This window comes from Podarcis cretensis, assembly GCF_951804945.1.
Source record: "Podarcis cretensis genome assembly, chromosome: 8".
NCBI classification, from domain to species: Eukaryota; Metazoa; Chordata; class Lepidosauria; order Squamata; family Lacertidae; genus Podarcis; species Podarcis cretensis.
This window is the reverse complement of record NC_137177.1, coordinates 40210167-41208520: the sequence shown is the minus strand read 5'-3', so window position 1 is coordinate 41208520 and position 998354 is coordinate 40210167. Positions and strand designations below refer to the sequence as shown.

The following is a 998354-nucleotide window of genomic DNA, read 5'->3' as shown; positions in this document are numbered from 1 at the left end:
TAGTTTAAAAGCCGAACAAGAAGTGAGACAGTAGGAGTTTATGATGCATGGGCTGGAGAAAGAAGACAGATAAAAGTCTTTCTCCTAACAGTAGAGATCCAATGAGGAGGAAGCATAGGAAATTCAAGACAAAGTACTTTTTCACACAGCACATAGTTAATACAGTGGTACCTCGGGTTACATACGCTTCAGGTTACATACGCTTCAGGTTACAGACTCCGCTAACCCAGAAATAGTGCTTCAGGTTAAGAACTTTGCTTCAGGATAAGAACAGAAATCGTGCTCCGGTGGCGCGGCAGCAGCAGGAGGCCCCATTAGCTAAAGTGGTGCTTCAGGTTAAGAACAGTTTCAGGTTAAGAACGGACCTCTGGAATGAATTAAGTACTTAACCCGAGGTACCACTGTACTATGGAACTCTGCCACAGGCGGAAGGCTACCAACTTAAAGGGCTTTGGAAGAGGATTATAGTTTACCCCTCGCAGAATGGCCTTTCTCAGCACCCTGGAAAACTACAGTTCCCAAAATTATTGTGGCATGGTGGTGGCAATGTGCAGGGCCGGATTTAGGTTTGATGAGGCCCTAAGCTACTGAAGGTAATGGGGCCCTTTATATGTCCAGCTGTCCTTTGTCAACAACAAATTGTTGCTGTTTTTTTGTTGAATATATGGAATATGGTAATTTATGGGCATCCTATATTTAGAAATGAGCAAACCGGTGATATTTTAGGGAGCAGGCTAGCAGGCAGGGCCCATTATCTTACATCATAGGAGCCTGCATAACACAAAACACTGTTGCTGTATGTAGGTTTTATTTTATTTGTTTTTTATGTTATATTTTGGAAATGTAAATCCAGTTTGTTTGTTTTTTGTTCCTTCAAAAAAAATTGGGGGGGGGGGGCAAGAGAGTGGGGCCCTAAGCTATTGCTTGTTTAGCTTATACGTAAATCTGCCACTGGTAATGTGCATTAAATATATGGTGCAATAGATTCTAGTTCAAAGAAGCTGTGCACATAAAAAGGTGAACAGTAATGTGTGTGTGTGTGTGTGTGTGTATCTATAGCTAAAAGGTAAGTGACCCCTGGACAGTTAGATCCAGTCAAAGGCGACTATGGTCATCTTGCTTCAGGCTGCAGGAGCTGGCTTTTGTCCGCAGACAGTCTCCTCACAACTGGCCTATACTGACCGGCAGCGACTCTCCAGATTTCAGGCAGGGTCTCTCTCAGTCCTGCCTGGAGATGCCCTTCTGCATGCAAACCATGTGTTTTACAAAGGAGCTACAGCCATTCTCATGTGAGTTCAATGGGGTTTCCTCCAAAATAAGTGTGCACAGGATCACAGACTTACATTGTAGTCCCATACATATTTGTTCAGAAGCAAGTTCAAACACATTCAATAATGCTTACTCCGTAGTATGTTTATAATTGAAACCATACATTGCATTTCTAAATATCTTTACTCAGAAGTAAGTACTGATTTTAGTGGGGTTTATATTCTCAGACTTAGGAATGGAGCCTTAGCCACTGTGCTACCTCAACTGCTGCATCACACAAAAGTGAATTACATTCTGGTTACAGCAAACAAATCAAAATCAGTTTCATTCACCAGTTATGTTAATCTAGTTTAAAACATAAATAATAATCATAGATCATAAGCTACAAGTAATGCGTCATTTGCTATTCACATTCAACCTTTTCAACAGGCAATCTTCCTCATACTGTCTGCATTTGCTTAACTCAGTACATGCATAAGGCATTTATCTTGATTTTTAATAGCGATTTCTTAGGAGACAAACAGGTAGCAACCTGAGTTTCCTCAGACTGGCAATAGCAGGTCTTCCTGTTCCTCTTGTCTGCAACAACTATTGCACTACTAATAACATCAGTTGTAGCTTCAAGGATTTATTCCACCTGCTCATTCTCCTCCCAGCGTGGTATGCTACCACCTGCCAACAGTGTCTGTCTGCTGTCTACCTAGGAGAAGACACTTCAGATTAAATGGGCATAAATCTGATATGAAAAATGGCACCATCCAAACACCCGTGGGAGAACATTTCAGTCTCCCAGGATACTTCAGCAGTTGAAAGTCAAAGTAACAATACTTCAACAAAAGGACTTTGAAAGGAAACTTATTCCAACAGAACTCACATTAATCAGCAAATTTTCTTCCATTCAGTTTGGACTTAATCAGAACTCTGGGTTTCTTTTCCACCGCGTGTATTAAATTAATATAGCATAGCTAGAAATATAACTCCTGTTGAGAATGGGTCAGTTTGCTCTTATATACATTTGAAGTCTGCATAGAAATGGCATTGACCTACTATTGCCCCCTACATATCATATCTCTGGGATTCCTGCCCCCAAGATGACCATGGGCACCACTGCACCCTCAGACACCCCCTTGACATTCACCAAAACTCCCTGCCCTCCTCAATTGTTTTTAATCAAGGTTTTTTCTTAACCTTGGGTAGGGGTTGTTTAATGAGAGTGATGCCTGAGGTTTGTTTCTTTATTGGCTTTTGTGGGTTGTTGCCAACTTTTTTGTCTCTGTTTTATTTGTTTTGGGGTGGGTACAGTTGTTTTGCCCTTTTACAGTGGGGTGCCTCTGTGCACCACCAGTTTTTCTTTTGTGAAATGGGTATTTTGTGGTGTTCACAACAGTTTTTTTAGAGTTCCAAATATATCCTCAAGCCCAGAAAGGCTGGTGGGGCTGTCATAACCTTTTCTTTCTACTTTTTATAAACACACAACTTTCTGTATCATGTCCATGTGTCATGTTGAGGATCACACTCGATGGATGAGAAACAGCACCTTCAGGGACAGACAGAAGCCAGAAGTGGGACAGGCAATTTTGGGCAGGAAATTGCCATAAGACATGCTTTGGATTGGCGCCCCATTGCCAAGTAAATAAATAAACTAAAAGTAGCCAATTTAATCAGGCTTCATAAAAGCATGAACAGACCTACCCATAGCTCCATAATGTCCATAACCTGTCATTCCACAGGTCTCATGAAGTACACACTTCCCCAGGCCAATTACAATGCAGCAAAGCCCTTGTAAGCTCTATAAAGTTTCAAAAGTGAGGCTACCTACATCTGTGTGAGCATGACAAGTAAACTGGCACTGAGCCCAATCCAGGCAATCACTATTTTGTGGGTGAGATTCAATAACATACTGGCAAATTCATGTTGCACAGTCAAAATGGATTTCACACTCTTGGGCAACAAACCCACTTTCAAATATCAAGCTTTTTGTGGCAAAGAAAGGGACATATGATTGCACTTGAAAAGGTGGTGTAACTTGACCCACCCACATACGAACAAATGCTTAATACACATTAGATGCCGTATAAACTTCCTGCAAATTCTTGTCCAAAACGAATTTTGACTAGTGGGGTGCCACAGGGTTCTGTCTTGGGCCCGGTTTTATTCAATATCTTTATCAACGACTTGGATGATGGACTCAAGGGCATCCTGATCAAATTTGCAGATGACACCAAACTAGGAGGGGTGGCTAACACCCCAGAGGACAGGATCACACTTCAAAACGACCTTGACAGATTAGAGAACTGGGCCAAAACAAACAAGATGAATTTTAACAGGGAGAAATGTAAAGTATTGCACTTGGGCAAAAAAAATGAGAGGCACAAATACAAGATGGGTGACACCTGGCTTGAGAGCAGTACATGTGAAAAGGATCTAGGAGTCTTGGTTGACCACAAACTTGACATGAGCCAACAGTGTGACGCGGCAGCTAAAAAGGCCAATGCAATTCTGGGCTGCATCAATAGGAGTATAGCATCTAGATCAAGGGAAGTAATCGTGCCACTGTATTCTGCTCTGGTCAGACTTCACCTGGAGTACTGTGTCCAGTTCTGGGCATCACAGTTCAAGAAGGACACTGACAAACTGGAACGTGTCCAGAGGAGGGCAACCAAAATGGTCAAAGGCCTGGAAACGATACCTTATGAGGAACGGCTAAGGGAGCTGGGCATGTTTAGCCTGGAGAAGAGGAGGTTAAGGGATGATATGATAGCCATGTTCAAACATATAAAAGGATGTCACATAGAGGAGGGAGAAAGGTTGTTTTCTGCTGCTCCAGAGAAGCGGACACGGAGCAATGGATCCAAACTACAAGAAAGAAGATTCCACCTAAACATTAGGAAGAACTTCCTGACAGTAAGAGCTGTTCGACAGTGGAATTTGCTGCCAAGGAGTGTGGTGGAGTCTCCTTCTTTTGGAGGTCTTTAAGCAGAGGCTTGACAACCATATGTCAGGAGTACTCTGATGGTGTTTCCTGCTTGGCAGGGGGTTGGACTCGATGGCCCTTGTGGTCTCTTCCAACTCTATGATTCTATGATTCTATGATTCTATGAATTATCAAAAAACAGGTTGTCTGGAAGATGATGGTCACACAGGGCATTAGGTTAATGGGGCCTACCCAACCCATTAATCTTCATAGGACCAACCCACTTGGAAGGTTTCATAAAAACAGTTTCTTGGCCAGAAATCACTAGAAAGAAGAAATATATGTAGTGCAAAGTAATGGGAAATTGACGCAAAGAGTTACCTTGTGTCAAGCAGCAAAGGAGTGTGAGCCCCTCCTCCCATGAGATTTAGGATTTCAGTGTTTGGTGATGTAAACTGGGAGGGGGAGGTTGCCAGGGTAAAAGAAGGTGTGATGTCACCACAGGCAAAACCGTGTCCTTTTAAAACAGAGGTTTGGAGGAAGTGAGGAGAACTCCATGTGGAGCTCACTGTGAGAGGTTGCACACAGAGGCCAAGGAACATGGCTGGCATTCACTGTGGACCCAAGCTTGCTGAAGCTATGAGGGGAGCAACAAGAGAACCCTTGGGTGTAATGCTCTGTACGCCATTAAAACCTCAGTCGAAACAAAATAAAAAAAATCCTTCTAGTAGCACCTTAGAGACCAACTAAGTTTGTTATTAGTATGAGCTTTCGTGCTCATGCACACTTCTTCAGATATATAAAAACCTCAGGTGTAAATATGTATAAATAAACCTTTTTTAAAAAAGAAACTACAGTCTCTGTCATGTAGCATTCCAAAGGAACAAAAACCCTGGTTAAGTGCCTGGAATCTTGTGCACTTCTCAGCAGAAATTAGGGTGGCCAGTAACAATATAATCAATTATTTTACTTGTAAAACAATAATTAGTCATGTCGGAAAATTCCCTCTTCATCCTTCACCACCACCCCTCTTTTGTGCCATTTTGGCTTTTAGATTGTAAACTTGCAGGCAAATCTTGTTTAAGCCACTCTGGGGACCTTTAAATTGTGTTAGAAAAATCAGGGGGTTGCTAAGCTATGGCACTCCAAATCCCATCAGGCTGTAGACCAGGGGTTGTCAACCTGGCCCCTATCACCCACTAGTGGGCATTTTAGGATTCTAGGTAGGGGGTTCTACGGTACAAGCTGAATCCTTCTTCCATCAAGCACTAGTGGGCGGTAAGGAAATTTTACCATCAGGAAAGATGCATTAGTGGGCAGTAGGTATAAAAAGGTTGACTACCCCTACTGTAGACTCTGTAGCAGTATGTGATCAGCAAAGTTGCCCTCCTGACACCACTGTTGGTGCTACTTGCCTAGATGGGGCTGCGATGGGGCACTGGCAAGGTCAAAGGCCACCCAGTTACACCAAGGAGACCCCCCCCCTCTGCCAATCTAGTGCTGGTGCCAGTGCAACCATGTGACTCCCAACCCCAGCAGCCTGCCCCACCCATATAAACAGCAATCCTGGTGATGTCAGGAGTTCAGCTCTGCCCCACCAGGTACACCAATAGTGGTTGCAATCCACAAACATTAACACAGATTAGCAACCTGTGAAATAAATGAAGGGTAGTGCAATTTTATACAGTTAACTCAGGCAAAGGACTGATAGCCCTCCATACACTTCAGGGCACCCCAGCAGGATTAGGACACAATATCTTAAACAAGTCATCATATCTTACCTACTTCCGTAGAATGAGATTTACTGATGTTATTCGCATTTTTACTAGCATTCTGTTTCCCTTACTAAATAGATTTTCAAACGAAGCTAAAAAACCTATAAAAACAAATAACATATTTTAAAACCACTCAGTAGTCTGGGGGGAAAGCAACTTCAAAGCTGTTTTTGCGTACCTGCAGCTTTTTGTGATGAACCTATTTAGTCAGTTTTTACAGAACTATTCTTTCCCCCAGATGTCAAGGGACATGCTGCAAATCCAGAACTCGTATGCAGAGAGCATGCATATCCTATGATGTAACACTGGTGAATGCTCCTACTGTGCATACTTGATTGGACCTGCCATCCGTCTACTGCAGCATTCATGTTCCACTCTTGCCAATGCCAGATGGTGCAGGAGACAGTTCTGTAAGAAAGCACTGCTGTATCTTTGGGCACCTCTAGAATGATTGTATTCTGCAGTATGCCATTTACACAAAAGCAGCACATTAGAGTGGATCTATATTGCACCGCCCACCCGTCATTCCATCTTATTAGTTGTTCTGAGATGCTTCTGCAATGTTAGTGCATTGTTGCTATCAGAACCAGCGCTCCTGTAGCCATAGTGCAACAGAAGCAGGAACATTTGTGCTGTGAAAAGTTATAGGGTTTCAGCAGGCAGGCAGTTACATGCTTATTGCAAATGAAACAGTATGACCACCTTGAAATGTTTGCAGGCAGAAATAGTATTGAAAGCATGATCATGCATAACTGCCCCAATAACATCATGGGTAGTCATTGGACAGGAGGAGGAGGGTATAATCATAATAAGTAAGTCTCTAGTCTTCCTAGGAAAGAAGTTACAAAGCAAAATGTGCAGGTACCCTTCTAAGCAATTTCTGTGACATTAGATAGCCCAGCTGCTCCCACCTATCAATGTTTTCAGAAAATGTCAACCTATAGACTTATTTTTCATTTTCCTATATAGTTAACAAATGCTACATTATTATTTTCCAAAGTTTTATTATCTGCTAACAGAGATCTGCTGCATCCTAAGTTGCTCATCCTGGTGGACTTTATCACAGGTGTGCCCCCAAAGCCAATTATTGGTACCATGCCATCAACCATAGCATCACAGAACTGTAGAGATGGAAGGGACTCTGAGGATCATCTAGTCCAATCTTCTGCAATGCAGGAATATGCAGCTGTCTCAAATGGGGATCAAACCTGCAACCTTGGTGTTATCAAAACAATGCTCTAACTAACTAAGCTATCCAGGCCTCTATGTAGGGCATATTACAGAGTTTCACAGAAAGAGACAGGTGTCTGCCCTCAAGAAGCTTACAGTCTGAAAGACAAATCAAACAAGGGGAATGGACATATATTATTGCTTTCAGAAGAAAGATTATATAATTATGTGTTCATATATTTAGTAATTAGATATGTTCCTTAGTTTAATTATCAGTAACTTCAACTCTGGTACAGTTTGGAAAAGTGTGTGAGAACAGTACAACCTTGTAAAAGGTTGAAGGCCGTTTTGAACAGAAAGTTTAAATGAATTCTAACCTAATTTAAAGGAAAGACTATAAACACAGGGAATAATGTCCCTATGGGAAATGTGATTATCCTGATAGAAAGTGCAGAAGCAGCCACTGAAGTTCAATTGTAAGTTGGCAACTTCATTATTGTTGAGCTTGAGACTGGGAAACATAAAATAAAATTTGTTGGCCAGGTGATGCAATATTTTATTCATTAGTATGAAATCTTTTTTTTTTTTTTTTAAAGCAGGACTTCTGTGACATTCGTCTTCCCTGCAAATGATAAATCATTAGGGTGTTGCCACAGTTAAGTAAAAATTCCCATGGGCATTACAACCTTCTGTATGGACTTAATGCCAACCTGCAACTTATGAATGCATAGTAAAGTGTAGTATGCTCAGGACCTTGCTTTGGAGGCATATATTTGTGCATGTCTGTCAACGAATTGACACATATTACAACGATCATGTTAGATTGGTCACAGCTCATTTGCCAGAAACTTTTCTCCCAGTTTATTACCATAAATTTGACAATTGCTCATGATACACAAGCTGCTTATGGCCACAGATGAGGGAAATGATTTATACTTTTAGAGAAAACATTTATTCAGGTTACAAATTCTTGAGGTTGCAAAACTGTTACATTAGACATGTATTTTGAAACACACTGCGGGGAGGAAGTATTCCATCTTACTGTGGTATATTTCTTGATTATTTTTGTAGGGAAGATCAATCCAGTTAACAAACAAATTGTTCAGTGTTAAATGGAGTTCAAATAATACCAGCTAAAAGACAAAATATGTAAAGAAACTTACAAATGCTGCATTGGTCACTATGGAATTATCCTGAAGTCAGAGCTGTAACTGGTAAGTGAGTTGTTTGGGCAATAGGCAGTAGGAATCCCATTCTCTCAAATCCAAGAATGCTTTTCGGTCTGAGACATGGTGGGTGGGTGGGGTGGAATCAAAGATTGATTGAACACAACCCTGCAAAGTGTTATGCCTGTTAGATAATGCACCATGTGTCGTTCCATTAACTTCAGCAGATGTTCTCCACAAGCAGAAAAACTTGTAGCTAGAGCTTTGTTGGGCCTTTCTGCAAACTCTACACCTACAAACTCATTCAGATCAACTGCTGAGTAAACATGCATAGAATTCAACTGTTTGTTATTTGGAGAACTGGAAAGACATAACAGTTACAAGCCTAATAAGATGAAGTGGCTTTCAGAAAAGAAAAAACCTCATTCAGAAAGAGTTATGAGGGGAGAGCTGTGTTTTGCTTAACACATGACAAGAATAATAAAATCTGTGCAGCATTGTACTGCAAGATTTGAATCAACAGAACCTTCACTGTTCAGAATTTCAATTGTATGGTCTCAAAGGAAGCATTCAGAGAGAAGTTGGGGAGATGGGGTGAGCGGAAGCAGAGTAATAGGTTCGGCTTCAGTCCCCTGGCCTAATTAAGAATATCAGGATGCCAATGTTGACATAAAGGTGGATGGGAATTAAAAAAAATTAAAATAAGCACAAAGTACCTTGATTTTGACACCTCTTATATCTTTTAATAATGCTGTTTGGTGGTGGCATTTTGTTGTGGGTAGATGCAAGTTTGGTCTGACAAGCCGTAACTGGGACTTCTCTTCATGTGATTGAGGGAAGTCTTATGTAACAGAGTGCCTGGGCACAATGCCAGTCCACACATAAAAACATTGGCAAGTTTCTAGAGTCGAGAAACTACTACAGGCTTCTCAGACATCAGCATAGCAAAAAGATGAGCCCAAGACGTAGCAACTGGGAATTCTGTTTTTCAGATCTGAAGCACATAGTGTGAGATAAATGAAATCTATGGAAGGAAATGTGACACTCATAAAATTGTAAAACAGTGCCAAAGCTCACAGAAACCAAAAAACAAGTATCTTCCTGATACTCTGCTACCAATGTACCTCACTCACGTCTCACACTTGTATGAGGTGGCCTCTTCTCAGATCACAACATTGCTCTTTCATCTCGTTTGCATCCAGCACAAGCTCTCTTGTCTTTGCCTTTGAATTATTGCCTGTGCATAAATGCATAAATGACTTCTTGAAAATCTCCATTCTAGGGATAGCTAACCTCCAGTTTGGGGGCCTGATCTGGCTCACCCCAAAAATATTTTTTCTGCCCATCTCCTGGCAATTTGCATGGTGCTGTGGTTGTCCAAATAAGTGAGCCATGCTGTTCTTCCCAGTTTGTGGGCAGGGAAACGGTGTGGTGGGTGGGGACCATTTCACTGAACTTCTCTTGAGAGTAGGATAATCTCCAACAGTTTCTCAAGGATGGGACTCACCACTAGCAGTGACAACAGTTTACTAGTTTGGGGGTTGCTGTTTTTTTACTACAACGGCAATTCTTTTTGCAGCAGGGCTACCATTTTGCATCCTTTGCAATTCCCCAGATCTAGCACTGTGGGGGAGAGGCAAGGAATAGTGGCCACTGCAGGGATGGATGGATGGTGGCAGAGAATATTATGTGCACACAGAAAATAGCAAGCATTCAATGGCATGACAAAAAGAGAACCAATCTCAAGAAGCTTAAGAAATATTATTGCATTAAAAAAATAATCATGCTCATTATTAGAAGAAAACGATGGTGGCATGCCCCTGAACGCCAGCTGCCGAGATACACAGGTAAACAAAAGGTTGTTGCAGCAGGCATCAAGAAGCTTGAGGGTTTCCTTCCAGGTGGAGAAATCGAAATTAGAAACAGAACTGTTAGAACCCAATACTAAGAATTTATCAAGAATGTATAACTTGCTGTTGAAGTGGAATACAATAGATGAGACAGTGAAGCCAGCTATGATTAGATGGGCACAGGACATAGGTCATGACATTATGTTTGCTGACTGGGAGCAGTTATGGACCACAGGTATTAAATTCACGGCATGTAATGCCCTACGAGAAAACATTATGAAAATGATTTACAGGTGGTACATGACACCAGTCAAGCTTGCGAAGATTTATCATTTGCCCAATAACAAATGTTGGAAATGTAAAGAGACTGAAGGTACCTTCTTCCACCTTTGGTGGACCTGCCCAAAGATTAAGGCCTTCTGGGAAATGATTTATAATGAGATTAAGAAAGTACTTAAATGCACCTTTCATAAGAAACCAGAGGCATTTCTCTTGGGTATGGTCGGCCAGCTGGTGCCGAAGAAGGATAAGAATTTCTTTTTGTACGCTACTACGGCAGCAAGGATTCTTCTAGCAAAGTATTGGAAGACACAAGAGTTACCCACGCTGGAGGAATGGCAGGCGAAAGTGATCGACTTTATGGGACTGGCAGAAATGACCGGCAGAATCCGCGACCAAGAAAAAGAGACTGTGGAAGAAGATTGGAAGAAGTTTAAAATATATCTTAAGAGCTACTATAAAATTGAGGAGTGCTAAAATGCTGAGGGAGAGGAAGACGTAGAATTACAGCGGTAAATTGTGTTTAGTTTAGGGTGAAATTGAAAAGGAGAATGAATTTATATTTAATTGGCTAAAAGGGTTGTTGAACAATTGTTAAAATAAAGGATGCAAAAAGGGGAAGGTATGGGGAAGTCCGAGAAAAGAGGTTTATGGAAATAAGGTAAAGAAATTATGATTTTTTGTGTTTGTTTTTATGTTGTTTTTGTGTTTGTTAAAAATTGGAAATTAATAAAAAATTTATTTAAAAAAAAAAAAACAAGAAGCTTGAGGGTTTCCAACAGGCATCTGCTTGGCCACTGTGAGGAGGGTGGACTAGATGAGCCATTGACCCGATGCAGCAGAGCTCTTCTTATGTTCTTAAAATTGTTCAAGGTGGCCTTATTTTTCTAGGTAAAGGTAAAGGGACCCCTGACTATTAGGTCCAGTCGTGGCCGACTCTGGGGTTGCGGCACTCATCTCGCTTTACTGGCCAAGGGAGCCAGCGTACAGCTTCCGGGTCATGTGGCCAGCATGACTAAGCCGCTTCTGGCGAACCAGAACAGCACACAGAAACGCCGTTTACCTTCCCGCCGGAGCGGTACCTATTTATCTACTTGCACTTTGACGTGCTTTCGAACTGCTAGGTTGGCAGGAGCAGGGACCAAGCAACGGGAGCTCACCCCGTCGTGGGGATTCAAACCACCGACCTTCTGATCAGCAAGTCCTAGGCTCAGTGGTTTAACCCACAGCGCAACCCGTGTCCTTTTTTCTAGGATGTGTGAAAAAGAAGACTTCTCAGAAAATATCTGTGAAATTCCAACCATAACACTGCTCCTCCCCACCCCAACCAAAAAGAAAACCATGAATGTCTTACAGTCAGGAATGTGATAGGAACTGTGCATAGCTAAACTATGGAACTTGTGCCTACAGGAGGCAGTGATGGCCATCAACTTGGCCAAGAGGATTGGACAAATGGAGGATATGGCTATGCTCTGCTTCCACAGAGGTCGAAACAGTTCTGGATACTAGTTGTGGGAAGCCACAGGAGGGGAGAATGCACCTGCTTTCTAATTTCCCACAGGCATCTGGTTGGACACTGTGAGTAACACTATGCTGGACTATACAAACCATTGGTCTGACCCAGCAGATTCTTATGTTCTTAGGAAAATGCAGTGGAAAGTGTTGGACAACAATTGCTTGGCACAGCAATGTCTCCCCATAAATAAATGGGGATTGTTGCTCAATAAATAGGTTGTCTAGACGTTACCTAGGTCAAACTGATCTCTCCAAGTTTAACTTTTCTCAGAGGGTTGTCGCGCTGATAAAATGAGATAACTTGACACACCCAGAGCCATTTAAAGGGAAAAGTGAGGCAAAAACAGATACATTAAACAGCTATCCCTAGGTAAATGTTTTGTGACAATTCCATTCTTTTTTAAAATCTTTACCTAGCTTTTCTCATGATCAGTGCATTAAGAGATTACTGCAGATCTTGTAAATTGGGTGCCAATATATATGAAACACCAAAGTGGTTGGATGTTACAAGCCCAGACAAGCATCTCCTTAGCATCACGAAGATTCATTTCACTGGCTTTCTTGAAAGCTTCCCTTTAATTCTGAAAATTAGTAAGCAACAAAAACTTAAATACCTTTCTCCAAGGCTTGACGATGCTTAGGGCCAATGTAAGCCAAGAGGAAGGTTTAATGGGTTTCTTTTTACTCACGCTACTAGTAATGACAGCAAGGTCTCTAAGGAAATGGTTTGAAAAATCACGAGACTGCTGCAGCTAGCAGGAGTGGTCAGCAGGCTAGCTTAAGGAGTGTAGGAGAGGGCAAGTGACACACATAGCCCTGTCCTCCATGTCACCGCCACACCTCAGCATCTCGTGCCTGAGGGAGTGGCTTCACTTTGCCCAGTGGTAGTGCCAGGCTACCAAAGAATAGCAATACTGTTGCATGCCACCCCAGTCTCCAAGCCATGCAAGATTCAGGGCTTCCAGGTGCCCAGGGTTCAGTTTCCTTGGAATGAGGGACAGCGGAGACTGTGGCATCTTTAGGATACAGTATATGGTTTATTTACACCTGAGCCTACAATGGAGAAGCTCATAGCAGTAACACCCCAAGAGGGTCTGGCTTCTCTCATAGCCACAGCCTTGGATTCCAACAGAAATCAGGGATGGCTCTGTCTCCTAGCCTACAGCCCACCCATTTGGTATCTAGCACAGAGCCACTTCCTTTGCTGCCTTAATGGCCTGTACTTGGAAGACCATTACCTAACCAGAAAGCTAGCCTGAATATTCCAGGAATTGAATCCGTGCTGTATACGTGAATTAGAAGGGGGGGTCAGGCATACAGCCTACCCCTCCAACTCGTATCAACACATTTTTTACTCAAAAGCACTTGCTAGTATTCATTTTGCATTTCCCAGCCTGAACTGGGAAGTCGGGGGAAGGGCACTTTCCCCATGTTGTTGGATATTAACCTGTTAGATCTTATCTGGAGGCTGATGGCCGTCCTGTCAGAATCCCTGCCTGCCAAGAACAGAAGTGCCAGAGGACTAGTGGGAACATGGTGGTCACAAGATGAAGCAAGGTAAATTCTGGGTATACTTTGTCAACTCAAGCCCTTCCTAGCTCTGAGGTTCCTCCTTCCCAGATTACTCAGAGAAGCTGGAAGGGAGACAACGGTTGGTCTCCCCCCCCCCCCCGCCATGTCTTATGATCATGTTGTACCTTCTATTAACATTTATAGAAGTTACCGATGTACATCAAAGGGAAACAAACTCCTTTCATCTTTCAGACAGGCCCAAACACACATCGGCACATTCAAAGACATACCAATTCCTACTAGAATTATAGCCAGAGGGCATCGCCCCACCAAATCCATCTTCGTGTGAGCTCCATAAAGGGAAAGCTAACCCAGTTTGTTGGCCTTATGAGACGATAGGAGACCTATAGGCACCTGAAGTTTTGGGGTGGGACAAGTTGTTGTTTTTTAAGTGAAACTGCATGTTCGAGTGCCAAATATCCAATTTCATAGTTCTTCAAAATGCCTAATTTCAAGGGTGGAGGCACTTAGGCTCTTACATATGTCAGTCTCTGACGTGATGTACCTGCACCACTCACTCCTGTCTCCATTGAGCAATACTGGGTGCTTGCAGGTCCCTCCATGCTGGCGTTTTTTTGGCAACAGGTTCCTGACACAATAACCATCCATTGATGGAAGATTCATTCTGCTTCCCCATTGCAAACATATTATTGCTGTCCAGGCATGCTCCAGCACTAAAAAGCAGGACAAAAAAAAGAAAGAAAAACTACTGAAATTATGGAATAATTAAGAAGTTATGGCATGTCAGCAGGAAGCTACAGGGCATTATGCACTGACTGTAAGTGCAATAGTATGACTGCCCCAAAACTGTCGCAGGCACAAAAAATAATGAAAGGAGGATCGCATACAGCTGCCCCAAGAGCATCATGACCAAGAATCACCATGAATGTGGGACTCCTCCCACCCCAGTGTGTTTTTGACATTGATATAATCAACAGTTGTGATCTGTTCATGCTGGCTATTGTGTCGAAGGCACACACAGACATGCATACACACCACCTTGGGGCGTAATGACACCTCTGGAGCAAGCTCAAATCTTGCTTTTACAGATGTAAACAGCACTAAGCAGGTAGCAATAATCTGGCCGGGGGCTACTTGCTGGTGTTGGTTTGGATCTTATTTGAAGAAGGTGGGTTATAAATGTAATAAATAAAACAGTTCTCCTTTTTTCTTTTCCCTTTGACTGTTTGGGACTAATGAGCAAGCTCAGTCCTCATGGGCTTTTGGTTAAGGGAATTGCCCCTTTCAGAGTTGTGGTTTTAAATTACTTATATACGCTTCAGATTTCCCTCAAGGATACTAATACTGTCCTCTTCTTTTGTAGGGATCCTGCTTTAGCACTCAGCACCTAAGGTGACGCAGGTTTGCAGTCAATACTCAAATGAAGAGCTAAGAAATCCTTCGTTTGGGACTGACTCTGAGCACATGTCTGGATCCACTAGGAGCCAGGCTTCAAGGGAGCATGTCTCTGGGTCCCAGGAAGGGCTGTCTGTCCAGTCCAGTGGGGCTAGAAGCGAGCTGCCATGAAATCCCAGTTAGCTCCCCAAAGTGACAATCAAGCATCAGGAGGCCTAGAATAAAAAGAGAATACTTGATGTTTGTGATTTCAAATGTTCAAAGCAATGCACACATACATAATCTGGTCATAAATTGGGGTGGGAAATGCAGTCTTCAGTCTAATTTCATGCAGCGGGGAGCCTGGAGGGAGAGAAGGAGGGCATGGGAAAATGGAGAAAAGCCAAGACAGATTGGCTGAAGCAGAAAGAAAAGGGAAGCACCCTGCAAGCAATCAGGCTGGCAAGAGGGATCTGTCCCTCTTCTGGCAGCTCATGGAGTGGAAAAGATGAGGGAGATGTGTTAGAAAGAGAGTGAGAAGAGGTATCAGAAAGAAAGGATGGGAGAGTAGGAGAAAGGGAAATGGGGGAGAAAGGGAAGCCAGTTTGCATCCCCCCAAAAATGTATATAAAAGTGTATACATCAGGGAAAAGTGTGCATATAAATGCATATAGTAGGGGAAATAACACAAAAATGTATTAGAAAAAGAATTCCTCACATAAATTTGTGCAATAGTCAAAATTGCATACAAAAATGTTCATATTAAGATGCTGGTTTCTTTTCTGAAGAGTTTTAACAAATGCAAACTGATGCAGAAATGTGGAGAACGGAACTTATGGCTGGGAAAGTGAGAAACTTAAGAGAAGTCCAAATTTACAGATTCATCCATCCCTGTTAAAAAAACTGAATTATCACAAGCTAATTGCCCTACATAACAGTGTTGCCTTTTCTGGCAGTACCCAGGGTAGATGAGTCAGCAACTGGGATTGGTTATATAAATCTGAACATCAATCAGAAAATAATTTATTGGTGATATTGGAGTGAGGATGTGCCAATGATGCCTGCTTGTTTATTAGTTTGTAGAGATAATATATATAGGTAGGCATGAGATCAGATGAATTCATGGCTATTCATAATATGAGAAATATCTCACAGAAAATTTCCCTTAACAGTGTATGCAGTGTTCTGCAGAAATAGTAAATCTGGATTAAATCATGGTGGGGTGATACAGGATGTCATTTGAGGATAATGTCTTGTGTGAATGTGGCACCAAACTTTCACACATGCACAGCACTAAGCCCACAATAGCCTGCTGTGCAGAAGCAACCAGCATCTAAGCATGACTTGTCTCACATTCATCTTCTACATGGTAATGCAGCATTGGCCAAGCTAGCACCCTTCAGATGTTACTAGACTGAAATTCCCATTAGCCCCAGCCAGCGCTCTATGATGGCTGGGGCTGATGGGAACTGTAGTCCTGCAACTTCTGGAGGGCATCAGCTGATGAAGGGTACAGGAATGGAACACAGCCCCACCCATAGACTATTGTTTTCAATATCTAATCTGCTAGTTTCCAGAGCACACTGATGAAGTCAACAATATCTAATCTTCTGGGGCACCCAACCTAGGGATCAGGAGTATGTATTCCCATTATTCATAGGGTGGAGGTGTTGTATGTGTTTTGTGAGGCACCCTTCCTAGCAGATAAAAAACTGGAAACTCAGCTACTGTAAAGCCTTGCCTCAGCCTTGTCCAGCATTGAGTCCACTAGATGCTTTTGATTACAACACCCATTAGCCTCAGCAGGGGGAACCTGCGGCCTGCAACTCCCATCATCCCCAGCCATTTGTCATGTTGGCTAGGCCTGATGGGAGTTGTAGTGCAAAACATCTGGAAGGTGCCAGGTAGGGGATGATCAAGCAACAGAGCTGGGAAGCATTTCCCACCTCTTGCCTGAGACTCCTGCTAAGCCATTTTGAGTCTTGACTATGGCATATGGCAGCCTTGAACCTGTAGTTTCTGTGAAGGAGTTTCTCCCATCTTCATTTTCCTTTTCATTTGGTGGCCTGCATGGGTAAGGAAAACAAAAGCACTTTCATCATTCTTCCAGCTTGCAAAAGAGTTTCACATCTCCTTGCCCACTAGGTGCTAAATTATAAGGCGTGCAAGTGCTAATGTGCAATTTTCAGGGATTGGCAATAAATGCAGATGTCTTACCCACAGCCTGCCAGCTGAGCCACCACAAAGTGAAAGGTGTGCACTCCGCCTAATTTAGGTTTTACAAGGTACAGTGGCCTGGAGGCAACAGCTAGGGAAATAGAAAATACACATCACAGGTGCCGGTTTGACCACTCATTTGCTCTGTGGCTTGGGAAGACAAGTTGTTTAAAGCACTATGTCCAAATTAGAGCAAGTGGTAAAGGCTTCTACTTCTATACTTAGCTCTCTCTCTCTCTCTCTGACCTAGTTTTAAAGTATGTTGAGCACAAAGGCTTTACTTTAAATTGAAAAATTGCAAGCACTAACAGGCCTAGGCATGAAATCACTATGTTGCCTCTCCTTGCCTTGAGGTCTGCATCTGTAAAATGGGCATAGGGACAACTCCATTTGTTCTGTACAATTCATTAAAAATAAGCTGTTGGGTAAATTTCAATTATTAAATTAGATTACGATTTATTTAACAGATTTTTATCCTGACTTTCTTCCAAAAAACTCAGGTGCAGATACAAGGTTCCTCCCACTCCTAGTGTTATCCTTACAACAACCCTGTGAGGTGGGTTAGGATGAGATAGTAAGTGGCCTGAGATTGCCCGGTGAACTTCATGGCTGAGCAAAGAATCTATTTTATATTTCATCTTTCATATGCAAGAATCCTCCAGGAGTTCATTCGACAGTTTAACCCCAATTTGTGGGCTTGTGAACATTTGTTAGAGAGGGGTGATTCAGGAAACCATTCCACCAGCACCCCCCACCCAAAGGGTTGTAGTCACCACACTGTGGGAATGAAGTAGAACTAAGTTGGCTGAAGGATGTTCAATATGCAAAGTTCTTGGCAGCCACACAAGGCTCTGGACAAGCTGGCAAGCACTTTGACACTGTGGTGGTCCAACATGGTACAATTTGTACCACAAATTGATAAGTGGCTCAGGAAAGAGGAAAAAATGCTTCTCTGCATCTGGGCTTTCAGACAGAGCTATTTCCAGGTGGGATTCAATAAAGTACAGTCAAATTCAGGGTGTGCAATTAAAGACGACCTGGCACTGTTGCACAACCTACCTGCTCCCCCTTACATGTCAAAAGAACAATTTGAGGATGAAAAGGAGAGTGCAAAATAACAATTGCTTGGCACAACATCAGGGACTTCCTTGCCTGTTTATTGAGCGTTAACTATGATTTGTTTGCAGAGTATTTAGACGACGTTGCATCAAGCAAAGGTTGTTCCCCCTTTCCTGCGCACTTTGCCATCACTTTCTTTATGCTAACAGTCGGCGGGGCTGGGAAATGGGGGTACTTCTGTTGCGCAAGATTGTCCAATTGCGCACTTTGCATTTGCTGACAATCTGGAAGCACTGGATGTCCTCCAAACTTTGGGTAAACAAATCACGATGGATGCTCAGTTGAAAGGTCTTCTGGAATGGACCACGGTGACAACAGCTTTTTAACATCCCCCCCCCCAAGAAAATCCAAATTATATTGGGGGGGGGGGCATTTTGATGCCGGGAAACTTTTGCACGCATCACCAAGACAACCCGCCCGACCCCCCAAAGCCGCTCTCTGCAAGCACCCACCGCTTTGGAGGATGGCCGCACCCCTCCCACCTGGGCTGCACACGGCCGTGAGAACCCTCCGGTGCGCAAAGCGAGGCGTGTCCGCGCCCGCCAGCCCACTGATCATCCCGCATCGCTCCGCCACGGAGGCGAGCGCCCGACCAGCCGGTTTGTCGGCGGGGGGCGGAGCCGCAGGGAGAGCGCCGTGCGCACGGGACGCGGGCAGAGGCGGAGCCCGGCCGCTTTGCACGCGGTGCCGGCGGGAAATAAAAAGCGGGGCGGACGGCACTGCGGAGCTCAGCTGCTAACCGATCACCCGAACGTCGTCTTAGCTGCTGGAGAGATCGAGCCCAGGAGAAATGGATTCTCAGGACTGTCCCTGTTCTAGTGGTGAGGAAACTTTCCTTCCTTCCTCTTTCTATTCATTCCGCTTGTTCATCCTTCTCTCCTTACATCTGGATCCCACCCGCTTTCTCTTCCGATCTGCCTCTCTCCATCCGTGACTTTTCCCTTCTTCTGCTGCTTGGCAAGGCGCTGCTTCGGGCCACGTGGAGCGCTCTGTTTTTGACTTGGATTCTCTGCGTCCCTATCAACGAGGGACGCTCTTTCCTCTTTCTGACTCGAGGGCGAATCAGGCCGGTTGTGTTACAGGCGAGGGGAGGAGACTGACCTAAGATGATGTCCGCGGTTGCCAGGATGAGTTTGGGTCAGCCTTGTCCACCACTCTCACACACACGTGGCTTGGACTACAGCTCCCATCAGGCGCCGATGGGGGTTGTAAGTCCAAAGCATCTGGGAGGGCATGAGAGAGAGAGGGGTACCAACGTGGCGGCGAGGAGTATGTCTTTTCCCTTCCTCCTCCTCCTCCTCCTTTTATTATTTCTTATACAGTATATTGAATTTATATACCGGAGGTCTTTTCTTTCTTCCTTTCTGCTATATCTCCACTCTGCTACAATAAAATCGTTGTCAAGTGTTCAGGTTTCTGGAGGAATATTTAAGTTCTATAGAACGCTATATTGCCCTTTTTCGAGGTGTTTATTGGGGGAAAGAGAAAGTTAATTGCTTCCTAAATTATTCTAGGCTTCTGAAGGCTTCTTTACTGAGTGTCAATGTAAATGTGTGCAGGAGATGCTAAGTTTGTAATTGTAATGGGATTCCACCCTTCCTCTTTTAGGTGGTTCATGCACCTGTGGCAACAACTGTCAGTGCAAAAACTGCAAGTGCAAGTCATGCAGAAAGAGTCAGTATGAACAGTTCCTTCCTTTCCTATGTATTTTGTTCCTGGGAGCAGCCCTTTTTTTCTTTTTTAGTACTGGAATGGCAAAAACCACAATCGGATGCAGCACATGAAAAGATTACTGTATTTACTTGAATCTAATGGTCACCTTTTTTGGCCAAATTACATTGCGAAAAATAAGGTGTGCATTAGATTCGATGGCACATTTACATTTGCCAGCAAATCCATTTTTTTGGTTTCAAGGTTCTGAAAATTGAGGTGTGCATTAGATTTGATGGTGCATTAGACTCGAGTAGATACAGTACTTGGGACAAGAGTAGGTAGGATGGGACTGGCCCTAACTTGCATGCTGTATTAGAGAGCGAATTTTGTGGGCATAACCCTGCATGTCTGACATTCAGCAAGTTGTTACCAAGTGTGCATAAAGCACTGGTTGGCTAGTGTAACTGCGACTTCATGTATGGTAGCCATGGGTCAGTTTGCAGGTTTTATTTTTATTTATTCTGCAATAATTATTATATAGTGCTTAATAAGAACTCAAGTGGTTTACATAAAATAGCATGAATCTATTTAAAAGCAGCAATTAAAAACAGAAGATTTAAGGTAAAGTTATCTAACTATAAATATAGATAACATGAGTACATTTTAAAAAATGTACATTTAAAAATGTACATTTAAAAAAATGATATTATTTGTACTTGAAGTCCACCTGGACTGAAGGGTTCCAGGGCAGGGTAGAAAAATATCACAGCTGAAAATGGGTACAAAAGTATCATTAAAACCATACAATAAAACCCCAGAGTTGATTTTTAGTGACTTGGAGTAGAATTTCCACCAGAAAAAAGAGCCAGATGTAGCAGCTGAGACTATGCAATAGCCCTGGGAGCAAATGTGAAGGATGCTCGCTTCAAAAAGGGCACCTTAGCTCTTTGGACCCTCCTGTGTTCTATTTTCACCACCATTTCCAGGGCTCCTTAGAATGACCTTGTTTTTCAGTAACAGACTCGCATTACAGCCACAAATTCAAAAATTCTAGCATCCTTTCCCTGCTTGTATTGCTCCATGCAAGAGCATATCTTTTTCATGGAACATAAAGCAGAGAACATCATTCAGTTGATCCCTGTTGAAATGGCATTGCAAACTGTTTGGAGTGAAATGGTTTGCTGCTGAAGCTAGTGTGGTTAAAGCATGTGCACATAGCTCATAATTGTTGTCCTCATCCATCTCTCATATTCTGATCCCAGCAACATTGTAGTCTGCTGGGTCCACTCCCCAGCTCTGCTAAGAGATCCTCATTGGCTGAAACCGCAAAGGTAAATTTTCATTTCCGTTTCTAGGTTGCTGTACCTGTTGTCCGGTGGGCTGCAGCAAGTGTGCCCAGGGATGTATCTGCAAAGGTCCCCCTTCCACCAAATGCAGCTGCTGCAAGTGAATCTTCTCTGGCTTTCCAAGCACTGATCTGTATATTTGATTGCCAGCAGGAATGTAACCTTATTGTCCATTTATATATTTGCCTGTGCATTTTTGTAGCCTTTAGATGTGAAAATAAGCTATGTGGGAAGTAACACAAGCTATGTGGAAAATAATAAAAGCTGTATGTATATAAGAAACATTTGGAGAATGTTTTGTTGGTAGTGGTTCTTTCCTTCTTAGAAGTCAGAGGCTTTGAGCCCCGAAACTCAGACTGTGTACACATAATACCTTTAAAGCACATTTCCCTCCAAAGAACCTTGGGAACTGTAGTTTTTTATGGGTGCCGGCAATCGTTCTGTGAAAGTAAATTACTGTTCCCAGGTTTCTTTTGATGTTGGGGAGAGGGTTGCTTTAAACATTGGCAGTGTGCACGGCCTCTGAGCTCTACTTTGTGGAGCATTAATCATGAATCTGTTCCTGGTGAATTCCAAGTTGCTGGTGGTGTGGGGATAGCTACACTGCCCGGAGGAGGCTGGTCTGGGGAAGAATGTTTAGAAGATGCTTCTCTGAACAGCTTTTCATGTTTTCCTGGCAAAGCACAAAGTAGGCTTGTTATGCGCAACACAAATCATGCACAACACACATTTCTTCTGTCTCCCAACTAGAGTCCATTACTGTGCAACACATCCATCTCATGAGAGGGAAGGAGTTTACGTTAGCATCAGTAAAAAAGGACAGAAGACAGATTTACATAATGTTTGTATATGCTAATATGGGTGGAAATGTTACAAGTAATTGCTGTGGTTTAAATGGAAATGCAGCACATATATCTACAATCTACATAACTGAGAAGAGGTTGCCCAGCTCACCTGTGTGCCTGCTTGGTCTGCTGCCCAGGCTCTAACTCAGGGGTCAGCAAACTTTTTCAGCAGGGGGCTGGTCCACTGTCCCTCAGACCTTGTGGGGGACCGGACTCTATTGGGGGGGGTGAACAAATTCCTATGCCCCACAAATAACCCAGAGGTGCATTTTAAATAAAAGGACACATTCTACTCATGTAAAAAAACGCTGATTCCCGGACCATCTACAGGCCGTATTTAGAAGGCAATTGGGCCGGATCTGGCCCCCGGGCCTTAGTTTACCTACCCATGCTCTAACTGTTGATGCACATCTTGAAAATATGAACATCTTCTCAGTTCTTTCTCCTTAACCCAAGCTTAGGTCACATACACATATCAAACATTTAAAGCACTAGCTGAGGCCATTGGGCATTGTAGCCCTGTGAGGGTAAAGACTGTTCCTAGGGTTCTGTGCGGGGAAGCCATGTGCTTTAAATGCAGAGTGTGAGCTGGCTGCCCTCTTCAAATATGGCAACTTCCATCAGCCCCAAGTGCCATAGCTAATGTTAAGAGCTGATGGGATTTGTACTTCAACAAACATCTGGATGGGCACATTCTCCCACTACTGAAGTTTTGCACTGTTGCAGGCTACAATCCATAATGATTCCATATCAGGGAGGGGATTAAACAAGATGCTATGATAAACCCATGACCTCCTTCACAGCTATATATCTGTAGTGCTAGTGCTTGCTAGATCTTCTACAACCCCAAGATCCACCAACCACAGCCAGATGCAAACAGCATTCACTTAGAATTAAAGGTTCCAGAGCCCAGGAATTTGTTCTGAATACTAAAACTGAACTGAACTCTTAGTCCTTCCACACAAAAATCCACTCATCTATGCTCCACCTGCAGCAGCTTTCTTCATTTAAGCTATATAATTTAGAGGAGGAATCATTTTGCTATTAAACAACTGGGCATTAGAAGTCCTTGCCAATGTACATCTAATCACAAGGTGAATTGATTAGGTCTTGAAAGACGTTTTTGGGCCAGTGGGTGCAGTTGGAATTTTGAGAAACTGCTGTGGGTACCAGTCTCAAAATGGCTGCCACGAGGGCATGGCATAGCACAAAATGGCTGCCACATCCAAAAGGGAAGAAAAAGAGACAAGACCACAAAATGGTGTGGGTGCATAACCCATCAGCCACCCACTCAGTGGGGAAAAGGTATCTATCACCTGCTGCCATACTGAATCATTGTTTTTTTTGTTTTTTTAAAAAGGTGCTCTCTGCACCTCTCCCAAGTTCAGAACAGACAAGAGGGTGGGTCTCCAATCCTGTCATACAATGTAATGTAGACATTTGGGTGGCAGGGGGTGAATAATGTAGGAGAGACTAAGCCACTGCAAACAGGACCTGAGCAGAGAGATCATTGTGCATTATTATTTTTTAAAAAACTTTTTATTAAAGATTTTATTTTGAGGGGATATTTACTATAAGCCTTTGTGAGCACCATATTAGGTTCTGGCAGGCACACTGGGAATCCTTGTATTAAGCAGATTCCAACTGAACCACCTAATTCAGCTCTCCTGGCACAGAAGCCAACCCACACAGTTCCACTGTGTGTATGAACCCTGAAGCCACACAAGGAACACCAGTTACACAGGTCTTTCTAATCTAGTCATTGCTGGAGGGATGTATAAATGGAGCAATTGTTAGCACTGAATCTGGGAGGTTATCTATCTCATGGTCACATTCTAATGTCATAGTTCAACATGAACAAAATAATGCACTGAGGGATTACATCAGTAAAAAGGTCGGAAGGAAGGAATTTAGTTATCAGTTGTTGTCATTGGATTCTGTGGAGCAGAAGAAATGATGGTTAACAGGCCAGTGGCTCCCCTTTCACCCCAAGGAATTGGTGTCAACAGGGCGAAGTATCCAACTAAGTTTTACTCAAGAGTAGAGCCACTGGAATAAGTGTACATGACTAAGTTAGGTTCATTCATTTCAATGGATGTATTGTAAGTAGAACTTATTTATTGAAATTTTATATTCCATTTTTCACCACATAGGTCTCAACATTAACATATACAATATACAAATTTTAAAACACAACCCCCCCCCCAATTAAAACCTCAAGAAAACAAAAACACAAAACATGAGAAGAATTCAGGGTGCAAAGGCCTCCTGAAATGAAATTAAGCAGCTACCTGAAACTCAGTAGGCACGGTGCCTGTCTTACCTCCTTATCAGAGGGAGTTCCATAGTTTGGCCCCAGACTCTGAAGGAACAACTTCTTTGTTGACATGAGTCAGAGAGGGAGCCACTAAAAGGATCCCATGCTCCCTGATGATCTCAGTGATCAACTTGGGGTGTACGGGAAAATGTGATCCTTAAGCTACCCTGGGCCCAAGTTATTCAGATCTTTGTGCACTAGAACCTTCAACTTGACCAGGTAGCAGATGGGAAGCCAGTGCAAGCCTCAGGTTCAATTCCCAGTATCCCAGGGTAAGGCTGGGGAAAATTCCTGTCTGAAGTCCTGGAGAGTCTGCCACGGAAAATGCTGCCTCTCAGGCCGCCACCATGCCAAGCCTCTGCTGATCTAAACACCTCTGAGAGGGTTTGTATGGAAGGAGGTAAGCTTTATGATTTTGGGTCCTAAGTCACACTAATGTGACCACCTTGAATTGGGCCCTGAAGTGAACTGGCAACCATGCCAGCTGTTTTAAACCAGAGCCTATGTGAGATCTACATGGAACCCCAGACATAAATCTTGTTGCATTTTGGATCAAATAAAGCTTTTTCAAGTTGTCTTCAGTGGCAGCCCCATGTAGTATGCACTGCAACAATCCAATATGGAAGTTACCAGAGCATGGAGTAGAGTGGCCAGATACTCTTTCCAAAAGGGGTTTCTGCTGGCAAATCAGCCGGAGCTGAGAAAAGGCACTCCTAGCCATCAAGGCCACCTGAGTCTCCAAGAGCATCCCCAAAATAAAGCCCCCAGGGCAGGATGCTTCCCCACCTGAGAACACTTTTTTTCTCCAGGATTCAGTGTGATTCAATGAATGCCCCATGTTTGCATGTCCTGTGGCATTGATTCTGAATGTCCCTCTAATATATACCCTCCTTGCAGTTCAGTTCCTCTCCTCACTCCATGTCTCTCTTTCCTCTGCTTACCAAAAGATAACCTGTACAGAATCTAAACTGGGTGGCTGGTTTCTTGTCATTGGTGAGTCAACAACATCACTTTGAGAGGAAGGGGTTTGGTTCCCTATTCACAGCCATCACCAAAAACATTTGGAAATCAATGAACTACTTCCAGGAACACCGTGTCTTTTCTAGAGCAGTGGAGACATAAATTCCAGCTACCAGTTGTGCAATCAAATACACACACAGTACAAATCTTGCCAGCATCCGAGCAAAATAAAGTCAGCATTTGTGAGTAAACATTCACAAAATGAATGAATGGTACTGGCAGGGTTCTCATTTGTTGGGGCCTGAGAGCAAACACCTTGGAAACAAAACAAGTGCTAACATTTGCTGGAATGTTTGTGTCAACATATAAGGCCACCACATTTCTCTGCCAGGAAGTGTTGCTACAACTGGGGCAAAAAGGCAGACCACCCAAAACGTGCTTAATTTAGCAAGGGAAAGTAAGGTACATGATAAAGGTAAATAAGATTATGGAGAAAGCAGACCCCCATGTTGCAAAAATGCATTTAAAAAGAAGAAGCAACAAATAAAAGGCAAGTTGAAAACCTAAAACTAAAGACTAAAAACAGTTCTGACTACAAATTGTATCTAAAATGCCTGGGAGAAGTATGCAACAACGGCAGCAAGGATACTTATCGCTAAGAATTGGAAAACTCAAGATCTACCCACACTGGAAGAGTGGCAGATGCAGCTGATGGACTATATGCAACTGGCCGAGATGACTGGTAGAATCCGTGACCTGGGAGAAGAGAGGGTCGAGGAGGACTGGAGGAAATTCAAGATTTATTTACAAAAATATTGTAATTTGGTTGAATGCTAAGAAGGATGCTAGATCATAAATAATTGCCTACCATTGAATTAGATCTGATTTTGACGATAAGTGAGATTAAGGAAAATATAAACTTTTTGGAGAATTGCTAGATTTTATTTAAATGAGTGGAGATAAGATTGTAAACAAGTGGGTAATTTGCCTGAAAAATTTCTTTTTTATAATGATGTAAGTGGGAGCGGGAGATGCGAGGGAGTCTAAAGAAGCGACAAAATTATGTTATGATATAAGTAATGTTGTTTAATATTTACGCATTTGTATTTAAAAAATTTTTAAATAAATTTGCATTAAAAAAAAAAATGCCTGGGAGAAATGGGGAAGTGTTAACCAGACTCAGAAAATCTTCAGCGGATGCCAGATGTGTCTCCTTAAGGACAACATTCCAAAATCAGGGATCACCACAGAAAAGAAATGAAATAGGGTGGGTGAGTATTTGTAGGAAAGATTCACCCTTGCAAATGTTACACAAATATGCCCACTTATAGCCACATGTAGTGGAGACTGGTGCTCATTGTGGGTGGTAGGGCAGAAGGCAGGGAAGCCAATGGCAGTTGGAGATACTGTGTACACACCAGACGTGTAATGTACTTTGCTTTCCCCAGTGGATCATGGGAACTGTAGCTTACTCCTCAGAGTAAGAAGGGGGGGGGGTAATATGTGTTCATATAATGTGTACACAACCATTGACAAACAGAGCTAACCAGTTCTAGCCTTGTCCTTATCTTCCTCCTTGCTAAGTTTCACTCAGACACAACTGAGACTAAGAAGGCGGAAGCAGAGAGCCAAGAAGACCACCCCTTGGCCTGGTTGTAAGGTGGCAGGCAGGTGGGCTTGAGGCTGCAGGGGCAGAGCCCTGTTTGCCCTAATAGATCAGTTTCACTTCAGCCTTCTTCAGATGTTTTGCCCTCCAGATGTTTTGGATTGCAACCCCCACCAGCCATTGCTGGTGGAACATGTAGTCTGGAGGGCACCAGGTAGAGGAAGACTCTTCTAAAGGTTCCACAGCGGCAAGATGGGGAAGAACTCCCCTCCCCTCCCCACCTACACAAACAAACAAACAAACAAACAGATAATTTCATCCCTCAGGCTGGAGCAACTCATTTCAAGCAGCTTGACTGTATCGTCTTGGTTCTATCATGACAATGGTGCCCTCTCTCCCAAGACCTGGCACAAATTGACAACACCAGTGTTGAAGTGTGAACTGCAGTAGTGTATCATCATCATGACATAATGCTAATTCTCTCTCTCTCTTTTTCAAATCACTCAACAGAAACCCCTTGTGATGCAACGTGAAGCCTTCAGGGCAGGCAGGGCAGTTTAACTTCATTGTCTGCTCCCTCCTCCCACGTTCCACCTTAAGATAATGACTAAATGCAGACTCCAGGCATCACTATCAGTGAGTGTGCTTTTTTTCAGCCCTGCTGCATTTAACATCTAGCCTCATGATGTGTTCCAGGGAATACAGAAGCTTGCTCACTGTTACTGTTTTGTGGTACTTTGGTTGGTGTCATAAACCCTACAATCCCTGTTCGGCCGCGAAGCTCACTGGGCAACCCTAAGCCAGTTACCATCTCTAAGGCTAACCTTACCTACCCTCCTAGCTTCCACGGTTGTTGTGAGAATAACATTGGGAGATGGCAGTAAACAATAACATCATTAAAGTATAAAATAATAAAATACAGAACAAATGACACACACTGAATCAAATTGTCTAAGAATGGCAAAAAAAGAAATATTTTCATCAGGAGTTGGAATGTCAAAACTGTCTGATTTAAATGCAGTTCGTTAATAATGAAAAAGGAACGAAAAGTTTTTTTTAATAAAAATGTGGATTTTGGAATTCACCTTTGCTATGTAAGTTTTTGCTTAATCCCATCAGCACGAACCTTTGCAACACAATCATATTTCTCAGGAACTGCCCACCTCACTTTTACTTCTCTTTCCCTTTGGTCACACAATGGCTGACTCACCCGTGAGTCAGCATTAAACACGTTCCCAGATAAAACTGCTGCACTGCACCCGGAAGGAGTTTGCACATGGCACAAGCTATGTTTGTATTGCCATGTGTTGTTTGCACACAGCACAGGAGACTGAGCAAGAGGAGCAGCGCCTGCTTTGAATGGGGTGCAGAGGAAAATGCAAATGAAAGGCATACCGTGTGTACAGGACTCAGTGTGCTTTGTTCAAAAAGTTCAGTGACAGAAGTCTGTTTCTTCTCCAAAATAGAAACCTCAGTCATTTCCAGCTCTTGTTCTCTGTGTGGGTGGATGTGCGTACACAGTGCTCTAACCTTATTACTAGATTCACCCCACACAACAGCAAGCAACCCAAAAGATATCAGATTTATTACTGTGACCTGTAGCGCTGTCAAGGCAGGACTTTGGGGCAGTAGTCCAGGGCCCCCCATTCAGAAGAATGAGCCCCCAAATGCAGCAGGGCTGAATTAGGAAGCAAATGAAATAATGCACAGTACCATTTAGAAAGTTGTGCCTGAAGGCCATTATGCCTTCCAAAGTCAGAAACTGCTGTTGCAGGGCAAGAGAAAGCCTAATGTTGAATACTCCTGTAAAAAACAACAACAACAAAAAAACATCCTTGCATTTTACAACATAGATGTATAGGAACATAAGATCAGCCCAGTGGCATATCTAATTCAGCATCCTGATCTCACAGTGGCCAATTATATGCCTCTGGGAAGCCAGCAAACAGGACCTCCAACAGTGGAGGGAGAACACAGCCGCTGTGTCACTAGCAGCCACACACAGCCTTACCCTCCATGAATTTGACCAATCCTTCTTCAAAGCTAAGTGGGTGGGTGTCACTACATCTTGCGGGAGGCAAACTGCCCGTTTTTGAAACTTTTCTAGCTCTACAATGTCCTTCTAGAATCATAGACCTGTAGAGTTGGAAGGTACACCAAAGGTCATCTAGTCCAACCCTGTATAATGCAGGAATCTCAACCTTTTGAGGTCAGGTGTTAGTCTTAAAGATGGCAGAGGACTCTGGTTTTGGCATAACTGAGAAACGGAGCCACCAGCCTGGAACTGTAATCTCCTGGTGTCATTACCTCCGTTTTACAAATGGACAACTGAGGCTAAAGATTCCTTCCTTGACAAGGTTCATGGCTGAACAGCTTAAGAAAATGAAAAGTGGGATTCAAACGCCCTTTTCTTTTTGATCCCCAGATGTGTAGCTAAATAATGAGGTGGAAACTACTCTTTAAGGTGTTCAGAAGCCATTACTTGTTATTCCTTCAGCTGTCACAGCACTGAGTCCCACAAATGTAAACAGGTCTCAGGATCCAGCCCTCCTGAGTTGAGATTAATCGCCTGCTGGGAAGGGATGCCCTAAATACGGTAAAATGAAGCAGCTCAGCTATACTTTAAATGCACAGGGTAACGAAGAAACAGAGCTTACTTTTCCCCCTTCCAATCACTTTTCTCACTTGACTTATCTGGGCTCCTTTTTGCGTTGATGACAATGTTCTTGGATACCCCATAAGAGAAAAAGGGCAGATTTTGTTTACAACAACCACAATCTCTTTTTAATGCTTTAAATAACGAAATCCATTTCAGATCCACACAAGTAAACATGGACACGCTCTTCCAACGGGAAGAGAAAATGACCCGTCACTGAATTTCCTTCTCACTGCAAGTTTCCCTCTCCTTGCAAAATCTTCCATGCGCCGCCCCCGCCTGGAAGCGGTCGATATTTGCACGCGGAGCCGACGGCTCGATCGTGCAATGCTTCAGGGAAAGAGAGACTAATTTTTGCACGCAGCTCCATAAGCGGGGGGGAGGAGAGGCTGGACCTTTGGCAAGGGCGCCGATTACGAAAGGTGCGCACGGGGCCGCCTTCCTTTGCACGCGGCGCTGCGTGGGTTTCGCTTTTGCACCCCTCGCCGCCTCTGCCCGCTGCCCGGGGCCGGTCCGTGCGCAGGAAAGGGGCGGGCGCTTTGCACTCGCCGCGCCTGCCTTCCGGCTGCTTATAAATATGCCGGCAGAGGCTGCCCTCAGGCCACACATCTCCTCTTGCCTCGTTTAATCCTCCGATCTGTGATCACTCCTGCAACTGCGATGGATCCTCAGGACTGCGCCTGCGCCACTGGTGAGTCTTCATTCCACTTGCTCGACTGCTTTAGAAAGAGCCAGGGATCGGTGGCGCAAAGAGCGCGCTCTGCACCCAGACGGTCCCAGGTTCCATCCCTGGTCTCAGACTTTTGTCTGTACCTCTGCAGAGCTGCTGCTAGGCCTGGTAGGTGAGTTAGAGCAGGTTCCCCCCAGCCTTCTGTCTTCCAGATGTGTTGGACAACAACACCCATAATCCCCGACGGATGGGCTGTGTTGGCCGGGATTGATGGGAGTCAGTCCGAACAGCATCTGGAGGGTACGGGGTGGCAGAAGGCTGAAGCAGAGGGACAAGCTGCCCGGCTAGGGAAAATGGGCATTTGTGGGGGCAGTTCTGCAGAATGAGCACAAAGGATCCCGAATGCTGCAGTGCCCTGGGCTTAGCACACATTGCCGTCTAAAGAGAGCAGGGGGTGGGTGGAGGCGGAGTCTCCAATAAGGGTTGCTTCCTATACTCTTACAGTATATAGCTTGCATGGGGGGGGGGGGACCACAGGGGATGTTTTTAAAGGGTGTGATTCTCAAGCACTTTACTACACAAATATTTATTTCTAAGTAAATTGGCTTAGGATTGTGGTGCAGCATCCATTTTCATTGGGAGTCCTGCTTTCAACAGCCCTTTTAAGATATAGGATGCGGGTGGCGCTGTAGGTTAAACCACAGAGCCTAGGACTTGCTGATCAGAAGGTCGGAGGTTCAAATCCCCGCAACAGGGTGAGCTCGGTCCCTGCTCCTGCCCACCTAGCAGTTCGAAAGCACCTCAAAGTGCAAGTAGATAAATAGGTACTGCTCCGGCAGGAAGGTAAACGGCATTTCCATGTGTTGCTCTGGTTCGCCAGAAGCGGCTTAGAACCTGGAAGCTGTACGCAGGCTCCCTCAGCCAATAAAGCGAGATGAGCGCCGCAACCCCAGAGTCGGCCACAACTGCACCTAATGGTCAGGGGTCCCTTTACCTTTATCTTTAATCAGTTTTAGCCACCGGCATCTACAGGCCTACAATTGCCATGCTTACTGATGCCAGGTGTGATGATGTATTTGAGCAGACCCGTCCTTCCTCTGTTCAGCCTCCTTACAGCATCCACAAAATCATATTGAGCAAAAATGTGATTTCCTTGCTCTTCAGATGCCTGCTTTGGCAGTGCTGATCACCTTGAAAGTACTCTGATGCACTAAAGCTAGTCACTTCTGCACTTGAATGTTACTACTATGGAAAAAAAGTATTGCAGCACTCTCTGGGAATCTGTGACCCTGGAGATTCTTGCTTACAGTTGTCCCAATGCATTCATTAATTGGGTAAATAGTGGGATGCTTAGTAACTAACTTGTTTAAGAACTTGTGATCTCTGTTCAGATTCTCAGAACATCAGTCTTTCTACACTTTAGAACTGGCTCTAGTGCTTGATCCAAGCTAGTGGTACTATTCCCTGTCACAAAGCAGTCCCACTTAAGAAAGAAGCCCACAGTATAAACTCTGGGAACTTACCCTTTTTGGCTTCTGAGTCCTGGAACCCTCCCAAAGCATTCTCATTAAACTTAGGAGCTTTGCCTCCAATTTACTTCTGAATTTTATTCTTCCATCCTATAGGCATAGATGGCAATTTGGCAAACTTGTATTGCTTCTATTTTTATTAACGAGAAGAGGTTGTCTGTATGCAACCCTATAGCCATTGGTTTCAGTGGCTTCAGTGCAAGCATATATTTCTGTTGAAAGGGACAAAGGGTGGAGTTTTATTTTAATTTAACTCAGTGGCATGTATATTTCTCCCCCTTCCAGGTGGCTCTTGTTCCTGTGCCGGCTCCTGCAAATGTAAAAATTGCAAATGCACTTCATGCAAAAAAAGTGAGTATCTCTTTGTGAACCCAATAAAAGTTCCATGCATCAGAAGGAGCTGGTTAAAACCTAGAAGCCAAGAGTTTTGCAGGTAAATTCACACTATGTTTAAAGCATATGGCTTCTCCTCCCTCCCCAAGAATCCTGGGAATGGTAGTTTGTTAAGGGTGCTGGGAACCACAGCACTGAAGGGTAATCTACAATTTCCAGGATACTGGGGAGCAGCCATGTGCTCTAAATGAATGGTGTTGGCTGCTGATCTCACACAGGAACTTGCAATGCAGTCCTAGCATGTGTACTTGAGAGTGATTCTCACTGAACTATTTGGGACTTGATTCTGACAAAATATACATAGGATTGGACATAATGTTCTCCCTTATAAGCCTCCTTTCCAAGGCTTGTCCTTTCACAAGGTTAAGATCTTTCTATTCTTGAACAAATTCATTAAAAGTTAACATCTCTTGGTATTAATTTTGAATTTAGGGAAACTTCCTAAACTTGAACTTCTGTATTTCTCTCACCCATACCCAGTGCAAATCATGCCAGGCTTATTAAATGCCCAGCATCAGGGGAAAAGAAATAGAGAAAATTCCCCTTGTTGGCTGACAACTGCTTGACGCAAGGAGGCATGAAAGCTTTTGTAAACTGGAAGAATTGGTTTTCCTCTCATATTTTTTTTGAAGCTGTTGATCTGCCAAAAGTGACTTCAGATTTTGGGCTAGTTACGTTTGTATCTGTATTTGCTGTGCAGTCATTGTACACCTTATACAACTGATGGCACCTTAACCACTTTTCCTTCTTCCTTATTGTGCTTGAGACATTTCACTATCCCTCTTAATTTGTTTTAATGCCAGCCAATTAAATTACTAAAGGTCATTAATCTCTTTGGCACGCTAAACATCCAATGTCATTTTTTGCCCATCTCTTTCAGGCTGCTGCTCCTGTTGCCCAGCTGGATGCGCCAAATGTGCCAAGAGTTGTGTCTGCAAAGAGCCACTGTCAGATAAATGCAGCTGCTGCACCTAAAAATGCTGTTTGAAAAACGGAGACAATTTTCCTATTTTGTAATTGCTCTCATACAGATAAAAGGAAGAAAAATGTTTTCAGAAAAATAAAAGTATTTTAAACTTGACAACTTTGAACTGTGTTGGCTGGCTGTGGTCTGTATAGTCTTTTTAAAGGCTAATGGGAGCCTGTAACGCAAGTCTGCAGACTTTCCATTCGTTTGAAACCAGATGACAAACATGAAAATGACTGAAATGAACCTTTTGTAGTTAAACCACCACAAACATGCCCCAAATTGGGTGCATTTTATCCATGGTGCTAAGTAGGCTTTTGACAACCCCAAATCGCTATATATGATTAAGGTAGTATTATGGAGCTTTCCACAACTGCCAGCAAAGCAGGACCAGAAGACTCCAGGAGGTCCATAGAAGTTTAAAAAAGCGTAGTAGATGTGCCTTTCTCCCATTTACAGTACTCTGAATAGTTTTTCCTGGTGAAATACTCCTTTCTTTTGAAACTCCCTAGGTCTGCAGGACCACTGTCTGCTTTTTCAGCCTTTGGGCTACTTCAAGTCTGTGTACAGTTGCAATATGCCCATCGAGCAGGTGAAATTCCCAACACTAGGAATAAATATAGCTTGGAGGACCCCATCATAAGAAAATCACCTGCAGGGCAGAACATGCATGTATTTACCCACCCTCTCTCACTGGAACAGCAAAGGTGCTCCTCCTTCCTTGTCATTGTGCTTGAGACATTTCATTATCCAAGTAGGAGAAACATGGTCAGGTTTGCCCTTTGGGAAAGAAGTTCCTTGCTGGATACAGCATTTGTATAAAGGTCTCTGCTTGCTTGCTTCTGGCATCTTAGCAGACTCCTATCAACACAATGTTGCTTAGTTCGGTGCTAGTTTCCAGAACACAAAAATTAACATTAAAGTTGAGTAAGAAGCTGAACAGAGAGAAACAGGCTGCCTTATACCACAGCTGCTGGTACAGGATTTGGCCTTAGATGTCTTCTAGTCTACCAACACTGACTGGTAGCTCTGAAGGGAATAGGTGCCTCCTAGCTACTCTCAGCATCCTTAGCAATGACAGTTTTCAGGAGTCTATGGGGGAAGGCAAGACTTTAAAGTGTGTGTTGGAAGTTAGAGTGCAACTCAGCTTGCCGAGAAAGGTTTGCCTGGAGCTTAGATGGTAAGGGACCTACAGATTCCCAGGCTAGCCTTGTATCTTTTTATCTCTGCTGGCTTTCCTGTATCCTTTCAGGTTTAGACTGATGCATCTTAGCTTGTATATCCTATTTGCCACTTCCTTCTCACACTTTCTCTGGACCTTGAGGCCTGCGGTCATCTTGAATCTTACCTTCTGAGAACAAAGGTGTGAGCAAGTGTGTTGCAGCCAAAGATTCATTGAACTGCAGTTGACTTTTGCTGCTGTATATGCTAACAAAATAGATGGGGCAGATGTGACCTTATATAGAGATACACCTGAGAATCCTTTCTGCACCAAATGAGTTTCATCTCACCCTGAGAAGGGGAAGTCGGCACCTGTTCTCAGGAGAACAGGTGGCAACTGGACCAGATGAATGTGGGATGGGTCTGTGTTTGTGCCAAAGGCTCCACAGGCTAGGAAACCTGTTTCAGAAAGAGGATTGAAAATTGAGCTAGAGGCCCACAGGAGAAGCCTGAGGGGACTGGGAAGCGAGCTAGTAGACAGTTTGGCTGGAGAAAAAGGAGACAGTCAGACAGAGAGACAACTTCCCTTAGGAAAAGGTGAGTCCTCAGCAAACCATCCTTGTGTAGATTAAAAGATTAGATCATCAGCTTGCAGGTCAGAGCCTGTTCATTTCACTCCCTTGTAGTGTGTAGTATATTTTAGTGCTTTATAGAATAATGAATAACAGTGATAGAAGCACCTGCTGCAGGTGTGTGACCCAGGAGGCCCGAAACTGAGCTCACAAACAGGGCATGGGGCAAACGCTGAAACAGAGATCTCCATATTGTGAGGGAGTGGGAGAATAGCCTTTTCCCTGTTGTTCCCCATCTGTGCCCCCCCCCCTTCCTCCAAGGTAGCCAGGGAGGTGGCTTATAACCCAATCTGGTATGTAAGTGAGAGAAACTCATTGCTGGGTCAGGTTTGTTTGGAAGACTTGCTGCTTGTTTCAATGGGGCTTACTCCTAAGTGTGTGCATCACTATGCTGTTTTCAGTGCTTATGAAATCCCTTTTTTGACAAGCCTTTTCTGTGGAGATTTTTTTTTATCCCAGTTTGAATCTGTATCGGACTTTTGAAATGGTTTTACTTTGGATGTTTTTATTGTTAAATCACTTTAGGATGTTTCACAGGAAGCGGTAAATGAATGAAAAGAATAAAACATGGGCAGAATATCAGAACTGATATACAGCCATTGATCAATCAAACAACGAATCACATTTCAGCAGTGCAGGCAACCCATCCAAAAGAGGCAAAAAGCAGATGGGTCACATAGTCACAAGACAGATGACTTTGCAGACACGATTTGCTCTCTGCAACAACAACAACAATGACTGCTTTCTGGAGAAATGAAGCTTTGGGTGGTCCACTGATAATAGGATTCAGTATCACTGACAGTATGGTGCAGTTGGGAGTATGGAGTGTTGGACTAGGACCCCGAGGACTGGAGTTGAAATCCATGCTGTCATGAAACTCACTTGGCTGACTTCTGGCAAGGCACTGTCTCCTAAACTAATCTACCTCACAAGGTGGTTGTTGTCAAAGTTTGGCAAATATGTTACAGCAGAGTGCACACAGAAATAGTCTGATAAGGACAAAGAAAGGACAAAGAAAACTTAAGGTTGATTAGTCACGGCATACAAAGCTATTCTGAGCACAAGCTTCACACTTGGCTAATACAGAGGCACTAGCACAAAGTAACTCATACTAACTGGCTTGAACAAAAAAAATTGGAGTGCCATGGAGGAAGGGAAAAGCAAAAGTAGTTGCTAAAAGAGAAAGAATCCATGAGGAGGAAGAACAGGTTGCCCTTCTATCGCCACCCACTGGCTCAAGTAGCTTATTGCAGGACAGGAGCTGTTGTTTTCCTCCCTATGGTTATGAGAATAAAATGGAGAGGGAGAGAACTGTTGTGTGTCTCCTTGAGCTCCTTGGAGGAAAGGTGGGGTAGAAATGTAATAGCAGCAACAACTACTTAAGGTGCATCATCAGAGCATTGTGGGGAGGAGGCTTCCTTCCAATGGAAGTGGACGTGAATAGCATCATCTTGCCACTGGGAATGCTGTGACAAAAAGTCCCAGCCCCTGTCCATGACAACAAAGGATAATCCACCAAGGAGATGAAATGCTCACAGGCCTGGAGCCTACCAATGGGCAGAGTGAGGCAGCAGATGCTGAGAGGGGGCAGGATGATGGGGAACAGAGTTGTGTATGTTGGGATACTGCCAGGGAGACAAAGGCCATCATGACCCCACGTCAATTCCGGACGATCCATCGATCTCCCATAGACACGCAGTATCATTCAATTAGCGACACAAGCTCCAGAAATAGCTTGCCACATTCCAGAGCTGATGCACGCTCTATCGGCAGAATTCGCACAGTGAAAGATGCACGCAGGAGAGCATTATTTACAACTTTATTCAGCTCTGGTCAGAACAAAGAAAACATGACTGCCTGCTTCAGTGTCTCAGGTACAGAGAGAAAACGAAAGCATAGACACAACAGAAACATCCTGTGAACAGGAAATACGTAGGCTGTGACTCACAACAGCCTGTCCCCTTTTTAAGGTGGAACGGAAATATCCTAACAGTGTATGCCACACAACCTGCCCTGTGGCTCCCATCCTTGCCCACTGCCCTTGGGTGCGATGATGGATGCACTGCTTCATTGGCTTCTGTACATGAAATGCTGTTGGGGTGCCTTTTTACCCTTTGCCATAGGTGTCCATCATGCCCAGAGGAGGAGGGAGGGGGAGAAAGCAGAGGTGGCAGCTGACCCCAGCATTTGCAGAATCACAGAATCACAGAATAATAGAGTTGGAAGAGACCACAAGGGCCATCGAGTCCAACCCCCTGCCAAGCAGGAAACACCATCAGAGCACTCCTGACATATGGTTGTCAAGCCTCTGCTTAAAGACCTCCAAAGAAGAAGACTCCACCACACTCCTTGGCAGCAAATTCCACTGTCGAACAGCTCTTACTGTCAGGAAGTTCTTCCTAATGTTTAGGTGGAATCTTTTTTCTTGTAGTTTGGAACCATTGCTCCGTGTCCGCTTCTCTGGAGCAGCAGAAAACAACCTTTCTCCCTCCTCTATGTGACATCCTTTTATATATTTGAACATGGCTATCATATCACCCCTTAACCTCCTCTTCTCCAGGCTAAACATGCCCAGCTCCCTTAGCCGTTCTTCATAAGGCATCGTTTCCAGGCCTTTGACCATTTTGGTTGCCCTCATCTGGACACGTTCCAGTTTGTCAGTGTCCTTCTTGAACTGTGGTGCCCAGAACTGGACACAGTACTCCAGGTGAGGTCTGACCAGAGCAGAATACAGTGGCACGATTACTTCCCTTGATCTAGATGCAATACTCCTATTGATGCAGCCCAGAATTGCATTGGCTTTTTTAGCTGCTGCGTCACACTGTTGGCTCATGTCAAGTTTGTGGTCAACCAAGACTCCTAGATCCTTTTCACATGTACTGCTCTCAAGCCAGGTGTCACCCATCTTGTATTTGTGCCTCTCATTTTTTTTGCCCAAGTGCAATACTTTACATTTCTCCCTATTAAAATTCATCTTGTTTGTTTTGGCCCAGTTCTCTAATCTGTCAAGGTCGTTTTGAAGTGTGGTCCTGTCCTCTGGGGTGTTAGCCACCCCTTCCAGTTTGGTGTCATCTGCAAATTTGATCAGGATGCCCTTGAGTCCATCATCCAAGTCGTTGATAAAGATGTTGAATAAGACGGGGCCCAAGACAGAACCCTGTGGCACCCCACTAGTCACTCTTCTCCAGGATGAAGAGGAACCATTGATGAGCACCCTTTGGGTTCGGTCAGACAGCCAGTTACAAATCCACTGAGTGGTAGCATAGTCAAGTCCGCATTTTACCAGCTTCTTTACAAGAATATCATGGGGCATCTTGTCAAATGCCTTGCTGAAATCAAGGTAGGCTATATCCACTGCGTTCCCTTCATCTACCAGGCTTGTAATTCTGTCAAAAAACGAGATCAGGTTAGTCTGACATGACTTATTTTTCAGAAATCCACGCTGACTATTGGTGATCACAGTATTCCTTTCTAGGTGCTCACAGACTGTTTGCTTAATGATCTGCTCCAGAATCTTCCCTGGTATTGATGTCAGACTGACTGGGCGGTAATTATTTGGGTCCTCTCTTTTCCCCTTTTTGAAAATAGGGACAACATTTGCCCTCCTCCAGTCTGCCGGGACTTCGCCTGTTCTCCAGGAATTCTCAAAGATGACTGCCAGTGGTTCTGAGATCACATCTGCCAGTTCTTTTAATACTCTTCGATGCAGTTCATCTGGCCCTGGAGACTTGAATACATCTAAACTAGCCAAGTATTCTTGTACTATCTCCTTAGTTATTCTGGGCTGTGTTTCCTCTGCTGAATCATTTGCTCCAAATTCTTCAGGTCGGGCATTGTTTTCTTTATTGGAGAAGACTGAGGCAAAGAAGGCATTGAGGAGTTCAGCCCTTTCTGTGTCCCCTGTTTGCATTTCACCATCTTCTCCTCTGAGTGACCCCACTGTTTCTTTCTTCTTCCTTTTGCTACGAACATACCCATAAAAGCCTTTTTTGTTGCTTTTAACCTCTCTAGCAAGCCTGAGTTCATTCTGTGCTTTAGCTTTTCTGACTTTGTGTCTACACGTGCTGGCGATTTGTTTGAATTCCTCTTTGGTGGTTTCCCCCCTTTTCCATTTTTTGTACACATCCTTTTTTAATGTTAACTCAGTTAAAAGTTCTTTAGATAGCCACCCTGGCTTCTTTAGGCACCTTCCATGTTTCCGTCTCATTGGTATTGCCTGAAGTTGTGCTTTTACTATCTCCCTCTTAACAAACTCCCAGCCATCATGAACTCCCTTTCCTTTTAGTATTACTGTCCATGGGATCTCACCCAGCACTTCCCTAAGTTTTATGAAGTCGGCTTTCTTAAAGTCAAGAAATTGAGTCCTAGTATGCTTGGCTGCTCCTTTCCACTGTATAGTAAACTTCAGAAGAGCATGATCACTTCTGCCTAATGATCCTTCCACTTCTACCCCACTAACCAGGTCATCAACACTGGTTAGGACCAGATCTAAAATGGCTGTTCCTCTTGTTGCTTCTCCCACTTTCTGGACAACGAAGTTGTCTGCAAGGCCAGTGAGGAATCTGTTTGACCTTATGCTCTTGGCTGAGTTTGACATCCAGCAAATATCCGGGTAATTAAAGTCCCCCATTACTACTATCTCCCTTCCTTTTGCATGCTTGGCCATCTATGTCCTCCGTTTGGCTTGGGGATCTATAGTAAACTCCCACAATGAGGTCCCTGTTATTCTTCTCTCCCTTAATTTTGACCCAAATGCTCTCACTTTGGCTTTGAGGTTCTAAATCTTGGATCTCTTCACAGGTATACACATCCCTGACATATAACGCCACTCTTCCTCCTTTCTTGTCTGGTCTGTTTTTCTGAAATAGATTGTATCCCTCCATTATTACATTCCAGTCGTTGGACTTATCCCACCAGGTTTCAGTGATGCCTATTATGTCATATTTAGTTTGCTGTACCAAGAGCTCAAGCTCATCTTGTTTATTACCCATGCTTTGCGCATTAGTGTACAGACATTGAAGTCCATTAATCATTCCCCCGTGTCTCTTATTTAAGGATTTTTTCCTCCCACCACTAGGTCTGTGTGCTGTTTGCTCCATTTGGTCTATGACATTTGGATGATCATCTTCATCAATTGATAGACTCCTACCTTCAGGAGCACTGTCTCCCTCGCCCACGTTAGTCAGTTTAAAGCCCTCCTGATGAGGTTTCTGAGATTTTTAGCAAAAACATTCCTCCCAACCATTGTGATGTGCAGCCCATCGCTTGCCAGAAGTCCATCTTCAAGAAACTGCAGTCCGTGATCTAAGAATCCAAACCGTTCCTGTTTACACCATTTGCGAAGCCAGCTGTTCACTTCCACTATTTTTCCCTCTCTCCCTGGGCCATGTCGTTCAACTGGGAGGACAGATGAGATGACAATTTGTGCATTTAATTGCTTCAATTTCCTGCCCAGAGCCTCATAGTCTGTTTTGATCTTCTGGAGGCCATTGCTTGCAGTGTCATTGGTTCCCACATGAACCAAGAGGAAGGGGTATTTGTCTGTGGGTTTTATGATTCCTTGCAGTCGTTCAGTTACATCTTGGATCTTAGCCCCGGGGAGACAGCACACTTCCCGAAACATCTTGTCAGGCCCACAGATCACTGCTTCTGTTCCCCTCAGTAGGGAATCCCCTATCACCACTACACGCCTCCTCTTAGGTTTGGTCGGGGTTCTTCCGCGAGCTGTCCGTTCCAAGGTCGCCTGCACATTCCCTGAGGACTGACTTTGCTGCTCGTCTTCATATACCTGATCGACTGTAACGAGGGAGAGATCCTCAAATGGAGTATGCTCTTCGTCTTCCATGCTAGGGGAGAGGGCCTCAAAGCGATTGTGTATTTCTAAACAATCAGAGCGAACCCTGGGCCTCCTACTTCTTTGCGTCACGTTTCTCCATATATCTGGCTCCTGTGTTGGTGAACAAGCCTCCTTCTCAGGGGAGTCCCCTGTCTCCTCCTTGGTGGAGACGGTGTGCTCTGTTGCTTCCAAGAAGAGCTCCAGCTCTCTAATTCTTTGGAGCGTAGCCACACGTTCCTCCAGTTGCTGGACTTTGTCTTTTAAGAGGGCAATCAACATGCAATTGCTGCAGGTAAAGCTGCCTGCAACCTTTGGCAAGATGGCAAACATTGTGCAGGAACCGCAGGCGACTGCAGCTGTTCCCTCACTCTCCATCTTGAGAATGTGTCGTTAGGGCTGGCTACAGCGGTCCTCCATCATAAGAAGCGTGCAGACAGGACAAATAACTCCCCCCCAAAAAACCCTAGGTCTCCCCCAACAAACGTTTGAGACTAGCTCCCCTAAATCTAAAGATGGATTAAACTGTGCGCGCCGCTAGGCGCGCACCACTGCCCTGCAAGCTCTGATAAGCTCCTCCCACAGCTAATCACCTGCCTCAACAGAAACCCTGCCCCCTCTGACCTTTGCACAGGGAGAGCAGCTAATCAGCCACAAGAAGCACACACACAAGAAACACCTTTTTCCTCCTTCTTCAGCTGCTGCCCTGCAAGCTCTGATAAGCTCCTTCCACAGCTAATCACCTGCCTCAACAGAAACCCTGCAAGATAAGCAGGGCTCTGCTTTTACAGAAGAACAGCCTGCTGGATCAAGCCAATGGCCCACCCAGTACAGCATCATGTTCTCATGCCTGTGGGAAACCCTCAAGCAGGACTTGAGCACATGTGCACTCTCCCCTCCTGTGGTTTCCAGTAAATGGTATGAGAGGAGTTACTGGCTCCAGTCATGGAGGCAGAGCATAGCCACTGTGGGTAATAGTAACCATTGATAGCCTTTTCCTCCATGAATGGGTCTGATCCTCTTTTTAAGGCATCTAAGTTGGTGGCCACCACTGCCTCCTGTGACAGTGAGTTCCACAGTTTAACTATGCCCTGCATGAAAAAGTACTTTATTCGTCCTGAATCTTCCAACCTTCAGTTTCATTGAATGTCCACAAGTTCCAGCATTATGAGGGAGAAAAACTTTTATCCAGACACTTTTACTCTGTCATACATAATGTTATAAACATCTATCACAGTGGTGTCCAAACTTTTTTCAAAGAGGGCCAGATTTGATGAAGTGAAGAGCCGTGAGGGCCGACCAAAGTTGTTGAGGTTTTTTTCAGGATTTTACCCAAGGAAATAAACTGCCACAGGGGCCGGATTCATTAGGCCCCCAAAACGGACTTTGGACATGCCTGATCTATCATGTTGCCTTTCCTTGCAAAATGTGCAGAGGTTGAAACATGTGATCTCACCTGTTGGAGAAACAGCCATTTCTCAGCATCCCTGGAGCACAAATGAACGAAGGGCCTTGGTTTATGAAGAACACCCAGTTTATTTGGACTACGAAACCTGCTGATCTCAGCATGCTAAAAGGTAATCAGAATATTGCCTCAGGCCTGAGTTGTTAGAATCGCTCTGCTGCTGCTGTCAGCAACTTATGGAATGTGGAAGGGCAAAAACCCATCTAGGCTTCAAGAAAGACAAGACCCAAAAGCAAAAGGGTGAGAGCTGATTATTCACATGGGTGCTTGTGTCCAAACTCGTTCAGAAGTTCTTGGAAACCACAATAAAAGTTTTTCTGTTTTTTCTTTATGCACATAGAAAACTTTCAAGAAGCCATCTTCAGCTTCACAACTCACTTCTTCACTAACTATTGGCCTTGGTGGATGTTGGGGCTACTGGGAGTTGGCTAGCTGGGTGGCAGAGGAGGTGCCCACCCCACACCCCATGTCAAGTGAAGGGCGCCTGCCTGAGGCGCTGCCGCTGCCATGCTTACTCAAGGGTCATAGCCTCTCCTTGCAGGTCACGCTTTCTCAGGCAGGACGCCCACCTTCCTCCCACTGCCACATGTGCAACAACAATGTCTTTGTCCCTCAGTGCCCTTTCTCCAACTGGGAGCTCACAAGGCTGGCCATGGGATTGCAACTGAGCAGGAGCCTCCATGCAACCCCCCCCCCATGGCCACCTCCCTGTTGAATCCTCACAACAGCCCTGCAAGGTAGTGCAGGCTACGCATCTCTTGTTACTCAGACTAGCCACTGACAAAAAGGGATATAACCATAATTTAAGTGGGTATGCTTTGCGTTGTATGCAATGCAGTGCAAGGGCTGGATCAAGGAGCTGCAGCATGACTGAAGGGGGGGGGATCTTGGTCTGCCAGGTCCTAGTCCAAAGACTTTTTTTTTTACATCAGACTAAGTAATCAAGACCAATTAACATTACAAAAACTTTTATTTTCCATATACAGTGTCTATGTAAATGCCTATACAGCAATACCTCGGGTTAAGTACTTAATTCGTTCCAGAGGTCCGTTCTTAACCTGAAACTGTTCTTAACCTGAAGCACCACTTTAGCTAATGGGGCCTCCTGTTGCAGCTGCGCCGCTGGAGCACAATTTCTGTTCTCATCCTGAAGCAAAGTTCTTAACCTGAAGCACTATTTCTGGGTTAGCGGAGTCTGTACACTGAAGTGTATGTAACCCGAAGCGTATGTAACCCGAGGTACCGCTGTATGTCTTGTTCTGATTTCATGTAAGTCACTGTGGGAGCCTTTTTGGCTGAAGAGGGGGGTAAAAATACACTAAATAAATAAAGGCAAAATGTAATAAATTACTGAGGTTAACTAGTATTAATATTTAATGCTGTATTGTTTTTAACACTCGATTGGGAGCTGCCCAGAGTGGCTGAGAAAACTCAGCCAGATGGGTGGGGTATAATTAATAATAATAATAATAATAATAATAATAATACCCCTACCACCCCACTGCACCCCCAGTTGCAACAGGAGCTAATGTGTGTCCGTTGCACCCTCTAGTGGCTGCCTGGTATTTAAATTCACCCAGTTTCACTGGAAGCCATTCCTCCGCAAGGGTGTGCTTGTTTCATCATTAAAAGCCGCAACAGCCCCCTACAACTTCCAGTATCGGAGGCAGTGAGGAGTGCCCCAATACCAGTTGCTGGGACTCCCAAGTGGGGGAAGCCCTGCTGCTGTTGCTGCGCTCTGGTCCTGCTTGTGGGCTACCTAGAAGAGGCATCTGGGTTGCTACCATGAGGACATGTGGCTGGACTAGATGGGCTTTGAAATACAGGGGGGAAATGGAGCTGACAAAACAGGGCAGTTAAAATGATAATATACCAGGGTGTCCAGACCTGACTAGGACCCGAGTGTCCAGGGTTCAAATCCCCTCTTGGCTATAAAGCTCACTGGGTGACCTTGGACCAGGTTTCAGACTCTCAGCCTAGCCTACCTCACAGGGTTCTTGTGAGGATAATTTGAAGAGGAATTGTACTTTGTTCCTCAGACAAAAGATGGAGTTTTCATGTAAAAAAAACAGTAAAACACCAAGAAAGGCCTCTAGGAGCACAATCATGTTTTTTAAAAGATGCCTAGAGGTGGAGAATGTGGGTGAGAATCCAGGCAGAGAGAGAAGGTAGTTCTGTTACCGGAATTTTTATTAAGGTTGGGGGGGTTGTTTCCAGTTAAACGGGACACTGCATCCCCAGACCATCCCCCAAACCACCACAATTCAATTTTGTAAATACTTCCTGCTTCTTCCATGTGTTGGGTAGAAGTCCTGTTGCAACAGTCTTTTGAATAAAGATCAGACCTACCGGCTGCTATTTTGCTCCTATATTCCTGACTTGTGTCTTTGTTTGGCAATCCAAGTGAGCCCAAGGATTTTACTATAACAGTTCCATAATCCAATGAAGCCCACAAACACTAACATTTAAAATAACATCCAAACCACTGGAACCGATAAAATACAATGACCAAATGATGGACACCACTGGCCATTCAATACCTGGGCAAACAGGTGAGTTTTAGGAGGTGCCAGAAACTGGATCAGAGTCATGTCCAGCCTTATTTCCTTCAATTCTCCAAAGGGGTGCAAAGTTGGGAGGATTTGGGGGAACTCTAAGGGGAGCCTAGATGCAGCTGCCTAAGCCTCCTGCTTGAGGGTAAATGCAGGGGTGGGTCAGGGGCTTGGCAGCCGCCTGAGGTTGCCAAGTGGTGACATGGGCCTGGCAAAGAGAGCATGCCTGGAGCCCAGACCCCACTGGGTCCAGTCCTTGGCCAGGCTCTGACCTCACAACCGGCTGTGGAATGTTTTGTTTCCAGGGAGGCCATTTGAATTGTTTGAAATGATCCTTGTGTCAGTTGGAAGCCCTGTCAGTTGGATCAGTTGAAAAGCCTTCAGATTAGTTGACTTTGTGGGCATCTTCAGAGAAACCTCTTTCTCCTTTGAATAACTGTCTTTATCTGATCCAATGACTTTGGAAACCTCTTCTTTGAATAACTGTCTTCATTTGATCCTTTGACACGGGAACTATCTTGCTCCTTTGGAGAAATTTATTTGGCTTAGTTGTTGGTCCAGTGTGGTATTGGTTGCACAGAAGGTAAAGTCATGGGCTAGAGCAGAGGCATGCCCAGGTTTTAAAGATGCTCCTGGATTATTTGAGCTTTCTAAATCCCATGCTGGGTGTTACATGAGCCAACAATTTTACCAGGGAGTTTTCCAAAGAATTTCCTGTGTTTCCTTTTTTGTCACCATCCAAATTGCAGCAGAATTACCATCTCCCCCATCCCAAATATTCAGGAGAATGCTCCCCACCTCCATTTTCACCAACCACAAATAGGATGGGGAATTATGGGAGATCATTTTTCACTCAGCCCTAAAATACACACCTTACTTCTTCAGTGGCACTCACACCTGCACCCTTGGGTGGTCTCTTCCTTGGGTGCATTTCCAGCAGCAGGATCAGGCCCAAAAGGCCCAGCCAGAGCTTCAGCCTGTTCTCAGGGAGGGCCACAAGCAGCAAGGCATGAGCGCAAGAGCAATGCTCCTCAGGAATGGGATAACTTAACTGCCTTTGGCAGTGGAGGGGGGGCAGTTGCTGCCTTTCAGCCTACCCGACCTCACAGTGTTGTTGTGAGGATTAAATGAGGAGGAAATCCACGTACACCCCCTTAAACTCCTTGGAGGAAAAGGTGGGATGTAGCGCCTGACCAGCTACCCTCTGCTGCTGGATAACATCCTCAAGCACACTGATGGTCTCTTTCTCTCCACATGTGTGTGTGTTGGGTGCGGTGGGGATAGGGTTGCCATGTGTCCGGGAAAACCCAGACATGTTCTCTTTTGGGGGGCCAACATGCCCATCTGGGCAGATTTTTACACTTTAAGGAAATGTCTGGATTTTTTGGGCTTGGGCTGCTTTGTATGCCACGGCAGCTGCCAGCCCGAGCTGGGGAAAGAGGTATGAGGTGCAGCAGCCCTGTGTGCCTCTTTTGCTGGCTTAGGTTGGCAGCAGCTCAAGCTGTCCTCCATTTTGCTCTCCAAGATATGGCAACTCTAGGTGGGGAGGGTGTCCCAGGATACCTGCATCTCTCAATGATTAAATGTTGGCGTGCTTCCTAAATTTTGGAGGTTGTAAGATGCATTGAGAATGCCTTACTAGGGAAAGATGGCACACAAAGGGATGATGGTGGGGAAGATTGGGGGAGTGTTTATACAACCCCCCTCTGCTTGCATTAGTGGGGCTGAGTCTGTAGGGTGTGAGTGTTGTTCGGCTGCCCACTTTCCTATCAGCAAACCAGGATGCTTTTGCCTTCTGCATCTGGGCTGCTGCTGCTCATCTGCCTTTCAGACTTGTTTGCTTTGTTCCTAGTTTGTTCTGTGATCATCTTGTGAGTCTCAAACTAATAAAACAAAGCCAACTTTGCCAGCAGCCTGTCAGCCCCGCTGTCTCTCTCACCCTGTCTCTCTGTGCTTCCTTCGCTCAGGGTTGACCTGGGAGCACCAGCGCAACCAGAGCAAGGGAATCCTCCAGAGTGTGAAGAACAGGCTGAGGCAGGCGGAGAACCAACATCAACTAGGCACCTACCAGAATTGGCTGGATGCCAGGTCTCTGCAGAACAGCAGCCACCCGCTGGCCGTGGAATTCCAGGTAAGGCCTCCCCTCCGCCCTTTGCCCTTCTCCCAAGTGACTGACCTTAGCCTGCTCTTCCCTCTTTGAAATTATGCCTTTTCCTGTCCCTGCTGTGCAGAACCTTGACGTGAAGGACCATCAACTGATCCATGAGGGGCCTTTGAAGTTGTGCATCAGCAAGTTGAAGACTATGGGTACGTGGTTGGAAGAAACAACCTCTCCTCCAAAACACAAACACAAACACACACACACACACACACACACACAGAGAGAGAGAGAGAGAGAGAGAGAGAGAGAGAGAGAGAACAGACCTCTTATAGTGGAGGGTTGTGTGTGCTTCCTCTCTGGCTGGCTTTTTATATCTCCCTTTTCTACTGACATGAATCAATGTGGGCTGTGGGTCTCTTGAGTCTAAAAGACCTGGAGAGCCACTGCTGCCAACCAGAGGAGACAAGGCTGAGCTAGACAGACCAAGCAAAGAGACCTCAGGTATATTTAAAAAAGATTAAAAGAACCAAGCAGTTTTAGAACATGATCCCTAAAACAAGTAGAGCCTCAGCAGTTGAAACGCACATGGACTACATGGGTGCAAGGGCCTGATTTGGTCCGGCATCCTTTGTCCCTCTGACCTGTGGGGCCTTTGGTCTGATTCTGCAGCCTGACACCCTGATATTCTCCTTGGGGTAAGTGGAGCAGGTGAGCAACAACCCCCCTCTGTGTGTGTGTGTCTCTTAGGACCTTCACATCCTGCTTCTCAAAGACCTGGTCATGTTCCTGAAGCGAAAGGGGCAGTGGCTCCGGCTTAAATTGCTCGGGAAGGAGAGCTCCCCCTTAAGTCCCGTTGTTCCTCTCAAGACCCTCCTTGTCCACCCCGTGGCCAACAGTAAGAAGGGGGGCCATAACACCACGGTTCCTTGCTGCCCCCTTGCCTGGGAAAGGGTGCCTGGTTGATGGGAGGGGTGGTTGGGTGATGATTGACCTCCCTGCGGTTCCCTGACTGCAGTAGAGTTTAAGCAGCTCTGCAATGGGTATTTAGACTCGGAAAACAGGGCCAAGGTGGGCATCTGCTCCTCACTCATTGGGGTTGTTTGGCTCACAGTGAAGAGAGTTGGCTTGGGCCATCTCTACCACCCATGGAGCTCATGGGCACTGAAAGAGGCAAGACTAGGAAACGTCCTGGACAGCAGCTCCCTGTCTGCAAAAAGCCTGGTGGCACCTCAAAGGCTGACTCTTTTTATACAGAGGGTTCCCTGTCTCAACAGAGGTGGAGTAGCCAAGCATGCAGACCATCATGGACCTCATGGGGCAGATCTCAAGGAATATCAAGAGGCTGAAGGTGAGAGGAGTCTTTTGGGGGGGAGGGTGTGAGAGGGTGTCCTGGCAGGCCAAATAAATAAGGGTGGGTATTCCAGTCCCACTTGCTCCTCTGAAAGCTCTCAGCCCCAAGAAGTTTCCCATGTGGGCATGTGGCCCTTGGGGTGGAATAGAACCCCTTGCCACTCAAAAGCATCTGGTTTAGAACCAGGGAGCCTTCTTAGCTGGGTGAAGGGGATGGACACCCTCCTGTGGCAGCTGCCCTCCTTCTTAGAGTCCCTAACGCCCCCTCCCCCTGGCTACCCCTTTTGCAGGAGATAGACAAGGAGCGGTGGCAGCGTTACACGGGTGAGTCCGTCACAACCTCTCCCCAATCATTTGAGATCAGCAACGCCCTGTGAATTGCTGCAGAAGAGGAATATTCAGCAGTGGTGGAGCATTCCCCACCTGTGCCTGGGGTGGGTGCACCATGGGGGCAAGGCTGTGGGGACGGGGTGTGCTGCCAGAGCGACCCCTGCCCATTGCTGCAAAGCTGGGCACACTCACGGTGCCCCACAAGCCCAGCATCACTTTGTGAGCAGGCCCGCAAGTGCAAGTGCTGCTTTTGCAAGCTACTTAGGACAACTTTGTATATGTCTCTAGAATACTTGTTTTAGCTTTACAGTCATACCTTGGGATGAATAAGCTTCGGGTTAGACATTTTCCGGTTGCACTCCACGGCGACCCAGAAGTAACAGAGCGCATTACTTCTGGGTTTCACCGCATGTGCATGCACAGAAGCACCGAAACGTGACCCGCAGACGCGGGTTATGTTCGCTTCGGGATGCGAAGGGGGCTCCGGAATGGATCTCGTTCGCATCCCGAGGTACCACTGTATTTTGAAATCAAAAGGTTTTATTCAAAATTTGCAGTGTTTTGCATTCAAAAAAGAGAGTTTATAGGCCTTAATTAGTAACATTAATTATGTTAGTTATGCGTTATTGGTTTGTTACTTTTTTTGTTCTTTTCATGTATTTTGTGCTTTTTTTAAAAAAAATGTATTCGTACATTTCCCAGATTTTTTGTATATACATCGTACATTTTCCATTATAGGTCACTTCTCTTAGGACTTCCTGTGGGCCTAAAATAAGCCCTTCAGTTATGAAGCTTGCAAATGTAATCAGAACCCCATCTATATTTTGTTAGTGATCAACAAATTGGTGGGCAATGGACAATAACTGACCAAACATCAAACTGTGGATAACAATTCTCTGTGAAATCATTTCCAGTGAAACAAAAAAGTATCTCCTGTGTTGTAGCAACCTGAGCCTGGTTAAGGGTTTATAATTCAGTTCGCCTTTGGCTTTCAGCTATTTTTTCAGGTAAGGTCTTGGTCCAAAAGTTAACTGCTTGCTCCTTCAGCTTCTTTGCTGGCTTCTGCTTTAAGCCTATTTCCAAGTATTGTTCAGCCGCATCGTACCGGGGCCAGTTCACCAGGCCAGCACCGTTCGGGTTCCTAGAAAACATAAAAAGAGGCCATCAGCTTCCCACAGGACCTGTTTTCCCAAATATGCTCACTCTTGTGGGTGATGGTGGGACAATTTGGGGTCATTTCACTGGAAGTAGGACCCTGACCACCTCGCAAGGCACACAAGCCAACTAAACAGGCTCCTGCTCTTCCCACTACACCCTCCTGCCTATATTGCTGTGCAAATCTATGTTTTATGGCGCTGATTGTTGGTCAGGGGATTTGCTTCACTGACAAATCCTTAAGCCTATAGAACATATATCTCACCACCCTGGTCACTCACCCCCCCCAAACCTCCAGCCGGCCAATGTCCTTAAAATGTAGCGCCCAGAGCTGGACACTAGACTACATGTGCTGCCTGGCTAATGCAGGATAGACTGACTCTATATGGTTTTCAACAATCTGAACATGATTCTGTCAATGAAGCCTAAGATTGCATTAGCTTTCAAAGCAGTTGCATCTCACTATTGGCTTATGTTCATCCTGTGATCTTCTAAGGCCAGCCCTCATGTGCAAACACTCTTGTTGGAGTCCCTGGACTCTAAGCTTCCAATCTTTTTTCTTTTCTTTAGTTGGTCTCTGACCTTCCTAGAAAGAAAGTTATCAACCAAAATGTGCAGACACCCTTTTAAGTAATTTTTATCTGAAATGAGCTAGCATGACATCTTCAATCTGCCAAGTGAAGTCAGACCTCTGATTGATAAATGAGATGTCTGACCACCATGCACTAAGGATCCCCAGGGTCCTAAACAGCTGCTAATGTCCACTTGCCTTTAGTGTGCTTTCTTCACTTATGTATTTTTAGTGGTCCTTGAAATCTCCGTAGTTTATATTTCCTTTTCCTCCAGCAACTGGGATGCATTTTTTCTGTGGTCAGCCCTTCCTAGAAGTTATTTTATTGCAAATACTACACGGTAAGTGTGTGTGAATGTTAAATAATTCCTCACCCAGAATGGCAAATTCAAATGGTGAAAATTTTTCAAAGAGGCTGAGGTACGTCTCCTGTTTTGCAGGAGCTGAAAGCCAGGCCCTCATTAAGAATTTGCTGTATTTTCACTTACAGTACAAGGGTTTATACATCTCCTTCAAAGTAAGTGTTTAATGGAGCTTACTCCAAGGTAAATGGGCATCTGATGGCAGCCTAGACTTTAGTGTAGGATTGACACTGGAGAAAAAAACAGGGTTATTCTGCCTTTAACAGCTGTATCTCCACAATGAGGGCTAGCAGGATATAGCTGGCTTCACATGCTAAGCAATAGATTTTCCTGGAGGAGTGTATGTGAGTGAGAGAGTAAAGGAGCCATGACTGTGGTCTAATTTTGTGTTATGCCATTTGTGTTATGCCACACCTTCATGGCAGCCATTTTGTGACTTGTGCCCATAGCATTCTCTCAAAATTCCAAATGCACCCACTGGTTCAAAAAGGCCTATATTACAGTAACACAACATCAGCATTCTATTCTATTCTATTACTCACCCACTGCGAGCAAAATTAGCCCAATATTTCATAACCGTTTTGCTCAGTCTTTTCTCTTCCTCTGTTGCATCACCTGCAGACAAGAGACAAAAATACAGATGTAAGCCATTTTTAAAGATTATGGGATAGTTTCCAACTTTTACTCAGCGTAAATTAATAATTGCAGTGGGTCTACTCTTAGTAAAGCTTCGCTGAATTTCACCCATTGGATACAACCATGGTGTTCCGCTGCCCCAGAAGCGGTATAGTCATGCTGGCCACATGACCCAGAAAGCTGTGGACCAATGCCGGCTCCCTTGGCCTGAAAGTGAGATGAGCGCCACACCCCATAATCGCCTTTGACTGGACTTAACCATCCAGGGGTCCTTTACCTTTTTTACCTTTTCTATGTATACCAAATACAAAAATGCAATACAATAATAATATCACAATAATAAGAATCACAACAAAGGAGCGATATAAAATATTGTTATCGGACTGGGTGGCTGGTGGTCTGGAGGATTACTTGCTCTCTGTGAAACCAAATATGAGGCTTTGGAGATCTTCTTGGAAACCTAATGGGGAAGCAGAGTGTTAATGCTATGAGCCCTTCCTCCTTATGCTCTGCCTGTATACAGAAATAATTCAGTTTCTCTTGCGTAACAATAATAGCTTCATAACACACAGAGTGGCTCTTTATGGGGGGGGGGGGACAACAGAAAAAATGAGTTATATAAAATTCCTATACATTGCTACAGGTCACCTAGCCCTTAATACACTAGTGGCCAAAATTGTGGAAACCTTTTGGGAAAAGTGTATTTCCAAAGTTTGATTGCTCATAACACCTGATTGGCTCTCTAAATACTCATGCTCATTGGCTACATTCAAATTAAGGAAAGCTACTGCATATCAACCTAAGCAAGTTGTGCTTCCTTTTTCTGGTTATTTGGCTATAACCTTTGATAGAGTACAGATAACTGAACAAACTTTGCTGCATTCTTCATTATCTTTCCATTGATATATAATTTTATGGTATTACTCAAAAAAAGTGGTGTTATGAGCTATCAAACCTCAGAAATACACTTTTTCCAAAAAGTTTCCATAATTCTGGCCAGTAGTGTAGGTCACTTTCGTTCTGCTTGATTGCAGCTGGAGTCACAAGATACTCACTAAGGAGCCTATAGATTAGGGAGACATGCTTCGAAAGAGCTTCACTGCCTGGTGAAAATGGAGCTCCTGCAGCTTTCGTCCATAACTTCACTCCTCTTGCCATTTAGGCTCAGTGAGAGTCACTCATGCAATCAATGCTGGGATGCCGGGCCAGAAGCGAGAGGGGTGGGAAGTGTTGGATTGGCAACAGTGGCTCATACCTTCACAACCTTAAAATCTGACTGCTGTTAACAAATTGCATGTGGATCTGCCTTGGACAACAATTTAAGAGTCTTCAAAATGCAGCCACCCACAGCCCCTCTGTGACCACCAGCAATCCTGAGGTTTAAACATCCTGTTTAGATGTGATTACATGGCCATCGTTTGCAGACGAAACCAAAATATCATTAATTGCTAAAAATAAAATGTAAAAAGTTTTAGAGAGCAGAAGCACCTCACCTGCTAAGAAAGGCTTCCCCAAGACAAAGCCAATTTCATCACCATGGTCCGCTTTAACATAGTCCGGTTTAAAGCCCAAGGATGAACTTGGACGGTGCTGAAATTCATACACATAGGCTGGGTAGCCAGCATCTGAAAAAAACCAAAGATGTTGTTAGAAGGGGGCATTCTCTGGCACATTACCCAAAATAAACATAAAGCAACATGTTGAGTGAGTAGCTGGTGGAAGAAAACAGGAGGAAACCTTAAATTTATTTATTTATTTATTTATTTATTTATTTATTTATTTATTTACAAAAAACCTTTTTATTTAGGTCCAAAATGGTCTGCTGTGGGGGAGAAGTTCTGGATTCAGTCTGTGAGCCAGTTCTAATTGCCCACTCTTGATTTTGGAACTGGAACCGGAAGTCATTTTCAGAGAGTTGATGACAGTTTGAAGGGGGATCACCGCTTGTGGGGCAGGTGTTCACTTTATCTCTCGGGAGAAAGAGGCTTTGAAGAGTTTTTAATTGTTTCCAAAACCAGAGGGACTCACCCATACTCTTGACTTCTTTCCATGTGGAGGTTCCAGGGGATATTCTCTCAACTAGCATAGCCACTATTTCCCAGACTTCAAACTGAAAACCAGAGTTCCTGGTAGAAAGTAATCTCCATCCCCCTACCCCAACCAAATGCTTGCATGGCCATTCTGAGAGAGCCACAGGCAGTTAATGCTGAAGGGCAACAGCTCAGCGGTGGAAGCAAATAAATGCTTCACACACCAACAAACCTGGGCTCAGCATCTGCAGCTGTCATGAGTGGAGACATCTTGGGTGGAGGGGGGAATCAATTCAGGAGGAAGGTGCTTCACATTTTTGCAATTTTTGTGTGAAGTCCTCATGAAAGCCCACAAGCATTTTAGTGCAAGTTTCTCCTAACAACAAATTTTTGCAAGCAATTTCCCCTAACACAATGCATTTTTATGTGTAGTTTTCACTAATATATGGATTTTTTTTCTTCAAACTTTCCCCAGATGCACACACTATTTGGTGGGGAAATTGCATCACAAAACTGGGAGAAATGCTAATTTTGAAGGCTAGCTATGTTTCACTTTTGTTTCAGAAAGTGTGAATTGGTGAGGTTCATGTTAAAATCCCAATGAAACCCAATATATGCCTCATTCCTAGTGAGCAGCTAGCTCACTTCTACTGGCCCAGTCAAGGCCACCTGTGATGCAGCAACTCTGACAGCAAACTGACCTCTGTGGAGTTTCGCTGTTAGGATGGCTGGAGCAACAAATACCACATCTCCTAGCAGCTCGAGGAGTTTGTCCCTGAGCTGTACAGGGTCGCTAACATCCTTCAGATATTCATTGGCAACTATAGGAACATGCTCCGGAGCGACACCCTGCAATGGGCAGATAAAGGCAGGAAGAGTTATTGAACAGTAGCTTCCCCCATGATCAAGGACAAGGGCAACATTGAACCACATTATTCCCTTCTGCTGGGAACCCTGTAATTTCCCTTCCCTGCCATCCCCTTGATGAAGATGCTGAAAAGAGTTCTTTAGACGGCCAGAAAGCTGCCAATGGATATCAAGCATCTCCAAAAAGCCCCTCCTTGCCACCCCAAGCAACAATTCACTTGGGGAAGTACAGCTAATAACATTAGAAAGTCAATCAGTCTGAGAAAACCCTTACCAAGATTTGCTCTGAGCTGCGCAGCACAAGAGTGACCGTCTCTCTGTCAAGCCCTTTGGTGGCATCCGGCAACTGCAGCATCTAGAGGAGAAGAAGCAGAGCTCCTAGTTCTAGATGTGAGCACTAGGGGGCTCCAGAAAGGTGCATGAAAATACACACACAATGTCTTACACTAGGAATAATCCATCCTGCTTCATGGTTATTGACGCCTATGATGAATGGAACATTATTAATCCTTTTCTCTTCAAGGAGGTCCTTGGGGTGTTTTGGAAGAAATACACCATCAACACTTGCAATGTAGAACACAGTGTGCTGGAGGGAGGGGAGAATAAAAAAATAATCAGTTATTTGCTTTTGCTTCAGTCTTCAGGGCTGGAACTTTCATTTATGCCTAACATAAATATGTCCGATGTTCTGCTCTTGCTCTTGCTCTGAAAGGCAGGAGGCATTCTTGTGGTGAAGCCTGTTTGTGGCCCACACCCTTGCTGGTCAAAGGGTCAATGCCATGAAGAGTACATGAGAAAAGGGCCAGCCCTGGTTGACCAGGCTGGCTCTGTTTAGCCCGGTGGGTGGGGCTCCATGGGCTGTTCTGTGAGACTGGAGCTCGACTAGGAGCTACTGTCCTAGGCTTTGTCTTCCGCAGAAGACTACCTCTCCATCAGTGGCAAGAAGTGAAGGTTTTGCAGCATCAAATGGCACAAGATGACTATCTCAGGCTGCATACATACACCCATATCTTAGAAGCACATTTCCCCGTTCCCAAAGATCCCTGGGAACTGTAGCTTATCTATCCCAGAGTCGCAATTCCCACTGGTGCCCTTTGGCGTCAATGACACAGGGAGAGGTAGCCATGTGTGGGAGCAAAGTTTAGCTTGCTAAGTAGGAAGTTCAAACCCAAGGCTGCTTCCTCAGAAACGCTCCCTGTTCTATGCACAGGGCCAGCTAGGCAGGTGGAGCTGAGGTATCATTAATGCACAGAGGAGAGCCAGATATGTCAGGAGGGGTGGTTTCCATTTTGGGGGCACCAGGGAACATTTTAAATTAGGCCACGCCTGTAAAGTGGCTGGGGAAACTCAGCCAGATGGGCGGCGTATAAATAATAAATTATTATTAAATTATAATTATTATTACAAAAAGGTCTGGTTCCATTAAAAAGAAAAAAGAACTAGGATGCTGGTACTTAACATCAACAAGATTACAGGACATCTTATAAAATGGGGCTGGGGAGTCTTTTTCAGCTTGAGAGCCAATGCCAATAGTAGGTGGGGGCAGATGCAGAAGGGACATGACTCTTATCTTTACACAGATGGGGGTGGGTGGCATCCAGCCACATAAAAGTGTGCATCCAGATTCCATTTATGGATCCTGAGGTGCAGAGAACTCTTGCCTGCAGTTTGGAAAAGAAGCAGGCTTAGAGCTGCCCCCAGTCGGCTTCTGTTGGTGCCTGTTCTCATGGTAAGTATTCTTCACTTGCTTCCCTCCCCTCAGGCCATCCTCATCCCATTGATTTACTCACTTCTTCTTCTGAGCCAAGATGCATTGTGGTGAAATCCTGCAATTACAGGAAGGGGAGAAGACAGGTGTCACATGGTCTTTTTCCTATTTAAAGGTCTGCAGACATAAATCATTGAGAAATTGTCCTACACACAGGAAAACTATGAGAGCTGTGCACAGGGCAGAAGAGGGCAAAGCCCCAGAAGAACACTGCCTTGGAAGGAAGCGGATTAAACAACCAGTGGGACATCTTCAGGATCAGCTTCTCTTCTGGGCTTGTGCTGCCAGCCTGCTGGACAGGCTCCAAGGTGTGAGGAGCTCCACTCACGCAGGGCATGCTACTCTCTCCCTGCTCCCTTACCTGTAGTGCTTCCCACCTCCCAACTGGTAACATTTCATGGCCACTAAGCATAGTCAATTCTCATGCAGTGATGGAACAGGGATAGGAGGAGTAAAAATGATTGTGCCATTATTATTATTATTATTATTATTATTATTATTATTATTAACAACATCTCTACATTTAGTTCCACTCTGAGATTCCTTAACCTCTATCAATACTTTTATCTCCCTATCTAGGCAGAGGGCAGCATCAGATTGCAGCACATTTACCATCTTGAGAGTCATCTGTAGGATCTCGTTCTCCGTCTTTCCCTTGAGGCAACGAATCATCTCAACTGAGCTGGATGTCGGACAATCAGCAGTCGCAGCAATTTTCTGCAACCATGAGAAAGAAACCAGTCCTGGCTGAGCGTCAGAAAGAACAGGCTGTTCTGCTCCATCAGGAGAAGCACAAATATTTTTAATACTTGTGTGGACACAGCGAGGTGTAAACAAAAGGAGCAGAGGAGGGCAGAGGAGAATGCTTCAATGCCATGGAACTAAGTGTGCAACACATGGGGGGGGGGGCCAACATCCTGAGACAGGTGTAAGAACCCTGAGACAGTTGCATGTCACTCTAAGAAACAGGCCACTTCATATTTTGGTTTTTAAAAAGTGCAACACAGCTCCTTGGACCAGCACACATGCTCAGCTCTAGCTGCCCTCCCTTGCCAATTCCATCCATATTATCAGGGCTATTTTCACACACTGACCTTTGCAAACTTTTGTGGATTAACCTTTGTGAGAGCTTCCATGACAGAAACGCCACTTTCAGAGATGGCTTTGTGGAACAAACCTTTTGACAGAGGAGATACGACCTGAGAAGGGAAGCAGGGAAAACAGACATCCCAGTCAGGGCCTTGCCATATCACTCCTATTTCCAAAAGGGTGGCAATGTCCAAGCATTCCTCTTGAGGGCTGCTGGACTTCCTCAGGTCTCCTCAGCGAGAAGATCTGTAATGCCGCCTTCACCCTGGGCCTCATCCCTCCAAAGTGCAGGCACAGGTGAGAGTGGCAGAACTATGGCACATCCTCAGTTAAGGGGTGCAACAGTGGGCCCCAACACACTGAGCCAGAGCCCTGCATTAACAAAGTGAGTGGTCTGCAGTCCACTCCGATATTCTGAAGGTCTGCCAAAAGGAAGTTTGAAAACCAGCGCATTAGCTACTTTGACCCTTAATGTGGATGATTAGCAATTCTGACACACTTCAAACCTGCCTAGGTTCAATTGTTACCCACCAAAGCAGGGAGGGATGGTCTCCCCCAGAGAGACAGCCTCCTTGGCATTTGTTGCCCTTTGAATGTTACCCCAAACAGCAGACCCTCCAAGTGTCCCTATTTTCCAGGGATGTCCCTGATTTAGAGAAGCCATCCCAGTTTCTGATTTGATCCCAGAATGTCCCTCTTTTCCTTAGGCTGTCCCTATTTTCATTGGAGAAATGTTGGAGGCTATGGAGTTATTTGACTCCTGAGCCGTCTGAAATCAAGCCTGCATAGGGAAGGGTTTTTATTTTTAATTTGTAATGTTATATTATGTTTGTATACATGTTGGAAGCTGCCCAGAGTGGTTGGGGCAACCCAGGAAGATGTGTGGAGTATAAATAGTAAGATTATCTTTATGGAATGGGACATCCCTATTTTCACTGGAAAAATGTTGGAGGCTATGAAACAGCTGTCACCAGATTGCCTCATAAGCAGGGCCAGGCCTTGAACCCCACCCCACATTTCACTATTGGTTATTATTATTATTATTATTATTATTATTTATACCCTGACCATCTGGCTGGGTTTCCCCAGCCACTCTGGGCGGCTTCCAACAGAATATTAAAATACAATAGTCTATTACGCATTAAAAGCTTCCCTAAACAGGGCTGCCTGTTTAGAGCCTGGGGGCGGGGCTGGTTAGAGAACCACTGACTGTTAGAAAGTTAAATATGCTTTTTCCAATTTCTATCTGAGTAATAGAAATCAGCTATAAGTTTATTCTCAAATTAAACTGCTTCAGAGTGACATTAATTTGCAAAAAAAAAAAAAATGCCTTCAATATCAGTTGCCCATTTTGTTTTATAAGCTTTCCTATTCCAGTCTTTTTAATGCAACATTTCAATTAAAACACTCTCTTGAGTTGTTTTCAGGGTAGTTTCTTCACATTATTAATCTTAGGTTTATAGAGCAATATAACAAATGTAATATTTGCTAAGTTTTATAGCTAATCACTTGCAATAGAAGGCCTGGAAATTCTATGAACAATAAATAAACAAATGAATCATAAATAATCATAAATTAAATAGCACATGTTATGATCCCCATGAACCTACATGGGCAGAAACACTGAATCCACCTGCAGACTCTCCAAATATAGTAACTGATCCAGGATCTCCTCCAAAGGCTGCAATGTTCTCTTGGACCCACTGGAGAGCTGCCACTTGATCCAGGAGGCCCCAGTTTCCACGTGCAAACTCATCACCAGTACTAGAATGAAAAAGAAGCACAGAAATGATAGGCTCAGGTGGTATTTGGGGGTTCAGAAAAAAAGACATCTACAAAAGGAAATAGTAAACATTCCTTATTTTCACTTTGCTGAAAAGCAAATGGAAAGGAGAGATTCTCCTAGCTGAATTACAAACTTTCATTCCTTCAAATGTCCTAAGGCTGTCCTAATATCTGTTGCCAATACTAAACCAGTTCAGGTAATGATCCACAGCATGCCTGTCATCCTGGACATGTGTAGTCAGCTGTAACATTTGCATGCAAGGACTGTATTGTGTATGTCAAATGCAACACACATGGGCAGAGCAACACAAACCACATCCCATATATCATCCAGAAATTCATAGTGCAATTTGTGTTTATATGCATTGAATCTTTACTTGCAGAGACCCTGTTTCAAATGTTATGCCCGCTTGCAGATGTTAAGAGGTCTTGGGAGGTAGGACAGGCACGACAAGGAACAATGCAATCCAATCTTAGCCTGGGGTGTGTGTGGTGCAGATGCAGTACAGCACCCTCCCCCATGGTGCAAAGACAGAAGATATGCCAAACCTGATTAACTTTTTGAAAAACAGCCACAATACAAAACCTACCCATGGGCATGCAACGAGAAAATGCCCTGCAATAATTCCTTTTAATCTGATTACCCTGAAATGAAGCAGCCTCTCCAGAAGCAATGGTGTCTCACTGGACCTGTCTAGATTTGACCACATGCACATTGGAGGGGAGGAAGGGGCGTTGCGGAAGATGTGATTATCTGAATGGAAGTTCCACTTGCCCAGTCACTGACAGCCAGTCTTAGAGACCTGGGCTTGAAATCCAGGTTCAAATCCCCACTTAGCCTCAGGCCAGGCACTCTATTGCCTCTTCTACTTCACAGCTTGTTGTGACGGCAGAACAGGGACACGAAAGCTGTAATCCTAAAAAAGCACAGTCCAAGCTCCTTTGTGCCCCTCCACCCAACCCTGGAAGCCTCCAGCAGCCTCCTACTGGCCACCACCTGCAAAGGGCCACCACCCATGGTCACTGAATGGTATGATACACAATGTGGTCTCAGTGGTGTGGCACTCTGCCTGCTCACCCTACCTCCTGCCCTGTCCCCAGGGAGAGGGCTCCCAGTTTGAGGCTCCAGTGTGTTGTCAGCAGTGGGAAAGGCAGGCTCCGTTTTCCCTGTGGCACTCCAGCACTGGCCGTGTAAAGCTTTTGGTTGCCACCAAGCAATCCATTCTGTCCCCCCACAAGGGAGGAAAGCAGCATGGGTGGCCTGTGGATGGGTGATCCATCCAATCCCCGAGAGGAACACCCGGGTGGGGACCTTTCCTTCTGCTCCACGTTTCAGGCACAGTCTTGAAGGAGCTTGGGACAAAAGTCTTACCTATAAAAACCAAGAATGCCTAGCCGGTATTGAATTGCCACCACCACCACGTTTTCAAAAGCCGCTAACGCAGACCCATCGTATGTGGATGCAGCACCCACCAGTAATCCTCCTCCATGGATCCAGACCATCACCTGAAAGCAAAAGATAGAATTTGGGACTCGTGCTGGGTTACCTGCCCCATGAGAGGGAAATAAAATGTTCAGAGTGGGTTTGATGTCATGCTTCACTTGTATGTTTAGCCTGGAAAAGAGGAGACTGAGAGGAGATATGATAGCCATTTTCAAATATCTGAAGGGCTGCCACATGGAGGAGGGAGCAAACTTCCTTTTTCCTACTCCGGAGGGTAGGACTCGAACCCATGTTGCAGGAAAGGCGATTCCAACTAGACATATGGAAAAGCTTTCTGACAGTAAGAGCTGTTCAACAGTGGAACAGTGTCCCTTGGGAGGTTTTCGACTCTCCTTCCTTGGAGGATTTTAAGCAGAGGTTGGATGGCCATCCAACCATGGATGCTTTAGCTGAGATTTTTTGCCTTGCAGGGGGTTGGACCAGAGGACCCTTGGGTCCCTTCCAACTCTAAGATTCTCTGATTCCTTCAGTGGTTGGATCCTGAGCTGTTTAAGGCTTTGTACGTTTATATAGATGTGGACTACATTTGGCAGGCTGCTTGACCAAGACACATAATAGGGAGTGAAAATCCCTGAAGAAGAAGAAGATGACTTACTGGTAACTTGCTGTTCTCGTCAGAACGAGCCGGGGTGAAGATGTTTAAGTACAGACAATCCTCAGAAATACTCAAAGAGACCTTTTCCTTTTTGTTAGTAAACATATCTGACAGCATTTGTCCCACTTCCGGATCCTGCAGACACCTTGACAAAGCAAATAAAAGAAATAAACTAATTCAGTACACACAGTGCGAAAAAAGCTTTTCATGTTTGACTGTCAGCAAACACCAGCTGAGTAGAGAGGAAGCAAAGTGTTGCATGACTTAATGCATGGAGGGAAGCAATTCTGGTGAACTGCTTTGTTGGAGAATGCCAACAAAGGACTAAAACCCAGGGTGGCAGCCTGTCCCCGCCAGATCTGATATAGTCTTTTCCTTAAGTGGTGCTGCCGAACAAAGGCCACCAAGCCTCTAAGACAAGCCTTCTGAGTAGCTGACTGTTGCCCTCCCTTTGCTATGGCACAGGTTTCAGCTTTCAGGTCAGTTTAAAACCATTTCAAAGCTAGTTTGCTTTAAAAGCTAGTTTGTTTCATGGAGGATTGGGGGGGGGGGCGTCCTGGGGAAGCAAAGCATCACTCAGGGAAAAAGAGGGAAATGCTGTCTTAAAAGGGAACAATTTCTTGGGGGGAAGGCCAGGGGGATCCTTGTAGGGGGTGATTCAATCATTAGAGACATACCGTATTTTTTGCTCTATAAGACTCACTTTTTCCCTCTTAAAAAGTAAGGGGAAACATGTGTGCGTCTTATGGAGTGAATGCAGGCTGCGCAGCTATCCCAGAAGCCAGAACAGCAAGAGGGATCACTGCTTTCGCTGTGCAGCGATCCCTCTTGCTGTTCTGGCTTCTGGGATTCAGAATATTTTTTTCTTGTTTTCCTCCTCCAAAAACTAGGTGTGTCTTGTCGTCTGGTGCGTCTTATAGAGCGAAAAATACGGTAAATACTTAGGTTTCTCACTGGCATGCAGAGTGCATGGTAACCTGCTTGCTTGGTGTGAAGGTTGCAGATGCCACACACGGTCTAGAATACTATAGATCGGGGTAGTCAACCTGGTCCCTACCGCCCTCTAATGGGCGTTTCAGGATTCCAGGTGGGCGGTAGGGGGTTCTACGCCACATGTTACTGCAGCACTAGTGGGCGGTAAAGAAATTTTACCATCAAGAAAAGATGCATTAGTGGTTGGTAGGTATAAAAAGGTTGACTACCCCTGGTCTAGATATACTACTACTAATAATAAAAAGATAAGAAATTGTGGGGTCTGGATAGCATCCACCCAAGAGACCTCAAATGCTGATCTTCTAACAAAAATATGTAATTTAGCCCTCAGATGAACCTCCATTATCTGAGGACTGGAAAGTGGCGAAAGTAACACTAATTTTGACCAAGGGGATTTTCATATCCAGAGGGCATTCAGAAAATTACAGCCTGGTTAGCAAGTTCTGTTAAGTCAACTTTTCTAACAATCCCTTGACAGCAGGTAATACTTTTTCGGGGTGACCCAACTTCCCCTGCACTTGACTTACATTGGTGGGTAGGAAGTTGCATCTCTCAGATTGCTCCAAGGTTCTGCCGGCTGCGGTTGGGAAAACCGTAATGGCCCAAGTGGTGGCTTTGCATAGGGGATTCCAAGGAAAACATCCACCTTTCTCTCAGCACCACTGACTTGGACCTGCTGGCCCTGGAGCTTCCCATTCTTGGTAAGCACTTGTGGAGGAGAAGGATTTTGGCCTGTGTGTGCATAGAACAGAAATGTCTGAGTCAGAGAACCATTGCTATTCCTGCACAGAAGCTGCAGAATTTCAAGCTTCTAAATGCTAACTATTCAGCTCTCCGGTGTCAGAAGCAGGGTTAGATTTCACATCTGAAAAAGCCTGGGAGTCCTGAAGCAATGCTGCTCTGGCCATATGCGGCCAAAGGCAGCAGAAGCTCCACTTTCTGCAAGCCGGGCAGAACTTCTCCTTTGGGGATATCCTTGACTGACTGAATGCACCTTTTTACACTTAATCAAAGCATAAATTAGAGGAAGACTCACTCACCACCTAGGTTGCGTACTCATGAGACATTTACACACACATTCAAATCCTGGAGACTACGGTATATTTTATTAAGTGTTTATTAACTGAGTTGTTGGGAGACCCCTCATGGAGCTACAATTCCCAGCACCAGAACAACTCCTGTGATTCCTTGGGGAGAAAAAACATGATTTAAATGTGCTTTAAAAGTATGGCATGTATGCCACCCTAGTCCCCACCCCACCTCTGTCCACATTCAACTTGATCCAAGAATCACTGCCTTTGGAATAAATCCTCTCTTACTAATATCTCTGCCTTGGTCAATGGGGACACCACTGTTTGTGTTTCCTCTGCCTCATCACACTGTTGGCTGCTGAAAGCTTAGTATGTGTACCCACACAGGACTTCCCAATCTCTCTCTCTCTCACTCACTCCCCCTGGTTGAGAACTGAATGCAGATGGTGTAATTATCTGGGATTCATTCTGGGGAACTATTTACTCTACTGGAATCTTCCCGCCCAACCAGCACACTGGTTTTGTATTCTCCATGGGTGTTTTCTTAACAGCAGTCCCACAGCTCCCCTTCCTCTTCCACCTTCTCAGCAGGAGGATTGTACACCCTCCTTCTCTTTTACCCCCTCCCCTTTTCTTCTGCACAATTTGCTTAGTAACTTCCCCTCCCTCCCTCTGTGTTCCTTTGGGTCATATTTTAATCCTTGGCATCAACAGCAGCGGGAAGAGACTGTGTGATTTGGCAGCATGAACGTGATTGTAAATGCAACCTATTAGGGCTTCAGCATGCAAAACAACAAGAATTGTCTCAGTTTAGCAAGTTTTGTCTTGGTAGCAGAGTTATATCCCAGGTGGAATCTACACACATATTAAAAAACGCCATGAAAATGCTTTTTTTAAAAAAAAGGTTTTGAAAAATAGATAGAATTTTGCATAGCTCACTCTCACATTTGTATATTTTACTTCACAGCACATTTAAAACGTTGTTTTGTTATTGTTGTTTGCAACTGTGTAGCTGAGTCCCCAGTTTGAGTTCCCCCAAGTGAGCTTGGCCCGCGTGAAGCTCCCCTTCTGCACCTCAGTGTCCTCCTCTGCTACCATCTCTAATCCTGGGTTTGGGGGCTTAATGTGCCTCACAGGTCAGAACTGGAAGTGGGCCAACCTTGCAGCTGAGGCAGGAGCCCAAAATGCCCACTTCCAAAGCTTTCCAAGTTGTCAGGTGGAACCATGATGCCATATTAGACCTCAGGCTCCAGCTGAACGGGAAAGCTATAGGATCACAGAGGCATGTTGGGGGATGAAATCTTGTTTGGCTCAACAAGCCAGAGGTCTAGAAGGATGGGCATTAGAGGGAAATAGCCACCGGAGCCATCACTTGCCCCCAAGTCAAGACCCCAGTGAAGGGCAGAGTTACACACAGCCCAGGGACCTTCAAACCCTTCCCCCACCGCAGCATTTCCACTTCTGAAGAAGCTGCCTGGGATGATGGAGTTAGGAAACTGCCTGACCCACACCTTCAGCTGCCAGGACTTCTCCACATGCACCTTTCCTCCACTCTTTCTAGGCATGAACCATACCTGCTCTGGAGAGTAGGACTCGAACCAATGGCTTCGAGTTGCAAGAAAGGAGATTCTGACGAAACACACTGGAAGAACTTTCTGACAGTAAGAGCTGTTCAGCAGTGGAACAGACTCCCACGAGAGGGAGTCTCATTCCTTGGAGGTTTTAAATGACCTAGATGACCCTTGGGGTCCCTTCCAACTCTAAGATTCTATGATTTAAAGCTTCGTATACAAGTGCCCTTTCCCCCCCATCCTGCCACTTTTTCCACAAAAACCTGCTCTTTAAAGCTGAATTGGAGCAAACATCAATTTGTGGAAACCACGAATTTGCTCCAATTCAGCTGTAAAGAACGGGTTCCCGTGGAGAAAGCTCGGGGGAAAGAAAACAAACTCTCAGACACAGAGCAGTAAAGATCCAGGCAAAAGCTAAGCGTGGATAATTGTTTTGTTTGTTTGCTTGATGGTTGTTTGCAAATTTGAATAAATTTTTATATATAAAAAATCTAAAATCCTACCTTCAGCTGTCAAAACGGTGGCCCAGGAGGCCAGGATCAGAGGGAGCAACCAAGCCATTGGGCCAGCCATCGAAATCTTCAGCCCACTCAGATGCCTGAAACACAAGTAGCTTCTTTCAGTGCAAAGGTTGGCATTGGCAAAGATAAGCAGTAAGGATTGTGTAACATCTGATGCCAGGAGAGTTCAGTTGCCGAGGAAAGGCCTGCAATTAACCTTAAACAGGGCTTGGAGATGGTCCAGCAGCAGCAGCAGCAGCTCCATCTCCTTTGGCAATGCCATTAATAATTAAATAGGGGGTGCACTTGAACCCACACTGATTCAGAAGGACGAAAAAGGCAGAGTTTTAATAATACAAATTAAAATCCAGGGAGAGAAAGTGATACTGGTTGGTATTTAAGCACCTAATGATAAAAAAATCATTTTTTTTCAAAAAACTATAAACTACTTGAATTTGCAGATCAAAAGATTGTTTTAATGGGAGACTGAAATGGAGTTCCAACTTTAGACAAAGACAGATCAGTCAGGAAAAAAGAGACCAAAGAAGGTAAACTGCCAAAAACATTTTTTGACATGACTCAAAATCTAAAGCTGATAGATATCTGGAGAATGAGACATATGTTTGATAGAGAGTATACTTTTTACGGCCATGTACATGATAGCAGCTTGAGAATAGATTCTGTATGGATTTCCAAAGAATTGGAAACAAGAGTCAAAAAAATTGAAATCAATCCCAGAACCTTTTCAGACCATAATTCCCTGACTATGGAACTACAAAAAGAAAGCCAAATCTCTTTTAGATTGAGATTAAATGATGATTTATTAGATGATCAAAAATTTGTTGAAAAAGCAAAAAAGACCCTGAGGGATTATTTTGAAATAAACAGTCAAGGGCAAACAAAGTTACAGATGGTCTGGGACGAAAGCAAGGCTGTAATGAGAGGACTCTTTATATAACAAAACTCATTTAAAAGGAAATTGAGAGAGAAAAAGAAAAAAGAAATATTAGAGAAAATTATGAAAAAGGAGAAACAGCTGCCAAACAAGGCAAATAAAGAGGCAGTAAAATAGACAATTAAAACATTACAAACCCAATATTCAATTATTATAAGCGAGGAAATTAGTTGGAAAATAAAAAAGTAAAACAAAAATATTTTGAGCATGCAAATAAACCGGGGAAGTTGTTAGCCTGGCAGTTGAAAAAAAAAGGGAACAAAGGAACTTCATAAATAAAATTAACATAAATGGCAGAATCACAGACAAGCTGAAGGAAATAAGAGAAGGGTTTGTTAAATATTTTTCTGAGCTGTATAGACAAGGGAAAGAAAAAAAAATTTAAGATAGAAGAGTACATCAGAAGTAGTAATATGCCATATTTAAAAGAAGAACAAAGGAACATTCTTAACTCCCAGATAACAATGCAAGAATTACTTGAGGCAATAAAAAGCTCTAAAAATGGCAAGTCTCCAGGCCCAGATGGCTTTATGGCAAAATATTACAAGAAATTAAATGAACAATTAGTGAACCCATTGAAAGATGTTATGAATGAAATATTGAACACAGGCAAAATCCCAGAAACATGGAAACAGGCCTATATAACAGTAATTCCAAAACAAGACGCAGATTTGCTGCAAATTATAAACTGTAGGACTATCTCCTTGTTAAATAACAATTACAAATTGTTTGCAAATATTCTAGCTAATAGATTAAAAAAAATATTAAATGAATATATAAATCAAGATCAAGCCGGGTTTTTACCAGAAAGACAAATGAAGGAGAATGTAAGGAATATTTTGAATATAATAGAATATTTGGAGGCTAAAAATGAAAAGAAAGCAGCAATGATGTTTATAGATGCTGAAAAAGCTTTTGATAATGTTTCTTGGAAGTTCATGATAAAGCTGTTAGAACAAATCAGAAGCGGTTCTAAGTTTTTAAAAGGAATAGCAGCAATCTATTCAGAACAAAAAGCCAAATTAATTATAAATCAGATGATAACGGATGATTGTAAGATACAAAAAGGAACGAGACAAAGATGCCCATTATCACCATTATTATCCTGGTCTTGGAAATACTTGCCAAAGACATGAAGATGATGTACAGATGGTACACGACACCAGTGCAGTTAGGGAAAATGTACAAAACTAGTTCAAATATATGTTGGAAGTGTAAGGAAAAGGAGGGAACATTTTATCATATGTGGTGGGATTGTAATGTAATTTTGGGAAATGATATACAACGAATAGAAGAAAATGTTCCATTTAACATTTGTTAAAAAAACCTGAAGCATTTTTGTTAGGGATTGTAGGGATAGATCTGCCAAAAAAACTGAAAAACATCTTCATGTATGCGACAATGGCCATGAGAGTTCTAATAGAACAAGGATGGAAGACTGAAGAAACCCCAAGTAAAGAATCGTGGCAAGAAAAACCGATGGACTATGCAGAACTGGCAAAACTGACATATAAGCTACGGGACAAGGATAACTGTGACTTTAAAGATGAATGAGAACCCTTTACAAAGTATTTGAAGACGCAACAAAGCGAACTGGACTCCTTGGCTGGCTTTGAATAAACATTCACAAACTTTTTATTGATAATAATCAGCTAAATAGTTTGAGGATCACTTCCGGAGGCAGCGCGAACGACAATGGCGGTCCTTCTCGCGCTGTGAGAAGGAAGCTCTTCAGAATCGGGTCGTCCGCGACGGCAAAGCAGAGACCCATGCTGGAAAACCCCAGGCAGCAAGAGCCTGGGGACGTGGGACTCGGCGGGTGCCGAAAGCGACCCTGGAAACGTTGAAGAGACCCCGTAAGGAGCCTCGGATCGTGGAGGGGGTCGCGGCGCTGTGAGTCGATCGCTACTCTGAAGAGTGAAGCCGCGCAGCTGCTGTCGGTGAGCGCTGACCTTTTTTCCTTGAATTATTGGGAACTGAAAAACAACAACCCGTGAGTAAGAAGGGACTTTTTACGTTTGGAGCTTAAATTAATGGAAATTCGGCTGAAAGCGGAGAGATGTTAAAAGGAAGTCCGTCTTCCGCTGCTACTTAAACTTCAAAGCAAAAAGAGCTGGAGACGTGGAGCCATTGAAGAGGCTTTTAAACTATTTGATTTGAGCATTTTTTTTTTGAAGCTGTTTTTGGGTAAAGTAAGGATCTAACTTATTTATTGGACTTATCTTTTTAAGTGGACTGTGTCAATCTTCTGTTTTGGGAATTACAAATTTTAATTGAGAAGCCCAGGCAATAGGGCTGCCTGAACAGCAGAACTGTCAGCTTGCAGATTTGGCTATTGTGTATTTGGATTTGCAACAATCTGAGCTTATTTGGATTTGCTACTCTGGACTTGCTACTTTGAAATACCAGTTGGCACTTGTCAGAAACAATGTTATGTTACTAACACCAACTCTGCTAAACATTAGTTACTGAAGGTCTGTGGACATTAAATTGGACTTTATTGACTTTATTGATTTTATTGGATTGGACTTCTTCCCTCAAAACATTCAAAGCTCCCTCTAGAGGATTTTGGATTTACAGCAGTGACACTACTTTACTTTCTCTTTCCTTTCCTCCTATTTGACTGTTTGCTCTTGGGCTGCTACATTCTCATGGGAACAACTCAGCTTGACCTTGACTTCTAGATAAAATTGGAATGAGTGGCACAAGAAAAAGAGGAGCAAGAACTAGACAAACAACTTTAACCTCAGCTTTACAGACACGTAGATCATCTGTACCTACTCTGCCGTCAGCGGGGGAAGAAGAAATTGTGTCTACTCTGCCGTTGGCAGGGGAAGAAGAAACTGAGCAGCTACAGTTGGAAGATATGGCCTCAGGAGCAACTGCTTCAATTCTAGAGAAAATTTATGAAAAATTGGAGTCTCTGGACAAAAAAGTAGAATCTTTGGATAAGAAAGCGGATGAACAAACAGCTAAAATTGACCAAAATACAGCTAGTCTAAATAAAATAACTGGACAGGTGGCACAGAACGTACAAGCAATTGGGCAGCTAACTAAGGCCACTGTAGAGAATCGTAAATTGGCTGAGGCTACTAGCCAAAAGGTTGAAAATTTAGAACAAGAGGTAAAACCATTCTATAAACAAGTTGGAGAGCAACAGATGTATTTGTCTATGATAGAACTGCGGAATCGGGAAAATAATTTAAGGTTAAGGTCAATACCAGAAGCTGAAGAAGGAAACTTAGCTGAGTTCCTGACCAAAGAATTTTCCAAGTTCTGGCCTATCCAGGAAGAAAAGGACTTTAAAATTGTGTCGGCCTTCAGACTAGGAAAATTTGCAAAGAAAGATAAGCCCAGAGACTGTTTGATAACTTTGAGATTGAAGGAGGAAAGGGACAAGATATTGGGCCAACACTACGAAAAGTCACTGGACATTTTGGGTAGAAGAGCTGAAATTTACAAGGACATCCCAAAACAACTGCTGGACCTTAGATCTGCCTATTTTGAATTGGTCAGATTGTTAAGGAGCAACTCAATCATTTTTAGGTGGGAATTTCCTCAGGGATTATCCTTCACCTTCAGAGGGAAGAAAGTCAAAATCAAAACAATTGAAGATAGAGATAAATTTTTGACTGCCTACAGAGAGGACCTTCAGAAAGGAATTGAAACACCTTTGGGGCCTGGAGCATCCCCTGTACCTCTACCCTTGGAACCTGAAGACTCAGAGAAAAAGATACCACCCCTAGAGAAATAACAGAATTGTTCAGGATGTCTCTGCAGCTGTTGAGTTGGAATATTAATGGGTGCAATTCCCCGGAAAAAAGGAGAAAGTTATTTCATATATTGAAAAAAGAGCAATTGGACATTATTTGTTTGCAAGAAACACATGTGACTAGGCTACGCAGAAAAGTGTTAATAAATAAAAGATTAGGCCAAGAATTTATTTCTTCGGATCGAGTTAAGAAAAGAGGAGTGGTGATCTATGCAAAAGAGAGCCTGTCACCTAAATTTTTGTTTAAAGACGAGCAAGGAAGAATTCTGGCAATTGAGATACAGCACCAAGGAGAGAAGTATTTGATATTAGGAATCTATGCACCAAATGAGGGGAAATCGGAATTTTACAAGAAGTTGCATGAGAGCATCCTGGATTATCTGGACTATGACAACATCATTATGATGGGAGATATGAACGGCGTGGTATCAACCAACATGGATAAGTCACAAAACCAAAATGTTACAAAAGATGGCAGACTACCTAAGACCTTTTTTGAACTGACCGACAATATGGACTTGATTGACATCTGGAGGACAAAGAACCCTTTGGGAAGAGAAGGAACATTCTTTTCTGAAGCCCAACTGACATGGACGAGAATCGACCAAATATGGATATCTAGAGGTCTGGCACCTAAGACTAGGAAGGTGGAAATCTGCCCAAAGACCTGCTCCGACCATAATGCTGTAAAGATGGATATGACACTACTACCAACCGGCTCCTTTAGATGGAAGATGAATGACAATTTGTTCAGAGATCAGGAGATTACCAAGAAGGCCCAAAAAGCCCTGAAGGACTATTTTGAGATAAATTTGAACACTACAGTGGAAAAAAGAACTATCTGGGACGCAAGTAAGGCTGTGATGAGGGGTTTTTTGATACAACAGAATGCTGTAAAGAAAAGGACACAAAATGAGAAAAAAGATAAGATTTTGAAGAAAATTAAAGAATTCGAGAAGAAGTTAAGATTAAATCCGAAGTCACAGCCGATTCTGAGAGAAATTAAACTTTATCAAGCACAATATTCTAAATTGATAAACCAGGAAATAGAGTGGAAAGTTAAATTAATGAAACAAAGAACATTTGAATCGGCGAACAAATGTGGAAAACTGCTAGCATGGCAGTTGAAGAAGAGACATAAACTAAATACTGTTACAAATTTAGAGATTGAAGGAAGAAATATTCAGAACCCTGTGGATATCAGAAAATGCTTCCAGAGATATTTTAAAAAATTATATTCTCAAGGGCTGCAAGATGAAGCTGAGATAAAACAATTTTTGAAAAAGAATGGACTATCAAAATTATCACAAGAAAATAGAGTAATCCTGAACTCTAAAATAACACGACAAGAGATTGAACAAGCCATTCAGAACACGCAATTGGGCAAATCCCTAGGGCCAGATGGGCTCACCTCCAAGTACTATAAGACATTGAAAGACTATTTAATACAACCACTGCTGGAGGTTTGCAATGAAATTCTGGAGGGGAAGAAGGCGCCGGAATCGTGGAAAGAAGCGTTTATCACATTGATACCAAAAGTGGAAACTGAAAAGACCCAACTTAAGAACTACCGCCCCATCTCTCTTCTAAATGTGGATTACAAAATATTTGCAGACATTTTGGCAAGTAGATTTAAAAAAGTTTTGAACCAGGTAATTCACAAGGACCAGGCAGGCTTTCTCCCAGGTAGACATTTGTTTGCTAATACAAGGAACATTATTGATATCTTGGAACTCTTGCAAACAAATATCAATACAAAAGCAGTGTTAATTTTCATCGATGCGGAGAAGGCCTTTGATAATATTTCTTGGAAATTTATGAAGGAAAATTTGGAAGGGATGGGAGTGGGACGGGGTTTTGGAAATGGGATAGATGCAATTTATTCTGAACAAAAGGCTAAACTGATAGTAAACAATGTGATTACAGAAGAGTTCAAAATTGAAAAAGGAACACGACAGGGCTGTCCTATTTCCCCATTGTTATTTATTTCGGTCCTGGAGGTGCTCTTGAACATGATTAGAGGGGACCGGTTGGTTAAAGGGATTGAGGTCGGAGAGAAACAATATAAACTTAAAGCGTTTGCAGATGACCTAGTTTTGACCCTACAGGAGCCAGAATCTAGTACGAAAAAAGTATTACAACTAATTCAAGAGTTTGGTCGGGTAGCGGGATTTAAATTAAACAAGCAGAACACTAAGGTGCTGGGAAAAAATTTGACAGTTATAGAGTCAGAACGGTTTCAGAAAGAGACAGAGTTAAATGTGGTTAAAAAAGTAAAATACCTAGGGGTGAACATAACAGCAAAAAATCTGAGTCTATTTAAAGATAATTATGAGAAATGTTGGGTTGAAATTAAGAGAGACTTAGAAACTTGGACAAGATTGAAACTTTCCTTGTTAGGCCGAATTGCTGCTATAAAGATGAATGTATTGCCAAAAATGCTGTTTTTATTTCAAACATTACAGATTGTGGACAAAACAGAGTGTTTCCGGAAGTGGCAGAGGGATATTTCCAAATTTGTCTGGCAGGGCAAAAAGCCCAGAATTAAGTTTAAGATATTAACTGATGCGAAAGAAAGAGGGGGCTTTGCCCTGCCAGACTTAAGGTTGTATTATGAATCAGCAGCTTTCTGCTGGTTGAAAGATTGGCTGCTTCTTGAGAATACTGATGTATTAGATTTGGAAGGTTTTGACAATGCGTTTGGTTGGCATGCATATTTATGGTATGACAAGGTTAAGATTAATAGGAATTTCAAGAACCATATTGTCAGAAAAGCATTGTTTAATGTCTGGACAAAATATAAAGACTTATTGGAAATTAAAACTCCATTAAAACTCCATTGGAAGCTAAGGCCCGAAAAAGACTCAATATGGAGGCCAAATGGCCGAAGTATTGGGAAATATTAGAAAAAGATGGAGACAACTGGAAATTGCAGAGTCAGGAGAAAATGAAAGACAAAGTGCGAGATTGGTTACATTATGCGCAGATTAAAGAAGTTTTTAAACTTGATAAAAAGTTAGGATTCCAGGTGGAAAAATCGAAGTTAGAAACGGAACTGTTAGAGCCTAAGACTAAGGTACTTTCAAGAATGTATAACTTGCTGTTAAAATGGAACACACAAGATGAAACGGTTAAATCGGCTATGATAAAGTGGGCACAGGACATTGGGTATAATATTATGTTTGAAGACTGGGAAAAATTGTGGGTCACTGGGCTGAATTTAACTGCATGTAACGCTTTGAAAGAAAATGTAATGAAAATGATATATAGATGGTACATGACCCCAGTCAAACTTGCAAAAATATACCACTTGTCTGATAATAAGTGTTGGAAATGTAAGGAAAATGAAGGAACGTTCTTTCACCTTTGGTGGACTTGCCCTAAAGTGAAGGCTTTCTGGGAAATGATATATAATGAGCTGAAAAAGGTATTTAAGTATACCTTTCTTAAGAAACCAGAGGCCTTCCTTTTGGGTATTGTCGGCCAAGGGGTATTAAAGAAGGATCGAACATTTTTTATGTATGCAACAACAGCAGCAAGGATACTCGTTGCCAAGCATTGGAAAACTCAAGATCTACCCACACTGGAGGAATGGCAGATGCAACTGATGGACTATATGGAATTGGCCGAGATGACGGGCAGAATCCGAGACCTGGGAGAGGAGATGGTGGAAGAAGATTGGAGAAAATTTAAGATATATTTGCAAAAGTATTGTAAATTGTATGAATGCTAAGCAGGATGTTTGATCATAAACAATTGGGCACCATGGAAACAGATGAAGTGAACTATGAAGATAAGTTAAATTTATGAAAAAACCAAATTTTTAGATAACTATTGGGTTAATTTTAATGCGCCAAAGAGGAAATAAATATATCTAAAATTTAAGACATAATATTGTAAAAATTGACTTTAAGGCGGGGATAAGGTGATAAATTGCTGGTTTAATTTTTATAAACTTGGAACGCAGGAGCGGGAGATGTGAGGAAGTCCAAAGAGGATTAGAAAACATGCTATGACACATGATATTTTTGTATGTTTTATTTGGTTTGTTGTATTTAAAAAATCTTTAATAAAAATTTAATTAAAAAAAAAATAGTTTGAGGATCTATACAACTTTGTAACATGCAGAAAACAGCATTCTCAGAGAAATCAAAGACTGGAACTGAGGGAAGCCAGAGGGGGTGAGGGTGGGTGGGTTTTGTGTGGGAGGGTGGGGGGAGGGAGGAAAAATGGGGGGGGATAAGGATGATATGTTTCTGGATAATATGTTTTGTTTTAATTTTGAATTAAAAAATTAAGCGGGGGGTGGGGGGGAGGCTGTCAAGGGAGGCCGGACTCTGGAACACTGTCTGGTTTTAACCCCTGGAATTTGCACGATGCAGGACTGTGTTCATTCACCAGCAGAACTCTTGGAACACAGATTGAGTTGCCCTCAGTTGACTTCTGGCTTTTATGCAATGCCACCCCTGAACTAATCTGCAATAAGGGAAAGTATTTACTGACCTTACACAGTTGTTTGTAAGAACTGCAACATGATGATATGCATGCAAAGCATTTCTAAAGTGCTCTGTTGCTAAGGCTCTAAACTTTGTTAGACCACTGAATTTAGATCAAGAGTCTGCGCAGAACTCCTCTTTCGGATAGAATGGCAACAGTACACTTAGCTTGGCCAGAGTAATGTGGCTCCTTCACACTGAACTGAATACAAAGCTGAATTATGGGACAGCAAGGCAACAGTCCTAAACACATTCTGCAGCAATAAGCAGAACTTCATTCTAAGCACATATATTTAGCATTGATGTATTTTATTGCCAGAGTTGAAACGTTACATGCACCCAATTGTGAAGCTATGAGATATTTCAGGGGTGCCAGCACATTTCTCAGGTTTGTTTTCCTTAGAATAAAGGTCACTAGAGACAGTGGCGTCTTTTTTTGTGATATATGATTTTATGTAGCCGCACATGCAGCCTGACTATAAGACGGAAGGGCTCACAACACAAATACTCCCAAGAGATCTTGCTCCCCTGTGAGGTTCCTAGCTCCCCTCTTCGCTGCCCCAGTCTCTGTGGTTGCTGACAATCTGTTTGTTGAGCATTCACTTTGATTTGCTTGCAGGGAGGCTGTACAATATTGTATCAAGAAAGTGTGCCTTTCTTGGTCCCTCATCACAAATAAGTGTGACGGTTTTTGTTTTTGCTTTGTTTTTGGAGTGGGGAGCAAGTGTATTAAGCAAGAACACCAAATCAACTCCAACCACACAACCTGAACCTGCTGGTATGGGACCGAAGACCACCTCAAAATATCAACAGACTGGAAGTACCCCATGTCTCTTCCTAGCCCAGTTCAAGATTCAACTGTCACCTGGGACTATTCGCTGATGCTCACCAATGTGATAACCTCCAGCCAGGTGAGGAGGACATACCTGCCCCCTTTCTGGAAGCATCTCCAGTTAGTAAATTCAGTAGCAACCAGCCCCCTGCAAATAAATACTTAACAGACTTGACCAGAGCCATTAACCTTAATGAAGACACTTACCGGTAGTTTAGCAGGTCTCTTTTTCTATAGAAAACAGCCTCTAAAACAGTGATTCTGTGTGCGTGCTGCCGTCCTGTCTTGGAGTGTCATGTGCTGGGGCCACACAGCGCAGAAAGCAGCACACAATAAAGATGGCTTGTATCATTACTGTATCACTTGTTGCCACACACACCTTTGGCTTTAAGTTCAGCACCTGCTGAAGTGGTGTATCTGTCAACCACAGCACGCTGTCCCTCTTTGATTTCTTCTGTGTCTCTGCATGTGCGGCTGTTTCACACTCACACATCGTAAGAGTAGTGTGTGTGTGTGTGTGTGTGTGCGCGCGCAGCGCACAAGCAATCACTGTTGTAAGCAGCAAAGCAGTGTTTCCTTTATAATTTTATAATGGTAGTAACAGCGATCATTACACAAATACACAGGCTTGCTGTTAACAACCCATGTGGCTTGCATGCGCTGCCATGTGGTGCCCACGAGGGGAGAGGTGCTGTCAGTCACAAGGCCCACACAAGCCCTCTCCACACCAAACAAACACAGTGATATGCAAAAGCATCAGATTTGCTCGTCCGCAGGCAGTAGTGGAAGCAAACCCACCCCAGCCGCTCCTCTTGGACTTAGGATGACTCTTAGGGAGCAGGCAGCACTTTGCCACTGGCAGCTCCTCTGAATGAAGCTGTAGGGGAGGGCTAGGGAATAGGATCTGGCTGCCAGGCTGAGCTCCCATCCCAGCCCTTGTGAGCCCCTTGGCAGGCAGGTGCAGCTGCCGACCTCCCACTCACCTGACCACAATGCTGGCTGACCCAACTTCAAGGGGAAGAAGCAGGAGCAGGAGCTGTAAACACACACCTGACTCTTCCCTTTCTTCCCCTGCAGCTACACTTGAACTCAAAGGAAGAAACCCCGCCCAAGGGGGCTTGCAGGTGCCTTTGGCAAGGATCTGCTGAGTGGAGCTGATCCTGCAGAGATTTTTGCAGGCACCACTGATCAATTGCTGGCTCCTGCTAATCCCACTTTTGGCCATTGACACTGATTGACTCCAATTATTATTATGACTGAAATACAGCCTCCTTATACAGTATACCAGATTTGCCTGGCTCCAAGCCAGGCCAGGATTCGAAGCCTCCCATCATGTAAGGCTGCCAGGGTAAATAAAGCTGAAATGTTAATGCAGTTGCTATGTGCAAGAGCAGTTCTGCACAAAAGAGCTGCTTTAAGAAGAAAAACACAACAAATATGTTTCCATCAACAACTGAGATAAAAGGGCAGCCTGTATTCTTTGGGCTGGTGGAAACAAAATAGAAGTGGGTGGGGGTGGCAGTGATAGATGTCACCCAGCAAAATGTCACCACGCATGTAACAAAAACCCAACAACCCACAGCCACCTACCCACACGCACAGTGCTCTATGGTGGATCCAATGTTGGGTAATATGTGGATTTATATTGGATTTTCTTCCTTTCTCATAATACCTGTGGATTGGGAAAATCCAGATTTAGTGGGTGTAAAAAAAGGGCTGCCACTTGGATGTGGAGGTTGTGAAGAAATGATAATAATAAACTGAGAGATATCTCAGTTGGTAGAGCATGAGACTCTTAATCTCAGGGTTGTGAGTTTGAGCCCCATGTTGGGTGAAAGATTCCTGCATTGCGGGGGGGGGGGGGGGTTGCACTTAGATCATCCTTATGGTCTATGTTTCTATATTTAAATGTAAATGCATCCATTAATTGGACACGGAAATATTTAAACCTCAAATCCACATTACACTCCAATGTGGATGAGCTCACAGTTCCATGAGAAGGAAGTTTCCAATCCTAACCTAGAAGCGCGGACAAAGTTCAGAGTGAAATAGGTAGAGAGATAAAATCCCATCTCAGCCTCACAGCCTTTTGAGTTTGTAGGGATAAAGCTGCAATCCCTCTATCTATCCTCACAGAAGAAACGCCGCCCGCTCCCCGGACTCGAAAGGACCCACCTGAGCCTTACAGAACTGCCACTTCTCGTAGGTCAGACCCAATGTCCGTCCTGCATTTCCCCTGGTTAACGTTACCACAACCAGAACACAAAGCCAAATGTACGCAAGGCAGCAGTTCCTCGTCTTGGTTGTGTACAAGACGACTCCACCACCGCCCGCATCTTAAGTCCACCCAGAGCCCTGGCAACCTTCCACACGCCCTGCGCGCCCACTCATGGAGCCCGTTTCCGCTTCAATGAAGCAGCAGCCTCCTCGCCTGCTTTCGGTTCGTGTATTTTTGCACAGGGTTGCTACGTTACAGCTTATTCCGGGCGTTCCAAGGTGTTTATTTCAAAAGCACCAACAAACGCACAGGCACGGCAAGGAGCCATTTCTCTCCCTCCAATTGCCCCCTTCTGCCAGAATGCGCAAAAATAAAAATTATTATTCAGTTAAATCCAGGGACTCACACCATCCTCCAAGGTGCTCTCTCATCTCCTGCAAACACGAAGCTAGCAAACGGACCTACTTACTAGCAGTTCAGGCTCAGAAGAACAGCGGCAACGTGCATGCTTGTGATTGGCTGGGCGGCGGGTTGCCCTTAAAAGGTAAAGGTAAAGGTACCCCTGCCCGAACGGGCCAGTCTTGACAGACTCTGGGGTTGTGCGCCCATCTCACTCTAGAGGCCAGGGGCCAGCGCTGTCCGGAGACACTTCCGGGTCACGTGGCCAGCGTGACATCGCTGCTCTGGCCAGAGCCAGAGCCAGAGCCGCACACGGAAACGCCGTTTACCTTCCCGCTGGTAAGCGGTCCCTATTTATCTACTTGCACCCGGAGGTGCTTTCGAACTGCTAGGTTGGCAGGCGCTGGGACCGAGCAGCGGGAGCGCACCCCGCCGCAGCGATTCGAACCGCCGACCTTTCGATCGGCAAGCCCTAGGCGCTGAGGCTTTAACCCACAGCGCCACCTGCGTCCCTAAAGATCAAAAGTTCATCGAAGACTGGGGAAAATTTGTGGATTATCTGAAAAATATATGTGGTGTGAATACAACGCTAGCGGGATTTAAAGAGGCACTGTAAAAAAAGAAAATAAGTATTGTTTATGAGAAATAATAGGAGTAAGGAGGAAAAATGGCAATACGAAGGAAGGGAATGTGTATTAAAGGTGTAACTACGGATGATTGTCAGAGACGTTGAAGGAAGTAAAAAAATAACTATGATTTGTTGTATGCGGGATTGAACGAAGAATTGGAGGGAAATTTATAAAATGTATAATAATAAAAATTATTATAAAAACAGTGATCATAGCAGATCTTATTTTAAGCCTCTGTTAATGTGTGGCTGTTCTAACTAAGCCTGTGTGGTTTTAAAATATATTGGAAAATTACTTTTACTGTGGTATTTCAGTTTTTTCCCTATTTTACTAAAGCTATTAGTGAACCATATGTGCCAGCAAAACAAGTTATTTGGCAAAGCAGTGGCAAAAACCGCTTGAATAAAACTGAACAAGGGATCAAATCTCCACTGCTAAACTTGAAATGCTATTAATTTTTCATTATCATAGTAGTCGCCTTCTAAAATAAAGCCCCTAGAGTCATTTCCAGATGTCCGTTTTGATTTGGTGCAATTTGAATGGCTTGATGCATATTTTATAATTCCTTATAGTAATCCCACCTGACCCCACACCCTGGATATTTGCACTCCTACAAAAGAGAACCCATCCTTTGACATGGACAGTTTACCCAAAATCTAACATTTTGCATTGTTGAGTAACTGTGTCGTAAACTCCATAAAATACTATGGTATGGTATATGTGCACTTCTTCCTTTTTTGTATCAAGTACACTGTTTTGATTTTGTGACTATGTGATTATGCTTTAAATTTAATTGGGCAAATTTAGTGATCACAGTACGGCCATTGTAATTGTTTCACTTATTTATGTAATAATTTACAGTTTCTTTTGTATTATGGTTTTACTCTTTCAAAGCGAGTATTTACAATTTTCACTATTTGTCAGGGGTTTTTGTTTGTTTCTTTTGCTATGGTTCTGTCTTTGAGCACTAGCCATATGCTTACTGGAACAAATTAATATTGTTATAGATTTGATGGGGCTCTAAACCCCAGAAATTAATAAATGGTAGGATTTTGATTATGTGGGAGAACTACAAGCTGCAGAGGAATTCCTGGGCTAGCCTATGCAAAACGACCTGGCCAAGCTAGGGCCATTAAGAAACAACTCCATTGAGGGCCATTGGCAATGCAAGAGAACTGTCCTCCCACATTGCCCTGAGGCGTGATCAGAGACTGGGGGTTTGGAAGGTTGCAAGGGTAACTGAATATAAGGTGACCGGGAAAAGAGGGTCTTTCTTGAGCAAGGGTTGCTGGGAAGAAGGAAGAAGAGTGGGATCCATCTTGGGCAGGCTGGCTGCAAGCTGGCTGGCTGGGAGAGATGCCTTGGACTCCAGGGCTGCACTGCTATGAGGTACAAGCCCCTCTTGAAATGACCATGCAGTAAAATCTGGACTCCTTCCATGCAGACTGAAGGTGTAAATAGATGACTAAACCATATTTCTTAAAGCGACAACAGTCTCCACCGTGTCTCAATTCTCCAAAGGACCACAGACCCTGGGCAAGTGCCTGGAACTCCATAGGCTTTTGCCACCACTCGGCTGAGAGAGGGGGACACAACTTTTGTAGCAATATAAACTGAATTTAGAACTCACTTTGCAGTGTTGGAGCCTAGTTAATTTGCAAGAACAATAAAGGCAGCAACTCTCCTCCACATGAAATGTGGCTCATTTTGCCAAGGAACTCCAAGGAGATCTCTAAGTCAGTGTTTCCCAACCTTGTGCCTCCAGCTGTTTTTGGACTACAATTCCCATCATCCCTTGCCACTGGTCTTGCTAGTCAGGGATGATGGGAGTTGTAGTTCAAAAACAGCTGGAGGCACAAGGTTGGGAAACACTGCTCTAAGTCACCCACGCCCCTCTCTATCTCTCCCCCTTACAAATCCCATGCAACCCATGGATCCTTTTCTTCCATCCAGGCAAATGTGGAAGGTTCTTTGCTTCCCATCCCAAGTGGTATCTTCAGGTAAGGTTGGGAAAGAAGACTCAAGCAAGACTCCCTGGAAAGCTGCTGTTGACATCACTGAATTAGATGGGCCAATGGTCTGGCCAACAGCGTAAGGCAGCTTTCTTTGTCCCATAATCTCTAAAGCCAGCCAGCTTCTGAGTTGTTCACTTGCCAAAACACATTGAACCGTCTGGCCAGAGGGAGAGAGAGACTCTTGCAGATATTCCCTGACCAGGTGCAAAGCCCAGTTTGCATTGCTGACTGAGCAAACCACCCTTGGAATTCTCTCTGATCAGAGGCTGATCCCTTTGCCTATCCAACCTTGCCCATATTTATAAGGAGAAGTTTGATACAGACTTTCTGTTTCACTTTCCATGTGCTTTTAACTGAAGCTGGTCAGGATCAGGCCCTCAAGATCCTCCCTGATCAATGGAGGCTGTCAGCCTATTATAAGATTTAGCTAGGAAAAGCACTGGTTTGTATTTTTTTTGTACTGTGTAACTGTGCTCTCTGTTTGCTTTATATGCTGCTGCCTTTATACAGGCTCCAAGGTTAAGAACTGCAGATTACAGATTGAACTTGAGCTGCCTGTCCACAGGTCAGAGTTTGCAAAGAGCCCCCACTCCATTTAGATTCCTATCTAACCTGCCAAGCTTTGTATTTCTTCACTTGGTGTTTGAAAAGGGGGGAGGTGGCGGCAGGTCCTCCCAAGGAGGAGTAAATTGTGAAGGACACTTGTCCCACCCTCATGGGCTAGGCATGAACATCTCCCCTCTGTGACTTCCTGCCCCACTTATATTTTTCATCTAAAACCCAACAGCGAGGAAGTCAACTTGTCAAAAGTGGGCACAATCTTAGAAAAGGTGAAATGCCTCTCCTAAAATAATGCCAACTGCCTGTGCTTGTTTGCCAAGTATTTCTGTGAGAAGAATTTTAGGATTAGTGACCTAACTGACTAATCAACAAGGCGTTGCAGCCATGCCCAGGATTCTTAAACTGCACTGGGGCCATAAACTCATTACTCTTCAAATCATTGGCAGGATTTCCTAATTGTTGATGTGAATCACCTGGCATTTCTGCTGTATAAATAATATCTCATAATAACTAAGACTTTCGGTGTTAGAACATGCGTTGAACAAATGCATTTTTCAGACTGAAATAATTCTTGTTGGAAAGTGTTTGTTCTCAAAACAAACAAAAATAAGATGGGGCAATTTGGCCACTGGTTACAGCTCCCCATGTTTTTCCTTTCCTTCAGCCATTTTCTTCATTTTTTCAGGCAGCGTCTTTAACCAGAAGTCCACCTTGTTCTTCCTCAGCTTCTCTGCTTTCCTTTGCTCCAGGTTTAATTCCAGATATTCTTCATTCAGACCATACTGAGGCCATTCCACCAAACCTTTGCCATTTGGATTCCTGAAAAAGACAGAGCCAAGAATTCAGTTCATATTCAGCATATTGGTTTTGTACTTTTTGGCATGTATGCAAAGCCACTGAGTGGAGCCACACAGCATCTCGGAGCGTATCACCATCTGTATGCTGACGGCATGCAGCTCTCTTTCTGCCGCTGAGATGGTTGGTGTGCTGAACTGGTGCCTGGTCATGGTGACGGACTGGATGAGTCTCAATCCAAAACAATGAGACGCTGTTAGTGGGTGGTTCCTTGGTAATCTATCCTGTAGCAACCTCTGTTTTCGATTACAACAATGCACTATACGTGAGGCTGCCTTTCAAGACAGCTCAAAAACTGCAGCTGGTGTAGGGTGTGGCAGCAGGACTGATGAGGGAAATGAAGTGGTCTGAGCCCATCATTGGTTCTGGTTGTTTCTGGGACCAATTCTAAGTCCTAGTTTTAACCTGGAAAGCCTGATGTGGCTCAAGGCCCTAAAGCAGGGGTCAGCAACCCAAGGCCCATGGGCCACAAGCGGCCCACGGGGGTCGTTTTACTGGCCACCCCCGAACCAAGCCGCCTGCGGGGCGCTTTCGCAGAGCTGGAAATCGTGTCTGCGCATGCACAGGTGCTGGAAATTGCACCTGCACAGACACCGGAAATCACGCACCTGTGATCTGGCCCACAGAGGGGGCTCTGTGGCAATGAACTGGCCTAGGCAAGGTAAGCCTTGCTAACCCCTGCCCTAAAGCCTCTCCTCTTTAACCTTGTGCTCATTGTTTGAGGCCCCTTTGCTGGGTCTCCCCTTCAAGATAGGTTTAGAAGGTGGTGACAAGGTCATTTTGGCTGCAGCCTCCCCAGCGAGGCCTTCCTGGTGCAGTCATTTATTTACATCCTTTCAGCATCAGGTCAGAATGCACATCTTCTCCTAGGCATTTCAGACAATAGGACTATCAAGATTATTGCTGCTTCTGTATTACAATTTTGCTGTTATTGCAGTTTATTGTTAAACTTGATTGTTGATATCCTTGCCTTGCATTTCTAAGACACCTACAGATATCAAATAATAGCAATTATTAATAACAATCCAAATATTGCAACCACTGAGACATAGTGTTTGGAAATAGCCAAGAATCTCACCCAGTTCGGGCAAAGTTGCTCCAGTATTTCATCATTTTTCTGCTGAGCTCTTTCTCGGCCTCTGTCGCTTTATGAGAGACGTACGGGGGGGAAGAACGTATTAGTCATGTAGCATGTAGTAATTCATGTAGAATTTATGGTATTGACTATCAGTAGAGCTTTAAAGAGGTATTTCATTGTTATCATTTGCTTAAAATTTGTTTTGCTTCCTCATCTGTTTATGGTTTTTGTTTCCTATCAGACATAAACTTCTAGTACCCTTCAGATAAATTCCCAGAGTGGCTTAGTAAAGATATCAACTATCAAGCACTGGGAACTGTAGTTTGCATGCCACAGAGTTGCAATTCCCAGCACCCTTAAACTACAGTTCCCATATATTTTTTTGTTTGGGGGGGATGGGCAGTCTGACAAATATTAAAATCAAATGCCTTGGGTATATTTAAACAGCAGCCTGTGAACTGCTAAAGCTGGTTAATGATTAAATTAATCCTTGATAATGTTGTTATTCAGCCCGAAAGAAGGGTGCATGGTTGTTGCTCCCTTCTCACGCCGCCCTTCTCAAGCGGCTTTGCAAGGCTGGGATATATCAGATCCCAGTCTCACAAAGCGGTGCCAGCCTGGCTCAGGGAGGGCGGCAGGAGCAGTGCTCGCCCCACCCCGAAAAATGAACCCAGGGCGATCACAGCCCCCCCCCCACGCTATGCCTCCTACGCCTTCAGAAGACTTAAGGAAGATCCAGCTATTGAGGCAATAATCTCCATTACAAAAGAAGCCAGTCTTGCCCAGCCTTAAGAAATCCTTCTGACCTTGTTGACTTTCTCCTGTGCAACTGCACCCTTCCCTGCCTTATAAAAGCAAAGCAAAAGAAAACATCGATAAAATTCTTACCCATCATAGCGGCTGACTCACTGCCTAAGAATGGTACCCCAAATACAAAGCCAAGTTCATCACCATGATCTGCCTTCACAAAATCTGGCTTTGCGTGTTTTAATGCACTGGGCCGGTGCTGGAATTCATAAAGGTAGACAGGAGCTCCAGAATCTGAAACAAAAAGTGGGTGGGGGAGGGGGGCAGAGAGAGATCAGTGTTTGCAGTGATTACTGGGACACCATACATTATCATGGTTGTGATCCACAGAGGACATATGATCACAGTCATGAGCATGCACAATGCATTTGTTCATATCATGTGTTCACCACATACCTCATCACAGGGACACATGTCTTAGTGGCAGCTATAATATGGACTCCTATAGCAACTGGCTCAGAATGCCTGGGCAGCTAGTCACTGCCAGCTACTGGGAGCAAGACACACTGTCTAGAAGTCATCTCTGGGCACAAGTCAAAATGTTCATTATGACAGTACATGACTTGGGACCAGGATATCCAAAAGATTGCCCTCATACAAGTCTGCTTGAGTATTGAGATATGGGACAGAGGAGGAGAGAAAGAGAGCTTCTGTCTGTGCCACAAACCTGAAGAAGTGTATTTGGCAGAGATTTCAAGAAAGGGGCTTTTCAGTGACCACTCCTGGACTTTCGATATCTCGGCCAAAGGAAGCCCACACAGCCCATTCTCTGATGACCTTCTATCAGCAAGCAAAGCTAGTGTGGCACAGAGGGTGGAATGTTGGACCTAGAAGCTGCGAGACCCGGGTTCAAATCCCCACTTGCCCATGCAGCTAACTGTGTAACCTTTGCTAGTCACTGCCTCTCAGCCTAAACTACAGCAAAAAGGTTGTTGTATGGGGATCAAATGAGGGTGCTACCTTGAGCTCCTTGCAGAAAAAAAGAGAGTAGAATATAAATGCAGTAAATAATTTTTTTGGGGGGGGAGGGGGAATCAGACATGGTTTTGGTCTCCAAAGTTAACTTATAATATCAACTATAAATATGGTGGCATTAGTTTCATGCAGTGCTTTTTTCTGAGTGTACACAGGTGGACGCATACCCCAAAACATTTTGTGAATCTTTGTACTTTAACCCATTTACTGTATTTATTTTTCCCGATTTGAACTATAAAATGGTTCTTTTCTTGAGTCAAAATGAGAGTACCGTATTTTTCACCCCATAGGACGCACCGGCCCATAGGACGCACCTAGTTTTTTGGGGGGGAAATAAAGAAAAAATAATTATTTCCCCCCCAGGTGCGGGGCTGGGGCAGGGGAAGCCCGCGCTTCCCCCACCCCCAGCCCCCAGAAGAGGCTGCTATCCGCAAGCCGTGGGAGAGCTGTGCGAAGCCGTGGGAGAGCTGCGCACCGACCCCTCTCGCTCTCCAGGCTTCAGCAAAAGCCTGCATCCGCCCCATAGGATGCACACACATTTCCCCTTCATTTTTGGAGGGGGAAAAGTGTGTTATATAGGGCAAAAAATACAGTACCCATAAAAATATGTTTGAAAGCACTGGTTTCATGGAAGACATTTTATCTGTGTGGGTCTAATGGTTTTTAATGTTATTTTGTATTTCACTTCGTACTTTGATGTGGTTCCACTGGGTGGAAAAGTGGGGTTAGAAATTGATCTATCATAAATAAAATGCATACTCCACCTGGCATAGGATCAGAGGACAGGTTGTGGGGAGAGCAAAAGGGTGAGGCAGGCTGAACCCACCCCCCTGGACCAGAAGCATCTTCCCTCCCCCTCCCAGCAAGTATTTTTTTCTCATCCGGGTTGGGTTGCAAGACTAGAACCCAGCACCTCTTGACAATCATGGAGCCTCTAGAAATTTCCCCAATGCAAGAGCTTCTAATGAGATCTTATGATGAAGGTTGGTATATAAATCTAATAAATAAAATAGATAGATAACGCTTTGCTGTGGTCATTCCGTTATTTCAAAAGTGAATTCACCTCTATGATATCTAGCTATCTCAACAGCAGGAGCAACAAAGACCATATCTCCCATCATGTCCAGAAAGCGATCTCGTAACTTGACACGGTCCTTGGTGTCTCCCAAGTATTCATCCAGTGCCATCTGCAGAGGCTCAGGTGATAAATTCTGCAAGGAAAGGAGGGAGCAGGCACATTAGAGAAGGCCATGGGAACCACTTCCCCTCCTGCGACATCCATTGCCCAGCAAATGCCGCCAGGGAAATGGGTGCAGCAGCTGGGCTCTTCCAGGAAACAACAGCGACAACACATGACAAGGAGAGGAAACCTCTGGCTTGTGGGCTACTCATAGCCCTCAAAGCTTTGGGATCCGGCACCCACACATCTGCTTCCTGCCCCCAAACATGGCAATTAGGCTTAGGAGGAAACAGGTTTCTCCCCCTCCCCAAGGCTAATTTATCATGCAAGGAGAGAGGAATTGGAATGGGCTGGGGAGGAGCTGGGAAGAAAACAACCCTCTCCTCAATTGCACCTTTGCACAACAGGGTTAGTGAAAGCATCCCACTCATGTGAATGGGAACAATTTCAGGGATGTGGGAGGAGGAAAGGGGAGAGGCAAAAGAAAGACAGCTTTATGGTGGAGGAAGATTGGAAGAAATTCAAGGATTATCTACAAAAATATTGTAAATTGTATGATTGTTAAGAAAGATGTAAGATTAGCAAAAACATGGCTTCAACAAACTAGTTATAAAGAATACAAATTTAAATTTAATTGGAAGATGAAAAGATAAATTTTGGATAAGTAACATTTTATAATTAAGTGTCAATAAGAGTATGTTAAATTTTAAAATTTGAGATATTAATATGGAAAAATTATATTATATGAATTAAGCCAAGTTAATAATTTGCTGGTAAAATTTACGAGCTTAGAAAGCAGGAACAAGGGTTGTGAGGAAGTCCAAAGATGAATATGAAATGTGGATTTTGGAAAAGATTGTGTTATTACCTATGTATTTTATTGTTAAACTAAAATTTAATAAATATTATAAAAAAGAAAAGAAAAAGAAAGGCAGCTTTAAATGTCTGTGTCAAGGGTGTGTGTAGGTGTGAATGGATGGATTTGTGGAGGGGTGTAAATGATGCACTCCTGACAGGGAGGGAAGGGGTGGGGAACCAGTGATGAAGACTTAATCCCACCTCCCTGGTTTCCATAAAAGCAGGGGAGGGGCCAAAGACCTCTACCAAAACTTGGAAGTAGATCTGGATCGACCTGCTGGACACCCCTGCTTTAAGACATGCAAAGCAGCAGCAGAGATGCCTGTTCGCAAAAGAAAGCAAAGGGGCCGCTGGTTTTCCTCCACTGCCACCAGCTGCTTGTGGGTGGGTCTCACACTCTGCAAAGGTGTGGAGGCTCCCACCACCACCACACCCAGAGTTTTTGTTCTTGTTTCTGTAACTGGCACCTGATGTTGTGGATCATTTGATCCTAGATGCATGTTTAATCCCTGCTTTAAAGGCTGCAGAAATGAAACCACAAAGGCTGGAAGGGAAAGGCCTTTGGAAGGGGCCGGCCCTGTTCTGCAGGTGTTTCTTCTGCCCTTCTTTATGTTACCTCCCCTTTCCCATACACACTGGAGCTTGTAGAAAGCTCAGTAAGTAGGGCTCGTTGGCTTCTCTCTTACCATGGAGGCGGCTATCCCCTGAAACAACGCAATGATGGTCTCCTTATCCATGCCTTCAGTTATGCCGGAGATGTTCATTGCCTGTGGAATTAAATAGAGACTTCACATTCAATATCATCCAATGAATATGGAACCCTGCGTTTACATTTCACTCATTTTACCTGAGTTTGTAAAGCCACAAAAGACGTGGTAAATCCATAAAGAGGATGAGGAAGAAGGGAAGGAGGGGCAGGGAGTTGCAGCAAACATCTTTCGCTTTCAAAATATTATTCAAAAGCACCAGACTCTATTGCAGCCACACATCAGGGTACAAAAATAAATTGTGAGCAACTTACCGCAGGAACAACCCATCCGTATTCGTGATTATTCACACCTAATAGATATGGGACAGTGTTGAATTCCTTTGAGGCCAGTAGTTCCTTGGGTGCCTTTCGAAGGAACTCTCCATCAACTACTGCGGGGATAATCCCAAATCCCTGTTTGTTTTTAAAGGAAAGTTCTCTTTAATGTGTGCTGGATCCCTAGAAACAACTGCAAAAGTTATGTATAACAAGAATGAAGCAAAACTGGAGAATTTCAAAAGTAGGGACATAGGAAGCTGCCTTATTACAAGCCAGACCACATCTAGCTGAATATTATCTCCACTGACTGGTAGCCATGCTCCAAGGTTTTGGGCATGGGCCTTTGCCACTCCGACCTGGAGATGCTAGGATTAAATCTGGAACCTTCCACACGCAAGCAAGATTCTCTCCCACTAAACTGTAGCCTTTCCCCAAAGTGTTAATATACTTGAAACCCGACCAAGAAGGATTTCGAATGAGAAAAATACATGTGTGTTTGTATGACGCAAAATGACGAATCGCCAAATAAAAAGACCCTGGAGAGGCATGGGCTTAGTCCAAACAAACCTTTTGGCATGTGTGCATAGTTGTCCCCTTGGATAACAATGCAAACTCCCTCATGTTTAAATATTTTTCATCTCGGAAGATTCCAACAGTTTGTGGCCCACATACCTCCCAACCCAAATAAACAAAGGAGAGCAAAAACAGAGCGGAAGAGCATCACATTATGTGGATGTCGTTGAAGTTTTCAGACTCACCAGGGTCAAGTTGGTATTCACGGTTCTGAGTTCTTCTTCTGTTTTGCTCCTCAAGCATTTAACCAGCGCAGAACTGCTGGCCTCACAGCCAGAGGCTTTTGCAATTTTATGTGAGAACTTTTGATGGAGGAGGGGGGAATAAAATAATAATACAGATTAGAAGGGGAGAAGGAGGAGGAGTTTGGATTTGATATCCCGCTTTATCACTACCCTAAGGAGTCTCAAAGCGGCTAACAATCTCCTTTCCCTTCCTCCCCCACAACAAACACTCTGTGAGGTGAGTGGGGCTGAGAGACTTCAAAGAAGTGTGACTGGCCCAAGGTCACCCAGCAGCTGCATGTGGAGGAGCGGGGAATCAAACCCGGATCATCAGATTACGAGACTACCGCTCTTAACCACTACACCACAAAGCAATTGGCACTGCATTGACGGTGAACAGTCACAAAAGCCTGACATTTCCATGGGCTTGTTTGAAGCAGAGCTTGAGGCTGTCACTCGTCTCAGGGTGGTTGTCATCCTGAAACAAGGACCTCTGTCTCCAGAATGGATCCCGTTCGCATCCAGAGGTACCACTGTACTGTAAATCACAGTTCCATGTTCCCTCCCAGCAAATTATTGCTGGCTTTCCTTAGGCATCTGATTGGCCATTGTGAAAACAGGATGCTGGACTAGATGGGGCCCCCTTGGCTACAGAGCTCTGCTCATGCTCAGAGGCTATCTCTCTTCCATCTTTTTGAATGCTTTGATTCACCCCTGTAATGGGATGTGGGGTTGCTTGTGCATAAGCCGCAAACTGCTCCAAGCTGAGTAGTTTGGTCAAACTCTTCCCCGGCTGGACAGCCCTTCCTCCGTGGCTGTCTCAATCACTGGCAGAATCCGTCAGTGGGCGTTTCCTGAACTTTTTCCAACATAAAAGCTCTTTGACACCAAGTCGACGCCTTGCCTCCCTGCGCGGAAGCTTTCTGCGCAGAGTAGGCGTCCCAAGCGGAGGCTCTGTGCTCTCCCCGCTGGTCTCGCTGGAACAGTCTCAGAGCCCTCCCTCCGAAGCTCCCTCAACCTCCCCTTTCTTCCTAGCGTAACGCCTATTTCCTTCCCCAGCGGAAGTGAGCTCTTTCTCCCTACTGGGTCCTTCTCCTGCATCGCTGCTGCACCTTACCTCCTCTCCTGTCTCCGATGGCAGTTCCCTGACAACCCCTTATATCAGTCTGTTTAGATTAATATCTGAGAGATGCTTAAGGTGCAATCCTCAAACTTTCATTCCCTGGAATTGTCCAAAGCAGTTTGGGAACCAGACTATTGCTCTTAAGGGTACTGTCTCCCTGCACAACAACAACAGACTCACTTGAGCAAGGACTTCTGGGCAGCTAGTGATGAGGCCTGGAAGCTGAGTGACTCCGCTCTCAGAGATGGCCCTGTGGAACAAGCCCTTGGACAAGGGGGACAGGAGCTGCAGCAGAGGAAGGAGGAGGGCAGGCGAGAGACACAAAACAAGGCATTCAAGATCAAATATGTCTTTTAGTATGGCATTTACTGTATTTATTTTCAGTATTTACATACTGTCCCCAAACTAAAGTTTTCTGTGCAGTTCAAAAGTAATAATTAAATACATAAATACATTTTTTAAAAAAATTGGGAGCAAAATCCAAGGCAATGCATTCACCATCTCAAGTGGAGTGGTTTGGAGTCACATTTTTCAAAACCTACTGGATTATCCCTGGATCAGGGCAATCTAAATTCACAGGTTATCAGCAGGAGAGCAGCTGTTTGAGGGGGATATCTTGTGTAGGGCATTACAGTCGTACTTTGGAAGTAGAACGGAATCTGTTCCAGAAGTCCATTCGACCTCCAAAATGTACAAAAACCAAAGCGTGGAAGCTCCTGCAGCCAATTGGAAGCTGCGCTGGACGTTTGGCTTCCAAAAATAGTTCACAAACTGGAACAGTCACTTCTGGGTTTGCAGTGTTCAGGAGCCAAAACGTTCGAGAACTAAGCTGTTCAAAAACCAAGGTACGGCTGTACTTAAATGGGAATGCAAACAGCTTCAAACGCACATTAAGCTCAGGTGTGAACAATCCTTGCATTATCTCAGTGGAAAGCTGGCTGTGCTGGGTGTAATGGGTGTGCATTTTACCTTTACTCACTGCTTTGGATGCAAGCTACAACCTTGTTTTGGTTTTCCAAAGCTTCAGGTGTCACCACCCTCCTCTCTCCATGCAAGTCAATGGAGACAGTACTGTCTCCATTGGCTGACAAGTGGAAAAAAAAGCCTTGCAAGCCCTAAATAGAGTCTATTCTTCCAAAGGTGGATGTGGGCTCCCCCCACCAGCACTGTCTCCATGGCACAGGTGGCTCTGAAGGCAGCTCTCAAATGCCCAGTGAAGCTCCTGAGCTGAGCAGGTCCAGAGTTTCAGAGGCAACCTGCTTTGCTTCAGACTATTTTGTGGAAGACGTAACATTTCTTGCAAAGGCAGCTGTTGTGTCTGAGAACTAGAGCTGAACGGCCCTTACAGTCCTTCCACACAAATACCCTTCTCTCCCCCAAACTATCTTAGTTTTGCCAGTAGTGTCCTTTAATACGGAGGAAGCACTTTGTTGTTGGTCTTGTTAAACCAGAAATGCTTGGAGATCTACAGCATAAAAGTGATTTACAACTGGATCCAGATCTTTCTTCTGCCCACCTCCCAGCCCCAGTTTAGAGATCTCTGGCAGAGTCCTCAGAGCCTTTGCAATCTCCATATTTAGTGGATCCCTACCTGAGCACCAACACTAAATGCTCCTGCAGACTCTCCAAATATGGTCACAGAATTGGGATCTCCTCCAAAATGTGCAATGTTCTCCTGAACCCACTGGAGAGCAGCTACTTGATCCAGCAATCCCCAGTTTCCACGGGCATCACTGCTACCAGTGCTAAAAGAAAGGCAATAGTCAAGCGATGGAGAAACTACTAGATGGTTAACATGCATCCCCCACCCCCAAAATGATCTATCTCTGCTCTGCAAGGAGATAAGCTGAAGGTTTGACCTCAGAAGTGAGCAATCTTCTGCCTCAGAACCACCACTCTGGAATGGGCAACAGCAGCCAGGTAGCGCAAAGTGAGAATTTCCTCCAGGATCCTTCTCATTTCATCCATTCACGTGTCTCCTCTGTCCCCCCATTTTTCCTTTCATTCAGCCCTTCTTTCGGGACCCTATTGCTTGGGACTTCCAGCTTCTCAGCTTCGCAGGCTGTTTTCACTAATATATGCCTTTTCTTCCACATTCCCCCTAATATGTGTTTCCACATGCATTTTCTGGCTGGATAACTGTATCACAAAATTTGGAGAAATACTAATTTCAAAGGGTAGCAGGTCTTTTGGTTGTGTCTTATTCTGCGTGGTGCAAATCAGGAAGATGCAGCGATGAAGCAAATTGGATTCCCTTCCTCTTCCCTTTTCTTTCCACCTCCCTTTCTCTCCTTGCAAAGCTTTTTATTTATTACTCCTAGCAAGAGAAGCAAAGGCATATCTAATCTTCACCAAAGAGATTGCATGTGCCCTGTGTACCTTTAAGTTAGTGCAGCTTTTTCAAGTGTTAGAAACTATCTCACCTGAAGAATCCTGGAAGACCCAGCCTGTACTGAATCGCAACAACTACCACCTTTTCATAAGCAGCCAAGGCTGATCCATCATTCATAAAAGCTCCACCTAATATCAGAGCCCCTCCGTGGATCCAGACCATGACCTGGGAAAATACACAAAATAAAAGGAACTCGTTATAACAGCAACTTTCCTGGCACAGATGAACTTGGTGTTAATGGAGCAACAGGGCCAGCACTAAATGAGCTTTCAAGAGAAGTTGGGTGCTCTGCACCAGGAGCCAGTGGAGCAGCTGAAAGGCAGAATCCATGCCATTGCAGCAATAAAACTGCTACCACATTTGCAAAGCTACTAAGCAGGTTCCAGTATGGTTTCAGATTGGATGGGGAATCGGACTCTACGAGGGGTTGGGGTGAACCCAGAAGCCCAGCTGCAGAGCATCCAGAGTGGCTGAGGAGATCCAGGGAGTAGATAGGCAGCTGAAGGGCTTGGATTGTGAAGAGACGCCAGTCAAAAGTTGAGGAAAAGGAGGGGAATGTCTCAGAGAAGAGTGAACTACAGGCTGAAGGTAAAGAGTTGCTGCTGATTGTTTTCTTCACTCCATGTCTGCCAGCTGTGGAAAGAAAGGTGCAAGAAGCATGTGTGCATGTGCGAGTGGAGCATGGGCAATTAAAGGGGGGGGAGCAACAGCCCCATAACATTGTGGGTTGCTGTTTCTGTCCTCTGCCCTGCTGGCCTCAAGAGCAACTGCCTCCGATCCTGCGCTGCTTCTGGTTGCACATTTGCAGGCAGCATGAGGCGATAATTTCAAGGAAGGCTTTGTTTGCTTACAGGCAATTTGGCCTTGGTGTCTGGGGTAAAAACATTCAGGTAAAGACAATCTTCAGCCACTGCTAAGTCGGGAAGCGTCATATTCAGAATCTTGCTAAATTCAGCCAGCCATCCCAAGTCTTGCAGGCACCTTTGAAACAGATGAGAAGAAAGAAAAGGATGTGAAAGGACGGTCAGGCTAAGGAGAGCGGAGCTCTTATCTGTCACGCTCATGGTTGGGGTGTGTGTGAGAGATTTAAACAGCTTTCACCACCACCTGCCTTCTCAGGAACCCGGAAAGATGTAGCCAATGTGTGCCTGGCAGGGGCTCCAACTGAGAATTCAAGCTACAATTCACAGGATTACTCAGGAGAAACCAAATTGCTGTAGACCAGAATACATTTGCATGCAGGACAGAAGTTCATGGATCTGCTTGTCTCCAGTAGCCACTGCTCCTGTGAGCGGTTCCCACTGACTCATCGCTTGACAAGAGCCTTGCGTGCTCTGCTCCTCATTAACCAGAAAAGAGGCCCTGGGGCATTCAATGTGGTCAGACTGGAAAAGCTGGAACTGCAGTTCTTTTGCACAGAAGCTCCTCTGTTGCCTGCTGCCTTAAAGATGGACATGTTTGCTCAGCAGCCCAGCCCCTGCTCTCAGTTCCATGGGTGGTGGTGATAGGGGAAACACCCCCTAAGCAGCACTGCTGATGCCTAGAAGCAAACTGTGTGGACTGCCCAATCTGCGCTGCTTCCACAATCGCCCCCACCACCTGAAAGGAGGGCAGGTGAACAACATGGAGTAAAACCTCCTTATCCCTCAGCTCCAGAGGCTGGCGGTTCCTTGGGGAAATTGAGTGCCCTCTGAATGCTGGATTAAACAGGTGCAAAGTCCCTTTGGCTTGGAAGACAGATACTGCCCCAGCCCTTGGAATGGAGCCATGAGGAGGCTGTTGTTGCCTCCAATAGACTCATGACGGGTTTGAGGGCCAGGGAGCATCTTCCCATTTGTTTACTTAAAGAGCTATAACCCTGTTTCTTCCCAAAGAACTGTGCTCCCAAATAGCTTTCCTATCTTAAAGCAAGCTAGAGTTATCCAGACAATGTTTCAGGTTTTGCCACTTTCTGACCTGAGAGAATTGTTTTTACCAATGGACACAGATTAACATAGCTGTTCTTTCTGTACCAAATGGCACTCTTCTTGCTTACAGCAGAGGATCTGAGTTGGGTCTGAAAACCATTTTGCTACCAACTAAAAGCAAGACAGGAAAAGGACCTTCATATTAATCTAGCCCAAGGAGGATGTCCAGCAAAGTCACATTTGGCTCATTCTTACAGGGGAGGGATAGACGTTGACTCCCTCACATGGCTCCACGGTTCTGCTGGTTGCGGTGGGGAGAATCTCAGGGCTCCGACCGGCGGTTTGGCAAAAGGGATCCCAAGGAAGACATTCACAGGCTGGTCGATGCCCTGCACGCTGGCCAGCATGCCCTGCAAGGGCCCATACTTGGTAACCACTTCGGGACGGTCATTTCTTTGGCCTACAAAAGATGAACATGAAGACCAGGGGCAGGCGGCCTTGCAAACAAGGAGGCGCTTCTCACAGCATCATCCATCATTAATTTTACTTGCCATAAAGACTTATAAGGGGGTTGCAAATAGAAAACAAGTTTTAAGAATATGGCCAAACACAAATGCAATGAAAACAAACATCCTTAATAAACAAACCCATGAAACAGCAAAACGTAATGGTTAAGAATGAATGGGAAGTCAGGAGATCAGGGGAAAAGTTGCACCTAAAAAGGGGTGTCTTGATGAGCAGACGGAATGCTACTACAAATTGGGAGAGCATTCCACAACACGGGGGCTGCATGTGAAAAAGCCATCCAAGTTGGTGACTTTCAGCTGCCTCCTGTGGGAGCTAATTACATTGATCCTGTGTTTGCATCTTGCTTTTCTTCCCAGGAGGCCAGGGTTGTGTACGTTTTCTTTCCCTCCCTCTTTTTACATTCGCAACAGCCTTGCGATGTAGGTTAGACTAAATTAATATATGTACAACAGCTCTTGCCGACAGATTGCAGAAGCCAGAAGGATGCGATGCAGGGGCCTCAATCCCCATACAATGCAGCAGTCCTGTAAAATCCTGTTGACACCCCTGTTTGGAGGATATTGAGTAATAAGCAGCTTTGTGGTATTCCCATGTGCTAACCCACCAGAGCACCCTGTATTAGCACATTTGAACGGAAACGATGGATGTGAGGAAGTCCTGATGCAATGTACCCAGCCCCACTTGCCCTGTTGTGAGGAGTTGAGCTGCATAATTCTACAGAGCCTCCATGTTCAGAGGCAGTCGTATGCCTTGGAGTCACAGGAGCTGGGTGCAAAGAACAAGGCGAGGCCTATTGTGAGCTTTTCCGGCCTTGCACCTTGTCCTGGCTGGCTGGCTGCTCTTTGGACATCCTTAACACGCACTTCAACTTTTTTTTTCAATGAAGGTGTTTTATTAGTACTTTATCGTTACCATCAACTTCCCCAGGAACACTTTTGCAACTGCCCAAGGAGCAGAGGCTGAATTAAAATGCAGGACCACTCAGGGCTTAGCCACACTTCCCCTCACCCTGGAGAAAACTGCTCTTTAGTGAACGGCAATTCGGGTTTTCTCCGGATTGATGTTTGTTCCAATTTAGCACTAAAGAGCAGGGTTTCCTTGGGAAAGAAGGAGGGCAAGGGGGAAACTGCTTGGACCTATGCTGTCTAGGCACAGGACAAGCAGACGTGTGAATGGGACCTCAGGAGTCACAGATCAGCCTCTGTCCCCTGTGGACTAAATGGCCCCTCACGGCCCACCCCCCGTTGGAAACCTGCTTTGTTCAATTGTACTCGAGTCTGCTTTTCAATTCCAGTCCAAAATATTTTGATTTGTCCAGGCTTCTTAAATTCACTGTATTGTCTTAGTTTGCTGAATAGTGTTTGGCCTATTATTTTCTCAGCTTCCACAATGCTGTTTTTATTTCTTGTAATTGTTTTGATATTGTGTTGTTGTTTTTTGTACACCCTGGTGTTCACGTTTTGGATGAAGGCAGAATTGAGATATATCAAGAATAAACAAATACATACATAATTCTAAAATAAATTCTAACTCTTAACAATAATACATAAATAAACAACTTCAAACAAAACAGCGGAGTCTATATTGGGAATTCTGCCCCAAATGTTTTCTTCTTCTTTTGTTATTCAACTGTGTGTTTTTTTGACACACGCATTTATAAAGGATAGATTAAGGGGCAAACTATACAATTACCCTGGCTAATAATGCACATGTCTCATTTGTAATAGTGCAGGTTTCCTATGAAATATTTAATTTCAACAGCTCTTGACTCACCCACTTCAATATCATTTTCCCTCTGTCAAAGCATTGTGTAAAGCTATAGCATGCATTTGGTGGTATCCCATTTCCCCTACAATAATCAAGACTGTTAATCCATCTTAACCTAAAGTTGTCCTGCCTGCTTTTCTCCTCCAAATCTAATAAAAAGAGTTAGTTGGCTATTGAAGCATAATCCCTATTGAAGCATGAACTATGTGTCCAATGAGGTTTACTCTTGGGGACCTATGCCAAGGTTTTCTGCCTATGGGTCCCATCAGCGTAGCCTTTGCCTGAAAGGAGTCTTCTTAAACTTCCCCACAATAAGCAAAAGAAGCTGTATTTACCCCCTGCTGCAGTTCCAGCGATGGACAGGCCACAGAGCAGAACTCCAAACAGCCAACTCTTGCCAGAAGCTGACATGTTCTTCCCTGCCTGGGAGAGTTTGTTGCTTTGCTTTGAAAAGCACAAAGGTCTCCAAGGGGGAGGAGGAAGTGCCAGCTAAGGGTGTGTGGTGAAAGGAGCACCAAACGTGAAGGGGAAAGGGCCCAAATAAGGGCTGAAAATTGAACTGCCTTTCCATTACGCCCTAGGGCAAAATAAATCAAACAAACAAAAAGCTCGCCTGTTCGGAAGCTGTCCAACTGGGTCTTATCAATGCAACCTAAACAGAGCGCTTCCAATATCTGACACAGGGAAACAGAATTCCTCACTGCAAGAGGGAGCAGTCCTGGCAACTCTCAAAGAGGCCGTGTTGAAACTCACCTCTCTGCAGAAATGGCCTGGACCCAGGAGCAACCCTGGGCTGCTTCGTTGCAAACACTGCCTTCACAGGCAAGGCTCCCAGCGAGCTCCCGGCTCTCCAGGACTGCACTGATTTTCTAGATCCATTTCAGCTGAGCTTTAGGTTTGGTTTTAAAACAGAAATTATTTGGGCCACATTGTCCAGCTGGTTGGGTTTTATTTGAATTCTTCCCATGCAACCCAGCATCTGTTCATGCCTTTAGCTAGCAAGGACTCCCAGCTTTATGCAGTGGTACCTCGGGTTACAGACCCTTCAGATTACAGACTCCGTTAACCCAAAAATAGTACCTCGGGTTAAGAACTTTGCTTCAGGATGAGAACAGAAATCGCGTGGCAGCGGGAGGCCCCATTAGCTACCTCAGGTACCTCAGGTTAAGAACAGTTTCAGGTTAAGAACCGACCTCCAGAACGAAATAAGTTCTTAACCCGAGGTACCTCTGTATGCAGGTTTTTAGCACTATCCTTCCAGGCAGCTGCAATCATAGGCTTAGGAAGTCCCCAGGGTCTGAAATGGATCTGTGACTATAGATGCTATTGTGTCTTCATAATTGTAATAGAAGTAGTAGTAATTGCTTTCATTGTAGTGGAACAATGTCACCCAACAAATTTGTTAACTTCACCTGGACCTGCAATGTACAGCTGTTCTATTGCTATTTCCCTTACAGGTGGCCCTGTGCCCAACTGAGGCTGGCAGTCAGGCTGCTGTGCTGGTTTGTAGTCCATAGGAGGAAGGACTCCAGAGGGTTGCGAATGCCTTTTCTGCTCTGCTCTGCTCTGCACTCAACCAACAAAAGCACATGCCCCTCCTTGGCCATTCATTAGCCCCAGTGTGGGGTAGGAGGCCCGCCTTATCAGCGACCTCTGTCCTTATAAGTAAAGGAATCTACAGTTGTTTGCAATTCTTCAGCTCCGGATTCTCCACTTGTATTTTCACCTGGAGCTCTCTTGGCCCCTTACTAGTTTTGCACCAGGGTCCAGTGCAGCCTGACCTTAGCCTCCCTCTTCAATTTTTGCACCCAGCCCTCACGTCTATTCCCTAACCTCAGCCCATTTACCGGTATATGCTAGATCCAGCCTCTCTGGCCAGCTTTTGCTTCCCTCCTCCAGCCCAAGTGTTGACCTGGCTCACCTTTCTTCAGCAACCCTCCCACTTCAGGAAGCAAATTATTTAAGTCACTGTCCCTTTAAGTCTTCCAGCCACTGCTATGGGATGCTCCAGAACAGACTTCTCTGGGGCCATCTTGTTTCCCTCCCTGACTTCTCTCCACCACACTTCCCTTCTCCATGTATTGGTTGCCTTTCTTCTGCAAAGCTCTAGATTCCCTCTTAGACACCTGCTTTCTCTTCTGGTTAATTATCTGTGTGGGGGAGTTTTTTGGTTTTGTTTTGTTTTTTTTTTTTTTTTTTTTGCTTCTTTGGGAGGATTTGAGGAGAGCAAAGGTTCTGAGCACCACACCATGCAGGTCTCAGGGCAACCTGCGAAGCGGTGTCTGCATTTGGCCACCCATCACCACGGCTTTTGGGGACAATCCACATTTGCAGGCTGCGGCTGGTTTGAAAAGGTTTATGTCTAGCACCTCCAATAACTCCAACACATAGCCACAAGTCTCTAACTGGGGAAAGTGCTTCCTCTCAGCACTTGCAGCCTTCCATTGCTTTCTACCTGCTTCATTTCCCAGGTCTCACAGTCCTTTCTGCCCCTGCACAACCCAAACATGGGTCATGCGCATTCCTGTTGTCTGTCCTGTCTGTCCATCTTCTACATCCTTAGTGCCCCTCCCTGCTCCTTAAATGGGAACCTAGTGGCATAGCATGGGTGGGGCCGCAGCAGCGGTTGCCCTGGGTGCAAAATTCTTAGGGACACAAAATTTCAAAAAGAAAAAAAAAGTAGTAATAAAAAAATAGTGCACCTTTCCCCTTGCACAGAAAATCTCCCAATGTTTGCATGGGTGAACGGAGGAGCGGATTTGGGTGATAGCTGGTTGCCAGGGCACGTTCCGCACAGGCTTTTTAAAGATACCTGCTCCTGACCAATCCCCCGTCCTGCTCTCCGCCATGCTTGACACTCACGGGGCACCATGACTGCCACTCGGGTAGGTTGCTGTGCCATTTCCCCTTCGTTCCAACCTGTCGGCGGGCGGTGCAGGGATATTTGCCTTGCCCCGGGTGCTGGCAACCCAAACTATGCCAGTGGGGGGATCTAAGCTGTTAGTCTGGACAGAGTGGTGTGTTTATGGAGTCCATGCTCCACTTTTCAACTGACTAGCCAATTAATTATCTGTAGCTGTTTGCAAAAAAACAGGTGCAACTATTTTGGCACTATGTGATAATAAGCAGTCTTTTGTTTACATCCAAATTGGGGCAACAGGATCTTTTACTAATGTTCTCTGGTACACCATCACTGTAGGCCCAATATTTTGAAATATCACATTTCTGTTGTTACATGTTTGCATGTGTGTTGGTGCATAACAGGGACACATGGAGGTATGGGTCACGCACACAGTCTTGATCCAAAACTGGGGGGGCCATCTCTTGCATTTGCCCTGTTAAGTTGTGGGTTGACATAGCAGACGACACAGCGATTTCTCCAAGTAGCTCTTTATTTTGTAAGCTGGAATAGAACTGACTGCAAACAGCTCAGCCGGCCTGCTTTTATAGGCAGCCGGCCGTCAACATTGTAGCAACAACAGCCCAGAGTTCCCGCCTAAAATAACTGACGTGGACCTGAGTGAAAACTATCTACAGACCTGAGTGAAAACTATATACAGTATCCCCCTGCTGGCCCAGGGTGAAACTTCACTACATAACATGCCCCTTTAAAAAACGAGAGGCTGCCCCATCAGCCTATTTGAGCCTTTTGTGAGTGTGAAACTTTTGAAGGAAGACCAAGGAACAGACACTTTTCTCACCAAAAAATGGCATCCCTTTATTCTGAAAGTCTAAATGTAACACTATACTCATTTTTATAATTATTTTTCAAGTTTTGTAAATCAGAACTATGTTACTGTATACTTTTGACAATGCAAAGATCTGAAACTAAACATTGCATTAAACAAAAGGTAACTTTTATCTAGGCTTAGTAACAATGTGCATACCTCCTGCAGGAAAGGAATAAACATAATTTACAAGATAGAGATGTTTATTTAACTAATTTTTCTATATTACCTACTCTCCATCATTTTGCAGCTCAGAATAAAGAAATATGCTGTATTTGTTTTGTGGAAAAATATATTTTAACAAGTAACTATCATTTGTCATTTTGGTGCTCTATTTATTGTCCATAGCTGCTTGTGAATTACAATTCTGTGTGTTTTCTTCTCACCTCATCCACCTTCTCAGGGACAGTCTTTAGCCAAAATTCCACTTTTTTCTCTTTCAGCTTCATTGAAACTTTCTGCTTCAGATTTATCTCTAGATACTGCTCCTGGGTGTTATAGGCCGGCCACTCTACCAACCCTTCTCCATTTGGGTTTCTAGGAGCAAAACCAACAACAGACAATGTCTGTTCTGTCATGTCTGCCAAGGCATCCTACATGCCTTCCAGCCAGCCACACCACACCCCCATAACTATCACGGTGGCCCATGACTCACCCGCTGCGAGCAAAGTTAGCCCAATATTTCATCATGGTTCTGCTAAGAACTTTCTCTTCTTCCGTGGCATCACCTGAAGAACAGAGGGAGGGAAGTTCATTACACAGCTGGGATCGCTGGAAATACAAATCCACTCCCAACGGTTACCCAACCCAGTTCAGTAATTCACTCTCTTAAGCAGAATGTGGGGGGCAGGGGGAGTTTGGGGGGGGCACACATGCTGCAGCATCCATCAGAATATCTGCAGGAAAGCTTGTGTGTGAAAAGGTGCCTGTCATTTGTAGTGATCTGCAAGCACTCCAATTGGAGAACAGCCTTTACCAAATATGTCGTGGACTTTGAAGAAGCATGAACTCAGGGCTAAAAGGAGAAACAAACTAAAGGAAGGCATGCTTGTAAACCCTGTCCATGATCAACTCCTGCCTGGGAACCTTGGCCTTCACAGCCACTTACGGACTCACTGTTAAGCCTATGTTCATGAAAGACAATCTTACTCAGCTACGAGTGATCTCCAAAGAAGTAGGTCTGTTTCAATGTGTAGTCTTGCCTGACAGCCCTGAGCCACATGGCTGGTGATGCTCTGTTCTGAAATGGGCAGGGAAACCTCACATGAATATATAGATTTGCCCATGTCAAGGCAGAGGCTGCAGAAGTGTTTGGATGTGATGGGCCAGGTGTCCTGGGGTTGTGCCGGAGCCATGCCCCAGGCCAAATGCCCAAAGGGGACTGTAGGAGGAGAAAAGGCCACTCTAAACACTTGGCAAAGAGGGGAAAGTGAGGGGGTAAGCTGCCTCCCAGAGAGGCAGAGATGGGGAAGGCCTGGAGGTGGGAGCCTCCCTTGAAGCACAGCCCAGGGCTCATCCAGAGCTGTACTTGTCCTGTGCCTTGAATGTGTGGGTCTGAGCAGGTTCCCGCTTGTCCAGGAAAACCTGCTCTTCAGCGATAAATTGGAGCAGGCATCAATCCGGAGATGTTTTCTCCAATTCGGCAGTAAAGATTGGGTTTCCGGTGGTGTGGGGGGAGCGGCTAGTTTGGATGAGTGCCAGTATCCTACTAGCTTCTCTTGCCTTACAGTGAAGAAGGAGGTGCCACCCATCCTCCCCCCACCCCCAGTTAAAGGTGAACTGGTTTGGGGGTTTTCTGGTCCTTGTGCGCCCTCTACTGACCACAGGTGGGAGTGGCTTCTTCCTGCTTCTACTTTCCCCCATTCCCACTGTTGGTTAGATGTCCAGCAGAGCCCCAGAAAGTGGGCCACCACTATAAGAACTGCTCAGGCCCTTCCCATGTTCTGCACCCAAAGGGAGCCTTGCTACATCACCCTTTGGTTTCAATTCACTTTGAATGTATTATATCCCTAGAAAACAACACGCAAAGTGTTAATTAGAAAAGCAAACAGGGCAGGTGATCAGTCTGTCCACCTCTGCTGCTAATTCTTAGCGTAATCTGTAGGCACCAAATCCCTGTCACGCCAAAAGGGTTTCAGCACCGCAGATGATGGCAAACCCAACAGGCTTTGGAGGGGGCGCCATGCCTGCCTCCTGTGCCTGGAAGCTGCCCTGCCCTACAGCAACCTCCCCCAAAAGTGAGTCCTGAGTCACAGAATAGCTGCTTTACCATGCAGGCGGATGTCACCAGTGAGAAACGGCCCTCCAAAGACGAACCCAACTTCGTCTGCGTGATCCGCTTTCACATAGTCTGGTTTGGTATCGTGGTACAAACTGGGACGGTGCTGGTACTCAAAGAAGTAAGTGGGAGCCCCGGTCTCTAAAGAGGGAACAAAAGGAGACGGAGGCTGAGAGAGAAGGCAGCAGTGCATTCCCTAAGGATGGTGGCTCCCTGTCCTTTGCCTTTCAGCTGCTAGAGAGGGGGCAGCCTTTGATTCAGGTCTGAAGGGTCTCCTGTACAATCAGAGGGGCTTTCTGGTAAGATCCAGGGAGGCTTCATTTTAGCTCACCAGGCACTCTCTGCTTCAAAAAGCCCCAGGGGAAATTATAAGGCTTTCACATCTAAAAGAAAACAATGTTGGCACCCTCTGTCCAGCTTCCCTGTGGAGGACAGCTGGAATGCCCCCCTCCTTCCTTTTTCACCCACTTCACCTCTGCCAATGAGGAGCCAGAAAAGTGCCTAGAATAGACCTTTACAGAACTCAACGGTTTGTGGTCTGGGAGAAGACAGAACCTCCTCCAGGTGCCAAGAGGCCTTCCAAAAACTGTGTGTAATTATGACAAGGCACTGTGATGTTGGGAACTTATAGATTATGGGGGAAACAGAAAGATCAGCTTCTTCGTGTGTCATCCCTGGCAGCTAGTACTGTACATATCAGAGAGGATTTTCCTGGCCTTGTGGAGTCAGTAGGGTCAACCCTTCCTACAGGCACGTGATCCAAAGCAGCTCCTTTAAGTCCACTCACACAGCCTCCTCCTCACACTGCAGCCTCATGACTTTGCCTCTTGAAGGGACAGCATGTTACTGCCCCCTGGGCCAGTCAAAATCCTGCCTGCTGACGTCTGTACCGACTGAAGCTTCCAAAGGTCTTTGGCTCAGAGAGGCAGCCATTCTTCCCTTCCCACTATCCCAGAACACCCCAGGGAACAGTGCTACTAGTTACATTCTTTTTCTGGGTACTCCTGTGGGACATGCTGTTAGAAAAAGGGGAAAGAAAAAAAATATCCTCAGCCTGTTTGTTTTTAAAGGTATAGTCACCCACCACTAGGGTTCTAATATTTCAACTCTGGTCTTCATCTGACCTTGGGGGAATTTCCACACCATCCCCATGGAAATGACCCCCAAAAGCAAAATACGGCACTTCTGATCACCTTTCAGCTGGCAAAATGGTCTGCAGCCACAAAGGCCGCTTGAGTCTCCTGCAACAAGTTGGATCCAGGAGAATCCCTCAGCTTTTTCGAGGCAGGGCAACCCTGTCCAGAACAGACTGTGCACAATTCCTCTGAATCTGGAGACCATCGGCCCACAGCCTTGTCAGGATGAGTTTCAACCCCACTTGGATGATAGCAGCCCTCAAAGGCTAGAGGTTGACAAACGGGAGGGAGGAGCATGTGTTTGGCTTGGTGGTTCAGAAAGATGCCACCAATGACCCCTCCACAGAAGCTGGACTGTCCGTACCTCAACACCAGGGGGCCTATCTTGCATGCAGAAGAGCTGAAGGTCCCACCTCCAGCGAAAAGGATCAGGTCAGGAGGAGAGGAGAGGAGAGGAGAGGAGAGGAGAGGGGAAACCCTCTCAGCGTCAGACACCAGAGAGCCACTGCTGGCATAGATGGACTAAATAGGCACAGTTGATCCAAGGACTTGATCCTGTGCCCCTATTCTCAGGAGCTTTGTCTAGCAGCTTGTAACACACTTTCCACTTGCACAAAAACATTATCTAGATCCGTAGAAACATACAAAGCCTATGAATCAAAGGCTTTGAAAAACTACCTTGCAGATTTAGTGCATTTGAAAAGAGAAACCCTGAAAAGATGCAGCCCTTGCACCAGAATCTCATGTTACTCCCAGTGGGACTTCTTCATGACCTGCTCCCAGTGGCTCAGTCAGCCTTCATCTTTGACCAGGCCTGTATCTGCTAATGGGTGAGGAAGTTCATACCTTGGCCTTTTCACCCACAGGCTTTAGTCCAGTTCAGGAATGATTTACTCATCTTGTTGGTGCAGGGATCAAATAAGCTGGCATTGAACTCAGCCAAGTGTACTCTCCTTTGGTAAGCACAGAAGCCCACGTGACCCCCAACGATGGGGGGTGGGGATGTGCCTTGTGAGGAAGGTTCTGGGTGTGATTGCTCTCTCGGTCGCTGCTCAAGGGCTCACATAAATCACGTGCCGCAGAAAGCAAAGCTCTCCACTATAACCAGGCCAAGAAGCTAAGGTTAGAACTGACTAGGACTTATGTGCAGCTGAGAAATAGTTGCAAAAAGCTTCTAACTAGGAAAGAAACGCCACACAGGAGCTGGGGAAACTTAGCTAGGAACTCTAACTGCAGCTACACAGAATAATGATTGCAATTTTGGGGTATCATCACAGGTGCCCTCGACAATACAGATGAAGGAAATAATTGCTGCATCCCTACAGTTACTTAGGAAAAAAATGTCTTCTGAACTTTCAGTGATGCGATTCATGAGCTGCAGAATGCCTACGTGATGCTTCCATCAGTGGTTTGCAAGAAGCAAATCTGGTATCAGAAGCAGATATTGTGCCTTATAGAACAATTTAAACCAGAACAATTTAATTCTCCCTCCTATCCGAACTACTCAAATAAAATGCTGACTGACAGTGTGTGACCCCTCTTGCCTATTTACTCATATGGATAAATCTGGTCTTCTCCCTCAAAGCAGTCATGGTGCCAGCTTATGTAAATCTTAGACACAAGGAATTACAGACCTACTGGATGTCATGAGTTTACAGTGTAAATTACTGAAGTGGCAGAGGGGGAGACAATGCTTGCTTGCCATGCCAACACTTGGAAACTGCAAACACACACAAGAGCCCTGACTCCAGGCTCCCCATGCTAAATTCCTGAAAGTATTTGATATCTGGAAATAATTTTGTTCCTTCCTCCAAGTAGAGCTGAACTTGAGAAATTACACAGAGAGTCTCTTGGAGTCAAACTCCAGACACCTCTCAGTCTGACTCTGGGGATCCTCCGAGGGAAATGGTGTGCCTCAAATGGCATGCGTCACAAGTGTTTTAATGTCAAGAGGAGACTGTATTATAAGTAACACCTGGCAGGAGCAGGGGACACTCTTTTTACCTCTGTGATACCGTAATGTTTTTATGGATGGGATAACAATGAACACATCTCCAATCAAGTCCAGGAACCCATCTCTGAGCTCATCCAAGTCGTTGGTGTCCCCAAGGTACTCATCAAGTACCATTGGCAGGAGTTCAAGTGGGATCCCCTGCGAGAGAAGAAAAGAGATGGTGGGAAATGGCCATTGCTGGGGCGGGGGTCCCCTCCTTTCTCAAACATGCTCTTTGTTACTTGATTTGTGCTACAAGTGTGTAAGAAGCAGGTTGACCAAGAAAAGCCAGCCGCTGGGGAGGGACAAATGAACTGGATGCTATTTCTGTTTCTGATAAATTTGCCTTGGGATTCTCGAAAGCACTCCCCTCCATGTTAGTTAGAGGGGGCTAAGAAGGGTGTGCTGGTGGAAGCCTAACTGGCCTTGGGCATCATGTCTAGCCTACCTTGGGAAAGGGAATCAAAAGGTTATTCTCCCCCCTCATACTCTGCCACTGCTACACCCATGTTCTTCTGAATGGAACCGAAGCAGAAGTCCTAAGGCCCCCTCCCAGGATTGGGTCAGGAATGATCTGGGGCGCTTTGGGGAAGGCCACTGGCTGGGAACATGTGAGGGCTGTGAAGCTTCCCCCCCTCCCCGTAAGCAGCTGCTTCCAATGGCCTCAGGAGAAGGAGAGGGACAGGGGTTAGTTCCGTCTCTTGTCCCCTTCTCCTCCTCCTCTGCCAACCCTGCAAGCAACCACCAGAGCTAATGCCAGAGCTCCCATTCCATCCCTATGAAGTCAGGAGAGGACTCCTCTGGATCCTAACTCCCCCCATCACCAATCACCTCTCAGCCTAGGCATGGGTTGCCCCATCCAGGCAAACATCTACAGGGTGGTGCTCATAATCAATCCTATCTGCAGAAAATTTATTCTCAAAGTTTCTCAGAGAAAGGATGCAAATCAACAAAATAAATGGTTACCAAAATGGGGAGGGTTGCTTCTGAAGTAGTACGGATTCTGTCCCTGTCTCCCACGTCCTTAAACCCTTCCAGGGTCCCAGTCTGCATCAAAAGAGAAAAGAAGGGTTATCTGTGCCTTTGAGAAAAACTCCAGAGTAATTCTTGGTTGGGAATGTTCATTTGTCCGTGTTATTTAATTATTAAAACATCTTTGTTGAGATCCATTATTGCCCACATTGAACCAATTCGTCTCCAAGAACTTCTGCTTGAGAACATCTAATGAGTCTTTGGGGTCTAAAGGAGTAGGTTTATGCTTAGAAACCACCACCAACCATTAAATTCATAGCCTAGTTGTGAGGCCCCTCTTGTCACAGGGATTTCATGCAGACATTTGGGGGGCAGAATGAAAAGCCCTTGCTAGCGGGATCTTACCACACGCGAATTCCAGCCAAATTCATGGTTGGTGACTCCGACCATGAGGGGCACAGCACTGACCTCCCTCCCAGCCAGAATCTCCTCTGGGGTCTTCGGCATAAACACACCATCCAAAGCTGGCCCTAAGCCCTGAGCAAAGGGAAGGAAAAAAGGTGTTTAACTGAAGGGCCCAGGACCACTCCCCACCCTGACCAAGCCAAAATAGTCCGGGAGGAATGAGGAGCTCAGCCTGTCTTAGCACCTCAGTTGCCTCTCCTGATTCAGATGGAGCAGAGAGGTAGAGCTGGGTGTCACCTGCCTATTGGCAGCACCTTCAAAAATCCTGATGACAGCTCCCAGCAGCTTCATAGATGTTCAATAGCATGGGGGACAAGATGGAACCATGAGTAGCTTCCCATGAGCAGAACCAAGGAAGTACAATGCCCCCAAACCCTACTTCCTTGAGTGACTCCTGAAGGCTGTTGTGGTTAATGGCATTGAAAGCCGCCAAGAGATTGAGAAGAACAAGCAAAGTTGTATTCTCCCCATCTCTCTGCCAACTGTTTAGTGGGCACGATGCTGCAGCCTCACCCTCTTCAGTCAGGTTTGGACCAAGTCTTACGCTGCCTGAGCTCTAGCTACCAACCCTCCTGTTTCAAGGCACGCAGGACACCAGAGCACCAAGCAAACTGATGTGCTCCACAGTTTTTGTCTGTTTTTAGTTGTTTGTATTGTATATCACCTTGAGATTAATAAATCAATAATAATATTCTGATCAAATAAAATATCTATTTAAACATGTACACAAACATGTATTTAAATCCAATTTCTGCACTTTTTATATTCTGTATTTATATTACAGTGGTAGCTTGGGTTACAAACAGACTCCACTAACCTGGAAGTAGTACCTCGGGTTTAGAACTTTACCTCAAGATGAGAACAGAAATCGTGCGGTGGCCACGCAGCGGCAGTGGGAGGCCCCATTAGCTAAAGTGGTACCTCAGGTTAAGAATGGTTTCAGGTTAAGAACAGACCTCCGGAATGAAATAAGTTCGTAACCAGAGGTACCACTGTACGATAGGACAAAAAGGAAGCTATAAGACGGGCTGGTCCATTCCTCCTTGCCCTCATAAACAGCAATACACATTTGGAGCAGAAGGTCTTAATGAGCACTCTAGGTGGTTCCCCTCGCTGGGAGGGGAGAAACAACTGAGCAGGGCATCAAGGCCCCAGCATGGGGTGGGGGGTTCTTTCCCGACCACTCATGTCACTTACCTGCCTGCTAAGGTCAGCACTGATCAGCTCCTGCTCACTCTTCTGCCGGAGACAGTGGACTAAGGCGGCTGAAGTGGTCATCTCACAGCCAAAGATACGGGCAATTTTCTGTATACATACACAATGACAGGAACTCTTATCTGCTGCAACCTCTGGCACACTAAGCATTCAAAGGGTGGAGAACAGAGAGTCCACCATTTGTCAAACTAAAAAGTGGCAAGTGCCCCATCCCATTTTCACTGTAATTCCCACCTCCTTTTGAGGATCACTTTAGAATTCCACCAAAAAGCACTATTGCGGTGTGCTGGCCTTAAACATGGCTTTTGGGGTGAGTTGTGACCCCAGTATGCATTCATCTTGTTGCCAAGGAAACCCGATGGAAAGGGTTTCAAGGCTGCCCAATCTTCTGTGTTGCCCTGGAACTTTCGGGGCCCCAATGACAAAAACTGTCATTTTGGGGTATTATTAACCTCTCTAGGTGACTACCCCAGTGCCCCTGATCTGAAGGAACAGCTTTCAGCAGGTTTCAGTGCCCTCCATATGTCCCTAAGAATACTGGAGCCCTGGTGACAGAAAGCAATTGTTTTGCCTGTCCTTTTATCCCTGCCCCCAAAGAACAGGTGTTTTGAGTCTTTACAGTGCATCTTGTCCTCAGCTTGTAGGCCCCAAGACCAATATGCTCGCATTAAAAATTCCCCAGTGTGTTATTTCCAGGCCCCTAGGAGCAGCCTGCCCATTGCCCAACCATCTGGGTTCATAGTGGGCATGAACAGCCCACCATCTTCACCCTATAGGAGTAAGGGCCCTGTCGGGGTGCTGAGGGACCCATTTTAATCACATCTCCATGGCAGGCCTCCTCCCGTCTATATACCAACAGGACCATACCTATGTGAGTGGTCCCTCTCCCTCAGCCGAAAGCAGCACAACATACCTCACACCTCCATTTCTAAAGGGCAAGAGTGCATATTGCTACTACCTGGTGCCCTTTTGTTTTACTCCAGATTGGACCTGTGCCACACCTGTTACCTGTTACTAATTCCAGTCATGGCACTGAGAGAGGCTGTGGTGGTGGGTTGTGGTGAGATCTCGTGAGATTTCAGTAAGATCTTGGCAAGAGCTCACCGAAAGTTGCCACTGCTTTGTTTCTGCCAGAGGTGGAGGCAGCAAGAGGGACAGGGTGCCTGCAGGGCACTACCTTTTGGGGTTCCACCACCTGGGGCGGTTGCCTCAGGATGAGAACAGAGCCGGCCCTGCCCTTCATGACACTGGGGGACTCCACCCAACTTTTGCTACCTGGGCCGTGTTTAAAAAAGAAAAGAAAAAACCAGCATCCTTGGGACAGAAAACATTTTGGTCTCATCTGGTCAAACAAACAAACCTACTTCAACAGACTTAGACCTGTTCTGGAAGACTATTGGAAGCTGTGAGACACCGCTCTCCAGGATGGCTCTGTGGAATAAACCCTTTGACAAGGGAGACATAACCTGGCAGAGGAGAAAGGACACCATTGGCAACAGACATTATGCCCTGCCACTGACCTAACAAAAGCGCTGAACATCAAATTAGGCCTCTGAGTCCCCATAGAACTTACACCTATTGCACCCAATTCCTTCTTCCTAATCTTTCCTGTAGCCAGAGCAAAAAGGGCCACTTTATGCACCATGATTACATGGGTTCTGCAAGTTAGCAGTGACTGCTACCCCCACCCATCCTTTCCACAGCTTTGAGAGTATGTCAGAGATCATTATTTTATGTTTTGTAAAATGTCCACCTGAGAATTAAGCAGTCTATTACTATAATAGAAACCCCCACCATATAACATTTTGGAACTCACATGGGCTGAAGCACTCATGGATCCTGCAGAGACACCAAAGAGAGTCACCAATTCCGGATCGCCCCCGAAAGCTCCGATGTTTTCCTGGATCCACTGGAGAGCTGCCACCTGGTCCAAAAGGGCCCAGTTCCCTCGAGCACTCTCGTCCCCTGTGCTGAAAGGAAAGTGTTGGCAAGGAGCAGCAAGCTTAGCGCTTGGGTGGATTTTGGAGAAAAGGTTGGCACTTTGAGTCAATGCCAGGTCCTTCCGAGGGGTTTCGGATGCACAAGTGGAGAGAAGAGCTGACCCGACAGGTCAACCCAACGCCCCTCTAGTGAAAAGGGCCCTGGAATACCTTTAGCCAAAGCCTCTTACCTGAAGAACCCCAAAATGCCCAGCCTGTACTGAAGGATGACCACCACCACATCTTCGTAGGCAGCTAGCGCGGAACCATCAAACCTGGAAGCTGCCCCAAATATCATGTTCCCTCCGTGAATCCACACCATCACCTTCAAAAGAACAGGGGTGGCAGGGAATGACCGGAAGGTCGCTAGAGAGCATTTTTCATAAAATGTTTTTGAAATAAATAGCACATAATAATTGGACATGTAGACAATTTCATAATGGATGGCGAAGATGCATCATCACAGTCAGGCAATTTTGCAACAACAGACCTCGCGACCATTTAGCTTTGCGTGCAGATCAAGATGCAGTTATCCAGTTTTTATTTTATTTTATTCAGAACAATTAAAGAAAGGATGTGGCGTAACCAATCAAAATTGCCCTTTGTAAGAACACGAGAGGCAGAAGAGTCTTCAGAGTAAAATGACATTGCTTTGCAACGCTGCTTTCAGTCCATTTAAAATATGTGCTTACTGGCAACTTGGATGCCTTGGAGGAATCTGCAGGAGTATAAATGTTTAAATACAAACAGTCCTCAGAACTTCGGAAGGGCGGGTGCTTTTCTTTCCATCTCTTCTGAATTCCTTTGAGTATATCCAGATCCTGGGGGCACCTGCGGAAAGGACACCCCCACACTCAGCAGTACTTTGGAAATAACAGAGTGAACATACTAGCTCAAATATAAAGATAATAATTTGCAAGAGGTCACAAGAGGTGGAGTCAGGGAGAAACTGACATTGGCCAGTTTAAAGGTTTACTGGCAAAGCTGTGGACTTAATCATCTGTTCTTAGTTTTTTGTTTTTTTAAAAAGGGCAACAAGAAAGGGGTCTTCTTGACACTCTAATCTTAGAAAATGGATGACAATGTTTCAGTCAATCAGAGCAGGAGCACTCAGCCTTTCTGTTCAGAGAATTCAGTATAAATTGTTTTAGTCTGAAAACAGGATATCCTCTGTTAATAGATCTAAATGCTGGGAATATAGATGTCTTAGGAAAGATGTGCTATAAATGTGATGGGACTATTAGCCTTCACAAGCTTATTGGAACATAATATTCCATGCCTTCTCTCAAATAATTAACCACCCTGAGTTTGGAGCCCATTAGCATTGAATTAATATCATTGCAAATTATTTGTCTAACATGGTCAAATAATTAATTATGAATTTATTGAATGCAGCTAAAATGTTGTGGGATTAACAGCCTCCAAAGGCTAAGGGCTGGTTGCTGAAACATCTGGACTGCTCCGACCCATTAAGGTTGCAGATAGTGGAATTTCTGTGGTGTCCATGTTAAGTTAAAACAGAATTTTTTTTCAGCAATTAGACCTGTTTTGTTTCCAGTGATTTCTTTCTCAAAAAATATAAAATGAATGAATTCTTTAAAAAAAGATGATGATGAAAACATGCTGGTGGTTCCCAGCACCTCCCCTCAAACATTCCTCTGCTGGTTTTTATTTCCCCAGTGCAGCCAAGAGGATCCAACTGCATCTCTCTTACACCGCTGGGTACGTGGTAGCATCTCTCACGCCATCCCATGGCTCAGGCGGTTGAGGTGAGGAGAATCTCAAGGAGCCAGTGGGAGGCTTTGCAAAGGGGATGCCCAGGAAGACATCGACCAGCCGCTCTGTGCCCTTTACACTTGCTTGCGTTCCTCGAAGCCGTCCATATTTTGTGGCCACTTCTGGGTGGGCGCCTTCTGGGCCTACATAATGCGTGCATACAAATAAAGTTTTTTAAATGTGTGAAATCACAAACATAGAGGCAAAAGTATAGAATTATATAAAACCAGGGGGCCAGAGAGCATTGGGCCTGACCACGCCCCTCCCCTAGAAAGGATCTGTGCAAGGCCAAAAGCAGCCTCCCTTCTCCCACCACACAAAGGACATGAGAGCAGCCATCCTCTGCAGTCAGCACTTTGAGTTAAAGTGGGTTTCCTCTGGTTGTAGCTTTTTAAAAATATACTATTTCATTTTAAATGTCGGCAGCTTTTTCTGTTTAACGCCGTTTTATGAAAGAATCTTGCAGACAACAGCCCTGAGGATCATCCCAAAGAGAGTCCTGCAGTCACCTGGTAAAAACCATGAAATTGGGGAGCTGGAGAGGAACCCGAAGGTCACCTAGCCCAACCCACTGCAAAGGAGGAATCTCAACTAAATTAACTATATGGCCATCCAACCTCTGCTTTAAAACCTCCAAAGAATGAGAGTGCACCACATCTCATGGGAGTCTGTTCCACTGTCGAACAGCACTTACTGTGAGAAATATCTTCCTGAGGTTGAGTCAGAATCTCATTTCTTTTAACTTGGAGCCATTGGTTTGGTTCCTAGCCTCCAGAGCAGGAGAAAACAAATTTGCTCTATCCTCCATGTGACAGCCCTTTAGATATTTGAAGATGCCTATCATGTCTCCTCTCTGTTTCCTCCTTACCAGGCTAAACATAGCCAATACCCAATTCCCTCAACTGTTCCTCATAAGGCTGTGTTTCCAGACCCTTGATTGCCTTCCTCGGCACATATTCCAGCTTGTCAATACTCTTCTTAAATTGTGGTGCCAAAAACTGGACACAGTATTCCAGGTGTGGTCTGACCAAGGCAGAACAGAACAGGACTATTACTTCCCTTGACTGGCACACTATACTCCTCTTGATGCACCCTAGAATAGCTTTAGGTTATTTTGCAGCTACATCACACTGTTGATTGATGTTAAGCTTGTGGTCCACTAAAACTCTAGATCCTTTTCACATGTACTACTGGCAATCTTATAAGAACATGCGGTGCAGAGGATAGTGTAAATAAAATGCTATAGAGCCTCCCCCAATGGCTTTGGTCCTGAAGCCAGCACATGCAGTTAAGTGGTGGGATACCGAGGAAGGCTGCTGGACCTGATGGCATCACTGGAAAGGTGTTGAAGGGCTGTGCGGATCAGCTGGCGAGGGTCTTTACTAAGATCTTCAACAAGTCCTTACACCAGTCTATTGTCCCACCCTGCCTGAAGTCGTCAACTATTGTTCCTCTGCCTAAAAAACCCACAATCAGTAGTTTGAATGACTACAGACCAGTTGCACTGACTCCAATCATCATGAAGTGCTTTGAGAAACTGGTGCGCCGTCACATTATTTCCTGTTTTCCACCAATTTTTGACAACTACCAGTTTGCATACAGGGCAAATAGATCCACAGAAGACGCTATCACCACCACTCTCCATGCTGCTCTGTCCCATCTGGAGCAGCCGGGGAGTTATGTGAGGCTGCTGTTTGTGGATTTTAGCTCTGCTTTTAACACTATCCTCCCCCATAGACTGGTGTCCAAGCTAGAGGCGATTGGACTCTCCAACTCCACCTGTCTCTGGGTTTTGGATTTTTTGTCAGAACGTTCTCAGAGGGTTAGAGTAGGGTCACATATGTCCAAAGCCCTTAGCCTTAACACCGGCTCACCACAGGGTTGTGTGTTGAGTCCCCTGCTCTTTACTCTCTATACGTATGACTGTACAGCCATCTATTCCAGCAACAAAATCATCAAGTTTGCTGATGACACTACGGTGGTGGGGCTCATTTCAGGAGGGGATGAGTCCGCCTATCGGGACGAGGTGGAGCGGCTCTGTGTTTGGTGTGGAGAGAACAATCTGGCTCTTAATACAGCTAAGACCAAGGAATTGGTGATGGATTACAGGACAAAAAAGGCGGTCATTCAGCCCTTGTATATCAACGGGGAACGGGTGGAGAGGGTGGCGGAATTCAGGTTTTTGGGAGTGACTATCGATCAGGGCATGACTTGGAGCGCAAATACCACTGCTCTGGTGAAGAAGGCTCAGCAGAGAATTTATTTCCTCAGACTTTTAAAGAAGAACAATCTGAGTGAGAAACTGCTGGTGTCCTTCTACCGAGGCTCCATAGAGAGCATTCTCACATACTGTATTTGTGCTTGGTTCTCCAGTTGTACAGCTAGGGAGAAGAAGGTGCTCCAGAAGGTCATAACCACAGCCCAAAGGATTATTGGTCATGCTCTCCCATCTTTGGAAGAACTGTACGGTTCCCGTTGTCTTAGGAAAGCAAACAACATCCTGCAGGATGCATCTCACCCGGGATACAGTCTGTTTGCACTACTGCCTTCTGGCAGGAGATATAGAAACATCAAGTCAAGGACAAATAGACTGAAAAATAGTTTCTATCCAAGAGCTGTGGCCTTTTTGAATGCTGTAACTCGATAGTGTGACCTGGGAGTTTGATGGGTGTGGGTGTGGGTGTGGCTGGAATGTGGTTTGTTTGGTTGTTGTTGCTGTTTTGCTTTTGTTGTTTTTTTTTAAGGGATGACATCCAATTTCGTTGCACTGTGCAATGTTGCACTTGTGTAATGACAATAAAGAATCTATCTATCTATCTATCTATCTATCTATCACTTGTTTCGATGCCTTTAGCTATCAGGAGGTGGGGAAGTCTTCAACCAATGCAAATTGCCTTTCCCTGCCTCTCCACCACCCTCACCTCCTATTGGTAAATCTTCATCCTACCACTGTCATCTCCAACCCATCCCTATGCATTTTCCAGATACAGTACAATGGGCTTTACTCCCAAGTAAGAGAGGAAACGTAAGAGAGCACATCACAGAATCAATTTCTAGTCCCTCTCCTCTCTCTCTCTCAGACACACACACAACTCCCTCACCCAAATCCTTTTTAAATCCAACAACCATTCCCCCCCCCCCCCAGATGAGTGGCAGTTGGAGCAACTGAAGTGCTCTTATGCAGAGTGTCAGACACAGGAATGAGATGGGCTGCTGTTTGCAAGAGAGGGGTGAAGGGTGGGAGGGAGCTGCTGGTGAATTCTGAGTTGTATTTCTGAATAACACATGAAGATGCTCTTAGATCAAGTCAGACCATTGATCTATCTTGCTCAGAACTGTCTGTGATTGCCAGTGGCTTGCTGGAGTTTCTGACAGGGGCTTTCCTAACCCTACCTAGAGATGCCACTGGGTATTGAAGCTGGGGCCTTCTGCATGCAAGACAGGTGTTCAACTACTGAGAAATGTCACTGTATCTTCTACAGACTAGAATAATAATACAAAAATGGTGTAACTGGAAAAATGTAAAGAGGTGACTGACACAGACAGAGGTGCTCCTCTTCACTCTCCTCAAGAGTGGATTGCAAGGGGCTATTTCACTCTTTATCAGTCAAAATAAAACACTCCCCTTACCTTTGCCTTCAAGGATTCTGAAGCCAACAGTGCTAATTGCAGCAACCCAGAACAGGGCACACCATGGGGCTGATGCCATCATGCTTTACTGCCCCTGGGCCGCTGCACCTTTATATGCTTTCAGGGCAGGGTACAAAGATCGGTATCCCTTACAAAGAAAAACCGGGAAAACGTCCAGATACACCTAGCATCAAGCTATAATAACACCAGACCAGTGATTCAGCTTTCAACAAAAGGGAAACATTAACTGCAATGTGAGGAAAGGTTACACAAAAGCTGCCAAATCAGCTGGCGCCAATGGAAAGGGCAAAGTCTAAAGCAGGAAAGGGTGACCGTGCCTCGCTCGGGCCCCCTTTGGTGGGCATTCCTGCCAGAGGAGCGGGAAGGAACATGTGGTGGTCCTTTGGGTGCTGTGAAGGGTGAGAGGAAGGCTCCTAGGAGGATAAGTCAACACCTCTTCCCTCACTCCCTCTCCTCCCCTCCAAGTAAAATGTTAACTGATGAGGGCAGATCCATGTCATGCATTTAAAGGGCATCCAAACCATGGGTCAGCAACCTTTTTCAGCCGTGGGCCGGTCAACCACTCCTCAGAGCATGTGGTGGGCCGGACTTTATTTTGAAAGAAAAAAAAAGAACAAATTCCTATGCCCCCCAAAATAACCCAGAGATGCATTTTAAATAAAAGGACACATTCTCCTCATGTAAAAACATGCGGATTCCCTGACCGTCCGTGGGCCAGACTGGGAAGGCAATTGGGCCGTATCCGGCCCACGGGCCTTAGGTTGCCTACCTCTGATCCAAAGCATACAGTTTCCCTATCAGCCTTTCTCAACCTGTGGGTCCCCAGATGTTGTTGAACTACAACTCCACTCACCCCTAGCTAGCAAGGCCAGAGCTCAGGGATGATGGGAGTTGTAGTCCAACAACATCTGGGGACCCACAGGTTGAGAACCGCTCTCCTGGGAACTGTAGTTCGATAAGGGCGATGGACATTGTAGCCCCGTGAGGGGGAAGCGACAGGTTTTTTCCCCTTCTTGCTGCAGGTAGCCTTCTCCACGGGGTGGGAAATGCGGCTTATGGGCTGAAAAGTGTACCTCGGCCTCCACCCATTTCCCTTTCACAGCAGAGCCCCCCCCTTCCTGGTGACTTTTGGGGCTCCGAGAGGACTTTTTTATTAGTAACCCTCAGCCTGCGACTCTCACAGTGGACCCTCGGCTGCTGGGTGGCCTTCCTGGCAGGGAGGCTGAAGCCGCAAAATCCTGCACTGAACAGGCAGGTGCGACTGGATGGCCTCCTAGGGACCCTTCAAACCGCGCAAGGAAGGCAGAGGCGGCAGTTGCCCAAGGTAAGGGGAGAGAAGTCTGTATATGCTCAGAGGCTACTATCTGTCTGTGCACGAACACTCAGGCGTTTCCTCCCAGCAACTCGCACTTCTGCAGCGGGGAGAAGGAAAATTAGAAACAAAGCGAACCCGGCAGCTCCAGCTATAGGCAGCGAGATGGGCTCTTCTACATTCTTAGCTCCACTGCAGTAAGGCTGAGCGCGTTACCCAAATACCGGAAGCGCGTCACGCCGAAGCCATCTCCGCTCAGCGTCCTTCCGGTGCGGGGAAGCGCTTGGCAACGGCGCTGGGTCTAGTGGGCTGAGTGCCGCCGCCGTCGCCATGGTGGGCCAAGATCCGTCTGCCTCGGCGGCGGGCGGCGCCCTGGAAAACGCGAACCCGCTCATCTACCGGCGCCAGGGCGAGCGGCCCGTCACGGCGCGCGAGGAGGACGACGAGCTGCCCGACGCCATCGACGACCGGGAGATCTTCGATATCCTCATCGGAGCCCAGCCGGGGTTCGCCTGCCAAGGGGGAAAGTCTCCCTGGGGCGGAGGGGGCGGGCCCGGCGCTTCTCGTGGTTCTTAGAGCTTCTCCAGTGGCTCATGGAAGTGGCGCCTCCCGCTTGCAGCGGCGCCTGGGTTGGGGTCGGGAAGGCGGGTGCGGAGCCGGGCAAGAGGGGCTGAGCCCTGGGAGCCCGGGCTGGGGCTCTGGGTGGAGCAGGCGCGGTGGGTTTGTGTCCGGGGTGCGCAGATCGTGTCACTTTCACACGCTTGCACTCAATAAGCAGGTCGGTTGAATAGTCACATCGATATACAGTAGTCGTTTCTTAACGCACTTCGATGCGTTTTTCGAGCCGAGTAAGTTACAATCTGTCAGGGGGAGGCAAGTTCTACCTCATGAACCTATTTAGATTTCTTTGAGGGTGTCAACAAGCATGTAGATAGAGGTGATCTGGCTGACATGGAGCACTTGGATTTTCAAAAAAGCTTTTGATGAAGCTCACCAATGACTCCTGCGTAAGCTTAGCAGTCGAGGAATGGTAGGAGAGGTCCTCTTGTTTAAGCTGCAGGAATGAAAGAGTAGGAATAAACGGACAGCTTTCCAAATGGGGAGATGTTGAAAATTGAGCCCTCCAAGGATCAATGTCGGGATTGTGCTCTTTTAAGTTGTTTATAAATAATTTAGAATTAGGGATTAGCAGCAGGGAGGCAAGGTTTGCCGGTAACATTAATTTTTTCAGATTGTTAAAATGAAAAGAGTGTGTGATCGTTTGGAAAGGAATTGAAAACAAAATTGCCAGTATCGTACCATGCAACTGCTCTTTGAACACTCTGTGACATTCTGGTTGCCTCACCTCCAAAAGGATATTGTACAGGAAATGGTCTGTAAAAAGGTAACCAAAATGATTGAGAATGGACTAAATTGGTCATTAGCCCAATTCAGCCGGCCTTTATTTTTATTTTTATTTATTATTTATTGAATTAATATACAGTGGAACCTCATTTTACGTACCGCCCTCCTTACGAATGCTTCGGATTATGAGCTCCGCTAACCCGGAAGTAGATGCTCACGGTTGCGAACTTTGCCCGGGATGCAAGTGACAGTTGCGTGCCGGCAGCACAGCAGCAGCGGGAGGCACCATTAGTGAAAGCGTACCTCGTGTTAAGATTGGTTTCAGGTTACAAACAGACCTCTGGAATGGATTAAGTTCATAACTGGAGGTACCACTGTACCGCCCTATACCCGGGGTCTCAGGGCAGTTCACAGAATAAACTTTTTAGGCACAGAGCAGGTCTATATCAGGTTTGTATTAGAAATAGCACAGATTGATTTCCTCAAGCATCTCAAGTTTTTAAAGTTGTATTTGAAAGCTGGTGGTCCCTTGCTGGCATTCAGCAGGTAACTCAGGGCTCTCATGCAAAAATTCCTACCAGGGTGTTATCATCTCAGAAGAAAGAGAAAGTGGCATTTAGTAGAGAGGGGAGGATTGCATAAAGCAGAGATGGAGAATCTGTGGTCCTCCAGATATTGGACTATAGTGCCTATCACACAGGCTGATGGGAGTGGGGAAACCAAGAGCATAAGGAGGGCCATAGAGTCCCCACCGCTGGACTAAAAAGATGTTTTCTGGTAGTGTGCAGTTGGCCTCTCTAAAGAGGTATTGGCCAACCTGTTTTCTGCATTGGTTGCTGTTGGGAAGGCTTGAGCAGTTTGTCTTCATTGGGCAACATTTGGGAAGCTCCCATCTTAAATGAAGAATTGCATCCCCACAGGGCCTGTTGCTTTGTGCCTGGCCATGCTTTGCTAGTGGAGTGTTTTTCCTTGACTTTCTACATCTCATTCGTTCCATCAACGACCCAGAGCATCCCTTAACATTAGAAGAACTAAACGTCGTAGAACAAGTTCGAGTCAAGGTGAGTGTTGTTGGCCTTTCTCTGCCTTTTCCAAGCTATAGAGAAAAAATGGCCACTTTTTGAGCCAGAGGCTCAACAGAGGCTGAACAGGCTGTAGCCCATGTCACTAAATTCATGAAAACCAGGTACAAACAGATCCTTTAGGAGAGATGCAGCTTCAAGGAAGAACAGGTGTCTTTCCAGTTTTGCCTGGCCTGATTCTTAAATTCCCCATTTCACTTCCCCACTGCCCAGGAGGCTTTTTATATAACTGCACCTGTGTGACTTATCCAAGCTGCTACCATCATGCCCTACGGTGATGCCCCCTCCCATCTCACCACCACCTGGTTAGCTCAGTGGCCCTTGGCTCAGGCTCAGACACTATATTCTTTTATATAGTCAAAACAAAAATTTTTTTTCCTTCCAGTAGCACCTTAAAGACTAACTAAGTTAGTTCTTGGTATGAGCTTTCGTGTGCATGCACACATCTGAAGAAGTGTGCATGCACACGAAAGCTCATACCAAGAACTAACTTAGTTGGTCTTTAAGGTGCTACTGGAAGGGGAAAAAATTTTTGTTTTGACTATGGCAGACCAACACGGCTACCTATCTGTAACTTTTATATAGTGTAAGTGTGGGGTTTTGTGTCAGCATCAACTGGGTAAGTTCTCTTTCTATTCACTTATTTCCTTGGTGGTGAGAGGGATGGGGGTGGGGCCAGGGTGTTGGCTGTCTGTAGTTGGCTGCAGTGAGGTTTGTTTGCATTTGTGAGGGGGTGGGATTGTTGGGTCAAGTTAGCCATATTGATTCATATGCTGTGGATGGGTTCTTGTTGGGCTATGTATGTGATAAAGGGGAGCAATTTGGGGGTGAAGGTGTTCTCTTCTATTTGTCCCCAGGTTGCTTGGTTTTCTTTGTGAATTCCTGGGCTGAGAGTCTAATTCTCAAAGTACAAATGCAGAGTTAGTAAGATGCAATGAGACAAGCCAATTAGCTCTTTTTCCAATTAGAACAGCATTTTATGTGGTTTAAATTATGATTCTCTGAAAAAAAAAAGTGATTGTGTCGGGATGGGTCTTTCACAGGTAAATGATGCTGAGAGCACCGTTTCAGTGGAATTCACCCCCACCATTCCTCACTGCAGCATGGCAACATTAATTGGCCTTTCAGTCAAAGTGAAGCTGATCAGATCCCTCCCAGAAAGGTTTAAGGTGAGTGGATGTAAATGGCCAAAAGGGCGATGGAGAAATTCTGTTCTCGTTGCATTGGGTGGACATGAGGGGCCCTTGGGGCTGTTGAGGCATTGCTCTTGAGTGATCATCTGGAAGCAGAATTGTACTGGTAGTTCTGCTTTTACAGTGTCTGCATTCCCCGTTGCAAACCTGCAGTGCTCACCAGCCATGAGCAGAAATTAGAATTCTGCAGGGGATAGAAAGTGCGGTGGCAGCTGCAAGTTCCTGTAGCTCCTCAAAGCATTGAAAACCAAGACAAATGTGGGAGACAAAACAATGACCTGGGTCAGCAACCTTCAAGGGGAACTCCAAAGTGCTGCTTTGACTTGACATTCTAGGTGTTGCAGGGGATGGGGTGGGGATATAAATTCAAACAGCCAGTGATGCCAGAAAACTTGATCTGCCCTAGGAAAGGGCCCCAGACAAACAGCTGGCTTGGCCCTTGGGGAGTAGCTCCTGTTTGTGAGACCACTGCTTGGCTCCCAAGAGGCAGCAACTACAGCACCCTGGAAAGCAGCATGAATTTCCTCCTTACTTGCTTCCTGTGACACCTAGTTTCAGAAGCTCTTGCTCATCTTGGCACTTGACAGGCTAGGCATCAAAGGGATATGTGGGCTTTCCTTCTCCCCTTTGTTTCTATTAAAGCACCTGAGGCTACCAATTGCAGGATCCCATGCAGCTTTTTGGAATTTGACATGCTGTAAACCAAGTGCCGTTTTTTCAAATCAATAAGGAAAGGGGTCCCTGGCTGCCCTGCAGCCCCACCATTGATCAGATGCCTTCTTTCAGTTGTTTCAGCCCTTCCACTCCTGCTCCCTAGTGGCTTCTTCATATCCAATGGTGGTGGGGCATTCCAAAGCTTTTGATCAAGGCATTCTGCCCAGCCAGAGTATTTATCCCACTAGAAGAATTCTTGGGTTGGAATTAGAAATAAAGAAACTGCCAAAGTGACAGCGCATCCTCACCAATGAGACACAGAATGGAAGGGAGGGAACTGGTGATGGTGTGTATCTGAGCAACCAAATTAAATTAAGGTAAAATTGGATTAGCGAGGTATAATTTTATTATTCCTCCAGCTGGTTCAACCTGGGGGAACGTTATTTGGTGACACAAATGATGCTTCTTCTTTTCTTCCTCCCAGGTGGATGTCCACATAACCCCTGGAACACATGCCTCAGAGCATGCAGGTACGTTTGAAATTCACCACAAAATACCCCTCAGAATAAGTCACTTACATTCCCTTCTATATTTGTTTAGAAGCAAAGCTGGAAGGGAAGAGTACAAATACCACTTGGAATTTTTTTGGTGGGGTCCTAGCCCTTGAGCTATACAGCAGAGGAGAATGGATGGATTAATGTCTTCACTAACTCCTCTTGTGGGGTTCTTTTTCACAGTAAACAAGCAACTGGCTGACAAAGAGAGAGTGGCGGCTGCCTTGGAAAACAACCACCTGTTGGAAGTGGTGAATCAGTGTTTGTCTGGGCGCCCCTGATAATGCATGCTGGGTGGGGTTGGGGTGGGAACAAGCAGGAGATGCTCTTGTACTTGTATGTGAATAAAATAATTGTGATTGTTTTGTTTTTAAATAAAGACAATACCCTTTTCCCTACTTAAGCTTGTCTAAAAGTATTGGATTAGAAACACACGTGAATCTGAAAAGTAAATCATGAAAACTGAGGAACATGTTTATATAGTATAAACTGAGGACTGGACATCAAAATACCACTCTTACAAAGCTGAATATTTTATAAAGGTCTGAATGTTTCTGGTTTAGAAACATTCCCACGGACAAAACTTACTGTTCTTGGGTGGCTTAGAAAACAAGGTGGAAGAAAATCCTGCAACCAAGTAAAATCCTATTTTATAAATGTGCTTCCATCTTTTAGGAAATGGGAGGGCACTTGGAAGGAGATTTTGTCAGTTATGAAAGAGGACAGATAGATAGACAGGTGTGTTTTCCAGAGCCTTGGCAAACAGGGCACATGATAGACAGTATCTGACATTCTGCAACTGCATTGACACATCCTACCACATTTTATGGAGATGGCTATGGCTGCTGTTTAGCCTTCAGATTGAGGCAGTTGCAGAGGCAGCCTAGTGGGTGAAATCTACATGGGTAGGAAGGATTTGATACCAGGGGTCAGGATTGCCCAAGACCCTTTACATTGAAAGGGGTGGGTTGTACCATCCATAGGTTCATGACTGTTGGTTGCTTACTGGAGGGCTAGTAGAAGCTGGTGAAGGAAATGGCATGGGGTGTGGTGGGAGATGCCCCTTCTCATTAGTCAAGGTGGGGGGCGGGCACATGTGACTTTTTTCTAAAGTATTCAGAGAGCAAAAAGGTTATCCTCCCACTTCAGTCTGAGCAAGGATTTCAGCTTGGCAGTGCATGAAGATTTCTGCCAACCTCTCCAGCTAAGCACAACAAAAGCAGAGGAGAGTCTTTATTGAATGGAGCAAAATCCGTTTTACACCAAGGAGCCCAGCAGTGGAAATGGCTTTGACAAACAGTGTAGAAGCACAGGTAACATCACCCCCCAGTTGAGGTAGCATCGCAGGATGGGAAAGGGTTGTTTTAATATGAATTTATATGTCACTTAATGCCAGAAGAGACTGTTAAAGCAACAGCTTCAGACTTGACACCCAAGGTGGCCCCCGTGCACCTTTGCTCCCTCAGATTCTCCCAATTTATTTGCTTGAGAAACACTACCAAGGTCCTTGGCTCCATTTACGAAGGACCTGCCCTTGCTTATCAAACACATCCTTTTCTAAGCTAAAGCTACCTGCCCTCCCACACCTCCTTTCCTTGCCTCCCTCCTGCCTCAGGGTGGCCACCAGTCTCTCTCTGCACCTCCCCCAAAATCCTTGGGCACAAACATGTTTGGCTGTCAAAAACACAGCTGAAGCAACCCCCGAGCACCCATCACACTGCACATGCCAACTACAGACAACTGCTTACACTGGACAAAAACTTTTGTCAAAGGACTAGACGGAGCTACTTGCATTTACTCATGGACCAGCAGGTCTTTCAGAGAAAGCAGCTTCCTGCATTCAAGGCTGTGGAGTCCTGCTGCATTCAAAGTAATTCAGGAGATGTTGAGTGCAGCTCATTGCCTGGCTTGTGAGCTCCCAAGGCACCTGCCTGGTTGGAAGCAAAAGATGCTGGCCAAGAGAGAAAGATCTCTGTCTGATGCAACAAAGCAAGTTTTTCTGAAAAGCTGCAAGCTGACTGAGATGGATATGAAACACACCTGAAGACATTTTCTAACTTTGCGTAAATGGGTTCTGTATCTAATTCTTGGCAGCCAAACCCTGGAAGACATGTCCTTGCAGCGGCTGGTGACCTCTGCGCCTGCTCTCTCTCAGTCAAATGGTTGAATTGGTGAACCAAACACACTGGCTTGTGCAAACGCAGAACAGTTAACCTCCCTTAGAATTGCCTTTTTTGTTTTAGCAGGATCAAAAGTGATGACTGCCAGCCTGCTCCGCAGAAGGGGAACATGCCACATTCCATGTATCTTGAGACATTTTGAAATTACTTTAAATGGCTCCAGATTGGAACACTCAGCAGACCACCTGCAAAGGTTTCTCCTTGAATAGCTGGAAGACTGCCTCATCCCAGTCTTCATTCACCTAATATTCAACCAGAGACCCCAATAAATAAAGAATAAATAGTAGGCTGTAAGCCAGTAAACTGTTTTCAGCAGGACCACAATCTGACACAACAACTTCTTTGAAGACCCCCAAAGGGCCTATTCATGATTACAGCACAGCCTGTCTTGGGTGACAGCAGCAAAGGCTGGAGGAGCCATAGCCCTCTCCCTCCCTCCCTCTTCCCCCTCAAAGGCCGGCTCATTCTGGCAGCAGCTGTTCCAGTTCCTCGTCACTGAGACAGTTGGTTGCGACAATGTGGTTGAGCTGCTGCATGTACCTCTCTAGATCCTGCATGAAGTGAGGGATTCGAGCCTTCTCCAGCACCCCGTATTTCTGAAGATTACTCACATCTTCGTAGGAGACCTGAATTTATTTGTGTATAAGAAAAAGAGCAACTGAAAATTAGCAATTCATTCAAAGATGAGGTTTCAGTCTTCTTGCTGGAAGCCACCCACCCAGAGTGGCTGGGGCAACCCAGTCAGATAGGTGAGGTACAAAAAACATCATCATCATCATCATCATCATCACTGCAATACCAGAGAGTTTTGTGTAACAGACCAAATTTACCTCACCTGAGAGCCAGTCTGGTGGACACTCCTACTGAGGGCCAAACCAAATGCATTGTGGGAGATTCACAATCAGAACTCCCTAGTGCCTCTTGGGTTAAAAACAGCCATTTTGAGACAGGACTGTTACAATGATAAAGGGGGAGTGGGGAGAGAATAGACATTCTATGCCCTTTGGAGGAGGATCAAGATGAATTGGAGGGCCTCACTTAGATGGAAAAATTAGGTTTTCTTAGCTGAGGACTATGCTGTCCTCCCTTCTTGGTCTCTTCCTGCTCTATCCACCTGCCTCCAACTGGAGCAAACACCAGAAGCCAAGCCAAAGAAAGCCCTCTTGGCTATGAGATGGAGGAGGTGAGGGTACCTGCCCCCCACAATACACACACATTGGGGGTGGGGGAAGACCACAGAGCAGGCAGAGCTGTTACCTTCCCCAGGGCAGCCAGCAGCTGGAAGTTGATGGTTTGTCGATGTCTCAGGATCCGGAGAATTCCATCCAGGTACACTTGATCTTTACTGAAACACCCTGAAAGAGAAAAACCACTGACACATCCAGCATAAGCAGGACACCTTCCAAAGTGACGTCCAAATACTGGCAAGAAATTCAAACACTGCCAAAATCAGGGAACTTCCTGAGGGCTGGAAGGGTGGAGGTTTGCAGGAAGTCATCTTGTGCTTTTAGAGTTTTCTTTTTTTTAGTGTTCTGCAGGGTATCAGAATCTAATTCTGAAGGGCACCATCAATCAGGAGAGCCCCCAGCACCAGCCCTGCTGCACATCAGTGCCCAAGAGCGGAGTTGTCCTTTGCAGGTCACCTACACACCATCCCCCAGCCAGCCATCTTCTTGTGATGGTGGGAGGGTGGGGGCTGAGCAAGGGGGTCCTAAATTGGAGAGGAATTTTAGCAAATGCTGCTCAAGTGGCCAACCTCCAGAACCCTGAGGGCTGGAAACATTTGCATCTCTCCAATACTGAGCATCCTCATGCCATGTGAAGGCCCTTACCTGGCTCGGAAGTGTCTGTCTGGCCTCTCTTGGCCCGCACACAGTATTCCCAGCGCACCCCAGGGTCCTGGACGTAGCGCTCCAGGTCATGGAAGAGCTCGCAGAAGGACATGTGGCTGGCCCGGTAGACAGTGTAGTAGAGAAGGGCTGCCCTCCACAGGAAGGGCTGCTTGCGGAAGAGGACGCTGTGCAGGCTGGCCAGGCCTTCCTCAGTAGGATTCGCCGGCTTCAGGCCGTAGTGCTGGCGGCCTTCTGAGCTGTGCCACGGCTGGTGGGCATTGTTGACCCCGCGGATGTAGTGGGTGCCTAAGGCAGAGGAGAGGCATTTCCCCATCATTACTCCTCCTTCACAACTGGCTTGCCTCAGCTTCCCCCCCACCCCACTTCCCAGTCCTTCACTGGGTCAATGAATCGCAGGGCAAAAGAGGACTCACGTCCTGGGTTTTAGGCTGCATGTCCAGGGGTAGGGAACTGTATCAGGTGGTGGGAACACTCCCTGCCCATCACCTGATGCCTTTATGGCATCGGATGACAACTCGAAAAATTAGAAAGCCTTAAAAATTGGAAAAGTTGAAAACCATGAAATGAATCACTTAAAAATGTGTTATGTCAGGCTTCAGGGAATCTGCTTCCTCCCCCGTAGCCATAAATGAGGAGATCAAACAAAATGAATTCTTACCAGTTAGTTTCTTTAATAAACACAGCGAAGGACAAAAGAAAGTGTCAACCCAGAATGGCGGTGCTCCTAATTAAGGCTTACACCCTCTCCGTCCCTATTAATCTATGTCACTCCTACGTCTTGTAATCTGAGCATGTGCCCTCTGAGCATTCTGTTCTGAGACTTTCTGAGCTCTTTTTGACCTTGGGCTGGGCAGAGGAATGCTGTCCAGAGACTGTGAATCTGTTAACCCTCTGTCTTCCAGTGTTTCTTCTCCTAGCTGTTCTCCATACAGTATTTCCCAGCTTCTGCCTTCTGAACTATGCCCCTCTGCAAACCACCGTTCCAAATCTATCTGTCCTCCTGCTCCTGGGAAGATTCCGGAGCAGGAGCAGGTAGAGGTGGTGGCTTCCACCATTCCTCCTCAGCACGGTCCGTGATAGTTTATTAAACTAGATAAAGCCTGACTTCTTATTAAGCAGCTTCTTTCAGTCTGATGAGGCTGAAATCTGTTCTGATGTAGCAGTGGTAGTTAATGGAACTTGTATTAGACATGAGCCTTCCCTTGATTTTCACAGCCAGACAGCATTTGACAACTAGGCCCCTGTCAGTGAGCACCCAGACCCTCCTGCTCTTCAGAGTTCTAGGTCTCTGTGGCACTGAACAGAATTATTAACCCAGCCAGAGTTCAGGGCTGGGTAGTCAGCTGGTACATCCTTCCCTTGAAAGAAAAATTGATGTCCCAACTCCTGGCAGACAATTCTCCACTCTCCTCCCACCTCGTGCTCCTTTAATACCCTTCCAGGGCACAGAGGGTTGGGGAATGTCACAGAACTTTGCTCCTTCTTCACGGATCCTGACCTATTTCATGGCGCAACATGCCCTCCAGCCAGTTCTGACGAGCCCCAGAAAGGTTGATGGCTAAAGTTGGGCGGCTGTTTTCCACCATCATCACTGCCTGAGACAGCAGGTCCTCGGTCAGCTGAACCACCACCTAGAAGAAGATTGGGGAGCAGGGCCTGTATTTACACTCTGCATTGAGCTGCGAGGGAGTTCCCATCACAGGGCCCAGGATGGAGAACAAGCTTTGAAACCGAAGAGGGAAACCACAGGCCATCCATCCATCCATGCATGTGACAACCAAGACCATCCCAGCATTTATCCCCCAGGATTCTGAGCCTGCTTAGGAAACCCAGCACAGCTCTTGGGAGGTAGGTCAGGCAAGGAGCAGCACAGAGCTCCCATGCAGCTTCCCGTCCTGGCAGGACTCCAGTCAGTCCATGCAGTCTCTAGGGGAGAGTCCAGGGCTAGTCCCAGATGTGGCTTCCCACCCTCACCATCCTGGCTGGATGCAACCCCAAGCAATTACTGCCTGGGGCAGGAAGGATTTTGGGGTTTCCAAGGGCACTGCACAAAAGGCTGTCAGGGTGCCTCACTGGAATCACGCAGAAGGTCTTTTGCCAGCATTGGACTCACCTCTCCAGAGCAGCCTTCCTTCTGCATGTACTTCCTGACAATGGACCAGATCTGGCATTTGCTGAGCAACTTCCCTCCATTGGATGCCTCAAAGTTCTCGTAGGTGCTATATTTCTCCAGCACAGCATCAATGATTCCAATAGCCTGAAACACACACAGCAACTGTCTGCTTTTTCTATTTAAAATAACAACAACGTTTTAAAAATGTTTTTTGGCTACCAGATACAAAGAATGAACTCCCCACTCACACCTGAAGAGAGTACACCTGATATATTCAAGATTAATGCATAATGTTAAAGGAGGTCCAACACAAGCTAGTTGAAGTTGTCCTTCAGGTGCTGGCAACCTGGATTCATTCTACTTTTTAACTTCGTAGGAATTAAAACTAAAGCAAGTTGAATAGGTGTCTGTCCATTAGTTATTCCATTGTTCCTGCGGCTTATTTTAAAAGGCACAATCTGTATGCATGTGTTTTGCCTTTTCCTCCATTATGTATTTCCCTGGATAACCAGAGACAATCTTGGATATTTATGACCTGTAGACCAAACAGACAGACTGAAGAGCATGAAGGACAGGTGATTGCCATCATGAGATCACCCCTTCCTCTGCCTCAGCTAGGAAGCCCTAAGCAGCCCAGCCATCAACACTGAGGCCATGTTGCTCCACAGCAGGCAGACCTGGCTAACCAGAGGCAGCAAGCCTCGGTGATTCCTCAAAGTCTGGCAACTGAAGGAGCTGGTCAAATTTTATTCTAGCCTGGCAAATGTCTTTCAGCTCCCCTCCGCAAAAGACGACTGTGGACAACTTCCCTCAGAGGACTGTTGTGAGAATTAACAAGAGGAGTCAAAAGTTCTAACACCACCAACAGAATGAAGAAGTAGAAAGATTGCTCAGCCCAAAACAGGGTAGCACCAGCTGTGAGCAGAAGGCCCAATTCAAACTGCCACCATTCCCTTAGTCTCAGCCCTCCAGTCTACAATATGGAGGCAATGATCCTGACCCAGTGTGCAAAGGTACGAGAGTCCAGTCACCCCTGCTGCTTGCCACTGGTCCTAGCACCTGGGCTGCTGAAAGAAGCATCTGATTTCCAAGTTTCAAACTTCACCCTCTTAGATCCCTGAGTCCTGGCATCCCACAGTAAAACACTGCCTGGATGTTGGGGGAGTGGGGCATGTGCTCATGTGTGCCAGGATCAGAGCAGGCTCTCTCCCTCCAGTAGCATGACTCCGTTTCTTTGGACCCCCTTGCCAAACTAGAATCTAGAAAAGTAGCTGAGCCTCTAGATTCTTCAAAACATTTTGCCCCCCTGCTCCTTACAGGGTTATTGTGAGGATTACTGATGCACACAATATAATGCCAGCTGCGTTCCTGCTACTGAGACCCAAAGCATCTATCCTCCCTCTGGGAGGCAGAGACTTGCTGGCTTAGTCTCCTCGCAGCAGAGCAGAGGGTAAGGGTTGTGGAGGGAGGAGCAGCCATTTGGAAGAAAATGGCAAAGGCAGAGGGAGCAGGGGGAACTTTCCTTACCTGTGAAATAAACTGCCCAGAGGCCTCTTTGTATTTCTCCAACACAGCTTCAGGGACAGGCTCTGCGTATTCAAACTGGGGGTTGTAGGCGTAGCAGGCCCCAAAGAACTTCTCCCTCTCTTTGTCAACGTTCACCGGCCGCAGGGCCACCAGCAGGCAGGGACTTTTCCTCTTGGCCCCAATGCACCTGTCCGCCTTGGCTTTGGGGAGGTGAGGCAGGGAGGCGGCACTGCGGATCTGCCCCCGCGCGCGGTCCCTCCGGTTCACTGCACAGATGCTCTCACTCCGGCGCATCCAGCTGCAGGGATTCTGGAAGGCAGGGCAGAGGCCCACGGGGGGCGGCACTTGGGACTCTGGGTTCTGGAGGCACTTGGTCTTGGGGGGCGCCCGCTGGCCCGGGCTGGAGGAGTCTGAATCCAGAGAAAGGGAAGGAGAGAAGAAGGGAGGCACCCGCAGCCCCTCATAGGGACGAGAGGCCTCCTTCTTCCCGCTTCTCCGCTGCTGCAGGCCAGCACCAAAGACATCAGGCTGCTGTTCCCGCCGCCGAAAGGACTGCCGACCCGAGTCCAGCACCATCTTGTTTGGAGGCAGCCCTCTGAGGGGATGTCATCAGGCCAGCTCAGAGGATTCTTTGCTTGGAGGAAGCCCTGGGCAGCCAAGAAAAGGAGGCACAGGCTTCAGGCTAAGCTTCCCTTCTCCACAAAAAAATGGGTAGCTACATTTGATCAGGGTCGTTAAAACAAAAAGAGAATTGAAGAGCTCCACAAGGACCTCTGCAAACTGAATGAATGGGCTGTAGAACAGCAAATGCAATTGCAAGTGAAAGCAAGTGCAAAATGATGAAAGTTGGGGCAAAAAGACTGTTAATTTCACAAGTACACTCATGGGGTCTGAACTGGTGGTGTCTTACCAGAAATGAGAACTTGGGGTCAAAACAGATAGCTCAGTGAACATGTTGACCCAGTGTGCAGCAGCTGTGAAAAACACAAATTTCATGCTAGGGATCATTAGGAAAGGAATTGAAAATAAAGCTGCTAATATTGTAGTGCCATTATACAAATCTATGCTGCAACTTCATATGGAAGAATGTTCTCAGTTCGGGCTACCTCATTTCAAAAAGAATATTGTAGAATTTGAAAAGGGCATCCAAAATTATAATGGAATGGAGCGACACTGCTATGAGGAAATTTTGCCACATCTGGGGCTTTTTAGTTTAGAGAGAAGATGGAAAAGAAGTGACATGGTCAAAGTTTCTAGAATGAGGCAAGGCATGGAGAGTGGACAGAGAAAAGCTTTCCTCCTTGTCTCCTAAGACTAGACCCCATGGGCTTCCAATGAAGCTGAATGTTGGAAGGACTTCTTCAGGCAGAACACGGCTAAATGATGGAACTCACTCCCACAGCAACGGCCACCAACTTCAATGGTTTTAAAAAAAGGATTGGACAGATTCATTCAGGAGAAGGCTGCCAACAGCTGCCAGCCACAATGGCTCTGCCCTGCCTCCATGGACAGACTCAGTAATGCCTCTCAATACTGCAGAAGGGGAGAGTGCAGATATTGTGCTTAGGTCCTGCTTGTGGGTTTCTTCCCTTTGGGGCAGCTGGATGGCCACTGTAAAGACAGGATGCCAGACTAGAATGTCTACCGTCAACCTGAGCCAGCAAGTCTGCTCTCACGTACTTCACGAGCTGTGGGGCGGAAGGGTGCGGGTGCTGCTGCTGACAACAGCAACATCTCTCCTTTTGCCTGTTCTCCTCGCAAGAGGCAGCTCTGGATGGTGACCCAGTAAGCACCCCCAGAGGCTTTGCATTATCTGAAAACATGAAGAGGGACAACAGGTCCTTTCTAAAGTCTGATGTGCTAAGCTTGGCTGCCATTACTCAGTGAGGAGGAGCAGGAGGAGACTCTCAGTGTGTGTTCAGTCACCCTTGTAGTGACTACTTTGCATGTTCTATGGCCAGGTTATTGGCACTAAAAATGGGCTCTAAGTTTCTGCCTTGGCTTTGGGCTTCCTCCCCCTAAGCTCTACTCAGAGTAGAACTAGCACTGGCTACAACCCTTAGCTGTCAGGATCCACCAATACTTCCCATCTAAAGATGCTTTTAGGGTCCTTCTGAAAGGCAACTGTGTGCTCTGCCCCTGAGCCTGCCGCCACCCACCCTGAGCATCTGCCAAACTGAGTCAACCACTCAGCATGTTTGGCCACGGGAGAGAGAAAGAGGAAGAAGGATTTCTGCATACAACAGGGAACTGATTTAAGGGATCCCCATCACAAAAAGCAAAAATGGATCTCTGAGCCCTGGTTCCCAGGAGTACCTGGCTAGCCAGAGGGACCTTTAAAGGGCTGGCTGACAAGGGGTGAGGTCAAAGGGCAGAATGGGCAGGTCTAGTAGCCACTATTCAACAGGACAGCTAAGGATGGAGCCTCCATGTTCATGAGCAATATACCGTATTTTTCGCCCTATAGGACGCACTTTTTCCCCTCCAAAAATGAAGGGGAAATCTGTGTGCGTCCTATGGGGCAAATACAGGCTTTTGCTGAAGCTTGGAGAGCGAGGGGGGTCGGTGCGCACCGACCCCTCTCGCTCTCCAGGCTTCAGGAAGCTATCAGCAAGCCTAGGGAGCCCACGGGAGTTCCCGCAGGGTTCCCTAAGCTGCGGATAGCAGCCTGCTGCCCGGCGCACAGGGCGCCCTGAAGCAGAGCGCGCCGGGCAGACATCCACAGTCTGGGGAGCCCTGCGGGAGTTCCCGCGGGGCTCCCCATGCTGCGGATAGCAGCCTGCCGCCCGGCGCGCAGAATGCCCTGAAGCAGAGCGCTCCGCGCGCCGGGCAGACATCGGCCAGCCCCACAAGCTCGGGAGACAGCGGGGAGGGGCAGCGCCGCCATCCCGCTGTTCCCCGACCTGGTTTTGGGGGGGAAATAAAGGGGGGGGAATTTCCTTTATCCCCCCCAAAAAAATTAGGTGCGTCCTATGGGACGAAAAATACGGTACCTCAGATCTTAGGGGCTAGCTGCTCCTGAGCTTCCCAAAGGCAGGCTTGGCGGCTGGCTGCTCTGGGAGACAGAATACTGGCTGGGGCAGGCCTTGGCCTGATCCAGAGAGGAGATTCTGATGTCATCATAATGGACAGGAGGCAAGCAGGGAAGTGGGGAGGGGGCAGGAGGACTAGTGGAAACCCCAGCACAGCACTTGCACCATCTGTGCAATTCCACAAGTGAAGGCAGAGTCTACCTTCAAGCATTACTGAAGGGAGCAGGGACCAGGGAGGAGATGCCGATTCAGTTCCTTGCCAACGGCACAAGGAGCCTAGGAATGCATCTGTATGTAGGAAGCATCCCTGGAGCAAGGCAAGGAAAGCTGCCCCATCCAGATTGAGCCCCATCAGCTCTGCGAATGGCCTGGGGACCACAGGAATTGCAGGGGCTCAACAGGCGCAGGTTTGCCCAGCATGACCCAAAGGTGGATCTTGCCAAATCTGCTCCCCTTGTTTATGGCAAAGCAAATAAGCAAGGTGATGTTTGCTTGTCCTTGCATCTCAGCAGGAATCTCCAAGTAGGGGAAGCAGGTGATTGGAGGGTGCTCCAAAAGGAGCACTTTGGGCTGGGACAGCTGCTGGGGCATCTCCAAGGAGACAGGCAGGTGGTCAGGACTTAGTCTCTGATTTGGGGGAGGCCAAACCTTATTCTCTGAGCCCGGTGGGAAAGAGCATGTAAACTAAGGGTCCTTGAGGCTACTGTTAGTGAGGTTTCTATGCCTGAGGGATCCCTGAAACCACCGTCAGCCTCCCGTTCAGCCAGACAGGACCACGAGATTTCACGCTCTCCCCCATCACACAATAGATCCTGGAGGTTGGGTTTCCCACACATTCTCCGCAGCTGGGTAGCGGCACCTGCAGGAAGACCCCACGCAGAAACAAAAGCCCTGCGACACGCCGGAGCTGAAGCTGCCTTTGGGGAGATCCTGAAGATCAGGATTTCAGCAAGGCCCCGAGAGTCAGACGGGGGTCCGGGGGGAGAGAAACCGGGTTCAGACGCCTTGCTCAGCAAGAGGCACGTGGGTCGCTAGGTGGACTTGGGCCAGCTGCTCTTTCTGCGCCAGACCCTCCTCGCAGGACTGTTGTTAGGACCACTGGAGGGTTAGTCCCTCGGAGGCTCCCCGGGACTTCTTTGCAGGGGATCTCTTTGTGGGCCCGCAGCTATCCAAGAAAAGCGAGCCCCCGAACCGCCTTTTGTCCTTGGGAACCCCGCCCCGCTGCCAGAGATCCCGCCCGCCGGGGCTTCCCTCCCTCCACCCCACCGTAGCCGCCCCGGTACCTACCCGGCTGCGCTCCCTCCTCCTCCTCCTCCTCCTCCTCGGCCCGCTTGGTCGGTGCGGCGGAGGAAGCGCGGGAGGGTCTGCGGGGCGGGCAGCGACGGGGGTGGGGAGAGACAGACCGACAGACAAGGGCTTCGAGCATGCTCAGTGGCGCTGCGGAGGGAGGCGCGCCCGCGCAGCCAGACCCCTCCCCGGGCAGGCGGGCTCCAGCGACCCCCGAAGAAGCGGCGGCGCCAGGGCGGCTCCCGCTCCGGACCAGGAGGAGTCCGCCGCTCTTCGGAAGCCGAACCGGGCTGGGGCTGCGGGCGCTGCCCTCTCCCTTCCCCTCGAGGCTGCGGGAAGTCCTTGGAGGGCAGCCCAGGGCAGCGCTTGGGGGAAAGCCTTGGGCGTGTCGCAAGGGGCGGGTAAGCGCGCTCTGCCCCCTCCCCAGGGACCCGAAAGGAGGGCCGCCTCTCCAATCCCCCCATTGCGCGCATCACCTGATGGCATCGGTGCGCCTTTGTCTCCCAGCAGCTGCCGGCCCGTGGGTGGGGTGGGGGTGGGGGTGGGGGTGGGGGGTCCCCGTCCCTCTTCCTCCCACTCCAACGCCTCGTTTCGCTTCTCCTTTTCTTTTTGGGAGCGTTTCATGGCTGGGTATTTTTTAAAAAAATAGTGTTCAGGGGTGAGGCGCCAACTTTAAACATTTTAAATGAATAGATAAACAGGCCGTTTAATCCATTGACCCACTGAAACCCAGGCGCTTAAATCAACTCGGCTTCTTTCTTCAAGCGGGCGCGGAGGGCACAAAGGCTTTCCTTTTCTGTCTGCCTGGGACAGGGCAGGTAATGGTCCAGATCTCTTCTGCATTGCCTCAGTGCGCCTGCGCTCTCTGGTGCCTTCCTTGCCAAGGCTGGAAGGGTCGGCTGGCGAGGATTAGACCCAAGGCACTGCTCAGCGACTCTCAGCTGCGGGAGGGGGCAGCGGCATTAAGCTGCAGCAATAAATAGCAACAACAAGCTGCTTTCACTTCTGCCATTGCAGGTCATTCCAGCGTTTAATTTTAAACTGTCATGGTTTTTTATCAGGTTTTGCCCTAAAGCACAGCCATAAGCGGGTTTTTCTGTCTGCCTTGAAGTGCAATTTCAACAGCAAATCTAAACACAGAAAGAACCAATTCCCTCACACCCTTTCAGAATTAGTCCCTGCAAAGGCCTGACCCCAGGTGCAAAACAGGGGCTGCCCCAGCTGACTGGGAATTTAACATATCACAAATGTTTGGCAGTGTGTTCTCTTAAAAATTAGCTTTTATAGCTAATTTTAACAAATGTTTGCCATTTTATTATGTATGTTATGTTTTTTGTGTTTTTATATTGTACACTGTCCTGAGATCCTCAGAGGAAGAATGGCATAGAAATTCAATAAATAAATATTATGGGTAAAACAGCAGACTTGCCTGTAGAGTCAGCCCCCAAAGCATTTGCTGTCAGAGGCCAGTCGTCCCCCCCAAGTTCCATGTATAGGAGCTGAGTGGACTGGGGCTGACTGGAAAGGCCCCCTCCTCCACGCCACCTGAGGAGGGGTAGAGAAGGCTGTGTTGCCTGCAGGCAGCAGCTCAGACCTCTGGCAGAGATGCACAGTTGGGAGACTCAGGAGTGAGGCTGGTATGCTGCTAGTGTTCCATCAGCCTCCTTCTCACAGGCAGTAGGTGAAGTGGCCAAGTTGGGCTTAGGCAGGTGGCAGCTAATGTGAAGGAATGCTCCTCAATATGCAAGGCCCTGCCAGGGAGGAACTAAGAGAGACTGAAATCAAGATACACTACATTCACAGCATTCCCCTGATCCACCAAGCTTGTACCTCGGCCGAAAAGAGAAACAAGATTTGTCTGGCATGACTTGTCTTTGAGAAACCCATGCTGGGTCTTAGTAATCACAGCATCCTTTTCTAAGCGCTCACAGACAGACTGGGGTGGGGTGGCCCCTTCTCCTGCAGAAAGGGTGGGGGGTGCCTCCTATCTTGGGTTGGAGGGAGTGGGAGCAGGCTGCTCCCTTCTCTTGGTTTGAGGAAGGTTTGGGGCTGCCCTTTCTATTGGGGTGATATGAGAGCTGCTCCTTCTCTTGGGGATGACTTTGGTGTTAGCTGCCACCTTCCCTTGTGGGGGGACCTGGGAAGGAGAGCGTTTGGGAGGAGCTGCTTGCCCTCAGGGTCTTCCAGGCACCCTGTGGGCTGAAAGGGAGAGAAAAAGAGAGGGACACTTCATTCATAAAATTATTTTTATACTGTGTTGTCTCATACACATGCGCATGCACACACACATTCATTGAAACTGTTTACAGCAATCCAAGCCATAGAATGATTAAGGCAGGCATTCATTAACCCTGTGTCATGAATATAACACATGTGGATAAGTGCATGTTTACAAGGATACAGAAGCACAAACAGTCCCATACAACGAAAAAAAGCGCTACTGATAAAATGCCAGTTGTCCTTTAAATTTTAAATCCCCGTAGGAAACAGCAGCCTCTATAGGAAAAACTGTGTAAGTAGCAGGCTTGGCTCTGCAGAACAGCTTGCTGACATCTCATCCATCAAACAGCAAGGGGAAAAGCAGAGACATGCACCTTGTGGAAGTTAGTATTATTAAATATATTTCTTAAAGGTGTATACTGCCCTTAATCCACAGATCTCAGGGCACTGACTACATAAAAAATCACAAAATACATGACAAGAACAGGAACAAAATATAAACCAATAACCCATCCCAATAACCCCCCACATAATTAATAATCTTATTAATAGAGGCCTATAAACTCTCTTTTAGGAATGAGAAACACTGTAAATGTTTGAATAAAATGGTTTGATTGTAAATGAAAGCCAAAACAAGGATCCCAGGGACATATACAAAGTAGTCCTGAGTGGCTGTGGTGGTCAGATCAGGGGCAGCCACAATCCCCTGAGTGTGACAGCACATGCTTGACCTTTCCAGCAAACTGCCAATGGGCAATACTAGACCTAACAATACTAGACCTAAAGAGGGCTATCTACTCATAAATAAAGGAATATGTGAACAGACACTAATTGTAATAGCAAAGAAATATGCTAAAGTTGGCCCCAGAGGTGAAAGAGACACTTTGACAGGTTGGAGGCTCAAATTTCCTCTTTTTGTGATATAATATGACCTTTGTATTACACCTTTGGGGAGTGGATTTCTTTGGGAAATAGAACTCTTTTTTCCCCAAATATTTTTTTATTAATTTTCCAAATTTTTAACAAATCAGTACCTAATTACATCAAATTTAAAACATTTTTTCCATTAAGTTAACCTCCCACTCTCCATTGTCAATGTGCTCCTTCTCTCCCCTATTTACTGCTTTAATATTACATTATTTATTTTCAATTCACATTCCATTTCTGATGGAATCTAATCTTAAATCCAAAATTATTTTTAATTTACATTTTTGTCCTCCCTCACCCCATATCTTCCTTAGCTGTCTATTTGTCAATTCCCTTAAAAAACCCAAAACAGAATAAAACAAAACAAATGAGGTTACTCTGCCCCTTGCCACTCTACCTTAAATCATTACTTTTGGTCTCTGTATTATTTCTTTCTTTTCATCTTGCTTGTATGTAAATCTGGATGCATCCTTTCCATCATTGTTCTCCTTTCACCAAGTCCATTTCTTCTCCAGAACCGTGTTGTCGAAATCCATATTTTTACCACAGCATTTGCACTTCACCATCCATTATTTCCAAGGACAACCATCTGGCAGACTGAACAGAAAGCATTCTCCTCCTGCAAACTGTGTCAATGAAACCAGCCCGCATGGGGGAGTTGGGGGGGGGGTTTAAACCAAACTTCCTTCAAAACACTGAGTTAGTCCCCCCCCCATCTACATTGCTCTGCTGATTTTCAGTTTTTCCTTTCGAACCAAGTCCAAGACTTTCTTATTTTCAAGAATGCTATCACCTCTACCTGCTCAAACCTGTGGCCTTTATTTCGAATTCTTTATTTCTCCTTGTTCTGGGAGGGGGTGAGTAAATCCCTTGTTGAAACAGAAAAGCATAAACACAGCCCCTTCCCCTCCTCCTCCTTCACCCAGACAGTTTCTTTCCAATGCAGTTCCAGAATTATTCCTTCTGACATAATGCCATCAGTTCTAACACCCTGTGCTTAAATTTATTTCCTCTCTCTAGTGGCAGGTAAGTTGTGGTCCCTTAGTAAAGTATAAGAGAAAAAAGAAACAAAGTCTCTTCCTCTCTGCCATTTTTTCACCAGCTGCACACCTGTAATTTCTTTAGCAGCAATGTTCATCAAGGCAAGGGTAATTTAACCTCCAGGGTCCTCCTCTGTCATCTTTTATTCCTTTCCTATTGGAACTTTTAAAAGGAGTTGGAGCCCTCTGTTCAGCTTTTATTTAATTTTTCGAGTTTCACCTGTAGAAAAGATTTCATGTTGGCTCCTCTTTTTCTCTGCCAATATTCACTTTCTATCTACGCAACTGGATATTCCTCTTTTGCAAGAATTCACAGCAGGAGGGCAGCCACCACAAAAGGTGGGGGGGGGGGTCCGGCCCAGTCACCCTCCTGAAGAGCCTCCCGGGAGGAGCTCTATTCCAGCTTTCATGACCTCAGCCAGTAGTGGATATTGTAGATGTGGGAAGAGAAAGAGAAACAAAGAAATAAGAGGAAGCTCTCCAAATGCAAGCGAGGGCCTCTTCCTTCTCCATCCTCCTTGCAGATTAGATGTCCATCAGCCACACATTTCGGGAAGATTTCGCCACTCCTCAAGCAAAAACTATTCTAACTCTGTGCCAAGTCACTACAACTTTTTAAACAGACAAAAGGTACTGCCAGTTGCTTCTCATTTTACAAATAGTACAGAGCTTATCTCCAGGGCAGCTCTCCTACGGATGACATTGGACAGCGAGTGTCTCATTCTAGCTACTCCTGATCAGGGTCAGGATAAACTCCTGGCCAGTCACCCAGTGTTATGATGTTTAATTACCCTGATGTTTTCTACACCAAACCTCCCCAAACCCGGTGCCCTCCAGATGTTGCTACGGGACTCCAACCTCCCTCTTTCCCCTCCCCCTTATGGGAGTTGGGAAACTAATTCAAGACCCTGGAAATGTACCTGAGGAAGAGAGCACCTAAGGGTACAGGTGTGAGCCCTGCAGAGATATGGTGTGTTTTTTAGGGTTGGGTGAAAAAGGATCTCCCAGAATTCCCCATCCTATTTGTGGTTGGTGAAGATGGGGGTGGGGAGAATTCACCTGAATATTTGGGATGAGGAGGATGGTAATTCTGCTGCAATTTGGATGGTGACAAAAGAGGAAACTAAGAAAATTCATCAGAAAACTCCCTGGGAAAATTGCTGGCTCACGTAACACCCAGCATAGGATTTAGAAAGGTCGAATAACCCAGGAGCATCTTTAAAATCTGGGCATGTGAAAGGGGCACAAGACATTAAGTAAGATGTCTCCCCTTTTCCCTTTGACTTTACCTTCTATGCAGCCAGCGCCACATTGTGCAATGGGGGTAGAAAACCGTCTGGACCTTCAACTAAACCAAAGAAATTTCTCCAAGGGAGAAAGATTTTTACTGTGTCAAAGGATCAGATGAAGGCAGTTATTCAAAGGAGAAAAGTTTCTCCAAAGATGTCCACAAAGTCAGCTAATCCGAAGGTCTTTCAACTGACCCATGGATCCTATCAAACAACTCAGGTGGACTCCTAGGAAACAAAACATTCTGCAGGATTCTGAAGCTGGTTGTGAGGTCAGAGCCTGGCCAAGGACTGGACCCAGTGGGCTCTGGGCTCCAGGCATGCTCTCTGCCAGGCCCATGTCACCACTTGGCAACTTCAGGCGGCTGCCAAGTCCCTGACCCACCCCTGCATTTACCCTCAAGCAGGAGGCTTAGGCAGCTGCATCTAGGCTCCCCTTAGAGTTCCCCCAAACCCTCCCAACTTTGCACCCCTTTGGAGAATTGAAGGAAATAAGGTAGGGCATGACTCTGATCCAGTTTCTGGCACCTCCTAAAAATCACCTGTTTGCCCAGGTGTTGAATGGCCAGTGGTCCATCATTTGGTCATTGTATTTTATTGGTTCCAGTGGTTTGGATGTTATTTTAAATGTTAGAGTTTGTGGGCTTCATTGTATTATGGAACTACCTCCTTTCGCTGCCTGGGTGCTCACCCACATTCACCACCTCAAGGCATCTTTTTAAAAACATGCTTGTGCACCTAGAGGCATTTCTTGGTGTTTTACTGTATTATTACATGAAACCTCAACCTTTTCTCTGAGGAACTCAAAGTGGTGTACAAGGCACAATTCCCCTTTCTACATTATCCTCACAAGAACCCTGTGAGGTAGGCTAGGCTGAGAGCTCGAAACCTGGTCCAAGGTCACTCATTGAGCTTTATAGCCAAGAGGGGGTTTGAACCCTGGACACCTGTGCCCTAGTCTGGTCTGGACACCACAGTATATTAACTATTTGTATGGCTTTAAAAGATTATCAGACAATGAAGGAGAAGGCTATTAATGGCTACTAGCAATGGTTGCTATACTTTAACTTCACAATTGGAAGCAGTAATGCTTTGGAACAGTGCTGGCCCAAGACATTTTGGCACCTGAGGTGAACCTTGAATTGGCATCCCATCCCTACCCCCACAGAGGTGATGGTGTGGAAGAAATTTGGTTTTATCTGAAAAAAGTACAAAACCAGACTTTCATACCCTCCAACATTTCTCCAATGAAAATAGGGACTCCCCATTCCATAATGATAATTTTACTATTTATACCTCACACATCTTACTGGGTTGCCCCAGCCACTCTGGGCAGCTTTAAACATATATCAAAACATAATAAAATATGAAACACTTTAAATGAATACTTCCCTATACAGGATTGTCTTCCGACGGCTTGGGGGTTGCATAACTCCATACCCTCCAACATTTATCCAATGAAAATAGGGACATCCTAAGGAAAAGGGGGACATTTCGGGATCAAATCAGAAACTGGAACAGCTTCTCTAAATCAGGGACATCCCTGGAAAATAGGGACACTTGGAGGCTCTGGACTTTTAAACACATATCTGTAGTCCACACACAATGAAGCCCACAAAAATCAAGTTGTAGTGTTTTGTTCCCTCTGGAACTTGAGTTTACCTGCTTTTAGCATTCCAGTTCAAACATCAAGGAAAATTGTGCAAACGCAGCATTCCCTGCCCCCCTGCCTACCCATTGCACACAGCAACACACTCAGGTATCAGGTTCAAATTCCAGCTTCTTTTTAAAGTTCACAAGGTCACATTGAGCCACTTGCAACCTCTCAACCTAACCCACGTCACCAGATTGTTGTGAGGAAAAAATGTGCAAGGGAAGGGATAATGTCCAACCGATAAATGAAATGAAATGAAATTTGTAATAGCTATAGTCGGGAAAAACTTTTGTCTTACAATATACAGTTCAAAACCAGCCATTGTAGCTTAGCATGCAAAATGACCACCTTTGCATTGCTGATGCCTTGCAGTGTACACACATTAACATATGTACAGACAGAGATAAAGTACATCCAGTACTCAATCCTGAGATTACCAAGACCCTGGGAATGCAGGTAAGTCTGCAATCCTATGCACACTTACCTGTGAGTAAGCCCAACTGAACATAGTGAGACGGACTTCTGAGTAAGCATGCATAGGTTTCTGCTGTGAATCCTAAAGACTGACTGACATGAAGCAACCAAGCAGAGGAAGCACAGAAAGGAAAAGATAAAAATCAGCACCAAGCAACTCAAAACAATAAAAAAAAAATGCCTGTGCCGTGATCATTCCAAAATCATTTCTCTTTAAATTAAAAACAAATAGTTGTGCCATCCCCAAAGCCCCAGTGTCAGGCATGAGACAGAAAAAACAAAATACATTCATAGAACTTTCACATACATTATCTCAGAAATCCTTTCAACAGCCCTGTATAGGTCAGTACAGCATTTATTATTCCCATACAGAATTGGTGGAACAGAGGACTAAAATTATTCAGGGGTGTTACCAAAGAGAGAACCAAGAGTGTGGGAAAATATTTCAAGTGAGAGGGCTTTATATTAGGGAGCACTTTGGGGGGACTTTTCTTTCTCTGTATGAAAGTTGTCTTAAAACTTTTAGCGTCCATGGGGGTTTCCTTCCTTCCCCAACAGCACCTTCCTGGAAGCAGTGTTGGCTTGGGAGATGGAGAGTGGAAGGACCCAGCCCCTAGGCCCTGCATTCACCACACATCAGATAAATCCAACTGGACAAGTTCAACTTTAGCTTGTCTCCTTTCCCATTTCAATGAGTCCTAGGCTAGAACCTGTTTACTGCAGCAGAACTTAGCTGTGCAACTTGCCAAGTAATAAATGAGAGATATTTTCCACTTGTGGGCAGTGTGCTGTTCTACCCTATCTAGCTAATGTGATTGGGCTCTCCTCTTGGAAATGATCAGGATTACAGAGTTAGTTAAAATGAATCCCGCCTTCCCTTTATAACAGTTACCCCCTCCTTCATATAACCTCCCACACCCCTTTTCCTCACCAGGATCTACCTTACCTGGACAGGTGAGCCTAGGGTCACTCCAGGATTAACCCTGCATAACTACAGGCCATAGGTTGGGAGGCCAGCTGGGCAGCTTGGCTGGGGGCTTGGGATACCTAAACACAGCCTTCCCTTCCTTTAGGAGGGGCAGGCCAGTGAGAAAACTGCAGGCAGAAGTGGCTGTGGCCATGGGTGTGCTAAGCATGTTGCTGATGCCATGCAGCTTGTCTATGGGATCAGGGTGCTGAGGCTGCCCAGGGCAGGGGCCTTGTAGCCAGCCAAGTTCTGCAGAGCATAGGGAAGTCCTCTAAGAAGAGGGATGTCCTCATCACCACCATGTTGGGAAGTGCAGCCAGAGGTGAGAGCAACTGGGCGGTTGCCCTCCAGATGCCCCACAGCCAACACTGGGGAGCCAAGGCCAGAAAGGGGTAGCAACCAGAGAATGAGAGAAGCCCAAAATCAACGTGATATAAAGACTGTGTAAAACTGCGGCTTCCGGCTTTGTCTTTAGTCTTCTGGAGGGGGGGCAGTTGGAGGAGATGGGGAGGATTTTTCTCCTCTCCTCCTGCTGCCACCCCTTTCTGGAAGATGCAGTCAAAGCCAGAAGCCACTGTTGGGCACAGCCTTTACATGTTGGCATCAGCTCATCATCCTCCTCTTCTGGCTGCCACCCTTCTCGGGTGCCCTGTTAAGCTTTAAGACAATTAATACAGCCTATACTTCTTGTGTTTAATATGTGTCTGACGATGTGTATGTCTAGATATACCCACAACTCCATGCATACGATGAAGGGGCTGCAGCCCAGGAAGGCATATGCCATAATAAAATGTGTTGGTCTACAAGGTGTCCCAGGACTCCTTGTTCTTTTTGCATTGAGTAAATAAAGCTCTGGGCTAGTTCACCTGCCTACCTAACTGAAAGCATGCTGGGGGAACATGAACTCTCAGGGGCCCCAACAATCACACCAGCAATGGAAATTTGCCAGGCAGCTGTTGGCAGGAGCAATTTGGAGGAGTCTTTCCCTCTCAGAGCAAGCGGGGAGGCAGGATCCTGCAAGGCACCTCTGCATCCAGCTGTGTTGCACATAACACTGTAGACTTTGGGGGGTGGGGGGCTCGGATGAGTCATCCTGCTTCCTGTCTATGCAGGAGGCATAAAGTGGCCCCAATCTCCTCAGCGCAGGGCCTTCATTTCTCCTGTTTGTGTTGGGTCTCTGAGAAGCCTCTTCCTCCTTTCCCTGCTTCATCTTCTGCTGCTGTGGCTTTCTCAAAGTTTCCCAGCAGGATTTCGTTGATGTAGTTGAGGGTGCGGTTGTCAAAGATCATGTTGAGATGCTCCACACCAGGCATCTCCACCACGTGCACCTTCTGTTCCTGCTGGCCATGCCATCGCTTGCAGAGCTCTAGGCTGCGGCGGCTAACGCTGTTATCCCCATCCCCATACACAAAGTCAATGGGGTCCTCGTAGGGGAAGCGGTCGTTGTAAATGTAGGTTTCCGCAGTGGGGAAACCCGTGCCATAGATGCAATACACCTCAACCCCTGGGGCAGGCAGCCCCTTCAGCAGGTCCTTGGTGTCGTTCCACATGTACCAGCCATCCTCAAAGTTAATGTCAGTGAAGAGGCGTTGGTAGTCCCGGTAGGTGTAGTTGTAGGAGGGGGTAGAGATGAAGGCATGGGTCTCGGGCCAAGCTATTGTGTCTGGGAACATCCAGGGGCTGGCTGTGGTCATGCGCTTCTCCTCACGCAATTTGATGCTGGACATAATGGGGATGCCCTGCTCATCACCTGAAATGCAGACCAGCTTGCTATCAACTGCAGTACTGGCATAGACCTCCAACCAATCTCCCAGAAAGCTCAGGAAATGGACTTGAATGCACATTCAAATCATGTTTCCCACTTCAAAGAATTCTGGGCATTGTAGTTTGTTAAAGTTGCTGAGGATTGTAACTCTGTGAGGGGCAAACTACAGAGCCCAGGATTCTCTGAGGGAAAGAAGGAGCTTAAAATGTGCTTTAAATGTATAGTGCGTACATAGCTTTAGTCTTTTTATGTTTCATACCACACAATAAACAAAGTATATTGGAGTTGAACAGCACACATCTGGAAAACAGCAGGGGAAAAAGACTACGGCTGTGAACATTCTGCATCTTTAAAGCTCAGCTGAGTTTTATGGAAAGCACCGAGAAATCCCAACACAATCCAAAGAGAACCATCTCCATTTTTTTAGCAGCAATAATAAAAAGGGTGGGAGATGCACCCCGCCCCCCGAGATACTCATGTCTAGATTAGTTTAGCAGGAGGCAATAAAAGACAGTAAATCTGTGCTAGAGGCCTGAGAGGATTTTTGTTTTTTAAAAGTGCATTTAAGCTCCACCCCCATTTTGATAGCTCCACCCCCCCATCCCTGAGCCTCAAGGGGCCTGGCAGCAACCCCAGACAGTGGAAGAGGAGGGGAGGTCACCCAAGTAAGAGGTGCACGCAGCCTTTTTTTTAGTCTGGAGGGACCAGATATTCCGGCCCACCTCACCTGTTAGCAAGCAACTCACCTGAGGCCAGGACCCTTATGGGCTTCACTGCTCCCCCCCAAGGAGCTCCCAGAGAGATGAAGCCCCGGATGTTCTGGCTTTTCCAGGCCTGGGACTGCTGGAGGAGGAAATAGAGGATGTTGAGGTTTCCCAGGCTGTGTCCAATGAGGAAGACAGGCTTCTGGTAGGCCTTACGCATTTCCTCCACAAGGCTGCGCAGGTCGCAGAAGTATTCCTCTTGCTGATCTGTGGAGACATAGTTGGGGTTGCTGGATTCAGCCAGCCACATGGCCTTGCTGGCCCCCCCCCCCCCAGTGGCCATCCAGGCTGCCCCACGGTGTTGCAGCAGATGGGGCTGGGATGCATCTTTTCCCAGCCCTATTTGGAAACACTGCCATGGGGGACTGAACCCGAGTTATTCTGCATGCACAGAAGGTCAGAGGTGGAGATTTGCGCAAGGCCTCCTCGCGAGTCCTTGCCAGTTGTGTGACTTGAACAGTGTGTTTTTAAAATGAGGTGCTGCAGAGGCTCAGGTCCTCCAGAAGCCACGCTCTCCTGTCTGCAAACTCTGACCACTAGTCAGGGAAGCCTGGTGCTTCAGAAGCACCAGATATTGTTTTCTTGTATGTTCCAAGCAGATTGTGGAGACTCCGACACTCAAACCTGAGGCAGCTTCCACTCTGCTGAGCGGCCAGAAGAGGTGGAATGTACGACCAGACCTCATTACAAACTTCCAGTCGGTAGAGCATGGGACTCTTCATTTCAGGGTTGTGGGTTCGAGCCCCACGTTGGGCAAAAAGATTCCTACATTGGACTGGATGACCTTTGTGGTCCCTTCCAACTCTACAATTTTAAGATTCTGTTTTTTTAAAAAAATCAGTCATGGGAGGCGGGATTTGCACCAGGGCTGTTATGATGGCGAAGGAAGGTAATTGTTGCCCTTTCCTTCTGTGCTGTTTCCCCAAAATCTGCCTTAGCCACACAGCGACAGGTATGAGTGTTGGGGGGCATTTAAACTCCCCCCACTCAAGAGGGCTGCTTTCACCCCTCTCTCCTTGCCTTGACCTCACCGTCATTCCATGGTTGCTAACAACAACAACAACAACAACAACAATGATAATAATAATTTATTATTTATACTCCGCCCATCTGGCTGGGTTTCCCCAGCCACTCTGGGCGGCTTCCAACAAAATATTAAAATACAATAGTCTGTCAAACATTATGCTTCAGGGGAAAGCATTCCTGCTTCCCACCCCTTGGCACACTCGCTGAGTCCTCCTCACAGCCCCCTCCCTAGTTATCCATTTGTACTTACCGGGCCCAATCCTCCAGTCATAGGGGGCGGCGCGCACGGTTTGGTCTCGCACATAACCATTATTGACCAGGTGCTGCACCAGTGTGTGCATGTACCCTGGAGGTAGGAGGAGAGAGGAAGAGGTTAACAGGAGGGGGGGCAAGGGGGGGAAGGCTGGGTAGGTGACCTGTTGGAGGGGACCACTTCCTGCTCTGAGGGCTCCCTGGGTTGCTCCAACCCTCATTGGGTCCAGCACATTAGAAGGCAGGAGTAAGGATGCCCAACTCCTCAATATATAACTCCCCCCCCCCCACTGCAAAAACCCTCTGGTACCTCAGGTATCGGAACAATATCCACTTCCCAAGGTGTGGAGTGAGCAGCTTTTTATTGTTGTTGAAGCAGGAAAGGCAGAAATTGCGCCCTTTTAAAAAAATGTCTTTAAGAAAGAAACCATATTGAAACACTAAACATACATGTTTTTTCCTAGCTAAAGATTCTTGTATTCTGGTAAACGCCTACAAAAAGGAAATTCTGAACAGTGGGAAATGGTTGGGCAGAGTGGGTGGTGCATCAAAAATTTCTGGAAGGTCCTCTTTCTTGCATGCCTATATTCAGTGCTTTTCTTGTAGAAACACAGGTCCCGGTATTCACCGTGAAGTTGTTACAGTAAGTGGCATACTTTTTAACAAAAGAAGAAGAGGTGCTGGTACTGTGTACGCTTGAATACCCCCTGGGGGGAAAACACTGCCTACATTACAAACTGAAAGTGGCGCACACAGGCTACCTTTTTCCAAAGAAGAGGAATGAGGGAAAGCCACAAAAGATCATGAGCAAGGAGGAAGAGAAGCCTTTCCCAGCTATCAGATGCCCCCTAAAAACCCACAACAAACCTAAGTCAGCCCCTGCACTCTAGCTCAGAAACAACTTCCAAAGTAGCTTTGAGTCAGAAGTGGGCACGTTTCATTCACTCAGTAATAAGTCTGTTCCCAGTCATTGCTGGGGGTGGTAATTACTGATTTTCACTAATTGTTTTCTACACATTTTACATTTAAAAAAGAAAGTGAAAAGAAAGTGAGGAAGTGGCGTGAGGTGCCCGCCACTCCAAGGAGGAAGAGGAATCAACCAGGGGAGGATATTGCAAGGAAGATGACCCTAACCAAAGTTGGGGGGGAGAGAGGAAAAACCACCTTTGCTTCCCAAGGCTCCCTGTTGACTACTGAGCACTGCAGAAGCATCTTGGAAATGGGCCTTGCTGCTAGATAAGGCAGCTCTCTATGACATGCCATGTAGGGCCCTCATTTTAATACCACTGTGGAAAAGTCTCTCTTTAGCAATGCTCAAGGCATGGGTGTAGCCAGGATTTTTGTTGGGGGGGGCAGGCCTTTTGTTAGGGGTGCAGAACCTGTTTGCTATGTATTTGTATTGATGGGGGCAGCTGCCCCTCCCTGCCACCCCTTGGCTATGCCCATGGCTCAAGACAACTCCAAGCAGACTGAAGCAGCAAACTTCCTCCACCAGAGAGATGACTGATTTGCAGGTAGTGAGGCATCTAATCATAAGCCTGCATTTTTCTCAAGCTTATATTTTGATCAGGGCCTGTATCTTAAAATGAGCTTAAAGATTTTCAAATGTTCATGCCAGGCAGAAGAGCAGCTGCCTAAGAACCTTGGCAAAATGTTTTTCCTCCTAGACAAGGGGGCCCCCTGATTTATAGCAGAAAACAATTCTCAAAGTCGTAAAAAGGGAATTACAGGCTGACAGCCAAGGTTACACTGACCCTACATATTACAGAAGATAAAAAAGCAGAGAAAAACATAATTAAGAGTGGGTAAATAGTAAAATAAAACCATGTGCCTCCCATTAAACTTGAGCCATATTTTCCTAAGGTTCAAAGGTCAAGAGCAATGGAAAAGCATCTAGCTGGCAGAAAGGAAGAGAATATTTTGGGAAGTCTTTTTCTAAAGTTGTTTCTTTCTTAAACTGAGATCCTTTTAAGATTTCTTTTCCTTTTAAAAGGTTATTTATGTTATGTATTAAATATATTGGCTTAAATGTAATTATGCAAAGGAATTAGAAGCTAAGAAATGTTAAATCCTTATGCTAGATTCTTATTTCATATAGTTGGAAGAGATCACAGGGGCCATCAGCCACCAGCCTAGCCCCCCTTGCCAAGCAGGAAACATCATTAGAGCACATATGGTTGTCAGGCCTTTGTTTTAAAGACCTTCAAGGAAGGAGATCTTTCAATGATGATCCTTGACATCTGTTTAAGATAAAAATTTAAGATTAACCATCTGTTTTGGAGGGCAATAGGGCAAGGTGAGCTGGTAATTAAGGTTCCTTGTTGAGACACATGTAAGATATATTACTACTTATTTGTCATTTATAGATAGAAGAATATATAGCCTTTTGTTTCCCATAAAAGGACAGAAGGAAATGGGTGTATCTTTTGTGATTGGTTCTAGCAAACAGCCAATAGGAATTTCAACCAGGCTGATTGGACAGAGGCAGCCACAGGAGGAGCAAGGGGGCTGGATTAAGGAAATATAAGTGCTGGCCAGAATGGCAAGAGGCCAGGCCAGAGCTTGGTAACCATATACCACTGTGCCTCATATTTATTTGTCTGACAAATAAATTATTATTTTAATTTCTCTATTGCTGCGTTGAATATTTCATTCCAGCTAAGCGTTAACCACAAGCAGGGTGCTACAGTAGCAATGCCTCCTACCAGCCAGTTTGCTCCTGTCCAGGTATTCCACTGTGTGGGTTTTGCCAAACCCAGGGACTCTGATTTGGACTCCAGGGGCATTGGACACCCTCCGAGTTGTCCTGTTGTAGATCACTCTGTGGGCAGAAGGTAGATTCAGGTGCAAAGCAAAACACAACCACCATGCTGGGATTTTCATTCCTGCCTATTAAAATGTCATAGAAAATACTTTTTAAAAAAAATTGTAATGATTACTATGTCCTGCCAACCTAGCTCACCTTGGAAGGGACGAGGCGATCGAACCTTTGTTCCTTTCAGTCTACCTGAGAAGTTCAACGTGTGAGGAGGTCTGAGCTGGTTGCTCCGAGCTCAGACCGCATGGCTCTCACAAGCAACTCTTGAGTTCCTATACAAATAACTTTTACCACTTTGTAACAGCCAAGTTTTACTGCCTGTGCAACTTTTCTGACTGATGTATAGAAAAGCACATGATCCTGACCTTTGAAGAGTTTGAAAGTAAACCAGTTTTTAACTTACCAAACATGTGGACTTTCCTATGCTAGGATAAGAGGGAACTCACAAGGGCCCATATTTTAAAGGCCTAACAGTGTATATTTTTACATTTTACTTGGTTTTGAGATTTTAAATCTTGACTGTGGTTTTCTCATTGATGAATATTTGCCCCAGGTTGGGATCTTGGCATCGAGGAATACTCTTTTTATACCTTTTTTTTTTCTTGCAACCAACAGACTACAGTCTCCATCATTGGCCATGCTGGCTGCTGGGATGGAAGAGAGTTGGAGCCCAATGACAGCTGGAGGGGGGGCACACCAGGTCCCCGTCCCCTTCCTGTGTTACTTTGTACTTCTACATACTTCTGGCTTCCACCATGGATGAAGCGTCCCTCACCCTGTTTTGGCTCAGTTTTCACAGACCCTCCTCACGTGAGGGAGTCACAGAATAACAAGCTATAAAGTGGCTTCAGCCAGCGACGTACTTGGTATTGTCAATCCAACAGTCAACCCCAAGAGGCAGGAACATGTTGAGGTTCAGCCAGATGGTGAAGAAGTCATCTGTCTGGCGGTAGCACATCCAGTTCACTACATCCGGCTTGTCCAGCTTGGCCTCTAGTTGGTTTCCCAGGCAACCAGGCACTGAAAGGGACCGGAGAAAGAGGAGTGGTAGCCTGCCTTAGTGGTGCATCTAAAGCCACCTGTGAAATGGATTAAAAGTCCTGGAGAGATTGCAGTTCTTTTGTAGCAACGAAAGAATGTGAGTGGGATGGGGGGTTGCTATATTTTCTAGAGGCCCTGCTCTTGGTGCATGGGAATTTAGAACTGATGAAGCTTTTCCCATCATGGGTATAAATGGTGGGCAAAGCTTCACCTGTCTATACCTTGGGAACAGGAGCTAGGCCACCAAAACAAGGTGGCAACCATTTTCCTAGCAAAAATGTACAGCCATTTGCCTGTGTGGTGAGCAGAGTTTCTTGCTAGGCGCTCCTGTCCTTGTTAGGCAGGGGCAGCCAATGACGCGCCTTCTAGATACTGTGGACTACAACACTCTTCAACCCCAGCTAGCACGGCCAAGGCTCAGGGGCTATGGAAATTTCAGCTCACAGCATCTGGGGGTACAATGTTTTGGACACCTTCTTCTGTAAAGCACCCAACAAAAGCAAGACACCGTTGAGAGTCTTTTTGTTAGGATCTTGCGGTAGGTGCGATGCCTATAGGATACTCATGTCACTCAGGTACCTTGGAAATGCCACAAGGAAAGAGGGTGGTGGTGGTTCCAAGCCCCTCCCAACCTTTGCTTTATTCCTTTTGAATCTCAGCCTCTGTGCTGTGCCTTTGACTGGGACAGGGGGATTCTCGAGTTTGCCTCCATGCTGGGTCCTGGAAGCACAAGCAGGCCTGAAGCCAGTTGCTTTGAGGTCTGAGGAAGTTTCTGTCACCTCCTGTGGCCAGCCTGCACCTTGAGATCAGCTTGTTGACTGATTTTAATTGTTTTTATTTATTTTCAAAGCTTTTTTTTTTTTTTTTGCTATGGCAAAAAATATGTTTTTAAGTAAGTCAAACAAAGCAATACAATAAAAACAATAGTGCAACTACAAAAAAGCTCAGCATATCTAGAAGAGACTTAAATCGTTGAGTACTTAAGACTATTAGGGAAGCCAAATTTTGTGCTGTACCTTGTCCTGTGTGTATGTATTTGTTGTATATATGATAAAATCCCACCAAATTTCTTTTCAAAACTTAACACATAAGGATATTCCCAGCAGCTGCAGCCCTGCCAAGTGGTCTTGAAGGACCGCACAACCTGGAGTAAGTAGCAAATACAGGTGAAGAAGAAGGACGCAGGTGGCGCTGTGGGTAAAAGCCTCAGTGCCTAGGGCTTGCCGATCAAAAGGTCGGCGGTTCGAATCCCTGCGGCGGGGTGCGCTCCCATCGTTCGGTCCCAGCGCCTGCCAACCTAGCAGTTCGAAAGCACCTCCGGGTGCAAGTAGATAAATAGGGACCGCTTACCAGCGGGAAGGTAAACGGCGTTTCCGTGTGCGGCTCTGGCTCGCCAGAGCAGCGATGTCACGCTGGCCACGTGACCCGGAAGTGTCTCCGGACAGCGCTGGCCCCCGGCCTCTTGAGTGAGATGGGCGCACAACCCCAGAGTCTGGCAAGACTGGCCCGTACGGGCAGGGGTACCTTTACCTTTACCCTTACAGGTGAAGAAGAGCCTGCCTGAGCATCAGTTGAATGCTTTAAGTCTGGTAAGTCTTTCCACAGGTTACCCTGGGAGACGACGTGCTTATTGCGAAAAGCAAGGCATGAGGAATCACTCCTGTTTGTGTGCTTGGGGGTCCTGTGTCCCCTTAATGTAAAAAAGATACCTGTTGATCCCACATGGCCAGAATGCCTGTCTTCCTTCAAGAGTGGCTTCCACAGAGTCTCCTAGTGGATTCTGCCAAAGGGCAGAGTGAGATTTCAGTCCAAGGGAGCTGCTTTGTGTTTTAGACTCCTGGCAAGGTCTTCCCACAGATGCTCTGAAACAGGTGCTCTGGTGGGATCTGGAGTCCCTTACCTCTGGGGGTTGCAATAATGTGATTTTGCCCATGCTTGTCCTTAATGAGCCTGCCATCCAGTTGGAGTCTCAGAACCTGCTGTCCACACGTCAGACGGAACAAGATGGTCATATTCCATACTGTACCACTTTAAGGGCATATGGGGGTGATGTCATATTTTTGAAAGCTTCCACACATATATGTGAAAAGCCTGCAAACAATGAAACTCTCAAGCCAAAAAGGATAGGGCAGCATTGTCATGGCTAAATCCATTGACCACACTGTAGGACGGATGTTGCTGCCTTTGGCCTAGCAAACATTCCTACCTGAAGCTAGAAGTAGTGCAGTCCAGGCTTCTGCCACTTTGAGTAATGTTCTCCACCAGCACGTGCAGCAGAGAAGATTGTACCACTTTGAGCTGTAGGTGTGGAGTGCTATTTTTACTGCCCCCAAATGTAACGAAGCTCTCTGTAAGTTAAGAGCATCAGATCTGGGAGAAAGATTCTGTCAGGGCCCTGGGGTTAGGTTCAGAATGGAGGAGGGAATTGCCCTCAGAGGGGAAAAGTAGAAAGTAATGCAACAAAATACAGAATACAAGTTAAAATGATAAAAGTTCCCACTGAATGGCCTTGACCGGACTTTGTTTTGTTTGCCTGGCGCTCTGAAAAAATGGTCTCTTTGGCCAGAGAGCAAAAGTGATCTAATTTGGTTCCTGTGTTCCTAGGAAAGGATGAGAAAAAAGGACAAGCACCAGGAGGTGTCTTTAAAGCATTCCCCACCCCCAGTCTAATCACCAGCGTCCTGCCATAAAGAGGTTTTGACAGGGCCAGGGCTATGGGATTCAACCCAGCCTTTCCTATATAGCCTTATAAAATACTTTAAAGACACCTCCTGGTGCTTGTCCTTTTTTCTCATCCTTTCCTAGGAACACGGGAACCAACTTAGATCACTTTTGCTCTCTGGTCAAAGAGACCATTTTTTCAGAGCGCCAGGCAAACAAAACAAAGTCCGGTCAAGGCCATTCAGTGGGACAAAACACTGTGCAAGATTATTCCAGGCAGGATCAAAAGGGACGGAGACAGGAGGAGATTCCCAGGGTGTGGGTGGGTGGGTGGGTGTGCACATACATGGGATGGAGAGGCCACTTTTGGGCCAGGAGTCAAAGGTTGCTCACCAGATTCAACACAGGACAGAGGAGGTCCTCTGCCTTTAACTCTTGCATTATGGAAGTGCTGATTTTTCTGCAGCGGGAGGGAGGGAGAGGTAAAGGTAAAGGTAAAGGTACCCCTGCCCGTACGGGCCAGTCTTGACAGACTCTGGGGTTGTGCGCCCATCTCACTTAAGAGGCCAGGGGCCAGCGCTGTCCGGAGACACTTCCGGGTCACGTGGCCAGCGTGACATCGCTGCTCTGGCGAGTCAGAGCCGCACACGGAAACGCCGTTTACCTTCCCACCAGTAAGTGGTCCCTATTTATCTACTTGCACCCGGAGGTGCTTTCGAACTGCTAGGTTGGCAGGCGCTGGGACCGAGCAGCGGGAGCGCACCCCGCCGCAGGGATTCGAACCGCCGACCTTTCGATCGGCAAGCCCTAGGCGCTGAGGCTTTAACCCACAGCGCCACCTGCATCCCCGAAGGCTTTAACCCACAGAGCCACCAGCAAAAATAAAATAAGAATTCCCTTCCTAGGTCCCACCCTCTACCCAAGATGAAGCACTGCAATTCGCTCTACAGTCTCCCACCCCAACCTATGGACAGAAAGGAACTTGCCACCCCAGGATGTCCTTCTGCTCAGCTCTCCCTGGTCTATCTAAGCATGACAATGCTGCATCTCTCAGAAAGGGGAATCAGACGCATTTAGGAGTTTGTGCTTGATTAACTTGGAGGCCAAGAAGGAGGAGATGCCAGGCAAGACACACTGCCTCCCTCTAAGCAAGACCCAGCAGCCACACTTCAGCTCAATTAGGGGGCTCAGTTAGGCAGCTGGGTGAACCAACAGAGTTTATTCCCAGTTTGACCATCACCCTGCTAAGCATGCATGTCAATGGGTTGCTACAAGGTGACCTTGTAGCTTCCATGTTAGATGCAAACGGGATAGATCTGCCTCCAGGTACAATCAGATGAGATGGACCATCTCATCCAGCCCCACACACTCTTGCCAAGGCCTCCTTCATGTGGGGCAATGAGGGAGAAGCAGCGCAATGCAGGACTCATGGAGAGGTTACCGGCCTGTGTGGTGTAGTGATTAAGAGCAGTAGACTCATAATCTGGTGAACCGGGTTCGCGTCTCCGCTCCTCCACATGCAGCTGCTGGGTGACCTTGGGCTAGTCACTCTTCTTTGAAGTCTCTCAGCCCCACTCACCTCACAGAGTGTTTGTTGTGGGGGAGGAAGGGAAAGGAGAATGTTAGCCGCTTTGAGACTCCTTCGGGTAGTGATAAAGTGGGATATCAAATCCAAACTACTACTACTACTACTACTACTCTTCTTCTTCTTCTTCTTCTTCTTCTTCTTCTTCTTCTTCTTCTTCTTCTTCTTCCTAAAGCGTCTTACAGGAGTGTCAGGCAAGGTGCAGTCAAATGCTGGGAGGACAAAGGAGAGCTTGCAGCCTTTTCTCTGGGAAAGTGTCCCCCACATGCTCTTTCCTCCAAGGGAAAGAATAGCATGGCTCTCCTCTAATCCTGGGAATCCCACCAGTGGTTCTGTGACCTCACTTTGATCACCGTTCCACCAATCTTCACCTTTATCTCAGACCTATTTGCATACCAATGCGTACCACAGAAAAGCCCAGCAGCCCAGCACTGCACACATCCGCTTCTAGGTATCCCAGCTGAGCATGTCAGGCCCTGAACTATCCTAGCTGTGAGCTTAATCAGACCCTACAGATCCATCTGCTTTGACTAGCATCTTCTCAGCCATCCACGTCTCAGGGGAAGGGGCACTACCACAGCCAAAGCAACCCAACACAGACTCTTCTCAAACCTCACACCTGCCTGCCCAACATTGATCAGCCAGCTGTTCACAAATGATCGCCCTCAACTATCCCACCGACCCCTCCCACCATGCCAACACTTTGCCTGCAGTGGGGAGCTGGCCTCCCCAGCCCCAGGACTGCCACTGCCCCCCTTGTCATGTGCCCCATGCCAACTTACCAAGCACCACAGGGGGAGTGTTGTTGGAGAGAGCTGCTTCTGGGGTGGTACTGGGTGGGAAGAGCACGTTGAAAAGCCAGAAGGCATCTGCTGGTTGCCAGAGGACAAGAAAGAGGACAACTGCAGCCCCAGCTGAGCTCCCCATTCTGGACTCTGCTCTGTCCCTCCAGCCACTGCCTCTGGTCTAGAAAGCAGCAGCCTTTCTGCTAGAGCACACTATTTGTAGGAGGGAGGGTGAGAGGGCGGGATGTGGGGAAATCATTAGCAGATTCTGTGCATAGAGCAGCGCCATTGGGCTGCCTGGGCCTCTTGGCCCCAACCGTTCCAGGAATGGGTGGGAGAGGAGACGTGACTTGTCCTCCCAGTATTGAAGGCCTTGTTCTCAATCAAAGGGCACCCAAAGGGGTTTGGTTGGCGCTGGAATTTGAAAAAGCTACCCTCAAGTAAGGAGGAAATCTTACTGACTGATTGACATTTCCGGAGTTATCAAAACCATCTGATGCCAGAGATTCCTGTCCATATGACTACAGCTTGGAGCCACAAATGCAGCTTTCAGCAAGACCCTTTCTAAAAGCTTTGCATTCCTCCGTGTTTGTCTGCAGGCTGAAAGCCAACCAAAAATGGGACATCTGTTTGCAGGAAGCTTATGCATATTGTGGCAGTTCAGGGCAATCAGCTGCAAGTATCTGCTCCACACCAATGTATAACCACTTTCTGGCTCAGAAAACAAAGAAAGATATAATGTAAAGGTAAAGGGACCCCTGACCATTAGATCCAGCTGTCAACTCTGGGGTTGCGGCACTCATCTTGTTTTATTGGCCAAGGGAGCCGGCATACAGCTTCCGGGTCATGTGGCCAGCATGACTAAGCCGCTTCTGGCGAACCAGAGCAGCGCACGGAAATGCCGTTTACCTTCCTGCTGGAGCGGTACCTATTTATCTACTTGCACTTTGACATGCTTTCGAACTGCTAGGTTGGCAGGAGCAGGGACCGAGCAACAGGAGCTCACCCCGTCGCGGGGATTCGAACAGCCGACCTTCTGATCGGCAAGTCCTAGGCTCTGTGGTTTAACCCACAGCACCACCCGTGTCCCAAAATAAAGATATACTACATCAAAAAATCAGTGGCACTTTTTTTATCAGTGGAAATTCAGTGGAACATAATAGCGGAGCCCAGTGCATGCTAGGTAGCACCAGCCGGTGTGAGCATGAAGCAGGAACTGTTGGTATTATCAGCAAATGGCTTCAAAGCTTCATAAAAATTGAGTGAATTGTATGTGCCCTTGAGTGAAGCATATGTGCCCTTGATGGGGCCACTTCTCAAAGCAAGCACACATCTCTCTCCCCCACCCCCCACTTGCCCCCCTACACAGTCTGTCAGTCAACTTGCTAACTGCCCTGACCATGGCTGTTTAACATGGTGTGAAATACAGAGAGACTGACCTCTGAGCAAAGTACACAACTGGATGCAAAGCAGCCAGAGTTGTGCCCCACTCTGGGCTCTCTCTGTATAGGGAATGTAGTGACCTTACCATTTTATTCTGCAGGTTACAGAATTTCAGATAACTGTATTACCTTTGGCTATATGTCAGCTTGTGCAGATGCCTCATACGGAGTCGGAGCACTGAACCCAGCATGGTACTCTCTGACAAGGAGGCCTTAGGCAAAGTACCTTCCACAGCCTGACTGCATAGGAGACCCCTTGCAGCCTGGCTGCGAAGGATTGCTCAGCTTGCAAACCTTGTACATGCCCCAAACGTATTTGGCAACTTTGTGATGGCTCTCGGTACACCTCTCTTAGACTGCATGTGCCTCACTGCCTCCCCTCCAGCAACTGTGTGGGTCAGGTGCACTGGTGAGACCTGGCCAGCCCTTGTGAAACTTAGGCTGGCCAAGACTGGCAATTGTTTATATAACAGGCAAATGTGGTGCCTCCTGACATTTGTTCTTTCCCATTGTTGCCTTTGGCCAGCCATTTGCAGATTCTTCTGTACTGATATGGAGTAGAGAGTGGCTGTTTTCATTATTTTTAGATTGTTATTGCAAGCTGCTTTGATTCCTTTTAACAGAAAAACAGGACCTGAATAGAAACTAAACTAGCATCATTACTTCATGCCCAGAAGCAGCAAAGCTCTAAATATCAGATACTGGAGGGCATTTGCCACCTTTGTTGTTTCTTGGAAGGTTATGAAGGTGAACCAGGATGGGGAACTTCTGTGCCCTTCCTAGGTCCCTACTCAGAGCATCCACCACTCATGAACCCCTGCAGGTCTTTCTGCTCTGATCCATCTGTTTCCAAGAGCAGATTAGTTGGAGGGGCACCATTTCAGCAAAATGGGTTAAGTCCCAGCAGGGTTGTGACTTCCAGGATGTGCTGTCTTGGAGCAGGTGAAGATGCCTGGATGTTGCAGGACTTTCGCCTTACATAAAACAGGTGTTGGGATGAGAAGGCTCAGCCTGGCCTGACTAAAAGCAGCCCCTGCAGACCAACAGCTGCCAGTGTGGTCTCTGTGCCAGAGGAGAGGGGCCGCTTGGCCTCAAGGGCTGGAAGGAGTTAGCCAGGCAGGCACTGAGAACCAGCGGGGAAGCCAAAGTCAACTCCTGAGCCTGAAAATGCTCAGCACCTGGAGACCTCCCAGCCAGCATAAGCTGGAAAAATGTGGCAGTCAAGAGAAGGGCTCTGAATCTCACAAGAGAAAAACTTGGCCTGGGTCTCTGCCAAGGCTACCGCCCTCACCCCCCACCCTGGGGCTCTAGCATGGAGAGGGGGGAGCTGTCAAGTGACTCTGATAAGCTGACACCAGCCTTTACCTTCAGTTTTGTAACCCCAGGTTAACCCAGCTTTCCAATTTATCTGTCCTGCAGTAAAAAATAAAAGAGTTCTGTCTCGTGGCGTCTCAGACTTAAGAGAGTAAATATGGCTGAGGCTTTTGGGAGGCAGATTCAGATATCTTCAGTTGACACGTAGAATTGGCAGGGGAGGATGAGAGAGAGAATGGTAAAGTGTGACGCCAAATGGCTATGAATTCACAAGCCTCTCGCCTTTCATGGCCTCCTGCCCCCACTATTTCCATGCTTTCCCTTTCTAGAACAATGTGCATATTTGTACAGCCAGTAACTGAGAACAGCACTTTGTGGGTCTGATGAAGGGGACTCTTGTCCACAAAAGCTCAGGCCGTGAGGAACCACTTCTCAGGCTTCAGAGGCGCCACTAGGCCTCTTTGCTTCCAAGCGGCTCTGCCACGGCTGCTTTATTCTGTCCCACCTTTAGAAAGGGTCGCCATTTAGTCCAAACTTCCCAATGCCAGCTGCCCTCCAGATGTTTGGGCAGCTGTGCTGGCTGGGAATTGTAACCCAAAACATATGGAAGGCACCATGTTGGAGAAGGGCAGTTTCAGGTGTTCGTAGGAGGCAAGGTGTGGAATTGCCACCTCCATCACTGTCCTTTGTCCTATTCAGAGGCACAAACTCCCCTATGGCAGCAGCAAGGTTGAAGGTGGAAAACAGCCACAGGGGCCCCTCTAAAAGGCAGGATTGAAGTGGGATCCTCCTCCTGCTGCTCACACCCATCCCCACCCAACATTCCCCTGAGGGAGGAAACACGCAGGCGGCTCCAGAGTCCAGCACAGCCATTTTATTGGACTCCACTTGCTGCCTTAGATCCAGTCAGTGCACTTGATACAGAACCCAGCGGGAGCTCAGCAATCAAATCCCCAATTCATTTCTTGCCAGCAAGAAAGAAGGATGATAATAATAATAATAATAACAATAATAACATAATAATAATAATAATACACAGAAAGCTTATTTTCCTGGAAGAGTTTCAGAGAGAAGATGGAGGTTTTGGTGTAGGGCATAAATGGGGAGGTGGATGAGGATTGGCAGCACTTCAAGGGGGGAAGGAGGGAGGAACGCAATGGGGAGGGGGGTGTATGTGATGCACACACGCACACACACACACACAGACACACACAGAGAAGTCCCTCCCAGCATGGCCAGGAGCCATCCTCTGTGGTGGCATCCTCCTCCTTTGGCCCTCCTTCATCCAGCCCACCCGAACTGGCAAAGTCCTTCAGGAGGACAGAAGAAAAAGAAGGGAAGGGAAGTAGGGGCAACATTGCTGGCAAATGGGGAGGGGGGGGGGAGGAACAGGCAGGGAGAAGAGCATGGCTAGTTGACTCCTAAAAAGTGCATTTGCTGCCCAGGGAAATCCCTGGGCTTGCGGGGGAAAGGGATACAGAGCCTTCTCTATGTTACATTAAAATAGACTATTCTTAAAAAATATTTCAATTGCTATAAAAACCTCACCTCTTCAGGCTTGGCAGAGCTGGGATGCTTTGGAAGAGAAATACATGCGGCTCCTCGGGAAGCGGTCCAGGGGGACTGGCCAGAAAGAGGCAGGCAGCTCACAACCAGATGCAGGGGCTCCTCCCAATGCACAGGCCAGCAGGGACTCAAACCAAGCAGCTAGTCCATAAGGGGCAGGGCGAAAACAACATGGATAGTGCTAAAGGAGAGGGATGCCTTCATAAAGGCAAAGCAAGAGCCCCATCAGCACCCCTTCTGGACCCACACCCAGCAGATAGGAAAGACCAAGAGGGAGGCGCTCTCAGCCCTGCCATAGGTGCAGTGCCACAACCTCAGTCACCTGGCCCATAGGAGAGGTGGTGACATCAGTAGCCGCTTTTGGCATTGGTGCTCAGGAGTTGTCCTACCCCACAGGGGGTGGGGGTGTCTAATTTTGACCCCAGATTGGTGCTTGATCTGCACCTCCCTGCAGCCTGGCTCTGATTCCAGCTGGACTGGGAGGTGATGGGGTAGGAAGAGGCGGCCTCGGCCAGCCAACACTGTTGGACTCCTAGCCCAGGGAGGAGAAGAGGCAGCCAGGGGCCTTCCCAGGGCACCTGAAGAGGAGCTTGAGTCCAGGCCTGGGTCTGCTGCCCCTTTGCAACTACAAAGCTTGCCACGTCAGCTTAAAGCAAAGGCAGCCACTAGCAAATGCAGGCCAGAGTTGGCTTTTTGGTCCCTCCCTGGCAGGAAAGGGGAAACAGTATCCAGGAGCTCAGCTCAAACAGTCACAATCTGGGATGCCTCAACAGACACAGCCAAGCAGCAGTTATTGACTGGGGCTTGGAAGCAGAGCGAAGGTGGCCGGGAGCAACGTGGCTTTCATCTGAGTTGGCCTTAGGGGCAAGAAGCTGACCTGTTTAGGACAAGTAAACCTGCAGGGACCCACATGGCAAGACCCACGTGGGGAGCCTTGCTGGGGTGGTGGGAGAGAAAGGTTGCCCTTCGGCCACTGTAAAGGAGGTTGAAAGAATCTCCACCCACAACGCCTCTGTCAGCTTTAGGACCAGGGACATCCGTTTTGCCTCTACGGCAGGCACCCTTGGCCTCTAGCAGCGGGACATAGGAGGAAACAGGCCTCCATAGACCCACTGGCCTCTCTCCAGCTGAGCTGCCCCAGAGCTCCCAGCAGAATCGGAACTGCCGATTTGCTGTTGAGAAGCTCTGGTCACACAAACACCCACACCCTGGTCTTGGGTGGAGATTTAGGTTCAGCATGCAGTGAACTAAGGGGTTGGGTGGGGGCTGTGGCCTTTGGACAGCATCAGCTGGGACAAGGGGGGAGAGGGAGAGGAGCAGCCATTTGGTTCACCCGATTCAAGCAGATATACACAGCGAGAGTCTAAATGCAATTCTCAGGCAGGCAGGCAGGTGGGTGGGCAGGATGGTGGCAGCCATTCACTGGGAGCAGAGGATGATGGGAATGGAGCGACCCGAGGCCCTCTGGCTGGGGGCCTTGCCCTTTCCACCAATGCCGCCATCCCCCTCCTCGGCCCACATCCCTCTCTTTCAGATGCAGACGCACGGCTCAGATGACGTGGCAACAGTTGAACTGTCCCAGAGAGAGGAGGCTCTCCTTGGAGGCGGGCCGCATCCGGAACGCGAGGGCCTTCTCGCACAGCGGGAACTGCAAGATCCGGTCCTTCAGGTTGGCGTTCTTGCCCTTGGCAGGGTCCAGCTTGATCACGTCTGCCAGGCCCTCACTGCCACTGCCGTTCCGGTGGCCGTCCTGCTTCAGCCTCTGGGCTGGTCCCATCTCAGGGCTTTTTCGGAACTGGCCTTCCGGGTCTGAGGCTGGGCTCATCTCAGCAGCTCTCTGGCCACAGCTGCCCCGAGCCAGAGTCTCATCGTCATTCCGTGGCCCGTGCTCTTTCTTCAAGAGTCTTTCTTCCTCCCCCTCCCCAGCGCCTCCTTTCCCGGGGGGGGTGTTGTTGTTGGCCTCTTCCTCCTTCCCTGGGGGCTGCTCCCTTCTGCCCACTGCCTCCAAGATGGCACTGCCCTTCCTCTTCTCCTCACCGCCCATCCAAGAACTGCCTCTTGGGCCTCCTTCTGCTGGCATTTCTGGGCCCACCTCCTGTGGCAGGCAGAGGCTGCTGCCCACCTGAGCGCCCGTGCCTTCCTCCCGTTCGCCTTGCGGGCATGGAGGCCTCTGTGGCGCTGCCAGGGAGAGGCCACCCTCAGGCCCTTGAGGCTCCGGGCCGCCACGGGCCTTGGGGAATCCTGGGCCGAGAGCCTTCCCTGTTTTGTTGTGGGACGCAAGACTCCGGCAGAAGAGCAAGGAAGCCTTGGCACTCTGGAAGTCGCTCATCTGCTCCTGGTTCAGGGAAGACGTCCTCCTGCGGAACAGGCCAGGCTTCCCCTCTTCTTCTTCCTCCTCCTCCTCTTCCTCCTCCGAAATCTGCTGCAGGGCGGGGGTGCTCTTGGCAATGGGGGTCTCGATGAGTGAGGGCCGGATCAGGGCTCTGATGGGCTGCCCGCACCCATGGAAGCTGGAAGGTGACTCGTCCTCCCCCAGCGCAGAGAAGGACAGAAGGGACTTCCCAGAATGCTCTGCAAAGGCCTCCAGGGCGCTCTTGGTTGTGGGCAGTGGCTGAGGGCTTTTGCCTGCGGTGGGCAGCGGTTGGCCGGGGTCCCCCACGGCGCTGAAGGAGCTCCTGAGAGAAAGAGGTGGAAGGGAAGATACTCAGAAAGCTGCAGTAATGGTCAAAGCAAACCCCGGGCCCAAGGAGCCCAAGACTTGCCTGCTCTGGACGTGCTGCGCCAGGTTGTAGGCCAGGCTGGCTCCAGGACTCTGCTTCTCCTGCTTCTCCCGCAGGATCCTCTCAGCCAGCAGGAAGTAGGTGGCCGTCACGTGGTTGTAGCGGTTGGCCTCCAGGGCTCTGTGCACAAGGGACGCAAGGGACAGAAGTCAAGAGGACCCTCGGAGGACCCTGCAAGGGGCATGTAGTGGTGATACAAAGGCAAAGGAGGTGGGGGGGGGGAAGCAGTCTCAACTCCAGGAAGGACGAAAGAGGCAAGATGCCCAAAGCCTCTCCTGGCAGAAAACCCCCAATGCTCAGAGGGCCCTCACTGCCAACAGGCTTGTCTCAACCAATGAGATGCTTCTGGTCAAAGAGGACCAGCCTATCCCAGCCTGAGGGCCTCCAAGGTTTTGGACTACAACTCCCATCAGCCCCAGCCAGCACAGCGGTGCTGGAAGTGACAAGCACTGGCTGGGTCTGATGGGAACTATAGTCCAAATAATCTGAAAGGCCTCAGGCTAGCCAAAGCTGACCCAACCCAGGAGCGAAGGCAGGTGGCTCCAGGACAGAAGTCCTCCACATGAGGAGGACCACTGCGTCATGGCCGCTGCAACCTTCCTTATGACTCTTGAGGACAGCAGCCCACAGCATCTGGTGAGGGGTTAGGAAGGAGGGCAGGGCTAGCCTGAGGGGGTAGCCCCCAAAGCACTTACTTCCGAGTAAGTCCTCTCTCCCTGCTCCACACCACCACCACTTTCCTCCCAGCCAACCAGAGCCCCGTCAGATGGAAATTCAGATTCCTCCTCACACCCTTGGGAGACTCACTCCTGGATGGTCTCTCGGTCCGCAATGTTGCCGCACATCATGGCTTGGATGATGATGCCGTGCTCTTCCTCTGAGACCCGCCTGTGCGACGTCAGAGGCAGGAGGGAGCGGCTGGCAGGGGAGGGGTCTACACCTTGCAGCCACGGGTGGCTCTCAATCTGCTCCAAGGAGGCCCTCTTCTGGGGGTCCCGCTGCAGCATCTGGGCGATCAGGCTGTCCAACAGAAGGGGTGGATGGGGGAGGGCAGAGTCACGCGGAGGCCCTCAGATATCACATCTTTTCCGCTCCCCTGCTGGAAAGCCCCACCCCACACAGATAGGCAGCAGGAGGCTGAACTCCCCACCCCAACCCATGGCAAGATCTCTTCCCACCCTATGTGTTCATGTGACTGTTGTCATTGCTGGTCTCTAAGTGGGGGCAGCCGGGTCCTACAGGGCCTGCTGCTGCCTGGAGCTCAGTCAGCCTTAACACCCCCTCCTTCCCCACGGACAGAGGGAGCCTGGGACAAAGGGGGAAGAATGTGAAAGAGCATTGTGTCCCACCTCAGGCATGCCTGGCTGACCTCCCACGCCATTCCCCACAGGGAGCAGGCCCAGTCCTGGGGGAGGGGGTGAGGACGGAAGGATCCAGAACCCTCATTCTTCCCCAACCTTATGCCCACTAGGGTCTACTCTACAACAACCATGCTGCTTTGGGCAGAGCATGGAGGGCACAGGGTCAGCAAAGGGTCAGGGCTACAATCTGGGGCAGGTAACCCAGGTGCCTTCTCTCTGTCTGGAGGGGAGGAAGGAGGTGCAAGACCCGGTTGCCACACCTGGTGAGGGCAAGTGGGGTGGTGGAGGAACACCCTGCCTGCATGACAGGTGTGGGGGGAGTGAGTTGGGAGGGGGGGTCTGGTCGTACTCTGCACACTCGGAGGAGACATGAGGGGGGGTCTCGTAGCGACAGTCCAGGATCATGGTCAGCGTCTCGCTGTCGTTGGCTTCCTGGAAAGGCGGGTGCCCACAGACCAGCATGTACAGGATGACTCCCAGGCTCCAGACATCTGGAGAAAGATAGAAAGCAGGAGAGGAACAGTGATCATTTGCCTGAAATAGAGAAACCCCCACACAAGCACTCCGACAAGTTATTGGCTTTCCACCACAGCAGCACTTTGTAAAACTAAGGCTGCTATGGAAAAGGCAGGTAGCCTCAATGCCACAGAACCATGAGAGGGATCAGAACCTCTCCCCAACCTCTACTGGATGTCTACACAGTGTCCTATGGAGAACCTGTGAGTGTCAAATTAGGACCTGGGAGTTCCAGGCTCAAACCCCCACTCAGCCACGAAGCTCCCTTGGTGACCTTGGGCCAGTCCCTCACTCTCAGCCTAAACTCCCTCAGAGGGTTGTTGTGATGACAGAATTCGGAAAAGGAAAAGCAAGTACACTGCCATGAGCTCCTGGAGGGAAGAAGGTGGGGGATAAATGCCGTAAATGCAGGTGAACACTCCCAAAGTTCACCAGCCCACCTCAGTTCCACAGCCCTGAACCAAAACCTTCCAACTTTTCTTTGATTTTCTCACTGAGATCATGCTCAAGCAACAAGCATTAATTGCAAGCATTTGATGAGCTGCATGGGGCCTTATAGGGCGGGACCAGCACTTTGAACTTGGCCTTGCAGCAGCTTGGCAGGCAGTGCAAATCCCACAAGCAAGGCGTTTTATGCTAGGGGGTCATTTGCCCCCACAAGCCCCCTGGCTGCCAATGTCTGCACCAGCTGCAGCCTCCAGATCAGTCCCAAGGGTAGTCCTACTTACACCTCATCCTGTATAATGTATACCTTCCAGCTCAGGACTAAGATGAAAAGGGACTGGCACACCATAAGCAAAAAAGCCTGTTATTTGCAAATCCCCCCAAAATGGGGGAAAGGGGTGCCCAAGGACCTGGGCTGGCCTGGATATGGGAGGGAGGGAGGTGCAGGGCCAAGGAAGATGAGAGGAGAAGGAAGCAGCAGTGAAATGTGTGGAGGAGGACAGGAAAAGGCTCCTTCCATCGCCCTCTTGGCCTAAGAGCCAGAGCCCACCTTCCGGGCTGGATTCCAACTCCTCACCATCCGGCTGAATGGCTGGGATGCTGGCTGGAGGGAGGAAGAGCCCAACAATGTCTGGAAGGCCACAGATGATGTTGTCTCTTGCCCCCTGCCCCCAACTCAAGATCCACCAAGATGAGCCCTGGGTTTGGGTTCTCTGCAGACGAGAGCAAGTTGGACTCTCCCAGCAGGGCTGGACAAGGCAGGGAAAGAAGGCAGCCTGGAGAGGGGGGCGGGCAAAGCTCTTGGAGGCAGAGGAAAGGAGGGGACAGAGCACAGATGGCCCAAGAGATAAGTAGTGCGGTGGGGGCCTCAAATCCTTTGGAGCATAATCGGCTCAGGCAAGCTCTTGGCAAGAGCTGTTTCTTCCGCCTCCTGCTAGGCGCTTCTGCCCAAGTGGGTCAAAGGACCCCAAGGCCACCCAGGGGACCTTTCCAATTTTAAACTTGCATGCCCACCCGATATGCCTAAAGCTGCTCCGCATCCCACCCAGAAAGCCTGCAACTGCAGCAACCCTCTCCGTTGTTCTGGCTTTTAGGGGGCACTGCTATGCATTTAAATGACTCGGGGCACAGTTCATAACGTGCATTTGCATCAAACTTCCAAATGCTACTTTATCAACACCTCCAGGAAACTATGATATGTGCCTGGGTCTCCCTAGCTCTGCACCCAGGTTTAAAAACTAGGGAGGGGGTGGTGGAAGGAACAGGAAATGCCAGGACCTGCTGTAAGAGAACTGAAACTCAGCCCCCCTCACAACACCCTTGACGGCACACTGCCATTAGGTGGATCCCACAGAAAGTGGGGGGCGATTGTCTACTGGCAGCTGCAGGCAGGTCCAAGATCTGCGATGGATGTGCGCAGCGGTAGGAGTGTTGTTGGGACACTCCCTGGTTTCAACAGAACAGGTTGCAGCAGTAGCACTGCCATGCTTTTAAAAGAGTCTTCTTACCTCCCTTTCCCAAATCAACAAGGAGTGAGACAGTAATGGGCAACAGTCTCTCTCTCTCTCTCTCTCGTGTGTGGCCAGTGCCTGCTGAAATCTCAGGGTGGGGAGGTGGCTGTAATATTAAAAAAACCCCACCCTCACTGTACAGCCTTCGACTGTGGGGTGAGCCATCTCTCCTCCTACCAGCAGCATCTGAAGGGCACATGAAGGTCCTTGGAAAGCAAAGGCTTCTCCTCCTCAGGTTTTTATTATTGTATGGGGTTTTTGTTTTTTTTAATGGTGAATGAATATTCACACAACTATCTGTGCATTCATTGCAACTATCATCATCATTCATTATTATCACCAACAAAACTGCTCCAGACATGGGGTCCCACTTGTGTCATCACAGGTGCTCATTGCCAGCACTGGGACTTGCTTTCTTTTGCAGAGCTGGGCCCTGGGGACGAAAGGGCCCCTGCACTCCCCCTTCAAAGCAGATGCCTGAGAGGCTGCACATGGACACACCCACCCACTTACCCAGACTTCAGAGCCCTACAGCATAGCTATGATCTTTCCCATTCAGACCAGTGTGAAGGCTGGCTATCTGGCTAATTATTCCAGGAGCAGAATGTTGGCACATGCAAGGGAGATGCAGGCAGGGAGAGGGCTGCCCCTGGTACCCCATGGTGCCCCAGAAGTAGTTCAGGACTAGGGAAGCTCCTCCTTGCAGTGAGGAAGGCAGCAGTGCCTGAGGCAAAAGGGTGCTCTGGAATGCTGATGCAAGACTAAAACTGAATGCTTAACAAAGAACGCGGCCTGTAAAAGCTGCCCCCGGGTGAGAGATAGCAAAATATTGTATGTGGCATGTTCCTCATGCTGCTTAGGGCATATCCACACTTCCTCCTTTTCCTGTGGTTTCCACACAGAAAAACCACTCTTTAGTGCTCAGTTGGAGCAAACAGCAACTCAGGTTTGCTCCAGATTGACATTTGCTCTGATGCAGACTTAAAGAATGGAAAGGAGTGGGACAAGGGGGAAACAGCTTGGACCCATGCTTTCTAAGCATGGGAGAAGCAGAAGTGTGGACGAGCCCATAAAGAGAGGGGCTTTGGGTGTGAGGGGCATGCGACTCCAGTGGCCTCCCTATCTCTACCACATCCTGTTCTTAACTGGCTAGGCTGCTTACAGCAAGTGGGTTCTCACAGTTATTCTCAACTCCCCGTCAGCGTGTGCTGACATTTGCAGTTGCCACATGGTGGGAATGAGGTGGACCTTGGACAGCCAACGGGGTGTGTGTGTCCACCACTTGTTACTGCAAGCAAGACTTGTTTGCCCACAAACTAATGACCCCATCAGTCAACCCAACTCCAGCCCATTCCCCCCCACCCTCCAGCAACGGGCTGGGGCCCCAGGACCAGCTGCAAGTCCCTTCAGTACAGGAAGCGAGGAAGCCACTTCTAAAAGGGGATACTGACAAGGGACAAGGTGTCAATCTGTCTCACTTTCACACACATACACTGAGCTAGGACACAGGGACTCCAGGAAAAAAGCCCCTACCCCCTCCAGTTGCTGAGAACTGTGGAGCCAAGCCGTGCTTCGGCCACACATTTGCCTCAGTTTGACAGCTTGGCTGTGAAGAAAAACGAGAGGTTATCTCAGGCTCCTACACAGCCGGCTTGAAGAGGAGACAGGAAGCAGGAAGCAGACTGCCAGCACAGAAGAGCAGCCTCTGCTCCAAGGGTGCTTATAAATAGCAGCCGAAGGGGTGCTGCTATGCAGTCAAGGCCCTCATTGCTGCAGGTGGCCAGGAGGGGGAGCAGCAGGGAGGAGAAATCAGCCACTGGATGATGCATGCACAGGGGGCAGGGGCAGAGAAGGAGAACACCAGCTGTTCTGAAACAGAGCATATTCCTTCTAAGGAGCAGAGCAGCAAGTTGCTGTTCAGGGGTAGCTGGGATCCGCACAGTCAGGGGCGTAAAGAAAGGTCTCAGCTGCCAGGAAGGCTTGCAGCTGTCTGTAACGTAGGCAGGGCCCTCAACTAAAGGGTGGAAGAAGGAGGAAGTGGATGCAAATCTGCAACGTTCTCAGAACAGGCGCATGGCCTCAAAGGTGCAGGATGCTGCGATTTCAGCTTTTGGTTCCTCTTGGAACTTTGCGTTGAGATTTGTATATGGTTGAAGAGGCAACAGGTGCTGCTCACACAGACATTAACCCCACTGCCTTCATGTTGTCATATCTGGTATGTTTATGTGCAATGTGGCCAGCAAAACCAACACACACACACTTCACAAACACCGCCTGCAAAGCCCAGGGCAAGGCCATGAGCTCCCCTGGAGGCAGTAGGGTGAAACTTAGAGCATGGCTCAGCTCCAAATAGCACAATAGGCTCAATGAGAGAAGCAGCTCCATTCAGCTCCAGTCATGTTCTCACTGGGCCAGTCTTCCCATTAGGCAGAGCGAGTGGGGCCCCAGCTGCAGCAGCAGCTCCCTGGCTCTTCCACCTGAGGCCTCCGTTTTTGCCAATCCCCTTTGGGTGGCATCCAGACAGAGCTCTCTGTGCACCCTTGTAAGCTAGCTCTGCTGCCCTCCTGCGCAGTGGAGAACAGGTGGAAGGAAGAGTCGGCTACTGCCGCTCTGATCAGCTCCTGTGTGTGGCATGGGAGGGTGCCAGAGGCAGCAGGGTGTCTTGGGCCACCAACTCTATGGTTCTTGATGTCCTCTTTCAAACCTAAACCAAGTGTAGCTCAATGGCTCAGTTGCCCCATTTGAGGAGACGAGCACAGCAGGAACCCACCATGGAGTCCTTCTCAAGCCTTTTAGGGATCCCACTGGCCTCAAGCTGCTGGATGAACTCTCTTGCAGACTAGGAAGCTGTCACCTTTCACAGTTCAGGGTCTGCCTAGGCAGAGGGCTCCCTTTGTACACTGCAGGATGGGAATGTGCACTGCTCAACAAGCATCTTTTTGTTTCACGCACGGTAGAAATGTTAGGGCAGGGAAATAAGCTTCCCAAAGCTGCAGAAACCTTTCTAATTTTCCAGCCCATTCTCAAGGCTTCTGGCCTCCTGGTCAGTGGACTTTTGGACCAGTTTGGCAAGCTGCAGAATTGGCTGGCTCTCATACGCACACAGCTTGTTATTCCCAGAGCCTGAAAGAGCCATCCCAGGCTGTCTGAAGTAGTGACTATTCTCCTCCTCATGGCTCCGGGACCATTGAAAAAAACAAAACACTCTGCTGGGCAGGCAGGAAATCCCACCCATTTCCCTCTGACCTCACCTCTTCCTTCCCAGAGCACCATTTCTCACTTCCCAGGTCAAGCAGCTGCCTTGGCGAAGGAAAAGAGGAGGGGGGCAGGAAGGATGGAGCAAAGGAAGCAGGCGAGGGTGCTCAGGCCCTCTGGCAACAACCGTCTATGAAAGGCTGCAAAATGCCAACAATCAAGCTCTGTTCAAGGAGTGGGAGAGGCAGTCAGAACAGCAGTCTCTCTCACCCCCTCTCTTTCTAGAAGCAGCTAATCCAACCCCCCCTCCCCTCGGCAATTTACTGAACAGCACCGCAGGAATGGTAAGAGAAAACCAAGCAAATGCCACAGGTGACTCACAGGGCTCCCTACAAACTCTCTCTCTCTCTCTCTCTCCGTTCTGCTCCAGGCTACCAGGGTGCCCTGCATGCCAAGGAGCAGCATGGCATGAAAAGGGCAGCGGCTAATGGGGCAAGGCCACCAGCAGACCAAGGGTCAGCTGAGCAACAGGGTGTGAGGCCCAACAGGCCTGAGTGCCCTGTGCTGTGCAGCCCATGCTCTGGGTCACAGGAGGGTGCTGCTGTGGGGATGCCAGCCGGGAGAAGCCACTGTCTGGAGGCAGGCTCTGCACCTGTCAACAAGCTCTGCTCTTTCCTGCTAGCAGCCGCAACCAAAAGTTCTAAGCAGGCAAGCAAAGAGACATATACGCACACACACAAACCTCCCTCGCACACACCACATCCTGCCCTGCCCAGGCCTCTTCTCTAGCTCAGGCAGTCTTTGGAGGTGGGGAGGGGGACTGGCCAGGCACACAACTCACACTAGACATTTATTCCTGGCTGGGCCCTCACTCGCCTCCTCTCTTGCAATCCTACGGAAGCAGTCACCAAGAATGGCCAGATATTGGGGAACCCGAGTCAAGATACCTGTTGCCAACATGAGACTCAAGCCAAGTTGGAGGGCTCAGAAAAGAACAGGGTGGGTGAGCGATTACTTCCTTCAGCAGCCCCCCCCCACCATGCCTGCCCCCACCCTTTAAGGGAAAAGGCCACAACACCCAACCATCCTGGGCCTACATTGTAGACTGTCATCATTTTATTTCCTTTGGCTCTGGGGGTTGTTTGTTCATTAACATTGGAGATTTTTGAGAATCAGGAAATGACCTGAATTTTTGCAAGACTGATCATTATTCAGTATTCATAGATTCATTATGGATGGTATTGCATCATGCACCATAGTGAAAATCCTTTTTTTAAAATGGGGAAGAGGGTTCTGTTTGTTCTCTGTTTTGAAATAATCCATACCTTCTCCTCTAAATGTATGTACAGAGATTGAATTAACCACCAAAATGGTGACAACATGGCAGAAAGTTCTATCCTCCTAACCTTTATCTGTTGCCCATATTTTGAAGAGGAGGCTGACTGCCCTTTTCAAAATCTGGGGAGGGCAGCACAAGTTCTCCTATTACAACTTGCAGATATACTACAAATGTTGCTGCGTTGTTGTTCCACTGTGGAGTCTGTGTGGGCAATGCCACATTTAGAGAATACAGTATATTTATGTCCTACACAAACACAACTACTGACATTGGATTAAACTCCACCCTAATATGTCAAAGGCTCATGAAAATCCAAGGCTGAAATATGAGCCCTGCTGGATCACACCAAAGGGCCATTTCATGAGCTTGGCCTCTTGCTTTCTCTGTCAAATCCACAAGGAGGACATGAAGGCCTCCCTCTGTTGTGGCATAGCTCCAGCCTCTGGCATCAGGTGTTTTGGACTACAACTCCCATCAACCCCAGCCAGCATGGCCAATGACCAGGGATGATGGATCCTTTAGCCCAAAACATACCAGAGGGCAGGTTGGCAAGCCAGAGAAGGCTGGATAGCTCAGTGGGTTAGAGCATGGTGCTGGTAACACCAAGGCTGCAGGTTCAATTTCCGTATGGAAGAGCTGCATATTCCCGCACTGCAGGGGGTTGGACTGCATAATCCTCAGAGTCCCTTCCAACTCTACAATTCTTCTAAGCCTTTTATGATGTTATCTGGTCTCCCCGAAGGACCAAGGCTTTTGTGTGGCAAGCCCTGTCCTGTGAAACTCTACACCTGGGGAAGCGTGGCAGAAACTGTCCCTGCTTTCTCTCCGACGTCTTTTGATAACTGCATAGCTGGGGCAGGCCTTCAGAATACACGGTTTTCTTTTAACCAACCAGCATTCACCAATGCTTTCAATTATGTTTTATACATATTTATAGACTGTTTTGTGTATTTTACATGCCGTAAGCCGCCTTGCTATTTTTTTCGAAAGAGCAGATTATCCAGTTTCAAATAAAATAATAAATAAGGTGCAGCAGGTCTCAGGATGTCCCTGTCCACCTCTTGCCAAATCTTCCCCCTTTGAAAAGACATCAGAGCCCCCACCCCCAGCTCTTACCGACAGCAGGGGCATCGTACTCATCGCCCAGCAGGATCTCCGGGGCAGAGTAGGCCAAGGAGCCGCAGCTGGTGGTTAGCATCGTGCCTGGCTGGAAGCAGTTGCTGAAGCCAAAGTCCGTGAGCTTCACCACGCCCTGCTCTTGAAAGAAGACCACGTTCTCAGGCTTGAGGTCCCGGTGGACGACGTGGAGGCGGTGGCAGTAGGAGATGGCGTGGACAATCTGGGCGAAGTAGTGCTTGGCCTTCTCCTCCCCCAGGCCTCCCTCATGCTGCATGATGTGGTCGAACATATCCCCACCGTCGCCCAGCTCCAGGATGAGGTAGAGCTTGGCGTGGGTGTCGATGACCTCATACAGGCGGACCACATTGGGGTGCTGCACCAGCTTCATGCAGCGGACCTCCTGCAGGAGGTGAGCGGCCGCCCCGCCATCCAGCTTGCTCTTGTCGATCACCTTGACGGCCACCCGCTCCCCCGTGAAGACATGCCGGGCCAGCTTCACCACCGCAAAGTGGCCCTTGCCCAAAGTGCGCTCCAGGTCATAGAGGCCAGCAATCTTCCCTTCCGAGAATGCCCGGGCGCCAGCAGCCATGTCCACAACAGCCTCCGCCTCACAGGGGTCTCGGCATGGAGGTGGGGGCTGCAAAGAGAAGACGCAGAGTGAATGGAGGGAGGGGTAGCTTTCTCTATGGCCCTCTTCAAGCACCCGACATGGGAGGGAAAGGCTTTTAGGAATTTTGGGGCTGCAAGCGTATCCTAAAGGAGCCCTGGCCCAGAGGACTCGTGCAAGCAAGCCAAGCCTTACAGGTTCCTTATGAATCTGCACATTTCTACTCGAATTGGCATTGGCACCTTTCAGCTGAAAAGCCTAGTGGCAGCGAGAGGGACAGCAAAAGCCAAGCCCTGGCCTTCATCTGAGGGGCTGATACAGCTTCCTCAGACTGTTTCGGTGATGCCACTGCCCCACCTTGATACATTCTGGAACCAATCCTTTTTTTTTTTTTTTTTTTTTGACAGCCCTGCCACACAGAAAGGCCAATGCTCACCAAAGTTAAAAAAGGAATACGTATTTCAGTAAGAAAAAGTGCCGATTTTAAGATGTTTCCCACGGGATACTTTACATACATTTCCTCAACAATGAGGCTAATCCAGCTGCTAACCCATATTAAGGGGGCTGCCAGATGGTCAGTATTTTGCAGGAGACACCCAAGTACAAACCAGAAAGCTAAGTTTGCGCAAGGAAAGAGAATTCAAGAGCTCTGTCGCCTGAGCACAACAAACGCCTTAAGAAAGGATCTTGACTTTCTGTGGTTTGGAAAGTGACGGGGGGGGGGGATACACTGTAAAGCTGGGGGAGGACAAATGATCAACGGGAAGCTGTTTTTAAACTCCTCAAGAAAACCAGGGTTAGGGGATGATGAACTGACTGGAGACAAACCCACTGTGTAAAATTTGTGCAGGAAATCACAAAGAAAGCCTACTAAATGGGTCACCTAAAAGGGCCCCAATTGACAGCTAAAGGGTGTTCCTCACTGTCTCAACCAGGCCTTGCAACACTTGGTTGATCTCATTTAGTGTTCCTGGCTCCCCCACCATCACTAAAGCAATATCCTTATTAAAAAAGTATAAAAAATAAAATATTTATATACCACTGTATCATAAGAAAAATCAAAGCAGTTTACAATAATATCTCTACAGAACTGAAACAAAATTTAGAATTGGAGACCAGGTATTTATTATGGAAAGAAGTGCTCTTAATAGCCTGCAAATGCAACCTGGCATCACAGGAAACTTTTCAGCAGGCATTTAAAAGCTGAAGCCAAAGGGGCACCAGCGGAATCTCTCCTGGCAGAGCCTGGCACTCCAGACTCTATTTCACTTGCTGTCAGATAAGCCTCACCAATTCAGGAGACGCCAACAACATGCCTGCAATGATGCCAGGGAGCTGGGATCAGAGGGCTCAGGACGTCCCTGGAGTACCCCGGGCCCTATGTTGTGCAGGGCTTCAAAAGTTAACGCAAGGGCCTGAACCCAGCTGGGCAGGAACTGGGCAGCCATCACAGGGTCCTTCTTGCAACCAGCAGCCATGACAGGATGGGAGAGAGAGCAAAGCCTGGGGAGTCGTTCGGGGATTTGCACCCGATTGGGGTTTCTCTTCTCCTTTTTCCAGGCCGGATTCCCTCGGCCTTGGCGCAGCCACCCCGTCTCTAAAGAAGATAGAAATTAAATCCACCCCCCCGCCCGCCCGCCAGGAGGCCTAAGAGCAGCTGGCTTTTAATCAGGCGGGGACGGACCCATTCCAAGCTCGGAAAGGGGGGTCCCGGCGCTACTGTGCGTCCCCGGCCAAGGTCTAACCCGCCGGTGACACCAGTCTCCTGCACCCTAACCAAGTGATTTTGGCAAGGGGCTGCTTGAATAAGAAGATTGCGGGGGGGGGGGGCGGACACTAGTCTTTCTCTTGCAAGTGGATTTTAATTTTTATCTCTCCTGATTGGGGGAGGGAGGGAGGGGGTTGATCGGCTTGCGGAAGGTCCGCAGGATATCCAGGTCGCCTGGGGGAGCCGCTGCCCAGCACCCGGAGCCAGGGGGACCCCGATGGCCCGGCTCGCCTCCGGGTGCCCTAAATCTGCTTGTGCCTGCTGCAGGACGATCATGCGGCGGGAGAAAAGCCGTGCGGGCGGGGGGAAGCTCTGGTGGGCCGTGGCGGGGATGGCGAGGGGGGCGCCTGCCCAGCGACGAGGAGCGGGACGGAGTTGCTGCCCACCCCCAGCTGCCAGGATGGGCCGTGCGCAGAGTGCCCCTGAGCGCGTGCAGAGTGCCCCCTTTCCCGAGGCGCCGCCCGGGGCTGAGTCGCTCTCGGAGCCCCAGTTTAGAAGTCCCCGCCGCCTCGGGGTAGTCGGTGCAAGGCGAGGGGCAGGCGGAGCCCGGCAAACAGAGAGGGGGCGCTGCTGCCACCGCTGCAGCTTCGGCCTGCTCTTGCTCCTGGTTGTGCTGAGGATCGGGGGTGGCGGCATCGGGGGTATCCGCAAGGGCGTGGGGGGAGGGGGTCTACCCGGAGAGGCTTTGCTCCACAGGCCCTCGAAGCCACTCACCGGGCGGGCGACGCGGCTCTTCTTCCTCCTGCTGCTGCTACTGCAGCTGGTGCTCCTCGGGGCGGGCGGGAGTTCCGCGGGCGGCGGGTGACGTCAAGGAGCTCCGCGGCGGCTTCTTAAAGGGGCTCGAGACGCGAGGGGAGCCGAGCCAGAGCAGCCGCGGAGCAAGAGAGCGGAAGGAAGAGGGAGGAGAGCAACAGCGGCCGCAGCGCCCCCGCTCCCGCGCGCGCATCTCTTCCTCGGGCTCCGCTCAGCTCGCCTGCCAGCTTGCAAACAGGCCCCGGGGGGGGGGGCGGCTGAGGATCAACATCATCCCTCGTAGGAGGGCACGCAGATGGTTACAGGCGCTCAGGGCACCGCAAAGAAGCAAAGCCCTCCATCCCCAGTCCAGATGGGATTCGAGTTTCAAATGCGAATCGGCACATGCTCAGAGGCTTGGCAAAACCCTGTTTTGTCGATCTGTTGCGCCAACGTTTCAGAAACGTGATAGAAGCCATTGGAGAGCGCTTGGTGCCCCAAGCAATACTTTTGGGGAGGGTCTCGCAAGGGGTCTTGCTTGTGGGTCTTCCCAGGCTCCCCGCGGGCCAATCGTGGGATGGGAAGGGGCTGATTTAGAGCGGCCTGCGGGGGGGCTCTGGGGCCTTGTCATTGGGGCTAGACACAGGACCCCCTTGCTTAGATCCTGAGCGCCAGTTCCGAAAGCCCAGCCGAACCGAGAGCACCTCGGGCTTCCCTTATATTTGGGTTGCCTCCGTCCACCTTCCCCCATTCTGTAGTCCCAGGGAAAGGGGGGGAGGAGGGAGTCCCTGCAGCTACTGTTCCCCCCCCCCACACACATATTGTGGCCCTAATTTGAAGTGCAGATCCCACGAGCTGCATTTTACCCCTCAGCAAAGTTGTCATCGGCGCATGTGCCGCTACTACTTGACATGTACACACCTCCGCTTCACTGCCTCTTGTGTTTTCAAATCAGATGGCAGCTGGTTTGAGAGAAGGAGCACTTTATTTCCCAAGAAGCTGCATGATACTGATGGTTTGTGGCCAACAACCTCATGTGTGAGATTGCATGGATTCTACAAGTCCTCTTCCTCCCCAATGCAGTATTATGTATGATTATTCTAAAGACTTAGGTGGTATGGGAATGCACTCAGCACAAGGGCAAAATAAAATCTTTATTTTTTTTTTTATGTGGTTCATTATAAGAACTGGAGTCTGTGTTTACATGGTGGAAACTGTTACGAATGCAGAGAGGGAGGTGGGCAGGATCTGTCTACTTCCTTAAGTTAAACTTGGGAACTCTCTAGGTTTGGAGAGGGTTGGGCTGCCTCAGAGCTTCTCTGCCTGCAGTAGGCAAAATATGTGACAAATGTGCTATCAATTCACAATCATATGAAAACAGAGATAGGAATATGACATAATATAAACTGAGGCCACATAAAGACAAAACAAAGATGGTTTGGTTAGCTTCTATGATCTGGAATAAGCTAGACCACCTCTTGCTGATATGTGGTATGCCCTGGAGGAGCAGAATTATAGCACCTGCCTTTCTATATATAATCAGTTACGCCTGACTTGATATACCCTGGAGCTTGAGGACCTCACAAGTATCCTGGCTGCAGGCCTTGGCGTTGAAAAAAACATCCATCTCTTCCCATCAAGCTCCAAGATCCTCAACAGTGCCTCCTCCAAGTGCACCTTGATCTGAAGTGCAGAGGAGAGGGGCTGGGAGGGAGGGAGGAGACCCTTCTCAGCATTAGCCCCCACCCCTGTAATGGAACGTTTTCCCTAGGGAAGAAACCAAAGCAGTGCAGGCCTTGTGATCCCAGCAACTCTTCCCAGTAGGTCTTCCTCCAATGAGGCAGTTATGAGGACTGAAGGTCCCTGCTTTCCCACAGCTGCCTAAGTCCCCTCCTCTCCCAGGTATTTTCTAAGCATTTGGAGGCTGCATCTGCACGCAACCAATTTCTCCTCTACCTTCTTCATTTCTCTGAGTGTTCTGGGATACCCGGGGAGAGGGGAGCCAGCAGCAGGAGGGGGAGATTCCCTGGACTCTTCAGCAGCCTGCCTCATCTCCGTCTCCTGGCCCTCCACCTCTCTAGCCTCTGAATCAGGACTGCTCTCTGCCACAGCTGCTTCCTCCTGCTCACTAAACCCTGTTGCCTCTTCAGCTTCTGACACCTCCTGCTCCCCATCTGCTCCTCCCTCTGGTCACTAATCATCAACCTGCCACTAATCCCCTGGCTCTGACCTTCTTCCCCTAGGGCAGGGGTAGGCAACCTAAGGCCTGTGGGCTGGATGCGGCCCAATCGTCTTCTCAGTCTGGCCTGTGGATGGTCTGGGAATCAGCGTGGTTTTTATATGAGTAGAATGTGTCCTTTTATTTAAAATGCATCTCTGGGTTATTTGTGGGGCATAGGAATTTGTTCATTTCCCCCCAAAAAAATATAGTCCGGCCCACCACATGGTCTGAGGGATGGTGGCCTGGCCCATGGCTGAAAAAGGTTGCTGACCCCTGCCCTAGGGGTTCCCTTGGGGGTTCCCCAGCTGGTGCCTCCTACCACTCATCTGCATCCAGCCAGTCCATGACAACCTAGCACCTTGCAACCCTGGTGCTTCTTTGCCTGGGCAGCACAACTCAGCACTGCCAAAGGTGCAAGGGGGTGCAGGGAAGGGATTGTGATGTCTGGCATAGAGAGCTGATGGACTCACATTTGCTCCTCAGGTTAACTTTGCCTCATTTTCTGCCCAGCTAGAGTGAATAAAATAAATGTTCATTAGAAAAAGCAGTTGCAACCTGTTCTGTAAGGAAGAATTGTCTGAGTTGTGCAGGAGAACTAAACAAAATGTGGTTCCTGCTACTGCTCTAGACTGAACCCCTGGCAAAACTTCTTCCCGGCAGGGGTGGGTGAGAGCAACGAAAGGGGATGGAGAGGATCTTCTGCAGCTTGTATCAACTGCTGAGCCCCTCTTCTTCCTCCTGCATATAGTTTTATTTGTCATCTTTCTCTCTCATACATTCTGCCTGTACTTCCTGCCTTCTGGGTCATTTCCTGGGTGAGTCAGTCTACTGAGGTAGCTTCATTCGCCCCAATGTTCCCAGGGCAGAAAAAGCCAAGTGCTCCTGAAATATACTCGGAGTCCTGTAGCGATTTCATGCTCTTTATTGCAGCTTGTAAAACAGTGATTGAATTGCTCCCCAAACCCCAAAAGGCTTTTATATACATTATTTACACAATGAGTCCCGTCTGATTGGCTGATTCTGCTTCCCTTCTGGAGCCTGATTGGTCTTTTCCTGCAAGCCAATCAGTTGTTGCATTCTAGGATCCTATTTGCCTATTGTTCTAGGATCCAAGCTTAGTAAATAACAGCTCCCCACCCCACTGAAGGGCCCTTCCTTCCGGTTTTCTCCCTCTAAATAAGGGTAAGCAACTTTTGGGGGGCCTGAGGGACTACAATGGTCTGCTGCCCCTCAGCCACATCATGTCAGGTGGTCATGGCAAATGGATACCTGCCTACATGCACTTGCCACACATACAGCACCCTCATTCACGAAGATTGCTCTCTGGGTTCTCAGGCAGAGCAGGATCTGCTCTGAGCCACAACAGGTAACTTGGAGCTGCTGCCTCAAGCCAGAGTGTGCCTCATGGAGCTGCTCCAGGAGTAAAGCCTGACTCTTAGGGAGGTAGTACAACTGGCACATACATCTCCAGCACTCTGCCAGGAGAAATAAGACTGGTTTTGCTGAGTTGCTATTTTATTATAGGTATTGATTTTTTTTTGGGGGGGGTGTGGTGAAGGCCTTGTAGCAGGAACCCCCCCACCCCAATCATTCTGTTTGTACAAACTTCACACACACACACACTCACACACTACATACGCTATGCTTCTGTTATAAATTCATAGAAAATCAACCATACATTGGATTTGCACTGTTCCACTTTTATTTTACTCCATGAAGGAAAGACTACAAAATGGGGCAGACTTGATACAGGGCAGCCATAATCCCTTCAGCATCCCAGCACATACACAGGTGCCCTGCCCAGTTGCTATGCCAACCCTGATGGTCCCAGACAGAAGACAATCAAGATCACAAAGAACTTGCATATGGGAGTGGATTCAGCATGGACTGAAACAAAGGACACTGATCAGATCTTCCCTCAGGGGGCAGGAAACTGCAAACTCCCCTTTGTCTCCTGGAAGTTCCTGGAAGTGACTCATGGGGAGGGGGAAAGGAGGAACCAGCCAGGTGACAAGACACTCATGTTACCACCACAACTCCTCCCTCAACCCCTCCTTTCTGTAATGTATGCATGATGTTTCTGGGGCTGGGCTAGACCTAGAGGAGGGGAATTTCAAAAGTTTTTATAAGACCTTGCACACTATTCTTCTGGGTCTTTTCCTCTCACCTGCAAGTGAGGGGAGCACCCTGTTGCGACAGTCTTTCTTCAATAAAGACCAAGCCTACAGGCTGCTGATTTGCTCCAATTTACTCTGGTTGGTGTCTTTACTTTTTGTCCAAGGGAGCCCTCAGATTTTTCCGGTAACAGCCTCAAACACACTCATAAATAAATTTCCCCCTGATCAGAGTTGATGTGGAATTTCTGCAGGTGTGGTGATAGTTTCTTCTGTCCCAGGTGCCCAGGCTGCCATTCTGCCAGGCCCACTGAGTCCCTCAGGGCAGTTGCAAGAGAAGCCATCTGCAACCTTTGCCCACTTGTAGATTTAAATTTCCAGGCATGGATCCCGGCTCTGAAAGACACCCTGTCTGGCAGTTCGTGCTAATATCATTTTCATGAAGCATGACCCAAAATGGGTCGGAGGAGCCCTGATCAGAGAGACCCCCAAACTAGGACTCTCCTTGGCAACAAGAACCACTGGGATGAATGGAGCAAAGGCCAAGGCAGGAAGGGCAGGCACAAGTGCCTCCTTCTGCATTGCGGAAAAACTTTGATTGGTGCCTTTCCCCTCCCCACGGAAAGAGAGAGTTTGTGTTTGTCCCCTGACTCCCCCTTCCTCTCCCCTGTTTTCAGAAAAACATGCTTTGTTGACCACTTTGTCAGTCACTTTTGTTGCTATTTGGGGCTCATCCTTTCCTGGAATTGGCTGTACAGAACAGAGGAGGTTTCATTTAGCCCCTTCACATCATGGGCAAAACATACGCCTGAGGTTTCCCCTGCAGATTAAAAAGCTTTCAAAGCAATTGGGGTGGGGGCCGTAAAGGAAGCTGCTGCCTGCACTATGATGCTAATAACTTCCCAGAATCCTCTTTGCCCTCTGGCTGGTTACTGGCTGAAAACAGTGGCTCGCAAACAGAACTGGCCCAGAGATATTTTGGTTCCTGATATAAAAATCTAAGGGTCGGTCCTCCCCAGACACACACCTCATGAGGCATGTTATTGGCCTCCCGTTCATTGTCAATTTGACTTTTGTGTGCAGGAGATGTTCGCAGGGCTGGATAGAGCTGCCTCCTATCTGAGCAACTCTGCCTCCCTTACAGTAAGGCTGCCTCTCACCTTCACACAAAAGCCCTGAATGCAGAATAGTATGTTGTTTGCTGGGCTGTGCATAAACCTCAGTGGTTGCAGCTGTATTCAGAGGATGCTGAGGAACTCAGGCTGTTTCCCTGGACACCACAGCACCTCTGCCTATGAACACTGATCTGGAAGGAGAACCTCCTTAAGCCCCTTGTATTGGGGGTGGGGAGAGAGCAGGCTCTGTTAATCGTGTGTTCTTCCTACTGTGGGCCCCTCACTTCCTGGAAATGTTTGTGTTGTTATCCCTTTATTGAATGTTGGGGGACACACATCAGCCAGGCATTTCTTCTGCAGATTGAAAAGCTTTCAGGGCAGTTTGGGGCTGCCTCCTTCATTAGGACATTAATCTCTTCCCAGAATCCTCTTCTTCCTCCCAGACAAACAATCATTAATACAGAGGAGCTATAAGTGTTATGCAGCAGTGCCTGTGTTCCTGCCTTTATTTGTCATTATGGGACATGGGCATAGCCATGATTTATTTTAAAGGGGGGGGGGCACTCTTTATGCTGAGGGAGGGGCCGAACTGAGTTATCTGTAATGTAATTGGTCGGTTAGTTACTTTTATTTCTTTTTTTAATGTTTTTATTAAAGATTTTATTGGGTTACAAAAGTACACACAACATCTCTGCTTTCAGTACAACATCTCTGCTTTCAGTTAATTGGAAGTGCAGTTTTGATTCTCCTTTCTGCACAAACAATCATTAATGAGCTTTAGAAAACAGGGGGGTCCTCGGGGGACATTGGGCATGGGGGGCACAGAGCAGGGCTATAGTTGTTGCTGGGGTGGGGGCGGGGGGTGAGGAGAGGTTTTTTTCAAGGCTTTGGCCATTTCCTGGAATATGAAGAGGGGATGATCAGGTATAATAGTAATTTCCAAAGTTTTAAGCAAAGAAGCAATCCTATTTTTGCAGCCTGCGGTAACCAAAAATAGGGTTTGGGGCTGTGTGAAAGCCTAAATTTCCCTCCTGTCCGCATTGTGCTTTAGACTTGCTTTATTTGTATACAGATAGGTAGCCGTGTTGGTCTGCCATAGTCAAAACAAAAAAAATTCCTTCCAGTAGCACCTTAAAGACCAATTAAGTTAGTTCTTGGTATGAGCTTTCGTGTGCATGCACACTTCTTCAGATACACACAAATTATTAAATTATTAAAATTATTTGTAATTATTAAAATTATTAAAATTATTTGTAATTATTAAAATTATTTGTATAATTTTATTTCCTTAAAGCTCTGCAGCGCTGGTCTTCAACTGGTAGGTCAGGACCCACAAGTGGGTTGTGACCTGATCCAAGGTGGGTTGCAACAGGAGCAGACATATGGTAAAATAATTGCTCCCTAAATGTATGTTTGGGTTAAAAGTGGGTCTTGGGTCTGAAGAGGTTTAAGATACCTGCTGTACAGACCTTGTGAGGAGGTGACCTCTGCTCCCTCATGGATGGCCCCCAATATTTTAAATATTTAATATGGGCACCCCAATCAGATACACAAAGCTGGTCTGGGCTCTTAAATATCAACTTGGTTGTATGTGCCACTCAGAGGGGAACGGTGCTAGCTCCCTAAGGAAGGGGAAAGTTCCTCTTGTGGATCAGGAATTGGTTAAGAGATGCAGGAAATGGAGTCCTCCAAAGATTGATACTGCGACCTGTGTTTTTTCACTTGTTTATAAATGATCTAGAATTAGGGGTTAGCAGTGAGGTGGCCAAGTTTGCTGATGATACTAAATTGTTCAGTGTCGTTAAAAGAAAAAGAGATTGTGAAGAGTTCCAAAAAGACCTCTCCAAACGGAGTGAATAGGCAGTAAAATGACAAATGCAATTAAATGTAAATAACTTAAAACCATGCATGTTGGGATCATAATAAGGTCATATGAACCCTCATGGGATCTGAACCGGCAGTGACTGGCCAGGAACAAGACATTGGGATCATATTAGATATCTTGATAAATATTCTGAGCCAGTGTGCAGCAGCTGTGGAAAAAGACTAATTCCATGCTAGGGATCATTAGGAAAGGAATTGAAAATAAAACTGCCAATATCATAATCAAGGGTGTAATCTATGTTTGAAATACTGTGTACAGTACTGGTCACCTCACCTCAAAAAGGATATTGTAGAGCTGGAACAGGTTCAGAAAATGCAGCCAAAATGTTCAACGGGATGGAGCAACAGTCTTATGAACAAATGTTGTAGCATTTGAGACTTTTGGGTTTAGAGAAATGTCAAGTAAAAGGAGACATGACAGAAATGTGTAAAATTATGCCTGGCGTGGAGAAAGTAGCTAGAGAAATCATCATCATCATCATCATCAACAACAACAACAGAACTCATAACCATCCAATGAAGCTGAATGTTGGAAGATTAAGAATAGATAAAAGAAAGCAGTTCACCCATGGAACTCACTCCCACAGGAGGTAATGATGCCCACCAACTTGGATGGCTTTAGAAGAGAAGTTGACAAATTCATGTAGGAAGATAAGGCTATCAATGGCTACTAGCCATGATGGTTTTGCCTGCAGAGGCAGTAATGCTTTCAGTTGCTGCAAACCGCACAAGCAGCTTGGCCTGATCCAGCTTATCTTCTTATGAAGGAGCAAAATTCAGTCGTGCAGGAAGATGCACAAAGCGATGCTTCCACAGAAGCCCACCCACCCATTAGTTTGCAGTCATGTGGTCCAGTCAATTAATTACGTGTGTGATTAATAAAAGCCCTTAGCCAACTTGCAGCTCCGCAGAGCCACAGCACTCGGTCAGGATAACGGACGGACGGATGGCAAGAGTCAGGTACAGTAACTTTCTGCCTCTCCCACTCACTGAGTGTGAAATGTGCTGAGCAGCACATTCCACAGGATAGGGCCCAGAGAATGTGTGTGTGTGTGTTTGTGTGCACTTGTTGCTTTGCACAAAGAAAGTAGCATGTTCATCTCCCATGAAGCAGAGCAGCCCTTTGGTGGGGGCAGTGGGAGGGAGCCATAGAAGAGGGGCACACCTTCTCTTTTGGGGTCTGCAGGGGGCTTGGGTATTTCCACAGGGCTTTGTCCGCTGTGTACCCATTTCAAGAAGACATCTCTGTACTGAGCTGCTCCAAAGGTTTGCGGGTGCCTGAATGCTGCCCTTGATAGAGGAAACCAAGCCTCTCTTACATCCCCACTTAGCCACGGAACTTGCCAAGCTGTCCGCCCTCTCAGCCTAACCTACTTCACAGGATTGTTATGAGGGTTAATTGGGGAGATTGCTCTGAGCAAAGAAGGAAGAGGAGAAGATGATGGGCAGGCAGCTGGCTTGATTGCTTTGAGGGAAGGGAAGCGGAATGCAGCAGGGGCTTCAAGCCTCGAGATGACTGTCCTGGGGTGCTCTCAGGCTGGAGAGACAAACTCCTTGCAAGGTCTCTCTTTGGTCTCTTTCAGAAAAGCCTGTGAGGGAGCCCAGCTCTACAAGCTGGGGAGCGGGGGGGGGGGGGAGGGGATACAGTGTGCATGGTGTGGTTTGTGTGATATGGAACGCCCCCCCCCCCCCAGAAAGGTTGGTGGTCTTTGCCGTCACCTGTGCTATTCCCAATTTAGGCCCCCTCTCAGCCCAGCATCTCAGCCCACTCCCTCCCCACCACCACTTGTTTCTTGCTTGGTTATCTAGGGAGACCATGTTGAGGATCCTGCTGCTGTCCTTAGGACTCCTGCAAGAAATCCCCACCACCCTGGCCTCTAGCCCCAACCACAGCCGCCGTCTGGCCGAGCGGGGCCCCTCCATGCTGGACGAAGAAGGCCGCTCCAGCTACCCAGGGCTTCTGCAGGTGATCAAAGAGGGACCCCCAGGTCAGTTTCTCTCCTTTCCCCTCTGCCTGTCTCTGCAGCCTTTGTACATGCAACACAGCTCTAATGTAGTTGAGGGGCCCTGGGCAAGAAAACCCTCTTGTCTTCCGAGTGTGGAAAACTCAGAGTGCTTTCCCCTTCGCTGGGTGGCTTCCTTTGGCTTGACACTTTTGAGTTCCTGGATTAAGGCAGCGTGTATTGCAAGCCCTCTGCTTGCGAGTAACACTGTGTTCATGTTACGTACCAGCTTCAAACCCAGTAAGGTCATTCCACCCTCAACCCCACCCCCTGCATTTCAAATAGCATCTGTGCATCATTATACAAGTTGCTGGCTGTCTGTCCACACAGGTGGGAAGACAGGGGTGCAGATGTCTTCATATGGATCAAAGCTGTTTCGGAGGGAAACACAGTATTTCTCATTTCTCAGGAAACGACAGGACAGTGTCAATTCTAGCTAATGGGAGCTTCCCAAGCCAGCAGCGGGAGAGTACAGTATAGGGAAGGAGGCTGTGCCCAGCCACAGATGCCAAGAGCTCTCGTGGACGGGCTCTTTACCCATCAAGCAAACCCAGATTCACAACTGATCTCATGCACGTAGTTAATTATTTTATAAATCACCCTCTAACAAAAAGTTATCTGGGCAGCTCACGGAATAACAACACACCACAGCAATAACAATGACATTAAATGAAGTATTAAGACAAGGCCAGATAAGAGCAAAAGAGGCAAAGGGTGGTGGTACTCAGCTAAGTTTTACTCAAGAGTAGATGTACTGAAATCAATGGACCTAATTTAGTCATGTTCACTAGTTTTACAGAGGAAAATTTAGTTGAATAGCACTCAAAGAACACAAAATTTAACAAATCACCAAAGGCAAAACAATCTTATTAGCTAAATTATTATTTAAAAGGCTTGGGTTTTTGGTCACGGCTGAAAAGACATTTACATGGGCTCCAATTAGACACTTCTGGGGAGAATAGATCAGAAGTTGTGAACAGCAGCTTCGGGAAGGCAGTGAAGGAGCTTCCATACCTTTGTTTTTCTTTCACAGATTTTGAACACCTGGCTGCTCTGGAGATGCCAATTGCCCAAGATGACCTTGTGCTAGAAGCAAACGCAATGGAGCCACAGCAGGTAACTGAAACCCTGCCACAAGCTCCCTGACTGTGCTTGCATATCAGAAGTGTCTCTACACTGAGTCAGGCATTGCTCCATCTTGCCCAGGATCATGCAGTCACGTTAGCAGTCATTCTGCAAGAGAGAAGCATCCCAGATCCCAAATGATTGAATCTGGGACCTTACCTGTGCAAGGTGTGTGTGATGGAGCTATGGGTCCTCCACCAACGCCATAGGACGGAGAGTTTATTTATTATTAAAAGTATCCTCTGCCCTTCCTCCAAAAGAAACATTTGGTACAATTGCATACTGCAGCTCTGGATAATCCACCCCTCTTCCTTACACTGGTCAACCTTCCCAATTTGTGCTAGATCAATGTCATGATCAGAAAACATCCCATAATGATACCAGTAGAACAAACAACTCCAGGTGGACCAAGCCAATGAGGTGGCATTTCAGAAGCTCCTTCCAAGTAGGAGCAGGCCGAGGTTGTCATAACTTGTTTTATAGTCATACATGTATTCTAAGTCAAACCCTGGAGGAAGAGCAATCAGTCAGAGTCTTCGTCAGGTAGGCTGTTGACCAATATATGGGAAAGCAAGGTTTGGATTAATATACTGTGGCCAACGGGATGCTGCCAGGTTGCTTTCTGTGCAGCCTAGACCCAAGCCATAAATAGGTGGATGTGTGTGTTTTTCTTTTCAAATGTGTATCTTCAGGGCAGCAGAAGTGGTTCTTGCCAAGCACCTCTGATCTCTTCATTCCTTCCTGTTGCTCTCTTTGCAGATGTTGCTGACAGCCCTGCAGACCCAGGGAAGGGAAGAGCGTTCCCCTCGAAGATGTGTCCGCTTGCAGGAATCTTGCCTTGGGCACAAGCTCCCCTGCTGTGATCCATGTGCCACCTGCTACTGCCGCTTCTTCAATGCCAATTGCTTTTGCAAGAAATTTAGCAACACTTTCCCCTGTGGCAAGAACTAGCCTTCATCAGGGTGCCACTCCCTTATCTTATGTTAAAATGGGGGCCTGTTCTTTTTACCCATTTTAATAAAAAGGAGAGACGAAAACACGAGCTTCTCTTTCCTTACAAAAGAAAAACAGACAACCAAAAGCCTTGATCACCTCAGCAGATAACAGTTCTCCAGCATTCTCCTAAAACCCAAAGCTTTAGCCAGCCATTCTTGGCATATTTGGGTACTTGAGATTGGGAAAGGGGTGCCTTATTGTGCTGTACAGACTTGGGTTCCCCATCTCAGGGTCTCTGAGTAGGTTACTGTACAGTAGCACTTAGAAACCTATTTTTGTCATGAAGTGTTATATTAATAAATACTACTACTGCTAATAATAATGTATACATATATTATGCCTGGGTGGTAAGGTTTCCAGGGCATGGAGGCCACTCCATGGTGGGATAGAATTTTGTGGCATGGTTATACTTCTGAAGTAGCCTCAGAACATGAACAGGGCACTTTCAGCAGCAGGTGAAACTCAGCAGCTGGGTCTACCAGCGGACACTTTCAATGAAAGGAAGGAAGTGGGAGGAACTAGTCCTATATCAATGGATACAAACCATCTCAGGAAGGGGCAAAGTTTAGAGCAGTGTTCAACAAACAGTGAGCCAGGAGCCAGCAGTCTGGCCAGCTCCCTTAGCTGTGCCATTGCCTTTTGGCTGGGCCAGTGCCAACCCTTGCGAAGATGGCTGAGAGACAAAGAGGTTTGAGGTGTGTGGGGAGATCTCCCTCCTGATGGGTTTAGGAAGGGCACTCATTGGATGAAGAAATTCTGCAACAAGACTGCCCCAACACCAGGAAGCAGCAGCAGGAATGTGAACTTCAGTAGTTGTATTTATTAACCAATAACAGCTCAAAATTTTAGCGTAACAGCTGGAATTTGTAACAGGGTAAGATTAAGGTACCAGCTTGTCCCCACTGAACTTTGGAGGGAACCACACAGGGTTGGGGAGAATACAGCAGTGACAGATCAGGCATCTCTCTTGACAAGCCTGCAAAACACTGCAACAATTTGACAGATCAGGGGCCACAGAAATAGAAACGGGGGGGGGGGGAGAAAAGAATGAAAGAAACGGGAAGGGTCTTTTTGGAGGGAGGATGGCATACAAGTCTAGTGTGAAAGGAGAATGGAAGAAGAAAGACAGGAGATGGGTGTAAATACTATTAAGAAACGTGGGGGTGGGGAGGGAAACCATTCTCCACCTAGGAATTTTGCGTAAAACGGGGAGGTGGCTAAATTTCCAAAGCAAGTGCCTGGACTTGGGTTGGGGAACGCTGAGCTCTGGGACTTCTCACCACAAAGAAAGCGCAGTTTATTTAGCAATTTCCAAAGATGACTCGGATTATCTCTTGAGGAAACGTCGATGCCAGGCATTGCTAGCTGATGGCAACGAGCTCCGGCTGCTTCTGCGCCTCGCCCGCTATTTTGTGCCTGGGACCGAGGCTGAGTCATATTCCACGTCCTCAAGTGGGCTGGGGGCATTTGACAGTCCTGGCAGGGAGAGTCCCTTTTCCGCTTTCTCAGCAAACAACCGGCTGATCTGCGGGGCCGCAGAGAAGCCGGACCTGCCCAGGGACCTGCGAGGGAGGAGGGGCGTACGATGTGGCCGCCAGGGGGCAGTCGCGCCATTCTAGGCATCAAGCCATAGACGTGCGCCTTCCTAGAGGAGCCATCCTTGCCTCAGCCTCAGCGGGCCTTTCTCCGCCACTCCGGCCTGCTCTCTAGAAACGGCCCCGCGATGCCCTCCTTGCGCCGAAGTCGTCGGAAGTGCGGGGTCGGCCAGGGGCCGCCAGCCGCAGCCGCGCTTGCGCACTCCTCACGGGCCCCCACTAAGTCCTCCTGAAAGTAACGGACCCAAGACAGTCGTGTCCATTAACCTCAGTGGGTCTACTCTGAGGAGAACCATAGCTGATTAACGCCCTGGATACACAAATGAGGGCCTGGAAGCACCGAAATCGCCCCGGCGGCTGCCGAGGTCTTCTGTTGCCCAATGGCAGCGCTCCATTGGTTTCTATGGGCAACCCTCATTTCCAACCCGGGAGGGGGCGCTTAAGAGAGTCTGACAGGAAACAGGAAACCACCCCGGCGGGCCTTTCTAGGAGTCGTGGAAGCAGCAGAGTTTTCGTCAGGATCACGTGAGAGACGAGACTTTTGCTCCCACTTCCGGCGGCCCCTCAGCCTCCTCCGAGCCCGGCCGGTTCCCTTGTCCGCCGCCGCCGCCGCCGCCGCGATGTTGCTCTCGTGCTTCCCGGAGCTGTACTTCAACGTAGACAGCGGCTACCTGGAAGGCCTGGTGCGAGGCTTCAAGGCCGGCGTCCTCAGCCAGGCCGACTATGTCAACCTCGTCCAGTGCGAGAGCCTCGAAGGTCAGCTGGGGAGGGGGAGGTGTTCCTGAGCATGTGCAGAGGGCGAGGCGCTTAGCGCGACTTTTCCTCGGGGATCCGCTCCGGGCCCTTCTTAGCTAGCCGCCCACACCACGGGCCGCTACCTGCTCCTTGCCCTGCCGCCATTCCTGGTAGGTTTCGGTTGGCCTGGTCGCGCTTCATCCTCAGGGCGGCCGCTTCTTCAGTCAGGAGACTGGCCGAGCCTGGAGCAGAAGCGGGGGCGAGCCGGGGCGGGGGCTGACTTGCTTCAGCTGCAAGTTGTTTTGCTTGATTTCCTTGTGGCGTTGTATGATGAAGTTCTTTGATTCACCAGATTTAAAAAAATAGCTCTATCCTTGCTGAGGTTCCTGCCATGAAGGACTTTAAAGGTAAACGCACACACTTTGAGTGGAACCTGGAAGCAGGTGAAGGTGCTGGGGTATTGGTGAAAGAGGTTTGTAACACCCATCTTAATACTGATGATGCGGCAGTCCAAGTCCCCAGGTGACTTCATTCAGTCATGTCACCTAATTAAGCAATGTGGGGTAAGGAGAGAGAACCCTCCTGGACCCCAAAGCATAGATGCTATGAAATGACTGCCTAGGTCCAAGTGGAAAGACAGGAAAACAGTGCTGCCAACTCCAAACTTACCGTATATATGATCACATGGTCATTGCTTTCAAAAGCCACAGAAAACTGCCGGAACGAACAGAGTCATGCTTCCCCTGAAAACACACACAACTTGTGATGCTTTAAAGGCTGACATGTTTATTGCAGCAGAAAGTTTCTGTAGAATTAGAGCCTCATAAGTTCAAAGGTAGCATCAAGCACAGTCACCAGCTTCTGCTCTTGTGAATAGTAACTGCACTTGCATTAAGTTTCTGCATCCCCCCTCCTTTTCCGCCACTTAAAAATTTTTGGGCCGCACATCTTTGGATAGCACACTATAGAAATACTTGGGGGGGGGGTCTTTATGATATCAGCACGCACTCTTGTGTTTGTAATGTAACATGTCTGTCTCTCTGGAATTTGTCATCAGTGAGTGTTTTTGCAAGATAATCAAGAACAAGCTTTGTCAAATTTTTAAATGAAGGGAATTCCCAGATTGCAGGGCAGCTGTCAAGAGCCCTGCAAGTGGGAACTGACACCAAAGTGTGTTTCAGACTATAAGGGCTGGAGCAAGTCTTCTTGGGGCTCTGAGCAAAATCCCAAATTCCTTTATGGAAAGGGAGTCATAGGAAGCCTTGTCACATTTCTAAGGCCAAAGGCTTTGGCTCATTCACTTAAATGTTAGCTCCATTGGGTTCATAATTCCTAATGAATTATGAACCCAATTTCTTTCCAAGTAAGTCTGCTTTAGGACTGAAGTTTTTGAAGTAATGGTAATGTAAGCTGGGGAAATAAGTAGCAAAATTCAACATTTCTTCACCTGAGTTGAACATCCTTTTATCATATGTTAAATTTTGTGCTGCGTTTTCCAGATTGTCTTGGCAGCTTTTTCAGTTGAGTTCAGAGAATGTTTTGCAGGATGAAACTGTTTCTTCATTAATATTCTTTTATTTTACCATTAATATTCTTTTATTCACTGCTCAATTGTGGCTAAAATTCAAAGTGATTTGCCAAAAATACTAAAATAATCAATAAAAACTATTTTAAAAATCAAAATTAACAGTAAAAGAGGTTAAAACACATCAGCATGTCTGGATAAGCTGGTCTAAAGAAAAATGTTTTTAGCAGGCACAGAAAAGAGTACAGCAAATACACATTCTTGATATCAGTAGGCAGCAAGTTCCAAATTTTAGGTGCTGCTGCACTAAAAAAAGTGATTTTTTACAAATGTGGAATGGATATTATGTGGCACCTGTAATAGTGTCAATTCCACAATTGACATATTGTCAGTTGGGCATATATGAGTAAGGTGATCTGGTAGGTAAACTAGTTACAAGGCATTAAGGCAACTCCCAATTTATGTGGGGGTTACGTTCCAAGGCACCGTACGTTTAAGTGAAATCATGTATATTTCCAACAGCACTGAAAAAGCCTGCAAACACCCATCCTGCCCCTGTTCCGTTCCTCCCCGTTTTGTTATCGTTTCTGGGTTCAGCGCAGTTGCGCACCTATCAAACATTCCTAAAATGGTTGCTGCCGGTATCCTAATAGTAACCCCTTGAACTTGGCTCAGTAGCAAATTGGTAACCAGTGTAGATCTCTAAGCTTATCCCACACACAAAGGACTCAACAAATGTAGGCTGCAGGACTAGACACACTTACCTGAGAGTAAGTCTCATTGAACTTGGGAGGGCTTATGTCTGAGTAAACATCCATATGGTCACACCGCCTGGCACATGGAGAATAATATTGACAGGAGTTCCTTCATTTTCTCTTTTGTGAGGGTAATCGGCTGACACACTGTGGAGATTGCAAGAGGTGGAGATGTAAAAGAGCCCTGGGCTGCTGAATGAACAAGCTACAATAGACTCAATTCATACCAATTGATTAAAAAAGACCACCTCATTTATTAATAATACTTACTTGCTGCTTTTCAGCAAAAATTCTCTAAGCAGTTTGAGTAGTAAAATTGGGCAGCTGCAGCATCCCCTGTGCTCTTCCTTGAGTCCTTCATAGCTTGGTAGTGCCTGTCTCTCCTGGCTCTTTGAGCTCTCTATGGAAGAGGCTGTTCAAGGTGCTGGGTGTGTGTGTGTGTGTGTGTGTGTGTGTGTGTGTGTGTGTGTGTGTAAAGTCCTCTTGCCACTCTTCTGGATAAGTCCCCCTGCCCTGGAAGTGGGTCATTAAGTATTGGGCCCCAGGTGACACAATCTGTTAGTGTCCAAAGGAGGATGAGTTTTGTCTCATTTGGGCAATGGTATTGACGTCTCCTTGGCTTTACAGGATGAACTGACAATGCTAGTGATTACATATGTTTTTACTCATTAGTCTAGGTTATTACTAACTAATTAAAATAATTTATATATCTCCTTTCCTTTCCAGAAGAAATACTGAGGCGGTTTACAAACTGATAAAAGCCAATGACAAAACAGCAAGAATTTGGTTATAAAACCAGTTATAAAATACAGCTCCCTGTATATATAAACATACACATATATAAATATCCATGGAAACAGAACAAAAAGTCGGGAGATTCAACTTAGGGAGCTGCTTGTCTAGATGATGTGTCTCAAAGCTTCAGCTCGAAATGTTAAGCAGGGCTCTTCTAATAGCAATCCTGCCTATTTGCTACAAGGCCAATTCAAGATGCTTGAATGGAATGATCCTACAAATCCCTAAAAGGGGGGTTGCTTGAAGGAGGAAGATCCAATTTCCTGTCTTTTTTCTAGCCATGTCTTTTTACAGTGGTACCTCTGGATGTGAACGGGATCTGTTCTGGAGCCTCGCACGCATCCAGAAGCTAACGCAACCTGCGTCTGCGCGTGTACAGGTCCCAATTTGTCGCTTCTGCACATGCGTGTGACATCATTTTGACCGTCTGCGCATGTGCAAGCGGTGAAACCTGAAAGTAATGCACTCTGTTACTTCCGGGTCGCCGCAGCACGCAACCCCGAAAATACTTATACCGAAGCTACTTCAGCCTGAGGTATGACTGCAATTGGCAGGGGAAGGAGCCCCATTTAGACCATTGCCATGGCTTGTTGCACAATGACAGGGCTTCCTCTTTCATGGCCCACCCAACTATGGAACTTCCACCCTTTGTAAGTTAGAGGGTGTTTCCTTTGGTGTTTACTGAAGACACATCACCTCACACAAGCATTTGAGGAGATGTTTATGTATTCGTTTTAGCCATTTTAATTACTCTTATGTTGATTCTTTGTTTTGTTTTGCAGTGCCTTGCTTGAAGGGCAGTCTAGAAATGTAATAAATACATGACACTGAATGACAGTTCTGGCAGTCAGGGGAAGGGTAGGTTGAGACTAGAGGTTTAAAACCATTCCAGAGGTTTCTTCTCTTCCAGTAGTTCTGCACATCTTTGCTTGTGTTCTTAATTTCCCTACTTGCTGGGATCAGCCTCTTGTAATTCCTCACTACCACCATGAGGTGGTGCCCCAGACCTCTGCCTGGCTTTTCTTTCCTGTCTGACTTTGCAGTGTGTTATAGCAGGCATGGCCAAACTTGGCCCTCCTGCTGTTTTGGGACTACAGTTCCCATCATCCCTGACCACTGGTCCTGTTAGCTAGGGATGATGGGAGTTGTAGTCCCAAAACAGCTGGAGGGCCAAGTTTGGCCATGCCTATGTTATTGGGGGGGGGGGGGTTCCCTGCATTTATGGCCCTGTTGGCCGCCATAAGAGCCATTTCTTTGTCAGAAACTTTCCATTTGAATCTGCCTGCCTTTGAGTATATGGTTCCAGCTTGCCAGAACCAAATATATGAAAACTTGTGTGCTGTTAAGCATGTCGTCTGGTTTGCAGAATCTTCATTGTTTTCCAGGAAGCTGTATGAGAGTGTTTGAGAGTCTGCTTATTGAATGCTCTTGCCCTTTCCCATGGCCTGCTATGCTGTTTTGACCTGGATGTTCCTTGGCATTTGTTGGGACAGCCATGCGCCTTATTCTATCTAGTGCAGCATCATGTTCCCACTTGCTGTGTGACTCTTAGAAGCTTGTAAGCAGCAACTCTCCCCTCCTGTTTGGCCCCAGCACCTGACCTTTGGGGGCTATAATGCCTTTGAACATGGTGGTTCCATGCTATTTATTTACCATAGGGTTGTGGGCTCATGTCTGCCTGGAAAACATTTGACCCCTAATATGTGGGGGCTCTGTAGTTATTTAGTGGGATGGAGATGGACTGTGGGATCAGTCTGAAGGACTCAGACTCTGTATGGTCCGCAGCTGCTGTTTACTGTGTTTCTGAGCTGTTCTTCCTCCAAAGGACAAAATGCCCCTGCAAACTGCCTGGCCTCCTCCCCTGTGAATTGGATTAAGCTGCAAGACATGAACTAGCCGAAGGCCACCCAGTGAGCCTCATGATTGATTGGAACCTGGATCTCCTAGATGTAATCCAGCACTAGCCTCTGCACCACACCAACACTGAACAGTGGTTCTGGGGCTGAGCCAAGGCAGAAGTGAAGGAGTCGTCAATCTTTGGGGGCCCATTTTGAATGCTGAGAGTATGCCGTGAGCACTAACAGCCACATCTGGTTGGCTCTCTCCCTTCCCCCTCCCACCTCAACCGGCAAAGAACACACAACTTTGCTTTTCCATGTAATCTGGGTAAAAGTCAGATCCGGTAAAATTAAAATGGATCCTCTTGAATTTGTAGCTTTTTCCCCTTGACCCACCCCCATCAAATTAAAGTTTCTCCAGAGGTGGGGAACATATGACAGTGGATTATGCTGCCCTCTTGTGCTCCCCAAAGGAAATGCATGCCTTTGCTCATTTGCTTGACCCAGAGCACTCCCCAGTAAGTCTATGGATTCCTCAGGATTGTGCTATGCTCTTTGACTGTTTGTATGAGTGTGTGTGTTTGTGAGGCAGATTTGATCTTTGCTCTGTGTTTCATGTTCGCCATAAGGTCTCCCCTGGTTCCACTAAATTTGCCCTCTCCTGCTTCATAATTATCCTTACTGCTCCTGGTCTGCTTGGAGTTTCAGTTAAAACACCAGTCACTTGGTTTTGTTACTAACAGCTTCCTCTCGTAACTCAGTGTGCTTATTTGCTGTGTCTTTGTGCTTAAACAGGGAAAAAGAAGTGTTCAGTTTTTCAGTGCCTGAATCCTTGTGGATCCTCATGATTTTTAAAGAGAATGACAACAATACCCTCGAGATTGCAGAATACACCTGGATGCAGAGGGTGACCTATGATTTGATTAAGATTTTGAGTGGATACCTTGTAAACATTGAAGATCTATCAGGATCTGTACATCAGTCATGGTTTTGCACCACAGCAGTAATAGAAAGCACCAGATTCATTAGTCAGTGGAGAGAAATGTTTGTGATTTGATAGTGGAAACCTGTGGGAAAATTATGCAGTTTCAAAAGATCATCTTTTCCAAAGTGTGTACATGCCTGTGTGCAGGCACCTTCTATCTGCCCTCTAACACTCTCCCCTCAATTCTCTCTCCTCACTCATACACCACACAACTCTTCCTCCATTATCTCCCTTGATTTCTGTAGCATCTCACTTTCTCTCCCCCCCCCCGACCCTCTGTTTTCCTGCCATGAATCTCCCTTTCCCTTTTGCTCTTACCATCTTGTTCCTTCTTCTTTTTGTTCACGTGCTGTGCTGTTCTGAGCCTTGAAAAGCACATAGAGCTGAAGGAGGAAGTGGGAAGGAGAATGAGTCTTCCAACTTCCTCCTTCAGCTCTAAGTGCTTTTCAAAGCTCAGAACAGCATGTGAACCAAAAAAGTAGATACTATCGCTTCAAGGTATCCGCTGTAGCACCCTTAGTGGCTGGCTTGTTTTTTTTTTTATAATATTTATTAAATTTTAGTTTAACAATAAAATACATAGATAATAACACAATCTTTTCCAAAATCCACATTTCATATTCATCTTTGGACTTCCTCACAACCCTTGTTCCTGCTTTCTAAACTCATAAATTTTACCAGCAAATTATTAAATTGGTTTAATGCATATAATATAATTTTTCAATATTAATATCTCAAATTTTAAGATTTAACAATCTCTTATTGAAACTTAATTATAAAATGTTACTTATCCAAAATTTATCTTTTCATCTTCCAATTAAATTTAAATTTATATTCTTTATAACTAGTTTGTTGAAGCCATGTTTTTGCTAATCTTACATCTTTCTTAACAATCATACAATTTACAATATTTTTGTAGATAGTCCTTGAATTTCTTCCAATCTTCCTCCACCAGTTCTTCTCCCAGGTCTCGGATTCTGCCAGTCATCTCCGCCAGTTCCATATAGTCTATCAGTTGCATCTGCCATTCTTCCAGTGTGGGTAATTCTTGAGTTTTCCAGCTTTTAGCGATGAGTATCCTTGCTGCTGTTGTAGCGTACATAAAAAAGGTTCGATCCTCCTTTTGCACACTCTGACCAACAATGCCCAAGAGAAAGGCCTCTGGTTTCTTAAGGAAGGTATACTTAAATACCTTTTTCAGTTCATTATAAATCATTTCCCAGAAAACCTTCACTCTAGGGCAAGTCCACCAGAGGTGAAAGAATGTTCCTTCAGCTTCTTTACACTTCCAACATTTATTATCAGACACATGGTATATCTTTGCAAGCTTGACTGGGGTCATGTACCACCTGTATATCATTTTCATAATATTTTCTTTCAAGGCATTACATGCCGTAAATCTCAAACCTGTGGTCCATAACTTTTCCCAGTCAGCAAACATGATGTTGTACCCTATGTCCTGTGCCCATTTTATCATGGCTGATTTGACCGTTTCATCCTGTGTATTCCATTTTAACAGCAAATTATACATTCTTGAAAGTATCTTAGAGCTGGGTTCTAACAGTTCTGTTTCTAACTTTGATTTTTCCACCTGGAATCCTACCTTTTTGTCCAACTTAAAAACTTCTTTAATCTGAGCATAATGTAGCCAATCTCGCACTTTATCTTTTATTTTCTCCATACTCTGCAACCTCCAGTTATCCATCTTTTTCTATTATTTCCCAATATTTCGGCCATTTGGCCTCCATATTGAGTTTTTTCAAGGCCTTAGCCTCCATTGGTGATAACCACCTTGGGGTCTTGTTTTCCAATAAGTCTTTATATTTCAACCAGACATTAAATACTGCTTTTCTGACAACATGGTTCTTGAAATTCTTATGTATTTTAGCCTTGTCATACCACAGATATGCATGCCACCCAAACGCATTGTTGAATCCTTCCAAATCTAAAACATCAGTGTTCTCAAGAAGTAGCCAGTCTTTCAACCAGCAGAAAGCTGCTGATTCATAATACAACTTTAAGTCTGGCAGGGCAAAGCCCCCTCTTTCTTTAGCATCAGTTAATATCTTAAACTTAATTCTGGGCTTTTTGCCCTGCCAGACAAATTTTGAAATATCTCTCTGCCACCTCCCAAAACACTCCATTTTGTCCACAATCTGCAAAGTTTGAAACAAAAACAACATTTTTGGCAATACATTCATCTTAATAGCAGCAATACGTCCTGTCAAGGAAAGTTTCAATCTTGACCAAACATCTAGATCCCTTTTAATTTCAGACCAACATTTTTCATAATTATCTTTAAATAAGTTCCTGTTCTTCGCTGTTATGTTTACCCCTAGGTATCTTACTTTTTTAACCACATTTAATTCTGTCTCTTTCTGAAACCTTTCTGATTCTGAAGAAGTCAATTTTTTTTCTAAAACCTTGGTTTTTTGCTTATTAAGTTTAAATCCCGCCACTCGACCAAACTCATAAATCAATTGCAATACCCTTTTAGTACTAGGCTCTGGCTCCTGTAGGGTCAAAACTAGGTCATCTGCAAATGCTTTCAGTTTATATTGTTTCGCTCTGACCTGGATACCTTCCACCAACCGGTCTCCTCTGATCATATTCAAGAGCACTTCTAGGACCGATATAAATAACAAAGGGGATATAGGGCAACCTTGTCGTGTTCCTTTTTCAATTCTAATCTCTTCTGTCACCACATTGTTGACTATCAATTTTGCCTTTTGCTCTGAATAAATTGCCTCTATCCCATTGTAAAACCCCCGCCCCACTCCCATTCCTTCCAAATTTTTCTTCATAAACTTCCAGGAGATATTGTCAAAGGCCTTCTCCGTGTCTATAAATATCAAAACTGCTTTTGTATTAATGTTTGCTTGCAAGAGTTCCAAAATATCAGTAATGTTCCTCGTGTTTGCAAACAAATGTCTACCTGGGAGAAAGCCTGCCTGGTCCTTGTGAATTACTTCATTTAAAACTTTTTAAAATCTACTTGCTAAAATGTCTGCAAATATTTTGTAATCCACATTTAGGAGGGAGATGGGGCGGTAGTTCTTAAGTTGTGTCTTTTCAGTTTCTAGTTTGGGTATCAATGTGATGAAAGCTTCTTTCCATGACTCCGGTGCCTTCTTCCCCTCCATAATTTCATTGCAAACCTCCATTAATGGATGTATCAAATAGTCTTTCAATGTCTTATAATATTTGGAGGTAAGCCCATCTGGCCCTGGAGACTTGCCCAGTTGCATGTTCTGAATGGCCTCCTCGATCTCTAATTGTGTTATTTTATAATTCAGGATTGTTCTGTTCCGCAGAGACAACTTTGGTAAACCATTCTTCTTTAGAAACTGTTCTATCTCTGATTCATTTTGCGGCCCTTGAGTGTATAGTTGTTTGAAATATCTCTGGAAGCACTTTCTGATTTCCACTGGGTTCTGAATATTTCTTCCCTCAATTTCTAAACTTGTTACTGTGTTCAGCTTTTGTCTCTTTTTCAGCTGCCATGCTAGCAGCTTTCCACATTTATTTGCCGATTCAAAGGATCTTTGTTTCATTAACTTAACTTTCCATTCCACTTCCTGGTTTATCAGTTTTGAATATTGTGCTTGATAATGTTTGATTTCTCTTACTATCTCCTTTGATTTCGGTCTCGATCTTAACTTCTTCTCACCTTCTTTAATTTTCTCCAGAATCTTATCTTTCTTATCGTTCTGTACTTTTTTCTTAATAGTATTCTGTTGTATCAGAAACCCCCTCATGACCGCCTTACTTGCGTCCCAGACAGTTCTTTTTTCCACCGTAGTGTTCAGGTTTATCTCAAAATAGTCCTTCAAAGCTTTTTGGGCCTTTTTAATAATGTCCTGATCTCTAAACAAATTGTCATTCATTCTCCATCTAAAGGAGCCGGTTGGAATTAATCTCATATCCATCTTCACCGCATTATGGTCGGAGCAAGTCTTTGGGCAGATTTCCACTTTTTTTATCTTGGGTGCCAGGCCTCTGGTTATCCAAATTTGGTTGATTCTTGTCCATGTCAGTTGGGCTTCAGAAAAGAATGTTCCTTCTCTTCCTAGAGGGTTCTTTGTTCTCCAAATGTCAATCAAGTCCATGTTGTCAGTCATTTCAAAGAATGATTTCGGTAGTCTGCCGTCTTTTGTCACGTTTTGACTATGTGACTTGTCCATGTTGGTTGATACCACTCCATTCATATCTCCCATCATGATGATGTTATCATAGCCCAGCATAATCTCATGCAGCTTCTTGTAAAATTCCGATTTTCCCTCATTTGGCGCATAAATTCCTAATAACAAAAACTTTTCTCCTTGGGTCTGGATCTCAGTTGCCAAAATTCGTCCTTGTTCATCTTTAAATAAAAATTTTGGTGACAGGCTCTCTTTTACATATATCACCACCCCTCTTTTCTTTACTCGATCCGATGAAATAAATTCTTGGCCTAATCTTTTATTTATTAACACTTTTCTATGTAGCCTAGTCACATGTGTTTCTTGCAAGCAAATTATGTCCAATTGTTCTTTTTTCAAAATATGAAATATCCTTCTCCTTTTCTCCGGAATGTTGGCGCCATTTATGTTCCAGCTCAGAAGTTGCAGAGACATCCTGATAAAATCTGTTATTGTTCTGGTGGTGGTATCTTTTTATCCTGGTCTACAGACCCCGGAGGTGTAGGTGTAGGTACAAGCTGTAATCCAGCCCCTGAGGGTCTTTCAATTCCTTTCTGAAGGTCCTCTCCATAGGTATTCAAAAATTTGTCTCTGTCTTCAGCTGTTTTAATTTTCACCTTCTTCCCCCTGAACGTAAAAGATAGTCCTTGTGGAAATTCCCACCTAAAGATAATCAAGTTGCTCCTCAAGAGCTTGACTACTTCAAGGTAGGTGGATCTAAGATCCAAAAGTTGTTTAGGAATGTCCTTGTAAATCTCTGCTCTTTTGTCCAAAATTTCAAGTGACTTTCCGTAGTGTAGTCCTAGTATTTTGTCCCTTTCCTCCTTGGATCTCAGGGTAATCAAACAATCTCTGGGCTTGTCCTTCCTTATAAATTTCCCAAGCCTGAAAGCAGTCACAATTTTAAAGTCCTTTTCTTCCTCCAAAGGCCACCACTTGGAAAATTCTTTTGTTAAAAACTCAGTTAAGTTCCCTTGTTCACGTTCAAGTTCTGGTATAAACCTCAATTTTAAATTATTTTCCCTGGCCCGAAGTTCAATCATAGACAGATAGGCCTGTTGTTCCCCAACCTGCTTGTGGAGTGGTCTCACCTCCTGCTCCAATACCGCAGTTTTCTGGATGGCTTCCTCTGCCAATTTCCGATTTTCTACCGTGGATTCAGATAAGTTGCTAATTGCTTGCGCGTTCAAAGTGACTTGTTCAGTTAACTTGTTAACAGATTCTCTGGTCTGGTCATTCTTTGACGTTTGTTCATCCACCTTTTTATCTAGGCCTTCCAATTTTTCAAGTATTTTGTCTAATACTGAAGCAGTTCCACCTGCTGCCATATCTTCACCCAACAGCTGCTCACTTTCTTCTAGTTCCAAAACATCAGGGACCGATGATCTACGCGGCTGGGAAAGTAAATTCAAAGTTGTTTGCTTTTTTCCTCTACCTGCTCTTGTTTGTCTCCCAGTACCGCTCAGCGCCTAGGGCTTGCCTATCGAAAGGTCGGCGGTTCGAATCCCCGCGGCGGGGTGCGCTCCCGCTGCTCGGTCCCAGCGCCTGCCAACCTAGCAGTTCGAAAGCACCCCCGGGTGCAAGTAGATAAATAGGGACCGCTTACCAGCGGGAAGGTAAACGGCGTTTCCGTGTGCGGCTCTGGCTCGCCAGAGCAGCAATGTCACGCTGGCCACGTGACCCGGAAGTGTCTCCGGACAGCGCTGGCCCCTGGCCTCTTAAGTGAGATGAGCGCACAACCCCAGAGTCTGTCAAGACTGGCCCGTACGGGCAGGGGTACCTTTACCTTTACCTTTTTACCGCTCATTCCACTTCTGTCTACGAGTCAAGGTCAAACTGAGTATGTTCTCATGGGAGTCCACAAGCCCATAAGATAAACAACCAAATAGGAGGCAAGGAAACCAAAAGGAAAGTCACGTATAGTTGTAAATCCAAAAATCCTCTAGGGGGAGCCCGCTTGTATTGTAGGGAAGGAGTCAAATTAGTTAATATCAATTATTAAAATTTTCCAAACTTCAATACTTTAAAAAGAATGTCCAAACAGCCTTTAATTTCTTAGAAAACCTTCAGCAGTTATATTTGGCAGAGTTGGTCTCAATATATAACAATGTCTCACTAAGTGCAGAATGTAACAGTTCAAAGCAACAGTTCCATTTAGGCTCAGCTAATACTGGCTCCAGCAACAAAATATCAAAGTCTTGCAATCTGACAGTTCTGGTGTCTAGGCAGTCTGACTGCCTGGGATTTTTTGTCAATTTGTAAATCCAACAGTGGAGGTATCACACAGTTCATGAATTAAAATAAGGCTTTAAAAAGTTAAGTCCTGAAGTAGCTTAAATAGATGTAAGAGTTGATTGTCTTTTGACACCTCTTCAAAGGCTCCAGACATCAAAGCCTTTGCTTTAGATCTTAGGCAGTGGCAAGAGACGGACTTCCTGGTTACGTCTCTCGCTTTTAGCCGAATTAACAGAAATTTTGGTCCCAAACCTTGTCTTTTCTTATCTTACTCACGAGTTGTTGGTTTCAAGCCGAATGATTCCAGGAAAAGAGGACAGCGCTCGCCGACAGCAGCTACGCGGCTTCACTCCGCAGAAAGAGTGATTGACTCACAGCACCGCGCTTACCCTTCCACGTTCCGGGACCTCTTACGGGGTCCCTTCTGCGTTTCGGGGGGCGCTCCTGGTGCCCGCCGAGTCCCACGGCCACAGGCTTACGCTACCTGTGGTTTCCCGATGTGGGTCTCCGCTGCGCCGTAGTGGACGACCCGTTCCTGCGGAGCTCCCTCTTCCCGGTTAGGAGAGAGTAGCCATTGCCGGACGCGCCGCCTCCGGAAGTCTAGTGGCTGGCTTGTTTGACAGCTAGGTATAGGGCAGGACACATTTAAAGGACCACTTCTGAAAGCGACGGTGTGGCTTTTCGAACATTAGTGTTTGGTTTATGTTTTATGTGTTTAATGCACTTACATACATGCATTTATTTTATGGAACCTCAGTTTTCTTATTTCACAGTCAGATAGAAATGGATGCTCAACTGCCCAGCTCTTGTGCACTTCCAGTGATTTCTTGTTAAAAAGTGCATGCAGACAGGTACAGAAATACCTGCCTCCATGGCCCAGAAGGAGATTGAGGAATGACTGAAGGGAGGGGCCAGAAAACACAACATAAAATAAGAACTAACTTAGTTCGTCTTTAAGGTGCTACTGGAAGGAATTTTTTAATTTTGTTTTAACATAAAATAATTTAGTCATACTTTGGCCACTGAAATGGATGGGAAAACTGAGCTATTCCTATGAAAAGCATAAGACTAAAAGCAGAGTATGTAGATGATCAGCTGTCAGTTGTGCACACCAACAAATCAGGTCTAACCAACAACCCCATGTTGGTTTCTCATTTGTCCCCATGTTTCTCATTTGTTTGGTCAAACTGCAGCTGCTGCCCTTATTTGGAGACTTTGCTGTGTCCCTTAAAGGCACCTCTTCTAGAGAGCAAGCTTGAAGATTGCATCCTTGTCTGCCCTCAAGCTTGGCCCATTATTGCTGGGCCTTTCTGTCCTTGGAACAGCCCGAAATCCATTAACCTTTGAAAAAAGTCAGATTAGCATTGCAGATGAATAGAAGCCATGAAGACAGGCAGCCAAAAGGGGAGGATCTTCTTAAAGAGGGATGGCCAGCCACTCTGTCCTCCTTGGGGGAAGGGTTGTCATGCTTGCTGACAGTCTGATTCTGTAATAAAACCAGTGAGGTATAGCAATGTGGGCTTTGTCAGTACGCAACGTGGAATTCCCAGGGCATTTGGCATGCAGAATCCAAACCGATGTCACCTTTGCACATGACTACCATCTCATGCAACTATAAAGCAATTTAACTTCTTTATAAGTAGAAAAGTGGGCAAACTTTTCACCACATCTTTGTAAAATTTGGTAGACCATTGGTAGCCAGATAAAAATTGCTTTTGGGCTGGATCTGGCCTGGGTGCTCTCTCTCCCTGCCCCCCCCCCGGTAGTGTCCTGCAGGAGGACCTGCTGGACTGGCTGTGGCCTGAAAGGGGGCCTGTCCTTCAGCTGCATCAAGTCCCTGATGTGCCCTGTTGAGAATTGGAGCCACTGCGGGCACTGAGGTTGTCTCCCCACCTGCCCAAGCTCTCAGGAGCCAAAGCAAAGTGCTTGGGGGATTTGTGCCTTTGAGGAAGCTGTGTTGTGTTTGGGTCTTCCTTAGCAGCTGCAGAGGGGAGAGGCTTGTGCTCAAAATAGAGTGAGAACCCTCAAGGCCCGAGCCGCTAGATTGGTCACTGGGCAGGATGCTGGATGCTGATCTGGAGATGAGGAAAGGTTGGAAGAATGTGGCATATTTAGCCTGGAGCTTAGAGGGGAGCATGATATAACCATCTTCAAATACCTGAAGGGCTTCCAGGCAGAGGAGGGTAAAGGAGTTTCCTTTGCTGCCCAAAGGAGCAGGATTTGATTGAGTGTGCTGAGAGCACAAGCAAAAGAGTCCATTTCAGGTGAACATTAGGAGAAATGGATTGGCAGTAGGAGCTGTCCAACCATGGAACCTATAGAGATTCTGGGCTCTCCTTTGCTTAGAGGTCTTCAGACAGAGAGGCTGGGTGGCCACTCTGTTATCTGCTGCATGCAGGGAGGGTGTACTAGCCTCGGTTTCTAGGCCCCTTTTTTCTCAAAGATCTAATACACCAGTTTGGCTTTTTTTTTAAAATGAAAAACAGGAACTTGAGGAACCTTGAGATTTTACCACAGAATGGGTGGTTTCCAAGCCTGCAACTTTACTGCCTGAAAAGATGCTGCTGCATCAGTGAGATTTTTCTGCCTTCCTGCAGCCTTGCAAGTGAGCTTTGAAATAACTTGGGTGGAGTGGAATAACCCTTTGGCGTATTACTAGATCTGTTGTCTGTATTGCTAGATCAGACCTGGCAAAAGAGGGTGCCTTGACCCGTGCCTTAGGTGCTCTGACCTTTTGTATTTAAGTAACTTATCACAGGTATAAGATGGAGGCTGCTGTCCAGCTGCTGGTGTGAGAGGCAGTAGTCGCTCCAAACCAGCCTTTGATTTGGTTGGTCTTGCATATGACTGGCCCCCATTTTGCGCCTCACTCAGAGAGAGGCACTGCTCCTTTTGACCTTGGATGCAATCTCTCTCCTTCCCCCTTTGCTTGGTTCTTGCTGTAAAAGTTGAGCTGTGATTATGCAACTTGCTGTTTCCCTGGAGGCATCGAGAGCCTTGAAGTTCTTTAGATTCCAAGAAACTCAGAGCAATTTGGGCGGGTGTTTTCCATCTGGTTCCATTCAGTCTCTCCTTCTCTCCCCCCCCCCCTTCTGTGCCCCTTTACTGCCCGAGGGAAGGTCTGTTAAGTGAACTCTCAGAAAAAGGAAAGGAAGGAGAATCCTTTGTGCTGGGGCCACAAGTGGCTCTTTAAAGAGCATGTTTAAACTTGTGGCTTTCATGGCTGGTGAGGCTGGGAGCCTGTAGGGATGCATAAAGGAATTATGTGGAGCCCAAAAGGTACAGACTTGGGTAGAGCATGACCAGATCATTCTGCATGCTGGAGTCTTTGTAAGAACAGCTGGGATGGGGGCTAGTCAGTGTAAGAGAGCTGCAAGCATAGCGTGAAGCTGGAAGGGCGGTCTTGGGAAGCAAGGCTGAAATAACTGGATGTATTTAGCCTGCACTGAGTGCTGTCTCATGCCAGGTTAGAACACTGGTCCATCTCGCTTTATTGTTGTGTACACTGACTGGCAGCAAAGGCTTTCCACAGTTTCAGATGGAAGCCTTACCTAGCCCATTCTGGAGATGCTGCCAGGGATTGAACCTGAGACCTTTGGGGACCATGGAGCTAGAGCCCTTACCTAAAGAAGCCTGATTATCAGAGCCTGAACCATGAAGCCTTTCCTTGGCAGATAAGAGGTGCCTTTCCAGGGCAGGTAATTGTATGCCAGTGGGCCACATCTGTGACTGGTAGTGGTCCTGCTCTTCACCTATGCCCTGGTGGGGGAAAGCTTCACCTGTTTTCCTCAAAACTTGTCTTGAGTGAAAGAGAAAATATGTCTGTGCATGTGGATTTGACACAGGGTTGAACTATTTCTTGCCACCTTCCTCTTCCCGCTACAGCAGCATGTCAACCTGGGCCTCATGTCGCTCCATTCCTGACTGGTCCACTAAGTCCCTCTGCACCTTTACTGAAATTGCTGATCTTCCAACAAAAACATGTAACTTGTCGCTAAGATCAGACTCCATATCTGAAGACTGGAAAATGGCTAACAATTTTTGGAGAGATCCACGTGGCATTCTGGAAATTACTAGGCCAGTTAGCTTAATGTTTCTTCCGGAAGACTGGTGGAAAGTGTTATTAATATACAATAAGCAAGCGTATAGAAGAATAAGCCTTTGCTGAAGCAGAACCAGCATGGCTTCTGCAAGGATGAGCCCTGCCTCATTAACACATTTGAATTATTTTGAGAGTGCCAATAAGCATACAGATTAAGATGACCCAGTCAAAATAGTATGCATAGACTTTCAAAGTCTCGTGAATCAAGTCTCATGAGAAAGCTTAGCGGTCACGAAGTGAGAAGTGAGGTTCTTTTGCGAATCAGAAACCAGCTAAGAAGCAGGAAGCAGAGAGCAGGAATAAATGAACAGTTCTTCCAGTGGAGGAATGAACTGATTGTGACTGACCAGGAACAAGAGCTTGGGATCATAGTGGATAGCCCAGTGTGAGGCAGCTGTGAAAATGGTAAATTCCATGCCAAGGATCATTAGGAAAGGAATAAAAATTAAAACTGCTTTTATATCACCATTATACAAATTTATAGTGTGGCTGCACTTTGAATACTGTGCACTGTTCTGGTCACTTCACCTCAAAAAGAAGTTGTGGAATTGGAAAAGATTCAGAAAAGGGCAACCAGAATGATCATGGGGGTGGAGCAACTTTCATATGAGGAAAGGTCACAGCCGTTAGGACTTTTTAGTTTAGAGAAAATGCAAGTAAAAAGTGACATGCCTGAAGTTTATAAAATGATGTATGGCATGGAGAAAGTGTATAGAAAAAGGTTTTTCTCTCTCTCGCTGATACTAGAATTTATATATCATTTAATCACTAGCCTTTCTAAGCAGTGGAGTAAAAGAGAGAATGAAACAATAAAAATCCATAATAAAACTGATCCATATACCTTAAAATGACTGCTTGGTTGACCTCTATTTGAAAAGTTGTTTGGCAAAGGTATTTCTGGTGTTTTGTACTGATGACTCGCCATATGAGCGGGTCATCTCTCATCTGGTCCACTTATGGTCTCATAACCACCGGCTGGTAAATAGTGTCTTCTGGGAAATGGACAAATTGATTACTTTCTGCCTCCTCAGGTACTTAAAATAATAATTTCTTTTACGATGTACTAACTAGCTGAAGTTGAATGCGCTGGTTACTTTGACTGGCTTCTTTGAAAGGCTTGCATCAGGGTGCTTGAGTATTTGCACAGTTCTTTCCCAGGCAGTTGGGTGCGGTGGAATAGCACTGGGAGGCCAGTCAGGCTTCCTGGTGGCAGAATGGAATGAATGGGTCAGCTGGCCCAGTGAAGAAGGGATCAGAGAAGCCTGTTTCTTCTCTATTGCCTCTCCTAGGCCCAAAATGCTGCTTGGCAAGTTTACAGCCTCGACTGCCACTCCCAGCCCCAGCCCGCTGTTCCTTACAGAGACTTCCAAGCTTGTTGCTGTTATCACATGTCTTTGGCAAAGCCACAGCACTGGCCACGGCATAAAATACAAGGCTTGCTATATGGTAACAATGGGACATGTGGTGTCCTTCATTTTATTTCTAGAGCAAAATCTGGCCTTGTATCTTTTCACGTTCCTGGGTCTGTGCTTGGCAGGCTCAGCAGATTAGACAAGTAGAACCACCTCATTCTACCCAGCAGGTGTTGCTGCGGCACCTTTCTAGAAAAACCTCTTCCCTCACCATTGGCCTTGCTTGGTCTGTTCTCTGTAGTGCTTCAGTCAGTCATGACACTTGCCTTCATTTCTCCCCCCAGATTTGAAGCTTCATCTCCAGAGCACAGACTATGGGAATTTCCTTGCAAACGAAGCCTCTCCCCTCACAGTATCTGTCATTGATGACAAGCTGAAGGAGAAGATGGTGGTGGAGTTCCGCCACATGAGAAATCACGCCTATGAACCTTTGGCCAGCTTCCTGGACTTCATCACGTAAGAGCCAGCAGTGGGCACGTGCAATGGGGCAAAGTGTTGGTTCCCTTGAGAAGCTGTAGTGTCTGTCCCTATATCTGTGTGACTTCTGTGGTCTCTCCTGCCAAGCAATCTGACCCGACCAGCTTGGCTTAAAAAATGTTTTATGAGCAGTGATCCCGGACAGTGTAGTCCATGCTCTGGGAACTGAGGCTAGATTATTGCTGTGTACTCTAACTGGGGCTGCCTTTGAAGATGGCTCAACAGGTCCAGAACACAGCAACCAGATTAATGATTGGAGTTCTATTTGCAATTCACATCACCCCTCATTTAAAACAGCTGCATTGGTTGCTAGTTTATTCCTGGTCCAATTCAGAGTGCTCATGAGAGTATTTAAAGCCCTAAGCAACTAAGGCCCCTAATACCTGAAGGGCTGTCTTTTCCCCTCGTAGCCAATGAAGTTAATCCGAGGTGCAGTTATGGCTAATTGAAACTCTTGGTTGCTATGATTGGGAGGGGATGCCTTCTGATAATTCTCCTGATAGTTCTGGTGCCCTTGGAAGTTCAAGGAGTGGTGACCTCAATGGAGACCTTCTCTGTTTCAGTCCTTAAGCTGTGGAATTCCCCCCCCCCCCAGGTGTGTGGCACCTTTCCTCATATGCTGAAGAAACACCTCCTTACCCTGGCCTCTGACACCTGACCTGTTTCTTAGCATCTGCCATATTATTCTGATAGTTAACTGATTTTATTACCATATTTTTGTATTGTTGTAACTGCCCCCGGACTTCATGGTGAAGGTCAGGTTAATAATTAATAATAATAATAATGCAGCAACCCTTTAGCTTCACTTTAGATTTTGGTTTCCACATTAAAGTAGGGAAGCTACTTCAAGGTGGAAGAGGGTCTTTCACAGCTGGTTTTCCTTCTGAGGGACTGACTGGATCATTGCTTTCTACTTGCCGTTCTGTGAGCCTGGTTAGCATATGTTATTAATATCGCAAACCTTTTTGGGTTTCTTAATGAACCATGATCCAAAAGATATGTTTTGACCAATGACAGATGCCTGTGGAGAGAGGGAAAGGTGTCTATAGTGCATCCTCCATAGATGGAGGAGAAAGAAGCTCTTTCATCACCTAGGTGGCTTTGCGGAGGCAGCTTAGCTGCTGAAATATTGAAAAGGGTATTGAAGCACACCAAGAGCCACATGTAGCAGGATCAAAAGAGCCAGCTGGCAAGTGGCCCTGGTGGCTTTGTTCTAAGGAGTCCAGTTCACCTGGGCAAACGCCCAGAAAGAGCTTGCTGAATTGGCCAAAGGCTCTTCAGGGTAGGCAGAGAAAGGGATAGAGAATTTGAGGGAACTTGCCTTTCTTCTGCTCCTCCTTGGATCTTGATTTTGGGAAATTCTTGTTCTGAGCTACTTGCGAACTGTGGTCTGTGGCCTACCAGTGAGGTTCACTTGCCGTTGGAGGTTTATGGAATTAAAAGTAGAATACAGCAAAGTACAACATAAGAAGCAATAAAAATACAATTAAAAACCAGGCAGGCAGAAGAATCATTGCATAGTTTGCCAAGACCCACAGCAATTATCAAGTGGTCCATGGTGGGGAAACATTTGGGAGCCACTGCTTTAAAAAGTTTTACAGGCGGATAGTTCAGTGATACAGGTGGATAGTTCATGTGAGAAGATCCAGTGTCTGCTCTTAAGGCTAGACCAAAAAAAAAAAATCCTTAAACCTGAGCCTGGTCTCAGCATCTCTGAAGAAAACTGGAGCTCATCTCTGCGGAAGCTTGGAAACATTGCCTGTTCTGTCTAGAAGTCTGGTCCTGATGCTCTTGCTTCTGCCTTGGGCGTGGCAAAGAAGCGGAGATCCTTTCCTGGGCCTCTTGGTGTGAGTGATTGTGCACTCTGGCTTCAGAACACGGTCTGCTTGTTGGCTTCCGCTGCAGGATTTGGCTGAGTGCTCTGACTCTTGAGTGCTTCTGGTGCAGTCTTGATCCATCCAGTTTTTTAATTACCAGCGGGGATTATGAGAGCTTGCTCCTAGGAGATGGTGCCTTGTTTGGAATTCTTTTTTATGGTGGCTTTGCCTTGAAAGACCTAGTAAAACAAATGTCACTCAGATAAAAGTTTTTTTATGGCTTCCTGAGGAGATGGAGAACATGCAAGCCTCCCATGCTGAAGTAGTTCCCCCCCCCCCCCCCCGTCTCTGTTGATCTTGACTAGAGAGAGGCCTGTGTGCCTCTGCCAAAGACCTTGGTCTGTCCTCTGGGTGGGGCTCTTTGGCCCAGCAGGGCATGTCATTTCAGGCGGTCAAACTTAATTTCTTCAAATTTCTTCAGTGAAAAACATGCTTTGCAGCTTGAGGAATTCCAATCTGCTATTTTTCTGATTGGACAACATTTAGCCTGGTAAGTCTACTTTTGATGAAGAAGCACATTAACTGCTTTTGGAAAACCAAAGTATTTTAATTTTACCTACAGGTGATGCTAAATATTAACAAATATTAATGATAACATTAATATGTAATATAACTGCAAGTACTTGGCAATCATTTTTTGATGATTTCTGTTCAATTGTATACACATTCTGCTTCCCAAACAAAACTAAATTATATTAATTTAGCCAAAATATATTTTGAACTCCCAAGTCATGTTACAACTTTTTAGCACCACTCACTTTTAGAATTTGAAAGTTGAAAAAGTCAACACACCCTATAAAATGGTCCAGGTTTACAGCATTCAGCAGCAGAGCATCTCCTGCACCGCTGTACCAGGCGACATCTAAGCCAGCGGTGTGGCATCTCTGTGCCTGCAACAAAGGCTGCTGTGGGATACTGCCACCTCCTCCTCCCTTTGGCAGTGGCAGGGCAGTTTTCTGCAGGCAGCAGTACTAGGTATAGGAGTGGAGGCTTTTTAAAGCATTGTAGCAGCAGCACCCCTTTTGGGCACACGGTGCTCTGCCTGCCCCTCTTTGCTGCAGCAGACATTTCCAACCATGAGGACTTCGCTGCTTGGAAATAAAAAGCAAGGGGAAAAGATTCTCATGGAGCCTAATAGATGGAGGGAAGATTCTGCCCTTCTGCTCCTCCGTCTCTCTTAAATAGGGGATCAGGGACTGTGTTTGGACTGCACCACTTCAGCTTGCAAGGGGGGTTCATTTTACTGAATTTTCATGCAAGGAATTCATTTTGCATAGGGAAGGACCATATCTATGAACAAGAGCGCTGAAGCTGGATCAGGCCAAAGGGTGGCTATCTAATTCAGCCTCCTGCTCTCACAGTGGCCAGAAGTCCCAAGGGAAAGTCTGCAAGTAGGATGCGAGTGCGTCAGCAACACTTTCTTGCCTTGCAATAGAGCATAGCCACCTTGGCTAGTAACCATTCACAAAGGATGAGGCTCACCCAATTTTAAAGCTGTCCACGTTGGTGGCAAACACACCATATGTTGTGGGAAGAGATGCACATCCTGTGGCTGGGTTGGCAGTCAAAAGGGCTCCTGCCTCCAAGAGTAACCTGCAAGCTGCTCCATGTTTTGCTCATGGTGCAAAGCTAGTCAGAGCCTCTCTGTGGGGCTTTCTGTGTTGGCTGTGGCTGAGCCTTGCCATGGTCTCTTACCAGTGGAAGCACTGCTGGCTCCTGCCACCTGGGCAGCTGGCCATGTTGCACAACACTGTGCAAAAGGGAACACCTCCCTGCAACTATTGGTTCTTCTCCTCAATGCAAACTGGCTGCCGGCCACCTCCCAGCACTCCCAAGCTCCTGGCAGTTTTGCTGAAAGGGTTGTTTGAGGCATGTTGCAAGGAAGGAGAAGGAATTAAGTGTACCTGCAGGATGGAAACCACTTCCTGAATCTGGCCAGGGTGTTTTGACTTGTGGGCTGGGACGATTTCCCAGCTTCCCTCTTATCATCCCTTGTTCTCAGTGATCCAAGGGGAAGGAGCAGCTGCCTCAGTTTGCTTTCCTTGCTGCCTTTGATCGATCTGCTTTGGTCAGCTGACTCCACGCCATCGTTCAGCAGCAGGCCTGCTTCGTTTGTGCTGGAGGCATTTGTAAAGCGATGGGCTATGTGGCTGCATTGGCCCTGCTTTGAGAAACACTTTGATGTTCCTGTTTGGGCGTGTTCTGCTCTGTGTGCTGTAGGCAGGCCTCGCTGAGCTTTATTAGTGCCAGACCCAAGGGCCACTTAAATCTACTTGAAGGGCTTCAGGCTTGTGTCCTAATGAATTGCGGCCTCTTTGTCTGATTTGCATTTGTCAGAAGGATCTCGGGGGTTTTAGTACATCACAAACCAAGCATGAGCTGGCAGAGCAACACAGCAGGAAGAAAGTGACTAAGGCTATTTACTACAAAAAAAACTGTAAACAGATAAAAACATCGGCAGGATTATTGTGATAACCTGCAGTTTTACAAGGTACAGTGGTACCTTGAGTTACAAATGCCTCAGGTTACAAAGGCTTCAGGTTATAAACTCCGCTAACCTTGAAGAGTTACCTCAAGTTGAGAACTTTGCCCCAGGATGAGAACAGAAATTGTGTGCTGGCGGCGCAGCAGCAGCAAGAGGCCCCATTAGCGAAAGCACGCCTCTGGTTAAGAACAGTTTCAGGTTAAGAACGGACCTCCAGAACAAATTAAGTTCGTAACTAGAGGTACCACTGTATATATTTAGAGTAGATGAATAAATGAACAAATTAAGATAATTTGGATATGCATAATATATTAAAAATAAATTTAAGGAACCACAGAAAGTGGGGGAAGGGAGTCAAGTTTTGAAATGTTAAAATGACTGTAAAATTATTGAAATGTGTAAAACTGAAAATCATTATATATATATGTGTGTGTGTGGATATATATATATATATATATATATATATATATATATATCAACAAAGCCTAGGAGTCCTAGAACCACTCTCCTCTATTCTCCTTCAGCCAGACACACACACACCCCCACTCCCACCAACCTGGACCACTTTCCCTCTTGGGTGCTGCCTTTTTAGAAGGAGAGCAACAAACTTGTGAAGGGTGACAAAGATGGAGAGGAACTTGTAGGAAGTCCTATGAGGAAGAAAGGCTGGCAGATTCGTGTATGTTTAGTCCAGAGAAGACGTGGCACAACAGCCACCTTCAAATATTTTAGAGAGATGCCATATGGATGATGGAGTAGGTTTGACGTCTGTTGCTGCAGCAGCTGGGGCCAAACGGAACAGTGGCATGAAAGAGAATTTTGGCTAAACAGCTGTTTTGGTGGGGGGGGCGGGGGGAGAGGCTGCCTGGGACAGAAGGGCACGGGCTCCGTTTCCTTAGAGGCTTTTTGGCAGAGCCTGGATGGCCACCAGTGAAGGGTTCTGATGAAGTAGATGGCCTCTGAGGTTCCTTTCCAACTCTGATAATAGGATTTGCAATACCTGATTTCATTATTGGACCAATAGTGTATGTGAAATCACTTGTAAACTGCTCTTGAATTTGCAGATGAAAAGGAATTAAACAGGTGCAGGCAGCCCCCTTTTGCAATACCCGTGTCTTCAGTCTGCCGTTTTGCCCCCCACCCTACTTCTAGCCATGAAGCCTCAGTGAAGTCTACTTCAGTGAAGGCAAAGAGTTCATATTCCCCACTTGGCTGGTCATAGCAGTTGTCTTTTTTACTTCCTTTCAGGTACAGCTACATGATTGACAACGTAATCCTCCTGATCACTGGGACACTGCATCAACGCTCCATTGCTGAGCTGGTGCCCAAATGCCACCCCCTGGGGAGTTTTGAGCAGATGGAGGCAGTGAACATTGCCCAAACCCCTGCTGAACTCTACAACGCCATTTTGGTCGACACACCCCTAGGTGAGGAAGAGTTTGCGGTTTCAGGGGCTTTGCTCTTCTGCAGGGGAATGTATTTAAAGGGAGACCCAAAATTATTGGGGGTTCTTGACATGAAGGGTTCCTGTAGTGGTGTTTTAACACACAATATGAGCCATTGTCTACAGTTTGGTAACTGCAGGCAATCCTTCTGGGCTCTTTGACTGACTGACTTGAAAGCTCAATGTGAAAATCACTGACTCCTTACCTTTGAGGGCCAGTGGAAGAGGAGGAGGATCTCCTCCTGATTTGCCTTGACCACACAGCACTTGAAACTCTGCTGGCCAGGGAGTCTGGGTGGGAGGTGGCTCTCCTTCCCTGGCCCTTCAGCTGGGCTCACCCTTCTCCCTTCCTTACAGCTGCCTTTTTCCAAGACTGCATATCTGAGCAGGACCTTGATGAAATGAACATTGAAATTATCCGGAACACACTTTATAAGGTAAGCACTCAAAGAGAGTGAAGTCAGTTGCTACTTTCCTCAAATAAGAACCTTGTAAATTGATGCTGATTGTCTGAGGCCATTAAATGCATTTTTGGAGTTTTCTTGCTTCAGATGCTTTCCATGCATGCAATTGAATATTGCTGTTTGGTTTTAATTCTATTATATCTAAGGTTATTGATAATTATATTCAGGGGATGACGACTTTGGTTTTAATTCTATGTGTTTTTGCCATGAGATTTTCAGATGAAGGGCAAATTATGAGCATGGTAATTAATAAATAAATGCCAGGCCGATTGGCTGTTGCTGCTGAGCCAAGAGCCACTTGCAGCTGCCCTTGCTGACAGAAAGGGCCATTTGTCCCACCCAAGGCCCCTCCCTCTCAGTGCTTCCTTCTGCCTAGCAGGACTTGGTGGGGGTGGTGGGGGTCTCCAAGCCCCCCAAGTTAATGAGTCACTGAGCTTTGGTGCATGCCAAGCTGTTTCTGAATTAGTGATTATCCTTCCTGTAGGATTTTAGTACAGCACTGTCACTGCCCTGACACAGTCACTAACACGGTTGGCTGGAGCCAGGTGGGTGGAGGGGAATGGTTGGCACCTAACCTCAGGGCGTGTCCCTGCTGGGCTGTGAGCAGCCTGTCTGCCACAGCTCTTCCAGCTGGCACCGGCTGGTTTGAGGTGGATCAGTCTGCTCCGCAGTCAGAAGATTTGTTCTTGGTGTGTAAATGTTGGGGGGGGGCAGTGATGCTGCTGTGGTTGCGTGACTATCGCTCCATCTCACATGCCTGGCAACAGAGGGTGCCTGGATTGCAGCTGCCCTCCTAGATCCCACTGGTCCTAACTAGCTACAGGTAGATCCATGTCTGCAGGGGGAGAGCCAAGGATTACATGAGACACCCAGAGTGTTAAAGGGCAGGTGAGGAAAAGGATGTTTGCAGAGAGCTGCTATCCAAGCAAGCAAAGAGGCTGTGTTGACTGCTGGGCTCCTGCTTGGGACCTTACACACAGCAGAAAGTCCTGGCTGTCATGCATTGACACAAGGATGGGCAGTGAATCCCCCCAAGAGGCTGTCTGAGGTTCGCATTGCCAGCACAGCCAGGGGTGTTGGGAGCTGGATTCTAGCAATGTCTGGGCACCTGTCACTCACCCACAAAGGGTCCCTGTCTCTACACCAAGAGACATGGAGTGGAATTTGGGTCTGGTCAGGCCCCCCTGGAATCCTGTGTCCAATTCAGGGCACCTCAGTTTTAGAAGGACATGACTGACTTTTATTCATATTTCTACTCTGTCCTTCACCATGCTAAATACACAACAAATTAAAACAACATATAATGCAAAGCTTCAGTTAAACAGCTGTTGGAAATAATACCTCTAAAAATGGTGGAAGATTCCCTTCTTTATCCTCCACCCTCAAAGAAGGACCTCCTGGGCAACACAAGGCACTTCATATAAATAAATCATAGAACCATGGAATTGCAGAGTTGGAAGGGACCACAAGGGTCATCTAGTTCAACCCTCTGCAGTGCAGGAACGTTTTGTCCATAATCCTGAGGTTGAGTCTTGTGCTCTACCAACTGGACTGGTCCATGGAAGATGTACAGTGATGCAACCAAGCACATCTCACAGGAGACAGATTCTGAGTCTCTTCTGAAGAGGGTGGTGTGGATTCAGTGGGGGTGGTGGTCTGGGAGAGTCCTGTGAGGGTTAGTTGAAAGAGCTGCTGAGCATGTTGATCCTGGAGAAATGAAGGTTACAGGGAGACACAAGGAAGGGAGTCTCCAAAGGGCTCTGAAGTCTGTGAGAAAGTGGAGCAGGCTTCTTTCTTTCTCTTGCTCTACAGCAGGGTGGGGTGGCTAAACCCCAGTCTCAGGCCTGATCCAGCCCTGCCCATGGCCAATTTTCCTAACCCCCCCCCACAGCCCACAATTTGACAGCAGCAGGAAAAAGAAAAAATAGACACACAGTGCTTCAGTGGGGGATGCCGTGCCCTATTTTTTTTGTTTTTGTTTTGCTTTCAGGGAGTCATCAGATTGACAAGTAAAGAGAGGGTGATAACTCTCCCTTCTCAGCTGATACAGTGTGTGTGTGTGTGTGTGTGTGTGTGTGTGTAAGTAAATGAGGGTGTTGGGTGGCCATGCCCACCCTGGCACATGCAGACTCCAAAAGGTAGCCAGAGGGTGAATGTGGTCCTTTTGTTCACCTCTCTTGCTCTAAATGGCAGGCCTAGAACTAACAGGTGGCAACAGCAAAGAGGTGGATTTCCTTGAAATGTGTTGAGTCACTTGCTGCTGACTGTGGCGCAGGAGGTAGAGGACTCTCTTCCATTGGTGAAGCACTGCGTCTGTTCCATACCCATAAACAACTCTTCCTCCTCCAGCGATAGAAGGGAGCCTCAGATGGGCCGTTTCCTGCTTGCTGCATCAAATGGATTTGTGCAAAGGAGTGGCACTTACTTCCTCAGTTTCTCCCTGTGCCACGCAGTGTTGTCAAGTCCAACACAGATGTGGCGGCTGTTTTGGTCCAGTAGCCTCCTACTTATCCAGTAAAGGGAGCAAGTAAGGGAGGCACTGGGGTAACTTACGTTAGGCAGCTGCTGCTGAGGCTTCTCCATTTTGTCTCTGCACTGGATGGACTCTTGGGTTGGGTGGAAGATGCTCTGGATTCCTGTCCCTACAGCATTTCTCTTTCAAAAACACTGATGAAACAGCAGGGGTAGGGCAGAGGCCAAGGAGCTGCCCCTCTCCTTGGTTGCACCTTCACCATTTGGTACCTCCTGTGTGCAGAGCAGCCCTTGTTCCTCCTTGTTGATGTGACTGTGTTCTTCTTGGGCTCTGACAGGCTCACTGACTCTTCTTGTGTTGCTTTGGTCCCCCCCAGGCTTACCTTGAGTCCTTCTACAAGTTCTGCAAAATCCTGGGCGGCACAACAGCTGATGCCATGTGCCCCATCTTGGAGGTAGGAGCCAGCTGGCAGCCCCCTTTGCCTGCTTTTGTGTGGGGCCAGCCAGCAGAGAAACTCCTGCCGCCCCTGGAGTGAGCATTGCCTGTCTCTCTACCTTCTGCCACAGCCCAGCCAAGAATTCCCTCTTCAAAAGGCTGTTCTGTCCCTTTTGGGAGGGGTCTGCCAAAGTTGCAACTGAAGCCTTTTCTGGAAGCTATCAGGGCTCTTAATTTGGCCACAGCAGGGATATATTTGAGTTGAACTCTTCCTCCTTTCACCATCCCTTGCTTCTTTACTTAATATATATGGCTGCCCCCCCCCCCCCCATTTAAGGATACATTAGAAACTTTTAAAGAAGCTGGTCAGATCCCACTCTTAGTCCCTTGTTTCCTGCAGACAAAAAGTTGGTAGGAGGGGATGCAGCCTTGCTGGGAGCCCTGGAGGTCTTGCTGGCCTCTGCCGCCCGCTTTGGGGGGGCAGTGCTGGTGCTGGGCTCCTGCTGCCCTTTCTAACACTGCTAACCTGCCCTTCTCTTTCCTTGCAGTTTGAAGCTGACCGAAGAGCCTTCATCATCACCATCAACTCCTTTGGCACAGAGCTGTCCAAGGAGGATCGTGCAAAGCTCTTCCCCCACTGTGGAAAGCTCTATCCAGAGGGCCTGGCTCAGCTGGCCAGGGCAGATGACTATGAGCAAGTCAAGGCAGTGGCTGACTACTACCCTGTAAGCTTCCTGCCTCTGAGCTGGGCCCGGGGCAGGGGGGAGGAGGACAATGTACAGTGTAGTATTTGGGGGTGGGCGGGCATGTTTTGTTTCTGGGGCAATCACGTGGTTGTTCAGTCCTCACCCATAGGCAAAGGGTACTTAGCTGTCAGCAGCAGGCTGTGGTTTCAGTGATCAGGCTATTAACGCGGAACGTTTTGGAGCTTTGAAAATGGGGATAAATCTCCCTCCTTGTGTCACTCTCCACATTTTTGTCACACTCCTCCTTCCTTGTATCCCATAAGAGGGTAGACCAGAGCAGCTTATAGCATGACCTTCCCAGGGGCTGCTCTCTGCCAGGGGTGGTGAGACTGAAAAGTCCACTTTCTTTTGTCATTAGTACTGCACTTTCCTAGCTTTCAAGCTGCAGTATCGTGTCTCTCCCCCTGCTCCCAGCAAGCCTAGTGCTTTAACCTTCACTACTGATGGAGGAGCAACACCTCCCCCCATCAAAGCTCCATATTTGTGTCAACTTCTAATGAACTTGACCTTCAAAACTTGCTAATTTTTCAAATGCTTTTTAGTGTAACCCCCCCCCCAGCCCTGGTGTGTTCCTCCCTCCCTCCCTCTCTATCCCTCTTCCTCTCTTTAGCTGCAGGGCTCTTCTTTCCCTTTTCCTGCAGCCACTTCATGCATGGCGGTGTTGCTGCCTTGCTACTTCTTGTGCTTTTTAAAGTCACACACCCCACCCCAGGATCCACCCTTCCTTCAGCTTTCTTCTCTGGCCCCAGTAGGGAGCAGTGATGGCATTCTGAGCTTGTTTCATTTCATGCTTGTCGAAAGGCTGATCCCTTGCTTGACTCGTCTTGTAACAGCTTTTCTCCCCCACAGGAATATAAGCTGCTGTTTGAAGGAGCTGGTAGCAACCCAGGGGACAAGACTCTCGAGGACCGATTCTTTGAGCATGAGGTGAGCAGGCTTCCCTTGCTTATCAGGTGCCTTGATTGCACTACAAGCTTGACTAGCCCCGTGAACACGGTGGGCAGGGCGTTTGGAGACTCTCTGCCCTGATGATTCACTTCCCCAGCGTGAGGCCAGCAAAGAGTCTCTCTTGAAAGCTTCCCCAACACATCCACTGTTGCATTTATTTCTGCCTTGTATGCATTTGTCCCAAGCCAGCCAGCTACTTTGCAGCTGCTAGTGCTGTCCTTGGCAGCCAAGAGGAAGCTGACAGCAGGGAGCACCTCTCCCCCCACCCCAACGAGTCAGAGTGTGGAAGGAAGCAGCCGCTACCAATACCAACCAGGGCTAGGCCACTCTGAGATTGCTGGGCCTGGTCCCTGCCTTATCTGATGCCACAGGTCTGGTGGGTAAGGCACCGTTATGCCAAGGAGGCATTTATTCTGTCTTGACTTGCTGAGATCAGACAAGCATGAATGGCCATGGGGCTGACAAGGAGCCCAGAAGCCTGAGCACTCTGTGGAAGAGCCAAAGCCCTCTGGCTTTGCTGCTGACCTCCTCTGGTCCTCATCCACTGAGAGCTTTTGAGGTCAAAACCAGCCCTTGAAATTGTGCCTGGGAACCAACATAGCTGGCAAAGATGATGCATCTCCCAGTCCCAGGATCATAATTTTGCTGCCCTACTTTCACCAGCTGCAGTTTCCCAAGTGTCCTTCAAAGCAGCCCCAAGCACTGAGGGTTGTGCTAACCTGGGCAAGGTGTGAACCAGCACGCAGCACAGATGACAGTGGCCAAGCACTCATATGTCTAGGAGAGGCTTCTGTTAGCCCATCAGACTAAGCTGGTGTGAATGTGTCCAGGGGTGTTCTGTACTCTGTATTCTTCTCACCAGCTAATTTCCCCTTGCAGAGACACAGAGCAGGTTCCTGGGGCCAGCTTGGATCCTGTCTGTGGGCCCCTTTCTCCACACGCAAGCCAGAGGGGAGAGTGGTGTCACTTTCCTCCTAGCTGGCTGGGTGTTGCTGTGAAATGCTTGCACAGAAAGAGCGGCTGGCAGGACTGTGTTTGCTCACCTGGTATCTGCTCTCAATAGGTGAAGCTGAACAAGCTGGCTTTCCTGAACCAGTTCCACTTCGGTGTCTTCTATGCTTTTGTGAAGCTGAAGGAGCAAGAGTGCCGCAACATCGTCTGGATTGCAGAGTGCATCGCCCAGCGCCACCGGGCAAAGATAGACAATTACATCCCCATCTTCTAAACCCTTCTCTCCTGCCCAGCCAAGTCCACAGGTTCCTCGCCTCCCTTTCCCCAAGTTCCAGACCTGGATGTAGCTTTCCGAGGGACCACCGGGAGGAGCCTTTGGGGTCTTGCTGGGCCGTGGGGGGCCCTGCCTCCTTGCTCATTAACGTGTCACTGTATGTGCTTTGTGTAGATCAGACTAGATCATTCAGTATTACTAGAAGTTTACTGCCCTCCACAGGAGGGATTCTGGGTGTTTCTGAGGGTCAGCAGGAACGCTGTGCCCTCATGCAACACTTTGGTCGGCCAGCACAATGTCATGCGAGCAGTGAAGAGATGTGTTTGTGTTGTGTCGACTGTGAGCATCTGCTTGTCTTTGTACAACTTGAGGCTTCGTTGTACTGCATCCTTCAGCCGACTCTACTCTCCTGGCTCTTCTCTCTGAAAGTCTTGGGAAGTCCAGCTCTGCAAAGGGTACAGGGCAGGGGGAGTCCTTGGAGCTCTGCCATTGCAGCAGCTCTTCATAGGAAGCCACAACCACTCAGTGGGTTTAAAGCAAGTTTGTGGAACTTCCGCTTCCGAGACAGTCCCGTGGATTTGGCACAGCCTCCTTCCCTGTGGTGCTGGCTTTGGAGCATCCTGCCCACTTACTAGGCAAAGCAGTGAGATCTGTGGCTGCACATGCCTCTCTGCGAGTGGCAGAGCAGTTTGCTTGGCCAGCCAGTTCCCTGGAGGTGTTTTGCAAGCTAGGCTCCTCCCCAACCGCACTTGGAAGAATGACTAGGACTCCTAAAGAGCAGCAACCACTTGGCCTCATCAGGGAGCTCCCCTGCCCCAGGTTCTGTGGTGGGTCTTCCCCTGGCCCTCTTCAGGGTATGGGGCTTTTGCTGTGAGTTGCACTGGTCTCAGGTTTCACTGCAGAAAAGCTGTCCTTCCTTCACCCAGCCTGCCAGCCCCCGGCCCTTCTCATGCAGCCAGCAGGCTCCAGCCTCTTTGCTTGCAAGCACTTTGGGAAGGTGTTCCTGGGCTGTGCCTCTTTTCATGGGGGGCTGTCTCTCAGTTCCTTTGTATGTGCAAAGTAAGTGGCTGCTGGGTGGGGAGGCTTTTCTCTGGCTGGTGTGGATGGAAAGAGGCCGTTTCAATTCTCCTTCCAAATGAGTCACCTTGGCTCCATGGTATATGGCCCCTCAAGAGTTTTGCTTGCTGTTCATTACCTTTCTGTTAAACTGTGACAATAAATTATTTCCCCAAATGATTGCAGCGCTCCGCTGGTTTGTCTTGGCCCTCTGAGAAGCAGCCCCTTCCTGGACAGGGTCTGAGATGCTTGGAAATTTCTAGCAGGGGGATGTGGTTGTGCTCCCTGCCCCAGGACTTTTCAGATGGATCAGAAGCCTCGAAACATCCACAGAATTGCTGTGAGGAGCAGAGGTCTGACACATGGAAACATGCTGCAAAATCCCCCACAATGCTCAGGGGTTCTTTGGTGGGTCAGGGACAGGAGAATAGAACCTCTGCTGGTGGGAAGCAAAGCAGCCGCTGCTCTGCACCTCATGAGGGCCAGCTGACTTTACAGTGGTGCCCCGCAAGACGAATGCCTCGCAAGACGGAAAACTCGCTAGACGAAAGAGTTTTCCGTTTTGGAGGTGCTTCGCAAAACGAATTTCCTATGGGCTTGCTTTGCAAGACGAAAATGTCTTGCGAGTTCCTGCGGGTTTCCCCCCCTTTTTTCCCCTTTTTCTAAGCCGCTTATCCGCTTATCCGCTAAGCCGCTAATCCGCTAAGCCATCAATGGGCTTGCTTCGCAAGACGAAAAAACCGCTAGACGAAGAGACTCGCGGAACGGATTCTTTTCGTCTTGCGAGGCACCACTGTACTTTCTGCCTGCCTCCCACCATACAAATGCAAAATACAGGTGATGTGTTCTTATCTGTGGTGTCTCCACATTAAAGTGAGGCTGAGGAAGCAGCAGCCCTCTAGGTCTTGGGACTGCAAGTGGCATTACCCAAGTCTTCATCACTGGCTAAGGCTGAAGGAAGTGCCAGGACATGCAGAAGGGCTGGGTGGATGCTTCATGCTGCCCTATGTGTGTTAAGAAGTTGTTTGTTTTGTTACATCTTTATTTATCTCTTCCTGTGTCTTCCCCTTAGGAGATCCAGACAAGTTTCATAGCAGCTGTGTGAAGGATAGGCTGAGTGTGACTAGGGGGTAGGGAGCCCCGGGGTGGTGGTGGATCTGGCTTGGCCCCTTGGCTCCAGCCTGCACGTGGCCCCTACTACTCTGCAGCCCCAGGACCTATGTAAGGTTGCCAGTGGCAGGTCCCCCCTGAGCTGAGACAGGGTTTTCTGCACACTGCCTGGATGTGCACTGGCTGCCTCTGCCACCATCTGGAACAAAGCACTTTCTCTGACATGACCTGACTCACTGAGTTTCCCCCAGGACATCAAGATACACAACCAAAGTATGAAGTAACCATTTTAATTTATTTCCAAGTGACAATCGTGACCTTGTTCTTCGTGACAAGATTTGTAGGCCATCTGCCTGGGAGTCCCTGCCCTCTTCTGGAGGCAAAGGAGAGGCCCCCTTTGGGGAGGCCTTTTTTGGCTCAGTTCCTGCATGGCGATGAGGCTTGGAGGACAGAAGAACAGCAGGTTTGCTGCTGCAGCAGCAAGAAAAGAGAACACCCAGCATCCTTGAGGTCAGCCGCAGGAATGAGAGGTACTAACAAGATCCACACAAGCAGCGTTCTATAATGTGTTGCATTCATTTGCACAAATACACAACAATTTGTGAAATTGGGTGATCCCCCTCTTGTCCCCAAATGTTTAAGGTTGATGCTCCAAATGAGCAGACACCAGTGACTATGATGAATACTTGGATGCTGCTGCAAGCAGTTCCAGCCACAGGCCCCTTCAGCCTTCTCACATGGCCCCCAGCTGAGCAGAGGCTCCAAGCCCCTTCAGTTGAACACATGTAGAGAAGCCCCTTTGTACATACATGCTGTTCTACATAATTTGAACCCTTACCAGGCTACAAATTACACCATTTAATCTCCCATTATCTCAAGGGTCCAAATAAGCAGTTATTTTCATCCTTCATAGGTTTTACCTTCACCTTCGATCTGGCTATGGTGCAATTTGGCTACAGCTAATATTAGCAAAATATTTCTTTGGCTCATACAGCTATTATTACACTGTAATATTACAACAAAAGTAAGGGCTGGTCATTATGGGATCTTGACACAAGTAAGGTGGCAATCCTAGTCACGTCTACTCAGAAGTAAGGGCTTACTCTCAGGTAAGTGGGGTTCAGCCTGAACCCTTATACAGACACAGTAAAACAGGGTTTCAAGCTGGCCAGATTTTTATTTTTATGTAAGCAACTTTGCTGCAGGCATGCTGCCTCTTTTTTCCTCCCTGCGTTGGTGGAATGAAAGGTGTTCATCTTGCTCTAGACCAAACAACCTTGAATTACTCTCCTTAAACAAGTTGTGCTTTAATGTTGCTTATATTTCGTTCTTCTTTAGACATTAATTGTTCACCTTTAAGATTATAGTTTTTGGTCACAGATCCCAGAAATGTAAATGGCCCAATCCATAGAGGTATTGACAAAAGTTCTTGGAAATGAGAACTAGCAGCTATTAAAATATAAGTCACTAGGACAAATTGTCAGCTCCTAAAATTCTTTGGTTGTAAAGGAGGTCAGCTGGTGGGCCTTCCAAGTGCCTGGAAGTTGCCCTCTGTAGAGACTTATTAGCCCTACTATTCTGTAGGGCTAAAATTCTGTAGAGTAAAATCAGACTTGGAAATCTTGGAATACAGTCGTACCTTGGTTGACAAGCATCTTGCAACTTGAAAGTTTTGGCTCCAAAACGCTGCAGACCCAGAAGTGAATGTTCTAGTTTGCAAACGTTCTTTGGAACCTGAATGTCCAACATGGCTTCCAATTGGCTGCAAGAGCTTTCTGCAGCCAATCAGAAGCCACACCTTGGTTTCTGAATATTTTAGAAGTCAAATGGACTTCTGGAATGGACTCCATTTGACTTCCGAGGTACCACTGTGTGTGTATGTATGTGAACTGATCTGCTTTACACCTGAGACTGTGGAGCAGAATAAATGAAATCAATGAAAACTGGGGTGGGGTGGGTGTTTTTTTGGATGCAGGCAATCTAAAATTACAACTCATTATTTTTTGCCCATTATATGTGGATCCAAGGGAGTAAAACCTTGTTAGCATATGCTGCCTCAGTATTTGGATAAAACACAAGCTATTAATTTTGGATAAAATTAAGCTATTAATTGATAATCAGTTTTGTATTATTTACTCAGTGGCTACTGTTTCCAGAGCTGCTAAGAAACTAGGTGTGCATTTTTTTAATATCAAAAAATACTTTATTGATTGAACTGAGTGATTCTAATAGGTACCAATTATGGCTGATATAGATTCTTAATTATAATACTTTGATTTTGCTCATGATTGCTATGGTGACTATTGTTAATGAATATTACCATGCTTGTGCCGGGGGTGGGGGGGGGTGCTACATACAGTCTGAGAAGCTGGAAAGGCCTTTGGCTATTTGCAGTGAAGAAGACACGGTACAGTGAGGAGACATGGCATTGGCTCAGCTGAAGTTTACAGAGAGGTATATCACAAAGCTGAGGTATGGTGAAGCCCTTTCACTATCACTTAGCAGCAGCGGCCATCTCCTTTGGCACAAAGAGGGAGAGAAAAGCCAGCCAGTAATTGGGAGGGAGGGGTTCACTTGCCACTGGTAACTCCCCCCTTCCCCAAATGCAACAATCATTGGTCTCAGTAGGGCTTTTCCAGCACTCTGTTCATTGAAGCGAATGGGTCCCAATCCCACCATCTTCCTATAATTTTAATGCTCACTTAGGAAAAAGGCATTAATGGCTGGGTAGCAGCAATGGCCACAGCTTGTCCTCTCCCTGCACTGACACAAATGAGCTGGTGCATTTTCAGTAGAAACACCTTAAGCAGCTACTCTGGGCCATGAAGTCTTTCCCAGGTGCTTTCTCTGCCAAGCTGCCCTTCACTGTTTCCGGGGGCTGTTGCAAGGCTTTGGCTGGCGCCCTCTGGGCAACTTTGGGTTGATGAAGAAGGCTTTGAGGAAGAGGTTGCGGACGGTGTGGGGCAGGTAGTGGTGGATGAAGTACATGGGGCCCAGGCCTCTCCCCGGGTAGTATTTCACCAGAGGCCTGGTAGACAGGAGGCCGTCCACGATGCTCTCCACAACTGAGCTGAGGTCCTCCACAGCAAACTTCATGGAAGCAAGAAACTGCCTGTTGATGTCTTCCAGGTATTCTTCTCCATAGGCTTCCAGGAGTTCAGGGGATAGAGCTGCCAGCAGCTGAGCCTTCCTTTCTTTCCAATAAGCATGATTACAAGAACCATCTGCAAAGAATAGACAGGTTGGGGGGGGGGGAGTAAGAGATTTCTTAGAACCTATTTTGTAGGTGGTGAGGAGGCCATGCTGGTGTAGCCCATGTAGCTTATACAATTCCTCCATCCTGGAGTTTGGTATCTAGTGCAAAATTTGGCCTCCCCAGAATCTCAGCTTCCACTTAAGGCATGTTTCTAGTCCTTATGACTGAAGTGAAACTTGAAAAAATAAGGGCAGTGTTTGGAACAATTTCCAAAGCCACAGCATGAGCCAAGCAACAAGACAGCATTTCCTCATGTTTCCTTGCTCCTCCCATTTGGATCTTGCAAATGAAATGAATAATAGCAGTTAAATTGAGCCAGATTGGAGCAGTTGATGGGACACAAGAAGCAGGAATCATGCATTGAGAGGAGAGAGAGAGAGAGTTAGCCCCAAGTGATGCCCAGGAGGGGCCTCTCCAAGTTACAGCAACAAGGCAGATGGGACATTTATTTGTTCTTTTACTTTTATTTTAGTTTGCTTATAGACTATTTACTATTATATTAAGTATCTCAAAGTGGTTGTCAGTAAGGGCTTCAGAGAGAGGGGTCAAAGCCAATCCTCCAAGTGCAAATGTATCTGTAAGAGAATGAACTGGCAGCTCCTTGTGGTGTGCAAAATTCCCACTGATGGATCCTGTACTCTGGCACCAAACTCGGTACCTCTTCCACCACATTCATGAAGGTGCCGGAGGAGCTGCCTCTCCTGGCTCTGTCTTCCTGTTTCCCTTCCCTAAAGGACTCCTTTGGATCTTTCCTTGGATTTGGTAGCTCTGGGGAAGAAATCTTGGCTGGGTGTATTCTAGAAGCCTCACTGCACACATAAAGAGTAAGGGAAGCCCCACACCCAGGCTGTGCTACGCCTGAAACCCCCCCCCCAATAATTTCAGTTTCCTTGGAACCTGCGAAACAGAGCAAGTCCTCAGCAGCGGACAAGGAAAAGACACATTATCCCACCCACCCACCCTGTGCACTGCCAGCGGTCCCAGTCATTCTCTTACCTGTTTTGAAATACCCTGGGAGGATGACGCTCACTTGGATCCCCCAGGGTGCAAGTTCATACTGCAGAGTGTCCATGACCAGGCTGAGAGCAGCTTTGGATGCCCCGTAGCCAGATAAACAGGGGAACGGCATGTTACCTGCAGAAGGAGAGGAGGGAGGGGTTACTCTCTACCCCCATCTTGACTGCAGGAGGGTCAAACAGTAGGGAAGGGCTGTAGGTCACTGGTAGAGCACCTGTTCTGCACTCAGAATGTCCCAAGTTCAATCCCCAGCGGTGGAATCTGCCAGTCAGTGTACAGGCAGCCCTGAGCTCAATGGACCAATGGGCCTGACTTCCTAGGGAAGGCAGCTTCCTAGGGCAGCCCAACTCCCAAAGGCACACCCCCTCTTTCCCATTGGTGAAACCAGATCCCATGGAAGGTTTTCTCCTTCCCTTTACCTGCTGGACTGCTGATGGTGATGATCCTTCCTTGTGAGGAGCGCAGCAAAGGCAGCAGCCCCTGGGTCAGCTCCAAAGTGCCAAAGAAGTTCACCTCCATGCAGCTGCGGAAGTCGTGGAGAGGCGTCAGCTCCGCATCCGCAAGGGTGGTGTTGATGCCGGCGTTGTTCACCAGGCCCCAGAGCCCTGCATGCCAAGAAGGAAACTGGTTTGCTGATGTATGTAATTGTTTTACTTTCCATCTTTACAGTTCTGCTGCATGGTTTTATATTGTTGTAAACCACTGTGACCTATTTTTATGATACAGTGGTATATATAAAAATAAATTAGCAAATGGCTGCTCTTCCCCTGGCCGCTTGTCCTCCATGTGTGTGGACAAACAAAGACATTTTGCTGCTGCTGAATTAAGCAAAAACCCACCATCCGACATCTTTTCTCAAAATGTTTTTGCACCTGCAAAAACATATAGGTAAATACCCCTATATAACTGTACCCTAGAACTGCTGGTGTGGAGATTGTTTGTTTGATTGTTACATTTTAATATGAGACAGCCTACAAACTGAAGATTTTTTTTCAGAAATTCACTCAACTATCTAATCTGATTCTGAGATTTATGCTTACCACCCGCTTTCATGTTCCAGCCTTGAAACCCAGAATGTTTTGTTTCAAATCCCAAAGGTGAGACTCTGAGAATCCTACACCTACCTTGCTTCTGTTCAGATTGCCAACACTCTCAAGTTACCTGTCCTCACTGTCTGAGCCTTGATGAACTGCAAGACTCTCTGGATGTCCTCAGCTTTGGTCAGGTCCATTTCCAGCAGGGTCAGGCGCGACGAGCAGCTCTGCCGAAGCTCCTCTGCGCCAGGACTCTTCAGATCCAGGACACTAGCATAGACGGTCAGTCCCAAGGTGTCTAAGTGATGAGCAGCCACCTTTCCAAAGCCAGTGTCACATCCTGGAAAATGACAAAAGAAAGAGTGGACAAGGGTGGACAACGGACCACCTCCTAGCCTCAGTTCTCCAGTGGCTGCACGTAAATAATAAAGATGATCTACCTCCAAGCATTGTTATGACAAGAAGATTAAATAGGCACAATCCAGACACACTTCTGCACTGTTTTTTTACTACTACCACCAGTATTACTATTATTAATATTATTGGAGTGGTTGGCGCTGTGATCTAAACCACTGAGCCTCTTGGGCTTGCCGATCGGAAGGTCAGCAGTTCGAGTCTGCACGGTGGAGTGAGCTCCTGTTGCTCTGTCCCACCTAGCAGTTCAAAAGCATACCAGTGCAAGGAGGTACCGGTGCAGTGGGAAGATAAACAGTGTTTCCATGTGCTCTGGCTTCCGTCACGGTGTTCCATTGCACCAGAAGCATTTAGTCATGCTGGCCACATGACCCATAAAGCTGTTTGTGGACAAACCCCAGCTCCCTTGGCCTGAAAAGCGAGATGAGCACCACAACCCCATACTTGCCTTTGACTGGACCTAACTGTCCAGAGGTCCATTACCATTTTACCTAATAATAATAATAATAATAATAATTAATTAATTAATTAATTGCTGCTGCTTGTTTTTATGTTGCCTTTCTGTTCCTAAGCCATAGGGTGAACAGCATGGAAAACTCACTGACATTCCAAAAAATCACCATTACCAAGGAAAGGTCATGCAGTGGATGGAAAACTGGAGGCAAACAAAGATTCCCAAAATTAGCACTGCGGTTCATACTGGGTCAAGTTCTGCTGAACTATCAGGGAAGAATAAACTGAGTGACCCTAAAAGACATGAAATGGACTCGTCTCCTGTCAATGAATAATGAAATGTGCAAACACAGAAAGTGCTTACAGTAGACTGGCAGCCACTCTGTAGCCCCTGGAGGATCAGGTCAGAGCTGCTTTATCCCAATTAGCAGATATTGCCAAGATGGCTAATGTTGCCATGAACTTGGGCCATGAACTAAGTGTTTAAAGGTGGTGGTGAGGGATGCTGGGCTCTGGTTGGCGGAGCAGGAAAATTCGTTATCAAAGTAAAATGCCTCCCGAGACAGATTCCAAGGAAAGGGGGAGGGACAAATCTGCCCTTGTTACTGACAGGCTGGATTAATGGGTGTACCTGAGTCACAGCCCCACTCAGCAGAGCTTTCACAGCACATTGGTGCATACTTTGAGGGCTTTTGCACTAAAGGGAAGACCTCCAAGGCTCTTTGTAATTTGAGGGAGTTCAAATGTAAAGATGATGGAGGTGCATCAGGATCTTTGCCCTGAGATGCTTGGAAAAGCACAACTAAATTCTATAAATCTGCAGTGAGGGAGGCAGGAATTTGCGACTGAAAGGTTGTGTCAGCAAGCCATGAAGATGCTGCCTGAAAACTCAAAAGGCTGCAACCGCACCATACGTTTAAAGCACCTGGTTTCCCAAAAGAGTCCTGGGAACTGTAGTTCACCCTTCACAGAGCTACAATTCCCAGCACCCTTAAACTGCAGTTCCCAGGATTCTATGAGGGAAACCATGTGCTTTTAAATGCATAGGGTAGATGTGACCTCTGCTAAAGCAAAGGCGGCAGTGGTAAGGTTGCGGGGGGCAGAGGGGACAGAGCAACCATAGGATCAGAAAAAAGGCGGGCAGGAGGAAGGTAGCTGGGAGATGCTAGAACAAGCACAGAGACACAAAACACTACCAGGGATTGAATTGCCTTGCATGAGGCATTTTCAGCAGCAGTACATCCACCCTTTTACTCCACAGTTCACCATATGGGTCATTCAGCACAGCAGCTTTTAATTTTTTTCTTTTATAATTTGCACACACGGTTGTCCTTTAGAGAAAGACACAGGATGTCCGGTCTTGTGCAATGGCAATGGCAAGCATGACAGGAAGGGGGCAGAAATTACCCCTTTCTTGTCACCCCCTGTGTCAGTCTGTGTCAGGATGCGGCAGCTTGGTCTGCAGTTGACCACAATCTGGGATTCTCCCAGTATAGGATGCAGAAGAATGAAGGGCAGTTGCTGCAGTTGGGGTGGGGGCAAGAGAAGGGGCTGGTGGTGGTCCTTTGGCACTTCTCCAGCCCTTTCTGCTGCCTCATTATCTTGACTGCTGCTGCTGCTGCCACTGCTCAGGTGTTGGCAAGTGACTCCACCCACAACCTGGGGATGTGACCTTGGCTCTACAACTCATTCAGTCACGGATCTGCTGTTTATATACCTTGCGCACGCACAGAAAAGGGAACAAAATGCCTGTTTATCTTGTGATTTGTTGCACAAAAAGGCAGCTCTGAAAATAGCTTCCTCCACTTCCCTGCTCTGGATTGCCGCTCCATTAACTTTGCCAGTTAATAAAAAGTTGGGCCCAGAAACCGCAACCCCAAACTCGCCTCTCACCATCACAATCAGACGTTACTGGGGTCCCAGCAAAAGCCCAGACCTACCCAAGGGCCAATCAACACAGCTCCCTGTTTTAGGAAAAGTGCTCTGGGCCTTCATCACTTCTCCCCTTGACACTGAGGGTCTATCACCTTCCTCTACTGCACACAGGAACCCAGTCATGACGTCCAGGCATAAACCGCAGGAGGACGGGGACACACACACACACTGGCCTGGCTGGCTGTTGGGTGGCCTCCATAAGCCATTACTGCAGGGCAGAAGTCCACACTGTCAGGATTTCCAAAGGCATTTGTATGTTGTTTGGGCTCATTAATTCAGAATTAAAGCAGTGCAAACTGCATTTCCCCACAAACAAACCAAGAATTAAAAGTACCAGTGTGACAAAATCATGCACGTGTGTTTTGCTGTTAGAATTCCAAATCCTATTCTGTCCCTCCTCTCCTTGATCTAAGCAAAACCTAAGCTTCTAATAAAGTACAGTGGTACCTCAGGTTACATACGCTTCAGGTTACAGACTCCGCTAACCCAGAAATAATGCTTCAGGTTAAGACCATTGCTTCAGGATGAGAACAGAAATCGTGCTCCGGCAGCGTGGCGGCAGCAGGAGGCACCCATTAGCTAAAGTGGTGCTTCAGGTTAAGAACAGTTTCAGGTTAAGAACGGATCCGGCACGAATTACCATATTTTTCGCTCTATAACACGCACCCGACCATAACACGCACATAGTTTTTAGAGGAGGAAAATCCGTGGGCATGCCACCCGTAGGCATTTCCTCCATAACACGCACAGACATTTCCCCTTTCTAGGAGGAAAAAAGTGAGTGTTATGGTGCAAAAAATACGGTAAGTACTTAACCTGAGGTACCACTGTAGTTCAATAAACTACAAAATTGCTAGAATGCAGGCAGAAAGCCAGCTTGAGGGTTTGCCAGTGTTTTACATTAACCGTCCTATGTTTACTATGGTACTAATCTGCCTAGTGGGCAGAAGTCACAGGTGTGTGAGGTGCAATGACCTCCTGGCTTTCTGAGAGCAACTTTGCATGGGGAAATCCTGACTCACTAACCTATTAAAAGTTCTTCGTGGGTGTTATATAGACAAGAAATCCAATTGACACAGAGTTGGACATTCAGAAAGCTTTTGACAAAGTCAAAGCAGTTGTGGAATAAAAAGGAGAGGTACTCCTGTGACAGAAAGCAGAGAGCAGGAATAAATGAACAGTTCTCTGAATAGAGGGGTGTAGCGTTAGGGGTGAGTAGCGAGGTAGCCAAATTTGCTAATGATACTAAATTGTTCAGGGTCTGGGGTTTTTTGTTCGTTTCTTAAAGGATTCAAAGAGTTCCAAAAAGGGAGTGAATGGGAGGTAAAATGACAAATGCAATTTAGTGCAAGCAAGTGTAAAGTAAGGCACATTGGGGCAAAAAAATCCTAATTTCATATCTACATTTACGGGTTTAGGGTTAGGGAAGCAGAGGGTAGGAATACATGAACAATTCTCCCAATTGAGGGATGCATAATGGTTACCTTGGTGAAGATCTCAACCCAATGTGTGGCAGCTGTGAAAAAGGTAGATTCCATGCTGGGGAACATTAGGAAAGGGACTGAAAATAAAACTGTCAATATCATTATGCTGTTATACAAATTTATGGTGCAACCACATTTGAAATATTGTGTGCATGATCTGGTCACCTCCTCAAAAGGGATTTCATACAGCGGAAAAAAGTTTGGAAAAGGGCAACCAAAATCATGGCGATGGAGAGACTCCCCTATGAAGAAAGGTTGCAGCTTTTGGGACTTTTTCATTTAGAGAAGAAGCAAGTAAGAGGAGACATGATAGAAATTTATAAAATGATGCACAGCATGGAGAAAGTGGCTAGAGAAAAGTTTTCCTCCCTCTCTCACAAGGCTGAAGATTCACGATGGACAAAAGGAAGTAGTTTTTCACGCACATCGTTAAACGATGCCCTTTGTTCCCACAGGAAGCAGTGATGACCACTAACTTGGCTGGCTTTTAAAGCGGATTAGAGAAATTCACAGAGGAGAAAACTATCAATAGAAACTATCCCTCATAGCTATGTTTTACCTCCACTGTTGGAGGCAGTGCATCTCTGAATACCAGGTGCTTGGAACCACAATTGGGGAGGGGGCTGCTGCACTCAGCTTCCGCTTCTGGGCTTCCCTTTTAGGGCACCCGGCCAGCCACCATGAGAACATCTATTCTTAGGGTTCACTGCCGTTATCCTTACTACCTCTGCCACTAATAGTCCATGGGCAACAAAGCAGATCTCTGTTTGGAGAAGATGCTGCTTACCTTTTGGCAGAGGGAGAGAGCGAGGAGGGGAAGTTAGCAGCCAGAGGCAAGGCTGAGTATGCACACAAATGTAGCTCCACACAAAGCAGGGGCTTGGAGTTGTGGGAGGAAGACTGCCCTTTCTCTCCCCACCCTGAACTCTTGTACCATGGCCACAATGGGGAGGAACAGAGCACAAATACTGAATGGGGTCCAAGAGCTTTTGGGACCCTCATGTGCAAATGGGGATGAGCAGAGTGGTAGTTGTTTCCCAAGTAACTCAGAAGTGGGCTGAGGAGACCCTGAGATGAGAAGGAAGTGTGTGTGTAGAACACAAGACTGTCCTTTCTTTTCATTTTGGTACCTTGGAGGGAGGGGAGCTGCCCCTCTGCTTTGCCCCCCCCAACCCCCCCCCCCCATGAGTGCAGATGGAGCACCTGGCAGCAGATCAGGTGAGAGGACATCTTGTCCTGCCCCAGAGCCAGGTTAAGGGACCTTGTGACAACCCCTCTCTGCATTTCCCAGGGACAGCAGCCAGTAGCTGCTCTTTCTCTCCCCCACCCCTGCTGAAAGAGGAAGCGAGGAAGGGCCATAAACACCCCACCCACCGCCTGCCTGTGCAGGGTACAGACTGTTCTTTTCACTTCTGATGGCTGGCTGATAGCTTCCCTTCCCAGAGATTACAAACCTCAACAGCGGGTTTATGGCAACATTAACCATTAACACTAAGTGACAGGCCAAGAAGCAGCCTGGGAAGCTGATGTGCTGCACACACAGGCAGACTTGCACAACTCAGGGCCAAAGGAGCAGCAGCAACGGGCCCTCTTTCCACCGCACCAGCCTTTGGCACAGCCTGCTTCCCTGGCTAAATCAGTTTGATCCTCTGATTTTACACTTTTTGTCATGCGGCCAAGACCCTGGCGCTTCTTCAGCTTAGCTTAAGTGATGCTAGCCCTGCAATTAAGTGTGTGGAAATCAGCCACATGGGAGAGCAGGCAGGGGGGTGCACTTGAGGAATGTGGCCCTCCCTCCCTAGGCAATCCCGAAGGCCTGGCGGGTCACACTATCTGCCCACTGGGCAAAAGGGGACTAGAAAATCGCAAAGGGGGGTATCACAATTTGGAGAAAATAATCAGGCAATGGAGGCAACTCACCATCCTTCAACCCATTTGAAGTTTTTATACAACTTCAAAACGGCAGACAGCAAAAAGCAGTCAGGACTGAAGGGCAAAAGGAAGGATTAAATCTAACAAGGGAGACAGGGAGTTTAAAAGTCATAAGGTTAGGTCCGGTTGGGGTGGGGGTGGAGGTACAGACAGAAGGTGGATCAGGTTCAACAGGGAGATCTCTGGGTGACCTGAAGATCAGTAAGGATTTCTGAGTTCCAATTCTTTCATAATGACTCCCCATCCCCCCCAAAAGAAGAAAGCCCGGGGTGGACTTTTTTGTGGAAAGGTGGTAAGTGCCATTCAGTTCTAGGATAAATCCCTGGACTCAGAATGGTTTCAATCTGAATGGGTTTTGTTTTGTACCAAGCCCAGGTTGATAGATCTTGGAATTTGTGCATCTCAAAAGGATACTATAGAGCAGGTGGGAAGAGGCAGAAAAAGAGTGAAATGAAGGGGCTGGCAGAGCAGCTCCCCCGAGGGAAGGCTACAACCTTTGGGGGCTTTTTAGTTTAGAAAAAAGGGAGGTGTGTGGTTATGCAGGGTGTGGAGAAAGGGAGTAAGGAGTAATCCACACATACCCTTTTTCTCATAGTAATGGCAATGCGTAGCCATCTGTTAGTTAGTTAGTTAGTTAGTTAGTTAGTTAGTTAGTTAGTTAGAATTGTTGTCTATATCCTTTACCTCAAGATCCCAGCTAAGCTGCGTACTGAAAGATTCAGGACACAGAAAAGAAAGGACTTCATCATACAATTAAACCAGAGCTGGATTTAGGGAAGCGCAACGTCTTTGGTCACACTGGGTGTTGCAGGGGACGCCACAACTATCATTTTGAATGGAGCATGAGAGGCAGGGGGCACCCAATTTCGGTGTCGCACAGGCACCTCTGAAATTTGAAAAAACAACAACCCAATAGTTTCATTTGAGTCAGGGCACGTCAGAGCACAGCACAACGTATCTGCAGGGCATGCTGGGGTGCTGAAAATGGGAAGTACTAATTTCTACTCAGGTGCAGAGTTCAATGCACAACCAACAAGAAGGCCACAGGTCAGTGCCAACCAGGCAGCACCCAAAGCTCCTCTGCCACCACCAACAGGGCCAACCAGAGGTTTGATACTGCTTTTCTGGGGTGGTTGTGATGGAGGTTAGGAACCTCTCCCCACCCTGCTCCTCAAAGCAAAAGAGGCCGTGGCACCTCCTGCTTCATCGCTCTACTTATCACACTTTTCTCTGAGCCAAAGAAGGGCAGAAAGCCGGTGGGGAAGCCCCCGCAGAGAAGCCGGCCTCCCTCCAAGCACCAGGCAGCAGCAGAGGCAGAGGAGATGTGACCTGCCTAGGAAGGGGGGTGGCAAAGCTGTTGCTACCTCTGCTGCGCTGCTGAGGTTTCAGTCAGCTCCCTATCTGAGCAGATAACCGCAGCGTGTGGGCAGACTCATCTAATGCCCACAAAAGGCAGCTTTATCAGGAACAAGCCCTGCCCCAAGACACGGAATGGAAGAGATAAGCGGAGCAGAACACGGAAGGAAAGCCAGATTGCAAGCAGTTTGAGGCCGTGTCATAAACTTCACCTGTAGTGCCCAGGGTGTGGGGAGAAGAGAAAGGAAGCTCAGGAAGGAGAAGCGCGAGGAGTTTGCCTGGTCCAGATCTCACCCCAAGGCAGCTGGCCAGAGATGCAGCTGGCTCTTCCCCTCTTCCCCAGGGGGCAATGCTGGCTCCTTCTGTATTCAGGGTGGCCAGCCAGGCACAAGCAAGGTTACAGATATACGCAGATTAATGTTTTAGCTTTAAAGGTACACTATCCTTTTCGACAAGGGATGCGGGTGGCGCTGTGGGTTAAACCACAGAGCCTAGGACTTGCCGATCAGAAGGTCGGCGGTTTGAATTCCCGCGACAGGGTGAGCTCCTGTTGCTTGGTCCCTGCTCCTGCCAACCTAGCAGTTTTCCGTGTGCTGCTCTGGTTCACCAGAAGCGGCTTGGTCATGCTGACCACATGACCCGGAAGCTGTACGCCGGCTCCCTCGGCCAATAAAGCAAGATGAGCGCCGCAACCCCAGAGTTGGCCACGACTGGACTTAATGGTCAGGGGTCCCTTTACCTTTATCTTTTAACCTTTTCAACAACCAAAAGGTGCTTATCCCAAAATAAATGTGTTTGGGACAGCCAAAGCGAACTCCATTTCATCCTAGAATGAGTGTGATTTTTAGGGATTTTAAATTGTGGAACTATCCCTTTTTAAAAAAAAGAGAACTCTGATCCCTTAGACTCTTCTAGCTGCATTACTGAAAGGGACTATGAGCTGCAAACCTTTCCATCTCCAATGAGCATGAGCCTGAAATGTGCAAGCCCACCCCTTCCCTTCCAAAGGCCCCTTTCACACTTTGGGGACCTGGAGCTCAGCTCCCAGGAGGAGAGCCAACTGGAGGGGTTCCTTCCTCCTGCTGGGAGGGCAATGATCCCCAAACCTGCAGGGCATGCGGCATTGGGGCTCCTTTGGGGCAATTCCAGGGCCACATCAACCTCCTACTTGAGCAGGCGCATCTACTGGCACCAGAACCACAACAGAGAGAGTGTAGCTCTTTCTTTGAGCACACACACTTCCAGGCAACTGCCTCCTTCCCCTTCGTAGACACTCTCAGGGCCAGGCAGGTAAGAAAGAACATCACACGCAGATCAAGATTAAGAGTGCCACCATTTCCCCAAAGCAGTGTTCCCACATCACATCCCCGGAGGCTCTGCAACGCCTCCTTGATGGCCCATTTTTGCCTTCCTCCATCCAGCATCTCCAGCGGGGGGGCGGGGGGGCTGCCATCATCCCCGTCCTCATCCAATTTGGGAGCTGGCCACACAGCCGCTTCGTGGACAGTAACTTGATTTCAAGCATGAAGGCAGCTGTTTGTCTTCCTCCCACACCCAAGAGCAGATGCCAAGTGTCTCTGGCAGATGGATGGGCCCTCGCCAGGCAGCCCCGGAGCCAGCCATCTTCCAGCCCAACCTGCTCCTCCAGACAAAGACACCCCCTCCTTCCAGATGCAGCTCTTGCAAACAACTAACGTTTGGAAGAGACAGCAGTGACCAGTGAACACACATTTGCCCCATCTATGTGAGAGTAATTAAAGCCACCCATTACTAGAACACGTCAACAGAAAGAGAAAACAAATAATAAACAAATAAATAACAAGCCTAAAAAGCATATTGTGTGATATCATGCTAGGAGGGACCTATGGGGAATTGGTGACAGCCAGTTCACTGATAAATAATGACATAGCAATTAATCATGGAAGAGTCGATGCTCCAGCACCCTGCGTAATGAATTAAACTTTTGGGAGCCGCCTCGGAAGAAACATCCTAATCAAATCACTGTAATCCAAACTTCTCCCAATGCTGGGCATTCTTGCAATGCAAAAGAGAGCAGGTAATTCTTTCATCAAATGTCAGCTTTGAAAATAACCTCTCCAGACACAGGTACACTGAGAAATTGCACTACATCTAAATTGCAGTACATTTCTTGAATATTACACTTAATGAAGAAACTGAAGTGTTGCCAAAGCTGTGCACTGGTTGCAGGTGCTAAAGTGTAGTGCCACGGGAAGTTGCCCAGTTTGCCCTGGAGGACCGCATTCTGGCTGTGGGCCACAGCAGTGCCAATGCCTGTTAAGGAGCTGTCCTGGGCAGCTAAATCCACAAAGTAGAGGACAGACTTGAGAAGCCCCTGTGACTTCTGGTGGTGGGAAGCCCTTCTCTTCTGACTATCGGCACACACATCTCTGACAGAGGATTGGGGTCCAGCCTGGAAGCCAGGCATCAGCCCAGCAACCTGTGTGGTCTTGATGCCTGTCACACAGTCAGTCATAGGAACAAAGCCCCTGTGAGCATGTGGAGGGAAAGGCTGACCACTGAGCAAGTCCAGAGCGGGCTCAAAGATGCCTTGGATTAGTCAGCAGAAAGCCGCTTCCTGCCCAGGGTCAGCCACAGGCCAGAGCAAAGCAGATTCCCTCCCTCCGTTGCCCTCTTCTTGGTCTGGAGCTTCTCCTTCTGCTCCCCCCCCCCATGAATTTTATGGGAGCCCGTAAGCCCCAGGGACCACTATTGGGGGCTGGGCATTTAGAAGTGCAAACAAGCATTAAGGTGGCTCCAAGTCTTACAGGTGGGGAACAAAAAACTCTGCAAATCTCCCCACATGTCTAACTCCTGCTCATAGGTCAAGTGAGGACCGTTGCTTGCCTTTCTCAGGGAAAAAGTAAAGGTAAAGGGACCCCTGACCATTAGGTCCAGTCGTGGCCGACTCTGGGGTTGCAGCACTTATCTCACTTTATTGGCCAAGGGAGCCAGCATACAGCTTCCGGGCCTTGTGGCCAGCATGACTAAGCCGCTTCTGGCGAACCAGAGCAGCGCACGGAAACGCAGTTTACATTCCTGCCGAAGTGGTACCTATTTATCTACTTGCACTTTGATGTGCTTTTGAACTGCTAGGTTGGCAGGACAGGGAAAAAGCACCTCACGCCAAACCAGGGGTGATGTTTGGGTGTCTAGCCCTAAAGCCATTTTACCAGCCCAGCAGCTGTCCTATGCAATGATCTGAAATACCTGTGCAATCCTGCCAGGGATGCTAGCCTCAGAGTGGCACTCCAAAATGTATTTCCAGTCCAAGTGATGTACAGGTGAACCCATCTCAGCAAAAGCCCTTGTAGGTCAATAGCTACAGACAGATGTCACTGCCAGCTTGGCAGTCTGCCCATAAAGGCCCATGAATTCCTTCTATCTTTCTAGAAGGGATAGAAAACACCAAGTCAAGGACAGCACTTGAGACTTTAGAACAGCAGCTCTTCTAGAGAAGAGGCCTTTGGGCTGCCCTTTATTTATTTAGTCCTGGTACTTCTTCACCCTAAGGCAGGAATCATCAAAATGGCACCCAGGGGTGCCAGTGCGCCATTCAATACATCATACGGTGCCTGTGAATGGGCTCAGAAAATATCCCCTCAGAAATGTACAATATCCCCCTCAGCCTCTCATACCCTGGATTCACCCCCTTAAACATGCCAGCTTTTCACTGGATACCAGGACTGGGCACCCTCCCTCTGCTCCGTTCTAAACTGAGGAGAGGTGCAAAGAGCTTTTCCCTGTGGGCAAGTGCAGTGGTAGCTGATGGAGGTGCTTTTCCTCTCCTTCTTGCATCCTATTCCCTCCATCAGTGGGGGAAAGGCACCTAAACCAGAGTCCAAAGTGGCAGTCTCACACCATTCTCTGCCTCATCTCCTGCAAGATGTGGCAGCCGTTGTGTGTGATGCCATGCGCACACCCCTCCCCACAACAGTCATTCCACCCCTGGTGCCCACAGCACTCCCTCAGCATCCCAAATGCACCCACTGGCCCCCCAAAGTGGGTGAGCCCTGCACAACCCTCCCGAGCCAGGCAACAAAAGCTAACTTGTGTGGCATTCTAACAATACTTCACATTTGCCTAGCGCTTTCAAGCAATGAAGCCCTATAACAACCTTTAAGGCAGGTCCTGAGGAGGTGTCTCAATAGGAAGCAAGCAGATGCCCACTGCTCCAACACAGAGCCAACAGACCAGCTCCAGTAGAGCAATGCAGGAATATTTTTTCCAGAAAGCAACAGTGATGGACTTTTCCCACCAGGCACTGAATGTGTTTCTAGGCGCCCCTGAGCCATGCAGTGTCAGGTGGTGGGTGCACTAGTGATGCTTGCAGAGGTGCAGGCCAAGCCCTGATGTGCCCTGCCCTCTCCAACTCTACAAGTGAGGCAGAGACCTAGCGGCATACAGCAGAGGTAGCAGTAACTCAGAATGGCAGCTGGTGGCACAAGTCCCTGGATCCAATGCTGGCGTGTGCTCATATGCTTGAAGCGCACTGAACGCTCAGCAGCACAAGATAAAGGCTGGTCACTATTGTTGATGTTGCTCTTAAGATTTCCCCTCTTGCTCTTTTTCCTGAAGCTTCTTCCCCAGGGTCCCCTCCTTCCAGGCCATCAACAGCACAAGCCGGAAGCCACAAATGGTCTTGACTATAGAGAGCTATTTGGCAGAGGCAGGAGGAGGACAAAGCCATCCGGGTCTCTCCAAGAGAAGAGGCTGCACAAAAGAGCTTCCACTTTACCTTCCAGCTTCCTTGTGCTGATGCTGCCGGACTGTTTGGCTCCAGCTTCTCACCTTGCACAGGTGGAGGGGGGCCCATCTACACATGAAGAGAGACAACCTGGCGTTAGCTGGAGAGCGACAGACTTTGGGGAGCCCCCCCACCACCACCACTTCAAAGACTGCTTCAAAGACACAGGAGACACACACCTACAATCTGCTGAAATTTGCCCAGGGTTTTCCGCAAGTCAATGCAATTCTTACCCTGGCTGAAAGGAGGAAGTCAGTGGGTGGGTGGGGGCTGCTCTGGCTGGGTGAGAGGCATTGGAGAGATGGGTACGAAGAAGGGGCAGGGGTCAGCCCTCAGGAGGCAACAGGGAGGAGAGACTTTGGACAGAGGAATTGGAAGGTAAGGGATGTCAAGGAATGTCAGGGGTATTTTGCCTCTAAAGAAGTAAAAATAAGCAAGGAAATAACATGTTTGTCTTCTCACGTTTCCAATGGATTTCCTTTGGATTATTCCATCTGGGTACTTTAAAGACACCAATCTTCATGAAGGACTAGATGCAACTTTTTGTCTATGCACTGCTGCAGCCTGGGGAGGGGAGGGCACATGCCAAGAATGGAAGGAACAGATGGCTGGCTTGTTTGAATACAGGGTGGAGCATGCATGATGCTGTAGCCGACAGTCAGAGAAAGCAGGCGAAAGGATGGGCAGTGTTAACTGGGGATCCTCCTTTTCTCCTGGAACAACAAGGCAGCAAACACCCAGAGGTGACTGGGAGGAAAATAGCTGGGAAACCTTTAAGATATAGTCTCTGGAAAATGTCAGGACTATTTATAAGCTATCTTATTAATTGGAAGGACTGTATTTATATACAATTTCCTGATTTTGATTTGCTAGAGCTCAGTAATCTGGTGTGTGTGGCTTTTTAAATGTAGAATTGCTTCTGAAAGTTCTAATTTTTAAACATGCTCATGAGGGAGGAAGGAAAGGCAGGTGCCCATAAAAGACGCACCAACACAGAAGAGGAAGCCCGACTCTATCCCAGTGGAAGGGATGGCAGTAGGAGCAGGGAGCTGTTCTGTATTTTAATATTTTGTAACTCACTTTGAGATACCTTGTAAAAAAAATGAGGAAAAAGTATAAACAATAACATTAACACTAAAATGCTCCATTGATAAGCAAATCTTACCCAAGCAGCCCTGGGTGGATCCTGCTACTCTTAAGTGGAAACAGAGGCTTTACTCACAGCAGTACATTTGGGGGAGAAGATAGACAAGCCCCCTATTCACCCAGAGAAGACAGTAGGGTTTTTATGGGGGGGGGGGGAGATACCAGCCAATCTCCAGAGGCTTTGGGCTATAACTCCCAGCAGCTCAGCAGAGAAAGTCTCAGACTGCAGGACACTTGAAAAGAGCTTTAACAAATTTGGGCAGGGCTGAAAAGGTAAAAAGAAAACATGGATACCTCCACATTTTCCCACAGAGACTAAAAAGCCTAGATTTTTATTATTTTATTAATTAGAACATTTGGGAAGGTCTCTTTTTCACCCCTCTGCTTAGCAGCTAGGAAATGCTGAAGCGCTTTATTTTTGACAACATTCAGCACCTCCACTCCTTCCTCTGTGACAAGCAAACAACACTCTCTCTTTCTCCATTGGAGAGACAAGTGCTGGGCCAAGAGGAATGAAGTCTTGCTTTTCTCCCATCCAATTCTCAGCACCCTCCAGCCTTCCCCCATAAAAAACCAGGCAATATATCTTAAAAGTCTCACACAGTATCCATCCCATGTTTGTAAGGAGTCGTTCCTTGAGGCTAGCAAAACCTCTGCTTTGGAACTCCCTGCCTATTGATGTTAGGCAGACACCAACAATGTACTCTTTCAGATGTGTGCTGAAAACATGTTACAGTGGGCTGTCCTACTGACACATGATTTGGTTACATCTATTCTTCAATTTGATTTTTTTTTTTTTTTGCATTTTATTGTTTTTAGGTGTTTTAAATAGTTTTAAAAGTTTTAAATATATTTTTATTTGATTTTCGCTCTTTAATCAGAGAAACATTTGCTGCCCTGGGCTCCTGTCTCAGTAACTCACTGGGAGCTCTTTGAGGGTGTCAACAAGCATATACAGTAGTTAGTTCGACAAAGGACCTCACCCAAGACTCCTGAGTAAGCTTGGCAGTCATGAGGGCAGGACCTGGATCAGTAAGTGATTAAAGGACAGGAAGTGAAGAGTAGGAATAAGTGAACAGTTTTCTGAATGGAGGGATGTAGGAAGTAGAGCCTCCCGATGATCAGCATTGAAACCTGTGCTTTGAGTAGTAGAGGTCTAATTTGTTCATATATGAGCTAGAGTGAGGAATGAGCACTCAGGTAACTTTGTTGACAATATCAATTTGTTCAGGGGAGGGGGAGGATTCTGAGGAGCTCCAGCAGGATTTATCCAAACCAGTTGAATGGACATTAAAATACAAATGCAATTCAATGTAAGTAGGACCTTAGGGTGAAGGGTGGGGAATGAATGAATGAATGAATGAGTGTATAGTAAGGAGGAAGGTATCTTCATTTCACACCTATGTCCCTGCAGTTTGAACTGGCCAGCAACGATACCTTGGGGTCACAGCAGATAGCTCAGTGACGGCGCTGGCCCGATTTGGGGCAGCTTTGAAAAATGTGTATGTATGTATGTACTTATATCGGCTTACCCAAAAGTGACTTACAAGCAAACAGACAGTAGACCCCACGTAGCTACATTAAAACCAAGAGGAATGAGAAATACATTAAAAACATCCCACCCACTTCTAAAAGGCCTGGTTATAGAGGAAAGTTTTGGCCTTGGCACTGAAGATATGTAATGAAACGCCCAAGTGAGCCATCCTAGGGAGAGGCATTCCACAAATGGGGAGCCACCACAGAAAATGCCCATTCTCGTGTTGTCACCCTTTGGGCCACTCATGGAGGAGGCACACAAAGAGAGGCCTCAGATTATTACTGTATGGTCCAGGTTAGTTCATATGGAGAGAGGCAGTCCTTGAGGTACTGCTACTTTATAGGTCAAAAACAACACTCTGAATTGGGCCCAGAAACTAACTGGCAGCCAGTGCAGTTGGGCCAGGAATGGAGTTATATGCTTAAATCATCTGGCCCTGGTGAACAACTTGGCCATTGAAATCCATGCTTAGGGATCATTGGGAAAGGAATTGAAAATAAAGCTGCTGATATCATAATGCCACTACTGCATACCAATCTATGAAGTGACCACACTGGGAAGACTGTATAAGTACAGTTCTGGTTAGCTCACATCTAAAAGGATATTGTAGAGCTGCAAAAGGTTCAGCAAAGGGCCAACGGGATTCTTGACGGAATAGAGGAAAGGTTTGGGGTTTCTTAGTGTGGAAAAGGTAAGTGTGAAGATAACAGAGGTGCATAGAATTAGCCCTGGCATTGAAAAACTGGACAGAGGCAAGTTTCCCTCTGTCTCTCTTAACAGTAGAGCTTGTGGACTTCTAACAGAGCTCAATTTGGAGGATCCAGGCCAGAGAACAGAAAATGCTTCACGCAGCACAGAGTTAAACTGTGGGACTGATACTCATGTAGTGATGGCCTGGCCACCATTTGGGTCCCTCGAACGATACACGTGAACATTAAAGAAAGAGGCAAAGTTTTACAATAGACTAAGCTTAATTCAAACAAACAAAGGAAGCGCAAAAGAACAGAAGTTCAAGTAAGAGTTCCTTAACCAAACACTGCAACACTTCCATCAGTAGTTCGCAAACAAGAGCTTGAACCTGATGAAGCAACGAGAACAAGGCACCTATTTAAAAGGAAGCTTACAAGCAGAGTTTAGTTTGGTGGGAACCAGGGCAGTGCAAGCTCAGATGGATCCCCAGGGGCATCAGATCCTAGAACTTACTGATTTTACCACTGTTTTGGATCATCCATTTTTAAACTGAAACATGTTAACCACAGAAACTGCCCAAATTGGACAAATTTGTCGTGTTTTTCCTAAACCATCTCAGAATTGCGCATGAGAACACCAGCTAACTTACAACCCAAAAGATGAAAGATTTGAATGTTTGTTGGTGACATCAATTCTCCATCCACCAGTAACCACACTGTGGGCTTGACCCATGATGGGAATTTTAACCTGTTCCTTCTGTGGCTGAAAACTAAGAGGTCTCTCTCAACCAAAGTGTCCTTGAGCATGAATGGGAAAGGCCAAGAATAAAAGCTGGGTGTCTCCCTAAAGTGACTCAAAACTCATTTCTAAGTAAGAGTGAAACTAAGCTCAGGCCCCTGTTGAGAAAGTTGCAATGCCAAGTGACTCTTCTACTGCAAGATCCCCATTCCAAATAGCCAAGACAGGCAGGCCTCACATCTTCTCCACTGGACTCACAAGTGCAGATATGTTGGGCTCTGGTCCAATTGGGTCAAACTTTGAGCTGGAGGGCACCACAGCCCAGAATTTCTATTCAAAGCCAGGGTAAAAGAGCCAAATATTCTACTCAGGTCCAAGAGGGAGCCTTGATAGCAGAAAGACTTCACAGCCTCTTTGTGTACACCTGGCCACAGTTTTGCTCCTATTTCAGCCCTGGCAGCAATGGCAAGGACTCCCAGCCATCATTCCTAGCCATCATTTCCTTCCCAGAGTGGAGGAGAAAGGAGCCTCTTACTCTCAACTGGACTTGCCTTTGGATGCTATCATGTAGCTCCATCATAAAGCTGAATCAGAAGCAAAACTCCAGCACCGGACAGGGGAAATTCAAAGTGGGGGAGGGGGTGCCCATGGAACACAACAGCCACCTGTAGTAATTTGAACACACAATTTATTCCAGTTTGCAGTGAACACCTCATCCTGTCAAAATAATAATAATAATAATAATAATAATAATAATAATAATAATAGGCTTTTCGGCTTGTCCACAATGGAGATTTATATGCATTTGAAGCTGCTCGTGTCTCTGTTGTTGTAAGTATTTTGTAATGTACACACATTCTCCTCATCCAATTAATCCAATCTGATTAGGGTAGAAAATTCAATATAAAAGCACATATTACCGGACTGTGAACGTACATTTTGTGGATGGGTGTTTTTTTCAGCATGCGTGGCTGACATTTCCCCTGCCATTATGCTTCCATCAGCCTAAAGGAATTGATGCAGCCTGCCTTTTTCACTGGTTGTTGCTGAAATCATGTTTGTGGTTATTTTTATTTTCAAGCAGCTCACTTGCACAGAACTGCGCTTGAAAATAATATGGAAAAATAATAATAAAATCTGCCCTTGCAGGTGCAGGAGACGGAAAAGCAAAAGGGGAGGAAAGGAAGGGGCAGGCCTTTCAGAGGAGTAGCTTCAAATTCTGGCCTGACTCGAAGCCAGACGGGCACATTCTTTTTTTTCTACTGCTCTGGCATATCAGGAAACTTGTATTACTTAAAAAAAAAAAAAAAGTAAACAAAGTACCTGTATGCGTGCCCACAAGCAACCTCAGGTTTCTGGAACTGCTGATGGGTGGGGAAGTGCCAACTGAAGAGCGGGGACAGCCACACGTAGCATGAGCACATCCTCCGTGAGCCACACACTAGAAACAGTGCAGAAACACTGGGACAGATTTTGGAGGCATAAAACTGAAAGTGCTCATGTGTGGAGGGAGGCGCCCCAATGTGCACATGTGAAGGATGCAGTCGCTGTCTCCTGCCAGCAGAGCAGTGGAGAAGAAAGAGCCACTCAGCCCTGGCAGATACGATGCCTCTGATCCTCTCCTCCCCGGCAGTATTCACAATTCATTTCCATCTCTCTGGCTAGAGAGGAGACCAAGATATGCAAGCGCCCAGGCGGATAGCCTGCCCAAAGTCAGCCCAGCCTCTCCTGGACTGGGTGCCTCTCCCTGCCTTCCAGGGGGCCCAGCTGATCTCCCTCAGTTGCACTGGGACAGGAATAAATGCCACAGTTGTGAAGGGGAGGGGAGGAAGGAAGGACAAAGGAACCATCACTGGTGTCTCACAGTGCTCAGAAAATGTGGGGCTTGCACTCTGACACATTAAGTCATGGAAAGCACCCCACTCTCTTGGGGTGATGGCTCAGACATGTTAAATTGAGCAGTTATGGAGAAGGGGGGGCTGAATGCCTGATGTGACACCCCCCAAAAAATGCATACAATCTTCTTTCCATGGGATTTAGACCTGATCTAGGGGAGCAATTTTGATGAGGGAAAAGTTAAGCATCCCCACCACCAGCAAGCATATGATCAAAGTCAGAGCCTGCACACCAACACTTACAGTCGTACTGGAATGAAAAGACCAAGAGATCCCCTCGTGGCTCTCCCATGAAATGTGCAGCTTCTCCCCCAACTGCTGACTCTCCAGAGAAAACTGTGCTCGCTGCGTCATGGTGGGCCACTGCCGAGCCCTCCTCTCAGTGTCAGCCTCATGGTGTGAGCACCAACCAGCCTTTGTCTGGTTTTGTGGGCCAGAACAATTGAGAGGCTGGTGGGCTGTAGGTGGCTAAGATCAGACTGTGCAAGAAGAGGCATCAGAATGCTTCACTTACCAAGAAGCATCTCAAGATCTTCCCAGCTGCCTCCATCCTTCTGTTCTGGAGTGAGACAAGAAGGGTCCTGATGCTGATGGCACCAAAGAGTGACTTGTTCAGATTTACACTATCTTGGGCTCTGGCCCCTTGTCAAAAGGGCCTTCTTCCCAGCCTCAGCTCCTTCCTTCCTTGTCCAAAACTGGCAGGTGGGCACACAGGGAGGCCAAGCCAGGGCTCTGGCCTGTTCAGTTGTTTGCAGCACCAGCGCAGCAGTAGCTGCAAGGAGAGCTTGCACTGCTCAAGGGGAAACAGGAGAGATTGTGGGACCTCCCTCTACCTGGGACTGACTGAATTAGGTTATCTCACCACTGCTTCTCCATGGCTCCAGGAGGCTCCCCAAAGGTGGGTGCTCTACCCAAGAATGTTACAAAATCCTAAACTTTCCACAAAGGGAAGCTCTGGAACAAGAGCTTTGCAAATGTGGAGCTGCTAGTTGCTAGCCATGAGTTCATACTTTGTTTTTGTGAAACAAGATCTGCTTCGAACATTAGTTTCTGATTTTATTTTAAATTTTAGCAACTTATATCCTACTTATCTCCATCAATATTGGACCCAAAGCAGCTTACAAAAATGACGCCAGCTTACACAGCCCTGAAAACTTAAATGGGATTTGAGAACAGCACCCACACCCAGACACCCCAGCGTACCCTCATTCTTTTCTTCTTAGTCTTCAGATATAGCAAATATTTGCCTGTCCCTTCATGGCCCGTAGCAATCTTAAGTGTCCCATGAAATGTTATTTGATGCATCAGCAGGAACAGTGCTTATTTTCACATTTGGACATCCTTTGGCATTCGGAGCCTGAGTTCTCCATCCCCACCACAGAGGGTAGAGAAGGCTCTGAGGCAAGAGGAAGCCATGGGAAGAACAGGGTAACTCCTGTTGTGCTCACTAAGTCAACCCCAAGTGAACTGGATGAAGTCCCCTGGCAAGTGAGGGGGCCACCTGAAGCCCAGGCAGAGGGTTGTTTTTTCAAAGAGTGAAAGGCTGGTTGAAAAAGGCATCACTGCATGTGGTCTCTGTGCCCACCCCACTTTTGCCTCTGGTCAAACAGGTTGCACAGATTCTTTGATGGTTTCAAAAACCTGCCAGACCTGTTGGACCAAAGGCAGCAACAGGTCAAATAAATGTTTGGAAGCATGTGGAAACAGCATGATCTCTGGGGGTTTCCTCAAGTGATGTCATCACTGCCCTCCAGGAAAGTGACTCTGGTCGTTTAGGTGTTATTTCAAATCACCTAAACATCACAGTTTCAGCTGAGTGAAAAAAGAGAGGAGGTGGTGAAGGCTCCTGGTAACCGAGGAATCTTCTATTACAAGGCAGACCTAATAGAAAAAAAACAGTTCCCAACCGAAACCACAGCCCATGCTGGGCAATGACGCCCCCCCCCCACAGGTCTTGGGAGGCAATGCTCTTCCACGTTCTACGCAGAACAAACAAATCAGCATGCAAATCTAACACCAGGAATGGCAATATTCAAAAGCCAGTGATGGACTTCAAAGGGCGACTCTGCAACGTGAAACCGCTGAATTACAATTCGAGAATTTATCACTGGTGGACAGTATCAGCAGTATGGAATCTTATCACACAACGTATGTTAATTGGCTCACCAGTGCCAGGACGTCAGTGTTTTCAACGCAGCAGACTTCTGTGAATGAACCCTGTTCATACGGTAATTACCACTATCTGTACTTTCTGCGTTTCATTTCTTTCTGACTTCACTGTTAACAATCCCCACCAACCATGCGTATACTCAAACATGCAGACATGCACCACTCAGGACACCACTTCAAGCATCTCTAGCTCCCAAAAGCTTCTGCCGTGACAAATGTGTTTGTCTTCCAGGTGCCACAAAGAGCACTTTCCCCAAGGGGGGAGGGGTGCTACTGGGCAGATAAGCGGCATTGCTGCTTGTGTGCCTCAGAGAAGCTCCAAAGCAGAAAATGCATCAAGGTGATGCTCACCCCCTTGTATCTGTAGCTCCCACATACCTGGTACTCAGAGGTGCACTGTCTCTGCAGCTTGTGTCCCCACCCCCACCATGAGCAACTTGACTACTAGTTGATTTCTTTTTATCCCCACTGCCAGCACTGTCACATCTTCACCAGCATATGTGATATGTAAGCAGACGGTCCCATTTTTCACAGTTAGGGACTGCAAATTCCAAGTTAGGCAAGTCCATTAAGCCAGTCTTGCCTACACTGACTGCCAGCAGCAGCAGCAGCAGCAGCAGCAGCAGCAGCAGCAGCAGCTGCTCCTCAGTTTTAGCCAGAGATGGGTGCTTCTCAGCCCTATCTGCCATCCGGGCTTCAGAAAGGAACACTGTCCCTGCAAGGCGGGTTCTCTACTTGGGGCTCATCTACATCCCTTTCTTTTTATAAACTGCCTGCCCTACTCGGCACAAGATATTGCTCAGCCCCCTCTCCTCCATCACAGACTTGACACTAAACCCCAAAGAGCCCTCATCCCAACTGTCCCTATTTCCACAGCAGGACTGGCCAGTTTCCTCCCCACCCCACCCCTTTTGCAAAGAGCCCTTGCATTGCTCTAGCAAGCAGATGGTGCAGCTGACCAGCATGTCCCCCAGAGCTAGCCTCAGCCCCACTGCCCATCTTCTTGACCTAGCCCTGCCTTGGTTCTTCCCGACACCCTAGGGCTTCTCTTCACCCTCCTCTTCTGGCCGATCCAGAATCTCAAGAAGGGGAAAGACCCTTCGCTTCTGCTGCTGACTCAAAGCCCAACCTTTGCAGGTTTCCTTGGGAGGAATTCCCATTGAGCACCAGCTGGGGACTTCCATCTATTTCAGCTAGAGGGACTGTGATGCCATCTGCCTGCAAAAGTTTCAGATTGCTGCTTCAATCAAATGCGGGGCGGGAGGGGGTGCCCACCCTCAGTTCACTAGCCTTTCTGGCAGGAAGGTTTGGGAACAACATGCTTCACACCTGCCAGGCTGGCTTCTAAACTATTTCCCAAAACTTGGAACAGGGAGGAAAGTGGGGGTAGAGAGATGCTTGCCATGCCCACAAGGTCTGCTGGAGGCAAGAGGCTTCCCAGGATGGGACGGGACTCCAGTGGCTCCTCATCATTACTTCACTACTTCAAGAATAAATTTGACCTTGGCCTCTCCAACACCTGGGATGGGGGGGGGCAGTTCACCACTCCATCCCCTTTCAGAGAGCAGGGATGCCCCCATCCTCTGCTCCTGCAGGACACCTGGTCTTCCAGGGGGTACCCTAGAGGCTGGAAGCATCTTTTGCCACACAAAAAGCCATCCCTCACAAAGTGCTCCTGGAAACTGGCATCACTGACTGCTCAGAGCTCCCTGGTGATGCGGCACAACCTCTCAAGCTGAGTCCTGACACACAAGACCCAGAAACGACTCTCTGCATTTCCCTTACAAACAGAACACAGCGAAAATGTTAAGTTGCATGGTGGTCAATTGCAGCATGCTCACTGTCCTTGGGCTGCTTTGCCTGGCCTAGGAGTCTTCCCTACCTAACAGGCCCCTGAAGAAGGGACAGCAAAGCCCAGCTCCAGCCACAGATCCACCTGTGGAAGCCTAAAGCGGAGAGCAGGTGATTTGCAGGAAGGCGTCCTGCACAGCCAGCAGGGCGCTGAAATGGCTTGTGCAAGGAAGCCAAGCCGCACAGGAAGGCCAGCCCCTTCCCTTTGGAACTCTCGCCACCTTGACTCAGCCCTGCGGTTCAGATGCTGAGCAAGCCTCCCCATGCCACAGGCCCCTCTCCAAGGGAGATCCCCCTCCTGCTCTGTGGATCAGCCAAAGCAGGAGAGGTTCTGCCAGGCTAGGGGCATGGCACGTTCCTCCTTCCCTCACATTCCCTCCATTCTGGGAAGCCAGCGTTGTGTAGGGATGGCCAAGAGCCTGCGGAGATGCTGGCTGGGCTCACCTGTGATGAAAACGGCTCTCCCCACCGCAGGGATCCTCTTCCTCTGTGTGGCCCCTGTCAAGACAAGCCAGCAGGCGGTGCCCGTGAGAGCTGTGCCCAGGGGCAGGGGCAGGAAGGCTCGGCTGACGCCCTGCAGCAGGACCAGGAGCCCCACCTGGAGCAGCAGGCCGGGGGTCAGCAACAGGTCAGCGCGCAGGAGTTTGACGGCCAGGCTGGAGAGGAAAAGCAGCCACAGCAGGGAGCTGCACGCCCAGCCCAGCTCCATAGCCTAGGAGGGCGGGAGGGCGGGCGAGAGGAGAGCCTGGAGCTTGCGCGAGGGTCGGAAGCAGGGGGAACCCCGGGCTTGCAAGGCAGAGGGACAGCCGGGGGAGACCTCTGTGCAGGAGGGCCCACGGGGTGCATCTGCAGGACTGGGAGATCGAAAGCGGCACCAGGTTTATAAAAGACCAGCAGGCAAGGGAAAGGGGAGGAGCTGCCCGGGCCCTGCCAATGGGAGAAGTTGCAGGCTCCCCTCTCTCTCGCCCTCTTTCTCCCTCTCCCTCGCAGGCAGGCAGAGGCGCACATGGTGGCCCCAGGACAGAAGCAAGGGGGCCGGGAGCCGGCCGGTTCCTCCCCCCTCCCCCGCCTGGCTCCTGCCTACCATCCTTCCCACCCTCCCTCCCTCTCTCCAGCTGGAGACTTTTTGCCCCCGTGGGGCAACAGCCACGACCTGGCCTGCGGAGGCTGGCCTGTCAGGGCTGGAGAGCTGCAGGGAGGCCCCTCCGGAGAGCGAGGCGCCCTGGCCTTCCCGCCGAAGGAGACAGAGAGAGGGGGAGCCAGCTGGGCGTCGGTAGGCTTGTCCCCTAATAAGGGGTGCTGGGCAGGAGCAGGGCCCCACAATCAGCTGGTGCTGCCCTCCAGCAAGCCAGGAGGGGCTCCCCCCCCGCCGCCTACACATACTGTATTTGGATTCTTACCAGCCAGTGTTCAAACAAGCAAAAAATACCCAGCAACGTGCAAATGCAAAGTCCAGCGGCAAAGTCCTTCCCTCTGCCCCGCCAGGAAGGTCCCAAGCCCGCCTGCCAGGGGCTTGGCTTCTTGCCTCCCTTGGGGGCAGCCCGCCCGCCCGCCCGCCGCTCTTGCAAGGAGGCCGCGGGACACAAGAGCCTCCACCTCGCCCGCTGGGACTCCGGCAGAGGAGCCCCCCAGCCAAGCGTCCCTGCTGGGGCCTGCCGAACAGCCGGGGCTCCTCAGCCACAGGTGCTCCTGGGCCTTTCCCTGAGACCTTCAAGAGGACCCCAGAGCCCCTCGTCCTCTTCCCCTTACAGGGCATCACTGGGGCAACAGGGAGGTAAGGAGGGAGGGGGCTCGCCCTTGGAAATAACTTCGCCTTCGCCGCCTCCGGGGCTTCCTCCTGGCGAGCAGGTGGCAGGAGCGGGAGGGAGCTTTCCAGGCGCTGTTCCCGGAACGGCCACCAGGTCGCGCAGCCTTGCCCTCGTCAAGCCCGAAGCCGCACTTCCCCCGGAGGCTGCTGCTGCCTGCGGGGAGTCCTCAACACAGCAGGTGGCTGCGAGTTCAAGTCTCGTCTTTTAGGCTGGCAGAAAGGTTATCAAAGGACATTCCTACCTGAATCCAATGGGAACTATGGAGCCAGGGTTTAATGAGGCAGGAGGTGGCTGGGGGCGGGGTTGCTGGCTTTTAAAGAGGGTCCCCACTGGTCTCCCAGCCCTGCAGTGCAGAGTGAGTGGAACAACCTGTTCAAGCTGGAGACCTGGGAAGTCAGAGAAATGAGGGCCCCTCTTCAGTGCAGAGATAGGCCAGAGCAGTCCATGGGAACTGGGATTGCAGGACAGTCGCTTGACACCAAGGGAGCTGCACAGGGTGCCTATAAGCTCCTCGTTTAAGATTTTTCTTTTTGGTCTCTTGGGCCCAAATGGTTAAAGGGCCTTGTAAATTAAGGCAAGAACCTTGAGTTTGGCCAGGTAGCTTCTGGGCAGCCGGTGCAAGTTTTGGAGAAAGTTCTGTGCTGGCCATATCAACATTCTAGCTGCAGTGTTTTGAACCAGATGGAGTCTTCAGACCAGGCCTGAGGGCAGCCCCAGATAGAGCACATTGTAATAACTGAGTCGAGGTTTCAGGTGCATGCATCAGACTACAGACAATACCCTTGATCTGAACCACTGGAGGTCGTTAGGCAGGGGTATTAAAATGACTCCATTGTCATGGGATGTGTTTACCAGAGGTCATTGCTCTGTCTAGCTAGGTGGCCATTCTAGCAGCACAGGGGACAGACTCCCTGGGATACTGCAGAGGTCCTTGCCCAAAGATGGCCCATGACTCCAAAGTTTTACAATCTGCTCAGTTTCCCAAATGTGTGGCACAACCTTCCTTGCTTGAATTAGAAAGCCTTAGAAGGACGGGCAAGTCCTTTTGCAGTCTGCTTCTAGGCAAACAGGCAAAACTGTCCTGAAATGTGACATTCTTCTTCCAAAGAATGTTGTTTGGCCATCTCAGGTGGTGCACACACTGTACGTTTAAGGCACATGGTTTCCTCCAAAGAATCATGGGAACTGTAGTTTACCCCTCACAGGGTTCCCAGTACCTTTGACAAGTGACAGGTCCCAGGTTTCTTGGGGGGGGGGGAGTTGTATGGTTTAAATGTATGATGTGTCTGCAGCCTCATACCCTGATATTACAAGTCCTGCTTATTTAGGAGCGAGGGGGCCAACTAACCATCTTTCAGGTTGGGAGGGAGCACCACATCCTGGGTACCAGTAGAGTGATGGCCCTAAGGACCTGCAAGGCAGAACATTTGGGTAGCCTGTGTGGAAGGTTCCTTCTAAGGCCAGCTCAGGAGACCTTGCTGTGATGCAAGGCATGGCAAGTTTTCAGATTGCTCCCAGGCTGCATCTCACAGGACAGGTTTATTCAGCTATGTTCAAAGCAAGAGGAAAAACAAGCAAGTAGTAGGTCCTCTACTCACTGGGAGAGAGTGATGCTCAGGTCTCTTCCTGACCTGTAGGCCAGGACAAACTTAGACAGGATTGTTAATATCGAGTCTCCTGTTTCTGAAGCACAGTGGGCACAGCAGAATGGGCAAGGGCTTTGATGTAACTAGCCCTTCTCCTCCCCCCTATATACCTTTGGCCACCTCTGTAGCTTCCCCTATCTACCACCCCAGAGATGGCAGTCCCACTCCTGTCCCTGCCCCAGACACAGACATCCCTGACCACCTCAGAGACCAAGAACACGCATAGCAGAGGGCTGTATCTGGGGGAGCAGTCACAAAGAAGAAACCTACAACACAAAAGTTGGACATGACTCATACCCCAGTTCATACTTAGGACAAAACCTCCACACTCCCTCCTGCTTCACACCCAGAAAAGTTCCCTGCAGGGTTGGACTCTCAGTCCAGGGACATGAAGGTGCTTTCACTTCCACCCGTCCAGACTGATTTTCCTTTGCAAATATTGATAGTCAACAGTCTTCAAATCATACATGCATGTTTATTATTCTTCAATATCCTCCTTGCCATCTTAATTGGAGCTTTCAGCAGAAAGGTAACAGCTAAAAGAAGAAGGACAACAAAGCAGTCAAGACCAGCTTAAACTGGACAACCTTTTATTCTCAGCCATTGCTAACCATCTGGTAGAACTGATGGAGTCACAAAATGATCAAGTCAATGGAGCAAGTAGCGAATATTGCACAGAGATATCTGTTAGGAGATTCCTGCACTGCAGGGGATTGAACTAGATGACCCTCATGGTCCCTTCCAAATCTATAATTCTATGATTCTAAGAATGTAAGGTCCAATAAATTCCGCAACTGCCTCACTGGCAATTTCATTTCCCAGAAGGTGGAAGAAGCAACTAGTGGGTCATATCTCTTCGTCCTGGTCCTCACCAACAGGAACTGATTGATGAAGTGGAACTACTCGGAAACCTGGGAGGAAGTGATCATTATACACAGGCGAGGCAATTGCACTCTGGCCAATTTCAAGAAGCGTAAGGAGCTATTTGGTGAGATTCCATGGTCAGCAATATTCAAAGAGAAGGGAGTCCAACATGGATGGGAGTTTCTTAAAGGTGAAATATTGAAGGCCCAAATGCAGACAATTCCAACAAGAAAGAAAAGTGGGAATTACCTTTTAAAAAGTGTGGCTGTGTAAGCACTTTCAGATGAGCTGAGAAGTAAGAAGGGCATGTATAAGAAAACAAAGAAAGGAGAGATCACGAAGGAAGAGAATACACGAGTAGCCAATAGTTGCAGAGAGAAGGTCAGGATGGCTAAAGCTCAAAATGAGCTTAAGAGGTTAAAATAATAAAACAGGTTTATTCGGCTATGTTCAAAGCAAGAGGAAAAACAGGCAAGTATTAGATCCTCTACGTGGAGAACATGGAGAATTGCTACTGGGTGACAAAGAGAAGGCAGAACTGCTCAACACCTACTTCACTCAGAAGGAAAGCAGTGCCCAACCTGGTGATAACAAAATAAGCAATGCAGGGTGGGAGCTGCAGCCTGAGATAGAAAAAGAGGTGGTAAGGGAGCACATAGCTACTATGAATTCAGATCTCCAGGGCCTGATGAGCTGCATCCAAAGGTACTAAAGGAGCTTGTGGATGTAATCTCAGAGCCTCTGCCTATAATCTATGAGGACATTGGAGAACTGGTGATGTTCCTGCAGATTGGAAGTAGGTGAATCTTGCCCCCATCTTCAAAAAGGGTGGAAAGAAGAACCAGTCAGCTTGACATCAGTACCAGGGAAGGTCCTAGAACAGATGATTAAACAGTTGGTATGTGAGTACTTAGAAAAGGATGCTGTGATTACTATGACCCAACATGGGTTTCTCAAAAACAAGTCATGCCAGACAAAATCTCATTTCTTTTTGTGATACTGTTACAATCATGGTGGATCAGGGGAATGCTGTGGACGTAGTGTGCAATTTGGATGCTTTAGTTAAGATTCTTGCATTGCAGAGGTTTAGACCGGATGACCCTTGGGATCCCTTCCAACTCTACACTTCTATGCTTCTATGAACTTGAACTTTTTATTTTCTGCAAACAAATCAAAGCGGCTAATAATACAAACATCCAAATTGCATGTGTGTGTGTGTGAGCATGTGACTGCAGCCCCCAATCCCCACTCCTTGGTCTCATCCCTTTGCTCTGAAAATGTTGCCATAGGTATTCCATCTGCCACTCTCTGCTTCCTAATCTGTGGGCCATCCACAACAGACCTTGGAGGAAGTTACTTGCTTAGTAAACTGGATGTTTCCCCTTGTACTGTGGTGTATGGATCTGGTATGTCTCTCTCTGTGTGTGTGCGTATTTTGCAAAAAAAAATATGTAGACGATGAAGAAAGAGGAGGAGGATGTTCATTATTGAAATTGTATGATCCCATATGTGGCTTTCTTTTCGGGAAAGGGTACCCTGCTTGCTCCTTTGAGCCTGGATGGAGCACATGCTATTTCACAGTGAAGCACGGAGGAACTCAGTTGTCCAGATAGATAATACTGAACTTGTCAAATCTCTGAAGATCACATCAAAGAGGGAAAAGGCTTGTTCTCTGTTGTTGTTGTTGCTGCTGTTGCTCCAGAGGGAAAGCAGGGTCTAGATCCCATGACCTGAAGGGGTGCATGATAGGTGCAGCCTGCCCCAGATGTCATCCCTGAGGGGGGGTGACATTGCCACCCTGCCCCCTGGGACACTCACCGTGGGCAGCGCCCCCCTGGGATGCTCACCACTCACTGTGGGTGGCACCCCCTGGGACTCTTGCCCCGCTCCTGTGGGCGGCTAGCCCCACCCCTGGGTGCACAGCATGTGTGCCGCTCTGGGTGCCAGAGCAGCTAGCTCCACCTCTGCTGAAGGGTAGATGTTGCTTGAACATCGGGGGCCACTAGGGGGCGCATTGGAAGATGGCCGACAATACCATCTCTCCGACCCACACGTGGTAATTAAGAGGCTGTTATGGGAGTAGGCAGCCTCCCTTGTTGCCCCAAGGAAATGGGGAACACTGCCCTTGCCTGCTGTGCCCATAAATCACCCCCTAATTTGAAAGAAGGGGATGAGGGCCCTAGGCAGAATGCCCCCGTGTGGACCTAGGCTCTCCTGGACGCTGTCTCTGATCGCGCACTAGTTGCAGCAATTTGGAATAATTAATTACAAAAGAAGCAAATGCACATATTTCAAGTGAAGAAGGGGAGTGAAGTCTGCTAATTTAAGTGACCTCTGCGAAAGAAGACGACGGGTTGGAGAAACAGGAATATTTTACGATGAAGATACACCAAAGGCTGGGTATGTTGACAATGGGACTGAATGGGGGGGGGACCTTTTTTACTTTCCTTCTATGTGATTTACAAGAACCCCTCCTCATTAGAATCGTTGGTTGAACTGACCCAAGCAGGATGATTAAGGTCTGTGTGGAGATAAACTTTAACCAAAAGTATGCTTTATGGAGATCGAGAAGCAATAAGAGCTTTTGGGAATGGCGCAGCAATTAATTCGGAGTCGCCATCTTGCCAAAGGATTTATAGCCGGGAGGAAGAACAGACTTGTTTTCAGACTGCATTCCTAGTGATTCTCCCCAGAGGTTTTGAGAAAGGAGGCAGATTGGTGAAGATTAGTGACGCTAAGACTGTTTTGATGTATGGAAGTGATGTTATATGGAAAACGTCTGGATATGGCTACTGGATAAAAAAAATAATATCCACGCAGGATTACAAACTGTTCTAACCAGCTTGCGGAGATTATCAGAGGTCACAAAGAGAAAGGAAAAATATATGAAAATAACAACAAGAGATGTGGAAAAACAATAAGAAAGGACTGGATAGTACTGTGAACATCATAAGGTTAGATTTGTGGACATTAAAACAGCAGTAAGAAGCAAGAAGTTGATTGGATCCCCTTCGGAACTTGAAATATGGGTACCCCCAACAAAAATTTAAAATTCGGCTGTGTAATTTGGAATTTATGTAATTTGGTTTGATTTGATGTGATTGGTCGGTTAATAAAAAATTATTCTTAAAAGATGTTGGTTGAACATTAGGCAGAACTGCTTGCTGGGAAGAGCCGTTGGACATGGGCACCAATTTCATGGGGGAGAACATGTAGGCTCTCCTTGGCTGCCTGCCTTCAAGCAGAGGCTAGGCAGCCCCTCTTTGATCTGGTGGGGATGGATGCTTCAGTCCCAGCCTCTTGCACTGAGTATCAGAATGTGTGTGTGTTGAATTCCCAAGTGGCCTACATGCCCTGCCCCTCAGAGATTCTGCAATTTGTCAATCTTAATCTGTCATGAAGGTCAAGGATCAAACACACAGTTCTCCAAGAATCTGTCTACCTTTACATATTTCAAAATTCAGCATCCAATGACACTTGTTTCTGTATATTTGAGAATTTGATAGTTGGCACACAAGGTTATCTGGCACTTGATTCCCTGGCATTGGGACTCTGGCAATATTTGCTAGTCAACAGAGAATACTGCTTGATAAATGACACCGCCAGGAACTGCCTGAAAGCCAAATTTGGAAGTCAATTTTTTAGGTAACAACCAGCACAAAAGAGTTGTGCCTGGAAAGGGGATGACCATCCATGGAACTGTCTAGAAACTGGTGAGAGGTGCTTCTTTTATCCTGGAGGGTGTGTGCAGAAGATCAATGAATCAAGATAATTTTTCCTGATAAAATCATTGCCCCAAAAGCCACAGAAAGAGCGTTAAATGCCTTTTAGTTCTCCCAACCTTCCCCACCAAAAGTCAACTACAGTGGTACCTTGGTTCTCAAACTTAATCCGTTCCGGGAGTCCGTTCGACTCTTGAAACTGTTCAAAAACCAAGGAGCGGCTTCTGATTGGCTGCAGGAGCTTCCTGCACTCAAGTGGAAGAGGCATCGGATGTTCAGCTTCCGAAAAATGTTCGCAAACCGGAACATTTTCTGGGTTTGCAGAGTTTGGGAACCAATTTGTTTGAGAGCCAAGCTGTTCGACTACCAAGGTACCACTGTACAAGTACCAAATACTGTATAAGTACCAAAGTACAGTGGTACCTCGGGTTAAGGACTTAATTCGTTCTGGAAGTCCGTTCTTAACCTGAAACTGTTCTTAACCTGAAGCACCACTTTAGCTAATGGGGCCTCCTGCTGCTGCCGTGCTGCTGGAGCACGATTTCTGTTCTCATCCTGAAGCAAAGTTCTTAACCCGAGGTACTATTTCTGGGTTAGCGGCGTCTGTAACCTGAAGCATATGTAACCCAAGGTACCACTGTATAAGAGGTGCCTGTAATTTGGTAGGTTTCTTACCAAGGAACAGGTCTCTTGTTTATGCTGTTTTTATACATATTGCCTATAAAACAATACAGGTGATTAAAGGAATATATATATATTTTTTAACTACAAATTTGTAAGGTTGCCATTGCAGAAAAAAATGCTACCAATATCTTTCTGAAAGTTGGCACAATTCACCCCCTCAGAAAGGGCAACCATGCCTTCAAATTTCAGGGTTTTTTTGGGGGGGGGTATTATGAATATTAATGATTAATAATTTGATTTTTAACCTGCCCTTCCTCTCACAGCGGCAAATGACAAAAAGCAATAACAACAATGCAAAGTATTTAAAAGCATTTTAAAACTTCCTACTAAAACTTTAAGGTGTCCAACATAAAAACTGTGGGCATATTTGACTATAATCATGCAGTTACTATCAACCGAGCAGGGGCTAATATCCCTGCAAATTTCACCCGTTTTCCAGATCAGGATTTGTATTCAGACCTCGATCTCTGAAGTACCTTGGGCCAAATCTTGCTCTTTTCTAAAGCACTGAACTGGGGTCTGAACCAAGTAGCGTGGCTGGCACTTGCTCCTAATATCCAGTCCCAGTAAGTAATAGGCAACACAGACAGATCTAACTGCATGGGAAGAGACGTCAACATCATTTTTAAACACAGAGCGCTTTCCAGTAATTCAACAAGGGAGAGCCATCCAGGCCCACGTGCCCAGGCCCATTCCATAGCCTGTGTGTACACCAGCCCCAGTCTAAGAAACCCTGGGGCTCACAACACAACCTGCGCCAAAACGTGACCCTCTGTCCTCTGTGGCACATGGGATTAGGAGAGACTCCGCTGTGTGCCAGGATCAACACCCGTTGGCAAGGCAGTGTGCCAGGGCTGTGCCACAGGGCCCCTGCTGCAAGGGCCCAGCTCCCTTCTCTTCCTGAAGGGCAACGTGCTGGCTTCGGAGCCTGGGGCAGTGGAGGACCACCCAGGCGCTGGGACGTGAGGTTTGCCCCGTCCTCACACACTACTCTGTAACAAAAACAAACTCCATTCTGCAGTGCTGGTGGTGGCAGTGCGGGTGGATGTGGAGAGGGGGGTGGGCGAGAAAAACATATTTCACAACCAGCCCAAACACCAGCACCTTTGCTGAGTGGCAGCAAACTGGACGGAGTGGTTTTTCTGGGGCGTGGTGATGCTGGAAAGCTCCGGGGAGTTGAGAGTGGCTTGGCTTTAGCCGAGGCGAGATGTAAAAGAGCAGCACCGCCAAGGAAGGGGGTCATGCCCCCAAACATAGGTGCACCAGTTCATAAGTGGGTGTTGGGTATATTCTGGGCCCCTTTATGAATTAAGGATGCAATGCCATGTCAAAAAGGGGCCCTTTCTTCTCTAGAGGCAGAAGACCTGCTTGCAAAAGTGGTGAAAATGTTTATTAAGGGTGGGTGCAGGGGATGTAGATGTCTTCACTTGACAGCTATTTCAGTTTGTCCCACATTCAAAAAAACCCTCTCCCCTTTCTCCACACTATGCATAATATTATACATCTCTATCATCTTATCCCAAAATGCTGCAATCATTCCTCATAGAGGATTCATTCCTTGTTCACTTCAGTTGCCCTTTTATAAAACTTTCCCAATTCTACAGTATCCTTTTTGAAGTATAGTAAAGGTAAAGGGACCCCTGACCATTAGGTCCAGTCGTGGCTGACTCTGGGGTTGCGGCGCTCATCTCACTTTACTGGCCGAGGGAGCCGGCGTACAGCTTCCAGGTCATGTGGCCAGCATGACTAAGCCGCTTCTAGCGAACCAGAGCAGCACACGGAAATGCTGTTTACCTTCCTGCCGGAGCAGTACCTATTTATCTACAGTACTTGTACTTTGACGTGCTTTCGAACTGCTAGGTTGGCAGGAGCAGGGACCGAGCAATGGGAGCTCACCCCGTCGTGGGGATTCAAACCGCCCATCTTCTGATCGGCAAGTCCTAGGCTCTGTGGTTTAACCCACAGCGCCACCCGCATCCCTTTTGAAGTATAATGCACATTATTACAGATGCTGTTGCATCATCAATTTGTATTATATCAACAGTTCTGTTTTCACTTCCTTTCCGAATGATGCCTAGCATGAAATTCACATTTCCCATAAATGCCGCACGCTAGGTCAACATATTAGAGATATCCACAATGACCCCAAGCATAGATGTAGCAGGATTTATGTTGGGGGAGCAGGACTTTTGGGGGGGGGCAGAACCAAGCTATCTGCAATGCGATTGGTCAGTCAAATATTTTTTTTTATTTACTTGATTTGGGGAAGGGCAGCTAGCCCCCTGCCCATGCCCATGCCCCTAAGCTCCCATTCCTGGCAGTCACCACCAGTACAGACGCCCATGAGTGTCTGTCTTAAATTATTATTATTATTGCCTCAGTGTGCATCACTTGACATTTGCTTACAATGAATTACATTTGCCATTCTACTGCCCTTTCAATCAGTTTGGAGAGATCGCTTTGGAACTCTTCACAATCTCTTATTGTTTTAATGACCCTGAAAAAATTAGTATCATCAGCAAACCTGGCCACCTGCTCACTGCTCGCTCCTAACTCTAGATCATTTATGAGCAAGTTAAAAAGCACAGATTCCAATACCAATCCTTGGGGGACCCCACTTTCTCCATCTCACCATCAGAACTGTCCATTTATTCCTACTCTTTGTTTCCTGCAACTTAACTAATTCATGATCGGCAAGAGGCCCTCGCCTCATATTCGATGACTGCTAAGCTTACCTAGGAGCCTTTGGTAAGGACCTTTTTGAAAGTCTTACGCAATGTCAAACTGGATCACCTCTGTCTATATGTTTGTTGACACTCTCAGATAACTTACCTTTGCAGAGGCCACGCTGGTTCTGTTTCATCAAGACTTGTCCTTCTGTAGCGGGGTGGGCAAACTTGATCAGGCCTGGGGCTGCATTCCCATCAGGACAACTTTCTGAGGGCCACATGCCAGGGGTGCATGAGGCTCGAGGAAAAGTGAGCCAATAAATGAATGCAAATTTTATGTTTGTATACTTTCAAACCCACTCTCCAGTTTTAATTTTTGTGGACGCGGAGAAGGCAGTTTTAATTTTTGTGGACGCGGAGAAAGCCTTTGACAATATATCTTGGAAATTTATGAAAAAGAATCTCCATGGGATGGGGGTAGGCCAAAGGTTTGAAAATGGTATAAGTGCAATTTATTCTGAGCAAAAGGCGAAGTTAATTGTAAATAATGTGGTTATGGATGAACTACCTATAGAAAAAGGGACACGTCAGGGGTGCCCAATATCCCCATTACTTTTTATATCGGTCCTGGAGGTCCTGTTAAATATGATTAGGGGAGATCAGCTGGTAAAAGGGATTCAGGTCGGAGCCAGACATTACAAATTAAAGGCTTTTGCAGATGATTTAGTACTGACCTTGCAAGAGCCAGACACTAGTACCAAAAGAGCTTTGGAATTAATTCAAGTATTTGGCCAGGTCGCAGGATTTAAGTTGAATAAACAAAAAACCAAGGTATTGGAAAAGAACTTAACAAATGTTGAAAGGGAAAGATTCCAAGAGGAAACTGGGTTAGTGGTGGCAAAGAGTGTAAAATACCTGGGGATTAACATGACATCTAAGAATGTGAACTTATTTAAGGACAACTATGACAAGTGCTGGACTGAGATAAAGAAAGATTTAGAAATATGGTCAAACCTGAAGCTTTCCTTGTTAGGTCGAATTGCTGTGATCAAAATGAATGTATTGCCTAGAATGTTATTTTTGTTTCAGACATTACAAATTGTTGATAAACTGGACTGTTTCAAGAAGTGGCAGAAAGACATATCTAAATTTGTCTGGCAGGGCAAAAAGCCCAGAATTAAGTTTAAGATACTTACCGACTCTAAAGAAAGAGGGGGGTTTGCCCTGCCGGACTTAAGACTTTACTATGAATCGGCAGCTTTTTGCTGGTTAAAAGATTGGCTACTTCTTGAAAATGCAGACATTCTAGATTTGGAAGGATTTGACAATAATTTTGGTTGGCATGCATATATCTGGTATGACAAGGTTAAAGTGTATAAGGGTTTCAAAAATCATATTGTCAGGAAAGCACTATATAATGTATGGATACGGTATAAAGATTTATTGGAAAACAGAACTCCCAGGTGGCTTTCACCTATGGAGGCTAAGGAAGTAAAGAAACTTAATATGACAACCAATTGGCCGAAATACTCTGAGATTTTAGAACAAGAAGGTGGTGAATTTAAATTACAAAGTTATGAGAAAATAAAGTCCAAGGTACGAGATTGGCTCCATTATTTTCAAATAATGGAGGCTTTCAAACAAGACAGGAAAATTGGTTTCCAGGTGGAGAAATCGAAATTGGAAACAGAATTGTTAGAACCCAATACTAAGAATTTATCAAGAATGTACAACTTGCTGTTGAAGTGGAATACAATAGATGAGACAGTGAAGTCTGCTATGGTTAAATGGGCACAGGACATAGGTCATGACATTATGTTTGCTGACTGGGAGCAGTTATGGACCACAGGTATTAAATTTACGGCATGCAATGCCTTACGAGAAAACATTATGAAAATGATTTATAGGTGGTACATGACCCCAGTCAAGCTTGCGAAGATTTACCATTTGCCCAATAACAAATGCTGGAAATGTAAAGAGACTGAGGGTACCTTTTTCCACCTTTGGTGGACCTGCCCAAAGATTAAGGCCTTCTGGGAAATGATTTATAATGAAATTAAGAAAGTGCTTAAGTGCACCTTTAACAAGAAACCAGAGGCATTTCTCTTGGGTATGGTCGGCCAGTTGGTGCCGAAGAAGGATAAGAATTTCTTTTTGTACGCTACTACGGCAGCAAGGATTCTTCTAGCAAAGTATTGGAAGACACAAGAGCTACCCACGCTGGAGGAATGGCAGGCGAAAGTGATTGACTTTATGGGACTGGCAGAAATGACCGGCAGAATCCGCGACCAAGAGAAAGAGACTGTGGAAGAAGATTGGAAGAAATTTAAGATGTATCTTAAGAATTATTATAAAACTGAGGAGTGTTAAAATGCTGAGGGAAAAGAAGACGTAGAATTGCAGCGATAATTGGGTTTAAAATTTAGGGTGGAATAGAGAAAGAGGATAAATTTTTATTTAATTGGGTAAGATAGGTTGCTGAATAATGGTACTAAACTAAGGATGCAAAAAGGGAAAGGTATGGGGAAGTCCGGGAAAAGAGGGTTATGAAAATAAGGTTATGAAAATATGAGTTTTTTGTTTGTTTGTTTTCTCTGTTGTTTTTTGTTTCTGTTAAAAATTGGAAATTAATAAAAATATTTATAAAAAAAAAAACAAACCCACTCTCCCCATCTCTATCCTCCACTCAGGCAACTAAGAGGTGTTATCAGCTTTCAAAGGGCATATTCCACCCAGGCAAACCGCCTCAAGAATGGCATGAAGTACGGCTGCTGAGAGGTGTGGTTTGAGAGGAGAGTCTCAAGGGCCAGACTGAGATGCCTGGAGGAACATATTTGGCTGCTGGGATGAAGGTTCCTTACCTCAGCTCTATATCACTGATCATTCTATCTAGAAGCATAAGAATAAGAAGTTTGGCTCTTTTGTTGTCAACTGTAATTCTGTGTGGCAGCAACAGTGGCCGAAGAAACACTCACAAAGGCTTTCTAGTATCACACATGGAAACAGGCCATGTTTTCACAGACTTGCAACAGGAGGAGGAGGTGAGATTGAGGATGGGCCAAGCTCAAAGAGCTCCAGAATCTTCTGTACCACCCTGGAGCAAAGCCACCTCCAGGTTTTTGTGTGCTCCAGGCAAGGGACCAGCAGTGGACCTCTCACATACAGACACACGGAGAAGCACAGAGCCCTATATAAACATAGAAGAGAGGAACACAAAGCTCCTTCACATACACAAACACATGTGAACCTAATGATCTGGGCTGCTCAAGAGCTGCAAGGTCAGCCAGTTCTAGGGTGGGGTGGGTGTGGAGGGAGATCAATGGGGAATGGACTGCCTGAAAGGGGGGGGGGATTCCAAACCACCACCCTGGCTCAGTGATGGGGAAATACCTGTGGGAATCAGTGCTGCCTAGCGCCACTCTGGCAAGTGTGATGTTGTCACTGTGTCAAAGTGCAAGTCATTTTATGCCTCTTTTTATTTTTTATTTTTTTAACTGGGTCAGCCAGTTTATACTTTCCATTTGAGCATTCCTTGGTGCTTTTCACTTTTAGAATGTTGCCTTGAGCTGCGGGATGCCCAGACTCCACTGGACCAATCATTTTGCAGCACCCAGTACTCCAAGTCTCACTCAATCACCTTGAAATCCTTTGTCTGACCGTCACAGTTTGTTTCTCCAGGGGAAGTTCAGCTTGGTCTGCAGCACTTTCTGGATGTCTAGGCCGCAAACCAGCTTCATTATCTACAAACTCAGAAATTTTTGTATCCAACAAAGTTTCTCACCCAGCGAATTATTTATGCCATTAGCTGGAAAATCTGTCCTATGGAACTCAGCAAGACTTCCTCTGGCTCTCTGGAGGTAGGCCAAAGCCTCCATCTGCTGGAATCCTAACTACTTTTTCTCATGAGTCATTCACATTGAATTCAGTGGGCCTTACTCCCAGGGAAGGCTTTGCACATCTAGCCCCACTGTTCAACACTGTGAATCGCTCATGCCTTTCCCCTCCATCGTTCAAACACCGGAATGTTGCAGTATAAACAAATCTATACAAGAGACGGTTTTGTTTGGTACCAAAGGGGGGAGTTATTTGGGTGCAAAATACAGCATGTCTATGTTAGTGCAGAGTGTAAACTGTCCTCCCCAGATCCAGTCAGGCCTGGTTTTTTCATGTGCCAAGGAAAGGGTCAACACAGGCCAGTGAGCAGCCAGGAGGGTCCTTGTCCCCCCACCCCATCCCTGTGCCAGGGATGCACCTCCCCACATCCCCTGCTGCCTCCTTCAGGCAGACTAATCTGGCCCCAAGGTCTCCTCCACCAGCAGCATCTTCTCTGCCCCTTTTACACAAGTGTCCCATGAGGAGGCTCTGCTCTCCTTCAGCCGTCCTCTTTTGGCACCAGCAGCTGTTTACAAAACATGCCCCTCTGGTGGGGGGGGGGGAGTTATCCTTAAAACCAGTTAGACTTACTAAAACGCCAAAGGGGGAAAAGCTCATTCCGGCTGTTTCTCTTGGAAACACTCGCTCAAGGTCAAAGTCTCACACGTCCTCGGCTTCTGCACGTACCACATTCTAGGTAAGACCAAATCCCTCCTCCTCCTCCTGCTGCTGCTGCCCTCACATGTGCATCCCAAAGCAGGGCTTCTCAAGCTTTCTAATGTTGGGGATGGGGGCAGGAATACCCACACACCTATATAATGTGGCAGTGACTGGCACCAGATTTGGTCCCTGAAGCATCCCACCCAACCTGGGATGTGGTGGAGTTGCCATGGACCAGCAACTGTTGGTTTTTGGTCTGACACAGGCCCATGGACCAGTGCTTTGAGTAGGGCTGTTCTAATGAATCTCCACTTAGAACCATAGAACTGGAAGGGACACCAAGGGTCATCTTCCAAGCCCCTGCAATGCTGGAGGAATCTCAGCTGAAGCATGACAGGTGGCCACCCACCCTCTGCTTAAAAGCCTTCAAGGAAGGAGTGTCCACAACCTCCTGAGGGAGATGGTTCCACTTAAAGTCAAGCTTCTAGCCATTACATTACGATGGTAAAGAAAGCTTTGGTCACCAGCAGCAAAGAACCTGTGGCTACAGCAGGGGGGTGGGCAGGGGGTGGGCAGGGATTCAGCAAGGGGGTGGGCAGGGATGTTTGGCACAGGGCTCCCTTTTCACAATTCCTCCTAGACTTCATCAATACCCCCAAAAAAATTAGTTTGGTATCTTGCCTCTTCCTGAGCAGAATAAACTTCCCAGTCAACTGAGTGGTCAATAAGGAGAAGCTAATGCCATTTCCCTGCTTAGCCGGTTTGAGATGCCAACAAATCTAGGAGAAATGAGATTCCATCTCATTCTGATGGAGCAAAAGGATGCTCATAGGATTCCTGTTCCATGGATTTTTTTTTGGGGGGGGGGAGGGAGACAATATTTTTTAAGCACAGTACTTTGCATGAGGATTGTACCCTCTGCTGCACCAGTAATACATACAATTTGCATAGGCTAATTTAGATGTATGAAAGGACATTTAGAAGTAGAATCAGCACTGCAGGGGGTACTATGACCAGGTCAGGCAACCTTTGATACGTTTGGATTTTTTTTGAAGTAGGGGTGGGAAAACACAAGTCAAGAGCCACCCATGAGTATTAAAATGCCTGACAGACAGAATGTCCACAGCTGAAGCTTTCCCCCATAACCATGTTTCCATAAAGAAAAGGGTTAACCTGTTGAATTTCTGCAAGCCACACCAACTGTCAATGGCACAGGAATCCTGCTCTCCTTGAAGGCGAACACTGAACCAGGGAAGGAACTCAAGCTTCAGGAGTTGCGAAACTCTTCTGTTCCTGTTTCTGTCTCTCAGCAGCTGATGTTAGGCTGGCAATTCTCCACTGAGCGCAAGGCTACCTGTGGGACTTAGGACTGGGATCCTGAGGGCAAAGAGCTTGACAAGCTCCAAACACCCACATATGAATAAATTAATTGCTCAAAATAGCTTTTGGGGCACCTATTTTGTTATACCTATTAGTATTATTACTGAAATCTGTATCCAAAGATCACCAAAGATCATCCAAAGATCACAGGACAGTTCACAACATAAAAAAATACAAAATGGAAACACAAAATACATAATAATGACCCGTCCTCCTACAAGCACATATAAAAGGTCACAGAATGTTTAATCAGCCCAAGGAAGGCCTGATTATAAAGGTTTTTGTCTGGCGCCTGAAGTTATATAATAACTATTGCCATGTTATCAGCATGGGTCAAAGAACCATCCTTTTCCTTTTTTGAGCATAACGGATTTGAGCCTTTGGCACGAACATACTCACTCATGGCGTTCCTACTATACAGAGAACAGGTGCTCACCTGAACTGCCTCCCTAATGACTTTTTATCCCCGAGATCATTCCTGCTGAAACCCTCGCACCTGCTGTTGCCATTAGTATATTTGCTATTTTTGTTGGTTTGGCAATTTTGAGTTTTATTTGCATGTATGTAGCTTGTGGTTTGTATGTTTGGCTTTATTTGTACATCATCTCATATATTTGAGGTGCGGAACTTGAAATAATTTTGCTTTTTTGTACTTTGGAAAGAGATTGCAACAAAAAATTGCTGAAACCAAAGGCAAAATAAAATGTTCATACCAGCAAACACCCACCCACCCACCTGAATGGCTCTCCCCATGTTTCAGCAACAAGCTACTTAACAGTGCCTCAGCCGCGTTTCCCTTAAAAAAACAGCAACAGATAACAACAGAGGGGCACACTGCAGGGTTGTTGTGAGCTCCTCTCTCTGTGTTCCTGCTCCTGGCAATATGGGCTGACATAACCCAGCCTCTCTCACCCACTAGGTTTCTCCTGCAACAACATTTTTATTCTCTCTGCATGAGAAGGTTCCAGCCTTAAGCTGTCATTTGCTTTGAGAGTCGTGGAGGCTCCTGATTAATTTGTTTCTTTGAAGTGGATTATTTGGCCAGGCAAGCTAAAGAGTGGGCTGCTTCATCGGGGTGGGGGCTTGAATGATTGATGTCATATGGGCATGTGACCTGTGCCAGAACCTTGGAAACCTGTCGGTAAGACATGCTGGATCTTAGGCAACTGGGAAATATACTATCAGAACGCTTGGTTTTATTTATACAAATGTAATAATGCACAAAGATCATATGATTAACTGATGAGATTTCTTGAATCAGATGACAGCTCCAGTTCTGAGCTTTTGGTAGAACACTGAGACTGAATTCAATAAATGTGACGAAAAGAACAGCATAAGCCCAAGCGCTCGGCTTGGGGAGCAGGTGCCAGTTGAAGACAAGGAACAGGAGAGAGGGCCCCTTGTCCTTCTTCCCTTGTCTGCTCATCCTGCTTTCGCTGTCTGCTGCAAAAAAAGCAATCAACTAAAGGAAGATTCAGTGTGGCATAAAAACATGATAAAACCTCCCACCAGTCTCAGAGGAGCAGCAGGATCTCTCTGGTTGGGGGCCAGATGATAGAAGAGTTACTTTTGCTGGGGGAACTGCACCCTCTGCACCCCCACCAGAAAGGGTCTTCCTCCCCCTTTGTTTTTGCTCCAGCTCCTCCTTCATACCACCTGCCTAGGAGTGCCAGAGCCTGAACTGCCCCCCCCTCTCCCCCAGAGACCCCTCCCCAGTCCGTCTGGCTGTAGCTCCTCCAGGGCAGGGAGCAGCCGTCAAGCAGGTGGGCGAGGAGACATCCTTGCCATTCCTGGTCCCCCTTCCTGCTTTGCTGCTCCGTGGAGGGGGGTCATAAATCCCCTGGGTCCCTAGTAAAGCCCTCAACAGCACAGGACACCTCAGGCTCCACACACCCCATGCTCAAGCTTCTCTGTCCTCTCCCTCCTTTTCCAGAACATCCTACCCCAGTGCCTGTGCCTTACTGCTGACTTGCTGGGGGAGCACTAGTGGCACCCCCTAGGCCTGCATTATGGTGCAAGAGGTGAAACCGTCGCTCGAGGCAGCAAGATTTGAGGGTGGAATGATCAAGGGGATAGGCTCAGTGACGCAGAGGGAGAACCCAGAGCTGAACACCAGCCTTGAAAGACAGCAAAGGCGACTGGGAACAGTTATGGACCACTGGCATGAAGTTTACGGCATGTAATGTCTTAAGAGAGAATATAATGAAAATGATGTACAGGTGGTACATGACACCAGTCAAGCTTGCAAAAATTTATCATCTGCCCGGTAACAAATGTTGGAAATGTAAAGAGATTGAAGGTACATTCTTTCACCTTTGGTGGACGTGCCCAAAGATTAAGACCTTCTGGGAGATGATCTATAATGAAATGAAAAAGGTATTTAAATATACCTTCCAGAAGAAACCAGAGGCCTTTCTCTTGGGCATGGTTGGCCAATTGGTGCGAAAGGAGGATAGAACTTTTTTTATGTACGGCACAACAGCAGCAAGAATACTCATCGCAAAGTATTGAAAGACACAAGATCTACCCACCTGGAAAGAATGGCAGATGAAGGTGATGGAGTACATGGAACTGGCTGAGATGACTGGCAGAATCCGGGACCAAGGAGAAGAGTCGGTGGAAGAAGATTGGAAAAAAAATCAAAGTTTATCTTCAACAATATTGCAAAATTAAGGATTGTAAGAAAGATGTTGGGAAAAGAAAATTATGTGGTTTTAGTAGAAATGACATAAAGGATTAAGTAAAAATGAGTTGGTGAAAGAGAATGTAAAATTATAGTATATTAAGACAAATTATTAAGATAAAAATAAGGTTGGAAGGATTTGCTGAAATAACAAATTGAATTAGAATACAAAAATGGGAGGTGTGAGGAGGTCAAGGAAATAAGTGAATGTAAGCAAGTGATGTACAGGTTTGACTTGTTTTTTATCTTTTTTCTTCTGTTTTATGGTTTCTGATGATTTTTTTTTAATATATGTATTGTTTTTTCTTTTTTTCTTTGATTGTTATTATTATTATTATTTTTCTGTAATCTTTAAAATCTTAATAAAAAATTATTTTTTTAAAAAAAAAGACAGCAAAGGCTTCTCCTGGGGGCTCCCAATTTGTCTCTCGGGGCTGCTTAGGCCAGCTCTGGCCCTCCTCCATGCTGCCCACAGCCAAGGTGGTGCCTTCTCTGTTCTTTCCCTGCAGTGTATGGAGGAGGGAGGGCACATCCAACACTCAGAAGGTGGCAGCAGCAGCTTCAGAGCCACATCCAAAGATGGCAGAGGGAGACAAGCTTTTCCTCTTGTCAATCAATTTCTACTTAGCAATCTCCTTCATGAATCATGAGCCTCATCAATGGGCATGAGGGATCCTCTCTGGCAGGCTTTCCCGGGAATCAGCCCAGGACGGCAACTTCCCAAGTCTCGGAAACTTCCATTCATCAAGAAGCTATTGTTACTCTGTTAAATTGGATTTAAGTACCCAAGCCAGCTTCCAAGCTACCGGTTTTACAGTCACCATCCTCTTCATCCTAATAGCAAACTGTGGTGGTTGAGTGCCAACAGGATTGGAGCCAAAACAGGCAGGCGAGTGGGCAGGCGCTTCAACACATGGCAGAGTGAACCACGGGAGCACAAACACTTCTTTAAAAAAAGTACACACAGGGAAGAGCGAGGAGGTGCAGATGCAGCCGAAGCAGGGCTGAGAAGGCTTCCTTTGGCTTCAAGGACCCATGGAACGCCAAGTGTCCCATTGTGTGCGAAAGATAGATGGTTGGCTTTAGCCCCTTCAGAAAAGCCCGTCGTGGAGCAAGAGGGGTCTGGTTGCCCAGCACCACCGGTGGCACATAAATAGTAAAAGTACTAAAATATCACTGTTATTTAGCATTATCCGTTTGTTTTCTTTTTGCTTCATTTTAGAATTTTAGTGTAGGTAGCTTTGATAAGATTAGCAAAAAAAAGAATTTAGGGGTGGGGGTTTTCATGGTCCCCTTCATCAGCTGATGCATTTCACAAAGTGGGATTTAGCCAAAACGGTTTTATGCCAGACTGTACTGGGTTTTAATACGGATGTGGAAAGGCCCACTCCCTGTTAGGAATATGCTCACCTTGTTGAAATTATTTCAAATTACCCTTTGAAAGTCACACAGATGTTTGGCTCAAGCCAAATGTGGTGGCAATCTGGCAGGACACAGTAACCCCAGGCAGTCAGCTCTGGGGCTTTGTTGCCACCTGCAGGCAGCCCTCGGAAGAGCAGGTGGCTCCTGTCCCTGCGGACCCTTTTCTCAGACTCCACTAGAGCGCTCTGGAAATGCCACCTCAGGGGGCCTCCAACACTCTGCTGTAAGACCTCCATGCTCTGGGGCTTCATTCCAAAGGGGACCTTCCACTTCCCACCATGTTTCCCATCATTATAAGGAAAGCTTTCAGAAACAATAATGCTTAGCTAATGAAGGAAAGGTTATTGCCTTTTGTTCAATTTACTGACTTAAGAACAGCCTCTGTATACCAGCACAGAAATATAACAAAGAAAGAAACTTTGCCATTCTAACATCAGCCTGAATTGTAACAGCCTTTATTTCTCATTATTCATTTGAACACCAGCCAACCACTGATTAGGAGCTCTATGCAACAGGGAAGCTGGCTGCCAGCTTTTTAAACCCTTGTTCAGGATTGTACCTGGACGGCAGCGGGAGGTGCCCAAATATCCCCTCTGCTCACTCGGCTCTCCAGCTGCCCAGAACGGACCCTCAGGTTGGGACTGCTGGGAGTTTATCACACAGGGGATGCAAGCGACTCTGCTGCAGACAAACACAGGCCAGCAGAGCCTGCCTTGGGGGGGGGGGTCAGGAAGAGGTTGTCCCAAGGCTCATTGGGCTCAGGGCTGCCCAGGGAGATGGCTCCATCCCACAGTCAGGAGTGGACGGGCTTGCAGAAGGGCTGTGGACTATTTGACCTGCTAAGTAGGAGAAGTCCCAGGAGAGAGAGAGGCTAATTGATTTGGAGCCAGGTGGCTCCCAGCAGCCAGGTAGCCAACTCTCTCGTTCCTGAGCCATGCCCCTCAACCAGGAGCTGGACGGAAACAGTCTAAACACAACACACACACACACACACACACACACACACACACAATAATACTTTTCTAGGCAGGTGGAGTCCCTCCCCCACACTTTGAGAAAGTCTTTGCACAGCATGGCCAGCACTGCCCCCCCCAGCTGCACCACAGTCAGGAGAAGGTGAGGGGGCTGGCTTCAGGGAGTGACAAAAGCTAAACACGCTGGCAAGGTTCCACTCGAGGCAAATCTGGTGATGAGTGTCTCCCACGTAGAACTGTGCAGGTATCACAGGGCTCTGCTGGACACACAAGCAGTGGCCAGCCCCAGCTTCCTCCAGCCGATGGGCAGTCTGCTCTACCTCAGAAGCTCCTCCAAGGCCACAGGCCCCCTTCGCCATCACACAGCTACTCCAGCCGCCTGCGCCAGGCCCAGAGCCTGGACAAGTTCGTCGCTGAGGCCATTCTTCAGGGTGCGCCTCACTGAGAAGAAGCACAAAGGGATCAAGAAAATCCAGGTAAGCAGGGGCATTCTAACACAGGCAGCCTAGGATTCCCCCATCCCAAGAGCCACGGGGCAGGAGCTCCCAGTCCCAAAACAAGGCCAAAGCTGGTACCACTAGAGCCCCCTGGATGCAAAGGGGGGATATAAATGTAAGAAAACAAATGAGAAACAAATGAAGATATAGTGGAATGTGGGACAGTCCCTTCATGGCTTTCACTCCTGCCCCTTGATTGGCAAAAAAACCAGAGGAAAACGATGCAAAAGGGAAAAAGAAATGGGAACAAAGTTTGAATTCATAAATGATGCCCTCTTGGCCAATTGGCACAAGCAATGCCACCCTTCTCTGCCAGTCTTGAATTTGGGTTGCCTGGCATGGAGATCCAAGCGTGCTCAACACACACAAATGAATACACATACACAAACAGACACATGGCCACTCTCTGTGAAGGGGCGATAATAGAAGCTCTGTGCTTACGGGATTTCCGGTTCCCACGTGAGCGCTTGCGCTCCTTCCCTGCCCCCGGCCGGGGAGGAGTGCTCTGGGTGACAGACTTCACCAGGCGGTCCATGATCTCTTCAGAGGCATCCTCAGGAGAGCCAGAGGCATCGTCCTCAGGAGGGGTCACGCTGGCGGGGCTGATCTTCCCAAAACCTAGAACAGAGGAGGCTGCCGTGAAAACCAGCTCCCGAGAGGCAGGCTCCCTCCCACTTTGGACTTGATCACAGAAAGACCTGCATGGTTACCAAAAGACAGCCTGCCAGCTGCAGGCTGACCAGCAGGGGCTCCTTGAAAGAGCAGCCTGGCCTGCACTGGGGGTGTCCGCCTGGTAGGGAAGCTGCCCCCATGTTCTTTAGGGTTTTAAATGTAAATAACAAACCTTTCTGCACTGGGGTCATATGTGTAAAGCTGGGTCTCCTGTCAAGCACCCAAAGCGGCTGCATTTTGCACTAGTTGCAGCTTCTGGAGCAGGCACAAGGGTAGCCCCACATTAAAGTAGTCAGATCATGAGGCTGCAAAGGGCAAGACTATCCCTGTCCAGGTATGATAATAGTTGGCACACCTGGCAAAGCTGGTCCTGGGTACTCTGATCCACTGCGCTCACCCGGGCCTTTAGTAATGGTGATGGATCTAAGAGCACCCTCAAGCAACGCACCAGCCCCACAACCTCATTCAGAGCTGGGACACAACCCAGTGCCTGGACCTGGGAACTGTCCATCCGTTGTGTGAGGATCCAGCTTCTTAACCACTCCAGCAACAACTGTAATTATCAAACCACCACTGTAAGCAAGAACACAAAGCTGTAAAGGCCAGGCAGCAGCTAGGAAGCTGGTGGCTTGGGGAGACCCCCAGGGAGAGGGGCTCTGGAGTGGCCAAAAAGCTGAATGAGGGTGGGAAAGGAGACTGACCCTACCTGGAGACAGACACATCTCCCCACCTCCCTACCTCTGCTGGCTCGGGAGCGGCGGCCAGATGGCTCTGGAGTCGACATAAGCACTGTGGCCATGCTTTTGTGGCCAGCTTCGTCCTTCTGTTCGGGGCTGGCCGAGAGCACAGCGGGGGCGGGACTGTCTTCGGGCTTGTTGATGGTAGCAAACCTCTCCATCTACAATGAGAGAAAGAACGCAGCATTGAGGAAGGGCAGGGGGTACACCACCTGCTGCCAGCTGGGGAGGCAACAACACAGATGTTGTCACAGGAGCTGCTCTTGCAAGGACACAAGAGGGCTTAGGAAGCCTCTTCACGTGCTGGAAGTTTCCATTGGACAGGTGAGGCAAGGGTTAGGTGGGGCGGGAAGAACTTGCCTCGGTGATCATCCTGCCGCGGGTCTTGTTCCTTTCGCGATATACTGCTCGTTTCTTCTGCTGCTGCAGAACTCGCTCCCGGCAAGTGCGGTACTCGAGGGCAAACTCCCGCAGGGTCCGGCAGAACCCCGTGACCTTTGCCTCCTGTGCCAAGCGTAGGTCATAGCCCAAGTATAGCAGAAAGGAGCGGAACCTGTGGGCAGAGGCTGAACTGCAGGAAACTGACTGGCATCACCATCCTCTCCCTGCTTCCTGCCCAGGGCATTCATTTATTTATAACCTTTGTCACTCACTTGCTCTTCTCCGAGCAAGAGAAACAAACCGAACATCAAGCCACATCAACAGAGTAATCAGTAAAAGGTCACCTCTAAAACGACAACCCCAGAAAGGCCACAAGAACAGAAGAAACGCCCAGCCGGCTAGCCAGCACCCTGCCCTCACAACGGCCACCCAGGGCACCTAGTGGGAAGCCAGATGCCCAAAGGCCTCTCCCCTGTTTAACACAGACCTATTTAACACGCGTCGATGGACCACCTTGAGGATGACGATCTTCTGGGTGCTGGAGTGAAGGAAGTCCATCAGTTTGCTCTTCAAGGCTGGCTTGGTGTCGTGCTTTGTGATGGCCTTCAGGCTCTCCCAGGACACTCTGCACCGTCGCTCCAGCTGCAGGAGGCTTTCTGCCAGAGCATCAAAGTCCACCTGGAGGGAAATATCAAGGCCTCTTTGCAATTCTTGCCAACAGCCCCCTTTCTCTCTGCGGAATGCTCCTCACGGGTGCCAAATGGACTATCCTTTTCGCAGCAGGTAAAAACATTTTAATACGGGCAGCTTTAATCATGATGTTGTTAAAGAGTTCATGGAATCATAAAATTGGTAGTTTTGGAAAGGATCCCAATGGCCATCTAAGTCCAACTCCTTGCAATGCAGGAATCACAGTTAAAGCCTCCCTAAAAGATGGAAACCCAACCTCTGTTAGAAAACCTCCAGTGAAGGAGGGCCCACCACCATCCAAGGAAGTCTGTTCCACTGGTGAGCAGCTCTTGCTTTCAGAAAGTTTTTCCTAATGCTTAGTCAGAATCTCCTTTCTTGTCATTTGAATCCATTGGTTTGGGTCCTACACCTTGGAGGAGGAGAAAACAAGCTTGCTCCACCTTCCATGTGACAGCCCTTCAGATATTTGAAGACAGCTGTCCTACCACCTCTCTGTCTTCTCTTCTCTAGGCTAAACATACCAAGCTCCCTCAACCATTCCTCATATATATAAAGCTGGGTTTCCAGACTCTTTATTATCTTGGTTGCCGTCCTGTGCACACGTTTCAGCATGTCAACTTCCTTCTTACTCAATCTGGGTTTTGGTCTGTGGTTTAATAATTGCTACTGTGCATTATTTAACATGTTCCCACTAGGAGATAGATACAGATAGATGATAGATAGATAGATAGATAGATAGATGATAGATAGATAGATAGATAGATAGATAGATAGATAGATAGATAGATAGATGATAGATAGATATGTCTGAGAAAAGGACTCAAGTGATATACAAGCTGAATAATTCAAAGACAAATAATTCTGCACACAGGAGTTTGGCCCAGGATGTGGCTCTCAGAGCAAATCCTCGCAGAAGCAGGAGAAGAGAAGCCCCCCCCCCAGCCCTGACCTTGGCTGAGCGAGTGATAGCGGCAATCTCTGAGTAGAGGTCCGTCGTGTCCGGGAACTTCTCCACCACGAAGTGGCACAGGTGGTGGAGCAGGGTCTGTCGGTGCACTGTGTCCTTCACCTCTGACACCTTGGCCAGGTAGCTCAGCTCAAACCCTTGGCTCTGAAACCCCAAAAATTGGAATTTAAGATGATGCACCAGGTTTGAGGATGAAGCAGAGCCCAGGAAGAGGGTTCCTCACCTGTTCTCTTTGCAGCAGCATCACAGACACCCGGCAGCTGCTACTTGCACCAAAGGAAGGTGCCGTCGCCACTACCAGCCCTAAAAGTCTGCCCTGCCTCCCACCTTCCCTGCACAATGTGCCCTGAGACAGGCCTTTGTGCTTGACACATGACACAGATGCACATGCAATGGGGATGGCAAGAGCTGCCAGCCAACAGGCCTTGTGTGTGACACTGAAGAGTCACTGCATGCCTGCAAAGGAGCCCCAGCTTCCAGGTGCAGGATCGCCTGCCCCCACAGCACATCCACTGGCAGGTGGAGGGTCCCAGGGCCTGCAGTTTGGAAAAGGGTCTGGGTGCAACTGAGGAGAAAGACCTGGCTCTGTCTGAGAGTCACTGCCAGAGTGGACTCCAGGGCGATGCAGGCAAAGTGCCTGACCTGACAGAAGGCAGCATCCTGTGACCACAGTGGACATTAAGAGGGCCCAATGCTGCAGCTGGGCAAGAAAAAAATCTGGGCAGGCCCTGTGAACAAAAAAACTCAGGCTCCAATCCCAGATGTCTGACCACCTGCTGAAGGAAACAGTGCTCAGCATATGCTCAGAGCTGCTTGGTGCCGGCTCCTGAACTGAGCCCCTGCCCCCGCCCTCATTACATGCCTCACCTGGGATCCATTCAGGAAGTTGCCCATGGCCAGGAGAGTGGCAAGGATACACTTGAAGGTTTGGTTTTTGGCCAGTTGCTGCATCCCAAGTTTCAGATCAAAAAGTGGCTCTGCAATTTCCTGCACAGGAGAACAGAAGACAAGCTGTAAGGACCTGTTTGCCTCCAGAAATTGGAGGGAGCAAGCAAATTGCTGGCCCAGATACGCAGGTTCTTGCTTAGGACCCAAAAGCAATGGATGGATTCAGCAGCAGGAGGAAGCAAAGGGCAGCTGAGCAACACCTGGAACTATTTGCCATGTGGCCAGACCAACCACAGCAGCCACTCTCGCCAAGCCAGCCAGTTCCCTTGCAGGTTGGTTCACCAGCGATGGCCCCCTTGCCTTTAAGCCCAGCAAGAAGGTCCAGCCAAATTTATGGGGAGGACTGGCTAGAGCTCTGGGGGAGGGATCCACCTGCACCATCCCCAATTTCAGAGGTTCTGCAGGATCCTGAGCAGGGGTGTACCTGCTCCATGGCCTCATAGTCCAGCTTGAAAGCCCACAGCTGAAGCCGGGCGGTGAGCTCAGTGATGGAGGAGAGAGCGAGGAGGAACTGCTCAGCTGAACCCAGAGGCACATCGGGATTGGCCATCTGTGCTTCCTGGATCTTCTGCTTCTCCTCCTCGGTTGGAACCATTGTCAAGATTTTCTGCAAAACAAGAGGGAAGAGGGTGTTGGGTCAGGACACAGTGACTCCACCTGGCCCTTCATTGCAGCTTTCCCAAACTGGGTGCCATGCAGATGCTCTGGACAACAAGTCCCATCAGTCCCAGTCAGCATGAGCGAATGAAGCTGGGGCTGATGCAAGTTGTAGTCCAGAAGGCCTCTTTATGGTCAAGGGTTCTCAGGAGAGACAGAATTCTCACCTCAATCCCTTCCTTGTTAATTGCAAATTCATCGAAGTTGACAATTGCCGTCTTGATGATGTGTACGGGAGGCAGCGCTGTCAAGCCGATGTTGATGGCATTGCTCCTCTTGGGATCCAAAACCACAATTAGCTTCTTCCCATCAACAGCTTTCTTGGGAGTGAAAGAAGGGAAGGGTTGATGTTTTTGTCTGTCACACTATCACCCTATCTTTGGGGGTTCTCCTCTTTCAGCCCCACAACTCTCCTGCGAGGTAGCTTAAACTGGCAGGTGAGGCCTGGACCCAATGTCAACATGTGAGCATCATGACTGGGCAGGACAGGCAGAGGACCCCAGAGCAAGATTGTGGCTGGGCTCTGCCTGCAAAGGACAAAGCTTCTTCTCTTTGACTGACAAGAACAGTCTCTGCCTGAGGCTCTGCTGGCTAGGCTCTGACAGTGCAGCTTGCTCCAGGCACATTCAAGATGGAAGAAGAAATCACATGGGCAAGAGGGTCGAAGGGGCAGTGATAAGGAAGAGCAGCACTGAATAGAGAGACTGGAAGCCAGAGAGAAGCTCAAGGGCAGAGCCCAAAGTCCCTGGATCAGTTCTTGGCACCTCCAGGGAGCAGGCCAAGGGAGCTTCCAGAGCCCTAGGGAAGCTGCTGTCAGACCAGGCCAAGGGTCAGACTCAGGGCAAGGCAGCTCCTTGGGCTCCTCTGCTTTGAGCCTCTGGCACACTTATTTCAAAATAAGTGTATTAAAAATGCTCTGCATTCCCTTTCCACAATCCCACTAGAAAGCATGGGCAAAGCCTCCTGCAAGAACCCCACAGCCCAAGCTCAGGAGAGAGTCCTCCTCCCTCCTGTAGCCAACACTGAGGAGCCCCAACCTACCTTCGAGCTAAGCACCTCCTTCGTCTTGGACTCGAAGAGATGTTCCATCTTGGTGGTGTCGACCTCCACCTTCTCCAGAGATGCCCACAGAGTGGCTGGCCCAAAGGGGTCTCCTCTTCCTTCCCGCCTGGCAGAGCTGTCCACGTTCTTTAGCTCCCTCCAGAAGAGCTTAATAGTTTTCTTCTTTTTTGCTGGGGAGTGGGCATCCTCCCTGGAGGAGCCCAGCAAACCTGGAGGAGGACAGCCTGGTGGGGGTGGAGGAGGCGGGGGAAAGGCACAGCCTGGTGGGGGTGGAGGAGGGGGAGGGGGAGGGGGAAAGGCACAGCCTGGTGGGGGTGGAGGGCAGCTGGGAGGGAGGGGTGGAGGGGCCGGAGCCCCACTGGCAGCCACAACCACATGGTCAGGCACAGTCTCTGTTTCTAGGATATCAAAGTCTTCCTCCTCACCCAGGTCAGAGAAGTCCAAATCTCTGATCTTCAGGTGCTTGGGGCTGAGCTCCAGGGGCCCTCGCATCACCTCTGCTCCCTTCCTGTAGGGAGTCATGAAAGTCCTCTCCAGGCTCTGCAGGCTGGCTTCCGCCTCAAGGCTGAACTGAGCCCGCAATGGCCGGGCCCGAAGATTGGAGGGGCTGCCCTGTTTCCCATTGCTCTGTGGGCTGCCTTCTTCACTCCCGGTGTCTGCCTGGAACTCTTCTGCTGGGGCAAGAATAACCCCTTCCAGCCTTGCAGGGCTGTTACTGGAGAACAGTGTGTCAAGGTTGAGCTTCTTTCCAGGTGCAGGGTGGCTCTGGGAATCTTCTCCACCGCACAGCAGAACTGGGCTATCTGGGCTTGGGGTGCAAATGGGACCCAGCCCAGGGCTGCTGCTGGAGAGCCCCTCGCCTGACAGGCTCTCCCTGGCCTCTTCGCCTTCAAAGCCAGCCAAGGCCAATGCAGAGCTGAGCTCTGTTCCATCACCGTTTCTCTCCTGTCCTTCACGCCACCTCCCTAAGGGCACAGAGGAAGAGTTAAGGTTTAACTAGGAAAGGAGACAAGCTAGGCAGCTGACAAGCAGCACAGAAAAGGAGAAGCCTCAGCAACAAGCCTTTGGCTAAACCAGGGATTGTTGCAAACTCTGCCGGCTCTTCTGCTGCATTACCTGGGGAGAGCTGCTCAATGCTCGGAGTAGCTTCAGCAAGGACCTCGGCTCGCCCCTTGGAGATTGCAACCAACTTCTCTTTCTGGGAAGCAGCAAGATTTTCCAGGAAGCGTGCTCTATGAGAGAAGCAAAATGCTATATCATTCAGCACCAGGGACACAATGTTCCATCACCACACAGCAAGCAGGATGAGGCTCATCCCACCCAACAGCTGTCCCCCCCCCAGAGACTGGTAGAGCCAATCTATCAGATGCTGCAACACGCAGGAGGTCCAGCACTTGGCACAAATGCTGACACCCATCAGTGGTGGTTCCTCTGAGGCCCAAAGCTCTCTCGGCGCCTGTTTAAAGAGGTACAGGCAGAGATCCTCAATAGCAGCAGCAAAGGAAACTGTGCAGACCCTCCTCCAGCCTTCTCTCCCCAAGCTCCTATAGTTTTCTTCAACACAGGACTGCTCCAGGACAGCCACACTCCAACGGTCCAGGGCCCCATCTCATACAGAACCCAGCAGCCTATGGGGTGGGAAAGGGATGTCAAGAAAGCATGGTACCTCAGCCAGCCCCGAGTCCTGCTCCCTGCCCTCTCCTGTGGGCACCAGAAGGCCAGCATTGACCAGGACAGTGCAGCAGATGGGAGAGAGAGTGGGTGGGTGGCACACAGCAGCTCAAGCCCCACTCAGCCCTGTAATTCACTGGGGGTCCCTTGGCAAGTCACTGCTGCTTCTCAGCTCCACCTCCTCTGCTAGGTAACCTGGGTTGGCTACTGGGTGGTCTTGCCATCAATGCTGCCCTGTACGAGGAAACATGGCAGCTGGGATGGTGGGTCTAGAAGAGGCCCAAATGCAGCTTGCTGGATGAGCTGCCTCCAGAGGGCCAGGAAGGGCCTTTATCAGTGGCAGGGGGCCAAGGCTTCCATCCACCAGGCACTTTTGAGGCCATTGCAGAGATTCAGGAGGATTCTTTGCCTGAGGAACTCAACAAGGATCAACAAATTCCTGGGCCTGAAACCAAAGTGAGACCTCCAGCACCAGCCTAAGCCTGATGAAACACACATGTTCTCTGTACTTACTCAAAGCGCCTCAGAATAGGCTTGTCCCCACATACTGAGGGGCTTTCCTCTTGCCTGGGAGAAAAAGTCAGTTAGTGCCACTGGGCACAGGAACCACACTCTGCATGCCCACAAGCTCTGCCAAGGCTACACCAGCTCCAAAGCAGAGAGGTCCATGCAATCTGGGGGTGAACTCACTCCTCCTGTCCAGCTGAAATCCCACCTCACTTCCCTGCAGCCACTCATTTTGGTGCTCCAAGTCTGGACGAAAGGGCTGCTCATGCATGCACCAAGGTCACGAAGGCCTCAGAAGTCTGCTCCTGGAGCCCCAAGCAGATGCCAGCCACACAACCACAAGTGGAAACACTGCAGCTGTTCAGAAGTACCACACGGGGCTGTTGCCACACTCTTGACTCTGTAAACTGGTCCAGGATTGTGTCCCCTCTTTGCTGGTGCCTCAGTTCAGCTGAGACCTTTGGCCCTTCACCCCAACATACTCCCCTCCTCTGTTGTGTCAAAGGCAATCCAGCAGGATCCAGACCCAGAAGTCGCTGGAGAAGCACAAAGGAAGAGGAGCCCAAACCACATGCCAGAAGCCCCAAGCCTGAAAACAGATCCCTCCTTCAATAATTCAAAGCTATGAACAGCAGAGGAAAGGAAACCATAGGGCCAAGAGCATCACACGCAAACACACACACAAGATACATCTTTGGCATCACTTACCAAGCAGGGGCAGTTTCGTGAAGTCTGGAAAAGGAAAGGGAGTTTAAGCAGGAGAGCACGCGAGAGAAGTAGGTGGCAGAAGAAGAAAAAGAAGAGGGGTGGTGGGCTGGGCCAGGAGCAGAAGGAGGTGAGGGCACAATAAGAGGAGAGAAGAGGTGAGAAAAGGGACTCTCCAGGACATCTTGCTTCAATGTCCAACTTGTGCAACAAGGATGACTGCCTCTCCCAGCCCAGCAGGCCCTTACCCCCACCCACAGAAAAACCTGCCACCCTCCAATCAGCCTGTGCTCTGAACTCTCCTGCCTTCCTTTGGCACTTGCAGAGGAAGGGGTTCAGCACCATTTACGGGGGGCGGAATCCCCCCTGCACCTCCCCCCCCATCTACAGCAGGACCCTCCATCATGTGGGGAGGGTTACAGAAGCCCATCTCAAGAAAGGAGGGGGGCAAGTATTTGATTATAGACTCCATTCACTTTGGGTGAATTGCATCAGAGGCACCAGATTCTTTCAACCACCACCACAGGCCCCCTCCTCTTCTAAGGCTCCTGCCACGCTGCACCCCACCCTACCCTGCAGGACTTGAAAAAGCCCCTTTGGAAGGGGAGCTGCCTTAGTGGACAGCAGGGGCTGCCACCTCCTCCCCATCCACCATTGCTAACCAGGCACCTCCTTGCCACAGCTGCCTCCTCAGAACTGCTGGCCAGGGAAGAAGAGAATGGGGAGAGTCAAGTCCATCTCCCCTGGAGCTTCCAAAGGGCTCCTGAATCTCCCCAGTATGGTCAATATCTTCCCCCACATCTCCTCACCTGCCCCCCCAGCCCAATATACTAAGCTCAGTGCTTCTGGCAGCTCTGAGCAGGGAGAGATCTTGTGTCCCTTTTGGCCAGAGAGACCTACTTGAAAATGCTCCTCTCGCCCAGGCTGCCACTCTGCTCTTCTTCCACAGGAACGGATGGCGTGGAAAGCTGGACGCTGGATGCGCTGCTGTACATGCTCTTGAAGGCAGGCCTGGAAAAGAGAGAGGGGGAAGAGCAGGAGGAGAGCTGTGAGCACACAAGGCTCCAATGGGGGCCCATCAAGACTTTCTAGTCGTTCTGAGGCAGCTCCCTGGAACAGGGCCGCCTGGGCCGGGTGAGGGGTTCTGAGGCGAGATCACCACAGGCAGGCAAAGGTGGCCTCTGGAGGACCCACATGCTCCTCTTCCAGCTTCCCTTTGCCTCCTGCCAACTTCTGCCAACTGCCCCACTCTTTGGGCTGGGCCTTTTCAACCTTCTTGGCTCAGCTTCTTTCCCACCAGTTCCATGCAGAGCAAAAGCCACAAGCAGAAACTGCCTTGGCCAACAACTCACCTGTCTTGGCTGCTCTCTCTGTCCAGGCTGGGAGCCTCTGCTGGACTGGGCTGGAAGTTCTCTGCAGGTCGAGCCCCTTGGCCTTCCTCCTGGGCCAGGATGTAGCCCAGGGAGCGTCGCTGCCCCTTCCGGCCTTCCTCCCCTTTCCTCCGCTCCTTACGTGTTCCAGGGGGAGGCTCTTCCACACCATCTTCGTACTTGAGGGCATTCTGCAAGGAAGACAGAAGCTCAGGGTGGGGCCTGGTAGGGCAGGCTGCTAGGTGCTGAGTGTGTAGTGGGGAAGCTGCCTGCTTTTTCTAGAGGCCTCCTCTTTATATCCAGCTCCCTCCCGCCAAGGGGGAAGATGCATCACCTCGTAGATAACCAGCTGCTGCTTCAAGTCCAGGTCAGTAGCCTTGTTGGTCATGTGCTGCTGGATGATGCTTTCCATGCCCTGCTGCTCCAAGCAGTCTGTCACATCATAGAAGGAATCCTGGTCAGGGAGGGCAGCCAGAGTCTGCACAACACCAACACAGGGCACCATAGTCAGGGCAGGAAAGGTGCTCAGCCCGGCTCAGCCCAGCCCAGCAAAACAGCCTGACACCTCCTGCTTCCCTCCCCACCTGGGCAATATTCACCTTGTTGATGAGTGTCATGGCGAACACCTGAAGCTCCGTGTCAGCTCCATTCTTCTGTTCCAGGATTGCCACGATGGGAGACCACGGAAAACCACCTGCAAGGCAATGAGTAAGGCATGTGGTTGACCACACAAGCCAAGGAAATGACCCTCCTTTCTCCTCATCACTGACCTGGCCCAGCAAGGGGCTGCCTGCTGTGGTTCATTGACCGCTCTTCCCTATCTTGAGGCTAATGGGATCAGACCCATCTCTCTCTCTCTCTCTCTCTCTCTCTCTCTCTCTTCCTTGGGCAGCCGTGTGGCACACTCACCTCTGACCTGCTCTGCCGCTATGACGGCCTGGACAAGCAGCTGGGCATTGGATTCCGTGAACTCCACAAAGACCAGCAGCAGCTTCAGAGCTGTCTTCACCACCAGGCGGTACTAGCAGAGGGACAGCAGAAGTTGCTTAATAGTGGGCCAGGCTACTGGGCTCTACTCATAAGAAAAGCATTCAGAATCAGGCTAGTGGCCCATCTAGTTAGCATCCTGTTCAATCAAACTCAGCCTGGCCTCCCCTGCGCTGACTGTTAGCCAGAGCTCTCCAGGGTTTCAGGTTGGAGACTTTCCCGTCTTGCCTTGAGATGCCACTGGGGATTGGTTCCTCTGCCACTGAGACCATGACCTTCTCCTGTGGAGGGAGGTGAGAAAAGCTGGATGGAAGGAGCTGGAAACTGGGCCTCAGTCAGGAGGACATCAAACAACCCTCTCTTTTCAAAGCCCATCCCACCTCCCTTTCTCGTAACACTGGAATTTGTGCACATCCAACAAAGCTGAATGCGGGAAGATTCAGGACAGATAAAAGAAAGTATTATTCACGCAGGGCATAATTAAACTACAGTGGTACCTTGGGTTACAGACGCTTCAGGTTACAGACTCCATTAATCCAGAAATAGTACCTCGGGTTAAGAACTTTGCTTCAGGATAAGAAGAGAAATCGTGCGGCGGCCCCATTAGCTAAAGTGGTACCTCAGGTTAAGAACAGTTTCAGGTTAAGAACGGACCTCCAGAACGAATCAAGTTCTTAACCAGAGGTACCACTGTACCGAACTCCCTCCCACAGGAGGCAGCAATAGCTACCAGCTTGGATGGCTTTAAAGGAGGAATAGACAAATTTGTGGCCACAATTGCTATGTTCTTCCTCCACTGTCTCTGAATACCAGTTGCTGCTTGTGGGCTTCCCACTGGGGCATCTGGTTGGCCATGGTACAAACAGGATGCTGGACTAAGTGAGCCACTGACCTGATCCAGCTTCGGCTTCAGGGCTCTTCTGATGCTCACAAGGGGATCTTTCCTTCTGTGACAGCCACATACTCACCAAGCTCCCACACAGCGTGTACAGCCACTGCACAGTCTCGTTGTGGTTTATCACCCCCATCATCCCATCCACAAAGAGCACGATCTGGCTGAGAGCTGGAAGGAAGGAGCGAAGAGCACTGTAAGGATGCCAGCTGGCCATGGGCAACTGATGTGCCTTGCTCACTCGCTTGCAGTGGAGCTTCCACACGATGCCTGCCACTCAGCAGCAAGTCTCCTCTGCTCCCTCCTCTGGTCCCTCCATATCAGTCTGAGTCTCTGGCTTTCAGGGTGTTGTCTGTCCCCCCCCCCCCGCCGCCATGCAGACATCAAATTGGGGAGTGGGACACTAGGTGGTGATGTGAGGAGAGGGCCTTCCCAGTGGCTGCTCCCAGACTTTGAAACTCCCTTCCTACAAAAGCTAGACTGACTCCCTGCTTGTTGTCCTTCTGCCAGCAGGTGAAGACTGTTTTATTCCAACATTGGGAACTGACTGTTCTTTTAAAGAAGGGGCTTTTAATAGTGCTGTGCTGTTTTATACTATCTGAATTTTAAATACATTTGTTTTTGTTTTTATTATGTAGAATTTTAATTACTTTTTAACTATTCTCTTTTTATGTTTTTAGTTTCTTGTATGTTATGTGTGCCATTTTAATTTGTGTAAGCTGCCTTGAGTCCCAAGTTTAGAAAAAAAGGTGGGATATAAATAAATGCAATAATATTATTATTACTAATACTACTAGGAGTTGCTACACAGCAGATGGCAGTGCCCAGAGGAGGCAGGTGGGTAGGGCAGGCTAGCTGTCAGGAGTATGGATTGATTTGCACATCTGACATGAATGACTTGGCACAAAAGGCTGCTGAGGCCAGGGCAGGCTGTTTCCACCCTGAGGTGCAAGCTGCAAAGTTAGGCTACTTCCAAAAGAGTCCTCTTTGTCAACAGGACCCACAGAGGCTGCCAGGTCTACAAAAGGTCCCTTCCAGTCACAAGCCCCTGAGACTAAGGGCCAAATGAAGCTTTTAAAACCAGCCATGTGGGGGGAGTCTGATACCTTCCCCCAGCTGCTGCTTGCCCCATTTGGGAAAATAGACACACAGTCACATCTTCCTTACAGCAGGGCAAACAGTATTTGTCCATGAGTGACATCAGAGGAAATAGCATCAGAAGGGGGGTGGGGAGCAGACAGAAAAGGTCTCAGCTCCTTCCCTCCACTGGTGCCATGGTCCTAGGAGAAAAGAGATGATCATGGAGACCAACATCTCCTTTAATTGGGGCCCAAAGCTCTGTCATTAAGAAAAAGTGGCCTCTCAACTTTTAACCTTAATACTTTAACTCTAAAAAAGGAATAAGGTATGTATTATGTATTATGTATTATGTATTAATGATGTGAAATTTGTAAAATCTGTAAAACCAATAAAGATCATTTTAAAAAAAGAAAAAGAAAAGAAAAAGTGGCCTCTCCAAGATGGCTCATGAATTGCAGCTGAAATTTTACACGCTTAATTTTGCCTGTTTGCACAGGCAAACAGCTGAGTAGCCAGTGAGATGGAGCTATCACCACACCTGGAAGGCTCAGAAATGGGTCAAAACCATTAAAAAACCTAACCACAAAAAACTTCATAGTACAGCCAAATCTCCTCACCTAGCCACTATCCCTCAGCAGCAGTCTAAACCTGGCCACTGAAATTTTGCTCAGGCAGGAAAATATAGGAATGCTTAAAAGCAAACAGAAGAAATAAGTCCTGCAAAGCCTGCCTACACCAGCTTTGGATCTGCTCCCCATACTGGATTAAGCATCAGGGAGGCAGAGAGACACACAGTCCTCACTGCCAGCATCCCTCAGATCAACATCCTACATGGGCAAATGCAGACCACAAAAAGGGGAAGCCACAGCATCTGTCTATTTATTAAATGTATATTCCACCCTTCCTCCCCAAGGAGCCCCAGGTGGCAAACAGCAAGGGATAAAATAATAAAAAACATATTTAAAACAATTTCAGTACAGATGAAAACTGGGAAAGAGCTCCACTTAAAAGACTCCTCCCAGAGATCTCTAGGGTGCTCTATCCTTTTTTCTGAATATTCAGTTGGGAATTGGAGGTGTCAGTTTAATTTCACCGACTGACTCTTTGGTGGGAGGTCCCAAATGTTATCCACTCTAGGGGCTCAGATTCTCTCTCTCTCTCTCTCTCTCCCCCCCTCTCTCTCAACTTCCTGCTGTCCTGGTGGTCACTTACCCCTGAGGATATAGTTCTGGTAATTCTGGTCAGCCTCAGCTCCCACTGTGATGAGACACGTCAGCCCTTCTGAATTCACAAACTCAGGCACCAGGTCCTTATCCTCCTGCAGCAGAAATCCAGAGAGAGGAATGTTTGCAATCCGCAGAAAAAGGTTGTACTGTGCATGCTCACCCCTCCACTTGCAGCCCACAAGGAGAATCTCCTGATGGGGGAGGGGGCATGGGGGGAGGCTGACTGCTTATTGCCTTCTCATATAGGGAACAGGTCTGTGCACAGTCCAGTCTCACAAGAGGAGAGCAGAAGCTGCAAGAGCAAAGAGGAGGGGAAATGAAGAGTCAGCAGCAGAGCCTGTGGTGTCCACACAGAGCAGTGGGCTGGCTGGCTCAATCACCCCCCCCCAACAAAGCCGTGCCTGCTGGGGGCAGAACAGGGCGTGCCTGGCAGGAGCCTTACCTGGAAAAGCTGCTTCAGTGAGAACAGGGAGCGCCTCAGTTCAGGGCCCTTTGACCTGTAGAGCTTCTCTGGAGGAAAAACAAAACATTTCTGTCCGTAAGGAACAGGCACCCCTGGGTCCATCTCGGAGCTCCAAAAGAATCAGCAGCAGGAGGAGACCTCTCCTCACCAGCTGCTTTCAGGATGCCTGGAAGTGATAGCTTGAAAGAATGCAAAAACAACCTAATGATGTGGCACAGCAATGAAAATGCCAGAGTAAGACTTGGGCAACCAGGGTTCAAGGCCCTGAATGACCTGGGGCCAGTCACTTGCCATTATTTGAAGAAGCAAAACCAAGCAAGGCAGAATAAGCACAGTAGCTGCAGCTGACCAGAAACAACTGGCCCACCCAAAGAAGAGAACCCCACAAGCACCTGCTTCCCTTTTAATTTTGCAAGTTCAGTCTTTTCCACCCAAAAGCATTTCTCTACTTGAGCACTTTGATGCAATTTATGGGAAGGAAAGGGGCAGCTCCTCCGCCCCCCATGCCTAAAAACGTCCTCCACTGTGCTATAGCACTAAAGGGCTGAGGTTTGGGACTGGCTGCCATCCCTGAACCTGAGCACTTCATATAGCTAGAGGGAGTTTCTAAAAGAACTTTTAAATCTCATAGCATGCACTTTCTTATCTAGAAAGGGTGGATGAATCCTCTCCTACTTTCATACCGGTAACATCAAAGACAATCCAGTGTAAGGAGCCCTAAATCAGGCTGCCTTTGAAGACTTTCAGAAATTGCAACTGGTGCAGCTGCCAGGATATAGGCTACTCTCTCCTTCATTGGCACCACTGCCACGTGGCTCTCTCTCACACATTTGCTACCCAAGAGGGCTCCTATGAATCAGCCCAGCAATAGAAGCATCACTTCAGATGCTGAGAAAACAGACTGTCAATGCTCCCTTTGAGCCAGAACCTCCCTGGATGTTTAGAAGTAGCCTGCAATTTCTCCCTCTGTTTAAGGCCCCTTTTCTGGGCAAGCCCATCTTGACAAGTTCGCCTACTTCTGTCCGGGAGTGTCCAGCCATTCAGTCCCTCCTGGACATCTGAAGTGGCCTGGCCCAGCCCCAGAGGGAGGCCCTAAGGGGTGCCTCATCACCCCCCAGAAACCCCTGAGAACCGTGGGGCTTCCAGGGCTGACTCTGGAGGATCTGCTTTCTCTTGTCCTTCCTGCAGCCCCCACCTCAACTCATGGGCACTGCACAAGCTTGCAACTCAAGTCCAACCAGACACAGAAGGCAGAGTGGAAAGGGAGAGCAGGAAAGGGCAAAGGGGCGTGATTCAGTTGTGTGGGGAGCACAACTGTGGAGAATATTGCGAACCACCCTGAGATCTTTTGATGAAGGGCGGTATATACGTCTAATAAATAATAATAAAACAAATAATAATAACAAGGAATAAAGGGCACCACACAATGCCTATGGTACAGAACACATCATCTGCCTTATATGGAGTCATTAGACCACTTGGTCCCTCTAGCTCAAAAAGTATACATACACTGAGAGCCAGCCATGGCGCTCAAGGGTTTCACGCAGAGGACATTCCTAACCTCACCTAGAAATGCTGCTAGTGGGGATTGAACCTGGGACCTTCTGCATGCCTAACAGCTGCTCTTCTACCCCTCCCCAGAAAGCAACCGCCCCTGTGGGGCTTCCGTCTTCTGAAGCCAATACTGGCTCAGGTTTGGAGCAGAGAGAATCAGCTCCTCTGGCCAGCCCTCCCTCTCATCGGCCTTCCTGCGGCTGAGGATCTCTTCCCAGGCAGGAGTGTTGCCACTGACCACAGGCAGGAGTTGCCGATGCTCTTCTACCACAAAGCTATGGCCCTTTCCCCTTGCAAAGTGGCATTGCCAAAGGTTGCTCCTTCGGCTTTGCCTGCCCCCTCTTCTTTCCAGTGACCCCATTCCAAAACAGAAGAGTAGCTGCGGCCATTCTCCTCAGGCCACCTCTGTGGGCCAAGCGCCAGAGAGCAGCTGTAGCCCAAGTAAGGCCGGCTGGCGCAGAGCTTGCAGTCTTCCTGTTTTCTGCAATACTATATAAATATCTCTTACAGCTTCCTATGCACAGACGGAGACCTCTGACAAAAGAGAGAGGGAGGGAGGCTAGGCTGCTCTTTCTTCTCCTCTCTCAGCCCAGAGCCAGAGCACAGGACCTGCACACTATAAACAAGCAAGCGGAGGGGGCTCCTCTTCCTCCCTGGAACAGACCAAAGCTCCATCGAGACATGGATGTGCCATTTGCAACTCCTTCCTCAGGCACCAAGATGTCAAGGTAGCCAGTGTCACTGACTAGTCAAAATGAAATTGCAGGTAATGCCTCTCTCCCTTGAGGCATTCTCTCTCAAAGAGAATGGTATAGCAGAGAGGTCACCGGCCCTGCTCCGCTGGTACCATCTGGGACTTCTGCTTCTTCTTGGTGTGACTGCTGAACAGGTGGTAGGGATGTCCTGACCCCCTGCAGGTGGAATGGTAAGGCAGGTGAAGGTGCCCACTTGCACCCCCATTTTGCTCCCCACTCCATCAAGTTGCAGCATTCATAGGAATCACTGCTTGCTCGCAAAGGGATGTGGGAGGTACAGGCAGGCAAGCAAGTGCAGAGACAGACAGGCAGTGGTGAAGGCAGCTGCCTCGGGTGGGGATTGAGGACAGGGTCTTAGCAGGTCCAGGGGGCTGGTTAGGAGGACGAGCACCTTGCTCCTAGCATCTTGCTTTCCAAGTCACTCTTACTCCACTCAAAGCACAGGGGTCTCACCCTGGAGTCTGCAAAGGAGCAAGAGTAGATTTTACTACAGCAGTGGCAGCCTGCGAAGGTGGAGATGAGCAGGAGGCAGAACGGAAGCTCCACTTCCTCTATGAATGAAGACAAAACCTCCAACACTTCCTGCCTTGGCAGCCTGCTGCACAAGGGTCTGGCAAGGGAGCACATCTGCATGCCGATGACAGTGCCACTGCTGGGAATGGGCACGTGAGCCAAAGAGCATGTGCACACAGAGGAAAAGAGCCAGACATGGATCAGACAGACAGGAAGGAAAGAGGGGGACAGCTCAGAAGGTGCAGGAGAGGAAGAGCCACTTGTGCAGCAGTCCCAACTGTCTTCTTGGGAATGCTGTTGCTCAGTCCCATTTCAGCAAAATGACAGCAGCTAAGTTAATGGACTTGGCCACTGCCTCTGGTAGGCTATGAGTCTGTGGCAAAGATATGACACCTCCACCTAACAGCTGCATATTGCAGGTGGAAGGAAGCTTGCAAATGCACCAGGAGATCCCCTCTTATACAACCAATCATGAGCCTACCGACAAGTAAGCATGGTTACGGTTACAGTGAAAGACTCACCCAACAAGCTAGCAGTGAAAAGTATCTTCCCAAACACTAGCTGCATTCAATCTAGCATTATTCTCACATGCCTTTACACATCATGCCTTCCCCCTTCAAATGGAAACATGTGGGGCCTGTCAAATTACCAACCCTTGCAAAACTTTCTCATCTTCAAGAACCACAGGTTAAAAAGTTGTATGTAGGTTTCTCTTTCATTTTAAAATGATCTTATTGTGTGCTTTCCGTAAGCTGCCTAAGGAACTACCGCATTCCCATGGGCTGTTCACTTCCCCTGCCACGACAATGGAAGCAGGAGTTCTCGAAGGAGCATTTTGGTTGCCTGGCTCTGAAGCAGGACGGATTCTTCACAAGTTCCCAGCTCCTGCATTTCAAGGCACACGCTGTGTGACAACCTCCGGTGGAATAGCACTGCCCTTCCCGCACATCTCCAAAATTAAAAGTTTACCCAACTTGAACTGAATGAGGTTATGGCACTCTGGAGCTGTTGTGGCTTAAAATGAGACTGAAGACAGCCAACTGGGCAACAGGCCTAAATGTAGCAGTGGGAGCCTCCCTGGAATTCCTTGCAAACTTCACTCTGCAGTTGTTTCCACAGGAGGAATCATCAGCTGAATGGGGAGGTGGGGGAGCAGGGCAGGCATCTAGGAGAGGGCCAGCCCTACACAAAGAGCCCACAGACCTGGTGCCAGAGGGAGGAGAGGTGTCCCTTCTATTGCCTGGCACCAAGGACAACAGAGGGATGCAACTGGATATAACCCAAAAGGTTTCATCACGTGTTAAAAATTTAAACAAGTTTTTAAGACCTAAAAGGTGCTTGTTAATAATTGAAGGCAGAAAACCCAGGAGATGTTGCCAGGCTGCCCAGAGTGCTTCTTCTAACTCCTGAAAATGAAGGGCCAAACATTCACATGAACAGACATAGCAGCAGAGAGCCAAGTTCGTCCCCAGATGGCACCTGCTTAGTCCTCTTTCCCCATCACTTTCTGGGCAAGGAGGAGCCCACTTTCTGGGCAAGGAGGAGCACCAGGCTATGTTCAGGATCCAGCTACCAGGAAACTAGCCCAGTGCATTGAAGGGGAATTCAGCAGGCCTGTGCAGAGCTTGTCTGAGGCTTGGGGGCAGGAGTCCTATTGGAATAAAGTTATAACCTCAAACCAAAAAGCAGCCAGTCACTGGCACGGCCCCATGGCCAACTTAGCCCTCCAAGGCCCAGGGCAAGTGTAACTGGCAGTCCCATCCCCAAGCAAGGACTTGGGATTTAGACTTGCTTTTCTCCCCAGACTGTCAGCTGCTTTGGAAACTGAAAGAGGTTTCAAAAGCAACTGGTGATATGTAGGGGAGGTAGTCAGTTTTGTAATGGCAACTCAAACACCCCACATAGATGAGAACAGGTTGCTGGATCAGACCAGTGACCCAACATCCTGTTCTCAAAGAAGAGGCCCACTAGAAGCCTATGGGATGTACATAAGCACAACATGCATGCAGCAAACTTCTCCCCTGTGGAAATTCCCAGAAACTGGTATTAAGAAGTATCCTTTCTCCAACAGTGGAGGTAGAACACAGCCATTGTGGCTAGTGGACGTGAAATTGTCTATTTCATAGGCATGAAATTGTCTATTTCTCTTTTAACATCATCCAAGTTAGTGGCCATCATTATCTCTTGTGGAAGTGAATTCCATCATTTAATCACACACCATGTAAAGAAATACTTAATTTTGTCTGTCCTGAATCTTCCAACATTCAGCAAGTCAAGTTTGAGAGCTAGCACGGTACATAGTGATAATGGTGATGTACCGTATCAGAACATGTTATTTGACCAGTGCGATAAAGCACACAGATTTTAATTAAAAGCCGGGAATCACTTCTTTTCTCACCAATGGAAAACATTTGTCTAGCTGACTGTGGAGTCCCCCTCCCTGTAGGTTTCAAGAAAATGTGGGGCAGAAAATATTGTACTAGAGTCTATCTTTTCCTGGGCAGAGTTATGTGAGACTGATTGGATTCTTTCTGCCTAAGTAAAAATACCATCAGGGGTATCAATCAGCACCTACAGTCCTACTGCAGAAGAACGCAACCACGCAAACAGAACCCACTCCCCCCAGGGAAAAGGCCTGGCACTGGACACTTCTCTGCAGCTTTTTGACCCTATGTAGAGAGACCCTCTAACAGAGAAAGAAAGCAAGGGTTGGATAACAAAGAGGCAAGTGACCCCACAGAAACAGTACATAGAAATATCTGTGGAGGAGCATTCAGATAATGGAGTGCATTGGTCCACCACAACAGCAAGCACATTCCCTCCTCGGACACTAGCCTGCCAGGAACAACAAGGTCAAAGAGCAGCCTGTGAACTTTGGCTCCACTTCAGGATTGCGCCTGCCAAACCTTTCCCAGAATGTTTCATGAGTGAAGCAAGAACCCAAGTAGGGTTGCGACTGTATAACTTTAATTTGCAAAACTATGGCAGGAAAAGCAACAGAAAGCCATGTGTTTTTTTATGATTCCTGCCGGGCCAAGGACTTTTCTCTTTTCTCACACTCCATTATTTGCCTGACTTACAAGCTACATTCCATGGTTGTGGCCCCTTCAAATGACGCTCTTTAAGGGTACATATTTCCCAAGCAGGCAGCAACAGAGCCCTGGGAACTCAAAGAGCAGGGCTGTTTACCAAGCTGAACCCTTGTTGCCTTCATGGTCTCTTCAGTGTAGATTCAGCATCTTCTGCTAACTCCTTACAACCACCATTATTGTCCGTGTGTGTTGGGACTGCAACCATCCTAGTCAGAAAATACTAACTAGCTACTACTCTAACAATTCCCAGGTTCCTAGAATCCCTTGCTATATGAAAGATTAAGCAGGAAGGAACCCTCCCCACTGACTTAGTTAAGCATCACCACTCAAGCCCCTTCCTCCTCTTCTGATGCTTGACTTCTTCTGGCCACACTGGGATAATGAGAAAAGCCACAGGGAAGAAGCCAGTGCTTCAGCACTTCCTCCCTCGCTGTGGCCACCCAACTGCACCTCCCAGATAAACCTCTGGCTCTCCAGGGCTCTGCTCCCACATGCCCTTGGGGCAGTCCTGCTGTCCAGTACATGGAGTCTATTTTGAGTGCAGAGGGAACGGCCCAGCAGCCGCCCACACAGGCTCCGGAAATACTTGCAACATTTATCAGCTCTGACAAGACTGGATGCAAACCAAGGGAAGCCCGGGAGTGCATGTGCTGAATCATAAGGAAACAGCAGCCAGGACTGAAGCAAAAGCAGAGTAGCATGCAGAACAATTGCAGGCAGGAGGCAGAGGGAAGAGGCAGCCGTCTGCTGGCTCAGCTGAGAAGCAAAGCTTCCCTCCCCCTCCATATGAGTTGTAAACAGTTGATTCCTTCAGTTGGACAAAGGTACCTTAAGGCTGCTAAGTAGGAATGGGGAATCTTTGGCCCTCTGGACAATGTTGAACAACAACTGCCATCACCCTGACCCATGGGAGATGAAAGGCCACAGGCTCTAACTGTGCTGCAAAGCAAGGTGTCCCAAGAGCCCTATTTCAGGCTTGCAAACTGGCACTGGTAATCTGGGTAAAACCTCAGTTTGGAAGAGTTTCTTGGTTGTTACACACTCAAATTAAAATAGGAAGAGATAATAAGCTTGACTTGTCAATCTTTTGTACCCTAGAGGGAGTAGAAATAATTGGGCAAACTTGGTGGTTCCAGCACTTTTAGCTTTGCTTACTAAGTAAAAATAAAAGTAAACCTACTGGATTGGATCACTCTTGAGGGCAGCAGAAAGTTTTCCAGGGCAAGTTACCCTAATTTGCACAGGAAAAAATTCCAGATAACCCACATCAAGGTATTTTCTCCCCCGCATAGCACTAGAAGAAGCCAAGTTTAGAGTTAGGCGGCGGCAGCAGCAGCAGCAGCAGCTGACCCTGTGTTAGCCCTCCTGTGATCATGCCTTGGAAGGCCAATCCCAACAAGTGCTTTCAGAATCCGTGGCCAGCAAGAGCTAAAGAGCTCCAAGCAATAACAGAGTTGAGACTCACCCAGGATGGCCTGGACTCGGACAGAGAGCTGTGTGCGGAGAAGCAGGATGGGCCGTCTCCCTTTGCTGCAATGACAGGAAAGGAAACAGGACCTAGGTCAGCACAGGCTCCCTGAGCCCCAGCCTGCTTCCCAAGAACACTTGCCAGCCAGCCACTGGGAACCTCCTCCCCCTCCTCTTCAACACATTTGCTCACCAAACAGCTGAAGAGAGAAGATGCCACTGGCTCAGTAGGGAGCCAAGAGGAACTTGGGGCACTGACCACCTAACCATGCCAACTTCACAAGTGTGGACATCTACTAACAACCATATTTCGGGATCTGCTTGGCAAGATTGCATCAGGTGTTACGGTTAAATGGCAATCTGTGAAGCCAGAAACCTTTGGAAAGTGTTGGGAAAGAGTAAATATACCCTGCAGCAGAGAGATATTTTCACCTGATTTCTTCATAGAACCCTTCCAGCTCATCTTTCTGCTCCAGCAGGGAAAGCTCCAGATCCAGGTAGTGCCCAGAAGGCAAGACTTGCAAGGTGCAGTCCTCCAGCTGCAAAACACAAGCACATCCAATATTAGAGAGGAAGTCTGCCTGCCTTCTCACTTAGGGAATCTACAGGGCTTCAAAGAATGCAAACCAAAAGTGAGGAAATAGTCCTGAGTAGCCAAAGCCAGGTGAGCAGTGGGCAGGTGAGCCAAGCAGGCTGGCTAGCACAGGGAACAGGCCATCCTGACAGGAACCCTGTGCTCCTTCCCCAAGCCCTTTAAGTTTAACAGAAGGACTAATTCAGACTCTCCCCTGGCAACTCAAAAGACACAAGGAAGTGATAGCCAACTTCCCATGATTTGGGGGTGGTTAGCGCAGAACCCTCCCTGGCTCCAGACATACCCTCAAGTACGAATACTTGCTACCAGAAAAGGTGGCATGCAAGGTTAAGCTGATTAGAAACCCACCCTAGGCTTCCTCTTCCACCCTTGTGCTACCCATCCCTCTGCTCTGAAGGTGGGTGAATCACCACAGGTACAGCTACGGTGGTGGGCTGGATGCCGACCATGGGCCACTCCTGTTCTAAAGCATGCAGAACCAAAGCCATTATGAAATACAGCCCTAGGCTCTACGTCAGTGGTGTAGGCCCCAGGAAGGAGGACCCCAAAGTAGATAGAGGCTCTGCCCTCCGGCTCAGTGCTACAGCCTCCAGCAGCTTGCTTTCCTCAGTGGACGAGCAACAGGAGCCTTGGGATGAGCAAAGAACTCAGGAAGGGTGAGCTGCAACTCAGAATTCTTGAAATGCGAAGACCACTCAGTGGATAAAAACCCCAGCAGAAGATGGAGGCAATGTCTGAAAATGACCAGCAAAAGAGGGAACTGCCCAAAGAGTGACTGCAGAAAGGAGTTGGGTGTCTCTATTCCACTTTCTGTTTACTGGTTTTACTGCTTAAGTGGATTTTAATTGTGTTGTAAGTCACACGGAGAATCCTCTGGCTTGAGGAACTGAGTAGCATATGTTGAAACTGCATAAAAGATTCCATTTCCAGTGGTAGCTTTGTGTCAATCTACAGGCAGCATGCCTGTACACTACTAGGATCTCTCATTTCCAGAAACTCTTTGCAGTCAATGTGATGAGGTTAGAGGAGATGCCAAGGTGGTTTGGCCCCCTGCCTGCACCAACTGAATGGACAGCCAAGGTGTTCAGAAAGAGGGACAGGAAAGAAAAGTGGCATGGTAGGGGCTATTTCTGCTTTAGAAGTAGCAGAGGAAAGACACAGAGATCAGCCTGAAGAGCAGAGCAAAGCAAGATTGTGAGGATGGTTCTTGGGAGAAATAGCTTCCCCAGGTGACCCAAGTATGCCAGATATGCTGAAAAATGGGAAGTGAGGTGTAAGGTTTGGGAAGGGGAAAATGTTGCTAGCCCAGTACTGCAGAGACAGGCAGGCTGCACCAAAAGCCAAGGGCTGTGGGGTTTCTCCCCTCCTCCCAACAGTTTGCCTTCACTCCCAAAGGCAGACTCCTCCACTGTCTCCAGAGACACGACTGATGCTAACAAGAAAGCCCAGAGAGATGCAGCCAACTTCATCTCAGAGACAGGGAAGATTGAGATCTGCTGCCACACCCCTCCCTCCCTTTGCAAGACTTGCAGCTGACTCACCCCATGCTGAGTCAGACCTCATCACCACAACGGGAAGCTCCCAGCTATTCCCAAAAGCCATCACAAGGGAAATGCCTGATCTCAGGGGAATATTGTCTTTAAGGAGAAGGGAAAAAAAAACCTAGCGATACAGCTCTGTTTCCAAATATTAGGCTTTGCATTGATCAGAACAGGGGTAGGAAGCCCCACATCCAACACTCTGAAGGAAGGGCTGGCAAACTAGGCAAACTTGGATTGACACATTCATGCAAGGAGAGCTGTGCAATCCAGAGAGGGATTAGGCTGCCCCTCTCACCTGCTGCTTAGCCAGGACAGGCAGGGAGATGCTCCTCTCCCAGGGGAAGGCACAGCAGGTACTGATGCAGGAAACAGCTCCTCTTGGGAAAAGGGCTGTGATGCAAATCCCCTCCTCACCATCAACTCTTTGGTTGCTCTCCAAGGGCAGGCAATGTAGAGTTAACAAGCCTTGTGAAGAAGAAAGGCTGGCCAAGTCCCAGGCCTTTAAGGTCTCAGCTGCTGCTGCTGCTGCTGCCCCTCCCTCCTGTGATGAGCTTTGGCAGGAATCCTGCTCAACCTCAAAGAGGGCACAGTATTCTCAGTTCCAAGACTGATTCAGGCCATTCCAGTCCTGCCTGTCCACGTTCTGGACAGCTTCAGTGAAGGACAATGGGCCTGGGAAGGCAGAAAGGCATGTTGCAGGGCTATTCAAAAAGGCAGCGGGCTGGCCTGTATCCAAACATGACCCCTTCACTCAAGGAACAGTGCCACAAGTGTCTCTATGCAACATCTACATGAAACTGCTGGGGGGGGGGGGAGTGACCCAGAGGCTTGGACTGAAGTGGCATCAATACGCGGATGACCACCCATACCTGCACATACCTGGCTGCACTTGGGGGTCAGCAACAGAGGCCCTTCTTTGCCCACCCCAAGGAAAGGTGAAATTGGCAGGGATGCGGCAGTGGCCGCTCTCCAATGAGATTCATGGCCAACTGGGCTCCATCAAACAGCGGCACTACGGGCTTTCTAATGAGATCTTAAAACTTCATTATTCTTGCAGGATCTTTCTTGAAGGAAGGCTAAGTGGACAGGACTTTTCAACTGTTGAGCTTGGCTGTGTTTTAGTGGACGTGGGATAGTGGCTTGTTTTATTAATGGTTGTCTCCACGAGCTTTACCTATGACTATATTGTACTGATTTTCTGCCTTTTGCTGAAACGTTCTATATATTGTTATATGTTTAACTTGTATCTCATGATCAATTTTCTCAAAGACAGGATATAAATCTATTTTTAAAATGAGCACATGGAGTGTGCTGCCAGCCTCCCCTAAAGCAGAAGGACCACCTCTTTTGCCCAGGAAGTTGCCAGGCCATGAGCTACCATGAGAAGCTTTCATCTTTAGGCTCAGTGGTAGGGCATCTGCTTTGCATAGAAAAGATCCTGAGTTGCATCTCCAAGGAGAGTAGGAAAGATTCCCTGCCTGAATGCATAAGAACTGCTGACAGTTAGTGTAGAGTTCACTGTTAGAGACTCACATATATAATCTAAGTGCCAAGTGGCACCTGAAACCTAGGTTGCAGTCATCACAATGGAATGACTAGGGGCTTTTTTGCAGTGAGGTATTATTATTATTAATTTCATTTCTATACCACTTTATACTTTAAAGAAAAAAATCTCAGAGCGGTTTACATCACATTAAAACATCAAATAAAACCAATTCAAGCTTCAAGGAAAATATTTCAGTTCCTCCTCCTCTGGCATTTTGCTTTCTCAGTCGCCAACCTGGCATCCAGAGATCTCCATGTGGTTGGAACTGGAGCCGTGCCAGTTGCAAAATGTGGCTGGCTAATTTCTAACACAGGGTAGACCAGTGGTTCCCAATTGGTGGTCTTTGGACTTCAGGGGGTCCATTCGCATAACAAAAACTTCTATACAGATATCAAAATTTTCCAGAGTAGGGGGTTCATAGCTTGGCTTCTGAAAAACAGAGGGTCAGCAGTACTTAACTGGAACCACTGGTGTGTACAATACTGAAACAGATGGACCCCCAATGGTCTGCTTCAGGATCAGACAGCTTCTTGCAGTCACCATTTTAAAACTGCTGTAAGATCCATTCCTCCATAGGCTATAGGAGGCAAGAGAGAAAATAATCCCTGATGGGGATCCTGGCTACTGAGAACTTCCCACTTCGGAATTAGAAGGTGTCTAGTGGAGAATTTGGCATTCTACTCATCTCAGGAGGAGGAGACCAGAAGTAGAAAGTTCCTAGCTCTCGTATTTGTCCAGCAACATAGCCATCATCTGAGAAAGGATCACAAGCTGGACCTGTCCAGGCTGTCAGAGCTTCCAGAACTCATAACATCTCTTCTCATGGCTACTGTCCCCCAAAACCGAGCCTCACATCAGAGAAGTCAGTCTAGATGCCCACCTTTCTTATCCCATTCCTTCCCCCTGCACCTTCCACTCTGCACCATGTGACCAGATTGTTTAGGCTCAAATTCTGCAGAAACGAAGGAGACAAATGTACCAGGACCACACTATTTACTTTGCACTTGTGCCCGAAAGAGAACAGCCCCTGATGATTAATGAGGGGTGTCACAAGCAGAGCCAACCTTTCATGCCAACAGTGCTCAGAAAACAAGGAACATAATGACGAACAGGCACCCACGACTGCTCTGGCAGGCAAGCTGATCAACTCTCCTTTTGGCCTGGAAACTGAGGCTAAGCCCTGCTTCTCATCAAAACACAGGACTCTGTCACCGTGTGCTGAAGCTTGCTCTCTGTGTTTTCTGAAATGGCCAGCCTGCACTTCTTTTTGAAGTGTGGCAGCCATGGGCCTCACCCAAGTCTTGAAAGTCAGAGGCTGTGGTTAGGAGGGGATGCTCAGCAACCAGCACTAGTCAGAGCCTAGTCATAGAATCATAAGTTGGAAGGGACCCTAAGGGTCATCTACTCCAACCCAGGAATCTCAACTAAATCATCAATGACAGATAGGCATCCAACCTCTGCTTTAAAAACTTCAGTGAAGGAGAGTTTAGTGTAGTACTGCTCAGAAGTGCCACTAGCTCAGCTCTAGAACTCCTCCAGTTTTTCTGCTCCTGCAAGACATACGGATTTCTCCCTTGGCTGCTCTGCTTTCCAGCCCCTCAGAGTTCTGAGCCTCACCTGGGATATGCAAGACAGGCAGGAGATCAAGGCTATTGTCAACATGGCAACTTTCAGAATCTTCCAAAATAGAGTTCCTGGGGGTGGGGGTGAATTTATCTGCTCAAGTTTGCTGACGTAGCACAAATCTTATAGCAGCCTCCCACAAGCTGGCGCCCACCTATAACTCTCATCAGCCCCAAACATCTGGAGAGCAAGAGGTTGGGGAAAGTTGGCTCATCATTACCTGTGGCAGGCAATGGTAGTGGGGGACAACTGAAAACAAGATAGCCAAGAAACTAGCCCTCTTGTCAAAAGCAGTACACAAAGTTGGGAGTCAGGAATAGCCCTCCCAAGACAGAGGACAAGAAGTTCTTGATGGCCCTGAGTATACTTGGGAGAACGTTTATTTTTAATATTCCCAGATGAAATAGCTGAAACAAACTCCAGAGGAAAATCTGACTGTCACTGGACTAATTTTGGACACAGAAGCTGGTCTTTGCTGTGCATGATTATCCCGTCTGCTCAGCATACAGGAGAGAAGTTCCCAGCAACACCATTGCTTTTCTGCTACTAAAACCAGCACTCAGTCTACCCTCAAGGGGCAGCACCTTTGCTGCTTCATCAGGAATGCCCTCAAAATGAGGCCCCTTTACATCAGCCCAACATCTCCAATAAAGCTACGCCCCTACTAGGGCACACGTGACAGGCTCTGCAAATGCTTTTAGGATTAAATGTGGACAGACAAGACTCATTCCAGGAGTCAGAGTGTGGGTCATCTTCAGAAAGCATGTTTTGTACTCCAAAGGTCAGTCTGGAACAAGAATTTCAGGAACCAATTTCCCTTGTAAGAACTAAACAAAAAAGTGAATTATGTGAGGATATGACTAATGCTACTCACTAGTTAAAGTGATTTTCACACTCTAAAAGTAGGTGGGTGGGGGGAGAGCAACCGCTTAGCCTGAGGCTGGTACCATTAATTCAGGCATGTTCCACCAGGTCTTTCAATGAGCTCTTGCACTTCCCACTACTCACCCATCTACCATGTAGCAAACTGATCTTTTGAGATCTACCCAGCATCCTTTTCAGTCTCTCAGCCCACACCTCTCATGTCTACCCAACACTCTGCAGCCCACACTAATCACCTTTGTCACCACCTTTCTTAAGGAAACAGAGGGAGGATTTCTGTAAAGTTGGAAAGAAGGAAACAAGATGGCTCAGCTACAGACTGAATACAGGGAACAGAGAGGGCATTCAAACCAAGGCCTGCAGGCCTGTTCAACAGTGTACATGTGGGGTGGGGGTGGGCGGGAATCAACCAAGCTTTCCAGGCCCCCATTTGCAAACCACGGACTCTGCCATTGGCACCAAGCGCACACTGCCCACCTGTTCCATTGCCTACAATGGGAAGCTTCCTTCCAAGCCCAATTTCAGCAGGAAGAGCACCAGACACTCTGCAGACACATGTATTGCCTGATACATGGTAACATCGTCAACAAATACAGTAAGAAAAGGAGACCTAAAGAGGAAATATGAAAAGTTCAGTCTGGGAGGCAGTGGCGCTTGAGACAACGAAGGATCTGAACAGAAATATCAGCTGGGTGATGCAGAAATGGGAGTGAAAGGGAGAGAGAAAGCTAAGCTTCAGCCTCTGTGTACAGGTGGCCCTGAAAGCCATGGGAAAGTGGTCATTCAGTGTGTGGAGAAAAGAGCAGAAAACAACAAGAGATCCCCAGGCAGGCCCCTCAACAAAGAGAAAGAAAACAAAGGAAGATACTCCACCTAGGTAAATACTGAAAGAACACTTAGACAGGCAAAAAACCAGATGAAAACAGAATCAGAGACTGACTGACGAGCATAAAGTAGGGTGTGTTTGTGACCTGTGGTCCTCCAGATGCTGCTGTTGTACTTCAACTCCCAGCAGCCAATGATCAGGGATGATGGCAGCTGTGACGCTCCATTCGCATAAAGAGAGTCAAGCAGGAGAGTAACCTCCCCCCCTAGCAAAGGCACCAAACAAGGACCAAATAGTGACTTTTGTAGTGAGAGATCAACAGATTTTGCAAGAGCAGTTCCAGGTTTAGAAGCCAGAGGAGGAAGGCAAGAGCTGATTTGGAAGATGGATAGCAGAAGTAAGGAGAACACTTCATAAGTTTGTAGGTGAAGAGTGGAAGGGGAAATAAGGCACTCATGAGAAAACCTCTTCTGAAGCAAGTATTTTGCATTGGGAGGAAATCCTCCATTTGCATCAACATCATCTTCACAGTAGGTATTTCCCCCAAAACTATAGCAGGAGAGAAAGGGGTTACATTCCTCCATCAAGACCGTAGCAGCAATCCCAATTGATGAATCCCCAGTTGATGCTCTTTGCCTTCTTTAGGGCGGTGGCAGCGGCAGAGGGGTGGGGAGTCTGTGTTAAATGCAAAGAGGCACTGAGGGTTAAGTCTCACTTAGCCCTCAATTCCTGCAATATCTGCAATAACTAGACTATAATAAGAGCTGTTGTTTGTGCACACAGCCTGGCTCTAGAGCACATGTTTAAAACCCAAGCACACTTAGTTGGAATGGCTTTGCCTGTTTGTTCCCAACCCCCTTTAGTCGCCAACAAAAAAATACCCCATGACTATTGACATGAGATATTCAGCTGCTTCATGCCAAAAATAAAGCAGCAAATGAAACAACAAATCAAGACCAACATCTAATTGTAGGGAATTCAGCTTATTTAGAGGCCAGAAGATGAAATGCAACCCAAACACACATCCTCCACCTCTGCTGGCCCAGGCTACAAAACACAACACAGGGACTATACCACTGAGGCAGCCAATAGCTGTTCCTAGGATACCTCTGCAAGGCTGACCAAACAGCATGACTGAACACCAATCTATGGTGATCAAAATATCTGCTCTGGCCTAAATATATGGTTTGAGTCATACTGGCACAGCAAACGCTACAGGTCCATCAATATCTTCTCAGTGCATACATTCTCAGCTATGATGTCAAGATATAAACTGGACAATATTCATTTATTGCATGTGTTTTGAGCGCTTATCTATTTCATGCCTGTGGCTGCCAAAAATTTATATATCATTTTAACTCTGTCACTGCTTTTTGTCTCTTGTTATCTCTGGACTGCAGAAAAATGTCATGTTAGACTGAGAATTGCGCAATGCAGGTAAAACGTACCTGGATTGCATTCTAATACACCACAATACCATCTCAAGTTAGGCAAGCAGACCTTCTATAGCCATAATTTTGCACACAAAAATTCTAAGCTGGGAACCACCCAACTTTTTAGAAGAAATTTATCCATGTTGTATTGCCAGGCAAAGCAGATGGGGACTCTGTCCAGAAATGCATCACCACTGATTTGTATGCTGCCTTCTTATAGTAAGACCACGTGCAAGGCTGGCGGTTTTAAAAGAAGAAATTTACAGAGCAGAAACCAAAAACCTAAAGGCAAGAGAGGAAGGCAGAAGAAGGCAAAAACCCCATAAGTGAATGATGAGCTTTGGGCACCCTAACCTTACTGTGGGGAGCTCCCCTTGGGAAGCTGTGCCAGCCCCAATCCCCCTTGAGCATGCCAAGAGTGCAAAAAAGGAGAAAAAGCCAGGCCTCCCTTGGTGGCTCTTCTCTCCTCCAGGGAGACCTTCAGATGCTGCTTCCCAGAGGCTGGATCACCCCTCTCTCCTACCCCCACCCCAGCATCCTGCCCTGATAGGAATCAAGCGCATGACCACCGTGGGGCTCCAGGAAGCAGCAACCTCCCCAGCTGCGGACAGCGCTGTCCTCCCCCCGCACCAAGAGCCACCGGGACTGGTAGCCACGGGCGGCGGCGGCGCCAGGCAGCCCCATCCAGGGAGCAGCTGGCCCCGTGAACTTCTGAGGGGAGCACAGCCAGAGGCTTCTACGCCTCCTGCCCCGATGCACCTTACGGCTGCGGTTTCGCCTGCCGGCGCTCTGCAGGCGCTCAGAGGCCGCGCACATCTCTCACTCTCACCGGGAGCGGGGCGTCGAGAAGGCGGTGGAAGGCGGGCAGCTGGGCGGCGAGCGGCAGCGCCTCGGCGACGGGCTGGGCGGGCGGGCGGCGCGGCTCCGGGAAGGCGGCGCACGAGAAGGGGTCCCCGTCCTCCAGGTACTGCAGCCGGCACAGCACCGAGCCCGGAGGCGGCGAGGCGGAAGGAGCGGGAGGCTCGCCCATGGCCGCGGCACCCAAGCTCGCCTCGCCTCAGTCCCGGCGAGAGAGTCTGAGGCGAATTGCGGGAGGGGCGAGGGGCGGAGTCGAGACACAGCAGAGGGAGGAGCTACTAGCCCCGCCCACCAGCCGCTGCCGGCCTCTACTGGCCACACACAATACACCAACACACACCGGGAGAGGCCTCTGCGGGCCACTCCTGCTGACCACTGAGAGCCGGAAGTCTATCTGCGCCCACAGAGCCCTGAGCTCTTTGGGCCTAGGGAGGGGGGCGTGCCGAAGCCTGATTGGTCGCCGTTGGCGTGGTGGGCGGAACCATTCGGTGCCTGCTCCACGTGCGCGCGCTCCAGCCAGAAGGGGCAGCCCCAGCGACGCCAGCAGCAAAGTTTCCGTAGCGGAAGGGAACGAACGACGGACTGACCTCCGATCGGTCCCTCGGTCCGCGTGGGCTGGGGCTTTTTGGTGAGGCTCCCTTTCGATTTGCCTCTACCCCGCAGGGGTAGCTTCCTCGCACCGGACCCCCTTCAACCCAGCCTGGCTCCCGAGTTCTGCATGCCCGGGGCAGAGTGTTTCGTGCTCCTCACTCCCGCCGTGACCATCTCCTCCCCTCCTTCTTTGGGGAGGGTGGGTGTCTCGCCCCCCGACCGCCTTCTCCGCACCCCCGGCCCCAGGCGCTGCCACCAGGAGGCAGAGCGCCCTTAGCTAAGACAGGCCAGCATTCATTTTAGGCAGATTTTATAGGAATGAAGAGGAACTTTTCTTTCAGAATAGATTTTTTTAGCTCAGAACTTTACATTTTTACTTTCAGCATTCTTTCCATCTGCTTTAAGACCCAAGAGTAATTTCCTTTTTCAGTTTGTAAGTGAAGCTGGCCTGCGGATCTTTTGGGTTGGCCCCCTGCTTGCTTTTTATTGAAATATGATTAAACGGGTATATATTTATATTGTGTAAGCGCAGTTGAATTCAGTACTTTTTTTCTGAATAGTCATGATTAGGCTTGTATTGTCAGACATCATGTTTCCCAAGTCGCCCTGTTTCCCCTGAGGTACACCATGACCCCCTTTCCCAGCAGCAGTGCGCACACACCTAGCTCAGGGGCTTACAAACCTGTCAGTCAACTCACAAAGGAGGTAAAATTTGAAGAGAAATGGCAACAACTCTCATTTTTGCACAGGATATATCCTCTTTGGTAACACTGGCAGAAACAATTGGGTTATTTCTTTTCAGCAGATTGATGCTTACGGGCAATAATTGCTAGGATTGCGTTTTTCTGCAGCAACTCTTCTTTCCAGAGATGGAACAAAATCCGTCAGATACCACAAGTAGGCTGATGAGCAGCCTCCTTTGCCATAGCCAGAAACTGCTTTTGGTTTCTATGAATCATTCCTGGAGTTGTCAGAGTTGAGTAAGCAGTCCATGGCAGCAGCATCCCAAAGGGATCAAATCACTAGCCTAGATTTGGGTTTATGTGACGAGGAATTTCCATGGTCTCTGGGGGAGCCATAATGAACCACAATTATCCTGCCTCTTACCATGATTTCCAGTCTGTTGTGGAGATCTCTAGAATCCTTTCTGAAAGTAGGGAAGGGGGAGGTGTAGAAGAAAATAGTGGTTGCTGTGGCCAGAGGCTCTTGTCAGATGCCAACAAGCCCTTGCAGTGATTCTCTACCATTTTGGGGAACTTTTTGCTCCCAATCCTTAGGCTCCCAGAGATGATACATCTTTTCCTAGCTGGGGCTGTACATTTACTTGGATTAAGGGCAACTCTCATCCCCCAAACAGCAAGAGTCCACACATTCATTTAGGGAGGGGAGACATTTTGAATATTGCGTTGAGACTGGTGCCTGTTACACTTCCAGTTGTATGCAGTGGCCGGGGGGTGGGCGGGCATGGATGCCCAGTCCGAGAGAGCAACATAACCCCTCTTCTACATGATTTGAGCTTGCCTGCAATCCTGAGAAAGGTGCCCTCTTGAAGCTTCTGCAACCCCCCCCCCCTTTCAGAGGCACAGAGAATTGACAGCAGGGAAAGATCCCTTTGAATGGTTGAGAACAGCCTTCCCCAACCTGATGTTTTGGAATACATTACTGCATTGGCTGGAGCTGGTGGGAGTTGTAAAAACATCTGGAGGGCACCAGCTTGATGAAGGCTGGAGTCATGCAAAAACACAACTTTATTATTAGCACTTTAGGAAAAGGAACACAGGGAATGGGCTTATGCTGAGTTCATTGGTTCATACTGTCTACTACACTGACTGGGAGTAAAGGCTCTCCAGGGTTCCAGGGAACTCCGACTCCAGCCCTAACTGGAGAGATTATTGGGGACCAAACCTGGGTCTGATTCAACTACTGATTCAGTTTTGCAGATTGGCCTGCATTGATTCTAGTTGGTTTGTCTGTGTGAAAGACCAGCTCCTCCTCCCACAAAGCCACAAATGATTTATGCTGGTTGTCTATACATGCTTTGGACCTAGCGCAGAGCTGCATAGTCCGTAAGACTGAAAGAAATGGCCTATTTTTCAGAGCTATTTTTCAACAATATACTTCCACTGAAAGTGGAGGACCCCCCCCCCCAATTTTCAGAAGCACCTTGATCTAAAGAACAGTGACTTCCTGCCTAAAAGGGGACCTCTCTGCTTGGTTGGGAGGGAGGGAGGGGAGTTATGAGGTCCATATGCCAGCTTTCTCAGACCTCCAAGAGGCTTGGCGCACATGACAACTGTCCCTTTTGCCCAGAGGTAGAGCCAGCTCTGAGTGTGTTTGATGGATTGCATTGCAGGATATGTGTGTGTTACGACAATAGGGGTAATGAGGGAGTTGCAAGGTCCAAACTGGAGGAGGACTGCCTTGGGCTGTGAGCCTCAACCTTCTCCCACCTCACCCCACTCACTCTTATTCATGGCAGAGGGTGACATGAATTCTTATTTTCCACCCATCTGGTAGGGGGAGATCTTGGTTTCTCTGGAGAGTGGCTACACAATCCTAACTTAGAGGTTTTAGAAACTGATCCCCTTTTTGGTGGTGGGGCGCATGCACTTAGAAGCCCGCTTGGTTTTGGCAGCGCCTGCTCTCAACTCCATGCCAGACCTCTGATGGCCTTCCGCAGCCCATCGCCTCAGCAAGCTGTCTCTGAGGCAGGAGCTGGAGCTGTTGGGTCTGACCACAAGTGGGGGAAAATCTTCCTCAGCACTCAGAGGGCTAGTCAGCTGCTGGCGGCAGCCCTGCAGCCAGTCCAGACTTTTTGGGGACATCAAATTGCATCACTATTTTATTCTGTTTTTCTCCAGTGTTTGGGTATGTTTTCTGTTTCCCGGTGGGGGCCAGGAGACTAGCAGGGTCTCTCTTTTGCAAGACATCAAGTGAGGAGCAGAGAGCTGTGGAGAGACAGACAAGGGTGACCAGCAGGAGTGACAGCCGTGCCTTCCCGGGCATGCAGCCCCACCGACTGGCAGACTGGCATCCCTCTCTCTGGACTTTCTGCACTTAAGAAGGCAGCAACCTCCCTTTGGAGCCTTTCAGGGAGGAAGAACAACAGAACATCACCTGGCCAATGAGTTTGAGAAGCTGCCCTGATTTCTGGACCCTGACCTTGCCATGTTGGTGGTTGCAGCCATAGGAGGAAAACCAAACCTGTTTCTTGCCACATGCTGCACTTGAAGAACCAAAGAGGCAGAGGGGAACTCCTGGGTTCCATGATGGGATCACTCATCACAGCTGCTAGATCACTTTGACAGGTGAGGAGAGTCCACCGTAAAAGGGATGGATTGAAACTCATCAATTCATTTTCATAGCTTTATTGAATCATAGAATCATAGAGTTGGAAGGGACCACGAGGGTCATCTCGTCCAAACCCCTGCAATGCAGGAATCTTTTTGCCCAATGTGAGCTTGAACCCACAGCCCTGAGATTAAGTATCTCATGTTGTTACCGACTGAGCAGTATGTGGGGCTACCTTTGAAGTTGGTCCAGAGGCTTCAGCTGGTGCAGAACTTAGTAGCCAAGTTGCTTGTGGGGGCAAACTACTGCCTTGCTTGCAAGATTTGCAGTGGCTGCCAAGCTGCTACCCAAGTTCAAGGTGTTGGTACTAACATAAAAGGCTCAGGGCGAGGTTACCTGAGAGATTTTCTTATCTTGTACATGTCCTTTATGCCCTGTGTTCTGCAGGAGCATCTCTCCTCAAAGTGCCAGAAATACCAGAAACCTCGTCCACAGTCCCTGCTTTGTGGAACAGCATCCCTGTTGAGATAAGACAGGCATCCACTCTCTGGACTTGCAGGAAACAGATTTTGCCAGGCAATACGACTTTCCCTCAGGGTGGCCACCTTGGGAGGGTCTCTGCAGAAGTGCAATGGGGTTAGAGAGGCAGGTGCTGTTGTCTTGGTCCTAACAACCCCTCAGTCCCAAATCCATCAGTGCTCACCATTTCTCTCAACATGTCCCTCGCTTGTCTACTCATCCCAAATCCAGCCTCTTGTGTTTGCTTAACGTGTAGACATCACCTTGTTTTCAGGTGGCTTTTATTACTATTATTATTACATAAAGTATTCATATCCAGCCTCTCTCTCTCATGTTGGGTTCCAAGGTGGATTACTGTGTTTCAAAGCATTACTAAATACAAAGGAATAAAGACAAACTACTTAAGAACTGTAATTACATTAGAACCAGCATTTAAACTACACTTTGCCCTGTATTTTACAGCTGCCTTTGCTGGTTCTCCTCAGGCTTCTTGACCCAGATTCTCATGCAGAGTAGGAGCTGCAAGAATTGAGATACTAAGTCAGACTGTTATTCCACCACTTTGACTTTGAATAGCTCCCTTCTTAAGGCCCTTCTTGCTTGAGGTGCGCTGGAAGGCTCTGCTGATGAGTTATGGGCTCTGCTCTGCCCTGCCCTTCTCCTCTGCATGCCTCTTTAGAAAGCTGAGCTTCTTCCTTACAGAGCAGTCTAAATCCAGCCAGATAGGGGCACAGTCACTATCCGCCATCTCCACAGTAGCCCTGTTTTTCAAGCTAGCTTGGGCAGAAGGTGGCAGTGGGTAGGTAAAATCCTGCTTTGATTTATTTACTGATTATATCTCTAAGCCACTTTTTCATTCAAACAAATCCTCAAGTGATTTACAAACAACAATAATAACATGATAGAGCATACTAGAACATCAACATATACAGCTTAAATCACATAGAATAATTAACAAACCATCAACAAAACAATTGGTAAAACACTGTGAACAAAGCAGCAAATAAAAAACAAGCTAAATATCCACACTTAAAGCAAAAGTCATCTTATACGATTGACAAATCAATACAGCATTTATAATCATAAAATAATATTAACAGCATTAACAAAATTGCAACCAAAAAATAAAGTAAGCACTGTTAAGTTCATATGCACATCTCGACATCCCCATGACTCATAATCTTACACTCTCTTGTTCTTATTTAAATACACATACACATAATGCTGGCGGCAGCAACTCCCTTCTGGAGCTGGTGTAGCCACTGAGATGTTTTAGGCTGCCACCAGCAGGAGCATAGCTGTCAACTTACAGATTTGAAAATAAGGGACCAGCAGCCTCGAAAATAAGGGATCAGCAGCCAAAATAAGGGATTTTCCGGGCACAGGTATGTTCAACTTCTGAGCCCTTCCGAGCCAAAGGCAGAAAGCCCAGCCAGCAGCCAAACGAAGCCTCATCAATAAGGGACAGCAGCGGGACATGGCACTGGGATAAGGGACTGTCCCGCCAAATAAGGGACACTTGACAGCTATGAGCAGGAGGCCCACCAGTGGCTCTCCTGCACTTTCAATGCTGCATCCACCACCATCCCTAGCATGGTGGATTGTGGGTTTAGATTGTGCCCTTAACCTTTCTGATGGACTAAGTTTTAACTTCATTGTTCTTTCATGAAAAAATAAATAGACCAGCAGTTCAGATAAACTTTACAAGAACTGCATTTAATCAAAGGACTTTGCCAAGCAGCTCTTTGGCCAGCTAACTAACAAGAACAATGCAAAACCTAAGCTGCTGGATCAAAATAAAGCTTCTGGCAGGCTCAGTTTCTCTGAACATGAAAATAAGCTTTGGGAAACATGAGGTGCTAATAATAATAATAATAATAATAATAATAATAATAATAATTAATAAATTTTATTTGTATCCCGCTCTCCCCAGCCAAAGCCAGGCTCAGAGCGGCTAACATCATATAAATAAGACAATATGCATAATACAATATACAATATGCAAATAAAATAACATTCAACATTCATTAAAATAATATAGAATAATATTAAATATCAGCATTTCAAAATTAAACAGAAATCCACTCAACAATTACAATAAGTAATTTCTAAACTCCAAGCAATAAAACAACAGCAAACCACAGTGCACAACATAATACAATACAAAATAAGAAGCAGAGACTGGAGGGTGGGGCAAGGCAGGTGGAAGGAGGCCTTGCCTGATGGAGTCTCCCCCCCTCACAGTTCTTCCTCCAGGCATAGCTTCCTTATGAAGAATCCCAGCACCAGGGGGTGGGCAAGGCAGGTGGAAGGAGGCCTGGAGTCAATCAATAATTTTTTATTGCATATAGCCAAAGGCCTTCGCAATGCACAGCAGAGGGCAAAAGCACCTCGTCTGTGGTCAGTGAGGTTAACAATATGATTGACAGTACAGTTTTGTAGTCTACTATATTGTGTAGCGGAGACTTTTGAATAATGTAACAACAAATATATTTTAAGGAGGTATCTAATGTTCAAATTTTAAGATAGCTGGCTTTTTGGGACATTGCCCCCCTACCCTGTCTTAGAAGAGACATCCCTGTGGCTTCTCATGCCACACAAACCCTTCCACAAGTCCTGTTTTAAAATCCGTAACTATAACATAATAACAGTGATGGAGAATCCAAACCTTTGTGCCAGACGGATGCCTTCACAGGTCTTCCTTCCCCTCCCTCTGTTAACAGAGGGCTCCATGGCCTCTGGACCAGATGGTACCAGGTCACTTCATGTCAAGGAATATGTCCAACCTCCTGAGGTGTAGAGGTGGCTTTTCTTCCCTCTGTCCCTTCTTCTGATGTGGAGTCTGTCCAGCTGGGATTTCACATTGCCTTGTGCTGTTAACCCCCGGTCTCAATGCCACTGGGAGGAATTTTCGCTGCGTTTCTTCCCTCTGCTCTTCAACTTCTTGTTTTAAAGTCATCTGAAAGGCTTCGCTGTTGCCTTCTAGCAGCTGATGAAGGGCAGGTGAGCTCTTGCCCAACAGTGCAAGATTGCAGAGCGAGTCCAAATCCAGGCAACAGCGGAGCCAGCCCCATACCCACAACCCTTCTTAAAGTTTATACCAGTTGCTTGCAGCAGTATAGAGGCCGCATTCCTGCTGCTGGTGCTCTAATGTGATGAACAAGGGGAAAGCACAGCAGTGAAAATGAAAGTGTGTGTGTGTGAATGAGCTTCCAAAGGTTAGCCACACTGTGTGGTGGCAAAAGAATGTAGTCCTGTTCCCTTGTGTTCAAATTGCCTCCTCCCCCACCTCAATTTTCTAAAAGTGTAGCTTTAATTACACATTTCCTGCTTGCAGGTTCATCCCATTTTACTGCTTCCTGAGAGGCAAGGGTGAGGGTCTGGTAACTGATAGCCTATTTACTGCCCCTGATATAACCTCTTTTCACTGTTCCAATGTCAAGTTTCTGTTCTTGCAGGGGGAAAGGCTTTATTTTCATTCTTTAACAGAACAAAATTGCTTTGCTATAAGAAGGAAGGGTTGCCATCCCACCTCACAAGGTTGCTGTGATGAGAAAAAGAGAGTAGCTTGGAAGAAGTGCAGAATAAAGATTTGATAGGCATCAAGGCACAATAAATGAGGTAGTATTACCACTAACTGTTCAGCTGCCTTGATCAGGAAGCGATAACACAATTTCAATCTACTCGGAGGAAGCAGTTAATTAACTGTTGGAATCCTTTGCTGAATAGAGCTTACTTGTGAGTAAATGCTATAGAATCTTGGCCATCAGGAAGAGCATCGCAGGATAAGGAGCACTATGTCAAGCACTTGTGTAGAGCCACCATTAACTGGGAAAGCAGGGCCTCAGGAACACCAAGGAGGATGCCCCAGAAGCAACAGGCATAAAAGCCAAGAGGCTGCCTGAAGGACAAACCTGTGGGGAGGGGGAAGGCAGTGGGGGGAGGCAACTTGCCCTAATTCTGGAGCAGTTAATGCATTGGCTGGTTCAGCAGCAGACAGCATCTGGCTGCTGTAGACAGGCTGCCCTTCTGTCCCTTGGAGAGCCCACAGCATTAATCCAGACCCCTGTAGGCCGGCAAAGCTGCTCAGCATGGAATGAAGGTGATTAAGAGTCAGCAAGATAAACATTTTTCATTGCCAAGATAATCCAATGGCTTTTTGATCTGGCTTGGCAGAGGATGGGGAGGGAAGAGGGAAGCCTTTCTGATCTGAATGAGCAGCTTCTGCTGGGATGAGCAGGAGGTCAGCAGTGGGCTCGTTTATGGTTCCCACAGATGGAAGGAGACCAGAGATTTCCCAGAGCTTTTCTTTCAAATCCTCTCCTGCTTCTGATCTCGCCAATGTAGCCTGGAACTTAACTTTCCTCTTGGCCAAGGTAGTGCAGGCTTCTGCATTGATTTATTTCATTCCATTCCATTTCTATCCCACCTTTTCATCCAAGTAATTTAAGGTGGTGTACGCGGTTCTCCCTCACTTTGTTTAATTCTCACAACAACCCTGTGAGGTAGGTTAGGCTGAGAGGCAGAAACTGGCCCAAAGCCACCTGGGCAGCTTCATAGCCGAGTGCAAATATGAACCCCAATCTCCTAGTCCAACACTCACCACTACACCATGCTAGTCCAACACTTACCACTACACCATGTTGACTCTCAGTATGCTGGGTGCACCTTGTGGGCGCATGGATAGCAGAGGTCTCCCTGTATGCTCAGAGTGGGGGTCCCATACAGACTTCCACCTCTCCTGTGTCCGAAAGGTGGCCAGTTCAAGTCAGCCACACCCTACCAAAATGCCTAGGGAGGGGGGTTTCATTTATTTGGCCACCAGTGTGTTCTAGTAGTGAGTTGCCGGAAATCTTAGCCTTTGTGCTGCGGCTGAATCATTTCCTAGCTATAGATTTCACCTATTGAGAGCTTTTTGCACATGGGCATTTCTGCCAACTTTACTTTCAGCCATGTTGGAAGGGGTGCATTTATTCCCACAAACTAAGGGATCAGAGTGAACTGAGGGTCTGATGCATTCCCACTCCATGTTTCTCTTCACAGTAGATGTTAAACTACCCCAGGTGGCTACACAGAGCAGGGTTTATTTAAACTATTTTTACCCCACACTTTAGCTGAAAGTGCTCCCAGAGCAGCTAACAAAAATCAGTACAGTGGTACTTTGGGTTAAGTACTTAATTCGTTCCGGAGGTCCGTTCTTAACCTGAAACTGTTCTTAACCTGAAGCACCACTTTAGCTAATGGGGCCTCCTGCTGCCACTGTGCCGCCACTGCACAATTTTTGTTCTTATCCTGAAGCAAAGTTCTTAACCCGAGGTACTATTTCTGGGTTAGCAGAGTCTGTAACCTGAAGCGTATGTAACCTGAAGCGTATGTAACCCGAGGTACCACTGTACAGTCGAACCTCCATTTTACATAACCCTCTGGTTATGTCAACTTTGGGATGCACGCGCAGCAAACCCGGAAGTATTTTACTGGGTTTCGCCCCCGCGCATGTGCAGAAGCGGACCTCGGGATCCGACTGGACCTCCGGAACGGATCCAATCTGCAACCGGAGGCACCACTGTAGTAAGAAACTCAGACTTACTATCTCAAAATATGTTGCACGTGAGGGAAATTAATATATAAATAAAAACAAACATTCCCTTTTCCCAGGCCTTTGCTAATTACCGTATTTTTTGCTCTATAAGACTCACTTTTTCCCTCCTAAAAAGTAATGGAAAATTTGTGTGCATCTTATGGAGCGAATGCAGGCTGCACAGCTATCCCAGAAGCCAGAACAGCAAGAGGTATTGCTGCTTTCACTGTGCAGCGATCCCTCTTGCTGTTCTGGCTTCTGAGATTCAGAATATTTTTTTTCTTGTTTTCCTCCTCCAAAAACTAGGTGTGTCTTGTGGTCTGGTGCGTCTTATAGAGCGAAAAATACGGTAAATAATCAATGGCCTTTTAAACAATGTGAGGTCTTTTTATTTTGTTTGTTTCTTACAATGTTATGCATTTTTGTGTTTTTACATTGTAAACGGCCCTGTTACTCTCAAATGTAGGGCAATATAGAAATATAATAATGATAATCAATAAATAATAAAAAGAGATTGGGGAGAGAGAGAGAAAGCAAGTGCTTAAAAGTTGCAGTTCTACAAATGTTGGTGTGAGGGGGCTGTCCAAAACTTGGAGATACTAACGAAAAGGGGTGCCAACCCCATGAAGGATGTTACCATAGCTTAGTTCTTTTCTAGTTTTTTTTTTTCCCTCTGGACTGCTCAGGCCATGGATAAATGGTGGGATCCCACCCAACCTTCAGGATACAGCTTCTGATATGCGGGGGGGGGGGGACCAGGACCAGCTGTCTTATTACTCCCCCCCCCCCTGCAACTGAGCATTCTCTGTTATTTGCTCCATCTTGGCCTGGATGGGCCTGGGACCTGCTTCTTCTTCCTGCCTGTTTTATCGAACTGGAAGCCCTGAGAGACCTTACCTGAACAGCCACCCACTCCCTGCATTGCTCTCCTTGTTCCAGTTTAACAGACCATTTCCTGGCTGTTACTGTGACCCCTCCCTCCCGCCTTTGGCCCCTGGCCATTGGAAACAATCGACTGTGACCGGTGGAAGAATTTGCCACACAAAATGACTTCCTCTCTAAGAGGAAAAAGCTTCCAGCCTCCCTTGATAGGATTGTGATTATGGTTCCATGACTTGCCATCGGCATTTCCGTAATGTTTTATTCCCAACATTTATTAAGCTGAAATTTCTGTGTGTGTATAAGGGAGTGGGGGATTTTTGGAAGTTCCACCCTTGTTTCCTACCGTGGAACCAGATGCTGGCGATTTGTTAGGAGTGCTTGGTGGTCGGCCACAGGGCAGGGCTGGGAACTAGCTGGGTGCTGGGAAAATCAGGAGGCTTGTGTTAGCTACAGCCCCCTACTAGGACGCACACCAGCTCCCCTGCAAGGGACAGGAGATGCTCAAGAACCCTGTCCATCCCAGTGGAGCTTCCAGGAGAAAAAGTCCCACGTCTTACACAGCCTTTCTTATTCCCACACTGGATGGAGCTGTTCGGATTCACAGTCTGAGACATCTGAAGGGCACCAAGTTGGGGAAAGCTGCCTCATATGCTGGGCTGGTGGTGCTGCTGCTTTTAGCAGGTGCTCCAGGGAAGTTATTGACCCACATGGGGCCAAAATAAAAGATTGGGAGAAAGGAATATATCAATGAGAGTCTGAAGCCAAGGATTAGCAGAAAGAAGCCAAGGAAGTGTGGGGGAAATGAGAAAACCTGCCTGGCAGGATTTAACCATTTCTATGATGTAGTCTGCAAACTCACCACTTGGGGGCAGTAAGCCCGGTGAAGTAGTAGTACTGTAGTACTGTAGTAGTAGTAGTAGTAGTAGTAGTAGTAGTAGCAGTACAGTAATTTATTATTTATACCCTGCCCATCTGGCTGGGTTTCCTCAGCCACTCTGGGCGGCTCCCAATAGAATATTAAAAACACAATAAAACATCAAACATTAAAAACTTCCCTAAACAGGGCTGCCTTCAGATGTTTTCTAAAAGTCAGGTAGTTGTTTATTTCCTTGATATCTGATGGGAGGGCATTCCACAGGGCAGGCGCCACTACTGAGAAGGCCCTCTGCCTGCTTCCTGGTAACCTCACTTCTTGCAGTGAGGGAGCCGCCAGAAGACTCTTGGAGCTGGACCTCAGTGTCTGGGTTGAACGATGGGGGTGGAGGCGTTCCTTCAGGTATACTGGGCACCTGGACATTGTATCTGGGCATTCTCTGGTGCATGGTTGGTGGGGACTGTTCTGACACTCAGAGTGGAACTTCTGCAACTAGGAGGCTGGGGCAGGTGGCTCAACCCTTCCTGCTTTGATGGGAGTTTTAACTCCTGGGGTGCTGAGCCCAGTGCCCTATCAGTCCCGGCCCCTATCCATTTGCCTCCTGTCCCAAAGAGAGAAAGTCAAGGAAAGAGAGCAGGGAGAAGCTCCACCAAAAGACACCATCCCAGTGATGGCTGCTCTCCCCCTCCTCGTGTTGGATCAATACTCAAAAGCTGACCACGCCACTTATCTGTTGGCAGGAATCTGTGTTACCCTCCTGCCAAGGCATCTGGGAGCCCAGGATGGCAAGGGATTCACTGGAAGGGATGAAGACTAGCATTAAGGAAAAGAGCCTGCCATGAATCAGGGCTCAAGGGAAGATGCCGGGAATGCCAAGGGCATCTTGGGCCCAAAACTCAGGCTTATTCAGTGCTCTAGACTCCCACCCACTCTACATTATTCTAATAATGAGCTCCTAGCTTTTCTGCTAACAGCAGCATGTATGGAAATTGCCAGAAGCTGGACAACAGGAACAGCTCTTAACATTAACTCCTAGAGTGTGGTCAATAGCACTGGCCAAGAAGCTGCCCTGTCAAGTCAGAGCAGCTAGTAACAAACACAATCCATTCTCATTCTATAAAGGTAGGTCCAGTCGTGGACGACTCTGGGGTTGCACGCTCATCTCACTCTATAGGCCGAGGGAGCCGGTGTTCGTCCGCAGACAGCTTCCTGGTCATGTGCCCAGCATGACTAAGCCGCTTCTGGCAAACCAGAGCAGCACACAGAAACGCCGTTTACCTTCCTGCCAGAGCGGTACCTATTTACCTACTTGTACTTTGACATGCTTTCGAACTGCTAGGTGAGCAGGAGCAGGGACCGAGCAACGGGAGCTCACCCCATCATTGGGATTCGAACTGCCTACCTTCCAATTGGCAAGCCATAGGCTCTGTAGTTTACACCACAGCTCCACCCACGTCCCATTTCTCATTCTATAATACATGTCAAATATTTATTGAGTGCCTGAATCATTTAGACCATGTAAGGAAGCCACCTGATGCTCATGGGAAAACATGGCAAGATCGTTTAAAATAATTGAATGAAACCAATGCATGATACACATCTGTACATATAAGAGGACAAGCTTGGGGTAGTTGTTGTTGGACAATTTATTTTATTGTTGTTGCTGTAATTTGAAAAAATAAATAAAAACATTTATAAAAACAGAATGCCAAACTGGGCCTGGTCAGGACTCCACTCCTCAGGTGGAGGCAGGAGTAGCTGCCCAGAGGAAGCTGTAGTCCCTGAGCCTGGGTTTGCTGGTAGCTGGAGCAACATTCCAGCCTGCCTCTCCAGACTCCATTTGGAGCTCTCCAGGGTGCTAAACATCTTGCTTGCTTGCCTTTTGGACCTTGACCTCTGTTTTGCCTGACCTTGTTTATCTGGATTTCCCACCCTGCGTTATATGACCTTACCTTGCAGGCCTTTGCTAGACCTGACTTGGTTTGCTTGATCCCAGATTGGGACTAGTGGTAGGTGGCCTGCAATTCTAGAAAACTGTACATAGCACACCCACCCATTTGGGTTCAAGCAATGCCCACTACGTGGGACAGTACAGACTGGAAGGGGTGATGCACCACTTATTCCCAGGGGCCGTGTGTCATAAAAACTACACTTCACCACCCAGCTGTCTTGTTGAGTTTCCTGGGGAATGGGTGCACCACATGGGAGGATCAGTTTCATGAGCTGCCTTTGAAAAATGTGGTTCCATATTGGAGTGGGTGTTGAAAGAGTGGACTAGGGACATCATCTGGTCAATGAATCTGGATTAGAAGGTAGGCAGTTTAGGCACGAGTTTGCCACTCACACAAGCTCAAGTGATTTGCTGGCACCACAAAAAGGCTGAGGGCCCTTTTTCCAATCTGACCTATTTAGATTGTACAAAAGGCACAGCACAGCAACACTGAACTCGTAGCAGTCAGCTTGTCGACTGAGAAGACAAGTATCCACCCTAGAAAAATTGTTCCTGAACAGCTACAGGAATTACTTAGCCTTTTAAACTATACCTGCATATTGGTGCCACCTGGGATTGGCAACGAAGGGCCTCGGAACCTGGCACCACAGAAGGGAGGGGGTGACAAGTGCAATGCTGGCAGACCGAACTGTTATGGGTGGGTTAAAGGGTTTCTTTTTGGTAAGAGAGGCTGAAGGACAAGTGCAGTCAGATGGGGGGGGGGGCAAAAGAGAATGCTGATTTCAAGGCTCAGGATTGTTTTAGGGACCCAACATCATGCCTGCTTCTTGAAGACAGGCTCGAAGCTGGGCATCACTCCGTTGGCCAAAATCAAGGGGTGGTCTCAAGGCTTGGCATCTCTTCCTGGCATTAGGCCCCTCTCCCCACCACACGGTTTGGGAATCCACCTGGGTGAGGATGTGGCTGGCACTAGAAGAGGCCAACCAGGGGCTCCAGAGGGTGCAATGGTTCAAGGACTAGATGGCCTGTGTGTGCGCCAGGGGTTGCCAAGAGGCCTCTGGGGTCTGGAGGGTGCCAGTGCCAGGATCATTACAGGCAAAGCCAGAGTTGTAGGGAGCGCAGAGGAGGCCAGTGGTGGCCTCTCTCCGGCAATCCCTGCGACGTGGAGCAGGAGCCCGAACCCCAAACTGAGGAGGCTAAGGACAGGCTTTGCAGGGCCACAGCCTGGAGTGCTGGAGGCAGGTGGAGGCTGGGGGACCAAGCAAGGCCGCCGGGACCGGGCAAGCAGAGAGAACAGCATGAGCAACAGGGGCTCCCCGAGTCTCCCGGGCAGGGGGATCCTCCGACCCTGGGGCAACGAGGCCTCTTCCAGGTGTGCCTGGGACGGGCCTCTCTCTGGTCTACTTTAGCACAGCCTCTAGCCAGGATGAAGGCGCAGCCGTCCCAAGCGAACCCAGGCATCGCGGGGAGGAAGGGGCACCTTCCACCCCGCTCCCGAGGCCCTGAGGGGCGGTCCGGGGGCGCCTCTGGAGCCGAGGCCGGGAGCTGATCTCCCCGCTACCTCCTCTTTGCTCCTGGGAGGCCGCGGGGCCTTGGGAGCCGGAGCAGTCCGCGAAGCCCGCGAAGCCCGGCCGGGTGAGGCGGGGCGGTGGGCGGAGGGGGGATCAGGTTACAGGGCCGGCCTGGCTGGCTCTGCGGCTGCGGGCCGGGCTCAGCTGGGCGCCTCCAGCAGCAGCAGCAGTGCCGGGAAGCGCCTGCCGCCGGCGGCGGCCGCAGCGTCGTCAACAACAACGGCCATGGTGAGTCGCGCCCGAGGGGGCGGCAGCGCGCGCAAGGCTGATGGCTCCTAGGAGCATGTGCAGAGTGCCTCGGGGAGAGGAGCGGGCGGAGCCTGGTGCTCCAGCTCCGCAGGGGAAGCGGGAGCCGAACTTTGCCGGCTGGCTGACGAGGACCATCTCGGAGGCGCCCGAGCTTTGGGGCCGCCGAGGTTCCTTCGAGCATGGAACTGGGGTCGGAGTGCCTTGCCCGAAGCAGCTTCGAGGGCAGTTGCTGCGCCCGACCCCATCTACCAATCCACCGCTGCTCTTCGCCGTTTCTCAGTGTTTACGCAGCGCTGGAGGAGGCCGAGATCCCTCCAGGTGGGAAGCGAGCCGGCGGCCTCCCGGCTCAGGTGGCACAGATCCCCGGAGGGAGGGAGGGGTGGACGGCGGAGCCTCCGTCTTCGGAGGCAGCCCGCCTCTCCAGGATGCCGGAGCTGCAGAGTGACCTTCCTGCCCTGCTCCTCTTGGGCAGCTGGCGGGAAGGACCAAGGGGGCCCCTGGGATGAGCCCCATCTCTCTTAGGCACCTCTTCTAGCGCACCTGGCTAACCCTCCTTGCGGAAAAGTCACCGCGCGGCACATTCCAAAGAGTGCAGTTTGAGAAGGGGAAAGAGCAGCTTTCCAGCTTGAAACTAGTGCCACCGAGGGCAAGGCACGGTCCATGGAAACAGGCTCCCTGCCATTGCAAACGGGTCTGAAAGTGGAAATGACTTTCAGAAATGTGTGCCATTGTAAGGTGCAGTAATTGTTAAAGTTTTGGAGTCCCAGGTTCAAAACAACCCCAAGCTGTGACCCCTGAGGCCGGCCACCTGCTCTGCTACCTGGTAACGATAAAGGGTGCAGGACCCCATGTGCATAGCCACCAGTTTGCAGGTGAAAGGTGCCAAGTAATATTTCAGCACAAGCAAGAGAAAAACTTCAATCATTCAGCACCTGCTGCTGCTGAACAAATAATGAGATTTTAAAAGTTGAAAAAAATTGCTATAGTTTCAGCCAATAAACAAATAACTTTAAGGACGTGCATGTATTCATTCTGCATAAACACAGAGAACCAAACATGATAGAGCAATGTGTATAGTTTCAGGTTAGGCTTTCCAGAATTCTTTAATGAGATTTCCTCCACTCCCAGGGAATTTGAGCAGCTGACCCTGTTTACTTGCCTGTCTGTACTAAGAAGGAGGAGGGGGCCTTGAGACCCTCTGTCTGCTCCTGTCCTCAGCCATCCATCCTAGCAAAGGAAGGGCCATTGTTTTCATCGTGAGTCCCCAGCAGGGAAAAAGGCAGGGTATAAATAAATATATAATAATTATAATAATAGTAGCACAGTGCCTAAAGCTCCCTGTCTGAAAAACCCTGGAGAGCTGCTGCTGCTGCTGCTGCTGCTGCCAGTCAGTGTCAGCTACACTAATCTAGATGGGTAAATGTGCTGACTCAATACAAGGCAGCTTCTGAAGAGAATGTGGAAGGATACTTGTGTCTCAGTCTGTGTATTGGTTTGCAAAGTACAAGTTAGGTAGTCTCTCATCAAAATGCAAAACTTTCAACCCCACTCCCCACACAGAATAATTTTTACTTATAGCAACCAATTCCTAGCCAGCATTTCTTGTGTCCCTCCTCAGTTGGAGCAGAGAAACAAGTCTGCATGGACTGGAAAAGACCTCCCATCTTCGTGTCTTGTCTCTGATTTTGCGTGTGTCCTGGCTGGAAAGGGTCTTTGACACAGGGCAGGAGGGCTTCTTCTTGAACTTTGGGTTGCCTTTTCTTTGGGGTGCTGGTGCTGGTGGGGGTGGCAGGCAGCTCCTTTTCTTGGCCTCCAATCTGGCCTCAGGAGGCTTTCTCCAGCATCTACATGCTCTCTGTGGAATCCTGGTCACAGTGTTTGCCTACGACTCATCTCCCTAATTAAAACAAAATAGGGACTAACGTTGCATGGTTATTCTGCATTCCTCCTGGCAAAAATAACTAACAGGCTTGCAGCACCTTAAAGACAAACAAATTTATTATGGCATAAATATTTGTGGAACAGAGGCTATTTTGTCAGATGCAAGGAGGGTGAGTCTTAGCTGGCAGGGATGGGTGTTGAGATAAAATGGTAAAAACTGGAGATCAAATGGGAAAGAAATGCAAAAGGTATGCAGACTGTGAACATTCAGTTTAATCTTAAATGTATGCAAAATAACCCCAGTGAACAACAACAACCGTCTGTGATGACACAGTCATCCCTGCATTGTTGACTGTTTGCACCTGTAGTGGGACAGAAAACCACTGTCTCTATTTCATGCTCAAATGGACAGAATCAAACTGTCACACAGGCGTCCTCTCATATTCCTTTTATTGAAAAACGTCAGCTTCCTCAGGGCAGGAAATGGGACTGAACCCTCACCCAGGTTCGCTGCTGAGTAAATCTTGAGATTTCAGAGACACAAGCCAAGGCCACAATGGTCCTTGTACAAGAAGCAGAAGAAAGAAATGAGCTCATTCGAAATGATTTTTAATTGCCTCCTGCCACCCGAGCACAAGGCTGCTGAAATGCAGGGTAGGGGGTGGATGCTGTTTTGTTCCATTTCCCCAATGTGCCCTTTCAAGAGCACAGACATGGATGAGAAAATGAAGCCCTTTAACTCTATGCCCACCATATGGACTGAAGGCGTGAGCACAATGCCCCAGTCATCCCGCTCCCTGGGAATGCTTGGCCTTTGAGCACAGGGCAAAGGCGTCTGCAGGGAGGCCTGCACACATTTTGCCCGTCTCTCCAGTCTTCACAAGGAAATCACTTTGCCCTTGCAAAGTGCTCCTTTCTTTCCGCCCACGGAGCTCAAATGCATGAACTGGAGTCCCAGTCCCAGTGGAATGCTGGGGCCACCCTCGGAAGCGGAACTGCACCTTCTCGCCTTGCTGGCTTTTTCGCTTGGCCTTCCATGGCGGCTGGACAAACTGAAATCATTAGGCAAAATGCCTTCTCCTGGTATGCAGACAAGTGATGCTCTGGAAAAAAGTAACAAGTAGAGTGAAGTGCTGCAGGCTTCTGTCCTGTCCTGTCCAACATCTTTATAAATGACTGTTCTCATAGAGATGCCAATGGGAAGCACACAAGCAGGATCTGAGCACAGCAGCATCCTGCCCACTTGTGATTCCCAGTAACTGGGATTCAGAGGCATATTGCCTTGGGCAGGGGAGCCAGAGCATGGCCATTGTGGCTAGTAACTGTTGAAAGCCTTATTTCCAATGAATTTGTCTAATCCTATTTTCAAGTCATCCAAGTGGAAGGGACGTTCCATAGTTTAACTTCATTGCATGAAGAAATACTTTCTTTTACGTGTCCTGCATCTTCCAGCATTCAGCTAAATTGGACATCCGTGAGTTCTAGTGTTACGAGAGAGGGAGAAAAACTTTTCTCTAACCACTTTCTCCGCTCCATGCATAATTTTATTTGCCTCCACCACGTCACCTCTTCTTCGTCTTTTCTGTCAACTAAAAAGGCTCAAACACTGCAACCTTTCCTCAGAGAGGAATCTCTCTATCGTCTTGGTCATTTTGGTTGCCCTTTTCTGCAACCTTTTCAACTCAGCAATATCCTTTTGAGGTGAAACGACCAGAATTTTACACAGTATTGCAAATGTGGTCACACCATAAATTTGTGTAATGGCATTATGATATCGGCTGTTTTATTTTCAGTTCTTTTCCCAATCGTCCCTAAGCACGGAATTCACCTTTTTCATAGTGGTTCCTATTTTTCTTGTGCAGCGGGTGGTACTTTCTCTTTGGGAGCATTCAGGTTGTGGTGGCTGGTGTTTTGAGGGTGGGCACTTGCTCTTGGGGGTTAATCAAGGCAGACATGATTTAATTATTTGCAGTATTTACACCCCACATTCTGCCTAACAGCAGGCCTCCCAGTAAAAACTGATAAATAATAACATAATAATAAGAAACAAAATGTTGCTGTGTTGGACCACAAGAGGAAAAAAACTATTAAAAAAAACTATTAGGCCAAACCATAATAAGATCTGTAGATGTTTTGTGGTTGATGGGAATTGTAGTCAAAACATATGAAGGGCACCAAGTTGGCAAAGACTGCCTTAGGTTGCTGATGCTGCAGGTGATTGGCTTCCCCTGGGTTTGGGGGCATGTGAGCTGCTTGTGCAACTAAGCTGCACCCACACAACTGCACCAGTCCAGCTACACTACAGAGTCACTGCTGGGAAGAAATCCATAGCTGTCAACTTTTCCCTTTTCTTGCGAAGAATCCTATTTGGAATAAGGGAATTTCCCTTTAAAAAAGGGAAACGTTGACAGCTATGAAAGATATCTAAGCCTTCTGTTCTGTAAGCTCTGCAGGCACCAAGTAAATGAAACCCCTTTGCCTTCTTAGCATAAGGGAGTTTGGTTTGGCTAGACCCATATGTAGCCCTGTCAGGCTCCTGCTTCCTTTCTCTCAGGAAGACTCTGCATGTGCTTGCGCTGGCGGATGGGGCTCCCTGCAGTGCCAGGATATCTCTTTCCCAAAGATTTTGATGCAAGCTGTGCGGTCAGAATTTTGAATGCAGTGCTGCCACTAGATGGTGCCCTTCCGATAATCTCTAGAGGAGAGAGCTTATTATGAAGATGCACATGGGGCTGATTTCAGTGGCTAACTGCAATTCTTGAAGTTTTCCGCTTGCTTGAAGGCAGGTTTTTATGTCTGCAAAAGTGAGGTCTTGGTTGCATAGTGAGGTGGCGGGGGGCGGAGAGATGGAGGGAGGAGGGGAGGGACACATGAACTGGAAAAGCATTCCAGAGCTTTTAGGGCCGCCCTATCGCTTGACAGGGGTCCAGTTTGTGACCTACCAATTCAAGCATTGCATAAATCAAAAGCTCACCCCAGAGGTTGCGGGGGGGGGGGGCTCCTCTTGGGCCTTTAAGCCATGCTGTGCTGTGCTGCAACAGGTACGCATGCTTAGAAGAGGGACCAGGTCATGACATTTCCTTATCTCATTTCACAGACTGGACTGTGGGGGAGCTCAGCCTGGGGGAGAATGCCCCCCTTGCTACTTACTTATTGCAGCAGTAGCAGCTGTGGAAAGGGCAAAGGAGGGGCAGGAGCTGCTGTGGCTTCCTCCTCATCTTTGAGGGCAGTGCAGAGATTTAAATGCACAGGGCAGATTTCTGCAACCTTTCCCATAGTTGCTGGATCTGGGTTTAAAATGTGCATGGGGGATAACTTGCCTTCCTGCCTATCCCTGACTTAACAGGTAAGACTCAGAGAAAGCTGGGGGTACAAATGGGTGTACATGTACAGTAACTGTGGTGCACGGTGCAGAGTAGGCCTGGAGGGCAGGGCTGTTGTTTATTTACATAAGTTTACATATCACTCTTCAACCATGAAAGGTTTTCCAGAGTGGCTAGGAATTCCAAAAAATTAAACTATCGCTGTTTCCACACTAAGAATTTACTGGGGACTAGCCACACAGTGTTCACTCACATTTTACAGCCATTTACATGATGTAAACAAAACATCCCCATGTCATATTTTACCTGTTCAGCTTCTGTTGCTGTTTTTCTTTAGAGCTGAACAGGTAAAACATGCCACAATGATGCATTTCTGTCTGGGAATTGATTCTTAAACCCTTCCTTTTTATATAGAATCATAGAATTACAGAGTTGGAAGGGACACCAAGGGTCATCTAGTCCAACCCCCTGCAATGCATGAATCTCAGCTAAAGCATCCATGACAGATGGATATAGTATTTAATTTATATCTGTTTCTTCCCCCCATCTTGTAGCAGGGTGAGGCAGTCATGTAGCAAGGTGGAGCGAATAGTAAACTCATCTGCACGCCCCCATTGTCCAAACTAATATCAATCTCCCCACTCCACACCCTCATATTTAAGGCAGGGAATGAGACACTGCTCACCTGGCTGCAGCATGTTGTCTGGATTTCAGAAGCCTGGAAGCAGAGTTGCTGTTCCACTTGCAGCTTAAAGCAGAACAGCAATGATGAGGTGCTGCTCAGTTGTCCACATCTGGAAGCTCCCTAAGGCAGCAATTCAGCACAGTAAAACTTTGAAAGTAGGATAACCTGAGCAGCAGCGGATGTGAAAACTGCTTAATGTCAGTGCAAGTAAGGCAAAGTCATTTATCAACAGCATCTAAAAAGCTTGGGTAGATTAAAAGGGCTTCAGCCTGATACTGGGACGATCACAGAACTCTTTGAGGACCACTGAAAGGCCTCAAAGGCCTCTCTGGTAGTAGCAACGTGGCAAAGATGGGCCTCTGAAGATGATCTTAAGATCTGGGCAGAAAGTTATGTGGGAGGCATGTGGTAAACCATAGGCACCACCTGCACCCAGCAGCACTCTCAAAGGTGAGCCCCACCCTTGGGTGTTCCTTCCAGAGAGACTGACTTCTAGGCCCTGACAGCTCTGCTCCTTCTTAGAAGCCACAGTTGCCCAACAGAACTGCCTTTGATGCGGGAATAAGATATGTCAGGCGTTTGATTAGGAAGTTCAATGTTCCTAACTTTCTGGTGCTCTCTTGAGAGAGATGGAGAGAGAACTGTAGGCATCAGAGCCCCTCCCCTTGTAACTCAGGGCTCGGGAACCTCTGGTCTGCAGGCCATACTTGACCTGCCAGGTGTTCAAATTTTGCCCGCAAAGCTGTTTCCCCCCAAACCATGCCCACCTGCCACATGTCTGATGTCCTATGTGACTGCAGGTAGAGAGGAGACTGCTGGAGCAGAATTGAGGGCCTGTACGTGCCCCCACTGTTCTCCCTCCCCGGAGTTCAGGCTCCTACTCTCCTTCTCACCAGCTGATTATGGCATCATGTAACAGGCAATGACCAGCCTGAGTCATGTGGGAATGTCCAGCAAAGGGATGCTGACTTCACCATAAAACAGGAAGGGCAGGAACTTTTTCTGCAGGAGAGATTCAAGGGGCATTTTGTCCTTTTCCCTAGGAGAGAGCAAAGCACTCCTATTGTTGGCATCACGGCATAAAAAGTCTCTGCCAGGCTGGGCAGAGTTCTGCCAGAGATAGATCTTATGCCACCACATGCATCATCTGTCTTGGGCCTCATGAGAGTACTCTGGCCAAGGTCAAGATCCAAGCAAGGAAGTCAAGCTGAAGCCTGCAGCAGTTGCCTTTGCCAACTGGGTGCTCACCCACCCACACCAAACGTTCTTGGGCTCGAAGTCCCACCATCCCTGACTTTAATCTATGCTGGCTGCTGGGGTTGCTAGGAATTGGAGTGCTGGAACAACATCTGGAAGGCACAGTGAATCCTTGCAGGGCTTGGCTAGCTCTGTTGTAATTAAAAATAAAAATCCCATTAAGGCTCTGTCTGGCTTAGAACCTGGGCAGAGGGAGAAGAGAAGAACCCCACTGTGAGATGAATTATTAAGAATAAAGATGACACAAGGTTTCTGGGAGATGGGGGCTTGCTGAAGATTGCCCCCTTTTACTGATCTTGATCTTGTGCTTAAACAGTAGGCTCGACACAGTGAAATCAGGCATGGGCAGCTTCTCCCTCCCTTACCAGAAGATTCACCCACGAAGGGTGTGTTCATATTACTGCCTTAAAGCGCACTGACAGGGGTGTGGACGTCTTTCCCTGATGCATAGCTGCCCACACCTTGGCTAGAGACTAATTAGGAATAGCTTAAGGGCTCCAATCAGTGTGAAGCTGGTTTTGAGAAGCAACGGCATCAGGCAGTAGTATCTTATAAGGAAGTACAATATTCATTTGCATTTTTGATGATGTCTTCTGACTAAAAATTCAGCACTGGAAAGTTAATGAGTGCCCAGTAAAGGGGAATGTGGACATAAGCTTGAATTTCAATGTGTCGAGTTGCTGTTCAAGGCACAGGAGCCAGGCAGTAAAAAGGTGACAACCTTAGCCACCTTTTAATGATGATGAAGGCAATAATAATACTTTCCACACCCCACCACTTTTGTATGAGAATGCCCCAGACTCAGTTCTTTCCAGAGAATGAACCGTATTTCTTTTATCTGGTAGATCCTGGGAAATACTAGAGAAAGTCCACACTCTGATAATGATCTCATGGCCAAACAGTTACGGAGCAGGGAATCACAAGTGGGGAGGGCCCTGCTGTTGCACTCAGGTCCTGCTTCCTTATGGGCCTCCCTTGGGGCATCTGGCTGGCTACGGTGAGAATTAGGTGCTTGACTAGATGAGCAGCCATGCTCTTCTAATGTTTTTAATTATGAGTTTCCTCTTTGCAGACAAAATCATTCCTCATAATTTTTCTGTCACCCCTTATGTGCACACTTGAGCTGGCTAAAAACAGGAAACTAGTATTAAACAACCTGCTGCACAAGAAAAATAGGAACAAATTAAAGGCAATTGAGGGTGTTTGTGAAAAATATGAGAGCACCCGCTCTCATTGGCATGTTGCTGGGGGCCTCCCACAACCTGGAATTAAGCCTGGCAGGCAAGGAGGGTTCTTGGCTTCCTGTGCCCAGTGGTATCTGAGCCAGTCTGTGCCCTACTTGCCTTTCATGTAGTGGGTGAGGAACGTACTCCTGGGATAGCATGCAGGATCTCAATGTGACAAGTATGGCTGGGCATTTGGCCACAAACACAAAATGAATTTCAAAGGTGGAATGCATCACCAGCAACAAATCTGCAGAGCGCATGACGGAAAATGAAGGGCAGAAGCACCCAATTTGCCACACAATTTGTGGAACTTGTAGTTTGATCCCAACAGTGAGAGAGAATGAGGGAAAGTGGGGATGGAAAAGTTAAGGTTCTTTCCCCCCCAATCCCCCCATTTTCAACAGTAGGAAATGCCAAGGAGCCAACTAGAGATTCTGCTAGATCTGCAAAATCAGAGAGCTTTTATCTCAGTACTTGGTTGGTGGCTGTCAATTCTTTGTTCACTGGATCATCTACAGGAACACATCTCATTTTTTAAACTGAGGTTTTCCTTACACTTTCGAAAGGCTGGTATGCTAGGCTGATTAATAGATCAGGGAGAAACGCCTGGGGATATGTTCCCCTTTGTGTGCTTGTGCTTCATAAACGCCCATATTTTGGCACACGTCCCTTTCTGCACAAAGGCGTCTTTTACAAGTTGTTTAAAGTCTCCACCCTTCTTTGATCTGCATGGAAATGAAGGGGCATGTGAGGTTGTTGCTGTTCGAATAGGTTTCAGAGTGGGCTGTTAATGGAGGGAACGCTTGCGGATGAGGTCTCTCTCTCTCTCTCTCTCTCTCTCTCTCTCTCTCTCTCACACACACACACACACACACACACACAAAAATGTACGAAGCCGTGTAACCCTGAGTCAGATCATTGCTCTATGTCGTGTGGGACTACAGTCTACTCTCACTGGCAGCCACTCAACAAGATTTGTGAGGCCCCCCAGAATACTTCTCCTGCAATCTTTTCACTAGTTCTAAGGACTGAGCTTTGGCCCTTCTGCATAGCAAGCAGGTGCTCTAATACTGAAAATAAATCCATGGGAACATATTCATTAGTTTTCAGGAATGCTTTAATCAGGGGTCAGCAAACTTTTTCAGTAGGGGGCCAGTCCACTGTCCCTTAGACCTTGTGGTGGGCCAGACTATATTTTGAAGGGGGGGGGAGGAACGAATTCCTATGCCCCACAAATAACCCAGAGATGCATTTTAAATAAAATGGCATGTAAAAAAAACGCTGATTCCCGGACCGTCTGCGGGCCGGATTTAGAAGGCGATTGGGCCAGATCTGGCCCCCAGGCCTTAGTTTGCCTACCCATGGCTTAAATGCTTTTTTTGGAGCAAGTGTCATAAAGACCCCTGGAATACTAGGATGTTGGCAGTGAAGGTCATGAAAATAAAAGGAGGCAAGATCTGGTGCTTTTGTTAATCAGCTGTTTATTTAGCTCAATGCATTTCAGAGGCGTCTCCTTTGTCAGGAGCAATAGATTAAACACAGTACAAATAATGATAAAACTCGCAGGCCTGTGACATTATTAATGGGGAAGAACACATATTGGGTGAAAGACACCCAAACATGTAAGAAATCTCCTATTGCATTGTACATTTCCTCACTAGGGATTGCTGCCTTGGCTTGCATTTGGGGCCAGATAACAGAGGTGCTTCCTAAGTAAACTTTTATTATGGCAGTCTTAACCAGGGCTGGCCCAAGACATTATGGCACCTGAGGCCCTGGTTTTAACGGTACAAATTCAGTGCCTAGGAAAGAACAGAATATAGTTTGGGTGCGCTTCTAAGGCAGGGGGATAACAGCAAGAATGATGAATTTTTTTAATCAAGTGGTCTATAAATATTCTAAATTAAAAAAATAGTATATACAAGTGAGGACAACAAAATGTTGCAAGTATTTTGAATTACAGTATATATGTAAGAGACATTGGTGTGAACGGAAAAATAAAGATTTGGGTTGGTGTCTTGCGTTTTTCTCAGTGTGAGATTTAAAAAATAATAAAAATGGAAAAAGCAGTGACTCATGATTGCCATGATCCTAGGCTGCAACCAAGCAGGAAAACTGATTTGATTTTTGAGTGTGGGATATTTTGCTGTACTGCATCTGACTTCATCATTCCCCATCACCTTATTTCTTGTTAAAATGTTCACCCTGTTTTGCAAATTATGGCTGCCAGAATAAATTGTATACATTGATGCACAGTTATATAATGTAATTGGAGTACTAAATGCAGAGATTCTTGGCACGGAATCTTTTCTGGAATACACCCCTGAAGGCCCATCAAGAAGGGAGGGAGGGAGGCAATTTGGGCTTTGCAAAGGGGTGTGTGTTGGGGGACAGTGACTGCTCCTTAATGAGCGAGGCATTTTGTCTGTGGGGTGGCTGATTCAGTAGATGCCGATATCCAAGTGCACAATCCCAGGCAGCAGCGCCCTCCATGGTTCCCCCTGAGGGGAGGGGAGACCTCTGTTAAGTTACTGCGAGGACAATTTCCGCTGTGCCGTGCCACTGTAGGGCAGGCAGCGTGAAGGGCCTGCTGGTGGTGGCAAGGAGTGAGCCAGGAGGGTTTGCCGTCCTCCATCTTGCCTGCCAAGAGGCCCTGTCCAATAGGCCGAGGGGAAGCCTGCTGGCTTCACTGTCTGGGTGGCCCCAGAAACTCAGCTGGACCAGGGAGAGAAGAAGGTGAGACTTGAGAAGACCAGCCTCATCTTCCCCTCTGTGAGCCCAGCCCCACATTTCCGCCTCTTGCCTCATATCTGAGAATCTTTCCCCTCATAGGAAAACCTATGGCAAGCAATTAAACGATTTCCAAAGAGTGATCAGCTATCAGTAGAAAATGATGCCAGCAATTGCCAGCTGTTTATGTCAGACTTCACCCCCATTTTGTGACAAGCTTCTCTCGTGCACCCCCATTTTGCAGACTGGTGAGCCTCACTAATTTTCTGTGGGGTATTCCAATCGTGGTATCTTGGTTGTAGTATAATATGGTGAGCGCTGAGTGACTCAAAAAGATTCAGGCACACCTCACTCTACTTCAGACGTAAAGGAAAAATGGATCCAGTAACAAGTCACATGATGCGTTGTAACCTACTTCTTTATAGTGTTCAAAATTTTTGTGATTTGTCCCCTCTCTGCATGGAATGGCTATAACATAGCTGTGCTTTGCAGATAGGTGAGTGATGGCTGCCAGGGTAACTCAGAAAAGTTGTGTTCTCCTTTCTAGTACAAGCTAGCCCACCTTCTTCACTGTGCGTCCTAAGAGCTCCCACCTAATTTCAGAACCAGGGTCTCTGCTTTATAAGGCAGCTGGTCTTTGAAAGAGACTGCTGGGCATGGTTAGAAAAAGCAGAAAGTCCCAGGAACAACAGCTGCTAATTTCTGGCAGAGGTAATAGTTCACACTTGCAGCCCAGGATCTCTTGTTAAGTTCTTTCTGAGGAAGAAAGTTTGCACATGGTAACTTTTATCACCTTGCTTTCATTTAATTGCATTGCATTTATTATATTTATATCCTGTTTTTCTTCCAAGGAATTTAGGGTCCTCCCCGCACCTGCATTTCATCTTCACAACAAATTATGTGAAATCATTTTATTATTGATGATTGATTATATTTGTTATATTTATTATACTTGTTAGTTGCTATAATTTGCTCAAGGCAACTCAAAGTGACTCACACTTTGATAGGGAGAGGATAAAGTAGGATAGACTGAGCTGCATGAAAGTCTCCAGCATTGTCACTTTGGAGGGACCGATAGACTTAAAGGCTTTCCCTGATTTGGTAAATTCAGAGATTTATCACCTTTAAAATAAAAGTGTGACTTAGCCTCAGATGTTGAGGAAAGGGACACTCTCTGTGCTTGAAGCACATTCTGCAGAGTGGGTGGTTCATCTGAATTCATTTGGAGATGACAAGTTAATTGTTGTCAGATGTATTCGTTTTGGCAGCGAGCAGAACTGCTGAGACTGCAGGATCCTGCCTTTTGGTCTCTTTGGCACTGGTGTCACAGTGAAGGAAGCCACCCTTGCAAGAAGGGAGGTTGGCTCTTGAGCCTGCGGCCTACCGTACTAGAAAGATCACTCCCAGGAGACCAATCTTATGTCTTCTGAGCATGTGCGTAGATGCTACTGTACCTTCTGCTTCCATTTTAAGTAAAAAAGGCCACAATTTTCTCAATGTTCAAAATGTGGATACATATTGGGGTTCCCCTAATCTGGAGTTAGAGTTCCTATTCTTTGTGGTAGTTGAAAAGTGGGTAAGCGATGCAGTCTCCCAGAAACCTGAAGGGGGTTTGGCCCAGACTACCCTCTCCTTTAGCTTTGTTTCCTTATAATGTGGGAACAGGGCTTATTGTTTTGCTGTTTTGTTTTAATTATTTAGTTGTGTTTTTATCTTGTATTTTATTCTGTGAACCACCCTGAGGTCTTATGATGAAGGGTGTATGAATTTTAATAATAATAATAATAATAATAATAATACAATATGTTCTGCTAATTCTTGCTTAAATAGCCTACCCTAGATTCTAGTAAATGCTAATAATGCAATTAAAAGAAGCAACACAATCTCATTTTTAAAATAGTAATTTATTAAATGCTTAAATGTTTTTGCACATTTATTTCATAAAATTTATTTACCACTTGATTGGAGCAAAGCAACCTTAAAGAGGTTTACAAAAAGAGTAAAACAAAAAAAATCACTGATATTAACAGTTTAAAAGAGCTATTTAAAAATTATGTAAATTAGATTCCCTTATGTTAAGAATTTATGTTTTCTTGGAGGAGAAAGAGGATTGATGTAACAGTCACCAGAGCAAGAGCTGGCTTTCTCATAAAAAAAGGTGGGCAGCTGCAGATTTCAAAGGCAGGGAGGGCACCTCCAGGCTAGGGCTGGCAGAGAGTGTGCTGTATGTTGAGAGCAGAACAGGGGACAACATGGACAATGTTCAGAAGTATAATATAAACTCTTTATGATACGCTCTAGCTGGCTTTAGAAACCCAAACCCAGCTTGAGCTGGTGGTATGATGGTTCGGGTCTTCCTCTTGCTCTGCCATGCTGTCATCATGGCTGTTCTAAAGCTCTTGGCTTTGGAGTCCCATTTCTAGCTGGAGTGACTGTGAGAAAACTGTTACTAAACAGTTTTAGCCACTTCTTTTTCCCATACCTCCCACCCCCAGTTTAAGGGGAACTTTCCTTTTTCAATATAATTCCACCAGGGGACACCTTGTAAGCCTGCAGTCCTGGGAAGCCGTACCAGCAGCTGCATAAGCCCTTTTAGTCTCTCTTTTTCACTCTCTCTCTCACACACGCACACCCTGCACACTGATATCTACAATAATAATAGTTTAGCAACAGCCCCACCCCTGCTCAGTCAGGGGAAGGATTTTGCAGCGTAAGCTGTCTGCCGCCACTCTGTCGAGGCTAGGTGAGCGCTTCATTTGCACGGTAGAGGAGCTGGGCTCGGTGGATGGCGGTGGTTCAGAATGGTGGCACAAAAAATGAAGAGGGCGGATACGTCGATGTCCTCTGCCAAGTAGCAACCTGAGTCCCGGCAGGCACAGTTTCCACCTGTTGCTCCTCCTGAGCCACTTCACGCCCTCCTCTCCTTCTTTTGGCAGGATTCCCAGTCCCTGGACAGTTGTATCCAGAGTATGCTCTCGGCACTCTACCCTCCATTCGAGGTCACAGCAGCCACGGTTCTGTGCCAGGTGTTTGATGTGGTGGAGAAGACATACCGTGGGGACGGCCTGCACTACCTCATCGACTTTCTGATTCCAGCCAAGCACATCTTGCAGTGCGTTCAGCAGGATGCCTGTGTGAGTATCATGCTGCCTCCAGGTTGACCCAGAAGATTCTGCTAGCGCTGCAGGTGGGAGCTGAGAATCCGTCATGATGCTCATGCCTCGGTTCCTACTCAGCTAAGGAGGAGGGGGAACAGGGAGCAGTGCCACCAGATGCACTGATGAAAGTAGTCAAAGGGTAGCCAAAGAATCCTTAAGGGGACGCTGCCCTCTTGCCCATGGCGTTGAGACATATTCTGGATTCCCCATCTCCACCCCCACTTCTCAGTAGCAGTGATTATTTTGGAATCTTTAAATGTTCTGACTTGTTAAGTGTTGATCATAGTGAACAATTATGTAACTGCCCTACTTAAGAAAAACAATGTTTTTTTCAGATTTAAAAACATTTTGTTTTATGCAAATACATCAGGGTTGAAGGCCTCCTTCCAACCCTGCTGCATTGCCATGCTGGCATCCTAGCTTGAGGGTCCAGCCTGAACATTAGCAACAAAACATGCCCTCCATTAGCCACATGTTCTCTATAAGTGCATATTAATGCAAGAACAAAAAGGGTGGGGTGTCTTGTAGGAGGTGTGTTCTCTTGCCTGGATTCTACAGTTACTCACCTTCAGCTCCCTCCCCCCACCTACTCTTGGCAGGCAGCAGACTGTCAAGTTTCTGATGGAAAGGTGCCAAGTGATTGCCCAATCAGAAGTTTTGCCTCTGTTCTCCTTTGCTGTCACAATATTTGCGGAACTCAGTAGCTGCTAAGGAGGCTCCTTCTCCAGTAGCAACTGTGGCTCTCTGGTTTGTGCAGACTTTACGGAACCAGATCTGGCCCAGGACTCTGGTGCATGATGTGGAACATCCGGGTGGCTCTTCCTTCCCTCCCCACTGCTGCACATTCATTTCAGTGGGACTTACATAGAAGAACTGGAAGATTGTAACCCATCATGGTCTTCATGCAACCCAAACCTGTCCCCAGGGATGGCTGTCCCAGCTTGCCTCCTAGCAGTGCCGCCTCTGTGGGGGACTTGTGCCGTAGCGTGTTTTCATACCCAAATCAGCTTTCCATGGAAGTCAAAGGGACTTGTTTTTGAGCGAAGAGTCAGTCAGAGGGTTGTGGGTTTCGTAGGCAGACTAAATTCAAAGCAGGGAAGGACCTGGGGCCTGTTCTAGGTTTTCTGTGGCCTCAGGATCACCACCATCCTCCTTTCCTCTTTTCTCAAGCTGTAGAACCACATTCAAAGTGAACAGGAGAATGGAAAGCCCCTCCCCCTTGGTGTTGCTACCACCAAAATGCTTCATTTGGCAGATTTTTGCTTATTGATGCTTTGCCTTTTGACCCTGGTCCCTGACTCATCCTTTAAAACAGTATCACAGTAAAACAAAAAAAAATTGACAAGTAAATTAAACATTCCCCTTGGGATTGATGCTCTGAAGGGCAGTATGGAAATGCCTGACATTTTTTAAAATGCTCCAGGACTGCAACCACATAAACATTGCAAAACCGAAAAAGAAAAAGCGTTCAACAAGATTTAATTGCTCTTAGAAGCCTAAACATAAAGAACAGCAAATCGATAGATATGGGGAGGAAAGTATACAATGTAGCACCACAGTGAAGGTCTCTAATAGCTACATTGAAAGGTGGCATTACCTGAAGATCTTACTAGTGAGTCAGGGGATCTTTAAGATATTCTCATCACAATTTGCCATGTATTATATAGAAATAAAATGGGTTGTGCACACTCACACATGCCAAAAGTCAATGTAAGACCAGCCCCACTTTTCCAGCATCCGGCTGTTTCCATTTGTGTTGCTGTTAATAGAAAGCTATGATATCATTGTTAGGATGTCTCTTGTCTGTTCTGAAAACCTCATTGCGGTCAGTTCACCTGGATTATCATTTTCCTTCAGGTCCAGTATTGTGGATTGCTGTTCCGGCATGAGGGCTGGCCCCTCTGCATCCATGAGAAGATTGTAGTTCAACTTGGCTCCTTCGACTGGCGAATCTTGAGACCAGGAGACTTTTACCTGCAGGTGGTCCCTTACTTGAAAAAGTCCCCACGAATCATTGTGAAATGTTTGGCCGAGGACAAGCATAATGTTGATGAGCTTGTGGTTCCTGAAGTCTCCTACACTTCCATTTTCACTGTGGAATGGCTGAATGGCATCAACAGGGAGCGGATGGGAATGGCACTGGAAAACTGCTTACTAGGCACAGAAGATAAAATATTCCGGGTGCCCTGGGACAGAATAGTCAATCCAGAATTTATTGAAAGCCCCCCCAAAATGAATGGTGGCCTAAGTTCTGTTCCAGTGACTGAACAGCCTTCAGATTTGGTCTTTTCAGAGGTGCCGTCTCAAAGCAGCTCCCTTAAAGTGGAGTCCCAACTTTTAAATGGGCCAAGTTTACCTGAAGACAGCTTCTTCATGACCAATACAACAGAGCAACTTGTGAGGGCAGCTGCCAGCATGGAGTGTGTGAGCCCAGGCCTTGGAGAAGACTCTATAAGTGAGCTGGAAGGGGAATATGTGGAGCTCACAGACGTTTCACTGCCTAAATTTGGACCTCAATCAGTCTCCCTCAGTTACTGCACTAAGCCGAGGATGAGAGTAAAGGACAAGCCTGCAGCCAGTCAGGACAGCAGCACTAGCCTGAGGAATGGAGTTGGTTTAGCAGGCGAATTAATGCCACATGGGCATCTGGACACAGCAAAGCCCTCTGATACCCAGGCCAGTAATGCTAGGAATCTTTTGGAGGATGCTCATGAACTAGAAAGTGACAAATTGCTATTAGAAAATTATGAAGGGCCTGCTGCTGGCTCTGATCCCAAGGAGCCTCCTGATGTAAAGGGACAGGCCCAGCCAGAACATGAGCTTGACTGGAGGTACGCAATGTGCAGCTACCATGATGGAGAAGATGCTGAATGTAGGTCTCTGACAGCTGTGGCTTCTGAAATAACAGAGACAGCTCAGAGAAGTAGCACAGAGCTGGAAAATGGCAGCAGGGTCTCTGAGCATGGCTATTGCTCTAGTGTGCTAGGCATGAAGGCCACACAAGGAATAGGCACCAGGGAGGGTTGTGGGAGTTCTGGGAAGGATAACTTCCCTGAGCCTCATTTGGGACATTTGGCCAAGGACTCTGACCCTTCCAGCCCAAGGTTGCAGGAGAATGCCTTTTCCCCACCCATGCCAAAGTCACTGTCACCAAAACCCTTCTCTGATGTGAGGGCGGCAGCACACAGTCACTTCCCACAAGAACTGTCAGTAGAAGTCACAGGTCACACTTCTGAGTGGCTGGTGGAGCTCCATCACCCAGTTGAGCAGTTGGAGAAGGTGAGCCCAAGGCCAGCAGAGGCATTAGTGGGGTTGGGCAGCAGTGTTTATGGAGCAGAAAGCCTCCAATGTTTAGCCAAGCAAAGTCTCTCTGAGAAGGAGAAGCAGACCAGTTCTGGAAGCACCTTGCCACTCCAAGGTGAGACAGAGGCACACCTGCTCCAAGAGGCTGGGCAAGAGAATGTGGATTGTTCTCAACAGCAAGATGAGAGTGCTTTTCTGCCTGTCAGTTCTGGGGTAACAGCAAAAACATTGGGGAGCAGCTGCAGCAGCCCTTCAGTGGAGACAGATGCACAAGTTGAGGATGCTTCTAATCAGGGTAACAAAGAAGAAGCTGCGGCTTGCTGGGTGGACCTACCATACCTGCTAAGCACACCAAACACTTTGATGTTGGAAACCCCCCCAAAGGTGGAATGTTTGACAGGCAAGCCCCAACCCAATAAGGAGGGCCAAGTAGCACCCCTGCCCTCTGCACCAGTGAAAACGAGGTTACAAGGCAGCACCAGGAATGTCTCAAATGGGGACCAAGTAGTCACAGGTAGGATTTGTGTCATTAATTTGGGAAATGTGGGTTTGTTTGTTCTTCTGGCAAAGTGACTTTTATGCAAGGAAGGCAAGGGGTGGAGGTTGAGAGTTCAGGCCTCCTCTGATGCTTCCGTGCGCCAGGGAGGAGCTTTAGCATCCTCAGAGTATCCTAGGACATTTTTGGACTAAATGTGGGTTGAATATTAATAGTAATAATCCTACCAATTTCCACTCTCCGTTTCCCATCCTCCATAAAAAATGACAACCCCCCCCTCGCAAAAAACCCCACACAAATTTCTAGCCCTTGTGTTCCATGAAGGGTCCTGCTTGCCAGTTTCCTACAGGCATCGGGTCATTAGCCTGATCCAACAGGACTCTTCCTATGGTCCATTTTGTGCAAATAAGCAATTTGCATACATTTGAAGTGTGCAAACTTTTCTGGATACATAATTTAATTTTCTGGTTGCAGGATTTTGATTTTTTGAGTGTTTGTGCAGCATATACATAGGCCTCTATAGTGCTTTTATAACACTAATCTAAACTAAGTGTGAATATGCAGGCATGAGGGTTCCCAGAGATGAGGTCGCAGCTTTGCTCCTCTTCCAGCCTTGCTGCTGCTGCCCTGCTACCTTGAGCTAAACCATGGTTTGGCTTAGCATGTTGTCTGAACCCATGCTTGTAGTTTGTCTCCCCCTGGCAGACTGTGAGCTAGAAACCCACTTGGTTGCAACTTGTGCTATGGAGTGAGACAAATCATAAGCCTGGGTCCAGACAACATGCAAAGCCAAATCATGGCTTATTTTTGCTGCAGCAGCTAGGAAAAGTCACCTGGGGTGGAAACAGAAGGCTGAGAGGATGGGCAGGGAAGCAGTCCATTAGGGATGTCCTTGTTGTTGTGACATGAAAAGAAGCAGGCCTTGCTTGGTGTGCACTTGTGGAGCGCATGTGAGTGAGTTTGCCTGCTCGCTTGGCACGTGCTGGAGCTGAGTCAGAGGAATCGGCTGCCTGCCTGCCTACCTGCCCACACAGTTGTTGCTTAACACACAACATTTCAAAATGATCCGTAATGCAAATGAAGCTCCCTCCCTGAAGAAGCATTTAAGTAAAGAACTTGATGAATGCTTCAAGCAGGTTAGAGCATCTTGCATGCTCAGTCTATTATGGAAGGCAAAAACTGGCTGTTTTGGAAACCTGAGTGTGTATTTGTCTGTCTGTTCCTTCCTGACTCCTTCTCCCTGTCCTTTCTTGGTGGTTGGCTTCAGACATATGCTGCACCAGCAGGGTTGGCTATGTGGGCAGAATCCAGTTGGATTTACATTAAAAATAGGAATTTGCCTTATACTCAGTCATCCATTTGTCCAGCTAGCTTAGTACTGTCTACACTGACTTCCAGTGGCTCTCCAGAGTTTCAGAGAGGAGTCTTTCATATCCCATCCTGAAGAAGCCAGCGGGGATAGAACCTTTGGACCTTCTGTGGACAAATTGGTTGCTATCCCACTGAACTGAGCCATTCCTCTAATTTGCAAACTCCATTGAAATGAATGAGACCTGTGCAGAGGTGCTTTTTGAGGAAGTGGGTCCTTGGCACAAGGGCCTGGAGTGGAGGCCAGATGTCACACCACACCAGCAGACAGCAGGCCTATAGCAGCAGATTTTGGAGAGGGATTGTGTGTGTGTGTGTGTGTGTGTGTGTGTGTGTGTGTGTGTTTGGTGCCAGGGCTGCACTTCTTGCCCTGCTTGACTCTGAAAGCTTGCTCCCTGCGAGTTTTCACTTGGATTTGGCTGAGATGTACACAAATTGTGTTTAATTGAGTTGTTGGCAGCTTTGCTATCAATAAAAGATGCCCCTTAATGTTATTCATTGAAGGATATTGCTGAGTCAGAAAGATCTGAGGTAATTTTTAAAAATCAAAATAGCTGTAAACCTTCCCTTTTCTTGTTGAAAGGCAGCTTGTCCCAGGCCCTTTCCTCTTCCCCTTCCACTTCTGGAGGTGAGCTTGAAAACAAAGAATGGGGAGAAAACTCCTTTCTGGTCCATGCTTCTTTAGCATTCTGGAGGAGGATAACATGGTGTGTCCTGGTCTGCAGTGGTATGGAGTACCAATAACAGCAGAAATGGCTCTGAGACAGAAGCTGCAGAACATCAAGATGGTTTGTCACCAAGGTTGGCTGCCAAAGACCTCTAGCAACTGCTGTTTGCATTCCATGCAGCAGGATGTGTACACTAGGGGAGAGAAGTAGTTATGACATAATAATGGGTGGTGCTCAGCTTCTTTTAGTATCTCAAGGCCAAACTACTGTAACACACTCTATATTGGGCATCCCTAGATGGTGATATATTCAGAAGCTTCACTTGGCAAAAACACACAGCAGCCCACCTTCTCCGTTACAGCAAAGAATGAATTACATCAGTTCTCCAGCATCTATCTTAGCTCCTTATTGTCTTCTGGTCACAATGTAAGGTGTGGCTCTTGACCAAGAAAACTCTTAGGCTTTGTTTCTAATTACCTCCGAGGCTGCCTTCTCTCCTCCCTACGCTTGCCACAGGGAAGATCAGTTGAGAGTGCCGCCTTGGCTGTGCCATTTGCATGCCACGTTTGACAAGTAAGGTGTTGAGAGAACTTTTTTTCCTGGTAGCTGCTTCTTGAGGCAAGATGAGATGTCAGGAGATCTGATAGCAGCTTTCTGCCAGTTGTTGTTGTTGAGATTTTTTGTGCATGATGGTGGGGCAGTTGTTTCAGGTCAATGCAGACATAGAGCCTCACAAATTGGATAAATGGGGATTAGCACTTGGACAGGAGACATTTAACCCTTTCCTTCTGTGCTGTTTTTCCAATCTAAATTGCCTCCCCAACCCTGAAGCTGCTTTTATCCTAGGCACCTATATCCCCTTACAGGACAGCTTCAGTTAGGGGGCATTTAGATCAGGAAAATGGTGCAGTCAGATTAGAAACCTGCCCGTCTTGAATTTGGTCCTGTGTTGTTTCTCTAGGTCTCAGCTGGTATATTTCCCATGGGAGCTGTTACTACCCTCCCCTCTTTGGGCTGATGTTCAATGGCTATGAATAAGCAGGTGTGTGGAGTAGTGACTTTTAAACACACTATAATTGGTTATTTTTGTGTTTATTATATTTGCTTTATTTTTAACTGTCGCAGTTTAATAAATAAACTAATTTTCTCTGAATTTATTTGGCAACAGTGACACGGGTCTCTGTGTGCATCTGCGACAGCATGGGCTGTAGTTTGCACAGTGAAAGTGAAGGCAGGCAAGCAAACCTGCCAAACCAACCCTTCCTTCTTCTCCTGATTCTCCGATGCAAAAGAGGCCTTAAGAGGAAAAAGCAACACTTTTATAACCCAAGCGTCACAGCCAAATACCCAACACAAAGTTGGTGATAGACCTATTCTTCTAGCATCACTTTTTCTTTTACAGAAGCCTCATTGAAATGGGTAGAAGAATTCAGCAGAGGAGGTGACCAAGTTAGGCTGGTGCCAGCTGATCGTGGATCTATCTGGGAAGAAGGCTCAGCAGTGGTCGCACACCAAGAATATCCCTTTGTTCCATCTGGTGGAAGTCAACAAACTGTCCCCACTTCCATGAAGGATGTAAACTGGGAGGTGCTTAGGAGTGGAGTTGCCTGCCTGCCAGGTAATAAGCATGGCTCTTCATAGACTGTTGCTGAAATTCTTTTGCCTTTGCAAAAAGGCAGCAGGTGGAGAAGGGTTGTGTGTGTGCCTGAGTGAAGCTTAATGTTTACTTTATAGACCAGATCATTCTATGCTGCTCCTTTGGCTTGTAGTGCTTACAGCAGACACGAAACATTGCCCATCTCAAGGTGAAAGAGGCAAGACTACCTTCACTGATGGGGCTGCTATGAGCTGCTCACTGCCTTTGCCTGAGGGCCAATGTGACTTGACACAGCAGGTTTCCCAAAGCATGGTTGCTGACTGTCAAACCCTTTCCCATATTGGTGCTGTAGCCTCTCCAACACATGCTGAGAAGATCGCTTGCTTGTTTTGAAGATGTGGGGGGAAATGGAGCTTTCAGAAGACCATTCCAATGCTTGAGTATGGTCTTCATTGACAGCACTCTGTTCATTGTATGTCCACAGGTGCCAAATTCTGCCCTAATGACCTAATTACTGGTATGCAGGTTTGCATTTGTCTTTGTTAACAAATTCTGCTTCTAGGATACAGGTTTTCAAAATGTGTTTGTTTTTTGGTATTCATTCATTCTTCTGTTCATTCATTGAATATTTAGGGAAAGTCCATTTCTCTGTTGCAGTCGTAAGTGGATCTTCAGTGAATGAGTGGATATGGTTTTGCATGCTTAAGACTCCTTTTTAAAGGTGGGCATGAGAAAAGCCAACTGAGGCTTGAGGCTTACAATAGCAGCTTTTAGACTGGGTGGCCCTTGCTGGGCTGGAGGCAACAGGTGAAGGCAGGTTCTTGTATTGGTTTTATTTATGTTATGTTAAATAACCATGTATTTGTTTAAGCCAATCAGTGCCTTAGGGTGGAAGAATATATACCGTATATTTTAAAAGATATTAAAGAGTGATTGAAAAGTAATAGCAGGAGGCAAGAACAATTTGGAGGTTTGAGGGGAAGTTCTGTTAATGATTTACTTCAGCTGTTTTTATGTTTTTATTGTTTGTTTTTTTTTGCATTTTATTGTAGTTAGCTTTCTTGAGCAACATTTGGTAGAAAGGCAAGAGACAGATGTAACTAACTAACTGGATAATAAACCAGTAGTCCATTTCTTCGGTCTTTGGGCTCTAGTCTTAAGTACTAGGTGGTAGTACTACTAGTAGTTTTCAAATGGTGTTCCACATACTGCATTTGCCTGGAAATCCTGCAAATAAAAGCACCCAACCCAAGTAAAAGAAGGAGAGAACTGTGAACTGCCTTTTTTTAAAGCAAGCGTCTTTCACACTTTCATCCTTCTACCTCACTAAGTCAGGTTAGTCTTGTTTAGAAGAGAGCCCAGGGAATCTTCTGTGTTGGGGTTCCAACAGAGACTTCCTTTTGGATCAAAGGCCCAAGGTGAAACCCCCTAGGTGTTTTGTCCACTAAAAGGATTAGGAGCCACAGGTTATCTCATTAGAATAAAGTCTGTGTGTCTGCCTGCATTTTACCTGTCCAGGCGAATGGCCAATGGCCAACATTTCCCAAGGGCTTCCTGTGCGTGGAAAGAGCATAACTGTAATTCCTGCCCCGTAGCCAGATTTAACCAAATCATCCTTATTCACAGGCACCAGAGACAAGTATGGACATGCCGTGGTCATCATCACAATGAGGAATACAATTTGGCTAAATCCACACTGCAATGCTAGTGAGCTGATGCGCCTCCTCCTGTACTTACGGAGTGTCCTCAGGTTTGTGGGATGACTGAGGAAGGGAAGAAGGAGAGAGTGACTAGAGCAGGAAGAAATACTGCTGTGCAATATATGTATCACACCAGTAGGCCTTCTAGTGTTTCCCGTTATGCAGGCTGCATTTCTTCTCCATGTGTGCTGTTTGCAGAGATACTGTGCTTTTGAAAATCAGGAGGCATCGGGGCCATCAAGCCCTGAGTACAGCAACTTAGTTAACCTTCAAGATGGAAGTACGGTTCTTCTTGTTGTTTTGCTAAAATTGCACCGTGGCCTACTATACTGGTTAGTTGAGAGGATAAAAAATGATAAAGTGCTTTGTCAAATTTTAAATGGCATTCCAAAAAGTAGTAAGCTGCAAGAGACTGTTCAAATGAGAGCATAGTATTTAAAGCCTATACAGTACATAGTACAGGAGCATGGATGACACTGTGCCTGGACAGCCCACCCAGGCAAGCCTGTCCCAGCAGAAACTCACACACTGGATTTGCCAAAGACTTGCATGTAGAGTCTAATGTGCACAGGCCAGAAAATCCTGGTTGTGTCCCAGATTCTTTTTTCTTTGATTTTTAGACTTACTTGTTTTTATATTACTTCAGACCTTGCCTAAGCACTACCCTCAGGCCAGGGGTTGACAGGCTAGAAATCTTCTTTATTACATTAATTGCCTCATTTCCTTCCAAGGAGCTCAAGGTTGCACTCATGATTCTCCATTTCCCCATAGGGAAGTTTTTAACATTTTATTATGCTTTTATATGTTCTGGAAGTCGCCCAGAGTCGCTGGGGAAACCCAACCAGATGGGTAGGGTATATTATTATTATTATTGTTGTTGTTTTTGTTTTTGTTGTTGTTGTTATCATCATCATCATTATCATCATCATTACCACCACCGCCACCACCCTGTGAGAGGTAGGTTAGGCTGACAAGACAGTAAGGTTAAAGGTTTCACTGCTTCAAGGTTCAACAGTGGAAATTTAATCCTGATCTCCCAGGTCTTAGCCCAGTTAATATCTCTCCACCTTATTCCATATTTTGGGGGAAATGTGTAGAAGTGAAGAAGTTGGGGAAGGGGAATACTTTCCCCCCATAGGTCTGAAAATTTATCGGGCCCCTTATTAGCACCTTTAAAGTTAACCAATTCAGGCTGCAATCCTGTACATACTTATCAAGGAGCAATTCTCATGGAGTAGACAGTACATATTAGTATGATCCTTGGCTTGCTGTTGTCCACTAGACACAGGAAACTATGTTGGTCTGTTCCAGAGATTTATGCTGGGTGGGGTTTTGTAAATAATAATAATAATCATCATAATAATAATATTGATGTGCTAAGTTAAATTTTAAATTCTAAGTTTCCTTAGAATTACAATAATTTACTATTACAATCCATGTTTAATGACATTTAATTAAATGTACTTTTATTTATTTCTTTAAATGTGCAGTTAATTAAAACGAAGATTAAAAATGCCCTTATGCATGATTTTAAAGTGCCCTTTTGTGGTAGTTCTCTCCCCCCACCCCATGAACATTCCTTAAATAAAATCCTGAGGACCAATGTGGATAGTCAGCTGCAATTCCACTGATATTGTGGAAGAGAAGGGCAGTAATTGGGTAGTGCCAGGTTCCACCTGTCTAGAAGCACCCTTGGTGGTATAAGAAATAGGGCCAGTGGTTTGAGGGCTGCTGTTGCTGAGAGGCTATTGTCTAGAGTTGGGCGCTCTAGAATAGCTTGTATGGATCCTCAGCAATGAAGTCTTCTCTTCTTTTTGACTTCCAGGCGCGAGTGCCAGGCTTTGGGCCTAACTATCCTGGTAGATGCCCGTCGATGCTCTCCAGTCCCAGCTCTCTTTAAAGCTTTAGCTGTTCTGCAGGTGAGGCCTTTGCTACCAACTCCTTTGTCTTTTCCTCTTCCTTCCAACCCCAAAGAGTGACCAGAGGAACCCGGTTAGAACAAGCAGGTGGCAGTGCCCATCAGGCCATCAAATTTGTCTCTTTCACTTTAAAAAAAGGAATGGCTTGTAGGAAGGCAGAGCAAAGTCTGTGCAAAGCAAACAGTCAAGAAAAGATCCTTGCCCAGCTGCTCATAAGACCAGACGAGACTTTGGACCAGAGCCAAAGCCAACAGCAGGGGCTCCTCTAATCTCTGTTTCTGCTCTTTCAGGATGCTGTCCCTCGCTGTATCCATGGGGCCCTGTTGCTTGTTGAGAAAGATATCAGTTTTCGATTGGAAAAACCAGCTTCTATACAGGTATGAGTGGTATTGACACACCTTTTTCATCTCTTAGCACTTCACTCTTTTACTCTCAGGCTTGTTTGCCTCTGCAATTCTTTGTTGCAAAATTCTGGGTAGTCTTATCTGGCACAGAGTTTGAATGTAAAGGAATTTCAACTTCCTTTTATTTTCCGTTATTTAGCTTCCAAGCTCAGTTGCAGGGAGACTTTAGAAAATGTGTTGGATGGGCCTGTCCTGTGTGTCATTCCAGGTTGCATGGACTGGCACACTGTGACTTTATATTTTTAACAAACCTGCTTCAATGACTACCTTTTATTTGGAGAGGTGTTTAACACTACACCACTCAAATAAAAGGAACTGCTGGGGGATACAGTCCACTTTTCTGTAAAAATGTTTTTTTTTAGATATTTAGATAAATGTAGATATTTATCTGCTGCCTCTCAGTGAGAAGAAAAAGAGCCATTCTGAATTTCCCAAAATGCAAAAAGCACATCAGAACAGGGCTTTATAGGAAAAACAAAAAGGCTGCTCTGATTCTCTCTCTTCCCTTCCCACAAATTAATTTCACATTAGCTCCAAAATACTGCTGAGACAAAACAGCTTATTTCAAAGCTGGTAAAGAATCTCAAAAATTGTCCTTTTGGTCTAGCTGCAGCATTGACATTTGTTCCTCTGTGGTCTCTTGCAGTCCTCCAAATATAAAAGGTTTTCTCCAGCTACATTCAACTCAGAACAGACCCATTGAAATTAATGGATTTAAGTTAGTTGTGTCTGTTAATTTTAATTGGTTTACTCTGTGTAATACTTAGTTGGTGGCAACCAAAAGTTCAGAAAAAAGCTTGCAATCATAGTTTTTGTTTGTATGGATTATTTTGGGTGAAGAATGTCAACTTGCTCCAGATCTGAACATATTTGTTTCAAATTACAAAAGTGTTTTGTGCCCAGTCACTTTTCATGACTTTCCCCTCTTTTAGGATGACAACCTGACTCTTTTGTGCATGATTTAGATTTCACATGACTTGAGCATGTGTAAAGGAACCAGCCCCTCAGGTTGAGAGAGCAAACCTGACAAGCAGAAGGCATCAACATGCCAATATGTCAGCTGAAAGGGAAGACAGCAATTAAACTAGGCGAGGAGGCTGGGGAAGGCGGGGAGATGTTCTCAGTGCTAGAGGAGAAATGGCTTAAGCCTTAAGCCAAGGAGGCTCTGGAAAGAAGGGAGAGCAGCAGAAGACACCAAACAAGTACAGGTACCTCAGAAGTCAAACAGAATCAGTTTTGGAAGTCCGTTCAACTTCCAAAACGTTCAGAAACCAAGGTGCAGCTTCTGATTAGCTGTAGAAAGCTCCTGCAGCCAATTGGAAGCTGTAGAACCCACGTTGGATGTTTGGGTGCCAAAGAACGTTTGCAAACCGGAACACTCACTTCTGGGTTTGTGGTGTTCAGGACCCAAAACGTTCAACTCGCAAGGCATTCGACTTCCGAAGTACGACTGTATTATCAATTGGACCAGATAAGGAGTGCTTTGCCATCACCAGGGGAAACCTGAGGGCATTGCTTCCCTTTTGTAACTCATGCCTGACCCTGGGTAGCTCCTCTAGTGCTGCTCTGCTGAGCTGCCACCAACCAACTGGTCAACCAACTGAGTTTCTGTTGTTGGGAGTTGGGCTGTGGCAGCCACCCTTCACCTGCCTTGCTTTGTTAGACTGTGTTCACTCCATGCACTTCCCCTTCATCCAAGGAAAATCACCAGGAGGGTCTATACATCCCTTGGCTCTTGGGACAAGTTTTTAACCCATGGTGACTAAGAATCACTCTGATCCTCCCTATCCCCTACTGCTGACCAAAGATAGAGGCAGAACATAGCCTTCATGGCTGGTAGCCTTTGATAGCTTTCCTCTCTTCTGTGAGCTTGTCGTACCTCCTTTATAAAGGTAGCCAAGTTGTTGATCTTCACTGCCTTTTGTGGGAGAAAATACCGCAGCTCAGCTAGGTGATGCTGTGTGAAAAAGTCCTTTCTTTTCTCTGTCCTGAACCTTCCAATATTCCTCTCTTGTTGCCCTAATCTCTCTCCTCTCTGAACCTCTCCTTCAAGTGCCTTATTCCAAGATGCAGCACAGCTGGGAGGTATTGATGTGAAGGCCAGCAGGAGAGTCTGGGCCCAGTTCACTGGCCCATTGGCCTATCTCAGGGGTCTTTGCCTCATTTTTGCAGTTGCATGTTTGTTTCTCCTCAGTGGGAACTTCTCACCTCCATGAAATCCCTCCACAAGCACATCGAGGGGGCGCAGCTGCCCCTGGAATTTGATGGGTCCCTTCCGTATTGCCATCAGGACTGGCTGCGCTTTCGAATGGTGAGTGAGTGATGCTCACATCCTGGCCCAGTAATGCTGCTGCTTGGTGGTATAAGCAGCTTTGGCCATAGTCCAGACCAGTCTCTAGGGCCTCCCAGCGTTCCCCTCCCTAACCCAGGAGAAAACTGCTTGGTTTGGGAGCCTCAAGGAAGGAGGTGGGCTGTCAGTCAACTCTGTACTGCTTGCTGGCCTTTCAGCGCCTGGAGCACTTGCTGCATGGATGCGAAGATGCTGGCACCTTCCTCAGGGAAGCTATCCAAGCTGTGGAGTCCAGCAGCTGGCCAGAGAAAGCGGAGGTGAGTCTTCTGCTTCCCGTCTATAGAACAACCATCACTTGTTTCAAGAGTTTGAAGAGTAAGCAAGGGGAGGGGAGCACCGAGTAAATGACACAAACATTTACAATCACCCCAATGTATCATTATTATGTTTGGCCGCCATGGCCAGAAATGAAGGTCCACTCCAGGAAGTAAAGAGCAGTTGCCCAGAATGTATTGTGGGAAGGGAGTGGTGTGTCAGTCTTGGGCATCCCGGTGCTTCTTTCTTGCCGCAGAGAGACAGCTTGCTGGGGAGGAGACCCTGGAGTGCCTGGAGACCTGGCCAGGCCAGCAGGCTTTGCAGCACAACTACAGCAGAGAGCAGGATGTAAGGAGGCTGTGCCCTCTGCTATTCTGTGTCATCTTTTCAGTGTGAAACTTGGGTGCCTCTTGCTGTTCTGTTGGCCTCAGAGCAGCACCTACCTGTGTCAGGAAGGACGGAAAAGGACCAGTTGATCTCAGAGCAAAACGACTGGGTCTAAATCATCATAATACCTCAGCAAAGAGGGAGGATTCTCATCTTCTGTTCCCAGGTCACTTTTAGGAGCTTGTGAGGGTGGGCAATTTTTTCAGGCTGCTTTTCATACTGGTTAAGAAAAACATTTGATTGTAAATGCCCTGAGCAGGGTCTGTGTGCTTTTCTTGGTTTCTCAGGAGGCTGATGCCTTGCTGAAGAGCTACAGGCAATTAATGAAGAATGTTCTTGATGATAGACGGCTGGTCAGGTTGCAGCTGGAAGGAGGGGCACTTCTTGCTCGCCTGAGGAAAGAAGAGTCCTGTGTTACTCTGACGGAGGACTACAGGTGAGTCTATAGGGAAACAGAGAGTGGGGAGGGAGGGTGGCCAGGAGAAAAGCAGGAAGGAGGGGTGTTCTGTGAAAGGCCCCCAAGCACACAAGAACTGCCACTCTGTCCCCCTAAGGCATGAAGCCATAGGGGCTCTGGCAATTAAGATTCTGCCCCCAAATTAAAAATAAATGACGCCCATAAATAATAATGACTCATATAAAATTATTTTACTATCTAATGCTTATCCAACCTTCCCTCTGAGGAGTTCAGAGTATGGTACGTGGTGTTTTATCCTCCCAACAACCCTGTGAGAAGGAGGTAGCTTAGCCTGAGAATGACTTGCCCATAGCACTTCAATCAGCTCCAAGGGCAAGAAGGGATGCAAGCTCTAGTCCTTTATCCACCATGTCACACTTTTGTGAGTGACATGTTTGAATGATTCAGTGATGGAATGCTTTTTGTTTATTTGCACAGAGGTGCTCCGTTTGCACACTCTTCATACCACTTCCCAGGCAGGCCCTAGCTCCTCCCTCTGCAGCTTCCTTGGGTGGGAGGAGAAGAGCCCCTGGCTCTGCCTGCTGGAGGTTCTCCCCCTGCCCTGGGACTCCAGGCTATGAGGAAGGGAGAGCTGCCTGTCCGCAGCACAGCAGCAGGTCTGCTGATCTGGACTCTGGAGATTTGGGCAGGGATTTGTTGTGCGCACGCACAAGTGTGAGAGGCAAAAATGTGCTGTGTTGTTCAAGTGACGGCCTGCAGAATCTAATTGCATTGAATCGCAGAAGCAGAAAAATGCCCTCTTGGGGCTGGTCCACATGTCTGCTTGTCCCATGCCTAGAAAGCATGGGTTTGAGTGGTTTTCTGCTTGTTCCGTGCTTTCTAGGCACAGGTCTGAGCAGTTTTGTGTTTGCCCCATTGCTTCCCCCCGCCCCCGAAAACCACTCTTCAGTGCTAAATCAGAATAAATAGCAACCCGTAGAAAATCCAATTGCCATTTGTTCCAATTCAGCACTAAACCATGGGTTTTCCTGAGGGAAAGCGGGGGTGGGGGGAGGAAGTGTGGATAAGCCCTTAGTCTCACATTAGTACTTTGAATACTTCTGAACTTCGGATGTGGCTGCACAGACCAGTCCTTCTATTGATGTGCTTTCAGATAGGGCCTCTCGCCACTAGCAGGGCTGGATCATGCCTGCTCAGGGGGACAGGGAGGAAAAACATCGGCTTTCAGCAGTATACAGGACTAGCAAAAAAAAAAGTTCTTGATGGATTGCCTGCTGCTTCTTGTGTCTGTAACAGTGTAATGCAAAATAGGTCTCCCCTACCCATCCGGCTCCTGTGGGAGGATCACATGTACAGACTTGGGGGTCCCTTGTCACCCTGCCTTTATTGATTTACTCAGATTCATGACAAAGTCCTTGGCTCCTGGCTGCCTTTACCTTGCTGTTGAACCAGTTTGTTGTGTTTACCTTACCTTTCTGCCTGTTGAAAAGCTCCACTCCAGTTGCACTCAGGTCTTGTTTGCAAGATTCCCACAGGCATCTGGTTGGCCACTGTGAGAACAGGATGCTGGACTAGATGTGCCACTGGCCTGATCCAGCAAGCTTTTCTTAAGTATGCAGATACCAAATCAGCTCTTTGTACCAGTGCGCTTTTCCAGCAGTGCTCTGGGGAGTCTGCAGTAAGCAAGCTCCAATGACCCAAGCAATGAGCCAGGGCTTTCCTTTGGGGGTACCGTACTTTCCACTGCACTTGAACGGAAGTTCAGGGCCCTTCCATATGGAAGGTGGTTGGCTTTCCTCCAGCAATCAGAATCCAAAAGCAGGGATGGGGAATCTTCTTCAGACAGAGGGCCACATTCCCTTCTGGGCCACCTTCCAGAGGCCACAGTACAGTGGTGAGTGGGACTAGAGGCAAAAGTGGACAAAGCAATGGGGGTGAATTTGTTTTACCTTTATACAGCCATCTAGTTTCTGTTCATGCATACATCATGCAGACAAAGAAAGAAGTACCGGTATTAAATGAGTTCATTCTACTCAGGCAAAAGCAGTACTGGTGGGTGTGGCTCAGGAAGGGGCGTGGCCTGGAGAGAGTCCTGTGGGCGAGTGGGGGGCGCTGGAGGGCCACATTTGGCCCTCGGACCAGAGACTCCACATTCCTTTGCTGAAGGAGATGCCTGGAAGTGAACCAGAAGCCAAAGGCTGTAACCTTTCCTCATAAGGGAGTTGCTCCACCCTCTTGATCATTTTGAACCTTTTCACACCCTATAATATCCTTTTTGGGGTGAGGTGAATAGAAATGTACACAGTCTTCCTGGTGTTGTCGCACCATAAGATTGCATAATGGGGCATTATTATGCTGGCAGTTTTAGTTCCAATCTCTTTCCTAATAATGATCCCTAGCATAGAATTAGCCCTTTTTCACGCTGTTGGCCGCACACTGGGTTGACATCTTAATCGTGCTATCCACTGCAACCTTATTTATTGAATTTATTTATTGAATTTATATCCTGCCCTTCCTCCTTAAAACAGCCTTTGTTTTTAGAATCATTTAATTGTAGAGTTGAAAGGAACCCTGGGGGTCATCTAGTCCAGCCCCCTGCAATGCAGGAATCTCCTGGTGAGTCACCTTCAGCTCAGACCCCAAGAGAGCTGATGAAGCCCCACTTAGCTGACAAGTAACAAGCTGTGCAGCAACAGCCCTACTGCCCTCAAGAGAGTTCCAGGCCATTCTGCCAACACTTGGCTCACCCCCACTTTGTATGCCTGGGCTCCCACCTGGGCTGTCCTAAGGCTGCCAGTTCCCTCTGATGCTTTTGCCTGTTGCTTGGCTCTGACCTGGTTCAGCCTGGGAAGGTCTCCTTCCAGTCTGTGGCTTGCCTTGTAAGGGCCTGTGGCCATGCTCAGGCACTGTGGGTGGGCTCTCCCTGCCAGGGCTAGTGGTGATAAGACAAAGGGCTTGCCCCCTGCTGGCCCGTATTTGAGACGCTGTCTTTGAAGACTGTTCCTCTTTCCGCTAAGAGTGCCTGCATTTTCCTTTTGAAATTGAGTGAGTTCAGTTTCCTTATTTCTCAAGCACCTCCACCAGCCCTTCAATGAGAGAAAGAGCCTTCAGCTTGGTAAGGAAATCTCCAAAAAGGAGTCCTGCCAAAAGCAACTTTCAGACACAGGAGTCTAAAATTACCCTGGAATCACACAAGACATTTGTTGGCACTTGCTGTTGGAACCTTCCCCCCCACCCCCCTACAAAGTAACATTGGCCAAAGAAAACAGATTCCGGTGGGGAGGGGGAGGCTCTAAACCCACTTCAAGCGTCTCCTTTTTGTTGTAGGCCTGCTTGAATCTGGTGATTTGATCTGGAAAGTATGTGTGGGGTAACCTCCTTTACTGAGCTCAGCCCAGGCGGCAAGGCATACTGGCGCTCTGCCATCCTAAACTTTTTGCCCCACTGCTCCACTTACCAGATCCTCCTTCAAGGCTTTGAGCACAGCCTAGGGAAGGCCCCTTTCGGCTGGCTGTGACTGCTGCCTCCTGCACAGCACAGAGCAGGACAGGCAGCCGTTGGCTGTGTTTGCCCCAGATTGGGGTGAAAAGGGAAGATGAATTCATTGATTGGATGAGCTTCTGGACCAGGAAAGGTCTCTGTGCAAACTTGCCAGTCATCTTGTCAGCAGGAGTAATGGGTGATGGGGGTGGTAGCAGTTGTGGCAGTGCAGTCAAAAAAGTGTCCACACTACCTTCTCCACCTACAGTAGTTCTCAGATATTTAGATGTTTCCAGGGCAGACTGAGATGCTGCTGGGTGTGAAATGAACTTTGAGGCAGCCTGGCAAGCCATGCAGCCATTCACAAGGAGAGCTTCCTTTCCCACTCCCACAAATCCAACCAGAAGAGAGGATACCAGCAGCTGCTTGCTGCATCCTGATCAGAAGGGAAGTGAAGCTCTTGGAGGGCAGTGGGACATTGGCATCTGTTCTCTGTCCTGCCACATGGCTGTGCAATGAGCTGGTGCCCTCCTCTGTCACCCCATCACCCTCCAATGTCCTGGAATCTTGGGCCTTTGTTTGAGTCACAGCATCTCAGGGATTTAAGCAGTACCCACAGTAGCAGGTTGTAAGAAACTGGAACTCCAGCTGATGATACCTGGGCCATGCTTCCCTTTCAGAGATGCGCTGGAGGCAGCTGTTGCGCTTTACAATGGAGTGGACGAGGGCATCCATCAGCTGGTGATGATGTCAAACAAGCGCATCCAGGCCCTGGAGTTGGTGATAGACTTTGGAGCCTTTGAAGAAAGCTTCCGGGAGGTTTGTTGACATTTTTCTGGCAGCTCAGATGGATTTACAACCCAATCCTTTTAACTGCTGTGCTGGCCAAAAACTATGCACAGTCAGGCTCAGGGGTTGGTGTTGACAGTGAAGCAGAACGTCCACTAAACAGCACCTGGGATGGCTGAAATTAAATCTTGACGGGGCTGAAATAGTGGTGATTGGCAGGCCTTGGGCCAGTGGGAGTTTCTTTCACCTCCTTTGGCCACTCAGTCTTGTAGCCTGGGGTTGAGGTTGATTGGCTGTGATCCATCACTGGAGCAGGTTGTTAAAAAGGCTTGCATTTTAGAGGTCAGTAGATAGATGTGCATCCTGCATCCAGTTTGGACTCATGTTTTCTGTTATTGGAAGAGCAGTGGGACAGGGCCTTTCCCTGGGCTTGGCAGGTAAGGTTCCCAAAAACATCCATGATATAAGGACTGTGCTAGCAGCATGAGCAGCAGCATCTAGGAACTCTAGGAGCAATGTGAAGTGCCACAATTGCACCGTCCCAGTCTCTGGAGTCAAGAGACCTCATACTCAAAGTTTTGAGCAAAGAGCTCCAGAGCCCGCCCTCTGTCATTACAAGCATATGGATTTATTCATTCTAAGTATTTTTATGTAGCCAAGTTCTCAAGGCAGCTTACAACACAAAACAGGATAAAAATAAACAACACGAAAAGAGATCAAAATCTGAAAGTAGCACAGAATCACATGGCAGAGATTAAAAATAATAATAATCTAGAAGGCTAAATGATTGAGAGGAGAGGAGATTCCCTTAAGTGGGAGGTGGAGGAGGCACCACTCATTCCCTAGGAGACCAAAGGGCGGAGTGACTCCCATTCTTTCCAGGAACAGGAGTGTGTGGTTTTGCTCTCTGAAGGCGGAGAGGCTTCTTCTTGGCCTTGATCTACCTTTTTGCCTCTTGTAGGTCAGCAGATGGATGGAGAATGTTGGTCAAACACGGCTCACGGAGCTGAGTGAGCTGGATGGTTCTTTGGAGGTCTTGCTTAAAGCACAGAGGCAGTTCCAGGACTTTGAGCTCGTTGCAAGTGTAAGTCCTTTCCCGACACTCTCCGCACAAATCCACAGGCTGGCTGCTTTGTTGAGAGGCAAACACTTTTTCATTAATATATCATATTCCAAGGCTGAGCAGTGACATGAAAAGAGGTTCTGGGGCTAAGCCCTAAAGCACCTTGGCTCAAAGAAAACTTTCATTGTACATTGGTTGTGCCTTGGTGAACTTTAGGATCTGCAGGCAGGACTCTGCATGGGCAACTGCAGTGGGTCCTCACTGGAGACTGGGAGTCTCCTGATTTTTGTATGCCTATGTGTACATACATACCTCAGAACCAGTGATGGAAAGATCTGTCCACTTTAGCTCTCTTGGGTTTACCTGCACATCCATTTGTTCCATGTTCTTCTGCTTGTTGCAGTGCAGATTAGTACTGCCACAAGTTTTGTGCGGGATTCTGGGTTCCCATGCCACATCTTCCTCCATGCTATTTCAAGGAGGCATCGGTGAAAGAGGAACACTCGCACAATGTGCCGCAAGGGAAAATGAGTGTTTTTCTGTTCAGGTGCCCAAAAAAAGATTGGATCAGAAGGGGAACAAATTTCTATTTGGTCTTAAAGGGGTTTTTCTTTTGTTCTAACACAACAATAAAAAGCATGGCTTATTTTGGGGTTTTGTTTTGTTTTGCCTTTCTACATTGGGATATAAATGAAAAGCTTTTGGACAAGTGTTACTGATTTGATGCAAATTCTAAGAAACCACAGGGCAAACAGGCCCTTACTTTCTCATTTTTCCAATCTCAGATTCAGTTCTCCACATTTCTGCAGCAGTTTGCATTAAAAAAAATATTAATGGACATTCTTCAGCATTTAGTGCAAATATATCCTAATAAATACATTATTAAATGCAGTTTAGACTAATGCACACATTTTTGTGAGTGATTTCTTTTAACATAATGCCCTTTTGTATGTTATTTTTTTACTAATATAGTCCATGTTTATGTGCCCTTTCTCCTCATTTATGCATATATGTAAACACTGATTAGAGAACAGTAGCACAAAATTTGGATAAGCATGAATTTCAAAGGATTGTTCTGTGTTTCAATTCTCATAACATTTTGGAAACTGCAAATATGATTGATTTGGCTTTAAATGTCAACTGAATCAAATTTCTTCTCCATTGCTGCTCAGAACTCATCTTTTTTTCCTTGCAACAGTGTTGGAGTGGAAGTTGCAGGACACTATTCCCCCTCCCTTATTCCAGTCTGTATTGCAATGTGCTTAGAGATTTTGCTTGCGATGGCACTGAAGACTCTTGGCAGCAGTTAAAAGGGCTGTTGTGATGTCATGAAATTTTGACAAACATTCTAACTTCTAGTAGAACTGAGAAAAAAATACAGTAAGAGTAAGCAGCTGTGCAAGCAATGGTAAGCAATGCTGCACAGCTAGATGCAGCAGAAGAAACCGTAATAAGATATTAAAGAGGACATTAGAACAATATAGAGGAAACTATGCACTCTAGCCAAGTGACAAGAGAGGTTACATCACCACCTACTGTTAGAGCAGGCCAGTTACACCCTTAGTCGCCTTTGACTGGACTTAACCATCCAGGGGTCCTTTACCTTTTTACTTTACACCCTTAGTAACTTGTCTCTCCAACATTAACCCCTGAGAGCAAGAAAAAAACCAGCTATCGAATACTTGCAAATAGTCTTCTGAAAGGGAAATGAGAAGTACGTTAAGGAGGGATTGAAACCTTCAAAAGACTTCCCCCTAGCGGGGATACTAGGAACTGGGGCTGAAGTGCAGCAGAACTTGGAGCTGTGGGGCAGCCAAGCCAGCACTAGGAAAACAGAGCAAGCGAAGCAGTGAAAAATGTCTTGGGGACAGCTCTCGTCTCTATTCAGGAATGGAGGTTTCCCCTGCATTTGCAAGCCCTATGCCTGGGTGGCTTAGCTTCTTTTGAGGAGGAAAGATGAGATGGATTTTGGCAGGAACATTTCTTGCCTGCAGTGCTGTGGCATATACACTGGCTGCCTCTTATTTTTCTTTGTCATGTACCCCCAATCCTCCACACACATGCACATTGCTAGGCAAAGGGCCCATAGTGCTCCCCTGATCTTCAGGACTACAACTTCCATCATCCCTGATCTTGGACATCTAGGGCTGTTGGGAGTTGTAGTCTGGAAAGGCCACTTTCATGCATCTCTGTCCCATGTTGAGACCCCCTCAGCTCAACCCACCTGGTCTTTGGCCACATTTTACAGCCTTTCCAGAGGTTGGTGAGCCATGATGATTCCACCAGGCAGGCCTATATGACCAGGGCTGGTCCTCATGCCAAGAAAGGTCCCAGGACCACATTGGAATAGTCAGCTTAATCAGCCTTCAGGATCTTTGCAACACCAGGAGAAGCTGCATGTATCCACCAGAGGTGATGCAATGATTTGCTGTTGGGCTTTGTTTCCAGGAATATTGCCGAAGGGGTTGGGAATCTCTGAGAGAGATGGACAAGTGGGAAGATGCTTCCTCTGCTGAGCTGCACGCAGGGTGTCATGTCAAGTTGCAGATGTACAGAACCCAGTTCCAGAGGTTCTGCAGCCAACTGGAGGCCAGCAGGAGCCGGATAGGCCAGACCATCAAGCTGTATGAATTCTTTGACCAGGTGAGTTCTGTAGAGGGAGACAGATGTCCCCTAATGTAACTTCTGTTCAGATTCACTGCCATGCTGTGGCTTGCACTCTCTCTCTCTGTGTGTCTTAGCATACGGCATTTATTTGCCACAGCAGAAGTTGAGCTTAGTCATGGATCCTTGTTTGGATGCTTTTTAGCCTGAAAGCAATCACAGCGAGACTTTGAGTATGAAAATAAGAGAGCTATGTTTATTATAGGACATGCATGCTTGATAGCTAGAATTGGGAACTCTTTCCTAAGGGCTCATTTACACTTCCTTTGCGCTGCCACTTTCCCCTGCAAAAACCTGTGGCTTAGCACTGAACCAGAACAAAGGGCAACTGGGTTTTCTGCACATTGCTCTTTGTTCCAATTTTGTGCGAAATTCCAGGGGAATGAAGCAGGACAAAGGCAAAACAGCTACGACCTATGCCTAGAAAGCCGGAGAGAATCAGAAAATCACTTGGACTGTCTAGACACAGGACAAGCAGAAGTGTGGACAAACCCATACCCATGCCATCTTACTGGCCTTAATAAGCTGTGTTGCATCCCAGCACTTCCAACAGGTTCAACAAAAGTCAGGCAGCTGACACCCCTTCCCTGCTTCAAGAGAGATTTGGGACTAGAGGTCATCTTCTGTGTCTTGGCAAGTGGCTGGGCGGCGTTGAGGCTTCTCAGAAAACAGTCCTACTTTCTGTACTTAAAAAAGAAAAAGCAAGATTCTTTGCCAAAGAATCACAGGTTACATTCCATAGTTCCTAATTCCAGTCATGGAAACGCATATGTCACTCATGGAGGCTTGATTCCTCTTGGCTGAATGTGTGAACTGCCTTTGTTGAAAATGATGGCATTTGAGTCCTGCCAGTAAAGTTTGATCTGTGGCGACTCATTCACCTGTACTTGCCACCACTGGTCAGCAAGTAGTTCAAATGCCTCAGCTTGGGGGTAGGTTATAATAGCAGTCATTCTAATTTCCTGAAAAGAATGGGAGACTGTGTATCTCCTATAAGCAAGGACAAAAGAGCACCAGGCACCCCTGAGAGGAGGTGGGGTGGGGGTGTTTGGGTTGTTTTGGTGCCTGTCTCTGTAAGAGCTTTTTTGCTTAGGAGCAGTAATGGAGTGCTGTCCCTCAGAGGCCCTGCAGCCTCTCCTCCTCCCCCCACTCTTGTGCTGACTCCAACCCTTCTCTCCAGCACCCCCACCTGCCCCCTTCTTCCATCTGGCACTTCAGCAGGGAGCATTTGCCTGTGAATAGGCTGGCTCTTTGACTGGAGCCCCCTCATTGGTTACTTTTGGGATTGGCTTTGGCTTTGGCTGCAGAGGAGACAAGAGCGGGACTTCCATTGGGCTTTACACTTTTGGTGGTTCACCCTGTGCTACAGAGCCTCTTGGCAGAAGGATGAAGGTATGCTGGAGCTTCTTTCCTTTGTCTTGCAGGGGGTTCATTTCTGAGGGGATACTGTTTTTCTCTCTTAGCTGCTTGGGGGTGTCAGTAGCAGGGAGAAGAAAAGAAAGGAGATGCAGCCTCCCATGCAAAGTTAACCCAAATAGGAAGCAGAGGTGCTTGTTGTCTTTGGGGGAGTGTAGAGTTCACCCAGGATGCGGGAAGGCCTCCCCCCACTTCCCCCCCAAAACTCTTGCCTTTTTTCTTGGCTGGTCAATTTGTCATCTGTGATGAGGGAAGGCAAAGAGGGAGGAGCAGCTGGAACCCAGGAACAATCACCCCAACTTTGACTGATAGAAAATGCTCTCCCATGAAATTAGGGGTGGGGAACTTGTGATCCTCCAGATGTTGCATGGCCAATGATCAGAGATGAGGGTGGGGGCTGCAGCCCAACAACTTCTGGAGGTCCGCAGGTGTTCCCTCTGTCTCAACATTAAAGGCTCAGGGCAGGCTATCTGCGCTTTCTTTTGCACCAAGTATATAGATACTAAAAATGTTTCCTAGCCAAGCATTGTCTTTGTTAATAAGTAAAAATATAAGGAGGCCTTTTGGGGAAGTATCAGTGTGGAACTCTGATTGCACTGTATGCTGGTGCATGAGTAAAAGGAGAGGATGGGGACCACAAAACTTCCTAGACTGTCCCTGTGCTGACTTGTTGATCCTGCTTCTGTGTTAAACTGATACTCTAAGGGCTGCTGGCCTCACATCCTCTTCACCTTCCTCCTCCTCCTCCTCCCAACTAAACATTAGGAAAAATGGTCTAACAGTAAGAGCTGTCCAACAGAGAAACAGGCTGCCTTGGAAGATAGTGGACTCTCCTTCACTGGAGCTTTTTAAACAGAGGTTGGGTGGCCGTCTGTCAGGAATTATTTAGCTGTGATTACTGCATTGCAGTGGGTTGGATTTGATGACCCTCAAGATCCCTTACAACTCTGTGATTCTTATCTCTCTGGTGCCACAGAAACTAGAGACAGGGAGCATCAGAGTTGCAGATGCAGCCTGGGCTTGCAGATGATTTTCCAGGCCCAGCTGGAAATGCATGTCTAATGAGGGAGCCTGCACACATCCCTTGCTCAGCCTGCTCTGTTCAAAGTGGCAGGCCTCAGACTCTTGGCATCTGCGCTTCTTTTCAGCCCACAACCCCCCCCCCCCCGGGGGCTGGCCTTGGAGTTCTCTGCATGTCTGCAGTGGGACCAGTATTGTGAGCACAGGACTAGACATACCAAGGATATGCATTGTTCTTTCATGAAGACACTTTCTCTTGTAGGCCCTGTTGTATTAGTCCCTTGTGTGGGATGCTGTCTCAGGCTGTAAAGGCCAGCCGTTGGCTGGGAGATTATGGAACCTGCCCCCCCCCCCCGCGTCCTTTAAACTCTACATTTATGTGCTGTATTGTGTTCAGGGTGGGGGCGGGGCGGTATATGCGATCACACTTTCAGTGCTATTTGCTCCTGCAAAAGTTTTGAGGTGGGCAGACTGCTCAGTATGCCCTGTAGCTTCCTGTGGAAATCTTGTAACACAAATGTTCTGGGTGGGGGGGTTCCTGTCCTACTTTTGCAATGCTGCCCTCTAGACAACAATACCAAAGCAACACTTGGGAAAGTATTACAGAACAATTAATAAAGTAGAATAATATGTGGACTCTCCACATATGCTACAGAATGCACTCCCATCCGCCCAAAATACCCACTACAGTCTGGCAACCAAGGTGGCATTCATGAGGACCTAAGTCCTGCTCAGCACTCCTTACTTTGTTTCTGAAAGGCTTTGGCTGCACTGTGCTCTATTTCCATCTCCCGCTTACATTTATTCAGAATCTGGTCCAGACTAGAACCAACCAGGCCTAACCTGGAAGAGGGGGTGAGGAACAACAAAGCCAATCATCTGAATGGACGTGGGAGTGGCCTCACTGAAGCAGAAGAGACAGCCATAGGCTACTGCATTTCTCACCACCACTAGCCCCCAAAAGCCTTTCTTGGAAATTGGCAAAAGGGGGTCACTTTTATTGAGATGCGAGGCAGTGTTCTGCACTAGCTCTCGCTTCAGAGTTGGTTGCAGGAGCGATCTTTGTTCCAATGCAGTTATGTCTGAATTGCGGCGTGCAGGGGGTCATGTTTTGCATTCACAGTTTGCCCACTTGTGCTATTCTTTAAGGCTGAATCCCTCCTTTGGCTTAGCCCTACTCCATATCCGCCAGAGCTCTCCACATTCCCTCTGGGGACAGTTGTTTTCAGTTTGGGGCTGAGGCAGGGGTAGGCAACCTAAGGTCCATGGGCCAAATGTGGCCCAATTGCCTTCTAAATCTGGCCCGCAGACGGTCCGGGAATCAGCGTGTTTTTACATGAGTAGAATGTGTCCTTTTATTTAAAATGCATCTCTGGGTTATTTGTGGGGCTTGCTTGGTGTTTTGACATGAGTAGAATGTGTGCTTTTATTTAAAATGCATCTCTGGGTTATTTGTGGGACATAGGAATTTGTTCATTCCCCCCCCCCTCAAAAAAAAATATAGTCCGGCCCACCCCATGGTCTGAGGGACGGTGGACGGCCCACGGCTGAAAAAGGTTGCTGACCCCGGGAGGATTCCACACACACAAGGCGCCCTCTGGTGGCACCCTCTGACTACACACACACACACACACACACACACACACACACACCCAACACATACTGCTTTCTTGGTGGTGGTGGTAGGAGAGGGGGATACCTCTCTGGAGCAACTCCCCACAAATCTATTGTTGGGCAGAGTATTGGTGGGTGTGGGGCATGTTGGGACTGATCCTGCCACATTGATCTTCCCACTACAGGCAGCAGGCCAGTGCACCCCCTGCACTCTGCTTTAGGGCCATTTCCAGTCTTATGTCTTTGCTGTCTGTAGAGTCAGCCAATTCCCCAGTCCTAGCAGTCCACGTGATACTTGACACACATGTTTGCACACACAAGATTCTAGAGAAAACAAATGAAAATGAAGCAGGAGAGAAAAGGTGGAGTGGGGGGCAGAGGAAGGCACATGGAAAAGCTTGATGTGGCTTTCAGACTGTGGACAAAGAAGAGGAGGGCCTTTCCCAAACAGCTCCAAGTGCCGCGTTTCCTGGGGAGGGCCTGAGCAAGCCAAGCTGCTGCTGCCTCCATCGCAGCCTGGCAGCCGTGCCTGGCAGTCAGTCAGTCAGGCTGGTGACAGGGCCTAGCCTCAGATAGAGAGCCTCTTGTTGTGGCCTAGCTGCAGAGGCCTGTGGACCCCACCCTCCTTCCCTCCCTCCACTGATTGCTCTTTCCTTCTCCCTCCCCTACAGGCCTACGAATGGGCATTGGAGGGCATGCGCCACCTTTCCAGCATCAGCACAGAGGAGGGCAGCTCCCTTGAGGATTGTGCTTCAGCTCTCAGGAGTCTGGAGAGCTACAAGAGACAGCACCCAGAAATCAGTAGTGCCAGATTCCAGGAGATGAAGGAGCTGGCATGCCAGCTGAAGAGCAGCCGTGCCCTGAAGCAATGGCAGCTAGCCTGGTCCAAGTGCCAGGAGACCATGCTGGGCTTTGAGATGAAGCTGGAAGCTGCTCTGAGGATCAAGAGTTCTCTGTGCCCTCCTGACTTGAAGCTATCACCTGAGGGAGAGCTCAGCCAGGAGGGCAGGCCACCTTTGGAGGGGCTACTCCCCTTCCGTCTCCCTGGGTGGACTGGGGAGCAGGTTGTGCTCCCAAGCCAGGTCATTCCAGAGGCTTCTAAGAAGGAGAAGGTCACCCTGGAGAGCATTGTGGAAGTCCTGGAGGCAGGACCCTCCCGCCCCTCCACCCCATCCTCTGGCCAGCAGCCATTCCCCAAAAGGCCCCTGAGGAAGGCCCAGAGTTTTGACCTGCCCTGCACAGAGGGACTGCGCTCTGGCTGCCAGCGGACTCTGAGTGAGCCAGCCCGTTACGGCAACACCGGCGTCTTCATCAAGGGGCTGGAAGTGAGCAGTACTGAGCATGTGGCCCGGCAACACCTCGGCCCAACCAGTTGGGCACCTGGCGGCTTGCAAGCGGAACAGAGGAGCAGCCTCTCCATACCAGAGGCAAAGAGCTTGGGCAGGTAGGTATGGATGAGGTCGGAGTATCACCTGCTAACAGCCGTCCAAGTGGGGCTGTGGGCAGATCCAGTCAGAAGCCTGTTTAACAGCCAGTCCCTTTGGGACTCCTCATTCAGGGAGGTGGGTGTTCTCAGCTTGTCAACAATCTACTGCCAGGCAGTTAAAGTGGAGTAGCACCAGCATATGTTTGTAGTGTAGATGTTCCCTGTTATTTAATTCTGGGGAGGGAGAATGGACCAGCAGGGGGAGTCAGCTGGCAGAGCAGTTGGCAGCTTAAGCATGGAGCACTGTTCAAAAAGGCAAGAAGAAACTGGTGGGGTTGGAGAGACGTCTCTTTGGGCAGATGCAGATTAAAAATGCTTCAGGGATGTGTTTTTATCTGCAGCCATTGGGGAAGAGCTTGTTTTTCCAAGCAAGCTGGTAGGCTCTCCCTCTAGCTCCACAGACCTTGAAGAATGAAGCCTCTTCTCACCATCCTCCAACTTTGCTCCTGGCTTCCTCTCTTGCAGCAAACTGCGGCACATCATTGAAGAGATGGTGATGACTGAGCAGGAGTACGTCCGGTCGTTGCGCTACATCATTGAGAGCTACTTCCCTGAAATGGAGCGGCTGGACCTGCCCCAAGACCTGCGGGGGAAGCGGAGCGTCATTTTTGGGAACCTGGAGAAGCTCTACGACTTCCACAGCCAGTACTTCCTGCGGGAACTGGAGAACTGCTGTAACCACCCGCTGCGGGTCAGCCACTGCTTCCTGAGACATGTAAGGGAGAAACTCAGGCAGGGCTGGGGAGGGGCTGCTTGCAGGGAACTTTGGTAGGTGGGCAGGCAGGCCTAAGGGTAAGGATTAGGGCTCCCAAGGGGAAATGCCCTTGAAATGCCCGCCCATAGCGCCAGTGTTTCTGGCTCTAGGTCCAAGGACCACGGCAGGAGCAGGAGGGAGAGGCAGTCAGGCAGACGAATAAGGCCTGCTGAGAGGATTTTGCAAAGGGGAACAGGATAAAGGAGAGTCAGCAGGAGCCCCAGCGCAAGCTGAAGGCCTCCAGGATGGGGCCTCCACTATCTTCTCTGTACATGGCCTAGCCTGGGCCTGCTATCACCTTTGGAAGCATGAAAGCCTGCAGGCTTTTGTGGTGGCAGTGCCCCATTCTCCTTGAGGCCCAAGCTCTGTATTTTGTGTCCGTGTGCTTGTGGCCAATCCCTTGACAGAGTCTGTGGCCTCCCTTTGTGGGGGGCCTGTGTGCTTCTAACCCTTTTTGCAGAAAGATCAGTTTGGGATGTATGCTCTCTACAGCAAAAACAAGCCCAAGTCCGACTCGCTCCTGGCCAGCCGTGGGAACTCTTTTTTCAGGGTAAGTCCTGCCCCCTCCCAGCAACCCCTTCCAGGCGTTGGGCTGGAGCAGAGTGGCCCTTGGTCTTTCCCTGGCTCCAGCCACTCAGCTCCGCTCTCCTGCTCTGGCCTCCAGCTCAAGCAGATGCAGCTGGGGGACAAGATGGACCTGGCCTCCTACCTGCTGAAGCCCATCCAGCGCATGAGCAAGTACGCCCTCCTCCTGAAGGACCTGATCAAGCAGTGTGGGGAGGCTCAGGAGCAGGAGCTGGCCTACCTGCAAGCCGCCGAGGAGATGGTGCGCTTCCAGCTGCGTCACGGCAACGACCTCCTGGCCATGGACGCCATCCGGGACTGTGATGTGAGTGGGCTGGGAGGAGGAGGGGGCAGGGGAGAGGAGCGGATTCCTGCCAGGATCAGCACCAGCTGAGCTCCTGGCTGCCTCCACATCTCCTTGATCCCATGAAAAGGGATCTCGGGGCAGCAGCCTCACATCCTGGAGTGCAAGGCAGGCTAGAAACAGACTGCTCTGGGCAGGAGGAAGGGGGACTCTGGCATCAGAGGCCTGTCAGGCTGCCCTTGGCGACAGGGCACCTGCTGCTTGTCCCCGTGGCCCGCAGTCCTCTACTCCCATGTACAACTGACATCATCCCCCCCCCCGAATGTTGCCAGTCCAGACCTTTTTGCAAATGAATGAATGGTTTCTTTGCCCAGGTGAACCTCAAGGAGCAGGGGCAGCTGGTGCGCCAGGATGAGTTCAGCGTCTGTCTGGGCCGCAGGAAGTGCCAGCGCCATGTCTTTCTCTTTGAAGACCTGATCCTTTTCAGCAAGCCCAAGCGGGTTGAGGGGGGCCTGGATGTCTACATCTACAAGCGCTCCTTTAAGGTAAGGCTGCCCACTGCTGCTTGCGAGTGCTGCTGCCTCTCCAAGAAACTCAAATGGCACCAGATAGGGAGGGGGATGCCTTCTTCACAGGCTGGGGGGAAGCACAATGTCGTCACACATTCATTTTATCAGCTGCCTCAGGCAGACCTGCACGATTTTTGATACATCAAGGTGTGTGCATGCATTGCAACCAGATGCTCAGCTAGCCAGTAGGCAGTGGCACTAGGTTTTTTCTGGAGCCCACGTGCGGCTTGTGGACTGTGTGAGTTGGAGGGCAGGGCTTTCACACCTTCATGTTCCCAAGTACATCTTACGTCACCTTCCCTGTCAAGCTTACCAAGGCTGAACTTTTCAGAGCGAACTTCTTTCCCATTTGTAAGCACTAAATCAAACCACACCACTGAGGTGGATCATCATGGTGGCAGCTCAGGGGCACCCTCTGCCTCACCCTGTATACCCTCAGCCCAGCATGTGACCCCAGTTGCCTCCCAGCTTGCTGACTCACTCGCTCTGTCCCTGCAGACAGCAGACATTGGCCTGACTGAGAACTCCGGCGAGAGTGGGCTGCGCTTTGAGATCTGGTTTAGAAGGCGGAAATCGAGTGACACCTACGTCCTGCAGGCCAGTAGCCCTGAGACCAAGCTGGCCTGGACCAGTGACATTACCAAGATCCTGTGGGAGCAGGCTGCCCGCAATAAAGGTTGGCGTCAGTAAAGCCGAGGCACCCTCTTCCCTGTGGGATCACTGAATCCTTTCTGTCAGAATTAGTGGCTTGTGGAAGCAATAGCAGGGGCGGCACAGGCAGCTTGTTGGATAGGGCCTCCAGGTTCTTCTCTGGGCATGACAGTTGCCGACATGAAGTAGGTCATTGGTTCCTGGGATTCTCCATGGAAGCCCCCACTCCCACTAGAGTGATTGGTCACACGAAATAGAGGTGCTCTGTCTGGTGTCTGAGGAAGGGGGCAGTTTGTCGTGCCATATGCAGAAGGGAGGAGAGCTGCAAGTGCCAGCTAGGCAAGGCCCAGGAGCCCTGGACTTCACTGCACCAGGTGACCCTCCCTAATACTACCAGTTGTTTTTTCCCTGGCTAACATGTAATACCTGGGAGGTGCCAGCAAGATGACTCTCTTGGGAGGGATTAACTAGAGCATTGACAACTGCCTGGGACAAGCTTCTTGGTCTGGCGGTTGCTTTGTCCTTTAGGACTCCTTGTGCCCAGAGCTGCTTCTCCAGAGGCAGCCAAGCTATGTGACCTGGTTCACCAAGTTTGATCTAAGTTGCCCCTTCTACCAGAAATCTGCTTGTCTTGCCAGAGACTGAGGCTGGGCTTGGTGGCTCTGAGAACTCACAGAGCTACTTTTTTGTGAGGCTAGGCATGTTCCTCATGGCTGTTGTCACCCCCAGAGATCCGCATGCAGGAGATGGTGTCCATGGGTGTGGGGAACAAGCCTTTCCTGGACATCAAGCCGAGTGAAGCTGCCATCCATGACCGTGCCATTGATTACATCATGAAAGGCAGGGGTAAGTCTACCCAACCCTCTCACACCCCAGCCCTCCTCAAGGACCCACGCAGCTGCTATCCAGCTCTTCATGACTTGCTTCCCCCCTTTTTTTCTCTGTGGCAGGAGCCAGGACTCGGGCTTCTATTGCTGTCTCTCTGTTTGACCACGCCAACCCTTACAAGAGGTCGCAAACACCACTGCCTGCTGGCAGCCCATCCTCCTCCTGCACAGTGCTTGGGCCTCTCAACTTGCACATGTACCTGAACCAGTCTCTGCTGCCCAGCATGCTCTCGACCAGCCACTCCTTGGATGCGGGCACATGCATAGAGGAGGATGAGATGGAGAACGAGACCAGCAGCCAGCCTTCCATGAGTATGTATGACCTGTCTCTCTCAGCCCCAGTTCAGAAACCATCCTTGCTCTCTAGGAGCAGTTTCTAAAACCATTGTGTGTTGCAGATGGCTGCTTGGCTTGGTAGAATGGGGGGGGGGGAGAGATTCTAGACTCTCACTTTCAGTCCATGGCAGCATCACTCATTCAAGCTATGAGCAACATTACTTTCTGGTCCTCTTGCAAGCTATCCTCCCCCTGTGCACTTACTTGCTGTTTTGTGATGGTTCCCCAGTTCCAGCTGCCATAGTTCCTAAGGACACTGAGCAGAAAGGGAGGGCACTATAAACCGTAGAAATGGGGGCAAGCAGTCCAAGAGGAGAGCCTGGTATGGATCATAAGCTAGTCATTGAGCATGGGATGGACAGTCAGAATGTGGCCTAAACTAGGACGTGAAAAGGTTGGAAGTGTGTAGAGCATTGCTGTGTCTGCTTCCCAGAAGCTGAGTGGGTTCTTTGGGGCTGCAGTTTCTTACACATCTGGCTGGGATATACTTCTACCCCTGATGGACTCTTTTGTCTAGTGGCTGAATTTCTTCTTTTTGCCCCCAGCGACTGAGAGCTCAGAATCCTCCTCCCAATGCATGTCCAGGAGTGGCTCCAGTGGCTCCGACAGTGGCTGCGTATCCAGTGCTCCCCAGGAGAGCTTCTGTGAAGACCTTGGCTCACCCCTCCCCATCCCCGAAGGCTCTGCTTTTCCCTCCCCCACAGAGCAGAAAACCTGTTTCCCCAAAAGCCAGTATGTTTCAGCGGTAAGTGGACAGGACCTTGCCAATGTGCCCAAGGGATCCAGGTCATAGAATCACTAGTCCTCCCTGCCTTGTTCAGGGAACCTCAGCCCTGTCTGTGGCCTTGACACTCTATCCTTCCAACAGACCATGGGAAGCCAACTTGAGCCATTTCCGTAAAACAAAGTGTGTGAGGCCCCACTTTAGAAATCAGCAGTTGGGGTTGGGAGACTGGGAGTTTTCCTTAGTGGAATACAGGTGGCCCTTGGGATGCGGCTGAACTATCAGTTCTCATCATTCTTGGCTGGAGTTGATGGGAGGTGGATCCAGCTCCTGGGCTAGAGACGGGTGGGGTGGGGTGGGGTGGGCAGGATCCTTGATTTGCAGGTGCTTGTGGCACATGCTGCTCCTCTGGCCCACACTAAGCAGGATTGAGGGGGGGGAGCCAGTCCTTCCTTTCACCGTGGATGTATGTAAGAATCTCCCAGAGTCCCCTGATCATGGATGATGCTGTGTTTCAGGTCTAAACGCTGGTTTCCATGATGTTTCTCAGGAGACAAGAAGAAGGAACCTGTGTATGTCCCCACACAGCACCCAGGAGCCCATAATAGTAGTGGAAAATATTAAGCAATTAACTAGACTGGGCCACAGCACTGGACATGAAAATGCCCTTGTTTGTGTGACTGAATTGTGGAGTGGGTTGAGTGCCCCCAGTGCAGGTGTGAGTTCCTGCTGCCTTCTGCTGCTGTTTTACAAGGCAGCCCAGGGACTGGGGCTGGGTAGCCACAGTGAGCAGCAGCAGTGAAAGGTTTGGGTGCCATTGTTGAGGGAGGAGGTTTAGGGAGACAGTTGTCAAGTTTTGGTGGTCCTGATGTGGCTACAGATAGAGAAACAACTGTACGTTGAGGGTATGGATCAGAGAGATAGGTGTTGGCTGGTCACTTGTCTTTTTTACAGTTGACTTGCTTTGTTCCACAAGCTGCATATTTAGGAAAAAAACTTTTTCAAAGGGCAGAATAAAGAAACAAAGTATTTATTTTTTGAAAAAAGAGTAACCTCCTTTGTTATCCAGGCCAGTTCTTTGTATAGGTTTGCCTGGTCTTGAGATAATTTATTTCCTTGTTCTTACCACTAATTGCTTCATTAGCAGATTCCACAGGTGCCTCAGAGCCAAGTTGTCACTAGAAGAGTTGTTTCTTTCCGTTCATTGTTAGGAAACTAAATTAATCCACAGGGCAGCACTTACAGGGGTGGGGGTCTGAATATGCAGTGGAATGAGGGGGTGAAATCCAGAGGCATCAGAATGGGCAATGACATTGCAGAGAGCAAGTAAGAGAAAAACATTTTAACATTTATTGAATTTTGCACAAAAAATAGTCCATGAACATAGAAAGCTAGCACAGCAGGTAAGAGCCTAATCATAGAGTTTTCTTCCTGGTGTGCTACTTTTTAACCCGCAGGGAGCTTTCCCATTGGGGGAGCATTCTAAAATGGGAGTTCTCATTTGCTATCTGAAGTGTTATATCTTATTCTGCTTCATGTGTAGACCAAGCTGTTAAGCATTTCTGAACCTCCAGCTGGGATCCGACCCAAGGGACAGCGGTCAACCTCCTTTGACTTCTTAAGGGGAAATAATGCACTTGAGTTCACAGTGATCTGCCTGCCAAGGCAAGTCAGGAACAGGTCATTGCTAGTAGAGGCAGTTCTGACTCTAACCCATTTCTGCCAAACTAGCTGAGGAAGTACTGGCAATTTTCTGAACCTCAAACATCTGGAAGCCAGGCAGTGCTGGAATTGTGTGCCACACAGTTCTCTGCTGTTGTGCTTCTGCTTCTAGCTTTAGTCCACAAGTGCCTCTCCCTTGCCTCCCATTTACTACCCATATTCTAAAACCCATGAGCTGTAAATATAACCCTTATTTTACATTTATTTAATGAACTGAATTTCTTTAGCCCACTTCCCACAAAGAATGGAATACCAGAGCTCTTTGGTATAATATCACCTGCAGCACTGCTGGAAAGGGATGACTTTAGAAACTTCCAAGTAATGTTTCTTGGTTAATATGACTTTGACTTTTATAAACAAAGCATTTCCCAGAAAACTGGAGGAAGCCTGGGATCAATTTTGGATGAATCAGTATCTGGAATTACTTGTACTGGGCAGTTTTTTTTCATTGCTGGAAAAAAATCCTTAATGTATGCCTGCCTGGCACCAATGTTATGTTCAAAGTTTGACTGAATTACTTAATAAAAGTTGTTTCTTCCAGTACATTTTAGCTTGATTGCATGTGATCATTTCTAAGAGCTTTTGACTATTCTCATCACAAGATCTGACTAATTTTGCTTTTGCAATTCCATATGGGTAGAGATATTTTGACATTATGAAAGCACCTGTACAATAGAGGAAGAACAGCATTTTAAACTCAACTCTTTATTTTTTATGTGAACTGAAAGGAAAGTGAAGTGGCTTTGCTCAAGTTTTGAGTCTGCTGACGTGTGATATAAAAATTAATTTAGTCCAATAAGGCTGATGGCTGTTCATCAACACACACGAAAGACTGAGCAAAACTATTTCCCCTCCCTAAGTTTGCAAAAACAAAATGGGAAAGAGAGAGGAAAATATTTTGAAACATCCTTCCCTGCCTTGATCCTGCTCCTCAGTACTTCAAACCCAGGTTGACTGGGCAGCAGCAAAAATAGGCATCACAGGTTGGCTGTAGGGAGGCTTCTCTGAAAGTGCAATTATTATTATGAAACATCTTTATTATATTGTCATATTTAAACTGCAAATAATAAATGCAGTGTTAAAAAAAATACCATAGCCCTGCCTGGACCGTTCCTTTCAGTTGATTCTCTAATCCCCTTACAAAACCATTTATGGAAGTAGTTTATGCAGCAGGAGCCAGGATTTCTGCCAGTGGGTGGCTTGGGTTTGACTGGTGTGCAGGGAAGAGAGAGAAGAAAAGGCACACCTATCCACTCTGAGAAGAAGCTTCAGCTGCAACCCTTACGTACACACTGGGAGTAAGTCCCATTACAATCAGCTGAACTTACTTCCGAGTAAGTTCCTTTCCCTTCCTTTTCCAACAAGCCTTTCAAGAGAACATTTTTATCCCAGTCTGCATATGCATTGGACCTGAACTTGTTTCTTATATAGGTATTTATGGGTGGTGTTTTTATTGTTCAGTCATTTCAGGAGTGATCTATTAATGAAATAAATAAAGACACTAAACACAGAAAGCTAGCAAATTCATTACAAAGCCATGTGTATGCCCTATAAAAGTGAAAGGGAAATTCCAGAGTTAAACTCCTTGTGTGAAAGGTGTGTATGTGTCGTAATCAGTCCAGCTAGAAGGACACCCAAACAGGTGGCCAGTTGTGACATGAAGTGTGCTGCAGCTCTGCCCTGTAATACCGTCAAGGGGACAGGCCAGAGCAGGAACGTTGAAAGAGACTCCACCATGAGGCCCTACCTGTGCCTTGGAAGGCTCCCACTGAAGCAGAAGAAGCCAGAGGGGTGCAGGTGGCCTCTTTGCAACAGGCTCACTCAGGCAAGAGAGCAAGTTGCCCCTTATTGAGGAAATATGGGACTTGGGGGCTTGCTGGAGGGATGCTGTCTGCCCTGCATCCTGCTGCAAGTAGGAGGGGAGAACTTATACGCTGTCTCTTTTGGGCCCCTTTCAAACATTACACAGAGCAACTCACTAAGGTAGCAGAATTCAGAACTGTATCACTTCAGACAGCAGCGCAGGCGAATGAAGGCCCCTACTCTGTGGGCAGAGAATTTAGCACTTCTCCCTGTGTGCCACTTTAATACCCCCACTAAGTTTCTACATGGCTCCTGTTGCCAGTAGACGAAAAGAATCCGTTCCGCGATTCTCTTCGTCTAGCGGTTTTTTCGTCTTGCGAAGCAAGCCCATTGACGGCTTAGCGGCTTAGCGCTATTAGCGGTTTAGCGGCTTTTAGCGGCTTATCGGTTTAGCGGATAAGCGGCTTAGAAAAAGGGGGGGGGAACCCGCAGGAACTCGCAAGACATTTTCGTCTTGCGAAGCAAGCCCATAGGAAATTCGTTTTGCGAAGCACCTCCAAAACGGAAAACTCTTTCGTCTAGCGAGTTTTCCGTCTTGTGGGGCACCACTGTACACATGAAGGGAGCAGCCGATTTATCTGGACGGTGGAAACAAAGGATTTCAGTTTTATTAAGGTTTCTGTAAATATTTCCCTATGACAAAATGAGAGAGTGATTGAAAGTAACCTTTTTTTATCAGCAGGTCAATGCAGCAACTGTACTTCCAGGCAAATGGCAGAGTAAACTGAAAGGGAAAAACAAATAGGCTAGCAACAGCTCAAGGAGTGGCAATGACATTCTCCCTTCAGGGTTAAGTTGTTGAACCAGCTGCCAGACACTCAGAGCTGAAGCAGAGGCACTTTTAGGGTAGCGCAACTGGTTCAGCCATGCTGCAGGGGGCGCCACAACAATGCTGTAGAACAGAGTGTGAGAGGTGGGGGGGTCAGCAATTTTTAGTGTCACACAGGGTGCCACTGAAATTTGAGAGCCCAAAGTCCATCACTGGCTGAAGTGTGTGTGTCCAGATAGAAGGCCACCCAAACTCAGGAGACACGTGCTTAAAATTTAGAAGTTACTCCCTCCACTGCAGGTCAGGATTAAAGATGGACTCGGGCATGAAAAGGTTGAATGCAATTTAGTAATTGTATGCAAACATCTTCAATGAGGCACAAATCCAAGGTGATTCCCTTTGCTTCAGAAGTATCCAGACTCCCTGAGAATCAAAAGTTATTCCAAAACAGTCTGTGGCAAAGCAAACCGGCCCCCCAAGCATCAGAACCACCTCAAAGCCTTGGAAGGGTGTTCCCATCCAACTAATCTGATACATTTTGTACCTCAACGTCTGCAAAAATGGGAAATGCTAGAGAAGGTGGAGGGGTGAGGGAGAGGAGTCGGTATGCAGTTCTGTTTTGAATTGGAAAACGCTTTTACTGGAGCTATTCTTTTTTACTTCCAATCGCAAGTACTGTTGGGTCACATAAGAAACAGATCTCAAGCTGTTTCTCTGCTCTTTGTGGCTGGCCTTGGCAGCATTCAAGGGCCCTGTGGCTCCAAAAACAGCTTGAGGACCACAACTAACAGGGAGATGGTGTGTGTCCCCACTTTCTGAACCAATGTCTGCCCTCCACAGCATCTCCCCAGGAACACTGGTTAGTGGACAAGAGAGGTGTACCTAGGATAGTTTGGGCCAGGTCCTCCTGACACCCCTGGATGTGGATGGTCCAGCAGAACAACAGGCTTACTGGCCACCTTCTCCACCTGTTCCACTAGCTAGTGCACGGTGGTCCAACACGCAGCCCTTGAGGCTTTTTTTGGTGCCCCTCAGCAACATTTGACACACACCCCAGCCCTCATGCAACCTTTCCAAAACCAGGTAAGCAAGGCACTGGGCTTTGAGGAGGTGTGAGGGCCCCATAGGGTAAAGGGATCCTTTAAAAAGAAACTTTCCCCTTACCAAAATAAAAAACCCTGCACCCATTTACCTGACATTTAGACTTTCAAATTTCATCCAATTCTTCTAAGAAATAAAAGTGACATAATTTGTTGATGCTGTCTTTTAAAGAACACTCACAGTAGAAAGTAAGGACTCAGTAAAAGTGAAATCCTGAACTAATTTGGCAGAGTTCATATCCTCAGAATGAGCTCCTGTGCCTGCAAATTTCATTCAGCTCTGCTCAAACATTAACCTGTTATCCAAGCTGACACTGTGGGTTCTGAGGCTCTCCCTCCCCCCCCCCCCATTCAATCAAATGGAGGAAGTCACAAAGCAAGCAGCGAGAGCCTGGTCTTTCTGGGTCAGCAGCAGTCCCTGTCCTCCACTACAAAAGGAAGCAAATCAATAGTTTGCACTTACTTCAATCCATTTCAGTAACTTCTCACAAGCATGACTATCTGCTTTAAAGGGCGCCACATTCAGCAAGTCAGCCACAAACTCCTTAGCTGTGATCTCTAGGCTCTGCAAGAAATGAGGGCACACAACAACCATTTTCCAGAGCCAACTGCGTAGAAGAGCAGTTAGCAGGATTGTGAGGAAGGGGGGGAGGTGAAGGACCAGGACCAGGCAGGCAGGAATGGCTGCAGGATTCTCTTCCACAGAAGCTTTAGAAGAAGGGAGACATGAGGGCAGGGCAAAGCTTATTGCCTTTTGGTGGTCTCCAAATATTTCCAGAGCTCACAGGCAAGCTGTTAGAATAGGAAGGAGGTCTCAGCAGGTGACATGCCCTAGGCGAGCAGAGCTTGTGCCAAGAGACCACATGGTTTTGGGATTGGCACCCAAGACCTCTATAAGCCCAAGAGCAGCCATGTTGTCTTCTTACCCACAGCCTCTGCACAAGCAGCTCGACTTTGGCAGTCATTTTCTTGGGGTCCTTCTGCCTTATGGAATCCAAGATGACATCGGTGAGAAAGCAGTGGCACTTTCGGGCATAAAAAATCTCCTCTTGTGACAATGGAAAGCTCAGAAAGACAATATCTATAAGTGGAAAGAATTAGGGAGTGCCATCAACACCCATTTCTTTGCCAGACCTTCAGTGTCTCCCTCATCACCCTCTCTTGAGTACAAAAACAGCACCGCCTACACTGATCTTGGTTTGGCTTTGGGGCATTTTGTTTCTGACTTGGTGGCACCACCTCCCATGGTTCCTACCTGGCCCTGTAACTCAGTGTGGCCAAGGAGTCACATCCTTGGTTCACCACAGGTCCAGCTAGTCACAGCACAATCCACAAGTATTCTAGTGCCACTGCAAAACTAGCCAAGGCAAGTTGGAAACGTGAGGAGGAGGGGATCCTGTCAATTTTTATTTCTCTCAGTTTCTCAGTTTTAAATTCGGTTCTCTATATTTCCTTATCCGTTTGGAAAAAAAAAATCAACGGCATTGTAGTGTGAATTTCTCCCAATGTATACATTTCCCCCTAATACTTTTGCAAAGCAATTTTCCCTACTATGAAGCAAGTTTCTATGTTACTTTCATTTTTAACAAAAATATGCATTTAGGGAGCCATTTCTCATATTTTAGTCAAATCTTTGCATGGTGCTGCTGCTGCTGTGTCCCTCCTTAAATCAAACTGCAGCCCAGTTGTGGCTCCTGACCCACTGGTTGAAGACCATTAATCTAGCATAATCTGCCTGAAGACAAAGCTGTTTTATTCAGCAACCCACACTGCTGACTGATGCCAACAATCCAACCATGTGGGCCTCTAGAAGAGAGCAACTGCAGCAGCATATGGGGCCTAGCAGAGCAGGTCACTCTCAAGGACTTAAGCAAGATGCAAGTCCCATGACATTCACTAACCAAACTGCCCAAGTAGAAAATCCCAGATACACTGAATAGTCTTACCAAATTGTATTATTGGACACTATACAGCTCAGAGCTAGTCTCTACTTGTGGCATTATTTGATGTTCAAGAAGCACCATTACCCCACTGAAATACAATAGAAAAGGCCTTCACAATATAACCTTCACAATATAACCTTTTTTTTTCTTGAACTCAACAGGGCAAGATCTTTGTTACGGGAATGGTTCCAAGAGTGGGAGCTTCTTGTCAAAATATACAGTAATTTCTCATTTTGCAAGGAGAAATAGTGAAGATTCTGGGTACAGAATCGGGGGGTTTCTATTTTTTGAGGAAGTCCCTCCCCCCCACCCCCGCCCTTCAGAGCAAAAGCAGATGAGATATATTCAGCCCTGCCCTTCTCCTTCCCATCCCCAGTACCTTTGGCCAGGGGGTGTGCTAGGCCACTGGCTACTTTCATGTCCTCCAGGTGTGTGCTGTAGAGAATGCTGCTTTCATGAGATGAGCAGGAACCATCACAAGCCACAATCGGAGGATGCTCCACTTTAAGAATCAAGCCAGTGTCCCCATGGGGCTCATCCATGATAGCACTGCTGCTTTGTTCAGGGAATGTCCCTGGGCAGAAATGGGTAGAAATTGTTAACATGACATATGTATTGATTGGCATATATAAAAAGTTATCAGATGTTTCACCCTGACTTGCATCTACCAATGGAATTTAGGAAGTCGTATTAGACATGGAATGCAATGAGGCACCATTCTGTGGCCAGTTCTACACCCCATGTATTCCACAGCATGTGCACACCTCTTTCACATTCTCTCTTATTCACTTTTTCCCAAATTAAAAAGTGCCAGGTGTTGTAACCCTTCTCATAGGACAGTTGCTCCATCCCTTTTACCTTTTTGGTACCTTTCCCAGTGCTTCAATATACTTTTTGAGGTGTGACCAGAACTATACACACTAAACCCATGGTGGTTTCACCATGAAATTGTACAATGGCATTATGATATTTGGTAGTTTTATTCCCAATCCCTTTCCTTATCATCTCTAATGTGGAATTTGCCTTTTTCCACAGCTGCTATACACTGAATCAACACCTTCATCAAGCTGTCCACTACAACCTCAAGGTCTCATTCTTCATCAGTGACCCCCAGTTTTGGTTCTATTTGAGTATAAGTGAAATTAAGGTGGGGATGTTGATCCCACATGCATCAATTTACACTTGTTTTTAATTTCATTTGCCATTTTACTGCCCATTCACGCAGTTTTGGGGTTAGGCTAAGCTTATTTATGAATTGATTTCCTTTTACAGCTCCTCTCAATCCTCTTCTATTCTAACATTTTGAACAATTTGGTATCATCAGCAAACTTGGCAACCTCACTGTTCATCCCTAACTCTAGAGTGAAGAAAGTAAAACACACAACCCCCAGTCACAATCCTTGGTGGAGCCCACTTTCTACATCGCTCCATTGGGAGACCTATCCATTTAGTCCTCCTCTCAGCTTCCTATTTCTTAACCAGTTACTGATCCATGAGGACCTCTCTTTGGGAACAGCTGCCTTGAGAGACCATCTTGCCCCTCATAGCGGCCCAGCATAGAGGCATTATGAAGGGTACCACATGATGTTTTCACAGGGAACTCAGTGTGTCTGCACCTTGGCCTGGAGCTCCTTGCCTATTCATATTAAGCAGGCATCATCAGTAGTTTCTTTCAGTTGCCTACTTAAGGCACACCTGTTCACACAGGCCTTTATTTATGCTTTACCATCCAACTCTTGACTCTTTTTATGCTGTTTGATGGGTGTGTTACATTTTTCATTGTATGAGATAAAAGCCCCTAAAATAAATAAATATGAAGCTATTCAGATATTAATAGCCCAGTCCTGAACAATTCAAGCAACTTTTCACGGCAAAGTATCAGCTAAATAAGCCCTCTATGGCAACCGTGGAGCTTGCATGAACTTGCAGAAGCCTGGGAACAAGCAGAAGAACAACTGCCGAAATAGCTAACCTTCCTCTTTCTGCATACAAACGCTAGAGACTTAATCCCTTAAAGATCCCTGCAACCAGTTCATGGATCCCCATAAGCAATTAAAGAACAGGCCCTGCCCAAGTGGGCTTTCGAAACAGCAACTTCACAGAGGCAGCTGACTTGCAGCTTCTACCTCTAATTGTTAAACACAGAGCAACAATCATGAAGATTTTCCCCTTAGATGCTCCTTGCAGGAGGAGAAGTTAATCACTGTTTTCCTCTTTCATTTTTTCTTTTTATAGCACTGATTTCTGTCACTTGTATTCCAGTCTTCATCCAGCCTACTTCATCAACCACAGCTCTTCAGTACCAGGGAGTGGTCTCCACGGTGCCAAAGAGGACCTTTTGGAACAATTGTGTCAAAGGCCCCAGTCATCTCACTGTTCCACAATGAAACAAGAGCCTCAATAGGATCACTTGCTCTACCCAATGAAAAATCCCCTAAAGCCATCAACCTCCAAGGGTGGACCAGCAGAGGTCCCCCACCGCTGAAGACAGGAGTAATCATTGCAAGACCAAACTTCACCAGGAAGTGGCCTGATCATGACAATGAGATAATATCCACCCCACCTGCTTCTACACCAACCCCTCTCTATCATGAATAAAGAGGTGATTGATCACTAATCCCACACCTCTGTGAACAAGAAGCCATTATGTATAGGCAGAAGGGGCAAGGAGAAAGGAAAGGTCCCAGCAATCCCTGCTTTGGGGGGGGGGAGAAAAAGAGGAGGGCACTCCTTGTTCCTGACATCCTCAGAGAGCGCTAATTTACAAGCAGCAAATTCACCTTTCTCTCTCTCTTTCTGGCCACTCAGTTCCTTGGCTGCAATATTTTCAGCCACTGAAGAAACCTCCTCAGAAATGCTTTGTCTTCCAATCTTGACAAGCCACGCCTCAGAAGCCGGGATGCCCAGCAGGCACTGCCCAGCTTTCGGCAGCTGCCCATTACTTGTGAGCTCAGGACTGGTGACCCCAAAGCAAGTGGCTGGTGGGAAATTGCAAGGCACTCTCCTTTCGGGCTCTTCAGCCACTTTGACACCATTGGATGTTGCCACCTGCTGAGCTTCACTGCACCGATAGTTCGCCATATCCCATCCCTGCACTAGGGAAATGAGCTTCTGGATGGGAGTGTCTCTGTTTTCAGGTTTTTTGCTTAAATTGCCTTTTGCTCCTCTTTTCCTTTCAGGCTGTCTGAAACAGCAGGAACTGTCCCACCCATCTGTGGACTGGCTATATCCTTCCCAGTTATTTCTTCGCTTTGATGCCTTGGTTGGGGAAATGTGGGGGGACTTTTCATTCACTTTGTCTCTTTCTTCCAGGTCTTGTGTATTTCTAGATATATTCCAGCTATTGGCACATTGGTCTAAATCCACAGCAATATAGGAGTGCTAAAAAAGAAAAGAAAGGGAAAGGGAAATTTTCCATTAAAATTCTAAGATAGAGTGTAATTTGGCAGCGTCAATGTATCCTGTTTTCCAACTGCTTTAAGTACCCTGCTTTTGAGTTCTCTTAGAAGCAATATAACAGGATTCTGTTATAATTTTATGAGGTGTGGCAGCTGCTTTTGTATCTTTGGAGGGTGAATAATAAATTGGGCTCTTTGAGAAATGCTGAGGATTACAGAACCTTGCAGAAATGATTGGAAGAAAGTTAAGACAGTTAAACATTAGAAGTTTGTAAGGTAGACTCATTCTAAACCACAGGGATGAATGCCAACTTGGACGGCCTTAAAAGAGGGTTAGACAAAGAGGGTAAGGCTATCAATGGCTACTAGCCACAATGGTCATGCTCTGCCTCCATGGGTAGAGGTAGGTTTGTTTCTGAATGCCAGTTACTGGAAACCACTGGAGGGGCGACTTGGGTCCTGCTTGTGGGTTTCTTACAGGCATCTGGTTGGCCACAGTGGGAGCAGGAAGCCAGACTAGATGGGTCAGTGGCCAGATCCAGCAGGCTCTTCTTATGTTCTTAATGATAACATTGAGTGAAGAATAACCTTACATTTTGAGGCTCTTCACCAGAATCTTGTTCTTTCTCTGGCACTGCAATCTCAAGACTTCTAAATGGAAAAGCTGCTCTTTGAGCTTCCTGTTGTTGCACCCATAACCTGTAAATAAAACATTTCACATTACAAGAATCATCTGTGAAGTCAGCCATGGCTCTGGAGGTAGTGTGCCTGCCTCCGTATTTAAGAATATTGCCTGCATCTTCAAAATGTATTAAGATGTAGACACTGAAAAAATGGAGGGGGGAAGTAGAAATTTCAAGCAGTTTGTGAGCAAAAGCTAGAGGAAGAGGAGGAAGAGTTGGCTGTATCAATTCGTGGAAAAATGAGACCTTGAGAACTTAGTGGATAGTTTGACGAAGATGTTGACCTAGTGTGCTTCAGCTGTGAAAAGAATGTATTCCGTGCTAGGAATAATCAGGAAAGGATTTGGAAATAAAAGTGCTGATATTTTAATGCCATTATGTAAATCTCAAAATAACCTCAAAAAAGTTATTGCAAAGTTGAGAAAGGGGTGCAGCATTACTCTCCTATGAGGCAAGGTTGTCATGTTTAGGACTTTTTAGTTTAGAGAAAAGGTGAGTAAGAGGCAACATAATAAAAGTTTATAAAATTAGGCATGTCATGAAAGTACAGTGGTACCTTGGGTTAAGTACTTAATTCGTTCCGGAGGTCCGTTCTTAACCTGAAACTGTTCTTAACCTAAAGCACCACTTTAGCTAATGGGGCCTCCTGCTGCCGCCACGCCATCAGAGCACGATTTCTGTTCTCATCCTGAAGCAAAGTTCTTAACCTGAAGCACTATTTCTGGGTTAGCGGAGTCTGTAACCTGAAGCGTATGTAACCCGAAGTACCACTGTATTGTGTCAATGCTGTGTATTTTTAGCAGTATTTGTTTTAATTTGTACTGTGAGCTGCCTTGGGTCCTATACTGCAAAAAAGGTAGAATATGAGTTACATAGATAAAGAAATCTCTCCTCCGAAACCTCCTCATTGTACTGATGCCTTCTCATTCTTAAAAGCAGGGTTTTTTGCGCCTGACAGTGCTGATGCCACAAACATCCCATTCAGGAACAAAGGGCAACGAGGTTGGCCAGGGGTGTTAGATAAAAGACTGTTTCCTACCAAACTCCCCACCCCAGCCCTGCTTAAAACTGCCTCCCAGCTGTTTACCACGAAGAGGGCATTCAGGGACAAACAACTACAGGGGAGGGGCTTGTAGATGTGCTTTGGATTTCTGTAATTCTGGCCTATTGTCCACCCAGAGGGAGTTCTCATGCCCCCTGAACATCACTGGTTGATACGTGATTTTTTTAAAAGATAAAGGAGAAAGAAACTGAGGATACCTGTATGTGTCATATTGATGAAGAGCCTCGACAAGAGAAGGGATCTGATACGCAGCCACTTCCTGGCACAGCAGAGACCATTCTCTGACAATTAGAAACAAAACTCAAGGCTTGTTTATGCAAATCAAGTGCGCAGAGAGCCCTGTCAAACTTTGTAAAAACATTATTGGCAGTAAACAAGACTGTGTAACTCAAATACAGGTGCTCTAAAAAACGTGTTGAAGCTCATGTCTCATCTTAAAATATCAGGGTGGCACATGTTCCCTCAAGAGCTAACAGGTTTCTCCTCCTTACACTCTGCTGCAAACTCACACCAAATCTTGGGTGTGAGTCAAAATGGAACATTGGCTATTTACTGTGAAAGTCCGCACTGGCCCAGTGTGTTGTTATATTTTCCACCCACTATCCAGATCAGGCGGGATCACATGATACAGCTGAAGAGACTTGAGCAAACAGAGGCTCCACCTCAGTTCCTTTGTAGTGCCAAGCTGGAAGCAGAGTAGATGGAAACTGGCACCTCCACAGGACAGCACTACATGTATCCCTCACACAGCACCAGAATATGGACTTTTATGAGAAGTAGCCAGCATTCCACTCTCTGTCTAATAGGAAGGAGGCATCCAGATGGGACATGCCTAGGCCAATTTCCCTTGACGGGTGGCACTGAATAGTGGCTGTGAGTTTAAGATTGCTGGAGGACTTGCTGCAGCCCCTCCACCCAAAGACCACTTCTGCCAAAGCATAAACTTCCAATTGACAAAGCCCATGTGGCTGTCCTGCATTGGTTGAGAAGGCTGCATTAATCATGACCTGACCATGTTAGGAACACAGGAAATGGCAACCATTTCACTTACTTAAATTCAGAAGGCAAGAAGAGTTTACCAAATCTAAGGAAGTTAAGGATGTGTCGAAAAATTTGTCCATCTCCATGGATGAGGAGAGCCTGACCATAAGTAATCCAATACACCTTTTTGCTATTTGACAGCAGCTCTGGAAACTGGCAAAAAAACAAACAAACCAATGCCATAAAGAAGAACAGAAGCACAACTTGTTTAAAAGAGAAAGCAGCCCTATTTTGCCCACACTCACCCACAATGAAACAACCCTTACAACTTTTCTACTCCACAAGGAAAATGTATTATTATAGGTTCTGGGTGCCAGAGTTTGTGAGCGGAAACCACTCATAACTCTTGGATTTAGTAAAAGTTATAATTAATCAAAGTTTGATTAAACTGGGCCAAACACAGGAAACCCTGGATTTAGTTAGGCTAATGAGTCAAGCTGAGCCATTAATCCATTAAGAAGGCCAATAACACACACACTCTGGGCCCGACAGAAAATGGTGAAAGCCTCTCCTTGAGGTGAGATATAGCAGAGACAAAAGTCCAGAGTTTCAGGAGGGAGGGGCAGAAATGCTGTGAGCAATGAGGTAAGTGAACAGGAAAAATGTCCCTTTTGCAAGCTGAGGCAGCAGGGATGGGTAGGCTAGAGCATGAGGCAAGCAATCCATTTTATGCTGCAGAGAAGGTCAGACAGGATGTTGGAGTCTCTTGGAACATGAGGCTGCAGCAATGGGAAGAACAGGAACCTCTTGGGATATGAATGTTCTGTGCTCTCTCGGTCTAGACACAGGTTGCATATATGTGTAAATAAAGCATGTACTGTAGAGGTGTGAATTACAAGATGGGTGACACCTGGCTTGAGAGCAGTACATGTGAAAAGGATCTAGGAGTCTTGGTTGACCACAAACTTGACATGAGCCAACAGTGTGACGCGGCAGCTAAAAAGGCCAATGCAATTCTGGGCTGCATCAATAGGAGTATAGCATCTAGATCAAGGGAAGTAATAGTGCCACTGTATTCTGCTCTGGTCAGACCTCACCTGGAGCACTGTGTCCAGTTCTGGGCACCGCAGTTCAGGAAGGACACTGACAAACTGGAACGTGTCCAGAGGAGGGCAACCAAAATGGTCAAAGGCCTGGAAACGATGCCTTATGAGGAACAGCTAAGGGAGCTGGGCATGTTTAGCCTGGAGAAGAGGAGGTTAAGGGGTGATATGATAGCCATGTTCAAATATATAAAAGGATGTCACATAGAGGAGGGAGAAAGGTTGTTTTCTGCTGCTCCAGAGAAGCGGACACGGAGCAATGGTTCCAAACTACAAGAAAGAAGATTCCACCTAAACATTAGGAAGAACTTCCTGACAGTAAGAGCTGTTCGACAGTGGAATTTGCTGCCAAGGAGTGTGGTGGAGTCTCCTTCTTTGGAGGTCTTTAAGCAGAGGCTTGACAACCATATTTCAGGAGTGCTCTGATGGTGTTTCCTGCTTGGCAGGGGGTTGGACTCGATGGCCTTTGTGGTCTCTTCCAACTCTATTCCACTAGGATGTAGGGAGGGGGACATGTTAAAAGATGCCCATAGAAAGCAAGCGTGTGACAAGGTGAGCTCAGAACCTTTCATGCCAAAACGCTAGCAGAAATGAAGTTTAGTGCCACCTCCCACAAGTATGCTGATACAGTTCAGTGCAAGCACCTCATTGCTTTTAGGAAATTGGCCTGAAGGTTCAGACTATCAAAAGGCAAGAAAGGCAATGTCACACGTTCTTAAGAACTGTACCTTCAGTAATGTTTGCAAGTAAGTTGCGTACCAGTGACTTCCAACATACACTTTGACAATATGATGGAGTGAAAAGACTGTTAGTCCTGCTGCCCAGCCTGCATGTGAAAGAGAAACAGAATGCAATTTTAAAGGCATTGCTGCTTTTGTCAATGTGGTGAACACCCTTGATCCACAAAATCCCTCCCTATTGCAAGCTCATATACAAATGTTTTGCCCATGCAAGGAGCTGCAGATAATCTACTGAACTCGAAAAGCAAGTTTTCAAGCAAGTTTCCCCACCATTTGCCCTTAGAGCAGGGCAGTTTTCAGCTGGCCCATGGGCAATGACAGCCATACCAACCTACAGCTCAGCATTCATGCACATATTGCCAATTATTCAACATAATGTCATTTTTTGCTCACTTCTATTAATGCTTACAAAGACTCCTTTGCAGTCGCAGGTCAAAATTTGCTCTAGTCTTACTTCAGCACACTGTGGCAGAAAGTTTATAACTAGATTGCGGAATTAGATCTAGCCAGTGGGCCTGATTCCAATTCTACCACTGTGGACCAATTTTGACAGCAGTAAATCACCTGACATTAGGTGTCTGCCACCTGCCAAAGTTCAAAGAAGGTCACTGTAACCACCAATCAGCTGTGAGAATGCATTCAGAGGGGCTCGCTGTAACCACTGATCAGTAGTTACAGGGAGCCTCTTTGAACGAATCCAAATGGAACATTTTTTCCTCTGCTTGTGGGCTTCCAAGAAGCATCTGCTTGCCCATTGCGAGAAAAAGATGTGAGATTATATGCATCTTTGGTCTGATCCAGCAGGGTTCTTATGTGTAGAAAGTTGCTGCATATATATGCAGAATAACTTCAGTTTAATCATCACAGTTGCCAGCTATCACTTACATCACTTGCAGAAAGTGGCGGAGCTTCAAGCTCCGGCAAGGCGGGCGGCGGAGAGCAGGTGGGGGGCATGGCTGGCGCGCGACCCGGGGGTGTGGCGCCCAGCACAGGGAGGGGGCAGCCACAATGGCACCCCGCCGGGATTGTGCCACCAGGGGTGGTGCACTCCCCCCGCACCCCTGTTCCTCCGCCAGTGCTTACAGACAGTCCACTAAAGTCCCTACTTAGGTTGCTGTTTTTTGCAGATTATCTGAGGTTACTTGTACACTGCAATAATCAGATTATGCTGAAGTGTGCATGTTCTTGGATATAATGCATATTGCTCAGAGAATGTATAATAGCTCTCAAGATATGCACAAAACATGCAGTGTACACAATTCTGCTAAAATATGCACTTTGATGTGTCTTGGAGGTTATGCATATCACCTGGAGAATGTGCCAAATGCTGACAAGATACACATATTCCCTGAGGCCTCTTGGAGAATATGCAGTGGTTTATTTTTAAGCATTGGGGTGTGCCTGAGCACACCTGGCAGACTGCCTTCACATCCCTACAGTTACATGCAGTTATATACTTTTGTGTGGAATTCTGATTGAGCTGCTATAATTGTAAATCAGAGTATTATGGACATAAAATGCAATGATATTCCTTATAAAGTAATTTGCAATGTTAGTGACAATAAACACATTGTGGGGAATGACTACTTATTTTGTAACAACCATTGGTTCAAACTTAACGTTTCATATTCTGCTCTTTTATAGCTTCAATATTCCATGTTGTTCATTACTAAAAAGACATTGTTCCCTCCCTTAAAACTCAATAAGAAGGGTCAAATTAGTAACAGCTGAGTTACCTTTTCCCACGGTTTCTAAAGGTGCCTTTTGTTTTAGAAAAGTTTTCAAGGCATCCTTCATTGGCTCATATATGATATCCATTTGATCCAAATAGGCACAGAGTTCAGGAAGCTCAGACATCTTCCGTATAAGTGGGAGTCTGCAAGTGCCTAACCAATTCCTTTGGATAAAAGGGGGAATAGACTTAGAAGAAGTTACTTTATCTATTTTTGCATTTTTAAAAAAAGATATCCATTTGATTTCTTTCCTACTATTTTGGCTACACATGGATTCTCTCCACCACCACCCCAACTCCCAATTTTATTTAAATCAGTGTGCCTAAAACCTTCAATTGCAATTGTGCACCTGAAGAACAGTAATTAAGGCTGGTGGAATGCAAACATGGTCAAGAATCATATAAATTAACCATCAAACAAACAATGCCATCAAAGTACACGAAAGTAAAACCAAATAGGTGTATGGTCAAATGTATTAAGATCAAAGCATTTCCCTACATATTTTGAAGCCACCAATGATTCCCTGTTTTTCTAGGGGCACAGCAATTGCTCAAAGACCCAGTCATGCTCTCTTCAACTTCAATTGAGAAGCTCCTCTCTTTTGAGTTTGAGCATAGTGCAAGGTCAATTATCCCACCTCACCCCAGTGGTCTTAGGCACACTAACAGCTAATTGGTTCTGCTTTGGTGCAAAAAGACATACATGACATGTTGAAAGAGAACTCCGTTCCCGGATATATAGAGCTTGTTCCCATCCAGGGTACTCTCCATGTGAAGCTGCCCCAGAGCAGAGTCAGGATATTTGACCAAGAGACCAAGCGCCATTGGGAACAAAGGAAGACTTGCTGCTTCCTGAACAGCTTGCGGCTTCTTCATGGTGCTTTTCACAATGCCTTGAAGGTCAGCTGTTCCCTCTGAGTAGATTCCTAAAAGGGAAATGTACAAATGAGAAATGAACAATTAAGAATCCTGATTATATTTTATACCTCTCTTGACTTTCTAATCCAGTGAAAGTCCCATGGCCCAATCCCCATTTTATTTTGAAATCTATTAATATAGAGATGAGTTACACTGAAAGATGCAATTAAGAACCACACCAGGGTTCCTCTTGTAGGTCTTCACTGCTTCTGTGACTTCGGGGATCCCCAGTGCCTCAGCCTCAGCCTCCAGAGCATCCATGTTGGAAAAGTTGTCGGGCAAAAGCATCTTCTCTGAGCGAAGAAAATTAGCTAGAAATTATAAAATGAAAAACACAAAGATGAGCCCAGAGTGTAGCAAGACCTCAACCCGATTCTCTGAACCTGCTCCCATAGGTACTAGCAGAACACAGTGCCACCCAACCCCAGTTCATAGAGTTGGTCCAGGAGGATACTGTGGTGAACAATAATTGAAAGCCGCTGAAAGTTCAGGGTTGCACTCCCATTCACCACTCTCTTGAAGATTACCCATCAGGGCACCAAGACCAAAACCAAACCTGAACCCACATCCTACTCCCACATATTCCACTTGCCCCAACATGACCTGTGGTTCTGAGACTGCCTCTGGTAGCATATTAGTAGTAGAAAGGGTGTTATAATAATTTAAAAAATGAAATAGAAGGAAACGCTTATTTGTTGCCTCCTCCTGCTGCTGTCTTCCTCAAGGAAAAGGCTTACCTATGAAGCGAAACTCACTGCTTTCACATTCTATCAGCACAGCATTGTCAGACAGCCACAGCAAGTTGTCATCATTGACCAAGGAAGGATATTTTTCAACCATATCAAGTGGCACAAAGCAGTAATGCACTTCTTCTTCAGTATCTAGCAATGGAGTGTCCATTAGTCCTAGGGGGACTTTCTCATGTAATCCTAATAAGGAGAAAAAGTGAATGTCAGCAAGGAGCTAGGAAGACCAGAGACAGCAGATAAAGGACTAGAAATCTGAATCCAGAGCCTGGGGTCACACACACACCATACACTGAAAGCACATGGCTTCCCCAAAAAATCCTAGAAATTGTAAGTTACCCTTCATGGAGCTAAAATTCCCAGCACCCTTTAACAAACTAGTTTCCAGGATTCATTGGGGGAAGCAATGTGCTTTCAGTGTTTGATGTGTGACCCCAGTCTACACACAACATCCCAGGCAAATAGCACCAGCTGTTGCAGCTGATAATCACTAGGAATCCCAGCAGGCTAGGAAGCAAGCTTAACCTTTTTTCCTTGCTGTAGTCCTGTGGAAAAATCCTCATCTGAAGCTGGTATTTGTAACTGAGAAGAAATTCTCCAGTGGTGCAAGCAGGGGAGCAAAAATTCCAACTGCTAAAATCAAGCTCATGATAATCTGTGCTGGCTAATGCTATTTGCATTTTTTTTAGACCCAGCAAATTAAATACAAAGAAATAGTTGACCTCACATAGTTGTTGATCTTCAGCAAGCTTTGGGATTATCTATGCCAAAAGATTAGCCTGGGTCATTATTAATTAATTAATTAATTAATTAAAATTTATACACCATTTGATTTAAACAAAACTCATAATAGTTTACAAATCTGAAGTATATTTAATGGGTATAAACTCAATAAAGGTAATAGTGAAATCTTAGTAAATGTGACAAAGGAATTAAAAATGAAGGGAAATAAAGCTCTGGCACCACTGCCATTCTAAGAGAACAAGGCAGAAGTTCATTGTGAGCTCCGGCACCTCTTTTTCTAGAAAAATAGCACCAGTTATTATAATCTCTTTCATATATATATATATATATATATATATATATATATATATATATACCATATATCACACACATTTTCTCTCTCCTTTCTTATTACATAGGGGTATTTTGGGCTTTATAAAATCTTTGTTGCTTGTGGTATTGAGTAGTAGTAGTAATTATAATACAGAAAGACAGCATTTAAAAAAACAACAAATGTCATCATTTTTCTACTACAGTACCCAGGATGATGTACCCAGCTTGGTAAAATGTAGTAAAAATAATATATAATATAAAAAACAGATTGAAAACAATTAAGAAAAGAAAGGCAATTAGTAATAACAATTCAACTGAAAAGACATCTGGGTAAATAAAACATTTGACTTTGCTCAATTACAGGAATATGTACCAGTGACTCTAAGGCAGTATCTGTATAATAGACCCAACTCTCTCTTGTCAATGAGCATCAACTTTCAGTTCAGCCTCCTACCTCTAGGGGGCAAAATGAATCTGGTCTTGTGCCTTGCTGCCTTTTATCACGCCTCTGGGACCAAAAGTGACAGGAACTTGGTTTCTGTTTGGTTTCTCAGGGGATGTTTCTCACAAAATTATACAAATTTGTATTAAGAGTTTTGTCACAAACAACTTAGCAGTGTGCCTAAGTTCAACTGCTAATTTCTCTCCAGAGGACTTAAAAAACAAACAAACCACATTCAGCGCCTTCACGGGCATGCTACTTATCCTGTCATAACCCAGACGAGTGAAAAATAAAGCAAGCCTCATTCTAGAGCAAATGACCCAAGGGGCAGCACTCTAATTAATGTCAGGCAAAAGTTTATTAGGAGGATGAACAGTGATTTGGAATGCAGCCAAACAATTAAACATCAACATCAACTCGTTTTATAATCCTACGGAGATTTGTGATTGTAACTGAAAGTGAATGACTGTAATCTGCTCACCTAGCCACCTGGGGTTGCCTCTGAAGGTTTGGGAATACAGCTGCTAGGCTTAATTGGAATGAGTCATTGCAAGCATCTTGCACCACTAGTCCTCTCCTGTAAAGCCCTTCTTGACATAGGGCCAGGGTACTTGAATGATGGCCCGTCCCCTCACCTGCCTCTACACTTATATCTGCATTGGAGTTCCTTCGCTGGGTTCCCCCATCGTCTGAGATATGGCTAGTTGCTATCAGCAAATGGGCTGTTTCAGCAATGGCACCTGGTTTTGTTTTTAATTGTTTTTACTGAAGATTTTCTTGGGTAACAAAAGTACATACAGTGTTTCAGCTTTCAGTTCATAGAGTCCTTTCTATGGATCAGTTACATTCGATGTGAAACACTAATAATGTTATAGACATTATGAACTGGTCTCTCCCCCCCCCCCCGAGGTTCACTTGGTGACCACTCTGAAGTTATTGTGCCATCAGGCAAAGGCTTCTTTGTTTTCCTAGGTGTTTATGCTTTTTGGCTGATGCTTTTATAGGGCTGCTGCTTTAAGCTTATATTAATGTATTCATGTGATGTGTTATTAAATAAATATTATATTTTAGGTAGTCCTGTTAATGTATCTGAGGGATGGGGAGATATAAATAAGCAATGACTGAGTTTTCTTGGAGTCCACGTCTCCTGGGCTTAACGCGCACTCAATCCACGGGAACATGTGGGCTGAATGAAGCCAGGGGAAGTTTATAAAAATTATCCAAGATGTTTGCTGATGATCACTACAATTGTCATTTTGGTCCTGTCTAACCTTAAGTAGTTGCTTACAATGGACTTTTACCAGTAAATGCTGGACTTTTAAGAGGAAATTCTGAAGGCTTGCTGATACATTTTCGTGTTCTCCAGTAATTCATAGATGCTCTTTCAGCTATTGGTATATCCGCAGGACGGACACGTAAATTATGTTTTCCTTCCTTCAAATTGTCTAAGGTCTGTTAAGACAGGCAAACATCTCTTAAGCATGCATTTTCATTATATTTAAACAAAATCATAGGAGCGTTAAAAGAGGAGGGCTGCAATACAGCATGGTGCGCATAGCAGGATACTGTCCTTCGGCTCTGCCATCAATGATGTTTGCTTCAGTACAAAGTAAGAGTTCCTAAGCAATGCAAAGCTTAAAGTTTTTAATAAGCAAGTGGTCATCATCATCAATGTAAGCGCTATTCTAAGCTATATGATGCTATTTTCAGGCTCATAAAGATGCTTCCCTTTGGCAAACCTTTTATGTGCTTCTGTTCCGTCATTAAGGAGGGACTAAGGAGGAAGAGGGAAGGTAGCTTCTCTCCCTTTTCCTGAGGTGGCATCTGGAGAGGCTCAGCTAGGGAGGCTTCAGAAAAACACAAGAGCCTTGCAGCTGGCTTAGCCCAGAGAGCTAGCACCCTATTTCCATAGGAGCCAATCAGATGCCCCTATAGGGAGTCTGCAAGCAGAACCTGAGCTCAACACCACTTATGGCTCCCAGCAACAACTCAGGTCCTGCTTAGTTGTCCACTCCTCTTGTCATCCAAGTTGGTGGCCATCACCGCATCTTGTGGGAGCGAATTCCATAGTTTAACTATGCATTGTGTGAAGAAGGGAGTGATTGCAACAAACAGCATAACTGCTTATCAGCTCAGCAATGTAGGCAGTGGAACCAACTTATTTTTCTGTCTTCAGGAGAAGCCTAGGAGGAATCTGCCATAGATGTTTTTAATAAAGGGCAAGTCAGACCCGTGAAACCTAGCAAAGATAACCTATATCCTATTCAGAAGTGTAAATTACTGTCAACTCAGACAGTTCATGGCTGACCCATTATAACCTGTCATAAGGCTCATTCAGACTTCCTTTTGCACTGTGCATTCCAGGCACAGGTCCACACTTTAAAACACTGTGTCAGAACAGTTTATTTTAGTCCCAGCACTTTATCTGGGAACACTCGCATTTTACCACTGAATTGGAGCAAATGGCAATACAGTATGTGGAAAACCTGATTGCTGTTTGTTCCAATTCAGCGGTAAAACGTGGGTTTTCCTGGGGAAAGTGCCAGAACAAAAAACAACAGTGCTCAGACATGCAGCTTTAAAGTCCAGACCTGTGCCTAGAAACACAGCACAAAGGCAGTCTGGATGAGTCCTTAATGAGGGTACTGAGTAATTTAAGAAGATGATGAATCGGTGTTGCTGTCCAATTCATTGTGCCTTGTAGGAAAAAAACAGCTTTAAGTAGCCCTGAAGCTCTTCATTCAACCAGCTTGCACCCACATGTCTATGTGACAGGTCCCACCCACACCTGTTGATAGGCATCCTTCCCTCTCTACATTCTCCGTGATGCCTCATCTGAGAACAAAGCCAACCTTTGGTCTTGGTGCCCTCCATTTCATTGCCTGAAAGTGAGACAGGCAAGCAGCTGAAGACTGAGGTGGGTCTTGTAAATCCTCATCACCTAGGTTTGGTTTAAAACACTGACACAGGAGGCACAATCCACTGAGAACTTTTCCTGCCCAGTCTATCCCCTTGAATGAAATGGAACTTATCTCATGGATAGAGGATGTAGAACTAGAAGTGGAAAACTCAGGATGGGGAGGGATCATGCTCCATAGTATGCTTAGGACTTGCAGGGTCCTCTTCAGAGACAGCAGGAAAGTGGGGAGGGTGATCCCACAACAGTCCCATTAGTGAAGCAAGCATAAAGAGGCCTCCAGATGGGCCAAGCCAGGTATAAATAGCTTCTGCTTTGGCTTCTGCCTAGACAAGAAAAGAATTCCCAGTTTACTATTCTCTTGGGCTTTTGTTTCCCTGGACTTCAGGCTCCTCAATCTAATTGCCTTTGCTCCATCTGCCTCGGTGCTTTGATTGCCAGCTTGAATACATAACTCAGATGTAACACTGAACCATGGCTTGGCATGAGGGAGGCCTCTCTCCTCTTGCATGCAGATTCCTTCCTTTGTATTCTGCTTGTCATTCACCACACACTACCCAGACATGCAAATTGGCAAACCCAGTTAACACTAGCCACCTAACCAGGGTGTACAAACTCACATTGGGATTCAAATCATGAATGTGAAGAAAATTATTAGCTGTAGCTTGCCAGTCCAGAAGCCACAGCAGCTTATGGCTGGTAAAAAACAGGTAGTGGGAAAGAACCCAGTTGTAAGATGAAGCTGGGAGCACATGAGTTCTCATAGAAGAAGAGTTTGGATTTGATATCCCGCCTTTCACTCCCTTTTAAGGAGTCTCAAAGCGGCTAACATTCTCCTTTCCCTTCCTCCCCCACAACAAACACTCTGTGAGGTGAGTGGGGCTGAGAGACTTCAAAGAAGTGTGACTAGCCCAAGGTCACCCAGCAGCTGCATGTGGAGGAGCGGAGACGCGAACCCGGTTCCCCAGGATTACAAGACTACCGCTCTTAACCACTACACCACACTGGCTCTCATGGAGCTCCCACATTCTAAGCCCATGGTTAAGCCTAACTTGAGCTGTTGCCTGCTTTGGCTTCTAATTCTGCCAAGGTTTCTGTACAACTGACACAGGCACTTGCTTTCCCAGCCAGACAGAGATGCACAACCATCCCTATAAACTGTTCCACAGTCCGAAAAGGACAGTTCCAGGGCAGCCAGAGAAGAAACTACTGTTGTGAAAGTTGTCCCATTAAACTGGGCTCTAACTTATCAGCCTTTTGACAGCTTACATCTTATTTGGGCAATAGAGCATGTTTTCAACCCACAGCCAGGAAAGGCAGTACCTGCAATAGTGGGGTCAGCTGCAAAAGCATGGCCTGCTCGTACAGCAAATTCAGTTCAGCACAGCTGGAGAAGGACAGTTTGGAGGTGTGCAGGTAATAGTGGACGTGCCTGAAGGTGTAACCATCTCTGTCAATGAACAGGCGCACGTTTTCATTCTGAGTCAAAGCCGAAACCTCTTTCCAGATCAGAGAGTCTGGAAACTGGGCGATTTTGCTTTTGGGAACTGAGAAGCACCAGCCTCCGACATTCAGGTGAATCAGCTCTTCCTCAGAAGATTCAGCTTCAGAAACTATTTCTGATTCTTCCTAAGTGAAAGGTGGGGGAGAAATCAGTACAAGCTCAGAGCAGATGCTAAGCCTTTAAAATAACCACACCAGTGAATTCCCCTCCCCCACCCGCTCTTTTTAAATCTATACAGTATTAAAAAGAAGCCTCTCCGATAATGCTTCGGATCCGAGGATGCTGTCGAGTGTGGATGCATGCTCCCCAGCTGCACATGCTCAGAGACGCTCTTTTCCGGCGCTGAAAAAAAGGCGGAGAGCGCGCTCCGTGTGGGGGCGTGTGTAGAGGGAGTCCTCCCCCGCCCCCGGTTCCAGCCCCGCACAGGGGGCCCATTTGGGGTTTCCGCTCTCTCTGCCCTGCTCTCCTGAGGGGATCCCCTTTACCATGTTGCTGGGCAGGCGGAGGGAGGGGCGGAGGACCATCCTGAGGGGACGGGGCAGAGCGCCCAGCAGGGCAAAGCAAAGGCCGGGCGACGGCGGCCGCTCAACGGCCTCCTTGGCTCGCGGCCTTCCGCCGCCGCCGCCGCCGCGCGGTGTTTGCCCGGTTGCCAGGCAACGCGCGGCGGCCTCATGGCGGTGGCGGTGCCGCTGAGCGAGGCCTGGATTCGCCGGCAGCCGGCTCTGCGGGGGCTACAGGCAGGTACTGACCGCCAGCTAGCGAGAGGGCTGGCCGGGGGCGCGCGCGCGAAGGGGCCAGCTCGCTCGGTCTCCCCAAGGAGCGCCCCCCCCCAGCGCCGCCATGGGGCAGCCTCCCCGGCCGGCCGACCACGGCCACTTAGGCCCAGCCAAGCTCAAGCCTACCTCCAAGCCTCGCTGCTTCCAGAGTTAAGGGACCCTTCGGTAACCGGGTGTGGACGTTCTGCACATGCTATGGGGCGCCCCTTTTCATAGTCTGGCATCGTCCAGGACTTCATTAGAGCATTCGGACGTTTCCAGGGAAGGCTGGCCGGTCGGGAGGGTAGTGTGGGGTAGGAGGCATGTGTGAAACTAATTATCCTGAACTTTTGTTCCATGCGGAACGGCTCCCTTTTTTCTTCTGGCTTCTTCTCTTGTTCCCCCCGCCCTGGCGAAAACTTCTCGCTATAAGTGCGCGGAGGAGAGGGGCAAGTACTCCGCGGTGGGGGCCTCAAGCGGAGGACTCAGAGGGGGACTGAGTGGGGAGGGGCTTCTTTCGGGGACGGTGGTGGTGCGGGAGGGGTTGGGGTGCTGGTGCTTGGGACAGGGCAGCCAAAGTACCTTGCTGAGTAGCACGAGGCCACTTCAGGGATTTTTCTGCAACTCAGGTGCGCTGAAGCAAAACCAGGCTAGGGTGAAGCAGTTAGCTTTGTTTTGTTGTGTAGCAGGAACCCCCCACCCCAATCATTCAGTTTGTACAAACTTCACACACACTCACACTCATACACTACATACGCTATGCTTCTGTTATAAATTCATAGAAAATCAACCATACATCAGTTTTGCACTGTTCCACTTTTATTTTACTCCATGAAGGAAGGACTACAAAATGGGGAAGGTTTGATGCAGGGCAGCCATAATCCCTTCACCATCCCAGCACATCCACAGGAGCCCTGCCCAGTTGCTATGCCAACCCTGATGGTCCTAGACAGAAGACAATCAAGATCACAAAGCAAAATAAAAAAATTCCTTCCAGTAGCACCTTAAAGACCAACAAAGTTAGTTCTTGGTATGAGCTTTCGTGTGCATGCACACGAAAGCTCATACCAAGAACTAACTAAGTTGGTCTTTAAGGTGCTAGTGGAAGGAATTTTTTTATTTTGTTTTGACTATGGCAGACCAACACGGCTACCTATCTGTAACAAGATCACAAAGAACTTGCATATGGGAGTGGATTCAGCATGGACTGAAACAAAGGACAATGATCAGATCTTCCCTCAGGGGGCAGGAAACTGCAAACTCCCCTTTGTCTCCTGGAAGTGACTCATGGGGAGGGGGGAGAAGGGAACCAGCCAGGTGACAGGACACTCAGGTTACCACCGCAACTCCTCCCTCAACCCCTCCTTTCTGTAATGTATGCATGATGTTTCTGGGGGTGGGCTTGACCTAGAGGAGGGGAATTTCAAAAGTTTTTATAAGGTCTTGCACACCATTTTTCTGTGTCTTTCCGCTCACCTGCAAGTGAGAGGAGTACCCTGTTGCAACAGTCAATAAAGGCCAAGCCTACAGGCTGCTGATTTGCTCCAATTTACTCTGGTTGGTGTCTTTACTTTTTGTCCAAGGGAGCCCTCGGATTTTTCTGGTAACAGTTGTGACGGGATCTTAGATAAAAAGGGAGATCCCACGAGCCGTCTACAGCTTTCTGCCCTTGGCACCAGGTTGGGGAATTTAATATTGTTAAACCTATACAGTAGCAGCAAATTCAGTGCTGCCTTAAGTCCACTCTGAATGTGTTGGGCAGATTGCCTGCCTCTCTTTTTATATGTTTTAATACTATTTATAACACACTCTTCTCTCTCAAAGCAGCCAGTCAAAGCAGCTAATAAAAGTACAGTATTAAAAAGAAAACAAAGATAAATCGTTGTTTTTTTAAAGAAACAAAGAAATAAAGAAAGAAAATGCTAGATAGTTTGTGTTTACACTCAAGAGAGTGGAATCTGATTTGAAAGAATTGCTTCTCATTTTCTAAATGCTCATTAGAGACAGATTTAGGGAGTTTGACCAGTTTGTTCACACGGTGCAGAGCCTAGGGGGCGCTGCAACTATTATTTCGAATGGTGATGTTCTCATCCAAACCATCTTTGCCTCTAGATAAACTGGTTCTGCAGGTTTTGAATGGTTACAAAAACCTGTTTGATTAGAGGCAACAGTGCATAAAAAGATGTTTGTGCACCATAGGAGCTCTTCTAAAAGTATTTTCTCTATCCTAAGAGATCCTCCTTTGAAATGCTGCTTATGACTTGTGTCTCTTGAGAGTTATTTCTTTATTTTTTTCAGTTTAGTGCCAGTTTGCACTATTGCTTTCTGCCACAGTGGGGTTTAGGGGTTGTAGCTTAATAGGACTCATACTTGTGGATGACAGCAACATATTTTACATCTAACACACACCCCCACACACAGTCAGAATATACAAAGCTAAAAGAAATCAGATAAACAAATTTTCTGCAGTTTAAGAACTGCAGTTTAAGAACTGTAGGAAAGACCAAAATACATTTACAAGTTGCCATTTTTTTCCAGAACAGGTGGAGTCCATTTCTCTGCAAGGAACCCATGCAGCCAAAATTGTCTCTCTTGGAGATGGCCTGAAAGCCTTTAAAAACCTTCAGTCCTTAGATTTGTCAAAGAACCTGCTTGCTTGTCTAGAGGTGAGTTCTGCCGCCTTTCATGGTTGCTGCAGGATAATCTATTGAGAGATTAGCTCTTCTTTGCCAAAAGCCAGAGCCTGTGATGCCCCTGAACTGTGAAGCCGGTAATTGTGGTGATGAATGATTCTTGTTTCCCAAGTGGAGGAGCTTGGTATTAGTAAGAGGCATCTCACCCATATCCTTTCCTGCCTTCACATGTCTAATATGGCGTGCTAGCAGCTCAGTCTTGGAAGTGATATATACCTAGACTGTAGGCTGCAATCCTAAACCTGCTTACCTGGGAGTAAGACCCAATGAATTTAGTGGGCCTTATGGCTGCATGTTGGGAAAGATGGAGGGCACAAGGAGAAGGGGACGACAGAGGACGAGATGGTTGGATATTGGACAGTGTTCTCGAAGCTACAAACATGAGCCTAACCAAACTGCGGGAGGCAGTGGAAGACAGGAGTGCCTGGCATGCTTTGGTCCATGGGGTCACGAAGAATCGGACACGACTAAACGACAAAAATGCTTGTACAACTTAAACTCACACAGGGACAAGCAAAGGAGGACGCCTTACCCCAGTGTGGCTCCCCTTTATCACATATACAGCCCCACAAGACAGTGTCCTATCCCACCACACCCCACAACAACATACAAATCAATATGGCTAATCTGACCCAACAACACCCCCCCACACATGCAAACATACCACATTGCAATCAACAGAACACAACCAACTAAGCTCTGGATCCGCTAATATTTTGTACCACCACCAAAAATAGATATATAAATAAATAACTCACATGACGCTGACACAAAAACCCTGAACAAACACTGTGCAACAGAATGAAAAATCATTATCTCCCCATCTCTCTCTCCCCCCCTTCCCCCCCAGCCACATAATGTCTATGTCAACAATGTCTCATACTGAATGTAAATGAACTGTGAAAAAGACTCTATGAATTGAAAGTGGAGACACCATATGTTCTTTTTTGTTGCACAATAAAATCTTTAATAAAAATATAATTTAAACAAAGAAACAAAAAAACTTTGTTAAAATGTGCTTTGGAGCAGTTCTCCTAACTTCTGGTTTGGAGTAACTGTCAGTATGGCAATAGTTTCTTTGAATAAACTGGGTTCCTACCAGGAAGCTCAGCTTGCATATCTGTCTTGGATTTCTTTCTTTAAGGTTTTATTCCCTCACCTGGGCATGAACCATTGGGAGGTGGTTTAGAAGCAAATCTCTAGTACAATGCTAAGAACAGAGATGCAGCTCTGTGCTGGCTTCCTTGTGTTTTCCAGCACAATTCAAGATTGTACCAACCTTTTACAGTTATTTGAGAATGTTGACAATATGTGGAAATATAAAGGCAATTATGCAGATATTATATATTTTGAAGGAAGGGCCACAGCTTCGTGGCAGAGCAGCTGTTTTGCATGCAGAAGGTCTCAGGTTCAATTCAGGTAGGGCTGGGAATGTTCCTTGCCTGAAACCCTGAAGATTTTCTGCCAGCCACTGTAGACAGCACTGACCTAGACAGACCAAGACTCAGTATGTGTTCCTATATGCTTCCGAAACACTTCTGACAAGAGTCTTTCTCTTAAGCCAATTTACCAGTTGCAGAATTGTGTGTTCTCTTATGGCTCAATAACTAGTTTAATACCAGGAAGCAGATGGTAGGAAAATGTTTATCTTTTACACAATAGTGCAATAGTTGAAATTTTTAAAGGCAAAAATAATATGCAAATGTTCATAAATAAATAAAAGAATGCAACGTGGCTTCTGAAGGCTGGAGCTGGTGCCTGTGATGAGGCTGGAGTTAATGCTAAGGCTATAGTTTGGCTCTCCAGGTATTGTGAACTGCCTTGAGATTTTTGGATGAAGGGCAGAATATAAATTTAATAAATAATAAAATATATTTGGACTCAAAGGTGGGTGTACAGCAGTATAGTGGGGTTGCAATAAGAGTTTTCTGAGCCACAGAAAAAGCCAGAGGTGGAGGTGGGTGGGCAAGTCAAGAGAGAAGGCAAAAGACAGAGGCATCTCCAAGGAAGAGTGTGAGGGACTAATGTGATGGAGGGATAGACTCAGACCTGCTCTGGAGGCTGTTAGGTCTAGGAGCAAGGGACAAAGAGTGGTGCTGAGCCCTGCCTGCCCTCTGGCACAAGAGGGGTCTAAGAATACTCTGGAGGGTTTGTTCCTGTGGAGAGTACCACAGGGCTATTTAATTTATTCACAAATAATCTGGAGGTACAGGAGGCTTACTTTCCACATTAAGTGACAGTGTGAAAGAGCTCATAGTCATTTAGAATGACGAAAATGCAAGCAGATTGTGAAAAACACCAAACGAGCTCTCCAAACCAGTGTTTCCCAGCCGGGACCATATGGCCCCCTGGGCCCCTCTAGGATATTCCAAGGGGGCCACGGGTGAAAATTGCGTAAATGGGGGGACCACAGCACGAGGTTACGGGGCCACAGAGGGAAGTGAGAAGTGAAGGAATATATATATCTACTTGGACAACCACAAGAGGGTAAGAGGGCAGCTCACCAGGGCTTAGCACTCTTTTTTGCCATATGCATTTTCTTGGAGCAGTCCTGGTTTGTTTCCCGCAGGAGAGGGTGATCGCTGAGGCTCCTGTTTTGACTGGTATAGCCCGCGATCCAGAACCCCCAGGTCAGTGCTGGGTTAGGGTGGCAATGAGTAGGGCTGGGAGATCTGGAGCTGCTTGTTGTCACCACTGCTAGGCTCAGTGGCAGTCTGGGCCCGACTCTGCAAGGTGCAGGGTGCAATCCACTCCAGCAACTAGTGGATCAGGGCTTCCAGATGTTGCCAAGGGGCACAGGGCCTGTTGGCAGCATAGGCCCGGCTCTGCAAGGTGTGGGGTGGAAATCCACTCCAGTGCCTAGCCAAGCAGGGTCGTCTGGTGCTGCTGACCTGCATCTAGTAAATAGCTAAGTATTTACTCAGAAGAAGGCTGCACTGAGTTCAGTGGGCCTTACTTCCAGGTAAGGGTTTGTGGGGCTATAGTGTTTTATCTAGGCAGCCAGGGCTCCCTGAGGTGACAATATCTTTTCTTTTTTTTAATTCTCCCATATATACAGAACTCCCTATGTGCCTTTTGGACTGTATTTGTAGGTTTTCCCCTCTGTGTCAAATAATTGGGGTCAAACAAATGTTGTTTACTTTTTTATAATACATGGAAGATGGATCTCCCTCTGAAGGTTCTGAACTCTCCTTCCTTGGAGTTTTCTAAGTGAAGGTTGAATGCTGGTCTCGCAGGGCCCACCTTTCCCGTTGCTGCCTCACACTGGTCTGGCCTAATATATTGCCCATCTTCCACACTGGAATGCTGTGTGGGTCTGATCACTCCCTTTTGATAAAGGACAGCATAGAGTTGGAAAAGGTCTAGAAAAGATCAACCAATTTGTTCAGGCAGATACCGTATATTCTCAAGAGGAAAGCCTTAAGCATTTGGAGGCATTTAGTGTCAAAAAAGATAACTGTGATAGGCCTGATGGAGGTTTATAAAACTATGCATGTTATGGAGAAAATGCACGCTCTCCCCCACTTCCAATGTATTACTCGCTCAGTTGGTGAGATCAAGTTCAGTGATTAAAGAAACATTTTATTTTCAAATTGCAACTTTGTCTTTTTCTCCATGCAGGGTCTTGAGTATTTACAGTTGTTACAACATCTGAATTTGTACTATAATCATGTTTCATCCTTGCTGGAAGTTGCCCGCCTTCAAGCGTTGCCTCTCCTTAGAGAGCTGGACCTGCGTCTCAACCCTGTAACCAGGAAGGAATCTGATTATAGACTGTTCACTGTGTACAGATTACAAGCTCTGGAGATGCTAGGTGAGAGATGAAGCAAGGAGGGACAGTAGAGGTCATTTCTATGATGCTGGCATAAGGGCAAATCTTGTCACTGTTCCAATTGTTTACTCAAACATTGCAGTCATGGCTTCAGCCAGTAACTACAAGTAGCTCTGCCCCCCAGTCTCATGGGGAGCTACGTCGATGGTCAGGATACCAATCCCAAATTCTCTTTCCTGACCAACAGATGAGGCAGGTGAGAGTGCATTGCCCCCATAAATTTAAAGTAGATGGGGAACTCTCTCACACACCCCGCCCGCACCACTGCTTGTGGATCCTATCTGCCTCTAAAACATTGCCTAGACACCGTAGTTTGAGAAAACCTCTGCTTAATACTATTTTAGCAGTCCTAGAACTGAGCCTTCCCCCTTTTCTTCATGACCCTGTGCACTGTTTCTAGGGAGTGTGCCCATGAAAGGGTGTGTGTTTGTGGCTGTACTGTGTACTAAGGGCTTTGCCTTCTGTTGCTATGGAGAAGCACATTATGCTGTCACAAATCTTTGCCTCACTGAATCTTCCATTTTACTTGTGCTCACTTTGGATAGTTAGATTAGTCAGTAGTCTGAAGTTTTTGACCGAAAACCGCAGGTCCCTAGAGTTTAAGATTAGACTGAGCTCCTGCTATAGACCTTTTGTTTTCCTCCAGATGCTACCTGTCATGCAGGGTGTATCTTCTTGAAGAACAACCAATCTTGATACAAAGACTGGAAGGTGTGGTGGAGTAAGTTTGGAGAGAGAGAACGGGGAAATGGTGACATATAGCCAACTGTTGCTTCTATATAATGAACTTAGAAAGCAAATTGGGAGCATAAACCATATTCTGTACCTTGAACCGTAGCAAAATTCCAGTAAATGTTTGAGTTTTGATTCAGTGAATACCATGCCTTATTTCTAGTTTGCATCCATCTACCTTAAAATTGTCCTGCATCCTTCTTTGCAGTATTCTCAAGCATAGAATAGGGCTGGACAGAGCTGTACCTAGGAGTTGGTGAAACCGGCTTCCACCGGTGGGCGGTGTGTGTGTGGAAGCTGTTTGGGTGTGTGGGAAAAATCACCATTGGAGATTGACTGGGAGATGAAGTGGCACTAGCCCGCTTTTGGATCCTGCAGCACGGGGCAAGAGAGGGGAGAGAGGGCTTTCAAAATATGTCTACCCCCACCCTGCAGTAACTGCCTTTCAGTCAAACCTAGTGAGTTGGCAAAGCTCAGCAGTCACAGATCAGGACAGGCTGCTGCAATGATGAGCCCTAACAGCAGCCACCTCCTTTTGCTAGGAAGGTGTCAGACCAACTCTGTGAAATATATATGCCTGAGTAGAGTTGCAAATTTAGGCAGCAATATGAGAGTAAATCCTATTGAACGGAATGGGGCTTATTTCTGAGTAGGCCTGCAGAGAAATGTGCTGTTTGTCAGGTTTTTTGGCGTCAGAGATACAAGCCTTACTGTATTAAACAACATGTTCAACAACATACTGAATATATAGATTTGGGCTCATGTTGGGGAGGGACACATTACTTTGTCAGTATTTTGGACCGACGCTCACTGGAACATTTGCTTTTAAAAAATAAACTGCACCCCAAAATAGTTCAGTTAGCAAAGGATCTGGCCTGTGTTCCAGTCTACAAGGCTTACCAGGATTTTGAGTACTTGGGTTGTGTAAAATTACTATATTTCTAATGTGGCTATTGCAGTAAAGTGATTTTTTTTCCCTGAGGAGGATGTAATACAGCTCCTTGCTGAAGGTGCAAGGGGCCCTCGGGCATCTCGGTGGCCAGATGCCCTTAGTTGTGTGAGTGTTGTCAATATATTTCATGAACAATACTAGAATGCTGCTTATGAAAAGAGGCATAGAAGTGAGCAGAGATTGCCCACACATGTGGCATTCTAAACAAATGTTAGGCAATATGGTACCTAAAACTGTGGCCTAGTTCATGTGTAGTGTTTATCCATGGTTTACTAAACTGTGGTTTATTTGATCACCCAAACCCTGGGTTAGCTGTTGAAGGGAAAACAACACTCAGTTCATCAGAACTGACACAGAACACAGAACATACATAGTTTTATAGTTTTATAGTTTTATAGTTACATTAAAATAAAAAAAGCACGTTCCAGCAATCTTTCTGCATTTTGGAGGTGTGTGTCTCATATATACAGAAACAGTCTTCATTCCATGCTTCTTCCTTCTTCCTTGGAATTGGTGGGTTTATGATGGGCCTGTTAGAGATTTCTGTATTTACTTGCAAGATCACAACTCCAAGGATTGGGTGAAATATGACTTGGTGGTGTTGTGAGCTGGTAGGGTGTAAAGCAGGGGTGCCCAAACTTTTTTAAAGAGGGCCACATTTGATGAAGTGAACATGCGTGAGCTTTTTTTAGGCTTGGAGGATTGAAGTTTTGAGCTTTTTAAAGGATTTAACCCCAAAAATTTTGAGCTTTTTTGGGGATTGAAGTTGCTGAGCTTTTCTTAGGATTTTAACCCAGGACATATACTGGCACATGGGCCAGATTAAATTGACTGTCGGGCCGGATTAGGACCCCAAAACACTTTGGACATACCAGGTGTAAAGCATAGGGAGACATGAGAGACCCAACTTGGGCATGGTTCATTGAATGGCCTTGGGCTAGTCACTCTGCTCTCTAAAACTCTTAGGAAATTACTGGACAGTGAGGATAAGCATTCCATAGTTTACAGGATAAACCTTATACTTGCTTACATCATGTGTTGAGTGAATTTGAACTGCTTGGTCCCATTTCTTTACTGCCTCATAAGTCCTTGGTGGGCTCTGCTGCCTAGTAATCAGATACCAAAGTAAATACTAAAAAGGAGGGCAGGATATATCACCTGAATAATCACATTATCAGATGAATTTTGTGGTACTTCTGTAATTCTGTTGTCCTTTGTAAGCTGATGTGATGCTGCAAAGTGGGATATTAGTATTCTAAACAAATGACACCAAGCCTACAGGCAGAAAAATGGCTGCCTGTCTCCATAATTTCTAGTGCTGCTGCTGCTGCCCTTTATTTCTGACACTTTGGTCCAGGAGTGGAGAATTGTTATGGTCCTGTGGGCCAGATCTTTATCTGTCCCCACCTCTGCAGGCTAATTCTAACAGGTTGGTAGAGCAGCCCATCTGTCAATCACATGGCACCATTATGATTTCACATGATTGCTACCGTTCTTTGAAGCCAGTCATTGATCCTGCATGTCTTCTTCTTCATAGATGAAAGAACTATTAGGAAGCGTGAGAGAAAAGCTGCCCACCTGCATTTTAACCTCAGGAGCAAAGAGAATCCATTGGAAAAAGACGAGTCACGGTATGGAAGTGGTCTGATGAAAAGTAACATTTTTGGATGGGAAAGGAGGTGCTTGATATTGAAGGTTACTTAATTCTAACATCGCTGTTGTTAAATTTACCTCAAGGGAAAATACAATGAGGAGTGAAGTGCTAGACCAAGAAAGCTTTGCAACATCCAGTATGAATACAGAGAGCAACAGGACACGTACTGGTAGGTTTTATGAGACAATCACACTGGGATTGGAAAACCTCAGTATGCTTAGCCTGAATATTTGATTGTGCTCATGTACATTATGTGGTGCTGCCCTTGTATCTGGTCTGGAAGCTGCCATTGTCCCTGACCGTTGACTCTGCCGACCCAGCATGCCCCTGTGCCAGAAGCCACAATAGAAGAGAGCTTTTGCCTCTATGTCCTGCTTCTTCATGGAGGCTGCTGTGGAAAACAGAATGCTGGACTGGATGGGCCACTGGCCTGATCCAGTTGGGCTCTGATGAGTGACTGACTCTCCATGAGACATGCTTGGATATTGGCTGCTTTGAGCTTTACAAGGCATTCTTGCAATTGTGAGTGTGTCCACACATTCCTTTTGCCCCGCTCTTTCTAGGCACAGTTCTGTGCTCTAAAGCTCAGTGTCTGGGCATTCTTCTTTTAGCCCCCCAGCTTTCCCTATGAAAACACATGCTTTAAAGCTGACATGCAGCAAATGGCCATTCAGGTTTTCACGGATTGCCAAAAGTAGGTTTTCATAGGGAAAACTCTGGAGTAAAAAAATGGTGCTTGGACAAAGAGCTTTAAAGCGTGGATCATGCTTGATCTCTCCTTTCTATAGCTAGTCTGTAAGTCCATATCCAGTGGGACGCGGGTGGCGCTGTGGGTTAAACCACAGAGCCTAGGACTTGCCGATCAGGAGGTTGGCGGTTCGAATGCCCGCGGCGGGGTGAGCTCCCGTTGCTCGGTCCCTGCTCCTGCCAACATAGCAGTTCGAAAGCACGGCAAAGTGCAAGTAGAAGTGTGGTGGGAAGGTAAACGGCGTTTCTGTGCGCTGCTCTGGTTCGCCAGAAACGGCTTACTCATGCTGGCCACATGACCCGGAAGCTGTACGCCGGCTCCCTCGGCCAGTAAAGCAAGATGAGCGCTGCAACCCCAGAGTCAGTCATGACTGGACCTAATGGTCAGGGGTCCCTTTACAGTTTTTTTAAGTCCATATCTGACCTTTGTTTCACTCAGACTCTTGACTTTCCTTCCCTCCTTCTTTCCTAAGGAGGAAATGTGTGTGGCTGCAATTTGCTGGTGTTTGTTTCACCACAGATCCTAACCATCCCTTTTCCCTGAGGGGCAAAACTGTATATTGCTACAATGCCTTGAAGCAAAGATAATCCCTTGATGTCATCTTCTCAAACAAATCCTTTCAAATGCATTTAGGGTCTTCAGATTATCAGGTTATCAGAAAGCTTCTCTTAACAGTGTTGCATAATTTATATTCTGTTTAAAGGTCAGGGAGAAGGGATTTAGATTTCTCACCCAAACTTACTCTCTTGTATTTTAAATCTCATATCATGTAGGATATGGCCCGCCTTCAACTATTTTAACAGCTAGTAAGACACACACACACACACACACACACACACACACACACACGGTACAAAGGCCCCCATGTGTGTGCCCTACAATCTCCCTGGGTGATGATGTCACTCCCAGGAGGAACTATGGTAGGATTATAAACATATGTGGCAGAGGAGTAGTGTGCATTAGCCACTTCAGATTGCTAGAACCTGTAAAAAAAAGGTGGGGAGAGAAGACAGCCCCCAGACTATTTTGTGAGCATTTTAAAGAAGTCCTGCATTCATGTGGATTCTAGAAAATCCTCACAGAAATGGGATTAAACTAATTTCCTGGTCAACACATGTAACATGGAAACGAACTGGTATAATTAAGACTGTTCCATCCATCCCTAATTTGAACCAATGTTTTCTTTGTTTATTCCTTTGACTGTAATACTGCGGGGGGGGGGGGGGTTTAAATAACAAAAACTTATATTTGTGGGGTGATGTTCTGATCTTTGATAGAACCCTTGGTTTTGGGGAATTGGGTTGGCAGATTTTTGAACCCAGCAGAGTTGTGACACTATTCTCCACTTAGCTTTATCTCTCTCCCCAGATTATACTTGATTTTTTTCTCTCTAACTCAGGAAGGTGTTGCAGTTATTTATTTTGGGGGTATTTTATGGTACATCTGAGCTCAGTGGTATATCTGGGAGCTATAAATGGGTTTAGTGCCCCACTGGGCTGCCAAGGCAAGGAAATGGATAAATGCCCCCTGAGGAGCTTCCTGTAAGAGCAAAACAAAAGGATGGGCCTCAGCAGTCTGGAACACGTGGGTGTGTTTCATTCTGATTCTTCTGCAAACGAACAGTGGGTGCTCATCATTATTTCTCCTTATGAAACGAAACCAGGTACAAAGTATTCATCTCCTCGCCATATGTCATGCCATGATGAGAGAGACTCATTTCTAAAGACATCGCCTGTTTCTGTGTTGCCAACCAGCAAATTAACTAAAGGAAACAAGGACCAGATTCTGGTAAGTGGGCTTGATGAAGTCAAACAGAGGCAGGTGGCTTCTGCTGCTGTTTTGGGCAGCGCTTTGCTATGTTAAACTTCTGAGTCCTCTAACTGTACAGTTGCATCAGTGTCAGCAGTAGAAAGTTTTCAGGTGTTGTATGTATTGAGAGGGAGGCATTTCCTTTTTTAAATTGTGGCAACCCCCCTGTTTATGTCCTTTCTTATATATAAAGCATGATAATGCCAAACCTACTCTTTTTGTCCATCCCATTTGTATCGGTTCATTAAATGACTACAACATGTGTTCACATTTTGGGTTATGCAACTAAGTGAAGTCAGTAAACTCCAGGCTAGTTCATAGACTAGAAGGAGAGAAACAGTAGGCCTATATGAGAGCTCATTGTCCTATACCTCATATCACATGGTGCTTCCGGGGACAGTGGCATGATGGTAATTTTATGAGTGTTTGCTACCACTTGCCTGTTGAAATGCCTAATTCTGCCCCAAGATCCATTTATAGCCTCTTAGTTGAAACATTCAGAAACATTTCGTGTGGGGAAAGAAAAGGGCCAAAATGAAAACCAGATGTGCTTCCACCCCCAGGCCTGGAGAAAGCAACTGAAATGCAAAATACTTAAAACAATGGTAAAGCAATGCCAAAAGCTAAGGTGAAAGACTGGTTTTTCTGAAACAAATGAGTAACTCTTGCTATTGGACAGAATATTAACTTTGTAATATCTTCCAGCTAGACAATGCAAATGCAAGACAGTTTCTGAGTCACAACTCTTTGGACAGAGGTGAGTGTTTTCCTTTTTCGACCTGATAAAAATCTGTGTGCATTCTCAGCCTTTCGGGGTCAGATGACTCTCCTGATTCTGATGTTTCTCTAAGGCCAGTTCTCACAAAAACGCAGACAGAAAGTAGTAAAATCTATCCAGATTCTGCTGCTTGAGCCTGAAGATTTAATCAGTACATTAAAAAAAAACACCTTGCATGTCAAGGTGAAGAAGGCTTCTACCTCTGAGGTCCCCCCCCCCAAATGGGGACCCATACTCCATCATGTAAGTGTCCACTTGCAGTCTGAAGTGGAACAGTCCAAATATGGGCTTACCACCTACCTGCTCTTTCTGAATACTAGGCCTAAATCTAGATGAAAACTTGACTAGTTGAAGATTTGGGTGTTTCTTACAAGGTTTTATTTCAACTTATTGAGATGTTTTTCAGTTTGATACAAAAATATAATTTACAGGATAAGTTTTGAGTGGTTGATGGGTTTTCTTTTTGCAACTATCAGTATAAATGGCAGGTATATTGCTAATATTTTTCTCAACCACTAGAGCTCCAGTTTTTTGGCTTGCTCAGCCTTTGCCTCAGAGCATGAAATAAACATCTGTCAACCCACATAATTTAATTTATAAATGGAGCCTTATCTTAAGTGTGACTAAATTCACATCTCTTTCTTCCCAGCAAGGTTTATTAACCATGATTATCTTGTGATAAATGGAAACAACTCCTGATATGAATTTATGTAAACCACTTAGAGGGTTTTTTATTGAGCCATCTATGCTTCTTGTTGAATAAAAATATATTTAATGAATGAACAAGTGAATTGTAATGTCCTCCCTCTGCTTGTCGCTTGCAGAACAGAAACTCCGGTCTCCCACTGCCCTGCAGGCACAGACTTCCCTGCCCTCCCAGATGAAAAGCAGAGCTGTGTCTGGTAAGGGGAAGTTTCACGTGTCCTTTTCTGAAGGCTCATCTCTAGACTTCCTCTGTTCAGGAAAAAGAGAAACGGGAAATAGGAAAGTGGACATTTTGGACCTTGGCCGGGCTGCTTCTCCAACTAGGAGGCTGAGTCTGAGTGATGATGCAGGGAAGACCAACCTCAGGCCAGAGAGTTATGAGCACCTGTACCTCCCATCCTCTGCTAATCGCAGGGAGCTGGTGAAGAGGCTTCATGATGAGAGGAATGAGAAGACGGCAGCCGATGATGTTTGTAATTACACCTCACAGTTTGCTAACGAAGTCCTGGCTCCTGCCCGGTCCTCATGTGGAGATTTCCTGGGACAGCACTCAGAAGCGGATGCAGACCATAAAGGTAAAGGTAAAGGTACCCCTGCCCGTACGGGGCAGTCTTGACAGACTCTGGGGTTGTGCGCCCATCTCACTTAAGAGGCCAGGGGCCAGCGCTGTCCGGAGACACTTCCGGGTCACGTGGCCAACGTGACATCGCTGCTCTGGCCGTTTACCTTCCCGCTGGTAAGCGGTCCCTATTTATCTACTTGCACCCGGAGGTGCTTTCGAACTGCTAGGTTGGCAGGCGCTGGGACCGAGCAGCGGGAGCGCACCCCGCCGCAGGGATTCGAACCGCCGACCTTTCGATCGGCAAGTCCTAGGCGCTGAGGCTTTAACCCACAGCGCCACCTGCGTACCATGCAAGTCCCTTAAAGCTCAGCTCAGGTAAAGGCTGGCTTTATTGTCTTAGTTTTCAAGACGTAACTTCTTCAGTCTTTCCTAACCTTTCTGAATGAGAGGAAATCTTTGTTTGGTTCTCTCCTGGTGACTCAAAATGTCAACTTTCTGCCACTATTAATAATATTTCTTAGCCTTCTCCTTTTGCAAAATACAGGTGGTCAACAGTATAATGAGCAGCCAGCTTCTGTTCACAAATTTCAGCTTCCAAAAAAGAGGCATGAAGGCAAAAACACTGAGCAATGGGCTTTCTCCTAAATTTCAGAATTCAGTGTACAGTGGTACCTCGGGTTAAGTATTTAATTCGTTCCGGAGGTCCGTTCTTAACCTGAAACTGTTCTTAACCTGAAGCACCACTTTAGCTAATGGGACCTCCTGCTGCTGCTGCGCTGCCGGAGCACGATTTCTGTTCTCATCCTGAAGCAAAGTTCTTAACCCCGGGTACTATTTCTGGGTTAGCGGAGTCTGTAACCTGAAGCATATGTAACCCAAGGTACCACTGTATTATCAATAGTCAATAGCTGTACAAGAGAAGATCATTACTCTATCTCTTCCACTTAGCTTAAAAGAGGCAGGCCTAAAGTGAGACTAGGAATGGGGGAGCAATCTGATTCCATTCTCAAACTTTATAAAGTACATTTTCTTGAAAACTAATAATTACAGCAAAGATTCTTGTTCCTCTATCTATTGAGTACGTAACTGAATGTAATTATGAGACTGATACTCAAATCTGGGAGTTAGGAGAAATACCCACAAAAGGGCGAAAAAACAGGGCACAAATGAATAGAGAGAACAAAGTTGATCTCACAACTGTTTCTGCTATGTTCAGCCTGTTCCCACGCTCCATTGGTAAAAGTATCCTGAGCTGCACCATTGGGAAATGAATTTACAGCTCTTGTCACCACACATGCTTGGATTGAGCCCGCTCTTCCTAAGAATTTTCACACATGGTTGATGGTGTACCCTTTCTACCTGTATGAGCATTTGGAAGGACTACTTTGTTACACCAAAGTTGCATGATGAACCGGCCTGTGCACAGCTTGTCTGAGGCCTGGAGTGGGAGTCTTGTTAGAATAAAATTATTAGCATGACAGTGTTTAAGTCCTAGCAGGGGCCCCCAGCCGGCTTAGCCCTCCAAGGCCCGGGGCAAGCATACTTGGTTGCCCCCTCCCCTGCACAGGTCTGATTGTGAACCATAGAAAGCATGGAGGATTTGGGCATGGCTACCAGAATTTTTGGAATTTGGTTGGCCTAAATTCTACTTTGGTTTCATTTGTTTTCGAGAGTTGGCCACAAGTGTAGAATTGATGGCTGCTTGCTTTCAATTTTGGTGGGAAATGGAAAAGGGGAGCTCACTGTGGGTGAGAAATAAAATTATGGGCATGCATGCCAGTGAGCTTGGTTCAACAGCCTAACTTGCTACCTTGTCCCCAGTGCTTTGGGTAAGCTAATCACCTTTTAAACAAATGCTGGATTAGTATTTATCTGTTTGTTTTGACACCTTAAAAAGTGTAAACTATCTGAGGAATTGTGACACCAAGGGTAGTAGAAGAAGCAGTACTGTGTACAGTGACCTGCAGACTTGCAGGATTTATTTTTTCAGACATCAATTCTGGAGAGATCATGCATTTAGATCAAGAGTGGGGAAGACAGGGTGTCTTCACTGTTATTCTTTGCTCTGTTACAGTGCTTGGATGCTTAGCCACTATGAAAATAATTCAGGCCCTTTTTGGGCTGGTGGAGGATAGAACTGGACTAATATCCCACCTTCAAGATGGCTGGGAATTAAAGATGCCTTGTGACAAGTGTAAGCCTTTCTTTCCCATCTGCTAACCAAATAGTTCCTTTCTTTCATTATTCAATTCAGCTTCTACAAGCTTTGGAGATTTCCTTTCAAAGCATCGTTCTTTGTTAAGTGAGGTGTCTCTTGGGAATTCACAATCGGCTACAGCCTTAACATCCGCATCCACATCCAGGAAAGGGCGAGACCCACCAGCCTGCCGATCTCTCAGTCCTTCAAGAATGGAGTTTAAGCATACCAGCAGCCAGCACAGTCCAGTAACCCCCAAGCACTGTTTTAAAGAGCCAGTAACGGAGGTGAGTGCTTTGTTTTGGATCCTCTTTGTGGAGCAGGTAGAGCAGGGGAAGGATCATGGGGTGGTATGCTGCCTAATGAAGCATGTGTGGTATCTGTTCTTTAGCATGGCTGTGAGACATTTATGGGCATGCCTCAGATTGTTCTGAGTGACATTTATTTGCCCTTTCATCTGTTCCTCCCAGCCCCATTCTGCTGCAGTTGATTTCTTCAGCACAGTATAAGCTCACCATTGTATCTCAGCGTGTTTCCAGACTTTCAGTATTTTGTGAGAGGGATTCAAACTCTTACTGGAACTTTAGGTTTGAGGAGCTAAAATGAGTCAGAATACTCTGTTGCCCTAGCCTAGTGCAACAAACCCACTTTAGAAAAACAACTCTTTCAAAATTGTGTGGTTAATGAATGTTAAACAAGAAGCTTGCTCCCAGTGTCAGTCAGTTGGTTGGCATGAACAGTGCATTATCAAAGGTAATCACTGCAACCACTGGTCTGCCATTACAGCAACCTCCTTTGATCTTAGACTGGTATCAGTCACCTGACAACATTATGACATCAGGTGACTGACAAGTGAGCATATAACTAGTTATCAAGGCTGAGGGCTAGGCAACTGAAAAAACCAACAACTGAAAAAACCAAGAAATTCCGTGATTTATTTGAGAAACAAGTTGTCAGAAATTCTCTCCTACCCTCGAACTTTAATCCACCTCTTTAAATGTGCATAAATAAATTTTAGATGTTTGTCAGAATGCCTCCATATTTCCAGATGTAACAAATGTTACTTATGTGTTTTGTAGCTTCACTCCAGAGAGCATAGCAATATCCCTCTCCAGACATCAAGTATTGTCAGCAGCACTGAGAAACCATGTCTTCTTGTCACTGTCCTGCAGCAACTTCTGGATTTAGTGGATCGTTATTGGAACGGCTCTGGCTCCCTTTTTATCAATAAGGATTTCCTTGGTATGCTCTTCTAGGCTCAGGCTATGTGCCTAAAACTCCCACCATCCCTTTCTTTTCAGAGAAGGGAAGCAGACCACTTGCCAAGCATGTCACCAGGCAATATTCAGTGTCCTTGTTTGCTGTGCACATCACCAGACTATTTGCATCAGGGGTCACAAAGAATCCTATGCAATTCTTGTATTCTATGCAAGGCTGTGATCATGGGGCCTTTGAAACAGGAAGAATACCTCTGGGGATGTGCAGAATGACTTATCTTCATAACACAGGGACCTGATAACCAGGTCACATACACCTGGGCATTGCGGTAAACACTTTTAGGTAAACAGGATAACTCCCAGGCTAGCTAGAGGCTCAGCACCTCTTGTCTTTACTACCTCTAACTCTGAACTTGACTGGTGAGTGCCAACAGCATAGTAGCCAAAATTGGGCCATGTAGGATCAAACACAAATTTTGGCTTTGTTTGGCCTGCTTAACTTGTTCTAATCTTCTCTTTTTTAGCATTCTTGTGACCATCATACCTCCTATCAGATGGATCTGCTTATTTCACTTACTGTATTTTCTCGAGTCTAACATGCCATCAAATCTAATGGGCACCTCAGTTTTCAGAACCTTGAAACCAAAATAAGTATTTGCTGGCAAATGTAAATGTGCCATCAAATCTAATGTGCACCTTACTTTTTTCAAAATGTGCACCTTAATTTGGCCAAAGAAAGGTGAGCATTAGATTTGAGTAAATATGGTAATATTTCAAATTTAACTGTAGGGCAGATTCTTTCATCTTTAATGACTCAGCAACTCCTAGCCTAGTTACTAAACACTAGGCAAGACCAGCTCTGTTGATTTTTCTTTTTGCCTGAAGCAAATTCATTCAAGATATTACAACACCCAATGTATTTCTTACTTTAAGTAAACACTATGTAGATTACAGCAGTAATAGGTAGAGAGCACACCACCCAGATACTTTACTCCACACAAAAAATGCAGCTCTTCAGGGTTATGAGATGACCAGCCACTCTTATCTGAAAAACGCTGTGTTATGCAATACTCCTTTTACAGGCAAGTCTGAATTCATTAAAAATATAATGTAATTGACCTGCATGAAGGACTCTGCAACTTGAAAACAAAGACACTGAATGTACTTTTCTTACTCATTAAAAATCTTTTAATAAAAATGTATTTTTAAAAAGAAAAACCAGACCTCCAAGCAGATAAAATCCAGACTTATGTCCTCTGGTCACCACTCTGTAAAATACAGTATTGATAAGATGAGTTAAAACCAATTAATATAAATTTAAAACTAAATTAAAACTAACTTTAAAAGCTGAAAGCTACAGAGCAACCAGGATATACCAACATATTTTGGGGGATCCTGAAATTTGCAATAGTACAGAAAATCTTTAGAAGGGGGAAAAACACAAATGGAACGACAGCAGCAACATCCAAAGCAGGTCACTGGGTACTGAGTATGCGCAGTAGCCAAAGAATGTGAACGACAGGGTCAGGAGAGGTGCGGTGGGGGTGGGGCTGACTGGGTTATCCTGGGACAGGGCAGGGCTGGTTGGCTGGAACCCTGATCAGGAGCAATATACACACTGCAACATTTGGCTGCAGGTCCCACTTACCATGTTTTAATCTGGTTTGTGCTTTTATTGTCTTGCAGCTCCAGCACGCGATTTGCTTGCATACTTGATGGCAGCTGCCCGTTCACAGCAGGATGTTTGCTCAGCCCGCAAAGCCGTGCTAGGCCCCAGCTCCTCAGGGTTCACTTGCCAGCTTCCTAGGGAACAACCAAAGTATTCTCAGCAGCACTGCAGCAGTGCCATCGACAAGGCTATGAGGGTACGTGCTTTTCACCATTGCTTCCCTCTTCCTTCCTCGGTAAAGTGGAAGCAAACCCTAGTTCTGTTTTATGAGAGAATCTTTAATGTTTTATAATTAAGATAACTTACTGTCCAGCTATTTGATAAGCTATGTGTGCAAGTCCGTGCTGCTGCTCTGAATTATGGAGCCATCCAGCCCACAGCCTGTGACTTATGTGGATCACCATGTGCCAGTGGTCAGGCAGTGGCTGAGAGCCCCCATAGACTCAGAAGGACCCCCCCCCCGACCCAGGCTGGCTGTGCCAGCACTTGTCACCCTCCATGCCAGCCCCGTCAGCTGCTATGCCACCTCCAAATGACAGAACAAGAAATGTCCACAGACCCCCAACACACTGGGGCCTCCTGCCATCTGACACTGAGCCTGAGCGCTTTGTATTTTTCTTTAAACACCAGAATGTGATGCAAAACCCACACAGCACAGCTTCCCTCTGGGTACCTGGGTAGCCTCCCACTGCCACACACTCTCATAAACAGTACCCTACAGCCTCTGGATTGCTCTCCCAGCAAACACAGGCCCTTACAGCACCTTCTTTGCAACCCAATATTCTCAAAACCTCTATACTCTCTTCATAGTCATGGGGGTTTTATGTTGCGGTTTCATTACATGCATTGCATCTGAATGCCAAAAAACAAACATTGCTTTATTTAGAAAGTCCCGGGCTGATTGGTGATGGGATGGTGTTGTCTTCAGAAATCTCTAGCCCTGCCTAAAGAAGAAACCTTCTTGATCTCACATGCGTGGCCACATATTTATGTCAGACCAACAGAGTCCCCTTTCCTCCTTGTTGAACTACCCTACCAACACTTTCCTTCCCTCCCCAACAGAAGGTGGAAGAGAGTCAGAGCCCACCTTTCAAAGAAAGAGGCGTGGAAGGTGCTGCTGCTGCCGCCGTCACCTCCAGTTCCAGCTCCCATGGAATATATTCTCTCTCTTATGGTAAGTTCACTGGTAAAATACCAGCGCGATGTCTGACTGCATTTGTCAATGCTAGGACATTTCTACACTTGTGTTGAGGGAGGCTTTCACATAATCAGTCAGCCTAACTGCTGTTTCTACATGCTCCAGATGAATCAGAGATTGACTATCTCTCCTGCTCGAGTCAAGACTCGGGCTGGCATTGAAGATCACAGGCACAAGCCCCTGCCCCAGTAAAATAGACAATGTCCCCCATAGGATGTTTCATTGTGCCAATTCCACCACCAGTGCCCATTGCTACAGAGCTTGCCTGGGAGAACTTCCTCTCAGCTGGGGAAGGCAGATTAGTACCACAACATCCAGCCATGGGGGAGGGGCTTGGGGTGAAGCCAGAGAGATGCAAGATGGCATAGAAGAATGGACAGGGTGACAAAGGAGCTGGAAGGAACCAGATTTTGAACCGTGCTGAGAGCCATTAAGTTTACTGCACCTTCTTGGGCCAGTCACAAGGATTAAATAGGGGGCAGGAGGAATGAGGACATGAGTTTATTGGAGGAAGGGCAGGCTATAAATAAAATAGTGTGTTGTTTTTTAAAAAAGATTTAAAGTGTTGATTAAAAACTAAACAGCAGTAGCAGCATCTCGACAATACAAAAGTATATTCGAAGTCTACAATACGGGTGGTAAAACAAAGTCTCCAAAGGGGTGCATGTTCCAGTTCAGTTTTCATACTATCTCTGTTCTTCTGCTGCGCCTAGATTCAGAATAAAATGGATACCCCAAAAAGCCATTTGAAAGACTTCAAATGATCATAGCTAGAATAATAGGTGGGGTTTCATGGGTCACTTTGCTCTGTACCTTTTCACATGCCTTTGATCAAGCACAGCTCTAGCTTTGCTCATCCGCTGATATTTTTCTCCTAGATGAGTTGTTAAGTAGAAATGAGCAGCTGAATGCCCAGGTGGACATCTTAACTTTTGAATTAAAGCAGCTTAAAAAGCAACAGGACACCATCAGTTTGCTGAAGGAGAGCCAAAGGTAAATTAAGTTTGACAGTTCCATTTAGGGGAGGGGACGTAGGGCTGTCATTCCATTTTTTATCCCTCCCTTCCTAAAAGCAGCTCAGCATGGCATTTATGGTGCCCCCCCCCCCACACTTTTGTCATCACAACATCACTGTGAGGTGGGCTAATCTGAAAAAGTGACTAGTTGAGAGAGTCAGAGTCTCTTTCACAGCCACAGTGGGGATTGCAAATTTGATGTAGAGGGGAAGAAGAAAAGAGCATTGATAGCAGATCCTGTCCTTTGCTGATGCTTGTGATAGACACCTTTCGGAGGGGAGAAAGAAAGCTGCTTTTTGTAAGCAAATGCAGCAGGCAGGACTTCTCCTGTGCTCTACTGATGCTCACAAAAAGCACCTTTTATTTCTTCTTGCCTTGGCTGCTGTGCAGGGAAAACGCAAGAGGCAAAATCCTGGTTTGGCTGCAAGTACCTGTTTGCAAACCCAAGACAGGATTGAACAATGCCCTCCTGTCCATTACCTAATGCCATGAGCAATGTGACCTGGTTTATAGGGGGACATGGGTTATGGGACAATTAAACCCTCTAGTCAGGGTCAGGATTAGTCCCTATGCCACATGTCCAGTGATTGAAAATATCAAGTTGGAGACTTACAGGTTGGCAACTAATGAAACTCCTGTTTGAAGTACGTAGCTTTTCTTGTTGGTCTGAAAGTCCAAGAAAGCTAACTCATTCAGAGATGCTGGGCTCAGTCAAGGGTGGTCCCTGTTCATTGTTTCCTTCTTGCCAGGTCCCTTGTTTCCACAAACAACTTCCTTCTGCAGCAGCTGAATAAAGAACAAGACCCTTCTGTAGGCAAAGCAGGCCGTCTTTCGGAGAAGATCCCTGATGCTCCTTGTCATGCCTCTTGCCCTGCGAGGACGTCCCATCGTGCTTCCCTCACCTCTCCCATTGCTTGGAATCCAGAAATGTTAAGCGGCTGTCCTCTCTGACAGAAACCACAGAATCACTTTCTTCCCATGGTGACTGTCATACAAATTATGCTTCATTTTCACATAACCAATCAATCAATCTCTTTATTACAGGCAGTGACCAGTATTCTTCATTATCACATAAGTATAGTATGAAAGCCTGTTGGCAGGTGTGCCTACTCTTTGCTGCTTTTATTGGTACCATTTCTTTGACTCCTCATGGCCCTAGGAGGGACTCACTGGAGTGTCCAGATGTGCTCTGAGGACATCCCAAAAGAGAAGCACCCACAAACATACTTATTTCACACACTCCAAGGCCAGGAAGAGAGTCCACAGCCTCCCTGCTCTACCTTTTTTCCTCAGGGACATTGGCTTCAGCTCCCATCTCCCAGTTTGTCCTCCATGCCTGAACCAAAGCCCAGCTTTCCAGTGGCCATCCTACAGTGCCTATGGTTAACTCCGTCTCCTTTTCCCTATTCCAAAACACCCTTCTGCTGTTCTCTTCCACACATGCCCCTCGGTCCTTTCCCTGGGCCCAGAAGGCTTCCTTTCTTCAAACTTTATAGAGTGGCCAAGGCTTCATTGTCTCACAGTATCCAGATGGAAAGGTGTGGTGGTTTGATGCAGTAACACAATGTATTAATGCTGAGTATAATCCTTAGCTAGTGGGATTACACACCAGAGTGTGCAAAAGGGGAAATTGTAAGTGTTGTTAAAATGATAATTGAATTCAAGATGTACCATCTCTGATAACAACAGCTTGAAAGTATGTAGCTAACACTAAGCTTGAATTGAGAAGTATCACCCATTTATCCTGGCCCATCGTCATGCATTTGTGCAGCTCTAAACTGTGATCTGGACTTGCTGCAAGGCAAACCCACAAAATCATCTTGCAGCCATAGGGAGAGAAGCGGAGGTCTTCTGGCCAATTGCTCTGGTTTTGGCCTGACCTGGCCAACTTCTCTCTCCACCCAACCCAGACGAGTAATAAGATGGAAGCTTATTATGGAATTGGTGCTGCTTGTACAAATAAGCGTTTTTGCAGCATCCATATGACAGGCATCCATATGACATCATCAGAATGACAGGCCAGACTTTCTTCTGCACTTTAATCTGAATTTCCCTTTACTGTGGAAAATCTGGCAAGTAGAAAGAGCCCAGGATGCAGCTGCAGGTGCTGCTTTTGTGAAAGGCTCATGATGGCACATTTCTTTTATGATGATGAGCGATTTGTGGGGTGTGGTGATGTTTTTAGTGGGCAGCAATTCATGCCACTCCCCTCCTTCCATTTGCTTCCAGCCATGTTGATGACACTCCTGTGCCTATTTTCACCACTTTCTGCACACAGAAGGCATGCAGATTTCAACAATCCACTATGTGTGGAGAATTGCCTTCAAGGCTGTGATAAGAAAAGTACCAACTACAGAGGTCTAGCACAAGATCTCTCTATCACTCGTGCACAAGAAAGACTTCAGTATTTTAAAAAATCTTAACAATTTTGCCAGTGCCATATCTCACATACAAAGTACCTTTTTTGTTTCCGATACCTAGTCTTCTTGTGTCACAGCACTTACAGTGCTCAAAAGAGCAGTCTAGTCTAAAAATTGAGCCCTAAGGACACTTGACTGCAGAGGTGGCCAGCTCACTCCAAGTTGCCTCCTAATTTGAGAAACCTTGTGATGTACTGGTGAAGGCAAAACTGCCAGCAGCCTTTTGAGGTTGGGTTCACCAGTCCTCTGTTTTGCCTTAATTATAAAACGGCTTCTGCAAGGGAGAGCAAGTAGGATATAAATGGGTGCATGTTTTGTTGAGGGAGGCGTGCCAGTAACCCAGGGCTGGTGAGTGGAGATAGGACTGGGAATGGAATCCCATTTCTTTACATGTCACATTTTGGGACAGAAGACAAGAGACCCAACAGATGCCGCTTCAATTTTTATTCAAAAGACTCATGATATAAAGCTTTACAAAGCCTCAGGCTGCTCCATCCTCATTATGCCTTGGCCCTTCCTTTGGTTCCTTCCGAGGCTCTCACCATGGCAAAACATTCCCTTCCCAAGTCACCAGCACCCCGTGTTGCTTTTCAGAGAGGTTGCAAAGCACTTTCATAATGCCAGACACACTTTCTTCGACAGTCAGGTCAGCCTGCAAGGTACAAACCATGGTTAGATAGTGATTCTGCAGAGGCACAAGAAAATCTGCAGTGATGGATGAGAGCTCAGCCAATCACATGAGTGATGGTTTTGCCTATCTAGCTACCAAAGGAGTGAGCAGAAGGGAGGGATGAGATAAGTTTGTCCTCGGTTGTAATTTTAGTGTGGGCCTGACTGAATATTCACTTCTCCAAACAATAAGCAAAACTATATGCAGCTATCCTTGGAAATCGGCACACCCCAAAAATCTGTGATGCAATTCTCCAACCAAAAATGTGATCAGCAGTGTATTTATTACAGGCAAGTGTGAATAAAAATGCATCTATTAGTGAGCTCTTTGCTTCCAGGTTGATGTATATATGAATGAATACCATGGAAAAAGTGGATAGAGGAAAGTTTTTCTCATAACACTAGACTAGAATTCTTGAACATCTAGTAAAGCAGAATGTTGGAAGATTTAGGACATACAAAAGAAAGTTAAACATGGAACTCACTCCCACAGAAGGCAGTGATGGCCGCCGACTTAGATGGCTTTAAAAGAGGATTTGACAAATTCGTGGAGGCTATCAATGGCTACTAGCCATCAAGACAACAATGCTCTGCTTGCACTGCCAAAGACCCCCCAACAACCGGCAGCTTCCTTAACTCAGACTTTAGTGGCCAGCTCCTTGGGGTTGGCAAGGAAGGTCAATGCTCGGGCCTGCCAGGAGGAGCCTCTTCCCTTGGGTGTGCACAGTATTAGTAAGACTTTCAGCAAGAGAACTGGTGAGGCTTAGGCTCAGCCAGACCTCCTTTTGCACTACATTTCTAGGCACAGATCCAGGATTTCCAGGTCTGTGTCTGAGTGTGGGGTGTTGGTTTTTTTTGTTTTTTGCCCTGCCACTTTCCCCAGGAAACCCTGTGTTTTACTGCTGAATCAGAGCACACAACAGTTTGCGGGAAAGCTGATTGCCATTTGCTCCAGTTCAGCAGTAAAAACATTGGTTTTCCTGAGGAAAGTGGCAGGGCAATTCTCTCTCTCTCTCTCTCTTTGCCAGGACCTGGAAATTGCAGACATGTGCCCAGAAATGTGTCCCAAAAGGAAGTGTGGATGAGCCATTAGTGTGTGTGTGTATAGTTCTGATTTAGAATGAAGTAATGCAGAGAGTTCTTAAGAAGAAATCCTTAGCTGACTCACCTGCTCACTTCCCAGCTCTGTTTTCACCCAGCCAGGATGAACAGCAGTGCACAGGATCCCATCATCTTTGTAGCCCATTGATTGGCACTTGGTGAGCATGTTCAAAGCAGCCTGGTGATGGACGAAGACATGAGCAGACCCCAATCATAGATGCACAGAGAGCAGAAAGGTCAACTAGGCTACTGGCTCAATATAAATTGAGGTTATAAGACCACTCACTTTGGACCCAATCTCCCTGCTGTTCACATAATCAACACTGATTGGGCAGACACTGAAGCTGAATTCTAAGTTCTGGGACAGTTTTGCTACTGAGACACAGAATATACTATGCTAAAAAAATGATGCCATGTCTCTGCCATGTCCATAAAGTGTAGTTGCAGTTGCCACATCACTTGTTACTGGTCCAGAAACTTCCCCCACCAACTCTAACATCTCTAGGAGGTAACAACCACTGGCATGGAAACTGCAACAGGTACCAGGATTATATAATGTAGCCTTACCCAACCTAGTGCCCTCCAGATGTTTTGGACCTCAACTCCCATCAGTCTCAGCCAGAATGGCCACTACATGACTTTTGGAAGAATTCTTACTGTGGAATTCAGGTGCACAAAGCAATTTTATCTACTCGTAAGACAGAACAATTGCAGTATGGACAAAACGTCTAACTTGGAGAGGAAGAAAGCTGGTGGGTGTTACACAAGGCATTTCAGTAGCACATCACTCACTAGGCCAGCCATTGTTGGGTACATAGAAAAACCTTTTCAAGGAAGGCAATGGACAGAAATGCCAGATTTGACCCATGTCCCACAGGAGAAGCCTGACCTTGCTGCAGCGATAGGAGACGACTGGGAAAGCGAAATAATGCTCTGGTGTTTTCTCAATGGATCCTAGAACAGTGGACATGTTGATGATGGCTGCTTTCCCGCAGCTCATGCCTTTCTGATTGGATCCGTGGGCAGCCTTCTTCAGCAACGGCAATAATTCCTAAAGAGAGGCAAAAGCTCTTCAGCTGTACAAACCTGGTCTGCATAAAGATCTGCTAGTAAATGGGCACAAGATTGCAAAGACCAACCACCTCTGGCCTTGTTTCTTACACCTCTCAATTTCTACCCCACAATATCCTAGTTGGCTTTTTCAAAACAGAAGATATTAAGACTCAGCTGTGTTTGGGAGTAATGGAGGGTAGATGCTGTCACAGAGCTGGGCTGATCCTGCAGAACTTTTTCTTACCAACTCAACCTGTGAATTCACCTAGCCAGAAGCTATTCTCCAGGGGCCTTTTGAAGATAGGAGTGACCTCCCTAACTCAAATCCAGGTGTCACCATTTACAGCCCACTAACCAAGCCCACAAACCCCATTCTTTTCTCTTAATAATTTTGACCCTCAACAATGAAGCAGTCTGCATATGCAAAGAGGAAAGGCTGCTGTATTGCCCTTTGATGTATCCGGTCAGCTGTGCTGCCAGGAGCTGGCCTGGGAGGGGCAAGTCCTAGTCCACTCTGCATCATGGGGGTCTGCTTTCCACCTTGTAGTCCAGGGAGGGATTGCTCTTCTTGTGAAGAAAAACTGACCTTGGTCACTAACATTGGGCCCACAAGGTTGATGGTGTAGACATCCAGCATGTCTTTAGCAGTGGCTGACTCCAAAGTACAGGGCGGCATGACCCCAGCATTGTTGATCACCACGTTCAGCCCAGCGCCTCCCAGGCGGGCCTCAACCTTCTTGGCAGCTGCCTTGACACTTGCCTCATCGGTGGTTTCTACAATGAAGAAGAAACAAGACTCTGTTTGTGTAGGACTTCATTGCATTCTCACCTGTCTCGCTTGTGTCAGCTATTTACAATAGGTGGGATTATTGGCATGCTCATTCACGTAGGAGAAATGCAGGGAGAGCAGGATTGCATCTTGTGGCTCTGCTTCCAACTTCAGTGTCTTCATCCAAACACTTGTAAGCTATGTAAGGTCACATGTTTGGATGTGTACATGGAGGTTGGTGGGGGCATCTCTCTCTCTCTCTCTCTCTCTCCCCCACACACCACTCCATGCATTGATCATACTAGAGAGCCAGGCAGATCTCTGGAGGGAATACCATTCCTAAGAGGGCTTGGCTCTCCTTCTCACTCAGCCATTCATGGTGATAGAGAGGAGGGCATCTGAGGCACAACTTCAAAGCCTGGGCTAGTTAATACAGGTGCAGATGGCTCTTGAGGTGACCAAGCCCAATACCTTTTAAAAATATATAGAATAGTTAAGCGAGGTGATACTGGGGCCCACTGCCAAGAGCATTTTGGAGAAAGCATCCCTTTCAATCATACTTCCTTACCCCTCTGCAAACTTCTGTTTCTTTAAGGGGCAGTCATGCAGTTTTGCTTTGTATAGCCAGGGGGGAAGGAGCTGGGTGGGGCAGGGAGGGGTGAGGATTAGAGTTGAAATGCCATCAAGAGGTGCCTATCTTATTTCCTTCATAAGCAAATAGAAGCTTGCCTGAGGCCGCTTGTCAGTATTTGGGAGGGGCCTCAAAAGCAAGTAGAACACCTAATCTCTGCTGAGCGAGGCCCTCATTCAGCTTTACAGAGGAGTTGCACACACCCATTCCATTGCCATGGCAGCTGGATCTGATCAATGGGGTGTGGGATAAGTCAGCTGCCAGGTCCAGCCTATTGCTATCAAATGTTGCTGGGAGGGGACCATTTATTTGCTCAGGGCACCACTGCTAATCTCTGCACACATGCCAAGCCTTCCTAGTACCTTAAAGGTAAAGGTAAAGGTACCCCTGCCCGTACGGGCCAGTCTTGACAGACTCTGGGGTTGTGCGCCCATCTCACTTAAGAGGCCAGGGGCCAGCGCTGTCCGGAGACACTTCCGGGTCACGTGGCCAGCGTGACATCGCTGCTCTGGCCAGAGCCAGAGCCAGAGCCGCACACGGAAACGCCGTTTACCTTTCCGCTGGTAAGCGGTCCCTATTTATCTACTTGCACCCGCAGGTGCTTTCAAACTGCTAGGTTGGCAGGCGCTGGGACCGAGCAGCGGGAGCGCACCCCACCGCAGGGATTCGAACCGCCGACCTTTCGATCGGCAAGCCCTAGGCGCTGAGGCTTTAACCCACAGCGCCACCTGCGTCCTAGTACCTTATAAGACATTATCTTTTGGCTACTCACAGCGATTTCTTAACTTATTACCACAAGTTTCTTCTTTCTTTGCAATGCAAGCAGTTACAACAGCAAAGCATGGTCGTTTCTGCTAAGCTTTTCTTACCTGTTTATCCCACAAAATCTTAGATGTGGTTTGGTCAACTGGAAAGTAATTCATGAACCCGTATGGCATTCTCAGCCCTCCAAAACTTTGTGTCTAATGCCTGTTATGAAATTAGAGCTAAATGTGCTGCTTCTCTCAAAGGTTTGGGTGGGTATCACAACCCTGCAACATTTCTCTGATGAAAATGATAATGTCCTATAAGGTACCAGGAAGGTTTGTGGGTGACTTAGAACCACAAGGGGAAATGGAGGAGAACAGTTAGAAAACTATTGTGCGTGCTTAAAAAGGCTATGAATATTAGCCAAACAACCTGGTTGGAGCTAGAGCTAATCAGCATGATCATGGGATGTATGTAATGAAGGGGGTACATATCAAGGGGGAAATATGAAATAAGCGGACCAGGAAGTCTGTAAACTGCAGTTTCCAAACCAATAGGACAATGTAGGAGGGAAATTTGGATGGATTACTTAGGGCAAATTTGTCCAACAGATTCTGACTTGTAGTGCTTGTTTTGGGGCAACTTAAGGGAGGGGAGAGGGCTTGTTAAAGATCCTCTATCTAGTACATAGTCTTGAGGATCATCTAAATACAGCCAGTGCCTTAAGAAATGACTGGATACAACAGGGAGAAGAAGTTGCCAAGGCTCAAATTAAGAAGCAACAGCCTTGCTGCTGTTTGCTGAAAGAGAGGAGAGGGCTTACCAAGCTGCAGAATTGCCAGATTGGGGTGCTTGGATGCCAGGTGCCTCAGCTCCTGTAGGAAACAAAAGAAAACAAATTATATCATGTTGTAATGTGTCCGAAGCTCCCCCACGTAAATTACCACAGAGTTGTTATAACTATCTTGTAAGTAGGCCAGTCTTAGCCCCATTGTGCAGGTGGCAGCCTGAGACTTCCATACTAGCTCTCACAAGGGCTTTGTGGGACTGAACTCAAACAACATCAAGGAAGAACTCCAGCTCCATGTGGTGGAGCTGGAGCAACAAGCTCAAACCTCTTCACAGCTGAAGTTCACATGTAGACTGAAGGAGATCAATATACTTAATTACCCATTTCCTCCCAAGGTGAGCTAAATGTGGCAGGACAGCTTACTCTATGGCATTAACCCTTTCATGCATTAATTAGACTTAAGCAGGTTGGTTATATGAAGCAGTTTATCCCATAGAAGTTGAGTCCTGGGTCTGAAAAGGTTGGAAATTTATGCCCTATGGGAATAGTCTTGGTGATGCAACTAACTGACCAAAACAGCCAAGTGAGGGGCCATCTACCCCTGAGAAATTGTGCAGCTATTCCAAAGTTTTTAAAAAGCTGGATTTTCTGTGCTCAGAAAACAACAGCTGGAAGCTGAAGAGGGGAAGCATTAGAGGGGAATGTTTTCACATTGTGCAGGTGCCTTGAACAAAGGTGTGGTTGTTCCATAGTAAATGCCCAGCTTAACTTTTAACATGCCCTGGAGCTAGTTGAACATGGCTGCTACCACTGTGAAAGCTCCAAAGTATTCAATGTAGGCTGACTTCACCATGTTAAAACGACTTCTACCACTGTGAAAGCTCCAAAGTATTCAATGTAGGCTGACTTCACCATGTCATGTGCTAAGGAGTTTCTTTGCAAACCACAGCAGTAGACTCTTTTTTCTCTTATTGGAACAATAAGTGCCATTCTAATATTCAGCCTCATGTTTATTTCTCTTTGCTACAAACTCAGTTTGCCTCCAGCAACACTCAACTTCCGCATTTGTAAATACCGGTAAATCCAAGCCTCCCTGTTCTCTCCTCCAAACGGAGAGGCCCCTAAATTAGGGAAGTCTAGAGTATGCAGCTCCACAAACAAAACAAACAACCAGAGTTCTCAAACAAGGGTTGGCAAACTTGCCTATCTCCTGTTTTAAATTCTATGGCTGAGACGAGCCTCTTGCTTATATAACAAATTGGAAACTTTTTAGCACAGATTCTGAAAAGGGCTCTTGCATGCAACACTGACTTATGGAAGTCAGAGAAACACAATCTGGCAGCAGGGAAGGAGAAGTTCCAGCTGGAAAGGATGGAGTGTGGATGGATGCCTGACAGTTGCTTCAGGGGAGGGGAAAAAGTGGATCTTTCTCTTGCATGCACACGCAGGAATTGAAATCCCTAAACTGGAGGAAATAAGATATTTCTGCTTATAAACAATGTGCAGGGGTTGGGGAGACAATGGGATTTGCAGAAAGAAGCCTGTCTCAGACACATCAGCTTTGCAGAGAGAAAGTGTTTTTCCTCCTATCGTGCAAGTGTGGGTGGGTGGGTGGGTGTCCGAGAGGGAGACTTTCTGCCTTCAAAGTCAGCTAAAGAGAGTCTAACAACTCACCTGTGCTCTGGCCCCTTCTGGATCCCGGCAGGTTGCGAACACTACTTGGGGAGGGTTTGGTTTCTCAAGGAAACATTTCACCAGCTGCAGCCCGATGCCTCGGTTGGATCCTGTCACCAACACACTGCGAATGTGACCTGATGCCATCCTGTTCTCACAGAAGCCGTTACTCCTTTCCGCAGCTCCTCTGTGTCTTGCCCCAAGTTTTCTTTCCAGTGGGCTGGGTGTGTGTCACTTCCTGCAGTGACTGGGGCACCCGCCTTCTTTCCCACTGGCTGGCTGCGGAAGAATATCAGATTCCATGTAGGCAAGCTCAGACTGCTTTTTGCTCAGAACCAATGGGCAGAAGGGATGTGGTCAAGCATGAGGAAGTTTTTACAAGTTTTGCAGGCTTTGGGACTTAAAAATAAATACGCCTCCAAGTCCTGTGAAATAAATGGGTGTGTGTGCACCAGTGCTTCTCAAGCATTTTAGATTGAATTGGGACCCACCTGTAAAAATTTCCACTTGACCTATGCGTTCTAGGCATGGGTCTGAGTGGTTTACCCCCACTCCTTTCCAAGGGAAAAACTGCTCTTTAGTGGCAGATAAGAAGAAATGGCAATCCAGGGGAAACCCAAATTGCTGTTTGCCCCGATTGAGCGCTAAAGAGTTGTTTTTCCAGGGGAAAGCAGCAGGGCAAAAGGAAGTGTGGATAAGCTGTAAATTCTCCTTTCAAATCCCATCATCCTTCCTGAAACAGTCCATACAAGTAAGGACAAATTCCAATTCCTTCACATCTTCAATAGTATTTACTCATGGCACAGAGCAGAAGTGGGGGACATGTCATGCTTTTTCTGGGGTAGTTGGTCCACCTTTTGTCGCCCCCCCCACTCATCTCTCACCTGTGGCTCCTAGAAGCTGTCAGCATGCAACAGTAGCCACACCCTGGGAAACAGCTTCGACTGGCCGGCTAAACCAGGTGAGAGTAGCCGATGGATGGTAGCCGATTACAACCCAGGGAGGTAGACTAGTATTTCCTTTTCCTTTCTTTTCTTTTTTTACAATCAGGTAGTATATAATTTTTTTTTTTTTGGGGGGGAATAAAATAAATAATTTTCAGAAAACTAGAAGGGATGTTGGGAGTGCAGTGGCAGCAACTGTGAGAGGTCTCTGACTTGCACCAAGCTCAGGACTATCAGAAACTAGCCCAGGCCAGGAGAAAACCAGGCTGGCAATAATACTATTAGTAATAGCATGTATGCATAGAGGTGGTAGCCTGTTTCCTTTAGGAGGTGTGCTAAAAGAAAAAAAAATACCTCTAATTCCCTTATGGGGTATATAGAGCTCGTATAGAGTCCTTAGATGGAGTTCCCTATTGGTTGGAGAGAAAAAGCAGAGGACAAGAAGTGTATATTGAAAAGCAAAGCGGCTTTATTAAAGAGAAAATAAACTGTTGCAACAGGGTCCCCACTCACCACACGCAGGAGGGAGGAGAACCCCAAACAAAAGAAAAACAGAAGTTTACACCTTCCAATCCACAGGTGGACCTTCCCACAACCTATCCAGCCAGAGTGTAAGTCATACATCAGAAATACGTTATAGAAGGGGGTTACATCAGTTACAGATACCGTAAGTTTCACAGGATGCAGGTAAGTCTTTGACACCTCATTGAGCACTCAGTACAGTGATACCTCGGGTTACAGACGCTTCAGGTTACAGACTCCGCTAACCCAGAAATAGTACCTCGGGTTAAGAACTTTGCTTCAGGATGAGAACAGAAATTGTGCTCCGGCAGCAGCGGGAGGCCCCATTAGCTAAAGTGGTGCTTCAGGTTAAGAACAGTTTCAGGTTAAGAACGAACGAATTAAGTTCTTAACCTGAGGTACCACTGTATTTAACATTTATATGTGTGGGACACACCCTTAGGAATGTGAAGAGGAAGTATTGAAAGAGCAACAAAGGGAATCTAGGGCTTGGGGTTTTGGCTTAACAGCGTATAGACTTAACTCGTTCCCTTACCCTTTGTCTGCATAATACAGCGGTACCTCGCAAGACGAATGCCTCGCAAGACGAAAAACGCGCAAGACGAAAGAGTTTTCTGTTTTTTGAGTCGTTCCGCAAGACGAATTTCCCTATGGGCTTGCTTCGCAAGACGAAACGTTTGCGAGTTCTTGCGAGTTTGTTTCCTTTTTCTTAAAGCCGCTAAGCCATTAATAGCCGCTAAGCCGCTAAGCCGTTAATAGCCACTAAGCCGCTAATAGCCGTGCTTCGTAAGATGAAAAAACCGCAAGACGAAGAGACTTGCGGAACGGATTAATTTTGTCTTGCGAGGCACCACTGTAAACCTTATCGTTTTATCAGTTTTTGTCTCTCTCTGTATACTGTGTAAATCACATAAGGCATTATGTGATGTACCATATATGGAAAACACTGCTTGAAGGTTCCTGAATGAGCTTCCGCCATCCATTGAATAAATGGCTTGACATTTGTGGATTGGTGTTATTCATTATAGACAGTTTCTGTATTCTTACAACAGGTGTGAATGCCATTACTTCAACGCAGGGGAGATTTATGAGCAAGGCTGAACTTCAACCCAGAGGCTAAAACAGCTGTGCCCCCAAAGGACGGCTTGCCCCAGACAGCCTATTCAGGATGAGTGTGCAGTTGCTACTCTTGATGGGTAGAAAATCTGCTTGGCATGCATACTTATGGTACGGGAAAGAGAAGATTCATAGAAGCTTTTACAACCATATAATCAGGAAATCATTAATGAGAGTATGGGAGAGATATAAAGACTTATTGGAACAAAAGACTCTGTAGTGGCTTTCACCACATGAAGCATTACTGCTCAAACCACTTGGAAAAAAAGGAAAATGGCTCACATATGTTGATTTATTAAAGGACCATGATGGAAAATGAAAATTAAGAGATTATGATGAGATCAAAGACCACTTTCAGAGTTGGTTACATTATCAACAACTACATGAAACATATAAAGAAGACTGTAAGAAGGATTTAGTTATACTAGATCTAGGTTTCAAATGGAAGTGATTGAAGGGAAAGTGAAACTACTGAAGGCCGCATATAGCATACTATTAGAATGGGAGACGAAAGATGAAGAGGTAAAATCAGTTATGATTAAATGGGCACAAGATGTAGGTCACAACATTATGATGGAAGATTGGGTTAAATTATGGAAAACTGACTTAAAATTTACAGATTGTTCCCTATTGAAGGAGAATTACATGAAGATGATGTACAGATGGTATACAACACCAGTGCAGTTAGGGAAAATGTACAAAACTAGTTCAAATAGATGTTGGAAGTGTAAGGAAAAGGAGGGAACATTTTATCATATGTGGTGGGATTGTAAAGTAATTAAAAAAAATTTGGGAAATGATATACAATGAATTGAAGAAAATGTTCCATTTAACATTTGTTAAAAAACCTGAGGCATTTTTGTTGGGGATTGTAGGGAAAGACCTGCCAAAAAAGTTGAAAAACATCTTCATGTATGTGACAACGGCTGCGAGAGTTCTGGTAGCACAAGGATGGAAGACTGAAGAAACTCCGACTAAAGAATCATGGCAAGAAAAATTGATGGACTATGCAGAACTGGCAAAACTGACACATAAACTACGAAATAAGGATAACTGTGACTTTAAGGATGAATGGGAACCTTTCACAAAGTATTTGAGGATGCAACAAAGCGAACTGGACTCCTTGGCAGGTTTTGAATAAACATTCACAATTTTTTTACTGATAAAAATAAGCTAAACAGTTGGAGGATCTATACAACTCTGTAACATGCAGAAAATAGCATTATTGGAGAAACCAAAGACTGGAACTGAGGGAAGTCAGGGGTGGGGTGGGGGGAATGGGTTTTATGGGGGGAGGGAAAATGGGGAAATAAGGATATGTTTTTGGAAAATATGTTTTGTTATAATTTTGAATAAAATTTATTTTTTAAAAAAGAAAATCTGCAGCCACCAAGAGCAGCTGAATGAAGAGAAGGGGAACCCTGCACCTCCTCTGCGGGACAACAAGGTCTTCTCCTTTGAAGAAGGAGCAAGTGGAGGTGGGGCTGTGTTGCCAGGTCGGGTCTTTCCCTTCACCAAACTGAAAACAGACACAATTTGCAAACTTGAAATGGGATCTATCAGTTGGCATCAACAGGCATTTCTAGATACAACAGAAACAAGCAAGCAAGCGAGAAAGAAATGGAAGCGGGCAACTCAGGAAGTTCACGTAGCTTTATCTGTGTTTTATTGCCATCACAGACTTCATGGAGCGGATGGATGGATGGAGGCCCATGATTTGTGACTCGTTTTCTCACCAAGGAACAACACGCCCTTTCCAGTCAATGAAAGACCCTGAGTCTTTTTCAGTGACAGCAGAAAGCACTTTCAAGATCCCACTGCAACTCTCACTCACTGTAGTTGGGACCTATGAAATTGAGAGGGAACAGTTAGAAACGCCACGGGAATTACTAGGGAATCTGCCTTTCCCCTGGTTGATAGGGCTGACTACCTGTTCTGTTCTATCAGTCTCTCACCCTCATGAGCACAGGGACAGACCTAGTCATAAACTGCCACACAACGGAATGCATGAACATGTGCAAGTGAGAAGGCCCTGGCATCTCCTCTCCAATCCCAGAGCTGCTCACCAGCGCCACCTGCTGCTGCGCCTCCTTCCAACTTTTGTGTTATACTATTTTATTGAAATTTTTTTTTGTTTTAGATATGTACGAATGACCCCCGCTTGTTTGCCCCTCCTATTTACCTCTTTCTCACTTCCTTAAGAAATTATCTATATATTAAAGTATCATACAAATGTTTCCCAATGCATAGGTTGAATTAACCAAGTTTATACCCTCTCCGTCTGCACAAGGAACATGCTGTTGGGGTTCATTGATTGAGCTGGAGTCCCTCCCCAGGAGCCTGGCCTTTTGCAGTCTAAAAGAGGGCATTCTTCCAATTAAAGGTATTATTATTATTTATTGGATTTTTTACACACTCGCAGGTCTTAGGGGAGTTTACAGAAGTACAACCAGATTAAGGCGTAGTTGGAGCTAAAAGTGAGTGTTACACCTGCCCAAGAAAGACCTCAGCAATGGATTTGAGGCTGCTCCTTATGCAGCAAATGTGGAGCCCCCAGGAAGACTCCCTGGTACTCCCTGGCCTTCCATTACAGAGACTTCCTCTAAGGGGAAAATCACTAAAATGCCTGACCATCCAAGGCATTTTAATGGGTGGATCTGGCCTCACTTACCAGACATGTCCCCATGGAAGTTTTCACCCAGCCAGGGTGGATGGAGATGCAAAGGATCCCCAACGGACCATACTCCAAGGACTGGCACCTGGTCAGCATGTTCACAGCAGCCTGAGGGCAAGAGGTGCCATGAGAAGAGGGCACATCAGGTATGAGGTGTTCCAGGCAGAGGGCCCTTAAAGACTCAGGAGCACCAGGGTCCAGTTGCCCTGATAATTACACAAAAAGGTGGTGTCCAAGGTCTGGTTGCCCCCCCCAAGTGTTTAGGATTAGGGAGGATGCACACACAGGGCACCTGTGCTGCCTGGAGAAGTTCATAGCATATCCAGCTTAAAAGCAGCACTCAGGTAGCAGCAGCAGCAGGAGGAGGAGAAGCTGGCCACTCTCTGGCAGCCAGAGCACAGAAGGCTGGGTCGTTAAATGCTGAACCTCTGAGTGTGGCCAAGAAGTGGTGAGTTCACCATTCAGAATTATTATTTCATTTATTTAAACAACAACATCATTATCAATGACATTGCTTTGGGTAGGCCATTTGTTTGGGTAATGTAATGGTGGTGCAATTGATAATGACTGTATATGATTTTATCATATCACCATTACCATTACGTCACCCAAATAAATAATGAAAGGTAGATGACACGGTATATCTACACAAACATAAATTTTATGCTGTTTCTGGGCATTATAATTCCCGTTGCCACTAAAAATTCAGGCCTTGAGGAGCTACCCCAATGGACTGTTGTCATGAGGGTGAAGTCGCATGAAAACCCTGGTGCAGAATAAATTTAAAAGTGGATCTCATCAACGTCACATTTTCCAACACATCCACTAGGCTCTGACGTTTACCCTACATAAGAACTTGAAATTTCATAACTTGGCGAATTCACAAACCACTTGGAATCTGGTGCTTCCTTTAGACTAACTGGTGTGGGCTGCTGTTTTGGACTAGCTGCATCTTCCACATCTTAATCATACTTCAAACATTAGGAGCACACAGCCTTGAGAGGTACCTTGCTGCAGCGGTAGGAGATGACTTGAGAGAGGCCCCATCCAGCCATTTTCTCCAGAGAGCCAAAGTCACTGGCTAAGTTGACGATGCTTGCCTTGCTGCAGCTCAGCCCTTCTTGGAGGCTTCTTTGGGCAGCAACCTTCAGCAAGGGCAAGAAGGCCTGGGAGAAACCAGTACAACTGGGCTCATTAGACGGAAGGAAGATCCCAGGCAATGGACAGCTACTCAGAGAAGCCATTTCTAGTGGCAGGAAAGTAGCAAAAGAAGGACTGGAAAGGGGGAAGTGTGGAAATGAATGGGCTAAACTGCAGGAGGAGAAGGGGCAGAACAGCAGCCTTGACATCTCTGAGTTTGGGCTCGTCTTTCTCCTTGCATGCTTTCATCTTCCTGTTTAGGGTCACTGTCAGACAACCCATCACATTGTCGTAACTATTGTCTCATTCACACAAACAGTAACACAGGAAGCTGTCTTCTATTGAGTCAGACCATTGGTTCATCTAACTCAGTACTGTCTACACTGTCTGGCAGCAGTTCTCCAGGGTTTCAGATAGGAGTCTCTCTTTAGCCTTCCCTGGAGATGCCAAATGATTGAACCTGGAAATTCTGCATGCAAGGCAGATACTCCATCACTGAGCTGCAGCCCTTAATGTTAATAATAATAACAATACCATTAATATATTATATAATTTTAATTTTAACATTATTATTTGCACACACACATATAGTGTATATGCACATATATTTTCCTTTAAAAAAACTTATTTAGAAAATAACTCTTTGGTACAAACCCCCTATCTGATGTTTAAAAATGGACCTCATCAATGTCAACAAACTTCCCTTGTCAGATCCTAGGAAGACACTTGCAGGGTTTGAGGGGCGGCGGCGTTGTAATAAAGTACCCTTCTCCGATGATCCATTGAAACCTCACGTTCTCTCAGTCCTTGCCTGGTTGTTTTATCCCCATAGTCCAGAACAGAGTTAACCTAAATCAAATCCACCTCAGCACCACTGCCCTATTGCCACCAAAGTCCAAGTGTCTTCCTTGTGACCAGGATCCTGGGCCCATCTGACCTGAGCAGACTCTTGGGGCCATGCTTGCCTTGAGCAGACTTGGTCTAAGATGAAGAAGTCTCACGTATCTGTCACTAGGACTTCTGTGGCTCTTGGGAGAGGTAACAGCTTCACAGGACCGTTTCCTTCCTGCACCTGCTCTCACTCTCATCATGTAACTTCTGGAAGGTTCCAGAGAAATGAAGAGTTTGCCCCCCCCCCAACCTGGCACATCCTCACCTGACTGACTTGCAAGGTTCCCACAGTGTTTGTGTTGTACAGGTCGGACATGTTCTTGGCTTTTTCATTAGCCAAGTGGGTAAACTTGACCAAAATGGCAGCATTGTTAATTAGCAATGTCAGGCCATTTTCTTTGACGTGCTCCTCGACTCTCTGCACAACAGCCTCAATGCTCTTCAGATCTCGGATATCTGCTTGAAGAAAAGGGATAGCGATGAGCAAGCCCTGTTGATTGATTTAGCTAACTAGCCCTGTCTTAGCAGCAGTGGCTGTCCAAGATACCAGAAGATACCAGAGACCAACTTGGGACCTTCTGCAGGCAAAGTAGATGTTCTCATGTTGAGCTATGGCTCCTCAGTTTAGCACACTACACTATGCTTTGCCTGCTTGATGAAACCATCAGATGACCATTTCACCACAAATTCACCACCGGATCAGACTGGCTGGACCAATGGTTGGAGCTGATAGAAGGAAGTTTCTTAAGTTCCTGTGTTTAAGCTCTCAGCCAATTTCTGGGAGGCTTGCACTCATGCATCAGCCACAAGAGCAGTAGAGCATTCTGGCAAGTTTTTATTTCTGGCTTGTGTTCCACAGTGCCAGTGCTCCCTGGGAACACCTCTATTCAGGTGGGGATGAAACTATATGTGAGGCCAACAACAAGATGAAGACAGTAAGTGAGAATTTGCAGGGGAAATGTGTAAAATTTTGCATCCATCAGCAGTGTTAGCAGGATGAAAACATACATACCTAACTGTAGCACCACCAGGTTTGGATGTTGCAGAGCCAGCTTTTTCAACTTCTACAAAAAAAAGAGGAAAAAAGCATTTCTGAAACCCCCTTTTTTACACCAAAATGATAAGACCCAGTGGAGGATATTAGTGCAGAAGTGCCATATCCCAAGCATCCAAAGTTCCCCTTGCTATGTCATCTATTCCTCCATAATCTGCCATCCTAATGTGACCTCCTAATATTTTGGACTACAATTCCCAGATGACAACTGCAGTCCTAAACAGCTGGAATACCCTGGGCAGGAGATGCCTCATTCTGTATCTCTTTGGAGCAATTGCTTCTCCTGTGCAAATGGAATTGCACAGAATTGGAACTATGTGACAGCCCCCGTGAAATTGCGTGAGGCTTCCAGTGGCTTCTTTCCTCTCCTTGATATTACTGCCCCATATTTCTGCTTGTGCAATGGATAGGACCAACCTTACCTTCCCATTAGGTCCTTCAGGATCCAGACTGGTGGCAAACACCCACTCTGGTGGGTTTGGCTTCATCAGGAACTGGGTGACAAGTCCCAGGCCAATCCCCTGATTGGATCCTGTCACTAGAACACTCTGGACATGAAATTTATCCATGGCTGTTGGTTCGCAGGCTTCAGAATTCTTCTTATATAGCACCTGTGTTCTAGGATGACTCAAAAGAATGCACACCATTTTAACACAGCAGTGTGTACATTTGAACTGCCTTACAAGAAAATTCTCAGGAAGCATCTTCCTCAGTGACTCATGAAAGATGCTTTCCAATTAAATCTAACTGGTAGGCATTGTGAAGAAGCTTTGAAGTTAACCTGAGCATGGCCCAGCCCGGTGTGTGCAAAGTCCAATGTTTATGAGACCTGAGATTTGTAAGACAGATGATACGATACTCTACGATACGATGTGATATGATACGATACGATACGATACGATACAATACAATACAATACAATACAATACAATACAATACAATACAATACTCTTTATTGTCATTGTCCCATACAGAACAACGAAATTGAAAAAAATCTACATAAGACATTCAAAAACCAACAAGCCTGCTACCCCAGCCATCCCAACCCCGTTAGCCCCCTAAAAACTCCGATACCCCATTTTTAAATACAATATACTTCCACAGAGACTCCTTACACAGCGTTTAAAATCAAAATCGCATTTGGATAGAAACTATTTCTCAGGCAGCTAGTCCTAGTCTTTATAACCCTGTTCCTTCTTCCAGAAGGCAGAAGCTGAAAGAGATCATTTCCAGGACGTGCACTATCCTGCGCTATCTCTGCAGCTTTCTTATGGCACCTGGAAGCATAGATTTGATCCAAGGTGGGAAGAGTGCACCCAATTTATTCTCTCCGCAGTCTTTACAACCCTGGACAGCATGGTTTTTTTCTGACCGTGCAGCTCCCAAACCACACACAGAGACCATAAGTTAATACACTCTCAACAGTACAATGGTAAAATGCCATCAACAGGTCCTTTGAGAGATTGTTTTTCCGGAGGTTTCTCAGAAAATATAACCTCTGCTGTGCTCTCTTCATCAGGTCTTTGCTGATTTTGCCCCAGGTTAGGTCATCTCTCAACTCCATTCCCAGAAATCGAAACACCAAGACCTGTTCCACGCACTTCCCCTCAATAATAAGTGGCTGAATATTCCATTTACATTTCCTAAAGTCCACAATAATCTCTTTTGTTTTCTTTCAGTTAAGGAGTAAGTTGTTTTTCCTGCACCACTCCCCCAACTGCTCAACTTCCTTCCTATAGGCTGCCTCCCCCTCCCCAGCCATGATTAAACCAACCACCATTGTATCATCTGCAAACTTAATGATCTTATTACTGGGGTATTTGGGGGCACAGTCAGCTGTATAGAGCGTATATAAAAGTGGACTCAACACGCACCTCTGCAGCATCCCCGTATTCATGCTGAGATCGGCAGAGATGTAGGAACCCATCTTGACCCGTTGGGAATGGTTTGATAGAAAATCTAATGAGTAAGACAGATAAGGAAAGGGGCATGTCAAGGAAATGGGGCAGTGTCTACTAAAATGCGATGTTAGGAATGTACGGTAATCACCAATAAGAGCATATGAACTGAACAAGCTCATACTTCTGTGAAATGTAACCAATCAATTTAAAATTCTTTGTCTCAGAGTGCTCAGAAAGGGTATAAAAGATTTTGGTACTGTGCCATTTGCATCTCTTGACCCGCACCATACCTTGGAAAGACCAGGGGATCCTAATGCAGCAGTGAAATAAGTATCAACCTCCTGGGTGCTTTTGCTTTATGGAAGTGGTCTCTGTCTATTCGTATTAGTCCCACCTGGAGACGGACAAGGCAGTGTGGAGTTTTTCCACAGCAGCAGGTTCCTTCAGAATTCAAGCACAGTTTCTCCAGACACAGTAAGAACTAAGTCAAGGCTGACTACCCAAATAACTTCAAGTTTCTAGGCCACAACTCAAGACCAAACTCTGCAAGTATTCTTAGCTCAGAATTGGACTGCTTTAGGGACTGAATAATGGAATCCTTTCAAGTCCTTTCCCGACCCTTGGGCTGAGTGGATGTCATCTAATTACCCTGCTAGCCTGCTTAGATGGTTGGTGAGCAATCCAGGGGTTGGCATTGTTTAATTCTGCTCACTGCACACCTTCCATTGTGAAGGGCAAAACACCAAGCCAGGCATAAAGCCCCAAAGTGCTTTTTTTGGTACCATTATTAAGCATCCCTGAAGTTACATCACTGACTGCCACCCACTTTTATTCACCTTTACTTGGAAATAAACCAATGGGCACAAAGGGAGTTGCCCCAAGTCACTTTGACAGGCAGGACTGGCGCCTTAGTTGGCACCCATTTATTACTCCACGGCTGCTATAAAGCTTTTAAAAAGGCTATTCTGGTTGCTAGTGAAAAGGACTAAAAGCTTAGAGTTGTGTGTGTGTGTTGTAGGCCATCTAGGAATCCAGCCCCTAGCCTGATGCAGGAAGTCCCCATTGGGTATTTGTCCTCTTCTCTGTGACTGTTCCATTCACCCTTTGGAGAGGACTTTCAGATTCCCCCCTCTGCCTTCTCTTCTCCAGAGTTAGCATCCCAACTTCCTTCCGCCTCTCCTCATGAAACATGCCTGCAATCTCATTTGGGGAAAAGGTGACTATTGGAATACAAAACATCCCAAGGGCACAACAAATTCTTCCAGCTGGTGAGCGACTGGCACATGCCCATTATCAAGTATTGATTGGACAACAGATGAGTGAGCTTGCAAATGCAGCAGCTTCACTATCCTGGCTAAAGGATACATGCTCTGGTTACCACTGTCAAGGCAGATAGGATCTCAGCTGCCATACTAGATGGAGCTGGTTTACAGCTGCCCTGTGGCTCCTAGAAGCGGCCACATCCTTGGAATGGCTTCTACTGGCTGGCTAAACCAAGTTAGCGTAGCCGAGGGGTCTTAAACTCGGTGAGTTAGGGACTTCCTCTGTGTGAAAAGAAAGGCGGACTGAACAGAGGAGACTAATAGTGGGTCCACCTACACAATAAACCCTACAGAATCTGGAGTGGAGTCCCTAAGATGGTTGGATGGCACCTTGTACACCTCCTTCTGGCAACTCCTGCAGCCAAGCCAATGCCAAACATATTGCTCTGCTTTCCTTTGGACCACATCAGTGAGACCAAGGACCTCCATACACACTACCCAGGCTTGCTCCTCAGGGAGGTCACTTTGGCGCTGCTAACACAGAGATTTGACTCCACCCCCAGAGGTGCACTCCATTGACTCTCAAGACAGACAAATGTCAACAATCAACAACACCAATATTAGATACAGGAGTACCTTACTGGTGCAGGAGATCTCCAGATTAACCAAGATGCACCAGACTATAGAACAAATGAGGCTCAGACTGCTGAGCCTTTGGTCATTTTGATTTGATTTGATGCTGGGGATTATTACTGGTAACTGATGTGGCGATTTTATAAAGCCTGGAAAGGAAGAGTGAGAAAAGACAAAAGACGAAATACCAGGAAGGTGAGTAAAAACAAACAAACCCAAGAACCAATGAGCCCTGTTTAAGGGAGTCCCACTCTACTTGGAAATCCTTTGGGGAAAAAGGTCCTAAGTAGTTTAAGATACAAGAGGAAAAAGTGGTAAGAGAAAATCTGCCAGTGGCAGGTGATACTTAAATTCAAAACAAAGAGACAGTGAGAAAAAAGGAGCAGCGCTGCCTAGTTGTAGGAGGGGAAATGACTTGATATGTGGTTGGGACTTACAACATCTTCCCTTTATGGCTGTATAGACTGTATGTCATTAGCTGCCCTGGCTTCTTTGCAATGGTATTTTTTTAATTACATAAAATTGCTTACCTGCGTTAACTTACTAACCTGGGGCCAGACACTTTGATGCACTAGAGCAGACTGTCCGGGGACAGAGATACAGGCGGGGTGTCGCTAGGTAGGAGGAAGATTGCCCAATGCAGGAGACAAACCCCTGGAGGAACATGGCACAAAAAAGCAGGACTGTCAGCAGCCATGCTGTGTCTCTGGAGCTACAAAATTGATTCCATGCAAGTACAGCGGTTGCAGACCTCAGAAAACACCAAGGTGGCAGTGGAAGGTACAGTGCAGAGAACGATTCCTGCCACTCTCCAGAGAAGTAAAAGACATGTGGTGATGACAGGTGAGTCCCTACAGAGGGGGACAGAGGCAGGAGTGGAACTCTAACTCTGCCAGGAATGTAAGATCCAACCAATTCCTCCATTGACTCACTGACAATTTCATTTCCCAGAAGGTGGAATAAACAACAAAGGGGTCATCTCTCTTGGATCTGGTCCTCATCAGAAGGGAGAAACTGACGAGGTGAAAGTATAGGGAACCTTGGGAGGAAGTGATCATGTCCTCTTGGGTTTCATTATACACAGGCAAAGGAAAGCTGCTAAAATGTTGGCTGGGTGAGGTAACTGTTAGATGGATTTGTAGCTGGTTGACTGACTGAACCCAAAGTGTACTCATTAATGGTTCCTCATCATCATCCTGGGGGGAAAGTGACCAATGAAAGTGACAAGTGGGGTTCTGCCCTGGGACAGTTGTTGTTCAGTGTCTTTATAAATGACTTGAATGAAGGAATTGAGGGAATGGGGGTTTTACTTTCCAACAAATCTTTGTATCGAATCCAAACATTGTACAATGCTTTCCTTACAATATGGTTTTTAAAGCCTTTATACACCTTTGCCTTGTCGTACCATAAATATGCATGCCAACCAAAATTATTGTCATACCCTTCCAGATCCAAAATGTCTGTGTTCTCAAGAAGTAGCCAGTGTTTCAACCAGCAAAAAGCTGCCGATTCATAGTAAAGTCTTAAGTCCGGCAGGGCAAACCCCCCTCTATCTTTTACATCAGTTAGAATCTTAAATTTAATTCTGGGCTTTTTGCCCTGCCAGACAAATTTTGATATGTCTTTCTGCCACTTCTTGAAACAGTCCATCTTGTCCAAAATCTGCAACGTCTGAAATAAAAATAGCATTCTGGGCAGTACATTCATCTTAATAGTAGCAATTCGGCCTAACAAGGAAAGTTTCAACCTTGACCATATTTCCAGATCTTTCTTTACTTCTAACCAACATTTTTCATAATTATCCTTAAATAAATTCACATTCTTAGACGTTAAATTTATCCCCAGGTATTTCACCTTTTTCGTTATTTCCAAGCCTGTTTCATTCTGAAATCTCTCTCTTTCTTCCATTGTTAAATTTTTCTCCAACACTTTCGTTTTTTGTTTGTTCAATTTAAAACCTGCTACTCGACCAAATGTTTCAATTAGTTCTAATACTCTTTTAGTGCTAGTGTCTGGCTGTTGCAGAGTCAATACTAGGTCATCTGCAAATGCTCTTAGTTTGTAGTGTCTAACTCCGACCTGAACTCCTTTAACCAACTGGTCCTTTCTGAAGGCAGCCCTGCTTAGGGAAGTTTTTAAGGTCTGATGTTTTAATGTATTTTTAATCTTTTGTTGGAAGCTGCCCAGAGTGACTGGGGAAACCCAGCCAGATGGATGGGGTATAAATAAATTATTATTATTATTATTATTATTATTATTATTATTAAGCATTTGCTGACTGGGAACAGTTATGGACTACCGGTATTAAATTTACTGCATGTAATGCTTTAAAAGAAAACATTATGAAGATGATCTATCGGTGGTACATGACCCCAGTCAAGCTTGCAAAAATTTATCATCTGCCTAATAATAAGTGTTGGAAATGTAATGAGACTGAAGGCACTTTTTACCACCTTTGGTGGACCTGCCCAAAGATTAAAGCTTTCTGGGAAATGATCTATAATGAAATTAAGAAGGTCCTTAAGTGGACTTTTCCTAAGAAACCAGAGGCTTTTCTCTTGGGTATGGTTGGCCAATTGGTGTTAAAGAAGGACAGGATTTTTTTTATGTATGCGACCACAGCAGCAAGAATTCTACTGGCGAAGTATTGGAAGATGCAAGAACTACCTACTCTGGAAGAATGGCAAACAAAGGTGATGGACTTTATGGGACTGGCTGAGATGACGGGCAGAATCCGCGACCAGGGGAAGGAGACAGTGGAAGAGGACTGGAAGAAATTTAAAATATACCTTAAAAACTTTTGTAAAATTGAGGAATGCTAAGATGTCATGGGGTAAGAAGTAGAGAATGCAGCTGTAACTAAAAAACTAAAGGAAATTTAATGAAAGGGAATCAGGACAATTGACTAAAGGGTTGCTAAAGAATTATTAAACAAGGATGCAGGGATGGGGAGGTATGGGGAAGTCAAAAGAAAGAAGGGTATGAAAATATAATTTTGAAGTTATATTGGTTTAAATGTTTTGTATGTTTTTGTTTGTGTTTTGAATTCTTTGTTTTTTTTTGTTTTGTTCTGTGTTTGAAAAACGAATAAAAATTATTTAAAAAAAAAAAAAACAGAATGTAGGACTCTAGCCAATGGCTTCATGTTACAAGAAAGGAGATTCTAACTGAACATCAGGAAGAACTTTCTGACAGTAAGAGCTGTTTGACAGTGGACTTCCTTGGATGTTTTTAAGCAGAGATTGGATGGACATCTGTCATAGATACTGTAGTTGAGATTCCGACATTGTAGGGGTTTGGACTAGATGACCCTTAGGATCCCTTCCAGTTCTATGATTCTATGAGCTGCAGCAAGACCTCTCCAAACTGATCATATCATCATCAACATCATCATCAAACACCCACTGCTAATGTTTTTCAGGGAAGATGGTGTGATCAGACCTATTTTTCAAATGCCTCAACATCATTCAGGCCACGCCTGATCTTGACACATCTGGGTGATGCATCATTTTAAATAGTTTCTTGTTGCTGAAATTAAAGCTGCTTGCGTGTGATTACTCTGGTGCTGAGGCAACTTAATTTATATTTTGCAAACTTGCATAACCATGGATATCAGCTGAAGATGGGCAGTGTCTCTTATGGCCCAGATATCTCCACTCCACCCAAGTTCCTCCAGTCAGAGGAGAGAGACACACACAGAGAGACAGACGGACAGACAACATGGAAGATTTCAGAATTCAGAGCGTATTATTGACAGGAAGCGACCGGGGGATTGGCCTGGGCTTGGTGGAGCAATTTCTCCAGCTGCCATATCCACCTCAGCTCATCTTTGCCACCTGCCGGAATCCAGATGAACCTGAAGGACAGGTAAGCACCTGAAGATTGGGATGAAACAGTTGGACATTGGCCAATCCACTGGCTAAAATATCCATCCATTATACCTCTTGAGTATCTGGGTAAGAATACAGAGAAGGCTAGATGGGAGCCAACCTTACTCCAATTGGAACGAGCTAAAACAGGGAGGGCCAAGAGCCAGGAGATTTCAGAAGGCTCCTTCAATAGATGGGTTTTTTTACACAGGGGAGGAAATTAATGAAATCGGGGTTCAAGCAGGCAGAGAGTGTTCCATTATTTGGAACGGCTACACTGGAGGAGCTAATGAGAAATGAGCAACATGGGAAGCTACCTGACACTGAAAGACCTATTGATCCATCTAGCTCAGTGTTGTTTACAATGGCAGTAATGGCTCTCCTGAGTTTCAGGCTTGGGAGTCTCTTCCAGCTCTTCTAGGAGATGACATTGGGAACTGAACCTGGGACTTTCTGCATGCAAACCAGTGGCTCTAACCACTGAACTCTGGGCATTTTTGAATGGAATGGTTTTGAAATCTTCCAATGGGTGGGTGTTGCATGTGCATTCTTGAAGATATACCAAATAATCATTTTCCTGCATTGCATTCATGTTGTACAAGACTACACTGCAACAATAGGGATTCTGTTAATTAATATATACAACATTTATCTGCATTTGGTTCAAAAGCAGTTTGTGTTGGCTGAGCTAAGTACTGATGTGTTTTGGGTAGTTTTGGTTAAAAGTTAGAAGTTAAAATGGAGCCAGTGATGGGTGCAGTTGTAAAGCAGCAAAGCCACCGTCCCTTTCCATTCTAAAACTCTGCAAATTTGTAGTAGAAAGTGGCCGGTCACAGCTGCCACCTGTGACCCCATGCAGAACCTTCTCTGCGACGGAGTGAGCTCCCATTGCTTGGTCCCAGCTCCTGCCAACCTAGCAGTTTGAAAGCACGCCAAAAAGTGCAAGTAGATAAATAGGTACCACTCCGGCGGGAAAGTAAATGGTGTTTCCGTGAGTTGCTCTGGTTTCAGTGTTCCATTGCGCCAGAAGCAGCTTAGTCATGCTGGCCACATGACCTGGAAAAACTGTCTGCAGACAAATGCCAGCTCCCTTGGCCTGTAAAGCCAATATAATAATAATAATAATAATAATAATAATAATAATAATAATAATAATAATAATAATTTATTATTTATACCCCGCCCAACTGGCTGAGTTTCCCCAGCCACTCTGGGCGGCTCCCAATCAGGTGTTAAAAACAGTACAGCGTTAAATATTAAAAACTTCCCTGAACAGGGCTGCCTTCAGATGTCTTTTAAAGGTAGGATAGCTGCTTATTTCCTTCACATCTGAAGGGAGCGTGTTCCACAGGGCGGGCGCCACTACCGAGAAGGCCCTCTGTCTGGTTCCCTGTAACTTTACTTCTCGCAATGAGGGAACCGCCAGAAGGCCCTCAGCGCTGGATCTCAGTGTCTGGGCTGAACAATGGGGGTGGAGACGCTCCTTCAGGTATACAGGACCGAGGCCGTTTAGGGCTTTAAAGGTCAGCACCAACACTTTGAATTGTGCTTGGAAACGTACTGGGAGCCAATGCAGATCTCTCAGAACCGGTATTATGTGGTCCCAGCAGCCACTCCCAGTCACCAGTCTAGCTGCCGCATTCTGGAATAATTGCAGTTTCCAGATCACCTTCAAAGGTAGCCCCATGTAGAGCGCGTTGCAGTAGTCCAAGCGGGAGATAACTAGAGCATGCACCACTCTGGTGAGACAGTCTGTGGGCAGGTAGGGTCTTAGCCTGCGTACCAGGTAGAGCTGGTAGACAGCTGCCGTGGACACAGAATTAACCTGCGCCTCCATGGACAGCTGTGAGTCCAAAATGACTCCCAGGCTTCGCACCTGGTCCTTCAGGGGCACAGTTACCCCATTCAGGACCAGGGAATCCCCCACACCCGCCCGCCCCCTGTCCCCCAAAACCAGTACTTCTGTCCTGTCAGGATTCAGCCTCAATCTGTTAGCTGCCATCCATCCTCCAACCACCTCCAGACACTCACACAGGACCTTCACTGCCTTCACTGGTTCTGATTTAAAGGAGAGGTAGAGCTGGGTGTCATCTGCATACTGATGAACACCCAGCCCAGCCCAATATAATAATAATAATAATAATAATAATAATAATAATAATAATAATAATAATAATAATAATAATGAAGCTGGGGCAGGGAGTAGGAGAAAATGTGACTTTAAAACTGGGCCTGATATAACGGGTGCCTGCTCCACTCCCTACACAAATGGAAAGTGTAGGGATTCCATTTATCTCTTTCCCCCCCAAGACATAGCCCAGTTCCTTTTGAATTTTGGAGCAAGCGCTTACTAGGGACTAGCATGTAAAACTTGCCTGTTTTCTCAAACTGATTTCTCTTTCTCCAGGTATTAAAGGAAATGGCTCGCAAGTATTCAAATGTCTCAACTCTTGTTCTACTTCAACTGGGTATGTACCTACCATGAACTATAATAGCCTCACACTGCCCTTCCCATTGGCAATCCATTTCTTGTTGCTCCTCGTCTTTCCAAACACCTCCATCTCTTCCAAAGAATGCAGGGAGCAGATAACAATTCCCATCTTTATTCTTCACCACGCTCTGAGGCAGGCTATCATAAGGTAAAAAAAGGTAAAGGACTGCTGGACGGTTAAGACCAGTCAAAGGCAAAAATGGGGTGAGGTGCTCATCTTGCTTTCAGGCTGAGGGAGCTGGCGTTTGTCCACAGACAACTTTCCGGGTCATGCAGCCAGCATGTCTAAACCACTTCTGGCGCAACGGAACACTGTGACGGAAGCCAGAGCGCACGGAAATGCCGTTTACCTTCCCACTGCAGTGGTACCCATTTATCTACCATATTTTTCGTCCTTTGGAACACACCAGACCATAGGCGGGGGAGAACAGGGAAAAAAAAATTTTTTCTTGTTCTCCCCCTCAAAAACAAGGTGCGTTCAAGGTGCGTTCAAGAGCAGGTTGGGGATCAGCTTAAAGGCTGCGCGCAGCACCCCGTCTCGCTGTTTTGGCTTTGGGGACAGCAGGCAGCTATCTGCAAGCCTTGGGAGCCCGGCGGGAACTCCCGCCGGTCTCCGCAGGCATGCGGATAGCTGCCCTAAGCCTGGGGTGTGCAGCGCCGCGCTCCCCAGGCTTCGGGCTGCAGGCACCGACCCCTCTCGCTCTCCAGGCTTCAGCATAAGCCTGCATTCGCTCCATAGGACACACACACATTTCTCCTTCATTTTTGGAGGGGGAAAAGTGCATCCTATAGAGCGAAAAATATGGTACTTGCACTGGCATGCTTTCAAACTGCTAGGTTGGCAGGAGCTGGGACAGAGCAACGGGAGCTCATCCCATCACGGGGATTCAAACCGTCGACCTTCCAATCAGCAAGCCCAAGAGGCTCAGTGGTCTAGACCACAGCGCCACCCGCTAGGGTAAGAGACAGTGGCCTAAGAGAGATTTGAATTCAGTTCTTACCTTTATACCTTTGCCATTCTCCTTAACCCTATCCTGGTTCTACACAACTGCAGAATTACCACAGCAATATTTTGCTTTTTGCCTGAGGAAGGAGCAGAGTGGCAGTAGCTGGCAAACTTATTAAATTCTGTTGATTTAGATGTCACAGATCCTCACAGCATCAAGGAAGCTACCAAGAAAGTGGAAGAGCGTGTGGCAGGCTGTGGTCTCAACCTGCTCATAAATAATGCCGCCGTGGCTTGTGAAACAACTCTGAGCTCTGAGAACGCCCAGAACATGATGTCCCTATATACCACCAACACGATTGGGCCCATGCTGGTGTGTCAGGTGAGGAAAGAGTTGGCTAAAACCCTTGCAAGGTCACCAGTCCTACTCATAAGCCAGTTCTCCAGCTCTGGGCCTCTTCCCACTCAGAGGAAGCAGCAGGAAGCGGGTCTCCAGCTAATTTGAAAAGAATGGAGGAAAGAATTGAGGCTTCTTAGCAGGAGAGAGAATGAGAGGGGTGGGGGCCTGTAGGGTGAAGCACAACAATGGATGATGGGTGCTGCTTCTCTCTCCCTTTACAGGCCTTCTTGCCTTTGCTCAAAATGGCAGCTCAGCAAAGCAGGCACGGCGGGATGAGCTGCAGCAAAGCCGCCGTGGTCAACATGTCCAGCAGCTATGGCTCCATTTCACTCGTTGATGGGTGGGAATGGAGGCAAGACGTCAGCTACCGCTGCAGCAAGGTGGGAAAGGAGGGGGAGAGGCTGGACTCCTGCCAAGGAGCCCTGAAGTACCACTTCTGGAGGATGTGGGGAGGAGAGGGAGGGAGGGAGGGAGAGAGAGAAGGTCTTTAGGCCAAGTGAAAGATGAGTGGGGCACAGGGTGAATCTGAGGCACACTGTACTGTCTATGAGGACACATAGGTTTGTTTATTTAATGTATTTATAGACGCCTAAGGTAGATTACAATTTCAAAACACTAAAGCAAATAAATGATATAAAATGCAGAGAATGGCAGAGGCCTCTCAGGCCGACTGGGAGCTAATGAGATGGGTGCTCCCTGGAGCCTGGGATCCATCAGTTCTACCTTTGCTCAGGGCACACAGGGTTTTCTTTAGCAGCCCCATGGGAGGCAAAGAGCTTGCTAGGTTTTATGAGGTAGATGATGGGCTACAATTAACTATATTTTATCCCCCTACAGACCCACGGGGGGCGGTGTTAACAGACAATAGGTTCAGCTTACCACTTGTGCTTAAAAGTACAGGCTGAACAGACTTTAAATCCCATCTTATGCAGTTTAATTGAAAGCATTAGGCTGATTTCCCCCCCCTTTGTTACTGGATAGTAAAGATAGAGAAGATTTTTAGTTGCTGCGGTTAGTTCGCCTACTACCCGTGTTTCCTGTTTCCTTAATTCCCCATTTTCTCTCTCATACTCACTTCCGCATGCACTGTTCCTGGCGATCCTGGGATCTCTTGACTGGTTAAGGCCGGCCCAATCGAGATTTGCTTCCTCTGGTTAGACCCCCTGGAACTCGTTATTTTTGGACTCTGGGATCGCTGGAGGACTGGTGGCGCCTCCTGGCAAATGGCCTGGTGCGCGCTGGATCACCAGTCCTTCCTCGCCCCCAGAATCTGGGCAACTGAAACTCCTGCCTGGCTCGCCAAATTGTTATAAGAAAAAATGGCTCCTTTTTCCTTATGGGGTACCCAAGAGCCCATATAGAGACCTTTTGTAGGTTCTCTATTGATAGGAGAAAATAACAGAGGCCAGCCAGAGAATATTGAGAAGCAAAGCAGCTAGTAAGCCTGATCTTTATTAACTGTTGCAACAGGGTGCTCACAACCACACACTGGAGGCAGGAGGGACCAAGAACTCCTATATAGACTTTTGAAATTCCCCGCCCTGGAGCTCAAGACCACCCCCAGAAACATCATACATACATCACAGGAAGGGTGTAGCCCAAAGACCTACCCCAATACATCATAGAGAAGGGGCCGGCAGGAAACCTGTTGATGGGTTTACCTGGCTGTTAATGGGTTTACCTGGAGAGCCTGGCTAGTCTTTTGTGGTGATAACTACTTACGGCAATTCCTGAATCCAGGTCACAGGCTCACCCTATTCATGTCTTAAATGTGCCCTTAATAGAGGATTTGTGAACAAATAGAAAATGGGGAGGTTTCCTATTTCCTTCGACCTTGCAGAGAAATATCTGAGGTCAATTTGGGAGGGACAAAATGGTTTCATGACTTTTTCTGTGGGCTTCAGCCATGTGGTGTGTGTGTGTGTGTGTGTGTGTGTGTGTGTGTGTGTTTGCTTGGTACATTTATGAACATTTATTTTATATATGTAAGACCTTAAAATTCTTATAACAGTTGCCACGTTTATCAAAAAAACTGGCTACAGACTGAAAAGGAAGTTGGAAACATATTTTACTCACAGTCAAGCATTCATCCATAGCAGCAACAGCATTAGAACCAAAGGCAGGTAAAATACTTGTGTTTACAGCCTCAGGAGTGATCAGAGGCAGGTCCCCCTTCATGGCTGGTTGAAGAGAGAGTGAGTGAGGAGGGGGAGAGGACAGAAAATACTTCTTTTGCTTCTTCCCTCCCAGGAGAGGAGAGGAAATGACACAACAGAGAGTCTTCTCTACCAATTATGTTTCTACAGTCTGAGTTGGATTATCAGCAATACAGCTCTATGGTCTTAACCCCTCCACATGCAAATCAGCAAGCATATGTATTATTGGATTTGACTACAAATCTCCTCCAGAGCTGCCCAACTGCCCTTCCAGGTCATGGATGGTTCTGTCAGGTACTGATGGGATAGGTGCTCCATGGCCTGAGAGCCACAAGATGCTTGTAGACGGCTGGAACCAGCCAGGGCATGAAAGCAGGCAACAACGTAACCCCCTCTTGCAGCCTCAAACTTGGCTAGGCATCCCTTGAACCAATAGGTCCCAACTCTCCTGCCCCAATTGACTGTGCTTCTGCCTCTGCAGGCAGCTCTGAACATGCTGATGCGCTGCCAGTCTCTCGGGTATGGCCCCTATGGGATCCTGTGTGTCTCCATCCACCCTGGAGGAGTGAAGACCCACCTTGGAGTAGAGCAGGTAGGCACCAGCCCAAGTGATAATGGAATGGGGTGGGGAGCACATGGCACTGTGGATTTCAGCCTGACCACCTCCAAAGAAGAATCCTCAGGGCCCACTTCTGAGCAACGATATAGGGTGGATTTTGATGTGCCTGCAGGGAGGTCAGACTCTCCTGGACTTCACTACCTTAGTCACAGAGAGGATGCACAGAAGGGGAAGGGAGTGAATTCTACAACCCTCAGGGGAAGCCTTGTGTACCCATGGGATGAAAAAGGCACAAGCTTTCACATACAGACCAGTTAAGCTGTTGTGGGAGCTTGGAAAGAGGCACTTAGGGAATATTAATAAGCGAGAGCAGCACCCACACATGATCATCCTTACTTTCCTGGACTGCACAGTCACTGGCGGGAGGTCACAGATGAGGTCAGCCTCATCCAGGTCAACGGCAGCAGGGGAAACGCAGTCTGCAAGGTTTCCATGTAGCAGTTCCCTCTGAGCACCTTTTGAGTGGACCTTCCCCCCCAATGACAGCGTTTTGGGGCCTGCTGGTCAGATTCCAAGATGCAAATGTCTCCATGGGATGAGGCTGAGGTGAGAGTTGAACAAAAATTCAGGTTCATCATTAATGCAATCAAGGAGCTGGATCCCCTGGTTTCCTTGGTGTGCTCCTTCACATCATCTGTAGCTGCTGTTGACACCTATGGACGGGCTAAGAAATGCTGCCCAACCAGAATGGCATCCGGTTAACACCCATAGGCAGCATAAAGCAGGGGAGGGTGGAGGCATCCCATGACTCAGGAAGGGGGCAAGTGGGAGGGGGGAGGAGACGGTCTATTTCCTTGTTGAAGGCCACTTTCCCATAGAGTCATCTGTCAGGGGCCAGAGGGTGGTACTGGGCAGAGCCAGAACCAGGAGTAGGTGGGGCTTTTCCTTTCCACATGAAACAAGGCCAAAAGGGCTGCCAGGTGCCCTCTTCCTCTGCTCCACCAGGAACACAAGCAGGGAACCATGTAGAGTTGGGCTGTTTTGCGAGAGCTCTGGGAGCCATTGTGACCAAGGGGAGCAGGGCTGTGCTGCAGCCCCATGGAAACGTACGGCAGGGTCTCTCCCAGCCCCACTAGGCAAGTTCATGTATCAGAGGAAGGAGCTGTAAGAGCCAGGGGTGAAACATAGCTTCTTCTTTCTGAGAAGCAGTGGTGCAGCACGGCCTCCTACCAGTTCCCAAGCAGAGAGAGGGAGGCTGAAATTGGGCTCAGTTTATACCTTGAAGCAAAGTTTAGCTTGCATTTTTGGGGGGAGGGGGGCACACCAGAATTTCCCAAGGCGCCTCCTTCCACCTGTCTCAATAATTCCATGCCCTCCACCCAGGCTGGTGTGGTGCCACACCCCAGCCTTCAGCTCCCCCCCCCCAATCCCATTTGCAGCCCTTCACCCCCACATCCTTTGCCTCGTCCCTTGCCTCGCAAGGCTACTTCAGCATGCAGAGGGCAATGGGCTGGCACTCCTGAAGGAAGGCTGCTTTGTCAGATTCTTGCAGCAGGCACGTCCCCAGGAGGTGCCAGCCTTGCTTCTGTGAATGCCAGGAACCTTTGTGGAGCTGCTGGTAGAACAGATGGCAGCTTTTGGCCACTTAATAATGCAGCATGATGTCATTTTTTGTTCCAGGGAGTCTTGAGTGTGGCCTCCAGCGCAAGAGGGATCATCCAAGTGCTTTCCCGCCTCTCTGACCAGGACAACGGAACCTTTTTAGACTGGGAAGGACAAACTGTCCCTTGGTAAGGAAGAGAATACAAAGGCAGAAGATGAGGGCCTTCCAGAAGTCCTGAGGGGGATGCCAGATTCACACAGGAGATGGGAAGAGCCACAGTTTGGGGTCTTCAGCTACTCAGGGTGCAAAGCAATAAAAGGAGCTCTTGGATTAGACTTTGGTAGTAGTTTGTTGACCTTCTGGGTGCTGTCTCCTTCACTAGCAAATTGCTAAAGCCAGCTACAAAACTGCCCAACCTCTCATCTATAGAAAGGCCCCCCAAAAAACTGGTAAAATCTTGACCTAGACCAGAGATGGCTGAAGTTCTTAAGCCTTAAAGCCAGGTAACTATATCTAATTTTGAAAACAATTTTAAAAGTCCCATTCGTACATGCTAGAACACCAAGAAGTGCACAATAATGTTAAATACACACCCTAAATAGAATCTTGTGGCACCTGAAACTCAGGAAGAGTTATTGTGGTGGAAGAAATGTGTTATTCTTCAAAGGCTCCTCTTTTGTCCAGTGACCTCTCAGAGCATCGTTCAAAAATTTCACCTCAGGCAGAAGAAACTAAGCCTAGAAAACCCCCATTGTGTGGAGGGAAAGTGGCACCCCGACTCTCAATGAGAACAGGGGGGTTGTCTCATCAGTGAGACCCTGTCCTTGGCACTGTATGCCCACAGAAGGCCTGAGGTGGTAAATGCATCTATGAAGAATATGCCAATCCTTGATGGCAACTGTAGGGCTCTCTTCAAGAGGCTGCAGAGTCTTCCCAGGGTGCTCTGGGAACTGTACCTCTGGGAGGCGACTAGGGTTTTCCTTGCAACCGTCAGCACCCTTAACAAACTCCAGTTCCCAGGATTCTTTGGGGGAAGCTAGGATTGTTTGAAGCGGCAGCATGGTGCTTTAAATGTGTAGTGCAAATGGGGCCCAAGTGTGTGTGTGGGGGGGGGCTCATTATACGGGACCATTGGAGCCAGGAAGTCACAAATAAGAGCTGAGATTGCAGAATTACTTTCTGTGTTTCAATATAAAACTCAGTTCAAATTTAAGGAAAATACATGAAATAAGCCAGTTCTAATACTTCTTATATCTCTGGATCCAGCAGTATCTATTAAGAGACAATTTTGGAATGCAGTTGCAAGATTAGGAGATGTGTGTGGGTTTTTTAATGACTTCTGCTATACCATCACCACTTTCATCCATGAAGATGAATGTCAGCTCACCGAGTGCAACCTGAGAGGCTGCCTGGCTGCTCCCTACCCCCAGGTGATGATTGACAACCTGTAGTGGTTACGTAGGATTGCTATGAGGAATGAAGCAAGCCATTGTGTCAGAGATGAAAGCATTGGTTTGAATGGACTGGTATCATTTCACATTATTTCTTATCAATCCCATCTCTGCCCCATTTTCTCTAGGCTTGACAAATCTGTACACAGACCAGTTGCTTCACCAGGCGTCCTAGTCATAAAGATAAGGAGGCAGCTTTTATATAGCTTTTGTTAATCTTTAGATAGATCTTAAGGGCCAGGAACAGAGTATACCTGGAGATGGTAAGGGTTTCCTAAATGCACCCCTCCTTGGTTTTTGTTTATTTAGCTTAAGCATGTATGCATGCTCAAGTAGGAAATAATTTCTTTGTAGTTAAAAGGATTTCTCTGATCTGATTTTGTCCCACATGGGGATTTTTTGAAATGCTCAGAGGAAATCTGATTGGTTCTTACAAATGCTGTGTTAAAAGTTCTTTTGTTAATAAAAGGGACCTGGGCCAGGGTGTGGCAGATTATTATGTGCCCTTCCTCCCAGAGTCTTGCTGGCCAAGTCCTTCCTTTACCGTCAGAATGCAACAACAACCTGGGTTGGGAGATGCTTAGGGGGCCAGAAACACAAAAAGGAAAAGAAAAAAGCTCCACCCACGCAGCCACTGCAGAAATCAGCAGAAGGAAAAAGGTACAGATTTTATTTTGTACAACAGAACACAAAATAAATCCAGTTTCTTCCAACTGTGGCATGTGAAGTCAAAAAGTACAAACGGAGGCAGCAGAACTGCATGTAATACTGATAAAGTGAAGTGTAAGCTAGAAAAGGAGGGCAAACAGCTTTGGATCCATGATTTCCTTAGTTTATAAGTAGCTGCTTATAAGAGATTTGTCTACAGAGGCAGCCCAAGGCAGAAGGGATGGGGAGGCAGGCAGAACTTTCATTCAGAGGAGGAGAAAGGAAGTCTTGGGGCTTGGACCATGGGTGGGAGCTGATGGTCCAGGCCTCCAAGTCTGCCCCAGTCTGTGGAGCTCAGGAAGCAGAAGGGGGAGTGCTTCTGATCACTCTGGGGAAAGCACAAGACCTCCTCCAGACTTTTCCTTCCCTTGAGACGCATGGGGCACACCTCTCACACCTGCAACCTCTATTCAGACCATTTTGCTGGTTTGAGAAATCGTCCTGGGGTTTGCCAGCAGCCACCGCATACGTCGTCCAACTCAGCCACTGGCAACTCTGAAAGGGCAGAGGTTTGTTCCATGCAGTTCTAAAGTTCCAACCCCCCCCCCCCCCGGTTATTCAGCAAAACTGCTGGCTGGGGACTGAAGGTCAGCTACTGTGGAGAAAGGAATCGTGTCACAGCAGCAGTGGGAAGCTCCCTTGCAAATGATCCACCAGGAACAACCATTTGCCTTATCCTATGGATGTGCCGGCCATGTGTCCAGCTGGCAGCTCATTTGTAGGAGCCAGGGGAGGGTGGCTCAGAGATGCAGGACTCTTTGACCAGGTGGCAAAACCAAAGTCAAGTGGAAATTACCTCACTGAAGGTGTGTGTTTGGGGGGGGCGGAGAAACCTGGGTTCAGCCAACAGAGGTGCCCAGCAAGAGCATCTTAAAGAATCTTTGCAAACTGAGAACATTCATTTGGCCACTTACACAAGCAGAACTCTGATCCTGCCAGTCCACAGCTCACTGTTGGCAATGTGGGATGCAGAGCCCTCCCTAGGGAGGAGCTTTTCTCTTTGAAGCAGAGATGGTCCCAAGGAGAAGGCAGGTGGTAAGGCAGGATCCGACCAAGGTTGCACATTTCATGCTCTGCCATACAAGTTCTACCTGGATATAGTCACCCATCACAACCTACCAGATATGTCTCCTGCAGGCATTAAGTGACCAGGCTGCTGAAGAGGCAGAAGAGATTCTTTCAAGCCATTCAGCAGGAATAATTGCAACCCATTTACAAAAGAGGCAGAGGGAAGGGGTGGGGAAGATTTCCATTTCCAAGTGACAGAGTGAGATGAGGAATATTTGCTGCTCTGAAGGCCCAGGGGTGGAGTGGCCTGGAAAGATTGTCCCCCACCAGAAGGCAGCCATGCAGGTGCTGCTGAGAGCCAGGCAGGGGCCAGCCTTGTTCCAAACTGGCTCTTTTGCTCAGGCAAAACCTCTCCACACATACATAGAACAGCAGGAAGGGAGAGACAGAGGGGGAAAAGGCAAGCACATAGCAGTCAAAACCACCAGTGAGTGGAAAGAGTCCAAGGGAGCCAGCAGGGCAAGTCAAGGCACTCTTTGATGCTCAAAATTTATCCGCCACGCCCCCCCCCCAAAAAAGTGCCCAGAGATTTTAGGAAAGTATTGGAAAGAAGAAAAAAGAACAGGTGGACTACCTGCTCCCTCAGCCAGCTGGCAGGAGGGAGGCTCCAGATGCCCAACCAGATGTGCCTTCCAGGGGTTTTGGACTCTCAGCCACAGCAGCATGAGGCAGTATTGGCTTGGAGGAGTCTCAAACCCCTAGAGCTTGGATGGCTGCCCCCCTAGAAGTACATGCCTGGTCGATGCTCTTCTAGAGACAGACTTGCTCCCTTTTACTCTGACCATACACAGCAGCTGGGAGGCTGCACAGTGAGCCTGGCCAGTCCTGCTGCCTCTCAGCATCCAGATGGCAGTAGAAGCTCATTAGCAGAAGACTTTGCGGTTCAAACAAAGAGCATTTCTCTGGTCTCTAATGTGCTCTACTCCCTCAACACACACAATCTCTAGAGAGGCATATAAACAGGGTGGGGGAGGTACAGGAGGAAAGTGGAAGAAACAGGGTTTTTTAGGCTGTGCACTTAAGTCACTGTTGCCACAAGGAGTCAGGATTGGTCCCCTTTAGGGCTGCTCCCTCCTACACAATTCATCTTTTTTTCTTTTTAAAGAAATACTTATTCAATACTGTTTGGCATGATTGCAGTTTTGAAGGGCAGAGAAAAGGGAGGGCTGGTGCCTGGGGTCTTGGCCTGCATACCCACAAATGCCTGATGCCCAAACAAGAGGGAAGTCCTTTAGCTTTGCCTTCGCCCCTGCTCTCCTCCCTTCCAAGGTCAAGAAATGTAATGTAGCCCAACTTCCTAAGCCTCCTGCCCCCAACTAAAAGGCGAGGCCAGTGCAAACTCATGGACAGTGCGAAGTGAGGATGCCACAGGGCTCCGTTCAAAGGACAAGTCTGCCTGCTCCTTTCAGTGGTTATAAAACATTTCAGCAGAACTTGCCCATGGCCCAACAGCAAAACATTAAATAATACCTGTGTGCAATACCTGTGTTGGTTAAATCCTGGAAGCCTTCAGGGATGGAAAACATTAGGTCTACAGGGCTGACAAGTTGACAGCCAGTCCTCTTCAATTGCCCAAAGGCAGCTGACGCAAACACCAGATTCCTTTCATGAAGGACATGTTCCTGAGTAGCATGGCTCACCCGCCCCCTGACTTTCTGCTCACCAGCAGGAACCCCTGCTGCATCTGAATATGATTCTGAGAAAAGGGAAACAAACAAACAAACCCTGAAACTAGGCAGCTCTCCACATGCTACGTTGCTTTCCACCAGCCTAGCTTCTAGAGCTCCTCCTACTCTGCCCTGCTCTGCCCTTCAGCTAGCTTGCTACCCTCCAGCAATGCAGCCTAGTGCTCTTCCACCCTTCCAAACCACCTCTCTCCCTCCCCCCTCTCCCTCTCTGCTGCAATCTGCAGGGACTTAGCTACACAAATCAGTCCAATGGCAGGGAGTCTTGGTGGTGGGGCAGCAAGCAGTTCTTTCAGTCAAGGTCCGGACTATCTGGAGGCAGCTGGCCAGTCCTTTCAGACTGGGGGCCACCTCCTTGGCTCCCCCCCCCCGCATTGAAAAATTTGAGTAAAAGGGTGGGGCAGAAAGGTGGAGGTAGAGTAGGCAAACACATGCAGGCACCCTGCTCTGAGATCACAAGAAACAGTTTGCCATGAGAGGGAACCTCCTGCTCACCCAAACCCAAGATGGCAGCCAACTTGATTACAGCCATGAATGGTAGAGATAGGTAGAAGTCTGAAACTCGGATGGCTTTGGCATGGGTTCCCCTTAGGTTCTAGCACAAGGGGGCGGTGCCTGTCCCATGTGGCACCGGCTCCCTGAAAACCGCCTATGTCCATAACCACCTGCCAGAGTCAGGGTGCTGAACGACAGAGTCTTCCGTAGGTGCCGCACCTCCCAGACTTGGCTTCCGCAAGCAAAATCTTCCAGAGTTTACTTGATTGTAACAACAACAAATACAATCCAGCTGCTCTCTGCATTTTAAACCTGATTGTACAAAATGAAGACACACATAAAAGGATCTTCCCTGGGCAAAAGTGGGAAGCGAGAAGTGCCATTTAGCAAAGGAAAATTGATTGTTCATTTGCTTTTTTAAAAAAATAACAACAGCGGAGTCTCTCTGGATTGTAAGGGCTTCTTCCAGTTGCAGCTTCAAAGGCAGCCTTGCAGTGCCTCGCTCTTAGCAACCAGTCAGTGTCCAGGCTTCCCAGCAGACTCAGAAGGGCAGACCTCTGAGAACTGGTCAAAGAGCAGCCAAACCTGGCCAGCCACCAGGTAGATTTCCTCCTCCTTTGGCTGCTTTTGTGCACCCCTTCCTACTTCATTCAAAGAAAGATAATGTGCAGCAATGTATCTCCTTTTAGCCACCAGGTGGAAAGCCTGTGCTACATCCTCAAAACTTGATTTGTTCTATTTGAAAATCCTCTTGATTTGAGGGGAGAGGACCAACAAAACACACACACTTCCTTCACACCCCTTTGAGAGTATATTTCTGCTGCAATTGCTTTCAGAAACAGTGTACCTCATTTGCTCCCTGGGGCCTCCCTGGGGCGCAGGTTTCCCAGGGTCCATCTTGATGGTTTCAGGGGAAACCCAGTGCTCAGCCCAGGCCCAACAGGTAGCCGGCCACACCACCTGGCCCATCATCCCTTGCAGGCCAGTCACCAAGTCAGTGCTGGAACACCGCAGCCTGGAGGGGTCAGTTGCCACGATAAACATCAATCTTGTTTGTCTTCTCCAGAATATCAAGGATATGGGCTTCAAAATCAGCATCATGCACCCCAGTTTTCCGGAACTCTCCTGCATAGCGATTGTTTTCCCAGTAATGGTGCCAGTTGCCACGGCTGTCTGCCCCAAACCCAAAAACGTTCACCTACAGCCAGGGAAAGAAAAGAGAGGGTTCTTGTCAGCAAGGGAAACATCCACTGAAGTGAAACCCAGTGGGATTACCCACTAAGAGACAATGGAGTGGCGGGGGGGGGGCACTGTAGGTGTAAATGACTACCAGACTTTGCAAAGCTGGCTTCACCGTATCATTATACACCTTTAGGTGCCAGGCAAAAATGTTCCTTTTCAACCAGGCCTTTGTTTAATCTGATTTACAGCCTATGCCCTTTTAAAATGTGTTGGTTTTTTTGGGGGGGCTATTGGTTTGTTTTCTTGTCCGTGTGTTTTGTGGTTTTATGTCTTGATTTTATTCTGTGAAATGCCCTGAGACCTCCGGGTATAGGGCAGTATATAAATAATTAATAATTAATAATTAATAATTAATAATTAATAATTAATAATTAATAATTAATAATTAATAATTAATAATTATACAGTAGTAATAATAATGGGAGGAGAGGAAGTGGTAGGCCTTTCATGGGAGAGGCTCCACACACTTGCCCGGCTTGGAGCCAAATGGGCACATTCATTTTTTCACAGCTCTTTTGTGCAAATCTGGCATATTAGGAAACTTGTATTTCAACAATAAATTGATTCCCCCCCTTTTTATGATTACCTGTGCACATGCCCACAATGGGCCTCATGTTTACAGAACATTAGGTGGGAGAGGACTGCAACATGGAGCACAAATACTATCCATCAACACCATCAACTAGCGTGGATAGGAAACACTAATACAGATTTTGGATGCATAAATTTAAATGCGTTCATGTGTGGATGAAGTTGCACAGATGCACACATGGAAAGAGCAACCCACATACACACAGACGTCCCAGTGTGGACACAGCCATATAAGACACCTGGCATTGTTGGTCCCCATCAGGTTGTTTGGTTATAATCTCTTCTATCTCTCAATTTACAGCATATTTTATTATTATGTCCAAAAGAGTGTGTGTGTGTGTGTGTGTGTGTGTGTGTGTGTTAATTAATGTACTATCGTATAATTAAGTAAAACTAGCAGACCTGTCCATGATCCTGCCTTGTGTTGAATCTCTGTGCTGAGTGGTCGGCAACTGTGGCCCACCTTTTTACATTCTGTCTCTCTCGCCTCCCCTTTAAAACACACACAGGCACACGTGTGTGTTGGTTTCTATTTCCCTCACTGTGCAGCAACTGCTTATCACAAGACAATGTTTATATTCCACAGTCAGAGTTACTGTTGGGTTCCCACGGGAATGGGAGACTGGATGTGACGTACACTGGCCTGTACCAGTTCCAGATGGGCAGGAAGCTGATCAAAACCTGACATTTTTGGTTATCGGCCCAGAGGATTGGAATGCCAACAGAGGCAACGTTGCATTATCTGCTCTGCGCTTCAAGAAGATTGATGAGAGGTATGTGCTCTTACTATGGGCAGCCTGCCAGTTCCTAATTAATGGCTTTAAGGCTGGACTTTGAACTTTTAAGCCAAAGCAGTTTTTTGCTGCGGCAGAGGCTCGGCGGAGGCTTGAAAGTGCTTTTGAAAGTGCTTTTGGAATGCAGTTGCTGTAAGCAGACGTAGCTTGTTTAAAACAGCAGAGATGGCTAATGCAAGGCTAGCTGAAGTTTTTGGGATTCCAAAGCTCGATAAAAAGAATTACGCGGAATGGGTGTTGTACGCAGAGGCTCTTCTGCGAAAAGAGGGTCTGTTTGAAGTCATAACAGACACACCCCCAGCTCCGATGATGGATGAATGGGCAGCTAAGGATTCCAAAGCAAGGGGAATTCTTACATTGCTAGTCTCCCCAGAAGAGCTATGTCTATTGTGTGATAAGGCCTCAGCCAGAGAAATCTGGGACACTTTAAGAGATTCTCATTTAAGAACAGAAGCTGGTGCTTCTTTGTTCTACTATGCCAAGTTGCATGATATGGCACTTGCTGAAGGTGCAGATGTGCGTGCTCATCTGATGGAGATGCAGAATCTGAGACATGAGCTGCAACAGAGAGGTCTCACCTTTCCAGAGGCTGTGTATTCCTTCATGATACTACACTCTTTGGGTTCAAGTTGGGAATCCGTTGCCACTCAAGACTGCTGTTTTGCCAACTGCTCAGATCACAGTAGCACATGTTACTGCCCTGATTCAGAATGAAGCTGACCACCAAGGTGCTAGCTGCATCGGATAGGGGGGAGTCTTCACAGACGTCATCCCAGAATGCAGTGTAACCACTAGATGGCGCCAAAGCTTTGAAGGCAGTGAAATGCTACTCGTGTGGACGTCTAGGCCATATGAAGAGGGAATGCAAACATCCCAGGGCCAAGACAGAGCCGCGCAGTGAAAGCTCAACGCGTGGAAAAGGCAAAGGCAAAGGCAAAGGCAAAGGTCTGGTGTCCAGGACAACGCAGCACAAGGCAATGGTCTCACGCTTCACTTCAAAGGTTGCAAAGGTCCAGAAGACGTCTAGATCGTTCTTCGTGATTGACTCAGGAGTGACGCACCACATGTGCAACGACAAGCGACTGTTAGTGTCTTTTACACCACAGGAAGGTGCGATTCACCAGGCGGATGACCACACGATCTCCAGTCAAGGCTACGAAACTGTTGTTCTTCACAGTTTGGACTTGTCGATTCACAATGTTCTCTACGTTCTAGATGCTGCACACAATCTACTCAGCGTTGCACAGCTGAATGAATGGAACATTGACGTTTCCTTCAAGAACAAGAAGTGCACCATCACAAAGAAAAACGATTATGTATTGTATGCTGAATATGTTGATCGTTTGTTTGTATTGTATTTTGATGATGTGCAGGATGAAACTTGTTGCATTGCAGGTTCTAACAAGGTTTTGCATGCAGGATGTATTCATGATTTTCACAGGAAATTTGGTCAGTTGCATTTTGAGGCAGTATCCAAAATGCCTGCCTTGGTTGAAGGTATGACTATTAAACCCTGCAGGTACCACATGAAGTGTAAGGCATGCGCAGCAAACAAGGTGAAAATGGCTGCGAAAGGTAAGGTGTCTAGTAGACAAGCTACAGAACCATACCAGGTAGTGCATGCTGATTTAGTTGGTCCACTATCGCACTCTTTTGGTGGAAACAGGTACTTAATGGTTCTCATTGATGCATTTTCCAGGTATATTTATGTGTATAATCTCAAGCAGAAATCAGAGGCTTTTCCTAGGTTCAAGGAATTCTGTGCTTGGTTGGAAAATGTGCATGGTAAGAAGATACAGACTCTTTTCACTGATCGCGGGGGGGGGGGAATTCACTTCTCAGCAGTTTGAAGCTTTTCTGACTGAGAAAGGAATTCAACATGATTTGTCTAGTCCTCGTTCGCCATGGCAGAATGGACTTTGTGAGAGAGCAAATCAAACATTGCTTCAAGGGTTGAAAACCTTGCTGCATGATGCCAATCTTCCAGAGAGTTATTGGGCCGAATCTCTCGCCTGTTTCGTTTACAGTTATAATCGCAGGTTATCACCATTGATTGGTTGTACCCCCTATGAAAAGATGTTTGGCAAGAAGCCATACATCAAGCACATGAGAATTTTTGGTTCTGACATGTGGGTTCACACACCACAAAGCTCCAAGTTAGGTAAGTGTGGTTTGCATGGTATTTTTCTAGGTTATCAGAAAGGTTCTTACAGAATAATGATGACTGAATCTAAGACAATTAGGCTCACAAGAAGTGTTGAGTACAATGCCAAGTGGGGGGAGAATGTGGGAATTTTCCAATGTTATCCTAATGACAGTGATGAGACTGAGGATAGGCAACAGCAACAGCAGCAGCAACAGCCACAGCTGCCGCAACAACCCACACCCACTGATCAAGGTCCTGATCCTGAGTCTGAGACTGAGACTGAATCAGATGATTCAGAGGATTTCAAGAGTGCGAAAGCCTCTATGTGACCCTCTGAAGGCTCTGATCAAGAATTGGAGGAACCACTGTTCACTATAGGCCACTTTTCTCCTAAGAAGGAAGAAGAAAGTGTTGAAGACCTATGACTAATTCGCAGGTCACAAAGAGCCACTAAAGGCAGACCTCCAAAGAGATTTGCTGATGAATTTGCTAAAACAGCAGTGGCAGCTGTTAAAAGCTCCAAGAAGGTATTTGAACCTTCAAGCTTCCAAGAAATCCAGGATTTGGATTCAAAGGATGCTGAGCCATGGTTAAATGCCATGAAGGCTGAGCTAGATTCCTTGGAAAGGAACAAAACATGGGAGCTAGTTCCAGTAGTTCCAGGAATGAAACTACTTGGAAGCAAATGGGTCTTCAAAGCGAAGACAGATCAAAATGGCAAGATAGTCAGACACAAAGCCAGATTGGTAGCCAGAGGTTTTTCACAGGTACCAGGTGAAGACTATCACGAGACCTACTCACCCACCGTGAGGTATGAGAGCATTAGGCTTATGCTCAAGCTTGCTGCAGAGGAGAATCTACACGTTTCTCACCACGATATGAATACAGCATTTCTGTACGGATCTCTAGGTGAATCTCTTTATATGCTTCCACCTGATGGCGCACAGGTAAAACAGGGATTTGTTTGTGCTCTGAAGAAGTCCCTTTATGGTCTCAAACAGAGTGCACGGTGCTGGCACACTAAACTCACTGAATTATTGTTTTCTCTAGGTTTTCAGCAAGGGAAAGCTGATCTATGTGTATTTGTCAAAGAGGAGGGGCAAAAGAAGGCGTATTGCTTGTTTTATGTTGATGATATTTTATTCTTTTGGAAGGATGTCACAATGTACAATAACACCCTAGCTCAACTGAAAGAACGCTTTGACATGAAAGATCTTGGTGAGGTAAACAACTACCTATCTCTGGAAATAGAGATCAAGATGGTAACATTCTAGTACACCAGTCACGGAAAATTGTTGATGTGTTAAGCAAACTAAACCTGATGGATGCTAACCCTGTAGACACACCGATGACAACAGGTTATCAGGTAGATGACACTGAAGGAGCATTTTCTGACACTACACTGTACAGAAGTGTGCTAGGCAAACTGAACTTCATTGCCAGATGTTCAAGACCTGACATTGCTGTTAGCTGTAATTTGCTAAGCAGACAAGTCAACAATCCTACTGTTAAGGATTGGAAAGCTCTGAAATGCATAGCTCGCTATTTGAAAGGCACTATGCATTACAGACTGAGATTTAACAATCAGAAGTCTGGTGGTTTTGAGATATTTACAGATGCAAGTTTTGGTGGTGACACTACAGACAGGAAAAGTACGTCTGGAGTTTGCTACTTGTACAACCAGGGTCTATTTGATTGGTCATGCAAGAAGCAAACAACAGTTAGCTTAAGTACTTGTGAAGCTGAACTGAATGCACTGTCTTATTCACTTAAGGATTGTGAATGGTTGTTACAATTGTGCAAAGACATGAAAATTCCTGTCAAATGTCCAATCCAGGTTTACCAGGACAACAAAGCATGTTTGGCTTTGCTGAATTCTGAAGGTTGTAAGCAAAGCACGAAGCATTTGCAATTGAAACTGCAACATGCTAGGGAATGTGTTCAGAAGGGACTCGTAACGGTGTCCTATATGCCAGGTAATGAAATTCCTGCTGATGTATTGTCCAAGGTTGTACCAAGGGATCAACACTGTACCTATGTGCAGTAGTTGGGTTTGTACTGATATTGTACGAACATGCTGCCCAGTGATGTTCACAGAAAGGGGGAGGATGTTGGTTTCTATTTCCCTCACTGTGCAGCAACTACTTGTCACAAGACAATGTTTACATTCCACAGTCAGAGTTACTGTTGGGTTCCCACGGGAATGGGAAACTGGATGTGACGTACACTGGTTTCCTGTTTTTCAGTGTTCTCTCGGTTTCTTTGTGTCGAGAGGAGTTGCTTCTCTGCTCTTACAGAGGCAGAATGGGTGTTTGTATTCTCTCAGCATAGAGTGTAACTAAAATTTAGCATGTAGCACAATACCTACTTATCCTTTTGCTGCATGACGACGCTCTGCTTGGGCTCAAGATAAGACGGGCCTGTACCAGTTCCAGATGGGCACGAAGCTGATCAAAATCTGATAGTATGCACACACACATACACACACTATTGCATCCAGCCTGTTAAATAGACCAGAGGAGCCTGCCAACTTCTAGGCAGTGGCCCTCCCTCTGCAACATGAAATCTCTCTTTACAGGCTAGGAAGCCTCTCCAGCTACTTAAGAACCCACCTCATCACAAACGTGCAAGGCAAAGAACAGGACCAGCATCCCCGTGGAAGGGTAGCGTCCGTGGTGCTCTGTCCATCGGTCATGGATGTATTTGAAGAAAGCTGGGTTGTAGATTTGAACCTAAGGACACAAATCACGGAAGACAACATCACAACAGGCAGTGCTTTCTCTGTGGGAAGCCCCTCCACATGGCCATTGAGTATTTCAGTCTCAGTCCACACAGTCCAGAGGAAAAAACTGAGGCACTGTTAGTGGGTGGTTCCCTAGACTGGGTGGCTGGGAAGTTGCCTGCTCTTGATGGGGTTACACACCCTCTGAAGGAGTGCATAAGCAGCTTGGGGGTAATCCTGGACTCATTGCTGTTGCTTGATGCTCAGTTGCCCTTTGTGGTGCAGAGCGGCTTCCATTTTAAAAAATGTATCTGATTACCTTAGGAAACCTGGAGTGTGTATGTGTATAGTAATGCATATAGTATTCAAGAACTGTTTGTATTTTTAGCAGAACCAACCAACCCAAAAAACCAAAAAAAACTTGCTTCTCAAGCTATCTTAAGAGAGATGAGAATTTAGAAAATATCCATGCAGATGAAGCCAACATGGATATTTTCAGAGCATCCCTTCCCTCTCCTCCATGAGGGCCTGACTTACCTTGTCTTTGTCCACCCGAAGGAAAGGCTTCACGGGCGCATAAGTGCTATGAGAGAAGCAGAAGGGAGAAAGAATGAGAATGAGATGCTCCTCACTCCCCTCTTGCTCTGCTCAATTGCTCCCTCTGCCCTCCCTTCCCTCTTTCTGTCACTTCTCCATATTAACTCTTAAAGGAAGAGGGGGGCATGGAGGGGCCAACAGACACAAGGAACACCACCGTGAAAATCTGGGGGCTGGACCAACCTGAAATTGAACCAAGCAGCTCTAGAGTTTACCTTTATGTATGTTACATCCCTCATTTTGTGTACAACATTCAAGTGTGGACTGTCTGTTCTGCTTACACCCTGGAAGCAACCTTTTGCTTTCAAACATTTAGCCATACACTGAAAAATAATAATGGGTGGGGCCAGCATGCTACCCAAGACAAGGTCCAGAAAGAGTTGAAGGCACAGGAATGGGAATTACTTGTCCCCAGGAAATGACACGGTGCCTGTTGGCCAGGACTGTCCATCTTTGCCTTAGTTGGCCAGGACTGTCCACCTTGAGACTGACCCAGAACCTCCAGCGGGTGCAGAATGCCGCGGCGAGACTCCTTATGGGGTCTTTGCTGCGAGATCACATTCACCCGGTACTATACCAGCTGCACTGGCTCCCGGTGGAGTACAGGATCAGGTTTAAGGTGCTGGTTTTAACCTTTAAAGCCCTATACGGCCCAGGACCCTCGTACCTACGGGACCGCCTCTCCTGGTATGCCCCACAGAGGAACTTACGGTCTGCAAATAAAAACAGCTTGAAGATCCCAGGCCACAGAGAGGTTAGGCTGGCCTCAACTAGAGCCAGGGCCTTTTCGGCCGCGGCTCCAATCTGGTGGAACGCTCTGTCACAAGAGACCAGGGCCCTGCGGGACTTGACATCTTTCTGCAGGGCCTGCAAAACAGAGCTGTTCCACCAGGCCTTTGGTTAGGGCACAGCCTGACCCCCCCTCCTCTGGCAATCTGCACAGAATTTTGCTTATTGGTTGCCATAAATTTGATTTTAATTAATTTTTATAATGAAATGTTTTTAGAATCATTGGATTATTTTGATTGTTGTTAGCCGCCCTGAGCCCAGCTTCGGCTGGGGAGGGCGGGATATAAATAAAATTTATTATTATTATTATTATTTGCCTCACTGGGAGGGATAGAATCATGGAATTGTGGAGTTGGAAGGTGTCCAAAGGGTCTTCCAAGCTTAACCCCCTGCAACGCAGGATACATACAATCGGATCTGGCCCGTCGACAAGGCGCTTGCCATCCACAGCAGGTCCAGGGCTTTGAAGGGCACGAGAACAAAGCTAACGTTGGCCGGCAGGTTCTTGGCACTTTCTGGGTACATGAAGTGATGGGTTGTCCTACTCCCAACATCTGCCTCAAAGCCCACTGTAGGAGCCTGGTTCATTCTGCAAGGAAAGAATAGGGGAGAAGGGAGAAGCATTTGCTGAAGTTGTGGTCTGGAGCATTTCATTATTACAAAAAGGTGTGTGTGTGTGTGTGTGTTGCAGCTCAACCTAGCCTCTGAACACAAAAATATTCTTTTGAGGGGGGGGGGTACTTGCACAGTTTTTACACTGCAGTGATAACAGCATACAGTGAAGAATCACAGTGCCTTTATAACTATTTGCAGAAGACAAATGGTGGCTCCTTTGTATCGCCTTGAAGCCCAAATATTCTGCAGCAGCAGATGCAACTAATCCTACCCAGCCCAATCGCTGCAGCCCTCTAGTTTGGGGCAATTCTGGTGAAAACAGCCACACTGCTGACTCTGGCTCTCCTCAAATGCAAACAGCAGCAGAACTCAGCCTCTCCCATCTCCAACAAACACTGGAGGGAGCAAAGTTTTCAGCTCAGTCCTGGATCACCCACCAGTTGCCAAGTTAGGCAAAATCATAACATTAGGCCCAGTTATAGTACTAAGGAGCAAGACCTGAGGGTTTTGCTTCACTGAGAAAGGAGAGGCCGCATTGCTTCACAGGAGGCAGCCAAGCCCCATCCAGGATGTGATTCCAGAGCTGGCAGAGAAACACCTGGATCTCATCACCTGCTCTTTAAGGGCAGCTGGGAACCCTGTCCACCAGGGACTCTGCAGGATGCTTCACCTCAAGCTGCTTTTTGAGAGATCTGCCACTAGATGGCAGCAAGGTGATGAAGGATGAAGCTCTTATAGCTGCAAAAAAGGGGTCCGGAAAGGGGTGCTGTGGTGGGGCAGACACTGCTAAGGCACCGCTTTTCCACAGTCAGCTGGATTCAGAATGAGAACTCAGTTCCCCACACCACTTATGTGTTATTTGCAAAAGCATCTCATATGTGCTAGGTGCTGTACAAGAACACAAGAGCCCCCTATCTACCGGGCTGCAACTGCCGAAAGCCATGAGATGAAAGGAGCGGGGAGTTGGAGGGAGAGCAGGAGAGAAGAGGTGGAGGAACGAATACGATTAACCAAGTGTCCACTTGACAACACCATCCAAATGCCATATTGACCTGCAGCCAAACACCTGAACTGACTCTGCACTGCCGGCAATCCTGTCAGAGTGGTAGAAGGTCATCCCATCTCATGCATTCAAGGGAAAACTACTCAGTTCAGGGGACTCAAGAACAGCCACCAGAAACAATGATGAGGAGTGAAGACACTAACAAAGTAGGGGTCCAAGCGTGTCCAAGTTCATCAATTTTTATTTTTATTTTTTTGCTTCCAGTTGAAATGCCAACTTTCCAGGCCTTTCTTTAGGAAACAGTTTCAGCCACTTTAGGCCTGTTTTGAGCCAACCCAGAAACAAGTTAATACTATTGCAAATTGCAAAGCAGTGTCTGCACAGTGACAGACCCCATATGCTGGCAGAGCTTCTGGAAACTTTCACGCAGCAGCAACGAAACACAGGCACAGTTATCTGTTCCTTGGACAGCTGGTGGGGTGTCTGAGGGTGACCAACAGAGAATCGCCAAGAAGTCAGATGGTCACTTGGCCAGGCAAGAGGGGCTGGGAGTCAAACCTCCTTCCTTGGCAGGAAGAGAAACTGGAGTGGAAGAGGCAGGAAGCGCCAGGTGTTGCTGCTGCTTTCTTCGTCCCCTGTGTTTTCTGGGCTGCTGTTCTCCGATGCAAGAGCCAACCCAGAATGATGGAGAGAAGACAGCCCAAGACACAGAGGGATCAGGCCCTCCCAGTCACTCACCTCATGATGAAGTCATGCCCATTGATTTCCCTGCCATAACCAGAGCCTTGCAAGTTGCCCGAGTTGCCAACCACAGCACAGCGGCGGCACGGCTGAGAGTTCTGGGAGCTGTATGGGTTCTCTCCAGGGACAATCTGGAAGAGCTTCCCCAATACTTCATTCAGGTTGTGGGACTTGAACTGCGGCTGTAGCATCTGCAGGGAAAGGAGAGGGCAACATGAGGCCAAAGTGAACACCCCACAGGCACCAAGCAGCCTGCTGTTAGTTAGTGTGGTATACTAAATATGCTTCTGTGATTTTCTTTTATGAATTTCAGATATATATTGTACTGCTTTTGTTATTCTGATAAAATGAAATTTGTTAGGGCTACGATTTATGTGAGCCGCTGCACTAGCTCAAGCATATTTGGGGAAAAGCAACATGCAAATATAACATCAAGATCCAATCCAGGGTATTAACAAGCCTCTTTCCCCAGGAGTCAAGGTGTGTTGCAATATGTGGTGTGAATGCATACCTGTTTTCCAATTATTTTGGAAATTAGTTTTTGAAGAAGTTTCTTCTATTACAGGACAGGTGATACAACCTGATCCAAGGTTAGCTTTATTAAATCTGTTTACAGATGACCATAAGAATTAATTATTTAATTTTTAATTCAGGAAGACAAAGACCAGAGGAACTATAAGGTGGATGTTTAATTCAGTACAACGGAAAGGACAATGTTGTCCACCCACCACCAGCTACCCATGCCTTACTCTGGGACAATCGGTTAAAACAGAGAGTAGAAGACCCTTAACTGCCCTAATCAACCATGAACTATTGTACTAACCTGCTTATTGTTTGACTGTAGCATTTACTTTGTATATTCACAGAATGTTTATTGGGGGTTATATGGGGATTGCTTGTTATATGTGTTTTTTGAAACTGAAAAATAAAGAAGTGGGGAGCGGAGGAGATGTGTTACAAAAGATGGGAGGCTGAAAAGCAGAGTGTGAGATGGCATTTCCTGCTGCTGTATATTCAGAAATGTGCAGAAGCCAAAGAAGAATATGAAGCACTGTGTACTTCTTGGTCCTGGGAATTCTGCCCTGCATGTCCACACTCTGCTGGACAAAAGAAACAGTGGGGCGGGATAGTTGGGGGCCAGCCTTTCCTGCAGCAGACCCTAAGAAAGTTCTCCACTAAATCTTTGGAGAACTAACTTTGGTTAAAAACAAGAAATGAAAGACTATTCCCAGGACTGGTGACATATCTCTGGAGGACAACAAATGGTGAGATATGGTCTCGACTTCCTTGATGACATAAGAATAGGTAGCGTTGTTGCTCTGTTCTGTTTGGTTGGTTGTTTACCTGCCAAACATTAAATTCAAAAAGAAGAAGAAAGTTCTCGTCTGCAGAGGTGGCCTAAGAGGGACAAACCAAACCATACAGCAAGAACCAGCTATCATATTGAGAGCCAGTGTGGTGTAGTGGTTAAGAGCAGTAGACTCATAATCTGGTGAACCGGGTTCAAGTCTCCACTCCTCCACATGCAGCTGCTGAGTGACCTTGGGCTAGTCACACTTCTTTGAAGTCTCTCAGCCCCATTCACCTCACAGAGTGTTTGTTGTGGGAGAGGGAGGGAAAGGAGAATGTTAGCTGCTTTGAGACTCCTTCAGGTAGTGTTAAAGCGGGATATCAAATCCAAACTCTTCTACTCTTCTTCATCATATCCTCAGGAAGGCAGAAAGTGGTTCTTGCACAGTGCCAGAGATGCTTAGAGGATGGATGGTGCCTTCCCCCCAGGTATCCTCACCTGGCTCCTCAGAATCCCCAGTTAAAAGGTAGCAGGACTAGGAAAAGCCCTTCTCTGCTGAGGACCCTGGAGAACTACTCCTGGCAGGAGCAAATCAGCCACCCCCAACCTGGTACCTCCCCACCCAGATGCTTTGGGCTACGACTCCCATCAGCCTCAGCCAGCAAAGCCATGCTGGTAGAAACTGTAGAACCATAGAATTGTAGAGCTGGAAGGGACCACAAGGGCAATCTAGTCCAACCCCCTGCAACGCAGGAATATTTTGCTCAATGTGGGGCTCTAACCCACGGCCCTAGCTCCACCGACTGAGCTAGTATGACAAATGGATGGCACTAGGCTGGGGAAGAGTGAAGGAAACATTCCTGGAAGAGAAGGCAAGAGGCAAAGAACAGCTGGCCTGCTGCTTCCTTATTCTTCTTTGCAGTTACACAAAGAGAGCACCAAACTGGGCCTTTTAAGAAAGGTGAGAAGTTCAGCCCCTGCAGCAAATCCAGCCTCAGTCACTCAGCAAAAAGCTCTGCAGCTTTCTTCAAACAGATGGTGCTGCTGGATGGGCAAAAGGAGAGGAGAGGAAGAAGCAGGCTATCCCAGGCAGAGGCTGGAGCTGGTTGCTTCTTCCCAAGTAGCAACACCCAAACTAAGAACACATCTGGAGAGGCACAAACCTTGGTTCTGCCCAAACGGCAGAGGGAAGCAAAAGCCAAGCAGCCTACACATGCATGAGTCATGGCTCTGTTTAGACTGCAGGTTTCTGCTTCTCCTCCCCTTGCGCTAAAGGGAAAACTCCTGCAGAGGAGAAAAGCAAACCAAAGCAGCTTTCAATGAAATGGTGCCTGTACCATCTTTGTCACTTGACCCTGGAAGACTGTATTGCAAGGCCTTGTCTGCAGATGCTGAAGAATAGATATTTAAGATTTGTAGGCAAGATAACAACCCACACGTCTAGGAAGCCCTATTGCCATGTACAACTGATAAAAAGCACTCCTGGTCAGCTGCTACTTGAGCACACACTATTAGCTTGATTGTTCCATTTGTAGCCCACCTTTCCACCCAAAGGAGCCCAAGGCAGCCAACTGCTAGCCACACAATGGCCCTGGTACCAGAAGAAGGGCTTTTGGATGATGTCATGACATGGAAAATGTGGAGGTGCTTAAAAGGAAGAATCAACAAAAAAAAATCCTGGGATTTTTTATTTTTGGGGTGGTGGAGGGGTGCCCAGAGGTAAATCACTCTTAAAACTTTAGAGATCTAGGGAAAGGCTTTAATGTGACTTTTAGTCATCCCTTCACTAAGACAACCCAAAAACTGCATTCCATCTGGCCTTTGGGGAGAGAAGCCTTTCTTCTAGGCAAGGTGTTATTTCACCTGGATTAATCATAGCACTGTAAATTATACCAGCAGTAGTACCAGAGAGCTTGATGGGAACCACTAAGAAACTTGTTAATTTTTTGAATTACATTATAATCTTTTTAAAAAACTCCAAGCTGAATTTGGAGTGGAGGGGTATTGTTTTGGCTTATTACAGGTGAAGGGCGGCAAAGAAATTTTAATAGTAACAACAAGAACAAGAACAACAAGAACAACAACTACTCATCTCCACTATGGTTCTCAAACAAACATGAAGGATACAATTTGATAATATTTGAACAGCAAAGGGTTATAACCATTCCACGGATATTTAATTTCGACATAAGATAGAATTCTGATTTTGGGCTATTTGAATTTTGGAAATGAAACAGAATACACACACATAAACTGTGATTTGCTGGGAAGTGATGGAACTCAGTTGTAGATAGATCTACACCATTGAAGCAAATAGAGTTTCAGATGCACTTAATTTTATGCTGAACTTGTCCTGTACTCACAGAACATAAAGTTAGAGCCTTGGTTTGTTCAGCCCACTATATTGCATCCACTGACTGGCAATGGTAGCTTTCCAGGGTTTCAGGGCAGGGATCTCTCCCAGACACACCTGGAGGTGGTGGGGATTGAACCTAGGACTTTCTGCATGCAAAACAGATGTTTTCCCACTGAGCTATGGCCCTTCCTTAACATTTGATATTGAACAAACCACAGGGAGATAAGGAGAAAAAACAGGTTTTGAAAAGACTGAGGAAAACAATAAGCACCTGCTTTTTAATATAGAAAAGATTTTGTCACAGTATGACTGCAAAACAAGCAGGTTAAAGAGTTGATAGCACAACTGGGCTCCAGACCTCAGCAATAATATTCAAATGCAGGTCTGGAAGTATTTATGGTGAACAGGGGATGACCTTCTCTTGTGCATAAGAGAATTTTGAAATCAGTTTCAAAACAATGGTAAGGTGGTGCAGCAGTGATGGAAACCTCAAAGTAAGAGAAGACTTGTCGTAAAAATGTGAACTATGGGTTGACAAAGGATTTATAAAAATAGAGTTTTGAAAGAGATGCTGAGGGGGAAATCATTACATTAAGATCCACAATTGGGGGGGGGGAGTCAAAGGGGATTATATGTTTATGCATTTAATTCATTCATTTATGTAAAATAGAAAATGCAAAAATAAAATTTATTAAAGAAAAGAAAACCACATTGCCTTGGCAAGCTATAGGATGACAGCTACCAGGGTCCTGTATGGCAAGGACTGAAAACCTTAGCGGTGCCTACTTTAAAAGAACAGATGAAAAATATGTGGGGTTTTGCTCCAGCCATCCAACTGGCTTGTTATGTTAAGGGTTAAGGAAAACAGGAAAAAATAGAATAGTTTTATGAGCAGCTGGTCATCATTCATACATTAGTGTAAACTTTTAAAGTTTATTTTCAAATCTGCAGCTTTGTTTCAAGATTATGAAAGTTAGCTTATGACTCAAAGATATAAACATGTGTTCAGATCTACATTCATAATATATCAGTACGTAAAGACAGATTTTGAAGAATGCACACCAAGAGCTGCCAAATTCGTCCAAAAATGCTTAAGAATCATTGTACAAAATAAGGAACTTTGCCTCATCTAGTCATCTAGACAGTATCTCCCAGTCTGATTTCCCTTGCCCAGATATAGACTAAGCAGCTGGGAGGCTGGGAGTTTTGTTGTACGGTGCTTAGACTTAGCAGGCTGCCCTAGTCTTGCTGCCCTAAGTGGTTGTAATAGTAGTGGGAATGTCAACCCCCCCCCCCCCCGGTCCCTGGTTCCCAAAAAACTCACCATCCACCACCTCTGGACATCCAACGGCAAGTCCATGTTCTCTTTGGTCCACACTGGGGAGATGTTACTGTCGTAGCGGGTGTCGAACCACTCTGAGTCACTCACGTCCACCATGCACCTGTGACAGGTGCAGCTCCGCACAAAGAGCCCCTCCTTGCTGAGGCGCTGCATACCAGCATAGCCTGGAACAAGCTTCACCCGGTGGATGCCGTTCAGCCCATTGGGGTCTAGGTAGGCGATGCTGTGGTGGGAGTAGGTGAAAAGGAGGGACATGATGAAGACGAGCAGGAAAGCCGTGGAGAGGAACCAGAAGCGCAGCGAAAACTTCATGGTGGGCATGAGAGGGGAGGGGAGGCCAGGAAGGGTCACTTGGCCTGTTTCTCTTTTGCAACAGAAAAAAAGGCAGGGGGAAAAGCTGGCAGAGAAAGCGTTTGGCTTCTCAAAAGCTTCCTCTGGGAACCCTCACAGTTCTCCAGGTGCTGCAGAGACCAACTTAGTCATGGAAATGCGGGCAGGTGTTTAGAACAGACCATCCCAGGTAGCCTCTCTTTGGGTTTTTCTTACATCAGTCACAACCTCTATGGCACCACCCAAGCCTTTTGCATATACAATTTGGGCCACAGAAGAGCAAAATAAGAGCAGCCTGTGCCCTCTTCCACTGTTTGACTCAAGAGAGAGCCGTTTCCACAGGTTATCCCAGCAAACTAGGTCCCCAACTCTGCCTGAGTACTTTTCCTTCCTGAGAGGAGGGGGAGAGCCTGTCCTAATACAAAGGAGAACGCCATGGTCCCGTCTGCTCCTGGGCACACATTTCAAGGCTCTGCATCCCAGCCGGAGAAAGAGAAAGCAGCTGTTTGCCGAGTATCAGAGCAGCTCCATCCTCGGGGTTAATGAGCCACGTTCCCTCAGCACCACCACTCCAGCAGACGGGAAGCTCCTGCCAGTTCCCATCCCAGGACCTCGCCTCTGAGCTGGTAGCTGCACATCTGGATCAGCGCTGTCCGGGGACAGCCGCCGCTTGGGTGGCCCAGGCGCTCTCTCCGCCCTCCGCTGCCGCCACACACGCTCAGTCTGCAGACGCAGCTCCTGCTCAGTCCTGCAACTTCCTCTCCAATTTGGCATCTGGCAGACGTGGAAGTGCAGTGTCCCCGTGGCTCATCCTCCTCCTCCTCCTCCTCAGCTGCTTAGGCTTTTAAATAATCCCTTGGCAATCTTTCCCTCTCCACTTGCTGGCCCAGAAAAGGTTCTGCTGCAACAAAGCCCTGAAACTGGAGAGAAAGAGGAGGATTTTAAAATGATACATATGCAAAAGAAGAATTGTCAAAGGTCAGCAAGAGGGAGTAAGCCTCAGCTCAAGGGTGCCTGGTAGAAGGGCCCCCCCCTGCCCCCTAATATGCTCCAACAGCCCTCAGGGAAGGCAAATTATTGGTTGCAACATCTGATCAATGCAAGCCCCCCTCCCCTCCTGTAAGAAACAGGGAACTTGTGTGAAATAGTCCTCTCCTGCAGGATAGACGATGAAGGGCCACTACAGATGGCTCAAGCCAGTCGCACCCCAGGATACCACAATAAGAAAAAGAGAGGACTGCTTTCCACAGGCTTCTTCTCTCCCTTTGTATCAATTGTGCCATGAATAGAAATCCACTATAAATCTTTGTAGTCAAAGCCTCAGATTGCCACACTGGTCTCCAAGAACTAACGCAGAAGGTTGAAGAAAAACCCTTTTCCTGGACCCACCCCCCTCTGTTGTGCAAATGTATTGCAGGCTGTGGGTGTCAGGCTTCAAGTTAGAACTGCCTTTCAAAGTAGAAGCACCACACCCCCAGCTCTGGGCACTTTCTGGCATAATTTTGCATTTCTCACTGTCTTGCATCATATCCTTTTACTAGTAAGGACTGAACCCCAGGGATAGAAACATGCTCTTCTAAAATAAAAGCAGGCAATTGCCCACAACATGACATCCAGCTGGTTTTGGTCATTCTCCTAGAATCACGTCTTGGAATTCTGCAGAAAAAAACAGCACATCCACAAACCAAGCTTGTTCCTTTATTTTAATCAAATACGACAAACAGCCCATCTTTCCCAACCCAGCCTGGCCTTGGATCAGTTCTGACACTCCAACAGCAGCCAATACTGCAGGCTGCTGTGTATCAGATTCATAAACATCCCTTTTACAAGGAGGCAGGAAGGAAGCAGTGACTGGTAACCTCAAACTGCCCAATGGCATCCAAAACAATATGACCCACAGCCGTATTCCAAGCCCACCTCCCTGAAACACTTCTCCAAAGAATCACAGAATCCTAGAATCTAGTCCAAATCCCTGCAATGCAGGAATCTCAACTAAAGCATCCATGGCAGACATCCACCCTTTCCAAGGGAGTCCATTTCTCTGTCAAACAGCTCTTACCATCAGAAAGTTCTTCATGATGTTTAGTCAGAATCTCCTTTCTTGTAACTTGAATCCATTGGTTTGGGTCCTACCTTCCAGAGAAGGAGTAAACGAGCTTGCTCCATCTTCCATGTGACAGCCCTTGAGATATTTGAAGATGCCTATCATATTGCTTCTTAAGTCTCCTCTTTTCCAGGCTAAACATGCCCATCTGCTTCCACGTTTCCTCACAAAGCTTGGCTTCCAGACCCTTTACCGGCTTAGTCACCCTCCCTCACACATGTCCCAGCTTGTCCATATCCTTTTTAAATTGTGGTGCCCAGATCTGGACACAGTACAACAGGTGGGATCTGACCAAGACAGAATAGAGCAGTACTATTCCTTAGGGACGTGGGTGGTGCTGTGGTCTAAGCCACAGAGCCTAGGACTTGCTGATCAGAAGGTCAGCGGTTCGAATCCCCGCAACTGGGTGAGCTCCCATTGTTCGGTTGCAGCTCCTGCCCACCTAGCAGTTTGAAAGCACGTCAAAGTGCAAGTAGATAAATAGGTACTGCTCTGGCAGGAAGGTAAACGTCGTTTCCATGCGCTGCTCTGGTTCGCCAGGAGCAGCTTAGTCATGCTGGCCACATGACCCGGAAGCTGTCTTTGGACAAACGCTGGCTCCCTCAGCATATAGAGCGAGATGAATGCGCAACCCCAAAGTCTTCTGCAACTCGAGCTAACAGTCAGGTCAGGGGTACCTTTACCTTTTATTCCTTCCCTTGATGTGGACACAATGCTTCTGTTGGTGCAGCCTAGAATAGCTAGGGAGAACCTCTCCAGGCAGATGTGGAAAAACTCAGAAGTCAGATGCAATGACATTTCCATACTGGGAGGAGCACTACACACTCAGCTGATCACCAATTGCACAACAGTCTCCAGAACACAGTTAGCACCTTAAATTTGAGGGGGGGGGGGACTGAGAACGATTTATTTGAGCAAACATAAATTAGAATTACAAAGTGGTCCTTAAGCTCCAGGTCTGAAGAGGATGCTAACTCCTAAAATCACCCTCCAATGAGGTGCCAATTTATGTTACAAATGTACCAGCAACAGGGTCAAATCATCACGCTGTTATATATGAGGCTGAGAGGCCCCACAACTCTGTTAGGGGAGGAGGGGAGGACTAATAATAATAATCTGTTTAATTTACTGCAATAGGAAAAGACACAGATTCTTTTCTTCCCTAAAACAAAGGAAGTCTTCCTCTAGCTCAAACAGAAAACTCACTGAGAGGATTCACTGGCAAGAGTTCAAGGCCGACTTTGTCAATAGAAAGACAAGAGCCTCTGCATTGCATTGTTTGCCCCACTTACATGCAAACACACAGTATGTCCATTATTCTGACCAATGCTCTATTCATTCTGCAGCAAGCATGTTGCTTTCACAAGATTCAATCCCTGATGAAGCTGCCCCTTACTTAAGCCAGTGAGTGCTCCTGGTGAATTATTTTTTAATATAGCCACTGTTATGAGATCAACTTGATTCAAATTACGGCAGCTGAAATTCTAGGCATACAAAGAGATCGGAGCAGCTTGAGTCATAACCAAAAGCCTGGTGGAGGAGCATCTACAGCACTGTCTCAGCCCCCACACCTGTGGCTCCTTCTGAATTGCTTGTTAAATTGAAAAACCAAGTCCCCCACTTAGAAGCAACAGACAAGGGTGGTTGCAGCTCAGGTTGGTTTTACCCTTTCTTTTGTTGGACCAAGACCTTTAACCAAGGAAACAACAATCTCTGAATACAGGGAGTTTGAGTAGACAGGAAAAAATAGATTGCAAGTCTTTGCTTCTATTTACATCATGAAGCCCTTATCTTGGGCATAAAAACAACTGCTTTTTGCCTCAGCAGCTGGGAACCTTTGGAAAAGAAATCTCACTCATTTCACGACGACATTCCATGTGGAAACCCCGTTTTGTCTCTTCTCAGCTCCACCACCAAGTCTTCATCTTTGCAGAAGTAAGGCAAAAGGTAAGGTAAAGGACCCCTGGATGGTTAAGCCCAGTCCAAGGTGACTATGGGGAGTGGTGCTCATCTCCCATTTGTCCACAGACAGCTTTCCAGGTCATGTGGCCAGCATGACTAAACCGCTTCTGGTGCAATGGGAGACTGTGATGAATGCCAGAGTGCATGGACCATTAGCTGCCCAAAGTCTATATTTTCCTTCTTGCCCCCAATCTATCCTCTACAGGACTACCAGCTTTCGCTCACTCCCAGCCCCCCTTTCCCCAATCTTGCTTTCGGAGATCTGCTCTTTGCTTTGTCCTTTTCTCCTTCCTCATCTGCACTTCTGCTTTTTTGCTGGTATATAACTTGCCCATTCGCCAGCCATGCCCCCCAAGTCTCCCACAGCTTTCTTTCCATTCTTGCCCGAATCTTACCTAATGCCTATGCCTCACAAAGTCAATACCCAAAAGCCTTCTTCCTCTTCTGGAAACTTCTATTTCTCTTCTGGCAGCAAACAGCCCCAGTCACCATCCATTTCATCTCTTCACTTCACCTGCCACTCCTCTTTGCTTCAAGCTTCTTTCTCCAACTTGCCCAATTTTACCCCATCTAGGTCTGGCTTTGCATTTCTGCCTCTGCTTTTAGAACTGGCAAGCTTGGCCTGTAAGCTTCCACACTTTCAAAACTGAGCTACTGCTAGTGTGCTCTTTATGAAAGTCTGTGTCAATTGTTTCTGTATAACACACACACACACACACACACACACGGGGAGAGAGAGAGGTACCTTGGTTTACAAACTTAATCTGTTCTGGAAGTCCATTCTTAAACCAAAACCATTCTTAAACCAAGGCACACTTTCCCTAGTGAGGCCTCCCGCCACTGGTGCCCTTCCACCGTTTGGATTCCGTTCTTAGACCGAGGTAAAGTGCTCAAACCAAGACACTATTTCTGGTTTTGTGGAGTTTGTAAACCAAATCGTTCTTAAACTGGACTGTTCTTAAACCGAGGTACCACTGTATATGTGAATTATTTTATAGTACAATAAATTGCTTGAATGATATTCAGTGGCATAAAAGTGACAGCTTCAGGATGCACTCAGGTCTCAAAGTCAAAAGATTCCGAGAGGAGAACCAAAAGTCTCCTATTGTTCACTCTGGACTTCAACTGCAGACCAGCTGCCTTGCTTCCCAGACATTCCTGCGACCTCCGATATTAAAGATTCTTCACCTTGCCTGCCTTCCTCAGATTAACAAATGACGTTTATACAAAATGTGTGCCCTTTGTGATTTGTTGGAAGTGTTGCAAGGGTTGTTTATGTGTTTCGTCTTGTTTTCATTGTATGTCTGATGAAAAACTCCCAATTTGGTAACTGTTGAGTACATTCCATGAAAGAGCCCCATCCTCACGCAGACAAAAGCCTCAGCCATCCAAGTTAAGGGCTACACACACAAGGGCCGCTTGAGCCCTGCAGCCTCTCACCCCTCCTGATTCCTCCTCTGGCTGTGCAGTTTTGAAGTTGGTTGTTTCAAATGAACAATAAGCTAACATTAACCACAGTGTGCAACCACAGCATGCCTGACAAAGATAGCAGTTCCTACAGTAAACAGGGCTCATAGCTACAAAGGTTATCATAAATTTACAGAATGCTAGATGCTAGTCCTGGTAGATCTTAAAGTTAGCTTTAAGACTGAGACACAATTCATAGAACTGTAGAGTTTGGAGGGACCTCTGAGAGTCATCTAGTCCAACCCCCTACCATGCAGGAATCTCAACTAAAGCACCCATTATAGATGGCCATCCAACCTCCGCTTAAAAGCCTCCAGTGAAGGAGAGTCCTGGCTACAGGTGATAAAATTACTAGCTGAGAAACTGAGGTATTTCATGGAAAACAACTGATTGGTCAGGACTGCTTGGAACTTGCCATTTCCTGGGATTCATGCTAAGAACCCAGCACTTTGGCCTGATTCAGCAGGGCACTCCTAAAGTTCTTAAGCAACAAGAATGACCTGGGCACTCAGGTTCAGTGAACAAAGGTAAGTTATGCCTTCACTCTTAAGAAAGCCCAAACACACAAATTTGCTAAATAGCTTCATACACACCTGGGGTGGGGTGGGGGAGGTGTCTAAATATGGAAGTGGCAGCAATATGTTTTGTAAATTCTGCTAAGATACTTTGACACCTAATAGGAACGGATCCTAGGATTACCTTGTTATCTGAAATAGTCAATGAAATCAATATATTTTAGTTTGGCTAGAAATCTTGGCTACCAAAATACCATTGCATGCTTCAGAATGGTAGAAAAAAACCACAATTATTTATTTCTTTTTATAGGAATTTATACCTCACCTGTCAATAAAATTTCCAAGCCTGCTTATAATAATTAATACATATCAATTAAAAATATACAAAAATATTCTAGGTACAATAAAACCATTATGAGTAACCTGGTCAACTTCCAACCTAGTCCTAGTGTTATGAAAGAGGGAGAAAAACTTAGCTCTTTCCGCTTTCTCCAAGCCATGCGTAATTTTATAAACTTTCATCATGTTGCCTCTTACTCACCTTTTCTATAAACTAAAAAGACTCAATTGCCAAAACATTTCTTCATAGGGGAGTCACTCCCATCCTCTTGGACATTTTGGTTTCCCTTTGCTGAACCTTTTTCCAGCCCTACAATATCCTTTTTGAGGTGAGACAACCAGAACCGTACATAGCATTCCAAATGCGATCACACCATAGATTTGTATACTGTAGTGGCATGATGATATTGGCAGTTTAATTTAATGATCCCTAGCATAGAATATGCCTTTTCCACAAATGGTGTACACTGGGGTGACATCTTCATTGAGTTATGTACTGTGACCCCAAGGTTTCATTCCTGGTCAGTCACCACCCCGGGAGCGTAGCTGTAAAATCAATATATTTTTGCCCCAACGTGCATCACTTCACAGTTGTTACACCGAACTGCACTTGCCATTTTGCTGCTCATTCTCCATCTGGAGCTCCTCACAATCCCTTCTTTTGAGTTGCAGTCCAAAATATCAAGAGGGCACCAGGTTGGGGGAAGCTGCCCTGCCCCACAAAGCCATATGCTCCCTTTATTCATTCCAACACAACCCTGCCTGTAATGTATTTAAAGGCAAGGTTGTTTTTCTTCTTAAGGACATGCGAGTCAACCACTATGCCCTAGAATCAGGAGGTTTATCAACCAATTTAGCAGACGAACTGGCAAAAAGCAACTCCAGTGGAGTTTCCATGTGGAGCCAGCACACATTTACCTACACGTGCAATAGGCAAAATGGATCCCCTCCCCCACCCAGAGATTTAACTGCTGCAGTGCCTGGAAAGTGACCTGAATCCTAAAGGATGTCAAGCTGGTCAAGCAACTCACTAACTGAATAGCTTAACAAGGCATGGCCAAAAGGCAAAAATAAGCTCAACGATTTAGCTCCACAACAGGAAATAATTGGAATGTATGCAGAAAAAGAGCAAGAGAAAGTATGGTCCAGGATCTGGCCCAAAATAGTTTACATGTGCCACCCAAGGAAATGCAATCCTTAACATGAAAATGCTCTCCTCTCCTGGCTCAGAGGTGTTAGGCTTTTGCTGTTTCCCACTGACCTGTGATGACCCTTCAAGGGTTCCCATTCACCAGCACATTTCATATTTCAAGATTGAAGAGGACAACTCTCAGTCTCCTCTTCTCAGCATCTCATATCCTCCTGTCCTCCTTCCTCCTCCTCCTCTTCCACCTCTTCCTCCAGCAGGTCACTCTGATGCCCACCCAACAGCCATCAATTGGTCCAGCTTGTATCCATGACACCCTCTCCCTCCTTCTGCCTGGATTTAGCCCCTCCCCTTACATTATCTGCCAAGAGGCAAAGCAAGCTCTTCTCTCTATGGGCTCCTTCTTAAAACAGCAGCTGGAGGAATCCAGGGTAATCCCTGCAATGGGAGAGAGATTTGCTGCAAAAGCAGCTCTGGCACAGCTGGAAGCAGTTAGGGATTTGCACTTCCCACCCCTCAGCAAAATCCCCAGAGCGGCTTACAAAAGGGGGACTTGGGGCAAGAAAACTCACTTGAAGCATCTCTCCCCACCCACTCACTGCACCTCAAAAGCTATGTATGCCGCCGCCACCAACCCCATCTGGCTATGGATTATGAATATTTAAACGGCTCAGATAGGCAGCACCTTCTTGAAGTTGGTTCTGAGGTACTGGCAAAGAGACCAAAACCACAACACAGCCACCGTGCATATACAAAAACTAGCATGGCAGGGCATGCCTCAACATGCTAGCTTTCTCTGTGGTGGGAGTTTGTTCAGGCGGCATCAAGTCCTCTAGATCTAGATTGAAGGTGGGCAGAAGGATCCAGGCAATGCTTTTTTACTGCCATATGTTTAACAATATTAGCCACCCCACTCCCACAAAGTATATTGCAGTAATTAAAAATGATTGTGATCACCACAATGGATTTTTACATGGAAGGACTGTGCAGTCCATCCAGTTTTAGTACTCAGCATTAGAGAATTCTGAGCCCAAGATTTTCTCCTATTTCTTTTGCAACAGTCTGAAGCCTGTTTCATATCTTGGGGTTCTTTTAAAAAAAAGATAGCAATGACTGATGGAGAATGTGACTGGCTCCTACGTACAGTCATGGTGGCTAACCGGCTCTTATTCCAGGACTGGAAAGAACAGCCACCCCCTGCCCTGTTCATTAGTGCAATGGCCGGAGGATGTGACTTGACTGTGCTGCATATGAGGAAGCAGCTTTCCACAAAGTAAGACAAGATGGAAAGGTCTCAGGTGTATCAATCTCATATATGGACATGTTTCCTTCAGGCTGTATGAAGGATACTCTGGAAGTCACATCAAGTGACTGTGCACACCCTCCTCAACATTTTTTTTTATCCACCACCCCCCCCCAGCACCCAAAGGGTTACCTGTATAAAACATCAAAAAGAAAAACTTGAAATGAATTTTTTAAAAGAGGGCGTTGGCCAAATAGAGTGTGCCCAGAAGAGGAAGACCAGGATGGTGACCAGGGACCCCTCTGAGGAACAGTGGAAAGAGCTGGGCTATGGTTAGCCTGGCAAAGAGGGGTTTCCAATGGGAGTGGGGATCCCCATGAGAGCTGCCTAGAACCAAGTGGCAGAAATTGCATGGAAGCAGGTTTCAGCTATGCTAGTGGGAAAAGCTATTTTTCAATAGGGGAACAGGCATACCAAAATTATCAATCTCTTTTTTTAAAAAGGTGATAGAACGGATTGTGGAAACTATCGAGGCACCTTGATTATTAAGCTGCAGCCGGCAAAATTCTTGCAAGTATCTTAACAAACCATCTCCTGACAATATCCAAAGCTACCCTTCCTGAATCCCAAAATGGTTTTCGACCTTCTAGGGGGACAGTGGACATGATTTTCACAGCTTGACAGCTTCAAGAAGAATGCACCCATTGTTCCGATTCAGCACTAAACTATGTGTTTTCCTGGGGGAAAGCAGTGGGGCAAATGGAGGTGTAGATGAGCCCAGAGTCTGAGCCTGTTGTCAAGAGAGATGCACTCAGGCTCGCCCTCCATTCAAGTGAGAGCTGCAGCAAAAGAAAAGAGGCTAAGAAAGGAAGTGGCCCTCAAAAAAGGAAAAGGAAAAATTGGGCCTGGTCTTACTGCCTTCTAAACAGCCACCTTATCAGACCAACTACAGGCATCTCCTGCCCTGGGATGCAGGGGTCCTGTTGACAGCTGCTGACCAGAATCAGCTGCACTGGGTACTCTCAATTCTTTTGCTTCCTGAAGGCTCAATCCAGCCTCCAGCATGGAACAGGCTTATGGTGATTACAATGCAACTTTTCTGTTCTTCTCCATCACTTTCATGAAGAATCCTGGGAGCTAAAACTTGCTCTTAAATGCACTCTGATGCATTCTGGGCCTGCTGCTTCATTATCAGTTTGCCCTCTCTGTCATTCCATATGCTGGACACTAGGTGCAAATGAACTGTCCCCTCATGCAGACTGGATGATCTGACCTCGCTGCCCTGGACTTCCTTCTTCTGTCCAACAAGAACAGAGGGGATGGCTCCTTTCGGGCCAAATGATTTTGCTGGGTGCCAAAAGGGAAGCCCTTCTTCAATTTTCATTCCGAAAACATGTGTTTCCCCAATATAAGCACTGAGCTTGGACGTCTGGTAGGGAAGGGGTGGTGGAAGATCACGGAGGGTTAGCAGCCTATAACAGTTTCTACAGAAACAGTCACCTTCTCCAGAGGGCCCATGCTGCATACTGAATCCATTGTGCCATCACTTAAGTGGAGGTTCCTCCTTTTTCTCATAACAGTTGCTGCAAAAAAGCAACACTAGACTTGAGCGTGCATCTGGCATACTTTCTAGGAGGAGGAGGAACCCCACCTCCTTTTCATGGTGCTGCACTGCAGCAAGAAGCAGCTCTGCTGGAGCTGTTGAAACCCTTCCATTGGCTGGATATCAGCCTGCGGACTCCACCAGGTGGAAAGAAAACTGCCAATTGAGGGGGAATTTGAGCCAACCACAGATAAATCCGAGGCAGCTTGGCAAGGCCTTGGCCCAGGGAGAGAGAGAGGGCAAGTGGGGGGGGGGCAGTCAGAAAGAGCGTCTACCAAGAGGGATGGGAGGCTGACCTTGAAGGACCTCTGGTCAAATCCAGCTGCAGGGCTCTTCTTATAGGATGCGATACAATATGCAGTTTGGCACAACGATAAAATGGAAGAGATGGAGGAAGCAGGTTCTTCACCTTCACCTTCATAGAGAAAGTGGGCTATAGAATAAAATGTATTAGGATTATGAGTAATTATTTTTTTTTATACTGCCCTTTATCTGCAGATCACAGGGTGGTTTACAACTTAAATAAAGCTTATGCTGAAACAAACCCTGACATTTCATTTGCATGGAGTTCCTACACTGAGTGAGTGGGGACCGGCAAACAGATTGAGATGTGGTGCTGGCCAGAAGGAACTTCACACACCAAGTCGCTTTAGAATTGGAACAGAGTCATTCTAAGAGAGGATAACACTCTAGTAATGTTTTCAGCTCCCTCTTTACTTAAAACACTCTCTGATTGGGGGCAGGAATTACAGTGCAAGTAAGGGGTTTGAAGTAACCGCTGGTATTTAAACTTTCCAATGAAGTCACTTTTGCCACATGATTCAGGCTTACTCCACATCCTCCTGTGTAGATGAACAAGGCTTGGCTGCTCACAGGATCAGGAGGCAGCGGCGGTGGCAGCCAAACAGAGCCAAGAGCCTACTCTCTATCCACAGGAAAATCAGGAGACTGAAGAGAGGCTGCATGAATAGCAAAACCGCAAACCTCACAGTACCTGAAGGAAAAAGGTAAAGGTAAAGGTACCCCTGCCCGTACGGGCCAGTCTTGACAGACTCTGGGGTTGTGCGCCCATGAAAGTGGCTGCTAAATGGGCAGGAACGTTTCCCATGTGCCCCCCTCATTCCTCAGTTCTCTGTGCTTTTGACAGGGCTCCTCCTCCTCTTAAGTCTGTGTGGGCCAATGAAACCAATAATGAAACCCTTTTAAAAGGTTTCTGGACAGAGAGTGCCTGGGGATTTTCATACATATTGAGAAGTTTCAGAAATCTGGGCCATACATAGTAACATTGCCTGAGTATAGATTTCTCCAGCTCATTTTAGATGATGATGATGATGATGATGATAATGGTGTTGTTGTTGTTGTTGTTGTTAAGTGAGTTGAAGTGTCCAACTGGATTATTCTTCAAGGTTAACTGTTGCAATTATAATTAACTGCCCACTATATCACACTGGGCACCACAGAGCAGAGATTCAATTCTACAGTTTAAAGTACAGTGGTACCTCGGGTTAAGTAGTTAATTCGTTCCAGAGGTCTGTTCTTAACCTGAAACTGTTCTTAACCTGAAGCACCACTTTAGCTAATGGGGCCTGCTGCTGCTGCCGCGCTGCCAGAGCACAATTTCTGTTCTTATCCTGAAGCAAAGTTCTTAACCAGAGGTACTATTTCTGGGTTAGCGGAGTCTGTAACCTGAAGAGTATGTAACCTAGGTACCACTGTACTTTATGTGGGTGGAATGTGTGGCTGCCGCTGCCCAGCGTGAGCCTTTAACGTTTTCATTGTCCCCTCCTCTGGAGCTCTGGCACACAGGTCTAGAAAAGGGTAGGGGGGAAAGGCACCTATACAGTCAGACCTAAAGATCCCCGCAAGAATCTGCTGCTAAAAAATGATGACTTTGTGTTGCGCTGGATGGCTCTTGTGCCATCCAGCTCTCTACAAAAGCACTGCACATAAACAGATCTGAGTGCAATGCAGATCACACACTTGTCCAGCAGTACCCCTAGAAGCATTGTCTCTCACACACATACAAAGAGCAACGAGGCCTCTTAACTGCAACAGCTACTGAAAAGACCAACTACGAATTTGGCCATCAACTGTCTTCTCAAGAACCTGACCTCTGGTTTTGCAGGCCACGCTCCAAAAGCCAGAAGTACATTTTGCACTTTTGCTGTTGGCTCCCTTGCACTCCATGCAGATGTAAGATTTGCAATTTAGATGTCACAAAGAAAATAAAGAGGCAATTAAAGTGAGGAAAAACTTTGAACTCTTTTCTTTTCCCCTCTCAGGTAAGAACCCTGGGCAAACTTTTACTGCACCTCAGCTAGCCTGTGAAACTGCCTTGGGGCTGGATCTACGAACTTAGCCATCCATGAATGGTTTAAATTGTTTATTTTAAAATATGTATTTGCTGCTTTTCTGACATGGGTTCAAGGCAACTGCAAACAACTGATGAACCACAATTTAAAAAACAACAACAACCTTGGCTAGAAGATGTTCTCAGCCATTTAGAAAAAACTCCCAAGGAGAAATCCTAGAGTAGCCTTTCCCCATCTGGTGCCCTCCAGATGTTTTAGACCACAACTGCCATCCTCCCCAGCATCATACACCTGTGCTGGTGAGAATTGATGTGAGTTGTAGTCCAAAAGATCCAGAGGACACCAGACTGGGATAGGCTGTGCTAGAAGCAGGCAAGGAAAAGTTGTGACAGTCCTTTCAAATTATAAGAACAAATCCTCAGTTCCAGAGGGAGAGAGTGCCGTCCTAGCAACAGATGCTCTAATGAAGCAGTATCTGGTTGGGTAAACAAAGAAAGCAATAGAGATGACTTGTGTCAGAGGCATCTGCGTACTAGACTATGGGAATCTTTATAGCTTAAGCATGAGCACCTTGAACTGGGCCAATGAGCTGTGGTGCCAACCCCTCCTCTGGAACTGAAGGAGGAAAAGATGCTCCTTGCTTCTTCCCTCTGACAATTTTGCATCTCCCAAGTCATCATCAAGGGCAGCCCCACATGAAGCATACCAAAGCAGTCAAGCTCAGCAGTTGCAAAAGTATGGGTCAAAGTGGCAGGCCCCATCATCCAAGAGGAGGTGCAGTGTGCACAGATGCTCTAGAAACAACAAAAATCCAGAGACAATTCAGAAAATTCCTGAGCAGCCTCAAGTTGGCTGCTGCCTCCTCAGTGCAGGTTTGGTTTGCAGCCCTTGGCATCGTCAGGAGCACAGCAGGCTCCAGAAGACCCCACGGCTGCCAGTCTACAGTGGTACCTCAGGTTACATATGCTTCAGGTTACAGACACTTCAGGTTAAAGGCTCCGCTAACCCAGAAATAGTGCTTCCGGTAAAGAACTTTGCTTCAGGATGAGAACAGAAATGGGGCTCCAGCAGCACGGCAGCAGCAGGAGGCCCCATTAGCTAAAGTGGTGCTTCAGGTTAAGAACAGTTTCAGGTTAAGTACGGACCTCCGGAACGAATTAAGTACTTAACCCGAGGTACCACTGTATATTGATGGAGCAACAGCCAGCTTGGTGTTACACAATAACTTTTCTCACACTCTCTAAAATGTCTTTGCCTTTTACATCTTGTAACAGTAGGTTTCAACCAGGATTTTAATTAAAAGAAACCACCAGGCTTGTTACTCTGCCATGTACGCTTTTGTGCTTGGGATCTTGCAGATTTTATCATGCAGTGACTGCAGGGGTTTTGGTAACATGATGTGTGTTGCATTGCCCACAAACTAAAACACGTGTGCTCATCAACTTGCCTATTTTCAACTGCAAGTCTGAACTGGCTCCTGAGTCTAAGATGGGAGCCAACTGGGTGCTAATATTTTTTCATTAAAACCCTTCCAGCCCAATCCTTGAACCTGCAGTCTGAGAAACTCGACAAAGTTGGACCCCCAACTCTTTGCAAAGCACACCATGCCACACAAACACAACAAGTGGGAGGCTATGCCAACAGTGCAGATATGTCAATAAAAGAATATTTTATACTGTGCTGTTTTAAAAGCAGCAATGGGCACAGAAGTGTTTCCTTCACTAAGCACTTCTGTTCTGGGCCCACATCCATCACAGAAGCATCACATAAACTATGCTCAGAGATTAGGATGCAGTTGCCTCACAGCTTTGACTCCAACCAACTTATTGGGTGCTATCCGATGCAGCTCCGGGGCAGTCACAGAACCTGCTGTCTGGCACAGAATTTGGCATCCTGGAAAAACCTGAGAATTTAAAGGTCTCCAGCCACATGTCGCTCTCCCTGGACCCTCCTAAATTCATTAACCCTTTCCTTGGTTTTCCTCAATATCCATTTAGGAAATCAGAATCATGGAGCACTACAGGAAACTGTTAAGTGACAGCACAGGAAAAACTTTCTGGGAGCAGTAGCAAGCACAGCATGATCAAATTCAACATGTCTGCAAGTGAAAGAATATCTAGAAAATCTTACTCAAGTCGTATTTAATTTCAGGAGAGAGAATTACTCAACAATGAAGGATCTGTAAAAGAGATGTTACATGGAAGAATTAAAATCCATTAAAGAAACTTGGAGGTTCTTTTGAAACGACTATAGCAGAGGCTCAGATAGTATGTATCACAGAGGAACAAGAATTCAGCATACTGCATAATGAAGCATTTTGTCTATATATTCATTTGATTTAAGATCCTCTTCATCAAATAATTCAGTGTTGGTTTTAAGTGAACATTAATAATATTATCATGGATTAGATATGCTTCATCCACTCACTTTTAAACTGGTCTTTAACTAACATGCAAAGCCTTTGGGGGGGGGAATGAAATATTTGTGCAATAGTGCAATACAAGAAGGTGCAAATTAAAAAATATACAAGCTGCCATTCTACTGCATCTACTGACAGTCAACTGCAACTCTGCCTGGGGTTATGGAAGTCATAAGAATGGGGGCAGGGAGTGCAAAGCATATTGCCCCTGGATGAAAACAAAAAGGAACACAAACCCTGAGCAGACAAGTGCATACTGCAAACAGCAAATGAAGACATTTGAAGTGTTATTTCCTAAAGGCATAAAGACAACCAATTTAAATACCTCAGGAAATGGAAGGCAGCCAGGGCCATGATGGCAAAGGGCTGCTGGAGAGCAGAAATTGCAGGGAGAAGCTGTGTCAACTCTTTCTATCCTTCTTCACTGTGCAAAATGCTGGAGAGAGAAACCCATCGGAACCAGCTTTAAATAGCAAGCCTAGTCACTATAGGCAACAAGGAATTCCATGCTGGCAAGTGAGTGGGCTGGCGGGGAGAGAGATCACTGCATGGCTTGGTTTTTGTTGTAGACACAGAGGAGAGGGAAGCCAAAACAGAAACACAACAACAGGCTAGCGGAGGAGCAGATCCAACCTCACTTGCTTCCTGTGCTGAGCTGTGAAGGAAAGTCAGTTCCCTTGTGGCTACCAGCACAGAAAGCAAATGGGTTGGCCTAATGGCTCAAGGGCAGCAGAATGAGCTCTCCCTCCCTCCTCCCCCAGTCTGCTTACTAGACAGGGGAGAATCCTCCAGGGCAGGCTCTTAGCAGACTAGAGACTTTTGTGGGCTCATTTAGAAGGCTGACCTGAAACACAGGTTTCGGTAGTGCTCTGTATCAAGATGCAAAAATTTGATACATAGGACGTCACACAGTTAAGAAGTCGGAGCTCTTTTAAAAACTATGCCTCAGGGACATGCAATGAAGTTTACTGACAGAGATTGTTAAGTAAGGATAAAAGTCCATTCAGACACGCAAAACAAACCATCAGCTTATGGTCACCCCCTCACCTCAAGGGGCAATGATTGCCACTGACGTAGGCCTTCCCTCTGTAGGTTTGTCTAACATCACAGTTAAATGCAACCTCTACATCCAGAGGCAGTCTACATCTGGACAGCAGGTGCTGGGGGCATGCAATGTTGCCATCATGTCCTGTTTGTGGGGCTTCTCTTTGAGACTCCTGTCTGACCATTGCTGGGAACAGAGAATGAGGTGGGGTGGGTGGAGCCCCATTCTGGTGCCCTCCAGATGTTTCTGACTGAAACTCCTCTCACCCAGCACAGCTGTAGGATGCTGGGGTCAAGCGCAGCCCAAAACATCTGTTAGGCAGGTAGTTGGGGAAGGCTGCCGTCAGATCCATCTTGTCCTGTACTGCCTACACGGACTGGCAGCAGCTCTTCCGGGGCTGGACCCGGGGTCTTCCGCTCCAGTACTCTCTGCCACTGAAGTGCCCTCAGGAAGCAATCAAACTCTTGGGCACCAACACAAAACAACGAGAGAGGTGGTGCCTCTGACTGCTCTCAGCTGCGGCAGGCAGTCCACTCTGCACATGCCCAGAAGCAACCGAATGCAGAGGGAACAGCCGTGGCAAGGTAACACGCCGGTTACAGAACGAACTTTACCGATTTCGGGGCTGAGGAAGACTCGGTGGGGGGCAGCCGGCAAGAGGCCCGGCCGGAGGCAGCCCCTCTTCAAGCCAGGAGCCGGAGGGATCCCGGAGGCACAAGCCATCCGGCTCTCCGCGTTGGAGAGGCGAGGGACCCAGGATCATCCCCGGCCCCCCCCCCGCCAGAATAGAGATCCCGGCTTGGCCCGGCCTCCCGGCAAAAACAGGTCGGCACCTGGGACCCCTCACAGGCAGCTGCGGCAGAGCTCCGCTGGGCTGCAGCCGGGCGCGCAGAACCCAAGGCGGCCCTCCCGAGTGGGAAAAGCCCCTGAAAGCGCGGCGGCGAGCGAGTGCCCCTTTGCCTCGCGGAGCAGGAGAAGCGAGAAGGGAGCAGCAGCAGCCCCCGGCCGGGCCCTCCCTCGGCCTCTGCCACAGCTCAGCAGCCCCTCGCGACGCTGCGGCAGGCAGGCGGGCGGTCCGCCCCACTGGGCTGCGCTGCGGGCCGGGTCCACTCCCCCAGAGGGCCGGAGAGACAAAGGCGGCGGAAGGAGCTGCTCGCTGCCCAGCCCCGCGCAGGCCTCCTCTTCGTCGTTGTCGTCGTCTTGCCCCTTACCTGCTTCTGCGGCCGGCGGCTGCCGCGGGCCCCATCCATGGTGGGCGTTGGGGGGATTCAGCGGCAGCGGGCGGACTAGCGACACCGGGCCCAGCTCAGCTCAGCCCCGCTTCCCCAGGCGGCGGCAGCGGCCTGCTCAGCAGCAGCGGCAGCGTCGTGGTCCTGCCGCGGGGCTCCTGGCTGCTGCCTCCGCAGGCGCCCCGCCGCCCCATCCTCAGCGCCGCTCCGCCGGCCGAGCTGCGCGCGGGAAGGAGGGAGCGAGGCCGGCCGTCGGAGGGGAGGGGAGGAGGGGCGGAGACTCTGCGGAGGGGCGGGGGGCTCCCAGCTGCCTCGGCCCCCCGGGCGGGAAGAAAAGACCGCCTCTTCGGCCTCTCGCCAGCTTCGTCTCGGCGGTGGGAAAGCGTAGGGAGGGGGCTGCCGTTGCCTCTGTGACCGGCTGGGCGCCGCTGCGTAGCTAGTCCTAGCCCTGCGCTTTCCGAGATCTCTGCCCCGAGGCATCTAGCAAGGGCACCGGGAGGAGCGCGCGCTCTTTCAGGGCATCGGCGCGCAGCAGGTCTTGTCGCCTCCGATGCGCTACCCGTGGCCAAGAAAGCCAGGCTGTGAGCTTCCTTGCAAGGCGGCGTAAACCGACCTCCGAGGAGAGCGGATGGAGATAAGGAAACTGGGGTGAGGGGAGCTCGGTGTTTGTGTTTGCTAAAGGGACAGCTCCTCTAAAAGGTGGGGGAGCTTTGAGCCACTATTGGTAAAACTCATCCCACCCCCACCCCGGGGGTTGGCTGTTTGTTGAACTATACTGATTTGTGTGCGAGGAAGAGCATTTTCCGGGCACTTTCCTTAACCCAAAAGTCTCAAAAACCCAAACTCGATCTTGGAGGGGGGGGGGATTGGTTTAATGTGCAAAACCTCCTAACCTGCAGCAATTGTGAGGCCAGAATTTGCCAATGCCTGATTGAGTTAGCGACAGTCTACAAGCGTACTGCCTTCATCACGTACTGCCGAACTCAGGTGAAGTTGTTGCAAAGCTGCGTGCTTCCCCAAACGAACAGCAATACAGTAAAAAGAATGGTGGGGGGGGGTGCAAGCAAATCAATGAGCAGGTTGTTGCCTGGAAGCACCCATAGTTGATCTGGGAGTTCTTGAGCAATCAGCAGACTCCCCCGCCCCCAAATGCCCACTTTCAGTGTTCAGATTGTCCCATCTTATGGAGCAATAGCCAAGCTTGCTGCCGCGAGGAGGGATGTCATTCATTATTTGTCTCTCAACTCTTTGGACAGCTCCTCCAGCACATGGTTAGCACAAGAGACTTCCGACACTTGTTTCCCCACGTGCACTAATACATCTCCTGTATTACATTTCCTGTTTCCAGAGTGGGTTCAAACATCAATTGTTCTTCCCAAGGAACTCTGGAAATTGCAGCTCCGGGGAGGGGAGCTCTCCTAACAACTCCCAGTACCTTTATAACACAACAGTTCCCATAAATCTTTGTGGGAAGCCATGGTTTTCCAAGTAGTGATGTATGGAAGTGAGAGCTGGACCATAAAGAAGGTTGATCGCTGAAGAATTGATGCTTTTGAATTATGGTGCTGGAGGAGACTCTTGAGAGTCCCATGGACTGCAAGAAGATCAAACCTATCCATTCTGAAGGAAATCAGCCCTGAGTGCTCACTGGAAGGACAGATCCTGAAGCTGAGTCTCCAGTACTTTGGCCACCTCATGAGAGAAGAGAAGACTCCCTGGAAAAGACCCTGATGTTGGGAAATATGGAGGGCACAAGGAGAAGGGCGAGAGGACGAGATGGTTGGACAGTGTTCTTGAAACTACCAACATGAGTTTGACCAAATTGCGGGAGGCAGTGGAAGACAGAAGTGCCTGGCGTGCTCTGGTCCATGGGGTCACGAAGAGTCGGACATGACTAAAGGACTAAACAACAACAATGACCATTTAAAGTAGCTGTTTTAAATGTATAGTGCAGATGGGACCTGAGAATCATAGCCCAGAACCTACACACTCTCACAGGTCCACAGACAGTCTGCTCTGTCCCCCTGAGCAAGCTAAGGGGACCCATGAAGAGCAAAGGCTTCAGCTCAGTGGCAGAGCACCTGATTTGCAAGTAAAAGGTCCCAGGTGCAACTCCTGGTTCTACTACTTCAGGCAAGGCTGAGAAAGCCTCCTGCTTGAAGACTTTTGGGCTGTACTACTCAAGGCACAGGGACGCAGGTGGCGCTGTGGGTTAAAGCCTCAGCGCCTAGGACTTGCCGATCGAAAGGTTGGCGGTTCGAATCCCTGCGGCGGGGTGCGCTCCCGCTGCTCGGTCCCAGCGCCTGCCAACCTAGCAGTTCGAAAGCACCTCCGGGTGCAAGTAGATAAATAGGGACCGCTTACCAGCGGGAAGGTAAACGGCGTTTCCGTGTGTGGCTCTGGCTCGCCAGAGCAGCGATGTCACGCTGGCCACGTGACCCGGAAGTGTCTCCGGACAGCGCTGGCCCCTGGCCTCTTAAGTGAGATGGGCGCACAACCCCAGAGTCTGTCAAGACTGGCCCGTATGGGCAGGGGTACCTTTACCTTTACCTTTACTCAAGGCACAGGGATGGCTGCCAGGAGGGGAACAGAGCATAACACAAAATTAGAACAAGTACAATCATAGTGAGGCTTTTTAATAACAGAAAAGTCTTAACCTGTTGAAATTCTGCCTGCCATGCAACTGTTTGAGGTACAAAACAAAACAAAACAAAACCCCGGTTTTCCCTAGCGCCAACCTAAACCAAAACCTAGGCTGTCATCTTATACTCGCCTACCTGGGAGTAAACCCTCTTAAACACAAATAGACTTTCTTTTGAATAGACATATATTATGGTGCTGCAAGCTAACAATACAGTAAATTCTTAATGAGTGCCTGGTGTTCAGCTGCAACACACCAGGAAATGTGCCTAAGATGTTTTCATGTTTGTAGAGGGGGCGGGGGAGAGAGGGGCTTTCTCTTTAACATCCGCCTGCACATACTATGTCGTAGTATTTGCAGAAAATGACTTTCTTTAGAGATTACCTGATCTCAGAAGAAGCCTTTTAGGGACCACTTTTCTGAGAAGAAAAATGCATACAGTATTGCTGCCTGGGAGTAAAGGCAGTGGAAACGGTGGAGATTCCAAGGGCTAGAAAATGAGGAGGATGTAGGGAAAGCACACTAAATGGGAGGAGGAAACGACCGCTTTTAAGACTCCGGGGATTATTTTCCCTGGTGTCAGAACAACGCGCTCGTCGTCAATCATAACTCTGACTTTGCTGATTAACTAAGAAGAGTGGCAGGCCACAGGCGGGAAAAGCGTTTGGCTCATTTCATATATTTTTTTAATAGATTTTATTAAAGTTTTAAAGGTTACAAAAGGAAAAGTAGAAAAAGTTAAACAGACAAAACACAAAAACAAACAAAAAAAGAAAAAAACCCCACAAATCCAACCTTTACATAACTTTCTTTCCTTTGCTTATTTCCTTGACCTCCTCACACCTCCCTTTTTTGTATTCTAGTTCAATTAGATATTTCAGCAAATCCTTTCCATCCTTGTTATTATCCTAAAAAAAATTTATCTTGATATACTATATTTTTACATTCTCCTCTTTCACTAATTACCAATCCATTTTTACTTAATCCTTTATAACATTTCTGCTAAAACCACATAGCTTCATTCCAACATCCTTCTAACATTCCTTAATTTTACAATGTTTCTGTAGATAAACTTTAAATTTCTTCCAATCTTCTTCCACCAACTCTTCTCCTTGGTCTTGGATTCTGCCAGTCATTTCCACCAGTTCCATATAGTCCATCACCTTCATCTGCCACTCTTCCTGGGTGGGTAAATCTTGTGTCTTCCAGTACTTTGCAATAAGTATTCTTGCTGCTGTTGTGGCATACATAAAGAAAGTTCTATCCTTCTTTGACACCAATTGGCCGACCATGCCCAGGAGAAAGGCCTCTGGTTTCTTCTGAAAGGTATATTTAAATACCTTTTTCATTTCATTATAAATCATCTCCCAGAAAGTCTTAATCCTTGGGCATGTCCACCAAAGGTGAGCGTTTGGCTCATTTCACTTCACAAAGGCACTCTCATAGTTTGCTTGGAAAGGTACCCTCCTAAATTTCTTTCTCAGAGGTCCCGAGACTTACTTTTTAATATTTAAGTTGTTAAGTTGTGGGTGAACATATCAGATGACACAGCGATTCTTCAGACAGCTCTTGTTTATTCACAGGCCAGAACAGAACTGGACTGAATGGTTCAGCCAGCCTGCTTATACAGAGCTCCACTACAAAGCAACAGTAGCAACTTTCTGTAACTATCCAATCACTGAACGTCACTTTCAATTCCTTATTTGCATATGTGGACCTGAGTGAAAACTATCTATAGTATCCCCCTGCTGGCCCAGGGTGAGAACTTCAATACATAACATAAGTGAAAGCTCAGGGTCTGGAGCATCCACCCAAAGGTACCAATGAAGGTCCTAGGGGCTCATTCCTAGCTGAACATCTAGTTGAGAGTTAACGCCTGCTGAACTCAGGGAACTTTTCTTCAAAGTAAGGCGCATAGGACCACTGTGCGCGCAAACGCAAGCACACACATATAAAACTTCCAAGGAATTAGCATTGCAAGTTGGTGCTGACTCAAACCCTGCAATATCGCTATCTCCGCCGCCGCAGGGGCTGGTTTGGAGGCACCCATGTGAGCGAAGGATGGCCTGCGCCTTTAAAGGAGGAAGAGCAGCCCGCCCTCCCGGCTCGAAGCATAACGCCTTCTGGGAAGTGTAGTTCTACGGGCAGATGGACCTTCTCCTGTTTGTGAGTGAATGGACTACATTTCCCAGAGTGCAAATCTCGGGGTGGGGTGGGGATCTAGGGGAAAGAGGGCTCAGTTAAAGCGCCAGTGCAAGAGGAGGAAGTTGTCGTGGCGTGTTAAGGAGGGGCCGATTAATCCGATATTATTAAGGGGCTTGCAGCCTCAGCGTGCTCTGCTGCACGTCTACTCGGAAGTAAGTCGTTTTGGCTCCCGTGGGACTTACTCCCGTGTAAGCGTGTCATGCACTTTCGGGCTGCAGCAGCTTCGCTACCTGCAAAGTGGGCCTCAGGAAGGAAGCCCCGTGAAAGGGCCGAAAAGTCCTTCCCACGAGGGGTGGAGGGGAAGCCTGGCTCCTATGAGGGAGGGAATGTCCGTCGCCTCAAGGGCAGCTGAATGGTCGTGTGGTGTGTAGTCCTGGCCTCCCAGGGCTTGGGAGACCTGGGTTCAAAACTCCGTTCAGTCATGGCAGTCTCTCTCTCTCTCTCTCTCTCTGAGCTTAACCTACCTCACAGGGTTGATGTGAGGTGAGGATAAAAATGAGGAGGTGAGGGGAGAACCATCTACACCTCCATGAGCTCTTTGTAGGAAAGGTAGTGGGATAGAAATGTAACAATAATGACAAAAAAGTAAAACATGTAAAAGCTTAGTAAGAATTCTTCAGATGCTGAGCCCTCTGGGGTGAGACTGTGGGGTGGGTTTTTTCCCTCTCTAAACAATGGAACTGGGAAAGGATAAAATTTCAGGGATGATGTTGGCAGGGAGCCCATTAGGAAGGCCTTGGTGTTGGCACTGGTTGTTGACTGCACGCATGCCTGTCAAAAATGCAAATATTTGAAGGGGGGCTGTGACAAGTTCCCACAAACTCTTTGTTTCACTGTGGTACAAAATAGGGTCACCTACTTGGGCGGGGGGGGGGCAGGATGCCAATGCCAAGTAGTCCTGGCGCAATTTGTTTTGTTTTCCCTGCCCAAGTTAATGCCCAGGACTGTTTTTACGCCGGGCTTTGCTGATTAAAACACTTATGTCTATGTTCAGTGGCATTAGAGAAAAACAAATTTTGCAGCCGGTATAAATTATGCTAATTTTGCATGTTTTATATTTATATATTCAGCTTAGTTTGTTCAGCTTGTGAAAGAAGGAATGATGCCCAACTCATTTGGGATGGGAGGGCTTCGCAAAAGCGCTGAAAGAGCAGGATCTTCACAACTGCTTTGCTGCCAGAATGGTGGGAAGTGACCACAAAAGCCAGAGACCCAAAGCTCCCCACAGACCTATCAAGGATCCCTTGCCTTCTGGGGAACTTTGAGACCGAAAAACTTTATCAGCATAAATAAACTTTATCCAGGAGGAAGTGGACATGAATCAATCTCTTTTTGAGTGAAGTATGAAAGTGATAAATGCAATGCCCTTTGGTGATATGCAGTAACCTTTGTATTATTTATTTTTACATAAAACATCATCCATGATGTTCCTGGTGTTTATAGAGTGCACCAGAGGAGAGCCGCCACTGCCCTACCCACCCCTGTCCCGAAAGGGGCATCCAATGTATATTTGAGATTGCATGGGCAGGAGGAGGGAAGTGGGAAAGAACAATGTATGCATTAGGGAAGTTATACCCACTTAGGTTTACCTACAGGCAGGCACAGGGACTCGCAGTAGTCCAGTGAGACAGCAGGTAGCCCACATTCATCAGCCAGCAAGATTCATAAGCAGACAGCAATTGGAACACTGGCTCCCCTGCTCTCTTCACCCACTGCATCCATATGGTGTCCCCCAGAAGTTGTTGGACTCCATCTCCCATCAGCAATAGCCAAAAATGACCCAGTGTTCAGTGGTGATAGGAGTTGTAGTCCAACAAAAAAACATGTTGGCTCTTCAGTAGACCCAAAAACTGCATGGTTGGGCTGACATATGCCACCCCCCCTTTTCCATGTTCACTAATAGATACTGGAGGGGTCCAACCTTGTGATTTGGCAGGGCTTGTGTAATTGTGTCACTTAGATCAGTGGCTTTTAAGCTGAGCTTGATTGGCAGGTGGCTCCCTTATTTGCAGGCTCAGCAGTGCGAAAAGCAGAGAGGCCTGTTTTAAACGCATGGCTGGAGGAGAGGTGGACTGGACCGTCATCGTTTTGACATGTCAGCACAAGGACAGTGTCTTTGCCTTCCAAAAAGGTGAGTGGAGGCCTTCCTGTACACACAGGGATCCGAGCCAACACATTGCAGGGCAAGGTTAGGGCTGGAGCTGAATTAAAAATGAGGGGGGTGGGGTGGGACTCAGAACAACGAAGTTGGAGTGGAGCTTGTAGGCCACCTCACTCAACCCTTTGTTGAAAATCCAGAGCTATTTTATGATTTTGTAATTTCATTATGCTTTCATGATTTTGTTGTAGAGCACTATGGGGTTTTTTAAAATGAGTTGGCAGTATGGTATTAATTTTTTCACTGACGACATCTTGTTGATCTTAGACAATCCTTTAACTGCTATTCTCGCCCTTTAGGCTAGATTTGATGTCTTTGGGGAGGTGGCAGGCTTAGCAGCTAATTATGAGCTTTTAATATTCTGTTGCCTAACCAAAAGCAAGCCCAAGCAATGTCCTCGGTCACCGTGAAACCTTTTAGTATTTGGGAACCCACCTGCAGGCGTGGCTGGACCAGCATCAGACAAGGGCTGGCAGGACTGAGGGATGCAGGAAAGGCTGGGACCAACCTGGGAGCCACTGACCCTTCCACTCCTACCTCCAGGGCTTCTCACAAGCTGCAGGGATCCTTCTTCCTTCGCCCTCTCTATGCTGTGACCTGTGTTTACTAACTGAGTCTCTATTCATTTGGCTTCCAGAGCTGGAGATCCGCAGGGATCGGAGCTCCTTGGGGCGACAGCCCATCCTGCTCACAGTTGAAGACCCCAAGGGCCAGGTTGGCAGTGGAGGAGCCACTCTCAATGCGCTCCTGGTGGCAGCTGAGCACTTGAGCGCTCGAGCAGGCTACACGGTGAGCAAGGGAGAAAACAAGTGCCAACTGACCTCCACCAGCCGAATCCCCCCACCCTCATGTCTAAGGGCACCTATTGACTGAGCAGGTATGGGAGGGCAATGTTGTGATATCTGCCCTGGTACCATCACAGCACTGCATCAGGCCGAGGCCCCATCCTAGCCCAGCATCCTGTTCTCACAGTGGCCAGCTAAGTGCCAACACCCCTTCTCTATGCATTTATGACATTTATTTATTTCTCTTTAATTTTTTAAAAATCAAACTAATAGAAGATGTAGACATTTATGAAAGCAGTAATTAGAATGGACTCCTAGGATCCCTGACCCCAGGCTGCCTCCTTCTGCCTCCTCTGCCCTGCTCATGGCACCTCTTTTGTCTCTCAGCTTCCAGACCACTGTATTTCCTAATCTAAGAGACCCCTGTCTGATGTTCCTTCCAGGTGGTCACATCTGATGTCTTGCAAAAGGCCTGGATCCTCATTCTGCACATGGTGAGCTCTGTGGTGGGGTTGCACTGACCATGCTTGGGTGCGATCCTCAGAAAAGCAAGAGGGCGGTGCCTATTTCTAGTCAGGCACCAAGGATAAGAGCTTCCACAGCAGGAGACTTCCCTCCTCTTGGGTGGGACGACCTGCTCCTAATCCTCAGCCGAAGTACTTGGAGGCTGTGCCTTCGGCCTGCTCCCTCTGCTGCTCTGCTATTCTGCTTTCCTTCTTGCCAGGGCCGGGACTTCCTATTCGATGACTGCAGTCGAGCATTCACCTGCCTCCCCATGGAGGAGCCTGCGGCCCCCACTGAGGCACTCACCTGCAACCTGGACAGCCTCCTTGCAACCCTGATGCACCAGGTCAGTGGGGCGGATCCTTGCAGGCCGTCCTGTTTCAGTGCCTTGGTGGGCTTTGCCCTGGCCCTGCTGAGATTGTGGGCAAGCCTTCCACTCACCTCCTCTCCCTGCCAACCCCCACCATGCCCTGCAGGGGCTCAGAGGTGCTGCTCCTGCTCCTACAGGCTCAAATTCCTCCTCCTTGCCTCCATTTCCAGGTGTGCAGAGGCTCCCCCCCAGGGGTCTGGGTTTCCAGCACAGATATGCTTCTCACAGTCCCAACCATGACAGGTGAGGTGTATGGGAGGCCTCAAGGACTGGCTGGGAGAGAGTGGTGGTTCTTTGCAAGCCGGAAGAGGTTACGTCCTGAGGAATAGCTGAAAAGTGCCTTCTTTCTCCTCCCCTGATTCATTTTGAGGTGTTCCTTTAATTTTGATATCTATTTTGGGAGGTTGTGGGTGGGTGTTCCTCTATGGGCAAGACTTGCCAAATCTGATGTAAAGCTTGACGCCTCCCCTCCCCTCCCAGAGATCGACTGGCATGGATTCCAGGGGGTGAGAGTCATTGCTGTGCCCGGGAGCATCTCCTATGCCAGGCAGCATGGAGTCTACCTTGCTGACACTCAGGTACCTCGCCCAAGGCCTCTTCCAGCAGCCACCCAGTTTCCCCTATAACCCCCTGCCTGGGACAGGCAGAGGAGCATTCTGGCTGACCCTTTTGGCACTCGGGCTGGAAAGCCTCTACAATTCCCAAAAGTAATGGACAACAAGTTTCAGGCCCAGAGTTCTTTTGGGTGTTTTTTCCTTTGATGGCATCGTTCTCCTGGGCTGCTTGCTTTCCTCCAGGCATTGCTAGACTCACACTCCCATCTCCCCTGGCCATTAGCCATGCTGCTTGCGGGGTCTGATGGGAGCTACAAACCCAGCAGCATCTGAAGATGCCTCTCCTCACTTGCCCCACTACTTTCATGGGTCCTGTAAGAAGACATAGTTGTGTATCTTTCCTTCCAGGGCAGATACTGTAGATGTGGTTTGGCAGATGCAGGCCAGATCAGGACTGTGGAGGAGACAAAGGGTGAAAGCATCAGTCTCCGGGCTATGATGTCAGAGAAAAATAAAAAATTAAAAAGCCAACAAAGTGATTAGCACCGTGTCTAGTTAGGCCCTCCTCTCACAGATAATTGCTGCCCAAGTGCATTAGCTGTTGATGCTCCTTGGGGTAACTCTGCTCATCCTTGTCCCTCCAGGGGGTGGTGCAAGACATCTTCTACCAAAGCCCTGAAGACCAAATCCGGCAGTGTGTGGGGCCAGACGGGAAGGTCCCACTGGTGAGTTCTGGGCCTGGGCTGGAGTCACAAGAAGAGCCCTGCAGCTGGATCAGACCCATCTAGTGCAGCATCCTATTCTCTGTTGAGTTTCTGGATGTGTGCTCAATGTCTCCAAGACATGAGTCACTATAAATTGTCGGGGAAGGCTGTCGGAACCCCCTAGAGCTGCATGCTGATGGGAGGGACAAGCTGGAAACGTTCCTGTCATTTGCCTGGGGGTCATTCATGCCCCCGGCCGACCCGACATTCTCACCATAGCCAACCAGATGCCCCCAAGGAAAGGAAGCCCCCAAGCAGGACCCGAGTGAAACTTCACATTTCCCATTGTTATTCCCCATCATCTGGTATTCAGAGGTAGACTGAACCAGAACAAATGGCAATCTGTGGAAACCCAAATTGCTATGTATTCTGATTCTGCATCAAAGAGCTGGTTTTCCTGTGAAAATTGGGGGTGGGGGGGAAGCATGGACCTGTGGCTAGAAAGTGCAGGGCAAAAATTAAGTGTGGGCAAGCCCTTAGTTGCGGGGCAAGCCTGCTGCAGAACCATCTGCCTAAAACTCTTGAAATCTCACTAGTCTGCAGGGCTGAAAACCCTAGAAAAGCTGAGCTTCTTATTACCCCTGCAGGTGTGTGGGGTTGTCTTCTTCTCCTCTGAAGCAGCGGAGCAGCTTCTGGCCACCCATGTCATCCCACCCCTTGATGCCTGCACCTACCTGGGGCTGGACTCAGGAGCCCCCGCCATCCAGGTGAGGCCCTTAAGAAGAGGCAGGTTAGGGAAGAGGAAATCACCTGGGTGGCTGCAGATGAATCTGCCCAGGTGTGAATGCAGCTGGTCTGGGGGAAGTCCTGAGTGGCCGGCAGCAAGCCCCTGGCCAGCGACCCCCACAATGGATGGTCGCAGGGTGAAGGCCAGGTGAGTAAGCTGTGGGGCTTTGGGCCCATTGAGTCAGCCTTCAAAAGGCCAGTACAACCTGAGTTTGAGGTCAAAGTGCTCTTGAAGATTGTGTTAAGAGTTGCCAAGTCAAGCTGGGGGGCAGCTGACATGGCATCCTCTTGGAATACAGCTCCCGCCATCTGCAGCCAGCACCTGGAGGGCACCAACTGGGGTCTTCCCAAGCCCAGAATGGGCTGCTGCCTCCAGTCAATGCAAGTGATCCAGAGGATGTCCCCAACACCACCTCCTAGCACATCTTCTCCTGGGCAAAGCATTTCCCCTGTTCTCCAACTGCAGCATTGAGTTGTTGGGAGAATGTGCTCCCCCCTCCACTTCTTCACAGTAACAGCTATTGCAGGAAGCAGTGCTGTGAGGATTGTGGGCACACTAGTGTTCTTAGGTCCTATTGCAGCTTTGCAAGCCCTTCAAGGCTTCCCTGCCATGGTGAATTCTTCTCCATTTGAGTTACCTCTTCCTGCTGGGTTTTTTTTGGAAGCATAGTGCTCCAGCTGCAAAATGTTGGGATGCCCATGTGCACCAAAATATGCTATAACAGAGCTGCAGTTGTGTTGCCCGCTCCCCATCTTCCCCTATGAGGAGGCAGGTGGCATTGAGGCTGGGCTGGCTTTAGCGTTCCGATTGCAGTGATGGTTTCTTGGGCATCGGGAAGAATGCCTCAAGCTGCCAAGGACATCATGATCTGACCCCGAGAGGGCTTTATTGCATAATCTGTCACAAAAGCATTTTCTTCATATCTCAAGGGTCAAAGAGCTGCCTTGCACCATAGATGGCTGCCCTGCAACTGCAGCCCCAGAGTACTGCCAGCCCCAGAGGTGTCCTTAGCCTGCATTAGAAACCAGGCTTTTAGTATTGCAGCATAAGCTCTCTGGAATCAATTCCCAACCAAAAACAGTCAGGCACCCCCTGAGATGACGTTTAAGTGCTTATGGAAGTCGTTCTTGTTTAGAGGAAGGCTTTCCCTGAGGTGTAACCTTACCATTTGTGGAAGATCAATTTTGTACCTGATGAAATGTTTTCTTTAGCGTGTGTGTGGAAGATCTGAGTTTGTTTAAGTGATCTTCTTATTGTTCTCAGAGATTTGTGTCTGCATCTTGTTCTGCTTTCATTTTGTATTCGATGGAATTTATGCCATGATGCAGTCTGTAATAATAATTGTTTGTGGTCTTCCCCCATCATTTCTTTCTACTCCTGAATCCTGGTAGCTTTTTGCAGGTGTGTGTGTTTGTGTGGTGGAAGAATGGCTTCCCTCCCTCCCTATTCTTGTGACTTATACAAGTGAGGCTGCCTTTGGCCAAGGAGGAAGCAGCCTAAACAGTATTCAGTGTTCCGGCAAAACTGTTTCCCCCTGAAGCAGCTATTCCACCTCTCAATGGGCATTAACAACTATAATAAATGGTTTGTTTTTTTTGGGGGGAGCAATTTGAGAAGCCCCTTCCCTCTCTCTCTCCTCTCCTTTTCTGTATGCAATACCCTTTTTTTGGGGGGGGGGAAATAACACCTCCCTAATACAGAGACCGCTGGAGCTTGCACAGCTTCCCTCTTTCTGCACTTTGCGGAACAGTGAGTGAGCTTTCGTGTGAGCCCAGAGATCCTCCGCTACTAGCCATGATGGCTATTCTCTGCCTCAACCATCGGAGTTAGAACCCTTCTGAATACCAGTTGCTAGAAACCGCAGGAGAGAAATGTGCTCTTAAAAAAAAAAGTTTTTTATTAAAGATTTTCTTGTGTAACAAACAAGCAAATAAACAAAAAAAGGACATATAGTGTCTCCACTTTCAATTCATAAGAGTCTTTACCACAGTTTGTTTGCATTCGGTATGAAACACTGTTGTTATCTGCATTATGCAGTTGGGAGAAAAGAGAGAGGAGAGAGAGATGGGGCAGGGAGAGACGGTAGGGATAATGATTTTCTGTTTCGTAATGTTTGTACAGGGTGTTTGTGTCAGCATCATGTGCTTCGGTCCTCTATCAGAGCTCGGCTGATTGCAATGTTATTTGCTTCTATTCGTGAGAATGGGGTCGTCGGGTCAGATTAGTCATATTGATTCATATGTTGTTGGGTTGGATAGGTCATTATCTTCTTGGCCTCTATATGTGATAAAGGGGAGCCACACTGGGGTGAAGGTGTCCTCCTTTGCCTGTCCCCATGCTACTTTAAGTTTGTTGGTGCTCGGTTCCTGCTTGTGGGTTTCTCCCAATCATCTGGCTGGCCACTGTGAGAGCAGGAGGCTGGATGAGATGGTCCACCGACCTGATCCTGCAGGCTTTCCTTATGCTCTTAAGCCTGCTTCCTTGCAGATCTCCACAAGCCTCTCTGGGTAGCTTTTAACTTGAGACAGTGTTCCTTCAATCTCTCCCACCCACCCCATTTGTTCTTCCAGTCAGTCCATTGCACAGCTTGGAAACTGTCCCTCCACTTGTCATGATGTGCAAATGCTTTGCTTGGGTGTCTCCTTGTGGAGCCAGATCTTTCCCTGTCCAGAAGACTCATTCGCCCCCTCCTTGTTCTTCCCTCATGCCAGCTCTCTCTCTTCTTCGACATCCTGCTCTGCATGGCCCAGGGAGTCAGCGAAGAGGCCTTTGTGAAGGGTCAGAGACCAGGGATGGGCAGTGGCGACAATGTCCAGGAGGCAGGGTCAGAGAGAAGTGCCCGTTCCGTGCTGTGGAAAGCTCTCCATGCCGTGCCTCTCACGATGGGTGAGGTTGTGAACTTGCTTCGTCCAATGCCAGCCAGCCTCTCCAGCCTGATGCTTGGTGCCCTCGAGATGTTTTGAACTTTGACCCATCGGCTGTAGCTAGCACAGCTATACAATGCTGGGGCTGATGCGAGTTGTCAAAAACATCTGGTTGGTGAAATCGGCCTCCCTTCCACCATTTGGCGATGCTGCTTTTCTGGGGCAACACATTGCTTTCTGTCCTAGGGTGTGGGCAAGGGTACCCAGCGGGGAGGCAAGGGGCACACTGCACACAAAATCCTGATATCTGCCTCCAGGGAAACAAGCTTGCATATCTCTCCATCTCCTGCTCTATAGTGGTGGGAGGCTGTTTTCCTGTGGCAGGAGGCAGGAGAGGGGCTGCCATCCTGAGCCCTGGGGCAGACAAAACACATTGGCTTGTATAGGCAGCTAAGTTCTACTCACAGCACACCAGAGTCAGCTGTGTCTATTGATTTCAGTGGGTCTACTCTGTGCAGGACTTGAGCTGGCTACATAACACGTTTCTGGCTTCCCTCTTTTGACCTTCCTTCTCGAGGCCTTTGGAGGCTTGTTGGTGTGGGATACCCTCTTAGGTGCCAATTGTGGCCTCTGGCTCCTCCCTCTCCACAGCGTACATCCCTGAGGGTTGCTATGACTACATGACCATGTCTGCCAGCGACCACATCCGCCACCTCACGCCCCACCCAGGCAATGCCCGCAGCAGGTCCTTCCGCAAAGTGGCACATTCCCATGTGGCTGTGAGTACAACCCCTGGTTGGGGGATGCCTCAGAGGCTCTTGAGTGCCTTGTTTTGGTGGGAGGGTCCCTCACGCCACCCCAGCAGCCCTTCTCTGCAGCACAGTTGTGTGTGTGCTTGGCAGGGCGGGGCAGCAGGGGAGCTATGCAACTGGGTGAAGCTGAAGTCTATGTGCATTCTGCTGATGAGACAACTTTCCATAATTAAGATTCCAAAATTCTGGTTTCTTGTAATTTAGAAGGTGTTGGCACAAACTGAGGACATAAGGAGCAGCTGTTGCCAAAGGGGAAGGGGCAAAGAGCTGCTATGGGGCTCATATGGGGCAGTTGCTTCTGCTAAGCTCTACTCTGGGCCTTCCATTTCACCTGATGCTGCCCCACTTGATTGCATGTTTTGCTCCCCACCCATAAGGACTAGCAGCTTATGTAGGCAGAGTCTACCAAGACTGCCTGGACTTCCCTGCCTCACCATGACCCCTCCTTCTCTTTCTTCCCATGCAGGAGCCTCAGCTGCTGGCTGAGGGCTGCTCTGTCACCAACAGCCTCTTGGAGGGAGCAGTGAAAGTGGGGCCTGGGAGCGTGATCCAGCACTGCCGCTTGAAGGTGGGCCATGCTGGGGATGGGAGTAAGAAGTTTGGCAACTGCCCTTGTTCTCTGTTGAGCGCCAGAAGTTCTCTCTCTGGCAACACAGGGTCATCTTTGGTGGATTTGGAACAGGAACCAATCCCAGAGATGGTATTTAAAGCCAAGCCTTAAGGTTTGGTAGCATCAGGCCCAGGGCAGGAGATGATATGAGGAGGACAAGGACCCAAGGTTCAGTATGGTGTAGGGGTTAAGATGGTTGAACTAGGACTTGGGAGACCAGGGTTTGAATCTCCCACTCAGCCCTGAAGCTCACTGGGTGGCCGTGGCCCAGTCACGGCCTCTCAACCAGACCTACCTGACTGGGCAGCTCTGAGGATAAACTGAAGGGGTGGAGAACCACATCCGTCACCTCAAGCTCCTTGGAGGGAAGGAGGGGGGCAGAAATGCTGTAAACAGGCTGCAGGGAGCCAGAGCTGTTGGTGTTTTGCCTACCCTCGTTTGCTTTGAGAGTTCAACTCTCCCCAGCCAGCTAGTTGCCTGACACGCAAGCAGACAGGGTGACTTGGCTGCAGCAACCTTGAGCCAGGATCTCAGGCCTGCTTTCTCCAGGTGGGCTTTGCCCTTGGGCAGCGGGCAAACAGTCTCCCCTCTCTCCCAGCTGTCCTGCTAACTTAGAGACCCAAAGAACAAGCTCTGTGTGGACTCCCTGCAGCAGCAGGAGAGCTGAGTGTGTGTCACAAATGCCCGAGTCCCCTTGGTCTTTTTCTCCAGGGTCCTTTGGAGATCCACACTGGCTGCCTCCTCACTGGGCTGGACATGACATCCTCCGTGGCCCTCAGGAGCTACCTGCTTCGGGACGTGGTTGTCCAGGGACACATTGTCAGGCTGAGAGGGATCTCTTGCAAGGTCTTCACCCTGAGTGGGCATCATGATGATTGGCAGGTGTGTAACAGGAGTCTGCTTGGCCTGGGAGGAAGGAGCCTGTACAGGTTGGAGGCACCTTGCAGGTCTCTGGGGAATCCCACTCCCCACAGCAACTCTGCTTCTTCTTTCAGAGAGCAGTTTGTCTTGAGGCAGGTGACCTCAAGAACCCCAGAACAGTCTGCCCCATCCCACCCCGCCTCTATTCTCTTGGTTATTCCTCCTTCTCTGAGACGCTCACACCTGCCCTCTTCTCTCTTTAGAGTGTGGCAGAAGAAGGCGGCACCTACCTGAACATGCCCTGGCGTGAGTTTTTCCTCCGCACTGGAATACGGTACGTGTGCAGGTCCCAGCCCATTCTCTTGAGGGCCCCACACATCAGCCACCCCACCCCCACCCCGTGCTGTGGAGCTGCTGCTCTGCCTCCATTTATTTTATTTATCTACAATTGCCCCTGAGCAGTGTATGAAAAGTACAACAAAAAACCACTGTGCCGCTTGGACTTGCCGATCAAAAGGTCGGCAGTTAGAATCCCAGCGACGGGGTGAGCTCCCATTGTTCAGTCTCAGCTCCTGCCAACCTAGCAGTTCGAAGGCACACAGTGCAAGTAGATAAACAGGTACTGCTCCAGCGGGAAGGGTAAACGGCGTTTCCGTGCACTGCTCTGGTTCTACCAGAAGCAGCTTAGTCATGCTGGCCACATGACCCGGGAAAACTGTCTGCAGAAGCGGAAAAACGCCGGCTCATTTGGCCTTTAAAGCGAGATGAGCGCTGCAACCCCAGAGTCGTTTGTGACTGGACTTAATTGTCAGGGGTCCCTTTACCTTTACCTTTATAAATTAAAAATGCCTCCTTGGACACGTGCTCTAGGTGCTGGGGCTCATCATTAACTAATTAAGACAAGATTTCAATTTGTACAACTGATACTCATTCAAGAGACACTTTCAGGGTGTATTTCATATTCAATGTACAATCTGTGTTGCAAGTTTGGATTTTTGATCCTTACAGTCCCGTTAAAAATGAGGGACAAAGCAGCCTTTTTGTTCATCATTTGCAGTGGAGGACTTTACTGGTTTGTGGCCTTGTAGCAGGAAGGGCTGGCTGGGGGCTGCCACCTTCCTTCCTTGTGGGGTTGAGGCTGCTTTTCCATGCTTTGCTGGGTGGTAGTGACTGACGTGCCACCATCCCTGCCCTGCCCAGGAGTCATGACCTTTGGAGCCCAGACACCCCTTCCAACCGCCGCTGCCTGCTGAATGCCCGCCTGTTCCCCGTGCTGCATGCCTCCGAGCCCCTGGGAGTCGGGGACGTCCTCTGGCTCTTGGGCTCCCTTCTTTCTCCTCCAGGGGCTGAGCAGCTGCAGCGCTGGCGGACTTCCTGGCGCATGTCCTGGGAGGAGCTGAAGGGGAGCCTGGACCAGGAGGCGGAGCTGGCTGCCCGCAGGGCCACCTTCTTCTTGCAGGCCCAGAGCAAGACCAAGAGGGTCCTGATGGAACACAGCAACTGCAGCCTCCTACCGCTGATCCATTCCGCAGCCCTGGAGGGCTACCACAAGGCGATGCTGGAGACACTGGACCAGGGTGAGACATACTGGCAGGGTGTGTGTGTTTGTGTGTCTGGGGCAGCATTTTGCCCATTTAATTGCAGGGTGCCTATATATGGGACTGGAAGTAAGTAAGTAAGTGGGGGGCTCCTACCCAATTCCTGCCCACGGCTGGGTGAGAATTCCACCTTGGTTCCTTATGGCCGCTGCTGGATTGCCTTTCCCCCAGTCTGGGGAAACAGGCACCTCTGCTTCAGCTATTCCCAGAGTTCCCTGGGAGTCTGGCAGCTCTACCCACCAGCGCCTCAGTGAGCAGCTCCGCCATTGCCCAGCCTGGCTGTTTTCAAAGATGGCAGACTGGCCTTGCCCATGTGGGTGAAAGGGTTCTTTCCCCTCCACTCTTCCTGGCTCCAGGGATACTTGCATTGTGAATCCACACAGGCTTTGTGGAGACGGTTCCTCCCAGCCCGCCCATGGACCACTGGCTCTGGGGAGCTCTTGCAGACCATTTTGACATCCATTAAAACCTCCCAATGTTCCCAGGTGTAGCCATTCCCAGGACCAGCCCAGTTTCAAGCCAAAGAGCCACTTTTCAGGCTCTGAGGCCACTTCTTGTTTGCCTCCTAGTTGCCTCCATGGCCAAAGACCCTGGCGTTGCTGCTCGATCCCTGGCTTGCATTGCTGACCTCCTGGGCTGCCTGGCCAAAGGGGAAGGGGGCTTACGGAGTGGCCCGGCAGCCAACACAGCTTGGGCCCAGGCCTTCCAGCACCTGGAGAAGGGGGACATCCCTGAGGGTGTCAAGGAGCTGGCCAAGGAGAGGAAGAAGTGGCTGGACAGGTACTGCAAGCGTGTGTTTGTGTGTGTGTAGTGATAAAGCTGTATTCCCGCTGGCACCACCTGTCCATCTGCCTGGCAAAGGCAAGTTCTCTGTGCAAAGCTCAGTCTGCACATGACCAGGAAAACTTTGCCATCACTGCTCAAGGCCATGCTGTTTCCTGCACTCACCGGGAGCATGGAAGGAAGGAACATGCTCAGTGTGTCCCCCTTTCAGCTGCTCCAGGTGGGCTGGCCTTGTCTTCCGAGGCCCCAGGGGAAGGGCAGGTGTGCAGTGGCAAAGCACCTGAGCCAAGCTCAAATCTTGGCATCAGGTGATGGGAGGCCTTTTTCCACCTGGCCTGGTTGGGCAGGTCCCTGACTGACTCCAGCTACAAAAGCTGAGGCTCTTGAACAGGCTCTTGGGCTGGGATGTTGTTGGGGGGCGGGGGCAGTTGTTACTGTTATTGATAATAATTTTATGTATATTTATTTTTATATCTCATTATGATTTAATGTGGGAATTGTTAAATTGGTTGTGCAGCTTCTGATGTGTTCTATTTACTGTTTATGGCTGCTTTCGTTATATTTCTAATTAAGTATGTTTTTCATGTTGTAAGCTGCTTTGAGCATGGTTTTAACTATGGAAAGGGGGCATACAAATAAAACGCTGCTTGTATGGGACCCTCCTCTGCCAAGGTGCTGGAGAGCTGCTGCCAGGCAGAGACTGGGCTACATAGACCAAGGGTTCAATTCTGCTTCTGATGTCCATGGGGTATTGCAGAGCAGATGCCTGGGCCCATGGGGGCCTTTGGCGTTGTGTAAGGGACAGAGGCTCACAAGTGGCCCTCCAGAGCAAGCCTGTGGTGGCAGACAGAGGATGGGAGAAGAATCTGGGGGCCTGCATGAGAGAGCTGCCTCTGTCCTGGAATGCCTCTGAGTGGAACTCACCCCACTGAAAAAATGGGAAGGAGAGTTTCCTTCAGGATGGCCTCTGTGTGGGCAAACACAACTGAGACGGAAAAGCCCTTGGCCAATCAAGCAGCCTTCGCCAGCCTAGGACTACAACTCTCATCAGTCCCCGCATAATCTATGACCATGCTGACTCACAGCATCTCATGCTGATGGAAGTATTGGACCACTGCAGGGTACCCAGTTGGAGAAGGCTGTTGGCAGAAGCAGCCCAAGCAACCAGAGACACCCTTTTCTCCTTCCTTGCAGGCCTGTCCTCCTGGTCCGCGCTGCTCGACACTATGAGGGTGCCGAGCAGATCCTCGTCCGCCAGGCTGTGATGTCCTCCTGCCAGTTCATCAGCCTCAGGCTGGCCACGCTGCCTCCCATGGGCCGCTGGCTGAGAGCAGCCTGCCCAGCCAGAATAGACCTCTCTGGTAAGTGGCTGCTGGGCCTGGGCTTGTCAAGTTGCCCTTTCTGGAGCCAGGTAGCCGCTTGCCTCTTTCGACCCCAGGTGCCTTGTGCCCAGAGGGCCAAGCTGGCAAGCCTGGGGAGGCTTGGCAGGGGCCCTTGTCCTTCTGCTCCACAGAACATGACTCAGTGCGGTCTTGAATGGAGGGAGGGAGCTTGTGTAGGACAGTGCAGGGGGGATTTGATAGGGAAGGGGCTGTGAGTGACATTTGGCTCCTGCCTTGAGTGCCGGGGGATCCTTTCCCTGCAAGGCAGAAGCAAGCCCTGGGCTCACTGAGGAGCTGAAGCATGATGTGCAGGGTCTCATGCAAGGGCACAGAAGATGAGTTGGGTGCAAGCAGCATCCAGCATCCTTTGCAGCACTGCAAGGTCTCCTGGGGAGAGTCCCACTCTTTGGTTATGGGCTTGGGTGGGTGGTTGGGCAGGAGGCTGTGCGGTTTCTTACCTGACCCCCTTTGGGCTAATTTTTGCAGGTGGCTGGAGCGACACCCCTCCCATCACCTATGAACACGGAGGCGCAGTGGTGGACCTGGCCGTCCTGGTGGATGGGCACAGGCCCATTGGTGCACAGACCCAGCGCATTGCCGAGCCAGAGCTGCGGCTCGTTAGCCGCAGCGGGAGGCTGGAGGGAGAGATGGTGGTGGAGCTGGTCTGCAGAGACCTGGAAGACCTGCGGGATTACTGCCAGCCTCATGCACCCGGTAAGAGCCCCTTTTCCTGCAGCGGGAAGGGAGCAACTGTACCAAAGCAGCTTCCTTGCTTGCTGTGAGGAAACCCTGTGAGAGGCATATCAGGTGTCAGTAGGGAGCCCTGTACTGGCTGGGCTGTAGCTCAGTGGTAGAATAGCTGTTTTGAATGCAGAAGGTTCCTGGTTCAATCCCCTGCAGCATCTCTAGCTTAGACTGCCTGAAATCCTGGAGAACTGCCGCCTGTCAGTGTAGACAATACTGAGCTAAATGGACCCAAGGTTTGACTTGTTATAAGGCAGCTTCCTATGATTCTAGGCAGCTGCATCTGCTATAAAATGTGCCTTTTGTTTTCACATGTCTGTCGGAGGCCTGAGAGTAGCCAGCCTCTTGCTCCTCTTTTAATGGGCCTCAGGACCAGCTACTCACCTGCTAGTTCACAATGCTTTGGAATGAGGCCTGTTTCTCTGCAATGCTCCCCTGCCTGATCTCCCCACTATGGCCTGTTAGGTTTCATTGCATTCCCACTCCACTCCCGAGTTCAGATCCTAACTGCAACCCCGCCAGCCCCATCCCGAGTCCAGGTCTCATTTCTTTCCACTGTGGGACAGAAAGGGGCTGTCCTGGCTTCCACCCCCGTCTTTTTTCTTCTTCTTAGGAGCTTTGTTGAAAGCAGCCTTGATTTGCACCCAGATTGTGGACCTTGCTTCTCAGAATTCCTTGCGGGAGCAACTGATGGAACACTTTGGAGGCGGCTTTGAACTCCGCACCTGGTCACGTCTTCCTCACGGATCAGGACTGGGTATGCCTCCAACCTCTCTACGTGCATGCCTGGAATTGCTCAAGGGGACCTAGCAAAGACCTCAGGTCTACTCTGGCAGCATTTCTCTTGTTGACGTTGGAGGGGCCTCGTGTATCCTGCCCTGCCCCAAAGGCATGAGATGAGAACCCCATCCACCTCTCTTTCCTTTCCTCCATTCAACTTCAGTGCTTTTTTATATACTTCAACAAACACCACTATTGCTTCATTACGTGAACCACCTTTTGAACACAACACCCACGTAACTAGCTGTAAAATAACATAACGTGATATGTAATAAAACTGTAATTTTAATTGTCATATCAAAAAGCACAGTTCCTGATGGCAACATATCTTCTATATATATTGGTATCGTAAAGTCCAAGGATTGTCAAGTCCAAAGATTACAATGCAGTTCCTGTTGGCAATGCCATTACATTGCCAGCAGGAACTGCATTGTAATCTTTGGACTTGACAATCCTTGGACTATTCCAATATATATAGAAGATATGATGCATTGCCATCAGGAACTGTGCTTTTTGATATGATGATTAAAATTACAGTTTTATTACATATCATGTTATGTTACTTTACAGCTAGTGTGTGTTGTGGTTTTTATATACTTCTGCAGACCTTGTGCTCCTTCCCTTGAGTTTTCCAAACCTCCCTCTTGTTTGCCACTGTTGCTCTTTCGGCTGCAGAAGAACAGAAATAGAAGTAGAATATGAGATGTTAGGTGTATGGAACCTCCAGTTTCCAGGCACTCTGCCATTGATTAGTACCAGCTACCAGGGAGCAACAGCTGGAGATGGCTGTTGTAGGGCTTCTCAGAGGCATCTACATGGCTAGGGAGGCCTTTGGTCTGACCTAGTCTGGCCCTTCTCATGACAAGGTTCTGGTCTGGTACTGTGGAATCCAAAGGGTGGCATAGGGCTCCAGTGACAAAGAAAAAAACTGGTAGGCCTCCACACACACACACACCCCGCTAGCCATGTTGTGCTCACTTGCCCTCTCCTATAGGCACCAGCAGCATCCTGGCTGGGGCTGTGATGGCTTCTTTATACCAGGCATCTGGGCACTCCACCAGTGTTGAGTCCCTCATCCATGCCGTGCTGCATTTGGAGCAGGTTCTCACCACAGGTAAGACCTTTTATTTGTTCTGCTGCACATGCCAAAGAAACCAAAAAACTGCAGAAAGGGAGATGTCTAACTCAGTGCCATCTCGCCCTCCTTTTCTTGAAGTTAGCCTCAAATATAGCATTAGCAGGGCCTCGAAGGCATTTCTTCATCTGCCTTGGTAGCTCAGTCGGTACAGCATGACAGTCTTAATCTCAGGGCTGTGTATTCAAGCCCCATGTTGGGTAAAAGATTCCTGCATTGCAGGGGGTTGAACGAGATTATCCTTGTGGGTCCCTTCCAGCTCTACAATTCTGTGATCAAGACTTGGCTGGAATCTCTCCAGTTCATTTGACTGTTGTGATTTCAAAGGTGCTGTTGGCTGTTTTCTTCCAGAAAATATTTTGGGGTGTTTCTGTTGCTTGCACAAAACTGCTCCCTCTTCTCCACAGTTCTGGCCACGTCTGATTCCCATGTCTGTATGTTTCATTGGATGAATGTTTTTATTCCTTCTATGCTGCTCCTTTTAAAATGTCATATCCTGCCCTTCTGCCAAGCAGCTAAGTCAGTGACCTCCTTCTTGCTTTGCAGACTTTTGCCCTCCACTTGAGTAACACATAAACAGGTCTTACGCCAGTCTGGATTCTGGTGCCTTCCAAGCAACTGGGCCAGTCCAGTAGCTTCTGCCCTTTGGCTGTGTTTTTGACTTTGCCCTGAAGGAATGTGCATAATAAAAGGCATAGCCCCCACCAACAGCCTGACCCAGACTTGTTAGGAAGACAGGAAAACTAGCCTTGTGATGAAAGGATTCTTGTGCGATGAAAGAGTTTTTCAGAGGCAGCTTTTCAGAGTTGTGATCTGGACCTGTGCCCAGAGGTGGAGAGGGGCCAAAAGTGATTAGAAGCAAACAGGGTTCTAGGTCAAAGAGGAAATGGCAGTGGGTGGGATGCATGAGAGTGAGGGTGAAGGCAGAGCAGCCCTTTCAGGCCAAAGGGAAGGGCTAGGTTGAAGGCAGGGGGATCCTCATTTGCATCTCTTTGATATGCAATGGGATGCATAGGAGGAGGGTCTTTACCGTTTCTCAGTGTCCTTTTCTTTTGATAATTACATTCAGTGCTGCTTTGCCACTGGGGCAGAGCATTCACATGCAAATAAACCTATGTGGGTGTATCTCTATTGGCTGAAGCAAGGATCTATTTTTGGTATTCTGCTTCTCACACCTACCGGTACTTCCTAATATTGCCGAGGATGAGACATCATGGAAAGGTGCTCAATCTGACAGGTGCTCAATCTGACGGGGGAAATCACTTTTGATTAACCCCTCTCCATGGCACGGTTCCTACTCAAAGGGTGCCCAGGATAGCTTACAACATAGAACGGGATAAAACCAACAGCAAAATACAATAATTAAATGGCCATCATCATTCTGCAGGCCTGGACAAACAAAAGGACTTCAAGTGATGTTAATAATGTGAATTCTATCCCATGCTTTATCATGTCTGATTATACATTTTTAAACTATAAAAACATGGTGTAATAATTGAAACCAGATTAAACCAAAGCAGGGTCCTTCTGTCCTTTCCCACATCAGCAATTTTACTACTTCAGAAAGGAAGAGGGTTCCCAACTATAGATAAGTCTTCTCTCCATTGGATCAGAGACCCCTCCTGCCTCCCACAAGGGATTCACCTGGCAACTGGTAAACAAGCAGGATCTCTTCCTCAACACTTGTTCTTGTTCCTTGCAGGTGGAGGGTGGCAGGACCAAGTGGGTGGGCTGGTGCCAGGCCTCAAGATTGGGCGTTCAAAGCCTCAGCTGCCACTAAAGGTAGAAGTGGAGCAAATCACCGTCCCAGAGGGCTTCATAAACACCCTGAATGAGCACCTGCTCCTGCTGTACACGGGCAAGACCCGCCTGGCCCGCAACCTGCTCCAGGTACGGAAGGTGCTTGGAGGTGCCAGTTGTGGCCTGAGGTCCATAGCTCTGACGTACCTTAGAGCAGAGAGTTGTACCTGTCCTACAACAGGTGTACCTTTCTCCCTGTGCTGTTGGCATGATGCATTTCACCCTTGAGTTTTGGTCTACACAGGTAGGATGACTCACCTGGTAGGGTTGCATGCATTCTTATTAATAGTTTTCTTATTGTTTTATTACCCCCCCCTTCACCCTAAGGTCCTAGGGTCATGTAAAATGCAATTTATTTTATTATTTATTTCAATTATATCCCACCTTTTCCTCCAATAATAATAACAATAATAATAATTTATTATTTATACCCCGCCCATCTGGCTGGGCCTCCCCAGGCACTCTGGGCGGCTTCCATAGAAACCAAAAATACACTAAAATATCACACGTTAAAAACTTCCCTGAACAGGGCTGCCTTAAGATGTCTTCTGAATGTCAGGTAGTTGTTTATCGCTTTGACATCTGCTGGAAGGGTGTTCCACAGGGCGGGCGCCACTACCGAGAAGGCCCTCTGCCTGGTTCCCTGTAGCTTTGCTTCTCGCAATGAGGGAACCGCCAGAAGGCCCTTGGCGCTGGACCTCAGCGTCCGGGCAGAATGATGGGGGTGGAGACGCCAAGCTCCAAGGAGCTTGAGGTGGCCTACAGGGTTCTCTCCCTCCTCAATTTAATCTCCATTAACAACCCTGTGAAGTAGGTTAGACTGAGGCACTGACTGGCCCCCAAGGTCACTCAGTGAGCTTCATGGTCGTGTGGGGATTTGAACCCTGGTCTCTCAGGTTCTAGTCCAGTGTTCTAACCAATGACACCAGGATGGCTCTCAATTAAAACACAAAGTTAAAAAGAGTATTTTTACACTGGCACTTTCCCCAAGGTGCAGGAGGGTGGTTGTAGAGGAGGAATTTGCTAAGCCTTTCTTCCTCTAAGCACTCTTGAGCACCAGAAACGGAGACAGTTTTTAATTGCTTCCTTTTCTTTCAGGATGTTCTAAGGAACTGGTATGCCCGGCTACCCACCATTGTGCAGAATGCCAGCGCGCTGGTGAACAACGCAGAGGAGTGTGCCCAGGCCCTTCGGCAAGGTACTGCAGTTTGTTTATTGGGCATCTTGTACAGCTCATTACCCAGGGCAGAGGCTACAGCGCCTCTGCTCAAAACACCTTGCACAGAAACCATCTCCTGTGTTGAACAGGCTCTCATTTTGCAGGAGTTACTAGGATAGTTGTGTGCGTATGTGTGCTTCAGAGCAATTACCCCAGGCAACAACCAATGGGAGTAGGAGGGGGGCATCTTTTAAGATGTCATCATGGACTTTAAAAGTAAAGGTAAAGGTACCCCTGACCATCAGGTCCAGTCGTGACTGACTCTGGGGTTGCACACTCATCTCACCGCAGACAGCTTCCGGGTCACGTGGCCAGCGTGACTAAGCCGCTTCTGGCGAGCCAGAGCAGCACACGGAAACGCCGTTTACCTTCCCGCCGGGGAGCGGTCCCTATTTATCTACTTGCACTTTGCGGTGCTTTCGAACTGCTAGGTGGGCAGGAGCAGGGACCGAACAACAGGAGCTCACCCCGTCGCGGGGATTCGAACCGCCGACCTTCCGATCGGCAAGTCCTAGGCTCCGTGGTTTAACCCACAGCGCTACCCGCATCCCCATCATGGACTTTAGCCTTCCCCAAATTGCTGTAGCCCAAAACATCTGGAGGGCAAGCCCCAACAGCCCCAGCCAGCACTCACTGGTTTGGGGAAAGCAATTCTATCTAGCTGGATCTTGTAGCGCTCCTCTTGCTAGATTGAAAGCAGCAGAGAAGCAGCAGGGAAGAGCAGCCAGAGCTACTATCTTCCCACTTCTGTGGTGGGGAGCCCAGCCCAGGTGTCAGATTTCCCCAGAAGGAAGAAGGCTGACATGCACACCATGTGATTGGAGCCAAGAGCACTGTCTGGCTGTATCTGACAGGAAAAGGAGACCTAGCAACTTTGCTCTAAGATGGGCTAATTGTTCAATGCCAGAGTGTCCTGTAACTCCTCCTTCTCACCCCAGGCAACCTGGCTCTCTTTGGCAAGTGTATGAATCATTACTGGCTGCAGAAGAAGAATATGGCCCCTGGGTGTGAGCCTTTGGCTGTCCGGCGCATGATGGAGGTGCTCCAGCCTCATGTTTATGGGCAGAGCATGGCTGGCGCTGGAGGAGGTGGCTTTCTCTATGTCTTAACTAAAGAGCCCAGGAACCAAGAGGCCTTGCAGAGGATCTTGATGGAAACAGAGGTGAGTGGAGCCAACTCCTAAGTCCCTATCAATCGGTGTCCCCCTGCAGAAATTTAAGCAGGTTTGGGGTCCAGGAGCAGGTTAATGCACACCCTCTCCCAAGGAAATTCGGAGAGGAGAAATTCAGTGATGGGTGGGTACCATGTAGTTGCAGGGAGGGGGAGCCTCACACTTGGGAGCTGAGTTTGGCCCTCCAGGCCTCTCTAACAGGCCCTTGAGATTCTGGCCAGGGTTAGGCCACACCCCTTGCCAAGGCTACACTTCTCACCAATACTGCTTAGCATAATCTTTGAGTGCTTTGGCTGAGCTCTTCTGTTGTGATGATGCCCCTTTGCTTGGTCAGATGGAGACATGTGGCTGTGTGTAGAATGTGGCTGTGTGTAGAAACCAAATTTTTCAGAGCTAGAATGTAGCCTCCTGGCCAAAGAGAACAGTGGCCTCTGCACTGGCCTGTGACCTTCTAGGGCATGTAGGCCTGATGTCAGGTCAGGAGTGGCAGTCGACCCCCTTGTAGTGTTGAAGTTCCACCAGGCTGCAGAACAAAATATTCTGATTTAAATATTTTGTAGTGAAGATTTCACTCACCCTGCATGCCTTCCTTTCAGGGCCTGGGGAATTTCAGCATCCACACTGTGGAGGTGGACACAGCTGGGTTCCAAATACAGCTTCTGGAGGAGGATTGGGAACCATAGGCACTGCAGGGTTTCCTGCCCACGTCCTACAGCTGTGCAAGATCTATGGACAAATGACTCAGTGGCTGAATTTGGTTTAGTATTTCTTTGGAAGATTCATGCACTCCTTCACTGCAGATGGGGGGAAAACAGCAGCTGCCCCACCCAAGTGAAAAACAATACTTCGTTGTGAATTAGTAGGGCCTGGCAGTCAGATCTACAGCATTCTTCAGGAAATTATGTGAAGTAATCAATGAAAAACTTTTTATTTCCTTGCTGATGTAATTCTCCTTTATTTAAATTGACCCACCCTCCGCACAGCATATGATGAACACATTAAGGGATCTTAAATGAATTCAGACCATTGATTGGTGGAGCTCAGCACTGTTGACTCTGACTGGAGGCAGCTATCCAGGGTCATAGTCAGGCATCTTAACTGTCTCTGTTTCTAAAGAGCCTTTTCACTGGAAACACCAAGGACAGAATGCAGAACCTACTGGCATAGAAGAATGTCTACATCCCCCAAAGCACCATCTTGTTCCTGTGACTTAGTTGATCTGTGGTCTTAGCCCAGGGGTCTGCAACCTTTAAGACAAAAAGAGCCACTTGGACCCGTTCCCAAAGAAAAAAAAACTGGGAGCCGCAAAACCATTGCGACATTTAAAACAAATATATCTCCGGAGCCGCGATCTGACAGCGGGTGGGAAGGTGACGTCGGGACAGTGCGTGACTAACACACGCACTGCCCCCATGCGACGTCACAGCCAGTACAGCGCCCGCCACAGTGGGAAGTGTCGGGGCGCACAATGCGCCTCCTCCCCTCGCTAGTATCCGCCCCGGAGCCGCGGCAAAGGTGTAAAAGAGCCACATGCGGCTCCGGAGCCGCGGGTTGCTGACCCCTGTCTTAGCCCCACTTAACTAAAATTTACAATATTTGCCTGGCAATTTCAGTTGCTATTTAACTTGAATTTGTGTAGAAATGTTTGTGCATTATGATAAAGATGTAGAAACAGGCGAGCTGTACCAACTTGCAGAAAAACAAGAGAGAAATCTCTGAAGGAGGAACTAAGGTTTTGAAGTTTACCCAACGTATACTGAGGTGGCTGTTCTTTCAGCTTCAGAGATCCCACTGGGAAAGGGACTTGCATTTCCCTCCAGTCTTAAGAACATAGCTAGGTCTTCTTAGAAGAGGGCACCAGTGATCTCCACTAGCAGGAGTAGGTTGTTGCAAAGACAGCTAGAGGCGAAGTCGCTTGATGTCTTCACTGCGAAAATCCATCCGGAGAGCCAGCACTTGACGGACCTCAGCGGGGGTTAAGCGCCATGTCAGTGGGCCTGAGTTTGGCCCCCAGTAATCCAAAATCTCTGCTACCTGAATGGAAGAGGGAAAGCAAAGTGATTCACCAGGCAGAAGAACAGAGTGACAGTCCATCCAAAAAGCAGTTGGGCAGCTTGGAACACAATAGCTGTGCCTGTCCTCAGCAGTGGGACTGATATGTTGCTGGGTTGGATGCTAAGCTCTATGTGGAGGAAGAGAAGCATGTACCCAACATGGGCCCACAAGTGCTCTCCTCTCTAGCCAGTGTATGACGTGCGAGAATTCCAGCTGCAAGGCCCAACACCAGCACCTGAACAGAAGAGGCTGAGGCATACTATTTTTAGTCTATGCTATATTTGCTCTAGTCATCAGTTTTCTGAGCTTCTAAAGGTGGGACTACACAAGTCAAGTGAGTCAGCCATCCAGCCCTCTGCTCCTGCCTGTGCATCTGCTCCGCCTGCCTTGCTCTTCTGCTGCTGATTGCCCTTGACCCAGTGGGGGAGGGGAGAGACATTCTGCACTTGTTCAACGGAGCCTGCTTTGAATGCTGGGAGCCTGGCCAGGCATCTTGGACCCCTTTCTATAAAGCCAGGTGGAAGAAGCAGCAGTTGCCTCCACGGCTTTCATATGCCTGTGCTCTCCACAGCCCTGTGAGGATGGGATGCTGCTAGAGTGAGAAAGCAAGGCGTGTGACTTGCTCTCTACTGCACTGTTTTGTTGCCAGCTGGGAACATTAATAACAATTAATCTGTTCCTGACTCAGAGCACAGCAAATCCAAGGAGAGCTGGTGGGTTGTGGTGAGTGGAGCAAATGGGTCATCAGAGCCCACCCTGGAACATACATATCTTGTCCTTGCTTCCTGCTCCCTCCCCACTCCCAGTTCCCAAAGAGAGCAAAAGCCTGCTCACCCTTTCCAAGTTGAGGATGGTTGCCATCTGGGAGAGCCGTGCAAACTTGTCACGGATGGTCCACGTGGTCACTGTGGTGAGGTAGGCAATTAGGGAGCGCAGCTCTTTGTCAAACTGCAGCCCACCCAGCTGAAGAAGCCAAAGGAGAGCAAGAGGTTAGGGGTTGCCACAGGTGTGCCACAGAGTGATGGAGAACATTCGGTCTCAGGTAATAAAGCCAAACCAAAGTGAAAATAAACAACACTGATAAAGCACAGATGAGGCATGGCTTGGTGCAGCATAAATGGGCAGGGTCCCAGAAAGAAGGGGGCAGCTGCTTTGCTCTTCTTCTGATTCTGCTGCTGTTGGCTATTTTGAAGGTGAAGCCATAGAATATACCTCAAACCATGGCTTAGTCCACAGCAGCAGGACCAGAAGAGAAGCAAAGCAGATGCAATCTTGTCTCCAGGAATCTGCAATAGTTTAGATTCACACTGCCATGTCTCTTGTCAGCATTTGCTTTGCTTACAAGATTCAGCTTCTCAAACTGAAGCTGCTGCCTGCAGCAAGTGCTTCTCACTGTGAGAAACTCAGCTCCACTGAGAGAAGAGCAACGGGACACGAATTCTGAGGAGTGGCAAGAAGGGAGCAGTCAGGCTGCTGTCTCTTTGGCCCTTCCTGCTTAAGGTCTCTCCTTACCCTACTGAAAGTAGACTTGAGAACAACCTTCTCCAGTTCAACAGCAATGAGGGTGGTCATCAGGCTGGTCAGGCTGTCGTAGATCACCGGTGACAATCCTGCCTGCAGACAGAAAACAAGGGCTGCATCTCACAGAGCAATGTTACTGGAAAACAAGTGAGAGGGAAGAGTTGAGGAGGGCACTAATGGCCCCCTCTGTGGTGGTACATCCACTTGCCTGTGATGTGTCGTCAGGGCCACAGGTAAGCTGGGTTACAAAAGAGTACATAACGCCTGCTCAGGGCCCCAAACACACCTTGAACTCTGCCATCTGCTGCTCCAGATTGAGGATGAATTGCTGAACCCAGGGGTCATTGGCCTCATAGTCATTGAACTCTTCCTACAATGGGAGAAGGATACAGATTGGGTCTCCCATCATTCCAGCACAAGCCCATGAATTTTTTTAAAGCTTTTTTATTCCAAATATACCAAAGGGAAAAAAAAGGAGGGAAACTCATATTAGTTTCCATTAACAAGAATAATCAATCAAAAAGGATAAGAATAACCTATCAAATTTAATTTAAAGATATACATTAATGCAAGCTATCCATATGCCCAAATAGGTGTTCAAGCAATATTGTAAGATATATATTCAAATGTGAAAAGGGCAGTAAGATCTTCAAAGCCCCGAATCACAGGTGGGCATTTATCCTTCCAACCTCTTTGTAGCTAGAAGGGCTCACAGGATCCCCTTCAACTGCCCTGGCATTTTTAACCAAAGCATCTTCATCAGCACCTGGAAGGTTTCCCTGCAGTGTCACATGCAATTCTTCACTTCCTTTTAAGAGGCTGTTGCTTCCGCAGGCCAGAAGGCTTGAGGAAACACCCCCCGAGGATGGATTTTTAAAATACTTATCCTGCCTCTCCAAGTGCTTGAGATGGTGCAAGATATAGTAAAAATAACACTGTAAGTTAATTTCTTTAAAACCCACAAGAGTACTTAAAACTATCAGCAGCATAAAAGAGAGCTGTGCCAGTCAGTTTTAGCCTAGCCATTCTCTAGCTTGCTGTTTTGGTTGTATTTCTCTGCTGGAAAGTAGGAGTTCATTCCAACAGCCCCTTCTCTGTACCATCTGAGCAGTTCAAATGAGCAGACAGTAGGACTCACCTCTTCAATGTTATGGGAGACTGACAGGAAGAGGTTGATCCAAGGTTTCACTTGTGGCTTGATAGCTGAGTTAGTGAGCTCATTCAACCCTTCCTGTGGGGAAGCAGGTGGAGAAAAAGAGAAAAACTCTGTCAATCTACCAACATATTTAAAAAACCAGGTACCAGAGACCTGTTCTTAGCCATTGCTGGCCTACATGTACCAACTTTGCTCAGGAGAGCAGCTCCTGACAAAGGTGCAAATGAAACACAGGACTCCTCTGTCTCCAAAAGACAGAGGGAGGTCGCTTGCAATTGCAGCAACCAAGGAGTGTAACAACACTGGGTAGCAGGCTTATGGCCACACGTATATATGCCTGAGTCTGAGTGACTCCTGCAGTGGAGGAAGGGATTGCCTCCCAATCATGGAGTCACAGCATGGCCACCTGCAATTTGGAGTGGCAAAGTCCTGGGAGGCCCCAGAGACAAGACATAGGTGCTTAAGGATGGGAAGGGGTGTCACAGCAACCTGTCAGGTACTGGCCTGGTCTTATATTGCTCTAGGTAGGTGCTGCCCCAGGCAGTCCCACAAAAGGCTTCCCACTCTGCAACATCATAGCCCCTGTTCTGGATTCCACCTTAAGCATCAGCCAAATAAGATGTCTCTCTCTTTACAGTGAAGTTCTCATGCCTCAGAGGCTGAATGCCTCATGCAGGGCCCAAGCTTGTTTATTTCTGGAAATCAGAGGCAGCCTGCTGAGCAAACCATCACTAGGCAATTTTGTAAGACAGTCCTTGGGATTTGTCTGCTGAACGGAGCTAAGAGGCCATGTTCAAACATTGGAAAGCTTACCTGCAACAGATCTCGAAACTTGTTGGACATGGCAGCCATGTCTGAAAGACAGCTGTCAATCTTGGGTTGTGCTTGTTCACCCCCAAACCCCTGGCTAAGCAGCTTGGCACAGTCACTCTGTGTGAAAGCACAAAAGAACCTGAGGCACAGGAAGAGCCTTGTTTGTTACCAGGAGCAAAGGAGAAACATGACTGGTGATTGTGAGAGAGAACATAGTTAAAGAGAAGTTAAAGAAATGGCCTTTGAAGCTAGACTGGCAAGCAGGAAACAGTGGGCTCATGCATTAGTGTAAATAAACACAGAAGAATCCTCTGCTCACTAACCCTCAGGAAGAAAAGAAGTGGGAGGATAGTCAGGCCACAACTGTTACAGGGATTGCCCCTGCCCTTCATCACTTTCTGGAAGCAATCCTGATCCAGAAAGCAGAAATTGCCCATTTCTGCCCATTTTTCTGCTAGGAACAACCAAAACAATTGGGGGAGGGGGCTGGCCTTAGAAATAGGTGGGAAGACTCTCTGCCACAACCCACTGTTTTGTGGGCTCAACACAATATGTAAAGAGTAACATTTTAAAGGGCGAAGGAAAAAGAGGTAAGAGCTGAGGTGGGAGAGGACTTCACTGACAGCCTCTACCACTTCACGCCATGCAAACTAGCTAGGGCTAAGCAGGCAGTGGGCAGTTTAAACCCAGTAGCTTATTTTAACAGACATCTTACTGAGAAGTTTCATTAGTCTGTGATTTAAGTGTGTTTACCACCCTAAACTGCTGGGATGAACCAGTTAAAAAGTTTAAGAAAATGAATCAATCTAGATAAAAGCTCCCAACTGCAGACTTGAGTCAGGCCAACAGGCAACCTCCCAAGAGCAAAGAGTGCAGACTAACAACGCTAACAACAGATAAGAGAAAGATGCCCTCAAGACCTTTCTTGGTAATCAGTGGTGGAAGGTCTGCTGACAGTACCTCCAGGGTCTTCTTTAGTGTCATGATGTTTTCACTGCAGATCTCCACATTGTTTAATGTCACCTAAAGAATGGGAGGAGGCAGAGAGGAAAGGGGGATCAGAATCTTGTGAAATTTGCTACTCCTGGGAAGATCCTTGCTGTGGGCACAATTAGGATTGGGCACGAAGGACATAGCCAAATGCTCTCTTGAGACTTGCCACTGATTGCTTGGCTAGTGGGTTAAGACAACCCACCTGTTTGTTTGTTTGTTTGTTTGTTTGGTTGGTTGGTTGGCTGCCTCCCTCCCTCCCTCTGGACAGAGAATACAGATCCTGGCTAATGCTTAATTAAATAATAATAATAATAATAATAATAATAATAATAATAATAATAATAAATAAAATTTATATACCGCCCTATACACGGAGGTCTCAGGGCGGTTCACAGAAAAGATCACAATGCTTGCTCCTATTCCTTCCCTATGTCTCCCACCTGTATTGCAGGTGTTTAAAGCTGCACACCCACCAGAAAGGACTGCTTGGCCTCATCTGTACTTTCAATGCCTTTGGTGTCAAACTTGCCCTGCTGAAGGCTGCTGTGCATGATGCTCACTGCGCTGGTCACACCTCTCTGGAAGTCCTGGAATGTGGTGGCTGGGAAACCCATCTTGAGTTTGTTGCACAAGACCTCCCTGGAAAGGGCAAGAGAGGAGATGGAAGTTGCCAAGATGTCCTGTGAGATCTGACCGCTTCCAAGTCACTGTCATACCACGCTGGGCAAAGGGGACAAAGGCAGTGAACTGCTCCAAGGCTTTCCTTCCTCCCAATTCTTCCAGTCATTGCCTGCCACCCTCCTACTCCCAACCTTTATTTAGAACCAGCTTCTATTTCAGCTGCTCATCAGCACATGGAAGTGACATACACAGTTCCCAAGAGGGCTCAGATAATAAATATTCTGCTCTCTTGCCCAGGAATATTCTTGAGGCACTTGGCCATCCATCCCCAGAGCATCTGTTCACTGCATGCCAATGAAGTGCCTCATAAGTCACAGCCCTTCTTGTACACAGAAATGGCCAGGAATCTGGAAGGCTGCAGTATGAAGAAGCCAAGGAATTCTGCATGTAACATTTGCCATTGTGGAACTAGACATGATGGGACCCTTGTGTCAAATTGAGAATTTCACTCTCTGCTCAAAGAAGAGGCTAGCCTGCTCCTCTCTGCTGCTCCTCTTGAAGCCTTTCACAGAAAAGAGGCTGGAAGTTGACTGCCCTTTCAAAGGGGGAGACAAAAGCTTAGGAAGCTTGGAGCAGATACTTACAAGGCAGGTAGGAACCTGCACCTCATGGCGCCATCTGGTGGAGACCAAAAACCTATGTGCTGAAAATCTGTAACCGTAAGCGCTATATTAGGTGAACTGCCTGGACCACCACAGTCTAGGAGGGCCAAAAAGCTGCACACCACACACCTGAAATCTGACTCCAGCTCCGTGATGGAGTGGTTGATCATAGCACAGAGGCAGTCGATGCTGGAGCTGGAAAGAGCCCGCCCAATGCACTTCTTCACAATATAGAAGACATCATCCACCATACTGGAGGTCAGCTGACCCTTCTCACATGTGTCCATAGCAACAGCCTGGCAAAGAAATCAACACACATCAATGACTTCCACAGAACACCTACATTGGTGCAGCTGCACTGGCTACCTGCATGTTTCCTGCTAATTCAAAGTGCCTGTTTTCACCTATATGATTCAGGACCTCGCTGGAGTCATTGATCTTCATCTGAGCCATTCTCTGGGTGCACTCTTTGAGGGAGATTCAGAGAGAAGGAACAAGGGAGAGCATGGCTTTTCAGCTCTGGTTCCCAGTCTGTGGAAGGCTGTCTCCAGTGAGGTCTGTCTGGCATGGTCAACAACATCCTTCAGGTGCCAGGTTAAAACTTGTCTCATCTACCAGGGATATGACCTAGTATGACACCTATTTGATTGCATGCTCTTCCTGCTGATGTTTTTGGTTTTTCTGCTGGACTTGATTATAGGTTAGCAGAATGGTTTTACTGAAATGTATTGCCTTATATGTTATGTCATTCAACCTTTAGTAAGTCACTTAGAGTAAGACAAGTAAATAAAGAGGGCCAACAAGACTCTTCACGACCTGCAAAGCCAGCTGATCATGAACTGCTCTGGCAGGCAGGTGCGCCCTCCAGACATGGGCTGTAGTAAAGTTAGTACTTCCCTAGTAGCTGTTCTTTGGTCAAGTGGAAAGTGAGGCCTTGTGAGAAACCAGTAAGAATTATGGGAGCCGTCCTGTTGCTTTAATCCATGGACTTGTTGTCCCCAAGGGCGTGAGAGGTTTACTATGGGAAAAGAATTCTCTGGCTCAGCTGAAGGTCTGACACCTGGGTTCAAAGTTATGCACATACCCTCTGTGATGTTATCTATCTTTAATTGCTTGGGAATGTGCATCTGCCTAAGCACCACCAATCTCCATGGGAAGGGAGGAAAAACCTTGATCTAGGCTCTGGAGTCTTAATTGGTTCAGGTGCCACAAGTTAGAATTATTAACCCACAAGCTGGTCATTGGGCAATTCAGATGTAATCAAGGGTTTTGACTGGTCCTGGGGTTTCTGATTCCACGTGCAAATTATGGATAAAAGATCTTGAGAATGGTTTGAAAGCGCGCACTCTGCAATTCGCAAAATTGCCTGGCTGCTGATGTCCACCAAAGCAGCCGTCCTTTCATATTTTGTTCTTGTGTGATGAAGAAGGACTTTGAACTGTTCTATCTTTGCTTTAGAGTATAGAAATAAGTATTAGCTAGCTATATTTTACAACGTTCTTATTTTTCTCTGTACTTGTAATTCAAAAAAGATGTGCCTGCTTATTAGCATGTTCTTTATGCTTTTTTAAAATAAATTTTAAGAAATAAAACTTCCTCTTGTATTGTATGTGCCTATCCGGGGGAATGGCTAATTCCAACGCTTAGACTTCTTGTTTGCACTCTACCAAAGGATTTCTGCCTGCAAGCTTGTGGAAGCAACTTGTAGTTTGGGGTTAGCCAGTAACAAAGGAGCACAGCTGACTCCCTTGAGCTGTGGCTTCTGGTAACGCTGGGTCAAGGGAGTGGTGGCAGCCCTACCAGTTCTATTTTGTCCTGTTTTTGGAAAAGTAAACGGGCTTGCCAGCCTTGCTCCAGAAGCCTGCTCTGACCAGAGAAGCAAAGACAGGTGAGGGAGGGGCAAGTGGCTGGGCGCCCGATTACTACATGGGCCTTTCAGAATTTGCTGTGCCTGAAGAATAGAGGATATTTTTTAATCTATGAAGAGAATTTCAAAGGGGTCTCAAAACCATAACAGTCCTTTCTGGTGCTCACACTATAGGCAATTCAGAAATCCCCAACATTACACCCCAGAAGGGCCTCAATCCACCATGATGCACTCAGTACCCTAAGATTCAACTCAATATCCCCCCATCCTGAAAAGGAGGGCAGCTTCCCCTACCTTGTTGACAGTCTCCCTCATGAAATACTCCTCCATGGTAATATAATAGCCAATCAGCTCCTGCATAGCGCAGCTCAGTAAGCAGTTGTTCAGCAGCTTGTCCAGGCACTTCTGATGCTCTGTGGAGTACAAGCAGAGAAGCAGGCCATGGGCTGCAGTAACAGGACACCAGTCCAGCTCCTTCTGAGCAACTGCAATTTCCTGCACACAACATTCCCCACCCCTGGTAAGTCACCCACTTTGTATTGCAATCAACAGCCTATTTAGGAGGAAAACAAGAACAGTGGAATGATGCTCACACAAGACTTGGGCCAGGGGGGAAAATGCACTCAGAATGAATTAGGCAGCAGGTTTTTGGAAGGCTTCCTTAGATCCTGAGGCAGGAGTAGGAGCTATGGACTGCAAGCTCTGACTCTTTCCCAATATCAACACCAAGCAGCTTGTAAGCCATTTCCACACCCTCCTTGGTAACCACAGCCCAAGGGAACACAACCTTCTTGGCAGGACTGAAGTTGCAGAGGTGAGGGGGTGGGTTGAGCAATTCCTTAGTCCTGCTCTGTACTTTCCTAAAATGTTAATGCCTCTTGTCTGCCTGGATGGAGGCTTGAGACAGATATGTCTGAGTGTGCCTGGAGAAATCTTGTGCTGTTTGTTGCATGGCTGGAATTCAGCCAGATGTACAAAGGTGAGAATCATTGTTACTCTGCCCACTTCCATCCCAACCCTACACACATTGGCATATGAATCTTGGGAAATCCTGCCTGATCCAGAGCCCACAAAGCATGGCCAAGGATTCCTAATAGTGCAATCCTAACCATACCTACTCAGAAGCAAGTCCAACTGAATTCAATGGGGCTTACTCCCAGTAAGCGGAGTTAGTAATGCAGCATAATTTGTTAACTTATTATTTCTGTTTTGAAATCTTGCCCATTACACAAGTTCATCTGGTAAGCCAAACCAGCCACAAGTTAAAGAGCATCTCAGATTTGGTTTTGTGCAAGGAGCACTTAAGTTTTCACCTTGCTTCACATCCTCTGAAGCCATGGAATCTCCCACCTCAAAGTCGGAGATGATGCGCCTTCTAATGAATCTCAGATACAGCTCACTCCGTGCATTCATCAAGGTAACCTCTGTTAAAATGGGGTCAAGTTCCCTGTGAGAAGAAAAATGACAGTCAATAGCAGAACCACTGAGAAAGCAGGCATTTCACAACAAGATGAGGTAGTAGAACAAAGCCCTCAAGACAGCTCTGGACAGCCAGCAAGCTCATGTTGGAATCCTGAAATTGCCGCATGTAAAACAATGCTTCCAGTCAACAAACAAATGTTTGCAGATGTGGAAATGTAGTGCAATGAGCCATTCTGGGACCATAAGGCTGGCTTTGCCATTTCCTGTCATGCCAGTGATTTGTGGTTTTTGTTTACCAGTTCTGTGAAAACCTGTTCCTCATAGCAGAGGAACAAGCTTAAGGGGATGCCTTGCTGTTCCTGCAAGGAAATTGGTTAATAACTGTGCGTTTGGGTTTGGCAGGAACAAGAATCCCTAGACACTTCAGCCTAGTCATCAGCTGGGTGGCTAAAACTTGAGCTTAGCAATGACCAGAGACAAACTCATAAGGTAGATAAAACTTGCCACAGCAGCTCTGGAGAGTGGGTTTTAAACTGGTGCAGGTGCATGTCCATACACACACACACACACACACACACACACACTTCCTTTCCAGAGAGAGATGCAAACCTCTGGCTGCTGCAAATTGCCTTCAATCCTATAAATTCACCCAGCTAATTGAACAACTCAAGCAGAGAAATGTAATACCAGCCAGGCCTTAACCTAGATTGGAACAGGGTCCAGTTAATGGCCAGTCTTCAACAGAGCCAGCAACTGCCACAACCCTCTTGAGTACCTTCCTGAGAAAGCATTAGCAACCAAGTGGTAGTTGTCATAATCATTTGCTCCAGGGTGTAAGTCACCTCATAAGTCCCTGGCCTGCTCATCCTCACCACTTTACATTCTTACCTATTCTAATCCATTCTTTCCCCTTTTCCATTCCAATTTGCAGCTTATATGATCACTCTCTGATGCAAATGGTTCCATCAAACACACAAATACTGTACAACACAATTCCATCTTGTGCAGTCTTCCATTGTGAGACAGGCCAGGGGAGAAAGCAGGTGACCCCCCCTAATCTATGAAAGAGCCTCTGCTTCCTAGTGGACAGATGCCTGGCCCATTGGGTGGTGACAAAGGAGAGCACACTGGATGGCATCACAGAGGGAGAACACACTAGTTTCGTAAGACTGGGCCTGGTCCTTTCCAGGATACCCTTGGACATTTAAGTGCCAGGTCAAACCACAATTTCCCACAATGAAAAGAGTTGTGGCTGAAAAGCAGGAAGGAAAGAGGGGGAGATTTTGGCCAGTTTACCTTGGCTCAATCTTTTCCGCAACTGAACTCCTCATCATGCTGTTCTGAACATGCTGAAACTGCAAGCGTAAGAAGTAGAGAGCTGTTAGAAATCTCATTTCTGCTTGTTGACGCCTAAATTACCAGTCTCCTCCCGCTGGAGCAGTAATAAGGCAACAGGTAGAGGGAAGGAGAGCTAAGGATGACCTCTTCATTCCATACCCAAGGGGAATTTACATAGGAGTTAGAGAGAGATCAGAAACAGAAGGATGCTGACAGAAGCTTTTGAAAGAAGCATTAAAAAGAAAAGAAAAAACACACTAATAAGCAAACCCCAGAAGTATTTGCTATGTTGGACAATAGGAGTCTACAGGGAAATCACCACCAAGCCTTAGAGCATGACTCGGCACAGAGAGAGAGAGAGAGAGAGAGAGAGAGAGAGAGAAACAGAGACAGTGAGCAAGCTCATTTATTTGCTGGGCCCTGAAGCTCATTGGGTGGCCTTGGACAAGCCAGCTAAACTGACACACAGGAGAGTTGGAAGGCAATGGGTAGCATCGTTACCCATTGGTGTACATGGCACATTGCAGAGTTAATAACTTAGGGACTACAGGAAAAGTCACTCACCTTCTGACATGCCCTGAGTGAGAGGGAAGGGGAGGGTGTGGGCTGTGGCTGCAGAGAGCTGCAGACATTTGGGGACACTTTTCTGTGTGGAACCTCAAGACCCTTTAGGCACCTCGGTCTGGGTACACTGGGTGGCCACACTCTGCCCTGATTCTACCCCATTTTGCAGATGGGACAGAAACAGTGACAGCCACCACTGGGATGTTGTAAAAATTGAACCAACAGGGATTGAAGGTATACAGCAGGCAGGACGGGGTGTGTGGGCGAGAGTCACTGGGGCCACTAGTAATTAGAGCATTTGAGCTCCCTAACCAGCCAAGAGACTAGCCTTCTGCACTGCCACCACCAGTAAGAAAACACAGGTGATCCCAGCAGCAGCCCACAATGTGAGGTCTGCATGTGCTGTTCCCATTGTTACAAGCCACATAAAGGGCTCTCTTGCACCAGCAAACTCAAGAGAAGCCTCATGGAACTGGCTCAAAGTGGGTTCCTCCATGTCTTCCTCAGGCCACACTGGCAAGTCTCTCACCTGTCTGTGATAGGATCTCTGCTGGATAAACTTGTCCACAACCTTTTCTACCTGTCGATCACATTCTGTCTGTAGGTGCTTAATCAGTGTATAAAGCCTGCCTGGTCCATAGTAGGTCTCCACAATGGGTTGGTGGGTCTCCACAATACGGGCAATCCCTAGAAGAAGAAAAAACAGGTGATATGAGATTGTTGTACAGTGCTCCAGAAAAAGCTGCCACCCCATCCTGTGAGGACAAAAGGATCATTCTAAACAGAAGTCCAAGACTATCCCCCAACACTTCACTGTTATCTCCTAGTAGGTCTGGGAACACGCCCCAACTGAAATCATGAAAAGTCCCTGGCAGTCAGTATAGGCAGTACTGAATTAGATGGACCAATGGTTTGACTTAGCATAAGGCAGATATTCTAAGGTATTCTCAATGGCGGCAGGGAGTTACCTTCAAAAAGTAGGGTCAGCGTGTCTGCAAAGATAGCTGCAGCTCTACGGTCACTCATGTCTGTCTTCATCACCAACTGCAGGTTCTCCTCTGCTTTATTTGCAACCTGAAAAAATTGAGACTTTTAGCCTATGTTATCCCACAGCCTCAGTCAAAACTCAAGCAAGGACAATCCTCCTGGAGGAGCCTTTTTTTAAACTAAGATTTTGTTAATCAATCAATCAATCAATCAATCAATCAAATCTTTACAGCAGTCCAAGCTGGTGGCGATCACTTTTGCAGATAATTCCATAGTTGAATTATGTGTTACGTGATGGATATGAGGCTGCTTGTAACTGCACATACATCTACTGTGTTCCCTCCTTAGCCATCTTTCTTTCTAAACTAAAAAGTCCCAGTTTCTATAAGACTGACCCACTAGAACAGGAGCAATGCTCACCCCCAAGAAGCTCGGAATGCATCTCAGCTGTAAATGAGCAGCAGCTCTCAAGCTACTCTTACCTGTTTGCACAGGTACTCGGAGAATTTACTTAGTCCTTCTTCATGCAAGCCCAGCAGAGGAAATATCTTGAAAAAGCGCTCCACTTGGGGCAGGTCTTCCTGTTTTGTGGCAATGTCAAATTTCTCAGTCACAATCACCTTCAGGCGCTGCTCTGCCTCCTGCAGAAGCTTCAAGTTGGCCTCAATTATGCTGCCTGCCCAGAAAGGAGAGTCTCAGTATCTGCAATGGCTCCATACTTAAGAAAGGACCTCCCCTCAGATGTGGGTCACACATCAATATTATCACTTTAAAAAATGCTCCTTTTTGTTCAGACCTTGGAAGGGCACCGTGATTTGCTTCTGCTGGTTATCTTTTTATTTCATCCCTGTTGGCATTTAATCTTACTTTTAATTAGGATTTATGATGATTCTGTATTTATATACTGTTTATTATGTTTTTAAAACATGTGTCATGCCCTGCCCTGAAACACTTGCGTGAAGCACTAGGGTGTTATAAATATGGGGGGGGGGGGCGGAATGGAAGTAGTAAAAGTTTAGGCACCATTTGTTCATAGTGACAAAGTTGGCTTTTCTTCATTTTTACTAGTAACAAGAGAAATCACAGAAACACAGAATTGAAGGATGACTTCTGGGTGTATTCTGTAAAACCAAATGACACTTAATGTACCGGTACTTCACAACAATCAGGTGTCTTTTTGGCTATTGTGAATATATTGGAATCCACCCCAAATATTGTTTCTACAGTGTAGGGTGGGATATTAGATACAATTAAATAAACCAATAAACATAATGATTACCTTCCCGGCCCTGCCTGCTGAGCTCAATGACAGATTTGTCCAAAGAAAGGTAGCGATGAATATGCGCAGCAGCCTGTTCATAATCTTCATTCCTCAGGGCTGTCTGGACTCCATCCATGCAGAACTTCAAGTCCAGAATGTCATCTGCTCTCTGGATGGCTTGATAGAGGCGATTCTGCCAAGAAGGGCTCCAATTAATTCCCCTCCAAAATTGGCAAGGCCAGGAGCAGAAGAGGCTAATGGAGACCACAACAACTGATGAAGCTACATATGATGATTTCTCAGCTGTGGGTGCTCCGTGCCAGTCCCACCAGCCAGATTGCTGCTCTGTGAGCATGCATTGAAGACATGACAAGCAGGGCCTCCAAGATCCAGCACAGCAGGGAAGAGTTCTCCAGGATGCAACTAGCCTGGCCACGATCACACACATTTGTCTCATCAAGGCTGGGCCAAAGCAGCACAGCAGGATCAGGATGTCTTTGAAAAACATTTGGAAACTTAAGCTGAAGTTTTGACTGCGGCAAGCTTTTTTGCAGCTAGCTATTGCTATATCAAGTGTCATGGCTTCCAATGACTTCTTCTAAAGTCCTAAACAGCTTGGAGGCAGACCATCTCTTCCCACAAGGATCCTGCCCATCTATACAGGGGAGGCTCTGCTCCCAGCACCAAAAGGGTGCCTGGTGGGAATGCGGGGGACAACCATTGTCATGGCATTGTATGTGTGGCATTCCATGCCCTGGGAGATGAGATGGGCTCCCTTCCTAACAGTTTTCAGATGCCAAGCAATGACATTTTTGTCCCAGCATGCCTACAATGCACCCTTTCCTTGCCTATCCCTGTAGTAACTAATATATTTGAATACCTTAGACCCTGGCCTGTTGTCTCTTTGCTCTTTCCCCTTTCTGTGATCATAGCCCACTTTAACTCCAGGTTAAAAGATTCCAACATGTCTCTTGATTATGCATATGAAGGGATATGCCCATGTAAATGGAGAATGTGTGGGAACAGTCGTATTTGAAACAAGTGCATCTGAAACATTTCTGCAACCCCTGACAACTCAAATAAAGACCACATCTCAAAAACAGATGAGTAAAATGGGACAGCCTTGTATTCTTATCTTTTATTTAATTTCTATACTGCCCTACTTATGAAGATCACGCGGTGGTTCACAATATAAAAACACAAAAATACATACCATGATAACAAACCAAACAATACTCTCACAACGTTATTATTACTGTATAGGTATTAAAGGACCAGTGATGGGGGAGGGAAAGAAAAATTCATCCTTAAATGTTGACAATCACACATAGCCATGTCATGACAACCCAGTCAGACTCAAAGCTCAGTAAGGCTTTATCTAGTTACCTTGGCAAGGTCGAGCTGTCGGACTTTGCTGCTGACATTCTCAGCCAGATTGCAGGTGAAAGTGATCATCCCAGCTAGCTGCTTCGCATCGCCTTCAATGAGCTGCAGGTTAGGACTGAAAACAAAGAAACAAGGGAAAGTAGGATGTCTATTTTGGAAAAAGCAGCAACGATGCAGCACTGCGCATACAGTACTACGACTGCTACTCACCCCATGCGATGAAGGGTAGCCATCTTGCTCTCCATGGAGCTCTGCTGTTCCAGAAGCATCTCCAACTCTTCTTCCACGGCTTTCTGAAAAACAGAAATATAATGCTGCAGGCATAATCAATGCCCAATTTGCAGCTTGTCCCTTTCAAGATCAATGGTAACGGCATGGCTTAAGAACTCAATGTGACAAGAGATCAGGGATCCAAGCAAAAGGTTGCTAATAGGGGTTGGGCACATCACATGCTCTATTCTGCATCAGTTTATCCTTTCCATGAAAGAGGGTATGCTTCCTCTCAAACTACAATGGAGTCCGTTACTAGATAAATGGGATATTCATCACTATCATATCCTACTCCTGAGCTTCCAGAGGCAGATACTGCCCTGGAATGATCCATCAAGGCTCTTTTGTCTCCTTGGGTTCAGTACCTTTGCACACATGACCAATATTTGTTGCACATCACTAGCTCTGATTCTACCCAATCATATGACACAATCCACATTATGCTGGATTTGGGGTCCCCAACGTAACACCCATGACTACTCCCTGTGGTGCACTCTGAGGACAACTGCATCTGCCCATGCATGCTTAACACTGTGTGGTTCTGCCAAGCAAACTGCAGGCATTCATGTGCCGTACAGTCTTCCCTTTCCCTTCCCTTCCTTGGCCCAGAGAAATTCCTCTTAGGAAAGGAAAGGAAGGTGGGGCAGCTGGAGGCTCATGCCTTTCTTTGCCTTGCCGTCTTTTCAGGAAAGAAAAAGGCAGGATCCTTTTAAAGGAGAAAGTGATATGGGTGTGTTCCTGGCTGTTTTTATACATATGTTACTTTTACTGGCTTTTATGTTGAGTGGGTTGGAATGTTTTGCCAGTATTTGAGTGGGTGGTGGCAGCAGCAGGCTTAGTGGGACTGTTTTGCCTTCTTTGTGGGGGTGTTTGGATTGCCTGTGTTTGAGGTTGCATTCCTTTTGGCTGTTTGTTTTGGTAGGTTTGCTGATACCTCCTTTTGCTTGTTTTTGGGGAGGTTGCCTCCCCTTTGACTTGCTTATGATGGTGTTTTCCCTGTAGTTTACTTGGGACAAGGTATTCTGTGTATCACTAGTTTTGGGGTCTTTGTAGTGCCCACAACAGTTTATTAGATTGCCAAATGTGTCCCAGGCCACAAAAGGTTTGGAACTAGAGTACTGATGGTTGTTACAACATCTGTCCAGAAACCGAAACAGACACTTGCTCAGATGCACCCAGGAATCTTATCTGTGGAATATTTGTGGCCCTATGACATTTTAGGTTTTCATCATTTTACCTTGTTTTAAGTTTTGTGAGGGAGAGTCATGAGCATCTCTTTAACCCACCCTTTGCCAACCATGCAGCCCCGACATCATTTGACCACACCTGGTGGACAACAGGTTGGTGAAAGCTGGTCTCTCATCTTGAAGGAAGGAGAACCTAAGAGGGGTTTGATGGCTCAGGCCAAAGGCAGCCCACAGAGTCCAGCATCCTTTCCTCACCATGGCCAACCAGATGCCCCCAAGGGAAACCCACAAACAGGATATGGGTGCGACAGCAACTCTCCCTTTGCAATTCCAGAAACTACTATTCAGACGCATTGCTGCCTCTGACCATGGAAGCAGCACATAGCCATCCTGGATAATAGCCACTGAAAACCTCCTCTTCCTCCATGAATTTGCCCAGTACTCTTTTAATGCCCTCTAATTTAGTGCCCACCCCTGCCTCCTGCGGAAGGGAGTTCCACAGTTTAGCTCTGTGCTGCGGGAACATGGGGCTTTCTTTTGGGGGAAAGGGGGCCTTGCCCGCCGCTTGCTTCCCCGTTCCTAACTAAAGGCGGCGGCGCGGAGGGGGGCACCCTAGACAGGAGCGAGGCCCGAAGGGATACCGAGGCAGCCTAGTTCCGGAGTGACGGGGGCTGGGAGGGAAGGGGGAGAATATAATCCAAGCCGCACCTCCTCCCCGCACAGGCGGCTGTAGGCGGCCTCCAGCTCCGGCAGGTCAGTGAGCGCCCGGATTTGCTCCATGGATAACGAGGAGGATGAGGAAACAGAAGGTCCGGAGCCGCCGCCATCGCTCCCTCCCCTCAGGCCTGAACCGGCCGCCGACGCCGCCATTTTGGCCCCGCGTCGTTCTAGAGATAAGAAAATTGAAGAGTCGCGCTGGATTAGCCAGAAAATGGCGCTTCCGGGCTCCTGTGGACGCTTTTTTTAATGGTACCCTCCTCCCCCGCCCGGGTCCTAAGCGTAAACGGACCACAGAAGCCGCGGGATGGCGGCTTTTGTTACTGATCTTTAATTAGATTTCTGCGCCCTCTTTCGCCCAGGAAGCTTACGGCTCTCCTCCATTTTATTCTCACAACCACCCTGCGAGGTAGGCCTACAAGCCGAGAGGCAGTGATTAGCCTAAGGGCAGCCTCTGACTTCCAAGGCTGAGCGGGAGCGTTGAAGCCGTGTCTCCCGCGGTCTCCCCTGGCTCTTGATGTTTTACTTCATTTCACTTTGCCTCTCTTCGCCTTTCCGCCAAAGGGCCCAAAGCGCTGTACGCAGTCTCCGTGCTCCACGGGGGTTGCTTTATCCTCACAAAGCCCCTGCGAGAGAGACGGGGACATGCCCGAGACCTCCCAAGTCCTGGTCTAACACGGTCACCAGGACCCAGCACCGGCTCAGTGCATTTCAGCCCAAGCGTTTCAACATAACAACAACAATTTTATTATTTTTACCCCGCCCATCTGGCTGGGTTTCCCCAGCCACTCTGGGCGGCTTGCAGCATATATATAAACATAGTCAAACACCAAGCATTAAAAGCTCCCCGATACAGGGCTGCCTTCAGATGTCTTCTAAAAGAATACAAGCGGGGAATAAAACTCGCGAGGCAACGGAGCACAGGGAGACAAAGGCTGGCAGGAGAATGGACAGAAAAGACAGTGAAGCTCCTAGAAAGTGGGGAAAGCACAGCGTCCAAAACTGAATTCGGCTTCCGGCGTCCGTGTATACGTCTACCCAAAATAGACTATAGCAGACAAATCGTCACATCCGGGAACATTAATATAGGGGCCTAAGCTATTGCCTGTGTCTCGGGGTGGGGGGTAGGGAAACAACCACCAACAGCGGCGTTTCTATTGCAGAATAAAATGGTGAGATTATTTCCTGAGCAAAACAACAACAACTCCAGGCTAAAACGGGTGAAGTGGAACAGTCCAAGCCGCGCGGGGGTTGCTTCCGGCACGCCGTGGCCAGCCCAATCGCTCAGTTCCGCGCTACGTACGTGGAAGGACCCAAGGAGCGCGGGAGGCCGCTGAGGCAATGGCGGTGCTTGACTGCGGGCTGTGGAGGAAGTGAAGCAGCGGCAGGATCCGCCGCCATCCGCGCTGCTCCTGCGGTAAACGCCGCCAGATCCTTTTCAGAATTAGACTGCAACTTCTCTAATCCCCGGCGGGAGGAGGCCATGGCGTATTTGTAGGCTGCCACGCGCGCGGTGTTACCGAGGCCCTTGAGTGGACCGTTGCTGGGCGACGCCGGTGCGGGCGGGAAAGAGCTCTGGACAAGCAGGCAGTGAGGGTGCCGCGCTTTGTACACTTCTCTGGACAATTTTGGCCGCATTTTCACTTTATCCACTGAGGGGAGGGGGCGCCTAGCAGCAGCGGTAGGACGCGCGCTGCTTTTTCGCAAACCAGGAGGGAGTTTTTCGTGCAGGGTTTAAGCCCGACCCTCCATTGTTTTAACCCACATAACTTGCAATACCAAGGCAGGTTTATTGTGGAGGGGGAAGCCCCGTTGAGCGGGGTGGCAGTTACGTTTGAGTCAACGTGGAGAGGACGGTGCTGTTCTTTATTTGTAAGAGACTTATTTCTCTCCGCCCATCCCTACTGCACGTGTACTCGAAAGTGGATGTGGTCAGGATTTATGCAGCCGTGGAGTCCTGTGCATGTCTACTCAGAAATAAGGCCTGTTAAAATTGTTCTCCCTGATCATGCCATACATCTTTTAAGTTGTCTAATGCTTTTTAAAATAACTGTTTGGTGAGCTGGACTTTAGTCCATAAAATCTTGTATCATAAATACACACATAGTGTATTAACTGCTTGGTGTTCCTTTTCTCAGCAGGTGAACTGAGGGGAAGTGATATCAATCGGCACCATGTTCCTTTATAACCTAACTCTGCAGCGAGCCACGGGGATCAGTTATGCCATCCATGGCAACTTTTCAGGTACTCAGTTCTGACTGAAAGCTTAGATGAAAGGTGAAAGCAAAGTCTGATATTAGACATAGCATGTATTTCTGCTGAAGTTGTATACCTGCAATTTTGTTTAGAATGGCAGAGATACTATTTCAGGATTCTTGTAGAATATGGGATCTCAACTTTGTCATATTTTTCTGAGCCAAATAAACTAAGTTTTCTGAACCTCTTCAGACATCAGGCAGTGGTTAGGCTTGCAACATTCACTTTTCTCCTTGGCTTATCAAAAGGCAAGGAAGGGCAAGGTTAAGTGGCCACATATCATGTATATGGATAGCAGAGCAATATGCTTTTGAAAAGTAAGCAATTTGTCTGTTGACCTCCAATTCTGATTCAAGATTTGGCATTCTGATTTCTGGTCTGCATCACAATTTCAGGACAACTACTTATGTGTTCTCTCTGTAAAAAGTGGTCACAACTCAGGTAGGGAAAACAAACCTACAAGGCACTTTTGAACTTGTAAGCAGCAATGGGAGGTTTGATAGAGAAGTGCTGATGCTTTGGCCATCTTCCTCTTTGGCTGATGATCAGGTTTTTCTTTTCTTTTTAGGTACCAAACAACAAGAAATTGTTGTTTCTCGAGGCAAAATCTTGGAGTTGCTTCGTCCTGATCCGAACACAGGAAAAGTTCATACTTTGCTGACAGTGGAAGTCTTTGGAATCATTCGCTCTCTCATGGCCTTCAGATTAACTGGTGGAACCAAAGACTACATTGTGGTGGGCAGTGATTCAGGTCGCATTGTTATCTTGGAATATCAGCCCTCAAAAAATGTGTTTGAGAAGATACACCAGGAAACCTTTGGCAAGAGTGGCTGTCGCAGAATTGTTCCTGGACAGTATTTGGCTGTGGATCCTAAGGGGCGAGCTGTCATGATCAGTAAGTTGGGATGGTTGTTTTCAGTGGTAGCTGTATAATACTGTTGAGTAACTGAATGGGAGAAATGATTTGGATAAGAAACATTGGTTGGTTTTTCTATCCTTGGTCTAGGTTTTGAAACCGCTCCAATCAAAAGTGCTTTTATTGGCGATCCCAGTGCAACTAGATCTGTGTTGCAAATGGGAACTGAGAAGTTGTGAGTTTCCTTAGGCCATCTAAATGAGTTTGTGGTTGAGTTGATATTTAGACCAGGGTTTCCCAGTTTATACTCTTAGCCACTCCAGCTAGATTTACTCTCAGCCCATCAGGGTGATTCCATGTTACGAAGAATTTGTTGGAATGCAGCATAATTCAAAATACTTCCCTTCTACGCATTTGGTACTTGATGTGGTTATGTGTATGACTGCTGAAAACTGAACTAGAAATAGAGCTAAGTTTGCTTAATGGGATGTAAGTGGAGCCTTCTGTGGGTGTCAGTTTGAAGAAAAGCACTTAAGCCCCATATAACTGGTGCAACAGTTTTCTCTTCCCTGAAGTGATGATTAGGAATTCATGTCTCTTCTCTGACATAAGACGTGGAGACATTTGGATCCAATTCTGATCAGGTTCTCATCATAAATGCCCATTTTCTTATGCATGCATCATGCCATATTTTTAAAGCTGAAATGTAATTTTGGGGTTTGATACAAATCTTAGTAGCTAAAGTGGATCTGTAAAAACATTGAATGTTGAACATGGTTTTCTAATTGTTTACCATCCTGTGATGGGAAAAAAGGTGTCTTCAGGTGAGCCTCCACTGACATGGTTATAAGATCATATGCAGCTACCTTAATGCCACCTTTCCTTTATATGGGGCTGCACTATGACAATGGCAGTTATGGCTCTTGTAGTCCAGAAGAGGATGGGTGTGCGAAACCCAATCCTGCTGTGGTTCAACTTCTAATGTTAAACTGGTTTAGTCTTACATCTGAATGCAACTACTGGTTCTTCCAACAGGAAAGTAGCAGGGGAAAACTGCTGTGTCTTGAGAGGGCTGCAAGGCCTGCTTATGCAAGAGTAGGGATTGGGCACCTTAAGCATTAAAGTGCAGACATCTTCTGCTTCTGTATTCCTAATGTTCTCTCTGTCTATCTCTTCATAGGTGCCATTGAGAAGCAGAAGCTAGTGTACATTCTGAACAGGGATGCTGCAGCCCGACTCACAATTTCTTCCCCATTAGAAGCGCATAAAGCCAACACCTTGGTTTACCATGTAGTTGGAGTAGATGTGGGGTTTGAAAATCCCATGTTTGCCTGTCTGGAAATGGATTATGAGGTAATGAGGAATTCGTCTCTCTGGTGACTTCCCTGCTCAACAGTGTGTCTCTTTTAAAAAAATGCAACTAACACCTTGTTGACTCCTTTGTCAACAAAGTCAACTGTCCATCTTCAAGTTCTCCAATATGCTTAGTATGCCCTTTTTATAAATAAGCTGTCTTTCATCGTATTCTCCATAATACAGCAAAATAGAGATTTCTCTGGATGGCGTGGAGGAGGCCTCCAGTGCAACCATGGGTTAGGTCCCCACTATCCGAGTTAGGCAAGTCATATGACTGAGTACATAAACAGATCAGAAGGGCAAGGAGGGAAACAGGCCTTGGTGGGCAAGCAAGCAATTGCAGAGAGCAAATGCTCTCCAAAGGTGCCCAAGTCCTTGACTTTGGGCTTAGAACACAGCTTACTATCAGAGGGCACCTCACCTGAATGTGTACTAGTATTTTGTTCTTAGTGGCATATTAATAGCAACAACAGTATTACTATTTGTTGTGTATATAGTATCATTTATGCACCGGTATGGATATATTCCTGTAACCTAAGAGATTTCTATTCTAAAACAGACACAGGGAAACAGTAGAGGAATTGGGGAGTGAAGAATGTGTGTTTGTTATTTATGTCAGCTCTGGATACATGTGGGACAGGCACTGTAAGAGAGGAGTTGCATGGATGTCTCTTGAAGTGCTTTGCGGTGTTTCTATTGGTTAGTTTGATTATAAGTTTATATTAGAGGTCTTATTATTTTCAGTCCAAATTTTCAATAGAAGAAGTCAGCGCTCTTCGTCGAATGGCATGCGGCTTCGCTCGGCAGGGGAAGCGGAGGACTCATAGCACCACACCACCCCCCATCCCCCGCTCCGAAGCCTTTAAAAAGGCTTCTTCGCGGGTCGGGGGGCGCAAACGGTGCCCGCCAAGTCACCAAGTCCATGGGCTTCTGCGCCCATGGTTTTTGAGGGTCCCCGCGTCGCCGGCGCGGTGGGACCCAACCCCTGCCGAGCAGGCTCCCTCCGGAGCTCGGAGGGAGTCCGCCATTCGGCGATGGCGCCAACCCGGAAGTATGTTCCATTGATTTTGTGGCAATAGGGTCAGTTACTGCACCAGATAAACAGGCAGGTGGCAGACTGAATAATCCGTTTCTGAACTATTGGATATTTAAATTTTTTATTCATGGCGGTTTTTCTTTCGGGTCCTTCACTTACAGTGCAGGCAAACCTTTTCAGTCTGCTTTATTACTCTTAATTTTTTCATTTTATTATGAACATTTATATAGTATTCTTCAGTTGATATTTCCAGGACAGCTTACGTTAAAAATGCATCCAAATGTATGTTCTCTTACGAGGCAGAGTATGACACTAATTTATTGTTGGTACATGTATTGTTTTCCACAGGAAGCTGACAATGACCCCACAGGAGAAGCGGCAGCCAACACCCAGCAAACCTTGACATTTTATGAGTTAGATCTGGGTTTGAACCATGTTGTCAGGAAATACAGTGAACCCTTGGAAGAACATGGCAACTTCCTTATTACAGGTACTGCTACCATTTCCAGTCCTTTTAGGGAAAAGGCTTTATCCTAAGATGTCAGAAAGAGAACTGCTTGAGACAAATGCACATTTTCTGTAGGCTCAAGCCATACTAGATGAATGAAAAGTACAACAGCATTACAACTATCCTTGATAGTTGCTTTTGTGCCATGCTTTACAAAAGTGCAACAAGTATTTCCACTCTATGCGCTACATTGGAAACCTAAAGTAGGTTAAAAAGTGGAGACCTCTGTTAGTAGGCAGAAACCATCAGATTCATGAAAGCTCACCATATGTAACCCTCTCACTCCTGTGCTTTTCTTTGCTACCCTGATGATTGTCTGCACCTTAGCCCAAACCATGACATTGTCTTATTGCAGCAGAGATTCAAGCACGAATACATTACTACCAAGTAGTCTGGCAGCCAGGCCAATACTGGACAGGGCAGGATTGCCTGGAGGGGCAGCCAGAGTAGGAAAGCTGGCTTGCCAACCAGTTGGGTAACACTGGATATTTGCAAGTCCCTTCTTGCTTTCACTTCCTCTGCCTGAACACAGACCCCTCTTCAGCCTGAAAATGGTGGCAAACATGTGCAGTTTTTTCTCAAGTGTACCTTGGGTAAACCAGTTCCACAAGAACCAGACGAAACTATAGATGGAGCTGCTCTTCTTCAGCTTCTTACAACATGTTTCTTTTATTCGTCAGTCCCTGGAGGTTCTGATGGTCCCAGTGGAGTGCTGATTTGTTCTGAAAACTACATCACCTACAAAAATTTTGGTGACCAACCAGATATCCGATGTCCCATTCCCAGGAGAAGGGTAAGGATCTTGTAGCCTTTTTCACCCTAAAGGAATATCCCAGTAGCATTCTCTGGGCAGCTGAAAAAATGGTTCACCTTTCAGGTTTGGCCAAAAAACGCAGCATTTGTATGAAGATGAATGCATTATTAACAAAGCTGTGTAGGCTCCATTGAGGTCCTTAGTGAACTTGGACTTCCATGGAGTGGGGAGTGGGTCTTTCCATGCCACACCTTACTTGTTAACTCCTTTTCCATATCAGCTAGAAAGAGCTGGCAGCAAAAGGTTGACTTACGATTTTGCAAAATTCCCAAAATTCTCTCAATGCTCATTATCTTGCTAAGACTTTTAGGGACCGTTAGGAATTTGAATCTATGTAACAATATATCTGAAGAGTCCACAAGGGACTGTGCTGCCTGAGCTAGGCAGGCAGGCCACCATTGCCACCTCCAGCAGCTGTGCTGGTAGACTTTGCAATAATTGTGGATGAGGTTGCTCTAGAAAGTGCATGCTCCATCACCACTTTGTCATAACTGTGGAAAATACTCTTAAACAGTATTTGCTTTCATCACAGCAAAATGGCAGCTATGCAAGCACTTTGCAGGGTGATCTTGCCCACTGTGCCTTATTCTGAGCAAGGTTTGAGATCGGCACCAAGGAGAGCATTTGGGTTATCCTTGCTTTATGGGAGGAAGGACCCAGTTGGATGGCTAGCAGTAGTGGCAGCTGGTGATGGAGGCAGGTCATTTGAGGGTAGCGGTGCCTAGTCTTCAGCCTGAGTTATGTGGTGTAGAGTGGCTCATTATAGGATCAGCCACAAAAATATTAATTTCCTAGTAGCTGAAACCATTATGATAGAAATTATTACTTAAGTATGGAAGTACTGCTAATTGTAAACTGAAAGTGAAAACGCTGTTGTGGCTTGATGTGATGAGTTGATGTCTCTTCTCTGATGCTTATTGTGGAGATGGCATTTCTTTCTGATCAAGCATTGTTGGTGATTACGTACTTGGTGCTGTGCAGGACACAGAAGACACTGTCTAGAAGTTTTTAAATTGCAAATCTATATTAGACAGTCAGAGACATTACTGAGAGAGGGCTGTACCTCCCATCTGGTGGAGTTGGGGTACAGTCTCCTTTGTTGCTTTAGCCTTCAGGCAGCAACTACCAATGGTCCTCTTTCAGAGGGTGTTTGAGACCCTTGAGCTGCAGTTTTAAGGTTCATGTTTTTGTTCCACTGCAAACCATTGCTTTGTCTGTTCTTTTTGTTGGTAGTTTAATTTTATGTTTTAATGTTTACTTGTAAGGTCTCTTGAGGTGCTTTGACAAGAGTTGGGAGATAGAATTAATTTAATAAATAGATCATGTTGGAAATTGATATTTGATGGTGGGGGGGGGGGAGAGCTGGACCCAGGGATTGTGAGGTGTCTAGCTCCTGCAAGGCCCAGCGAAAGAAGCGAGGGCTTGATAGAGGGCTCTGGAGCAGCATCCCAGAAGGGCCCAGGAAGGAGGACTAGCAGGAGAAGAACTTTACCAGAATGGAAGGAAGCAGTGAGGGAGCCTGGCAAAGCTGCTATAAAGAGGGGTGATATTTGCAGTAGGAGGGAAGCCATTAACAGGTGATTTCTAGCTATGATTCCATTAGGGCAGCTTCTGCCTTTGAGTCTGACTTGCTCTTCCTTCTGGCAGAATGACTTGGATGACCCTGAAAGAGGCATGATTTTTGTCTGCTCTGCTACACACAAGACCAAGTCTATGTTCTTCTTCTTGGCTCAGACTGAGCAGGGTGACATCTTCAAAATCACCTTGGAGACTGATGAGGATATGGTACGTCTCCTGCTGTATTCATGACTGTTTGCTTGTGTGTGTGTGTGTGTGTGTGAGAGAGAGAGAGAGAGAGAGAGAGAGAGAGAGACAGACACGGGGGAAATGTTTGCTTGTGTGTGAGGGGGAGAGAGGGAGGAAGAATGGGTGATGTGTGAACTTTCACATCTAGCTCAAGCAGTAACTCATTTGTGGTGGTGGTTTCAGGTAACAGAAATTCGACTCAAGTACTTTGATACAGTTCCTGTCGCTGCTGCCATGTGTGTTCTGAAAACTGGGTTCCTCTTTGTGGCTTCTGAGTTTGGAAACCAGTAAGTAAAATCTCTGACTTCTTTCTGAAGGGTTGCTGAATTTTTATGCTTGATACTGCTGTTGATGTTCTGCAAAGCACACATGCAGTTTTGGCTACCTTTCCTTCTCCAAATTTGGAAATTGTTCAGGTTGTGGCTGAATCTCAGACCCTTGCAACCAACCACAGGTATGGCCTGCCTGCTTGGTTTCATCTTGCCAATTTCATCAAGGAGTGTGTCAGTGTCCTGTTTTCAGAATCTTACAGCAAGCATGGGTGTTGTGGGTTATTATGTCAGGATAAAATTTTGGATTTGTTTAGCCAGTGAGGCCCAAACACATCTATACACATATAGCTCATGGTGTGATATTTCATTCACAGGAAGAGAGAAAGGATCTGGGGCAGAGAGCGTATCGTATTGTTTGCCTTTTCTACAGATAGACCAGGGGTAGTCAACCTTTTTATACCTACCGCCCACTAATGCATCTTTCTTGATGGTAAAATTTCCTCACCGCCCACCAGTGCTCGATGGAAGGAGGATTCAGCTCGTTCCCTAGAACCCCCTATCGCTCACCTAGAACCTTGAAACGCCCACTAGTGGGCAGTAGGGACCAGGTTCACAACTCCTGAGATAGACAAATAAGGATGTGAAGATGTGTCTTAAACTTGGCCCCTCAGCTACTCTCCTTTGTCCTCAAAGTGTTTTCTTCAGCAAGCAGCCCTACATCTTGGACATAATTGAAATAGCAAATCCTGGGGTGGGGGGGAAACGGTCCAGTTTCATCAGAAGTGGCCCTCCTAGTGTCTCCCTCTTCTCTTTGCAGCTACCTCTATCAGATTGCTCATCTGGGGGATGATGATGAGGAGCCAGAGTTCTCCTCTGCCATGCCCTTGGAGGAAGGAGACACATTCTTTTTCCAGCCTCGGCCTCTCAAGAACTTGGTCCTGGTGGATGAACTGGACAGTCTGTCTCCCATCTTGTGTTGTCAGGTATGCTGTGTGCTTTGTCCCATAGCTTGTGACAAGCTGCTGGATTCTGTGTTGACCTCTGATGCTGGACATTGCATAGCCCTCTAGACCTTGAGAATAATTCCAAAAATGGTATAAGTTTCCAAAACTCCTTTAGATCAGAAACGCAAAGCAGGTGAGTTAGTTCTTTGTCATGTTTGTATTTCACTTTTCCACAGAGTTGCTTAGCGCAACATGCCTGTCCCTCCTCTTCCCACCATTTATTTTCACAGCTGCTACTTTGGGTTGTAGGTTAGGAGGTGATACCCCTATGAGAGAGTGTCTGACTTGGTGGAAGTTGTATCCAGTGCACTGCACTCTTCTGAATTTTGCCACTTTTAATTTTGCACGGGATTTGTTAGGGGCCCAGGACTTAACACTTTATGCACCCCCAATAGTTTGCAAAGTGGGCTAGCATAATATTTTCTTAAGTTGAGCCAGCTGTAGGTCATTGTGCAGCATTTTTACAGAAGTGACTATCTGAAGGGAGGGAATTCTGTCAGGAGAGAGCCCACTCCCAGTGGGAGCAGTCAGAATTTTTTAATTTTTTTTTAAAGGTGAAATTTGGGAGAGGGATGGCTTGAAGGCCACATTTTTTTTGCCAATCCTGCATGACAGTGGGGGATCTATGGAAGCAGTTGTTTTTTTTAAAAAAGGCCTAAAATATTGGAGGTATTGAGTGGAAACAAAAACCCTTTGGGGGAGCCACTTGCGGCACCTGATTTATCAAGTGGCAAATGTGAGAACCTTTGCCGCAATCACATATGTAAATGGGAGTAAAATGTTGTAGCTCTATTTATGATGCTTCGAAAATGATAACCATCTTAATCGAACAACCTGTCACCTTTCCTCTCTTATTCCTGCATCTTGGCTGCTTTCTGTGCAGATAGCTGATCTGGCTAATGAAGACACCCCTCAGTTATATGTGGCCTGTGGGAGGGGGCCTCGGTCGTCACTGAGGGTCCTTAGACATGGACTTGAGGTAAGAAGGGCAGGACATGAAGAGCAAAGCCATTCTGGATCTTCCTCTTGGGTGAAACCTTTTTTGTTAGATGAGAATGGATTCACTGGTGTATTCTGAAGCTGAGTAGAGCTAGAACAGGCATAGGCAAACACTGCCCTCCAGGTGTTTTGGAGACCACAATTCCCATCATCCCTGACCACTGGTCCTGTTAGCTAGGTACAATGGGAGTTGTAGTCCCAAAACATCTGGAGGGCCGAGTTTGCCTATGCCTGGGCTAGAATGTCAGCCTAACTGATCTCACAGTTTGGTTAGATTTTAGAGCCAGGTGGGTGAATCACATTTGCTGCACTGTGTGAGAATGTCATAAGAAGTCATAAATAGCATGTGCATTGGGGATTTTGGAGAAATATACTGAGCTAGATTTTCCAGTGGTTGGGTTCAGTGTAAAACATTTTTATAGTAGTTGAAGGACAGAATAATTCTTTTGTTTTCTCCTGTGTAATAGTAATAATTAGGTCCTTTTTATTTGGTGGAGAAAAGCTCTGTTTTAAGCTTTTTAGCATTAATAAAATATGTCTTTCTCTAGGTATCTGAAATGGCCGTCTCAGAGTTGCCTGGTAACCCCAATGCTGTATGGACAGTGAGGAGGCATGTTGAAGGTAGGAGGTCTTCTGTGATGCAAATGCAGTGGTAAATGGCACGTTGAATTTCATTGTTCATCTACAAGTCACCTTACTTGGTTCAGCTGTCTTTGCCTGGAGAGCATCTACCTACCTCAGGATTATGACTTTCATTCTTAAACTGGAGTAAGCACAAATGTTGTGTGAAAATTGCACATACCAACTCGGAGAGAAAATCTGCCTGTTTGTAGGTTTTTAGGAGTCCCTCCCTGCTGAGAGCAGGAGCACTGACAATGCTGTTGCCCCTCTTGCTATGGATGTAGTGCATTCTGTTCAGTGATCTCTTGGCAGTGTTGCCTTTAAGCTCACTGCTGTGGCCTTTCTTGGTGTCTCTTAGTATATGATTATGATCTTTACCACTCATGGTGTTCCTTCAGCCTCCACCCCCGCCTTTCACTGGAATTGTCTTTGCCATACAGCCTTTGGTATCTTATGTGCTACTACACCTTCTGTGTGTTTCTGGAATCTCTGCTGGCGCAGTGAAACTGGGCGGCTGTCCTGGGACATTCTGTCTTGGGGTGTATTATTGCAATAGAACCTGACCTGTCTGTGGAAGAAGAAGAGGCCTTAATGCACAATCCTAGGCTTATGGTGGTAACATGATTGTTTCGCTCAAAAGCTCCATGGACAGCACAATTATGACTCTTCATCATTTGCTTAATCATGAAAGAGTATTGTGCTTTTTTGGAATTAGGGGAAGTTGTAATGCCCTTCCCTGAAGGCATCTCTGAGAAATAACCAGGTACCCCTCCTGACTTGCATTTGCCATTTGCTGAAGGCTCTTGCTCCTCATTGTGTGTGTGTGTGTGTGTGTGTGTGGTGTTGTTGTTTTTCTTCATATATTAATCTGTCCTCTGTGATGGAGTCAAAAGTGTGTATGATCTTCAGGCAGGACATCCGTGCTGTTCTCAGCTGTCTAGCTAGCACAGAACTTTGGAAAGCCAGGACCTGTTTTGATCAGCCTTTCTGTATTTTCAGCAGTTCAAGATTTGCTCTGAAAATGCTTTCCTGACCTGCAAGGGTTGCTTGTCATTCACATGGCTGGGGGTCAGGGGGAAAAAATGCCCCTGTGAGACTTTTCCCAGACAGCAGCTGGTTTTTCATGGAGTGGAATTAGAGTTGGAAGGGACCCAAGGGCCATCTAGTCTAACCCCCTGCAATCTCAGCTAAAGCATCCATCACAGATGGCCATCCAACTTGTTCCATGTGTGAAAATAAATTTATTATATGTGGACTTCAGTGCCTCATAAATGTTTGGGTGACCCAAGTGAGTCCCAGCTCTCACGTTACAGTGTGATTGAGTAGAATACATTGGTCAGGAGGATAGCTTTACTGGTTCAGTTTTGCATCATGCACAAGGTTGTTTGATGCACTTAGTATTTATTAATGGCTCCCTCTAACCAGGTGTGTGCCAGTTTTCGCCATGTAATGTGTTAATGCAATGGCTTGGTGTCTAAAAAATGCTAAGCCATGGTTTCTTAAACCATGGTTGGGTTGTACCCTGCCCAGTGGCTTAACTATGGTTTGTTTACTGCCAACAAACCACAATTTGAAGCCATGGGTTCTTGTTGGCTTTGGAACCTTGTTTAGTTTTTAATTACGGCTTGCTATTATGTATGAATCCACCACATTTCCTCAATCACTATTTCTTTGGCCATCTCACCACCTCCTCACTAAGCTACAAAGCTACCAAGCTACAAAGACATGTGGCAAGATCAGCTTGAAAAGAAACCAAACTTCGGAAAAGAAAGCCATGGTTTGTTTTGTTATCTGTGGTACAACTTGTGCCATATACATGGTCAAACAAACAATGACTTCACTTTGTGTGCAAACCAGGCCAGTAGTACAAAACTGACTTGGTCATATTGTGGTAATCCTGCCTGTGTCTGGCTTGTGCTTCTGAAGTTCTGCATTCTCTCATGTTACATGTGTACCATATGAACCCCTTCCAAGCAAAAACTAACCTTGGCTGGTATGTGGTCCCTGCTACTACCAATACCAAGCCTTCTTTTTTCTTCCACAGGTGGCTGGTGGTGGAGGTGCTGATCCCCTCCCACAGGTGTGTACCTACAGCCAGGGGCTGTAACTGGAGGGGGGGGAGGAAGAGGCACAACCTTGAGGCTCTTTTTAAATTACTTTTCTTGCAAACACCTCTTTCAGCAAACTATGTAAGAAGTCAGTATCCAAGTACCATCTGAGTCCTCAGCCCTCTCCTGAGCTGGGATAAGAACTGGCTTTTACTGTCCAATTGCTTTCCACATCCTTGGGGTCTTTCTCAAGATAAAGTTAAGCTTCACATGCCTGTAACTATAAGGAACTGCCATCTTTTCTTGCCCACTGGTCCTGGGCATTCCAGTATTTTAATGGGGGTGGTGAGACCAAGTTCACGTTTAGAGATGTTAAAGTCTAGATATTCATTATACCATATTCTTCTACACCCCAGAGTTCTGGGTTTAGTGACTGTTGTTCCTTACCAGAGTTCCCACTCTGGGTACAAAATGAACAATACAGGCAGCTGTCTGATGCGCTGTTGACATATGATGGACCTTGTCTGCTCACTCACCCTGTTGGCCTCACCTTGCTCTGTGCTGAGAAGGAGAAAAGAGGTGCTGCTTGCCTGTCTTGATTCCTCTCTGGCTTGACTTCTTTCTCCTGCCTTTCACAGGAAGTTGGTGGTGGTGGTACCATTTCACTGCTGCTCACAAAATGACTTACAAGACTATTTAAATACAGCATAGCTTATGCAGCAGTTAAAATCCATGTGCAAAGTTAAGAGGCATGAGATCACGGGCATATCTGCAACTTTTAAACAGTGATATTTCAAGTACTTCTGTGATCACTCCCTCCCTCACTCAAAACTTTGCCGATGCTGTCTTTTATGGAGCAGGCAGACATTGGGCATAAGTTTCATTTAATTTTTCCAAGAGAGTTTGGGCTAGGAAAGCCATGTATGCACTGTCATTAGAGCTAACAGGTTACTTCTGTGACCACAAGAAAGGAATCTCAACAAAAATTAATGTTTGTGAATGAATTCCCAGTGCTAATGATACTGTTAACAATCTAGTCCATGATGAACTTCTGACTACTCGGACACCATGATTTTCCAAATAATTGATTTGCTTCTTGTGTTTAAAAGGGGTAAAGTCAATTGTGTAGATAAAATGAGGGATGAAGCTGCATGGGAACCCCGATAGTTGTCCAGGAGCGCCCCCTCCCCCAAAAGCTAGTTCTGGCAGCTGTTGGGTGCCAGCAGACTGAGGACAGTGGGGGTGCTTTGTGAATAAGGAAGCCTTGCTGCCGGTGTTGCTGAACCTTGTGCATCCATTACAGTCGAATGCTTATGACATGGGTGAATCTGAACACCTGAGTGCCTCGATTTGGAACTGTGTTAGGAGTCTGTGGAGGACTTGGGTGGCGGCTTTAGCCTTTATTGTGACAGAGAGGAGCACATGTCATGGACCTCTGCACTGAGGTGGGAGTGAGTTCCACTCAGGTCAGCAAGTAAAAGTGTGAATGGCTTTGCTTTTGCCACCTTAGGGCCCTCTCATCTGTTTTGGACTATCAGCTTTCCCCAGCACAGCCGATGGGAGCTGCAACCCAAAACAGCTGAATAGGCATGAGTTTGGTGAAGGCTATACAGTAAGCCTGAAATTTAGGGGGGGGGTATATTATGGGGAAAGCACCAAAAGCCAAAATCACATATGGCCAAAACACATTGGAGGATATTGTGAAAGTCGCCCTCCCCCTCAGATGCCTGCCCCCCTTTTAATTTATTTGCCAAGCACAAAAAGCTGAATTCGCACAAATTAAATATATTTAAGTTACAAGGTTACTGTATCTAGTTTCTGAAGCTGAACTAATTAGAGTCCTCCTATATGAGTTGCTCAGTTGCTTGCTCCTTTGCCTGGTGCCTCCACAGGATTGGCTGTGAGCTTGGTGGGCCAATCCGCTGTTGGTATTTAACTCTTTAGAATGGCTGTTTTCCATATCTGAGTTCTTTGAAGCTGGTGGTCTACAGATGAAAATAAATATACAGCCTAAGATCCTGAATTGTGTGCTGCCCCTGTAAAAGGCCAAGCTGGAGAGTGCTTAACATGGAAAGCAGCTACACAAGCATAGGTGACAGGAACATGGAAGCAGCCTTGTATCTATTCAGACCATTGGGCCATTGGCTCAGTATTCTCTACCCTAACTGGCCGTGTCCCTGCAGGGCTTTCTTTTGGGAGGTATTAGCAGCGCTACTAGGGATTGCACCAGCAGGGGAAATGTTTTCTGCTATAGTGGTAATTTCTAAATGGTTTCATTGGCAGAATGAATGTGAGGAAACTGAACAGTGACATGTCTGTTAAAATGTTACATATTTATTTGTTTATTATTAAATTTGTTAGTCACTTTATATTTCCCAAGGCAACCCAAAGCAAGTTACAGCCAATTAAAATTCATATTAACATATCTATGCATTGTCTAAATCCTGTGTAATCTCTGGCACTATATTTAAAACATGTGAATAAGCTATTTTGTTTCTATGGATAGAGGACAACTGGAAAGTGTTCATGTATCCATCTCCAAGCTGAGTGGACACCATGTTAGTTAACATTACAGTCTCTTCTTCAGCCCCACTTTTTTTTTTACTTCAATTGAATCCATGTTGCCCCCCTGGTATCTCCATCCTTGGCAGTATTGCTGTTTAATTCTTCCTTTTTGCCCCCATTTATTTCCATAAAACTGCAGCCAAATTCTTTCCCTTCTGCTCCTTGAACAAGAAATCCCCTTGGTCTTTTTGGTGGTAACTAAACCGGACTTGCCACTTAGCATCTACTGTGGAAGCCTGAACTCTAGGGAGGACAACTGCTTGACCTGGAGTTCCTGTAGGGCTCCATTGTGGGAAGATGCAAAGAGAAGAGCATCTTGATGCAGAAGTGCAGATCTTGCCACCATGGGCATATCTCTTTCTAGTGGCTTCTAATCTTGCATTTTGATGGTTCAATGCAATTTATACCTGTGAAACCATAGAAGTTTCTCTAGCTCTGCAAAAGCCTGCTCTGACTCAGATTCCTCAATCTGGTGCTTAATAGTTCAGTGGCATTCTGGGGGTTTTTTCCTTTCTGGAATGTGGAAAGGTGGTGTGTGGATTCTTACTATTAACTATGGAAAGATCTAAAATCTGTGAGAGGTTGCTAACCATTTGTTCTCTGAGCTTCCATCTGCTTCATTAGTTCATTGTTTTTGTAATAGTGTTTTGTTATCCCTCCTGCCAACTCCATCATTTTTTAAAAAAGAACTAAATTAGCTGCATCTCATATGTTTTAGTTAAGTTACATTGTCTGGGTTGGTGTATTTTTATTAACCTGTGGGATTTATTTTGATCTACATCACAATTTTTGTTTGACAGATACTCTGTGTTTGTGTGTGTTATTTAGAGAGAGCAAATGAGAATAAACTGTTCTGTTGGCTGCAACGTCTTGTCTGATCATTTTCTTGTGGTTAGGAGGAGAGCAAGAAACTGTTTTCACTTCAGTTGTATTCTGACCCAGATGTGATTATTATATAAATGGGGGGGGGGGGGAGAGGCTCACAAAGAAGGTCCACACTTCTTGCTGTAGCTTCCTTGTGCCTTGAGTATTCTTCTCCTTTTACCACAGTCCAAGTGTCTGAAGGCCATGCTGCCTCTTTGTCATGAACTTGTGTGTGATGGTGATGATGGAAATAACTGTAGTAGCCTTTGTGAAGAGTTTCTGTTGTCCATATTTGTTCTACAAACCTCTTTCTTGACCTTCTAAATATTGGCACCCGTCTTCTTTCTTCTGTAATTAGATGAATTTGATGCCTATATCATTGTGTCCTTCGTCAATGCCACCCTGGTACTGTCTATCGGAGAAACTGTAGAGGAGGTTACAGACTCGGGATTCCTTGGTACTACGCCCACCTTGTCTTGCTCATTGTTGGGAGATGATGCTTTGGTGCAGGTAAGGGGCCTTTTACCTCTTAGTGTTCTGCTTGCCTTTTGCAGCCAGGCCCGTTGGCCTTCTCAAGAGATGCAAGGAGAAGGTTTGGTTGTGGTGCTCTCCTGGCATGGATGGGGTGGTGGTAGCTTATTTAATAGTTGTGACCTGCAAACTGGCTAGAGAATAAGGTCACCTTTAAGGTTGGGAAAGGACTGTTTCCAGAGCCTTTCAAAGTAAGATTCCCTTGGTGTTCCGCTCTTACTAAAAAACGTTTAGTCTTCTACTGCATTATTTAACTGGTTGCATAGACTAATATTCCCTGTGATTTTTGTTTTGTTTTGTTTTTAAAGGTAGATAGGAGCTTGTGGAATCTTGATCATTTATTTTTATTTTCTTTTAAATAATATTTATTAAAGTTTTGAAAGTTACAGAAAAAAAGAAAAAGAATTAAACATAACAAAACCATACAATACAAAGACAAAAATACTAAAAACAAAATTAAAAAAAAATTCTTCCAGTAGCACCTTAAAGACCAACTAGGTTAGTACTTGGTATGAGCTTTCGTGTGCATGCACACTTCTTCAGATACACTTCTTCAGATTCTTCTGAAGAAGTGTGCATGCACACGAAAGCTCATACCAAGTACTAACCTAGTTGGTCTTTAAGGTGCTACTGGAAGAATTTTTTTTTATTTTGTTTTGACTATGGCAGACCAACACGGCTACCTATCTGTAACAAAAATACTACATATACATAACAAAAATAAAACAAAAACAATTTAAAAAAAACACATCCAATACTTTCAATGTTATTAACTTTCTTTTACTTGTTTCAGCGACCTCCTGACACCTCCCTTTTTTTGTATTCCACTTCGATTAATTGTTTCAGCAAATCCTTTCCATCTTCCTCAATTTTCTGTCCTATCATTTAACTTGACAAATTCTAACATTATTTTTTCCTTTAATCCATTTATAATCTATTGTACTTAATTCTTTATAACATTTCTGCTAAAGCCATGTAACTTCATTCCAACATCTTTCTAACATTCCTTAATTTTACAATATTTCTGTAGATAATCTTTAAATTTCTTCCAATCTTCTTCCACCATCTCTTCTCCCTGGTCTCGGATTCTGCCAGTCATTTCCGCCAATTCCATGTAGTCCATCAACTTCAACTGCCACTCTTCCCGGGTGGGTAAATCTTGAGTCTTCCAATACTTTGCAATGAGTATTCTTGCTGCTGTTGTTGCATACATAAAAAATGTTCTATCCTTCTTTGGCACCAATTGGCCGACCATGCCCAGGAGAAAGGCCTCTGGTTTCTTCAGGAAGGTATATTTAAATACCTTTTTCATTTCATTATAAATCATCTCCCAGAATGTCTTAATCCTTGGGCATGTCCACCAAAGGTGAAAGAATGTAACTTCAGTCTCATTACATTTCCAACATTTGTTTTTGGGCAAATGATAAATTTTTGCAAGCTTGACTGGTGTCATGTACCACCTGTAAATCATTTTCATTAAATTCTCTCTTAGGGCATTACATGCCGTAAATTTCATACCTGTGGTCCATAACTGTTCCCAGTCAGCCATCATAATGTTATGTCCAACATCTTGTGCCCATTTAATCATAGCAGATTTCACCATTTCATCCTGAGTGTTCCATTTCAACAGCAAGTTATACATTCTTGACAAGTTGTTAGTTTTGGGATCTAACAATTCTGTTTCCAATTTTGATTTTTCCACCTGGAAGCCCAGTTTTTTGTCTGTGTTATATACCTCCATTATTTGGTAGTAATGGAGCCAATCTCACACTCTATTTTTTAATTTTTCAAAACTCTGCAATTTTATTCTGTCTCCATCTTGTTCCAAAATTTCCCAATATTTCAGCCATTTGGCCTCCATATTGAGTTTTTTCTGAGCCTTCGCTTCCATTGGTGACAACCATCTTGGGGTTTTACTTTCTAACAGATCCTTGTATCTCATCCAAACATTAAACAGTGCTTTTCTAACAATATGGTTTTTATTATTATTATTATTATTTTTAATATTTTTATTAAGTTTTGCATAACTATATTTCACAGACATACAACAGACAAAAGTAAATGAAATAAACTTAAAAAGAAAAGAAAAAAAAGAAAAGAAAAAGAACATAAAATACGTACAACATAAACAACACAACTTTAACAACACAACATTAATTTTACAACTTAAACAACACAACATTAATTTTACAACAACATTGATCGACTTCCCTTTATCTCGATTTCGGATAATGTTATCTTAATTATCTTTCTGCTGTATCTATTCCAAAATAAAATTTATAACGTAGTAAGCGTTATCTCATGCCTACTGTGATTTTTTTTTTTTAAATACATCTATATTTCTGATTAACATTTTGATTTTCCCCTTGTCTCTATTTCCATATATATTCTAAATTTATCCCATTCATTACTAAATTTTGTACTTTTTTGATTTCTTATTTTCTGTGTCAGTTTTGCCAATTCTAAGTAATCCATTAATTTAAATTGCCACTCCTTTAATGTTGGGGTTTTTGCTGTTTTCCAGTACTGTGCTATGAGGGTTCTAGCGGCCGCTGTTGCGTATTGAAGAAGGGTTCTATCTTCTTCTTTAATATCTTTGCCAATTATCCCCAGCAGGAAGGTTTCAGGTTTTTTAACAAACGTATATTTGAGAATTTTTTTTAATTCATTATAGATAGATTCCCAGAATTTTTTGAGAATCTCGCATGTCCACCACATGTGAATAAATTCGCCCTCTTTACTCTTACATTTCCAACACAGTTTGTCGCCTGTTCTATAAATTTTATGCAATTTTATCGGCGTTATGTACCATCTGTACATCATCTTGTACATATTTTCCTTAAGTGTCGTGCATGCTGAAAAGTTCATATCTTTACACCATAAAGCCTTCCATTTATCAAACTCTATATTATACCCTAGATCTACCGCCCACCTCACCATCACCTCCTTTACTTCCTCATCCTTGGTGTCCCACTCAAGCAACTGGTTATACATTTTTGATAATAATTTTGTTTTACTTTCTATTATTTCAATCTGGAATCTAGATTTTTTCTCATTTATTCCAATCTTTTTGTCTTCCGTCCACATTGAATTTATTTGATGATATTGAATCCAACCAGTCAACTTATTTTTTATTTCTTCATATGGTCTAATCCTCCACCCGGATTCTGTCTAACAATATGGTTTTTAAACGCTTTGTGTGCTTTGACCTTGTCGTACCACAAATATGCATGCCAACCAAATACATTGTTAAAACCTTCCAGATCCAGCACATCAGTGTTTTCAAGAAGCAGCCATTCTTTCAGCCAGCAAAATGCAGCTGATTCATAATAAAGTTTAAGGTCTGGCAGGGCAAATCCACCTCTTTCTTTAGCATCAGTTAATATCTTAAATTTTATTCGAGGCTTCTTGCCCTGCCAGACAAATCTAGAAATATCTCTCTGCCACCTCTTGAAACAGTCCATTTTGTCTAGAATTTGCAATGTTTGAAACAAAAACAGCATCCTTGGCAATACATTCATTTTTATCACTGCAATTTGGCCTAACAGTGATAGTTTCAAATTTGACCATATTTCTAAATCCTTTTTCACTTCAGTCCAACATTTTTTATAGTTATCCTTAAATAGATTCACATTCTTGGCAGTCATGTTTACCCCTAAGTATTTCACTTTCTTAACCAATGTTAATCCTGTCTCTTTCTGAAACTCATCTCTCTCAATCACAGTTAGATTTTTCTCTAAAACCTTAGTTTTCATCTTGTTCAACTTAAACCTGCTACCTGATGAAATTCTTGAATCAATTCCAATACCCTTTTAGTACTAGATTCTGGCTCTTGTAAAGTCAATACCAAATCGTCAGCAAAAGCTTTCAGTTTGTACTGTTTAGCTCCCACTTGTATACCTTTAACCAATTGGTCCTTTCTAATCATATTTAGCAGAACCTCCAGGACCGATATAAAAAGTAATGGAGAGATTGGGCAACCTTGTTGTGTCCCTTTCTCAATCTTGAACTCTTCTGTCACTACATTGTTCACAATTAATTTTGCCTTTTGTTCTGAATAAATTGCACCTATACCATTTTCAAAACCTTGACCTACCCCCATCCCCTGTAAATTCTTCTTCATAAAACTCCAAGAAATATTGTCAAAGGCTTTGATCATTTACCTTGGTAGCACTTTTCAAGTTGCTGTTTGTTGACCTTGCCCTCTCTCAGCTAGATATAATGAGAGCACTTGATGGTGAATGGCAGAAATTAGTTGTGTGAATGAGATAAAGATTATAGATCATTTTGTAAACTAAAAAGCTGTATAGGTAGGCATGGAAATCTTGCCATGTGCTTGTGGCAAATGGGCTAGAGATGAGCATTCTGAGTAAACTTTTGTAAACCAGATAAGAGATGCTGGTTCTTCTGCTTCCCTTGTTGACCTGTGGTGTATCCAAATGACAGTAAAAAAACTGTATGTGAGCAAGCAGTTTAGGAATTTTTTTTTTTAAAAAAAGGCTAGGCTGATAACTTCTGTGAACTGACTTGCAAGGCTAGCCTAATAATGGAAAGAACAGCAAAGGCACTTCCTGTCAGATGGACTGACTCAGCATCTTATTTCTGTATTTGTTTAGGTTTATCCTGATGGCATCCGGCACATCAGAGCAGATAAAAGAGTTAATGAGTGGAAAACACCAGGGAAGAAAACCATCGTCAAATGTGCTGTGAATCAGAGACAAGTGGTGATCGCACTGACAGGGGGAGAGCTGGTCTACTTTGAGATGGACCCGGTACGTGAGCTTAGCTGGAGGGAGATGTGACTTTCATGAGGGTTTGCAGACTAGGCTTGCAGTGGAAACAAATGAGAACTGCATCACAGCATTATTGGGCTCCTTATGTTGCATTCCTTCATTTCAGGGGTTCTTGTGCAGAATAACATTCAGGTAATTTGTGCTATTTGGATGGGGTGGGTGTTTGAGGGTTGCTTTGGTGGGCCATTGCAGAGACTGGCATATTTTTTAAGACCAGCTTATCTCTGATAAACTTGGTGTTCTTCAAAGTGCTCCAGGCTTCCTACCTCAAAAGGTCAAACAAGCAAGGTCACCTGTCATCATACATGGTTTAAAGAATTTATTGCACAGCTCTTGATCTGAAATGAGTCTGGTTCTGCTAATCCAGGTGTGACTTCCTTCCTCCATTGTGCCTTTTTTCCACACCAGTCAGGGCAGCTGAATGAATACACAGAGAGGAAGGAGATGTCTGCTGACGTGGTGTGCATGAGCTTGGCCAACGTTCCCCCAGGAGAGCAGCGCTCCCGGTTCCTTGCTGTTGGGCTGGTGGACAACACTGTGCGCATCATTTCCCTCGACCCCTCTGTAAGTGCTTCCTGAGAGTCGAATTAAAGTATTGTAACCAAAACTACCCCCCCCCCAAAAAAAAAACTGAGTGAGAGGAAGTTCCAGGGGTGGTTAGCAGGGCTTTCCTTTCTTTGGATGTGAGAATGCACTAGACTGACTTTGGTTTGTTATCTAATAAGAAAGGAGAGCATATTGGAAGCAAGCAGACTCATAAAGTGGGCAATACAACTGCTGGTGCTTCGTCAGAAACCCCAAAGGCATGGCTTACTCCTCCAGTACCCCAATATGTCTTCCAATTTTAGCTGACTCCAGCTGAACTCTAGCATGCTCTTTTCCCAACCCAAACTGCAGTTGCTTTCTCTCCCCTCCCCTTCTTTTTTTGATACCCTGCCTCTTAATTTGAAGGTTCAGGCATTCCAAAGGGCTTGATGCCAGCAAGGCGCATCCAAGCCTCTGGTCATGCGTATAATAGGTCAATTCACAATAATCAAGGTGTATGTTGTACATGAGCTTTCTCCAACCTGGTGACTTTCAGATGGTTTGAACTACAACTCACCCCAGCCCTAGCCAGTTTGGCTGAGGATTATGGGAGTTGTATTCCAAACTTTTGGAAGATAGTGGGTTGCCTGAAAGAAGGCCAGAGCTAAAAATGATTCTTCAAAGACTTCCTCAGATGAAATGAATCTTCCCACAGATTGCTCCAAATGGAGAAACACTTTGAGCTGGTTGGCATAATCAACATTGCCATGTGCTTCTTCAATCTGTCTCTTCAGACTGCTGGGGGATGTGGTTGAATGCCCTCCTACATAGAAAACTGGCAGGTCAGCCTAGTCTTCTCCTTCAAATGTGCCAGGCATTTTTGTACAAAGGAGAATCCAGCCATTTACAGTTCCTCAGCTGATGTCTGAAGTGGTTCAGGGTAGCAACAAAGACCTTATGTGTTATGCTTTGTTCTTTCTCTCTGCTTTAGTAATGGTGTCTTCCTTCTCCATCCCTTAGGACTGTCTTCAGCCGCTGAGTATGCAAGCTCTCCCTGCCCAGCCAGAATCACTGTGTATTGTGGAAATGGGTGGAGCTGAGAAGCAGGATGAGCTGGGAGAGCGGGGCTCGATTGGCTTCTTGTACCTGAACATTGGCTTGCAGGTGAGCAATTACTGCCCAGAACCTTTGCTGGATCCTCGATATATGGGATTGGACCAGGTCTTGCTGCATTTGACTGGACTGTGTGGGAAGCCATACTCTTGAGTTTGTACAACCCTATAGAGACCCGTTCCACATACCCTCCCAGAAGGCCTGCCAGAATGGAACACTGCGTCCCTCCTGCCACCTTCTTCACTCTTCCAGAGCTCCCGAGCAATGGAGCCCTCTCCCGCTTTATTAAGGCAGACTCTAATCCCATTGTGAAGGATACCTTTTGTCTGCCAGGGAGGAGGGTGGAAGTGTTAGAGCTCATCTTCCAGCAGGTCAGGGGTCTTTGTATTTAGGTGGGAAGTGGCAGTAGCCTACACTTTAAGCTGCTTCACAAAAAAACCTTTTCTTAGTTTGTTAAAGGAGGAAACAGCAGCTTTGTAGCAGTGTTGTGCTTAATTTTGTACATGCCAGAGAGAACCTGGAAATAGTAAGACTTCCAGAGTCAGGAGCTGAAGATACATTGGTATTCTGAGTTCATCTGGTGCTCTTTTTCTCTATGCCTGCCCTTGTCCCTCTCCCCACACCTTGCTTTGCTCATCTTCCCTTGTAACCCAGAACGGTGTGCTTCTCCGAACTGTCCTTGATCCAGTTACTGGTGACCTCTCTGACACAAGGACCAGGTATCTGGGCTCGCGCCCTGTGAAGCTCTTCCGAGTCCGGATGCAAGGCCAAGAAGCGGTGAGTGAGCGGGGAATCAGAGGAGTGCACTCATGAAAAGCTGGAGGGGGAGGAGCAAAAACTTCAGGAGGACTGTGAATCTGGTGACTAAGATCTTTTAGAAATTTGGGGCGGGATGAGTTCACATCTAAATTCCTTGTTTACCGTCTAGTACAGAGGGAAAATACATGCTATTGGATGGGGGTGTGAGTGAGGGAGAAAACAAGAGTGTTGATCAGGCCAGGGGAAAGGAAATACCTTGGCCTGCTTCTGGATCCTGCTCATTTTAGCTGCTTGTGGGAAAGGGAGGGGGGCATTAAAGGAGGAGGAAGTACTCAATATAGTTTGTTTGCCTGGCTCTTGCTGCTGTAGTCATTGCACCTGATTTACAGAGTGCAAGGTGTTTTTGAAAGTTGGTGATAAAGTAGCCAGGCTTGTGGCCTTCAGGATCATATTGTTGTGGAGCTGGAAGGGACCCTGTGGGTCATCTAGTCCAACACCATGCAATGCAGGAATCTCAATTTGGCCCCCTCACAACTTCTCTTATGCTGCTGGCTTGGGGACTCCTGGAGCCTGTAATTAGTTCTGCCCTGCCAACAGAGCCTTTGATTATAGACTGCTAGGAGAAGAAGGCAGCCAGCTTGGTTCCCAGAGGTGTGAGCTGCTCTGTCCCATTTGCTGTTCTCTCCCTGAGTTTTCTCTCTCTTCTTTTCCTCCTGCTCCAGGTGCTGGCCATGTCAAGCCGTTCTTGGCTGAGTTACTCCTATCAGTCCCGCTTCCACTTAACACCCCTCTCATATGAAACGTTGGAGTTTGCCTCTGGCTTTGCTTCAGAGCAGTGTCCAGAGGGCATAGTAGCCATCTCAACAAACACACTGAGGTTCGTATCAAAATGCCAGCGGTGGGAAAGGAAACAAATAATGGAGCCTGTTTGCCTTCTCTCTTGGCACACAGGACTGTCTGTCTGTCTTGCTTGTCTGTCCCAAGCTCCTTCCTGAGCAAAGCAGGGGCATCTGGTGCCCAAAAAGGTTGCCCTGAATGCCTCCTTTCTACATGACCTTGCATGGGTAAGGTAGCTTACCCACTCTGCATTGAGTAGCTTGATCTGGCCTCCTTCCTAGTTGCTCAAGATGGGAAGGAGAGCTGTACATGGCAGCCACCCACCCACTGCATCCCACCCGAAGCATGACTGGTTGTTGGGAGGAGATTATTCCTTGGTGGTAGTCAGTCTGTGGAGTGTACACCAGAGGCTGCTCTACTTTTTCACAAAGCATCGGGTGGTTCTGAAAAAGCAGCCTTGTTGGTTTTGTTGAAGGTCTACTTGATCTCTCTTCAGGGGCAGGAGGCAGCTGTCTCTCCTGATATTGAATATTAAAGGAGGTTGCCTGGCATGCTGACACCCATAGGCTTTCCTGCATGAAGCTCCATAGAATACAAAGTACTGTGAATTGGCTGTCAGGGGTGGTCATTGTAAATAAGCCTGCAAAAGTAACTGGTCTTTAGCCATCATGCAAGTGCAGGTATAGCGCTCTTCCTTCCACTAAGCAGACTGAAGGAGGAGGGACGCAAGGACCGTTTCCTCCTCTGCCTTTCACTCACACACTCATGGAGCTCCCCATCACTGATGGCTACCAGGCAAGTTGTTAGTTTTCAGGTTGAAAAGGTCCCACTTCTGCTTGATGGAAGGTGGTTCATGCCACAGATGCTTGCCCACAAGGGAGGCTCCATTGTTTGGCCTGGATGTCCTTTTAGTTCCTTTAAGGTGGCTCACTGGAATAAGCTTAATGTCTGCAACTTTTTTGGCTCCTACAGGATTTTGGCCCTGGAGAAGCTTGGAGCTGTCTTCAACCAGGTTGCCTTCCCGTTGCAGTACACTCCTAGGAAGTTCGTCATCCACCCTGAGAGCAACAACCTAATCATCATTGAGACGGACCACAATGCTTATACTGAGGCCACTAAAGCCCAAAGGAAGCAGCAGATGGCGGAGGTAACATGCCTGGCTTCTGCCTCAGGCCCAGCTCTCACCAAAAAAGGGCAGGGACAGGATTCTGTGAGCTGGAGCTTCTTTTGTTGCTGCTGCACTTGGTGGGGAAGTTGTCGCAACACAGTGCAGAGCAGTGACCACTTTTCTTTCTAGAGAGGAGGCATGTCTGCTTTTGTAACCCATGGAAAAGCTCACGTACTTTCTGCACCTCAGTTAGGACTGCCTAATCATCATAATCACAAGAAGCAGTGATGGCCACCAACTTGGATGGCTTTAAAAGAGCATTAAACAACTTCACGGAGAAGTATATTATCAGTTGCCTACTAACCATGATGACTATATTCTGTCTCCATTGCCAAAAGCAGCATGCCTCTAAATGCCAGTTCTTGGGAATGAATTAGGTCCTGCTTGGGCTTCCAAGAGGCATCTGCTTTGGCCACTGTGAGAACAGGATGCTGCACTAGAGATAGGTCTTTGGCCTGAACCAGCAGGCAGCTCTTACAGTCCTTTTTTTGCCCCTTTGTGCGTTGCAGGAAATGGTGGAAGCCGCAGGGGAAGATGAGAGGGAACTAGCTGCAGAGATGGCCGCAGCGTTTCTGAACGAGAACCTTCCCGAGTCCATCTTTGGTGCCCCAAAGGCAGGAAATGGACAATGGGCGTCTGTTGTCCGGGTGATGAACCCCATCCAAGGAAACACTTTAGATCTAGTCCAGCTGGAGCAAAATGAAGCTGCCTTCAGGTAAGGAACAGTTTCTGCACCTCTGAAGCAAGTTACCCTTTTGAATGCTGCCCTTTCTGCTAAACAATGGAAATACTCTTTATACTTTTGTATACTTACTTTGGTCATACTTGAAGTACACCAGTCAAACCAAATATTTACTTGTGCTATTGTAGCTAGATGAGTCTAGAATCTAATTAAATAAAGCAAAAATGTGGTCTACCTGAAGTTGTTTGGGGTCTTGGGGCTGATACATGGCAGTCATTTACCATGATCTCAGCTGACAACAGCCCTAATTAAGTCTCATTCAGTTTGTGTATTGCATTTCTATGCTTCCTTAGTCACAAGCAAATGGTACAACATACTCTTCGCTGCTGCCTTCCCCCAAAGTGTTCTCTCTTGCTCTTCGTTGCTGTGAAGCAACTGCTTCTTTTGCCTTCCCAGTCTTCCCTTGTCTTGTCAAGTAACATTATCGTTCTGGCTCTCTACAGTGTGGCAGTGTGCAGATTTGCCAATGGTGGTGACGACTGGCATGTTCTAGTGGGCGTAGCCAAGGACCTCATCCTGAACCCACGCTCTGTGGCTGGAGGCTTTGTCTACACCTATAAGTTGATAAACAGTGGGGAGAAGCTTGAGTTCTTGCACAAGGTGAGAATTTCCTCCACTAGTGGGTTGGAGGGGGAGGAATCTGGGAAGATGAACATGGATGGGGCTTGCCAAGAGGTTGCTAAAATGTACTGATGAGACCCAACTCTTTGGGACGGAAATCTCTTGGTTGGGAACAGAGGACCATCACTGTTAGTAAGTACTCCACAAATGGTTTTCCTTCTGTCCACAAAACAGCAGCCATATCAAAAATCACATTGGATTTTGCCAGTGTTTGCCATGCAAAATGTATGCACATTGCTTGCTGCCAGGGAAATTTGAGCAATTATAGTAATGGTGTGACAGTTGCAGTTATCTAATGGACATTTGAAGCAAAACAAGCATAGACCTGTGAATGGGTCATTTATAGGTGATCTGACTTGAGCTTTTGCAGCATCTGATGGTGGTTGCTGAATACTTTGGCTTCTGTTGACGTGGAGAAAGCCAACAATGTACAGAGCACTGCAAAAGTTGAATTCTTCCTCCTTGTTGATACCTAGCAGCCTGGACCTGTGAGGAGGCAGGTTCTTTTGTTGGGCAGGAACTGGACTAGGAGGCCCCTTCCTAGAGGCAGTTTGTCTTTGTGGGCTTGCAATGTCCATCTCTTCCCCAGTGGATGCAATGGGTACTTGATTCAAGTGGGCCCCAAAACTCAGTGGTGGTGGATCTGCATCCTTTGTCAGGGCTGAAACTTGCCCATCCTTGCAGTGGCAGGGCTTCATCTATGCAGTGAGGGTACTATTAATGATCTTTGTTTTGTCTGCTTGACAAAGGCTACTTCTCTTTCATTTCATTTCTGTTCAGACCCCAGTAGAGGAGGTACCAGCTGCTATTGCCCCCTTCCAAGGCAGAGTGCTCATTGGCGTGGGGAAACTCTTGCGGGTATATGACTTGGGCAAGAAGAAGCTGCTCCGGAAGTGTGAGAATAAGGTATTTAGAATGTGTTGTGTGTCTTTGTGTGCGCAGATCTCCTGGATGCTGCATTTCCTAAGGCAGACATTCCCTATCGCTTTTAACAAATTTGGTTGAAACCTTTGAGCTTTTTTCAAGCTCCAGGGAAACGTTCTCTTGCCCAGAACTTTGGCTTCCTTAAAAAAATTAGGAATTAAGCAATTCCTAAATTGCTTAAGGGGCAAGTCTTCAGGGCTGTTTCCACCCTCTCTGTAACTTATTACATTTCACTGGATAGATAATCATTTTCTTTCCCTTTTGAATAGAATTGAGAATCTGAGGCTCAAAGGTGTGGTCTTGTGTTTCTGAAGCCATGGCCTATGATTCACATAAGGTGATAGTTGAAAGTTTTGGATTTTTTTTTGTCATTCCTGACACCAACTTTATAATGGTGTAGTGAACAGTCTGCACAAAAGTGCACAGAGCAGCCTGGAGCCCTCCAAATGTTTTGGACTACAACTCGCATCAGCTTTCAGCGTAGCCAATGGTCAAGGATGATGGGATTTGTAGTCCCAAACATCTGGCGGGTGCTGGGTTATAGAAAGTAGAAATAGGAAGATTTTCATATTTCACATATTTGCTTTTCCCTTGTTTGTTTGGCCTTCTGAGTATTCTAGAATCAGGAGAGCTACCTAGAATGATGTTAGCACTGGTTCTCGGTGCACATTCAGATATAGAAAGTGATCACAGATAAGCAATGTCCCAACTCCCCTTTTCTCTCTTAGAAGGCTACAGCTGTTGCACTATAAATGATCATAGCCTTGCAGAGAGATGCCTGTGATGTTCAGATTTCATGAAGGCTCAGGAAGGGATTTTAGGGCTTGCCTTGAACAGCCTCCCTTTTCTGCTTTTTGAACTGCTTTTCTGAATTGCTGTCACTTCCCAGCACATTGCCAACTACATCTGTGGGATCCAGACCATTGGGCACCGAGTGATCGTCTCAGATGTCCAGGAGAGCTTCATCTGGGTGCGCTACAAGAGGAATGAGAACCAGCTGATCATTTTTGCAGATGACACCCACCCCCGCTGGGTCACCACTGCCTGCCTCCTCGACTATGACACAGTGGCTGGGGCTGACAAGTTTGGCAACATCTGTGTGGTGAGTCAGCCTGAAGGCAGCCAGGAAACTCCTGGGGCTCATTTGAGAACTGTCCTGCTGTCGTTTTGATTCCCTGATGTGGGAGATGCCAGTGAAACCCCAGCCTTTTGCTAAGCACCATTTAGCTGGTGGCCTGAGACCTTTCTCCTACACTCACACGCTGCTGTCATGGGCGGTGGCAACTTCCTCTGGACACTCTTCTGCCAAAGTGCACACCTTGTGACTGTTCTGTTAATGGAGACATATGCTTGGTTGCTCTCCTTTTGTGGCTTGGATCACACATCACAGTCAGCCCACAGCTAAAAACAGACTGTGGATTTATGTGGTTGTGTTGGTGCATGCTGCTGAAAAGTTCTTGCTTTGCTCCTCTCCTACTACTGCTGCTGCGACGGCTTGTTGTGACTTCCAGACCTCATCCTGTTGGTTTGTTTGCTTCCAACAAGCACAAGCAATGAGTCAAGAACAAACCTTGGCTAACTCTCATGGTTTGTTGGGGGAGAAACATGCTGTGAACCCAGGTTGGGGCACTCACTGTGGTTTTATGTGACATGCAGAGTGTTGGCTTGTTTGGGCTTTTCTGAATTCATGCTTACAACACCTTCTAGTTATTCCCATTTGCCATTGAGGCCATGCGTGAGTTTGACTCTTCTGATGCCTCCTCCTGTAGGTGCGGCTGCCGCCCAACACAAATGATGAGGTAGACGAGGACCCAACTGGAAACAAGGCGTTGTGGGATAGAGGCCTTCTTAATGGGGCTTCTCAAAAGGTAACTTTGGTGTAGGGAAGGGGGTGCTTCCTCAGGTGAGAAACTGAAGGCTCTTTCTAGTTTTCTGGTTATTTATTAACTTCATTACCTGCTTATTTCTGGAACTGGCAACTTCCTTTTTAAGAATATATAAATCTACTGATAAAAAACATGTTAAGAGTGATTTTTTTTTTTAAGCCAGAGTATCCCTATGGAATTAATAACATGACTGTCTGCCTGTTGGAACCTGAAACGGCTTTTGAAATTAACTTCTGTGTCTATGTAAATGCAGTGTGGAGCAGAGTTAAACCCCTGCCTAGAGTGAAATTGTACTCATGTGGTCAAGCAGATGCCTTTGGAGCTTTGTAATTAGGGTTGTTTTTCGTGCACAAAGAATGGAGATTTTTAAAAAGTTCACAGAAAAATCTCTTCCGTGTTCTTGAAATGCTGTAACATGATACAGGCAAAACTTTTGTGATTTCCCCCTACTCTGCTTTGAGAAGTTCCTGGGGAGAGGAGGGACAGTTTCCCTTTCCAATAGGGGAACATTGGACCCCTGTTAGTTAAATGAAACTTGAAACAGAATGGGGGAGAAACAACCCAGGACAACTGACCCCATGCAATTGTTGAGCCAGTATAGGGAGTATGAAGTGATTCAGGTTTGCTTAATTTATTTATTTATTTTTGCAAATATTTGAAATGCCTTCTGAGGTTCATAGCACCCCTTCTGAGGTTCGTAGCAAATTTTAAGACATATTTCAACAGTCCTCCTGTTTTAGGGGGGGGGGATAATTTAATTGACACTGCATTTTAGAAATGTGAAATACTGTCCTAATGAAATACTGTGCTCATAATGGAAGGGGTCCAATGTACTCCAGTAGCCTAATAGCACCTCCCTCCCCAAGCATTACACATAGGAAATCACTGTTGCAAGTTTGCATTATAAGTGTGTTTAGAAATGTCCTCACCAACCACTGGAAGTGATAAATGTAGGTTTTCTTTGATGAAAATGAGATTGTCTTGATTTAATGCATTATCTTAGGTCACCTGCTGAAGTCTTGCTTGTCTTACTTTCAGGCAGAGGTGATTATGAACTACCATGTAGGGGAAACAGTCCTGTCCCTGCAGAAGACAACTCTAATCCCCGGAGGCTCTGAATCTCTTGTCTATACGACCTTATCTGGGGGCATTGGCATTCTGGTCCCGTTTACATCACATGAGGTAGGAAGTTCTTGTATGATGGAAATATTAAGAGTTGTTCATCTACATAGTGCAGCAGGAGCACTTAATGCCCTGCAGTAGTGACAGTGAGTTATGGGAGGATGGAAGACAAAGCTGAAAGGGTGGGGAGGCTATGCCACTCCCTGCCCACAGTTGGCCTCTTGGCTCTTCCTTGTGTGGATCAGAAATGGATCTGCTTTAATGCACATACTGAGCTTGGCTGCTGTTGGATCTCCTGAGCTGCCTATGGCTCTCTTTGCTCTCTGTATGTCTCCCCCCTCCCCCAGTGCATACACTGATATCTGGCAATATAATGTACCCTGAAAACCGTTGCTGGCACAGGTGACGCCCACATTTGCCAGTTGGCTCTGCCCATGAGGCATGACTGAAATTTTATTGCATGACAGAATGAAGCAGAGCTAAAAAGGACTCACGGAAATTTAGGCATTTGGTTGCCCAAGGTACAAATGGGCTGGGCTACTCGTTAGAAGCATCTGTCCAAGGAAAGGACTGGGTGACATATTTTACAGGAATATATGGCCCCCGCTCTGACTCACCCTCACAAGTTTACTATACTCAGTTGTTATAACTGCCAGAATGGCCAGACATCACGCCCAATCATAAGCCAATTAACCAATAAAGCTCTAGGAGAAGACATGATCCCAATGGAGATTTATAAGACCGGATTTCTGGTTGCCCATTTTTGCAAAACAGTTTTCATATATTAACAGCTCAGGTTACATACCGGAAGGGTGGAAGCTGAGTATAATTGCCCCAATATACAAAAAGGGTGATTAGAAAAATCCTACCAGTTATAGACCCATTAGTTTGTTAGATGTAGCCTCTAAACTATATGCCAGGCTCCTTCTTGGGAGACTGGATGAATGGGCAGATACAAATAAGGTGATATCTGAAGTCCAGGCCGGTTTCCGAAGAGGGAAATCCACATTGGACCAGTGCTTTGTGATGAACTTTCTGCTATGTAAATTCCTTCCCCAAAATGATGTATGCCAGCCTGCAGAGGGCTCACTCTATCTAGGACAGGGGTCAGCAATATTTTTTAGCTGTGGGCCGGTTCACCGTCCCTCAGACCATGTGGTGGGCTGGACTATATTTTGAAAAAAACCCTGAACCAATTCCTATGCCCCACAAATAACCCAGAGAGGCATTTTAAATAACAGGAGACATTCTACTCATGTAAAAACACTCTGATTCCCAGACCGTCCACAGGCCAGATTGAGAAGACGATTGGTCAGCATCCAACCGCTGGGCCTGAGGTTGCCTCCCCCTGCTCTAGGAGGTTTGTTCAGGTGGTGTGTTGTCAACCAGTTTACCAATCACAGCTGCTCCTCTTTTCAGTGCTGGCCCCGGGTGTGGCCTGACACTGCTGCTTCCAGCTGTTTTCCTTTCCCTTTGATGGCGCTCTCTCTTTTCAGGATCATGACTTCTTCCAACATGTTGAGATGCATCTGAGGTCTGAACACCCTCCTCTCTGTGGACGAGACCACCTCAGCTTCCGCTCCTATTACTTCCCAGTGAAGGTAGGCTGAGTTTGTGGGTCTCTGCTACGTGTCCATCATATGCTAGTAAGCACTTGAGCTCTGCTCATGGGTAAAAGTTGCCAATGTGAAGGCCAAATTTCCCCCTGCATTTTATGCTTGGTCAGAGCATCTGCTGAGGTTGCTGGAATGGCTTTTCCAGGACAGGATTCTGCTTGCTAAGAAGGGTAATCAGCAATGGGGCCTATGTGTCTATGTGATTCTCTGACTTTTTCTTTTTCACCATCTGGGTGATTTGTCTGAATGGACGTTTATCTTTTCTAAGTGATATGTATAGATTTCAAGCCCCAATTCCCTATTGCAGTTCTCCCTGGTGATGGTAGCATCCTGTTAGAACTGACCTAGGTATCAAGGTGGGTCTACTTTTTTCTTTGGAAACCATGTGTTTCTCTTGGGTCACCTGTACATCATGGATAGGGCAGCACTGTCCATTGTGTCAGAATTCGGTTTCTGGCCCCCCCATATGAATCTGCATTTCAGGAAATGCTTCTGTGACAATGAGGAGTCATGCAGCAGGTTATTTTTGCATTAGCACGGTTAAGTCTTCATTTCCAGACTTGCAGCATTAACAGTGTAGCTCTAAAGCTGCAAGTTCACCACATGCCAAGCCCTGGGGTGATCTTGAGCAAGATAGTTCGAGTTTGGTTTTTTTGCTGGAGTTTTCTCGTTTTTTGTGCCCCCCCCCCCCCATTCCATGGACTTGTGGACACCTTCATTTTTCACTTTTAGGCAAATGTCTGCTGAATACCTGTACTTTTTTAAAGAGAGAATTTGCTTTTATTCATTCTGACTCTTGTGGAGAATCTTTGGGCCTCTTAGACAAGCCTCTTGTTCTCTGTGCTTTGGGTCTGCTTTCTGTGCTTGAGCCCATTCCCTCCTTCGTTCCATGGGCTGCAGCTTCTAAAATAGCCCCCCACCCTTTCTTTCTCTTGCTAGAATGTCATTGATGGGGATCTGTGTGAGCAGTTCAACTCCATGGAGCCCAACAAGCAGAAGAACGTGTCTGAAGAGCTGGACAGGACCCCACCAGAGGTGTCCAAGAAGCTGGAGGACATCCGCACCCGCTATGCTTTCTGAGAGGCGCCTTTTCAGGGACGTGGCTGGGATTCCTGTTCCAAAGATGTTTTGAAGGGTATGAGCTTTTTTGGCCAGTTCCTCCCACTTTGGTACTCTTGTTTTCTTCCAGCGACTTGAAAGCCCAACCATGTCATCAACCTGTTCTGTCCATGCTGTTCCAGGAGTCAGTCAGGTTCTCTCAAGTGGCGAGGCCTCCACTTTCAGGTGTGTTTCTGGCTCCACCCTTTTTACAGACAGTTTGGGTGCTGCACCCACTACCAACCTGCCCTTGGACAAGGCCCTGGTGCCCTTTCCTTGTCAAGTGAGCTAGCTAGATGAAGTCACCTTTTCTGAGTTGGTAAGATATGAGCACAGGGACGTTAGGGCTCCTCCTCTTCCATTGGCCAGTGTCTGGGAAGCCTTGTGGGCGTGGCTGGTGTAATTTTTCCATCCTGCAGTTTTTATCTCTGTGTTTGTAAATAGAGTCTTGTACCAAGTTAGCCTTTTGTCTGCTGAAGAGATGGCCTGTGTGATTCTGGCCATAGATTTTTCTTTAATAAAACCCAGCATCTGGATTAAAGGTTGGCTGACAAACCTGTTTGGTGACTTCTCTCATGAATTTTACCTGCTTCTGGGGACATGAGCTAGGGAGGAGCTCTGCCAATGGCACATTAAATTCATGGGAGGATCAATCTTGTCATTCATTTTAAAATGCACTTCTTGCCCTTTTGGCTGCAGAGGAAAGCCACGTTTCCCTGCACTTGGAGTGTCTAGTATTAGGCTCTGTATTTCTCTAGAGATCTTACTCTCCATTTACTCTGCTGTGGAAGACTTGTTCAGCCCTCTCAGCTGTCCTAAGGAGGTTTATACTTAAGTTCTGGAATTGTCTCCCAACCTACCCTACCCTACCCCTTCAGAGAAGATAAGGTTGCTGTTAGGTTTACTTTCCTCAAAAGCAAACCTTTTGCACTCCCTCCCTCCGAGCCATTCTTCGGGCTGCATTACATGTGAATGACAGATCTCTTTGTTTCTATGGTGGGCTGACTACTTGTTTTAAATGTAATATAGGGGTTTGATTCATCCGAGTCAGCCTGGCCCAATAGTCAGGGATAATGGTAGCTGTTTGCAAATATTTGGAGGGCACAGGTTCCTGACCTCTGGAGGACAGTGCAGATGTCTATGGAACTTGTGACTGGCTGCAGCTCCTAAACACAGATACTTGCTTGCAGAGATACAAATGCCCTTCAGATATTATGGGGACCAGATGTTTATTTCAAAATGTGCTGGCTGCTGAGAGATCAGTGTCTGGTTTTAATAGTCATGAGCTCACCTTTAGTTGAGGTCCAGTTAGAAATACAGTGGAACTGGCAGCACTGCCCCTTGGTGGAATGGGCACTTGCCGGATCAGGCTACAGAGAACTTATGAGCAGTATTTTATTTAAGCCCAAAGCCAGGTGATTTCAGATCTAGAAATTGGGCTAGGCTTTCTGGGCCTTTTTCAAAAGTTTCCTGGTGCTTCGGGTTGCTTTTGTTTCAAATGTCTTCACTGAACAATTACTTTAAAGGACTATTTCTCCTTCCATGTATGGATGTGGGAGTTCTGGATTGGATATCATCCATTTCAGAAGTAGAACTAAGCAAATTCTCTTGTCAGCTGAAAATCTCTCTTTCGGCTAGGCTCTGACATGCTATGTCAAACTGCCACACTGGACCTTCTCTGGCTCCAAGAAAAGGAGAGCCCATCCCATCATAAGGGAGCCAGTAGCCAGTGAGGGATTGCGGAAAAGGGAGTAATCTGTGTCTGGTTGGGAAGTCTCTTGCCCTCTTAGACAAGGCCAGAGTGGACCAGTTGTAGCCTTTGAGGACTGCTGCTGCCCAGCTGCCTCACTAAGGTTGGGGCTGGTGGAGAGGCCTAACACAGCCCACCCTTGAAATGGTTCAGTGATTAGGGGTGGGGATTGATGTGAAGGGCAACTGTCCGTGACAAAGACTGTGGTAAAGCTTGTGGAAGCTACAGAAATAATACCCCTCAGACTTCACCCCTGTTACTTCTCCACATACACAAGCAGGCACACTTGGATACTAAGCAGCTCTTTAGATTCTATGGGCATGGAAATGATTCTTGCTACAAGGTGTTGGAAATATGCAAATGGCTGTGAGAAGAGGGTTGGGGATTGATGCACTGGCTGGTACTGAAATCAGCAAGGCCCAGCTCCTTTCCCGTAGTCCAGGGGCTGGGGCTTTAGAGCAGCATCATTAGAAAAAGGCAGGCCCCAGAAGGCTAAAAAACAACAACACATGCTTATTGCTTTCCATGTGAGAAGATACAGAGAGACGCAGCTATTGATTGCTACTTCCACTGTTGGAGGCCGTGTGCTTCTGAATACCAGTTGCTGGGAATCACATGAGGAGTTTCTGTTGTGCTCTGCCTTTGAGTTTCCTACAGGCATCTGGTTTGTCTCTGCCAGAGCGGGATGGGGTCTTTGCTACAATCCAGCAGGCTCTTATGCTCGTCTGAAATACACCTTAAGACATCTCTCTTAAGAACCCCTACTAGCCTAGAACTATAGAAGCTGGTGCTTTGTTTTTAAAAAATACACTTACCTTTCGATTTCTGTAACCATAAATTCAGAATTGGAATGGCTGGGACAAATGTGTGTTAGCGTTTGTGTTGTGATTCCAGGAGGGTTACAGGTAGGAAAACCACCTGTGGATGTTGTGTGCTTGGCCTGAAGAAACAACTGCTTTCTTCCTCTTATGCGTAGGAGAGTAAGAATGGGTATCCCCATGGGGTGGGAGGAACCAATTTGCGTTAATTACAGTACAACTTTTATTAATACTGGAATCTTCACAGTGCATTCGTTACTTGTAGCAGTGACTATTTTAAATGAAGGGAGAGGATAATTAACTTTAAGAATGAAAGAGGGTGGGTGGGTAAGGCCAGGGCTGCTAGCAAAAGGGGGGGGGGGTAGGGAAAATAAATTAGAAAAAAAGAACAAGTTAACAGCACCAGAATAGTTAACATCAGTTGAGAGAGACATTTTAAAGGGTTTTTTTTCCTCTGTACAAAAAAATAAAATAAAAATAAAAAGCAAAATGCAAACATTTCTCACGCATTGTCACTGTTGTCATTTCTGGCCATGACAGGGAGGAGGGGGGCACCCACAGGAAGGTTGGTTGGTTAGAAACTAAACTGTTATTACTACGACAGTATAAGAGTTAAGGAGGCTACAACGTGACACCCACGCAAGCGCACATAAGACGTCTGGGCTGTGGGGAGGGTGGAGGGGACTGCTGTGGCTCTATGTACAACAACGACAACACCAGGCCCTGCTGTGCCTTGCAGGAACTAAGGATGGGGAGACGGGGAGGATCCAGCAAGAGGGAGCAGGCGCAGTTGTGCTTTCTCAGAGGCTTCTAGGCTCCCCAGCCCTTGCAAGGGGCCTTGAGTTGACTGGTTTGTATTCACCACCGCTGTGCTTTGCTTGTGCCTCACCACACAGCACTCAACGCTGTCCACAGCTGTGCTCTCTCTCTACTTTAGAAAGGGTTGTTGACCACCATGCTGCTGCTATGAGAAATGTGGTGGCATCTCTCTTGGAATAATTGTCACAAGCCCATCTTTCATTTTTTTCTTTGCATGGGTAAGCTCTGTACTCGAATGCCTGGCCAGTCCAAGGACAAAGGAAGCCCCTAATGTCTAGCATGGGCTCTGCCTCCCCCACTTAGCCACCCCATATGTGCTACATCTGTGCTGTTCAGTGATCCTTGGATACTCAACAATCCCAGGAGAGGAAAGCAAGACATGCTCATTCTTGAGCCCAACAAACACAAAAGGTGGAGGTTATGCAGCAGGGGCCGTTTAATGGACCCTCATTTGTTGAGGAAGCTTGATCTGTAAAGCATGAGACTCTTAACCCAGGGCCAGGCCCCATGTTGGACAAAAGATTTCTGTATTGCAAAGGGTTGGACTGGATGACCCTCATTGTTCCTTCCAACTCTACAATTCTCTGATTCCTTCCAGGGAAAGGCGTCTCCCTCTTTCCCCCTCACTTTAGACCACCTTAATTCCCAGCCACTGACTTTCCCCATCACTTTCTCTTTCTTTCAAGACTGTCCCCTTTCCCAACATCACTTTCCATTTGCCAACAGAGCCGATTTCTAGACTTTCTGGGACAATATCAGGGTGAGCACAAGGTAGATCCAAGTCTCTTGCACTCTCCAGATCTGGGTATAAGATTACGTAACTAATATAAATAAACTCAATGAATTTATCCAAACCCTTAAGTTGTTTCTGCGGGGCAAATTCTTCTGTTCCAAATTGGGGGGGGGGGCAGGTGGAAGTAAGCAAAACAGCTTAAAAAGTTGATAGGCACTATTTGTATTTATGTTCCTTCTGACTACCTGGCTTGCGTGCCCTAAATTCCAGCCCTGCTGAACTCTTAACTCCCATCAGGCCCAGAAACCGGCCTAGCCCATGGTTAGCATTGATGGGAGTCTTAATAACATTGGAAGGTGAAAACAGTGTCTAAAACAGTGAGAAATGTGGATATTCTTACAGCAGCTGCATGGCCCAAGCTGGAGTTTCTGGCTGGGAGCTGCAATCCAACTCATGCTCCTTCAGCTCCAAGCACAAAGGAAGAAGCTGTGCTGAATATTCATTTGGTTATAGATCTGGAGGCCAAAACCAGAACAAGGGAGCTGGTCTGTTTCTGTAAATCCCCTCTGCCCCCATTTTTAAATGCTTGTGGTAATTCTTTCCTCACTTTCTGCTGGGACTCTAATTTCATGCGATATGGTGGACCGTATAGCAGATCTGGCTAAGCAGCAGCAACATCGCCAAAGGTAAACGAACCAACCAAGAGGGTTGGTTCAGCTATTTCCCTCTCTGCAGATACTTTTAACCCCTTTCAAAGTATCCACCCAATATTGACAAATTTGGGCCCCTTTTGATGCTGTTAGAAGAGGCACCCTGCCACACACTCACAGGCTTAGTCATAACCATACCCATACTTGGCCAAAACAGGCTCACATTGGAAAAGGCAGAGGACACTGTCCCAGACCCAGCACTCCGCCTAACACTGCTTGGCAGCAGCCTCCCACAACAAAGATCTTTCCTATTCTTATCTGGAGATGCCAACAGTTGAACCTGGGACCTTCTGCATGCCAAGCAGGTGCTCTACCACTCTGCTACAGCCTTTCCAGTGACACCAGAACCTGTGAGCATCAGTTTAACAACCTTTGGCCTTGTCAGATGGTTGTAGGAGAATTCCAAGAGCAGACACCCTTGGTCTTTGCACACACCCTGCTTTCAAAACCCTCTAAGGTCCTCAATTACCAAAGTCCTCCCTACCATCCACAGAAAGACTTCCTTTGCCCCTATATCCACTTAGCTACAGCTATTCCAGAGCAACAGCCATCCACCTTCACCTTTCCATCACTACCAATTCTTATCAAAAGGTTCAAGCCCAGTCCTGAAGTGGCACTGAGGGCAGATCAACAGCAGCCCAACCCTCGGCCTCTCAGATTACAGAGCTCCTACCCCACTTGGGACGAGAGCACAATCCTCTTCCTGAATATAACCAACCTGCCCACTCTGCTCCCAGTAGAGCCACGGAGGCCAATAAGTCTGTGGCTGTGACTCAACCTCTTGTTGGGGGGGATTGGGCCCTCCTGCCTGGTGACATGCCTGCAGGTTGTCCACTCCCTGCCCCTTGCACCCTCTCCTCCAGCTGCGCATTTGGGATCCACCTGGGAACACGAGAGGCTTCCGGGATTGTTCACGGGGGTGTTAACTGCTGCTTGTAAAGTCTTTCTTGAAGTAGCTGATACAAACAGATGGCAAACAGAAAATAACTGGAAAGACAGACAGACAGACAGACAGACAGACAGACAGAGAGCTGTGAAGGGAGGATTCAGCACAGGACTAACAGTGCATTTTTTTTGTCCGGAGGAGGTGGGTGCTCTCTAGGAACGGCAGCCTCCATTTCTTTGCCATGTGCAAGTGTGTTGGGGCGTGTGTGTGTAGCTTATACTAAGAACACTGTAGTTGCTAGATCCAGTTCAGGTTTTCACTCCTCCCTGAAAATCATGGAGCAAGGGAATGGCCTCCCTCCTTGTGGCGGCAGCAGCAGCAACAACCGGTCTCTCTGCAGGCCAGGATGAAGGAAGGTGCAGGAGGGGAAAGGAAACCTGGGCAGGGCAGCAGATGGAAAAACAATGTGTATAAAAGAGGCTCCAAAACCAGTTCAGTGCCAGGCTGTGCCTGTGCAGGTTTGTTAGCAAAGGCGTATAGATTAGTCTCCTTTATATCTAGACTCTGACACAATCTCCATAAAGTGGCTTTGCCTTTTGTGGTTCGTTTACTTCTCTTCCATTTCCCCTGGTTTAGTCCTGACTCTGGTTGCTCTCCAGCCACCGGGTGGGCACTGAGCAGGCGCTGGGGAAGAGTCCATCACAAAAACCGGGGCGCCGACCTGTCATTGGTGATGGTCCTGCGAAGGCGCACCCCACGCCGGATGGCCACCAGCATGTCTTCCGCCGGAGGGTCGCTGGAGGCCGCCGGGGGAGGAGTGGGTGTCTCTTCCCCGGGGCCGAGGGCAGAGACCCCCGTGGGGAAGGGAAACTGGCCCTCGCCAAGGGCATGGGCACTGGCTACCAGCTCCCCAATCTTCTCCACCAGGCTGTGCCGGTTGGCTGCCAGCTGCTGCTCCTCCTCCTCTGTGGAGAGGTGCTTCCCGGCATATACAGAGATCTCCATCACGTTGCTGCCCCAGGCGGTGTTTGGCAGGCTCAGCCTCTTGGGCGAGGCTTTGGCAAAGTCCATGGCGCTTGGTGAGGCATCATCAGTGTAGAACACACATTCCTCGCTGCCCACCCGGGTGGGGCCGGTGTACCCAGGGGAGTCAGGCACTGTTGGCGTCTTGACAGGGACGATGGGGGGTCTGATGGGAATGGGGCCGGCGTTGGAGAGGGTTCGGCGTACTGTGGGCTTGGTGGAAGGTGTGCGGCGGATGGTGGCCACCCCTGGCGTGGCGCCGGTGGGCAGGGCAGTGCCGGTGGGCAGGCCAGCAGTAGAAGCAGGCCGCTTGGTCTGGATCATGCGCCGGTAATTCTGGGCGATGTTGCTGTTGCGAGGGATAGTCGAGGATTTGTCGAATTCGCTCTGGCTCTCCCCTTCCATGTCGCCATTCACGGAATAGCAGTCGTAATCTGAGCCTGTGGAGGCGACAGATGGACAGGGTGGGTGTCAGCATTCTCAGCTGGCAGGTGCAGCACAGCCAAGCAGCCACTGCTGGACTCCATGCGCAACACTCTCCACTATATGAGATCTTTCATACGTATATATTTTGATTTTGTTAATATATATAACCTGTGTCTATTTTAGTTGTAAGCTGCCTTGAATCCCATGGGTGTGGGGGGGAGGCAAGATATAGATAAATGTAATAACCATGTATGCCACCCTAAAAAAATTTATCGTTAAACTGGGCAACCACATTAAGTAAAACGCCACCCCACCCCTTCCCTGGGTGCCAAGAAGCCCATTGGCAGAGATACCTTGCGAGGGGATGGTGTCCTCAGAGCAGGAAGGAGTGGTGGTTTGTGTGCTGTAGCCACTGGAGTACTGCAGGGAGTCCCGGCTACTCTTCTGGTGCTCAAGACTCAGGCCTCGGGTCAGCACCATGGCCAGGTCACTTGCGGCTGGGGACACCTCCTCCCCATGCTGGTGGAGAAACAAAATGGGGTGGGGAGTGAGAGGTGTGATGAGCTGGTCTCAAAGCAAATGGCACCCTGAGCTGTAGGAGATGGCACCATGTGTGTGCCTGGGCCAGGCCACCTGCACCCAAAGGTCAGAAAACATTAATGGAAAGCAAGTGGAGATGGGGAGATAGGAGAATGATCAAGTTATCTCATTCCCCAAAACTATGTTGGCCGTGAACACAACACCCCTAGTGGGCAAGCAGCTGCTGACATGAGGGTGGTTAGCCTGGATCTCTCCCAGGCTAACTTGTGTGCCCCAATTCCACATGCACCCCATGAGCCCCTCATCATTGCAGCTCTGCTCAAGACAGGATGTGCAAATAATGCCCATTTCTTTTGTGTGTACTGGGGGGGGGGGGGGCTGAAGTGAGGGGGCTTTGTGGGGCAGAGGCAAGGTGGAAGTAGGAGGAGGAAAGTGGCGCCTAAAGGCAGTGGCCAGCCCTCCCTCCCTCCCATGGCTATTCCCCAGTGACTCACATACAGCAGCTGGTGAGAGTAGGCATCATGTCTGCCAGGGTCACTCAAGCAGGTCCCTCATCAAACATATGAAGTATAAGCAACAGACATGCATCATTCAATTCCTCCAGGGCTCCACAGCCCCATCAGGGCAAAGGGCTACACAGGAAGCTGCTGGCATGCGATGGCATGCTGGGGGTGGCAACTTTTCACGATTTATATAAGCAAAACCCATCAACTGCAAAACACTTCTCTGAGAGAACTTCCTCTGCTGCCCTGAAATTCCCTTCTGCACTAGCTCAAGGATGCCAGTTGCTATTTGGGTAAATCTCCTTCTGGAACAAGATATACAGAGGAGGCCTGGGTCTTCTCCTCCAGGGAGTTGCCTCCTAGCTAAGGTCTGGGACAAGTAAGTGCTCCATCACCTGGGTACCAAACCTATTCCAAATTCCTGTCCCCCCGGTCTCCCATTTTGACACTGAAGCTGGCTATACCTTGGCAGCAATGGAGGCCGGGGACATGCGGGGCCTGGAGCCTTCCTCCAAGCTGATTCCTGGGTATACCAGGCTGGTGGAGCCCAGCTCAGCTTCACGGAGATGCTCTACGCGGTCCTTCCTTCGCTGCAGTGTGCTTGCCACCGGCTGTTCATAGAGGCTAGCCTTGGACCAATCCTGCAAAATCCAAGAGGAGATGGGTAGGACGGCACAGCTGGGGCCCCAACATCGGGCACAGCAGTGCAAAGTCAGGTGGGTATGGAATAGGGCAGAAATGGGAGATGAGACTGGATGGAGAGGGATTGGGCAAGGGGGTGGGGAGAGAGGAATTGGCAAAAGGGCCACCCCAGGGCAAAGAGCAGGGGTTGTGGCAATCACAAAATGGCTCTGCCACCATTTTGCTCTGTTGGGCTGGTGACGGAGAAATCCCCTCTTGGCTTAAAAAGGGTTTCAACAAAGACAGGAAAGGTGGAGGCGCCAGGCCAGGAGGGTGCCTGCTTCCTTTTAAAAGTGTGGGCTGCTTCCCCAAGAGCTTGAAGAAGCTGACAGTCATGATACCTCCAACAATATGTGTCCCCCATCCCACTGGAATCCCAATTCTCTCACTCTCCTCAAACACATTTTCTGGAAAGTCAGGTGAATGCATCTTCCCTCTTACAGAAAGTGCTATATAAATACTGAGTGTTCAAAACACAGCACATTCAGTTCTGCATGATCCATACAATGGTCCTGAAAGGCAGACTGCTGTCTAAAAGCACTCAGTGAGCTCATGGCTGATCTGAGAATGGAAGGACTTCCAGGCAGGGGCTGTTCTCAGCCCCCCCCCCCCCACACCACACCACTTCACTCCACTCACACCAAACCCTACATGGTGTTTGTTTATGGGAAGCAGTTCCTGCCCCGACTCAGAGATGGCAGCACAGGGACATTGCAGAGACTGGGGGGGGGGGCAGGTGGGTCAGCTGAGGGGAAATAGTTCATATTCTGCCATCCCAAAGCTGTCCTGATGCAAGCTTCCTGTGTTCAGGAAGAAGGAAGCAGCACTTCCTGTTTCCAGAGCACTTTGATGTGCTCACAATGCCAGTGTGCAAGAGGAAAGAACGACTGCTTCAGACAGCCTGATGGGTTTGATCTGGGGCCACATGGGAGCCTTTGCTACCTGCACCTAAAAATGCTGGGGTGGGAGCCTGGCTGGGTTCAACCATTGAGCATATTAAATGATGCAGAAAACCCCCCAAACAGAACGGAACTTGTGCAGAGCAGAGGCTCTTGCTCCTGAGTGACCTCTGCAGCATCACCTCCATTGCTTTCCAGAGGGGAATCCCTAGGCTGCTGCTGGAAGATTAGGCTTGGAGCTACATGTTTCCAGAGCCAACAGAGCCACAGAAGGCTCCTGTTCCAGCTCTGGAGCAGCTGACTCCCCTGGTCAAGATCTCGGAAACGGACACACCACAATATACACACCAGGCTAAGGCTTCTTCTGGAGCTTCCTTCAGTCCTGGCCACATGAGCTACATTCAGGGGTTTCCACTGAAACACAGTAAGAAACCACGGTGAAGAGAACCCAGAGCACATGCATGACCGCTGCACACCCAGCCAACCTGCAGGGGGTGGGAAGGGGGCGGCCCGTGGCAACCGGCTGGGCAGAGCTGCAGAGGAAGCCAGAATCACACCGGAATCATCAAGCCAGGACCAAAAAAACAACAACCATCAAAAAGCCAAGAGCCAAAAGCCAGCCAACAAGGTGGGACCGGGAACAGAAATGGTGGATGAAGAAGAGGAGAGGGAGACGGCAACTAGAGGAGTAGGAGGAGGTGTCCATTTCCCCAAAGGTTTGTGACATGCTAAAGCCCTGCAGTGCATCAGCCACTGGGTGGGGTGCGTATCCCTGGATCCTGGGTGTGTGATGGGTGGGTTGGTGGGTGGGTGGGAAGGATGTTGCCGATTTGCGCGTCACCTTCCGGCCGCCTGACCATGCCCCGGGGGCAGAGCTAGAACTGACCGAGGTCGGGGAGTTGCATTCGCTAACAGACTGGCAGGTTTCTGAGGCCTCGGACGATGCGGAGCTGGAGGACTTCTGCCATGCCCAAAGTCCAAAGGTCAGCAGGAGCAAAACAGACATATGGGAGAGAAGGGAGAGAAGAGACCTGGTTAAGCAGCTGGTGGAGGGAAAGCAGCAGGCAGAGAGAGAGAGAGACAGAGAGAGACCTGAGGAGGCAGATGCAAGCGCAGGGCAGCCAGCCTTGACACTTAAGAGCCAGATGTTAGATCACAGCAGGCAGTGCAAACACCGGAGGAGCCACACACGCTCACGGGAAGCCCATGAGGGGCCTCACATGGATTTTGCACAGGCACTTCCAGGCCCTCTGCAATAACTCTTCAGCAGGGAAAGCGATGAGGAAGGAGCCGAGGAAAGGAAGGCCTCCTCCCTCTGCAAGGGCAACAGGAAAGGACTAGCTTCAGGAAGCAGAGAGGCAGGAGGGGAAAGCCTCCTCTCGCCCAGGGTGTGGAAACAAGGCACACAGGAGGCCAGAGGGACGTCCCAAACTTCCTGCACCTTCCTCACAGGTGCACTCGGCAGCTGCCCTCTTCCTGCCCGCAGGCCAGACATTCTGTTTGCACCTCCATGAGACACTTTACAAAAACACATTATTCACAAATATCTTAACTTGCTTTTCTTGGAGCCACCCTCAGCTCAGGGCAGCTTGATAAACCCTCGCTCTGCAAGTCTTGGATAAAATCCCTCTGGACCATCTGTTGCAGAAGCCCCAGAGAAAGAGCTGCTGGCTCTTTACACTTAAAAGAAATGGGGACGTGAGAACCTTTGAGTGGCTGTAACCCTCCACGGCTGTGGGATTCAGAAACCCATGCTTTAGTGCCGCCTTCACAGGCCTGGAGCCCTCCAGATGTTCTGGGCTCTTAATTTGCACTGGAACGGCCACACTGGGGCAGGCATCTTAATAGGCAGCAGGCTGGCAAAAGCTACTTGAGTGGGTGAGGGGACTTGTTACAGTCCCTGCAGCACTAAGCCCCTTTCCCAGTCACAGAGAAGTAAGCCATTATGTGCACCTGGCTATTCAGCTGGAGGGATGAGAGAGATCTTTTTGCCCTTCAAGGGAGGCTCCGAGCTGCAGGTCCCCCAAATCTGAAGCCTTGACACCTATGTAGGAGTTCTTCATCACCCCTGGAGAGTTGAGGCTGTCAGTTCCTGGGACTCTGCAACCACCAGGTGGCCAAGGAGAGAAGCAGGCTTCTTTTCCTCACAGATTTCTGGGCCTACTCCCAGGCAAAAGAGAGACGTGGCTGCCAACAACTCACCTGGAGCCAACTAAAATGGGGGGGACTGGCACACCCATCCGCTGCACAGCCCATGTAGTGCTGGGAACCTACCCCACCTAAATAGTCAACCAGCCTGGTTTATAAAATGAAGGAATGAGGGCAGAGGAATCTGATTAAACTGGAGGGGGTGGGGGATGGTAGCTCATTCAAGGGGTCTGTCCTGTGGCCACCAGTACCCTTGACTTCCCCTAAGAGACTGTGCATGCACAACCGGATTGGGCCTGCCTGCAGCAGAGTAACAGCAAGAAGAGTGTTGATAGCTGCCATGTTTGCCCAGGGCTTCCCCTTTTCATTCTGTGGCCTTTGGCGGCTGCCCCGCTGAGCTTACCTGACTGGTGAGGTCCGAGGGCATTGGCGAAGGTGGCTTGGAGAACATGGCGTCCTGGGAGATGAAGCCAGAGTCATGCGATGAGACGCTGGACAGGCGGGTGTTGGCATTGACGGGCTGTGCCAGGCTGCGGTAGCGACATATGGAAGTTGGTGAGTATGTTTGAGAACCCGTGAGCCATGGGGGGCCACCCTGAGCACTGCTAGCGCCGCTAAAGGGTGGCAGGATGAGACGGCAGGAAGGGGGCAGGACGAGGCGCGCAGGAGAGACAAAGCGCCATCATCAAAGTGCATTGATGGGGTAGGAGTGAGAATAGCAGGGGGTGCAAAGGAAGGAAGAGAGAGTTTTGTTTTCATTTATTAAAAAAACAAAAAACCAGTCCAACCCACACAAACTGTGAGGAATTAAGTGGCATTACAGACAGGAAAGGAGCGTATTGGGGAAAGTGACACACTTCTCTCCCAGCTAAGAGACTGCAGTGGTGCTGAGGGCCTGACAATGATCACACACACACAAATATACACACACAATCCCAGGGTGTTTCTGCACTAGGCTCACTGCTCTGGAAGTGCCATGTTCCCCCACTTCTTAGTCCACATGGCATGTCAGTTTCCTGAGGGAGCCCGACACACAGTCGCAGCATCAGCAGGCAACATGTGCCTAAAGCACCTCAGGGCTCCTGTGCCTTTAAACATGTCTCCTTTGCAAGTTCAGGTGACTGACTCCATTGCTTTCTGTTGATCCAAACTAGGGGACTGTTGGTCAACAGAGCTTTGAATTGCTAGTTTCTCTTCCCACAGTGATGGGGAGAGGTTTGCATTAGTTATTTGAACTTGGGATTTTTTAAACAAAATACCACAAAAAGAACTATTAAAAAAAGAAAAGAGTCACTCAAGAATTATAGCACCTCACTGGCTACCTCCATGGGATCATACGAGTGGCGACAGGCCCATTTAGAGAAAGGCAGGTCATGCTATGCTCCCCTTGGCAGTCATGCCCTTGAGCTTGGAGATTCCTCCAGCTGCGCCAAACACACCTACCTGCACATGCTGGATTTGCGGGACCCAGAGCTGCTGGGAGAGGACGGCGGGGTCTGGTAAGACCAGCTATAATCAGAGCCCTTCAAATCTTTGATCACCTGCAAAATATTTGGCATTAAAAGGTAGCTCCGTGACACTTCTCAGGGTGCAAAACGTTCTTCCAACTGTGTCTCATTTGTCCTCCCAATTGGAGCAGAGTCCAGGGGGTTACTCTACTTTCTCAGAAAAGGAGGAAATGCCACCAGTGGCCACTCAACAATCCCACACAGGCAGGCACACATTCTGACAATGCCCCATTAAGACCACCTTTCGCTGCCTCGAGACCACTGGTCCATCTAACCCTTCAATTCCACCTTATAAGTCTGCACTTCTTTTCTTTGTTTAATTCTCAAAAGACATATGTTTGCATATAAGGCCCATAAGTCATTACTTGGTTTGGCTAAGCTCCTGTATCCATCACTGTGGGTGTGAAGGAATAATTAGTTTCTGTTATATAAAGGTATTTTGAACCTAGGAAGTATTTTCCAATTCCTTCCTTTCGGATTATCTCCTCCCTGGTTTCAGTTAGAGACTCTGCCACTGCTAGAAGTTTGACGCTGGGCTATCTGGGCACCTGTCACAATTAAATTCTGAAAGCTGGAGCTTGGGCTGGACTAGTTCCATATTTCCCAAACTGCATGATGCAATAAATTAACTGAGAATTTAATCAAGGGCCTTCTAGGATTTGTTCTGATTTAGTGAAGCTGCTACTGTGTTATCATTATTGTCGCTTTTAAATTGTTAATGTTTTATCTTTTGTACTGGAAGCCAGTCTGAGAATTTGACTTGAAGAATCACATACAGATTTGGTATATAAATCCAAATAACATCCACATAGCTACACATCCTTTTCTAAAAGCTCCCCAGCACTCCATCCTTTTGGCTCTCCCACCTGTTCACTGGCCGATGGCAATTTGTGGGGGTCAGCTGTCAGGACCACCAGGTCGTCAATGATGCCCTGCAGGTGGGTGATCTCTCCCAGCATGGTGATCTCTCCATTCTGCAAAAGAGACAAGAGAGAATCAAGCATTTGCTGTGTTCTGGAGAAAGACAACTCAATATTCCTGCATTGCAGGGGGCTGGACTAGATGGCCCTTATGGTCCCTTCCGATTCTATGATAAGTATCCTTGCATTACAAATGGACCCTTTGCAAGTGCTGGTTCTGTCTGATGAAGGTTATGTGGCTTAACCTGGGCAGGGCCCAGCCATATGGTTCCCTAGCCCTGGAGATAGAAGTATGGATTTTTGGATGAAGAGTCAAAGGCAACTTAGCAGTTCAGCCTGGGCGATACTACCACAAGCACAGCCCACCTCTGGGGCTGATGGGAGTTGTAGTCCAAAATAACTAGAAGGCACCAGGTTGAGAAAGGCTGATCTAATATGTAGTCATCAAGAACCACATACACGACCTTGAGCTCCTGGGAGGAAAAGATGAGATATAAATGCAATAAATAAATAAATCAACAGCATCTCAAGGGAAGGGCTCGACCAAAGTTTCATTAATTGTTGGCGCACACAGCCTCCTTAACCTTAACTTGGCAAGTCCACCTAAATCCACAATAGGACTGGCTCCCATGCACAGGGCTGAAGCCTTGGAAAGGAATGGATAGATAAAGACAGGATGTAGATTAGCAATATAAACGGGGCAAGTCCTTTTAAAGCATTGCTTCAGGTGGGAGCAGAGGTGTGTGCAGGTGTGACAGACAGTGTTGGGTGCAATCTAACCCTGTTGACACCCCATAGCTCAGAGTAAGTCTAGGAGGAGCCGGAGTTTGTTTTTCTCTGCAAGTTGCCTAAATTTGCATCTATATGCATAAATCACCACATACAAAATTGAGGCACGTTTTTCTCCAATGGGCCCGTGCACCAAATATTTTAATTACCTACCAATACCCAGAGATGTATAATGTCACTATGGGAGGGGTGGGGGTGGCTGCTAGAATTTTGTTTGCAAATTAAAATACACTATAAATAAGGGACTTGTTTTCTCAGTTTACTCAACCCATGAAACAAATGTGGGCAGCTGAATATTGGGTAAGGTAGGGGTGGGGGGGGCACCTACCACCACAGGTTGCAAATAAGCAATGAAGGTGCAGAACCGCCCTCGCTCCTCAATGAGTGCCTTGCGGACAGCCTGTTTCTCCGTTTCTTCCAAAAGAAGGTACATGTCATTGACATCTTGGAGTGCATTGTCCAGTTGAGGCTGCAGGTCCCCTTTACCTGAAAGGAGGACAGGGAGACAGAGGCATCACCTCCTCTTCACCCACCAGCCCCCAGGTCCAGCCTCAAAGCTCTGGCCTACTTCTGGAGGTAGCCCCTGAACAGATGTGGCGTCTCAAATCTATTTCCTGACTATGGTGAAATTGGGTAACCTAAACTGGAGCACCGAGAGGTCATCTAGGTAGGGAAAATGCCAGTCTAGAAACAAGCAAACCTTCCTAGATTTTACTGCTGCAAGTGATGTCTCCTGATATCTTCAGTGACTGGTGGTCTCTGCTGAATAAACACTACCTGGGCATAGAGCAGACTCCAACCTGGTGTCACAGATTTCTGTCAAAAAGCCTTTCGTGTCCTCAATAAATGGCAATTCCTCATCTTCCATTGTTCAGACACGAAATTAAATTCTGTTTAAACCAGTTTGATTATAGCATAATGCACCCGTATCCAGACTTACTGAATAGCTCCCAAGAAGCAAAAGCAACCATTTTGTGAGTCCTCTGACTTGTACTAAAGGTAAAGGTAAAGGTACCCCTGCCCGTACGGGCCAGTCTTGACAGACTCTGGGGTTGTGCACCCATCTCACTTAAGAGGCATGGGGCCAGCGCTGTCCGGAGACACTTCCAGGTCACGTGGCCAGCGTGACAAAGCTGCATCTGGCGAGCCAGAGCTGCACACGGAAACGCCGTTTACCTTCCCGCTGGTAAGCGGTCCCTATTTATCTACTTGCACCCGGAGGTGCTTTCGAACTGCTAGGTTGGCAGGCGCTGGGACCGAGCAGCGGGAGCGCACCCCGCCGCAGGGATTCGAACCGCCGACCTTTCGATCGGCAAGCCCTAGGCGCTGAGGCTTTAACCCACAGCGCCACCTGTCTAGTACGTCTGTACTAGAGATGTTTAAAATACTCAAGAGTGTTGTGAAGAAACACACCCAAGTTGGTTTGCCAAACAGTATTCTTTTTGTTCAATTTATAAGCTATTTTTGGAGCCTTTTTGCCTGAAGAGCAGGTTAAATGACTTTTTAAATAAGTAAACACTGGTCTTTGACCCTGTTGTCCAGGATTTGTCATTCTGATGAACTATGATGTTGGCTCTGTTGCTCTCAGTCCCTATTGTTATGATAGAGGGAAGCTCAGTTTCATGCTTGCTTAATTTTTATGGATGTTCTTTTTTTAAAAAAATAATATTTATTAAAGTTTCAACAATTACAGAAAGAAAAAATAAACATACCACATTAAACAAAAACAAAACAATACACCACAATATAAAAAAGAGGAGGAAAAAAAACAACAACAAAAACAAAACAACAACAAAAACAGAGAAATAAAGCCTATTAAACAAAAACAAAAATGCAAAAAAGAAAATGCATCAGATCTCCTCATTACCATTCTTTCATTAGCTTATTTCCTTGACCTCCTCACACCTCCCTTTTTCGTATTCTAGGTCTAATATCTATTTCAGCAAATCCTTTCCCCCTTTTAAAATTTTTGTCCTGTAAATTGTCTTAATATAATGTAGCTTTACTTTTCCTCCTTTCACCAATTAACAGTCAGTTATTCCCAAATCTTTTTTATCCTTCCTGCTAAAATCATATAATATTGTTCCAACATCCTTCTAACAGATATTAATTTTACAGTGCTTCTGTAAATAGTCTTTAAATTTCCTCCAATCTTCCTCCACCGACTCTTCTCCCTGGTCTCGGATTCTGCCAGTCATTTCCGCCAGTTCCATATAGTCCATCACCTTCATCTAATTTTTATGGATGTTCACATGTGATAAAATTGATGATTTCAGACAAGTAGCATCATGACTGCATATATTACAAAGGTCTATAAAAGTGTGAGGGCCACTGTTAATATCTGTAGCTGGCCCTCCAGGAGGCACTGGGCTCCTGGCCCACATCAGCCCTGGCGACATTTCTGTCCATGTCTGCATCCCGAAAGGAGTGATATTGGCCAGATATGTCATATCACTGGTCACTGTGGAAAGCAACAAACTGTATTTATGTCTTTTCTAGGCTGCATGTTGTGCACTGACTGCCTTATACTTTGTATACCGCTTTGGATTTTTTAAATATTAAGCAGCTTACAAGTAATTTAAACTCAATCTATCAATAATAACTATATTTGTAAACAGGGCTAAGCCAAAACCTTCATTGTTTTTCAGGAACATCTTCTGCATAACTGAAAATGCCCACCATGCTATTTCAATATTGCTTGCAAAAATACTCCCCCCCCCATCTCTTTGTACTGCCCTCCCCTGCCTTCTCCCTCAACTGACTTCATTTGATTTCGCAGATGTCATCATGGAACCAAGCCTTATTTTACCCCACAGTCCCCAACTGCTACCAATTCATGAAGACATATGAGGCAATAAAGGGAGTGGAGGATGTCACAACTGTCCCCATCTCCACTCCAAGGAGCACCTCGCTCCTCTCCTTAAGCACCTGTGTCAGCTCCCACCAAGGATGCAAGCTCTCCACCCTCTTCACTTCCTATGAAATATTTCTCTTTTTGACCTCTTAGTCTGAAGCAAGTTCTCCTTTACCTCTGCCTTCTTCTCTCTACTCTGCCTTTGCACCTTTGACTATGCCATTCTACAGCATCTGGAACAGCAGCCTCCTCGCTTTCAATCTGTGAAGTCACCTTTCTACCTTCTGGCCCATCGTGACCTCTGCAAAGCACAATCGCTCCACCATTCCTGCTCCTCCTGTTACCACTCCCTCCACCTCCATGATTCACACAAGTCCTTTGCCAAGCCTCTACTCTCTAGCCTGACTCTCTAGACTGGGAGAGGAGCCATCGTACTGCTAGCAATAACTAGATGGTACATGAGATGCAGGTTGTCCTTCTCATATAGGGTTGCAGGGAGAAGAAAGCCCCATTGGCCCACGCAAGTCTGAAGGGGTCATGGTCAAAGCAGTGGGAGGCCTTCTCGTGCTATGCAGCATTTTCATTTTCTGGGTGTAGCAGCAAAATTGGGCCAAAACAACAAGAGGCCCATGTTGGCTTCTGGCTCTTCAACTCTCCAAAGGTGGGCAGGTGTGTCTAGATCCATCCTTTTCTGCTTCTTTGAATTCACCCCACAGGCTTTTCCCAATTGCCCAATGGCAAGAGGAGTCCCAGCAGTGGATCTGTGTATCACTAGCCAGATACAGAGCACAGTGGTTCTTTGGCACTCCTAGAGTCATGGAGAGGGCTGCCCTGCTCCCATGATGCACCTTGCCTTTCCCTCCTCCATCCCAGTTTGTGCTGGATTCATCACTCTCTCCTTCCCACACAAACCCATTCACAATTCCAACACTGTAATTCAAAAGCAGAAGTTCAAATTCATTCCAAGTTCAGACCGTAGTGTCACAGCGGTGCTGAAATTTGTGTGACTCACTTCCTTGAAAGGCTGCACTGTGAGCAGTCTGGGGTGGAGTGGATGGGTATTGCTACTCATACAAATACTCAAGGACACACAAAGGGAGACACAGACACATGGACTTCAAAAGCTCGTCGGAAGCACAGACACCAAGAGAGTCCTTAGGATCAAGGCTCCCCTGGAGCTGTCCATGCTCACAACCACCCACTGATCACAAGCTATGCAAAACAGAGGTGCCAGCAAGCAATTCACAATGTGTGCAGAACCAACCATGAAATGCTTGGCTTGATGGACAGCAATGAAGACCACCCTTGTGCAACCGCAGCCCTGCTGTCACTCAGATATGTTGCCTCCCACCACCACCACCACCACCAGCCCACATGCAAAGAAGGTAAAGCAAGATGACGGAGCAGCCAGGCGGGTGGAAAACCAGTGTGGGGAGGAACGGGGAAGACTGGAAGAATGGCTGATTGCTGAGAAAAAGTCAAGAAACAGCCAAGCTGTTGAGGCAGTGGGCCCCAGGATATTGGAGGGCTAAAGCTGAGATCCTGATGCTTGGGCTTGGCAGCCAAAAGACCCAGGGAAAAGGAGCTATAAAGTTGAGGGGGACCTGCGAGACCTATACAACGCTTGCTGAATTTAATAATGCTTGGGGAAAGCCAGAACTGGCCTTTTGAAAATGGAAGCCAAGGCACCAACCCACCCTTCTGATTAGCTGTTGCTGAAGGGTGCATTCCCTGTCCAATTCCACTTTTTAAAGTGGCTCTTCCCCCATCCCTAATCTCAAGGCTGTCACTCTCTGGGGTGGATCTGGGCCCAAGGTGGGTGGATCTCAGCATTTGCCCCAGAGCCATTCTGGAGCGGTGCAGCAGAGCCAGAGAAAGAGGAGTGTCCAGATGGGAATAATGAAGCCCTGTGGTGATGCTGATAAGGCCTGAAATGAAAGCCAACTTAAAAAGCGCCCACTGACTATGTCTTGTTGCTTATGCCTTTGTGGTTCACGAGGGTGAGGATGCTAAGAGGGATCATAGGGACGCTCTTGTGAGTGTCTCACAGCACAAGACAAGAAGGCCTCCTCTTTGCTTTGGCCTAAGGGGGAAGGAATGGTTATTCCAAGCTGCACCAATCATTTTAACCAGGCCTTTGGTCCCTAACTGAAAGCACCTGGGGCCCTTAAGTGCCCAGACAAAATGGTGGCACTCTGCTGCAGGTGGAAAATGTGGTCTCCCTCTGAAGGAGACCTAGCCATCTTCCAGAACAGCCTTCCCTGAAGCCGGTGCCCTCCAGTTGTTTTGGGTTACATAAGCCATCCCATAAGCCAGTGGTATCCAAACTTTTTAAAAAGAGGGCCAGATTTGATGAAGTGAAGGGCCAAGGGGGCTGACCAAAGGGCCAAGCAATGTTGTTGACCTTTTTTTAGGATTGAAGTTGTTGAGGGTTTTTTTTAGGCTTTTACCCCAGGAAATAAACTGTCACAGGGGCTGGATTAAACCGGCCGGCGGGCCACATTAGGCCCCCAAAATGGACTTTGGACATGCCTGCCATAAGCAATACCAAGGAGGATTTCCTCCAGAGAAGGCTGAGGCTGATGGGAGTTGTGGTCCAAAACACCAGGTTGGAGAAGATGGCCCCAGAGTGAGAGACTGAGCCAGTCTGGATCTGTGAGAATTCAAGCTGTTTTTACATTGTGTGTTCAACTGATGAAACCAAAGGGTATGTGCTTTGAATGTGCCCTTTGATTTCCCCCTTTTCAAAGTGGCAGTAGGGCATATGAAGCAGCCTTGCGCTGAGGCAGACGCCTGCCCAGAGGAGTGGCTCTGCAGGGTCTCAGGCAGGTGGAGAGGGTAGGACCCCTTCTTCCTCCTTCACATTGCTTGCTGCTACCCAATTCTTTAAACTGGGATTGAACCCAATACATCAGGCACAGGCAAACTCGACCCTCCAGATGTTTTGAGACTGCAATTCTCATCATCCCTGACCACTGGTCCTGTTAGCTAGGGATGGTGGGAGTTGTAGTCCCAAAACATCTGGAGGGCTGAGTTTGCCTATGCCTGCAATACATTCTGTAAAATAACCCAGTTTTTTGCAGCCCCAGGAAGGTGGGGCCTGAATGCAACTCTTCCAAATCAAACTAAGGGTTTTCATGTATGCTAGTTCTTTTAAGACACACAGAGCACTGTCTTTAGAAAACAGCTTCACAACAACCTTGTAAGGGAGCTTAGGCTGAAAGGTAGGGACATTCCAAGGCCAGGAAAGGCCCAAGGTTGGAATGGTCAAACTATAGATACAGTGGTGCCTCGCAAGACAAAATTAATTCGTTCCGCGAGTTGCTTCGTCTTGCTATTTTTTCGTCTTGCGGAGCGCGGATTGCCTGGGTATTAACGGTTTTACGAAAAAGGAAGCAAACTCCATAGGGAAATTCGTCTTGCGAAGCACCTCGAAAAACGGAAAACCCTTTCATCTAGCGAGTTTTTCGTCTTGCGAGGCATTCATCTTGTGGGGCACCACTGTAAATAAACCCGGCACACACCACATATTTTGACCTAAAAGGTCTCATAAGCCTCGGCCATCAAGGCCAAGGGTTAGGGGTAGGAGTTCTATTCCACCAACATCTGGGAGGCACCAGGTAAGTGGGGAGCGTGGGGGGGGGGGAGATTACTCTAAACAGAGGCAAGGCAAGAGCCCCATGGATTTTGGCATCTCAGGTGCTTAGCTAGTTTGTGGATGGGCTAGTCTGGGGGTTGGCGTAGTAGGGGAGGCGCACACCCATTTCCCATGGAGTCTTGAATGCCAGCAGGCCAAAATAAGATGGCTTTGGAACAATCTCGCAAGTCTCCAATTTGGCCTGAGGTAAGCTGCTCTTCTTCAGCCTCAGCCTGGCCACCTGCAACATGGGGGGCAGTGATGCTGGCCTGCCTTACAGGGTCATTGCAAGGTTCACTGAGAATAATGAAGCAACTTTGAACTTAGCATTTCTGTTCTTGCCATGTGGTCTGTCAGCACCTTACACCTCAGGTTCCTGCGTTCATCACAGAGCAAGAACCACCTCCTCTCTGCCCCCAGCAAAGCTGGGCTGAGCCTCAGTCGGCCCCATCAGCTTAAGTTGCTCCCAACCCTCAATGCACCACTTGCGTCAGCATGGCCTCTGGGGGTTTCATTTCATTTCAAGCCCAACCGAAACAGAGTGGAGGGAGGGAGGGAGGGAGGAAAGGATTACATGTAGTGAAGCCAAGAGCGTGGAGGAAGGGTGAGGGATGCCTGGAAGAAGCTGAGATGGCAACATTTGACTTACCAAGTAGCTCTACAGGAAGGATGTGGAAAGGAGGGAAGAGAAAAGAGAGAGGGAGGAAGAGAGAAAGAAGAATGTGTGAAAGACAGGCTGATGTATAGAGCCATCTTCTCACCCGGAACAGGACCCCACAGAACCACCACCCAACTCAGCCACATCACCAGGTACACAACTGCCCTCCCGCCATAAAATGACAGCAGGGGACAGCTGCATCTGGTCAGGTCTTCTCCACTGGCACAAGGAGCAAAAGTGGGAGCCACAGGACTCTGGTAACCTCCCCCAGGTGGGGGGCAATGGCAGGTCCAGGGATGGGGTGGGGATTCCCCAAGGCAGAATGCAAATACCCCAGACCCAAGCCAAATGCCACAGGTCCCCAATCCACCTTGCATGGAGCAGCCAAACAGGAGGAGGAAGGCACAGAGACATTTGCACCCTGCACCTTATCTCCCCAAGGAGTCATTGGTGGCCACGTGCACACACAACATCTGGTTTGGACCTCAGAGGGTCTGCTGCAGGAGCCAGGAAGATCCCTCTCAATACCTAGAAGGACTGAGAATGGTATGAGACGCTACACTGAGAACACCAACACAGTTCTCTTCCCATGACAGAGTGTGTGCATAAAGGGGAGGGAGAGGCACTTTGATAGGCAATTATCCCCGAGGCCCCCCCCCTTTGCATACACACATGGTAACTTCAAGGAGCAACAACCTGGATCAACACACTGGCCTGATTTTAGGGCAGTGAGAACTTAGCAAGGCTCTGAAAGCAGCCCTCCCCTGGCAATCACGTGTTCACAAGATGGGAGGGCAAACCAAAAGTGCGGAAACTTAAAGCACCGGCTGTACAACGCCCCCTGCAGAAACTGCCACTCTGGTCCAGACCCATTCAGACACACAAGCGAACCAGAGGCAGGCAAGCTTCCTTCTCCCCTAGGAATCTGCTACCACAACTCTGAAGACAGCTGGGCCTTCTTTCTCCTTGGGGGTTAAAATGCCTCACAGCTTTGAAGAGGATCGATAGCTGAGAGGCATGTGTTTTCTTCTGCACTTAAAACAAATAAATCCAAGATTCCTGAACTGAGCAAAGGTGAATGCTGTGAGCCTAATCTCCTCCGGTTTCTGAGGCCTCAGCCAGCATTGCCCACCCACACTGTCAAGCCACAGGGGCCAGAAACTTGCTTTAACACCCCCCCCCCCCAATAAATTCAGGAAGCTGAATTCCCTTTTCTGTCACTGCCTAACACAAAGCTCTGTCTCACCTGCAAAGCAAACAGCCCACAAAGGGAGAGCCTCTGGGCCCCAGGACATTATGCCGCAAGGAGGCCTCCACCCTACTTTAACCAGGATCTTACACTGCAATGCATTTAACTGAAGAATTAAACCAAGGTCCTTGCTCCATCCATGCCATTACCTGTGCAGGGAAACGTTCACTGCTAAGGCAGAAGCAATTTAGTTTATCCAAGGGCAGCCCAGCAAATCCAGCCCCCCTCTTCAATCAGGGGTTGGAGGCCAACATCACTAGCCAAACTGAGCTGCCCTTTGGCCAGAAACACCCTGGCAGATCTTACCTTTGCGGGCTTTCTTCTGAAGCTTCAGTGTGTCAGAGGACTTCTTCTTTATCTCATGGCGGGCTCGTTTGTATTCTAAGGAGACAGGAATCGGGAAACACGAGGCCTGATTCCAAGTGACCAGAAGGCAAACAGCTTGGCAGGTGGACCCCGAGGTCCCCCACATGGCGTGAGCAGACAAGGGAGGCCACTGCTCTCTATGGGGCCCAGACTCCTGGCTTTCATCTCCTCCCACCCTAAGCCCCACAGTCACATCCTTGCCACTGCTTTCCTCTGAGCATCAGACACTGTCTCACAGGCTATGGGGCAGCCAGGGTGCCTCCTGCCCTTTTACCTTTCGCGTGATCTTTGTCAAGCTGGTTAGCAGTCTTCTTCCAGTCCTCTATCCGATCCTGCAGGGGGTTAATCAGGCTCTCCATCAGGGCGCTGCAGGAGGGGGGAAGGCACCCAGAGAGAGGCGGGTTAGAAGGGCCAAGGGATGTGGAGAAGAGTTTTGCAACGAAATCCCCATAAATGTGTCGTGATCCAAATGGCTCAATTACTCATTCTCTGGACTAGAGTATGGAAGTGGCTCGAGTTTCTAAAACCCTGAGCTCCTTCTGCATGTCTTGCCTATTTCAGAACCTCCCCAATCCCGTTTTCAAGGCCACTGAGCCTCTCCCTCTTTTTCGGAAAGGGAGCCTGGGGCTGGCCCACACACATGACAAGCACGCGAGTCTATCTAACGAAAGGCACTTACTTGGTAAACTGCCTCAGCTTGGTCTCAATACTGCGGTGCCGCATACACATCCGGGTTAGTGCGGAGCCGATGTCCCTTGTGGCTCCTGAGGTGAAAAACCAGCCCTCATGTTAATGGAGAACAGTCAAGAGGCACTGCAGAAAAATTCAAGTACGGAATTTCTTTTCTTTCCTTCTCTCTTGTTCAGTCAGAGAGAAAGAAAATGGAGAGGCAAGGAATTGAGATGTCAGCACAGGCTGAAGGAACGCCTGACATTGGGGCTGGGTGAGTGAGTGAGATCACATGGGCTGGGAAACCGAGTTGCCTAAGAGTCTGAGGAAGGAGCACCTTGTTTCAGAAGTAGCAAAGCAGAGCTATCAGGGCTCTCTCCTGACTTTCCTCCTGAGGGGGCATACAGAAAGGCATCATATGTTACTCTCACAAGAGCCCTGCAAGCTGTTTCTTCAGCCTCTACTTGAGACTCAGTTCCTCCTCTCTGGACATCCCTGCTCTGCCGCCACCTTCTCTGAGGGAAAATGGATCTCCTGAACACTGTCCCAGATCTGGCTTTCTCTCTAGTCTCCTCAGAAGCCCCTATTATCTCCAGGCATTACATGGTACTGAAAAGTCAGAATAATAGAAGCTCTTATGAAACATTACTTTGGGGCAACATCTTCCCCTTCAGGATTTCACAGGTGAAAATGGACTCTCCAGTGGGCTTGTAACACTCCCCCCACCCAATTCATCTCACAAACACTTCTTCCCCTTGCCAAAGGTTGTTCCAGGATTCCATTCATGCTAGAGTGACTTACTTGGCAATAGCCTATCTTACACAAATTAGTAAAATGTTCACAAGAGTTTCAATTAAAAAGAAAGGGTTTTTTCCTCTTACACAGTGGAGCTAGAGGCTGTGTTTGCAACTTAAAGAGCATCAGAAGGATCTTTCTAAACTGGGAGATTAGGAAACAAATGCATTTTGATGTTAAGAAGGTGTGTGGAGGGGAATGCATTTGGGGCACACCCCCTAACTTCACCCATAAATACACCATGGTGAGGTCTGAGCTGCATTGTAATGTTGCAACCTTTCTGCAAATGGGGTTGATTAGTCCGGCCCCTTTGATAATTTTGGTTGCTCCTTTCTGCCTTTCCCTCCCAGCTCTAGAATATCCTTTGAGTTAAAGGCTATCACTATCAAAGGCTAACAATTGGCTCCAAGTCTAGATTGAGGGCCCTGCCTGATGGAGAACAGAGCAATTCAGATTTTGTCCATTGGGGGTAGCAATAACCACACTGACACTGACCCCTCTCTTTCTCTCTCTCTGAGCCTTGAACATGAGGATATGAATGGATGGAACAGTCTTTCATAGGAACCGCCCATCAAACTGCATCCCTCACAAAGCATGGATTATGGGGCATTCTGCTGCTTGATGGAGAGAAAAATGCTCACATACACTAATTCACATGGGAGCCCAATCCAATGAGAAGTTATCTAGTGCAAGCCTCATTAAAATGACCATGAACATGCATTTTTAGGGGCCTTTACGCAAGATGAGATGGCACCCTGTGGGTCGCAGCTAAATGCCCTTGATAGTGCCAGAAACTAACAGCCAGAGGTGATTTCTGTCTCTTTCTGCTCATTTCCATTTCAGCTTGCTCCTGGTCACATGTGCTGTAATTGCTATGAGTGCTCCAATTGGAGAACAGCCTCTACTAAAGGTGTCATTGACCTTAAAGAAGCACGAAGTCAGGACGAAAGGGAGAAATGAGCTAAGAGGAAGGCAGCTTTGACAAATCCTCACCATGATCAACTCCCGCCCAGAAACCTACGTCCCCACTATGGAAGGACGTGTGGATCCAGAATTGGCCTCCACAGCCACTTACGGACTCACTGTTAAGACCGTGGTCATGGAAGACAATCTTACTTGGCTATGAGTGATCGCCAAAGAAGAAGAATTGCTGCTCTATAGGAGCCTTCGCCAATCTGTTGCTCCCCATATGCTTTGGACTACAATACCTGTGCTGACTGGAGCTGTTAGGAGTTACTTCCCAAAACATGAATGGCACCAACTTGGCAAAGGTGGCTCCAGGATCTAGACTACCTTCTGTTTTCCTTGAGATATACATAAAAAGTGCCCCCGAAGGATGTGTCTTCCTCTCAATCCTTCCTTTTAAGCACTTCCTAGGAAGAACACATTGCGTACTCCCACAACACCGAAGCAGAATGATTGTGAAAGATTAATGAGGCAAAGGCACGCAATTGTGCCAGGAAAGACGAATGCACAGAAATCACACATCAGAGGAACCCAGTGTCACCTGGGAATGGCAGATCCACCCCTCAAAGGTACTGGGAGGGAGGAAGTTAAGAGTGGATGCAACAGACCATGATCAACTCAGCCAGCATGATGAATCCAGGTTAATGAGGGATCTGCACGCACACCAGTATGCAGCACTGCGTGAGCTGCAGAGAGAAATTTGCCCCTCTTCAAAGCAGGATATAAGGCACTGCAAAACAGTTCACCTTCTGCTGGCCAGCCTGAGCTGGCCAGGAAGTGGCAAAAGTTGCAGGGAGTCTCCAAGACACAGCCTTTAGGAAGGGATCTTTGGAGGCTGCCCCAGAGCACTTGACATGCATTCTCTAACCCTACTCCTTAAAACAGCCCTTTAAAGCAGGCCAGCCACCACACTGTTTGGAAAGACATCTTTCATCCAGCTCTGGGTGAGGCACCTGATGCTCATTCAGTCCATGAGTTGGCCTGACCTGTCAGCTATCAACTGGGGGGGAGCGAATGGGACGAGCTGCAAAGTTTTTAATCAAACAGAGATTAATCAATTTCAAACTTTTGATCAAAAAGGTGCTCTTAAAGGTAGGGTACCTGTGAGGGCCAGGTGTCCTACCAGTGACCCAGTTCCTTTTACTAGTCTTGGATTACTAGGCAATGATTTGCCAAGTGGCCTTGCTCAATGCTAAGCACGATCACTGCGCTTTAGTCATCTCTCTCGTACATTCCAAGAGCCCAAGACCATTTCCTTCTTGACCTCAGATGAGGCCAGCTAATTCTCCGCAAGTCTGCTTGTGCTTATGGTTCTGGTCCTGCAGTCTGTTGAGCCTGACCTTCCAGAGCAACACTCTTTAGTGTTGGGGCATCAGAAGGTGACACTGTTGTGATTGACCCTCTGTTGCTTTTTGGAATTTGCTCCCAACCATGGAGGATGGAAAGACACCAGCACTACCTCCATAACAGTGGTGCACTTCACACACCCCTTCTTACTGGGGGTGGGGGGTCATCCTGGCTCCAGAGCCACCGCTGTGCAGCTGCAGCAATAGACAGAGGAGGATGACTCACTTCCTTTGCTTGTTTCCTTAGCTTGCTGAACGGGGCTTCTGCTGCAGATCACAGCCATTGACAGGGAGAAATCATTTCCTCCTGTTCCCCCTTTCCCGGTTCTGACCAGGAGTGCTGCTTCCTCTTAGAGTTGCCAAGACATTTTGCCCCTAGCCCCCAACCCTATGGCTGTAATCACCTGACACAAAATACATCCTTAGCATCTCTTTCAGAAAAAAAAATTCCCAGCATTTTCTGCAAACGTTGAGCTCTTGTGGTCCACATTCTGAATCACACTTGGCAACTTCACTAGCAACACCCCCCCCCGAGCAATGTCCACACATGTGCAATCAGAGCAACCCCCCAGTTTCCCTTGTCCTCTTCCACCACCCCACTAACAACTTAGTGGATAAAACTGTGCAGTCCCAGAGGTCCTTCTGTCTCTTTTCAGAGACCGCCTGGGGAATTTTGTTGCCATAAACACAAAAGTTAAAATGACGCAGCACCTCCTACTCACCCACCCATCAACCTTCTTGGACAACAGCGAAACATTAAAGAGGAAAGACAGACAAGAAAATTTAAAATGGGGTGGGGGAGGGGAGTCAATGCATTCAAAAGTCATCAGTGTCAAGATGGGAAGGCCAGGCCAAGTTGATTTTTTTCTCTCCTTCAATTACTGAGCTCAAATTGGCTACTTACTGGGGCTGGAAGCTTGGAGTTTCAGTAGCTGTGGTGTGTTTCTGAGACCTGGTGCTGACATGTAAAGCCTTGCTCTGCTTAGAAGCTGGTACCTGAAGAACTGCCTGCTCCCTTCCCACATCCCTTGGTGGGAAGGTTCATCCCCCACCTGTGATTGTTTTGCACTTCAGTGTTTTCGCCTGCCTTTGAATTGTGAGCTGAATAATATTGTGATCACTTCAAGCTCCGGGACACCTTATGTTTGCAATTATTTATACCTTGCCTTTCCAAGGGAGCTTATACACATCTGTTAAAACAGCACTGAGGACAAAATACGAACTAAAACAGGCTAAACTGCAACAAGCAAATAGCTTCATTTCCTTCATTTGTGCACCCCAGAGTGGTTGACATAATAAAAGCCATAAAACACAGTCATAAGCAAATGAGCCCACAAACGCAACTAAAAGCAAAACATAATCAGCACTAATAACCAGTTAAAGCCAAAAACCTGTCCTTAATGGTGTCCCACTAGCATAATAGGGCAGCTTTCACTTGGCCCTGAAGGAGAAAAAATTGGGCAGTGCATGATCCCCCACTGCAGCAAAGGTCCTATCGCTACCCTGCAATGGGAGTGGAGTGGAGTGGAGAGAGAGTATGTGTGTGTGTGTGTGTGTGTGTGTGTGTGTGTGTGTTACCGAGAGCTTAGCAACTCCATATACAGGCAAGTTCATATGGGAGTTGTCCAGCCCTGTCTCCAATTATGTTAGAGGGCACCAAGTTGGGGAACGCTAGGATAGACAGCCCTTCAAAAGCCATGATTCCAAGCCACTTGGGGCATTATAGGTAGAAAACAAACAAACAACATGAGCTGAGCCTGGTAGAGAACTGGAGAAGCCAGTGAACGTCTTTCAACCACTGGTCAAATATTATCAGCACAGCAGATAGTAGTCCATATGCATGTCTACCACACTTTGAATCTACTGCACTGAAGTTTCTCAACACTTTTTATAACATTTATAACACTTTTTATAACATATAACATTGCCCTAGATATTACTAAGGCATGAGAAAATGTGGCAAAATTATTATTTTTTCAGACAAGCCCACAGTGCTAGTAAAAGTCACTCTTGAGCCACAGACTACTTTATTGCATTGTTGACCGTTTTAACTCTGCATGTAAATTTCCTTGGCAAATTTCCTGCCACGTTGAAGCATTAGACAGCTTTAGAATACCAAGATGATGCAGGCTTGTGGGCACAATGGCTTCCTTCCCATGGACTAGCTGCTTGTTTACTCCAGGAAACTTGGGGCAATGAAGCCAGCCTTGATTAAGGACAGCCAAGTGGTACAAGCACATGCACCAGGCGGTCAAGCACATGAAATTAAGAGTCTCTGAAACAGGGAACCTGTAAAGGGAGCTGGACATCCAACAGAGACAACCATGACTTCCCCAAATATCAAATTATGGTGAACCAAGGACCCACAAGCAAATATCCTGGACATATCTGCTGCCTTTAGAATCAAAAAAGCTGTCGCCATTGAAGTGTTTTCACTAGCGGCCTAACACAGTGAGCAGGGCAAGGCATTGTGAGTTAAAGAGCAAACGCTACAAGAAAAGGGGTGTATTTAAAATTGTTTCACCTTCTATTTTCTCTCTAGATGGTTTCTTTACTTCGTAAAAAAGCTCTCAACGTCCCTTTCTGTCCTGAATGCGCAAAAGGCAAAATAAACTCAATCATAGCAGCAGCAGAATGCAAATAACAGCTGAGCTGCAAGTATGCCTTACAACTATTCAAAGTCTCAAACTTCAAATTGCAATGGCAACCTCAAAACTGCATGTACGCAATTAAAGAAATGCATGAATGAGTTTTTGCACATTTGTACAGAACATAAGTCTACCACCTGAGACATCCCTGCCTCCGCTTTGATCTTCCTACAGAGGAAAGAACCACAACTGCACACTTTGCACATCATCAAAGTCTTCCCTCTCAGCTGCTCTCTGCTGAACAGCTGGACAGAAGGAAACCCAAAGAGAAGATGATATCTAGCTGCCAACAGGCTCTGGGTGATTACCTATCATGTCCCCCTCTATATAATTCGGTTCCTTTTAGTTTCATGCCATAACCAAGACATCTAACCTCCAGAGGCAGAAACTGCCCACCCACACAAAATACCTGGATGGTGAAAAATTGGATTCAGCCATTCTTTCAGTAAACAGCTATGGGTGAATTGGCAGTTCTAGTCTGCAGGAAAAATTGAGAGTATGGAACTGGGTGATGTCCTAGGCATGTGGTTCAAGCATAGAAGCCATGTTCCCAAGATAGATCCAGATGCATCAGATGGGACATTCACTATGGTCTGAGTCAGCAGTGCAGCCCACAGGCTAGGCAGGCAACAAGGATGTCAAAAAGAATTACAGAGCTAAGCAACTCTCATTCACAGCCTGAGACTCACATATAGAAAGCTGGGGGTGGGGGTGGGGTAAGGAATAGTTGTATATGCTCATATGCTAATAACATGCTAATATTTAATTTGCTGGAAGCTGCTCAGATGACAGAATATAAATTATAATTATAATTACTACTACTACTATTGAGAAGCATGCAACTGTTTCCCACTTGTGATCTGAAATGGCGCAGATGAAAAAGTATTACCACCTCATTTTCCATTTGCATGATCTATGCCTCAGTCTCCCCTCTTGTGGAATTCTCCAAAGGGCCACACACTGCAAGCTACCAGGCAGCCCAGAAGCCCCTCCTCCTAAAGGACTCCCTTTCCTCTCCCCTGACCTCCTTTCCAAATCACAGCCGTGGCTGAATTTTCTATTACCTGTGGCTCCCTCCTTTAGTAATCACCCTGCACATCTGTCCACTAAGGCTTCCCTTAATTCCCTAGACCTAAAGAACAGGGAATTCTGTAGACTTGGGGGGGGGGGGGGTGGCAGGCTGGGCTAAGCCAGGCATGGACCTGTTCATTAAACATGTGTTGCTCACTGGTTTGGAAGAGGGGGGTTACTTCTAAAACTAAAAGCAAGCACACAAGGGTAGGTAGGTTTGAACCTTGCTCCCTTTCCCTACTTCTTTAAGACATTTCCCACATGCCATGTGGTCTGTTATGCATTAAAAGGGAAACTCCCTCTCATGATTTATAACCAAACCGATGAGCATGTGTTTGCTAGGCATACACTCCTGGCCTGGCACGGGTCACTGGCGTCACCACATCTTCCCAAAACATCATCTCAGCAGCAAACGCAAATCTCTACATGGGTTTGAGTAGTAGGTGCAGAAAGCCTGTGCAAGTAAATATGGAGGTCTACCCTTGTTTCCTCATCACAGCCCTTCCCTAGATGTTTGTAGATAACAAGCTGTGGCTTCTTGTCTAAAAGCCGGAGTGAACCAGCCATAATAGGATGTCAGGAAACCGCTCCATAGCCCTTCTGCCCTCATACAAAGAGTCACGTTCAAAGGAAGAACCCTTCCCACACCAAACTTTTCCTGAAAAATGGAAATAAATAGGTTCATAAGAATGTATAAAGAGCCTGCTGGGTCAGGCCAATGACCCATCTGGTTCTTTCAACGCTTTGTAGGGTTTTTTTGTTTTACCTTTTATTTCTTATGTTTCTACCCCACCTTTCTGTGGCCAAGGGAGCATTCCTGTGGTTCCCAGGTGGTTTCCCATCCAGGAGTCAGACCAGGCCCAGGGTTGCTTAGCTATAGCAAAGTGGTGAGTTCGTGTGTCTTCAGACCTTATTCTGGGATTAACTCACATTCCAAATCAGTTTTTTCATCCTGCTTCAGGTGAGAGGTGTTATTTACATTTTGCTTCCCTTCCAAGCTCCATCCGGTGCTCCCTATATCTCTCCAGAATACATCAGCCCTCCCTCCATCTCCTTATTTTGTACTAGCCTCCTCAGCTTTCCTTTATCACCTGCTCCATCCTACCCAATTCTCTGCTTGCTTTCAGAGATTTATCCCAGTAACTGATGGCTCAACACAAATGCTGCCCACATACATTATTCTATCAATTGTTGTCAAACAACAAACTAACCTGCACAGTCAATTCCTTCCAACTCTGGCTTACTGCTGATTCTCCTTCTTTAAATAACCCAGTTTTTACTGTGGCATACCATGGCCCTTGTTTTAATTGTAACCTACCCTGGACCTTAGGGGTGAAGGGCGAGAAAATATATATATATAATCCCAATGCCAGTTCTGAGAAGGGGCGGGCGGGCTCTTTACATGTGTACACAAGGAGGCATGGTTACACCTGGTCTTTTTAAGGCTCAGAGGAGATTACTTTTTTAAAAAGCTGTGTTTTCCCTCTGCTCATTTTTGAAGAAGTTCAGGGCAGTGAAAATGGGTTATGTAGGTCAGCTCAAGGTTGATCAAGACCATCTCATGAGCTTCCTGGCTGATTTGTGCTTGGGTGATGCCCATATCCAAGAAAAATCTGAGGGGCCACAAGCAAGACTGGTTCTCAGGTGCAGACCTCTGCGATCTACATGCCACAAGGTGCCCAGAATAGGTCACTTCGCCCTGCTACACCCCTACATGGAGGGAAAAGAGGCACACTCTGAAACTCTTCTTTCTTTCACAACATTTCTATACTGCTTGATAAAATCTCGAAGCAGTTTAAAGGTAAAGGTAAAGGTAAAGGTAAAGGGACCCCTGACCATTATATCCATTCGTGGCCGACTCTGGGGTTGCGGCGCTCATCTCGCTTTATTGGCTGAGGGAGCCGGCGTACAGCTTCTGGGTCATGTGGCCAGCATGACTAAGCAGCTTCTGGAGAACCAGAGCAGCGCACGGAAATGCTGTTTACCTTCCCGTCGGAGTGGTACCTATTTATCTACTTGCAGTTTTGATGTGCTTTCGAACTGCTAGGTTGGCAGGAGCAGGGACTGAGCAACGGGAGCTCAACCGTCGCGGGGATTCGAACCGCCAACCTTCTGATTGGCAAGTCCTAGGCTCTGTGGTTTAACCCACAGCGCCACCCACGTCCCTTCAAAGCAGTTTAGAAACATAATAGAATGATCAGTAATAACAACAACAACAACATGTAAAAGCAAATATTTAAAACATTCAAAAATAATAAATATCAACAATAAACTAAACCAGATTAAAACACATGACAGCTTCTACATGTCTGGAAAGACTGCCACTTGCCTGAACAAAAACATTCTTAGCGGGAAACCAAAAGGTGCACTGATGGCACCTGCCCAATGTCAGTGAAACTCATTTATAGGTAACTTTTAAGGGCTCCTGCCTTGCTGCCTCCAGAAGCCCGTTTCCCCCGCAATTGTAACACCCACCCAGAAATGAAGGAAGTGCCACTTAAAAGAGGGCCCTATTTATCACAGGGCCTTCGAATGAGCATTGCTAGAAAAGCAGGATGATTGCTCTTCCCCTCATGGTGATCCCACAAGCATGTCTGGATTAGCAGAGATCAGCAGGGGGATTGCCAATGACCACATAAGACCCCACCATGAAATTAATCTCTCTCTCTAAGCACCACAAGCTCAGGGTTTCCCAGATGCTGACTGGAACTTGGTTCAGAATGCAACACATATTTTATCTGCTGCTGCCACCCCCCTCTCATTTGGCTGTTTTATTACTATTGTTTATTACTGATGTGACCTGCCTCAAATGCTTCCTCAGAAGTGGGAAGGCGACATAACAAATCCTCTAATATATTTTTCCTCGGGAAAATATATTTATTGCTAAAAAAATTTAAAGCCTTTGGAACTCACTGCCACAAGATGTGGCGATAGCCACTAAACTTAGTACCACAGTAGGGTCACCCATGGGGATGTCACAGAAACAGAAAGAAACACATACAGCAATTCTTGCTCCATCTCTGATATTTGAACATGTCCCTCTTGAATGTTTCCCAGAGGCACCTGTTTGGCTGCTGCAGGTGGAAACCAAGCACAGGGCTAGATTGAGTGTGAGTACAAAGAGGGATTAAAAGTAGGTTGTGGGGTAACTGCAGCACTGTAAGTGATCACAAGTAAACAGAAAGGGGCCATGGGCCTGCCAGTTTGGTGGTGAGTTTTTTTCCACAGGCATTGTTCTGCTCTCTGCCATTGGCTGTGTGACATGGCTGGTTTTGCAGTCAGCTAGTTTTTAGTCCAAAAAGCTCCCACAACGTACCTCGTGTGTTGGTGGCCATGTCTGCCACTTTCTGGAAGGCATCCAGGAAGGCCACTGCAGCCAGGACAGTAGTCCTAAAACATAAGGACAGAGAGAGAGAGAGAGCTCAGAGGGTTGGCGGTCTTCACGCAGGAACAGCACAAGCCATTTTGCCATCTCAAAGGGCTGGGTGGGTGCAACAAGTGAGTCGGCCTCATCTCATCCCTTCACGGCCAGACCTGCATTATTAACACTTAGGCCTAAACCTGCAATGCTGCCAAGACTCAGATAATCAGAGGTCAAAAGTACAACTGGGCTAATAATTCTGAGAAAACCGAATCTTGTTTGCTTCTAAAATCTTGAGGACATCCAGTGCCTCTTGCACAACTCTCCTCAGTTACCCTATTTAACAAATGATTTAAAGCCCACACTGTCAGCCTGTGGTCTGGAGAACTCTTGAAATTCCTCTGAAGCTTATCAGGGTCCCTGAGAGGCAGAGCAGTCCAGAAAGACTACGGGCTGACCACAGCTGACCTTTTACCAACATCGCACCCCCCCTTACATGTACCTACCTTGCAAAGGAGCACATGGTGTGTTTCAGTGCACACTGTGTGTTTCAGCGCATACTCTGGGCTCTATGGACACAGGCTGGCTGCAAGGCCAAGACAGCCAAGCTAGCAACCTGAGCATTCCATGTGCCAAAAGGCTCAGAGGCATGGAGAGAGTCCCATGACACATCCATGTGCACTGATGTTAAAAAGCCTGCATGTGACGGATCCTTACCCTAACTTCTAGGCCAAGCCAAACACCACACACCTGTCTTAGGTAGATCTTAAAGAACCAATCACAGCAATCACTATCAGGTGCCTTGCCCCCAGGAAATTGGGAGGGTAGGGGGAAAACCTACAATTTTCTTTTTGTGGGGGATGGGCAGCATTTATCTCAAGAATGAACTTAACCAGCTCAAATAGACTCTATGCCAGCACCAATGTTTCCTCAGCTTTCCAGTTTTCTTGGAACTATATTGCCTGCCCTGTTTTTGTTTCAGCTTCCTTCCTTCCCTCCTTATTCTTGTCTTTCCCCCTTAGGCCTCCCTTTCCCTGAGTTTCTCTCTGACGTCCTGCTGCCTTTGGCCACCTCAGGGCTGGCTCCTTGCCCTGCAGTCTGCCAACCTCTTCTTTACACATCCTCTGGCCTCTGTGTTTAGCAGCAGCACTTGGAAACCGGGTGGGCTGTTCATGGCTGGCCCAAGCTTCTGCGAGGACTTTGCACTCCCTGCTCTCCCCAGTCTGAGCAACATAGGAAGCTGCCTCAATACCGAATTAGACTGCTAGGTCTATCTGGTGCAGCATTATGAACACTGTCCGGCAGCCAAGGCTTTCCAGGGATTCAGACACAGACCATTCCCAGCCCTACCTAGAGCTGCCAGTAGAAATTGAGCCTCAAACAGTTTGCATGCCAAGTAACTGGGATAGTGACAGGGCCTTTTCAGTGGTGGTTCCCTGGCTGTGGAGTAGCTGACAAAATACTGTTTCAAGTACCGTATTTTTTGCTCTATAAGACTCACTTTTCCCTCCTAAAAAGTAAGGGGAAATGTGTGTGCGTCTTATGGAGCGAATGCAGGCTGCACAGCTATCCCAGAAGCCAGAACAGCAAGAGGGATTGCTGCTTTCATTGCACAGCGATCCCGCTTGCTGTTCTGGCTTCTGAGATTCAGAATATTTTTTTTCTTGTTTTCCTCCTCCAAAAACTAGGTGCGTCTTGTGGTCTGGTGCGTCTTATAGAGCGAAAAATACGGTAACTCTAAGATCACTGGATGGAATAATGTTTTTAGCTGCTTCTAGAATTTTTTTTATAATTTAACTGCAACTGATTTTAGATGTTTTTAATTGTAGTTGTTTTTACAATGCTTTAAACAGATTTAAAATGTTTCCTTTTTTTAATTTGTTTCTTTATTTTAAATGATACATGTGTTTGCTGCCCTGGGTTTCTTGGAGAGGAAAGGCGGGATATAAATCCAACCAATCAATTAATTAATTAAAACAGAGGAGGCTCTTCCCAAAGAAAGGCTTTAAGCGCCAAGTTTGTCCAGCCTCCCCTTCTTCTTATGGGTTGGCCTACACTCCTTGTTAGGCAGAGCCCAGAGCTTCCATCTCTCCCTCCCCAAACTAGCTCTGAGCCGATGTGGAGTTACTCTGTGTGCGGAGAAAGCGGAGGAAATAGAGAGCACTCTCTCCAGATAGGCAATGAGCACAAAAGGCGCTTTAGGAGAGTGGAAGGGGAACACAGTGCGCAAACAGCTGAGGAGATGCTGAGCGGAACACAAGAGGCTCTTTCAGCTCCACGGAGGGCTGAGAAACACCAGCGAAGCCAGGGGGGCTATTAATAGGGCAGCCGCACAAGGCATATCCGGCGACGGCAAAGCCAGGGTGGACGGGCTGAAAGGGCCCCTTCATAGAAGCCTTTGATATGCCAGAGGAGGTGGCTGGCAAGCAGAAAGGGGGAGGATTCCAAAAACTCTTGGGGAAAAGCAAAGCAAGGGGGTGACCCTGGGAACAAGGCTGGGGGGGGGGAGAGCAAGGCTCCTTTTGGGAACTCTGGGGAGGAAACCTTCTTACTCAGCGTTGATTGGAAGCTGCTCACAGGCAAGGCAGTCGAGGCAACTTTCAACCTCTTGAGATCTCAACTGCATCGGGATCCTGGGGTCGTGATATGTGGGGAGGGGGCTCTGCAGCTTCCCTCTTGATGCTGCAACTGCCTTGCCACTCTCAAAACCAGCCCCTTTGCTTCTGTGTTGCTGCACGGGAAGGAGCAACATGGCTTAAAGAGAGACTTCACATATCACAATTTTGGCACATTTACCTGGGATTTAGGAGAGCCAGGGCTTGCATTCTTAGCTGCTGGAAGGAGCTGGTAATGAATCAAAGCCACACTAGGCACTATGATGCTCATGTGTGGACTTCTTTTATTTCACTGCAACAGGGAGGCAGGGCTCCAACTTCAGCTGGAGTAGTGGGACAAAAGGGGGGGGGTGGCTTAGCTAATACCCTGATCATGTGACTCTGTAAGTCACAAGTAGCTTAAGTGGTGCCCTGTATTGTTGGGACTACAGTACAACTTATCATCCTTGGCCACTAGCCATGCAGGATGGGACTAATGGTTTGGGGGAAAGCAGGGATTTTTATTGGGGAAAGGGTAATGGAGAAAGTCCATTAGCACCCCTTGCTTGCTCCCCCCCCCCTGCAAGCACAAAGGAAGCCTTGTCCATATTGTGTCATCAATACAAAGAATTTACAGATTGAATTGATAATCTTTCATTAATTAACAACTTCTGTGCTGTTAAATTGTGCATAATAACTCATTGGGGTTATATATGTTCCTATACTTTCCAATTCCAAAAAATCTTACTCAACTCTCAACTGAGTAACTTTCCAATTTACTCTGCTTCTTGTCTGAGTAAAATTAGTAAGCTTCATCATACTAAAATCCCAGACATTTTCACAGCCATTGAAAGCTTGTTGTAGCCTCCTATTTCTTGTTATACGTGAAATACATATTACGGCAGCCATTAAAAGATAAATAACCATTTCCTGATCTTCCTTAGAGAGTATTATTTCTGTATGATCAAAAAGAACGACTAACTGATGTAGTGGGAGTTTATGGCCTGTCTTGTCTTCTGTATCATTGTTCCTAAAATTCCTTTATTTTAAGGCAAGATCCATCAACTTTTGCTGTAAAACACATAACAAGACTGTTGTCATGGTGTAATTCACAAGGCCACTGACAGATGGCACTAGCCCTGCAAACTACAGCGTGATGACAATTAGGAGGAGAGGAAGGTGGAAACTGGAGGACAGGAGGTTAAAGCTGAAGCAAAGGAGGGGGGAAAGGGACTGAAGGAGGAGATGAGGCAGAAGAGAAAGGGTGCACAGCTGAGGAAGAGCCTCATGAGAAAGGGAGGAGGACTTTTGTGGGGTGGGGTGGGGTGGGGTGGACCAAAGGTGATAGCCCTGTCTGCCAATTTTATTTCAATTGCTTACAAAGAGCTCCGTTTGGCCATTCCTTCTGGGAACAGGCCAAACAGATGCGCCAAACTGCCCCTGACCTCTCCACCCATCAGCTGATGCAAAGGGAGATCAAGTTAGCTTGACCTGGGTTCATGAGAGAGCTCCCTGCTCCATTTGCTGGGCTTTGGAGTCTTGAAGTTTGGACTTCACAAGCAGCAATGTGGTACTAAAAGGAAGGCAAAAACCTTCTTTTTAGCAGCATGCAGCTGCCTGAGAGGCAATTTAATGTCCAGGCTTAGAAGCATGATGCCATTTGTGACATCACTTGACTGGCAGGTGGATGGACTTGCCCACCTGTCAATTTTGGACCACAAGGCAGATCCTGGTAAGGATATGGCTTGCAGAGCCAAAATGGTTCCCCACCCTGGGCTAAAGGGGATGTTGCAAGTGGAGGAAACAGGGGCACAGTCCCTAGTTTTTAGGTTTTTTTAATCCCAGGATAACACCAGACTATACTCTATCCTTCCTCCAGCAAAATGTCAAGAAACTCAGGTGTGATATAACACTAGCATAAGAAAACAGTGTTTTCCATAAATTTTTGAACTGTGATCAGAGTGATTTGTACAGGATTTTTTTCTGATGCCCTACATAATATTCTCATTTATCATGTTTATTTTACATTTGATTAGTAAACAAGATTAAGAACTTTGAAACTGCCAAGTTTGCCCGATATTGTACTTACAGTTGGCATCCACTCATTGCAACTAGCACACTCATAAAATATAATAGTGTGCATGTGTAAAAGAAGGCATTAGAAAAAATTATGCCCAAGGTAACTGTTAAAAAAACCAACTGCCACAGATGCTTTTAGTAAACTAACTGAATATAGTCAAATAGGCAAAACTGAGGCAGGCTCTACTCAAATACTGGGTTGGGCCACAAAGTAGTGTTTGGAAAGGTGCTTTTCCCTAAAGAATACCAGGAAAATGCTATATTCTTCACTTGAACCCTTTAGTGCTGCTGAGGCACTCACTTTGTTCAATTAACTATAAAAAAAAAAAATGAAAATAGAGGTTCCACACAAAGCCTTAAAATAGCATTGTATTATCTATTATTCTCAAGATCCTTCTATAACATTAACTCACAAGAAAATCCTGTTCATGAAAGGTTTTCAGAAGCTTTAATTAAAAGTTTACTCCTTATAGAATGATCCCATTTTATGTTACCTGGCATCAATTATGAACAGCCTATTAATTGCCCCTTGAATGGACTTGGTTAATTGCCGGCCTAGGGTCAGTTTCTGTTCCCATGGGGAGGGGGCTTGGATTACAGATTTCCTTGTGTAAGTGTGTCTCCATACACACCCACCCTCATTTTTATATAGCCAAAAATGTATTCTGCTATTTTTTAAAATGATTTTTTTAAAAAAGAAAAATGATAAATGGAGCTTTCCTCTCCCCATGGGAACCACAACCAATATTAAGGCAATTAAGAAAGGCTATTCAATAGGATATTAAAAGCTACTCACCACTAATCTTGAACCAGTGCTAATCACAAAGCTATGAGTTAAATCTGCAAACAGGAACTGTTTAATTAAAAAGGCAAAGGAGCCATTAAAAGACTCAATAGCACTTTGCCTGTAGATGGGCTGGTACTTCAATTTTGTTTTGTTACAAAAAGAAAAAGAGCCACAAGGTCTGAAAAGTATTGAGAGAAACCCCTAGGATACAAAGAACTAACAAGATCACAGTGATAACCTATCAAAAGGGAGAGAAGGAAGAATTGCAGTTCCAGAGAAAAGAGCAGGCACACTTAGAAAGCGGCTGACATGGAGGAGGCTGTGGCTTTGGCACATGCTTTTCTGTGATGGCTGGAAGGGGATGGAAAGGAGGATCAGAACATGCACACCAGATCATGCTAAGAAATGGTACCTTCTTGTGGAGAGGGACATTCAGGTAATAATGGCAGGTGAAAGGAACTCAGGGGCCAACTATGCTGTTTCTGAGCAGCCATATGGGTGGGACCTCTCATTATTGGCAGCAAAGCTACTAGGATTCTGCCCTCCCCATTGCTTCTAAAACTTCTTAACTTAAAGCAGTAAGTTATTTTATTTTTGCATTGAACCAGGGCATTCCCAGCTCATTATGTGGTAGTCACAGCCTCCAGGGGTGCCAGCAGAATTTCCTGGGCCCATTTCACTGTATGTGGATTGAGCCCTATAACACACTCAGAAAAACTGACACAGATCTGCACAGGTTTTGTTTCCCCACATAGAAATGAGGCAGGGTGGTTTTTAAAAAATACGACTTAGACTGCATTTCGTCTGAGAGAAGACCTCCACCCAGCTTTTGGATCTAATGATATCCAAGGTAGCTTGCAGCAGATTACAATAATCCAAAAATCAGCTCTCATTCCTCTGGCCAGTGTCACTCAACTCCTAGAGTAGCTGCGAGCTGGAAAATATACAGCACTTGGGCTTATTTGCCCAGCTTGCACTGCTGTTTGGCCAAGAGCGCCTGATGAAACCATAATCTGCCATACAAAATTTACCCCATCACCTGCCACCCTCCAGCTGTTTTGGACTACAACTCTCATCAGCTACAGCTAGCATGACTAGGTGATTTGGGTCTAATTGGAGTGTAGTCCAAAGCAGCTGGAGGGCACTCTCACTACGTACAGCGCTACTGCCTGTGGGGTTTCAAAAGAACCTGAACCAGCTGGGGACACATTGTTTGTTTTCTAAAGAAAGGAGGGTGTGGGGAGAGGAAGCTGAGAGCATAGAAGAAATCAAGAGTCTCTTTTCATGACACACATGGCGAGAAGACCAGGCTGGGGGACAAATGGCAGCTGTGTTGTTGCTGTGTCAGCTCTGTCAAGAAACTCACCGCAGCTGGGAGTGGAGTTTAGTTGCCTTGGAGTTGAAATCTTCCCAGATGGGGTAGGAACTCTGGAACACAGAAGGGAGGGGGGAAAGAGTTGAGCAAACAGGTGACTGCTCTGCGTTCACTGCCTGAGCACCCCAGCCCCACAAACAGGACACAACAAACAGCCAATCTTGAATCCAGAGGGCTCCTGTGAAAACACCAACCGTCATCTCCTTGTACATTTTCAGCATCATTCGTAAATGTGAGCAGCCATCTCTGGCTGAGGATTGTTGCCTCTCTTTGAGAAGAAAACTGTTAAAGGCGGCCATTTTTAAATGACTGATTGTTGAAGCTGAACTTAAAAGAGGCCTCAGCTGCTTAGCAAACCCTGGTGGGAACCTGGTTTACTTTAACCATAGTTACCATCTGGTGCTGATGTTTACATTGTTAAGGGGTGTTGTGCTTGGGAGGGGAAGTAGGCAACCCCTCCCCTGTCTCAGCCCAGCCCTAAAATCTTGGCAAGGGTGAAAATATCACCTCCACTGCATCTGCTGTCCCAGCAGTCTCTTGTCCCCTATGTTGGAGAGGCAGAGATGCTGCCAGGCGGCTGCCAGGTCCAATGACCAACAGCAGAGACCCAGCTGTTTCTGCCGGGTCATGAATGAGGAAAAAATATTTCACTGTTGCAAGGAAGAAATGCAGCTGTCCACATTCTCCTGCCCCAGTTTGGAAACTGACAGGCCTGCGAGAGGCCTAAAGGCAACTCAACAACAAACTTAGCTCTTAACAAGGACTGCCTATAATTTCTTCTTCTGCAAATCCTATCAAGGGAGACGGCAGGGAGAAAGGGAAAGATGCCAAAACGGACTCGCCTCTCCCCCACCCCTTGCACTTTGTGGCAACTTTGTGCTTATGCACTGCTGCACTGCCACATCAAAACCCGGGCTTAACATATAATTTTCTTTAAAGATTCTAGGCCAAACATGTGTCCTCAGATGTAGAAGCAGGACCAGCAGAAGTGCCAATCAGAAACAGTATGGAGAGCAGCACATTTCATGTCCATAGCTTTGCATACTGCTCATGGAGGGTGCTGTGCCTTCCCAGGTCTTTGGGGAGCAACAGCTTGGACTGAATTGCCCAAAGGCGGCTGGAGGTGCCATTTTCTGCCTTTCTTTGGAGAACTGGTTGTTTCCACAGAGAGTTTATGCCCACTATAGTTACCACAATACCACATGACCAAGTCCAAAAGGTACTTTATTACTGGTTAATGTCTGCTGAGACAGAAAAGGTGGCAACCCTAATAATTTACCCCAAATTTATTGACCCTTATTGTTATGAATCAACATAAATTGATCTTCTGCATGGGCTCTCTGTGTGGTACAAACTGTGTCTGTGAAATTGAGTGTGTTCTATGCAGGAAGAAAGAATAAATGAAATAACCAAACCTATGCTAATTGATTGAAAAAGCAGATGAGAGGAAAAAATGACCCCTCCTTTTTTTACTGTGAAGGATGGGTTTTTTTATTGTTCATGCTGAAGTTTGTCTTTAAAATAGAAATAACAGTACCAGAACTCCCTCTCCACTCTTAGACAGATTTTGAAATCTTTATTTTTCCACAGCTAGTAGCACTAGTAGTATTAACACTATTAATAATCAGATTTGCTATTTGCTTGCTACCTGAAGGTCTCCAAGTAACTTACAACACTGTTAAAAGAACAAATAAATATACTATAGCATGCAACTAAAACAAAAAGTAACCCCCTTAAGAGCCGCAGGAAACTTTGGCAGCACACTAACGACAAAAGCGTCATCTTTCATCTGTCAAAAGGCTGGGGGAAAACATAGGCTTTCTCCTGGTATCAGTCAATGAAGGCATTAGGCGGGCCTTGCTGAGGAGCACATTCCATAGATGGGAGCCACAACTGAAAAGCCCTCTTCCCTTGTCACAACCCTCAGAACCAGAATCTGCAGAAGGGCCTCAACAAAGCTCTAAAGGCCCCGGTAGGTTCATATTGGAGATCCTGAGCTCTAAAGGTCAAAACCAGCACTTTGAATTGGGCTTGGAAGCATACAGGCAACCAGTGTTGTTGGAACAGAACTGGTGTTATATGATCTGTTTGTCTTGAAGCTGTCAACAGCTAGGCAGCCACACTCTGCACTAATTGAGGCTTCCAAAGTTTTTAAAAGGCAGCCCCATATAAATTGCTCTGCAGTAATCCAACCTCGACGTTACCAGAGAAAAGATTGTTGTAGCCAAGTTATCCTTGTGCAGGTAGGGTCATAACTGAACTGACAGCAATGAGTCTTGGAGGAACGCCCAAACTATGAACCCGCTGTTTCGGAGGGAGTGTAATCCCCACCTAGAACAGGCCAAACGCCACTCAGCAGGTCAGAGGAACCACCTACCAACATTTCAGTCTTGTCTGGATTAAGCTTTAGTTTTACTGGCTCTCATCCAGTCCATTATTGCAACCAAGCACTGATTCAGAACACTGCCTGCCTCACCTGCAGAAGATGAAAAGGAGGGCTAGAACTGTGTCATCAGCATACTGATAACAACACACTCCAGAAATCAGTATGAACCCACTCAGCTGTTTCATCTAGATCAGGGGTCAGCAACCCGCGGCTCCGGAGCCGCATGTGGCTCTTTTACACCTTTGCCGCGGCTCCAGGGCGGATACTAGCGAGGGGAGGAGGCGCATTGTGTGCCCCGACACTCCCCACTGTTTTAAATGTCACAATCGTTTTGCGGCTCCCAGTTTTTTTTTCTTCGGTCCAAGTGGCTCTTTTTGTCTTAAAGGTTGCAGACCCCTGATCTAGATATTAAAGAGCATGGGAAACAGAACTGACTCTGTGATTCATGCAGGACCCCATACTAGATAAAACACAAGAGTTGAGCAATGCTCCCCAAGAACCACCTTCTGGAGCCATCCATCCAAGGAGGAGTGGAACCTCCACAATGCAGTGCCCCCAATACCCAACTCAGACAGTCGCCTCAGAAGGATACCATGGCTGATGATATTGAAAGTCATCAAGCGATCAATGAGGATCAACATAGTCACAATCCCCCTGCCTTGTTCCCAGCACAGGTCATTATACAGGGTAACTAAGGCAGTTTCGGTACTAAAACCAGGCTTCAGTCCAAATTGAAATGGATCCAGAAAACCTGTCTCTTCCAAGAGCACCTGAATCTGTTTGGCAACCACCGTCTCAAGAACCTTGCCTAAAATGGGGACATTTTGATACTTGTCAAAAATTATTCAGATCTTCCAGGTCTAGGGAAGGCTTATTCAGGAATGGTCTTATGATGACTACTACTGATAATAATGGTCTTATTTAATGCTTGATCTCTCCTCTCCTCTTTCTAACATAGAAATAAACCAAATAAAGAATGATAATACAGTACCCTCTGCCTAACTTAAGCCATACTAAAATACGTTTCCTCTCTGAACTGCAAGGAATACCCACCTTTGAAGGGGTTGGCATGAACCACCCCTGTTGGCACTAAACAGCAAGTAAATGGCTCTCTCAATTTGAGACGCTGTTCTTTTTCTGGAGCACCCTTTAATATACGCAAAGCAGGCAAGTGCCACATTCTCTGTCTCTAGGAACTCCAGGAAAGGCTCCAGGTTTCTCCCGGTCCTGCAGTTGTGGAAAACATGGTAGCCTCGAAGCCCACCCCTTTCAGATATGGCAGAACACCTCCCACTGCAGTGCTCTTACCCATGACAGGATTGCAAACAGCAACATCTCTAGCCAGGCAGTTCTTCAAGGAACCCAGGAGTCCTGCCGGTTCTGATCTAGGGGCTACTTTGAAGAAATTCAGCTCTCTCAGACACAGGGCACCCAAAGTGGCACCAAAGTGTTTTTTGTGAGGGAGAAGGAGGTCAAAGCACGCGCCCTGGCGACACCTTTCGTCTCACATCTATCATGCAAGCCCCTCTCCAAGCCACTGCTGGGAACACATCAATCTGACATCAAGTATCTGCATCACATCCAGCTGAGCCTCTTCCCCTTCTGCTGTAAACTGCCTGAACCCTTTGCACTAAAATCTGACTTCCTTGCAAGTAATGATGAAAATCCTGAAAACTATTGCGGGAACTGGACCACATGTCAAACTGGGCTGGGGGCATGCGGGAAGAGAAAACAGCTTTGGAATGCCTCACTGGCAAAACATGTACTTCTTGAGATGGAAGGTAGGTGGACATCTTGAAAGCAAGTTTTCCAGACAGAAAGAAATGTTTGACCGGGGCATCAAAACTTCTGGGGGTACCACTGAAGGTGGCAGCACCAAGAGGTGGGGGACTGCAAGTGATGCTAGAGCTCCTCCCCCAGATTGCTGAGCGGGGCAGATGAAGATGCTAAATACAGAGTGAGACTATTCACTCGTCTAGTACAGTGCCAGCAGCTCTGACTGGTAGGATCTCTCCAGCATCTCTCCTTAGACAAGAATTCTTTCTGGCCCTACTTGTAGGTCTAGCAGGGGGGACGTAAAGGGGGCCTCCTGCATGCACAGCATGTGTTCTGCTCCTGAACTTATGAAGAGCCTGCTGGATGAGCTACACAAGTCAGGTAACAACAACATGCTTTGTGGAAACATTCCTGCCTCCAACTTGGGAGGGCTGTTTGCTGCCTCCTGCTCCTCTTATAGCCCAGGAAGAGCTCCTTTGCCTTGCTAGAGAGAGCTTGCCTGAACTCTTCCCGGGGTGCTGTGCTCTCCTGATCCCTGGCTGCCAGATGGGGCTGCCTGCTACCACTGCCATGGCTCTGGTTTTGATTTAACTGTACTCTGCTCTCCCACATCCAGCTGCCAATAGAAGCCAAGCCGCACATAAACACAGAGACAAAAAAACAGCAAGAGCTGGAGTTCTCCATCTACTCCAGATCTCTATGCACAATCTTGCCCAGCAGCACCGGTCAGATTAAACATGAAGGAAGAGACTATGGAGACTTGCAGAACCAAGAGGAGAGGGGATGTCTCAAGGAGCTGGATATCTGGACTGCAAGGACCAGTGTTCGAAACTCCCATTGTTCTAGGCGCATTTTGCGACAGGGAATTTCATTAGCACAAGCAGTTTCTGAGCTCTGGGCGCAGTACTGTGCCTAAGATTTCAGATTAAAACTGCAGAGTCGAAGGAAAGGAGGACCTTTTTCTGCCTCCCCACTTCCAGCTACTCTCTGAAGACTGGAGAAGAGACCCTCTTAAGAATATTGGGGGGTGGGCAAGGGAAGGAGTAGACCATGTGAAAAATGAACACTTTTAGCTGCAGTTCATTCATTTTCAACTTTGAATTCTTTTTTTAAAAAAAAATTAATGGTTTTTAACATACAGAATTATAAAGCATACCACACAATTTATCACAAATACATTCTTATTGGACTTCCATCAGCACCTCTGATAATCCTCCATCTTAATCACTTCTTACGCATTTCCTAACTTAATATTGCCTTTACATTCTTAATATATCACGTCTCCTTCTCCATTTTTGCAGTATTTCTAATATTATTCCTCACAGAACTTCTTGCAAACCTACAAACGTCGTCTGGTGATCACAAATACTTTTCAAATAATCCGTAAATTCAACTTTGAATTCTTGTTATAAAAAAGCGCACCTAGACATTCCGTTGTTGCACCCATAACCTAGATTTAAGGTGCCATTTAGCTCCTAGCTTTTATATCTCAGTTTCTAATACTGGTCAGAAGGAGGCAATTCCTACGAATGTATTCCAGGTGGCGAGATGTGGTATTTGCTAAGCCTCTCTTATGGAAATGATGAAAGTAACATTCCGCATATGACATCATGCAAAACCACCTCAGGATAACTTGGCTACAGTGCACCTCAATACTGCCACAGATACACTTGATGAGCAAAATCCAATAATCAACAAGGAGAGAATGCAATCAAGACTCTTTCCCAGGATGAACAACAACAACATTCCCTGGCCAGACTGCCCAATGCAGAAGGCATTTGTAAGTGTAGAAAAAGCATGCACCCATTTTCTGCTGGATTCTAGAATGTCACAAATGGAGAGGACGAAGTATCTAGAGTAGACCACCAGGCTTGAAACTCAACTTGGCTTCAAAGAAATTGCAGCACAACCCTCCTTTGTCCAAAATGCTCAGGTAGACATGCTCTATCAAAAATCAAAACCACAACCTGGGGAACTCCCTCCCTGCCCCCTTTTAAAATTGTGTTCACATCCATTTTGTGCTGTAAAATAATTTTATGACATATACGACAAACTAGTCAGAAAGTCTGCCTTGGAGACTTCCCTGTGATCTTTGCCCATGCATGATGCAGAGGGAATCTCACCCTGCTTCTCAAAATCATCAATTCACCATGCCTTCGCCAACCTGGCGCCCTCCATCTGCCCTGTACTACAACTCCCACCTGCCTTTGCCAGAGCACCTTTGGTACTCCAAAACATCTGAAGGGCACCAGGATGGCAAAGGATAGGTTAGGTAGCTAGTATCCCCCCACTTGCTGTGTTTATTGTGAGTCCCTCCAGTTATTCTCTCAAAATGGTTGATCTGAAAAGTGACAGTTCAGTTGTTCAGGAAATAGGATGATGGCAACAACTTACATGGCTTCTTTGCCTACTTGAGAATTTGTCTTTGTCCCTGCCAGCTGGCTCTAGCCACTTGCCCACTCTACTTTGGCATGTATGGAAGTCATCATAGGTAAGGTGCCCCACAAGGCCCATTAATAACACCTACCCAGGGCCCACTGCTTTGAGCAGCACTGGGGGGGGGGGGTTGGGTCAAGTTACTATTTTAATTTTCCCCAATGCCCCCAGTATAGAATTACCCCAGGGCATTGTGGGAATCAGGCCCAGTTGCCCGGCACTGCTTGCAGCAAGGACTGCAGCAACTAAGTAACACTCCCAGGGCTCCTGGAGAGAGGACAAGGCCTACCAATCAGATGGAGCTGGTGCTGGCCACACAGGCTGTTGGGTAGAGCCCCATAATCTATGTGCCGCCTAATCTTCTGCAGTTCTAAATAAATTAGCATTGTTGTATTATATTGCCAAGGCTCTCTAGTGAAGTACCATTTAAATGAAAAAGCACAGCCAGAAAAGCATTAGTACTAAATAAAATACAAAAAGGTGTTAAAAATGGTGCCCATCACAAAAGTTATAGTGAAAATATGCTGAGATTCAAGTGGCTTCTCAGGTGAATTAAACTTCCCCAGCCACAACAGCCCACTGGGGTGCATGGAACATAGCTGAATGACCACACAGAAGAAATGCAGCAGTTATAAGGAGTCAATCCATGGCAATTCTGCTTGCAGCTTACAGCTGAAGTATAGTGACTATGAACACTAGAAGCCCCCAGACTCCATCAGAAGACAGCCCAAGGCAATGCACAACATTTTGCCGAAAACCATCAACCTATTGCCGAAAAAGGTGCCACGAAAACCATAAGCAGTACTGTCCTTTGACAATTTTGGAATGTAACTGCTGACTGGAGTCTGGCATCCTATGGCAACAGCAGAGCCAATGCAGACCCAAGCAGGTCAGCCAAAGAATGTGGAAGAGAGGAGAAGAGAAGCAGGGCAGGTGTCAAGTGTATGTTAACTCTCAGGGTTGGATTGATAGCAAGGCATGTTGCCTAGCAGCCAGAGGAGAAGGAAGACCTCAGTGCAGCCATGTGGGTTTCCTAAAAAAATTTAAAGTGGAAAAAATTCAGATTCAAATTAAGGTAATTTGCATTGAAAAAAATTCAGTTTGCATCGGAAAATTATCTTCTACCCAGGAGTGATCTCATTTTGGATGTTTACTGTATTACTCAGCAGATATTCTCCCAGCTGCTTGCAGTGCGGTTTGCAGGGCATCATCTCTCCCTCCCTGGCAAAACTGACTCGCAGTGGAAACCCCTGGAGTGCCTGTGGTTATACAAAGCCCTAGTCACCGGGCTGGGTCAGTGGCCTGCGTCACGTCCAGAGGAACCTGGGCCTTCAGAGGCACAGTTGTCCTAGCCACAGAGGCCTCTGTCTCTCTGCCAGGGAAAAGCTCAAGCAGTCAACTGCAGCACCTTTCATTTCTCACCCAGCTCATCTTCCTCCGCCTGCCCTGTGCCAGACGGACGGGTTGCCATGTCTGCAGCTAAGCCTCTCGGGGAAGTCTTTTTTTGTAAAAAAAAAATTGTGTGTTGCCTACCCAAGGGAGAGAAAATGAAGATGTCGGCTCAGTGTGCAGCAGCTGTGAAAGAGGCAAATTCCATGCTAGGGATCATTAGGAAAGGAATTTAAAATAAAACTGCCGATACCATAATGCTGTTATACAAATCTATGCTGCAACTGCTCTTAGAATATTGTGTACAGTCCAGGTCCCCTCACCCCAAAAAGGATATTGTAGACCTGGAAAAGGTTTAGAAAAAGGCAGCCAAAAGGATCAAGGTGAAGAAAGGCTGCAGCATTTGAGGCTTTTTAGTTTAGAGAAAAAGGATATACGAAGCAACAAGACAGAAGTTTATAATAGCTATGCTGTACCTTCACTATCAGAGGCAGTATGCATCTAAATACCAGTTGCTGGAGGTGAGAGTGCTGATGAGCTCAGGTCCAGCTTGAAGGCTCCCCATAAGGTCATTTGACTAGCCACTACTGGATGCTGAACTAAATGGGCCGTTGGCAAGTGGCACAGTCACAGCATGTGCCAAGTGGTACAGTAACAGCATGCCAAAATGATGGCAATAGCATGAAGCCACAGCGTGCAACGGAAAGCTTCTCTCTTTTGCAGTATTTATTATTGCACTTCCTCATTCAACACTACTATTCCTGTCAGGCCCAATGCCTAAAGTGATCCTGGCACTCAGGCCCAGCAAGCCCAAAGGCTGACACTTAACCTTTGAATGACAAGACATTCTCAGGAAGGCTCAGTGTCATGCCACCAGGCAGTTCCTGGATTGAAATGGACCTGAACCATCTTGTTTGGCCCTGTGGAACCTCCAGCTGCAGGAGCAGTGTGCACCCCTCAACTCCAGTGGTTATAGGGCCTCCCCCTTGTGGGCTTCTCAGAGGCACCTCTGACTGAGCACTGCAGGGAGCAGAGGGGCCTGTGGGTGGTGTGACAAGGTAAGGTGCCTAACAACAGCGGGGCCCTTGTTCTGTTTAACTCAAATGCCCCTTTCCTCTATGCTGCAGGGTCAAGCTCTGAAAATGCTAGGTCTCTGCAAGTCTGCAACAAAAGGGCTGCTTGTGAATGGTGCTGACTGATGGCATCAACTGTGATGCTAAGAAACTGCTTCCCTTCCCAGCTCCAGAAGAGTATTTTTAAAAAGCAACAGAGGAATGTTTCAGATATATATATATAAGCAGGTAGCCCAACGTAGCCATCGAGGCAGGGCAAGTCCAATGGCAAACCAGCCAGATGGGTAGGGTATAAATAATAAAATTATTATGAATATTATGTGTGACAATTCCTCCCTCACGCCCATTTCCCCCTCCCCTTCTTCGGTTGCTTCCTGTGTGCCATATTCTACACCACAAGCTCCAGAGCCAAGGCATCCTCTCACTCTTCATAAAGCACCATTTTCATGAATGGCCCTAGATCAGTAATAAAGGGGTAGTTGTCATTCAAGCTGAGAAGTCAGGAGGGAAGTAGGATTTCCATTTGTCATTGAGGGGCCCACCAAGAGTTATTTTCTGTATTATATCCACCTTCACCCCGTATTCCACCTTCTCTCCGACACTTTAGGCAGGAGAGCTACAGGACGAGGCCCAAGCATCTCCTTTCAGGGGTTGCCACCACCTGGTCCTCACAGCCAAACAATCCGCTGCTCCTCTGAAGCCAGACAAAACTCTGCAGCTGCTCATCTTCTGCTCAAAGCGCGGAGCCAACTGTCACTTTGCTGCTTCTGGCACACCTGTCACGGATGGTCCCCACTGCAGGCAGGCAGCCACTGCAGACCCCGGAGCTATTTTCAGAATGCTTTGGAGAGATGGTTTTGGAAGTGTTGCCAGTCTCCACACCACATATACTCCCTCTCTCACACACGCTATTTTAATCCTTAAGTTGTACTTTTGCAGGGTAGCCTAAATATCAATCATCATTGCAGACAACAGATTCAGAGATGGATGTTTACAGAGGAAGGGTTAATATCAAGATGGCAGTGAGCAGGGCAGAAGAAAAAGTTTTGTACAAATGTTGTGCACATGAAGGGGGAGGATTAAGCATTGCCTACCACAGAGAACAAATGAATCAGGAGCGTGTCATCGGCAATAAAACACCACCCCCATATTATCCACCATATTGCCTATACTTCTGACCAAGTAGCATGGGATGCCAGTATGAAATTAATGTAAAATTAAGCCGTTGTGTATATGGTCCCATTACATGGAATGATCAAGTCCACATCTGCTAATCTGGGAGAGAGACAATGAGTTCCCCACAGCACCTGCTCAGATATGCCATCAAGAGAGGGAGGGAGGGTTGCCTCCTGTACCTATACTTGGGACTCACTTCCTCACTTGCCCCAGCCAACGTGGTCCAGAGAGAGGCTTGTGGGCCAATATCATTATCCTCTTTTAAGTATGGCTCCTCCAGGACAAACATACCTGCTGGCTGGGATAAACTGGCTGTAATATACAAGTGATATACAAGAGGACTGAAACATGAAAAGAACTTTGATCTGCAGTCATTGTACAAAAGAAAAGACTAAGAATCCTGCTGCAATGGAGTCCTCCAAAAAGTTCATGACAACAAACAGAATTGACCAGAGAGCTGCAGAGAAGAGAGATAATAACAGCCCTATGGTTTCATTATGAGTAACGCTAACAATGTGTGATCCCTATCCCACCTTTTCATATATAAGCTAAAACCTGAAGTGAAGAATAGAGAAGCCCAACAGCAGGATTCAAAAATAACAAGGGGTTCTAGGGGTTTCCGTAAATCATAAGCTAAACGCAGGCCAACTCTGATGTGGTGGCGAAAAAGACAAATGCAATTCTAGGCTACATTAGCAGAAAAAAGGCATCTAGAAGATGTTATTGTAACAGCATCACCCATCTCTGCTTAGGGCGCACTACACCTGGACTGCCATGCCCACTTCTGTGTAACACAGTTTAAGAAGGATATTGGTAGACTGGAAAACATCCAGAGAGGGCAGGAGGCCAAGTCCTAAGAGGAGGAGAGGCCTACAGTGCTTTGAATGTGTAGCCTGGGTAATAGGATTAAGAGGTGAGACGATAGCCATCTTCAAAGAACTGAAAGGCTGTCACAAAGATGATGGACCAAACTTCCTTTGGTCCAATTAGCTCAGAAAGGACTACTCTGGCAGAAGCAGCCCCTCTGAGGGTCTCTGTCAGAGAGAAACGTCTTTCTCAGCCTGCTCCTGAGGATTCTTTAACCAAAGTAGCTGGAGATTGAACCTGGAACTTTCTGCATGCAAAGCATCCATTCTGCCATGAAGAACATCAGAAGATCCCTTCAGCAGCTGGATCAGACCAAAGGGGGCTCATGTAGCCATGCATCCTGTTTGCACAGCAGCCAACTAGATGCCCCAATGGGAAACCCACAAGCTGGGCCTGAGCAAAAGAGGGTCCTCCCCTCCTATGGTTTCCAGCAACTGGGATTCAGAATGGATAGTCAGACCTGCTAGGAAAGACTGATGCAGCTGTACAGGTCCAGGATGGAGAGGGAACAGTTTTAGAGATGAAATGATAGCTGTCTGCAAATACCTGAAGGGCTGGTGTAGATGACAGGGCAAATTTATTTTGTGATCTTCCAGGATGCAGGATCAACAAGTTCAAATTACAAGAAGTGAGATTTTTGAGCAAACATTAGGAAAAATGTCCAGCGTACGTGCTGCTTTGACAGTGGGACAAACTGCCTCAGAAGATGGCCACCTCTCCTTTGTTAGAGGCACCTCAGCAAGGGCTGGATGGAAGCTGTGACTTCCTGCAGAGGTTTCCTACAGGTGGAGTTTCGACCAGATGTCCTTTGAGATCCCTTTCCCACATGTCAAACTCCAATGTTACACGTCGGACTCCAGTCAGCTCCTCACCCGATCTTGTTTGAGAGTTGGGCAGCAGCTGGAGCTATGTGTTCTGTGTGACCTTATCCTGCCCCTTCCTTGGCCTGCACACCAAGCAGTGGACCCTGCTCAGTCCACATAGACAAAAAATAAAAATCACTCATTAACAGAGAAGTGAAACCCTTACTGCTTCTGCCCAAGGGCAGGAGGCCCAACAGTTCTCATAACCACGAGCCCTTGAAGAACGAACTGAAACACCTTGCAGGTCAAGGGTCTGTGGAGCAGGCACGGGCCCCTGGATCCAAAGCTGAGGATCCACTTGAGAGGCTGTGTGGGTTGATCCCTGGTGAAGAATCCCTACAACTGTCAGATGAGGCTCCTCACTTGACCTTCCCTGCACAGTCCTCAAGAACGCCAGCACCCAAAGCTTGGGGTACAGGCCAAAAACGACCTAGTATGTGCCTTTGGATACAATCACAGGTCTACTCACGAGTATGCAATCTCTGATACTCCTTCATTTTAACTCCCAGCAGCTGTGGTTTCAGAGACCAGAGGGTTTCAGAGGGTATAAGGCCTCCCAGTTAAGCCCCCCAGTAGCTGTAAATAAAAACGGGCTTCTGTCTCCTTTTTGAACTCCCTATGAGCCAAACCATGTTTCCAGATTACATTTTGGATCTAAAGTGGTTGTCTCTGCTTGACTTCAACTTGTTGAGACTATGCTACACCTTGAACCCTGAGTTTTGGTAAAAGGGTTTGCCCTTGTTGGGATGAGAGCCTAGCCTGGTCCCCAAGGGCACCCACTGGAGCACAGAGCCTAGGCTATAGACTAGAGCTACAAACAGCTGCACACAGGGGGTTCCTGGTGGTCCCTGCACTTCCGGGTTCTCATTTGGGGATGCAATGTGTCTTCAGCTGCCAGCAATGTGGATGATGGCTGCTTTGTGAATTCAGCAGGAAAGAAATGAATGACTCAAACAAGAAAGTAGGAAATGAATGAAGCAAACAGCTGGAAAATCCAGGGCAGGCAAGTTGCCTCTTCTTTCCCCTAAAATGGCGATAAATGCTTTCACCAACTTGGTGTCCTCCATATTATTTAAACTGAAGGTGATAAATCATGCTGACTGTGGTTGATAGATGGTTGTGGTCCAAAACATATGAAAAGCACCAAGCTGGTGAAGCCTGGCATTGGCCAGGGCCTCCTGGCTCTCTCTTGGTCCAGCTGCATTGGCACTATCTGTCCAGGCCCTCCATGGGGCACCCCTTGTTCTGAGAGTGGGAGGCTTCCTTCTCCCTGCCCCCACAAGGATCTAGGCCTGAAGAACTCACTGCAACCTTTTTTGTCCTCTCCCTGGCTCTGAAGGGCTCTAGAGCAGAAAATGGCTTCCCCACCCGCCTCTTGCCCCTGGGGCAAAGCTGCTGGAAACAGGGCGGCATCAAAGCTGGAGGTTAGCCCAAAGCTGGGCTTCCTGAGAGTTGCAGCTTCAATGTGAGAAAAATTTGTAAATGGTATATAAGCAGGTGTAGGATGAGGCATCCATTTTTTTAAGTTCCACTGAACCACCTAGGGCACCTCTCCCTTTTCATTCCTCAGAAGATGATATGGGAAGGGAATCAACAGACTTGAGGAAGTCTTAAACTCCTCACTTGCATGCTTCCTTTTGTCTGAAAAATCAGAAGCCCCTGCTAACTTTATCCACATGTAAACATAAAGGCGTCCAGCCCCTGCATCTAGTTTTGGCTTTACTAACTTTTCATTGCTAACCTGGCCTGCACCTGTGTACAATTAACATCTGGAAGGGGAGATGGAAGCCTGCAGTATCCACACACTTAAAGTGCTTTGTGCACTGAGCCTGAGTGTCATCAGTGGCAGAAAATGATGCTCAATCCACACCAGGGGAATTTAAAATTATGGAACATGGTGTTCTGTCTGTGCTTCAGAGATGGTCAAAGTTTATCCCAATATTTAAGAGCACCTAGAAAGGCCCATCCCCCATGAAAGGCTTGTTCAATAAAACGAGACTGAGTGCCTGGCTACATTCTCCTTGCATTCCTGAAGCTCAACCTGCGACCTCATCATCCTCCCATTCATTCAAGGCTTAACCTTTGAGCTGAGCTTTCCCCTACTTCCACTTCATTTGTAAATTCTAAATGAAATGGCAACAATTATTTTAGCTCTGTTAGATTAATTAACAGCCACATCCTATCCTCCAGTGATGTCGACTGGGCAGTCCAGGACTACCTCTCAGTCACTTAGTGTAGGCATCACATGAGACAATGACCTTGTGACTCATCCTATGTATGTCCACCATTCACTCTGTGGAGAAAGGGGCACAGCGGAAGAATTGGAGGCATGGCCCCTTGCAACACACACACAAACACAGGCATCTTAACTCCTCTAAGAACCATCTGCTGTTTTACAGATGCCAAACCATGCTTCTCTGGATGATGGGAGGCTGATAAACTCAGCAGCCAACTGGAAGATTAGTAGCCATGGCAAGGAAGCCAGCTCACCTGCAGCAGCACAACTCTACCTGAAGCCGTGGCAGAAGAAGCAAGGAGGTGGTGAGTGACTGAGAACTTGGTCCAGCTCACAAGCCTCCAGCAGCCAAGGGCAACAGAAATGTGGAAGCCAGTGCAAGCTGGCTTAATGCTTGCAGCCTCAGAAGCTGGGCATTAAGACCAACCACAAAGCCACAGGGGATACAGGCCAGCCAGGCCAAAGTAGTCCTTACCGACACACAGAACAGTGGGCTAGGAAGAAGAGAAAGGCCACAGTGGGCTAGGAAGAAGAGAAAGGCCACTGGCCAGGCACCCACACCTCATGAAATGCTCCCAGAACAGAAGGAGGAGTGCAAAGTCTCCCTTGACGCAGCAGGTCAGAGTCTCCTGCAAAACCGCCAGTTCAACATGCCTTGTATGTAAGTGGAGACTCACATGGGCAACAAACCCGACCAAGGCCAGGAAAGCTCCAACAATACACAGAGGAAGGACATGGAGAGTCCAGGCAGTCAGTGAACACTGGCAGAACTGCAGGCCAGACACTTGGTTCTGTGGAGCCTTTCTTGAGGGAGTCCAAACAGATAACAGGGGCCATGGCAGCAAGATCTACTGAGGAGGCCTAGTGTTACCTAACATCACCATCACCTCTCTCTGTAGGTGGGCCTGTTGGCAAAGGCATTAAGAGCACCAGGTGAGCACACCTTAGTGACATAGTGGTAGGTGTGTTTGAACTGTGTCTTCCATCTGCCCCAGCTAGCATGGCCAATGGGACTTGTAATCCTACAACATCTGGAGGAAACCACACTGGCTACCCCTGTGTACATGAAGGGCGGCAGAGAGAATGCCCCCCAGGGCCTCAAGAGATGGCAGCAGTGCACCCAGCACAAAGCCCAGGAGCACCTGACTGGATACAGAAGGCTCTATTGCCAGGCATCTCCTTGGGATGAGTGTCTACTTGGATGAGAGAAGATCCAGCTGCAAACAATGACTCAGCAGATGATAAGGAGGAAGAGGAGCAGCAGCAGGCAGGAAGGGCTTACGGGCCTTCATCTCAGGCCCTTGCTGGCTTAACAGTTTTCCAGCTCCCACACCAGGTACTCATCATGAACAAAACTGCCCTGGCTGCTGTCCCAGGGCGTGTTTCTGGCCTGTTAAGAAACCAAAGCATACAAAAAAGCAGGGACAGAAAAGTAGAAGTGAGGGAGGAGAGAAATGAGGAGAAAATTTAAACGTGCACTGCAGGTTATAGTGGTATAAAATGAGTTCGAGGTCTGAAGGGGTTAAATGATTCTTTTTAATGATGCAACCTGCCCTGGGACCCTTGGGCAAAGGACAGGTAATAAATCAAACAACAATGACACGGTTTTCCTAAAATGTGGGGAGGAGTTTCTGAATGAATGGGAGTGACTCCCCCACTACTTGGAAGAGAATGCTTCTGAAGAACTCTGCTGCTTTATCTCAGAGCAAAACTGCTGGCTTTAGCCCAGGCTGGGGTGACTCCATCATCCTTCATCACTGGCCATGATGGCTGGGGCTGATGGGACACGATGAAGGGCACAGGCTCCCCAGTCCACAGAATTATTTGGGAAACTTCAATGAAAAACCACCATGCAGGTGCTTGGGGCGGCTTCTGATGCAGCTGGTCAGAGTAAAGGAAAGGGAGAGTAGAGGCCCTGGAGAAGGCAGGTGGGGGGAACCCTTCTCACTTGCAATTGGAGGGCCATCCTGGGCCCAGGAATAGACTCAGGGGGCTCTTCAAACATCCATGGGCTTCTAAGGATTGTATGCCAGTTTTAAGAGGAAGCCTGGTGTTTTAGGAACACCCTTGGGTGTTCAGTGGTCATAAGAGGACAGGGGAAGAGAAAGGGAGGCAACTCATCAAACTGGGCATTGAATGCAGGATTCCAGCAGCCACAGGAGCTTCCATCACCTTCATGAATTATTTACTATTATTTAAAAGATGCAAGATCCGAGCCAGTTCATTTGAAGGGAGTTTACGATCCCAGGTTTTTGCTGGTGCTTCATTCTGGTAATTACTATGATTATAATTTTAAGTCTGTCTTAGATTATTTGTTGCATTCTATTATGCATTACGATTTTAATTGTTCCAATGATTACTTTTCAAATGGTCTACTGCCGTGGGAAGTGGCTCCTCCAGGATCTAGCTACCCACAGTTCCTGAAGCACTAACAGTATCTAACAACACGCCCCCCCCCAACAATCTCTGCGAGGAAAACCCACACATGTGTGAGCACACGCCACTCCCTCCTCACTTGGTATAGCCAGAAATGGCGGGGGGGGGGGGGGTTTAAGTGCATATTAAGCAAGTGAGTGACATCTGCAGCCCGCTGCATTTTAATGCAAAACTAATTTTGCTGAAGCAGGGCCAGCCTTTGGATGGGTTGCCTTCCCCCCTTCTACTTTGTTGCACCAGTTACAACTCAGGTTAAGTGGGACACACAGCTTTCAGAATTGAGGCCATCTTGAGTCCCCCTTGAGAGAAAAGAAACTGGAAATCAAACTTAGCAGTAGGGGGAAAACTGGCGAGTGGGTGGGATCTGTCCAGCTCCATGATTTGATGCAGCAAGGAGAAACATGGCACTTTGTGCCTGTGCCCAACTTTGACAATGAAATGTGGCTCGGAACAAGGTATCCAGGAAACTGCTTCATGCCTCAGGAGCCAGTGCCAGAACTGGAACCAGAAATAGAACCAGAGGTCTGGCTGGAACAGCTGGTGGGAGTTGTAGTCCAAAACACCTGGAGGGAGCCAGGCTGAGGAAGACTGATCTAGGAGAACCAACCCAAAGCTTCACTCTACCGTGTCTAGCAATCTCCTCCCAAAGGCTTCACCCGCTGGATTTTAACAGCCTCCCCACTTGTGGCCAATTTCTGCAGTGGCAATTCAGGTGCATGAGGTTGTCCACAAGGTAATCTGATGCTCAATAAACTCAGCCGCCATCAATTTTAGTTGGCCAGATTTCCCACCTTGTCTGGGATGTGGCTCAAGATGAAGTTCAAGACAAGAGAGACTCTTTCTGTCTTGATAATTCCCCAGATCCTTAGCATGGGGCAATTTGCCAGAGCCGCCCAGGGCTCACTGGTGAAAAACTGGTTTTTTTAAACCTCAAAGGTTGTTGAGCCTGCTAATTTGATCCTTCCAGGTTAAATTGCCATTCTAATGTTCATTCTCCAAGAGGGTTGGCCACTTTCTCTTGTAAAGCCAGTTAGGTTGCTGATCCTCACAACTCCTGGTTGCAGTCACCCTCCTAGGGCACACATTTTTCTAGGGTGTGTGGATTTCTTCCATGTGGCATTTTCACTTTCTTTACAAGCCATGTAAGAGAAGTAATCTTGACAAGATTTGCATAAGGGGTGGTGGTGGAGGTGGTAGAAGAGGCTCCTGCAGGCCAGGCCAAGGGGCAACTACCGCCATGCTGAATCTGGCAAGGCAGTGAGCACCACTCGCCTCTGCTTTTTGCTCTCCAGGCCCAGCACCAACAACTTCCCCGCCCCCTTCCTCCATCTGCCACTGATCCACTCATTTCTCTCTAAGTCCCCCTCCCCCTTCCTTGGTATTTAGATAAATTATCACTATGCAGAGCTTTACGGCGCTTCTACTGCGTAGGAACTAGACTAGACTAGATATAGATAGTAAATGGTGGCGAAAGGGCCCTCTGCCCATGCTCGGAGGTATCGTCTCCGCGACCGTCCAGGCTAGAACTGCTACTATGCTCAGCTCTTTCCGAAACAGCGCCTGGCCATTTTGAAGAAGGAAAACCGTCTGATGGAGGAAGCCGAGCAGCCGGGATGGAGGGAAGCACAAGGCAGACGCCGCCGCGCTTGAGGGAGCCTCGGCTACCCGATTTACAGCTTCGGCGCCGAATGAGTTAAGGCGGCAGCAGCTCCGCTTCCCCCCCCCCGCCATCCCAATGGTTTTATTCGCCCCCCCCCTCCGAAATCGCTCCTCCTGCAATGACAGCATTGTCTGGGCTGGGGGGCGGCGGCGGCAGGCCAGCCTCGAGACACCCCCCCCCACTCCGCCCGCCGTCGCGCGTGCTCATCCTCCGCGCGCTGCCTCGGGCGTCCGGCGGGCCAGGGAGCCAAGGGCGCGACGGGCTCCCCGGGAAGGGAGGCAGAGGCAAGCCCCCTTGCCTTGCGCGCCCCTCCCCGCCAGGCTTGTTTACGGGTTTCGGCCTCCCGCAGTAGCAGCAGCAGCAACTCCAGCCTCCGCCCCCCGTCCCCGCATCCTCCCCATTCTGTGCAGACGGGGCGCGGCGGCGCCGGCGCCGGCCGGACCCTTCCTTCTTCCGAAGCGGCTCACCTTCATGTCGTTGACGATGGCTTGGAAGAGGCCGCCCAGCGCCCCGCACTCCTTCTCCGCCGTCTCCATGGCCGAGCGGCGGCAGCCCGTCGAGGGGGGCCAGTCCCGACACAGCCCCGCGAAGGCGAAGGCGGCGTCTCCTCCTCCTCCTCCCTCTGCCTCGCCGCAGCCTCTCTCTCTGTCTCTGGCGCTCGCTCGCTCGGCGCGCCTCCCTCGGTCACTTCCCGCCACGGGCGGCCCTCCGCGCTGCCGCAGCCGGGAGCGAAGGCGATGAAGAGGCGCTCCGAGCAGTGGCCATCCTCTGGCCCGGAGCAGCAGCAGCAGCAGCAGCGACGACGACGACGAGAAGGGCGGCGAGCACCCCGCCGGCCGGGGAGGGGGAGGAAAAGAGCGTCGCCGCGCGCAAAAGGGGAGCCGGGCGGACGCCTCAGAGCGACGGGGCGCAGGAGAAGGCAGCCGGAATCCGAGGGGAGGGGAGGGGAGAGGGATCCAGTCACGTGGGCGATGCGGGGAGGGGGCGGGCCGGGAGGAGGGGGAGGGGCCGCCCAAGCTAGGGGCTTTGCAGGGAGAGCAGTGGAGCCGCCGCCGCCGCCACTCGTGGAGAGCACGCGGGTGACCCACAACTCCCCGCTCCGCCTGGGCAGCTTCGATGCAGCGGCTTCTTCCTCTCGCCCACCGAAGCCTGGAGCTGCCGAGGGGGCCATGGAAGGCGCTCCGCTCGCCACTAACAGGAGGCGGCTGGCCCCTTGGGGACAGGAGACACCCCTCCTGTCGGACCCGAGGGGAGTGGGCGGGAGGGAAGCCCGATGGGTCTCGGCTACACATGGGGGACGGGGTGCAGAGCAGTTGCGTTTTCTAGCTGTTGCCTCGAAGCTCCACGGACTTTCCCCAGCCCCCTTCTGCAAAATGGGAGCAACCCTGCCCAACCTCGCCAGGGGAAGCAGGGTGGCACCACGTCCCCCAAGCTTGCCTCCACTGCTTGGCAGCCGCTCTCCAGAACCTCAGACCTGGCTCGACTGCTGCCGGGGATTGAACCTGCGGCATTCTGCCGGCCAAGCAGCAGCCCTCCCGCTGAGCCAAGGCCTTCTTAATTGCAGGGGCTTCTTGGGCCTAAAGCTAGAAACGAGGTCAAGGTCAAAGGCAACCCTGAGCCCAAAGTCCACCTGCAGCATCTCCACGGAGTTACTACTTAGGCCTTGCCTCCACCTAGGTAGTAAGAGATTGCGGGTGGGGAGGTACTGGTATCATTGCATTGCTGCTGCTGCAGCTGCTGCATGATTATCTCCTCTAGAAGAGGCTGCCTGTTGCATCACTGCTTGAGGTCCTGCTGTCTGAAGTAGGAGGCACAGCTAGATATGCAAGAGAATCAGCTTCTCAAAAGGCAGGCAGATTTTCCTGTCACAATTAGTAAACCTTTTCAACCAGAAGGCTACAAAGTGAGGTTCCAGATTTAATGCAGGTACACAGAAAGAACTGCAGAAGCCCCCGCAAGTGAGAGCTTGCAAAGAGAAGTGTGGCTAAAAAGGGAGCTTTGCTTGTGGAAATGACACTCATTGATCCAGGAGAAGCCTTTATTTTTTTAAAAAAAAACTTTATTCATACAGGACACCAAAGGTTAAATAAAATGTCAGGGTTCAGATTACTAGGGAAAGGACTTCCCCACTCTGTAATGGAAGAAAATGCCATGTCTGTTCACAGAAATGAAAGCAACCAGACCTACTTCTGAGTATAACGTGCAGGAACAGGGAGCACTTTATGCAGAGTGGATAGCAGCAGAAAGAAGGTCCAGCACCTGTTGTGGTACCTTCAGACTGGCACGCAGGATAGATTCACCTTCCAACCTGCTTTCCTCCAGCTGTTTTCGACTAGAATTCCCATCAGACCCAAAATCACATCGTCGTGTTGGCTGGGGCTAATAGAGGATCCTTTCCAGCTCTACAGTTCTATGAACTGTAGTCCAAAACAGCTGGAGGAAAAGGCTGGGTAAGTCTTGGGCAGCAAACTGAGGTTTCAGCAGGCCCCCTTGCCCAAACAGCAGTGCAAACTGGGCAACCCCTTTGATCTCTCTCATGACAGGGAGGATGTAGCCAAAGGAAGTGAAGTCCATTCTGCCATCAATCATTTTATTTGCCATACCTTTTATTGCAAGGAGTGTTTTACAATAGTACAAAGAAATCCAGGCTAGAAATACAGTTGGTCTATAGAGATCTATATATACACATACACACAGGTTAGCTGTAAGCTAAGACTGTGCAATCCAAACACATGGTTTTTGTGGGGCTGGGTGGGAAGCAGGCAAGGGAGGTGATCCTGCTGGGAGTTCATAGCAGTTGACCAACCCACACATGGGGACCAGTGTGCAAGCCCACAGGGTTGCTGAGAGGGGTCAAGGCGCTGTGGATTTGGCAACTGTGTCCCCAAATCAGTGGGGAGGAAGGGCTGCACCAAGGTTTCCCACACACCCTCCCCCCTCTCAGGCTGGAAGTGGGAAGTCCTCCCATTTCTTTTCCCCCCTCTGGCAGTAGCAAAAGCACGGCTACGACCATCAGATGACCATCACAAGGGAAGGCGAGGGCTCTTGCACCACTGCCAGAGAGGAAAAGCACATCCCAAACTACACAGCAGCTTCTTGTTCCACCTCACAAGCAAATCTTGCCTGGGAGGATCAGAAAAGGCCCCCCAGAACATGCTGGCTCGTCCCCACAGCCAGGTGACATCTCTTCAATGTGTAGCTAGCAGCAATATCCAGCCAAGGTTGCTTCTCAACTCCAAGCCATGGAGTTAAGCTACTCCGGCTGCTTGGCTGCTTCCTCTGTGTCCCTTGGGTTCCGGCCTTCAGAAGACAGTTCTCCGATCCAGGTTCTCGCCCCGGTTGGCTCGCTGGTGCCGGACCTGGAGGTGTTTGCTCTGGACCTTCTCAAAGTGTTGCAGCAACTCTGCGTAGTCTATGGCAGGGGTGGTGACAGAGGTCTTCTTGGAGGTGAGACTGGCCTTTGGGCCATCCCTGGGGAGAGGGAAGAGAGAGCATCAGGGGGTGGGGACTGTTGCCAACAGCCTTGTGGCCAGAAAGAGGGGCTGGGGACTGGAAGACACATGCACTCTTGAGATAATCACCACTCAGGTGCCCATGGATGCAATAGTAAAAAAGAAGGGCAATGCTGTGACCACCTCTACTCCATCTCCCCACAATCATATGCAGGTACAGCAGGACCCTTTTGTGCTCAACCAATCCCTTTGAGGAAGGGGAAATGTTCTTGAAGTTGCACAAGACCTCTTGGTATTCTTGCTCACTACAGACTATCTCTGATAATAGAATACTAGTATCACAGAGTTGGAAGGGACCTCAAGTGTCATCTAGCCCAATCCTCTGCAATGCAGGGATCTCAGCTAAAGCATCCATAACATATGGCAATCCAAAAGTTTACAAATAACTGAATCGTTGCTTCAGAGAAAATATATCTGATACTGTTTTAATATTCAGGATTTCTCTTCCCAATCTCATAGAAGGGTAAGCTAAAACGCAAATATTAAAACCACAGAAATCCAGCCCAAGTGCAATGAATCTGAGTCAGCCACAAGAGCTTTGCTCCACCTGAAGTTCAACACAGTTGGCCTTCAGAATTGGCAGGCAAGTGGCTGCCCAAGGCGATGCCCCCCACCTCTGACCCCTATTTCCTGAATATGCAGCTTGAGACTGATCTTGATTCTCATGCAGAGACCTCAAGGGCAACGAGGAATAATGCCTGCCAAGCTCTTCAGTGCTCTTGAGCCATCCCCATTTATCTCAAAGTGGTGTCTGCCTGCAACTTCCTTCATTCAAAGCCAATCATGTTCTTGAAAAAGATTGGTTTTCTGAACCAGAAATGTACAAGGGCTGTTTTCAACATGGAGGTCTCCAAGATCCTCCCAACTGACTTGTATTTTGCTTTGTTTTCATTCACGACATTTGTGGACTGCCCTTCATAATATTTATCTTCATAATATTTATTCCAGGGCAGCATGCTGAGGAACCTCTCCTTGTGCTCTGTAGATTGTTCTGGGGCATGCAATCAGTTCACGTGGCATGAACTAGTTTATTGCAAACCATATACACCCAAAAACTCCCCTGTGGTTGCAGATTGCAGGGGAAGATGGAAGCAGACATGTGAGCAGTGTCCTGTCTGCCTTCACTCATCTTCTCACTGAGGAAGCCCTTAAAAGCTACCATTACAACCTAGACAGTTTGAAAAAAGGACCTTGGCTGGATCACCCATCACAGCCTCAAGCAGAGAAATTTGCAGCCAACCAAAGAGGTTTCCCTCCATGGCTCCCCACAAATGCCAGGAATGACATGTACATGCAAGGATGCTGTGTTTCCTCATAGGACAATTGTGTAGGTCTCACAGCCAAGACAAGATGCCAACTCTGTATCTGACCTGGGCAGTTTGAATCTCGTCCTCTCTGCTTCCTACAAGCTCCCAACATTCATAATGGGGCAAGAAGGGCCCTTTATCCTAGCCTGCCCTTTTGGTGTGACTAATCCAGGGTGTATTTGGAGACAAAGCCCAGTGCCTGAGCTCTGCTCAAACTGCAAAGAATTTCCTGTTTGTGCGCCTCTCCCTTTGGTAAGCGGACAGCCCAGCGGTTGGTGCTCTGTGGCTCAGCACCCTGGAACTGCAAGTGGGATGGGAAGGCAGGCAAGACGGGGGGTGGGTGGGGGCTAGATGCAGGAACAACAGCTGGAATCAGTGGCAGCAGCAACAGGGCTGCTTGAGCTGCCAGCCAGATTCCAGGAATGGCAGGTCTTCATCAGGGACCAGTATTGCAAGAAGATCTCCCTCCATTTGCCAGCTCAAAGGCAGCTGTCTCGAGGAAGGCTCATAGCAGAGATACAAGCTAGCACACTCATGTCCACAGCTCTGTTCCCATAGTAGGTTGGCTTAATAGTGGGTGAAATCGTTCTAAGTAAGCATGCTTAGGATTGCACTGTAAAGCAAATGGCTGAATCTGTGTTTGGTGACAAACACCGAACTGAGCGCAGAATTGAGCCCACTCTGAGCTCACATCCTCCTGCTTTCTCAAAAATTGCAGGGGAATGTGAAACACAGGACTGATGTAAACCAAAACTGGTGTAGATGCAGACAGGTGCTTCTACAAAGGAGAAGGAAAGGAGGCTGCACCTTCTCAGATATCTCAAATATATTATAGGCTAAAAACCAGCTGTTAGTAGACACCTGTCTCCAATCACCGGCTGATTAGCTGTGATGTCACAGAATGTTCATAAACATTACCAAGTGTCAGAACCTTGGTGAACTGCAGTTGCTAAGAGGAAAGTAGGAGGACAGTTTGACAAAGGCAAACCTCATTTAGGCCCTAAAGGCAAATGTGATGGGATGGAGGAAGCGGGGGGGGGGGGTTTGCATCATACCTTAAAATAGGCAGATACACCTTGCAATGAAGCTCATGTACTTAATTATGCAAAAGACACTGGACTAAATAAGAGTCCTTGCAATGTTATAATACTCTGCAACTCCTTGCATATACAGTGGTACCTCGGGTTAAGTACTTAATTCATTCTGGAGGTCTGTACTTAACCTGAAACTGTTCTTAACCTGAAGCACCACTTTAGCTAATGGGGCCTCCTGCTGCCGCCGGAGCCCGATTTCTGTTATTATCCTGAAGCAAAGTTCTTAACCTGAAGCACTATTTCTAGATTAGCAGAGTGTGTAACCTGAAGCGTATGTACACTGTAATATTGTAACAAAATCTTACACTTATAACAACTATATGCCCCAAGTTTAAAAGTTTCTTTTTTGTAAACCACTCTGAGGTGTTTTGTTTTTTACAATCAAGCAGCACATAAATTCCATGGAATAAATAAATATTTGTGATTAGGCAACTGAACTAAATTATTGGAAATATTAGTGTTTCTATCTAATATTTGGTAAATGATATAACTGGAGAGGGGCAGTCTAATTTTATGCATGTTTGGAAGTGCAGCTGAATTCTATGGCCTGGATTTGCCCAGGACCACAGCCTTCGTTTTAGAGAAAGTTAAAGAGAGATTTCTATAGCAAAATGCAATTGGGAAACGAATTGGGGTTTTTCATCAGCTCTCTCCCCCTCCACGGAAGGCAGCCAGCACCTTCCTTGTTCTGGAGTGCTGACTCTAGTCAGTAGGACCACAGTGGGCTCCAGATGGGGCCTACTTGTCCCTAGAATTGCTGGGCAAGAGCAGAACCTGGCAAAAATGTGGCATCTCTTGTCTCCAGTCCTTGCTCTACAGCTTGCAGAGGAAAAGAGTTGGGGATACTTTTCTGTAATCTCAAAAGTTGCAAGAGAGTTTAAGAGAAGTGTCGTTGGTCAGTGGCCACCTTCCTGCTCCTCCTGCACAACAGTTCAAAGCACTCTGCCCTCTTCCCCGGCTAATCTGTCACTGATCAACCCTTCCTTTACATGAGCATTTGCCCACCGCCCCCAAAGAAAGCACATGCCTTGAAACAAGCAAACTGGTCAGATTTGCCTAATCTGCTATGATTGCAGGGTGAGGATGCTTTTGATTCAGATCTGGCTTTCTCTCTCTCTCTCTCTCTGTGTGTGTGTGTGTGTGTGTGTGCTGTGCACACCCATAGCGTATACAGGGCCAGCTCCAAACAAAACAAAACCTGCTGTTAACAGTTATCAACTTCGCAAATCCCCACCAGACACTCTCTTTCAGCAAGTCAAAAGAGACCTCCAAACTGCTGCTGACCTAAGCTGGTCTAAGAAAGAGAGCACTTCTCCAGTTCTATCCGCCTTTTTCCCTGCATTCAATGGAGCAGCAGCAGCAGCAAATGCCTTGGAAATTCATTTTCCACAAGGAAAGAAGTGAAATGTCATGATGGAAGAGTTTAGTCCTTGGCAACCAGGAGAAGGATGTTGCAAGAAGTGGGAGGTGGAGAGGATGGGGTTCCAAAGGGATGGAAAGACTTGGAGGATGCCAGGCATTGCAACCCCTATGGTTGTCGCCAATTGAAACAATTACAATTAAAAGAATAAACATGGATAGGTGGTGGGTGACCTATAGAGATTTGTTGGACTTTTCAAGGAACAAACCCGGACTGAAACCACTGGAAGAAATAAGGAGCCAAGTTACTGATTGGCTTCAGTATCACCAATTACATGATATGTTTAAATTAGATAAGAAAAATTGTGGGTTTTTTAAAAAGCTCTCAGTTTGAAAAAAGAGTTATTGACGAACAAGGAAAAATTATTGTCCAAAATGTATACACTGTTATTGGAATGGGAAACAAAAGATGAGCTGATTCAATAATCAATGAACCACTGGGCAATGGATATAGGATATAATATAGACTTAAACCTCTGGGAGAAACTTTGGGAAAAACGATCTGAAATTTACTGCATGCTACACATTGAAAGAGAATTATATGAAAATGATCCATAGATGATATTTAACTCCGAGTAGATTAGCTAAGATGTATAAGGTGGAATCGGACTTATGTTGGAAATGCAAAGAAGTAGAAGGAACTTTTTTCCATATGTGGTGGGTATGCAAAAAAGTTAAAGTATATTGGGAAATGATATATAATGAGATGAAAAGGATGTTTAAAGCAATATTGCAAAATTAAGGATTGCTAGAAAGATGTTGGGAAAAGAAAATTATGTGGTTTTAGCAGAAATGACATAAAGGATTAAGTAAAAATGAATTGGTGAAAGAGAGAATGTAAAATTATAGTATATTAAGACAAATTATTAAGATAAAAACAAGGTTGGAAGGATTTGCTGAAATAACAAATTGAATTAGAATACAAAAATGGGAGGTGTGAGGAGGTCAAGGAAATAAGCAAAGGAAAGAAAGCTATGTAAAGGTTTGATCTGTTCTTTATTAATTGTTTGTATTTTTTCTGTCTTTTTTATTTTTCTTTTTTCTCTTTTTTCTCTTTGTAATCGTTAAAACTTGAATAAATATTATTTAAAAAAAATATGAAAGTGAGAAAGGTCCCTAGTAAGGAAGACTGGCAACTTAAGATGATAGAATATGCAGAACTAGCAGGCCTAACAAGTAGAATATGAGAACAAGAAGAACAGGTATTTAAAGAGGAGTGGATTTTTTTTGTCAAGTATATTGAAAATAATTGTGCACAGTTAAAAATGCTGGCAGTATTAAAGTAATTCAACAATATAACATATTTTGAACTGATGTAAGATAGGAAAATTAAATTAGTTGGATATATTAAAATATGCAGGAATGGTGGATAAGTTAAATGAACCTTGGAAAGCAAGTGAGGGAAGTCAATGAATGTATGGTATAATAAAACATGTTTAATTTGAAATGTAAAATTTGAAAATTTAATTAAAATATTAATAATAAAAAAGAGAGTCCCCAACCTCCCAAGGGAGTCTGTTCCACCATTGAACAGTGCTTACTGTCAGAAAATTCTTCCTTATGTTTAGCTGGAATCTCCTTTCTTGTAACTCGAATCCATTGGTTTGAGTCCTAGCCTCTGGAGCAGGAGAAAACAAGCTTGCTCCATCTTCCATGTGACAGCCTTTTAGATATTTGATGATGGCTATCATATCTCCCTTCTTTTCCAGGCCAAACAAAATAATTCAAATACTGCTTTAGAAGGGAGAGGGGGGTGAAATCACAAAATAGCTGCATTCTGTACCAGCTACAGCAGCTGACCCATCTTCAAGGGCAGCCCCACATGTAGGGCACAGCACTAGTCTAAACAGAAGATTACAGGAGCATAAATATCTCTGGCTAGACTCTTTGTCAGGAGAGGCTGGCACACAAAGCTGGCGAAAGACAAGATGTGCCACTGAGGTCCCTTGTGCTTCTATAGTGGCAGCAGCTAGATCAACAAGCTCCAACAATCTGCACACACGATTCCTCAAGAGGAGTGTAAACCCACCCAGAAGATCTGGGACACCATCTCCTCAAACAGCCTCTGTCTTGGTGATTCAATTAGGGCTTCTAATGACATCAAGCGATTGACTGGTGGGTGGTCACCTTTGCCAACTGGGGGTGTGGGGAGATAATGAACTTGCCCTCTGGGTCAAAAAGGTCCCCCTTCCCTCCCCTCTCCCATTCAGTGCAGAACTTTTCTTTCTGCAAAAGGAGAATTTGGGAAGAGATCTGCTACCTGATCCCTGCAATGAAATGGAAAAAAACACCAGGGAAGGGTTGGGGGGCAGTAGGAAGGCAAGTTAATGCTGCCCATCTCCAGCTAATTCGGGGAGGGGATGCTTTTCAGCTGCATTTGTTATGAAAGTCACTGCCAATGTTTAATGGAATGTAGGTCACAGTTAATCAGATGTTCAGTCTGTCTGACAGCTCCGAATATTCAGCAGTCATGGGAGAAAAACAGCATAGAAAATACACAGAAGAGAACAGCTCACACGCAAAGTGACCCTCCAGGACCCCCAAGCCTGGGGGTGGAATGGGGCTGTGTCACAGTGACACCAATCTGGGGCAGGAACTGACATTAAAGAAATGGGGGAGGGGCAGACATCTCCCCGCCCCCACCCCCTACCCTGGTAAAATCCACACAGCAACTCTCACTTTCCCTGTTACTTAAATGGATTGCTATTTTCCTACAGGTCTCCTCTACACACAACTGACAAGGAAGGCCCTCGTGGTCATTTACAGGCTAAAGAAGACTGACCACCCCTCACTCTCATCTTTGCCCCAGTGCCAGAGCTCCTTCCTCCCACCCCACCCTTTCTTGGCCAGCTCAGGAGACTCTGACATAAGGGCCTTCCAGGAGGTGAGAGCCTTTCCTGCTGCAGCCTTCATAGAGCTGGGTGGGGTGGGGGTGGTGGAAGGGCCCCAACAGTTGTCACTACTCTTGGCCCAAAGCCCACACAAAGAGGGTCAGTGACCTGCATTCACAACAGCCGCACAGCAGCAACTTGCCCATGAAACAGAGCAGATTTTTAAGATATGAAGAGGGGAGTAGAAGTGCAGCCCCTCCTGGAGCCATTTCCAGAACGTACCATTTCCAGGTGGTATTACTGGACTCCCATCATTCCTGGTTATGTGATGCCATGCTGGCTGTTGGGGCTGATGGGATTTGGAGTCCAACACCTGGCTCCCTGGTTTAGGCAGTTGTTGTTTTTTTAATGGATCTTTGGACATGGACTCCATTCTCCAGTGCATGCACTGGGCCTCTTTGAAAAACAGCAGCACCAAAAGCTGCTGCCCTTATGTGCAAGAATCCCGGCAAAGAGAAAGCTCTCCTGAAAGGGAAGGAGCCTTCCAAATGCAGCTGCTGTACCCGAAGGGAAGAGGAGAAAAGGGGAGGAGACAGCTGGTGGCTCACCCTGCTTTGCCCTGCCGGACAACAGCCTCAACAGCAGGCACACTGCGCCTGGAGAAGGAGGAGGAGGAGAGAGCTGGCTTCTTGCTGCCTGTGGTTCATGCAGGATCCCCAAGGAGACCTAAACAAGCTCCCCTGGCATGCTGATGGGAACGGGCTCCTTCCCATCTCCTCCATGGCTCTGCTTGTTTCCATGGCAATACCACAAGGGAAAGTTTCCATCCCAGATGCCAAATGCCTGTGGATGAGGCACAGCCCTCCGAGGCTGACCAAATATAGACAAAACTCAAAAAGTGCTTCACTGTGCAGGGCAAGGAGGATGGACCTGAAGTCCTCCCCCCTCTCACAAAACAGCTCCAGGGACAGCTCTCGGCACACCCTTGGGGGCCTTGCCTGCTGAGAGTTGCAGCCCTCCACCCAACTCAAAGACTACAGCCCCTGGAGCAGAAGAGCCACAGAAGAAAACTGGACGGTTCAGATCGCTGCTCCCTTATAGCCTCTCTGCCATGGGGGAAAGAGAGGCAAGAGGCCAGTCACCACCACCACACAGAGGGACTCTGCAAGAAGTCTGAAGGGCAACAGATGTGGGCCTCAGCTGGGCCTGAAGGTGACAAGCTCAAGGGACAGGAAAGGCCAGCAGGGGAGCTTCAACTTAAGGTAGAGCCCAGGCTAGAAAACCCATGCAAATTATGTTTGCCTGGGGGTGGGGTGAGGCATGGCTGGCTGGCAGGATCTGGGCCATGCACAGGGATCCTTCCCCTTCCCGCTGTGCTGAAGTCAGAGCTGGGCACTGTCGGCACACACAGGAATGCCCAGTAGTGGTGCCAGGCCAGGCGGACGCTCCATCATTGCTGTTGAAAACGAACTACTGTTCCTTCTCTTACTCCAGCCAGCTTACATGAGTCACGGGGCCAACAGACACTCCTTCTGCTAACAAACAGAAACTGTCATGGGAAGTGCTGTCTACTCAAAACACAGGCCCTGACTGAGTGCATCCACACAACCAAGTCCACAAGCAGATCTGCACCTAATGGTCACCTGCCCCCACCATCAACGAGCACCACCAGCCAACCAGAACTCCAGTCTTCTACAACCAGCACTTGGCAGATGCAGAGAGCTCTGAAAGTCCTGCCAAAGCCACCATGAGGTGTACTAGAAGGAAAGGAAGGCCAATGTGATGGCGGAGAACTAGCAAGTGGGGCCAGCTCCTGACCCGACATAAAGCTCTGGGATTAATGCAGTAGCTGCATAGGAGAGAGGGTGAGGGGCATAGACAGACATGGCTTCTCTCCTCATGGTACCACAACAAGGCAGCGTGCTGGATAAGTCCACACCTTCCTGCCTCGTGCACTGGACAGAAAAATCATAGCATTATTATTATTGTTGCCCTAGTGTTATTATCTTGAAAATGTGCACCCTGCCCTTAGTGCTAACAACAAATAGCATTTTATACGTGCTCTCCTGCGCCCAGGGAGTCCTCCCCACCCCTTTGTTGCTGGACAGTCCTGCAGCAAGACAGCCTCTGCAGAAGCCCTGCCTCTTTGTAGGGCAGGTGGCAAAGGAAGTGGGGCAAGTCACAGGTTGCTCTGAAGGATGCCCCTGAAGGATGTGTTGGCAACTTACGCTGTTTGCAGGAGTTCTGGGTTGGGCACGCACTGTAGGCGGTGGGAGAGGAGCTGGAAGGCATTGCTCTGGGGCAGGAGCATCAGAAGCCCGTACAGAGCCTTGATGAGGTAAGGGTTGTTCTTCACGTCCAGCAGCTGCAAGCGGAGATCTGCAAGCAAAGAAGGGAAGGGTAAGCAGGGCTGTGAAAGCTGCTGACCTTTGTCCAAAGAGGGGGAAGGAGGGAGGGAGGGAGAGGCAGGGTGCACAGAACCTCTGAGTCCTTCTCTTCCATCCATCTTCTTGCCTTTTGCATGCATGCTTGCAGCCACATGCCATCACACCATTTGTGTCTCCCTGGTGGAAAATGGGGAGTTTTCTGCCATGGAAAGCACAGAGATGCTGCCATCCACTCAGCAAACAGACCCAGAAATAGGAGAGGGACACTGGACAGTGAAATGGTAATGAATCTCGGAGGTGGGGGGTGGGGGGTGGGGAGAGTCACAGTGGGACTGCCTTTGTGCAAGAAGAAGTGTTGTGTGCATGCATGTCTCTTTGGTAGCATAGGCAAAGGGATTTGACGAGTTTAACACCTGCTCTATGGGGTATCATAGGAACAGGAAAGCCAGCTGATGGAGAAAGGTTTACCATTGAAGCAGCAGGTTCAGGAGACAGTGTGAGGTCCAGGCAGGGATGTGAGCCCAAGGGCTGACTCAGAAGGTCACACGACAACCTGATCAATGGCTCAATAGTCTGCATGGGAACAAGCTTCTTGGCTTCCTTTTCCCACATCAACTGGCACTGTTACCTTGGACTACCAAGCTGAGTTCTGGTCAACAGGAAAAACAACCAAATGCTATCTTGCCAGAAAGGGGGAAAGGGGACATTAAAGTTCTGAGTAGTAGAGCTCACGAAGGAGGTTGACAAGGGAAGAGGAGATCAGAGGAGAGGCTTGAAAGCTGGAGAAGGCAACACAGTCAAGGACAGGCTGGACATAAGTTTAGGTTGAGCCACCTGAAAGACTCACCTCACAGTAGCCAAGTGTATCCATAGCAAAAAAGTCACAGGGTGTGAAGGGTTTAAAGGACATGGAGGTGGTTGTTCTAGCAGGACAATGCAAGGGCGTCTTGAGCTGCCAAGGGAAGCTGTGGTGTCACCTTCCTTGAAGGCAGCTGGAGGGTGGAAGCGGACAGGGAGATCTTTTTCTTCCTCTCCCATAATACTAGAACTGATCCAATGAGGCTGATCCAATGAGGGAGATTCAGGAGAGGCAAAGAAAAGTTCTTCTTCACCGAGTGTACAGTTAAACTATGGAATCTGCTCCACATGATGTTGTGAAGGCCACCAACTTGGATGGCTTTAAAAGATTAGACAAATTCACAGAGGAGGATAGGGCCATCAATGGCCCCGAGCCACAATGGCTGCTTACTAGCTCCAGAATCAGAAGCAGCCTGCTTTTGAATACCAGTTGCTGGGAATCACATGGAAAGAGTGCAGCTGTGGACTTTCCACTGAAGCAACTTGATGGCTGCTGTGAGAACAGAATGCTGGACTAGATGGGCCTCCTTTGGCCTGATCCAGCTGCAGAGCTCTTCTTATGAGGGGCAGCAGACAGGAGAGGCTTTATTTGGAAAAGGGGATCTTGGTGTAGGCCAGGGTGCTGCTCCAGATTGCCTTGCAGGTCCCCTCCAGAGTGAGATAGTTGCCTTGCAACAGCCCAGTTGGGCAGGCATGGGTGGGAGACAGCAGTGCCCCACCCCCAGTGAAGATCCCAGCAATTCAAAAGAACGAGGGGGGGCTTCTGCATGGAACAGAAGCTCCTTGCAACCATCACCGCAAGTGGCTCCTGTGTTGACATCCACTACACTGGTGGCTACTGCAGCTGCAAGGAAAGGAAAACTCTGGAGGGCATGGTACAAGGTCACACGGTTCAGCAGGAGTGGGAGAAATCGTTGTTTCTGCTGCTGAGGCTCTCTCTTCTGTAGCAACAGGTAGCTCAGAAGCACATTCCAAAGTGGAACTTGCCACCTGGGTTTCCACACCCACCCTCCAACGCAAAGGCCAGAGCCTAGACTCAAAAAGGGTCTTTTTTGTGGGGGACTATAGGCCACCTGGTAGTCCAACCCCTTGCCTGCTCAATGCAGGAGATTGAGAGCTGGAGCCTCCATCCCCAGCAGATCAAAGAGGGATTTGTCCAGCCTCTGAGAACATAAGAAGAGCCTGTTGGATCAGGGAAACAATCTGTCTAGTTCAGCATCCTGTTCTCACCATGGCCACCCAGATGCCTATAGGTAAACTGCAAGCAGGACCTGAGCACAGGAGCACTCTCCTCTCCTGTGGTTCCCAGCAAACCAATATTCAGAAGCATGACAGCCTCCAGCTGTGGAAGGCAGAGCGTGGCCATCGTGGCTAGTAGCCTTTGCTTGAAGGAAGACAGCTAAGGAGGGCCTCCACCCCACCCTGCAATCGCCTTGTCCAACAGCTCTTCCCAGCAAGCCTCTTAATGTTCAGCTAACAGCTACCCAGCTATTACTTAAGCCCATGTGAACAAGTCTCTGTCCTCTCTGGGGCAGCAGCAGCAGCAGCAGCAGCAGCAGCGAAGAAGGCTCTTCACTTCTCTTATGCAGGGGGCCCTCAGGGACTTGAAGTATGTTATCCTTTTCTTCTCCAGAGCAGACCCACTCAGTTCCTCCCACCTTCCCCCCTGGGGCTGGTTTTTCATCCCCTGTTTCCCTTGGTCTCCCCTGAGCAAACGCAGTTTGTGTCCCTAACCTACATTCTGCTTCCTATCCACTGCAACGCTGCTGCTGCTTTTGGATGGCCCTAATGGGCACATGAGCCAGAAAGTCTCACAGCAAAGAGGCTCATAACTTCTGCTCTATTTATTTGGGCCACGTCGCCAGTTGCAATGAGGGAGTGGGGGAGGAGAGGGGCCTCGGGTACGTGTGTCAATGCTAATGCACCACAAAGTGCAAAGCCCCCCAAACCCTCCTGCCAATGCGAGCGAACACACATACACACTTCGGCGAGAGTGAAAGAGAGCTTACATGTAAAAATCGGACACTCGATCAACTGGACCAGCTTGTCAACCTCAATCAGGAAATCCACTGTGACCTCCAGGTCACCACTGAGCACGGCTGTTAAGGAGCCTAATCTGCCCATGCTGGCAGGGGCTGATGGGATTTGTAGTCCAAAACATCTGGAAGGCACTAGGGTGAGGGGTGGGCAGAAGGCACACAGCCTAACACCACGCTGCCCTACAAAGCCAAAGACCAGATAGAGGATGAACAAGCTTCTTCTCTTAAGCTCCTGGCTTTGAAGATGGCATGATGAAGGCGCTTGCAAAACACCACTGCCTTTTGATGGACACAGAGAGGCCTTCCTGGAAGAAACCCCCCCCCCCCACTCTTGCCTACCCGCAGGCCACTTTTCCAATGCTAAGCACAAAATGTGGATTATTCTGCCAGATCTGACTGTTCCCGCCTTCTCAACATGGAAACATGAGCTAAAAACAGAGAAGCTGTTTAATCCTCATTGTTGGAAAAAAAATCCTGGGAACGGACAGTTTCTGCTACGCAGGCCCATGTTCAAAATTTTTGTGGCAGAAGCAGGTCAGTGGTAACAGCAAAAATCTAAATGTACACAGTCTAGTGTAGCCTTCGCCAACCTGGTGCTGTCTGGGGAGCTGATGGGAGTTGCAGTCCAAAATGTCTGGAGCGTCCTAGGTTGGCGAAGGCTGCTCTAGCGGATTAAAAGTTACTGGTGGTGATAAACTTAGTAAGATTAAAATTGTAATTTTAATAGACTCCAAGTGCTCTTAAAAGAGAATCTGAACTTGTGTGTACCTAAGAGATTGGTCATGCACATACAGCCTGTAGTACTCTGTTTATGCCCAATAATATAATTTTTAGAAGTCTGAAGATGAGTTCGCCATGAATTTTAAAACATGGTTCAAAGCACATAGGAGAGACTTCAGACAAAAAGCAGCCCCATGTAACGGGGCCTGGCGGTTTGCACCCCCAGCAGCATTGGGCATGAAACTGCCCTTAGCTGAGAACTGTGCGAATGCTACAAATAGGCTCTTCTCAAACCTCTCCTTTTCCTGGAAGTCCTAACCAGCAAGTTGTGCCACGTGCTCAGTGGTCAATGCTTTGCATGGCTGGGAGCTTTAGGTTTCTCTCTGTGTTACTGCAATCTATTGTAAGCTGCTTTGAGGATCAATCCAAGGCAGGATATAAATCTCCAAAATAATATCCTACTGCAGCTAAGCCAAAGGATGTGTAATTGAAACGATGCTCTGCTGTCTCTTCTGCCCCCATTTGCCCTCTGCTTTCCTCTGTTTCTGCACTATGCCCATTTTAAGATGACCAAGTGGATCTCACATAATTTAGTGCAATGTTTCTCAAACTGGGGTCCCCAGCTGTTGTTGGACTACAACTCCCATCACCCCCAGCTAGCAGGACAAGTGGTCAGGGATGATGGGAGTTGCAGTCCAACAACAGCTGAGGACCCCGGTTTGAGAAACATTGCACTAAATTATGTGAGATCCGTCTGGTGAGGGAGAGAGGCAGGGAGCACATCCAGTCCTGTACATCATCCAACATCTCCCAACATCCTTACGACTTTTGAGCTCTTTTATCTGAGAGACTTTTACAGCCATAGGAGCTGTTCTGGTCTCTGCTGCTATCATGATGTGCAATGGTGAATCTCAGAAAATGAAGATCCCTTCCGCAATGTAAAGGACCTTGGGGCTGACCACTTCTAATTGGCAGCCCGAGTTCATTGCCGTATTTTATGGGCCAAGGGGCGGCAGCTTCCGAGGCCTGCTTAGACTCCACAGTGCAGACAGCCGCTGTCTCATGCTACCTTCCCTCCCTCCCCATGCTAGAAGGATACAACTTCTGGATGAGGTCATAGGCATGCTTGTAGTTCTGAGTGAGGAAGCAGAGGGAGACGGTGGTCACTGGGTTGTGGCACCAGGAACGGTACAGGCAGCAGAACAGGTTGCGGCTCTCCTGGGGAGACAAAAAAATAAGAGGAGTTGACTTGCACCTCCACACACCACTCCCAAGTCCGCTCTTGGGAACCAAAGGCAACTCCGGCAAAACAGAGGCCCCAAAACTAGGTAGCAGGGTGGGAAGAGGGGTCACCTCCTGCAACAATGCAGAGCCAGATGTCCTGGTGGCAGGGCTTCAACACTGCCAAGCACAGCAGGACCACCATGTGTGCCACTTATGGTAGATGGCGACACAATCACATGATCCGGCATTCACAGCCTGCCCCCGCCCCGGGGGGCTTTGTTAAATTTATGTTTTCTGTCCTGCTGGTAGCAGAAAACAGCTGAAAATTGCATATGGCCAGCTGATGCCAGGAAGGCAAGGAAGGGGAAAAGCGGATGTTCTTCTCATGCTCTGATTTCACTCCTGTGAGAGGCAGTGGCGACAACCAACCTGGACAGCTTTAAAAAACAGGGTGGGTGGGTGTGTTGATGGCCGCCTGAGCTCCAGCATGCAGTGCCCAAGTCACTTCAAGGGTGGATGGAGAAAGAGGCTGCACAGACCAGCAGTCACAGACACATCTTCTCAGGTGCAACATACCGCCGTCTTCAGATCCTTGAGTTGGTTCCTCAGCTGGAAGAGCTCAGAAGAAGTCAGGAGGATGGTGTTGAGGGTGTGGACCATCGTCGAGGCAAACTTGAGGTCTTCCTCCCGCAGCAGGATGTCAGCCATCGAGTGAAAGATGTTCTCAGCATTCAGGAGAAGACAGAGTTGCCTGCATGGCACCAAAAAATGGAGATTAGGAGTTGACCAACAAAGGGGGTTGCTGTGAATCTGAGGTGGGTGGGTGGGAGGGATACTACCACCACAATCCCCAAATATCAAAGAGAATAATCTTGGGCGAGAATCTAGGATGCAACAAGTGCCTGGCCCCATCCTCTGCACCAAGCCTTTACAAAGGTGTTCTCCTTCCTATCAGCATTGTCACGATTTCCCCCAGTAGGCAAAGACTGAACTTGCCCCTTAGGGAAGAAGCCCCATCGCTCCTTCTAACAGCGAACTCAGCTGGTGAGTGCCAATGGGGTTTTAGCAAACAGGGTCACTGAGGAACAAAGGAGGAATTAAAATGCTCTGGGGAATACCCCTAGGTCTTGCAAAGGTATAGCACATATTATGAAGGAAAAAACACTTAGGGGAGAAGAGAAAGAACAACCCCCAACAGCCCAATGATGCAAGCCCACTCAGAGGCCATGGAATACTAGGTTGCCTGTTGGAAAGGGGAAACCAGAATGGAAGAGAGAAAAAAGGAGTATCCTAGGAGAGCAGTGCTCCATATTGCAGCTTTTTTATTACAGGACCCATTCACACACACACACACATAGCAGCAGCAACAGCTGCCTCACCTAGTTTCTCTTCCTTCCAACTCGCTCTCTGGGACACACCAGGCAGCGCCCCCACCCTCACCCCAGACCAATCTGTTCTGGATTAACACAAGCAATTTCAAGCTTTCCAGACAGAGTGGAGGGCTGAGGTCAAACCCTTGTTCTTTCACAAATGACCTTGAGTTCAAAGCAAGTGTAAGGTAGGAAAATGCAAACAAACAAACAAACAAATCTTGCATGTGGCATTATCTTCATCCTTCGTTTCCCTTCTATCAATTTTTTTTATTTGAATAAATATTTATTCCCCACGATTCCAGTAAAGTCTCCCTGTGGTGGCAGTAATGATATATCTGGAAGGTGTGCTAGGTGATTGCAAAGTTATTTGTGCAGGGAGGGAGATGCCCCTGCTTTCACAGCAGAAAGCCAGCAGAGGTTCACCTGTGTTGCACCCTGTCGCCAATTCCCAAGGATGTGCTGGTGGTTCTGATTTACCAATATATCTGCTCAGAGCCCACCCAGCCCCAGCCTTGCTGACCCTTTCTGGAGCTTTTTCGCAGGGACTCAGCGAGTCGCAGCAGGAATGCTCTGCTTAACCTCTCCAGGAACCCCCAAGGTCTTCTGCATTGGAAAGCGAGCGCCAGATTTCCCTCCGTGTTTGTTTTGATTCTATGGGCTCCCTCTTTCTCCCTGCCAAGCCTGCGGTGGTGGCACTGTAGGGTTTGCCTGAGGACGCCTGACACAAAGCCCAGTGCTAATGCCACTACCGCTGCTGCCTCCTTTAACAAGCTTGGCTTCACAGCTCTGTGCATTCAAAGGACATGGGAAACGGCAACCCGAGTTACCCCAGGCGAGGGAGACTCGATCAATTTTCTCTTTCAGCCCTTCTAAAGGCTCTAAGCTCTGGTTTTGATCTATTTCCAGCACAGAATAATAATTCATTTCAAGGCCTCTGCTCAAGTCCAAGAATAGTCATTCAATCAGTCCCAAACAGAAACTCTGGAGAAATCACCCCCACCCCGCTCCCCTAGTGCATTGACACTCATTAAGATTTTCTTGTCAAAGACCATTTAAATTGCAGAGACATGCTTTGAAAAAGTAGGCCTCCAACTTTGGGATACAGCTCCAGAGAGTTGGGAAGGGAGCCAACTCAAGGGGGCTTTGCCTTTCCAAGCTCATCCCTAAGCAAGGCTTCGCCCCCTCCCAGGCCCCCATCGCCATCAGAGGGTTCCACTCCACTAGCAGCAGCTTGCAAGAGTCTTGTTGTCAGCTGCTTCCTTGGGAGGCAGGGGCGGGATTCTCAGAATCAGCACCCAATGGGCTCTTACTGCAGGAACAGCTTCAAGTCTGAAGGAGGGTGATTCAGCGAGAGATTGTAGAACACAAGCACCAAGGTTTGCATATGCAGCTCCCTTTAATCTCTCTCAGAGAGACTTGGAGAGAAATGCGAGCAGGTGTTGATGGGGCTCTGAGTCCTATCGAGACCAACACCCAGCAAACATGATTAGGGCATGTTCTTGAGATTGGGGAAACTATTCCCTAGGAAATGAAGATACGGTATTTGGTCAGATGTTTAAGTCACCCAAAGCTGCAGCGTTCTGCTTGTGCCGCAGTGGCAAGTGTGCACAGGCCACAGTTCAGTGGAACAATGCAGAACAAGATACATGGCTCACGTATGTATCTCCTCCCTCCCATCAAAGGGATGGAATGCATAGGCTGGCCCCAGTCAGAGCTGGACTCTGAGCATGAAGCACAAAAACCTTACCCAGGGGTGACCATGCGTTCTGGAATGGAGAGGCAATTCTTACCTGAACTCCATTTTATTATATATTTCTCAGCTCATTTTTCAGATAAAGATGGGTCTCTGAAAACACAGACCCTGCTCTCAGGCTTACAAACTAAAAACACAGGGCACCTGAGTGTGGGTGGAGGGAAAAGCATGAGAAAGATCAGACTGATACTGGCCAGAACTAAGTGGTAAGCCAGGCCAGGCTGCTGGTGCCCTCCTCATCCTGTGCCCACCCGCTCATGGTTGCTATTCCTCTGGCCAGTTCAGAAGCCAGCCTCCTTTCTTCTCATGTTCGCTAGGCAATTCCATTAGCAACTGTGAGGTCAAAAACAGCATTGCTGCAAATCAGTCCAGAATTTGCTGACGTTGTGTTGAGAAGGTACACCGTTCTGTTTCTCCTTTTCATTGGCTTCCCTGAGAAGTTGTCGTGGGCCGAAACAGGGCAAACCAACTCCACCCAGAAGAGAAACTGTAGGAAGGGGGGGGGCACTCTACTAAGCATGGGGGTTAGGGGCAAGGAGGAGGGCTGCCTGGGGTCCAGATGAACAGTTGGGATAAATGCTCTTTGATTTAGCTGTGCCTCTAGGCAGCCTTGGTGGCTGGATGTGGCTTTGCAAATGTGCTCTTTCCTATTTTTCTCAGTTTTATGCATCCTCTGGCAACTTCTTCTTTGGACTCTAATGCGTTGTGTGCAGGGCTGTCTTTGAAGAATATCTGGAAACTTCAGCTCTCAACAGATGCCAGCTGGAAGAAGCCCATCACCCTGACACTGATGGACTTGCTCTAACTATTAAAGCCCTAAAGGTTCCAACTCCAGGTTTCTTCAGGGATCAGATCCTCCCATACGTTAACAGCTCACCAGACAAAAGTCCTGCTCTCTGAGTACCCACCAAGGCCTTCTGGATCAAGAAGTGCCCACTCAGCACGCTTCCCTATTCTGTGGAATTCACTACCTAGAATGTGCTTTTTGTATGGCAAGCTAATTTGCATTTTTGATCTGCGCTTCCGAGATGCTACTGACTGGATCTGGAGCACCTGTGGACTTGTTTTTATTTCATTTTTGTTGTGCATAACTTGAGGGCCCCATTAGGATTAGTCTGGCAACATATAAATCTGAACAATAAAGGTGCTCCTTGTGAACACCACTTTAGAACGAAAGTGCAAATTCCTGACACTTCTTTGCTCCCTACTCCACACAGAGCTAGATGTGAGGATCTCCCCTTTCCTCTACAGAGAGGATTGAATGGCTTCTGCAGGTCCATAGCAAGCTGTTCTTCGCTCCTGCACCGACCAAAGACTTTGCCATCAAATAATCAGAAGTGGCATCTGTAAATACTGCCTGAGGGCATCCGACACTCTCCTGAAGGAAAACACAGCCGCCCCATCTTCCCCGCTAACAGGAAGGGGGCTCAAAATAGCAGCGCTGTCAACCTGCTGGTGAGGCCAGGCACATGTTTAATGGCAATCAAATCAGGGAGCAGATCTATCTCCAACAGAGCAGAAGGAAGGGGGTAGCAGCTTTCTGATGGCCCTGCCTGCTTTGCCGGCATGCTGATTGTTAACAACCTATGCTGAAGATTCTTGATCTCAGCAGGAGATGCCACCTGATTAATTTTTAAGAGGCCCAGCAGAGGACAGGGTCACAAACCTCATCCACAGTCTCCACCTGGGCAATCCTAACACGTTGCATCTATTGACCAAACTGGGCAAGGGGTGGCAATAAAGCCAGAAATTCTGTGAGCAAGATGTGCCACTCCAAAATGCAGCCCCAACTTGCCATCTGCAAAGTGCAGACTCACCCACTTTGAAAATGACAGCCAGGCCCAGTAATTTTAAGGGGATTCTACACACTTTTTCTATCACAAGACAATCTATTAGGAAGATCTTCACAGACCTTTCCCATACTTCTGAGGAGACATTCCAAGTCTCTGCAAGAAGGCTAAGGGGTCAGGAGGTAGATATATCCATGGCTTAAAACCATCATGCCAGTGACTGGAGTCTCTGAACAAAATAAACAGTATGTGGATTCTGATGCTGGACTTGGATTCAAGAAAATCTTGTTGGTGGGGAGGAATATTTACTTTATGGTAAATCCTGCTGCTCTAGGAGCCTAGAGGACAGTCTTTGTATCTGAGACAGCATCACGTTCTGGTTGGGCGTGGTCTTCCAACCTGACCAAGAGAAGGAGAGCTCCCTCCTCTCCCAGAATGAAAGGGAGGGAACTCTGACCTGGCTTGTGTGACTTTTATCCACAGGGTTCCTTAAAAAACTGCTCTGTGTTTTGCAGATCAAGAGTGAAGATCAATACTATAAAAAGCAGACACAGTCTGGAAAGTTTTCTAGGAAAAGCAGGAGCAGCAGCCAGGAAGAAAGAGATGTATGAAGGAAGAGAGTGAGGGAAGAGCCCACCAGTGACTGCCTGCCCCCAAACACACACACTTTACAGCAGCAAGCAGGGAGGGGAGAGAGAGAGAGAGAGACAGAGAGACACGTCTGGCTCCCTTGACCAAAAAGGAGGAAGGAGGAGCCATTTTCCAGAAATAGAAGCCCTGACATCTCACTGGCTCATGCCTGACTCCTCACATGCAGGAGCCCAAAAGGAAACGGCTGGCTACTAGCAGGCCTACTTTTGATTAGCCTGGCAAGGTTGCTTGGGTTTTCTTTTCATTTTGTTTCTTTGTGGCCTGGGGAAATCTGAAAAAGAGCTTGCATGAAAGGAATGTCACACAGACGGCACACCAGCGGCTGCTGCAGCCATATCGATGCTGCCCTTTTTGGCTACTTCCTGGGCTTCATTTCAGATTCTGGTTCTCAATTAGGTGGGTGAAGACAAGAACAAAGCCAGGCCCACCCAGATGCCCCTTCTTGCCAAGGCCACTGCTCAAAGCACAACACTAAGGAAGGGTGACAACTCAAGGCCCCCTCATCCAGGTGAAAAGAAAGGAGGAAAAGGGAGAGGAAGAGGAAGAGGAGGGAAAGGCCTCTTCCAATCTCCCCTTCCCCCACTCACCAAGTAGCTTTTTGACATGTCAGTTCTGGAGAAGAGGTTGAAAAGGCCCTGATGGAGACAGAACATTGCTCTCCCTGGCGAGCGAACGATACAAGATTGAATGCAAAGCTTCTACACACTGAGACACAACAGGCAATTCTTTCCATGCCACACACCCACACCTGTCACATATGCTTCACAGTGACGACACTCAGTGTTTTGAGGCTCTTTAGTTACTACCCTGAAACAACAGCCATGCTGCATCTGGTTTTGGGGCAGTGAGAGGGGGGGAAGGCTACTAAGAAGACTTATTCTGTGTTCTTGTTTCAAACCAAGAACTTCTTTTCTGCCCTGCTGCACCTCTGGGAAGTTTATAGAGGCTCTCCACAGAAGGTGGAGGGCAGAGGGGTGGGGAAAGAGAACAGGAACAGCAGGAACCAACAGGGGCAATGTCGCAGCTGGCGTCCTCTGTGATCCCAACCGACAGCTGAAGCATTCCACATGGAAACTCCCTTATGTCATCTCAGTAACGTGGGAAATGTGGAGCACATACATTTCTGACGGGTGAATTCCATCTCATTAAAAGCCAGCCTCTATCCCCTCCTCCCTCCCTCCATCCTTGGCACAAGCGGCTTGAGGGGGATTATGGCACATGGGCAATGGAAAGGCTGCAGAGAGGCACCCTAGCAAACCCCAGCGGGTGGCACTATCTGCTGCACAAGCCCCAAGCGTGCAAGGTTGGCGGCGGCATCATCACCATCATGCAGGGCATACCAACAAGGGTTCACAGCAGGCAGGGCTAGGCGATATAAAGCTTTCAACATTGTGACATATCACCAGGTGTACATTGCAATTTAGTGATATATCATGATGTTGAAAAGGAAGGAGCACCGGCCCTGCAAGGCACTGCGGTGAAGCCACCCCTGCCCCTGCCAGTGCCCAGCACAGGGAGGAAGGAGGCAGCCTGCCCATTTGGCCGGAGAAGGGAGTTAAGGTGCCAGCCCCACCCACAATATATAGCCGGGTCAAAACGCCATCACATTCTGGACCTCAAACCGGTCCGAGATGATGTACCAATACATCACTCAGGCTAATGGCAGAAATACCCCCAAGGAAACATTACATACTACAACTGATCTAGGCATAGCAAAAGTCAGCTGGGTGCCCCTCTCTGCCTAAGTGGGTCAAAAAAGCCTAAAAGGCCTTGCAGGTTCTGGCCCTGATGAGGAGATAATTTTCCAAGGTGCTGTCTCAGGGATTCTGGCTCCATGTTCAGGCTCCAACCTGCTTGAAGAGAGGCCACCGGGGGGGGGGGCAGGTGGGTACAGTAATCTAAAAGAGAGAGCCTCTCTGCTGCTGCCTCTCACACTACACAACCTCTCTATCAACAGGAGCTGGCAAAACACAGACATTTGCACAGATTTCCATTCAGCTATTTATTATTTGCATTCCCTGGCTACAGGCCAGCCCCCTCATTCAGCCTGCCATGGATTTGCTTGCTTTGAAATGGGAAACTGTGTTGCGATGACGAGAGCAGGCATTTGTCTCACACCTCTGCAGTCTCTGTGCCCACAGTCTGAAATGTGCCTTTGCAGGCTGCAATAGTGCTTTGCCAGCTCAAACAGCTTGTTCTAAGGGGCTGAGAGCACACAAGACTTTCCTCTGCAGTTCATACAGGAAACTGCCCAAACCAAGTCAGGCAGCTGGTCCATTGAGCTCAACATGGTCTATACCCAGGGGATCAGGACCTGTGTCCCTCCAGATGTTGTTGGACTACTACTACCATCATTGCTGGCCAAGTTGGCTGAGGCTAATGGGAAATGGAGTCCAACAACATCTGAAGAGCCGCAGGTTCCCTTCCCCTGGTTGACAATGACTGACAGTGACTCTTCAGACTGCCAGTATTTTGCAGAAGGGATTCAATAACACACTGAAAATTGTTTTGTGCAGTTAAAGTGGATTAAAGTGATCTGATGCAACAAATTCATTTTTTAAAATAAAAAATGACCTTTTAAACTAAAACATTGTAAGACAAATGGTCAATGGGAAGACGTATAACCTCCACACAAGCAGGTCAAGAGGGATGCCCATACTCGTATAATCTCCACCAAAACAAATCAGAGTGAACAGTCAATTTAGAGGAGACACTGTGTAACCTCTTCATACAGGAGCATTTTCAAGCCCTAGTTGTAGGTGCCAGAGGCTGAACCTGATACCTTCTGCGTGCAAAGTGTGTGCTCTACTCACTAACCTAGTAACCGGCAAGGCCGCAACCCACACTCAGATCTAGATGGAGCCCCTTTTGCACCATCTGTGATTTCCAGGGAAGCAGAAATAGGGTGACAAAGATCCCTCGGAGTCCAGACACACCCAGAGGTACCTTTGGCTTTCATAAGCAACATTTGCTAGATAGGACTGAAAATGCTCTAACAGAAAGAGGAAGGTTACCCAAACCTCATAGGGTAGTTTCAAGGTCTGAATCTGGTTTTCCACATCTGCGGGTAGCTGTTCTACCTCTGAGTTTGGCATTTGCACATTTCTCCTTGTGTCCATGCGGCCGGGGCAAAACATGCTATGTAGAGGTGCAAGGGGAAGTTGCTGCTTCCAGGTTACTAAACTCCAAAGCTTTCTGTGAAGCATCTGGAGACTCCAGGGAAGAGACTGCCACGGCTGAAAGACGGGCTTGATGGCCAAGCAGAATCACACCCCAGGCACCCCTCAGCCGTTCAGGAGCAGCGAGGCACACAGAGCCCTCTATGAGGAGCAGGAGCAGGAGCAAGGCAAAGGCCATTAACCATTCACACTTGAAAGTCAATAACACTCCAAGGACCACAGGCAGGAAAGAGCAGGAGCAGGTTTGGCCTGCTGTGGAATTATACAAGCCAGAGAAGAACTTAGAGAGGGCACACTGTTCGAAGTGTTAATAAAATCTGGAAGATTTAACCAAGCGTGGAGGATCCATTAAATCCAGCCAGACCTGTTGAAAAATGGCAGTTTACTTAAAACGCCTCTCTTTTATCAATTTTGTGTTGCTTGTAGTCATTTTTGCACAGGTAGAGCATACAGCAGGAGGCTTTCATGCCCTTTTAATTGCAGCCAGACGTTCAAAGGAACAGCAGAGGGTCTGCCCTTCCTATTCTGAAAAAAACCTGTTGTGTTATACATTTTCAAGTCTCTTTGTAAATCAGTGGATTATCATTAATGGAAGAGCACAAATGACTTGTCTGGGCAGAGATTCTTCCCCAAACCAAGATGGCTGCTACAGGAATGAGATGGTTGGAGGAGCTGGTGTTTGTGAGTGACTGGAGGACAGAAGGAAAAACAAGCTAGGAGTGTGTGTCTATGCAGGTCATCTGTGTGTTGTGGCTGAAAAAGAGGAAAGTCTCCTAGCATGACCAGACACAGGACATAAAGCCTGAGCTTTTGCAACAGGCATATAAGGAGCCAAAATGTGAAAAGATGGGGGGGGGGACTGCAGTCCTGACTCGATCATGGACAGGACGCAGCCTTTTCCTGAAATCTGGTTGCTGTGCAATTCCCAAGATCCTGTGGAGATCACAGCCATTATTTTTGGCTTGTTGAAATATGGCCTGTGGTACTGCCCCTTGCTCAAGCAGAGTGTATGGGAGCAGAAACAATTCCACATGGACAACCTTGTTGCATTTTTAGAATGCCCCAATACCAACAAAGCAGGAGAGATACCACGAGTTCTTGCCTTCCTCTAGTAAACCTTCTCACTCTGGAGGGGCCAAAGCAATGGCAGAAGATGAACCTAACACTGCCTTTCCCCTTGCTGAAACCACAGGATGGGACTATCCCTCCTGCCAGCCCTGCCTTTATTAAAGCTCCAGAGCAGGGAACTAAGGAAAGGAATCATGGAGGATGAGGAAAGATAGTGGAGCCAGAGGGAAAGGGAGCGTGAGTGAGCAAGCATCTCCCAAGCCATTGTGTTCAAGGCTACCATAAGCCACACAGGAAAATATGAACAGGAAGGAAACACTCTGGAGGGAGGCTCTATCCTGCAATTGCCCAGATTTCACCCACCCTGCTGGGCTCTCTGCAGAGTTACAGGATCACACCCCAAAGAGCTACTCTGACTCCTGACTACAGGCCTCTACAGAAAAGCATGTTGGCCGAGCCTATAACAAGAGGAGAATCGCTGAAAAACTGAGCAGCTGCCACATGGCCGCTCTAGCTCCACTGCCCCCATCCGCTACACATGAAGATCTGTGTCCAGGCCGCAGCAATGCAGCAGCAGCAGCTGGTGCTGAGCGGCGAGGGAACCCTTTTGGAAAGTGCAAACACAAGAGGATCAAAGCAGCACCCTCATGGTGGAGTTTGGTGACGTGAGGCTCTGCTGGGCCTGGGTAAGAAGCCCCAGCTTCTCCTGGCTAAAAGGGACACCCCCCTGGCACAACTCTCCTGACTGCCCAGAACTAAGACAGCCAACTTCCCAACAGACCATGCAAAATGACAAAAAATAAAAGGTGGAAAATTCCGCAACCCGTATTTTGCAGCAGCCTTCCTCTGCCAGTTTGACAGAGTAAGCATCAAAGAGGCACTTGCAGCAAACGCCATCCCAAAACTCCTGCTTATCTCTGCTCTCAGAGAGATCAAGAGACGCCATGGAGCATGACGGAGCTCTTATGGCCAAGGACTCCCACAGAGCCCAACGGTGAGCCCTGGGGGTGTGTGCGTGTGTGTGAAATGGGCTTGCGCACCACTCCCCAAAGGCTCAGGATTGACAGATATAGCAGCGAATCAGCAGGCAAGGACTGTATCGCAAGAACGCCACTACTTAAACTGCTTCCAAGGGGTCTACAGGGAACACCTTTAATGTACCATGTAGATGGCATCTGACCCTGTGCAAACAAATTAAATATAAACATGAGCTTGAGGCATTGACTATTTGAAAATTAAATCCACATGGAAGAACGAGTTTGAACTTGATTTCTGTTGCTTCAGGGAGCAGCATCGCAATCAATGGGTTCAAAGGACAAGAAAAAGGACCTCCAGTAAACTTAAGCCGACGGCACAAGCTTTTTCTGCAGTGGAACCACCTTGGAAGGTGGTTGCAGCCTCTCCTTCACTACAGACCTCTTGGCAAAGGCTGGACGGGCACCTATTAAGGAAGCTGTGGCAACAGATTTTCTGTACCAACAAGGGGGTCAGATTCACTGACCTTTGAGTGGAACAACACAGAGACAGTGGCACTTAAGTCACTTTGTAATAAACACACTTTGCCCCAAGTGTTTATTAAACACTACAGAGGTTTTAGACTACAATTCCCATCAGCCCCAGCCAGCAAGGCCATGCTAAGGGAAGACTACACAGCAGGGCTGTCTGGGGCTGATGGGAGTTGTAGCCCAAAGCCTCTGGAGGGCACCAGGTTAGGGAAGGCTGAGCTGGACCAAAGCTCCAAAGACCCACAGCGAAAGGAAGATCTCTGCCCTCGCTCTATGGAGGAGGCATCATGTTCCATTCCCTGCCTCTCTCTGGCTGCTTTCTCCAGCTTGCTCCAAGGCACCAGGAGTTTTGTTTTTGTTTTTTCATCTCGGTTTAAAAGGGGGTTAATCAGCAGCGGATTCTGCCAGCAACTTCCTCAGAGATGCATGTTTTGCTTTCAGGCTGACAGCTGTGGCCTAATTTCCGAGGCAGTTCAAGCTCCTTATTTCTAACCATTCAATTTCTTCATTAGAAACGCAATAGATGAAGACGCTTCAGGAGGGCTAACAAGAGCAAATGCTCACAGGCTTATCCAATTTTGAGGAATATGCAGTGATAAGGCTGTACCTTCCTTTTACACAGCATGAGAAAGGTGAATAAATGTTATTAAGGATTTCCACAGAGGGAGGAGGAGTGTTGAAGGCAGATGGCACCTTCAGATACCTTCACTGACTTAATGGCAGCCAATTAGCATCTTCTGCTACAGAGAACCATGGCTCACTTCAGATGTAACAGGAGACCATGGTTTCCTGATACTACATTAGCTAGACATCGCAAGTCTTAGGCTTCTGTATTCCTACTTCTCAATTGTGCCTGCAAGGAGGCCGGAAACTTCTGCTTTCAATTTTAGAACAGCTACACTTCTCGAGGACATTGAAACTCAAGGAAGTGTGGTTTGTTTAAAAGTATAGTTACTGAGAATACTCGCTCCTGTCACGGTCCTTCTATTAATCCCCATGCTGAAATGGTGGATGTCCTTTGTCTAGTTGGACCTGGACATCATGGGGGCAAAACAAACTGATAACTAAGCTACCCAAGTGAATAACTTAAGCAGGGTTTTCAAAAACAGAGTGTCCAACCCCTTCTTCCCAGGTGTGGGACTAACAGACCAGAGGAAAGAGCGAGAAGTGCTAAGATCACAGCCGGCTGTAATGAACTGAATGCATCCTCCAGTCACAAGACTCTACTTGGCAGGAAGAAGGCAAACCCACAAGAAGCCCAGGGGAAAGCAAACACAGTGGTTCCAAAATGCCACCCTCTTCCCAGAGAGGCACCTGCACTCTGAAGTGGCTCCCTTCTGCACACCACTGACTGTGCAGCCTCCCACGCCAAGGGCATTCATTCCCCTACTGGCCAAATGCCCACTGGGCGCAGAAGCTCCGTCTTCATATTTAAGGCTGCTGATGGCACCGGAACAGCAAAGACAAAGAGGAGAAACGTTTTGCTTTGCTTCGGGTCTTCTTTCTCAGGGACACGTGGGCCACCCTGAAAGCAGGATGTGTCCCTCTTCCTAGGGTTCTCCAGCAGGGTCTGGTTTAACCTAATCAGCTGCTGCTATGAGGAAAGGGGAGGGACCGTGTCTCTGCGGGGGTTGGGAAGGAGGTTGGGAAATTATTCTCCTTTCCCCCATTTTTCTGCCTTGGAAAAATTTTGAACATTTTCAATCCAGGCCAAGGAGAGCTTGCCTATCTCTAGCAGGAAGCTATCAAATCGAAACAGACTGGCTTCGGTTTTACAAGTTGCTCCAACGCCCAAGAAACCCCTCGGAAAAGCTATTCACCCCCCCCATGCAAAGGTTTTTAAAAAAGCAAAAACCACTCCCTGTCATTCTGGTTCTTCTGAAAGCAGAGTTGCCACCTGCCCCATACTGCAGATATATGCCACTTCTGCATCTACATCTAGTGTAGATGTAGGGGGGGGGGCTTCCACATCACAAGCACTGGCATGCTCAATTTGACCACCTACCTAACTAGGCAGCCTGCCTCCCACTCTCAGAATCTGAAGCCATTAGGCTGCAGATGTGAAGCTTAATGTCAATCAATTACTAAAAATGATCCCTGAGACCAAGCACGGATGATCCCTGCGTATTTCAAAAGCATCCTCTTATTTATCGGGGATGCTAATAGCGCCAAAGGAGCCATTACCATCTCTGAAATGAATGGTCTTTGGCCAATATGCCTTCTCCCCACAGAATGGACCAGCTGTTTCCCAAGTAGTTATGCTTAGCCACATGTAAGCAATGAGGGGTCCTATCCAGCGCAGATAGACCAATTAAGATTTAATTGCAGCAATGGCTACTTAGAGATTGCTTAACTAGTCAATTATTACCTTGAGATAATCTCAAAACCGCCAAGAATGCTTTCTACCTTACAAACATCATGCAAGCTTTGGGGGAAGGAAAGAGGGAGAGGAAGTCGCTTTGTGCACAGGGCCACCTCAAGCACTTTGCAAAGCTCTTGGAGCTACAAGGAAAGTACACTGCCTTGTGATGAATGGAAAAGGAGATCCGTGAATTAATACATAAATGAGTAAAATAATTGGACATTTGCCCAACCAAAGGGTCTCCCACACAGACGCAAGATGCCTCAACATATTGATAGAGTGTGGTATCATACATTAGCTTAATTCTGTAAATAATCCTATTGCTGTACTGCAAGAATCTATTGAACAAATCAATCTATTAACTTTAAAAAAATAAAGCCTGGGCTTGCAGTTTGAGGCAGTTTGCTCAGATGCATTGAGAACTGGAGGGAGCCTTGTGGAGTTCCTGGAAGCCCAGTCCACACACACACACACACACACACACACGCCAATCCCCAGTACAGCTTGATGCAGGAAAGCCAGAGATCTGGAGCACCCCGGGTAGACAGATGGCTGTCCAGCCCCTGCTTGCTTGAAGGCATCCAGCACAGGAGAACCCACCACTCCCCTAAATCAGCTCAACTGTCAAACTGCTCTCGTCATCAAATATTTTGCTTCATGTTCAACAGAAACCTACCCTTCAAAAGGAGAAGGAGAAAGATTAGGGCACCACAGGCATAAAGATAAATGTGGCATCGTACACAGGAAGCTGCCTGATACTGAATCAGGCCCTCAGTCCATCTAGCTCAGTACTGTATGCTCTGACCGGCAGAACCTCTCCAGGGTTTCAGGCAAGGAGCCTTTCCTAGCCCTATCTGGAGATGCCGTTGGGGATTGAATCAGGGACCTTCTGCAGGCAAACAGATGCCCTCCCACTGAGCTACAACTCTGCCCCATTAGCAGCACTGAGAGGCACCCATGTTGTGCTCTGGCTCCCCTTGCCCTGTGGCCTTCTCTGGTCATGCAAGAGGGACTTGAATACTGTGACTTCCATTCCACTGGTTTATAACCCAACAAGCCACCTTCTCCTCTCCCATCCTCTGAGAAACCCACTGCCAAAGTGCATTGAGCAAAACAGAAAAATCCAGTCCTCCTATATCTAAAAACAATGCAAGACCCAAAGACTTCCAGCTTCTAAGAACAGGGGGAGCCCAGCGTGACCCCCTGCAATCCTCAGGATGAGCATTCCCTGGCCATGCGAACGGGGAAGAGAATGTCAACAGGCTGCTGCTGCTGCTGCTGCTGCTGCTGCTGCTGCTGGGATTCTGAAAGCCATGGATAGTGGCTGTTTGCAGCTGACACATACTGCTTTGCCAAAGGTTAGTAGCTTTCTAAGACTCAGTGGTATTTCAAAAAAAATTGGAATCTCAAGAAATCTGAAAAAACCTGACTGGGGTGAATTGTAAGGGCAGAGGTGGGTTGTCTTGAAAGCACCTGGCATAGGATTCAGTGCAAGTTATCAGCTTTATTATTATTTTTAAGTAAAATAAAAGGTATTCAACTGCTGTGCAGGGGGCAAAATTCAGCTATATCTCAGAAGCCAATAGAGGGGAAAACATTTTTTTTGGGGGGGGGGACATGTGGCCCCCCTGCAGTTCCCTGGTCCTCTGCACTGACTATGCTGAGTTGGTGCCTTCCTCTCCACCTGTCTATCATGCTCTCAACTCCTCCCTCTTTCTTAGTCTTTGTAGAAGCAGGCACATTTGTGGCACCTGTTCAACTCAATGAAAAACATTTGTTTGCAGAGAGAATCTTAACTCTGATTTCCAAAACCTCCAACAACCTTGACATACCCACAGAGCACAGCTACCAATAACACAAGAGGCCCATTTCCAACTGGGCAAGTGAAGCCAACTCCACCCTCTTCCACATTCAGCTGTGGACTGCAGTAAACTACTACTTCAAGTGCAGAATGAACACTGCGGCACCAGTGGTCTTTTCCAAAAAGTGCAGCCTGTATCCCAGAATTCAGTGACAAGCTTAGAATGGCAAAGTAATCAAATGAAAAAAGGCCTGGAGAACGACCTGCTTCTTGCTGCCCTCAGATTCTCACCAGGACTATGCCCACAAGAGCCTCACGCAAGACGCACTCAAGTCTCCTGAACAGCAAAACAGAAAGATGGAACCAGAGGTGCTTCTTTCTTTATCCAGCAAAACAGCAAGAGGAAGTACAAGTGATTGTTACAAAGCTTCACACTGGCAGCTAGGTAGAACATGTTATGAAGAAGGCCCACTAAATACCCTTAGGATCTAAGCAGAGATCACTGCCACTTCCACTGGATGGTTGGTGTCTTATCTTCTAGAGCAGTGGTTCCCAAATTTCTTGTTTCATTTATTTTTGTTTATTATATTCATATACTGCTCTTCACCCAAAGATCTCAGGGCATTTCACCAGATAAAAATACACTGACCCCTTGGTTCCATAAACTCATCCCCAGTGCCGCCTTCCCTATGCTATGAAAAGCACTATTCAAAACAGTGGGTTGCATGACCCACTAAGGAGAATAATAACATAATAAAATTCAAACAGGTAACAATTAATTTCATGTTTATTCAAAATCCAATTAAAACTGTTCAATTTAATTAATTCAACAAAGCTGGTGAACTTGATCCAGTGATACCAGCTTTTCAAAGTCTGATAATCATTTGCACCTCCAGCACTCTCCTATCACCACGCCTCCTTGCCTCTTAAAGGTTCCCTTAGTAAGCTCAGTACTGCCCACTTTGGGAACCACTGACGTAGAGCATTATTCCTGCATCGGGGTATCACTGTAGAGTGAGTTGTGGCGATTGATTTCATCATTTTGACACACCCGAGTCTTCCTCTCTGAGGAAACTCAAGGGAAGGGATGTCAAGGCAAGCCCCAGCGGCACAGCCAGAATAGCGAGAGGGAGGCATTGTGAAGCCAACAAAAATATTGGCCAATGGCTCCCAGTCTTAACAATTTGGACGTGTCGAAGACAACAACAGCAGTGAACAAGAACAGCCATTCATGTTCAGGACATGCCAACCAAAAAACAAGGGCAACCTTCACAAAAGGGCGGGTTCTTTGTGCCTCTCGCCACAGAGCAATTAAAAATGAATCGAAGTTCTAGCTACAGCAAAGTAACGCTCCGATTGCCACCAACCTTGCAAGCCAAATGGTCAACAGCCACAGAGTGGGCTGCCGTGCATCCTAATGACTCTTACGTAAGTGGAGTTATGAGAGTTTGTGTCCTACTCAAAACCAAAATGTGGAAGGAAGGAGGGAGGGGAGGACGGCTTGAAAGGTCTGCTGGCCTGACCTAGAAATGAACCTGGACTCGCTGATCAGATGCTTCATGGGCTACTGATGCATTTGGGGTATGCATTTGGCGGCCAAACCCCAGAATTTGTCCTGAGGGCCTTTAGGAAAGAAGCCTGTCAGGAAGATCCTGTGGCTCTTAATATTTTGGAAAAGTTGCCCTTTCACCCATGTCCTTCACTCAGCCCTGCATCTGCCAAACCATTTGAAAGACAGAGGAAAACAGAAGCACTCCCTCCTTCTCTTCACCCATCTGCCTTTCTTCCGTCCCTCCCTCGCAATAGCCAAAATGTGGTTTATAAGCTCCCAGGAGCAATCGCTTCTCTTTTGGGCATGACTTGGAAAAGAGCTGCAGACATGGATAAAAATAGACATAAATAATAAAATATAATTTGTTCTCAAGGTGATCCACTCTTGCAGTATGAGAGTGCCACAGTTTAGGAATTATATTGACAAGCTTGAACACACGCAGAGGAGGGCGACCAAGATTATCAAGGGTCTGGGAAACCAAGTCTTATGAGGAACAGTTGAGGGAGCTGAGTATATTTAGCCTGGAGAAGAGAATACTGAGAGGTGACACGATAGCCATCTTCTAATATCTGAAGGGCTGCCACATGGAAAATGGGGCAAGATTGTTTTCTGCTGCTCCAGAGGGAGAGGACATGAACCGATGGATTCAAATTACAGTGGTGCCTCGCAAGACAAAATTAATCCGTTCCGTGAGGCTCTTCGTAGAGCGGTCTTTTCGTCTTGCGAAGCAAGCCCACTGACAGCTTAGCGGATTAGCGCTATTGACGGTTTAGCGGCTTTTAGCGGATCAGCTGATAAGCGGCTTAGGGCTTAGGGGGAAAAAAGGGAAAAACCCCCGCAGGAACTCGCAAGACATTTTCGTCTTGCGAAGCAAGCCCATAGGGAAATTTGTTTTGCGAAGCGCCTCCAAAACGGAAAACCCTTTGGTCTAGCGGGTTTTCCGTCTTGCGAGGCATTCGTCTCGCGGGGCACCACTGTACAAGAAAGGAGATTCCAACTAAACATTGGGAAGAACTTTCTGACAGTAAAGAGCTGTTCGACAGTAGAATGGACTCTCCTTCACTGGAGGTTTTTAAACATGTGGCTGGGTGGCCATCTGTCAGGGATTCTTTAGCTCTGATTCCTGCATTGCAGGGGATTGGACTGGATGGGATCCCTTCCAACTCTACTATTCTGATTCTATGAGTGGGTTTGTAGACACACTGCTCCCCCTTTGCCATCATCTGGCTTCCCACAAGCCCATGGCAAGAGTGAGGCTGCCGGCACAGCTGCCCTTGTATCCTCTGACCCACAATTGGAGAGATTTAAGAAGTGTTCTCTCTGCTTGACACACACAGAGGCACATCCTAATGGTGCCAAAGACTGTAGGCTCTCGGTCTGAACAGAATCCTTTCGTTTCTCATTCAGGAATGCATCCTCAAAATCTAGGGTAGCCAAAAGCAGGCCTGGCTCTGTGACACACAGGAAACCCAAGGCTTGAAACCTGTGGCTGCTGCCTCCCCTCACATGGGCTGCTGCATGCAGTTCACTTGGACTAAAAGGCATTCATGAACAACAGTTGGCCTCTCATGAGCTGCTCCTTTCCATAAAGCAAATGAGCTGGCGGCAGCCGAGTGCAGGGGGGGGGGGGGAGGGAGAGAGACACTCTGATGAAAGAGGGCGACTGGCCAGCCTAGTTTTGCCCCAGCTGAGCAGAGCATTGTCCCAGGCAAGCCTGCAGCCCACCACAGAAGTAGAGCTCACAGCTGCTTGGCCTCCATTGTATCTCCGTTTATCAAAGAGCCAGAGGCTCTGCTCTCCCCTCCCCTGACTTTGGTGAGGAAAAGCTGAACAAACATGGAGAAAGTGGAGAGAGAAAAGTTTCTCTCCTGCTCTTCTAGACACTAGAACTCATGGACGTCCAACTTAGCTGAACGTTGAAAGACTCAGGACAGACAAAATAAAGTGCTTCTTCATGCACCGCATAATTAAATTATGGAACTCGTTCCCACAGGAGGAAGTGGTGGCCACCAACTTGAATGGCTTTAAAAGAGAATTAGACAAATTTTTGGAGGAGAGGGCTATCAATGGCTAGTAGCCATGATGGCTCTCCTCTGCCTCTGCAGTTGCGAGGCAGCAATGCTTCTGAATACCAGCTGCTGGACTCTGCAGAAGGGGAGCTTAATCTTGAGCTTGGATCCTTTTTGCAGGTTTCCCACAGGCATCTGGATGACCACTGTGAGATTAGGATGATGGATTAGATGGGCCATTGGCTTGATCAAAGAATGTTAAGTTCAAAGGAATAATAATAATATAATGATTTATTATTTATATGCTGCCCCTCTGACTGGGTTGCCCCAGCCACTCTGGGCAGTTTCCAACAAATTAAAACATCCAACACAGTAAAACAGCAAACATTAAAAGCTTCCCTATACAGGGCTGCCTTCAGATGTCTTCTAAAAGTCAGGTAGTTGTTTATTTCCTTGACATCTGACGGGAGGGCGTTCCACAGGGCAGGTGCCACTACCGACAGCCCATAGACAGCCTGTCTCCTGACCTCACACCAACAGAAGGGTCATGAGGGACCTGAGAGGAAGGTACCACTGGTTGCAGGAAGAGAACTAAGCCCCACCCAGCCCAGCACTTGAGGCAGGCACCAAACCTGTACACAGGAACACACAGATAGCAGAAAGGCATTTGGAAACACAGAGGTGGCAACTCAAGGCAGGATGTGGCCTCACCTGATGATGAAAGCTCCCCGCAACTCCAGGAGCTTCCGCTCACTGCTGAATCTCTTGAGCAAGTTTATCATGAACTTATAGAAGTAGGAGTTCATGGTGGGCGTCGAGGGAGAGCACTCCATGCCTTTGGTACCTGGAAGGAGGAGGAGAGAGGAAGTTAACTCTGTTTAAGGAAGAAGCACCTGTAGAAGTACAGGTGGGTTTCTAAGCTCGACTTGTCACCCGTGATCACAGCAGGCAATCCTAGCTCTGATTTGAAGTGGCAGCTTTACTCTCTCCAGCTACATGAAGTTGCCTTATACCAAGCAGCTCCTGTTGTCCACAATGACTGGCAGCAGTTCTCCAGACTTTCAAGCATGGATCTCCCAACCCTACATGGAGATGCCATGGGGGATTGAACCTGGGACCTCCTGCATGCAAGGTAGATGCTCTTCCACTGAGCTACTGTGGACCTTCCCCTGCAATACATAGTGAAGGCACACTACCATTTGTTTTAGCCTGCCCTTTGTTTTACAGTCATAAAAGAGATCAGGAACTCTGGTCCTCCTCTGAGTCACAGGGAGAGGAAAGGTGTGGAGATGCCTCTGAACAGAAAAGGCATAAAAATGCATTTCCTATATGTAGACATTGGCACAAACTTGGCACAGCAATAGAAAACCAAAGCTGGAAGCTGACAGATAAAGGTGAAAACTTGATTATTAGGCAGTCATTCCAAAGAGCAGTTAAAGTAACCCAGCTAAGAACAGATATAGAGCAGGCTAGGTTATGGAAAAATGGAAATCGAAACATCCTATGGAAATGAAGCATCTCAGGAGAGATGCTCTATGAACCCACAAGACTACCTTGCACAACAGGACTCTCAATATGTCCAAGAAACAGCCTTTGCCAACTTGATGCCCTCCAGATGTTTCAGACTACAACTTCCATCAGCTCCAGCCAGCATAGATAAACTGTGATTCAAGTCGGTCACTAGGCCATGGAGAACCAAGGCAAAAGACAACCCCGAAGCCAAACTTCTTTTGAAGGGGAAAGGTATGTCCTCTTGCTAAAAAGGGTGGTGGTCATTGAGGTAGGCACTGGCAATAAAGATCAACCTTAATACTTGTTTAAACCTTCAATCAAACAGCATAATGTTAAAAAGGTGCAGAATGAGCAGGCAAATATCATTCTCAAAGCCTCTCCTCAAACTTAGGGTATAACTCTTTGGATGTAGGAAACAAAACATGTACTTCCTTCTTTCTCTCTCTCTCTCTCTCTCTCTCTCTCTCTCTCTCTCTCTCTCTCCCCTCCCTCCCTCCCTCCCTTCTTCACGAGCACCCAGTTCCTTTGTTTTTGTAAGGTTTTGGAGAGTCTGGAGGCACTTACGTGCCCAAGCCACTTGTTTCTTGACTCTTGCAAAGGCTTACTATCCTGTCGAAATATATGGAAAACAACAGAAAGACAAGGGGTGGGTGGGAACTGATACTCAAGGCTGAACAGGGCCTTCTTCAAAGGAAGTTATCTGCAAGGGTCAGACCTGATGTAATCGGGCAGAATGTCCAGGTCACAGGAAAAGCTTCAAGGATTGCACCCTAACATAGGTCTCTTTTCCCCCTTATACAAGTCAGATGCTGATCATGCCTTTTCAAGAGGAAAAAAAGTTGCAGTTCAGACAGTTCCAGGGATCGGCTGTTGATGGGGAAGTCAATGCATGGCTCTTCAGTCAGCACTCCTGGGCTCCACACTCATGAACGACAAGGAAAGAAGATGTGCCCCACTGCAGAATGGACCAGAAAAGCCACTCTGACTGCCTCTCTCCCTGCCCGCCAGGCAGCTTGTAAAATCACAGACGTCTCATTTGGGGTCAGGAGTTGGCAAATATTGCTGCACAATGCACAACACAAGCAGGAAACAGGCTGCAGCTTCACTATTTCAATCTGCTGCTGGTTCAGCAGCAAAATTTGTTAAATTTGGATACACTGTACAAGCGGTGGTCAGTGTGAGGCATGCAGAGAGGAGACCCACTTCCTGCTATGAAGGTACATCCATAACAAGACCTCAGCTTTGTATTCCTGCGCCCACCATCTCACAGCTCCTAATCTCTGCCCAGCCAGTTTTCAATTAATCTGCATGGTTACAACATAGAAACAGTCAGGCAGCAGAGAGGCTTCCAAGAGTCCCACCCACGCCTCCCAGATCCCTTTAACTTCCCCTGTTCCAGCTTCTGCCACCGATGGGTGGCTCGCCCACGATGGCATAGCAAGTAGATACAATTAAACCCGCCTTACTATTTATAGGAGCAGAAATACTAGAAAGGCAGGAGGAGGTGTTAGGAAAACACAGTTGAACCGATTCATTCATGCTGATACTCACATATCAGAGGCTTCACAGATACGCAACACACCAGACTGGCTGTTAGTACACATACAGAGAAGGCTAAGCCCACAAGTGTTGCGTTGGGACACCTCAGCTGCCCACACTGAGCACAAGGGTGAGTTGCAACTGAGTAGGGTTGTCTCAGGGGAATTGCTCAGGGAGAAGCTGCAGAGGTTTCCTGGAAAGCAACTAGGATGGTGTTAACTCTCACTGCCAAGGTGAGCATCACATGCCTTCGCCAGTCATCATCATGTTCCCGTGGCCTGCCACAGCAGACTGCACTCTAGCAGGAAGCTCAGAAAGAAGACAGCTTGAATTTCTCCTCAACTCCACCACCTGGTCAGCCATACAGCTTGATCAAGCGGGAAAATGCTACATGTGCCTAAATTCAACTTCTCTATCACACACATCCTCACCTGGTATTAAACAAGTGCCTGAGCTTCCCTTTCCCTTAAGGTTTCTCTTCTCTCCCTCTACTTCCTCAGAGGTGAAGATAATGGCGAGTTCTGCCCAGCAACCCAGCAGTTTGCAGGCTTAGCCTGTGTTCATTACTTCTGCAGAAACTGTCCTGAAGCAAGTTTTACCTCTCTGGCATCTGCAAACGCTGGGTGTATGGGAGGATTCTGCAAAGATTCCCTAAAAGGATAAGCAGTTCAAGGAAACTGTGTGATACGCATGGGCCTACTCAGGTAGCTCACCATCAGTCAGAAACACCAGTTGTTTTGGACTAGCACTGGTGGGAGCAGTATTCCAAAACAAGCTGGTTGGGGAAGTCTCCTGCAGGCAATTTTCTTTCTTTAGACCAGCTCTACACCGTTTAACTATATGATATGCTTTTGCCCACGAAAATTCCCTACAAGCCCAGCTTTATTCCTTGCGTAAAGGCAACAGGAGGGCTAGACATTCTTAACTTGCTCTCCTCTCCCGCAGTTCCATACAGATGGTCAACACCACAGAAGACTGCAATTTGGCACTGGCCTGCAGAGTCATCCCTCTTGTGGCAGCACAATTGTCTCTCGGCACTGCATTATGGTAGCTTTTTGTAAAACAGAAGCAGCCCTAGCTCAACACTGTGCCCTCCACTGTCAACAGAGAAAGGTTCTGAGGAGGCCAAAAGTTCTAAATGCTAATGAGGGGCCCAGGAGATTCAGCACGACTCCCTCCCGCTACCTTTTTTCCTCTTCCGTCACCACAACAGGAGTCTGCCAGCCCAACCATGGCAGCTTCAGTCCCCAAACTACGGTAGGTGTCATAACTGTCTGTAAAGGCCAACAGAGCATTTTGGATGTACATTAGCCCCAAATTTGCTTGCTTGCCCTTTGCTATTCAAGCTCTTTTCCAAGTTCCCCCCTGAAACAGAAAACTGCTCTGAGAGCCTCTACAAACCCCTTCCTCTAGTCTAAAGCATTTTGCTCAGTATCTCTTGCTTGTGACTCTGGGGCAGAGCAAGATGGAAGAAATTCTGTGTCATTCACAGAGCAACTATTTTTCTGTCTCTTGGCTCTTCTGCAGGAACGGAGGGGGGTTGGAGGGGGGCCACTGGAAAGTTCCTGGAGTGCCTTGAGACCAATGATCTTCCAGCCCTCATCCCCCTCCCCCAGCTGTCCGCCAGGCAGATGGGGCTGTGAAAGGGCTTCAGAGAGCTGCAGCTCCACCAATCCTATGCTTCTAAAAGTAGGAACCACTCAGGAGGCAGAAGCTGCCTTTTGACCATCAAGCTCCTATGAGCGGGTGCAAGAGCAGATCCCCACACCCCCTTCTCCATCCCCAAACATGCACTAGGATTGTTGCTGCTGCTGCTGCTGCTGTTGCCGCCGCCGCCACCAGGGAAGGCAGGCAGATTATCTTAAGTGAACCCTGATGTGCAGGAGAGACTTTCCAGCCGGTTAATACTACTACAGGATGTTTTGTATTTCAACTTGGTAAATATGATGTAAAGGAACATCACATGGGAAGATAAAAATAGAGCAGCTCAAAGAACAAAAACAGAACCGCCCCAAGACATTTGCCTCTCAATTCATCACTGAAACAGATGTTGTTAAGATGTAGGCTCCCCCTTCCCAAGGCTCATGGAGACACAAGCCAGTCTTCATTCCTTCCCTCCCCAACTACAAGGCACCTGGGTGTGTGCCTGTCCCTCGCCACACACCCTTGACTGCCCTGCCCATTTCCAGAGGCGCATGGCAGGAGAAAGACCCCTCTCCGGAGTAAGCTCTTGTTTGACTGAAACAAGGCAGAAGGGGAAAGTGTGGAGGTCACGGGGAGGGCGGTCGTGGTGGTGAAGCACAAAGGGGAGGCATGGCTGCAATCAAGAAAGCCAATTTGGACCCAAAGGGATGGCTGCCCTGCCTAAGGCAGTCAGTTCTGCATATTGGGCACAAGACCTGGGATCTTCACAGGGATGCTTCGTACCTCTGCAGGGTTTTATAGCAAGAGAGGTGCACAGTGAAAAAGTGGGTGGGTGGAATGTACACACATTTAGAAACATCTTAGGTTTATTGGGTGAATCCCAGGCCAGAACACAAGGCAAAACAGTCGCCTACAAAATGTCAACACCTGATGGGGCAAACCAGCTTTTCCCCAGCCTGCTGCCCTCCAGATGTTTTTGGACTATAGCGCCCATCAGCCCCAGGCCAGGGAAGGGTTAATGCACACATTTCTCCGCATGGGAAAAACTGCTGATTAAGAGGGTTTGAAGGTCAACCCATGTGGTACGCGAGACTTCACCACAACCAGACGCTAGGAACTTCCCTCCAGAAATGAAATCTGAATGCCAGGCTGGAAATGGGTGATGCCCAAGCAAGACTCCAGGAAGGCCATGTCTGGCTCTAAGCACAGCATCCTCCTGTCCTCTTGCTCTGTGGGTCCCTGACTCAGGCCCTGCTCTGAGTGCCTAATCCCCAAAGCCTATTTCGCAAGCCAGCTCAGATTAGCACAAGTGGCTGGCTTTGTGACATCTGCTGCCTCCCTGACCTCTCTTCCCAGAGAACACCGCTGACTTCTTTCATGGGCTGGGATACACTGGGAGGAGCATAAGTCAAGGCATTTGACACTGTAAAGATCAAAATCCTTTGCTTCACCTCCCCCCCTCCAAGCCCATCACAAGGGGAGGGGAAAGCAACTTGCTTCTCGATCAAGCAGTCTGAGGTGAAGAATCGCTGGTTGGGGGGTGGGGGGGGCGTTAATTCCAGCCCACTACTAGGATCTCAGAGGTCCAGCCCATGAAGTGCTAGCCAAGCAATTCGAAGACAGAGGGGGCAACCCACCTCTGTGGGTGGTTTTGTGTCTGACAGAGCTACAGATTCAGAGCCAGCATTTTGGCAAGGGGATTAGCTAGCACACCAGAGCAAGTCATTTACTCACAGCAGAGCTTTCTGCTTCCCCTCTGGCTGGGCCCTCACAAGACAAGGCAGCTGATCTGCTGGTTCTGAGAGCCTGCCCAAGTATTTCAAGATCACAAGCCAGGCCTTCTCCTCATTAAAACAGAAGTCACGAGTCCGGAGAAGCTAATAGTTATTATCCTGGCTCCCGGCCCCCTTTAAAATTGTTGTTTCTGTCTGGGGGAGTGGGGCACAATCCACTTACTCTTACAAATTTATCCCTCACTTGAGGTTTAGATGTTCAGCCTGTTTCTGACAAGGTTGCACTCCCCCAGAAGAACCCACTGGGCGGTGGAAAGGTGGGGTACAAGGAAATATTTGAGGATCCACATGTTCATATTGGGCTACAAACAGGATACTTCCAGACCAAGAAAGCACTTATCATCTTTGCGAAGCCCTGTGAAAGCGAGGGCATGTACCAATGAAGTCACAGAAATATTACCAAATAAAAGAAAGGGCAGCTTGAAAAAAGTACAAAGACTTTCCTCAAGCATGAAGACAACTCAGCACACCTCGCTGCAGCTTTCTCAAAGGGGAAATAAGGGGGAAGCAAAGCAGGGAGCAGATCTGCTCAGCAAGCAGAGCAAATACACCCCGCCAGGAAAAGCAAACAGCAGCATTTGCATAAGCAGATTCTGAGGAAAGTGTGAGGATGAAATGGCACTGGCCCTCTCTTCCACCCTGGGGAGCCAATCTGGTGGTTTGCCATTTGAGCAGGCAAACATATAATGGAAACCAGCAGGGAGGGCGAGATGGGGGCTTGCAAAGGTGCCATTTAGCACAGCATGCCTAGGAGTCTACTTGGAAGAACAGTCCAGCTTCTGATCCTCCTATCTTTGCCATCCTCCCCCAGCTCTCTCTTTGCCCAGAAAGAGTCCGGGCAGCTTGCCACATCATCTTCTTGGCCCTGAAGCCCACTGTGCAACTGGAGAAACGCCTTGTTGAATGTACAGAATTTGCTGCGGCCTCAGGCTGGAATAATCCTCCCCCCAAAGGAAAAAAAACTCTGGCACAAGCATGTTTGTCAAAAGCTGCTGGACTTTCCCCCACATCACCAAATTCTTCTCTTCTCTCAGAAGAAAGAACTTAAGAAGTGCCGCGCAGGATCAGTCCCGCAAACCTGGCCATCTGCCTTAACGGTTATGATGGAGCTGCACCTACTTGTTTCTGGCCATGAGATGCTGGGGGGGGGGGGGTTCGCATCTCATAAAATTCGGCAAACCTCTTTGTGCTCCTAGTCTCTAGCCAGTAGACACTTCTACTGGCAATCAGCTGCAGATATTATGGTCCTGGGCACAAAAATCAAAGCCATGTCCTTAAAAGGGCTGCACAGATATGGATGTTTTAAGTAGTAAGAAAGCTGGGAGACACAGCTTCTTGGACATCTTCTTTCCAAATTATTATGTGACATAAAAGGCTTGGACTGGAATGGAGTTAAAGGGGCCACGGCAGCCTTTAGGATGAATGCCACAACTGCAAGGCTATTTTTAGATAATCTACAGGGGAGGGAAGAGAAAGCCATCCACTTGATCTAAAGCACAGCTCTGCAGCCGCCTAGCCAGCTCCTCCCCCCACCCGTCTCCCGCACAGACAGAGGATCAATAGCACACTCGAGGCCCTGCGCATTTGCTCCCAGCTGTGCTCAGCGCAAGCCAACAGTGGGACAAGCAGCATGAGCTCATCGTGCTTCCTAGCCAGGGCATTACAGGCTGGACCAAAAGCTTCCAAGAAGCGGGCCTCCGAGATAGCAGCACCAGGGCACTGTGCAAAGGTAGAACCAGCCACAACTTCAGGTAACCTGGAACCCTCTCATGAAGAAGTAGGGAGCGTCTGGTCAGATGGTGAACTATAAGCAAACAACCAGGCAGGCTATGGTTGGCGTTTACCCTATTATCCCTTTCCACCGCCTGTCATGATCTGTCCCTTTGCCCTTCCTGCTCATCATCCATGCACCAGATGGGAAATCAGTGCAGGGTGGTGGGCTGAGCATTAGACAGGGAAGAGAGACCAGGATAAGCCCCTGCTCAGGGATGAAGCTTGCTGTGTGACTCAATTCTCTTACACAGTTGCTTTGGGAGAAATGCACATGTGAGTGAGCTCCCAGGGGGACAGGGGGAGGGGGGAAATACATAGGCTATATCCACTCCATACATTTAAAGCACACTATTCCCCCCACCCGAAACCTGGAAATTGTAATTTACCCCTCACAAAGCTACAGTTCCCAGCACCCTTAACAAACTTGTCCCTGGCACTCTTAGGGGGAAGCAATGTGCTTTAAATATATGGCATGTACATAGGCACAACGTGATAAGCCTAACAAAACCTTCCTTTCCCTCATGCCCTAACCTTGCCAAACACATTTTAAGCATTCTGGAACGTGAGTCAATCAAGGCAAGTAAAGGGCTGTCTGCATAGATGCTTCCTGCATGCAAAATTCACATTTCCATGGTGCTGATGAAATCTGTAATCTTCCCTGCGATTTTTTAATCTTCCCTTCTCAGTGGGGCCTTGATTAGTAGGTGAGAGGGTCTCTTCGACAGCAGGCAAGGGTTGGTTCAGTGGCCCCTCTGCCCAACAGAGGCTAAGAGGATTAGGGATGACTTGGGAGGGCATGCAATTCTCCCATAGATGTCATAAACCCAGTCCTGAGGACCTTGGCCATCTCCAAGATGTTGCACTCTGAGCATCCTTCAGCAACCTGCCATACCTGTGCGATCTGGGTGGGTGATGAACTTTTATGGATTCTTACCTGCTCTGAACCTAAAGGAAGCACCCTATGGGTGCGTCTACTAGAGATCTGGACTGGACTGCTACCTGGGATCCTTTGGCAAACTGGAAGATTTGAAGTCACAAAAGAATGAGGTTGCTTGGACTTCCACTCTTTGTCTTTTGAACGGACAAGGCTCAACAAGTTCTTAAGAGTTCGCAAAGAACTCAAATGTGAAAGTGCTGATCTTCTACCAAAAGTACGCAACTCACCCTGAAGATCAGCCTCCATATCTGAGCACTGGAAAGGGGCCAATATAATACCAGTTTTTAAAAGGGCATCTTGAAAGGATTTGAGACATTACAGGCTCATTAGCGTAACATCTGTTCCAGGAAAGCTGGTGGAAAGCATAGTTAAAGATAGAATTGCCAAACATATAGAAGAACAAGTTCTGCTGAAGCAGAACTAGCATGGCATTTGCTCCCACAAGAGCCAGTGATGGCCACAGACTTGGACAGCTTTAGAAAAATTCATGGAGGAGAGGGCTACTAGCCATTATGGCTATGTTGTCCCTGCACTATTGGAGGCAGTATGTCTGGGAATGCCAGTTGCTGGGAGTCACAGGTGGGGAGAGTGTTGCTGCTGCACTCTGGTCCCGCATGCTGGGTTTGTTAAGGAATGCAGTTAATGGGTTAATAATTCTTCATGAGTCAGCAGAGACAACTCATTCACCAGGTGCATCTTGTTACTCTCTTATCTGTGTTACTGGGCAGATTTGGCACCAGCAACAGGGTTCCCATTATGAGAACTGTTTGGCCAGTGTAGAACAAGATGCAAGACTAGATGCAAGATGCAAGACCTTTGGCCTGATCCAGTTGCAACTTCAGGCTTCATCTGATGTTCTCACACTGCCTTTAGTCTCCACCAAGATGGTATTTGAAGAACTTGGAACCTTGGAAAGAAACACTGGCAAGGCAGGAGCGGGAACCACCCAAATGAACTCCCAATTGGGCAACCACTTCTTTCTGTGGGCCACATTTGTTGCTACAGAATTGGCCACAGATTGAAGAGAGATAAGAAGAGTCAACTAGGTATTCTACCAATAAGGAAATCCTAAGTGAGTTATCCTTTCTTCAAAGAAACCAGCCTCCACTGGTGCCATGTGACCTACCCACATACACGTTTTGATATGTTCTTGTGTCTTTGATCTTTAAATTTATTTCCCACCTTTCCACCAAATGGTGCTCCAGGTTGCTAAATGCAACAACACAAGTACAACAAGATGTAATGAAACAGCAATAAAATACAGAGTGAGGAAGAACAGAAAAATAAGGCAGATAAATCAATAAAATCAAAACCACCAGAAAAAAACCCAGTTTCAACATATTCTAAAGTCAGCTTATCTGTCTAAATAAAAATGTTTTTGCCAACTAGTGTGTGGTCAAAAATTGGGCAAGCTCGTCCCCCTTGGAAATGAGTCCCAGAGACTGGGAGCAGCCACCAAGAAGCCCCTGCTTGGGGTTTCTGCCAAATGTGCATCAGATGTGAGCGTATTGAAACTGCTCCTCTAAGGAGAACCATTGAAAAGGGGTGCAAAGCTCTCCAGAATGGCAGCCCATGGCCAATGATAATGGAAGCCCCTGCAAAATCAGCAGAACCAACAGGACCCAATCCCCTGTCCAAGTTCCTTGTGTTCAAAGGCAACCAAACAAGTCACCAAGCCTTTGCTATGTCTCACATTACCATAAGAAACATTACAAATAAATTCAACATTATTACAATCCAAAAAAGACTAAAGTAATTACTGTAAGAAACAGCAGTTTAGCACGACAGTAAAAATGTGTTTGTTTTTTTTGGGGTGGCGTGGGAAACAGTGCAAAGGATAAGCAGATTAATACAGCACTCTCACACACATAGAGCCCAAATTAATTGACCTGGACGAAGAAAACTACTTGAAGAATGTTAACTATTCTTGTAAGGTGGACAGCAAAGAGGAAGACAGTGCAGTCTGGCACATGGAAAGAGGAGGCATTGATCCTTAAGCTCCATGGGGGGAGGGGGTGGACCTGGAGGGCCTCCCCTGATGACTTGGAAGAGGGGGAAGCCAGTCCCTGATAATGAAAAAGCCCTTCCAGCCCTTTGAGCTGGGCCTGGAAACCCAGGGGGAGGTGGCGCTGTTTCAGTGCTTTTGACCTGTGTTCCAAATGCCACAGTTCCCCAGCACCACTGGTTGGCTGTTCACTTGTGCGCTCTCTCTCTCTATCCTCATTCGTCTTTCCCCTCCCCTCTATTACCTTCACCCCTCTGTATAGCGGCTTTGTTGCTATGTATGTTGATTAATGCTAACATTCATCAAGTTTCATCCATCTGGGCTAAAAAGGGTGCCTGCGCTCTGAGATGTCCCCATTCATAAAACCTCACTTGCCCTAAGACAAAATCAGAAGCAGTTCTGGGCAGAGGCAAGGACTCCCACTATTCACAAATGGCAGAAATTAGGCACACTGCACAACTATAATGTACATCCCTTAAAAGCTTTGGGATTGATTTGCGTGGAAATATAGATTCCCTGTTAAAACTTTAGCCATTGTTTCCTTTCCTGTTGACACAAACTCTATTGAAGACCAGCCTGATGAATTGCTCCAGAGGGGCTGCCCTGCAGTCTGTCCCAACGACACAGCATTTCAGAAGCAGAGGAATGGGATGAAGGAGATTGGCCAGCAATAGGGAAGAGCAGGAAATGGAGTCTACGTCTCACCCTCAAACTTCTTCTAAGCTCTCACCTGGCTCAGTTCTACTCTGCAGGCATGAGGACTCAAGGCAGGCACACAGCAAAACATTTTTGATTCCCAAACTGCCTCCTTGTTGGTGTCACAACTGTTGCTTCTCTTCTCACCTCCCACCCTCCTTCTGCATCAGTCTGGAGGTGTATAATTATCAACACAAACGCTTACGTTCGCTCTCCCCACCCACCAGCCGTTACTACAAGCAGAAGCTGCACAGAAGTCTTCAGGCTCCAGCTGTAGCTGGAACCACACAATGTGGCCCTCCTCTGTGGCAAACACATTTCCCTCAAATACTGGTGCCGATTCTGCCAGGGAATCACTTGCCTTCGCCTGTCTAAAGCTGCCCTGTGCCACTTTGCACCAGGAGAAAAAAATATCCAGAGGCTGCTCAAAGCGTGTGAGATCTTTGCCAGAGACAGGGGCACTTACCAGAGGAGCCAACCTGGGAAGGTTTAGTTGGAGCAGGAATGTGCAGTTCCAGTTGCCCAGGTCGTAAACTGGGGCCGTCAGGTGCCCCTTGTCCTTCTGTCTGACCTGCTGGAGAGGATGCAATCTCGGCCAAGACTTCAAGGTCCTTGAGGATAACCTGGAATCAAGGAATAAAAAGAGATCAAGGGGTGGCTGGCAAGGCAGGCAGAGAAGACAAGGACTCCCTGTGCTCTTTTCCTGCACTTTCCCCAGCTCTACAATATCCATTTTTGAGATACGGTAACCAGAACTGAAACCAGTATTCCAAATGCAGAGGCTCTAAAGGTTTGTACAAGGTCACTTTAATATTGGCAGTTTTATTTTCAGTTCCTTTCTTAACGATCCTGAATATGGAATACTCAATTGCAAACAAATGTTTTAATGGTCATAGCCATAATGTGCGCTCTTGAAATGCATGGATTTAAAATAATGGGAAAGTGGTTAAATCATATGAATGGAGATTAAGCCAAATACAGGATTTGAGGTGGGAGTGTGGAAGCCAAGCAATACCCAGCTGTTATTAACCTGCAATGGGTACACCCCAAACACAATGACGGCTTCTAGTAAAACTAGCCCCTGGCAACCACAAAGGTTAAGCTGGCAAGCAGGCAGGCATGGTGTCTTTTGAACAGGTTCTGCCTTGCCCTTATGAACTGACATTCAATCCCTGATTGATCTTCTGATTTCTATGAGACTCTTATGAACTCACTTCCGTCCCTGCACTTGAAAGACTATGGACAAGCTTGATGGCGCAGCTCCCACATCTCCTGCCCTGCATCCCATAATTTCTAGCTATCCAAACTGTGCAGTATAATACCTCCATGCTGCATGTCTATCCAGACACACACACACACACACACACACACACAAATGTCCCTTACCGGCCACCATTTATGATAGTGGGGAAACTTGCAACGCAACGATGGAATGTCTCACTTTCCTCTTATGTGCCTTGGGCAAGGGAAGGTGGTGTAGGGATGTCACTCAGAGCATAAGCAGGACATCCCAGCAAATCTAGTTTTGAACTAAGAGCAAATTCAAACATCCAAAGGGAAATTTCTTCACTGGCTTCATGATGAGAACAGTGCAGAGGGTCCTCTGCATAGGCATTTTAGAGGTTGTCGTGGGCATGGCAAGTCACTGTTGCCATTGTCAGCAGGAATTGAGGCTTTCAGGAGGATAAGGACCTGTTTTCATGCATCTCACCAGGGATGCTTTTCCAAGAAATGATTACCTGTCAAGCCAACACCCCCAGTCAATGGGATCAGGTAAGGTGAGCATGCAAAAATGAAGAAAGAAAAAGAAAATATATTTAATATCCCACCAATTTCCCTCCAAAGAGCTCAAGGTAGCCTCCATAGTTCTCACCACTAATTTTATCTTTACAATCACCCTGAGCAGTAGGCTGGCCCGAGAGCTATAGCGACTGACCCCAAGGCCAGTTTCATGGCTGACTGAGAATTTGAATATGGTAAAAGGCGAAAGATTTATACGATCTGAGGTGAAACCAGAGTATTTCTTTTCTTTTTGTACGCTACTACGGCAGCAAGGATTCTCCTAGCAAAGTATTGGAAGACACAAGAGCTACCCATGCTGGAGGAATGGCAGGCGAAAGTGATCGACTTTATGGGACTGGCAGAAATGACCGGCAGAATCCGCGACCAAGAGAAAGAGACTGTGGAAGAAGATTGGAAGAAGTTTAAGATGTATCTTAAGAGTTACTATAAAATTGAGGAGTGCTAAAATGCTGAGGGAGAGGAAGACGTAGAATTGCAGCAGTAAATTGTGTTTAATTTAGGGTGAAATTGAAAAGGAGAATGAATTTATATTTAATTGGCTAAGAAGGGTTGCTGAATAATTGTATAAAATAAAGGATGCAAAAAGGGGAAGGTATGGGGAAGTCCGGGAAAAGAGGTTTATGGAAATAAGGTAAAGAAAATATGATTTTTGTGTTTGTTTTTATGTTGTTTTTGTGTTTGTTAAAAATTTGGAAATTAATAAAAAAATTTATTAAAAAAAAAAAGAGAATTTGAATATGGATCTTCTCAGTCCTAATCCCACACTCTAACCCAGCCTCTGCCAACTTGGGTGTCCTCCAGGTGTTTTGGACTACAACTCCTATTAGCCCCATGGCTGTGCTGGCTGGGGCTGAGGGAGTTGTAGAAGAAACATCTGGAGGGCCCATGGCCGGGAAGACTGCCCTTGCCCCTACTATGATGCCACCTGATACACGAAGCATTAGGCCCACAGGGTTGTCTGCTCTCACTGGCAACAGGATTTTCACGGTCTTGGGCAAAGATGCCCCCTAGTGCCAGAGGCTGGGCCTGGGGTCTTTTACCAGCTTCAGCCCCTGCCCAAGGTCCACTAAAAGAAAAAAACAAAACACCAAACCAGGCATGTGTACAGCACCAAGCTTGGCATCTGTCCTGTATTGTGCCATGTTGCATGTTTAACATGTCGCTCAACCACTTGTCAAGCTGCCACAAGTATCACAAACTTGATTCATGGCCGTGGCATCACCACGACTGCACAGGTAGCACAATCTGCCCACAGGAGCCCACAGGAGCCAAAACAGAGGCGGCACACAAGGTTTTAATCTGGTGACTCAGTATAGGCCTCTCACTTTTGCAATGTGTCCACTCTAACCCACCTTCCCTAATCACACCACGCATTTGAAGCACTTTAATACCACTCTGAACAGTCATTACTTCCCCCAAAGAACTCTGGGAGTTATAGTTTGTTAAAGGTGCTGAGAGTTGTTAGGGGAGCATCGTTAGAGCTATAAAATCCTATAAAAAAGTGGTTTAACAGTCAATCCCTCTTCAAAGGGAACTTGGGACATGGTAGCTCTGTGAGAGGAACAACTCTCCGCACCCATAGCCAACGGCAGTTCCCAGAATTACTTGGGGGAAGTCACTGACTATTTGCAGTGCTTTAAATGTATGGTGTGAAGGTGACCTCAGTGGGTGAGCTCTGCTTCTTGCCCAGGTTCTCCTCACCTGATCCTTCCCCTGGGTTGGGACAAGTGAGGCTCAGTTACTCCACCGCACAGCCTGGCCTTGGAAGAGGAAGAGCGTTTGGTATATGGGAGCCTCGATCATGAACTTTGAGCACTCTCTGCAAGCAAGGAAGGAAGGCTCCACAGGAGCACCATGAAGTTATCTGCTCTGGCCAAGGCCCAGCACCTACATGAAGGCAAGAGGCCTCCCGCGGCTACCTCTCCTCAGCAATGGCCGGTGTCCCATCACACCCTACTGCTGAACCTATATAGACAATGTGGAACCACCTGGGAATGGCATTGAGCAGCAAGCAGCTGTGGCACCAGGAGGCTGTCAGGGGAAAGCACCACATCTTGGCCACCGCTGCCCTGGAAGAGGAACGAGCAAACGAGTTTGCACATATCCATTTTTGATGTGCACTGCCTTGCCTTGTCAAGTTAGCTGGACCTCCCTGGACCCTATTCAGCCTGGCGGTTTCCACATGCAAGGCTGCCTTTGAATGAAGTGAAATGGTGCATCCTACCAAGCTCAACCAGGATGGCGGGGAGGGGGAGGGAGAGTGTTTTGCATGCGTGATGCATCTTTCCACTAAGCAAGCCTCCAGCAGGCAGCTTCTCTCTCTCTCTCCCTCTCTTTTGTGCGAGCGAAAGAATGAAACTGGAAGGGTGTAAGAAAAGCAATATCCTGCAGGAACACAAATGCCTAACGTTGCCACGGCAACAGGCCAGGTGCCAGAAAGGCACATCAGCTGGGTCCCATCATCTGAGAGCAGCAGAAGCAGAAGCAGCCGAGGCAGCAGCTCTTTAAGCTCCCATTATTGGACATGAAAGGGCTGAGGCCACAGAGGCCCTTCCCCTCCCCCACAGACAAGGCAGAGCGTGCGGGGGGGGGGGGGGCTTCCTGGTGGGGGAAGGGGTGCAGCCCAGAAGCACAGCCACCACCACCTCTAGCATTAAGAGCCACCAGATCAGCTGGCAGAGATTATTTTTTAAAATGGGAAGGTGAGATTACTTTTTTAGGATTTAGGCTCAAAGGAAGAAAAGCCCTAGATAAAACTGGCAGCGAGAGATGCTCCTATTCTCCGAAGGTGGGGAAAAATAATAGCATGCATCCGTGCAAATATTAATCTGGTTTGCACAGGTCGCAGCAGCTTTTGCCCAAGTTCTACATAATCTGGAAATCTGTTTTTATTTCTTCTCAGATGGTGGATCTGATCAGATGTGCCTTATGGAAAAGATGAGAGCAGAGACACACCAAAGGGGGAGGATGGAAGGAGGAACAGCCTTATTGGGAATGGCAAAGAATGCATGTGTATCACAGCATAAAGTTGAGCTTTTTTTGACATGTTTTCATGTATTTGTCCATAACCACAATGATTAGGAAACAGCACTGCAAGGAGGTCTTGGGATTTTGCATCTAATATGTTTACTACCACTGCGGAATGGCTGAGAGTGACGGAAAGTGGAAAAAACACAGCTCAGCCTTCCACATGACACTAGCTTTGCTGAGTGGAGAGCAAAAGCATTTCAAGGAGGCGTTTTCTAGTAATGAAAATCCTCCTGCTGCTGCTGCTGCTACTGCCTTCCCCCAATGCATGTCTACGAGACTTCCTCTGCTAACCAGATCTAGGTCAAGTTAATGTGCCTCATGTTCCAGTTGAACCAATCTGATGTTCGCTCCACTGGCTCATGTGCAAGCTGCCCCAGTCTTGCTGAAGAGGCAGTGCATGAAAGCACACAACACACACTCCTCCTCCCAAGGCTCGAATACTCAAGAGTGCCAGGCCTCAGCACCTCGGGAGTGCATCTTGCTGCCTCTTTAAGGATGGGAACACAAAATGCCACCATGGCTGGAAAGTGGTCTGTGGGGAATGACATATCTGTCCCAGGATCACCAGTGCAGGAACTGGTGCTGCGTGTTGGATTCAGCTCCCTGAAAATCTCTCATACCCACTGCTGCAAAAGGGGGCAATGCTGGGTCTGGGCTTTGAGGCAGAATTCCTGTAGCCTCCAGGGCTTCAGCACCCTGTGCCTGCCCTGGTCCTTCCGTACCCCTAGCATCAGAGCTACACGATACAGGTGCATTACGAGCACTGCGTAAATGGGTCACCTCTTTCCATAAAATGAAGGCAGCTTTGCAGTATGTGCACATAGCTTATGTAGGGGCAGTGGGAATGCCATTATTCAGGAGATAACTTTGCCACAACATCAAAAAGAGAACCTCAGGGCTTGATATTGGTCTTCTGAGATGCCAGGAACACCATTTCACACAGAATCCACACACAGCAATTATTTAGCACTAGTCATTGGTGCTCTTGCATCCTCTTGCAACCTACTTTTGTGCAAAGCTATCCTCTGCTGCTCACTAACAAAGGGCTCTTTCTCTCTCTCACACACACATACAAGTCCAAAAGTCAGCATCCTGAGCAGAAACATCTGCCTGACACTGCTGTCAAATCCCATCCACTCGTCCCACTGCCACCACTGGTGGGCAGGTTTCTGGTTACCAAAGGAGTCACCCTGAGCTCTCTGCCTTGCTTCCCTTGCCTCTCTGCTCCCTTCTGAAGAGGCGCGCGGCCAAGGGAGCAGAGCTGGCAAAGATAACTGGAGCTAAAGGAAATGAAGCTGGCCTCTGGCAGACCTCCAGCGCTCAGGCAGACATGACACATTCGACAGCAACTGAGAAGCATCTTCCCTTCACGAAAAAGGAGCTGCTGCTGCTGCTTCCCCCTCACTTCCTACCATCCGCAGAGAGCAGTATCTCAAAGGATAGAGGCCTCTTTATACTTGGGATAGGCAGGGTGATGATGCAACTTGTGAGTTAGCCCCAACCACAGAAAAGCCCGTGGGGGAAGCTCCAGATCCTCCTTGAGAAAGAATGGAAAAAGGTACTGCTGCTGCCCCAATCCGCTGCCACGTGGCTCAGTTCCCCAGCTATTAGCATGTCTATTTATTTAAGTATTTATAGGCACATAAAAACATGGCAATAAAATCAACAGAAACATCAACAGAATCAATAAATACTGGCTAGCAAAAAAAGAAAAGAAAAAAGAGTTCAAGTTTCAAAAACCTGTCTAAATAACAGTGTTTTCAGAAGATGATTACAAGAGGGCAGGGATTGTTTTTGCCGAGCCCTCTATTGGCAGTGAGTTCCACAAGCCAGCCAAGCCCACCAGAAACACCCCATTACAGGATCTCAGTGACGGAGATGGAGAGCAACAGACCAGGCAAGTCCTTGAGTTACTTTTGGTCCAGGTTGTTTACGGCTAACACAAGAACCCTGAATCAGCAACCAGTGCAGCTCTCTCAGTGCCGAGTAACATGCTGCCAGTAAATCTGCTCTTGTGGGCAGCTTTGCCACCTCATTCTGGGCAACCCAGCTGGATGGGCGGGGTAGAAATAATAAAATTATTATTATTCTGCACTAGTTGCAGCTTCCAGACCAGCTACAAGGCAGCCCCACACAATGTGTGTTACAGCGATCAAGTCCCGAGGTTAGCAATGCATGGGCCATTGTGGCAAGGCCATCCTGGCCACAGAAGTCACCTGGGCATCTAGGTGACAAACACGGACTGAGGAATGTCCTCCAGCTTAATGTTCAGATCAACTGCCCCTGGGCTGATGGATGAATCAGTGGAACACAACCTGCCAAGTGCAAATAGGACCGTGCTGCTAGAAACTCTTCCGCACAGGTTTCTGAATAGCAGAGGACCAGGCAACAGAAAATGCAGAGGCTGCAGACTCTGAGGCCCCCTAGTGGCCAGTGCCTGACAGAACACTTGATGCTCCCAGCTGTAGGGCAATCAAGGAGCCCAAGCTGCTCAGCCCCACTGAGAGGTGGGAGGGCTGAAGGGGCTCCATCCATCTCATAGGAAGGCGGCCTGGGCCCTGAACGCAACTCCCCTTCTGCAAGGGCAGGCGGTGAGCTCTCTCTCTCTCCCTGTCGCCTCAAAGGGCTCCTCAAATTAATTTTCTTTTTGTACAACCATCAGAGAAAGAAGAAACCTGGTCAAGAACAAGATCTTCCCTATTTGGCAGATCCCCACCCAAAAAAAGAGTGCAATGTGAAGACTAAGCTTGATCCCTCTTCCCCATTTCCAAGAGAAACCAATCAATCTTCCAGTGACAACTTAACTAGCCCCCTTTTCAATGGGGGAAAGGGATGGTGAACTTTGCCCCTTGGTCTCTGAACCAGAAAATTTCACAGTCCCCATCCTGCTTCTGTTCAATCTGGAACTGACATTGCCAGAAAGCAGGAAAGTCCCTCCCTTCTCCCCACACTTATTTAAGCTATTGTGGCTTAACACAAATGCCAGCAAGGCCCCAAAGCAGCAGCAGCCACCATTAGCAGCCACAATCCACTGGGGAATTTATCCCATGCAAGCCCCACTGAAACAAAATGGATATGCCCAGAAGCGCCAACACCATTCTCAATGAGCCATCCACCACAACCCCAAGATCTTCTCGATTAGTCCCCTCTAGTTCAGACCATATAGGAGAGGTTAGGAATTTTGATGACCCAACGTGCACCTTTTATTAATTAGATATTTTCTAAAGTCGAATTCATAACCTCTGACTACCCGAATGTTTTCCCTGAGTCTAGAGTGTACACAAACTAAAAGGAGGGGTGGCAGAGGAGCTTGCCTCTCCCATGGCACCAGCTCACACATCTGAATAAGTTGCCTGCCTCACCCCAGGGCTGCCCAGTCCCTAAAAGTGCTCTCCCACACCCACATTGTCCCTGAAGGCTGCCACATTCGCCTGCAAATCCGCTGGCCTGCAAATGAAACGGTGACTCCAGGCCTACAGCGAGAACAAGGGGAAGGGAGCACATCCGAGGTCACGTCAAGCTCACCCTCCTTGTTCTTTGTAACACACCAAAGTCCCAAATTTCAGCCTTGGCAAGCTGGGAGCTGGGAAACCGGGGGAACTGCGGGCCAAAATCCAACCAAGCACAAATAAAAGCATAAACGGATAAAGGCAGCCATTCATTTTGGCACAAGCTTTTGTTAAGCTTCATTGTACTTGGGATCTGCATCACATGGAGAAAAGCCCCATGGGACTCAGTGTGAAAAAGCCCATTCCGCAGGAAAGGCTGGGGCAAGAGGGCTTGCAGCTCTCGGCGATAACAGAGCGAGGAAGGGGAGTGCAAGAAAGCCCCTCCCTCAGGAAAGCCCTGTGGCAGAGTGGGACACAGGAAAGTGGGGGAGAGCGTGAACGTCTTCAGAAGCATTTGCAATTTGTCTCCCCACCACCCTAAATAGTTTCAGGACAACCACATGGATGTCTCAGTACCCTGAGCAAATGCCAGTCTCTTCCCTGCCAAACGTCTCAGTGAGCACCCCCCCAAACAAGCACCTCTCCTTCCTTCCTTCCTTCCTTCCTTCCTTTCACTCACCCAGTGGCACCAGGGCCATGGGCTCGCTGTTCCCATGGGATCCCACATTGTGGGTAAGGAGCTCAGCCTCACAGTGGTCTCAAGGATGCTCCCAGGCATCTTGACTCTGAAATCTCTGGCTTGCTGGGCAAGTAAGACACAGTGTGCCCTTGCATCAATCAATCAACAGGTGGGGCTCTTGCCAGTCAAGCATCGTAGTGCCTTATTTTCTGCCCAACCTCTAATCTGATCAATCCACCCAAGATACAACTTGATCTGGTTTACTATTGGAGAACAGCCCATGCCCAAGACAATGCAATCCCCTGACAAACACATCCTAGGTACCTGAACACCCATTAGCATCCATTGAGGTTAGGATCATCCATGCAAAACATGCACCTCCATGCAAAGTATGCAGCTGGAACCCCTTCTTGTGCATCATGCATTTTGGCTCTCAATACGCCCAGTGGGAAAGCTCAGATCCAGCTAGTACTCCAGCTCCCCTTTGTTGCAGGGGGAAACCCTTCCTTGAGTAGCCAGGAAAAAAATTCTGCTTCTAAATCTTAGTGGTCTACTCAAGCCCATTCAATTCAATTCAAGCCCATTCCAGCTTTGTCTGCTCAAGGCTGGCTTTTGGGCAACCTCAGTTGTTCCACTCCTTGTTAGCGTTGCCCCCCTTTCTACTTGCCTTTCCCCCCTCCTGTCTTTTTAAATCTGCTTAGGGAGGGCTCCAGGAGAGGCACAAAACACACAGACATCTTTCACAGCGATACAGATGCAATACAGAGCTCAAGAAAACCTTCAGGGGCTCAGCCTACCACCACTCTCCCAAACTACCTTTTCTCTGGTTGTTTGCTGGCAGCAATACATATTATCAATGAAGAGGCAAAGGTTCAGGTAGCTTAAGTAACCCCAGGGGTCCAAGTGCCAAGACAAACTCCTGATTAACTGCAACCCACCCACCCAGCCGAAGAAGAATCACTCCCCATCTGGGAATAGGTTATATCTGAGCTTTTCTCTCACACAGGTACTGATGCTGCTTTGCAGAGATGTGTGTTTGCATCCTTCTTTCCCCTCCAATGCAATTCAACTCCACACCTGTCCACCTGGCTCCAGCAGGTCTTTACTGTCTATATTTGCTATTAGATCCCTCACATCTGTACTGTGTCCTAGATTTAACTTCCAGGCTGCCAGTCCAAACCAAATACTATGTAAATAGTCATGGCCTCTATTTGTAATAAACAGCGTATTTCCAAACTTTGATCTGCTATCTAGTTGCTCATTCCTTTCAGTGTAATTTGCATCATGGTATGTGACTCCAAGATGCATGTACTTCCCAAATTGTGGACAAGGACACATGGCACTAACTTCTAACAAAGGATGCCTTGGACCACAATGATCGCTTACTAAGGACCTGCGTGCAGGGCCTCTCCTGCCAAGTGTATCCAGCTTCATATATCTTCAGTATCCCAACAATATCTCAGCCTCTTTGCAACAAAGAAAGTAGCAGAGAGGTCAAAGCTAGATGATAGAAAGGGCCTCATCCTGGCGCAAGATCCACCAAGTGGGAATACTTCAGCAGGCAGCTCCCTTCTTGTGAAAGTGAAGCTGAACTTGCCATGGATTTTTATTCTAGGAGATCGCAGAAAACATTCCTAAGAACCATCCCCTCCGAGGCAGAATCAAATTAGAAGCTTCACCAGAGACAGCAGCCTCTCAGCTTCCAGGCAAATGCGACTAGTACAATTGCTTCCATTATTCAACAGCTCAAACTGCCATGGCCTCCAAGGGAAGCACCATCTGAAGTTCCACGCTGAGAATCTGTGGCTGAGGAAGGGAAACTCTGAAAGCCACTTCTTTCAATCCCCTCTTAACATGTGGGTGGTTTGACAGTGCTTCACTCTGTTTACAACCTAACCCACTAAATAGAGCTGCCCAAGAGCATCAGTGCTGAGGAGACAATGAATTTGATGAACTTTTCACCTGTGGTCTGAGTAGCCTACTAGCCACTTTTACTCTCTCAGCACACAGGTTGTTTTTATATATATAAAAAAACACAAATAAAATAAATGGAGTTAAATGTTTCCAGTGCAGGATTTATGCTCACCTCGTCAGACTCATCAGATAAGGTCTTTAACAAAATGGGAAACAGGCTGTCTGTATGCCGGAACATCTGAAAGGCAAAAGAAGTCCATAACAGTCACAGAAGTCACTGTGTCTGGTGCTCTGGCAGAGGCTGCCACCACAACAGCAAAGGCTGCCTCCAGGTTTAAGAGCACCCCAGTCCTTGTGCTGGAAAGATGCCCTCCTTTCCTGCAAGCTTACCAAACAAACTCTGCAGCTGAGGCCAGAGTCACCAACTAGAGGAAGGGCTTCTTCCTTTGAAAAGTATTCTATTGCTTTTTGATATATTGAACTAGTTTGCACGTAACACTCAGCCAAACTGTGTTTTAACATGAACACGCAGAGAGGAGACAAACCATGCAGCCAAGGCTTTTCTTGATTTACAGCTCATGGTTTGTCTGCAGTGAGACAAACTACAGGCCCCAGGTTCAGAGCTCTTTCCATGCCAAACCACAGCTTAGGTCAGGGCAGCGCAGCAGCACTGGAGGGAGAGAAAATCAGCTGTGATCTCCTCTCCGGGAGCCTGTGTGTTCACACTGAAGCATGGCTTGGCTTCTCATAACCTTAGCACTTTCAGCAGACTCTATGTAAAGCAAGAAACAATTTGGGCTTCCATCTATTACAAGCAGCTTTATTACTAAGCCAATCAACACCAAAGTGTGTGGGAGGGGGGAGCAGAAAAGCTGGAGGAGAAAAGGAAGAAAACTACTGCCATTGAATGTTCCAAAAAGAGCTCCCAAATTTATCTGACTCAACAACTGTGGCTCACTTAATAAAAAAAAATTAGTTCCTTCTGGGCTGAAAAAGCACATGTATCAGGAGTGCAATGCTATACAGTGGTACCTCAGTTTTCAAACAGCTTAGTTCCCAAACAACTTGGAACTTGAACACTGCAAACGCAGAAGTCAGTGTTCTGGTTTGCAAACTTTGCTTCAGAAGCTGAACGTGGTCCTGAGCTTCCATTTTCACTGTTGCACTGCTAATTTGCGGGGGGCCCCCCATTGTAATCAAAGCCTTCCATTTCTGACTGCAGTGTTCTGTGGTAATATTTGGAGCTTGTATTTGGTGCTTTTGTTTTTGCTATTTTTTGCATTTTTGTTTGTGTGGCTTTTTTGTTTTGTCACTGTGGCTTGTTCTTTGTTTTATGATTGATTGATTGATTGATTGATTGTGTGACTGCAGAAATGGATAAAAGCCCCCATCCAAACAATGACTATCATCAGTGCAGGTAATTTTAATTTTTATCATCTACTATACTGTCTTATTTATTTTATAGTACTGTACTGTACATTTATTGCTTTCATTTTATGGCTCAATGGTCTCATTGGATAATAAAATTCATGTTAAATTACTGTTTTAGGGGTTGTTTTTTAAAGTCTGGAACAGATTAATCAGTTTTGCATTACTTTCTATGGGAAAGCACATCTTGGTTTTGGAACGCTTTGGTTTTGAAACAGACTTCTGGAACAGATTAAGTTTGAGAACCAAGGTACCAATGTATTCTTAAGAGGCAAGCTTGCTTTCCAAAGCTTTAAAAATAGCATTTGCTCTTCAAGGAAGAGTCAGGAGGAAAACAAACTCTAATGTGGGCCAACGGCCATGCTGCAGGCCTGATCTGATCAATGAGCAGACTTGCCTTGCGAGGCGTCTTGATATACAAGTGGTACAGCCACTTCAGGACTGCTATCCGTGTCATCATCCCAATGGTTGAATCGTGAAGGTGACAGTCCAATACTTGGACAATTCCATCGAGGTTCAGGGTCACCTGGATTCTCTCAGTGCTGAAGGTAAAAGGAGACAGAAGTAAGATCAGGCAGGAGCATGGTTTCATTCATTCACTCAATGAATACCTATACCGCCCTTCAACATAAATAACCTCAGGGCAACTTGTACCATTTGGTTTCCTTATTGTCAATGGCATTTGCTGAATGACTTCTTCTCAATACTGCCTATATTGAGTCCATATAAAAGCAGCACACAGAAAATCACAATGCAACAGGCTCCTTGGTTCATCATTTCACCTCAATAAACACTTCCCATACACACAGCTTTCACCTTGCAAAGAGACAAAATTTCTCTCCCATAAATCACTAAAATATTGCTCCTTTGCTTGCTTTCCTTAGCTGCCAACTGAATGAAAGCAAAGTCATTCTCCATTCCAGTAATGCTGGCAGTTATTTTCCAACAACTGCTCCCATCCTTTGTCTGTATATTGAATACTTTTTTCCATTTTGCTTCCACCATTCCATTTTGTATGCTTAAGAACAAACCCTTAAAAATCTGCGGCGACTAAAGCAACTGCCGTTGACTGAATACCAGCTCGTGGATCTGTGTGGCTGCATGTTGCTGAAAAAAAATATTCTCTTTGGCTTTCGGAAGAAGGGAAGCAATATATTGACATTCCATCCCATTATGAAAGATACACACATAACCAAGAGGATGTAACTTATTTCCTCCCTGCTCCTGGTGTTGCCCTGCATGCTGCAAACCCCTTCTGTGATTTGTTTTGTTGCTAATAATAGCTTGTGCTAGCCAATCTAACCGGAAGAGTCTGCGACCAGAAGGAGGAGGAACACCACGAAGAATGGAAGAAATTTAATGATTATTTAGCTAAATTTGTTAAGCTAAAATAACTGGAAATAGCATCCAGATACTTAATGGGCTTAGGATTGTATTTATGTTAACTGATAAAATAATATGTCTAATACAAGAAGAAGAAGATTTAAAGATGTTAATGTTTAATTTAAAGGGTATTAAAATTGGGATTTGGAAAACCGTTACAAGGATATGCAATGAAATTCAACTAAGGGGAAACGAGGAAGTCGTTTTACAAAGTAAATAACTGTTATTTTCAATAAGGTTATGATTTATGTTTGTTATGTTTTGTTTGTGTTATGTTTTTGTTTGTCGCTGATATTGTAAAAACTAATAAATTTTTTAGTAATAATAATAATAATAGCTTGTGCTTATTGATTTGGTCCCGAGAGCACGTGATGTAGCCACTTTGCAAAAGCCACACAGGTTTGCGTCTTGTCAGTGCACGGATGTGCAGGCCACTTGGAAGCGCCATGTGCATAGTTTTGAGCTCCACAATGGAAGAACAGTGGGATGTCAATATATTACTCCAATTCCAAGGAAGTACAAAGGCTCCTGCTACTCCCAAGGGCAGATCACGTCTCCCTTCCAAGCAGATCTGGAAGGAAGGGAAGAAAATTGGTAGCCTCACAGTTAGCAACCAATTCAGTTCCATACAGAGAATGGCTGGAAGGAATGCATGCTGCCCCTTTTAGGAGGTATTAGGAGGCATGCGTGGAACAGAGAAAAAAGCAGGTTTATATTACATCTCTAAAACATTTTTTTTTTATATTTTTAAAAAGTCACAGGGGATATTATGCAATCTCATTTCAATATTCCAGAAGACACAGGGAGCAAGCCCACCAGGTACTGCTGACTGCACCTTAATTTTACTGGGGGTTGCATGGGACCCACTGCCCTGCAAAAGCACCGCAGAAAAGCAGCCCTTGAGCTCGCCTCCTTTCCTGGTCACAAAGCCTGCAGGATGAGAGGTGGAAGATGATTCCAAGTGCCAGTCACTGGGCAACAAAAGGGACAGGAGGGAGATGTGCCCTCCCATGTCCTGCTTGTGGGAAACACTTGCCTGCCAGTGTTCCAATTGGAGAACAGCCTTTACCAAAGGTGTCATGGGCTTTGAAGACACTCGAGCTCAGGATGAAAGGGAGAAACGTGCTAAGAGGAAGGCACGTTTGGCAAACCATCACCATGATCAACTCCTGCCCAGAAATCTATGTCCCCACTGTGGAAGGATGTGTGGATCCAGAATTCGCTTCCACAGTCACTTATGGACTCATTGTTAAAACCGTGTTTATGGAAGACAATATTACTTGGCTATGAGTGATCGCCAAAGAAGCAGCAGCAGCAGCAGCAGCTTGTGGGGTTCTCACTGAGGTGTCTGGTGGGAAAGAGGTGGCCTGGGTGGTTAGATCCAGCATCAGGCCTCCAGTGCTCTAAGGCACTTCTCTTTCTCCAGCTCTTATGCAGCCCCTTATCTGTGAGTCCACAGCTAACTGTGTTGACTGCTTGCCTCCAAATCACCACATCCACTTTTGACTCCTCGTTTTCATTGCTCCTTCTCCAAGAATTTTTCCTTCCTCCTGACCATTCTCAGCATATTGATCAACTATCGTTTGTAACTATTGTAGTTAAAAGTTGTGATGCTGTTATTGTTAAAAGTCAAATCTATAACTACTTCATATAAACCTGTATGTGGAATACAATGCATGAACAGAACGTTATGTATGGATCACTTTCCCCACAAAAGCCTACTTGTGCCCCAAGGTTACCCTCAGGGAGGAACTTTGAGTGCCCCCATTTCCCCAAAGCAGCAAGTAACCACCAGGAGAAAGGTCCGTCACAGTGCCAATGCCTTGCCCTGGCACCTATGCTCAATATCCTGTCAGCACTGAGCCAAGAAAAGTTTTACTCTCCAAGGCATTCCAGCCATGAGTTCCATTCCCAAGGCTTGGCCTTTGTGCTGCTCTGCCATCTCCTGGTCTAGACTGTTTTATTGTAACATAACATTTCTAAAAAAATGAATACATACAGTTCTGGTTGTTGCCTCATCTAAAAAAGGGCACCTGAGAGCTGGAAAAGGAGTATGTGGTGGGGGGAAGTTGGGTTGAGAACTTTCCCTGCAAGGCAAACTGCAAAACTAAGATGACCGGGGGGGAGAAGGGAGACTTGAGGAGCTGCAGAATTATGCATGCTGCAGCACAGCCTTTGCCAACCTGGTGCCCTCCATGTGTTTTGGACTACAACTCCCATCAGCCCCAGTAACCTTACAGATATGCTAGCTTCCAGGTATACAAGAAACCCAAGGCTGCTGAGAGGGCCACACTCAGGTTCCATGCTTCCTTTATATACACAAACAGACTGTCATTGCCTGTTCATTTTATGGGGTGAAGGCAAGCTAACTGTCTGGGGCAAATGCTACTCAATTACCACCTCCTCTGCTTCAGCAAAGTTTTTATCCCACAGGATTCAGCTGCTTTGCTCTTTCTGCCCAGTGGACAATGCCCATCCCAAATGCCTGGAAGGGATCCTGCAAAACTGCTGAGTGCCCAAAGGCAGAACACCTGCCACTCACCAGCTTCTGCTGCCAATTGAAATCAGATGTTTTGCACAAACTCAAATACTGCCCCTAGAGACAGCCAAAAGCACGTTTCATAGCTATTCACAGAATTCAAGTCTAAACAGCGTTTGGGTTTGTAAGCTACACTTTGTGGGTTAGAAGGAGGTGGTTTACTATCCCAAGCACAGGTGTGCTCTCCCACATCACCTCACTGTGGGGGGAATGCATGCAGAAACATGCTCACTTCATCTGAATGCACCCCCCCCCGTTACTAGCAGGAAAGAACCTCACATCATTGAGAGGTGCCTCATAGTTCACCAGCTGCTCTGAATTCCTTCTAAGCAGCATCCTCTGCCACCAAAGCCCATGCAGTACTCTGTAAACCATGGTTTGCAGCAACTCAATGGCACTATCCAGTCCAGCGCAAGATCCAAGCATAGGAATGCACAGCAGAATCTCCCCCTCTGTAAAATGCTACAGAGGATTCCCCAATTTCATTAACAAGAGGCAGTTGTTTTTTACCTGGCTGGTATAAAGACACTGGTGTTGCTGAAATTGGAATCGCCGGAGGCATCCAGGCAGCCTGCAGGGAGACAGGTGTCAGTTAGCTTGAACATAGCACAACACTGTCAGAGGAACACAAAGGGCTGGCACTTGCAAGGACTGCTCCCCAAACAAAATAGTGATGTGGCCCCAGGTAAGAATGTTCTGAAAACATCAAGACAGTGAGGTAGTCAGGTCTGTAGATAACATTCAGGATGATGAAAAACAAGCAGCCTCGTTGCTGAGGTCCATGGTGTAGCTGACACTCTGAGCAACTGCCTAAACGTCTCTGTGGAAGACCTGGCTTCATTTCCAACTGACCCTGCCCTCACCGGGAACCTGATCTCAACAGTTGGTGTTTGCTTCTCTCTCGAGGACAGCATCCTCCACCCTTTTTTTACACACAGAACTGCTTGAGAACAATGCCTTTTAAAACCCAGCCAATATAAGACAGGCTAAGTGACTGGAGATACAATTTTCCCACCATGGAGTGATTGGGTGGCCTTGGAACACAGTATCTTGATTGCCTCATCTTTTCCCAGTCATTCCATGGTGAGAAACTTGTACTGTCCTATCTCTGCTTGTTTAGCACATTATCCTGCCACTCCCCATGCCTCGTATTTTTCTCAAGTAACCCCTTCTCTCCAGCCCGACAGAAAGCACATTGCAATACTCCAAAGTCCAGGTCACGAGAGCAGGGATAAGTATCTGTACAAAAAGCCAGACAGAAAGACAGTTTGCTGGGGGGGGGGGGGAATAAGGACTTACCACCCGAGGTCACCTCCTGCTTGGAGAGAGATTCATCCTGATCACCCTCCATTATCTGGGGGGCTGTTGTGGGCTGCTTGGTCTCATCAACCTCATCATCTTCCGGAATAACCAGCTTCATGAGGCTCTGGTTGCACACATTGGCCACCTCTTTGATGCCTGCACCCCATGGATGTAAGGAACATTCATTCCCAAGTCATGTTCCCAATCACCATTGTAGAAGGCTCATACAGAACAGGCCCTATGGCAAGAGTCTAGCCTCAAGATCTTTCACAGGGGCCCATAGGCACTAGAACCACAGACAGCGGAGAGGGAGGGAGAGGGGGTGCTGGGCCAAGCCAGAAGGGGCCCATCCAGTCCAGCATCTTGTTCTGACCATGGCCAACAAGATGCCTGACTGGGAACCCCACAAGCAGGACCTGAGCACAAGAGCATCTTTCCCTACTTGAGATTCCTAGCAGCTTGTATTCAGAGGCACACTGCCCCTGACAGTGAAGGAAGAACATTGCCATCGTGGCTGGTAGGCACTGATAGCCTACTCCATGAATTTGTCTGGTCTTCTTTTAAAGCCATCCAAGTTGGTGGCTATCACTATTTCTTTTAGGAGTGAGTTCTATAGCCTTTTAAGTGCTAGAAAACTGGTTTCAGGCTGATATTTTTAGGCTGGCAAAGGTTGCATCAGATATCAGATTTGGCACATGTTTAGAGAACATTACAGCACAAACCCTCTATAAGAAAAAAATTGGGAAGATTCTCAACTCATGGGCCAAAAGGAATACTGAAGTATGTTTGATTCCTTCTCATGGCCCAGTTGAGCGATGCTACATCTTTCAGTAAAGATACCCACAAAAGGGGTGTCCACATGAAAATGGCTCTTCTACTGAAGCCAACCCTTTGCTTAAGCATCCCAGGGAAAGCAATTGTGGGGCTGCTCTGATGTCAAGGAAAGCACAGAAAGCAGAGCTGCTTACGGAGCTGCCCCCAGTCCTTTTCATGATCCACAGGCTCACAAGGAAGCTGCAGCAGCAAAATCCTCCAATGGCATAAACCAGGGCTGTTGACTTAGCCTGAGCCTCCTCCCTCCTTTCTGCCAGATGCTGATGGACATTTCTGAAGGAAGGGATGGGAGGAGGACAGCCTCTGCTGCAAGGATACTCTTCTTCCGGTCATCATAGGACAGGCACGGCAGGACAGCTGTCAGGATCCCCGAGGAATATGGCAGCATCACCCGGCCAGCCAGCTGGATGAATTCGCGCATCCAGCACATGGCAGTCAACTGGATTAGGTCATCTGCAGTCAAAGTGATCAGGAAACAAAAAGTGGTTTAGCAGAATGTCTGGAAAGGGGTGGGTGAGGTGCCTCTCTTTCCCCAGGAAGCCTTCCCTCCTCTTCCCTCCATCACTGCTGAACAGTGCTGCTTCTGTTCTGCTCCTGTGCTTTGTTTGTCTTGTGGTTTAATTTTAATAATATTTGTTTCAGTTGTGATGGTTCTGGAACATACACAAGGATCATACGGTGAAGGGTGGGCTGGAAATACAAATGACTTACCAGAAGCCTGGCAGTGAATCACCAAGATGTTGGCCATCTCAGCAAACTTGACACTGGAAGGGTTTTTCTTGATCTCTTTCAAAAATTCACCAAGGGCCACTTCACACCTGCTTGCAAGGGGGGAAAGGCAGGGGGGTTAGAAATAGGTCTTCTGCTATAGGGGAAACAACATGAAAAGGTGTAAAGGGAAGCAGTTGCCCCTTTCTGTTCACTCTTTCTCCTCACACAGACACGAGGACAGGAGTCTGCTTGCTGGGTATCCAGCACAGGTTCCAGCCTAGAAACTTTGCTTTCTACCAAGACACTTGAACATATAGCCCTGAAGCTGGATCACACCGAGATGGGCCCATCTCACCCAGCATCCTATTCTTCAAGTGGCCGAGCAGACTTCCCTGTGGGAAGCCCTTGAGCAGGACACACAAGGCAACAGCCCCCTCCTCTCACCCAAATCTGCTGCTTCCTGTTTAAGAGTGTCAACTGGGTTGAAGCCGAAGGAAATGGTGATGCAATTTATGGAGCACTGCCCTGGAAACAAGGGGGCAAAGCCTGCGTATCAACAGCCAAGCAGTTATTCCCAGATCCAGCTCTGCACTCACATTTTACGTATCTCCTTGCTGTTGTCACCCAGGATCTGGAAGAGGCCATCTAGAATCTCTGGCAGGTAATCCAGAAGGTTGATATCTGGAACTGACTCCAGAACCAAGATCTAACTCAAGGGGAAAAGACAAACAAAAGGAAGATGATACAGAAGCACAGTGGCAAGTAGTAGCATGTGTCTCTTTAGACCTAAACTGGATTTGCCACAAGATGTCAAGTGGTGCTTTTCGGGTCCTAGAAGCAGCTTGCATAATGGGAGAGGAGGAAGGGGACAGAGAGTGGGGGTAACACCATTTCAGGGGCAACCTTCAGCCAGCCCAGTCTGGCCTTTAGCAAGTGAGTTTCTAAAGGAGATGGGTTGTGTTCTGGAAAATTAGATTATGTGCCAGTGGCAGACCTACATTTTGGAGGCCCTGAAGATTGAACTGTCATGGGAGCAACCAGAAACAAGATCTAGGTAGCCACTGTTATCTTCTTCAATGGGGTTGTTCCCATGACAGATCCTCACACATTCACATCTGTGCTACTGACTCTCAAACTACGGGATTGTTGAAATATATACAATAAAGCTCAACTCAAATTGGGTCTACTAGGAGCTAGGGATGCGGGTGGTGCTGTGGTTGGCGGTTCGAATCAGCACAACAGGGTGAGCTCCTGTTGCTTTGTCCCAGCTTCTGCCAACCTAGCAGTTTGAAGCACATCAGTGCAAGTAGATAAATAGATACCGATGCAGTGGGAAGGTAAATGGCATTTCTATGAGCTCTGGCTTTCATCACAGTGTTCTGTTGTGCCAGAAGCGGTTTAGTCATGCTGGCCACATGACCCAGTAAGCTGTCTGTGGACAAATGCTGGCTCCCTTGGCCTGAAAAGTGAGATGAGTGCTGCACCCCATAGTCGCCTTTGACTGGACTTAACTGTCCAGTGGCCCTTTACCTTACCTTACTGCTAGAACTAAAATTTTTAAGCAGTGTGGACTAAATTCACTTTTGTAGCCCCTCCAGGATTAAGGGCACTGCAGCTTAAGCTTCATTTATTTAATAGTAGATCTCCCTGTTATGTACATTCACTCAAAAGAAACAAGACCCAAAAAGTCTTTGAGACACATGGAAGATTTGCCTCACTAATCATTTAAATTTTTAGCCAGCTCCAGGTTAAAATATGCTCCCCAAAGTATTTGAGTCTGACAAGGTGGAAATCAGCCTTTGCCACTCTGAAAGGTCATTTTAGGCCACTAAGAGGCACCTCACATAGAAGAGAGCTGGTGCCTTCAGCACCAGCAAGTCTTCACTGGTAAGGAATTCCACACCTGTAGAAAGTCTCTCAAAGGCCCTTTTCACGCAGCCAGGTCAGAGCAAGGGACTCCCTTCTACTAAACCTGCAACAGGGCTTGGAAGGAAGGTATCAGGAAGTCAGCAGCTACTGGAGTCAAACTGCAAACAATTGCCAAGGAGAAACAAGAAAGGCCTTTCCACAAAGGAACTATGCATCATCTGTTACCAGCAGTTTCTAACAGAGCCATCAAGAGCAACAATATACACAGCAGCTCCAGCTGCTTCCCAAGCAGGTAACAAGCACCCCCATGCTGCTGTTTATACCACCATCCATTCCAAAGTATCAGAAAACACTGAGCTGACAGTTATAAAACACACTGCTCACTCGAGATGCCAGAGAAACAAATCCCAGCATCAGACCAAAAACACTTACCCAGGAAATGATAAACTGTCGAGCATACTGGTTGTTGGAGTAGATTCTCTCACGCAGCAGTGGAATGAAGCTCACCAGATCAAAGTTGTTGCTCTCAGTCACAATGTCCTAGAAAGTCAGAGCCAATGAGCATGAGAATGAGCCTTGACTCCCTTCCTATCAGGGCTTGAACCCTACATAAAGTCCAGGACCTCTACCACTCTAGAAAGGAAAGAGAGCCTTCCAGCCATGCATAAGCTCAGCCTTCACCAGCCAGGAGTCTTCCGGACAACTCCCATTGGTCACAGCCAGCACAGCTGTTGGGAGCTAGAGTCCAAAATATCTGGAAGATGTCAGGTGTGCCAAAGGCTGCATTAGCTCCAGACCAACTGCCTGAATCCAAGACATTGTGGTGCTTGAAGGTCCAGCCTTTTCCTAACAGAGATGTGAGATCTGGCTGATGCTGTCCTACAATCTGCTTCATATGCTTGCTGAACACACCATGATTGCCAACACTTGCCTTTATATTCCAGTGTAAATGTATGACTTCTCAGCATTTGTAAGAGGATGATCCCTGAACATCCCCCATTTCCAAGCATTCTGCAGAGATTTAATGTCCTTAATTTTCCTTTTGAACTAATTTCCTTCTTATTGAAAAAAATCCATTTTCCAAAATCCATGCAACTACAGTTAACTTAGTTGGCAAATCTCCAGTAACCTTCATATGTATACAAATGTGAAACATCGCCAACTAAATTAAACATAGTCCCATCTGGTTTCAAAAGAGGAATCCATATGCACACAAACACACTTGGTAACGTTGTGTTCTCGATCAGTCAACAGCATTTGTATCAGGGGCACAGGTCCTGGGGTTAATTATTAAAACCAGCATTAAGTTCCTGGTTGCTGCACTCTTGGAGGCTCCATGACCAGAACCTTTCTAAGGCACAGCAGCTTAGTAAACCTAGAACTTCAGGTAATTTACTGTGTTCCAAACATGTTTTTACTCTGTTGATGTGAATGTGGTTGAAATCATGCTCATTACAACACTCTTCCCACACTTCTTTCTCCATTTCCAGTTGATCCTCAGAGTTCTGGTCATGAAATTAGTTTTCATGTTTGGTATTATGACCAAGAGGGATTCTGTGGAAGAGCTGGTTCCTCTTTCATTTTCTAGTTTTTTGGACTCTATGCCTTCTTTCTCATACAGAGAACAATCACGCCCTGTCCGGTTTCTATAGAGGTTGTGAAGAACCAAATCTTCACAATCTTTTATTTTTTAAAAACCTTGTTTGTTTCCCTTGTCCTAGACCAAAGCCTCACACCATTTTAAATATCTGCTCTTTGTTCTCTGGGGTGCTTGAGAAGTCCTCTGGTGGCCCAGCCAGATGCCCAGGCAAACGCCAAAGCTGCTTCAGAGGTTTTACTGTATAGCTTTTTCTTCCCCTTTCCTATGAAACTCAGATACTCTGTTTCTTCTGGAAGAGGAAGCTCGCTTTCATGTAATTCTGCTTGCTCTTCAGGGAACAACCAATCTCAGAGGACAGTGGGAACAAGGAAGGTGACCTCTGATCTCTAAAGAAGAAGGCTGGTCAGCAGCATCTGCCTTGCCTCTAGAACAAGATGGCTTGTTTCTTAGCAGTCTAGGATGCAGTGCCAGTAGCTAGAGCATCCAGCCAGAGGTGCATTGTGCATGCTCAGTTTGCTTTATGAACTTGGTTTCGGTTTCCCATCTTTCCCATAAATTTCTGATTCCCTTAGAAAAATTAACAGAAGCGTTTGTCTGTGGGAGTTGGGTCCACATTCCAGTGTACTTAGTTCCAACACAGTCTCCAGCCTTCTCAGGTGCTTCATATAAAGCATGAATGGCAGGGCTGCTGAGAACATGATCTCTCTCCTGGCCTGGGACCCTGGCAGACACCCAAACTCACCACTTTCTGCAAAATTACTTTTCATATTACTCATCACTTCTATCACACCCTGAAGAACATTCTCACTTTTTTAGCACCTTTCTATATTTAAAACTTGAAAACCAGGATAGCAGATTCTACATGAGATCACAAACAAGACTAATGCAGGAAATATGCATCCCTCCACCTGTAACCTATCCCCAGCACATCATGAGCTGCTGTCAGCAGGAAGGACTGTACCTTCAGAAGCCGGTCCAGGAGTTCAGATCCACTTTTGACATTTGGGTCTGGATCTGCAGCAAGCTAGGAAAAACAGAGAGAGTATGTGGTATGGCTGAGCCGTGTGCATAAGACACTAGTAGTGACTTGACCAAGAGACAACTATTTTCTGTTGGCTATTGACTCCCAACAATGGGGCAGGGACACCACCTCCTGTCTGACAATAAACTGAGCTCCAGAAATGCCCAGAAAGTGTGCAAAGCCAGAGGCAAGCCCTCACCCACCATCCGAGCTATGGTTGCCGTGAGCGATCTGGAAAGCACATTCATGGACCCCTGGACCAGACTCTCCGCCAGGTTCCCAGAACTCTTCTGCAGACATGTTAGTATTAGGAGGATGAACTGGAGTGAAGGCAACAATGTAGGAGGAACATTTTCCTCTAGGGGATGCTTATGGAGATCCTCAGTGCCACATCTCAGCCCCAGTTGTCCAGAATCAGCACCCACACCTCCAAAGAGCCCCAGAGCAGGAATATACAGGACATCAGAGACCTTACATGTGTGAGACATTATTGGCCTGTCAAGAAAACCCATTACCTTGCTCAAGCCATCAAACAGCACTTTGAAGTGGGGGAGTACAGAGCCTCTGGCCACCTTCACAATGTTGTACAGGGCCTCACAGGCGTAGTACCGCAAGCGGCTGTCAGCATCATTGAAGCATGTCAGCACAGGCTCAATGAGCTCCTTCAAGTACAGCCCAGAGTCCTGCAAATCAAAACACAAGGATAAGGGGGGGGGGGAGCCATGGACTTAAGCAGCGGCTACACCAGAGTGGAGCCCCTGCTTTCTTGCAAGTGCACCGGGTAGGGGGTGGGGGCTTGGAATAGGGCCAGCAAACCTGGTTAAGAACAGAATGCCTAGGCACTGACTATAGCTGGAGTCACCAACATCATGCTTGTGGGCAACACAGATTCCTCAGGCACACAGGTGCTAAAGTCTCCATTACTTGTCCATTTTGTAAAAATGAGATGGGAGAGTTGTTGTGGAGAGTTGTGTTCTGTGAAATGAACATTTGTTGGTCCCACAACAGTTTCTTAAGTTTCCAAATGTGTCCTCAAATCCAGAAAATATGGGCACCCCAAACCTAGAGCAAAAGCTCCTTACTATGCAGCAAAGGCAAGAAAGTCCATTTTAAAGAGTGATAGATGGGCCAGAATTCAGCCTCTTTTCAGGAATGTAGGAAGAGCCGTCACTCTGCTAACAAGAAGTCCCATCTCCCTTGCCTTTTCTGGCCACTGATGGGAGGGAAGGGAACCTGTTCCCTTCTGACAATGCCAAAACATCCAAAGGTGGCTCAAAACTTGGAGTTCCTTATTAGCCAAGTAATGTGTGAATAAGCCTAAATTTTGTCAGGGAAAATGGAAGGAAATTGGTCAAAGGCAGCTGGAAGCAGCACACAGCTTGACTAAATGCTTCCCTACATATGAAGATGTTACTTGGAGATATTTCTTAACATTGCACCAAATCAGCATTAGAGCTTAATTATTCATAAAACTTTTTTTGGGAGATTGTGATAAATAATTTTTATTTAACAAATGTGAGGTTAGAACAGACAGCCTCTCTCCCTTCTAACAGAGGACAAGGGCTCATGTCCTCCTATGGGGTCAAAGAAACAGCAACACCACCTACCTTCCCAAGAGCAATGGAGCAGGCTGCCAGGCCAATAAGCCCCCCTTTTCGACTATGTGGGTGCTGGGAAAGTGCAAACTCCTGAGAAAGAATCTGAATCACATGCTTGATCTGAGCTGTGCTGTTCTGAGCCACAAATTCACGCACCAGCCTAAAAACAGGAGAATAAGAAGGCTATATCATGTCTCACCAGGTCCATATCTGGCTCCAGTTTAACATGAGGAATATATTTCTTTTAATTTAGCTGGACATTAGCAACCTTGTTTGCCTACAAATGAATCCTCTATGAACAAATGAAACGGAGCCCCAAAACTAGTCCACCTCGCCTAGTTTTGCCCACTCAAGCTGACAAGTAGCTTTGCAAGGTGCGTGCAGGGAGAAAGGCTTGGTTTTCTCTGTGGCTGGATAAGGCTCCTCCACCATACGAACAGCAGCCTGCCTCTGTGTCACCTATTTCAAGGCTTGATCTCTATACCTGGTATGTGGTGAGAGCGGAGAAATACAGAATTGAGAGAAGAGGAGCAACTTCCTCAGAGCTGCTGTTTGTAGATCCCGCTCTAAACCAGCACTCCCGCCCCTGCTCAGGCCTGCTCCAAGAGAAGGATGAGGCCCTTCGGTGACAGGAGGAGCAGGAGCACCTACGGGCCAGCCCTTCAGCAAGGGGAGGCGGGCGCTGAGGAAAGGGCTTTGGGCTCAGCGGCTGAAGGCCCGCCAATGGCACCTCAAGGAAGGGCGGGGAAAGACCCTGCCGAGCACTACTAATGCGGCTGCTGCTGCCAGTGCGGTGCGAGAAGGGCCCCCTCAGCGGCCCAAGAGCGTGAATGGAAGGCAGCCCGCCCCCCTCGCTCACTTCTCGATTTCCAGCGCCGCCACCTTCCGCTTCTCGTAGAGTTTGTCGTTCAGGGCCCGCACGATGCTCGGCGTCAGCGGAGAGAAGTCCTTCTCCGGGTTCATCGCGCCGGTCGTCCCGCCTTGCCCCGGCCTCAAGGAAGGAAGGAAGGAAGGAAAGAGGGGAGAAAGGGACGAGCGGCTCCCGAGCGCAGGAGCAGGTGGGCGGGAAGGAGGCACTGGCGCTGCTGTAGCGGAGGAGGCGCTTCCCCGCCTCTCTCTCCGGCTACCAGGCGGCGGCCATCTTGGTCCAGTCACGTGAGATATCAGGTGCTTCCTGCTTTCCCCCCCTTCCCGGCGGTCTCACGTGACACATTCCCCCGAGCCGCTTTTCTTCGTTCATACGGTCCTCGAACCGGCTCCTGCGCGTCGCCAGCGATCAAGGCGCAGTCAGGGTGGCGCAGTCCACCTTGAAGCTCGGGGAGGCTTGATGGGGCATCTCGCCCAGCGCCTTCGAGCGACGCCTCATCCGGATCGGCAGACGCCCCTCTGGGGCTGTGGAGCGGGATCGCCCAGCTCCAAGGACCAGCAGCTCTCGCAGGTGGCCTGACCTAGTATAAATCACTTTTCTGCCTTTCTGGGCTGCCTCCAACTCAGTGCTGCTCATAGACCCACTGATACAGATGGCTTAAGTTAGTCGCCTTCATTTATGTCAGCGGGTCTCGTAGACCCAGCATTTTCCTCACTCTACTGTATAAACTAATTGCCTTCAACAGTTTGACACTCGAATCCCACCTTTCGTCCAAACAGACATTTGGGGACCCCTTTAAAATTCTGGCAAATAATGCCGCTGTCCCAACCCTCTGTTGCAGAGCATTGCTATAAAGGAGGGGTGGCGAACCTGCAGCCATCCAGCTGAGGAGACTTGGGAGTCCCAACAACTTCTGGAAAGTGCTGACATTAGCCTGCTTAAAGCATTTCAATTTGAAGGAACATAAATGATGGCATGTTGAGTGAGAAACAGTCAAAACCATACTTATCTCCCATGTCCCTAAGTTTCATTTGAAAGACTGGCAGCACAACCCCCTCTACCTGTTTATTTAAATGAAAGCCTGGCACTAGGACAACTGTGAGCAGTGGCAGAGATTGTGCTGCTCAATTAGGAATCAGCCACTTGTGGAAATGGCTCACTTTTCTCTATTTGGCCCTAGTATGTTGTCAGAGCCAACACTGGGGGAGGGCAGTTCTGAAGAGAGGCATGCTGGCAAATAGCACCTTGTTGGAAAGCATCTGGGTCATAAGCAAGGAGGCCCTGGTCTCCATCACTATCACCAAGAGAAGTCCTGTTATCCCCTCTGGAGTCAAATATTTCACTGGATATTTTGTCCATGCCCTTATATATATCTCTGCAGCCAGAAGTTCCAGAAACAGATTATCAGGATGCCAGCTGTCCCTCTCAGCCTAACCTGCACATTTGCACAGCTGAGTCTACAGACAGGTATGTGACATTATGCACAACCCTGATGTCACAGGTCTTGGTTGTTCTGCCTCTCCCACTTTCTACCATGGAGGGAACTGACAGCTGATTATTGCCATCCAAATCATCTAACGGTTTGCAGGCAACCTGAGCAGACATTAAGCTTTTGGTCTGGCTCTCTCCCAACCAGATCCCAGAATCCTACCTGCAGCCTTGTCCTGACAAACTTTCAAGCAGTTTCTTGTTTTGTTTAATAACCTTTATTCCAAAATAAAATCTTATGTAACAAGACATTCTTATCATGAATACAAGGCAGAAGCTCATTTTGCACATTTCCAGGTGATGTTTTATGCTGCTGCATTAACTTATTCAGCAGATTGAACACTGGAGGAATGTTAAGGGAAGAAGGACATTCCTGGTATGGTGTGTGCTGCCCTCCTTACACAAGGAGACACTTGGTTTGTTCTGACAGAAATCTTGCATGTGGAAGCCCTGTATAACACACCCTGCTGTCCTCCGTGCCTGCCGCAAGGACAATCACAGAGGGCTTTCCTCCCCTCTCCTTCCAAAAGGTACAGAGGCATTGCCAACTTTCCCTTCTCCTAAGAAAAGCAAGGAAGATGCTTGACGCAGGGGCTCAAATACCAAAAAGCAAGACAATGCGCTGACCGTCTAGCTCTCTCTCTCTCCTTATGGCAATGCTTAAATGAAACAAGACAACACAGTGGCTCTCCACAGTTTCATTTCTCAGGTGTGATACCCTTTAGATAATAAACCCAGGAGACTCCTGAGCCCAGCCCAGCTGCACGAGGACAAGAGACAACCAGCTTGCTGGTGACAGCGGCTTTGGTGCCACTTGGGTTCCCTTCAAAGGAAACTAGGATGGTAGCTGATTTCTTAGCCTTAATAGTCTCAGTGGCCTTCACAGTGAAGGCAGAATTCTCCACAATGTAGGAGAAAGCCATGGGATGCAGGAAGACATTCTTAAAGGGAATGGATGTGCTGGTGCCAGCCCTGATCTGAATAGGCCCCTGTGGTTTAGGAGGGATTGATGTGCCACTGAGAGGGATGACGTAGTCGCCTCCTATGGCTGAGGAAAGGACAAGTGTTCCCTTGCATTCACCCAACTGGCAAGGCTCAAAGATTACTTCCACGCTGACCTCAGTGCCTCCTAGAGATCCTGCAGGTGCATTGATGACTTTATCCACGTGGAAGTCAGGGCAGTCAAGCTGGAAAGAGAGAAATCACAGTCTGGTTGGTCTGGTGGCTGCAGTTGTACCACAGAGCAGACAAACGTAACATTTCTTATTGACTCAAGTCTTGTCCAGAGGGTCAGAACAAACTCCAGTAAAACAGAACAAACAAACTGGGTTGCATTACTGTTGTGCTCAGGCTCAGTTACTGCTTCCTCTCCCTGGCAAAACTCCTCCTGCAATGCCTTTGTCCTTTGGAGCAATGAAGCAATCAGCCACCAACCCCAGACAGAAGAGCACAACCCATTGTACTGGTGTGTTCTGAAAACAAGGAGTCTCCCTGGAGAGGGGAGGGAGGGATAGAGGCGGGGGTAGGTCCCATGCACCTAGAGGCATTTCACCCTGGCAGCCTTTGAAAACTAACACAGGCATCGTAAGGCAGATCTCCTTTTACCCAGAATCCTTCCTTGTGAGAAGAATCCAAACTTGGGCACAGAAGGAAACAATCTGGAGCCTGGCAGCAGCTATTTTTATTTATAATATTCTGGAGGATGAGATATTTGTCAGAACCCAAAAGGTGAGTAGGTTCTCCACAGTAGTTTGGCCTAAATTACACAGCCTGAAGTGTAGGATGGACTCTCAAAAGTGATGAGGCTTCATGTGCAACAGCAGGAAAGGCATCAATATACCACAGCAGGTGGGCAGCCAGGCTTTCTGCCATTTTTTCTTTCAAGACCAGAGGCCTCTTTGCTTTCTCAGTTGCAAATTTGCACTGCACTGCATTGTCACATCCACCCTTGCCTTCGTGCTGCCTCAAACCTTTTCCACTTCCTCTGCAATTTTCATTTGCCTGGCAGCAAGGGGGAGACTGATAGAACTCCTTGCATCTTCTGCAAAGAAAAGTCAAAGTTTCCTCGTGGAGAACTCCTCACCTCATCCCAGTCACACACATAAACAACCATTTGACTGCTCAAGTCAGCCTGGGTTAAACCTATTGAGTAGGGAGAGGGACCCACAACCAGCTAGCGCAGATTTCAGCTGTGTCAGAGCCAAAGTCCAGATAAATTTAACAGCCCTTCCCCACCCTTGCCATTGTCTGCTGGGAGTGGGTGGCACACGCAACAGGAGGGTCACAGCTCAGGACAGCAGAGCAAATGCTTTGCAGAGAGTCAAAGAGACTTGGGAATCTCACTTCAAACCCCGACTCAGCTAGTGTCGCTACCTCTCACAAGTAGGATTGTTGGGATGGGAAAGAACTGTGTATGCTACCTTGAGGTGTTTGGAGAAAGGCGGGGTATAAACATCATAAAGTAAGATATGCACATGGTCCCTGCTTCCGTCCCTGGCTGGGAAATACCTTTCTCTGCCTGCAAAAGCAGATGTTAACAGGTCTGACTCAGCAGAAAGCAGTTCCAGAGGGATGTTCACATGCTTTCCAGCTAGTTGGGAAGAGAAGCTTGTTGGCACTGTGGCCAAGATGGGGTGGGAGGAAGCATTTTGCTTCTGCAGGGCCTGTAGCAAGAGCTACAATGCCACAAAGGTGTGGCAGTATCATAAGCTAGTGGAGCGGGATGATGGGAAAGTTGATTTGCCTACAAGCAAAGGCTACCGTGGGTGAAAGCTCTGTGTCTGTCAACTTGGACTAGAAGTGGCATCACAGCAACAGGAATCACCTTGGTGGTGTACTCGGTCTTCTGACGGGTGTAGTTGACAAACTTGGCAAAGACAATCTGGCTGCTGCCCAGCATGGCGCAGAAGGAGAGGGCTTTCTCTGGCCGGGCTGGGGTGGATTTCAGGATCAAGTCGTACTGGAAGGAGCCCAGCTCATTGCTGTAGAGGGACAGGCGCCCAGTAACTTCTCCAGGCCTCATTGGTTGGAACTCAAACACAAGCACCCCCTGAGAAAAGAGGGGAGGAGGCAGAACAAGCAACTAGTCAAGAAGTGGAGGGGGATTTGACAGTCACTGACTGACTGGCTCCACCTAACTCCCTTTCTCTGCAAGAATGAATGTTCAGCATCCATGGCCAACACTGGGCAGCAGCAGAGAAGGGAGAGCATGTGGAAGAGCAGAAGGGGCAAATTCTGGCAGGTTCAAGAGCAGGGTTGGGACAGAGGCACCACAGCCAGTGGGTCAACCTAGAGACAGTTGAGCAGCAGGCAAGCTGATGAGGGTGGCAGGCTGGGAGGGCAGCATGGAAGGCAGGCAAGGAATGGGCAAGAGAATAGGCAGGCATAGAGAGCTAGAGAGTTAGTATGGCATAGTGGTTAAAAGTGTCAGACTAGGACCTGGGAGAGAGCAGGTCTCCCCACTTGGCCATGAATCTCACTGAGTGGCCTTGGGCCACTCACAGTCTCTCAGTCTAACATACCTCAAATAGTTATTGTGGGGATTAAATGAGGGAGAGAACCATGTATACCACCCTAGGCTCCTTGGAAGGTAAGGTGATAACAGAGAAATCACATCTCTAGAGGCCAAATGTTCCCATTTTCAGTTGGGCTGGGTCACTTTCTGTTCTACAGAACAGTATGGACTGTTGAACAATGCTAGTAAATCCCTTTTGACAATCTAGCCAGTGACAGCCAGACCAATGCCAAAGGTCCTGGCTGCCTGATGACTCTGGGAGGGGCAGGGGACAGGAGGGCGTTCCACACCTTGGAGGTGTTGGAAGCAGCAGCAGCAGCAGCAGCAGCAGTGACATTTCCCTTCCTGTGAGGAGCTTGTTTTCATCTGACAGTAACTCGTGAATTGCCTCCCCTTCCTTATCATGCTGCTTTCAAAATGTGAAAAGAAAGTCAACCAGTCCTTCCTGCAGGCAGAATGCACACATGGGGAAGGAGGGAGCATCTCCACAGGAGAACGCCGGAGGGAAGGTGAAAGGGTTTTTTAGAGGCGTGCCATAAGGAGACAGTGGGAGGAAAAAGAGGGTGTGTGAGGGAGCAGGAGAGAAATGGAAAAAGAGAAAGAAGTCCTGGATTCATCAGTGAAGAAGGACATATGAGGGTGAGAAGATTTGTTCCTTCAGCAACTGAAGGGTAGGACTAAAGTTATCCCAGGGATTGTGTCAGGTCTGAGCCAGGCTCCAGGCCAGACTGCAGCAGGTGGGAAATCCAGATTTATTATTATACTTATAATTATAATTATATTATTATATTTATATACAAAGTGGAACCAAAACATTTTAGGGAAAGGAAACAATCACCCAGATGTAGTTCTGCTGACTGCCGAATGACAGCAGAGCCGTCTTGGCCATTGCTGGCTGAGGCAGCTGCAAGACCAGGCTCTTGGCCACTTCAAAGGCAAATTCATACCTCCGACTGAGCCGGGACAATGAACTGGGGGGGAATGTTGATGTCTGGCACTTTGCAGTCAGTGTTGAAGGTCACTGGGACATGGAGAGGGTTTTCAACCTTCACAGAAGATGAGGTGCTTTGCCGCACGGGGGTCATCAGCTCAATGGTGCCAAGTGGGCCACATGGGATGACCTTAAAAGTCACCAAATAGAACAGGAACTCCTGAGTCGTTTCATTGCGGAAGGTCACCTGCAGAGGTAAGGAAGTGTCAAGGTCAGGAGCTGCCATGGTGGTGACTCCATTGCAGGATGGAAATCCATTCAGGTCAGCTTTATCTCACCCACCTTTTGCCAAAACACTGCGCAAAACTGAGCACCCTTGCTTTTTCCAGAAGCACTGAGCATTCAGATTGCCTAGTGCAGGGCAACTGAACTAGTGTTGGAGCTCAGCATCACTGAAACTATGATGAATTGCAGTTCTTGCCAGCAGTGGCTGGGCTGCTCTCAGAAAAGGAGAAATGCAAAATGGTCAGGTGACTGGAAAGGATGGCAATGAATTCTCAGCCTACACAAGACAGCAGATGTAGAGCCTGAGGGGAAATGATTCCAAAGCATTTGATATTGGAAACATTTTCCTTTTCAGCTATGCACCAGGGATAACCAATGTGGTACCCTCTAGATGTTTTGGACCACAACACTCATCAGCCCTAGACAGCAAAGCCAGCAGTCAGAGATACTGGAAGCTACAGCTGTTTGGCACTGTTTGGGAGGAAGGGCAGGGTATAAATGTAATAAATAAAACAATAAATGGTCCACAACACCTGGGGGCACCCTCACTGCGAGAAGCCAAGTTACAGGGAACCAGGCAGAGGGCCTTCTCGGTAGTGGCACCCGCCCTGTGGAATGCCCTCCCACCAGATGTCAAAGAGAACAACAACTACCAGACTTTCAGAAGACATCTGAAGGCAGCCCTGTTTAGGGAAGCTTTTAATGTTTGATGCATTACTCTTTGGTATTTTGTTGGAAGCCGCCCAGAGTGGCTGGGGAGGCCCGGCCAGATGGGTGGGGTATAAGAAATTATTATTATTATTATTATTATTATTATTATTATTATTATTTGAGCTGCCCTTCACCCATTTGATACAAAATGCCTTTAAAAAACCTGCAGAACAGCCTCTTGTATGGAAATCCCTGCAGCCCAGAAAGGGGCTGATGATGGATTAGCTGCATCCCCAAATGCTCTGCTGAGCAGACTGTCCTTAAACCTCCACTGATGTGGTCCTTATGAATGGGAGGGATCCTTCTACTTCAGGCACCCTCAGAAGGGCTGGGTATTTACCTTGGCACTGTACATGCCTTCCCTGTAAGAGAAGAAGGTGAGCTTGTGGTCCTTCTTGGCAGCAGTAGGCACATCCACATAGTCCAGGGTCTTCAGTGTGGTGGTCAATTCCAGCCTTTCAGGCTTCAGCATATCCACTGTCACACGGAATCTGTCAGAGGAAGGAGAGTCACCACATTCACCCTCTAAATGCTCCACAGGGACTAGATGTGGAATGTTGGCTGTGGCTGTGCAGACAAAGGGAGGCCACTTTCTCCCCGGCTTTATCCACTGAAGAAAAACACCCACAAGCAAATAACTGTCTTCTGTATAATTCGCAGCTTTTCAACTTTTATTCAAGCAAGTTAAAAAAATAAATAGCTTAGCCTCTTCAACTGGGTCATGGGCAGGGCTAGGTATGCAGACATTTAGCAGGAAATCATATTTATTCCAATGATGTGAAAAGTTTCTCTTGCTTGTTTCTACAGATTAAGCTGGTGTTAAAGGCACAGGGCAGCCATTACTACTACTACTACTACTACTGAAATTTGTATTCTGCCCTATACCCAAGATTCTTGTCTGATTCCATAACACCCTAAGTCTTTAGTTTGGGTTTTATTGGCAGAGAAATATAATATGGATTTGCTGGAGCAATATTCAAAGGTGGGATTTGATTGATGTGACCACAGAAAGTAACAGAGAAGGAAAAGATGAAAGGAGGCTGAAAGTCCATTTGGGGGCAAGGTGTTGACTTCCAACTTGGAGAAGCACTGGAGAAACACCCCCCCCCCACTGCAATTGTGAAAGGAATATATTCATTTTGCTCCTGTGGCCCATCACAAGCAGTATAGTCTTGATGAGGGCTCACCAACCTGACTCAAAAGAGTCACATTTCATTGCACAGCTGGACCATCAATCTCTTTTTTTAAAATTTTTTATTAAATTTTGACATAAATATATTTCACAAACATACAAAAGACAAAATGAAAAAGAAAAAAACAGAAAAAGAGAAAAAAACAAACAAAAAAAACATGAAATACATACAACTTTGATGACATTGATCGACTTCCCTTTATCTCGATTTCGGAAATTATTATCTTGTTTATCTATCTGCTGGACCATCAATCTCACACATTTCATGGTCCTTCAATATATTTCTGCTTAGATATATCATCATCAGGCATGAAACTGGTGTGGTTAGGGGGTAGGAAGAGTCTGAGCAACATTTGGGGGTGCTCAGAACCACCTCTATGGAAACAATGTTCATTTTATGTGGACCTCAAAGTGTCTAAGGTTAAGAAAAGCAACTGCTGGGAGCTCTGGGATGTACTGCAATTTCCTCACATAAAATAGAAGAAAGACAGGTGGAGACTCACTCAGAGCTATATTGTTGCCCTGGACTTAGGAGGAGGAGGATGTAACAAAGTGAAAATTATTGTGCCACACAGTGCAACCAAACTGCAAGACCTAGACCACAGACTAGCCTATCTGCTGCATCCTTCACCGGTGCTGCCCAGGTTTTTGAGGTATGCCTAACTGTAGTTCCTTCCTTCCTTCCTTCCTTCCTTCCTTCCTTCCTTCCTTCCCACTTCATGCTGTGGGAATAAGTCATAGTCTGCATGAAGCTCACCACTGGTCACTGCAGAAGTCTCAAGGCTTTCCTTGGACTGCAACCAAAGCTCACCCAACAGAGTGCAACTCTCAGCCACTGGAAGTGCAGAGAGAGCCTGGGGAAAACTCAGCCTGGGAGGGCTGAGAAAGGCAAGAGGTCTGAAGAATTCAGGGACCATGGCCTGAAACAGGTTACTGACAATGGATGCCAAGGCACACCTTGAACTGTAGAATCCTGCTTGGCACTGGATGGAACAGACACTGCCAGTCCCAACCCTATGACACACACACCCCGTCCCATTTACCTTTGTGGCTTGTTTAGCCAATTGGAGATGGGAAGAAGTTCTGTGTAGAATGTTTTGCATGGAACTTCTCTTATGATGTTCCCAGCAGACTTTGGAGGCTCTGCGGTGCCTTGCAAGAGGTACAGCAGCCCCGTCCCATCCGGGAGGGGGAAGAAGATGGACCCCTAACAGGCAAGAGGAGAAATGAGAACCTCAAGATACAGACATGGCATGACCAGATTTCCCCTGTGAAATGTGGTTGCTTTGAAAGACACTAGGAAAAGAAGATGGTTCTTAGGTCACTTGGCATTTGCAACAGAAAAACAAAACAGCTGCCTTCCCCTGGAAATGCCACTCTCTAGAGTAAGCCCACCATGCTCAATGCAACATAGCAGAGCATCAAATGAAGCTGCAGAGGTGCTTCTACAGCTAAAATACTTTTAGCTCACCTAAAGTAATGAACCAAAGTTAGTCAGATCCATTAATTGAGTATGACTAGCATTGGATCCAACTCTTAGTTTTAGTGTTCTTTTAGTTTAATGTTATTTTATCTTTATTTTTTTTTCCAAAAAAAATTGTAATCCATGGCCATGAAACTCACTGGGTGACCTTAGGCCAGTCACTGCCTCTCAGCCTGACCCACTTCAAACGACTGTTGCGAGGATTAAATAAGGAAGGAGAGAACCAAATACGCTACCCTGAGCTCCTTGGAGAAGTAATGTGTGATATAAATGCAATAAATAAAATATTTCTTTTTAATAATTACTTTAAAATAATTATTTTAAAACAATTGGTTGATAAAGATACATGGAAACTTTGGGCTGCCAATAGCAAATCTCCATAGACAGAAGCCCGCAAATCTAGACCAATTCCCTAGCAATTCTGATCTGAGACCCAAAATATCCTCTCTGCCCCCTCCCCTCGGCATCTTTGCCCTTTGTTGTGAAATACCTGGTCCTTCTTGTTGTCTGAATTCATGGCAAGGGGTTTATAGGTGACTTCATATGGCTTGTTTTGCTGGTGGGCTTCTACCCTAATGAACTCTGGACCCTTCCATTGCTCCCCTTCGATGATTGGCCGCAGGGTCCAAGCTTGGTTGGTCTTGTTGGATAACATAATGGTCTGTGTGTGCTTTGCCCGCACCTGACATGTGAAATTCACCACCTGAAGAGTGAAAGGAGGGGACGGAGTGTGTCATAGTTTTTCCCTATATGGTCAACACACTTGAATTCTGAACATGTTCCGGGTGGTTTTAGCACATTCAAAACCAGGCTGTCCAAGCCTCCTTTTCTTCAGAGCTGTTTCGGTACTGATTTCCTGAATTTCACCTTGCTAAATAATTTCCCTTCACAAAGAGGAAAAAGTTCTTCAGGGCAGTTGACTGAAGATGGGAATTACACTGGGGAAGCAAGAGTTCCAGTGCACCGTCTCAAAGAAAAAATAAATGGGTGGGACTGGAGGTGGTGGGGTTGTTGCCAGTCCTTCATAGTCTGGAGTCACTTAACCTTGGGCCCTCAGATGTTCCTGGACTCTACCTCCAATCAGCTGTAGTCAGTAGAGCCAGAAGTCGAAAGCTGATGTGAGTTGTAGTCCAACAGGATCTAGAGGGCACCCAGTTGGGGAAGGCTAGCTTAGAGCTCAAGAGCCCACAAAGCACATCTTCCCCCAAGCACAAAAACATTTGCAACTGGTATTTTATCACTGGGGAACATTTTGAAGACATTTGAGTTGCTACATCTGTATTACTCCTTATTTGGTAATTCAGGGATAGCAACAACATGGTGTCCTCCAAATACTGCTACAATTTCCATTACCCCTGGCCATCAACTATGCCCTCCAGATGTTTTGGGACTACAACTCCCATCACCCCTAGCTAACAGGACCAGTGGTCAGATATAATGGGAATTGTATTCCCAAAACATCTGGAGGGCCGAGTTTGCCTATGCCTGAGCTATACCTACTGAAAGGCCTCTGTAGGTTGTATACAAACAGTTTTCCCAAATAAAAAGTGTATGTTGCAGGTTATTGTGGCAAGGGTGGTCACATGTGACCTTTATTTTTTAATAAACAGAAAAGAACAACTAAAAGGAGAGTGCTGGGACATGGCCAAATAGGGGGGGGGGGGAGGGGGATGGAAGGATAACTGTATTTTTGCATGGTAGTTCAGAGAGTGCAAATCTCAGAGGTTTCACATCCAAGCCTGATCCAAACACATTAATCCTCTGCCCAAATATGCAAATACAGCTGCAGAGAGTGTTCCACAGACTAGTCACATGTGAGACCTGCCATCCCACGAAAACAGTCCTGTTGAGGAGGTCTTGTACCTCTTTGACCTGGGGGACTCCCACACAGCATCCGGTGAGCATGAGCGTGAGCGGTTCTCTGCCTTGGATGTGACACTGAAGGTTCTCATAGCAGATGTCCTGGCTCTGCTCACAGGGGTGGAAAGTCACTTCAAAGAAGACGTCCGTTCCTGGGGAAATGTAGCCTTCCACTGGCCTAATGGAGAAGTCTGGCTTGAAGCGCTTGGCGTCCCATTTAAATCTTTTCACGAAAAGAAAAAGAAGCATTTCAGCAGGAGGGTGGAGGACAACCCAGAAAGCCCCTTTGCTCTCGTTTCCTCCATGCTTCCTTTCTTGAGCCATTTCAAGAGGCACATTTGGAAGAGAAAGACAGGAGGCTGACCTGGGAGGCTGAAGACCAAACCCACTGGCTGCATATTGCTGATCTCTAGTGCTGAGAGTTGCTGCCATGCAGGGAATTAGAGGTATTGTAATAGACACAATCTATTAGAAATGCCTCCATTGGGGTTGGGAAAACACACATTTTGGATTAGCCCTTCTGAAGATGGTTGGTGCTCCATGGTAGGGCTACAGAGAGGAATTACTAAAAAGGAGCTTATGCAGCCACAACCCCCTAGTGACAAAGACAGTGGGAGGTGATGGGGGAAGGATAACAGGATTGGAAGGAGACTCAGGTGAGTGCCATTCCCCTAACAGAATCCTGGGTTACTCAAAAACATGCAAAAGTTTTTACCAGCTGCAGCTGGCCCAGTGGACATGGATTTACTGTCCTGTTTCCTCTCTGCTTTGTTTTGCCTTTGACACCTCTGGAACAAGTGAATGGTCACTTAAGACAGGACTTGAAGGGAGGAAGACCAGCCTTGTGGAGCATAAAGGATGGTGGAGTGGGGTGGGGCGGGGTGGGGTGGGGAGGGAAACTCAGCCAGAAGGACTTTCTTTGTTTACCCCACACCGATGTCTCCTGTGTTCTGCATCATGATGCGGCGGGAAGCCTGGCTCCGTAGCACCACTGCTCCAAAAGGGACATGATCCTGGTCCAGACTGACTTCGATGCCCTGGCTGCAGCCTTGCACCACGAAGAGGGAGCGCAGGATCCCGTGGCACTCAAGCAGGACCTCCTCTTTGAATGGCAGGATGCGGCTCTTCGGGGCAAAAGTCAACTCCACGTGGCATGTGCCTTCTTTGGGCTTCAGGGTTATTTCATTGCATGGAGTCATGGAAAGAACCTGTCAAAGAGAGATGGGTCTGAACACTTCCTGGACCAGACATTGCCCCAGATAACTCCAAGGGGCTGCTTTTCTCCAGCAAGTCTGGTAGGTTTGGTGGCTAAGGTTGCCACTTTTTTCACTGGCAGAACAGCTGCATAACAGGCATATGTATGGCTTTTGCACCATGAATACGTAATTAGTGAAGGGCAAGCTCTTCCTGGATTGATTTAGAATGGACCTACCTCAAACAAATTAAACTTGGGTCCCATTCTGAGGTAACACCCTCTCATGCTCCTGATAAACAGGCCTGGAATCCCCACCTCAATGCTTCACTTTTTTCCAAACTCACTTGCAAAATGTTGCAATTAGGAGGACTTAACCTTATTCCCAGTGCAAAGATTCATGGGAGATGTAGTTCCATGGCTCTTAGTGCCCTAGTAGACCCATCAGGATCCATGGATACTACATACTTTATGGAACACTAGGCTGTCTTTTCAACAACTGTTAATTGTCTGTGCTTTTCTGTAATTCATTTCCCTCTAACCTCCCTGCACTTCCTCCACATGTCAAACATATACTGTACCTGTAACTCAGGATAACACTTCACACATCTGATGAAGTGGACTGTAGTTCACCTCAGCTTAAGCCATAATAAATGTGTCAGTCTTGAAGATTACACAATACTCTTTGTTCTTTTCACTGCAACTATCTAGCATGGCTACCCCTCTGGAACTGGGGAAAGTAGCTCCCATGGATCCTGATGATGCTACTGGGACATCTTTGGGAACTAAAGCTCCCAGGGGCCCTTATGCCTAGGATACTGCTATAGCTATATCCAAAGTCTAAAGGACCAATGGAATCTTCCTGATGCAAACATAGCCATTTGGTGATCTTGGATTGGAGGCAGTTGTGTCAAGGAGGGTCAACACTGGGCTGAACTTCAGAGGGGAGATGGATTCTATCTAAAATGGGTATGAATTTTCAGAACTGTGAAATGTGATATCCAAACAAACATCTCAATTATAAACTTTGACACCCTTACTAGGTAGGACAGACAGTGCTTCGTATTTCTCCCTATGCAGTTGTTAAAGGTCCTGCCAGATAAATGGGAAGCAATTCAATTGCCCCAGTAGAGACCAGGCTGGTCTTCTAGCCAACCATTTTTAGAAATAACCAAACCACTCATATTTCTCATTTTCCTTGCATTCCACCAGCATATGGTACTGCTTGAACATGGAGGTTCCATTTAGATCACAAGGCTAATAGAACCAGTCATAATTTCACAGGAGTGCAGTTGAAGAAAAAAATAAGTTATAACATTAGTCTGCATAAAATATACCTGAAGTTGTTCAAACCCAGTTCAAAGTGCCCAAACTGGAGCAGAATCCAAGTTTTGCCAGAGTTCTCCCCTCCTAAGGTAACCAACTACAAAAGCCCTCCAGGCTTCCCATGTGTTGTCAAAAGGAGAGGAAAGCCAGAAAATACATTATGTTTGGGAGGGCCCTCTTTGGTGAGCATATGCCTGGTTTAGCTTTGGCAGTGTACCAGAAGCCAAATTTGACTGGTAAGACATTTTTGGTTAATGATTCTGCTATGCAATAGCATTTCTTTCTTCACTCAAAACAGAGTCAGATGAACAATATCCAAGTCTTAACTTTTCTGAGCTAATAATGGATTGTAGCCTTACTTATTAATCTGAATTCTTTCTCAGTGATTTTGCATATGCAATCCTACAAAGGGGGGGGGAGTTATGTTTAAGCCACTGAAATTAGAAATGCATCACAGTATTAAGAACACAATCCCTTATGTTAGAATGACCAGTGGTGCAGGGGGTCCCATGGCAGGAAAGGGGGGGGGGACGACCCTTACCTTCTGTTCCTGCAACTCTGATGCAGAGTACATGAAATTTAGGTTGAAGGTGACAAAAGTGACACTGCGGTTCACTATTGTCACCATCTTCTTCACACTGTGCCCTGGAGGGACAGCTCCAAATTTCAGCACTTTGTTGTGAGGTTCTGTAACCTCTATCTGTGGGCAAAGAAAACACACAGTGGGGACAACTGAAATGGAGCAGGAAAAACAGGTAAGAAAATGGCACAGGCTAGTGTGATGAAGGGTCCATATAACAATGAGACGTGAAGACAAAATGATACCAGGAGAGTGCATGAAAGGCTCAAGGATGAGAAAACAACATTGTCTTTTAGGAAAAAACAGCAGGTGAGCGATTATGCTGAAAGCAGAAAAAACTCAAAATTTTTGTGCCTTCATGATGTCTGGATTGCCCTGAAGAAGCTGCTGGTGCTCCTTTCGGATGCCTCAGTCTCCCTGTCTCCTTCCAAGATCTCCAGATTTCCTTCAGTGGTGGAAAGTCAAACTCCTCACCATTTCCCTCTGGCCTAGCGCGTCACCAAGCAGAGGTGGAGAACGTACTGGGCAACAGCTCCCGCAGTCCTTGCGCACTGGTCCTGCTGGCTGCTGGGAGTTGGGGCACAGATGATCCCCATCCCTGTCGTGAACTTCTATCCTCCTTCCATTGTGAGCTTTGGATATCCCTGACTGCGATGCAATGTTGTTTCAGAAATGCCTAATTCAACAATCTCATATTCAGCCGAGGGAGGAGACTTTCAAGAGTTCTAACCATGTTGCTTTGCTCCTACCCTGTCTGCAACCACTTTCATGTCACTGTATATTTGCAAGAACTTAGTAGGTTCTGCCCCACTCTGCACACCTCAGTTAATGACCATGTCAGCGCTAACTGTTCTATCTCAATGTAAAAATTGAGAAGCAGCCTCTGCTCGTTTGGAGAATCTTTTCCTTGCCTTCAACTTAGATTTGACTGCAGAAACTCAACAAATGCAAGGCTGAAGGAAGCCAATTCAATAAAGATAAATAAGATACAGCTCCTAGAAAAACATCCCACTTGCCTAAAGAATAACATATTTGAGCTGCATCTTATAAGAGGCACAAAAGCTGAAGTCTTAATTTGGCCTCTCTGGCTGTGGAGCCCAGAGGTCCAGGACACTCACTCAGTCTCACCTTCATCTCAATGCCCTTCCCGAAGACCTCAATATTACGCTGCAAGACCCCATTGATTTCAAAGGTGATGACCTCATGGTAGGAAATGGCCTCTCGGGGATAGAAGGTGATTGGAATCTCTGCCTTTCCTCCAGCACCCAGCACTTCAGCATGGAAACCAACCTCGAGGTAAGCTGTGTTGGTGAACAAGCATTCCAGGCTATGAAGAGGCAGAAGAGACTATCATAAATAAAAATTATTATTATTATTATTATTATTATTATTATTATTATTATTATTATCAACCTTACAAAGTGGTGGTCATTCTCTCCAGCCACAAAGCCTGCCTAAGCCCCTACTAGGTTCTATACTTAGGTGGAACTGATACCACATTTTGAAACAGAAAGATTCTTTCTCCAAAAAGGTGCCTCTGACTCTGAAAGATGAGCAGCTTTCCAACAGGTTGACTTGTGGACCTCAAATATGACTGAAAAAAAGGATTTTTGGAATACATATCAAGGAGTGCCAGGTTATAACTCTTCTCCTGTTTTGTAAGAGTTCTATATGTTGCTCAGAAGAAATTTATATTTAAGGTTTAGGTTAATCTTTATGTATACAATGTGACAATTTATACTTTTTACAGCACATTTTAATTGATTTACATGTGACTGATATGATCTATGCTGATCTGCCTACCCAGTTAACTTTTTACTTAATCGTTTACTTAATTATTTATTAACCTGCCTCATCATTTTATTGCATTATTTAACTTGGGGTTATAATTATTTGTATACTGTATTATTTGCTTTCTGGTTATAATATCTGTATCACTGACAGCTAAAAGTAGCAGGATTGCCAATATAGATGGTAAAACAAATTAATTCTGTATCAACTGCCCTGTGTCATGCCACTGATTTAACCCATGCCACTTATTTGGAATTATTAAGCTACATTTTCAAAAAGCAAATGAGTGTGACAGGGGTTGAACTTCACTGCTCTCCTTTTTACCCTCTCACAGCCTCCACAATCTCCCTCTCCCCCCCCACCCCACCCCTCTCTCTCTCCATACAGTGATCAGCTCTAATGTCTGTTCCAACTCTCTGTGCTTCTGCTATGTGCATTTTTTCTTGGGCTAATAGCTGCTCTCAGTGGAGAGATGCACAGTGCTTTGGGCTTTTGACAAACCAATGCTGTTGCCTCCACTGACAATGTTGAGGCAAGGCACTAGAACACAAGGGGCCCCTCGCAGGGCAGAGTTGGAGCAGGCAAAGAGAGAGAAGACATGATCCAAAGTGTTGTGTCACACATTCATCCCTTCCTGACTGCTAATGTGCCTGTGCAAATGGGGCATCACACATTTGTCAACTACCACATCAGGGGTGAGGTTTATACTTTCCAAAATTGCCTTCAACAAGTGAGGCAGAAAATGGAGGTTGGGACTACTAATGATACCAGCTAGCTCATCCGAAAAAGCCCATCTAAGCAGCTGGAGATCTTCTAATTGCAACCCCAACAGATGCTGCAGATTGAAAGGTTGACAGGGCTGTGATGCATCTTAAGGAGAGTCCGCTGATCTAGGTAGCATATTGATTTGCCCTTTGCTGATGGGGCTATATAAATTCCCAAGGCAGGCATGGGACTTTGCCTGAGCAATGGTCAATTTGAGCTTCCTGCCTGTGATTCTTGGTTCTGATTCTCCCACCTTTTGCCCTCCACCCTGCTAGCTCTTTGCCCTGCCTGTAGCCCAACATCACACCACTGCTGGAGCTGTGCACCTGAATTTACCTCCTGCACATCTGGCATGGTGCTCTGTGTCTGCGAGGCACATCATTGGTCCAGCTTACCTTGCATCCTTGGCATCCTTATTCGTGACAGTCAGGATTCGTTTGGAAACGGTCATTCCACCTTGGTAGATGAAGCAGCTTCCAAACTCTACTTTGGTGAGGGAGAAATGGATGCTGGGATTCACAGCTGAGCCTTCCAGCAAACAAGTAAATGTTGGTCCATGGCTGATCTGTGAGCACAGAGAGAGGCTGCCTCAGAACTGGTCAGATTAGTTGTCAGACTAATATATACTTGGCTAATTTTATTTTTAAGACAATATCTGATTGTGCTGGGAGTTCTAAGCTTTATTTTTTTATATCCTTGGTGTAACTATTAAGTGGGTGATTTGAAACCTTCTCGTCAGACAACAGAAGAAACCCACCACCACCGACCCTGGGTCTTCCTTACCTGCAGCTTCAGCTCCACATCTTTTAAGGTGCATGGCTTCAGCGGGTGGAAGGACAGCAGGACCTCTGTCCGATCCCCTGCTTCTACTACTTCGTTATTTGGAGAGATGGCAAAATATTGCTGCACTGCTTTGGCAAGGTCAAGTTCCCATGAGAAGTTGAAGTTAAATTTGCCAGTATTCAGAATATAGAAATGGCACTGAGCATAATCACTGACTTGCATCTGTCCAGAGCAAAGAGAAGATGCAGCATTAATACTGTTGCAGAGCTACTGCTTGTTATAGGCTTGTCTTCCTTTGAGCTAGTGGTGCCACCCACAAAGTGGTGCCATCCACCCCTAGTTTGGATAGTCACTCCAGAAGGATACCATGGTCGATGGTATCAAAAGCTGCTGAGAGGTCAAGAATAATTAACAGGGACATGTTTCCCTTGTGTCTCTCTGGATAGAGGTCATCATACAGGGCATCCAAAGAAGTTTCTGTGCCAAAATCGGGCCTAAACCCCAATTGGAATGGATCCAGAAAATCAGTTTTTTTCCAAATGTGCCTGAAGCTGGTCTGCAACCACTCGCTCCAGAACCTTGTTCAGGAAAGGGAGATTAGCAACTGGCCGGTAGTTAGGTTTTCCGAATCCAGGGAAGGTTTCTTAAGGAATGGTTTTACCATTGCCTCCTTCAAACAGGCAGGGACCACCCCCTCTCATAAAGAGGCATTGATCACCTTCCTGGTCCAGCCAACAGTTCTCTCCCTGTTGGTTTTTATCAGCCAAGAGGAGCAAGGATCTAGAGTGCAAGTGGCTGCCCTGACTGATCCGAGCACCTTGTCCACATCCTCAAACCTTACCAACTGAAACTCATCCAACACAACAGGACTAGACAGTGCTCTGGACATCCCATGAGATTCATCTGCTATAACAGCAGAGCCAAGGTCTTGGTCGATGCAAGTGATTTTATCTTCAAAATGCTTTGCAAACAAGTCACAGCGAGCTACCGTTGGTTCTCCAACCTCCTTTGGGCCAGCCTGTAAAAGGCCCTGTACAACCTGGAAAAGCTCTGCAGGAGGACATAATGAGGGTGCAATGGAGGCAGCAAAGTATGCTTTCTTTGCTGCCTTCACAACCACTAGGTAGGCTTGATAATGAGCCCTTACCAGTGTTCAGTTGCATTCATTCAGATCTTTCCTCCACTTGCGTTCAAGATGTCTCCCAGCTTGTTTCCTTGCCCTAAGCTCTGTAGTATACCAGGGGGCCAAACAGGCTCCATGAAGTGGGAGAAGGCAGTCACGGGTGATCGTGTCAGTAACCCAAGCCATTCAGGTGTTAAGAGTCCAATGGCACCCGTGCCCCACCTCTGCACTAGGGTCTAAGCTCCACTGAGCTCAGTTTGATTTTTTTCTCGTTGCATGCATAATACGAGCCTTCTGAAGTGGGAGAGAGAAGGGAATTTGTCACCACCTGGAGCATTGCCAAAGAGCATCAGAGTACATTTCTGCAAGGACCTCTCAGTTTGTGACCCTACCTTTCCTACAAATGAATCCACAATGCTGATGCTTAGGGATCGGCCTAGCCGATCTGCTTGGGGATGTTTCCATCAACACAGCTTGCTGTTAAAGACACTGTTTCTCAAGCCATCAGTATGGAAAATTCTGCAAATTGTTGATGCTTGTTGGAGTCAAGTAGCGATAAGATAATCCTGGGCTCTCACCTCTTGAAAGCTGATCCGGTGTGGCTGGTCAGGGTCCAGCTCAGTAAGCAAACCGCTACTTTCCTGACACTTCACAGACACATTCATGGTGTGGCCAGTGGCTTTGATGTTCAAACAGAGGGGCTGGCTCTTTCTTTTGACATCACAGATCAAGTTGAAGTTTACCTCCCCCTCCAGGTTAGGCATGAATAAGATGCCAATAGGAAGCCTGGTGAGAAAACACCACACATTTGGTTGGGGTTGGTTGCACTGAGAAAACTAGTCACAAGGATAACTGCATCCTGTAGGATGCTGAGCCCTTTCAGCACTGAGGGCTTTTCAAGACCAGTTAACCCCCCCATAAAACTGCGGAAATTTGCATGTATATCAATGCATGCTTTGTGCTAAGCCTGTAGCCAAAATCCTTCCCTGCAATGCAGAATGTGAAGCTGCAGGGGAGAAAGGGGCCAAAGAACAAGTGCTTTACAGATAATGCCATGGGACCAGAAACACAAGAATCTTATGAAGGGAATGTCTGGCTCGTTCCCAATCAACAGGGACACCCTGAGTACCAAGAATGTGCCATTCAGGGCACTTGTCATCTAGCTCCACATCCTCTTTTACCTGGAATGAGGTGGGATTGAGCCTTCCATGGGCTGCAGTTTTAGACAGCTGATTCGCCCCTCTGAAAAACGAGAGCCTTCTCTGAAGGAAAAATTGTAGGTCTCATTCTCATTGTTGATAATGTCAATGCTCTCACGAGCCTCGTGTCCTTAGGGAGAGAAGAATAGCAGTGGAATGCTAGGTTTTGAGTCAGTTTGCTAGAGAGAACTCACCGCCTTCCCAATTATATTTACTCAGAATCTTTACTGTCTAAGAGTAAAATGTATTTTTCCCCAATAAAAACTTACACAAAATGAAACACATTTATCCTTTAAAATTCACATGTCTCGAATTTTGCAGTGCCAATGCAGTTTTTCAACTATATGTTTAGGGAAGCTTTTAATGTTTAATAGGTTATTGTATTTTAGTGTTTTGTTGGAAGCCACCCAGAGTGGCTGGGGAAACCCAGCCAGATGGGCGGGGTATAAATAAATTATTATTATTATTATTATTATTATTATTGATAATAATAATAAAAAAATTAAAAAAACAAAACAAAAATGGATATTTTAAAGGGAAAGACCATTTGGTTCTTACCTTGCAAAGTTGATTTCTTTGTGCACCAAAATACTAAAGAATTTTTATGAATATTTGTTTTAAGATCAAATTGCAGAATGATTAGATTGCACCATACGTTTATACAAATTGTGTGAAATATGGCAAATAGATATTCAGACTGGGAAAATAAGAAACTGAAATGGACAGATCTCTCCCCCCACCCCCGCTGCCTCTCATGTCTGTCCTTACCAATAAGGAGCGAGCGGAAGTTCAGGTGGGATCTTTCCAGAGACACAGCAGGGTCCGTGGTGTGACCAACCAAGAGGAATGGGACAGAAAGGTTGTGTTCAGGGATTAAGAAAGTCCAAAATGATTCTGTGGTGTCCAGATGTTGAGGGATGAATTCAAATATGACCTACAGGTAAAAAGGCAACTGGAAACATCTGGCACAGTCCTGCTCTTGCTAGTGGCAGTTTTATACCTCCTTCCCCCCTGCCTTTACTACAGTGCTTTCAAAAGTATTTCAACACACACACACACACACACACACACACACACATACACACAGCATCACTAAGGACTTCCCCAGTTTTGCAGCCTCTTCCTTCTCTACTAGGAGGCATTGACTAAAAATATTATTAAAACCCCAGGTTTTCCAATAGTCAATAGCTATCATAGCTCCATTGAGGAACTCTCTTTCTCAGCACTCTCAAGGAACAGCACAGGCCTGCTTCACTTTATAAGCAGTTGCTTTGCTCCTGTTTCCACAGTTATGTAGGTCAATAAAGGTTCTTGCTGTTATCGCTGTGTCTTGCCTCATGGAAACCCACCTACACCAGATATATTCTTCCCTTTCCATTTCTTGCTCTTAGTGTGGGTCATGCTGGCAAAATTGTCACACCCATGTTTCCATAGGCTTTCTAAAACAGAGATTCTTTCACACTTTGGGTCAAGGGCAGTGTGCTCTGTAGTAGTTGCTGCCTGCTTAACTTGTAATTTTGCTGTCTGAAGCAACATTTATATATTCTGTCACTTGTATTTCCTACAATAAACCAAGCTTTCTTTATTCCTTGGGGTGAGAAATTATTGTGGGCATGAGGTTAAGGGTTAACACATAACAAGCACATGTCACAACTCCAGCAAAATATCCTAAACCTATCTTTAGTGTGTGTGTGAATACACATGAGTGCTAGACATGCATGTGGGTTCAAAACACATACTGTTACCAGAATAGATGTGCTTCTGTGTCGGCTTGCTGGAATAAGAACTACCAGAAGTGGCACATGGAACAGGTACATGTATATGACACATCCATATATGTGTCGCCCTTTGTTTGTCTGAATTCCACACTTGCAAGAGGAACAGGCTACCAGGAGCGGCCACACCCTTGCCAAGGAAGACTCAGAGGCAAGAGATGGTGGCCATAACTTGGCATTCCCTCTGCCAACTCACCTCCACCTTTTTCTCTGGCCGGAGCTGGCCTCGCTCCGTAAAGCAGATGAAGGCAGCATAATCTTTGTTCTCCTGCTGCTCACAGACCCACTGGAAAGAGTAGGTGGCATTGGTGGGGTTCATGATGGCAAAGCTCCTACCCAAGACATGGAAGAAGTGACATCAGAGACATGTTAGGCTGTCAGCTAATGGGGGGGGGGGAGTCTAGTTGATTGATCATCTGTCTTTTAAGAAACCAGTTCAGTAACAAATTGCATTTATTTACTTTTGCATAGCACCAAAGGCCTAGTGCAAGGATATGCACTTGGTTGTTGTTTTTTTTGAGGCGAAGTACAACACAATTTATTTCTTAAAGCTGTCACTCATTTTAGAGAGAAATGCTATTTTTAATATTTGATTTTCTTTCCCTTTACAGTAACAAGCCTATCAGACAGCCACATAAAAAATAAGCAAGTGTGCCTTCATTTTCAGAATGCTATTGATTAAAAGTCTACCCCCACAAGTGAATCAAATAAACTTGAATTGATTAATCTACTTATCACATCAATATAAGCTTGAAGTCTGGATGCAAATAAAAGTGTCTGATTCACTAATTCAGGATGGGGGTCACTGTCAGCCAGAACTCAAGATATTGGGTGAAGTTATGAAATTCACAAGCTTGAATCCCAGACTCCTGACTTCTATCAGATAAGTGACATGCTTTATATGAAGAAAAACAATGGTAAAGGTTCCCAGAAGCCAAAGCATAAACAATAACAAGACCAATTTATCACCTCAATAAAGATACAGCAAAACAACCCAAATAATATTAATCAGAAGAGGGAACACCAGTTGAATAATCCATTTTGACAAATCTTTTTCAATAGCATCTATTTCCTCAACGGTCCTTGGAGGCAGTGATAACATCCAACTACTGAGGATATATCCTTATTCCTCCTGTGCTTTTCTGCTGATAAACATTCTTTTTTCTATGTAGGTGCTTTTGCACTGATGCAAAATTTTCAGATGTTAGCAAATTTTCCAAGGTAGCTGCTTCAGACCCTCTCCAGAGTCATGACTGGCACTGGTATGTCATGCAGGAAGGAGAAATAGCAAAAACGCAGCCATGGAATAAACTGCTGAGCCAGCAGCCCCACCATCCTGGGCATGCAACACTGGCAAAGGGAAAGCAGCTCTCTCGGCTAAAAGCCCAAGCCCAAGTGATGTTCCCAGTCACTGCTTAGAACACCTATGACTGTTTGAATGAAGCAGTCACTGCAAAGAACTGACTGGATACTCACCGGGTGTTCCTGACGTACACTCCTATAGAGGTAAATTCAATCACTTTGGTGTTGGCATCCAGGCTCATCCCACCAGGCCCTCGCAAGTCTTGGTTGCGTCTGTGCGCAGTGATGTAATTGGAATCTTCCAGCTCAAAATGACAGTAGGGCAGGAGGCTCTTCGCCTTCACAGCCACAACTGGGCCTTCCTCATCAGGCTTCAGGTTAGAAATACTGAAAGGAAAAAAGACCCAGGTTGACAGGGAATATGAAAATTAATTTCTGGGACTCCCTACCCCACACATGGCATGTGATCCATCTTTTCCCCACAAGGAAACTCTCTTGCTATTTTTCTGCCTCTTTGGCAGTGATCACCACCCTTTCTGGACTAACAAATCCCCATTTTACTCAGTTTCTCACCAAGCATTATGCGGTGAATGCACATTTGCATCTGCTGGCATTCCAAGGCATGAGCAAAAGCTTCACCCACATTTTGTCCCACTGAGCAGATATATATATACTTTTCAGATAAGTTCAGCATTTGACTGGTGTAGGCCTCCACTGCATAAGGCTCAACTACTTGTGGCACTGTCGGGGAGAGTCAAAACTCTGTTGTTGGAGGCCTTTCCCCCCTATTTATGGGAACACTTGAGCCGCCACCATCCCAAGTCCATCAAAAGAGGGCAATGAAGTAAGAGGAAACCTGTGTTGCTGCCTCTGCACTGCTCCTCCTCCCCTGGATTCAGAGAGACAGTGTTGATGCCAGAAAGATAGTGACTATAATTTCTGTGCAGTCATACAGAACAAAGTTCAGAGCCTTCTAAACCTAGGTAATAGCCATTTTGTTAGGAAGTCACAGACCATGCTGCCTGCCTCCCACCGAACACCACAGCAGCTGTGTAAGGAAGCACTCAAGGTGAGAGCAAGATGTAACAATATCTGCAGTGTCGGGAAGTTTTGCTCTCTCAGGACTTGTGGATGGCATTTGTGGGAAGTCTCCTTACCTGCAGAGTAGGCGGCCCTCAAACTCTCCCACTTCCTGAGGACAGAATTTCACCTGGAGGGTCTGGGAGCTCTTAGGAAGGATGGTACCACAGTTAGGCTCCATGAAGAAGGGGGCTCCAGTGGCTGTCGGGGACACGTAGGAAGAAAGGCTGTCCACCATACTCTCAAAATGACTGAACCGTCGGCTGGACCCAGTCTTGATGGAAGCAACAGATGGAACTTCCGCTGAGTTGAAGGAAGAATTTGCTGAGACAACTGCTTCTCCTCAATGAATTATTCAAAGCAGCATTTTGTGACCTTCCATTTATTTTCCACATCTGGACGTTATGGCTTGTTATGAACTCATCTACCAGGGCAAACATCTCTGGGACTTGGTGTGCAAGTTTGCCCTGGCCAGTGTCCTTCATGCTCCAGAGAATGTTATGGGGAAGAGGTGATGGCAACAGCAAGCACTTGAGACATAGAGCAAAAATGCCACGTTTAGGGTTGGCCTGGAAGCTGCAGCTTGGACAGAAGCAGTGAAATGGCATAACTGAGTGGAGTTGTCGACTGTGAGCAAGAAGCACCACTTTTAAAAGAACTGTGCTGCCTGCGTGTTTGCTTCTGGGCCAAGTCCTTAGCAAGCTTGGCCTAGGTTATGTGGAGGAAAGCCTTTTTGCAGATAGACCTGTCTCTCTACTTAGATAGTCAAATGAAGTTATATTGCAGCTGCTGAGATCTATATTGTGATAACTGGGGAGGGGTGGTGTGCTGCTTTTCTGTTGTGATGCTGTTGTAAAAATTGTCCTGCTTAATCTGGATGCATTTATTGCATTTTAATGTTGTAGTGAAGTTAGGAAAGACTTTACTACAAATGTGCTGGGTTTTTTTAATAGAAAATGTATTTATATGCTTGTGAACTGCCAAAGAAATGTTATAAATAAGCATACAGACAAGCTAAAAGTACCCCATTAACTCTCTAGAAAGCATCCCCTGGCAAGTAACTCCCTTCTGGCGGATGCAGCTACTGTTGTACCTGTTGCAACCTGCCCTGAATGTCCCAGGCAAATATATGAACAGTCTTGAAAGATCCAAAAAGATGAGAGGAAAGGGCCAACAGGCAGGGGTGTGTGATGTTCCACAAGCTAGAAGGGAAGGATCTGAGGATGTTCTCAAGGCACCTGAGAAGTGGTGGAGAGCCTGAGAAGCCCACTAAGGCTTACCTGTTGCACCTTCTGGGCTGGGGGCCAAAGCCTCAGTAGCAAAGTTGACTGCCCTCCCAGTCTCCTCCATGACCACATTCCAGGTGTATTCTAGCTGCACGTTCCCTGTATTAGACAGCTCCACACTGGTAGAACAAGAGGGCAGAGAGAAAGGGAGGAAATTGGGAGGTCTGGCTCAGAACAAAGGAAATAGAGGAGTCACTGTGCTCTGGTCACATATACTTAATCCTCTTCATCACTAAGTTTGGTGAAAACAAGGTGGCCTGAAGCATGAATCAGCCATGGGAATGCAGGTATATGTGCCCAGCACACTGTAAGGTAGGGGAAGCTAGACTCCACAAAAAGGGGGTCACAAAAATAGAAGGCAGCCTCTGAACAAGATTCTGCATATTTGTTACTCACTCGTACACCCTCGTCTGGAACAGCAAAGTGTCCTTGAAGTTCACTGTCTCCACTTCCATTTTGTATTGTGCGTAGTCCACAGTGGCACTCACCCAGAGCTCCAGTTCTCGGCCACTGTCTTCCACAGTCGTGTGAGCAGGTTCCGGATCTGTCTCAATCACCTACACCAACAGCAGAATAATAGGAAGCAGCCACAATAGGAAGCAACCACAAGGTGGCTTGTTTCCAACATTAAGAACGTAAGAACAGCTCTTCAGGATCAGGTCAGTTGCTCATCTAACCCAGCATCCTGATCTCATAGTGGTCAATAGGAAGCCTGCAAGCAGGAACCAAGTGCCACAGCACTGTCATCCTCCTGTGGTTTCCATTAACTGGTATTTAGGGGCATTACTACCACCAGCAAATGGATGGAGGCACAAGGAGAGGCCACTTTGCCAGTGAGATTCAGCAAAGGAAACAACTCATGTCCCAGTTCAGCAAGCAGCTTCAAGATGTCAAGCTTTTGTCTAATCTTAGCTACAGCAGCTCAGTAAACAAATTAGGACAATGTCACAGGTCAGGTGATAAGGAAGTAACTCATTCCAAGCAATATGTAAATCCCAAAAGGACAGGCTTTATTTTCATTAGATCTGGGAAGAAAATAGCATTTGTTTCCTTTGACATCTCCAGATGAGAGTGTAGCTCGTGAACCCAGAGCCCAACAAGTGCCAGGTGAGGTTCATATCTGGCAAGGCAGCAAGCAGAAAAATAAAACTGCAGAGAAACCTCTTGAACAGCAAAAGGCTACAACAGGTCATGTGACAAATCCTGAGCTGTACAACATGTGCAACATAAAGAAACTCCCCTGTTTCAATTTGTCTTGGACCTAGAATCCTCTTTCCCTTGATGCAGAATTCAGCCTTGTTCAATTCAGCTCCATCAGTGCCTGCATGAGACCTCTCTGAGCACCTCTTCGCTCCCTTGTTTCTTACCTTCTTCTTAGTTGGGCGTGTTGTCGTGATACTTTTTGAGATGTCCACCCATTTGACAGTGTGGAGGCGATCGTCCCAATCAGGCACTTGGTCAGCTGGCAGCTGAAAGGCAATCTTGGTCACCTTGCACTTGATGGCCTGTTCTTTCAGTGTGACGGGGAGGCTAGATTTCAAGGTCACTGTGATGTTTTTGGTGCACCCGCTGTGGAGGTGGCCAACCTAGGGGAGCGGTGTGGAGCACCAGAGAGTCAGATGTTGGCAAGATAACCAAGGAGAAATAGCAGGGTCATAAAAGACCTGCATTGATCACTGGACAGCCCTGAAAGTAAACTGAGTGCATGTTGATGGTGACCTGCACTTTTCTCCTAAGGGATTAATTCAGCACTGGTGAAAAGCACAATTGCAGCTTCAGGCTGCAACCTCCCCTGTATGATCTTCAACATGCTGAAACATATTTTCATTCCAGTTGGGATTACATGTGGCAATTCCACACTAAACAATTGTGGAAGCCTGTCCCCACCTTTGGTAACAATGGAGCCCGCAAGAGATAAGTGGGGTGCAAAGCCTTGGGCTTTGGCAGCAAAGGAGAATTGAGGACAGGGGTGCCTCCACCTACCTGTGGGGAGAAGTGAAGTGGACCCGAAGTCGGCCATTCAAATCTCATCACATCTGACTTGCTGTGGTTGGTTATGGTACATGATGCCTGATAGGACCTGCCAATGTGACAGTCCCCAAACTGGACGCAATCTATTCGGGGAGCTGTGGGGAAAGAGGCCAGGTGTTCTGAACAAGGGCAGCTTTTGTTGCCTCCCAGTGATAAAGACATTGTCACAAGGCGTAGCTTCTTACTTCCCACTTGCCTTCTTGATCCTTGAAGCCCCTTTGCCCATTAGCTCAATTCAAACGCCACACTCAACCATGGTATACACTGAACGTTAAGAACCCACACCATGGTTTGAACATCCATATGCATAGCTGGCAAATTACGGTTTGGAGCTGCTTGCCTGCTTTTGTTTTCCATCTGCTTAGAACTTAGGTTTCTAAGTTCACAAGTTTGCTTCCACTACGGCTAAAAGACTGATATTGATCCACTGGAACCCAGTGGCGGAGCTTCATGCTCTGGCACCGGGGGGCAGAGAGCAGGCAGAGGCATGGCATGCTGCCTGTGGGGACATGGCGCCCAGCATGGGCTGGGGGGCAGCCGCGATGGCAACCCATCAGAATCGTGCTGCCTGGGGTGGTGTGCTCCCCCCACACTCCTCTTCCTCCACCACTGCTGGAACCATAAATCTATGGCCCCCTTTAATCAATGGGTAGAATATATGACAACTGTTGCAACATACAAACAAATGGCTTATAGACATAGACTGTTTATGGATCACTATTATGACATTTGGAAGCCATTTATAAAAAATATAGTAGATTATAAAAAACTGTGTATGTATTAGTATATTAATTTCATTTATATGCCTTTGTATTAGATAAGTATGTATGTCATTAAAGTGGGTCCCCCCCTTTTATGCACCATTTGTTTCATTTTTTTGTTTTCCACTTTATTTTGTTTAACTGAAATATTTTCAATAAAAAATGAATAATATGATAGCCTTCACATCATGAATGTTTACCACATTAGTTGGGTCTACTTATGCATCAGATGTGAATACAGTTACTAGTTTTTATTCTGTAGTAGAATTATATTCTTGAGACATAAAAAAAAATAAAGTTGGCCTCGAGAGCTGTCCATGCAAGAAGAATTATTGTTTGTCTTATTATCCCAGCATAGAATCTTCAAGTTCTGGGTAAGATTTTGCTCTGAGGAAATCCATTGCCTCAATTAACTGTTAATCTGTGATCAGCTAGGTATGGCCAGCACATTTTGGGAGGATCTCTAAACAAGGCAACATTTGTCACCCATTGCTAGCGGTCCCACCCCCAGTTCACTGAAGCACCTCCCCTTTCTCTCACCCTCGGCTATGTTCTCTTCCAGATGTCTTTCAGAATCAGTCTCCGTAATCAAGCTGTGGATGTTGTCCAGCACAACATCATCCTGGTAGCCCTCGCCCACCATTTGGATGCTGGTCTCCTCGTACTGATTATCCACAATAGAGAGGTGGATCAGTCCTTCAATGCGCTGGGCCAAGGTGGGTTGGAAAACCACATCAAACTCAGCAGACTCCCCATTGTGCAGGATAAGAGAGGCTGTGTGAGGTTTCCTGACTATGAAAGGACAAAGGAAATAGGAGACCAAAATATCAGAATTCCTCCTCCACAAGGCCCAGAGATCTCGGGGAGAAAGAAAAGGCCCTTCCTTTGCTTTTTGTTTACGAGACCTTCAGCTGTACCTCTGCAGATATTTTGTTCAGGCAGCCGTCTCAGTGCTCTGGACAAGGGGCTAAAAGGAAGCCAGTGCCACAGGGAGCCCCACCCACCTTTCCACAGCTACTGCGCCCTTGCCATGGTAGCAGGTATGTGTCATTTACCTCCCTCGCTGGGTTCATTCTCCTCATTCTGAGAAGTCATATAAATGCACTTGGTAGTGGGCCTGTGTTTCAAAGTGAAAGCACAATTTTCATCTGAGATGTTGAGAAACAGCTGGGGAAAGGGACAAAACAAGAAAAGCAACACAGCCATGAGTCCTGGGAGAACATTTAGATCCAGACAGCACCTTGGAATACTATCAAACAGGCAGAACTTTGCCTGACAGCCATTTCTGTAAATTCTTAACATCCAGATATTTAAGGTAACCAATTCAGCCTATGCTGCTATGAAACCCTTTAATTCATTATTCTAGGGATAGGAAACTGCTGACCTCCAGGCCAGATCTTGTTCCCAGGATGTTTAAGTCAATCCTGCACCGCCCTCTCCCCCTTGGCTCTGGCATGGTCTGCTGTCTCGGCAGATACTCATGAAAGCTTCCTGGAGGCAGCTTTTGAGCCCTTTGAAGAATGAACCCTGGGTAGCTTGAAAAACACATGGAAGAAGAATGCAGCTGGGAAAAAATGGAGAGCTACTTGGACAACAGTGGAGGGGAGCCAGCCTGGGGAGTGACACCATCCACCATCCACCCATTCTCCTGGGCAGCCTCACTCAGCGGCACACCCCAGTGGTAGCAATGGTGGCCAAGAGTTGCTTCCTCAAGGGCTAGCCCTCAGATGGGATGTGTGGCAGAGTGGAAAAAAGAACAAGAAACAAGAACAGGAGGGTTGGGTGATGGCAGCGGAACTACTCTCTCTCTTTCTCTCTCTCTCTCTCATATATCCCAAAGATCTCAGAAGCACCAGATCAGAGCAGGGCATTTAGAGTAGCTGTCCCTGTGACCGGGGTGGTGGGCAGAAAGTGAAAAGCTCTCCCCGCATGTATGAAAAAAGCCCATGACTTCCCCTTCCATGCTGACTTTTAAATGCCTGTTGAAAACCTTCCTATTTCCCCAGGTGTATGCAGGCAATACATTCTTCCACAATGGTTAACTGATGCCTCTTTTTCACTTTTCATATGGTTTTTCATTTTTGTTTCGTTTTATTGCTGTAAACCACTTTAATATATTATAACAACATATGTATTACTTATTTATTTAGAAAAATATTTATAAGGGCACTTTATGGACCACATAAGAGCAACGTTGCCATGCCCAAAACTGCCTACCTGGACTAGGATGCTGCCACAGTTCTTAAAGACCAGAGGAAGGATTTCTGTATGGCCCAACAGGAGCCTCCTGAAGAGTAGGAGTGGGTTCCCTTTCTTATTGCGGAGCACAGGGCGCATGATGGTGACCTGAGGGAGGTTGCCATCCCCAGTGACCTCAAAGGATAAATTCCTTGACTTTGCAATCACACTGAAAGTAAGAGACAAGGGAACACATTGCCCTTGGGTGCATGTCTAGAAGATGGCCCAAAGGAGCCACCACCTTTCCATCAGCCATGACTGGGATACCTGGGTGGTGCATCAACAGCAGCCTCAAAAATGCACTGGTAGTTTTGCATGCTCTGCGGTGAGAAGGTCAGGCTTGTGAAGGCATGTGAACGGCTGGCAATGCACATCCGCACTGGTTGGAGCTCAAAGATGTCACTGATCCGGAAACTGGACTGTAGAAACATCATACAGCTGGTGAAGCTTCAAAAACCACTCACAGAAAGCCCCCTCCCTGAATAAGAGGATGTAGAGACTGACAGGACACTTCCTGGACTAATAATAATAATAATAATAATAATAATAATAATAATAATAATAATAATTTTATTATTTATACCCCGTCCATCTGGCTGGGTTTTCCCAGCCACTCTGAGCGGCTTACAGCATATACAAAATTGTAAAACATTAGACATTAAAAATTTCCCAAATGTCTTCTAAGAGTCAGATAGTTGTTTATTTCCTTGATATCTGATAAGAGGGCATTCTACAGGGCAGGCACCACTACCAAGAAGGTCCTCTGCCTGGTTCCTTGTAACCTCACTGCCAGATGTCCCTCGGAGCTGGACCTCAGTGTCTGGGCTGAATAATGGAGGTGAAGACACTCTTTCAGGTACACTGGGCTAAGACCATTTACGGCTTTAAAGGTCAGCACAAACACTTTGAATTGTGCTCAGAAACATACCAGGAGTCAATGCAGGTCTTTCAGGACCAGTGTTAGCCTGCTTCCATCCAAGCTGCCACCAGCTCAGCCAATGCAGCAAATGCTGCCATGACTGATTTATCAATGGACCCAGTTTGCTATGATAGGGGCAAACATATAAGCCTTCCCTGTATTTCTATAACAAGCTTCCACATGAAATTCCTAGACCATTAATTTTATTCTGTTTCAGCTATGTACATGGTGATTTCTTGGGTTAAATAGAGATGGGCAAACTTTTTGCTTACCCCTGAGGACCATATGCAGCCACATATGGTGGAGCGCATGATGGTGGGCATGGCCATTCATTCCTATGTACACTCTTGCAGGGAGAATATAGATGGGGAAAGCGAATCCTCCCCATGCTTCAGTCTTCCCATCGCAGTCATGTAACTTACATGCCCTAGCCAACCCTTGCAGGGAACTGGCTACAGGAAGCACAAGGAAGGGAATCTGTTTTGTAGTAGGCAGTCAGGCAGGGGGAAATAAAAGCATGGTATCAAAGCTAGCAGTGGAGGAATATTAGGAAGATTGCAAGAGACACCCGTGATGGCCACCTGGAGCCGTGTTAAATAAATACAATCTTAACTCCCAATCTAAGGGGCGGTGGCAGCAGCAGCAGCTACCACACAAAACCACCACAGCACAGCAGATGCTCTCACCTTGGAAGAGATGGACTTTACGCTAAAAACCACATCACAGGGGATTCGGCCAGTGTTGCAGATCTTGAACCGGGCAACTGCCTGGTGCCCAACCAAAACGTTATTGAAGATGAACTTGTTTTCATCAGTCACAAACACACACTCGCATCCTATGGTCTTCAGAACCTGGCTGAGGTTGCTGCTGTTGCAGATTCGATGCTCCTCAAAAATGCTCCCCATGTCATCCATCACAAAACCTTGGGAAATACAGTGAGGACAACTTAATTACAGATTGAAGTTGAGATAGGACAGAGCAACTCTTCCAAAAGTAATTATTTATCATTCCTTTCACAGGGCTTCAGGGGAAGGAGGGCTACTCCCTAGAATAATATCACAGGACAAAATAAATCCCTCCCTCCCTGCAGATGGCAGGCAAAATGAAAGAGACTCAAGAGATTAGTTCTCCTTCCAGCTGTGATGGTTCCAGAGCTGCTACCATCACCTACCTGGGACACATGATTCTGCAAGCAGACTGTACTGAATGCCACCAGGGTTGTCGTCGGGGTCTCGGTCAGTGATCTCTATGTTCATGTACTCCTCAAATTTCCCTACTGCATCTGCAATGCAGTCCACAGTGATGGTCTGATGGCCTCCCGGAGGAATGGTTCCAAATCCAGGGGAGACGGTGAATATGCCAAGGGAGAAGCGAGCCTATGGAGAGAGCCCAAGCAGGAGGCAGCCTTCACTACAGCTGCCACTGAACCAATGCAGGTAGTGCTGCACCAGCTATTTTGGGTCTGCTTCCTATAGAAGCAGGTGAAAGAGACAGTTGGCAACGTAAGGAAGCTGCACTTGGCAAAGCTTACACAGGTGCAGCAGTGTGCCCAATGCTGAGGATGCTGAAAGCTGAGGACCAAATCAGAGCATCCAGCCCTACTTGCTCTTCCTTCCTGGAGTCCATTAATGTGGAACACCTGGGGAGGGAGAGGTTGTTCCCAAGGAATGCTGTTCTCTGCCTCCTCTCCCTGGTTTCCTTCCTTGAGCACAGCACCTGCCAAGGTGGCGCACGTGTGCTTGTTTATATACTTCATTTAATTCATTCATTGGTCTCTAACAAAGCATCTCAAAGCAACTAACAACAGTTATGTCCATATAGATGCAATTCACAAAGTTACAACATTGAAAACCAGCAAGGTATTGGAAGACTCTAGATAACTCTGGGACTTGATATTTATGGACAAACTGGCAACCCACATCCAAGAGAGTCGAACAGACAAAAAAAATAAAATACTTTCAATCAACCCGGCATAGTTTTATTACATGGGCAACATCAACAGAACATGGATATAGGCCTCCAAGAACAGAATGTAGAATGATACCTTTTCTTAAAAACTGAAGTGACTTAAACGTTAAATGTAACTAAGTAGACATTTGGTGCTTGGGGGTGGGGTGGGCAATTGCTGAATATTGATTGCTGCTGCTTGTATAAATAAGTGAAAACAATAACATATTTGGCAATACCATTCCCACCCAACCTCCGCAAAACAGTAAGATGTCTCACATTTGCTCAACAGGAAACACTATCCCTGCATGGTTAGAAGGTCTGAAGGACAAAGAATGAGCAAAGAATAGCTCCCAAGGAGCCTAGAAAGAGCACAAGAGACCCAGGCGCCAGACCCAGAGCTCACGGGGATGAAGGGGAAGCAGGCCCCTGCCTACCTGCACCATCATGGTCACATCCTTTTGCATGGATTCTGTGCGCTTGCTTTGCCTTCCCAGCTGAGCCGTCTGCCGGCCAAGGTAGACATCACTAGAGCGGGAGGTCTTCTCATGAGAGGGTCTGCAAGAGAAAGTGGAAACAAAATACTTCTGGATGGGGGTGTAGACTCCAGCCACCACTCCAGAGCCTGACTTTGCTACAGTTGGGAAGAACTGAAATATGCATCTTATTGGGGATAAACTCATGAACAAACACATGTCAGAGGCTCCCAAAGTCTGAGTCACCAGCAGACAGGCACCTCCAAAAGGGCCACAAGTCTGTGGCTGGCTGGCATGGGCCAGTGATCTCAGGCTGATGAGGAAGTGGTGAAAGCAGAGGGGCAAATGACTTCATAGAATCATAGAATCATAGAGTTGGAAGAGACCACAAGGGCCATCGAGTCCAACCCCCTGCCAAGCAGGAAACACCATCAGAGCACTCCTGACATATGGTTGTCAAGCCTCTGCTTAAAGACCTCCAAAGAAGGAGACTCCACCACACTCCTTGGCAGCAAATTCCACTGTCAAACAGCTCTTACTATCAGGAAGTTCTTCCTAATGTTTAGGTGGAATCTTTTTTCTTGTAGTTGACAACCATTGCTCCGTGTCCGCTTCTCTGGAGCAGCAGAAAACAACCTTTCTCCCTCCTCTATGTGACATCCTTTTATATATTTGAACATGGCTATCATATCACCCCTCAACCTCCTCTTCTCCAGGCCAAACATGCCCAGCTCCCTCAGCCGTTCTTCATAAGGCATCGTTTCCAGGCCTTTGACCATTTTGGTTGCCCTCCTCTGGACACGTTCCAGTTTGTCAGTGTCCTTCTTGAACTGTGGTGCCCAGAACTGGACACAGTACTCCAGGTGAGGTCTGACCAGAGAAGAATACAGTGGCACTATTACTTCCCTTGATCTAGATGCAATACTCCTATTGATGCAGCCCAGAATTGCATTGGCTTTTTTAGCTGCCGCGTCACACTGTTGGCTCATGTCAAGTTTGTGGTCAACCAAGACTCCTAGATCCTTTTCACATGTACTGCTCTCAAGCCAGGTGTCACCCATCTTGTATTTGTGCCTCTCATTTTTTTTGCCCAAGTGCAATACTTTACATTTCTCCCTATTAAAATTCATCTTGTTTGTTTTGGCCCAGTTCTCTAATCTGTCAAGGTCGTTTTGAAGTGTGATCCTGTCCTCTGGGGTGTTAGCCACCCCTCCCAGTTTGGTGTCATCTGCAAATTTGATCAGGATGCCCTTGAGTCCATCATCCAAGTCGTTGATAAAGATGTTGAATAAGACCGGGCCCAAGACAGAACCCTGTGGCACCCTACTAGTCACTCTTCTCCAGGATGAAGAGGAACCATTGATGAGCACCCTTTGGGTTCGGTCAGACAGCCAGTTACAAATCCACTGAGTGGTAGCACAGTCAAGTCCGCATTTTACCAGCTTCTTTACAAGAATATCATGGGGCACCTTGTCAAATGCCTTGCTGAAATCAAGGTAGGCTACATCCACTGCGTTCCCTTCATCTACCAGGCTTGTAATTCTGTCAAAAAACGAGATCAGGTTAGTCTGACATGACTTATTTTTCAAGAAATCCATGCTGACTATTGGTGATCACAGTATTCCTTTCTAGGTGCTCACAGACTGTTTGCTTAATGATCTGCTCCAGAATCTTCCTGGTATTGATGTCAGACTGACTGGGCAGTAATTATTTGGGTCCTCTCTTCATGTCACAGCTAGACGGTGTATGTCAGGTGATGAATGGAGGGTGAAAAGGAGAGCATGGAGTCTTCTAGGCTGGGAGGCGGGGGAACTGCAGCAAACCTTCAGGGTAGTTTCATTACATTGGAAACATGCTGCCTTCTTGCAGCGGCTGGATTTTATGACACTTCTTTGGAACCTAATTAGGTTTTGAAAGGAAAAGGAAGGTTGAACATGTGGATTCTGCATGGCCACACTGGCCTTGCCTGAGAACACACTCCAAATTGCAATCAAGTTCAGAGCCCAAATCCATCCTCTCTCTCAAGAAAACATCCCCCGTTGCCTGCTCACCCTTTCCTCAGTGGGATCACCACATCTCGGATTTGCCTGCAGATGCCATACTTGAAGTCGAGGATCCCCTTGTTCTCAATGGTGAAGCTGTTGGTCTTCCGGGAATTGAGTACCACAGGCCCAAAGTTTATGAGTGATGGAGGGGTGATGCTGTATTTGGTAAACATGCAATGCACTGACACCTTGATGGGAATGGTGGCAATGATCTCTCCTCCTTCGCAGAGGTTGGGCTCAACAACCTAGACAGAGGACAAGAGATTAGGCTGGCAGAAGGATGAGCTCCAGCTTGTGGCGATAAAGCACCACAATCCAAATCCTTGCCCTGGTGACCCTCTTGTTCTTCTCTTCCCACCTGGAAGCTGCAGAGGGAGAGGTGGGAAACACGCCCCCCGCCCAGCACAGACTCTGCTGAGAGATTGGTTTTCTTTGGCTCCTCCTAACACAGAACTGTTCCAATGCATGTAGGTCATCATAAGGAATGACAGTCAGAGACCAGCGCTCCAAGAATAAGCTACCTGGGCACAAGAGCAGACTCCATGCCAGGAGGCACTATTTATTCAAAGAAACTAAAACAGTGCAGGCCTAGTGATCACAGCAGTAGATCTTGCCCCAATGAGGCAATTGCAAGGACCAAAGGTCCCCACCTTCCCACCTCTCTCTCTTGCTCCTCTCCCAGTTCCTTCCCCAGCGGTCTACGCCTCCTCCATCTTGTCTCTCTTTGCTCTGCTCTGCTCTCTTCATTTATCTACGTGTTCTGGGAGACAAGTGGCAGGGAAGCTGGTCACAGCAGGAAGGGGAGATTCCCTAGTTTCTTCAGCAGCCTGCCTTCACTCTGCCTTTTGACACACACACACACACACACACACACACACACACAGCCCACATCTGCCTCTGAGTCTGGATTGCTCTATGCCATAGCCTCTCTCTGCTCATTAAACCCTGTCACCTCTTCAGCTTCTAACACCACCTCCTCCCAGTCTGCTCCCTCTTCTCCCTTTGACCATTCATCATCCTACCACCACCAGTCCCCTGGCTCTGAGCCTTCTTTCCCTGTTTTGTCTCTTTGGTAGGTAGAAAGGCTGACTGCTAAGGCTTCTCCGCTCATATGGTGATTTCTGGAGTGACCACCTAAGCAAAGAAGGATCCTGTAACAGCAGCAGCAGCAGCAGCAGCAGCTATGCATTGAAGGCACTGCTTAGCCACCAAGTCCATGTGCCATGTACAAACACACACATACTCAAGTATACACAGTGAAGGCATTTCAAGGCCTCTTTACTGCCAGCTCTTGCCAGCTCTCTTACGTGGCACTGCAGAATAGGCTTCTCCTCAATTTTCACTTCCCTCCCAGAGCGAAAAAGTATCAGGACTGAAGTGGGACGGTCATTGGGACCCAAATTCCCTTTCTGGGGTGTGATGGTGAAGAGTGGAGTCACATTGGGCATCCCATGATCTGTGGATTCCACAACAAAGCTAGAGAACAAGGAGAAAACAAAGACTCCTCAGCACTGGTCCAGAATCATGACAGACACTAAAGCTAGAGGCAGTAAGAAAATGAAGAGATACTGAAACAACTTTCCAAAAGGTTGTGGCCAGCTGTGTCCATTTTAAACTAATATAATGACCCCCAAAAACGTGAGGTGTGCACACAATAAGCCTGTGTCAATGAGCCTGTGGGTTGAAGAGCCCATTTTTCCATGTATGCTTTTGTGCACTTTCATCTACACATGATCAATTTCAACAGAACTCTATCTCAATGTTTCCCATCCACATTAGTGGTTGGTGCTTGATGGGATGTTGTGTTGTCTACTCCCCTCAACTGGAGCTTCTCCATCCTCCCTGGGTACTGGAAACCTGAGATTCATTGTAGGCCATGCACTCAGGTATTGGTTTGCCTGTGCACAGCCATTTTTAAATTTATTTTTCAGTTACACATTTTCCAGTATATCAAACTTGCACAAAACAGCATAAAAGAGAGAGAGTGTGTCATGTCTGACTCCATCAGCAGCCCACCAGGGATCAGCTTGCCAATGGAAGTGGAGGGGTGGTAGACAACACTCAGCAAAATGTCACCACTCACTCACACACAAAAACCCTGCCCACACAACATACTTCAGTACATCCACAGTTGAGTTACAGAGGATTTTATGTAGGAGTTTTTCCTTGCTGCAGATCAGGAAAACCCAAATTAAAGTGTGGGTGGGAAGTGTGGGCTGCCACTTGGATGAAGGAAGATTGCCACTTACTCTGCTCCTGCCTCCAAAATACCTAGACCATAAGGAAAGTCCTCGGCCAAGATATTGGAAACACAAATAATTTACTTAAACCGAAGCCCTGAATGTAGAATGACCTGAATCTGGGTTACAATTAGGGTAAAACTAAGCTCAATAACTAATCTCAGAAGAAAATAAAAAAATTCCTTCCAGTAGCACCTTAAAGACCAACTAAGTTAGTTCTTGGTATGAGCTTTCGTGTGCATGCACACTTCTTCAGATACCTCAGATACCTGCATGCACACGAAAGCTCATACCAAGAACTAACTTAGTTGGTCTTTAAGGTGCTACTGGAAGGAATTTTTTTATTTTGTTTTGACTATGGCAGACCAACACGGCTACCTATCTGTAACTAATCTCAGAAGGACTGAGGAGGAAGAGGGTGGTGTTTGATGGCAGTAGTGTTTGTGCACCATCTTCAGTCCATGCTAATAAAGCCAACAGGAGACAAAGAGCACAACAGAAGGTGCCTTCAGAGTAAATGGAGCTCACCTGTACCCAATCTCATATTTCCCCTTGTTCTTCAAGGACAGCACTTGTTTAGCTTCATCCATGACTTTAATATTCCCAAGCTCCACACCACCATTTGTACCTGCAGCAGCCAAAAGTCATTGTCATGAGTGGTCTGGATTTCACTGCTATTTTCCCACCCTTAGGAGTAGAAGTCACAGGCAGGATCAGGTAGATTACAACCCTTATACTGGCAGCAGTGGGGGTGGCAGAGAGAAGCAGCAGCAATTGCTGTAGAGTACTAAGGAAGGAGTGATGCAGGATGCCAAGGCACATCTCAGAGAGGGCAGTTTCTGCCATGAAGTTCTTTATATCTTTCTCCCAGAAGCTTTGTTATCCATGATGCAGCCAGAAAAGCAAGGCTCTTTTTTATCTGCCTTTTAAAACCAATTAAACTCCTCCTTTGAGAGCAAAGGGGAGGTGCATATGTCTGGATGAAGCAGCTTAAGCATAGAGAAAGGCAGAAAGAAAGATGGGGAAAAGGGATGTCCAAGCCTTCCCCCATCTGGTGCCCTCAGGTTGCTTTGGATTACAACTCCCATCATCCCTGATCGCTGATGATGCTGGCTGGGGCTGTTGAAAGTTGGGGGTCCAACAACACTTGGAGTGCACTTGCAGGTAGTGGAAGGCTGCACTCCAGGCAATCATATGATAACAAGGTCCCAGGTGAGACAGAATGAATTTAGGAAAGGGTTCAAAAGCACCATTATTATGCGCACACGCGCACACACACACTCCCAAAGTGACTTATATACATTGTGTAGGAGCTCCTACACCTGTCAGGATCTGCTTCTCTGAAAGGGAAGGGTCACAAGAAGCAATAACATATGACCATGTTGAAAGAACTATCTACTGAGAAATGCCCCAGCAGTGGTTGCTGCTCTCATGGTGGCTATATGTTACTCCTCCAGCATGCCTCTGAACACCCCCAGCTGCTGGAAGAGCAGGGGCTATTGTGCTTTGCTGTGTTCATGGACTTCTCAGTGGCCTTTCGTTGGCTGCTGTGGTAACAGAATGCTGAACCAGATGGGCTTTTGGTCTGATCCTGCTGCAGGGCTCTTCTTACGGGTTGCATAGTTTAATTAAAGGAAAGGGACATAGGGAAGTCCTGTCTTGGGAGGCCAGGAATTAAGTTTCTTGTCCTTTTTTATTATTAGTTTTCCAGTATTGGTTCATTGTCCTTTTGGTCCTTTACTCTTGACTGCCCACCCTTACTTAGCATTCTTTCCAGTAAGCAATGAGTTCAAAATGGTTTTGGCTGGGAAGCGCTGAACCCACCTTTGGGAAAGCTGATGTCCAGGGCAACATCATAGGCCTCAGCAATAATTTGGATGTTTTCAATCTGGACAATCCCCAGAATATTTTCCACATCTGAAACCTGAAATGACAGCAAGCAACAGTCCCGTTGAGCTCCCTTAGGATCACTCTTTGCTGGGTGAAATTTGTAGCCAATACAGCCATATTTTCTGGACCAGAATTCAGTGAGAATGATGCTAGGGCTTGTGGCTTGGTGAAGAGTTCCACAACTGGCTTTGCCCAGAACAAACACACACATTCTTATCTGCACACACATTCTTGTTGCCATAACTTGCAATTATCTGGTCTCAAATAAAAGTATGACTGATACTTGCAGCGCTCAGAAGCAATCAGAAAAAAACCACCATTATTTCCATCAATGTTTTACTACAGTTTAGGATGAAAATTTATACTCTGCAAGTGAGTAGGGTGTAACTTTTAAATTGATTCTGGTCTTAGTTCAAGCCCTAGACACCAAATGATACAGAGAGCTAAAGAAGTGCCCAGAGTCTGGCCAATATTTTATGCTGCTTCAGGCAAAGGACAAAATTGGGTCCTCACCTTTCCACATGTAGAGGCTGACCAGAGTATCCCCTGGAATGAACTTCAACGTAGGTGACTGATGGGACAGTATGCCAAGTGAGGGGGTGCAGGGAAGACAATGTAGCACACACAGCTCTGTCCTCCAGCACCTCACTGCTGCCCCACAGGATTTGCCAACTGAGGCAGGTGCCCCATCCTGCCAAATGATAGGGTTGTTTCTGTAAGCTCCACCCTGATATTTTTACAGCCCCAAGGACCAGAGACACTCCCAAGCTTTTGCGAACAAAAAACAAAAAACAAAAAACCCACACCAGGAAAAGTGGCAGCATGCAAGACCCAACCAACTGGACTGTAGCTGCCAAGGAATGCTCACCTCTAGGCGAATGGCCTTCTTAATGTTGAGTGTCTTTGTGGCCCTAAAGTTCACTAGCAGACAGTACTCTGAGTAGGGTTCAATCACACCCATATCAACGGCAAGAGAGAAATCATCACCAATGTTCTCCATGCCGCTGACCCTCCATGCAACAGGCAGAGGAGTGAAGTTCTTGAGGTAGAGTGGCTTTGTCTCCTTTCTGCAGAAACAAGAGAAGCCAAAGCAGCATCGTTTTCTGGGGGCTACAAGAGTTTTGCTGTGCCTTTATATGCTGGGCAGGTGAGATCATGTTCACCCAACTGGGAAAGTGGCCATGACTCATATGGCAAAAGGAAGGGAACATCTCTTGGAGAATGACACCCAGTTGAGTTCCATGCTGTAGCTCGCATAATGGCTGAGCAGAGGATTCATTTGCACACAGCCTCAACTGAATAAACAAGGCCAGCAACTTCAGTTTTACATGCTCACAGTTTACATGCCCTTCAAACCTCACTCAATGCAGAGAAATACACTGTATGCTACCCTGGAAAGCTCAGAGGTCAATGGTGAAAGTTCATGTCTCAAACTCCTGCTGCATCCAAAGCGCCCAAAAACGTTCAAGGAACTTAAAGCAGAGGAAGCAACTGGAGATTGGTCAAAGCAGCGGGATCTACCTGTGCAATAGGAGCTTTTCAAAATGCACCAGCCGGCGATCTAGCTCCAACTCTGGGCGAACTCCTTGGCAGCTGACCCGGAAGATTACAGGCTCTGGATTCTCTTTAATGCAACAGACAATGTTGTCCTCAAATATACCACTAGCTGTTGGATAAGCCCAAATTGTCAGCTCCTGGGGAGTCAGAATGACACACATTCAGCTGGAAAGCCTTGACTTGCGTGAAATGCACACTACAGACAATGGTCGCCTCATGTCATTACCTGCTTCTCGTTGGGCTTGAGTGTCATGGTAGGGGGGTCAAAGAGGTATGTGACTGCCTTGGAGTCAAACTGGAAGAAGAAATGAACTTCCGCATCCAAAGGAGATACGTTGAGGATGGTGAGCTTTTCATAATGATTGGGGTATCGCAGGGCCTTGTACCTGTAGGCATGAATAGCTTACATTGGGAGTTGCAGGAGAGAGCAGGGCTACACTTGCCTCTCATGACAAGGCACTGCCTAACACTGAAGCACTTCCCATGTTCCCTGGCTCAGATATGTTTGCCTGGAGCAGGCAACATCCTGTGTGGACTGAGCAATTTGCACTCAAGGGAGACCTGCATCATGGAATCACGCCTTCTTTTACAGCCAGGATAAAGAACACAAAAGTGGAGGATTGTTTGGCAGAATTTGAAGAATCATTTCATGACCCCGGAAAGCTTGTTTTTGCACTGAAAATGTTCTCCACTGATCATGGGGCTTGGACCCAGCATTCAGGTTTCTAGCTCATGTGGGGACACTTCAACAATTCTGGTATATTGTCAACCAGTGAGTTCAATACCACTGAAGTTCTGGGTTAACTGCTTGTCCTTTTATGCTGAACACAACTGGCACTTACTTCTCCCTTGACTTCCCACACAGCAAGGGGCCAAAGTGAAAGACCCCCAAATTCATGATGTACTTTTTGGATATTATGTCATCGGCTTTGACGCTCTTTACACGGTGCGGGAAGACAATCCTGGAGGAAAGAAGCAGAAATGCATCAGGAGGTGTGCAATGGGGGAAAGATCAACAAGACTGCAACAGTGGAACTTCAGGTGGTCCCTTGGGGAAGGGACGAATATCCCTTTTGGAAGGAGATCCATACTATGGCCATACTGGAGGTTTGTCCACCTTGGACGAAAGCAAGAAATGGATTGGGTGAGGAGGACAGGAAGTAGTAATAGTCTCAAGTTTGAACATTTCCTGCCTTGGACACCAGGTGGCAACATCAACCCATGTGATGGCATAGCATCCATGGGGGGGGGGGCAATACAAACATGCCCCTCAAATAAATAGCCTGTGAACTACTGAGTCATTTCCCTTGGCCTCAGTGCCAAGATGAGACAGATCTTACACTGTCAACTAATGTCAATGATATTCAAGAGAAATCCAATTCTAAATTTCTTTGACTATGAGGAAAATAGGTATAATCTTTACCCCCATGGTAGTGTAATCTTTATGTATCTTTTAGTTGGAAAATTCACCTGCTCAGGACAAGCATCCACATCTCATTATTTGCCTGGATGTAGAGGTGCTTCAGCAAATAATCTGACTGCAGGTATCATACAAGAGGGGCAAGGAATGAGGTTCACTCTCATTATAACTGCTTTATACAGATGTCTGATTTCCATATCAGCCTTTGGCAGCATTTTTCCTTACTGTCTTCAGAAAGAAAACAGAATTCACCACAAAGGGAAGCAAGAGACCCATAGATTCACGGGGCAGTCAAGGGCACAGCCCTCAGCCAGTGTCTGCAACCACATCAGCAGGAGACATGTTATCTGCTTGGAGCATCCTCTCTCTTCTGTGTTGTGCCAGGACCTCATATTTGCAGAATACCTTTCTGCTGGGTACTAGATGCAGCTTTATTTTAAGGAGGTGAAGGTACACATCTCTAAGGCCAGCTCTGAATCCTAGCCCAGAAGGCTTATATAACTAGGCAGTGCCCTTTTCCTAGCACTTACGTAGGATCTTGGCAAATGGATGGATATATGCAGACACCCCTGCAGAAAACTTGATACTGTCGCTGGGTCCCCAGGATCTCAAAGTTTAGGACCTGATCAAAGTACCCTGTCGTGGTGGAAGAGAAATGGAGGCGCATTGTAACCTCTCCATTAGCAGGGACCGTCCAACGAAAGCAGGTCAACCTGTGGAATACAAAGCACAAAGAGTCTGCCTCAAACAACTGGGGTGGGGTATATGGGTATGCAAGGATCATAGGAGCAGAGTTCTGCCCACCCTCACCCCCACCAGATCAGCATGCAAGGCTCACTTTCTGCTTCTGCTCAGCCAATGTTTCAAGAGCACCCCAGCCCTGGCTAGTCAGAGGCACACAAGTGCTTTCTGTCTGCTGTGAGACATGCCCCAGGCCCTATTTCTTGCTCCCTTACCGGCTGAGCTTCTCAGTAGATGGTTCCCCTGTGAGGCCACCCTGATCTAGCTCTGACAGAGTTGTTACTGCACCAGGGATAGGATGAATACCCTTCCTGCCACGAGAGCTGCCTTTCTTATCCTTTGAAGAATCACGGGTTATGTCGGTTTTCTCCTTCTTGCCCTTGCCTCGGGTTGGGGTTATCTGTTCCTCCTAAGACCCAGAAGAAACACAGGAGGAAAGAGAGAAGCAGGCAGCTTATTGTAGATATACTGCTGCTGCTTCTTGCAGGTTTTCATGGCACACACACACACAGTTGTCCTCATCAAAATGCTGTCCCCCCATTTCTCCTTCCCACCCCATTTCTCCTTCCCACCCATTTAATCCAGATTTACTATTACTACTAGAAATCTTTAGGCTTTCTAACACCATGAACATAAATACCTATTTTACATATCTAATCTATATGTGTGATTCCTCCAGGAGTTCCATTTCCCCTTATGGATCTTGTGGATGGTTCTGGAGCCATAGAAAAAGGTAACAAAGGGTGACAAAGGGTCATCCCTGCCTAGTATTCTTCACAAGCAAATATTTTTTTCTGAAAGGGAGTCAATCCAGATCACTGCATGATATTTATTTTATTTATAAGTTAAACATCCCAAGCAACTTTAACAAAAATGGCTACTCCATTATCAAAAAGAAAGAAAGAAAGAAAGAAAGAAAGAAAGAAAGAAAGAAATTTAGTAGAACCTTATTTAACATTAGGTTACTCAATCTTAACAATTATTGATCATGGATCATAAAAGATCAGTAATTATTAGACTACAAAACCTATTACGTAAACCAACTGCTACATTTTTACCAGTTAAAAATATTGTTTAGTCTGCAGAGATTCAGTTCCCACTACACTATTTACAGTACAATCCTGAATGTATCTACTCTGAAGTAAGCCCACTGAGTTCCGTATTATTTACTTTCAGGTAAGCGAGTATGCGATTGCAACTTAAGTCTAGTACAGTGGTGCCCCGCAAGACGAACGCCTCGCAAGACGGAAAACCCGCTAGACCAAAGGGTTTTCCGTTTTGGAGGCGCTTCGCAAAACGAATTTCCCTATGGGCTTGCTTCGCAAGACGAAAATGTCTTGCGAGTTCCTGCGGGTTTCCCCCCCTTTTTCCCCCCTTTTCCTAAACCGTTAAGCTGCTTATCAGCTGATCCGCTGATAAGCCGCTTAACGGCTGATCGCTAAAAGCCGCTAAACCGCTAATAGCGCTAATCCGCTAAGCTGTCAATGGGCTTGCTTCGCAAGACGAAAAAACCGCTATACGAAGAGAATCACGGAACGGATTAATTTCGTCTTGCGAGGCCCCACTGTAGTTAGAACTGTTGTCTAGTTTAAAATCTAAGTATTTTTTATGAGTGAAAAGATTTTCGCTTTCTTAAGTCTCATTCCGGATCAAAATAATCTTTGTCTTCCCCAAATGCTGGCATCTCTCCCTTGGTCAACGACAGTTGGGGGTGCTCCTTTCCATTCAATGTGATGTGTTTCACATGCCTGGCAATTAAGTCAGCCTTACCTCTGATTTAGTCAGCATGCTGACCTGGTCAGTGTATGTAACAGAGGGCTCACACATACTTCTGTTTGCCCCACCGCTTTCCCCCAGGAAAACCCATGATTTAGTGCTCAGTTGGAACAAACAGCAATCAGGTTTTCCGTGGATTGACATTTGCTCTGATTCAGCACTGAAGAGCAGGTTTTCTGGGGAAAAGCGGTGGGGTAAAGGCTAGAAAGCATGGGTCAAGCAGAAAACAAGCATATGTACAGAGGAACCCAAAGACCTGACTGGATAGAGAAGGAGTTCATTTTTTTAGTTTTGCCTCCCAGGCAACAAACCCAGCTTCCCTGATGGCGTTTGTCAATCCTCCTTATTGTGCAACTTTATTGGCAGACTTTCCCCTTCTCAGGTTCTGTTTTTCCCATGAAGGAGCAAAGAGGCCCTCTACCTTTACTGTAGGAAGATTCACTGGAGTCTCCAAGTTATTCTCAGTCTCCTTCTTGTCCTCCTCCAGACTCGGATCTTCAGGTGAGAGGAAGGTGAAATGCTTGAGAGCTTCTCCAGGAACTGGTGCTGCCCGCTTCTCCGGATATGGGATCACAGAGAAACAGGCAGTGGGAGGAATGGGTGGCCCAGAAGGACCCAGTCCCAAGCCATTCAAGATCTACAGCAAGAGAGAAGGCTATATTAAGGCCGCATTGCAATGCTGCTATTGTAAAATGCAAATGAAATGACCTGCCTCTTTCTTTATACCAGTGGGCATATTGTTCTTCCTAGTAGTGGCCACGGGGGACTAGAGGCATCTAGGTGGAACTGCATCCTTTCCACACATAGAATGGGGATTTAAAAGACCAGCTGCCCATAGCACCATAGCTGTTGAAGGATGGCATGAAAGGATGTCTGGATCTGTTGGCCATTCATTTCACGAGACTATGAGCCATTTGCCTGTCTCAAACTGCCATTGCCTGCCTGAAGACCTGCCTGTGCTGTGCATAAACAATTAAACCAATATTCTATGAGAGCTAGAATCATGCTTATTCTCTAAATGAAAACTGATGTCTTCAGGATTCCATCACATCTGTAAGGCTCCCTCAAGCTAAATTTCTACATTCTTGCTAATATTGGAGAGGTTCCTTTCCACTAGAATAATCCCCATTTCTCTGGTGTGTGGAGGCTAGCCCACATTCTGTGAAAATCACTGAGGGTCCCCACCTGGACAATATCTGGCAGCTTGCCACTCTCCAGGATCCTCTTGCCACTGGAGTCCTCAGAACTGAGCACCTGGAACTCCAAGCATGGGATCCCCACATCTGGTTCTCCCCCTTCTCCCTCCTGCCCTGAAGCCCTGTTGTCCTCCATCGCTTTGAGCCTCTCTAGGCGCTCTCTCTCCACTCTCTCTTTCTCCAGGCGTTCCTTCTCTGCTCTCTCCTTCTCCAGTCTCTCCTGGCGCTCTCTCTCCCTGTCCTTCCTGCCCTTGCGGCCCGAGGGTGCTTGCCGCTGGTCTTCTGCTTCCTCCTGCTTCTCTTCAGAGCCTGGTGGCAGCAGCTGCACCAACTGAACTCTGTCCCAGAAGGTCAGGATCTGGACTATGTCTTTCTGGTTGGCATCATAGAGCTTGAACCTCAGAGCCAAGTTCTTCTCACTCTCGCTCATCATTTCCTTCTCAGCTTCCTCATCTTCCTGGGCTACAGGTGGGGCAGCTCCTGGCTGACCATTCTGTGGGCCCGTCTTACTTTTCCTCTTCTTCTCATCTTTGTCATTGACATTAAACTCTGGGCGCTCCTTGGCGGATGCTTTCCGCTCGATCCCTTCATTCAGCCTCCCGTCAGATTTCAAAGCAGGCACTGGGGCGTTCTGGAAGAGCAGAACCAAGGAAAAAAGGAGAGCCTGTCAAGTACGTAGCTTCAGCCTTGCAGCAAGGAGCCCAGATAGCCACCCTTTCAAGCATTCTAAAGGATCCAAGTGTCCCAACAGCACGATGATGATGATGTTGAGAGCCACCTGGGACTTGGCTTATTCCTAAAAAATGCAGGCCACTTCCCCACAACCTGGTCACTAGTACAAAAGCTTCAGGAAACAAGGCCACTCAAGTTGCCCGATGCTGCCAAGTGGAGATAACTGCCTTGGCATGAGCTGATGCATCACTTAGCCATAGGAATCTTATCTCTTTTCTCCATCAGCCACATGCCCCTAGATTAGTGCTTCCCAAACTTTTTGGGGCTCCTACCTCCTTGGTTCCGTAAACTCATTCCCAGTGCCCCCTACCCTACCCTATAAAAAGCATTATTCAGAATAGCAGTTTGCATGACACACTAAGGAATGAAAAAACACAATACAATTCAGAATAGTAACAATATACTGCACATTTTTTCAAAATTAAATGAAATTTGGTTTAACTACTTCAACAAAACTGATTAACTTGGTCCAGTGAGACCAGGTTTTCAAAATCTGATAGTCGTTTATACCTCCAGTACTGCCCTGCCACCCCCTTGCCTCTAGTTAATCCCACTGTCCCCTGGGGGGAGGGGCAAGTACCACGCATTGGGGGAACCACTGGGTTCAAGGGCTGCTTGGGACTTACTTGCTTGCCTCCTTGCTGGGCCTTCTTTGCTGCAGCCTCCTCTTTCTCCTTGGCCACTGCTGCCTCCCTCTTGTAGCGCTTGCTCTTCCTCTTCATCTCCTCCTCCTCCCGCAGGCGCTCCAGTTCCTGCTGGTGCTTCTTCTCCTCCAGCTCCCGAGCCAGCTTCTCCTGCTCCCTTCAATGCATGACACACAGGAAAATCAGGAACTTCATTCATTTCCCAGGTGCCTGAAAAACTTCCCCAAATCAAGCTTTTCTCCCCCCTCCCCCCCGGATCAAGTATGAATCAGCTCAGCCTTTTCAGCCACCGAACCCCATCTCAGAGTACTCAAAAGGGCCCAGAGGCTTTCCCACCCCTGCTTCTGGCTAAAAAGGCAGCAGGTGGCTGCAGTTGGGAGGCTCCGATGCCAGGCAAAAGCAACCCAGGTAACTAGGCATGGGGAGAAGTATGGCTTCCAGGATGACCAGCAATTTAGGATGCCCCAACCACGAGCAAGAATGTCCTTGTGAAACCTCTTGCCCTCTTCTCCCACTCCCTCCTCAGCTATCAGTAAGAAGTACAAAGTGTGTGTGTGTGTGTGAGAGAGAGAGAGAGAGAGAGAGAGAGAGGTCCTTCTTCAGCTAGGAAGACTATATAGGGAGGCTGTTTGAGCAGTTCATTATGTCATCAGGTGCACCATGGACCAGCCAACCTTTGGCAGGTCAGAGTCATTTTGGCCCTTTGAAGCCTATTTTGGAGCCTGGAGTCAACAGGGCTCTGATATGGAGGATGAGGTGGAATATGAACTCTTAGTTCCAGAAACTGGAACTACAGGGATTTGGTGCCATCACCACATTCTGGTTGCAGTGTGTTGGGCTGTCTGAACGTTGGCTCAGCATTTAGGGTCTCCTTCTTGAACCTTTCAAAGTATGCTTATTTGCCCTCATCTCCCCCAGTTTACATGCTTAAACACCCTCGGGGACATGTGCTTCTCACAGTTCTGGGATCAAGCCTGAGGAAAGAAGCCACAATGAGAGGATGAAGAGCAGCAAATATTATAATGGAAATGACCAGCGAACTACATCCATTCCTAAGGATATCTCTACAATCACTGCCCACAGTGACAATGTCCTCCCCGCTCTTTGAGGGACAGAGTATATCCCCAGGCCTGCTCTGACCTCTTTTTTCTCTCACGCAGGGCCAGCAACAGTTCATGATCAAACTGGACTTTTTGTTCTTCGGTGAGGGCATCATACTCCTCTTCATCCATCTCCTGAAGACGAACCTTCTCTCTTGCAATGGCCTCCTGCTGCTCCCGTTCTTCCAAGCAGACAAAGGAGAAAGAAAGACACCAGAAACTTACCAGGAGAGCCACATCCAAGGCAAGTGGCAATACCTCATGCCACCCATGCCCCCAACCCATTAAATTTATTGCAGAGCAAATATCAGGGGGTGGGGACAGCAAAACAGGGGAGTTGCAAATTAAACTGAGTAGTAGCATTAAGCTAAAATCCTGGGAGAGAATGATTGAGTTCTATATACAGTAGGGAGGGGTGAATCTCTCCATTTCCATTTCTCATCTTTCCACTCTTCAGTTTGTTTTCCACATTTCCAAATGAGTTTGCATTTTTTAAAAATAAAAATAAAAAACAAATCCTCATGAAAATTCATCAACATTTGACTGCTAATATTTCCTAATATGTGTAAGTTTGTATGCAGTTTTCCCTAAAACACATTTCTGCAAAGCAACGTTCCCTTATATTTGCATTTTTATGCACACTTAGGGTTGCCATATTTCACAAAGTTAATTTCCTAGCACCCACATAGTTGTTGAGCAAGACCCCAAGATTTTTGAGTTTTTAAAGGAAACCACCTTTTTGTGGGAACAAACCCAAATTGTTGAAAACTGGGGCAAGTGAAGATTTTCCCTAATGTATGGAAAGCCTGTAAACCAAATATACAAAACTGAATTTCTCCCCCATCCCTGATTCTCAGCAACTGGAAGCAAAGCAAAGAGGAACAGCTGGGCTAAGCAAGGGGCCACCACCTTCCCAACTCCTCCTCCTCCTTACCTTCCTGCTCTTGCTTGGCCTTCTCTCTGGCTTTCATAGCAACAAAGTCCTGGAACAGGTTCACAAAATAGATGTGGCGCCTGTTGTTGATAGCTTTGAGTAGACAGGTAAGCGCCGATGCCATGCTGCGGGCAAACAAGGTATCCAGCCCATCAAACACCATGCCACGATAGCAGTCGCTCAGCTGTTGGAAAATGAAAGCACATCCCCGTTAGGCTCAGGCAAGGCTTTGGCCACTACCAGGCATAGCTCCTGCCAGGCAGCAGGAGTCACCTGGCAGAAGTCACTCTGCTGATAGGCTGCCTGCATGAGAGAGATGGGAAGCAGGAGGCTCATCCCATCAGCTTTGCCAAAAAAACCCCAGCTCCATAAGGCACCTCCGGCCCCTGAACTGTTCATATGACAGCTGGTCATGCTGAGAACTAATATTTAAGAAGTGGTGCCTGAGTTTGCTTTTCCTCTCTTCTCACCCCATCCATTTTTCCTTGTGTGTTGGGTTTCTTAGATTGTAAGCCTGTGTGGGCAGGGACTGTTTCACAACCATCTTTGCAAAAGAAATTTTAATGGGAATTCTGCTAGTCGACTGGATCTAGATTATAGCTATTGCTCCACATTTTTGGAGCTCATTCGAAGTAGAAGTGATCCATAGTCCTTAGCACCGTAGGAAACCCTAATTCTTGTTTGCCAGCTACAAGAGAGCCTAAGTGCATGTAACTTTACCTGCTCACACCCATCTCTTCAATTCTTTGCTCTCCCCATTCCCTTGGCAATCTTCACAACTGCCAACATTTGATCTATAAACTCCTTGTGACAAAAACCTGACTTTTTTAGTTTACAATATGGAACAAGAATTGATAATACGATAGTAGTGATAAAATTGTCTGCAATAAATGTGTCATTAGTACTCTCATTTTAGAGACTGGAAAACTGAGGTTGACAGGTGCTCATGGTCCCTCCGTTTCTTTATTGTGATTGGCCAGGAATTGTGATTTGGCAATGGGTATTTGATAGCCAAGTGCACAGGACTCTGGGCCACACTAGCTCTCCACTGGAATCACACCAGAAAAGGGGACCCTAGAAAGCCACCTGCAACTCTGCCATGGTCCTTTATGCAGGAAGGGATAGGATACTCCTGACCTGGCAGGCAGACATTGTGCAGACCCAGGCCCAGGATTCCACATGGAACCATTGTGAGACCCCCAGGCTGCATGGCTAGTGTCTCCCTTTGCTGCTGTTACCTGCATCCTCTCTGAAAGAATCTCCACCAATAGCTCCTCTGGAAGCACACAGCTCAACAGGCCATAATCTCCTGCCACACTGCCACAGAGGCTAAGGCGCCGCTGGATCGGAGCGCTGGGAATAGGGCTGGACGGAATCTGTAAATTGGGGATAAGGCAGAAAGTTCCTACAATAAACCTGTTGAGCTAGAAGGCACCTGCTTCTCCCTTCAACACGGCCACCCCTGGGTCACCACTTTCCTTCCCAGCTTAGGGAGATGGAATAAAGCATGGTCAATCGCCAAGAAGACAAGGGAGGGGAGCCTGAGGCTGGGGAGAGGCAGAAAGAGAAACACATATGCAAACTAATAAATACACAACACTTTGAAAATTGACCTCTCCACAAAATATGGCTCTCTTGGCCAGTCTCTCAAAGCTGAGGTCTTTTTGTGCCTCCCATTAAGATGTGTCTCTTGCCCTTGGCCATCTGGGCTGCCCTCTGTGAGAGCAGGAACAGAGTGGGGTCAGATGCCAAATTCTGACTAAGGGAAGCTTTAAATGCAAATGGCACCGTTTAACTTTAAAACCAGCAGGATGTCTTTCCAAGGAAGGTGCTTCAGAGGTCTGATGTGTGCATTGTTCTCTCCAAGCTTCAGCACCTGGTTATCAAAGGGCAGAGGGGCAGCTCCAACCAAGTGTCAAGACAAGTGGACCAGCCACAAGTGGCTCCTCTTCCCAAGGGCAGCTGCATCAGCACCCATTTTTTTCCAGTGGGTCCATGGCAAGGCCAGCAAGAGAGCCTGCCAGCAAGAACTGCCCTCAAGGCATAAAAACAGGAATGTTTAACCAAAGGCCACTCTAGACAGGTAGTGTATTGCTTTGGGTGTATTCTGCAAGACATTCCTGACACAGTAATAGCGTATCAGCAGTGGGTTTATTCTGCTTTATTAGTTGTTCTACAATGCTACCATGTAATTGCTGGCTGGAGGAGTTGCAGTGCAATAAAACCAGGACAAATATAAGCCAGAACATTAGTGCTAGAATTTTGGGGGGAATTTCAGCAGGAAGGTACGGGATGTGCACTGACTGGAAATGAAGCAGTGTAACTGCCCCAGAACTTTTGAAGGCACAAGCAGTATTGCAAGTGGGATCATGTGTGACCAACTCAACAGCATCATGAGCACAAATCATTGTGAATCTGTACTAAGAAGTATGTCTGCAGGGGCCCAAGCACCTCAACAGTATAAGAAAAGGAATCCACGGAATGGTTTGAGAAGACCTGATGTTGCTGAAGCATTCTTGAAGCAAAGCAAACTAACCAATTCCTGGATGGGTGACCATTGGGAGACCCACCTGAGAGAAAGGTGGGTTTATCAGAAGTATTTACAGAATGGCATTACAAGGGGAACTAGGCCTCAGCATTGGGACACCATACTATTTCCCTCCGGAAGGGGCAAGAGGATGGCAGGAATTTTTGGCAAATCTTAAGAAGCTGCCTTACAGTGAGTTGGACCATTGGTCTATCTTGCTCAGTATGGTTTACACCAATCTGGTGGGTTGATGGGAGTTGTAGTCCAACACCTGGAGGGCAACAGGTTGGTGGAGGCCTGTCTACACTGACTGGCAGAGGCTCTCCAGGGTTTTAAACAAAGTTTCCCATTCCATCCTAGGAATGTCAAGGATTGAACCTTTGACCTTCTGCATGCCAAGCATATGCTCTACCACTGGGCCATTGCTCTTCCTCAGTTCTCTCACCTGGGATCCAGGTTGATCAGATTGTTGGTGCTGCTGCTGCTTTTGTGATGTGTGACCTTCAGACTTGCCCTTTGCCGTCGCCGTACTTCCCCTATAGCCTCTAGAGATGGCTGAGAGGGGTCCTGTTTTGGACTCTGAACTATGGCTGCCTTCTGAGGTGTGCTTACCCAAAGCCTCTGTACTGAGCCTGTTATTCAGAGGCAGGGTAAGCTGCCCTTCAGTTCCTTGATGGGAAAGACAGACAGACAGAAATAGGTCCTTGATGTTTTACAAGTCAGAGAAGTGAACACTACTTCATCATCCAAACTTGGCAAGGCATAGTGATGCGATCTCAGTGGGTGAATTGGGAAAGGTTGGCCTCAGCCAACTATGTCTGCCTGGCTACCCATTGCAGTGTCAGCATAAGCAAGGGGAGGGAGCGCTGTGCTCTCTTCCACTAGGCCTCTTTACCCAGGGCCAGGTTTTGAGGGCCTGTATCTAGTTTGGGGCCAAAAGGTCAGACTGGGCATGTAGCCTCCCTGACTGAGCTGCTAGAGGTCCTCTCAGATGTAGGGTTGCAGAACATTCATACTGAGGTCACTGTTGGGTCAGCTCAGGCCTCCACAGCCTTCATGATAACATTAAGGTTTTCCTAATTTGTCGCTAGGCAAGACATACCTTCAAGTAGTTTCCCTATGGGAGAGTAAAGGTAAAGGTAAAGGTACCCCTGCCCATATGGGCCAGTCGTTTCTGACTCTAGGGTTGTGCACCCATCTCACTTAAGAGGCCGGGGGCCAGCGCTGTCCGGAGACACTTCTGGGTCACGTGGCCAGCGTGACGAAGCTGCTCTGGCGAGCCAGCACCAGCGCAGCACACGGAAACACCGTTTACCTTCCCACTAGAAAGCGGTCCCTATTTATCTACTTGCACTTAGGGGTGCTTTCGAACTGCTAGGTGGGCAGGAGCTGGGACCGAAAGACGGGAGCTCACCCTGCCGCGGGGATTCGAACCGCCGACCATGCGGTTGGCAAGCCCTAGGCACTGAGGTTTTACCCACAGCACCACTGCGTCCCATGGGAGAGTATTTGCTATTTAATTGTTACATTTCTATGCCATCTTTTCCTCCAAAGAACTCAAGATGGCATACGTGGTTCTTCCCCATCTCATTTAATTACGATAACAACCCTGCGAGGTAGGTTAGGCTCAGAGACCATGACTCGCCCAAGGTTATCACTCAGTGAGCTGAGGCTGAGTGGGGATTTAAGTGGCCGAGTATGGATTTTGATCCCTTGTTTCCCAAGTCCTATTCCAATGCTCTAACTACTACCCCACCACTGGATATACCCTACTGGAGTGAGAGTCAAGCTGGTCCTGAGAAGAGAGTAAAAGTTCACTGAGGATGGGCTATAGGGAGGACAGGCAAAGGCCAGATGTTGAAGACCCCCACAACCCCCCCCAATCCCCCCTTACCCCCCTCTTCATTTTCCCGTTGTGCCAGTTCAATGGCGGCTCGGATGCAGAGTTCACGAGCACGAAGCCCTGCTGAAGTGTTCCCATCAGAGATGGCTTCCAAGACCACAGAATCAATGGATAAGCAAGCAGCACTGTAGTGTTTGGCAAGGGTGATGGCCGCACTGGACTTTCCTAGAGGAATCAGAGACAAAGGTATTGCTAAACACACACACACTTTCACCATCCATCATTTATTGACATCCCTTTATATCTGGGATGGAGGGGCTTTTTCAGTCTAAGGGCCACATTCTCTTCTGGACAACTTTCCGAGGGCCACATGGCAGTGGGGGGTGGGGCCAGAAGCAAAAGTGGGTGGAACAATAATGTGAACAGTAAGCCAGTTTCTACATACTCTCTCACTTACCCCTCTCTTCCAGATAAGCAATAATTCAAGGACATAGTCCAGTAAGACAAAAACATGGGGGGGGGGAGTGAATCAGAAGGGCCAGTAGTGATGGATGGGTGGGGTCTGGGGAGAGTTCTAATGGGAGTTCTCAACAGACTCTCATAAAACAGGAACATGGCTGCCTTCCCAGGGCAAATTCCCTCTCCCTAGCACCCGCCATTCATCAAGGAAGAACAAGGCAGGTCACTCTGCCTGCTCTGCATTAAGCGCACCTCTAGCTTAGCCCACAGTTAGAATCAGCCTTGGTAAGAAAATACCTCGAGTCTTTCAGCCCCCCCAAAAAGTTGTTCACAAACTAAAAAATATTCAGAAGAGAGCTGCAAAAAAACAGAGGATGTCAGTGAGATCTCAGAGCACATGGTGGTACTCAGATACCATATGGGAATATACAGTCACCACAGATATAGCCCTGCTCTCCGAGGTGGTCTCTGTACCTGTAAGGGGAGCACCATGGATGATGATGGCAATGCCCCTGCGGTTCCTGGCAGCCCGTCCTTCTGGAGATATATCAATGCCAAGGTGACGCGCAATGGCTTTTGAGACAGGGTTGTTGTCTAGCTCTCCAACAGCTTCCTTATTCTTGATCACACTTTGCTGACTCCCTCCTGAAAAGGAATCAGGGCTATAGACAGCTTGCTCAAAGGCCATATCCTTCAAAGGGCTTCAGAAAGGAAAGATGTCAGGTACAAATAGTACATCTTCAGAAATTGCACAGACCCTTTTATTTTCAAGGAGGAACAGAGGGTTGGCCAAATGGGAGAAGTCCTTAAGCCCAGTAAGGAATGCCACTCTCTCATCTTTGCTGCTGCAGATGGCAGGGGTGTCCGTGGCTTTTTTAATCCTTTACTGCAACAGACAGTATATATCTATACATTTGCTCTGGGATTAAAAATAAATAAATCTAACTCCAGAACCTGTAATCTGTTTGAATGATCTTATTTTGAACAATTTATACTGATCCTGTCAGGCAGGGCAAGAAATGTTTCTGTTTTAATTTATCACATTATTAATGTACTTGTAGCTCTCTTCTTTCTATTGCTCGCTCTGTCCCTCCAGCCTCAACACCCTTTATGTGACTTCTTACCAATGCTGTCATGTGCATTGATCAAACACTGTGCATTGGAATTTCACCACAGACCCCTGAACATAATATGCAAAAAAGATCAGCAATATCAGGGGAGACAAGCCAAGAGTGAAGCCTCATTCCTCTGTCAACATAGTGAGGGCCTGTGCACAAGCAATGGGTGGACAGGGCTTAAGCCTTTGTCCAATGGGAAAAGTCAAGATAATGTATTTCCACTACAACTTCTGCAGTTGCTTCATGCTGGAGAACAAAGTTTGCAGGAGATGGCATGCAACACAATTATGGGTCAAAAGGATTTTGTCAAGCCAGGTATTTTCGAGATTTGGAAAACATGCACTGGTCCACAATTCCAACACATGTGGAACCTAAACTCTCCTGATCTAGATTCAGGTAGGTAGTCGTGTTGGTCTGACGCAGTCGAAATATATATATATATATAAAATTAAAATGTCCAGTAGCACCTAAGAGACCAACTAAGTTTGTTCTTGGTGTAAGCTTTCTCCTGATCTTGTTCCTTATAGATTTTCACCATGAGGTGGCAGCAAAATGTCACTATGTGGATGTGGATCTTTCCCCATTACATCACATACATTTTCTTTTTTCAGTGGTGATGATGACATGCTCTTTTCACTGTCCCAGCAGACCAAAAGCTCTCACTCACCTTGTCCTCTGTCTGTCCCCTCCTCTTCCTCTTCTTCCTCCTGATCAAATTTTGATTCCACTCTGAAAGTTCTGGTATCCTCATTAAGGGAAAGAGAAGGATGAGCAGAGGCCGCCGTGGATGTTGTTTGCCCAGCACTGGAAGGGAGGAGCTTCATCCCATGATCAGAAACTAAAGCATTTTCTTCATCTTCCACTAAAGAGGAAAGGAGAGCAGATGTCACAGTGCATACAAGAGACATCAAGTAATGTACTGGCGGCACTTTCAGAAGTTCCCCAAACTCAGTCTTAACCAAAGCAAACCAGTGAAGGACATGCCATTCTCTATAGACCAACCTTCGCCAACTTGGCACCTTCCAGATGTTTTTGCCACTAGCACCAATCAGCTCTTGGAAATAGGCTCAAAAACACAGAAGACTAGCTTCTAGTCTTCAGATTGTGTTGCCTGGACAAATAACTGCATTTATGTATGGCTCACCTTAATCAATTGTAAAATAAAATGGGCAGAGGCTGCTTTTGAAAGACACCATGGCTTTGGAATGAAGGGATAATGATTTATACCACCCACCCAGTTCATGCTCTATGTAGTCCATCCTGTGAAGGTGTGGTGATGTAGGGATTAGCACTGGGCAGGGGTATTGGTAAAAGGAGAGGGAATTCAGTCACAGCAGCCAAGTCTGTGTGGGGAAGCAAGTCACAAGTCCTGTCAATGGGAAGCATCCAGATGCGCCAAGGTGGGAGAAGGGATTCCCCTGGCCTGGCACTTAGACCATACCCTTGGGCTGCAAATCTTTAAGGAACATGCCCCACCCCCAATTCAATAATCCTCGGGACTGTAGTTTGTAAACTACTATTCCCAGGATTCTTTGGGGAACCCATGTGTTTCAAATGTGCTTTAAATGAATGGTGTGTATGCAGCCCCAGAATTTTGGGGCTGCAGGGGGAAGGCAGTTGTGAATCAGGTAGGGCCTCCTTTAATACTGGAATAGGTGTAGTCAGATGATATGGAAGCAGTGTGTCAGACCTGACATCACTTTGGGTTCCCGCTTTAGGCAATGCTCCTGGATAGTTTGAGTAATACTTGCTGAACTCTTTTGTCACATTAAATAATGAAAGTTGCAGGCACATGGTTGTATCCAACTAATTCCTACTCAGAGTACACATTGGCCAAAAGATTCCTGCATTGCAGGAGGTTACACTAGGTGACTCTCATGGTCCCTTCCAACTCTACGATTCTTCACCCACTGAAATTAATGAACCTAAATTAGTCATGTCCGTTAACCTCAATGGGTCTACCGTGAGAATGACTAGCAAGGCATTATCCCACCTTTTCATTCCAAGAGTAGATGCAAAATCTAGAAATGAGTACAGCAGGTAGCTGTCCCCTCTGATGTCCAAACATAGCCACCCCATGCAGCTGGACTCTCCAAAAAGCCCAGTCTCCTCAGCTCACCATTTTCCTGATTAACTGTCTCCTGGTCACCTTGAAACTTCTTCTGCTCCTCATAATATTCCAGGACTTCAAAAGGCAGCTTCTCCCCAGGGATGCGAGGAGGCAACAGAAGCATGTTATTGGTGTCATAGCCCTTCAACATCCGCAGAATCTAAAACCAAGCAGATATATAAGGATACAAATAACTGTCTCATGTGGAGTCTGGCCAGTGCTCCATTAAGGCCAGTATGAATGACCCTGAATTGCCGCAGTGTTCGACTTGTAGAAGTCAGTTTGCCCATAACCTGTTAGACTTGAGCCCACCATCTGTTGTTGACACTGTACCACACTTTGAACAGTGTGATTAGCAGAGTATGCACAGCTAGAGTTTGCAGCCTCAGATGGGAGGAAGTGTGCTTGGTTCTTACCCGCTCTTCCAACAGATACTGCTGGTCAAATTCCAAGGAGTAGAATTCAATGGGGAAGCTGCAAGGGTTCTTCACCACCACTTCAGCCTCATCCCCAACGGCGTAAGGCAAGAGGGGCCCAAGTTCCAGAATGGAAGGAGTGAACTCTAGACGCGGCTCCAGACCTTGCCCAGAGACATTCAGCTGCAGCTGCTGGGTGCTCTGGGAAATGCTCAGAACCAGGTAGTGGCGGTAGGATTTCTAAGATAACAAAAGTTGGAGAGATTATTTCACAGAACTGTAGAGATGGAAGGGACACCAAGATTCATCTCATCCAGGAGTAGGCAACCTAAGGCCTATGGGCTGGATGCGGCCCAATCGCCTTCTCAATCCGGCCCACCGATGGTCCGGGAATCAGCATGTTTTTACATGAGTAGAATGTGTCCTTTTATTTAAAATGCATCTCTGGGTTATTTGTGGGGCCTACCTGGTGTTTTTACATGAGTAGAAGGTGTGCTTTTATTTAAAATGCATCTCTGGATTATTTGTGGGGCATAGGAATTCGTTCAGTTTTTTCCTTCAGAATATAGTCTGGCCCACCACATGGTCTGAGGGACGGTGGACCAGCCCATGGCTGAAAAAGGTTGCTGACCCCTGCTTGTCCAACTCTCTGCAATGCAGGATTCACAGCTAAAGAATCCCTGACATATGACCATCCAACCTCTTTTTATATAAGAAAGAAAGAAAGAAAGAAAGAAAGAAAGAAAGAAAGAATATAGAAAGGCCCAAGTTTAGCTCTTGCCTAGCAGTCGTAAGAAAACTATGCCCATGGATTCATACTTGCTGCATTGTCTTGCTCTACATTTGTGCTCAGCATAGTAATGTCAACTACCCATCTATTATAATGCTGGGAGTTCTGGCCTCCCTGTTATAACATTCTCTTCCACCACCCATGCTGATATAAATACACCTGCCAGCAGAAGGCAGCACTTGATGTTTGATAATGCAGGCTCTCTCTAGCCCATGAAACCTCCTGCCATGAAATACATATTAGCCTGGAAGGTGCCACAAGATTTTTGATTGTTTTGCTGGGCCAGACCAAGATTCCTCTCATCCCTCATGGCCTGTCATCAGTACTTTTCTTTAACCCTCTAAACTGGAAAAGCCCTCTTGGCTATCAAGGCTAAAGCTGTTGATACCTTATTTATTTGTTATTTGTCATTTGTAAAATTTCTTACCCATCTTTCACAACAATACAACATGTCATTATTAAAAAGCAGATAAAACCATTCCTATTATAAAAACAAGTTAAAGCGCTCCAAATGGAACAGAATAGTCACTTTCTCCCCAACTTGTTCTGGACCTAGCCTATTCTCGACAGCTTTTATTAACCTCATGTGCTCTATGTTCAATGAGGCCAAGTTCCTTCCCATGTTCTGATCCTTAAGGACTCTGGGCGAACACACCGCTGACCTAGCCTTCCATTCCAAAACATCATCGCTTTCAATGTTATCAATAGCAGGGCTATCAATGCTGTGGTTCAACTCTAAAAGACTTGTTGACATGTCTGCCAACATTTAAAAAGCTAAAATAATTCACACTAACTGTCACCAAATGAATCATTTAAATCATCACTCCCCCCCCTCCAAATACTGACTAGAGGACTCTCATGTGCTACCATTGAACCCTCTTTGCAACGAGAGTTGCAACTGTTCAATAGCATGAACAGCATCCTGACCTCCTACCTCTTCTCTGGGTGCAAACTTGACTTGCACATTGAGCCTCTCCCCCGGAGCCAGAATCCCATAGGGAGGGATCATCTCAAAGACATTGGGCTTGTGTTTTAACTCACGGCGCATCTTCCGACGTAAGGCCATTGGCATGTGCTTGTCCACCTAAACATACAACAAACAATGACATCACTGAGCAATGGATCTCTGTGCTATTGTGAACAGACCTGTTCCCACCCTAACTGCATCTGAAATTCAGGTGCCTGCTGTCTTGTTACATGCAACAACCTGCTAGCCAGGTAGATGGACCAATGTTTCTTGGCAATTCAGTGCACCCTGGGTGGTGGTGCCCTCCATCCATAGGCACAAGAATAAAAGGTTTCCCCAGTTTAGGGTGACGGGGAAGGAAAAAGATGCTTTCCTCATTGCAGCAGCAATGCTCTCTGAGGAGAGTGTTTTACCTCACTATTTTATTTTATTTTGCATTCTTCAGTGGCTCAAGTGAGTCTGAAGCTGAATTGCCTGTTGTGGGCTTAACCAGCTACAGGGCCTGCCTCTGAGTACTTGCCTTTCTGAACCTCTGGAGACCTTGCCTCAGTGCTTTATGGATCAAAAGGACTCAGCCTCAAGAGTAGAAAAAGGAGGGCAGATTCTGTCAGCTTTTCAGCTATCATCTGTAGCTACACCTTTAAGTACAACTTCATCTCTATCCAGTGCAAAGCTTCACTGGTCAGTTTCTGGAGATTGAGCTGCTGTTCAAGGCACAGGTGAGGCTGACTCATTTCTGATGAGGTGGCAACCCTCGTGGAAAGAGCAGGGTGGAACCTGATGGTCAGAAAAGGGGAAAGAGAAGCCTGCGGCCAGGTCTACTTTACCTTTTTTATTTGCTCGCTGCTGGTGGCAAACCATTCACAGGTGACCTGAAGCTGGTTGTGAAGCTGGATTGTCTCGACTTGGCACTGGCCGCACTGAGTGGCAGCAAACTCCAAATTGTCATTGGACATGCAGAGAGATGGCATAATCACCATAGCACGTAGAGAGATGTTGAATGTGGGTCCGGTCAGGACCTGGAGAAAAACAACAAACAGGACCTAAGCACCATGTGCAGGAAATGGGAACCTCTAACACATACAGTGGTACCTCAGTTTAAGAACAGTCCTGTTTACGAACTATTTGGTTTACGAACTCCGCAAAACCAGAAGTAGTATCCCGGTTTGCAAACTTTACCTCGGTCTAAAAACAGAATCCAAATGGTGAGGAGGCGTCATTAGGGAAAGCACACCTCAGTTTAAGAATGGTTTCGGTTTAAGAATAGACTTCTGGAATGGATTAAGTTTGTAAACCGAGGTACCACTGTACACTTAATGGCACTTGGGGCACCATGCAGGTATCAAATGGTGGAGAAATCATATATATGTGCTGCAGATCGAGCCTGGAGCTACAGGATCGGTCTCTCCTCCACCACTCACAGGCCAGGTTTGACAAGTGGGCAGAGCCACAGTGGCAGATATGGGGCTCTCAAATTTCAGCACTCCCCTGTGCAATGCTAAAATTTGGCATGGCCTCACCTTTCACACTCCATTCTACAGCATTGTTGTGTCCCAAAGGAGTGTTATACTCCAGGCCAGAGCACTTTTAAGGAGCCTGGTCTGACCAAAGAGAGCTGGGCTCAGTTCAGACAGAAGGAATTGCTCTAGTTATAAAGGCTCAGTTTGCCTATGGCACTTCTTGGAGCACACTGTCTGCCTTGGAGTCAGATGTGGCCTTCCTAAGCCGTTCTTAGGAACACAGAAAGCTGCCTTATACTGAGTCAGACTATGGGTCCATATAGGCCAGTACAGTCAACACTGACAGGGATCGACTCTCCAGGGTTTCAGATAGGAAATCTTATCCCATCCCTATGTGGAGATGCTGCTAGAGATTGAGCTTGGGACAGTCTACATGCCAGGCAAGTGCTCTATCACACAGCTATGTCCCTTCCCCTTTACTATGGCCTATACAGCTGCCCTCCATAAATTCCCATGCAGTTGTCCAGTTGCTGGTCTCCCCTGCCCACCCATGTGGCTCCATAATTCATGGCAGGCTTTGTCTTAAGGACTTCAAAGTGGATCATGGGAGGCCAGCTGTAGCTACAACTGAAGTGGGTGTTCATGGCTCTGCTGATGACTGCATTTCTTTCTGAAAGTTACATCCTAGCTGTGATGCATCATAAACTTTGCCTGCCTTGTAGGACATGTCAATTAAGAGGGCTGAACCCACTAGTTTCAGTTCCTTGCAGTGTCCCATTTTTCCAATGTCCCAAATTCCTTCCCCATCCCCAGCTCAGCCAAGGGCCCCAAGGCAGTGCAGCATGGCGGGCTGCAAAATGAAAGGCACCTTGACTGGCAGGATCACTTCCACCTCTCCCAGGGGCTGGTTGGCACTCTGGGGATCAAATCGTACTCCAAATGTCTCCGTCTCGCAGTAGGGCAGGTTCTTCACTCTGTCCAGCTCTGTGTCGAAACCTGGCTCAAAAGAGCAACAATGTCATTCCTTGCCAATTCAGGTGTGCAAGGAGGAATCAGCCATTGGTTTGTTTGTTTTCAATTACACTGACATGATACCCTTCCACCAAGGAGCTTGGAATGGCTGCACAAGGTTCTCTCTCCACCCTTTTTATCCCCCATACCCAGGGAGTAGGTTAGGCTGAGGAAGCCCCTGGGGTTGGAAAACTGAAGGCAGCGCAGCCATGTCAGGCTTGCTTGCTTGGTACAATTCCCTCTGAGAGAAACAGAATGTGGGAAATTAGCAGCGAAACCTAACAAATGCATATTCTTGCTAATTAGCATGAGAAGGGGCATGGAATGAAGTTAAGTGGTTATAGCAGAAATGATATAAAGGATTAAGTAAAAATGGATAGTTAATTGGTGAAAGAAGAGAGCGTAAAATTACAGTAAAAGGTAAAGGTAAAGGTAAAGGTACCCCTGCCCGTACGGGCCAGTCTTGACAGACTCTGGGGTTGTGCGCCCATCTCACTCAAGAGGCCGGGGGCCAGCGCTGTCCGGAGACACTTCCGGGTCACGTGGCCAGCGTGACATTGCTGCTCTGGCGAGCCAGAGCCGCACACGGAAACGCCGTTTACCTTCCCGCTGGTAAGTGATCCCTATTTATCTACTTGCACCCGGGGGTGCTTTCGAACAGCTAGGTTGGCAGGCGCTGGGACCGAGCAGCGGGAGCGCACCCCGCCGCGGGGATTCAAACTGCCGACCTTTCAATCGGCAAGCCCTAGGCGCTGAGGCTTTAACCCACAGCGCCACCCGCGTCCCTTAAAATTACAGTATGTTAAGATAAATTATTGGGATAAAAACAAAGATGGAAAGGATTTGCTGAAATATCTAATTGAACTAGAATACAAAAAAAGGGAGGTGTGAGGAGGTCAAGGAAATAAGCAAATGGAAAATAAGTTATGGCAAGGTTTGATTTGTTTTTTTTTTTCCCTTTTCTTTTTTCTTTTTTTCTTTTCTTGATTGCTTGTATTTTTCTGAGTTTTTAAAAATTTTTTAATTATTTTTTTGCTTGTTTGTATTCATGGTCTTAGGGACGCAGGTGGCGCTGTGGGTTAAAGCCTCAGCGCCTAGGGCTTGCCGATCGAAAGGTCGGCGGTTCGAATCCCTGCGGCGGGGTGCGCTCCCGCTGCTCGGTCCCAGCACCTGCCAACCTAGCAGTTCGAAAGCACCTCCGGGTGCAAGTAGATAAATAGGGACCACTTACCAGCGGGAAGGTAAACGGCGTTTCCGTGTGCGGCTCTGGCTCGCCAGAGCAGCGATGTCACGCTGGCCACGTGACCCGGAAGTGTCTCCGGACACCGCTGGCCCCTGGCCTCTTAAGTGAGATGGGCGCACAACCCCAGAGTCTGTCAAGACTGGCCCGTATGGGCAGGGGTACCTTTACCTTTACCTTATTCATGGTCTTGTTTTTTCTTGCTTAATCTAGTGTTTTCTTTTGTAATTTTTAAAACTGGAATAAATATTATTTTAAAAAAAGAAAAAGAGAAGGGGCTACGTCCACATAGCTGTATTGCTGATAGGCAAATCTCAGACCATAGAAATGCAATTGTAGGGAGGGCTCTGTGTAGTGTTATTTCAAGAATTTGGGGCTGAGGGAACCACTGACCACCTTCACAGCAGTCAGATGAGCAGCCATTCCAACCATAATAATCTTCCCAGCACAGGGCAAACTGAGCAGGATCAGATGTGAATCCTGACAGGGCCACACATCTCCTTCTCTCTTTGGTCTTTGTACTTACCCATACTCTGCCCATAGTGGGCAACTGGATGCGGAAGAAAACCTTATTTGGAAAAAAGTGTTCAGTGTCTGAGAGTAAAACAATTGGGGTGGGAGGGGAATTGCCTGTACTGGTGGCAAATTCATTGGGTTTTTAATATATTTATATATGCTTTTCCCATTCAATTACTGATCAATCAAGTTTTCAGGATAGGCTGAGCTAGAAATGAAAAGGAACCAGATTTCCTTATTACCTGAGTCCCGCAAGTTCCGCCTATCTGCATAGAAGGACACAGGAAACTGGCCAGTGTTGGTGATTTTGATAATGTGGGTCCGGACGGTGCCCAGGATGATGTAGCCAAAGTCTAAGATGTACTCAGGGAGTTGTGCTCTGAAAAAGTAGCAACGGCTGGTTGTAAATAGATGTTTGATGCTCAGCTGGATAGCGAGGGCTGCATTTTCAACAGGACTTTGAGGATTTAAGCATTTCACTTAAGTGCCAGAGCATACTTATGGCAGAGGGAAGCAGAGCGGAAAGTGACATTGTGCCAATCACAGAAATGGCACTGCAGCCCTTTGGGAGGGGATTACTTTTATTATCCAATGAAGTTGAATGTTGGAAGATACAGGAAAGGTAAAAGAAAATGCTTCTTCATGTAGCACTATTAAAATATGGAACTTGCTCCCATAGGAGACAGTGATGGACATGAACCTGGATGGTTTTCAAAGAGGTCTGGACAACTTCATGAAGAAGAAAGGTTATCAGTTGCTACTAACCATGAAGGCTATGCTCTGCCTCCACAGCTGGAAGCAGAAATACTCCTGAATGCCAGTTACTAGAGACCACAGGAAGGGAGAGTGATTTTGTGCTCAGATTCTGCTTCAAGGTTTCCCACAGGCATCTGCTGTGAAAATAGGATGATGGACTAGATGGGCTGTTGGCTGATCCAGTAGGCTCCTCTTATATTATTATTATAGTTCAAATGTAGGTAGATTCAAAACAGCATTCAGCTAAGAATACCTGGACAAGCCATGGGTTGACTCCCCATGCATCTCTGACAGAGTCTGATGGCTTGCTACAGATGCAGACTGTCCAAATAGAGATTGCCAGCGAAGCCAAGAAACTTCACATGGTGAAAGTTTCCCCACTTCCCAGAGGCAGAGGAAACTGGGTGGATTGGGAGGACCAGGCAGTTTCCTGAGATTCTCCACTTATTTCCAAGTACTCAGGTGTTGGGAGTCCCCCTCATAACTCTGCAGTCTGGGGAAATGGCCATAGGGAGGAGATCTGCACCCACTTGACAAATCTGCGGCGAATTCGCTGGCTGATGGCAGGGTCCTCCTTTGGGTCACGGGAAAGCTGCATCTGCTGCTCCAAGGCATGTTCTCGAACAAGGAGCCTCTCCACCTCCAACTGCACTTGCATGGCAAGCTGTCAAGACCAAGTAGACAGTCAGCCAACCTAAACCCAAGCCTGCACAGCCCTTCCTGCTTCCCCTACAGCATCAGCACCAGAAAGCTCCCCTTTCTATCAATTGCTTTTGATCTACTGGCCTCCTACACCTCCGTGGTTGCCAATGCCCACTTTTGCCCTTCTGAAGAAGCCATCTGCCATTTTGTGCTCCTGCTCAGCCCTTCCTTCTGCATGTCAGACCTGTGTGGCTTGCATGGCTCTTCCAGTTTTGGGAAGCTTTTAATGTTTAATAGACTATTGTATTTTAATATTTGATTGGAAGCTGCCCAGAGTGGCTGGGGAAACCCAGCCAGATGGGCAGGGTATAAAATAATAATAATAATAATAATAATAATAATAATAATAATAATAATAATAATTCCAGTTCCCCCTGCCAATGTGTCCCACATCAACTCCAGCCCTCACACAGCCCAGCCCAGCCCAGCCCAGCCCCCAGCCTAGCTCACAAGCAAGCAAAGGAGCTTTTAATCTTACTACAGAGTTGGATTCCTCCATGGTTGGGTCTGTGCCCACTGCCTCCGAGTTACTGATGGAATCTTTGTGTGAATCCTGCTCCATGCGTTCCTTGACTTCTCTTAGGAGGATGCTGTACCGGTCATTTCCTACAGCAAGCACAAAGGGGTGAGAGTTTGGACCAGGGATGGAGCTGCACTTTCCAAGGAAGGTGGAAGCTCTAGGATACTAACCCCTACCTTTAACATTTATGGGTAGATCCACGCAAATTCTGGGGAAGATTCCTTCTCCTTTCAGGGTGATGAGTTCTGGATCCATGTGGGCCACCTGGATCTGGAAGGTTCTTTGGAAGACCTCCGGAACGCCAGGCAAATAATATACCTTCAACACCTGCTCCTTCCCAGATTCAATATAACTCTAGGAGATACAAGTGGGAGAATCCTGAATAGGTAACACTGCTCCTTGCCAAATAGAGGGCTGAGCAATCTTGCCTTCATAGAATGGTTTAAGTGGACAGCCTGGCATCTTCTTTGTCTTGGGCATGGACTGGATCAGTGAGAAACATTATGTTAGCCTGTTACACAGATGGTTGTGTAAACTCTTGCATTGTTTTTTAAATTTAGATTTCCCACCAAATAAAAGCCAGGTTTAGTTACCAGAGACATCATGCAAATTAAGCACATTTGCTTTTGTCATTTAAATATACAGAAGGATTTGAGCTTTCAAAGAAATTCCCAAGTAAGGATTAAAGGAATGGAAAGAGATGATGGCATGGATAGTGTGGCATCTTCACAGACCCAGTCCCAGATTGATGGACTGTGCCTGTGTCTCCAGTGTCTCTAGTCTAGGAGGCAGGGTTGCCATCTCCCCACCTTTTTGAATTTTATTGTTGCTGGAAATTTTACTTTTTCCCACCCAAGATGAGCAGGGACAGGATTTGGTGGGCATCTCACAGGCCTGCGCTAAGAAAACTACAGGCTTTCTTGGTGAGGCACCAAATAACTAAACACTTAAGGGGCATTTCCCTCCAGTTAGGAAAATGGTCAATGCTCCCCTCTCTTGTTGTGAAAGAGCAACTGGCTCAATGCTGACCCCACCTACAAGAAAGGAACCTAGAGCAAGTAGCAAAAGAGGAAGGCTCTCCACACCAAAAACCTCCCTTCTGACATCTATAGGATGGACTTCACCTCACACGGGGGGGGGGGTGTGCTGCTCAGCCTGAGTCTTTGTGAGATGAATGAGTTATCTTAAAGGAAAGCTCTTTCCAGAGAACAGACAGACAGAGAGGCCCAGGAAGGAAGGAAGGAAGGAAGGAAGGAAGGAAGGAAGGAAGGAAGGAAGGAAGGAAGGAAGGAAAGAAGGGAGGGAGGGAGGGAGGGAGGGAGGGAGGGAGGGAGGGAGGGAGGAAGGGAGGGAGGGAGGGAGGGAGGAAGGAAGGAAGGAAGGAAGCCTTAACTTAAAAAGGGTTCATGCTTGAAGGCAGATTCCACCTGAATTCTAATGACACATTTACAAGAGCCTGCCTTGCTCTGCACAACCTGCACAATAATTCAAAAGTCAAAATGCATAAAGAAGTGACCCTTAAACACAACAGCATCTATCCGGCTTCTGCTCTTACTCACAGAAACAGGCAGAGTCAGTGGCACACCAGGTGCAGGGTTGTTGGCTGAAGCTGCAATGGTGTTAGTCACAAAGTACTCAAATCCAACTTTTCCTGTATTTTTCAGCGTAATCTCAGTCACACATATCTGATCAAAAGGCTTAGGGAGAGAAAAGAGAGTGATGCCAATATGAACAGGCAAACCTTTTGCTGCAATGCTGAAAGCATCTTGCCCTGAGTCCTTCTTTCCATCCCTCCTCTGACTCAACACCAACCAGCTGTTTGGGAGGAGATCATGTAATATTTCCAGCACCACATCATACATGATGCTCTGCACATTTGTAAAGTTGTCCAACCAGCACTAGTCTGCTGTATTTTGATGATCTTGTCAGCAACAAAATATCTCCAGATGTTTCACTTGAGCAGGACCCTCCTAAGTCACCAGAAATCTTATTTTAAGAAAGATTTGGTAGTGTCGCTGTGTATCCTCAGATCACGTGAATGCACTATCTATGTCGCCTTGCATCCCTGAACCTGAACCCCCATCCCCCTAATCCTAACACCCTAACCTTAACCCGGTGGGGAATCTTTTTGGTCTGGCAAGCCAGATCTTTTAATCCTACCATGGGGGCCAACTTTGGCAGGGGAGAAGAATCACCTGCCTCTCGGTCATTTGATGCCAGGTGATGAACAGATGAGTTGTTTCAGTCACCTGCCAAAGTTGGCTGTGGGGTGGGGATAACAACCAAGCAGGATTGAACTCCCTGCACATCAGCTGATGTGTGGAGAGTTCAATCCTGCTTTCCGCAGGGGTCAGCTGCACAAGGTGTAGGGCAGGTGGAGGGAGTGGCCTTGTGGATCAAACCGTGCTGTAAAATTGGCTTTGCCCAACCCTGAGAGAAGGTCAGCTGCTGGGATGACTTCTTCTTGGAGGGGTGCATGTATTAGAGGCATAAGGACCTGACAGAGGCCACCTGAGAATGGTTGGTTAATCAGAGAGCAGATATGTAGGGAAAGAATCTTCCCTACTGCCACCCCGGTTCTTGGGCTCAGCAAGCCTCTCAGGGGTATAAAGGCAGTGGAGGTGCACTGCAGGTTTTGCTGTGGTGAGGAGGAGGAAGTGGAGAGCCAAGGAGAACCCAAATTCTCTCCCTGAATATCACTTTAGGCAAGGTTAATGCAGGCTTAGTAGGTGTTGTTGAACTCTTTCAATAGGGCCCAATGAAGAGGAAAAAACAGTCCTTTTCAGCAGGGTCCTTGGGAGGGGGACAGACAGCATGGTTCTTACATAGAATGTGCAATTCAAGAAAGAAGCATGCAGAGTGGAAGTTAGAAGGGTATAAGGAGAAGCAACACCTGGAGCCTGAGAGCCCATTTTCTGAGGTATAAGAAATCCAGTGGACTTGACAGACACTCTTCCAGCTGAGGGGTATTGTGGGGTGGGATGTCATGTGGAGGGGAAGCATATATAAAGGCAAAGAAGTTGGGCTCCCTTTTGGGAAGTGGGTGTGAACTAGGTGTAAACAAGAAATGGGTGGGAGGTGAGGAAGAGGAAGCTTCCAGTGGTCTACTGTGATCAGAAGCATTTTTGTGTTCTCTTGCATATAATAAATACTTCAGAGGCAATTAGGAAACCCATTCTACAAGTTCAGGCTTGAAAAAGTCCCCATAAGACTCAACCCACCATAAACTTCTGCAAATCATTTTCATCATAGGATGGTGGGTTGGAGGAAAGCACAGGGGGAGATTTCAGCAAGGCATGTTTATTGGGAAAATAACTGAAGTGACCTGCCGGAGGCCTGCAGAGTCAAGTGTGTGCAGCTTTCACTTACCTGGAGTCCATAGTCAATCTCCTTCCTGTCAAATGCATAACTCACAAGGGAGGCCTCACCCCTCAGTAGGATCTCGTAGGTGGGGCCCCCTTCCACCTCACAGATGGCTTTGACACGAGCAACGATGTCAGCATGCCCATAGAATGTGAAGGTCATCCGCTGGATCTCACTCGGCTCCAGCATCCCATACAGCGGCATGATGTCAAATACCTGATCGGGAAGAGAGAGGGGCAGAGGCTGCATGCCAACAAATGCCAAGATCCAGTTCAGGATGAGGGCAGCCAATGCAGCTGTGGGGAAAGCATGGTGGCTGCAGAATTGGCACCGAAAAGATGGATCTCCATACATTCTGACCTTTACTCAGGCTCTTCCTGTGCAAAACCCCATGTACAGCACATTTCTATAGGATGATTACAGTCTTGATCCTCTTCCCAGTGTCTTAGCCAATCCAAGTGTGATGACCAAGGTCTGAAACTGTTGTGCCTCCCTGCATGGGAAGGGTCTGGCTGCTGCTGCTGATCAGGCTTGTCTCCTGCCTTAGGCTTAGGAGGAAGACCTAGCTTCTTTGGGAGCAGAGGTCATCATCAAACACAAACATCGAGGCACACACTGGAGAGAGGGACTTTGGTACGCTTCAGCCAGCATGAAGTGGCATAGCCACACACGGCTCCAGCTCTTTAGTCCAGCTTGGCCCAGCCTTGAATGATCAGCAGATGGAGACTGGGTAAAGGTTTGGAGAACTGGACCATCAGCAGGAGTAGAGCATTTAGTTATGATGATACTATGGCATCCCCTCCCCTTGTATATTAAGCAAGTGGCTATTTTATTTTACAGGCACTTGAATGCTCTTGTTTGCCCTGAAGTGTGACCACCTTTGGCTTATCAGATTGATCACTGGACTGTTTTCAGTGTTGTGGTTTCTTAACATATTGTCTTATTTTATTTTCACAGCTTAGAGAAAATTATTTCTGAGTAAGTGATATACACATATATTACATGAATAAATATAATAATAATGATAAAAACAAATTCCTGCTCACTTCTTCCACGCCTGTCAGATGATGATCATCTGCTTCTGCACACCACAGGACTTCCTTGGTCTCCACCTCGCTCTTCTTAGGAATTTCCTCTTCCCCATGATCAGCAACTGGCAATGGGGACTAGAAAAAAGAGCATTGGGAATGGGTGCAAGAGGCAGTGGAGGTAGGTTGACTTGAAGGTTTTCAGTATAGAAACCCAGACCTTGTCAATAAAAATATCAGTCAGGCCAAGGCACTGGAATGTTTTGCACAGCTGGGAGAAAATGTCAAGGATAAAACTAAGGGAAAACCTTCTAACATCCAGATGTTCTCCTCCTAGTAAGAACAGCCCCATGTCCTCCTGCCACATGAAACTTTTTGCAGATACTCACTGACTGCTCTAGCAGCCTCAAGACAGTCATAGAGAGCAACCCACTGAGCCCGTTCATATCAGTGGTACTTGTGCAAAATCACCCACAGGTGCTACGTGTGTCCTAACCAAGCCATGTCTCCAAGCCAAAGGTAAGGTGAGATGAAAAATTACCCTGGAGGCTGCCTTGGCTTCTGGGCTACTTTCTGCAGTGTCTGGAAGTTCCTTAGGGACAGTCTCTTCTCCATTGACATAGTTGATGTTTTCTTCTGTAGCTGCTTCTCTGGAGTCATAATATCGGGACAGAAATTTTACTTAATGGTTCTCAGGAAATCTGGATATGGGTAACATTAATAGGGACACAAACGTGGTTTTGTATAAATATGAGTGAGAGGGTAATCTTTGGGGGCAGGCAAATGTGAATAATTGTGGGGAACATTCTTACCTTTAAAGTCTTGTGCACTGAGGGGTTTTGTGTTGATTTTTAACACACCCACCCTCTCCCCACAAGAAAAGGCTCATTGCTGCTTCTGTGGCCCTTATTGAATATTTGTTTGGAACAATGCTGGGGGGGGGTAGGGGTGTGCTCCTGCATGTTCTGTTTCCTCGCCTTGAACACAAAGGTTGTGTGCACATACCATACATTCAAATCTTTTTTTTTTTATAATAATTTTTATTAATTTTCCACACAAATAATAAAGAACAATATAAAACAGTACAACTTCAAGCTCATCAGTTCATACCCTTCTTTCTTTGACTTCCCCATACCTCCCCATCCCTGCATCCTTGTTTAATGGTTCTTTAGCAACCCTTAGGTCCATTGTCCTAATTCCCTTTCATAAAAAAAATTCTTAAATTTTCTGTTTACTGCTGCAATTCTTTACTTCTTACCCCCTGACATCTTAACACTCCTCAATTTTACAATTATTTTTAAGATATATTTTGAATTTCTTCCAGTCCTCTTCCATTGTCTCTTTCCCCTGGTCCCGGATTCTGCCCGTCATCTCGGCCAGTCCCATAAAGTCAATCACCTTTGTTTGCCATTCTTCCAGAGTAGGTAGTTCTTGCGTCTTCCAATACTTTGCCAGTAGAATTCTTGCTGCTGTAGTGGCATACATAAAGAAAATCCTATTCTTCCTTGACACCACTTGGCCCACCATGCCCAAGAGGAAAGCCTCTGGTTTCTTAGGAAAAGTCCACTTAAGGACCTTCTTAATTTCATTATAGATCATTTCCCAGAAAGCTTTAACCTTTGGGCAGGTCCACCAAAGGTGGTAGAAAGTGCCTTCAGTCTCATTACATTTCCAACACTTATTATTAGGCAAATGATATATTTTTGCAAGCTTGACTGGGGTCATGTACCACCGGTAGATCATTTTCATAATATTTTCTTTTAAGGCATTACATGCAGTAAATTTAATACCGGTGGTCCATAACTGTTCCCAGTCAGCAAACATAATATCATGACCGATATCTTGTGCCCATTTAATCATAGCTGATTTCACCATTTCATCCTGTGTATTCCATTTTAACAGCAAGTTATACATTTTTGATAAGTTCTTAGTATTGGGTTCCAACAATTCTGTTTCTAGTTTTGACTTCTCTTTCTGAAATCCTATTTTCCTGTCCTGTTTAAACGTCTCATTTATCTGATGGTAATGCAACCAGTCTCGAACCTTAGGCTTTAGTTTCTCATAACTCTGAAGTTTCACCCTTTCGCCATCGTATTCTAAAATCTCATGATATTTTGGCCATTTAGAATCCATATTAAGCTTTTTTACTTCCCTAGCTTCCATTGGTGACACCCACCTAGGGGTTTTACTTTCCAACAAATCTTTGTATCTAATCCAAACGTTATACAATGCTTTCCTTACAATATGGTTTTTAAAGCTTTTATACACCTTTACCTTGTCGTACCATAAGTATGCATGCCAACCAAAACTATTGTCGTACCCTTCCAGATCCAAAATGTCAGTGTTCTCAAGAAGTAGCCAGTGTTTCAACCAGCAGAAAGCTGCTGATTCATAATAAAGTCTTAAGTCCGGCAGGGCAAACCCCCCTCTATCCTTTGCATCAGTTAAAATCTTAAATTTAATTCTGGGCTTTTTGCCCTGCCAGACAAATTTTGATATGTCTTTCTGCCACTTCTTGAAACAGTCCATCTTGTCCACAATCTGCAACGTCTGGAATAAGAACAGCATTCTAGGCAATACATTCATCTTAATAGTAGCGATTCGGCCTAACAAGGAAAGTTTCAACCTTGACCATATTTCCAGATCCTTTTTAACTTCTGACCAACATTTTTCATAATTATCCTTAAATAAGTTCACATTCTTGGATGTTAAGTTTACCCCCAGGTATTTTACCCTTTTTGTTATTTCCAAGCCTGTTTCATTCTGAAAACTCTCTCTTTCTTCCATTGTTAAATTTTTTTCCAACACTTTCGTTTTTTGTCTATTCAATTTAAAACCTGCTACTCGACCAAATATTTCAATTAGTTCTAATACTCTTTTAGTACTAGTGTCTGGCTGTTGCAAGGTCAATACTAGATCATCTGCAAATGCTCTTAATTTATAATGTCTAACTCCGACCTGAACTCCTTTAACCAACTGGTCCTTTCTGATCATGTTTAACAAAACCTCCAGGACTGATATAAAAAGCAAAGGGGATATTGGGCAACCCTGTCGTGTACCTTTTTCTATAGGTATTTCTTCTGTTACCACGTTATTTACAATTAATTTGGCCTTTTGTTGAGAATATATTGCACCTATACCGTTTTCAAAACCTTGGCCTACCCCCATCCCTTGGAGATTCTTTTTCATAAAAGTCCAACAAATGTTGTCAAAGGCTTTCTCCGCATCCACAAAAATCAAAACTGCTTTCCTGTTAATGTCAACGTCCAGCAGCTCCAAAATGTCTATAATGTTCCTCACATTGTCTGACATATGTCTACCTGGGAGAAAGCCTGTTTGGTCCTTATGAATCTCTTCTGCCAACACTCTTTTCAATCTTTTTGCCAAAATGTCTGCAAAAATTTTGTAATCCACATTGAGTAAAGATATAGGGCGGTAGTTTTTGACCTGGTTCTTCTCAGTCTCTGTTTTCGGTATAAGTGAGATGAAAGCCTCTTTCCACGATTCAGGTGCCTTTTTCCCCTTCAAAATTTCATTGCAAACTTCCTTCAATGGTTGTATCAGCCGTTCTTTCAACATTTTGTAGTATTTGGCCGTCAGGCCGTCTGGTCCTGGTGATTTTCCCAATTTCATATTTTGAATGGCACCCTCTATTTCTTGTTCTGTTATTTCCTCATTTAAGATCCTTTTACTTTGTTCTGGAATTTTTGGTAAACCGTATTTTCTGATGAATTCTTCTATTTCTTGTTCGTTGATTGGCCCTTGTGCGTATAATTTCTTAAAAAAACTTTGAAAACAATTGTTTATCTCATTGGGTTTGTGGATAATTTTTCCATCCATTTCTAGACTTGTTACAGTATTCATTTTCTGCCTTTTTTTCAATTGCCATGACAGAAGTTTCCCACATTTATCCGCTGATTCAAAAGTTCTTTGTCTCATTTGCTTTATCTTCCATTCTATTTGTTGGTTCATGAGCTCCATGTACTGCATCTGATAAAACTTTATTTCTCTCAAAATCTCATGGGACTTTGGTTTGGACCTCAACTTCTTCTCTCCTTCTTTTATTTTTTCTAAAAATTTTTCCTTCTTCTCATTTTGTTGCTTCCTCTTTATAGAATTTTGTTGAATTAGGAAACCTCGCATCACGGCTTTACTTGCGTCCCAGATTATTCTTTTTTCCACATCTGTTTTCCTGTTGATCTCAAAGTAATCTTTTAATGTTTTAAGGGCCTTCTTGTGGATCTCTTCATCCTTGAATAGGGTGTCATTCATTCTCCATCTAAAGGATCCAGTTGTTGTTAGTTTCATCTCCATCTTCACCGCATTATGGTCGGAGCACGTTTTTGGACATATTTCTACTTTTTTTGTTCTTGACGCCAGACTGCTAGAAATCCAAATTTGGTCTATTCTTGTCCATGTCATTTTTGCTTCAGAGAAGAAAGTTCCCTCTCTCTCTAGAGGATTCTTTGTTCTCCAAATATCAATCAAGTCCATTGTTTCAGTCATTTCGAAAAAGATCTTTGGTAGTCTCCCTTCTTTTGAAATCACTTGTCTCTGTGCTTTATCCATGTTTGTTGAGACAACTCCATTCATGTCTCCCATCATTAGGATTTTATAGTCTAAAAAGTCAACTAATGTCTCATGCAACTTCCTAAAGAATTCGGCCTTCCCTTCATTTGGGGCATAAACTCCCACAATTAGTATCTTTTCTCCTTGAATTTGTACTTCAATTGCCAGGTATATTCCTTGTTCATCTTTAAATATCAATTTTGGAGCCAATTTTTCCTTTGCATAGATCACCACACCTCTTTTCTTTACTTTGTCTGATGAGATAAATTCTTGACCAAGTCTCTTATTTATCAGTAATTTCCTATGTATCCTGGCAATATGGGTTTCTTGCAAACATATTATATCTAATTGTTCTTTCTTCAAAATGTGAAAAACCTGTCGTCTTTTCCGAGGAAGGTTCAAACCGTTACAGTTCCAACTAAGGAGTTGCAGAGACATTTTGTATTTAAGTAGCTGTTCCTCCAACTGCTCCAAGCTTCTGCTCTTCCTCCGATGGTGGTGGTAAAAGTCCAAATGACAAATTTGCTATATCAGGTGGTTCCCTCTCCTCCACAGTTCCTTTCTGCAAATCCTCCAGGTATCTCTCCAGAAATTGTTCTTTGTCCTGAATTGTTTTTATTTTAATCTTCCTTCCTTTAAAGTTAAAGGACAATCCTTGTGGAAACTCCCATCTGAATGGTATGGTGTTTTTCTTCAGCAGATCTGCTAGGCTTTTGTAATATGTTCTCACCTCTAAAATGTATTTGGGAATGTCCTTAAAAATCTGTATCTGACAATTTTGTATCACCAATGCCTTTTGATAATGTAGATTCAATATTTTATCTCTTTCTTCTTTTGATCTCAATGTAATTAGACAATCCCTTGGTTTTTTATCCTGCTTTCTACCCAATCGAAAGGCTGATGTTATCTCAAATTCATCCTCTTCCTCCCATTCCTCCTGCCAAAAAGCTATAATGTTCTCTGTGAGAAATTGCACAAGGTTGTCCCCTTCCCCTTCAGGCACCAATCTAAGTTTTAGGTTCTTCTCTTTACGTTGAAGTTCCAGTAAGGAGAGGGCTGCATCATGCTCATTCACTTTTTTAATAATAGGCCCAGACTTTTCCCTTGTCTCTTCAGCCGTTGTTTTTGCACTTTCTGCAATCTTTCGTGTTTCTGAATTTTCCTGAATTAATCTATTTATAGAATCTGTGTTAGATTTAACACTAGCTGTATTCACATCCAATCTTGTTGTCAACTCTGTTAATTTTTTAGAATTCTCTGTCGATAGCTTTGTCAATGCTTCCAGGGATTGATTTATTTTAAGTAGTGCCTGAGTCATAGGATCCATAGAAGCTGGTGTTTTTTCCTGTGCAGCTGGAACAGTTCCTGATATAGAGCCCCTTTTCTTCTGAGATTGTTTTGCTTTCTGCCTTGTTACTATCTCTTCTGTAGGGGCACTCATATCCTCAAGGTCGTTTTCACAGAGTTGATTTCCAAGTGGAAAATCCCACTGTTACTTTTCCAAGTGCAACAGTTTCACTTAAAGCCCTCTAGAGGGAGCATTCAATTGTATCCAAATGGCAAAGATAAAGAAAAGCAAAGAAGCAAGGAAGTATAACAGTAGCCAAAAGTTTCCAATATCCAAACTGTAACGTCTCTATCTTCTATGTGGCCAAAATGCAACAGGGTAAATCTAAGGTCCGGTAACTTTGTTACGAACAAACCCCCACTTCGCAAAGTTTGACAGTCCACGTCCCGGTGTCTTATTTGGGCAGCCCGACCCAGGGGGATTTGGCAATGGAAGATCTTAATTTTCCAATAATTTTCCAGCAGGTTAACAACGTCCCAATCCTTTCCCCCCTTCTCCTGCCAATCTGGGGGGAAGTTTTAAGTCCGATGTCAGTTTGACAGCTTAAAAAAATAGAAAGGTTCCCTTCAAATGCAGCTTGATTTTCGTTGCTTTATCTCTCCTGCAGTTCCGGGGAGGCAGACTTCCTTAATTTATGCCTTTCCCGTTTTCAGCCGAATTTCTTATTTAATGTCCCGTTACTTTTTCGATCTTACTCACGGGTGCTGTGGTCAAATTCCAATTGCAGGAAGGAATCGGCGCTCTCCGCTCATGGCGACGCGGCTTCACTCCGTTAGCTGGGTGACGACTCTCAGCACCGCGCTTACCCCGATGCCGCTCAGAAGCCTTTAAAAAGGCTCCTTCACAGTGCCGGGGGGCGCGAAAGGTGCCCACCGAATCTCCTTTGTTCACAGGCTCCGCGCCTGTGATTTTAGGGGTCCCCCGCTTGCCGTAGCGGGTAAGACCCGAACTAACGAAGCAGTCCTGCCTCGGAGCTCGAGGCTCGGACCGCCATTAAGCGCTGGCGCCGACCGGAAGTCCCATACATTCAAATCAAGAATCCTGGGAACTGCAGTTTGTACTGGGTGCTGGGAATAGTAGGTCTGTGAGAGGTAACCTTCTGTTCCCAGGATTCTGTGGGGAGAATACTTTGAATGTATGTAGGCAGTGTAAGAAGCCATAGTTGCACTGCAGGGAGGTATGGTTGCAGATGAAGCTGCTGCACTTGGGTCAGAAAAAACCAGAGCATGACTCTGGAGTGGAGTGGCAAGAGGAGCTTTGCTGTATTTCACTTACAGCCGCAGCCAATACATTAAGGAATTAACTGCTCAAGCTAAATCCCTGGGACGGCAGAGAGCAAGAGTCCCTTAATCTGTCGTCTGCTCTCATTCTCAAAGTGTGGCATAGCAGGCAGAGTGATGGGCATGGACCACCTAGTTGTGCAGGGCCAAGACACATACTATGCATTTCTGAGGGCTTGTGTACAAACCTCTCAAAGTCTTTGGTGTCATTGTGACTCGTAGTTTCTTGTGGCTGTGGGACCTCCTGCTCAGTGGCTGCTTCCTGTTTAGGAAGGGCTGTAACATCTCTGGGGCTGAATCTGAAAAACACAATGCCATTTTGATTTGATTTGCTTGTATTTACTAGTTGTATTCCACTTTCCCAACAACCACACTGAGCTCAAAGCAGTTCACAACAACAGCATGAAAAACTTAACATTATGATCACTATAATATATATTAAAAAACCAACAGCAGATAAAGTAAGGTAGAAAACAAAAAAATCATCAGATTGCTAATATGATTCACTACCAACTCACAGTGATTCAAAATAGTTTCTGAGCACCAACCCTGTGCCAGTTGACAGACTCTCTCTAGGAAGGGGCTTCTTCATTCTGTGCAGCAGCAACGCTGTCCTGACCCCTACTTGATGCAGAACTCAAACTCAGGTTGCAGTTTGTACCCAAATCTTTAATGCTCAGATTGGTGTAATACATAGGCAAAACACTGTTCAAAGGCACAGTAGTTGCTACACATGACTAAACAAGCAAAGATGTTGACTCAAAAACAACACCCCCTTACCCCGCAACCATGTTGTAAGAAAAAGGGGTGGAGACAACATATCATGGCAAGTGGAATTTGGCCCTTAGTCTGGGCAAGCAACCTAGCACTTCCCCAAGAAAGCTGGACCAGCCTGTCTGCTTATGCCTGAGTTGGCATCTCCATGACCTAGGCAAGATATTACTGCCTCCTCAAAGGTGGATGTGACAGCTGGGACTGGACATGATTTCTGGCAACTCCAGAGGCACAGCAGCCAGAGTGATAGGCAAGGTGAAGAAGCCAGAACCAGCTTCTGGCCAGGAGCCTCTTCCTCTGGCTCTCCCAATCCAGGTAGAGACCTTTCCAGCCCACTGGATCCCACCCTGGAGTCATGTCAGCCACTTCTCTTCTCTGTCCTGGCCCAGCCAGCCCCCTCCCACAGGGCTCATGGCAAAGCAGCTAACAACACAACCTCAAAAATCCACATCAACACATCATTCCAATTAACAGTATAATAGCAACCAATTTCAGATAACAATCCATTCTGACAGTACTGTAGTAACATTGCAACATTTTTAATGCATTATATAATAGGCAACATCCATCAATAAAACACAGTATGAGCTGTTATTATTAATGGTAAAATATTAAACCAGAGTCCGATGTGATTTATATGTCTCTAAATAACATGAGCAAGAGAGAACTGAGCTCCTCATGTCCTACTTGTGGGATCCCCACAAATATTTGGTTGGCTGGACTAGACAGATCTTTGGTCTAATTGAGCTGAGCTGTTATGTTATCAAGAAGCGGGGAAGCACCCGGTGAGAGTCAGGTTCCACAATACAGTGGTACCTCGGGTTAAGTACTTAATTTGTTCCGGAGGTCGGTACTTAACCTGAAACTGTTCTTAACCTGAAGCACCACTTTAGCTAATGGGGCCTCCTGCTGCTGCTGCGCCACCGGAGCACGATTTCTGTTCTCATCCTGAAGCAACGTTCTTAACCTGAAGCACTATTTCTGGGTTAGCGGAGTCTTTAACCTGAAGCGTATGTAACCTGAGGTACCACTGTACCTGGAACATTTTCCTAGGACAGCACACATCCTGCCTCTTCCTTGCCACCCTATCCTGCAGTTCAATCTCATCTGATGTCACTTGAACACCCCTGCTTTCTTTACCCCCCTAGCAACTCTTAAAGGGGCTAGAAGGAAGAAGAGGTTTCTGGCAGATTGGTCAAGAGGTCCTGCTCAGGGCTCTTCGGCTTAGCCTTAAACTAGCCTTCCAATTCTTTGGCTTGCTCTCCCTGTATCCTCAATTTAATGCAATGTGACCTCATGCAACATGACTGAGCCAAACATCAAAGCCTCACTGCAGGCATGAGGAGGCCCCAAATGCATCTACAAAACTGCTCATCCTATCTCCACTACAGGGCTGCAATGCACAAAGCAGAAGGATGGAGATGCGAGGGAGCTGGGGCGGGTCCAGAAAAATACAGATAACTTCATTGTAACTGTTTCACAGGATGTCAAACAGAAATAAAGAAATGCTGAGTATAATCACAGAAATCCCATCAGACGGAAACAAGAACAGACACAGAGTTGGCAATGATTTCTATATTGATGGGGCTGGCTTAGCCAGCCAGGGCACACATGCCTCAAACATCTGAAATCAAAGGCTCATCAACAGCCAATAACATCAGAATATGCCCTCCTATCCTGCTGGTTCCCAGGCCAATTATGTAAACAGCATGGAATCAGTTTTGTTTTGTGCATAAGGTCAGGAATATCAGAAAATTCTGCCTTAAGTCAAGTCAAGATCTCCATCCACCTAGCCAGCTCTGCACAATCTTGAGCAGGGAAGTGTGTTTCTCATTACTTTTTATGGGATTCTATTAACTGGAGATGCCAGGAGAGGATCCAGAGATCTTCTGCATGCAAAGCACATGTTCTGCCAGGGATCTGTGCCTTTTATGCCTGCAGACTGGATGGGACATCAAGCTGAGGAAAGAGTATAATTGTCAGAAGCTCAACATCAGGGGTAGAAAACCATTTTTGGCTCCATGCACCTGTTGCTGGGATCCAGTTCCCAACCCATGGAGTAAGGCAAAGATGGGGAACTTGCAGCCCTCCAAATGTTGTTGGACTCCAAACCCTACCAGCCCCTGCCAGACAGCATGGCAAGTGGTTAGAGATGATGAAAGTTATACATGGAGCAATTTAGCTGTGTGGCCCTGGAGCCTGTTACTTATGAGGAAGAAACCCTTCACCACCCAACGGTATCCTCTCAAGACCCCTGATTCTCCTGTAAATCCAAACCTTGTTTTCTGCAATTGACATTCATGCTATTTGGCCTGGGATGTCAGAAGCAAGCCCCAGGAGAGCTGGCTATACAAAGCTCTATCCCCTATCAAAGAAGCTATCAGCCTTCAGCTCATCAAACTGTTCTCCAGTGATGGGAGAAACAAAGAGGAAAGTGTTGTGGTATCTACTTGGCTGCTCTTCCTCTTGTTACTTCCATTACATTTGGAAGGGTCAAGGTCTCCATGAGACTTTTGGACAATGAACAGCCTTGCCTCAAGGAGCACACAACCCAATGGCTAACACAGACAGTAACACTGATTGACATGAGGGTCTGGGATGGGAACAAATTGGTGCTAAAGAACTCTGAGGCCAGCGGGGGTGTTAGAGCAGAGGCTTGGTTTCAGACTCCTTCACAGCCTCGGATAATATTTCTTTCACTGTCAGCAATTTAAGAGTCCTAGAGAGATGCATGGGGATTTGGGAATGGGGAGCTATTTATTTAAAAATGCAAAGATTCCAGATATTCCAAGGTAACTAGCCAACAGTAATAAAACATGTATAATCCCCTCACCCCAACACACACACACACACACACACACACACACATGGACACACATAATCACAAGATTTGCCCTGGGTCCCTTTGCTATGCCACAGAAGATGTGGTCTGCCTGCAATCCCATGAAATCCCTGCATTCTCTTACCACGTTGCATGAGAGTACGATGCAGCCACCTGGAACAGAAAAATGTATTAACTGGGCTGTGGGAGGGAAGAAGAATTTTCAGAATCCTACAGGCATGTAGAGCGGAGGCGTAGGGGACAGAACACATGTATATTGAGGTCTGCAGTCCAAACCGTGCCCCATGTAAGCAGCCTTAATAACTAATCTTGTCTGGAATCTCTCAGTCCGAGAAAGATGGTGATGTCTAATACAACTAAAAGTAGCTTTCCAAGTCAGAAGCAAGGCTCCCCCCCACCCCAGTTATGCAGATATCCTTATTGTAATGTGAAAGCACTAATAAGACATCAACTTCTTTTTAAAAATGGAGATGCCAGGCAGCGATTAACCTGGAAGCTTCCATGTGCACAGCATGTCCCCTGCCATTTGGTGAAGGCCATCCCAGGTCTAACTGCAACATCCCTTTAAGATGTTTTGCGGGAAAGAGGATCAGCTTGTTTCTCCATAGGACAGACCTTCTAGGCTCTTCAGTATTTATATTTGTCTGTTACCTATGTGGGCATATCATCCCCTGGCCTTTGCTATGTAAACCTTGATTGACTAGGATCCCAAAGGGGGAGCAAGAGGAGGCGGGGGAACAAAGGACAGTAAAAATGGGGTATGTTAGTATTTCTGAGTCCCTGAAAATGCTTATTAATCTAATTTATTTGGATTCTTATAAAATGGGGAACAGTAATCCATCAGAACCCAGAAGTGCTGGGCTTACTGAGCATGCTTCACATATGGTGTGTGTGTATATACAGACAGACAGACAGACAGACAGATAGACAGACAGACAGACATCATTTTGGAGATTTACACAAATTGTAATATTTCCCAGATTCATATATCAATAATTTACAAAGTATGGCCACCTCTGAACTAACTTTGTTTTATAGACCAAACTGGTCCGCTATTTCTGCTAATTCAAAGCACTTCAGAAGCCATTCCCATATAGATTTGTAGATTTGTACTACTCTGGTTGCAATTACCAAGACTTTTGTTCAATACATCTGTTCCACAGACACATCACCCTAAATCCAATTAAATATTACCAACACTGTAGAAAGTTTCAAATGTGCTCCTATCATCAATGTAACCTATTGCATAGTTTGTCTCCCTAAATCATAGGCATGCTGATGTTCCCACCACATATGATAAGTGATCATTTGCTACACATGTGGTGTTTTGTTAATGCTGCATGCCATGCAGAATGGCATTTGCCCCTTTTTGCAGCATGAATCTCCCACTCTGCATGTTAGCATGTGGAGAGTGTGGGGAATAATTCCAGAGTACTGTAATGCAGAAGAACGGAGTGCTTTCATGTGAACTCTCCTAAGGCGGGTAGGGGGAAATGAAAGGTTAAGACTGAATAATTAGATGAAAACCATAAAAGTCACTGCCCTAATTATAAGGTCCAGAAATAAAACTAAATAAGTCACATTCTTCACCCCTAGCTGAAAAACAGATGTTAATCTGAATGACAATTAGTTACTGTGATGAAAGGCACAGAGTGGATAGAATAGCAGTGACCTGTTTTTTAGCTACCAAACTGTCAGGCTGCATTAGCTGGATGTAATTATACACATGGTAGCAAAAGAGAAATAATATCTGACAAGCTGTGCTTTCTTCCTGGCCACTTCATGGCCAAGTGAAGGTGCTAACAGCTTGGAGGCTCCCTTCAAGCCCAGCTGTCCTCCAGATAGTCAGGTGGTGCCGACACAAGGACCCCGTGAAACAGCCGGGAAGCCTAATTAATACACAAAGAGAGAGAAGAAAAGAAAGGGGTCAACCAGCATCACATCCGGAAGGTTAATGAGGAGCCTTGCAGAATGAAGGGTCTAATCCTGTGAGATGCTGGTGATGCCCCTGAGCACCGCATGTGGCAATTTCACCTTCACACAGTCTTCTGAAATGCCAACATGCCATAGCATGCTTAGAGAGTCTGAAGGTGTGTGTGTGTGTGTAATAGTAAATAATGGAGGATTGGCTGGGGAAGCCAGAAAGGAGACCAAAAGCCTGGTTCCATGATGGTGGGTTGCAGTGATATAAAATATTTAAGCAACTTCACAGGAGGTGGAGATGTGTGGTGATATGTGGGGTGTATGCACCATGTGTCCTGGCTCCTATCCCCAAACACAGAAATAGATACTCTTACTTGTAAGTAAGATCTCTCACTTACCATTATTCAAGTATTGGTACAGCCCAGCAGCAGACAAAAGGCTCAGGAGCCATAGTTCAAGAGCAGGGCAAGAAGTTCAGAACCAGACAGAAGCAACAAAGATGTCCCAACAAGTTTCCATGACCAGTCACAGCCAGGTGTGGTGCACTCACTCACAAGAATCTGCTGTCTTCAGGGAATGTCAGAATTGCAAAAATGTGCTTCTAAAGGGTGGGTGGGCCTGCTCCCATCTACGAAGGCAGAGCTTGGTTTGAAGCAACAAGACCGCACCCTCCTGTTAAGTCATTTCCACTTCCAGTAGTTCCTCCTACCTTGGCTGCTCCGAGCCCTCCCAAATTTTTGGCAATACCTATATCCCTGCTCTTTCCCCCCAAGCAATAGAATCTGGGGTAGAAAAGGGAGATCCCCCCTCATCTTACTCAGGTACTACTCATTCAGCACTCCCTACTTCTTCCTCCGCCACATATGTCAGAGCTTGCCAACCCAAGTCCAATACTGATAGAGCTGTGGGGCTTACAACACCCAGCTCCATGCGCCTCTCCTGTGACCTTCAAGCCGAAGGGAACCTCCATGGCCTCTCTGACCTATCCCAAGGGTGCAGATACTACTAAATATTAGCCCTATGATAATACCTAGATAAGAAGCAGTTCTACCTAATGCTGGGGGCACTGATCATATTTTGAGACTCAGGATTTCACCAAACCTAGGAAGGAGGTGGGCCACCGCCTCATATCTATCATGGCTGACAAGAGCAGATTGCAAATGGGAGCAAGGGAGGGGGCTGTGGACTGCTAGAAATGGTCCAGCCTTTCTACAGTCCAGTAAAAGCAAAGCCAGAGGTTGCCCTATAAGAAAGTAAAAGAAGGAGATGCACAACCAAGACACCTACCTGCCTTCTAAGGCTTTCACTTCACAACCGTTCTGATTTTATATTGCAGCCAAAGCACTACCAAATCAAGCTAATAATATTGGGAATGCTGTGTCTAGTTCTTTATATATACTTATGTGGAATCCCAGAGTACAGGTCAGGTGTAGGGAACCTTTGACCCTGCACATGTTGCTGAACTATAGCTCCCATTATCACTGGACATTAGCCATGCTTGCTTGGGCTGATAGGACTTGCAGTTCAGCAATGGCTGAAGGGCCAAAGGTTCCCCATACTCAATAAAGATACAACACTGGCAAAGACTCCTAGTGCAGCTAGGAAGCTAGCAAGTGAGAATCATACACAGGTTTGAGGAGCCAGGAGAGCGGACAAGCCCAGTGTGTGCTGGGAAAACAAAATATTCCTGCTTTCCCTGAAGGAAAGTCCTCCGGTTCCCCTGAAACAAATTTGTAAAAAAAAATGCATTTACTATGTAGGAAACTAGCAAGATGCCTTATGTGGAAAAGTCCTTGGGATCCTGTAGATCACTTTATGTTGCAAGGACCACCTGGAGCCACCACAGAACAACATCATGGTTCATCCTCTTCCCTTCCCATAGCTGACTTAAGGGATGCTGTCAATCTCAAGTAAAATAGAAGTTTGCTGAAATGGAAACTAGAGCATGGCTCCAACAGCATGCCCTCACCTTGCCTGTCTGCCTTGCCAAACTGCCTCCCCACATCTTTTCCGCCTGGGGTACTTGGCTTGCTCCTTTATCCCACAGAGTCTTTGGCCAAGCCTTGGAGTTAAATGCAGCTTCTAAGCCCCACTGCCCTCCAACCATCCTCCTCCTGCTACTAGGGTCCCACACCTGCATTTGTTTGCTTGCTGAAACACTGAAGATGAGGAAGGAAAGTCTCTATGAGCAGCCACAGTAAAAATGTGGCCTGGGACTCTCTAGTGACAAAACCACCAGCCTCAGACCCAGAAATGCTTTGGGTTGGGGTTGCATTTACAGTACTTTAAATCTATCTTCTTTCTTTCTTTCTTTCTTTCTTTCTTTCTTTCTTTCTTTCTTTCTTTCTTTCTTTCATTCATTCTTTCTTTCTTTCTCATCCTTCAGACTCCACTGTTTGCCATACAGCTACAAACTGCATTGAAGGGATGACAGCACTCAGTGTCTGACAGAAAACACTTGGCACAGACCAGGATCAGACTCCTTAATGAGCTCACAAGGAGGAGTGCCTCTCAGTGGCTCCCCCCACCAACCCTCTGCCAGCCAAAAAGGCCTTTCCACTGGGTTGGCTTATGTTTTCCTCGGGAAATTGTTTATTGATGTTATTCAGAATGGCAGACCATCAATGCAGTTGTTATGTTTACTGGACTTCCTGGGGCACTGTGGAAAATCCGTTTGCTGCTGTAATTAAAATAACTGCACGAAGGCCAAGTTTGAGAAAGCAGCAGCACTGCTGGTTCATATATTTGCAAGGAAGAAGGTTTGCAGGCAGCTTGAGAAAAGCTGTTCCTGTTTGCAATCATTTCTATCATTTGCACTCTTCCTCTCTCTCTCTCTCTCTCTCTCTCTCTCTCTCTCTCTCTCTCTCTCTCCTACTTTCAGAAGAAGAATAAAACCAAAGTTCAGTCATTCTGGGGCATTTAAGGCAGAGGGGAGGCACTGGGAGCGCAGTATAAGCTGCTTATCAAATAGGCAAGAAAAGGGTAGTACCACTGGCCAGATCCTTTTCTCCCCCAATCACTGCAGACCAACTTTGACACCCAGCTGTCATTCATCTGCCATAATAATGATGCTTGATGATTGACAAGTGGATTATCCACAGGGGTAAGGAGAGAGAACAAAAACAGCCGGGCTTCAGCTCCCCACCCATCAGTTAGTGGGAGGTGAATTGAAGCCTGCCTTTTGTAGGGATCTACTGCACAAATGCGTTTCCCATGGGGAGCTCACTCATGCAACTGAACCAAGCAGAATTGAACTGCCCACTGATCAGCTTACATCAGCCACTCATTGGGTGACATCACCCAATTCATAGGTGTATGTGATTTTGGAAAAAATGGCCATGAGAACCAAATTGGAAACTCTAGCAGGCCAAGACTGAAGGAAAAGCCACATCCTCAGGATGAGGCAGTGTGGAAGGGGGAGCCGAGGGCTTCCTCTCAAGTTGGGTGATTTCCAGCTTTGAAGATGGCGGAGTAGCACACTCCCTGTGTGAGAACATTTTATTGAACTATATACCTGCAGTATGGAAATTATCAACGGGATAACAGAAATAGATTTTCCATGCCCTAATGGTGGCCAAGAGATTGATATTGAGGAATTGGAAAAATAAAGAAATGATACTGTTTAATCAATGGACTGACAATATGACATCACTGGCAATTTATGAACGGACTGCTTATAGGCAGACACAGACTCTATGGATATGATATGATTAACATTTGGAATGAGTTTATACAAAATGCAGTAGGCTATTAACATTTACATAAGCACTAGGACAATAACACTATACCAATTTATACAAGAATGTATGGGAATATTGTATATTTTTTTGCAGGTTTTTTTTTTCATATTTTCACTTTTATGTGTATCTTTGTTGTTGTTTTTCTCCCTCTCACTTTTCCTTCTTTTTTCTGTATCACTTTATTTCTTTTAACTGAAATCACCTTAATAAAATATAAATATCAGGGGGAAAAGTTGGGTGGCTGGCGCATCATCCAAATCAGAGTCATCCACAGGCGGACATTGGGAACCATATGTTGGTTTCAAGAGATTATAAACAACGTAAATAGCATATAATTAATACATTTTGATCCAGCCTTTACTTCATCATTGTCAGGGAACTGGGGGCTGAGAAGGGGGAAATGCTGGGAAAATACAGAGATAAGCCTCCGATCATTAGTAGTGGTACCTCATCAGGGGAGGACGGCGACGAAGGGTTGTCAGGAAGCAATGAAGCAGAGGGGGGGGAGCAATTTCCGGGGCTTAGCTCTTCACGTAACAGAGGAAGGAAAAGAGGAGGCTCTGGAAGTGGTTATGCTGGGGAAAATGAAAGCAGCAACCAGTTGCTGCATCTGATTCCAATGAGCCGGATGTGCTCTGAGAGCTCTGAGTGTAAATAGAAGAATGAACCAAATAAAACCTATAAAACTGGCTGGAGGCCCGGACTCTTATCTCTTCTAGCACCCACCAATCATTCCTGACAATCATGCGTCTCAGGGTGGTATCCATTAAGTTCCCAAGTATCTCCCATTGAGACCCAGACCTGCTTAACCACTTAGTAGGGTGACTGTGTCATGTACTCGTAGACAATGTCTTGGGAACATCAGACAAAATCCCAAAGGGAGGACTTATGATTGCTCTTACCTGATCAGGGTCTCATGATCCTCTGTCATGAAGGACCAGCGGTATTTTACAAGAAGGGGGCTGCAGTTGGTCATATTGATCTCACGGACAACTTCTGTGTCATTCAAGATGCAGCCAAAATTCAAATCCATCGTCTCAAAGTGTAGGTTAGGGAAACGCACTTCTCCCCGTAGGTTGATGTGGTCTACATGGGGATGCTCCAGGTAACGGAAAGTCAAGACTTCTTCTGCCACTCGGTTGTACAAGTCATCTCTGTAGAGAGGGTCAAACCTGATACAGAGGTCATGCATCTCCCCAACGTCCATAGTTAAGGCCTAAATCAGGAAATAAATAAGTTTATTTTAAATAAATAAATAACTGATTGGTATCTGCCTACCACTGTAGTTCTTTGAAAATGACTTCTGCATTTTCAGTCACTGGAGACTGTTTGCAGTGCTGTCTAGGACTGGACAGGTCACAACCAGCAGCCTGAACTGTACCCTGCAAAGGGCCTCGTACTTAGAGGCCTGAGGTGAAAAGAGACTCCTCATACCTGACAAGGTACTGGCAGCATTTCATGATCAGTATCACAGAGGGAAAACGGTTCTTGCAAAGAGAGGAGGACATTGATTGGCAAAGACGAAACATTTTTCAAAGTCAGAGGTTCGTACTGGGGATTCAGGCTATCATTGGGGTCCTGGCAGGGGAAAACAAAAACATTTGAGATGTATTAAAGAACAGAAAAAATATATATCCTGCTGTGCATCACAGCACCAAGTGATCAACCAGAGGATCACTTTCCATCCCATCCTATCAAGCCCTTCCATATTCCATGATGAGAAATGACCTCCTCACAGGAATAGCATTACGCTTTTAATAGCCAGCTACTTGGTACTTGGTACTAGAGGACACCGATTGTTCCCATTCATTGGGGGGGCGTAGAAATTGATGTGATTCCATTCCCATTTATTTATTTATTTATTTATTTATTTATTCATTCATTCCATGAAATTTACACACTGCTTGATTGCAAAAAAACAAAACCCTCCAGGCGATTTACAAATAGATATATCAATAAAATTATCAATAAGAAAAGTTAAAATAACAATAGATTACAAACATTAAAACTCACATCAGTTTTATAAACATCTGGGTAGGATTGTCTAAACAAAAATGTTTTTAGCAGGTGCTGGAAAGAGTACAATGAAGATGCCTGCCTGATATCGATAGGCAAGAATTTTCAAAGTTTAGGTAATAATAATAATTTTTATTATTTTATTATTTATACCCCGCCCAGCTAACTGGGTTGTCCCAGCCACTCTGGGCAGCTTCCAACATATATAAAATATATATTTTTAAAATTACACATTAAAAAGCTTCCCTATACAGGGCTGCCTTCAGATGTCTTCTGAAGGTTATATAGTTACTCATGTCTTTGACATCTGATGGGAGGGCGTTCCACAGGCTAGGTGCCACTACTGAGAAGGTTCCATCACACTAAAAGATTGAGTTCTTACAAATGCAGAATGGGCACCTGTAACTGTGCCAGTTCCATTGATCAAAGCAGTCAAGAGAACCATGTGTTAATTTTCAAAAGTTATGTCTTCCACATTTCTAAAGCACCGTCAAAAACTCCTATTTTTTCATATAATAATGTCTCTTGGAGGATCTGAATCACACAAGACAGGTATTAGCAATTTAAATCACTGGACTATCAAGTCCATAATATTGTCATATTCTGCCCCTTCCACAAAACTCCTCAGATGAAAATTGACCCTTTAAGTTTGTTTTGAAAATCTTACAGCTTTGATTTTATATTCATATTCACCTGAAGAATTTTTAAATGGTTTTTTAATGTGGTAAGCTTAAATCTATTGCTGCTGATGCAGTTTCCACAATTCCTTCTAATTCCTTTGACATTGCATTTGCCTTATTTCTGAGATGAACTATCAGTTCCTTCCACGTTTCTGTAATAATTTCTTTAATTTAATGAGGATACCTTGAGCTGCAAATTCCTCTCAGCACTGCATTTGTATCTTTTTCTACCATGGCTTTGGCAGTCTTAATTGGGCCAAGTGCCATGCTGTCTCTCTGTTGGCTCATTGCCCTGGCTTCTCTGCAAGGTTCTTGTGGCTTGAGAAAGTTTGTTAAACTGCCTTGTTTCGATTTCAGCATATTTATTGACATTCCCCCCTTCTGAGTGGGGGTAAAAAGCTTTCCAATTTTCTGAATTGATCAGCTGCTTTGAAGAGAAATTATATACCCAAGGGCAGGAGCTCCAGGTTACTCAGACATCTTGATTGTTGGCTGATCGTGGCCCTTTCTGTTCCTTCTTAGGAATAATTTCTGTTATGAAGCCACATTTCAGCCCTGAGTTGGAGGAAGCTAAACAAGTTGCAAAATGACCTATTGGCAAGCATGTTTTTGCAGGAGTGAAGGAAGGGCCTCTCTGAGCCTAGGAGTTGGGCTGATCTCTTTGGCAATCATGGTTTTGATGTGTTACAAGGTTGCCCATCTCTGCCTGCACAAACCTTCTGTCAAAACTGAGGTGGCTGTCACTTTAGCTCCTGATGATGCCCAGAACATCTGAGCCTCTTTTGAACTGAAATGTGATTGAGTGTGTGTTTGTAGTTTCTGATCACAGCTCCACCCCCCCTTTCCACAACCCACTCCATCCTCCATTCATTCCACTAGCCCTTTGTAACATGCCAGTAAGCAGCCTGATGGCCAAAGCACTAACCTTCTCCACTTGGAATGTGATCTCTTTGGGGAAAATGTGTAGAATGGGTGCAATGAATTCACATATGACATCAACCTTCATGATAAGCTCCTTCCCAGATTGCTTCCCTATGATGGCATGACAGAGTAGCCTTTCCTTTACAACCTGTACATGGAAACAAGAGCACAGTTTTTTTGCCAGAATAAAAGTGGTTGGGCCACTATGCCTGTGGTGCTTTCAGTGGACCCTTGGCCATGGGGCTCCCTGAAAACTATGCCTTGGCTACCATTTGGTTCCAAGCAAAAGAAGCATGAATTGGCAAATATATAATTCTCTTTTGTAGAAGTTTGATTCCTGACAATTCCATATATCCTGAATTCTGCACCAGTTGGTGCCTAAGGATTGACCTTTAAAAGCAAATCATGGAAAGGTGATGATCATACCATCCTTCCACAAAAAGGTTGTATTGGTATCCAGTTGCAACATAACATTTCCCACAGAATTATTTTTTTTTAAAAAAAAAACACCTTCTATATAGTAATAAATTAAATGGCTGTGAGAATCAAGGACATAATCAGCCATTTGTGTAAATGGTAGAGATGTACAAGCACGTCTCAATCTGTTCCAACATTCATCCACAATTTCATCTGATATTTTCTGTTCCACTGTGATTGGTTTATTGTGCACAAGTCTCACTACTGTTTCAATGTAACTTTTTACATATATTGCACAATACATATGCATATCTCAGCCATCAACAAATATTTAGAATTCAGCTGTGTTCCCTTTGAAAATTAATTAATTTCCAGAGGTGTAACTGTCAAACTTTTGCTTCAGAAAACCCAATGAGTCTTGTGGCACCATAAAGGCAAAGCTAATGGCCAATCATTTTACTTCTTCTTTCTTCTTTGGCGATCACTCATAACCAAGTAAGATTGTCTTCCATAAACACTGTTTTAACAATGAGTTCGTAAGTGACTGTGGAGGCCAATTCTGGATCCACTGCAAACCTAGCCATGTCTACTCAAAAATAAGTCTCATTGAATTCAGTGTGGCTTACTTCCATGTAAATGGATTAGGATTGCAGCCTTGCAGTGTTGATTTTAAAATTCAGTACTATATAGCCTTAATCCTGTCTCATTTTTCTCCTGCAGGCATTAGGGAAGGCATCAATACCCTGTTGATATTTTGCTCTTTGTGCCCTGGATTATATTAATTCCTGAGGGCATATCAGACATTTCACTCTAATGCCACTTATATTAGTCCTTTTCGTAATGTAACATTTTATTTCATTAATATGTATTTTATACAGAAAATGGTCTCTTGCTGTGATTTTACACACACACACACACACACGTAGGATGTAGGTTGAACATGGGTCAAGGTGGCCCTCAGCCTGAAAAAGGTTCGTCTCTCCTGGATTAAGCACTCTTGACAAAATAATTGAATATTGAGCTTTGATCAGGCCTTGTAGAACTCTCCTTACATCAGTTATAAAAACCCATATATGGTTTTTTGAGATTGACTATATGGTAGCTACAGTAACCCTTGACAACAAGTAGCTGAAATGCAGCTGATGCTACTATGGCAACTTGTGACATGGAAGCAATCCTTGAAAGAAGTTGGTTCATTTCCAAAAATAAGTAACTGAGAGCCCAAAATGCCCCCAACAAAGAGGTGAAAGTCTCTCTACCTTGGGAACGTCAGAACAGCCTTCCAGCATCATGTCCATGCTTTTTCCTGGGGTCAGCTCCATCCTCAGTGGTTGAAGCTTAAAGAGCGGAAGTTCAGAGGACTTCTTCTTTGTGTTAGCACTGATGGGAGGGAGGGTGTTGCGCTGGCGGAATGGGGGGAAGCCTTCTGTCATCCAGTAGAGCTGATGCGTGCGGCGCCCACGGTTAGTGATCTTGAAGCGATAGCAGCAGGAATCCAAGCTAGGAAAGGAGGGGCAGAGAGGGGCTAAATCTCAGGACAGCAAATAAGAATGGTCTTTACTATATATTGTGGAATATTTATTTAAGGGATTTAGATGCAACCCTTCAATATCAATATTTCCAGGGCAGCTGACAAGTTGTAGCAAACACCACACAAAACAAGATTAAAAACTAGAGGTGTGCACTGCTCCCAAGATTTTATGCTCCCAAGCATCCCAGTTTGTTTGAGAGTTGCTCTATGTTTTTCCAAGGACCAAACTAGTAAGATCTGTTGAAAAGATAGTTTCTCTATAATGGGGAATCTAAAAACGGCTCAAAATTATTTTTCCTTTCATTGAAGTGAAATTAAATTTGTTGGCATAGGGGTCCCTCCAGAGTAGATTACACCTATTACAGGTTGTATACTGATACATCCAGAAAGTTTTTGTTTTTAAAAGAAAAACTATTGTTTTCTGCCAGAACTGGAAACCATTTGCAGCTAAGGGGAAGAAGCATGCCAAATGTCAGAATAATAGGTGACATGTTTTCCTGTCAGAGAAGACTTTACCATTTTTTGAGTGGCTATGATGGCAATCATAGTGGGGCAAAGGGTGAGGGTCCCAGAAAAGACAGGGGTATGTGAAATGTCCCCTCCCAAGGAAGGACTGTTACCCCAAGGATCACTGGTGAGGATAGGTTTGTGATTTCCAGCAGGATTTTGGGGGGATACAACCTCATCTCTCCAGGAGAGAATTTTCTCGCCATTGACTACCATGGGGGAAGGGGTGATTGTGGAAACAACAGTATAGATGCATGTGAAAAATAACACCTTAAAATATTTACTTCAACATCCCTCTCACAGATCAGTGTTTAATCCCAGGCATCAGAAAATAAGAGGCTGGGATTAGAAGATAGACCCGTCTGTCAAAATGAAAAAATCCCCCATCCCTCCACCACTGCTTCCCACTTCAACGGAGGGCATTTCCCTAATTAGCTTGATTTTGCATTTTATAAAATGAAGCCATCACTCTAAGGGCACCCATGTCCATAAAGCAACTTGTGATAATAGGAGGTCCCTAACCCAGCTCAATCCTGCTCATGTGAAAACCTCACCCAAATCACTCCTATTTGCCTCATAAAATAATTCAGAAAGCAACCCTCATAGAAACAAGAGGGAGAGAGCAGATAAAGCAGCATAATAATAAGACAGAGATGTCCTCAAGGATGAAAAGGCAGCAAGGTTTCCAGACACACCTCCTTGAGAAGAGCTTCCTACAGTGGTTTACCACCAGTGATAAAGCCTTTCCTTTGTCACCACCCATCTTACTTGACAGGGTAAAGGTACCTGCAGAATTACATCTAAAGTTTATCTCAGGGTATAGTGAGGTTCATGTTGCTGGAGGCAGTGCTCCACATAGCAAGCCATGAAGGACTTCAAAGGTAAGCATCAGTATTTTGAATTGTGCATGGAAATGGGTCCAAGAGTTGTTAAGTACTGGTGAATATTTTCCCACCACCTGGTCCAAGTTGAAAGCCTAGCAGTAATACTTGGAACTACTTGCAGTTTCCAAATAGTCTCCAAAAGCATCCCAACACACAGTGCACTGCAGTGACATAATATAGGGCTGAGTACAAAGCCCAAGGGAGCAGGTCATGCCAACTCCTAAGATTGTAAGTGCTTCTAGATCAGCCTGGTCATCATGCCATGTTTACCTCAATGGCAGCTACAAAATGTGAGATTAGTCATTATTTCAAGTATATCTACAGATGTGAAGAGTTGTGCATACATTTTAGAGATGTTACCACCCATGCACTTTCCACAGTCAGTCATTTACAATGCATGCAGTGTAAGTGGACACAGGACTGCCCAAGAATGAGTTATTTTTGCTTTCACCAAATGGAATTTGCTCTATGGTACTGAAGTATACATTGCCTTTACTTGTAGGTTGCCAAGGCATCATGACAAGAGCTCAAGGTTTCCATTTGCTTGTACTGCCCTATGAGAATTAAATGACTCATATCCTTTCATCCAAAAACAGAATACTATTTCCCACAAGTCACAAAGCCAGCCTACCTGAAGTGGGGTCCCAAGTCAATGGCTGGAGCAAAGGGTTTGTCTGTGACAATGGTGGTACCAATGCCAGTGGCCTGGATTGGGATGATGTAAGAATTGCTGTTCTCTATGCTCAGGTAAACTTTGTCCTGGAACAGCACGGTGTCATCCAGGTTAGCTATTAGCATTAGAGATATCTCATTCTCTGGAGGGACAATTCCTTTATTAGGCTCAATTCTCCACAGAGAATTACTTCGGGCCTGAAACACAATCCAAAAGCCAGTCTTAGCCTCTATGTCTCACATGGCAAGGCATAAACTTATTTTTAAAAAGAAAGAAAGAAAGAAAGAAAGAAAGAAAGAAAGAGCCATCAGATATACAGTAGTACTTAAAGCAGGAAACATTTTTCAAGAAATTGCACATATGTAAACCCAGCTCAGAAGCCACCCAAAAGCATGTGCCCATGGCTGCAAACAAGTGAGCTCACTTAGCAGAATTTGTGTTCTGTAGAACAACACATAGACTGTGAAACCAAACAAATATTAAGCTATCTATTAAAATAATTAAATGAGGATCACAACAGCACAAGCTTGGCACACATTTTAGAGACCTGGGGTGCTTTTCAAAAACTAGGAAGCTGTTAGAAGAGCTGAATTGTTATTGCATTAAGTAGAATTAATTCTCTTGATTCTCAGAACTTCAGACCATCAGAGCAAAGCCTCCCATTCTGTAGGACAGGCAGGAAGGTAGAAAAATGTTACAACAGGAAACAGAAAAATCACACAGCAAACAGATTATTCAGACTTTTTAAATCAGTGTTTCTATTTATTGGTCACTTTCCTGCAAAACATAAATCACAATCAATAAAATAAAAGTCAACTATAAAAATCATCCTACATCTCATAAACAGCAGCAAAATTCTAGATGCAAAATCTTTGTATCTGCCCATCAACAGCATGGAAGGAAGGCTTTCCAATAAAGGGAAACCTTCACCTGACACCAAGAGGAAGCCCACCAGAGCCCAGGAATTATTGTAGGTGGACACCACAATGAAGGTGGCCTTGCTCTTTCCTCACCCAGGCATGCAAAATGGGCCTTTTCTCTCCTTGTGAGCAGATCTCAAGGGATGGGGAAGAAATATGCAGGAAAGTGTTTCAGCAAGAACAGCAGGGCCAAGCCATTTACAGGGCTTGAAAGGCAAATGCTAGAACTTTTAGTTCAGAAACCATGTAGCTGAACTACAGTAGTGGACACATTCTCTACATCTTGCTCTCACCAGCTGGGCAGGAACATTCTGCACTAGCTGCAGTTTCCATCTGCAGACGCAGCGCCACAGAGAGCCCCACATGCTCATTGCTGCAAAAGCCCCACATGCCATTCAGGAAGACTGAAGCATGGAGTGACTCCCCCAACCTTGAGGCAGCTCAGGTGGGGAACTGCTTACAGAGACCCTGGAGGCAGCAGTGAGGCCCTGGCACTCAGTCAGGCCCTGAGCCACATGCAGAAGCTATAATAATAATAATAATAATAATAATAATAATAATAATAATAATAATTTATTATTTATACCCTGCCCATCCGGCTGGGTTTCCTCAGCCACTCTGGGCGGCTTCCAACAAAATATTAAAATACAATATTCTATTAAACATTAAAAGCTTATTTTTTGTTTAATGTTTAATAGTCTAATGTTTAATATATTATTGTATTAAAATACAATAGACTATTAAACATTAAAAGCTACAAATCTCTACAGTGCTCACCAGATTCCCTCCTATTCACAAAATCTGTGGTGGACCCCTTTCATTATGAGCAGAAAGTTGCCATGGGCAGAACAAAACAATGGTGTGTGGATCTCAAACCTCCTCCTTGGAAGGCCTGGAAGCAGACTCCTTCCAAATTCTGTGCCATGTTTAATTATTTTTATTATTATTATTCATTAAATTTGCATGCCACCCTTCGTCCAAAGATCACAGGGCAATTCACAACATAAAAATACAAAACAGGAACACAAAAAAATAATAAAAAACAAAAACCAATAATCCCCCCTCCCACAAACACATTTAAAAGGACATTGAATGTGAATCAGCCGAAGAGAAACATTTTCACCTGGTGCCTTAAAGTATGTAATGAAGGTGCCAGGTGAGCCTCCAAGGGAAGAGCATTCCACAAACAGAGAGCTACTATAGAAAAGTCCCATTCTCGTGTTACCACTTTGCTCCAGTTGCTTCCCACCAGGGAAGGGCAGCCTGCCTCTGCCCACTGATGCACTAAACCATTCTTACTCTTGGGTTGATGGGTTCACTGGGTTTTGAAGCAGCATCCCAACCTGCTCTCTGTAGTTAGGTCAAACAAGTCTGTGACCATATTCTTCAGATAACTGCAGAACCATCTCAACTCTGCCAGACACAGTTTACATTTCACGGCCAGTTCATATACACGGTTCTAGACCTTTACAGGTCACACTGGCAGTATCAGATAATAAAACACCTGGCTATCAAGTCCACCATCTTTGTGAAAATATAAAACCATTCCAAAAGTGGGCTGGTCTTCTGTGACCGCTTCACTGGCTGCACAACTGCTCTTCTGGTTAAATGTTGACAGTAATTAATAGAGAGGGAATGATCACTTCTGAAATTGCTCAGCAGTGCACTTGGCAGCGGAGGCGCAGAGGCTGCCACACAGCTGTTAAGAGCACAGCTGGAGATGCCTCTCTTACTCCAAACAACACCCTCCCCTGACACCAATTCTTATGCTTGTGAAATTCGACAGGATTCAAATGACTCCCTGCCCAGAAGGCTAACAGTCTCAGTGACAGATCTTAGGAAGAAGGGCAGAGGATTAGGGAAGAGGTTGGTTTTTATTTCAGTCTTCTCAACAACATCCTTGGCTAAAGAAATATTTTTGGAAGAGTGATAAAATTGTACTTCACATACATGACCTCTGTAATCCTTACAACCACCTGGTTAAGGCAACTGTAATTATTATCCCCAAATTACAGATAGGAGACTGACGACATTTTCTTGTTTAAGGGCACCTTGTAAGCTGAGGCTAAGATTTGCACCAAGAACTTCCAGCTCATAGCTTATCTTTTTAATACAGCATGCATTTATCAGGTGCAAAATTCTCTGTGCAAAACACTCTGTAGTTGGTTCCTTCCTTCTTCACCACTTACTTTAACTCATTTTTTTCCTGAAGAAAAGTGAGAAGGGACCTATCCAGGCTTCCCAGCTTTACATCCAACATCCTTATCCCCTGGGCCACTTGCAGATTGTCAGCAGAGAGGCTTGTAGAGAATGCCTTGCCTCTGCTTACCAAGAGATGTAAATCACACCAGCACAGCTCAGTGACCATCACTACTATAAGGAAGAAAGGGGAAATGGCAAGAAGGTACAGTTGGGAGACAATAGGAGCATCAAGTTATGCCAGTGAAAGTCTCATGCATTTGGAGGCCACCCAGAAACACATGAGTGCAACCACATCCAATGACCTTTCAGCTCAAGATAGTTTAATGAGATGCCTTCACATAAAACCAGACCACAGGCTATTATAGATACAATTCCTTTCCGTTCACAGTTTTCATTAGAAACTATGCCACACTCTGCTTACCATCTGTGCCTCAAATGGTGCAGGAATAACAGATTGATTGGAAAGATAGAGCACCCGAGAAACATCCTTTAAAACCTGGATGGAGCCGAAGTCTAGCTTAGCAGGATGCACATAAACGACAGGGCCTTCTCCAAAGGACACAAGCTGGATCGTCTGTCACAGAGAATAACAGGAAACAGGAAACAAAGATGAAAAGTCAGCATCAGACTCAGGCTGTTGAAAGGGAGATGGGACTGTACTAAGGCCTTGGGTAGCCAATGCGGTGCCCTTCAGAAGTGGTTGGGCTCAATCCCCCATCACCCCTGGCCATGGGTCATGCTAGCTGGGGATGATGGACTCCCAACAACATCTGGAAGGCATCTCATTGTCTGCCTCTATTCAAAGAGATCTTCAGGCTGACAAGATTTGGCTCAGATGGAGGTCCCCACCTAAGCTGAGTACAGACCTGGGCCCTGCATTTTCAACCCTGAGGCCTCAGTTCAAAATAAATACTGCTGCTGGACTCCACTTGGGGTCTGACTGCTCTTGCTCTTCACATGCTCACCAGTATAATATAGGCAGACAGTCCTTTTGCACATTAAAAGCCCACCTGACATGAATAAAAAGGATTGATTTTGCAGACTCCAAGATGCATTTGCACAGGACTTTCTTTGCCAGCTGCTTGATAAGAAGAAGGAAGTTTGCTATCAGTCTCGATGATCTTGTTAACTGGTCCACAGTGACAATAAAAGGCCAATTCTGCCAGAGGCAAGCCCTACTTGGGACTGGTTTATCCTCTAATCTTGACCTATCCCAGTGCCAAGCAGCCTGCCCCAAAGTGTGATCTGCTAGTGTTTTAATGTATTTTTAGTATTTTGTTTGAAGCCACCCAGAGTGGCTAGGGAAACCCAGCCAGATGGGCCAATGATGATGATGATGATTAAATAAATAATAATAATAATAATATCAACTATTCTTACTAGCAGTGAAATGACAAAGCCCAGAGCATGAACAGAACATGCAACAAAGAAGGCAGTTTATGAAAAGCAGGAGGAAGATTTTGCATGCACTATCTAGATGTGATACAGAAGGATACTGCAGCTCAATAATCTCTATTTAAAAGGCACTCATAAAAATGAAACAAATTAGTAAGCTGAAAAGACTCCATAATGGGAGCAAGAACTGTATACCCTACTTTGTCATAAATTTGTCTCTGCTTATTATGTGTTTCCATTATATCATAATGCTGAACTCTGTCCTGCTCCAGCACCAACAAACATTTCTTTTGTGCTTAACTCACATTTCAGGTCTGGAGGAAAAATACTTTCCCATTCATGTTTCCATTTAGAATAGGAGAAAGCAGGGGCGGGGGCATGCAGTCACTTCTTTTTAACTTAAAGAGCCAGACTTTCAGTCTCTTCCTCGTTCCTGATGGGAATGGACATTTGCTGCCAAGGGCTATAGGCACATGACTGCCCCTCAAAGGCCTTCCTTTCTGAATCTGGTAAGGTGTGGATGTCCTAGACCTAGAGAATTTGGCATCTCTCTCAAATATATTGTTTAGATTTCTAGCTAGGAAGAGCATAAATAAATGGCTTGACTGGCCTTGATGAACTGTGGCTTTTAACAGTGCAAAATCACCTGGGGCAACTGTTGCTTTTCAATTTCATGTTCAAAAATAGCGTAAGAATTGTGGATTGTGGCCAGAAATCCTCATTTCTGCAATATGCAAATATCCCAGAGACATACTAGTTCTGAGCATGCACACATTACAAAGAGGTGGACTTGTTACCATATACAACCCATTTCCCTGAGCATTTTTAGAGTGCAAAGGGGTGGGAGTGGGCAGGGGAGAAGACCTCCTTCATTTAGTTCACTCACCAGTGGAAAGACTTCATTCCCAAAGACAGCAATGAAGGCTACTGCCTCCTGCTGCCCTTTCTCCTGGACTTCCAAGGCCAAGGGGATCTCAACAGTGGAATGAGGCTGAATGATACCACAAGGCAGAGGGCTGGAATGCAAGATGGTGAGGGACTTCTCATATTCCTGGATGGAAATAAAAGCATCACACCAAAACTTCAGAGAGAGCTGTTTCATACTTTTCACTTGCTAAGCTGTCAACGTCTTCTCAGTGAAGAAACCTATTTATTTCATCTGTTTGGACATCTTTTTGTTTTTTAAAGATCTTGATGACAAAACACTCAGTTTCAGACCACTGGTGTCACGTCAGGGCTCTTCATGATTTTGGGTAGCTTAAGAGTTCCAACAAAGAAGATTCAAATATTCTAAAATAAAATAAAATCATCTGGGAACTGTGATAACTGGACTTAAACATTTCCTCTCTGCTCCCAGCTTTATCTGTAGGCTTCCTCAGGGCCTTTAAAACACAATAGAAACAACTGAACTAACCTGGGGAAGAACACCATAGCACCCTGGAAGATCACTTTCATTAACAAGTTTCACCATCTGCTGGTATGGGAACTTCAAGAAACAACGTCCAAAATTCAGGATGGGATTAGCCACATGCAGTGGAGGTGTGCTGCATCTAGTCATTTACATGAGCAAATAAACAGAGAGGAAAGCTTGTTTAGATCTGACCCATAATGAGGAGGCAGAGAATAATAACAACTCATCTATCATTATAAAGAAGAGGCTCATCATCAGCCATGTGGTCACTAGAATTCAGAAAGGCCAAATTCCTAGTACACCATCTCAAAGTAGATCCGAAGTGAAGACGATAGACACAGACCCTCACTTGGCAATAAGAGGCATGGAGAGGGATCTTGCCCTGCACAGTTTGTTAACAGCCTGGCTTTCCTGGCCTTTTGAGTGTTAAGAGTCCTGCTGCACAGAATGTCAGATATGGCCTGGAAAATGTGGGATAACCAACCTCATATTACCAACATACTTATGTCTAATTAATGAATGAAGGGTTTAATAACATAGAGTAAGCTGTCCAGCCATGCTTAGCTATATCCACTCCCCTCACCTTGGGAGGGACTAGGTAATTAAGACTTTGTTTGCCTTCCAGTCTATCTGAGAAGCTCAGCATGTAAAGAGATCTGAGCTGGTTGCTCCAAGCTCAGACCACATGGCTCCAACAGGCCATTGTTCTGTTCCTATACTAATAATTTAGGAACTTTCACCACTGTAACTAAGTCAGGTTTTACTGCCTGTGCAACTTTTTCTGAATGCTGTATAGAAAAGCATATGAACCTGGCCTTTGGAACGTTTGTATGTTAACCATTTTTAACTCACTTTTGGTGAGTATGGTCTTTTTCTATGCTGGGGGAAGAGGGGACAATTTTGGAACTCATAAGGGCATATTTTAAAGGTCTAACGGTCTATATGTCCACACTTTACTTTGCTGCAGTCTGATGATGCATTTGGATGGTAGCTTATCCTAATATATGAACAACTTTGTTTTAAACACTTGGAAGGGGACAGGAGACTCAAATGCGGAGTCCTGGTGACATCATGTGGTACTGCTGACTTGTCCAAGCTATTGGCCTCGGAGGAGCTGCTCTAGCAGGGATCTTTTTGCCTCTCACTTTTCTGCTGAAAGAAAGCCAGGTTGTTTTCCTCAAGAGCCTGTTGGAATTTTTAGCACTGTCCATTTCTGTACATCCAGGGCTGACGTACCAGAGGCAGTGTGAAAGTGCTTTTTGAAACCAGGACTTAAAGTGCACAGAGGGAAGAGAAAGCAAAGAAATAAAGCAAGACAGAGGTGACAGGTCTTGCATTTTTCTGGTTTCTCTTACTGGAGCAGTCACAAACTCCTTCTTATGTTGCATTTTGCTGTACCCAGGTACTCAAACAATGGCAATTATGCTGTTGCAATACCCATCTCATTCAGAATTGGCACAAAGGATGGGGTCAGCACCACACATGATTCCAGCAAAGGCAGCAATCAAAGTAGCAATACCTCGCTGTGATTGGGAGAGCCAGTACATCTTCTCCACTCCCCTTTACATCCACTACTAGTGCTGTTTCATACGTCTTCACAGTGTTGGAACATAAGGTCACCTGCCATGGGAAAAGGAACAAAGAATTCAGGTTACAGGAACAAGGTTCATAACCTTGTGATTGACCAGCCCAAATTCCAATCTCCCAAAGGCAAGCATGTAAAAAAAATATAAGAAGAGTAGCCCTGGGATGTTGGGGCACAGAGAGATATAAAATAAAACAGAAAAAAGGGCTAAGGATTGCGACAAAATGTTTCTGATGGCGACATGCCCTAACAATCTTCAAAGCACTGTGGGCCAGTTCTCACCCAGCACAACCCATGTAAGATGTCTCACTAGCATTGTTTCTTTGATGCCTTCAGCAGCCAAAGGTGAACGAACATCAAAGTGGGAGAAACAATGAAGCCAGCAGTGAATAGAAGAAACTCAGCATTACCTATTGATCATACTGGTGAGCATATAAAATGTATTTGGGTGAATTTTTGTTAGGGGAAGAGGGCTCTGAAAGGCTGATAATAAATAGAATTAAGTGGTCACACCCAATTTTATGTCCTGGCCACATCCATTTTACCATGTGGCCTTCAGAGGCTTGGAAATCTCCCCCTCAAATTTTTAGGGGCTGATTTTGCTCAACATATTTTGGGGCCTGTGGGCTCATTTGCAAGACAAAGAAATAGGCATGGGTACCATCACCACCACCCACAAACAAGCACACAAGACAACCTATTTTATTGACTACAATGAAATGCTTCTTTCAAGTTTAATTTCAGTGGGGGGGAGTGTATCCTGTGGGCACCAGGGAAAGTCTCAGCAGCTGCATGTGTGTCTATGGGTGCCACACTGGTAACCCCTGATTTGGGGAGACAGGTGCACAGCAGAAATAAGCTGTATATTTAAAAGTTTGGTCACCTTAATGTCATCTTTGATACCTACCAGTTTGGTTTTTTAAACAACCCTAACCTCCATGTGAGGGCACATACTTCCCTTGAATGAATGGGGATTAGTCACCCTATGAGATGAGTGCTCTTAGCTGATGCACTACTTAGAAGATAAATGTATAGCTTCCTAGCCGACTATCTGCATGGAGTGTGAATGGGTGAGAGAACTGTGTCCTCTGATGACCCCATTATATGATGGCTATCCTCTGTGAACTGTCATCTCTGATTGATTGACTCAGGTTGATCCCATCTTCTCCCAACTATATTGTTCGATTAAAAGGAGGCTGTGAGTTCTTATGCTGTATAGGTAATAGATACGGAAATGTGAAAATCAGTAAGAGAGACACAACTTCTACCTTTGAGACCTAGAGTGCACTCAATCAACAGACTTATTATTATTCTCCTTCTCCTATCCAGCCCCCTCTATACTCACAGAGGCAACATGAACTCACAGAGGCAACATGAACTATTTTTCTGCCCTCTTCCTGACCATCATTGGGGACCCAGGAAGCAAGATGTTTACACTGTCATTCTTTGTTCTTATCTTTGTTCATGTTTCTCTCTAAATGTCTGTAAACTCTGATTTCCTCAATAAAACTATTTTACTTCATAATTATAATTCTGTGCCAGGGGTAAATTCATACTCAACCCTACTCACATTGCTACTGGGTCCCATGCTGTTAAGGGTCTTGCACCTCCCCCAATTAAAGCGAGTTCTTTTGAAAGGAGTGTTGGACAGACACATCTTAAATATTGGCGACCTGGTTACTTCAATTGTAAGAAGAGCAAGACAGTGGCAGCTTTATGAGGAAAGATTTTTGTGCTCCTTAAAATGGAGGTCCCAAGTAACCCCAGCTTTTGCCCCCAAGCCATGAGGGGTGATGCAACCTTAATACAGTGGTGGGAGAGAAAAAGGAGTTTAACACAAATGGGGGCAAAGATGGCAGGAGAGACATTCTGCAAGGAGCATCATTATGTGGCCTCAAACAGCACGGAGCAGAGTTTGTACATGCATTATTTTCGCAGGAGGAAAAGACAGAAAAGGCCAAGTCCTGAAGAAGCTACAAATGAAGTAGGAGTTGGCAGCCCTTTGGATATAGGAGGGGAATTCTCTCTCTTTTCATTTGAGGTCACTGGCCAGTTTCTCCAAGCTTTTCCACTGTGAACAGTATGAACTTTACTGTAACTTAAATTGACTTTCAAGTGAATGATTCCTCAATTCAATAATTGCCTCATAGCTTAGTGAGCCTTTATAATACAATCTATCCTCAGCACAAGTCCTATAATCAATTTGCTGTACTTCAGGAGCCACCTGCTCCTTATTGAGGACAAACAGCAGCATAAGTGGCACTGTACCTGGATGTCCATGAGTCCTTGTGAGCGGATGGTGCCTCGGTTGGGAGTGATGGTAAATTCTTTGGGCTTTGCCCCTCCACTGCGTGCCTTCCTCCACGTTGGCCTTGAGATGTCAGAGGCTTGATGCTCACTCATGACACTTGGCTCCCCAGTGCCATCTCCTGGGACACGAAGGTCAAAGGTCATGGGCACCAAAGAGGTGTTGATGAGGAAGCAGGACAGGGTGTGAGGGAAACCTGCAAGAGAATGTTTTCACCCAACAGGAATTGTGAAGGAGCTTCATGAAGGCACTGAAAGTGACCCAAAAGGACACTCATTTGGACTCCTCCACACAGTCAACTTTTTCTTTTAGGAAAAGGAGTTTGTGCCAACGGCCCACACAGCAAGCGCACAGGTCCATGTCATATAGCAACAGTCCCTCCTCAATGTGTAGAAACAACTCTTCACCTAGAGGTATAGGTGTTCTGAAGGAATAACCATACATGGTTTGCAAGGAGAGGGGGGTTCCTAAATGACACTCCAAGCCATATGCTAGAAGGGAAGGCAACCCTCCAACCACTTCTCAAGGCTAATTTCCAATCTACACAGGTGTCAATCTAAAAGTAACTCCCAAGCCCATATATGGTAGTTGTTACTATAAAGAAGCAATGCAGAAGAAAGAAGCAGCAGCTAAGCCAGCTGCTGGTGGCTGGAAAGCCAGACAGGATGTTTGTGACTGTTACCATGGCAATAAAGGGGCAGTCCATTCTCCGTATTGAGCACCGGATGTGAGCTCAGTGTGTGACATATGACCTGTACAGGATGTACAAGGGTGGAGTTATGATTCTCTCTGTTGTTTGTGAAGAGTGCAGACATGTTTATCTGTATGGCTGCTAAAGACAGAAATAAAGACATGTAAATACGTTTCTGTCTGAGTCTGATTCCCCTCCCTGGGGAGCAGGGAGGAGGAGAGAAGCAGTGGTGTGTTTTTCTCACAGTCTGGGAAAAATCGCCGATACAGACCTCGTCTGTATCGGGCGTCGCAGGGGGAGGTCAAAGGAATTCAGCCGGTGCCTGGAGAGGTAGGCACATTCCTCTGACCGAGGCAGAATTCCAACAGTAGTGAGTCAAGATCTGCTCAGGAGAAGTTCAATGAAATCCTTAGCAAGGAGTTCTAGAACCTAGAAGCAGCCAGTGATAAGATCCTCTCTTGAGTTCCTGCCAAACGTGCTTCAGAGGTTGGTGGGACAGAGCAAAAGGCTCCTGAGGGTCTTAAAAGCTGGGCAAGCTCAAGTGGGAGAAAAGGAGACCATCTGGTCCCAAGTCGTGTGTGTGGAACACTTTGAATTGTTCGTGGAAACTGAATATTAGCAAACAAAGTTGGTATAGCCTAGGAGCCACATGCCTTGAATTACTCTTCCTGGTCAATATTTTATATATTTGAAATATTTCTAGACCACTCTTAAACCAAGACAACTCCAGGATAAGCATAAATGGGCACAAAAGGTAGATCAACACAAACAGGTACAATAGGCATAAGTAAAAAAATATTCATACTAACAGTTAACATAAGAGATTAACAAAATGTCATGGTGAAACATAGAAATAGAACTATAAAAACTACGATGCAAACTATGTCACACATCACAAAAAAGATTGTCCTGTTGGTGCCACTTGAAGTATGTTGTCCACGGGCATACCTCATTTTACTGCATTTCATTTTATTGTGCTTTGCAGATAATGCTCCTTATGAGGATGTGGGTACAGCTGCAGGCAGCCCAGCCACTTCCAGAGGAAGGAAGCCCACCCCCCCACCTGCCACTACCCCTCTCCTGGGCATGGCAGTGGAGCTGGCAAGGGCTATATCCAGGTTTCCTCCCTCCAGCCTCTGCAGCTAGGTGGGCCTGGATTAGTATACAGTATGGTGTAAACATAATTTTTATATGCACTGGGAAACAAAATAAATTGTGTGACTCGTTTTATTGCGATATTCACTTTAGTGTGGTGTTCTGGAAAAGAACCTGCAGTGTCTCCAAGATATGTCTGTATTTGCAAATGAGACCACCCCGCTCGACTTTGGAATGCCCTCCCCACTCAGGACTTTTTCTTTTAAAATACATCACATACTTCCACTACAGAAGGCACTCAGAGCAGGGCCTTGATCAAAGATCTTAAGACGTGGGAAGAAGAACTCCGCCATGTATTTGGGTCTCAAGCTTTCTAAGGTTTTAAAAGGGCCAGCACTCGGAAGTGGGCTCAGAAGCAAAGAAGCAGCCAATGAAGTTCTTTCAAAATTGATTCAATGAACCTACCTGGCTGTACCAGTCAAAATTCTGGGATTTGAGTTCTGCACTAACGGAAGCTTCCAAGTCATCTTTAAGGGAAGCCTCATATATAAAGCCATTACAAATGATCCAGACATGAGGTTATCAATGTATTGATCGCCATGACCAAGGTATTCCTGTCTGGCTACAACATTCTGAACCAGCTGGAATTTCCAAACACCCTTCAAGGCAGCTCTCTAGGTAGGCCAGCCAGCAGCCAAGGCATCAAAAAGGACTCAATTGGATTTTTATTTTTAATTTATTCATCAAAAACAAAGAGGGGAGGGCTAAAATGAAATGGTGTTGAGTGCTGGAAAATGTGCAGAAAAAGTAATGAGTTCTCTTGAATAACAGGAATATGGGGCAGGATGGGGCAGGTTATGGTGGATATCAAGCACCAATTACGCCTTCAGCCACACCACTATTGATTTCACATTTAAACGTCAGATTGTCTTTAATGAGGCTGGGACAGAGGAGCCAGGATCAACACTGGAATGGAAATTATCTGAAATAACGAGTTAAGAATATATTGGGGAAGATGAGTTTGCAGCAGGAAGAAGGAAACAAATACAGGCCTACAAGGAGAACAGGGGGGTTGGATAGCTACATCAGCAATAGGAACATAACAAGAGGATCTGACCAACAGTCCACCTAGTCCAGCCACAGTGGTCAGGGAGATGCCTCTGGAAGTCCATAAAATGGAAAGACAGCTGTCCTTTCCTAATTAATTTGATGGTTTTTAGAGCTGGAACCCCTAAGGTCCATTTAGCTATCATATTAATCGGTTTTGAAAGACATTAATTGGTCTTTTTTATTATTCAAAGCCAGTGGCCATCATTTGTTCTCGCAATAATGAATTCCATAAGGAAATTATGCATTGCATGAAGTGGTACTTTATTTGGTCTTTCCTGAAACTAATCTCAGTCAACCCTAATCCTTCCTAAAGATTATCTGATTGATTGATTTGTATTTCCCTAGCTCTTGGTTCTTCAACCCTCCCCCCATCTCATTGACTTTTGTTAGGCTCTCTTAGAACAGCTTCCACCTCTTTCTTCAAAACCCACCTTAAAACTCACTTCACAATCACCATTTCCTGGAGAAGAGTTAATGCCTCACCTTGAGCACACTCTCAGCTGCCCTTACCTAGCCCTCCCCATCCTATTATTTCTACTCCTGCCATATGCATGCTCTAAGGCTGGTACTCCCTACAGTAGGTGGCCATGCTGGCTAGGGCTGATGGGAGTACTGGTCCAAAACAGCTGGAAGGCCACAAAGGTTGGTGAAGGCTACTCTAAGTCATCTGGGTATGAAGGGACAAACCCATCACGATTTCTATACACTGCTCTTTGTGAGCACCTGGGTGGTGGCCCTTAGTAGGAAACAGAACACTAGAGTATTAGATGGATGTTGGTCTGATTGAGCAACACATTTATTATGGCCTTAAAGCCAGTCTAGCCTACAAGTAGCATTCACAACTGGCCTTGTTTTTAAAGAAATCTAACTAATAATTATAATTTATACTACTACTACTACTACTACTACTACTACTACTACTACTACAAAAATCCACAAATAGTGCAAACTTACCAAAGGAGACATCCCCAAAATCGAGGGACGGGACATTGAAATGAAATGTCGGTCCAATGACGCAGCCCCTGAAAGGGAAAACAGAGACTCCTTTGTAACAGGACTCAGAGAAAAGTCACCTTTAGTTGAAATAGTTAGCAGAACTTTTAGGGCCAAAGGCTCCCACCCTGCCTTTGCAACACACACAAGTGTGGTTGTCAGGGGACCAAGGGAGAGAGTTATGCTTCAATTGTTGTGGAATACAGAATCTAACGTCAGATGCATTTGGATATACATGCACATGTGCACATATGTGCGCACACACTCATCTGTGTCCCAGACTACAGCTCAAGACAGCAGTAGAGAACTGGGACCTCCACTGTCTGCATAACTTCCTTCTTGAGTTATGAATGTGATGAACATCAGGAAGTGGGTTGTCAGTATAGCTTTGTGTGTCTGTATCTCTACAAAAATGTTTTCTTTTTAAACATCAGTTTTACCTCGAAACTTCCCTAAGGATATGCTTGAAACTCATTGCCATAGTTTCTCCAGCTTACCTAATCACTAAGATCACAGGCTGGGGAGATCCATTCACGCTAAATTTGAACTCTTCAAAGAACTGTCCCAGGATAGTACAGCTGAAGGTGACCTGAATGGCCTGGTGGCCTCCTGGCTCAATTATTCCTTCACTGGGCTGAAATGTGAAACAGGCACCAAGGGCTGTGGATGGCCATATCAGGCTGAAGAGGGCATCAATAGCTCCTTTGTTAGAAAGGATGGCCTGCAGCAAGGGAGAGGAGAAGATGAAAACAATCTTAATTCTCAAAGAAGCAACTCATTTACATTTCTGTTAAAACTGGTGCTGCTGTCTCCAACTTCCATTCTATTGTTACCGTCATCACAGATGTCTAGATTACATAATCCTTGGCTAGGAATGTGGGAGGTTGGCTTCTATGAAACAAAGGTAATAATAATAATAATAATAATAATAATAATAATAATAATTTTTATTTATTTATTTATACTCCACCCTCCCCAGCCAAGGCCGGGCTCAGAGCGGCTTACAAGCAATAATAAAAACAAGATGAATGATTACAACTTAAAAACAAAAATAAAATACAACATTAAAATAATGGAACATTAAAATATTAAAATGTAGCCTCATCGCAGGAGGAGAAGGAAAAGAAAAAAGAAAGAGAGGGAGGGAGGGAATCAAATTGGCTCCAAGCCAAAGGCCAGGCGGAACAACTCTGCCTTACAGGCCCTGCGGAAAGAAATCAGATCCTGTAGGGCCCTGGTCTCATGAGGCAGAGCGTTCCACCAGGCCGGAGCCAGAGTTGAAAAGGCCCTGGCTCTGGTTGAAGCCAATCTAACTTCCTTAGGGCCTGGGACCACTAGGGTGTTGTTATTTATGGACCTTGAGGCTCTCCGTGGGGCATACCAGGAGAGGCGGTCCCGTAGGTACGAGGGTCCTAGGCCTAGGCCGTGAAGGGCTTTAAAGGTCAAAAGCAGCACCTTAAATCTGACCCTGTACTCCACCGGGAGCCAGTGCAGCTTGAAAAGCACTGGGTGAATATGCTCCCATGGCAGAGACCCCGTGAGGAGCCTCGCTGCAGCATTCTGCACCCGCTGGAGTTTCTGGGACAGCTTCAAGGGCAGCCCCGCGTAGAGCGAATTACAGTAGTCAAGCCTGGAGATGACCGTCGCATGAATCACTGTAGCCAGGTCGGGGCGGTAGATAAGAGTGTTGGACTTTAGACAGGGAGACCTGAGTTCAAAACCTCACTCAGCTATGACTCTGACTGGATGGCCTTGGATACCCTGTTTCTCTTAGCCTAAGTGACCTCAAAGGATAAAACAATGTGAATGCCCTAAGCTCATGGAAGGAAGGCAGAGCACTGCTCTGATGAATAACAGGACTCACCTCATAACTGTGGGCTGAGCCAACAAAAATTTTCCCAACATCCAGCTGGTCAAAGTTGAAAAGCAGCTTGGGGGCCATGGCCTCTCCTTTGATGCGCAGAGGGAGCCGGGTCTCTCGCCCTGAGAAGATGAGACTCTACCTTTAGGATATGAACTCAAAAGATACTGAGTGGAAGGAAGCACTAAAGCAAAAAAGTGAAACTGGACTGAGAGAAATAGTTGAAACAACAGCTAGGGTCTTATCTGACCATCAGGACTGTTTTGCACAAGTTGTAATGTCAAAGTTACATCAATTTCTGAAAAAGCATGAAAATGTAATGTTGGGATATTCTAATCAATGCATCAAACTCAAGAGAAATGGTGCAGAGAGGGCTAAAACTCAGAACCAGGTCCATACTTTGAACTCCCGAGTAGACAGATAATATAGCCAGGAAGCCAACTCAAGCAAGGCAAGTTCTGACTTACTTGGAGTCCTGGATCCATCATGTTGCCTGGACCTTCAGTGTTACTACATGTTACTACTTTGGCTTGAGCCCAACATACTAGGAGGAAAAGCTCTGCTCAAAAGGCAAAGCTCCTGGTTAATAATAACTGAGTCTTTCTGGTGGGCTTTCCAGGGAAGTATCACTCCCTCTGGGCTTTAGATGAGAGTATATATACTTTATACAAGAAGAAAAAACCCACTGTGTAAGTGGATGCTTTAATTTGTAGTCTGTGTGGCACATCCATTTGTTGAATCCTCTGCTTTAGCCCTTAAAAAGTTCCTGTTCTCTCTCTCTCTCTCTCTCTCTCTCATCACTGCATGGGGTTTGCTTGGCAACAGCCACACATGGTAATTAGCACAAATGTGTACTAACACACTGCATTTGTGTCTGGCAGCTAAAACGGCTGTCCCTGTTTTGCTTCCAGCCAAGGGAGTTGTTTTAACTCTTTCCTCCTTATAATTCCATATCGTGGGACTGTCACAGCATTACAGGGTTAGGCCTGCAAATGATCCATGGGAAGGGACAGCAGTGATGGCATAGTTATGTCAGGGAGAAGCCAAAGTCCAGAGCAGCAAATAAAAATAAGAGCAGCCAGGGCAAGAACACAGTCATGGTCATATGGGGTGGTCAAGTTCCGAAAGGCAGCAGTCTAGAAGTGTGAGGTGCAGCATGGGAATTTCTAGAGCAGTTACTCCCTCAGGAGGGACAGTTATATAAGCCTGGCAGTCAAGTTCCTATTGGCTCCCAAGATCACTTGGTCCAGCTAGACAGATCAATAGTTCCTTCTGCCTGACAGCTGTCCTGGCAGCACAGAAGGGCAGGTGCCAGGGCCCTGTGTTGCCACATCCCCTGCAAGACAAAAACAAAGTACAAGGCAAGGAACCCTTATTCCTTACATTAGGTCCCTTCATTTCTGCATATCCTTCTGTTCTGATTTTTTTGTTATCCTCTTTCTAGTGACTTCCTGCATTCCAACTCTCCCCCTATTCTGTATCTTTGTACATTTTCTCTCATCGCTTCTTATTTATGGAATATATTACTAGCCCACATTAATTCATTCAATTGTATCTTTTTCTTTTTAAATAATAGGACGTTGAAGTTCCTTTATTTCAGCTGGCCTATTTCTAATTACAGTTGGCTTTCATGCACTCAAGTTCTTAGTTTTGTTTCTAATATTTTGTTGTCAAAATAAGGTTGTCAACCTCTATTTTGATGCATGTTCTTATAGCACATAAAGTTAGCTTAAGCACTTCATAAATTATTTTTACTACTGTTGTTATTAAAGCTGAAGAAAATTGTGTACTTTTCTGCTGTACTTGTATTTGAAGTGCTATCCATCCTTCCAGATGTTTTTACCACTGAATCTAAGCAGGCTAGCTCTGATCAGTAGCTGGATAGGACACTGCCTGAAAACCAGTCTGCTCCCACTCCCATGTATGTCACCTTGGGTTCCAGGATGCAAGAAAGGCAGAATATAAACCATACTAAAAAGAAAAGGACCCAGTTAAGGCTGGTCCATTATCTGTCCCACCAACCTTGATCTGCCATCAGCCAGTCCCCACCTGTCTGCTTTCGTACATCTGTTCCAGGGGCTGCTGGCACTGGCTGTCAGCTTTTTCCTCCTCAATCCTTGTGTTGTCATTAAGTGGAGAGGAGGATGGGGGCAAAACTAGAATTAGTTGGCTCTGCCTGTCTTTGGCTCTAGCTCCACTTCCTACTGGCCTCTCTGCCTTCCACCAGCCACCACTGATTAGACCTTCCCAGCCCTATACTGGGGATCAGCAGTAAAGTTCTTCAAGGAATAGCTAGCAAGTTGTCAACAAATATAAATTTATTTTCCCCTCTCCATGGAATCCTGGTGGATCAATGTGGCTTATTGTGAGTGGCTGATCATAATACCATTTCTACGTGCTCTTGCAAAGCCTACAAGGATATGGTTGTTTTCTTGAAAGATTACAAAGTACCACAGAAGTGGACTTAAGTCTTTTCCCTATCTGCTGTTTCTCTACTCCAAATATATCCTCCTCCCAGCAATATTTCCCCCTCCAATTGCATTTGATACTCAAGTTCAGTGTTCCAAATGTTTGTGGTGGGAACATCTGAAACAACGTGGAGAGAAATTAAGTTTGGATGAGATGATATGGAGTAAAAAAGTGGCTGTGGAGAAAGGGTTACACACTCCTTCCCTCCCCCAACCACTCTTCCATTCAAGATTTACACACACACACAGAGGGGAATGTGTCAGCAGCTGCTATTGTTGCAAAGACTGCTGTGCTGGAGACAAGCACCTGCTGCTGCTGCTGCTGCTGCTGCTGCTGCTGCTGCTTGGGTCGGGGAAGTGGCAGAAGCAATGCTACCCTGGTCTCAGCCTCTGGCCAGGTTGGGGGTGGCCAAACATGGAAGGAGAAAAAGAGAGGAATGGAGGAAAGATTCACATGGCCCTTCTGCCCCACACTCACTAGCAGCACGATTTCCATGCCCCCTTGGGCCTGCACCCTTGGTAGAGGCCAACCTCACCAATAGCTAGGTATGCTCCTGTCCAGAGCCTGCAACAACACACTGCATCTCTGCAAAGGGCAAACAAACATGTTCAGAGCTGGTTTCTTTCCTCTTGTCAAGCAGAGCAGACTAAAACATGTGCTTCAGACTGTGCTAGGCACCTCCCAATCAAGGTGGTAGGCATCTGATGTAACTGGAAGGCCTACTGATCTCAGACTCACCAGAGTGCGTGATCAGACTTCAGGAATTCTGAAAGCACCTACTGTATCCCATGATGACAGTGTGAGGTGGGAATATCATACCTGAGATATCACAGTATACAGTTCGGTGATAAACCCCAGCTTCTTGTGGCCTGAAGATCACGCTGATTTCGGTTGTGGAATTGGGCCAAACTTCTCCCTCCTAAAGATGGAAGGGAAGTGATATGTGAGGTCTTTCAAAAACACTTTAAGCATTGCACTTCCAGCTCTGCCTTCTCAACATGAAGCAGGTCTAAATAATCCTTTCATCCTGGGGAGCAGGAAGTGCAGCATTTGTTGGACTGTCTTCTATGGCCAAAGATTCCAACAAGACCCAGCAAGGCAATTTCCCAACCCAAAATTAGGGGCACCTGGGGCCTCTAAAACGCCCCCTTCCCCTTGCTAAGCTCTCCCATACCATCTTTACTCAGTTTCACACATTCAAGTCTCATCCTCCCTACTTCTGTCTGTGCATGGAGCTCCACTAGCTTAATAGGACCTCCATCTTCAAAAACAGTGTCCCTCCAAGTGGCAGGTGCCAGCAGCAAACATGTGTTTGTGGCTATTTGCTTTATGCTCTGCTTGTAAGCTTTCCAGAGGCATTTGACAGGCCTCCATTGGAAATAGAATTCTGGAGAAAGTGACACAAAGGCAGAAGCCTCTAATGCTAAAGGACCCAATGGAGCACCTCACTTTTTCCTCCAAGACATCTGAAGCACCCCTAAGAGCCCAACCCTTCCTTCAAGGAAGAAGATACCACCTTCTTACCCAAGCAGGTTCTTTAATTGCTCTGTTGACTAACCAGTGCTCAATGGAGCAGCACTATCCTTTCCCAAGACTTGGGCATTATGGTCTTGACAGTGACCTTTTGAGCCACTGAAACAACACACCTGACTCATGCTCAATGTGTCATCCAGCAACTCTCTCTGCTAAACCTTTTGCAGTAATCTTTGGCTGCCTTCCTTCCATTTTATACTTGTACCTTTCTTTTTTTTAACCGTATGTATGTAACACTTTACATTGAAAATTAGGAAGCTGTCATACACATAGTCAGCCCTCTGGTCCATCTAGCTCAGTATTGTCTACTATTATAATAATTAATTAAATTAAATTAAATTAAATTAAATTAAATTAAATTAAATTAAATTAAATTAAATTTGTATACTCCCCTACATCTGTAGATCCCAGGGCAGTTCACAACATAAAATTACAATATAAAACACACACAATACATAATGAAAATAAGAACAAAAACAGAACAAAAATCCCCCTCCTAGTCTACACTGACTGGCAGCAGCTCTACACAGTTTCAGTCAGGGGGCATATTGTATTGTTGACAAATCTGAAGATCATAGTTGCTACTCCCACATCAAATAATTGACTAAGGCACCAGAACAGGAACACTGAACTCTGTGCATCACAGGATATGGCTTTCCAATCTAATGTTGGTCTGATTATTACTTTACCTTGCTTTCTTTCAAACCTCATACAATAAAGTCACACAGGCCTCTGACAGAAGCCTAGCAGAGGTCAAGGTATATTGGTTGGATCAAGTGCTTAGAACTTTATCCACAAAATCCATTAAGTTATCAGAAAAGACCTGGTATGGCTTGTTTTTTATAAAAACATATTGATTATCAGAACTAATGCTATTTTCTTCTTACTGTTTACAACCAAACACATGAGCTAGTTTGTCCGCACATGGGCTGGGAAGCAGAGGTGTATAGCTATGTGTGCTGGATGGTCAGTGCACACAAATGAGTGGGCATTTCATTTCAGGGGTCTTGCAGCTCTTACCGAGAGCCTGCAAAATAACAGCCCACATTGAAGGGTCAGTGAGCAGGACAGATTCAGATAGGTTGGCTGCATAGCCATCATTTCATGCCACAATCAGCAAGACCAAGGATGCCCTTACAGATGGAGCTAGCTTACCAGGCTCCTTCCTACCTGGCCTCTCAGAGTTTCGGATGCAGCCCAATAAGGTTGTAAGAATTGCATCACTGGAATTGCTGTTTGTTCCCAGCATCCTGTTCTCAAGATGCATTTTACTCTATGACTTCCCCAGGGAACCAGAAAGCCAGACACACCCAGGTTAAACTACCCTGTTAAGAATGGAGCCATCAGAAGCTCATTGCCTTAGTGTTGCCTCCTTGGCACACATTCCCAGACAGTCCGTCCCCTATTAGCTGGAGTCATCACCAGAATATCTAAGCTTGCAGGCCTACCTCAAAATATTATGGGCTTATTCATGACAAATGCAATACATCACCAGCTAATTAAAAGGAGCTCACTCTGGTAAATATGCATTTGCCAAGTGGCTTTCTAGGCGGTTGAGTTTAGCTGTGTTTCAGCTTTTATTTACTGCTGCAACAATCTGATAAGAGGGTATAAAAAGTTAAATTTCCTGACAGAGCAGCATATTTAAAGGGGAGGGCAGTGATGTCCTGTCAAGGGCAGTGCAATAGCAGCACACACCTTACCTCCCTTTGCTTCGGGTTTCCATTTCCAAGGAGTCAGCTTGCACATGTTCACAATGTGACTTGCAGCTAATAGATGTTGCAAATGGAATCAAAGCTATTCAGCAGTTAGACGAGCAAAAGCCACCTGGGCTTCCCCCAGAGCTTTTTTGCTGACAGATCATGCTTCTTTGCAAAACCAAATCAAGCTAAATTTGAGATGTACTCTGAAAGTCAGAGTTGCATAACCATTTATTTCCCATGGGCTTGGAAAGATGCTCTCATCGTTTGGCTTTTTACTTTCCACAAACATTTTTTTTTTTTTAAGTTGGGTTCCTTTATTTTTCCATAACCCTTTAGTTTCAGAATCTGTCCTCAAGTTGCTTTGTTCAAGCAACAAGATTAGACCAGACCACAAAGAGCTTAGATCTGCAGCCCAGAAACAACTCTTTACTAACACCACTTACTGACTAGGTGGCTCTGACTCACCAGTGGGTCTCTGGAGTGATGCCTGCAGACTAGTAAAAACAACAAATCATCTTGGATATAGCCTCATTGGCTTTTGTCATTTACTGGTTCCCTGCTGGAGATCTTGCTCTTCACATACAGTTTGCACAGTGAGAGATCTTCAGTTCCAGATTTTCTGCCTTAAGTAGCAGGTTGGACTAGGTAGCCTACAAGGACCTCAGTCCCACAGGAGTCAGTAATGACCACCAACCTAGGTGGCTTTAAAAGAGGATTCACCAAATTCATGGAAAGGGCTTCTGAATACCATTTGCTGGAAATCGCAGGAAGGGAGAATGTTCTTGTGCTCCGCTCCTGCTTGTGAGTTTGCCACAGGCATCTGGTTGGCCACTGTGAGAACAGGATGCTGGACCAGATGGGCCACTGGCCTGATCCAGCAGGCTCTACATGATCTTACGGCTCCCTTTCCAGGTCTAAGTTTCTATGACCACATCATCCAAGGTATATGGTTTTGGAAAAAACACAGATAACAATAATTACAAGCTTTCCTGCTTGCAAGCAAGGTTTTAATTGGTGCCAGCAGAAGAGAAAGCTGAATCTCCCAACATCCAGCTTCATTGAACGACCCCCAATGAGGTCTAGTTTCAAGAGAGAGGGAGAAATTTATCTGTCTACTTTCTCCGCACTACAAATAATTTTATACAACTCTCATGTCACCCCCCTACTCAAGAGCACAGCAACAAAGTTTGTGAGAACGGTTGAAGGAGCTGCATGTGCTTAGCCTGGAGAAGAGCAGATTAACAGGAGGCATGATAGGGGTCTTCAAATATCTAAAGGGCTGTCAGTCATGCAGAAGATGGAAAAGGCTTGTTTCCTGTTGCTCCAGACTACAGGAAAGGGCAAGGAAGCAGGTGGCAAGAGTTGTTCAACTGTGGAACAGGCTCCCTTAGCTAGTGGGATGCTTTCTTCCTCTGGAGGTATTTAAGCAGAGACTGGATGTCCAATTGCCAGGGATGCTGTAGCTGCACCTCCCTCATCCCTTTCAGTGCTATGATTTAATGGGAGGGAATGTCCTAGTGCTGGGTCCGAGGATGGTGTACAGCTCCACTATTGATGGAGGTGCCCTCAGGATTTTAAGAAGTGTTAAATCTGGCTTTTGCCCAGTGCTACCCCCATCCTATCAATGACTCTGCACTTTTTAAACCATGCTCTGCTGGCATATATTTAGTGGCAGAACAGCTGCAATGGCAGAGCATTCTGCTGGCATACCTGTGGTGTTCCATTGGCCTTGTCTGTCATGGTGGTAGTCATGGGTGCAATCAGGATTTTGGGGGGCAGGGATTTTTGGTGGGTGCCGAACCTCAAATTTGTATTGATTTGTATTTAGGGGGGCAGATGTCTGCCACCCTGCCAGGGCTACACCGATGGTGGCAGTGCATCTTGCATTCTGCCAAATCCAAGAGCCCCTTAGCCAGCATAGCTCAAACACAGGATTGCTTGGTCAGCCTTCCATCTCCAGTGTGAGGAGAATAACAGGTACAGTGGTATCTTGGTTCTCGAACGTAATCCATTCCGGAAGTCCATTCGACTTCTGAAACGTTTGAAAACCAAGGTCCTGTTTCTGATTGGCGCTGGCACCCCAGAAACAATAGCTGACAACCGCATCGGACGTTTGGCTTCCGAAAAATGTTTGAAAACTGGAACACTTACTTCTGGGTTTTTGGTGTTCGGGAGCCGAAATGTTCAAATACCAAGGCATTCGAGAACCAAGGTTCCACTGTATATGCAATTTGACACTGTTCTATTTTAATAGGAAGGAAGGAAGGAAGGAAGGAAGGAAGGAAGGAAGGAAGGAAGGAAGGAAATTTCTCTTACAAAGTTTGGGTGAGGATTACTGAGAATACCCAAAAGCTTCTTTAGAACACAGCATACAAATAGCATAGGCACTCCTATGCTTGTCATAATTTCTAGGCACAGTTTCTTACCAGAGGCTCAACAGTAAAAACGTGATTGTTGAAGAGCATGGAGTCTTCCTGCACCCTGGCCTGGCGGTTCTGAAAGGTACGGGTGACAATGGAGAGATGCTCACGAAGATCAGGATGCATATTACACTCAGCCAAGAGCTGATCCAGCACACCCTCTTCCTCGGCCTGCAGTGTATGGCATATCCTGGAGCCGCAGGGGGAAAAAAGGAGGAAATGGATCATGTAATAGGCAACTTGGAGCCAAGAAGAGAGCAAGTGGGGATGGCTGGAACTCTCAGGCTACAACTGGCATTTGCTTGCAGGATAAACAGCAGGTTTTCAAGATTTGGGGGAATTTTGAGACCCATCCCTCCAGCTCTGACAGCCAACACATCAAGCAGCAGTCTTGGGATCCTACGCAACTTTTGAATTTAGCAAGGCCTTAGGGCAGGCTAGGGGAGTCTGCCCTAGCCTGCCCTAACCTCCCCTCCAGATATTTTAGACTTCAACTCCCATCAGTCTGAGCCATCATGGCCAAGGGTTAGACATGATAGGAGCTATAGTCCAAAACATCTGGAGGGCACCAGCTTGAGGAAAGTTGCTCTAGGCTATGCCCCTCTAAGACCTTCTCTCTTCCCTTAGCTGCTCTCTCATTCTGACTAGGCTGAGAGGGCAAGAGAATGAAACATATGTGTGTGTGTGTGTGTGTGTGTGTGAGAGAGAGAGAGAGAGAGAGAGCGCACACACACATACAACAGCAACAACTTAGTGTAGGCACGTTTAGTACTCCACATTCTAAAAGGGTATGAGGTATCCATCTTGCAAGTTAAGAAATGCCAAACCAATGAAGGTGGCCTAGTAAAATCAGCCTCAGCTCAAATATGCAGTCCTCTTTCCCCCCTTCAGCAACCAAGACCATCTTACTCAAGTAAAGCCTGGTTTAGCATTCTAATAGGAAAGTGTGGGGGATGAGGCTGACTCCTCCTCAACAATGGATAATTTTTTCATCTATGCAGCAGCCATGACTAACTTCTTTCTAATATAGTTTTATTGGTTTCCAATATATAACAATTACAAAAAAGAAAGAAAAGAATACAAAAACAAAATCCCAACTCAGTCCTCTTTCCCCTCCAGGACAGATCAATCTAGTTAAGTTTGCCAAAGTCCAATCTGTGGTTTCAGTAGTTGCCATTCTTCAGGCTGATCAGTAAAGTATTTTATAAAAGCCATGGCTAACTTTAATTAGTTGAAAATATGGAGTAAGATGGTGCTTATTCTGAAAATTCTCACTGGCAAAGCAGTCAAGCAAAAAATAGAGTATGACCATGACAAACAGATGGCCTTATGCCATTTAGCATCGTGAGCAAAACATCCCTCTCATAACCACTCCTTGTCAGGAATTCTTCCTTCATTAGCCAGTTACACACCTCCAAAGTGTTATCACAGAAGCTGTGTAAATTTAATAGCCTCACTGCAATGCCTTTTAAAAAGTCCCTCTGAATTATTATCCTCCTTGGTGCTCCCAGAATGAAGAATGACTCCCTGATGTCTTCATGGGATGTCAAGAGCAGAAGGGGGCCTGCTGCACCCTTTGTCAGGTGGACCAGACTTTTGTCACACTTCAGGTCTGGATGTTCTCCAGCCATTATTAATTCTCATGACAAGGTAAAAGTGTCCAGAAATGAAGAGTCTGCTCTGCATTCAGCCCTGAAATTCGCCTTCCCATGAAGAGCTTAGGTCAGACCAGCATAATGTGGAATCCACCCATATTGAATATGGCCCACCAGATGTACCTTGAAGCCTGTCAAGGGTTCAACAACTCCCCCCCCCCCATTATTGCAGTCCCAAGCAAGCTACCAAAAAAAACCAGGAAGTTGTTGGACCTTCTGGTGGGCACTTGCCTTTGGCTTGGTGGGATGCAAGTTGTGCATATATGGCCTAGAACCCTTACTAAAGATGCCCCAACAGCACCACAAAAGGTCCTAAGTGGTGGCCTAGACATTTCAGTGCTTAACAGGTAGGGCCAGCCCAAGGCATTTCACTGCCTGAGGCAAAGGACAAGACACCAACTCTCTCTCCCACTTCCAAGTACAAGAGCCAACCAACTGGCAGCTGGATCTTATTTTAACACTAGTGATGGGACAGCATCCTCTTCCACTGCACCTGGGGGCAGGGTTTACAGGGATGCTGCATGACTCACACACATCTGTCTGCTCCCTACCCTTCAGTAGCTGCCACCAGAGATGACTCTTTCACTCTGCCTAACAGTAGGGCCAGCATGTGGATCCTGTGGTGAGGGACCTTTCCTTGCAGCCCCAAATCCCATTACTTGCTCAGATCTGGGTCCCCATAGGAACAAAAATCACCCCCTCACTTCTTCCCAATTGTGCAGTTATGGAGGGGCTGTGCCAGCCACAGGGATCCAGAGGGGTGGAAGCAGGGAAAGGAAGGGGCTGAACTCATCCTCACTTCAGCCCCACTGGAGACGGAGGGCAAGCATCATGCTCCCTCTGGGCAACAGCACTGAGACTTAGCAGCAGGGGCTAGAGTCTGAGAAGGGTGTCAGAATGTGGCTGCAGCTGCCTCCCCTCGCTCTCAGCACCCTGCACCTATCCTTGAGGATCCCCCTTTTATTGAGGGAGAAGGGAAGGAACCCTGGAAGATCCTGGCTTGTAACTCTGAGCCCCCTTGCCCCAATTTGTTCCTCTTTCTCCTTGGGGCATATAGCCCATGCACTCACTGGCCTCAAGTCCTACTCTGACCAAGTTGCCTGCAGCCTGGTCCTTTAGGGAAGCCACAGGTGCCTTCAAGTCCACAGCAAGTAGAAGGCAAGGACCAGCCCACCAACTCAGCCCCAGCCATCCTGCCACAGATCCCTTCCATTCCCGTAGCAACACCTGCCACACACACACTCCATTTCCCCACCTGTTCTGTGCCTCTCAGAGAGCTCTAGACCTTGGTGGCAGCAGAGTCTGCTGCTAGAGATGAATGAGTCTGGCAGTTTCAGTTTCTTTCCATTCCTCATTTTCCCAATCTTCAGGTCACCACACTTCCACATCCACTAGCATTAGTTGTTCTTTTTTAAACTCATCGTAAAATTTATCAGTACTTTAGTGCATGTTTGTCCTAATGGCCACATTTGTGCAAGCAATTTTCCTTAATGGGATGCATTTTTCGATGTTGCTTTCACCAACACGGGGCTTTTAATACATACTTTTCCTTAACATAAACATTTTTCACAAATTTTGGGTTGGAGAACAGGAACTGCAAAATGCAGAAAAGTGCAAAGTTGGAAGGGTCCACCAGATTGCCCATTTTTCACCTCTCCTGCTGCTAGAATTCCTTTCTCTGTTGCCCAGTTACTCCACACACACTCTGCTGCCACCGCCCAGTAGCTGCACTCTGCCCCCGTGCAGAAGCAGCATTAGCATCAAGGAATCTACTGTCCATGCTAAAATTGGTGCAAGTTGGAAACCGAAGTCTGGGAGACTGGGCATGTGAGGTAAAACAGCAGGCACATGCATGTTGTGCTGAGGGGATCATGCAAAGTTGTGCACTGATAGGTAGCCACAAGAAACCAGCTAATTGATTGGTGCCTGTTAAGTTCCAGCTTTGGTCCACACTGAGAGCACTGTTAGAGCCACAGGAACCAGAAGAATCAACAGAGCAATAGAATTACACAAATGTGGCTGGTGTAGAAATGTTATAAGATGTTCTGGACTTTAATATTGTTGTGAGATTTTTGGTGCAGGGGGGGGAGAGGTTGGGCTGACTGCCTGAGACCCTTCTAATTCCTGGATCCAGCAAGGATTCAATTGTTAAACTAGCCAGTAAGAGCCATAATGGCCTAAAATGGGTGGTAGGCCCTCCCTCAACTAGCTGTTAGTTAGAAGGACAAAAGCCATAGTGGTGATGTGTGTGAGAGAAAGCTAAAGGCTAGAGGCAGGCTGGGCAGCTGAGTGAAAGAGCCATGCCTGATTTCTGTTGGAATCCAAGGTGTGGCTATTGGAAGAAGACCTTCTTATGGGTTTAATGCTCCATCGTAGGCTCAGGTTCTATATATGTATAAATAAGCCATGTTATCATAGAGACACCATAGTCTTGGCCGTCCCATATTCTGAGGAAACCAAACCCAGTGTAAGTACCTGGAACTCCTGCAATCTTGCACCACTCAGAGACTGAGGTGGCATGCAATAATATTTGACCAAGATCAGGGTGGCCCAAGATGTGGCCTGATGGCCACATGAGACCCTCAATACATCCTCTGGCAGCCCTCAGCAACATTTCACACACACACACACACACACACAGCCCTCATGCTGCCTTCCCAAAGTCAAGTAAGTGAGGTGCTGGGCTATGGGAAGCATGTATGAGGGCTCTGACAGGGACCTAGAGTCCTCCTGCCTCCTTCCCAAAGCCAAGTTAGCACTTCTCCAGCTTTGGGAAGGAGAAAGGACGACTCTAGGACCCTGCCAGAGTCTCACATTTCCTTCTTAAAGCTCAGCACTTCACTTAGCCAGTTTTGGGAAGGCAGCCTGAAGGCATCAAATTTTGGCCTCACTTGTCTCACCCCACCCCACTCCCTGTGCACCACAAGGCCTGCAAGTTCCATGTCAAAGTACCCTTGCAGCCCACTTGGCTGGACTGCCCTGACCTAGATAGACACACATTTTGGTTTCACACAAGGAGGGTTCAGAAAATACTTACCATAAAGTACCCAAATGATGGACTGTTTTTCAAATTATGTGACACCTTAAACTTCTTAAAAACCATGCATACTTTCTCTGTAACATGAAGATAAAACACTGCAAGCTAACAGGGATTTCTTTTTAAATATATATTTTATTTGGGAACAGTTGGCCACTTTATTTGTATTTATATGTTATATTAGATACATTGTATAATTATATGAAACTATAGTGTAATAAACTTTGAACGTGAGTAAGGATTGTGAATATGTTTCACTATAATACTGAATTAAAAAATTTGGGTCGGGGAACCCAAAAAATCCAGAGCCCTCAAGTTTACCTTTGTTTTTTTTGCTCTTCCTCTTCTTGTGTTGCAAAGATCTTCCACTGGAAACGCGCAATGATATCACTCCGATTGTGAATAACCACAGACCTCTGGCTCACTAAAGTGATATATGTTTTCTCAACTATCAAGGAGTTCTTGTCCAGTCTCACATTGACGTCTGTAGCTGCTCCATATAAACATACATGAATATCTTCCCCTAGGAGAGACAGCAAATGAGAAATGGAGAAGGACTTACAGAACTGAGAAGGTCTGCATTTTTTGAGAAGTGCTTTCTTTCAACAAGCTCCATAAAACACAGATGCTTGTGTGTGTCCAACAAGGAATCTTCCTCTTTAGAAGATTTCCTAGGCCAGACATGGAATGGAACTGTCTAGGCCTCAGCCAGTGTTGCCATTGTCTCAGCAGTAATACTTGGAGCTTGTGAAAATAGTGGAAGAGCAGTGCAATCTCCACAAGTAATAGGCTTAGCATTTGTCTCTCATCCTTTCAAAAGGTGTGATGTTGACATGTGCAATAACAAAGCTTTCTGGCAAGCATTTACCATGCATTTACTTTGGCGTACCATCCCTATTACCTTTCTCCAATGGAGCCCTTTTATCAGCATGCTTATTTTTCAAAGCAGAGTTTATAATTTGTGTAAAATATGCAATAGCACTTAAACAAGCAACTGTTTTAGGGCAAATTCAATATTGGATTGTTGTTTTATCATGCTGCCATTTCTAGTCTTTCCAGCTGGCAACCATTTTATCATCATGCTTTTCCACCCAACCTTCTAATTCACCCTAAAACAACCTTAAAGATATTTTCAAAGTTATGCATAATAGAGCTTAAATTTAAAAGTGCTTTAGCACAAATTCAACATTGATTTAAAAATTGATTGCTCAAAGTGGTTTTTAAAAATTGTGAGTTTGAGTGCATTGTCCTTTTCCTGCACACATGGTTATATCACACCCACAAGTGTGGATGGGATGTAACAGGTTGGATACACACCAACAGTGCCATATTCCCTTCCCTACCACAACTCCTCCCCCCCAAAAAAACCCCTGTGTAAGTGCCGAGAACCCCTGCAATCTTGTTCTGGACTACTATGGTTCTCAACTATGTGTGTGTGTGCCTTCTCAGCATAACAGATGCAGACAATTGACTGAGCATATAACAGTATTGATTTGTTGTTTTGTCAGCATAGAAGTCTGAAAAACCTGAATCAGGCACCTATTTATCTTTTTGGGTAACATGTTTCAGAAAGAGTAAGACATGCCATCATCAATCATGTTGGTATCCTGCTGTGCAGGCCAGGTAGTTTGCAATCTGGATTGAAGGGGACTCAGTGGCACAAAGCCTTCTGTGAAGAGAAGCCAGGCTGTTAATGCACAGGTGCCATGCGCTGCACACAGGGGTTGGTTCTAGTGAAAAGGCAAAGGTATTTCTCTCTCTGAGTAAGTCAGGATCATCTTAACATTGGAATCATTGGCTGTGCAGTGACAGCAGAGTGGGATTTTCCACATTGCGACGGAACCTTTCAAATATAGGCTCCGGCATAAACAGCATCTTTGGCAGGGCAACTGCAAACTGCTGGTACTATTGCTGCATCAGATGCTTGGGTGAAGATCTTCTCTTGAGCTGGAGCCAAAGTTTGGGGGCCAAATCAGATGTAACCTTCAATTTAGGTGCCTCTTGACATGACTGAAGACACTCATTCACATACAGCATTGTTCTAGCAGTTCTGAAAACTTCATCCAACAGAAGAGATTTCTGCCATTTAGTGCCTGTGGAAGTATCACACCCATATGCTGCTTTGGCATAATTACAGCAGCTGGCAGGTAACAAAAAAAAGGTTACTGAGCACTGTTGCTTCAGCAAACTGTTGACATGGGAGGAATCAGCGACTAAGCAAAGCAGGGTTAGGTGAAGCATGTTGTAGAAAAGTCTGCAAACAATCCTGTTAGGCAGCCACAGTTCATTTCAGCAGGGCTCTTTGGCAACACCTGGAAGTGACTTCAGTTCAGACAGCAGAGCAGCCCCATATAAGTAGCAAGGCATCTGTAGTAGAGGTTCCTAGATGACATTGGATTGATTCTATGTACCCTTTTATTCCACAACAAGAAAGCTAAAAGAAAATGATACATCCTTTTATTTTGCACTCACCTGTGTCATAATGCACTACAAGGTCCTCACAGTGGTTGCCACTCTTTTGAGGATGGAAATCAATGGTGAATTGTGTGGTTTCCTGGATTCCAAGGGTCCCAATGGAGGGCTCGATAGAGAATGGTCTGAAATGCAAAGGAGAAATCTGGAACCAATGGGACAAACTAATCTGAAGCCCATGGGAACTAATTGCAATTACCTTGGTCAGGATCAAGCTCATTTTTCTTACTAGGGCCACCTATTCAAGCCTGGTTAACATGGTTTAGTGATCTTGTTAACACTTTTCAACTGGGCTTTTGTACTCCCAGCCAGAGGGCTAAAGAGATCTAAAAGGTGTATTTATCCCTCTCTTTCAAGGCATGTCAATGAGCAGCACTGACCATTCTCAACTATCTTCATATCAGAGACAGCCTCTGGATTCAAGTGGACCAACTGCTGCAGTTGCCCTCAGGTCCTGCTTGAGGGCTTCTCAGATGCATGTTTTTCGCCACTGTGAGAACAAGATGCCTGAAGAGGTGAGTCTTTGATCTTAACTAGCAGCCAGGGTCATCTTCTTATGTCCTTAGGCTGCAAGTACAAAACCAAGACTGGATATTCCAGACCCACTCACGTGGAGTACAAGGGCATAAGCAGGGAGCTCTTTTCAATGCAGAGCTCAGCTAGATAAGACAAAATGAAAGCTAGGGAGCAGTTAAAGCCATCGGTAGCCAATGATATCTTAAGTCTAAGCCACACCCACAGCACCAGCACTCCAACCTTCTTAGCTCTCACTTATGCAGAGCTGTGTTAGACCCAAACCATGCCAGTGGTCTATTTCTAAGGTGTGGCTGGCCCAAATTCCCCTAGGTTAAAGCACAAGAAATATTTCCTGTAGCCTATGACAACCCGCTCAGTAACTTTAAACATGTTTGACTGACGTCATTGTCTCCTTTATTATACAGAAAAATGAAAATACAGTGCTACCTCGGGTTAAGAACCTAATTCATTCTGGAGGTCCGTTCTTAACCTGAAACTGTTCTTAACCTGGAGCACCACTTTAGCTAATGGGGCCTCCCACTGCTGCGTGATTTCTGTTCTCATCCTGAAGCAAAGTTCTTAACCCGAGGTACTATTTCTGGGTTAGCGGAGTCTGTAACCTGAAGCATCTGTAACCTGAAGCGTCTGTAACCCGAGGTACCACTGTACATACAATAAAGGTTTATTTAAATTGGGGGGAGGAGAGAGAGAAGTCATTGTCTCATGCTCTGGCTATTACTGATGTCACATTCCATAATCTGTAACCTTCTAACCCAGACAGAAATCTCAAGCTTTTACCTCTGTGTAGTGATTTGATAGCGGGCCTCTCGGTTGCCAATGTTACGAACAAGCAGTGTTTTCTGTGTGTTGTACTTGACTGGGCAGGTGGAGAAATTCAGCTTGTCTGGGAAATCCAAAATGCCTCTGGCACCAATGGCTCGAATAGGGACAATAAACTTTTCCCTTTCAGTAATGCAGGTTACTTCATGGAAATAATCCTGGAGAGAAAGAATAATATGCAAGTGAGAAGCCTTGCTTCTGGGGGCTCAGCATCCCTCCACCACAGAAGATGCCAGAAAAGATCTTCAAGGTGCACAGCATAATATTGTAGGTTCTACTGACACACCTAATTGCCCCAGAAAAATGACACCTGAACTCACTTCAACCTCTAATTAGGGTCTCACTGCAAACACCTGCAATGACTCTCTAGGAGCCATTTTACAAAAGGAGCTGATTTTTGTCTCTGGACAAACCAGGAGTCTCTGGAGGAGACAAACCATGAGCCTGAGTTCAGACAACAGACTAAGCCAAACCATGTCTTAGTGCACAGCAGGAGAAATAGTGGAGCAAAGCAGTTGCAATCTGCTCTCTGGGAGCCTATGAATTGTGCTATGCCATAGTTTGGCTTCCTGTTACATGTGAACAGATCCATGTGAATATGTGTAGAAACTACCCACTGTACAAATGTAAAATTTATATTCATTGCCCTACGCACGCTTGCCTCAGGCCCATCCACCACTGGTACATGGTCCCTGAATAGTTACCCAGATGTATCCCTCAGGCTGAGACAGGTTCCTGATCCTTGTGCAAGATGATAAAAGGCAAAGGATCAAGGCAGCCTTGTCCATATCCTTGGGCCTCAATAAATGAATTTTTTATTCATCTCTTTAATGTTTCCATTTGTTCAAGTTAGACAAGATTCATGGGTATCTGAGGCCAGCCACCTGTGTCCTTGATCCTTGCCCATACTAGCTCATTAAGAGAGCCAGAGATAGAATGAGCAAATGAATGGCAGAGTGCAGCATTAGCATATCAGCTCCTATACATTGTGTTCCTCTTCAAACATCCCAAGTGCACATGCCCAACTACCAACTTCTCTTTCTCTGATTTATTCCTTTTGTTTGAGAAGTCCTTCTGCCAATTGTGTGTTCAAGGAGGGTGACGCTGACAATAGGAGGAAATGAGAAATGCCATACATTCCACAAAGGGTGAGCCTGAACTGCAGGGCTATGTGAAAAGGCCTGCTAGTCTCAGGCTTAGGCTCTTTGGCTCCCAGTCTCCTCCATCTTTCTTTGCCATGCAGCCTTAAACAGAAACACAGATTTCCCAGCAGGAGAGGCGATGGTCTTACCTTGTTCTCTTCAGGAGTGAAGAGGATGCGGAATGTCGAATGCATGCCAGGTGCAACTTTGTTACACACATCATTGGGGCTTATGACTCTGAAGTAAGGTGAACTCTCCAGAACAACTTTCACCAGCCGAGGGATCTATAAGAAATGCAGAAAAAATATTTTGCCATGATTCAAATAAATGAATAAATTTAACCAGCCTTGCCATGAGAGACAAATTCTGTATTCTAGCAGCAAACAACCTAGACGGGCTGGTCCAGCTACATCAGTATAGTGGTGGTAAAGTAATCCTATGCACTTACAGCAGTAAGCACAAGTGAGGTAGCACAAGAATTACTGGAGAAATAAGTGCTAAGCTGCAGCCTTGAGAACATCCCTGGTAACTCTGCTGCTCCTCACCAAACATGATGTTGTGCACCAAGACAGCCCACCTTTATCCATGCACATGTCAAGGAGCTGTCAATGATCCAGGTCAACCACAGGACAGGCACACACATGGAAGGCACAGAAGGCAATTAACTTTTTCTTAACAGAAAATAACAACACAGCAGAGTCCTCTGGTTTGCCTTAATCCAGCTAAGACGTTGCTGAAACTGACCACTAGCTCCGCCATTCCCCCTCTAGCCTTTCATTCTAGATTCCTCCCAAACAGGCAAAGGCTGCAACAAGGGGGCAAGCTCCTCCTCTGGGCCTGTCTGGCCTGTTGCTCAGCAACTTGCACGACTCTCCTTGAGCGGGGTGTCAGAGCAGGAGGCAAGCCAGCAGGACTGAGACTGTCCTGCTGCTGTGTAGCAGGGCCCACCTCTGACTCCTCTTGGTCTGAATCTGTGCTCACACTGTGACTCTCAGCCTCTAACCCTGTCCTGGAAGGCCCTCCTTCTCCTGACCCCTCTTGATCACTCAACCCCTTTGCTTCTAGAACCTCCCAGCTTGTCCCTTCTGTAGACTGCTCTTCAGTGTCCCACCACCAGGATCCAGTATCTAAGTTGTCATTTTCTGTGCCCTCCGGGAGGGGGCGCTATTGCACAGGTGACTCCCACCACTCTTCCTTATCCAGTCCTTATCCAGCCAGTCTCTGACAGCATACATGGTACCAACAAATGTGCAGCAATGGCAGGAAAACCACAATGACATCAGTAAGAGAAGTATTAGTACTGCTCTAGTCTGCCTTGGGGGGACGTAGGTGGCGCTGTGGGTAAAAGCCTCAGCGCCTAGGGCTTGCCGATCGAAAGGTCGGCGGTTCGAATCCCCGCGGCGGGGTGCGCTCCCGCTGCTCGGTCCCAGCGCCTGCCAACCTAGCAGTTCGAAAGCACCCCCGGGTGCAAGTAGATAAATAGGGACCACTTACTGGTGGGAAGGTAAACGGCGTTTCCGTGTGCTGCGCTGGCTCGCCAGATGCAGCTTTGTCATGCTGGCCACGTGACCCGGAAGTGTCTCCGGACAGCGCTGGCCCCCGGCCTCTTGAGTGAGATGGGCGCACAACCCCAGAGTCTGTCAAGACTGGCCCGTACGGGCAGGGGTACCTTTACCTTTACCTTTTAGTCTGCCTTGGAGTGCTGTGTCCACTTGTGGGCACCACAGTTTTAGAAAGATATTGATAAACTGGAACGTGTGCAGAGGAGGGTGACCAAGATGTTAAAGAGTCTTGAAACCAAGCCTTATGAGGAACAGTTAAGAGAGTTTGGTATGTTTAGTGTGGAGAACACTGAGAGGTGATATAATAGCCATCTTCATTTACCTAAATGGCTGCCACATGGAACATGGAGCAAGCTTGTTTTCTCCTGCTCAGGAGGGTAGGACTTGAACCAATGGATTTGAGTTACAAGAAAGGAGATTCTGACGAAACAGCTGGAAGAACTTTCTGACAGTAAGAGCAGAGGTTGGATAGCCATCTGTCAGGGATTCTTTCCCGTGATTCCTGCACTACAGGAGTTGGGCCAGATGACCCTTTGGGTCCCTTCCAACTCTAAGATTCTATGATTCCACAATTCCTAGTCCACATCCCCTTCACACGCAGTTCACAACCATGCAATCAAGAGGAGCTCACAGCACCACCCTTGTCAAAGGCCTGCTGCAATAGAGCAGTAAGGAGGGCAGTGACTAGTATATGCACAAACATCACGGTAAAAGGCTCAGATATCTCTAATCCTAACCCAAATACCACCACCAGCAGTCTCCAAAAAGCTAGGAAAAACACCAGAGCCAGATGGGAAAGGAAGGACCGCCATTTGTATTCAACCTTATATGTAGCGGCGGGGAGTATGTGTATTTATTTTTAACACTTGTCTGTTTGCAAGCATTAATAAGATTTAATTACACTGCAGCCTGATTCACCACAACTCGGCTTTAGAATGATTTCATCCTACTGAAACCAATAGGGCTAAATAAATTCACACCCAAATATATCACCTGAACTGAGGTGTGGATGAAAGAAACTTGCAAAATTATCTCCCCTAGGCTCTTTGGTATTGTGAAAAAACATCATCTCTCTTAGTCTTATTTCTAATATTCTTCTATTACTAACATTCAGTGTTGTGCCCTCTGGACATAGACACTGTGCTCTTCAGTTGAGGCTGCAGATAAAAACCTTGTCATAATAAAATTACACAAGATGTATTAGCAAAACCACATTGCATCCACTTTGGGCTTCTGCATCAGTGATCTCCCTATTAGCTATTTTCCCAGTAAAGTATTCATTGTCTCCAAATCATATTTCCTTATATTTGGTGCTGCACATGTTTGCATTGCTACTATGCTGCTGCATTTCTAAACTTTTCACCATCTTCCTGCAGTATTTAATCACAAAACTGTAGGGCTTTGATTACTTTCCACACTTCCTTGTTTGTTCATGCTGCCCTTCTGTTCATTCCTAGCACATTTATTGCAAAGTATCAAGGAAAACATTCAGACCTTCAATATTCTCCTTTAGTATGTTTTCTGCTTCATCTTCATCAATGTAACTTTCCTGATGACAATTCCCACTGGATTCCTCTTTTAGCAAGTGTTCCCCCCCACCCCCCAGACCCTTCCAGTTCCCTGTAAACTATTTTTGTGGGCCAAGAGAGATGCAGCAAAGAAAGTCAGGGTCAGGTGGGGTGGAGCTGGTAAACTGTCAAAGCCAATCATGGACAAGCACTACACTGCCCCACATGGAATTCCACAAGTTGCCAAATTTAGAAGTTTGGAGGTAGAGAGACAGGCAGTCCAAGAAGGCAGACAGTGTGGATATGCGTTATCTGTGCAGTGTAATGCTCCTCTAAGCAGCATTTGTTTAATTAAAACTGGCTCCGTTCTCAGCCCAAAGAAAATGGGGAATTCATTGGGTCCTGCCCATGACATGGACCACTGGCAGGAAGAGGCTCTCAGTGTGGTGGTGTCCCACATTCTCCATGGAGGATTGGAAGAAAGAAAAGCATAATTATGGTGACACTAAGGGGGAAAGACAGTCAGCAGCCACTGACAAGACAACAACTGATACAGCCCCATATCCTAAATGACATGTAAATGTTTTTGGCCTATCAGGTTTTTCCTCCTTTCATTGACACAGCATGGCTTGAAAACCTTACTTCAAGAAGCAGCTTCCAGGAAAGCAAAGACTGAATCTGAAGTGCCCTCCCAGGACTAGGTGAAATGCCCCACCAGCTCACATTTGGGAACAATTTCAGAACAGAGGCAAAACGTATATTTCAGATTGGGTGGATGTGTTTTTCAACCAGTCCATAAACATGCTACATGACATTATAATTAAATGCCAAATTATTCAACACATTATTCCGTTCCTTAGCAAAGATAGAAATGACAGCAAATTTAACACTGATTGAACACTAGAACAAATATGTAAGTCATACTTTTGCTAATTTGGGGCAAACTCTGCACAAACAACCACTAAAGGGCCAGCTGTTCCTTTCAACAGCAGCTTAAAGCCAAGTGCTGGAAGGAAACTAGCTAAATGGATGCTGGCAGATGAGGGGCAGGGAAGTCATTTCTGACAGTTGGAGGCAATCTATTACTTGATGGACAAAGCATAAGGGATGCAGTGTGCATGTAATCTGATCATGATTGCTCAGTTAAGCAAAGAGTACACATGCTGCAGGCAGCAGCACAGGACTTTTGGTGAAAACACAGTCCTGAAGGAGCCATGAAGGAGCCTTTGAGCCATGAAGGAAAAAAATGGCCAGTTGAGGAGCTGTGGGCTACTCTACTTTCAGTATTCAACAAGCTCCATTTATTTATCGCCTCTATATCCTTCCTTCTGTGATGGAACTCACAGCAGCATTCATAGGAATCCCAGGCACTGAGCAGACTTCAGTTTCATGACTATGCCATCTCAGAATGGTCATAAGCAATAAGAAAGACTAAGCAAGCCTTGTACAGTATATATTTGTGAGAATGAGATCTGAAAAGATTATGACATTCAGAGGGAGCACAAAAAAACAAATCTTCACTAAGGAATCTGGTTGCCCTTTTGGAAAGGACTTACATCATTTAACTTCACAACATTTAATAAAACATGCAATCAAAAATACAGTGGTACCTCAGGTTACATACGCTTCGGGTTATATACGCTTCAGGTTACAGACTCCGCTAACCCAGAAATAGTGCTTCAGGTTAAGAACTTTGCTTCAGGCTGAGAACAGAAATCGTGCTCTGGCGGCACGACAGCAGTGGGAGGCCCCATTAGCTAAAGTGGTGCTTCAGGTTAAGAACAGTTTCAGGTTAAGTACAGACCTCCGGAACAAATTAAGTACTTAACCTGAGGTACCACTGTACAGGTGTATCCTGCCTTTAAATCCTTTGCATTTAAAGAAAAAGTAGCTCTGTAGATACATATATCATTTCCACTGACAGTTTGTTTACTTTGGTTCTTGTTAAGATCCATAGATCACAGATATGTGAATTGTGAGCCCAGTTGCAGTAAGCCTGGAGTCACCATGGTAGGGGCATAGGAAACAATAAATGACATTGCAACCTTTTTTGGTATCAAAATGGACACCGCTTTTATCGAAACCTCAGCAAAGCCTCACCAGGCCATCCTCTCAGTCCTTAGATCAACTAGATAGCAAACAACAAGGGCTAAAGAGGAAGTTAAAATGGGACATAGGCACTGAAAAGTTTGCCAGGAGAGTTATTTCACTGGGAAGAAGAGAAAGAATACTCCAGCCATCGTGCTTTCTCTCCCTGCATCCCACCTCAAAACTACTTTACAGTTTCACTGACATGTCATACCTTGTCATTGTTCCTCAGAATTAGTGGCACTTCATACATCTCACAAGGGGCATAATTCTGGAAAATCACTTCTGACGGGAATGGTTGAAACAGAGACTGGTCCAGATCAACAGAAGAGAACTGAAGAAGACACAAAGGGATACATGTAAATGCTGCCTGGCAGTCGCAGGACTGGGAAGCAGGACAGGCCAGCGCCACTCAGAGTGGAGCCATTCTGCCCCAAAGGAAAGGTACAACTTCAGGCATTCAGGGAAGTGTAGCATGCCATTCTAGTAGTATTCCAACAGACCTATTACATGGGTTAGTTAGTCCTGTTTTCTCTGGTTATGCCTCAGTGCCATTGTGTACCACCATTTCCTGCTTAGCCTTCATAAGTTCGTCTCTTCCAGGCTGTTTAACCAGGCAACATATCATCAGTCTGCTGCTGCTGGCAAATTACCAACTTCAGAACCAAAACCAAAGCCCACAAATGTTCACTCAGCAGCAAGTCACCCTGTGTTCAATATAATAATAATAATAATAATAATAATAATAATAATAATAATAATAATATTTATACCCTGCCCAGCTGGCTGGGTTTCCCCAGCAGCTCCGGGAAGCTCCCAACAGAACACTAAAAGCAAAATAAAACTTCAAATATTAAAAACTTCCCTAAACAGGGCTGCCTTCAAAGGAAAGTATGCATAGGATTGCACACTTTCATGATTCAGCTCTAGGACTTATGGGAGTAAATGATAATAATTACCTTAAATAAACAGTAATTGGAGTTATACATTGGACAGTAATTTAAGAAACTAGCCCATAATATTTATCCTAGGCCGCAACAAGCATGGTTTGTTGTGGCTGCCTCTCTTAATGAAAGCACACTTTCATGCCACAGGTCTCTTTCAGCATCATGTCAGAGACATGAGAAAAAAGAACTACCAGTCTTGTTGATGGTAGTGAATAGGAAGGTTGTGGCAATTATTTGGAAGGAGCAAGCACAACTGATATTAAATCAAACGTACAAGAATGTGTGGACTACCAGTTTTTAACATATAGCGTTAAAAAATAGATAACAAAGGCATTGGACATCCATAGCAAACTTTGGTCAGACATTTTTGGATGATGGCACTAGAACCCTCTTGGGACTGCAAATCTACAGGCTGAACAACTAGATCAGCATTCCTCAACTTGGTGCCCCCAGATGTTTGAGCCTGCAACTCCCATCAGCCAGCAAGTATAAAGGTAAAGGTAAAGGTACCTCTGCCCGTACGGGCCAGTCTTGACAGACTCTGGGGTTGTGCGCCCATCTCACTTAAGAGGCCAGGGGCCAGCGCTGTCCGGAGACACTTCCGGGTCACGTGGCCAGCGTGACATCGCTGCTCTGGCCAGAGCCAGAGCCAGAGCCGCACACGGAAACGCCGTTTACCTTCCCGCTGGTAAGCGGTCCCTATTTATCTACTTGCACCCGGAGGTGCTTTCGAACTGCTAGGTTGGCAGGCGCTGGGACCGAGCAGCGAGAGCGCACCCCGCCGCGGGGATTCGAACCGCCGACCTTTCGATCGGCAAGCCCTAGGCGCTGAGGCTTTAACCCACAGCGCCACCTGCGTCCCTCCAGCAAGTATATAATTATGTTAATGTGCTATGTCATAAATAAATAGGGGTGAATGTGGAAGAGATACCTTCTGGTGTGAGGTTTCGCTCATGTCCAGAAGCTGCACAATTTGAGGCCGGCGCACCTCATGGGTGTTTGCCAGCATCTGCTCCGTCGTTAGAGTCATTGCTTTCAGGAAGGCAGATGGAGTCAACTGCAGTTGAAAACAAAGACCACATAAATGCCTGAGTTAAGAAAGGCTTTCCTTGTTAAGCACTTCTGATTAATATGTGTTCACTGCTGAATCCTAGACCTCCATTAATTTTCCTGCTGAAACATTTAAAATTCAGGATGCAGGACTTCCATTCTACCTATCTTAAACGAACTCTTACTGGAAATGGCACCTGCTTGCAAGATTTTCAGATGTCCGCATGATTTCTCTCTTGTGCTGAACAAAGTCAGCAGTTAAGGCACAAAGTAATTAAATCCCATTGCTATTTTAGAGAGAGATTGTGGAATTTTGGTAGGGCTAATTTCTCTAGATGCTTAAAGGGCGAGGGACACAATAAAATATTTCGGCTCATGTACAGAATGACAAATAAACCGGCTGAGAGTTGCAGCCGGGGACAGGGTGGGAATGTTTGAAAAGCATAAGCTCGTTTTCCACTTTGTGTCTCACAAACTAATAAGGAAAGTGGGACAGCAATTATATAATAATTATTTATCAAACTGTGTGCATCTTTGTCTGTGATTACCCCAAAACTGCGGAACTCCCTTCCTATTGACTTCTGCCATGCCTCATTAGTACAAGTGGTTTTGACATGCGTTGATACCCTTGTCTTCTTGCTCCTATGTAGGGAGCAAAAGAACAAGCAAAGGGAACCAGCGGAAGCTCTCTTCCTCAAACTTTGGAGGGGAAAACTTCTAGACTTAACAACACACACACAATCCATCATATACTGGTGAATCATTGTCTCTCTCCGCCTCAATGAGTCTCCTTCTGGTCTTCAGTACACACTAAGGGGTACTTTAATCAGTGACAGGTTTTTCTGTTTTTAGAACATAAAGCCTAAACATCACCAAAAACAGGAGGGGACAGATGTCCAGATTGCAGGATCTGCTGTTCTTATTCTACTAGAACCCTGAGATCTACCAGCCTGGTGCAAACGTCATAGTCTTAGAAAGAAACAATTTTGAGCCCAGGAATTAATTTTGAACACTAGAAGTAAACTGAGCCCACAGTTGTTATGCACAGAAATGCACTCCTGGTCACCACAGGCTTTATTTCTGCAATCAGTCTAATTTGGGGGGCAGAGGGTGGGAAGATACATTTTTTTCTCTCCTAGCACTAAACAGCTGGAAGTTAGAAGTCCTCCTTGCCAATCTACTGCAAACTCACCCAGAAGATGCTCATCTACTTTCTGTCCATCCTGATCTAAAATGGACATTGTATTTAAAATGCACTGTCTTTTGCTTACTGTCTCACATTAAGGGTTTATTCAGATTTACTTTTTGTCCTGCTCTTTCCCAGCATGGTGCGCACTTTAAAGCTCCATGTTCAAGGACCTCCCCACCCCCGAGCTTTCTGTGCAAAAGCCCAGTCTTAAAAGCCGAAGCACAACAAATGGCAATGTGGATTTTCCATGGATTGCCATTTGCTCCAATTCAGCTTTAAAGAGCAGTTTTTTGAGGGGAAAGCTCCAGAGAGAAAAAGGGGGTGCCAGAACACGGTGCTTTAAAGTGTTCACCATGCCTGGAAAGCATGGAGGAAAGGTAATGTGGATAAGCTCTAAGGCATGTCAAACTAAAAGGTGTTCAGGAGTCATTATCACAAAGGCAGATTCAATGACTTAGCCAGGTATTAGATCAGCTGAGCGCAAGCAAACATACTGGGGCATGCTTCTTTTCTTCTTTGACCAGTTTTGGGATGTGAGGTACCACCACCTTGCTTTGAAATTCTTCTGAGAACTTGTGGGGACCCAAGGATTTCTGGACTCGGTCTGTTAGCATCTTTGATTAATCTGTCAGAACCTCTGGAATAAGAACAACAACAAACTTGGTTTAAACAGTGAGAAAAAAGTCTCCTGGAATTCACAATTCTGCTTGAGTTTCAATCCTGACTATCACTGAACTGAGAATGGCTGCCAATTATTTCCCTTCAAAAATATATCAATATGAAACTCAAAGTGGAAATTAGTAAAGAAGAAGTCTCAAGATCTGATATTCTCATTTACATGGATTTTTGTTTCTCTGTATTCCAGCAACAACAGAATTGTCAGCCTCCCATTACCCAGTTATCACTCCCTTTTGTGTGTGATGTGTAACGGGTGCCTTGAGCCCCCCTTTCCAATTAGCAGATGACATGGTGCGGCTGCATCTCTCACTCCAGCTGAGTCGCTGCTGCATACTGAGAGGGGAGACCACAAGGTTGGTGCTGTGCAAATGTGCTAGTAGGAGTGTCAGAACAGTTCTTCCAACACAGTAGCATCACACTGACCTTGTCGTCACTGCTTCCATCTCCCTCTTCATCCTGGTATGCAATGGCAACTTCATTGGAGGGAGGTCAGATGACCCGCCCAGTCCCACCATGCTATCTGCTAATGGCCAGGACTGTTTATTTGGATCAGAACAGAACCTGGTTGTTTGAAGATGCAGCAGGCAATGCACCACACTTGCAAGTTTCTATCTGCACCTAGGAGCATCTTACTTGAAAGGGCTCATGGGCTCTTAACTGAGCTCTTATTCAGCTAAGTCATGCGTGGTTTTCAGCTGAATTGTGTATAATGGTTTCTGTGATTTTAGGTATTGTTTGGTTTTTCATGAACCCTATGACAGAGATGCAATAGAAGCTAATAAACTAAAACAAGAAGACCAGAACGTGGGGGAAATCAATTTACTTAATACAGTTTCAAAGGGAAGTGGTCAGGGAGCTGTACCTTAAAATGGAAGATCTGTAAAACAGAAATCACTGGTTGAACATTGGTATCTGCAGCCTCAAAGAACAGAAGGAAAGTGAGAAAACTGTAACATTTCTAACTTAATGGCTTAATGTAGCCTTTGCCAACATGGTTCAAGATCTTTACCCAGAGACACTGTGCAGGTAAAAAGCCAGTCACCTCTGTTCAAGTTCAAACAGATGTTTGGGCCCTGGTGAGTAAAATGTTGGGCCCAGGTGGAGTGAAATATGGAGCTTGTAATGGGGTCACTGCTACTACTGGAAACCACCTTTGCGTGCCAGTGTCACCCCCCCCCCCGAAACTTATCCTTGTGAAGGGATGGAGGAACAAATGGCAAGGAAGGCTTACTGGAAAGGTCTTGTGGACCTCTCCTTAGCTGGACTGTAATTTCCTGCCACGATTCATAGGAGTTACTGTACAGTTTTCTAGGCCTCCCAATTCAATGAATAAACCAAAAAGCCTAGGAAACAAGTTCACTGCACCCAAGCAGGAACTAAGTACATCCTCAAGGTTGTTCAGAAAGATGCTTGTTGGAACAGGGAGCGGGCAGGATTGAAACATTGGAGTGATCTCTGTTTTTTTTAAGCTTTCTCCTAGAAAGCAGGGGGAGGCGCAATCCAAGGCAAGCTGGGGAAGCTCACTCATCATCACTACTATTGCTGCACTGAATCAATATGCCAAACTCCTGACATATATTCTGTCTGGAAGTATCTGTACAGTAATCTGCTACGAAAAACTGGCTTCCATAAGTTATTTACTGCCTTTTTACAGATAATGTAACTAATTTCCTCTCAGTGGCCAATATACAAGAATCTACTGTCCTGCTGTCTTCATATTCCCCCCACCCCCATCAAACACAGACTGGAAATACTTTACACTAGTTAAAAAAGAATTGCTTATTATTCACTGCATAATCTTAAATATTATATTTCTGGAAGCACAGATTCCAAAGCACACTTGCAAGTTACAGTGTGGGGAGACCTCTTTAAAGACAACTAAATGGAGCCCTGGAATTATATGCTGTATACACCAGCAACAGGAGAAGAATCCAGTTGAAGCTGGCATGGTTGCGAGTAAATTCAGAGCAGGACTGGGAAGTCCTGAGTTCACATCCCCCTTAAGCTATAAAGCTCACTAAGTGACCTTGGGCCAATCATCATCTCTCAGCCTAACCAACCTGATAGGGTTGTTGAAAGGGCAGGGAGGAGGGAGTAGAGAACTGTGTAGGCCGCTCTAAGCTCATTTCAGGAAGGATGGGATATAACTACATAATAAAAAAATAAGAAAAGAAATGCTATTTTTAGTGAGTAGGCTCATTTGGGAGGAAGGCATATGGTTATCTATGACAGCTGACAATTTAAAAGGCAAACAGCAAGGTTCTTACCTGCCTGCTTTTGACACTTTCTCTTTCCTGTCAGTAAGAACTGAAACACTGTGATCTATCTGAGGGCTCTATAGGAACTTGAAAGCATAGCAGATGGCATTTCAAAAAGGCCATATTCCACTGTAGCACCTTTGCCTCCTGCTATATGCAATAATAGGGACGCAGGTGGCGCTGTGGGTTAAAGCCTCAGCGCCTAGGACTTGCCGATCGAAAGGTTGGCGGTTCGAATCCCTGCGGCGGGGTGCGCTCCCGCTGCTCGGTCCCAGCGCCTGCCAACCTAGCAGTTCGAAAGCACCTCCGGGTGCAAGTAGATAAATAGGGACCGCTTACCAGCGGGAAGGTAAACGGCGTTTCCGTGTGCGGCTCTGGCTCGCCAGAGCAGCGATGTCACGCTGGCCACGTGACCCGGACGTGTCTCCGGACAGCGCTGGCCCCTGGCCTCTTAAGTGAGATGGGCGCACAACCCCAGAGTCTGTCAAGACTGGCCCGTACGGGCAGGGGTACCTTTACCTTTACCTATATGCAATAATACAGATGTTCAACTGCGTGTGACCCTGAAATGTGCATCCCAGCTCCAACAGATCTCTCCTTTCATGTTCTGCTTCCATTTCAAATCTTTCAACGTGAAGGTATCAGTGCTTACATCTCCTCTGTCCCCTGCCTCTTTATATGGTAGAAGGCTCAGAAATGAGACACAGGGAGGTAGGGTGGAGATAAATGAACTCCAACCTAGAGGCACTTAAGAAGCTATAAGAAGACCTGCCTCCTTCATGGCCTGAGTGAGATCCAGCTACACAGCCCTGCTCCCTTGCGTGCCTCAGGGCTGTTGCACAATAGATAAGGAGCAAAAGTACAGCAGAGAGGAGGCAGGCAGGCAGAACACTTAGCACCAGAGGGACACCATGTAATTTTTGCTCCTGATATTAAACCTGAATATGATTTATTCTGGGAAACTTCTGTAAGCTGCTTTGAAAGTCTCTTGTAACATATACATGAGAACATAGGAGCCTGCTGGATGAGCTAATGGTCCATCCAGTCCAGCATTCTGTTCTCACAGTTGCCTGTGAAGCTTGCAAGTAGGACCTGAGCACAAGAGTCCTTTCCCCATCTGTGGTTTCCAGCAACTGGTCTTCAGAAGCATTAATGCCTCTGACCATGGAGGCAGAGAATAACCATCATGGCTAGTAGCCATTCATAGCCCCATGTTGAGCATTGCAGGGGGTTGGACTAGATGACCCTTGGGCCCCTTCCAACTCTAAATTCTATGATTCTATGATTCTTAAGCCATCCAAGTTGGTGGCCATCACTGCCTCCTGTGGAAGGGAGTTCCATAGTTCAACTATGCACTGTGTGAGGCTAAAGAGCAGGCTATTAGTATTCTTAATAAATAATAGCTTACACTTATAGCCTTGTGCTTTCAAATCCAGAATAACTCCCTATAACAACCTGTCTGGATTCAAAAGTGCGCTAGCACCTTAGTGAGCAATTGGTTTCTCATAAGAACATAGGAAGCTGCCTTATACCGAGTCAAACCGTTGGGTCTATCTAGCTCTGCAATCTCTACTTACTGGCAGCCATGGCTCTGCAGGGATTCAGGCAGGGGCCATTCCTAGCCCTACCTGCAGATGCTGTGGGGACGTGGGATCTACTGCATGCAAAGCACATGCTCTTGTGATGCCACCCCATCTTTCCGAGGCAGCTGCCTCCTCCATCGCTACTTCCTAGTGTGGCCCTTCCCTCTAACACTGAGGCTTTTCGTCCCTGCTTCATGCATGCGTTCAAAGGCCAGGCCTAATCAACCCTCTCCCCACACCACAAGTTCCTTGAGTGCAAATGCCAGGTACCAGTTCAAGCAAGGAGGAGCAAGAAGGTCTCCAAGGATGTTGAGCAGGTGTCCCAGGGCCCAGCAGCCCATCCTCAGCCATTCCAGACCAAGAGAGCAGACAAAGGCTGGCTGAGCACTTACTTGACTGGTCCTCCTCCTCCTCCTGCTGCTGCTATGGCTGCTGCTGCTGCCTCCAGAGCAGCTCCACAACTTCTAGGCCTTCTTTCTCCCTGCCGGCCTGTGGCTGTTACTCTGGTTCCCATAGCAACAGGGCCTTCCCTCTGGCAGGGCGCATACACAGAAGGCTGCAGGCCTTCCAGCGCCATGGCAACTGCTGGCTGGCAGGCAAGCCTTAGCCATTAGCCCCAGGGAGTGAGAGGAGGAAGACTAGAAGCGTCTTATAGCAACACTGGACTGGCTGGGGTTTCTAATTTCTTTTTGAACTGTTATTTGTTGTTCTTGCTCCGACAAGGACACCAGTATCGATTCGGGAATTTGGGCCACAGCAGCCAGCAAAGACACTGTGATTTCCCTGCTCTCTGCACCAATCCAGCATAGTGTGCTACAAGGGTGACCTCACCAGTTTTGGCAGTGGCTAAAAGAAAAGAACAAAATAAAAAATAAAAAATAAAAATACATTGTACTGGTGAGGATGCAAACTAATTCCCCCTCCCACAACCCACCTCAATGCTGCCCCTGGTGTACTGCAGCACCAGCAGGTATCTATAGGTGAAAGACATTTCTAACAAAGGTGATGATGAGTCCAATATGCCAGAAATACAAGTTTTTGCTGGATTAGGAGCAGCCTGTGAGCAAAACCTTCTGGAGGCCAACACAGTTTGCCATTGTCTCAAGTGTAATGGCCAGTCAAACTCTCTGTTCTAGTCCTCTCTAGAGGCTTTCACATCAAATTTCCCGGGTCCTATAAAGGTAGATTGTGGGTTTTGGATAGTGTATTGAGGCCATCAGATCCTCTAATAAGGCTGTCAGATCCTTTCAGAGACACTTGGAGCCTGTGGGCCATAAAGAGAAACAAAGAAGTACCACAACTGAAATTACTGTCATTTTGCTACAGAAGAGGAGGTTGAACTGATCTTCTCTATAATGCAGTATTCAAGAATTCACAGGCCTGTGCAGAGCTTGTCTGAGGCCTGAGAAGATCCATAATAGAGTAGATCCATTTTTGGCTACCAAATTTTGATCTTGCACAGGGCACCATATTATGAAAGATTACCAAAGTCCAACCCTGCCGAATGACTCAGGCTAATCTCCAAAGCAATGGGGAGGAGGGGCTACACATATGCAGCCCAACAACATCATAGTACCTTCCGCAATATAAGGGTCCCTGAGAAGGTGTTCTCAGCTTTCACACAAGGCAAGGGGGCTTCAGATTGTGTTGTAAAAATGTAATATGGCTGATAACCATTCTACCAAAAGGTGCTTTCAGAATACCAAATAATTTACCAACAATATAAAGACGACAATGTCTGTACACTGACAAAAAAAGAAATACATCTGCAGAAGACAATGAATGTACTTTATGGCTGTGTGTGTGAGAGAGACAGAGACAGAGAAAGTGCATGCACGCCTAGACAATCTTGGCAGAAGGAACGAATAACTTCTCAACACTACCCCACTTCATTTGTGGTTTTGGTTCAGTAGCAGACAAGCAAGTTGACCTCTTCCTTATCTGACTAGAGTAGCGTTAGCAGCATACTATTAATTCCATGGTAAAAATCTCACACTGAGCACAGTGATTTAAAAAATGGTGTTTGAATGAAAAAGTAAACAGATTAAGGTGAGAAGATTTTAGTCTAGCAACATCAAGGATAACATTTTCAACTTTTGGGAAAACATAGGAGCCAACAATGTTTTCTGTGTCTCAGGAGAGAGAAAGAGAGAGGTGGGGACTTGGGTGTCACTCATCTAGCTCAGTACAGTCTACACTGACTGGCAGCAGCTCGCTATGCTTTCAGACAGGGGTCTCTGTCAGCCCTACATGGAGATACCAGGGATTGAACCTGGAACTTTTTGCATGCAAAAGATGCTCTACTCTTGCAATGTTCATTGACTGCATTATTAAGATTAGTAGTAGCAGCAGCAGCAACAACAACAACAACAACAGTAGTAACGGGGGATAAAATGACACTTTTGAGTCCCAGGAATGATTATTCTAACCTAGGTCCTTGTGGCTTAACTTGAATATTTCACCAGGCTTAAGGTTCTTGCTCCAGTGTATTGACTTTCCACTCCTTCCTATTTGCAAATGTTGTTAAGGTGATGGTTTACAAACACGGTTTCAGGTTCCCCAGTCTGGAGCATTTCTGTGTGGCACAAGGGATATGCAATCTGCTCCCAGGAAATGATATTACATAGTAGGTCACTGACAGAGTTCACAGCAAGCATTTTAGAGTTACAAGAGCAAGAACATTGTCTTTGTGCACCCTGTTTAGTCAGATCAAGCTTCCTGGATCACAATATGAACTGTGGGCTAAATGCAGGAGTGCCATTACCCCTGCATGTCAGGCTGCTGGTCTTTATGTCACTGGTCAGCTCTGGAAGTAATGTTGCCAAGGTCAAAATGTCTCCTAGGTCAATTGCTCCTACTGAGATCAATGTATAGAAAAGCTTTTGGGTGTTGCAGTGGTAATTATATCAGCTTCACTTATGCTGAACAGGTTATATGTGAAAGTATTATCTGATGAATGTTTCAGGATATACTGTCTATCACAGCTAGCCACATATACTTTGGCCTTGTCTGTATCATTTGTACATTGTGCATTTGACCTGCCATCCTGTTTTGCACTGAAATTTTTGGGAAATTGGTACAAATATGGCACAACACGTAACAATGGTTACAGCTACTCTTTGGTCTACCTCTTGAGCCCATGATTGTTTTGGCCAACCCTGTCACTGAAAGAATGTACATGTTCACAGCTTTGAGATTACACCATGCAACAAAATGAAAGCACAAAATATATAATAAAACAAAAAGTTGGATGGCAGAGTGTATTGTCAGACTCAGCTCCCACCTAGCATTATAGAAACCATTCTGGAGCTGTCAAGCAACCTTTTAGAGCAAAACTGTGTTTGCCCCAGGCTGTCTAAAATAATATCTTTGTTTTGTGTATCCAAACCTTACCAGATAGTGACCCAAATCCACAAGCTTTTCTCAAAGAGTGAATGTCTTTGCTAATAAAAGATGAGCAAAAATCCATTGTTAAGTGCTTCCCCACTTATCCGAGCAGTGAGAATTCCAGGGCAGCACTAAAGGCTTTCATTTCCTTTGGATAGGAGGACATAGGAGACTTAAGAGATGATATACAATGCTATTTCTACTCAGAGTAGACCAGCTGAAGTTAATAGACATCAGTAGCTTAGGTTCCTTAATTTCAATGGGGCTGCTCTGAATAGATTTAGTTAAACACTCCCATGTCTTTGTAATATTTATTTTATGGAAAAATATATACAGCAGAGCATGGCAAAGTAAAACAAGTACTACAGCAGACAGCACTATGGCTAATCCTGCTTCAGGTTTCCAATGCAACAGTGTGGACTCCCATAGACTTCTCCCATTACCCAGTTACATAGGCATAGTCAGAGCAGGTCCACAATAACTCATGGACACTGGGCTGCACTTTAAGCATGTTTAAAGAAAATGTTCCCTAACTCGTTTTGGATTATAAGAGGAAATGTGGTTGGGGGAAATTAACAAACACAGACCAGTTTAGTTTCCAGATAGCAAACGGGCAGTTTATAGTCTTTTCCATTGTTCATGTCTGGATTTTTAATCTTTCCAGGGGAGAAAGATTAAAAAGAAAGAAAGAGTGGTCTTCATTTTTTTATTCATTTTTTAAAAAAAACTTTTTGTAAAATGCTTTGGGGGTTTTTTACCACAAAGAAAGATTTTACTATCAAGTGTATAAATTTTAGGGAATAAAAAATAAATTAATAACAATAAAATTAATATGTATGAAGCAGTGTCCCAACTAGATAAACAGATATTAAGACATTGTTGTTGTTGTTGTTGTTGTTATACAGCTACATAATCTAAATCATTTTAGTTCCAGGTATGTGATATTGGCTCTGCTTTCCCTCATGGGTGTAGCCTGACACCCTTCTTGAGCCATCTCTCTGCCTGGCAAGCACCAATGGGAACTTGCTCTCCCAGCTCTAGACAAATAAGGGCTGATCAGGGGACTAAGGAGCAGGTGTCCTGGCAATGCAGGCAGTGCAGGCAGGTGGAACTTTCTGCCTCCATGATTCAATGGAGCAGCTCCTTCCTGGAGCTTGTTATCCTGGTCTTTTCACTGTAAAACACACCAGTGAACTGAAGAGACCACTTCGAGAGCCCGTGCAGTACAGTGGTTAGAGTGTCCAACTAGGACCTGGGAGAACAGGGTTCAAATCCCCACTCAACCATGAATGCCTGTGAGTGACCTTGGGCCAGTCACTATCTCTCAGCCTAACCTACTTCACAGGGTAGTTGTGAGGATAAAATGGAGGAGGAGAGAAGTGTGCACCCCACCTCAAGCTCATTGGAGAAGAGATGGAATATAAATGTAATACTATAATGATGATGGTAATAATGTTAAAAGGCCTCACTTCTTCCTTTAGATCATCGCTGCCCTGTCAGAAAGGCACTGAACTGGAAAGAGTGAAATATTTATATCCATGCAGCCATATCATTCCCTTAATAATTAATATAGACATTCAGCTGCTTGCAAAGGCCTCCCTCCTTTTCCCCTCTTCCTAGCTATCATTTGAAGCTCTCAGAGCAAAGAATGCACCTGTCTATCTTTCTGGCTTCAGGCAATACTGTATCTGAGAGCCAAAACAGAGGAGAGGCGAAATGCAGGGGTGGGTTTCATGTGTTTCTTTCCCCACTTTAAGAATAGTGTCTTGCAGGAGGAGGTGGACTCTAGCTAATGGCAAGTGGTTTAATATTTTCCTCCTGTGCATCTGTCCCACCAAAAATCATCACTTCTTGCCATCCCTACTATCAGCCTGAGAATAGAAGCTTGCACTGTCATCTGTAAGAGGGAGTTTCTGAATCCCTTTCCCTCAGGACCCTTTCCTCTACCCCAGCTCTAGGAAAAAATATAAACAAAGAGGAAAGTTTTATGTCCTCAAAACCCATAACTTTCTTCTTCTTTTTTGGCAGAACCTTGTGAACTAGCATTAGAACACAAACCTGTAGCTGAGACATACTATTTTAGCACAAAGTTTTAGTGACAGCTCTATTCTGAGATGGGCCATTTGGCCTAATCATGAAATCTGCTCCATCTCTGATACTGAGAGGTTAGTTCCACCTCCCTGATGACTCTGAGCATACATTTCAAAAGGTCTGCCCAGCTGAGACCAGTTGATCTACTGTTTCGAAGGGCTCAGCTGGAAGATATTTATTCAGAGACTGTATAGTAAATAGCTGTCCACTCAAGGTTAACTTCAGGCGTAAGAATCCCAGACACTCTAGGTGGCACCACTAAGCTACATCAGACCTAGTCCCTCCTGTATTCCGCCCCCCCCCCCCCAACAAACAACTCCATCGAAGTGTGCCACACAGAGACACTTAGTGCTACCTATACAGCCTGAGTGGCTATTCAGTGTTCACCCCAGGAGACAGAGAGCTCTTTCTTTCCACCCCTGAGCACTCTAGAACCATTCAGTGTTCCTTTAATCTTTAATTAACCATTTATGTCTGACAAACATTTTCTTTTGGAACCTGCCTTCTTTTCCCTCTGGTATCCATGGCAATGCACTTTCCCTCCAGATGAGAGCAGTTGTCAGAGCAGGTGATGGAAAAGAAAGAAGGAAGATCTTGCTTAGGGTCTGGGTCTTTTGTATATGGCAGGAAATGCCAGAAAGCGGATTTTGCAAACAGTCCAAACGATAATAGGCACTGCAGGAAACCTCTATGGAAACCTCACTCTCTTGTCCTGAAATGGGGCCATCTTCTAGGTGGGATTTTAAAAAGAGAGAACAGTTCTGTGAAGCACATTAGCTGAACATTAGCCATACAACAGCAGGATACAAAACTTGAGGAAGAGGATCTTGCACCCAGTATTTGTGGGTGAGGTGGTGTGGGTGGGGCACTGTTGCTCTCCCAGATTCCCAACACAAAGGGCCCCTGGCACTTATCGAAAGGGGAAGGAGAGGGGAGAGGTGCAGAGAGTATGATGCAGTGTGGCGCAAGATGGTGGGAGCGCTGCACCACATGCAGGACTGTGCCATACTCTCCGCATTTCACTCACTCCCTCGCTCCCCTCTCCCTCTTGCTAAGTGCTAGCGCCCTCTTGTGTTGGGAAGCCAGGAGAGCAACAGTGCCCCATTTGTGCCACCTAATAGGCCGCTACTGCATACTGTATACCATCTGCCGATGGGACTTTATTCTCTCCCTCTACTAGGTAAAGCTATCCAGTGTAGCTTCTATTGCCTCTATTGCCTTTTTCGCCCCTTTGCACCCCACCTAAAATTCACCCCAGCTTTGTTAATAAAGAGGACCATCTGGTTTCTCTTTATTCCTATCTGCCGCCTACAAAGAGAACCTGTGTTTCCCCCTAAGGATGGAGGCAGAGCTGAGTAATGGTTACAAAGTACCACTAACATCCAGCTTTTGCTGTAAGAAAGGTAGCCTGCACCTGAGGAGGGAAGCCCTATTTCAGCCTTGTGAGGAAAGAATGGAACATCCCTTCTAGTAATTTGGCAAGGCATGTTAACACAAGCAGTGTGTGTGTGTGTGTGTGTGTGTGTGTATATGTGTGTGTGTGTGTGTGTGTGTGTGTGAGAGAGAGAGAGAGAGAGAGAGAGAGAGAGAAAAGCTGTAATACTTACCAAATCCATGGATCACTGTCTCCTTTTCCTGTAAATCTTTGCCATCTTCCCCAATCACTTATAAATTCAAAGTTAAACAAAGGAACACCAGACACTTTCTGGGAGTATTAAGCTGGGAGATGTGCTAAAAGTTACTCACTCCTTTATTTGCTCACCTCTCCACAACCCAGAAGATTGGCTCATCTCCCCACCACCACTGTTGCCCCCAGCCACCTGGAAAGCAGGAGGAAAATGCACTTTTGAAGCCGTCTCCCACAAGATTTGTGGTGCTTCCAGGTGGTTGCCAGTGGATTCAATCACTTACAGGCAAATTCAGATTGTCAGTTAAAGTTGGTTTGGTGTTCTTCCACAAACGACTCACCCCCCCCCCCCAAAAAAAGACTTTTTGCAATAAGCAGAGTGATGGGGAAATGCACTGCAAAGTTGTGAGATAACAATTGCTTGATGCAACACCATATAACCTCCCGGCAAACAAATCAGAATTGATGTTTAACAGCTGAGGTCATCCTCACAAACTTTATGCAAACAAATCAGGATGAATTCTCAGTAAGCAGGTCTGTGTGAGCGACCTTAGAACAAATTATTCTGTGTGGCATCATTTAAAAACATTAACAACGGCAAGATTTTTAGTCTTTGTTTTTATTCGAACACCCACCCTCTTGCAGTTGCCAGGAATAATAGTTTCTTCTTCACATAAAAGATTGTCTGCCCTTTCCAGGAACCAGACACTCCTCCAAGCTTGAGTTACTGCAATGCACTCTATGAGGGACAGGCCCTGAACTGACCTGGTAGCCACAGCTAGGACAGAATGCAGCAGCAGGAACATGGCTGTGGGGGGTGAAAGGGGACAGCATCTCACACCTGTGCTGAGAGAGCTGCATTGCTCACCTGTGCTCTGGTGATGCATGTATTCTGGATTGTTTCATTCATTAACGTAATATCACTGTTGATTTTATGTTGTTCCTACACAACAGTATTTAATGTAGGCAGTATAGAAAACTTTGCCTATCATCATCATCATCAAATACAGGGTGATTGCAATTGACACGAGGGTTATGCTCCTATTGGTTGCGCATAAAGGCAAAATTGTGCAAAATCAGAATGACCTTCCCCAAACCAACCCCTCTGTTCTCTTGAGATCTTGCAAGGTCAAGGCTGTCCAAGATCTCATGGGAGCCTCTCAGAGACCTTGCACAACCATCCCAGAACCCTGGGACATGGTTGACTGTAGCTCATTCTTTATCCTTTTTAGTCTAGAAAATGATCTTTCGCCAATACAGTTTGTAACCATTAAACTCAGGAACAATCTGAAAATTGTTTCCACATTTGCAAAAGCTGTTTGAATTTTCTCCTGGGATGTTATTTGATACATACCTTGGTAGCTGAAATTTTCTTTTTCATCGTGAGCTAGTTTTACATGAAGGTGGAAGTGCAAAGTTCATGGACTAGACTAAGGTCAACATCCTTTGGATACTCTTGCATCAATAATCTCAATGCCATTGTGAATCTGCTCCTTGGTTGCTTGCAGGTTCACCCAAAATGAAAAATAGCTAGCCATACTCCTGTACACTCCTATACTCCCTTGCTCTTCTGTCTAGGTTGGCTTCAACAGCATGCATGACAGGGATAAATGAATTTACCCTAAACTTGCCTCTCAGAGAAAGTTCATCTAAGGATAAGGCTTCAGGTGCTGTCCCATCATGGTGTGTGTGTGTGTGTGTGTGTGTGTGTGTGTGTGTGTGTGCACTCTCTGCCTTCTTTTGACAGTTTTGTACTTTGCATCCGGCAGAGTAAATTTTGCTTATTCTTCAATTTCATCAAAATTGGCACCCATGACATAATGTAGGGACAGGATGCGGAAGTTAGAAGGTACTGAAAGAGTTCCGCTGTGCCCTTTCTCTCTCTCTCTCTCTCTCTCTCTCTCTCTCTCTCTCTCTCTCAGAGAAGGCTGCTTGCACAAGCCAGTTTTTGCCTTGGTGCATAAATGCAAAGCTTATGGCCAGAGTTGCCCTATGCCTCTTCCTCTAGCTCTGTTTCCAGAGATTTAGGTGCATCCTACTGCACTAATGGGACACCTTCGGCAAGAGGATGGTGTGATCCCAGCATCCTCCAGTGACCTCTGAGTTAGCGGAAGCAGGAACTCTTCTCTGTGAAAAATGAGCCAGCTGGCAGGGCTGGTGGGGTCAAGTGATGCTTAGTGTGCGTGAGAAAGAGAGGAGGCAGTGCAATTAGAGGGAGGGAGGGAGGAGGAGCAGGGACCTTTCCTGCAATATGCCATTGTCACAAGGACTGGCTGTCTGGCTGAGTGACTAGCCAGCAGAAAATGGATGACCCCAGAAAAGAGGGAGCCCGGGGGGGGGGGGAGCCAATGGCCTCTGTTGCCACAGTATTGTGAAATGCTGGATAAACTGAAGTTGGGGTGACTGACTGAGCCCATTGACTGAATCCTGGTACTGCAAAGGACTGCATAGGAGCAGCTGACCCTTGGAGGGTAGAAGTGGCTATGGCAATGTCCTCCTCAATGAGCAGGTGCCAGTTGAGGAGCCCTTTCCCAGGAGAAGTTAGGGTGCCTCTTGCAGTTGCTTTCCCTTTGCAAGTCGTGATGCTGTCCAGACTTCACCAATCTGGTGCCCTCCATATGCCCAGGAAATGTGTCCTCAATTTCCTGCCTCACCAGTTTTACTGCAAAGTCTTGCACTGATTAACCTTGTTGCATGCCACCCCCCAATCTACCCCATGTATATCACTGGATGTCAAGGAAGCAACAGCCACATTCCCAGTCAGATAAGGTAATGGCAAGAGTCTGAAATACTTGGGATCTGCTCTGTCCAAAATGCAGAATGTGCCAAACTCTGGGGTGAACAATCTTATAGAACTAATTGCAGTTTGGTTCAGATATCCTCTGTTGGTAGTGCAAGGTGTCCAAAGGAGGAAGGCGGGTTCCAGCTGTGGGGCTGCAGGGGAGGAGAGGCAGAGGAGGAATCACTTCTCAGGAGTGGCTACTCCTGCTCCTTTTTCCCCCCTCTCCATTTCCGGCAAATGCTACAAATCCCTATGCCAATCCTGCCATCTGCTGCTGCTGCCCCAATACATGGTTTCTCTTCATCATTTTTGGCGGGTTTTGTTGGGGGCAGACCTTGCATGGTCTGTCTGATAACTATGAAGACTGTCTCAGATGATTAGCTGCCCTGTTCAGAAACCAGGAGTTGCACATGTTTAACCAGTGTAACTCAGATATTTCATGTAGACTTCCCTCCCTGTCATCTGTCATGCACCCCAGTACTTTGCTTTCATTAGGTTGTAGAACTTCCAGATTAGAACACACACTGGCACAGACCTACGTGTCTGTCTGTCTGTCTGTCTGTCTGTCTGTCTCTCTCTCTCTCTCTCTCTCTCTCACACACACACACACACACACACACTTTCCCTTGCTGCTGCCGCCGCCTTCTCCTCAACAGCCTGTGTGCCCTCTAGTGGACGTTGCCTCCTTCTGCAAGCTTTGAAAGGCTTATAAAGGCAGAGAGGGCAGCGAGGGAGCTGGAGAGGCAGCTGGACAGTTCCTGGTGCTGAACGCAGACAAGAGAGCAACGCGGTTGAGGACCAGTTCGCTCATGGCAGGGAAGCAGCAGCCCCCTTATCTGCACCTGGCAGAGCTGACCGCCTCCCAGTTCTTGGACATCTGGAAACATTATGATGCTGATGGTCAGTGAGAATGAAAAGAGGGACACAAACTTCTGTTCATTTAACCTTTAGGGACAACTGATGTTTTATTGCTTGGTGCCAACATGTGGCTGGAGGAGATTGATCAGTGGCTTAAAATGGCCAGTGCTAATCAGTAGGCATGCTAAGTTTCTTTCTACTTTGCCTGAATTTTTATTTAAAAGGCTGCAATAAGGTGGTTTTAAAGACAGAATTCAGAAAAGGTAGTTTCTGTTGCCTGTTCTTTTTGCTGTTGGGTTGCTGTTGGTTTTTAAGTTTCTACGTTTTATAAATTGTTCACTTTTGTCAGCAGTAGTAAATGAGAGTTGGAAATAGTAAGACAAAGAGTGAGCAGAGAGGAGTGGAAATGTTTCTGATGAGAGTGGGCACAATGGGTGTGGGTAAGTTGAAAAGTGTTTCAGTTGGTAGAATTCAATATGTTTTAGACAAGTATAGTCTCAGTCTTCTGTTTTAGACTTCCTGGTGTTTATTTTCATAAATTTTGGAGGCTCATAAACTTTTTGCCACTATAAGTAAGTCTGGTTAGAGATCCTGTCCCATGTTAGGAAGAGTTGAGGTGGCTTCTGCTGTTGGCTTGTGCCTGTGCAGCTAAACATGTGCTCCCATAGAGAAGGGCAATGATTGCAGTATGATGGGAGTTTGCCTTACTGTAAAGGGTCCTGTGACCATGTCTTGATAACACCCCCTGCGGGTGTCCATTATCATTTAGAAACCTTTGATCTGAGCTCTGGAGAATTCTGTGTACAATATGTTTTCCCCACTAGTCACTGTGTCAAGACAGCATAGCAGGATTTTACTCTAGATAGCTGCAAACCTGCCTCTAAGCACCGCTTACAAGTAATTCGCATGTGGTAAGCCACTGGGTGCCCGAGGTGGTGGCTGTTAACATCTAACACAACACAGGAAGAGATGGCTGCTATCCAGAACGCTGATCCAAAAAGGTTTTTATTTGTGGGAGAGGGGGATACATGCATATCCTGAAACTCTTTAAGCCCTTTGCTGTGCCTCCTCTTCCAGCCATGATGGGATAGAAAAAGCAGAACTTGGAAGAAGGTGGTCTTTAAGAATTTCAGCTGTAGGAGTGAAACAGTTTCCCTGATACTGTTGCAGGAGGCAAGAGGTTCACATGGTTTGGGGCCATAGGGACAAATCTAACCAGGTCCTTTTCTGACTTTTTTTGTCCGATGAAATGAAAGAGAACCAAAAATTTCATAAATTAAATCCCCCCACCCTGTATATGTGCATGTTTTGACTGCACCAATTGCCACACCGGTGACAGGGAAGAGACTTTCCTCTGAGATGAACTGGCTGAAGGCACACCCCAGTATGCGGTAGGGTGTGCATGATGCTCCCCTGTGGTGTGCTACCGGGTGGGTTTCTTGCTGGAGCCACTTAAGTGGAGCATGTGCTTTCAAAACAATGAGTTTCTGTGGCATATTGTGCATGGCGTGGATGATCAAAGGGCTGGGAAGGTGAAGCATGTGGGTGGATGGGCCAGTTGCCTAACAATGGACCGGTCTCTGTGACTGCTTGACTACTTTATGGTTCTCCATGGTTGCAGCAACCTCAGGACAAACAAGGAGCAGGGATCCAGGGGTGGAGTTTTATTGTAATTGTATATCACTTTTCCTTAGAAGAGTGGGGGACAACCTGCGGCCCCCGGCTTAGTTTCAAGTGGCCCTCCAGGAACTGCAGGCCCACTTTTCCTTGCTCTGTCTGTGTGTAAGAAAGAGAGGGGGCACTGTGTAATCCTGCAGGGCTGTAAACACCAGCCAATTTTGACCATGGCCTCAGCTGTCAGCATGCAGTTCCGCCCCACCTGATTGCCTCTGAGGTTATGCAGCCCCTGATAGAAAAGAGGTTCCCAGCCCTAACTCAGAAACTCAAAGCAGCTGAAACAAAAAATCCTAGTCTGTATGTCAGAAGGAACTGAGCAACCTTCACCTTGGGCAGATGCTGACGGGAGGAGAGCAAAAAGCGGGGTGGTGTTTTCAGCTCACTCAGAGTCCGTGATCTCCTGCGGGGCGAGGCAAGCTTAAGCCTACAGAAACTGATTGGGGATAAGCTCACATAACTCACTGCTGGATTGTGGCTAAAGTGTACCGAGCAAGTCCTCTTCCAGATGGCTTGTTTATTGATTATTCACCCTGATTTGTTTGCAGGGAAATTAAGCAGTGTCGACTATTTAATGAGCATTTATTCTGACAATGGTGCATCAAGCAAATGCTAGTCTACACTTGCTGGTGCATTTCCCCATCACTTTCCGAATCTCAGAATGTCTGATCTTTTCAGGGATAACAGTTTTGTTTTGTTTTTTTGCATGACATTCTCCCAAGCACAACCTGAATTGGCCAGTATGTGAACCGAATCCTACCCCAAAATAGCAACAGCCTGGAAGCTCTCAAAAAAGGAGGAAGCCGACCTTGTTGCCCCTCCTAAAGAAGGAAGGCATGCTGGCATCTTTTATTTAGTTTATTTATGGCAGCCTAATAACATATGTTCTCTGGGAGGCTTCCACTAAAAATTAAAGCAAATAAATATAAAGCCGGATAATAAAACCATAAAAGCACCACAAAATCTAATAGAGCAGAAAACTACCAGCAAAATACAAAATCAATACGACAGAGCTCACAGCTGCACCAAAATGTCATCAGTCTTAAAACTCCAAGAATATACCAAAGATCTGAATGTCACTAAAATATATTAAGACTGAAAACCCAGGAAACATAAAAAGGGGGCTCTGTAAGCAATGAAAGTCACCACAGAGATCCTCTCCCTATAAACTAGCTGCATTACCTTATTTGTTGGGGAAACCCTGAGAAGGACCTCAGAAGATATTGATATCCAGGTAAGTATATATGGCAGAGACAGTCCTTCAGGTCACCTTGTCCCCAGCTGTTAAAGGTTAATGGATTAATGGTGGCTCTTTGAACTGGGCCCGGAAATGGACTGGAAGACAGAGCAGAGCAAAAAGCACTGGTGTAACATTACCATGCCATGCAGTCCTAGTTAACAAATTTGCCTGCCCTATTTTGGACCAGAGGAAATTTCCAGATTACTTTCAAAGGCAGCCCTTTGGGACCATGATCCCACCCAGACGTTAATCAATTGATTCAAATATTTCTAGATCACTCTTCATCAAGAACTGATTCCAGAACTGTTCACAAGGTGTTCAAGACTTTGTGGCTCTATCTGTCTATTTGGCCCTGTGGGCAGGAAAGGTAACATTTTAAAAATTGCTGCCTTCATGTGTCCTGGGCTTTAATTTGCTAACTGTGAACCACATTTCCCAAAAACATCAGTACTATGACTGCAGACTCTCTCTTGAATTCCAGCAACCTTTCTAGATAACGCATGACATCTGCAATATTTTGCACCAGGTACCCAATTTGCATTTGTCAACTGTACTTCACAAGGCCACCTGTTTCTCTTGCAATCTCACATTTGGAAGACCCCTGTACCTTCCCCACTTAACCCCTGGAGGTATGGTTGGTTAGTTGGATTAAGCTGCTGTGATCGTATTTCCTTGCGTTGTTCAAAAAGCTCAACCTCTTACTCCTTCTGTGAGATTAAGAGCCACTCCATCAAATGCATTTAATAAAAGAAGGACTTCCCTTGCTCTCTCTTTGAGGGCACAGGGGATTCTGACTTTCCAGCAGCAACACAATCCCAGCCCTGGGATGCGGCTGGAGATGGCAATAATCCTACAAGGCTCACTCTTGAAAGGCAGCAAGACATAGCCCTGTTCAGGCACCCTAAAGAAGGAGAGGGAGGACCTCTCCCCACCCCATCATCATTACCCCTATGTATTGGAGGGATAATTTTTGAAGTGGGGAGCCTGCTCTCCTTGGGTAAATTCCCTCCTTCCCTGCTTTCTGTACCATGCAGAAAAAGGCTGCCTGCTTCAGGCACTATCCTTCAGCTCATGAAGGATGATTGATGGTGCGGAGCAGGCAAGGCAGAGCATACTCATTCTCACTCACTCTGAACAGAATGTCTGAATATGGCTAGACCTTGTTAGCATTGTGGATTATATACCTTGTTGTCCAAACAGTGCCATGTGGGGCATTATCCTAAATGCCTAATTGGTAGAGGAGGCAGCAAAGCAAGATCCCCTTTGCCTTTCTGTAAGGCAACAAGGGTGTCTCCTGCAGCCACTTCGCAGCAGCTTACCTCCTGTATCACCAGGACTTCAGCCTGTCAGCAAAACTGGTAGATGAGGCTCAGTGGACTCAGGGCACCCTAGACTGTCCTTCCAACCTGAACACGGTCAGCTGACCTCACTGGCCAAGGAGGACACACCAAGGAAGAAAAAGCCAGTCTAAGCAGTGCTAGCCTGATCTCATTGAGTCGCCAGGCCTTGCCTTGCCTCACTTCTGGTAAGCAAGCAGGAGCAAGCTGGAGTCCCTCTCAGTCCCTCCTACTGGTAAGATTTGTAAGGCAGTTTTACTTGTGGCGCCAGGATGGTGCCCCCAAGATTTTTCAACCACAGTTCTCATCAGCACCAACCAGCCCCACAACTATCTGAGGCTGGGGCTGATGGGAGCATGGATGTGCTGGCTGGGGTGGATGGCTGTTGTAGTCCAGAACTCCTGGACAGTACCAAGTTGGAGAAGGCAGGTATGAGGAATACAAGAGAAAGGGGGGAGAGAAAGAGAAAGACAGAGTGCCCAAAAGAACTGCATTTCAGATTGGCCCCTGTAATTCCTATGTACCCCTCCTCACCCCTCCAACCATGGTTGCCCTCCTTCTAAATTTGAGCAGGATGCATCACTAAAGAGTGAATGCAACCAAGACACCTTTTGTCAATTCAAGAAAACTCAGCTTAAAAACAAACACGACACCCCCACCCCGCAAACAAACACACATACACAGACATAAATGATATGTTGTTGCAGTGTAATTTGAGGGTGATTCAATGTGTGGAGGGGGGTCTTCCCAGGGGAGCTAGGGAGATCTAACCTGTTATTAATATAATCATTTTGGCAACTTATCATTAAGCACAGCTTTTCAGTTACATCACCTCACTTGCAATGATCAGAGCAGAAACCAAGGACTTGGCATCAGTATGAAATTATACTGTCCCTGCTTAGTAATCCCATTATTATATCGGAGGACCCCTGCAATTTCTATCTTATCTATCTTTCTGATGAATCAAGCCGTGTACAATATACTCAGGGTGCTCAAAGCATCACCATCATTTTCATTGCATCAACAGCTGATGTCGCAGAGGATGCAAAATCTGGAGATCCTAAAAATGGTGGATTCTCACCAAGTTATGTCCTACCTCAACTTTGGTGCTTCCTGAAGCCCCTTCAGGTGGTCAGCCACTTCCTCCTTGTCTTCCCCTTGGTTCAGAGGCATGTAAGATGACCCAGGGGCAAGAATGGCATCAGCAAAGCTGAATGGGGGTAGTGCTCACAACCAAACTGCAGGATGACAAACCACTCACAAGTTAGAAAACTGCACATAACTTTGGAATACAGTCCTGCAGAGTCCTGCATTTCATTAGTGTACTTCTGAGTAATTTCCCACATGTAGAAGCCAAGCACAGCAGGCCAAACCCTGATACACTAGTTTTCTATCTGCAGCAAGTTTCCCCCTCCCCACCACGTTCATAAGGACACATGCAAAAGTAGCAACTACTTGTGTGTTCTGAACTGGTACTCACTTTGCTTCATGTGTAAGGCAGGCCTCCAGAATCATGGGTTAAAGTACAGTGGTACCTCGGGTTACGAACTTAATTCGTTCTGCAGGTCTGTTCTTAACCTGAAACCATTCTTAAACTGAGGTACCACTTTAGCTAATGGGGCCTCCTGCTGCAGTTGCCGCACCACCGACCGACACGTGATTTCTGAGGTAAAGTTCTTAACCTGAGGTACTACTTCTGGGTTAGCAGAGTTTGTAACCTGAAGTGTTTGTAACCAGAGATGTTTGTAACCCGAGATACCACTGAAATTACTTTACATATAACAAGTGTTGGAGGTGGGGGTACATTAATTTAACCATGTTGACTGTGTGTCACTCAAAGTTGTGTGAATGTGGTTTATTAGTTTCCGACTGCTCTTGTGAACATGCAAGGTCTCTTTCTAGCGCCCTCCATTTTATCATTGCTCACACTTTCTCCTTTCCAAAGCCATGGCTTAACCTTCCCTCTTTGCAGGCTTGCTCTGTGTCACCCTATCCCACACTCTTTCACTGGCTGCTCACCCCACAGGGATGTGCCAGTAAAACCTCCCCTGATTAAAGGTTCTCCCTTGGGGGCCCATCAGAGATCAATTACACAATGCCACCTGCTTTAAGAAAACACTTGCCTCGCCCATCTCAGGCTTTCCAGCAGGACTCATCTTCAGGACTGCTGCGATTCCCAGAGCCCGTGATGGCTCTGTGTACAAAGTTGCTTAGGGCCAATGTGAGCATAGACTCAGCAAACATCTTGTCCCAAATTCACACTGGACAAAATAGAGTGCCAAGGCCAGCTCAAGGCATTTTGCTGCCTAAGGCCAAGATGCTGCACCTATTCTACATGCAGAGGCAATCTGGATTAGTGTGTGAATCTTGCTTCCACAGTGGCTGGTGGGACAGTGTCTTCTGCACCTGAGGGCTTTTTGCGTAGCTGGGTGGACTGCATGGCATTGGCGGTCCTGTCTGAACCGTGGCCTTCAGCATCTGCTGCCTGAAGTCTGCTGCCTCACTCTGCCTAATGGCAGAGCTGGTCGATGATGGCCCCATACTTGTGGAATCCCATTTGAAGGGATATAGGGCTGGCTCTATCATCAATAGCTTTTGAACCAGCCTTGAAAACCCACTTGCTTCCATCTGCTTTCAGCTGAAATGTTGAGCTGAGTTTTTAGCATCCTATTGTTTAAACAGCATTTGACTTCCTTGCAATTGTTTTAAATTTTACAGGATGTACGTGTGTGCCCGCTGGGGCTGCCTAATGCCTTTAGATGGCTATTTTAGTTTGTTAATATAAGTGGATGGTTTTCGTTTTGATATTTTCAAGTATGTATGTGGGCCGCATTGGATTGAGAGGCTTTTACCCTGAGGGGGCAATCTAGAAATATTCAAAATAAATTAATACAATGAATAATGGCAGGAAAGGGAAGAAGACACATTCTTTTCCCCTTCAGCTAACCTAAAACTGAGTCAACGTCTCCCCCCAAAAGCCCCACCCCTCAGCTGGGCTCACTTCCAGCTCTGGAACCCAATGAGGGAGGAGAGACATTTTAAAATAACCAAGGGGATCTGCAAGGGTGACCCAGGGCTAAGGAAGGAGTAAGTGCCTCCTCATAGCCACCAATCCCTCTCAACAACCCCCACCCCAGGTGCTGCCATGAGGAAAACATTGCACTGGAAACCCATTGTTTCCTTCGCATGATTATATATTTGGTTGGGAGCCTTATAACTTTCATTATGCAGGTGAAAAAGATGCTGGGGGGATATTTTGTACTGGAAAACAACAGGAGGGGGAAGGGGGAAGCTGCTGCCTCTCCCTGCCTGCCCTCCTTCTGCTTAGACACAGCCTCCTCCTGTCCTGGCTCCTTGGGTTGAAAAACAAAATGGAGGAGGAATGGGTCACTAGAGCCTCTGTCTGGCAGGGGTAACTGCCCTGTGGCCCTCCAGAGGTCATTGGACTCCAATTTCCGTTAGCCCCTGCAGCCTGCATTGCCAGTAGGCTGGGATGATGAGAGCCAAACCATATCTGGAGTGCCACAGGGTCCCCTCCGCTTTCCACCCCACCCCACTGCCCACTCTATAGTTCACAAGCTGAGAAACAGCAGGCCTCAGTGCTGGTCTATCAAAACACCAAACAGCAGGTGCCTGTTTCTTCCATATTGTCAAGTGTGCCAAAAGCACATTTTGCCTCAGGATATTCTGAAGAATGTGCAGGGACACATTTATCTAAAGGAAGTATTTTACACATTCAGTTTTCTTCTGATGGGGGAGCAGACCACTGACAACCCAGTTTATTTAAGTGCTATTTCTTGTTAAATCCAAGTAAACATTTGAAAGGTATTTTACATATACAGTGGTACCTCGGGTTACAGACGCTTCAGGTTACAGACGCTTCAGGTTACAGACTCCGCTAACCCAGAAATATTACCTCGGGTTAAGAACTTTGCTTCAGGATGAGAACAGAAATCACGTGGCGGCGGCACAGCAGCCGCGGGAGGCCCCATTAGCTAAAGTGGTGCTTCAGGTTAAGAACAGTTTCACGTTGGAGTGAGAATGAGTTGAGAAATAAGACTAAGAGCACATATTGATATAGGAATGTATTAGATAATATGTAAAGAAATATACAGTGGTACCTCGGGTTAACTACTTAATTCGCTCCGGAGGTCCATTCTTAACCTGAAACTGTTCTTAACCTGAAGCACCACTTTAGCTAATGGGGCCTCCCACTGCTGCCATGCTGCCGGAGCACAATTTCTGTTCTCATCCTGAAGCAAAGTTCTTAACCTGAAGCACTATTTCTGGGTTAGCAGAGTCTGTAACCTGAAGCGTATGTAACCTGAAGCGTATTTAACCCAAGGTACCACTGTATAATAATAAGAGTACATTCATTTGTAAAAAAGGAATATACAATGGGAAAGACAGGAAGTCTAGTGTGTTGGTATGTATATGATTTTTGGAAAAATTTGGGGGGGGGTTGTTCTTTTTTTTTTGTTTGTTTGCTTAATTTTATTTTTAGGTATATAAAATTTGTATATAATTTTTATATACATGTTGGAAATTATATTATAGTAAGTCCTGTAATGTAATATGACAATGTTTACCGATGTAATATAAGAATGTTAATAAATAAATAAAATGAAAAAAAGAAAGAAAGAACAGTTTCAGGTTAAGAACGGACCTCCGGAACGAATTAAGTACATAACCAGAGGTACCACTGTATTTCTTAAAAAAATAAAAATAAAGCCTGTATCTCCACAATTAGATAGATTGGCCCACAATAAAAAATCCAAAATCCACAGTTCGATGATGCCATTAGTAGGACCAATCAAAATGTCCACAAAAGAGTCTGCAAGGCTTTTGAGTTATCCAAACTCTTCATAGATAGTTAAAAAAAAATTGCAGGCAGGCAACAGGAAGGTAAGATGGTTTGTGGTGAAGCTCTCTAAATCTGGTAGGAGTCAAGGTGGAGCAGATGCTGAAATGAAGTTCTGTTTGCTTTGCCTAGGAAGGTTGACTGCTGGGAAGGAGAAGCATATCAGGGCAGATTCCCTACTTCTGGCAATGCAACAACCCATTCTGTGGTGGCGGTTAGAGAACTGGACTCAGACTGGGAGAAGACCCTGGTTCAAATTGCCACTTAGCCATGAATCTCTTGCAGCCTAACCTACCTCACAGGATTGTTGTGAGGGAAAGAGAACCGCATACACCACTCAGCTCCTTGGAGGAAGAGTTGCAATACTGTACTGATATCAACAACAAAAGCCCTGGAAATTGCAAGGCATTATAAGGGTTCTAATGTGTAAAGGGGTTCGCGTAAGGGATTTAAAAAGTGCTATGTATTTCAAGTCTGCATATAAAATCTCAGCTTGGTTTATACTGCAATTCAGAGCCAAGGACAGCACTTTTGAAAAGCTGAGGTTTACGGCTGTGCAGCAGGCCAGAACAAGGCAAAAGAAAAATTAACTACCACATTATTTTGATTTATTGCCTTTGTTACAGGCTCCATTTTGAATGGGCTCTCCTCCAAGAGTTCATCTATTACTGGCTGAATGATGGCATTGATGGAGCTTATCAATTTTGGTTTTATAAAATGCTGTGCCTATCTATTATCCTTCTCGCTGCACTCCCAGATAGAATGCTGATATTGGATTTCAGCCCAGGAGTCAGAATGATGACTGGGCTGCCCACTGTGCAGACAGGACAGGCAACAGCCAGCCCTCCTGCCTACCCAGGTGCCCATTGGAGGAGAAATGGGTGAAGCACTGCCAGCTGCTTTCCTTCTCCTGGACCTGGGAAAAGGGGGCCCAGCAGTTGCCCATGCAGGCTGATTTCTTGTGCCACACGCAGCTGGAAAAGGTCAGGGTGGAAGAGGGAGTGCCAGGGGAGTTCAGGGCTGGCCAAATTGCGTTTTTATTTTGACTATTAATATACCACTTAATTACAACTGTCTTTAGGTAGTTAATGGGTAACTCAAGACAAAACAAAAAGAAGAACAAGACAGTTTACCCAGCATGATCAGGGTCGTCTTTTCATTACTTGATCTGCATTGCATTTATGGGAGGGGACAATAAATTTTTCGTAAGGATATTGGGAGAATTAAAGAAAACCATCCTCCCCACCCATCCCAGCTCCTCTCATACTACCGTGTCCTGCAACATTGCAACATCTCAAGGACCACAGATGCATATTTGGGTGATAGGCAGCTTTTTAACTCCCAGGCAAATCTTGTGAAGGTGGCCTTTCCGAGGACTACATGCCTACAAAGGACTGGAGGGTCACAAAGTGTATACCAGCCTAATGGCAGGGCTGCTAGTAGTGTTCCCATCGGATGCTCAGGAGGCGTCCAGTGAAATCCTCTGGCAACCACTCTTCTGAGTCCTAAAGGAAACAGACATGCTTAAGGATTTTATTAATGAAAGCAAGCCACAGTCTGAAAGCAGAACAAATTAGAACCCTTACACCTCTATTGTGAGATGAGCTAGGGATGCCCACATAAAAGCCATGGGAGAGGTTGCCAGGGATTCAGAGTGCAAGGCAGGCATAGGCAAACTTGGCCTTCCAGATGTTTTGGTACTACAACTCCCATCATCCCTAGCTAACAGGACCAGTGGTCAGGGATGATGGGAATTGTAGTCTCAAAACATCTAGAGGACTGAGTTTGCCTATGCCTGGTGTAAGGTCACCAGTACAAGGAAAGCATCCAGCTCTCTCTTGCTCTCTCTGCTTTCCATCTTGCTCCCGAAAGCCTCTTGGGGCTCTGAACCAGCTGTGTGGCCTAGGGGGAGTCCAAAGGGCTAAATTTGGCTCTCCAGCCTGAGGCTGTTTCTCCTTTGAAGCTGGTGGCTGAAGTCCAAAGGCTTAGGAAGAGACACATTGAATATTTAGACTCTCCTGTTTTTAAATGCTGATACCTGTGCATGTCTGACATTATGAAACTTTAGTGTTGCAGTTTCCCCTAACACCTCATGAAAAGCCATCCTGCACCTGGTAATACATCGAAGGAAGGCTTGGTACCTTCCCAAAATGACAGTTCTCCAATGGCACTCTATTGGAAGGAGCCATCACAGTTTGTGTTGATGGTGCAGAAGAGATTATGTGCCCTTCTGCCTTCCTGGCTGACTTGTATGAGACCCTCTTTTGAGAGGCTAATCAGGCCCCCGGATGGCCTGCAGGGCATTAGCGTAGCAGAACTTTTTGCGAGGAATTTAAAAATGCATTGACTGTTTTAGTAAGTCAGGTCTTATAAGAGCCTTGCTTCAGCTGACCTAATTTGGTGAGACTTCTCTAGGAGTATGAATAAATGCATATTAAGCCTCCCTGTCTATGCATGAGAAATACCATTAAAAGATGTTTTTCAGAACACTCATTTCCATCCTGCTTGGGATCCCCAGAGGTGGAAGGGACACTTGCAGGCCTTCTAGAGCAAGATTCTGGGTTCAAAGTGTAGCTCTGTAGAAGACGGAGCCTCCACAGACACTCCTTCTCACTGCTGAAGGATTCAGCCAAATTTCGATCTTCAGTATTAAAGATTCACGAGCCCGTCCCACACCCCTGGGCATGAGGGCTATGCTCTGCCTCCATGGTTGGAGGCAGTAATGCTTGGAATACTCAAGTCCTGCTTGCCAGTTTCCCCATAAGCCATTGGCCTGATCCAGCAGGCTCTTCTTATGTTCTATATCGTGAGAGGGAATAAACTAACCAATTCATAATCAATTGCTTCTTGTGTTACCTTTGCTGGTTACAGGTGTTTATCTGTCCTTCTTCTTACCCTGTTTTAAATATCTTCAAATCAGAAAGAGTGTTTTCAGACCTTCTTAATGACTCATGCTTTTCACACAGACCGGTTGACTTGCAACAGCTCCATGCACGCAGCTGTGGTGTTGCATATACATCTGCCATACCTGGGTTCAAGTAGCCACTGAGCTGCAGATTCTGAGGTGGCTTCAAGCAAGTTGTCTCAGTTCCCCTTTCTTAAAATGGGTTCCTTAGCAACTTCCCTCACAGGGTTATTGTTAGAGTGAAGGTTTGTCGCTATGGGCTAATAGCCGTAATAATAAAATACATACAAATTTGAAGGTTTGTCGCGTATTTTCCCCAGTTAACCGAAAGGTTTAACAATAGAGAGGTTTGTAAAACTGACTGCAACCTGGTAGCTAGCCCCTAAGGAAGAGACTTTAACAATCTAGACTAAGCCATTGTTATCTGGAATGTCCTTAGTCTCATTCAAGATAAGAAGTGAAGAGGGCCTCTGTCCTTCAAAAAGAAGCTTGCCAAACCAGCAGCAGCAACTGTGGAGAAATCAGAGTGAGCTCTGTGCCATTTAATAAGGGCTTTGCTGGGCAGCTTGTTTCTATATGAAAGAGTTTTCTGCTGCTTTGAAAACCCCTCGTCCAGATGATTTTTAAGGGATGCCATATGAAAACCAGAATTTTTTGGACTCCCTGCAGAATGAGGCCCAGTAGGTATAACCATGCCTTTCCTTTTAATTCTTTGATATTTGAGCCTCTACCATTAAATTCTTTTAAACAATATTTGAAAGTGTACTCAAAGAAAAGCACAAAAGAGAAATGTTCAAGTCAGAAAGGCGGAAACTTTCATAGAGGAAAGAGGAAATTAGAAAGCCTTTGGCCTGCTGAGCCAGCTTTCTATTGGCAGAGCGTTTGCAACACAGGGAGCAGACAGATATGTCAGCCATTGAGACAGAAATTAGCAGCTAATTGGACAAGCTGCTTGATGGTGACCAAACCAGCTCCTCCCAAATTCATTCATTGTCAGCTAGGAGTGGGGGGGGGGGGTACCTCAGTTCCTTACTGGAGAATCTGGCCTCTCACTGGGAGTCAGGTGTGGATTCATAGTTCTGCTGAAACAGATGAAATACTGTGCTGCATAAAAGGTGGTGATTTCTGTATTTAAATGAATTTATATAACTGGGAAGTTAACCTCCCCTCCCTCATTGGGCCGCACTGTCAATTCTTGGTTAGTCTCCCTTGGCTAAATGTTGCCAGCCATGAAGGATCCAGAGTCCAGCAGGCATATGGGAAGCTACACCCCCCTCCAAGCACCTGGTCCACATACTCAGGTTGCAATAACTGAAATGTATTCTACAAATTTCCAGTGCGCGCTTGGGTAAGCAGTTCGTGGTCCTCCCTCTTGTACCCTGCCCAGTAGGGCGAAGGGGCTGCGTTCCAGCAGACCACTTATCCGAGTCACAGGGGCACCATAAAATGTAGCACCCTGCTTGTGGTTAACGCTTAGCTGGAATGAAATATTCAACGCAGCAATAGAGAAATTAAAATAATAATTTATTTGTCAGACAAATAAATATGAGGCACAGTGGTATATGGTTACCAAGCTCTGGCCTGGCCTCCTGCCATTCTGGCCAGCACTTATATTTCCTTAATCCAGCCCCCTTGCTCCTCCTGTGGCTGCCTCTGTCCAATCAGCCTGGTTAAAATTCCTATTGGCTGTTTGCTAGAACCAATCACAAAAGATACACCCATTTCCTTCTGTCCTTTTATGGGAAACAAAAAGCTATCTATAAATGACAAATAAGTAGTAATATATCTTACATGTGTCTCAACAAGGAACCTTAATTACCAGCTCACCTCTTGCCCTCCTTGCCCTATTGCCTTCCAAAACAGATGGTTAATCTTGAATTTTTATCTTAAACATATGTCAAGGATTTTGAGTTCACATCAACATTGAGAGATCTCCTTCATTTGAAGGTTTCTAAACAAAAGGCCTGACAACCATATATCAGGAGTGCTCGATGGCGTCTCCTGTCTGGCCGGAGGCTGGGCTGGTGGCTGACTTAATTTCAGGATAGTTACAACTCTTACAACTATATGAAATAAGAATCTAGCATTTCTTAAATCCTTTGCATAATTATATTTAAACTAATATATTTAATACATAAATAACCTTTTAAAAGGAAAAGAAAAGGATCTTAGTTTAAGAAAGAAACAGCTTTAGAAAAGACTTCCCAAAAATGCTCTCTTTCTGCCAGCCAGACCAGTTGCTTTTCAATTTGCTCTTGGCCTTTTTAACCTTAGGAAGAAGATATGGCTCATTTTACTATTTATCAACCCTTAATTTGTAGGGTCAGTGTAACCTTGGCTCTCAGCCTGTAATTCCCTTTTTACGACTTTGAGAATTGTTTTCTGCTATAAATCAGGGGGCCCCCTTGTCTAGGAGAAAAACATTTTGCCAAGGTTCTTAGGCAGCTGCTCTTCTGCCTGGCATGAACATTTGAAAATCTTTAAGCTCATTTTAAAATACAAGCCCTGATTAAACATATAAGCTTTAATAAAAATGCAGGCTTATGATTAGATGCCTCAACACAACTGCAGAATTCTTGATACCCAAATCATGGTGGATCCAAAAGGGTGTGAGTGTGTTTGGCCTCAGTGTGTTACAAATGTGCCACCACTTACTTCCAGGAGCTTTCTTGCATCTTCTTGTGGGCCAAGATGGAGCATAGACCCTGAACCACTCAGAAAAAATGGTGTTGGGTTTACTTATTTAATTAAACTTATACCCTACTTTTCACTACATCTGGGTCTCAAAGGGGCCTTATAGAATGACACATCTCACAGGCTTCAGCGGGAGCACCCACAGCATCAGCCAGAAACTTCCCTAGTAGGGTTCTCAGAAATACTTCAGAAATCAACCTCAGAGCAGAGTGGTGTCCTTCAATGCCCAGCAGTATGTCCCAATACTTAAAAACTGCATCCTGCCGGAAGGGAGATGGAGATGTAATCCCTGTTAGCTACAGCTACTCATTCTCCACAACCCCACAAGCCTACACTGGTGCTGCGCAGAGAACTCAGGAGGCCAAGTCTGAGAAGGATCCACTCTTTCTAGCCCATCCACTTTGGTCTTATTATTGAATGCCAGGTTGGCTCCTACATTAGTGATTCAATCCTGAGTGGCAGAGGCTGTCTACACAAGGTAATTTAAAATGGAGTCAAGGCATCTCGTGTATGCATGTTTTCCACATTGTCCAACACAAGGTTTTCCTCATTCAAGCAGCAGCCCACACTCCCCCTCCCTCATTTAATTCAAGTTTTCCTGATTAGCAGACAATTTGGTAAGCAAAAAAAAAATCCAACATATAATTGCTTGTTACTCAACTGCGGACATACCAAAGTGCATTGTGTGGGTGGTTTGTTTGGGGGGTTTTTTACATGTGTGTTGACATTTTAGTGTGCACTCAGGGCTGCCAACAGTTGGGCAGAAAGGATCAGATTTGGGGGGACCTCAAGGCCACCAGAGACCCTGGTTGCTTAGCTTTCTTTTTGTTTTTTAAAGTAACTTCCTCCATTCTCTAAATCAGAAGATATGAGCCAATCCATTAACACCTCTACCCCTGTGTCACAATTTCTGTGAACTGAGCTAGTCTTTTCAGTGGACTCTACTTTGCAGAGTTCTAGCCAATGAATGGCAAGTGACCTTTTTGGACATCACCAGGAGGAGCTAGGAAATCTTAAGCTGCCTGTTCCTGCTTCTGTCTCCTTGCTGCCCAGATACTGTATATAATGGGGAAGGGGGTGCACACATCATGGGCGTTGAGTGAGTTTTTGGCTTTCAGCAGTGTCACCACATGTGCCTGCCCTCCCACTGTTCTCTCTCTGTGTACATCCAGTAGGAGTTCCAGAAAATCAAAGAACACATATAGGCAGCATCTTGGTAGGCACATACATTTAACAATTTCTGTGGTGGTTATAACAAATCTGTACACACACACACTTTTTTCTTATTTGCAATCATGTTTTCTGAAGGGAAATATAGAAGTGTAAATGCAGCTTATGATGCCTTTAAAATGTGTTGATATTTTCTTCTTCTAAACATAATGAGCTATACAAGTTTAATTTTTCCTGGGCTGCTGAATAGGGCAGTTTATTTGTCTATTTCATAGCCTGTTTTTAATCTAGTCCTGGCATCCTATATTAACTTTTCTGGGAGTAAGACTGCAATCCTCATCCCATTTACCTGGGAGTAAACACCATTAGATTCAACAGGATTTACTTTTGAGCAGACATAATTAGGATTCTGCTGTACTTTTGAGTAGATCTAGGATTATGTTGTTAATCTTTTCCTTTCTCCCTCCGATCCTAAATTTTAAAACAATTACGCAGAGATTACTTAGGTGTCACTGATGTCACTTGGCAAGAAACTAATACTAATTTTTAAATAATTATTCTGCAGTGACCAACTGGTTTTGACAGTAAATATGTGGTGCATGTATTTTTTACATTTCCAATGTTGGAAAGCTTTTTGTTTTGTTTTTGGCATTTTGCTGTAAAATATCATGGCTGTGAAATGGTGCCGCTAAAGCAAGGGAGGGGCTGCTTTTCTGGTTTTGTGAAGGTTTGTATTTCTTGACATGAATGGCAGTACATGTTTGTATCTTGATTAGCTGGCTGTTTTGTGCAAGTCTGGCATTTCAGAAAACTTGTATCTCAAAAATAATAATAATTGTGCCCCCCAAAAAACTAATGCCTCTAGGCATGCCCTCAATGGACCTCAAGCTTCCAGAACTCAGGGAGGGCAGGGGAAGTACTAATTGAGGGGAGGGGGCAACATACCCCATCAAGCACAACCCACTAGTGTGGATAGGAAAAACTGAGGCAGAGTTCAACTGAAAGCTCACATGCGTGAATGAATGTGCACAAAAATATACATGGAAGACTCTGATCTGTGGCACTCATGTGTGCATGGACACTGGTGTGTACAGAGCCTGGCCTGGCGTGTCAGTGTGGAAACATCCTTGGTGGGGAGGTGAAGGCATGGCTGGATGAAAGGGTAGCACAGGCCACGTTCATTTGTTACTCAAAGCAAGATGAGAGATGCCTTCTGCTATCCTTTTTTCCAGCTTCGGGTGCTCCTTATTGCTCCCTTTGTGCTTCTTCTTTCAGGAAACGGCTACATTGAAGGGAAAGAACTGGAAAGCTTCTTCCAAGAGCTAGAGAGCGCCAGGAAGGGAGCAGGAATGGTAATGACCTGTGCATTTTCCTTCTCCCGTCCATTAACTTCTGCTTCTATTCCTGTTTTCAGCTTAAAGAGGCTGTTCTGTGCCCATTTACTTGGGAGTAAGCATCTAGCTTGACCCCTAAAAGAAAGGACTAAACTGGGTTTTAAAATTTGTATTGCTGCAATTTTTGCCTTTGGGTTAATCAAAATGTCATATTCTTATTATTCAACACTGTTGCTTTATTGCAAAGGTTGGGGGAACCTGTGGCCCCCAGAGGTGTTTCTGAGTGACAACTTCTGTTCCATCTATGTTTGGGGGATTTTAAAAGCAAAGCCTGCCGGGGACGGGGCTGCACTCAATGGGGAGTTGTATGGATCCCAAGTGGGACACGGATGGCGCTGTGATCTAAACCACTGAGCCTTGGGCTTGACGATCAGAAGGTTGACGGTTCAAATCCCCGTGACGGGGTGAACTCCTGTTTCTCGGTCCCTGCTCCTGCCAACCTAGCAGTTTGAAAGCACGTAAAAGTGCAAGTAGATAAATAGGTGCCACTCCGGTGGGAAGGTAAATGGTGTTTCCGTGTGCTGCTCTGGTTTGTCACATGACCCAGAAGTTGTCTGAGGACAAACGCCGGCTCCCTCGGCCTATAGAGCGAGATTAGCGCCACAACCCCAGAGTCATCCGCGACTGCACCTAACGGTCAGGGGTACCTTTACCTTTATGGATCCCAAATGCCATTTCTCCTCGAAATGCAGCTTGCCTGCTGGTCTGGGCACAGGACAGAGCCCAGAAGTGGCTTTGTTTCTCCCCACCTGCAAGCTGAGCCTGCATCAGAGGAGTGAGCCGTGCCCCCTCTTTTCTCAGGAATCGAAAAATGTCAATGTTGCAGAGAAGATGCAGGAGTTCATGCGGAAATACGACAAGAACGCCGATGGGAAAATTGAAATGTCTGAGGTGAGCTGTGTGACACCCTCCCCCCTGCAGAAGTCCAGAAGCCCCCTGCCCTGAAGAGGGTGTGAGCCTGTGAATTCGCCAGAATACTCGCCCCTCTCTGCATGATGACTGCTCTGCCTATATGCAGGCAGGCAGGGACAAACTCAGCAAAGGGGAAATGCTGCAGATCTCCTGATGGGAAGAAGATTGCCCCTCTTGCCACTGCCATGCCTCCTTGCTGCTCTTACCCTCTGGGCCCAATCCTCACCATCCCTCAGGAGGGCAAGAGGAGGTGGCTGATCTCCACACTGTTGTTGCTGTTTGCCTCAGCCCTGCTAGAGCTGCCTTCCCCAAGCTGGTGCCTTCCGGTGGTTCTGAGCCACAACTATCAGTCCTCATCAGCATGGTTATGCTCCCCTAAGTCCCAGGATCCTATGGCTGGGACTGGCAGGAGTTGTAGTCCAAGACATCTGGAGGGCACCAGCTTGGGGAAGGCTGTACTAAAGCCTTGGAGAATGCAGAACAGCAGGCAGCAAGAGCCGGAGGAAGTCCATCTAGCATAATACCAAGCGGCCACCATGGCTTTCCAGGGTGAATCAGAGGGGACATTCCCAGCCCCACCTAGAGATGCCACCGGAATTTGAATACGGGACCTTCTGCAGGCCATGCAGGTGCTGTACCCCCAAGCGTTTTCTTCCAGAGGCTGTTCAAGCCTCCCTGCAGCTGCTACATAAATAACAAAAATGTGTGTGTTAAGTGCATTCGTACAATGGACATCATATCTAGTTTGGCCCTTGGTTGTTCTGAGGAATCCTCCTGAGCATATTTCTCAGCAGTTTCCCTAATCTGGATTATGCTGTTCCAATACCAGTCATTTTACCCTGTGACCAGGAGTCCTTTGGCGTGCCAGCAGTTCACTTCAGTGATCTAAAGTGGGCTTGCTCCAAAACTGTCCAAGTTGAACTTCTCCCTATAGTCTTTCCTAGAAAAATGGCAAGACAGAAGGTCAGGGGAAAGGAGACCAGGAACATACTCTTAAGCAGTTGTTGTTGATATCATCAACACTGTTCTCAATCAGTTTCTCTCTCTGAGGTTGACATGCCCTTCCTGTCTCTTTTTCCTCCCCTTTCCACACCCAGCTGGCACAGATTTTGCCCACAGAGGAGAACTTCCTGCTCTGTTTCCGGCAGCACGTTGGCTCCAGTGCCGAATTCATGGAGGTAAGAAGAACTTGGCTCCTGCTAACTCATTTGAATCATAGAATCATAGAATCATAGAGTTGGAAGAGACCACAAGGGCCATCGAGTCCAACCCCCTGCCAAGCAGGGCTCCTCCAGACTGTGGTGGGTTTTGTTCTTAGCAGGTGAATTTTGCAAGATGCTGCTGACGCTGTAAGAGTGATTGGTAGTGGATCCACATCAATCTGCTTTGTTAGTTATTCTGTGTTGCTTCCCCAGTGTTACCACATTATTGCCATCTGAAAAGGCCCTCTTGCACTGCAGAGCACCGAGAGAAGGACAAAAAATACACAATAACATTTGTCATATGAAAAGTTACAGGATTTCATCTCTGAGATAGGCACCAACTGGAAATGGGCCAGCCTGTTCGCCCCAGAACTTTTGCTACAGGGCTACGGCCACTTAGTGAAGCAGAGGAGACCAGGCCAGCAGGGCTGTCATAAGGTTGGCATTGGGCAACTTCTCCCTGGAAGCAAATAGGTGCTGTCTGCCCTAGAGGCACATAAATAAATAAAAACGCTACTGATATGTCGTCATCTTGAGACATACATCCAACAGCTGTGAAACAGCGATCCATCCAAGCAATTAAAATGAATAATAGGAAATGAATACCGTGTTGGGAAATGAAACTGGAGTCCATCTGTTGTTAGCTAATGGGCAAATTAAGTTGTGTGACAGGCACAGGCAATTAAATATTAAAATTGATCTGCTTATAATAATTTGTGCTTAAAATATTCATTCTTTCAATAATGAAGGTGAACCCTTGACACATCGTTTTCCACTGTGCTGGCCTTTCTCCAGATGAAAACAATATTGAGAATCTTTTCCCACTGATACTGAATATTTGGAAAGCGGTTGCTCTGTGACACAGGATGGCTCCAAAGACATTTCTTAATTGATTGAACTGCTCTCTGATGGATTTTCAGTTACCGGCTCATTATTGCTTTTTCCTAATCTGCTGATTCATTTGTTATTTTCTTCATTATTGGTGCTGCTGCTGCTTCTGTTCTTAGCCACCTTGGGGCATTTTGTGAGAAGGTGGGTTATAAATCCCAAAATGTATAAAAATCAATATAAATGCAATTGTTGTGACAAATCTGTGCTCTTTCCATTGCAGGCTTGGCGGAAGTATGATACCGATCGCAGTGGCTACATCGAAGCCAATGAGCTCAAGGTGGGCTGAGCTGAGGTCAGGGCTAGAAGATAGAACCAGATGCAAAATGGCTCACAGGGATAAACATCTTTTAAAAGTTAATGCCAATTACATACTTGCATGCACACACACACATTTTCTAATGCCTCTGTGCAATATCAGTGCTCAGCAACTTCAAAGCACTTCTCTTTGGTTTTCAGTACTCTTTGTAATAGCCTTGTAGGGTTGGCCAGTGTTAAGATGGCCACATTATAGGTGGGAGCTGAGGTCGAGAGAGGCTTTCCTGTGCAAGCACAATGATGAAGTGAGATTTGACTCTCCCGGGTATTTTGTGGCTGGCAATTCACTCTTTGAACCACTATTCTATAACAACGACCCCCCCTCCCCTGCTCTTCACAAAGCATCCATTGATCACGGCTCTGATACTGCTGTTGTCCTTAGCACTTGAGGCATGGCGGAGTGGGAGGAAGAGCAGCGGCACTAAGAGGCGGCTCCAAACAGTGGCAACAACATATTTTGTTTGTGCTGAAAATGGCCTCCCTATCCATCACGTTGCCATGCTCTTACGTGTTTCCCCAGCTGCATCCAAATCTCTGCATGGAGCAGGCAAGAGGTGTAGACTCTGCAGCATCTCTTTGCTGTGGACTGAAGGACTGGAGGGGAATGGAGCTCCTCCTCATAGGGAACTCTAAGGACAAAAGAAAGGATCAGGCAGCTGGATCAGGCCAAAGTGCCCCCCTCTAGTCTGGCATGCTGCTCCTACCATGGCCAGCCGGATGCTTCAATAGGAAGACCACCAGCCAGACCTGAGCACAGCAGCAGCTCTCTCCCTGCTTGTGATTCCCAGCAACTGACATTCAGATGCATACTGCTTCCAACCATGGAGGAAGAAAATAGCCTTAGTGGGTAGTAGCCACTGATCTCCTCCTCTTCCACCTCCGCCTCCTCCATAGGTTTGTCTGACCCTCTTCAAAAGCCACCCCCTGCCTGTGGCGTCCCTTCCAACTCTACAGTTCTATGATTGTATGTCACACTGAAAGGCATGTTGCACACTTATTTACAGTTTCTAGAGCACTTCTCGTGTGCAAATGCTTCTTGCTCTTTATTGTTACCACAGCATTTGCCTCTTGCCCCCATTTTACAAATCAAGACTCTGAACCAAACAGAAGCCAGTTTTGGTCAATGGAAGAGTCTCTTGTTAGAAGGCAGCGCTGCGGCTTTTCTGCACAGCTCCTTCCACTTCTTACTGTAATGTCCTGCTAGGAGATGTCTGGCCTTACTGTGTGGCAGGATTCTCTTTGCCTGCTTCCCCTACAGTCTTGTCTGTCACTGGGGGCTGGAGTCAGTGGTGGTGGTGGTGGTGTTTATGCAGGAAGGAGAGTTGTAGCTGCCTTTTTCAGCAAAAGTTGAGTCCTCCCCAGGATGCCTCATTTCTTCTGCACTTCTGTGCTTGCTTCCTAAGACATCAAGGCCTGTTGAGCTTACAGTTGAGCTTAGTTCTGAGTGGGCACATTTACGGTGGGGCTGTAAATCAATCTGCGCCTTCTCATGCCTTCTCTTTTTGCAGGGATTTCTTTCGGACTTGCTTGAAAAAGCCAACCGGCCCTACGACGAACCAAAGCTGCAAGAATATACACAGACCATTGTAAGTGCAAGAAGCCCCCTGGGAGTAGGAAGGTCTCCTGTGGGGGTGGGGAAGTCCGTTGCTCAACTCCAGAACCGCCTGCAGGCTTCCTGTGTCCCCCATAGGCTGTATCCCCCAAAAACTCCTGCCACAACTAATTAGTTAGGCTTTAAAAGTGCCCTCTCTGGCTGCAGTCCACATCAGCTTTCTTCAACCTGGTGCCCTCCAGATGTTTTAGACTACAACTCCTAACCTTGGCCAGTTCGTTTTGTTTTTCCAAAGACACCAGAAGTGTCTTCCGTTTTCTTTTTTCCAAAGGAATCTGGAGAAGAGGAAGCAAGTAGGCTTCTTCAGGGACTGCTGTGCTAACTCTGTCGATTTCAGCAGAGGCTGTGTTCACACTCTGATTGACTGTGCACTCCCAGCAGATCCAGTTCTGGGTTTTTAATCTGTGGTTGTTATCCCAAATACATGTGTATTCTGTCCTTCATTATAAAATGCTACTGTTTGGGGCCATTGTTTCTCAAACAGCTTCATACTGACTGGGGTCCTTGAGCTGCAGCCAAGGTGCAAAAACACCTTTGCATGGGGTAGAGACATCCCTGCCCTGTCAATGCCCACTAGTGTGTGCACAAACAGAAACAAGTCTGACACAAATGAAGCTGTGCTGATTTGAACAGCTAAAGGAGAAAGAGCTGTGAAATGCAGCTTCACTGCACTTTAAGGTGGTAATATGAATACACTTCACATTGCATTGCATTGCATTGCATTGCAGAGCGGCAATGAAAAGAGGCCACCTGGTAGGAGCCACCCAGAGTCAGGGGTGGAGGAAGGAGGGTGCAGTGGGTGCAGTCTGCCCTGGGTGTCACCACTGAGGGGGGTGACGAAATGCCGGGCAGCACACACTGCGGGGCCTGCAGCACGCCCAAGCCACGCATCTCTCCTGGGAGAGATGTGGTGGCTTGGGTGTGCGTAGGCTCCATGCTGCCCAAATGGTCCGCCCGCTGCCTCGCCCCCCCCCCAGCTGAGTGGGAGGAGGCAGGCAGACTCTGGAGGCCCTGTGGTGCCCCCTGCCTTCGGGTGCACCTACGGGTACACCCCAGGCACCCGAGCGGCTTCCTCCACCACTGCCCAGAATGGCTGGGACAACCCAATCAGATGGGTGGCATATAAATAATAAAGTTATTGTTACTATCATTAGGAGTGTCTTGTTGCAGCCCAAACCTTTAACTTAGGAACCACTCACAGACTGTCGCTTTCTGACCCCACAGCTGCGAATGTTTGACTTGAATGGGGATGGGAAGCTCTGCCTGTCGGAGATGTCACGGTAAGATTCATAGAATCTATAGGGTTGGAGGGGATCCTAAGGGTCATCTCGGTCACCCCCTGAAATGCAGGAATCACAGCTGATTGATGGCCATCCAACTTCTGTTTAAAAATCTCTAGTGAATGGGAGTCCACCATTTTCCAAGGGAGTCCATTCATCCATCACATTGTTATAAGCCTCAAAAAGCCAAACATATTTCTTTGGTTGTCACTTTTCTGGCAGGGAAAACTCTGATTTTGTCTGAGAGTTTACTGCTCCTGCCCTTCCTAAACAATGCTCTCATGCCCTCAGACCTCCCCACACTCCTCCATATGGCAGAAATAATATAAGTGTAGAATCTCTTTTTCTCGGGGTGCAATCTCCAATGTACCCTTCCAGCGTGAATAGTTGAGTTTCTTCCTGAGTAATCCCCAACCTGATGCTTCCCCGCCATTTTGGACTACTACAGCTCTCCTCACCCTTAGCCAGCACAGCCAATGGGGGTTGCAGTCCAAAAAAATGAAGTGGTAGGCATTTTCCATGTTATGCAAGGCTGGATCAGTGTGGAATAGTGGTTAGTGTGTCAGACTAAGATCCAGGAGACCAGAGTTCAAATCCTGACTCACCCACGAAGCATGTTGTCACGGCTAAAATGGCCGCTGTTTCTTTAATGCAAATAAAGCTGGGTCAGCATGACTCAGCGGCCTGCAGCAGGTTGTATATATAAAGTGAGAAATGTTAGTTTGTGCTGAGGCTGGTGTATTGGTTGGTTGGTTGGTTGGTTGGTTGGTTGGTTGGTTGGTTGGTGCTGGTGTGTATAGTTATTCAGTCGTGTTTTGCACAAAGACTTTTAAGAATAAAACTCTGCAAGGATATTCTCATGGACTCTTTTGTGCAGACAAGGGTCCAAGGACCAGGCTGAAGAGACAAAGGGAGGTCAGAACCCTTTCCTCTTTTTTTTTTCTTTTTACAAACACTGACACATGCTGGGTGACATTGGCCCAGTTAAATTTGGCCCACAGCCTCACCTACCTCACAGTCACACCCATTTAACCCACATCTTGAGCAGAGGGGTTTCTTGCCACTTGTCCCTGTAAGATGACCATGTTTCAAAAGGACTTCTGAGGGAAATGTCTCCAATCCCAGTAAGGCATGGTCCAGTTTCCAACTATCATCCCAGCTCCAGAAATCCACATTCCATCTAAAAGTTTGCCCCAAGCAAAATACATCTGGAACTGACAGACAAAACCCACCTATTCAGATGTGGTGTTGATCCCTTTTCTTCCTGGCAAAAGTCATGCTGTACCTTCTTTTGTCTGACATTATCCCATTCATGTTGCAGACTATTGCCTGTGCAAGAGAACTTCCTTCTGAAGTTTCAGGTAAAAAAAAGTGGTGGTGGGATGTTGGTGGGGTTACTTTCCTCCTGTTTATCTTAATCCATGGGTAGGCAAACTAAGGCATGGGGGCCGGATCCGGCCCAATCGCCTTCTAAATCTGGCCCGCAGACAGTTTTAGAATCAGCGTGTTTTTACATGGGTAGAATGTGTCCTTTTATTTAAAATGCATCTCTTGGTTATTTGTGGGGCATAGGAATGGGTTCATTCCCCCAAAAAAATAATATAGTCCAGCCCCCCACAAGGTCTGAGAGACAGTGGACCAGCCCCCTGCTGAAAAAGTTTGCTGACCCCTGTCTTAATCCATTTCTCCTTCTCATTTATTCAGGGAATGAAGCTAGATTCCGACGAATTCAATGCTATCTTTGCATTTTATGACAAGGTACAATATCTAGATCTTCACTCACCCCTTCTTCCCTGGCCAGGGGGGAGCCCCATTTTGTGGCTCACCTCAGGTGCCAAAATGTCTTGGGCTGGCCATGCATGGAACTCTCTTCTGGCCCAAAGGAGCCTCCGCTTGGTCTGTTCTCCTTGGGGGCAATGGGTAGGCGTGTGAAGAAAGCCATCCAGCTGATACTGTTTCTAAAGTCTGCCAAGTTGACCACTTTGTTCGAATAAAGTAAGGTTTTCCTTTAATGATGCTTATATTTCCAGGGTTGCAAACAAGAAAGCAGCTATAAAGCAGAAAATTTTCAAACAGCTGGGATGGAGAGTAAGGCTGGTGTGGCTGCAGATTACAAGTGAAGGAAGAGAAGACTTTCAGGGGTGGGGAATAGTGTGCCTTGATGTTTTGCGTTGAAAGAATAGTCTAATCTCTCTCTATTATCTCCTACCATTAATATCCAGGATGGAAACGGCTTCATTGATGAGAATGAATTAGATGCTCTTCTGAAAGATCTCTATGAGAAAAACAAGAAAGTAAGTGCATAAGGTGGTTTGTGTGTGTGTGTGTGTGTGTGTGTGAGAGAGAGAGAGAGAGAGAGAGAGAACACAAGATTGGGGGTGGGCCCTCCTTACCCCAGAGCACACATTATGAGGAATGTCCAAGCACTTAATGTGAAGATTATAGCCCGATGCACAAACATCAAGTGAGAAAATTTCTTTGCAAATCTGCCCCCAAAACGATGAGGGATCTAGTACCCTTTCCTTATTGGTGCAAATGCACTGCTAGCAATTGGAGCTTAATTCAAAATGGAGCCTCAGGAAGAATTCTGGTTTTAAAATTCATACACTTAAAAACTGCATGTGAAAAACTTCTCATTCCCCATAGTCAGAACTTGGAATTTTTAAGTGTAAGACTTGATACTTCGGTGTAGTTGGCTTTCAGCTTTTATTAAACATTTACTTTTTGTATCCACCTTTGTAGGAGTGAAAGAGGGATGATTGTTGAGTTCTGGGCTCATGATATTAAGTGTGTGTGTTGGTCTCTGTGTGTTTTGAGACAAATCACCTTTTGTCCACAGCAGCTTGGGGCGATATGCAACAGGTATGAACTGCATAACACAGACATCAATAAAACAGTAACTAAAATAAAAGTGTTAATGCAAAACTAAGAAGTTATTAAAATATTCATTCACATATTGTTGCTGCGGGTGAAAATCCCATAAATAAACTACAGAAGCCTGGATAAAAGAGTCCTTATTTGCCCTCTGAAGACCAGCAATGAGGGTGACAATCCTACCTCAAGGGGAAGACAATATCAAAGCTGGGGGCCTCACCACAGAATTCCCTTTCTACATATTCCCTTTCCCAAATACTGTTTGGGACCATAAGCAGACCACCCTTTTCTTTTTACATTAAAATAGGAGGCTAAGAAGGCTAAGAAGTGCATTATATGATTCCTGCATTGCAGGAGGACTAGATGGTCCTTTGGGCCCCTTTCAACGCTACAGTTCGTAGAATCATATAATTGTAGAGCTGGAAGGGACCCCAAGGGTCATCTAGTCCAACCCCCTGCAATACAGGCATCTCAGCTAAAGCATCCATAACAGATGGCCATCCAACCTCTGCTTAAAAACCTCCAAGGAAGGAGTGTCCACAAGCTCCCAAGGGAGACCATTTGCTAAGTATTCCATTCTATGCCATTTGCTAGACATTCCAGTTCTCTAAAGCCTTGCTCTGAACTTCGCTCCCCTCTCCAGTCATGTGAAATTTCATTGCTCCCTCCCCTGTTCTTTTCCCTTTGCCAGGAAATGGGCATCCAGCAGCTCACCAACTACAGAAAGAGCATCATGAATCTGTCTGATGGGGGGAAACTTTACCGCAAGGAACTGGAGATCGTTCTCTGCAGCGAGCCCCCTCTGTAAAGATGAGCTGCTCCCTCCACGACTCAACCCGCCGCCCCCCGCCCTGCCACAACCAACCACAAAGGCAAAGGAAAAAGGAAAAAAAGACCACGAGGAGCAACGGGAGGCTGACTGTCCATCCTGTACCTGGGCAATCCACTTGACCCCGCAAGGCTTGGCTTGCTGATCTGCTTGCTGACTTTGGGCACACAATTGCTGCCGGATGGTGGCGCCTCCTCTCCCAGAGGGGGCTCTGATCCAAACCATCAGTTTCCTCTTCCTGCTTGTTTCTCTCTCTGTGTTGGTTACCATAGTTTGTGTCCTGTACATCCTCAGATCTGGAGTGTATTTTATTTTTGCTCTTAATTTTTATCTTTTGCTTTCTATTCACACTAAGTCTTCTTGATTACCAAAGAAGAGTTTACAAATAAAACTGATCTTCTGCTACTGGAATTGTGTAGTTGCATCTTTTCATTCCCTAAATGTTGCAAGGCTCTGCAAGGATGGGCCAGATTTTCAAGAGGGCAGACTTGGCACCCATTCAAATCCCTCTTTGACTGAAACTGTGAGAATCTAATATGCCCAGATCTTGGCAATGCAAAAGTGCAGCTGGCCTTCCCTTCTCCTTGTAGACACTGGGTGAGGAGAGACAATTTTGGGGGTGGGAAGAATCAATGACTTACTGAAGTTAGCAACTTGTGACTTGGCTCATTTTGGCTGTCTACACACAGCAATTTAAAAGTGGATTTGATGTATCTGAGGTGTGTGTCATCCGCATGACATTCTCATCCAATTAGCAGCCCACACTCCCCCCCCCCATTTTAATCTGGATTTCCTGATCTGCAGATAATGTGGCAAGGGGGGCAGGGTTGGGAATTCAACATAGTATCACATGTTACCCAATTCTGGACATACTGAAAGGTTTTTAAGCAGAGGTTGGATGGCCATCTGCCATGGATGCTTTAGCTGAGATTCCTGCTGGGGGGGTGGAGTTTGGACCCTTGGATCCCTTCCAGCTCTAAGATTCTGTGAAGCACCTTGTCGGGGCAGGACTGGGTTTTTAAAATGTGTTTAGTGGCGTTTTTCTGGGTGCTACCCCCTACATTCTTACTTCCATTGATGGGCTCCTGCTGGGAGTGGCACAACTCATTAAAATAAAGAAAATTAATGTGCTGTTTTATGCAAGTCTGATATACCAGAAAATTTGTATTTAAATTTTTTTTAATGGCCACGTGCGCACAGACGCACATGTAAACCAATGTCTGTAAGCATGCTCACAATGAACTTCCAGAACTCAGGGTGGATAGAGGAAGTACTAATAGATGGGAGGGGACAACAGAACTCATCAAGCACCACCCACTAGTGTGGGTAGGAAAGATTGAGGCAGAGTTCAATTGAAAGCTGGCATGTGTGAATGAATGTGCATAAAAGCACACATGGAAAAATCTAATCTGTGACACCCACATGTGCATGGACACTCTGGGATGACCTGGCATACCAATATGGAACAACCCTTGGTGGGGAAGTGAAGCCATGGCTGGATAAGCACACTGGATCATTTCCTTCCTTCCCCCAAATGTGGAGTTTAGACCCCAATCCATTTCAGCCATTCCACTTGTGTGCATATATTTCCAACTTAGGGACGCGGGTGGCGCTGTGGTCTAACCACTGAGCCTGTTGGACTTGCCGATCAGAAGCGCGGCGGTTCGAATCCCTGCGACTGGGTGAGCTCCCGTTGCTCAGTCCCAGCTCCTGCCAACCTAGCAGTTCAAAAGCACGCCAGTGCAAGTAGATAAATAGGTGCCACTGCGGCAGGAAGGTAAATTGAGTCACAGTGTTCCATTGCACCAGAAGCGGTTTAGTCATGCTGACCACATGACCCGGAAAACTATCTGTGGACCAACGCCAGCTCCCTCGGCCTGAAAGTGAGATGAGCACCGCAACCCCATAGTCACCTTTGACTGGACTTAACAGTCCAGGGGTCCTTTCCCATTTTTACCTTATATGTTTCTAACTGCTAATAAGAACAAACTAGATTTTTTAGTATTGTGAATTGTTATAACTGGAAACAAGGAATAGGAACAGATGTGAGTGAAGATCAGTAGAGGTGGATGGCTGAGCCCTCCCCACTATGCCCTGAGCCCTCTGTACAGATGGGGCATTGACAGTGAAGTCTTTCATAGAAACTCTCTGTACATATTCAATAGTCTTTCCAAAGCTAGTGGAAGGGGGTGGGGAGGGAAACATGCTTGGTAATGAATGTCATATTTTTAAAGAGCAGCTGACATTTCCATCTTGATAAGATCGAAGTTCAGGGCACTCAGCATTGTTTCCTCTAATTGCCAAGTTAGCCAGCAGATGGCTTCTAGCAAAATATCTGTGGAACACAAGGAGGCTCTGATGTCCAATGGGAGACAAAACAAGATCAGACAGACAACATCTGCTGGGCTAGTCTTAATTGCAGCAAATTGCAATCTATGCTGAGGCTAAATTAGGACAGGTGTGAACAGGCGCACCAAGACCACCTGACTATTCCACAGTACAGGGTGCATTGAATCCACCCAGAAGCACCAACAATAGACGTTTTCCCTTGGCGCATCTCTGAATGCAGCTGGAATTTTGTTGTTGTTGTTCTTGAAACTAGAGCATTCGCCCCCATTAGTGCTGGACCTCTTAATTAGTGGGCTCTGGGATTCGCCCCCAAGGCCTGTCTCTTTTGAGAGGCTATTAAACAAATCTTAAAAGGCAGGGAGCCTTTGGGAGCCTCTCATTGGGCTCAGCCTTGATTGACCACAGTGGAAGATTTGTGCTTTGGGGGAAGAATGCGACGCGGTCTTCATTACCCTGTGTGGCAGCCAAAAAGATCGTCTTAAAGCAGCTGAGAGCTACAATAAGGGTTGCTCTAAATAAAAATCAATAAATAGTTCAAACAAAACAGATGCCAACCATTTAGGTCTGCTATACACATTTTTCTTATGTGTATAGTTAATAAATGTTAACCACATTTTTTTCTAAAAGTATGAATATATCTGAGATTTATACACATGACTGGGCCAAGACATTTTACAGCCTGAGGCAAGGACAAGGTGGTCTCTTCACTTCCCCCACACCACACAAACATCCACAGGGACATAGGAAGCTGCTTTATACTAAGGTTACCAAACATCCGTCCCCAGATTTACAAATCAGTCCCCTGACAAAATTCACTGAAGTTGAAAAGTGTCCCCAGATTCATTGAAAAAAATCTGGTAACCTTCCTTTATACTGAGTCAGACCATTGGACCATCTAGCTCAGTATTCACTGACTGGCAACAGCTCTTCATTCTTTCAGCCAGAGAAAAGTCTTGCCCAGCCCTGTGTGGAGATGCCAGTGAGGATTGAACCTGGGAGCTTCTGCATCCAAAGAATATGCTCTGCCACTGAGCTATATGCCACCCCACCCCCCGCCAGAAAAATACAAAGTCAGAAATTAAACCAGATTATTCAACTGCTGCAGGTAACAGGTCAGGATCCTGAGGGCAGTAGACTTGCTCAGAGGTGCAGGTCTGGTTCCATGACACACACACAGCTGTGCCCCATAACAACTGCCCTCTGAGGCTGCATCTTCACTCTGCCTCACAGTGAATAATTCCTTTGGTGCTTATACTTCTTTTGATTTGTGTAGCAACCTTTTATCAAGAACTAACATTTCCCATAACTGACTGAACCATTCTAGCATAGATGTGCAATTGGTTTCTATATTTATCTGGTTGCTATTAAATATTTAGCTGTCACTACTAAATGTAAAATGAATTCCTTCCACAACTGGGGAGCAGAGCACCTAAAAGTACAACTGCTGATCACACACTTAATTGTTTTCATCATTGTAGTTTGAGGACATGACTTCGGTAGCTGAGGGACTGGGCCAGTGACTCCATATTTACACCAGAGTCAGTGGAGTATAAGACTGAATTTCAGAGTCGTGGGTTTGAGTCCATTGGGCTAAAGATTCCTGCATTACAGGGGGTGGACTACATGACCCTCGTGCATGGGCATAGCCAGGATTTTTGTTGGAGGGTGCAGGCTTTTGTTAGTGTGGCAGAACCTCAGATTTGCATGATTTAGGGGGGAACAGCTACCCCCTCTTGGCTACGCCCATGCCCTCTTGGTTCCTTCCAATTTGACAATTCAGTGATTCTATATCTGGTGCAACAAAGCTAGTGTACAATGCCATCTAGTGACAAATTTGAGAGCTACGGTAATTCTTCGATGCTTTCAGAGCAAAAAGGAAATGACCTTAAGATGACTAAATATTGGTAGAAGTTTTGGGATCAACTGTCACTCTTCAATGCATCTCCTTGACCACTTATTAATATACAGGAGGTCCTCTGACCAAATGATGAAAAACCAAATGATTATACACATATGATGCTTACACTTTAAAATAAAGAGGTATTCAAAGCAGGTGGGATTGCTGGACACCTGGCAGCTAACATGTGATAGTCAAAACCAAAGACAACCACCCACAACCCTAGGTCATCCCCAACCTCTCTCACCATCAAGGAAATACAGCAAGCGAATAATAACTCATTATGCTGACACAAAACCCCACACATACACTAAGTAGAAGAACAGGTGCATAACCACCCAACCCTACCCTACTCAACATTCTCCTCTTTCCCCCTAAGCTCTTTCCCCCATGCAATGCAAATGTCTCCCAACAAATGAAATGGATCTGTAGAAAACGCAATTGGAAAAAAGAGACAATGCATGTATTTTTGAAAACTAAGAAATCTTTAATAAAAATATATTTTTAAAAACACACCATTGGACTGGTCCATCTGAACTTGTCACTGTATTTTAGAGAGTAGTTTACCCTGTCACTGGAATAGACTCCCATAGAAATGTCATCATTGATAGAAGCTGCCACTTGGACGACATAGGAGATATAGTTTGGGAAGGAAAAATATTGTGTGAACATATTGTGCGCCAGTTGGCATAAGTCTGTGCGATCTGCTTTCCACTCCTGCAGTGCCTGTCTCATGAAGCCCACCAACTACATCTGTAAAATAATAAAATATTTTGTTGTTGGCGAGCTGGCTGCCCTTCCCTGCGGCTCCTCTTTCAGCCTCAAGGCGGGGACAAGCAAAGCGGCCTTCCCTTTCCTTGAGTCTCGAGGCCGAGGCCCGCCCCACAGCGAGCCAGCACCGCCCTCCTTCCCTCCCTCGTCGGTGCGGTCTGTGGGAAGCGCGGCGGCGACTCCGCCTCCTTCCGGCTTCCTCCAGGCCAAGGCAGCAGCTGCAACCGCTACCGCCGCAGGTTCCTTTCCATTCCGCCCGCTCCGCCATGGCGCTCCTTCACTCCGCCGCCGCCGGCAGCCGCCTCCTGCTCCTCCCGCCGCCCTGCTTGGCCTCCCTCGCCGCCCGAGCCAGGTAACGCGCGCCGCGGGGCGGGAAGGCCTCGACTGGCTACATCCATGCACCTCTCCGACCCGACACGTGTCGCGCTGCCAGAGCGCCCTCGAAGGCAGCTCGAGGCTCCGTCGCGTGCGGACGCTGTCGACTCGTGTCAGGACGGGAACGTGTGTGAATGGGGCCAGGCCACGCCTGAGGGCCGGAAACCCCGTCGTGTTGGACGAGAGAGGCAGTTGGCGGGTCAGGACATTGGCCCGGCCAGTGTTGAATGCGCGAAAAGGCGATTTGGTGGGGAGAGCCCCCCCCCACCTTTATGTCCTTTGGCGGGGCCCGTCGCTCGCGTTTGGTGCACGCGGCCGGCTGGGGAGATGGTCCGCGGCCTTGATTGGCTGCGATGAAGGGCGGGAACACAGGGGCTTCCTCGGATTGGCTGGAATACGGTGGCGTTGGCCTTGGACTTGAGTGCCCTTGGAGAGGGTTTGGAGGGCGGTGGGAAGGGACAGAGACTGCAAAAACACCAAAAACCCCGCTACTCTCCAGGCCTGTGTGTATGTAATACACGAGCTACAATTCTGCCCACATTTACCTGGGAGTAAATGTGACACATTTACCTGGGAGTAAATGGGACGCAGGTGGCGCTGTGGGTTAAAGCCTCAGCGCCTAGGACTTGCCGAGATCGGCGGTTCGAATCCCTGCGGCGGGGTGCGCTCCCGCTGCTCGGTCCCAGCGCCTGCCAACCTAGCAGTTCGAAAGCACCTCCGGGTGCAAGTAGATAAATAGGGACCACTTACCAGCGGGAAGGTAAACGGCGTTTCCGTGTGCGGCTCTGGCTCGCCAGAGCAGCGATGTCACGCTGGCCATGTGACCCGGAAGTGTCTCCGGACAGCACTGGCCCCTGGCCTCTTAAGTGAGATGGGCGCACAACCCCAGAGTCTGTCAAGACTGGCCCGTACGGGCAGGGGTACCTTTACCTTTACCTTACCAAGCCCCGTTGGATTCACTGGGACTTCCCTGGTTAGGAATGTGCTTTGGTTGCCTTATCCCATGCAGCCAAAGTTCCAAGTTCATCTGGCCCGGAGAGATTCTGGCAACTGAAACTGCATTAACTCCTCTCTTCCCACCCACCACCCACCCCTTTGAAGTTTTAAATTGACTCTGCACTTTTGATTTCAACACGTGTCTATTATCTTATTTATGGCCATGCAGTTGGAAATCTTTCTCCTCTGATGACCCTTTTATTGGTATAGATGATATTGTTAGTAATGATACCTGATGGTTCAGGGTGGTAAAAAGAAAGGGGGGGGGTCTGAGGAGCTCCAGAAGGGTGAATAGGTGTTAAAATGGCAGCCTAAGCAAGCTTAAAGTGATGCGCTCAGGGGCAGAAAAGAAAATCCCAGCTCCACTTTGGGAACTTTCACCCTTGACACTTATACCACCATGATAGCAACATAATCTTTGCCTATTTGTCCTTTAACATCCTTAAGAAGATTTGGCTGTAACATAGCCAGTGATACCTTTAATTCCTGAAATTATCTTTTAAGATGCTTGCGACTGAGGTACGTCTTCCTTTCTGTTTAATAGAACAGCAGCAGGGGTATGTATGTGTTCAAGCTGTGGCATGGCTGTCTAGTCAGTAATCTCACCCTTTAAAAAACACACATACCTCTTGCAGCAGGCATGTTCCCTCCCACAGCAATAGTTTTATGGTTTCACTCAAAACAAGAACATAAAAATATCCCAGCCAAATCACTTATGCATTTACACTTACTTCATGTAGAAGGGCTGCAGCCACACCACTGAGGCTATTTCTAGTGGCCTTCACTTGGACATAACATAAGAATAGTCTGCTAGATCAGGCCAATGGCCGATCTAGTCCGCAACCTGTTTGTGCAGCATCCAACCATAGATCTCAAGTAGATTTGTCTTTGCTCTGCCACTTCCCCCCAGAAAATCAGAACAAACGACAGTCACTGAAAACCTTATTGCTGTTTGTTCCAGTCTAGCACTAGATCCTGGGAAAGCAGTGGGGCAAACAGAAGTACAGTATGGGTGAGCCCTTAGTGGCTGCAGGAAGATCAGGAATATTTGCATGCCAAGAAAGCAGTAACAGTGAGTGCTTGTGCTGTTTTGTTCTCATGGGTCTAAATGGCAGTCTTCTTAACACTGTGCTATGACATAGAATCATAGAGTTGGAAGGGACCACAAGGGTCATCTAGTCCAACCCCCTGCAGTGCAGGAATCTTGCCCAACATGGGGCTCTACCAGGGGGCAATGAAGAAGATGAATGGGAGGGGGCTGTGGGGAGTGAAAAGGGGTCAGGTAGTAGGCAAGAGAGGCCTGAAGGGGGGCTGCTTGCGTGTCCCCCACAGAAAAGGGTCAGGGGCTGTGAAGGGGAGGGTCAAGGGGTGCCAAATGTGGGCCGTGGGCTACAGGCCCAGAAGCATGGTAGTTGTAAAGGAGTATTAGTGAACAGGAGGCTTCTTCAGCAGTAAAGGACACCTACTTAATAATGTGAGATTAAGGCACAGATACTTAATGCAATGAAAAATGAAGCCCTCTACATTTTTAAAAAATGTGTATCCCTCATGAATTATTAAAATCATTTACATAATACCTTTACAAAGTTATCAAGTTGGCATACAACATGATAACTTAAGATAATCCATTAAAACACATTAAACACCATTATAAAAAACTATAGCTGCCATATCCAAGAAACAGTAAAATCTGGTATAATTTATCAAAGGCCCTGAAAGGCCTGACTGAACAGGTATGTTATTCAGTTACTAGCAGTTACTAGTGAAGTTTGTGCCTTATGCTCAGTTAGCATGTGCTTAGACACACCTTTCATACCCTCCTATTATAACATATAATTGCAACTGTTCTCACCAACAAGGACAGCTTTGCCCAGTTCTGCATGCCAGGCTTGCTTTGGGGTTTGATTTTTTTTCCTCGCAACCAGCTGCCCACAATTTTGGGTTGGGGGGGCACTCTCAGGCAGTAGCAGTTGGAATGTACAACGAAATACATCTCTCTGAGCAAGAGCTTCAGGTGAAGAGCAGATACCAGGAGCAGCACAGCTGACAAAAAGAGCTAGCCTAATCCTAAATAGCAGCGACCAGGACAAGGAACATCTGGACCAAGGCTCTGAGCGTGCCAGTTGGCAAGAGGTCAGGAGATCCTATTCAGAGCAAATCCCAGCAGAGCAGCCTCACATAAATGCCTTAACATGCCTCCATTTTGTGTGAGGCGTCTCCATTTTTCACAATGAAATTCAGATAGAGAGGAACATGTCACAACACATTCTCCCTCATCAGCCCGTCCTGAACAAGGAGGGCATCTTAGCAGCACTCTTCTTCAATCACTAGCAGAAAAAAAATCCATTATTCACCTAGGCTTTTAAAAACATTTTTACTACCTTAAAAAAATACTTTTAAAGACTTAATTGAGCTTTTATCCACTAGCTGTTCTGAGGATTATTTATTTATTTATTTATGTAAACTGCCTTGAAATATTTGATAAATGTAATACAGAAATAGGTTAAGCACACTCATACAATATAAATGAGGCACAAGATTTGAAGTGTGTGAATTTGCTTGGGTCTCATCCAAAACAGCTTATATGTAGAGTCATTTTTACATGGTAAAAAGAACAAGAAATCAGTTTCATGGAAGACATTTGAAACACAGTATGGCTGCAAATGTCTTCTAGTCAGCAGCTAAGTGGACAGACATTGACGGACCATGCCTCATTTCCCTGTAAGGGAATGGAGCTCTGAACAGAAACAAACACTTTGCATTGATGTTGCAGCTCCTGGTGGGCTAATGTGGAGATGGGACCCCCTGATCCTATTCTGGGAGTGACTGAAGCCTTCAAGCGAGACACCAGCAGCAAGAAGATGAACCTGGGGGTCGGGGCTTACCGAGATGACAATGGGAAGCCATACGTCTTGAACTGTGTCCGCAAAGTAAGCAAAAGCGCCAGCTCCCAACATTAAGGGCATGTGTGGGATTGTGTAGATGTGGCTGTGTGTGGCTGCCGGACGTGCCTATGGGCAGCCATGGGAGCCAGGTTCTAGCAGCTAGGGTTGTGTGAGCAGCTTAGCTGCTTCCTACTCCTTTCAGATGTCTGAACAAAACAAAGAGCCAGATCTCTTCTCCATCCAGTAGCTGCCTGAGATGCGTTTGGAACCATCCCAGTGTGGCCATGTGTCTTTGTGGTGGTGGGGAGACACAAAACGATGGCTTTGTGAAGTAGCTGGAGGGTGGCAATAGGCGAACTGAACTATTTAGGTAGGAATTGAGTCTTGTGTTGTGCAGGCCGAGAGGCCATATAGCGGCCACAAGCATAAAAGGGAAGGATTGAGACTGAAGCGGGAGTTGGAGAGAATTTGCAGCTGCTTGGCCTTTTCTGCATTGGGAATCTAAGGAGCAAGCAAGCAGTGGCAGCTGGGAGGAGTGGTATGGAGGCAGCATCTGCAAAGATATTGAAGGAGCAACAAAGGCAGATCTGAGTAGATGAATGAGGAATGGGTTGGGGGCTCTTGATGCTAGATGTTGAGTAGCTTTGCTAAAGCTCCTGGGTTCCCACTTAAGTCACTTGTCAGTTCTTTCTGTAAAACAAGGATAATCCTGCAAAGGGATGTGCGCTCGTGTCCCTTTAGTTATTTGGGTGTGTAATCTAGGAGTGATAAATTAGGTGAATGGAAGTTGCCTCTCCTCTTAACCTATGGAGGAAACAAATAAGAAAATGCAATCTGTTCTCTCTAGGCAGAAGCCGAGATAGCTGCAAAGAAGTTGGACAAGGAATACTTGCCAATTGCTGGCCTGGCAGAGTTCAACAAGGCGTCAGCTGAGCTGGCTTTGGGAGAGACACATGAGGTTATTCAGAGTGGCCGGGTAAGGAGCCAAGGTTATCAAGTGCATTCATTAATACTGTATTCAAGTAATGGATTCCTGCACTGGGGGCCTTGACACTTTTCACCTATAGGGAACCTTTTCCAGATTGACATATGCTGAGTACCCACTGCGCAGGATTCCAAGATGGGCAGTTTGTTAACGTAGAACACTGGCTGGGTCTCACCATCACCCTTGCAAATGTAGTGTTCTCGTGGATCATAGCCCAATTCCATCCTGTTTCACTTCTGACCTTTCTCATTGAGGAATGCCCGATAACATTCTGGGGAACTGCAGGGTTCCTCAAAATACGGTTTGAAATGTCAGTGCCAAAGAAACTTGTAGCACATGAGAACAGATGTCCCCTGTGATTAGGTCAGTGGGGTTCATTTTAGAGTTACTGTAAGGATCTGGAAATCCAAGCAACACCACATTTTATTCTAGAGTCTATGATGGATCCTAGTCCAGAATTTGACTCCTTCCTTTAAAGCAAGATTCTAATCTCATGGCTGTGAACATGTTAGATGTGTGTTGTGTCTTCTGAAACCAAAAAGAGAGTCAGTCTGTGCCAAAAATTCCTTGCCTAGGATCCATATTTCTGTGGGTCCTCTGTGTTGTTTTGGCCCCAACTTACCTTTTCCTTTGGACATGCCTAAGGAGTCCAATTTTTCAAGAATTTAAAAAAAATGCTATTGGAATAAATAATAAAAACTGGGTCAGTTTAAATGCTTAGATATGAACAGAGTTTGAACTTCCTTGCTGCCAGGAAAAGCCAGCTAAGAGGAAGGATCTTTTGAGTATATCACTCAGATGAGCCACTGGAATAAATGTTTTCTCGTTGTTCAAGTGTTGGCATGTGCTTCAATCTTAACAGATAGTGTTGCCTTTGCAAGCATTGAGAAATGCTTTATTTCTCCTTGTTACTCTTTCTCATTCAGTTCTTGGGCAGGTAGGATTGTTGACCAATATTGCACACAGCTGTCTTTTCCTCTTGCCCTTACAGTCATGTTTCAAGGGCTTCACCTGTAAAATATTATGAGGCACACTGAGCTCCAGCTATCATTGGAGTGTTTACCTGTTGTATTTTGTGGGCGTGTCGTCTGGAGATGTCTCACATGCCTGTTCATTGTTCTTTCAGTATGTCACTGTGCAGACAATTTCTGGAACAGGATCTTTAAGAGTTGGTGCCAACTTCTTGGTAAGTGCTTCTGTAATCTAACAACATAAACATGAGGAGATGGTGGGATACAGTTTTTCCACATCTCTTGAAGGAGCTGTGGTCTCTGGCTTTGAAACTATGATTCAAACACACCCTGTCTCCTCTTCTTCATACAGCAACGGTTCTTCAAGTCCAGCCGCGACGTGTACCTCCCCAAACCATCCTGGGGGAATCACACCCCCATCTTCAGAGATGCTGGGTTGCAACTGCAAAGCTATCGGTACTATGAGCCCAAAACCTGTGGCTTTGACTTCGCTGGAGCTTTGGATGACATCTCTGTAAGTTGACAGCTGAGGGTGAGCTAATGGGGACGTGTAGGTCATGGAGAGTTTGGGCGTGGCTTGTTTGAATGGTGAGCAAGGAAAGATACAGCCAGGAGGGTTTAGATATTAGGCCTGGTATGATCCCAAACTTTGACAGTTGCTGACAATACCTCATAGTAAAATGTTTTGGAGTAACAGGTCTTGGGAATCTAAACTTAAGAGAATAACCGCGTTGGTTGCAAAAGTAAGTCTTGCAGTACCTTTAAAACCCAACACCATCATGGAAGGAGCTGTTATAGGAGAGAACCTGTTTTATCAGAATCATGAAAAGAGTGGATATGCAAACATGGGTTGGAGAGAGACACCTGCCCACTTTCTGTCTTGTGAAGTGGAACTCGCAATTCTTGCGATCTATTACGGATGAAGATTCTTCTGGTCGCGCTGTATGTGATGGAACACGTCTTCTCATACCAGCCAGCCCAAACTCTGAGATTGGGCTGGGGACGGGGCTGCTTATGATACCACCAATGGATGTAGCTCACTGTATAGTGATTGGCCTTCTCTCTAGAGGTATCTCAGCTGTGGAGTTCCCTTCCTCTGGAGCCATGGATAGTCATGACTTTAAGGAGTTCAGCCACTTAGTGAAACTTTGCTGCTTTTCTCTGCCTTTTGGAGGCTCTTGTTAGATGGGTTTTGAGCCTTGAGTCTGTTTATTATTATTTGGTGGGTGGGTTGTCTGTGCAGTTTTATTATTGATAGTCCATTGTTTTGTGGCACGTGGCTTTTAATGATGGTTCCATTCGCTATGGAGATTGCTTTGAGGTCACTTGGTATATAAATGGACTAAGCAAAGAGTAACGGCTCGTTTTTCTCACACCCTTTTTATTAAAGAAAATCCCAGAAAAGAGTATTGTTCTCTTCCATGCCTGCGCTCACAACCCAACTGGAGTAGACCCTCGGCCAGAGCAGTGGAAGGAGCTGGCAGCAGTAGTGAAGGTGAGGAGAGCTGTGGTACCAAGAGAGCAGGCAGCTGAGGGATGAACTTCCCTGTGTGAAGGAGGAGTGGGTCTGCTTGCCTCTTTGGAAGGACACACCTGGGAGGAGATCTCGGCTGGGCAAGAGATGTGTGTAACTCCTGTGAAAATCAAAAAACTGTCTGAATGGGCACTGCCACCTCCCAATTATTGTTGTTGTTACCTCATTGTTTCTGTATGATGTGATGCTCCTCTGCTGTGTGACCTGTTCCATTTACCATAGCTGCCCTTAGGAAGGAGTGCTGTCATTTTTAAGCTGAGCTGGCCTCTGTTCTTTTTCAGAAAAGGAACCTCTTTACCTTTTTCGACATGGCCTACCAAGGCTTTGCCAGCGGTGACATAAACAAAGACGCCTGGGCTGTCCGCCACTTCATTGAACAAGGCATTAATGTTGTGCTGTCCCAGTCATATGCGAAGAACATGGGCCTGTATGGTAAGCCCCTAAGTCCAGGGTCTGTTGCCATCTCCGTGGGTGGGAAAAGCTGCTCAAGGGATTAAGCACTTTGCTAGCTGCTTTCACTTTCCAGTATATGGGTGAAAGGTCTATGCAGGACTAGAGGCAAGATAAAGCCCTGCTGTTCGTTTGAGTTTGCATTTTGGACCACAATTCTAGTCTCAGGTTAGAAATGGAAAGGCAGTGGCACTGGGGAAATGCTTGTGAGGCTCTTAATAGAGAAAGCAAGCCAAGAACTCTGTTTATTATTGAAGAGAGGTGGCTGTGATGTGGAGTCACAATTCTGTCACAGGAGAACATGAATTTCTGTAATTGTCCAATTTGTATGAAGGTGCATTCTTTGTGCAACCACAGTGTGTCTTTGGGGATTCCACATGATAGGAGCATCAAGGAGGGCAGTTCTAGGGGCTGGGAAGTGTTTGGGGCGGCGAGATCTGCTCCTTGCCTGTCTAGAAGCCCCTTTAGCCTTGAATCTACCTTCTGAGTGCCTCTCTATTGAGTCACAAGGGGTTAACAACCCCCCCTCTTTTTAAAAAGTAAATCTGGGGATAAAGAAATCCCCAATCCTTCCAGTGCAGGCATGGTGCTATAAAATCAGATTGCACTGCTCTAGTTTCTTAGTCTGCGTTTGAGCTAGCTGCCATCCAGAGGGCTGATGGTTTCTTCTTTCAGGCAGAGGAGACTGGGCTGGAAGGAAGGACTGAGGCTGATAAAAGAACAGGCAAGGCTTGGACAAGGAAGGGGATAGAAGGAGAGATCCAGGTGGCATTTGTGTGCCTCTACCAAACAACAGCACAAGTGCACAGCCAGACCAGTGTGGCAGAGCAGAGCCACAGAGGGAGACACAACTGCACTGCATTCTGGTCTTTGTTTTCCAGGGGAGCGTGTGGGGGCCTTCACGGTGGTTTGCCATGACTCCGATGAGGCCAAGAGAGTGGAATCGCAGCTGAAGATTCTGATCCGCCCCATGTACTCCAACCCTCCCCTTAATGGGGCTCGGATAGCCTCCACCATCCTGAATAACCCTGGCCTGCGAAAGGAATGGTAAGGCGTCCTTGAAAGGCTGACTATTTGCAGTCAGCAGATGAACAGAAGAGGGCAGGGGGACAGCCAGCCCTGGATGGCTTTTAAGGACAGTAGATTGTGGGGCTGCAACAGCGAACCAGAGGAATCCTTCAAATTGGAGGGCAACACTTTAAGCAAGCTTAGTCTGCTCAACCTTGTTCTTGGTTGATGCCAAATCTGCACCAAAGGCAGAAGGGCTGTGGCTGTTCCTTTCTGTAGCAGGCAGGTGGCTGGGTTAAAGAAACAAAAAACAAAACCAACCTGGGGTTTCTTAAAGCTGTTTTGGAAGCAGGACTGTGCAAACTTCTTATGCTTTTCCATGGACATAAACCCCATCAGGGCACAAGGCATAGTTTAGCCTCCTAGATTATTCCTTTGGCTGCTCCCCCACCCCCACCTTCCTCTGTCTCTCGCCTTGTATTGACTCCACATTTGCCTCCTTCCCTGGCACAGGCTGGTAGAGGTGAAGGGGATGGCTGACCGAATCATTGGCATGCGCACCCAGCTAGTGGCAAACCTGAAGAAAGAAGGCTCCCCTCATAACTGGCAGCACATCACTGACCAGATCGGCATGTTCTGCTTCACAGGACTGAAACCCGAACAGGTGGGTGAAGGAATGAGCCTGAATCAAACTTGCTAACTATTTTGTACTGGCATTTGATTTGCTTGGTTCCCCCCCAACCCCATAGATGGGCTCAAAGTGCCTCAAACACCGCAACAGCTGTATAGAATTAGTCTTCGATGCACACCAGGAAAAGGCCAGAACATGATTAGTGTGGCTGCATTTTAATTCTCTGAAGAATTTAGAATGTCTTCCATTATTTAATTGGTGGCTGAGGGAAGTGGGGCTGGGCTGGAAGTGGGAGCTCTGTGGAAAGCCGGCAGCTGCTACTACTTTGGGAATGGTAGCATGTGGATCCCCCATTGAGGATAAAAAGCACTCTGCTGGGCTGGTGGTGTGGAAAGGGATTGTTAAAAAACATGAAGCACAGTGGTAGTTGCATTGAAGTGAGATGTGGCAGCAGCCGACTTGAGTAGGTATCAAGCAGCCTGGCTGGGCTGCCGTTTGCTGAAGAGCGTTCACTTGAAGTTCTAGGGAGTTGCTTCGCTGTCCTCCAGGTTGCAAGTTGGCCCTAGTAGGTGGTAGCAAACAGACGCGCCTGGCCTTGGGAAGCTGCCTGAGTGACCCCTTCCTGAAATAGCATCTTTCCTGTGCTTTGCTTTCCAGGTGGAGCGGCTCACCAAGGAGTTCTCTGTCTACATGACCAAGGATGGCCGCATCTCTGTCGCCGGAGTCACTTCTGGCAACGTGGCTTACCTGGCCCATGCCATCCACCAAGTCTCCAAGTAAAGCAAAGGCAGAAATGGGTGGACTGACCGGCCTTCCCTTCCGTGCTCTCTGGACATTTTGACTCAGCAGAGGGTGGGTGAGAGAGGAGGAGATGGCGGCAGCATCAGCAAGCAAAACGGTTCTTTCCACAACACTTCAACGTCATTTGAATGTATCTCTGTAGTGGCAAGGCCTCCTCAGCCCTCCCTACTCACACTGCTTGGCTCTAGGCAGAGCTGTTGACGTGTGTTCTGCTCCTCCCTTCAGAAGTAGCCACTTTACCAAACATGGGTCCTTGAATCCTTCAAGAGTTTGTGGCGGATTTGATGCAAATGCTTTAGTGAATGTTTGCCTGCCAGCATTTTGTGTGTGGTGGCCTCATCATATGAGTGTCAGGGCATGGTTGGACTACAACTCCCACCATCCTTGTCCATTGGTTGTGCTGGCTAGGGCTGATGGGTGTTGAAGGGCTGCCCCTGAGCCAGGGTTCTGGATGACGAGCCTTTCCTTGTCTTCCCTTTTGGACTTGGATCGGGGAGTTCTGCAGAGCCCACCTCTGGCTTCACAAGAGGCTTTCTCCCAAGGGTTCCTCTTCTTGCCCAGTTCTTCCAAGGAAAAGCAAGCAGGGGTATTCCGGAGTCAGCATTTCTTTCCATTGGCTCTAGCTTTCTAGTTCTGCTTTTTCTCAAAAAATAAATAAAAATCACTTGAAATCAGCCTGCTTTAAATGGACCCCTAGTCCCTGGCACACTCTGGGAATTTGTGTAATGAAGCTTGAAAGAGAAACTACTTCCTCTTTTTTTTCTTCCTTGCCAAAAAGCTCATTGTTTCCATGCATAGACAGTTTATAAAGCTGACTCATAAGTTTGTTTCACTATCAAATAAAAGGCAGATAATAGAACAATCGTTTAACTCTTCTCTGGCATCTTTGATCAGCAATAAGGGCAACAATTAAACTGTGTTTCTTTTAATTTTTGATCATGGGAAGCCCTGCTGGGCCCTTGCTCATTCTCTCCAAAATCCTTTCTCACACAATACTTTGTAATCCTTTTCAATCCTTTGTAATCCTTAAATGGGACTAAAGCTCAGTTATGAATTTGGAATAGCTTCCCCCACACCCCCCCAACCCAGGAAATGTAACTGCTCTTTAAATGCAACTTAACTTTGGCCCTTTGTAGTTTCCTATCTGTTCTTGCCACTCACATGTGCTCTGGATATCCACCACCTGAGCCAAGAGATCCACTGCAATTGAATGACAATCACTAGGCATGTAAGTAGGGCAAGATAAACTCTGCAATGTGTTCAAGCAACTTAAGTCTTAAACATTTTTGTCTGTGAAGCATTTTTCTCATGGAACTGCTTCACTCTTCTCCCTCCCCCTGCAAAGTGGAAAGAAGGGGGCAGGTGAAACCCATGGGAAAACTTACCAGATCTCTTGTCTGTGTGTGTGTGTGTGTGAGTGACAGAGATAAGTTCTTCAGCTTTGGCACTTATACAACAGCAGATACCATGAACAGTTGAGCCTCCCTTTCTGTGGCCAGAAGTTGATTGTCTGGAGCTACAAAACATGTACCTTGCTGCCTACCCACTGCCCCTGTTGTGAAAAGGCAGTTGAGTATTTAATGCATTGTGTGAGTCTCCTTTATGTTGTGTGAACAACTTAAGGCTTTCGTGCCTGCCCAGAGGCCAGGCCTTAAGCCCCATTTCTGCATTAGCTGAGTGTCAAAGCATGCATATTGAATGAGGAAGGACTGAGAGGTCAAGAAGAGCTGTTGCTGCAGCATGAAAAAGCCTCAGGCTGGTGGCTTGCCTTTGTATCCAGCATCCATAGCTACACATGTGGAGCTGCCTCTAGGCTAGGGGGTAGAAGTGAACCTGTTTGTCCGTTGCTTTCAGATACTACCACCTGCTGCTGCTTTTCCCCTTGATTGGGGTATGTGTGCTTGTCCTGTCTGCCCTTAACCAGTCTGTTTAGGGTGCTTAGCTGTGAGTTTCATTCTGCATGAATAGCAGAGCTCTCCTTCTAAAGGCTGTGTTCAGTTGATCACCAGAAAGAAAGTTGTTCTTGCAAAGAGCTTGCAGGTTTTGCTGTAATTCTCACATGACACAGAGAAGAGAACAGCATTTTCCTTCTGTCAGTGGCCTTTGTGGTCCTCCTTTTTCAGCTTGTTTTGGCAGGAGAGTCAAGGCAGCCCAACTCCCAAAGCTTCCTTTTGATTCTCCCACACTTTATGCTGCTGTTGTACACTGAAAGATTTGATTTAGAGGATAGTCCTCATTTTTCTGTGCTGTGGTTTTAGGCCTCTGATTACTGTCTCCAATGCTCCGTCCTCTCACTAGAGAATATTCTGCTGTTCAGTAATAAATCATGTTGCCCTTTATGCAGCCAGTCACTTCTGTTAAAAAATTAAAACTGCTGTACATCTGATCGTTACAGATCTGAGGCTTTTATTTATAATGAATTCTGCTCAGGCCTGCATCCCACTACTCTAAATCAAGCCTTCTGTAACCTGGTGTGCCTTTCAGCACTTTCAGAGTTCAACTCAGCCCCAACATCCAGCGAAATAACTATTATACCAACTGGATCAGCCCCAATTGCAGAAATCTGGCTGTGAGGTTTCCACAGTTAAAGCAACTTTCTGTGTTGCAACATGACAATGAATAACCAAGGCTGCATGGTGGGCCTTGCACTGATACTTTCATCCTGTTCAGAACGATCCTGGTGGAGGCACAATGGAGTCAGCCTGGTGTGCGGAAGAGTATACCTTACTGCTATTATGGGGAGTCGTGGTGAGGTATGTGAGCACTTCTACCCATAGCAGTAAATGGGGAGTGAGGAATAACATGGGGAATGAGGTCTATTCTATTTGGCTTGTTCCTGCTCTGCATAAACCAGACCATCTCTTGGCTATGCTAGAGTGTGATGAAGAGATGCTAGGCAGTCTTTACACCAGGCAGATTCTGAAGTAACAGGTGCACATCCATGCTCTGATGTAAATAGTGGCTATATTTCCCCGTCTTATTCCTATATTGTATAAGATGTTTCTAGATCTGAATACCATATTGGATTAGTTTGACAAGAGTACCTTCCTTGTCCCTACTTATCAGTGCTGGATCAGACTCTGTGTTGTCCTTTCTCACAAGCCTACAGGAAAATTAGAGCCACTTTGTCTATTTGTCCAAAGCCGCCTAAGCTTCCTTTTTTTGTATCCCAGCAGAAGTGGGGGGAGTGGAGGACAAGGGCAGCTTTCTGAACTTGGCTCTGTGGAGAAAGGCAGAAGCAGAACTTTCTGAGGAAGGAGGGAGCCATTATTCCTTTGTCCAGCTACAGGTTTCACTTCAGCCTCTCCATCACAAATGGAAGCTACAGCTAAGATCAAAATAGTGATAATAACTATTAGTATTATTATTATTATAACCCTCCCTCTGTGCTTTTTTTTTTAATCTGCTTCTGCTGTTCTTCATTGCTTCCAGCATCTTCCCCAACCTGGCTACTTCAGTTTGCAATGCTGCAAAGCAGGAGTTTCCAAACTGCTCCATTGACCACCAGTGGTCTGCAAGCTTCATTCAGGTGGTCCGTGGCATGTCCACATAAAATGCTCATATTGATTTTTATTGCTTTCTTTATTTCTTACACTGCATTACAATTTGAATTCCATGGAAAACAAATTGTATTTCGATAGAATGCAATATAAGAAACAAAAGGAGCAAAAAAAACCCCATGCTGTTTTAAAAATATGCAACACTTAAACACACCACATTACAATTACTACAATAGGCAGGAAAGACGTGAAGTGGTCTGCCAAGACCCTTGGCCATTTTCGAGTGGATTATGGAGAACAGACTGGGAGACTTTTGGCCCTCTAGATGGCACTGCACTACAAATCCCAACAGCCAGCATGTGGCGGGATGATGGGAGTTGCCGGTCAACAACACCCGGAGGGCTCCACCACGCAGGTTCCTTATCCCTGCTACCCAAAGCTCCCAGCTCCAACCCGCGGCAACTCTAGGCCTGGTTGTGACAGGACTTTGTCTTCCTGAAACCCCGGAGAGCCGCTGCTGCGAGTCAGCGGAGGCTATAGTTGACTGACTCGGCCCAAGGCCGCCGGTTCTGTTTCTTGCCTCTGAGAGGGCGCGGTTAGGCCTCAAGAACTACGACTCCCAGCATGCCGCGCGTACAGGGGAGGGCGCCGCTGCAGCTGCCGCCGCCATGTGATTCTCGTCAGCTGAGCAGCCGGTGTGGAAGAAGGTAGGTAAGCAGGGTTGCGGCAGGCAAGGAGGCTGCAGGGCCGCTCCTGGCGAGCCTTCTTCGCCCCCACCCCGGGCTGAAGGCGTCCTTCCTTGCAAGCAGAAAGCTAGCTTGCCAGGGAGGCGAAGGGGCCGCCGCTGCGGTAGCGGCAAGCGCACCTATGGGGGTGGCCGCGGGGGGCGGGATCCCCTCCATCATCCACTTTGGAGTAGAAACTCCGGCTCCCCGGCCCGCTGGAGGGAGCCGGCCAGCCACGATTTGAATGGGCTGAGCAGCTAAAGGGGTTGCAGGGTGTCTCCTTCCCGGCCCCGAGATCATTAAGCCCACAGCTTGCAATGGCCTGCCGGCTCCCTGTCTAGCCCTTCGCCTCTCCCTGCTGTGGGTGAGTCGGGGTGAGGCGGCTTCTCTGCGCTCTGAAACTCGCTGAGCGACCTTGGCTCGGATGTCATCTCTTAGCATTGCCTGCCCTACAGGACTGTTGTGAGGATTAAATGGAGGGGAGGGGAGGACGCTACCTTGAATCCCTTGGAGGAAAGTTGAGCCTAAAATGTAACTCACAAGTGAACACATTAGGGAGAGCTTTGTGGATAATTTTTCTCTTCTAGTGAGTTTCTCTGCCATATGCCTAGGCCTGTAAGATTTTGAATCCAAGGCTCCCACCAAGCCTAGTCACTGGCCTGTCAGTGTTGGCTCTGAAGCTTTTCTGCTCAGATTTGTGTCTGTTATCTGCCAGAAATAATAGAAGGAAACATCTGACACTCATAATTTTCCATTTAAAACTTGCTGGCAGAGAGGAAGAGAGGTAAAGGGGGATGGATTCATTAAAATAATGTTTGTGGTAATCCTCACAGGATTGCTAAACAGTTTCTTACTGTGAAGAAATGAAATGAAGAAATGAAAATTAAAATGTGTTATACAGTACCCAGGTATGAGAGAAGTAACTGAAGGAGAGGTTACAGTATAGTACCATAACGTCAGATGAAGAATTGGATGAGCTTCAAATGCTTCAAAGGAAATGTGGAATTGGCTACAGAAACATATTCAAAAATCATAGTTCGAATCTTAAAGAATCAGCCAGGATAACTGCTACAGGTTGTAGAGAAATGGGTGAAGATCCTACCATTTATTTATTTGTAGCATCCCATTTCAACCACTCCTTGTTTTTGTTATGTATTTTTTTAAAAAAAATATGCTTTTTAGAAAAAAAATCACTTAATTTTAAAAAAAATTGAAGTGGGGTGATTAAATAATTATCAATATCCAAGTCACTTGGATTTCTTTAATTGTGAATCTTATCTAGAATGTTGTATAATGATGGAAGATTTTTCTGACACCTACACTAGTTTGTTAATCTTGGGGGGAAGGGGGGTTTAAATTTAAACAGAACAAATTACTCACTCCTGCTCCTCAGAGATTTTAATTCCCCTTGCTGATTACCAAAAAAACCACACGCTTCTGTATGGCTGATTGAGGAGTTGAGGACTAAACTAGGTGATGTAAGCAAATAATTTTTTAAAATGGTTTTACCGCAACAGTGGATATGCAATAGAAATTATGGGGCTTGGGAGGAGCAAAACTGATTTTTTCACCAGTTGAGAAATCTTTCAGCTCCACCCTATGGTTTTGTGGTCCCCCCCCCCCCCAGAAATCCAATTCTAAACTTTGCCCAGCATGAGCAAAACAGGTTTTTTGCTGAGTTGTAGAGGGAAGTGCTTATGCAGCTGGTTTCTCTAGCAGCCCACAAAAGAGGATAAGCAGCAATGGAAGACCTCTTCAGCTTTTCTTGTTTTAGCCATTGCAAAGGGATATTTGGGTGCTGAGCGCTTGGAGCTTGGTGCCTTGGGAGCTGGGCCACAGGTATGCTAGGGCCAAATTTTGAATCTTTGTGAAGATGGTACTGAGCGGGAATGGCTTCCTGGGTCACCACTTTGGATTCTGAGCTCTTAGCAGTTACTGCATGCTTTAAAAATCACGATGCCCAGAAATGAGTTTTTTAATGTTCCCCTCCTGTATGGGTTTTGAGGTCTTCTGTGAGCAGGGGCCTGTATTTCCTCTCCATCTGCTCAGAGCTGACTCTTTCCTTTGGTTTCTTCTAGGGCCATATGACCCACCAAACTGCGAGCATCTCTGCTTGTGACATTATTCTGAGCTCAGGCATGTCTCTTCTATATGCCCCACATCCATGCCTATCAGGATAACGCTTGGTCTTCTCGGAGGCTGGGGGGATGCAAAGTGCGGTTCGTTGGATACAGATTAGCCTGCCACTGAGTGGCCCTTTCCAGCAGAGGAGATGTCTGAAGGCCACTTGGGGATCAACACCGAATATGGTGACTGGGAATGGAGTGCGGATGCTGGCGAGAGGGCCCGGCTGCTGCAGAGCCCCAATGTGGAGACAGGGCCCAAGGGCAATGAAGAGCGTGGACCTGCTGCAACCTCAAAGCTGGGAGCTGTCTTCATTGTTGTGAACGCAGCCCTGGGTGCCGGCCTCCTGAACTTCCCAGCAGCCTTCAGCATGGCAGGCGGAGTGGCTGCAGGAATCACACTGCAGATGGTGAAAGCAGGGAGGGTGTGGGGATGAGGGAAAACGTGTGGGCGGTGGGAAAGGATCCATTTGGGAATGTGCAGAGTGTGCTGGTGGTGTTTCTCATTTGGCCTGGTTGGAGCACAGCTTGATGTGGGCGGCTGTGAAGGTCTTGTGACGGTCACCAACTTGGATGGCTTTGAAAGAGAACTGGGCAAATTCGCAGAGAAGTCTTTCAGTGGCTGCTAGGAACCATAGCTATGCTCTGCCTCCACTGCTGGAGGCAGCAATGCTTCTAAATCTGGAAGCCACAGGTGGGGAGAGTGCTCTTGTGCTTGGGTTCTACTTACAGGTGAGAACAGGATGCTGGACCAGATGGGCTCCCCTTGACTTGAACTAGCAGGTTCTTATGCTCTTAAAAGTATTTTTAAAAATAAACTTGCAGCTATAGAATGTCCAGAAATTTGCCATGGGGACAATGTAGCCTTCCCCAAGTAGGTGCCCTCCAGATGTTTTGGACTGCATCTCACATCAGCCCAAGCATCATAACACCAGTGCTGGCTGGCAAGCCAGGTTGGCAGCAGGTTGGAAAGCTAGAATAAATTAAACTATGTATGGAGCAGGAGAGAGCAGTAAAGCAAGACAGGAAATGAGTAAAGAAAAATATGCCCAGAGCTTTTTACTGTTTTCAGTTTGCCTGCTGGCGCCTGCCACTCATCTCATGGTACCATTCTTCCCTTTTCTGCTGCAGTGCATGTTGGTTTTCATCATTGGCGGCCTGGTCATCCTGGCCTACTGCTCCCAGGCTAGCAATGAGCGCACCTACCAGGAGGTGGTGTGGGCCGTGTGTGGCAAAGTCACTGGGGTGCTGTGCGAGGTGGCCATTGCTGTCTACACCTTTGGCACCTGCATCGCCTTCCTCATCATCATTGGAGATCAGCAGGACAAGAGTGAGTACTGCTGGGAAAGGAGGAGGCCTGTTTGGGCTTTTATGCCCTTCCCTCTTTGTCAAAATTCATTTCATTTTGAAATTTTATTGGGAAGACAAGGTTTGATTGAGCTCCATTGGGGTTTGACATATACTCGGCCTTCTGTTTTTGGTACTGTAAGAGGCTTGAAGCTGCGCCCCCCTCCTTTGTTTTGTGCAGCTTGCAGAGAGAACAAGAGGTGTACAATCTTCTAGAGCTTCCAACTGCCTGTTTTTGGCTCTGGCTTCATCCACCATGGCTGCAGCTCCTGATTTACTTTTTCTATAGGTCAGGTGTTGGAACCTGTGACTCTCCAGATGCTGCTAAACTCCAACTCCCACCAGCCCCTGTAGCCAATGGCCAGGGGTGATGATAAAGAGTTGTAGTTCAGTAACATATGGACAGCTAAAGGTTCTTTCCACACTAGGAAACTCACAGAGAATTATGCCACAAGAGGAGGTCCTGTTTCCTTTGTGGAGGGCATACTCTGTAGCCTTCAGAGGAATTACAGCCTGGGGGGCTATATAGAATAACTGCCTGTGCTGTTTTTCAGTATACAGAATACTTTAAGTTTCTTTACAGCATTTTGCCCTCACAACCGCTCTGTGTGGTGAGCAAGGCTGCGAGAGGATGGCTTGCGCCCAGGCCACCAACTGAACTTTATGGCTAATGCCCACCCACAACATTCACACTATACTGCCACACAAATACATTGAATAGTTGGGCACCAGCTGCCTGTTCAGACTCCTGCCTGTGAGTTTCTTGGCAAGTGTGCCACTGACCACTGGGGGGGGGGGGGCTTGCACGTAGCAAAAGGCGCTCAGCTCCCCTGTCTCAGTAATTGTGCTCTTGAATTAGGCCACCCTTGCTGGGGAGCAGGGAGGGCTGTGCTGACTCCTGGGCTTGCCTCTTGCTGGCGGTGTCTGCAGAGTGATGAAAAGGGTTTCTGCCAGCGTTGCCTTCATAGCGTCATGAATCACAGGGTCACAGGGAGCTACCATTAACCTGGTGCCCTCCAGATAGTTTGAACTTCAACTTCCATCATCTCTGACCATTGGCCATGCTGGCTTTGACTGATAGGACTCGTAGCTCCCAAAGTCTGGCGACTGGTGTAGTCCAGTGCAAGAAATCCAGAGCTTCTCTTGCCTGGGTCCTGGTGTTCTGTACAGCTTTCTATAACACAAAATTTCCCCTTAGTTCCATGCCAGTTGCTTTGTGTTTCCTTGGACATAAGAGGTTCAAGTCTCTCTGAGAGTCTTTTTTTTATGTAGCTGTGCACTGGCCTTTGAGCTTTGACTTCCCTCTGCCTGGTAGATTGGGCCCAGAGGATGATTGCAGTCTCTCTTTGTCTAGTAATTGCAGCATTAATGAAGGACTCTACAGGGGCAGAGAGCGGCCACTGGTACACAGACCGCAAGTTCACCATCAGCATCACGGCCTTCTTGCTCATCCTTCCCCTCTCAGTGCCCAAGGAGATTGGCTTCCAGAAATACGCCAGGTAAGCACAGGCCAGTTCTCAGCTGGCACATATCTTGGCAAATGCTCCTCAGCCACTGCTGCCAACCAGGGTCCTCATGAGATGAAAGTGTGAGGGTGGCAAACAGGCCGTGCCTCTGTGTTGCTTGCCAGGATGTGTTGCTTGAGTGAAAGACTAGGTGCCATTGAACTGCTCTGTCAAGGGCAGGTCTAGATGCAAAAGGTGGGTGTTGGCATCTCAAGATGATCCTTGGAAGGAGATAGCAGCAGCGGCAGCAGCTCCATCACCTGTCCCACTCTCTCTCTTTCTCACAGCTGCTTGAGTGTTGTCGGGACCTGGTACGTCACAGCCATCATAATCATCAAATACATTTGGCCTGATGAGAACATCCCAGAGGAAATTACAACGAGGTATGTGGGAGTGATGCTCCTTCAGAAAGAGGTGGCGCCTTCTTGAGTTGCCTCCCTTCCTGTCTTTGTTTTCTGCAGTGGAGAGACCTGACCATTTAATTACTAGACTACCCAGTCAAGAGTCTCCAGTTAGCTTTTAACTATCAATATAAAAAAGCTTTTTATTTCTGAGGTGGGCACTGTATCTGCACTCTCTTTAAGCTGCTGAGAGGCACATCCCGTTCCTCTGACCTTTGGCCATCCTTATGCTGGAGACCCATCCAGTTCTCCCCTGCTCAGGACTTGACGACTTGCAACTATCAGTCAATGGGGAAACTTGAAAGGCAGAGGGGAAGAAGGATGCATTAACCCATCCTTTCCCAACCCGATGCCTTCCAGATGTTTGGATTTCAGTGGCTGGGCTGGCTAGGGCTGATGGGAGTTGTAGTCCAAAACATCTGGAGGGCATCAGATTGAGAAAGGCTGTGTTCGTGAGTGGAAGGGTTCCAGTTTAGGCATTGTCTGTGAATATAGAGATGTGCATTTTAAGGTAGATTCATTTCATTGGAAGTGCCTCTCCTGCATTAATTTTGACTGTCTGAGTTAAAACTAGATCCTGCCTATCAGTTCTTGACACGTTACTCCCCTCAGGCGAGGGGTTTTTTCAATTCTGAGTAAATGCTGATGGTAGACATTTGCTGAACCACACCCTGAACTAACATGTGCGTTCCTCTTTGCAGCCCCTCCTCTTGGATGTCTGTCTTCAATGCCATGCCCACCATTTGCTTTGGCTTCCAGGTGAGGCTTGTCTGAAGGCCCCCGGCAGGTGTGGGCACATTGAGGGCAAAAAAAGTCCACCTCTCTCTGTGTCTCTATAACCAGGCCTTTGGCTGATTAAGCATTCTATGGCCTTTAAAGTGTGTTGGGGGGAGGGAGCAGATATTGGTATTTGTTTTAGTATATATTTTGTGTTCTCATTTTGTATTTTTATTTTGTGAGCTGCCCTGTGATCAGATGAAGTGCAGCATACACATTTAATTAGTAATAATAATTGTACCAAGTAAAAGCACAGTGAACCACCCAACTCAATATTTTCTATGCTAGCTTGATGCCCTCCAGACTGGCAGGGTCTCTCTGGGGTTTCATTCAGGGGTCTTTCTCAGCTCTATTTGGAGACACGGGGGGTGCAATGGGATGGGGAGAGAGACAGAACAATCAATCTAAACCCTGACCTTTGTTTCAAGTTTAATTCATTTTTATCTTGGATGAAACTGTAGTGTTTTCTTTTCTATGGTGTTTATGGTATGTAGCCTTGTGTTTTTCTGTCCGTTTTTTATAAGTAGGATGTGATATCCTAAGTACACTAGCTTCAACCTCTTGCAAGAAAGGTTGAATAAGGTGTGAACAGACAGACAAAAGCTTTTGAGGTGCTCATATGGAGCCTGCGCGCCCTTCTCCAGATGAGGGATAAGGGGAAATGGATTACTGTAGAATACAAATACAGCTGTCCTAGGAAAAGTTAAGATGGAATTTGGTTCAGAAAGCATTTAAAAAGGGATAATGTGAGTTACGTGGGTCCTGGAATGAGGCAGAGGTGGTTCTTATCCTTCAACCGTCTTAAGGGAAAATCAAAGGCCCTGTTATTGCATCCTCCCTCCAGATGTTCATGGCACCAGGCTGGTCAAGGCTACTTTTTGCTGAATTTGTTGACTGGCTGTTTGGTCTCCAGCTGTGAAAACATATGTGTGGAAAAACTGCACTAGCCCAAAGAACAAGTCTGGGAGAAGGATCTCCTGTGCAAGTAATCACAAAGGCTGATCAGAAAACTTGCATCCTCCTCTTCCACACCTAACAACCCTTTCCTATTCCTCTTCTCCCTGGCAGTGCCACGTCAGTAGCGTGCCCGTCTTCCACAGCATGAAGCAACCAGAGGTGAAGCCATGGGGGGCCGTTGTGACAGCAGCCATGGTCATCGCTCTTTTTGTCTACACGGGCACAGGTAGGCGGGATGAAAAAAGAGGAAGCGTTCAATCGCCTCTTCTGAGCCACAAAAGGGAGACTGATCTCCCTTCTTTCTTCTTCATCTTCTTCTCTTCCTCTTCCTCCTCCTCCTGTTTCCTGCCAGGAGTCTGTGGATACTTGACGTTTGGGTCCAGTGTGGAACAGGATGTGCTCATGTCCTACCCCTCCAACGACATCCCAGTCGCCATTGCCCGGGTTTCCATCATCGTCTGCGTTCTCACTTCCTACCCGATCCTGCATTTCTGTGGCCGGTGAGCGTGGAGCGGGAGGGGTTGGTGGGGCTGGCTGGCGTGAGCCTCTCCTGCTGCTGTGCAGTCCTTGCTTGGGGTGTTGCAGTGGCAGAGGGCAACCCCTAACTCCTCCTTTTGTCTTGGCTTCCTGCCCAGGGCTGTGCTGGAAGGCCTCTGGCTGCGCTACAAGGGGGAGGCGGTTGAAGAAGACGTCGTGCGGGAGAGGAGGCGGCGCCTCTTGCAGACGGTCAGCTGGTTCCTCCTCACCCTCCTCCTGGCCTTGTTCATTCCTGACATTGGCAAAGTCATCTCTCTCATTGGGGGCCTGGCTGCCTGCTTCATCTTTGTTTTCCCAGGTAGTTTTCCCTGGCTGACTGTGTGTAACAGGGGGGCTCTTATTCTGCTTTTGGTGGGGCGATCTGAAGCTGAGGCTGTGAGCAGGGACCCATGGAGGTGCCTCTCCCAGCTTGATTTCCCTGATGAGTCAAGGTGCTCCCACTCCAGGGTCCCTGCCCAATGGCAGGGGGAGTTTTTCAGGCAGAAGGATACAGAGAGGCAGAGAAGCACTTGCCCTCAGGCTGGGGAGTCTCGCTTAGGAGGGGAAATCAGGACAGAGGGACTCAGAAGACCTCAGTTCACTTCTGCTTTTAGCAGAGCAGATGGCTCCTTTGGAACTTTATTTGGTGGTCTTTACTACCAGCCTGGCTCACCTCGCCTCGCAGGTACCTGCTCTGGATAGGCCAGAATATTCCCCTAGCCAGAATTCTCTTTCTCTATAAGTTCAGCCTGAGTTGCCACCCTTCCCACACCCACTTCCTTTGGATAAATTAGCAATTGATTGTTAGCCCACACAACCAACTTTCTTCTGCACAGTGACTTTTCTGCAGCCACCTCAGTGGTGGATCTTCTTTCACTAAAATGTTCAAGACATACTTCCTTTGCACACCAACAAGAACCTGATATTGCTCAAAACTGTTGAACGTAACACTGGCTTTGTTAGAACTGTTCATTGTTCTGAGATCTAGATGGCTGCAAAAAAAATGCCTTGGTGGTTCCTTCTGCTGCTTTTTTCCTTCACCGTTTTCCTCCGCTCCTTCCTTGCCAGGACTCTGCCTCATCCACACCAAGCTCTCCGAAATACAAGAGGCCAGACCAGCCGGGTAAGAGCTGTGCTTCTTCTTTGCTGCCTCCTCTTGCCCAGTTCATCCATGTGGGGTCAGTGGTTATGGAATCATGTGTGCTTCATGCCAGTCTCCCCTCTTTTATCCATAGCTGGTGGGCGATGGTGAGCTACGGCGTCTTCATGGTTATCCTTGGAGCATTTATCTTTGGACAGACAACTACCAACGCTATCTTTATGGATCTCAAGAAGTGATCCCTACAACTGCCCTCGGAGGGTGCCTTTCCTCCTCTGGATTCTTGAATTCCAATTTTTAGGAATGTCTCGTGTCGGCAGGAGGCAACCGTTCCCTCCACTCTCCCCCGGTGATTGTGCTACTCCTGTTTTGTTTGTTGGGAGCCTCTTCCGAGACTTTGATTTCCATTTTCTTTCCCATTTTCTTCTTGATAGATCAGTCAAGTCCCCACAGGGCCACTTGCTGTGCATGCAGCTTCACACTCTGAACACAAACTGAATTCCTCTTTGCCTTTTGGGACATCGCTCTCAAAAAGGACTCTCCTTTTGCCCTTGCCTTCCACACACGTGTGTAAGAGGACCCAGGCCATTCACTACACAACTTCTGCTCTATATTTATGTGCCCAGGGGGCTCATCTTTGTATCATGACCAGTGATGTAGCAAAGGTCATGTGGTTGATAATGACATGACTGCACAGTGTGAACTACAGCTTAATTACTTTAAGGCAGCCTTCTCCAGCCTGGTGACTGGTTTGGATGACAACTCCCATCAGCCCCAGCTAGTACGGCCGTATGATGTTGGGACAGATGGGAGTTTCCCTCTGAAACATTTGGTAGGCACCCTGTTGGTAAAGGCTGGCCTGTGGACTTGGTGCTTATTGAGGAAGTTATTTGTTTTTATATTGTTGCTATCCTTTTACTTTTTATATTTGAAAATGAAAACTGAGGGAAAAGATCCTTGAGTTTTAGATACACATACATTGGAAAAGGGAATATTTGACTACATTTGAGGGCATTTCCTTGGCATCAAATTCACACAGGTCCTTCCTTCCTGTCACCTGACTACTTCCTTCCCCTCCTTTCTGGTGAGATTCACCAGATTCAGATGCCGCATGAACAAACTCTATTCCTTTGCTGGGCGGTGTCTCTGCTCCATCCAATCATGTTTTAACCCACAGTATTCATTTGGTTCTCAGTTGTCAGAGACCTATTTCCTTTTATGTTTTCATTTGATTAAGTTGATGCCAGATTCTGGGGCTGTATCACAGGTTTGCCTTGTGTGGGGGAACCTGTAGCCGCCCCCCAGATGCTCTCATCGGCCTGTGCAACCAGCCAGGCCCAAGTGTCAGGGATGATGATGTACTCTGTTAGTACAGCGACATCTCAGGGCCACACCTTCTGTTGCAGGATCCCATTCGTATCTGTTCCAATGTGGCATTTTGTAGCATGTTCTGATGTTTACAAAGCAGATTTTTAGAAGGTCTCTATGTCCTGGCAGATGGGGCTAAAGTCCAGGCTCTCTCTCAATGTCAATTATACACTAATTTTGAAGATTTTTTTTTGGGGGGGAGGTGCAACACACCCTCCCAGCCCCCATTTCAAATCTTGTGTGCCAGGGTGGGCGGTGGTGGTGAAGTTTGGGTTTTAATGGGACAATGTCACCATGGAAATAAGAATTAAAAAGGAAAATTCCAACTTCTGGGTTGCTTGTGCTTTGATTCCTGCCCATTAATGCAGATCCAGTTCTAGGTGGCTTCATAGCTTGGTTCTCCTGCAGAGGGACAGAGAAGCCCAAAACTCCCTTACCCACCTTCACCTTCTTCCTTGCAGGAACCATCTCTTTGTCAAACTGCCAGCTATTGAGCAACCCTTCCCAGCTTCTCTTTTGCTCATTGAGTGATGCAGCATAGTTGGAGCAAAATAGTTTTGCCCCTCTCCAAGATCTGGAAAGTGGAGAGAGAGAAGACAGTTTCTAGTGGCAGCACTAGGGAAACTGGTGTGGGCCATCCATGCAGGGTAACATTGACTTACAGTTTCTGTTTATCTAATCTTTATGAAACAAATTGCATTTGATTAATGTTTGCATAACATATTCCTATACATAACCAGATCCTTTGCTGCAGGCCCTTTAATTTCATATCTGTTTTTATGTTCCGCCTTTCTGCACAGAACTCTGTGGGTCATGATCACAAGAACCACTGTTTAGAAAGTCAGTACAAAGAAAAATAAAACCAGTCAAAGTCACCAGCAGAAATGCTACTAAAATGCGAGAGCTGGAGCAGGCCTCTCAGGCTCCGCAACCAGGTGCCCTCCAGATGTTTTGGACTGCAAATCCTCAGCCAGTGTCAACTACAGTGGTGTAGATGTAAGCCGACTTGGGGATTTTTCTCTTCCAGCATCCTAGATTTTAAGTTGTTCCTGGTGAGTGTCTAGATTGGGGATACCATTGAGCTGCCACGGCCTAAATAAATTAACATTATTATGTATACGACTTTGGTTTAGTGCCATGTACAGTGGTACCTCAGGTTACATACGCTTTAGGTTACAGACTCCGCTAACCCAGAAATAGTACCTTGGGTTAAGAACTTTGCTTCAGGATAAGAACAGAAATCGTGCTTTGGCGGTGCAGCGGCAGCAGGAGGCCCCATTAGCTAAAGTGGTGCTTCAGGTTAAGAACAGTTTCAGGTTAAGAGCGGACCTCTGGAACGAATTAAGTACTTAACCTGAGGTACCACTATACATAGTTTGAGCCAACAGAGTCACCTTTGTTTGGAGGTGTGCATGGAATAGTTTTTGTGAATGGCTTTGAGTGAGGGGGGGCAGCTTCCCCATCTCGTATTTTTATGTATTTTTATATCCTCTTCCCACAAAGGACCCTGTCTTTTAAATTCACCATGGTGAGATTTGTATAATTTGCATCAAGAAACCTGTCTCAAACCACAGCTGTATTCCTCACTTGTGCCTTGTTTGGTGCTACCCTTTTTGGTAGGATCTGCTTGGCCTCAAACTGCACTGGCAACAAGCTTTTCCAAGGGCAGGAAATGTGCTGAGTCAATAGAAAATATTTTGCCTGGAAAATAGGAGGCAGCAACCTTGAAAACCCTACTTAGAGCTTGTGTGGGTCACTGCTATTTTTATCTTACTGTACTGTATTTTTTTATTTGTTCCACCTCACACTGAGGGGGGAAATTCCAAAGGTGAAAAGTGGGGCTGATTAAGAGCAGGTGTTGCTGAGTCTCACTTCCACTTGAAGATGGGTTCCTCAGTTTCATCCAGGTGAACTTTCTTGAAGGGACTGAGAGGTACACAAAGACCCTCAAAGGATCAGATAACTTGATAGATGGCATTCACTTTCCCAAATTGATGGATTTGGAGAGAAATGAATATGATTGAGTAGAAAACCAGATGTCACCCCAAAGCACCCACCTTGTGTTCAATAAGGGGCAAGGCAACCTCATCTGTGTGCCTTCCAGCATCTGCCAGGCTTGAATGGGTAAATTTGTGAATCCACCATTGAACCTCAGGTTCCTTCCAAGTGGGGTGTTTGTGCCATAGCCCATCATTTGTCTGGCTTGGGCAGACTGGTGGCATCAGGCAAGCCAGCCTGGCACTCCTGACTGAATTTAAGCTCTCAACCTGGGCAACATCTTACTGAGAGGGGGAACCAGACTGCTGGTCTTCAGCCCATCTCAAGCTTGCACACCATGATTCCAGCATCCAAAACTTCTAGTCCACCCTCAAATATAAATATTTCCGGCACAGCTGGATGAAACAAATTGGAGAAGGCAGCCACAGTCTGCAGCATCCACCACATCAATAGAAGAGGGCATTTCAGGCCAGGAGGGAAAGTTTCCATGACTTTGAGAAGACGTGTTTTGCACTTTAGAAACTCTGGACCCAGCCTGTGAGCTGGCCCACACATACACACTTAGGAGATGGTTACCATGTGGGATTGAGCCAATGCATATCTACCAGGGAGATCAGCCTGGGCCACCACAAAGACCGCACTGTTCAACGGGATCTCTTCATACAGTCAGAAGTCGGTCTCAGGTGATGTGCTCCACATAACTGAAAGGGTACCTTATATTTTGGAAAAGCTTGACTCCTGATGGAGAAGTGAAATTCAGCTGGGTTATGAATAAAACCACCTAATTTTTCAAACTTGTTACTTAAGTCTGCTAGAGATCCAATATACCAACTTCCACCAGATGAGATCACCCAAGTGTCTTGTACCCTTACTTTTCCAGGTGATACATCAGGTTTTAGCTAAGATAGTTGTGAAGTTGGAATAGAAGAGCACTGACATAATGGAGGCGCTGGACCCAGCTTTTAAGTGGCTAATTACCATTTCTGAATTAAGTGCTGGTTTTTAAGGCTACTAGAACCAGAGGTGATTCACTATTCTATAATTCAGTCCATCTCTATTGATCCAGTAAAGATTCAAGTCTTTCTGTAAGTGAATCAGCAGTCGTCGTTGATACACTTCATCAAAGAAAAGTTTCAGATTGGGGGACTCATACATCACTGTGCTGTTTTTTTGTCACTGAGCAACAGCTTACAGTACTGTATTATTTCTACATCTAAGCTTTTCTTACCTGTCCAAATGAAATAGTTTGTTATCCTTAGTTGGTTATCCATTTTTTTCCAAATGTCTGGGAGACCTAGGTTTCAAAAAGAGCTAATCCAAGGATTAAAAAAATAAAATCTACATACAGCAAGAGTGTTTTGTGTTGTGTAGGCTCCTATGATGTAAGTAATAGGCCCCGCCTGCTAGCCTGCTCCCTAAAATATCACATATAAAGGGCCCCATTATCTTCAGTAGCTTAGGGCCTCATCAAACCTAAGTCCGGGCCTATGCCTAGATATTTCTGCTTCTTAGATTTTGAGAGATTCCATTAAGGAAGTGTCACTTAACCGTATCAGTACCAATTCTTGGAAAAGATTGATCATAATTTACCTTGAAGCCAGAGACTTAGCCAAATTGGTCAATCTAATCTGAAGTCTTGTTAGGCTAAATAAGGTGAAGGTGACATTTCAAAGTGACATTTCCTTCCATAGAAGCCTGGCTTGTGTTTTGCTGGTACATTGAGCCACGCTGCCCGCCTTCCCATTATCTCTAGTAATCAAGAAACAAGATTATGCTGTTGGCTTGTTATCAGAGTACACAGGCCGAGCATGATATAAGGTGCCCTGCAACACCACCACTCTATGGCAGCCTGTCCCAAAACAGCACCATGCACTTCTTGTTCAGGTTGTGCGCCGTCTTCAGTGTCTCCTTTGGCCTCTGCTCAGGGACAGATGCTTCTCCGGATCTCATCACTTCCCTGCCAGGACTGTCTGAGATGCCAACCTTCCAGCAATGGTCCGGCTATCTCCAGGCAGGATCTGGCCAATACTTCCATTACTGGTAAGCAGAGAGCCAGAGAGCCAGAGATTGAGTTAATATTCATGTCTCCTCTTCATTTGAACTGTTTGTTGCTTTTGGGTATGTGCTGGCTGACCTATGCATGCTTCCAATTGCTCATGAATTAAGAGCTAAAAAGCTAATCCTGGCTAGACACATTGCTGACATCCAGACAACAGCTGCTTCATGGACTTCCACCATTGGCAGCAGCAGCAACACTTCTGAATGTCAGTTGGTGGAAATTGCAGGATGGCAGAGCACTCTTGTGTTTGGGTCTTGCCTGCAGGTTTCCCTTGGGTTGGCCCCTATGAGAGCAGGGTGCTGGACTAGATGGGCCCCCTTGGGTGTGATCCAGCAGGCTCTTCTGATGTCCTTATGCTCTTGCTAATCGTTTGTTGCAATTGCCTTTGCCAAGATGTTCTGGATGAGCTGCAGCTTACAGAAACGTTTATGCTTCTCTACTGCCCTGGAACTAGCTGTGTGGGGCAGCCTAAGAATAAGTTGGTTGCTTGTAACATTAGCTTGATTGATTGATTGATTGATTGATTGATTGATTGATTGATTATAATAATTTGTGTCTTCCCTTTACAGGCACAAATTCCCCCCAAGGCAGCTTACAAATAAAGTCAAAGTGCAATAACAATAAGACCATTATGAAAACAGAAGCTGTTTCATTTCTGGTGGTGATCCATGGCCCTGCAGAGGGGCGGGGGTGGGGGCAGGAGGGAGGCAGGTCCAGTAGGAGCAGGCTGCCATGTTGGATGTTGTAGTTCCTTGCCTGCCTCTCTCCTGGATTCCTGCCCATAAGGTAGCTGCATGGAGGAAAAGGTTGATTCAGTGGGGGCTGGTTCACTAGCGTAAATGCGGCACAGCCCTGTTCAGGGAAGTTTTTAACGTGTGATATTTTACCGTATTTTTGCTTTCTATGGAAGCCGCCCAGAGTGGCTGGGGAGGCCCAGCCAGATGGGCGGGGTATAAATAATAAATTATTATTATTATTATTATTATTATTATTATTATTATTATTACAGCCCCACCAACCTTAGCTATGTCACAACTGCCTGCCTTATGATTTACAACGGGCCCAGGGAGTAGCCCTGCTTGCCACCTTCCTCTTCCTCAGTCTCAGGGTTGATCTTGTAGAACTCACTTGGGACAAAATTTTCTGGCTCTCCCTGTTGCTGGCTGTGGTTCCACCTCTCTCTGCCTACTATTAGTCTCTCTCCCTTCTGCCCCACTAGTCCCACCAGCTAACACCACATTTATTTACACCCTCAATGATGATGCCCCTGTTCTTCCTTCCATGTTCCCAATGCAGCCCCTCACTCAGCACAGGCATGCTTAGCTATAGGACTGCTGCAACATCAGGCAAAGGCAGTTTTAGGGTGGCACAACCAGAGCAGTCACACTGGGTGCCACACTGCAGGGTTCACCAAAACAATGCTGTAGAACAAAGCATAAGAGGCGAGGTTGCACCAAATATTAGCGTCACACAGGGCGCCGCTGAAATTTGAGAGCCCAAAGTCTGCTACTGCATCAGGTATCTTCCTCGGGTCTCCATTCTTTGGGCCTCCTCTAAACATATCCATCAGGGTGTTTGCTCTCTCCCTTTCTATCCTGACAGGTTTGTGGAGTCTCAGGGCAACCCAGCAACTGACCCCGTGGTGCTCTGGCTAAATGGGGGACCAGGCTGTAGTTCCATGGAAGGCCTCCTGGCTGAGAATGGACCTTTCCATGTGAGTCTGTGGCCGCTCTGTATGCTGATGGGAAAGAAGAGAAACATGGGACAAGAAAGGGGTTGTGGATCAGGTAGTTGGGATTCAACTGGGCCTGAAGCTCTTGATCTCATCTCAAAGTTGTGGAGGCTGCCTGGGATCATTCTGTCAGGAGGGAAAGGTGCTATATACAGGTGCAGAGGCAACATTATTTACTTACTATGAGATCATCAGAGCCAGGTGCAAAGAGGCTCTATGTTGTTTTAATTTTGCCCAAAGTTGTTGAGCTTTTGGGGATTTTCTTGGACATTTTCCTGATTTCCACCTGGACACTGCTGCCAACTGCAGTATTCTGTATGTGTCCGGGAGAATCTTGGATGTATGACAATCCTGCAATAATGCCCAGACCAACTCACAGATGCCTGATTTCTCAAGGACTGGGAATCTGAGACTGTGCTTGGAGGCAATTGATATGGAAGATTTAGTGAACAGCATGCTGCAAATACCTCACATCCCCAAAGTAACCCGCTTTGCCTGCCTTGTGGTTTTGTGTAGCTGAATGACGATGCAACACTCTACCTGAACCCCAACAGCTGGAACAAGGTAGCCAACGTGCTTTACATGGAATCTCCGGCTGGAGTTGGCTATTCCTATGCCACAGAGGACAGCCCTATCAATGACAGCCAGGTAGGTAATTTGCTGTTTGTTCCTGGCCTACGGACCGCATTCTCTAGTAAACAAAATGGGGGTGATTCATACATGCCAGTGGTGGGTGGGGCAATAGATGGAATGGTGATGGTAGCAGCTGATGGGGGAAGGTTGTTAGTCCTGTGGCAGTAATATAGGGCAGAACCACACCATACATCATCATAATTAATTTGTACTCCACCCAACTGACTGGGTTGCCCCAGTCACTCTGGGCAGCTTCCAACAGAGTATAAAAGAACACATGATACATCAGACATTAAAAGCTTCCCAATACAGGGCTGCCTTCAGATGTCTACAGAAAGTCATATAATTGTTTATATCTTTGACATCGGATGGGAGAGTGTTCCACTGGGTGGGCGCCACTACCAAAAAGGCCCTCTGCCTATTTCCCTGTAACTTCACTTTTTCAAAATGAGGGAGCTGCCAGAAGGCCCTCTGAGCTGGACCTCAGTTACGGTTTTAAAACACAGCCAGTGCACATTTAAATCATACGACTTCCCCTAAAGAATCCTGGGAATCATAGATTGCTAAGGGCACTGGGAACTGCAGCTCTTTGAGGAAGAAACTACAATTATCAGCATTCTTTGGGGGAGCCATGTGTTGTAAATGTGCATTGGCTGTGCCTTAAATGTATGGCATGGTTCTATCCAGAGGCAATATAGACTTCCTACACAGCTGTCTGGGCTGTGAGGGATCAGCTCACAAAGTTTGTAAGTATTGTTGGGACAGATTCCATTTGCCTTACAGGTAGGAGAAGTCTTTATTTGGATGTTCATTGAGACAAATCAAGATTTCTGTCATATACTCCTGACGGATGAGGAGCAGAGGGGTGGGGTGGGGGAAGATAATGCCAGGAGTGTGTTTCTTAATGCAGCCGCACATGATATGCACATCAAACTCTGTCCTATGATTTGCACCAAAGCTAAGAGGTGGGTCAAAATTTCTCCCTACTTTAGGTAGCTGAGGACAACTACCAGGCTCTCCAGAGTTTCTTTGCTAAATTCCCAGACTTTGCAAACAACGAATTTTATGTTTTTGGGGAAAGTTATGGTGGAATCTATGTCCCCACTCTCACTGCCAAGATTGCGGAAGGATCAGCAGGCATTAACCTGAAGGTAAACACAATCGCGGTACAGGAAGCAGAGTCACTGGGAAACCAGGAGAGCTAAGATCTTCCATGTAGGCCAAATGGCACATTTAGGGGCAATGAGTGAGCACTGCCAACCCACAAGCAGCAGCCACTAATGCAGATTTTGCCCTGATGACAACAAGCCCTGAAGGCCTCACTCCTCTCACATCCAAAGCAGGCCACATGGAAAGGACATGCCTGGAATTGGGGAGGTGGATTCACTTTGAAGGCCTTGCTTGGTAGCTGCCTCTGAATGTCCGGTGCCATTGCCCCACATCCAGTTGTGCTGTATCTCAAGAGGCACTAGACACTACAGTTCCTCTGCCTGCTATCTTCAAACCTGGCATCAGGCCTTGTTCTAATTATAGCCTTTCAACTAACTATCCCATCATCCAATTTCATACAACTCCTTTCTTGGCATGATCTTTTGTTATCTGATTCCTCAGGGATTTGGGGTTGGCAATGGCATGCTGAGCTATTTCCTCAATGACGAGACACTGATGGAATTTGCCTACTACCATGGAGTGTTTGGAGATGAGTGAGTACAGAAGAGGACAAGGGGAGTTGGGTCAGCAAGTGGCCACAGGTAAATCTCCCACCATACAAGTCAACAACTGGTAGCTCCAAGTTCACACCTGGCCTCTAAAAGAATTGTCCCCGCCTTCTCCATTTGCCAGATCAAATGAGAAGCAAAAAAGGAGAGTGGAGACTGTAGTAAAGGGTCTTGCCCTTATCATGCATCACTGAGTACATCAGAAACAAGAAACTGGCAAGCAAGGTGGTTGGATGGCAAGTGAGTCAAAGGTGTGCTAAATAAGGGGAAGCCGTTGTTTCCTGTCAGTGAATAAAATTAGCAATTATCTCCACTGAAGAGAGGACAGAAAGAAAAGCTTAACTTGCACAAACTGTAGGCAGAATAGTTAGGGAGGTTGTTGACATCTCCAGGGAACACAGGACAGATATCTGTCAATGTTGTTTGAACTATCTGTTCTCCTTTGTTGGGCAGGGGAGCCTGTGTGTGTGTGTGCTCACACACACTTTGTGCTTCTAAGTTGTGAACCACCCTGTGATTTTGAGTGAAGGGTGGTATACAAATGTAATGATTGAATAAAAATGAATAAGCTTCCCTCTACCTGACACTTTACCGCCTTCTTTCCTGCCTTATAGCTTGTGGGCCTCCTTGAACGAAAACTGCTGTGATGAAGGAACTTGCAACTTCTCCAGCAACATGAACAGTGATTGTATCACAGCAGTGAGTGCCTGGACTGAAAATCCTTGATACTAACTCATGTAGTGTGGACTTTGCAAACTCCATTTGCACCTGGCCACAAACTAGAATGTTCTAATTGTTATGCAATAATGTGTTTTGGCCTGAACTGGTAGATTATGGGTTTAGTAAAGTCTTCTGGAAATGTCTCTGCCCTATTTTGTGCCCATAGCACCTACTACACCAAATTCTCTGAACAGCATTAGGATGTTGCCAACGTGTTACCACACCATTGAAATAATTGCAATGGGTGCTAATTACGTAGTTACTAGGCTAAGTTCAATGTGCTGGTTTTGGTGCATAAATCCCTATACACTTTGGAACTAGGATTCCTGATAATCCCACCCCTTATATATTCAGTTGATCACAGTGCTCTGTAGGTGAAGGCTGCCTGCAGATACCGTCTTATAATGAGGTCTATTTTGCACAATGTAGTAATCTGGTCCTTAGTGTTGGGGCACCTACCCTTTGGAATCCCCTCCCCTTGAATATTACACAGGTGCAATCTCTTGTCTTTTCACTGGTTATCTTTATCCCAGTCTGCATCTGTACTGGAATTGTTTTTAAGATTTTGGAATATGTTTTATTGCTTTGTTGTTAGCTGCCCTGGGCTCCTTTGGGCAGAAGGGCAAGATATAAATTTGATAATAAACCCATAAAAATAAACTGATGACCCTCAAAAGCTATAAATATTACTGAATTCCACACATCTGTTTCCTTTCTCCTCTTTCTGCACATAAACTCAGAGCGTAGCTAACTCTTCTATCCTCTTCTTCCCTGTTCCCATCCTCAAGATATCACAAGCCTATGGAATTCTTTATGGAATTGGCCTTAATGTGTACAACCTCTACGCATCTTGCTGGGGAGGAGCACACTACCAGGAGCGTTATGAAGCCGATCTGTCGAGCCTCTTCCACCACTACCAGTTTGATGTTCCAGTGCGAGTGAGTTGATAGGCTATCTTCATCACATTTACATCACTCAGGTGGCTCTAGTGATTCTGTGAATTTGGCAAACTTAACCCCCCCCCAAAAAAAAAACCAATTTTCTTAAGCATTAATATTCAGTATGGAAATTTATTCCCAAAAGTTTATGCTGGGAAGGCATGATTCATCCATTTATAAATGAACTATGGGCCACTTGCTGAATCAGGCTTAGGTCTGGCAAAGCAAGGTGCTGGTATCTTGCACCAGCTTTTCCCAGAAGAATTCAACCTCATCTTGCCTTCTCTTTGCTTTCACTTTCAGAAAATTGGCTCCATCCCAGGAGTGCCACATTGTATAAATGCCACTGCTATGTATGTGTGGCTGAACCAGGATGAAGTCCGGCAGGCTCTCCACATCCCCAGCACTCTCCCAGACTGGGAGCTCTGCAGGTGACTCCCATCAAATGTTTCTGCTCTTCAGAAGCATGAAAAAGTTGTTTGGTAATGGAATGGTAATGAAGGGCAGTGGCCTGGCAAGGCTTTGTGGAAAAGTGGTGTTTCTCCGCTGGTACAGTACTGATGCACTGCAGGTTGCCAGAGCTTGATAACATATGGGTATGTACTAGGACTGAGATCAAATGAAAATGCAGACTGCAACAAAAACAGCTTCCCCATCTTTGTTTTGACAACCCTCTAACGTGAAGCACCTGTTTCACTCTGCCCATACTTTCTTGCCCTAAGCCTGGAAGCTGGGGAAGTGATGTCAGAATTATCTGCAAGGGTAGTCTCCTTTCCCAGATAATTTTTGCATGGATGTACAATATGAAATCAAGTGAAGGGAACTGAAGATTTTATTGATGTACTGACTACCTTGCTTCTTCAAGACCCCTCGGGTGAGCTGACAGATCTCCAATACCGATAGTCCTGGGAGAACAACAATCATGTTACAGTCATCTTGTAAGATGTGGCATAAGTCCTTTATGATATTGAATAAATCTTTCCCCTGCTTCTCTGTTGGGGTTGCATGCATAGTGAGTCATCCGATAGAACTTTTTCAGGTGACAAATGGACCTTTCTTCTCCTTGTTCATCTTACTGACATGCAGTCATCAATAGTCTTCTGTGGTATTTTTGTTGGGCATTTGGAGGGGTGTGCAAAACCTTATCATTATTTATTTGGGTATTTCAGTCTCACTGAGAAGTGATATTACATGTTCAGGAAATTTGTTTGAAAAAATAACTTCTCCATAGGTAAGGTTTTCCACATGGCTAATCCTCACGCTTGTTCACACCTAGCATAGTACTGATGCTTACCACCATTTCCCATTAAAATGTCTTATTGTGGCTTAGATGGTTTTCCTTAAAAGAGACAATGAATACAACAACTAACTGCTACTACTGGGCATTAAGAGGTTTTGGCTGGAACTAATAAGTTGGATCTCAATTGTATGAGAATTCTGAAAACAGTTGTAAAACAAACTACCTTCCAGACATCACTGGATTAAATTATAGAGGATATTTGTCTCAGCTGTGGACCGCTAAGGTTGGGAACATTTATTTCTCCCCAGCTTATTTATTATTCTTCCTCTGGGGCAAGGTATAGAGTACATGGGTTTGTATATTCAGCATCATTTCCTCTTGAAACCACTTGGTGGTGGATGGCCTTGGCTCATGCTCATATTCTGATAGGCCTGCAGGGGCAGGAAAGGAATTCTGTGGCTGTTGGCAGTCAATGAGAACCCCAACTTGCATGTTCTTGGCAGCTTGGATTTTGCATCAAAAGGGCACCCTTGGTTGATCTTACCGGTGAAACAAAGGGGAGAAGGGATGAGGGGCCCAAGCTCCTTGAACCCCACCCCCCATGCGTTTCTCTTCTCCATGCAGTACACAGGTTAGCTCTCATTACCAAAGGGTGTACAGAGACATGACTCCCTTCTACAAGTATCTGCTGGCTCAGGACCTACGAGCATTGGTTTATAATGGAGACGTGGACATGGCCTGCAACTTCTTGGGGGCTGAAAAGTTTGTTGAGTCTTTAAATCAGACTGTAAGTAACTCCTTTGAACTATGGATATCTTAAGTGCTGTATTGAAAACCTATTGCTCCTTAATTTATGTGGGAAGACACAGCTGATCCTGCCTTTTAGGACCCAGCTTTCCAATACCGACAGATGTGCAGTTGTTGTTAAAGACATAACCAAGCTGTCATTTAGAAAAGAAGTTAGAATGGATGGGCAGAGATGAAGAGAAAGTTAGCAAAACATGATCTGGAGTAATAAGTCTACTAAGAGCCAGTTTTGGAGCATCTGCGATAGACTAGTATGTACACTAATATTGGGTCTCTTGTCTGTTTCCAGTTTGTGACCTTCTTTTTCATTAATTCCACAGGTGCTAAATGATTACCAGCCCTGGTATTTCAATGATCAGATTGCAGGATTTTTCAAGGAGTATGAGAAGATCACATTTCTCACCGTAAAGGTCAGTGATTTAATTGGAGCCAGTGGGCATTATACTTTTCATTATTTAAAAGATTTATGCCCTGCTTCTCCCCTGTACAACAGTGTTACTCAAAAGCAGATTTTAAGTAAAAATCAGCAACAAGCTAATAATTAAAAGACAAAATGACAAGTTTATAAACAGCAGGATAACACAAAAACAGGAAGAGCAACACTAACGGCCAATACTTTAAAGCAGGAGCAGAGCCAAAAGCTTGTTTAGAAAACACATTATATGGGCTCAGTTATTTTTTAAGCATGACATGGCTCTCAAGATAGAGGTTTTCAAGATGGTTTTCAAGATGGAGGCAATGGCTTCTCAAGCTAACACGTTGGAGGCAATGGCTTCTCAAGCTGGAGAGACCCATTATTAAAAGGGCTTAGGTGTAATCCTGGGCCCTGTAACAAAGGCCTGGTTCTCATGTAACATTAAACTATGGTTTGTTTACCGTAACTGTGGTTTGCCTGAACATGTGAAAACATATCAGCAAACTAGCCTGTTTATTTTCTATCAGCAAATGACAATGTGAAGCCATGGCTCGGTATTGGCTTAAAAATCATGGCTTATTCTAACTATGGTTTAACATTACTTATGAACCTAACAACCCTGCTTAACTATGGTTGTTTTCCCTACCTGTTACCCCAGATGCTCCTCAAGCTGGGAAGGCATGACGCAAGAGTAGCTAGAAAACAAAATAAGATCTAAGCAGGTGTGGGGAACCTTTGGTTTGCCAGCTGTTGCTGAACCACCACTCCCATCAGTCCCAGCAAGCATGGCTAATGATGATGGGAGTTGTAGTTCAGCAACAGCTGGAGGGCCACGGTTTCCCACACCTGCTCTAAATAAGCAATACATGGCTTGTTTGTTAAATAACATTAACCCCAGTTTATGTGAAAACACAGCCAATATGTGATTAATTGCACACACATTATCAAGACAGCACTGGCGAAAAGTTGCATTCTCTCCTTTACACAGATGTTGCCTCTTCTTGCTCTGCTCAATATAAGCTTCCAGTATCCTTCACAATGTTTTAGGCAGGGGGAAATTATTTCAGATGTGCTTTCTCAGCTCTTTTCTAAAGCATCTTCCCTCTCATATATAGGGTGCTGGTCACATGGTTCCACAGTATAAGCCTGGACAAGCTCAGAAGATGTTTGAATGCTTCCTCTCCAAAGCCAGCTACATCTGATCTAATGCATTTTAAAATAGTAAATGTCACTGAAAAGTTGTGGGGAAATAGTATTCCACATAGTACACAATACTTTGTAACATAGTAACATAATTGAAGCTATGTACATACTTATCTTCTTATGATTGAATAGTTGCAAAAGCTTATTAAATCATGTAATCTCTTGGGTGTGTGGTCAATCTTGGCAGGGCAGGGAGAACAGATATGTCTATGGCACTTTTGGGGGGGGGCATCACACAGAAATGTCCCAACCCCGCTCTGTGGTAGAGAACCTATAACATGACCTGATTCTAGGGCTGCCATACATCATGTTTTTGTATATAAAAAACCTCAACAACTTTTGGGGTGTCCTGGTTTTTACTTTTTGAAATATGGCAACCCTACCTGAATATATTTATTATATTTATATACTACTTTCAGAATATTGTTTCACAAAGCAGCTTACATAAAAAAAAGTAGCAGGCCCTTCCCTTTGACTTACCAACTAAAAGAAAGCAAGAGAAACAGGGAAGATTAGCCTAACGTTGAGAGAACAGAGCGTAACTTGTACAAAAGCCTCCACATCCAGCTGAGGTTATGCTCCTTTCCTCACATAAGAGTGATGCAAGTATGCAACTGGCTCTTCATCGTCTGGTTGGTGACATAGGGCCAAAATGGCTTGCTCTTCCCTTGCCAAAGAGCAACAGGCAGTTGGAACAGTGTTTTTTGTTGTTGTGGGAAAGGAGCAAGCTCTCTGAGGCTGCTCCATCACTGGGTAGGACCAGGCTGGTCATCCGATTGCCATGGGGGCAGAAGGAGGGGCAGGGATTGTCTCAACTCTACCCAGCTTTTCATGATATGACAAAAAATCCTCTTCCACTCCAACCTGAGGTCTAAAAGGCTCACAAGCTGCCAAAACAGATTTTACAAAGTTCTGCCTACTTGGCTGGAGCCCTTGAAGAGCAAAGCCACGAACAGCAAGAGCGTTACAGGGAAAACTACCAGTGTCCTATTGGTGTTTCGCAACATTGACCTGTTGCAGGACCTTAGCCAGACCTTAGCAGAGCATACGCAGTTCCAGAAAGCAATCAGTTGCAGGCAGAATGGACGAAGCAAGAACAAGACACTGCTACCAGTAATTTGGTTACTTAGAGGTGTTTATTATTTACAGCAGACTCTACAAGTTACTATATACAAGAACAGAAACAGATCTTAACTAGCTCTCTCTTAACAAACTCCAAACGACTCTCAGAACACCACACTGACCAACAAACTATCCACTCAGTAAGGTCATAAGTCATCATGCCTGTGTGAGACCTCAACCAATGGTAGAGCTGTATCCAAGGTCTCATATCTCCAGGCAGAAAAACTCCTCTCTGCTCAGTCATCCTTGGCTTTCAGCCAACTCTTAATTGACTGTGTGAAGCTGCACAGAATGGCATGTAGTCCAAAAACCCAGTATGTCCTACTCTGCAGAGCCAAACCATATGCAATGATGCTTTTTTGCAACTCACTTTGGGGAAGGGGGAGAAAGATCAGGATTGCAGTTCTGGGATTTAAAACAACCTATTTCCTAGGATTAAAACTCTGGTCTGTGCAAGGATACCCTACCCCAGGTAATTTTTGCTAGGAAAATGGCAGCAGGGGAAGATTAATACCAACATCCATTCTTGTTACGTATCAGAAGTTTACAAAGAGACTTCTTAAGATCATTGGAAGGCCCCTCCACAAGAGGTTCGGAGTGGCAACACGAGAATGGCCCTTTTCTGCAATGGCTTCCCATTTGTGGAATGGTCCTCTTTAACCAGGCCTTTGGCCAACTGACATCCGGTGCCCTTTTAAAATGCGCTGTGGAAGGAAATATTATTGGGTTGTCTTTGATTTTATTTTTATTACATATTTTGTGTTTTGTACATTGTGATTTTATGTTGAGGACTGCCAAGATCTATGGGTGGTATACAAATTAAATAAATTGGAAGAGCACTGCTTGATCAGGCCATCAACCTGGTCCAACAACCTATTTTCAGAGTGGCCAATCCAATGCCTGCCAGAAGCCCCAAAGCAGACACATGAAGGCAACACACTTGTGCTGTCCACTAACCTACTTGGAGGCCTCTCAGCCTTCACTACTGGCAGCACTGCACACAGCTGCCCTGGCTAGTATCCATTCTCCTTCTCCACGAATCTACCTAAACAGATTTGTTAAAGCCCTCAGAGTTGTGGGCCGCGCAAAACACTTTAATTAGGCGAGGAGGAAGTAGCAGCGAGTTGGTCGGGCCTGAATCTTGCAACATTTAGCTTCACTGGCGGGGGTCCACGTTACGGGGGGGGGGGAGACTTCTTTGCCCACTTTCTCCACCGCACCGCCGTGGTTTTAAGCACCTCTTTCACGTTCGCTCTCAGTTGCCCTTTTTATTTTCCTGAAGGAAACAGACCCCAATGGCACGTGGTTTCCCCCACCCAGGATGCTGCTTCTCCAACACTTAGGTCCACCTCAGAGCCCCGTCTACTCCGGCCCCGCGGAGAAGCCCCAGGGAAGCGGCCTTCCGAGAGGACCCCCCCCACACACACACACAAGCCAGGCGCCGGAGCGGCTCCGAAGGGAGGCTGCGAAGACCCGCTTAGCAGCTGCACAACTGCCTCAGGCGCACCCCCGCTCTCCGGGAAGCCCGTGCGCATGCGCTTCCTTCCAGGGTGGAGTGCTCGTCGACCTCCTAGCTGCCCCGTTACACTTCCCAAGGAATCGCGCCTCACGCCTGGCTCCTCGGCCACAGCAACCGCGCCCGACTGTTATTGGTCGTAGCTGACACGCTCCCTTCGCGGCGCCACGTTATGATTGGCCGAGCTGAGCTCAATATTGCCTTTAACCAATCCTTGTCGGCCGATAGTTCTGCAGCGCCCCCTAGCCATCTCCTCCGCTTTGCGCCGCCTTCCAGCAACCACTTCCAAACACGGATTGGGTAACCTGGCCTTCGTCCCTACGCAGACGCAAAGGGGGAAAAATAATATCGCGCTGCTCCTCGAGGTGGGGATTGGACGAAAGCAGGGAGGCGGGCTCGAGCGCGGAGCTGGACACAGCCTGCGATTGGGCCAGGGCTTCCTCGCGCGGGCGAGCTAAGCGAGATCGAGGAGCCCCCGCCCCCTGGCCTTACGTCCGTCGCAGGGGAAGACGGGAAGAGAAGGGCCGCGACGTGAGCGCGCGACTCCCGGCGCCATTTTGTTTGGGAACCAGCGGAGGAGGTAGCTAGAGAAGCGCGAGCGGCTCAGCCAGGCGCCCGCCCCGGCCCCGAGACCCTCGCCCCCGGCCCGCCCCAGGTGAGAACCGCGCCGTTCGCTCCAGGCGGCAAGGCCGGCGCTGGCGGAAGTCACCGGGAGGCCGAGCGGTAGTGGCGGTAGCGGTGGGCGGCCTGCGTCCCGCGTCTCTCCCGGCGTAGCCGGCGCTGAAGCGCTAAGCAAAGGAGTGGTGAGCTGGGCCTGCCCGTAGCTCGCCTGTCCCTGCACGTGTTGTTCCCTGTGGTGGGGCGAGGAGGCCTCCCGGAGACCCCCTGCCCCTCTCTCCCTCCTTCCCCTCTTGCGCCCCGAAGGCGAGTCCGGCCGCGGAATAAATAAAAGCCGAGGGTCGCTCGCGGCAACGGCGGGCTCCTGCCTGCCCCCAGGAGGCTGTCCCAATTGGGCCGCCGAGAAAGGGTGAGGGGCCCCGTCCGCTCCGTTGGCCTGTCCTGCCCGCCCTCCGAAGCCGGAAGTGACTTGGGCTACTTCTTGTGGAAGCGAACGAGGCGGGTCGCGAAGCGTTGTTGCTTGTTCAGAGGCTTTAGTTAATCCACGTCGAGGCGCCCGCCAGCCCCAGGTGTGCGCCGCCCTTGGGCTTCCTCAGCCGCTCCCGAATCGTCTTGTAGGATACCGGTCAGAGGCTGCTACAATACAGGCGGAGAAAGAGCTTAATTCCCGTTTTTGTTCTTTTTTCCTCCTATCTCTGATCCACGACGGACTTGAATCTGCTTATAGGTGCTCTATCTGTTTCAAACGTCCTATAAACATCCTTACTTTACCGGGGATAGGCGGGGAGGTAGTGGGATCTTATTTCTGGCAAAAGTCTGTGGTCTGGTGCCAGTTTGGCCGGGCTTCTTTTGGCAGGTGAGACAGGCACTGGAATAATGCTTTCTGGTAACTTGAAGAATGATTTATTTGCTTGTCTTCATGTTACAGAACTGAAACCATTATCTTTTCATGTGAACCGCATGGTTTCACCTATATGGGCTTGGACTTTTCTTGTGCCAAAAAAAAGTGATCTAAAGTGTTGTTAATAAGAAAATAACTAAGCATATGGGAGAACAAGACTTAGTGAAGTAGAGCCTGCATAGCTTCTGCAAAGACTACTCTTGTCTTATGAAGCTATTAAGAGTTCTTTAAGAATGTCAGTAAACATAGTTAGAGGTGATGTGGAGTTTTCCAAGGATTGATATTGTGCCTTTTAACTTGTTCATAGAGGATCTAGAGATAGGGGTGAGCAATGAGGTGCCCAAAAGATTTTCAAGAGCTTCAAAAAATATTCTCTAAATTGAGTGAATGGACTGTAAAATGGCAAATGCAATTCAGTGCGTACAAAGTGTGATGCAAAAAATAATAATGCATCTATGCTCATGGAGTCTGAACTGGCAGTGACTGACCAGGAATGAGCCATTGGAGTCATAGTAGGTAACTCAATGAGGATGTCTACCCCAGTGTGCAGCAGCTGTGGAAAAGGCATACTAGGGCGGAAAAATTAAAATAAAACTTTCAGTATCATAGCGCCATTATACAAATATATGGTGTGATATGATGGAAGTTTATAAAATTATTCACAGCATGGATAAAGTGGGAAGAGAAAAGTTTTTCTCTCTGTGTCATAGCACTAGAACTCATGAACATGCAGTGAAGCTTAGTGTTGGAAGATTCAGGATTGGCAAAAGGAAGTACAGTCATACCCCATGTTACGTTTCATGTTATGTTTTTTCAGGTTGCATCCCGCGGCGAACCGGAAGTACCGGAAAGGGTTACTTCTGGGTTTCACTGCTCGCGCATGTGCACAAGTGCCAAATCACACTGTGCACCTGCGCAGATATGGCACTTTCAGGTTGCGGGCTTTTCATGTTGCGAATGGGCCTCTGGAACAGATCCCGTTCACAACCAGAGGTACCACTGTAATTCTTCACACAGTGCATAGTTAAACTGAAACCTGCTCTACAGGAGACTAATGGCAACCCATTTGAATGGCTTTCAGTGGCTACTGGCCATGATAGCTGTGGTTTGGCTCAAGTTAGAGGCAATAATGGATCCAACAACTTAGGCCTAATTCTTGTGTAAAGGAGTGGATTTAGCAGACCGATGAATTAGGAAGTTGCTGGTTCAAATCTCACTTTACCATGAATTAGCTAGACCATCTTGAGGAACAGCTCTTTCAGCTTTAGGATCCCAATCAAATTCAGCAAAAGTATTTGCTTCCTTTGCAGCACAATTGTAGTTAGCTCTACCTTGTAATCCTTGGTAGGTGGCAAACTTTAGTGCTAAGTTACGTGATTTTTGAGCTGTATTCAGGATGTTCCATATTTAACTCATACAGGTTAAAGCATTTAACATCCGTCAACATTGTACGTAGTTCCATTTGTTCAACGTACACAACAGGTACTGCTGACCTTTACCCTTGATACTGCGTGTGAGGCAATAAACTAATATGGGTGGGGCAGAAGCTGCTGCATGCTCATTTAGACATTTCGTTCAGTTTATGTTGGCCACTCATGTTTTGTTTCCCACTTGAGTGCAATTCTCATCTTGCTCTCATTTTTCAAGAAGCTCTTCCTTTCACCCTTCCTCCCCCTCCCCCTTTTGAAACATTTAAATTTGTTTTATCTTACATATTCATCATGATTTTTTAATATGCTGTTATGAATTCTGCCTTTTAGATAATTAGATTTATATATTTATTTAAGGTGGCTTTGTGCCACTGTGTGTCACAATGTGGTTTGAGTGGTAGTCCTACCAGTTGGTTAGTATCTGTGCAGAGTGGCTAATGCTTAAGTTGCTGAAAGCAGTTTAGTTGTAATCTAAATTGTAGTGTAGCTAGCTGATTCCTTTGTCTTAAACCTTGCTGCTTAAATGCTAAAAGTTCCCTAGCTGAATTTGGGCTAACCTTGATAGACTTTGACTACCCACTATGTATTTCACCAATATTGGCTACCCTCATGAAAATAAAATTTAAAAATCCCTTCCAGTAGCATCTTAGAGACCAACTAAGTTAGTTACTGGTATGAGCTTTTGTGTGCATGCACACTTCTTCAGAAAATAGTTTATTTCATGAAAATAATTTATTTGGCAAGTGGAAAGGTTTCTGTTCAGTTCTCATCTTCCTCAATCTCTCTGCCACCCCTTGATACAGCTGATCACAATTAAGTTGTGATTCCCTTTAAGCCCTAGGTCCTTGATTCTGTCCTCAGTTGATTCTCTTCCTAACTGGCTAATCATTACTTATTTAGAAAAGTGTATATATGTTGCTCTCAGAAAACATTGGGGTTTTATACATCAACATTATAGCAATCCTTTAAAAGCAGTACAGAACAATCATTAAAATGACTGGCTGCTCAAGAAAATGCTAAGCAATTGCATAGGCATTAAAAAGTCTTTAAGAGATGCTTGACAGTCAAAAGTAAGGGTGCCTGCCAAATCATTGCTGCAAAAGTGTTCCACAGCATGGGACACCAGTGACACCAAATGACTGACTTCTAGTTGAGGCCAGTCAGACTTCTAACACACAAGAGGAATGTCTTCCTCTGCTTTCTCAGTTTGTAGGGATCCCTTAGGGTTTTGTTTTTGGCCCTCTGCTATTTCTCTAGGTGCATTCTTTTTGGGTAACCTCATCACATACTGTGGCTTTGCTACCACTGGTATGCTAATGCTGTACAGCTGTACCCCAAAAAAATATTTATTTCCCTCCAATCCCACATCACTTCTCTGATATTTCCACTGGGATGTGTCATTGTTGCCAGTACAGTGGACCCTCAGGTTACGTTACCTTCAGGTAACGTAACTTTTGGGTTGCGAATGCAGCAAACCCGGAAGTGTATACTTTCAGGTTTCATCGCATGCGCAGAAGTGTTATGTCGCACCGCGTGTGTGCGCAGAAGTGGCGCCTCTAGATGCAGACTTTTTGGGGTACGTACGGACCCCTGGAATGAATTAAGTTCGTATCCGGAGGGACCACTGTACATCCACAGCCAAATGTCTCATCTTTCCTCCCGTCTACCAATCCTCATTTACACTTCCTCTGTTGCCCACTTCATCAGGATGAAATTTGTTTCTCTGACTCTTTTTTTCTGCTTTTGTCCCATATTCAGTCCATCCACAAATCAATTCCACTTCTCTCCATATATTACCGAATGATCATCTTTCTTCAGCAGAATTTCAGGCCTTGCAATCTTTTCCGCATTGGTCTTGGAAGCGGCCTGTAAAAACTGAAAGCAAAACTGGTGAAGATTTCAAGATTGCCTTGTAAACATGAAGCAATTTTATCATTGCATAAGTTTGGAATCTGTATTGGCAGGACAATAACCTATTAAGGAATCTACAATCCTAATGATAAGCTTCCGTCAAGAGAGGCAAATGCCAATGAACAGATCATTTAAAATTATTTTTTAAAATTGTATATTTGCTTAAAACAATAATTGGGATTTGGCACTTGGGTACACATCTTATAAATGACACGTCATGCTGTTGAAAGTGTAAATAAACTCCTGTGTTCTCATTAACAAGTGAAGACTATTCATAATTCTATAGATCTGAATAAAATAGTCTTTTGCTCCGATTGGACTCATTGACTGTATTTGGACAATACACTAAACAGGGATTTTAGTGTTCTTTGGCTTGTGCACTACTTCCCTCTTCCAGTGCAACCTAGAGGAGGAAGTCAAAAGCACTTGTTTTTTATTCCACCTTGGAGTGGCTTGTTATGCCCAAACTAGGGCCAAATGTGGTTAGTTTTAACTCTGGTTGGTTTGTCTGAATAGGGCAACTTCAGACTGTGGCTTATGATGCTGGCTTTGAATAACCACAAGCCTACCTGTAGCCCCAGATTGATTTTCAATACCATTTTCTCCCATGCCACGCTCACCTATGACTTCAGGTGTGGGGCAGGTACTGCTGTGGCTCTAGAGCAGCCTTTCTCAACCTGTGCATCCCCAAATGTTGTTGAACTACAACTCCCATCACTCCTAGCTAGCAAGGCCAGAGCTTAGGGATGATGGGAGTTGTAGTCCAACAACATCTGGAGACCCACAGGTTGAGAACCGCTGCTCTAGAGAAACAGTTGGGAGCATTACCGTGATCTGCCACTTGTTCCTTTTAGCTCCCAAATGCAGATGATCCTTGACTCGCTTTCATTGCTGAATTGAAATTCAATGTCAAATACAAGCCCTCCTTTTGAAAGGGTAAGTAGCAGAATATTCTTCTGCGGAATAAACTTCCTCTGCAGTCCCAATTTTAATTAAATTTGGGGATGGAAAGTATCCAGAGTGTACTTTGAGTGCTCTTTGATTCTTCAGTTGAAGGTGGTTCACAGATGGTGTGGCAGTTTTGGATTCAGCCCTCGGGGCCGGATCTAGTTCCTGACCCCTGAAATAAACTATAGTTCAAACTGCCTTTAACAGCCTTATCAAATCTGCAACCTTTTGCTTGCAAAGCAAGTGTTTTCCCATAAAACTCTGGCCTGTACCATCATTACATTTACGATTGTTTAGTTATACATGACCAGTCACTAGCAAATAGATTATGTATAATCATTTCTGTTTTGTCTTGCAGGTGCCATGGTTCAGAACAGAGTGAGAATACTGGGAAAGAAGAGCTGAACATACAGCATAAATTGATTATATAGGCTAACTGGAAAAAAATTAACCTGTCTCTGAGGTGACTAAAGGGGAATAATGGTGATTTTGCGCCGGGCTCGGCCGCCTGCTTCCGCCCCAACCAGCAATGAATCTTGACTCGCTCTCGCTGGCCTTGTCTCAAATCAGCTACCTGGTGGACAATTTAACCAAGAAAAACTACAGAGCCAGCCAGCAGGAAATACAGCATGTAAGTCAATAAGTAATGCCATTAAAAAAAAAGAAATGAAAAGGGTATCCACAACTTAGTTTGTACTGTTTATATTCCCTCTTCTCACTGCTTGATTGGTTTAGTTGCTAGAACAACCTTCCCCAACCTGGTAATCTCCAGATGTTGTGGATTACAGCTCTGACCACTGACCATGTTAACTGGTTGATGTGATTTGTAGTGCAAAACACCACAGGCCACTAAGATCTTACTATATTTTGCTTGCTGGGAGTTGACAATTGTCAAGTTTATTAAACTGTTAAGTAGTTTTATATGTTATTTATCCTGTTATTTCATCTTTTTTTGTTTGTACCTGAATTGATTTACGACATTGGCTTTAATTACTCAGTGGTCCTGTAGAGTTATTGCTCATTTCCATGTTTATAACAGAGTTCTTTTGAGTATTTAAAATCAGCCTGTCCTGAGCTTCTTGCAATGTCTTGTAGTAATTTAATGCAAAATTAAATTGGCAATACTTAGTTCATTCTAGGGTGAATTTATTGCAAATGTTATTACTGTCTGTTTTCCTTATTAAATGAAAATTGTTCATTCTAGCTTGTATTTTTCATAGTTACAAAAGTAGTCGCCTCTTTCTTTTTGTTGCCTCCAGGTCTGCATTCCTTTTTTGAATGGTTAGATTTTAAAAAAAGGGGGAAAAGAATTGAGGCTGGTACTGGTGGTGGAAATGATGGTGAAAACAGTGAAGTGAACCTTCAGGTTTACAGTTCCCTGCCCAGTGTGGCTAGTAATGTTATTTAATTCTCAACCTGCATGAGATGTGAAAAAGTGAATGTGGAAGAAGTGTAGCATGAAGTATAGTGACCTGAAAAACAATTACTTCAGGGCAACATCTTTGTGGCACCATATGCCCACGTTGTTGCTGCCCTAGTTTTCCTGCAAACTTTTGAAGCTGGTAGAGGGTTTTTGGTTAACGGTGTGTTCTGGTCTTCTTCACTTGAAGTGTCTTATATTCATTACTACTTAGAAGTATGCTACTTTGATCCTTGTTTACATCCAACTTTCAAATGCCTTTTAACTTTTGTGTTTAAGGTCTTTAAATAACTGATTCTTTTGTAAAGTTTTAAATTTTCATTTTATAGTGTATATAATATGGAGAACAATTATAATAGACCAAAATTAAAACATGAAAAACAAAACTATAAAATATGCACGTAGGAGGGGGAAATAAGACTTTAATATTGCAAGCAGACAATAAGCAATGCAAAAAAAGAATTTGAGGATGACAGCTGCTAAAAACAAAAATCAACAACTACAAAATACTTCAGTAGTTAGAGACCATCTAGGGAGACAGCTGGACCTTTGAACAGTAAAGGAGTCAAAAGCTGTCTAAAGGAAGAAAAGGTGAATGCAGAGAAGCTGAATGAATTCACAGCAGAAGATATAAGGAAACCCCCTGTGCTTCAGCTCACGCTTGCTCTTTCTTCATTGACAAAATGAGCCGTTGCATCTTCTTTAAAAGAAGCTACAAGTCGGCCCAGCCTGGATCCAGATGATATTAACTATAGGCCAGCGGCTAATGTTTCCTTATCAGTTTATTGCAGTGCACTATATGGGGTTCCCCTTGAAGATGGTTTGGAAGCTGCAACTGGTGCATAATATAGCAGCTAGCTAGGTTACTGCTGGGTGTTACTGCTGGTCCTGAAAGATTTTGTGCTGGTTGCCAATTTGCTGCTGAGCCCAGTCTAAGATGTTAATATAAAAAGCCCCAAACAACTGAATACTGGTGACAAATGAGAGGGCTGCCGCCCAGAGTGGCTGGGGAAGCCCGGCAAGATGGGTGGGGTATAAGTAATAAATTATTATTATTATTATTATTATTATTATTATTATTATTATTTATTTCTCTTCTGGGGTGTGTCATTGTAACATTTTCAGTGTCAAGTTAAGACATGCTTCTTTACCAAGCCTTTCAGGCAAGTGGATGCTTTCCCTTCTGCTGTATTGCTGCACTCCTGTTTTGTTGCTCTTGTGATTTTGTTTAGTTTTCTGAATTTAGCTTAGGATTTTAATGAACTAGATATTGTTTTCAACTGATATTTTGTATAAAATTTCCATGTCCATTTTTCATGATGTGTGGGGCTGTAAGTATTTTTTAAAATAGAAAATTGTAAATAAATCCTTCCTCACAAGGTTGTCAAGAGAGTAGGGGCCTGCTCATTCTAATTATTCTTAGATGAATCTGATTATCTAGAACGGGGTCGGAAATCTCTGACCCTCCAGATGCTGCTGAACTACAACTCCCGTCAGTCCCAGTAAGCATGGCTAGTGGCCAGGGTCAGGGATGATGGGAGTTGTAGTTCAGCAACATCTGGAGCGCCACAGTTCCCTGCACCTGCTCTGATATGAAGTAAACAAGCTGTGACTTGTTTGCTTGTCTGCGAGGTGAGTCATGGTCTGTTAAATAACATTAGCCACAGTTTATGTGCAAACACAGCCAATATGTGATTCATTGCACACACATTATCAAAAGACAGCACTGGCAAAAAGCTGCTTTCTCTTCTTCCGCTGCTCAGTAATAAGCTTCCAGTGTCCTTTACGAAGCTTTAGGCAGGGAAAAATTATTTGAGAGGTGCTTTATCAGATTGTAGGGACGCGGGTGGCGCTGTGGATTAAACCACAGAGCCTAGGACTTGCCAATCAGAAGGTTGGCGGTTCGAATCCCTGCAACGGGGTGAGCTCCCATTTGGTCCCTGCACCTGCTAACCTAGCAGTTCAAAAGCACGTCAAAGTGCAAGTAGATAAATAGGTACCGCTCTGGCAGGAAGGTAAACGGCATTTCCGTACGCTGCTCTGGTTTGCCAGAAGCGGCTTAGTCATGCTGGCCACATTACCCAGAAGCTGTATGCTGGCTCCCTCGGCCAATAAAGTGAGATGAGCGCTGCAACCCCAGAGTCTGCCGCGACTGGACCTAATGGTCAGGGGTCCCTTTACCTTTACCTTATCAGATAAGTTTTGAATTGTCTGTCCCTCTTATGGTTCCACAGTATAATAGGAGTTGTGATTCAACAACATCAGGAAGGCCAAATGTTCCTAACCCAGATCCATTTCTGTTAGGCTTCTAACCTGGTTTGGAGCCAAAAATTACTCTGGTCATCCTGTAGGCTGATCTTTGCTGGCAGATGGGAAATGGAACCTTGTTGATTCTCCTGGACCTCTCAGTAGTGTTCAGTGCCATTAATAATAATGTCCTTTCAGTTCAGCTGTCTGGTTTAAGTTTGGGAGGTACTGCTTGATGCTTGTTCTGCAGAGTTCTATTCATCTGCCCACACTGTTTAACATCTTGATGAAACCATTGAGAAAGATCATCTGAAGATTTGGTTGAAGGTGTCACCGGAATGAAGATGATACTCAGCTTTATATTTGTTGCTCATCACATGCAAGTGAGGCTGTGCACGCTGCTTGGGCATGGCAATGAACTGGATGAACTCTTAAAAACAGAGGTTCAGGGTGGAATTGAACATCACACTATGATGAATGTCCCTATTAGTACAAGCAATGCAGCTTGCCAGATGGAATGAGCCTCCTCCTTCTTCCTGTGCACTGTTTCGGGGATTCTTCTGACCTCCCCTTGCAGCCAATTTTGGGGATAGTGGGAGGAGGAGCGCAAGGAAAGCCCTGCTGTGCAAGTGGAAACCCTCTTGCCCATAGTCACAGAAGATTAGAGGTATTGATTGATTCAGGGTGGTCCATTGCATGACCTAAGGGCCACATGCAGCCCTTGAGGCTTTTTTTGGCAGCCCTCGGCAACATTTGACACAGACCCACCCCATTCTTCACACTGCCTTCCCAAAGCTGGTTAAGTGAGGAGCTGGGCTTTGGGAAGGAAGACTGAGGGCTGTAACCATGTCTTAAGAGTCCTCCCACCTCCTTCCCAAAGCTGGGAAAGAGCTAACAAGGCTTTGGGAGGAAGGAGGTGGGAGAACTGTAGGACCCTTACAGAGCTTCATGCCTCCTTTCCAAAGCCTGGCGCCTCACTTAGGCAGCTTTACGAAGGCAGTGTGAAGGCTGGCAGGGTGGGGGGGCAGCATCAATTTTGGCCATGCTCCTATGTGTGCAACAAGGCAGTGTGCAGCCCATGGGCTCTGTCAAATTACCATTGCTGTCCACTTGGTATGAAAAGTTGGTGTGCCCTATTTGGTTGGTTTATCTATCCAGGTGAATAGTATTCAGCCTGTTCTAGATGGTGTTCTACTCTCCCTAAAGGATCAGGTGTCCAGCTGGGGGTGCTTATTGATCCAGCACTGGAGGCTCAAATGATCTTACAACTCAAATTACCTATTCTCAGCTTTGGTGGATACACCAGCTTTGACCTTGCCTGAGTGGTGATACCTTGGCCACAATTGCCCATCCTCTGTTGACTTCCCATTTAGACTATTGCACTGCATTGTATGTGGGACTGTCTATAAAAATGGTCCAATAACTGTGGTTGGTTCAGAACAGGAGTTAAAAGGTTTTAACTAAGGCTGTGCAGTGATTTGAGCAGTGTTTACCACCACACTGTTCAGTCATGTTAAACCAAAACTTGTTTAAACTGTAGTTTAATGTGACCTGGACACTCTGTGACTTTCCCTTATTTTCTCCTTTTTGCTACTAGCATGGACCCTGGCAGAAAGCTGTGTGGCTCCTGCTCCTTAAGAGTTGCAGCTGAAAGTGGTAGAAACACTCAGTTAGAACATGGTGCTGATAAACACCAAGGTTGAAGGTCAATCCGCATAAGGAACAGCTGCATATTCCTGTGTTGCAGGGGGTTGGACTAGATGATCCTCAGGGTCCCTTCCAATTCTACAGTTCTGTGATTCTATGTAGTTACAAATGCTATGGTACCTCGCTTCAGCTCTTTTGTTTTTCTTGCAACTAGATTGTGAATCGGCACGGCCCTGAGGCAGACAGGCATTTACTACGCTGTCTATTCTCGCATGTGGATTTCAGTGGCGATGGTAAAAGTAGCGGTAAAGATTTCCATCAGGTAAATTTTGTCCTTAAAGAATTTCCAATTAGTTTCTTGATTTTTAATTTTTACATTTTTTTATTCTACAATGCTTCCATCTTGTAGTGACTTACAAAATTCATTGTGAAAATACATACAGTAAAAGCAGCATTGAAACTATTACTAAAACATCATACATATGGATACATTTAAAACAGGCAGCAGATTTACAACAGAACACTACTTTTAAATGTCCTATAGCTCATTGACAGAGCACAAACCTTTCATATAAAATGTTCCAGAGGCATCTCCAGGCAGGTATGCCAAGCACTCCTGCCTGAAACCCTACAAAGGTGCCTGCCAGTTAGATGCACCAGTGGTTTGACTCTGTATAAGACAGGTTCCTGTGTTCCTAAGTTTTAAAATATAGCTTGATTTTCTGTCCAGCAGTTAGTTCAAAAACTTCCTAAAACATTGTTTTTGTTACCCTGTAGAAATCTGGAAGGGAGTCAGGTAAGCACATCTTTCTGGGAGAGTTTAAAAGAGGCTCTACTCCAGAGAACACCTGTGCTTTTTTTCCAGATTGGCTTAGCCCACTTATGAGTACAAAAGTTGCATAGAAGTGCCATATCTGAATGCCAAGTCTGTGTATGTGTTGTATTTGAACTGTTTCATATATGCGTTAATTGTTGGTATTATTAATTGCTTCAGGAGGCTTCATAGGAAGCTATTCATAAATAGAAATAACTGTATCCCCGAGTACTTCTAAGGTGGCTTGTAAATGTAAATAATCCCAACACATTTTAGATTTGTGAACTTCAGGAAATGTAAAAATAGAAGAGTTGAGCTACTTTTGAATACTGCTGTTCCTAAGGCCTTGTGTGATGGAACTTCCTTTTTCTCAAGCTTTGAATTACTCAGTAACTGAGTTCAGTAACTTGAATTTTAGTCACAAGTTTAGTTACAAGTCAAGTCAAGTCACTTGTTTGGCTTGTCTGTAAAATATTTCTTAATATTAGCTTCTATTTTGTTACTATGGATACAGTTTTCAGATGATGTTTGTTGTGCTGGGCATACTCAATAATGACTAAGAATTGTGAATTGCGTTCATCTTCTTGAAAGACTAACCAAAATAGTTTAATCTGCCATCTCATCTTTATGATTTCAAAATATTTGTTGAACATATCCTATAGTAAGAAGACAATTTGAAGTACTTTCATGGACATATATATTATGTTTACAGAAACAAAATCCTGGTAATATCTTGTAACTAGATAATAGGTGCCTCCCCCAAACCAAACCAAAACTTTTGCTACAGCTGTCTCCTTCCTTTTCAGACGCAGTTTCTGATCCAGGAGTGTGCATCATTGATTACAAAGCCAAATTTTATTTCGACGCTGTCCTATGCTATTGAAAATCCATTGCATTATCAAAAGGTTTGTATGCAGTTTTAAAGTGCTGTTAACAATAATGTTAAAGAAAAACCTATTCAGGTGTCAGTGAGCTAATTTTACAAAATGTACACCTATGTTCATTATTACAAAGGAGTTTTGAAGATTTATGTCATGTAAATTCTGTATTCGTAAAATATCCAGGTAATTGACTTATTTTACATTTCTTTGCTCTGCAACACCCACTCCTCATTGGGGCTTCTGTAGCAATTTACAGAACTTTGTATGCTGGAATTGGAGAATACTGGTAGTTCGGCAACAAATGATATTATCTTCAGAGAGGTTGGGAAGTACCACTAATGAGCAGAAGTTGATTTTATTTTTTCTGTAGAGGAACTTATGACACAGAGAATCTTTGTCTTGGTATAGTATTCTGTTAAACTGTAAACATAAGCATTTCATATATAACTTGTTTCTTTCAGAGTCTTAAGCCGTCACCCCATCTATTCACTCAGCTGAGCAAAGTTATCAAATTAAGCAAGGTTCAAGAGGTGGGTTAAGTCCATAGATTTATCTTCCATGAAGTAGTCTGATCCCCTTTTAGTCTGACCATTAAAAATGTTGGCTATCGTTGCATGCTTTTTATGTGAAGAAATGCCTCCTTTTGTCCAACCTGAATATCCCAACATTCAGCTTCATTATCTGAGCCTGAGTTCTGGTATTATGAATGAAGAATGAATATTTGTCCAGTGACTTTTTCAACAGCATGCATAATTTTATAGACCTCTATCATGTCATTACCACCACCTCACCCCCCAACTAGCCCCAGTCATTGAAACTCTCTCACTAGGCAGTTCCTTCAGTTGCTCAAGCTAATTGCCCTTTTCTGCACCATTTGTAGCTCTACAATATGCTTTTTGAGGTGTGGTGAACAGAATTCTACACGCTACTCTGAACACAGGCAAATCATAGATTTGTTTAAAGGCACCATGACAGTGATAGTTTTAATTATTATTTCCTTTCTAATTGTATGCATGAAATCTGCTGTTTTCATTTTTTTGTAAATAATTTTTTATTGGTTTTATAATTTGTAACATCAACAATTATTCTTCATTAAAAAACAAGCAGAAACAATAACAACAGAATATAAAGAAAAGCATAAAACATTAACACTTTTATCATCATATAATCTGCTGTTTTCAGAACAGCTGCACTCTACACCAGTATTTTCATGAAACTGTCCATCACAACTCCCAAGATCTTTTTCCTAGTCACTCTCTCAGTTTGGATCTCATCGGTGTTTTTTTTAGGCTTTTGTTTATCGCTTTTCACTTGTTTTAAGCTGAACTGCATTTACTTTTAAAATGTCCAGTCACCCAGTTTGGAGAAGATCTTGTGGAGCACCATTTTGTTTTAATGCCCCAAATAATTTGATGTTGGCTATGAACTTGGCTACCAAAATATAGATCATTTATAAACAAATTAAAAGCACTGGCCCCAATAGGAATCCTATGGAGGGACTGACATCCTGACAGAATCTGAGGAAGGTTAACAGCTGGAAATGTTCCAACCATATTAAATAAGGTGTAGCATTAGTCACAATGATTTCCTGTCCATCTTGCTTTAGAGTAGTAGCGCTGCCAAGAACGTCATCCTCCAAATCCTAATCCACCTCATGGGCATCCATAGTGGGGGGTTTTTTAACTCTCAGTGGGATGAGGAAAGTTGTGGGGAGGACAGTAGAGTTCAGCCCTGGTGTTTGTCTTTGCCAGTCTAGTTGCCAGACAGCTGGACTATGTATGTGATAGGTGATAATGCAGTTCTTTCTTCTATTTGTAGGTTATTTTTGGCCTTGCTTTGCTAAACTCCTTCAACCCAGATCTACGAGGTTTTGGTAAGATAAATTTGTATAGTATTATAGATACACATACCAGATTTTACTTCAGTTTTAGTATAATCTGATTCCTGAGTTGTCTATAAGAGACTTTAGTTTTCATCCTTCTCCTGGATCTAGTTGCTTAAGTTGTAGAATCCAAGGGCCAGAAGGGACCACAGTGCAAGGTCCAGTTAGCTCATTCAAGGATCATCCTTGTAGTTGCCTCTGCTGATGTTTGGAGGGAGGGGAAACACCCCAGATCTTGAAAATCTTGCCTGATCTTTGTGGCTAATAGAATGTTCTGAAGACATAAGATACAGCTCTCCTTGAGCCCTTCCAGAAAGGGAAGACAACATGGGAACCATATGTAAGCTGCTCTGAGCTCACAATATAAATCTAATACAACACACCCACCCAAAAAATCTTAAGAGGTAATTAAGAAATATGAAATCTGCTTCCTTATGTCAGTTCTATCGACCTGGACTCTGAAAGTAGTTGATCTGCGGGTCACTGATCCAAAATATTCCCTTCTTTCTTAATTAAATGAGGTAACTACAGGCAACATTTTTTCCATTAATCTGAGTTTCCACTTGTTAGTCCTGTGTGAAGTATATTTGGAAGTAAAAATTCTTAGGGTGTAATAGAAGTTATAGCTGGATCACCATTAGAATTTGAGTAGAGTCATGATAGGGTGGGCAGGTTTTAGGTGCAACCTAAGCAGGAAAAAGTGAAATTGGTGAAAAAGCCAAGCATGTATGCCCGGAGAAGTACCAGCTTCCACTCCTGCTTTCTTGTGCTTGTACCAAACAGTGTAAGGAAATGCAAGGTGGCATCAAGTGAGGTTGCATTCCAAGGCAGGGTGGTGCTGAGTTATTCTGACCGGTTGTTCTAGTATGCAACTGTCTATATACTGTCACACTTATTGTGTGACGATCAGAGCAGTTGGCAAGTGCTGTTGATAAACCAGAAGAGCATATGCATAAACTTTTTTAAAAAGCAATTTAGTTAACTGCTTTCGGTTTCTCTCTCTCTCTCTCTCTCTCTCTCTCTCTCTCTCTCTCAAAGCTGCTCAGTTTATTAAACAGAAACTTCCTGATCTTCTGCGTTCATACATTGACGCAGACGTCAGTGGAAATCAAGAAGGTGGCTTCCAAGATATTGCAATAGAGGTCTTGCACCTCCTCCTATCCCATCTTCTTTTTGGACAGAAGGGAGCCTTTGGGGTTGGACAGGAACAGATTGACGCTTTTCTCAAAACATTACGTAGAGGCAAGTATTGTATTTGATACATCTATTTGAAACCCATTTCTAAAAGGAATAAATTTTTGTGGGGGGTAAACATTTGGTGGCAATCCAGAAAAGAAACGAGGATCCTGAAACGATTATCTTAATGCAGATCCTTATAGGATTGTCTATACATTATGTCTTTCAGATACTATAATTGGTAGAAGTTTGGCTATCACAACTTTAGATGGGTATTATTGTTGGCACTCCTCTTAGAAATGGGATGGGGCTTGGATATAAATTGATGCTTTCCACCCCTCTGAAATTTTGGTCTGGGCTTCTCTGGCCCTACTATTTTAGCCTTCCCCTTCCCTTTCCTGTTTAAACTTGTGGCAGTTTCAAGGTGCTTTAGAATGTTGCTGTGACAGTCCAGAGGATGTAATGGAGGCAGTACTGTGAGGCCCAGTTTGCACAACATAGTAAACCATAGTTTACTGTGCACACACCTTAATGGGCAATAATTGACTTGTTGAGAGCAACGTGAACCATAATTGCTGGTTTGGTCATAATATTAAGCCCTGGGATAATTGTTTGCTTCCTCCCAGCGTGTGTGGGAAGGAGCAGAGGGGCCAAGCGAGACATGTTCATGGTAAAGTATTAAGTATGGCTCATCATGGTATGCAACTAAGGTCATATAGTATCTAAATAGCTGTACTGTCACAGTAGGACAGTAAATAGGCCAAAAGTTGGGGTATAAAATAAATTGCTTTCTGTGTCTCTGAATTCCAAGATAGTGATCTTAAACACCTTTTTATTCAAAACTCCTTTGGTCATAACATGATTTTCACAATATGAAACATGATTATTGGGATTCTGTGTTGGTCATTGGTACTTCTGAAATGCTAAAATACTCTGGGATCTCAGATTTTCCCCAGGAACGTTGCCCTGTGGTGCTTGCACCACTCCTATACCCTGAAAAACGGGACATTCTAATGGACAGGATCCTGCCTGATTCTGGAGGGATAGCAAAAACAATGATGGAGAGCTCTCTTGCAGACTTCATGCAGGAAGTTGGCTATGGCTTTTGTACAAGGTATGTAGATAAATTAACTGAAATTTGGAGTTGATGTCCTGACTCTTAAGTCATACTTTGAATAGCCCCATTGAAATGAAAGGACAAGTTATGTCAATTGAGAAGGCTGTTGGAGGTTGCAGGACAGCTATACAGCTGCAAGTAAAACTTTTAGTGTGTTTTAAGTGCAATATACAATGTCACACTAGGCGGCGATGGTGAGCCTTATGGAAAATTCAATGTATTTTTTAAAACGCTTTTTTAAAAAGTATTTTCAGAATGGTTTTTATATGCACGTAGATTCCACCCTAGTCCAGCTTAATGTACTGACTTGAGTATCAGTAATACTCCCTAAAATAGACATACTTGATAGAAAACAATTGTATACTAAGTTTTGTGGAGGTCATTGTGACTTACCTTTTTAGTGTGGAGGAATGTCGCAACATCATCACTCAGTTTGGTGTGGGAGAGGTCACTGCTGCCCAGGTTGCCAGAGTTTTGGGAATGATGGCTCGAACACACTCGGGATTGGCAGACGGCATTCCTTTGCAGGTGAGTGTCCTCTGTGTTGAGAGGTGTTGTAACTGAATATAACTTAAACAGAACTACTGAATGATGTTTACACAGAAGATTTTGGAGCCGCTTAATTCCTATGATCTTGAGCAACAAGCATGACTGAAAGGTTAAATGACTTCCAGCACTTCAGCATTTTATGCCAAATGCTGTTTAACAGCTCTGTGTAACCTGTTGGTGGTGGTGGTGGGGGGTTATAAGGGGACTTGGAAGTGCTGTGTCATAATATCCAACTCTGTTTCTCTGTACCATCTTAATTCAGTGTGGCTGTGCAAATGAACTGGTGCCTGGGTGCAGTGATGGGCTAGAGGGTGGCCAATAAACTGAGCTTGAAAGATGGAGGTTCTCCGGGTGGGCAGGAAATAGGTCAGTAGGGTGGGGCTGCACTAAATCCATTGTTGTTACTCAAGGCTTAAGTGGCTTCAGTGGATAGGAGTGCCTTCTGCCAGCTTCATTTGATACGACAGCTGTGGTCGTTCCTGGATCATGATAGATTGGCCATGATAGTTCATACACCACCCAATTGGATTGCTGCAGTGTGCCCTGCTTGTGACTTTTCTTAAGGCATGTCTGGAAGTTGCAGCTGGTGCAGAATGCTGTAGCAAGGTTGCAGGAGGGAGAAAAATTTTGACAACACTATTGCTGAAAGGACTGCACTGGCTTCTGGTATGCTACTGAGCCAAGTTTAAGGGATTGTGGAAAAACTTGGATCAGATTATCTAAGTCTCCCTTAATATGTGCCCCTGCCTGGTTGCTCCTGGTTGCTCCGTTCCTCAGGAGAGACAATCATAATAGTACTCCATGCTCCTGCTTTTTGTCCAATGTTCACAAAAAAGAGGTTTTGTTTTTAATTCTGTTTATTACTGTTTGCTCATAAAGCCTTTCCCTCTATTTTATTGTTAAGGGACAAGCAGACAGTGCATTATAGAATACAGTTTAAGTATTGCTGATCTGCAGTAATAAATGTGTTGCAATCGTAAAATTCAAACTCCATTCTTTCACTTGATCTTATTTCTTGATCTACTAAATCCATCTACACAACCGACGTCACAGGAATTCTAAACCTACATGCTTAATTTACAGTCCATCTCTGCTCCGGGAAGTGGAATTTGGAGTGATGGAAGAGATAAAAATGATGGAACACAGTCCCATACCTGGAATGTGGAGGTTCTGATTGACGTGCTTAAAGAGCTGGTATGTTGATCACAATCTGACCTTTTGAGGAAAAACTGAATGCCAGAAACTTAAGGGCTGTTTCATGTATGATAGATTTCCTGTACGGATGTCACTTCTGTGAAAGAAACTGCATATGTTTGGTTATATTTGAGCATGTGTATATTTTGCCATGTGTGTATAGCTGGAAATGCTAAGTGGTGGGTTCTGCTGCATTTGGTTGTAAAACATGTAGGTTAAACTTAGAAAAACTGATCAACAGTATTAACAGGCAAGCTCTGTATACTGTATGTGTGGCTATTGGATAATCAGCAAACATGATTTTCACTAGAGATGATTATAACCGGAGAGAGGTTCATTTGGTACTAGATTGTCATCACTGTAACTAGGTCCCTGATGAACTGGCAAGTCACTATTTTCTCAAAGGTCAACTGAGGATGACATAGCATGTGTATTCTGAACAGCTTTGTTTGGCTCCATGCTTACATTGCAAATGATGTAAGATTTATTCTACTTTGATCAGGACTTTGCAGGTGGTGCTGATTAGAGATATGGTATCATTAAAGCACACCTTTATTTGTTCTTTACTGGTGACAAATCCTTAGCAAGTATTTAGCAGTGTTTTAGTTCCCCCGCCACTTAATGGATCCAAATGGTTTCCAGAGAGTGGTAGGGGATGCTTTATCCCATGTTGATGGCCTTTCAGCTGATTCCCTGGTGGCCCGCTGGAATGCGGAGTTAACCAGGGCTATCGACTGTCTGGCTCCGAAGCGCCCTCTCCGATTGCATGGAGCCCGGACAGCTCCGTGGTTTTCTTCGGAGCTGAGGGCGATGAAACAATCGCTGAGGCGGCTAGAGCGTCGGTGGCAAAAAACTCACTCCGAATCTGACCGGACACAGGTTAGAGCTCAACGTCGAGCCTACCAAGTGGCGATAGCGACGGCGAAGAAGACTTTCTTCACCGCCTCTATTGCATCTGCAGAAAATAGTAGCAGGAGACTCTTTCAGGTGGTTCGTAATTTAACGGAACCACCTTTACCACCGGGGTCTTGTAAAGACCCCAAGATCTCCTGCAACGATTTTGCAAAGTTTTTTGCAGATAAAATCACTCATATTCGGAAGGAGCTAGACACCACTGTGGGAGCAGTGCCGGGGCGGGAGAGTGCTAGAGCTCTGTCTGGTCAAGTTGCATGGAATCAATTTCAATCCGTTACCCCCGAGGATGTGGACAGGCTGCTTGGACGCGTGAAACCAACCACCTGTCTCCTGGATCCTTGCCCATCCTGGCTAATAAAAGCAAGCCGGGAAGGGCTGGGCGATGGGCTCTGTGGGGTGGTGAATGCTTCCCTCTGTGAGGGAACATTCCCAGATCCGCTGAAAGAGGCGGTCATTAAACCGCTTCTTAAAAAACCATCTTTAGACCCGGCCAGTATGGCCAACTATCGCCCAGTCTCAAATCTTCCTTTCTCGGGCAAGGTGATTGAGCGCGTGGTTGCTGAACAACTCCAGGCACGCCTGGAGGATGCGGACCATTTGGATCCCTTCCAATCGGGATTCAGGCCTCATCATGGGACTGAAACTGCCTTGGTCGCGCTGGTTGATGATCTCCGGCGAGCTAGGGACAAAGGTGAGAGTTGTTTCCTAGTTCTGCTGGATCTCTCAGCGGCCTTTGAGACAATCGACCATAACATCCTTCTGGACCGTCTAGAGGGGCTGGGAGCTGGGGGCACTGTTATACAGTGGTTTCGCTCCTTCCTCCTGGGACGTGTTCAGAAAGTGGTGGTGGGGGATGAGTGTTCAGACCCCTGGGCCCTCGCTTGTGGGGTGCCTCAGGGTTCCGTCCTCTCCCCCATGCTTTTTAACATCTATATGAAGCCGCTGGGAGAGATCATCAGGGGGTTTGGACTGGGTGTCCATCAATATGCAGATGATACCCAGCTCTACCTCTCTTTCAAATCAGAACCAGTGAAGGCGGTGAAGGTCCTGTGTGAGTGCCTGGAGGTGGTTGGAGGATGGATGGCGGCTAATGGATTGAGGTTGAATCCTGACAAGACAGAAGTACTGTTTTTGGGGGACAGGGGGCGGGCAGGTGTGGAGGACTCCCTGGTCCTGAATAGGGTAACTGTGCCCCTGAAGGACCAGGTGCGCAGCCTGGGAGTCATTTTGGACTCACAGCTGTCCATGGAGGCGCAGTTCAATTCTGTATCCAGGGCAGCTGTCTACCAACTCCACCTGGTACGCAGGCTGAGACCCTACCTGCCTGCGGACTGTCTCGCCAGAGTGGTGCATGCTCTAGTTATCTCCCGCTTGGACTACTGCAATGCGCTCTATGTGGGGCTACCTTTGAAGGTGACTCGGAAACTACAACTAATCCAGAATGCGGCAGCTAGACTGGTGCCTGGGGGCGGCCGCCGAGACCACATAACACCGGTCTTGAAAGACCTACATTGGCTCCCAGTATGTTTCCGAGCACAATTCAAAGTGCTGGTGTTGACCTTTAAAGCCCAGTATACTTGAAGGAGCGTCTCCACCCCCATCATTCTGCCCGGACGCTGAGGTCCAGCGCCGAGGGCCTTCTGGCGGTTCCTTCATTGCGAGAAGCAAAGCTACAGGGAACCAGGCAGAGGGCCTTCTCGGTAGTGGCGCCTGCCCTGTGGAACGCCCTTCCAGCAGATGTCAAAGCAATAAATAACTACCTGACATTCAGAAGACATCTTAAGGCAGCCCTGTTCAGGGAAGTTTTTAATCTGTGATATTTTAGTGTATTTTTGGTTTTTATGGAAGCCGCCCAGAGTGGCTGGGGAGACCCAGCCAGATGGGCGGAGTACAAATAATAAATTATTATTATTATTATTATTATTATTATTATTATTATTATTATTATTTAAGGGACACATCCTCTGTTGTATTTCATGTTTTTAAATATATTTTCTATGTAGTACCCTGTTTTTAAAATGCTGTAAACTGCTCTGAGTGGTGCATAGGGAGTAGAAAGATTGATAGACATTTCTGTGTGGGGGAAAATATAACACCTCATTCTGCATATAACTCTTGAATGCTTGTGGGACCAATTTTTACATGATTACTATTTTTTTAAATGACTAACTTAAAATATATAATGACTATTCATCATTTTGACGACTCACATGAACCATATTAAAGGAAAAATTAACTGCAGAGTTATATTCACAGACTTACTATGGGGAATGTGCTAGAGTTCATGTTTTACATGTTGGCAACCTTGCTTTAAAAATGGGTAAAGAGAATTGGAAAACCCCATTCCCCCTCTGTGGTTGAGCTGTTGTCAAAAGTAGCAGTCAATATATGAGCTAGAGCTAGATGAGCTAATGGCCTGCTTCATATCTTACGAATTGTTTCTAAGTTGTATAAGGAGAAATGTGAAAGCATGCTCTTTATTTTTGCCTCCATAAGTTGCACCACTATTTGTTTTACTCTGCAGAACCCAAATTTGAACTTCAAGGAAGTAACCTATGAACTTGACCACCCTGGATTTCAAATTCGTGATAGCAAAGGCTTACAGATTGTGGTGTATGGTGTCCAGAGAGGGCTAGGGCTAGATGTCTTCCCAGTTGATCTCATATACAGACCTTGGAAACATGCAGAAGGACAGGTAAAAATCAAGGAGAAGATTTTTTTCATGCTTTCTCTCTCACTACCGCCACATTGGTTAAAAAGGTAGAGGGACCCCTGACCATTAGGTCCAGTCGCGGACGACTCTGGGGTTGCGGTGCTCATCTCGCTTTGCTGGCCAAGGGAGCTGGCGTACAGCTTCTGGGTCATGTAGCCAGCATGACTAAGCCGCTTCTGACGTACCAGAGCAGCACACAGAAACACCGTTTACCTTCCCGCCAGAGTGTTACCTATTTATTTACTTGCACTTCATGCTTTCGAACTGCTAGGTTGGCAGGAGCAGGGACCGAGCAACGGGAGCTCATAATTACCATAGAACTTTTAAAAAATGTTCTTTCAGTTTTTTGTTGAATTTTGGCTTTGGGGCTCACTAAGACAACAGTTGCTATGAAGAATGTGATACATCCTTTAATACACTGCAATTACTGTAACAGGTAGCGATCAGACTATAGAAGACTGAATCTTAGAACTTTCAGAAAGTTATTTGGAAAAGCAATCATAATAGCATAAGTGTGAGAGGGAGGGGTGGTGATTGCTTAGGAGGAAATTCATCAAGACAGTGTAACATGAATGTAGATATGAAATGACTCTTACAGTGATGTAATTTTGTTGCAGCTCTCATTCATCCAGCATTCCCTCATTAATCCAGAGATCTTCTGTTTTGCTGACTACCCCTGTCATACTGTTGCCACGGATATTTTGAAAGCCCCTCCCGAGGATGACAATCGAGAAATTGCCACATGGTAAACAGTATTATTTTTCTTGGGAATACAGCTCCTTCAACATTCTGAAATGATGAGCCAGAGTATTCATGATTGATACCCCTTTCTTGCTTTTCTGACAGCCTTTTGGTAAGAAGGTTTTGAGTCACCAAGTGCTTCTCACTTGAGAGGATGTGTGTGCAGCAGGGATGGCCCATTAGTTCAGCAGAGGGGTCTCCCCCAGACACTGGCTGCATTTGCTAGTCTGTAAATAGTTGCATAGATAATGAGAGCAACATGTTAAATTAGCCATGTGTATTAAGTTGCTGTGAACTAAACACTGATTATATTTTTGCTGTGGTCTGGTTTGTGAAGGTTGGATCTTGATTTCTAGGCAGGCCTTTGGACTGTTCTGACCACTCTGCATGCTACTTGATGGAAGTTGACTTTGATATCTATTTCCCCAAGTTTGGTTATTTCAAATATTGTTGAGTGTAACAGAATTTAGAATTACCTCATTTGATACCCATATTAGCTTGGTGTAACAGACATCAATCCAGAATCCTGTCAACTGATTCACAATATTGCATTTCCCCCCCTTATTTGTTAGGAAGAGCCTGGACTTGATTGAGTCCCTGTTGCGGTTGGCAGAGGTTGGCCAGTATGAGCAAGTTAAGCAGCTCTTCAGCTTCCCTATCAAGCACTGTCCAGATATGTTGGTATTGGCATTACTACAGATCAACACTTCCTGGCATACTTTGCGGCATGAACTCATATCCACACTTATGCCCATTTTTCTTGGCAACCATCCCAACTCTGCCATCATTCTGCATTATGCATGGCATGGGCAGGTAAGGGCATTACAATGGTTTTGTTTTGACAACAGAGTTTAAACTTGCCACTGTGTTATGCTCCTGAAAGAAGGGTGGGATAGAAATTTGATTGATCTTTGCTCCATGAGAGTTGTCCTGGGTGTGAGGTGATTTTTGTTATGTACCTGTACTATTTTTCAACTGTGAAGCTATCCAGACAGCTTGACCTCAGTATAAATATACTTATGACTTCCAGATAGCCCTCATTTTAATCTGCCCCAGGAACAGAGAGGGGTCAGTCCTATATTAGTGTTTGGGTGGCCTGTAACAGCTGGATTGGAATAAACACACTGAGGTAGAGACTGGCAGTAGCAACCCCCTGTCCCTGTCCCTCTCCTTTCCCTAGTTAAAAATTGTTTCATGCAGCAGTTGCATGCAGTCTTGGAGAGACAATACACATGTGCTATTGCCTTTTTCCCCCTGCCAAGTTTAATTGTTACAGATCCTGCATTTATATGCAGTATGACCTGCTGCAGTTCTGTAACCTCAGGAAATAATATACCTTGCCTACCTGACCATGGAAATAAATTGCTATGCTATTATGCATCAGCCACTTAATTGTTCTTTTGTGCCTTTATGGAGAGATGGAGCATAAATGTGTTAAAAGTGGAGCCAATCTTTGGCATCTCCATTGTTATTCCTGAAAGTTAAGGCAGCAAAGAGGAAAATGGGTTGGTGATTTGATTTGTTATTGTAATAAGGCTCTATCACATTTGCTGGTGGAGCAAAGCTGGCTGTATGGTAGGGGCAAGTTGTGGAGGCTAAAGGGTTGGAGGAGCAAGGTACCTAGAACTGGGGGGGGGGGGGGAGAGGAGAAATAAGCTGAAACCCTCTTCCACCTGCTACTTTTGTTTTCATTGAATTGGAACCTGTGATTTCAGTGTTCCAGAGCAGCAAGGGACTTGCCATGTGCCGGTTTAATTGCTCTTTAAGAGCTAGGTAATTTATGTAGTAATCTGAAATTCAGTTGATGTTTCCTTAGGGCCAGTCTCCTTCAATTCGCCAGCTCATCATGCATGCTATGGCAGAATGGTACATGCGAGGGGAACAGTACGACCAAGCAAAATTATCACGTATTCTAGACGTGGCCCAAGACTTGAAGGTGAGTTTGATTCTATATTTTAATTCTGTGGAAAGTGCTTTGACTTTAGTGTTGGGGTTGTGTGAGATGCAGGGTTTGGGAGTGGAGGAAAATAAGTATCACATCAGAGGACATGTTTATTCTAAGGACAGGAAGAGGTTATGTGTAGGAAGAGAAACTCATCTCTTCGCTTAATATGAAGCTGTGTTGCTAAATTTGTGACTTGCTAAAGTAATTTTTTCCATCTGCAGAGTTACTAAGATCCTGAGCTGTAATTTTCTTTTTTGTTTTTACGATCTTGCATTAGAGCAACTCCAGAGACTCTTAAAAACTTGCAAAGTGTCACTGCTGTTGTATGTTTGTCTTTCCTCTTCATCAATAAAGTATGCGAGATTTTTGTGGCATTGAATATCATAACTCTATAGCTTTTACTAGACACTACTGGGTCAGCATTCATGTTATAACTCTCCCAAAGGAGCCCAGGGTGGCAATTTGGTTAAGTTTGGTTCAGCACTACTGAAGGCCCATAATTACTTGCTTATTTCAAGCAAGGTGTATTGTCACCAGAAGGTATCAGTGTATTGCCTCAAGCTCCAGGGGGAAGCAACCTCTTTTTCCTTGGAGTTTGTACAAGAGCCCTTGCAATTGAAATGAATGTGTAGTGTATATTCCTCTGAAATTTAATGGGCAGGATAATGTTGGGTTTCCAGCAGTAATAGGAGCTCAAACCACCCATAAAAGCTGCTTTACCAAACTGCCAAGTGGTGAGGTAGGGGTTGGTTCTCCGGTCTTCCTCCAGTCTTGCACAAGCAGTTTCTAGGCCTGTTCCACCCAACCATAGAAAGAGCCGTAACTGCTGAAGGAGGGAAGAGTGAGCAGTCCCACTTGCAGATAATGCGCACAGCCCACCCAGCTTTAATGGCCACGAGGGTGGTGAGGATTACCGTCAACAGGGTGCCTGCCACCTATAGATCAGAAAATAGGGAGAGAAGAATTACTTAAGTCACTTTGCTGTGAAGCCTCCCACCCTCAGTGGCTTTGCCTTGCCTGTGGTCTTCCACATCTCCTTCCACCCCCCCCCCCACTTCAAATTCTTAGGTTGGAAGGAAAAGCAATGTGTCCGATATATTCTTCTCCCAGGAGGAGGAATCCCACCCTGGAAGCTGCTTTGCTGGCTGCTGTCTCTGTCATGTTCTGTGTGACAGAAAAAAATGTTGGGAACTGAATAATATATAGATATGGTGGGGGAGGGTGTATGTGTGTAGGGTAATTCTGAGGGAAGCGTAGCCTGATACTTTGACTAGCAGTTTTCTAACTCTCTTTCTTTAGGCGTTGTCAATGCTGCTAAATGGTACTCCATTTGCCTTTGTTATTGACCTTGCTGCACTTGCCTCTCGACGGGAATACCTCAAACTAGACAAATGGCTCACAGATAAAATTCGGGAGCATGGGGTAAAGCAGGATTTTCTTAATTATTTTTGCAATTTTTTTGGTGGTAACAGTCACTTCTTTTTATAAAAAAAATGTTTCCCTGCAGTTTATAAAAATTGCTTTCAGCATGCACTCTTGAGTGATAATGTTGAACTAATACCCAGTATTTTCTATATCATAATTTTGTTAACATTCTTGAACTATTGTTAAGTGTGTGTGTATCCCACTGAAATTTGCACTTTTCCTTCCCTAGGAGCCTTTCATCCAAGCCTGTATGACTTTCCTAAAGAGAAGGTGCCCCTCTATCTTAGGTGGCCTTGCCCCAGAGAAAGACCAGCCCAAAAGTGCTCAGCTTCCTCCAGAGACACTGGCAACTATGCTGGCTTGCCTGCAGGCTTGTGCTGGGTAAGCAGATGACATCTTTTGGGATAGGCTGACAGTCTCATAAATAGTGGTTAAGAAGGTGAATTTACAAACTGGGAACTTGGCTATGAGCTCACTAGGTGGCCTTTGTGAGCTGCCATTTCTCAGCCACCTTCTCATCCTCCAGATCCTCTGTAGCACTGGCCTATCTGGCAAGGTTGGTGTAAAGTTTGTAATGTGTCTGTTTGGGAAGTGCTTTGAGCATTTTGGAAAAGTACTAAATAAATCCTAGTTTACTAGTTGCATTGGGGCCATTATTAGGAAGTATAAAATCAGGGCTTTGGCAAATGCAGCCTTTGGACAGAGTGTTTTGCCTTTGCCAAGGTGCAGTGCTGTGTAATGAGTAGGATTTTGTATGTTTAGGTTGTACTTAAAAGCATATGTAAAAGAGTTGGAGATAACCCCGCAGGGCTATTTTTCACTTGTCTCTGGAGTTTGTAATACCTTGTTAGTTGGTTGGCAAGTTTGTCCTTCAGTTAAATAAGGGGTCGCAGGTGGCGCTGTGGGTTAAAGCCTCAGCGCCTAGGGCTTGCCGATCGAAAGGTCGGCGGTTCGAATCCCTGCGGCGGGGTGCGCTCCCGCTGCTCGGTCCCAGCGCCTGCCAACCTAGCAGTTCGAAAGCACCTCCGGGTGCAAGTAGATAAATAGGGACCGCTTACCAGCGGGAAGGTAAACGGCGTTTCCGTGTGCGGCTCTGGCTCGCCAGAGCAGCGATGTCACGCTGGCCACGTGACCCGGAAGTGTCTCCGGACAGCGCTGGCCCCTGGCCTCTTAAGTGAGATGGGCGCACAACCCCAGAGTCTGTCAAGACTGGCCCGTACGGGCAGGGGTACCTTTACCTTTACCTTTTATATATATATTGGCTGATCAGTTGAAACAAGCCAGGTGATAGTTTTTCTGGTCTTGGCAGGTTGGGGAGCTCTTTCCTCTGGTTTAGTTGGGACATTGTGTTCCAGGCAGTGCTAGTGCTATCCTAGTTCTAAAAATGCACCTAGATAAAAGGGGGGGTTTATTGGCAAGTAAAAATCATTTCTTCTCTCATTAGAAGTGTGTCTCAAGAGCTGTCAGAAACTATTCTAACTATGGTAGCCAACTGCAGCAATGTCATGAACAAAGCCAGGCAGCCACCACCTGGAGTTATGCCCAAAGGACGTCCACCAAGTGCTAGTAGCCTAGATGCTATCTCTCCTGTACAGGTATGTGGATGCTGAAAGAAACCAAAGTAGCATAATAATGGGAAGATGTGCCTTTTTATATGTCTCTAAACTTATTTTTTTATTCATAATCAAATGTAATTCAAACATATTAATTGAAACCATGCAGTTTAAGCACCATCTTTGAACCTGACACGTCTTTTTCATGGCTTCTTGGGTCAAGCAATGGTGCTAGATTGTAAGGACTTGTTATAACTGGGGCTCCTCAGTTCTCAGCTGAGCTGCTCTTTTAAAAACAAGGCACATATTAGTTGTTCACCACCACACACTGTCACTGCTTCTTCCAGGTTTAATAGGGAGGAAGACCTGGTTCTAGTAACTATATTCGGTGGTAGATATAATAGCCTTTCATGATTTACTTTCATGATTTAATTTGGCACCATTCTGCAGACTAAAGATTAATTGAGCAACTTTTCATTAATAAAAAGAAATTGTGTGATACTAACAAGCAAACAGTGACAGTAGCATTGTAAGGATTCTAAGCTTTCTTCTATAAGTTTCTCAGAGCTTTTTGTAAAAGTTAGCTCTTAAAGCTAAGTGGTTGCTTGGGCTCTAGAACAAACTATTACTGTGCAGCCCAACCCCCCAAACCACAAGATGATGTTTAGTTTTAAAAGGTTATACAGAAATACCTTGCATTGCATGCGTTTTGAAGGTGGAGGATGCCTAACGGGTCTGTAAGAGTAGACCCAAAGTGTAAGGAATTGATGTGTGGTCTTAACTGATTTTGGCAAGGCTGATCTGAATGAAGTTTGATTGATATAGAAAATAACCCCTTGTCTCTCTTTGAATATTGATTTTATCCTCAGATTGATCCACTTGCTGCTGGGATGGCATCTCTCAGCCTAGGTGGTTCAGCAGTTCCACACACACAGAGTATGCCAGGTTTTCCTCCAAACTTGAGTTCTGCTTTTAGTACTCCACAGTCACCAGCAAAAGCATTTCCACCACTTTCCACACAAAACCAGAATACACCTTTCAGTGGAATTAGCGGACTCTCTTCACAGCTTCCAGGTACTTTTGTGTAAAGGGGCTGGTACTCATGGGAGGAATGTGGCTGCTTTTCCTATAATTCTGGCTGGGGCAAGCACTTCAAATTGTATCCAACTTAGTATACTCAGTGTAAACCCATTGAAACCAGTGGACATGATATTAGTTCTGTGAATTAATTTCAGTGGGCCGAGTGGAAGTACCATGTTGACACTATTCAGGGTGGGAACAGCAAACAAATTATAATGTCTGCCAGCATTTGTAAACATAACTGAAATGATAATTTTATTTTTCTCAGTAGGTGGTCTTACAACAGGTAGTCTGGGCATAGGAACTGGGGCCCTTGGCCTCCCTGCAGTGAATAATGACCCATTTGTGCCAAGAAAACTGAGTACATCAGGACTGAACCAGCCTACATTCCAGCAGAGTAAGATGAAACCTTGTAAGTGGTAATGTTGTCTGATTGTGAAGTGTGACTGTGGATGTGCGGTAAATGTGAGTTTTCCCTCTAGGGTGGGGGCTGGCAGCGGTCTCTAAGGAGCCTTCTTTGCCCTCCCCAATATCTAGCCTTTCTCCCAGGAATCTTGGAGCAGCTTATGTTGGGCTTCCAGGCAGTCTCCCATTCTTGTGGTGACTAAATTAAAACCTGCTTGGCTTTACCATGCTAATCGTGCTCCCAGCTACTGATGCCAAAAACTTAACCTTGTACAGTTATGGGTTCCAAGTAATTTAAGGTTTAAACCAACACAGATCAAGTGGTTTATCAGGCTTCATGAACCAACAGCTTTCATGTGAGTACTTCATAGAATTATTCACAATAGTCCTCAAGACCAATCTTGTGATATTAGACTAGGAAAATGTCCCTCAGTTTGATGGGAAAGTGGCATTGTGTACATAGTCCCTGCCACTTTTTAGTGACGTTGCAATCTTGCCCAGAAATTGATTTTGGCCAGCTCATTGAATCTATGCTACTTGTATTTGTATGTTAACCCTCGTTCACTCAAAGTGTACCTTTCGTGTCCTTTGGTGATTTTTTTCAGCTTATGGATGTCTGGGTTGTGGGGGTTGGGAAACTACTTTGAATCATGAAGATGACACATGCAGTAGGCAGCATCTTTCAAATCTTGCTGCTGAATATTTCCCAGTAAACCAGACTGAGGCAACGGCCAGAAAATAGGTGAAAGGTGTAGAAATATGCTAGCATTGGTATTAGGGTGGTGGGTTTTAGAGGGTCAACAAGGGGTTAGGTGGCCAGTTGAATGTGGAATGCTTGGTGTTTGGTGTCAGGAATAGATAAAAGGACTCTTCTGGGTAGGGAAGACTTAAGTAGTGAGAATGTACATCTATAGTTTGCAAGGCCATTATGTTTTGATAATCATAGCTACCTGCAAACACCTTAATGTGAGCCTGTGGAACAGAGATGATCTCTAATCTCTTGCTTTGCCTGAAGAAGTTTGAAAGTGTACCTGCACATTAATGTTCAGCATGCTGTGAGTGCTTGTTGCATCCTGCCCAATATGCTAATCTAGGGATGAATGATACTTTAATTCTGCAGTCATTGAGATTTGCTTTCCTGGCTTCCAGAATAATGTTCTCATAACTAAACCAGCCCTTTCCAACTAAAATTCTTGCAGTCCCACATATGTGTTACATGCCTGAGCTAAACACCATTCAGAACCCTTTAGAGCTGTGCCACATTTTGGTGATGCAGACCTCGTTCTTTCCTGCTCAGTGCCTTCTTAACTGCAGCAGCAGCTTTTGGAGCTTGCTTCCTCCCATTTATACCAGAACTTGGCCCTATTTTTCCTTGCTTTGCCAAGCTTCAGCTTTATTTTCTTCTTCTCTCCTAGTGTATCCTCTTTTTAGTTGTTTCACAGTTTCTTCTCCTCTCACACCTACAGCACAGCGAGCATTCTTCAAGAAATGCTGGGAAGATGGGTTTAATCTTCTGTCTATAGATGGAGGAAATGTTCCTGGGTGAACAACGTGCTGTTGACTGTTGCCCAAGTTGTCATGAATTCATGGCAATAACCCCCTCTGCAATGCAGCAGTCTCCCATTGTGGAACTTCTTTCTTTCCTTATTGGGGTGGCTGTCCCCAACTTATTATGCTTCCTGCCTTCCTCTTGCCAATACTCCCCACCCCCCGCCCAAAGTTCTTCCTCCAACTCCAATCTCACTGATCAAGATTATGTGCACTTGATCCTTTGTTGTGATACAGCTTGATCTGATCTGTCCCGCCCGCTGAAGGTGGTCTTGGTGTTTCATCTTAACTGGAACTTAAATTCTTTTTATATTGTACCCAAATCCCAACTCAACAACTTTCTTACTAGGTCTGCATGACTATCAGATTTTCTATAAAGTAGCTTGCTTGCTGTCCCTGTCAGTAATCTGTTCACATTTGACATGGGAAGTAACTACATTCACAGCCTTGCAACCTTGCTTTCTGTGAAATGGTTACCCCTTTGATGTGCAAGTTTGAGTGGATGCTGTCATTGAAAGGACTGTACTTAACATATTGTTTTCCTGACAGTACCTTTCCCACCCTGAGGTAAGACAGCTTGCTAGTCTCCGTATGTGGGACCACACACTGATCATGAAGAAGAAAGATGGGTTGCTTATCTGTAATTGTAGCTCTTTGAGTGGTCATGTGTGCAATCACACACTTCTTTCTCCCTCTGCTGGTGTTGCTCTTCTTTGGTCTCTTTTGGGCAGCTACCTCCTGCTGGCAAGCACCTTGGTAGCTGAGACAGGGCATCTTGCCAAAAACCTTTCCGTGTCCTATCTCTACAAGTTTGGTTTGCAAAGGCACACAAATCCATATATGTAACTGAACGGAGGACCGCTCAAAGAACTACAGTGACAGGAAAGCAACCTCTTTGAGCTCATAATATGAGTGAGACTGCATCATCATGAAATCTACTGAAATATTCCAAACTGCTTCTGTTCCCTTGGCATTGTATCTGTGATTATGAAATTAATACATTTCCCCTCCATTTTGTGTATTTATTTAATTAGTATCTACTTTTTTCAACAGCTGACTTATCTCAGGTATGGCCAGAGGCAAATCAGCACTTTAGCAAAGAGATTGATGATGAAGCCAACAGCTATTTTCAGCGTATTTATAATCACCCACCGCATCCAACTATGTCTGTAGACGAGGTGAGCTGTGGGTAGTAATGGCATCTCTCTCAACTTGCCCTTCTTCCTTGCTGTATACTTTCTTTTCAGTCTTATGGAAAATTTGAGAAAGTAGGTACTTGCAACATTGCTTTTTGTTTGGTTGCAGTTTAAGGGAAATTTAAATTGTAAAATTCCAAAATGTATGTCCATACAAGTTGCAGACAACTTTTGTGCAAGTGAAATTTGGATGTTTTAAGTTGGGTCCAGTGGAAAGATAACTATTCTGAAAGTTTTTTCTGCTTGTTATATGTCACAGTGGGGAAAAGTTATACTTCACTTTAATTTGATTTGTGCCTCTGTTGGGTGAACACTTCTCCTGAGGGGAGGGGGTTGTTCCTAAATCAACAAAGTGCTACTTAGCAAAGAAAGCTGCAGTTGTTGAACCTTAAATGTCTGGGTGACCCAGCACACTAAATTGGATCAAATTAGAGTCTCCCCTTTTTAGAATGCGTTTCTGAACACATTTTAGGCAATATTAGGACACACTATTTAATGTTTTGCACTTACGGTGTTACAATCATCAGAATATAAACGTGCAAAACCCAGCATAAGGACATGAACTTCAGTGAATGAGGTCAGGTGCATGTAGCAAGTATTATTTGTTCTTCGTGTTCTGATTCAAGCATGTTAACTGGAGAAACCCTTTTGGCAAGTAAGCAGAATAGAAATAAATAATACATGTGAGATTTTCCCTAGCAAAATTTTTACTCGTTTTCTCAGCGAACTTTACTTTGTGTAGGTGCTCCAGGGGCTAAGCATAATAAATTGAGTCTCTTCATAACATTCTGATTTCTTTACAGGTGTTAGAAATGCTACAGAGGTTTAAGGACTCCAACATTAAACGAGAACGCGAAGTATTTAACTGTATGCTGAGGAACTTGTTTGAGGAATATCGGTTTTTCCCCCAGTACCCCGATAAAGAGCTGCACATAACAGCCTGCCTCTTTGGTGGGATAATAGAGAAAGGACTGGTTACATATATGGCGCTGGGCCTGGCCTTGCGCTATGTTCTTGAAGCCTTACGAAAGCCTTTTACATCCAAAATGTACTATTTTGGTATTGCTGCACTAGATAGATTTAAAAATAGGTGAGTGTGTTTTTATAATATTTCCAAACTGCATGGGGGAATCTCATAACTATATGCCTACTTCAGCAATATATTTAGCTTTCCAATACAAGGTTGACAGTATATTGCAGTTATTGAACGTGTCTCACAGTAGAGGCATAAATTAAATAGAACCTTCGGGAATGCAGATTTTAAAATAAATGAAAAGGAAGTAAATTACTTATAGTCTGAATCTGAATAGAAATTGCCTTAAAATGGCTCTGAAAGTATCAGGTGGCATATATATTAATATTGCTATTGGGGGAAAAAGGAGAAAGCAAATCAGTGTTACTGGAAGTGAAGCTGCCTTGTAGACTTACAAAGACTAGGAGCAATCCAGCTAAAGTCGAGCCCATTTTTGTCTCATTGGTATAAATGGGAGGAGCCTCTTTCCCACTGAAATAACTTTTGACTGGATTGTACTTTATACGTCTGGGTCATGCAAGGTCACTCTCCCAAGATTCGTTACAATGGAAAGCTTAACTTTCATCCATTTTGCAAGGCAGTATTCATGGCCCTCTAGAAACAACTAGTGGGGGCCTCACTTACCAGATGCCAACATGTCAAAAGTGCTGGTAAGTAGCTACTTCTTTGTTGCACAGTAGAAACCAGTCTGAGTCCATTTCTCCTCTCTCCACAGCAGTGTGACCATTCCACATCCCAGTAGTCAGTTTCCTCTCCTCTTCCTTTCACACTACCTCTGTGTACTCCTCCATGCCACCCCTGTGAATCCTGTGGCAAGCACTCTGTGATTCTGCACCCTTCTATCTTTTTCAGACAGTTTGCATATTGTTCCTTATCTCCTTCATCTTTGGAGCAAGATACATAGCTTCATACCCCTGTGGGAAAACTTGTCATGTTCAGGATAATTTCTGAAATCATAACTGCTACAAGTTTTTAATGAAAGCTTGAGATTCGCAGAACTTTAGTACATCTTTGGAACATCAGTGCAACTTGGGTTTTGTTTAATATCCCTACTGAGAGACTTTGTAATTTTTATCCATTATTGCTCTGTAATGTTCTTCCTTTCAGTGCTGTATATTGAATTGGTTTCTTGTTCAGTAGAAATTTTCATTCAAAAAGCTGTCATAGTTTTACAGCTATCTAGCTGATAAAATGAGAGAGCATAAGGATTCCTATCTTTAAAGTATATCTAAGCAGACAGGTGTTCTAACAAACATAGTTCTGAAATTGAAGTTAGCCTTCAAGACTGAGATTTCTTGACTTATTTAGTTATCAAAACATTTTTATGGCTGAATTTTGCAAATTGGATTCTGTACCTATATTAGCCTTAAATTGCAGAATGTTCTGCATTAAAAACTGTTTCTGCATTTAGAATGTTGCAGGGAGAGCTGCAGAAGAAAGAGGGCCAACAGGGTAGGGAGTTCTAGAGGGGGTTAGAGGGGAGCAACAACAAGCTGTGTATTTAGTAAAGAGGCATATGTCTGCCATATGTCCCTTGAGAAGACTGCTGTGGTTCTTCCAAAGATGTTATTGGGAACTATGAGAGCTATATTGACAAATTGATTGTGCTATTAGCTACCCTTTTCTAAAAACCCAATCTGTAGGGGTGGCCCATAAATGCGGATCTAAGTCTTACTGTTTGGTAGGTTGGCCCCTTTGCAATATACAGTATTCTTGGAGGAGAAAGCCACCAATAGCTCCTAGGTACCACAATGGCTATGTTCTGCCTCCATTTTTGGAGACAGTGTGCCTCTGAATACAAGTTGCTGGGAACTGCATGTGGAGTGAGTGCTGTTGTGCTCAGGTACTGCTTGTGAGCTTCCCATGGGCATCTAGATGGTCACTATGAAAACAAGAGTTCTTGACTAGATGGGCCTTTGTCCTAATTCAGCAGGCTCTTCTTGTGCCTATGCCTTGGCAGCATATAGTTGGAATCACTGGCTACATCAATAGCATTCATACTTTTGCTAACTAGCTTGCATCTGGTAGAACCAGAAATCTTTACTGCAGATCCAATATCAGTTAAGCCAAAGATTTAACCATTAATGTATTGATCAGGCCATTTGTTTTCTCCTACTAATGGATAGTTTTACTGTTGACAGATTGAAGGACTATCCCCAGTATTGTCAGCACTTGGCTTCTATTAGTCACTTTATACAGTTCCCTCATCACCTGCAGGAGGTGAGTGTTAAAGGCATGGACAGTGAGGGGTGGGGGAGGACATCTGAATTGAGTTAGGTGTATTTGCATATTGAAAAACCTCAGCGTTCCATTAGTTTCATGCTTCAGGGTCGATTCAGTAGAAGGTTCAAAAGGATCTGGAAAACTTGAGTGTGAGTAGCCCATGCATCTGAGAGGAGAGAAACAGGTTAATCTTAATGCATGTCCGCTTTTCTGTAAACCTCCTTTCAAGGAGACCTGTAGCCCTTTGCCACTGGAAGTGTTCATTTGACAATTACTTTAATCCTTGCCAAGCAGCTTCTTATATGGTTGGGTTGTGCATGGTCTTTCCTAGCAAATAAATCCATACCGCTAGGCACAGCAGTCTGTCTGCCCAGACCTTCTGAAAGCAAACAAAACCAGGGACAGTGGAATTAGGATTCTGAAGGTCTGATCCAAAGGCTGTAGTCCAAACACTAAAAGCAATGTTGGTTTAGGATCTCTACGTTAGTAACACACCAATCAGTGGGGATTTCTATATTTTATATGCAGTATTGAATATTTAAATGTGATTAATAACACTGAAAGTCTTAGCAATTGTAGTTCTTACACCTTTGCTTCAGAAATGACAGCATTAGTCTCTTAGTTGTAACATCGTGTGTCATCTGTGGAAATGGGCTTCATCAGTGGTTGCAGGAAATTTGTTGTCCTTATCTAGACTGTAGGATTTGGAATATTTCTATCCCTGGATTACTTCAGTGTTTACTACTTTTTGCTCTCATTGAAGTCTGCAAGGAAGGCTTACCTTCCCTTGCAGAAGCAGGGCACATCTTGGATCTAGTTCCTGCTACTTCTGCTCCTACAGAATGGAAGAAAGAGGATGGAGTGGAAAATTCAGGGTTAACATTGGAATTGCTAATTGATCCAAGACAAAAAGGAAACTTCTAAAATATGTAAAATGTCTTTTGTTGCTGATTTCAGGCCATTTATGGAGTTTCATTTGTGCCACAAACTTCAAGGCCAAGAGTTTGGGGAGTAGTTCTAGAAGGCAGTTGTAAGATTTGTTACATACCTGTGGTTGAATGTGATTTTTAAGAGCTATATACTTCTTGTCTCTTATAGTACATTGAATATGGACAGCAGTCTAGAGATCCTCCTGTGAAGATGCAGGGGTCAATCACCACCCCTGGAAGTATTGCACTTGCCCAGGCCCAGGCCCAGGCTCAGGTTCCGGCAAAAACTCCTCTTGCTGGTCAAGTTAGCACTATAGTCACCACCTCTACTACCACTACTACTGTGGCAAAGACTACAATCACTCCAGTGGGTCGAGTCAGCTTCAAGAAGGATGTGCCAGTAAGTACATGAGCCATTTTACGGGAGGAAGTAGAATGAGATTACGCATGCATCAGTTCTTAGGAGTAAAACAAGGAAGATAAACCCCATCTAATGTTCATAGCATACACATATCACATGCAAAACCTCTGATACTGTAACCACAGTTACACTCTAATAAAAAGGATTTGTTTTTCTTGTATGCCAAGTCTGGATAATTACCTGGCCATTTTTGTTTTTTCTGTCGTTTTGCTATTAAATATCAAGCAGTTGTTTCCTTCCCTGTGTTGACGTTAGCTGCTTCTCCTGCTTTCTATTCTCACTCTTAGTTCTTCCAAACTGTTTTCAGTGGGCCGGTTTCAACTAAGGAATCCTGCTGGGTTTCCGTTTCTGGCTGTTGTTTCTTGTACCATGAATTTCCACTTTGTTTAATGAAGTCATTTTTTCCTTTCACTATTCAGTTGCCCATGTGAGCAAAAATCTTACTCCTCGTGTCTTATAGATTCCCAAGCTTAAGTTAACTCCTATCATTCACTAACACATAAACTAAATGTACACTCCTTTTTGCATGTATAACTGTTGTCTCCCTTTTGTAACTGAATTGTGAAATATTGTTTATGCTATAGCATAAGTCCATGATGGTCTGTTGTATCATTAACTGAATCAACTCACTTCCTCAAATCATTTTTCTTGTTCTGCAGCCTTCTATTAATACAACCAACATTGACACCCTGTTAGTAGCCACAGATCAAACAGAGAGAATTGTTGAACCCCCTGAAAACGTGCAGGAAAAGATTGCTTTTATCTTCAACAACCTGTCGCAATCCAACATGACTCAGAAGGCAAGTGTCGCACAACATTTTAGTCCTGATAATTTATGTTCCTTGAGTGATTCTTATACATGTAGAGAACTAACTAGAATTATGCCTATGTATGCATGCCAAAGGTTCTTTTATTTAGCAGCCTTCCAAAATTTTAGAATTGTAAACATCAAATAAATATAACGAATTAACATATAATAAGTAAAATCTAAAATAATTTTGGGATAGTCTTTTGTGCCTTTGGTAGTCCTTTAGCTGCTCATATATTGGGAAAATGTGATCAGATTTGCCTACCAAAAGGTCAAAAACTTTAAACCTTATCTGCTGCCAGATTTCTGCAGGGACATTTTATCATCTGCAACTGATACTACTTAATGGAAAAAAAGGCATTGCGTACACATTTATTCGATCGGGTCTCTGTATTGCATAATTGGCTCTCCATATTTCTAATTGAACATAAAAAGTGATGTTGGGTGCCAGACTCGGCTTACCTTAATCATATTTTACTTGATATAAGTTTCTTTTCATTTATGGCTTCCAAACCGTGGTAGAAGCCTAGCAAAATAACGCTTTGGCACACTTTACAATGTTTTAATATATGCTGTAAGCCACCCAGAGTTGCTGGGAAAACCCAGCCAGATGGGTAGGATATAAATAATAAAATCATTATTATTAATCAAGAGAAGTAGTATTATGCAAATCTATTTTATTTGCATGATTTCTAGAGATCTCTGGTTTTCTTGGCTGATAATATTTCTAGCTCAGAGTCCACACAGCATTGTTCATGATGAGTTAGCAGGAGAGGAAGAAATAAATTGCTTTACAGTAGGAAATAAATGGTTAATTGAAGTAAGCAAATCAATTAGTGGTGTGGTGCTAGTTAGGTTGCAAGTTTTGGTAACTGAATATTTTCACTGGAACGAATGCCTGTGAGTGTCACGAACATTATGTTTCATTGATCCATTTCCCTTTAACACGTTTATGGAGCCAGGTTGAGGAACTGAAAGAAACAGTGAAAGAGGAGTTCATGCCTTGGGTTTCACAGTACCTTGTGATGAAGAGAGTTAGTATTGAGCCAAACTTCCACAGCCTTTATTCAAATTTCCTTGACACACTTAAGAATCCAGAATTCAACAAAATGGTTCTCAACGAAACCTACAGAAATATCAAGGTGAGTGTTCCCAGTTGCTCTTTTTTGTGACATGAATGTTAACTGAAAAATATTTGCTTTCAGGGAGGCACTGCAAAGCAAAAAACTAAAATAAAAAATACTTTCTCCCATTTATACCACCACCTTCATAAGATTATGCTGCTGCTGCTGCTGCTGCTGCTGCTGCTGCTGCTGCTGCTTCTGCTGCAATAAAACAATGAACAGAGCTAGATGCTGCTATTTTGAAAACTAATTGAACTTGATCACCAAAGTAATGTGTTGGTGGACTACCTTGATTACTGTTTCTGTGCTACAGATGGGCCCCAGAGCATTGTTTCCTGTTGTCCTTCAGGGACCCAAACAATTGACTCCCAAATAAGTAGTTTGCCTTTCTAGGAGAAGTGATCTCCTGAGCAAGATCACAGAGAGTAAAGTACGCCACATCATTTTGCTGTTTTCAGTTGGTTAAATTGATTTTTCTGCTTTTAGAGCTCATGTTTTGTTTTATTCTGTTTTTACCTTGTGTACTGCTTTGATGACTTTATGCCTTGAAGCAGTCTATAAACTAGTTTAATAATGACATACACAGGCTATATTATAAGCATTTTATCACATATGTTTTAATATATTTCTGAGATTGTTTATTTACTTCTCTCCTTTTCTTTTTCTGCTTTATAGCTGTAGGCTGTATTTGGTTGACCAATTAAAATTTGTTGTTTGTTGTTTGAAATAACATTAGTCTAATTCTACAAGAAGATGGTTAATACACTTTCATGGATTTACCATAGTTTCCTGTTAACTAAGATTTCATCTCTCTGGAATAAAAATCCTTCAGGTGCTACTCACATCAGATAAAGCTGCTGCCAACTTTTCAGACCGGTCCTTGCTGAAGAACCTGGGTCACTGGCTGGGGATGATCACACTGGCTAAAAACAAACCCATCTTGCACACGGTGAGACTGGGTGGAGGAGAAAAACATAAACTGGCTTTAAGGCTAGAAACTTCAGTGCATGCTTAAATCAGCTCAATTTTTGGTGCCTTTTTATAATTAGGGGGGAAAGCTATGTAGAAAATTTACAAAAGAAAGGAATCTGATTTGTGGGTATGAGACTGCCCATTGCTGGGTTTAATTTATACTCCTTTTATTTTAGGACTTGGATGTGAAATCCTTACTGCTGGAGGCTTATGTTAAGGGACAGCAAGAACTTCTGTATGTCGTGCCATTTGTTGCCAAAGTTTTGGAATCCAGTGTGAGAAGTGTGGTAAGTATGATGTACAGTGTCCTGTGACAAACAAGTAGATGGGATTAGTCCAAGACCCTTGGCAGCCTAAGCCAACGCACAGGACAGTGCTCCTCCCATTGAATATAGAGAAAACAACTGGACTTTCAGATGAATCTTAGTTTAGTACTGGGGACAGGGGTTTTTGTTTTTGCTACTTCTTGACTGGCAGGCATGGGCAGGGAAGTAGGTGGACAGAGGTGATGACACTTCCAGACTCTTGCATATATTTTGTGTCATGTGTGTTAGTTCAAAGCAGAGGTGGGACCCTGTGGTAAGTGTTGATGATAGCTGGCAGCCATCGGCATCTGGAGGCCACTGGGTTCTCCTCCTTGGCTTAAAGTTTACAGCCTCGTGTTTCCATTGTTTTGCTAACACCATTTAAATGATGTTCTAGCCCCCTTTTTGAAACAGGACTGTTAACGTTATCATTCCACTCTTTTTGTAGGTTTTCCGGCCTCCAAATCCTTGGACCATGGCTATTATGAATGTACTAGCAGAGCTGCACCAGGAACATGACTTAAAAGTAAGTTTCAGTTTGCTGCTTTGAGCTCCTCCGCATTGCTTTGTTTTTGAACAACTTGTTACAATGCATCTGTTTGAAGATTTGAGCTTAGCTAGTGAGCTGTAGCCAGTTTAATGAGAATAGACTTTTTCCAGAAAATTACACATGTTCCAATGGTTTTCACCTCATTCAAAATATTTGCCTTGAAGCATGTAGCTCTTCGGAACTTCTTAAGATTTATATAGCAGGTATACATAACTAATAATTACATTATTAAACCTGAAATCATTAAATATTGTGCAGCTGAATCTGAAGTTTGAAATTGAAGTGCTCTGCAAGAACCTTGCCCTTGACATCAGTGAACTGAAACCTGGGAACCTCCTAAAAGACAAAGATCGATTGAAAAGTTTGGATGAACAGCTGTCTGCTCCAAAGAAAGATGTAAAACAACCAGAAGAGCTTCCACCAATTACGACCACTAGTAAGTGTCAAGGATGATTCATACAGTCATCCTTGTATCATACAAATATAGCCTGCACCTCACAGGGCAGTTAGTAAGGAATCTTCTTTCTATTATCTGTTCTCTCTTACTCTTAATATTATTACCACTACAACTGTTTTAGCAAACCTGGATACAGGGAATTCAGTTTAGGCCTGGGTAGAGTAACGTTTCACAAGATACCCTCCCACGCCCTGGTAATAGGAATATTACAGTAAATTCTAGTACTCATTCTACCTGAGCAGTTCACCTAATTCCAGATTGCTTTTCAAGTGACATCTCTGATATCAAAGATAATAGCGTTGTTGGACTTATCAGCATGACTTTAGACCTGAGCAAACACTGTCATATTGGTTGCCAAAATTCTTTTGTTTCCTATAAAACAAGTTTGTAGTATTGAATCTATGTTAGGACATACTCTGAAAACTTTTCTCCTTTTTGCTCTTGTATTTTCTCAGCTGCTTCTACAACACCAGCTACCAGCACCACTTGCACAGCTACTGTTCCCCCACAACCACAGTACAGTTACCATGACATCAATGTTTACTCCCTGGGAGGGCTAGCTCCACACATTACACTCAATCCAACGGTAAGCTTTTAGACCTGGTCACTTTGAGAAGACTTCCACCTTTAGGTTGGAAGGGATAATTTTATGCTTTCTTTCAATGGTGTATAAAAAGTTGACATTGACTCTTGGTTGTTTTGCCTTCTCAGATTCCATTGTTCCAGGCCCATCCACAGTTGAAGCAGTGTGTGCGCCAAGCCATAGAGCGTGCAGTCCAAGAACTTGTACATCCTGTGGTGGATCGGTCCATTAAAATTGCCATGACTACGTGTGAGCAGATAGTGAGGAAGGATTTTGCACTAGATTCAGAAGAGTCACGCATGCGTGTAGCAGCACATCACATGATGAGGAATTTGACTGCTGGTATGGCTATGATCACCTGTAGGGAGCCTTTGTTGATGAGCATAGCTACCAACCTGAAGAACAGCTTTGCCACTGCATTGCGGGTATGTTTGCAGTTTATAAGAGACTTTTTTTTGAAGCAGAATAAGTTAAACCCATGTTTTGTGGCATTACATTCTAGCAAGATTTGGCAGTACTCTGTTTCTCTGCAGGCAGGAGTTAGTTTCATGATGTATCTTAATGCCCTGCTCAGATTCCATAGTATAGAAAGGTGATGAGAATGCGGACCGAACTAGATTTGAAGTGAGGTGAAGGAAAGGATTCGCGCGCGCACCTTCTGCCTTCTGCAGTCCTGATAATTATTGCCTCCACTCAGCAGCTGTTGTTTGCATCCTGAGCTATGAATTGTGCGTTGAAGATTTCTGAAGACCACGTCTCATCTGTTACCATTTTCCATTGATTGAAGTTAATAACCCATTGTTAAATCCAGTCTCAAGTTGTCCTCTTCGTTGTTCTTTCCCTTTGCTTTTTCAGTGACATGCTGTGGAGAACTTCTGCTGTATTTTCCGGGGGGGGGGGGGATCCATTGTTCTATAAAATAACAGTGGATAGGGATATTGTCAGTGGATATTGTTTTCGCAGCTGGCTTGTTATTAAACTAACCATCGTTAGTGTTAAACCACAATTCCAGGTTCAGATGAAGCAGGAACCTGTGATCAACTAAAAAAGAAAGTGAAAACTTTTGCACTTCTTTTCAGCCATGCAAGAGGAGAGGAGGAGTGATGGGACAAGGGCATGGCTAGCAGGCTCATTCACATTTTGTTAAACTGTAGTTTAGACTTGTGGCCAATAAGTAGACTTTAGCATTTGCTTTAGTTCATCTGTGAAACAATTCTGCCTGACTTTCTGAACACTTGCTATGTGGCCCATGGTTGATGCAGCAACAACTTGCAAATAAAGGCTATGGAAGCAAGTGAAGTTTACAACAAACACACACAGCCTTGCAGCTGTAACTGCGCTAGTTCTTCGTGGAGTGAATCTTCTTATGTTCACTTTTCTTGGCATTATAACAGGCATGAGAATGCCCGTTTTGATATTGACGCTGAATAAAACCTTGCAGCACTAAGGAATGGTATGAGTAATGGCTTTACAAGAGTCTTGCCATTAGCAGATAAGAATTCTGTTGATTTGTCAGACAGCATTAATCAAGATAATTTTTCTTGATTTGTAGAAGAAACGAGAAGAAATAAGGGCAGCCTGTTACTGAAGGATCTTTTACTAAAGATTTTTTGCTGTGGTTTAGTAAAGCCATTAGTTCCAGTACATTGGTTTTTGCATTTGTGTATACTAATGAGGGAAAATATCCCATTACTTCATTTAGAGGGCACCTATGATAAGTGAGTTCAGTCCTATGCCTGGAACTTATTTCAGAAAAAAGCACATAAATAGAATTGCACTAGAAGTATGTAATGTGGGGCACATGCTAATTATTTGGCAGATTTTTTCCCTTTTGTTTATATGTAGATTTTGAATGAAGCATGTAATTTGCTTGATGGTTTACTTTATGCTAACTCCATACAAAGCGATGCCATATTTATGAACATCTGTAACTGACCTTATGAGTATTTGCTCTTTGTGGGCATAGTCCTTTTTTAATGGCTTGCTTTTTAAAATAGGCAGCCTCACCACAGCAGAGGGAGATGATGGAGCAGGCAGCAGCACAGTTAGCCCAAGATAACTGTGAGTTGGCATGCTGTTTCATTCAGAAGACAGCTGTAGAAAAAGCAGGCCCTGAAATGGACAAGAGGCTGGCCACTGTAAGTATGTTGCAGAGTTTCAGTTAAAAGTTAAATCATGTGATTACCAAGTCATTCATCTTTTTTTCTTCTTTTTTTCCAGGAATTTGAGCTCAGAAAACATGCCAGGCAAGAGGGTCGTAGGTACTGTGATCCTGTAGTATTGACTTACCAGGCTGAACGGATGCCAGAACAGATCAGGTTGAAGGTGCAAAATAAGAGAATTAAAATTATGATCAATGCCACAATATCAGTGGGGAGGCCTTGTTGGAATCTTCTATTTATCCAAATTTTCCTACTTTCTTTTAAGGTTGGTGGAGTGGACCCAAAGCAGCTAGCTGTTTATGAAGAATTTGCACGCAATGTTCCTGGTTTCTTACCAACCAATGACTCAACCCAACCCACAGGAATCCTAGCTCAGCCTATGAAGGTAGAAATCCAGTTGAGATGGTTGAAGTGATTTTGAGGTTAAAGTAAACTATACTCTGACCATTTATTTTACAAGTTATTGGGAGGCTTCCAGAAAATAGTGAGGTTGCTTATTGTTTGTGCTTCTCTTCAAAGCTATACAGTCTAATAGTATTATTTGAAAGTCAGAATGAAGTGCCACACAAAGAAATTTAGATTATGAACTCTGTGGGAGCTAATTACGTAAACCAGTTCACTGATTACCCCCCCCCCCTTTTAATCCATGACGATTTATCAAACACTTAATACTTTGTTTCATTATAAACTGTTCACAATAAAATCTGCAGATGGTTTGCTGTTTTAGCTAAATGTTAAGTGTAAAAAGTACCAGCCAATATTGCTGGTGAAAGCAGTAATGGAATGAAAAAGTTATTAAGAAATCTGTCATGATAAATGGTCAGAATTCTCATTCATTGGCATTCATTTAACTAATAAAGTATTCTTGATTTCTTTTAAATCAGCAAGCCTGGGCAACAGATGATGTAGCACAGATCTATGATAAATGTATGGCAGAACTGGAGCAGCACCTTCAGTCCATTCCTCACACCCTGTCTATGAATCCACAGACTCAAGCCTTACGAAGCCTCTTGGAGGCTGTTGTTGTGGCTCGTAATTCTCGTGATGCTATTGCAGCCCTTGGACTGCTACAGAAGGTTTGTGTATGAACTTGCTTCATTATATATCTGTGACTCCTGGGCCATGGAGAGAGGCTCACTTTATCCAAGGCTTTCTACTCTAGAAACGTGCACACGGTTACAACATTAAACTACTTGAACTGAGCACAGAATCAGAACAGTCAGGATTGAATACAGATTATTCTGGGAAAATACATACTGTTTAAGAAAAGCTGCCTTCCAAGTGGTGAGGAAGGATCCTTCTATAGTGGATATAGTGGTTCCTCCTGCCATCTGCTGGTTTTTGCTGTGTTTTCTGGGCTGTTGTGTAGGAGGCTTTAAAACAGTTGCTTGGGAATGTCTGTCATTAGAAGCCCTTTTACCGCCCAATTGCCGCATTCCCTTGTGGGCTACTCTTCCAAAGCTTGAGTGCTGGTGGTGAGCATTGTTGGAGGCAAAAGTACAAGGAGCAACTGCGATGATGATGATAATGGGCTGCATTCATACTATGCAAAAGCCACAGAATGCATTGTCTCCCGAGAGCAAAACAGTTCGATTCCTCTCCAAATGACTCAGTAAGATGTTGCATTTACGTGTTTGCTACTCTTCCTACAGGCAGTTGAAGGTTTGTTAGATGCCACCAGTGGTGCAGATGCTGACCTCCTCCTCCGCTACCGGGAATGTCACTTGCTTGTTTTAAAAGCACTGCAGGATGGCCGTGCTTATGGGTCTCCGTGGTGCAACAAGCAGATTACAAGGTCAGTGATGAAAGAATAAAGCTTTGAAGGCTGTAGAAGCTCTATTTAAATACGATTTTTTAAATATATTCTGATTTTGACCAACGTAAGGATTTCACCTAGTAAGTTACTGCCCTGTATCCCACTAAGTTACATAATGAGTTGCATGATAAGTGCCTTATGGATTCAGTAGTCAAGGGTTTGGGTCTTTCTCCTGAAATAGGATATTGGTGTAAGAATTAAGTTGGGTGATAAAAGAGGCAAACTAAATACCATTCTTGCAACTTAAACAAAACTGACCCCTGGTCTGGATTGAGAGTCTGGTGTGGTGGGACTTAAAACATTTGTCCCCCCCCCCCCAATTGCAGCTTCTATTTGCATTGGAGTGCCTGCACCTGCTACCTTCATTCAGAGATCAACATCCATTCATGCAGTGGAAGTTTCATTAAACTGTGGCAGGTGCAGGGGACATGAGCCGTGCTAGGGCCCCAATTCAGATCCCTACATGGGGCAGTTACAGTGACCTGGTGTTTCTGACATGAATGTGTGGAATAATTGCGGAGGAAGCTACCTCTCTGTGTGTTTTGGAACTTGAGATTGAGGAGAAAACAAAGTTAACACAAGAAAACATTAATTTTTCCAGGTGCCTGATAGAATGTCGAGATGAATATAAATACAATGTAGAAGCAGTGGAGCTACTGATCCGTAACCACCTAGTTAACATGCAGCAGTATGACCTCCACCTGGCTCAGGTGAGATACTGCCGCCAAGTTAGTTATTAAATCTCTGCTTATGCTTTAGAAGGAAAAGTGTTCACATTCTTGCCTTCTTTTTCTTGACAGTCAATGGAGAATGGTTTGAACTACATGGCAGTGGCATTTGCAATGCAGCTGGTGAAAATCCTCTTGGTGGATGAAAGAAGTGTTGCTCACATAACAGAAGCAGATCTGTTTCACACCATTGAAACTTTGATGAGAATTAATGCTCACTCCAGAGGGAATGCACCAGAAGGGTAATGTTAAGAGTGTTGAGTGCCAGTGAAGGAATGTTTCCTGCTAGTGCAAGTTTGGCAATGATGATGATGATGTGAGGCTCTGCCATTCCTGTCCACTCCTTTTACCTTGTGGGATCACTGTGTAATATCTACTGTGCTTCAGAGTGCCATCCCCCACCCAGTCCTGAATCTCCATTTTTAACAAACTATGTAGAGTGTAATCTACAAAATACAAGCTTGCTTTAACCATTGTTTAGTTTTCTATTTAATCCAGGCACAACTCTGATTTATTATGGGCCATTGCACATTTACTTCCAATTAAGAATCATACTACATATTTAGAAGTACCATGTGATAAGTCTTTTAAGACTGTTGCCACTCTAGCAACAATAGTCAGGGGAGATTTGAATGCTCTTCTACACCAGAAACTTGGTGAACATATAAAAAAAAAAGCCACCTTGGGGAAACGACTAGAATCCCTTTCTCTGGTTTGCAGTCTTCCAGTGTTTAGGGAGTTGCACGTATTGAGGAACATTCAGACATGGATTCTCCCACCTACTTTCTGAAATTGCCACCTGGTAGTTTAGCATATGTAATTCAAACCTTAAGTTTGCTGCAGGCAGGACTGACATGCCTTTTTAGGCCTGCAGTATTAGGCATGGTTTTGTGGAAGCACGCCCTAGTGTGACACCTTCAAATCTTCATTCTGGATGATTACACTGAGGGCGTAATAATAAGTGACAGATCAAAGGTTTTGAAAAGCAATATACCCCCCATCCCTGAAGCACTTGTAGTCCACTCTCCTAGATGTCTTGGGCTGAAGGACAGGCCATTCTTTTCTATTCTTGCCCAACTACAGCAGATCCATTCCCTAATGCCAGGCACTAGACTAGGTCACCTCACTTTTTATCTCCAAATTTATCTGGCAGTAATAGGGCACATTTCATTCAGATTCCTATTGTGTTTCTTTGAAGCTTATATCATGGAGCCATTGTGGGTTAGTGGATAGCATGTTGGACTTAAATCTAGGCGACTTTGGTTCAAAGGTCTGCTGAACCAAGATGCCAACTGGGCTCCCAACTCTTGCTCCTAAACCACGTCATAGTTTTGGTTGCAATAATATAATAGCATCTTGTACGCTATCTCTGTGGGACAAGGATGTGATGCAAATGTTTGAAATACAATGCTGTTGATTGTGGGGTATTTTTTTAAAACTATGCACATAGCACAAGTAATCTGAACCCAAGCATGTTCATTCTGGATCTCTCATAGGTTGCCCCAGCTGATGGAAGTGGTACGGTCCAACTATGAAGCCATGATTGACCGTGCTCATGGAGGGCCAAATTTCATGATGCATTCTGGGATCTCTCAGGCCTCTGAGTATGATGATCCCCCTGGCCTGAGGGAGAAGGCAGAATATCTCCTGAGGGAGTGGGTGAATCTCTACCACTCTGCAGCAGCTGGGCGTGACAGCACCAAAGCATTCTCTGCATTTGTTGGACAGGTAGAGCTTGGGGAAAGAAAGGTGCTTTTTATTCAACATAAGTAGGTTATGATGCCCTTGGATCAAGTAGAGTACTATGTAATATCGATCTCCCCTTTTTAAAAAATCCACTTTGCATGATGGCAGTACATGCAACATGTCATATCAGTGTACTGAAACGTGTTAGTAAATAGTTGTTTGTTTGTGCTGGCCAGTATCATGATGCTGGGGGCTCTCCACTGCATCCACTAGGAGGTTGTGTTCTTTAAATGAAGAAAGACCTGGCTGAGGGGGACTGCATGCCGTGGGGCGGTGGTCAGCAAGGAAAAGATTCCCAGTGCCCCACAGAGCTCTTTGGCTTTCTCAGGGTGGAGGATGTGTCATTGCTCCGAGGAGAGAAACCTAAGAAAGTTAGGGCAGAGTATGTACCTGAGCAGCAGCCGCCACCGCCAGTGGGCACTTCGTGCAGCTCTTGACAGTCCCGAGGTTCTTCCACTCATTTATTTTGTGCCCAAAGGAAGCAGCTGCTCTTCTGAAGGCAGATGTAGAGGTCATGTGGGTATGCTCCAAGGAGAATCCCTGTGCCCTCTGGGTGTGGCCTTTAGTCAGCCACCCTGAAGGGGAGGGTGACTGCCACCAGCCAGGTATGGCCACTGCTTGTACACTAATGCAGTTTCCTTAACTCAGTTTCCTCCCCCCCCCCCCGTGACTCTATGTTACAGATGTTAGAGAGGTGTTTGCAAAAGCTAGAATCTCTTTACATATGTAGGCATGGAATATGGCAAGTAGTTTGCCAGTTTTTTACTCCGCTACCACAGTCATCCTTCAGAGGTTCCAAAACTTCTTTGCTGCCTTATTTTAGTTGCATTTTAAGTAGCCACTCCACTCCCTGCTTGCATATGTGAATAAAGTAAATTGCAAGTCCTCTTCCAGATAGATATGTATTTATTAAGACTGCAGAAACAGTGGTACTTGCCATTAAAGTTTTGCCTTATTGGTGTATGGAGCACTTTGAAAACAGTGGCTATGAAAACTATTCAGTACTATTGAGGACAGCAAAATTTCACATGCCTTCGCCCCCAGATCCCTAGACATCTACCCGAAAAAGTTGCAGTGTCTCTGAAATGCAACATAATTTGCCTAAATAATGCACAAGTAAAACCAATAAAGATGTGTAGGGAATAAACTGAAAATCAGGTCTGCCTTCAGTGTTACGCTGACCCCTGCAAAATGCCAAAGTGAATGGATCACTGATGAATGGAGCCCTGTTGTTCAGTAGCAGAATTTTCTGTTCATATTTGCCACTTTAGTTGCTCTGCATTCTAGAGATTATTGCTTATGAAAAGCGTTTTGAATGCTTTCATAATGAGAATTTCATCCTGAATAACCATTGCTTTAAAAATTGTGATATCAGATCTTGTAAGTGACTGAAATATCTATCGACAATTTACTTATGAAACCGACAGGAGTAGCAATCCATTCTCATGGGCCTATGTTTCTAAGAGGGGTAGTCTTAACCCTCTTGCATTATGTTGCTTCCCTGCCTAGAATTTCACTTCACTACTTTTGCTGAGCACTTTTCTCCTACCCTCATGTGGAAGGGACCATTCACTTCTGCATCCTAGTCTAGCAGTGTGTCCCTGGAGGAGAAGCATGACTAGTTGGGCCTCTCAACACTGCAGAATTGATGTGTGGTATTCTGCATAAAGTACAGCTTCCATAGTTCCAGTCTACTCTAGAATGGTATTGCTCCTTCATATTCCAGTGTTTCGGAATGTACTCTAGAAACCTCTCAAGGAGATTATCTCTTGCACTTAATTCCTGTTTTCAGTGTCACCCAGAGGGTATTCCACCTGCCATTGTTTCCTGTGGGCCAAGCTTTGCTCTGAGGCTTCTGCCTCACTGCACAGATGGGAAGCTGCTACTCATGTTTTTGCTGCATGTGTGCTTGGGTTATTGTGTACAGGGTTTGATTCTTTTAAGGCATTTAGAGTTTATTTCTGCTCTGCCAGTCCAGTCTAGGAAGATTAAGATGATGGCCCTGTCTGCTGCTCCAGGTGGAGGTGCTATCCCACTGGTTGGGAATGCCCTCCAGGAGAAGCAGAACAGGAATTCACAGTAATAAATGTCCCTTTCTGCATATAGCATACAGCATCAGTAATGCCTACATACAGAGGCAACATGGGTGTTGTGTTTACTTCCTTGCCAGCATAGTTTCCTTTTCCACCTGGTTCCTGGATGTAGATGTTACCAGTGTGGTGTAGGACCTGATTACATAGAAATGATCTTATGCTACTATGGTTGGTAATGTAGGAATTGACCCTAAGAAGCATCACCAGCTATTTCTGTGCCAAACTGCAGTGTTACAGTCTAGCCCACTTGCTTTCCATCATGTCTAGATAGAACATTACTAGCTTGATTTTAGAAAAAAGAGGAGTTCTTTAGGTCTGAGTCTACCTTTTCCCCCATTACAGATGCATCAGCAAGGAATCCTGAAAACCGATGATTTGATCACACGATTCTTCCGTCTTTGCACTGAAATGTGTGTTGAGATCAGCTATCGTGCTCAAGCTGAGCAGCAGCACAACCCCGCTGCCAATCCCACCATGATCCGTGCCAAGTGTTACCACAACCTGGATGCCTTTGTGCGCCTCATTGCACTGCTGGTGAAGCACTCTGGGGAGGCCACCAACACAGTCACCAAGATCAACTTGCTCAACAAGGTTGGGAGCACCCTTCCCTGCCCCCAGTACCCATCTATCTTGAGTTCAGCTGGTTGTGAGAATGGGTAGTATATTTTAGAATTGTGATGACTGAGGCTGGTGGGAGTTGTAGTCCACAGGGCCAGGTTGGCAAAGGTTTCCTTATTAAATGAATGGGAACTGGTGCAGCATGTTTTTTTATGAACACAGACTAGGAGTTCCATGTTTTAAAATCGTGATCCATCTATGGATGGTGTTTGGCAGGCAATTGCCTTCTCTGTAAAAGGGATCCTTAGCTACATTGTAAAGAATTTCAGTGTACTATGCAGGATGTACTTGGAGCACTTAGGAAAAGCATTACATAAATTCTGAGTAAGGGTTTGAGATGTGCATATCTCTCGTTCACTTACATGTGAAAGGGCAGAAAACATTATTGTAAAGTTGCAGTCAAGATCGCCAGTTTGTTGTATTGTCTTCAAAAAATACTGAGTATGTGCATGAATTCCAGTTGGCATTGCAGTAATTATAAGCATACATAAAAGTTGCATTCTGAGCACATTGCCTTTTTTACCTCTAGGTTCTTGGGATAGTTGTGGGAGTCCTTTTGCAGGATCATGATGTTCGTCAAAGTGAATTCCAGCAGCTTCCCTACCACCGCATTTTCATCATGTTGCTGTTAGAATTAAATGCTCCTGAACATGTCCTGGAAACCATAAACTTTCAGACACTCACAGCCTTCTGGTAGGTATCATTTAATTGGATACTTTGGGTCTTTTCAAACTCTAGAGTTCTATGATTTGCAATGAGTCCACACCAGTTCACTCTAGTTAACACTAATCTTGTGTAATTTTAAATACGTTGATATACTTGGAGTCTATTTTGGTTACTGGAATAATTGCACATTAAGAAAACTTGTGGGCATATGTGGGATTCTTTCCCTATGTGGACTGTTCTCTAGTCTATGGAACCGATGCTTCTCAGCCTCTTGGTGTGAGGGAAGGGTTTTATACTGTTCTGTCTTAATCTCTGTGCAGTCCCACATTGGGATCTGCAGCTGTGGAGCTGGATTTAGAACATTCTAGAGCTTTAGCCAGATTCAATCCATGGTCAAGTTGGGACATGGATCCTGTGTTCCACTCAGGAGATGGTGCTATTCTAGTTGTACAGACTGCCATCTGGACACCTATGGGAATTTATGGCAACTAAAACGCTCCTTTACTTTAGTGGATCTGTTTATTAAAACTATGATTCCTATATGATACATTATTGTCTTGGATCTTAATTATGCATCTTTTACTACATTTGAATGGTTTGGGGCCACCATCATTCCTTGGAGAAATATTTGATGCACTTTTAAAATAAATGGCAAACTTGTAACCCTGGGGGTGGGCAGGGAGATTTAAATCTCCTAGTATAGTGCCATAGAACAAATCACATCCTCCCCGATCATCAGCTTGAACATTTGATGTGCAGGAAGGAGCTGATAACCTGCCCTTTTCATCTGATCTGCATGAGTCAGCTGGAGGTTCACAAATGCCCACTGCTGCTGGCATTTGGCCCTGTAGGGTTGGCCAAGAGTGAATGCTGGCTCTTGGTCCTTAAAATGTTTAACCACCTCTGCCTGATTTAGACTTCAAAGATGGTCTCAGTTCAATGCAGATTCTTGGCAGTGCTTTAAACAAATCTGACACAAAGCTTATGTTGTATGTTTTTATTTCAGTAACACATTTCACATCCTGAGACCTACAAAAGCTCCAGGTTTTGTTTATGCTTGGCTAGAATTGATCTCCCATCGGATATTTATTGCAAGAATGCTGGCACATACACCACAGCAGAAGGTGTGGCTGCAGTTTATCTTCTGTAACTTACGAAGCTTCCAAAGGGAATAAGGATGCATCTTGGTTTGCAGGTTTTGTTTAACTAGAATGACTTTATGCCATTTAAATTTATGATGTCTGCTTTTAAGGTCTTTACCATATTCCCACAACGTAGCTGCTAAGAGTTGATTACCTGAAGAGGTCCAGAGACCTCAGCAGGACGGATTAAAAATGGGATTTTAATCCTCATCCCTTAAAAAACCCAGCCTGGTAAAATTCAGTCTGAATACAAGAATGTTAAACCTTCACTTTTAACCCTTAAAAACTGAATCATCCTTCAGTCAAATACACTGGCTGCCTTTGCATGGAACACTAGATTCAGGAGTGTGCTTTAAAGCAAACCATGGTTAATTAAACAGGCCAACTTTATAACCTGTGGCTTGAAGTTGATTTGTTTTGAAACTTAGCAGTGTTTTAAACCTAGATTCCTATTTCACACATAACTCTTAAGTTTTGTAAATGTGAAAACTATACCCTGCCAGCCTCCCAGCTGCATGGGAGAAGGAAGTAGGAGAAATATGGTTATATGCTACAATTGTTATGAGCTTGATAGTGTGGTTGCAGTGGTGGTGGTGAGTGAGGCTCGACATATCATGGCATGTACTGGGATCCAGTGCTTGTCTCAGTAGGATGTGATCCAGTATTATTGCTAGGAGGGCCTTCCTTCCACTAGTTCTACCTGTATGACCTTGACTAAAGTGCATATTTTATGTACTTTTTATCTGAGTTGCGGGATTATCTCAGTTCTCAATTTAAGAATACCCTTCCTCTCTGTTAAAAAAAGGACAGTACTTTTTAATCTTCTGAAAATAAACTGTTCTGCCTATTAATTACCAGCCTTTTCTTCTGAAAATGCTTGGCCCTTTAGTTGTCTGTGAGCAGACAAAGACAATTGTCCAGAGGTACATGAGCTGCAATGGACAAGTTCCCTATTTTGTTTCTAGGCAGGGGCAAGGGAGGAGGATTGTGCAGTGTAGGAGAAGGAGAGGTTAAAATTATTTTCTATTTAAAATGAATATTTAAATCAGTTTACTCCAGCAGCCATAGATGTTAAACAGAAGTTTGAAATAACTTGCAAGGAACCATTTGCAGCCTTGTAGGTTGTATCAAACTTCTGAGAGTCCACAGCTGCACTGCATTGGGGCAGATGTGACCAAGTCTTTCCAGTAAATCTCACTCATTCTTCCATTTCCCTTAAGTCCAGAATTCAACCCCTACAGTGCCCCTTATTATACATAATTGGCTGGTTTCACTATGGATTTCATATTTCAGGTAGCCCTGACAGATTAAAGAATAATGTATTATACTGCTTTGTAATATGCAAGTTGTTAGTTCTACCAACAATGTTAAGTAGGATCCAGTTCAGACATTATAGTAAATATATTAGCAAATATCATATAACTCTTATCATGTAAATTCTCTTTCCAGGGGTGGCCTATGTATGCTCAGCTGTTGATAGATCTGTTTAAATATTTGGCTCCTTTCCTGAGGAATGTGGAACTTGCCAAACCTATGCAAATTCTGTACAAGGTAAGTAGAATTTAGAATAGAGCAGAAGAGAATTTGTTACAATTCAGTGATGGTCTGGATTATTTTCCCAGCACAATTGTAGCTTCACGGTAAATCATACAGACCTTTTCCATGGGATTGTGGATGAGGAAATTGACCTCTGCCTCAAACTTGGAAGAACTTGTTGATAGTTAAGGTGAGATGGATCATTGGACTGATTTGGTGTATGGAGGTACCTCACTTTACTATGAGGACGCCAGATACATAGACATTTGTTGCATCATTATTTTGCATCTTATCTTTATATAGTAGTAATACTACGTGGTGGTGGTGGTGGTGATATCCCACCTATATAGAACTCTTCCTAAGGGTCATACATTCTTAGTAACTCTTATGAAAACTTGTAAGAACCAGGTATTGTCCCGATAGCAGACTGGCTGATTCTAGGAGAGTGAATGTCTTTAAACTATCCATTTACTGACTTGAGATCTAAGCCATGGTTTTTGAGCTCATGGTTACCCTTGTACTCTTAGCTATGTGCCATATAGAGCAGAGCTTTCCAAACTTGTGTGTTGCGACACATTAGTGTGTTGGCTGCATTGTGTTGGTGTGTCGCGTGAACGCTTTTATAAGGGGTAAGTTTAACCTCTGATTTGCTGGTAAAACTGAATTACTGTGTCATGAAATGATGCATGTCTAAAAAGTGTGTCACCAACATGAAACATTTGGAAAGCTCTGATAATAGTGTTGGCTGAGATGTTTTGCATAGATTTAGCATAGATACTTAGTTCTCTTTCCCCCCGTTTTTTTGTAGGGTACTCTGCGTGTGTTGTTGGTCCTGTTGCATGACTTCCCAGAATTCCTCTGTGACTACCACTATGGTTTCTGCGATGTGATTCCTCCAAACTGTATTCAGCTAAGGAATCTGATATTGAGTGCCTTCCCACGTAATATGAGGCTTCCAGATCCCTTCACTCCCAACCTTAAGGTAATGTACAAGGCCTGATTTGTATGAGACCTCATCTGTTGAAGCACCTGAGATTGTGCAATGGTGTTGATGCTTTTGCATAAACAACTATGTCAGTAAGACCCTAGTGGGTCAGCTTGACCTGCTTTGATGAAACAGGGTAGCCAATATAATGCCCTCCTGATGTTGGACTCCAACTCCTGTTGGCCCCAGCTAGAAGGCTAGTGCTTAAAGATGACAGGAGTTGTAGTCCATCAACATCTGAAGGGCACCCCATTAGCTACCCCCAGCCTTAGGGAAGCTGTTTATAACACTGAACCGCCCCAGGTGGGGAATGTCATTGTGAACTCCTGGTCTTGAAAAGAGCATTCTATCCTGGAACATACACGGCAGTCGTTGCTTAGTAGTAAAGATGCACTTGAACTCTGGCATCTGTTCCAGCATATCAGTTTGCTTATGCTACATCTATACCTGAGGCCCTCCTTTGAGTGCCACCACCATGAGAGATCCAGAGGGTGTTAACAGGAGAAGGGGCCTTTTCTGTGGTGCCTTTCTGCTTGTGGGATGCTCTCCACAGGGAAGCTCGCCTGGCACCATCATAACATATATTTAAACACCAAGCAAAACCTTTCCTCTGTAACCAGCCTTTTGGCCCTTAACTATCTGTGGCCTTTTAGAATTGGGCAGGATGTTTTCAATGTCTGTCCTCCCCACTGGTTTTAATATATTTAATATATTGATGTGGGGTGGTTTTTTTGGTTGGTTGGTTGGTTGGTTGGTTGGAAGTCACTTTGGTTTGCATTGGGCAAGATAAAGCAGCTGTCACATTTAAGATCATGGTGGTGGTGATACAAGAGTGATACTCAGCCTTCCCTGTGGACTTCAGATGGGTAACAGCTGAATGGGGTAGAAAATAACGTTAGGATGCTTCTGTGTGCTCAACAGGTGGACATGTTGAGTGAGATTAATATTGCTCCACGGATACTCACCAATTTCACTGGAGTGATGCCACCTCAGTTCAAGAAGGATTTGGATTCCTACCTCAAAACCCGTTCTCCAGTCACGTTCCTGTCCGACTTGCGTAGCAACTTGCAGGTGAGGGGCTTACTCAAAAATCAGATTGAGGAAGAGGTCTGGGAGTGGAGGTTAGCATGCAGTCCTGTGTCTGCTGTGTCTTTTGCTCCAAAACAGGCTTTTAGGTCCTCTGTTTAAAGCAGGGCTCATCAACCTTATTTGGGGCTGTGGGCAGTTCTGGAATTTTGAGTGTGTCATTCTTTTACTCCTCCCCAAACAGAGATTTTCTTTACTTTTTTGTGGGGGGATATTTGGGTAAAAATGAGATCCAATAGGCTTAAAACGGATCTTCTTGAATTTGCAGAGTTTTACATGGAGTCCCTTAAAAATAACTATCAGATTGAGGCTTACAGTGGTGGACCCACAGTAAAAATCATAGATATGGTGCTTGCCAGATGCATAGTTTAGTCATCAGAGAGGAAAGATCCCAGTTCAGCCCTGATCCCACTGCAGAATGTGTCATACATCAACCCCGCTTAAAGAGACATAAATTAGGAAAAGATCAGTTTTACCTGGCCCAGATAATGCATCCTGATGGAGCTGTGGGTCTGTGTTTAGCAATTTTTTACTATATTGTAATGCATGTATCTTTTAAAAACTAGTACCTAGTTGGGGATGGATTGTGCAGCATTAGTGATAGAGGAGATAAGAGAAACCTGCCTGCTGTTAAAGCTAATGGCTTTGGCAGACCTTTTAGTGAGTTATACTCTGCAGTTTAAACATTCATAATCACATAATATATTTTCTTCAGGGCTCTTTGTCTCGGAGGTCCAAGGCAGTGATTTTGCCTCTTTTATGTTCACCCCACTAGGTATCAAATGAGCCTGGCAATCGCTACAATATCCAGCTGATAAATGCCCTGGTGCTGTATGTAGGTACTCAAGCTATTGCACATATTCACAACAAAGGCAGCACTCCTTCCATGAGCACCATCACCCACTCGGCTCACATGGATATCTTCCAGAATCTTGCTGTTGACCTGGACACAGAAGGTAAAAAAGGAAGCTTGATAGTACTTCAAATCAGCTAAAAGGTAAAGGTAAAGGTACCCCTGCCCGTACGGGCCAGTCTTGACAGACTCTGGGGTTGTGCGCCCATCTCACTTAAGAGGCCAGGGGCCAGCGCTGTCCGGAGACACTTCCAGGTCACGTGGCCAGCGTGACATCGCTGCTCTGGCCAGAGCCAGAGCCACAGCCGCACACGGAAACGCCGTTTACCTTCCCGCTGGTAAGCGGTTCCTATTTATCTACTTGCACCCGGAGGTGCTTTCGAACTGCTAGGTTGGCAGGCGCTGGGACCGAGCAGCGGGAGCGCACCCCGCCGCAGGGATTCGAACCGCCGACCTTTCGATCGGCAAGCCCTAGGCGCTGAGGCTTTAACCCACAGCGCCACCTGCGTCCCTCAAATCAGCTAGCTTAATGCTAAATCAGATGCAAGAGGTTTATCTCTAGGTCTTTGGCTATGGGGGAAAAAGAGCCTGGGAAATCAACCTGGTGAGGTCAGACATAAATACTGTATAATTGATAATGGTGCTAGCCTTACAATTGATACTGGACTTCAGAGGCTAGCTGATAATTGCAGGTATTGGCGTTCTATGACAGAATCAATCCTGCATCTCACTATTTAGCCCACATGGATAATACTTTGCTTTAATTTGGCCAGATTGTACCCTAAAATATTGTTAGATTTTAGAAATTATGTTTAAAATATTCCACAACTAATATATAGAAAGGGTTTATTTAGTTCCATCTAAGTGGTGGGGAACTTCTAGCCCAAGGGCCAAATGTGGTCTCCAGACCTCATCACTCCCCACCCCCAGCCCAGGCCATGACCCACACTCTCCTTGGTTGAGTTTGCCAGCTTGGAATGTGTCTGTGAACTGTGATGATGCCTCTCACTTTGCTGTATGGAGAACAGAAGTTAGTTGTATGTATCTGTAGAAACCGGTTACTTTTACATAGCTGGAATGCAGCTTAATGTCAAATCAGTTGCTTTTGCTTCTGATCCCACCCCTGGCATGTGGCCTCCAGGCTGCAAAATGTTGCCCACGCCCCTTGTGTAAGCCAACAGGTTTATGAAAATGAATGAACTAGGAAACTTTGAGAAGTGAGCCTGGGAAATTCATGTCAACTGGTGGCAGCGCCCATTTAATTAACCTTCCCGGCTTTCGGACATAACTCTTGGAACTAACAAATTAGCCAGGCAAGGACTGTTGATTTCCTTTGTGTTTAAGAGAATCTAACTATTTACCTTTTTTGTGTTCCAGGTCGGTACCTCTTCCTAAATGCAATTGCCAATCAGTTACGGTACCCGAACAGTCATACTCACTATTTCAGCTGCACCATGCTTTACCTATTTGCAGAGGCCAACACTGAAGCTATTCAAGAACAAATCACCAGGTAAGAGATCTGAGGAGTCTAAAAAAATCCCTACATTGCCTAGTTCTCACAAAAGAGCCAATGAGGAACTGGGGAGAAGCTTCAGGAGCTAACACTTAGTTGGTCCACTACTATCTGAAGCTGTCCTGCCCAGCAACCAGGAAGAAAGTAGCTTGTCCCCGTTGCAGCAGTAGCAAGTCACTGCTGGCAATGTAACAAACACTCTAAGCTTTGCCCCTCTTATCCACATGTAGAGTAGGACTTCCAGTGTTGATTAGAGGGTTCACATGGTTTGAAAGGCAGCTGCTGAGGTGGTTGCAGATTCCATGCAAGGATCCTTTTCTGGATGGAGGAGCATTCATCCCCACAAATCTGCAGCTAGAGTCTGCAGTGGTGAAGCCTAGAATCAGGTTTCCCACTCTCACATTATATTGAGAAGCGTAGTCTTCCACATTCTGAAAGCAGCATAGTGCTAATTAATGTTGCCAGACGCAATCCCATGAGGGTACCTATTCTCAGCAGGACCTTGATATTTCTGCATCATGTCTTTCATACTGGCACGCGGTGTGACTTCCCCCATGCCTTAATCTGTTTCTCTTTTACAGAGTTCTGCTAGAACGACTGATTGTAAATAGGCCTCACCCATGGGGTCTCCTTATTACCTTCATCGAGCTGATTAAAAACCCAGCATTTAAGTTCTGGAATCACGAGTTTGTCCATTGTGCTCCAGAAATTGAAAAGTGAGTAATTTTAAACAGTTAGTTGTTCAGTGTATTTGGGGGACTCAGTCCTAGGAACTCTGGTACTTGCAGAGGAGAGGAAGTTGTGTCTTGAAATAAAGTTTATTCTCCTTGTTGTAGGTTGTTCCAGTCTGTTGCGCAATGTTGTATGGGGCAAAAGCAGGCACAACAAGTAATGGAAGGAACTGGAGCTAGTTAGAGAAAGCAACCACCCTGGAAATTGTGCCAGCCTGGAGATCTCCATCCCATCAAGCTGACAGAATAATGTGTGTGGGTCTAGCCAGACCTTGGAGGCTGCCTCTCCCTCCCCCATGTTGGGCTTACATCACAGATCTTTGTGTGAGAAATCTCCTCCTCTGTGGGCATGTTCCAAAGTTTTAAAAACAAAAGTTTTGACTCTTGGCCAAAATTCAGAAGATGCTGTGAATATAATTTCAAACTATTGTAAATACACAGAACAGAAATATTTGTCTGAACTTTGGGTTTGTGCGAATTGTGTTTCAAGAGAGGCACATACTGTGTGCCTGACCAGCCTGTAATAGAAGTGGTGGCTGCTGATGCCAAGTGTTTTGTCTGGGGCAGATCTGCTCTCCTGACATTCCCAGACTCCCAAAGAATATGGAAAAGCCAGTTTAAATATTATGTAACTTATTTTTCTTGTGGGTGGGAGACCTGTAAATCACAAAGTTGTCAAAGAGGGGGGAAATGGATGCATTGGAGCACAGGATCCTACAGTATATGGGGTACTGGGTGGGGGAAAGTTAGGATTAGGGTCCAGTATATTGCTTTTCCCAGTATCAAATGCTGCCAGCAAGAGGCACGAACGTTGGAGTGGAGGACTTCTTTTGTTTTGATTGGCAAAGATATACTTTGGGCCCTTTGGGAGAGGGCTAGTGGGTTTAGCAAAGGAAACAAAAGACAAGGCCTGTAGATTTTCTTTCTTGACACTTGTAAATTTTGGGATGGGGAGGATGTGAATCTGTTAACTGCTCCCCTGTGGCCACAAAGTTTGAGTTTGTAAAAAGAACAAAAAGGACCAATACAGCCCATTTTGTAAGGATTTTGAATGTTTTGTAAATGTATTGGTCCACGTGTTGTATTTTGTAGCCTTTCTAGTTCTCTTGGGCTTTAGTTCTCCCACTTCTTGTATGTATGCATTCTGTAGTTAAACATTAAAGTCATGAAAAGCAGCACATGTCCATGTTTTCTCATAATCTATGACAAATGTTGTTAAATGTTCTTCACTGCTTATATTTTCAACATAAATCTAATTCCTTTTTATACTATCAAGATGCAGTACATCAAGCAATCTAATATATTGCTACTTTAATTAACAATGTTTAAACTGCTATCTTAAGAGGATAAAAATGAGGCATCAGTAAAATGTAAGCAAGAATCCTATTCTTGCTGATTCCCTGGGCAGTTAAGTGGGCTTCCAATAAGGGGAGTTTTTTTAAAAAAAAAACAAAAAAAAAAAACACCTAGGAGCTTTCACTTAGTGCACATGTTCAGGCCTAGAGATGGTACCTCCAGGTGAACAAACAAAGGGCCAGAGCAGGATGTACACTAGGAGGTGGCCCTTCTACCTTCAGATGGCATGAACTAGGGTTCAAAACGAATAGTCCTGGTGCTGCAATCACCATCAAAGATTTACCGGAGGAGAGAATACTCGATAAATAGAACTGTCCAGTACACCATTTGACCCCATTCATCCTTAATACTCAAAGTGTCCATTAAAGTGGCAATAACACAGGTTTCTCACTTATCAATACAAATACACTTTATTGTTTAAAAACTCCAAGCCTAGTCTTAAACTATACATCTGTGCAGCTCATCTGGCCAGAGGTGGGATGGGAAGACAGTTGGAAAAAGAAAAAGACAAAGGCATTCAAAATGTAAAATATAATAATAGACTTGACAATGAAAATGTTTTTAGGAACATTTTTTTTCAACTTCAAAGAAGCATGAACATTCCCCAGGGATGAGGAAGAGCATCTAGACAGTAAGCAAGTGAAATATGTTAATCTTTGTTCAGCAGCGCAAACATCTGCACCTAGAGTGCTAGATCTGATCACAGTCCTTCGGGAGAGGGGGACATCCCATATCACTAATGCCCCATTTACTGGGTCTCACAGGTGTTGTAAACTTGGCCATCTTACCAGCTGATTTAATGTACAGGGGGTCCTAAGAGGTGGGGAAACTGGCTTTCCCGGTGTCCTTTGACTCCAACTTCCATTAGTCTCAGCTGGCCTGGCCTGGCCCATAATGGTCAGGGATGATTGGAGTTGTCCAAACGCATCTACAGAAACACAGATTCCCCAGCTGTGTCAATTCTGTGCTGTGTAAATTGGTAGCTTTGCTACCTGTGGATGTAATTGATACTCACAGAAACACATTTTTATATAAAATAAATGCCTCTGCCTTTATAGAAACCTTTAGCTAAGCCTCCCAGGCCAACAGCACTTGCCTTCCTCAGCTGCAGCTAGCTTGCTAGCTCCAGCAACTGGTGCAAAATCATCTTCTGGCCATAACGCACTTGCAGGGCAAACTTCTCCCGGCAGCTTAGTTGTGAATAAGCTTGAGGGTCTCTGAGCACTTCTTCCTCTGCTTTTAAGTCTGAGCTGTATGACTTCAGGGTTAGCAGTGTAGCATCAAAGAGCAGCTTTTTCCAGGAGGCTTCAAGCCTTGGTATTGTAGTATTTGAGAGCATCAGGAACATAGCACCATCCTCGCCTGCTTTGGGTTCCTGGGTCTCTTGCTCCTTAAACTCCTTGAACTCATCTGCAGACATAGTCAACACCTACAGCCACAAAGAACTGGGATTATTGAGAGCTACCTTCTTGGTCTCTTAAGTAACTTCAAGGCATCAACAAACAGCCCCACAGATGTCGGTAAACATTCTCCAAAAGGGATCCTGCTTCTCAGGATTTAAAACTATGGACCTTCCCCTCTCCCAAGTTAAGTTACATTCTGGAAGAGATTCATAATATAATGAAGTAAATTTGTGAGAGCATCTTGCAAAACATTAAAATTAGATGGATACAACGTTTACATAATGGGGCGGGGGAATACTTGCTAGTTTCCATAGGCAGAATTTGGAGGAACAGCAGACACAAGTCGTTCAAAACGTTTTGAAATTAAGTTTTCATTGAGACAACTGGAACAGGCAGCAAGAAATATAAATGTGTATAAAGGCATACAACATTTAATCCATGTGTGTAACTTGGTTAGTGATTATGTTCAAAGCAAAAGAAATTACAGTGGTACCTTGGTACTTGAACGGCTTGGCTCCCAAATGCTGCAAACCCAGAAGTAAGTGTTCCAGTTTGCAAACATTTTTCGGAAGCCAAACGTCCGACACAGCTTCCACTTGAGTGCAGGAAGCTCCTGCAGCCAATCAGAAGCCGTGCCTTTGTTTTTGAACGGTTTCGGGAGTGGAACTGACTCCTGGAATGGATTAAGTTTGAGAACCAAAGCACCACTGTATATATTAGTACTAAAACTGTCCTTTGACAAGCACCTGCAGGAAATTTGGCAGACTATTTAGAGCTCAAGGTCAGTGAGGCTGTTGGCCCCCAAAAGCCACAGAGAAAGAAGTCCCAAGGGATGGAAGCAGAATCTCTCTAGCCACATTTCTTACTTTCCTGGGAACAATGACAGCACCACAGAAGATACGTCATTGCCACACAGCATAAAAAGTTCGGACCTGCCCCATTCATTCCAGTACAGAATATACCGCTGATTACGCGGGGAAGGGGTGGTTGCATAAAGAGAGAACGTGGTGGAAGCTGCCTGAGACTTCAGCAGAAAGCAACAAGTTAAAGAGTCTCAGTAGAAGAATTTGTATGCCATGTAGCAGAACTCATGAGAGGTGAAATGAAGGCTGCTTCCTACATTTTCTAAATCCTGTCCATTAAAATAGACAGCAGTAGCAGGCCAAGAGTACATGTGCACATCTTCACCCTGGTCCAGCAAGTGAGCCAGTCCCTGGAGGAAAGAGAAGCACACTTGCCCAACTAGTAGCTTCTCTGTTGCTGGCTGTGCTCTTTCTTAGGAGGCGTCCCAGAACCCAGGGATAGGGAGGGCTTGCACAAAAACATCAAAGCACACAGACAGCCCACAGAGCGACATCTGTAATGGGCAATGCCTCTAGTGGAGACAAGCTCTGGAAAGACTTCAAAATGACCAGTGCATTGTGACAGGTGAGTTTTTGTGCTGCCTCCAGCAAAAAGCAAAGCACAGCTGCCCCCTCCCTTGCAACCTATAGACTGACAGAGGAATTTGCTTCTTACCCAGCCAGCTAAGACTGAAGCACTCTTCTCCTTTCTGGGGCTGCAATGCCCAGGTGCCAAATTGGCATAAGCAAGCTCCCAAGCAACCTCAAGCCTCCCTGCCTGCTACTGGAAGAATCCTTCACAAGTCACACCTCCACTGACCAACAGAGAGGAGTTGTCCTCCCTCCATCTAAACTGAAAGAATCTTCAGATTAAGTCCAACATGCCACCCCTGTAAAGTAAAACTCTGTCAACTGCTTAAGTAATCACAGCAAGCATGTACAGAAGTAAAATGGCCTCCCAGGAGTCTAATGGCGCAGCAACCAGCCAGAGCCCTTACCTTCAATGCCATGGCCAGCTCTTCTTCAGTTAAGACTCTCTCCCAGCCAATCACAAAAGCCCCTTCCTCACCCACCATCTCCATCTGGCAGAGGAAGTCCCATTGCTCCAAGACCAGCTGCCGTTGAGCTTCTGTCTTTGTAGCTGGTGGAGGGAGACAAAAGCAGCAGGTGCAGGTTCAACAGGCAGCAGAGGGAGCATTGGCTTCAGTCAAAAGCAGAAGCGCATCATTTCATCTAATCCAGTGTAGTGCCGCAGCTAACAGTGCCTGGCAGGGGTCAGAGAGGCCCAGCTTCAAGTCCTCACTCAGTTCCAACAAGACTTTGGACCACATACTCAGCCTAATCTGTCCCACAGAGTTGTGAGGGGGGAGAGAGAGAGAGAGAGGGAGAGTGAAAACCTTGAATGCCATCCAGAGCATCATGAAGGAAAGTTCCATGGCTTCAGATTATTTTGTTTTAAATTGGCATTATGACCCAGGAGGTGTTATGCAAGATTGGAAAGCAAAGTAATCAAGCTGTTCTGTTCTGGATGCCACCAGCAGCTGCAGAAGTCACATACAAACACCTGTATTTAAATGCAGCCTCCGCCTATTAAAAACACAGCTGGAAAAAGCAACACAAGGTGACAGACAGATGGATTTTCAGATATCCTCTTACTCTGCTGATTTATGTTTCTTTTTTTAAAAAGTGTCTCCTGGCCAGCCTCTTGCCTTGCAGTGCTGCTTTGCATAGTGTCAGCATCTGGATGTCAGCAGCATCGTTTGTGTTGCCAGGATACGGTTCAGCAAAGCCATACATGTGGAGGAGCTGCCAGTTTGCCATCTCCCCATAAGTGTTGAAGATCTCTTGGCCTTTGCAGATGGACTGAGTTGCAACCATTTTCAATACCTCCTGCAGACAAAAGAAGGAAGTAAAACTTGACAGATCCTGTCCAGTCCTGAGAATCTCCCAAGAAAAAGTTTTCCTCTGCCCCACTCATCTCCTGCAGTTTTCTCCACTCCTGCAATGTGTGTAACAGATGAGGAATAACAAAAGGGATGCAGTTGGAGAAGGAAGACAGAAGGTAGAGTAGCAGACGTCTTCCCTGTTTTTCACTCTTAGGAAGCATTGGCTTACACTCCCAAGCATTCCCCTGAAATGCACCAAATTTGCTGTGAATGCTCTTCAGAGACAGGAGAAAATTCTGGAGAAGGATGGAAGAAAGCAGAGCCTCCCACCCATCTGCTGCCGAGAAAGGACACTCTGTGGAAAGGCTGCGTGAGGGATGGGGGAGCTTTTTAGCTCAATGGGCCAAACTGTTCTCTCTCCAACCCCTTTTGGGCCTGGCAACCCCATAGCATCACAGGAGTCTTCAGAAGTCCTTCTCAAAGCTCTATTTCATGCAGCACTTTGAAATAGGCTTTGTAGGCCCTGTCAACCAGCTGATCAGTAGTGCCTGCAAAGTCCCTTTTGGCTGAACCAGATAGGTGAGACCCATGCATTCCCAAATACAGCTGCTTGCAAAGTGATGAAAACAGAATCCAAGCACCAAAAATCAAGGGTGCGCCTGAGATCTGAATCAAGGGTGTGCCTTTTTGCCCAACAACAGACCTGTAAATTTTTTCTTAAAGATTTTTTACAGGTTTGATTTCAGGGACTGTGATGAGGGGAACAAGAAACAACAGCTTCTTACTCAAGCAGTCCCTCTCACTCAGCAATCTAGGAAGGGATTTTCTCAAGTCCAGGAAAAGCAATTGCATGACCTGATGTCAGTCATGTTGCTGCCGCCCAAGAATTCCTACTGGTACTTAGGAGCTAGAGAAAATGTACTTGGTTTAATTTCCTGCATTTCAGCAAAGATCAGCTCTCCAAACAGCTTCAATTTAAATTCCACAAGGTACAATGTAAGGAGGAGGGAGGAGAAGAGAACAAAGTTCCAAAGGGGGCAGATATTTTGTCTACACAACTCCTACTCTTTCTCCTTTCCTTTCATCCTTGGCTCTCCACAATGACATATTTCACTGATTAACCAAACAGGAGAAGCAGCTAAGTTACAATTAGCTGAAGCTATGGGCTAAGCATCCCCATTATGCCGAAGGACACAGAAAGGGCACACATAGATCTGAACCTTCTTCACCAGTCTTCCAAAGACAATCACAACAAATAATTCCTACCACAGAATGGAATGACACCTTGGTCATTTTCTTATGGCAGGAATTCTCAGTCTGCATCACAGTGAGTCTCCCCTGAGCAAGAAATGAACCATCTGAGCCTTCCAGTACTGGGAGAAAACTCCACACATTCCCTCAAGGCAAAAGGAAGATGGGCAGAGTTGACAGAAGACTCTCTTTCTCCAGGCAAAAAGCCCAGCAGGTCAAGCAGCTACAGATGGCATATCATGCTTTTCCTTATGGAAGCAGAAACTGCTGCAAGAAGGAATTGTTCCTTTGGCCACTGCAGAGCTGCATCGAGGACGAAGAGTCCTCTGGTCTGAACAAGTCATAACACACATGATGGGAACTGTGACTCAGACATCCAGGAAAAAACCACTTGGCCCTTTGAAAATTCACACCTCAGGGAATAGATCTGAAAGACTGGGGGAGGTTGGCGTACACACACACACACACACACACACACACACGGGCTTAACTGCATCTAAGCTCTGTATGCTCTGCTCACCGGCGAATATTCCAAGTTGGCATTGTGGTCAGCCACGTGATTCAAGAGATCTGCCATGGGCACCATCACTGGGGGATTGGGCTCCTCTTCATCTTCCTCTTCTTCATCCAAAGGCTCCTGGAAACTAGTGGGGAACAAAGCAGGGAGATACTAGACCGAGGCAGCTTTAAGTACAGCCAAATCATGCTGAGGTTGGTGAGAGGGAGAGATGCACATGGCTCTGAAAATGGCTACTAGTTTAGAAACTGCAACACACAATCCAAGAACTGCCCCTGAACTCAATCTGAGCTTTACTTTAAAGAGCCTCATCTAGGGTGCCCAAGCAGCATAGAACAGCCTTTTTCAAGCTTAGTTCCCCAAATGTGGTTGGACTAAAAACCCCATCATCCCTAGTGAGAAGGACCAGCAGTCAGAGTTATGATCCAACCACATCAGAGAGCCAGGTAGGCACATTTGACCTCTGGGCCTGTGGTTCCCCATCCCTGCTATGGTTTATGCAAGGAAAGTTCCAACTGTCCAAGGCCAGAGATGTGGAAAGGAAGAGAGGCACAGCAGTGACACTTCTCTTCTTTGTTGATAGGCAACTTTTGCTTTTCTGCCTTCTCAGTTCACCAAAAACTGAACCCCATCTGGGACTCCTCTTATCAACTCACTTCCTGCATATATTTAGTTTCTCAACCTGAATGCTTCTCAGGTGCCCTCTCTTGAAACTCCAAACCACAGTGATGGAAGGCAACAGTACACACCCTGCTCGCCCCTCGGCAGTTTAGAGAGTGACCACTCATGGCTCCCACCTTTCCTCTCTCTCTCACCTGTATGCCATGACAAAGGCCACCAGCTTCTTGTAGAGCTCCAGAGTGTGCACCTCAGGGTCAAATATATCTGGGTGGGCCTTCAGGAAAGGCAGGATGATGGTGGAATACTCTGTCTGGATATTGGCCAAGTCCTTGTCCACAGCTTCTGGAATCCCTGTTCCTTGAAGAAGTCTCATCTGCTCTTCTTTACTCCTGTACAAAACAGCAAGCAGAAGGTGCAGTTTCTTTCTTTAAGCAAGAAGCCAAGTAAGTGAACAATCAAAATGGTTCCTGTACAGCAGGCTACACTCTCTTGGCCAGAAAGCAGCAAGGCACTACAAACCAGTTGCAGAAGTGGCACCCAAGCAGAAAGTGGATGGAACATCCACTTTCTTTCTCCCTCTTCACTCCATCCATTCTCTCATGAATGCATGCACACACTAACCCCCACACAAAGCACCCTCTATCTCCTTCATCCATAGCGCCATCTTCTCTCCCTCTCCAGACTGGGTGGATTAGCTGTGCTGAAGAAAGTAGAGTCCCCCAGATTGCTCACTTGTGCTGAACAGTATTGACAAGCTGGCTACTTCCTCATCTGAGATCTAGCTATCACCTTGGTATCTGAAAGATCCAATATGTATTCTCAAACCATTCTAGTTTTCCTAATCCGAGACTAGAGCGTTGTTTCTGCACTCTATGCACCTCCCTCACCAAAACACCCTTTCATTATACTACTCTCTACATCACTACCCCCCACCCCATCATAAAAAGAAGCATTATTAACACCAGCTTAATACTTGATTCTCAAGTGACTGTTGTTTAGATGACCTACTCTCAAGTGTTTTTAAACCTATTCTTAAGAAACTGTGAACAAAGAGGTGGAGGTGGGTAGACACAAACCTGCCCAAGGTTCAAACATGTCACCATTATGATCCAGAAATAAACTAGCCTCTCAATCAAACATCTCAAGCACCACCCTTAAGCACCACCAAGCTGGTAACACCAGTGTCAAAAGTCTTTGATTTTTTCCTATGGAACTACAGTGCCTGCCTGCATTTTCTGGCATAACAAGGGGGAATGAAAAGCCCTAGGACTGGAGTCATGAAGATACGCTCCAGCACAAGCACCTGACCATGCCCAGCCCAGCCTCATTTTCTGAGCTACTGCAAGCATGCTTCACAAGCATCCTTGAGGTGGTTGACTCTGCTCTGGACTCCAAATTTGTTTGGTGAAGATGTGCTGCAACTGATTTACCTGAGGAAGCTGGGCACTGGCAGAACACAGCCAAACAGCCTCCCCTCTTACCAGAACATGGGGTGATCCAGACCGCTGAAGTTAGGCCACAGTGACAAATAAGGCCCCCAACGAGAATCACTGGCCGTGGACTCATGAAGCAAAGAAAGCAGGAGCGGAACCCAGCCGGACTGACTCTCCAGAGAGGCTTGCTCTATTAAAGGTAAATAAAATAGAGTGTAAGAACGCCAGAACTATTATCTGTTAAAAGAGCAAACCAAATCAGCCAGAAACCTACGTCCATAGTTGAGAACACAACTCTCCAATCTCAAGGATGACACATTTTGGGGCATTCTGAAGAATCTGGAAGCTTACTGAGGAGCTTTCTGTTTCCTCCACCCCATTTACAAGTATCAACATGCACATTCTCTTTGTAGGACAATATCACACTCTATATCAGCCTTCCATCAACCTGGTGCCCTCCAGCTGTTGGACTATAATTCCTATCATTACCATGACTGGCTGTCAATACTGTAAACCATAGGTCAGCAATCTGGGGGCCTCTACCTCCTTTAGCACAACCAGACACATGCAAAGAATATGGATATATTAACAGAGGGTACTGTGTGTGTGCATATGTACTATGCCAAGTGGGGGCTGGTGGGAGTTGTAGTCCAATAGCATCTGGAGGGCACCTGCTTAGCAAAGGCTATTCTATGATAGAAAGCACACTGATGCTGGTTGGGGCTGAGAGTTGTAATTCAAAACAGCTGGAGGGCACCTGGTTGGACAGGCTGCCCAATGAACATGAAGCTTTTAATGAAGCTACAGAATCCCCCCAAAACCATTCCTGTACCTTTCTCTAGTAAGGAAGAAAGGGGGCTTGTGTACTGCGAAAGGACTGCCGTTCTTGGGATGGTGAAAAGGACTTCTCCTGCTTCAATGTCTTCCCTGGCCACCATGCCATAATCAGCTACTGTGCCCTCTCTGCTCACACTGACCTACAACACAGGAAAAGAAAGTTTTTTCTCAAACTCCAAAAGGTTGCTTACTACAACCCTTAGTTACAGGTCCCTGGTTAGCATCACAAAAGCCAACCCTGAATAGATTAATTACCCTTTTGTACTCACAAGTGTAACTGGGAGTCCTTGGAGCCTGACCTTTATTGTTGCAACAAGACTTCCTACTACCACAAAGATGAAGCAGCCAGAAGCCCAATCAATGGGTTACACCTGTATTTCAAAGTTTCCCCAAGTTTCCCATAATACATTTCAAGATGCATCATCAAGACATAGATATGTCACAGAAAAGGTGTGGTCTCAGGTAGAACCTGAGATCCAGGCATGCCCCTGTCACTCAAATATAGTGTTTCACACTTCATCACAGTACAAAGGAAAGCATTTACAGTTCCCTGGTCCCTGAGTCAAGTTAGATGCAACCCATTTTCTTGTCTGGTTATCACCAGTCATGACTCCTTAGGAAGGCCGTGCAGATGGACGGGACTGTACATCTTGGGGATTACAGTGGGCTCTCTCACCCCTCCCCTTATACCTCACTTCCCTGGGTCCTAAATGCCATTGGAACTGAGAAGATTAATACAAGTGGTTTCTTATGAATTTCTCAAGTTTTCCCACTCAGCCAGTACATAGTACGTTTTCCTTTGTTGGAGATCTGGGGTTCAGTGGGGAGTCACACCCTTGCAGATGCAATGCCTTTGCTGATATGTTGCTCTTATTATTTTCTCCTTTGGGGTGGGGGGAGGTCTCTCACCCCCCTTCCAATTTCCCGGTAACACAAGCCAAGTGACTAAAGAGTGATACAGCCATTTTCTAATTATTTTAGCTCCCCCAGAGTGGCAATATTAACCCACCATTAGCAGCTGTTAGAATGGAAGCAGGAAAAGGAGCGAGACTAGATTAATGCCGAGTAAAATGGTGCTTATTGATGCATGTGAAGTAACAAGATTAAAGTTACTACAAGTCTGGAAACTCCACATTTTCATTATCTTATTCATGCCGGTTCCTGTTGTTTGCTGCTGCCGGGTTCCTTTGGATGGATGTTTTTGTTTTAAAGCATTTTATTATTAGGCCGGTACATATTTACTGCTAGAAGTTTCATTTCGGCTTGAATTTTCCGGGTGGTTCTGTACTACCTTCCGCTCCTTTACTGCTGGGAACCGCACCTCCTTCCCCTGTGTTGTGTGAGCCGCCTGGGAGTAGGAGTCACCCGCAAAGGCAGGTGAAATTCAAAGGGAATTTGAATGAACGAAGAGCGGCCTCCCCTTAACACCTGGCCACGGGGCCTCGGCAAGGAAGACTCTTGTTTTCCCCGCGGGGGGGGGGAATGGAGGGGCCTTTCCCCCTCGGCCAGTCTCTCCCCGCGGCAGGGAGCGGCTGGCCCAATCCCTTCGGGCCGGCGGAAGCCCCTGGCGGGCCGTACCTTAGCGCTCAGCTCCAGGCCCGCGTCGGCGCACCAGCCCAGGAAGGCGGTGAGGGCGCCCGAGTCACTCGCCGCCGCCGCCGCCTCCTCCTCCACCTGCGGAGCACAGAGAGAAAGAGAGAGCGAGGTGCTAAGGCCTCCCCGCCGCCGCCGCCGCCCACTAGCCGCCCCTCAGGCCGCGGTCCGGCCGCCCAACCCACCTTGGCGCACTTGGCCGCTTTCGCCATGCCGGACGCACCCGGAACTACGAATGGCCAGACGCGCCTGCGCGCGGGGAAAAGGCTCGTCTGACGCTACGGGGCGGAGACGCAAAACCCCGCCCAGGAGGGAGGGGCTATTTCGCGGTTCCCTGAAGCTGCCTAGCAACTAGGCAGCCGCTCACTCTCCTCCGTGTCCTCCGTAGCAGGGAGTTCCGCTGGCCGCCCCGTTAGTTTTTAAGATATCGTTACAAAACCACGGGCAGTGCGCCAAAGAGCCCTGGGGCGCTTCGCTCCGTCTTCTGCCCCAGCCGGGCTGCTGCTGCTGCTGCTGCTGCTGCTCCTCCTCTTCCTCAGGGGCTCCCACGGAGCTCTCGGTTCTTTCCAAAAGTTAAGCACTTGTGCAATACTACAAGTGCCAGTAAATTATTTCGATACATGCGGGAACCAACTCTAGTAATATGTGCAAGGCGGACTGGAGTCAAATATGCTTTTTTCAAAGTTCCCGCATGCAGAGTTGATATACTTCCCGTAGGTCTCCCTTAAACCATTCCCGTTCTGCTCACTGGTCCTGCTCCACAGCAACTGTTTCTCCTTGGCTAAAATAGATTCTTGAATGGTGAGAAGGCCTCTCACTTGTCTGGATGGAGAGACGTTTGTGTAAGTGTAGCAATCTGGGTTTTGCACTGCTGCAAGGGACCTACGGCACAAAGATTAAGAGTCAAATGTCTTGCTCCTCCCACTTTTGCCTCTGGCCCTGCCCATCACTCACATCTGGCCCCTGAAATGTTCCCCACAAGGGGAT

General features: G+C 46.4%; 31 protein-coding genes and 9 long non-coding RNA genes across 97 annotated transcripts; 20 read left to right on the top strand and 20 right to left on the bottom strand.

Annotated features, from left to right (window-relative positions):
* The first annotated feature begins 30099 nt into the window (after positions 1-30099).
* Positions 30100-33240, top strand: LOC307222823 (metallothionein). Its single transcript, XM_079988351.1, has 3 exons — positions 30100-30255; positions 32049-32114; positions 33037-33240. Exons 1-3 carry the CDS (start codon positions 30225-30227, stop codon positions 33129-33131), a joined length of 192 nt encoding a protein of 63 aa, XP_079844477.1. The 5' UTR covers positions 30100-30224; the 3' UTR covers positions 33132-33240.
* A 12702-nt stretch (positions 33241-45942) lies between these two features.
* On the top strand, positions 45943-49213 carry LOC307222711. 5 transcript variants are annotated; one of them, XR_013841854.1, is made up of 6 exons: positions 45943-46004; positions 46734-46897; positions 46998-47073; positions 47615-47762; positions 47979-48215; positions 48508-49213. It is a non-coding gene; the product is annotated as an uncharacterized lncRNA (long non-coding RNA). The 5 variants fall into 5 exon arrangements; XR_013841857.1 differs by having other exon boundaries at positions 45949-46897; positions 48122-48215; XR_013841858.1 differs by having other exon boundaries at positions 45949-46897.
* A 134-nt stretch (positions 49214-49347) lies between these two features.
* LOC307222704 (fatty acyl-CoA hydrolase precursor, medium chain-like) lies at positions 49348-77768 on the bottom strand. Of its 5 annotated transcripts, none has more exons than XM_079988134.1 (15): positions 77747-77768; positions 65008-65102; positions 62430-62634; positions 60910-61054; positions 60183-60316; positions 58636-58789; positions 57031-57135; positions 56549-56653; positions 55959-55994; positions 54614-54754; positions 54443-54523; positions 54003-54150; positions 52765-52896; positions 51178-51250; positions 49348-49688 (listed from the first exon to the last, which is right to left on the bottom strand). In XM_079988134.1, exons 2-15 carry the CDS (start codon positions 65075-65077, stop codon positions 49514-49516), a joined length of 1704 nt encoding a protein of 567 aa, XP_079844260.1. In that variant the 5' UTR covers positions 65078-65102; positions 77747-77768; the 3' UTR covers positions 49348-49513. The 5 variants fall into 5 exon arrangements, with proteins under 5 accessions (XP_079844260.1, XP_079844258.1, XP_079844259.1 ...); XM_079988132.1 differs by lacking the exon at positions 77747-77768 and adding an exon at positions 77684-77745; XM_079988133.1 differs by lacking the exon at positions 77747-77768 and adding an exon at positions 77235-77596.
* Positions 77769-81431: 3663 nt separating this feature from the next.
* Positions 81432-96669, bottom strand: LOC307222705 (fatty acyl-CoA hydrolase precursor, medium chain-like). Its single transcript, XM_079988135.1, has 13 exons — positions 96511-96669; positions 94136-94340; positions 92825-92954; positions 92005-92138; positions 91173-91326; positions 89762-89866; positions 88420-88536; positions 87656-87796; positions 87321-87401; positions 85660-85807; positions 83703-83855; positions 82815-82881; positions 81432-81700 (listed from the first exon to the last, which is right to left on the bottom strand). Exons 1-13 carry the CDS (start codon positions 96584-96586, stop codon positions 81514-81516), a joined length of 1698 nt encoding a protein of 565 aa, XP_079844261.1. The 5' UTR covers positions 96587-96669; the 3' UTR covers positions 81432-81513.
* A 3545-nt stretch (positions 96670-100214) lies between these two features.
* LOC307222706 (fatty acyl-CoA hydrolase precursor, medium chain-like) lies at positions 100215-116249 on the bottom strand. Of its 2 annotated transcripts, none has more exons than XM_079988137.1 (13): positions 116138-116249; positions 111656-111860; positions 110634-110772; positions 110133-110266; positions 109779-109932; positions 109327-109428; positions 107945-108052; positions 106688-106819; positions 106277-106357; positions 105322-105469; positions 102173-102322; positions 100559-100631; positions 100215-100440 (listed from the first exon to the last, which is right to left on the bottom strand). In XM_079988137.1, exons 1-13 carry the CDS (start codon positions 116151-116153, stop codon positions 100263-100265), a joined length of 1620 nt encoding a protein of 539 aa, XP_079844263.1. In that variant the 5' UTR covers positions 116154-116249; the 3' UTR covers positions 100215-100262. The 2 variants fall into 2 exon arrangements, with proteins under 2 accessions (XP_079844263.1, XP_079844262.1); XM_079988136.1 differs by lacking the exon at positions 116138-116249 and adding an exon at positions 115348-115976.
* Positions 116250-116927: 678 nt separating this feature from the next.
* CIAO2B (cytosolic iron-sulfur assembly component 2B) lies at positions 116928-121905 on the top strand. 3 transcript variants are annotated; one of them, XM_079988148.1, is made up of 5 exons: positions 116928-117163; positions 119008-119085; positions 120150-120275; positions 121438-121483; positions 121691-121905. In XM_079988148.1, the coding sequence occupies exons 1-5, from the start codon at positions 117011-117013 to the stop codon at positions 121786-121788; spliced, it is 501 nt and encodes a 166-aa protein (XP_079844274.1). In that variant the 5' UTR covers positions 116928-117010; the 3' UTR covers positions 121789-121905. The 3 variants fall into 3 exon arrangements, with proteins under 3 accessions (XP_079844274.1, XP_079844276.1, XP_079844275.1); XM_079988150.1 differs by lacking the exon at positions 116928-117163 and adding an exon at positions 117259-117279 and having other exon boundaries at positions 118945-119085; XM_079988149.1 differs by lacking the exon at positions 116928-117163 and adding an exon at positions 117496-117528 and having other exon boundaries at positions 118945-119085.
* A 2071-nt stretch (positions 121906-123976) lies between these two features.
* Positions 123977-133629, bottom strand: MATCAP1 (microtubule associated tyrosine carboxypeptidase 1). Of its 2 annotated transcripts, none has more exons than XM_079988146.1 (7): positions 133500-133629; positions 129181-129827; positions 127654-127797; positions 127039-127171; positions 125520-125825; positions 124945-125042; positions 123977-124313 (listed from the first exon to the last, which is right to left on the bottom strand). In XM_079988146.1, exons 2-7 carry the CDS (start codon positions 129754-129756, stop codon positions 124149-124151), a joined length of 1422 nt encoding a protein of 473 aa, XP_079844272.1. In that variant the 5' UTR covers positions 129757-129827; positions 133500-133629; the 3' UTR covers positions 123977-124148. The 2 variants fall into 2 exon arrangements, with proteins under 2 accessions (XP_079844272.1, XP_079844271.1); XM_079988145.1 differs by lacking the exon at positions 133500-133629 and adding an exon at positions 132174-132293.
* LOC307222712 lies at positions 132370-149553 on the top strand. The gene is made up of 2 exons (XR_013841859.1): positions 132370-132641; positions 149311-149553. It is a non-coding gene; the product is annotated as an uncharacterized lncRNA (long non-coding RNA).
* On the bottom strand, positions 141443-154986 carry LCAT (lecithin-cholesterol acyltransferase). The gene is made up of 6 exons (XM_079988147.1): positions 154765-154986; positions 149559-149715; positions 148583-148698; positions 145876-145971; positions 144582-144806; positions 141443-143820 (listed from the first exon to the last, which is right to left on the bottom strand). Exons 1-6 carry the CDS (start codon positions 154907-154909, stop codon positions 143222-143224), a joined length of 1338 nt encoding a protein of 445 aa, XP_079844273.1. The 5' UTR covers positions 154910-154986; the 3' UTR covers positions 141443-143221.
* Positions 154987-158382: 3396 nt separating this feature from the next.
* On the bottom strand, positions 158383-175107 carry LOC307222703 (serine/threonine-protein kinase SIK1-like). Its single transcript, XM_079988129.1, has 6 exons — positions 174444-175107; positions 171352-171991; positions 163580-163721; positions 162677-162889; positions 161852-161989; positions 158383-161764 (listed from the first exon to the last, which is right to left on the bottom strand). The coding sequence occupies exons 2-6, from the start codon at positions 171941-171943 to the stop codon at positions 160639-160641; spliced, it is 2211 nt and encodes a 736-aa protein (XP_079844255.1). The 5' UTR covers positions 171944-171991; positions 174444-175107; the 3' UTR covers positions 158383-160638.
* Positions 175108-176726: 1619 nt separating this feature from the next.
* AGRP (agouti related neuropeptide) lies at positions 176727-185962 on the top strand. 8 transcript variants are annotated; one of them, XM_079988122.1, is made up of 5 exons: positions 178989-179800; positions 182055-183061; positions 183605-183783; positions 184832-184914; positions 185683-185962. In XM_079988122.1, exons 2-5 carry the CDS (start codon positions 182901-182903, stop codon positions 185872-185874), a joined length of 615 nt encoding a protein of 204 aa, XP_079844248.1. In that variant the 5' UTR covers positions 178989-179800; positions 182055-182900; the 3' UTR covers positions 185875-185962. The 8 variants fall into 8 exon arrangements, with proteins under 8 accessions (XP_079844249.1, XP_079844253.1, XP_079844248.1 ...); XM_079988124.1 differs by having other exon boundaries at positions 178989-179939; positions 182055-182755; XM_079988121.1 differs by having other exon boundaries at positions 178989-179939.
* An 837-nt stretch (positions 185963-186799) lies between these two features.
* On the top strand, positions 186800-219887 carry ATP6V0D1 (ATPase H+ transporting V0 subunit d1). The gene is made up of 8 exons (XM_079988120.1): positions 186800-188270; positions 206362-206533; positions 212165-212343; positions 212718-212797; positions 215674-215751; positions 216281-216457; positions 217328-217405; positions 218490-219887. The coding sequence occupies exons 1-8, from the start codon at positions 188135-188137 to the stop codon at positions 218649-218651; spliced, it is 1062 nt and encodes a 353-aa protein (XP_079844246.1). The 5' UTR covers positions 186800-188134; the 3' UTR covers positions 218652-219887.
* A 1206-nt stretch (positions 219888-221093) lies between these two features.
* Positions 221094-249554, bottom strand: HSD11B2 (hydroxysteroid 11-beta dehydrogenase 2). Its single transcript, XM_079988119.1, has 5 exons — positions 248934-249554; positions 226252-226464; positions 225510-225695; positions 225070-225207; positions 221094-224041 (listed from the first exon to the last, which is right to left on the bottom strand). Exons 1-5 carry the CDS (start codon positions 249196-249198, stop codon positions 223680-223682), a joined length of 1164 nt encoding a protein of 387 aa, XP_079844245.1. The 5' UTR covers positions 249199-249554; the 3' UTR covers positions 221094-223679.
* A 16433-nt stretch (positions 249555-265987) lies between these two features.
* Positions 265988-270901, top strand: LOC307221450. Its single transcript, XR_013841418.1, has 2 exons — positions 265988-267929; positions 268878-270901. It is a non-coding gene; the product is annotated as an uncharacterized lncRNA (long non-coding RNA).
* FHOD1 (formin homology 2 domain containing 1) lies at positions 270334-303308 on the bottom strand. 2 transcript variants are annotated; one of them, XM_079985866.1, is made up of 24 exons: positions 303043-303308; positions 294200-294306; positions 293766-293830; positions 286366-286433; positions 285910-286015; positions 283694-283788; positions 282648-282759; positions 282338-282432; positions 282073-282216; positions 281721-281929; positions 281269-281379; positions 280372-280395; positions 279670-279723; positions 278602-278717; positions 277465-278450; positions 276591-276743; positions 276191-276373; positions 275686-275805; positions 274801-274962; positions 273649-273839; positions 273141-273333; positions 272782-272941; positions 271813-271989; positions 270334-271315 (listed from the first exon to the last, which is right to left on the bottom strand). In XM_079985866.1, exons 1-24 carry the CDS (start codon positions 303241-303243, stop codon positions 271233-271235), a joined length of 3915 nt encoding a protein of 1304 aa, XP_079841992.1. In that variant the 5' UTR covers positions 303244-303308; the 3' UTR covers positions 270334-271232. The 2 variants fall into 2 exon arrangements, with proteins under 2 accessions (XP_079841992.1, XP_079841993.1); XM_079985867.1 differs by lacking the exons at positions 279670-279723; positions 280372-280395.
* A 14955-nt stretch (positions 303309-318263) lies between these two features.
* Positions 318264-368288, top strand: PLEKHG4 (pleckstrin homology and RhoGEF domain containing G4). Of its 8 annotated transcripts, none has more exons than XM_079985860.1 (23): positions 318264-318556; positions 332616-332813; positions 334695-336654; positions 340075-340290; positions 341896-342019; positions 343795-343888; positions 344179-344265; positions 346487-346603; positions 346801-346899; positions 347572-347720; positions 351863-352001; positions 352933-353055; positions 355483-355677; positions 360420-361192; positions 361700-361949; positions 362449-362538; positions 362653-362877; positions 363231-363401; positions 363924-364101; positions 364806-364922; positions 365027-365275; positions 365845-366044; positions 366542-368288. In XM_079985860.1, exons 1-23 carry the CDS (start codon positions 318554-318556, stop codon positions 366545-366547), a joined length of 5763 nt encoding a protein of 1920 aa, XP_079841986.1. In that variant the 5' UTR covers positions 318264-318553; the 3' UTR covers positions 366548-368288. The 8 variants fall into 8 exon arrangements, with proteins under 8 accessions (XP_079841986.1, XP_079841991.1, XP_079841988.1 ...); XM_079985865.1 differs by lacking the exon at positions 318264-318556 and adding an exon at positions 318782-318895; XM_079985862.1 differs by lacking the exon at positions 318264-318556 and adding an exon at positions 329352-329685.
* LOC307221844 lies at positions 320710-324944 on the bottom strand. Its single transcript, XR_013841563.1, has 2 exons — positions 324467-324944; positions 320710-321561 (listed from the first exon to the last, which is right to left on the bottom strand). It is a non-coding gene; the product is annotated as an uncharacterized lncRNA (long non-coding RNA).
* A 1893-nt stretch (positions 368289-370181) lies between the features above and the next one.
* Positions 370182-391306, bottom strand: KCTD19 (potassium channel tetramerization domain containing 19). Its single transcript, XM_079985868.1, has 16 exons — positions 391189-391306; positions 390523-390828; positions 387584-387734; positions 384776-384967; positions 384218-384349; positions 383824-384046; positions 383125-383285; positions 381377-381474; positions 379616-379758; positions 378762-378845; positions 377412-377517; positions 376201-376801; positions 373800-373994; positions 372404-372558; positions 371941-372042; positions 370182-370332 (listed from the first exon to the last, which is right to left on the bottom strand). The coding sequence occupies exons 1-16, from the start codon at positions 391225-391227 to the stop codon at positions 370219-370221; spliced, it is 2802 nt and encodes a 933-aa protein (XP_079841994.1). The 5' UTR covers positions 391228-391306; the 3' UTR covers positions 370182-370218.
* Positions 391307-391332: 26 nt separating this feature from the next.
* On the top strand, positions 391333-414263 carry LRRC36 (leucine rich repeat containing 36). The gene is made up of 15 exons (XM_079985869.1): positions 391333-391444; positions 393997-394124; positions 397773-397965; positions 401205-401298; positions 401405-401490; positions 403733-403857; positions 404584-404635; positions 405481-405932; positions 406274-406298; positions 408178-408407; positions 409200-409362; positions 411024-411202; positions 412069-412180; positions 413083-413197; positions 413970-414263. The coding sequence occupies exons 1-15, from the start codon at positions 391375-391377 to the stop codon at positions 414169-414171; spliced, it is 2226 nt and encodes a 741-aa protein (XP_079841995.1). The 5' UTR covers positions 391333-391374; the 3' UTR covers positions 414172-414263.
* A 1806-nt stretch (positions 414264-416069) lies between these two features.
* Positions 416070-423314, bottom strand: LOC307221449 (C-signal-like). The gene is made up of 6 exons (XM_079985870.1): positions 423075-423314; positions 421434-421485; positions 419050-419237; positions 418300-418461; positions 417478-417588; positions 416070-416292 (listed from the first exon to the last, which is right to left on the bottom strand). Exons 1-6 carry the CDS (start codon positions 423219-423221, stop codon positions 416179-416181), a joined length of 774 nt encoding a protein of 257 aa, XP_079841996.1. The 5' UTR covers positions 423222-423314; the 3' UTR covers positions 416070-416178.
* A 3977-nt stretch (positions 423315-427291) lies between these two features.
* Positions 427292-442712, bottom strand: LOC307223349 (C-signal-like). 11 transcript variants are annotated; one of them, XM_079989313.1, is made up of 9 exons: positions 442573-442712; positions 435742-435865; positions 433290-433374; positions 431838-432692; positions 431374-431425; positions 430627-430817; positions 429338-429496; positions 428328-428438; positions 427292-427502 (listed from the first exon to the last, which is right to left on the bottom strand). In XM_079989313.1, the coding sequence occupies exons 4-9, from the start codon at positions 432117-432119 to the stop codon at positions 427389-427391; spliced, it is 909 nt and encodes a 302-aa protein (XP_079845439.1). In that variant the 5' UTR covers positions 432120-432692; positions 433290-433374; positions 435742-435865; positions 442573-442712; the 3' UTR covers positions 427292-427388. The 11 variants fall into 11 exon arrangements, with proteins under 11 accessions (XP_079845439.1, XP_079845440.1, XP_079845443.1 ...); XM_079989314.1 differs by having other exon boundaries at positions 431838-432042; XM_079989317.1 differs by having other exon boundaries at positions 431838-432033.
* On the top strand, positions 438430-447570 carry LOC307223350 (C-signal-like). The gene is made up of 6 exons (XM_079989321.1): positions 438430-439078; positions 441488-441548; positions 442712-442899; positions 443139-443297; positions 445555-445665; positions 447313-447570. Exons 1-6 carry the CDS (start codon positions 438932-438934, stop codon positions 447424-447426), a joined length of 780 nt encoding a protein of 259 aa, XP_079845447.1. The 5' UTR covers positions 438430-438931; the 3' UTR covers positions 447427-447570.
* A 1759-nt stretch (positions 447571-449329) lies between these two features.
* Positions 449330-486830, bottom strand: ST3GAL2 (ST3 beta-galactoside alpha-2,3-sialyltransferase 2). 3 transcript variants are annotated; one of them, XM_079989307.1, is made up of 7 exons: positions 486569-486830; positions 468854-470121; positions 463880-464073; positions 461933-462112; positions 460675-460720; positions 460028-460147; positions 449330-453840 (listed from the first exon to the last, which is right to left on the bottom strand). In XM_079989307.1, the coding sequence occupies exons 2-7, from the start codon at positions 469190-469192 to the stop codon at positions 453667-453669; spliced, it is 1053 nt and encodes a 350-aa protein (XP_079845433.1). In that variant the 5' UTR covers positions 469193-470121; positions 486569-486830; the 3' UTR covers positions 449330-453666. The 3 variants fall into 3 exon arrangements, with proteins under 3 accessions (XP_079845433.1, XP_079845434.1, XP_079845435.1); XM_079989308.1 differs by lacking the exon at positions 486569-486830 and adding an exon at positions 484638-484747; XM_079989309.1 differs by lacking the exon at positions 486569-486830 and adding an exon at positions 478680-478796.
* A 4631-nt stretch (positions 486831-491461) lies between these two features.
* FCSK (fucose kinase) lies at positions 491462-513987 on the top strand. Of its 3 annotated transcripts, XM_079989303.1 has the most exons (24): positions 491462-491584; positions 493445-493563; positions 494228-494379; positions 494819-494869; positions 495100-495225; positions 495420-495492; positions 495730-495827; positions 496448-496528; positions 497155-497274; positions 500006-500180; positions 500810-500937; positions 501437-501538; positions 502292-502462; positions 502705-502775; positions 503642-504018; positions 504609-504819; positions 506017-506183; positions 506691-506918; positions 507562-507705; positions 508723-508842; positions 510566-510753; positions 511762-511861; positions 512821-513044; positions 513650-513987. In XM_079989303.1, the coding sequence occupies exons 2-24, from the start codon at positions 493485-493487 to the stop codon at positions 513734-513736; spliced, it is 3273 nt and encodes a 1090-aa protein (XP_079845429.1). In that variant the 5' UTR covers positions 491462-491584; positions 493445-493484; the 3' UTR covers positions 513737-513987. The 3 variants fall into 3 exon arrangements, with proteins under 3 accessions (XP_079845429.1, XP_079845431.1, XP_079845430.1); XM_079989304.1 differs by lacking the exons at positions 491462-491584; positions 493445-493563 and having other exon boundaries at positions 494245-494379; positions 494763-494869; XM_079989305.1 differs by lacking the exons at positions 510566-510753; positions 511762-511861; positions 512821-513044; positions 513650-513987 and adding an exon at positions 509123-510559.
* Positions 513966-532081, bottom strand: COG4 (component of oligomeric golgi complex 4). The gene is made up of 20 exons (XM_079989306.1): positions 531865-532081; positions 529910-529992; positions 529700-529814; positions 528332-528506; positions 527535-527728; positions 527034-527139; positions 526595-526752; positions 525460-525518; positions 524055-524188; positions 523036-523154; positions 521004-521170; positions 520065-520230; positions 519559-519621; positions 518599-518715; positions 517768-517860; positions 516916-516999; positions 516621-516722; positions 515943-516071; positions 514630-515087; positions 513966-514293 (listed from the first exon to the last, which is right to left on the bottom strand). Exons 1-19 carry the CDS (start codon positions 532024-532026, stop codon positions 514953-514955), a joined length of 2361 nt encoding a protein of 786 aa, XP_079845432.1. The 5' UTR covers positions 532027-532081; the 3' UTR covers positions 513966-514293; positions 514630-514952.
* A 1068-nt stretch (positions 532082-533149) lies between these two features.
* SF3B3 (splicing factor 3b subunit 3) lies at positions 533150-567172 on the top strand. Of its 3 annotated transcripts, none has more exons than XM_079988364.1 (26): positions 533150-533290; positions 534012-534117; positions 534698-535024; positions 536166-536338; positions 537726-537867; positions 538566-538678; positions 540347-540484; positions 540689-540792; positions 541595-541760; positions 542665-542760; positions 543329-543401; positions 549237-549388; positions 554026-554181; positions 554611-554766; positions 555748-555891; positions 556495-556617; positions 557322-557476; positions 558409-558583; positions 559114-559319; positions 559790-559946; positions 560748-560873; positions 561781-561993; positions 562661-562759; positions 563816-563959; positions 565396-565500; positions 566455-567172. In XM_079988364.1, the coding sequence occupies exons 2-26, from the start codon at positions 534048-534050 to the stop codon at positions 566593-566595; spliced, it is 3654 nt and encodes a 1217-aa protein (XP_079844490.1). In that variant the 5' UTR covers positions 533150-533290; positions 534012-534047; the 3' UTR covers positions 566596-567172. The 3 variants fall into 3 exon arrangements, with proteins under 3 accessions (XP_079844490.1, XP_079844491.1, XP_079844492.1); XM_079988365.1 differs by having other exon boundaries at positions 533168-533290; positions 534015-534117; XM_079988366.1 differs by lacking the exon at positions 533150-533290 and adding an exon at positions 533327-533463.
* Positions 567173-569166: 1994 nt separating this feature from the next.
* MTSS2 (MTSS I-BAR domain containing 2) lies at positions 569167-627470 on the bottom strand. Of its 6 annotated transcripts, XM_079988394.1 has the most exons (16): positions 626987-627470; positions 608213-608274; positions 601342-601415; positions 591210-591294; positions 590805-590896; positions 590471-590545; positions 588907-588915; positions 582095-582252; positions 580924-581031; positions 579993-580090; positions 578953-579079; positions 577288-577362; positions 576750-576815; positions 575286-575462; positions 574132-574297; positions 569167-573792 (listed from the first exon to the last, which is right to left on the bottom strand). In XM_079988394.1, the coding sequence occupies exons 1-16, from the start codon at positions 627053-627055 to the stop codon at positions 573029-573031; spliced, it is 2205 nt and encodes a 734-aa protein (XP_079844520.1). In that variant the 5' UTR covers positions 627056-627470; the 3' UTR covers positions 569167-573028. The 6 variants fall into 6 exon arrangements, with proteins under 6 accessions (XP_079844520.1, XP_079844519.1, XP_079844521.1 ...); XM_079988393.1 differs by lacking the exon at positions 588907-588915 and having other exon boundaries at positions 582095-582246; positions 590456-590545; XM_079988395.1 differs by lacking the exon at positions 588907-588915.
* Positions 626253-634397, top strand: LOC307222935. Its single transcript, XR_013841919.1, has 2 exons — positions 626253-626551; positions 633607-634397. It is a non-coding gene; the product is annotated as an uncharacterized lncRNA (long non-coding RNA).
* On the bottom strand, positions 629093-701078 carry VAC14 (VAC14 component of PIKFYVE complex). The gene is made up of 19 exons (XM_079988392.1): positions 700812-701078; positions 699962-700112; positions 698870-699037; positions 698295-698357; positions 696166-696273; positions 694461-694570; positions 693865-693971; positions 693472-693606; positions 692317-692475; positions 691528-691588; positions 687493-687637; positions 685840-685905; positions 675319-675475; positions 663665-663797; positions 644487-644661; positions 643786-643904; positions 641937-642016; positions 638911-639061; positions 629093-629990 (listed from the first exon to the last, which is right to left on the bottom strand). Exons 1-19 carry the CDS (start codon positions 700913-700915, stop codon positions 629822-629824), a joined length of 2361 nt encoding a protein of 786 aa, XP_079844518.1. The 5' UTR covers positions 700916-701078; the 3' UTR covers positions 629093-629821.
* A 148-nt stretch (positions 701079-701226) lies between these two features.
* LOC307222923 lies at positions 701227-702555 on the top strand. The gene is made up of 2 exons (XR_013841908.1): positions 701227-701403; positions 702202-702555. It is a non-coding gene; the product is annotated as an uncharacterized lncRNA (long non-coding RNA).
* Positions 702556-702558: 3 nt separating this feature from the next.
* Positions 702559-840526, bottom strand: HYDIN (HYDIN axonemal central pair apparatus protein). Its single transcript, XM_079988354.1, has 86 exons — positions 840505-840526; positions 838261-838403; positions 836459-836584; positions 834795-834914; positions 829572-829706; positions 828239-828438; positions 826925-827049; positions 824774-824975; positions 819767-819950; positions 814924-815023; positions 811639-811757; positions 810272-810495; positions 809736-809803; positions 805846-806081; positions 803512-803612; positions 801996-802131; positions 801468-801632; positions 799608-799760; positions 796023-796261; positions 793729-793969; positions 792057-792200; positions 789870-790013; positions 789338-789651; positions 779345-779455; positions 772501-772609; positions 771978-772097; positions 770938-771147; positions 769128-769265; positions 767745-767922; positions 767527-767654; positions 766877-767010; positions 765833-765969; positions 763692-763819; positions 762191-762382; positions 761331-761480; positions 759607-759846; positions 759200-759350; positions 757748-757942; positions 756437-756607; positions 755555-755728; positions 754106-754329; positions 752372-752509; positions 751134-751317; positions 750240-750381; positions 749082-749256; positions 747713-748354; positions 746949-747164; positions 744967-745160; positions 744541-744723; positions 743433-743552; positions 742817-742976; positions 742555-742727; positions 741902-742100; positions 740968-741067; positions 739672-739771; positions 738211-738379; positions 736910-737148; positions 734820-734940; positions 733607-733811; positions 733122-733357; positions 731784-731935; positions 731496-731685; positions 730334-730445; positions 729819-730070; positions 728470-728612; positions 727854-728072; positions 726883-727043; positions 726481-726605; positions 725278-725503; positions 724295-724507; positions 723015-723150; positions 721812-721977; positions 721026-721173; positions 720423-720630; positions 718722-718943; positions 718334-718503; positions 716511-716709; positions 715344-715502; positions 713212-713492; positions 712288-712507; positions 710915-711127; positions 709985-710148; positions 708090-708240; positions 706770-707000; positions 705133-705357; positions 702559-703495 (listed from the first exon to the last, which is right to left on the bottom strand). Exons 2-86 carry the CDS (start codon positions 838378-838380, stop codon positions 703007-703009), a joined length of 15357 nt encoding a protein of 5118 aa, XP_079844480.1. The 5' UTR covers positions 838381-838403; positions 840505-840526; the 3' UTR covers positions 702559-703006.
* Positions 825136-828646, top strand: LOC307222920. The gene is made up of 4 exons (XR_013841904.1): positions 825136-825234; positions 826487-826599; positions 827282-827439; positions 828411-828646. It is a non-coding gene; the product is annotated as an uncharacterized lncRNA (long non-coding RNA).
* Positions 840527-852871: 12345 nt separating the features above from the next.
* On the top strand, positions 852872-880625 carry CALB2 (calbindin 2). The gene is made up of 11 exons (XM_079989236.1): positions 852872-853072; positions 870187-870263; positions 871107-871196; positions 872315-872395; positions 873531-873587; positions 875134-875211; positions 876462-876517; positions 877839-877878; positions 878222-878275; positions 878740-878811; positions 880083-880625. Exons 1-11 carry the CDS (start codon positions 852982-852984, stop codon positions 880197-880199), a joined length of 813 nt encoding a protein of 270 aa, XP_079845362.1. The 5' UTR covers positions 852872-852981; the 3' UTR covers positions 880200-880625.
* Positions 880626-884932: 4307 nt separating this feature from the next.
* Positions 884933-886161, bottom strand: LOC307222931. The gene is made up of 2 exons (XR_013841915.1): positions 885630-886161; positions 884933-885219 (listed from the first exon to the last, which is right to left on the bottom strand). It is a non-coding gene; the product is annotated as an uncharacterized lncRNA (long non-coding RNA).
* Positions 885415-896735, top strand: GOT2 (glutamic-oxaloacetic transaminase 2). The gene is made up of 10 exons (XM_079988451.1): positions 885415-885589; positions 889382-889538; positions 890341-890469; positions 891605-891664; positions 891802-891963; positions 892840-892944; positions 893265-893415; positions 894315-894480; positions 894955-895105; positions 895730-896735. The coding sequence occupies exons 1-10, from the start codon at positions 885504-885506 to the stop codon at positions 895850-895852; spliced, it is 1290 nt and encodes a 429-aa protein (XP_079844577.1). The 5' UTR covers positions 885415-885503; the 3' UTR covers positions 895853-896735.
* Positions 896511-947683, bottom strand: LOC307222925. Its single transcript, XR_013841910.1, has 2 exons — positions 947502-947683; positions 896511-898596 (listed from the first exon to the last, which is right to left on the bottom strand). It is a non-coding gene; the product is annotated as an uncharacterized lncRNA (long non-coding RNA).
* Positions 899770-910517, top strand: SLC38A7 (solute carrier family 38 member 7). 4 transcript variants are annotated; one of them, XM_079989266.1, is made up of 11 exons: positions 899770-900080; positions 902177-902631; positions 903353-903551; positions 904923-905067; positions 905361-905456; positions 906176-906233; positions 907320-907434; positions 907561-907708; positions 907844-908043; positions 908793-908847; positions 908960-910517. In XM_079989266.1, the coding sequence occupies exons 2-11, from the start codon at positions 902371-902373 to the stop codon at positions 909060-909062; spliced, it is 1380 nt and encodes a 459-aa protein (XP_079845392.1). In that variant the 5' UTR covers positions 899770-900080; positions 902177-902370; the 3' UTR covers positions 909063-910517. The 4 variants fall into 4 exon arrangements, with proteins under 4 accessions (XP_079845392.1, XP_079845391.1, XP_079845393.1 ...); XM_079989265.1 differs by lacking the exon at positions 899770-900080 and adding an exon at positions 900098-900462; XM_079989267.1 differs by lacking the exon at positions 899770-900080 and adding an exon at positions 901627-901937.
* Positions 914020-923817, top strand: LOC307223325 (lysosomal protective protein-like). Its single transcript, XM_079989264.1, has 11 exons — positions 914020-914229; positions 915851-915962; positions 916497-916632; positions 917610-917764; positions 918225-918316; positions 918946-919030; positions 919840-919989; positions 920293-920420; positions 921854-922016; positions 922357-922446; positions 923567-923817. Exons 1-11 carry the CDS (start codon positions 914057-914059, stop codon positions 923651-923653), a joined length of 1371 nt encoding a protein of 456 aa, XP_079845390.1. The 5' UTR covers positions 914020-914056; the 3' UTR covers positions 923654-923817.
* CNOT1 (CCR4-NOT transcription complex subunit 1) lies at positions 926810-986803 on the top strand. 7 transcript variants are annotated; one of them, XM_079988357.1, is made up of 49 exons: positions 926810-926947; positions 932459-932731; positions 937629-937736; positions 939035-939133; positions 939571-939639; positions 940928-940982; positions 942030-942233; positions 943113-943281; positions 943686-943812; positions 944917-945027; positions 948467-948637; positions 949273-949400; positions 949969-950209; positions 951213-951332; positions 952641-952763; positions 952996-953147; positions 954211-954361; positions 955189-955393; positions 955671-955811; positions 958406-958530; positions 959352-959638; positions 961723-961801; positions 962903-963133; positions 963814-963954; positions 964925-965104; positions 965919-966035; positions 966235-966345; positions 966812-966889; positions 967172-967349; positions 967826-967956; positions 968082-968378; positions 969951-970091; positions 970174-970278; positions 970381-970500; positions 971000-971191; positions 971768-971910; positions 972533-972641; positions 972732-972901; positions 974156-974408; positions 976841-977089; positions 977646-977809; positions 978789-978906; positions 980374-980475; positions 981269-981442; positions 982367-982516; positions 983307-983487; positions 984762-984894; positions 985479-985613; positions 985734-986803. In XM_079988357.1, exons 2-49 carry the CDS (start codon positions 932630-932632, stop codon positions 985810-985812), a joined length of 7149 nt encoding a protein of 2382 aa, XP_079844483.1. In that variant the 5' UTR covers positions 926810-926947; positions 932459-932629; the 3' UTR covers positions 985813-986803. The 7 variants fall into 7 exon arrangements, with proteins under 7 accessions (XP_079844483.1, XP_079844486.1, XP_079844484.1 ...); XM_079988360.1 differs by having other exon boundaries at positions 955668-955796; positions 974156-974387; XM_079988358.1 differs by having other exon boundaries at positions 955668-955796.
* A 564-nt stretch (positions 986804-987367) lies between these two features.
* On the bottom strand, positions 987368-997603 carry SETD6 (SET domain containing 6, protein lysine methyltransferase). The gene is made up of 9 exons (XM_079988446.1): positions 997553-997603; positions 997353-997448; positions 995770-995914; positions 994986-995127; positions 993699-993893; positions 992887-993010; positions 990939-991119; positions 990228-990370; positions 987368-988413 (listed from the first exon to the last, which is right to left on the bottom strand). The coding sequence occupies exons 1-9, from the start codon at positions 997577-997579 to the stop codon at positions 988096-988098; spliced, it is 1371 nt and encodes a 456-aa protein (XP_079844572.1). The 5' UTR covers positions 997580-997603; the 3' UTR covers positions 987368-988095.
* Between the last annotated feature and the right edge of the window lie 751 nt (positions 997604-998354).

Bases quoted from the DNA above. Each gene is read 5' to 3' on its own strand.
- LOC307222704 (XM_079988130.1), bottom strand. From the start codon at position 76,284: ATGGCCAAAAGTGGGATTAGCAGGAGCCAGCAATTGATCAGTGGTGCC. The intron at 61,055-62,429 runs GTAAGTCAAGTG...TGCTTTGTCAAG, and splicing joins GCAACTTCCTACCCACCAAT to GTGTCTGCAGGATCCGGAAG. The intron at 54,755-55,958 runs GTGAGTAAATCA...CCCTCCCTCCAG, and splicing joins ATCTTGGCTCAGAAGAAGAA to CACACTGTGTTCTACATTGC.
- KCTD19 (XM_079985868.1), bottom strand. From the start codon at position 391,227: ATGGTCCTCCGCCCCTCCCTCCGCCTGCCCAGCAACATG. The intron at 384,047-384,217 runs GTGTGGTTCTTA...TTTCCCTTTTAG, and splicing joins GACCTACAAGAGGAACCCTG to GAATCTACTCAGAGGGAACA. The intron at 372,559-373,799 runs GTACTGGGGATG...TTCCACTTATAG, and splicing joins AGCACACCCCCTGGCCAAAG to ATATTGTCTTTCTGAGCTTT.
- VAC14 (XM_079988392.1), bottom strand. From the start codon at position 700,915: ATGAACCCGGAGAAGGACTTCTCTCCGCTGACGCCGAGCATCGTGCGG. The intron at 698,358-698,869 runs GTAATGGGTTTT...TGTTTTTCCTAG, and splicing joins TGTTTGATGGCTTGAGCAAG to CTTGCTGCAGATCCAGACCC. The intron at 693,972-694,460 runs GTGAGTGCAGAG...CCTTGCAAGCAG, and splicing joins AGCAAGGAGATACGTAAAAT to GTGTGAAGTGGCCCTTGGTG.
- ST3GAL2 (XM_079989307.1), bottom strand. From the start codon at position 469,192: ATGCCCACCATGAAGTTTTCGCTGCGCTTCTGGTTCCTCTCCACGGCT. The intron at 460,721-461,932 runs GTATGTATCCTG...CTTCTCTCATAG, and splicing joins TCGACGGGCCAGATCCGATT to CACTTATGCGCCCGTGAAGC. The intron at 460,148-460,674 runs GTAAGTCAGGCC...TTGTGTCCTTAG, and splicing joins TTCGGGTGGACAAAGACAAG to GTTCAAATCTACAACCCAGC.
- PLEKHG4 (XM_079985858.1), top strand. From the start codon at position 330,718: ATGAAAGTCTCCAGCATTGTCACTTTGGAGGGACCGATAGACTTAAAG. The intron at 336,655-340,074 runs GTAGGATTTGTG...TTTCTTTTACAG, and splicing joins TGGGGACCAAGTAGTCACAG to AAGCCTCATTGAAATGGGTA. The intron at 362,878-363,230 runs GTGAGTGGGCTG...TTCTTTGCCCAG, and splicing joins ACGCCATCCGGGACTGTGAT to GTGAACCTCAAGGAGCAGGG.
- LOC307222823 (XM_079988351.1), top strand. From the start codon at position 30,225: ATGGATCCTCAGGACTGCGCCTGCGCCACTG. The intron at 30,256-32,048 runs GTGAGTCTTCAT...TCCCCCTTCCAG, and splicing joins GGACTGCGCCTGCGCCACTG to GTGGCTCTTGTTCCTGTGCC. The intron at 32,115-33,036 runs GTGAGTATCTCT...CATCTCTTTCAG, and splicing joins ATGCACTTCATGCAAAAAAA to GCTGCTGCTCCTGTTGCCCA.
- SF3B3 (XM_079988364.1), top strand. From the start codon at position 534,048: ATGTTCCTTTATAACCTAACTCTGCAGCGAGCCACGGGGATCAGTTAT. The intron at 540,485-540,688 runs GTACGTCTCCTG...TGGTGGTTTCAG, and splicing joins TGGAGACTGATGAGGATATG to GTAACAGAAATTCGACTCAA. The intron at 549,389-554,025 runs GTAAGGGGCCTT...GTATTTGTTTAG, and splicing joins GAGATGATGCTTTGGTGCAG to GTTTATCCTGATGGCATCCG.
- LRRC36 (XM_079985869.1), top strand. From the start codon at position 391,375: ATGGCGGTGGCGGTGCCGCTGAGCGAGGCCTGGATTCGCCGGCAGCCG. The intron at 391,445-393,996 runs GTACTGACCGCC...ATTTTTTTCCAG, and splicing joins TCTGCGGGGGCTACAGGCAG to AACAGGTGGAGTCCATTTCT. The intron at 406,299-408,177 runs GTAAAGGCTGGC...TATTCAATTCAG, and splicing joins TCCCTTAAAGCTCAGCTCAG to CTTCTACAAGCTTTGGAGAT.
- CIAO2B (XM_079988148.1), top strand. From the start codon at position 117,011: ATGGTGGGCCAAGATCCGTCTGCCTCGGCGGCGGGCGGCGCCCTGGAA. The intron at 117,164-119,007 runs ATCCTCATCGGA...GACTTTCTACAT, and splicing joins ACGACCGGGAGATCTTCGAT to CTCATTCGTTCCATCAACGA. The intron at 120,276-121,437 runs GTGAGTGGATGT...TCTTCCTCCCAG, and splicing joins CCCTCCCAGAAAGGTTTAAG to GTGGATGTCCACATAACCCC.
- LOC307221449 (XM_079985870.1), bottom strand. From the start codon at position 423,221: ATGGCATCAGGTCACATTCGCAGTGTGTTGGTGACAGGATCCAACCGA. The intron at 421,486-423,074 runs GTGAGTTGTTAG...TGTTTCCTACAG, and splicing joins CAGAAGGGGCCAGAGCACAG to GAGCTGAGGCACCTGGCATC. The intron at 416,293-417,477 runs GTGAGTCAGCTA...TGTACCTTGCAG, and splicing joins CAGAGCTGGGAAGTGAGCAG to GCTGACCTGACTGTCGAAGA.
- LOC307222705 (XM_079988135.1), bottom strand. From the start codon at position 96,586: ATGTCAGCTTCTGGCAAGAGTTGGCTGTTTGGAGTTCTGCTCTGTGGC. The intron at 88,537-89,761 runs GTGAGTCTGTTG...CTCCATCAAAAG, and splicing joins GCCCAGAAGTCCTTGCTCAA to TTCTCACATAAAATTGCAAA. The intron at 82,882-83,702 runs GTAAGAATTTTA...TCTCTCATAAAG, and splicing joins TGAGTCAGCCGCTATGATGG to CGACAGAGGCCGAGAAAGAG.
- CNOT1 (XM_079988355.1), top strand. From the start codon at position 932,630: ATGAATCTTGACTCGCTCTCGCTGGCCTTGTCTCAAATCAGCTACCTG. The intron at 950,210-951,212 runs GTAAGGGCATTA...ATGTTTCCTTAG, and splicing joins ATTATGCATGGCATGGGCAG to GGCCAGTCTCCTTCAATTCG. The intron at 966,890-967,171 runs GTAAGTTTCAGT...AATATTGTGCAG, and splicing joins ACCAGGAACATGACTTAAAA to CTGAATCTGAAGTTTGAAAT.
- LOC307223350 (XM_079989321.1), top strand. From the start codon at position 438,932: ATGGAAGATTTCAGAATTCAGAGCGTATTATTGACAGGAAGCGACCGG. The intron at 441,549-442,711 runs GTATGTACCTAC...CTGTTGATTTAG, and splicing joins TCTTGTTCTACTTCAACTGG to ATGTCACAGATCCTCACAGC. The intron at 442,900-443,138 runs GTGAGGAAAGAG...CTCCCTTTACAG, and splicing joins GGCCCATGCTGGTGTGTCAG to GCCTTCTTGCCTTTGCTCAA.
- ATP6V0D1 (XM_079988120.1), top strand. From the start codon at position 188,135: ATGTTGCTCTCGTGCTTCCCGGAGCTGTACTTCAACGTAGACAGCGGC. The intron at 188,271-206,361 runs GTCAGCTGGGGA...TTCTCCCCCCAG, and splicing joins CCAGTGCGAGAGCCTCGAAG to ATTTGAAGCTTCATCTCCAG. The intron at 212,344-212,717 runs GTGAGGAAGAGT...CCTTCCTTACAG, and splicing joins TTTGGTCGACACACCCCTAG to CTGCCTTTTTCCAAGACTGC.
- SETD6 (XM_079988446.1), bottom strand. From the start codon at position 997,579: ATGGCGAAAGCGGCCAAGTGCGCCAAG. The intron at 993,011-993,698 runs GTGAGAGAGAGA...GTTCCCCACTAG, and splicing joins GCCTTTGTCATGGCATACAG to TTTCCAGGAGCCTTTGGATG. The intron at 990,371-990,938 runs GCAAGAGGCTGG...TCCCTCCACCAG, and splicing joins ATGCAAAGCAGCACTGCAAG to CTACAAAGACAGAAGCTCAA.
- MATCAP1 (XM_079988146.1), bottom strand. From the start codon at position 129,756: ATGGTGCTGGACTCGGGTCGGCAGTCCTTTCGGCGGCGGGAACAGCAG. The intron at 127,798-129,180 runs GTAAGGAAAGTT...TGTGTGTTTCAG, and splicing joins CTGGGCAGTTTATTTCACAG to GCTATTGGAATCATTGATGC. The intron at 127,172-127,653 runs GTGAGTCCAATG...ATCTTCTTCTAG, and splicing joins AGGAAGGCTGCTCTGGAGAG to GTGGTGGTTCAGCTGACCGA.
- CALB2 (XM_079989236.1), top strand. From the start codon at position 852,982: ATGGCAGGGAAGCAGCAGCCCCCTTATCTGCACCTGGCAGAGCTGACC. The intron at 872,396-873,530 runs GTAAGAAGAACT...TTTCCATTGCAG, and splicing joins CCAGTGCCGAATTCATGGAG to GCTTGGCGGAAGTATGATAC. The intron at 873,588-875,133 runs GTGGGCTGAGCT...CTCTTTTTGCAG, and splicing joins TCGAAGCCAATGAGCTCAAG to GGATTTCTTTCGGACTTGCT.
- LOC307223325 (XM_079989264.1), top strand. From the start codon at position 914,057: ATGCACTTCTTGTTCAGGTTGTGCGCCGTCTTCAGTGTCTCCTTTGGC. The intron at 920,421-921,853 runs GTGACTCCCATC...TTCTCCATGCAG, and splicing joins CCAGACTGGGAGCTCTGCAG to TACACAGGTTAGCTCTCATT. The intron at 922,447-923,566 runs GTCAGTGATTTA...TCTCATATATAG, and splicing joins TCACATTTCTCACCGTAAAG to GGTGCTGGTCACATGGTTCC.
- LCAT (XM_079988147.1), bottom strand. From the start codon at position 154,909: ATGGGGAGCTCAGCTGGGGCTGCAGTTGTCCTCTTTCTTGTCCTCTGG. The intron at 149,716-154,764 runs GTAAGTTGGCAT...GGTCCCTTTCAG, and splicing joins CACTCCCCCTGTGGTGCTTG to TGCCTGGTTGCCTGGGAAAC. The intron at 143,821-144,581 runs GTGAGTTGCTTG...TCTGCATTTCAG, and splicing joins CATAAGGGTCCTGGCCTCAG to GTGATGAGCAGGGCATCCCC.
- HSD11B2 (XM_079988119.1), bottom strand. From the start codon at position 249,198: ATGGAGCTGGGCTGGGCGTGCAGCTCCCTGCTGTGGCTGCTTTTCCTC. The intron at 226,465-248,933 runs GTGAGCCCAGCC...GTCATTTTCCAG, and splicing joins GAGAGCCGTTTTCATCACAG to GATGTGACACTGGCTTTGGA. The intron at 225,208-225,509 runs GTAAAGGGAAGG...CTCCTTCTGCAG, and splicing joins CACCATCAGCAGTCCAGCAG to GTAACATGCCGTTCCCCTGT.
- HYDIN (XM_079988354.1), bottom strand. From the start codon at position 838,380: ATGCTAACAGACCGAGTCCAGAAATCCTTGGGTCCCCACAAGTTCTCA. The intron at 829,707-834,794 runs GTATGACATGTC...CATTTCTTATAG, and splicing joins TTCTGAGGAACAATGACAAG to ATCCCTCGGCTGGTGAAAGT. The intron at 792,201-793,728 runs GTAGAGAGACTT...TTCCATGTACAG, and splicing joins GCTGTTCTGACGTTCCCAAG to GTTGTAAAGGAAAGGCTACT.
- FCSK (XM_079989303.1), top strand. From the start codon at position 493,485: ATGGCTGGAGGAGAGGTGGACTGGACCGTCATCGTTTTGACATGTCAG. The intron at 496,529-497,154 runs GTGAGTTCTGGG...TTACCCCTGCAG, and splicing joins CAGACGGGAAGGTCCCACTG to GTGTGTGGGGTTGTCTTCTT. The intron at 502,776-503,641 runs GTACGTGTGCAG...TGCCCTGCCCAG, and splicing joins TTCCTCCGCACTGGAATACG to GAGTCATGACCTTTGGAGCC.
- LOC307222706 (XM_079988136.1), bottom strand. From the start codon at position 115,429: ATGATGGCATCAGCCCCATGGTGTGCCCTGTTCTGGGTTGCTGCAATT. The intron at 111,861-115,347 runs GTAAGGGGAGTG...CGCATTATGTAG, and splicing joins CAGAATCCTTGAAGGCAAAG to GCCCAGAAGGCGCCCACCCA. The intron at 105,470-106,276 runs GTAACCATTTAT...CTTCTCTCGCAG, and splicing joins AAGCAACCCTCCCCATTTTG to GGGATCCCACTTGAACTCCT.
- COG4 (XM_079989306.1), bottom strand. From the start codon at position 532,026: ATGGCGGCGTCGGCGGCCGGTTCAGGCCTGAGGGGAGGGAGCGATGGC. The intron at 520,231-521,003 runs GTGTGTGGTGTG...TGCCCTTTCCAG, and splicing joins GAGCTGGAGTCAGATTTCAG to GGAGGTCTTGTGCAACAAAC. The intron at 516,072-516,620 runs GTAAGGAGAGAC...TGGCTTCTTCAG, and splicing joins TCAAGTCTACTTTCAGTAGG to CTGGGTGGGCTGCAGTTTGA.
- AGRP (XM_079988122.1), top strand. From the start codon at position 182,901: ATGAAGCAGAGCAGCCCTTTGGTGGGGGCAGTGGGAGGGAGCCATAGA. The intron at 183,062-183,604 runs GTTTGCGGGTGC...TTGGTTATCTAG, and splicing joins TGTACTGAGCTGCTCCAAAG to GGAGACCATGTTGAGGATCC. The intron at 183,784-184,831 runs GTCAGTTTCTCT...TTTCTTTCACAG, and splicing joins GATCAAAGAGGGACCCCCAG to ATTTTGAACACCTGGCTGCT.
- LOC307222703 (XM_079988129.1), bottom strand. From the start codon at position 171,943: ATGGCTGCTGGCGCCCGGGCATTCTCGGAAGGGAAGATTGCTGGCCTC. The intron at 162,890-163,579 runs GTACGACCAGAC...TCTGTTGGACAG, and splicing joins GTCTCCTCCGAGTGTGCAGA to CCTGATCGCCCAGATGCTGC. The intron at 161,765-161,851 runs GCAAGTCTTGGG...TCTTTCTCTCAG, and splicing joins GCGCAGCACGTCCAGAGCAG to GAGCTCCTTCAGCGCCGTGG.
- LOC307223349 (XM_079989313.1), bottom strand. From the start codon at position 432,119: ATGCTTCCTGAGAATTTTCTTGTAAGGCAGTTCAAATGTACACACTGC. The intron at 430,818-431,373 runs GTATGTATGTTT...TTCTTCAAGCAG, and splicing joins CCTGGTGGTGCTACAGTTAG to ATATCCGAGATCTGAAGAGC. The intron at 427,503-428,327 runs GTAAGTGAGGCC...TCAATTTCATAG, and splicing joins CTTCCATGGGGACATGTCTG to GTCCCAACTACAGTGAGTGA.
- FHOD1 (XM_079985866.1), bottom strand. From the start codon at position 303,243: ATGGGCGAGCCTCCCGCTCCTTCCGCCTCGCCGCCTCCGGGCTCGGTG. The intron at 282,433-282,647 runs GTGAGTGTGCCA...ATTGCCTTGCAG, and splicing joins AGCGGCAGAGCAGGTCAGAG to GTGGTTTTCCGTGGTCTCCC. The intron at 281,930-282,072 runs GTGATGCATCTT...TCTTCCTTGCAG, and splicing joins AGCAGCTGGTTATCTACGAG to AATGCCCTCAAGTACGAAGA.
- SLC38A7 (XM_079989266.1), top strand. From the start codon at position 902,371: ATGTCTGAAGGCCACTTGGGGATCAACACCGAATATGGTGACTGGGAA. The intron at 906,234-907,319 runs GTGAGGCTTGTC...TCTCCCTGGCAG, and splicing joins CCATTTGCTTTGGCTTCCAG to TGCCACGTCAGTAGCGTGCC. The intron at 908,848-908,959 runs GTAAGAGCTGTG...TTTTATCCATAG, and splicing joins CAAGAGGCCAGACCAGCCGG to CTGGTGGGCGATGGTGAGCT.
- MTSS2 (XM_079988393.1), bottom strand. From the start codon at position 627,055: ATGGAGACGGCGGAGAAGGAGTGCGGGGCGCTGGGCGGCCTCTTCCAA. The intron at 601,416-608,212 runs GTGAGTTTCTTG...CTTATGTTTTAG, and splicing joins AAACTCCACTCCCAGCTGCG to GACTACTGTCCTGGCTGCAG. The intron at 590,546-590,804 runs GTAAAAGGGCAG...CTGTCTCCTTAG, and splicing joins TGACAAAGATCACGCGAAAG to AATACAAACGAGCCCGCCAT.
- GOT2 (XM_079988451.1), top strand. From the start codon at position 885,504: ATGGCGCTCCTTCACTCCGCCGCCGCCGGCAGCCGCCTCCTGCTCCTC. The intron at 885,590-889,381 runs GTAACGCGCGCC...TTGATGTTGCAG, and splicing joins TCCCTCGCCGCCCGAGCCAG to CTCCTGGTGGGCTAATGTGG. The intron at 891,665-891,801 runs GTAAGTGCTTCT...TTCTTCATACAG, and splicing joins GAGTTGGTGCCAACTTCTTG to CAACGGTTCTTCAAGTCCAG.